The sequence below is a fragment of the Leopardus geoffroyi genome, chromosome B3 (genome assembly GCF_018350155.1).
Source record: "Leopardus geoffroyi isolate Oge1 chromosome B3, O.geoffroyi_Oge1_pat1.0, whole genome shotgun sequence".
Lineage (NCBI taxonomy): Eukaryota > Metazoa > Chordata > Mammalia > Carnivora > Felidae > Leopardus > Leopardus geoffroyi.
In genome coordinates this window covers 29,399,965-30,553,397 of record NC_059337.1, presented here as the reverse complement: position 1 = coordinate 30,553,397, position 1,153,433 = coordinate 29,399,965, and the positions used below count along the sequence as shown (strand labels likewise).

The window sequence follows — 1,153,433 nt, the reverse complement described above, 5'->3', positions numbered from 1 at the left end:
TGGAAATGAGTCGTGGGTAGACCAGTGTGGTCTCAGTCACTGCTTCTTTGTACTACTGTGTTCTAAGAACGGGTTGGAGTCAGGAAGAGCTGTGCCCAACCCCTACTTCCTGCCTGTGCCTACTGGCCATGTGACCTTGGAGAAGCTTCTTTACCTGTCTCAGCCTATAGTCTTGTCTTTAAAATAGAGGTGATTGGGGCGCCTGGGTGGCTCAGTCAGTTAAGCGTCCCACTTCGGCTTAGGTCATGATCTCGCAGTTTGTGGGTTCGAGCCCCGTGTCGGCCTCTGTGCTGACAGCTCGGAGCCTAGAGCCTGCTTCGGATTCTGTGTCTCCCTCGCTCCCTGCCCCTCCCCCGCTCATGCTCTGTCTCTGTCTCAAAAATAAATAAACATTAAAAAAAATTTTAAATAGTTTATTATGGGGATCAAATGAGATAAAATACATGAAGGCATTTTATAAACTATGAAATGCTATAGAAACGGAAGGCCCTCTTGTTTTCATTTGTTCCTCAAATAGGCAATACTTCTCTCCCCATTTGACTGAAGAAACTGAAGCTCAGAGATAGGAATTGACTTCTGTAATGATGCAGTCTTAGCCTTGTCTTTGTTAATGGACTGAACCTTGATGCCAGCCTAAGTCTTAGCCCTGACCTTGCCTATAGACTTGATCCTAGCATTAGTTCAAGTTCTGATCTTAGACAGAACCAATATATGCTGGTTATAGACTTGAGCCTTGATCTTTGCCTAAGTCTAAGCCCTGATCTTGACCTCTGAACTCTAATTAGTAGGTGGGCCCTCTTGAACCATCTGGTAGTCCCCAAAGATGTGCACCGGGCTCCACAGGGGGGAATATGGACAGTGCTGATTCCCAAGCCTAGAGCTCCTACATCCCAAGAGGACTGGGCTTTCTCCTATGTCTCTCATGTCGTGGCTCATCCAGATTTTGCAAATCAGGAGAGAGAACAAACCAAGCCTGGGGGCCTGGTGGGGAGAACAGAACGGGTGTCCAGAGAAACAGGAGAAGCACACAGCCTTCTTCCCCCTAGTAATTTTCCCAGCCCCGACAGCTGTAATGGGGAAGGTATTGAAATTTAAATCAGAGCCCAGCCTAACCTCTCTGCCTGCCTGCCGCCTGCTGCCACTGCCGCCTGTAATCTCAGGCTGGCTATCTCCTCCTGGGGAGAACGACAAACCGACTCGGGGAAAGTGATAAATTTTCAATTTTATTTTAAAATATACCAGATGGGAGATTTTATTGGAGCCATAAATATGTCAAGAGCAATGTTGGTGTGTGATGGGCGATGCCCCCTCCTTGGGGCCTCTCTCCCTGTTTAGAAATTCCATCAGATTCTTAATAAGAGGCTCCAGTTCGACTGCAGCAAAATAGTCTCTATATTAAAGCAATTGAATTTCCATTTGCCAGACATCTTGTGCTTTAAGCTTCCAGGTTCCAGGGGTGTAGGGTTGCTAAGCCGATTCTAAATGAACCTAAACTAATAACTGCACAGCACGCTGGGGGCTGTGAAAGAGTGGGAGGGGTGGGAGGGGAGGGGAAAGGGAGAGAAGAGGGGAGGGAGGGAAGTGGTGACTGTAATCACAGACCGGGTGGGGAAGGGCGGGACCACCCTCACCTCTCCTGCTCCTGGGCCAGCCTGGGAAGAAAATCCTCTGAATAACTGAAGAGCCAGCTCCCTCCAGTCACAAAGGGGAAACTGAGTCCCAGAAAGAGGGGTGATGTGGTTCAATGCTGGCCCTTCTTCTCCTATCATTGCTTTCTTTGCTGTCTTGATTGATCAGATATTCTGCTGGCCTTTGTTGCGAGGGGAGGGCAGCCGGGAGGGTGCTGCTGCCCCCGGGGGTTTGTTGAGGGCAGGGCTGGGAGGAAGGCTGACCCCTGTCCCCAAGACTCTCCCTGGCACCGGGACTCACTTTGGAAGGCTGTGCTCCCACTGGGGTATTTTCATTTGTTCCTGCCTGTGCCATCCCCCTGACCCCCACCAGTCTTCTCTGTCAGGTCGTTCTTTGCTCCTGCAGAGACCATAAGCCTTTCACTCAGCCTCAAGCATCTGGCTCAGATCACAGACTCAAAGACATTAGAGGTCAGAAGATCCAAAGCTGGGGAAACTGAGGCCCAGAGAAGGCACAGAGAGTACAATTCTTGTAGAGCAGTCTAGGGTGGTGCCTACCCACAACCTGTCTACTCGCCCTAACCCAACCAACTTGAGCCAGGTCTAGGGGACGCCTTCCCAGCTTGACACAGTCCCAGACAATGCCCAGGTGGTGAGGGATGGAGCCTCAGCAAAATATCACCTTTGTTCAGGGCAAACCAGTTAATTTTGCTGAGCTTCTATTCTCAAAAATGGGCATCCACTTCTGGGAACTAAAAACAAATGAAAATAATGGGTGTACTGCTACCTATAACCAAGCATTTGAGAGCTTAAAGGACATAATCCACGACCATTGTCTAGCGTATTGCTGTCTCCTAGTAAGCGTTCCCAAAATGTTAGCTGTTATTATTCCTTTGTTATTATGATTATCATTACTGCTCTGGATGCTTCCAGTGGCTCTATGTTCCCCATGGCTCTGTGCCCTCCTGGTTGTCTGACAGGATTCTGTAGATGGTAGCTGCTTGATGCTGACTTAAATAGTCGACAATGTTCCATCCATTGGGACAAGACGAGGCCTCTGGAGGCAATTAGCAGACTCAAATCCTCGTTCTCACTTCCTTGATCTGTGTGCTCTGTGGTTGCTCTGGGCCTCGATTTCTTCCACTGTGAAGTGGATGAATTACCCTTTCGCTGCTTTCCTTTCAAGGCTGTTGCAAGAACCAGAGCTAGAGAACTCTCTTGACTGGCATTCTTCCTACTTCCCGCTGCACGTCTTGTCCCTTCCCACCACACCAGCTTGGGTCTTTTTCAGTGGCCCATGTGCCTGAGCCCCAGAAAGGTCCTGAGAGAGGTGGGACTGGGATGGCTTTCACCATCAGCCCCTGGCTCTCCCATCTCTAACCCAGTCATAAGTGTCCAGGGGACTGTGTGCCACCTCTAGGGCCCAGCTGCCGACGAGATCATGGCAGTGAGCACCCGGGGTTCACAGTGGTTGCTGGCACTGGAGACCTGATAGTGCAGCTGGAGAGCATGGACGCCTGGAAATCAAGTAACAGAGATGAGGCCAGCCCTGGCCCCAAGGGCAGCAGTGCCAGATGCTGACTGACTCCTTACGGGGTCCTAAAGGACAGTGGTTTCAGCCTCTGAATGTGGACATGTGCTTCTCTTTAAGGAAAAGGTCCCTAGCTCTCATCAGGGGGCTTCTAGCCCTTACATTGTTCAGAACCAGGAGGTTAGTTCTCCACCCCAGGTCTGCCTCCTGCCCACATATATACCCTCACCTGATGGGGAGAAGATGTGGAAAGAGGGAGCACACACCCCTGAAATCTCCTATATTCTTTTTTGTTTTAATTTTTTAATGTTTATTTATTTTTGAGAGAGAGAGAGAGTGCGAGAGGAGGAGGGGCAGAGAGAGAGGGAGACACAGAATCTGAAGCAGGCTCCAGGCTCTAAGCTGTCAGCACAGAGCCCAATGCGGGGCTCAAACTCACAAACCATGAGATCATGACCTGAGCCAAAGTCAGATGCCCAACTGAGCCACCCAAGCGCCCTGAAATCTCCTATATTCTGAGACCTTGGACATGCTTCAGGCAGGACAGTGAGGCCTGCCTGCCAGGGATCCCCCAGGGACACCCAGAGAACAGTGAGATGAAACCTTCTAGAACTAGCCAGATCCATAGCACGTGCTCAGTAAAGGGCGGCTCAGCAGGCACACCCTTGAACGAGCTCCCGACTCTCTCTGGGGTCAGCAACCACTCTGCTAACCTGCACAGTCCCTGCCAGCTCTGCTGTCCTCTGCTTCTGGAGACACCTCCCTCCTTCATTAGAGAGGGCCAAGGACAGTCTGACCGTTGGAAGCTAAGTGGTGAAGGCCATTCCTTGCCATTGACATCTGGTGGCGTCTGAATGGAGTGAACCTTTGCAGCGGGTCCACCAAGTCCTAAGCACAGTGCCACCTGCTCACTGGGCTTGATCTGCATTGTCCTCCATTTTAGAGATGGAGAAAGTGAACCCCAGAGAAGTTGGGTGACTCTGTCAAGTGTTGAGGTCACAAAGCCAGGGTATGGGGGCGCCACGTGGGGCAGAGAGCAGTCCTGTGGGTATGCCAACTGCAAGCCCTTTTCTGGAGGCCATCTATTCAGGAGCTGCGGTCCTGTGAGGGGGCAGGGCATGGAGTGACCTGTTCAAGGTCACACACCAAAGGTAGGGCAGAGGTGAGGCTCCAACCTGTATCTTCCAAGGCTTCATTCCTAGTCCCTAAACAAATAAATGTTATGGTTCTTCCTTGAGATACACTGAAATTCATTCATTCATTCATTCGTTCATCCATTCATTTATTCCACAGTTATTTATTGAGCACCTACACAGTTTTTTAAGTACTACTCTAAGTGCTGAGGAGGGATTTAATATTGAACAAAACAAAACTCCCTGCTCTCCTAGAGCTTATATTCTAATGGGGGAGAAAGAGAAAGCAAATCAAAAAGTCAATTACAAAGTTCCAAAAGTTGATAAATCCATGGAGTGCAATGGAGCAGGGTTAGGAGGATGGGGAGGGCCAGGAGGAGTCAGTCTGAAGTTGAGTGGTCAGTGCAGGCCTTGGTGGGAAAGTAGAAATCAAGAGCAGAGACTTGGAGGAGACTTGAAGTTTACCAACCATTTAGACTCTGAGAAAGGAACACAGTATGGAAGTGTTGCCAGTGCAAAGGCCCTGAGGTCACAGTGGACCTGGTATGTTTGAGTACAGCAGAGAGGCTGTAGAGCAGAGGGAGCAGAGGCAGCAGAGGAAGAGTGGGAGGCGATGAGGTGGGAAAGGTGATGGAGAGAGAGGAACACATCATGTAGACCTTGACATTAAATTTGTCATTGCAAGGTGGACCATTTTTTTTAATGTTTATTTATTTTTTAGAGAGAATGAGAGTGCACACACACATGCAGGGGAGGGGCAGAGAGAAGGGGGGACAGAGGCCCTGAAGCAGGCTTTATTGCTGATAGCAGACAGCCTGATGCAGGGCTCAAACTCACAAACTGTGAGATCATGACCTAAGCCAAAGTCAGACACTTACCTGACTGAGCTACCCAGGCACCTCTGGAAGGTGGACCTTTATGGGTTAATATGAAGATCCCACAAATAAGTTGTGGGCTCATCACAGCCACATGCGGGTTGGGACCAGGGTGGGAGTGGGGACATCCAGCAAAGTCAGCTGTGCGACATGACCTCTCATCTCCCCTGGGGAATCCCTCCCCTTGCTGCCCCTGCCCCCTGCTCTGCTTAGGATGTGTCCCCAGGGAGACCAGGGCAGCTTGGGGTGACAGCCTAGGAGGGACTGGCTGCAAGTCTGAGGGCTTTGAAGCTGCCAGAACTCACAAGGGCATTAAAAACCACTAGCAGGCAGACAAAAGGCTCTGGAGGTCCATGGAGCCTTCTGTGGAAACCTGTAGCCAGGTTGGTTTGGAACTTAAGAAAGGTCCCTGGCACCATGCCCACTTACCATAGCCCACTCACCACCAGCTTCTGACGATCCCACCTATCTAACCCACCAGCTCCCAGACACCTTGCCTGAGGAAATGCGGGCCCAGGGAGGGAAAGGGCTTATCTGTGGCCACCTGGCAACTCAAGGCCAAAGCCACACAGTTCTGACGTCCAGTTCAGGCTACTCTGGCGATCTCCAGACAGAAGCTCTCTGTGTCTATAAGTGTGGGGCAAGCACAGCCGAGAAGAGGTCGCCACCTGCAGCCCTGGCCATATACTGGGGGCAGAGTAGGAGGGTGGACATTAAAAAGCCCTGCAGGTGAAGTTGAAGCCAGTGACTTCTGGAGCTGAGTGTCTCCTCATCTGCCTACTAGCTGTGTGACCCTGGAGAAGTAGCTTAATGTTCCTGAGGCACCCTCCGACCCCGTTCTTTTATTTGTGATTTCAGCATGATTAGACTTCTCTCTCAGGACTGCTGTGAGGATGTGAGGGAAAGCCTTGTTTCCTCCCAGGGAGCAGCCCCCCAGCACCAGACGCTGTGGGGAGTTCTGGAACCAGAATCTCAGGGTTCCACCCTAGTCCTGCCACTTCCCAGCTCTGTGGCCTGGAGTAAGTTATTCAACCTCTCTGTGCCTCCCATTTTCCAGCTGCAAAATGGGGTTAATAATAACCCTACTTCTCAGTGTTGCTGTGAAGATCAAATGAGTTCATTTACCTAAAGCATTTAACACAGGGTATTAACCCTAACCACAGCATAACTCCAGGGGGCGCCTTTCACCCCCTGTGCAGCACCCTCCCTATCCTGAATGTTTGGTCCCCCTCTCACTGCCCTTCCTTGAGTTTGAGTGGGCAGTCAGGCAGACCCTCGGGCCTGGGTCCCCAGGGTGGACCCTTGCAGAGGCCCGTCCCTGAACCCAGCTTGCCCCAGCGGCCATCGATCGCAGAGCCTTGGAGGCAGTGAACCAGATGGCGCTTTTAACAGCTTTTTAATGTGATGGAGCTCACTGAGCTTGGAGAGCAGAGACACGTCAGGGGAGGCCGGGGAAGCTTTCAAGGTCAGCTGGCGTCAGCCTGACCTTGAAGTCTGTCCCCTCCTGGGGAACAGCCCCGCCAGCACCAGGAGCGGCAAGTCCAGGGGTTCCCGTGTCAGGGACCCCGGGAGTTTCTCAGTTGTCAAGGAGGCCCTGGGGGCCTGAGCTGAGGACAAGAAAAACAGCGATGAGGAGGTGTTAAATGGATTAAAGAGACAGGTGGCCGGGGACGAAGAGCAGAGCCCAGCCAGGGACAGGAGCAGCAGAGGCCTCCTCCTCCAGAGTGCTGTGCTGGTTTCCTCTTCCTCCTCACACACCAAAAAATCCCCGAGCAGGAGAGGCTGGGAAGATAAACGACTTCCCCTTCATCTCCTTTCCTTCTCTCAGTCTCCTCAGCAGGACAGCGCCGCTTCCTTTGTCCTGCAGGTTAATAAAAATCAGGGTCGGCTCCCTGAGAGATGGCTCAATTATCAACTCCCCTCACAGAGACCTCGGCCCAGCTAGGCAGCCGGCATCCCAGCCCTGCAGGCTGGGGTCCCCCTCCCCCAACACAGTGTCTCAACACTCCCTAGAGAGGGCAAGGATTCTCCAGGGAAGGCTCCGCACTGTCACCACATTCCCTGGGGTCTGAAGCAGGCCTGTCAAAGCCAGACTCAGCCTCTTCCCAGCTGGGCTCTCTCATTGGCCATTGGCCTCAGCTCCCATGTGTGCGCTGAGCATTCTGCAGCTCACACACGCTGCTCACATTATCCTCTGGAAGGTGGGGATTGTCCTGAGTCCTAAGTACAGACTGAGGCACAGGGAGCTGGGATGGGCTGCCCAGAGTTGCTGGGCCAGGAGGTAGGGGAGAGAGAGGAGCTGGAACTCAAATTTGAGGGCTGGTTCCCAGACCCGAGCACAGCGGAGCCCGCCTGCTGGGGAGGAATGCTGTAGACCTCCAGTTGTGGGTCAAGTTCTCAGGGACTAGCTGGGCTCCCCCACAGCCAGTCCACCAAGGGGACCCAAGGGAGATCAAGAGCAGGGGGTGGCTCCCTCCCAACTCCCTTCTGCCCAGAGCCTGGGCCTAGGCCAGGGCACAGTTGGGAAAGTGGGTCAGGCCCCTTTCAGAGCAAGTCATGGGAAACTCGGGGCTTCAGGCACCTCTGTGTGTCCACCCCTCCCCAGTGAAGCCAAGAGGAATGAGGGGATCTCAAGCCCCATGGACAGCTCCCTGAATTGAGAATCAGTCTGTTTCATTTCAGTCCCAGCCCTGCTGTAGGCAAGGAGGGGCCGTGGACAAGTTCCTGCCTGTCTTTGCCCTTAATTTCCCCATCTGTGAACTAGAAGATCCCTCTGGCTCCCATGCTGGAGGATCTGGCCGTCTGCTCACACTAAACAAGCCCAGGTAGAGACAGTGACTGGAGGAGCTGAGCCCACAGCCCATGCCATGGGAATCCAGGGACTAGGGTCTTGGCGGCGGCTGTAGGCTGTCAGCAGAGCTCAAACTTTCCCACAGATGCAGCTCAGCCCCCAGAACAGGCCCCACAGTTCCCACCACAGAACTTCCAAGTGGAAACCACAATGCGTGCAGAAGCCAGGCAGAAAGTAAACAGAAAGCAATGTCCCCAGGACCTTGGGGCCTGGGGCCCAGCCTGAGGCAGCTCCACAGAAGACAGCTCTGACCAGAGCAGATTCTTGCCGAGCCTGTCTGGACTGGACGACCTGGGGCCCTGAGGGGGGTGGGGAAGGCAGCTCTGTCTCCTGCTAATTGCAGAGGGGCAGGGGAGAGTACCCGGCTGGACACCAGGAGATGGCGCTCGGTCTTAGCCTCTGCTGACTCACTAGGTGGGGCACCAAGCCTCACCTTCTGCATCTGAGCAATGGACGCAGCACATCTCCTGCTTTCTCAGGCTTTTCTCAAGTGCTGAGAGTGTGACCTAGAACATGGCACAAGAAGGGGGAAGAAAGGGGGCCACCCCGGGACTCTATCAGGAGGGCCCTACTGTGGGTGTTTTGGGTCAGACCTCCCCTGCCACATACCATTTATAGATGAGGAGACCTTACCCACACCGGCCACGCAGAGACAGGGAGCCCGGCTCTAAGCTCTGGCTCCAAGGTTCTGAGCCCAAGGCCAGTAAGGAGACTCAGGCGGCCCTGGCCAGTGCAGGCCAGGCTAGGGGTGGAGAGGGCAGTGGGGTGGGGGCTGGTCTGTCCCCACCCTTTCCTCCCCCTCTCCCCAGCTTTTCTCCTTGTGCCTGGCCACGCCTCTGGCTTGGGGCCCCTGTCAGAAGGAGGAGGAAGTAAACGGGGTGGGGAGCCAGCTGACCTGCAAGACTTATCCCAGGGGACAGGGCAGTGGGGGGGGGGGGGGCGTTTCTCCCATGCAGAGGCAGAGCCCTGGGTCCTGTCTCCGCCTTCACCACTCCCACACCACTGACACTGACCTGGTTGGCCCAAGGCCTCCAAGGGACGTACCAGGGACAGCCTTCTGAGTGGCCTAGTTCCAGCAAGTGTCCCTCAAGTAGACAACCCCTCACAAAGTTCTCATTTCTCAGCCATCCTGTCTCAGAGGACACTCATTCCCACTTGACCATGTCATAGAGCTCACGAGTAAAGCCCAAGGATCAGACTCTGGCTCTCTGACTCCAAGTTCAGGAGTCAAAATGTCTCCCCTGACCTCCCCCCCCATTAGCAAATCCATTTGGGGAATTAAGCATTGCTGTTTTCCTTCTTCTGACAGCTTAGGGGTGTGTCTGCCTCAGCACCCAGCCTGGGCCCAGCAGGCTAGGAGAATGAATTCACCTGGCTTTGACAGTGACAGTGGAGGTACTTTCCTGTGTGTGTTTCACATGAGCTGGCAAATCAGCGTGTTGTTAGCCACTATCTGCACATTCTTCCTCTCCTCCAGCCCCCTTAGGATGTCCTCTACCCAAATGACTGCTTCCCACCGTATGCCAAGTTTCTCTTCCCTAAATCACATCTCCATTGTGCAAAAGCCATGCTGCATTCTGAGAAGACAGGGGAAGGCCCTCTGTCCCACTGAGACCCGCTTCCACCCCAGGGCTCAAAACGCCACTAGCTGGGCTCCAAGGCTCTTGTCCCTTCTGTCTGTGGTCTTCTTTGGCACAGGGTTTGGACACACACCCTGAAACTGCTCCAGGGCCAACTGTACTCCACACAGACCCAGACTACCCCCCCATTCCAGGTGGCTGTCTCGAGAGCATTAAAAGTCACCCCACTTCTTCTGTAGAAAAAGATCCTCATTAGGGGCTCCTGGGTGGTTCAGTTGGTTAAGCGTTTGACTCTCGATTTCAGCTCAGGTTTTGTGGGATCGATCCCTGTGTTGGATACTGCACTGACAGCATGGAGCCTGCTCGGGATTCTGTCTCTCTGCCTCTCTCCCCAGCTCGCTCACTCTCTGTCTCTCAAAATAAATAAGTATTTAAAAAGGAAAGAAAAAAGGCCCTCACACAAAGAGATTCCTGTCGACAGTCTTGATGGCCTATTATGACACATGCCCCATGACCTGTCAGAATCCCCCATTTGGGATCTGATAACTACCCCCACGTGCTCACCATCCCTGTCTAGATGCAAAAGGCTCTTGGGAAGATTCTCACCCCAGCCTCCCCCCTCATCAGGTCCCTCTTCCGGGGTTGGGACAAGAAGAAGACGTGTTGCAGAGAGTGGACTGACAGGGCCCCTGCGGCTAGCCAGACTTGGCTTAGAGCAGTGACTGAGCCCTGGGCCAGGAGGCTGGTTTCTGGTTTCAGCTCTGCTGCTGACTTGCTTTGTGACAGTGAACAAGATGCCTGCTGTTTCTGAGCTTCAGGCTCCTGTCAGGGAAATGGGAGTGACAACTGGTCCTCCTTGGGTTTTAGGATCTCTGTAAGACCCCTCTGTCCCTCCTACCGGGGCTCAGATCTCTTCAGGGCATCTCTTCCTGCTGGCCTCTGCTCTCCTCCCTCAGAAGCACTCCTCCTTGGGCCCCTGAGGGGACACAGGCACATGGCACACACATACCCACCTCTCTAGGGAGTCTGTCCCCAGCGGCTCCTATTTCCAGCCACAACCCCTGCCGCCTTTGAATCAGGGCGTACAGCTGCCCACATGACCACGTGGACACATGGAAGCATGGCCACACAGCCACAGAACTCCATCACAGAGCCTTTCTCCCTGCTGAGCAGGCTAAAGCTTTAATCCCCTTACACAAAGCCCACTGAATCCTTCCTGGCGGGAAGGTGGTGGGGGCACAAATTGGCTTATTCCACTGATCCAGAGTGAGGCTTGCCCCCATGAGGACCAGCAGATCCATCCCTGCAGGCGCCTGCCAGCCTGCTCTTGCCCCCCACACACTGCTTGCTCCCCTCCCCCAACGCCGAGGCCTCCAGGGATCCGTGTACATTCAGGGATATAGAGACTCCCTGTGGGCCTCCCTGCCTCCTTCCAGGAGAGCTGCTGGGAGCAGACAGGTCTGGGATGCCAAGTTCCTAAATCGACCTGATGGGTTAGCCCGAGGATAGGGTGTCTGATATGAATTGCTAAGAAAGGCACAGACAGGTTGAGAAATTATACACGTCCCAGAAAATGGTAAAATGGGGACATTTCTCTGCATTCCCTTCACCCACTTTTCATAGCCATATCCAGGGACTCTCCAGGCCAGAAAAAAATATTTAGTAAACCCGCTTCCAAAAAATGTCAAACTGGCCAGAGGTCAGGTAGCCTCAAAAGAAGAGACAGCTAACAGAACTTTGGGCATTTTCAGAAGAGATAATTTGGGTGAGGAGAGTTTTCTGGTATTCTTAAAAGCCCATGGTTGTATGTCCGCCCATGTATGTGAGTGAGGTCAAGGGCAGAGTTGTTATCTCCAGAGGGAGGCAGGTGGTGCCATGAAAACACAGATCCACACAAACACTGTCTGGCACAATTGCCAAAACCTGTCACCCACATCAAGGAGAGAATAATTCAGTCACGTCACTCCAGAAATTTCTCTCATGCCTCCTTCCTGTCATCCCCTCCTCTTACCCTGAGGCAACCAATCACTGTTCTGATTTCTGTCACCAAGATTAGTTTTGCTTGTTCTCGATTTTCACATAGATGGAATCTGTCCATACATACCTTTTTTTTTTTTTTTTTTTTTTTTTTGGCCTGGCTGCTTCCACTCAGCATAAATTATTTGGGATTCATCCATTTAGCTGCATGTATCAGTAGCTCATTCCTTTTTATGGCTGAGTAATATTTCATTGTAGCAACATACCACCCACCGTTTATCCAGTCTCCCGTTGATGGACATTGGACGTTGGGGTTTTTTCTAGTTTGGGGTTGTTATGAATAAGCCTGCTATGGGTATTACCCCAAAATATTTCAGTGTATATTTCCTAAGAACAAGGATACGTGCTTTTTTTTGTTTCCGTCACCAAAATTGAGATATTAACATTGATAAAATATTATTATCTAATCTATAGAACTTCTTATTCAAATTTTGTCAGTTGTGCCAATAATATCCTTTATTTTAAAACTTTTTTTTTTTTTTCTGGTCCAGGATTTGATCCAGGATCATGAGCTGCTTGGAGTTGTCATGTTTTCATGTCTCATTTAATTTGAAGTAGCTCCTCAGCCTTTCTTTGTCTTTCATAAGCTTGACATTTTTGAAAAGTACAGGCTGGTTATTTTAATGAATGTTCTTCAGTTTAGGATCGTCTGATGTTTCTTCATAATTAGATTCAGGTTATTGATTTTTGGCAGGATTATCACAGAAGGGACATTGTGTCCTTGGTGCATCATCACAGGAGTGCAGGCTGCCTCTTTGTCTATTACTAATGATGCTAACTTGGATTCTGGTGAAGGTGGAGTCTCCCACTGTCAAGTCTCTGTTTACCATTTGTATTCATAGCTCTTTGGGGGGAGTCACCTGAAGATTATATAAATAGCCCATGCTCCATCAAACTCTTTAGCCACTAATTGTATCATCCACTGATGATTCTTGCTAAATCAGTTATTACTACAACAGTGGTCAAAGGTGCTTTCAAATCCCATACCTCCCTCCTTATTTATTTGTTTGAATTCCACCATAAGGAAGACCTTTTTCTCTCCCCCAAGTATTTATTTGTGTTCATTATATCTGTGCGGACTCATGGATTTTTATTTTTTGCAATGCGTTATAATCCATTTCTGTCATTATTTATTTTGGTGCTTAAATGGGTCCAGATTTGGCTCAGTGGGAGCCCCTTCAAGCTGCCCCTGTGTCTTTTTGACCCTTCCCCATTATTCTTTAGGCACTTGCTTACTTTTAGACTCATCATGTGCTTGCCCTGGAATCAGCCAATTTTACCAAGAAGCCCTTGCTTGGGACGCCTGGGTGGCTCAGTCGGTTAAGCGTCCGACTTCGACTAAGGTCATGACCTCACAGTTTGGGGGTTCGAGTCCCGCATCAGGCTCTGTGCGGACAGCTCAGAGCCTAGAGCCTGCTTTGGATTCTGTGTCTCCCTCTCTCTCTGCTCCTCCCCCGCTCATGCTCTTTCCCTCTATCTCTCCTTCAAAAATAAATAAAAACATTTAAAAATTTTTTAAAAAAAGGAGCCCTTGCTTATTTTAGCAGAAAATAATCTGCTAAATTATTATTTAGTTAGAATACCCATAACCATATCTATATTAATATTTATAAACCCATCACCTCCAACTCCTATCCAATATCTAAAGGTACATTCTTGTCTTTGCATTGCTGTATTTGTAATTCAGTTTCCCCACAGTCAGAATCCTGGATCCATGATTTTTGTCATATTTACTCATTTGCTTGAGCCTAGAACACTTGCATAAAGTAATTTCAGAATTGCTAACCCCTACCACTGCAGAAAGCAAACCTGCTAACTAGAGTTTGATATTTCTGCAGCCCCTTTTCTGCCTTTGTCTGGGTGTATATAGCCAACATGCTGTGTTCAAAACTTCCTTACATCATGTTTCTTTCCTCTGTTAGTGTGTTTCTGTTACTCATCCAACTTCTGTGAGTAACTGATGTCATTAGTTTCTCTTTGTTTCTTTTTTGCGAAACCTTCATATAAATTTCTTCATTTCCCCTTCTTTCTTACACAAAAAGTAGTATGCCATAGGTATAGTTTTGCACTTGATTTTTTCACTTAAGAATACATTCTGGAGGTGCCTGGTTGAGCATCCAGCTCTTGATTCCAGCTCAGGTCATGAACACAGGGTTGTGGGATCGAGCCCCACGTCGGGCTCCATGCTGAGCATGGAGCCTGCTTGGGATTCTCTCTCTCCCTCTGCCCCTCTCCTCTGCTCGTATGTGTGTGCTCTCTCTCTCTCTCAAATAAAAAATAAAATAAAGAATACATTCTGGAGCCACTCTGTCAGTTCATAGAGATTGTCCTCTTCTTTTTGTAAGTTTACATTTTTACTGTAGAGTAACACACAGAGAAAATGGTGCTAGAAATTAGGGATTTCTGAGGTGCTAGTGACATGAGGGTGTTCAACTAATTAGTTTTGCCTGGTTTGAATACTATATAAGTGGGTTCATATAATATATATTCTTTGGTGTTTGCTGCCTTTGCTCAGCATTGTGTTTGTGACATTTATTCTTGTGGTTGTGTGTAGTTATAGTTTATTATTTAGTATTCCATTTCATAAGTAGATCACAATATTTTTGTCTGTTATATTATTGCTGGGCCTTTGGGTATTTCCAGGTTTTTGGCTTCACAGATAGTATCACTATGAACATTTTAGTACCTGGAATGTTGTTGGTACCTAGAAGTGGAGCTGCTGGGTTATAGGACGTGAGTATGTTCAGCTTTAGCATATGCTATTAAACACTCCTGCAAAGTGTTAATGTACCAACGTACATTCTCTCCAGTCTTGCATAAGGGTTTCGGTTGCTCACTGACACCGGATTCTTGTTTTTTACATCCTCACCGATGTTTTATTTTGTGTCCGTCTTATTTATTTCAGCCATGCTGGTGTGTGTGTGTGGTGTTGGGATTTTAATCTATATTTCCCTGATGAGCAAATAGCATTTTCTCCAACATCACCGGCAAACTGGCCCCCTTGTGAGAAGCAGCCTGGTGTAATGAAGGGCTCTGGCCTTGGAATCAGAAGGCCTGGCTCTGCCCACCCGGATTGGCTGAGCTGTGCAGTTTTGACCTAGCCAAGCCTCAATTTTCTCATCTGTACAAGGGGAATAAAGACCCTTGTCCTGCTTTTGCAGCAGGCACGCAGTGGCACTGGAAGTGGTGGAGCCCCCAGGCCTCTTTCTTCCCCTACTTCATGGGCACATTTCTGTACATAAGACAGGGGTACACTCACCCACATGCCAGTCTTCTTCCTGTTTCTGTCCTGCATCTTTTCCCTCCTTCAAAAACATCTAAAGCTCTCCTCCACCAGAAACTTTCCCTGATCACCTCCATCTTTCTTCTATATCACTGAGGCAAAGCCTAGACCAGAAAGAGCCATGGATGGACCCAGGAGAACAGTCAGGTGCTCTTGGCTTGATCTGTTGCTATGTGATCTGAGGCTGGGTTCTAGAAGGAAACGGGTGTGGGCATTGCCTGTAGCATCTCTGGGGCACTTTGCAAGCTGCTGTTTTAGTGCTCTTTCGTGCAGTGCCAGATGAGGTCATCCGAGCAGTTTAGCAGATGGGAGATAGACAAATTATCTTTGTGTATTTAGAATGGCCAAAGAGACGTGTAAACAGCTGCCAATGTGCCTGTGTGCCAACGAGGAAAACACAGCATCCCCAAAAGGAGCTCTGGAATTCCCCCAGAGATCCCATGGGAGAAGTGCACCCCCACTTTTCCATCTTTCAGTACTGCTCTGGTCTGGGCAAGGCTCGGATTGGTAGCCCAGCTCTCATTCTCTCCGAGGAGACGCTGGCTGTGGCACCGTGCAGGCCGCTGGGCAAGGGTCTGCTGTGAGTGTCCTGGAGAAGGCTCGGCATGGACCCTGCACGCCAGATGCCGAGAGCCTATGGGGGGAAACAGACACAAACAACTGTAAGTGTGTTCCGGGAGAGGCCCAGATGGCCTCTGACTAGACGGCTGATGGGTAACGGGGACAAGCGGAGGGTGAGAGAAGGTGTTCCCGGCCTGAGTTACAGCCTGGGCACAGACACAGAGCTGGGGGCCTGGAACATGCTCGTGGAAAGAATGATAGGGGCCCTTAGATCACCAAGGGCCTTGAGAGCCTGGCTGATGAGGTGGGATTTTATCCTGGGGGTAAGGTCTGGGTAGTCACTGTTGTTTTTGAGAGAGGTTGCAATAGGGGTGATATAACCAGGCTGATCACAGATGCTCACCTGTAGAAGGACCCCAGCTCAGAGTCTCCCCAACTGACTTCTACCCTTTGGACTCCCTTCCTCAGGGACCCAAAGACTTTTTCAGTTCCAAGAGCTTCCGCCAAAGTAAAAACTCTGGATGCGGGTTCAAACTATGATGGCATTAGCCGCTCAGCCCAAGATCCTTAGAAAGATCTGACTCCAGAGGGCAGGGCCAGACTATGTGTTTGTGAGGGTGGGCATAGGGATAGGACAAAGGAAGTGTTTGTTAAACATCTCCAGTGCCAGACGTTATGCTAAGTGTTCTACATTCAATATCTCACCATTTGTAACAACCCTGTTAGAATGGCATTAGCCCCATGTTATGGATGAAGAAACTGAGTCTCAGGCAGGCTACATTATCCACATAGTATGTGAATCTATCCACAAAGCCTGAGCCTGTTCCAGGCAAGTGTGTGTGACATGTCTCCAGGAATCCAGTGGGAGGGGAAGGGTTTTCTGGGCCTGGTGCCCCCGTGGTCCATGACGCACGGCTCTGAACCTCAGGCTTCTGAATGCCCTTCCCCACAGAGCTGCCCCCGGCCATTCCCCATCTGGGCATTCCCAGCCCAAGGTGCAGGGTTGCAGTCTTTTTCTTTTCTTTTTATTTATTTATATTTTTAATAAACATTTTTTGGGGCGCCTTGGTGGCGCAGTCGGTTAAGCGGCCGACTTCAGCCAGGTCACGATCTCGTGGTCCGTGAGTTCGAGCCCCGCGTCGGGCTCTGGGCTGACGGCTCAGAGCCTGGAGCCTGTTTCCGATTCTGTGTCTCCCTCTCTCTCTGCCCCTCCCCCGTTCATGCTCTGTCTCTCTCTGTCCCAAAAATAAATAAACGTTGAAAAAAAAACAAAACAAAACAAAACATTTTTTAATGTTTATTTATTTATGAGACAGAGAAAGAGAGAGAGAGAGAGAGAGAGAGAGAGAGAGAGAGAGAATGAGTGGGGGAGGGGCAGAGAGAGCTGGACAGAGCTTCCAAAGCAGGCTCTGTGCTGACAGCAGGGAGCCTGATGCGGAGCTCCTACTGAGAACTTTGAGATCATGACCTAAGCCCACAATCAGGTGTCCCAGGGTTGCAGTCTTTTTAAAGACATCAGAAGACATCAACAAAGAAGAGGCAAGTTCTGTTCAAATGAGATGCAATTTTCTTAAAGCCTCTGGAGTCCTCCCCTAAGGGAATGCAAGTGTGGATTCATTGCACAGCATTTGTACTTTTAAAGACTGTTGCCGTCTAACTCCTCCAACTGCGGAGTTTGTGAAACAATGTTCTCCTCACTATCTCCAAGTCATGGACATTGGATGTCATTTCATGCGAACGGTCGGATTCACTGGCCGATTCGTCAACGAACATGAAATTTCTGCTAGTGATGTGCTGGGTGCTGGGAACGCCCAGGTGAGTGAGCCCAGCCTGGGCCCAGAACATGCACAGTGGCCACAGGGTTAGAACCTTAGTAATAGAGGCTTGGGGTGAGCAGCGATTAGCTCCGCAGTGATGGGGTGGGTAAGGTGGTAGGAAGGGGTACAGCCCTCCACCCCCACCCCTGTGGGGGATTCGGACAGGTAAGTGGGCCCCTGCCAGGCCCTCAAGGAGCACACCATCGTCCAGGACCAAGGGAGACAATGACTGTGAGGAGAGAAATTCTAGGTGCAAAGGCCGGCTTGATCAAAGGAAAGGAAACAGGACTGGTATGTTGGCGGGTGGGGGTGGGGGTGGGGGTGGAGGAAGTCAGGTCCCTTTTCTGGAGGGAGCGGAAGATGGTTTCAGGTCAGGTAGTCCTACCCCAGGGCCCCACCTGACTGCCCAGCCTTTCCCCTCTACTCAGAGCCTCAGGCACAACCTTTGCTAGACTGCCTTTGTTTCCCAAGAGACCAGGCTGTTTCTCACCTCTGGCCTTCACTCATGCTGTCCCCTCTTCCGGACTACCCTCCACCTGTACCTCTTCTTCTCCTGACAGACATGTGTGAGGTTCATCTGGGCCCTCACCTCCTCATAAAGCTTCACGCTGAGCTCGGTGCCCTCCTTGCTGCCCCAACAGCACCCATGCGTCCCCACACCGCCCTGGTCACAGTGTGGTTTTCTTGTCCGTCTCCCTCACTGGACTGTGAGCACCTCCGGGGAGGGGGCTGAGTGTTGGACTCCCAGTGAGTCACGAGTGGAGGGACTGTGTGGAGGGAGGCGTGTGACTCCACAGCTCCCCAAAGGGGAAAAAACCTGAAGTGTTAGAACGGTGAAGGAGCTGGGGAAAGTTCACAACATGGACTATGCAATTGTGTCCAGACCTGAGCTTCTGTTTGTCCTGTGAGTATAAAAGTCGCCTGTCTTTCAATAGAGAAAATAAAATCAGAGCACCGTGAATTTCTCTAATCTGTTTCCCTCCAGCAACGTTGATACCCTGCCCCCAGCACCTAGGGGCTCCTAAGTGACCTGAGCCTTGAGGCTTCCCCCTCAGCGTTGGGAGGCCACCTCCTCTCTGAAGCCTCCCTGGAATGGCTGGCTGCACCTTTAAATGGGGCCCTTGTTCCTCAGAACCCGACCCCAGGGTGCTCCACTCTCACTCCCTATGGGCCCTTTCTCTCTCTCACCACAGCCCTGACCCCGTAGACCAGGCACTCGCTCCTTCTCAAACCTCCAACCAGCTTCCTGAAATGGTGGCCCAGCTTCATGTGGATATGTTCTGTTTGGCCTGCAGTGTTTTTTTTAGAGTTTTCATTGGTTGCTTAACATTTGAAAATCAGATTTTATTTATTTTTTCATTATGTTTTAAGATTTTATTTTTAAGTAATCTCCACACCCAGTATGGGGCTCAAACTCACAACCCCAAGACCAAGAGTCGCATGCTCCACTGACTGAGCCAGCCAGGTGCCCCCAAAATCAGATTTTAATGAGTTCACTTCGTGATCATTTTTCAAGCTGTACATTAGAATTTATGCACTTTTCTGATGTATACTTCAACCAAAAATTATTTTTTAAAATCTGCAAACTGTATATCATTTCATATCTCTCCAACACTGGGAAGGTCTGCATGCTGGACCTTTATCCTAAGTGAGCTTTGGCAAGCCGCTGCCTCCTTCACAGAAGACAGGTGACCCCCATGTTGCCACAGTCCCTGCTGCTGTCTATTCTACTCCCTGCCTGCTTTCCTCATTTGTGTACCTGCTCGAGCATGGGCATGGGAGCTGGTTCTCTTTGTCTTCTTAGAACTTTTATTTCCCACTGCCTCCTGGATGCTCCATGGGGACCTCAAACTCACATCATGACTGAACTCACATATTCCTCCCCATCCCCCAACCCTCCCCGCCAAGTACTCTCAGTACTAAGAAATGCATCACAGTGCTCCCCCCCCCCCCCCGCCCATTCCCGGCTGTCCAAGGCAAAGGTCTGGGCATCACCAGGACACTTGTCTCCTCCTTGTCCTACCCACAATTCACTACCAACCCTGCAGATTCTGCAAACCTGCCCCTGCTTTCCATCCCTCAGCGCCCCTGTCCTGGGCCAAACCCCTACTGGGACCACAGGAGTCTCGTGAATACTGGTCTTCCTGCCCCGACTCATGTCCCTCTAATCTGCAGAATCCTCTACAGCCAGCCAGAAAGGTCTTTAAAATGCAGTGTGATCATGTCACTTCCTGTTTCTATCACTTTGATGGCTTCCCATTGCTCTTGGGGGAAAATCCAAACTCCTTACAAGGAAAAATTCCAAGCTCACTGAAAGGGCCTGTGTCCAGGGCCTGCCTCCCTCCTAGCCTCTTCCCGTAGGCTCTCCTATTCTCTACCCCAGACTGTACACTCTCCTATCTCAGCTCATTTACCTCCACATTTCATGGGTTTTTTTCAATAGGAGATATGGCTTTATACAATAAATGGTACACATCTTACATTGCATCTTGACTGATTTTTTTCTCCAATTTTTTATTGCAGGAAAATATTTAACATAAAATTTACTATATTAACCATATTTGGGCATACAGTTCAGTGGTATTAAATACATTCATAATGTTGTATGTGTATCCCCACCATCCATCTTCAGAACTGTTTCATCATGTAAGACTGAAAGTATGTACCCACTGATCAATAGCTCCCCAATCACCTGAATCCCCAGCCCCCTGGCAGCAACTGTTCCACTTTCTGTACCCTTTAAACAATAAGTCCCTCCCTCAGTCCCAGGCAACCACCATTCTACTATTCTGTCTCTATGAGTCTGACTATTCTAGGCACCTCATATAAGCGGAATCATAAAACATTTGTCTTATATGATGGGCTTATTTTTCAATTAGCACCATGTCCTCAAAGTTCATCCATGTTGTAACATATGGCAGAATTTCCTTCCTTTTTAAGGTTAAATAATAGGCCACTATATATGCAATACCACATGTTGCTTATCCACTCATCCGTCAGTGGACATGTGGGTTGGTTCTACGTTTTTAATTTAATTGATTTTTACACACGCAGGCACCCAGGTTGTTGTGTGTATTCGTGGTTTGTTCCTTCTCATTGCTGTGTAGTATTTCATTGTATAAATATACCACTATTGATACATTCCACTGTTAATGGCATTTGGGTAGTGCTATGGGCTCAATTGTATGCCCCAAAATTCATGGGTTGAAACCCTAGCCCCAGTATTTGTGTAGGTTAAGTGAGGTCACAAGGGTGGGCCCTAATCCAATGGGACCAGTGTCCTTATAAGAAGAGGAAAAGACACCAGGAGTGCTAGCACATCAAGGTAAGGCCGTGTGAAGACACAGCAAGAAGGCAGCCACCTACAAGCTAAGGAGAGAGGTCTCATCAAAAACCAACCTTACTGGTACCTTGATCTTGGACTTTCAGCCTCCAGAATTGTGAGGAAATAAATTTCTGCTGTTCAAGCCACCCACCCAGCCTGTAGCATTTTGTTATGGCAGCCTGAGCAAACTAATACAGGTCATTCTTTATCAGGGGCTATTATAAATACAGCTGCTATGGCTATTCTTCTGCATGACTTCTGGTAGACATAAGCACTTATTTCTATTTAGTATGTCCCCAGGAGTGGGACACCACAGAGTAGACGCATTGGTAGAAAGAAGGAAGAAAGAAAAAGAAAAAGAAAGGAAAGAAAAAGAAGGAGGAGGAGGAGGAGGAGGAGGAGGAGGAGGAGAGGAGGAGGAAGGAGAAGAAGAAGGCAGAAGAGGAGGGGGGAGGGAAAGGAGGGGGAGGGGAAGAAGGAGAAGATGAAGAAAGGGAAGAAGAAGGAGAACAGGGAGAAGAAGAAGGAGAAGAAGAAATTGTTTCAGAACCATCTGAGAATAAGTTATGGTGGATACACTGTCTCACAAAAGCCACATTACAACCAGTGAAGTCAGGACACTATATTACTACTATCTAATCAATAGATGCAATCCAACTTCATCAATTATCCCAATCATGTCCTTTATACCCAGAGGGTCCAATCCATGCTCATGTGTTGCACTCAGTTGTCCAGTCTCCTTAGTCTCCTGCAGTCTGAGACAGCTCCTCAATCTTCACTTTCGTGACTCTGACACTTGTGAAGATTACAATCTGGTTATTTTGTAGAATGCCCCTCAATTTGAGTTTATCTGATGTTACTGGTTTTAGGCAGGAATAGTACAGAAGGGACGCTGTGTTCTTCCCGTGCATTCTTACATCTTGTACACAGTCAATCTGTCCCGTTACTGGGGATATTAATTTTTAACATTTGTTTAAGATGCTGTCTTCCAGGCTTCTTCACTGTTAAATTAATTAATAAATGCAATGCACTTATCAGTTTATAAGTAATTAATAAATATTTTGTGGGGAGAGAATTTGAGATTGTGTAAACATCCTCTTCCTCATGAAAATTTCAGCTGACAGTTTCCTCATCCATTGGTGGTTCTTGCCTGAATCAAATATTTCTACAATGGTTGCAAGAAGAGCTTTCTCCTCTTCTAATGTGTCTATTCTATGTCTTCTTTATGTTAAAATGGACTCATGCATTCTATCACTATTTATTTTGATGCTCAAATTGTCCCAGATTTGGCCACTGGGAGCCTTTCGAGTTGACTTTTGTGTCCTTTAAAAACATATTTTTAGGGGCGCCTGGGTGGCTCAGTCAGTTAAGCGTCTGACTCTTGATTTTGGCTCAGGTCATGACCTCACAGTTTGTGAGTTCGAGCCCTGCGTCAAGCTCCGTACTGACAGGGTAGAGCCTGCTTGGGATTCTCTCTCTCCCTTTCTCTGCCCCTCCCCTGCTCAAGCTCTCTCTCTCTCTCTCTCTCAAAATAAATATATAAAATTTTTTTAAAGAAATTGAAAACATATTTTCAATTGTGATCAAATACACGTAAAATAAAATTTATCATCTTAAACATTTTAATGTGCAATTTCAGTGGCTTTGAGGACATTCATATTGTTGTGCCACTATCACTGCTGCCCATCTCCAGATTCTTCATCTTACAAAATTGAAGCTCTGTACCCTGTAAACAGTAACTCCCTGTCACTCCCTCAGTCTCAGGCAACCACCATTCTACTTTCTGTCTCTATGAATGTGACTACTCCAGGCATCTCACATAAGTGGAATCTCTCAGTATTTGTCCTTTTGTGACTAAATTACCGCATTTAGCAGAATATCTTTGAGGTTTATCCATGTGATAGCATGTATCAGAATGTCCTTCCTTTTTAAGGCTGAATAATATCCAGTTATATGTACAGACCACATTTCCCCTCAATGGGACACCTTGTGGCTATTGCGAATAATGTTGCTATGAACTTGAGCATACTTTGAGTATCTTTGAGTCTCTGCTTTTTTTTTTTTTTTGGTAATGTTTATTTATTATTTTTGAGAAAGAGACAGAGTGCGAGCAGGGGAGGGGCAGAGAGAGAGGGAGACACAGAATCTGAAGCAGGCTCCAGGCTCTGAGGTGTCAGCACAGAGTCCGACGTGGGGCTCGAACTCACGGACCGCGAGATCATGACCTGAGTCGAAGTCGGACACTTAATGCTTTTAATGCTTTTGAGTATCTACCCAGAAGTAAAATTGCTGGATCATATAGGAATTCTATTTTCAATTTTCTGAGGAACCACCATACTGCTTTTCATAGTAGCCATACAAACAGTGAAAAAGAGTTTCAATTTCTTCACATCCTTGCCAACACTTGTTATTTTCTGTTTTTTGATAATAGCCACCCTAATTCATGTGAGGTCATATCTCATTGTGGTTTTGATTTGCATTTCCCTAACGGTTACTGATGCTGAATGTTTTTTCATGGGCTTATTGACCATTTGTGTATCTTCTTTGAAGTAATATCTATTCAAGTTGTCTGCCCCTATTTTAACTGGGTTGTTTGCTTTTTTGTCACTGTGAGTAGGAGTTCTTTATATATTCTAGATAGTATCTTGTTTCTATTGACATGTCCCCATCATTCTCTGACTTCTTTCTGTCTGAAATTATAAGGTGTTTCAGATGTTCTACTTCTCCTGCTCCAGCCCTGGTATCGGCCATTTTCCCAAAGAGCCTGGTTCCTTTTAGTGGAGAATGGCATGTAGAAACAGATTTGGCTTCTAGGTTTGCTCATTGCTCTTGGTTGGGGCTGGGGGTGGGGGTTGTCTTCCCAGGCCCTGTTAGTGGTCAGAGCTGTAGAATGTGTGTGTATGTCTATATCTATATATTGAAAACCATAAGTCACGTCAATACCTCACATCAATACTACAACCCACCACCACAGGGTTTATTCTAGCTTCTCCCCTTTCCATGTTTGTACCTTCCTTCTCCAACAGTGAGAAACCTGGCTCCCACCATCCTCAGTGCATTCACTTATTGCTCAATCCCTTTGTAAGTAGCCAATCTCTTGACTTCCTGGCCACCACTTCACTTGGTCATCTCCCTGCTCCCCTCCAACCCTCTTGCTGCCTTCAACATGTATTAGGGAAGGGGAAGGGATCTTAATGGCTTATGGTGTGAATTACTCAATTATTCAGGAAGGAAGGAAGCAAGGAAGCAAAGACAGTGCTGGGGTTTGTAGAGCGTGCGGACAGCTTCTCTGCATTTCCGCCCTATGTAACTGGCTGAAAGCTCAAGGACTTGTCTTTAATGGCCCCCAGAGCTGTGACTTCTGCCTCTGCCTCAGTGCTCCTGGGCAGGTCCCTGGTGCAGGGATGCCCAGCAGACCATAATGAGCCAGTCTGCTCTGGCTTCACTCTTGTTAGGCTAGACAAGTGCATGCTGGCAACTGCTGGAGGCAGCAATGACTGGCTGAGCCCACCCAACACTTGAACCCTACCTAGAGACCCTGGACCTAGCAGGGTCAGACATGACCCTGAGGCCCTGGGCCTCCCCAAGCCAGCCAGAGAACCCAGGCAGGCCTGTCCAAGGAGGTCGGGCTGGAAATTGGAAGAGATCCATAATTGATGTAGAAGCTCTTAGCTGAGAGTAACCTCCTTATCCCCAGTGCATTAAGCCGCACTTTACCAAATGATTTAGAGGTTTCCCTTCATCCCAGCCACTGGAGTAGGAGAGGTTTTGCCCACCACTGTCTTCCAGCTCTTCCACCAACACAGGCACCCCGGGAAAGGGGATCGGCACCTCTGTCCAAAGGAGGCCCTGGCTTAGGCACAGCACCAGGTTTCAGCCACACTCAGGCAGCCAGGCTGACGAAGACCCACCTGCCCCCCAACCAGGGGAGGCTTAGGAACATGGGCTGGTAAGAGTGCAGAGGCCAGGGGATCTCCCTGGTTCTCCTACCCACATGTGTACCCCACCCCCTGCTTAGAAAAATATGCTTTCCTCCCCCGTGGTTCTGTAGTGATTGAGGTCAATTCAACTCAGAATACTGGGACCAATATTTCCTGAGTGGCTGCCATGTATGTGGGCCTGGGCTGGATGCTGGTGAGTCAGACTGATTCCTACCCTGGGAGCCTGAACTCACTTCTGTCACACTCAGCAAAGGGGGTCAGCAGCCACAGGAGGTCCAGCCAGAGTGCTAATGTGTATTCAGAGGAAGGAGTGCTCCTGTTTGGTCATGGGATGGCTTCACATTGAAGGAAGTGGAGAGGGAGAAGGCCTATGGCACTTGGAAATGAAGTGCACAGCCCTTTACAGTTTATAAAGCATGTCAGCATGTGTAATCATCCCCAAGAGCAGATAGGGAAGCGGAAACTGCTGTATCCCCTACGCAGTGCACAGGACTGGCAGATAAAAAGTGCACAGTTTATCTGTGCTAAGTTAACAAAGGGGCCGTGGGAGCTGGGGAAGTGGCTCCTCCCTGCAGGGCCTGTGAGCTTGGGCTGGGCAGGGTCAGATGGAGACTTTTATTTAGGAGCCAAGGTCTGGAAAAGAATAAGTTACCCCCCCCCCCCCCCACTTCCCATGTACAAATTAAAATAAAGCTAGTCGTGAACCACAAAACAAGAGTAAGGAAGTCCTACAACGGTCTGAGTTTTTCCATTCTGACTCTAAAATGATTTTTTTTTAATGAATGACTTCTCATTTGGGCGTGCCTTGCTTTGCTGGCGCCGAAGCCTATACGGGGTCTGGCTCATCCAGTCCGAGCTTGGCTCCGCTTCTTACTGACTCCAGCATGGACTCCTGGCCACTGGACCTCGGGGGTACAGAAAGATCCCAGCTGTGGGGTCCAGCAGGCCTGGATTTCAACATGACACCACCACTTAGCAGCCGTGTCCATCCATTTGGATCAGACACTCAAGTCTCCTTATCTGAATAAAGGGCTCATGGTAGCTACATTGTGGGATTGGGCAGGAGGGAAATGGAACAAGGTGTGCTAAGGGTCTAGCACAGGATCTGGTGCACAGCAGGTGCTCAGGAAGTACCAGGCGGGTCTAACCAGAAGCTTCTGCAGCTCTAACCAGAAGCGAGCCTTGAAGCAGAAGCCTGGCGGCCATCTGAGTTAGAGATGGGGTGGCAGTGGCCAAGCCTGGGTCTTTCCCACAACTGACCTAGCCAGGAGGCTCCACCCGAGTGGCCTAAGATGGGCCCTCAGTCCTGGGACCTGCCCCTCCCTCCTCTAGGCCATACTGGGCAGATTAGTCAGGAAGTGTGCACAATGGGCTTATTGTTATTAGAGTAAAACAGAAATAGCTTTGGAACTGGAGACCGCAGGGGTGGGGCACAAGTGCTGTGCGTTACTTGCTTTTGCAGGAAAGCTTTTTCCTGAGGGAAACTCAGACTCACAGAGGTGTGCTTTGGGTGGGCCACCCAAAGGCAGGCCCTCCTCAACCTGCCCCTCCTGCATTCTCCTGACCCATGCCCGGCACCAGCCCCCACGTCTTCCCTCCTCATTTTCCCCTGCCTTAGCCTGCCCCTGTGCCTTTACACCCTCTCTCTACGTCTCTTACACCCTGGATGGCCCCAGGCTGCCAGAACGGGAAGTGCCCAGAAATCTACATCTCCCCAAGGACTGGCAGTGCAGAGGTATCAACACCCCCGCTCCCTTGTCCCTGATTGGGACAACTCTGAGGTGTCCCCAGAGCTTCCCGTGGGACTGGGGCAAAGTCCCCCTCTATGCAGCATCGCTCGATGCCATGCTCTCGCTTGGCTTCTTTTTCTTTGCTTCCCCATCTCACTTCCTCATTCTTCTGCTGTTCTTTTCTCCTTGGATAGCTTCCTGGTAAATCGCTTTCACACAAACCCTTCACTCAGTCTGCTCAGGAGAACACAGGCCCAGGCCCAGTGAAGGGAGGTGTTTGGGAGAAGTCTGTGGAGGGACTGGCTTCCCGGAGCCACTGCTGCGCCTGGCTTCCCAGAGTGGGAGGGGAGGGGAGGAGGAAGGGGCCTCTCTCGCCTCAGCTCCTCTGCAGCCCTGGAGTGCAGGTGCTCACTGAGCTTTCTGCTGGCATTTGACAGTGGGCACCGAATAGACACCCACGGGGGCCAAGGGTGACATCCTAGAAGATTTCCTTCTTCAGCAGACCACTTGTGTGAGAGGCTGGGAGCCACTGCCTGTGGCATCCAGTGAGTCACACGCACTCTACAGGTGTAAAACCAGAACACGGGGGTGGGGGGGTGGGGAGTGGGGTAGAAGGGGTGCTACGTCACGTGGGGCTCTGCCTTCCAGCAGCCCTTCTCAAATCCTTGGCTCCCTTCCCAGAACTCCCACTTTGGGAGGGGGCGGGGAAGAGAAGAATAAATTGTGTTCTAGATGTTCAGCAACAGAAGCAAAGTGGCTGAGTGGAAGTAATGAATAGCAAGAAAAAGGAGTCAAGAGGACAGGCTTACTCTTCAGCCAGACTGGAAGTGCAGAGACAATAAACACAGTCGCTGCTCAGAGAACATGCTGTTGCTGCAGCCACTGCTGCCCGGCTCCATCACAAACCCATCCCTGGCCCAGAGGGAAGGGATTCTGCAGGTGAGGGTGGAAGCAGGGCCACGGCATGGATAGGGACTACCCACTAGAAAATACCCTGAACCAAACCTGAGACTCTGTGACATTCCAGAGAGGGCTTAGCCAGGATGGGAAGAGGGGTGTGAGTATTGTTGAATCTCAGAAAACAACAGATACATTTTTAGAATAAGCTTGTCCTGGGGCACCTCAGTGGCTCAGTTGGTTAAGCCTCTGACTTAGTCTCAGCTCACGATCTCGCGGTCCGCGCGTTCGAGCTCCCCGTCAGGCTCTGTGATGACAGCTCAAAGCCCGGGGGAGTCTGCTTCGGATTCTGTGTTTCCCTCTCTCTGCCCCTCCCCCACTCACATTCTGTCTGTCTCTCTCTCTCTCCAAAGTAAATAAACATTAAAAAAAAAAATTTAGAATAAGCTTGTCACCAGTATTGCTCAGGAGGTACTTACACAAAAGAATTATTCATTGTTGGGGTGCCTGGGTGGCTCAATTGCTTAAGCATCTGACTTCAGCTCAGATCATGACCTTGCTGTTCATGAGTTTGAGCCCCGCATTGGGCTGTCTGCTGTCAGTGCAGAGGCTGCTTTGGATCTTCTGTCCCCCCCCCCCCCCGCCCCTCCCATGCTTGTGTGCTCTCTCTCAAAGTAAATAAACTTAAAAAAAAAATTCATTGTTTTATCTGAAATTCAAATTTAACTGGGTGCCTTGTATTAATTAATTAACTAACTAATCAACTATTTTGCTAAATCTAGCAACTCTAGGTGGGGGCCAAAATGGTTGAAGAAACAGGACATTTATCCTGGCAGCTGGCAGACTCCCGGGGACAGGTGCATTGGCTTTCAATTTCAGAAGAGGTGTCCTGGGAGAGAGTTAGAATCAGAAGATGGAAATGATAGTATTTGGAAATAGCAGCTTCACGGTGTGTTCAAGAAGAGAGTAAGTGGCAGAAAGAAGATACGGTGCCAGTCACCAGTGTGGCTCTGCCACCTATTTCTATGCAGCCTCGGGGTTCTGCTTCTGAGCCTTGGTCTCCCCATCTGTGTCCTTCTCCATGGACCTGCCCCTGACCCCACAGGGCCTGCAGTCCACACCAGCCTGCTTTGTGTCCTTATTCCCATTACATTTCTCCACCTGGTGAATCCTGCGTAAGTGCCTGAGATTCTGGAACAATGGCCTGGTGAGGATACAGAGCCCAGTGTGTCTGCCTAGTTCTCCCACCTGTAGATGTGGAAGCAGAGACGGTTATGCAGAGCCCTAAGACCATGCCCACTGGGCTCACTATGATGCACAGACATGGTCCTGCAAGGCTCTTACTCTATCTGGCCGGGCCTGTGGTGACTGGGCAGCCCCGAGCCCCTGCCTAGACGTGAGATGCTTCTGAGCGGTCACTAGCTTTGGGAACCAGCCCCAGCAGAAGTTTCATCTTCACCCTGGCCTTGGAAGGCTTTGCCAGCATCAACCTTGTTGGAGAGGACAAAGTCTCAGGTCCACATCGCAATTCAGGCCTTGCTCAGTACTCAGTGGCCTGCCACTCATGACCCCAAGCCTTGGACGCAAAACTCACGTACACTGTGCCAGGCACCCCCACGAACACCGAAACCTCACAAGAAACAGGCAGAAGTGTTCCAGCCTCTATTGCTTCATTGCCCCTGTCCACACACAAGCCAACGGAGGCTTTCAGAACTGCAGATCCTTGCCTGAAGCCGGTGAGTGGCAGGCTGGCATTTAACCCCTGCTTTAACCCCACCTGCAGGTTAGCTGCTTCCCCTGCCCCCTCCTCTGCACACTCAGTTCTCTGCTGCCAGTTTGCCGGGAGGCCTCCAAGGCTTTTCCCCCAGAAGCCCTTCTTCCACCATCGCTGTCTGATGCCCCTCCAGCACGGCACCTCACTGCAGGCCCACTTGCACCTGTGACTCCTGGCATTTGCACAGCTCTCTGTAGTTTACAAAGCTTTTCCCAGGATACTATGTCATGTTGATTTCCCCAACTGTGACTCCAGCCCCAGTGGGGAGCACCCGTGCCTCTCGGGCAATTACCTGTGAGAAGCCAGAGGAAGCACCCATGTGCAAAGGGTTCCTTGCAAAATGTCAGACTATTCCAAGCAAACAGAAACGGGCCCTGAGCCAGCTCGGCCGCAGCAGGGGGGATCCAGGGAATGAGGCCTCCCAGGCTGCAGCTCAGCGCCTTTCTCTCCTTGCAGGCCTCATCCCACTTCTCGGCACCTGCACGGAAGGACGCCCTGCTCATTAGCTGCCCTAGGATCTGCAGAACCGACAGCCCAGCTGCCTTTCCTCATTCCTCCTGGCCCCAGATGGCCATTAGGCTGGGTGTGTGGTCCCTTAGCTTCTTCTTGTTCCCACAGGGCTCACATACCTATGCAGACATCTACCTATGCCTGTTCCAAAGGGCCCTGGCCACCAGGGCAGGACTTAGTTTTTCTTTAGTAAGTCTTTCCTTATTGAAATTTTCTCTAGATCGCCATGGACCCATGTGCCCTGAGTGGAGGTGCTTTTTGTGAAGTCCCGGCTTAGCATAAAGTACACTGTACTTTAAGTCAAAAGACCTGAATTTAAGTCCTGGCTCTGCCGCTTTTGAGTTGGTGTTTGTCAGGGCTGCCATGTACAGCTGCACAAGTTGTGCACTACTTTGCTATTCAAAGTGGGGTTTGGAGACCAGCAGCATCCATATCACTTGGGAGCTTGTTAAAAATACAGAACTTGGGTCCCACCTCAGACTGACTGAATCAAAATCTGTTTTAACAAGATCCCGAGGTGATTCCAACATTAAAGTTGAAGATTTGCTCCCGTGTAAGGATCCCAGGTAGCACCACACACACAGGCTGCAGTGTGACTGACACTCCTGTAATAGGATGACAAGCTGGCCCTGCTCGGGTAAATCCTCCTTGGGTGTCATCTCCTGCCTCCAAATGGAGACAATAATGTCTGCCCTCAGAGGGGCTGTGCTATAAAATGAGGACTGAGCAGGGAGAGCCTCATAAGGCTGGTGCTCGAGCGGGACTGGCTCAGGCTGACACGACTGCGTCTCCTGGCATGTGAGCTTGGGAATTTTCACTACACTGAGGGCTTTTAGGAAAAACAGGATCCTTATGTTTTGGAGTAGAAAGGACTTCTGGGAATTCTCTGTTCACACAGATATCCAATTTTCACTCCATTTTAAGACGGAACGGATGAAGGAGAGGTGAAATAGCAAAATAAATGGATGGTAGGTAACTGTGTTGGGATTGGGGCTGGGGGCCTGCTCCACCTCATGGCCCCACGCCCACCCCTGGTCCCCACCCCCCACCCCTCCGGCCACTAGCACTGTCTTCAACACCCAACACCACACAGAGATATACTTGAGGGAGCGTAGATAAAATGTGCATCGTCCTTAAAATAAAATCCCCAAGTAAAGAAATGGACAGCTCTAAGGGTGCCTGGGTGGCTCAGTCGGTTAAGTGTCTGACTTCGGCTCAGGTCATGATCTCACAGCTTGTGAGTTCGAGCCCCACGTCGGGCTCTGTGCTGACAGTTCAGAGCCTGGAGCCTGCTTCAGATTCTGTGTCTCCCCCTCTCTCTGTCTCTCCCACGCTCATGCTCCGTTTCTCTCTGTCTCTCAATAATGAATAAACTTTAAAAAATTTTTAAAAAAATAAATGGACAGCTCTTTTTCAGACTTAAATAGAGGATGTCAGGACAGATGAGACCATCAGAAAAGAGTATATCGACACTGACTTTCTAAACACTTACAGACCTTGTGTTGTGTTGCTAGGCCTTGTGCTGAGTCCCAGATGCAAGAGGAAGATACTGACCAGTCTTTATCTTGCTCCCAGTCTGGAAGGGACACATGACCTATGCTCCAAAGAAGCTAACAGTGAGTACAAGGCCCTGGGTATGAAGTCCACTGATGTTATGTATTACTAGAGGAGTTAAGAGAAGAATGAGAAGTTTTTGGGTGAAGCAGACATGGAAGATTCTAGAAGATGCTGTATTGGAAAAGCCTGAAGGCAAGTAGGATTTGAGAGGAACAGAGAGCAATAAGTGCAAAACTGGAAATTTACAAAGTATGTTTAAGAGCCAGGGGACAGCTTGAATCATCTAGAACAGGGGTGTCTTAATCCATTGGGGCTGCTTTCACAAAATTCCACAGACTAGGTGGCTTATAAACAACAGAAATTTATTTCACAGTTTTGGAGATTGGAAAGTTCAAGATCAAACCACTGGCAGATTCTGTGTCTGATGAAAGCCAGCTTCCTGATTCATAAATGGTGCTTTTTCACTGTATCCACACATGGGAGAAGGGATGAGGGATCTTCTCTGGAGTCTCTTTGATAAAGACACTAATCCCATTCATGAGGGCTCCACTCTCATGACCTAATTACCTCCCAAAGTCCCCACTTTCTAATATCATCGAATGGGGAGTTAGAATTTCAACATATGAATTTGGACGGACATAAGCATTCAGACCATAGTAAGAGGCCAGAAGTCTTTTTCTGTAGAAGTCCAGAGAGTAAATATTTTTGGCTTTGCAGGTCATGGGTTCTCTGTTCCAACAGCACCATTGTAGCTGGAAAGCAACCATAGATAACAAGTATACCAAGATACATGGCTATGCTCCAATTCACTTTGAAATTTGAACTTCATATAATTTTCATGTATCACAAAATATTATTCTTCTCTTGATTTTCCCCCAACCACTTAATGATATAAAAATCATTCTTTGCTTATAGGCTGTACAAAACCTTGTGGTGGGACAGATTTGGCTTGTGGGCCATAATTTGCCCATTTCTGGTCTAGGGGCAGGATAAAAGGTAGGCTGGGGCAAGATCATGTGGCCATTGGATACCAGGTTAAGGACTCTGGTCTTTTTCCAAACCCAAGTCAGATGTAGGAAACCATGATTTCCAAGACACTTTCTTCCTAGACAAGTTGCTCCCAAGATCCCAGGAAGGGGGTCCATGATCTTGTGCCTTTTACTGAAAGGGGCAGGACTGAGGGAGGAAAGGTTTGGGGTTAAAAACAGAATCATTGTTAGCCTTTGAAAACACTAAATACCCTAAGAATCAGCTAAATGATTCAATGAAATCACATAGGTTGTTAAATACTTGAATCTGGAGCCGAGAGCTGAAGATGAAGGTAGTATTTTAAACCACAGGAATCGACAAGCCCATTCAGGAAAGGAATGTAGAGAGGGAAGAGAATGAAGCCAAGGATGGAGCCCTGTGGCACTCTGTTTCTGGGGGTCAGCTAAGGACCAGCAGAGCCTGGAGAGGCAAGAGGAAACAGCAGACTGGGATGCCAGAAGCCAAGGGGAAAGATTGACTGCAGAAGGAGCCAGTGGCCAGTGCACCCAGTGCTGCTGAGAGCAGTTGAGGTTGAGCACGGAGCGTGTCTGGGGATCCGGTCACGGGCAGGTCTCTGGTGACTTTGGCAAGAGCAGATCAATGTGGAGGTGGGTGTGGAAATCAGAGAGCGGAGGTGATAGAAACAGTTCTTAGGAGACATTCTAACCTTTGCAAAAGGGATGAAATTAAGCATTAGTCATAGGGAAGGATGAGAGATTGAATGAAACTCCATAGACTCCTATTTTGTGCCTACTCTGTCCCAGGCACAATGCCAGGCACCGAGGATACCAAGATGGGAAGGGACGAGGTCTGAATAACCACACTCCTAAATATGATCTGCATCCAAACAAGCATAAAACAACAAGGAACACTGGAACCATGAATTCTGTGTTTGGGGATCAGAAAAAGCAACCCCGAGGACGTGCTACCTGGCCTGTGCATACAGATGAGGAAGGATCAAGAAAGAAAAGGCCTGCTGAGCAGTGGGAAAGAGGCTTTCAAAACAGCAGAGTTAGGAAGCAACAGGAGGTCTGGGGGACAGCAAGTGATCTGACATGGCCTGACAGGTGGTGGTAATGATGAGACACAGGGAGTGGCAGGAGACACTTTTGGAGACGTTAGCCAGCCATGATGAAAAATAGTCCTTTGTACTGTGCTCAAGAGACTGCAGTTTGTAAAAAGGGGGAATGAAAGGGAAAAAACAGTGGTCTACCTGCTATGTGCCAGGCACCGAGCTAGCCACCCCTTTGAACGTGGATTTGCAGTATAAGATAGACCTGGGTTCAAACTCTGATTTTGCAAGGTGTAATAGCTGCATAGCCTTGGGCTCTTTAACCTCGCAAATCTCAGTTTCAACTGTAAAATGGGGAGGATAATGCTTATCATATGGAATTATCAGAAGGCTTAAGTGAGACAATAAAAGCAAAAGCAACTGCCAGGATGATTATTTAAATACAGTGATAGTTGCAAGTTTAGACTTGCATTCTAGAAAGATTGCTCATGTAGTGGTGTGCTGGACAGATGGGGGCGCTAGGGATAGGACAAAGGGGAGACCGGAGCTACCAAGGCCAGGTAAGAGCTACTGCAGGACTAGTTAATAAAGAAGAAAAAGAAACCAAGGAGCTATTGTTGGAGCCTAGAGGGGAGCTGAATGCTGAGGGCCTGACAAAGGTCTGGTCTGGGGATGGCTGCATCTGGGGTATTCTATGAGTAAGGGGATGTGGGGGCAGAGCAGGGAAGAGGGTGAAGAAGAAGGGAGAAGCAAGCAGAATGATTTCAGTTTCTCCTGCTTGACTGGCCAGTGGACCTCTTAACTGAACTGGCAGATACAAGAGAAACTGTGAGTGTGGGGAGACTCTATCATTTTGGACAAATTGAGTTTGAGGATTCCACAGAATGCCAGATGGGGAGGGCCTGAGGGAGTTGGAACCAGATATCAGGAACTCCAGAGAGGAGGGGCCCGGGGACTCAGACCTGAGCTGTGGATGCAGGAGGGACAGCCTAGCTCATGGAGAGGGAATGCCAAGAGTCCAGATGGTGTATGAGGTGGGGGCAGGGAGAGGGAGACTCTGGAAGGTCCCTAAGAATCCAGGTTTAGGCCAGGTGGGAATAATCCAAGATACGGTTCACACAGAACTTTATATAGTCTATTAGAAACTGCATGGGCTTCAGCTATTTTGATTCAGACCCAGAGATTCAGAGCTAGAAGGGAGCACCTAGTCTTTTCTGTATTCAGTACAGGCCAGGCGCTGTGAATAAAGCTGCTTCCTAAGGGGAGAATGCCCAGCAGTAAATGCAGAAAGAGTCATGGAATTAGACAATACCAGCTGTGTAGTGAAGACACAGCCTTATCAGTGGACTTCACAGTTAGTCCGGACACCCTGGTTTTAGGGAAGAAATGGTCTGGAGATGTGACCTAGCTATTGAGGGGATACAGAAGTGGCCTGGTTGGGAATTATACAGTGGAGGTCTTGGTGGAACCCAGCTAAATGTTTTTCCACGATGTCATTGTTCTATGTCAACAGCCCTCCAAGGTATGCAGGGCCCAGTGAAATCCCCATTTTACAGCTGAGAAAAATGAGTCTCCAAGAGATGGAGAGACCTGCCTCCCATCACACCAGTGCCAGCAAGCGGCAGCGGCAGCTATGAGCCCCAGGTCTCCCTGCTCTAACCTCTGTCGGCTGTTTTGGGCCACCTGAGCTGGAGGGAGGCTGGTGGTGAGGGCCAGAGGTGCCTGGGGACTGCGGCCCTCTGGGGTGGGGATGCCGAGAGAGGTACCACTTCAGGTTCAAGTTGCTAGTTTTGCAGGAGTATAAAATTACTGCACAAGTCCCAGAGAATAAACAGAGTTAACACCCCATTAAATACAATGGACTTTCTACGTGAGCTTCAGACGTGCCTAGATTGAAACTAGCTGAGCAGGAGCTGGCCCGTGAGTAAAATGTATCACGCACGCTGCCTTAACACTTTCAAAAAAGAAAAATCCAGCACAGGGAGAAGGAAGCGCCAGCAGCAGCTCTGCAGGCTCAGGGCTGAGGATCCGGTAATGAAGTCTTTCTGGAAGGTAAGAAAGGGCTGTGTGCTGTATGCTATTTTTAAACATGCTGGAGCAGCACATGTATTCCTGCCCTGCACACTTTCTCCAGCAGAGGAGGGGCCCCAGGGGAATGCAGCCAGGAATTTAGATGCTATTTATTGTATTTCCTTTTATCAGTCAAATGATTTTCCTATTTCCCATATAGATAAAGATCTTCTGCTTACAGCTCCGGCTTGTTGACCTTGTCAGGACTGCTGTGCAGTCTGGAAATTGGTCCCAGAGAGAGAAGGGCATTGTTAGGGGGTTGGTTTGTCGGGTTGGGTTTTTCTTCTCCCAGCAGGGAGGAGATCGGTTTACAAAAAAAAAAAAAACATAAACAAATAAGTAAAATAAATAAATAAATTAAAAACCTTCCGAAAAACCCAAAAGTGATTGTTTTGTGCCTTTTTGCAAAACTGCAAGTTTGTCCAAGCAGTTTGGTTCACCAGCCTCCCTACAACCCTCCCCCCCCCCCCCAATGCGTTCACCTCATCTTTCACCAACCCTCTCTCTCTGTCTCTCTCTCCCCGCTGCAGCAGCAAACCCGACCCTGGACCCCCAGCCTGGGACCCACTGCCGTGTTGCTGCCTTGGCAGGAGGTGAGCAGAGGAGGCGGCAGCTCGGTCTCAGCTTGCAAACTGAGCCCGTCTCTCTTGGCTGTGCCAGCTCCGGAGGCCCCTCAGAGATGCCAGTATGCCTGAGTGGGAGCAGTTGCAACTTCCCCTGGGCTGGAAGCCTTGGGAGCCAGCAAGGCCTCGGGAAGCTGCATTCTTGGGCAAGGGCGTGGCCAGAGGACTGCTGATCGGCGGCAGGAGGTCTCTTCTTGGGCAAGCTGCCCTCATTGTCTCGCCTCGCCTGGGCCTGCTGGCCAGGTTCACGGGCAGGAGCAGCACCACTGTTCCTCACCTTCTCCGGAACAGGACCAGAGGATGCTGTAGGAGGCTGGGGTTTCATTATAAATCCTCTTCATTTCTGGCTCGCTCACAACCACAAAACATAAAGACAGCCAGCTAGACGGAGGGAAGCCAGCCCCTTGCAGATTCAACGTTTGAATAGGCAGGAGCTTCAGGCCCTCTTCACACCAGCGCGGGTCGGCTGTGGATTTTAACAGAGCTGCAGGCTTTCTCGAGCCCCCAGGTCCCTCCCAATTGTCATGGTGCTTCCTGTCCGGGACAGCAGAGGGCGCTGGCTCTCCCGACAGCTTACTGTCTCAGGCGGCGCTCCCACACATCTGGAAATGGGCTCTTCCACTCTTACGAAATGTTGGACAAGGATCTGTCCGTGTGAGATGTGCTGGCACCGAGTGAGCAAGCAAGCATACACATCAAGAATTCCACTTTCTCATTAGTTCAGTTTCTCCCTCAAGAGCACTGGTGGAATGTGGGGAATTTGCCTTGCCAGAGCAGCCTGCACATTGGAGTCTTGGGCTTGGTTCAGCCTGGGTGGAATGCTTGGAGGGACCACCTCTGGTCTGAAGCCTTTGCCCTTCCCTCCCACGTGGAGGGGGGAAAAGAAAACAGAAGAGCAGGACCTCCCAGATCTTTCCCCCAGGGGAAGAAAGCTAAGAATGTTTGGCCTTGCCCCTGTGGGCCTCCTGAGGAGAGCAAATGCCCACATTTCCAGGTCCTTGAGAAACAAGATCCAATTCTAAGAAAGCATTTCCAAATTACAAGCGATTAGAAATGCCAATGACATATGCAAACAATGGAGCTGGGAGAGGAGAGACTGCCCGGAGGAAGGCAGATCTGGAGCCAGGGAAGGGACCTGGTTGCTATTCCCAGAATGCTCCCTAGACTTCTACAAGCCGCATGCATTTAAATGTCCACATTTTCCCCGCAGAAACCAGCAATCTGTACTTCTCTTGGCCAAACAACACATCAGTCTAATATGGTGTGGGAGAAACGCATTACATTCTTTTATGAGCAGAATGTTAACATCACCTAGAATCAATATTTATATCCAAGAACACAAGGAACCAGCTTGTTTTGTGCTGCGGCAGGTTTAAGAAAGGGACATCCGGGGGTTGCTGGAAGTTCCCCTTGCTCCTACCCAGAAAGGCATGACCCATGACTCTGGCATCCAAAGGGTTTCCACCTCGAGACCCTGCAATCCTGGGATTGCAAGAGGAAGCCAGAAGCAGCAAGTGGGGCAGGACTTCACAGTGAGGTCCAGGACGGGAGACAATATCCTGTGACAGTTTGGGGGAAGGAGGTTCAGACTTGTATCCTGGCACTTTTCCTATTGCATATCAAAGTGAGAGCAGACACAGCTTAACATAAATCTTAACATGAGAGACTTCTGGGGGCTTGGAAAACAAGGGACTGGGTGAGATGACACTTTCTCTTTCACACTGGTGAGGTTTTTTTGGCCAGGCAATTACCTTCATCTGAGCCAGCCATTGTGACAGTGAAGGAAGCCAAGTCTCCTCCCCTCAGAATGCTGTGTATTCCTCCAGAGGTTTTTGGGAAACTCCATCAAGCTCCTTAGGCTGTTTTGTTCCTTAATGCTGTTTTTATTTTACTGCCTTTAGAAGCCTCTGGGCCTGCAGCCTGGAGTCAGTGTCTTGCTCCTTCTTACATGATTTCACTTTTGCCTGCACCAGAGCATCTAAAATTGTGAACGTCTTCTTCATCTCTTGGACTGAACTGGGGCCTCATTTTGCAGAGCAAGCAGGCCCCACTTGGTTCCCAAATGAGATGCTGAAGGTTACCCCTTTCAACAGTAGCACTTGTCTCTCATTAAATGCCTGGAGCTCATTATGGTATTACTTGCAGAAAAGTCTCCACGGCTTTAATAGGCATGATCTTTAGAAAAGATCCTTTGGCTTATGTATAAGACCAAGACATGATTAATCTTGGCCCCATTTAGCTGGGGTCAGATCTTCAGTCTACAGTGAATCCTCTTTTCGGCATAATCACAATTTACAATTTTCTAAAATTTACAGCCCTTTCCCGTGTCGTTAGCATGTTTAGTTGTTGCAATTCACTTGATTGGTCCTGTTATTTTCATCCAGTTCTGAGAAACAATCAGTAAATATACCAATCATACTTGCTATAAACTCAGCCGTGATATACAGACAAGATTTCACTGTAAGCCACGTGGATGTTTAGCATCTTTACAGATGCAAAGCTCCCCCTGCAGAAATCCCATGCAAGAAACCTGTACTAGTTAAATGCTCTGAACACCTTTAGAGATACTGCCTGATTTAAGCCAACCAGAAAGTGGCACGTGGGTCCAGACGCTGTTCTGGTGTCATGGGCAGAACAAAAGAATAGTCAAAGTTGATAGGAGGGTCAAGGATCAAAGAGTGAAATCTTTAGTCAGGATGGTGTGACTTTTTGCCTGTAGAGCAGTGCCAGAATCTGAGAGGAAGGGGCTGACACTAGGGCCTCCTTATGGGTCTTTAGTAAATGTCACCTCAAGTCCAGACCTATCTTTTAAGCTTTAGAATTGTCAATATAAATACTTGTTTAACACCTACCCTCCTGCATCTGAACTGAACGTGGAACTTGGACTGTGAAAACTGAACGTGGCCGCAAAGACCTCTGATTTGTGGACACTCCTGCCTGTTCCAGTCTGCTCCTCCCCCAGGCTTTCCATACCAAGAAATGGCGCCCCTATGGATCTGTTTGAGATTCCTGCACAGCTGCTCTCTCTCCTCCCTTCTTCCCACCTCTAGCTGTCATTCATCTTGTCCATTCTACTGCCCACTGAGCTTCATGGCATCCTCTCCTCCCATCCCTTCTTTTTCCAAGTCCCATCTTGAGGGTCACTTCCTAAAGAGGCTTTCCCTGACCCCACAGTCTAAAACAGGTCCCTACTCCCTGCCAGCACACTCTCGAGAACCACCACTCTCTTCCTGCATTTGATCCCCGCAGTTAATATCCTATGGACTCAGCTTTTCTTATTCATGTTTCCTCCACCAGACAGTAAGCTCCACAAAAGCAAGAACCATTCTGTTCTGTTGAGTCTGCCACAGAGGGTAGTAAATATAGGCTGAACTACTTAATGAAATTATACTGCAATCTGGGAAGCTGCTGAGAGGGGGTATGATGCTACTTTAAAGGTTTATGCCTTCCTGATGAACCTGTCTGGCCAGACCCCATGTTACTCCCAAATTCCTCTTTGAGGAGTCCCTCACTGAGGGTTGGGAGAAACCGAGTCAAATTCCCAAATGTCTCTCTAATCTGCTTCTTCACCATTTCTACTACAGACTCTTCTTACTTTTGGTCTGAGTGTTTTAACAGTTTCCTAATCAGCCTCTCTCCTTACTGCTTTGAATTCAGGAGTCCAGCAAGGACTAAGAACTGCAAACATGAACAGGGGGAAATGCTTCTTGACTTTCATAAACCTCTAACTGAAATTGTGCACTTTGATTTTAAATGTGGGCAACAAACCCCAGCAGGACCTGTGAGTTTGCCCCCAACAGAATCACATATGTTTTTACATCACATTACAGCTGTTGCAGATATTGAAATACAATTTCTGGCCATTAGTGTTTTAAAGTTACGGTAGTTATTAGAGCTGCTGCTAGATTATATTATTTAATCCTTTATTAAGAAATACAAATATTCTGGGGTGCTTGGGTTGAGCGTCTGGCTTTAGCTCAGATCTCACAGCTCATGAGTTCGAGCCCTGCATCTGGCTCACTGTTGTCAGTGCAGAGCCCGCTTCAGATCCTCTGTTTCCCCACACCTCTGCTTCTACCCCACTCATACTCTCTCTCAAAAATAAATAAACATTAAAAAAAGAAATACAAATATTCCTATGTAACTCATTTTTAATATTCTGACAGCTAGATTTCAATATAGTTAATTTCCTTAGTAATCCTATGTATTTCAGCTTCTGCACTTAAAAACATTATTTTGAGAAGCATTCACAGCCTTCACAAGATTGCCAAAAGGGTTTGTGGCAGGGTCACCTGGGTGCTTCAGTTGGTTAAGTGTCTGACTTCGGCTCAGGTCATGATCTCACGGTTTGTGGGCTTCAGCCCCAGGTCAGGCTTTACACGAACAGCTAGGAGCCTGGAGCCTGTTTCGGATTCTTTGTTTCCCCCTGTCTCTCTGCCCCTCCCTAGCCTGTGCTCTCTCTTTCTCAAAAATTAATAAACTTAAAAAACTTTCCATTTTTATTTATTTTTTAAATCAATACCCTGGATTTGTGTTCCAAAAATTACTTGAGTACAGCAAAAATGCACTCATAGCTCCAGTTCTATTTTTAGCTTTTTTTAAAGAACTACAGCTGACCCTTGAACAATGCCAGGGGTTAGAGGCACCCTCCCCGCGCCCCGTCCCCCCCCCCCCGCGCCGCCCCGACCCGCTGCCCCTGTGCAGTTGAATATCCACTGTGACTTCCCAAAAACTTTACTGATAGCCTACTATTAGCCTACTGGAAGCCTTACCGATAACACAAATAGTCAATTAACACATTTTGTATGTTATATATAATATACACTATACTGTTATAATCAAGTAAGCCAGAGAAAAGAAAATGTTAAGAAAATCATAAGGAAGAGAAAATACATTTACTGTACTGTACTGTATTTATTGAAAAAAATCCACACAGTTCAAACCTATGTTGTTCAAGGGTCAATTGTACTTTCTATTTATTTATCTATTTATTTATTTGTAATGTTTATTTGAGAGATAACACGAGTGGGGGAGGGGCAGAGAGAGGGGGGCACAAAGGATCTGAAGCACAGAGCCCAGTGTGGGGCTCAAACTCACAGAAACCGTGAGTTCATGACCTGAGCTAAAGTTGGACGCTTAACCAACTGAGCCACCCAGGTGGCCCTCTATTTTTTTAAAGTTTATTTATTTATTTATTTAGAGAAAGAGAGAGAGAACACTCAGGGGAGGGGCAGAGAGAGAGGGAGAGAGAATCTCAAGCAGTCTCCGCACTGCCCGTGCAGAGCCCCGTGTGGGGCTTGAACTCACAAACTATGAGATAATGACCTGAGCTGAAATCAAGAGTCAGATGCTTAACCAACGGAGCCACCCAGGTGCCCCTCAACTGTACTTTCTTTAAGGCCTACCTCAAAATGTTATCTTGGTAAAGTTTTTTGTCCTCTTCCAAGCACAACCATTGAATCCTTCCTTTATATATTCCAGAACAGTTTGCTTACAGCCATTTGATAATTTCTCAGATCCTCTTGTAGTTAGCTTGGTGTTTACTCTTTGTTATATCGTGAAGTTCTTGAGGAGACGAAAGTCCTCAACTTTATAGCCAAAACACATAGTATATACTTGGAAAATGTTCGAATGAATGACTATACTTAAAATATTTGTTTTCCCTTGGGGCACCTGGGTGGTTCAGTCGGTTAAACGTCTGATTTCGGCTCAGGTCATTATCTCACGGTCCGTGAGTTCGAGCCCCGCGTTGGGCTCTGTGCTGACAGCTCAGAGCCTGGAGTCTGCTTCAGATTCTGTGTCTCCCTCTTTCTGCTCCTCCCCCGCTCGTGCTCTCTTTCTCTCTCTCTCTTCAAAAATAAATAAAAACATTAAAAAAAATATATTTGTTTTCCCAAGGGATGAGTAAAATCCGTAAGGACCACACCAGTTTGTCCTTAAAAACAAGAACTTCTTTTGATAAATTAAGTCCAGTTAAAAAATCCAGCAGCCCCAAGAACAATAGATTATCATCTTACATTCCACTGCCTGGACCCAGCTGCCTTTAGTTAATTTCTATCCTTGAAGATAGCAAAGCACCCCCGGCAGGAACCCATTTGCTGAGTCCATAAACCTTTTGGCTGTATCACTGATGTCTTCTCACATTACCCCTCTTTGAATGATGCCAAATATGTATCGGCCAAGTCTCTTTCAAGCAGACGCTTTCCATTACTTGCCCCAGGATTTTCTAACCATCAGGTTACGGTATGATTTTTATATCCTAGAACATTCAGCTATTTTACGCCAAACTTTAACAAATGCAAATGCAAGGTTTGAAAAATTCTTTTCCTAAGGAGCTTGAAGAATTAAAAAGGAGACCATTCCTTAATTTCATAGTTCAACAGCTCGAGTGGATCTTCGTATGTGCGTGTGCACTGAGGCTGGAAGGAATGTTAGCAAACACTGATCTGAAGTTAGAATCTGAAGGAACCACAGACTTTTAAGAGCTGAAAGGAAATTTTTAATGGATAGCAGAGAGATGTAAGTGTCTTGCACAGGGTCTAATCTGCTGGTTGACTCTCAGATTTAGCAGGTCCTACACAGAACTTTTGCTTTCTCCTCCATGATGTTCAATCCTTATGTCTTAGGCAATGGCACTTCTATTCACTACCCAGTTGCTCAAGCCAAAAAAATCTAGGCAGTTATCTATTTTTTTTAAAGTTTATGTATATATTTTGAGAGAAAGAGATTGCATGTGGGCAGGGGAGGGGCAGAAAGAGGGAGAGAAAGAGTCCCAAGCAAACTCCGTGCTATCAGTGCAGAGCCTGACTTGGAGCTCGAACTCAGGAACTGTGAGACCATTACCTGAGCCGAAATTAAGAGTCAGACGCTTAACTCACTGAGCCATCCAGGTGCCCCCATCTGCTCTTTTCTGCTCTCTAGGCCAAGCTATTGTCACTTTCCCCCTGGATTCCTGTGCCAATCTTCTGATTGGTCTGATTCTTCTCTTGCCTCCCCAGTTCTGTACACAGCAGCCAGAATGATGCTTGAACAATATAAATCAGGTCACTTACTTGTGTAGAGCTCTCTTCACACTACACTTAGAATACAATTTAAACTCTTTAGCACACCTTACAAGGCTCTAACATGATCTCATTATTGCCTACTGGGCAACTTCAAAGCCACTCCACCTCTCATTTACTCCGTTTCAGCCTTATGGGTTTCTTCCTTGAAATCCTAGAGCTCATCCCTGACTCAGGACTTTGGCCTTTCTATTCCCTAAATCCTTACAGGGCTGGCTGTTTGGAATCAACCTGGTCTGTCTTGAAACTTTCTTTTTTCACAGAATCCTTTCCTCTATCTTAGTTTGTAGCATTTCACCTTGTCTTGGCAACTAGCTGAGGGGAGTCTGTTAGGTTATTTGTTTATAGTCTCTTTCCCCCAGCAGGATATAAACTCCATGGGGACAGGGACCTAGGATATCTCCTGACACAAGAGAGACATTCAACAAACGTTGGATGATTCGGTCTAGTTCTCGTTCTCAGCCCCACCATGCTATGCTGCTGCTTTGAACTCATGGCAGTCTCCTTAAATACCTCTAAGACAGTCTGGCTACAGAGGAAAGTGGGGTCAGAACTATCTGGGTATGAATCCTTTGTCTCTTCCTAGGTGTACAACTGTGCAAACTGCTTACCATCTTTGAGTCTTAATTTGCTTACCTGCAAAGTGGGTACAGTAGTCCTACTCTATAAGGTTGTGGGAAGAATTCAATGACATAATTTATACAAAAAGCAGAGCAGAGTGTTTGGTCTATGGTATGTTCAGTTGTTCTCATTTCCCTGGAGTCTTTCACAAAATATTATAGTTAACATGTAGGTGTTTATTCTGTGATAGGTACTAAGAGTTTTACATGGATTAACTAATTTAACCCGTATAAAATCTACACAAAAGAAACTATAAATATCCCTGTGTAACAGATGAGAAAACTGACTAGTTTAAGCAACTTGCCTAAAGTTACACAGTAGAAAACTGCAAAGCTCAGGAAACGGGAACCCAGCAATTCCGTCCAATTTCAGACGCAGTGAAACCGTCACGGACTGTCTTTATTTTGACCCCTCGGAAAGAAACATATTTTACATTCTAACCTAGCACATGTGTATAAACTAAAAGGGGGAAAAAGTTTCACAAAATAGTACTTACCTTACTATACGTAGTGCATTCTGACAGTTTCTCTTCATTTTACTAAAAAAAAAAAATGCTTTTAACCAACTTGATTTAATGGCCTATTAAGTTGAAAGCACACTTTCAAAACCATTCGTCGAAGTTACGATTAATCCAACTACTCTTATTTTCAGCTATCTCAAACTCTACTAGAAAAACTCTGATGGTTATCAGTTGGACTTTTATATTTCATTTATGTTTCAGATAAAGGCTTTATTAGTGAAGATGCTGATCCCTCAAGACTCAGATCTATTCCCCATTGCCAACCCTCTTGCTATCACAGAAAAACCATCTCATCAGGTGAGATCAAGCAATTCTTTTACTCTCCAAAAATTATTTACCTCTATTAAAGCTCTTAATACAAGGTGCCCCATTAGAATTATTTATGCACAGTTTCTCTCTGTGGACACACATTCCCATAAAAACTAAACTGAAATGGTTTCTGGATGAGGGGATGACTGGACAGGAACATTTCACCTGCTCCGACTCTCAATCTTTATCCCTTTATGAGCTGCCATGTGAGCTAGTGTTTATTTCTACAGATACTGTGAAGCATATTTCTTAAGTGCAGGCTATGTGTCAAAAGGCAAATAAATGAAACAAAGAAAAAGCCCTTGCCTTGGAACTCTCAGTTGCAAGGCAGGAAATTCTTTCAGAGGGCAGGAAGTAGCTGTGAGCTTTTCCGCCAAGTAATGCTTCAATTTCCCCTCCTTTAGGAAAAGATTATCCTGGTGTTGTTTTAATCCAGCAGATGCTGCAGTTAGAGAAAGGGAACAAACAACTGGGGGAAATATTACCACCTGTTTATGTTGACTTTTACCAAAGAGGACTGGCTGCCAGCTGTGGAAGGCTAAGGGAGAAAGAAGCTAAGGTGGGAATAGGAAAGGCTAACTCAGACTGTAGTTAGTTTTCAGGTTTTTGGCTGTGTAGTGGGGGGAAAAAAGTCCCTAGGAAGTATATATGGCCATTCTCAGATGGCCAAGAGGCAAAGGCAATGTAATGCATCTTGCTCACTAATAGAGCAGGGCTGGCTTTAGAGTTTTAGAACATGCATGGAATAACACCTGCTAGTTGCTTACTCTGTATTCACTTTCTTCTTTAAGTGACTAAAACTCATGTGTCATCGGGGGAAGTACTGTCCATGGAAAGATGACATTTCTTTGCCTCCTTTATAGTTCGATGCTGTCATGTGACTGAGTTCTGGAAATGTTGAGTGTGATTTCCAGGAAGACTCTTTAAAGGGTGCTGACTCAGCTGGGTTTGCCCACTTTGCCCTTGCCCTCTTCTCTTCTTCATGCTGCCAGGAAATTTCAAATGATGGCTGATTGTCAAGTGGCTGTTTTGGACCACAAGGTGACCCTGAGAAAGGAACCATGTTGTGGTGCGGACAGGAGCCATCATCATGGTCTGGGACTGTCAACCTTTGGAATACTTTTCCATGAGAGAGACACATTTCTTGTTCAAGTTTCTGCTTATGTGAGCTTAAGTGCACGGTCAAGCCCGATCCTGAGTTACCTCAAGAATTCTTGGCACTCATGTAACAAAATCTTCCTGTCCTCCAAAGCATGGACAATTCTGTTCCCTAATTCCGTCTTTCTAACAACAGTGTAAGAGAGCTGTGAGGCATGTGTTCTGTCAGAAGAGGAAACTCGGGCTGGGAAAAAGCAAGTCCTACCCAATACGACACAACTGGCTACTTGGAAGAGTAGCAGGCTTTGAAAACCAGGTTACGTCATCCTTAGGATTTTAAAAGCATGGTGGAAATGGGTGACAGATTTCCTTTAAAAATGATTTTGATTGGTTAAGGAGTGGTTATTTTTAAAAGCAAGCATCTAAGGATAACTCCTCTCTTCATCAGACTTCTTTCAAGTTGCCTCCAGAATACTACTGCTACATTAACATGAATTACAACTCACTGTATTGTTATACATACATTAAAAGAGTTGAACTCTAGGACACATTTTGAATAAGCAATTAGTAAAATGAATGTGTTAATGCTTTAAAAGCATAACAGTCTTGATGATTAACGTAGAGTTGACACAGTCTTTAAGATGAAAAGGCGGAGGTAGGTCTTTTTTTCATCACAATGCAGGGAAAACGGAATGAGGTGATGGATTCCACGTAGAAAAGTTTTAATGAGGCAAGTGTCAAGCAAGCATATCAACTTCTTCAAAAACAAAGAAAATCTAAAAGTTTAATTACAAAAACACTTGTACAGAAAACTTGGCATTTTAACAGTTCCAAACACATGTACACAATTTTTTTTTTCTAAAATTTAATGTTGTCAGAAATAAAACACTTTGTCTTAACTTTCCTCAGCTGCTCCTTGGGTTTTAATTAAAGAAAAAAAGAAATGTGTAACACTGAATAGGCCACAACTAATTTCTTGAGAAGAACATGTAAGTGTGCAGGAATAGCTACTGGTTTATTGGGAAACATGAATTAAGTACCGCGTTAGTCTGTAACCTCATTCACCCCCTCCTGGGGGGGGGGCCGTAACACAGACCTGCTTTACAGAGTCTGACAGTTTTATGGCAGCTGAATCCCAGCCACCAGAGTCAGGTGTGTAGATACTGAGACAGCCGGGATTTCAAAAGCAGGTTGTGTATTTTGTGACAATGGTTTTACACTGTAGTTCTCTCCCAAGATCTGGGACATTCCTGAATATGCAAAGGTTTCAAATCAATGTCAGATGTCCTATCTACAGTTGGGAGAATGATGATCTTTGAACCAATCTTTGGACCAAGGTGCAGTCTTTCCGGTCAACAGCACTGCTAACAAAGGTGCACAAAACTGACACAAAGGAGAAAGAGACAAGTATCAGGAGGAAAGAAGAAAGGAGACAAAGTGTCTGGCAGAAGGCAAGTGCAAACTTCCAGAACTGGCTTGGCTGTCCTTCTGCCACACACACGGTGTTCTAGCTTGGACTGAGCAGGCGAGGGGTCTGAGAGAAGTGACAGGAACAGCAGGCGAGGGCAGAAAAACAGGAAAATACAGAAAAGCAAGCTAGGTTTATAGCAACAAGGAACGATGGGCTCTTATTCTAGGAAGTTGTCAAGTGGTTGTATGTAGGCTGCAGTGCACGGAAATTTGACGTGTGCTCACATAACATTTTGCAAAAAGGTTGTTTTGTTGTTATTTTTTTTCCTTTGGGCTAATAAAGAAATCAGGTAGGGAGATGCTGAGAAGACAGGATGGGGCAGCAACACGACAGGGGGTTTCTGGCTTGCACCCTGGCTTATGAGCAGATTGTGAGGGGGACACATTTCCACCTGCTTCAGTGGCACGGTGCCTAGACAATGGGCTCAGCATGCCCCACTTTGGTTCCAAAGATCTCAGCTGCAACTGTCAGCCTTGTGCTCTAGAGCATCAAAACAAAACAAAACAAAACCAAACCCTGAGGTGAGAATCAGAAACCTCTCTCCCCTTGTGGTGTTAAAAAAATCACTTACTGAGAGGGGAAAAGGAAGGGAATCCCGTCCTTTTGACATAGATTTTGCAGTTGTGGCTACAGAGGAAAGACAAATTCCTCTGTGCCCTTGTTTGTCAGCTCAAGAGACTATTTTGAACATTTCCACCTATCCCCACCGGAGCATCAGTACACCTAAAGCAGACAGGGATTCCCTCAGTTTTCCCTCATGATTAGACTTTGGGTTTTTTTTTTTTTTTTTTTTTTTTTTTTTTTCCTTTTCTCCAATCCCAAATCAGAAACGACTTTCCCCATTCTCTCCTGTTTACCAGTGACCTTTTCCTCAGCAAAAATGCTCCACAAGACACTGCCAACAGATGGGAACAGAAGAGCCTTGCTGGGGCTGGGACACCGTGTATGTGCAGGAGCAATGCTTAGAAAACAGCAGGCAGTACCAAGGAGGAAGGAAAGAGCATTCTCCTTCAGGGCAGCAATCACAAAGCCTCGATGAGGGCTGGCACCCACTGAGCGCCATGTGGGGTAAGAAACACAGCCTGCTCCACAGGACGCTGTCAACAAGAAGCTCCTTTCTGTGGAGTCACAGCAGGACAATGATGGGAGAAGCCTGGGCCTGTCCAATGAGAGAAACTCTCCTTCAGAGCCAGCTGAGCAACAAAGCCCAGAGGTCAGAAAATGGAGATGTATAACTTGGTGGGGGTGAAGGAAATAAAAAATAACCCCCAAAGGCATTACAAAAAAAAAGTGACAGCTAGGTAAGAAAACTGGAGCCACAGATAAAAGGGTCCCATCTGAAGGGGAACAATGAGAAGGTTTCCTTTCTGCTGCAGAAGATGTCAGTGTCAGGGTTGCCCGGTCAGCAGAATATCCGCAGACCCACTTGATCAGAAATGCAGATGACAGGAAACTGAAGACTTGGGAGAGCGGCTGTACGCTTTCAAAGCTGCACAAGGCCGGTTCCACAGGAAGAGTGCATCCATGTTCCTCTGGCTGCTCCCTCACATGGCTTCCCGGGGTGAAGGCATTTAGCTCCTAACTGACAGTTCTTCCCCAAGCAGAGCAATCTGTGCCCCCTCTCTGCCTCCGCTCAGTTCAAATTTCCATGGATGGCTTCTCATTCCTCACAAGTAAAACCACTCACAGAACACCACGGAGCTCTAAGACCTGTAGAACCGGAGGGAGAAAACAATGAAGATACCGAAAAGGTGAGCACTGATCAGAAAGGGTTAGAGCTATGGGTTAGAAAAAAACAAATACTCTCTTCTATTTTGGGGAGGGCTATGACGAGGAGCAGGGTTCAGGTAAACAAGAGTGCATGAAGCTGCAAGCAGACAACCTCCCTGAGATGTCTGAGATCACATTTCAATGAAGAACATGGTTCAGTTCCAGTTCAGCAACAGTGGGGAGGTAGGAAAATCGTCAGCTGAACACAGAAAAGCAACTATCGGGGCCAAATCTGATGATGGAAAATTAGTACTCCATTTTAGACCAAAGAATGTATAATCAATCAAAACCAATTTTCTTCAAGTATAAATCTAAAAACTTTGGCATATATATAGAAATGTATTGTGTGCACAGGATCAATAAATTTTCTTACATTGCTAAAAATGCAATCGCATAAGAAAGGGCTTTTTTTCCTTCAATTCCTCAAAGAGCCAAACATTTTTCATTTGGTTAAACTGAAATCAAGCAACATATGGATTTTGACAGCTTATGTAACATGGTCACCTCTCAATGTGAAACTGCCCCCATGGTTTCCTCCCAGCCCTACTTTTTTTCTAGGTTAGATACAGAGAAAGGTGACAACTAGGGCAAGTCTTCCACTATATGTGCATAAAAATAATTTTTAAATGGGCTGACCAAATTTTTATAACATTTAATCACTGGATTGTAAGTTTTTCTATTTACCTCCTATTTATCTTAACACTTGTATTCCAAGGTTTTTGGTGCCTTCCCCTAATACCTGCCCCCACCTCCTTATAGCAATGTTTTAGAAACCCCACTGAACTAGAATTTGGGTATACTGTTCTAGTCCTGGATTCTGCACTCTTCTACTTAGGTATTTTCAGGCAAGAAATTTCACCTCTCTGTGACTCAGTTTCTTCCTATGTAAAATGTTGGGATTTCTAAAGGTCCCTCCCAGCTCTAATATGCTCTTCTAAAACTGTAGAACACTGGCTTCCCTTCACTCACTGGCTCCTATAGTGGATGAAACCTTTGCCAAGCTCATGTCAGAGTAATTAATTGCACCACGAATGCTGGGGACATCAGGCCTAGCTGTCTGTACATATCTGTATAATGAGGCCAAGCTAGTATTAATCACAGTCTTTATAATTGTTTCATTTGACAGTTTTGAGGGGTGTGGGGAACTATCTACTCTTAGTTATGTTTGCATGGCTGGATTGTAAGAATCTGTAGTAATAAAATGGTTCGTATTTCAGGTACATTCTAGGTTTTCAAAGATACCTCAGAGAATGGATACTACAGTTTATATCCTCAGGATGGGTAAGGCTTTACGAGAGTCTTCTCACTGGCAAAATGCTCAAAATAGAAAACCACTTTTGGCTCAAAACTTGCAATAAATGCCCTATACCTATGTGAGGAGACACCATATTATCAATCACTGTGTTGTTTCACAGTCTTCCACACTGTTTGTCCCGGCTCTCTCTTTTCAAGCCTACAAGAGTGCTAATTGAAAACACTGTGTGAAAATGAGAAGGATGATGAGCTCCAGAAAATCCCAGGCCTAGATTTACAAGCTGTTCCCTTCGCAAACAGCAGCAGTAATGCCACTTCTTTATTCTGTAGGGAGTCCAGTCGTCTCTTAGAAGTATGGTCGGTTCCATCTGGCTACACACTAGACGGTAATCCAGGACGGTAATCCTTTCCCCATCAGGGCACAGGAGAGGCTAACATATCCTGCATTGTCTCACACAGTTACCATCCAATGGCATGGCCGAGGAGGATAGAGACTACTGCTTTTGTCTCTGCTAGCAGATGTTGCCTCATTAGACAAGAATCATGGGTTTTATTAATTATTTATTCTTATACATTTTGCTCAAGGCCCAAGCCATGCTACAATATGAACGTGTGTATGAGTGTGCTCACGTACCTGCAGGACAAATAAATAAAGATTCAAAACCATGACTGGCCAGTGTAAGAAGCCTATCCTGCTGTCCCCTCTTGTTTTTGGATCCATATATGGCCACCTCATCATATGGTGCTAGGATTTCCACAGTTTCTACGTTTGCAGGAATGGGCCTGCAGACCAAAGGGTTGTCAATTCTGTGGGATGGCACACTACAGGGCACCCTAGCTCTAGGAATTTAAGTGAACACCTACGAGTTCTATTTAAGAAATGACAGCTGATGACTGACCATTCATACCAAAAAGTTTATACGGACAGACTTTCTGGAAATGTGTTTTTTTTTTTCTTCTCTAAGAGGAACTACTACTAGTCATTTGTTGAATATATATATATTTTTTTAATTTTTTTTTTTTTCAACGTTTATTCATTTTTGGGACAGAGAGAGACAGAGCATGAATGGGGGAGGGGCAGAGAGAGAGGGAAACACAGAATCGGAAACAGGCTCCAGGCTCTGGGCCATCAGCCCAGAGCCCGACGCGGGGCTCGAACTCACGGACCGCGAGATCGTGACCTGGCTGAAGTCGGACGCCCAACCGACTGCGCCACCCAGGCGCCCCTGTTGAATATATTTTTAAAGGGCTTATTTTCTCTCTCCTCTCTTTTTTGCTTATTGAGAGTTTGGTTTTTAAATCTACTTAAAGTCTTTTTATTTTCTTATTTTATTTAAGTAATCTCAACACCCAATGTGGGGCTGGAACTCACAATTCTGAGATCAAGATTCAAGTGCTCTTCTAACTGAGCCAGCCAGGTGCCCCCCTGCCCCACCCCTGCCTTTAAACTCTAAATCTGTTTAGGGGCACCTGGGTGGCTCAGTCAGTTAAGTGTCCGACTTCGGCTCAGGTCATGATCTCACAGTTCGTGAGTTCAAGCCCTGTGTTGGGCTCTGTGCTGACAGCTCAGAGCCTGGAGCCTGCTTCAGATTCTGTGTCTCCCCCTCTCTCTCTGCTCCTCCCTGCTCACACTCTGTTTCTCTCTCTCTCAAAAATAAATAAACATTAAAAAAAAAATTTAAACTCTAAATCTGTTTAAACAGGGCAATAGCTGTTTCACTGTAGGGATAGTTCATATTAACATTTAACATACAAATAGTTACTCTGATATTGAGTGGTGAATAAAAAGCTTCTTATTCATGTAGATTTTATATACATACAATGTCTCAGCGATTGCTGTTGTAGGTTACCATGAGTATTTTCCAGGGAAAAGGAAGTTTAACAATTAAGTGACATTTATTTTGTTTTAAGTGCTGTTTTGGGGGGTGATTTCCTCTAGAGAAGCTTCCCATTCTCTCTTTAAAACACTTTGGGAAACTGACACTGGAGAATACAGCTAATAATGACAAAGCTGGAATGGAGGTTCAACCACAAAAAATCATGCTCTTTCCATTAACCACGCTGAGGCATGCATGAGAAAAAACTCTTTTCTAACATTATTTATTACATTGAGTAATCATGTAACAGTGATTTTAATCAAGTCTCCAACTCATTTATTTGATGTAATGCCAGGGTTTTAGTAGTACTGAGAAAGTCTACTGCCTTCTTATTTTTGAGGACGTGTTGGCACATACATATCGCATCAGTGAGCACTCACCATTCCCTAACGATCAAGCCTGTTCACAACTTCTCGAACTGTAGCTATGAAGTTTTCATTGTCTTGGGGATTAGCTAAAATAATACTGTGCAGTCTGTTCATATATGAGTCAATGGTGTCCACTGTAGGTGTCTCTCCACTTCCTGAAGTGAGATAAGAAGAGAAAGTAGGAAAATCCTCCCTATTCAGTTCAACCATAATACAGTTAAGTGACTCCAAGTTAAGGCAACTATGACTCTAATGTGGTCCACTCCACAGACCAGGTTTTCATTTCAGATGAGACTTTTAGAACTGGAAGAAATGAAATTAATCCACAGAGATTGAATAAAAAGATGGGCTATATAATTGCTATACAGTACATAGGAGTAGCTGCACATAACAAAATGTTAGAGACTCCCTGCTTTCTGCTGCAATTATCCTTAACATGAACGAGTATATAAAATATACTAGTGTTTGTTTTTCTCTTCCTTCCCATTAAAACAGAATTACAAAGCAAACAAACATATATAAGAAAAATGCCCTACTCAGGATTTATTACTCAGTTTCCATTATTCTGAATATCAAGTTAAGCTTAACAGAAAGGAAAGTAAATTATATAAAATGTAATTGGAGAAAAATTTAAATGACCAGAGAGTCTAAAATTGTGGATGATCGTAGCCAATATGGAGATACTATTACGTGACCCCCCAGAAAACGCTGAGGGAGGAAAACCCTTATTTTACTGATTTTCCTCTTGGTGGGGAGACTTCAGCCTTACCCCACTACTACCAACACAAATAGCAGCTGCTCCCTTGCCCCCACCACCAAAGTGCTCGGGGAAGTGTGATATTACCAGGCAAGGGCATGCTGGCAAAGCTGCTGGTCAACACCTGCCGCAGGGTCTCCAGGTGCTGCTGTAAGACCGTGTTGCGGCTCCGCTCCTGGATCACATCCACCTCCAGCTTCTCCACTGCTGTGCGCATGCTCTCCACGTGCTTTTGCAGGGCTGCATTCCTCTCCTCAAACTCCATGTTGGATTTGCGAAGCTGGCGGAGCTCTGCCTCCCGGGCTGAGGACACACCCCCGCGCAGAACACAAGTAGCACTAGGAGTCTCGGAGGATTCCCAAAGACTCTTACAAGGAAGTTCTGCTTAGCTGTCTCTAATTAGCTACCCCACCTCATTTCCCTAGTCTCATTATAGCCTTCCAGATAGCAATTTCAGCAATAAAATGCCTGGGTCCCCAGAGCTATTTTAATTCTTAAAGCTGGTCATATTCCTACTTAAAATTGCAAGGAACAGTTGCAATTCTTGGTATTTCAATGTTTGTTTTGTTTTTTAAAACTATGCAATGAGAAGCCTGAAGGGCTTCGCAAGGGGATCCTGGGAGACCGATGCAAGCACAGCTGTGGGTCTCCATCTTTCCTGCAATGGGGTCAGCTTTGCTCTTACTCATTTTATATTCTGGATGCCAATGTAAGCTTTTATTATACAAAGGGTTTTGGGCTAAGAGTTTGAAAGCAACTGAATTAGTGATGCATATTTATTTCCTTTGATCCAGAAACTAAAGTAGCTTTAACAAAACTGGTCTAGCTTTCATTCACTGGTTTGTGAGTAGCTACCTTTGCTAGAGAGTGGAAAAAAAAGTAGCTTTCTTCTTCCAGACTAGCCCTAGGGTGGAGAATATCACTACCATTGCTTTTGAGCAATGAACCCCTCCTGAGAATGAAATCCCCTGTGACAAATCTGAGGAATACAAAATGATACTTTAGTAATTACCTTTGCTGTGGTTCAGGAATTCCTCTGTAAATATAGGAATGTCAAAAACAGACCGCTCCTTTACTTCTGTTTCTTTCTGTAAATCAAGAGTAACAAAACAGTTCTTTTTTCCCCCTTCTCTTCTTGAAGTATAGTTGACACACAATGTTACATTAATTTTAGGTGTACAGTGTAGTGATTCCATAAGTCTATACATTATGCTGTGCTCAGCACAAGTGTAGTTACCATCTGTCACCATACAATGCCATTACAAAACCACTGCTATACCTTTTATACCAGTGACTTACTTTTTCTAGAACTGGAAGACGACCTCCCACTCCCCTTCACCCATTTTGACCATCCTAACATCCCTCCCCTCTGGCAATCATCAGTTTGTTCTCTGTACTTATGGGCCAGTTACTGCTTTTTGTTTGTCTATGTATTCACTTGTGTTGTTTTGTTTTGAGAGGGAGAGAACAAGGTCAGGGGAGAGGGGAGGAGGGAGAGAAGGGCAAAGGCAGAGAGAGAGGGAGAGGGAGAGACAGAGAGGGAGAGAGGGAAAGAGGGGGAGAGAGAGAAGGAGAGAGGGAGAGAGAGAGGGAGAGAGGGAGAGAGAGAGGGAGAGAGGGAAAGAGGGGGAGAGAGAGAAGGAGAGAGGGAGAGAGAGAGGGAGAGAGGGAGAGAGAGAGGGAGAGAGAGAGGGAGAAAGAGAGGGAGAGAGAGAGAAAGAGAGAGAGAGAGATTGAGAGAGAGAAAGAGGAAGGAATCTTAAGCTGGCTCCACGCTGAGTGTGGAGCCCTACATGGGGCTTGGTTTCACGACCATGAGATCATGACCTGAGCCGAAATCAAGAGTCAGACGCTTAACCAATTGAGCCATCCAGATGCTCCCATTTTTTTTCCGATTACACATGTAAATGAAATCATGTGGTATTTGTCTTTCTTTGACTTGTTTTACTTAGCATAATACTCTCTAGGCCTAACCATGGCAAAATTGCATTATATTATTTTATGGCTAAGTAATATTCCACTGTGTGTTACGTGTGTGTGTGTTTAAATAGGTAAGGCCTGAAGGCCATGTCTTCCTTAAAGAAACAGTAGGGTGAGCAAGGATCAGTCCAAGTGAAGGTGTGAGGGAAATTCCACCTTTTCACTGGAATCACCTTTCATAGAGCTCAAGCAGATTAAATATTTAGTTCTCTCAGGTGTACAATTGCTGTGCAATGAGAAATCTTAAAAAAAACCTACATAAGTTTCTCTAATGGAGAATTTGGAAGCCATTTCTGAGTTCTGTGCTTTGAATAGTCAACAGTATACAAGTATTGAGGTAGGAATAGAGAATGGGAATTTCCACATGTTTTTTCAGTTGCTTCTGTTGGTTATCCATGTAAAATGCTCTGAGATAGGGCTGTCTGTTCTAAGTTTGCCAAATGGACAATAAGAACTTTCAGCAGAGATCTGCCAATCATGAGCAATAATAATGGCATCCTATTAGTACCACCACTTTACTTATTTATAGGTGCAGCCTATAGTTGGGGATCTTTTACACTTTCTTCAAACACAGGAAAGACAAAAACAAAAACAAAATCAAGAAGTCAGAAATAACTAGCCTCTAAAACTGAGAAAATCCAGGATTATGTGTGATAGAAAAGAATAACAAAGCCTAAAATTAACTTGCCAATTTGGTGAATTTAAAAATAAAGTTTAAAAATAAAGGTCTCACAAAACTACTGCAAAATATATTCCACAGTGACCCTTAAGAATAAAGCCAATTTCAAGATACCTTGGCTGGAATTTCTACAATGAATTTGAAGTTGAAAGGATTAGGAATATAGATTATAAGTGTATTGGCACAATGTTTAAAATCTTACATAAAAAAAAAAATCTTACATAAGATGGTAAAGACAACAGTGGGAAATGAGTACTGAAGAATTGCTAGTGAGATCTGAAGATTACAAAATCTTTATAACATAAAGAACGGTGAAAAAAACAACAAAAAAACAAAACATTCCTACACAAACATGTTTAAAGCCAGAGATAGAATGCATCTTTCCTAACTCTTGCCACTAGCCTTTTATTATCTTTGAACACAAATATGATTGGTGCCCAGTAAAAAGCTAAGCAGTTAACAGTCTGTGAGGGAATTCTGACAACCAAGCTTCCATTTTCATTTTGGCATCTGCCTTGTAAGGGGGCTGGGTTGTATGAACAGCCTGCCAATGGCAGCTGATCAAGAGAGACATCTAAGATGTTAAGTCTGAAAAACTATGTATTTACCTGAAGAAACTTTCCGAGCACTTAATTTTTACCTTTATCTCTTTTTTTTTTTTAATTTTTTTTTTTTTTTCAACGTTTATTTATTTTTGGGACAGAGAGAGACAGAGCATGAACGGGGAAGGGGCAGAGAGAGAGGGAGACACAGAATCGGAAACAGGCTCCAGGCTCTGAGCCATCAGCCCAGAGCCCGACGCGGGGCTCGAACTCACGGACCGCGAGATCGTGACCTGGCTGAAGTCGGACGCTTAACCGACTGCGCCACCCAGGCGCCCCTACCTTTATCTCTTAAAGAAGGCAAGCAAAGTTTCCCACATCAATTTAAAAATAAACAACAAAATTAACAGTAAAGCCCCAATTTCAACATGCAAAGCTCTACCTTGGGCCAGTTCTTGGTGGTTTCTAGGAGAACTAATGCATGGGCAAGAAGAGTTGGTGCCAGAAAGGATCCTAGACATATTTCATAGTGGCTTTCTCAGGACTCTGCTGGCTTACCTATGCTCTAACTCTGTTGCTGGGTTGCTATAGGAAAATAGAAAACTTATGACATACAATTTGAACATGAACAAGGTGTAACAGATACAAGTCCACAAATGACTTCATATAGTCTTATGACTTTATCATGCTACCTTGCTCAGTCTCCTACTTAACTTTACAGGTTCATATGAGATCAGTCACCTAGTCACAGGTCTAAGTATCTGCTAGTTAGGTAGGGAGGGATGCTCGCTCCCCAATTCTATGGTACCAAGAGGTCTCTCCAAGGCCTTGAGTCTCCTCAGACAGGTAATTCTCCTCTTTGCCAGAGTGGCCCAAACCAAGCTAAATACATAAGGGCAGAGAATAGTACCGTGTAGGTACATTAACACACTGCCCGTTGGTACAGAGTCTCAGAGTGCAAAAGAAGAAACACGAAAGCAATTAAATGAAACCGTTCAGTCTCTGAAAGGCAACAGCAATTCTACTTAACGGAAGAGTGGTAATAAAAACCATCAGCACTCTTCCATTACTGAGTACATTACTCGGCACGGAGAGGATCCTCCTGGGGGCTCCGATATACTTAAGCTGTTCCAAGGATCGCTCAAGGGATTAAAATCATAAGGATTTCATTACCTCTTCATTGAAAGGGTCTAATTTGTTCAGGCTGAGTGTCATTTTGTCATTTCTCATAAATTAAGGGAGAAACAAAATTATTGTTTCTATCTTAGTCCTCACATGAGATGTAGATGCTTTCTTGAGAGTAACACTAGTTGACTCCTATGTCTAGAAGGCTGGCTTTTGGTCTAAGAGGAGCAAAAATGCCCTTTACTTAGGTTTTTTATTCTATATATTGAGTGGAGGGTAAAAGAACAGGGGCCCTTTCGAACTGAATCTATTTTGCTGTGATCTAGGTTCAAGGCCAGAATTTCATAGAATGTGACATGCTTTGCTCAAGGTCCCTTTACCTTAGGGAACACTCTTACTGCTGTGTACCAGTCCCAGTGCCCCAGTGCTATGCAGGACACTCAAGTGGCTTTTAGGTCAGATTTCTTTAGCTCTGACAGGAACTTGCCAGTACCTGCCATGGTAACAATGTCTTAGGAATCCAAGTTCCACTTAGGAATATAATAGGTTTCTTTATACAAACAAAATAATTTCTGTCATAATTAGTGACAAATTTGGTGACCAACCAGCCCATTTTCACTTTCAACACTAGTTTGCTCCATTTAGTGTGGCATGTGCAGCCAAGAATGCCAAAATGGGATACAGAAGCCTGCATCTCACTCGTACTTCTAACTGTAATTCAGTAAGTGATTCTGGGGAAGTTCTTTCCTGTCTCAGGCAAGTCACTTTTCTTGCCAGCAAAATGGGTGGGGGTGGGGTCAGTTGAGAGAGTTTCTGAGGTCTTAGTCTTTTTGAAGTGAAGAATATTCTTGAAGAATATTCTACTACATTTGTCATTTTACTCCTAATAGGATAAGTAAAGGGAAATAAGCATGTATTTAAAAGCTGTGATGTTTTAGGCACTTTGCAAGATACTTGCTCTTTTATTAACTTACTTATAACTCTGCTCAAGTCATTTTACCCTCCTCAAGGTGCCCCCCACAAAACCCGAGGAATCTTTAAAGCCTGATTCGGTTCATCCTTTCCATGGGGAATTCTGTGGCTGCTTTTCACTCCTAGTGCTTTCTTATTTTTCTGAACTACTATACTAAGAAGTTATACGTAAGGAAATCATTATGTAACTATGTTTAAAAACTGTCAAACTATTTCTTTATTTCAATTGTTTTGAAATTACCAAGTTTAAGAAAGATATGATTCAATGTAAAATAAAATCTGATAAAGTGAGGGACATTAATTGGGTCAATAACCTTGCTAAGAGAGCTTTATCCTGATGTGGACATGCCAATAGACAGATTTACAGAGCCCACTGTATACACATTTGAGAAACTACTGCTGGCTGTCCATCTACTCTCCTCTTGTTTTCCTTTGATTTAACATGTATCTAATCCTAAAATAGGGAAATTACATAGAGATTTATCCCTTTTTCATAAATTGAATCCATACCATGCTAAATCATGTAAATAAAAATAAAAAGCTTCATTTAATAAATAAAAAGCCTCATTTAATAAAAAGCTTCATTTCTCAAATCATCAGCAGGAGTTTCTGTGACTGAGTAAATCTACTATATCTTTCCTGACTAAAACTACAAACCTTATGGAGGACAAAAATGCCACATATAATTTGGCCAGCAAAATTCATAGTGATGAAAGGAATTAATCAGTTGTTGACTAGAAAGTGTGAGATCTAATGTTTTAGATTATTGTCCAAATTCTCTTTTGCAACCACTAAGGATAGAGAAGTTATAAAGGATGCTTAATAAGGGAAAAAGGAAGTATGGAAATCTCATGATATGGGTAGGTGGGCACACAAACAAATAAAGAGAGAAATAAGTAATTATATAAGTATCTGGCAAAATGAAAAGCTTGCAACACTATTCAATTAGGCTTTTAAATATAAAGTATACATACAGTTTCTCAAGTAAAAAATATCATACTATTTCACCCTAATTAGAGCACGGAGATGTCAGGAGATGTCATATGTCTATATTTTCATAGGATTTATTTGAAGAATAAAATGCTAGTATTTATTATGCTTCTTACTTTCTAATTCATGGATGGCAATAAGTCTATTTGATGCGGTGCCTGGGTGGCTCAGTTGGTTAAACGACCGACTTTGGCTCAGGTCACGATCTCATGGTTAGTGAGTTTGAGCCCTGTATCAGGCTCTTTGCTGACAGCTTGAGCCTGGAGCCTGTTTCAGATTCTGTGTCTCCCTCTCTCTGCCCCTTCCTCACTCTCTCTCTGTCTCGGCTCCCTCTCTTTCTCTTAAAAATAAACACTAAAATAAAATTTAAAAAATCATTAAAAATAACTTAAAAATAATCTATTTGACTTGTTAATCTAAATGTTTTCTCTATGTTTTGAAGGTCACCAATGCCAAATTAGGTAAGAGAACTACAGCCCCAAGAGAAGTAAGTTATTATTTTGAAAAAATTATTTCTTAAAAAGCCAAATGCACGCAAGATTACAACAGAAAATTCTTTTTTTGTAAATTTCCGCTGTTATTTAAACAAATGGGTTTTGGGGCGCCTGGGTGGCGCAGTCGGTTAAGCGTCCGACTTCAGCCAGGTCACGATCTCGCGGTCCGTGAGTTCGAGCCCCGCGTCAGGCTCTGGGCCGATGGCTCAGAGCCTGGAGCCTGCTTCCGATTCTGTGTCTCCCTCTCTCTCTGCCCCTCCCCCGTTCATGCTCTGTCTCTCTCTGTCCCAAAAATAAATAAACGTTGAAAAAAAAAAAAAAATAAAAAAAAAAAAATAAATAAACAAATGGGTTTTGTATAAAAATTAGTATTTCTGGAAGACCTCCCAATGCACGCACATCATGCTAGGTGGTAATGGGGTGGGTACAAGATGGAAATTAGACCATGGGTTCCTTTGAAGAGATTATAATCCAGGAATGTGAAGAACAGAAGCACTTGAATAATCTCAACACCTTAGCTAGAGCAGCTGACTGCAGATGAGAAACAGAGAGAGCTGTGAGGGTTAAAGGAAGCTAGAGACACAGGAAAAGCTTGAAAGAGGAAATGGAACTTGAAACCGGGTTTGATGGATGGCTAGAATTTCGCGAGGCAGAATGGGGTGATGGGGAGGGGTAATGGGAAAACTGAGTGACAGACAGAAGTATTTTCATGCAAGAAAGAATATGAGCACAAGCATGAGGCAGAAAGGGATGGGGGCACGTGGAGGACAATGAGTAGTAAAGGCTTTTTAGCTAAGTATATACATGGGAAACATGGGAGTTAAGGTATTTGGAAAGGGAAGGTGGGACTTGATTACAGAAGACTCAGATTGCTGAGGTGAATGGAATTTGATAAGCGATGAAAAGTCACTGAGTATTGTAAAGCATGGAATTACCAAAATATTTTATTTTCTTATAACCATATGTGAACCTTGGGCTACCTATATATTTAAAGCTCTCTTTGCCAAGACACATAGCCAAGATACCTGGGCCTAAAATCCTATATAGGAACATAGGCCCAAATCCTATGGATGACAGGCTAAACCAACGGAGGGGAAAAAGCCAGTAAACAAATAAGTGCCTGTGAGCTAGGAACCAAGATACTGTCACTTGTGCTCCACTGACACTGTGGCTGAATAGTTCATTTTAACTAAATGTGGAATTCCCTAAAAAACAACTTTCTGAGAGTCAGAGTGAGATATCTGATGATGAAAAACTATGATTAAGTTATGATTTTCAGCTGGTCTTCATTTCTATACCTCACTCCAAATTCCAGCCATCTTTAGCATTTCAAGGCAATAAAATTCTTGGACCACAAGGACTGGAGTTAGGGGCTGTAGTTCAAGGACAGACTCATGATAGGTGCCCGCCATATAGTAAGAATCCTTGAGCAAAAGCAACTCACCCAATATGAATTATGTGATAGGAAATAATATGCCATTCATTAAGAAAAAAAAAAAGAAAAAAAAGAAAAGAAAGGTCCAAAAGCATGACAAACAGCAACATTATTATAAATAGATATGTGATACGTAGACAGAAAGCTAATTACCTCATGATCATGAGTGGCCTGTCGGGCTGCATCTAAAATATGAAAGAATAAGAGAACATTAGTTTCAAGAACAAAACAAAACAATAACAAAACCCAAGCAAATGAACTGTGCTGCACTACAGTTAGTTAGTTAGACACAAGAGAAACAGCAGATGCAGTTCTGACCTTTGAGGATAACAGAGTGGGAGAGTGGACAGGAGACACACACCACAGGCTGTTTGTACAACATTAAAGTTTAGCAGGCAAGATGCCCAAATGTGGAGAAGATGCAATGGCTAAGGAATGACAGACTAATGGGAGATGGGGCTTCTCTGGCAATGTCTCCTGAAGAAAGGGGACTTGAAGGGTGTGATGAACAATTTTAACAGAGAACAAGAATCCATGAAGACTGGGATCTTGTCTGTCATGTTCACTGTTGCATCCTTAATGCCTAGGTGAAAGCCTGGTATAATAAAGCCTGGTAGACAATATATGAAAGCTCAACATGTAGTGTTTGAGTACACGAATACATGAATGGATGAATGAATGAAAAGGATGAGCACTGAAGGGTGGGAGAAGTGGTGCACGAAGGCTTAGTGCTGTCAAAGAAAGGCAGGTATGTAGTTTAGCAGACAGACTTGTTTAGAGGCAGAGAAATGCCTAACCCCGGAATTAGGAAAAAAAGCATAGGCAACTAAGAGGGGTCTTGGAACACAAATCAAATTATTGACCCTGGATATGGAAATGTAACTGAGATTTTTAAATGAGAGTAATATGATTTTAATAAAATTCCAAGGTATGTTTGTGAATGTGGCATAATAGAGAAACGATGGAAACTTACCTTTTACATTTATCACGCTAACAATAGGCTTTGTGACACACTGTCATGCACAACAAACTACAAAAACATCTCATTCTGGTTCTGATACCTTGCCTATGAGATTTGCCTTTCTGACGGTCCTGGGTTTTCCTACTGAAGACCTTGTAGGCCTCAGTCTTCTGATACTGCTCCAGTTCCTTCATGTAACGCTCCTTATCTCTGTCTGCTTCATCAAGGTAGCGCTAGGAAAGAAATGTGGAATTATTTTCAAGAAACACATCTGGGTAAAATATTAGTGAACTCATTGAAGAAAACAGAGGACAATTAGAATATGGGAAGAAAGTATATGAGGGATAAGCTCTAAGGGAGAATAAAGAAATCATATGGATAGAAAAATATATAATCCCTCAATTATAAAAGAAATAGGTGATTCTAATTCTTTACACTATTACATTTTCTAACTTAATGAAGACAAGTTCTATTGAGATCATTCTCATAAAATATTCATATGAAGACATTACAGTTATTCCTCTAATCCCATAGACAGACCTATACATGGCCACTAGAGTCCTCAAGAGGACTGGACACCACATAGGCATATTTAGTCTTCCCAAGAGAAAGGATGGAATATTACTTTGTTTCTCTATCCCTAACCCATTCTGAGAGAATGATCTCATACATCAATTGGCCTTTTAAGAGCCAGAAGAGTAGAGCACGAAAGCCGGGAGACACAAAGAACATAAAAAGGAATGACCTCATCCTATGGACCTAAAATGGACTACTATGACAGAGCCTATATCTGCACTCTTTGTGCTATTAATTATTTAAATAAAGTCATTGATCCAACAGGATAATTTTGTTTAGTGCCTTGTCCTTTTCATTCAGCAATTAGGTTTAAGAAATAATGTATAAAAATAGTGCTTTTAAATGGACACAAACTAGAGTCAGATATTACATTAAAAACCTTGTCTTGCACAAGAGTCAGATGTAGAAGACACCCGACTGGTCAAACATGGGACAATTTAAGTACCCCAATACTGAAGTACAGTAATAAAATTATAAACCTTTGGGGAAAAAAATTAGTATGCTCATACCAACGATAAATAACAAACAGCAGGGAGGAAAAGGGTTCTTGCTTAAGTTAGAATGCTGAAAGCTGAGCAGTAAATGTGAAGGGAGTGCTAGAGTTGGAAAATTATCATTTTGCAACCCTCACGGTAAAGATTAGACCAAGCAAAAGTCATCAGTGGATGCTAAATCTAGGGGGGACGTCGATATGGAACGGACTCTGTATGTTGTTAAAATGTCTCTCCACAGATTGCTTATTAATTGTAAAAGAGAATAAAAAAACTTTATTGAGAGAGCAAAATTAACATTACCAGTAAGGAATAAAAGGACATTGTGTGCCTGCACATGTGATACCCGGAGAAGGACACAATACCACCTATGCAGTATTCTAAGAATGCATAACTCAATGTCATCACAAGGAAACATTAGACAAGTACAAAATGAGCAATGTTCATTAGAAGTAAACAAAAAGGAGGTGGAGAAAGAGGGAGGGATTGCATTCTTAAAAAATATCAATGTCATGAAAGACAAAGAAAGACTGTGGAAATATCCCAGATTAAAGGAATCCAGAGTTCTGACTATGAAACACAAAACCCTGCCCTGGACTGGAATCTGAACTGGAGGGGGAAAATGTCACAGAGGAAGGATATTAGGTCAACTGACAAAATTGGAATATAGACAGTAAATTAGATAAGAATATTGCGTTAATATAAAATTATACAGTTGATAATGAAACTATGTGTGAGAAAACATATCTACTTTTAGGAAATGTACACTGAAATATTCAGGGGTGAAGGGCAATGAGGTATATAACTTACTCTCAAATGATTTTGAAAAAAGGCGTGCGTGTGTGTGTGAGAGAGAAAGCACACAAGCATGAGTGTGCATGCACGTGGGTATGTCAGTGAGAGACAGCGAGCACGCACATGCACACACAAGCAAGTGAGCGTGAGTGCTTAGTATGTGTAGCTTGCTCAGAAGAGTGTAAGTGCATACACAAATGGACAGATGGGTTAAAACGTGTTAACTACGGGTGAATTTGGGTAAAGGGTATTTAGCCATTCTTTGTACTATCCTGTGTTTATAACTTTCTGTACATTGAAATTTTTTCAAAATAAAAAGTTAAAAACGGGCAACCAGGTGGCTCAGTCTGTTAAGTGTCTGACTTCGGCTAAGGTCACAATCTCATGGTTGGTGAGTTTGAGCCCTGCTTTGGGCTCTGCTGTCAGTGCAGAGCTTGCTTTGGATCCTCTGTACCCCCCTCTCTCTGCCCCTCTCCCTTTTCAAAAATAAATAAACAGTAAAAAGAAAAAAAGTTAAAAACAAACACTAAAACCTTTGCCCTACCTAATAGTGGTTATCTCTGGAGAAAATTAATGTTACCTTTGCTTTTTCCTTTACACACTTCTGCATCATCTTAAAAACATGTTAAACAAAGAGCATGTATTAATTATGAAATTAAGAAATTAAAAACAAAAGAGTAAACAATAAAGTATGGAGTACGTACAGCTCACGATCCCTTTATACATTAGGGATAAGATAATGGACAACATGCACTGGTTTCTACTTGCTGGCTACCACAAAGAGCTTCAAGTTGCAACTTAATATAATCTCCTTGAAATTTTCTGAATTCAGTTAATTCCCCAGAGTATTTTTCAATTTGGTTTTTGTTTGTTTGGAATCCTTTGTAAAGAGTATGAGACATAAAAGAAATATAGCTATCTTTTAGATGCTGAGAATGCTGGGAACTTTTAACCCCAAGCCACTCCCACAACCTACCATCATTCTGCTTTTGTGGCATTTCAACCGATTTGTGGCTATCTTGTCCTTAATTCCTCTCAACCCTCTCTAACAAATGGATTTGTTTCAGTTTGGCAACAGTGTTAGTTTTTGCTTAGAGAGGAATTCAAATAGTTCTTGCTTTATTTTTCATAGTAGGTTAAATTTGCCAGAACTCGTTAAAAAAAATTAAACAAAAATCTTATGTGAACAGCAGAATTTTATCAAATGACCTTTTCTTATTGAACTCCTGACTTTTCATTTGACTCGGTAGAATAAATTATATCAACAGATTTCTTAATTTCTTAATATTGAGTCACTTTTTATAAAATTCTTATATGAACTCTCAGCATATAAATCAAAGTAGAGCTGCTTTGGTTTAGGAGGGCTGCTAGGGGCCCTCCTGCTTGTACCCCTGAAGCAGATCCTGAAACAGTACAAAAACCACTGTGCTAGAGAAAAGAGTTATGATGAATCCTGCTATTCTGTTCTTCTACGCCCCATGACAAAATTGAAGAATCAACCACCCATCCTCTTTGCTTTTGATGGAAGCTATTTTTGAGGCATAATCAAAACCACGCAGAGGATCAGGAATAGGAACAATTACCTGTTTTTCCTCAGGGGGCAGTTTACTCCATTCATTGCCTAACATCCTTGTGATTTCTGGAAATGGGACTTCTGGTCTTTTTGCTCGAAGCTGTTCTCGACGCTCGTTCATGAATCGAACATATCCTGTAAGGGGGGATTTGGGTGCGTTGCTGTCTCGAAGAGGTTTCTTCCTCTTTCTTCCTTTGGACCAACCTCCTCGTTTACTTCTTTGCTGTAAGACAAAATAAAAAAACCAAAAACCAAATTACAAAATCCACCCAAATAACACAACAATAAAACAAACGAACACAACAGGATAAGAGTTGCATTTTCCTACTATTAGGAGCCTAGATATTCAAAGCTCTCCAAATCTGTCATAGGTACAAATGACTGCAATGCAGTCTTCAAAAAGGAACTCTAGATGGTTCATCTGCACATCCTTTCATGTACCACACTACAGACTGTTACATTAAGGGGCTAATCCTAACTGATGAGAAGAAGGGGCACCATGATCATGTACACTTTGGCCTTCATACGCACTTAACAAGTCCTAACTCCTGACAGGGGAATTTCCTAAATGAGAAACGTAGCACATACATAGCACTGTGCCAGAGAAGCAGACACTGTCATGGTAGATCAGAACAAGATGTCACAAACACTGGGCAAAGAGACAAGTTGTAGTACAGGGCTTAAAAATCATTCGTGAAGGATGTTTTTCATTGATACCATTCAAAGACCAGTTCACTTCCCACAGTAGACAACATATAGATTTCTAAATTAATATCTAAATTTCATCAAGTATAATATATCCAAAATGAATACTTAGTTTTTTGCCTTGATGACTTGTTCCTTAAGATGTTTATTTTATAAAGTCAGAGGTCTTTATATGTTATGAGTTACATCAAAAAATGAAATCACCTCAAAAAAGTTTAAAGAAAGGACTGAGGTACTACTGATGCTTTACCACAGCCCTTTCTCTTTTTCTTTTTTTAAAGTTTATTTATTTATTTATTTTGAGAGAGAGAGAGAGAGAGAGAGAGCGAGCACATGAACAGGGGAGGGGCAGAGAGACTGACCAAGCCATCCAAGCACCCCCCATCTCTTTGTCTTTTAATGAGATGAAAGCTCCCTCACACTTTTGCTTCATAATTTTACAAATACACACAGCCTATCACTTAATAAACTTTTATGGATACAAGAATTCTTCTTTCAAAGAGAAAAATAAATGAAATGGGACAAAAACATTAAAATATTAATTATAGTACTGTAGTCCTCCAAATTAATATGAATTATTCACCACTGGGCAAATGGTGTATTTGCTATCAGCTTTTTTTCCCCCTGATTTTGTCTTGTAAACTTAGTAACATTAAAGCTACTAAGGATTTTAAGATGTTTAAGAAGCTTCAAGCATTCATTATAATCTTAAAGGATGCCAACATGAAAAGAATCAGCTCTTTTAAAGTAAGAAAAAAGATGATGGGGCGCTGGAAAGGCTCAGTTGATTGAGCATCCGGCTCTTCATCTTGGCTCAGGTCATGATCTTGGCTCAGGTCATGGTTTGTGGGATTGAGCCCTGCGTTGGGCTCTGTACTGGCAGCATGGAGCCTGCTTGCAATTCTCTCTCTCTCTCTCTCTCTCTCTCTGACCCTCCCCTGCTTGCACTTACTCGCAAATTAAATAAATAAACTTTAAAAACAAATAAATAAAACAAGAAAAAAGATGAAATTCATGGTGGTATTCTTGTATGACTAAAAAAGAGTGCCTTAACGTGGACAATGTAATCAATCAATTGCGAGGAACACTGAAAGTCCAACAAGGGCATGACTGCCCCAGGCCCATATGGAACCTTGTGTGAATTAGAGAAGGATGCCCTCTATGGGAGGGTGAATGGCTTGGTAAGTGGTGTGGATCCTCTGAGAATGTATGATTCCATGCTATAGGGCTTGGTGTGCATAAAATGTGTGGCCTTGAACAAGGGCATGTGGACTTCTCGTTAATTACTTATGTAAATCATTCATTCATTCAGTAAGCATTTGTTGAACATCTAGTATGATGCAGGTATAAATTTATTAAGCAGGGGGAAAAAGAATCTACTTGTCTCTGTGTCATTAAAACCATTAATATGGTTTTATGTGAAACCATTAATACGGTTCTATGAAGAAAATTCTGCAGAATGTAGGGGGGCCAGAGGATGAATGCTTCGATCAATTCCTTTGCTGACTGCTTCTTTAGAAACTTCAGAGACTGGTAACAGGAAGAAATGCTTCTTCAGCTTACCTCATCTTCATGCCTCTGTTCAGTGCCTTCTGCTGTATTTGAAGCCTCATTCTGAAGCAACTGACCTTGGGAGAGATCCTCCACAAATTCTGGATTGTTGGTGGATGATGTGGCTCCACTACTATATGGAACCTCTGGGTGGGTTAACCTTAAGAGTAACAGGCAGATGTGTTCAGTTATCAATAGCATCAAAGATTCCTATTTACCAAGGTTCAAGACAAATTGCCCTGTCATCAAAAGCAGAAGCCAGGTTTAATTACCCCACCTCATTTGTGTAAATGTAAATAAGGTCTCCAGAATAGTTATAGAGTATTTAAAAAACTAGTTTCAGTGCTTGATTGAACTAGGTCATTTTCATGGAGAAGCCTTCTATTAAAAATAACTAGGGGCAACTGGGTGGCTCAGTTGGTTAAGCATCCAGCTCTTAGTTTCAGCTTAGGTCATGATTTCAAGGTTTGTGAGTTCAAGCCCTACACCGGGATCTGCGCTCATGGCGTGGAGCCTGCTTGGGATTCTCTCTTCCCCTCTCTCTGCCCCTCCCCTGCTCACTTGCTCTCTGTCTCTCAAAAATACATAAACTTAAAAAAAAACAAACAAACTATAATCTTTTCTCAAAAAATGACCTCTCCCCTCAACATTGACATTTTAGTTCTGAGCATGCAACAGAGTCTCACTTTTATATGCTACTTTTCATGCATCTTATCTCCAGTGTAAAGGGAAAATATTGTTAATGGAAAAGGAGAATAGGAATGGGAGTTGTAAAGGGAGGGTGCCCCGTCACAGAAGGGCGTAAGAAGTATCTCTTATGGTACATTCCATAGGTTATTACTTCTTGGACTCAAGTGTTTATTGACAACCAGATCATCTAATGATATTAAGTTCAGTAGGTTCAGGTATAAATGTTAAGAAATAAAACACATATTTCTTTTCTGTTTCCAGCATTCTGTTCCAGACGAATTGGCAAACCAGATCTCAACCTTCTGAAAAGTGGACATAATAAGGTAGATGACTGGATTCACTCACTATTCTGGAAGAATATATACTTCATAGGGTTATAGGCAAATAATTACAATGCAATGTAAGTACTAAAATAGAGGTTTGTAAAAAGTGTATGGTATGATGAATTTTATACATATGTAGAGGATGTTAAGAAAGATTTTACAGAGGTCTTGAAAGATAAATAGGTACTCGCCAGGTCAACATCATTACAGGCAGAAAGGAAAGAGTATAACAGGAGTAAGGGCAACCTTTCAGGAGGCTACTGCTATAGACTAAGTGAGAGACAGGAAGGCAGGATGGAGAAGAGGGGAATGATAGCTAAGAGATATTTCAGGGATAGAGTGAACTTAACGACTGAGTCAAAGGTAACTCTATGGGTGATTATGCACTATTAGCCAACGTCAACTGGAAAGTGTGTGGGGGATGGGTGGGGTGGGTGTAAGACAGAAGAGAAAACGGTAAGTCTGAAACACTCATGGCATAATTAAGTGAAGCTGTCCCACAGACAACTGGAAACATGCATTGAGAGAACAGAAGTGAAGAAAATCAGAAAAATGGGAAGTGCTGGATATTCTCCAGAAAGAGAGAAGAAAGTCAGGACAGAACTCTGTTGGAAAAGATCATTTGAAGAGCAAGCATTAGAAGAAGTAGGAAAGACTAAGCAGGGCTTTAAGAGATTTAGGAGAGAATACTGTCAAAGAGGCCAAGGCAGAAAGACTTTTTAGAAGTGGGTATGAACCAAGTAAAAAGATGCAGATGTCGAATAAGATAGGCTGAAAAGTATCTGCTAAATTCGAAGACCTAAAGGTTGTTGGCAATTTTAGGGAGCATAGTTTTAGTAGAATTAGGGGAATAATATCCAGATTCCAGTGGGCTGAGAAATGAATGAAAGCAGATGCACACTGTCCTGGAAATGAAAGAAATTACACTTTTCTGACCCTTTCTAGAAAATATAATAGATGATTTTAAGCAGGAGTTTCCTACATTTTTGAGGTCTTTGAGGTCCTTTGAAAAAGACTAAGAGAAATTATGAACTCAATGCCAATCATGTTCTCTGAAAAGAGGCACCATCAGAGACCCAGTTTGATCCTGGTAGATTTTCCAGATGTTTCAATTACTTTGGATGGCTTTGGCAACTTGTTTTTTCACTCACTGTCATTCTTGTTCCAACAGTGCCATCAACTTTTAAGTTACTAATTCTTGTACATTCTTATTTCAGTAAAATATGAAAGTTAGGTTTGGGAAAATGTATCAATCCTATGAATCCCTGACTGAAATGAACAGAAACCAGAGGGGAGTGGTCACAGGCATCAAATGTCTTGGAGATGACAAGTTGGACACAGTTTGGAAAAAAACAAAACAAAACAAAACAAAACAAAACAAAACAAAACAAGGTTCTTTTGTTCCTATAAATGAGTTGGCACGCTCTTAGTTAAAGCCAACAACCCTTCCATTTGTGCCATGGACCCCACAGCATTTAGCCTACTCAAAGACAGGTTTTTAGCAATTCTGCCCTCTCCTGCATTACCAATTCTTCCTTGTCCACTGGATCAGCCTAGTCAGCAAGCAAATGTGACATTTTTTACTCTTACCTTGTTACCTTAAAGCAAAATGAAACAAAACAAAAAGCACTCTCTGGATCCCACTTCATTTTTCTCCTTTCCATTACAGAATTATTCATAGAGACCATCCCCAACTTAAGACAGTTTGATTTATGATTTTTCAACTTGACGATGGTGTGAACGTGAGATAGATTCAGTAGACACCACACTTGGACTTTTGTATTTGGATCTTTTCTTGAGCTTAGTGATATGCTGCGTGGTCCTCTCTCACAATGCTGGGCAGCTGCAGTGAGCCTCAGCTCCTGGTCAGCCTCGCAATCACCAGAGTAAATAACTGATACCCTTTTGACCGTTCTGTATCCATACAAGTGTTGTTTTCACTTTCAGTACAATATTCAACAAATTACAGATATTCAACACTTTAGGCTTTGTGCTGGATGATTTTGCCTAACCGTAGGCTAATGTAAGCGTTCTGAGCACGCTGAAGGTAGGCTAGACTAAGCTATGATGTTCGGTAGGTTAGGTACATTAAGTGCATTTCTGACCAATGGTATTTTCAATTTACTATGGGTTTATCTGGAGGTAACCCCATGGTAAGCTGAGGCAGATCTGTACTCTGAAAATAATTGTTTATATCTATTGGCTTCAATTTCTCTTCTTTCATTCTCTCTTAAACGTAACCCAAAGGACATGTGTACTTACAACTCTTATAAAAGTCACCAATGCCCTCCATGCTAAATTCCGCGTCATTTCTCAGCCTTCATCTCACCCGATCTTCCAAAAGTTTTTTTTTTTTTTTTTTAAATATTTTTTTTCAACGTTTATTTATTTTTGGGACAGAGAGAGACAGAGCATGAACGGGGGAGGGGCAGAGAGAGAGGGAGACACAGAATCGGAAACAGGCTCCAGGCTCTGAGCCATCAGCCCAGAGCCCGACGCGGGGCTCGAACTCACGGACCGCGAGATCGTGACCTGGCTGAAGTCGGACGCTTAACCGACTGCGCCACCCAGGCGCCCCCTTCCAAAAGTTTTTAACACAGTTGATCTCTTCCTCTTGAAATACCTTTTTTTAACTTGTTTTCCAGGACACGGCACTCCTCTGGTTTTTCTGCTACCTTTTTAGCTATTCCCTTTAGTGTTCTTTGTTGACTTTTCCTCTTCTGCCTGGCTTAAATGCTAGTGTATCCCAGAGCTCAGGCATTAGATCTCTTCTCTTTTCTATCTACATAGTGCTCATTTCTTCAGTGATCTCAGCCAGTCTCTGGCTTTAAATATCAGGTATATGCTGATGATCCCCATGTTTCTTTTTCTAGTCTAGACCTCCCCTAGCCCCTAAGCCCTATATTAAGCTGTCTATTTGACATTTCTGCTTGGATATCTAACAAGCATCTCAAATTTAAAATCTCCTGCTTAGTTTTCCCCATCTAAGTCATCCCTTCGGTCGCTTAGGCCAACAGTTTGGAGTTGTCCTTGATTGCTTTTTTCTCCCTTCTCACATCTCATCTGGTTTTTGAAACAAATCTTAACTTGGTTTATCTTCAAAATATACGTCAAATTCTACATGGCACCAAACCCTATTCCCATTATCCCTGAAACCCTCTCCAATGAGGTCTCACCCCTACTACTCCAACAAAAATACTCTTGTCACTAGTGATGTTAACTCATCATCTCTCACTTGAATTATTTCAGGAGCTTAACTCGTCTCCTTGCTTCAGCCCCTGCTCCCTTCACTCTATTCTCAATATAACAGCCACAGGGATCCTATTAAAAAATAAATATCAGATCATTCTGCTCAAAATCCTCCAATGCTTTCTCACCTCTCTCAGAGTGCCAGTTAAAAGTGCTTACTCTGACCTATAAGATTGTACATGGTCTAGTCCTTGCTACTCAAAAGTATGGCCCTCATACCAGCAGCACTGACATTGCCTGGGAACATACTACCAAGTAAAATCTCTAGCCCTCACTCAGACTTTCTGACTCAGAAAGCACCGATGTAGTCCTCTACTACCTTCCCCTTGGTATATATACTCTGCTCCAGCTACACTGGCTTCCTGGGTATTTCTAAAAGGTAAAAACATTTCTAACCCAGGGTTTTTGCACTTCCTTTTCCTTCTGCCTAGAATAATCTTCCCCAGATAACTGCATGCTAGCTACCTTGCTTCCTTCAGGTCTTTATTCAATTCACTTTGAAAGCATTTCTGGGCCATCTTATCTAAAACTGCACCCCAAAGCCTTCCCAACCCTCTTCCCTGCTTTGTTAATCCATAGTTTTTAACAACATAGTATGTATTTTACTTAATTATCCTGTTTACTCCCTGATGTCCCCAGTAGAATTTAAGCTCTACGGGGATTGGTATTTTTGTCTGCTTTGTTCATTGCTTAGTATCCAGTGCCTAGAACAGTGTCTGGCACATAGGAGACACTCAGAAAATTTTTCTTGAATGAACTGGATTTAACAACTAGGCAGCTTTTAGAAAAGTCTTGGAGAACAGCTTTATCTGAATAGTAAGGTCAGAAGGCAGATATTAATGAAGAAATATATGTGAGGTAAGGAAACAGAATAATTACAAAGTCTAGTCCATTTTTCAAGAGCTCTAAAGAATATTAAGATAATTCATCGCAGGGATTAGCTAGCACTTCAATCAGTGAATGTATTTCTTCCGTGGCAAATAACTTCTAAATAGAAAAGATAAAAATTCAAGTGGAACAGAGATTTTCAAGGGAAGAGGGACTATTGCTATTAGTGCTTTTCTATATTCCTTTATACATCTGCTCCAAAAATACCAAAGAAAGGAGATGGGGGGAAAGAAAGGAAGTCAGTCGAGTCAGAGCTCCTAGGCATCTTGAATAAAGAGCTGTATTAAAAAATCTGATCTTAAAAAAAAAAATCAGACCTCTGGGGGAAAAATTATTTTCATATCTGTGGCAATTCAAACAGAAAATGAACTTGATTTTTAGAGCTAGCCCTGTGGCAGGTTATTTACTTAATGGTAGCTATGTAATTCTCTTAACCAGGAGGAACTGATGTTTCCTAGATCCACATATTGCTGTGCCAGTTCACAGGCACCAGAACACGGCAAATGACAGCTGAATGCAGATCACAAAGCAGCTTACAATGGCTCTCACTCTCTCTTTTGTGAAGCCTAACAAACATAACTTCTGGTTTTATGATATAAAACAGTCTCTTTAGCACCTCATCCATTATCAGAAGCTTTGTTTTAAAGCTTGGTGGAGGCCCAGTGTCCCAGAGCAGCTGCTTACCCAGTTGTGGCCAGATCATTACTCTCCTTGGAGCCATCTTCCTCTGCAAAAAGGGGTGGCAGGGTAGAGCTTGTCATCAAGGTTTCCATCTCTCTGAAAGGAAGAGACAATAAGAAAATAATTATAATGGCTTAATTACTTCCAGTTGAAGTTCCATTAATATAAGCCAGCCTTCCTTAAATTTATCACATCAGCAGCAGAATAGAAATGGACCTAAATGTTTATTTTCTTGATTTGGACATAAATCAATTTAAACACTGGTTAATGGGTTCTTAACTTTGGTCTTACTGACCGACTAGACTAAAAAGCGTTAGATTTTAATAAATGGGACAGAGTTTGGAAATTCCTTTTTGTTCATTAAGAATACCTTCAAAAGTATTCTTCATTTACTGTAAAAACTGTTGAGCAGAGTAAGTCAGAAGCACAGAGTAACTCAGCAACCCTGAACAAGTTATTCAACTTCTATGAGATACTATTTCACTATCTTAGACACGTACAAGATTGCTGACTTGACCCACAGGGTTATTGTGAAGGATTAAACTGAAAGAGCTTCATAAACAGAGAAAGGCTAAGATGGTAAGTGCTTTGAGTATTATTATATAAAGCAAGGTATTGTTATTACAGCATTACTGGGTCTCAGTCCCAGATGAATCATCCTTAGATTAAGTGGTAACAAACTGAGCCCTCCAAAAGGAAATAATGCAAAGGAAGTGGAGGCTGGAAGGCATACTGATGTGGAGCAGAGGTAAAGAAACCTCACTTCCAGGTCAGAAATATGTTCCACATCACCATGACGACCAACGGAAATAGCATGCACCTGGGTACAGGAAACAACTAAGCTTAATTGAAGAAAACAAAATAAATTACAAGAACTTGAAGGTTATCAGACTGAAAGAATAAAAGGACAAAGTGACAAAGAGAGTAATTTCACTTAGCATCTCACTACAAAGAAAGATTTTTCTCTTTCAAGGCTTACCACCAATGGTGGTATCACCCCATAGAGCCAAAAGCAGCAGCCTTCCATTCATCCTGAAAGTGATATTCAAACAAAACATTCAACAGTGACCCCAAACAGTAACCACTTAAGGGGAACTGCAAACCACTCAAGAAAGAGAGTGCTTCAATCAAACGGGGAGAATTGAGAAGCAAATTATGAGAATTCACTTAGGAGCTCCCTCAGCCGTTACTTCAGGGGCTGCTGCTGAGGAGACCTAGTGAAACTGCAATTAAGAGGAAAGCAGGGCAGCCCAAGCAGAGCTAGGATTCATCCCACTGAGGTGGAAACCAGAGGAAGATGCAGACGACACTGACATCACATTCTAAATGTTCGATAGAATAATTTACTTCAAAAATGGTGACACTGATGGCTTATTTCTTATTCTTATTTTCTTGTTTTTGCTTCTAAATTTTTATTTAGCAGACCGGTTTCATAAATAGCTTAATGTGAAAAAATGCATCTCTGTATGACTAATACCCATTGCAGTGGGTAGAGCATGGAAAGCAGAGAGAGAAACTTCAGACTCAATCAGGAGTTTATTCCATGTGCCAGGATGCTTGCTAACCCTTCTCAATTCCTTCAAGACAAGGGGATTTACAAGGGGCTCTGACAAATACTGCAACATCCCATTCTAGATGTTTTCTAGAATAATCCTGACATAGGTGTATTTACATTTTAATTTGATTTTAATTCACATTATGCACAGACCAGATTAGAGCCTGGGCTTTAAGGGCTGCTAACATCACCTTACACTGATATTCATCTTACCAAAAAAACCCCCTAATCAATTAAATGCCATACAGTGTAACTGTAAACCACAGGAAAACATTCAAATAGGTATTCACTCCCAAACCTTAAAAGGACCCATTTAGCTGGCTTCTTATTAAAGTCTCCCTAAAAGTAAATGGCCTTTCAATAACTTTAAGATTCAGCATTTGAAGTTCCTGGCATCTCTTACTGAACCTCAAAGGTGATATATTATCTGGCGGGGGGGCGGGGGGGGGGGGGTTGGGGGTCGTGGCGCCAAATGAACTCTTTTCATTCTCTGTGCCAACATGACCGTCTTCAAGTGTTTCCCAGTTCTCTTCAGTCATTGTTGAGGTACTGGGAGCAAGATTGGGAGGCAGCTGGACAACACAACCTTAGCAACATATAAACAGATCATATAAACAAAGGAAGTTGAGAGAACACAAATGTCTTGCTTCTTTTTCTTAAGTTTGTTTTACTGAACCCATATGGCTTCAGATATATTTTCTCTAGTGTTACTGAGTAGTCAGGTCCCTAAGAAATGAGTAATAAAGTGGGTGGAAGGTTAAGGGGCCAAGATCAACAAAAGAAGGAAATGAGGAAAAAGTCCAGGAAAATCCAAAAGCCTCTAAACTAGTCCAATAAGTTGGAAAAGAAAATGATTCCCAAGAATATGGCTGGGATCCTGCAAGGTTCTGCTTTCATATGGTCCATACGGGGGTGATTCAAACTGAATCACGGCTACTAAGCCATTGATTGCCAAAAAGCCTCTCAGTGTAGCATCTGTGTCTGATAATGTCTCAGTACAGAGGTCAAACTGAACTTTGAAATTCTATGTGAAGCACTTAAGAAATGTAATGAATGCTACTCTGGAAGGGAAAAGAAGAGAAATATGCACAAAGACAAAGCAACATACAAATCTGGTTCTCTGCTGCAGTCTACATAAGTAAGCATATCATGCAGATGTTTCCTGGCAGACAGGTTCTGTACCAAGTGAAGGCTTCTACCAGGAGGCCTCAAAAAAATGGTATTACGTTGAGGCTTATAGTTTAAACCAGGGTCCAGACTGTAGCTTTTGAAATCCAAAAATTCCCTCTAACACTAACCACTCACTGAAAAAAATGGATGTATAAAACATGATGCCAATTTAAGATATTTTAATAACAATTATAAAAATTATAATGATAATTATATTAAGTACACTAGGTATTTATTGGCCAATCAACACATTTTCTCCCTGTAGTAATATGGGGAGCCAAACTATATTCAGAACATTGCTTTGGTCAATATAGGTGGAGCTTAAGGAATGTTTTTCAACTAAGATTTTCCTAGTAACCTTTCCCAACAAAAGGGATGATCTCAACAATGAGACATTACTCCAAATGTGTTGGACAGTGCTGGAAGCCTAATTTATACCTAGATTTTCTGGGGCTGGCTCTTTTCAAGCAATCTTTCCTTACTTTACATATGTTAATCCCACTTCATTAAGTTCTTTCATGGGGATGCACAACATTCCCTCCCATCACATACCTCAGAGTTGAGAGGTGGGATTCTGTCTTCTTTGTCCACATTAAACCCTTATATAAAACTTTCAATTCTTTTCAAATCATGTCATTTGGCTAACCAACCTCAAATTCAAATGTGTCTGACCACTATTTCCTGTCATTTCAGCTTTCTCAATTACTTCTACAACTGACCTCTAACCACACAAACCTCTATTCACTCTTTTTAAAAAAAATATTTATTTAATTTTGAGAGAGAAAGAGCACACATGAAAGCGGGGAAGTTGCAGAGAGAGAGGAGAATAGAGGATCCAAAGTGGGCTCTGTTCTGACAGCAGAGAGTCTGATGCCGGCCTCGAACTCATGAACCGTGAGATCATGAACTGAGCCGAAGTTGGATGCTTGACTGACTGAGCCACCTAGGCTCCCCCCTGATAGAGAATTTAAAGTAATGATCATAAAGATACTCACTGGACTTGAGAAAAGAATGGAGAACATCAGTGAGACCCTTAAAATAGAGATAAAAAAGAACCAATCAGAGATGACGAACACAATAAATGAAATTAAAAATTAACTAGATGAAATAAACAGCAGGGTAGAAAGAGCAGAGGAATGAATTAATGATCTGGGAGACAGAGTAATGGAAAGTAACCAAGCTGAGAATGTGAGGAAAAAAATTATGCAAAATGAGAATAGACTTAGGGAACTCAGTGACTCCATCAAGTATAACAACATTCACATTATAGGGGTCCCAGGAGAAGAGAGAAACAAGGGGCACAAAATTTATTTGAAGAAATAATAGCTAAAAACTTCTGTAAGGAAACAGATATCCAGATCCAGAAGGCAGAGAAATTCCCCCAACAAAAATCAACCCTAGAAAGTCTACACCAAGACACACAGTAATTAAAATGTCAAAAAGTAGTGATTAAAAGAGAATTTTAAAAGCAGTAAGAGAAAAGAAGACTTTTCCTGGGAAATGTTACACACAAGGAAAACCCCATAAGGCTATAAGTGGATTTTTCTGTAGAAACTTTGCAGGCCAGAAGGGAATGGCATGATACATTCAAAGTATTGAAAGGAAAAAATCTGTAGCCAAGAATATACTATTTAGCAAGGTTATCATTCCCAATAGTAGGGAATGATAAAGACTTTCTTAGACAAAAGCTAAAGGATAATGACCATTAAACCAGACCTACAACAAATGTTAAAGGGGAATCTTTGAGTGGAAAGGAAAGACTATAAGTAAGAGAAATAAAAGTAGGAAATACAAAGGTAGTAAAAATAAGTATATCTGTAGAAGTCAATCAAGGGATTCACAAAAGAAAATAATGTAAAATACGGTATCATACACCTAAAACATGGGGGAGAGAAAGGGGAAAGACTGGGTTCAAACTTAAGTGACCATGAACTTAATATATACTGCTATATGCAGAAGATGTGACATACAAACCTAATGGTAATTATAAATCAAAAACCAGAAATAGATGCACAAAGAATAAAGAGAAAGAAATCCAAATATATCACTAAAGAAAGCCAGAAAACTGTGATAGAGAGCAAGAGAAGGATCAGAGAAGAAGGAATGGAAATGATATGATACCAATTAAAAGAAAGAGAGAGTAGCTATATTAATTTCAGACAGAGCAGATTTCAGAGCAAAGAAAGTGATCAGGGAGAAAGAGGGGCATTACATAATGCCAGGGGACAATCAAAGAAGACATAATAATCTTTAATATTTATATGTCTAACCACAGAGGGTCAAAACAGGTGAGGCAAAAACTAACAGAAGTGCAAGGAGAAACAGATGAATCCACAATTATAGCTAGAGACTTTAACACGCCTGTAACAGAAATAGATATTTAAGAAGACAGAAAATCATTAAGAACAATGTTGAACTCAACAGCACCATATATCAATTGGATATAATTGATATCTGTAGGACTACTTCATCTAACAACAGCAGATTACATATTTTTCTCAAGCTCACATGGCACATTCACCAAGATATACCAAAACCTATCTTAAATTTAAAAGAATAGAATTCATATAATGTTTACTTTCAGACCACAATGAAATTAACCTAGAAATCAGTAACAGAAAGAAGGCTGGAAAATCCTAAAATACTTGGAAATTAAACAACATACTTATAAATAACACATGAGTCAAAGAAGAAACCAAGAGAAAATGAAAAATACTTTCAACTAAAAAAAGATGAAATTATAATTTATGGGGGTGCCTGAGTGGCTCAGTCAGTTGAATGTCCAAGTCTTGCTTTCAGCTCAAGTCATAATCTCACAGTTTGTGGAAAAGAGCCCCATGTCAGGTTCTGTGCTGACAGCATGGAGCCTGCTTGGGATTCTCTCTCTCCCTCTCTCTCTGCCCCTCCCCCTGTCATGTTCTTGCTCAAAATAAATACATTAATATTAAAAAAAAAAAAAAAAAGAAAATACAGTTTATGAAAATTTGTGGGATGCAGCAAAAGCAGTGCTTAAAAGTAAATTTACAGCACTGAATGCATACATTAGAAAACAAGAAAGAGTTAAAATCCATAATCTAAGCTTTTACTTTAGGAAACTGGAAAACATAGAGCACATTAAATTCAAAGTAAGCACAAAATAAGATATAATAAAAATTAGAGAAGAAATCAGTAAAATTGAGGGGCGCCTGGGTGGCTCAGTTGGTTGAATGTCTAACTTTTGATCTCGGCTCAAGTCATGATCTCAAGGTTCATGGGATCAAGCCCTACATTGGGCTCTATGCTGACAGCATGGGGCCTGCTTGGGATTCTCTCTCTTCACCTCCCCTGCTCTTTCTCTTTCTCTCTTAAAAGAAATAAATATACAAACTTTAAAATGTTAAAAAAAAAAGAAATCAGTAAGATTGAAGATAGAAAATCAATCAAGAAAAATCAGCAAAACCAAAAGGTGGTTCTTTTAAAAGGTCAACCAGTCAGCCTCTGGCCAGGCTAACTAAGAATAAAAGAGGAATGACACAAATTACTATTGTAAGAAATGAAAGAGGGGACACTACTACAGATCTCATGGACATTAAAAGGATAATAAAGGAATACTATGGACAACTTTGTGGGCATAAAGTGATAACAAAGATGAAATGAACCAATTCTTTGAAAGATACAATCTGCCAAAACTCACAAAGAAACAGATAATCTGATTAGGCCTATCTATTAAATAAATTGAATCAATAGTTAATAACTTTCCAAAACAGAAAGCAGACACAGATGGGTTCACTGGTGAATTCTACCAAACATTTAAGGAAGAAATTAACAATCTTTGACAATCTCTTTCAGAGAACAGAAGCAGAAAGAATACTTTCTAATTCATTTTATGTGGCTAGCATCACTCTAATATCCAAACAAAGACATTACACACAGAAAAATATAGACCAATAGCTCTCATGAACATAGATCTAAAAATCCTCAGCAGAATATTAGCAAAGTGGATCAAACAATGTATAAAAAGAATTATACACCATGACCAAGTGAAATTCATCATAGATATGTAATGCAGGTTCAACATTCAAAAATTAATTAATGTAATCCATTATATCTATAGGATAAAGAAGAATCACATGATCAGATACAGAAAAAGCATTTGATAAAATCTAACACCCATTCATGATACAAATTCTCAGCAAACTAGGAATAGAAGAGACTTCTTCAACTTGATAAAGAACACCTGAAAAACCCTACAGCTAATACCAAAATTCACGGTGAGAAACATAAAGCTTCTCCTCCAAAATCAGGGACGAAGCAAAGATGTCCAGCCCCCACCCCAAAAACTTTCCAACATTATAGTGGAAGTCCTAGCTAATGCAATAAGTCACGAAAAGCAAATGAAAGATATATAGATTGGGAAGTTAGAAATAACTCTTTGTTCAGAGATGACATGATTGAATATGTAGAAAATCTGAATGAATTGACAAAAACTCCTGAAACTAATAAGCGAGTATAGCAAGGCTGCAGGATACTAGGTTAATATATAGGCGTTAACTGCATCATGCAATACAATGCAGTATGTATCAGCAATGAACAAGTAGGATTTGAAATTAAAAACACATTACCATTTATATAAGCATTCCCCAAAATGAAGTATGTAGGTAAGATCTATGAGGCCTATATGAGAAAAACCCTAAAACTCTGATGAAAGATGTCAAAGAAGTAATAAATAAGTGGAGAAATATTCTATGTTAACGAACAGGAAAACTCAATATTGTCAAGATGCCAGTTCTTTTCAGCTTGATATATAGATTCAACTCAATTTCAGTAAAAATCCCAGCAAGTTATTTTGTGGATGTAAAAAAATGATTCTAAAGTTTATATGGAGAGGCACAAGACCCAAAATAGCCAACTCAATACTGAAGGAGAAGAACAAAGGTGGGAGACCAACAGTACCTAACTTCAAGATTTCCTATTAAGTTACAATAATCAAGATAGTGTGGTACTGGTAAAAGACAAGACAAATAGATCAATGGAATAGAATAGAGAGTCCAGAAATAAACCCATATAAAAATAGTCAACCCATCTCTGACAAAGAAGCAAAGGCAATACAATAAAGCAGACTGTCTCTTAACAAATGGTGCTGGAGGGGTGCCTGGGTGGCTCAGTCAGTTAAGTGTCCAACTTTGGCTCAGGTCATGATCTCGCAGTTTGTGGGTTTGAGCCCCACGTTGGATCTGTGCTGACAGCTCAGAGGCTGGAGTCTGCTTTGGATTCTGTCTCCCTCTCTGCCCGCCCCCCACCCCCACCTCTGCTCTCATTCTGTCTCTCTCTCAAAAGTAAATAAACATTAAAAAAAAAAGAATCTAGACACAGACCTTACACCCTTCACAAAAAGTAACTCAAAATAGATCAGAAATCTAAATGTAAAGCACAGAACTACAACATTCCTGCAGGATAACATAGAGAAAATCTAGATGATTTTGGGTATGGTAATGACTTTTTAGACAAAACAACAAAGGCATGATCCATGAAAGAAAGAACTTATAAGCTGGACTTCATTATAATGAAAAACTGTTCCTCTGAAAAGGAACATGAATAGGGAAGGGGTACAGGGAGAGGGACAGAGAGATTCTTAAGCAGGCTCTATGCCCAGCTCAGAGCCTGACATGGGGCTTGATACCACGAACTGTGAGATCATGCCATGAGCTGAAATCAAGAGTCAGCCACTTAACTGAGTCACCCAGGTGCCCCAAAACTATTCACTTTCCTTACCAGCAATTGCATTCCTTGGTATTTACTCAAAGGAACTAAAAACCTACATTCACTAAAAACCTGCACATGAATGTTTATAGCAGTTTTATTCATAACATCAAAATTTGGACACAACCATGATGTCTTTCAGTAGGCAAGCTGATAAACTGTGGCACATCCAGATAATGGACTATTATTCAGTGCTAAAAACAAATGAGTTATCAAGCCATGAAAAGATATGGAGTAAACTTAAGTGCATATTACCAAGTGAAAGAAGTCAATCTGAAAAGGCTATATACTCTGATTCCAACCATATGACATCCAGATAAGGCAAAACTGTGCACATAGTAAAAAGATAAGTGATTGCCAGGATTAGAGGGGAGGCAGGGGTGAACAGGCAGAACACAAAGGATTTTTAGGGCAGTGAACTATTCTGTACAATACTACAACAGTGGATATATATCATATGTTTGTTAAATCCCATAGAAGGTACAACACCAAGGGTGAACCCTAATGTAAACTAGGATTTTGGGTGATGATTATGTCAATGTAAGCTCACTGAATGTAACAAATGGACGACTCTGGTTGGGGATGCTGACAATGGAAGAGGTTGTGGCATGTGTGAGGACAGGGAATATATGGGAATTCTTAGTACTTTCTGCTAGTACTTTCTGCTAGATTTTGTTGTGAACCTAAAACCACTATAAAATATAAAGTTTATGAATTAAAAATTACCATAAATATTACATATTTAATGTATTATAATTACATAATTTATAAGAAGATAGTCCTATAAACATGTTTAGGAATAAATAAAACTGATTTTGATATGCAAGTTCTTTAACCGGAGTTCATGATAGCACAAAGAGAATTGTCTACCAGCCATGAACATTAAGCTAAGAGCAGTCAGTAGGCTGTAGGCATTAATCAATGTTTTACAGAGCGAATAAGAACACTGGCTAATCCCATCAGGCAGTTAACTGGGGTTCAGTTAAGTGTAATTCAGCTAAGAACTCTTTCACTGTAGGTTTTGATATGGTAGATGAGAGGGAAAAAGATAATTAAGTACTTACTTTTGGGTGGGGTGAGGTAGTTAGTACGGGGAAGATAATTAGAGTATACATATAAGGCTTAGGGTTACTTCAAGAGAAGGGTATAAGGAGGTGTATGTCTGGCTGGGGGTTAGGCAGGGGTGGGCAGAAAATATGGCTTTCTATTTCTAAAATCTAGAGCTTAGGCTCCTATAACTATAAATATTAGTAATTTTTAAAAATGTTGTTAGGGTAGTATAGGAATTAAACAATAAGGATATGGATTCATTCATCAACAAATATTTATTGAGCATCTAACATTCTAGGCACTTTCTGTGCACTAGGGATACTGTGCAGATCAAAACAGGCAAAAATCCCTGCCCTCCCATATCTCACAGTATACTGGGAAAGACAGACAAAAAACAAGATAAAAAAAAAAGTAAAATGAATAATGTCACATAGTGATAAGTACTAAGAAAAAAACAGAGCCCATAGAGAGGCCAGGAAGAGTTCAAGGGAAGAGGGTGCTTGGAATTTTAAGTAGAGGCCAGTAAAGAGTTTACTGAGACCCGAAGGAGATGAAGCAGAGAGCTATGCATGTATGTGAGCACAGAGTGGTCCTGGCAGGAGGAACAACTAGTACAATGCAAAGTGACTGAAGGAGGCAAATGTGGTGGATTGACATAGGGACAAAAATAGTAGGTGAGATCCAGAGTTGACTGGGTACCAGACTCCAGAGGGATTTGTAAGTCATGGTAAGGACTTGCTTTTTAGTCAGAGAAGCCACTAGAGGGTTTGAGTAAACCTCACGTAGACATGGGGTCTAACGTTTTTATAGGATCACTCTGGCTGCTGTTTTGAGAACAGAATGAAGAGTGGAGAGGGTCAAGGGTGGAAGTAAGGAGTTCATTTGGAAATCTACTGCAATAATCCATCTGAAAGATGATGGCTTGGCTCACAGTGGTAGTAGTGGAGGTGGTGAGAAGTGGTTAGATTCTTGACGTATTTTTGGAGGTAGAACCAATTTCTCAGTTCAAAATAACTGAAAAGAAATTAGGAATAAAATCTGTAAGTTGTGGCCTGCATATATTTCAACTGCAGACTCGTAACTTGTTTAATGATAAAGGGCGGGCTATACTGACAATACGCTACTTGTAGTTTTTGTGAAGTTAAATATCGTTTAGTGTTTTTGGGGGCCACCAAAGAAATAATCCAGCCTCATTTAATGCAAATGCTTGGAGAGTTTATATTTCAACAACAAGCATTTGTTGAGCACCTTTACTGTGTGACCAAGATTGTGCTTAGTGTCAAGTGGTACGTAGAATTGCTTTATAGAATTTTATAGTCTTATTGTCCTTGGTCTAGAGATACTGTTTTCAAAACAGTGAGAAGTGGGAAGACGAGGCCAGAATTAGAAACAAACATAAATCTTCCTTCTTTATGATTTTTGGAAGTGAAAGTTTTACAAACTTTTGAGTCAGATATTTTCTTTTAAAAATATGGAAGTATTAGATCATCAAAAGAAACTGAGCACTGTTTAGATTTCCTTCTAGACAGTTTGATTACTGTACACGAACTGTTTCCCCTCAATGGAACCTTGATGGAGAATTGTTACCATTAGGACACAAAATGTGTTGTGAAGAGAAAGAAAACCCCAAACATCTAGAAACAATGTTTTGCATTATTGGTGTAAAGCACAGCAGCGACACAGGGAAAATAAACACCTCTTCCAAAGCAAAATTTGTCATTTTACAAGCAGGGTGTTGCCTTTTGAGTTCACGGTCCACCTATCTGGCTTTTTCATGGTGACTGCGGGTCCCAAGTGGCCCTTCCTACACAGACTACCTAACCACTGCTTTTATATTTGTAAACAAGGAGATAACTGCCCAAGTAGGACAACTTCTGGCCTAGCACCGGAACTAAGAGTTAAAGTAACCCAATAAAACTTGGCATTACTCTGTGTAGAGTGCTTTGCCAAACAATTTCCTGGGACACCAGGGTACTATGAAACAGTAAAAAGTGGGTGTGCATGAGGTGGGGGGGGGGTGGTGGAGGGTGGGAGGTAGGTGGGGAAGGGGAATGCCATAAAGGGCATACTCCCTCTGGGAGGCCATAGGTATACAAAAAGGTATTTTCAATGATACACAATGTTATAATCTAATTTACATTTGAAAAACCAAAGCAATTAAGTACACAAAGTACAGAAAGTTAATGTTCTTGTTTGGTGAAGCTACATTTGTATATTTTTTCACTTACTTCTGGGTGATTCTCATGGAGGGTATATTAGAATAGAAGAATTTTATGTTTATCAAGAGGGGAAATGAGTTTTCAATGAGTTTGAAATGAGTTTTAAAGCTGAAAAATACTGCTTTTCACAGCTGATTATATGTAACTATGATATGCATTGAAGACACAGTGCTAAATGAGATTTGACAGGAAATTCTTGTCCTTTTATAGTTCATGATGTAGTGGCGGACAGATGGACAAACAGTAAAAAAAAAAAAAAAAAAAAAAAAGTAAAGGTTGTAGCTGATGTGTATAATGATATTTATTTATTTATTTATTTAAATGTATGAGAAAAATAGGGAAGAGATACAGATGAACAGATGGAGTGAAGAGCTAAGATAACTGTTAATTATCATAATAAATTCACAAATCACATTTGAGATCTGAAGGAAACAGAAAATACCAGCTGAGTGAATGCCTGAGAAGGAACACTAAGAACAGAGTACTCACATGTTTGGAATCCACTTTCGTTATCAAGGAGGTAGATAGGATTCCTTTCTTGCTCTAAAACAAAATGATTCAAGCCTAGAATCTGAGGAGGCAAAATATGAGAAAGCAGAAGAAACAAAGGTCCCTAGTATTTTGACCCAAACAAAAACTTCCTGGTTAACAGTTCTAGGGTAAGGGTCCTTACTGGTTCAAGGAACAGTGCTCCTCTATTTTCTTACATTTTACACTGTTCTCTTCAGCTGAAACCTGCAGCTGTGAAACAACACTGTGAAGAAGAGAAGGAAAGAATGTTCCTTTCTATTACAAGCAATAACTCCCAAATCTTTTACCCTTTCAAAGCCAATGAATACTAGAAGATGGCATGTTTTGAGAAGGAAAATTGAACTGTTTATAAAAACGATAGTGTAATAAAAGGAAAGAGACTCCATCAAAGAAAGCATTCTTCATTTTAATCAACTCACTTACAAAAAATTCTCTTCTTAGGGAGAATTCCTAAAAGAAAAACAGAGCTTTGGGCAGTAGGGAATTTTTCTTCAGCCAAAAGTTGAAGACAAAATACCAAAAACACTTTCGATGCAGGAAGGCCCAGCAGTAATATATTGTCTTCACTACTGTGAACAGTAAAATGAAATTCAGTTGTCCTCACAAAACAAATAAGACACAATTGCAATGTACTTAATATAACAGTTTAAAATGGAGACTTTTTAAAACTCAGAATTATATTTATATATTTTGCTTTTATTTTTTAAATTTATTAAAATTTTTTTTGAATGTTTATTGATTTTTGAGAGAGAGAGAGAGAGAGACAGACAGACAGACAGACAGACAGACAGGCATAGGGGGAGACACAGAATCTGAAGCAGGCTCCAGGCTCTGAGCTGTCAGCAGAGTCTGACGCGGAGCTCGAACTCACAAACCATGAGATCGTGGCCTGAGCTTAAGTCAGATGTTAAACTGACTGAGCCACCCACCCAAGTGCCCCTCTATATTTTGCTTATAAATCCTAAATTGTCACAATGCTCAGGGCTTCAGTAAATCAAATGGCTACCGAATTCAAATTTGACATATATCATGCTCTACAAGTCCAGTTTCCTAGGAACATTTTTCCCTTAAGTAACCTACCCAATATGATAAGGCCTGCCCTTCATTCACAGGGCCTCTAGGCTCTCACTCTACCCAAGCAATTCAGACCAAGTGGATGGATGTTACCTTCCTGGTTATTATAAGCTTATGATTTTGTTTCCTTTGTTTTCAGGTAACAGAAAAACAGGTTTAACACCACTTTAGTTGTAACTCTAACTGAAGAGTAACCAGACTAATTAAATCACCTCAAAGATTCTTGTGTTTAGTGTATTTACTAAAATCTGACAAATCTGTATTTCCAGAGTTGCCTACCGCTGTTGCGAGACTCACTTGTCCAGTAAGGCAGGACTAGGTCCCAGGGAGTAAGAATGTATACAACGATTTATTTTGCTCTTCCTTCTGCATTAAATACATCTACTTCCTTGTGTTAGTGCAAATTACTTCTGTCAAGAACAGAAATCCACTATGCAACCAAGTAGAGGCATTATATGATTATCTGCTTTCAATACTTTCATATGTAAAATGGGGCTGATACCTTCCCTACTTAACTCAAAAAGATGTTGTAAAGGACAAATAAATATTTCTTTACATGCTCTTCAAACCATAAAAGAATGTGAAAGCTATTTTTGCTAATCACGTTACAAAGTTTTCAACGAAATATTTACGAGAAAGTATACTATACAGACTATAATTATATTAGGGGTGCCTGGGTGGCTCAGTATGTTAAGCGCCCCACTTCAGCTCACATCATGATCTCACGGTTCATGGGTTCGAGCTCTGCATTGGGCTCTCTGTGCTCTCTGCTGTTAATGCAGAACCTGCTTCTGATACCTTGTCTTCCTCTCTCTCTGACCCTGCCCTGCTCAAGCTCTGTCTCAAAGATAAATACACACTAAAAAAAAAAAAAAAAAAAAAAAAAAAAAAAAAGTTATTGTGGGGATCAATATTTCTTTATGTGCTCTGCAAACCAAAAAAGAATGTGAAAGCTATTTTGCTAATCATGTTACAAAGTTGTCAACGAAATATTTATGAGACAGTATTATACAGACTATAATTATATTAGAAGACCAGATACAAAAGAAATAGATTGTAAGGAAACCAAAATACTCAAATTAATTATGTTAGGGTGGTAGAATTATGAATAATTACTTTCTACTTTGTTTTAACTTTCCAACATCCAGTAATATGGTCATGTTACTTTATTTTCTTTAATGATTAAACAAAATTTTTTTAATGTTTATTTTATTTTTGAGAGGAGGAAGGGGCAGAGAGAAAGGGGGCAGAGGATGCGAGGCAGGCTCTGTGCTGACAGCAGAGAGCTTGATGCAGGGCTCGACTGTGAGATCATGACCTGAGCAGAAGTTGGCCACACAGGCGCCCTGATGGTTATGTTACTTTAAAAAGAGGAAATGCCATCAAGAATCCTAGACTTTTTTCTTTTTTTAAGAGACAGAGGGAGAGAGAGAAAGAATCTTAAGCAGGCTCCACGCTCAGTGTTGAGCCCAATGCAGGGCTCAATTCCACGGCCCTGGGATCAGGACCTGAGCCAAAATCAAGTCGGTTGCTTGACCGACTGAGCCACCCAGGCACCCCCAAGAATCACAGGCTTTTTAAACTTAAATTTTAATCTGACACACAATATATGAATACACTTTCTTTTCTAACATTTGACTACACATAAAGCTAAAATTCTCTTTGACCAGATTCTCTCCACCCCCCTCTCCAGAAAAATACACCATTAGAGGAGTTAACAGCTTACTGCTGAAAGGAGTCTTAGAATTTCTAGTGATATATTCATTTTCTCTCTTTCTCAAATCAGAATTAGCCCTACAGGGCAGAGAAGAGTAAATATGTCTAGCAGGAAACGTATGAGGGTATAGTTTATGAACTTTGTGTTTTATATTAAAAACTTCATTTAAATTCTGCATTCAATTTTATGAAACTGTTTATCTTAACACATGAATGTTTGAAACTACAGGAGACCAGGGGAAAGCATCTTGTACTCTTAAAATAGTAATATATTTCCTTATGAGTGCAATACCACATAGCACAGATTAGGTTTGCTTTCCTGAGAGATAACAGAGAGATTTTGATACTGAGAAAAAGAAGTGTTGTGACTTCCTCTTTCTTCTCTACCATACAGCAATATAATGACAAATCCTGCTATTGTCTAGAAGTGTATGGTTTACTCAATTTATACTCTGTTAATTTTCCAGATAAAATTATATGACAACACACTGCAATTATCATACAAAAATCTCATTTAATTATGGGAAAACAATCCATGACCATGAGTTTAATATGGCTTGGCATCTCCCTAAAAGGTTTAATTCTGAACATTACAATACATCTGAGGTTGATAAATGTATATTCTTATGTCACTGGTAGAAAAAGTAACAAGCTTTTTATAAATAAATTATCATTTTACTTCTTGCTAATATATCTTCAGATATACTTCAAACAGAATATATTTACTCCATCTCCAATTCCACTGTCATTTCTTTCCCTTCAGAAATTTGACTCCAAATCTGGTTAGATGAAAAAGCTCATCATTACAGTGTTTTTCCACAGAAGCATCTTCTCTGGAGGCATTTATTCTTATTACAAAGTCTCTTGAAATATCTAATTTGGCTCTGGGTGTTTAGTAACATTAGCATACTTAAAAGAAAAAATTGGTAACTTAAAATCAAGATGTACCAATGTGAACTATGAGGAAATTCTACAACAAATTCACTCACAATTTTAGTGGCGGAACCGAAGGACTTCAAATTTTTGAGAAAGAATTATGTGCTGTATGAACTACTTAGCAGGACAACCTGAGGCAACAGAAAGAGCTGCAGAGTCAGGGAGTCTGGTTCTGAGTTCAGGCTATGCCACCAACTAGCTGTGTCTTCTGGGACCCTTAAACTGATCTGGCCCAAGTTTCTTCATCTGCTAATGAAGGACAAAATCAATTCTAAATTTGTTTAGGTGCCACACCATGACTGAACACCATGAAAGAATACATTAAACTAAGTGACAGAACTAAAACCAATTCTATAGGAATATATTAAAAATCCAATATTTATTTCTTTATATAATAAATTTATATAAATATATATTATAAATATAATTCTATAACTTATAATGTACATAAATTTATAATAATTTACATACATTACAAAATCAAACCATAACCATGGGGGCACCTGGGCATCCAACTCTTGATTTCATTTTTTTTTTTTTTAATTTTTTAACATTTATTCACTTTTGAGAGACAGGGCACAAGCAGGGGTAGGGCAGAGAGAGAGGGAGACACAGAATCTGAAGCAGGCTTCAGGCTCTGAAATGTCAGCACAGAGCCCGTTGCGGGACTCGAACTCACGAGCTGTGAGATCATGACCTGAGCCGAAGTTGGACACTCAACCAACTGAGCCACCCAGGTGCCCCCGACTCTTGATTTCAGCTCAGGTCATGATCCCAGGGTTGTGCAATCGAGTCTCGTGTTGGGTTCTGCACTGGGCATGGAGCCTGCTCAACATCCTCTCTCCCTCTCCCTCCCTCTCTCTCTCTCTCTCTCTCTCTCTCTCTCCATCCCTCTCCCCTGCTTTCATGCTCTTTCTCTAAAATAAAAAAAAAAAAAAGAAAAAGAAAAATCATAACCATGAACATACATGTACATAAACAAAGTTCTTTAAGCACAGTATGCATTTCTGAATTCTTCTGTTAGTATTTATTTGCTATCTGGAAGTGAGTCATGGTTAATACTGAAGGCTCTATTATCAGACTGTCTGGATTCAGATCCCATCTTTTATTTTTTAGCTATGGAAATTGGGCAAGTTAGTATCTCTGAACCTGTTCTTTCACCTGTAAATGAGGATAATAATAGTGCCTACTACAGAAGTTATTTGAAGAATTAATCCATGTAAAGCAAGTAGTATGGTATCTATCACACGGTAAGAGCCTAATAATGATAGCAGTAATAGTGGCAAGCATTTGTATTATTTACTAAGTAACAGCACTATTCTAAGGGTTTTACATGTATTATCCCATTTAATCCTCACAACTACCATATGAGGCAGATACTACCATTAGCCTCTGTTTTATAGTGAACAAACTGATTCACATAGAGGATAAGTAATATAACCAAATTAACTGTGACAGTCATTATAGCTATTTACAAATATTTTTAGTTCTCCTTTCAGGAATAGAGTAAGATTACGCCATGGAACTGAGAGAGTCAACTCATATATTTCAATGGAGTTTCTGTCATCATCCTTGCCTAACCGGCCAAAAATAGTGTAGCCCTGTTAACCCACTTTGGACAAGTAGCATGAGTGAGGAAAAAAGCCACTGAGATTCCATAGTGGTGTTGTTACCAAAGCAGTAACTAAGTCTATCCTGATAGTAAATTTCAGATTTGGTATCATAATTATCTACTTATTCACAGCTAATGCTGAAAGTTTAAGAATTAGGTTATGGGAGGGGCGCCTGGGTGGCTCAGTCAGCTGAGTCTGACTCTTAGTTTCAGCTCAGGTCATGATCTCACAGTGTGAGTTCGAGCCCCACATCGGGCTCCGTGCTGACAGCGTAGAGCCTGCTTGGGATTCTCTCTCTCTCTCTCTCTCTCTCTCTCTCTCTCTCTCTCTCTCCCCCCCTCCCCCACTCACTCTCTGTCTCTCTCTCTCAAAAATAAATAAAGAAAACTTTTTTTTAAAAAAGAATTAAATTATGGGAGAAAATAAAACAATTCTATGCATTTCTTTTTTTTGTTTGTTTTGATGTGTGAACCAATGAAAGTTTACCATTATCTAACTTAGTATCAGAATTTAAGAATTATTGGTCAAAATGTCTTCATAATCTTGGGCTAGGCAAAGACTTTATTTTTATTTATTTAAAAAATTTTTTTTGTTTAACGTTTATTTTTGAGAGACACAGAGAGACAGAACATGAGTGGGGGAGGGGCAGAGAGAGAGAGGGAGACACAGAATCTGAAGCAGGCTCCAGGCTCTGAGCTGCCAGCACAGAGCCCGATGTGGGGGTTGAACCCACGAACCCATGACCTGAACCGAAGTCGGACATTTAACCACTTAATCAACTGAGCCACTCAGGCGCCCCTAGGCAAAAAGTTTTTAAAGAGGAAGCAAAAGGCACTCACCAGAGAAGAGAAAAATGATAAACTGGAGTTCACCAAAATTAAGAACATCTGTTCAGCAAAGACCATATTAAAAGTAAAAAAGTAAGCCACAGACAGAAATAATATTTGTAACATGTACATCCCCTAAAGACTCATATTCAGAATGTATGAAGAACTCCTACAAATCAGTAAGGTGAAGAGAAATGATCCATTTTTTAAAAAAGGGGATACAAAATAAAGCAAGTACTTCATAAAAGAGCCCATCTAAATGATCAATAGCCGTAGAAAAAGAAATACTACAGCTTATTCACCAAAATGGCTAAAATAAAAGACTGACAATACACAGTGTTGATAAGCATGAGGAGGAAATGAAATTCTCCTATGTTGCTGGTGGGAATTTAAATGTGCACAATCACTCTGGAAAACTGGCAGTAACTGCTAAAATTAACCTATCCTATGAACCAGCAATTGCATTCCTAGTAATATATTCTAGAGAAAGGAGTACTAATGTTCATCAAAAGACATGTATAAGAATGTGCATAGCCCCATTATTAAAAACAGGCTCAAAATGGAACCAACCCATTTCCATCAACAGTGGCAAGGATACATTATGGTATATTTCCACAACGAGATCGGCACAACATCTGCACAGATTGAACTACTGCTACGTGCAACATAAATGAACCTCACAGACAAAAGGATGTCAAAAGAAACCGGACCCAGAGAGTAAATATTCTGTGAATCCATTTATGTGATGTTCAAGTACAGATAAAATTACTCTTTGGGGCACAAATCAGCATAGCGGTTATCTAGGGTAGGGGGAACGAGGGTACTGACAGGAAAGCCTTCTGAAGTGCTGGAAATATTCACTGGTGCCTATATATGTACAGATTTGTTGACTTGTTCATTTAACATTTGTGCACTTTACTGTTTTAAAGTTAGAGGAAAAAAAGGAAGCATTCGTTTAGGTAAGAATTCCAGGACTGACAGTTCCCACAAAGATCATCAGGTCTAACTACACATCCAAGGTTCAGGTCCCAACCTGAATGCTTCTCTTGAGAATGTCTGAAAGGCTCTGACCATTAGGATTTTCTTCATGATGAACTCCAAATCTATTCCTAAGGAGCTCCTGCCCTTGGGTTCTCATTCTACTCCTTTGGGGAAAAACAGAACAAGTGTTCTTGCTCCCTCTTCTAAATCATATTCCTTCAGTTATCCCAATACTCTCTAATGCCTGCTGAGATTCCTTTCAGCTCTAAAAATTCTAGAATTCTGTATTTTTATTAGTCCATATTTCTTTCATTTGCTTTCTCAGCATCTCTGTTGAACTCTACTCTTTCAACCAAAGTATTCTAAAGTTAAGCTTCAACCTGAGTTGATTACTAGCTTGTAGATCTTTAATCAAAATATGAATTTTAAATGTAGGTCAAAATTTACAGTATATAGCTGGTCACATCTGTATGCTTATGAGAGCAGGAAGGAACATCTCTCAATGATTAACACATTAGAATACCACAGTTCCTTATGAAAGATACCTAACTCACTTGGATTTGGAGAATGTCTACCACCAAATGTTTAGGCAGGGACGATGAGAAGTGTATTTCTTAGATAAAAAATAAGTCAAGTCAGGGGTGATTATTTTGGCCAGTACATACCAAATAAGGACGAATATATAGAAAGCACTGGTTATGTCTAAAGCGATGAATCAGAGCGGACTTCATGAACAAACATAAAAGTGTTTCTCTAACCTCAAAGAGCCAATTGAAGCATTTATGGAATTGTGTATTTTAATGTCTCTACATTAAAAGTCTATAAAGTTCAGGAGATAAATATAAAACAAGAATGAGATTTTTTCACACTCAAGATAACGTATGTTCTGGTAGTACTCAGGCATTCTGTTCAAAAAGCCAAACACAGGGCACCTGGGTAGCTCAGCCAGTTGAGCATCTGACCCTTGGTTTCGGCTCAGGTCATGGTCTCACAGTTTGTGGGTTCGAGCCCTGTGTTGGGTTCTGCGCTGACTGTGCAGAGTCTGCTTGGGATTCTCTCTCTCCCCCTCTCTCTCTGCCTTTACCCAGCTTGTGTGTGCACTCTCTCTCTCAAAATATATAAACATTAAAAACCAAAAAAAGGAACTGCATTAAAAAAAATTAAAAAGTCAACACTAAAAGTTTGCTTGTATTATTTCATATCTGTGATTGCCCTTTTATACAGCTACAATCTCATAGTCTTACCATTTTGTCCTTTATTTCACAAACTAATCAAGACAGATTTAAGATTATCTACAGATCATCTGCAACATGAATTATGCAAAATAAAATATATTCATTTCATGACTCTGGGAAAGTTCTGAGGCAGAATATAAAGAACAAGAAGGAAAATCTACCAACAGTAATGCTTTATTATTTGTTTTTTAAATGTTTTAATGTTTATTTATTTTTGAGAGAGAGAGAGAGAGAGAGACAGACAGAGCATGAGTGGAGGAGGGGCAGAGAAAGAGGGAGACACAGAATCCGAAGCAGGCTCCAGGCACCAAGCTGTCAGCACAGAGCCCGAAGCAGGGCTTGAATCCACAAACTCCGAGATCATGACCTGAGCCAAAGTTGGGATGCCCAACCGACTGAGCCACCCAGGTGCACCAATAATGCTTTACTGGAATCTGAGAGAAAAAATCTTGCATGGCTGTGCTCTCCAAGACCAAAGGTGCCATGAAATTGATGTTTTTATGGATCTGGCACAGAAATATGGATGGATTAAATGCCTGAAGACAGTGAAGGTCATCTATCAGACTGAACCAGGGAAATCCTACACACAAGTAAAGATTCTCATCAGCAACAATGAACTGAACGCTTAAACTGCACACTGCTCAATGATGCACTGATTTACAAAGGAGAAAACTAAATGTGCTAGGATAGCCAAGTGAGTTTAGCATTTGACATCCAACTCTCAGACTTTTCTGAACTCCTCTGGAGGTACTGACTTTTTATTCATCTAACGGTTGGCACTTAAACTCTATTATCAGGGATCTTCCTTTCATGTGCTATAGGCAATTTACACTTAACAGCTATAAAACTGAATCCATCATCTTTTCCCCAAAATCTATTCCAGCCCCCATGTTCTCCATGTCAGTTGAGAGTACTCCACTCTGTCACTAAAGCAAAAAACGTGGAGTCCTTTTCAGCCATTTCCCCTGCTCTTCCCACCACACTGAATCTCTTACCAAGCCCAGCTGATTCTGTCCTCTCTTCTGTGTTCTGTTATTATGCCCCAGTTAAAGCCTTTAGTTTTCTTGGCCTGAGTACACCAACAGCCTCCTACCTGTCCTTCCTGCCACCAATCTGTTTCCATACAGCTGCCAGTGATCATTCTAGAATACAAGTCTAATCATGCATATCACGCCTTGTTTAAAATTATTCAAGAGGCTACCCACTGTCTCCAAGTGTTTTTTTTTTTTACTATTTTCTTTTTAAATTTCTCTGTAAGTATAAAAGTTATGTTTGTTTTGAGTGTTTAAATTTCAAATTTTTTACAATACGAATACATTATTTTATCATTAGAATAAGCAATAACATTTGGCTCTGTAATAGCGAATGATCACCTTAAGCCAGTTTTGAGATCAGGAGAAGGAACCTTGACATGTTTATATGAAATAGACCACAAAAAGTTTAAATTAAAACAACATTAAAAACAACTATATCTTCCCTACACTGAAATCACATCTTTAGTACCCTCTATTTGTACTCACAGGTAATATCTCACAAATTTACCCTCTAGGGTGTAAGATGCATCTGGTTTGCCAATAAGACTGTTACATGGAGCTGGTAAATACTCAGTAAAAAGCTCAGCCTTGACCTTCTTAGTAAATAAAAGAACAATAAACTATATCAAATAGCTTATGTCCATGAAAGAAACACAATTATGAAAAGATAAAATAAATGAGTATCATAAAATTTAATGCTTCATATATACCTTTAGTTCTATTTATGATGGAGTTTACTCTTAATTTTTGAACTGGGAGATTATTTTCCACAGTATCATACATATTTAAACACATGTTTAAATTAGCTCTTCAAATTAACAAGTTACCAGACTAATTTCTAGTCTCTCCCATAACTGTTTATTTATTTTTAAGTTTATTTATTTTTGAGGGAGAGGTAGAGACTGTGCATAAGCAGGGGAGAGGCAGAGAGAGAATCCCAAGCAGGCTCTGTGCTGTCAGCGCACAGCCCAACACAGGGCTTGAACCCATGAACTGTGAGATCATGACCTGACCTGAAATCAAGAGTTGGATGCTTAACCAACTGAGTCACCTAGGTGCCTCTCTCCCATAACCTTTTAACCACAGTATCTATGTTCTTTCCTGCAATACATTTCTATTACTATCAACTCCAAAATCTCTTGACAGTGAATGCCATTCAATAGTATTATACATGCACTGCCAAGTATGTAGGTATGTAAGGTAGGAGAAGCTGTTAAACCAACTGAGATCCCATGATGCCAGTTAAATTTCAATCTGCCTTCTAGGCTCCCAAAACATGGCAGCACTATTGTAGTAAAGTAGGTTATAAGTTTCGGGTGATGTGATTTCCTTGAAAGACAAAGAGCAGAATGTAGAGCAGACTATTACAGGTCATAGCAAAGTAAGTTCAGATCTGTAGCTACAATTTATTTTTTTATCATGCATACTTACTAAGTACTGAAACAATTAAACATGAAGTTCAGCTAAGAGTTGAACACACCAGGTTAAACACATGCTTAAGGAACAGTTTGGAAGAAAAAAAAAAAAAGGAAATGATTTAATTAACAATGTAAGTGCTTAGGAGGAAAAAAGCTCTCACAATCATTATACTATACTCAAAAAATGATAAACCACTGAATTTAAATCCACTTAATCTATTTGAAAAACAGCATTTTGAATTTCAAATCTTTGAACTCAAGCCTCCTATCAGATGATATCAACTGTTGACTAACAAGATGGTGTCCTTGATATATAAAAATGGTTGCTTTACTATTGGCTAAGCATTTTCTATTTTTTAATAATAAAGATGCAATTACATCAATTCATCCTTAGTCTTCCACTCCCTTGAAGCAGCAATATTCATCTATAGGTTAGCACTCTAAGGTAGGATGCAAATAGAGATCAATTCCAATCCTATGCACCAGGATTATTTTATTACATCACAGACATTAAGCTGCACACAAAAATTGAGTTGTAATTTCTAGTGTGATAAAGTTTTACTTATCTAAAAAAAACATTAAACTCTTTGCAGAAATGACTACAACTCTAGAAATGGTGACATAGGCATAATAGGGAAGATTGTAAACAATGTATTTACGCTACTCCTTACCAATGATAGTGTTAAACAAATCAGAGAAGACACATAATTAGTGATGCCTGAAAGCTATGAAGATATGGTTGGCCCAAGTCTTTCTTGGTACAATAAATGAATCTGTACACTATCCTCAGTATCATGTATTGCTAGAGAAAGATTTTAATTAAACGCCAGGGAGAAGAAACCTGCCAATTAGAATTTTCCAAGTAGTTTGTTTTGCTAGGAAATAAATGGGTAGCAGCTGACATTGTCTTTCTGGCAAAACAAAGCTGCTCTTTCCCCTTTTTTGAAACAAACATAAAAACCATTATGTTTATTTAATACACTCCCTAAATTGGCAATTAGCTTGAGAAGACTGTTCTTACATATGGCAGAGTTCCCTGTACTTGAAACTCCCCACCCCCTCTATAACCATAACGTACCACATTTATATATTGCTGTAATACTATAGAAAGAAATTCAAATATTCCTCTAATATATTATTTCACTAGCTCTAGAGTCACTAATCTACATTTTAAAAACCTGAAGAAAAAGCTGGCAGTAGCAACCAGAGGATTGTGAAATTCAGAAAGTTAATTAGTCATACCTGAGAGCAGACATTTTAAAACTCCTATGAGTCCTAATTTCATTGATATGAAAATAGCTATGAATGCCTGGTTAATGTGCAAATATCAATAAATAGATAAGGTTTAAAAATTATTTCATTAACAGAAAATTAACAATTAACTCTCTAAAGGGAGAGTAATGATGATGACGATGATGTCAGAAACTTTTCTAAGCACTCAAAATCCTCATTCCTGTTCTATTCCCCTTTCTCCACCACAGCCCTGAACCTACATAATTAGATGCACAATAAACATTTGGCATTTTTTTTTCAATTTATGGGAGAATTCTAAGTACAATATTTAGATTTTAGACATAAAGAATGCCTCATTTACAGTACATTAAGAAATATGATAAATCCTTAAAACTGTTCCTCTTGAAATGAAATTTATCTGGTCTAAAATTGGTAGTAAACAGGAATTTTTTTTCATGTTAGTGGCCTGAACACTGTTTCAAATTGTTGGACTTACCATTTTCTACCAAATATACAATTTGGCATCTCATTTTATTGAAATTAGCTTAGAAACCATAAAAATTTTAATTAAAAAGTAAGTCTAAGATGAAGAAAACAAACACAAGCTCTTAAGAAAATAAAGAATATTCTGTAATACCAAATCATGATAGGTCTGTATAGCTTATAAAACATATATGAAGACATAAGTATTATGAAATGTAGTTGTTTTTGCCTTGTGATTAAAAGGCTTGTCATATACTTATTGTGGTGGCATTTTGACATATTTATACGACCAAAGCAGCTAATAATCTTTACACAAACAATATTGTCAATCTTAGCAGTAAGCAAATGCAGTTAGACCACCTTTCCTTTTTAGTGCCCTAAGAATTACAAGAAAAAAAAAAGGAATTACAAGAAAAAAAAATTACTTAGTCAAGATTGCCACTGAGAACACTTTACCTCTAGTTTTTAAGAGCTTTAACCTAAGAAATGTGGGCAGGCATAGTCCTCTTTGGGGGCTTAAATAAAATCTGCCCACAACTGACAGTTCAGCTTACCACATAAAATATACATCACCGAGAAGACTGACTTACCATCAAAAATGGTCTCCAGGCAATACAATGATTACGCGGTCCCTTTCTCAGAGAGCAATTCTGAAGAAATAAAGGACTAAACCAAAGGGAACAAGTAACCCCTTCATGCTCCCAGGGTATAGGCACACATATGAAATGGTTCCCGACCTATACTTTACCTAAGGGGGCGTGCTATCTTTTCTCATTTACCATATTTACTAAACACATAACATGGGCATTTATTTAAGATACCAGACTACACCAGGGAACAAAACAATCTCTGTTGCCACAAACGTGATGGTTTGAGGTGAAAGACATCAAACAAATAGACCAATAAATAAAAATTAAAATAAAAAAATTCTATGAAGGAAAACAGCACACTATAAAATAATAGGAGTTGTCATTTAGACAGGGCACTTCTCCAAGGAGGGGGAGTGGAATGTTAAATAGGTACATTCCATGCTGAATAACTAGCTTTATCAGGCCTTGAGGTGAGAAAGAACTTGGTGCTTTGGAGGAAGTGAGAGAAGGCTGCAGAAAATTACAGGAAAGGAGAGCAGTAAAGAGAGAGGCAAAAACTAAATTCTGCAGAGACGTGGGGTTATGTTAAAGATTTGGGTTTTCTCCAAAGCATAAGAGCAAACCTAGAAAGAATTTTAAGGAAAGACATGATATATTTATACTTTTGAAAGGATAATTCTAAGTTCTGTGTGAAGAATGGACTAACGGGTAGTAAGAATGGATCTAGAAGGATCCATTGGTGGTGCGCCTGGGTGGCTCAGTTGGTTGAGTGTCCGACTCTTGATTTTGGCTCAGGTCATGATCTCATGGTCGTGGGATCAAGCCCTGCATTGAGCTCTGTGCTGAATGTGGAGCCTGCTAGGGATTCCCTGTCTGCTACCCTCCTCCCCAAATAAAGAAACAAATATTAAAAAAAAAAAAAAAAAAAAAAGACTAGTTGTAAGCTATTGCAATAGTCTACCACACAAAACGATGGTGGCTTGAAATAGGGTGCTGGGAGTGGAGATGTAGCACAGAGGGTGAATTCAAGATCTATTTAGGAAGCAAAATCAATATAATCTAGTAGTGGTCTGGATGGGTGTGTGTTTGTGTATGTTCATGCATGCGCATGTGCATGGTAATGAAAGGTCTTAAGAATGATACAAGATGTTTAATTAGGAAGTTAGTAAATATTTTTGGAGTTCAGATTTCTAGACATCAGGAAGACCAAAGATGTAGAAATACAGAAGGAACAAGAGCTTAACACTGAACATGTTCACTGTAAGATGCTGTTGAGATAAATATCAAGTTGGAAGCTGGCTACGAGACCCTAGAGCTCAGAAGTCTGGACTGGAGATAGGAATTTAGGAATTTTCAGCACATATGGTAGCTGGTATTTTAAGTCAAGAATGTAAGAGATATCCTGGGGAGATATGGTAGAATAAGAGTATTGAGTCCCGAGGAACTCCTTAATTAGAAGATGAACAGAGGAGTTCGCTAAGGTGTCCTAGAAGACATGAACAGAGGCAGTCAGAAAACCAGGAGTGAATGGGTCAGAGTACTTGAAGAAAAAAAGATAAACCCAAATGTTGCTGAGAAGTAACATGAGAATGTGAAAAATGTCTGTTTTTTGGCAACATGGAAGTTACTAGTGATCTGGCAAGAACCCTTTTGATGGAGTGGTAGGTGTAAATAGTGTGTGGGGTGTCTAGGAAAATAACATAACCTTTAAAATCATTTGGAAGAGGTTAAGTAAACTAAATGATACAAATTGTAAGTGCATACCTTGTGAAAAGTATGACTTTCACTTGCCTTGTAACCCCTCCCATTCTCTATCCGCATAAAAGTAACTAGTGTGAGTTCTAACACCATAAATTTGTTTTGTTCATTTTTGAACTTAATCCATACACTATATATTAATCTTTGTCTGGCTTCTTTTGTTCAGCAATATGCTTGATAATCATCCATGTTGTTACAAGAATAATTTATTCACTCTTTCTGCTATTAAGGCTATTAATAATGCTACTATGAATACCCTTGTTCATTCTTGCCTTTGGTGAATGTATGTATAGATTTTTGTTGGGTATGCACCAGGCATAGCTAGATTAGAGGATATACGTATGCTTACTTTTAGAATATACAGCCAAAGTGACTTCCAAAAGAGTTATAATGATTTACATACACATCTACCAGTAGCATGAGTTTCAGTTGTTCCACAGCAACAGTACTTGATATTGTCAGTCTTTTAAAATTTTAGCCATTTCATAGGTATGCAGTGGTATCTCACTATGGTTTTGATTTGAATTTATTCAATGATTAACAATTAATGGATGCATATTGGTCTTTGGATAATTTCTTTTGTGGAGCAACTTTCAAGTATTTTGTCCTTTTTGAAATTTGATGGTCTTTTTTTCTCTTACTGATTTTAAAGAGTGCCACAAGTCCTTTACTGGATACATGGATTACAAGTCTGTCTTCTCACTCTTATAATAGTGTCATTTGATGAACAGAATTTCTTAATTTTAATAAAGTCCCATTAATCAATCTTCTCCTTCCTTTTTGGATCTTTACCTATTCCAAGATTGTTAGGATGTTTTCAGTTTTTCTCTAAACTTTTATCTTTAACATTTAGATTTATGATCCAACTGGAATTGATTCTTATTGTGAGGTAGGAATCAAGATTCATTTTATTTCTCCTCACATGACCCAGCACTATTGACTGAAAAATCCATTCTTTCCCTACTGTACTGCAGTGCCTTTGCTGTCATAAGTAATCACATATATGGTACAATGTTTCTGGACTCTTTATTTTGTTCCATAGATCCATTTGTCTGTCTCTGTGCAAATGTGATGCTAATAACTGTAGCTTTATAGTAAACCCTGTCACTTGGTAATGAAAGTCATCCGGCTTTGTTAAGATTGTCTTAACTACTCTTAGTCCTTTTCATGTCCATATGGATTTTAAAATCAATTTGCGGGGTGCCTGGGTGGCTCAGTCAGTTGAGATCTGACTCTTGATATCGGCTCAGGTCATGATCTTGTGGTTCCTGAGTTTGAGACACATGTCAGGCTCCATGCTGGCATTGTACAGCCTGCTTGGGATTATCTCTTTCTCCTTCTTTCTGTGCCCCTCCCCCGCTCATGCACATGCATTCTCTCTCAAAATAAACTTAAAAAATGAAATCAATTTATCATTCTCTTTTTCTACCCTATACCTGGCATTTTTTTAGGATTCTACTCAAGCTATAAAACAATTTGGGAAGGAGTTAATCTTCACAGTACTGAGTTTCCCAATGTGACTACAGATTATTAGCTCTTAATTTCTGTCAAAGTCTCTGTCAAAAGGTCTTGCAAGACTTAAGTTCGATTTTTTTTGATTCAACTGTAAATGGTACTGTTTTTATAAATTTCATTTTCTAAATTTTTGTTGCTTGTATATAAATTTTGTATTTTGACCTTGCATCAAGTAGCCTTGCTAAATTCATTTATTAATTCTAATAATTTGTAGATTCTTTTGGACTTTCTACATTCCCAAGTAATACAAATGTATTACTTGGTTCATGAAAGACTGGCGTGTAAATATCTTCTCTCCAAATGTCATGGTTGGGTTTTGGCATCATGGCTTTGCTGATTTCAGAAAACAAGTTGGATTCTATTTTGAGTAGGACTGGAGTTATTTGTTCTTTAAACATTTCTCAGATTTCACCAGTAAAGTCACCTAGGTATGGTTTTCTTTGCAAACAAAATTTAAAGAATGGACTCAACATTTTTAACAGACAGTATTCATATATTCCATTTCTTCAATGTGCCAATTTTGGTAAAGTATGTTTACCATTTCACCTAAAATTTAACTCTGCTTGCATAAAGTTGTTTATAATATCTCTTACCATTTTAAGATCTGTAAAATTTGTAGAGAAATGTCTTCTTTTTCGTTCCTAATACTGTGTTCTCTTTTTTTCTTGATCACTATTGATAAAGGTCTGCGCATCTTACTGATTTTTTAAAGAACAAACTTGGCTTTGTTGATATTTCCTATTGTGCATTTGCTTTCTATTTCATTAATTTCTACATTTCATAATTTTTTTTCTATTTACTTTGGGTTTAATTTGCTGTTCTTTTCCCATTTTCTTGAGATGGATATTTAAATCACTGATTTTTGACTTTTTCTTTTCTAATACATGCATTTATAGCTACAAATTTCCTATCAAATATAGCTTTAGAAGATTCAAATATATTTAGATATACCATATTTTCATTATCATTCTGTTGCAAATATGTTCTAATTCCATAGTGCTTTCTTTTTGATTCAAAGGGTTATTTGGAAATGTATTTTGTGGGGAGTTTACTAGCTACTTTTCTATAATCTATTTCTTACTTAATTCTACTGTGGTTAGATAACATATTCTGGATTGAATTTGTTGAGGCTTTCTCTATGGCCCATCATATGATCTATTTTGGCAAAAGCTGTGCATGAACTTGAAAAAAAAAATTTTGAAGCTGTATTACTAGACACGTACAAACTTACAGCCCTTACATTTTGCTGATAGAATGACCCTTTTAGGGTGTGTGGCTGGCTATCGGTGAAGCATGAGACTCTTGATCTTGGGGTTATGGGTTTGAGCCCCGTGTCGAGGTTAGATTACTTTAAAAAATCTTAAAAAAATGACCCCTTTATAATTATGAAATATTCTTATTTCTAGTCATTCTTGTATTCAGGTCTACTGTATATTGCTATTATATATTATATATTATACCATGTATATTTTATTTGGTGTTTATATGACATATGTTTTCCATTCTTTTACTTCCAGTCATTCTGGGTCTTTACATTTACGGTGTGTCTTTCATAAGCAGTACATGGTTGGATTAAAAACAAATCAATCTGACAATGATTGTGTTTTAATTATTTTTTAAATAAAATTTGGTTTCTACCTATTATGTTGTTATTGTTTCTGTCTCATCTGTTATATGTTCTTTTTCTCTTCTTTCCTTCTTTTGGATTAATCTAGTAACTTTTTATTCTGTTTTTCTCTTAGGTACACATTCATTTAGTGTTCTTTTATTGGTTATACAAGAGAAGCATCATTGACTTATTTTAGTCTAATAAAACATTAGTAACTGTATTTCCCAGACAATGCTGGGACCTTAGTATATTTCATTGCCATTTACACTGATCCCACATTTTGTGTTACAATCATCATACATTTTAAATTTATATATAGTTAAAACCCCAGAAGACATTATTGTTTTGTATAGTCAATATTAATGTGGCTGTATCCATCAGTGACAGTCTACATGTAATAAGTTGTTTCAGTTATTTTCCTGGAAATCTCTTTATGTCTCATTTACTTTGGAACAACATTTTCATTGGGAATAGAATTTTAGATTGATAAACAATTATTTTTTTAAGCACTTTAAAGATTTCATTCCTCTGTTTTTTTGACCTCCATTATTTCTGTTAAGAAGTCAGATGACAGTTTTATCATTGTTCTTTTGAATATGAAGGGTCGTTAATTCTCTGGATACTTTCAGCAGTGCCCAAGTTTGGTACTCCTTGCATGTATTCTGCTTGGGATTTATTGCACTTTTGAAACCCACGTCTTGATGTCTTTTCGTCAGTTTTGGAAAATTCTCAGTCATTATGTCAAAAGTTTAGCTAAGCTACTCCATGGTATCGCTGCCTTGGTGTCCATTTTGTTTGGCCAAGCAGCGGGGGGAGGGGGGCTTAAACTGACACTCCCCCCTCATGAAAGCACATGCCTTAGACAGTAGCCTGTAGTGTCACACATAAATGTAAGTTCCTCATATGACTTCCCCAACAGCCCTTATAATAACAAGGCCTCCCAGGGCTTTCCTCTTATGTGCCTCCTAGGTAAGATCCCCTTGGGGCTTACCAAAATTCTTTTCTTTTGGTTTCAATTGACCAGTTGAGCCTTAGCCTGGGAAGTCCAAAACACTTCACCCATGGAATCTCATAAAAGCAGATGTCCCAGGTCCTGTGGCTCTCTCTATCTGCACCCTCCCTTGATCTTCCCATGTGGTCCCTCAAGGGATCTATCTTAGCATCTATTTTTTTAAATCTACTAGTCACAGTCTGTGCCTGATAATCTGGATTACTTCTTTAACTGTTATCATTGCATTTTCTCTCAATCCTACTATTTTCATATGCCTGATAATTTTTGCTCTCAAAGGTAGATCTTGTATATGAAAAATTATGGAAGCTTTGGATGATATTACTTCCTTCAGAGAGAAATCATCCTCTCCTCTGGAGAGGAACAACAGAATAGATCATTTTATTTCCATCTGAAACTGAACTGATTTGAAGTTAGGTGGCAATTTTTGTAGGGCTCCCTCTCTACCTCTAGTTTGCCAACACTTAAGGGTGTATGTAGTCCTTTAGGGAATCCTACTTGAGAGTCTGGGATGTTTATAGGTTCTTTCCTCCTTGGAGGGACCACAATTTTAACTTTTGTTTCTTAACATTATGAGATGGACAAAAATTTCACTCTGCTTTTCAGAGGTTTTGTGCTTAGCTTCTTAGCCTTTGACTCTGCGCAGCAAATACCTTGAGGGAAAAATAAATTTAAAAAATCACTTCTTAGTGCCTAACCTTCTCTTCTAGGATTCTGGCCCTTCAGTCCTGGCCTCCCAGGGATCCCTAAACCCCAATTTTTGTGTACCTACACTTGTTCCTCTACTTCTAGCAGAATCCTCTGCTAAGTTTCATAATTTCTTCTCTTGTACTATGAATTAAGCAAATTCCTACAGGGAAAAAATGAAGCATAGAACATATGCTTTGCAGTTCCCTGGGCTCCATAATTTTGGTTTCTTAAGTCCTGGCTATCTTAGTATGTCTCTGATGCTTTTTTTCTTTTTCTTTTTTGATATTTGCCTTTTCATGTTGTTCTCACCAAAAGCATTAGTCTGTAGCAACCTACTCCTTCAAAGCCAGAAGTGGAAGTCATAGCAAGGTTCTCAACCAAAACTCTACTGTCTACCAGCTGTGACTTTAGCAAGTTACTTAACCTAGATATTTAAACATTCTGAGTTTCAATTTTATCTAAAATGAAAATACTACCTTATAAAGTTGTTACAAGGGTGTGAAGATTAAATGAAGCATATCTGTAAAAAGTCTAGTAACAAAAACACTTACTGGGGGCTTACTATGTGACAGGCACTTTATGTGGATTTAATGTAGATACGGTTATTATATCCCATTTCCTCTTCAAGGTCACATAGTAGTAAGTGATGGAGCTAGAATTTGACTCTAGAGCACTTTTCTTACTAACTACTCAACACTACTTCCATAATATTGCCTTAGTACTGTGCCCGACACCAGTAAATGTTCAATAAATGTCAGTTATTATACAGGAAAAACAAATGCTTCAGAAATATATACAAATCACATAAATTTTCTGTTTTCTTCTATTTATTTTTTCCTTTTTTGAAAAAAAACTTTTGACAAAAAATTCTTAAGACATTTTTCTATGTATTTTAAAAGAAGCTATTGTGAAAAATGTCTAAGAGCCTACTGAACAGATAGATAATAATTTGCTCAACCATTTCTTTATTGTTGGATAGTTAGAAGGTTTCCATTTTTTTAGACAGATATCAGTATTATTGACTTTTGTGCCTTTAACTATTTTCCTTATTTGAAGTATTTTCTCAGAATAAAATCCTATCAGTCCAATTACTGGCTCAAGACTATGAACACTTTATTACTGCTTATAAAACAGCTATATTGTTTCCCCAAAGAGTTGTGGTAATTGTGATAACCACCAGCAACAAAAATGAAAGGTCTGTGTTAAGAGAATAGGAATTAAATTGATGGTTTACAGGAATGAAAGAAGTGTGGAGATGGGAAAGAGAATAAAGATACACATTTTGAGGCTAAGAAAGAAAAAAGTAGAGTATCTGGATATTATTTCTTGTGAAGGAGGGGTATTAGTTTCACTTAAAGGAGTAGGGATGGAAAAAGGACTGGGCTGTTTTGAAAATTCCAATGCTTGAATACAAATACACAAACATATACATCACAATTTTTTGTGAATAATGTTACTGTGTAAGTTTTCAAAAGATATGTTTCTCACCCTCATCAATGTAACACCGGATACAGATAAATATTATTTAGGTGTAATTTACAGATAGATTGATACACCAGGGTTTAACTTGATCTTCAGTATCCCTTATTCTAACCTAATATTCTAATATTTAGTAATCTGGTGTGTGGATCTCTATTATTATTGTTTGAAGATATACAGAGAAATGATCGCTCTTAAGGATAATAAATTATAAAGAAAAATTATACATATAAACTACAAAATGACCACACACGTTATTGTTGTCCCTTACTTCAGTCAATTTATATACTGAAAAAATTATTTTCCCAGTAAAATGTGCTGGGAAGCAGGAGGTGTATATTCTGGCACCAACTGTGTCATTTGCTTGGTGCATAATTTTGGGCCTTAACTGCCTTTGGACTATGTTTTATCTTAATAAAAGCCAGTACTGGAACATGGCATCTCTTGTTTAATTTTCCTAATCTTAAATTAGTTTAGTGAATATACTATACTTGAATAAAAATGGAAGAATCTCTCTTCTTTTGCTAACACCTACCATGATTTGAATACCGTATTAACCTTGTTACCAGGTTAGACTTGAAGTTATTGTTATTTTTTTAATGATTATTTATTTTTGAGAGACAGAAAGAGACAGAGCTTAAGTGGGGGAGTGCAGAGAGAGAGGGAGACACAGAATCCGAAGCAGGCTCCAGGCTCTGGCTGTCAGCAGAGCTCGATGCAGGGCTCAAACCACAAACAGATCAAGACTGAGTCGAAGTTGGACACTTAAGTGACAGAGCCACCCAGGTGCCTTGAAATTATTATTTTAAAAGTTACTTTGTGGGACTCTCTTAGGGCCATTTGTCTGCTCCGTCTACTGTCAGATGGATCTCACTGTGTATACTCCAAGGCAGTTGCTTTCCTACCAGTGCCTTCATCCTCCTTTCCTCCCTTGTAGATTTTGGGACAGTATGTACCTGACTATTAGGAAAAAACAGAAAGGGCCCTGAAAATGTGGCTTACAGAGAGTCCTTCCTCTCTTTGTCTATGCATGATAGCCCCCCCAAGAAAAAAAATGAAATGAATGAAAAACTTCTCTGTTAACTGCTTCATTATGAGCAGAAGTAGGTGCCTGACTATCCAAATTCCACTTCAGATTTCTCTTCCAGCTTCTGTTAGCCCCTAGAAAATTTTAGTAGTGATACTGAGGGGTCATGGAGTATGAGAATGATAATTCACCTGAGAGGCATTCAAATCATGTCTCTATCACATATTAGTTAAGTGATTGTGGGCAAGTGATCTGAGGTCTCTAAGCCTCAATTTTCTCATATGTAAAATGAAGTTAACTAATACCTACTACACCAAATTATTAGAACCAAGTTAATCAAATGGTACTTGGAATTATGGCTAACTGTGGTTTGAAATGTGAGTATCATTTAGAAAATACGGTAGTTTCTAGGCTGATTCAAGTTAGAGCTGGTTTCATTTCTAGGGTCCTAAAAAATCCCTATCTTTTAAAAAAGCCATTTTAGATGGGGGGAGCAAATATAAAGGCTTTGAATTCTTTCATGCTTCAATAGATGCCAATTCCATGGTATAGAAAATGGTATATTAAAAAAGCAAGAGCCAAAATAAAGACTAATTTTACATCTATTCAATTAGCCAAAAACTTGCTGTGAATTTATGGCAAAAACAACATTCAAACATTGCTGGTGATGTCAAAAATTAGTATGGCCTTTTAGAGAAATAATATAACTATTGTATCGAGAACTATAAAATGCCCATACTCTTAAAACGAATAAACCTACTCGTAAGACTTTATCTTAAGACAGTAATTCAAATAAGGAAAATAGCTATCGTTTTACTTAATAGTGCCTGGCACATAAAAGGTACTCAAACGTTTCTTCAAATGGATACCTTTATTTGCATTGACTTCTCCAGTCACTGCCTTTGGTTCCTTCTCATTTAAGATTTTCTATTCTTATCACCTCAGGAGAGTGTTAGAATCAAATTCTAATATCTTTGCTTAGTCTCTGTTCTGCAACTTTCCCCATTAACTTCACTGTTGATTGCTAGCAGACCCCCTTGCCTTCTGATACTTTCACCCTCTAAACTCAGATGACCTTCACACAGAAACCAAGTTGACTATATACTACATTCTTGACCAAATCAAAAAGAAATCTGAAGATTCCTTCAAAATCCTAGGATGTCTTTTTGTTTTGTCAACACCTTTCTAGACTAATTGACTCATTGCCTGCTTCATTAAGACAGAAGACAGCCAGAAACCTTCATACCCATTCTTACCCGATCCTCTTTCTTAAAGATATAATTCACATATCTCTCGTGTACAATTAAGTGGTTTTTAAAATGCTGTTATATAAGGTATTCTAGTATCAAGGTTGTACAGCCATCACCTTATGTAATTCCAGAACATTTTCATTACTCACAAAAGCAACTCCATACCCATATGCAGTTACTCCCCATCCCCACCTCCAGCCTCTGGCATCTCTAATATACTTTCTGTCTCTGTGGATATCGCATACATATGCAATCATACATTATGTGGCTTTCTGTGTCTGGCTATTTGAGTGTAACATTTTCAAGGTTCATCCATGTTATAGCATGTATCACTACCTCATTCCTTTTTATTGATGAATGATATTTCATTGTATGGCTATACTGTACTCATTCAACAATTGGTGAACATTCGGGTTTATTTCTATTGTCTTTTTGGCTCTCATGAATAATGCTGCTATGAACATTTGCATAAAAGTTTTTGTGTGAATACATTTTAATTCTCTTGGGTATGCAAACCTATGAGTGGAAACGCAAGTTAAGTACCTCTTGATATACAAATCTATTGTTTCCAAGTTCAGATAGCTTGGGTTATCTCTCACAATGCAAACAACTCCATACTGACTACTCCATTTTCACTCAAACACCTTAAGTCTTCAGAGTCTACACATATTAACTGCAACTTATTTCTTTCCAATTAAGTTGAGGGCAGGGATCAATTCTCACGGTTCTGATCATATACTAGACATTTAATATATGCTCATTGATACACTGACACCCTAAGATCCTCACAAATGTGAGAATGATGACTTACTCATTCCTTCATCTGGCAAATATTTGAGTTGTATGCTGGTCGCTGTGCTTAATGTGTAAATTGTGGATAAAACTTAATCAGTTTCATCATACCCCAAATGCCAATTCGACTCCACAAATATTCACTGAATACTTATGATGTGAATGGCATTGTGCCAGGTATTTCAGCAGACATAGATAGGAATAAGATATAGTCTGCAGCCTTTTATGGCAGTACATAAACTCTACATACAAAAATAGCAATGACAAAAACAAACAGCAGCAGCAGCAGCACTGGATATTAAATGCCATAAGGAAAGTACAAAAGGCTCTGGAGGGTCAATGGGCAGAGTACATATGCTTGGGAGAGTGGAGTGAGAAGGACCGACATCAGAAAATACTTCTTGAAGTTGAAGGTGGTAGGGCTTCCAAGACGATGGCATTTTGATAGATAGGGATTCCTAGGAAAAGAGAAAGTGTTTCAGGCAGAAGATAGCAAGAACAAAGATTGAAAGGCTAAGTACAGTACAGAATTTTTTTCAGAGACCAATCCTGTTAGGAATGTGTAGATGGGTAATGAAAGAAGGCTCTTGAATGTTAGGCTTAGCATTTAAATAGGGTTAGAAGAATCATTTGAAAGACTTTCTGTAACAATTCAAGTTACTTTGGTGATTCCTTAATCTTTCCTCAAAACTTTTCTAGTATGTGTATTTTCTAAAGTGATCGTGGAAATTAGAGATTTCTCCTTCCTACAAGGAATAAAAAATAAAATCTTGATAGCTAACTAAGCGGGCTGATAGAAGGCTTAATTTCAATAATTCTAGCACTGCATCTCCATACTTTTTGGGGACATGTAAGGCTTAAAACACACAGGCAGGCAAATCCTAACGGTCAAAATAGCAGAAGCAAGACTAGGAATAAAATAATTGTGTTCATTAAGCTCCTGACACCAGGCACTGTGCTTGGTGATTTACACAGAATATCTCTGATCCACCAAACAACCCTATTTAGGTTTATGGCAACTGAGGCTCCGAGAGATCAAGTAAAATGCTTAAGGTAACAACCTCAGTTAGTAAAAGGTGGACACCAGTTTTGAAACCAGACCTCTCTGTTATCCTATTTTCTCTATTGCTCATTTTTGTGTTTACTGTATAAAGGAGGACAGAATGGCAAGTTCATGATGTATGTATCAATGAACAGGACTACATATTTAACAGAGGGGCTTTAATGGTCTGGAGGAAAACTAGGCTGAAATATTCAAAACTGGTTTTAGAACGGCTTAATGATCAAGATCAAGAGAGATGAAATTTAGGGCTGCTTCTTGAAGGAATACGGACAATGATTATACGATCAATCCTATTTAGGAATGCCAAGGGAGCAATATTCCACTTTTCATTTGGAGACAGTAAACTCCAAGAGAATATGGATATTTGTCCATACTCACTGATACAGTACAAGTCCCTAGAACAGGGTCTAATCCCACAATAAGCACTCAGTTAACTATTGCTGGCATAATGAAAAATCATGCAAGGGGTATTCTCATTTGAATACACTTGAAGGTCTTGAAATAGAGATAAAGACAGCAGAGTAGTAAGTTTAAAAACCATTCAAGTTGATAGGATATTCTCTTTACTACTCAACCCCATGTCAGAAACAAACTACCAAAAACAACAAACGTACAACAAAACAACAGTTGTCAAACATTAGCATGATTTTTCAAAGAAAGGTGGTCAAAAGAACTAAAAGACACTTTCGTACTTTATATAGCATCTAGTACTCTGTGAACAATCAAATTTCAGTGAGGTGGAATCCAGAATTTTGACCTATTATTTTAATATTTCAAACTTTTGGGAGCAGTACATCCAGTGACTGTTTTTGGAAAAGAAAAGGGTTATCTAATCTGAATACCCTAAAGGCATCAACAATTTTTTTTTTTTAATGTTTATTTTTGAGAGAGACAGAGACAGAATACGAGTGGGTTAGGGGCAGAGAGAGGGAGACACAGAATCTGAAGTAGGCTCCAGGCTCTGAGCTGTCAGCACAGAGCCCGACGCAGGGCTCAAACTCATGGGCCACATGATCGTGACCTGAGCGAGGTCGGTTGCTTAACCCACTAAGCCACCCAGGTGCCCCGATTTTTCTTATTTCTGTATTACTACAATTCTTCCATGGGATAGCATAAAGACCAATTAAAAAAAAACTCTGCTTCCCAGTTTCCAAAGGCAACACTGCCTTTGTATCTCAATCAATATTTTAACTACATTTCCTCTATCTTTTTCATTCAGTTCCACAATCTTTGCTTACTTTAAGAATTCCTAATACTACAGTTTAATAGTTAATTTATCAGAGTGGTCATATCATATTTTCTTTTATATTACATTAATATGGACGATAGTGAACACTTTCTAATCAATTAATTAATACTTGCTCGAGGCAGTCTACATGTTCCTAACTTTCAATTAATAATAAGAGACATTATCATGTCTTGCCTTTTCAATTATTGCAGAAATTTTGTCTTTCAAAAGGTTACTCACTGATTTTAGGGCCTTAGTGTTTTTGTTTTTATGTCTACAGAAGGTTAAAACATATTTTCCTTACTGTAATCTTTAGTTGAAAACACATTTTCTATTAAACTCTAAATGAAATAGCTTTTTAAAAGAACTATAATTAAAACAGCTGCAAATTCTGAGGATAGATTAGGTAACAAATCCCAAAGGAAAAAGTACACAGGCCTTACTCTTTCAAAATGTCTTTAAAGACATTACAGTTCACTTGATGTTCTAAAATTACTAAAGTTGAGATTTCATAAGCTCCAAAAAGTTTGATTCCTTCAGTACACGCACACACAGTGGTACCTGAAAGGAGCAGCCAAGGAATCAAAATTGTGTTTATTACCACTTTACATATAGTTTTTGTTTTTTATAAAACATTAAGAATGTAGGAAAAATAAAAAGTTCTGTCTTATTTCATCTTTGGTCCTTTGTGAGCCACATTTTCCGCTTGTTTAAAATCTAGCTGAGTACCATGATCCTTGCACCACGATTTAAAACCACAAAGAGCAGATACCAGTTTTTAGTTGGTGCTGAAATTAATTAAGTTATAAAGGGGAAAAATGTACTAAAGCACAACTTTCACAAATGCTATATGTTAAGTTACATGTAAGAATTTTTAAGGCTGAGGAACTTGTTTTCAGGTACAGAGTAAAATCTGTAGCCTAAAATAAACAGGCCTAAAAATTTAAGATAACAATGGTTATCAGTCGAGGTAATACCAAGTATTTCAGTACTTCAGTACAATACTTCCACGCTTGTAAGGCGAAAATGCCTCATAATTTATGTAAACCATTGAGTCCTATAATGAACCACCTCCTTATAAGAGCAGCTACAGAGTTCCTGTGGCATGTCATGGCAGAGAACACCACTATACCTCACTCAGTCAAGGTTGGACTTGAGTAGGGGAGCAGAGGTGGGCAATTCATTAATCACACAAGAAAGTCTGTCTTGTACAACTGAGAAATTTTAACAAGGGTCTTCAAATACTTTGATGAAGGCATTTAAAAAAATTTGGGGGGAAGGAAATTTTCCATCTTACACATGGAAACAAAACTCAAATTCTGACTGGAGGCTGGTGATTAGCACAACTTTGTGGAACAACATAACTTTTCACGTAAAACACAATCCCAAGGCTTTAAGATACCGTCTATGCAAATGGCACCAAGTATCACCTTTTCAAGCCTTCACCGGCACTAGAAGTGAGTTGGACACCCCCAATCCATCACCCTACCCCCACAGGAAATGGGTTATGTTTTCCCCCTCCCCCAGGACGGTCTTCCTCCCCTCCCCCAGCCGGAAGTGAAGCGCCCCCATTCAGACGGCCTCAAACCGAGACGAACCAGTAACAACAGCAAAAGAGAGATGATCTTCAAGGGGTGAAGGGTACCTCCACTGTGGCCACCCCGAAGCTCGCCTTGCTTACTGACCTGCTGACGATAGGGGTGGGCAGGGGCCTGGGGCCTAAAGAAAGTCCCTTGCACAGAGGACAATTCCCTGAGCCCCTCTCAATCGCCTTCACTCTTCTCACTCCGACGTCTCACAGCATGAAAAAAATTCCTCCGCAGTACTTTATTTTGATATCGTCTCTTTCCCTTTAATCGCTTAACCATCTTCCCATAGGCAACTTTTGCTATCGCAGTAGCATTTAAAATTGTTCCGGTGAGTAGGAAAATGGAATATTATTCCCCATACCTTCAGAATAATGAAGGGATTATTTTGTTCAAATGCGGCGAAGGATTACGTGATTACGCAAGGTGAGATTTATTTTCGCGGAGACTTCTGGGATATGTAGTTTTTTTTTAATTGCTAAGGCCTGCAGAAAGTATTGGGATTTAAATCGGTAATTACTATATACTGGAGTCCTTGAAAATACACATTATGTATTCGAGGGCAGGCTGACCAGGGAACTTCGGCACCACAAGGGCCAGTACTTCGTTGCCCTTTTCCTCTGGAACTTAATGGAACCAAAATTTCCCTTCGCTTTCGGTGCAAGGTCCTGGTCGTCCCGCCTTCTTCCTTTGGCCACGCCCTCCTCAGCCAGTCAGGCGCCCTCATAGGCTCATCTTCTGGAGGTAGGCACGCGAGAGGAGGGGCCTCACCGTGACTCCTCCCGCGGGGCCGAGCCGAGACTGGGGAGAATGCCGAGTACCGAGGGCTCGTGCGCGCGCGCGTGCTCGCTCGTCAAGGAGAGTGTGCGCGCGGAGGGGCGGCGCGCGGGGCTGGGAGGAGGCGGGCAGGCTGGTGGGCTGGGCGGGCGGCCGGGAGCGCGCGGCCGACTCGGCGGCGGCGAGTAGTTAGTTACTTGTTAGTCAGTGTCAGTTGCTCGGTGGCGGCGGCCCTGGTCACCAGGAAGGGGACGGGACGGCCGGCAATGGTGGTCACCACAGCGGCATGTGCTCCTTTCAGGTAACGGGGGCAGGGCTGCCCGCGTCCCCTCGGTTCCCTTCTCCTCTCGCGCCGATTTGTGGGACCACGGTCGTCCTGGGGTGAGGGCGCTGACCTGGGAGAATGGGGGGGGGGGCCGGCGCAGGGTCGAGTGGCGCCGCCGCGGGGGCCCAGGCGGTGGGTGCGTCCGCCAGGCGCGGGATCTCCGGTCACCCCCGCGCCCCGCCGCCCCCGGGCCCTCTGGCGCCCCCCGCTCCCGCCCCCGCCCTCTCCCGCGGCGGCTGGGGCCCCGGTAGCTCGGCGCCCCCCAGAGGAGGGAAACTTGGGACCTGGAGACGAGGGACGCCCCCGGGCGCGGCTGGGAGGCTGCTGGGGAAAGTGAAGCCTGTAAAGAGCTGGATGCAGTGGGGCAGGGAGGGCTTCTCGTTCTTCAGTCTACACGGTCATCCCGCTCCCAACCCAGGAGGATCCGGCGCAGGCTCGCCAACCGCGCCAGGACGAAACCCCACGGCTCTTTCCTATTCAACTTGGCCCTGCGGCTTGTGAGCCCGCTAACGTGCGGGTTTGCTCGGTTGTTTGGGGATTTTCAGTGGTTCGGTTGGTCAATTTGTTTCTCCTTTGCCCTTTGACTCATCCGTTCTTGCTACTTTCCTTACCTCCCGCGTTGAAGACTAGCGGTCTGAACCCCCTTCCCTCCCCCGCCCCGTCTCCTGCACCATCCGTCTGAGAATTTGATTTTTTTTTCTTCCCTTGACAACCTTAAAGACTGCTGAGAGCGACAGGAAAGAGGAGCTTTCCCACCTTTAAATGTTACTTTCTTGCAATCCGGTTTGTTTGTTTGTTTTCAATATCCAAGTTTAAGAATTTGAGAGCTTTGGAATGGAGTTATTAGAAGGCTGGCGTTGAGGGGATAGTGACGAGTTAAAAGAAAACTATGATTTCATCTTTATTGGCTTTGCTATAGAAAAGCTAATACATTTTTCTTCTTCTGTTAAATATGGTAAGGTTCTATGTTGAATTAAATATTTGGAGACTTACATAAAAGGCTATTTTTAGGTCATTGGATGATGTATGTCAACAGCTTTTCACCTGAATTGGGTTTGCCTTGAGGATTCTGTTTTGGGCCTGCGTACTGATTTTTGTTCAGCTACAGCTTTTTAATTTTTTCCCCCTGATAAATGATGTAGAAATGTGTGTAGTGGGAGAACCCATATTGCTCTCCGCAGTGTGGAAGTGAAAAACGTGAATTATGCACAGGGGTAAAACTTTCCATGAGCAATCTTGGATACTTGCTTCATGATGGCTTCTGTAATTTCACAGCATTTCTAGATAGCTCAATTCACTGGCTGCCTTAATTACTTTCTGAAGTGCCTGGCACTTCTTCTCTTTGGTGACTCGTTTAGTAAACTATAATGGCTGATATGGTACATTTTCTTGGCTTCAAAGATGGGAGTTACAGCTTCAGCCCAGAGATTAATAGTTAACAATGGAAGCAGAATTCATACCATTGCTAGTGAGTTTTGGCTATGACCAACTCACAAACTATGTGAAAAAACAAACATCTTTCCATAGCTGTCAGGGGGGAAATATTTTATCATGTCTTTATTTTGGAGACTTCAAGTTGATTATATTATGTGGGAAAAAATGTCAAATTATTTTCTTTAAGGCTTTGTGATGTGTGGTGTTCCTTTCCATCTTCTACCCCCCATTTAGGGGCTGATATTTATGTTTGGCTGGGTTCCAGAATGGGAAGAAAATAGTTTGGTGAAAGGAAAAGATATGATTGCTTTGAACTGTTATGACACGGCGAGTATTCATTTTACCCAGGGATAGTACAGAGAAACTTCCTCACTGATGTTTGTACCCCATTAACATTCTGTCAGAATTTGTTTTTAAAAGCCTATCCTGAGGCCCATAAAGAAATAATGCCACTTCATAACTGTTTCTGACAATCACATTAAAAAATGTTCCTGGAATGCATTATATGTGTACTCATATAAACATTTATCTTTGTACATTTATGGTAATGTAAATATTTAAGTCTGAGGGCTTAAAAACTTTTATTTGCTTATTTGCATACATGTTTTTCAACATCTAGCAGTGCCAACCATATTTGCCAAATAAGCATCAGCCATAAATTCATGCTTTGGCACATTTCATATAATAACTCTTCTAAATTGCTCCATGGTGAAGCATCATGAGATTAGCATTTGCTTCATGAGAGAGATTTGTTGTTTTTAACTGTAATGATGTGCTGTTTAAGTGGAACAGGTGCTGGGCTCTCGCTGTTTGTGTTGAAACCTGCCAAATCATACTCTTTTGTTAGATGGGCTGTTTGAGTAATTTAGGAACCAAACTGTGGCCCCTGGCATGCAAAGTGTGAGTTCAAGGTTCCATATCACTGCTGCAAATCCCTGTTTTCACTGTAAGAGGCAGATATGTGTGATGAGCTTTACTTTCTCATTGCTGTTCTCTCTTTAATTCCTACTCCTCACCACCACCCCAGTCCTTTCATTACTAGAGCTCCTTTGAAAGTCTAGGCTCCTTCACTGCTGGTTTGTTTTCATTGAAGAACTAGAAATTCTAAGAACTTTGAGGCCAAGAATAGATAGTTCGTATTTATTTGACAAATATTTTGATTGCCTTTTAAGTGTTAGGCATGGTGGACCCTGAGAATATGTAGAATGATATTCCTTTTTGCAAGCAGGGCACAGTTTAGGAGGAGAAGATAGTGGATAACTGATAATTAACAATGTGATGTGATATATGACACAGGAGTAAGTAGATTCCTATGGATGGAAGCAACGGGAGGGATAGTTGACTAAGACTTGGGGTTTTGGGGAGGGGCAGTCCTGAAATGCATCCCTGTGGATTCCCTGAGCTAATCTTCAAAAATAGGACTTAACTAGGTTCAGAGAAAGGACAGAAAAGAGGGAAAGGACAGTTTGGACTAGCACTATCCTATAAAAATGTAATAGGAGCCACAAATATGTCATATGTATTTTTGAATTTTCTAGTAGCTGCATTAAAAAAAATGTTATTTACTTTTAACAATACACTGTAATAATAATACAATATTAATAATATGTTATTTAATTTGATATAGCTAGAATATTATCATTTGAACACATGATCAGTATTTTGAAAGTATTATTGAAATATTTGACATCTCCCTTTTCATACTAAGTCTTTGGAATCTGGTATGTATTTTACATTTATTTATTTACTTTAAAGTTTACTTATTTATTTTGAGAGAGAGAAAAAGCACGAGGGGAGGGGCAGAGAGAGAGAGAGAGAGAGAGAGACAGAGAGAGAATCCCAAGGAGGCTTTGCACTGTCAGCGCAGAGCCTGACATGGGGCTTGATCCCAAGAACCTGAGTCAAAGTCAGACGTTTAACTGTCTGAGTCACCTAGGCACCCCTGTATTTTACATTTAAAGCACATCTTAAGTTTAGACTAGTCACATTCAAGTACTCAGTAGCCACAGGAGGACAGTACAGTTTTAGAACAAGGGCCAGTAACGTGGTAAGAAGCCAAAATACTGAATGCCTTATGAACCATGTTAAGAAGCTTTAACTGTATCCTGAAGGCTGTGAGGATTTAGTGGGGAAAAAATGTTGTGATGGAATCAGGTTTGTGTTTTAGACCTATCATGTTGTCAGTGAAGTGAATGCTGGATTAGAGAAGGGCAAAACTGGAAGTAAGGTCAGTTAGGAAGCCAGCCACTCTTGTTGAGAAAGGATGAGGGATATAAAGCAAGGAGTGGGTATATGAGAGATTTAGGAAATATTATATTATCAGCAGTTCAGGGTACATAATCAGATTATGGAGTTGAGCAAGGTTGAAGATTTAGGATGATTCCCACATTTATGTGGTGAGCTACTGAATGGGGCAGGCAACTGAAGAGAAGCCAACCGTCTGTGCCAGACTGACCAAAGATGAAAAAAGGAAGCTATGAGAGATTTGTCACAGAAGCCGAGGGAGGAGAATATTTCAAGGACTAGAAGTGGTCAACACTGTATCCTGCCATGAAAAGGCCAAAAAAGGTAAGGGCTGAATAAAATCTCTGAGACTTGATGATTGTCATTTGTAACTTCAGTAAGTGCAGGTAGCTACATTGTAATGCGTTTAGGGGGTTGAAGAGTGAATGACAGATGCTTAGCTAATTAAGCATTAATTAGCTAATTAAGGGCTAATACAGTGTTTTCAACACAGAACTGAAAGGAGAGTATAGGTGGAGGGAGATGCAAAGGATTTAGAGAAGTTTATTCCCCTTCCCTTTTTAAATTGAGAGGATCTTGGGGAGCCTGGGTGGCTCAGTCGGTTGGGTGTCCCACTTCGGCTCCTGTCATGATCTCACTGTCTCTTGAGTTTGAGCCCCCCATTGGGCTCTCTGCTGACAGCTCAGAGCCTGGAGCCTGCTTCAGATTCTGTGTCTCCTTCTCTCTCTGCCCCTCCCTCCACTCGCACTCTGTCTCTCTCTCAAAAATAAAATAAAAATATAATTTTTTTTTTTTTTAAATTGAGAGACTCTTGTGCACATTTCTGTGGAATGGAAAAGAACTACAGTTGGGGAGAAATGGGTGGGTGGGGAGGGGGAGAGAGATGATTGATTGAGCTAAGGATTTGGAAGCAATAGGAGGGGATGGGATCCAAGGCATAGGTAGAGAAATTGGCTTTGGGTAGGAGATGATTTTCCTTTCCCCAGTGAGCCAAAATGAAGGAGGTAAAGTTTGTAACTGACAAGGGCAGGAAGGAGAATGAGTTGATGACATGTATCATTTTTGAGTACCTGCTAAGAGTGAAGGAGAATGTGGTAGAATAGGAGTTCTTACAAAGTGTGTGTGAGTTTAAAAAAAAAAAAAAAAAAGGTATGTGATTTTATAACAGCTTCCAAGGGAATGTGAGGGCTCTGGGGAGGAGGAGCGAGAGAGAGGGGCGTACACACAGATACACACATGACTAAGAAAGTGAAGAAGCATTGTTAGGCATCATTGGAGGGCCCGTTTGAAATTGTACACCTTGGATTTGTAGAGGCAACAGTTTGCATGGTTGTTTGATTGTTTTCTCCAGCATGATCACTCTGGGTATAGCTGAAGGAAACCATTTAATACTCCCAAGAACTCGTAAGGTTCCTACTGTTAATCTTGATTATAAGATGAACAGCTAGAGTTCAAAGCCTGGTAGTTCAGTACCGGAGCCCAGGCTGTTATTGCTTTGCAGATGCCTGCTTGGGAGAGATTCCTAAAGGACAAGGAAATTAGAGATATTGAGGATTGTTACTAAATCAAGGAACTGTGGAGTCCAGGCTGGATCATCAACAGGAAGCCTGGAAGGGGTGATTCAATTAGGAGAAAACAAAGGGCATGAACAGCTAGATAGATGTCATTGTGAAGCTAAAGAGCTAGTGAGGAGGAAGCGATAATATTAGCTTTTATTTATGGAGTACCTTCTATATGCTAGACACTTTAACACTTTATTTCTAATTCTAACACTTACTGTACAATGTGTTACTAATCTTACAGTCTTCCCTTTGTCATTCTCTGTGACATGAAGAAACAGGATTAGAGAGGTTAAATAATCTGTCCAGAAACATACACTATCAAGTGATGAAACCATGATGCAAAGCCCATTCTTTTTTCTCCAAATCATATCCTCCACTTACTCCCCCTCCTTCGTTTTCTTCTTTTAGAATTTTTATTTTTTAAGTAAGCTCTAGGCCTAGTGGGGGGCTTGAGCTCACAACCCCCAGATCAAGAGTTGCATGTTCCACCCACTGAACCAGCCAGGTGCCCCCAAATCATATTCTTCTCAACTAAGGAGATAAGACAGAAGATGCAGTAGTGGTGAAAAGTGGTGCAAAGACACTGGGATATTTAATTTAGGATTTCAGAGCTGATCATTCATTTAACAAATGTTTGTTGACCATTTAGTACACGTGCCAGGCATTATTCTAGGTGCACAGGTTACAATAGTGAACCAAACACACAGAATTCTTGCCTTCATGGATCTTACATTCTAGAGAGTGTGAGACAGACATTAAACAAAATAAGTAAGTGAGAGTATCAGAAGGTGATAGATAAGTGCTGTGGAGAAAAAGCAGGCAAGAGGGACAGGAATGCCATAGGGTATGTTCACTTTTTAAAATTTATTTATTAATTTAAAAAAATATTTATTTTTGAGAGAGAGGGAGACACAGTGCGAGCAGGGGAGGGACAGAGAGAGGGAGACACAGAATTTGAAGCAGCTATCTGCACAGAGCCCAACATGGGACTTGAACTCATCAGCTGTGACATCATGACCTGAGCCAAAGTTGGACATTCAACCGACTGAACTACCCAGGCACCCCAGGTATGTGCACTTTTGAAAAGGATGTCTGAGAAAGACTTGGTGAAAAGTGAGCAAAAACTTGAAAGAAGTAAGGGGCATACTAGGTGGAAGAAACATTTTGCATTGGCCCCGAAGCAGAGGTGTGCTTGTTGTATTCTCTGAGCTCTTGGAGGCCAGTGGGCCTGGACTGGAGTGAATAGAAGAGAAGAAGGTGGTGAGGTCACAGAGAATGACTGGGTCCGAATTTCATAGGACCTGTAGGCCTTTGTAAGCACTTGGATGTTTACTTTGTGAGATGGAAACTATTACAGGATTTTGAGCAAAGGAATGGCATGATTGGATTTATGCTTTAAATGCTTCACTCTGAGCCACTGTGTTGAAAGTAGTCTGAGGTACAGAGTAAAGCCAAGAGGACCAGTTAGGAGGCTTTCCAAAATATGAAGTTGGAAGATAGTGCTGTCTTGGACCTGGGAATTGATGAGAAGCGATTGGATCTGTGAGAGTTACAGAACAGTTGCAGAGATAGTACATAGAGTTTCCTTAAACTGGTGTTTCTCTACATCTGCACTATTGACATTTTGGACTAGATAATCCTTTGTTGCTGGGTGTTGCCCTGTGCAGTAGTATGTTATGTAGCATCCCTGGCCTTTATCCACTAGATGCTACTACCATCCCCCCAGCAGTAACAATCAAAAGATGTTTCCAAGGGTGCCTGGGTGGCTTAGTCAGTTAAGCGTCCGACTTCAACTCAGGTTGTGACCTCGTGGTTTGGGAGTTTGAGCCCCATGTCAGGCTCTGTGCTGATGGCTAAGAGCCTGGACCCTGCTTTGGATTCTGTGTCTCCCTCTCTCTGCCCTGCCCCTGCTCACACTCGGGCTCTCTCTTCTCAAAGGTAAACAAACATTAAAAAAAAAAAAATGTTTCCAGACATTGCCCAATGGCTCTTATGGGGCAAAATTGCTTCTATTAAGAACCACTTCCAAATACGCTTCACCCCGTTTCCCCTAATATTAACATCTTACGTAACCATTTATCAAGCTGAGAAATTAACAGTCCTACAATGCTCAACCGAACTCCTAATTTTACTTGTATTTTACCAGTTTTTCCACTAATAACCTTTTTCCATTCCATATGCAAACCAGGATACTACAATGCTTTTGATTGTCAAGTCTCCTTTATCTCTTCTAATGTATGATAGTTTCTTGGTCTTTTCTTTTATGACCTTATACTTTTAAAGAGTACTAGTTAGGTATTTTGTAGACCGTTCCTCCATTTGGATTTTTCTGATGTTTCCTCATTTAAACGGGGTTATGGATTTTGGGGGTAAGAATACCATAAAAGTGAAGGGCCCTTTTGGGGCGCCTGGGTGGCTCAGTCGGTTAAGCATCTGACTCTTGATTTGGCCCAGGTCATGATCTCACAGTTCGTGAGATTGAGCCCTGAGTCAGGCTCCATGTGCTGACTGCACGGAGCCTGCTTAGGAAATTCTTTCTCCCTCTCTCTCTCTGCCCCCTCTCCAGCTCATGCACGTGTGTGCACACACATGTGTGCTCTCTCCCTTTTCCTCTCTCTCAAAATAAATAAACATTGAAAAAAAGTGAAGTGCTCTTAGGAGATGCATGATACCAACGCGACATCACTGATGATCATTTTGTTAAGGTGTTTTCTGGCAAATTTCTCCCCTGGAAAGTTATTTTTCCCTTTCTGTACTCTGTTCATTAGAAGCAAGTTGCTAAGACCAGCCCACACTCAAGGGGAGGGGAATGAAACTCCCACTTCCTAGAGGAGGAGAATCAAAGAATTTATGGACATATATTAAAACCACTACAGTAATTGGTAAATATTTTGGGGTGGATACTTAGAGGCTTTGCCAGTATCCTGTTTCTGCTCACTAATTTTAGCATTCATCTGTAGATTATGCCTGCAGTAATTATGGCTATGGTGTTCTAAAAGTGCTTCTTTATTTCTCTTATTTTTTCTGTATTTATTAACTGGAATTCTTTTGTAAGGAAGGCTTATTCCTTCTCTATTTTTCTATCTACCTATTTAATCATTTATATCAGTTTCAATTCATGGACATTTATTTTATTGTTAGGGTTATAGTGCAGTGCTAACGTTATTTATTTTATTGCCCAAATTATTCTAGCTTTGGCCATTGAGATCTCTTTTAGGTTGACTCTGTGTCCTTTGACATTCTTCTATCCTTTGTGTGTGTACACGTACATGTCTTTATTCTCTGGTACTACTAGATGCTTCAGGCTTGTTGTGTATTTTTCCTGCAGCATCCCTAGACTCATTTTTTTAAGAAGCTGTGGTTCCTTTTATCAGAGAGTGGTATTTGGAGGCCAAGATCTGGATGGTAGGTGTGCTTGTTGTTATTGGAATGTCACTGCTTCTAGTCACGCTCAGTGGACAGCGAGCTAGGAAATACGTGTACATATACTAATCTGCATCCACACATATCTATATTTATTTCTGTATATAAAAATAGGCAGGCATTTTATACTTATGTGACTCCAATTGGATATGTTTTGATCCAACTATATTTGCTGATGGATTGGATGTGGAATGTGAAAAGAGAGTTGTCAAGGATGACTCCATGGTTTTTGGCTTGAGAAAGGGAAGGATGGAGATGTCATTAACAGAGATGTGAAGACTGTGGGCAGAGCAGATTTCTGGGGAGAGTTCAGGAATTCTTTTCCAGACTGCCTAGGTTTTTGAGATGTCTAATAGACATACTAATAGAGATGTCAAGTCAGCAGTTGAACAAATGAATCTGAAGTTCAGAGGAGAATGGTCCAAGTTGCATACATTTGGGAATTGTCTGTATAGGTGAAATTGCCTGAGGAGTGAGTGTTGATAGAGAAGTTCAAGGGCTGACCCCTGGGACCTACTGGTCAGAGAGATGAGGAGGATTAGTTCTGCAAAATGATAAGGATTAGGATGTGGCTATAGGGTAGATTCCATATCCATCAGTAATGAGCACTTATTCAATATGTATTATTTTCAAGGCACCGAACTGTTTTGGGGTTAACCTTGCTCCCTTCTTCCATAAATTTGCAATCTAGGATGAGACAAATTTCAGACTTAAAAAGACTAGCAGTGGAAGACAAATACTGGATGATAGTATAGATACAACATCCTAGAGAAGCTTGTTAGACGACATGGGCATAAGAGCCAAACTCATGTACGCCAGCTCCATGTAGACATTAATGTAATAAGCACGTGCCGGTCAGGAAACTCATCAGGGTGTCATGCACACAACTAGTAATTACCAACAAGCAGAAGCTCCTCCATGTGTTGACCTTGGTTTCTTAGGTTCTTCTGCTCTTGGTCCCTTGCCATTCTAAGGTTTTGGGTTGGTAATTGGTGCCTATAGTTGTTGGCTATCAATTAAGCCACTCAGTGAACTGGTTAGGGTTTCTGCTGCACTTTACTTTTTAACTTTTGGCTTTCTGTTGCCTTTTCAAAATCAGTGGGGTTCAACTCAGGCCTGCTTAAAATAAAATGTTTCCATGTAAAATCAAGCAGCAATGGCCACCTTACCTTCTCTATAAACATGCTTAATTTTTGACTGCTTCTTTCTATGATGGCCTTAGACATTCCCATTTATCATTTGGTTATTAAGGTCATACCCAAAATACATTTATAGAACTTTAAAAGTAATTTAAACTTATAACCTGGTAAACTGAGGTTTTTAGTAAAATATTTTAATTTCATCTCCTTTGTACTAAAAATGGATAGGCTTTCATTGCCTGCTGATGAGGTAGTATAGAATGAGACAGATTAATCATACCTATTGAGTTATTATTTCTCAGTCACTCTGAAGGAATTGTAAGAAAAAATGGATTTATCTACTTTATAGAATAGGGGGCAGAGAATTGCAGGATTCTATTCTCATTTATTCCACCGAATTGATTGGCACCTAAGGCAGAGTCTCTTTCCACTCAGCATATAAGTATGCTTAAGTTTCTCACAACTAATAAATACAACACACCGATATATATAAATGCATAACAACTTTGCCAATTTGGTGTCTTATTAGCATGGTACCTAGTGCATAATGGATACTCAAATGATTGTTGGGTGAAGGAAGTACGTATGATACTTGCAGACATGAGGTAAGACATGAAGAGTTACTTAGCTTGTTCAAGAAGACTTAGGATACTAAAAACTTTGGTTTGTCTAAGTCACAATTAGGGCAAGGTAAAATAAATCTGTATGGTAACATCTTTGTTTTAGACTAAGACAAATAATACTACTCTGTAAAAGCATGATCACTGCTTTTTAAGTAGCCCACAATCCTACCCTCTAGCAGTAGAGTTCTAGTTCAGGAGTCAGACTGCTTGAATTTGAATCCTGGCTTAACTACATACTAGATGTTTGATGTTAAGTTTGTTTCTTAACTATTCTTAGGCTTCCTCATTTGTAAAATGAGGACTATTTATACCTACTTGTGAAGTGAAGTAATAGATAGCAGGCATGTAAATGTTTTGATATATAAGTGTTTAATTAATTTTAACTGTTATTCTAAAAATACTGAGAGACTAGTATCTTAAAGTTTTTCCTTTTCTAGCAAATCATGTGTGCTGAGTGATAATTAAAGGAGAAAAAAAAATCCTATGTGAAAAAAGAAAAAAGGCTGATGTGTAGTATATCAATATATTATTCATAGTGATGTATTAGAACTATGAAAAATAGGGTTTCCACTCTTTTGCTATCTCCATTTTTTTCCTCTTAATTTGTTTTTCAGGTTTTTATGAAATATGTAACTATAAGTTAGAAATGGGCTTTCGAGAACATATTACTTTTTCAGAGTCAGCATTGCATTATGGTCAAGAGCATGGATTCTAGACCCACACTGCCTGGGATTGAATCTCAGCTCTGCCACTTAACTAGCTGTGTGATCCTGGGAAAGTTACTTTACTTCTCTATGCCTTAGTGTTCTTATCTGTAAAATGGGCATAATGATAGTACCAAAGTCAAAGGTGTTTTTGTTTTGTTTTTTAATGTTTGTTTATTTTTGAAGGAAAGAGAGACAGAATGTGAGTGGGAGAAGGGCAGAGAGAGAGGGAGACACAGAATCTGAAGCAGGTTTCAGGCTCTGAGCTATCAGCACAGAGCCCGACGTGGGGCTTGAACTCATAAACCACGAGATCATGACCTGAGCTGAAGTTGCTCGAGTAACCAACGGAGCCACCCAGGCACCCCCAAAGGGTTTTTAATGAGCTAATACTTACAAAGTGCTTAAAATAATGCCTGGGGCATAGGAAGTATCATGTATTTGTTGAATAAAATAAAGGATGGTAGAAGTATTTAAAAACTAATGAAAGATTTTAACTTCAGTGTATTTACAGTTTAATCCACAAGTTTTCCTCTTACTCTCCTACCTCTACCTTCCTGAGTTTCTTTGGTTCCATTGATGAACCAAACAGGAAAACAGGAAACCTGTTTTTCTCATAAATCCTTTATATGACGGAAGTACTTTTCATTGTTTAAAGTTAGTCTAACCCCCTCACCCTCCCAGAATTTTCAAAGTAGATTCAGTTACTTTTGTTACTACAAGGGAAGATGCCACGGTATGCTTCTTCAATATTTTGGAACACTGAGTTGAATATTTCAAATGCTGAGAAACTGCCTTCTTCCCAGGTGTGCAGCAGTTTTTATAGATTTTATTTGGGTATGAAGTAGGAGTAATTGTGGGAGTTTGTGTGAAAGATGATTTAAGGCATTGGAGAAGCAATAAAAAAGTATTTTCCTAATGCCAGTTCTCTCCTTGACTTGGAAATTCTTTTAGCAGCAATGTCCCCCCAGACTGTTTTTCGGCATTTACCTATCAGAGACTGGCTGTATTTGCAGTGTTAAACCTCATAACAAAATATTGCAGGTAGACTGCCAGATCTTAATTCAACTATTCATCCTGAAGTTAAAATAGGTGGTTAGTTTCCACATTCAGTAAGGAAGTTAATGTAATGTAAGCAGTTAGTATAATAATGTAAAGAGTGATGAGAAGTCCAGAAGAGAACCTTGTGGTTTGATAACCTCTTTCCTTCTATACAGTGTAAGAACAAGTTTACATTGTTTCTTAATATACTCCTTCCCATACAAATATAACTTATGGAATGATACCTTTAGTGCATATGTAAATTGCACTATCAGTAGCATAGAAATAATTTATAAATACAGTAGTTCCTAATTTAGGGAGTTGAACTTTAATTATTGACTTAGATTTTATTTCACATGAATATGTTTATTAAACATAAGCACATAAAATTTGAATCCTATTATAGGGGTGTTTGGGTGGCTCAGGGGGTTAAGCCTCCCACTCTGGATTTTGGCTCAGGTCATGGTCTTGTGGTTTGTGAGACTGAGCCCCACATCAGGCTCCACGCTGATGTCATGGAGCCTGCTTGGGATTCTCTATCTCCATTTCTCTCTGCCTCTCTCTCTCTCTCTCTCTCTCTCTCAAAATAAATAAATAAAATTAAAAACAATTTGAATCCTATTATAAATGCAACTTGTAGTTCTGTTCTCAGTTTTATACTCTGGAAGTCTAGCAAAAAATCTTGTCATCTAGAGAAGGTTGTATTTTGTATTCTTTTGTAAAAGACAAATACTTTTCAGGGCTTTGTAGCTGCATGAATGTTATCTCTATCTCCTATTGGACTGTGTGGTCTGGGTTTTCATGGACTGGTTGGCTGACCAGGAGACTGAGTCCTGTATAGAATGATTTCCCTCTAATTCTCTTTGTCCTTTTTATCTTTAAATCTTTACTAGCTATCAAACTACACATCGTTAAAAATTACTAGCTTTTATGATAGGGAAAAGTTAACTTTTATTGTAGAAAAAATTGGAAAAATATAGGGTACGTTAAAAGTAGGAAATCTGCTATTCTGCCATCCAGAGATAACCAGTACTAATAATTTGGTGCCTTTTCCCCTATTTTTTTGTGTGCATATGTATTTCATAATGCCTAGTTGACATCATACTGTGGACAGTAGAGATACGCTTTATGTGTCAGTTATAGTCAGTACAGTAAGCTGGTCATACTGTGAGAGGCATGTAGGAGCTGAGACTGGCCGAGGAGACAGGAGATTGTGCTCACTATAGGAGATGCTTTTCTTTTAGAGGAATTGATATTTTTCTCTTTTTCATATTGTTAAACTTAATTTGTTTTTTTTTTTTTTTTAATTTTTTTTTCAACGTTTATTTATTTTTGGGACAGAGAGAGACAGAGCATGAACGGGTGAGGGGCAGAGAGAGAGGGAGACACAGAATCGGAAACAGGCTCCAGGCTCTGAGCCATCAGCCCAGAGCCTGACGCGGGGCTCGAACTCACGGACCGCGAGATCGTGACCTGGCTGAAGTCGGACGCTTAACCGACTGCGCCACCCAGGCGCCCCTGTTAAACTTAATTTGAATGGCTTACATGCATGTTTGAAGCATCTCTACTTTTTAATTATCTCATATTTTGCTTTTTTTATGATAATATATTATGGACATTTTCCTGTGCCATCAAAAAACCCTAACCCTTTACCATCCCATGCTCACTTTCTGAGAGATTGAGAACTGGCAATAATACAGGATACGTTAGTTGAATAGGCCCTTGATAGTCTCAAGGAGTGTGTCTCAGATCTCTTGGGCATATCTTAGAATGGTGCTGTTCAAAAGAAATAATGCATGCCACATATGTAATTTCAAATTTTCTAGTAGCCACATTTTTTTTTTAAATTCTTTTCTTTTTTTTTTTTTTTTAATTTTTTTTTTTCAACGTTTATTTATTTTTGGGACAGAGAGAGACAGAGCATGAACGGGGGAGGGGCAGAGAGAGAGGGAGACACAGAATCGGAAACAGGCTCCAGGCTCTGAGCCATCAGCCCAGAGCCTGACGCGGGGCTCGAACTCACGGACCGCGAGATCGTGACCTGGCTGAAGGCGGACGCTTAACCGACTGCGCCACCCAGGCGCCCCTAGTAGCCACATTTTTAAGACTACAAAGAAACAGATGGAATTAATTTGAATGATACATTTTATTTAGTCTAGGTATAATTAAAACATTATCATTGCAACAGGTACTCAATGTAATAACATTATTGAGATGTTTTACAATTTTTTTTTCTTACTAAGTCTTCAAAATCTGGTGTATATTTTCTACTTATAGCACATCTCAATTCAGACTAGCCACATTTTGAGTGCTCAGTAGCATATGTGGCTAGTATTATCACAGTCCTAGAGCATATAATTTCTCCCATAAAATGGAATAAAATAGCACTTTGCAGGTGCTCTGGAGGGGGTTAGGTTAGCATGAGAAGTAAACTACAAAGCCAAGTGGCACTGGGGATGCTGAGCACTTATTTTGGTGTCTTACAAAATTTTAAAACTTTGCCTTAATAAAATGACATATTCCTACATTTGTGGACCTTCATGTCACAGAATAATGTTAAATTTGTAGGCGTGTAAGGATTTACTGGGTATACTTAAGCAGTGGCAATTCTCAGAGTGGCCAATAAGATCAATTCCATATTTCAAGGATTTTGGATAACTAAGAGTTTGTGAGTACACTTTGTAGTTGAAGACCTGAGGACATATTTATCCTTCCTTGTAGAGAGTACTTGTATGAAGTGAGTAACAAAAGCATATGCACATGTACATATTACATATGTGTAGATAAATTATGTATGTTATATGCTATGTATACATGCACACACATTTATCGTAATCCTCATAGTCCCCATAATCTTCTGTTTCTTAAGAAACAGTAGCAATTAAAATCATTTTCCTCTTTTTAAAATGAATTTGTGGCATGATAAGAAAGATGTGGCATGATCGGGAAGATACCTAAGGTTAGTGAATATATAATGTATAATAGAAGAGTATAGAACAAAATTTGCTTTTAATTTAGCTTGTGATCATGTGAAAAAATTCCTTAATATTTCTAATCTTTATTTTGTTCTGTAGGCTGGAGATAATCTTGCCCTGTTTTCTTAATATGATTTTGATTATCAAATAGAATGAATGGAGAATAAAGGGACATGTTTTATTCATCGTTATGTCCCTAGGACTTACTGTAGGGTCTTACACACTAGCACCCAATAAATATTGTCTTCAAAGTCTGAATATATGTAAAGATCTTTCTAAACTGAGAGTGCTATGAGTGGAAGGTATTATGTCTACTTCGTTTGTGCTATTTCTTATTTAATTTTTTTTTAAGTTTATTTTTCTTGAGAGAGAGAGAGTGGACGAGCGCATGCAGGGGAGGGGCAGAGAAAGAGAATCCCAAGCAGGCTCCACGCTCAGTGCGCAGCTCAATCTTACAACTGTGAGATCATGACCTGAGTCAGTATTAAGAGTCAGGCACTTAACTGACTAAACCACCCAGGTGCCCCTTCTTATTTAATTCTTTGACTGGAATATGATAAGTGTAATAATTAATATTTCCCCATACAACTAATAAATAGGATTGCATATTGTATTTTTATTTTTACTTATTATTATTTTATTTATCAGATCTTGTCTGTAAATACGTATATCTCAAAAATATGTTGTAATTAATCTACTTTTAAAAGACGTCTAGTACTTAAATATCTTGACCTGTTTAGCTTAAAGAGTTAATAATTTCTTTGTAGTTATTGAGAGATAGACAAGACTATTTCCGCTGTGGTCTATCTTTATAATAAGCTTAAAAATCAGCCAATTTGAGACACAAATGCATGCTTATTGGACACCAAAATTGTTGAGGCAAAGTAGCAATATTTTAATTACAGCAATGTGGTCTAGTAATCAGAAAATGCCCCAAATAAGAATGGCTTTCTTATTTATATAATGATGGGAGAAACTCCATCTTTTTCCTCCAGAAGGGATACAGCACTTCATAAATACTTAGTGTGGAAGTAAAACAACATTATAATGCAAGAGCAAATAATGTGCACCCAGAACAGTGTTTCAAAGTGATCTTCGTGAAAACATTAGCTTTTTCTAGCATCAGCTATGAGTTTCTGTAGCTGCCCACTCACTGAGTCATCTGTAGCAATTGAAAATTTGGATATTTCCCATTTTTAGGGTATATTTTTTGATAAACTGGCTTCCTTTTATCTCTTATGAATGAAGTAAGCAGTCTCATGTAAAATAGTATGTGCATAATGACAGTATGCCTCATTGTTTCCTGGGAGTGAGGAACTTGAGAAACCAGCTGAATATTATCTGTGTGCTAGGAAAATAACTAAATGATGCACTCTGAGAGTAGTTGGCAGTTTTTGTTTTCATTATATTTCCCTACTTCTACTTTCACCAACACCTTTGGGGATCTTTGGATATTTAGTGACAGAAGGATAATCAGATCACACTTGACTTTTTTGTTTTTCATTTTCTATACATGACAGTAAATGTTAACATTGTCAAAATCAAGAAATATAGTACAGGATGCCTGGCTGGCTTGGTTGGAAGAGCATGTGGCTCTTGATCTCAGGGTCGTCAGTTTGAACCCCACATTGGGTGTAGAGATTACTTAAATAAACTTAAAAAAAGAAAGAAAGAAATACAGTACATATTAAGGAAAGAGATATGCAGTGACAGTGTAGAGCATATGGCTGAATGAAAACTGAGTGATCTATTGATTGAATGAAATGATGGGTCTCAATTAAAGTCAGGGAAGAGGTAACTTGGTTTTTTTTCTTCCCCTGGTTGATCTTTCTCCCTGATGTCTAGGCTAGATACTCATTTTTGAAAAGTGATTCTATTATAAAAAAAAAATCCTCTGCTTATTTCTATCCCATTCTGAATTTTCCTGTTTGGTATTTGCTCAGACACAAGGGAAAAAGGATCTAAACTTTGTCCTTTTTCTTTACTTCTGCTCTTTATGTATTTTACATCTGCTCATTCTTAGCTTAGAAAATACTAATCATAATTGGTTAAAGATGATGTTGATCTCATGACTACTTATTGTAATCTAATTCTGAAAAATTTTTATTATTAGGCCCTTAAAAATTCCAATCCATATCAGCAAAAGCTCCCTAGGAAAGTAAAACTGACACCTTTAATATAGGCCACATTGTTGCTCATGCATTGACAATATGCTCTGCATTAATTTTTGGTTCTTTCATGTCAGTATCTGACGGTTGAAGTTGAAATGACTAATAATCTGTGGAAAATAAAAAAAGTATGTTCATAACTGATTTGGGAATTTAGTGAGCCATGAGCTACAATTTTTGGATTGAGTTTTGTTTGTTTGTTTGTTTGTTTGTTTTTTAAGAAGCACAAGAAAGGGGACATGATTTTACTTCCATAAGTACTTTTCATACCCTTAAAAATTATATTGTGACTAGTGCAGGTTGACTTTCATGGTGATATTTCAATTTCTGGTCCTTGGGTATCATTTTTGGGAAATACTAAGAGCAAGAAGGCTGGAAATTTTTAAGGTTTTGTGCTACAGTTGAACCATTGAATTTACAGCAAATTGAACTTCTGGAGGAAAGGAAATGGTATGTATAGCAAAACTTTAGGGAAGAAAACAAAGTTGTTCATGTTTGTAATATGATTATTTTGGAGATGGTAGTTTGCAATTTGAGAATAGTGTGAGCAGTTAATCTGTAAAACATAGTTATAATAAATGAGTTACAGAGTATGTATGAAAGCAGTGTTTATAGATTATCTAGTTCCTGTGGCTTAGAATATGCATTTTGAAAGTGTACGATTTCTTTCTTTTGACCTACTCCTTTTAGAATTTGAATTTTCCAGATTCATGTTTAATTGTAGAAGTGTTTTTTGGGTCTTAAATGCTATGTCAGGTGTTCTGATTATTCAAACAAGTTTTTTTTATTAAATATAATTTATTTCAAATTGGTTTCCATACAACACCCAGTGCTCATCCCAACAGGTGCCCTCTTCTATGCCCATCACCCACTTTCCCCTCCCCCCTACTCCCCATCAGCCCTCAGTTTGTTCTCAGTATTTAAGAGTCTCTTATGGTCAAACAAGACTTTTGTTTGTTGTAGTATTTGAAGTTAAGGACCAAATCCTAAATATTGAATGTTTATCTGATTTTAGAGACAGTTTCTTTAAAAATGTTTGTTTAAATTTTTTAACTTTTATTTTAGAGAGAGTGCATGAATGAGGGAGAGGGACAGAGTGGGGGGGGGAGAGAGAGAGAGAGAAAGAGAGAGAGAATCTTAAGCAGGCTCACACTCAGTCTAGAGTCCAACCCAGGGCTTGATCCCACGACCCTGGGATCATGACCTGAACCAAAATTAAGAGTAAAGACACTCAACCGACTGAGCCACCCTGGCGCCCCTAAAAATGTTTTTAATTAAACAAATTACAGATGAATAATATATCTAGGAGAAATCAAATAAGATAGCAATATATGGAAAGAGAAACCAAATTCTTTCTGCATCTCTCCCTCTGTTTACCCCAATAAATAGTAATCACTCCAGTCAGTTTGGTATCTTTCCAGATCTTTTATTCTGTGTGTGTGTAGTTTTATTTTGTGTCTGTATTTTCTTTAACAGATTCCGTATGTTGGTTGATCTGCATTCTATCTTCCATGTCCATATAGTTCTATCTCATTCTTTAACTACTACATATCATTCCTATGCATAGAGTTATCATGTTTTAAGTTTATCCCATTAAAAAAAAATCAAAACAGTGCTCTTGCACTTGTATTACACGAGCTTACCATTTTAAATCTGGAAATGGTAAGGGCCATTTGGTTTCTTCAAGTTTGTTTTCTGAGTAGGCAGAACACATTAAATTCTTCATGGAAACTGAGAGAGGAAGCAAAAATTAGTTAATTAGTTGGATTATTTCAACTTTTAAAAATGCCTGGATTATGTTGTACTGTTCTAGGCATATGATTTAATGCAATTGAAACTGCGTTGTGGTTGCATCACTGAACTCCCACTTGTGGTTGGGAAGAACAAAAATGATTACGGTTTTTCTGCAGGGAGACGGGATAGATAAAAGCACCTTATATTTAGTCTACATAGATTTTTGGTGACTGTAACCAGAAAGAAAGACCATCCATGAGGGTAGGTACCCTGTGTTTTCCTTGTTAGAACACAGCTACCTTGTGTTTCATTATTAGATACCAGGCACCCCCATCGTGCCTAATGTGACAAAGACATGAAGTTGTAGGAATGAATGAATGGTGCAGAAATGTTGTATAAATGAAGCATGTCAGTCTTTGGGCCATGAGTGGAAAATGACTTAGCAGTTCAGGCTGCAGAGATTATCTTTGAATCACATTGGCATTAATACATCTATAATTCTGAGCACTTCAATTTCTGATAATTTATCCAAGGGCTTGTTTTGCTCTCTTGCTGTCTTTCTTGTGTAAGTAGTGTTTCTCTCTCTCTGTCTCTCTCTGTCTCTCTCTCTCATTTCCGGGTGGATTAGCATTATCTAAATTATTATCTAAGTTACTTAGGAAACTTTGGCCAAACCATTCAAAATGAACAATTGTGATGAGCAGTTTTTGGTGCTCAGAAACCAGTGGTTCTTTATTGTTTCCATGTTGAGGATACTTGCAGTTCAGCTTAGGAAGCATTTTCTGAGTGCCTGTGTTGTGATGGGCCTGATGCTAGATGCTGGAGGTACAGAAATGAATGAACTAATCCTGACCCTCCTGCATCTTAGTACCTGGAGGGGGAATACAAGAATAAGAGAGTGTCAGTGTTACATGGCAAGTGCAATTATAGTGGTATGTTCTGGACCATATTTTGTGCTTTGCTATTAATTTGGCCATTCTGTGATCGAGACCATCTGTAGGCTAGGAGTTTAAAGTATCCCTAATGCTTCATCATGCTTCATATTCTGGCATTATTACTTTTGGAGAACCTATAACTGAACAACTAGTTTTTACTATGTGTGTAGTGTTCTTCCTGCCCTTTTTCAATTTCTTGGATGTGAGCTGCTCTGTCAGAGCAAAGGACTATGAACCATCTCTGGCCTCAGCTTCCACTTGCTGCTGAAAAAGAACTCTTCTCCCATAATTGTTTGGGTTTTTTTGTTTGTCATTGGAGCTTTGTAAGTCTATATAGACCCATATTTCCATCCCACTGGAATGTAATCTCTGTGATTGAAGGATGTGAGGTTCACAGATGTATTCCAGCACTTAGAATAGTACCTGGCATCTTTGCAGTAAGTATTGTTTAATGAACAGTGTGTGACAAACCTACCCAGAAGACTGAGTGAATCTTTCATGCACAGATCTTGTTTCAGAGCAAGGGGTTGTGTTCCAGTTCTTTATGTGAAGCTTTATTGAGCTTAGCTTATATGTAGCTTATATGTAGCTTAGCAGCACTTTATAACTTCATAACCAGTATCCTTTATAACTTCATAACCAGTATCATTTGCTAGGCTTACTAAGAAGATTCCTACTGCAGTGCTAAGTACTAAGAAGATACATACTTACCCAGGGATAAGGAGAGAGGCCTTAAACGAAGTCATCTTCTGGGCCTGTAAGGCTGGGATCCAAGCATCCTGTGACATTAAACTAAAATCTTGATGGAGGAGTGAACCCGCACAGTCCCAGGGAGCCTTTTGGGTGTATCCTGTGGAGGCAAAAGTTCTTATCTTTTTGGTTGTGGCATTATGCAGAGTTCCTGGAATTCCCCAGGGAACCTATCCACTAGGTCATGCCCCAGGAGAGCTGAGAGGCTGTTTATTGTTGTGTTTAAGAGCTGGGGATCTACAGCCAGATCTCTTTGCTGCAATCTTGATACCACAATTTCCCTTATGTGCCATCTGCAGCAAATTACTTATTTTGTGTTTCAGATACCTCATCTGTAAAACAGGAATAAAATAGTACCTAATTCATAATGTGCTTTAAGGATTAATATAGATAGAGGGTTTTCAACATACCTGATATGTAATACCAGTGCTCAGTAAATATTCGTATTTACTTATTTGATACAGAAACAGTTCCTACCTTTTTACTCATTTTTTTAATTTTTTCAATATATGAAGTTTATTGTCAAATTGGTTTCCATACTACTCATTTTTATTCTAATATGCTTTCCTGAGAAGTGTAAGAAGGCACACAGGTACAGTTGATACTTTGGGAATTTCACACAGGCCATGTGTGGAGGTGTGTGGAGACCCATGGAGGTGTGTTGAGCATTAGATGGCGCATAGTATCAGCTTCTAAGGCCCTCATCCATCATCATGTGTCAGGTGGAAAACAGGTGGAGAACCTTTGATCTAGAGAGCTCTAATTATCTCCAAGGTGGGCCATGCTCAATTTGACAGTGTCATGCTTTTTAATATTTGAAAGTTCTGGAATTGCTGCTATGGGATATAACCCTGTCTTCTTCAACCTCTCTCCTGCTTTTGCTTATACTGTATACTATGATGCTCCACTTCCCACACAGATACCCAAATAGCTCTGACTGCTGAGATATTTATCTTACTTTCAGCACATAACTTGTTGACATGTTACTGAGTGCTTGGAATTTTCATTGTTAACTGGGTTTGAATCCCAGTTTTGCCAAGCTTTAGGGTTTTTTTTGTTGTTACATGTGATGAAAGTATCCGCCTCATAGGATTGTTGTAAGGATTAATAAAAACAAAACAGCATAGTACTGAGCATTCAATATTAGTTGTAAAGTTAATATATTTGTCCTCATCATCATGGTGGTCATTATTGTTCCGTGTTTCAAATCAGCAATGAAATACAACTTTGCACTATTCCTTATTTCTGCTTGGAACTGGAAGACTAAATGGAATGTAGCAGCTCTCTGATTGAAATGTGCTGTGGGGCGCCTGGGTGGCTCAGTCAGTTAAGCATTCCGTTAAGCGTTCGACTTCAGCTCAGGTCATGATCTCATGGTTTGTGGGTTCGAGCCCCGCGTCGGGCTCTGTACTGACAGCTCAGAGCCTGGAGCTTGCTTCAAATTCTGTGTCTCCCTCTCTCTCTGTCCCACCCCTGCACACGCTGTCTCTCTTTCTCTCTCAAAAATAAGTAAACATTAAAAAAAATAAAAAAAAAAAATTGAAATGTGCTGTAGCCTTCCTTGTGCAGTAAAGATTTAACTACCTTCAAGGGCATACAGGGAGCTGGAACACAGTAAGCCTGGAGAGTTGGCTTTCCTGGTCCTGTATTCCAGCTCCTTTCTGCCCAAATGTTGTAGCCCGGATTTTCATTACACACTCCCCTTGGTGGCTTCTCTAATAAAATTGCAGCAATGTAATTTGCATTCTGTCCTTGAATTGAGGCCAGAATTAGGAAGTACATTCAGTGCTTTTGGTAGCAAAACTCTGTAATAGTCTGTGAGTTAATTATGTTGATAACAAAATACGAATTTTTATGTATAACCTCCAGGTTACCACTAGATTTGTTACATTTCTTTTTCTTTAATGTGAAAAATATCCCGGCATGATGGATGGTATCATCTCTCCCTTTTACAATTGAGAAAACCGAGGCTCAGAAAGTTTAAATAATTTGCCTAAGTTGCTTAGCTGCTCAGTGAGAGAGTTGATTCACTCCACAGCTTTTTTTCCCTCAAAATTAGAAAGTTCAGTCCCCAAATTAGGTTCAAAATATTTCTCAGAGAAATTTATAAATGTATGGCTACATACAGAGAGGGGCGGGGGGGGGGGAGGGGACAAAAAAACCCAAAAGTAAATAGGTGGAAAGAAGGTGTGGAGAAAATTGAATTGATGAATATGGACCAACTATGAAAGGTAAGAAGCAGAAAATATTATTCAAGCACTTTTGGTATTGAACCAATTCATAGAAGGCAGTTGACCTGATGGAGGATTTTTTTTTTTTTTTAGTAGTGTCACATTTTAACTTGGATTCAAAATTCAAACCTAAAAATGTATCTAGAAGAGAGGGTGAAGATAATATCAGTGGAAAGGAAAATGTAGAAATAGAAATGTTATGTATATTTATCAAAAACACATGATCAAGATAAAGTGTTAAATATATGTAAGCTAAGTGGGGGTTCAATGTAGATATGGTTCAGAGAAGGCTAATTGCAGATATTCTTTGATTCAGGTAGAGAAGATTCAGATAAGCTTTCTGGAGTTTGTTGCCATAGTATTAAATTTAATCTCTCTAGAAATGAGATTCCAATGTGAAGCTTTTATCTTTTATTTATTCGGAATTTGTTTAAGCAGGGTGCATGGAGGTAAACACTGAATAACTACTGCAACTATCTGAGGAGGTACCTGGAATACACTTCAGGGTCAGATGAGAATTTCATTAGCTGTGTGTTAGCCTGTCATATCTGTCACTCTGAGGTTTTAGCTTTTACCTAAGAAGCCCACCTTATTTAACATTTTCACTTGATTAAATCCCTCCAAGAGGCTCAAAGTATGCATTTCAATTTACCTGTGATCCAGCTGCATATACTTAAGAAATACTAAATATATCTACTTGCTGGCTTTCACCCCCCACCAACCTGCTCTTCTCAGACTTCCGGGTTTGTCAGGGAGGTCCTCATCCACACAGTTGTCCAGGCACCAAAATGCTGAGGTCACTTTTCATTCACTGACTCCAGTCTTGCCAAATCTGGTAGTTCTTCATTTGGAGTATATAGTTTGACCCTTTCTCTTCATCGCAACTACTTGAATGTTTTCCTTTGTTTGCTATTGGGGAAAAGATCATTGTTCCTTTTTTTTTTTTTTTGAAAATTCCCACAAGGCTCTCCAAGTAGTTATTGAAAGACATTGTTCTGGATAGTGCCTTTTCTGTTTTGCTTATTTTAGTTACTTAATCTTAGTTTTGCTGTTAGAGTATGTCACTAGACAGCCACCTCTATTGGAACAGTAACTTCCAGTTCTGCCTAAAGAGATCATTTGCATGAGAGTTACAGAAGAGGAGTTGAAAACATTAGCTGTTAACAGTAATAAAGTCACTTTCCTTCTATGATTGTTTTGAATTTGAACAATAAATTCATCTGTTTTGACTTAAAAGGTAAAATATGTTTGAAGACAAATATTTGCAACCCACTATGAGAGAATTCCTATCGTACAAAATTATTTTAGGAACAGGCTAATTATATTTACATGTGGGCAGTTGAACATCCAGTCATCGGAGGGGATGGCAAAGTGTATGATCATTCGCTATTTTAAAAGTGTATTGATGTATTATTTTTTTTTAGGAAGAATGAATTTTTTAATTTATTAATTTAAGGAGGCAAATGTTTTTGTGGAAAAGATTATCAGGAATGTAGTCAGGCCTTAATGGCAATTTTCTTGTGGGGAATACTAGAAGGGAAGAGATAATTTCTGTTTGAGACTTACTGTAAGTTGAGAATACTGACACAGTTGAGAAGAGCATTAGAAGCATTGCCTAATTTATATGTGAGCATTTCTTAATTTACATGTCTGCATTTGTTTAGTCAACAAGTTAACTATGTCTTGTTCAGATAGATTTTTTAAAGATCTTTGGTAAAAGACTCTCCCCATTGGCAGATTTCCAGTGTCTTTCTATTGTGCAACAACCTGTACATATCTTTTCAGTTGAAGTATTACCTTAAGGAGGCCCTGAGTTTGCAGTTCAGTAGGAATCAAGCTGAGTGGTGTAGTGGAAAGGTCTTCCTGCAGATGGTCTGACAAGATGGATGACTAGCTGTGGGACGGTGGGAAAGTCAGACTTCTCTCTTGGCTTTGGCTTCCACTCTGTAGATTGAGAGTTAGATTGAGGACCCTCCCTGCGCCGGATTTCTGATTTTGTGGTGCGACCCAAATCCCTTCTGAGCTGTTGGAGAAAGGGTGTTTGTTTCATAGCCTTTTCTGTTCTCTCAAAGCTGGCCTACCTGTTCTGGAGTTTTGGAATTTTTTTATTTTATTTTTTTTTCCTCTGACTGAAGTTAAGTGACCTAAACAGATATTGAACTCTGGCTCAGGTCATGATCTCGCCCCACATCAGGCCCTTGGCTCTCAGTAGAAGCTCACTTTGGATCCTCTGTCTCCCTTTCTCTCTTCCCCTCCCCCTTGTGCTCTCTCTCAAAAATAAACATTAAAAAAAAAATTTTTTTTTAATTCTTTAGTAGAAATAATGGTACACAAATTGGTCTCTGTCATTACTCAACCTTCTTATGATGTTACCGTACTTAATGCTGAGTAATACTAATTAGGGTGGTGCTGGGTATAGACATTTTGCATTTTGAGTCTGAGAAGGTTTTAGCTTCATTTGAGTTACTGAGTCAACTCTGCTTTGTTCAGTATTTCAGAAAAGTATCTTATACATGGGCTCCAAGTAGTATAATTCTAAAATGTTAATTGCATTTAAGAAGCTCTAAGAAGTTCAGTAAGCAGCCCTGTCACCTTCACCTTCACCTTCATTGCGTAGCGGTGAACAGTGGAGATAATGGTGAAGTAATTTTATCCATTTATTTTGAAAAAGTCCTGGTGTTGGTAATTTTTATCTGTGAAGGGCCAGATAGTAAATATTTTAGATTTTGTGGGCCATGTGATCTCTGGCACAGCTATTCAGTTCTGCCATTGTTGATCTCTGACACAGCTGTTCAACTATGCTTTTGTAGAGTACAAGTAGCCATAGAAATGTAACTCTATGGGCATGACTGTGTTTCAGTAAAACCTTATTTATGTAGACCTAGTTTGAGATTTTTGTTTTTTTTTTTTTTTTTGAGAGAGAGGAGGTGGGGAAAGCAGGGGAGGGGCAGAGGGAGAAAGAAAGAGAATCTTTTTTTTTTTTTTTAATTTTAATTTATTTTTTTAATTTGCATCCAAGTTAGTTAGCATATAGTGCAACAATGAATCAGGAATAGATTTCTTAATGCTCCTTACCCATTTAGCCCATCCCCCCTCCCACAACCCCTCCAGCAACCCTCTGTTTGTTCCCATATTTAAGAGTCTCTTATGTTTTTGTCCACCTCTCTGTTTTTATATTATTTTTGCTTCTCTGCCGTTATGTTCATCTGTTTTGTGTCTTAAAGTCCTCGTATGAGTGAAGTCATATGATATTTGTCCTTCTCTGACTAATTTTGCTTAGCATAATACCCTCTAGTTCCATCCATGTAGTTGCAAATGGCAAGATTTCATTCTTTTTGATTGCTGAGTAATACTCCAGTGTGTGTGTGTGTGTGTGTGTGTGTGTGTATTTACAACATCTTCTTTATCCATTCATCCATTGGTGGACATTTGGGCTAGGAAAGAGAATCTTAAGCAGGCTCCATGCTCAGTGCAGAACTCTAGCTTGTTGTGACCCTGGGATCATGACCTGAGCCCAAATCAGGAGTCTGACACTTAACTTACTGAGTCACCTAGGTACCCCTAGGTTGAGATTCTTGAATGGATCTGGTGGAAGGTCCAGTGAAGAAGGCACTTGTTTGATGAAAACAGCTGTTTAAGCTTCTGGCAAAATTGGCTGCTAACTTGTAGAGGAGTTACAATAGTGTTTATGTAAAAATAAAAGCAGTGGTTTGATATATCAGACTACTAAGAACTGCTCTCACAAGGAGTTCTCTTTCCAAAGTGGCATAATTTTGCTTTCAGTGAATGCTTACAAGAGTCTTGCATAACGTATTATTAATTTAGAAGCTATTATCACATTTAGGGTTGAGTTTCTATTTTTAACTGACATACTGCCTTAAGTTTGCCAAAATCTGATTGCATTTGGAAGGAAAATGGCATTGTTGCTATTTCCTCTGCATGATAACATCTAAAATAGGCAGCTGGCAACAGGGAAGAGTGAAGGTAAAGGGCAAAAATATAATCCTCATGGAGCTTGTGTTTTTTTTCTACTGAATTTCAAATCTAGTTAGATTGTGCTTTCCTTCACTCTGATATTTAAAATGCCTCACGTATTTTCTACATTCCATAACCCCCCAGGTAAATATTTTTATTTATTTATTTGTTTATTTATTTAAAGTTGATTTATTTATTTTGAGAGAGAGAGAGAGAGAGAGAGCAAGCACGAGTGGGGGAGGAACAGAGATAGAGGGAGAGAGAGGATCCCAATCAGGCTCTGCTGTCAGCACACAGCCTGAGGCAGGGCTAGATAGATCCCATGTACTGTGAGATCATGATCTGAGCCAAAATCAAGGGTCAGACGTTGAACCATCTGAGCCACCCAGGCGCCCCAACATATTTTTATTATTTAGGTATGATTATAAATCATTCCATTAGAATTTAACCTTCTGATTCACGTTGACTAATATTTTTATTTGCAATCTGTGTTTTTCAGTGTTTAATAACCTAAGTTATGTTTCCCTGAGTACTTCTGTTATAGAGCAGGAGTAACTGATGTAAGGTGTACCAAGTGGCTTAGAAAGCATCTTAAAATAGTTACTTTACAACTGCTACATTTTAATTTTTTTAATGTTTGTTTATTTTTGAGAGAGAGGCAGAGAGAGACAGACAGAGCGCGGGGTTGGGGGGGGGGGGAGGGGCAGAGAGAGAGGGAAACAGAATCTGAAACAAGCTCCAGGCTCTGAGCTGTCAGCACAGAGCCCAATGCAGGGCTCAAACTCAGAAACCATGAGATCATACCTAAGTCAAAGTCAGACAACCGACTGAGTCACCCTAGTGCCCCCAACAACTATGACATTTTAGAGCTTAAGAAATAGAAAAGATTAAATAGATTGGCCAGAGTTATTCTTAATACCATATTTAAGGTCACACTTTTGTGTTTTTATTAGAACCATTGGTTTGGTAAAATCCCTCAACCTAGTATTATTATAAAAAGTGGATTGTATATGGGGTTGCAATAGACTTAGGGTTTGTGACCAGTTTGAGGCTATAACTGGATGGTTTTTTGCTCAAAGCTTCCTTTTTGTTTCTTTTAGAGTAATGGTGTCAGGATGTCATGCAGCCCCCAGTCTGAATCCCTAGGAGGAAAGTTTTGAACAGAGTTCTGAAAAGTGTGGTTATCAGATTTTGATGTATCTTTTTAACAGTTATCCCACTTAAAAAAGACCAAGAGAATGTGGAATCAGATGTTGCAAATTTTAACTCTGTTTCTTCTCAAGGCAGATATTTCCTATAATGATATAAACTGATTTCATACTTCAACTTCTTGATTATTCATAAGCTGTTGTATGAATATTTTCCAAATAGATACAATGAACATTTTATCTCTCTTTCTTGGCTTCATCATTTTCCATAATTTTATCTTCTATTTCACCTATTCTCCCTTCTGCTTCCTCCGTCCTTGCTGTCACTGCATCTGGTTTATTTTGCATCTCATTTATAGCATTTAAAAACAATTTTTTTTAATGTTATTTATTTTTGAGAGAGACATGGCACGCGTGGGGGAGGGGCAGAGAGAGAGGGAGACACAGAATCTGAAACAGGCTCCAGGGTCTGAGCTGTCAGCACAGAGCCTGATGTGGGGCTCGAACTCTCTAGCTGTGAGATCCTGACCTGAGCCGAAGTCAGACGCTCAGCTGACTGAGCCACCCAGGCACCCCTCATTTACAGCATTTCTTAATTCGTCATTACTATTTCTTAGTTCCTTGATCTCTACAGCAATCCTTGGTCTCTGCTGTCTCTGCTGTCTTCTATGCTTTTTTCAAGCCCAGCTATTAATCTTATGACTCTTATTCTATGACTTATCTTATGACTATTATTCTAAATTCTTGATCAGATATATTGTTTATATCTGTTTTGAGCGATTCTCTAGCTGTCATTTCCTCCTGGAATTTCTTTTGAGGAGAATTCTTCCATTTCATCGTTTTGGCTAGTTTTCTGTCCTTTACATGTTTTAATAGCTTGTTGTGTGTATTGTACTTGTGAGCACTACTATACTAAAAAGGGGTCATACACTGTGTAGGGCCTGGCCCTTAAGAAGGTGTTTTTGGAGTGTGTTGCATGCTCTCTGTTTTTGTGACTCTGCTTGCTTTATCTCCCTACGTGGTAGTAGTGGTTTGAACCTTCCACCAGGTTTGCTTTGATTTGTTCGTTGAAGTAACCCTGGAAAAAATTTAAAAAGGAGAGGGTGGTAGAAGAAGCCTTATCCCAAACAAAGAGAGAAATGACAGGGGCAGGGAAAAAGAAAAGAAAAAAAAAATTACCAGCAGAGAATCAGGGAAACTATATGGCTTAATCCAGAGAGAGAGAGAGGGAGGAAAATAAAGAAGAAGGAGATACAGAAGAGGTGTAAAAAGAATAGGTTAAAAATGTCTGTTTAAACAAACCAACAACCAGAATAGAGAAGGGAAGAAATAAGAGGAAGAAAAGAAAGAAAAAAAATGGATGTATATATGTATATAAAATAAGAAGTGGCCAAGAATCAAATCAGAAAATACAAAACTGCTTGTCTGATATTTGATGGTGCCTTGGAACCGGTGACTGTGCTGATCTGGAGGAGGGGCCCTCTCGTTCTATTAGTGTCAATCTCGCTCCCGTAGATATGCAGTTACCAGGCGTAGAGGGGTGGGGATTGGTGTAAACGGGTCCTGCCTCCACTGTGGGCCCTCTGTCCTGTGACCTGAAGCCCCACCTTGTTGGTGATGGGGAGAAAAATGATGACACCCCAGTCTCTACTCCCCAGACTGGGAGTCCCAAACCACACTGTTCAGGCAATGACAGAATGAACATTTTAAATGAAGTTCTTTGTCCTTTGTTTTAGGAGCATTATGAATATTAAGTAATTTTTTTTTTTTTTTTTTTTTTTGGTCAGATTGATCGATTGAGCCCTTTATGAAAAAAACTTCCATTTGTATTTAATCTTGTTGGTTGGATTCCCTTTTAAGAAACAGTAGCTACATTCTAAAATGTGCTTAAAACTGTTAGGTTACAATGGAACCTAACAATTTATTCTGATAGCAGAATAAATATGTAAGAATAGCCAAGAAGAAGATATTTGCAAGCGACGTATCAGATAAAGGGTTAGTATCCAAAATCTATAAATAACTGATCAAACTCAACACCCAAAAAACCAATAATCCAGTGAAGAAATGGGCAAAAGACATGAATAGACACTTCTCCAAAGAAGACATCCAGATGGCCAACAGACACATGAAAAAAATGCTCAACATCACTCATCATCAGGGAAATACAAATCAAAACCACAATGAGATACCACCTCACACCTGTCAGAATGGCTAACATTAACAACTCAGGCAACAACAGATGTTGGTGACGATGCAGAGAAAGAGGATCTCTTTTGCATTGTTGGTGGGGACGCAAGCTGGTGCAACCACTCTGGAAAACAGGATGGAGGTTCCTCACAAAACTAAAAATAGAACTACCCTACGATCCAGCAACTGCACTACTAGGTATTCATCCAAGGGATACAGGTGTGCTGTTTCAAAGGGACACCTGCACCCCCATGTTTATAGCAGCACTATCAACAATAGCCAAAGTATGGAAAGAACCCAAATGTCCGTCGATGGATGAATGGATAAAGAAGATGTGGTATATACATACAATGGAGTATTACTCGGCAATCAAAAAGAATGAAATCTTGCCATTTGCAACTATGTGGATGGAACTGGAGGGTATTATGCTAAGCGAAATTAGTCAGAGAAAGACAAAAATCATATGACTTCACTCATATGAGGACTTTAAGAGACAAAAGAGATGAACATAAGGGAAGGGAAACAAAAATAATATAAAAATAGGGAGGGGGACAAAACATAAGAGACTCTTAAATATGGAGAACAAACTGAGGGTTACTGGATGGGTTTTGGGAGGGGGGATGGGCTAAATGGGTAAGGGGCACTAAGGAATCTACTCCTGAAGTCATTGTTGCACTATATGCTAACTAATTTGGATGTAAATTAAAAATAATAAAATTAAAGAAAAAAGAATAGCCAGGAAAACAAAAACCCTAGGTTAATAGAAAGAATACTGAGGATTCTTAGACAACAAATCAAAATAGAAGAAGGAAGAACCCCCAGCTGTATATCTCCCTGATGGAGTAGACTGAATACTGTCCCATAGAGAAAACACAGAACTGGGAACTAATGATCGTTTTAGTACCTATAATGTGGCAGGTATTTGCTTGTTTGGGAATTGACCATACCCTCTATTTTTACATAGAGAGAGGGAAATAAAGGGAGCCTAATTCAGACTTTGTATGTGTTAGAGAGAGATGTGTTTCAGGATCTAAGATGGAGGATGTAGCCATGTAGGCTACATAGTCATGTAGGTAAGGGAAAAGAGGGTTCTATGAAAAAAAGTGGAATGAGCTATGGCATGGAGGGAAGTATGAGAGACGTTAAACACTGGGTATCTCTAATTATTCAGTAGACACAGTTGGTGAATGAAGAGGTGGAAAGTCATGGTATGAAGGACCAGGTTGGAAAGGATTGTTGGGTTTTAAATATAAAGGGCATTATTTACCAGGCTATAGAGTCAGAGCTTTGCTCTAATGATGGCAGAAGTCCCTGAGGGAAGCTTGGGTTTGTATCTTCTTTGATTTATTAGCTGTGTCTATTACCACTCTTGCCCCATTAATGTAAAAGAAAAAGAGGAGGATGGAGTTTAGTTTGAAACCTTTGTGAATTTTTTTTTTTGTTTTATTAGGAAGAATTTTTTTTCATAGTGTATCTAAAAGCAGAGAATATATAAAGGTTTTCTTACAGCTCTGAGATTAGGAGTTTAAGACTTTTGGTTCTGATTCTGGTTTCATTACTAATTCTGGCAAAGCATCTAATCTCTTTTAGTTTCATTTCCAGGTCAAATAAAATGGGTTCTTGGACCCTTCTTTTTGCCCAGACCCTTTGTATCAAGGTGGGGGTGAGAATGGAGGTGGATACACATGAAGAAAGCAGGCAAGCACACTAGTTGTCCTCAAAGCAGCAATAATGGTTTAATGAATACTTCTGAAATTATTTCTTCTAAGGTATTTAGGCAGAAAATATAAGGACAGCAGGGTGTTGTAATTGAAAAGGATGGTTTCCTGGTGGTTGAATTTCAGGCACTCTGTAGCCTGGGTGGAAAACAGACCCTAGGACCTCACAAGTGAACTCTTAAGGCCTTTCTTCCATGAGGCAAATTAAGAAAATGATTACTTGTATCCACCTTATTCCCAGGATGAGCCAAATTTGTAACAGAATAAGGTGAAGTTTGTTGGCAATGTCAGGTTTAGTTCTTTTTTACTATTATAATAGTCATTGTTTTATTCTGTATGGGCCAGTTATTGTCTTGTATTGAGTTGGCCTGTTTGCCTCCATTATCTCCTAATTGTAGTCCCACATTATCTTGTCAAGTTATTAACCTTCTTAAAACACAGTTTTCATCATGCTATTTCCTTAATTTAAAAACCCGCAGTACCATTTTTCTATTTGTTTGGGTTTCATAGAACCTCTGGAATAGTCTCTGTGAATGGGGAGAGGGATGCTTGGGATGTGTCTGAATTAATAAGACAAATCATATTATTAATTTATATTGTCTACATAAAACTCTTTTTATTTGGCAAATATCTTTCACTCTGAAATTACCTAAGGAATAAGTTTCTCACTAAAGATTATGTCATTGAAGGTACGTAGTCTTGGGTTGGTGAATGTGGTGTTCTAGAGTTTCTAGCAAAACGCCTATCCATCTGCCATTTATAATAGGAGGGGGGATGCCTGTCATTGTTACTTAATAATTGATTTTCTCTCATCTCTGACAATTGGACTATGTACATGATAAGCAGAAAGAAGATAAAAAGGAAATTTGTCTTTAAAAATCAGTTATGTTCCACCTCCCAACATCTTGTCAGCATCACCATTCTGTACTCAGAGGATTGCTTTTTTTGCTGAAGTGGTGATTCTAATTGTCTGGCAGATTTCAGGTGTATCAGTGTCAGATCTATGAGCTTTCCCAGCCTGTATTACTTATTGATTGATAGGGCAGAATGTTGTTCACAGCACCAGCTACTAGGCCAGCTCTGATTTGCTTTTGGTAGAAGAAAGGGGAAAGAGTATCCTTGAAAAGTCAGTGTGTCAAAGAATAAAACAAAGATCATTGGGTCTGATAAACAGAACCAAACAAAATAAAACTAAGTTTATTCATTTGCCAGGCAAAGAAACATAGTGAAAATTGTCAAGGAAGAAAAGCCTAGGTTTTTAGTACTGGAAAGAGTGGGAGTGGTGGTTAGTCTAATATGGGTTTGAAAACTAGCATTTTGAATAGGATAGAATGAGTTTGTTGATCTGTGTATAATTGGTGAAACAGGTCCCATTGTCATGACTAGTATTTTGTTTTGATATGTCCTAGGCAGGTGCTGCTATACACGGAAAACTTTCCTTTTATCAACTTCTAATCCTAGTTCCAAAGCTGATTAAATCTCTTCCGAATGTTCTGGACCAAACCAACCCTCTCAAAGGCCCCTGTTGGTGTGTGAGCCCTGGGGTTTGCAGTGAACAGTTGCAACTTCTAGAGTATTCACAGGAAACCCCTGAATCTACATATATGGGGAACTGTGGTGCAGTATGTCCAGTTAGAATATAGCTTCCTTTAGCATATGCCAGCCTTCCCAGAGGATACAGAATTGTATGTATGAGGGCATTTGGTAAGTATTATTATTATTTTTTTTTTCAACGTTTATTTATTTTTGGGACAGAGAGAGACAGAGCATGAACGGGGGAGGGGCAGAGAGAGAGGGAGACACAGAATCGGAAACAGGCTCCAGGCTCTGAGCCATCAGCCCAGAGCCCGACGCGGGGCTCGAACTCACAGACCGCGAGATCGTGACCTGGCTGAAGTCGGACGCTTAACCGACTGTGCCACCCAGGCGCCCCAGTATTATTTTTTTTAAGTTATACAAAATTTGGGATATGTGTATGTTTCTGGATAAAGAGATTCTTTAAAAAGTTAATTTCTCTTTATCTTAATATTTAAATACTTTTACATTTTATTCTTCAGTGCACTCTTCAAGACTAACTCACATTCTCTTAGGATTTTCAGCTTCATGGAGAGTGGCAATTCATGAACTCTCACAAGGTCTACTAGATAATTTTGGTCCTTATTGGAAGGCCTTGCTTTGGATACCCCCAAATCTTTGAATTTCTATTTGAAATGCATGGCACTCAACCACTTTTATTTTTTTGGAGAAAGATGTTTGTGTTACCTTGGATTGTCAGCACTATTGTAGGTTGCTTTACTCTTATTTCTTGTTATCTAACTGAACAGTTAATTCACTGCCATTATAACTTGTAACCCATTTTGAGAGGATTGCTATGCTTTTTGGCAAGGCCTATTTAAGCAGTTTTATCTCATTAAAGACAAATCAATTAAAATTAAAGATAATCTCAGCTGAGCTATAGTTTTTTTTTTTTTTTTTGCAGATCCAGGAAAGATGAGGAGAGGAAAAGCAAAATCCCTGAATGTACACAGTCTATCTCAGCAAACATGTTTGTGCTTGGAAAGAGATGTATTGATGACCTCTTGTCTATGAATGGTATATGAATGAATCCATGGAATTCTCCTTAGTAGCAGAGATTGAAGGTCTTTTAATATTTTGACCCTGATTTGGTCTTCAGGATCATATTATAACATTTCAAATATATCTTGATTTATTTGCTTTCTAGTTGTGTTTTTGACATGTCTATTTTCTGGGGTCAAGGAGAATTGGCAGTGTGATTTTTAAAAGGATTTATTTATTTCAACAAATAAGTATGCAATGGTATTGGCATTCCAAAAACCACTAAGATATAAAATGTTACTCTTATAAATTCATAGTGCACAGTGGAGTTAAATATGCACTCAGGGGGCGCCTGGGTGGCTCAGTTGGTTAAGCGTCCGACTTCGGCTCAGGTCATGATCTCACAGTTTGTGAGTTTGAGCCCTGCCTCAGGTTCTGTGCTAACAATTCAGAGCCTGGAGCCTGCTTTGGATTCTGTGTGTCCCTCTCTCTCTGCCCCTCCCCCACTTGCACTCTGTCTCTCTCTCTCTCTCTCTCTCTCAAAAATAAAGAAACCTTAAAAAAATTTTTAAAAAATGCATTCAGAATGTCAACGAAAGGAAAGATTTTATTTTCTAGTAACTTTAAAATGCAGCAAATAAGCCCTGTATACTATAACCCTAATTAAACATAGTTTGTGATGTAAATAATAGCTTGAAACAGCAAGATTTCTGGTGACTGGATGATTGAATTCCACACTCTATAAGAAGCAAGAATTTCTGTGGACCATTTCATTCAGCCTTTTGCTTATGACTTACACTTGTCCGTATATGTCAAAGTAAGGGAGATCATCTTCTAATAGTTTGCTAAATAAATGAGATACTTCGTAAAACTGTTATGTGACTGACCTTTTCACAAGTGATCTACAAATTATTTGCCTCATTTTTATGAGAATGTGCATAGTGTTGCTATACAGAATCTGTGCAGTCTTTAGATTTAGAAACTTATAGTTTCAGGAAATGTGACAAACAGGCAATTTTTTCTTTTTAAACTCATATGAACAATAGTAGCATATTCAAATTATAGGCTAGTTGTTTGGTATAACTGGGAGAAGAGGTCACCCTTGGTGTCAACTTGTCTAGCTATAGCATAGCATTGTTGTGTTAGAAAAAACATACCATGTGCAGTCCTGATGTGTGCAAGCTCAGCATGTTTTATCAGGTCAGGTAAAGCAATGGGACTCTAAGATGATGTTTGAGTTGGCAGGTGGTACCGTAGATGGGGGATCATGAGGTTAAAGAGTTGGAAATAATACAGTTTTTGTTAAAGATGCGGTTTCTTTAAAAAGCTAGAAAATAATTCATGTAACAATATCTTTTGGGAAAAATCTCTTTTCAGATGGTTTCATCTTTGTGAAGGATGCCTTTGTTTTTCAAAATTAAAATTATATTTGCACTATACGGTATCCTTATTGCATCAGGATTCCTGAATCAAAGAAACTTAACATTTTTCATTATGCTGATTAAACATTAATATTCAATTGAGAAAACCAGTAGAAACAAAAATATTGGTCCTCAGACTATCCTCTGGGATTTAAAGGAGTCGAAAATATTTTTAGAAAGAGGCTGTTCAGGATAAAGGAAGATGTCATTTGGGTATAAGTCCTTCTTTTAGGAGAGAGGAGGTATTTGGGGAGGTACAATAGGAGGAGATTTCTTCCAGAGAAGTTGTATTCTGAAGTAATAGGTACTGTTTACATGAGAAGGAGATGGAGAAAGGTCAACTTTTTCCCCTTAGTTTTCCTTTTCTTCCCCGTTGTTAATTTTCATCCTCATTTAGCCAAACCTTTACTTGTTCATCAGACATTTGTTTGTGTGCCTTCATTAGGTGTGTAGTAATTTTGCCCTTACCAATTTATTTATGCTCAGTTTTTGGAAGAGATGTAGTCGAGATGACTGTCTTTTTAAAAACCAGCAGTAAGTTTTGTTTTCTTCTTTGTTTGTTACAGGTGCTCACAAAAGATGGGGAAAGGTTATTTTTCAGTACTTTTCTTTTAGTAGAACTCTCATTTATTTTTATTATATCATCTCTCATCCCCATGTCTCCTATCTGTTATCCTATCATCTATCCTATCTGTCTTGATTGAATTTCATATTTTTCTTTTGTTTATAATGGCCATGGATCTTGGTTCTTATTTTTGATTCTCTGTCATGAATGCTTATATCCTATTTAAAACTTCTTTATAGAAGATTCTAAAGGTAATCTAAAAATTACTTAGATTCTCTTATTTGATTTTCCCTCCTCCTCAACATTTGACTACTTAAACATTTAAGTGTTCAGTAATTTTTTAAAATCATTTAAAATCATTAAAAAATCATTTTTTAAAAGTGAGTTTAATGAAGATAGAATTTTGTGACAGCTGTTAAGCTGATGGCAACATCCTTGGTTTTCCAAATCAGGGTCAGAAATATAATTACTAAGTAATATTGTTTTCCTTAGATATTTGGGTGGTCATATCCATTGGGATAATGGACCATAGTCTTAACTTCATCCATTTAGAACAGCTAATATACCACAGAGCTTCATTGCTAACTTGGCTTGCTTTAATCCATTGAGACCATCTGTTCAGGCAGCGGGGTATAGCAGCCAGCACAGAGCGTGTGGAGTAGTAATTTGAAATGTTTACTCTTCCACTTCCTTGCTGACATTGGCTAGATTATTTCTAGCATGAATTTATTGTCAGGAAGGTAGGGATGATGTTATCTGCCTTGTAAAATGATTGTGAAAGTTAACCATCTAGGTAAAAACCCTTGCATTCTGTTTGGTATAGTATATAGGTACTTAGTACCTTGGTATAATGGTAGTGACTGGTACTGTTTCTTACCTATTTGTGAACATTTTCTGTTTAAACTCAAATGATAGTGCTAATAGCCGAGATAATTTAATCATTATTTCCAATTAGGATTAGTGACACTTCCAAAGCTTTTGTTAAAATTAAAATATATTATGGTCTTTATTTTTCTCTTGTTTCTAATTTAGTAACTACAAAAAAATATCAGGCTGGTCTTCCTTGATTTGTTCTAAATAAACACATACATGATGCTTCTTTTTTTGAGATTTTGTTACTTTTTAGAATTTTTCACTAGGATAGTGTGTAGTACCGCATTGCTTTATTAAAGATTGGTGTTCGATTAATTGGACAGTGTTGAAATTAGATAACTAGATAAGCTTTATTTTCTGAGAAGTTGCTATTATTTTTCCCTTTGTCGTTAGTTTTAATATTTTGATCTTACGGCCCTCTGAAATTCTCTATAGCAAGCATGACTGAAAGGTGATTTTTCTACCAGAAAGTAAGTAGCCTAAAATGATATATCACCATTTATAAGTTCAAAAATCTTACTGAAGCTACATATCCATCCTTCTTTCAGCTTTATACCTTATCCTTCTGGATTAAAAAGAAAAATTTTTAAATGTTTATTCATTTAGAGAGAACGCGAGTAGGGGAGGGGCAGAGAGAGAGGGAGACACAGACTTTGAAGCAGGCTCCAGGCTCTGAGCTGTCAGCACACAGCCCGAGGGTGGCTTGAACTCATGAACTACGAGATCATGACCTGAGCCGAAGTCGGACGCTACACTGACTGAGCCACCTAGACACCCCTCCTTCTGGATTTTTTTTTTTTTAATTTTTTTAACGTTTATTTATTTTTGAGACAGAGAGAGACAGAGCATGAACGGGGAAGGGGCAGAGAGAGAGGGAGACACAGAATCGGAAGCAGGCTCCAGGCTCTGAGCCATCAGCCCAGAGCCCGACGCGGAGCTCGAACTCACGGACCGCGAGGTTGTGACCTGAGCTGAAGTCGGATGCTTAACCGACTGAGCCACCCAGGTGCCCCCCTCCTTCTGGATTTTTAAAAGATTTGTCACCACCTTAGTAGTGCTCTGTGTAACTTGATTTTAATGGGATGTATATTTAATTGGCGACTTTCAAAATAATTATCATGCACTATTGGATATTTAATTATTAAATTATAAAAATGATCACTTAAAATATGATTTTACATACCCAGTAAATTCCTATGGTTAGAAAATTCTCTCATGGTATTCTATTTATAATTAATATGCCAAGGAAAACTAATTAGAAGTATCTGAAGCCCCTAGCAAAATCTGTAATTAGACATGTGATTCATAATTAACTCTCTTCATTTTTGCCTTTCTCTGTTTGAATTAATCACTTATGTTCTTCCTTAGTGATACCTGTCTTTCCGTCCAAGATGCTGACTATAGTTCAGAGATCACTGTTGGTGGCATTCTTATAAATTCCATGGTTTTATAGGAACTTTGTTTTTAATCTTTTTTAATAACATAAAAAATACTTGAATCATACGCTGTATAAATGATCACATTGAAGATTTTTGCCCACATTATCAAATTACACATTTATTTTATCAGAGGCTGAAGGCAAGAAAGAAATAGGCAATAGGTAGACTTGTTCACTTTTCCTATCTGGTACTTAATTAAGGGCCTAGATTTTTTTTTTCACCAATCTAATTATTGTCTGTGTAGTTTTGACATTATACCTATTGGCCTTGGGTCATTGAATAGGGTTATCCATTATTTTGACAAAGAATTAACAGTACATCATAGATCTGCTATATGTTAGGCAGTACTCTAGGCTTTGGGCATAAAGAGGCAGGGGTGATATTCAGAGTATTTACCATTCACTACAACACAGGCACCAAGATGGCCATAGCACTGGATTCAGAGTCTTGAAGGACCCCTCCATCTTTTATACTATATCAGACTTTGATGCTTTTGTTGTTGAGTTTGGCAGTGGTGGTAAGACTGGGTGTGTAGTTAGGGACGGTGACTATTTCCCAGATTATATTTCAGAAGCATTTTAGTATTTCATCCCTTAAGGTTGTACTAGTGTGTACCAGCTGAATAGTTCTGCCAGGGAGTGTTCAGTTCTTTGACTGTAAGAGTCAGAGTTAACCCAGTTTGAGAAGTACTTGGTGAAAGTATGTAGAGGGTGCATAGGGGAAGGATATTGCATGAACCTTTTTTGGGAAAACCAGTTAATGAGCAGAAATTTGCCATAGTCAGATTTGAGGAGGAGGTTCTAACCAAGCTGAGGGGAAAATAGCATTTGCAAAGACATAGGAGCCTGAGAGAGCATAATAGATTCAGAGATTAACAAGTAGGAGATGGAAGATGACGATGTTTTTCTCTGACCTTTGCTTTTTAAGCTGCATGAATATAAAGATCTCATTTGTAGCTTTGAAATTGCTCTATTTTTGGTAGAGAACTGCTAGATTATCTGCGTAGTTTCTTCAACTATATCTAAAGTATTTTAGGAATAGAGTAAGAAGGGAGAATAGGAATTTGTTATAGTTCAGGGCTATACTAAGCATTGATAGAGCCAGAGTGCAATTAAAACCTCTCTCTCGATTCACTGGGAGGCTTCTAATGAGCAAATACAAATTCAGACAGATTGAGGATGGTAGTTCTTTTAATGACATAAAACTGTTGCCTGTGAGGCTTTTTGGCTGGCATCTTGAAACTAATTTTGCTTAACAGCTATGGAGGCCTACAAATTCAGATGTGCAGAAAATGCAGTGAATTACTGGCCTGTCAGATTCCTGTTGCCTATCATCTTTTATCTCAGTAGCAGCCTTTGTTTCCAGACTGTCAGGAGCAAGTATGGGGACCCCTTCATGGTTGTATTTGTATATGCTTGAGTAATTCAATTCAGAGCTGTCTAAATATAGGAAATCGACAACAGTGAAATGATGTATCTTCTTACACTTGTATAATTTAGGGAATACACGTATGGATATCTCTTCTCATTTCTAAGAGCTCTTGAAATAACGTACGTCAAGCATTTGTAGTGGTGTAAGTTCTGCTTTTATTGCCAGAGGTGATGACTCACACCTCTGAGATACAATGAAGTCATATGGACAGCAGAGAGAATGTTTTCTCTATGACTGTTCAGTTTAGTGAATGATTTAAGTGCCGCTGCTGGCCAGGAATTGTGTGGAATACAAAGTGAAAGACAACTGGCGTTTTTCTGGGTATCAAATTATGTGATTTTTCTCCCTCAAATTATATTTAGTAAAAATGATTGTCTTAATGGGTGTGTGTGTGTGTGTGTTCACGCACACGTGTGAATAGTGTTACAACAAAGGCTGCAATAAAGGTTTGACTTACTTTTCAATAGTTTGCTTCAAAGATGGTTTTGACATATGCTTTAAGTTTTTTGATGACTTCATTAAAAAAAAATTTTTTTAATGTTTATTTCCAAAGGAGAAAAAGAGACAGAACGTGAGTGGAGGAGGGGCAGAGAGAGAGACACACACACAGAATCCAAATCAGGCTCCAGGCTCCGAGCTGTCAGCACAGAGCCCGACGCGGGGCTCGAACTCACAAACTGCTAGATCATGACCTGAGCCGAAGTCGGACACTCAACCGACTGAGCCACCCAGGCGCCCCTAATCTTTTTTTTTTTTTTTAAGTTTATTTACTTATTTTGAGAGAGCGAGTACGCTAGCAGAGGAGGGGGAGAGAGAGAGAGAGAGAGAGTGAGTGAGTGTGCCCCAAGCAGGCTCTGCACTGTCAGTGAAAAGCCTGATGTGGGCTCGAACTCAGGAACCATGAGATCATGACCTGAGCTGAAATCAAGAGTCAGGCGCTTAACTGACTGAGCCACCCAGACGTCCTAGATGGCTTGATTTTTAAAATATTTTCAATTAATGTTACTTATTGTCTCTCTACTTACTATTACTCTGATAGTTAGAAAGGAGTATTTTAAGTGAAATGTATATTATATCCCAATATTAATTCAGCAGGTATTTAGAGAGCATCTACTAAGCTCTAGGCATGGAATAAACAGCATAGCAAAGGTTGCTATTCATAGAATAAAATTACTCAGAGAAAACAAAAATAATCAAAAAGTAAAAACTCTCAGCCCCTTTGGTGTGCTTAAATGTTATAAAAATAACAGATTAATTCTCAAATGCATGGAATTTATATTTGGTTTTGCAGAGTTTTGTTGTTGTTCACAAAAGTTTACCTGGAAACTGAAGCAGGAATGGACTATCTACTTTGAATTACTTTGATTACTTGAACCAGTATATTCCATCTGTGGCTTTTGGTAGCCTATTCAATATCACGGGTGGCCCAGGTACCTTAGAAATTGAGGATATTCCTTGTCATCACTTGGCTAGAGGCAAATCTAGGGAAAAAAAAGACGGTGAGAATCCTTGCCACAACACATTGTCCCTTTTGTCCTTTATTCACTCCATTTCCACTTCCTGGAGTGCCCCCCTTTCCTCTCTGTCCTTAAACTTTTTTTTTTTTTTCTTAATTTGGAATCTTGTGAACATTTATTTATCTAGCTGCCAGAAGTTAGTGGTTTCTAGATGTAGGTTCTGTTTTATTTTACAGAATTTGATCTCCTAGGCAACTCTCATTATATTCACAATTCCCCACATTGTCTAATTTTAAGGTACTTACAAATGTAAAAACATTGCTTTAGGATAGGTGTTTAGCTTTTATAATTTAAATTTATATCAAATTTATTATTGATAAAAGCAAGTGCTTGTTCCTTGAAACATTATCATCTTGCTCTGTGGTATGTGTGTATGTATGTATGTATTTATTTATTATTATTTTTTACGTTTATTCATTTTTGAGAGACAGAGACAGAGTGTGAGCAGGGGAGGGGCAGAGAGAGAGGGAGACACAGAATCTGAAGCAGGCTGCAGGCTCTGAGCTGTCAGCACAGAGCCTGATGCAGGGCTCAAACTCACAAACCACGAGATCATGACCTGAGCTGAAGTTGGACGCAACTGAGCCACCCAGGCCCCCAGCTCTGTGATCTTAAGATGTCTTTTTTTTTTTTTTTAATTGTGGTAAAATATACGTAACACAGAATTTACCATCTTAGACATTTTAAAGTGCACAGTTGATTGGTGTTACGTGCAATCGCAGCATTGTGTAACCAATCTTAAAAACTTTTTTTTAATGTCCTTCAACATCTTATTCAGAGGCTTTCCCAAAGGCTTACCTAAACATTTTCCTCAGAGATGACATTTTACTAGGAATTTCTAGTTACATCTTTGGGGATATTTATCTTTTTTACTTTGTTGTGTGTGTATCTGAACTATGTTCCTATTGGATTATAAGCTTTTTGAAGGTGTCATATTTGTTAAATTGGGCATGAAGGATGGTAGAATTTGGGTAGGTGGAGAAGGGAGGAGTTGCCCTTGGGAGAGAAACCGCATATACTGAGGTCTTCAGGACCAAAAAGACAAGGTGTTTTTTCAGGAATGTTAAGTAGATTCATTTGCTTATTTTGGAAGGAGATGAAGCTGAGAAAATAGGATGCTGAGCTGGTCAAATATGAAGTTTATCAGTAGCCCACTTTGGTCAATTGATTACTTGTGCATCGGAAGAGCTCAGTGGAGAGTTGGAGGAGAGTGTACTCACCCTTACTGTACCTCTCTTTGATTCTCCAATTACCCCACTAAAAGAAAAGGGGGCGAGTGGTGTGATAGGATGTAAATCATATTGGATTCAGGAGGCAGTAGACCTGGAAGATTGGAATTTCTGGGCTTTAAGAAATTTAAGTCACTTTCTTTGTAACATGATGGGGAGGAAAGATGGTCTTAGAGCTTCCTTCCAGTTCTAATATACTAGGACACCATGGCACACTTTCAATCTCTGGATTAGAGCCACCACTAAGACCTGTTTCACTCATTTAGGAATTGTTTAGTTCAGAGGGCAGCAACTTTTTCTGTAAAACGCGAGGTAGTATTTTAAGTTTTGTGGCTACTGTCCGTTGCATATTGTTTTTTGTTTTTTCACAACTTTTTTGAAACGTAAAAACTGTTCTTAGCTCAAGGGCCAGACAAAAACAGGCATGGGCTGGATTTGGCCTCCCAGATGTCCTTTGACCCTTGATTTAGTTGATGGGGCTCCTTATTCTTTAAGGTTTTTAGAATTTAGAAACCAAGACCAGCTTGGTGATAGGGTATTCCATCAATTTTTATTGACTACTTATAGGTTATATTTTCTAAGGGTCAGGAAGCTAATATGTGTCAAGAATTCTCCATTCAGAGAGCCTGAATGACGCAGTCAGTTAAGGGTCTGTCCAGCTCTTGATTTCTGCTCAGGTCATGACCTAGTGTTTCTGGAGTTTGAGCCCCGCATCAGGCTCATTTCTGTCAGTGCAAAGCCTCCTTTGGATCCTCTTGTCCTCCTCTCTCTGTTCCTCCCTTGCTCGTTCTCTCTCTCTCAAAAATAAATTAAAAACATTAAAAAAAAAAAAGAATTCTCCATTCTTTTTCTTGCAATCTTGGTAACCTTGTATTTCAGATTATGTCCTTTATTTCTAAATGCCTTGAAAACTCTCAGATGTCTGATATATTTTACTCATCTTTACTATCTGAATCCTGATTAACACACAAATATTTCCTGTGTTATATCTTTAATGTCAAAAACTATTTTACTCATTTTTATTAAATAAAAATAATTTTTTATTTTTTAATTTTAATTTGATTTTCTTTGCCAATGTAGATAAACATTTTCATAATTTATGAGCCAGTTTTATTTAACCTTTCCTTTTACTTAGGCTTTGTAAACATGTGCTATTGGTTTACTTTTATATTTCCAGATTTTTGAATTTTGTATTTTTTGTGAGAATAGAAAGTCATGATGGCGATATTATAGGGAGTGTAAACTTTTAAAAATGCATTTTCTTGGGGTGCCTGGGTGGCTCAGTCCATTGAGCATCTAACTTTGACTCAGGTCATGCTCTCATGGTTCGTGGGTTTGAACCCCGTGTCAGGCTCTGGGCTGACAGCTCAGAGCCTGCAGCCTGCTTCAGATTTTGTGTCTCCCTCTCTCTCTGCCCCTCCCTGCTTGTGGTTGCTCTCTCTCTCTCTCTCTCTCAAAAATAAATAAACATTAAAAAAAAAAAAAGAAAAGAAAATGCCTTTTCTTTTGAAGATTTGAACAAGTGAAAGAAAATTATCTTTCTTGGATTGATCCTCCCCCATCTTCCACCCTCATTAGTATAGTATATGTTCTTTTAAGTTTAATTAAAGGCAAAAGAAGTCTGGCAGAATTAAGATTCTTGACATTCTATAGACTTGTAAAGTACAACTTGAACACACAAGTTTAGTGAGTAAAAGGTCACGTTAGGGTTCTACTGAAAAAGTTAGGTTCTCTACTCAGATTTAGTTATATTGACCATGTCTTTTTCTTTTTCTTTTTTTTTTTTTCAGGTATTTGCCTGAAGTGGAACTTATGCTATACACAATTCTTTGTGGATTTGTCTAAAACCTGAGATGAGATACTTTTTGAATGCACATGCCTTAATAAATTTTATAGTGAGAAAGAATTATTTTTGAAAAATTTAAGGTGCTGTCAAATGTCTTTTCCTCTGAGAGTTTAATAGGCAAATACAGTATTATTTATTATAAAGCTACGTATATAGCATGCTTACTTTAGTTTATAGGACATTTGATTGAAGGAAATGAAGCTGATTCTAGTGACTACAACAGTTTTGAGTGAATTTTTCCATTGTAATTCCAAAGAAATTTTTCCTTTATACTCAAAGATAGAGTTGGCACTGGCATTCTGACATACATTTGAGAATGATATTGACATTATAATTTGATATTCCTGAAGATAAAGCCTTAATTTGTTAAGTGATAGATTTCAACAACTAGCAACTGTTTTAATAAGTCAGTTATTAGGAGTTTTCTACCACTCTGCTTTCCTGGCCTTGATTATTTTCTGTAGTTCCCTCTGGGGGGCTTATGAAATAAGGACATTTCCTTTAATATGTTAAAAGTTGGTTTTGACAGAAAATTTCCATAGTAGCATTTTATTCTAAAGATAGGTTCATAGCCCTTTCTCTTTTGTTGCATGTCTGGACTCCAGTTCTCTTCATCTCTTAATTTTTTAAGTGAACCATTATATGTCTGTCATCTGGTCTTTCCACCTTGAATCCAGCTGCTCTCTAAGTCATTCTTGTCACAGTTATGAGATTCCTTATACTAAAAGATGAATGTCAACGTGTCAGTCCGTGACTCAACAATCCTTTCAATATCTTTACATTGCTTAAAGGATATTTTAGAAACTCCTTTACAGAGTGGTATAATCTCTCTCTCTTTTTTTTTTTTTTTAATTTTTTTAATGTTTGTTTATTTCTGAGGCAGAGAGAGACAGAGCATGAGTGGGGGAGGGTCAGAGAGAGAGGGAGACACAGAATCAGAAGCAGGCTCCAGGCTCTGAGCTGGCAGCAGAGCCCGACGCGGGGCTCGAACTCACAAACTGTGAGATAATGACGTGAGCCAAAGTCGGTCGCTCAACCGACTGAGCCACCCAGGCGCGCCCAGAGGGGTATAATCTCTTTACCCATTTTTCCTTCTCACTAATGCTGTAGGAATGTTTCAACTAATGTTTATTAATGAAAAATTAAAAAAAATGTTTATTTATTTTGAGAGAGCAGAGAGAGAGCTTGAGCATGGGAGGGGCAGAAAGAGAATCCAAAGCAGGCTCTGCATGGTCATTGCAGAGCCTGATGTAGGGCTTGAACTCAAACCGTAAGATCATGACCTGAGGCAAAATCAACAGTCAGATGCTGAACCAACCCTGCCACGCAGGCGCCCATAATGTTTTTTAAAAGCTGGATTTATTGGGGCACTTGGGTGGCTCAGTCGGTTAAATGTCCGACTTCAGTTCAGGTCATGATCTTGTGGTTCGTGAGTTTGAGCCCTGCATCAGGCTCTGTGCTGACAGCTCAGAGCCTGGAGTCTGCTTTGGATTCCGTGTCTCATTCTCTCTCTGCCTTTCCTCTGCTCGAGCTCTTTGTCTTTCTCTCTCTCTCTCTCAAATAAGTAAACATTAAAAAAAATTTTAAAAAATAAATAAAAACCAGATTTATTGAGAAATAATTTACATACAGGGGCGTGTGGGTCTCCTGCTCTCTCTGCCCCTTTCCTGCTTGCATTCTGTCCCTCTCTCTTTCAAAAATAAATAAACATTAAAAAATTTTTTTAAGAAATAAATTACATACCTTAAAATTCACCTATTTATTTAAAGCGTTTAATTCAGTGGGTTTTTTTATTGTGGCTGCAGAGTTGTACAGCCATCACCACAGTCTGATTTTAGAATATTTTCGTCACTCCAAAGAGACATTGGTACTCTTTAGCAGCCATCACTCATTCCTCCCTCCTTTCAGTTTCTGTCAGCTACTGATGTCTATAGCTCTTCTGTCTCTATAGCTCTCCCTCTTCTGGACATTTCATATAAATGAAATTGTACAATATGTGATCTTTTGTGACTTATTTCTTTCACTTAGCATAAAGTTTTAAGGGTTCATCCATGTTTTTGCATGAATCGATACCTCATTACTTTTTATGGCTGAATGATATTCCATTGTGTTAGGTCAGGTGAGCCAAAGAGGGAGAGAGACCTGAACTTTCAGGTGTCAGGGTAGCTGATTAAAAACAATGATCCAAAATGAAAGTAAGAGTTGAGCTTTTATTCACTTAACTGAGATAGTATAAGTAAGAGGGTAAACCTCAGACAGTGCAGGCCCCCCACTCGGGTGCGTCAGTATGGAGGTAGGAGGTAGATTGTCTCGCTACTGAGGGAGCACCAGACAAGAGGTTCCTGCAGTTTTATGGACCTCGGGCCGGTTCAGGAGTGAGGTGGAAGGTCTTGGGATGGAAAGGCACAGAGTGAGAGTAGAGAAAAAGTGTCTTCAGTGTTTCCTCCCTAATGAGAAGGCCTCAGCAGAGGTGAATGAGGAGAGGCCTCAGCTGAAGGCCACGGATAAACAGACTTCTGAATGAAGTCTAGCACCTGGGCTGGGAATGTAGCTCTGCTTACGAGCATGGTTAGCCAGGGAAGCCTGAGTTTTTGACTACAGCTCTCTTCAGAGACTGCAGTGCACTGGCTGTGTACCCAGTCTGGTGTGGGTATGGCAGCTCTCCCATGTGAGGCCTGCCAGGTAAAACCTTTGTAATTGCTTATAGTCAGGCTGGAAAAGTTACACATAGAGTTTTTAAGTTTTTGATCAGGAACCAGACTCCTCAATATGTATATAACATATTTAGCTTATCCATTCATCAATTGTTGGACATTTGGGTTGTTTACACATTCTGGGTATTCTAAGCTTTTTGCTATGAACGTTTGCGTGTAAGTTTTTGTATGTATATAATTTAGTATCTTTTGGGTAGATACCTAAAAGTGTAATTTACTGGGTCATTTGGTAACTCCATGTTTAATAGTTTGAGGAACTCTTTTAAAGAGACTGTATTATTTTACATTCCCACCAGCAATGTATGGGGATTCCATTTTCTTCATATCCTCACCTACATTTGTTACTGTCTTTTTTTTTTTTTTTTTTTAAGTTATAGCCATTGTAGTGAATGGGAAGTTGTTCCTCATTGTGGTTTTGATTTCTGTTTCCCCAATGAGTAATGCTGTTGAGTATCTTTTCACGTGTTTATTGTCCATTTATATGTCTTTTTTGAAGAAATGTGTATTCAAATCCTTTGCCAATTTATTGTAAGAGTTTTTTTTTATATATATTCTGGATATAAGTCACTTATGAAATATATGATTTACAAATTTTTTTCTCCCATTTTGTGAGTTGTCTTTTTACTTTCTTGATAGCGTCCTTTGAAGCACAAATGGTTCTTTTAATGTTTATTTATTTTGAGAGAGCATGAGAATGAGCAGGTGAGGGGCAGAGAGAGAGGGAGAGATAGAATCCCAAGCAGGCTCTGTGCCCCATGTGGGGCTTGATCCCTCGAACTGTGAGATCATGACCTAAAGTGAAATCAAGAGTGGGACACTTAACCAAATGAGCCACCCAGGTGCCCCTGAAGCACAAATGTTTTTAATTGTATCTATTTTTCTTTTGTTGTTTGTGCTTTTGCTGTTGTATCTAAAAAACCATTGCCTGATTCAAGATCATGAAGATTTACTCATATTTTCTTGTAAGTTTGAGCTTTTAAATTTAGGTCTATGATCCATTTTGAGTTAATTTTTATACATGGTTTGAAGTAGAGACTCAGCTTCATGCTTTTGCATTTGGATATCCACTTGTCCCAGAGCACTGAAGAATCTTGAAGAATATCAGTTGATCATAAATGTAAGGTTTGTTTCTGAACTTTAAATTCTATTCCAATGATTTATACATCTCTCATGACAGTAACTCATATTTTGATTATTGTAGTTTTGTAGTAAGTTTTGAAATCATGAAGTGTAAGTTCTCCAGTTTTGTTCTTCCTATTCAAGATTGTTTTGGCTCTTCTGGGTCCCTTGCATTTTCCTATGAATTTTAGGATCAGCTTGTCAATTTCTACCAGAACAGTCCAGCTGGGATTTTGATAGGGGTTGTGTTGAATCTGTGTTACGAATCTATAAATCAAGTTGGGGATTTTATAATAGTATGTTCTCCAATCTGTGAACATTGGAGATCTTTCCATTTATTTAGGTGTTCTTTAATTTCTTTCAATGATGTTTTATAGTTTTTAGTGTATGTCTTCTATTTCTTTTGCTAAATTTGTTCCTAAGCCCCTTATTCTTTTTTTTTTTTTTTTGATACTATTGTAAATGAAATTATTTTCTTTCATTTTTGGATTGTTCATTGCTAGTGTGTGGAAATATAATTAATTTTTGTATCATGCAACCTCACTGAATTTTTAATTCAACTAGCAGTTTTTTTTTAAATTTTTTTTTTCAACGTTTATTTTTTTGGGGACAGAGAGAGACAGAGCATGAACGGGGGAGGGGCAGAGAGAGAGGGAGACACAGAATCGGAAACAGGCTCCAGGCTCTGAGCCATCAGCCCAGAGCCCGACGCGGGGCTCGAACTCACGGACCGCGAGATCGTGACCTGGCTGAAGTCGGAAGCTTAACCGACTGCGCCACTCAGGCGCCCCTCAACTAGCAGTTTTAATAGTCGTTAATATATTACTTGGAATTTTATATGTATAAAATTATGTCATCCACAAATAGTGATAGTTTTATTTCTTCCTTTCCAATCTGGATGCCTTTTATGTCCTTTTCTTACCTGGTGCCCTGGCTAAAACCTTCAGCACAATGTTAAATGGAAATGGTAAGACTAGACATCTTTGTCTTGTTCCTGATCTTAGGGGGAAAGCATTCAATCTTTCAGCATTGTTGTTAGCTGTGGTTTTTTTGTAACTGTCCTTTATCAGGTTGAGGAAATTTCCTTTTATTCCTAGTTTATTGATTGTTTTTGTCATGAAGGTGTTAACATTTATTAAGACCTTTCAAATATATGACACGCCCCATGCTAAGTGGTAGAATCAGATTGCTTGGTTTCAAAACTTGTGTGCTCAATCATTATCCATTAAATTCCCTCTACAAACTGTTGATTTATACATGTACCTTTGTCCATGCTAATTTCCTCCTCCTAAAATGCATGTTCCCTCTCTTATCCCATTACAAACCTACCATAGCGCTTTATACCTGCCACTGTCATAGCACTTTTTCAATGTGTTCTTATTGTTTACATATATTTCTCTTATTTTAGAATCTGTGCCTCTTGAAATCAGGGACTTTGCCATATTTGTCTTTGAATCTGCAGTGCATAGTGGAGAGTCAGGAAAGAAATGTTTCAGCAGAAGCCAAGGGATTCAAGAAGGGTGGAAGCAGTCAGCAATGTCCGATAATGCAGAGAGATGAAGTAAAATAAGGTTCACAGAATGATAACGGTTTCATCTTTTCATGATTTCAGCAAGAGTGGTTTTTTGTTTTTTTTGTGTGTGTGTGTTTTTTTTTTGTAGCAGTGGAGACTGAAGCAAGGTTGTGGTAGGTTGAGCAGTAAATGGGAGAAGAGACTCAAGTAGAGACTGTCACTACTCTTGTGAGAAGTTTAACTGTGAAGGGCAAGAATGAGGTTAGGGTGCTACATAGAGGGGAACATAAGTTTTTTTTTTTTTTTTTTTCCAACGTTTATTTATTTTTGGGACAGAGAGAGACAGAGCATGAACGGGGGAGGGGCAGAGAGAGAGGGAGACACAGAATCGGAAACAGGCTCCAGGCTCTGAGCCATCAGCCCAGAGCCCGACGCGGGGCTGGAACTCACAGACCGCGAGATCGTGACCTGGCTGAAGTCGGACGCTTAACCGACTGCGCCACCCAGGCGCCCCCATAAGATATTTTTTAATATAAGAGAGGCGGCTTGAACATGCATATACAGAGGTGGTAGGAGAAAGGACCAGTTAAGAGCAAGCTTGTAGAAGTGGAGAGAGGAATAATAGAGGAAGCAGGCTTTCCTGTAGGGACAGGAGATTGCATAAGAACACAAGATTTGCCTGGAGTGGCCTCTTTCTTCTGAGGGAAGGAGGTACTCAGGGATGTAGCCAGAGGTACATTTATGGGTGTGAATTAGGAAGTATAGGGAGTTCCCCTTTTCCCAGAAGTAGAAAACAAAGTTGTTGGCTTAGGGATATTGTGGTTGGTGATGTTCTGGTAGTAGGCAATAGGGGTGAGATGTGGAGTTTGAGGGGAATGATGAAGGTTTAGAATATCTGCTGTAAGGCATAGGAGAGGTTGCTTACTGGAAACATAAATGTTGTTTGAGGGCCTCTTTCTCTTCTGTCTCCATGTAAATTGAAAAAATGGGTATACGGTCGAAGTCCAGATGGTACAAAAGGATTTACAGTGAAAAGTAAGTCTTCCCTTCACTTTAGATCCCCTGTCCCTATTTTCAGAAGGAAATACCATTAACAGTTTATTTACTTTCAAACTGTGTTTTACAAATATATATATATATATATTTGGAATTTATTTTAATTCACGAGAACTTACTGTTTTACTTCTTGCTTTTTCAGTGTGCTTATCTTGGAGATATTTCTGTATACTTAGATCTACTTCATTCATATTTATAGCTGCAGGATATTTTGTATATGAATATAGTATAAATTATGTAACCTGAATTTCTTTGGGTTCCAGTGTTTACTCCTATAAAAATCATGTTGAATGAATAAATTCTACCTTCAAAAAGTAGAAAATCATTGTAATACCTTGATTTATTCTGTGCATACACACATTGAACCAGCTGATAACATGTATATACCAAAACTGAGTTGTCTTTAAAACATAAAGATATCTTAAATATTCAAAAGTGGTACCCTTACTTATCATGCTCATTTTATTTCTGGGATTGAGTGATAAGAATCTTGTTTTTAGGTGTTTGCTATTTATAAACTAATGTGAGAAACATTCCTATATGTGACTTTTGCAGTACATGTGCAAGAGACTCTCCTGTGTGTATACCTATGAACGGGATTGCTGGATCATAGGGTAGTAAATGGTAAATTTAAAGAGATAATACAAAATTTATTTCTAGAGTGATTGGAAATAAATCACTATCACCATTATATAAGAGATCCTGTTTTATGGTCTCTTTAATTCTTGGAGTTTTCAGACCTTTAAATTTTGTTAGTTAAATGATCGAAAATAGTATTTAATTGTGATCTTTAAAAAAAAACCCTAAAAATTGAGGTACGCTTTTCAATTTTATAATAAAATGCCTAAATCTTGGATACACAGTTTAATGAGTTTTGACAAATGCATACACTTATGTAATCCTCTCCTGTATAAAATTAAAAATTTTGTATTATTCTTTAAGTTCCCTAAAGCGCTTTCCTTGACTTTCTTTCCTCTCACCAGAGCAAACCACTTTTCTGACTTCTGTCACTTTTTTTTTTTTTTAAAGAAATTCATCTGTTCTCATCTCACCAATTTCTTTCCTCCCATTCTTTTTAAATGTCTTTTTTTTTTAAAATTGTAAAATATAACATAAATTTATCATCTTGGCCATTTTTAAGCATACAGTTCAGCGGTATTAAGCATTTAAACAGTGTGTTTTACAGTTTACATTTACAAAATGTAACCCCCCCATTTTCCTCTTACCCTACTCCCTGGCAACCACCATTATACTTTCTGTCTTGATTTTGACTTCTCTAGTACCTCATGTGAGTGGAATCCTACAGTATTTTTCTTTTAGTAACTGGCTTATTTCATCTATTATAATGTCCTCAAGGTTCATCCATGTTGTAGCATATGGCACAATATTCTTCCTTTTTGAGGCTGAATGATGATATTCCATTGTATGTATAATACCACATTTTGCTTATGCATTCATGTGTTGATGGTTACTTGGTTGCTTCCATGTTTTAGCTGTAGTGAGAAATGCTCCTGTGAACATGGGAGTACAATATCTCTTGAGACCCTGCTTTTGATTCTTTGGGGTATATACCCAGAAGTAGAATTGCTGGATCATGAGGTAATTCTATTCATTTTTGAGGAATCACCATACTGTTTTAATGGTACCAGGAATGGTACCATTTAAAATTCCCCCAACAGTGCATAGTTCCAAGTTTTCCACATCCACATCAGCACTTACTTTATGTTTTTCTTTTTTTTCAATAGTAGTCATCCTAATGGATGTGATGGTATCTCTTTGTAGTTTTGATTTGCATTTCCATAGTGATCAATGATGTTGAGTGTCTTTTCCTGTGCTAAGTGGCCATTTGTAAATCTTCTTGGAGAAATGTATATTAAAGTCTTTTGCCCATTTTTGGATTGGGTTGTTTTGTTGTTGTTGAGTGTTAGGTGTTCTCTATATATTCTGGATATTAATCCCTTATCAGATACATGATTTGTAACTATTTTCTCCTATGTTGTGGCCTTCTTTTTTACTCTGTGAATAGTGTCTTTTGATATGCAAGGTTTTAAAATTTTCATGAGGTCCATTTTGTTTTGAATTTTTGTTACCTGTGCCTTTGGTATCCTTATCCAAGAAATCCCTGCCAAATCCAATGTCATGAAGCTTTTGTCCTATGTTTTCTTCCAAGAGTTTCATTGTTTTTTAGGTCTTACATTTAGATATTTGATCCATTTTGAAATAAGTTGTACATGTTGTTAAGTACAGGTCCAACTTCATTCTTTTGCATGTGGATATCCAGTTTTCCCAGCACCATTTGTTGAAAAGACTTTCTTTTTCTCATTAAGTACTTTGAAGACTTTGTCAGAAATCAGTTGGTTATATATGTGTATGTCTGGGTTATGTCTTCTGTTTTATTGACATTTTTTCCCTTGCTGATACTATGCTATCTTGATTATAGTAGTTTTACAATAAGTTTTGAAGTGAAATAGTGTTCTTCAATTTTGTTCTTCTTAAAGATTTGTTTTGACTCTTCTAGGTCCTTTGTATATTTATATGCAATTTAGAATCCACTTTTCCGTAGAAATTTTAGGATTAGGTTTTCATTTTCCACAAAAACATCTGTAGATTTTACTTGATACCATGTTCACTCCACAGATCAATTTGGAGAGAGTAGGCATCTTAATACTGTAAACATGATCTGTTTATTTAGATCATCTTTAATTTCTCAAGAACTATAATTTTTATTTTAGTTTTCAGTATACAGATATTGCACTTTGATTTTTAATGCTGTTATGACATTTTAGAAGTATTTCATTTCCACTGTTCGTTACTAGTATGTAAAAATATAACTGAATTTTGTATATTAGCCTTTGTTCGTTTTAGTAGCTTTATGTGTGTGTTGGGGGGGGGGTTGTTGCTATTTTGTTTTGATTCTCTAGGCTTTACCATGTAATTATGATGTATATGTAAGTAAAGACAATTTTACTCCTTCCTATCAACCTGTATTTCTTTTCCTTCCCTCATTTTACTGACTAGAACCTCTAGTACCATATTGAATAGAATTGGTGAGAGCAGGGGCACCTGGGTGGCTCAGTCAATTAAGTGTTCGATTCTTGGTTTTGGCTCAGGTCATGATCTCACAGTCATGAGATCAAGACCCACGTTGGGCTCCATGCTGGGTGTGGAGCTTGCTTAAGATTTTTCTCTCTTCCCCCTCTGCCCCTCTTTCCTGCTCGCATGCCTGTGTAGGCTCTCTCTCTCCCCACCCCACCCCCCCCCCCCAAAAAAAAAAGGAAAAAGAAAAGTGGTGAGAGCAGATGCCCTTGGTTTGTTCCTGAGTTTAGGGAGAAGATTTTCAGACTTTAAAGTTGTTATCTTCAGGTTGAATAGCCCCTTCTTACTCCTCATTTGCTGAAAGGTTTTTTTTTTCTTTTCCTTTTAATCATAAATGGGTGATATTGAATTCTAATTGTGGTGTTAAAAGGATTTTTAAAAGGATTTAAAAAGGGGTTATAATCGTGACTCTCATACAGATATAAAATGAACACTTGTCAAATATTTTATTTAACTCACTAGTTAATGAGGAAACTGGTAAGATGTTAAAGTCAGTTCAAAGACAAATTTGAAGAGGCACTCATTTATATTCAGCAAAAAAAGCTGAAATGAATTTTTCAAATAGACGCAAAAGCTGGTCTATCCAGTGGGCAATTATCACCTGTAATCCACTGGACACAACTAATTTGCTCTTTTGTGCATAAGAATAGTTCACATTATTATCAATTTTCTACAAATTTTAAATTGAAAAATTGCTCAAAGGCAAAGGTAGAGGTAATGAATGCATGAGCTAGAGAGAACGGTTGGTAATCTTTTCTTTTTGGTCTGTTTTCAAAGCTTTTTACTGTTTTACCGACAAAGAGTTTTGCTTTAAATTTCCATGATCCCCAGTGTTGAACATTGTTCATACATTTATTGGTTATAAGTATGTGTGCTGCTGTCAAAGCCTCTTGAATGTCTCTTATCCATTTTTCTGGTCATGTTTTGGGTATGTGTGTTATTGCTTTATATGTTCTTGATAATAATGCATTATAAGTTAAGTGTATTATGAATACTTTTTCCTAGTTTATAACTTGTATTTTCACTATGTTTAAGGTATTTTTTGAAAAATGGTTCTTAGTTTTATTACAGATTTTTCTTGTCTTATTTACAAAATCCTTCCTTACCCTGAGGTTAAAAGATACTCGTATTTTCCACTAAGCTTTTTAAAGTTCCTTTTCTCATTTAAGTCCTTAACCAACTGGAGTTGATTTTTCCTATGGTATGACGTTAGGATCAAATTGCACCTTATTATTATTTTTTAAACATAGATGATGCACTGAATGTTTGTGTCCCCCCCCCCCCCCCGCCCCCGCCGAATTCCTGTGTTGAAGTCCCAGTGTGTTGGTGTTTGGGATGGGGACTTTGGGAGGAAATTAGTGTTAGATGAAGTTGTGAAGTTCCCTGGTCTGATGGGAACAGTGCTTTGATTACAACAGATATTAGAGAGCTTGCTCTTTCTCTCTCCTCTCTCTATAAGGACATAGCCAGAGGTGGCCACCTGCCAGCCAGAAAGAGAGTTTTCACCAGAACGTGACCATGCTGGTACCCTTCTAGCCTCCCGAACTGTGAGAAATATTTCTGTTGTTTAAGCCACCCAGTCTGTGGTATTTTGTTATGGCAGCTCTAATAGACTAAAACATCTTGTTTTACATTTTCTATTTGGTACTTGATATTTTCCCTTGTCAGACACTGCTTCTGTGGGGAGGATTGATTAGGTTTATATCAGTCCCAGCAATGTCTGGGGCAGGAATTGGAGAGCCCTAGGCACCAGAGAGCTTGAGTCAATTACTTCTCACCCCATTTAACATAACCTCAGGTCACTTCTTTACCTGTTTCTCTAGAGGAAGAAGCTGCCTTTAGGAGGAGGCATCACTAAGATTATTGGCACTCCGCCTGCCCAAGTTCTGGTGTTAGAGGAGTAGAAGGAGGGGGCCAGGGAAGGTTAGTGTGTATTCAGCTGTTTTCTAAGCACCTGACTATTTTCCTGAGGACCTGAGGTCCAAGGAATGCATGTGTGGAGCCAGGTTGTGTGCACCTAGGTGCTGGAGCCTATGAAAAGCAAAAATCTGCAGGAGTTCTTCTGTTTTGTTATCCCACAGCCTCAAGTGAGCTGTCTCTTGCCTCAGGCCAAAGCCACCATTCCACACATTCCAGTTCCAAATGGGTCCTTGTGCCCCCAGGTGTTTCTCATAGTTCTTTCCACTTTTTCTCTGTAACTTCCGCAAGGGCTGATCTTCTGAGAAGGGTCAGCAGTTTTGCTAATTCAACATCTTGGCAGGAATTAGAGCCAGTGTCACATTTTTCTTAGCCTTCGTAGACTTCCTTTACATAGTTACGGGTAACTTTAATCTGACAAAAAAATGAGTTTGTTCAGGATTCCCAAGTCATCTGCAAGGCCTCTTCTGTGCTGTGTCTGAAGCCCTCCACAAAGGCTGTGTGGAGGTGAGGCCGGCTGTAGCAAAGAGTCCCACAGAACCTTTTTGATCATCCATTGGTGTTTCACGGAATGTTTGGTCACCCAGCCCTGGTTGCCTTTTTGGATAGGTAGACCCAACAGGCCCTTTAGGTAATGTGACTTATTCACTTCTAAGAGGGTCTCTGACTTAAAGTGTCTGTCCTTCTGCTTAGTAATGTTACTTGAAATTCTAATTCTGGACAGTTATTCTTGCCCAAGATAACCCCTGAATTTTTAAGTATTTTATTGTATCTTTCATTAAATTTATGTTCTGTTTATAATGAGTATGTTGATGTTAAAAATCTTTTTTTTTTTAATTTTTTTTAATATTTTAAATTTTTAAAATATTTATTTTTGAGAGAGAGAGAGAGAGAAAATCTGAAGCAAGATCCAGGCTCTGAGCTGTCAGCACAGAGCCTAGTGTGGGGCTCGAACTCATGGACTGTGAGATCATGACCTGAGCTGAAGTTGGACATTTAACTGGCTGAGCCACCCCGGGGCCCCAATGTTTTTTTTTGTTTTTGAGAGAGAGGGAGAGCATGAGCAAGGGAGATGCAGAGAGAGAAGGAGACACAGGATCTGAAACAGGCTCTGTGCTGATAGCAAAGAGCCCGATATGGGGCTCAAACCCAAACCATGAGATCATGACCTGAGCCAATGTCGGACACTTAACCAACTGAGCTACCCAGGCTCCCTGATGTTAAAATCTTTTAAGTTACTTACATCAACAAAGAAACTTGCTCCTCCAGGAGAATGTACTATATTTGTTCTGTCATTTTGTTTACTGCCTGCTGTATCTCTGCCCCCACCAAAGAATTAGTTCATCCTGCAATGTTACCTTCCATTATAAACCCCTGTGTTGTACTTATTTTTCTTCTGTGTGATTCCAGAGACGAGACAGGACCTATTTCTCACTTTGTTTTGATGTAGGAAGTCTAGGTCCGAGGACCCAGAGGGGGTCCTGAAGGACCAGCCAAGAAGGTCCTTGGCTTCATGCAGGGTAGAAATCAAATGACAGCCTGGAGGAAGTGAGAGGAGAGTTTATTTAATAGTGTAAGTGATAGCGTACAGCAGAGGAGTATCTGGGAGCCTCAGAAAAGAAGTTACTCTCCCTGCTGCTTAGGTGTTTGTATTGGAAAGGGGCCCAGGGTACACGTTCCTTCAGGAATCCAGGGTAGGGTCTGATCAAAGGCGAGTGTCAGGTGAGTAGTAGGTGTTTTTCCATAAATCACCAAAGGTAGTGGGTATTGGCACCAGTGTCGACCGAGGTTTGAAGCTATCGTCCTGGAACTTGCTCGTGATCTCTTTCTTCTTAGATGTTATCAGGTGTTTGGTGGCCTACGACAGAACGTGGAGAATGGTTAACTTTTTTGCTTCTCCTTGGAGTGGGATCATAACTTCTTTGGTTTACTCAGATGCAAGGTGAAATATAGACCATAAGTAATTGGAGCCTAGCAGAGAAACAGTAGACATGGAGCCTTTCTAAGTGGAGTCCCTTCCGTTTCTGTCAGTTTTGCATGCCTAGTCCTGGTAAAGGTCCTGCCAGATTTGCCACAGAGAAGGTGTTCTATATTGTTGAATTAAATTAATACCTAGCAAAGTACTTATGTTTATAACAGGAGGTGCATTCTAGATAGAAAAGTATGTACTCATATCCACAGTGGGTCCTATATTTTGACAATGGTGTGTCGGGGCAGGTAGAGTCTATAGAACTTGATAAACTGATTAGATGTTGATTGGAAGAAAGGAGAGAGGGGGAGAAGAATCAGGGATGATTCCTAAATTGGGCAATTAAAGGGATGCCACACTGCTATTTATTTCCAGTGCATGTTTGGGTATAGAAAGAACTTGTGGGATGGGAGATAGATAAGTTCTTGAAATATTTAGTTTGGGGTTTTTCTGAGGTATTCAAGAGGGAGAAATGCAGGTCTGTATGCAGTTCTTGGAGAGAGGTGGGGGGGGGGGCTTGAGAGAGAGATTTTGAGGTTAATAGTTTTTCAGGACTGGTTGAAGAAGAAATTGCTCAGAATTGAGGGCAAAGCCCCTAAGCACATCTAGTTTTAGCAGACAAGTACAGAAAAGGCACTGGGAAGGAGATTAAGAAGGGGAAACAGAGTGTTAACAAAGGATTTTATAGCAACACCCTTGGTTTCATCTCTGTGCAGAGACCAGATTTTCCTTTCAGCACTCTGTATTTGATCTTTGTCCCCATACCTTTCTTTGTTTTCAGCATTCTCTGCTGGAAGAGATTGTGGATGAAAAATAGTTTTATTTTTGAACCCAGCAATTGCTGGTTTCTTTACATTTCCTCTAAATTCTGCTCAAAAACAGAGTACTTTCTTCTCCAGCTCATCTCTCTAGTTGCACTTTATATCATATATATAAAAGAAACCAGTTGACACTTTGGACATTGTGCTTGGAAATTACCTTAGCTAGAAGTAACAGTTCATTACCAGCATTTTGTTTTTTAATTTACCACAGGCAACAGTTTTGCTAAACTTTCTGCCCCTTCATAAGTGGTCTTCTTTCCTCCAGCTTCTGATAACATTTTAACTCACTCTCCTTAAAGTCCCAGTAGCCTCTTCAAGGCTCATCAGGCTTCTGCTAGTGAGATCCCTGTGGCCCTTCTCCTGTTCACATCTACCACCCAATCCCAAAGCTGATGTCACATGTTTTATGTTTTTATTATGTCACCACTCCAGTTCCAGGTGCCAGATTCTGTTCTGGAAACTATTGCTATTAAACAAACCACCCCAGACCTAGTCCCAGAACCTGCATCACTTTTCCTAACCTAGCCTGGGAAGTCACTTATTGTCACCTCACCACACTCTCTTGGTTATAAGCAAGGTAAATGCCAGCTTGGATTTAAGAAGAGAAGCAGACTCGATGCCTTTGTGGGTGAGCAGCAAATTTACACCATAGAAGAGCATGTGGAATTGGAGGTATTTTTGCAGCATAGTTGTAAAACATAGTTTGCCACAGATGGGTAAAATAAAATACATAGAATTACAGAGGAAACCAGGGGTACCTGGGTGGCTTAGTACGTTGAGTGTCCGACTTCAGCTGAGGTCATGATCTCATGGTTTGTAAGTTTGAGCCCTGAATCAGGCTCTGTGGTGACAGTGTGGAGCCTGGAGCCTGCTTTGAGTTCTTTGTCTCCCTCTGTCTCTGCTCCACCCCTGCTGGCGCTCTGTCTGTCTGTCTGTCTCTCTCTCTCAAAAAAAAAAAACAAAACAAAAAAACAAAAAACAAAACAAAACAAAAAAACAAATTACAGAGGTAGCTCAATTATATTAAAATATTATTATCGAACTAATTATAATAAGGTATTTTGTATTTATTTAGCATGATACACAACAAGGTAGTGGCAGGCCTATAGTAAATTAGTAAATACAGTAAGTATTAGTGATTTTAGAAGTTGGAGGAAATAAAGAAATAATTTATTTTCCCATCCAAGTTCATAGGTCTTCTGAATTCTATCCACAGGCCCTCCAGCCTCTAGATGAAGAGCCCTTGGATTAATGTAATGGTGTGAGCAGAAGTCTCACTGCTGTGGCCTGTGGAGTGAATGTGGTGAGGGGAAAGGCAGAGACTAAGGGGAGGACACCATAGGGTAAGTTTTATATACTAGCATTTATTTGCCTTAAAATTTTTTTTATTTATTAATAAAATTAAAACAAAAAATAAAAAATTTTGTTCATTTTTGAGAGAGAGAGAGAGAGAGAGAGAGAGAGAGAGAGAGACAGAGCATGAGTGGGGAAGGGCAGAGAGAGGGCAGGGGGTGAGGGGGGGAAGACATAGAATCTGAAGCAGCCTCCAGGCTCTGAGCTGTCAGCACAGAGCCCGACATGGGACTTGAACCCACGGATGGGACTGCGAGATTATAAACTGAGCTAAAGTCTGACACTAAACCAACTGAGCCACCCAGGCACCCCCTGTTTATTTACCTTTTAAGCTAAAGGTTTAATTGCTTTCTTAGGTAGTGTCTTAAAATATGCTTATGTAATGAGGGAAAGACACTAGTGAAGAGGGAAAGTTGAATATATAGGAAAGATAAAGCCTATTTAAAAGGTTTCTGAGAAGGCAGGAGAGGGTGTGGTCCTGAAGTTAGGTAAAAGCATTGGACAGGAGGAGAAGTGAAAGCAGTTAGGGATATTTGTGGGGGCTGTTATCAGTTCACATGACACTCTGAGAAATATATGTAGGTATGATAAATTTCAACACAGGGGAAAGAGAGGCCAAGGCAAGCCCCAGAGAACATTATGGCAGATGTCTGGGAAAATATGAGAATATTGGGGATAGGGTAGGGAGGAAAAAAAGGTAATGAGACAGGGACAGAAAAAAGTAACTGATCATGTAAGAAGACAAACTTTGCCTAGTTTACAGTTTTCATTTAGTGCCTTCCTTAGACCAGTCATTTTCCTGACCATGGATGTTGATACAAAGAAAAGTGGAGTGAGAATAAAATGCAGTTGTGTTTTTGACTTCTGCTTATTTAGAGTTAACTTTTTCTAATATCTTGGTTAGCATATATAATTAATACATGTATTGCTTTTGACACAAAATAACATGAATGCTGAAGATCTTCTTTTTCATGGATATTTGGGGTTGATACTGAAAAGCAGTGCATGTGTTTGCTGCTTACATGCTTATAGCTGGGTAGAAATTAGCCTCAAAGGGTCCATGGTTTTCTTTGTCATTAGCCAACAGATGCTTGCTGCGGTGTTCTGCTCACTGAGTCTGTATTTAATGTGCGGGTGATACATCTCTGTACACTGATGGGAAGGGCTGTGCAATACAGTAGCTTATTTGTGTATAACAAATATCTGCCTTTAGCCACACATCGATCCTTTACTAAATGAATTTTTTTTAAATCAAGCTGTTTTCAAAACCTGGTTGGCATATCTACCTTCATATTGCTTTGACTTTTTAGTGAGTTGATCCTGAATTTAGTATGTCCATCTTATAGGAGTAATGTTTTTGTTTTCTGTTAAAGAATTATTTCAGATCTTCTTGATACAATACAATTTTTAAAACTTTAGGTTGGTGATATATATCTTAAAGAACCGTAGGTTTTAGGCACAAATATTCGTTTATACATGAGTATGCTGTGAAATTGCTAATTCACAATGTTGCATAATTAATATTAATACATACTGTGTAAATGTATATACTTATATATACGTCTTGCCACAATTAAACTATTTTGAAATATATACATTATATATAATATACATTACATGTGTAATATTGCAGATATATATTTTATTTTATTTTTATTTATTTATTTATTTATTTTTTTTTTTAATTTTTTTTTTCAACGTTTATTTATTTTTGGGACAGAGAGAGACAGAGCATGAACGGGGGAGGGGCAGAGAGAGAGGGAGACACAGAATTGGAAACAGGCTCCAGGCTCTGAGCCATCAGCCCAGAGCCTGACGCGGGGCTCGAACTCACAGACCGCGAGATCGTGACCTGGCTGAAGTCGGACGCTTAACCGACTGCGCCACCCAGGCGCCCCATATTTATTTTTAAATAGAGAGTGTACAAGTGGGGAAGAGGCAGAAAGAGAAGGAGACAGAATCCCTCTGAGTTGTCAGTGTAGAGCCTGACGTGGGGCTTGAACTCAGAAACCATGAGATCATGACCTGACCTGAAATCAAGAGTCAGATGCTTAACTGACTGAGCCACCCAGGAACAACTATTTTATTTTGTTTTTTTTTATTGTGGTAAAGTGTCCAAGCTCTCTCCACAGAGCCTGCCACCCCCCCCCCCCGCCCCGCCCCATTCCCCGCCCCACAATCTTCCCTCAATAGCTACCCCTTAGCTACCCTTCAGGCCTTGGGGTGCATACACCTGCATGAAGACCTGTTCTGGAAATGGACTCAACCATTTGAGCTAGTTGTTCTGGAGTTCCAGTTAGGTGAAAAGTAGTCTCTGGGTGTGAGACCCAGTAAGGCACTTACTCTTGGCCCTTTGCATTGCTTGTTATTTGAGAATGGTATGGCCTCATAAGGGCCAAGTCATGTTGCCTAGACATAAGCGTAGTAGTGATTTTAATAATCTTTTTTTTAAAACAGTTTTTATTTAAACTGTACCCGACGTGGGGCTCGAACTCACAACCCCGAGATCAAGAGTGGCACCTTTCTTCAGCTGAGCCATCCAAGCACCCTTAATAATCTTTTTAAAAAAATGTTTATTTTTGAGAGACAGTGAGTAGTGAGAGGAGAGAGAGAATCCAAAGCAGGCTGTGTGCTACCTAACCGACTGAGTCACTCAGGCACCCTGCCCCTTAATAATCTTTTAATAGGGCTACCAAAATTGATTGAGTCCACCATTATTCCTTCCTTTTGTTGTCTTTTAGGGTTCCCAGATTCAATTTCAGTGTTGGGGACAGGGGTTCCCACACAACGCTAAGCAGTTCTCAGACACCAGTAGGATTTATGAGAATTCAACTCAATTCTGATGCTGTCTACCCAGAGATAGCTTCAGATTGCACAGGTTAAGGGTTTAGTCCTACAAGACTGCCCTCACCCTCTACTTCACAGACACCTGTTGTAAAGTCTGTTACCTGTGCTTCTGACCAACCAGCTACAGATTGTTGGTTCCAGTGACCTCCAAATTGATTTGCTAGAGCAGCTCACAGAATTCAGGGAAACTCTTACTTACATTTACCAGTTTATTAAAGGATATGAAAAAGGATATGAATCAACATCCAGATGAAGAGATACATAGGGTGATACATAGGGTGACATCCCAAACAAAGGAGCTTCTGTCGTTATGGAGCTGGGGGCCTGGCTCAGCGTTCTAGTTCCCCAAACATGGAAGCTCTCTGAAAAAGAAGACCGAAAAAACTGTCCTCTTGGGTTTTCATGGAGACTTCTTACATAGTCATGATTGACTAAGTCATTGGCCATTGGTTGATTCAACCTCCAGCCCCTCTTTCCTCCCTGAGGCCCTGGGGTGGAGTGAGGGTGATTGAAAGTTCCAACCCTCTGATCACATGGTTGATCCTCTTGGCAACAAATCCCCACCCTTGGGTGGGATACAAAAGACCACCTTCATTAATAAGACATCCATTTCACCTTTATGGTCTGAAGTGTTTTCAGGAACTGTGGTTGAAGATCAAATATATCTGAGAAATATATTTTGGTCATTCAGATGATATAAATTATTACAAATCATATGGCCAGAAGGATTTTTCTAAAGCCAAATCCATTATCACATCACTGCTGGAAACTTTTCAGTGCTTCACATTTTCATTGGGATCAAGTCCAAACTTCCTAACTTGTCTTATTGAAGATCCTTTGTTCCCCATTCTGGTCATTGCTTATTTTTTCATCCTTACTTATTTTGGGGCTATGGTGTTGCCCTGCCAAATAAGTACTCTTTTCTATCTATACAACTTTGCACAGGCTGTAGGTCTTTCATGCTCCCCTTTTCTTGTGAGCAGCCTCTCATATATCTACCAAACTCCTTATAACACTCAGTTAAAAAACTAGGTTGTCTGATAAGCCTTTTTTTTCAGTTCCCCAGGAAGAATTAAGTCCTTTCCCGTTCTGTATTTCCATTGTGATTTGTACACATTTCTGTTTTAGCACTTGTTTTGTTATGTAATATTTGCACATCTATAAGCCATACCCTCTGCCTCCAAAAACAAGGGCTACTGCAGTTCAGCAGGGTAGTTCCAGATGTTTCCACTAAAAGTGCCTGGCACACAATAAGTGCTTAATGAATGTGTGTTGAATGAATATTGTAATTAGTGGAGTGCTTTAAGTGTGAACTGCTCTAAATGGAAGACTATGTTTATAGTCAGCTCTTACATGTCCAAGGTGATTGAGGAATGGAATATTCCAATAATTGTGCTATGTAATAGCCAATTATAAATGACCAACTTTAGATAATTTTAATACAAAAATAATGGACTACACAGAATTTATCTGTCTTTATTAATTTATAAGATGCTTCAGCTTAATCATTATGAATTATATGGCTCTTTTAGAGCTGTGGCTGAGGAAGTATAAGAAATCGAGTGGGGTTTGTCTCAAGCTGGTTTTTTTTTCCCCCCACAGATGAGTCTCTAATACACTCATTTACCTGTTATTTTGCTTACTTAAAAAGTATACTGTAAATTTAACAGTAGGTGAAAGGGATTCACAGTTACATTATTACCAAATGCAGTTTTAAAAACGTTTAGAAGACAGACAAGCTGCATACCTTAAGGTGTACACACTGCCTCAGTTCACCACACAGCTTGCTACATTTAGGCTGTGCCCTCTCATCTATTCAGTGGCAGTCCTTGCTGAGCCCTAGTGAAGTCTTATGAACTGAGCTAAGCAGTTAATTAGATGGTATTCTGTGGCCATGACTATTTCAAGAGTGCTTGTTCTCCACCCAAATTATATATTTATTCTTCTCTCATTCATGTGAAAGTAATGTGAGTGGTTGCTGCTCATTTGTGTATTAATTTAATGGTTCTCTTCTGCTCTCACCTGCCAAACAACAGCGCTGCCAATTATTTGCAAGACTCAGAAATTACTTTTATGCATATGGACCTGCATTTTCATATCTTTGAAAATGGCTTTTTAACAGAGATCTGTTTGGAATAGAGAAAATGCTCTCACTGTATTTGCACAAATGATTTGAAAACCATCATGGTGGCTGAGCTCTGACTTTCTACATTGCTGTGTCATGTTCTCTTGTTAAACCTAAAAGTCTTCCTGCAAAGCTGGGTCTTTTCTTTTTCTTTTTTTTTCTAAATGTTTGAGAGAGAGAGAGAGAGAGTGCGAGTGGGGGAGAGGCAGAGAGAGAGGGAAACACAGAATCCGAAGCAGTCTCTAGGCTCTGAACTGTCAGCACAGAGCCCGATATGGGGCTTCAACTCACAAACTGTGAGATCATGACCTGAGCCGAAGTCAGACGCTTAATCGACTGAGCCACTCAGGCACCCCAAGCTTGGTCCTTTTTAAAACAGATGTGTATTTTCTCAGTGACATCCAGAAACATGTATTGTAAATATGACTGTTACTTAGATATCGTATTGTTCAGTTGGCTCCTCTCTATGTGAATCCTTCTTTTGATCAGTTTCCCAGCCTGTCTGTCCCTTTAGCTGCATAATAATGTAGTTTTTCTAACAATTATTTTATGAAAATGAATCATCTTGACTTAAGTGCAAGAAGTGATTGACCTAACAGTTAACTTGAGAATCAGTTAACTTGAGAATCCTACATGAAAGGAAGAAGAGGATTGATGAAGTAATTTTTAAAAATGTGTTTATTAGAGTCACTAATGATAGAACAATGGGCTTCTTAATTGAGTATGGTAAAATATTCAGCAACTCACTAAACCAGCTGTTCTGTTTAAATAATCTGTGAATAAACAACAAAAATCCTTGCTACCTTATATTAAGTCAGTATCAGTGGAGGTTTTAATTTGGGAATATATCAAAGGACTTTGATTTGAGCATTTTTTAAAATTTTATTTTTAATTTTTTAAAATTTACGTCCAAATTAGTTAGTATATAGTGCAACAATGATTTCAGGAGTAGATTCCTTAGTGCCCCTTACCCATTTAGCCCATCCCCCTTCCCACTACCCATCCAGTAACCCTCAGTTTGTTCTCCATATTTATGAGTCTCTTCTGTTTTGTCCCCCTCCCTATTTTTATATTATTTTTGTTTCGCTTCCCTTATGTTCATCTGTTTTGTCTCTTAAAGTCCTCATATGAGTGAAGTCATATGATATTTGTCTTTCTCTGACTAATTTCGCTTAGCATAATAGCTTCTAGTTCCATCCACATAGTTGCAAATGGCAAGATTTTATTCTTTTTGATCGCCGAGTAATAATCCATTGTATCTATATACCACATCTTCTTTATTCATTCATCCCATCGATGGACATTTGGGTTCTTTCCATACTTTGGCTATTGTTGATAGTGCTGCTATAAACATGGGGGTGCATGTGTCCCTTTGAAACAGCACACCTGTATCCCTTGGATAAATGCCTAGTAGTACAATTGCTGGGTCATAGGGTAGTTCTATTTTTAGTTTTTTGAGGAGCCTCCATCCTGTTTTCCAGAGTGGCTGCACCAGCTTGCGTTCCCACCAACAATGCAAAAGAGATCCTCTTCCTCTGCCACCATCTGTTGTTGCCTGAGTCGTTAATGTTAGCCATTCTGACAGGTGTGAGGTGGTATCTCATTGTGGTTTTGATTTGTATTTCCCTGATGATGAGTGGCATTGAGCAGTTTTTCATGTGTCTGTTGGCCATCTGGATGTCTTCTTTGGAGAAGTGTCTATTCATGTCTTTTGCCCATTTCTTCACTGGATTATTTGTTTTTTGGGTATTGAGTTTGATCAGTTCTTTATAGATTTTGGATTCTAACCCTTTATCTGATACGTCATTTGCAAATATCTTCTCCCATTCTGTCTGTTGCCTTTTAGTTTTGCTGATTGTTTCCTTTACTGTGCAGAAGCTTCTTATTTTGATGAGGTCCTAGTAGTTCATTTTTGCTTTTGTTTCCCTTGCCTCTGGAGATGTGCTGAGTAAGAAGTTGCTGCAGCCAAGATCAAAGAGGTTTTTGCCTGCTTTCTCCTCGAGGGTTTTGATGGCTTCCTGTCTTGCATTGAGGTCCTTTGTCCACTTTGAGTTTATTTTTGTGTATGGTGTAAGAAAGTGGTCCAGGTTCATTCTTCTGCATGTCGCTGTCCAGTTTTCCCAGCACCACTTGCTGAAGGGACTGTCTTCATACCATTGCATATTCTTTTCTTCTTTGCCAAATATTAGTTGGCCATACGTTAATGTGTCCATTCCTGGGTTCTCTATTCTGTTCCATTGATCTGAGTGTCTGTTCTTGTGCCAGTACCATACTGTCTTGACGATTACAGCTTTGTAGTGTAGCTTGAAGTCCGGGATTGTGATGCCTCCTGCTTTGGTTTTCTTTTTCAAGATTGCTTTGCCTGTTTGGGATCTTTTCTGGTTCCATACAAATTTTAGGATTATTTGTTCTAGCTCTGTGAAGAATGCTGGTGTTATTTTGATAGGGATTGCACTGAATATGTAAATTGCTTTGGGTAGTGTTGACATTTTAACAATATTTGTTCTTCCTATCCCAGGAGCATGGAATCTTTTTCCATTTTTTGGTGTCTTCTTCAATTTCTTTCATAAGCTTTCTATAGTTTTCAGTGTATAGATTTTTCACCTCTTGGGTTAGATTTATTCCTAGGTATTTTATGGTTTTTTGTGCAACTGTAAATGAGATCGATTCCTTGATTTCTCTTTCTGTCGCTTCATTGTTGGTGTATAGGAATGCAACTGATTTCTGTGTGTTGATTTTATATCCTGCAACTTTGCTGAATTCATGAATCAGTTCTAGCAGTTTTTTGGTGGAATCTTTTGGGTTTGATTTGAGCATTTTAATGTTAAGAAGCTGGCTGATTTCTGTTAAATACAGAATGCAAACATTTATGTGATTATAGTATGACTATTTTTAAAATTTTATTAATGCTTATTTTTGAGAGAGAGAGAGTTTGTGTGTGTGTAAGCAGGCAAAGGGAAGAGAGAGGGGGGTACACAGAATCCAAAGCAGGTCCCAGGCTCTGAGCTGTCGGCACAGAGCCTGACGTGGGGCTCGAATTCCCTAACCATGAGATCATGACCTGAGCCAAAGTCGGATGTTTAACTGACTGAGCCACCCAGGCACCCCAATTTATAGTATGACTTTGAAAATAATTATTACCTGGGGGTGCCTAGGTGGCTCAGTTGAGCACCCAAATCTTGATTTTGGCTCAGGTCATGATCTCACAGTTCGTTAGTTTGAGCCCCACGTTGGGCTCTGTGCTTCTTGCTGATAGCATGGAGCCTGCTTGGGATTCTCTCTCTCCCTCCCTCTCTGCCCCTCCCCCATTCCCCCCTCTGTATCTCTCTCTCAAAGTAAATAAATAAACTTAAAAAAAAAATTATTATTACTACCTGAATAAAAAAATGTGGTTGCTTGCAAAGTATAAGTCAAGTTATGAGTAAAAAAGATTTTCAGTCTCTCTTTTAAGAGAATCAGTATTCAGTGTCCTAGGTTTAACTTGTGGTTCCATCACTAACTAGTTGTCTATCTTTAGTGCCTTGTGCTTTCTCAACAGTCCAGTTAACTATCTTATAGTGAAGATCAGTTGGATCTTCAATATATGAAAGCACTCTGTATATGTATACCACATTTAGGAATTTAAACAAGAGTTTTAGCCCCTTTTCTGCCTGCTTTGTGACTTTGGGCTTATCATTTAAACTCTCTGAACTTTTCTTCCTTTCTAGGTAAAACAGAGGAATTTGGCCTGTATATTCAACTCCAGGGGCACTTTTTACATTGTTTTTAACTCTTACAATCTGCAATTTATGATTATTTCTCTTTCCCCTTTTTTAATATGTGTTTGCCTCTCTTCTTCCTACTGATAATGATGATTGCCAAATAATAAGACTGGAATTCATTAATCTTTACCTATTACATTTCATTTAATCTTTCTATTAATCTTGTGAGCATAGATGGCAGTAGCCTTATTTTACTGATGAGGAAAACTGAGGTTCAGAAAGTTGCACAGCCAGTTAGCATAGTGTTAGAAGTGGGATACTAGTCCCTGATGCCAGTGTTTTTTTGTTTTTTTTTTTTATTAAAAATTAAGCATGCAGCTTATGTGAAGGCACATTGCCACATACCTCATCTAAAGGAAGCTTTTGATCTTCATTGTTTTCCTATTCCTTTTTTTCCTTAAAGTGAATAGTTAGAGCCTTACCAAAATGCTTTTGTAGAAAAATGCATCTATTCGATAGCAGTAAGCATTGTTTGGGAATTTTAACCTTATAGTACCATTACAAAAAATCTGTTTAGCATTATGTAACATGTATCTGGGAATCTTTCATTGCTGGAAAATATAGTGTGACCTTCAAATAGATGAGTTTGTTCTATTTTAATAGGTTTATTTTATTTTAATTTAATTTAATTTAATTTTATTTTATTTTAAAATTTTATTTAAATCCAAATTGGTTAACCTATAGAGTAATAATTTCAGGAGTAGAATTTAGTGATTCATCACTTACGTATAACACCCAGTGCTCATCCCAACAAGTGCCCTCCTTAATGCCCATCGCCCATTTAGCCCATCCCCCCACCCCAAACCCTTCCAGTAACCCTTAGTTTTCTCTATTTAAGAGTCTCTTATGGTTTGCCTCTTTAATGTTATACTTAAAAAATTTTTTTTTAATGTTTTATTTTATATTTGAGAAAGAGAGAGACGGAGCACGAGCAGGGGAGGGACAGAGAGACAGAGACAGAATCTGAAGCAGGCTCCAGGGTCTGAGCTGTCAGCACAGAGAGCCCGATGGGGGCTCGAACCCAGGGTCAGTGAGATCATGACCTGAGCCACCCAGGCGCCCCATAATGTTATACTTTTAAACCTGAGGGCTTGTTCTGCACTTGCTAGAGAAGGAAAACAGGCAATCTAAGTACTTACTAAGTTTTTTTTCTTCTTTTTAAATCCTAATTTATTTTATGATTCCAGGAAGAGGGTTACACATGGCAAGATTTTCTAAAATTGCTAAAAATTTCTATTCTAGGAGAGTATTGTTTTATGGTGTCCATTTTTTACATTTAAATTTCAAAAAGAGGCACCTGAGTGGCTCAGTCAGTTAAGTTTGGGATTCTCTCCACACCCCCCCCCCCGCCCCCAACTTGTACACATGTGTACTCTCTCTCAAAATAAATAAATAAATAAACCTAAAAAAAAAAAAAAAAAAAAAAAGAAATCCATGGGCTATCTGAAATGAGTAGGTCAGGCAGTGATTAGGACAAGCACATTCAGAAATACTCATTTCTGTTTTGAGTTCATTTATGAGTTCTGTGTTTTAACATTTCCTTTGTAAGCTTCAGATAGCCTCTCATCCAGATATTGGCAGTCCTAGACATTGATCTAACTTAAAACACTATTGCTTTCTGGGTGACCAGAACACTCTTTCTGGTGACAACACTGGTTCAGCCAAGACTCTGCTCCTAATCCTTCCTGGTTCAGAAACTTCTGTCCTTGGGACATTTCTTTAATTCATGTTTCTCTTTTCTGTTGAAGTGGTTATTACTAGTCCAAAAGTGAGTTTGCATGAGTAGCTCATTGGTCATAGTTATTTTTATCTTTCCAACTGATGACTCTGAAATGACTGTGGCACTTTGAGGAGATCTTATCTGTTGCCATTTTTAAGCCTATTCACAAAACTCTAGCCACATCAGCCTTCTTTTCTGTTCTGTAAATATACCAAGTGGATTCTAGCCTTGGGGTCTTGTATACTTGTCCCTCTGTGGGCAATGGTCTTCCCTGAAGACTGTTGCTTGGCTGTATATCCTCCTTGTCATTTAAATCTCCGCTGAAATGTCCCTTCTTCAAAGAGGTTTTCCTTGGCAACTCACTATAAATTAGTACTCCCCCCCCAACACTCTTTATTACATGGCCATGGTTTATTTTCTTCTTAGCATCTAATGATGAATCGATATTTATTTCTCATTTATTTCCTCTGATGGGGACAGGGATGTTATGTTTTGTTCACTGCTGTATTGCTAGCACCTGGAACAGTGTCTGCCACAGTAGGCATTCCAGTAAATATTTGTTGATTGACCAAATGAATGCGTACTTTTTCTATTAACTATTTATAAAATCCTTTTTCTTTTTTTGGTAGTCAGGAAAGTACAATTGATATTCTTACAATTAATATTTATGTACTTTTGACATTTTTATCTTCCTTTACTGTTCTATTCCCTACTTGAATTCTTTTAGAGGAAGGGGGAGAGAGTCTTCTAGTTTTCAAACTCTTGAGATGTGACTGTTTCAATTTATCTACTGCTTGCTAGATAGGTGTGTGAGCTGGTGCAGCCTAGTCACAGATGCAATTAACAGGTGGGAAAATTGGCTCCTAACAGCTGCTTCAGTCCTGCTTGAGTTGGCCTCTTCCCCAAGGGACTGTCTGTGTCTGCCTAACAAAATGAAATTGCCTTCCTGTAAACATTTTTTTTTTCTAGGATTATAGAAGAGAAACAAATTCTAGGTTTATGAAATGAGTTAAAATGTGTCAACAGAATAGAAAAGACTAATGACCTGCTGCAGTAATTTGAATTCTGAGGCACGGCAGCAACATTTATTTTCAGAAGAGTTGACATTGAAACTGTAGCACTTTTAGTTATATTGAAATGACTTTATCATGCCAGAAGGGTAGATTTAATAACTTATTTATTGGTGTTGGTGAGGAAAGTGACAGTTCTCTAAAATACAGTGTTTGACCCTCAGAGCTTTGGTTTGTAGCATAGATTTTGCGTCCTTGCTCCTTCAGTTAACTCTACGGAAAGGGGCAGATTTTGGAAAGAATACAACTTGATTTCCTCTCCATTTCATTCGCCAGCTGTTTGATTCATTCAGTATGGGTTGCATTTGACAATGATAGAAGATGTTAAGCATTGCGTGTGCCATAACCAATACATATATCCATTTTAAAAAGATATGAATGGGTTTTATGTGAACAGTATGCCAGTTCTGGGTTTTATGTTGACATATGTTTTGTTAGCAAACATTAAGTTTGTCTGCATTGCTCCTTTTTTGATAAATTTTGTTTGATGTGATTCGTAATCTGAGCTAGTTGTGAAATGTGCTCCCCTTAAAAGTCACCTTCTGATCAGTACTCCCTTCCTTTCATCATTTTATAATTTCTGGCCTTTCGTGAAACTAAAAGAGTTTGTGCCATTAAATTCTGCTTTAATATTTTGTTATAAAATAAGAAGCTTCTTCTATTATGAGGGTATTAACTTAGGTTTTTGATGAATGAGATGTGCCTTTGTTATGCTAATATGATGACTTATGGTGGATATCTAGGTAGCAACAGGATGGGGTCTGGTCACCAAAAACAGCAACCACATGATTAGAGGGTTGGGACTTCAGGCCAGTCTGATCTCACAGGATAAAGTATGGAGACAGAGTTCAGTCATGCGGCCAGTGATTTAATCAATCATGCCTGTGTAACGAAGTCCCAAAAAGAACTGTGGACACCAAAGTGGACCTTCTTGGTTGGTGAACATATTGATGTTCTGGGAGGATGACACATACTGACTCATGGGGAGATGGCATGGAAATTCTTCATTTGCACCTGCCCCCCAACCTTGCCCTTTGTGTATCCTCTATAATAAAACTGTAATTATACATACGCTTTCCTGAGTTCTGTGAATTGTCCTAGCAAATTATCAAACTGAGGATCATGAGATCTCTGAATTTAGGATCAGATGAGTAGAAATGCAGGTGGCCTGAGAACCCCTGAAGTACAGCTGGCATCTGAAGTAAGTGCAGTCTTGTTTGGGATAATGCTCTGTGCTTGTGGGTGGGACCAGTGTGGGTGGTTAATGCCAGAATTGGACATTGCAGCACACTCATTTAGGGTTGAAACAGAATAGTGATATACATTTGTTGTAATTAATGAATCAATATTAATACATTATTATAAACTAAGGTGCATAGTTTGCATTAGGGTTCATTCTTTATATGGTACAGTTGCATGGGTTTTGACAAATTCATAATGTCATGGGTCTGTCATTACAGTGTCATACAGAATAGTTTTGCTGCTCAGTAAGTCCCATGTTCACTTATTCATCTTCCTCCCAAACTCCTGATGACACTATTCATCTTTTTACTGTCTTTATAGTTTTGTCTTTTTCAGATTGCCATATAGTTGGAATCATATGGTATGTAATCTTTTCAGACTGACTTCTTTCACTTAGCAATATGCTTTTAGGTTCCGCCATGTTTTTTTGGTAACTTGATAGTTCATTTATTTTTATTGCTGAATAATACTTGATTCTGTGTATTTACCACAGTTTATCCATTCAGCAATTGAAGGGTATCTTGATTGCTTCTAGGTTTTGGCAATTGTGAGTAAAGCTGCTATAACATCCATGTGCAGATTTTTATATGGACATTGATTCTTAAATCAGAGTGCAATTGCTGGATCATATAGTAAGATTAAGTTTAGCTTTGTAAGAAACTGCCAAACTATTTTGCATTCCCACTGGTAATCAATGAGAGTTCTTGTTGCTTATATCCTTGTCAGCATTTGGTGTTGTCAATGTTTTGAATTTTAGCCATTCTAAACGGTGTGTAGTGTGGTCTCTTGTTCTAATTTGCAATTCCCTAATGGTATTTGATGTTGAGCATTTCTTTATATATTTATTGTCTATCTTTTAAAAAAAATGTTTATTTTTGAGAGAGACAGCATGAGTGAGGGAGGGGCAGAGAGAGAGAGAGAGAGAGGGAGCCCTGGACAGAGGATTTAAAGTGGGCTCTGAGCTGACAGCAGAGAGCCCAATATAGGGCCCAAACTCATGAACCTAGAGATCATGACCTGAGCTTAACTTAGATGCTTAACCGGCAGAGTCACCCAGGGGCCCTTATTTTCTGTCTTTATATCTGTTTTGGTTAGGTGTTTGTTCAGATCTTTTGTCTATTTAAAAAAAAAATTTTTTTTTTAAGTAATCTTTCTGTCCAAAGTGGGGCTTGAAGTCACATGATACTAAGATCAGAAGTAGTCACATGCTCCACCAACTGAGCCAGCACCCCTTTTGTCCACTTTTTAATCATGTTTTTTGTTATTGTTGAGTGTAAGAGTTCTTTGTATATTTTGTGTAACAGTTCTTTATCAGAAATGTCTTTCACAAATATTTTGTCGCAGGGTGCGGCTTGTCTTTCCATTAACCATGTCTTTTGTAGAGCAGATGTTTTTCATTTTAATGAAGTCCAACTTATGAATGATTCCTTTATTTCTTGGGTCATGCTTTTGGTGGTATACTATGTAAAAACTCATCACCAAACCCAAGGTCACCTAGATGTTTTTTAATGTCATCTTCTACAAGTTTGTAGTTTTTGGCTTTACATTTAATTCTGTGATCCTTTTTGAGTTAATTTTGTGTAAATTTTGTTTTACACTTTAAAAATTTATAAAATATTTCATGCATACAGATAGATGTAAAAACTAATGTAATGACCCACATATAAAGTACCTAGCAAATGGCTTTATAAAATAACATTTTACCTTGTAAATCGACATTAATTCTAAAATAAATACAGTTGAGTCCCCTGTGAATCCCTCTTAATTTCATCTCTCTCTTATTCTCAGAACTAATCAATTCTGTGAATTTGGTATTTTTCAAACTCAATCCATGCAATGTTTTTATAGTTTATTAAATATTTATGTCTCACATGGTAATGTTATATATTGTTTATATAGCGTATCGTATATAGAGTAATTGGTATCGTATAATACCATATATAATTGATACTGTTTTACAAGTTTTAAAATATCACATTAACATTATGTGTATTACATATACTTCAACAACGTGCTTATTTCAAAACAGCATTGTTTATGTGATTTAGAGGATTTTTTTTCCATAGGAAAGAATATGTTAATTGAGAGCTATGTAATGTTGAAGAGTTAATTTATTATTGGTTGTAATTTTATTTTGGTTTCTCATATTAGCATAGATATAGTTCTGACCTGAAGGTTAAATTTTTGAATGCTCAAACATTCTATCTTTAATATTTGTAATGTGGTATGTTTTTAGAGGCTTACTAAATTAATACTTTTTAAAATAAAAAAATAGTAATATCTTTGTTTTAGGAATTTTTTTTGGGTGTGTGTGTGTGAGGGGAATTTTTAGAATGCACACACAAGTGAGATTCGATTGTTGATATGGTATGGTGTTTCGCAGCTACCCTGTTAAGGATACTCAACAGAAGCCAGAAAAACTTAATTATTTAAACTGTGTTGCTAGTTGGAGAGCCTGCCTTTGATAGATTTCTTTCTGAGGGCTCTTTTTAAGTTGCGGATTTTCTTTAACCACTAGTTTCTGAAAGAAAATACCGTTTCTAGGTTAAATCAGAAGATCTCTACAATTCACAGTGTAGGTAAAGCTGCAGCTTCCTCCATTAGCTTCAGGAAAGTGACTTGATTTCTGTAGGGGTAAGAAGGATTGACTAATTATTTATGCTGATCTATGCAGCCAGTTTCATCCAGTAAAAGCAGAAGCTGTCGTTCTTTGTAGAATTTCCTGTGACCTAAATTAAATCTGTACCATACAAGATTGCCATCTTTAGAGAAGGCTACTCCCATTGTCTGCTGTGCTAATTGTGCATGCTAACCTGTCACTGTTAATTTAATTATTATTGCTCATTTAAAAACCTTTAACTGGTGTCTAGTTTGAGTTCTGTAGCAAACAAAAACAAAACAAGCTTGTGTTTGTACACATTTGAAAAATAATGACCTCTCTCTCCCCCCAAGATCATTTATTATAGGTTGCAGAAAGCTGTATAATGACATTTCCAATCCCGATTATTTTTCTATTGACATCTTGAAAAATCTGTTCTGTTGTAAAGCATCATTGGCAGATTCAGTTGTAACTTAGAACAGCCTAAAATGCCAAGAGAAGTGACCTTCAAGTTCCTGCTCTTCCTACTCAACTCTTGCATGAAATGCTGAAATAGTTTCTCCCCTGTGTTCTCTTCAAGGATAAAATGGGTTCCAGATTTCTTCTCTTCGCACCCGTCTTTTGTTAAAAGATTGTGTTCATGTTGGTGCTATACTAATAAAAGGGTACTGAAAAGTGACTTTTTCCTATTGAATTTTCCAGAGTTCATTGTTTGCATTATGCTGTGGTTTGTATCATTTTATTCACAGGAATTGGCCCTTGGCATATGTTTTGTAACATTATCTCTAAGACAAAGGTGTAAATTAAAAATTGAGTTAGTGTAGAATCTTTGTGCCAGAGTATAGTATATCTTCTGTTTGTGATTTTATGTTTTGGTCTTTATATTACAGGTGATGTACTCAGACATCAGGATGTTATAGACCTGTTAATTTCAGACAAATAATCAAATTTTAAGTTTGGTCATGTTACTTTTTAGGTTATTGATTATAATCTCAGTGATTATTCTTCCTTGATTTTTAAAAATCGATATTTACTGAAGTTTTCTTCTCTCAAATAAGTGAAATATTTCTGACTCCTTTAAAAATAAATAATATTACTTTTGTCTTAGCATACATAGAAAAGTTTTGCTGTGTGTGTGTGTGTGTGTGTGTGTGTGTGTGTGTGTGTGTGTGTTTTAAAGTAGAGCTCTCATGACTGTATCGTCTTGTCTCATTTAAGTTTATTTGGATTTCCTTTACTCCCCTGTTTCCTATACTTTTGGAGCATGCAATCATGCTTCTCACTGCTGGCATCCTGAGGGTTAGGCCCATCTCTTACTGGTTATTTTGTTGTCTTTGTCTATTTCCCTATCACTACTCATTTTGCTTCCTCCCATAAACACCCACTCTAATCTAGTTAATATATGTCTTTAGATATTTATGTATCTTTGGAAAATACATAGTGTTTGGAAAAACACTAGTGTTTGTGTATCTTTGGAAAACACATAGTGTGTAAGTTTGTAATTTTCATGAATGCCATTTGGCTGTACATCTCATTTTATTTTTTTAAATTCGGCTTTTAAATACTTAAATGATGTATCTTTTTTGCTGTATATAATTCTGGTTCATTACTTTTGACTGCTGTAGAGTATTCGGTCATGTGCATATTCTTACCCATGCATACTATGTATCCATCTTACTTACACACTCCCCTAAGTGGCATTTATGTACTATAAACAATACTGCAATAATAATCTTCATTTTATTTTGTGGAGATACATGCTGAGGAGTGGTATTGGTGGGTTGTTGGGAGTCCATTATTAAGTTTACTAAGTATTGCCAAATTGCTCTGAGAACAGCCAGACAGTTTATACTCCTTTGAGCTGTGCATGAGGATTCAGACCATTTTTCAGTGTAAGCAATGTGGCAACCTAATTGGCCTGAAGAGTTGCTCTTATGGACATGATTGATAAACTCCCAAATTATTTGTCTATAAATAAGGTAAAACCAAAATGGGTTACTGTCAGCCCTCTACTCAAAAGATACTCATGTATGGAAAAGTTGCCTTGGTTCCTGATAGAGGTTCATGTAAAGGGAGATTTTTGATGAAAGAATATAAGGGCGAGCCCTCATTGCCAAATAACTCAGCACGCTGTGAATATTAGATTCTTTGTGCCCAGCATGGTTCTTGTAATACAAACATGAATGAGGCAGAATCTTTGCTCCTGAAGCTCTTTGGTTGTGGGACAAGTGAGTATAGTACTTTGTGATTATCTTTTTTTTTTTTTTTATTTTTTTTTTAACATTTATTTATTTTTGAGACAGAGAGAGACAGAGCATGAACGGGGGAGGGTCAGAGAGAGGGAGACACAGAATCTGAAACAGGCTCCAGGCTCTGAGTTGTCAGCACAGAGCCCGACGCGGGGCTCGAACCCACGGACCGCGAGATCATGACCTGAGCTGAAGTCGGACGCTCAACCGACTGAGCCACCCAGGCACCCCTGTGATTATCTTTTTTGGGGTGATCTGTTTGCTTCTTCTGTGAGAAGTTGGCTCTAGTCATAGCAGCCCTGCTTGAGTCACTGTTACTCTTTCTGCCTTGCTTTCTAAAATTAAGATTCACAGGTACCTGGCCTATTAACTATGGCCATTCAGGATCCCATCAGTCCATCATCCTACCTGACCTAGTAAAAGATCCCCTAGGAAGGGGTGTTAGTGTGGTCTTTGCATCCTGAAGTGTGTGGTGTTTGGGGTGGGAGGGATGGCATGTTAAAAGTCCCTTTGAATTGGTACAGTGGAAATCAGAAAATATTATCTAGAAGTATGGATTAATTAAATGTAGGAAGAGGCAGCATGATGTATATGGCAAGAAGGCAGATAATAGTGCTGGGCAAAATAGCAGACAGAACACATTTCCCAGCCTTCACTCATCTAAATTCTCATTGAAAAGACCAATAGATAAATACATGGATGGGGAAAAAAAACCCCTTCATATGTGTTAGAAACTAGAGCTTGATGCTGCTCATATGCCAGAAAACCTAGGATAATTTTTGGTAGGCAGTTCTTCAGTGTAGGAGGACTCCTAACTTGGGAGGGGCAGGGGCACCTGGCTGGCTCAGTCCATAGAGCGTGCAACTCTTGATCTCAAGGTTGTGAGTTCAAACCCCATGTTGGGTGTAGAGATTATTTTTTAAAAAATGATAAAATATACCTGAAAAATAAAAAAATATATATATATTAATTTGGGAAGGGCAGTCTTTTTTTTTTTTTTTTTAAAGAGACAAAGAGCATGAGCAGGAGAGGGGCAGAGAGAGGCAGACACAGAGTATGAAGCAGGCTCCAGGCTCTGAGCTGTCAGCATAGAGCCCATTGCAGAGCTCAAACTCATTAGCGGTGAGATCATGACCTGAGCTGAAGTTGGATGTCCAATTTTCGGAGCCACCCAGGCTGCCCGGGAATAGCAATCTTGAAGAGTGGTCCCACAAGGCACCTTATTTATATTTCTCTTGGAGCTCCTGGTTGGTTCAGTCATTAAGCATCTGACTTTGGCTCAGGTCATGATCTCACGGTTAGTGAGTTTGAGTCCCACATGGGGTAATTTCGAGCCTGGCTTCCAGTGAGCATGAGCCCCGCCTGCTTCCACTGAGCTCAGACCCCATTTCAGGTGAGTCCTGTTTGTTTGTTTGTTTCTTCCTTCCTTCCTTCCTTCTTTCCTTCCTTTCTCTTTCTCTCTTTCCTCCTCCTCCTGCTCCTGCTTCTCCTCCTCCTCCTCTTCCTCTCTCCCCCTCCTTGCCCCTCCTGGGATTCTCTCTCTGCCTCTCACTCAGTTGCACCCTCTCTCTCAAAAAAAATTTGTCTCTTGCCTCCCAGACCAGAAGTATTGGTACTTTGTAAATAGTGTTCATAGACCCACAGTTTGCTGCTAATACCTCTCTAGAAGGTACCTGTCTACATAAGCAGCCTAGTCCCTATGTTAGCAGCTGTCAACACCACTATTTCAAACTCTATCCAGGTTGTTTGATCTCCCAACTAGCAATGGAGTGAGGTTTTTGTTCTCAAAAAGATTCAGTCATTAAAAGCTATGAAAGCTGAATATCAGTTATAAGAAGAGAGCAATCTGATAGGATTCTAAAGGGATAGAAAATATAGTTACCAAAATAAAATCTGCTGTAGATGCAGTGAGTAGCAAATTAGAAAAACTTGTGAAATCTTTCCCAGGGTAGTATAAAGGCAAAAGGTGGGGAAATGAAGATGATTGGAAAATAAGGTAAGTCTGGAGATAAAATGTACAAATAATAGGAATTTTGGAAAGAGCGAGATGGAGCAGATAATAGTAGAAGAAAACATTTCTGACTCAATGAGAAATATGAAAATATATTCTTCTGGACTTTCCAAATTTGGAGGCATTTCTGCTAGTGACGCTATGAAAGGAACTGAACTGATGAGAGCCAACCTCTAAATTCTCTCATGAAAGATCAGAACAACAGGCAGGATCAACAGGTGGAAAGCCAGCAAGATGGGAGGCCTTTTTCCAGGACTAAAGGGTTATCAGGACCCAAAAGACTGCATGGTGGGGTATGATCATTAGAAAAAAGAAAGAGTTAAATTGCTATATACAGGTGATAATGATGATCAACCTAAAAATTGAAGAAAATTATTACTTGAAAACCCATTTGAACTAGTATTAAGTTATATATGGTGTGTACCCACTAAGTATATGGAGATCAGGAATTTTCAGTAACATCTAGTTAGCAGCTGTAGTGAAAAAATATCCAACAAGTATTTAGAAAGAACACCCCTAAGAAAGAAGAGAAGTTATTTTAAGAAAACTTAATTTTACAACACCACATAAAGAGACTTAAAGAAGTAGAGATTAAACATGTTTCTGATTAGGAAGACTTGGTATCTTATGGATTCCTTTCAAGTCAATGAATTTAATACAGTCCTAGTAAACATCCTAACCAACCTTTTTGATCAGAGGTGGGATGGTAGTAGAATTTAACACATTTTTCTGAAACTGATCTAGAAGAATACGTTTAAGAGAAGAATTTTGAAGGAATGGTGTTATAGAGTTGGAATTGTACTACCATGTATTAGAAGATTTTATAAACCTGCAATAATTAAAACCATATGGTAATGACTAAGAATAGAACATCTATAGTCCTGAAAAAAAAAAAGAAGACATATTAGTATATGATAGTGCTATCATTTCAATTCACTGGAAGAAAGAATGAATTAGTTAACAAATGGTGGAAGGAAAATTGGTTTAGAAACTGGAAGATTATAAATTTATTCATACTTCACACCTTAAACTAAGACTTCCGATGGATAAGATATTGAAATATTCTTATAATGGAATAGAAGAATTTGAGGAAATATATATGTAAGCATATGATCAATTAGTGGAGAAAGGCTTTCCTGTTTTTAACATTTAAGAAAATATTTCTTACACGTATATAATTTTTAGAAGAAAGAAATATATAAGCAAAAAGAAGAAAAAAATACCCAGAATTCCACCCAGTCCAAGACCACCATTGATAGCATGCTGGTTGTATATGAGGGTTCCTTTAAACGCAAAATAAAATGAATAAACCACATATAAAAAGTGATTTGGCAGGACTCCTGGGTGGCTCAGTCAGTTGGGTGCCTGACTCGATTTTGGCTCAGGTCGTGATCCCAGGGTTGTGGAATCAAGCCCTGCTTTGGGTTCTGCACTGAGTGTGAAGCCTGTGTAGGATTCTCTCTCTCTCCCCCCTTTTACCCCATTCCCCCGCTCACATGCACTCTGTCTCTTTCTCTCCCTCTCTTAAAGAAAAAGAAAAATGATTCAGCTGCAAGGAAAAAACAAAGGTGTCAAATATTGTTAAAATTAAAAGACAAATGTTGACTATGAGCAAATATGGATGCCACATGATAACAATTTAACACCTTTAATAAAAGAAGAGGTCTCAGAAGTAAGAAATTAAATAACTGAATAGGAAAATGTGTATCATGAATAAGCAGTTTGTCAAGGAAAACATAGAAACAATCAGTAAACATGGGAAAACATTGTCAGTCTCATTAGTTAACAAAAAAATTGAAAATAAAACTGCAGTGAGATACTTTTTAAAAAATTGAGATACTTTGGGGCACCTGGGTGGCTCAGTTGGTTGAGCATCTGACTCTTGATTTTGACTCAGGTATGATCTCATGGTTCGTGCATTGGGCTCTTCATTGATAGTGTGGAGCCTGCTTGAGATTCTCTCTCACTCTCTCTCTCCACCCCTCCTTTGTGCACATGTACTCTCTCTCAAAATAAATCAACATTAAAAAAAAATTGAGATACTTTTTAAATCTACCAGATTGCTAAGACTTTTAAAAATAATTTCCCTGTTTTAATAATAAAATAGCATGATTTTATTTCTTTAAACAAGCACCCCAGCATTTATAAATCCAAGTGAATATTTACCTTTCAAATAAGTGTGTTTGAGAATAGATGCCAGTGTGGAAGATGTTGCTTAGAAACAGCCACTGTCATTAATAAAATTTGTATTTTCATCAAGCTTTTCTGTTAAAAAAAACTTAGTAAGAATCAAATAAAGTATTACATGGTGATCATATCTTACTTTTTTTAGGTTCAGGAAACAATCAGACCTTGTGTTTTGGTAAAAAGACCCAAATACTCATTGTTGATGAGGAGAAATATGGTCTTATATCGCTAGGGGTAGAATCAAATGATATAGCCGTTTTCTAGGACAGTGTAGAAAAATGTGTTAAAAGCATTTGTGATCTACATACCTTCTGACTCAACAGTTTTACTTAAAATAATACATACTGAAGAAACTATCAGCTGTGCAAAAAGACATATATTCTAGGATATTTGGTGTATATTACATATATACACGTGTATATAAGGATATTTATGATATTAGAAATAATTAAAGTAGAAAATTAATTGAATTTATTATATATGTATAACAGGATGCTGTGCAAAAATTAGGAATGCTTTAACAGATAATAGTAAATCACAAAAACTGAGTATACACTTTAGACAAAACTCTGATTCTAGTTACTCATGCAATTATTAAGTCATTCACTCACAAATATTAGTGACAACCCAGGCATTGTTCTAGATTCTAGAGATAGAATACTGCCTCGAGAAAAAATAAAAAAGATCATATCTTTGCCTTCATGGAATTTACAGTCTAATTAGCAGAGACAGAAGAATAAATAAATAAATAGTCAATCAGAGATAAGTGCTTTGGAGAAAGATGTGGCACATGATAGGCAGAGAGAGAGAGAGGGAGAGAGAGAATCCCAAGCAGGCTCAGCATGGTCAGTGCATAGCTTGATGCAGGGCTTGAACTCAACAACCATGAGATCATGACCTGAGCTGAAATCAAGAGTCCAATGCTGAACTGACTGAACCACCCAGGCACCCCCACCTCTGTGTTTTTCAAATTTTCTATAATTACTACTTTTAAAATAAAAAAAAATTAAAACGGACTTCTGCTTTTACTGTGCTCCCCCTTACCCCAATTTCAAAGTATTTAAAAAATTTAAGAATTATGTTTCTTTCCTTTTAGTGTTAGGCATTCCTTCTGTCTGGTAATTCAGATAGTGAGTAGGTCCAACTCTTAAATTAGAACCAAGATGTTAACTGACTAGTGAAATTGATTGAGGAAGGAAATTACACCTTTTTTCTTTCAGGGTAGAGAGGACTATATTCAGCATTTCCCCTATCATCTTTGTTTTCCTTTGTGAAATGAACTTTAGAAAGCTATTTTATTACATCTTTTGATAAATTTGATACTGTAAGGTTACATTTTTACTTATGTGTTGTGCTGTTATTACATCATCACCTGATGCAGAATAACTCAGGGACAAAACACTGTGCAGTACACATCAGTAGAATGGCCATGTCTCAGTCATCTTTACTAATGAATGTGAGTTGTGTTGCTGATTTTCTGAAAATCATTTGTATGAATCATTAGAATGTAGTACTATGAATTTTCTCCAGTGACTTACCTTTCTGATTTGCTTGATGATACCAAATGTTAGAGCACTTATAAACCAATTCAGTCTAAGCAAGGTGAGGGTTATAGTGGTTGAGAGTGTGCCAGTTGGCAGAGAGGGAAAAAAAAGTCACACTCACTTCAGACTTGGCTATAGATAATCTGCATGAATGATTTTCTTTTTAACGATAAATCAACAAAATTCCCATTATCTGGAAGCATAACTTGAGTTTTATTTTGTTGAAATAGTAACCCTTGCTTTGATTGGCAGTGTCTAGTCCTCTAACATTACCTAGGAATTGGCGATTCTGGCTTTTTGCTCTGAGAGTACCTTTCTAGGTGATGTGAGGAACACACTGGCCAAGGTAAAATTTTGCTTTGCTTTGTATTTTGGTTTGAAATCATGCTTTACTAGTAAATTGCAAATCTGTGGTCACACTTGTTTTACACTATTAGTTTCAGAAATAGCAAAATCACTTCATGGCCTGTTGGCTGTACTTTTGTCCATTAATAAAAATAAATGTGATTTTTTTAATAGAAAGAGAGAAATATCTCCTCTTACATTTTAGATTTTGAAGAAATTTATTTTTTGTAGTCTAAAAAATGTCCTGTATACCTTCTGTATCTTTCTATACCAACTGAGCAACTTGTATGGTAAATAAATGTTTTGTCATATCTGATTTCCTTTTTTGTTTGCCTAATTGGAATATAAATATTTAGTTGTTTTCTGATGACCTAATACCTTTCTTTTAAGGTTTATTTATTTATTTTTGAGAGAGAGAGAGAGAGAGAGAGAGAGAGCGCGCGTACGAGCGAGTACACAACCAGGGGAGGGGCAGAGAGAGAGGGAGACAGAATCCAAGGCAGGCTCCAGGCTCTGAGCTGTCAGCACAGAGCCCAACACTGGGCTGAACCCATGAACAATGAGATTATGACCTGAGCCGAAGTCGGACACTTAACCGACTGAGCCACCCAGACGCCCCTGTTTTCTGATGATCTAAAACCAGTATTGTTGTTTCTTGAATGCTTAAGTGGAAACAATTCCTTTGCTTTAAAAACAACTATCTTGCCTATAATGTTTATGCTTTCCAAATTTCTTAATTACTTCTATATGAATTGTGTGTGTCACTGGAAAGAAAAGAGACTGCCATCACTCAAACCCACGTTGAATCCCAGCTCTGCCACTGCTAGCTGAATGAATAGCTGTCAGAGCCTCAATTTACTTATCAATATGACGACCTATATTATTGATCTGTTGTGTTATGCTTCCAGTATTATGCCTAGTGTGTGGTATGCAGCCAGTAAGCAATACTTGTTCTATTTCTTTTATTTTATATTTTAAATTTGGCTGTGTATTGAATAGAACCTTTGGTGATTTTGTTGCAGTACAATTTTTATATAGAGCACTTTTGAAGGCAGTCGAAAAAGAATATCAGTTACTAAATTTGGTCTACATGGTGTTAGAACTTTGACTTGGGTCTCGCCTTTTTTATTCTTTTTAAAGATATTTATTGCACAGTTTTACAGTATATTCAAAACATAGACTTGTGCCAGATACCTTGCAAGATCCCTGTGGTACAAGCTTGCTATATATTGTCTCTAATCCCCATAACTGTAGATACATTTTTTTTTTTTAATTGAGGAAACTGAGGATGATACCTGTAAGGCTTTTAAAAAATGTATATGTAATTATGGGCCTGCCATTATGGGTTAAAATCCATATGGTATATTATAAAGTGATCTTCTGATGTATTGTTGGAGAATGAAGTTTCCATTATCAGACTTTAGTCATCTCCACTGGGACTGAGAGTAGTGGTCTTCAAGAAACTGTGAGAGAGATGAACTGTGGTATTAAAGTATCCTTGAAGTCAGTGTGAACGACTGTTAGTGCTAGAGGGTTTTTTTCTCGCTCCTCCTCCTCCTCCTCCTCCTCCTCCTCCTCCTCCTCCTCCACTCCTCGTTGCCCTCCCCCCCACCACATGTGCTATTCCTACTTCCATAATGTGCTCATCAATTAATTCTTAAATCTTCCAAGTGTGAGTACCTTCCTTAAGTTTAGTCCTTTGGTTTTTGTAATAACATTGCAGTTTTTCTCCCTAAAACAGAATCTTTACAATGATTCTGATTATATCAAAAGGAAAATCTAACAAGTGTTTGAATTTTTTTTAAAGTTGATATGGTGTTTTAGTTTATCAGGGTTCACATAAGAGGAACTAACAGCTATCTATACTTAGTATTTCTTTTTTGTTAATTAGGAATATTTAATTAATGGTCTTAGTGTATTTTGTTATTATTGACATAATATTCCAAAACGTTTTTAAAAGTGGTCAGTTGTCACATATATTTATACATACGTTATAAAAAGGAACTTGTTTCATAATTATCTGCCTCTTACTTATGAGGAATATGAGTGTTAAAGAAATGCAGACAGATGTTTGGAGTACATTAGAGCCAAGTTTGATTTTTTTCATCTTGTTGGCATAGGAATTTACAGTGATTCATTGGGTTGTTTCTTTATTTAACTGGTTTCATTTTAAACATATCTTTGCCCCAACAATGATTTACTTAATTTAGAACAGTATTCTGATGAGTACTAGGACTAGTTTAACTTAACATCCAAATATTTGATTCTGTAATTACTAAAAATCAATATAAACATTTTAAGACTGTGTTAGTAATCGTTTAAGACCACTTTTTAGTATGAAAATATTTGGTTATTTTCTTATTTCTAAAATCCTTGTTACTTATTTCTTATCTTTTTAAAATATAATTTGTCTAATGGTATTATTAATTATTACATAAAACAAAGAGTCCCATCAAAAGTGTTTGGATTTTCTTTGCATATTCTGAAGATTAGGATTATTCTGCCTTGGTAAACTTAATTTCTGAGGATTTTCAAAATACAGTACAAGAAATAATTTTTCTTCTGTCTGCCTAAAGTATGAGCTCATTTGTCACTGGTAATTTTTTTATACATCTCACAAGTCAGGCTGCTTCCTAAACAGAATAATATCAGGAATATAATAAACCCTGATTGATTCCGTGTTTAGGGGTAAATGAAGTACTATCAGATTCAGAACCATCTTGACATCTTAGGGAGTAGTCCTCCCACCATTGCTAGGATATTGGATCCAGAAGCCAAGAATGATTTTTTTTTTCCTCCTAGATTACCAGCCAGGAAGTTTCTATGATGAGGGAAATATTCCCAGAGTTCAGAGAATGCTGTCATCATATGGGAAGTATAATTTGAAACAAGGAGAGAGGGAGTCCCAGAACATACCTAGCTCTACATTCCATTTATGCCAAAAGAAAGTGTAGTTTAATTTTCATTTTAATGAACTAGGTATGACTTTGTTTTGAAATGGTTCTGACATTTCTGTTACTATTGGAGATATTCTGTCCTTTTATTTCTCTTAGTTTAAAAGTTCTGTGTTTACCCCTCTGTTTAAAAGATTGCCAAGACCCAGAATGGTGTGGTTTTTGATGAGAGTAGTTGGAAGTGTTATTGATATTTCAGAGAATCCCTTTATCAAAGATAATTGGTCATAATGGTGAAGTTCATTATGTCATTTTCTCTAAAATCCAAAGATGACTCTGGGTAGAGATGGGGGACAGGGAAGCAGGAGGAGGATGTTAAGTGTTCAACATAGAAGGCTGGAATGGCAGAGCAAATGGGGAGATTTTATCTCTTATAGTCTATGGGGGAATATTTTGAGATCAAATTCTTTTTTTAATTATTTATTTTGAGAGAGACAGAGACAGAGCACATGAGCAAGGGGAGGGGCAGAGAGAGAGAGAGAGAGAGAGAAGAGAGAATCCTAAGCAGGTTCCCAGTGACAGCTCCAGCTGAATGTGGGGCTTGATCTCAGAAACCACGAGATCATGACCTGAGCCAAAATCAAGAGTTTGTTACTTAACCTACTGAGTCACCCAGGCACCCTGAGATCATATTTCTCTTACAATTTAGAAATTTAATAGATTCAAACTATATTGCATTAGATTTCTAAATTATAGAAGTTAGTTTTAGTCTACAGTTATGGTTTATTTTTTAAAATTATAATTAGTGCTAATTTTGTGTTACATTCATATTACCTTATATTTGTAATGGGTTTTTTTTTTTTTTTAATCTATTCTTTGAAACAAAGGAGGCTCAACTTAGCTGGTCTAGATAAGGATGTTTGACTCTTGGATATGAAAAATAATGAACTGCAGAGAGACAAAGCACAAATTGTTGGGTGCTGCTGTTTTATTTGTCTAGAAAAACTTGAAAAATAAAATTCTAGTAAACAGTGGAGTTGTTCTTCAGAGGGTTTTGCAGTGATTATTGAATGTTTTAATAAACATTTCCCCAGGGCCTACTTTGTGCAAGCATCATGCTCAACACTAGGGATATAAATGCATGAGATGAAGTGTTTTATTCTTGAAGAAGACCATTGGAGAGAGAGCTGTATGAATAATTGCCATATGATAGGGGTAGACATTTTATTACCAGCTTTTGTAGCAGGTGATTTCTCTTGGTTGCAATGACACTAGGGAATAAAGAGAGACCAAGGTCAGAAAGCCAAAAGTCACCACATGGCTGAGGGAGGCAGCCATTCCTTCTTAGGAGAATCTTTCAGAAACTCTTCTTATTTCTTACACCATGTATCAGCAATTTCAATGATGATAACCAAGAGTAAAATCAAAATATGTCATAAGACATGAGAATATTTTTGTTACAAAGAGGCATTTTGGTTATCATAACAAAACCTCATATATTGGTGCTGCTTTATGGCTAACCTTCTAAAGATATTTTCTATTGGGAGCAACTTCCCATTTTGCAAATAAAGAAAGTAAATAAGGAAAGAGTAAAGGGCCCTCTGTAGTGGTACTACCAATGGCAGTCAGTTTGCTCTGCTCTAATTGGGTGCATCTATAAATTTGGTGTTGGAAAGTCCATAACATTAGGACAAATAGCCTTGTGCAACAGAACTTACTTGAGAGGGCTTTGATGATGCACAAAATTAGAAAACAGAGGCCTATAGGAGATACACATTTGCTGTTTTTATTTCATTTCTTGGCTAGTTGAAGTGGTTGGTATTATCCTTTCTTATTCTTTAAAACATCTTATAAAAAATGAGACACTTCAAAGAACCTTTTATCTCTCTGTGCTTTAGTTCTATTTATGAGCTGGCATGCTCTTTTCCATTAGTATCATGAGCTACTCCTAGAATCCTATGTGTATCCAACAAAAGTTTCCTTTTTGGAAATTACAGCCAGTTTTGGTTCCTTTACTTTCATTTAGGAACTTTCAAAATTGGTTATTAACTTTTTTATTACTTCAGAGATAATAGTTTTAATTATTATTAAGTATACACTTATTTTTTCTATTTGAGATTTTCTTTATTATACTACTTTTGAAATTAAAGGTGTTTGTAGACCACTCAAAAGATTCAAAGCCTTGATTTTCGTAAGTGGTATTTGGGTATGCTTTTTTGTTTCTAACTGTATTTGGGGCAAATTATTGCTCACTCCATGTGCTAGAATTTCCCCTGATGTAGACCAAGAATATTCCTCACCTTTTCTGTAAGAGTAGTTTAAAAGGTAAGTCTAATTTATTTTGAGTGATGTTGGTCATTAGATCAGAGTGGCTATTAAATTTCAAAGCATTATCATAGTGATTATGATTATTACTGAGCTGGAGGCAGTCTTCTCTGGAATTTATGTTATTAGTCTTCTTGGTTCTAGTGCAAGGTTCTGCAAAGCTTTCCTTTTGAGTTAAAGTTTATAGTTTTGCCATCATCATAGAGTTTACAGAATGTTGACCACATTGTTAGGAGGTGCCAACTCAGACTGCTTGGTAGTAACTGCCTGGAGAACCTGTTGACAACTAGGAGGCTTGTGGGGACATTTGTGAAGGAGTGGTACAGTCTAATAATGTCTGACATCACAAGTTGGGAAGGGATGGAGTAGGATTTGTGTTACTTACACCATGTGTTTGCCAAATCCATAAAGGGGCCTTAGAGTAGGGATTTACTCCCACATGTAGAGTAAAAAGTCATTCGTACCATATCCCTTGTCCCATCTTTGTTCAGATACCTCCAGTGGGGAGCTGACTATCTCCCTGAGTTCCCATTCTGTTGTTGGACAGCTCTGTTAGAAATTACCCCCTGTTGGGGCACCTGGGTGGCGCAGTCGGTTAAGCGTCCGACTTCAGCCAGGTCACGATCTCGCGGTCCGTGAGTTCGAGCCCCGCGTCAGGCTCTGGGCTGATGGCTCAGAGCCTGGAGCCTGTTTCCGATTCTGTGTCTCCCTCTCTCTCTGCCCCTCCCCCGTTCATGCTCTGTCTCTCTCTGTCCCAAAAATAAATAAACGTTGAAAAAAAAAAAATTAAAAAAAAAAAAAAAAAAAAAAAAAAAAAGAAATTACCCCCTGTAGTATTCATATGCCTTTCCATTTAGTTGTTACTCTGTATTGAAAGTTCATGAAAACCTAATATAAAGGGTTTCTGACAAGGGTAAATTATGAGGTGTTTGTTTGTTTTGGTATCATTTACCAGCTGCCTTTTTGTCCATTTCAAAGAACTTTAATTTCAAAATAAATATTCATAAGAAGTTGCCTAAATGGTATAGAGGGTTGCTGTGTCCTTTTCACGCTGTTTTCTCCAATGGTAACATTTTACAAAACTGTAGTACAATAACAAAATCAGGAAATTGATGTTGGTACAGTCCACCAACCTTACTCAGATTTCACCAGTTTTACATGTTTTTGTGTGTATGCATTTGTGTGTGTGTGTGTGTGGTCCTGTGTAATTTTATCATATATGTAGATTTGGCTAATTACCACCATAGTTAAGATACAATACTGTTCCATATCCCCAAAGAGCTCCTTCCTACTTACCACTTTATAGTCATTCCCAGTCCTCACCCCTATTCCTCATCCATGGCAACCACTAATCTGCTATCCATCTCTGAAATTTTGTCTTTTTGAGAATTTTATATAAATGGAATCATATAGTACAACCTTTGAGATTGGCTTTTTTCCCACCCAGTTTAATTCTCTTGATATCTATCCAAGTTGATTACATGTATCAATAGTTATTCTATTTTTTTGTATCATTATTAATGTTTTTCCTTAAGGCCACAATAAATATTTGTCTATATAAACAACTTTTAAAGTATTATAAAAGTGGTGAATTCACATTTATAGAGCCATTAAATTTGAATTCACCTATTACATGTTACATAAGAAATCTCAACTTTGACCATTTCTTGCTGAACTGTTAGGGCTAATGGGAGTGCAAGAGTGTCACACGCTCATCATCCAATCACCCCATTTGTGCTACTTCCTTTGTGGCCATGGGTTGTCTATCCGAAGGTATGATTATGTGGATGAAATGAGACATAAAGTCAAATACAAATTTTTCTATACCATGTCAAACCAAAATAAATATGTAAGGTACAGATGTAACCTATGGTTATGTCTGGTATAATGAGATTGACAATTAGATATTTTTTTTTTTTTAAAGAACTTGTCTTTATTTTCCATCTTGTCTATAATGAATGCATATTTTATCTTTGTTTTTCTATTTATAAAAATAATTCATACTTATTAAAAGTGGAAACGTGATAAAAATACATACACTAGAAAGTGAAAACCTACAGAAATCTCCCCCCTAAATTTAATTATTATGAACTATTGTATGTTTTTTTATGCATACATTAAGTTTTTGTTATTATTATGAAAACAAACCAGGGATTTGCTGTGCACATTGTTTTGCCTCTCTTTTACTAAGGTATCTTGAATATTTTTTCATGTCTGTACACATGACTTTACTAGCTATATGGTTACTTCACTATGTACATGTACTATTCATTCATTTACTCAGTGACTCCTCATTGAATGCCTGCTGTGTTCAAGGCACCATGCTGGGGAAACTGCAATAAATAATACATGAAACTTACATTTTAGAGGGAAGATAGACATTAGTAATGATTAATTCCTCAATTGACTATTTGATTACAAATGTGATATTGACTAGGAAAAAGCAGTACAGAGAGCTGTGCAAGTAAGTGCCTATCAGGTCACTCAGCCTGGACTGGGAACCAGGGAGGAGCTCCCAAGAAAGTGACTTCTGAGCTGAAATCTAGGGATGGTTATGTATGAATCAGGAAGTAACTGATGAAAGAATAGTGCATAGATGAATAGAAACTCATCTAGATATTCCCATACATGGCTGGAAAGCTGTATGTCACAATGGCAACCTTTTTTTTTATTTTTTGGTATAGCATTAGAGAAGTTTTTTTTTTTTTAAATCTACATTCTGATTTGTCTACAGTGAACATGTATTTATCATGTAACTAAAATAAAAAGAAAAACCAGAAGTGTTGAATCACTATATTGTACACCTGAAACTAATATATCACTGTATATTAACTAACTAGAATTAAAAGCTTTAAAAAAAATAAGTGGGTGCAGTAAATAAAAAAAAGAAAAACCATAAACCTGTTTGATGTACAAATACATACACTCATAGGGGAAAAAACTAATAAAATCTTTCTCAGTGTATTAATACTGTGGTGGCATTAGAGGTAGCTGCTATATTTTTAACAAAACTTTTTAAGAGTAGTATTAGCTTTATAGAAAAATTAATATGATACAGAGTTGCCATATGCCCTCCCCCCCAACACACACATACACCTTCCCCCCCACACACAGTTTCATCTATTCATATCTTACATTAATTTGGTACATTTGTTACAGTTGGTATTTTAATATTGATACATTATTATTAACTACCCATTGTTTATTCATGTTTCTTTAGCTTCCTTTTGGCTGTGACAGTTTCTTATATTTTCTTTATTTTTGATGTCTTTGACAGGTTTTTTTTTTTACATTTTTTTCAAACGTTTATTTATTATTGAGAGACAGACACAGAGTGTGAGCAGGGGAGGGGCAGAGAGAGGGGCAGACACAGAACCCAAAGCAGGTTCCAGGCTCTGAGCTGTCAGCACAGAGCCTGACACAGGGCTCGAACCCACAAACCACGAGATCATGACCTGAACTGAAATCGGACACTTAACCGACTGAGCCACCCAGACACCCTGATGTCTTTGACAGTTTTGAGAAGTACTGGTATATTGTAGAATATCCCTCTTTTGGAATTTATCTGATGTTTATCTCATGATTATACTGCAGTGTGGTGGGTTTTTGGTAAAGTGCCCACAGAGGTAAAGTGCCAGCCTCATCACATCATATCAAGAGGTACCTACTATCAACATGAATTATCACGTTGATATTAACCTTGATCACCTGGCTGAAGTAGTTGGTGTTTGTCAGATTTCTTCTGTATTGTAAAGTTACTTTACTCCCTCCATTTCATACACTGCTCTTTAGAAGGAAGTCTTTATGCAAAGTCTCTACTTAAAGAATCAGAGTTATGCTTCACTTCCTTGAGGGTAAAGTATTTACCCTCTAGTAATTCTAGAAGTAGGAATTCTTCTACACAGGAGATTTGTCTTTTCTCCTCAGTTTATTTATGTATTTAATCATGAGAATGAACTCATGGAGATTTATCCTTTAGGTTTTAACCCAATAGTATATTTTATTGTTCAAATGATTCCAGCTTTGGCTATTAGGAGCTCTTTCACTTGCCTTTCGGACATACCCCATCAACAAGGTTTTGTGTTTGTTTTTGTTTTCTAAGTGTTTCCTTATTTTCTGACACTGCAAGATGCTCTAGGCCTATTGTGTGTTGTCTGTCACAGACCTAGAATCACCCATTTTTCAAGGAGCCTTGTTTCGTTTCATTGGAGGATAGTATTAAAAACCAAAATCTTGGGTGCTATTGTATTTTTCTCTATTTTTTTTTCTTAGTTCTGGTCCCCCCCCCCCTTTTTTCCCCCTTAAGATCTCTGATAAACCAAATATGAATTTTACCATGGCAAATTTAGGTTAGCTCATTAAATATTCATTTCCTACTACCTTTCCGTCCTTTCTTTCTTTCTTAGACATCTTTCAGCCAGGGGTGACCTTGTGACACAGTGGTGGCCAGAGAGATACTAAATACAAACGTCCTGGGAAAGGGTTTCTTTCCAAAATCAAGTCAAAACCTGGAGGGACATATTTTGGGGACTTTCAGCCTTCGTCCCGTCAAAATGGAATTGATACCTGGATGTTCGGCATGAGTATGAAAGCAAATGCTAGGGAATGCACAGTAGAGAGATAGAAGGGACTTTGTTTTGTGATGTCATTGGTGACCTACATGGTTGAACCATCCCTGGTTTGCCCAGCTCCAGACTTCTAAAATAAGATAAACTCCCATGTGTTAACTATTGTTCCTTGGTTTTTCAGTAATTGCAGCAGCTGAGCACAAAGTCTTAAATTCAGATATTAGTTTGGTTGGCAAAATTACCATTAGTTTACTTAAGAAATATTTAAAGACCTACCACGTGTATGGCTTCATAATAGGGGCAAAAAGAGAGGAACTCTGTTGATATCATCCCTGTTCCCACTGGCCCCAGTTTTAATAATGATATGCAGAATAGGATAATTACATGAGTGACTATGATTAAAAACAGAATGTAGTATACCTTTGTCATTTGCTTGGTCATGATTACTCATCATCTGTCACTTTATCTTACTGCATTCTTTGTATCTGAAACTGGCTTGGCAGTTTAGCTAGTTCCAGGACAGAAACCTAAGCGTGATCCTAGTCCCTTACTTTTCTCTAACTCTCCACATCCATTTGCTTACCATTTGGTAGCCTGTTTTCTTACCTTGTAAATATTTTTTATCCCATCTTATTTAATTCCTTTACTCCTCTACTAGTTCTGACCCTTAGAAATTTCTCTCATATACAACATTACAATGCTAGTCCCCATGCCTCCAATTCATTCTCCTCACCCTACAGGCAAAGCAGTCTTTCTAAGAGGCAGATGAAATCTTGTTTCTCTCCTCAGTAAAATTATGTGTTGGCTTTGCATTGTTTCGAGTATAAAGTTCAAATTTTTCCTCTTGAAAGTCTTGCAGAATCTCACCCTGCCTGGCTGTCCAGTCTTGTTTCGTGGCAGTGTCCCCACACAAAACCACTCTGCAGGACACACCCCTGACTTCATTCCAAACATTTAACTAATTCTTCTTTAGTTTACTGTGTTCTTACTTATCTCAGAACATTTCCTCAGCCTGAAATTCTTGGTACTCCCAATGCCTTTTAATCCTTAAAGACAGAGCTGGTCTTTCAGAAGACCTTCCCTAATTCTCACACTATCATTCTCAAGGATCTCTATACTCAACCTCTGTTGTCACATAACTGGCTGTTATATTTTGTTGACCTTAACAATAAAGCAGCCAGTTATTTTATCAGCAAAATGGGTTTATTCAGGAATAGCAGAAGAATTACAATTTGTGTTATGGAAGTTATGACAAACCCTAGACAAGTCTGGATGTCCAAAGAGAGGAATGTTACCTTATAGAGAAAAGGAGGAAGTTGGGAGGGACTGCTTTGAAGGAAAGTCTGTGTATTTCTGGGTGTTGACAGTTTCTCATTGGCTAAGTTGTGGTGTTTTCTTACTGGCTGAGCTTGTTGCTGGGCAAGGAAAAAATTTGCCACTTTCTGTTGAAGCAGCAAAGTAGGTTTCTTGTTGGGAATGCAAAGTGTGTCTCTTCCTATTGGGTTATAGTTAGTGATGAGTAATAGGAAGGAGAGCTCTTCCTTCTGGCCTCTAGACTCAATTTTAAACGAAGTTTCCTTTATTCAGTTTCACAACTTGAAATACCTCTTGAATTCATATACTTTCCATCAACTTTACACTTTGTTCTAGACTGTCATCATTATGACGTATTTAAATGGTCTTTCTGCTTCTGCTTTGGCAACTTGTAAAGTACCTGCTTTACCCAGTATCCAGTGATCTTTCAAACTCCACATCTGATCATTATGGCACTGTGTTTAAAAATGCTTCTTCTCTGGTTGACCAATGAGCTTAGGCTACAGACTAAATCCTAATGTGGCCTGTAGTGTACTGCATGCATTGGTTCCTGTGTGTCCACTTTTCTAGCCTCACTTGTTTTCTTTTAACTCTTTAAACATGCTCTGCTCCCTAGTATCTCTGGACCTTTGCACAGGTTTCTCCTGTCTGAAACATTTATCATGTAGATACCTTCAACTCTCAGCACTTCCTCAGGATATCCCCACCCAGAGCTATCTATAGCAGATTTTTTTGTTATAGGTTTCACTTATTCTGCATAAACTTGTGGAGTTGAGCAAGGTGGAGAGCATATAGTCGCATTTAATTTTCAAAAATGATTGTAGCTCCTATCTTTAAAAGTAGCTTTTCTGCATTCACTCCTCTGGAAAAGCTTCATTCCTTGTATACAAACTGCTCATTTCACTCATTCCGTTAGATTCTTGTCCTGTCTGGACTTCTTGATAAATTCCTTAAATAGAGGTCTTGTCAGCATCCTAGATTCTTTAGCTCTAAATCTTTTTACAGTGTAACCATTTTTCTCTCCCAATTTTTAGTTTTGTTTGTTTTGTTTGTCAATTTTTGGTACAGAACCCACAGAGAAAGTTAACAGTTGTTTACTTTGTTCAGAAAAGTTCTGAGTAATATAAGCTGCACTTGAATGGGTACTCTGACCACACTAGGAACATAAGGGACTTTAAAAAGAGTGATTCAGGGTGAGCATTCTGTTTCTCACTTCCCTAACCCCCAGACTCAGACCTCACACTTAGAATTTTGTGTAATTTCATGATCTGCTGACAAATATCCAGAGTTAGTCCCGATTTTAAACATATACTGCAAATTCATAGACTCAAGAGTGGAAAGAGGCTTTAGAGGCCATTTAGTTTTAGTCCAGCCACCTCTCTATTCAGGGTTGTTTGTTCCTGAGTGTTCTGTGCCACCCACATGTAAGAGTTGGTCTTTCATACAGTGAACTCAAACCTGCCTCCTTAAAATTTTCATCCACTGGCTTTTAACTCTTAGCACTGTCTGTGGAGTGACAACTTTTGTATGTAAAGACAGCCATCATGTCTTTTCTAGGTAGCTTTTCTCTGGGAAGAATAGTCTCAGTTCCTTCTATATCATGGCTTAAAGTTCTTTTATCATCTTCTTTGAATTTCTGCAATTTTGATTTTTGAATGTTTCGGATTATTTACCACTCTGTCCCTTTTCTATTAGTGTAAATAATAAAGATGATTGCAAATGAAATAAGTTGATAGGTTTAATGGCAAATGCAAAATATACAAGAACAACTTAGTTGAGGGAACCTGTGAAATACAATTTGGTGTTTAGCTTACAGATCAGAAAAAGTTATTTATCCAGACTTTTTTGGATTAAATAGGGGGTGGAGACAGAGGACATTTAGGTAATAGAAACTGGTATAGGGGATGATTTATCTGATGAATGACCACTTCCTTCATTTTACTACATCATTACATTTGCATATCACTATCATTTTCAATCTGTGATCAGCTGCTCAATTTCATAAATACAGTGTATCCAGCATTTTGCCACTCAGGACATTACAGACTGTTATTTATTTATTTATTTATTTATTTATTTATTTATTTATTTATTTGGAGCTGTAAAGATGTTTATTCCCCTGCTGAAAAACACACATTTTATTATGAATTATAACTTGTGGCAGCCTTACAGGTCATTCCTCCTATCTGTGCAAAATTACGGATTTACCACTTGCTGCCTGAATTAAGAGAGTTAAAAGTGGTGGTGGCAGCTGAACTTCCTATGAACTGCAAAGCCCTGAGATAACTTGTCAGGGATGTCTAAGGTTTCTCTTTTAACTTTGCCTTTATCTTAGCCTGGGAGAAAACCCACACAAATGAGAGAAGACACATTCATCTTTGGTAATGACACAGAAACTTGTGCTTTTCTGATCTTTTGCCACTCAAGTGCTGAATTAATATCAAGTGAAAATTATAAAATGACTTTTTATAATTGTTTTCAACAAAAATTGAAAAGGAGCATTGTCTGGATATTTATGATTTTACCTGAACTCCAACATTTCAAATGGAATTGATCTCTTTCCAAAGGACAGCTTTATCTGGGTGGTTTTCATTTTTATTTTTTTAAAGTTTATTTATTTATTTTGAGAGAGTGTGAGCGATAGAGCAGAACAGGGGCAGAGAGAGAGGGAGAGAGAGGATCCCAAGCAGGCTCCACACTGTCAGTGCCAAGCCCACATTGGGGCTCGAACTCACGAACCATGAGATCATGACCTGAGCTGAAGTCAGATGCTTTACTGATTGAGCCACCCAGGCGTCCCTTGATTTTTTTTTTAAGATTTTATTTTTAATCTGTACACCCAACATATGGGGCTCAAACTTATAACCCTGAGATCGAGTCACATGCCCTACCAACTGAGCCAGCCAAGGTGCTCCTTGATAATTGTTTTTTAAATACTAAAACTTGTGCATGATGTCGTCTTGGTGACCAAGCTTTGAACAGAAGTTTTAGTATTAATAGCATCTCCTCCAATAATTTAGCTTCTCTTCCTTCTTTCTCAGTCTAATATTTATTGAAAGGTGTAGGACCGGAAAAGGTCCTTACGTAACATAAGCCTATGGTACTGGAGTATGTGAAGTGAAATAGAGGTGTTTAATCAGCCTCAAAAGCTATTTACTGCTTCGTAAACTTCAGTGCTCAGTGTCATAAATATTATTACTGTGCTAGGACTTCAGAAAAGCAGTGAAATAGCAAAACTGATTTTTTTTTCTATAGTTAAAATATGGAAGGTTTTCTTCCTAACAGAATTATGTAATGAAGCTAATAGTTTGGAAAAGCATACATACTTGAAATTCTTAACTGAAATGTCATTAGAAGGGACTTAAATACAAAGGAGGGATATGTTGACAATAAAGCAAGGAGGAAAGGCTATCGCTGTTAAGGCTGAAGTTATGTTGAGGAATAAGTCACATAATATTTGCCATGTATTTATTGAGCACTACTATGGGGCATGGGCTAATAGATGCTTTCCATCCATTATTTTTTTAATTATTATAGCAGCCCTGTAAACTAAGTTGGATCTAGTTTTAGCATAAGGACACAAGCTCAGAGAAGTTGTCACACGGTTGTGTCTGATTACACTTCTACTCCCTCCATTACTTCAAACTGCTTATCAAAAGAAAGCCTGCATTTATTTATTTATTTATTTATTTATTTTTAAATTTTTTTTTCAACGTTTATTTATTTTTGGGACAGAGAGAGACAGAGCATGAACGGGGGAGGGGCAGAGAGAGAGGGAGACACAGAATCGGAAACAGGCTCCAGGCTCTGAGCCATCAGCCCAGAGCCCGACGCGGGGCTCGAACTCACGGACCGCGAGATCGTGACCTGGCTGAAGTCGGACGCTTAACCGACTGCGCCACCCAGGCGCCCCAAGAAAGCCTGCATTTAAATAGTCATTTTTTTTCAGATTCATTCTGCTGAATACCCATTAGTATACTGGAAAAGTTAAGCTGTGCTATGTTACTTCTTAGATTTTTTAACCTTTTATTTTTCCATATTCAACATTTATTAAGCAGCTAGTATATTCCTAACATTTAATAAGTATTATGAGGGTTGTAACCATATGTGAAGACCTTGTCTTCCCCCTTCAGAGTTTACAAACTGATAAATATTCCAGCCTTGTATACAAAAATTTTAAAGTACAATCAAGAGAGCAAGGTTCTTTTTTCCAGTATTTTGTGACTGTTGGCGAGACCCCTTCCAAATTATTCCCCTTCTGTCTAAGTAGGGAAGTGCACATAAAAGCTAAAATTCAATCCAATTGATGTATGTACGATCCAGTTTACAAGGACAACTAAGGAAGGAGTTCATAGTCTGGTTGAAATGTTTTGATAGAGGGGAAATCGTGTGCAATGAGAATCTACAAGAGGTGGTTAGCATAAGAACTCCTGAAGCAGGAAAGGTTTTATAGAAACATTGTCTTTGCAGCCAAAACAACAACAACAAAGAAAGCTGGTCAATACAGAATCTAAGGGAAGGCTTTTGTTAGGATTCTAACATTTCATTAACCCAAATGTTAATTTTTTTGTGTGTACTATGTACTGTGTATGTACATAGTACTATGTACTATGATTTCGTATTCTTTTACACCAGTAATGCTTTCAAAAAGACCCTACATTCTTTATGAAAACGTCAGCAGTAGAAGTTAAAAAGTTTGGATTGTTGATGTTTGTATAAGAAAATTTGCTGATCATCGTGTCCAGTCCCCTCACTTTGCACACAAAGAATCCAAGGCCCAGATAAACTGTGAAGTGCTTAATATCAAGTACTTGTAAACATCAGACCTGGGACTTGGCTTGGGTTATAGTCATGGTTTTGTCCTGTAGCTAAAGCTCTAGTTGAAAAATGCATGAGGTTAGTGATGGTTTAATAATAAAAAATAATTTATATTTCCTTTTATTGTTTTTCTTCATTGGCGTTGGGAGAGAAGTGATTGAAGAAATGTGAAGTAATGGAAGTATCCTAGATGGAATGTGGATGATAATTTATTTAGGTAAAGCATGGGGAAGCTTTACTTCAGAAAGTTCAGCTTTCTAAAGTGGAGTCACTTAATTTCGGAAGGTGTTTATGTACATGCCATCTTTTTCTTTTCTTTTTTTTTTTTTTTTTTAATGTTTTATTCATTTTTGAGACAGAGAGAGACAGAGCATGAACGAGGGAGGGGCAGAGAGAGAGGGAGACACAGAATTGGAAGCAGGCTCCAGGCTCTGAGCCATCAGCCCAGAGCCCGACGCAGGGCTCGAACTCACGGACCGCGAGATCGTGACCTGGCTGAAGTCGGACGCTTAACCGACTGCGCCACCCAGGCGCCCCACATGCCATCTTTATAATGTATAAAATAGTGTGAAGATAGCAAGTTTAATAAAAAGCCTGAGTGTATGAGGTAATAGTGGCAATAGAAATTGTAAGCTCAGATTTATTCATACATTCTTCTCTTAACTGGCCTTTTAACTGAAGTGAAATTGATGGGAAAAGCACGAAGTTATGGAGAGTTTGTAATAGGGATGCCTTTGGTTGACTGTGATTACTATAATGTATTTCAACCTTGAAACTGAGCCCTGGATGACAAAGGAAGGCAGCTTAGACATAAGAAAATGCCAGAGAGACAAAATAACCTTCAGCTAGTCTATAAAAGAATGATTAAGCAGTTCAAAATGTAAATGCCATATTCTATCATACAGCCATTTCCGGGGATTTGAAATGATCATAACTCTTCTTTTTCTGGATCCAGAAATGCAATTCTATTCTGAATGGCATAAGAAAGTATTTGGCGCCTACTGTCAGCCTTTTTCTAGTTGCTTTACCCAGGAGATAATGTGTGCAAAAGCCAAATAATTTTTGAAGAACAATGTAAATGATGTGAAAGCAAAGGATAAAAGGTATCCTCAGAATTTCCATGGTTAAGTCCAATGAAGGGTTTAGACTTGGAGTGTTTAAGAAGTCTTACTGATTACATCATTCATTCCTTTAAAGTCTTACTAATTACCCTTCTTTCACCTTTCTTAAAATACTTGAAAGAAATCCAAGACCAAAAAGAGAAAATGGCTAAACAAAAATGTGCGTGTTGACTGCCATTACAATTTACCATATGTACTAATCTTTGCTAGTGAGAATAACCTACAGTGTATATAAAATGAAGATGTTAGATTAGATTATTTCTAAGTCCTTTCTTGTTCTAAAATCCTAACCAAGACTCTATTGCATTATTCTAAGTCCTACCCATTCTCCTTTGTATTATATCCTATCAATCGGATTAATGTCCAGAAGACCCTACATTAATTATTTACTCCTTTGTCATTTAGTGGATCCTCATTAAATATATAATTGAGTACAAATTCTGGGCCTATCTTTCCTACCCATTTTTATGAATCTTCTGGCCAACACTGTTTATTTAATACTCTTCAGCTCCCCTGTGTGCACTCTAAATTGTTCCATGCCCCTATTAAAACTTTGTCAAGTGACTTAATTTCTCTGGAGTTGTTTCTTCACCCTTATAGGAAGGATAATGGATTTAATGACCCTTATACTTTTGTGATTTCTAATTTACATATAATTTTTCAATGATTGCTATTTTATCATTATAACAATGCTTTACAGTGATAAGTGCAGGAATTACTATACACATGTACAAATAAGCACCAAGTCCAAGTAGGTTAGGTGATTTGTATGACAGTTGTTCTCAAACTTGGTAGTGTCAGAAAAAATCCTGTTTAAAAAGTATCCCCCAAAATGAAATGCTTCAGGTATAGATCTAAGAAAATAAATGTAGATCTATAAGTGGAAAACTATAAAACAGTGATTTTAAAAAGTCAAAAAAAGATCTATATAAATGAGATATTCTGTGTTCATGGATTGGAATACCCAATATTGTTAAAGCCTCAGTTTTTTCCAGTTTATGTATAGACTCAACACGATCCCAGTCAAAATCCCAGTAAGCTATTTTGTGGCTATCATCATACTAAATCTAAAGTTTGTATGGGAAACAAAAGACTTAGTAAGGTCAACGCAATACTGAAAACGAACAAAGAAAATGAACAGTTAGAGTACTCACACCACCTGATTTCAAGACTTACTGTAAAGGGTACAGTAATCAAGACACAGTGGTATTGGCAAAAGAATAAACACATAAATTAACAGAATGGAGAGTCCACGCAATAAATAAACAAAATAAATCCACACAAATATAGTCAACTGGTCTTTGACAAAAAAGCAAAGACAGTTCAATGGAGAAACGATAGTCTTTTCAATAAATGAGGCAACAAGTGAACATTTACAAGAAGTGAACCTAGGCATAGGCCTTATGATTTATACAACAATTAATGCAAAGTGGATCGTTGGCCTAAATTTAAAATGTAAAACTATATTGAAGAACATATAGGAGAAAACTGATATGAATCTTGGGTTTGGCAGTGAGTTTTAAAATACATTAGTAATGTGATCCATGCAAGAAAAAAATGGGTGAAATTGGGCTTAGTTAAAATTGAAAACTTCTTCTCAATGCAAGATACTGTTGAGAGAATAAAAAGACAAGCCACAGTTGGGGAGAAAATGTTTGCAAAACACATATGATAAAGGACCTGTATCCAAAATATGTAGAAAACTCTTAAAACTCAGCAATAAACAAATCAACTCAATCAAAAAATGGACAAAAAATTTGAAGAGACACTTCATCAAAGAAGATATATAGATGGCAAGTAAGCATATAAAAGGTTAAAACAATAATGAGATACCATTACATACTATTAGAATGGCTAAAATTCCAAACACTGACAAAAGCAAATTTTGACAAGGATGTGGAGGAACGGTAATTTTCATTCCTTGCTGGTGAGAGTGCAAAATAGTATGGCTAATTGTTGCCTGCAAAGCTAAATGTGGTCTCACCATGTAAATCAGCAAACACCTTCCTAAGTAGTCACACAACTAATTTGAAAACTTACAACCAAACCTGCATGCAAACGTTTATAGTAGCTTTGTTCATAATCTCCCCCGCTAAACCAGAAGCAGCCAAGATATCCTTCAGTAGGTTGAATGAATAAACTTTGGTACATCCATAAGTGGAATATTATTTGGTGATAAAAAAAGAACTATCAAACCATGGAAAGATATAGATGAATCTTAAATGCATACTGCTGAGTTAAAGAAGTCAGTCTGAAAATTCTACATACTGTGTAAGTCCCATTATATGGCATTCTGGAAAAGGCAAAAATAAGAGTCAGTTAAAGGATAAGTAGTTGCCAGAAGCCAAGGGGAGTAACAAGTTGTGGGGAAGGTTGGTTAGGTGAAACGCAGGGGCTTTTTTAGGATAGTGGAAGTATTTTGTATAATACTGTAGTGATGAATATAGGACATTAAGTATTTGTTAAAATCTGTGGAACTTTATAGCAGAAAGAGTGGATATTAATATATACTAATTTTAAAAACCTCATTTAGGAAGTCAGGGATCTCAGGGTAGAATGTAAAGTGTGACAAAAGAATGTAAATGTATTACAAATATATTAATGTCACTGAAGGGGGTGTAGGAATGAGGTACTGATCTAAGTAATTTGGGAAATGAGTAGAATCTGTAAGACTAAAAGGCAAAAGGAACTGTATATGTAAACACTGTACTCTCTTACAGGGGGACAGGGTATATGGGTTAACAATTCTGCAGCTGCTATACATGTTTCTGCTATTGTAGTGGGGTTACAGTAAGCAAGGGGAAGAAGCTAATATGATCCATGTGATAATGGACTGGAGTTGGAGACTTAGTATGAACTCATGTTTAGCTTAATATAGATGCAGGTGATTGCATATAAAAATGTTTATAGATAATGTGTATATACACAGGTTAGTAAACATAGTTAGATTGCTCTGTCAGCTGAGAGGGTCTAGAAGCAATGAAACCCCAGTAGCAATGACCACACCTTGTGCCCAGATCTTGGTTTCTAATACCATTATCCTATAAGACGAATGAAAGTTTCTTGGAGAAGTGACTAATTCTTGTGTTGAGGCAGGAAATATATAGGGTGAGCCCAGAGCATCTTGTAGTGCCCAAAACTAACAAAGTGCTTTAAATACACACACACACACACACACACACACACACACACACACACACACACGGTAACAGGAGTATGCCATAGGGATAGAAGAGGTAACTAAAAGATCTCCCAACATGCAAAACTGGAACACTGTGAGCAATAAAATAAATAAAATAGTGTTGGGTTAAAAGCCAAAATATAAACAAATATTCATATATCCATACTGATATAAACAAACAATTGATGTTGACCCCAAGGGAGAATAGGCACATCTCCCATGCAGAAGAATTTCAGTACTTTATTTAAATACTCCACCTGCAAGGAAGTGTAACTCCCCACCTCTCAAGTTGAACTGTTGATAGTGACTTTTCTCCAAAGAGTACAATATCATGGAAAAACCTGACAAACACTGCCTCGTGCCAGGTTATCAAGGTCACCATCAATAGTGATAAGTCATGTTGATAAGTTGTATCCTTGATAGGATAAAAATGATACTTTACCTGTGCTGTTTTCCTCCCTCCAACACATTATCCCAGTCTAATCATGAGAAATCAAATCACAATTCTCTGAAATATCTGACTAGTAATCTTTAAAACTGTCAAGGTCATTGTAGTAGGTTAAATGGTAATATCCCCCCAAAAGTATGCCCATGTCCTAACCTCCAGAACCTCTCTCTCTTGGACACAGAGTCTTTGCAGATGTATTTAAGAATCTTGAGAGATCATCCTGGATTATCAGATTATCTGGATTATTTAGTAGGCTCTAAATCCAATGACATGTCCCTCATAAAACAGGGAAGGCACAGACACAGAAGAGACAGAAGCAGAGACTGGAGTGATGTACCTGTAAGCCAAGGGATGCCTATGGCCACCAGAAGCTGGAGGAGACAAGGAATGGTTCTAAGAGTTTTCAGAGTGTGGCCCTACTGAAATCTTGATTTTAGAGTTTATGACTCCTAAAACTGAAAGAGAATAAACTTCTGGTTTCCGGGATAGTTAACATACCTGAAACTGTTATACCAGTTTCAGGTGTACATTATAGTGATTCATCAACTCTGCATTACTCAGTGCTATTATGATAACTGTGCTTTAATCACCTTTACCTGTTTCACCCATCCCCACCCCCACCTCCCCTCAGGTAACTATCAGTTTGTTCTCTACAGTTAAGACTCTCTTTTTTGGTTAGTTTCTTTTATTCTTCATTTGTTTTGTTTCTTAAATTCTACATGAGTGAAATCATACGGTATTTGTCTTTCTCTGATATATTTCACTTAGCATTATACCCTCTAGATCTATCCATGTTGTTGCAAATGGCAAGATCTTATTCTGTTTTATGGCCGAGTAGTATTCTATTGTGCGTGTGTATGTGTGTGTGTGTGTGCGCGCGCGCATGTGCACCTCCCGCCCGCCCCCCCCCCCATCTTTATCCATATATCTGTGGATGGACACTTGGGTTGCTTCCATATCTTGGCTGTTGTAAATAGTGTTGCAATAAACATAGGTGTGCATATATATTTTTGAATTCGTGTTTTCATTTTCTTTGGGTAAATACCCAGTGGTGGAGTTACTGGGTCACATGGTAAATTCCTGTTTTGTTTTGTTTTTTAATTTTATTTTTCATGGTTATTTATTTATTTTTGAGAGAGAGAGCATGAGCAGGGGAGGGGCAGAGAGAGGGAGAGAGAGAATCCCAAGCAGGTGGACATTGCCAGCGCAGAGCCCAATGCGGGACTCTATATCATGAACCGTGCGATCATGACCTGAACTGAAATCAGGACTCATCTGGATGCTCAACCAACTGAGCCACCTGGGTGTCCCTTTGGGATTTTTTTAAAAGACCTTAAGTTTGTCTAATTTGTTACAGCAGCTACAGTAAATTAATACATTCATCAAAGACAAGGAAGCTCTGAGAAACTGTCACAAGCAAGAATAGCTTAACAATACTTAATTACTAAGTGTAGTATGATATTCTGGATGGGATCCTCACACAGAAATTGGACATTGGAGGAAAACTGAGGATATCTGAATAAAGTATGAACTTTCGTTAATAATAATTTATTTGTATTGGTTCATTAGTTGTGACAAATGAGGGCAGGGGGAAGAGAAAAAAAGTGTGACAATGTATCACACTAATACAAGCTGTTAAGGGAAATTGGGTGTGGGATACATAGGAACTCGAGCTATCCTCACAGTTTGTGTACACATCTAAAACTGTTACAAAATAAAAGAGATAGTAAAAAAGAAAGAAAAGGAAAAGGTACCTTTTCTAGGAATAAAATGACCTCAGAATATCCATCCTCAGAGCAAGTGTTTCCTAACTTTTGCAACTATGTTTTGGGGGAGGTTTCTCTATTTTACAGGTCTCCTCTGTTCTTTAAGCAGTGTGTAGTCAGCCTTGAGGCAGATGAGCCGTTGGAGAAACAGATGTATTCAGGTACAGAGGAAATCAGGGCAAGTCACAACACATTCTAAACAAAGTAGCACTTTGGCTTTCTTACTGCTTTCTTTGCTCCCTGAGTAATTCAGTCCAGAAATCATAGGATGGGGCCTAGAAACATAGGTGCCTGTGCTAGGACTCCTTGGAGAAATGGCTGATTCTAGGGCTGGGGTAGAGAAAGAAAAGGACAAGATATGCTGGAAACAAGAAAGTAAGGAATTGCTCAAAGAGGTATTATATCTAAAGGATACAGAAGTGACCTTGAAGGAGCAAGCACTCACTGGCCAATTTTTGAACAGTTTGAACATCAAATAATACTCATTATCAAATTATAGCCCACTGAATAAAATAGGAATTCATGAGTTTGCAGTGACATAATAAATGAATGGAGAGAAGAAAAGGAAGAATGGAATTAGAAAAATCAGTTTGGGAACCAGTGTAGTTATCCATGGATAATCAGTTATCCATGAAATATCAGTAGATGCCAAAACTAATGGGTGAAAGTTTAATAAGGAATGCTGTTTATGTAGTCTCAAAATGTCTCCTCACAAAATATCTATTACTTACAAAGGAAAGAAAAGGAACTTCACAGAAGGAAACCTGGCAGATTCTAACCTTAATCGGGTGATGAAAGCTAATGTTAATAGTAATGGGACAAAATAAAATCAAGCACTGCCTGATAGGATGCAGTGTGAGGACCAGGGCATCATTTCTTTTTTTTTTTTTTTTCAACGTTTATTTATTTTTGGGACAGAGAGAGACAGAGCATGAACGGGGGAGGGGCAGAGAGAGAGGGAGACACAGAATCGGAAACAGGCTCCAGGCTCTGAGCCACCAGCCCAGAGCCCGACGCGGGGCTCGAACTCACGGACCGCGAGATCGTGACCTGGCTGAAGTCGGACGCTTAACCGACTGTGCCACCCAGGCGCCCCCAGGGCATCATTTCTATGATTCATCTACCAAAATCTATATAACCTAAATCTAATCTTGAGGAAACAGCAGAGAATCCCAAATTGAGAGACTTTTTAGAAGATACCTGGCCTGTAACTTACAAAATTTTAAAGATCATGAAAGTAAAGGAAAAACTTGATAACTAACTGTTTCAGGGTTAAAGAGATTATAGAAACATGACAATTAAATGCAACCCATGATAATAGATCTGTTCCCTTTGCTACAAAAGACATTAGTGAGATGACTGGTGAAACTTAAATAGGGCTTAGAGATTACCTGGTATCATTGTTGATTTGTTGATTTTGACGATTGTATCATGGTTATTTGGGAGAATGTCTTCATTAAAGGAATTACAAACCTAAGTTTTCAGGGATGATGGGATATAATGTCAGCAATTTACTCTCAAATGATTAAAAAAAAGATTCTTCATACTATTCTTGAACTTTTCTGTAAGTTTGAAATTATGTTTAAGATTTTAAGTTTATCTTTAAAATTTTTAAATAATAGACACTGTGGGGGTGAGAGGATGAGAGGGAGAATGTATTCAGAATAGCTCTGATCAACTAAAGATCCCCAGACCTTGAGGAAAATTGGATACATTAAAGGGAAAGACTAAGATCAAATATTAATGCTAGGAGAAAGAGTTCGTGGAAAGAATTTTGTCATAATGAAAAAATAATCTTGTAAATAGTCTTGGAAACTTTGTATTGAGTGCATTTGGTATTAATGTTTTCCTTGACTTGCCTCATTGCCAAAGGTGGGAGCGGAAGTAAAGCTCCTTGCTGGGTCATGCTGGGGGGGGGGGGGAGAGAGGGGGGGAGGGGGGATGGGTAGGGAAAGAAAGGAAAAGAAGTGCCAACTGTTACCACTTTGTATCGTCTTGTCCTGTCTAGGTGTTGCCCGGAAGGGTTGACATTTAGCTCCCTGTGGGCCCTGCTAACACCAGAGAAGCACATAGGAGGGACAGTCAAGAACATTGACTGAGGAGAAACTACCAATAATGAGGAAAAGGGTGAATCTTATGATGGAATTTAGACTATACCATTCTGCTATCCTAGGCTATGATCCTTGACCTCTTAAGGCATATGGTCTCCTTATACTTTTTGAATTAAGAATTTTAGAAAGGATAATTTTAAAGGACCAGTCAACCCATTGTATTCCACCCAGCAATCAGTATCTAAGTAAGAAATATGATAAGGGAGTTATTGGGTCTTCTCAATGTTGGAGTTAACATATCAAAGAATGGAAGCTGTAGAACTGTTTCTTCATTAATAAATTCAGTCAAAGGGTAGATTTATGGTTGTGATCAACCTGAAATAACTGTGTTTTTTAATTTCAAAAAAATTGCTGAAAATGACTGTTGTCTCCTATGTTGCTAGTTACATATATAACCATTACTAAACCAACAATACAGCTTTGGTCTGTATTAGTCTAGTTTAAAATTGAAGATAGCTAGAATCTTCAACAATTACAGTAGTACAGTTGTTAAACTATTTTAAAATGGCTGAGTTTTCTTCATTTAAAAGTTGAAAGCCTAAAACGTAACAATAAGACTAACATCTACCTCTTTGAAAACCATGTGATGAAGAGTACCTTAACATTTTTTGAATACAGTGCTATGTTCTTTGGATGATGGAAGAATTGATTAAAATACCTGGGGCGTCTGGGTGGCTCAGTGGGTTAAGTGTCTGACTCTTGATTTTGGCTCAGGTCATGATCTCAAGGTTTGTGGGATCGAGCACTACCTGTGACTGCACAGAGCCTGGTTGGGATTCTTTCTCTCCCTTCCTCTTTCTCTTTCTCTCTCTCTCTCTCAAAATAAATAAACGTTTAAAAAAAGGAATTGATTAAAGTACCTGTAATACATTAGTTTCAATAAATATTTGATGTGAAATGAATGTTGAATAATCCTAAAAAGATTGGAAACTATTGGCATTAATTTCTCTTTGAGTGAGAAGTAAATGTCTTGCCTATATTACTCAATTCCTGTTCTCTACTTAATAGAGAATTTGGGATGTAATGTAAATGAAAGCTACCCGTGTTAATCTTGGATTAAAATCACACAGTAAGGAGGAAACCTAATCATTAAATAGCAAAATCAATTTCATTTTCTTTGCTGCAGTTTAAAAAATGTAGCATACATTACATAGCTGCAGTGATCACTGCCCACTTTTATTATTTATTTATTTAAAAAAAATTTTAGTGTTTATTCATTTCTTGAGAGAGAGAGAGAGAGAGAGAGAGAGAGGAGGGGGGGAGGGGCAGAGAGAGAGGGAGACACAGAATCCAAAGCAGGCTCCAGGCTCTGAGCTGTCAGCACAGAGCCCGTTGCGGGGCTCGAACTCACGAGCTGTGAAATCATGACCTGAGCCGAAGCCGAAGTCACACACTTAACCAACTGAGCCACCCAGGTGCCCCAGTCACTACCCACTTTTAAAAGGGACTCTTGAAATCTATTACCATTTGAAAAACTCAGATACTAAATCCACTATGCTGCCAGTAGCTGGGAGCGAACTGAGAGTGACTGACATGGTACATTGCCTAGTATAATTCATACGAGAAATCCTTTTCAGCTCATAGATTTTTAAAAATATTGTTAAGTCCTGTGGCTGGCAGAAAAATAGAAAATTCTGCCTGTTTTTAGCAGAATTCCTCCTTTGCAACCAATTTTCTTTTTATTCAAGCTATCTTCCCCCAACTCCACCCAAAGCCAAGATTGGTACATCTGAACTTCTAAAATCTGAATTCTTTGCTTTGGCCCATACAGATGTACAGATGTCTTGGTTATAGGAAATGAGAGTTATGTCATGTACTGATTTCCTGTAGGAGCTGAAATATAGCAAAGTAGGGCAGTGTGCAATGTATGAAGAAGAATATAGCAGATAAGTTTTTGTTTTCCAAGAAAAGACTTCTTTATCTTAAGAGGTCAATCGTCAAAGTACTCAAAGGAAAAGAGGCAGCAAGTACTCTTCTGCTAAATTTTGTGCTAGGATTCTTCGTGATTTTCAGCTAGGTGACCTACTTTAAATATTCTGCGATTGTCCCAGTTTGTGATTAAGATATTGGTAAACAAAAGTTGTGCAAAACTTATGAGGACATCTGTATAATCTATCAAATTTTGTTTTTATTTAAAGGCATAGTTGAGAAAAAGAGGGTAACCTTTAATCATTAAATATTAATAAATCAGCAACTCTAGGGTTTTAAAAAAGTTTTAATTGAAGGACCATTTTTTCCTTTAATCATCTTAATTCAATCCATTTGTTTTCCTTACAAATAATAATTACCTGAAACAGCACAGAAACAAGATAAGGGCCAGGAATACAGGGCATATTTTGGGAGGATATCACCATTCAACCTACTGCAATTGCTTTGTTGCACTTTGCAGATAACTACGTTTTTTACAAATTGAAGGTTTGTGACACCTTGCATAAAGCAAGTCCATCGGTGCCATTTTTCCAACAGCATTTGTTCACTTCCTGTCTCTGTGTCACATTTTATTTATTCTTGCAATATTTCGAACTTTTTCATTATTATATTTGTTATGATGATCTGTGATCAGTTGTTACAACTTGTTGAAACTTCAGATGGTTAGCGTTTTCTAGCAATAAGGTATTATTCGTTTTTAGACATAATGCCATTGCACACTTAATAGACTATACAGTATTGGGTAAACCTAACTTTTTTATGCACTGGGAAACCAAAAAAGTCACTTGACTTGCTTTTTTGTGATATTTATTGTGGTGGTCAGCACCAAACCCACATTATTTCCGAAGTATGCCTGTAATTGAAATTTGGGGTATACTTAGTTTTGTCAATGCCATTGGCTATAGTGATACCCACAAATATTTGTTATCTGTTGTAATTCAAAAAGCATGGATTCTTAGAATCCAGTGAATTTTGTAAAGCAGTAGCACTGGGACCTTTGAGGTAAAAACCTAGTCCATTCCTTTTTTTTCATCCTATCCTCAGATTTCATGTGCCTACAGATTTTGTTTTTAAAATTAAATTTAATTGTTTTTAAACAAGTTTATTTAAACAACAAGGTACTTGACTTGAAGGGAAAACTATCTAGGATTCTGCTCAGATTATGATCTCATGGTTCATGAGATTGAGCCTGACATCAGGCTCTGCTCTGACAGCATGGAGCCTGCTTCAGATTCTCTTCTCCTCTCTCAAAATAAATAAATAAACTTAAAAAAAATATTGTCCTACATGTAACATGTACAAAAAAGTTATAAAATTGTCCTTGGTTTTATAACAGCAAATGAAATAAATTAAAATTCTCCAATAAAACAAAGTACAGAATGATTTTATGTTCTTTTATTGTTAAAGAGTAAGAGCAAAATAACTGGAATATAAAGATAAGAGATGAATGAGCATGCCACTAATGGAGAAAGGAGGTATTTTCATGAGACCAGTATTTTCCCTTATCCCATCTCCATTTGATGTTACTCAAAACATACCATTGGCCATTTAGTTAAAAACATGCAGTATGCTTGTGCACATACAGTTACTTTATGTACAGTAAAGAAATGGGGAAGGGGAAAATGAAAGAATAGAGAAAACTATACTAGGATGTGGTGGAACCAAATTGCGATTTTCTTTTCTTTTTTTTTTTTTTAATTTTTATGTTTATTTATTTTTTAATTTTTTTTAACGTTTATTTATTTTTGAGACAGAGAGAGACAGAGCATGAACAGGGGAGGGACAGAGAGAGAGGGAGACACAGAATCGGAAGCAGGCTCCAGGCTCTGAGCCATCAGCCCAGAGCCCGATGCGGGGCTTGAACTCACGGACCATGAGATTGTGACCTGAGCTGAAGTCAGACGCTTAACCGACTGAGCCACCCAGGGGCCCTATATGTTTATTTTTGAGAATGAGAGAGACAGAGTGATAGAGGGGGAGGAGCAGAGAGAGAGGGAGACACAGAATCTGAAGCAGGCTCCAGGCTCTGAGCTGTCAGCACAGAGCCCAGTGTGGGGCTCAAACCCACTAACTGTGAGATCCTGACCTGAGCCAAAGTCAGAGGCTTAACCGACTGAACCACCCAAGTACCCCTCAAATTGCAGTTTTGTAATGGAGAGTGTCTTCTTGGTCTGGAGGAACAGAGTTCTGGAGTAAAGTAGCAGGTTCTCTTTTTTGTAGATGCCTCCTGTCTGCTGCTGGAACACACCAATTGTATCTTCATCCTCTATTTACAACAGTGTAGGTGTGTTTGTTTCGTTGATTGGCTGCCCATCAGATCAGAATCTGATCTGCCTCAATGACACACCCTGTTGTTTACAATAGGCTTTCATTAGTTTACTAAGTGGTGTATGCCTCTTAATCTTACACTGTGCCACACAACCATCCTGCCCTATCACCTTCAAATATGATCGTTGTTCTCATTCTTGACTCTTTCCTTGGGCTTTTTGTCAGCCATGGCAAGTACCAGAGTCTCCCCAGCTGCTGCTTCACAAAAGAGATACCGGGTCCACACCAAGAGAGAGCATACAAGCAACACCACAAGAGTGGCAGAAGGAGGCAGCTGCGGTGGAGCATGCCTATAGATTTTAAAGAGCTGTAGGGACATCCTACTACACTAAAAGCATTTTCACCTGCTTGACCTGGGACTATTTGATAGGGTGTTGATTGAATTGCTCCAAGAAGAATGAGCTGTTATGTCAGCTAAAGTGACACAGGCTTTAGTGAAGAGGCAGTCACAGCTGTTAGTAACACATTACTTAGCTTTATGATTAATAGAAGTTTATAAGAACATACATTTTTTTAATTTGCAGCTTGGAGTGATTTTGAAATTAGAATATTTTACTTCTGTTACCATTTGAAGCGGCGAAAACATTGATTTTCAGTAGCTACTGTGAAATATATGCTTATTTCTGTGAATGGCAGTAGTACTTGCCCATTGTATCCATCAAGTCAGGTGCTCCAAGGAACACTCACATTCTGTGTGTATCCTGAGACATAACTTTAGGGAATGACAGTGGAACATGATCTGGACCTTTTGGATTTGCATTATTTACAGCTGATTACTTCTGATTAAGCCCAATTTGGTCATTTTAGACCAAGTTGAAATTTTTATCTTTGATATCAGAATGTGACAGTGATTGATATCCTGGAGGCATTCTCTATGCTGTAGTTAGTACTTGGTGATTTGGGTCAGAGTTCAAAGTATGCGTGTGTGTGTGTGTGTGTGTGTGTGTGAGAGAGAGAGAGAGAGAGAGAGAGAGAGAGGGAGAGAGAGAATCCCTCCCTCCATTCTACTCTTTATCCCTGTCTACCTTCCTTTTTTATTTTCTTCCCTCTTTATTATATTTCTCCCTTACTCATGACATTTAGATTTTCCTCTTACTCCCCAATGGCCCATTTACTCCACCCCTTACCCCTTCTTAATTTTTTTATTGTGGTAAAATACATTTAGCATAAATTTTACCATCTTAACCATTTTAGGTGTATAGTTGGCATTATATACATTCATAATGTGGAACCATCAGCACCTTCCATCTCTGTAACTCTTTTCATGTTGTAGAACTGCTCTGTACTTACTAAACAGTAACTCTCTGCTGGAGTGATGACAATACTGACTCCATCTTTGGTCTTTCATCTTGTTTACGTCTGCTCTGTGACCTCTCTTGGGGCTACGTGTCCCAGGCCCTTTGGAGATTAGTATACATGCCTTAAAAATTCCCACCACATCTGGAATGTGGGAAGGCTTTACTCTGGTGCTCTGTAAATTTGTTAAAGATAAAATAGTTTTTCCCTTTCCTGACACACAGATGTCATCACAAGGTCTGTCAGGTGCATGCAAACCTTCTGAAATGCACATGAACCCTTGGCTTCACTACAGTGTCCCCAGGGTCCCCTTGCTGTATAGAATCTGTAGGCTGAGGTCCAGACTTTTTGGGAAATAACTGCAGCTCTGGATCATCATCTGCCCAATCCTCCCTGTCAGTAAGTTACCCTGCATAAAACTCTGTGGGAATTGTATGCATTGCCTGCTTTGTTTTTTTGGTCCCCAAATGCCTTCTCATTTTGGAGGATACTTTATATAGTCCCTCTTCCACCTTCTAATACTCCCCATTCCCCTTGACATCCAGCATTCTTCTTTCTGTCTCTATGATTCTGTCTACTTTAAGCACCTTGTATAAATGGAATTGTGCAATATTTGTCTTTTTGTGATTGGCTCATTTCACTTAGGATAATGTCTTCAGGGTTGTTCATCTGTGTTGGTAGCATATGGCAGAATTTCCTTCCTTTTTGTGGCTGAATAATATTCCACTGTATTCATTTGTCTGTCAACGGACACTTGAGTGGCTTTCACAATTTATCATTGGTGAGTCGTGCTGCTGTAAATTGTCATTGTACCAGTATCTCTTCAAGACATTGCTTTCTCTTCTTTTGGGTATATAGTCAGAAGTAAATTGCTGGATAATATGCTAATTCTATTTTTAATTTTTAAGGAATCACTGTTCTGTTTTCCATAGCAGCATGTACCATTTTAAATTACTACCAGCAGTGCACAAATGTTCCAGTTTTTTCACATCATCACCAGAACTTATTTCCTTCCTTCCTTCCTTTTTCACATCATCACCAGAACTTATTTCTTCCTTCCTTCCTTCCTTCCTTTCTTCCTTCCTTCCTTCCTTCCTTCCTTCCTTCCTTCCTTCCTTCCTCCCTCCCTCCCTCCCTCCCTCTCTCTCTCTCTTTCTTTCTCTCTCATAGTAGCCATCTTAATGGGTGTGAAGTGGTATCTCATTGTCGTTTTGATTTGCATTTTCATAATAATCAGTGATGATAACTTATTTTCATGTGCTTACTGGCCGTCTGTATATCTTTGGGGAAATGTCTAGTCAAGTCCTTTGCCCGGTTTTGAATTGGGTTATTTCTTTTTGTTGAGTTTTAGGAGTTCTCTATGTATTATGATGTTAATCCCTTACCAGATATATCGTTCACAAATATTTTCTCCAATGTTGCGACTTTGTGCATAGTGTGTTTTGCTGCACAAAAGTTTTAAAATTTTCATGAAGTCCAATTCATTGTTTTCACTTTGTTACCTGTGCCTTTGATGTTATATCTAAGAAATCAGTGCCAAATCCAATGTTGTGAAGCCTTTAACCTATGTTTTCTTTTAAGAATTTTATGGGTTTAGGCTTTACATTTAGGTCTTTGACCTATTTTGAGTTAGGTTTTGTCTATGGTGTTAGGTAAAGCTCCATCTTCATTCTTTTGTATGTGGATATCCGGTTTTCCTAGCACCATTTTTTGAAAAGACTTTCCTTTGTCCGTTGAATAGTCTTGGCACCCTTGTCAAAAATTATTTGACTATTTATGTGAAACTTTATTTCTGGGCTCTCTATTTTGTTGCCGTTCTTTTTTTTTTTTTTTTTTTTAATTTATAGTGTTTTGAAGTCACTAAGTATTAGTTCTCCAGTTTTATTCTTCTTTTTCGTGCTTGTTTTGGCTGTTTAGGGTCCCTTGAAATCTGATACAAATTTTAGGATGAATTTTTCTGTTTCTACAAAAGATACCATTGAGATATTGATAGGATTGCTTTGATTATCTGTGGATCACTTTGAGTTTAATGGATATCATAACAACAGATGATCAAAGCAATCCTATCAATATCTCAATGATATCCCTCCCCCCCACTGCTCACACGTGTGTGCAACTTTCTCCCTAAAATTAAAAAAAAATTAAAATAGCTCCTCATTGTAAACGTATCGTTTATGACTTTTATTTTTATAACATTGACAAATGATTTATTGCTTACTTCAGGTATGCCAAATTCTTTGTAGGAGAAATACCCACTGTTGAAGTTTTAGCTGTTAAAGCTATATATGCACATAAAACAGGAAGAGAAACATTCTGTTCTTCCCTTTTAAAAACAAATGTTGATTTATTTGAAACTGGGTGGCTACAACTATAAAGCATAAGCTCATTCTTACTATTCTAACATTTTGGTTTCTTATTGGATGTTCCTCCTTTAGAAAATAACTGTGAGATAAGTCTGATCTGCTGAAAATTTTCAGTTCTATTTATGACGTAATGATGCTTTATGCGGTGTTCTGGAATTTACTGGCCTACAGTCTTGATGTGTAGTTTTTTGTATTAAGATGAGTCAGTTTTCAGCATTAATAATTCCATGGTAAGCTACATGGAGAATAGTTTCTGCTTAAATGAAACTATTGAAACTAATGAAACTATTGTCTACAAATCTAATAAAAGTGAAGACACATCAGTTCTTAATATAACATTCTGTAGAGATTCTCTTGACTTAGAACTGTCATTTTTCTCTTCCTTAGTATTGGCTACTGTGTTTTGTTGTATATACATACTGCTTATTTTGATACAACACTCTTATAGGTTAGGAAATATACAACTTAGTACCAATTTAGAAAACAGGCCATTGAAATTATCATTTATCAGAAATATTTCTGACCATCAGTGTTGCCTCTGTATGTATGAGCCATAAGGTAACCCTGAAAAGTATTTATAAGCTCAATCAAGGTTATTAAAGTCAGAGGAAAATTAATATTCAATGCTTCTACTCTTTTATTTCTCACTTGATTTAACTTAGAAGTGCTTTAGGACCTTGGCCTACTTTAGTACTGTTCATTTATTGGTAGTTAACTATTAACTGATTAATTGGGATTTGGTGTCAACTATTCTGTGTTAACCAGTTTGTTTGTCATATCCTACTTTTCAGTTTGTGGATATATAATTGCATCAAGGCACCAATTTTATTTTGTAAAGCATTTTTTCCTTAGTGAGGTGTAAATGTAAGGTACAGTTAGTTTACTTCTCCATAGCCATGAAAGAACCAGGGCCAAATGCAGAAACTCATCTAACTATGTTTAGCATCCATACTAGATATTAATAGTGTTTAATTTTTAATTCATATTGTTGATGTGCCAGATGGCATATATCTTTATACATGGTACATAACTAAGTTTCCTCTCAAGACTTAATAGAACCATTGCATTTATTTTTATTTATTTTTTTCAGTGCATTTTTAATGCATGTGTTTATACTGTTTTATACATTTCACTGTGCTTTCATATTGTTTATATTTCTCTTATCTTCAGAACAACCCTGAGAAATTAATAAACATTACCTCTAAGTAATTGAGTTTCATCAAGATTGTTTTGTGTAGACAGAAATTCAGGTCTCTTGATTTTTTGTTAATCCTCTGTCTGATCCTCTACAAAGAGAACAGTAAAACATCTCATGATAGTGGATGTCAAACTACTATACTAGTAGTTCCTTATTTGTACAGCATTGGCAAGTGTTAGAGCACTTTTTGTTATATTGCTTTTATAAAGAAAATTAGCAAAGTGGAGTTCTTGTGTTATTATACATATTATTGTTTCCTTTATTAGATTCATACATTAATTAGATACAAAGTACCTCTGTATGCTAGGTACTGGATTGCTTACCGAAATACGAAAATAGTCTCTGCCTTCAAAGAGGATCAGGCCATAAGGCACTGTTGGATGACTTAACAGCTTGTGGGAAATGTATTACAAGCTGTTTGCTGAGGGCACTGAAAAACATTTTTGTTTTTCCTGTTAAAGAGGTAAAGATGTGACTTTGCACTATCCTTTTTCCTGCCTTGAATACAAAGAGAATGTCAGCATCTATTACAAGTGGCTTTGAAGCAACAAATCAACACACTTAATGGAGGAAAAAGATAGAGACTTTGTCTTTGATGATCTTCTTGAGCCTCAGTAATGACCCTAGACTAGTACTTCTAGACTTCTTATCTGGGGAAAAAAGTTAATGCCATATTTGTTTAAGTCACACACAAGTCAGATTTTCAATTACTTATAGTAAAATATTTTTTCTCTCCTTCTGTCTCTGTCTCTCTTGACTTTTTTTTTTTAACTTTCCTTTAATGGAAATTTAGCATACACACTAAAGTAATGATAGTATAATGAATCTGCGTCACTCAGCTACATTAGTAATCAGTATTTGGCCAACCTTGTACGTTCTGGTACTTCCTCCCTTACCAAGTTAAGGAATTCTATAATAGAAGTATGTGAAGATATTATGGAAGCACAGGGAATATAGTGACTAACTTGACCTGAAGTGGAAGTAGAGGCTGATCAGGAAAGTCTTCATAAAGGAAGTGACATCAGCAGAGGCTTTAAGGGCAGGTAAAGAATGGAAGAAAGAGCATTGTTAGTGGCATTTCTAACATGTATAAAGGGTCTTTAAAAAACATGATATATTCAAAGAATGGAGAATAGATTATTGTGGCTATAGAGTTTATGAGAGATGAGTGACAGTAGATGAATCTACAGGGATGATTTGGTGCCAGAAAAAGCATTGTGTATCACAACCAAGAAATTTGAAACTCATTATATAGGTACCAAGAAGTGAAAGTATGATTAAGTCTTGGAAAAATAACACTGACTGTAATATAGCCTTTGATTTTGGAGTAGGGGATAGAGAAGATGGTAAAACTGTGCTAATGGTTCAAATGATAGAAAGGCATTTAGTGATAATTGTAGTGGGCTTGGGTTGGGGAGAGATAAACTTTAAAGAGCTATTTTAGAGGATGAAACAACATGATTTGGTGCCTGGCTGGGATATGGAGAAAGGAGTCAGAGTTGCAGTGACTTGAGTAGTGACATACCAGAAGGCAGGTTTGGGATAAGCACAGAAGATGAACTTGGTCTGTTAAGTTTGAAGTGCTGATAGTACATTCAGGTAGAGGTATCCAGTATGCCAAGTGGAAATATAGGAATGGACCTTAGGAGAGTGTCATACTAGAGAGTTCCACAACTTGTCTTTCCTGTCACATATGTCATATGCCACAGGTGTATATACACATACACATTCATACACACACACACACACACACACACACACACACACACGCTAGTTGATCCTCTTTATTCATGGCTTTCATTTTTGCAAATTTATCTGCTTGCTAAAGTTTATTTGCAACCCCCAAATCAATAATTATGGTGCTTTTACAGTCATTTGTAGATATACTCAAGAGCGGTGAAAAAGTGAATTACCTGGGGGCACCTGGCTAGCTCAGTCTGTGGAGTGTGTGGATTCTTGATCCTGTTCAAGCCCCACGTTAGGTACAGAGATGACTTAAAAAAAAAAATGAGTTGCCTGCTGTGTACATTTTTAGCTGAGGTTGAACAAGGTGACATTTGCCTTCTTGTTTTAACTCTCATACTGTAATCTAGTGTTCTTTTTGCAGTCTCCTTAGTGCCACATTTTTCATAATTTTTGTGCCTTTTTGGGGTGATTATGCTGTCCTCCAAATGTGCTGAAGTGATGTGTAGTGTTACTAAATACAACATGGTTGTGATATGCCCTATGGAGACTATATGTGTGTTAGATAAACTTTGTTCAGTCATGAATTATGCTGTTGAGTTCAATTTTAATGAATCAACAATATATATTAAATAAGATGTTTTTTACACAGAAATACACATAAAACAAACTTTGTGTAATGATCGGTCGGTGAAAATGTAATCAGAGGCTTATAAGAACTTAACCCTGTATTTTTCATTTCCTGGAAGCAATAGAAGCACAGTATTCACTGATTCATTGTTTGTGGGAACTATAGAACATAACTACTACAAATTCTCACAAATATTGAGAATTGGCTGTGTATGTATATAAAATCTGCTATTTTTTTAATGAATAATTTTTACATTTGTACAGTACAGACATTAGCCCCAATGTATGGGTAAGATTATGATCACAAGAAATATAGAACTCTCTCTTCTTGTTGAAAAATAAATACATACCAGACAAAAACAGTTGGCTGTTTTAGATCAGATAGATGAGTCTATATTCCTTCCCTAAGCCAGAGGGGTTTTTCATAAAATGGAGTATTGAAGAAATTCAGCTGACTTTGGCTGACAGCATCTAAATGATCATCTGCAGCACACTTGAGCATACGTGGTTGTCATATTCTCGGGCTGCCAGCTTCTTTTATAGCTTGGTGTTACTCTCTTTAGCAAGCTTGCAACATTTTCAGTCCCTCTTCTCTGACAGAAATTTATTTTACAATGATGTTTATGTGTGAGGGGATTTCATAATCGAAGACGAGTGTTTGTGCGTTCATATCTGTCAGTTTGCTTGAATACAACATTCAAAAGGGTTTTTTAGCCTTGCATTCACGAATGTTGGTTCATTTCAGTAGGGGCATTTTAAAATGACAGGTATTATGTGAGAGTGAGAATTACCCATATCTTCTGACATAACATCAGTGTTATCTTGAGAATTAATATTCAGCTTTGTATCTCACTTTTTACTGTCTGCAAACCTGAAAGCAAGGAATTGGCATTTACAGAGTCAAGGACAAGAAGACATACAACTCCATGCAAATGACTTTTAACACTCCAAGTACTTCTGTGCTTTGTCAGCAGGTGTCTGTTTCCTAATCATTTTTCTTTTTGATAAAGAAGATATGCCTTGGGTTGTTATTATCTTATGCAGCTATATAGTTAAATATATAAAATAAAAATGATACAGAACTCCATTTAGAGATGATTCAGTTTGGGTTGACTGATTTACTTGTGCTGCTTATGCTTCTAACTTGATCCCCTTCTGACTAATTGTGTGGCCTTCTAGCTAATGTATCAGAGTGAGTGTTCTCTATCTTCACTGCAAGCAGTAGATTTTGTCATTAAGTGTAGTTCAGGGATGACAATTATTTTTCCCTCTTCTTATTCTTGGTAGGTGACCTTAATCTTCACTTTTCATATGCGAATACCTCATAGATCTGTTCTTCGTCTGCACTATGACTAGTGTATTTAAGTTTCAAGATTGATATTCTTTAATTATCCTGCGTTCAGAGAACAAAACATTTACAGTTAAATTCCTCTGTGAAATGAACATTAAGCTCACTATATTTTTCAGTTTCTTCTGCTGACTTGGAATAATCTAATGTTCTAATAATAAAGATTATTTAATAAGGTCGACTAGCTCTTGACCTACCTGAGTCTATGTTAGCTTATCCAATTTCAGCAAACTGTCATGCAATATAAAGATTATAATTTCAGGATTTTATATAAAGTTCTTCAGTACATGCTAATTAAGCATGAGTATTTTCTTAAACCTGTAAGATTACAGGGCATTAACTAAAAAATGAAAATATCTAAACTAATGTCTCTCTAATGCAAGTGTAAAGTAGTGTCTGTAAATGGCAACTATACTGTATAGTTTCAGAGAAAATTGTTTCAAAAGTCTGGTGATTTATCAGCTGTGGTCCCTAAACCTTTTTTTTTTTAAAGGATGGTAACATTCACGAGTTTATATTTGGTGTTTACTATCCCTCCAGCCTTACTATACACATTTCACTTCTAAATGTGTTCATTTCCATCTCTATTTTTACTCAAATACTTTAATTTCTTCTCTTCAACACTCTGAACAATTACTCCTCAGATCAAGACCTTTTTTCTCCAAAGAAACACTGAAATCCATCTAGTTTCCCTTCTTGCTGGCTTTATATTTATAACTTACTTGCTGCTGTGTCATTAGTTTGCTTAGTTTCATTTTTGTTCAGTGTAACAAATATCTCCCGCTTGCTTGTTGTGGTGATGTGTGAGCTTGGCGGGTAGGGAAGCATGCTCTGAACAGGCTTCTCAGAGGAAGTGATCCTGGACCTGAATCTTAAGAACAAGTAGGAATTGCCTGTGCGTGCAAAGGTTGTAAGGATATATTGGCAAAAGACCAGCGTGAGAACACATGAGATTCAGTGTGGCTGTGGTGTGATGAAGTGGGAGATAGGAAGTGAAGCTGAGGAGATAGGCATGAGTGAGGTCATTGAGTACTTCACATGCCACACTGTCCATTTATTCTGTGGGTGAACTTTAACTTCATTCTATGGATAAGTCTTTGAAAGGTCTGACATATGATGGTGAATGATGTGGCAGGATTTTCATTTTAGAGGGATCATTTTGGCAGCAGTATAATAATTGAATCTGAAGTAGGATAAAAGTGGACTGGTTAGATAACTGAATTGGTTATATTGAGAGATAGTGACCTGGATTTGGGTACTATTGATTGGGATGGAGTTGAGAAAGTAGTCTTAGAAAGCATTTAGAGTAAGAATCAATGAGACTTGAAGGTGATTGGTGAAATGTAATTATTGCTGGACTTTTCATGTGTCTAAGTGGCTATGGTGCTGTTAACCAAAACAGGGAATTTAAAGAAGGGATCAATTTTAGGAAGAGATGAAAAGCTCAGTTTTGAACATACTGAGTTTTTACCTATGGTATATTCAGGTGGAAACATCCAAAAAACCCAACAGGACATGGGGGTCTGAGGCTCTGGTGAAAGATAAAAATTAGGAGTTATCATGTGCAGGGTCCTCCTAGTCCTGCTGGGAACTCTGAGAATGTGGGCAAAAAAGCTGAACCCTAAGGAAAGAAGGAAAAAAATGGAACCCAAGATGGAAATGAGAAGGAAAAGCTCTATCTTGCCATAATTTCTCTTAAAGAAGGACAATTTGATCTTTTCTATATCCTCAGTAACACCTTGAATAGTATATTATGTAGAAGATACTCAGTAAATGTTTGCCACTTATTTTGTTGAACTGGAAAGCATCTCATTTACTTAGAGATTTATTTCATATTATATCTAATTTCATGACTTGACAAGAAATACTTTTTAAGTAATACTTTTTAAACATTCTAATTGCAGTACAATTAGCATACAGTGTTATATTAGTTTCAGGTATACATTGTAGTGATTTAACAATTCTGTGCATTACTCAGTGCTCATCATGATAAGTATACCCTTAATCCCCATCACGAATTTTACCCATTCCCCCCTACCCACCTCCCCTTAGGGTAACCATCTGTTCTCTAGTTAAGAGTCTGTTTCTTGGATTGTCTCTTTTTCTCTTTGCTTGTTTTATTTCATAAATTTCACATGAGTGAAATCATATGACATTTGGCTCTGACTGACTTATTTCACTTAGCTTTATACTCTAGATCATCCATGTTGTTGCAGACAAGAATTTTATTTATTTATTTATTTTATTTTATTTTATTTTATTTTATTTTATTTTATTTTTTTGTTTTTTTTTTTTTTTAGAGAAAGCACAAGTGGGAGAGGGGGAGAGAGAGAGAGAGAGAGAGAGAGAGAGAGAAAGAGAGAGAGAGAGAGAGAGAGAGAGAATCCTAGGCTTGGGACTTGATCTCATGATCCCAAGATCATGACCTGAGCTGAAATCAAGAATTGGATGCTTAACGGACTAAAGCACCCAGGCGCACCAGGAAATTTATTATTTAAAAAAAAAAAGGGGCGCCTGGGTGGCGCAGTCGGTTAAGCGTCCGACTTCAGCCAGGTCACGATCTCGCGGTCCGTGAGTTCGAGCCCCGCGTCAGGCTCTGGGCTGATGGCTCAGAGCCTGGAGCCTGTTTCCGATTCTGTGTCTCCCTCTCTCTCTCTGCCCCTCCCCCGTTCATGCTCTGTCTCTCTCTGTCCCAAAAATAAATAAACGTTGAAAAAAAAAAAAATTAAAAAAAAATTTTTTTTTCTTAATGTTTTTATTTATTTTTGAGACAGATTAAGTGACTTGATCAACTTTTTCACATTTATATAGAACTCCAAAATTCACTCTCTTAACTATCAGTAATGTTTGGGCCAAAAGACCATATGGAAGTCTCCTCTTTGGGTTCCATTGTGAGAATTATTCTAACCCAAAGGCACTGCTATATACTAAATTTTGCATGGTCAGTCTTATGTACATTAGCATAATAATTGGATACCTCTGTTCCTGAGTAGACTAAGGCTTTACTTAATTCTTTTCATCTTTCTGGGCCAGTATTTCTTTATTTTTCTATTAGCAGTTTGGATTACATGGTTGCCAAGTTGCTTCAGGTTCTAAAATCTTGTAAATCCATTATTTTGAAAACTCAAAAACTGGTTCCTTGGAGTCTACTAACAGGTTTTAGAGATTCTCAGGATAGATGACTGGGTTTAATGACTCGACTGAAATTATATGTAAAATATGATTCATGTATGTGCCTTTTTCAGGAGATGCAGTTCATAGCTTTCACTAGAGTCTCATAGTTTTATATATCTCACCGCTTACCCTTTACCCAGAAGATTAAGAACTTAGTTGTAGAAATATTTTTGCATAATGTAATGAACTACAGTACTTCATGCAATCCTATCCTGTGTAGTTATCTTTAACAAAGGTATTGTTTTTCATTGAAAGTAATTTTTTGTGGTAAGTTTACTTTTCTGGCTACTTAAACAATAGTACTTTCTAAACTAAAATACCTCTTAGTTATGTCATCACTTAAAAACAAGTCCACTAAATAGAATGTGTAACAGTTTGACTCTGCCTAAAGGTATGTTAAAGAATGCTCAGTTTTAAAGTATGACTCAGATAACCTTCACTAATATGTATTTCCCACTTTCCATCTTCCTGTAGGAAAAGAATATTTGAGGTCCACTCCTAAGGAAAGAAAAGGAAGCAATGACATAATGCCTAGAGTTGGAACCAGTTAAACTGGGTTTGTACGTTTTCTTTCCATGATGTAACACATCTTTGCAGTGTTAAATCTCTTTTTATCAATGTCTTGTCTTATTCCAGCATCAAATCTTATAATTTTGAAACTTGCCTTGGTATGGAAGAGACAAAGATGACAAAGATATGTCCCATTCAAAGTATTTGCCATGTTTCTGTGACTAGGAAAGACAGAATGCTAAATTGCTAGATAATAGTCTCATTTTCAGATGAGAAGCTTTGAGAGGTTTGGTAAATTGCTCAAGGTCTAAAGCTCTTAGATAGGCTGGGATTCAAATTCAGATTTGTTGACTCCAAACCTCATTTGCCTTCCATTAGGTCACAATGCCCCTAATTTTATTTCAGTTTAGTTGTTGCACAACTGCTGATAAATGAATTTGAGGACCAGGACCCCATGCATTTAATTTCAGGAATTTTTCTGATAAAGTAAAAGGAGAAAAAAGCATTCTTTATTTCCCAGAAGTTAAAGAGATTAGAGAAGGGAACTAAGTATATGCCAGACCGTCAAAGGGCCTTTACATGAGCTAGCTCCTTTAATTCACAGTAACCAGGTGTGATATACTTGGTATTATTCCTATTTTAAAGATGAGACTGAGGATCAGAGAAATAAATAAATTGCCCAAGATCACATATCTAGTTAAGTAACAAAATCAGAATTGAAACCCTTTAATTTGGAAAGTTTAGATAGGGTTTGTATCATGCCTATTGACTTTATTTTTTTTATAAAGACTTTTTTTTTTTTTAAGTTTATTTTGAGAGAGAGAGAGAGAGAGAGAGCGCGCGCAGGAAAGGGCCAGAGAGAGAGGAAGGGGCAGAGAGAATCCCAAACAGAGTCCTCATGGTCAGTGCAGAGCCCAACACAGGTCTTGAACTCATGGACTGTAAGATCATGACTTGAGCCAAAATCAGAGTTGGACATTTAACCAACTGCACCACCCAGTCACCCGCCTGTTGACTTTAAATTGAATATCACACAAGCCAAATGAATAGCTGTACAGTTAAATCTGGAGCCCCTTTTGCTGTTTGTATCATTTTTTTTTTTTTTAGTGTAATAATGATTTCAGGAATAGAATTTAGTGATTCATCACTTACATATAACACCTAGTACTCATCCCAACAAGTGTCCTCCTTAATGCCCCTTGCCCATTTAGCCCATCCTCCCCACCCAACACCCCTCCAGCAAACTTCAGTTTGTTCTTTGTAAGAGTCTCTTACGGTTTGTCTCCCTGTTTTTTTTTGTTTTTGTTTTTGTTTTTGTTTTTGCTTCCCTTCCTGTATATTCATCTGTTTTGTGTCTTAAATTCCACATATAAGTGAAATCATATTTGTCTTTCTCTGACTTATTTCACTTACCATAATGCACTCTGGTTCTTTCCAAGTTGTGGCAAATTGCAAGATTTTATTCTTTTTGATTGCTGAGTAATATCCCATTGTATATATATACCACATCTTTATCCATCCATCACTCAGTGGACATTGGGCTCTTCCCATACTTTAGCTGTTGTCAATAGTGCTGCTATAACATTGCATGTGTCCCTTTGAAACAGCACACCTTTATCCCTTGGATAAATACCTAGTAGTGCAATTGCTGGGTCGTAGGGTAGTTCTATTTTTAATTTTTTGAGGAACCTGTGTATGTTTTCCGGAGTGGCTGCACCAGTTTGCATTCCCACCACCAGTGCAAAAGGGTTCCCCTTTCTCCACATCCTCGCCAACATCTCTTGTTGCCTGAGTTGATTTTAGCCATTCTGACAGGTGTGAGGTGGTACCTCATTGTGGTTTTGATTTGTATTTCCTTGATGATGAGTGATGTTGAGCATCTTTTCATTTATCTGTTAGCTACCTGATGTCTTCTTTGGAAAAGTGTCTATTCATATCTTTTGCCATGTCTACACTGAATTATTTGTTTTTTGGCTGTTGGGTTTGATAAGTTCTTCATAGATTTTGGATATTAACCCTTTATCTGATATGTCATTTGCAAATATGTTCTCCCATTCTGTCACTTGCCTTTTAGTTTTGCGAATTGTTTCCTTTGCTGTGCAGAAGCTTTTTTTTCTTGATGAAGTCCCAATAGTTCACTTTTGCTTTTGCTTCCCTTGCCTCTGGAGATATGTCAACTAAGAAGTTGGAGCGGCCGAGGTCAAAGTAGTTTTTGCCTGTTTTCTTCTCTAAAATTTTGATGGTTTCCTGTCTTACATTTAGGTCTTTCATCCATTTTGAGTTTATTTTTATATATGGTGTAAGAAAGTGGTCCAGGTTCATTCTTCTGCATGTCGCTGTCTAGTTTTCCCCACACCACTTGCTGAAGAGACTGCCTTTTTTCCACAGGATATTCTTTCCTGCTTTGTCAAAGATTAGTTGGCCATATGTTTGTGGGTTCATTTCTGGGTTCTCTATTCTGTTCCATTGATCTTTGTGTCCATTTTTGTGCCAGTACCATACTGTCTTGATGATTCCAGCTTTGAAATACAGCTTGAAGTCTAGAATTGTGATGCCTCCAGCTTTGGTTTTCTTTCTCCAGATTTCTTTGGCTATTCAGGGTCTTTTGTGGTTCCAAACAAATTTTAGGATTGTTTGTTCTAGCTCTGTGAAGACTGTTGGTGTTATTTTGATAGGGATTACATTGAATATGTAATTGCTTTGGGTAGTATCAACATTTTAGCAGTATTTGTTCTTCCAATCCATGAGCATGGAATTTTTTTTCCATTTCTTTGTGTCTTCAATTTCTTTCATAAGCTTTCTATAGTTTTTAGTGTATAGATTTTTCACCTCTTTGGATAGGTTTATGGTTTTTGGTGCAATTGTAATTGGGATAGCTTCCATGATTTCTCTTTCTGCTGCTTCGTTATTGGTATATAGAAATGCAACCGATTTCTATACATTCATTTTATATCTTGTGACTTTGCTGAATTCATGTATCATGTCTAGCAGTTTTTTGGTGGAGTCTTTTGAGTTTTCCACATAGAGGATCATGTCATCTGCAAAGAGTGAAAGTTTGACTTCCTCCTTGCCATTTTGGATGCCTTTTATTTCTTTGTGTTGTCTGGTTGCTGAGGTGAGGACTTCCAACACTATGTTGAATAACAGTGGTGAGAGTGTATAGACTTGTCATGTTTCTGACCTTCAGGGAAAAGCTCTCAGTTTTTCTGCATTGAGAATGATATTAGCTGTGGGTCTTTCATATGTGGTTTTATGACCTTGAGGTATGATCCTTCTGTCCCTACTTTCTTCAGGGTTTTTTTTTTTTTTAATCAAGATGCTATATTTTGTCAAATGCTTTTTTAGCATCTATTGAGAGGATCATGTGGTTCTTATCCTTTCATTTATTAATGTGATATATCACATTGATTGTTTTGTGGATATTGTATCAGCTGTCATCCCAGGAATAAATCCTACTTGATTGTGGTCAGTACTTCTTTTAATGTATTGTTGGGTCTGGTTTTCTTGTAACTTGTTGAGAATTTTTGCATCCATTTTCATCAGGGAAATTTGTAGTTCTCCTTTTTAGTGGGGTCTTTGTCTGGTTTTGGAATCAAGGTAATGCTGGCCTCGTGGAATGAGGCTGGAAGTTTTCCTTCCATTTGTATTTTTTGGAACAGCTTTAAAAGAACAGGTGTTGTTAACTCTTCTTTAAATGTTTGGTAGAATTCCCCTGGAAAGCCATCTGGCCCTGGACTCTTGTTTGTTGGGAGATTTTTGATTCCTGATTTGATTTTACTGGTTATGTGCCTGTTCCAATTTTCTATATCTTCCTGTTTCTGTTTTGGTAGTTTATATTTTTCTAGGAATTTGTCCATTTCTTCCAGACTGCCCATTTTATTGGCATATAATTGCTCATATTATTCTCTTAATATTGTTTGTATTTCTGCAGTGTTGGTTGTGATCTCTCCTCTTTCATTCATGATTTTATTTATTATGGGTCCTTTCCTTTTTCTTTTTTATCAGTCTAGCTAGGGGTTTATCAGTGTTGTTAATTCTTTCAAAGAACCAGCTCCTGGTTTCATTGATCTGTTCTACCTTTTTTTTTTTTATTTCGATGTCATTGATTTCTGCTCTCATCTTTATTATTTCCCTTCTTCTGCTGGTTTTGGGCTTTATTTGCTGTTCTTTTTCTACCTCTTTTAGCTGTAAGGTTAGGCTGTGTATTTGAGACCATTCTTCCTTCTTTAGGAAGGCCTAAATTGTTATATACCTCCCTCTTATGACCACCTTTGCTGCATCCCAGAGGTTATGGATTGTCATGTTTCCTTTTTCATTGGCTTCCATGTACTTTTTAATTTCCTCTTTAATTTCTTGGTTTACCCAGTCATTCTTTAGTAGTTGTCTTTAATCTCCAAGTGTTCATGATCTTTCCAAATTTTTTCTTGTGGTTGATTTCATTCCATAGTGTTGTGGTCCAAAAATATGCAAGGTATGTTTTCTGTCTTTTTGTACTTGTTGAGGGCTGATTTGTGTCCCGGTATATGGTCTGTTTTGGAGAATGTTCCATGTGCACTCAAGCAGAATGTGTATTCTCCTTTAGGGTGAAATGTTCTGAATATATCTGTTAAGTCCATATGGTCCAGTGTGTCATTCAAAGCATTGTTTCCTTATTGATTTTCTGCCTAGATGATCTGTCTATTGCTCTAAGTGGGGTGTTGAGTCCCCTACTATTATGGTATTATTATCAGTGAGTTTCTTTATTTTCGTGATTGATTTACATATTTGGATATGTCACGTTGGGAGCATAAATATTTTTAATTGTTAGATCTTCTTGGTGGATATAACCCTTAATTATGATATGCCCTTCTTCATCCCTTGTTGCAGTCTTTATTTTAAAATCTAGTTTGTCTGATGTAAGTATGGCTACTCTAGCTTTCTTTTGATGACCACTAGCTTGATAGATGGTTTTCTATCCCCTTACTTTCAATTTGCAAATGTCTTTAGGTCTAAAATAGGTCTCTTGTAAGCAGCATCTAGTAAGGTCTTGTTTTCTTATCCATGCTGATACCATTTGTCTTTTGATTAGAGTGTTTAGTACATTGACATTTAGAGTGAGTACTAAAAGATATGAATTTAGTCCTATTGTGTTGCCTATAGAGTTGGTATTTCTGGTGATGTTCTTTGGTTGTTTCTAGTCTTTGTTGCTTTTGGTGTTTTTTCGCTTGTTTGTTTGTTTCTTTGTTTTTGTCTTTTCTCCCATCAAATGGTCCCCCTTAACATTTCTTGCAGGGCTGGTTTAGTGGTTACAAACTCCTTTAGTTTTTGTTTGTCTGGATAACCCATTATCTCTACTTCTATTTTGAATGACAGCGTTGCTGGATAAAGAATTCTTGGCTGCATCTTTTTCTGATTCAGAACTTTGAATATATCCTGTTACTACTTTCTGGCCTGCCACGTGTCTGTGGATGGGTTTGCTGCAAACCTGATCTGGCTTCTCTGATACGTTAAGGACTTTTTTTTTTCCCTTGCTGCTTTCATAATCCTTTCTGTGTGTGTGTATTTTGTGAATTTGACTATGATATGTTTTGGTGATGGTTGGTTTTTGTTGAATCTAATGGGAGTTCTCTGTGCTTCATGGATTTTGATGTCTGTGTCCTTCCCCAAATTAGGAAAATTTTCTGCTATAAACCTTCTGCCCCTTTTTCTCTCTCTTCATCTTCTAGGACTCCTGTGATTCAGAGATTATTCCTTTTTAATAAGTCACTGTGTCCTCTCAGTCTTGTGACGTGCTCTTTTGCCTTTGTTTCCCTTTTTTTTCTACTTCATTATTCTCCATAATTTTGTCTTCTATATTGCTGATTCACTGCTCTTATTCATCCATCCTTGCTGTCCAGGCATCCTTTTGATCTTGGTTATAACATTTTTAATTCCATCCTGACTAGACTTCTTTCATCTCCACAGAAAAGGATTCTATGTTTTTTTCAACCCCAGCTAGTATTCTTATTATTGTGGTTCTAAATTCCATTTCAGACATCTTGCTTATATCTGTGTTGATTAAGCCCCTAGCAGTGATTTCTTCCTGTTCTTTTGGGGTGAATTCCTTTGTTTTTTCATTTTGGAGGAAGAAAAAAATAAAATTAAAATTAAAAAAATTTAAAGCAAAACAAAAATTCAAAAAAGGAAGCTAGATCCTAGGTGTATTTTGGTCTGCTTGTTGAAAGAAGCTTGATAGAATAGAGAAAAAAGGGAAAGAAAAGAAAGAAAAGACAAAAAATTAAGAAAACATTTAACAATTTTAAAATGTATAGAATAAAATAGGATAAAATGAAATAAAATGAAAGAATAAACAATTTTTAAAAATAAAGTAAAAAAAATGTTTAAAAAATTTAAAAAAAGAAAATAAAAATAATTTTTTTCTTTCTGTATCCGAAAAAAAGAGAAGGAAAACAACAAAAACAAAAACAAAAAAATTTAAACAAAAACAGAAGTATAAAAAATGAATAAATGAACCAGCAAACAGAATGAAAAGCGAATGAAGTTACTACATCCCATTTCCCCTAGAACTCAAACTATGAAGCACTCTATAGTCTGTACACTAAGCAGGTAGAGGGACTTGTGCTGGTTTTCTAGGGGAAGTGCTCAGAGGGGGCAGTTGGGTGGGGCTTGTTGTAATGCCTCTGCTCTCCAATAGGTGTCACTGCTTAGCTCACTGGGGTGGGTCAGTGTGGTGTGCCTGCGCCTGCCGGGGAGAGGTGGAAACGGCTTCACCCATCTCCCTAGCCTCTGGCACCTGTCCTTTGTCTCAAGTTTCCATCCACTCCCAGCCTCTTACCCTGTTCGTGTCCAAGCCATCCACCTGCCAGAGTTTTATCTCAGTTGGGGCTGTGTTTAAAACCCTACACTTCAGAGACCCCTGTGGCTTGGATCTGTGCAGACTCTCTGTGGGAGGGTCTCACCGAACAATGGGCCCTGCTGGCTTGCCTCACAAATCGTTCCTGCCATCACACAGTGGCAGAGGTTCAGAGATGATGGCAAATCACAACACAGCCAGTGCCATGTTTCACTGCACTCTGGCATCTTTGTCCCAATACCAGCAAATGTGGCTGCTCTCTAGGGTCCATTGGAACCATTGCCTGTGGGGAGGTCATGTAGCCTCTACCAAATGCTCTCCTAGCAGGGGAACTGCTTCTCCCTGTGTGGCACATGGACCCCTCAGACCACGTTGCCAGCTTCTGGGACTTCACCCTATTTCCTCACCAGAGCACAGCTAGGCACCAAGCTTTGCAACTTCAGAGTCTGCATTCCACAGTTTATAGAATCCTGGTGGTATTAAAACCCTCTCCTTTCCGTCAGTGGTTTTGGGGAACAGATTTCTTGTTCAGTCCCCTGTGAGTGTTTTCACTCTTTGTCTTTCTCTCCAGAAACTTTCGGGGGAGTGTTTTTTTTTTTTGCACTTTCCCCCTTTCTCTGTCCTCCACAAAAACAGCTCCCTACCCTCCACGGCTTTTCTCTCCCCCAGTTCACCTGTACAGAACTGCATACCTGCTGAGTTCTGTGGCTAAAGTTATGCAGATTGTTGTGTTAATCCTCTGATCAATTTCCTAAATGTGCAAAATGGTTTGGTGCTGATATAGCTGCATTTCAGGGATGAGACAAGCTGAGGGTCTCCATGCTGCTCCACCATCTTGTCGCTCTTAGTATCATTCTTAATTGAACTACTAGAAGTTAGGTCATTTTTCCAAAATAATATTTACATATTTTTAAAGAGCTTTTCATTGTCACCAGTTTGAAAGGTAATTGTTTAAGCTGTGGCGAAGAAAGGTTTTAAGCTCACAGAATGGCGAACAGCATCACATGCCGGAAGAGATTTTGCTGTAGTCAGGTCTTACCTGCCCCAAGTTTCCTACTGACTTTTCCAGTCAGCAGGTTCCCTGGCCTACCTTTGGACACCTTTTATGAGATGAGAAGTTTGAGTTGATTTCCCTAAGTTTCTTATAACTGTAATGTTATCCTATCAGTAAGTAGAGTTTTTATGTGTTTCAAATGTAAATATTAAAGGAATTTTAGAGATGGAAGGAAGTCTTTAGTGGTCAGCTACTGGAATCCTCCCATATGACAGATGAAGAAATGGAGACCCTCACCTCTGTGTGACACTTTAAACATTTAGAGCTCTTTCACATACATTAACCTCACCAAAATCTTGTGTATTAAATTGTATCATCATTATTGTAGAGATTAATTCATCCATGGTCCCTTAGCTGGGCCTAAAGTTTACCATGTTTGCTTTAGTGGGATTAATTATACTCTGTGATGAAATCCTGTTGTGTGAAAAAGTGACAATTCAGTGATTTGTAAAGCAAGTCCAAGCAGGAAAAGCAAACATTTCCAAGTATGAAAGTGGTAATGAACTCAGCAGTATAAATAGCAGAAATAAAGAGGGAAAGAGGTGGCAAAAACTAAGGTCTATGAGCTGAGTTAATCTTAGTTTTCATTTATTCCTGGATTAGGAGTAAGCATAATTGACTTTTAGTATTCTTGTGTTTATCAGTAGTGTAGTATTTGAGTTGCTTTATCCTTAACAAAATAACTCAAATAGAAACTGTACTTTGTAATAACATACTTTCAAAAATACTGTAGGTGAGCTAGAGGAACTTAAAACAGTTCATTCAAAAGGGTATCCCCAAAAAACAAATGAACAAGTAAGTGTGGGAAACTAAGCTTTATACACAGTTATTTATTTCATTGCCTTTAGTGATGTGGGTTTTTTTTTTTCCTTTTCTTTTCTTCCTGTTTCTGCTCTGTAGTGTGGAGGTATCCTTTCAAAATGTTACCTGTTTCTAGGCTATTGACCTGGCTGTGCCAAACAACAAATTGCTTTACCTTGGTTCCTTCTTATCCTTTTCTTCCCCTTCCTTCTTTTTATTTATTTAAAGTTTTTATTTAAATTCTGATTAGTTAATTTCAGGTGTACAATTTAATGATTCAACCTTTCCATAAACAACACCTGGTGCTCATCACAAGTGCACTCCTTAATCTATAAAATCTATTTAACCTACCTCCCCTCTGGTAACCATCAGTTTGTTCTCTGTAAGTGTCTTTTTCTTGGTTTGCCTCTCTCTCTCTCTCTCTCTCTCTCTCTCTCTTTTACCCCCTTTGTTCTTTTGTTTTGTTTCTTAACTTCCACATGTGAAGAAATCATATTATATTTGTTTTTTTCTGACTTATTTAACTTAGCATAATACTCTCTAGGTCCATCCATGTTGTTACAAATGGCAAGATTTCATTATTTTTTATGGCTGGGTAATATTCCATTGTAAATATACATACCACATCTTCTTTATCCATTTATCAGTCAGTGGACACTTGGGCTATTTCCATAATTTGGTTATTGTAGATAATGCTGCTTACCTTTGTAACTTTCTATAAACAATATATATATTTTTTTAATTGGAAAGAAAATTGTCTTAAAACTAGTATATGGATGTTAGTTTTTCTTTTACAGTTTTGTTCACCAATTTGTTCTTCCTTTAAAGGAGCCCATTTGTAGATTGCATGGTATCATGGTGCTTTCTCTGTGGATATGAAAATTTGATCACTAACAATTTCTATTTTTCATTCTATACTAAATTTGTTTTTAATTATAAACTATGTTCTATAGAACTTATAAATTGGAGCAGGATCTCTCATATGGTTCTAATCAAAAAGGACAACCATAAAGGATGGAGTAAGTGTATTATAAAATTTGAAAGCAACAGTGTAAGATTTGGCTTAAATTAGAGAGGAAGAATGTTCTTGAGATCTTTTTTTCCCTGAGAGTCCTTTTAAAGATTCTCTTGCCTAGCTGCTGATATTCTTTCCACATGCCCTGTCCTACCGAGTTCTGCCTTACAGCCCACTCCCATTCGCACTCCATTGCAGACCCATGGAATTCAGAGAAATGGCATTTGTGGACGACTTGAATAGTCTGGTCTTTAATTTTCAGTTTTGTGTCTGATCTCAAAACGTGTGCAAGGGCTTTTTTTCAGTTGTTGCTTTAAGATTCTTTAAAGGAAAAACCAAAAAGGTCACTTTACAGTAATGGATACTTAATTGTTTTATGGTAAGTCAGGAGCTAGTCTCCTGGAAACTTCCAACACCTGACATAAACACTTTCATTAAATTGTGCCTAATATAATATGACTGTGTTTTACTTGCCCAGACTATACTAAGGACTACAATTAGCTTCTCATTGGCCAGCTGTGATTTAATGGTCGTAATAAAGTTATGATATTTAGCTGAGGGCTTAGAATTTTTAAAGGTGACTGGGTTTTTTCCTGATTTGTGTTTCCCTTGTTTGGTATTAGAGCTAAAGAGCCAGGCTCCCAGGCTGGTGTCGCATTCATATTAAAACATTCCCTTTATACGCATATGGTCCATGGGATTCTAAAGGCATGGTTTTAATAGATTAAGTCTTCTGATTTTTTTTTTCAATGCTTGTTTATTTTTGACAGACAGAGTGTGAGCAAGGGAGGGGCAGAGAGAGAGAGAGGGAGATACAGAATCCAAAGCAGATTCTAGGCTTTGAGCTGTCAGCAGAGACCCCATTGTGGGGCTCAAACCCACGCACTGAGCAATCATGACCTGAGCTGAAGTGGGATATTTATTATTTAAAAAAAATTTTTTTTAATGTTTATTTATTTTTGAGACAGAGACAGAGCATGAATGGGGGAGGGTCAGAGAGAGGGAGACACAGAATCTGAAACAGGCTCCAGGCTCTGAGCTGTCAGCACAGAGCCCAACGCGGGGCTTGAACTCACTGACTGTGAGATCATGACCTGAGCCGAAGTCGGCCGCTTAACCGACTGAGCCACCCAGGTGCCCCCGAAGTGGGATATTTAAATGACTGAGCCACCCATGTGCTCCAAGCCTTTTGATTTTTAAGCTAATTATTTCTATAAAGAGATAGTTGAAACACTTTTTTTTTTCAGTCTTATTGACAAATCTAACACCACTAAATAAAAGTGTTTTGCCATGGCTTTTATTTAATATTAATATAGATTTGAGTTTTCTATGGAATTCTACATTCTATGGAATTTAGTTGCTGTGCTAAATTTTCTATGGAATTTAGTTGTTGCTTTCTAATATAAGATCAGTTCTTAATAGATGTATGGAAATATGTGGAACTTTCAGATGCTTTTTTTTAAGTGTATTTTTTAAGTTTATTTATTTATTTTGAGAGAGAGAGTGATAGCTAGAGCGAGGGAGGGGCAGAGACAGAGGGAGAGTTAGAGAGAAAGGGAGAGGGAGAGAGTGAGAGAGAATCCCAATAGGCTCCTCACTGTCAGTTCAGAGTCCGACATGGAGCTTGAATTCACGAACTGTGAGATGATGACCTGAACTGAAATCAAGAGTCAGGTATTTAACCGACTGAGCCACCCAGGAGCCCCTCAGATGCTTTTTTAAATTTTTTTATTTTTTTAATTTTTTTTTTCAACGTTTATTTATTTTTGGGACAGAGAGAAACAGAGCATGAACGGGGGAGGGGCAAAGAGAGAGGGAGACACAGAATCGGAAACAGGCTCCAGGCTCTGAGCCGTCAGCCCAGAGCCTGATGCGGGGCTCGAACTCACGGACTGCGAGATCGTGGCCTGGCTGAAGTCCGACGCTTAACCGACTGCGCCACCCAGGCGCCCTCCTCAGATGCTTTTTAATGTCATGTTTAGTAAATCTCAGGGCAGCAGTGAGGAAAATACAAAGATGTTGATTTATGTGTGTATGCATGTGAGTGTGTGTGCATATGTGATCTAAACAACAAGGAAATGTAAGAAATTTATTTGACTTGCAGCTTTCTCAAAGTTTAACATGGCAGTGGAGTTATAAGAAAATATTGATTAGTTTTCCTTTTCCAAATGTATTGTAATTTTATATCATTTATATTTTAAAGAATTTAAATGAATTGATTCATAGTTTCTTAAACCAGAAATATAGGTGATAAAGGGGAGTTACTGAATCTGTTGGCCTACATTTGTAAAATCAGTCCATCTGCCATTACCTAGATATTTGAATTTTTATCAGAAAAAAAAAAAAACAGTATTACACCAGTATAGTTAATTGAATATTTGTTGGCATATATATGTGCCACATTTTTTTCATTTCTCAAAGTGAGAAGATTGGATGATTTTCATAAGTATTCAAAAATTATTCTGCTGTATGAAATTGAGAGTATTGTTAAAATGGGTAATCATTTGTTCTCTGGTCTTTTTTTAAGAGAAGCCATCACTGAAGAAAATTTAAACCAAAGGCCGTTAATTGCAACCAGAGTTTTCTGTGAACACTGAGTTTGAAATTAAAATTGTATGAACTCTATTGCTGGCTTTGCTCATCCTTATAGATAAACAACATTTCAGTAAAAGATAATGTAGTCTGAAATGTTGCTAGTTTGCAGGTCTTCTATAGGAGATGTGAAAGATTGCAAAAGATTTGGGGAACTCTAGATTTTCCATATAGGGTTAAAAAGAAAGTACTTTATCATAATGTGTGAAGCCATTAAAACTGGCTTACTTTTTATTCTTCAGTAATCCCAATACCACATGTTTTATAAAATTAAAAATAACAGGCATCATTTTGGTAGCATGAATGCTTGTTCACAGACTTTTTAATAGAAAAATGTAGAGAATGTCTGATGTTATAAAGGGAATAGAAATCTTATATAATCCTTATAGGCTGAGGCCTGGTTATTTCAAATAGGGGAGAGTGCTGTTATCTAAAGATCATCTAATCAAAACTAATAAGTAAGGTCAAATGTTCAGAGCCCCATAAAAACATCACATAAAACCAATAGCAGAGACTATTGAAAGCCAGCCCATACTGTTCGAAGCAAGAATTTAGAATCCACTTGACTGTACAGAAATATTTTGTGTTCCTTGTTAATTTTGAGACAATAAATATGTAACAGAAGCCCAGAATAGGAATAGGTTTTAGAATAGGAAGAAGCTTTGAAGAGCATTTAATTATTTCCTTTCATATTATAAAGAGAAACTAAGAGTACGAGGTTAAATTACTCAGCGTCAACTAAGCAGTGGCAGTAGTAGAACTAGAATATTGTTTTTAAACTATCAAATAATTGACCATGGAATTTCGAAAATTGTAATGGGAAATGATGGTTATTATTGTTGCTGTTAATTTAAAAACTTTTACATAGGGGCGCCTGGGTGGCGCAGTTGGTTAAGCGTCCGACTTCAGCCAGGTCACGATCTCGCGGTCCGTGAGTTCGAGCCCCGCGTCAGGCTCTGGGCTGATGGCTCAGAGCCTGGAGCCTGTTTCCGATTCTGTGTCTCCCTCTCTCTCTGACCCTCCCCCGTTCATGCTCTATCTCTCTCTGTCCCAAAAATAAATAAAAAAAACGTTGAAAAAAAAAAAATTTTTAAAAAATAAAAAAAATAAAAATAAAAACTTTTACATATGGTAAAATTGACTTTTTTACTTGTTCTGTGAGCTTTAACACGTGCAGATTCGTGTAGCTCTCACTACAGGTAGGGTACAGTCAGTCCTATCACCCTGGAAAACTGTTTTAAATTGCCCCTTTTTGTTCAGAACCTCTCCCTACATCCAGCTCCTAACAACTGTTAATCTGTACTAATCACTTTAGTTTTGCCTATTCTAGAATGTCATATAAATGGAACTGTGAAGTCTTGTGTGTGGTTTCTTTCAGTTTAATATTTTTGAGATTCATCCATGTTGTGTATATGAATGCTTCATTCTTCTTTTTATTGTCACTCACTGTTAATGAACACTGAATTGTTTGCAGTTTTTAGCTATTATAAATAAAGCTGCTGTGATCATTTTGGGGGGTTTTTGAGAAAAGGGAGCAAATTTACTTGTGTGTATCATAGAAATGCTGATAGTGAACTCTTAAAATAATTCACAAAGTTAATTCACTTTTTACTTTGAAATAATTATAGGTTCACAGGAAGTTGCAGAGATAGTACAGAGAGGTTCTGTGTACCATCTACCCAGTTTCCCCTATTAGTTAGATCTTATATAACTATAGATTAATGTAAAAACTAAGAGATACATATTGGTATAAAGTTAGTATAGGGTTCTTTGGCATTTTTATCAAGTGTAGATTCATGTAATCAAGACTGCAATCTCACCACAAAGATTTGCCTCCTTGAACCCCTTTATAATCTCTCACACACACACACACCCTACTCTCTACCATCCCTCATCCCCCACCCCTGGCAACCACTAGTCCATTCTCCGTCTTTCCAATTTTATCATTTTGAGAATGTCATATAAATAGAATATAGAATGTTATATAAATAGAATCATGGGCCTTTTTTCACTCAGCATAATGATTTATCCATGTTGTAGTGTATGTCAGTAGTTCATTCATTCTGTTTTATTACTGGTATAGTATTCCATGGTATGGATGTACTATAATATGTTTAACTCCTCACTTATTATAGGACATTTTAGTTTCCAGTTTGGGGCTCTTGCAAATAAAGGTAATTATTGATATGATAGGACATAAGTGGGCCATTTTATTTTTTGTTTTCTGTTTGTTCCCTCTGTTTTTTATTTCTTTTTTTTCCTACTTTCTTGTAGGTTATTTGAATACTTTTTAGAATTCCATGTTAATTTACTGTAGTGTTTTTAGATGTATCTCTTTGTATGACTTTTTAATGGTTGCTGTAGATACTACATTGTATATTCTCTTCATTCCTCAAGGATATTTTTGCTGGTTGAAGAATTCTAGGTTGACAGTTCTTTTTCTTTCAGCATTTGAAAAATATTGTACCAGTTCCTTTTGACCTCCATGGGTTTTGATGAGAAATACACTGACATTCTAATTGTTTTTCTCCTATATAGATCAAGGTAAAGATTTCTTTCATGCTACTTTCAAGAATTTTTCCATTGTCTTTAGTTTTCATACGTTTGTCTATGCTCTCTCTTGGTGTGAATTTCTTTGGGTTTACACTGTTTGAGATTCCCAAATATGAGAACTTTTCAACCATATTGTTTTCAAATACTTTTTCAGCCCTGCTCTATTTCTCTTCAACTTCCAAGACTGAAGACATGAATGTTAGAACTTTTGTTATAGTTTCATAGATACCTGAGGCTCTCTGTTCATTTGTATTCAGTATATTTCCTTTATGTTGTTCAGATTTGGTAACTTTTCTTATTTTGTCTTTTAGTTCACTGATTCTTTTTTTCCCTTCTCCTCCATTCTACTGTTGAGCCCATCCATTGGCTTTTTTATTTCAGTTGTTATAATTTCAGTTCTGAGATTTCATTCTTTGTATCTTTTATTTCTTTGCTGAAACTATTTTTTAGATTTTCCATTTTCCATTTGTTTCCAGTGTGTTAGTAAGTACTCATTGAAGCATTTTTATCATTACTGCTTTAAAATCCTTGTGAAATAATTCTTAAATCTGTGTCATTTTGGTATTGGCATCAGTTAATTGTCTTTTCTCATTCAAGTTGAGGTTTTCCTGAATCTTGGTATGAGAAGTGGTTTTCAGTTAAATCCTGGACATTTTGGGCATGATATCATGAGACTTTGCATTTTATTTTAATCATCTGTTTTAGCAGGCCTCTTTTGATATTGTCCTGACTGGGTGAAAGGGTGTTTTCTCATTATTGCAAAGTAAGAGTATAAGTGCAGGGTCGAATTGTTGGGTTATATGGTAAGTTGTTTGACTTTCAAAGAGGTTGCTAAACTTGCTGGCAAAATTTTACATTCCTACTAGCAATGGCGTGAGCATTTCATATGTTCTGCATTAATTCATCCTGTAGTCATTTCTGCAATAATGAAACTGTTCTGTATCTGCACTCTCCCATGCCTTAGTCACTAGCCACTTGTGGCTGTTGAGCAGGTAAAATATGGCCAGTGCATCTGAGGGACTGAATTTTTATTGCGGTTATCAAGTCAGATTTAAATGGCTATATGTGCCTAGTGGTTACTATATTGGATAGTGCATCAATATTAGCTCTATATCCTTACCAATATTTAGAATTGTCAGTCTTTCAAATTTTAGTTCTTCAATGAGTATTAAGTTCTTACTGTGGTTTTAATTGTTTTATGTGCAGACTGACCACTTAGTTTTTATAATGATGTTTTTAAAATAGCAAAAGTTTTTAATTTTGATAAAGTACAGTTTATCAGGCGACTAAGGTCCATAAAATGTCTTCCTGTGTTTTCTTTTTGAAGTTTTAAGATTTTACATTTTCTCTTAGGTTTATGGTATGTTTGAGTTAGTTTTTGTACATATACAAAATATGTGAAGTAAAGACAAAATTCATTTTCATTCCATATGAATATCCAATTGTTGAACTTCCTAACAATTGAATTACCTTGGCACCTTTAGGAATTAGTTGATATATAGGTCTATTTTTGGGTTTTGTATTCTCTTCCATTTTTCTATATGTTTATCCTCGGGCTATTACCAAACTGTCTTGATTGCTGTGCTTAATAATAATAATTCTATAAATCAGGGGTGCTTGTGTGGCTCAGTTGGTTAAGCATCCGACTCAATTTTGGCTTAGATCATGGTCTCGAGGTTTGTGAGATTGAGCCCTGCAACCAGCTCTGTGCTAGCAGCATGGAGCCTGCTTGGGATTCTCTCTCCCCTTCTGTCTCTGCAGAGCCTCATCCTCTCTGTCTGCCCCTCCCCCACTTGCACGTGCTTTCTTTCTCAAGTAAACTTTAAAAAAAAGAGAAAAAATTCTAGAAATCAGGTATTTTAAGTATTCCTACTTTGTTCTTAATTTTCAAAATTATTTTGGTCATCCTGTTCATTTGGATTTTCATACACATTTTATAATTAGTTTGTACATTTCTACAAAAAACCTCTGAGATTTTGATTTTAATTGAATTGAATGTATAGATGAATTTGGGAAGAATAGTCTTATTAATAATACTGAATCTTCCAATCCATAAATATGGTATATCTCTTCATTTATTTCAGTTTAATTGGTCCTGGCAGTGTTTTGTAGCTTTCATTTTATAGGTCTTGTACATATTTTGTTAGGGATAAACCCAGGTGTTCCATGTTTTTCATTGCTATTATAAATGGTATTTAAATGTTTAAAACTTTTTAGTTTTTTGATAGATATAAAAATATAATGAGTATATTATACACACACACACACACATATACCTTGTATTCTACAGTCTTCCTAATCACTTAATAGTTTTTGTATTTGTTTTCTAGATTCCTTAGGATTTTCTGTATAATCATGTCTCTTACAAAGATATCTTAACTTCTTCCTTCCCCATCTTTATGCTTTTCATTTCTTTTTTTTGCCTCATTACACTAGCTATGAACTGCAATGTAATGTCGAACACAATGTTTATTATTTATTATTATGTCAGTATTTTACAGATGCCCTTTATCAAATTAAGGTAGTTCTAGACTATTCTGAGTTGTCTGAAGTTTTGTTATGAGTAAGTGTGGAAATTTGTTAAATATTTTTCTGTGTTTATTGAAATGATCATATTGTTTTTCTCCTTTATTCTGTTAAATGATTAATAACATTGAGTTTTTAAAAATGTAAAATCAACCTTGCATTCTTTCTTACGTATTGCTGAATTTGACTTGCTATTTTGTTAAAGATTTTTGCATCTGGGGCGCCTGGGTGGCACAGTCGGTTAAGCGTCCGACTTCAGCCAGGTCACGATCTCGCGGTCCGTGAGTTCGAGCCCCGCGTCGGGCTCTGGGCTGATGGCTCAGAGCCTGGAGCCTGTTTCAGATTCTGTGTCTCCCTCTCTCTCTGCCCCTCCCCCGTTCATGCTCTGTCTCTCTCTGTCCCAAAAATAAATAAACGTTGAAAAAAAAAAAAAAGATTTAAAAGATTTTTGCATCTATGTTTGAGAGAGATATTGATGTATACTTTTCTCATAATGACTTTTTCTGGTTTGGGAATCAATCTAATGCTTGCTGGCCATATAAAATCAGTTTGAAAATGTTCCCTCCTCTACTTTCTGGAAGAATTTATGTAGGATTGGTATTACTTCTGTCCTTATATGTTTGATGGAATTCACCAGTGAACCATTTGACAACTGGAGTTTTCTTTGTGGGAACATTTTTAAATTACGTATTTAATTTCTTGAATAGATGTAGGGCTATTTAGGTTATCTGTTACTTCCTGAGTCAGTATTGGTAATCTGTGTCTTTTAAAAAATTTGTCCATTTCATCTTAGTTGTCAAATTTATTGGCATGAGATCATTCATAATAGTCTCTTGTTTCGTCAGTGTCTGTAGACTCTTAAGTAATGTTTCCCCTTTCATTCCTGATATTGATGATTTCTGTATTTGCTCACTCAGTGTAGCTAGAGGTCTGTCAGTTTCGTTGATTTTTTTTTTCCCCCCACAGAACCTGTTTTTGGTTTCATTCATCTTTCTCTGTTTTCAGTTTCCTATGTTATTGATTTCTGTTCTCTGTTAGTGTCTACTTATTTTGGTTTAATTTGTTCCATTTTTTTGTAGCTTTTTATGGTGGAAGCTTAGGTCATTGGTTTTAGGCCTCCCCTCCCCACCCCCAAATATAATCATAGAAAACTACAGATTTCCTCAAAGCACCTTTTTATCTGCATCTCAGAATTTTGATAGGTTGGGTTTTCATGTTCATTCATCTCAAGATATTTTCTGATTTCCTTTGTGATTTCTTCTTTGGTCCTTGAGTTATTTTTGAAGTAGGTTGTTTAATTTGTAAATGCTTGAAAATTTTCCAGATATCTTACTGTTACCAATTTCTAATTTAGTTCCACTGTGATAAGGGAATGGGCTGTGTATAGTTTTGATTCTTTTATTTATGTATTTATTTACAAAAATTTTTTTTAACATTCATTTTTGAGAGACAGAGTGTGAGTGGGAGAGGAGCAGAGAGAGAGGGAAACACAGAATCTGAAGCAGGCTCCAGGCTCTCTGAACTGTTAGCTAGGAGCCCGATGCAGGGCTCAAACTCATTGACTGCAAGATCATGACCTGAGCTGAAGTCGGACACTCAACTAACTGAGCCACCCAGATGCCCCTAGTTTTGATTCTTTTAATTGTTAAGACTTATTCTTGGCTCAGCAGGTGGTCTTCCTAAATGTTTCATAGGCAGTATGAAAACTTATATTTTGCTCTTGTAGGTTGGAGTGTTCTATAAATATCAATTCAGTTGAGAGTACTGTTCAAATCTTCTTTATCATTGCTGAACTTCACCTGTACCTATTCTTCCAGTTACTGAGAGAAATGTTGATGTCTCCTACTGTATTTGTATACTTTTTTCTCTGCTTAATTCTGTCAGTTTTTGCTTCATGTATTTTGTAGTTCTGGTAGCCTATACATATATATTTAGAATTATTCTATCTTCTAACTAAAAAAAAATGTCTATTTTGTGTGTGTGTGTGTGTGTGTGTGTGTGTGTGTGTGTGAGAGAGAGAGAGAGAGAGAGAGAGAGAGGAGAGAAAGAGCACACAAGCGAACAAGGGAGGGACAGAGAGAGAGGGAGAGAGAATCCCAGGCAGGCTCTGTGCTGCCAGCTAGGCTCGATCCCACAAATGGTGAGATCATGACCTGAGCCCAAATCAAGAGCTGGATGCTCAATCCATTGAGCCACCCAGGCACCACTCCCCCTCCCACCTTTTCTTTTTGAATTTTTTCTGTAAGTTTATTTGTTTTTGAGACAGAGATGCTATTGGGGGGTGGGCAGAGAGTGAGAAGGAGTGAGAGGCACAGAATGAGCTGTCAGCATAGAGTCTGATGTGGGGCTTGAACTCATGAGCTGTGAGATCATGACTGAGCTGAAGTCAGACACAACCAACCTCATGAGCCACCCAGGCGTCCCTCTTTTTTAATTTTGAGGGAGGAGGGGCAGAGAGAGAGAGAGAGAGAGACAAAGAGAATCTTAATCCACTCAGCACAGAGCCTAACACAGTGCTCCACACCTGGCTCCACCTCGCAACCGTGGGATCATGACCTGAGCTGAAATCAAGAGCCAGACGCTTAACCAACTGAGCCACCCAGGCGCCCCCGTAGAATTATTTTATCTTCTAAATGAAGTTTACCCTTGATTATTGTGAAATGTTCCTCATTATCTTTGATAATATTCTTTGTTTTGGCTTTTGTATTGTCTGATATAAATGTGGCTATTCCAGCTTTCTTAAGATTTTGGTTTACATGGTATATCTTCTTCCATGCTTTTAATCTATTTCCTTATTTTAGTGTGGGATTCTGATAGCATATCAATATATGCAATATATATTGGTCTTGCTTTTTTATCTGGATTTTAATTGGAATATATAGAGAATTAACATGTAACATATTTATTAATGTGGTTGGATTTAAATCTATCATCTTGCTGTTTGTTTTCTATTAACCCTTCCTTTAAATTAATTATACTTTTCCATTTAATCTTCCCCATTGGCTTATTCCCCTACTGGCTTATTGTTTGTTCTACCTTTTTATTATTATTTTTTAGTTGTGCTCTAGGATTTATATGATGCCTCTTTAGGTTACTACACTCTGTTATCAATTATATCACTTCTCATATAATGTAAGACCTTTTTTCATTGCCTTGTGGTCATTTTTTCTTTCTGACCTTCACTTAAAAAAAATTTTTTTTTTTAAAGTAACATCTCTACCCAATGAGGGGCTCAAACTCAATGACCCCAAGATCAAAAGTCATATGCTCTACCAGCTGAGCCAGCCAGGCACCCCAATGTGTCTTGAAGTTCACTAATCTTTTTTTCAGCAATGCATATACTATTGCTTGTCTCATTCAGTGAAATTTTCATTTTGGGTATTTCTCTCTTCACCATGTTCCTGTTTTCATTCTTGATATGAAGCATACTTGTAATAGTCCTTTCAATGCTTTTGCTCCATTAATTACATCATGCTTGTTATTTCTAGGTCTTTCTCTGTTGACTGATATTTTTCTGGTTTATGTGTCACATTTTCCAGCTTCTTGGGCCAGTAGTTTTTATTTTAGTTTATTTTAGTTAGTTTAGTTTAGTTTTAAGTAGGCTTCACGCCCAGCACAGAGCCCAGTGCCGGGCTTGAACTCACAACTCTGAAATCAAGATCTGAACTGAGATCAAGAGTTGGACGCTTGGCCTACTGAGCCACCCAGGTGTCCCCTTTGTCCACTAATTTTTAATTGAATGACAGATATTTGCAAATTTTACATGTTGTGTTCATGATTTTGTGGCATTCATTTAAAGAGTATTGGACTCTTTCCTGACAGGCATTATAAATCACATATTAGTTTGATTGTTTTCTAGGCTTTCAAGCTTCTTTCAGGTGGGATTATAGTAGCTTTTATTCTAGAGCTACTGTCCCCCTCCATCTGTGGTGTGGCCTTTCTGGGGTCACAACTGCCTTGTATATTCAATGAGGGAACTTGTTGAAATCTTGACCCTCTTTCAGCTCTGAGAAGGCTTTGTCTTACTACTCCCTGGTAACTTTCTTTCCTTAGAAATTCTTGTTGGCTGGTCTAAAGAAATTTTACCGTTCTCATCCACAGGTTTTTATTTAGCTAAATACTCTAGGGAACTCTCATTTAAATTACTGGAACTGTTTCTTTGGAACTCTGCCCCATAAATTCTAGCCACCTTGGCCTCCTTGTACTTTTTTCTCTATCTCAAGTCACCAAGATTGCCAGGTTCTGTCTGAGTTCCTCCTCCCTGCTGCTCAGGAGTGGTAAATTGCTTCTTGGCTGAGAGCCTTGGGTGATGGTAGGGCTTGCCTTGTTTGCTTCTCTTTTTTCAAGGATAACAGTCCTGCACTGCCTGTATCTGAAAATAGTCCTTTCCTATATTTTACCGTGTTCTAGTTGATTGCATTGGGGGATTATTCTAGACTGCTTAATCCCTCATGGTCAGAAATGGAAGTTGAACCATTCTAAAATAAGTTTTAATACTTAACACCTTTAAAAACTTCTGAAGTTCTCAAGCAATTATTTTTTTTTACCCAGTGTTTAACCATTGATTTCACTTTTCCTCAGTATTGTTATTAATGATCTTGTATCAACTGTAGGAATGTTTATTTATTTTACAATTCAGAGTCCGTTACAAATATTAAATCAGAACCTGATCCAAGGAAATGATTTATCATACCTCATAAATTTCACAAATTAGGAAAATGAATTTTTGATTATGTAAAAATTCTCTCAATATTATGGGATGGTCTTTTTATTTTTTATTTTTCTTCATTTTATTTTTTTACTAAAAAAATTTGTTTAATGTTTATTTATTTTTGAGATAGAGAGAGCGAGCAAGCACAAGCGGGGGAGGGGCAGAGAGAGAGGGAGACACAGAATACGAAGCAGGCTCCAGGCCCTGAGCTGTCAGCACAGAGCCTGATGCTGGGCTTGAGCTCATGAATCCTGAGATCATGACCTGAGCCAAAGTCGTATGCTTAACTGACTAAGCCACCCAGGCACCCTTGGGATGGTCATTTTAAATATAAAATTATTATTTAACACTTAAGTAGAAACATGAAAGACTAATGGACTGATGAATAAATCAGTTGATGTAATGTTTTAAAATATAAATTCTATCATTGTAGAGTATAAACATGTTCGGTATACTTTAGTCAGGAACTGTCGAACATTATCTATAAAGAGCCAAATAGTGTATATTTTAGACTTTGTGGGCCACATGGTCCCTGTCACAACAACTCAACTCTGCCTTTGTAGTATAAAAGCAGCTATAAACAGTATATTAAAAATGAGCTGGCTGTGTTCTGATAAAACTTTATTTCTAGACAACAAAATTTGAATTTCATATAATTTTTACATCTCAAATTTTAGCATCTTTTGACCTTTTTCCCCAACTGCTTAAAAATGTAAAAGCTATTCTTACCTTGTGGGCCTTACATAAGCAAGTGGCTGGCTGGTCGCATTTGGCCCAAGGGTCACGGTTTGACAGTCCCTGCTCTAAATGATTAAAAAGCTCCCAAGTAAGTTGTAGGATTCTTAGCAGACTGTAATGTTTTAATTCCAAGTGACATTTTTATTTGAACTGTTGTCTACTATTAAATAGCAAAGTAAACAAGATCACACAATACTGAGCCGATGGTGCTTTGACAGATTTTTGGTGTCACAGGTTATATCAGAGGTTCCTTGGGCATTTTGCATAGTTAGAAAACTAAGTTAAGAATTTAAAATAAACATTATTTTATTGTTGTCATTATATAAGAATCAATAAATAGGTTTAAAATCAGGACAATTTTCACATTTTTAAGGAAGTATACCTGACGTGTGCAATAGGTGAATCTATATGTTAGTTTCAGGTATACAACATAATGATTCTATATTTGTATATATGGCACAAGGACCACAATAAGTCTAGTTAACATCCATCACCATACATAGTTGCAGAATTTTTTGTCTTGTGTTGGGAACTTTTAAGATTTACTGTTAGCAACTTTCAGATATGCAATACAGTATTATTAACTATGATCACCATGCTGTACATTACATCCCTATTATTTATTTATTTTATAACTGGAAGTTTGTACTTTCTGATCATGTTCTTTGAAGGGTGTAGTAATCAAGAGATTTTTCTCACAAATTCTTAATTGTTTGGATAAATTAGAAACTTTTTTCCGTGAACATTATAAGCTCATTTCTGTCTTTTGACATGTATATCCTCTGTCTAGAACATTCTAAATCATTCCATGTTTGGCTCATTTCTTTCAGTTGTAACTTGAACATCATCTACTGAGAAGCCTTCCTTGATGCACTATCTAAAAGTATCTACACCTTCCTAATCTCTAATACCCAGTTTTATTTTCTTCAGAGCATTTACACCATCTGAAATTAGTTTATTTATTTATTTGTCTCTTTCTGTATTACAATGTAAAATCTGTGAAAGGAGATCTTGCCTCTATTATTACCTCTATCTCTAGAACATTGCATTTCATTATGTGGTTGGAAAGATGAATAAATGGAAATATCTCTAATGCATGATTTGTAGAAATATTCGATATGCTAACATGTATTGTGAATTGCTAAAAACGAATATAATGGTAACTTTACCCCAATTTATTTCACTACAGAACTACTTCCTCTTTAAGCATATAGCTGTACTAGCCTTTCACTGAAAATATTTTGGAAATGTAATAGGGTTTATTGATACATTTAACTTTTTCTTTTTAACTTGTAATAATTTGAAATTACACACCAGTTGTAAGAATAATTTTTCCTGAATCATTTGAGAGTAAGATAAAATTATCACAATCAAGAACTCAATATTGATAGGTTAGTAACATTGAATCCACAACCCCATTCAAGTCATGCAGGTTGTTCTGGAATTCAGTGGTGAAAATCCCTAACATTTGCATTTGTATTCTTTTTAATTCCTTGGTTCATCTTTAAATTCACATGTGTAGAGGAGACGCCATAGAGCCTAGTGGAAAGTGGTATTTGAGGTGATATTTCTAGTCAGATTTGGAGTTTGAGTCCTATTAGACACATTCGGATTTTTGTTGGAATCTTAGAAGGGTCCTTCCTGTCTTAGAAGTAACGACTGTAAGGCCTAAGGGATTTATTCTAGGATGGAGGACAAAGTTGAAGCATACCTACCCTAACAGTGTAAAACCAACCATCCACAAGTTCAAGATGATCAGCCAGTGTTTAACTTCCTATTAGAAGAAAAATCAATGTACTTCAAAGGAAGATAACAAAGTACAGAGTTTCTATATCGTATCATCCATATTGTCCAGTATACAATCAAAAATTATTAATCATGTGAAGAACTAGGAAAATATTATCCATAGTTTAAAAAAAAAAGGAGTCAATCCAGATGTTAGTTAAGTGACAATACCTTTAAATGAGCTATTATAAATATGGTCAAGAACTTAAAGGAAAAGGAGGACATAATGAAGGAAAATACAGACTTTCTCTGCAGACAGAGGCAGAAACTATTTTTTTTTTAAATAAAAAGGGAATTATAGAACTGGAAATACAATACCTGAAATTAAAAATTCACTCGATAGATTTAATGGCAGATAAGAGATGACAGAAGAAAGGGCCTTGATATATCAGTAGAAATTATCCTATTTGAAGAACAGAGGAAAAAAGATTAAAACAAAACAAAACAAAACAAACAAAAAAACCCAACCAAACAGAACCTTGGTGACCAGTGGGATTATAAGCAGTCAACCTTATGTATATTGAAAACCAACATGGAGGGGCGCCTGGGTGGCGCAGTCCGTTAAGCGTCCGACTTCAGCCAGGTCACGATCTCGCAGTCCGTGAGTTCGAGCCCCGTGTCAGGCTCTGGGCTGATGGCTCAGAGCCTGGAGCCTGTTTCCGATTCTGTGTCTCCCTCTCTCTCTGCCCCTCCCCCGTTCATGCTCTGTCTCTCTCTGTCCCAAAAATAAATAAACGTTGAAAAAAAAAATTAAAAAAAAAAAAAAAAAAAAGAAAACCAACATGGAAAAGAGAGAAGATGGAACAGAAATTTTAAAAAATAAATAGACTGAAAATTTCTCAAATTTAACAGAACACTAATTTGGAGAGCCAAGAAGTTCAGTAAATGTTCCCCCCACCCAAAGTAAATGAAAACTAAATCTAGACACATAATATGGTTACACTCCTGAAAACCAAAGATAAAGAGAAAATCTTGAAAACCAAAGAAACAATAATATTAATGACTGCTGACTTATCAGAATAATGGAAGCCAAAAAAACTATGGAATGATATCTTGAAAGAGCTGTAAGGAAGAAAGAAAACCTTTCAACGCAGAATGCTCTATACTTAACATAAATGTTATTCAAAAATGAAGGTGATTCAAAAAAATTAGATGATTCATTGTCAGCAGACTTGCTGTGTAAGAAATAATTAAAGAAAGTTTTTAAGCTGAAGTGCAGTGTTATCAAATGGAAAGTCTGTTCTACAGGAGACCTGAAGACCGCAAAGAATGATAAATATGAAAAAATATCTTATTTTTTCTTCCATTACTGTTTTTAAAAGAAAGCTGACTTCTTTTTTTTTTTAACTGACTTCTTAAAAGTTAAAACCATTTTATTATGGGTTTATAATATAAGTAGAATAACATGATAACCATTAACAAAAAGGGTTTGTAGTAAATGGAATTATACTACTACAAGTTTCTTATGCTTTGCATGATATTCACTATTAGCTTTAAACTGTGGAAATTTGAGGGTGCATATTATAATTCTTAGTGTCACCCTCCCCCAGTACAAAGAATTATAGAGCAATTAAAGTAAAACATTACAAATATTTGATTAACTGAAATTGAGGCAGGAAAAGGTAGGACAGGAACAAAACAAAAAGCAGAGAAGAATAGAAATAGAAATTAGTAGCTGTGAACTCAGTCATTTCAATAATCACATTACATGTTGATAAACTAAACTCTCCAATTAGGAGTCAGAGATTTTCAGACTGGATAAAAATATAAGACCCAACTCTATCCTGTCTACAGATTGCACATATAAACTGTTAAGATTTGATTAAACACTGTTTATGTCTCTTTGTCTCTTACATTGTTGGATAAGTGTTAATGGCTATATTATGATAGAATACCTACAAGTCCAAGAATAAATGATTCAGAAAAAATAACTAAGGGGGCCGAGAGGACAAGAATGCAGATGGATTATAGAAGGATAGTAGAACACTGCTTTAGGAGAGAGTGAGGAAATTTAGGTGTTCATTTCAGTTTTGCCACTGGCCAAACACCTACCCTTGGAAAATCACTTTTCTATTACGATGTACTTTTCTAGGTTACCAATATTTGTATACCCATGTGTTCAATTTTTTCCCATCTTCAGATTTCACAGTTAAAATTGGCATAAATTGCATTTTTCTTCTCAAAAGACTCATTTAATAATGGAAAGAAGATGGAGTAATTTTGCAACTGTGTGTGTTATCCTGGGCATCATTATTTCATCTGCATATTGGTTACATATATACATACACATATATATATTCTTGGTAATATTTCTCCTACACACTGCTTAATGTTACTTTGTACCACATGAAGAGGAGATATAAACACTGTGAGAACATTGGGTGGTCCTTTGATCATGGATAATCCAACTGTGTTGGAGTTTGATATTGTTTGATATGGTGCACAAATGAAAACTCCTGTTTCAAAATACCTTTCTCTTCTAAGCATTTATTGAAAGGTTCAATTCTGTATTATGTAATCACAATCAGGAATCATTTAAAAGTAATTACATTTCTCTTTCTCTTTCTACTTAACTCTTAGAGTTATTTTCCTTATATTTGGTGTTATATAGAAAACAAATTAGAGGTTTTGCCAGTTTGAAAATACATATAATTGGTGCTCCAGAGTCAGAAATAGATAGGAATTTATTCATTTAATTTTAGGAGATTTCCTGTATGCCAAATTATAAATATATTTCATACTTGAGCCTAAAGTAAACTGCAAAGTAGCTAGAAACATTTTTGCATTTGGAGATACTTACTTTCATATTTTACAAAGGCTGTATCAGAATTAGACATTGATACTTTTAGAATTGGGTTCTTATAAAGATGAAGTTGGGTTTAATATTTCTCATTCAATTATGCTCTTACATAGCTCAAAACAGGTGTTCAAAGACAATCACATGAAATCCTAGAAAGTTTCAAGTACATCGGTGCTAGTTTGAGTCTTATAAATTACTTGGGTCTTAGGTATGACATAGATTGTTATTGAGGGTATAGGATTCTGTCCATGCCTCCACCTAAGTAAGGAAGTTACTTCTTAAATGAATAAGACTAATTATAACCGTTGACTGAGGGTGAAATTAAGAATATCTTAAAGGAAAGAAAAATGTCTAGTATATTTAAAACTAGTTTATTCTCCAATTTAGCTTTACTTTATTTTTCTCTCTTGCAGTAAACATTGCTGTCTTCTGAAAATAAGTTAAGGAATGAGAGGCAAGGAAGAAAGTACATTCATCCTGGAAGGACCCAAAGCACTTTGAAACTGTAAACGAATGTAATGATAGCTGCTAAAACCACCTTTGTCACCATAATGGATGAAGAACTGCAAATTTAAACGGTAACCAGAATTTTCATATAGTGTTACACTTCCACCAAGAACTTTTATAGAACTTGAAAGGATTTCTTTTTAAATTTAAATATTTACCTTACAAATACCAAAGTATAGATAAAGCTGATAATTTTATGACTTATTTAGCATAGTCAGGTCTTTGTTTTGGCCCTTAATGTTTGGCCTTGATATTGCTCAAAAGAATTGTTTTTTTCCCCCAGGTTATGAACTTCTTAACTTAGAAACAAATAAGCTTATTTGAGTAGAAATATAGCATAGTACTAGTATATTTATAGGTCCATTCTTGACCAAATACTTTTCCTTTCACAGAAACAGCTTAGGCAACATTAAGTGGTAGCATGCTATCACATATGCAGAGGTTTTTTAGTCTTATTTTCTGAACTTTATTTCATGTTATTTTTTAGTTTCCTTACTTGGTGTCTGATCTCTTGATCTTTTTGCCTTCATATCTGACATCTTCTTTTTATTTAATCATTATTCTCTCCTTTGCCCATCCTTCTCAGGAATTTAGAGTTGTAAAAACAAACAAACAAAAAAAGAAACAAGAATCCAGAGTAGAAAAGAAGGAAAAAACTGGAAAAAATTATAAATTTATTTCTTCTTGTGAAATTACAAGGACTATTACATTTTAAGTAGAGTGGAAAGCAACTGTAGAAAGACTTAAGATTCCTTGTCAGTCTTCTTAAATCTCCTTGATCTTCAGCCATAATTGTTTCAGTGCGTTTTGTAAGATTCAAATGTTTGCTAATTTTTAAAAAGAATCCTAGTGAACATTTAGAACTGTAATTCATTGGAAGTGTACTACTTTGATTTTGATGGATAATCATTTGTTTATTTGAGTCACTATATCTTGGTAGTGAATGGGTACAATTGACTAAAACTAAGTCCCTCTGGTAAAGTGCAGATGTGAAAAATCAATCAAATACAGTATCAATTGCTAGTCCTAATAATTCTAAGGAATACAAGGCCTGTTTCAAGAGAATTATTCAAACTGAGAAATGTAACCCAGGATAAATATATTCTTTCAACTATATACTAACATTTATAAAGTGTTATTTTGGTCAGACATTACTCCAAGAAAGAAGGTTGTTCCTCACGTTTTCTTTGTTTATAATTCTGCTTTACTTCTAAGCTACAGCATAACCAGGTGTTATTTTTATTTCTTTTAACAATTTTATTATGAAAATTTCCAAGAATTAAGAAAAATTTGGAATAATTTAACAAGAACAATGTTCTCATTATTCTTTCCTATGCTAACATTAACCTTGATTTTAAAAAATGCCTGAACATCGATTTTTTAAAAAACTTTTCCAATTGCTGGTTTAAACCTCTAGTTAGAACTTTTCTGTGTTCTTGCCACAACCACCCACGTAGCAGCATTTAGCCCTTTCTAAATGTCCAGTAAATTCTTTATATTTCTCAACCATTAAAAAATAAAGTTGAAGAAAGCAACTTTTGAAACACAGCAGAAATTAAAGTACTGAGTATTAACTTATGCAGGGAAGATAATACATTTCTATGTCATCAAATTTCTGTCTTTCTCGGTGATGATCTAAGTTTTCTTTCCCCATTTAATTATGTCTGATTCTATAATCTTACATAGCCAACGGTTTTATTAATGTGATTAATACATTAAACATTAAAAAAAAACCAATATTGTCAAAATTTTTACTGGTACCTTTACCACTCCTTATCAAACTCTTAATTCCATTAAATCCTTCTTTCAGTATTTTTGGTAACCAGTAATGGGATCATTGAAATCTATAGATACTAGGTATCTCCAATCATTAATTTCTACTTTTTTCACTACAATTTTTTCCTTTTTTTTTGGCGGTGGTGGTGGGTTATAATATCATCAAGAAGCAAACTGGAATACAACTTGACGTCACTACAAAATAAAAGAACTGCACTGATTCTCCCAAATAGCCGAGTTCAGAAGTCATGTAACTCACATCCATGAAGTATATAGAATTTAAAAAGATCAGCTGTATTTACATATTTAATTTTGCTGGCCGCACTCAAGCTGAGTGCCTCCAAAATCCCAAATCTATGGCATTTGAATAGGGAATGGAATTCGATTTCTAATTGTGTGAATAACTGGATTTCTGATTGTACAAATTTGAAATCCAGATTTCTAAGGGTGCAAACTATCATGGCCATGTTGAAGAGGCTAAAATTTAAAAGACATTCCAGCTAGGTTAAAAGTAGAATCAAACACCCAGTTTTATCTAAATTCATTTTATGAGCTTAAAATTATGGTTCTTAGGGTAGGGGATATGTTCTTGCAGATAGCAAGACTACTCTAAACAATATATCCACCTAGAATCTTAAATTTATAAAGCTTGGTAGACCTTCAGAACATCCTCTACAGCACCTTTGTTTGCAAAACTGTCCTTATGGAGGGAGGCCTGTGTACAATTTCCCCAGACAAAAAGGAATTAAAAATAACAGTGGGGCACCTGGGAGGCTCAGTTGGTTGAGCATCTGACTCTTTTTTTGTTTTTTTAATTTTTTTTTTAATGTTTATTTATTATTGAGAGACCGAGAGAGACACAGCATGAGCATGGGAGGGGCAGAGAGAGGAGGAGACACAGAATCTGAAGGAGGCTCCAGGCTCTGAGCTGTCAGCACAGAGCCTGACACGGGGCTCAAACTCACAAACCCAGCGAGATCATGACCTGAGCCGAAGTCAGATGTTTAACCGACTGAGCCACCCAGGCGCCCCGAGCATCTGACTCTTGATTTCAGCTCAGGTCATGATCTCGTGGTTTGTGAGATCCAGCCCCATGTCGGACTCTGCGCTGACAGCATGGAGCCTGCTTAGGATTCTCTCTACCCCTCTCTCTGCTTCTTCCCTACTCGTGTGTGTGCATGCACTCTCTCTGTCTCTCTGTCTCTCTCAAAATAAATAATAAAATAAAACTTAAAAAAATAACAGTAATTAATGTGTATTGAGTGATCATCATATGCCAAGCATTGGGATTAGTGATTAATATGCATTCTCAAGTTTCACAACTGTATTTGATGTGGGTCTTATTATTAGATAGCTCCATTTTACATATGAGGAAACATGTTCTCGGAGAAGTTAAGTAAATTGCCCCACATCAAGTTTACTAGTTAGAGGTAGAGCCAGTTCTGTCTGACTTCACAGCTGGAGCTCTTCATCAGAGATGTGTTTTGGTTTACAAATGTTCACTACCACGTGTTGCGGTTGCTTCTTTGTGCAGCGGTAGATAACAAGTTCTTATTAGCAGCATCCTCATCTCAGCTCCCTTGAAGCACATATGATGTTTCTTTTGCAGCACCAATTTTATTTTGTCAGGAATTTATCATTATTTTGATTATATTTTAAAAGTGTTAGGTATTATGTAATAAAAACGATAATCCATTCCTAAATGAAGGCTAAGTTACTTCAAGATGATCTCAGTAGACCCACATTTTATTTGAGATCGAGACTTAGAGGACAGAGAAAGATAGTAGATATGAGTGGGGGAGAATGCAAAACTGACCTCCCTGGTCAGCTGTTCTCCCTTGAAGTCTTCTTTGCCTTTTTCTTTTCTCTTTATCACCAGAAGTTCTTCATTGGTTTTCAGTCTCAGAAACTGATACTATCACTAAAGACTAAAATAGTAATGAATCCAGAGACCAATTTATCTTAATGGCATAAATTTTCTGTTAAATTTGTATATAGTCCCTTCATATAGATTCTTATTCTAAATGTAGATTCTTATTCTAAGTGTAGAAAACTAAGTATGGTAACCTATGATCAGGGTTTAAGACGATTAAGCCTATCACCAAGACTCAGCATATTAAATATAACCAGTTTTCCCCAAATGAATGTATAGGTTTAACTCAGTTCCTCAAATCCCAGCAAGATTTTTCATGTATGGTTTGCCATTTTCTACCAAGTTCTTTCTCTCCTCCCCATTATCGCTGTCCCTCTGTCCCCCTCCACCATAAGAATTATAGCCAGTCCCCGTTTGAGGACGGGTTGAGTGAATGTTTCAGCAATTGCATGATACGCAAACATATATAATCAAATGTTTTACTCATTTATAGCCATTTTTCAGTCCAAGGTTTAGTGAATCTTAATTTTCTGAGATTTTGCTTAAGTAAGAAGAGTGTTTCACCTCCCCGGAAAAGGAAGCTGTGTGTTAGGAGGAAAAACAAAAATAAAACAAAAGTTGTTACATTCTGGCTTTCTAAACTGAGGCTGTAAAATTCAAAATGATCCTGTGGAGTGAGAGATCTTCTGGGTTACACCCCTACCTTCTTGTGGGACTATCAACATACCTGAATAATGGAGTGAACTTCATGCCATTTTGTATTACTGATTCATTCATTCATCACACATTTACTTCATGCCATTTTGTATTACTAGCTCATTCATTAATCAGATATTTACTTGGGAAAAATAATATTTGCAATAGGTAAACATTTTTAAAACTATTTTGTGCTAACATAGTATCAAGTGGTTTGTATATATAGCCTCTCTTGGCTGTAAGCATGTCACTGTGGAAGATACAAGGGATACATAAAGAAGGGTATATAGTATAAGTCCTGTCCTCAGAGGCTCACTATCTAGCAGGGCAGGCAAACATATAAAGAGATGTAGCAGTGTATCAAGTGGTTAATGGAAATATGACTGAGAATTGTGACAGTGCTTTTCCTACCTGGGAAGAGTGAGGGAAGGTTTCCCAAAGCACAGAAGTATCTTTTGTAATTGTTACTGGATAAATAGGACTTTACTGCCAGGGAACAAGCTAGAGAAAAAGAATTATAGGCAAAGGGAATAACATGTGCCAAGATATACTTACCTTTTCTAGGGGGGGGGAAAGTCACAGACTTTTAAAATTGAAGAGGTTATCTGAGATATTTTATTTCAGTGTCCTTGCTTAACATAAAAGGAAATGGAAGCCCTTGGAAACAAATGTACTTGCCCCAAAATTAGTCAGAAATTACAGTATCACTTCAAGTATTCTCTCAAACTATATACTAAAATATATAAAATGTTATTTTGGTCAGATGTTACTCCAAGAAAGAAGGTTGTTCCTCATGTTTTCTTTGTTTATAATTCTGCTTTACTTCCAAGCTACAACATAACCAGGTGTTATTTCTTTTAACAATTTTTTTATTATGAAAATTTCCAAGAATTAAGAAAAATTTAGGGGCGCCTGGGTGGCGCAGTCGGTTAAGCGTCCGACTTCAGCCAGGTCACGATCTCGCGGTCCGTGAGTTCGAGCCCCGCGTCGGGCTCTGGGCTGATGGCTCAGAGCCTGGAGCCTGCTTCCAATTCTGTGTCTCTCTCTCTCTCTCTGCCCCTCCCCCGTTCATGCTGTGTCTCTCTCTGTCCCAAAAAAATAAATAAACGTTGAAAAAAAAAATTTTTAAAAAAGAATTAAGAAAAATTTAGAATCATCTAACAAGCACCTGTTCTCTCACCGCCAAGAATTAAATGAATGCTAACATTCTGTCATTCTTGCTAAAGAAATAAAACAATTTAGGAACACTTGAGACCCTCTTTATATCACTCTCCAATCTCATTCCTATCCTCCTTCTTCCAGAGAAAATGTTCTATGAGGTTCGTAAAATATATTCTTATGTGTGTATTCACAAACAATATGCAGTGTAAATGATGACATTTTGCATTTGCACTTTTGCATCTTTCATTGATACAGTTTTGCATCTTTCATTGATGCGTGATGTTTATTGTATTTTTTCCACATAAGTTCAAATTAAAATAGAACACAGTGGAGTAGATAGTATACTCTAGGCAGTTGTGGAGATTTGTGGTTGTGGCTTTGTTCTCTTCTTGCTACTCAAAGTGCTGCTGTCATCTTAGTAAATCTGCATTATGTTTTGGAAGAATGTAATTCCATCATTATGTAACTTTTCATATATATATATGAAAAGCTACATAATGATGTATATATACATATATATATATGCATGTGTGTGTATATATGTGTGTGTGCACAGACACCCATACATATTTTTAAAAATACATATTTTTTAAAATTTTATTTTATTTTTTTCTGAGAGAGAGTGCACACGCACATGAGTGAGGGGACACAGAGAGAGAGAGAGAGAGAGAGAGAGGGATCGAGAATCCCAAGCAGACTCCACACTGTCAGTGCAGAGTCCGATGTGGGACTCAAACCCATGAACTGCAAGATAATGACCTGAGCCAAAGTCGGATGCTTAACCAACTGACCACCCAGGTGCCCCTTAACTCTAACCCAATGTGGGGCTTGAACCTACAACCCCGAGATCAAGAGTCGCATGCTCTACCGACGGAACCAGCCAGGTGCACCTTTTCAAATATATCTTTAAAGATGTGTTGGGAAAACAGTTATTCTTGTGGACTTACATCTTCTGTAATATTAGATTTTTACAATTTTTTACTACTGAAATTAGAAATATTCTCTAGTATAGTCAAACGAGCAAGAAATGACTGTATCGTGTGGTAGCAATTCTTCCTCCTAGACATGTATTATTGGCAAGAAGATAATGATGCTATGTAGCAAGCCAGTGGTGCTGTGTGGGAAGAGGTGGCCTCTGAAAACACTGTGACAAGATGACCCAGGAAGAGGATGTTTATCTGAACTTTGAGAAGAGTTTAGAAGTCCTTTCACCAAAGGCCTGGCCGTGGGCATGGAATGATGGAGGGAGAGAGAGGAATCTGCAGGAATTGTGAAGATTACTGTAGGTGTTGAGAACATATTTTTGTCCTTGGATTCATTGTGCCAGCTGTAATTAGCAGTAAATATTTTAAGTTAATGACACTCAGCTGGAACACTACGAAACATAGGAGGCAATTGAAGAGCATAATAGACGCAGAGAACCCCCATGTTTCTGTTACTAGAAGGAAAAGTCACCTACCATGCTCTTATAATAGTGAAAAACTGGAAATCTGTAAGAATGCTTCTAACAGACAAGCTAGTTATTTTCAATCCTTCTGATAACTTTAATTCTGAAGTAGTTGTCCCCATGTAGTAGCAACTGAATAATGGAGGAGAGAAAATGGTATTATCATTCGGGCTTATATATTTTAAAGATTAACCGTTTTGGCGCACAGTCACAGGAAAGCTTATCTAAAATTGCCAAATTGTAAAAATGGAAGGAAACTATTGATCCCTAAGAAATCATTCTTCTTGGAATCAGGCCCAGCTTTTGTGTCCTTCTGACGGTTTGGCGTATAGAAAGGGAGGAAAACATAGAACATTCTGGTACTGTAGCATCCGATGGTATATAATGGGCCATTGTATAACTGGCAGGTAAGTTTCATATGAGGAAAGTTTAAAAGGAAACAAGACACAGATGCTTTGCTTAGATGCAAAATGGGAGAAATACAGTCACTATCTTCATTTCCAGATAGATTTCTTAAATAGCATTTCTTTTCTACCCACTGCCCATCCATCAAGAATGGAAAATCGCTAGGACTCTTGGACTCTAGTACACCATCCCCAAATCATCAGGCATGTGTCCGAGGTTAAAAAAAAACAAAAAACAAAAAACGGAAAATGGTATTGTTGGCAACGATGTAAGGACATTGGAACCTTCATACATTGCAGGTGGGAATGTGAAATGTTTCAGCTGCTGTGAAAGTTAGGTGGTCCCTCAAAAAGTTAAGCCTGGAATTATCAGATAACCCAGCAATCTCACTTCTAGATGTATACTCAAAATAATTGAAAACAGGGTTTCAACAATGTGTATACAAATGTTCATAGCAATACTACCCACAGTAGCCTAAAGGCAGAAAAAATTTAAATATCCATCAAGAGAAAATATGGACAAAACTTTGGGCCTATAAATTAAAAAGCTTAAATGGAAAAAGTTTTGAATGACCCAAACTACCAAAGGTCTTAAGAAAAGACAGGTGACTTGAATAGTCCTGTATAATTAAAGACATTGAATTTGAGGTTTAAAACTTTCCACTCAGTGCAAAGAAAACTGTAAGCCCAGATGCTTTTACTGGCAAATCCTACCAAACATTTAAGGAAGAAATAATATCAATTCTACACAAATGGCAAGGAAATAAAAAAGTAAAATAGACTTCTTTACTAAGTCAGTGTTGTCATGATATCAAAACAACCTAAAGAAACTACAAAATTGGAAACTATAGACACAGGCTCAAAAATCTTTAACAAAATATTAGCAAATAAAAAATAGCAAAAGGTAGAAGTCATAAATTATGATTAAGTAGGCCTTATTTCAGGAATAGACAGTTTTAATCTTCAAAAACAAATCAGTGCAATTCACATATCAACAAAAAGGAAAAAAAATACATGATTATCTCAGTAGTTAGATATTGCATCAATTCATGATAGAGGACTCTCAACAAACTAGAAATAGAAGGAATTTCCTCAACCTGGTAAAGGGAAAATATAAATATCCTATAGCTAATATCATACTTAATGATGGAAAATGGAATGTTTTCCTCCTAATATGGAAACAAGGCAAGAATGTCAACATTGTACTAGAGGTCATAGCCAGTTCTATAAGGGAAGAAAAAGAAAATGAAGACAGATTGAACAGGAAGAAATAAATATATTTGCAAATAAAATAATGAAATAATTTCTATGTAGAAAATCCTGAAGAATCTACCCCCAAAAATCTGTTTTTACTATAATAAGTAAATTTACCGAAGTCATGGGATACAAAGTCATTATATAAAAATAAATCAGGGGCTCCTGGGTGGCTCAGTTGGTTAAGTGTCTGATTTCAGCTCAGGTCATGATCTCACAGCTTATGAGTTTGAACCCCACATTGGGCTCTGGTGTTGACAGCTCAGAGCCTGAAGCCTGCTACGAATTCTGTTTCTGTCTCTCTCTCTGCCCCTCCCTTGCTCATGGTGTGTGTGTGTGTGTCGAAAATAAACATTAAAAGAAAAAGATTTAAAAATAAATCATATTTCTATATACTAGTAATTAACAATTGGAAGTTTAAATTTTAGAAAACACCATTTATAATGGTACTATAAAATATGAAATATGTATAAATCAAATGAAAAATATTCAGTGTCTGTGTGCTGAAAACCTACAAAGCCCTGATTAAAGAAATCAAAGAAGATTTTATTTATGGAGAGGGATACTGTGCTCAACTATTGAAAGAGTCAATATTGTTGAGATGTTGATTCTCCCAAATTGTTCTATAAATTGAATGAAAACCCTATCAAAATTCCAGCAGGAAACATTTTGTAGCAATAGACAAGCTGATTCTAAAATTTATTTGGACAGGCAAAGGAACAAGAAAAGCCCAAACAGTTTTGAGTAGAAACAGAATTGAAGGACTCAGACTACTTGATATCAAGATTTAGTGTAAAACTAAGGTAATCAAACAGTATATTATTATATGATTATTAAAAGAATAAACACATAGATCCATGGGAAAGAATAAGCAGTTCAGAAATAGATCTATACATATGTGGTGGATTTTTCGACAAAGGTGTGGAAACAATCCAGGAAGAAAGATTAATCTTTTCAATAAATAGTACTGAACACTTAAAAACAAAACCAAAAATAAAAGGGTATTGGCTCTTGCCTTGATGTGGGCCTCAGAAGTAAATTAAAGAGAGGAGATGGTAAGAAATTCACCTTATAGATGTAGAGAGAGTAAGAAGACTGCCCCAAGAATGGAAATATCAAAATGGTAGAGGGAATTATTGGAAAACAGCTTCATCATTTGAGAAGCATTATGTGTTAAGGAAATGTATATACATTATGAATAAATAAAGCTTCATTTAACTATGTTAGACTTGATGGGCGTTATATAAGTCCCTTGAGGGAATCATGTAAAAACAATAACAAAACATTGATAAGTGTTATCACACTGGTTGGTGTCCAGAGAAGGAGAGTAGTTAATATCTACTTACATTCATCCTGAATAGGCTTCCTTTGCTAGCCCACTGAGCTCTGAGTCCACTGAGGGATGTTAATTGATTCACTGTCCCTTTGAGGACTTTGAGAAATTGCTGTTAATCTGATAGTCAGATAAAATCCAATATGGGATGTCTTCCATCTGCTGCCATTTGAATCTGTGATAATTACCTAAAGCTCAAAGAATAGACAGAGTGAAGGAACCTGATGTGGTTCCCTTTTATCTTTCCTCTTAGCTGTCATTTGATCTGCATTAAAGTGGGTAGTCTTTCTCTTGCCTCTGGTTGCTGGCCATTTTGTACAATCTCTATCACATAAAGAAAGCAGCAGAGGGATTTTTCCAAAATCTGTCAAAACTCTGTAGGAATGAAAGATCACTTCCCCATAAAAGAGTTTCCATGATACTCCACACATGGAGAAGAGGAGTTGGAGTTGCATGTGATCATTTTGGCCAACCATCTGTGGGCTTCTAACGCACATTCTCATCTCTTATGAAGGATTTTTCATTGCAACTTGTACTCACTCTTTCCTTAAAATAAGTACTACTATTATTCTCCCTCAGTCTTCTATCACATAGCAAGAGCATTGGTGGAAATTGCTTTTCCATAAAAAGAACTGTGCCACCTACTCTTCAAATGCCACTGATTAAGAAGATCATTGATCTCCCCCCCGCCCCCAACCCCTGGGGAATAAATTAGGCTTTCCCCTGAGAGTAGAAAAAATAATGGGATGTAAAGAATTAGGATGGCTGTGTGTTATGAGGAAAATGTTTAGGCAGTTGCCATGGAAATAGTATGTAGACATTCAAACCAGGAGCTTTTGATATCTCTGTTTTTGCCAAATATAAATCAGATATGAGTAACATTCATTCCCATTCTTGGCTCAGATTTAGTCTGACATGTGTAGTTATGTAAAATATGCTCCTAATATAGCATATTTGGTTAATATTTGCAGGAAATGAGCAATACCAGGGGCTGCCATGTTTTAAGATCATATTTGGGGCATAGAGGAGGTGATTCTCAGCAAATGATTCCTAAAAATAAATAGCACTATCAGAGTGCCCACAGCTGGGTTTCCCTATGACATTCATAATTAACAGAACTAATTAATTTTTTCTTAGTGAAACGTGCACAATGTTGGACTTAATTTGTATTAGTTAATTGCTTGTGAATGATGTCAGATTCTGAAAATGCATACTTTAAGACTTTATTCTTAATGTATTTCACAGGTGGAGTTAAAACCCAACAGGCATTATTTCTGAGTTACTGTTATACTTTTCTGTCAGAAGACATCAGTTAGCCTTTGATTTCATGCTTTCTAAGTGAGGCATGATAGAAATCTAGAGACGGTATATAGGAATTTTGGAAATACAGAGAATTTGACAAAATTTTCCACAGCTTGAACTTTTTTTTACTAATTCCAGAGATAATACAGACAATGCAAAGACTCCCTGCAGCCACTGCCTTTTAATGGGCACACAAGCCAGAACAATAGGAAAATCTAAAAATTATTAGAATATATACTCTATTCATGGAAAATAGTATGTTACCTACTAATTCCAGTACCTCATCCTTCTATGCCAACTTTGTTAGCCATTTCATAGCTCATAAGTTTATCTTTACCCTGTGTATTTTCTCCTGTCTCAGATTTCCTCTGAGACTTATTATGTACTTTGTAAGTAGATACCCTAGAGGCTTGCTTTCTTATTAAAGCAGTAATAGAGTATATGGTCCAATACATATAACAAGTAATTTAATGAGACCAAATAGTTACACATATGGAACAGTGGGAAAGTACTAATCAGGGAGAGTTTTTCAGAGGAAGTGATTTTCAGTCAAAATTTAAAGATAAAAAACCTTCCTCGGGTGCCTGGGTGGCTCAGTCAGTTAAGTGTCTGACTTTGGCTCAGGTCATGATCTTGCAGTTTGCGAGTTTGAGCTCCATGTCAGGCTCAAAGCCCTCAGTGCAGAGCCCGCTTCACATCCTCTCTTACCCCCTGTCTCCACTCCTCCCCTGCTTGTGCTCACACTATCTCTCAAAAATAAGTAAACATTAAAAAAAACATTTCTGAGGTCATTTATACAATTTATTTTAGAGGTTTTAAAATTAAAAGTATCTGTGCTATTTAGGACATAAAGATGTTTGCAAGGATTATGTTAGGAGGGTGTCTTCACTAAAGCATGTCTAATATTAGATGAAATCTGGAAACAACTTAAACATCAAAATATAAAGGAATGGGTAAATAATAGGATAAATCTAGAAAATGAAAATATACTGCCATTTAAAGTAAGGTTATAGAAGAATGCATATTGATATGGAAAACTATTCATGATACATTCATTGTTCAGTGGGAAAATCAGAATTTTGTTTGGAATTCTATCACATCTGTGGATCATTTTGGAGAAAATTGACATCTTTACTATGTTGGATCTTATACTCAATGAACACAGTATGTCTCTCCACTTATTTAGATCTTTGATTTCTCACATTAGCATTTTATGGTTCTTAGCATACAGTTGCTGTATCTGTTTTCTTAGACTTGTACACTTACGATTTCATTTTTATTCCTTTTTTTTTTGCAGATGTTAAAGGCATTTTTAAATATTGGTTTCCATTTGTGTATTGCTTGTATAGAGAAGTGCAGTTAATTTTTGTGTGTTGACCTTATATCCTGCAACCTTACCATACTCATTTATTAATTCAAAGAGGTTTTTTATAGGTTCTTAGGTATTTTCTATGTACACAACTTCATGTCATCTGCAGATTGGCACAATTTTATTTCTTCCTAATCTGTATGCTTTTTAATTTCTTTCTTTTGCCTTTAGCAGACTGAATACAACATAGCACTTCCAGGATATTGTGGAATATGAATGGTGAGAGTGGGCATCTTTGTCTTATTCCCTATTTGGTTGGAAAAGCTGATTTTTTACTATAAGTATGATGTTAGCTGTAGGTTTCTGTAGATGACTTTTAATCATGTTAAAGAAGTTCTATTCCTAGTTGGCCGAGAGTTTTCATTATAATAGGTATTGGATTTTATCAAAATTTCTTCCTCGGGCTGTTAATATGGTGGGTTACATTGATTAATTTTTTTTTTTTTTAATTTTTTTTTTCAACGTTTTTATTTATTTTTGGGACAGAGAGAGACAGAGCATGAACGGGGGAGGGGCAGAGAGAGAGGGAGACACAGAATCGGAAACAGGCTCCAGGCTCTGAGCCATCAGCCCAGAGCCTGACGCGGGGCTCAAACTCACGGACCGCGAGATCGTGACCTGGCTGAAGTCGGAGGCTCAACCGACTGCGCCACCCAGGCGCCCCTGATTAATTTTTTAATATTGAACTTACATTCCTAGGGTGAACCTCACTTGTTTAGGGTGCACTATTCTTTTTATATATTACTGGATTTGATTTGCTGACATTTTTCTGAGAGTTTTTATATTTATGTTCATTAGGCATACTGGTCTAGTTTTGATTAATTGATTTTGGGAATTGTGTGCTGTTTTGCCTGGTTTTGGCATCAGAATAAAGCAGATATCGTAAAATCAATTGGAAGTATTCCCTTCTTTTCTACTTTCTAGAATATATTGTCCAGAACTGGTATTATTTCTTCTTTAAATGTTTGGTAGAAATCAAGAGTAAAACCAACTACTACTGGAGTTGTTTTGTTTTGTTTTGTTGTAGAAGGCTTTTTACCTACAAGTTCAGTGTCTTTTATAGTTGCAGGGCTCTTTAGTATATCTGTTTTTATCTCAGGTGAGTTTTCGTGGCTTGTGATTTTCAAGGAATCTATTTTATCTAAGTTGTCAAATTTAAATGTGTAGAATTGTTCATACTGTTTTAATATCTTCCAGGTCTGTAGTGATATCTTTCATTCCTCATACTGGTAATTTGTGTCTTCTCTTTGTCAGTCTCACTAGAAATTTATAAAATCGTTAATATTTTCAAAGAATCAGCTTTAGGTTTTATTGTTTTCCTCTTTTCTATTTCAGATGTTCCTGCCTTTAGCTTTTATTATTTTTTTTTACTTCTGCATGCTTTAGTTTTATTTTTGTCATATTCTAATTTTTCATGGTAGAATCTTAGATTATTAGATTATTGGTTTGAGACTTTAATTTTGTAATATAAACATTTAATACTATAACTTTCCCTGTAAGCACTGCTTTAACTGCATCCCACAAATTCAGAAATTTTGTAATTCTAATTTCCCTTTAATCTTCCTCTTTGAATGAAGGGTTATTTAGACCTTTTCCAAGTGTTTGGAGAGTTTTCTGTTACCTTTCTTTTATTTTCTATTTCTTAAGGTCAGAGAACATTCATTATGATTTCTGTTCTTTTAAATATCTTAAGATTTCTTTCATGATCTAGGTTATGGCATATCTTGGTAAATGTTGTACACTTGAAAAGACTGTATGTTCTGCTGTTGTTGGATAAAACATTCTATGAATGTCCATTTCCATCGATTGATAGTATTGTGTGGCTCTTCTATATCCTTACTGATTTTTTTTCCACTGTTTACTGAGAGAGGAGTATTGAAGTGTCCAGCTGTAATTTATGGATTTATCTATTTCTCCTTTCAGATTTGTCAGTTTTTGCTTCTTCTCTCTTGAATCTATCTTTTTAGGTTCATTTAAGAGTGGTTATACCGTCTTAGTGAATTGACATTTTTATCATTATATAAGGTTCCTCTTTATCCCTGTCAATTTTCTTTACTTTGAAGTCTACTTTGATAATATAACCATTCCAGCTTTATTTTGATTAGTGCTTTCATTTCATATTTTTCCTTCTTTTTACTTAAAAATTACTTATTTTGAGAGAGAGAGAACTCATGAGCAGGGGAGGGAGAGAGACAGAAGGAGAGAGTCCAAGCAGGTTCCACACTCCTCACTGAGTCTGATGTGGGGCTCAATCTCACAACCATGAGATCGTGACCTGAGCCTAAATCAAGAGTCAGACACTTAACCAACTGAGCCACCCAGGTACCTTCCTTTTTTACTTTTAATCCACCTATATCATTTTTTTCAAATGAGTCTGTTGCAGATGCCAAATATTTAGGTCATGATTTTTAAAATCCATTGTGACAGTTTCTTTTAAATGGTGTGTTTATACAATTTGCATTTAATTTAATTGATATGTTTGAGTTTAGGTCTACCATTTATTTTCTGTTTGCTTCCTCTGTTTTGCGTCCTATTTTCTCTTTCTTTCCTCATTTGAACATCCTTTGGTTTTCCATTTAATTTACCTATTATGTTTTTTTACTGCATGTCTTTGTAAAAAAAAAAAAAATTAGTAGATGCTCTAGGGATTACAATGTACATATTAAGCTTTTTGTAGTCTACTCAGAATCAGTATTTTACCACTTCAAGTAAAATGTAGAAACCATATCACCAAATAGGTGACTTTCCTCCCTCCCCCCCATGTTAGGTTATAGTTACCTTATATATTACATTATATGCATTGAAAATTCCATCAGACAGTATAGTAATTTTTGCTTTTAGCTGTCAAACGTATTTTAAAGAATTCAAGAGGAGGAGAATAGTCTATTATAGTTATCCAGATATTTACCATTTCTCTTTTTCATTATTTATTTTTAATCTTCCAAATTCCATCTGATAACATTTCTTTTTGTCTGAAAAATAGAAAAAGCAGCTCTTTTATAGCATACCTGCTGGCAACCTTTTATGTTGTTCTTCTTCATCTGAAATGTCTTTGACTTTTGTATCTGAAGAACATTTTTGTTGAATATAGAATTCTTGGTTGACAGTTCTTTTCTTTCAGTACTTTAAAGATACTGTGCCACTTCATACTGGCCTCATGGTTTCTGATGAGAAATTCATGGCCATTCAAATCAGTTCCCTAAAAGTGTTGTTTTTCTTTGGCTGGTTTTAAGCTATGTTTCTCTTTTTAGTTTTCATCAGATTGATTAGGATCTGTAGGCTTATCCTTTGTTGAGTTCACTGAACTTATTTAATCTGTGGATTTATGTGTTTTGCAAACTTGGGAATTTCAGACATTATTTCTTCCAATGTTTTTTTAGCACCATAATCTTTTTCCTTTCCTTCTGGGACACCAGTGACATAGATAAAAGACCTTTGGTTATTTTTCCACAGGTTCCTGAAGCTCTCTTGATTTTTTTTTTTTTTTAATTTATTTTGGGGTGCCTGGGTGGCTCAGTCACTTAAGTGTCTGACTCTTGATTTCAGCTCAGGTCATGATCTCACAGTTCATGGGATTGAGCCCTGCATCAGGCTGTGCACTAATAGTGAAAATCCTGCTTGGGATTCTCTTTTTTCCCCTCTGTCTGCCCCTTCCTCCCACCCCTCAAAAAACAAACAAAAACATTAAAAAAATTTGTCTTTATTGTTCATATTATATTGTATAATTTCTATTAAACTATCCTCACATTAACTCTTTCCTTTTATCATCTGATACTGAGCTCTCCCAGTGAGTTTTTTCATTTAAAATGTATTTTTTAACAAAAACCATAAGTAACAATAAGAAACATAGGAAGCACAAAAGCCAAAAAAAAAAAAAAAAAAAAAAAAAAAAGCTGTATCTGTTAAAAAATCAGTCAAGAGAAGCACAAAGTAAAAGGATGTAAAAGATGATATCAAGTATGTGAGATGTGGAGGGGAAAAGAGTAAAGGATGAGTTCAAAATTAAGCGAACATCAGCTTAATATAGACTGCTATATACAGAAGATGTTACCTATAAACCAAATGGTTTATCAAATGGTTACCAAATGGTAACCAGAAATTAAAAAACACTAACAGATATGCAAAAAGTAAAGAGTAAGGAACTCAAGTGTATCACTAAACAAAACCAGGAAACAATGAAAGAAAGAGAAGAAAGAAATAGAGAAAAACTACAAAACAAAAACAATCACAGAACAAGTAACAAAAGGGCAAAAATACATATCTATTAATAATTGCTTTGAACGTAAATGGACTAAATGCTCCAATCAAAAGACATAGCATGAGAGTGGATAAAAAAATGAAACCCATCTATATGTTGCCAACAAGAGACTCATGTTACACCTAAAAACACCTGGAGATTGAAAGTGAGAAGATGGAGAAATATTTATCATGCAAATAGATGTAAAAAGAAACCCAGAGTAGCAATACTTATATCAAACAAAATAAACTTTAAAATAAAGTATGGAAAGAGACAAAGTAGGACACTAATACTAAAGGGGACAATCCAGCAAGAAGACATAACAATTGTAAATATAAGTACCCAAATACATAAAACAGTTAATAATAAACATAAAGGAACTAATTGATACTAATACAATAATAGTAGGGGACTTTAACACCCCACTTATATTAATAGATCATCTAAACAATGAACAAGGAAAACAGTGGCTTTGTTTTTTGTTTTGTTTTCTTTTTTTTTTTAATGTTTATTTCTTTTTTAGAGAAAGAGAGAGAGAGAGAGAGAGAGACAGAGCACAAGCAGGAGAGGGGCAGAGAGAGAGGGATACAAAATCAAAAGCAGAGTCCAGGCTCTGAACTGTCAGCTCAGAGCCCAATAAGGGCTCGAACCCACGCACTGTGCAATCATGACCTGAGCCAAAGTCAGACATTTAACCGACTGAGCCACCCAGGTTCCCAAACAGTGGCTTTGAATGACACAGTGGACCAGAGGGATTTAATATATATATTCAGAACATTCCATCTTAAAACAGCAGAAAACACATTCTTTTCAAGTGCACATGGAACGTTCTCCAGAACAGAACACATATTAGGTCAAAAATAAGCTTCAGCAAATTCAAAAAGAGTGAAGTTATACCTTGCATCTTTTCTGACCACAGTGCTATAAAATTAGAAATCAACCTTTAGAAGAAATCTGGAACGATCACAAATACATGGACGTTAAATAACATGCTACTAAATAATAAATAGGTCAACTAAGAAATCAAAGAAGAAATAAAAAGTTACATGGAGAGAAATGAAAATGAAAACACCATGGTGCAAAATCTTTGGGATGCAGGAAAAGCAGTTCTAAGGGAAGTTTTATAAAATACAGGCCTACTTCAAAAAGCAAGAAAATTCTCAAATGAATGACCTTACCTTAAACCTAAAGAAGCTAGAAAATGAAGAACAAACAAAGGAAGGAAATAATAAAGATTCAAGTTTGAGACCCATGTTAGGGGCAGAAATTACTTTTAAAAAAAAGCATAGAGCAGAAATAAATAGAAACTAAAAAAACAATAGCACAGATCAATGAAACCAGGAGCTGTTTCTTTGAAAAGATCAACAAAATTGATAAGCCTCTAGCCAGACTCATCAACAACAAAAAAAGAGAGACAGAGGGAGAGAGAAAAAGGAGTCAAACAAAATTACCCATGAAAGAGGAAAAATAACAACCAACACTACAGAAATGCAAACAGTTGTAAGAGAATATTGTGAAAAACTATATATCAACAAATTAGACAACCTAGAAGAAGTGGATAAATTCCTAGAAAAATTTAACCTACCAAACTGAGACAGGAAGAAATAGAAAATATGAACAGACTAATTACCAGCAATGAGATTGAATCAGTAATCAAAAAAGTCTCCACAAAAGAAGTCCAGGACCAGGTGGCTTGCAGGCAAAAAAAAAAAAAAAACACACACACACACACACACAAAAACACCACAAAAAAGAGAACTACACGCCACTATCTCTGATGAACATAAATGCAAAAATCCTCAGCAAAATATCAGCAAATAGAATCCAACAATACATTTTAAAAAATCATTCACCACTGTCATGTGGGATTTATTTTTGGTTAGTGAGGGTAGTTTAGTATTCACAAATCAATTAACATGATACATCATATCAATAAGAGATAGGATAAGAACCATTTGATCATATCAATAGATGCAGAAAATGCATTTGACAAAGCAGTATACCATACATTCGTGATAAAAGCCTTCAACAAAGTAGGTTTAGAGGTAATATACCTCAACATAATAAAACCCATATATGAAAAACCCACTATCAATACCATCCTCGATGGAAAGAAACTGAGAGCTTTCCCCCTAAAGTCGGGAATAAGACAAGGATGTCCCCTCTCACCACTTCTATTCAACATAGTCTGGAAGTCCCAGCCACAATTAGACAACAAAAAGAAGTAAAAGGCATCTGAATTGATAAGGAAGAAGTAAAACTTTCATTCTTTGCAGATGATATGATGCTATATATAGAAAACACTAAAGGCAAACAAACAAACATTGTAACTGATAAATGAATTCAGTATGGTTTCAGGATACAAAATTAATGTGCAGAAATCTGCATTTCTATACACTAATAGTGAAGCAGCAGAAAGAGAAATCAAGAAAACGATCCCATTTACAATTGCACCAAAAATAATACAACACCTATGAATAAATCTAACCAAAGAGGTGACAGACCTTTACTCTGAAAAGTATAAAACAGTGATGAAAGAAATTGAAGATGACACAAAGAGACATTCCATGCTCATAGGTGGAAAGAAGAAAATTGTTAAAATGTCTATACTACGCAAAGCAATCTACACATTTAATGCAATCCCTGTCAAAATACTAGGAATATTTTTCACAGAACTACAACAAAAAAAATCCTAAAATTTGTATGGAACTGCAAAAGACCCCAAATTGCCAAAACAATTTTGAAAAATAAAAGCAAACTTGAAGGTACCAAAATTTCAGACTTTAAGTTACATTACAAAGATTTAGTAATCAAAATAGTATGGTACTGGCACAAAAATAGACACATAGATCAGTGGAACAGAATAGAAAGCTCTGAAATAAACCCACAATTATATAGTCAATTAATTGTTGACAAGCAGGAAAGAATATCCAATGATAAAAAGACAGTCTCTTCAACAAATGTTGGTGGACAGGTACATGCAAAAGAATGAAACTGAACCAGTTTCTTTAACCATACACAAAAATAAATTCAAATGGATTAAAAACCTAAATGTGAGACCTGAAACCGTAATATTCCTAGAAGAGAGCACAGGCAGTAATTCCTCTGACATTGGCCATAGCAACATTTTTCTAGATCTGTCTCCTGAGGCAAGGGAAACAAAAATAAAAATAAGGTATTGGGACTACATCAAAATAAAAAGCTCTGCACAATGAAGGAAACAACAAAACTGAAAGGCAACCTACTGATGGGAGAAAGTATTTGCAAATGACATATCCTATAAAGTGTTAGTATCCAACATATATGAAGAACTTCTACATATCAACACCCAAAAAACAACCCAATTTAAAAATGGGTAGAAGGAATGAACAGACATTTCTCCAAAGAAGACATCCAGATGGTCAGCAAACACATGAAAAGATGCTCAAAATTACTCATCCTCAGGGATATGCAAATGAAAACTACAATCTTATATCACCTCACACCCATCAGAATGGCTAAAATCAACAACACAATAAACAGCGTATATTGGCAAGGATGTGGAGTAAAAGGAACCCTCTTGCACCGTTGGTGGGAATGCAAACTGGTGCAGCCACTGTGGAAAACAGTGTGGAGTTTCCTCAGAAAGTTAAAAATAGAGCTACCCTATGATCTGGTAATCATACTACTGGGCATTTACCCAAAAAAATACAAAAACACTAATTCAAAGAGATACATGCACTCTGATGTTTAAAGCAGCATTATTTACAATAGGCAAATTATGGAAGCAGCCCAAGTGTCCATTAACTGATGAATGGGTAAAGAAGATGTGATATATATGTATGTATACACACACACACACACACACACACACACACATATATATATACATACATATGCACATATACACAGTGGAATATTATTCAGCCATAACAAAGAGTAAAATCTTGCCTTTTGTAACCACATGGATGGAACTAGAGAATATAATGCTAAGCAAAATAAGCCAGAGAAAGACAAATACCAAATACCATATGATTTAACTGAAATATAGAATTGAAGAAACAAAACAAAGGACCTGAGGAAACAGACTCTTAACTATAGAGAACAAACTGATGGTTACAAAAGGGGTCAATGGGTGAAATAGGCAATTGGGATTAAGGAGTGCACTTGTGGTGATGAACACTGGGTGATATATGGAATTGTTGAGTCACTATATTGTACACCTGAAGGTGGTATAACACTGTATGTTAACTATACTGGAATTAAAATAAAATATAATAAAATAAATAAAATGTATTTTTCAGTTCTAAAATTGCCTATTGATTATACCTTCTGTTTCTTTGTTGTGACTTTCTAGCTTTCCTTTTGATTCAAGAGCTTTTACCCTTACATGATCAAGTATTTTCTTACTATCCACTTTAATGTCTTTGTCAGATATTTCCACCATTTTTGTCATCTTGTAATTGTCATCTGTTGATTGTTTTTTCCCATGGGGTTCTTCACTTACCAAGTAATTTTGGATACCCTGGATATTTTGAATATTATGAGTCTCTATTATTAATACATTGGACCAATCTCTTATTTACATTTCTACAACATGCCCTTGCCCGCAGATTCTGATTGGCTTTTCCCTCTCCCCCCCCCCACCTCTCCCCCTCAGGTGCTTAGCTTCAGTTTTCTCTGATCTGTTAATTTACATTATTCTCTTAATGAATATTTATTTGGTACTCACAGGGTGCTAAGCACAGTTGTAGGCACTGAGGGTTCCTTAATGAACAAAACAGACAAAACTGCTTGCTTTTATGGAGCATATGTTCTGGCAGGGGGAAACAAACATCAACAATAAACCTAATAATTAAGTCGCATTACCCATTAGTAGGTGATAATCTCCTGTGGGCAAAAATATAGTATGATAGTGGGATTGGAAGTGGTAGACTGGTGTTGAAATTTTAAATAGGTTAGTAAATATAGGACTCATTGATAAGGGGACATTTGAGCAAAGACTTGAATCCATTTACCTTCTTTCCAGCTTCTAAAAGTTCATTGACATTTGTCATCTGAGTCTATCTCTTCTCTTGTTCTTCATTCTTTTACTATTACTAGAGTGAATAGTATTAGAAGTTTTAGAGCCAAGAAAAATTCCTATATCCAACCAAAAGATCTATAAGAGCAATTCTATGGAAAACTAAATATAACAATATTTATATGGTTACTGGTGGTTTATTCCCCAGGGTATTTTTTTCTTATATTTTCCTAAGTGAAATAAAAAGTAATTTTTTTTTGTAATGGAACTATAATCATTTGCTTCTTATAATTTCTTAATCTTTTTTACTTTGTGTGTCCTCTTTGGACAAGACCCAGAATACTTTTAATGATTTTATTTATAAGAAGTACCAGAAAATTTTCTTATTTATTTATTTTTATTGAGGTAAAAAATGGACATAACAAAAATAATCATTTTAAAGTCACAATTTAATGGGATTTAATACATACACAATGTTGTGCAATCTCCACCTCTATCAAGTTCCAAAACATTTTCATCACCCCCAAAGGAAATCCCTTATCCATTAAGCAGTTATCCTCTAACTTACTTTCCCCCATCTCCTATCAACCCCTAATCAGTTTTCTATTTGTGTGGTTTTACCTATTCTCAGTGTTTCATATGAATGGAATCATACAATATGTGACTGGTTGTATATGGCTTCTTTTACTAGAATAATGTTTTCAAGTTTCATTCATGTTGTAGCATGTACTGAGATTTCATTTTTACAGCTGAATAGTAGTCCATCATGTATGTATGGTACATTTTGTTTATCCATTCATCTGTCAGTGACACTGGGTTGCCTCCACCACCTTTTGGCTGTTGGGAATAATGCTGCTATGAACATTTACTTACACGTATCTGTTTGAGTTCCTCTTTTCAGTTCCTTTGCGCATACACCTAGCAGTAGCATTGCTAGATTTTGTGGCAGTTCCATGTTTAAAAGCTTGAGGAACTGCTACAGTGTTTTCCACAGGAGCTGTACCATGTTATAGTCTCACCAGCAGTGTATGAGATCTGCATCCTTACAAATTCTTGTTATTTTTCATTTTGATGGTTATGGTCATCCTAGTGGATTAATGTTTTATCTCATTGTGGTCTTGATTTGCATTTTACTTATGACCAATGATGTTGAGCACCTTTGTGTTTGCTTGTTGGCCATTTTTTATCTTTTTTTGGGAAATAAACTCAAGTCCTTTGCACATTTTTAATTGGGTTCTTTGTCTTTTGTTGTTGAGTTGTGAGTTATTTATATCTCCTAGATAAAAGTGTTTTATCAGATATGTGATATACAAGTATTTTCTCTCATTCTGTTGGTTGTCTTTTTACATTCTTAGTAGTGTCTTTTGATGCACAAAAGGTTTTAACTTTTTTTGAAGTTATTTTACTTACTTTGAGAGAGAGAGAACAGGAAGGACAAGTTGGTCTCTTAAACTGACTGAGCCACCCAGGTACCCTAAAAGTTTTTAATTTTGAAAGAGCCTAATATGTCTATATTTTCATTCATTGCTTGTGCTTTTGATGTTATATCTAAGCATTCATTGCCAAATCCAAAATACTGAAGATTCCCCCCATGTTATCTTCTAAAATTTTTATAGTTTTAGTGCCAACATTTAGGTCATTGATCAATTTTGAGTTAATATTTGTATATGAAGTGAAGTAGGGAGTCCAACTTCATTCTTTTACATGTCTATATTAATTGTACCAGCACCATTTGTTGAAGAGATTATTTTTTACCCCACTGAATGGTCTTAGCACCCTTGTCAAAACTCATTTGACCATAGATGTATGGGTTTATTTCTGGACTTCCAGTTCTATTCCATTTGTCTGTCCTTGTGCTAGTACCATGTTATTTTGATTACTGTAGCTTTATAATAATTTTCAAATTTGGGAAGTGTGAGTTTTCCAACTTTTTTTTCTTTTTCAGGATTTTCTTGGTTATTCAGGGTCCCTTCCAATTCCATATGAATTTTTTTAATGTTTGTTTATTTTTTGAAAGAGAGAGCACATGCATGTGAGCAGGGGAGCAGGGGAGCAGGGAGGGGGAGGGGCAGGGACCGGCGGGGGCGGGGGGGCAGAGGATCCCAAGCAGGCTCCATGCTGACAGCAGAGAGCCCAATGTGGGGCTCAAACTCATGTGCCTTGAGATCATGACTTGAGCCAAAGGTAGACACTTAACCAACTAAACCACCCAGCTGCCCCAATTCCATGTGATTTGTGCAATCAGCTTGTCAATTTCTACATAAAGGGCAATTGAGATTCTGATATGGATTGCCTTGAATCACTAGATGAATTGGGGGATATTGCCATTTTTACAATATTAAGTTTTTCAATCCATGAACATGGGATTTTTAAAAATTTATTTAGGTTTCTTTTCATTTCATTAATGTTTTATAGTTTTTCACTTCCTTGGATAAACTTATTTGTAAGTTTTTTTGATGCTATTGTAAATGGAATTGTTTTCTTAATTCGTTTCCATGTTCATGTTCAGTATATAAAAACACAATTGATTTTTATGTGTTGATCTTGTATCATGTAACTTGGCTAAATTTGTTTATTAGCTCCAAAGGTGTTTGTATTTTCTTTAGAATTTTCTGTTAATAAGATCATGTGATCTATAAGTAAAGATAATTTTACTTCCCCCTTTTTCAGTTTGGGTTTTTTTTTTTTTTTTTTTCTTCCTTGCCCAATTGCCCTGGCTAGAACTTCCAGGACAGTATTGAATAGAAAGAAGTAGTGAAAATGGTAATCCTTGTCTTGTTCTTGATCTTAGGGGGAAGGTTTCAGTCTTACACCTTTGAAGATAATATTAGCTATAGGTTTTGCATACATGTCCTTTATTGTGCTTTTTACTCTCACTTTTAGGTATTATAAATCCAGTTACTCCACATCATTGCCAGTATTTGGTATTGTTGCAATGTATCATTTTACCCATTTTAGTAAGTAGTGGTATTTTATGAGAATTTTAACTTGCTTTTCACTGATGACTAATGACATTGAATACTTTTCCATGTGCTTTTGGCCATAGGATTTGTTTTTGAGGGAGTCTTTTATGTTAAAAATCATTGGCAGATAATTTACTGTGTAAATGTGTATTGTTTACAGCAGAAATCAGGCCCCCTTGATGTTTAGTTTAGGTGCCTTAGCTGTTAGTCCTGCTGTGGGTCTACTTTTATAGTAAAGGTTTGAAAAATTAAGAACTATCATATAATGTATATGAACATTAAGAATTTGTGAACATTTAAATATTTTAAAGAACCAGGAGAAAATAAATTTTCTTTATTGTTGAAGATAAATAATTATAACTGTATTTACGCATGGGTTAAAACTTCTTAAAGAAGTCAGTTGAATATTATGAAGAAGTTATGTTATGCTGAGTGCATACTTGTGCTTCTGGATGATACAAATGGTAAAGATATGCACATTTCCTTGTCAGCAAATGGGTATCATTGTGTTTGGCCCATCATCTAAGCATCCCTGAAAATGGAGCTGTCTCCACCTGGATGTAATTAAGGTTGGATTATTTTATGCATCAGACACACTACAGTTGCTTTAATTCCTGGATCCCACACAGCTTTCTAGTTGTTCTACTCATTTCCTGCAATTTCAAAGTGCTCATCCATTTCTCACAAAACATTTGAACTAGTACAAACAAATAAAGAATGAGGTTGCCATTATTAGCATTTTTACTCTCAGATATTGAAATGCAGAATTGGAGAATGGCTCAGAAATCTTGTAATAGCCTTGAGAGTTGTCTTTTGAAAAGAAATGCATTGAAGTAAGGATGATAAAAGAGCCCAGGGGGTAATAAAATGTGACAGGAACACTGTAAATTCCATAATCTCTTTCAGATTGGAATATCTGGCCTGTCTCCTATGAAGTTCTGTGACATCTGGAATTAAATTTAGTCATTGTAAGATTTTAATATATGAAGGGATGTCTTGTTTTCCTTGATATGTTTTTAAGTGGTGTGATTTTTGCCTACTTTACTTAGAAGTGGCTTTAGGAGAGCCAACCTTTATTAAGCATTTGTTATTTGCCTTGCATGGTGCCAGTCTCTCTTCTTACATTATCTCCAATCCTCACTACCATCTTGTAAACCCAATTTACAGATGAAACAAAGTCTCAAAAAATTATTTCTTGCCTAAAGTCACAGAGCAGAGTAAGTGGTGATTTGAACTCAAATTTGTCGATCAAAACCTGTAGTTTTTCCACTATACCAGTGGTTGTCACTCCATCCAATTAAAGTGGAATTTCTGGGATTAGACTTTAATATTGGAGCAGCTCTCCCGGGTTTAATTTTTTTTTTTTCAACGTTTATTTATTTTTGCGACAGAGAGAGACAGAGCATGAACGGGGGAGGGGCAGAGAGAGAGGGAGACACAGAATCGGAAACAGGCTCCAGGCTCTGAGCCATCAGCCCAGAGCCTGACGCGGGGCTCGAACTCACAGACCGCGAGATCGTGACCTGGCTGAAGTCGGACGCTTAACCGACTGCGCCACCCAGGCGCCCCTCTCCCGAGTTTATAATGTGCATCTAGGGTTAGAAACCACTGAGTAGTATGCTGTGCTTACTATTATAAGACTATACCAGTAGAACGGAGAGCATAGTAAAGAACATGTTTTCCTTTAAAAGTGTGTGCAATGTTGCCCATTTATCTCTGCTAAAACATATCTATTTGAAACCTCAGTGGTAGGTGGTATACTGAGAACATGCTGAAGCTTCCCTTTGCTACTTCACAGTTTTAAAAATAATCCTTCCTTCCCCTTCCAAAAATATACAGTATCAATTGAACACAACTGTGAAAGGAAACAAAAAGAGTAAAACTGGCCAGAAATTATGAAGAACGCTTAAAAAAAGGGGATTGCAGTGTGGGTGAGAACCATAATATGAACCACAAACAGGAACATAATACAATAAAATATATGACTATAGAGCTGCTTTATATGTACCCTGCTGGACAAGCAGACATATGAATCTACCTCTCTTCACCTTCATTCTTCTTTTGGTATGTATGATGCAAAACCAGGCATTGTGGTTGCTTTAAAAACCATAGCAGTGCCCCAATGTTGTCAATATCTAGAAAAGATAGGGAGCCCCCAAATACTAGTTACCCATGTTTACTACCTGGTGGAAAATTTTGTCCCTTTCCTAAAAAAAGAAGATAAAAGAAAAAATGTTGCTAAACAAAAGATGAGCCCATACCCAAAATCACAAAATATTCAAAGAAAACTAATATATGAAGGAAGGTACCAAACTGTACAAAGGGAAGGACCTAAGGAATCAGAGTTAATAGGGAAAGCAAAAAAAGAACTTTAGAATTAATATAATATCTTCAGAGACATGCAGAATGGCACTGCATTCATTTAAAAAAGAAAATGTTAGAGCCTTTTGAAGTTAAGAACAGTTTAAAAGGAAGGACAGAGAATTGAGAAGGAAAAAGGTAAATTGAGAGATGTGGAGTTATCCATTCATCTCTGTTTGTGCTTAGAGAGATAATTGGAATGATATCAACTCATGTTAACACTTTTTCCTTCTGGATAATGGGATGTTAGTTTGTTGCTTACTACTTTGTACTTGGATGTATTACTTAAATTTTTTATAGAAGCATGTTTCATTTTATAAAAATTAAGTTACTTGCTTAAATAAAATAAATGAACAATTGAGTTAAAGATTTTTTTTAAAGAATGATAAAAATCAAAGACAACAAAGGTCCAAATCAATAAGGATGAAAGCAAAAATCTAATAGCAGTGTTGAATGATTAAAAAAAAAATCTATAAAATAGGTAAATCTAGGCAAGTCTGAAAGAGAAAACAAAAGAATACTGATCAATATTAGAAATTAAAAAGAAAGCGTCACTACAGACACAGATTTGTATAAGAGCTCTCTATATAAGTTTATTCTAATAAAATATGAAAGCCTAAATTCAATGGGTAATTTTCAGAAATACATGATTTACTCAAATTGCCACAAGAAGAGGTAAAAACCTTTTAATTAACTAATTATTATGGAAATAAATTGAAAAGAAATTTAAAGATATGGCCCAAGTTTTACAGGTGAGTTCTAAGAAACCTTTAAGGAAATCTTAGGTAAACTTGCATGCTTTATTAAAAAAGATAAGACCCTATCCAACTGATTTTATGATGCTAAATGTAACCCAAACCAAAGAGGGACATACAAAAAACAAAGAACACCACTTGTAGACCTCTCTTCTGGAGACAAGACTTAAAAATCATAAATAAAATACTGGCAAATTGATTTACCAATGTGTTATTTATGTAGAATTTATCCCAGGAATGCAAGGGTGGTTCAGCATTAAAAAATCTACTTGCATCATTTACTTTCTTAATTTTATTAGAGGAGAAAACTGTGCATTTATCTCAGTAATGCCCATAATAAGCTTTCAATAACATGCAGCAACATGGTTCTGGTATAAGGAAAGACAGCTAGATCAATAATAGATTCTGAGATAGACCCATGTATCATGTATGTCTCCCAATCTAAGTGTACAGTAAATGTATTTTAAATCAATATTTAAAGGATGGACTACTCAATAAAGGATATGCATTTAGAAAAAAAATATTAAATCTTTAACATCATTCACAAGACAAATTCTAAATATAATAAAAATCTAAATATAAGAAATGTTTGCAAACTTAAAAGCCATTAAAGACAAAAGGTTTGATGAGTTTAGATATATCAAAATGAAAAACTTCTTTATGACAAAAGATATTTTGAACAAATTAAATGAATAAGTGCCAGACTTAAAAAAATATTTGCATACATAAAATAGAGCAATTATTTATACTCATAGTAAGAAAAAGGAGGAAGTGGAAAAATGGGCAAAGAGTATGAGCAGGTAATTCAAAGAAAAGAAAATGGCCAATAAATACTCTGAGATGTGTTTATTCTTATCAGTAAGAATATTTTATCAAATACTAATTAGTATTTTATCAAATACTAATTCTAAAGGCAGTAAAATTGTTTTAATCTACCAGATTGGCAGAGATTAAAAAAATTTTTTTAAGTTTATTTATTTTGAGAGAGACAGAGACAGTGCAAGGGAGAGGCAAAGGGAGAGGGAGACCGAGAACCCCAAGCAGACTCCATGTTGCCAGGGCAGAATCCAACTGGGTGGGGGGGGGGGGGGGGCGGGTTAAACTCATGCGACCTCAAGATCATGACCTGAGCCAAAACCAAGAGTTGGATGCTTAACCAGCTGGGCCACACAGCTGCCCCTGGCAGAGATTTTTAAAGTTGATATATCCAGTGGTATTAAGTATGTGCAGAAATAGATCTTAGTAACTGTGGGGTTGTAAAATTGTAGAGCTATTATCTAGATGAATTTGGCAAGATTTGTGTACCCTTTAGAATTCATAAGAACTGTGAAATACATTCTTAATCTTTATTGACTACATCCTTATTTAATCCTGAGGCTGGCACTTTGTCCTGATTTTACCTATGAGGAATAGAACTCGAAGAGGACAGACACATGGCAGGATTGGAACTTTTACCTGAGTCTCCTAATGCCAGTGCATGAGTACTGTACTCCATGAGTGTTCCTAGGGTGAAGGAATAACATGAGCCAAAGGTTAGAGGTAGGTCCATACATGTCATGTCTGGAAAATGATTAAATAAATGATTAAATGATTAAATGATTTTCCCACTCAAGTCTAAGGCCAGGTCATCAGGCTTAGAGTAAGTTGATGATTGAGTTGGTATTTTACTACTAGAGAGATGAAAGGAGGGACAGGGTTTGTTTGCAAAGTGAAAAACAGAATTGTTCATGGAATTTAATCTGGGTAAAGATGGAAGTGAGAATACTGATTACAATGATAAGGGCAATGCTTTTATATCTTGGTGAAATCTAAGAATTGTTGGAGTAAGGAGAGAGCATCTTAAACAAGCATCCTGGGTGAAATATGATTCATGTAGGCTGTGGACCACTCTTGAAGAAGCATTTGCAGTAGCATTAGGTCATAATGTAAGTCTAGTCTTAGAGCAAATAGCTGTTTTTGTTAAAATTTCACAGTATATTTATTTAAACAGGGGAAGAGGTGCTTGTCCAAAAAGTGAATTTATATGAGTAAGATATTGATCCTCAAAACTTGTTAGTGAATAGATTGATGGTGAGAGGAAAGGAGTATAACAATTGTTCTATTACAAATTGTTCTATTACAAAGCTTTTAAAACATTAAATGAGTAGCTGTTGCATTGTACCTGCATACATTATAATTTTTCATGTGAAGTAATTCTATTGCTCGAATATTTAGCTGTTCCATATATATCTGGCATTTTGCATCAATGGGTGTATTTTAATTCTAATATTTTGCCCACATCTGAAAATAAAAATTGTATCCTAAAAACTTGTTTTTACTGCAAGAAAATCCTGAAGTTCAGTTTAATTTGCACAGTTTCTCATACTGAAGATGCCATCTTTAATTCCCTGAGTTATGTTTGATTATGCAATTGCAACTTGTTCTCAGTAAAGCTTTGTCTTTAATTTTAGCTGCCTCCCTTTGTTTGGGAAGCCCTTACAGTTTTCCTTTAATAAATTAAATTTGCCCCTGTGTTGGAAGACTTGATGAAAAGTCAACTGAGTTTGCTAAACCACTAGAGATTCCTTTTATATTGCAACCCACTTGTGTGTAGCTTTTCACATACTCCTGAGCTTCGCTGAAAGAAATGCCATGAGATTAGTAGGACCTACTAGAAATTTTAAGTTTATTTATTTATTTTGAGAGAGAGAGAGAGAGAGAGAGAGAGAGAGAACAGGGGAGGGGCAGAGAGAGAGGGAGAGAGAATACCAAGCAGGCTCCATGCTGTTAGCACAGAGCTCGACATGTGGCTCGACCCCGAGAACTGTGAGATCATGATCTGAGCCCCGATCAAGAGTCAGAAGCTTAACCAACTGAGCCACCCAGGCACACCTAGAAATTTTCAAACTACCAAATTTATATTAAAGGTAGGGTTAGAATGATTCTGCTCCCCCCCCCCCCCGCCACTGCAATCTGTTCTCTGTTAACTACAACTATTTAATAATGAAATTTGCGAGGACTTTTTTCCAAGTGCATTATGTCATTATATGTTTACTATAATTATTAGATGCATTTGGGCAGATGCCTAAGGATTATCGTACTTTGTTGATGCTTTTTTTTGACAGCTTAAGTCAATTACCAGATATTGTATGTATGACCAACAACAGGGCTGGGCTATAGGGAATACAAACGAAGTACAAAATGAGGTTCCAGATATTAGTATTCCTTTTTGTTTATATTTTGCCCCTAATTTTGCTTTTCACTTTTTAATACTAACTAGTACTGCATGTTTTAAACCAAATTATACTTCTTGCTGTTTTGTAAATATATTTGACACTACTGTTTCTGTCTTTGCTATGCTGTTTCTCTTCCACCTTTTTTTCAATTCTGAATAATCTTTCCTAAGACTCATTTCAAATGCTATGTCCTGTGTGACATCTTCCAGATACCTCCTTCATACAGTAAGTACCCTATAGTTGTACCTGTATGTTTGCCCTGGTTTGTTGTTGTTGTTGTTTTGTATGTTTGTTTGTTTGCCCTGTTTTAAGTATTAGTATATTTTGTATTATCCCCCCCACACACACACTTGAATTTAGCTCCTCAGGAGCAGTGTCTTATTTTACTGATCTTTGTATATATCATGTCATACCTGGCATATAGTAGTCACAAAATAATATTTGTTGAATTAAAGATCAGAAACAGCTAAAGAAAAATAATAGATGTGACAAAAATAGGAGTCAAATACTGCTGATTATAAAGGAAGTGATAAATGTTGAGTTACTGGATAGGCTAGGACTTAAGCTGAGCCTCATTCTTGAAGACATTAAAGTAAAACCAATCAGAGTGCTATGAGAATGATAAATTCCATTTTTAATTGGCAGGTTTCTTAAAATGGGTAAATATTGGGAGATTAGGTAGTCACTGAATTTCCCTGGTTGCAATACAGTTACACTTTCGTTCATCTTATGAATGATACAGCCTTTTCACACTGTGAATATACTGAAAACAGATTCATATCTAGTTCCGAAAACCCTCATACATATTCTTAGTGTAAGGATATCTCTGTAGGTGATAACTAGCCATATTGTGAAAGACTGTAAATCCCAATGAAGTGATCTGCCTAATATTTCCTTTTAAATGCAATTTGGGACCCTAAAGGTTGTTTTCATTCCCAGAGGCTTGTACCTGATCTCTATTCATAACTCCAGGTTTTCTAAGGGCATGCCTGGTTCAGAATGAAGGATTAGGTGCTGAAAAGCTGTTGGAATGAGAATCACGGAAGTAGCCTGATTAAAAAAAAAAAAAAAAAGACTGAGCTTTCAGGGGCCAGCATATCCTGAGTAACAGAGAAGCCACATGTGTAGTCCCTTGTGGCAGAACCAAGGCACCTGAAGGAAAATAAAGCTGGTGTTGACTGTCAAATGAAGGACCTAAAACCGGAGTCATCTTATCCATGAGTACCCAGAGCCCTTGGTACTCTTAGGGGCCCATGAAAATATTTTAATGTCTTTTAAAATCAGAAGAAAAAAGTGAACTTAAGTTGAACAAAATGTTTTAACACATGGCATTAATATATTTGTCTTCATACTAAAGCAGCCACAGAACGTAAATTTTGGATTTTTTATGGAGGAAGGGCCACATAGACAAGAGTGTCCAGGTTCCACAGAAGCCACAATGCAGCCCTGCCCAAAACCTACCCATTTTTCTCAAGGTTAGTGCTAGACTGTGAAGGAGCTGCAAATTTGGACAGACAGGTGATAGTTTAATCCAGTTCTTCTTCCTCTCTACATCCCAGTGTCTTCATCTGTACAATGAGTTTGTTTTCTTAAGTATGGGTTGCTTATTTATGTATTTTGAGTAATCTCCACACCCAACCTGGGGCTCAAACTCACTACCCTGAGATCAAGAGTCACGTGCTCTACTGACTAAGCCAGCCAGGTGCCCCTGTACAATGAGGAGTTTGGACCAAGCAACTTGTGAGGGCTCTTGCAAACATATATAAGTAAAGTCCTACATCAGACAAGTTCCAAGCCAAAGTAGATTATCTAACATAACATTAATGTGAACTCAGGTCACGTGATAACCCACATAGATACAGAACAGGCCTAATAACCCCCCTATATTTTTTGTGTCCAGTTAGAAGTACTAGTTGAGAAATGATAAGAGCATAAAGTATGTATTATTAGCATGCAACCGGTAAAAGAGTAGAAATAGTAAAATGCCTTGTATGTTGTAAATACTCAGTAAATAATGAATGGATAAAATAATGATGTATATTAGCTTATTTTCATGACAATAATCTGTTAGCTTATTTTCTTGAGAGAAATCTGTACTTACCAGAAAAAAAAATATTAAACTGTGGAATTTTTTTCTTGTTCTCCACAGACAAACAGCAGAAAACATTTTGGAAAGGGTTGTATCTAAAATACCTAATCTCATTTCTATAAATTGTAAAATTCTGAAAATTAAGCTCAGACCTCTTTTAAATTGTTTCCTATTTATTTCTAAGGTTTTACTCTTCTCTGTCTCATCCAAAATATGTGCTAAATTAATACATTAGAATAATATTTCTCTTCTTCTTCTATATGTCTGTTGTCCATTTTTTAGATTATTGATGGAAAATGGTTAATCCCTAGTTGATGTTCTTTCTATAATAAATTGGGCTCTATATCACTTATACTACTCCAACCTCCTTATTTGCTTAGGGGTATCACACTGATAGAAACAGGATAATTTAATGGATGCCTACAAAATATATAATTAGAAATGTAAATTTACTGATGAATATATATTACAAATGACAATGAAATTAGTTCTAGATTGCCTTGATTGGGTTTTTTTTCCCCTTTCTAGTAATGACTACAACTACTTTGATGTGTATCAGAAGTACCTGAACTACTTTTTAAAAGTAAAGATGTTCGTGGGCCATCCAAGACATGCTGGTGTAGTATCTATCGGGATGAAACTCATGGATCTGTATTTGAAAAAGATCCCAGGTGATCATGACAGGCACTAAAGGCTGAGAACTGCTGCACTATGTAGAAGCAGAAGTAGAAGGCAACATGGACTTTGGCATTATTATGTAGATCTGAATCCAGAGTCCAGATCTGCCACAGTCTAGGTGTATAAACCCAGACTTAGGTCTATGACCAAATTACTTAATCTCTCTGAACTTCAGTGTCCTTGCCTATATAATAAGAATGGTAATATTTTGTAAGTCTTAGAATTTGGGGGGCTTAAAGGAGATAATAGATGAAAAATGCTTGACATATAGTAAGTAATAGCTAGTATTAATATTCTAGTAGCACAGAGTTATCCTCAGTTTTCATCTTGACTTATGAAGAGTAAGGTTTTTCTCATAATAGCTCTTTTCTGTATCCAAAAGAATATTTATATAGAACTTCCTCCAGCTGTCTTTTAATTAGGCAAGTTTACTCTGGGCTTTGAACTTTCCTCCAAGTTTGCATTTGTGCTATTCAGAAAATAGTGGCAGAGAAAATAGGTGACATCTTGGTTTTCAGTTTCCCTAGCATCCTCTGGAGTAGCTAATTATGTCTGGATCCAGTTTCAAAGTTATCCGTTGTCTTGTTTTCAGAACAGGTAATTGATATATCATGAACTTGGAACATGAACTTCAGCTGGAAAACCATAGAATAATGGGGTTTTGTCAAAGAAAGAACATAGATGGTATCTCCATCATCATGTTTATATGGTTAATTTCTATAGATTTGTAAATGATAATGTTTCAGATTTCTTTTGAAACATCTCTGAGTCAATTTAATTGATAGCGTAATGGCATAAAACCACAAGAGAAAGAAGAGGAGAAATACAGTTTTCTTCCTGGTTATGGTCTTTTTTGTCTTTGTAACTTTACCCATTTATCCTTTTATTTTCAGTTGCTGTGAACTTGACAGAATTATAAAGTATTGATTCCCGCCTTTTTTCCTTAGTTAAGTATTGATCAAATAGAACATAGTGCCAAGCATGAGCATTTAATTTACATGAACTTTACCTAGCATTTAACAAGGCTATGGCTAGCTGCTTTCTCTCCTGAAATGTGTATTCACAATGCCTTCTCAGTGAAGGGGCTTTCTCCTTTATTTACTTTGTTAGATTCATCATATATAGAAAACAGTGAGTATAATAAATGTGGTCTCAATTTAAAAACTGCAAGTGCTGAAGGTTACACAACACTGTACTTGACATAGCTGTTCTACTTCTTTGATTGTATGATTGCCTATTAAAGGCCTGATGTATTAAACATCAGGAGTGGTCCTCCATTATGCCTAGTTATTTGATTTTTGGTAAGCCTGTGCCGAGATTGCTCCATTGCATATTTCTGGACCAGAAAATTTCAACATGGGAAATTTTTTTTTTTTGAAATTTATTGTCAGATTGGTTTCCATACAACACCCAGTGCTCATCCCAAAAGGTGCTCTCCTCATTACCCATCACCCACCCTCCCCTCCCTCCCACCCCCCCTCAACCCTCAGTTTGTTCTCAGTTTTTGAGAGTCTCTTATGCTTTGGCTCTCTCCCACTCTAACCTCTTTTTTTTTTTTTCTTTCTTCCCCTGCCCCATAGGTTTCTGTTAAGTTTCTCAGGATCCACATAAGAGTGAAAACATATGGTATCTGTCTTTCTCTGTATGGCTTATTTCACTCAGCATCACACTGTCCAATTCCATCCACGTTGCTACAAAGGGCCATATTTCATTCTTTCTCATTGCCACGTAGTACTCCATTGTGTATATAAACTACAATTCTTTATCCATTCATCAGTTAATGGACATTTAGGCTTTTTCCATAATTTGGCTATTGTTGAGAGTGCTGCTATAAACATTGGTGTTCACGTGCCCCTATGCATCAGTACTCCTGTATCCCTTGGGTAAATTCCTAGCAGTGCTACTGCTGGGTCATAGGGTAGGTCTATTTTTAATTTTTGAGGAACCTCCACACTGTTTTCCAGAGTGGCTGCACCAATTTGCATTCCCACCAACAGTGCAAGAGGGTTCCCGTTTCTCCACATCCTCTCCAGCATCTATACTCTCCTGATTTGTTCATTTTGGCCACTCTGACTGGTGTGAGGTGATATCTGAGTGTGGTTTTGATTTGTATTTCCCTGATGAGGAGCGACATTGAGTCAACATGGGAAATTTTAATACCACAACAGTTTTTAGGCAAGAAAATGCAGAAACTACAGCAGATGAGGATATGAATAGACAAAAACCATTTTAACCACTATTTTTTTAAGTAAACTCCAGTGTAGAGCTGCAGTGTAAACTCCAGTGTAGCCCCAATGTAAGGCTCAAAGTTGTGACCCGAGATCAAGAGTTGTGTGCTCTGCTGACTGTCCCCTTCAGGCACCCCTCATTTTAACCACTTTATACATTCAGACATCTTTGACTCTAGGTAGTTGGAATCTTGGTATCATAGTTTGCCTGAACAACCATTCTGGTATAACATCAGTCAGTGAAGCATAATAAGTGTCTTATGATGTATAGGCTCTGTGTGAACACAGAAGAGAAGTAGACTGTTTCAGAGAATAATGTAGGTGGGAGAATATCCAGAGGCCCATGCATGCAATTACAAGGTAACGTTCACACACCAAATTCTCAATAAGGGCAATGCAGTATAATGCTTTAGAACATAAACTTTGGAACCAGATTGGGCTGAAATCCCAACTCTCCTACTAACTGTGTGACCCCAGGCAAGTTATCTCAATGTCCTTCAGTTTTCTTGTCTTCAAAATGAGGATAATAATTGATTTGAAGTGTGGAGGATTTTGAAACCCAAGCTAAGAAAGTGGTGTTTGTTTATTTGTTTTTTATGCTAAGAAATAGGGAGTCACTGAAATTTTTTGAATAGGCAAGTTACATGGTGAAATTAATTGAGGAACGTTATTTTAGTAACTGTATATGAATGGAGTGGGAGGACCTAGAGGGAGACACCAGATGGGAGACTGCTAGAACAATCTAAATGTGAAAGGTGCCACTGTGGAAGTGGAAATTGATGGACAAGATCAGGAATCACTGTAGAGGAAAAAAAAAATCATTCAGATTTCATGATAGATTGAATGTATTCTTTTAAATACCCCTCTCCCTAGAAATGGCATAATTCAGCAAAATCATAGAAAATGCTTGTGTATCAGCTCAGGGGAAATCTCCTGTAAGTGCTGTCAGAAATTGTAAACTCTGGGGACTCCAGCTGGTAATGTGTGCATTCACTTACAGCTTCCCTTGCCCCTGTATACACTGGAGCACGACAGGAAATATTGGCTTATCCCTGTAGGAAGCATCTCTATAGGAGATGCTTAGTGAACTGAATGCCTTTGTTTAGAACTAATTGACCTTTATAAAACAGCATTTTTTTAGAGCTTACTCAAGTTAGGCAGACTTTAACCATTGGATAAGTCAAGAGACAAATCAGTCCTCTTAAGCAAGGTCAACAATCACGTTGAAGGAGAAAAGAAGCAAAGAAGGAGGACACCATCAGTAAAAACAGGACAATTAAGAAAACTTTATTATAATCTGAACATTGAATTGTATTGCTAATCCTTTCCTACATCGTGGTATTAGCTAGGTGACACCAACCTTTTTTTCATTTCTTTTTTGTTATAGGATGTGAGAATGTTGGATTTATACAATTATAAAGTAAAAGAATCTGGAATTGGAAACCAGACAGTGTCTCAGTATTTTGGTCTGAATTTCTTTTTCTTAAAGTAGAAAAAAAGATACCACCTATTTTTGAAACTTTTTGAGAATTTTGACTCAGATATTTTTTATTATTATAAGTGATAAAGAATAACCTTGACAAAAAATATGAAAAGGACTAAAACTGGTTGGAGAGAAAATTCCCTGAAAATATGTACAGAGGGATAGATTTTGACTCAGAGCCAGTCCTTATTGTTGTTCCCTATAAATGCATTACAAACCTAACAAATATATGTAAAAAATAAGTTTTTAAAAATCTCTTAAATGATACTATTGTTTTCCCTTTAAAATTAACTCATTATCATCTGGTCAGCTATTTTTAGTTGTTGTTTTTAACTATCTGGCAGAACTGTGTTCAGTGAGGAGAGGAATTGATCAGTAATTTTATGCTTTAGTTTATATAGTAGGACAGTGGTAATAATTTTATTTTATCATCAATTACTTAATGGATTTAATTAAGTATTCTGTCTATGATCAAACACATTACCATTCTTCCTGCTAGTCTTAATGGCTTTAGGTAGTGGCTAGCCATGTAAGAGAAGAAATTTTTACAAGATCTTTTGTCTTAATGTAAGAATCCATAAATTCTTTCCTTCTTTTCCTTTTAAGTTTATTTTTGAGGGAGAGAGAGAGAGCATGCGCGTGCATGCGTGTGTGTGTGTATGTGTGTGTGTGTGCGCGTGCGAGAGAGGGGCAAAGAGAGAGAATCGCAAGCAGGCTCCACACCGGCAGCACAAACCCAATGCAGGGCTTGAACTCACAAACTGGAAGATCATGACTTGAGCCAAAATCAAGAGTTGGACCTTCAACTGACTGAGCCACCCAGGCGTCCCAAATCCTTTAACTTTAGCAACAGTATTAGAAACCACTGCTGATACAGAAAATTGCATTTTGTGGGGTAATGTCCAGATTGCATGCTACTGTAGTTAAATCATAAAGAAGGCCTTGAATTTGGGTGAGGACAACTCTTGCTTATAAATGCATTTCATCCCAGCAGATCCTATCTTGGCACTTTGGCCCTGCTTAAATTTTACTCTAAGGTACAACTCTGACTAGACATGTGCTGTTGCTTTTCTATTTAGACTTGGATGTTAGCTAAGAATGAGATGGGGGGAAAGGTGTTGAGATGAAGCTAAACTTCTTACCAGGTAGGATTAAAAGAATGGAATAATGACTTTAAAATTTGCTATAAAATTGTGCTTAACAAGTGAAGCAAAAGCCATTGTTCATAATTTACAGAATTAATCAAATGATGGAAATGCATATAAATATCTCTTATTTCTGGAGGCATTGTTGGCTATAAGCTAATTTCTGCCTCTTTAAACTAGTTTTGGCCATCATTTAGTCAACACTAGCTTAATTGCAATTAAAATAATTGCTTCTCAAGCTTTTATGAACATACTGATCTTTTAAAAACAGATTCTGATTCAGTAGGTGAAGTAGGGACTGAGATTGCATTTCTAACAAGCTCACAGATGATCCCAATGCTGCTGGTTAATGGACCACACTTTGAATAGGAAGAGTCTAAATAATGGTTCTTATTAGCTGTAGCTCCTGTCTCCTTACTCTTTGTTTGCCTTTTTGCCTGTAAGATTAGCTGTTTGCCCTTTATTTTGTGAGTTCACACTATTTCATAATGCTTATTTATTCAGCGACAAAATTGCATCCAGAAGATATCCCCCTTAGTAGTGGAAACTTCATGGTTTGTCTCAGAGCTGTAGTGGTGTGTCCCAGATGTGTCTTTCACTGCTTGTGTGTGCAAGAACATTCAATCACTGAGAACAGTGGACTAACAGAGCTTCCCACTTAACTCTGGTAAATGTGGAAGGAGCATGGGTTTTAGAGTAGGACCTGAACTATATGACCTTGGTCAGGTTACTGAATTTATTTGACTCTTAACTCATTATTCTTAAAATTAAAATACCCATATAAGGTCATTGGGATAGTGATTAGCAATAATGTATATGAGGCACTTGTATAGTATCAACAAGGTAGTAGGCATTTAGTTAAATAGTAAGCATTCTAGTCACTGAATGGAATGAAACAAACATTAAAACTATTTAATTTTTTTAAATTTTATTTATTTATTTTGAGGGAGACAGAGTATGAGCAGGGGAGGGGAGAAAGAGGGAGAAAGAGGGAGAGATCTCAAGCAGGCTCCATGCTGTCGATGCAGAGCCCATGAGAGACTTGAACTCACTGTGCGATCATGACCCGAGCCGAAATCAAGAGTTGATTGCTCAACCAACTGAGCCACTCAGGCACCCTAAAACTATTTAATTTTCTTAACATCATGTATTTTAGAATCAGTGCAGCTAACCAGAAGGAAAAATGTGTGGATTGTTTTCTATGAAAGAATATTAAATGTTAAATTATGTTTTTAAATTTTTTATGTTTGTTTGACTTCATGTTTTTTAGAGAATCATTTGATTTCTTTGATAGACTTGGAATCAAGTCACTTTCCTGAGTATCTGTTAGAATCCCTGTGATTCAGAAAAGAAACTAAATTTTAGATTCTCAACTTTATTTTGAATACGGGAATTAATTTCATTTATCCTGATTTACTTGAATTGTTGAGGTCAAGACATGCCCAAACAGTAGCATTTTCAAGGACTCTTCTGTGTCCTTTCTCTCAGTATAGAGAAGAATCATCAGGAACAACACAGCTGGTACCTTGAGGAACATGACATAAAATTGGCATTGCCTGCTAAGCCTGAAAAAAGCCAACACTTGTTCAGTTACTAATGTTTTCAGGCAGAGTCTTTGATTTGGCCCCAAATGACTAGTTTAGCATAGGAGTATTTTTATTTGCTGCCAAAATCCCTCACAAAACTTAGTGCATTCTGAAACATAAACATATAGGCTATATTGTTTTTTGTTTCTTGGTTTTTTTTTTAATTCCTTTTCCTCACTCACATTAGCTGGTTTCCCAATCGTGGGCATAAAATGTTTGCCCAGTTAGGTGCTTCATAACAGAGATTCTTTGCAATAGCAGATGTGTTCCAGGATAACCTATTAGCTGTATTATATAAGCAGGAGCACTAGCTGATGGGGTATTCATCTGTAAGAAAATATTCTGTTAGTACCCCTGGGCTTAGCAATATAGATCCTCAATATCATTTGTCTCACTTCAAAGCTAATTGAAATCAGCCAGCCTATGTTTCAAAATATCTACACACATTACCAACCATCTGGATGCTCACAAATGATGAAGACATTTAATATAAAACCTGGTTAATGCACTAGCCTCTCACCTCTAGAGAACAAATCTTGCCTAGGACACACGTAGTCTTCATTTAGTATTGGTTTGCAATAGAGGGCAGTCATTTGGGGCCCCCAGACTCATAACAGTTTAATGTATTCACTCTCAGGTAACTGACCATGTGATAGATATTCAGAATGATCTTTGTGAGACTCATTGAGAACTGCAGTGACAGAGCAGAAGGTTTATGTGTACCATCAGGGCTAGGATATGTACAGTAGTACATTGTGTCTGGGTACAGGGCATATGTGGCTGTTTGTTTTTAGTAACTAAATATAATTTTATTATGAAAGTAATGTTGAATGAAATATGCTTATAGTAGAAAATTTGTGATATACATTTCATTTAACGTTTATTTGTGTCTCAGTTTTTTTAATTAGGTTTATGTGCATTGTTTTTAGCAAAACTGGGATTATTCTATATGTGCTTTTTATTCTTCTTTTTAAACTTAGTTTTATTTTACAAACATTTTTCTTTTTTAAAACTTTGTGGTTTTTTTTTTTTTTTTGTTTTTCATTCTCAAGTTAGTTAGCATACAGTGTAGTCTTGGCTTTGGGAGTACAACCCAGAGATTCATCTCTTACATATGACACCCAGTACTCATCCTGAAAAGTACCCTCCTTACTGCCCATCTCCCATTTAACCGCGCCCCCCATCAACCCTCATTTTGTTCTCTGTATTAAGAGCCTCTTATGGTTTGCCTCCCTCTCTGTTTTTACTTTATTTTCCTTCCCTCCCCCTGTGTTCATCTGTTAAGTTTCTCAAATTCCACATATGAGTGAAATTATATGATATCTGTCTTTTCTCTTATTTTACTTAGCACAATACCCTCCAGTTCCATCCATGTTGTTGCAGATGGCAAGATTTTGTTCTTTTTCATCACTGAGTAGTATTCCATTCTATATGTATACCACATCATCTTTATCCATTCATCAATTGATGGACATTTGGGGTCTATTATTTGGCTATTGTTGATAGCACTGCTATCAACATTGGGGTGCATGTGCCCCTTCGAATCAGCATTTTGGTATCGTATGAATAAATTCATAGTAGTGGAATTGCTGGGTAGTTCTATTTTTAAGTTTTTGAGGAACCTCCACACTGTTTTCCAGTGTGGCTGCACCAGTTTGCATTGCCAAGAACAGTACAAGAGGGTTCCCCTTTCTCCACATCCTCGCCAACATCTGTTGTTGCTTTAGTTGTTAATTTTAGCCATTCTTACAGGTGTGAGCTGATATCTCATTGTGGTTTTCATTTGTATTTCCCTGATGAGTGATGTTGAGCAACTTTTCATGTGTCTGTTAGCCGTCTGGATGTGTTCTTTGGAAAAATTGTCTATTTGTGTCTTCTGCCCATTTCTTCTCTGGATTATTTGTTTTCCGGGTGTCAACTTTGGTGAGTTCTTTATAGATTTTGGATACTAACCCTTTATCTGACACATCATTTGCACATATCTTCACAGCTTTTAGTTTTGTTGATTGTTTCCTTTGCTGTGCCAAAGTTTTTTGTTTTGATGAGGTCCTGATAGTTCATTTTTGCTTTTCTTTGCCTTGCCTCCAGAGACATGTCAACTAAGAAGTTGCTGCAGCTGAAGTCAAAGAGGTTGCTTCCTGTTTTCTCCTGTAGGATTTTGATGGTTTCCTGTCTCAACATTTGGGCCTTTCATCCATTTTAAATGTTTTTTGTGTTGTTGTTGTTTTTTTCTGTATGGTGTGAGAAAGTGGTCTAAGTTCATTCTTCTGTGTCTCTGTACAGTTTTCCCAGCACCGTTGGCCAAAGAGACTTTTTTCCATTGTATATTCTTTCCTGCTTTGTCAAAGATTAGTTGGCCACATATTTGTGAGTCCATTTCTGGATTCTCTATTCTATTCCATTGATCTTTGTGTCTGTGATCCATACTGTCCTGATGATTACAGCTTTGTAATACAGGTTAAGGTCTGGGATTGTGATGCCTCCAGCTTTGGTTTTCTTTTTCAACATTACTTTGGCTATTCAGGGTCTTTTGCAATTCCATACAAATTTTAGGATTGTTTGTTCTAGCTCTGTGAAGAATGTTGGTGTTATTTTGATAAGGATTGCATTGAATGTGTAGATTGCTTTGGGTACTATTGACATTTTAACAATATTTGTTCTTCCAGTCCATGAGCATGGAATGTTTTCCATTTCTTTGTGTCTTCAATTTCTTTCATAAGCTTTCTCTAATTTTCAGCATACAGATATTTTACCTCTTTGTTTAGGTTTATTCCTAGGTATTTTGTGGGTTGTGGTGCAGTTGTAAGTGGGATCGATTCCTTGATATCTCTTTCTGTTGCTTCATTATTGGTGTATAGAAATGGAGCCAATTTCTGTACATTGATTTTTTTTTTAATTTTTTTTTCAATGTTTATTTATTTTTGGGACAGAGAGAGACAGAGCATGAATGGGGGAGGGGCAGAGAGAGAGGGAGACACAGAATCGGAAACAGGCTCCAGGCTCTGAGCCATCAGCCCAGAGCCTGATGCGGGGCTCGAACTCACGGACCGCGAGATCGTGACTTGGCTGAAGTCGGACGCTTAACCGACTGCGCCACCCAGGCGCCCCTCTGTACATTGATTTTATATCTTGCAACTTTGCTGAATTCTTGTATTAGCCCTAGCAATTTTTTTGGTTGAGTCTCTTTTGGGTTTTCCATGTAGAGTATCATGTCATCTGTGAAGAGTGAAAGTTTGACTTCTTTGCCAATTTGGATGCCTTTTATTTTGTTTTGATGTCTGATTGCTGAGGCTAGGATTTTCCACACTATGTTGAACAACAGCGGTGCAAGTAGACATCCCTTTTGTATTTCTGACCTTAGGGGGAAAGCTCTTAGTTTTTCCCCATTGAGGATGATATTAGCTGTGGGCCTTTCATATACAGCTTTTATGATGTTAAGGTATGTTCCTTGTATCCTGACTCTCTTGAGGGTTTGTATTAAGAAAGGATGCTGTATTTTGTCATATGTTTTTTTCTGCATCTATTGAGAGGATCATACGGTTCTTATCCTTTCTTCTATTAATGTGGTGTATCATGTTAATTGATTTGTGAATATTGAACCAGCCCTGCAGCACAGGAGTGAATCCCACTTGATCATGGTGAATAATTCTTTTAATGTACTGTTGAATTCGATTTGCTAGTATCCTGTTGAGAATTTTTGCATCCTTGTTCATTGGGAATATTGGCCTGTATCTCCATTTTAGTGAGGTCTGTGTTTGGTTTTGGAATCAAGGTAATGATGACTTCATACAATGAGTTTGGAAGCTTTCCTTCCATTTCTATTTTTTTGGAGCAGTTTGAGAAGAATAGTTATTAACTCTGCTTTATATGTCTGGTAGAGTTCCCCTGGGAAGCCGTCTGGCCCAGGATTCTTATTTGTTGGAGATTTTTGATAACTGATGCAATTTCTTCACTGGTTATGGATCTGTTCAAATTTTCTCTTTCTTCCCATTTGAGTTTTGGTAGTGTGTAAGTATCTATGAATTTGTCCATTTCTTCCACATTGTCTAGTTTGTTGGCATATAATTTTTCATAGTATTCTCTAATAATTGTTTATATTTCTGTGGTTGTTGGTTGTGATTTCTCCTCTATCATTCATGATTTTATCGATGGGTCCTCTTTTTTCTTTTTGAAAAGTCTGGCTAGGAGTTTATTAATTTTGTGTATTCTTTCAAAAAACCAGCTCCTAGATTCATTGATCTGTTCTACTGTTCTTTTTGGATTTTATATCATTTATTTCTACTATAATCTTTATTATTTCCCTTCTGCTGGCTTTGGGCTTTATTTGCTGCTGTTTTCTATCTCCTTTAGGTGTAAGGTTAGGTTGTGTCTTTGGGATCTTTCTTGCTTCTTGAGATAGGCCTGAAATGCAATGTATTTTCCTCTTAGGACTGCCTTTGCTGCCTCCCACAGGGTTTGTACTGTTGTGTTTTCATTTTCATTTGCTTCCATGTATGTTTAATTTCTTCTTTAATTTCCTGGTTAACCCATTCATTCTTCAGTGGGATGTTCTTTTTTTTTTTTTTTTTTTTTTTTTTTTTTTTTTTAAATTTTTTTTTTCAACGTTTATTTATTTTTGGGACAGAGAGAGACAGAGCATGAACGGGGGAGGGGCAGAGAGAGAGGGAGACACAGAATCGGAAACAGGCTCCAGGCTCTGAGCCGTCAGCCCAGACAGAGCCTGACGCGGGGCTCGAACTCCCGGACCGCGAGATCGTGACCTGGCTGAAGTCGGACGCTTAACCGACTGCGCCACCCAGGCGCCCCAGTGGGATGTTCTTTAATCTCCAAGTATTTGGGTACTTTCCAATTTTTTTCTTGTGGTTAACTACAAGTTTCATAGACTTGTGATCTGAAAATATTCATGGTATGATCTCAGTCTTTTTGTACTTGTTGAGGGCTGCTTTGTGACCCAGTATGTGATCTGTTTTTAAAAATGTTCCATGTGCACTCAAGAAGAATGTGTATTCTTCTACTTTAGGATAAAAAGTTCTGAATATATCTATTAAGTCCATCTGGTCTAGTGTGTTATTCAGAGCTGTTGTTTCCTTATTGGTTTTCTGCCTGAATGATCTGTCCGTTGCTGTAAATGAAGTATTAAAGTCACTACAGTTACAGTATTATTCTTAATAAGTTTGCTTATGTTTGTGATTAATTGATTTATATATTTGGGTGTTTACATTGGCATAAATATTTATAATTGTTAGTTCTTCTTGATGGATAGACCCCTTAATTATGATATAATGCCCTTCTTCATATTTTGTTACAGTCTATTTTAAAATCTAGTTTGTCTGATATAAGTGTGTCTACTCTGGCTTTCTTTTGCCATCCAGTAGCATGATAGATGGTTCTCCATCCCCTCATTTTCAATCTGCAGGTATCCTCAGGTACAAAATGAGTGTCTTATAGGCAGCATATAGATGGATCTTATTTTTTTATTCATTCTGATACCCTATGTTTTTTGATCCAGGCATTTAGTCCATTTACATTCAGAGTGATTATTGAAAGATATTAATTTAGTGCCATTTTGTTATCTGTAGATTTCACATTTGTGGTGATGTCTCTGGTCCTTTGTAGTCTTTCCTGCTTCCCACTCAGAGTCCCCCTTAAGATCTCTTGCATGGCTGGTTTAGTAGTCATGAACTCCTGTAGTTTTTATTTGTCTGGGAAAGTTTTTATCTCTCCTTCTATTCTGAATGACAGCTTTGCTGGATAAAAGACTGTTGCCTGCATATATTCCCCCATTCAGCACATTGAGTATTTCCTGCCATTCCCTTCTTGCTTGCCAAGATTCAGTGGATAGGTCTGCTACTACCCTTACGTGTCTACTCTTGTAGGTTAAGGCCTGTTTGTCCTTAGCTCTTTCAGAATTCTCTCTTTATCTTTGTATTTTGTCAGTTTCACTATGATATGTCATGGTGTTGACCTGTTTTTGTTGATTTTGGAGGGAGTTCTCTGTGCCTCATAGGTTTGGATGTCTGTTTCCTTCCCCAGATTAGGGAAGTTCTCCGCTGTAATTTGTTCAAATAAACCTTCTGCCTTTTTCTCTCCCTCTTCTTCTTCTGGAACTCCTATGATATGGATATTATTTCGTTTCATGGAATCACTCAGTTTTGGCGCTTGGGTGGCTTAGTTGGTCAAGTGTCCGACTTGGGCTCAGTTCGTGATCTCAAGGTTTGTGGATACGAGCCCTACATCATGCTCTGTGCTGACACTTTGGACGAAGCCTGGAGCCTGCTTCAGATTCTGTGTCTCCCCTGTTCTCTGCCCATCCCCTGCTGTCGTGCGTCTCTGTCTCTCTCTCTCTCAAAAATAAATAAACATTAAAAAAATTAAAGTTTATAGGGATAGGTAAAGGATCTAAAATAGCTAAAACAATTTTTTACAGGTTTTTTTTTTCTTTTGACATGGTGCTTGAACTCATGACCCTGAGATCACGACCAGACCTGAGATCAAGAGTTGAACACTTAACCTGCTGACCCACGCAAGCACTGCTAATAAAATAATTTTGATAAAGAATGAAGTTGGAAGAGTTAAACTACTTGATTTCAAGATTTACTATAATGTGATAGTAATCAAGACAGTATGATACTGACAAAATGATAGATGTAGATCATTGGAACAGAATAGAGAGTCCAGAAATAGATCCATATACATAGATAAATTAATTTTTTAACAAAATTGCCAAGATAACTCAATGGAGAAGAGATAGTCTTTTCAAGAAATAGTGCCAAAGCAAGTGCAGATTTGTATGGGTTAAAATGAACCTTAACCTCAAACCATACTTATGGGATTTAAAATGAATCTTAATCTAAATGTAAAAGTTAAAGCTACTTAATTAACTTCTAGAGAAAACCATAGGAGAAAAGTCTGTGTAACATGGGTTAGGCAAAGGTTTCTTTAAAAGAATGTCAAAAGCAGAAACAAAAGGAAAATACTGATAAAATGTACTTTATCAGAATTAGAAACTTGGTTTTGTAAGATGCTTAAAGCAAAAAGGCAAACCAAAGACTACAAGAAAATTTTTTGCAAAATATTTATTTGATAAAGGGCTTATATCCAGAGTACATAAAGAACATTTACAACTCAAGAAGACAACTCAATTTTAAAATGGACAAATGATTGGAACAGACACTTCACAGTAGATACATGAATGGTTATTAAGTATGTGAAGAGATTCTCAGCATCACTTCTTGTCTGACAAATGTACATTTAGCCAAAAGACCAACAATGCTAAGTGTTGATGAGGTTGTAGAACAACTTAAATTCTCACATTGCTAATGAGAATGCAAAGTGGTATAACCATTTTGCATAACAATATGACAGTACCATATAAAGTTAAACGTACATTCACAATTTGACCTAGCAATTCCACTTTAAGGTATTAACCCAAGCAAAATGGAAACACATGCCCAAATATGTGTTCAAATGTTATTTGAACATTATTGATAATAGACAAAAACTGGTGAGTGAATAAACAAATTGCCTTCTATCCATTCCATAGAATCCTTCTATCAATAAAAAGGCACCAAATAGTAATATACAGAACAACTTGAATGATCTCACAAACATTATGCTGAGTGAGAGAAGTCAAACATAAATACAGTTGACCCTTGAACTGAATTTCCACTTACGTGCAAATTTTTTTTCTGATAAGTACAGTACTGTAAATATATTTTCCTTATGGTTTTCTTAATATTTTCTTTTCTCAAGCTTATTTCTAAAAATACAGGATATAATACATATAACATACAAAATGCGTGTTATATTATTGGTAAGACTTCTGGTCAACAGTAGGCTATTAGTAGTTAAGTTTCAGGAAGTCAAAAGTTATATGCAGAGTTTTGAGTACTTGGGGGTCAGCTACCCTAACCCTGGTGTCACTCAAGGGTCAACTGTAGCATGTACTATATGATCCATTTCTGTGAAATTCTAGAAAAGGAATGGCTATAGTGACTGAAAGCAAGTTTTGGGGACCAGAAACTGGGGGGAAAGGATCAAGTGCAAAGGGGACAGGGAACATTTTTGAGTGGAATTGGTCTGTATCTTCATTGTTATAGTGGTTACACAATTGTATGCAATTGAGAAAAATTATACTGTACATTTAAAATTGGTGGATTTTATTTTGTACATAATGCCTTTGAAAAGGAAGAAAAATAAATTCTCTTCATCCTTTAAACCCAGGTTTATGCCACCTATGTATAAAAATTTCCTTTATTCTTTCTGTTGGAAGCAATATTTCAATTCTTGAACTCATTATCTGTAAATCTTGGGATGCTGTTTTCTGTTTTGCCACTTTATTTGTATATTTCAACTCCCCTGCTAGGCTAATTTCTTTTGGGCAGGGATTATTTCTAATTTTGCTTGGATCCTCCAAAGTCTAATGTTTACGTATCTTGTTATTTATTTCTTTCTTTCTCTTGAATATAGTGGATAGAACATCATTACATATAATGAAGGATTCCAGTTAATTGGATTTCAGTTTTTTTCTGACTGCAAATGTACTATTTTATGGAAATAACATTCAACAAAGGGAATTGAGATCTCTCACAATTTCCTTTTAACAATAAATGGATTTCCTTCCCTCCCTCTGCTCCAGATTCCAAACTTATGTGTTCCTTTAAAAAGTTTCTCATTGCTGATAAATGAAAAGAATTATTTTTGCTAGCACTAAACTCCAGGAGATATATGAAGGAACACTGGGTATACTAAATAACTCAAATAACTCAGTCTGAGGCTTTGTGAGAGAGCTAGAAATGTTCTTTGATTAGATGTTTCTCATTACTTTCTATAAAAAGTCAGATGCATAACATTAAACTTGAATTCATTGATGACCTTTTCATAGGACTTTTGGGATAATATTGCCCTGGTTTGTTTCATGATCTGCACACAAGTTTAGAGTTTCCTGAAGAGAACAGATAACTAAAATGCCCCTTGTTTGGCTTCTGCCAAGTAGCAGCAAGCAGACTTTTAGAGTAAACTGGATATAATCAATTTTTTATCAAATTCTCTCATGAATCTTGGATATGCCTGTGTTCTATATTGTTGAGTCCAGGGAAGATCCATATACTTTAGGTGACAGAATTGTATAAATGGCAAAATTGACATTTATTGAAAAATTTAGGAGCCTGATATATCTTTTTGTCCAAACTTAGGGCTACTCTACTTCCTAAAGGAAAGGACCTGAAAGCAGGCCAATTTTTTATTTTCTGAAAAGGAGATTTGAATCCAACATTCTTCAACAGGTAGTCAGCTGAGACACATAGTTCTGTGTGAAATATACAAAAAATATCATTGAATTGGAACATGTCATTAAAAGTAGGAAAAGTAGGGGCGCCTGGGTGGCTCAGTCGGTTGGGCGGCCAACTTCGGCTCAGGTCACGATCTCGCGGTCCGTGAGTTTGAGCCCCGCGTCAGGCTCTGGGTTGATGGCTCAGAGCCTGGAGCCTGCTTCCGATTCTGTGTCTCCCTCTCTCTCTGCCCCTCCCCCGTTCATGCTCTGTCTCTCTCTGTCCCGAAAATAAATAAACGTTAAAAAAAAAAAAATTAAAAAAAAAAAAAAGTAGGAAAAGTAACAAAAAGAGAATTTAGAGACAGAGAAGCCTGGCCTCCCAACTCAGCTACCTAACATCCGTTATGGTGTAACCTTGAAGGGATGCTCACTTTCCCTAAGTCTACTTCTGCAGCCACGGAAATGGAAGAGAATTCTTTCTTCATGTTTATTTTTAAGATTCAGTGGTTATATATTTTAGTTCCTGCCAGTTCTTCACACCCAATAATTATTAGTGCCTCTCCCCATACTTGATCATAGAAAGTATTAGTCTTGTGAAAGGTGTATAATCTCGCCACAATGAGGTTCCCAGTGTTAATGAATAAATGCTTTATGAAGGAAACATAGTGCTTTACATTATTTTTAATAATGACCAATTTTAATATAAATTATGATCAAACATGTTTGTTGTAGTTCATAATGAATAATGATCGTGGCAATATAAGTCATTATATTATTTTGCTTGGCATTTGTATGCTGAGCTGAGTAATTTTGCTGTTACTAAATCAACATCATTTAGCTAAAATTGAACTCACCCCTGCGATGTCTTAGTGGAGCCTTAGAACATGCACTGCACAGAATTTCATCCGTGTTTAATGTTGTATGGTACTTTAAGCCATAGTATTCCTCTATTTGTGTAACATTCTTAAAACTTTGCTGAAATAATTTTAAAACTCTGTTTTTTTGAAACATTTTATAAGATAAATTTTCATCCTTAAGAAGTAGTGCACTGTAACACTGTGGTCAGCAAATTTCCTGTATATGGGCCAGATCATAAATATGTTAGGCTTTGTGGGCCAGTCTGTTGCAACTACTCGGCTGAGCCTTTGTAGCAGGAAAGCAGCAGTAGACAATATGCAAATGATGGGTCTGCCTGTGTCCAATAAAACTTTATTTACAAAAAAAAAAAAAAAAAAAAACAGGTGGCTGACTAGATTTGACTCATGGGCCATATTGCTAATCCCTACTCTAAACAAATAGGACAGATTTGGAGGTGGAAAACCCAGGAAGTAGTCCATCTCTGACATGAACTGGCTGAATATTGATAATGAGCCAAATCATTTAACTTCCTCATGAATTTCTCTTTCTTTTAGTAGTAAAATAAAGAGGTGGGACTATAGTGATCTGTTTTCCTTACCTTAACTTTTCCTGTCTTTAAATTTTGAACACTGAAAAAGTTTTCTGGTATAAAAATCACCTTTTCCTGAAGGATAAAGAAATAACCTAAGGATGAAGTCAATGCAGAGTATAGACTTTACATTGGATATATAAACTGAGCTTAAAACAGATTATACCTATATTGCTTCTTCCCTTTGGGAACTTTGAGATCTAAAAGAACTTCAACCTTACAGGCTATGAGAACAAACCAATGACTTCTACATCAATATATTGCCAATAAATTTAGTGTTAGCTGGAAGCTTAATGCACTTTTTTGTGTATATGAAAACTATGAGTTGCCTATAGGTTTTATAAAAATAATTGCATTATATTGCTCTCGTGTGCATAGGTGGTAAAAAAAAAAAAGCTATCTTTTTTTTAATCACTCAGTAGCACTCAACACTTACCCTATTTGATATCTATAACAACCTGTAATTGCTAATTTTAATGCCCATTTTACGGGTAGGGAAACTAAAGTTCAGAAATAAATAAGTGGCTTATGACACATAGCCAGGGTAAGTGTCAAAGCTGATATTGAACCCAGTGTATTAGTTTCCTCTTGCTCTTGTAAGAAACTACAACAGATTTCATTGTCTAAAACAGCACAGATTTAGTATCTTATACTTCTAGAGGTCAGGAATCTGAAATTTGTCTCCGTGGGCTAGAATCAAGGTTTTGGCAGGGCTGCATTCCTTCTGAAGGCACTAAAGGAGAATTCTTTTGCTTGCTTTCTCCAGCTTCTAAAGGCTGCCCACAGTCCTTGCCTAATGGCCCATTTCCAGGTTCAAAGTCAATAATGGCTGATCTGGTCTTTCTCCTATCACATCACTTACATTTTGACCCTCATACCTCCCCCCTTCACTTTTAAGGACCCTTGTTATTACATTGAGCCTACCCAGATAATCCTGGATAATCTCTTCTTAAGATGCTAACTTAATCATGTCTGCAAAGCCCCTTTTGCTATATAAGGTAATATTTTCACAGGTTCTGGGGATTTGGATGTGGATGTCTTTGTGGGGTCATTATTCCACCTTCACACCCAGTTAAAGGAGAATCTTTCTTACAGATTCCATTTTAGCTGCTCAGCAACTCCTAGAAAGGAGGACTAGTTGTTGTCATCCCATTGGGCAGACAAAGATCCTGAGGTGGAAGGAATCTATGACTTTGCCAGAGTTTTATAACTAGTTGCTGGGTGGAGGTGAGGGGCTCTTTTAATTCCCAGTCCAGAAAGCTTTCTACTGGATCATACTTCCATAACATTTTTATCAGTATTAGCCATTTGATGCTAATATGGGTAAATTGCTTTCATGTCTCTAGATAATCAAACTTGAATTCAACCCAAATTAGACTTGATTCAATGCTCTGGCCATCTGCTAGCTTGTTTGATAATTTCTGGTTAAAAAAAAAACCCTTTTGGAAGGATAAAGAAATAAGCTAAGGATATAATGGATGCAGAGTTTTGACTTTGTAATTGGGTACCTTGAAAATCTCCCTTTACTAGTGTTTAGACTTAGTGGTTGAGAGTATATGGAATGGTTGAGGGTATATTTTACATTTAAAAGAGAGAGATAAAAGGGTGATCTTAGAATAGACTTTTTTAAAAAAAAATCCAGTTTCAATTTATTTTCTATTTATGGCACTTTTTTCAACACGTATTTCCTGTCTTTCTATTATATTAGTGAATAAGTAGTTGAATCTGTACTGTAAATTTACTTCCTAGTCTGTAGATACTTAACTCTTTACTTTTTTTCTAAAATAGTAGCAATGGAGAGGAGACAGTCCTTCAAAAATGGATAACACTTAAAAGGAGCCCTTTATAGAACCTATGCTTTGTAGTTGCTATACGAAGTAATAAAGGAGGTGGTGTGGCAGAGGACACATAACTTGTCTCTTGTAGTTTTTCGTCAGTAGGTTAGCTCCCACATTAAATGTTTCTATCTTACCAAAACCAGATATTTCCACATATTTCACATATTAGACTTTAACTCTTCCATAATCCATCATTTTGTTGTTTTATTCTAAACAGCTGTTTGATTTTTGAGTCATTTTTCTAGCTTTTCTCCTTGGCCAGGAAGGACAGTTTTTTACCTCTATATTACATTGTCTAAAATTTATAGATCTTCTAGTTAATGTAAGCAGTTAAACTGAAAAGAGTGGAAGGAAGGATGAACACAATAGTTAATAATGACTTCACCCTGAGAGGAAGCTACTAGCCTGGCCAGTTTAAGTCCCATGGATACAATACTGGGACTGGGGATGTCATTCTTCCAGAGCTACTGGTGGTTCTAACCAAGGGAGTAGCCAAGTACAGAGTGGAATGGGATGTGCTGAGGTCAGAAACTAGAGAAGTGTTCCAGCCACAACAGAGAGGGGCGTGTGGTGGTTATCAAGGTATATAGAAGTAGAATTGAGTGGGACTTTGAAGTAAGTCAAGACTGGATTCACCGCTTTACTACTTCAAAGCTCTATGGTACTGGGCAAGATCTTTTCAGTTCCCACATCCTTATTTATTAAAATAATAATTGTTGCCCCTCAAGGTGATTATATGAATTAGAGAGATGATTTACATAGTAGTAGTATTAGCCTAGTAAACAGGAGCTATAAGGATAAAAAACAATAGACTGCAGTTGGTAGGCAGATGAATGGCAGAGCTTGCTTACTCACCAACTCTGTTTACAAGTGTCAAGAGGAAGAGCTGCACTCACAGCCTTACTTCAGAATAGTACAAATCTAGCTTCACCTTGACCTGGACCAGGCCTGCACTGAGTCTGAAGCTGAGGAGGAGCACTCTGAGAGTCCTGAAAGGAAACTTGAAAACATAACTGGAAATGGAAAACAGTGATCTTTGTTAGAAACCCACTGTTGTCCCTGTACCTTGTCTTCTAGCATGCACAGCACGACCCCTGGGCTCCCTGTTGTGGATCCCTGTTGTTAAAGTAAGAACTCCCCTCAGCCTAGTCAATCAGTCAGACAGTACCCTTTTGGAAAAGAAAATTCCTTTCTAAATTTTTAAATTAGGGGTGTCTGGGTGGCTCAGTCGTTGAATGTCTGACTCTTAATTTCGGCTTAGGTCATGATCTCACAGTTCGTGAGTTCGAGCCCCGCATTGGGCTCTGCACTGATGGTGGAACCTGCTTGCGAATCTGTCTCACTGTCCCTACCTCTCTCTCTCAAAAATAAATAAATAAACATTAAAAATTAATTAAAAAAATTAATGTGACTTCTTATATAAATTCAAATTATTTTACTATTATACTAATTTAACTGTGGAAATTTTACATGCTTATAGTTAACTATTAATTAAGTCTCTTTAAGCATTAGAAATATGTAGGCTCTTGATTTTATTTTTAAGTAATAGACTTTTTTAATTTTTTTTCATGTTTTATTTATTTATTTATTTTGAGAGAGAGACAGGGGAAGGGCAGACAGAGCATGAGAGAGAGAATCTCAGGGAGGCTCTGCACTGTCAGTGCAGAACCCAGTGTAGGGCTCAGACCCACAAACCATGAGATCATGACCTGAGCTGAAATCAAGAATCGGGTACTTAACCACCTGAGCGGCCCAGGTACCCCTAGACTTTATTTTTTAAAGCAGTTTTAGGTTCACAGCAAAATTGAATGGAAAGTATGGACATTTCCCATACATCCACTGTCCACACACATACACAGCCTCCCCTACCATTAACATCCCACACAAATGTGGTACATTCATTATAGCCACTAAACTGACAGACCAAACCCACTCTCTGTGTTAGGGCTCATTCTTTATGTTATACAGTCTATGGATTTTAATGAATGTATAACAACATGTAGACACCATCATACTGACATACAGAATAGTTCCACTGCCCTAAAATTCCCTGTGCTCCACATGGTTATACCTCCCACCCCCTAAACCCTTGGAAACCACTAATCTTTTTACTCTCTATAGTTTTGCCCTACCCAGAATGTCATATATTTGGAATCATGTAATATATAGCCTTTTTAGTTGGTTTCTTTCCCGTTGTAATGTGCATTTATGGTTCTTCCATATTTTCATAGCCTGATAACTCACTTATTTTTATCACTGACTAGTATTTCTTTTCTTTTTTTTTTTTTTTTTTTTTTTTTTTGAGATTTTGTTTTTAAGTAATCTCTACACCCAATGTGGGACTGGAACTTGCAACCCTGAGATCAAGAGTTGCACACTCTTCTGTCTAAGCCAGCCAGGTGCCCCTGAATTGCATTCCATTTTATGGATATACTGCGGTTTATTCATTCACCTATTGAAGGACAGCTTGATTGATTCCAAGTTTTAGTAATTATGAATAAAGCTGCTATAAACATTTGTGTGCAAGTTTTGTGTAGACATAAATTTTTAAGTCTTTTGGGCAAATACCAAGGGCAAGATTGCTCATCATCTAATGTTGAACATCTTTTCATATGTTCATTTGCTATCTATATCTTCTTTGGTGAGTTATCTCTGCAGATCTTTTGCCCAGTTTTTAATTGTGTTGTTCATTTTTTTACTGTGTTTTAAGAGTTCTTTGCATTTTTGGATAACAGTTCTTTTTCAGATTTATCTTTTCTTCCACTCTCTGGCTTGTCTTCTCATTCACTTGACACTGCCTTTTGGAGAGCAGAAGTTTTTAATTTTAATTTTTTTTAATGTTTATTTATTTTTGAGAGAGAGAGACAGAGCACGAGCAGGGGAGGGACAGAGAGGGAGACACAGAATCCAAAGCAGATAGACATCTTCTATAGATAGATACACACACACACACACACACACACACACACACACACATACACACACACACATATATATATACTTCTGGTTGTTTTAGTTCATTTGTGGCAAAGACTACCTTTTTTCATTGGATTGCCTCTGTTTCTTTGTCAAAGATCAGTTGACTATATTTGTATGGATCTATTGTTGGGCTTTCTGTTCTGTTCCACTGATTTGTCTTTTTTTTGTTTTTTTCACCAGTACCATGCTGTCTTAATTATTATAGCTTTATAGTCTTTTTGTAAAACATTTTTTTAATGTTTATTTTTTGAGAGAGACAGAGAGCAAGGGAGGGGCAGAGAGAGAGATGACACAGAATCCAAAGCAGGCTCTAGGCTCTGAGCTGTCAGGCCAGAGCCCAATGCAGGGCTTGAAACTACAAACTGTGAGATCATGACCTGAGCTGAAGTTGGAAGTTCAACCGACTGAGCCACCCAGGCACCCCTATAGTTAAAGATGGGTGGTATCAGTTTTCCAACTTCCTTTAAAATAGTGTTTGCTCTTATGGGTTATACTCTTGATTTTAATTCCATAGTGATGCTATAAAGTACAAGAATAAAACTTCATGGTATTGTACTTTAGCTATGTAGTATCCAGGTAACATTAGAAATATGTTCATATCCTGTTTCCCGTATTTTTATCATCCCCATCTTTTGTATATATTCTAAAACATACTACTCAAAGAATGGTGTGTGGTTGTCAGACAAAGTGAGTCAGTATTTTTACAAGATACCCAGGTATTTTGTAAGCACATTAAAGTTAAAGAAGCCCTACCCTAAAAGTCAACTTTTATCTGACTGTGAATATGGCATAGTAGCTTCACTTTTTACAATTTGAAACCCACATTCAGAATCTGGACGGTTTTTGTTTCTTCATTTTATTTATTTTATTATTATTGTTTAAAATATTTTTCTTTTTTCTATTTTATTTTGTTATGTTACGTTATGTTATGTTATGTTATGTTATGTTATGTTATGTTACATTATTGAGAGAGAGCACAAGCAGGAAAGAGGGAGAGAGAAAGAGAATCTTAAGTAGGCTTCATGGACCCCGATGTGAGGCTCGATCCCATGACCCTGGGATCATAACCTGAGCCAAAATCAAGAGTAGGACACTCAACTGACTGAGCCACCCAGGTGCCCCTCTGTTTCTTCATTTTAGAATCTACTCATTTCAGACCTACTGGTCAGACGGTCAGAAGATAAAAGATAAACTGAAAAAATAACACATCCAATAGAAACTTTAACATTAACAGGTGACAGGTGATTATTTATGCTTAAAAGATCTTCCAGTAGAATCATTTCTGATTCACATCATTCTGCTTCTTATTGAGAAAAATGTTGTTAAAGGCCAATGTCAAAAAAACTACTGCCTATGTTTTCTGCTAGTTTTATGGCTTCATATCTTACATTTGGGCCTTTAATCTGTTTTGAGTTTATTTTTGTGTATAGTATAGGAAAGTGGCCCAGTTTTATTCTTTTGCATTTAACTGTCCAGTTTTCCCAACATTGTCTATTGAAGAGACTGTCTCTTCCCCATTGTATATTTTTTGCCCCCTTTGTTATATATTAATTGACCATATAAGCAGGGGTTTATTTCTTGGCTCTCTATTCTGTTCCATTGATCAGTATGTCTATTTTTGTGCCAATACTGTACTGTTTTGATGACTACAGCTTTGTAGTGATCTTGTTCTTTCTCAAGATTACTTTGGCTATTCGAGGTCCATTGTGTTTCTGTACAGATTTTAGTATTCTTTTTTTTTTTTTAATTTTTTTTTTAATGTTTATTTTTGAGAGAGAAACACACAGTGTGAGTGGGGGAGACACAGACAGAGGGAGGCACAGAATCCGAAGCAGGCTCCAGGCTCCAAGCTGTCAGCACAGAGCCTGACGCGGGGCTCGAACCCATGAACCGTGAGATCATGACCTGAGCCAAAGTTGGACGCTTAACTGACTGAGCCACCCAGGTGCCCCCAGATTTTAGTATTCTTTGTTCTAGTTCTATGAAAAATGCTGTTAGTATTTGATAGAGATTGCATCGAATCTGTAGATTGCTTTGGGGAGTGCAGACATTTTAACGATATTAATTCTTCCAATCTATGAGCATGGAATATCTTTTCATTTGTGTCATCTTTAATTTCTTGCATCAATGTCTTATAATTTTGAGAGTATAGATCTTGTACCTCCTTGGTTAAGTTTATTCCTATGTATTTTATTCTTGTTAGTGCAGTTGTAAGTGGAATTATTTTTCTTAGTTTATCATTCTGCTACTTTGTTATTAGTTTATAGATATGCAACAGATTTCTGTGTATTAGTTTTGTATCTTCCAACTTTACTGAATACATTTATATTTTGCTTATTATTGAAATGGTTAAGTTTCTTATTTCTTTGTATTTTTCTTGCCAATCAACTGTAGACCATTATGACATATAGAAATATACCTTACAGTAACTCACCTCTAGAGCAAAGTAAGTTATCTTGGCCATTACAAATGCCATTAATTTTAAGAAGCATAGGATTTGGAATCAGACAGGCCTCAGATCTAATATTAACTCCATTACTTCCTAATTTTACACTGTCGAGCATCCATTTCCTCATCTTGTAAATTGGAGACGATACCTATCAATAGGATGGCTGGGAGTATTGAATGAGGTAATACTATATAAAGTTTCCAGCACAGTGACTGTAGTACCTCAACAAATGTTAGTTTCTTTCTTTTCCCCATCCCCAAAAGCAGAATTAAGTTTTTTTCACATACTCCTCTGTGATGTTAGTTCTTTGTTTTAATCAACTATATAGATGTTAACAAATGTTTGGCATTTCTTCTCAAATTTACATGTACTAAGCTAAATGCATCAAGTTCAGTTTAAGCAATTCCAGATTACTGTTAGTGATTGTAGATTATAGAGAAGAGATCCTTTTTTTTTTTTTAAGTAAACTCTGTGCCCAAAGTGCAACTTGAACCCCTGACCCTAAGATTAAGAGTCACATGCTGTACCAACTGAGCCAACCAGGCACCTCTATAGGGAGCAGATTTTTTTTTTAATAAATAATAGCGCTTTTGTAAGTTTATTCTTATTTATTTTGAGAGAGAGAGAGAGCGAGAGAGAGCAAGTGGGGGAGGAGCAGAGAGAGAGGAAGACAGAATCCCAAGCAGGCTTTACCCTGTCACCGCAGAGCCTGATGTGGGGCTGAAACTGATAAGCCTTGAGATCATGACCTGAGCCAAAGTCCAGGGACACTTTAACCTACTGAGCCACCCAGGTGCCCCTAGGGAGCAGATTCTTAAAAAGAGGCTTCACTACTGTGTTTTCAACATAAAGACCTATATATTAACCTCAGATTCTTTTGTATAATTTGATGTTTTTGTGTGTAAATACCGTTTCCTGATTTCTAGACATTGTCTGTTTTTCATGAAGAAATGATCTATTTTGCCTCCCCTTCATCAACCAGGGCTCTTTCGAGTGTTGAGAATACATCGTGGCATCTAGCGTATTCTGAATATTGTCTTTTCATTATTTCTGGTATATCATCTGGGAATAGCTAATTCAGAGTCTCTTTTTATATAAATATCTTCATGGCCTCTTCCTAAGGAATTCTAGGCACCTGAGATGCAGATGCCATGTAGCCAAGGGCGTAAATGACTAATTCAAAGTTTGTTGTATCTTAAAGACGGAAGCAGTAGAATCACTCTGACTGTGTTAGATGTCATACTTAGACCACACTGTCTCCTTTTTGTGCGTCTCCTTTTGTGTATCCAGTTTATCTGCCTTCAAACTTGGTATTTATTTTACACTCTGATATTGTTCCAAATGAAACTAAGCTAAGGTTTAATATTAATGCAGTCCTCTAGTTCTAGCTACCTATAAAATAAAAGTAGGTGCTGTGCCCTTTTTAACAGAGTTTCACTTTAAGCTATTCACATCCTATATGTTCAAAAAACATTGTATTTTCTTTTTGCGTAGATTGGTGGGTTATTGATCAGTTGTGTTCTTCATAATTTAATACTAGGTTATTTTTCAGAGTAGTCCAAGAGTTGTCTTAGTCTGCTTAGGTTGGCTTAAATTACTGCTTTCTCTCCAGTTAGTCAGGCTTCCAGTTTTTCTAACATGGTTCCTTTTAAGTGTTTTGACTAGGAATTGTGGTTGATTTTGATATCTTGTCTTCTTGAGTTTTGTCTTCTCTCAGAACGCAGGACTCTTAGAAGAACCCATTTGTCTGTAAATACTCTACCAAAAATGAAAAATAATAGAAATCTACCAAAAATGGTTAAAACCAAGTAGTAGAAAATTTGAAAAAAAATTATCGAATCATTGCACAGAAACCTCTTGATGAAAGTGTCGTGTTATTTTTTACTTTTAATTATGTCCATATTAATTAAATTTTGCTTGAATAATTAAGTCTACCTCTCATTTTTAGGCAAGAGCCCAGGGAAAGTAATACAATTTAAATGGTGTTTGCCATTTGGGAGGCTTTTCTAGTCTGTAACTACAAATTGTATTGTTGCTATTATTGGTTTACTCTCCCCTATGAATTCTTTTGGGTGATATTCTGATTTTAAGCAATAAGCATTGTCATACACCACAAACAAGCACCATTTTCTACTATAATCTGTAACTTCTCCAAGGATAACCATGTTTAGACTTCTCTTAGATTTCCCTTTAGATTGATTTTTATTTTAGTAAGCAAACAAAAATTTTCCCTACCATTTGTTATTATCTCCTAGAGGGAACTAACATTTGTCACTGCCTGTTCTGTACCAGATAACATACATGTGTCACAGTGCTCCCTTCTTCATAGTGTGTGTTTTATCTGTACCTTGCTGCTTCTTCCCTTCCTTACCTCATCAACCGCTCACTTTTCACTGCCATCAACAGATCAGAAGCCAGTCTTTTCAATAAATCTGGAGATATTTGGAGAGAGAATACATTTGGAATGTGGTGATTCAAAGTAATATAAAATAGAAAAGTGATGAGTATGAGGAGCTTCTAGGATTTCTTTCACTTCGAAAAAGTGTACCTAGTAGTATTTTAACCTACCAGTAGATTATACCTTCCTCTCCAATGCCCACAGTATTTAAAGAAAATTAGAGCATGGCAGCCTGCCATGCAGGATTTCCATTTTCACTATTTTATTCCCTGAGCTAGCAATGCTAAGACTGCCTGACAGACAAACCAGAGGAGAAAGGGAGTTGAATGAAGAGCTTCACTTGATCATTGTCCCTTCACATGTTGTCTGTTTACAAATGACCGTGAAGAGTTTGTATGGTCTTCTCTTTGATAGGAAAATGGTAGACCCAGAGTTTAGCTGGCTCTTGCTTACAAAAGTTAAGCAGATTATAGAGGAATAGCAGCACTCACAGGCTGCTTAGCATGAAATATCAGGTGATCTAGAGGGAAGTACAAGAGTGATGGAACTGCTGCTACAAATAATTGTGGGAGAACACTGGTGAGTATTGCACAGTAAATCTGCACCTTCTGTGGGCAGTTGTTTAAGGGGAGGCTTCCTCGGGATAGAGCGTCAGCAACACATGTCTAATAGGTGCATTCATTTTAATATGCTCATTCATTGAATAGGCCTGATTAATTAGTACATGTCACCATCTGGTACCTAGAGAGACTATTCATTTTTAAAATGTTGAAATTGCAGGGAATGGTGCACACCAATTAAAATCCTTTTAACTGGATTGTGTTGGTATAAAGTATACGTGTAGGAGGACTTCATTGGAATTCAGCGTGCATCTAAGGGTACATACATCAGCCTGAAGTCAATTAGAACAAAGGATGTCAAGAGAGGAGAAAATGAAAGGAGAACTATCCTTTTTCTGAATGTGTCTGCTCATTATATTGGGCTTTCTCTCTTTTTGTTTTTCTATTCTTCCTCTCATTTGACTTGACTGTTCTCCTACCTTTTATTTTGGTTTCTTTCTCTCTGTCTCTCTCACCCTCCATTTTTGTTTTTGTTCCTCATTTTCTCATCTCCTCCCCACCTTATTATCATTCTCCAGTCACACATTAAAACAAAAGAGTTGAATAAATAACTTTATGTAGTGATACAGTAAAATCTTAGCTTTCTATGTCCTTTGAAAAAACGAGTTCTCATTGGCCAAATTTCCTGAGTAATTGTGAGCTTGAGCTCATTAAACATTAAAATGTTTTCAGTTAGGATAATTATTTGGTGTTTATGTGACCTACATTTTTTGTGAGTGCAGACTAAGACTTTAGGTACCTTTTCTCTTTCTGTCAACCTTTCTCCTCCAGATCTGCTATAATGGGTATTTATTTTATAATTAAATAAATAAGCTTTTAAATAATAAAGCCATTTGTATGAAAATCTTTCCAAAATACTTTTCACACTTTTGTTGTTTTCTTCCCTTGTCACACAGGATACTAAACATAATTTAACATTTTCTTGATATCTTGCTATAATTAGTGTCAAGGTCAGTCACAGTGCTCTTCTGGAAAATACAGTGATGCCCTTGAGGGATTTGGGCTCTTTGCCCCACATGGAAGCGCTTTTGAGGTCTTACATTGGTTTTTGTATTTTTCTTTCCCCATTTGCTATCAGGTAGTCAACTTGTCACTTGCCGTTTCTGTCTGGATGCTTCTGTCCCCTTCTAAGCTATTTTGGTCTGTGAAACCAGATAATAGAGCTGTATTTATTCATCTGGTCAAGAAACATATAGATGCCAAAACTGATTAAGAAGCTAAGACTAGCAAGTGAAAGAGAGAGGGGAAGTTGTATGCAAACACCCATAAGTACCATGGGATGGGTATTAGGAGGAGGAAACAGTTAATTTTAAGAAGAGGATCTGCAGCTTCACAGGGGACTTGGTATTTGACTAAAGCATGGAAGGTCCTATAGAATTTTAGCCAGTTGTTATATGGGTGGACATGTAGGAGATGATGATTTAAAAATATGGTAAGGCAGTATCAATCACAAAAGAGCATTATATTTTGTCCTAAAGCATTCAAATGTATTCTGTAGACAAATAAAAACCACAAATGGTGGTATGAAGAAGTAAGGAGAATGGTAAAGATCTGTGTTTTAGAGGAGTCAGGAGACAATGAGATATTATCCCAAGGCCTCGGACAAAGAGTGATGAAATCCAGGATTCAAGTTATGGCTAAGGTTCTCAAAAGGAGATTACGGACTGGAGAGACAGAACCTGGCAATTAATTGGATATAGCATGAGAAGGACCAGGAGGGGTCAAAGTTGACCCAGCCTGAATACCTACCAATATTGTGATAACATTAATTGTTATGGTGTCCAGAACAAGGTGGAGCACATTTCGGAGGAAAGATAATTAATTCTATTTAGAGAGGTCTAGTAGGCAGTTGGAAACTGAAGTCTGGAGCATCAAAGGACAAGACGTATAGGCTCTGGGAAATTATTCCACCCTTACATATTTGGGAATAGACAAGATCACAGAAGAAATTATTAGAAAAGAGAGTCTTTTTAAAAGGGCAATAGTGGAAAGGGCATTTGGGCACCTTTGTGAGAAAGCAGTGGGACATACATATCTCCACTCAAATTAACATTATCTCAGCTCATAGTTAAGTGGGTAGGGGATGTATAAATAAAGGACAGCATGAGAGACACTGTTATAATTCATCAAATTATAAGTAGAGTATTCACTTTTATTTTTGTACAGACAATACCAACAAAACTGATCTGAATTGATCAAATTAAATTTGTCTGAAACAAGAGTAAAGAGTCTATGAATGAGACCTAAGGCTCTTCCCTACCTGTCTAGTTTTCAGCTATGCCCTGAATAGGTAATCTTGCCAGGTAACTATTTCCATAGAGAAGAGTTGTTTCTTGTTATATATGAGAAATATTTTTAATTGCTTGAGGTTATTAAAGGACTCTGACTGCAACTTTATTTCTCCCTCTGTTAAATTTGTTTGAATGGTTCAAATTGGCATTTTAACCCAAATTTGCATTTACATAATCCTTTGACTTGATCGTAAATTTTAGAAAAGACTTTAAAGGTATTCATGTTACCAGATAGCATGTTCATTGTGTTAAATACATCTCTGTACCTATGTGTACACAACTTGATCTATGTATAGGAAAAAGACCTGGAAGGATATACAGTAAGATTTGGGGCTTGGGGTTTTGCTTGTTTGTTTGCATATCTTTATTTTCTGATTGCTTTTATAATCTAAAGAATTCAGTTATTTTTCATTTAAAAAATATAAGGATCGTAAGTTCTAGAGAGCTTGAGTAGCTTGCATAAAGTAAAATTACATATCCAATTAGTAATGGCCGTGAGGCTTGTTCATTTGTGCCCTGGGGCCAATTCTACTGATTGATGGGTTGTTCCGATAGGAATGGAAATACCCCCCACTACTCTGGCAGCCATAAGGACCAGGGATGCAGCACTTCCTCAGGAAAAGCTGACATCCTACCTGTCACTTTTCACTCAGAGAAGCATTAGCTTCTGAGTGAGGTCCAATGATACAGACCACAGGCAGATATCTTCACTGATAAGGAGAATAAAGACACAGCATACTGTTGTTGAGGGTAATTAAGCTTTTCCTCTACCAGATTATGGTCTTCTCATTTATTAATTTCCACTGACTCCCCAAACTCCAAGCCTCTGCTGTTTTCTTAAGAACAGCCCTATGGAAACTCATTGGCATGTGCTCATGGCTGTCTGGAATGTATGAATTTTCTGGCCACAGTTCCCATCTTTAATGCTCCATCAATGATGCCATCCCTTCAGTTACTCAGCCTGTTTTATTTTTCTGTGTTTATTTTGTAGTAAAATAAAAGTAACTAGAGAATTGTCACTTTACCTTTCTCTTTCCCTCCCCCAGCCACTTCATCCTGAATCTTTTATATTGTTCTCACCAAACCATTTGCACTCAAAATTTAGAGTCAACTTAAATAAGAAAATAGCAATTAAAGTATTTTTTAATGGGGAGAATTTTTAATCACATACTTGGCTTTATAGTATGTTGGCTGTTTTCATTCCATTTTCTCCTTGTTCTCTACAGTTGAAGCAGTGAAAATTATTGCTGTTGAATTCTGTACACTTTTTAGTATGCCTCTGGGAAAATCATCCTTGGTCTTCATGGAGAGACACCCCAGAGTCATTGTCCGTCCCCGTCCCTCTCCACTAGTCTCCCACTGGCTGCTAAGTGTTATCCATTTGGCCTCTCAGATCAGCCCCTGCTCATTACTTCCTGCTACTTCTGTGTTAATTTGGGGCCTTACCTACTCTAGTATAGTAATAGTTGAGCTAACTACATTACCTCCTGTCAATGTGTCCTTTTCCACATTTGCCTGAATTCTTAAAGCACAGGTAGTATCACATTGCCCTATTGTACAGCAACCCCTTCCTGATACAATCTGACAGCATCTCTTGAAACTAATGCAAAACCCAAGTCCAAAACAGAATGCTGAAGTTTCTTTGCAAGTCTGTTGTTCAGAACTTGGAGTACGTTTATTTTCCCTGTAGAAACAATAAGTGGTAGATTGGCGTGCAGGTTAGCTGTAACTTTCAATTAAACCATCCATGGTAATTGAGGCCTACCAGGATAGTTACCAGTATCTCCATAGAAAGAGCAGAGCCCAACTGGTCTGTCAAGATGGCATTCAGATATGTATGGAGGGTACTGGAAGGGATCATTCCCCTTCCTGTCCTCCATTGATATAGAGATTTAATAAAGGAGGAAAGAACGAATATTTATGAAGCGCTAATTATAAATCAACCTCTATGTTATGCACTTTATATAGTTTGAGATGTAATTGACATAAGATTGCATAAATATAAGTTGTACAATGTGTTGATTTGATACATTTATATATTGCAATATGATTACCACCATAGCATTAGCTAATACCTCTATGATGTCACATAATCATTTCTTTTTTATGGTAGAACCTTTAAGATCTAGTCTCTTAGCCACTTTGAAGTATATAATACAGTATTGTTGACTGTAATCACTATGTTCTGCATTAGATCTCCAGAACTTACTCATCTTCTAACTGCAAGTTTGACCAACATCTGTCCAATTACCAACCCCCCCCCCCCACCAAGCCCCTGATAACCACCACTCTATTCTGTTTCTGTGAATGCAACTTTTTTAGACTGTGATATGTTGCAGTATTTGTCTTTCTCTGACTTATCTCACTTAGCATAATGCCCTCAAGATCCATTTATGTCACAAATAGCAAGATTCCTTCTTTCTCATGGTTAAATAATATTCCGTTATACATACCACATTATCTTTATCCATTCATCTGTTGATTGACACTTGTTTCCATATCTTGGCTATTGTGAATAATGCTGCAATAAATATAGAAGTGCAGATATCTTTTTGATATTCTGTTTTCATTTCTTTATACCCAGAAGTGGGATTGCTGGATTATATGGTAGTTCTACTGAAAATTTTCTGAGGAACCTCCATACTGTTTTCCATGGTGGCCAAACCAATTTGCATTCCTAGCAACAATGGACAGGATTCCCTTTTCTCCACATCTTTGCCAACAGTTGTTATCTCTTATCTTCTTGATGGTAGCCATTCTAACAGGTGTAAAGTGATATCTCATGGTGGTTTTGATTTGCATTTCCCTAATGATTAGCGATGAGCATCTTTTCATTTGGACACCTTCTTTGGAAAAATGTTTTTAGTTCCCCTGCCCTTTTGAAAATCTGTGGTTGTGTGTTTGTTTGTTTTTGTTTTGTTATGGAGTTACGAGTTCTTTATATATTTCAGATATTAATTCCTTATCCAGTATATGATTTGTAAATATTTTCTCCCATTCTGTAGGCTGACTTTTGATTTTGTTGATTGTTTCTTTTGTTGTGCAGAAGCTTTTTAGTTTGATGTAGTCCCATTTGTCAATTTTTGCTTTTGGTGCTTGTACTTTTGGTGTCATATTCAAAAAATTGTTGCCAAGACAACAATTGGAACTTGTTCCCCTCTTTTTCTTCTAGGAGTTTTATGCCTTATGTTTAAGTTTCAGGCCTTGTGTTTAAGTTTTTAATCCATTTTGAATTGATTTTTGTGTATGGTGTAAGACAGGGATTCAGTTTCATTCTTTTGTGTGTGACTGTCCAGTTTTCCCAATTCCACTTATTGAAAAGACTCCTTTTGTGTTGTATATTCTTGGCTTCTTTGCTGTGAACTAATTGACCATATATATGCATGGGTTTATTTCTGGGCTGTCTGTTCTTTTCCATTGGTCTATGTGTCCAGTTTTAAGCCAGTACCATACTATACCTTTGTACCATACTGTAGCTTTATAGTATAGCTTGAAATCAGGAGTGTAATGCTTTTGGCTTTTCCTTTCTCAGGTTTTCTTTGGCTATTTAGAGTCTTTTACTGTTCCATACAAATTTTAGGATTGTTTTTTATATTTCTGTGAAAACTGCCATTGGGATTTTGATGGGGATTGCATTGAATCAGAAAAGAAGTAGTAAAATTGATGATAAAATTATGACACGATTTTACAGATAGAAAATCCTAAAGATGACCATGAAAACTCTTGGAATTAATCAATGCATTCAGTAAAGTCACAAGATATAAAATCAATATACAGTAACTAGCTGTGTTTCTTTTCTTTTTTTTTTTTAATTTTTTTAACGTTTATTTATTTTTGAGACAGAGAGAGAGCATGAACAGGGGAGGGCCAGAGAGAGGGAGACACAGAATCTGAAACAGGCTCCAGGCTCTGAGCTGTCAGCACAGAGCCTGACGCGGGGCTTGAACTCACGGACCGCAAGATCATAACCTGAGCCGAAGTCGGACACTTAACCCACTGAGCCACCCAGGTGCCCCCTAGCTATTTTTCTATACACTAACAACAAAATATCTGAGAAAGAAAGAAAAAATCCCATTCACAATAGCATTAAAACCAGTAAAATACTTAGGCATAACTTTAACCAAGGAAATGGGAGATGTGTATAATGAAAATTATAAGACTGATGAAAGAAGTTAAAGGAGACACAAACAAATGGAAAGATATCCTGTGTTTAAAGATTGGAAGAATTAATATTGCTAAAATGTCCATACTACTCAAAGCTATCTATAGATTCAATGCAATCTGTATATATTTTATCTTAATTCATTTGAACAACAGCCTCTGTGAGATAGATGACTATTATACTCCTTTAACAGATGCTTAGCAAGTTAATAATGTAAGTAAGATCACAAGAGTTATGCTTACCTGACATAAGAGAATATTGTTATTAAGCACTACTTTCAAACTTTAGTAATTTATAGGCTCCTTTCAATTGGCTAAAAATTGGAGTCTTTCACCATTGACACACATTATTACAATTTTACTTAAATATGAACAAATAAAATTAGATATAAATTCCTTACACTTGTATTTCTCTTTTAACTCTAAACTGAAACAAACTTAAAAGTACAAAAGAAAAAAGCCTGTAAAACATAATGAAATGCAAATTAACGTTACTTTAATAAAGTGATGATGTTTTGCCAAAACTGAATTGCTGCTCACAACGTGAGTATGGAGCTGTCTGCCACCCCCAAAGGTGTCTTGGCAGCTTTCATTACCATTGACTCTCTTTTTCTGCCACGTTTCTTTCTCAGATGTTGAAAATCCAGGATCAATACAATGTGTGGTGACTGCACCATTATTTCATTTTGGTCTTTACTTAGTGGGACTTACTGTGCATACAGTGGGACTGTATCATTTACATGTTAAGTGAGCCTCCTACTTTTCTCATTATTCCTTACAATTAAAATTGTGTGCTTGATGCCAGTTCAGACTAGAAAAACAAATGTATCTGTACATTAGTAATCATGTTGCAAATCATGTTGCTATGCTTTGTTAATAAGTGGCCATTGCAATGATCCAGCATATGTTCATATCAATTAATTTTAGATGTAAACTTTGTTTTCAGTTCAATATTAAAGTTATTTTGGAAAACTCATGTATAGACCCTTGGAAAAGATCCTGGATCCCAGTTTGAGAGATACTCTTTTAATGTATTTTTAAGCCATTATTTATTTGTAACCATCATAAAAATAATTCTTATTTATGTATTAGAACAGGTCCTCCAAATACTTTTACCAGGAAAAACTGTTACGCTAGTTTGTTATCGTGTCCCTTTGAAAGCAATGAATTTATATTTCTTTAAAGTATTGTATAACTCAGACTTTAATTTAGAAGTGCTTTTTCTCTTTAAAAGTCTAAATTATAAATGTTTTACAGAATGTATTGTTTACTCTTTTCTGTAGCTGGGGAAGGGAAAATTTAGTTTGATTGGAAAAATAATACTTCATAGCAAATGTACAAGTCCCACAAGACAATAAAGCCTCCAGAAATGGTGAAGTGTGGTAACAAATGACATTATTGCTTCCTCTGATGATGTTGCTATAAACATTCTAGTGGGATTTCTCTCAGAATAATTGACTGTTTTGTGATTTCTCTTTCCTTCCCAACTTGCTTTTCCTCCTTTCTCTTCTTTTTCTTACCTTTGAATTTTGCAGTCCTCATTTCCCCTCTTTCTTATTCCTTTTTTTTTTTTTTTTTTTTTAAGTAATGTCTACACCCAACGTGGGGCTCAAACTTAAAACCCTGAGATCAAAAGTTACACGCTTCACCGACTGAGCCAGCCAAGCGCCCCTTTTATTCTTTTGTTTTATACCAGAGATCACCTATCTTTTCACATTTCAGCTAGCCTACAGTCCGGCTTTCTTCACTTGACAGTTGGCTCTGCAGTTGCAGGCAGTGGAGAGGAAGAAGACGGCAAGGCAGCTTCTAGCAGCATCTCACCCTTCATTCTCAATAAGCTACGAAAGAGGCCCTCCTAATAGGGGTGGCTCCTGAAAGATTATGCTTAATTTGCCTCAAAATATTCACTCTGAAGCACATAAAGCACAACTTTGGGGGCAGCCATAGCTAATTATACATGCTTGTTGCTTTCTTCCTAGCTTGCTTCCAAAGCTTTGCTGTGAGCACATGGACCCTGCCCACCTCAGAGCTGAGCTAGGAAGGTGTGGGTGTGCCTCCTTCTGACGCTTCTTTGTTCAAGTTAGAATTCCGCTGTGGTGGGCAGTGCTGCTGCTGCTGAGTGGACCGCCTTTCAGGTATCACCATGCTGTGGCTAAAGCAGCCTCCAGATGCTAGGGATAGCTGAACTTTACCATCTGTGCATACATGCATTCATTCATCCCTTCATCCATCCTGACTCTGTCATTTACTAACTGCGTGACCTTGAGCAGGTCTCAGTTTCTTCATTAGTAAAATGAAGCTAATAATTATGTACATCGTAGGGTTTTTATGAGAATAAGAGCTTTCATGTGTAAAAAAATGCTTCAAGTGGTGCCTGGCACTTAGTAGTAAATGCTAGCTAAAATTATTATTATTCAGCAAATGTTTATTTAGTATCCAGTATCTTCCAAGCAATCCAAGAGATGTAGACATGAAAAAGACACGGCCTTGCCAGGGCACCTGCGTGGCTCAGTCGGTTAAGCATCTGACTTTTGATCTCAGCTGAGGTCATGATCTCATGGTTCTTGAGATCGAGCCCCACATCGGGCTCTGTACTCACTAAGTGGAGCCTGCCTGGGATTCTCTCACTCTCTCGCTATCTCTCTGCCCCTCCCCAGCTGGTGCTGTCTGTCTGTCTGTCTCTTTCTCTCTCTCAAAATAAATAAATAAACTTAAAAAAAAATAAAAAGACATAGCCTTGCCTTCTAGGGACTTCTGTAACTACCATACAACATGGTATTATAATAAAGGTATTTGGGGCGCCTGGGTGGCGCAGTCGTTAAGCGTCCGACTTCAGCCAGGTCACGATCTCGCAGTCCGTGAGTTCGAGCCCCGCATCGGGCTCTGGGCTGATGGCTCAGAGCCTGGAGCCTGTTTCTGATTCTGTGTCTCCCTCTCTCTCTGCCCCTCCCCGTTCATGCTCTGTCTCTCTCTGTCCCAAAAATAAATAAACGTTGAAAAAAAAAATTAAAAAAAAAATAGCTTTCTAAAAAAAAAAAAAAAATATATATATATAATAAAGGTATTTAGGAAGTCAAGTAAAGCTTCATCACACAGGTAAAATTTGAACTGGGTCTTAAAGGATAAATAGTTTTGCCTAATGAAACAGCGCTGGATGAAATACGTTCCAAGCAGAGGGAACAGCTTGTGAACGGAATAAAACTGCAAGAGACTGTGGAGTCCTTGGCTGTTATTAGATAACATTTTAACCTCCTCTCTGATGTATACCTTCTTAAGTAGGGATCTGAGGTGGGTTCAGTGTACATTTTGGAACTTATAATCTTATGACTAGTTATTACCAAGTTTATAATAGTAATTATTATTATTATTGAACTGGTTCATCAAAGAGTTTGAACTTAAAAACTGAGTTGGGAGCTAAGCGGTGCCGCTTTACAGTCGTGTGTTTGCTGACGCATGGCTCTTATCCGGAGATGGCTACCATGTGACAGGAACAGTAAATGGCTAGAGAAAAACTTGTGGTTAGAGCAGTTGGAAGTGCATGGGCTTCCTCCTTTCAACAGAGCTCTAGTTATGTTTTCCAAATTAAGCAGGTTTTACTTTGCTTTCTTCTTTAAACAGGAGACCCTTATATCTTAAGATCTTGCCTACTGTTGTGATAGCAAAGAAGTGTGATTTTTTTCTTCCACGAAGGGGTGGGGAGGAGGTCAGATGTCAAATAAGGAAGGTTGCTTTCACTCATGGAATTTCCATTCATGTTCCAAATTAAAGCCGTGTTTTATCTCCTACAAAGTCTTTTCCTGCAGCTTTGCTTTTCTCTTCCTTTCCCCACCCTTTTAGTCATCTACTGAAGGGTTTGGCAGCTGGCTGAGGTATCGGGTCAGCGTTTTTCACTGTGGCAGAAGGAAAGGTTGGGAACAGTGATGTGGGGATACTTGTCACATTTTCCTTTCCTTTTTTTATATAAGTAACCCACATGCGCCATTACAAAAGCCTAATGAGAACCCTGACTTATAAATTTTACCTCGGTATCCTGGAGATGGACAAATGTGTAGGATGACATATAGGCAGTAGTTCCTCACTGAAAGCGTCCTTAAAAGCCCATGTACAGCATTGAGGATTCTTGACTCTGTCTCTATGGCAATGTGACAGATTTTATGAAGAGAAACAATGGCCTCCGGGAGTCATAGGATTGGGGAAGGAGCCTAGCAGTCCATTCCCCATCCTCCTTTATTATGAACAGATTCTCCTTGGGTGCCTTTAGGAAACACTCTCTATATGGTGTTTAATATACCACCTACACAGTCTCCCCTCTTCACTGACTTGGAAATTGCATCCAGCTTGAGGAGCTCCAGCCCTTTCTGTGGGCCTGTTTATTCCAAGATTGAAATCCAGTGTGGATTTAGTTGTTTTGTATCAAATCTGCTTGAAACCGTTGGACTCGAAGCAAACTAATTATTGTCATTGTCCATATAGCAGTAGAGAGAGTAAAAAACAGTAATAGGTTCTTAAAAAGCTGTCACAACTTGAAGTGAAATAGGCTCCTCTTCAACAGTTTCATCTGTAGCCTGAAGGGCTTTGGTCTTAAAAACCGTCACATATGAAATCAGATCTTAGATCATGGAATCCTAGCTGGCGTCTGGGGGCAGCTTCAGCCATTCAACTCTCTCATCAACCATTCATCTGTGGGGTTTGCTTTGAGATTGTAAGGAATGTGGAAGCAAATGAGTTTTCTTATCAAACACTCCATTTGGGTACTCTGTATCAGACCTGTCTTGGCAAATAAATAGAAGACACCAGGGTAGACTGTCATATTTTCTTAAGTGCCTCAGGAGACACATATTTTATTTCTCAAGCAGAACTTTGGTGACTAGAATTTCCTGATTTGGGGGTGTCAGTGTTGAGCAGGCAAAACTGCTAGTTACTGAGTGCCAATGAAGTTATTTCACAAAGGCAGTAGAGCCCAAGGATTGCTCCTTGGACAGCGCTACATCTGATCGGGTACAGCTTTTCTTTCTAAGAGCCTGTTACAAGTTGAAATAGTTTTGACAGTGTCTTTAAGTGCACATCTTTGTCTCCAAACATAATTAGTGTTGAAAACTGAAGCCCTTGTAGTTAAGGCTTAGTGGCTTAGCCAGCAGCTCCATCTGGTGCTTGCTAAAGGTGTTTGCTTGATTCATCTCAGTTTTACAGCAGTGTGAATACAGATGTACACAGAATTTGTAAAAGAATGTCAGCTCCAAGGTTTCAGTTTTATTGATGGCTTTCTGTTGCACACAGCACTGACATAAGCTAATTGTGTTCCTGGTGAATCTCATTTGTCCTGTTGATAATGTGATAGCTGCTAATCAACTCAGCAGCCCTTTCTTGACTGAATTAACTTACTAGCACTCAACATGGGGAATTATTTTTACTATTTATCTGCCAGGCTTGGAAAAAGAAAATATACTGTACTACTTAAAAGAGAAAATTGAATCCCTCTCTTATCAGTGGTGGATTTAACTTGGTTAACAAGATATTCGGCCAGGATGCCTTATTCTTTTATATTTAATGCCACATGGTGCTAAGTAGACAGGGAATGCCTTTTTTTTTTTTTTTTTAAGTGTATGTATTTATTTTGAGAGAGAAAGGGAGAATGTGAGCTTGAGCAGGGGAGAGGGAGAGAGAGAATCCCAGGCAGGCTCTGTGTTGTCAGCACTTGCCAGATGTGGGACTCAAACCCAGGAACCAAACTGAACCGTGAGATCACGACCTGATCTGAAATCAAGAGTCGAATGCTTAACCGAGTGAGCCACCCAAGTGCCCCAACAGGGAATATCTTTTTAAAAAAATTCCTGGTGATTGACACGGACTGCCCTAAACTACTGATAGAAGTTACTTCCAAGTAATAGGATTACACATGATTTCTATTTTCTTTTATGCTTTTCTGATTTTTCACAGTGAGCATCTATATAACAAAAGAAAAAAATTCAGGTAACAATAGAAAAAATTATTTAAAAACAAAACATATTGTAAGTTGCTGTAGCCTTGAATAGTCTCAGTTCTTTCTCAGGTCTTTTCTCATTCACAGCATGGCCCTTCAGGGGGGCCTTCAGCCTTCCTCATCCATAAAACAGAAGGATCAAACTGGGGCCTGCTCAGTTTTAACATTCTTAGGTTTGGGATTATCTACCTCTTTTTCCTGTCTCTTTAGCGTCTACCATTCTCCTGTGTCTTTCTCTAGTATTAATACTCAACATGATCTAGTTTTTGCCATCTTAAACTAAGGAAATCCTTTCTGGACAGCACCTCCTCCCCATATATGCCTGGCTCTTTCTTTCTTCTACTTCCCACATAAACTCTTCCAAAAGTTGTCTACAATTACTCACTCTACCTTCTCACTCTTCAGCTGACCACAGTCTGCTTTCCATCCCCACTGCTGCATCAAAATAGTTACAGTTGAAGTCACCAATGAGCTCATGTTACCAAGTCCAATGGGCAATTTAGGTCCTCAGTCCCCATTACCCCTCCGCAGCATTTGAACTAGTTGTCTTCTCCCCCTTCATGAAATCTCCTCATCTGGCTCTGTGTCACACAGTTATGACTGTTATTTTTTAGGTTTTGGTTTTTTGTTTTTTGGGTTTTTTTGCTGAATGAATAAAATGTTTATTTTTCTTTTTTTTTTCCTTTTCCTGAAATTTATTGTCAAATTGGTTTCCGTACAACACCCAGTGCTCATCCCAACAGGTGCCCTCCTCAATGCCCGTCACCCACTCTCCCCTCCCTCCCACCCCCCATCAACCCTCAGTTTATTCATTTTTGAGTTTTCTTAAGAGTTATTCTCTTCTCCCTGGTTCACCCACCAAGACCACCTCCCCAGCTCACTCTTCTTTTCTTTTTAGCCTGGATATTTCTGTAGTTATTCCCAAACCCACAAGAACAGCAGAATTCCCTTCTGTGTTCCAGACTTCTAAATTCACCTGTTTTCTCTATTATATGGTAACAAAATATGGACTAATAATCTTATTGCCGAAAAGTTGCATCATCTCCTCCAGTGTTGTCTATCTCAGTAAGTGGCCCCACAAATCATTTAAGTACATAAACCCCAAATCTCAACATCTATTACTCTCTCCAGAATCTAGTCATTCATGAATCTACATTTCTCTGCCTTCCATGATGCCACATCCTAATTCAGATCTTCATCATATCTTATTTTGCCAACAGCAGCCCTTCGAACGGTCTCCCGGCTTTCTCTCCTGTCTTCCACCAGCTTATTGTCCATATAGCAGCCAGAGCTGTTTTTTATTTTTAAGTCAGATGTATTAAGGTTTGATTTATATAATCTTTTTTTAGTGTACAGTTCTATAAATTTTGACAAATGCATGGAGTCCTATAACCACCACCACACATTTGGATTATTCCAGTTTTTGCCTATAAACCTTCGTGTACAGGCTATAATGCAAACATAACTTTTCATTTCTCTTGGGTGAGTACCTATTGGTGAGACTGCTGGGTCCCATGGAAAGCTCGTGTTCAACTTTTATGAGAAACTGCCAAACTGTTTTCCAAAGTGGCTGTGCCATCTGCATTCCCACCAGCACCATATGAATTTCACTTGCACCACATTCTCCCTCAGTATTTGATTTTGTTTTCATTGTAACCTTTCTAATAGATGCATAGTGGCAGCTCACTGCAGTTTTAATGTGCATTTCTGTATAACTAAGGATATTTAGCACCTTTCACATGTTAATATGCAATCCATGTACTTTTGGTGAAGTGACTGCTCAAACCTTTTGCCGACTTTTTATCAGATATTTTCTTTTTATTAAATATTGAAAGTTCTTCATATATTCTGGATACAAAGTCCTTTGTCAGATATGTACTTGGCAAAAAACTTCTCATCTGTGGCTTATCTTTCATTCTCTTATCAGTATCTTTGTCAGGGCAAACATTTTTAAAATTTGATAAAATCCAAATTGTCTTTTTTTTTTTTTTTTTTTTTAATGAATCATGCCTTTCATATTGTATCTGGGAACTCAGCCTAATTCAAGGTCACAAAGATTTTCTTCTGTTTTTTCCTATTAAAACCTCTATAGCTTTACACTTTAGTCTGTGTACTGCTGTAGCGAGCACTATAGCTTTACACTTTATGCTTAGATCTGGGGTAATTTCCATATACAGTATGTGAGGTATGAATCAAGGTTTACTTTGTTGCCTATGGATATCCAATTATTCTAGCACATTTGTTGAAAAGAATATTCACTGATAGAGGCATGTATCAGTTGCCTATATTTGTATGGTTCTATTTCTGGACTCCTTTCTGTGCCTATTTTGATCTATGTCAGGGGTCAGCACAGTTTTTCTGTAAAGAACTAGATAGTAAGTATTTTAGGTTCTATAGGCCCAAAGGCAAAATTGGAGATATTATGTAAGTACTTGTATAACAAGAGAAAAAAATTTTCCGTGAATTTTTAAAACAAATTTCAAAATACAGGAATTGAGTACAATTTTTTGAAACACACCTCTACTAATACAAACAGTGGAATTGTTTTTTGGGATAGGGATAACATTTTGCTTAATTAGGATGCAAAGTTAGTGTTTCCTCTTATCAAACTTGATTATAAATGTTTATTGATGCTTATCTGTAGTGAAATTTGACATTTTTATCTTGGAAAAATGTCCTTTTACATGGGTGATACACATGGGTCATGACACATGGGTCAAAACTGCAATTTGAGGGGTACCTGGGTGGTACATGGGTCATGATCTCGCGGTCTGTGGGTTTGAGCCCAGCGTCGGGCTCTGTGCTGATGGCTCAGAGCCTGGAGCCTGCTTCAGATTCTGTGTCTCCCTCTCTCTCTGCCCCTCCCCTGCTCATGCTGTGTCTCTCTCTCTCTGTCAAAAATAAATAAACATTAAAAAAAAATTTTTTTTTTAAAGGAAAGCACTGCAAAGTGATGAGAGCGCCCCATGCAGTCTGTCCCAAGCTCCTCAACTCCCCACTGTAGCATAAAGCCTCCACGAACAGTATGCAAACAAATGAGCCTGGCTATCTTCTCATAAAGCTTTATTTATGGGCACTCTATTGGGAATTTCATGTAATTTTCACTTGTCACAAAATGCTGTTCTTTTGGATTTTTTAATCATTTGAAAAATTTTAAAGCATCCTTAGTTTAGGACATACAGAAACAGGCAGCAGGCTAGATTTGTTTGCCCCACTTTCCCCATTTATGTTTCTATCTTTTGCCAGTACCCCATTGTCAGGATTACTGTAGCTTTACGCTAAGTCTTAAAATCAGGTAATATGAGTCCTCCAACTTCGTTCTTTTTCAAAATTGCTTTGGCTATTCTAGTTCCTTTGCCTTTCTGTATAAATTTTAGAATTAGTTTGTTGATTTCTCCTAAAAAATCCTGCTTGGATTTTTTTAGAATTATGTTGAATCTACAGAGCAGTTTGGGAGAAATTAACGTCTTCATAATACTGAGAGAACTTGGTATCTCTCTCCACTTACTTAGGTCCACTTTGATACCTTTTTATCAGCATTTTGTAGTTTTCTACATAGAGATTTTAGATTTTGTACATATTTTGTTAGATCTGTAGCTACGTATTTCTTGTATTTTCCTCAGAGCTGGCTTTTTTAAATGCAAATTGGATCATGTTGTTTCCCCTATTTAAAACCTTTCAGTGTCTTCCCACTCCTCTTAAGATAAACTCTGTAATCTTTAAAAGCCTAAAGGGCCGTGCATGATCTGGCCCCTGCTTTCCTTTTCAGCCTAATTTTATGCCATTCTTTCCCTTGCTCAAAATGTTCCAATCTCAGACTAGCAGGAAATGCTTTTATCAACTAAGGGATAGCTTTTTGAATATCTGAAGGACTAAATAAATGTTTTCAAACAAACACTTGAAAAATATACTCTTACCATATTGAAATGAGCCATTTGATAATCTCCAGCAAAGAATGAACTTAGGTTTCAGCCAGGCTGTTGGGCTCTCTGTATGGAATACTTTGATCTTTAAGTCTGTACTTCTTTCACTGAGGCAGAATGCTTTATGAGTATTGTTCACAAGGGACTTAGCTCTGTGTGTATGTGTGTGTGTGTGTGTGTGTGCACACATACACGTGTGCACACACATGCAAACTAAAGAAAATATTCTTTTCTTTACACACATGCTGAGACTCGACAGAAAGGCTGCATTTCTAATGAAACGAAAGATCTTTTTTGCTGTCATTATACATGAGTAAAGTTAAACTCTCTAGTCATTAAAATAGTCTTACACATACATGCCTACTGCCAACTTTATTATAATATCCAAATTAGAAATATAACACTGTAGTGATATTCTGTGGGAAAGTCTGCAGCTCTGTGCCTAAGACAAAAGGGAGAGTCACAAGATTAGTTTTTTTTTTTTTTAATAAACTTTAAACCCAGCACATTTAGTCAAACCGTGTTTATTTAGCTCCTTATGCTAGACATGTAGGGATGAACAAGATAGAGCCCAGACCTTAAAAAGCTCAGAAACTAGTGAGTAAACAATTAAAAATGAACGTGCAGGTCACCTACCTGGGTGGCTCAGTTAGGTGACCAACTCTTGATTTTGCCTCAAATCATGATTCATGCCCACTTTGGGCTCTGTGCAGACAGCAGACAGCACGGAGCCTGCTTGGGATTCTCCCTACCCGGCTTGCACACACGTATGCACACTCTCTCTTTCTCAAAATAAATACATAAACTTTTTTTTTTTTTGTAATGAAAGTGCTTGTTCATGGAGGTATGTCTAAGTGGCTTTGATAGTATCAAGGAGAAATGAGTAGCCCAGTGGGATTTACAACATTAATCAGACTAGCTGATGTTTAAGACATAAGGCTAGAAGGGAGGCAAAGACCAAATCATGAAAACCTAAGGGGCTTGTGTTCCTTCCTAGAACTCAGAGGTTCCAACACCTCAGTGCACTTAAAACTTGTTAAAACAAACAAACACGGAGAACTTGTTTTAAAAAATCAAATTCTTGGACTCTTCCCTAAGAGATTGACTACGTAGTTGTGTAGTGCTTCCCCAAGTGGTTCTTACTTAGCTGGCAACCCCTAGTCTGCACACTGACATTTGAGAGTCAGTGCATAGGTAAGACTGAGCACAGAATAGTTAAGCTAGGTAGTAAGTTGATCCTCTTAGCTTTTCAGAAAGGTAAATCTGATGGTAGTATCTCATTAAATACAAATTCTGATCCAGTAGGTCTGGGGTTATACCTGAAATACTGCATTTCTAACAAGTTCCCAAATAAGGCTGATACTCCTTATGTGGGGACCACATTTTGAGTAGCAAATGTAGAGAGATTGGATTGGAGTGGGGTGAGACTGCAAGCATGAAGATCAGTTAACAGCTTATTGCAGGAATCTAGGCAAAAGATGGTGAATATCTGAACCGCTAGCAGGGTCTGGTAATGACAAGAAAGAGTTCCAGTGAAATGTAATAGATAGAATTGGCAAGACTAATTTAAGGAGTTAGATGTGGAGTTAGAAGTGAAGGAAGAGGTGTCAAGAATTGAGTTTAGTTATCTAAGTAGATGATGGGGACATTAACTGAAATAGGGTAAAGACAGAGAAAGGAGGTGGCCTGGAGAGTAGAGGAGGGCTGATTAGAGTAGAAAAGTTTCTTGCAGTTGAGAAAAGGGGTAGCCAGAGGCTTAGTTTGAATGCACTCAGATTGAGGAGTCTATGAGGTAGCCAAAATTAAAAGGGCAGGTGGAGGAGGAACCTACAGTGGACTAAGAAGTATCACACAGGTTGTAGATAATAAAAAGAGCAGTTTGAAACGCATTTCCAGAAGGGGAAGTTCACAGTAGCATTGCCACATAGATATCAAGTGAAAGATTATATATAGTTCAATGAGAGTATACAAAAATTATGGCTGAAAGACGAACTTTCCAAAATGCTAACTGGCTTAAGGAGTTCAGAAAGCACCCAAATTAATTAATCTTTCAATCTGTTCACTTAAAGTTTAGGAGTGGAGCCAGTTTTTTTAAGTCATTCATCATGATAAGCCTCGTTGTGCCTTTTCCATTTAGATTTTCTTTTTTTTTTTTTCCCTCCCACAGATTGATCATACTTACAAGAGCTGCTATGATACATAGGGGAGGTGAAAACTGATGGATGAAAGTTTTGCTATGCACTGAAAGGAAAGCATTGTCTGTGAAGGTCTTTTCTTAAAAATGTCTGCTTGTAACACCTTTACTGAACACGTGTGGAAACCTGGTGAATGCAAGAACTGCTTTAAGCCTAAAAGCTTACACCAGCTCCCCCCAGACCCTGAGAAGGCACCCGCCACCCATGGCAATGTGAAAACTAATGCCAATCACAGTAATAACCACCGCATGAGGAACACTGGGAATTTCCGTCCTCCTGTGGCTAAAAAACCCACTATAGCTGTGAAACCCACTATGATGGTGGCAGATGGGCAGAGTGTATGTGGTGAACTTAGTATCCAAGAACACTGTGAGAACAAACCTGTCATCATAGGGTGGAACCGAAACAGGACGGCTTTGAATCAGAAACCACTTAATAATAATAATGAAGATGGTATTGAAGGATTTAGCCATGTTCCTAAGCCCTATGGCAATAATGATAGTGCAAAGAAGATACCAAATAACAATAATGGTCTAACTGAAGTGTTAAAAGAGATAGCAGGCTTGGATACCACCCCTCAGATGAGAGGAAATGAAACAAACTCCAGAGAAACATTCTTAGGAAGAATAAATGATTGCTATAAAAGATCATTGGAAAGAAAGCTTCCACCAAGTTGCATGATGGGCGGTATAAAGGATACTCAGGGCAAGCATGTTATTCTGAGTGGGAGCACAGAAGTGATCAGTAATGAAGGGGGCCGGTTCTGTTACCCAGAGTTTTCTAGTGGCGAGGAGAGTGAGGAAGATGTACTTTTCAGTAACATGGAGGAGGAGCATGAGAGCTGGGATGAGAGCGACGAAGAGCTGCTGGCCATGGAGATTCGCATGAGAGGGCAGCCCCGCTTTGCTAACTTCAGGGCAAATACTCTATCTCCTGTTCGATTCTTTGTGGACAAAAAATGGAATACTGTCCCCCTGCGAAATAAGTCTCTGCAGAGAATCTGTGCTGTAGACTATGATGACAGTTATGATGAAATCCTGAATGGTTATGAAGAGAATTCTGTGGTCTCCTGTGGACCGGGAAGCATGCAGAGCATGGTGTCATCTGACTCTACATCACCAGACTCTTCTTTAACAGAAGAGTCACGTTCTGAGACAGCCAGTGGTTTATCCCAGAAGATCTGTAATGGAGGAGTATCTCCTGGTAACCCGGGAAATTCTAAGGACATGAAGGAAAATGAGCCCAATTATGAAAGTCTCTCTGGTAATAATCAGGAAAAGGACTCCTCACAAGCACCTAAAAGCTCAGTAAAAGTTCCAGAAACACACAAAGCAGTCCTTGCTCTCCGATTAGAAGAGAAGGACGGCAAGATTGCTGTACAGACTGAGAAGCAAGAAAGTAAAGCCTCTACCGATATTGCTGGGCAAGCAGTAACCATTAACCTTGTCCCCGTAGAAGAGCAAGCAAAGCCCTACAGAGTTGTGAATCTGGAGCAGCCACTGTGCAAGCCATATACTATCGTGGACGTGTCGGCAGCCATGGCCACTGAGCACCTCGAGGGCCCTATTACCAGCCCCAAGACAAAAATCTCCTCTTCTACTCCAAACTCTCCGATGACATCACCTGCATCGACATCAGGACAAATAAGTGCCCACTTCCAAAAATCCAGTGCAATACGATACCAGGAAGTATGGACTTCCAGTACCAGTCCACGACAAAAGATACCCAAGGTGGAATTAATTGGTGGTGGAACTGGACCAAATGTCCCTCCAAGGAAAAACTGTCACAAGTCAGCACCTACTTCACCAACAACTACAAACATTTCCTCTAAAACCATCCCTGTTAAGTCACCCAATTTGTCTGAAATAAAATTTAATAGTTATAACAATGCTGGTATGCCACCTTTTCCAATCATCATTCACGACGAGCCAACCTATGCTCGGAGTTCTAAAAATGCCATCAAAGTTCCCATTGTAATCAACCCAAATGCATATGACAATCTAGCCATTTATAAAAGTTTTCTTGGAACAAGTGGAGAACTCTCAGTGAAGGGAAAAACCACAAGTGTAATAAGCCATACTTACGAAGAAATAGAAACCGAAAAACTGTCCGATAACACCACTAGCAAACCTACTGAGTGCCCCCAAGCCAAAGGGCTTTCAAGCAGCACAGAGCGTAAAAGGGGCTCAGTGGCTCAAAAGGTTCAGGAGTTTAACAGCTGTCTGAACAGAGGTCAGTCTTCACCACAGAAAAGTTATAGTTCTGGCCACAGCTCCCCAACAAAGATCCAGAGAACCACTCAAGAACCTGTGGCCCAAATAGAAGGCACTCAGGAGTCTCAGACGGTCAGCAGCAGCAGCAGCACCAGCACCAGAGAGAAAGCAAGCACAGTGCTTTCTCAGATTGTGGCTTCTATCCAACCACCACAGTCTCCTCCAGAAATGCCCCAGTCTGGCCCTAAAGCATGCAGTGTGGAAGAGCTCTATGCAGTCCCTCCAGATGCTGACGCTGCTAAGAGTACACCAGTGCGACCCAAGTCTCTCTTTACGTCTCAGCCCAGTGGGGAGGCTGAAGCCCCTCAGACCACAGAAAGTCCCACTGCCAGAGTACGGAAAGATCCACTCGCAAAGCCAGTCACTGCCCCTCTCTCCAAGTTAGTGGCTAACTCCCAGGGTGAGCCACCCCCTCCCTTCCCCCCACCTCGTTCTACTTCCTCCCCTTACCATGCGGGCAACCTTTTGCAGAGGCATTTCACCAACTGGACCAAGCCAACCAGTCCTACCAGGTCAACGGAAGCTGAATCAGTTTTGCACTCTGAAGGCAGCAGGCGGGCAGCTGATGCAAAACCTAAACGCTGGATATCATTTAAAAGCTTCTTCCGCCGCCGGAAAACAGACGAGGAGGATGACAAAGAGAAAGACCGAGAGAAAGGGAAACTGGTGGGCCTGGATGGCACAGTCATCCACATGCTGCCGCCTCCTCCAGTTCAGCGCCATCACTGGTTCACAGAGGCAAAAGGACAGTCCAGTGAGAAGCCAGCCATTGTCTTTATGTACAGGTGTGATCCTGCCCAAAGCCAGCTCAGTGTGGATCAGAAGGCCAGAGCAGACCAGTCAGCACTTGTAGAAAAAGATGGGACAGAGGATGGGTTACTACAGGACTCAGAGAAGAAGAAAAGGAGTCATTCTTCTCCGTCACAGATCCCTAAAAAAATTCTCAGGTATGTAAAATAGAATGGCAGAATATGAGAATTTTTTAACACATTTTTAGATGCTAAGTTTCTTATATCTTTCAGGTTGCATAAGAGCCATTTCTGTCTGGAAGTAGCACTCAGTGGCCATCATCTATCTTTATAACTGCATTCCAAGATTAGAGTATTATTAAAGTGATCTTATTGCACTGAACAAGGTTTATGGCCCTGGATCTTTAGCTAAAGTAGCCTGCTGCATTCTGGTGAGTGCAGAGGGGCTTGAACATAGAAAAGCAAATCCATAACACCCTAATAGCAGTAAATAATATGTTGCTTTGAAATGCTATGATAGTGTGAGGAAGAAACAGGATCAAATGAATAAATGGTGATACTCTTCTTACCCTCACTGTAGATGGAATAAAGCTCTTCAAGCGATTTGTTCTGGCTTTCACCAAGGTGTAGCTCTATATCATTACTTTGTTTTCAGGGAATATTTGTTTTTTTAATGCTGTCTCTTTCTGTCTTCCTTCCAAGTATTGTGGAAATTTTGGAGTGGGGGTGGAGTTGGGGGCAAGCAGTCTGTAGTTATTTAACATGTAGGTGATGTAAGAGAAGATGGTTACTGAGATTGAGACCCAGTAGTAGAATCCATAATGCCAGCTGGGCAAACGGCCCACCCGCCTCAGTTCTCTAGGTATCCATTTTCTCTCCTTCTTTAATAACTCTTTCTTGATCACCTACTCTGTGTAAAGCACATTGTAAATAGTTCTCTTGAATCCATACAACAGCCCTACAAATTGGTTGTATACAGATGAGGAAACTGAAAATCAGAGAATTGACCAGATTCACATAGCTCACAACTGCCAGAGTCAGAATTCAAACTTTGGTTTGGCTGACTCTAAAGCTTACATTCTTCCCACAGTGTTGCACTGTTAATGAACACAAGAGTAAATGAAGTTTTTATATTTTCACTTGTAATCATTCACATAAACATTTATGTTTAGGAAGCCTAAAATTGTTGTTTCTCATTCAGATTGTAAGCAAAATTAATGAACTGCCAATAAAAACAAGAACCACTATCCCAAATTTGTAACAAATGGGATGATTTCTTTATATCCCCTGTACTTCTTAATTTATTTATTTTTAAACGTTTTATTTATTTATTTATTTATTTATTTATTTATTTATTTATTTATTTCTATGAATATAATTTATTGTCAAGTTGGCTTATATACAATACCCAGTGCTCATCCCAACAAGTGCCCTCCTCAGTGCCCATCACTCATTTTCTCCTCTCCCCCACGCCCCCCCATCCACCCTCAGTTTTTTCTCTGTATTTAAGAGTCTCTTGTGGTTTGCCTCCCTCCCTCTCTGTAGCTTTTTCCTTCCCTTTCTTCCCCCATGATCTTCTGTTAAGTTTCCCAAGATCCACATATGATTGAAAACATGGTATCTGTCCTTCTCTAACTTATTTCACTCAGCATAATGCCTTCTAGTTCCATCCACATTGCTGCAAATGACATTAAACATTTTATTATTAAGTAATCTCCACCCAATATGCAGCTCGAACCCACAACCGCATGATCAAGAGTCACATGCTTTACCGACTAAGCCAGCCAGGCACCCCAGTACTTTTTACTTTTAAACAAAGATATGCCCCGAGTATTCTTTCATCTGATTCTAAGTCTGCCTCCCTGTTGACTTACAGTAAGCCTTTTCTACCAGGCCTGGCATTTTCTTTGGCAAAGACAGCAAAGTCTTATGATAGGGCAGATCCTCTTACCAGCTTTTTTATTAGAAAAGTATAAATAAAAATGAAGTGAATACTTAATGCCTTCACTTTTTCGAGCAAAATGTTAGTAAGTTTATATGTTTATCTGTATACTCTTTACAAAAATAAGCTTTTTACATAACCCCCAAATAGTTGTCAAAATGCTAGCAAGTTCCTGTTTTCCTTAAGTCCATATAATAACAAAGCAAGCAGAATAGTAGTAATATATTCCTGGAAAGAGTAGTCTTGTCATAGGTAGTTGAAAGTGGATGATAGAATATTGTACTCCAGTAGTAATAAAACACATGTATTACAGGTTACTGTTTTATTTAGGAAAAAAGCAATTTAAGTAGCACATGGTTGGAGTTACTTATGTCAGATAGTTCTTGCAGATCGATAAATGGCTTCACTCTTCATTGAGTATGGCTGTGGTGTGTTTATCTGCCTCCTGGAAGAGAGACCCAAGGACTGATTTGGCGTCTCTTCTGTGAAATGAGATTCTCTGCTTTGGCTCCATGCCACTGTATGTGGGCTTGAGGGCAGCCCAGGCCCTGTGGCATGGCAGACCCCTTACTATACAGCTTATATTTTCACAGATGTTGTAATGAGCGGTCATATTTTCCAAATTTTATCAGTTATTAGTAAGTAACATCCCTGAATCCAAACGATGCAGTTGGTGTGCCCCATTGGTTTCAAATGTAACCATGCACCACAATAACTTGTGTTAAAACAAGGGCTGTTAAAACAGAGATTGCTGGGCCCCACGCCCACAGTTTCTGATGCAGTAGGTCTGGGGTGGTGTGGGTCCTGATAATTTGCACTTCTCACAAGTTCCCCGGTGGTGGTGGTGGTGCTGCTGCTGCTGCTCCTGCTGCTGCTCCTGCGGCTACACTTTGAGAGCCACTGACCTCACCGCCATCCTAAATCTAAAGATATGTGCTGCAGCCTAAGTAAAGCATGTGTGAGGTATTAAGATTTTCTTAGAGGAACCCTGGAATTTTCACATTTCATAATGGCTCAGATTGAGCAGAAAAAGAGGTTTTAAGTAGTGCTTTTTTTTTAATTGTTTGGAAAGTTTTAAAGATACATCATTTGCTTTTTCAATAATTACTTAATTGGATACACCATTGGTATTTACTGAAAGCAACTTTGAAAGGGAAAAACGTTACTGTCAAATGTCAGCATTTGTGTTTCCAGTTTGATGGTGGTGGTAATCATTAAATTACCATCCCGCTGTTGGAAGAAATGAAAATTCAAGTTTTTCTATAAGTAATGAAGATACCAAATCCAAACTGTAAGAAATGAAAAATACTTGACTTCAGGCCAAACCCTAAAAGATAAGGGACTTTGTAGAGCCTTTTATTTTTATTTATTTTTTTTTTCAACGTTTATTTATTTTTGGGACAGAGAGAGACAGAGCATGAACGGGGGAGGGGCAGAGAGAGAGGGAGACACAGAATCGGAAACAGGCTCTAGGCTCTGAGCCATCAGCCCAGAGCCCGACGCGGGGCTCAAACTCACGGACCGCGAGATCGTGACCTGGCTGAAGTCGGACGCTTAACCGACTGCGCCACCCAGGCGCCCCTGTAGAGCCTTTTATTATGGGATTGTTACTAAATTTATTTATTTGACTGTTCAGGTGACATAAGTTGAGTATCTTCAGTATGCTGTATATGTGCCATAGGGACAAATAGGGAAAAGATGATCACACTGCTGAAATAACAGGCTTGGGTTTGACTTCACTTTAACTATTTGTCTGGTTCTTCAGTGTACAGTGACTATAATGATACCTGTCACACACAGTTAATTTGAGGATATAATAGGAAAACACATAAAAGATTTTGCACAGGGTCTGACACACGTTGGGTGCTTTAAGATGTTAGTAGCCCCTCTGCCTTCGATATAATAAATGCTAAAACAATGTATGTGTGTAGCGACACAGAAGCATAAAAGACAGTGATTAGATCAGCTTAGAAGAGACTTCTCTCAGAAAGGAAATACACACCAGGTCTTAAAAGACAGATAGGATTTTTCCCACTGCTTGGGAAAGACATTGTAGGCAAAAGGAACAATATATGCAGAGCCGCAGAGAAGATGATGATGGCAAGCAGAATCAAGACAGGTGGCTGAGGCGTCTGGATGGCCCAGTCGGTTAAGCATCCGACTTCAGCTCAGGTCATGATCTCATGGTTCTTGCATTCGAACCCTGCATCAGGCTCTGTACTGACAGCCAGGAGCCTGGAGGCTGCTTCAGATTCTGTGTCTCCCTCTCTCACTACCCCTCCCCCACTCGTGCTCTGTCTCTTTCAAAAATAAATAAACATTTAAAAAGTTAAAAAAAAAAAAAAAAGACAGGTGGCTGGAAAAGGATGACGAAGAGACCAGTGGTTCTTCAAATGTGGTCAAAGCAAGGTCAAATAGTGATCATGCACAAGTCACCACTTTCATAAGACATTATTCTTTTCACTACGTTGACATTTGCACTGGTGGCACAAAAACAATAGTATGTAAAACTACTTACACCTTAACAGAAATCAAAGCCATCACATAATATTGTCCAAATAGTTAAAAAAAAAAAAAGTTTCACTTAAACATGTCCTTGATGAAGTAGTTTTATTAAATCTCAGCCCTTGAGGCTATGTCTGTTAAACTCCGTATGATGAAATGGGAAGTATACATGAAGTGCTTCTGCTGCACACCAAAGTGTGATGGCTACCTCAAGGAAGCACACTTGGGAAATAGTTTGAGTTTCAAGATTTGGGTTACAAAGCTGAACTACCCCCCCCCCCATTTTCATGGACTGCCTTGAAAGAACAAGTGGCTGATCCCCTGTGGCTGGCTATTCAGACTTGAGTGTTTGGTAGATATTTTCTCAAGAATGAGCATAGCCTATTACTTAAAGGAAAACAATGGACAGTATTTGTTGTCAATGATAAAATTCAGGCTTTCAAATAAAAGTAAGAATTTTTGAAAACTTGTATCTGCCACCATGACCTTGACAGCTTCCTGATACTTAGAGATTTTTCTGATGAGATTGGTGGTGGTGGTGGTATTTGCATACAAAGGTTTTATAATATCACATGATGAAATGTGCCAACATTTGGAAGATCTGCATAACCCAGTGAACTGGCAATTTCCAAATGACCTAATGCATGATATTACAAAATTACACATACGTTGAAACTGCAAATTAGGGGCGCCTGGGTGGCGCAGTCGGTTAAGCGTCCGACTTCAGCCAGGTCACAATCTCGCGGTCCGCGAGTTTGAGCCCCGCGTCGGGCTCTGGGCTGATGGCTCAGAGCCTAGAGCCTGTTTCCGATTCTGTGTCTCCCTCTCTCTCTGCCCCCCCCCCCCCGTTCATGCTCTGTCTCTCTCTGTCCCAAAAATAAATAAACGTTGAAAAAAAAATTAAAAAAAAAAAAAAAAAGAAACTGCAAATTAGACCAATAGATTTTTATGTAACTGAGTCCAAAAGGTTTATTATTAATGGTTTCAGATTTCACATTGCAAGTAACCTTTATTTTTTTTTTTTTAATTTTTTTTTTCAATGTTTATTTATTTTTGGGACAGAGAGAGACAGAGCATGAATGGGGGAGGCGCAGAGAGAGAGGGAGACACAGAATCGGAAACAGGCTCCAGGCTCTGAGCCATCAGCCCAGAGCCTGACGCGGGGCTCGAACTCACGGACCACGAGATCGTGACCTGGCTGAAGTCGGATGCTTAACCGACTGCGCCACCCAGGCGCCCCGCAAGTAACCTTTAAGGGACTTCTACTTACCAGGTTCTGGTATAGTACCAAGAAGAATATTCATAATTATCTAAAAGTCTACTGATACACTCCTCCCTTTCCCACCCATATATCTGGATGAGATCAAATTTTTTTTCATTACAGTTGACTCTTGAACAACACAGGTTTGAATTGCACAGGTCTACTTATGTGTGGATTTTTCTTAAATAACATACAGTACTGTAAATGTATTTTCTCTTATGATTTTAATACCATTTTCTTTTCTCTAGCTTACTTTAAGAACACATTATATAATAATATATGACATACAAAATATGTGTTGACTATGTTATGAGTAAGGCTTCTGCTCAATAGTAGGCTATTAGTAGTAAGTTTTGGGGGAGTCCAAAGTTATACACAGATTTTTGACTGTACAAGGGACAGTGCCCCTAACCCCCACATTGTTCAAGGGTTTTAAAGGGTTTTTAATTTTTTTTTTAATTATTTTTAAAGGGTTTATTATTTTAACGTTTATTTATTTTTGGGACAGAGAGAGACAGAGCATGAACGGGGGAGGGGCAGAGAGAGAGGGAGACACAGAATCGGAAACAGGCTCCAGGCTCTGAGCCATCAGCCCAGAGCCCGACGCGGGGCTCGAACTCACGGACCGCGAGATTGTGACCTGGCTGAAGTCGGACGCTTAACCAACTGTGCCACCCAGGCGCCCCGAAAGGGTTTATTATTTTAAATGAACTAGTAACTATTTTTAAATTTTCTCAATTTTAATTTCTCATATAATATCAATAGCTACAATTCACATAAGCAAGAGCCCTTGCACTTCTCAATAATTTTTAAGTGTAAAGGAATCCCAAGAACAAAAAACTGGAGAAGTGCTGAGACAAACTGTGAAGAGGCTTGCATGATATGTTGAAATATTTGGCCCTTGTAGATTTTGTAGCAGAAACAGGTTTTATGGGGGGAAGTATGTGACTTTTTTATTTTTTTATTTTTTATTCTTTTAAAGATTTATTTTTTAAGTAACCTCTACATCCAGTGTGGGGCTTGAATTTACAACCCTGAGATCAAGAGTCACATGTTCCACCAACTGAGCCAGCCAGGTGCCCCAATATTTTTTAATTTTAATAAATTTTTTTCTGGCAGTGTCATTGAAAATGGACTGGAAAATGGAAATACTGATGACAAGGATACTAGTCAAATTTGGGCTCCTGTGGAATATATCCACAGGCATCATTTCTATCTGGCTAAGTCTGGATCATGAGGAGTTAATTTAATGGTTATTCTAGTCTGTGATCAGGTGGGAATTCCTCCACTATCATTTTTACGCACACTAGCCTACCTGCCATCTCTGCAGCTCTTTGGGTGTCCATAGCATGGGGAGTAATACTGCATAGGAAGAAAAATGTAAGCACTGGAGTCAGATTCAGATTTGAATTCTATGTATACCACTGGTAGGTGTGTGACTTTTGACTTAACCTCTCTAAGCTAAGGCTTTCCAACCTGTACAGTAGTGATACTAATACCTACCTAACAGAGCTATTATGAGGACTAAATGGATACTTATAAAGCATCTAGCACAGTATCTAGGAATAGGGTTGGCCTCTTTACAAATTCTGTTTAGGGCACCATGATTTAAGATGATCCTTGCTGAATGTCTTGCCTCTGCAGTCTGTTTTTAGAACAGCCAAGTGTTCTTTCTTAAACATAAATCCAGTCATAAGCCCAAACTGCAGAAAGCCCTGTATATGTGACCTTTGTCTACTTGTTTAATTTTACTTACTCTTTTGCTCATGAACCCCAGTTATTCTGGCTTCCTTTCTTTCTGAGGGCCTTGTTGATAATGTTGACCGTGAAGTGAATACTACAGGATTACCTTTTAAGGGATACCATCTTAAAATGGGTCCTTTTATTTATTTCCATTTTATTTTAAAGTTTTTGTGAAAGAAAATTTTAAACATATACAAAAGTAGATAAATTAGTAAAATGAACTACCATTTACCCCAAACCCACATTTCCAACAGTTACCAATTTATGGCCAATCTTGTTTCATCTATAACCTTTTCTTCTTCCCCACATTATTTTGAAGCAAATCCCAGACATTGCATTTGTAAATGTTTCAGTATGTATCACTAAAAGTTAAAATCCTTTCTTTCCTTTCTTCCTTCCTTCCTTCTTTCCTTTCTTTGCTTTCTTCTTTCCTTTTCCATCCTGACCATATACCAGAAAGGATTCTGTAAACTTTAATGGCTAACTCCTGGCTAAATGGCATCTGGTATCCAGATGTTAAATACTGGGTATATTCTGATAACTCCATCCTTGACCTACCCCATGATTCACATGCTTATCCACTTGATATCTCCACTTGAACATCAAATGGACCTCTCAAATGAGGCATGTCCAAAACAGAATTCTTGATTTTTCCCTCCAAATCTACTCCATCCCAAGTCTTCCCTTCTTGGTAAATGATCCCACCATCCATCCAATTGCTTATTCCAAAAAGTAGGGGTCATCCTTGATCCTTCTCTTCCCCACACCCCCTACATAGAAAATAGTGGCAAGTCTTGTTAACTCATCCTCTAGAATAATACATCCCAAATCTGTTTACTTCTTTCCATCTCTGCTTCTACCACTGTGGTCCAAACCACCATCATCTCACCTGATTTACTAAAGTATTTTCCTAATTGATTTCCCTGCTTTAATCTCTTTCCTTTTCTAATCTAGTCTCTCTAGGATAGCTAAGTAGCCAAGTACTCTTTTTCAAATCAAATCGCATAGTGTCAACACAGTGAAGAAAGTCCCTACATAATATGACCTCTGCCTACTGTCTACCTATTTAACCTATCTCCTATTCATCCCCTTGTTCACAAACTTCTCACAATAGTTTTCTTTCTGTTCTTGTTACGTGCCAAACATAACCCCTTTTTTAATCAGCTACTCACTCTCTTTGGCATGCTTTCTTCAGATTTTTGTATGGCAAGCTCCTTGTCATTCAGCTCTCAATTTAAGTGTCACTTCCCCAGGAAAATTTTAACTGACTTCCCCATCTTAAGAAACTTCCCCTACCTTCTGTCACTCCCCATTACATCCTTTTTTATCTTTGATTTATTCATGTGTTTATCACTTTTTCCCCTCCACTATTCTGTCTTCATTTTACTCCTCCCTTCTGGATTCAGTTTCCGTTTAGTAGTCTTTTCAGTAAACTGTGTGGTAAATTCTAAAATCATCTTGATTTCATAATTGGTAGGCAGTATCTTTTGCCAATCACATGTCCTTAAAAATTTAGTTGAAAAACATTTTTTCTAATCAGTTACAAAAACTTAGTGCCTAAGAAAATAATTGTAATTCACCCAAAATAACTTTAATACTTCCAGACAAAGTTAAGGATCTCATTTGCCCACTGAAGGGTCTCTTTTGGCTAACCTTTCCAGCTTCACCAGCCCTGAACATCCTGTTCCTAATTAGCAAAGCCCCCCAGTGTATCATGTAAGTCTGGTTTCTCTGAGACTCCCAGAAACATCTCAGGAATTCAACTGTGCCTCACACTGCTGGGATTCTGTCCAAACCTCTGCCAACTTCTGTTTTGGACAGGGAGATAAGGTTTGGCACACCTTTGCTGCCTTAGGAATGCCATTCATCTGTATAAGCCTTCCTCTATCCTTCCAAGATCTTTTTTTATCTTCTTAGAGCCCATAGAACTAAGCTATATTCCTTAGTAATCCAGGAGTCGATTCTAGGAACCTTCTAATCCACTCCAGGGTTCAAGGATATATAGAAGAAGTTGGAGAACTATGGCCTATAGGCCAAATCCAACCTGTCACCCCTTTCTGTAAATCAAGTTTTATTGGAAAACAGCCACACTCATCCATTTGCATGTTGTCTATGGCTACTTTTGCACTATAACAGCAGCCTTAGGTGCAACAGACACCATGTGGCCTGTAAAGCCTAAACTATTTACTATCTGACTCTTCACATAAAAAGTTGACTGAGCCTCTGAACTAAGCTATAATAAATACCTGATTTGTCTGTGGTTTTCAGGCATACTAGTGGCCTATGTCCATTCTAGCCAAACACTATACAGGTTTGCTACTCACTAAAGTACCCAAAGTCTGGGCCTCTTTATAGACATATGTGTATGCACATATAGTATGGAAAAAGAAAGTCTGAGCACTTTTCAGATTGTGGTAGAATGTAACGTCCTTCTCTTTCTGTAAAGTTAGAAGCTTAAGGTTTTTTTTAATGCTTATGCTCCAGTTATATCTTAATTTGCATTATCTCTATTCTTTGCTAAGAGAACCCTATCAAAGTCATCTTTTCATGCTTAGGACCAGAATGGCCTCTGAAAATCAAATTCCTGCTTCTCATAAAGAAAAAAAAAAATTGGAGAGAGAAGCTGAAAATAGCTGCTTGCTCTCCTGATCATATATTCTTTGCTCTAAAGAAACTTCTGGACTATAAGCATTTATTAAAGATCACATCTACATTTGCTGACATACGGTTCTTAAAGTTAGATGAGTTCATAAAGTCCTTACTATTGAACTTTTAAGTAATCCTTTTAGAGAAAACTAATATCTCACTTTATCCTAATCACAGAATGATGCAGAATAGTTGTGTTTATGTGCACCATGATAGGGTGGTTTTCAGACAGCTTTACATTCCTTTCCTTCTGGAAGGTGATAAAACTCCAGAGAAGTAAGCCGCCTTGCTTAGAGTTTCATAATGAATATATTCCCAAGTAAAGAATCCAGCTGAGACTTCCCTCACTTACTGGGTCAGTTTTGTTTCCTTGTTCGCCTAATGAATCCAAAGTTAAATACCAATATCTTATTATATAATTTTTTTGTTTTATTTTTTGTTTTTTTTCTGATATAATTTATTTCAAGTTGGCTAACATACAGTGTATACAATGTGCTCTTGGTTTTGGGGATAGATTTCTGTGATTCATCGCTTACATACAACACCCAGTGCTCATCCCAACAAGTGCCCTTCTCAATGCCCATCACCCATTTTCCCCTCTCCCCTCATCAACCCTCAGTTTGTTCTCTGTGTGTAAGAGTCTCTTATGGTTTGCCTCCCTCTCTGTTTGAAACTATTTTTTCCCCTTCCCTTCCTCCATGGTCTTCTGTTAAGTTTCTCAAGTGCCACATATGAGTGAAAACATGATATCTGTCTTTCTCTGACTAACTTATTTCACTTAGCATAATACCCTCCAGTTCCATCCACATTGCTGCAGGTGGCATGATTTTATTCTTTTTCATTGCCAAGTAGTATTCCATTGTATATATAAACCACATGTACTATATAATTCTTTTTTTTTTAACTTTAAACAAATTTTTATTACACAAAGGTTGTCACATAATTGGACATTTCTCTACTTTGTACACAATTAGTCTTACTCTCCACAGAAAGGCTCCTTCTTTTCATCTGGTAATGGCAAACACTAAAATCCTGATTTTAACAGAATAGTAGTAAAAATGCCTCAGTGATTTAAGTTGAAAGCAGTACATTGGTACATGGCTCTTGCATTCAGTTATCAGGAATGTACAAATGTCTTTTCAAAAATACAAAATAAATTATCTGTAGGCATGGACAATGACAGCAGTAAACCATTATATGTTGTCAACTGAAACCAGTAATTGATGGTTATAGTGATTTTCTTAGCCATCAGCCAGCCTTTTCTTCAGTCGTTTCCTTCAGCTGACTTCTCTGAAGTTATCGTTGAGGAGCACTGCCTTGAGCTTCCTCTCACAGTTCATTAATAATGGTAAAGCACTATTCTAGGAATTAGAACATGCCATCTCCCATACCACCTCCCATTCCACCTATTCCGCCCATTCCAGGGTCCTTCTCTTCCTTAGGAATTTCGGTGACTACAACTTCTGTTGTAGTTAACAGAGAGGCCACTCCAGCAGCATCCAATAAAGCAGTTCTTACAATCTTAGTTGGATCAATGATTTCCTTTTCTACCATATTCACAAAATCTCCAAGCATAGCATTATAACCAACTTCTGAGGAACTCTGCATAATTTTCTCAACTATCAATGATCCTTCAACACCTGCATTCTTAGCAATGGTCATTGCAGGAATTTTAAGGGTTCTCTTAATGATTTCTATACCAATTTTTTGATTCATTAGCTGGTGTTATTGAATCCAAGGCTGGAATGCACCAAAGCAGGGTACAAGCCCCTCCCAGAACAATGCCTTCTTCAACAGCAGCTCTGGTAGCATTGAGGGTATCTGTAACTTTGTCTTTCTTTTCATTCACTTCAACATCACTTGTGCCACCAACCTTCAGCACAGCTACTCCCTCTGAGAGTTTTGCCAGATGTTCATTCAGCCTTTCCTTTTCATATTCACTAGTTGTGATATCTATTCAATGATTTCTTGGATACAGTTTGAGCCTTGTCACCTTTTCCTTTTAAGAGCATGGCATCATGTTTGGTCACAATGACCTCTCCAACTTTTCCTAAGTCATGAGGCTGAACATCTTCAAGATTTAGAGTCAACCCTTCTCCAAACACAGCACTACCAGTAGCAATAGCCATATCTTTAAGCTGATTGTTTCTATTGTCAACAAAACCTGGAACTTTGACAGCTACAACCTGAAGACCAACTTTTAGCCTATTCAAAACAAGTATACTCAATGCTTCTCCATCAACATCTTCAGCAATTATGAAGGGCTTATGGTGAGCATTGGCAATTTCAAGAGCAGGTACAATGGATGGACACTAGAAATTTTCTTTTCACTCAACAGAACACAAGCATCTTGGAATTCACATTCCTGCCCTTTTGATGTATTAGTAAAGTATGGAGAAATATAACCTTGATCAAATTTCATGCCTTCAATAATTTCTAATTCATCATTTAGTGTTTTTCCATCCTTTACTGTGATGACACCCTGTCTTCCAACCTTTTTCATTGCATCAGAAATGATGCTGCCAATTTCTTTGTCTCCATTTGCAGAAATGGTAGCAACCTGAGCAGTTTCTTAAGGGGTTGTCACAGGTTTAGACTGCTTCTTAAGTTCAGCAATTACAGCGTCAACAGCTAACATCACACCTCTCCTGATTTCCACTGGATTAGCACCTTTGCTAATCTTCTCAAAGCTTTCCTTGGCAATAGAGCGTGCCAGGACAGTAGCAGTAGTGGTGCCATCTTCAGCCTCTTCGTTTGTGTTATTGGCAATGTCTTGAACAAGTTTAGCACCAATATTTTCATATTTATCTTTTAAGTCAATTGGCTTTGCAACAGTCACACCATCTGTTGTTACTTTGGGACTGCCCCAACTCTTTTCAGTAATCACTGTTCTTCCCTTTGGCCCCATAGTAACAGCTACAGCATCAGCTAAAAGGTCTACACCTTGAAGCGTTAAGGCTCAGGCATCTGCACCAAACTTTACATCTTTGGTATAAGCCTGAGTGAGATGAGGAGCCAGTGCCCTGGACACTGGTCTAATTTGGCAAAGGACTGTGGGTAATCAAAGCATTTCTGCGGGGCAGCGGCAGGGCGCTGAGGCAGGCCATCGGAGGCAAGGAAGGGGCACTATATAATTCTTAAAACACTTTCACTCACATTATCTCATTTGTCCCAACATCTATGACAGTGCATGCTTCTTCCTATTTTATAAGACAGAGAAACAGAGGCTCAGTGACATTCCCAGGGCCACTCTGCAAGCAGGTAGCAGAGCCAGACTCTGACTTTAGAGGTGTTTGACCCCTAGGTGATTTTTGTTGCACTCTTGGTGGTGGTTGTTGAGTCTGTTGGTGTCTGCCATGTCTTTTATAAAGCCAGCCTGAGTGCAAGAAGGTAAGTCTGTGACCAGTAAGGGATGTGTACTGATTCACTGAGCTGTCAAGCAGTCTTAAAGTACTCAACATTGGCACAGTTGAACATAGTTGTTCACTCTCTTAAAAGCACTTTATTTGAATTTCCTAATTAATACACACTCCTATAAATGTCACCACAGTCATTTTTTAGATGAATAATGGGAGACAGGGACCGAGAAGCAGTGGTACAGAGCTGAAATGAAATTTGAGTTTCTAATTTCCAGGCCTGTATTCAGACCTCTAAGCCACAGTTTGAGCCAGTGATTATTTAACATAATTGTAGTAGGTATTGATTAGAGTCATCAGGTAATAATATTTAAAGGTTTAATTCCAGGACAAGCAGTTTGTCCTCATATGGTGCTTCTATAATGGTGATTTGTTGATAGCAGGGAGAAAGGCTTGCCTGAAAAAAACAACACAATGACAGCAGTGCACGCTGATAGCTCCCACCCCCACTCCTAGTTCTTATGTGGGGATATAGACTCAGGAATCAGTCGTTGGCCTTTCTGTGCTGCTGGCACATGGATGTAGCTCCACTCTGCATCAGGGAGATGTCCTGTTCCACACTAGAACCTGTAGAGGATCCTAGTAATACTCTTCTCCAGTGCCTTGCTGTCCAGATCCCATGTGATTTGACTTATTCGGCACCTGTTTACTGAGTGCTATAATCTCAGTCCCTTTATATTAATCTGCTCAGACTACCTTAAAATACCACAGACTGGCCAGCTTACTTACAAGTATACAATCTTATCTGACAGGGCCCTACCCTTATCACCTCATTTAATCTAATTATTTCCTTGGAGGCCCCATCTCCAATATAGTCACACTGGGGTTTAGGGGCTTCAACATATGAATTTGGGGGGAACACAAACGTTCATCCAGAACACCTGTTATTGGTGTTCAAAGAAGGAAGAGTCCCTGCAGACCCAAAGATGTTGTGAGCAGTGTGAGACCTGAGTAGTCTTTAGTGACTGGCTGGGTTTGAAATATATGGAAAGAAAAAGGGAGGGAACTCTAGGAAGGGAAAGTAGGTTCAGCAAAGATGGAGAATGTGGTATCCAAGGGACAAGGAATTATGATGTAGAAATACGTTGGTTTGTGTGAAGCTGAAAGATTGTGTATTAGAAAATGTGAAATAAAGAGGCTCTTAAATACTGAAAACAAACTGAGGGTTGATGGGGGGTGGGGGAGAAGAGAAAGTGGGTGATGGGCATTAAGGAGGGCACCTGTTGAGATGAGCACTGGGTATTGTATGGAAACCAATTTGACTATAAATTATATCTAATATAAAAATTAAAAAAAAAAAAAAAGAAAATTTGAAATAAGGATGGAAACATACATTGCAGCCTCATTGTGAAAGGCCTTGAAGGCCTGCAGGTAGTCCAGACATGACCCTGATGGGTCACAAGGATGTAGAACAGAGGATCAGTGGAACAAAATAGAGATTTTAGGTGAGCATTTTGTGCTCACCTCTGTCCTCTTTTGATACAAGGAACTGAGGTAGTGCTGCATGTTGGGAGACTTGACCTATTACTGCTTCTTACTTTCAGAGGAGACTTTATCCAGCCAGGGCTTCAAGTAAGAACCGTAAATATCATACTAGGCCAAATCCCTGTTTTCTAACATTTTGTGAGTTTGTATAATTGTATTCCAAGAATAAATATCAGAGGGTAAGGATTGGTTCCAAAATACCCCCTCCCTTTTTTTTTTAAAGAGCCCATTATGAATCTCTCATCTGTAACTACTTAAATTATTTTATTTCCCCTTTCTACTATATCACTTCTGAGCAGTGATGCTCCTGACTTAAAATTTTCTTACTCACTTATTGCACATTGTTTCTTTTATACTAATTGCCCTGGTCTCTCTGGTGGGGAGGGAGGCTATAAAATAGTTTCTCAGAGTGTGGGCCTAGGACCAACTGTGTTAGAATCTCCTAGAGCAATTATATAAATGCAGATTCCCAGGCCATACCCCAGAGCTGTTAAATCATTCCCTAGAGGTGGGAGCCACAAATCTGCATCTTTAGCAAGTTCCCAAGGTAATTCTTAGACACATTAAAGTCTGGTAACAATTGGTATAGTATTTTAGAACACTAACCTTGAAGTCACTCAGACCTGAATTTCAATCCTGCTTTTACCACTTATCAGCTCTGTCATCTTGGACAAGTTACTTGAGCTCTGATTCTAGTTACCTCATCTATAAACTGAGAAGCAGAATAGTGTCTCTGTTTAGAGCACAGACCCTAGAGTTGAACTGCTGGGTTTTAATCTCAACTCTATCAGTTAGCAGCTGTGTTATCTGAGGCAAATGACTTAATCTGTCTGGACTATAATTTCTTCATTTGTAAGATAATAATATGTCTAGTGCATTGTTGTGAGACTTAAAATAATTTATGTAGAAGGTTAGAAGGGGGATGGATTTTGCCTCACTCCTCCCTGCCCCAGGCATTGACAATGTCTGCAGACTATTTGGTCATGTGACTAGGGAAGGAGGGAGTGGTTCCAACATGTGAGTAGAGGCTAGAGATGCTAGTGTGATCCTACTATGTACAGGACATCCCTCCACTACAAAGTATTATCTAGTCCAAAATGTCAGTAGTGCCACTTTAGAGAAACATGACTTAGAACAGGCACATAATAAGTACTATATAAGTTTTGGCTACTATTATGATTCCCTTGTTGTAGGAATAGCAAGCCTTACTTGGAGTGTTATTGTTAGAAGACAGATATAGATATAGATGTATAGATTTTTTTTTTTTTTTGAGAGAGAGAGAGAGAAAGAGAGAGAGAGAGAAACACAACAGGGGAGGGGGACAGAGGGAGCAAGAAGGAGAATCTTAAGCAGGCTCCATACCCAGCATGGAGCTTGACACAGGACTTAATGTCGCTATATGAGATCATGACCTGAGCCAAAATCAAGAGCTGGTCACTTAACCAACTGAGCTACCCAGACGGCCCAGGAAATATATATTTAAGTACAGTACCAAGAACTCAACAAATGCAGAGGCGATGGTGGTGATGTATGTATAAACACAGTCTTTCTTTACCAAAGCAGCTCCTCTTTAAAGACATCCTTTTGCAGGGCACCTAGGTTGGCTCAGTTGGTTAAGTGTCCAACTCTTGGTTTTGGCCCAGGGCATGATCTCACAGTTTCATGAGTTCAAGCCCCACATCCAGCTCCGCACTGACAGCACGGAGCCTGCTTGGGATTCTCTCTCTCTGCCCCTCCCCTGCTCACGCTCTTTCTCAAAATAAAGATAAATAAAAATCCTTTTGCAATGTAAATACTTCGTTTAGAATTTTTCAAAAGTAGAGCAATAATAGCTGTATTCTTTTTTTTTTTTTTTTCAACGTTTATTTATTTTTGGGACAGAGAGAGACAGAGCATGAACGGGGGAGGGGCAGAGAAAGAGGGAGACACAGAATCAGAAACAGGCTCCAGGCTCTGAGCCATCAGCCCAGAGCCCGACGCGGGGCTCGAACTCACGGACCGCGAGATCGTGACCTGGCTGAAGTCGGACGCTTAACCGACTGCGCCACCCAGGCGCCCCAGCTGTATTCTTTTTAAAACACTCTACTTCATCTTCATAAGCATTTATTGTTGAGTCTTTACAGTATATCAAGCTTGCCTTATGGTGCCAGTGTGGTGGATGTCAGAGTAGGAGAGTATCCAGTTCAGATCCTGACTCTACTACCGAAGTTTCCTTATAATCTTGGGCAGGTCACTTCACTGCTCTCAATCTCAGTTCCCCCATCTGTAAAATGAAAGCAATTGCATCTACCTCCTGAGATGTTTTCGTGAATTAAATGGAAAAGTGTGTGGCTTGTACAGTGTCAAGTAGGAATAGGCTCTGCGTGGTTTTGGTTCCCATGCCCTCCTTGAGCCCCCAATGTTTTTGGAGAGTTTAGTATACAAAATCATCTCCATCCTCTGACTTGAAGGGCAGATGGACAGTTGAGGGAGATAAGAGCAGGGTGGGAAAATGTGTAGTGACTTGCTTCTCCAGTGTTTCTGGGCATGGGTAAAAAGTCAAGGACCCAAAAAATGACTTCCATATCCTCCCTAGGGTAGTTCTAGTAGAAAGGACTGCATTTTCTTTTCATATCTTGCTTTTTCAGGAAATATACATCAGTATCTCACACCATTCTTTAGAAGTGAGCCAAGGCCTAAATGGTGATACTGAGAAGCTCCTTCTATAACCCTGTTATTGAAAAAGACAGCCGCCTTTTATTGCTCTTTTCCAAGATTAATTTATCTTTTCTGTTAATTTGCACAGATAGTATTCTGACTTTGTATTTCATAGAATTTTAAAACTGTAATTTTTATTGGCATTATGAAGATGACAGTGATTTACAGTGGCCTGTGTTTTTATCTACTTCACTGTCTTGCGGTCTAGTGCCTAAAGACACTTTTAATTTGCTATTCACATCTGTTTAAAAAAAGAAGTGAAACCATGCAGTATCTGAAAATTAGAGTCTATTCAAGACCTTGCACGTGGCTGCCAGTCTTCCCCATTCTAAGACCTAGCCACTTCGTTCACCAGTAAGAGTTGGTGTGTTTGACCAGACTCTGTTAGACATATTAGCAGGAGCTCATCAGATCTCAGTTAAAGATTAATCTCAGTTCAGGAGAAGTTTGAAGTTTTCAGTTAAAGACCACAGAAGGCTTAGTGGAAAATTGGAGACACTAAGATAGTGATCAATGGACACAACGCTTTTCTACCTGAGAATGCCAGTAATTGGAAAGTGTAGCAAAATCAAGTTGAAGACCTGAAAACTAAGATAGGATTAAGAAATGTCACATTGGCGGGGCGTACAGGGACAGAAAAATGGAGTTTGCTTCCAATAGATTGAAGGTGTGGGGTTTGATAACTTTGAACTCTCCTCACGTGTTAGTATATATTCCATTTCTGCAAAAGTCCATCATCCCCAGCAACCCCAGAAATCAGCAGGTCTGAAACAGTTAACAAAACTATGAAATGCTATCTCTGGATATGCTTTGATTTGAATTTTAGGAATAAAAAGAGGTTTTAAAAATCACACATTTGTTTATTGGCTGTCTTGGGCAAATAGAGACAAATGTCATTGCCGAAGAGAGCTGGCAAATGGGAATTTAGAATACCATTTGCCCAAAGAGGCAGATGGTCTCTGTAGAAGCCTGATTTCATTTATGGTCCCTTCTGAAGCTGAATGAAGGTAGTTGAATTTGAAGATAAAGTTGAACTGAAATTGTGGAAATACTTGGATACATAAAGGACTCTAATGTAGAATTTGATTTGCGTTTTAAAAAGTGCATTTAGACATTTAACAGAATTTTTACAAAAATTTGTCTTCAACGGATTTGCCAGGGAAAAAACAAGATTATTTCGTTTGATGGTGTAATGATTAATCCTACCACCTGGGTAAGCCAAGTGAGCTTCCCACAGGAGATGGCTTATGTAGCTTTGAATTATGTATGGATACTGTAGACTGATGAGAGCTAACCTTACCAAGGGATTCATTTGTAGAACAGACAAATCTGTAACAGTGTTACAGTTTCCTTTGAACACCTTAAGTTCATTCTCCACATTCAGAAAATGAGAATTCTTTGTGGAGATTATGATGTGATTTTTTTTGAAGTGTCAGGTCAAACATACCAAATCTCAATTACAAATTGGTCATTAATGAAAAAGTCGGTCAAAGAGTTTGAGGTACCAGCAAACTTGTGTTGTCTTCCATCATGAATGCAGAGTGGATGCTGAGGGTCCAGTAAAAGAGCAGGCTAAGTCTGGTTTGACTCAACCTGACAATTAAGGACCTAGAAGTCAACACCATAGTAATCATAGACATTCCTCATAGCACTATAGAACTAGGGATTGTTTCAACATGAATTTAAATAGTAGAAATAGAAAAGCGCTAACTTCCTCTTTGTCAGCCATATACCAGTTAACAATTCTGTTTTATAGTAATGAATATCAAATTGTACTTACCTGGAAAAAAAATCTAGTTATCCTGGTCATGTTTGTTATTTCAAGATATGCTAAGATATAGTGTATTAGAAATTCTAGTAGCTTTTTTGTAATTTCATTTTGAAGATTTTTTTTACCTTCTGTCTCATGGATGAAATGGGGGAAATTTTCATTTTCTTTATTATCTCCTTCCTGATGCTGTCCTCTAGTTTGTACAGAGGATCAAGTAATCAGAACCTGAGTTCTCTGATTCCCATTTTGGTGTTTTCCCTATTAAACATTTCTCAATGAAATATTGGTGGTGAACTATTTTGTTAGGAGATAAAGTTTGTATCTAGGAAAGTGTCATTTTACTATTTGGGAGGGTTTTCTGATTTTATATCTATGAAAGAAATCAATGGTGAAAAATTATATTCCCTTATAAAATTAATATGCCTTAGATAACTTGTCAGATTTTTACTTCCTTCTTTCTTCCTAGACAATTTGTCTATTGATAAATAGTGTCTGAGTCAACCTTCTCTGATGCTGTTCTCAATTCTTTTTCATTTTTTAGTCCTAGCATGTTACAACTTCTAAGCTTGAACTCTCAAAACCTCTCCCTTTCCCATCTCTTTTACCATTTTCATCATACAAAGAGGTGTTCTTCTCTCAAGCATTAGGATGTGACATACCATTGATGCATTTTTTTAAAAAAACATCCTTCCTTTTAGACTTTGCTGTCACAGTAAATGCCGATCTTAGCATCCATTCGCAATTCCTTGTGATTTTACTTTCATCAATTCTCTTTGTGTAGTTCTTGATAGCTGATGATTATTTTAATTGGTGGTTTAATATGCCAGTGTACTTATTTTAACATGTGCTTATGAAAACTAATCTTTATGTGGAATATAGATTGTGTTGTGCTGGTCCTCAAAGAGTTAATAAAACTGGTTTTCACTTTGCTTAGTTTCCCAGAGGTAGTTTGGCACATTTCCCAGACCAAACCCGTAAGGTAAAGGTCAAGGTGCAGTGGATGATATTAAGGTGCAGAATTCGAAACTTGTATCTTACTTGTAGTCCTCCTGAGCTCAGTTGGACCTCGGGTACATCAGAGCTTTAGAACATGATTAACAGACCAAAGAAGGCCCTGTAGAATATCCTTTAATGGGGAATTGTATGAGTGAGTACAGTGGGTGAGTCTTTTACATTTCTTACTTTTTAACATCCATATTTTGTTTTGAGAAGCCCTTAAGAGCACAGAGCTGTGTTTCATGTATGTGGGAACAGGCCCAGGGAATTCCTCACAGTTTAACAGCAGCAACTCTTGCTGTGGTTTTCACAATAGCTGAGGCTCATTGTACATAGCCCGTTCCTTGGGAGGAAAACAGACAGGTGAGTGTAGAGTTGTGGTTTCTGAACCAACCTTTACCAATCCTTTTCGATAATGGAAAAGAGAGCTTTCTGGTAACAATGAGGAGATTGGGTGAAGAAGGAGAAAAGGCAAGAGCAAGTTCATGGAGATGAGGAACCTAAAAACCACATTTTAGGGAATATCTTAAATTGACTCTGAGAAGAGAATGTCCCTTTATATTTATTGCTCTGAAATCAGAAATGGTTTATATGAACTTTTGCCCAGTAAACATCATTTTCGTTCTCCTGCAGCATGTTGATAACTACTTAGTGATCTACATTAAGTGGTGTCCAAGAGAGTCTCAGAAATGTCACTTTCCTTTGTCTTTACTAATGAATGGAAGTAGAGGCCTCTTCTTACCTTAGTTTTATGATCCCTATTATGAGAAACTAGTTTTGTTTGCAGCCCTTCTTTTGAGTTGATGACATAGAGCAGCCCATTTAGAGGCAGCATGCTTTTACTGTGTGAGGCCTCCTTTACATGAACCACCCTACTGGCTGCTGGTAGAGTGGTGCCTTACCAGTGATGCTTTTCCACTTTACCACTGTCCCTGAGAGTGGTACCATAAAGGAACCATAAAGGATCCTCTAGCTCATTGCTCACTCCCAGTGTATAGAGACCTCTGGCTCTGCCAGTTTTGAAGGAGTATTTTTGAAGTTGAATATCCAGCAGACTTCAAGGCCTGTTTTCTGTTCAGACACATGCATAATTTCCATAATGAAAGATTGATAAGAAGGGACTGCTTCTTCAGATCTACTCCCTCAAATCCACAGGTGATATATGTTCTGATGACACATGATCAAACAAAGTGCCTCTTTTAAAGAACTTGTAAATATCACCATGATTCACTGCCAATTGAAAATCCAGAAATAACATGTAAACAGTATGTAGGATATTTGCCTCTTTCTCTTTGCCCACTAAAAAAAAAATAATACAGGAAGAAGAGTTGGTGAGTATATGACAGTCTAAGAACACTTTCAGAAACCATTAAAAATGCTTGATTTCGAATTTATTTTGTTGGATAGCTCAGTGAGATTTCCTAACTAGGCCAGTTTTTTCTACCAACATTTAATGACCATTTCATCCCCTTGTACTTAATAGCAACAGAATAGATAGGTCAGGTAGAATGGGAACTGGGGAAAAGCTAGCTATACGCAAATGAGCAGGCGGCAGTGAAACAAGATTGGAAACACAGAGTATTATGGATATGCCACATTGTGGTATGTGGCTAATAAGATATTTCAGATTCATTTTAATAGGTAAGATTAACTAGAATGCAGAACTTTCTTTTCCATTTGCCTTGCTGCTGCATGCATGCATGCAGGCAAAGGTTGATGCTTCTGTCCTCCTGGCAACAAGACTGTCCTGGCCTCCGTTTACCTACTAAGACATTTGCTTAACGTCCTTATTTAGTCTAATCTCAACTTGATTCCTGATCCTTTACTAAATACTTTAGTGTGTAGTAAATACTATATACTAAATAAAGTAAATATATAAAGTATTTGATACTTGCTAGAGTGTTATGTACTGTAGTATAGTAAGTATGCTAAATAGTTCACTAAGTATGTGTGTATTTTGTGTCTAATTAGTGAAGCATTCAGCTTTCTCCACCACTATCATCACCACCTTCTGCCTAAAAAAAAATTTTCTCTTCTTACCTTCTTATTCTCAAGCTTCCCTCTGAGCCTACCATACCTCCTCTACCAAACTGGATTCTCAATATGTCTGGATCAAGATAAATAGAAGGATCAGCCCGCACGAAGGACTGCTTTCTATTCAGACAAGTATTTGAGCGCTTATGACCCATTGTTATGACTCTAGGGCTAGTTATTTACATTTATGGCAAGTAAATGCCTTCTAAAAATCTAAATTTTAGCAAGACCTTTGAATGCCAGTATAACCATGGTGTGATTTTGTTTCAGTCACAAAACCCATGAAGTGACAGAGGACTTTTCTTCTCGGGATCCAAGATCTGTTGTTGTGAGGGAAGATGATGGAGGCTGTGCTTCTGTCCCAGCAGCATTGCCCCTACCTGAACTGGAAAGGGAAGAGGAAAAAGAAGATGTTTCAGATACTCTTGACATGAATCCCTGTAGTGCAACCTATAGCAACTTAGGTAAGTAAAAATCTCATATAAATAATATTTAAACCTTTCCTTTTTATGCACTATCCAAATGCTATATTTCCCTGGAGAGATGGTTTTTATTGCTGCATGGAGCAAACACTGGACACTAGAGCCATGAATTTTCTTTTTTTTTCCCTATTTTTTAAAGTTTTTATTTAAATTCCAATTAGTTAACATAGTGTAATATTAGTTTCAGTTGTGCAACATAATGATTCAGCCTTTCATATAGCACCAGTGTGGAGCCAGAAATTTTAATTCACATCAGAAAAAGTCCTGGTGTTTACTAGGCATATATTGAACACCTGCTACCATGAGTCCTGTGCCATGTGCTGACATGGTCCCTGCCTTGAGGGACTCACCTGGAGGAAAAGAGATTAACTTGTTAATGATTTCAGTATTATATGATAAATGCAGTGATAGAGATACACATGGAATATCTTTTATATTACACAGGGGAGGGTGTCAAAAGATGCCTTCCTAGAGGTAATTCTTGAACTGATCTAGCTGGTTGACAGAGGGAGGAAAGAGTATTCCAACCCAAAGCAACAACAGGAGCAAAAGCATGGAGGTATGTTCATACCTTGGCGCACATGGACACCACAACCATTTAGTGGTGCTAAAATATGAACTGAAGAGTTAAATGAGATAATGCATTTCAAGCTAAAACCTTAGACTTGTTGCTCTTTGTGATAGTAACCCATCATCAAAAGGTTTTAAGCAGAAGAATAATGTGATTAAATTTGCATTTTAGAACATATACTCTACAGGCTGCTGTGAGAGGATGGATTAGACGTGAAGTATTTGTAGCCTAAAATCTAGTAGTTGGATACTTTGGCACGACCACATGAGAAAGGCCTCAACTAAGATAGTGGGAAGGGGAACAATAGACAGGTTTCAGAGATACTTAAGGGGCAAAATACATAAGGCTTAGTGGTTACTTCGATATGAATGATGTGAAGAATCTGTGATGAATCTATGTCTCAGATTTCTGGCTTGGGGCAAGCTGACTCAAAGAAAGAAGATCCTAATTTTTGGAAGTATTTAAGGAGAGGCTGAAGGGCCATCTCTCAGAGATGCAGTGAAGAAGAATCCTACGAAGAGGGTGGACTAAATGACCTCAAAGGTGCCTGCCAATACAAAGATACTCAGTTTTCCAATCATCTTCACTCTTCTTCCTTGAGTACCCAGTGCCTTTCGATCTATCTTCCTTCCTTGAGCATCTCATAGTTTTCCTTTCTTCTAAAAAGCAAAGCCTAGGGCTGGATAAGGATTTCTCATTATTATTCTCCCATGAAGTCAGGAGAGAGGGGAATAGCATGAGTTGGACTACCACATGTGCAGCACTGGCAAGATCCTTATGGACCTCTGACCAACTCTTACACTGGTAGAAATCAATGGCATATAAAAGCATTCTTCTGCCTAGTTTCTCATCTTCTTTCTTTGTCTTTTTCCTTCATCAGGTTTTAGTAAGGAAGAATTATTTTAAGATCAGCTAGTGTAGTTGGAGATAAATGAGCCCTTAAGGCAAAAAGGTTGAGGTAACACTGTAGGAGAAATGCTCTAATACGTCCTTTTGAGAAACTCATTGTAACAACGCACATGCAGTTGAAAATACATTCTGTAAGGAAAAGACTTCCATTCTAAGTTCTAGAAGACTTATATGATTTAGGTGTTGGGGAGAATATATTAGTTTACCCAAGCAACCGTCTTAGATACCATTTTCCAGTTGGAAGAGATTTTATAGTGAAACAGCTTACTCAACTTTTCCCATTCTTTTATGTTTTATGAAGCATCCTAAAAGATGAAAAATTTACTGCTTACTTCCTATAGTATACTCTCAGGCAGCATAATGTATCAGTATATCTTTCAGATGTTCTTACTGCACCAAAATTTCTTTTATGATATCGTCAGTAAAATATATACTAATTTTTACTGACCATATGGCATCTTATGGCATCTCTTTAAAAATATCTATTAGCTGGGGGCACCTCAGTGGCTCAGTTAAGTGTCTAACTTTGGCTCAGGTCATGATCTTACAGTTCATGGGTTTGAGCCCCACATCGAGCTCTGTGCTGACAGCTCGGAGCCTGGAGCCTGCTTCGAATTCTGTGTCTTCCTCTTTCTCTGCCCCTTCCCAACTTGTGCTCTGTCTCTTCCTCTCTCTCAGAAATAAATAAACATTAAAAATACACACACACGCACACACACACTAGTTGGGGTGCCTGGCTGGCTCAGTTGGTAGAACATGCAGCTCTTGATCTCGGGGTTGTGAGTCTGAGACCCATGTTGGGTGTAGAGATTACTTAAAAATAAAAATTAAAAAATCTTTTAATAAAAATCCATCAGCCAACATTAATTAAAGTTACTTATTTTATCTTATTTGTCTTGTCAGTTATGTAGGTAATTAGAAAAAACGGAGCATTCCTCATATGAGTATTTCAAGTACCTCACATATATTAACTCATTTAATCCTCTCAACAACCTTAGGAACTTAGATCCCCATTTTTCAGATGAGGAAAATGAGTCAGAGTGCCTTGCCCCAAGTCACAGAACCAATAAGGACTGCATCAGGATTGGAACTCAATTGATCTTAACCGCAACTATAATGGTCATAACCACTAAGTTCTTGTAAAAAACTAAAGGACTGCAGCTGTCTCCCGTTTTTGTTTTTGTTATGTTTTGTTTTGTTTTGTTTTGTTTTGTTTTGTTTTTCTAAGTCATCTACTCTGAAACACAAAATTTAAGAATTTTTCAAAATATTATAATTACTTAGAATACAAAAAATACTAGATTATAGATGCCCCATCAGAAGGATAGCATTCTTTCAGCCTATTGCTTTACTTTTAAAAGTGGTAGGTGATGCTCATAAAATGTTGCCTTATTTTCCTTAAGTGTTTTAAGTGGCTATACTTGATTCCATAGCATATGACACATCACATGGTTAGTTGCTCCTTTGGGAAGGTCTGTGTGAATAAAACAACTGAGTAGTAGATAGGATTGACACCATCAGTTCTACAACTCAGGGGTTTCAATTTTTTTGTTCTTATTTTTTCCCTAATGAAATAAGTATTTTAGATGGCATTTGGAACTTACCTTTTTCAATATTTTCAATAAATCATTTTCAGGAAATTTTAAACTGTCCTTTTGGGTAATTTCTTGTGATTTAATTTCTTGTGATTTATTTTTTAAAAATCTGTGTTTAGGGGCGCCTGGGTGGCGCAGTCGGTTAAGCGTCCGACTTCAGCCAGGTCACGATCTCGCGGTCCGTGAATTCGAGCCCCGCGTCAGGCTCTGGGCTGATGGCTCAGAGCCTGGAGCCTGTTTCCGATTCTGTGTCTCCCTCTCTCTCTGCCCCTCCCCCGTTCATGCTCTGTCTCTCTCTGTCCCAAAAATAAATAAACGTTGAAAAAAAAAAATCAAAAAAAAAAATCTGTGTTTAAAAACTGAAAGGAAACAACACTTCTTAATGTAATCGCTTTAGAACCTTTCAAATAGTCTAGAACCAATCTAGTACTGCTTGCTTGCTTTTCTTTCATCTTCTTCTTTTTTTTTAAATATGAGGCAGAGGATGGATGGACCAGTGGAAGAAATTGACAGAGGAAAGTTAGGGGTTACCATTATTTTTACTGTGGAATTTATTTCTGAAAATTACATTGTAAAGTGGACCTAGGAAGCAGTGTAATATAGTTTGGAAGATCAACCAGATTTTGGTTCATATGACAGCTGTGTCATTGCCCACCTGTATGATCATAGGTCAGCTATTTAACATCCCTGAGCTTCAGTTTCCTCATCTGAAATGAGAGAATAGTAACATCTGCTTTGTAGGGCTGATTGTAAAAGAACTTGGTATACAGAGGTGCTTCATAATTATAAGTTCCTTTATTTCTTCCCAAAGATATGCTGTTGCTTTCTCCTTCAAATACATTTGATGTGCTAGCCAGAAAACGTAGAATAAAGTGGAAATAGTTTAAAATGTTTATTAGAAATGTTGAGTAAGCAGGAAAAAAATATATAAATTAAAAAAGTTGTCAGTTGCCTACACAACTAATGACTGAAGTTGTGAATATAATACAGGATACAGGATCCCAAAGTGGCTAACAGGGACCAGAAGACAGATGACAAGTAATAGTAATGTCATTATGACAGATCCAGTTCCCCCAACATCTGCTAATTATGGCAACAAAGGGATACAGTTTGGATTTGTTTTGTAGTCCCCCCACTTCTTAGATAGTTCTGAAAACTAATAAGTTAAAAGAAAAAAAAAACCTCAACTGGAATAGACTTTAATTACCCAACCTCAGAATCTCCCATTGGACCCCCACCCAGGATACAATGTTGTTACTCCACTGTAGTGTAACAAGAGCTGTTGTGATTCAACCATTCTTTCAAAAAGCTACTAATTTATGCGAACCATACCTTAGAACCATTTTTTTTCACTTTAGAGATCATTCACTGTGGTTAATGGGTGCCTTTTTCCTTGTCTTTAACATAAATAAAGCAAACTTTATTTTGTTTAAACTTGTTTAATTATTAGATTCTAGAGCTTGCCCTATCCAATACAGTCAGTAGCTACTAGCCACATCTGGCTATTTACATTTACATTCCTTAGAATATAAATAAAAATTCAGTTTCTTAGACTCACTAGCAACGTTTCAAGTACTCAGGAGCTGCAGGTGGCTAGTAACTACTGTGTTGGACATGCACATATAGAACATTTCTGTCATCACAGAAAGTTCTGTTGGACAGCACTGTTTTAAAGAATCAGTTATTTGGGGGATTTGTATTTGTCTTATTGTGTTGTCTACCAACAAAAATCATATTGGTCTTTATGTAACTTGAAAACCCTTTTTTTTTTAATATATGAAATTTATTATCAAATTGGTTTCCATACAACACCCAGTGCTCATCCCAAAAGATGCCCTCTTCAATGCCCATCACCTGCCCTCCCACCCCCCCATCAACCCTCAGTTTGTTCTCAGTTTTTAACAGTCTCTTATGCTTTGGCTCTCTCCCACTCTAACCTCTTTTTTTTTTTCCTTCCCCTCCCCCATGGGTTTCTGTTAAGTTTCTCAGGATCCACATAAGAGTGAAACCATATGGTATCTGTCTTTCTCTGTATGGCTTATTTCGCTTAGCATAACACTCTCCAGTTCCATCCATGTTGCTACAAAGGGCCATATTTCATTCTTTCTCATTGCCACGTAGTACTCCATTGTGTATATAAACCACAATTTCTTTATCCATTCATCAGTTGATGGACAAAGCCTAAATGTCCATCAACTGATGAATGTAACTTGAAAACTCTTTAAGAAGGTTGCCCCTTGCAGAGTGTTGATTTTACGCTGAGTGATGGTGATAGGAGATCACTGAACAAACTCTGATCTATAACATCTTAATCAACCCCAAACTGAATTTAGCAGGGTATCAGCCACCCAAAATAATCTCCCAAAGAAATGATAGAATGTTTTTTCAATCAGACCTTCAACATTTTCCCCATGTTTCTTATGTCTATGTCAAGATGTCTAGAAGAAATATTGCTAGTTTTTTATGTGGCACACCCCACTACTTTATCAGCCTAGTAAAATCAGGAGCTCATAATAACTTCTACTCTGTTAGAAATAAATCAGTGGCTTTAGCTCTCCTTCATTCACTTTGTAATTGAGTACTCTTTACATTCCTTTTTAGAAAGATCTATCAAGTCTCTATGTACAGATTCTTGGCTTGCTCTTCTTTCTGTGTGCCTAAAACCTAGCACATTATCTAAAACATGTGGTAGCTACTAAGAACATGTTTGAATGAATGAACCAAAAGTGAATTTGGCATTTGACTTTATAATATTCCCAAATTAGGGGAAGTTAAGCCCTTCTTAAGGAGAGGAGGAAATTTCATATAGGAAAGTTTCAAGTCCCAGTTTATGTGTTCTATTAATCAGTTGATGTTGTGTTTTTTTTTTTTCTAATACAGGCATATCTCAGAGATATTGCAGGTTCTGTTCCAGACCACCACAGTAAGACAAATACTACAACAAAGCAAATCTAATCAATTTTTTGGTTTCCCAGTGCATGTAAAAGTTATGTTTATACCATACTGTAGTCTGTTAAAAGTGCAATAGCATTATATCTAAAAAATATTATGAATATCTTAAGAGATACTTTATTGCTAAAAAATGCTAACCATCATATAAGCTTTCAGTAGTCATAATCTTTTTGCAGGTAGAAGGTCTTGTTTGATGTTGATGGCTGCTGACTGATCAGAGTGGTGGGTGCTGAAGGCTGGAGTGGGTGTGGCAATTTCTTAACGTAAGACAAACACTGCACAACTTTCAAAATTGGAACCAATCTTCTCAAACCCTGCTGCTGCTTTATCAACTAAGCTTATGTCATATTCTAAATCCTTTGTTATCATTTCAACAATCTTCACAGCATCTTAATCAGGAGCAGTTTCCATCTCAAGAAACCACCTTCTTTGTTCATCCCTAAGAAGCAAATCCTCATCCATTAAAGTTGTATCATGAGATTGCAGCCATTCCGTCCCATCTTTAGGCTCCATTCCTAGTTCTCTTGCTATTTTCACCACATCTGCAGTTACTTCCTCCACACAAGTCTTGAACTCCTGAAAGTCCTCTATGAGGGTTGGAATCCACTTCTTCCAAATTCCTGTTCATGTTGGTATTTTGACCTCTTCCCATGAATCAGGAATGTTCTTAATGGTATCTAGAATGGTGAATCCTTTCCAGAAGGTTTCCAATTTGCTTTTCCCAGATCCATGGGGGAATCATTATGGCAGCTATAGCTTTACATAACAAGACTTGAAAGTCAAAATTACTCCTCGATCCATGGGTTGCAGAATGGATGTTATGTCAGCAGGCATGAAAACAACTTTAATCTTGCTGTACACCTCCATCAGAGCTCAGGTGACCAGGTGCATTACAAGATATTACAAACATATTTTGAAACGAATTTTTTTCCTGAGCAATATATCTAAACAGTAGGCTTAAAATATTCAGTAAACCATGTTATAAACAGATATTCTGTCACCCAGACTTTGCTGTTCCATTTATAGAACATAGGCGGAGGTGATTTAGCTTATCTTAAGGGCTTTATGGTATTTGGAAGGGTGAATGAGCACAGGCTTCAACTTAAAGCAGCTGAATGCAACTTCATCAGCTGCATTATTCCCTAACAAAAGAGTTAGCCTGCCCTGTGAAACTTTGAAGCCAGGCAGTGACTTCTCTCTAGCTATGAAAGTCTGAAATGACATCTTCTTAATATATACATTGAAAATCTGTTGTTCAGTGTAGCCACCTTCATCAATTATCTAGCTAGATCTTATGGATAAGCTGCAGCTTCTACATGCGCACTTGCTGCTTCACCTTATTTAACCTGACTTCACCTTGCTTAGATTTATGGAGACAGCTCCTTTTCTTAAACCTTATGAACCAATCTCTGCTAGCTTCCAACATTTCTTCTGCAGCTTCCTCACCTCTAGCCTTCTTAGAATTAAAGAGAGATGGCGCTTTGCTCTGGATTAGTCTTTGGTTTAAGGGAATGTTGTGGCTAGTTTGATCTTTTCAGATCACTAAAATTTCTTCATATCAACAATAAGACTGTTCTACTTTCTTATCATGTGTGTGTTCACTAGAGTAGCACTTTTAATTTCCTTCAGGTTTTCCTTTGCATTCGCAACCTGACAAACTCATGCAAGAGCCCTAGCTTTCAGCCTACCTCAGTTTTCAATATACCTTCCTCACTAAGCTTAATTATTTCTAGCTTTTGATTTAAAATGAGGGATGTGCCTGGGTGGCTCGGTCAGTTAAGCGTCCGACTTCGGCTCAGGTCATGATCTCACGGTCCGTGGGTTTGAGCCCCGTGTCGGGCTCTGTGCTGACAGCTCAGAGCCTGGAGCCTGTTTCCGATTCTGTGTCTCCCTCTCTCTGTGACCCTCCCCCGTTCATGCTCTGTCTCTCTCTGTCTCAAAAATAAATAAACGTTAAAAAAAATAAAATAAATAAAATAAAATGAGGGATGTGCAACTCTTCCTTTCACTTAAAACTTAGAGGTCAATTTAAGGTTATTAATTGGCCCAATTTCAATAGTGCTGTGTCTCGGGGAATAGGGAGACTGAGGAAAGGGAGAAAGACCAGGGAACAGCTGATGAGTGGAGCAGTCAGAACACATTTAACCTATTAAGTTTGTTATCTTATATAGGTGTGGTTTGTGGTGCCACAAAACAATTACAGTAGTAGCATCAAAGATCACTGAGCACAGACCACCATAACAAATATAATAATAATGAAAAAGTTTGAAAAATTGCAAGAATAACTAAAATGTGACACAGACACAAAGTAGCAAATGCTGTTAGAAAAATGGCACCAATAGACTTACTGGATGTAGCGTTGCCACAAAGCTTCAGTTTGTAAATAGCAAAACAAAAAAACGCAGTATCTGCCAAACACAGTTGAACAACGTATGCCTGTATGAGGCTTAATCCAGAGGTTTCCTAGGTCAGGAGTTACCTAAACCAGGCCTCAGGCTCCTTTCTACATAGCCCCACAAGAAAAGATCCACATTTAAAAAAAATTTTTTTTTTAATTTTATTTAAATCCAAGTTAGTTAACACATAGTGTAATAATGGTTTCAGGAGCAGAATTTAGTAATTCATTGCTTACATGTAACAACACCCAGTGCTCCTCCCAGCAAGTGCCTATTACCCATTTAGCCTATCCCCTACCCAACACCTCTCCAGCAATCCTCAGTTTGTTCTCTGTAATTTAAGAGTCTCTTATGGTTTGCCTCCTTCTCTGGTTTTATCTTGTATTTCCTAACCTTTCCCTATGTTCATCCGTTTTGTTTCTTATCCACATTTGAATAAAATCATAGGATATTTATCTTTCTCTGACTGACTTAGCATAATACATTCTAATTCCATCCATGCTGTCTCAAATGGCAAAATTTCATTCTTTCTGATGGCCGAATACTATTCCATTGTGTGTGTGTGTATATATATATATATATATATATATATATATATACACACACACACATATATATATATACACACACACATATATATATATACATATACACACACACATATATATATATACACACACACATATATATATATACATATACACACACACACATATATATATCTATACCACTTCTGTATCCATTTGTTAGTCGGTGGACATTTGGCTCTTTCAAAATTTTGGCTTTATTGATAGTGCTGTTATAAACATTGAGGTGCATGTACCCCTTCAAATCAGCATTTTTGTATCCTTTGGATAAATACCTAGTAGTGCAATTGCTGGGTCATAGAACAGCTCTATTTTTAATTTTTTTGAGGAACCTCCATACTGTTTTCCAGAGTGGCTGCACCAGTTTGCATTCCCAGTAGCAGTGCAAAAGGGTTCCCCTTTCTCTGCATCCTTGCCAACATCTGTTGCTTCCTGAGTTGTTAATTTTAGCTATTCTGACAGGTGTGAGGTGGTATCTCATTGTGGTTTTGATTTGTATTTCCCTGATAATGAGTGATGTTGAGCATCTTTTATTTGTCTCTTAGTTACCTGAGGTTTCTTTGGAAAAGTGTCTATTCATGTCTTTTGCCCATTTCTTCACTGGATTATTTGTTTTTGGGGTGTTGAATTTGATAAGTTCTTTATAGATTTTGGATACTAACCCTTTGCCCATACTGATATGTCATTTGCAAATATCTTCTCCCATTCTGTCAGTTGCTTTTTAGTTTTGTTGATTGTTTGCTGTGCAGAAACTTTCTATATTGGTGAGGTCCCAATAGTTCATTTTTGCTTTTGTTTCCCTTGCCACTGGAGACATGTCTAGTAAGAAGTTGCTGTGGCTAATGTCAAAGAGGTTGCTGCCTGTTTTCTCCTCTAGGATTTTGATGGTTCCCTGTCTTACATTTAGGTCTTTCATCCCTTTTGAGTTTACTTTTGTGTATGGTGTAAAAAAAGTGGTCCAGGTTCATTAAGATTGAATTTTTAAGTAATCTCCACACCCAATACAGGGCTCAAACTTACAACCTTGAGATCAAGAGTCACATGCTCTACTGACTGAGCCAGGCAGGCACCCCTCTTCCTTTTTTATCTTACTTACCTGGAGCATCTACTTAAGGTGCTACCTTTCAAACACTGAAAGAAAACATCTAAAAGTCTTCTATCTCCAGAACTTCCTTTGGCAGTGTATTGATCCTCAGCATTAAATGTTAAGAGATGAGAAGTGCCTGGCTGGCTCAGTCAGTGGAGCATGCAACTGTTGGTCTCAGGGCTGTGATTTCGAGCCCCACATTGGGTGTGGAAATTACTTAAATCTTTAAAAAAAATGTTAAGAGCTATGTGTACTTAAAAGAGTGCCATTTCGTGGCTGGCCTTGATGTTGTAATTATGGAATAATGTCATCATAAATAGAAGCTTTAAAAAAATAATTCAACAAATAATTATTGAGGAACTTCTATGGGCCAGATATTATTCTACACAATTTAAAGTTAATGATTTGAAGGGCTCCTGGGTGACTTAATTGGTTGAGCATCTGACTGTTGGTTTCAACTCAGGTCATGATCTCACAGTTTTGTGGGTTTGAGCCCTGCGTTGGGCTCTGTGCTGGCAGCACGGAGCCTGCTTGGGATTCTCTGTCTCCCTCTCTCTCTGCCTTTCCCCTGCTCACTCTGTGTCTCTCAAAATAAATAAATAAACTTAAAAAAAAAACCTAAAAAAAAACAAAATTAATTATTTGAAACAAAGATTAAAGAATTGCACATTTTTAGATTACCCGGATGTTCACAAAAATAAAACAAAACCTGAGACTGACTACTTTGAACATTTGTTTGAGCATTTGTTGTACTTCCTAAAAATATACTTATTTCTATTTAAAAAGAAATCGTAGACTCCCTGTCTTTTAGCTTAGCTGCATTCACATTTAAAAATAGTTTCCCATATACTGGAATTAGTTGGCAGAGCGCAATATTCAAATTACATAGATAACTTACCCCTCAAATAAATAATCTCTGTTCTTGGAGAGGTTTTCAAATGAGATTCTACAAAAATTGAGTCTGTCAGCTGCTATGCCACTGACATTCTTTTAAGTGGTCACTATATCTCTTTATTTGAGGCTATACCTAAAATGGTCTTTGGAGGTCAGCTTTGTTTTATCATTTGGCATGAAGTTGATGTCCCCTGGGGTTTGCCAGTTGGTGCCTCCATTTCACTGTAGTGGGACCCTTCCTCCTAGGTTGCTGACGCCTGCTGCCAGGAGATGATATAGTGAGTGCTAGGCTCAGCCAGTGAGAGGCCTACTCACTTGACAAGGCTGGTGCACAGTGGTATGTGACATCTATATTTATAAATCGCAGTGCATTATTTCCCAGTTTGGAGATGGTTGTCTCTTCCTTTGTCCTCTCTTTTCCTGTTCTCATTTATATTACTTGTCATGAGCCCTGGGGGAAAAAATTAGGGGTGAAATTACAATTTAAGTGGAAAAAATACGTTATATTTATTTGGGTTTTAGTACTTTCATTCAGCAAACATTTGTCAAACAGCAACTATCTGCTGGGGACAAAGCTGGGTGCTGGAAATAGCAATGCTATCTCCAAGGACTCTTGGTCAGTCTTTAGGAAAGATAGACATGGGCTGGACTCTTAGGAGCTCCTGTGCTAGTTGCTATGAGGCAGGTATTTAATGGTTTACTGAAAGCCTCTGCCTGAAGCAGTCTAGGAGAGGTGGGGGGGTGCGGGGGGGGGGGTGGTCACTTAGGTTTTGAGCAGAGCTTAAAAGAAGAGTAACTACTCTGACACATTGACAAGCAAGGGAGAACATTGCAGGTAGAGAGAAGTGTATATACAAATCCTAGACCTTAGTAGAGCAATGAATGTTCAATTAACTATAGGTAATGAATCAGAGTAGATTAAGTACAGAGTGAAAGGGGGCAGAGTAGGTAGGGGAGATAAAACAATGAAAAAGGAAGGGTAGATCATAAATGTTATGTATACGTCACAGTGAGTGTATCTTTTTTTTTTTTTTTCCAGAGAGAGCAAGCAGGGCAGAAGGGCAGAGGGAGAGAGAATCTTAAGCCCGCTCCACACTCAGCATGGAGCCCAATGTGGGGCTCGATCCCACAATCCTGGGATCATGACCTCAGCTGAAATCAGGAGTCAGACTGAGCCACCCATCTGCTCCAGTATATCTTTTATCTGTAGGAAATGGAGAGCCACTGAAAATTTATGAATAAAAGGACATGATCAGGATTTTTAAAAGATCATTCTGGGATCTACCTATGAGATAATTGGAGGCAGAGAGACCAACCAGGAGACCATGACATTCCTGTCTTACTGAAATGAAGAGTTAATTATACTTATTAGTATACTGCTCTTGTCCAAATGTGTCATCATTAAGTGCCTTTAATCCCTAGCACCCCAAGATGGTAATGACTGTCAGGTCTTAAGCAAACATTTGCTGTGGTTTGTCCCTAGTGTGTCTTCAGTGGTAGTGCCTTTCAGCACATGTCTGTAATGTTGGAGTTATTATTTTGAGTTTTTCAGTATTCAATCATCTTTAAAATGTTGATCTTTAGAAATAATATTTTTCATATTTCCTTTCTACTTATTATACCAATCTTATAAGTTTTAAGAGTCCTATATCAATCATTCTCCTTCCTGAGGAGTTTTAAACACCCTTTTGGCTTCTTCAAAGTGTCATTAAATTATTCCCTTTTAATTCATCTTTCATCATTTACTTTACAGAGTGTGATATAGGGGCTAATCTGTCAATCCAAAGACATTTTTAAGTGGGGAGACAGTAAAGAGATAGAGTAAGGAAGCTCAAAAAGAGGGGAAAGTAAGGTTTGAATGCAGTTTAGTCAAACGTATTTGTCCAAAAGAACTTTTTTAGTTTATAGCAAGGCAAGATTTAGAACCCAATATATTTTTTTTCTGTTTAGAGAGCTGGTATGCCACAAAAATGTAGAGTATGTGATGTTATATCAGGACTGCTGAAAGCTGAGCTTAGTGTCTGGTCCCAGAGGCTTGAGAGGAATGTACAGGATTAAAAGTTTAAAATAAAAACAGCCAAGATACCAAGCTTTTAAAACACTGACCCTGATGACTGGAATTCAGTTAGGAGAACTTGTCTTTCTTAGGGAAAAAAATAAAAACACAAGACACTTGTAGATGTGGGAGAATGGATTGACCTATTTGCACGGGCTGTGGAATGCTCATGGTTTCATTGGAAATGCAGAAGTTTCTGAGTCTCATGTGGAATCTCCACAGCTCCCAGGAGATCTTTGCGAAGAGGAACCACTATTAACTTTCTTTATTTCCTTGCTGCCTTGGCTGTCCATTTTCATTTTGGAGTGATGAGCAACTCTTCTGACTCTGCATCCTTCAGTCGGTAGCCGTTTCCTGCCCAGCTACTGTGTGTGTCACATTGCACCAGGTTCTGAGGGCGTGTAAAAAAATACACATGTTGTAAAAGGCTAAAAATGCCATAATAGAGCAAAAAGTGCTAAGACAGCAAGAGGAAGAAGTGAGGGTTCCCAGTCTGGAGGGGAGGGGTAGAGAATAGGGAGGCTTCAGTGGAGAAGGGCCATCTGAGCTGGGCTACAACAGAATACCTTTAACTACAGCAGAGGTGTAGAAAAAAAAAATTTGGAGCATATTCAAAGAACAGGAAGCGAGTGTTCATGTGGGAGAGTTGATGAGAAATAGTGATAGATAAGACTGAGAGCCTTGACCAGCTTGCTGAGGAGTTTGGACTTTGTTCTATAGGTGGCGGAAAGTGGCATGATCAGCCCTCTTCCACCTCCACTGATAAGAATTAAAGAGCTGCTGATTGTGATAGACTTTGTCTCACTTGATGGTTCTGAGGTCTTTTTTTTTTTTTCTTTTTAAGTACTTTGGGAACTCATTCCTTCCATGTCTGCGATTATTTTTGGTTGTTCTGATTTGGAGAAATTGGTAGAAAATGACACCCATAAAGTTTCTTCTAGGGATGTGGAAAGGGCAAGAGTAAGTTTGTGTTTCTAGTTTTTCCATTTATTCATTAATACCTTCCTTCCTTTTTTTCTTTTTTTCCTTCTTTCCTTCCATTCTCCTCAGCCAGATTCTTTGCTTGATCCTGGGTATGCAAATGAGACCCAGTGTCTGCCCTCAGTGAGCAACACCAGTGGGGAATTTAGACAGGGGCACAAGTATTGTCAGTACTTGGAGAGAAGTGTTCACAGGATATATATGAGGTCCCAAGAAAAAGAGGTCAATTTCGGGGAATAGAATAAGAAACACTTCTCAGAGGCAGAATGTTTAAAGATGAGAGGAGAGGGAAACCATTCCTGGAAGAGGGTTAGCGTAAGTGGAGATCCAGAGCATGAAGTAGCCGAGTGCTAAGGAAACTGCAAGCAAGTTGGTAGCTCTGACTTAAGATGCAAGATGAAATGCTACAAGAAAAATAGGTACAGCCAGGGCTGGGTCGTGAAACGCTTGCTTTCTGTGCTTGAGCAAAGAAAACTCTGTTCTCAGGATCAAGTCCAAATTCTCAATGACAAATTTTTTAAGTAGAGGAGTGCCACAATCAGCTTTGGTGTTCAAAAAAAAAAAAAAAAAAAAAAAAATCTCTGTAATGGCCAGCGTGGTGAGGGAGGCAAAACTAGAGACAGTGATAACAGGGGACTGTCACAGTAGTCAAGCACAGACGATAAGGTGCTGGTGCAGTTCACTGCTTGTAAGCCTTCTCCATCACACTTCATCTCTGAAAGGTCTGGGTCAGCAAGTGGAAAGTAAAGGTTTGTTTGAAAGCCTATTTCTATCATGTTGTGAATAAACTATGTTCTGACTTCTCACATTAACTGAGGTAAAATAGGGCTGGGGCAGCTCTGGGAAGGAGGCTCACTATCATTACAGGAAGAGTACAATTAATACCGAGCCCCTCCATCCCTGGTTATGTTAAGGGCACAGAGGAATGGGAAGAAGTGACTAGAAACTGGATTTATGGTAGTTTCTAAGAATGAATTGTCGATTTTCTTTACTGAGATATAATTTACATACCATAAGATTCAGAGGGTGCAATTCCATGAGTTTTAGTAGAACTTTACAACCATCACCAGTATCTAATTCCAGCACATTTTTATCACCCTAAACAGAAACCAGTCTCTCTCCATTTCCATTCTCCGCATCCCATAGCAGTCACTAATCTACTTTCTGTCTGTAGGGATTTACATATTTCTGGATATTTCATGTAAGTGGAATCATACCATATGTGGGCTTTTGTGACTGGCTTCTCTCACTTAGCATATTTTCAAGGTTCATACAAGTTGTAGCATGTATCAGCACTAATTTTCTTTTTATGGCTGAATATTCCTTTGTTTATCCATTCATCAGTTGATGGACATGTGGGTTGTTACTCCTTTTTGGCTATTAGGAATAATGTTACTAAGAATATTTATGTGTAAGATTTTATGTGGACTTATGTTTTCACTTCTCTTGGATATATATGTAGGAGTGGAAATCCAGGATCACGTAGTAACTAGGTTTTACTTTTTGAGTAACTACCAAACTATTTTCCAAAGTGATTGCACCATTTTAGAGTCCTACTAGTAATGTGTGAGGGTTTGAATTTCTCCATATCCTCACAAACACTTGTCCATCTTTTTTATTAGAGCTGACTTAGTAGATGTGAAGTGGTCTCTCATGGTTTTGGTTTTGGTTTTGGTTTGCATTTACCTAATGGGTAGTGATGTTGAGCATCTTTCTATATGCTTATTGGCCATTTGTTTACCTTCTTTGGAGAAATGTCTGTGCATACCCTTTGCCCACTTGTAATGGGTTTTTTATCTTTTTATTATAAATTATTTACAAATTCTGGATATAAGTCTCTTACCAAATACATGATTTGCACATATTTTCTCCCATTCTGTGGGTTGTCTTTTCACTTTCTTAAAGTTGTCCTTTGAAGCACAAAAGTTTTTAATTTTTATGAATTCCAATTTATTATTTATTTTTTTGCTTGTGCTTTTAGGTGTCATATCTACAAAATCATGGCCTAATCCAAGGTTGAAAAGTGTATTCCTATGTTTTCTTCTAAGAGTTTTATAGTTTTCATTCTTATGTTGAGATGTTTGCAATATTTTGAGTTACTTTTCGCATATACTATAAGGTAGGAGTTCAACTTCATTCTTTTGCATATGGATATCCAGGTGTTCCAGCACTATTTTTTGGAAAGACTGCTATTTCCCTATTGAATTGTCTTGGTGTCCTTGGAAATTAGCCATAAATATACAGGTTTATTTCTAGACTTTCAATTCAGTTCCACTCATCTTTATTTCTATTCTTAGTACACACAATCTTTTTTTTTTTATTTTTAATTGAAGTATCATTGACATACAATATTTATATTAATTTTAGGTGTACAACATAGTGATTCAACATTTATATACATACAAAATGCTCACCTGTGGGGGATAAGCTTAGGAATCCCCCGGGCTTACACCAATGGGTTAACAAGGCATAAAGAAATACAAAGTCATAAAATGCTTACATCCGAGTTTGGGTAGACCAAATTGGCACCCCAGGAATAGGGGTGGCAAAGGCACCCCAAAATAGAAAGGGGGTGCAGAGCCCCCAGACTAGAGAGGGTGGGGCAAAGGCCCAAAATAGGAATGGGCCACAAAGGTGCCCAATACATAGGTATATGAAATAAACAAGATTAGATATTCAGGGTGGAAGCACCCCCAATATAGTACTATAGCAGAAAAGCTGCTTTCACAGGAGGATAGGGCCAAGTTAAATAAATTGGTGAATTGGACTGTGGACCACTGTGCTGCAGGCCAAGCAGCTCAGAGTGGAGATGGTTCACAAAAGAAAAGGTGCCTTATTAACCCTGAGGTTTTTTCCCCTATATGTCTCATCCCCTAGGCTAGTAAAGATAAACAGGCATGGCGCCTCCTGTCTGCCATTAACAACCATCTACCCATCTGCTCGGTGCCAGGATTTTGTTTTATATTGACCCAAACCCCAAACACTGTATATCTTCAAAATACCCCTTTTCCCTCATGTCCCCAAGTTAATGTTCACAGTTTCTTTGTCTCTTTGTGCGTGCCCATCACATTTGTAAGCCTTCTGATCTTAATAAATACAGGGCAAGGACCCTTATTTGGGGCTCTTGTGTTTTCCCAGACATCAGCCATCTCTCGCTTTAATCCTGCATCTGCTCTTTTGCTGGCCAAAAGAGAACTTTAGACTTAGCGTCTATGACACTCACCAAGTGTAGTTACCATCTGTCATCACATAAAGTTATTACAATATTATTGACTACAGGGGCACCTGGATGGCCCAGTCAGTTAAGCATCTTACTCTTGGTTTCGTCTCAGGTCATGATCTAGTGGTTCATGAGTTCAAGCCCCGCATCAGATTCTGTACTAACAGCACAGATCCTGCTTGGGATTCTCTCTCCCTTTCTCTCTGCCCCTCCTCTGCTTGCATGCCATCTCTCTTTCTCTCTATCCCTCAAAAATAAACATTTTTTTTAAATGTCCATTTACAGTATTATTGACTACATTCACTATGCTGTATTTTTCATCTGTGACTATTTTATAACTGAAAGTTTGTACCTCTTAATCCCTTTCACCTGTTTTGCCCATTCCCCCAACACACAGTACATACAATCTTGATTACTTTAGTTTTGAAGTAAGTTTTGAAATCGGGAAATGTGAGCTCTCCAACTTTTTCTTTTTCAAGATGTTCTTTGCTTACTCTAGTTCCATTGTATTTCCATATGAATTTTAGTATCATTCTGTCAATTTCTGCAAGAAAACCAGCTGGGATTTTGATAGGGATTACATTAAATCTTCAGAACAATTTGGAGAGTATTTCCATCTTAACATATTAAGTCTCTGATACGTGAACATAAGATGTCTTTCCATTTATTTAGGTCCTTAATTTCTTCAATGCTGTTGGGTAGTTTCCAGTGCATAAGTCTTGCCTTTCTTTTGTTAAGTTTATTCCTAAATACTTTATTGTTTTTGATAATATTATAAATGGAATTGTTCTTTAATAATAATTTTTTGATTGTTCATTGCTAGTGTATAGAAATACAATTGTTTTATACAGATCTTATATCTTGCAACCTTGCTGAATTGATATATTAGTTCTAATAATTTTTTGTGAATTCCTTAGGCTTTCCTATATGCAAGATTCTGTTACCTTTGAAAACAGATAATTTTACTTCTTCTCCAATCTGGATGTTTTTGTTTCTTTTTCTTTCCTAATTGCCCTGGCTAGGCCTTTCAGTGAAATGTAGAATAGAAGTGACAAGAATGGAAATCCTTGTTTTATTCCTGATCTTAGTGGGGAAATACCGAGTTTTTTACCATTAAGGATGATGTTTGCTTTGGGGCTTTCGTAGGCGCCTTTTATCAGGTTGAGAACGTTCTCTCCTTTTCCCAGTATGTTCAGTGTTTTGTCATGGAAAGGTGTTGGATTTTCTCAAATGCTTTTTCTATATCTATTAAAGTGACCATGTAAGGTTTTTTCCCCTCCTTTATTCTGTTTGCATGGTGTATTCCATTGATTAACTTTCAGATGTTAAAACCAAGCATGCATTCCTGGGACAAATCTAAGTTTGTCATGGTGTATAATCCTTTTTATATGTTGCTAGATTCAGTTTGCTAGTATTTTGCAAAGATTTCTGTGTCTGTATTCATAAGGGATATTAGTGTCTAGTTTTCTTATGAATGCCCTTGTCAGATTTTGATGTGTAGGTAATACTGGCTTCATAGATTTCAAGCTGGGAAATGCTCCCTCCCCTTCTATTTTTGGAAGAGTTTGTGCAGGATTGATATTAATTCTTCTTCAAACATTTGCTAGAATTCATCAATGAAGCCATGTTGCCCTGGACTTTCCTTTGTGGGAATATTTTAAATTAATAATTCAGTATCTTTTCTTGTTATAGGTACCTCTGTAAGTTTACCACTTAATTCTCTTTCAGCTCTAATTTATTCTTTTAGTCATTCAAGAAACATTATTGAGCATCTTTTACATCCAGGCCCTGTCCTGATATAGAGGATACAATAATGAATAAAGCAAAGTCCTGGCCTTCTTATCATTCTCATTTTTCTTTGTCTCTCTTTCTTATGCTGTATGTATATGTGTATGTGTGTGTGTGTGTATACATTTTTTTGTTTGTGTTTATATGCAATATAGTTCTGTTCCTTACAAAAAAAATATCTATTTGCTACATGCTATTGGTGGAGAAAGGTGGACCTTAGGTTTGCTGTATGTATTGTGTTAATTTGTATAAACTTCTGGGTGTTCTTGGAGAGAGTTGCATGAATGGGAAATGGACTATATTGTCATTACCATCACAGTTTATATTTGTGCCCACCCTTGGCATTGCTACAAGGACGTGATTTTCATAAAAACAAACCACCATCTTTATTCATTATCACTCTCAGGTCCATGCAGTGCCTTCTATTCTATCTGACCTTCAGTAGGAGCATGTATTAGTTTCATAGGGCTGCTGTAACAAACTTCCATGAAGTAAGTGCCTGAAAGCAAGAGAAATTTATTCTCTCGCAGTTTTGGAGGCTAGAAGTCTAAAATCCAGCTGTTAGCAAGGCCATGGTTTCTCTGAAGCTCTGGATAGGACCCTTTGCTTCTTCTCCCTAGCATCTGGTGGTGCCATTGATCCTTGACATCCTTGGCTTGCTGCTGCATTGTTCCACTCTCTGCCTCTGTTCACATGGCATACTCTCTTTTGTCTCTTTTTATATGATGTTTTCCTCTTTTTATGAGGGCACCAGTCATATTGGGTTAAGGCCTACCCTAGTGACCTGATCTTAACTTGATTACCTCTGCAACGACTCTATTTCTAAATCAGGTTATATTCACAGGTACCAGGGTTTATGACTTCAACATTTGGGGGGAGAGAATGTAATTCATCCCATAACAGAGCATTATACTCTCATTCTGAGATAGTTAATGGAGGCCTCATTATTTTAATAACATTACTAATTATAATAACTGTTATAAAAAGTTCCATAGTGTATTTCTCTTTCTTTAAAAAATAATGTTGGGGCACCTGGGTGGCTCAGTCAGTTAAGTGTCTGACTTCAGCTCAGGTCATGATCTCACAGTTCACAAGTTCAAGCCCTGCATTGGGCTCTGTGCTGACAGCTCAGAGCCTGGAGCCTCCTTCGGATTCTGTCTCTCTCTCTCTCTCTCTCTCTTTCAAAAATAAATAAAAAACATTAAAAAAAAATAATAATGTCTCTCTCCATTATACAATAAGCCCAAAAGGTGTCATTGATCACACACGTGTATATTTTTTTAGTATAGTTGACGCACAATATTACTTTAGTTTCAGGTGTACAACATAGTGATTCAACAAGTTTATACGTTATGCTTTGTTCACAAGTGTAGCTACTGCCTCTCACCATACATCACTGTTACAGTGTCATTGACTTTCTTCCTTATGTCTTGCTTTTTGTTCCATGACTTACTCATTCCATAAATGGAACCCTGTATCTCCCACTCCCCCTCACCATTTTGCCCATTCCCCCACTCCCCTTCCCTCTGGCAACCATCAGTTTGTTCACTGTATTTATAGGTCTCATTCTGCTTTTTGTTTGTTTAAATTTGGGTTTTTGTTTTGGGAGGGTTAGATTCCACTTATGTATGAAATTGTGTTACTTGTCTTTCTCAGTTTTATTTCACTTAGCATAATACCCTTTGTGTATTATGCTATCTTTGGTTAAATACCCATGTGCAATTACTGGACTGTACGGTATTTCTATTTTTTTTAATGTTTATTTATTTTTGAGAGAGAGGGAGAGGCAGAGAGAGAGGAAGAGAAGGAGACAGAGGATCCAAAGCAGGCTCTGCACTGACAGCAGAGAGCCCGTCCAGCTCACAAGTTGCGAGATCAGGATCTGAGCCAAAGTCAGACACTTAACTGACCGAGCCACCCATCCGCCCCTGCTATTTCTATTTTTAATTTTTTGAGGAACCTCCATACTGTTTTCCCACAGTGGCTACACCAATTTACATTCCTACCAACCAGTGCAGGAGGGTTCCTTTTTCTCTGCATCCTTGCCAAGATGTCATTTCATGTCTTTCTTATTTTAACTGTTCTAACAGGTGTGAGGTGATATCTCATTGGTGTTATGATTTGCATTTCCCTGATGATAAGTGATGTTGAGCGACTTTTCTTGGGTCTGTTGGCCATCTGTATGTCTTCTTTGTACATTCAGTCCTCTGATCATTTTTTAGTTGGATTGTTCGGCTTTTTGTCATTGAGTTGTAGAAGTTCTTTATATATTTTGAATATTAACCCCTTATGAGATACATCCTTTGCAAATACCTTCTCCCATTCAGTAGGTTGCCTTTTTGTTCAATTGATGATTTTCTTTGCTGTGCAAAAGATTTTTGTTTTATTTTGGTGTAGTCCCAGTAGTTTATCTTTGCTTTTGTTACCTTAGGAAGCATATCTAGAAAAATATTACTATAGCTCTCACATTTAGGTTTTTAATTCATTTTGAGTTTATTTTTGTGCATGGTGTTAAAAGGTAGTCCAGTTTCATTCTTTTACAGGTAGCTGTCCAGTTTTCCCAGCAACATTTATTGAAGAGACTGTCTTTTCCCCGTTTTATATTCTTGCCTCTTTCATCATAGATTAATTGATCATATAATTGTGGGTTTGTTTCTGGGTTCTCTATTCTGTTCTGTTGATCTGTGTCTATTTTTGTATCAGTACCATAATGTTTAGATTTGCAGTACAATTAAAAAAAATTTTTTTATTATATTTATTTATTTTGAGAGAGAGAGGCACAGAGTGCAGGTGGGGAGGAGCAGGCTCCAGGCTCTGAGCTGTCAGCGCAGAGCCCAATGCAGGGCTCAAACTCACAAGTGTGAGATCATGACCCAAGCCGAAGTCAAATGCTCAACTGACTGAGCCACCCAGGCACCCCTGCAGTATAATTTGAAATCTGAAATTTTGATACTTCCAGATTTGTATTTCTTTCTCAAGATTACATTGGCTGTTTGGGGTCTTCTGTGGTTCCATACAAATTGTAGTATTATTTGTTTTTGTTCTGTGAAAAATAATGTTGGTGTTTTAATAGGGATGGTATTGAATCTGTAGATCCCTTTGGCTAATAGGGACATTTTAACAATAATAATTCCTCAGATTCATGAGCATGGAATATCTTTCCATTTGTGTGTGTCTTGTGTTATAGTTTTCAGAGTACAGGTCTTTCACCTCTTTGGTTAAGTTTATTCCTAAATTTTTGGTGCAATTGTAAATGGAACTGTGTTCTTAATTTCTCTTCTTTCTACTTTGTTATTAGTATATAGAAGATGGAAGCACTACTGATTTCTGGGTATTAATTTTGTATCCTACAACTTTACTGAATTCATTTATTACTTCTAGTTGTTTTTTGGTGGAGTCTTTAAGATTTTCTATGTATAGTATCATGTCATCTGCAAATAGTGACAGTTTAACTTCTTTACCAACATAGATGCCTCTTATTTCTGTTCTTGTCTGATTACTGTGGCTAGGATTTCCAGTACTATGTTGAATAAAGAGGCAAGAGTGGACATCCTTGTCTTTTCCCTATCATGTTGAGGTATGTTTCCTCTAACCCTACTTTGTTGAGTTTTTATCATGAATGGATGTTGAGTTTTGGCAGATGCTTTTTCTGCATCCGTTGACTTGATCATATGATTTTTATCCTTCATTTTATTGATGTGGTATATCACATTGAGTGATTTGTGAATATTGAACCACCTTGCGTCCCCAGGATGAATCTCACCTGATCATGGTGAATGATTTTTTAATGTATTGTTGAATTCAGTTTGCTAATACTTTGTTGATGCTTTTTACATCTATATTCATCAGCAATATTGGCTCATACTTTTCTTCCTTTTTTTTTTTTTTTTTGGTGTCTTTGTCTGGTGTTGGTATCAGGGTGATGCTGGCCTTATAGAATGCATTTAGAAGCTTTCCTTCTTTTTCTATTTTTTAGAATAGTTTGAGAAGAATAGGTATTAACTCTTCTTTAAATGGTTGATAGAATTCACCTGTGAACCCATCTGGTCCTGGACTTCTGCTTTTGGTAGTTGTTTTTATTACTGATTCAGTTTCATTCCCTGTAGTCAATCTGTTGAGATTTTCTATTTCTGGTTCAGTTTTTGAAGATTATATGTTTCTAGGAATTTATTTCTTGTAGGTTGTTTAATTTGTTGACATACAACTTTTTGTAGTATTCTCTTATATTCCTTTGTATTTCTGTTGTATCAGTGTTACTTCTCTTTTGTTTCTGATGTTATTTATTCGGGTCCTTTCTGTTTTTTACTTAATAAGTCTGGCTAAGGGTTTATCACATTTGTTTATCTTCAAAGAACCAGCTCTTGGTTTCATTGATTTCTTTCTTTTTCTTTCTCTCTCTCTCTCTCTCTCTCTTTTTGTGTGTATGTGTGTGTGTGTGTGTGTGTGTGTGTGTGTGTCTATACATTTATTTCTGCTCTAATCTTCAGTATTTCCTTCTTTCTATTTACCATGGGTTTTGTTTGTTCTTTTTCTAGTTCCTTTAGGTGTAAGGTTAGATTTTTTTATTCAAGCTTTTTCTTATTTCTTGAGGTAGGTAGGCCTGTATTGCTATGTATTTTCCTCTTAGAACTTCTTGTGCTATGTCCCAAAGATTTTGGGCCATTTTTGTTTTCATTTTCACACATGTGTATTTTATTGTCTTCCAAATGCAGGTGCTAGAAAGGAAGCAGAGATGATTGGTTCTATAACTAGGGCTTGTAAGAGATGTCCAAAAGTAGTATCACTCAAATCATAGTTTATATACCTTCAAAATAAAATAGAAAGTCATAAGACTTTGTGAAGGATGTTTGGAACAGCAGTTGACTACTAATATGTATTGTTCCCTTTATCCCAATCACAAGAATTATACATAGACCAGTTTAAGACTAGTGCTAGAATCCATCTCTAGAGTGAAATAAAATAACATGTTTATGAAATTGTATTCATATGTGTTGGATTGAAAATGACAAGTGCTATATACAATATAGGGTAACTTTGGAACCAGGTTAAAAGAACAGAATAGTATCTTTTGATACTAGTGGTTCCATTGCTAGTTTCCATTGTTTTTTAAAATGCTTCCAAGTGTTTTCTAATCCACAAATGTTTTCATCTCTACCCTGTCACAATGTAATTATTTGAGTGTCTGTCACCCCTTCATATTCTAGTGTAGTAAAAATAAGCAATCTTGGGGGCAGGAGTGGAGAACTGAAGTGTTGTTGTTGTTGTTGTTGTTGTTGTTGTTACAGCCCATTACCTTGTTCCTCTGGCACATGCTGAGACATGCTGAGACATTGCTCACGTTTTATTGCTCCCACCAAGTCTTAGACTTTTACCTATTTGTTCTTTGGTTACTTTTCTTCAACCATTTTGAATTAAGGCATTGACTTCTTATATTGTCATGGCCACCTCCTTAAGTTCCTTATTTCTCCTTAACTTTCAATTATGTAACAAGAATAAAAACTTAACTATTATTTCTTTCTTTCTTTTAAAACAATACAGGGCAATCTAGAGCAGCCATGATACCACCCAAGCATCCACGGCAGCCTAAGGGAACTTTGGATGATGCTGTTGTCTTTAGTGGGAAAACAGATGAAGAAACACCTAATGCTTCCCAACCTACACCACCCCCACTGCCAAAGAAAACGATCATAAGAGCCAATACAGAACCAATCCCCAAAGACCTCCAAAAATCCATGGAAACAAGTCTTTGTGTAATGGCTAATCCCACCTATGATATCGACCCCAACTGGGATGCCAGTAGTGCTGGCTCTTCCATCAGTTATGAACTCAAGGGACTAGACATTGAGTCTTATGACTCCTTGGAAAGACCTTTGCTCAAGGAGAGACCTGTCCCCTCAGCAGCAAACAGTATCTCCAGCTTAACCACTCTCAGTATTAAGGATAGATTTTCCAACAGCATGGAGTCCCTATCCAGCCGGCGTGGTCCCTCTTGCAGACAGGGCCGAGGCATACAGAAGCCACAGAGACAAGCACTTTATAGAGGACTTGAGAATCGGGAAGAAGTGGTGGGTAAAATCCGAAGCCTTCATACAGATGCCTTGAAAAAACTGGCTATTAAATGTGAAGACCTCTTCATGGCTGGACAGAAAGATCAGCTCCGTTTTGGGGTGGACAGCTGGTCAGACTTCAGGCTAACTAGTGACAAACCGTGTTGTGAGGCAGGTGATGCAGTTTACTACACAGCTTCATATGCAAAAGATCCACTTAACAACTATGCAGTCAAGGTAAGAAAATATTATAAATTTGATTTTAATCTTACCCAACACACTGTTATTGGGATGGGTCTGTTCTTTCCTCCATTCTTTTATTCAGCAAAAAGTTATTGATCATCTACCTTACACCAGATATTATAATAAGCAGGGGAGTTACTTACTATCTAAAGGGGAAAACAGATATGTTAAGAGACAGACTTACAGTATACTGTATTGCTAAGATAGAGGAAAACAGAATTCTGGAAGCTTAGAAGGACTTTAACCCAAACTTTAGAGGTCAGAGAAGTCTTCTGAAAGTAGCTAATCCTTGAGCCGTGATTGTTTGCGAAGGCTACCTATACAAATGGGTCTGTTATGTCCCTTCCACTCCATGTTTCTGTCTTTATTCTCTAGCAAATAAGAGACACTGGTCTGCCCCTGCTCTATAACTGTTCTGCTTCTTGGGGAGACATTTTTACAGAAGAAGGTAACCAATATTTGTTGATGTGCCAGGAACATTATTGGTGTTACATAATTTGATCTTCACATCAAGTTTATGAGGTTAAGATCTTTTTATCCATGTGACGGATGAGGAAAATAAAAGATAGGTGAGCTTACTTGCTTAGGGTCACACACAATTAGTTGAGCTGGGATTTGCACACAGATCTCTCTGACTCCATAGCCCAACTTACTTTATCCATTATGTCACATACTAATTTCTTAACTGTAGATTGCCCATTCCAGACAAACCACCTCTTCACAAAAGCTAAAACTATTAACATTAAGAATTCTTGCCCAGTTACATTCACTGTAAATAAGCCATAGGCTTTGTCAATGTAACAAATAAAGCATGATCTTTGTTACATTCCCATTTTCATTTGTCTCAAGCTATTTTTTTTTTTATTTCTCTGGATTTCTTCTTTGACCCATTGGTTGTTCAGTAGCATGTTGTCTAATCTCCACAAATTTATGAATTTCCCAGTTTTCTGTGTGTAATTTTTGTGTTAATTTCTAGTTTCATACCATTATAGTCAGAAAAGATGCTTGATAAAATTTCAGTCCTCTTAAATTTATTAAGACTTGTTTTTTGTCCTAACATGATCTATCTTGGAAAATGTTCCATATGTGCTTGAGAAGAATGCGTATTCCATTGCTTTTGAATAGAATGTTGGGTATATATCTGTTAAGCCCATCTGTGGGCTTATGTGATCTAATGTTTCATTTAAGGCTGACGTTTCCTTGTTGATTTTTTTTGGGGGGGGGGGGTCTGGATGATCTATCCATTGATGTAAGTCTCCTAGTATTATTGTATTGTTGTCAATTTCTTCCTTTAGGTCTGTTAGTATTTGCTTTATGTATTTACGTCCTCTTAATGTTAGTTGCATAAATGTTGACAAATGTTACAGCCTCTTGTTGGTTGATCCTTTCATCGTTACATAACTCGTTTCTTTGTCTCTTATTACAGTCTTTGTTTCAAAGTCTATTTTGTCTGATGTAAATTAACATTCTAGCTTTCTTTTGGTTTTCATTTGCATGGAATATCTTTTTCCATCCCTTCACTTTCAGTCTTGTCCTTACCTCTAAAGTGGGTCTCAGGGTGCCTGGGTAGCTCAGTTGGTTAAGCGTCCTACTTTGGCCCAGGTCATGATCTCGCAGTTTGTGAGTTCAAGCCCCATGTTGGAGGGCTCTGTGCTGACAACTCAGAGCCTGGAACCTGCTTTGAATTCTGTGTCTCCCTCTCTCTCTGCCCCTTGCCTGCTCATGGTGTCTCTCTCTCTCTCTCTCTCTCTCTCTCTCTCTTTCTCTCAAGAAATAAATAATAAAACATTAAAAAAATTTTTTTAATAAAGTGGGTCTCTTTAGACAGCATATAGATGGGTCTTTTTTTTTTTTTTTTTTTTTTTTTTTAATCCATTCAGCCACTCTGTGTCTTTGGATTGGAGAATTTATCTATTTACATTTAAAGTGACTATTGATAGGTCTGTGCTTATTGCCATTTTGTTTATTGTTTCCAGAAAGACTGTTTTTGTAGGTCATCTGTTTCTTCTCCTGATCTCTTACTTTGTGGTTTCTTTAGTGCTATGCTTATTTTCCTTTCTCTTTCTTTTTTGTGTTTTTGTTTTATGGTTACCATGAGCTTGCATAAACAACTTATATCTATAACAGTCTGTTTTAAGTTGGTTACAGCTTAAGTTTCATCCCATTGTAAAGCTCAAAATTATTCTTCCCGCCACATATTTTGTGGTTTCTTTCATTTTATGTTTTTGATGTCACAGTTAACAGCTTTTTATTTTGTGCATCCCTTAACCAATTGTAATCATAATTATTTTTACTAGTTTGTCTTTCTTTTTTTAAAAATTTTTTTTAATGTTTATTTTTGAGAGAGAGAGAGACAGCGTGAGCAGGCAAGGGGCAGAGAGAGAGGGAGACAGAATCCAAAGCAGGCTCCAGGCTCTGAGCTGTCAGCACAGAGCCCTCCAACACAGGGCTCGAACCCACAAACCATGAGATCATGACGTGAGCCAAAGTCAACACTTAACTGACTGAGCCACCCAGGCGCCCCACTAGTTTTGTCTTTCAATCTTTATACTAGTCTCATAAGTGATTGATCCCTACCTTTACTATATATTTACTTTACAAGTGAGATTTATTCTTTAATATGTGTTCTTGTTACTAATTAATGCACTTTGTTTTCAACTTAAACAACTTCCTTTGACATTTATTGTAAGGCCAGTTTAATAGTGGTGAACTCCTTCAGCTTTTGCTTGTCTGAAAAACTCTGTGTCTCCTTCACTTCTGAATGATAACTTTGCTAGGTAGAGTATTCTTAGTTGGGAGGTTTTTTTGTTCGGTTGGTTGGTTGGTTTTTTGGGGTTTGGTGAGTTTTTTAGCACTTTGAATATGTAGTGCCACTCCCTTCTAACTTGCAAAATTTTTGCTGAAAAATCTGTTGAGAGTCTTATGGGCGTTCCCTTGTATGTAACAAGTTGTTTTCCTCTTGCTGTTTTTAACATGTTGTACTTTAACTTGACATTTTAATTGTAATGTGTCTTGGTGTGGGTATCTTTGGGTTCCTCTTATTTGGAACTCTGGGCTTCCTGGATGTCAATGTCTGTTTATTTCCACAGGTTAGGGAAGTTTTCAGTCATTGTTTCTTCAAATAAGATTTCTATCCCTTTCTCTTTTCTTTTTCTCAGAGCACTATGATGCAAATGTTAGACTATGTGATGTTCTCTACATCCCTTAAGCTATCTTCATTTTTTTTTCTTTTTTATTTGTTTGGTTTTGCTGCTCTGATTCAGTGAGTAACACTGCCTTATCTTTGAGTTGTCTGATCCTTTCTTTTGCTTCATCTAGTCTGCTACTGAACCTGTCTCATGTATTTTTCCATTCAGTTATTGTATTCTTCAGCTCTGTGGCTTCTGTGTGGTACTTTCTTATATTTTCCATCTCTCTGTTGAAGTTCTTTGTGTTCATCCATTTTTCTCCCCATTCATTATAACCATTACTTTGAACTCTTTATCAGGTACATTACTTATCTCCATTTCATTAAGGTTTTTTGTGTTTTTTTTTTTGTTTGTTTTTTTTCTGGGGTTTACTTGGTTTTTTCATTTGGAACATATTCCTCTCTTTTTTCATTTAGCTTGAGTCTGCGTTTCCATACAGTAGATGAAACAACCACCTCTCCCAGCCTTAAAGGAGTGGCCTCATGTAGATGAACCTTGTCATTCAATCCTGCCCCAGATCTTTGTCATCTCTCAAACCTTTGTGCCTGTTCAAGCAGGCTATTATATTTTTAATAGCTCCCAGTAGTTGAGAATATGCCAAGACCCATCAGTGTCCCAAGGGGGAGAATCTCAGCACCTAGACTCAGGCTGACTGAAAGCCAGACCCTCAGGCATCAGCTTTTAAAAATAGGCAAATATGGGGCGCCTGGGTGGCGCAGTCGGTTAAGCGTCCGACTTTAGCCAGGTCATGATCTCGCGGTCCGTGAGTTCAAGTCCCGCGTCGGGCTCTGGGCTGATGGCTCAGAGCCTGGAGCCTGTTTCCGATTCTGTGTCTCCCTCTCTCTCTGCCCCTCCCCGGTTCATGCTCTGTCTCTCTCTGTCCCAAAAATAAATAAACATTGAAAAAAAATAAATAAATAAAAATAAAAATAAAAATAGGCAAATATAAAAAATAAAAATAAATAATAGGCAAATATATATAATCCTGCGGGACTGCAAACATACGCAGATCTGGAACAGGTGCCCTCTGGGAAGCAGGTACAGAAACCCAGGCTCTAGACAAGAGTATAAGTTTTTTTCTGTGTGATACTGGTAAACTGGAGCATGGCAGAAAGAAAGCACCAACATGGTGTCCATAGCCTATGTTCCTGGAGACCAACTCTACAGGCCACTAAATATGTACCAAACCTGAAGTCTGCCCCTCAGGCCAAAGTTCCAGAACAAGCAAAGAGGACTTCTTCACAGAAAGACTAGGGAGTGTACGACCACTGTCTGTGCAGTGCCCTGAGTGGAAACCTGCCAAGAACTATCTCTCTGCTATAGTCCTAGGGGACCCAGGATGCAAGCCCCCTGGCCACCAGAGCCAGGTGATCAAGGAGCATTTTCTGGACAGCAGCCATATAAACTGGGGCACCAGACAAAAACCAGGGCACCAAATGTGTGTACAGCTCCTGTCCAGGAGACACTGGCACTCTGGGGCATGGCAGAGGGTGAGTAGGAATATAGCACCCTCTCTCTGAGGTCTCTGGAAAGGTGTATGGTCAGCCCCATGATTAGCTAATAGGCCTTCTTCACAGAAAGACCAAGCTCCTGGGTTTGCTACCTCTTGCTCTGCCCTGGGGTTGGTAGCTGTTTAAGACCTTTTTCTCCATTGGTTACAGTCCTGTGAGACCCATGAACCCCACTGACTGCCAGAACCAGATGATAGAGAGGTGTTCCCTGACAGCAATCACAAAACTTGGGGTGTCAGACAGGGGTATAAGCTTTTTTCTGGGTGATACCAATTATTACAGTCCTATGGGACCAGGAACACAAACCCCCCCTGCCTCCAGAGCCACGCAGTCAAGAGGCATCCCCTAGACAGCAGCCATAAAAATCAGGCCACCAGACACACATAAAAGCTCATTCTTTGGGATACTAGTGCCCTGGAGCCTGGCAAAGGGAGAACATAAAGATCATACCTACTAGTCTTTGTCTCTGGAAAGTGTTCCAGCAGGCTCCTAGTTGTATGTTTCAGATTAGATGTCTGCCACTCCACTGGTGCTTTAGTCTCACACCAGTGCTTTAATATAAGCATTTGAGCCTCCTTCACTTTAAGGCAAGGCACAGTTGGCTGCTTCTTGGGTGGGTAAGTCCCAGCATGTAGGCCCTTTTAAGAGCGGTTTCTCAGATTGCCACAGTTTTGTGGGTCTCAGGACACAAGCCCTGTTGGGTTTCAAAGTTACATGTTTTAGAGGTTTGTCTCTCAGGTGTATGTCTTAGAAGTTGGGATGCCAGATGTAGGATTTAAATCCCTCACTTCTGAGGGAGAAGCTCCAGGTTTTGAGTTCTCTCCCTGTTATAGGGATACTGCACCAGGGGTGGATTTTATGGCAAGGTTGTGTCCCATTCTCTCCTATCCATGTTAATGTGGTTTCTTCTTGTTTGCCCAGTCCTCACCCAGCCAGCCTTTGGATTTTTTTTAAAGAGGAAATTGTTAGTAGAGAATAGACTTTGAAGTCCAAAAGATCCTGGGTTCAAGTCCTGGCTCTGCTACTTATTAGCTTTGTCACAAATTGCTACTCTGAGTCTCAGTTTCCTTAGCTTTGGGTCTGTTTGGCTAAAAGAGAATAAAACATCCCTGATAAGTATTCACTCCTTTCCCTCTCCCTAAGTGTCTTCCCTAGGCTACTTTAAAAGGGTAACAATCATTGAGCCTCAATTTCCTCCTCTTTCAGATGTTTACAATGATAATCTGTGGGATTGAGGTTAGGATCAAGGGAGCTAATGCATGTGAAAGAGCTTTTTAAAACACAGAGTTCTAGGTAAATGCGTAATGTTCTCCATTCCCATAGTCCCTTTTTATTGATTCTATTTCCTGGTTCAAAACCAATTAACATATCTAAATGACTTTTACATGTTAATTTGGCTTGGAAAGACCAGATGGTGTCTTAGGAAATTAATGGATAAGGTAAACAATTGGCCTTACCTGTCTATCAAGACAGAATACATATTTGGAGCAGACCTTCAACTGCTGTCTGCAGTTGCAGTGCCCTTACCACTTAACTGTCTGGTGGTGCTAGCAGAGTGACCCTGGGCCCCAGCCCATACTTTGTAAATTAAACTGAGGGATAGACTGCAGAGAGAGGAGCTGGATTTTAGTTAATACATAACTGTTGAGTCTAAAAAGGCATTTTGAGATTCTGTGTAGCACTCAAGAGCTATTAAGTCAATTGGGGTTATGGTGCCTCATCTATCTTGGGCTTTTATTGCTACAAGATCACCAATCCAGGATGAGTACCTATTTCAGAACAGGGCATTGAACTATCTGTTCTTTCAAAACAATGGAGAAGTAGGGCTTGACTAACTTTATGTATTATTGCGTGCAATCTTGTCTCTTTCCCAAATCAATGGTGTAGTATTGATTTCTTGGCTTGTAATGATGCAGAAGCAATCTCCAAAGAACAGGTGGCAAGTGGTTATACACTGGGAGTTGTTGGCAGGTTTGGGAAAGGACGTTTTATACTAAATGGTGAATATAAATGTGTCTTTGAAGACTGGGCATTTCTAGAAGTACCCAATTGATTGTACAACCTTAGAGGAATAAACTACCAGGACACTGTGAACCCTACCTTTGCAGAGGTAAGCAAAAGAGACCAGCAGTTGGCTCACACAAACAGGTTTTTACTGTTTGTCTTCTTAAAATATCCCTTCCCATACTGATGGAATTTAGAGTGGCTAACAGGTTTGACTGTCTCTTGAAGAGACTAAAAGGTCTTTAAAACATTGCAAAAGGAAATCAGTGCTAGAATTTAGCAATTTGAAAGCCAAAGGATGCTATCCCCTTAAATGCCAAGTCCACTGCAGTGATAAAAGTACAAAGGTCTTTACTTTGGGTGTTGTCTTAGTTTGTTCAAACTGCTGTAACAAAATACTATATAGATTGGGTGGCTTAAACAATAGACTTGAATTTTGTCACGGTTCTAAAGAGTGGAAAATTCAAGATAAAGGTTCTGGTTGATTTAGTTTCTAGTGAGAGTTCTCTTTCTGGTTTGCAGATGGCTGCCTTCTCCCTGTGTCCATACATAGCCAAGGGGGGGATGGAGGCTTGGTGTCTCTTTTTCTAGGGATACTAATCCACATCAGGCCGCCTCCTTGATGACCTTAATTACCTCTTTGTAGGCCCTATCTCCCAATATGGTCCAAATGGGGGGTTAAATTGTGTGTTCAGAGACTCAGTTTCCAACGTCGGAGGAAGGTGCACACTTCTAACACAACAGAAAGCAATTTTCAGACATCAAAAGGGCATCCTACAATTTACCGTGATTCAACTTACCTACCTGGAGACAGCACCATGTCTCTCAGGTTAAGGGTTCAGTCTACCAGACTGCCACCTTCTACAAACAGCAGACACCAGTCACAAACCCAAGTCATTACCTGTGCTTCTGACCAACTGGCTGTAAATCAGAGATTCCCACAACCCCCTCCTTGGGTTCGAGTAATTTACTAGATCATCTCATAGAATGCAAAGAAGCATCTTACTAGATCACCAGCTTATTATAAAAGAATATAACTCAAGAACAGCCAGATAGAAGAGATGCATAGAGCAAGGTGTGGGGAAAGGGCACAGAGCTTCCATGTTCTCTCCATGTGCACCACACTCCCCAAATCTCCGTGTGTTTACCAATCTCTTCAAACTCTGTCCATTTGAGGTTTTATGGAGGGTTCATTACATAGCCATGATTGATTAAATCACTGATGATTGGCTATTGATTCAATTTCCAGGCACTTTCTCCATGGAGGTTGGGGTGGGACTGAAAGTTGCAGCCCTTCAATCATGAGGTTGGTTCCCCTGGCAACCAGCCCCTTCTTTCAGTGGGGTCCATAAGTCACCTTATGAACATAGTAAGAGACACCTTTGTTGCTCTCAATACTTACAAAATTCCAAGGGTTTGGGGAGGTGTGAGTTAAGAACCATGAATGAAGACCATATATATTTGAGAAATATATTCTGGTTATCTGGATGACCTTTTCTTATAAATCACAATATCTCAGGGGTTAGCACTTAACATATTAATTTTGGGGACTCAGAATTCAGTCTATAGCATTCTGTCCCTGGCACCCCAAAATTCATGTTCTTATCACATGCAAAATATATTCAGTTCATCCCAACAGACCCAAAGGTCTTGAGTCATTCAAGCGTCAACTCTCAAGTCCAAAGTCTCATCTAAATATCATCTAAATCAGATATGGGTATAACTCAGGGTCTGATTCATTCTAAGGCAGATTTCCTCTCTAGCTGTGACCCTGTGAAACTAGCCAAGTTATGTGCTTCCAAAATACAATGGTGGTCAGTAATTCCACTATTGGGTATTTGCCCAAAGAAAATGAAAACACTAATTTGAAAAGATCTGTGCACCCCTGTATTTATTGTAGCATTATTTACAACAGCCACGATACAGAAGCAGCCCAAGTGTCTGTCAACAGATGAGTGGATAAAGAAGATGCATATATACACCATGGAATATTACTCAACCATAGAAAAGAATGAGATCTTGCCATTTGTAAAACATGGATGGAGCTAGAGAGTATAATGCTAAGTGAATAAGTCAGAGAAAGACAAATATATGATTTCACTTGTATGTGGAATTTAAAATAAAAACACATGAACAGACGATAAAAGAGACAAACCAAAAAACTCTTAACTACAGAGAACAAACTGGTATTTGCCAGAGGGAAGCTGGGTGGGGGAATGGGCAAAATAGGTGAAGGGGATTAAGAGTATGCTTACAGTGATGAACAGTGAATAATACATAGAATTGGTGAATCATTATACCATACACCTGAAACTAATATAACACTATGTTAACTAAAAGTTAACACTATGTTAAAAAATATGATGGTGGACAGGCATAGGATAGACAATTCCATTCTAAAAGGGAGAAATAGAAGGGAAGGAAGGGATGATGAGTCTCAAGCAAGTCCAAAACCTAGCAAGGCAAATTCCATTAGATACGAACACTCACAAACGATCCTCTTTGATTCAGTACTGGCAGCATTGCTCCCATGGCTCTGCTAAGCACCCTGCTCCTCCAGCTCTTTGTAAGGGCCCTGCCCACACTGCCCTCCGTGAGGCCCCATCCACATGGCTCTCTGCCGAGGCAGCCCTACCCTTTGAAACCCAGGAGGAAACAGTCTTGTCTCTTAGATTGTGATGGGAGTAACAGCGCTGACAATCTCTGAAACACCTTCAGGGTCATTCTTCCCTTTCCTTAAAGAATAATGCACCTTCACAGCTCTATGGACGAGTTATATAGAATCCAAGAAGTCTGACAACTTTCCTTCACTCCATCCTGCTTCCTCTGTCCCTTTAGTTCAAACTAGCAGTGTCTTTTCTGGTAGAATCCTCTCTCATTCTGGCTTCTCCTGAGATGACTGATTAATAAGTCCATGAGTCATACCCCTGATCTCTTTAGAAAAATGGTTATTCAGTCACACCCCTTAGTGTTCCTTTTAGAACTAGCTTTCTTGTTTGTTGCAGTATGGATAGGCTGAGAATTATCCAAATCTTAAAGTCTTGGTTCCTTTTTGCTTAACAATTCTTTCTTCAACTTCTCTCTCCCTTTTTGCGTTTTTACTGTAAGCAGTTAGGAGGAAATAAGCTGCTGCTTGATCACTTTGCTTAGAAATCTCAGCTAGATATACAGTTTCATTGTTCACAAGTTCTGCTATCCACAAAATTCTAGAACATTTTAGCCAAGTTCTCTGTCATTTTATAATTTGTCCAGTTTCTGATAGCATCTATGTTCCTCATTTCTGTCTGATTCCTCACCAGAATCACTCTTAATGTTCATATTTCTAACAATAGTCTCTTCATGATTATCTAGGCTTTTTCTGTCATGAATCTCAAAACTCTTCCAGCTTCTACCCAATTCCAAAGCTGCTTCTACAGTTTTGGGTATTTGTTACAGTGGTACTCTACTTCTCAGTACAAAAATCGTAGTCTGCTCAGGCTGCCATAACAAAACTGACTGGATGGCTAAACAGAAATTTATTTTCTCCCAGTTTTGGAGACTGGAGGACTCTCTTCCTGGCTTGTAGACAGCTACCTTCTCACTGTGTCCTCATGTGGGGGTTAAAATGGGGGAAAGAATATGTCATATTAGGAGTTAGGGCTTCAACATAGAAATATAGGGAGGACACAATTCATTCCATAGCTTTATTCTGTTTTTCATTCAGTGTGAATAGTTTTATTAGTTGTATTTGTCTTAAGTAAATTGCTATTATCACAACACATAATAGAGAAAAGTCAATTTGGAGTTAGCTGACATGGGTCAGAATCAGTCTCTGTGTATCCCCAAGTAAGTCATGGTTTTCACATGAATGGATACTACCTGCTCTACCTACCTCATAAGAGTGTTCTTTTCTTGGGGCGCCTGGGTGGCGCAGTCGGTTAAGCGTCCGACTTCAGCCAGGTCACGATCTCGCGGTCCGTGAGTTCGAGCCCCGCGTCGGGCTCTGGGTTGATGGCTCAGAGCCTGGAGCCTGTTTCCGATTCTGTGTCTCCCTCTCTCTCTGCCCCTCCCCCGTTCATGCTCTGTCTCTCTCTGTCCCAAAAATAAAATAAACGTTGAAAAAAAAAAAAAAAAGAGTGTTCTTTTCTTAATGTTTATTTTTGAGAGAGACAGAGTGCAAGCTGAGTAGGGGCAGAGAGACAGGGAGACACAGAATCTGAAGCAGGTTCCAGGCTCTGAGCTGTCAGCACAGAGCCTGATGTGGGGCTCGAACTTACAAACCACAAGATCATGACCTGAGCCAAAGTTGGACACTTACCCAACTGAGCCACCCAGGCACCCCCTCATAAGATTGTTCTAATGCATATGTTTTTATGTAGTGAAACCCCTTTCCAGACTATACATATACAATAATGCATTATTATTAACAATACTGAAAAGTTAACTGCTCAACATTTTTTAGACCACTCTATTCTTCTTTAAAATTAGGCACTGGTCTGAGTATATTTAGGTAAGTTCTGTCCTTACATGTTTTATTTCTCATTACTTCAAAGATGTAAACATTTTTACTTAAAATTAGGAGAGAAAACTACTAAATGCTAGCATCCTCAAGATTTTTAGCACTGCCAAAAATTGAAAACAAACTGGGTGTCTGATATTAAGGAAACAATTTAATAAATTATGACAATGCCCAATGGAGTCTTTGTGGCCATTAAATGGTAATTATGAAGACTCTAAAAAAATCATGAAAAACAGTTTTTGTAAAATGTCACATGAAAATAACAGAATACCAAATAGTATGATCATAACTTTTTAAAAACTGACTTACAAAATGGTAATATGCAAATAATTCCTGTTAGAGTGGTGATAATTATAGGTGATTTTGATTTCGTTTTGTTTTTTAATGGTGGCATAATGTCTTTTTGATTAAAAAAAAACAAGGAATTGGAGATTTTAGATCATTTGACACTGAGTCCTTGGAGGCAGACACCCCAAGTTATTCATCCCTATAGTTGCATCCTCTAGCACAAATCACGAGTAGTTCTTATATCATGCCACACAGCCCTACACGCACTAGTTCCTCTGTCTGGACTGCACTTCTGGGAATAGCACTGTCATCTACAGGTGACCTATTTCTGCATCACCCAGGGGTCCTCATTAGAAATATACTTTTGTCAGGGCTGCCCAGGTGGCTCAGGCAGTTAGGAATACAACTTTTGATTTCGGCTCAGGTCATGATCTTGCAGTTCATGAGTTCAAGCCCCACATTAGGCTCTGCACTGAAGTGCAAAGTCTGCTTGGGATTCTCTCTCTTCCCTTCTCTCTCTCTGCCACTTCCCCATTCACACTGTCTGTCTGTCTCTCTCTCTCTCTCTCTCTCTGTCTCAGAATAAATAAATAAATTTAAATATATATATATATATATATATATATATATATATATATATATATACTTTCCTCAGCCGCATCCCATACCTGCAGAATCAGAATCTCTGGAAGTGAGGCCTGGGAAACTGCATTGTTAACAAGCACCGCAGGTAGCTTTAGCATTTAGCATTAGATAGCATTATATTCTATCCGAAATAGTATAGTGTACATAATGGGCATTCAACAAATATTTCTTGACCTTTTGGCAAACATTTACTGTATAAAAAATTGTGATATCTGTGTGGATTTATAGAAGTACATGTGAACAAAACAAAGCCTCACCCTCAAGGAGCTTATATTCCAGTGGGAAAGACAAAGGCATAAATAACTCTTAAACAAGATAAATTATAATGAAGGTTCAGAGTGGTATGCAGAAATGTAAAGATGAATGACAATGAATGAAATAAGTCATTGTTAACACTATCACAGGGCCTATAAAATACGGCCTTTTTTGTCCACAGTGCAGGAAGAGAATATTGAAAAATTTGGCTGTGGAAAGATTTGGGACCACATTTAGAGCTTTGAATGATGAGTTCAAAAAGTTAGACTTTATTTTTGTGGGTTTTTTTTTATGTTTATTTATTTTCGAGAGAGATAGAGCGTGAGCAGCGGAGGGGCAGAGAGAAAGGGAGACAGAATCTGAAGCAGGCTCCAGGCTTTGAGCTGTCAGCACAGAGCCCGACAAAGGGCTGAAACTCACGAACAGCGAGATCATGACCTGAGCCAAAGTCGGAGGCTTAACCGACTGAGCCACCCAGGTGCGCCCAACTTTATTTATTTTGTGTTTTATGGGAAGCCACTAAGGATTTTTAAACAGGGGAATAATATAATATCAATGATTTGGGGGTGGGGGGGGGAAACTATGGTGAAATGATTTTGGAAGAAAACTATGATAGAAGAGTCCAGAAAGGAAGCCAGTCATGATGCTATTGCAGTAGTCCAGGTAAGTAATAATGAGCCACTGGACAGTGGGAAAGAAGGGGCAGGTGGTAAAAGAGCTGAAACAGTTGGTAGGACCATGTCTGGTGAAAGGCTGGCTGTAGGATGAGAGACAGCCCCAGGAGGAGGGTGCCATCAACTGAAATATAAGTCAGAAAAACCAGAAGATGAGCTCTTTGTGGAGCATGCCTCTAGGACATCCAGTGCTAGAGAAATGCTGTAGCCAGACAAAAATGTAGGTTTGGTACTCAAAAGGGAGATCAAGACTAGAAATATGGTTACCCAGTCTTCTCGTAGACTTGATTTAGTTCAAACTTTGGGGAATGTATGCTGTTATAGTGGCAGAGTCTATAACATCAAGAAAAGGTCTACACCTCTAAGTGACCCAAACAGAAACACAGGAGAAGAAGTAGCAAAGAGCAAGGACCCACCAGTCAGAGTCCAGAATTGCAAAAAGCTTGAGCAGCATAAGGAAAAGGCAATCTCTGGTAAACTTTAAGAAAATACAATCTCAATAATAGTGGGAGCAGATACCAGATGCAGCCAGTTAGAGTACGGAACAGGGAGGCAGTGAGCACAGCCTACTTTTTTAAGTGTTTTGGTGAAGGAAAGGCCAAATTGATGCCCAGACAATATTTAACCTTCAACTTCTATTTCTGTTTCTTTCATGTCTCCTTTCATCCCCTCATCACCATTTGGTGAGCCGCCACCCAGCAAATCGGACTTGTCTCTGTGGGCTGTGTATTGGCTGGCCTCCAGCCCTTAACTTCCCTGCTCTCTAAATAAAACTTAACATAAATTTAAGCATGAACTTAAAACTTCCCTGCTCTAAATAAAATCTACCTTGCGTTTTCCTCCTTTCAGAGAATCTGGGTAGCCACTGACTAAACACATAATCCCCAAAGTAGACTCAAGTCAACTTTAGAAGAGCCAGCACTCATCATTCGTCATTATACACAGGTGGAAACTGAAGCCAGAGGATAATAATTATGGTTGCATAGGGTCACCAGCTCCATGGCAGGCTGCCTCCTGACTCCTACATGGAACCTATCCTATCATAATGATACCTGAGTAGTGGACTGGCCCTGCTATTCCTCAGTGTTATCCCTGAATGGACAAATGACAGCCCTTTACCTATAAGCAGAATGGCCAGTTGGTAAAATTATGACTCAGTCTCAATGGGACATTCTTTTTCACTGCTTTTCTGAGGTCTTTTTATAATAAATGCTGTTATGTGAGGCCACATAAGAAATTTGGATGAAATTACTTTGGGGAAGATGATAAAAATCTCACATAAGCAAAAAGTATAAAATTCTGTCTTATTTTTCCAACAGTTCCAAATTTGGGGTAGTATGTATCTTCTCTTTGTAAAGGAGTCTAAGTCTTTGTTCTCAAGGAATAAGCTCACAGAGCCCCATGAAGATGTGCATGTCCCTGTTACAACTGTGGGCTGCTTCCTTCCGTTTTTTTAAATGTTCTATTTATTTATTTTTAATTTTTTTTAATGTTTATTTATTTTTAAGAGAGAGTGAGACAGAGAGTGAGCTGGGGAGGGGCAGAGAAAGAGGGAGACACAGAATCCGAAGCAGGCTCCAGGCTCTGAGCTGTCAGCACAGGGCCCAATGAGGGGCTCGAACCCACAAACTGTGAGATCATGACCTGAGCCAAAGTCAGCCACTTAACTGACTGAGCCATCCAGGTGCCCCTGCTTCCTTTCTTCTACCAATGCCAAGAATCTTGTTAGAAGCTTGTAATAAGTGGAGGTGAACTGTGGACACCAGCATCCTTTATTGCATTTTGAGTCCACAGAGTCTCTGTTTATCTCATTTGGGTGGATGCTGAGAAAGCAAGACACTAAATGAAAAAGCATTAACAGGAATAACTGGTAGGAATTTATAACTAGTTCAGACTATAGATACAGGCAATTAATTACTGGCTTAGTAATAAGGAAAGAAGTATAGAGGGGAAACACTTCCACTTTCATCCTTCAGCACAAATATGTTCAACATTGAAACTTCACAGAGAGCCATTGACCAGTGGCCAGCTATACACACCCATAGCCATCATAGGTCAGTGCCCACTTCATTTCAGGACTGAATGCATACAGAAATTCCTAAGAGTCTCAACTGGGAATTGGTTTAGGAAGGAAGGGTTTGGTGTTCTCGTGTAAATCTGGAATCAAAATGAATTGTCTAGGAGGAAAAGGAAGCCATAGCTTTCATTAATGAGGTGAGAAAACATAGTTGGGAATTATAAGTTGGGATTCAAATTAATTGATTCTTAATCTGGGCCTGAGTCAGTTATTGAACTGCTCTGTACTTCAGTTTCTCTAATGTAAACATCCTGGGTGTCATTCTCTCAGCCTAAATTACTAGCTCGGAAACACGAGTGATTTCATTTTGATCCGCATTGCTGAGTAAGAGCATCAAAAGATTTAATGGGTACATGCTACAAATAAAATAGTAAAATCTTATACAGTTGCCTTTTTGAATTTCTCTCTAGAGTCCAAAATGGGTTTCTTGGGCAGATGAATATTTTTGTAGCAACCCAAGCTATAAATTACCTGGCCTACCTGACAGGTCTCATAGCAGATTCCTACAGCATGGAATGCTGACTACCTGGGGCCCAGATGGCATTTATATTTTAAATACTTAATCCATTTTTAATATGTTTGTAACAGCATTGAGTGTGTGGGGATCTTAGCTCTGTAACAGCAAGTAAAGCAATACTCCTTCTAGGTAGATCAAGGATTGAGGTCAATACAGGTAATCAGCCTGTATTCTTAGAGCAAGGTTGTACCATATACTGGATATCTATGGCACATTTGCAGATTTTTGTTTTATGCTGTCTCTCATTTGCAGTTGTGTTTTTGTGTAATGGGACAATATAGTACAGACGGTATAGTGTGTGTGATCTTCAGTGTTTCTCACTTTTGTTCCTCTGCAATTCATTCCCTGCAATACCCATCTCACTGAAGGTTCACTGAGGGGCACTGTAAAATGTATGGTGTGAGATGGAAATGAGACTCCCTACTGATAAAGTGGAAGTAGGCTGAAGGCATCCTAGGCCAACTGGCTCGTCAATGGAAAAATAAAAGCTAATGTGGAATATTTTTGAAGGGTCCTATATTTTGTAATTATTGCTTTCTTTGAGGAAAAGGAGAGAAAACTGAATGGAATGATGAAGAGCACTATCATTTTGTGTAGGTTTGTGCAGGGCAAAACCACTGAGCCTCTAGGGCAGCCTGGACTCGGCAGACAGCCCTCATTGTTCAGAGTTTACTCATTTGCCTGGTCCGGTCATGAATGTTCATTATTCACATTAGTCTGCCATTGCCCCCTCCCCATCACCTTGCCAACTTCCATCTGTTTCATAAAAGCTGTGTATATGCTAGCTTCTCTGAGTAAATAACCTTGTGGCTACACCACATCAGATGTAGCCTTTCTCAGTATTTTGTACAGACATATCAAGCATACACAATGTGCCTTGCTCTGTGGTAGGCCCTACTGATATAAATATCTGCTCCTAAGGCAGACAAAAAAAAAATGTGATATCTGTAATAATAGAGACATATACAAGAAACACAGAAAGGAGGTTTAGGGTAGTCAGTACTTTCTCTCCTTGACAGAACTGACATATGATAATGGCTTTGAAAGGGTAAGTAGGAATCCCTCAGGCAGATGAGGGGTGAAGAGAGGCCCCGATCAGAGAGAACACCTGGCAGGTAGAAGAAACCAGGGGGCTGGCTGCTGGTAGTTCAATATGGCAAAAGTGAAAGAGGGGTGAGAAAGAAGACTGGAAAGGGAGCTAGACCAGGACTTTCTTCTGTGAAGATAATGGGGAGCCACTATGAATTTTAAATAGGCAAGTGATATCTGATTTTTTGAAAGGTGGCTCTAGTGGTCATGTGGAAGGTGTGTTTGAGGGGAATCGTACGAGAGACAGGGAAACCACTTGGAAATCTTTTGTACTAGACCTGGCAGGTGATAATGGTAGCAATCGATGATGGGGACAAGAGGATAATTTGAAAGGTATTTAGGAACAGAATCGATTAAAATTGGTAATTTATTAGATGTAGGAAGTGAAGATGGAGGAGAAATTCAGAGTGAATTTCTTAGCCAGATATTGGAACAGATAACGGCACCATTCACCAAGAGAGGAAGTACTGGAAAAACAGGAGGTTTGGTGGGATGAAGAGTTTGGGTTTGGTTGTGCTAAGTTTAAGGGTCTGTGGTATGGAACAGACACAAGGAGAAATCAAGTAGGCCATTATATAGATGAGTCTAAAGTCCAAGACAAGTCTGGGTTGCAAATATGGAAATCAGCAATATATCAAGATGATTGAAGCCATGAGTTTGCTGAAGAGAGTGTGTCAGTGAGAAAATAGGACAGTGAATAGGCTCCTCCCCCGCCCCCACAAACAACAGCATTCCTTTGGGAAGAAGAGTTAAAGGAGAATGGATAATACCACTCTCTTCAACAACCGATTCATTCCCTAGCCATTTCCTTCCTGTGTTACCAAATGTCCACCTTTTTCCCTACCTCCCCACTTTGTTGCCTTAAACTGGATATCTGCTCTACTCCCCAACATTGAAAGGACAGCAAGATGTACATCCTCTTTACCGGCTCCAGTCTTTGTGGGCATTCTGAAAGGGTCAGTAGTATCAGACACATACACTGTCTTCTTCCCAGATGCTTTTAATGGGGCTCTACAGTCAAAGCTCCCCACACTCTGCTTTTTTTTTTTTTAATTTTTTAAACGTTTATTTATTTTTGAGACAGAGAGAGACAGAGCACAAGTGGGGGAGGGTCAGAGAGAGAGGGAGACACAGAATCTGAAATAGGCTCCAGGCCCTAAGCTGTCAGCACAGAACCTGACGTGGGGCTCGAGCTCACAGACCATGAGATCATGACCTGAGCCGAAGTCGGACGCTTAACCAACTGAGCCATCCAGGCATCCCCACACTCTGCTTTTTAAAAGTTAGCTGTCTCGGTTGAGATTATTATTATAACAAACATAAATGCTTTATAATGGCAAACGACTCAAAGGTATGCAGAGCAGTTGCCATGAGCAACACGGAAAATGAGCCCCTGTATTGAAGTGAATGTTTGAAATTAAACTTTTCTGGTTGCATGTGAGGAACAATTACCAAGCTGTTTCCCTACTAGGATCAGGTTGTATAAGCATTGTATGCTTTGACCTGGGTCTAGGAAGGTCTCAGGAGAGGGTAATTTGGCTCTGACCCTGGAAGCATGGGGTTTTCTTTCACTTTCCAGTAGGTCATTTATCAGTGGTTAAAGGGTTCCCCATTCCACTGTATTTGGAGCTCTGTCTAAATTGCTTCAGGATTTTTCCCAGATGGAAAGTGCTAAGGAGCCATCAGATACTTGTTTGCTCAGTTACTATTAATCAATATTTTTCCTTTTCCTTGTCTGTCCTTACTCATCTTTATTAGACACTCAATTTCCCCACAAGCCCTTGTTTTTGCAGCAATCTGTTATCCACATTGGTGGGTGTGTAGCTACCCCTGGCTGGCTTTCCCTTCTGATGTTCTTCTGGCTTCCTCTGGAGAAGTAGCTCAGGAAGGTGTGCCTTCTCAGTGGGCAAGCAGGCCAGTAGGGTCACTGTGGTGACCTCTTCCTGTTTGTGCTTTTCACAGAAAGCATTTCTTTTGCATGAATTTGGCGTTGTCACCTTCATAGAAGCAGTAACTTGTCCAGAAAGAGGACGTATGGCATATTTTACAAGATTCAACCGTCACCCCCCTGACTTCGCTAGGCTGCAGTTTGCCCAGAAATGACTCCTGGATGGTGATGTGACAGCTCCCTCTAGTGTCACTGTGGCTCGGGCTCTCGCGGGGCTTTTCTTCCCACTCAGAAAGTGTGGACAGTACAGAATCTGTCAGAATTGGTGGCAGTTTAAATAGGTTGTTCCCACGGAGTCAAAACAAATATGAGATGACTTTTCTCCCGTTAAAAAAGAGAATCTTGCATGAAGATATGGGACCATTCCAGCTCCTGTTCTGTTCCTGTTTCAAAATTTGGGGGAGCCCAGAGTCCTGTGGAAATCATTCTTCTTGGGGAGTGGAATCTTTTTGGAAATTCCTGCAGTTCAAGCCAACTGCCCTTTGAGGGAAGAAATGTAAATTCCTTTCAAGAAAGATAAATGAAAATGGGAGGCCAAGGGGAAGTCACTTTGTTGTAGAATAGAGAAAATAAGAGAGGGAGGTAAAAACAACAACCAGCAGGAAGAACCCTGTCCATTTGTTCTAGAAAGAGCAGCTTGTTTTCTGAAATAACTTTTGGACTAGAAATTTATCATCTGAAGTCAGGTAATTTTGAGTTTTTTTTAAAAACACTAAAGGAGTCAAGTTATTAATATTTGAAAAATGGCTACTATGTGGTACATAGAATAATATAATACTCCTACCTAAATTAACATCATCACAAAGCTCCATAATAAAGATTTATGAGATACTCATCACATAAGAAATCCTATTTTGGAAATCTCCGTTGGTCTGTATTTTGGTTGTAACTGTTTTCACGGTTATGAACCAGTTAGAAGCCCTAGTATTTTGTTTCCCTCTATCATGCTCCAGTCTTCTCCCTTTTCCCTTTGCCCTTTAAACTAGAGTGACCCATTATTCTTTGGCCTGTCTACATATTGTAAGATGGGGAGATAAGGAAGTGTCACCTGCTCAGGTCGGCTCTCCAGGCAGGCCATTTTCCTTCAGAGCATCCGCACTGGTTGAGCGATTTATCATTTCTTCTTTGTAAATCACTTTGAACCTTTATCTCAAATTGATCTGTGAAACTAAACATAAATTCTTCTTGTAGTGCCCATGTTCATTGTCTAGTCACACAGCTCTGGGGAATCTTATACAAGTGTGTGTGTCTGTGTGTCAGCAGATACCATGAGGATAACATGAGGAGAGTGGCAGTCACAATGAGAATATCTTCTCTGCTTCTAATGCCAAACCACAGAGTGGCAGGTGTTTTTCAGTGCAGCTTAGCATAGTAAAACCTGCAGATTGACCAAACACTTCTGAGAAAGAAGAGAGCCTTATATTGGCCTGTCTTGGGCCAGAACATACTGCCAGTTTGATTTGCTTGTCAGGGCTGACCCTGGCCTGGAGGTCCTGGACATTAGTTCTTCCTCTCTGGCTGCCCTCTACCAAACCTGTGGTCAGAGAGTCTCACTGCTGGGGCAGGTGGCTCTCAGGACTCAAAAAGAAAGATGCATTTTTCTGTTTTGCTCTCTCTGTTTGAAAAACATGAGGATTCTATAATATTACACCACTTTTAACATTTGCAGGTTTTAGTCATTATCAGTGTTACATTTGTGAAGCTTTGAGATTTATAGATCAACTCTATGGAATTAGTCGCCTTTAATCCTCACAGCTGCTCTGGTGAGGTAGGTTTCAGGATTTTTTTTTTTAATTTTATTTTTTATTTTTTTAAATTTACATCCAAATTAGCATACAGTGCAACAATGATTTTGGGAGTAGATTCCTTAGTGCCCCTCACCCATTTAGCCCATCCCCCCTCCCACAACTGCTCCAGTAACCCTCAGTTTGTTCTCCATATTTATGAGTCTCTTCTGTTTTGTCCCCCTCCCTGTTTTTATATTATTTTTGTTTCCCTTCCCTTATGTTCATCTGTTTTGTCTCTTAAAGTCCTCATATGAGTAAAGTCATATGATTTTTGTCTTTCTCTGACTGACTAATTTCACTTAGCATAATAGCCTCCAGTTCCATCCACGTAGTTGCAATGGCAAGATTTCATTCTTTTTGATAGCTAAGTAATACTCCATTGTGTATATATACACCATATCTTCTTTGTCCATTCATCCATCGATGGACATTTGGGCTCTTTCCATACTTTGGCTATTGTTGATAGTGCTGCTATAAACATGGGGGTGCATGTGTCCCTTCGAAACAGCACACCTGTATCCCTTGGATAAATGCCTAGTAGTGCAATTGCTGGGTCATAGGGTAATTCTATTTTAGTTTCTTGAGGAACCTCCATACTATTTTCCAGAGTGGCTGCACCAGCTTGCATTCCCACAGGATTTTTTTTATATTGTCTCCTTTATTTAGGGAGACTGAAACCCAGAGACATGCCCATGGTCACACAGTTAGTGGTGGGAGTAAATCCCAGGCAAGCCTGCCAAGTTCACTGGTGAGTGCCCTTTCTATAACATGACTGCTAGCGTTTAACTACAGTCTCATTCAGCTAAACTCAGTGGTACATTGACTTTTCAAAGACCAAGGAGTTGGGAACTTTAAACTTTCATTCCAGCCAGTAATGTGATGTTGAGCAAATTATTAAAATTGGAAATGGGGTTAATGGTGTTGTGTGCTATATCCAACTCCTATACAACTAAATGATGACAAGTATAGGGTTTTTAAATACCTGCTGACACATAAATATGAAATACTGCCAACAGTACAGTATAGAAAGAATTCATGCCATGATTGATGAGTATACAGAATTATATATTATACTGTGTGTACTGAGACTTTGAGAACTTTTCAAAGATAATATTTTCTGAAAGATATATGTTTGAACTTGAACTCTGCCTGGGGTTATCTCAGTTTCAAGACTAGATGATGTAGCTGGTAGAAGACTTGAAAAAACTTGTTTTCAGACCTCTTCCCCTCCCTCCCATCGAGAGAAAGAGAGAGAGAGAGAGACAGAGAGAGAGGGAGGCAGGGAGAGGGAGAGAAAGAGAGAAACTTAAAAAAAAACACTCATTATAATAAATATGTATAAACACAGTGAATGAGAAAGGGATGCTCCTCTCCCATGGGTACTCCTTTACCTTTGGTCTGTTGTGGGTGGTTTTTTTGTAAATGTTCACTTATTTTTAAGGAATGGGGGAGGGGCAGAGAAACAGGAAGACACAGAATCCGAAGTAGGCTCCAGGCTCTGAGTTGTCAGCACAGAGCCCAATGCAGAGCTCAAACCCATGGACCACAAGACCATGACCTGAGCCTAAGTCGGAGAGTTAACCAACTCTGCCACCCAGGTGCCGTTTTAGGGGTTTCGTGTTTTTCATTTCTTTTCTTTTTTTTTCTTTCAGTTTTTTCATCATGATAAGTATACTCTTTAATCCTCATCACCTATTTCATACTTTTCTTAATATCTATTTGAATGGAAATCAGAGCATGCCGTTTCTCAGAACTGAGATTCATCAGCATCCTCCCGGGAAAATGTACATTTTTCTTTTTAAATAAAAATAGCTAGAAAATCCTTTTTAAAATTTGCTTCTTTTCTGTATTACTGCAGCAAACAGGCAGTGTGAACATTTCAGAGTGCCTGTTGCTGGGAGGCTTAGATACCTGTGAAATATGGCAGCATATCCCTGCTAAGGATAGAAAATGCACTTCTCAGTTAATAGGCTCGGGGAGAAGCTGTTCTGACCTGGCTATTATGATCTGTGAACTAGTGTTAGGGACTGAGTCTTCCATTGTCAGCTTCTCTGCACCCTATCATAAGCAGAGTCCATTTAGGGGTACTTTCATTTACTTTTTGCTTTTCTAACCCTGTAAGACTAGAAATAACAATAGTTGCTTTGGTATGTAGAACTTGTTGCCTAGTGTTTGTGATCAAAAAACTCTCCCATGATCCACAACCCCTTAATCAAATTCTTTCTTAAAGGCCTTATTACCTAAATATGGCCTTTCAATAAGGCCTAATGTTAAGGGAAAGCATGAAACTCAAAGTCCTGCCATTGAAATGTTGGTTTTGCTCTGACTAGGTCAGACCAATGATTCTCTCAAATCTTTATTTCTACCCTGCCAGTCATCCATGAGTGCCTGAATTGTGACCAGCACAATGACATTGATTGAAAATTAGGAAAACCCACACTTTATCTGGCCAATTGTGTGTTACTCTCCTGACCAGTGACAAAATAAGGTATCCTGGCCCACTTTATTGAGCTATCATATAAGTCTCGGCTGTTAGCCTCTACGGAATGTAAGTGAAAAATTATTTTTGGTTGTTCTATTTTCTAGATGAGGTACAAGGTACAATAGAAAAAGCAAACTTTGGTGTTAGATAGACTTAGGTTTGCAAACTGGTAGCTCTCTTTGTTATTTTAATTTTTTTTAAATGTTTTTTTTATTTTTGAGACAATGCGAGAGACAGAGTGCAAACAGCAGAGGGGCAGACAGAGAATCTGAAGCAGGCTCCAGGCTCTGAGCTGTCAGCACAGAGCCTGACGCAGGACTCAAACTCACCAACCGTGAGATCATGACCTGAGCTGAAGTCGGAAACTTAACCGACTGAGCCACTCAGGCGCCCCTGTTGTTTTAAATTCTTAAACTCTCAGCCTACTTTGAAGAGTTAGTGTAAGGACTAGAGGTAAGACACATAAAGTGCTCAGCATGTAGATAGCCATAAAAAATGGTTATTATTGCCATTATTACTGTCACTCAGCAAAGGACTACCAAGACCCTTTCTGAAGACTTCACTATAACACTGTTTCTAACCAGTCACATTCCAATTAATCTTCCTTTACACATCTAAGCCTGGTTATGAAAGTGTGCATTTTATGTTGTTATTTGCTTTCTTCTTTCAGATCTGTAAGAGCAAAGCTAAAGAATCTCAGCAGTATTATCACAGCTTGGCTGTCCGGCAGAGTCTGGCTATCCATTTCAACATCCAACAGGACTGTGGGCATTTCCTTGCTGAAGTCCCGAATCGTCTGCTTCCCTGGGAGGATCCTGATGCCCATGAAGAGGAAGAGGATGAAATGAAAGAGGCTGAAGAAGAGGTAAAAGGAGAAACTGATGGGAAAAGCCCAGAGCCCTGCTCTGAAACAGAGTCATCCCAGAAAGAAAGCCAGGGGGTCATTAGCAGGAAGCAGAGAAGCCACGTTGTGGTCATCACCAGAGAGGTTCCCTATCTCACCGTGGCTGATTTTGTGCGAGACTCTCTGGCCCAGCACGGGAAAAGCCCTGATTTATATGAGAGACAAGTGTGTCTGCTACTCTTACAGCTGTGCTCTGGCCTTGAGCACCTCAAACCCTACCATGTCACTCACTGCGATCTTCGTCTGGAGAACCTGCTGCTTGTCCACTACCAGCCAGGGAGAACCACCCAGGGCCTTGGGCCTACAGAGTCCAGCCCCACCTCATCTTGCCCCACAAGGCTCATAGTCAGCAATTTCTCTCAGGCCAAGCAGAAGAGCCATCTGGTGGACCCTGAGATCCTCCGGGACCAGTCCCGCCTTGCTCCAGAGATCATAACAGCCACCCAGTATAAAAAGTGTGATGAGTTCCAGACAGGCATCCTCATCTATGAGATGCTGCACCTGCCCAACCCCTTTGATGAGAACCCAGAGCTGAAGGAGAAAGAATACACGCGAGCAGACCTGCCTCGCATCCCACTCCGCTCCCCCTATTCCCGGGGCCTACAGCAGCTGGCCAGCTGCCTCCTCAATCCCAACCCTTCTGAGCGGATCCTCATTTCAGACGCCAAAGGCATCCTCCAGTGTCTACTCTGGGGCCCCCGGGAGGATCTCTTCCAGACTTTCATGGCCTCTCCTAGCCCAGCGCAGAGGAGCGCCCTTCTCCAAAACTGGCTAGACATCAAGCGAACACTGCTGATGATCAAGTTTGCTGAGAAGTCCCTGGACAGGGAGGGTGGGGTCAGCCTTGAGGACTGGCTTTGCGCTCAGTATTTGGCCTTTGCCACTCCAGACTCCCTCGGCTGCATTGTGAAAACCCTGCAGCACCGCTAGTGTGTCCTGGTTGCTGCTTGTCTTTTGTGTTCACCTTCACGTCGCCCATGCACTTCCCCTTCCTAGTACTCACACAGAATTCAAGGAAAGAAGAGAGACCGACCTTCCATCCCTCTCCAGGAAAAATGAGTCTGCTCAGAAAGCTTACCCACAGTTCCAGATCCAGTCAGAAGCTGGGTCTGTCTTCACTGCACAGAAATTCGATTGCACAGCCGTGCAGTCGCCTTCCATTGGAACACCTTTCACCCTAATTGTCCCCAAATGCAGGTAAAAAATGAAAACGTATATCCTTGAAGGGACAGCTCCTTTAGTATGAACTCATTGAGCTGTGTCCAGCTCCTCCATAATTCTGAAGACCACCTGTCTTTTTAACACCAAGTATTTATTCTCACTAGCAATAGACAGATTTGACCAGTCCTTACTATCATCCACTAAGCTCTCACAACAGATTTTTTTTCTTCTTTAAAGTATCAATAACTGACTCTTACCAGGCAGAACTGCCATCCTTAGCATCGGCCCAGTCTTGTTTCTGGGGACTATAGCCTTTGTTCCAGCAGATAGTAGAAAGACAAGGAGAGATTCCATCCCTTGGGTCATGGATGCATTTTCATTTGTTATAGGCAAGTGGGCGCACCACCTGGAGGATGGCCCTAGCGGTCCCCTCTGCTGCCACTGCCTGATTCTCCTTCACCTCTACTCTGTTCCCACTTGCCAATGAAGTTTGGGTTTATCAACCACTTGTGGCCCATTATAGAACTGACCCAAGGTGGTGTCTCCAATGCCTCTCCAGGGTGAGTACAGTTCAGATCTTATAAATAGCTGGCAGGACACCGGGAGATGATTTTCCACATGTGCAGTTCCCTAGGGGCCACCAGGGGAACAGCTGAAAGTGCTGTCTTTGATTACTGTCAGAGCTGTCGGTGTGGACAGCCAGCGCTGGCGGAACCCAGCTCCCGGTGTTCCCCTGAGCGGTAATTGGCCAGCTTCTTTCTAGCGGTGGCCAGTGTTAACTAGTCTACCAAATGCTGTGGACAGCAGCCGTGATTGAGACGGCTGTCAGTTGAGCTCTGAGATCTGCTTGGAGGGCACGGTGTGCTGGCGAGAGGCCAGAGAGGGGAGGAGGCCACTGATGAGACTGCTGGCCTCCTCCTCAGAACGCTGACCTTTGCTGAAGAGGCTGCCTCCCAGTTGCACTGCACATTGCTCCTTGGGACTCTCCGAAATGGCTCTGGAGGATGGCTGGCAGCAATTTCAAATGCTGGGGTGGGTGCCTGTGAGCTGTGCACCATACATGGGCTCTGTGCTCCTCTCCTATGAATATATGTGCAATTTTTGTATGTATTGTTTTAACTGTATATTACAGTGTTTATGTGGCAACTTCACCTGAAGCAAGTTCTACAGAAATCCTCCCCTTCTTCCCTTGGCACATACGTGTTTGCGCTAAGAGATGAGTGTTCCTTCCGGGTAGTGGGGGTGGGAGGTGACATGTGTGTGCTTGTTTTCTTCAAAACTGTGAGTATCTGTTTACTTCAACCTTGAAATCCCAAGAGTCACTCAGACGGTGTAAGTGTGTGTACACGTGGGTGCACACACGTGTGCTGGAAGTAGAGGCCAGGCCTCTGAGGGGAACAACCTGTGGCGGGGTTGATGGACATGTTCTCTGCATCTAGTCGGCGAGGGAGCTCTGGGACCCTCCTCTGCCAGCGCAGAGTTCCTTAAAAGCCAAGACTGATTGTGCAGTATTACTTAGATAGCACATTAGTGGCCTTTTGGAAGTTTCTAAACTTTTAACATTTTTAACAGCCTTTCATATGATTCACCTATATCAAAGAGGATCAAGAAAGGAGAAGAATGTATTTTATTGTGATCTTCTTTGGTTTTGTTTTGTTTTGTTTTGTTTTGTTTTAAGAAAACGGGATACGTGAGGCTCCAAAGGGAGGATGTCCCTGTCCTCCTGGCCAGCAGTACAGGACTCCCAAGGAAAAGGACTCACTGGCCCACAGGGTCTGGCCTCCTCTAGCCAGAGAGCAGGGCTCTGCCCCGAGGAATGGCCACAGAGGGGGCGTGCCGCTGCAGGCCAGCAGTCCTCTCTGTCTCAGTGTCCTGTGGCCTGGCTGCGCCTTGCCTGGCAGACTGTGTTTAGTTCACCGTAGCATAGCCCATGTGCACATAACTCCTTGCCTAATTAATACACTGAAGTAGCAGCACACAGACCACTGGCCATGTCGGCCAGCACATTCCCCCAGCAGTCCTCCCTCCCCTCCCCCAGACGGTTTGCAGATTGAGACACTTTCTCAATGTCATTCTTGTGGTGCCTTGCCCATGTAAATTTGAATGTTGACTATTTAATGAGGTTTCATATTTAATGAAGAATGTTCCCTGGTCCCTCTATTTGCTTATTGGCTCTCTAGATATCCTCTTTCGTTTCTCTTCTTTTTTATTTTATTTTATTTTTTTTCTGTTTGACTTGGATCCAGTCTTCTTCATTTTAACCCTATGGTATTATAGGCATGGACACTCCCCACTACCGTCATCTTTCAGCACTGGTAAACTGAGCACCTCCTTCACATCAGATTTGTTTAGTACTGTTTTTATATTCAAATTTGTGAAGGCCAAAAGATGAATGCCAACTAGTCAGAGAAGGGCCTCAGGCTTCCCAGAGGCAGGTGGCTAGATTAATTTTTCTCTGAGTGGTGGCTGAGGAATGTGAGGGAGAGGGAAAAGGGTGTTAGTTAGAGCAGAACAGACAAGATAACTGTATTTCTAGACAAGAAGTTCTCCATCAGATGGTCCTTGGAATATTTTTCCAGAATAATGAAATTCAGTCAATCTAATATCATCACAAGTAGTTTTTTACAGTCCCATTTTAATTATAGTAGAATCTTTGAATTCATTCATCAACTGGCAAGAAATCCTACCTTCAGACATCTGTATATACATGAGTTTTGCTTTATGACTAGTATTAGCACTTTATGTTTTCTCGAGTAACATCCAGTTATTGTCTTCAATATTAATTGGAATTTTTTTCTATTCTGTTGAAGTCTGTACTACAGATTCTTCCATTTATATTGAGAGTTTGAACAATTAAGCCATCATTGGGACTTTACCTTAAGCCGCATGAGCAAGAACAATTTCTCTGACACATTTTGGTGCTAGAGAAACAGGGAAATGGGGGGAGTAGCAAAGACCAAGACTGAATGTATAGCAGAGTGCCTTGTTAGAGTGACAACCTAGTCTTGGAAAGAAGAGAATCCCATGTCCTGCGGAGAGGACTAGGACTACGTGACTTCTCCCACGCCGGCCTGAGGAAGAGCCCCTTTGGTAAATGTACACCGACGTGATGCTCAGAAGCTAATTTGCAGGACGGGACAAAGAGCAGTTGCAACCTATGGAGTCAACGAAAGAATCCCTAGACGAAGTTAGAATTGGAGGCCAGGACTATAGCAGTCGGCTCCAAGCTTTGCCCTCTGGAGATGAACTGGGTAAAGGTAGACAGGGCCCAAGCACCCATGCTACTGATGTTGGGGCCTAACATATGCTTGTTAGGATTTGAAGAGGCTGAGTAGCCTTCCATTGTCAGATTAAGTGGAGGCCAGTTTTGCTTCCAGACTCGGAAGAAGTTTGTTACCATGGGAAACTGTTAAGCCAAGAGATCTAAACCTCTAGAAATATTAATGATATTTCTGGAAGTAAAACTGTATTTTAAAGTTTCTAGCATTATAAGTTTTCATGAAGGATCTTTGGGGCCTACTACATAGTAGGGCATGGAAAGATTGCACTCAGCTTCCCAAATTTGAATTAAAAATACTTTGATGCTGGGAAGTAACCTGACCTGGTTTTGCTGGTAACCTGCAAATAATATTTTTCCCTAGATTATACGGACAGTGATCTGAAAAAAATACAGACCAGTCCCAGAAGTCGGGATGTACTTAGGATACTGCCCTATATTCCAAATGATTCTAGATGTATGAATAAAGTACAAGCATACTTGAAGACGAAGGAGAGAGAAACTTGGCTCTCCAGGCCAACTCTGACATGTTTTTTATTTCCCTCGCTAGTTGATAAGGATTGAAAATTCTGGTCCAGCCTAATGAGTGAACAGGATGGTTGCCCACAAAACCAGGTTATTAGTTTTACCTCATTGAAGCTCATATTCTCAGAGGCCCAAAGTGCTGTGCCGAGACAAATCCAAGTGCTGCTCTTGCTGAGGTGTGCACTGAAGTCCAGCTGCCCGTGCTTACGGCAGTGCCCAAAGTCGGGGTTCCATGGACCAAAACTGATGCCACAAGGGAAGCCAGAGGAGCTACAGTGCAAGATCCTAGATAGAGATTATACCAAAGAAATCAAGCCTTTTTGTCCTGATGCTTGAGTTATGACAGATGCCAGAGAAGAAGAACTCACATACATTCCATGTCAAGGTATTTGGCTGATAAAATAATCCATCCTCCAAACAAAGCACCTATCTTTTTAAAATAAGTCCATTTTGTATATTAGGAAAAAAAGAAAAGATGGTGATGGTGAAAGTCTGGGACAGACAGTGATATTTCCCAGTAATTAAGGAGAAGGAGCCAGCCCCCGCTCTCCCTGTGATGTGACTGGCCGTTGCCCGGACTTCGGTTTGGGAACTTCATCATGTCCGTGTGATTCGGAAAGCTGAGCAATCTTTTCTAAGAGATGTGGTAGTTTCAACAGCTTTGTTTAAAGAGCTCCTGGGAGATTTCTTAACAAATTCTAGTAGTTTTTATAAACCTTCCTACAGAGGTGGTTACCACTCATCACCATCATTTAATATTTATAAGTGCCCAGAATGTACAAGGTGCTATACAGCTGTTACACATCCCCTCTCTGCAGCTGTTTGAAATTAGAGTAGGTTTTTGCATCAGCCACTGCTACAAGCTTCCCCACCTAAGTGGGCTACAGGGGCCTGCGTTCCGGACATCCCATTACGTTTCCCACTCCAGAGAGCCTCTGGGCTCCTTCCAGCTTCTCACCTTCACCCATCCCACTCACCCTCATGCTTTTTTTTTTAATCCAGAAAGTTTCAGGGAATCAAAAGAGGTTGGAAATTTTTTAACCTAGCAGAAGTACAGAGTCCTATATTTTGCTACAATTATTATCGTATTATGGAAAATCCACTTTGCCCGTATAGTGTGTGGAAAGTATCTGTGTGTCTGCACTCATGATAACTTGAATGTTGAACAGCCCTATGGCTTCAGGGTAGCATTTTTGAAAGATAAACCACACTGCTTCAGGAAACCTGCTCCAAGTACTACTTGGTTATCCGTTCCCTCACCAGTTTGAAAGTTATGCATGAACATACTGGGTTGGGATTTTCTGTTGATATGCAGGGCATTTGGGCATGAGATCAGGGCAGAAGCAAGATGTCCTCCTTCTCAGCATTTGAATCATGGCAGTCTTCATTCCAGTCTCACCTTAGTTCCCCATGGCTCTGCCCACACTCTGTATTTGAAAATCTTGTTCTCTTGCTCTTTCCTGGAGCTTTAACCCTCTGCACATTTTAGAGTTGTATAAATCTACCAACGTAAGGTTCCCTCTGTCACCAGGTGGTGCCGCCCTTTGGTTTGCTGTGGTACTTTGCTGTGTTCTCTGTGGCATCATGTTACTGTGTAAATAAATTTGTTTTAATATACACTAAAAACCAGACAAGCGCTTGTTTTTCAGTAATTCTTCCATATTGATGTTCTGGGGAGGATTTGGTTGTAGATGCCCTCTTGGAGCTTCATCCTCTGCTGACCTGGATGGTATTTCCTGTTCACTCCCTCTCTGACCTGAGAAAAGTAGGCCCAGAAGAGAAAGTGAAGACCATGGGCTTTTTTCCCCAGAGCTCGCTGAAGTCTGCAGGTCTGCTGTGTGAGATTGCCCCCTGGTGGCCAGTCCTCATACAGCCTTCCTGGGCTTGTGCTACATTTTGAGGGGCTTGGTTACCGGACTCTGGCTGACCCTCTCAGTGAAGATCTCAGAGTTGTGCAGACAATAGGAGCAGAGGCAGGCCCTTGTACAGCATCAAGCATCATCTGCTACAGAATTCACATACCTTTTACCTGTACATGAATGTACACATCCGCAGGGCTCTCACAAAGGCAGACAAGCTAATATGCCGACACTTCGGTAGCAGAGAGGCCACCTGGCTTGGGGGGGGGGGAAGAGTCAGCAGTTGGCAGTGGTAGCAACAGCTGCCACGTTATTAAGAGTAGAATGGATGGAAGTGCAAACATGTAGACTCTAAATTTAGACCAGATTTCAGAGCTCTAAACCCTGTACAGTGGACACTATCTGTAGCCGATTGTTTCTGCTCCTCTCCACTAGCGATCACTCTGGAATTTATAGGTACTATTTAAGGCATGTTGCAAAGCAGTGGTTGCCAGACTCGAGTTTTGTGTTCTGAGGAGGCAACCCCACATTGGTGTGGCCTCGAAGTTCTCTCTATGTTGTCTGGGCCCAGAAGGAAGGGTTACAACAAAACTCAAGAGACAGTCCCCAGGGACACAGCTCTTCCTGCTGCGACTCTCAGCCTGCTTGCCGGGGAGGATCCTGGGGAGCTGCCCTTCCTAGCTGTGAGCACAGCATACCGGCTTCTTGGGGCAGGGGGAGGGAGAGGGCCAGAGAAAGAAAGAGGCAGTTGGGGCTGTGGGAGGTCACAGAGAGGGCATACCCCAGGCTTGTGTTCCTGTCTAATTCTCTGCTGGCACGAGTGGCCCACCTGAGACTCAGGGCTATGGGCCTGGATGGTGGGGCCAGTTCAAGGTTGCTGTAGCCAGACTCCAGGTGAGATGGAGCAAGGCCAGAGAAAATTGGACATTCTGTCCGTCCACTGGGATCACTTTGTCCTTTGGTACAACTTGAGCACCTGGAGAGAAGTCCTGTTGCCCCTCCATCACTTTACCCAGCGTGGGACCCAGCCCTGGGAATATTCCATCAGTGGGTCCTCTGCAAGGGCAGCCTTGGATTCTGCGTTGTCCAGACACTTGAATAGAGTCTTTGGTTTCCATATGGCTGCAGACTGCTTTCAACACAGATCCAGATTTCTTTCCTACCTGGGATTAACTGGTTCACGTTCCTCTCTGGGTGCCTGGGGCTGTGAGTATGCGCCCTCTGCTCCAGGAGCTCTTTGCCTGCTCTCCAAGGCCCAGCAAATTATGCTTAATTTTAAGTGAGCCTGTGCTATGCAAGGGAAGGAACTTCATTAGTGCCTTAGGAGCCAAGAACTGCAGTTGGCGGATCACAAGTTGCCATTAAGAGCGGCTCAAGGCAATTATAGCTGAAACTTAAAAATTGGATTTCACACAGTGGGGGCAGGAGAGAGTCGGTTGCCAAGATCCAGTTCTCCCAAATTTGCAGAGCTCTGAATGGAAACAGGCTGCCTGGGCACAATCCCTGACTTCCTGGAGATCCCGGATAACAGTACACGTACTATCTGGAAGGTGCATGGAAGCAACCAGAAGGCTGAGTGGTGTTGGTCACCAGTCTCGGCTTGAGAATCAGAGTGGGGCTGGGAAGGGTGCTGGACTGCTGGGGAATCTGCACTCTGGGGACCACAAGCCCAGGGGTAGAGGGGTTCCACGTGTCTGTCAAGAGGGCAGAACTCAGCTCTCTCACTTCAGCTGGAGTCCCAGAACCGGGGATCAGAAGTCAAGACAGTGAAAACTTCCAGACCTGCAGCTCATCTTCCACTCCCCCACCCCCCAGCACCTTTGCTCCCCACACCACAGCCGAATGAGAGCATTAACAGTAGCAGTGGTCAATGCGCACTCCGTTCACTCCATCCTCACCACCACCCTATGAGATGGATCCATTCTGCCCATTTTCCACTCAACTAATCAGAGCCAGGATTTCAACCCAGATCTGTGCCACTTCTGGCCAGGCACTCTTTCCTCCATCCCATTCCTGCCGCCTGTGTGTGGCCAGGACACTGGGAGGACCGTAGGGGTTCAGGGGACAGCTTCCAGGGGGCAGTCGTAGAGACTTCTTTCGTTCACTAAGTACCGTGTGCTGGGGACCCAGTGGTGGGCAAAGCCAGCAGGAGCTCTGCCTCAATTCTGATAGGCTGAAAGGGCAGAGGGAGTGCCAGCTGGAAGGGGAGCAAGGGGCAAAGGCACCTGCTCGCTGCTGTGTGCCGGGGGGGCAGTTTGGAGGAATGAGGCCAAGGTCTGGAATAAATTGTTTTCCCTGGGCACCAGAGGCCCATCTGCTGGGCCACACATTTATCCTGCAGATAAAGCAAGCACCTCTGGAGGCCCACGTTGGGCCCCAGGGATGCCATATAGCCCAGGACCAGGCAGGCCACCAGTGTTCCTCCCAGCACCACCCTGGGCTAGCTACAATCACTCCTTGCTTCCAGGAAGCCAGAGACCCGGTTTGAAGGGATCTTGAGTACATTTCTTAACCTCCATGAACTCCACTCATCTACAGAATGGGGCCTCATCTACCATCTCCTCCAGGACAGTTAGCTGGCAGGATGGATCAGTGCAAATGTTTTAGCCTGAGTTGTTAAAAAGTAGGGCACACCTGGGGCATTCAGAAGGAAGCTGGGGAAGGGAGAAAAGTGTTTCGTGGATCAGACAAAACTGATCATTGCCTGAGAAAGGCCTTAAAGGGATGGTGTTGGAGGGATGAGGCCCTGCTGACCCCATCTCAAGCATCTGCACCCCTGATTTTGCCCACTCTCTTGACCTCCAACCACCTTCAGGCCAATTCATCATGCCTTGCAGAGTGGATGAGGGTCCCAGCCTAAACACCTGGAAGAGGAGTCTTCTCCTAAGAATGCCTGTGTCCCAGTGGGACAGGCTCATGGGGTCTATCTGAATGAAGTGTCAAGGAACCTGCTGGAGGGCAAAGTCACCAGGCCCCAAAGGAAGGATGATGTTGAATGCACTAGAAAATGGAGTCAGTGCCTTCCAGGGTGAAGGACTCAGTCTTCTCTAGGAACCCAGCCGGGATGATTCCCATGAATCAGCTTAATTTTATATTCAAAACCATCCTGTGAGGTTCTAGAATTATTCCCACTTTACCAATGAGAAAAGGAGAGGTTTTGTTTGTCCCAAATGCCTAATGAGGGTCTAGGTTTGTTGTTAGGCAATCTGGCTCCTCCTCCCAGCTTCCCGGAGCTTGTGGCCTTCCTCCCTCACCCTCCAGCTGCCACCCCGCTGCCCAACCACAGAGCCCAGGTCCCACCACCTAGTCACTTTCATTTCTGTCCAGACCCATGCCAGCTTCCATCCCACCAGGCTGGCCTCCTCACCGCCCCATCAGACACACTTCTGGAATTTCCATGCCCACATTGTTCCTGTCCTTCTCTGTTTCACAGGGCCCCATCTGGCCAAGAGACTTTTGGGGTGACTCCAATCAGACATGTCCCCTCACCCATCTGAAATCTCCAGTTTGCTCCTCAGATTCGGCTCCTCCCTTCCTGTCAGCACTTGCGGGGGAGGCCTTGGCTTCCACTTCTCCACCTGCTCTCCTCATCTGGCTCCTCGGACTCAGACCAGGAGGAGGGCAGGACAGAACTGCTCCTGGCTTCTCCTGAGCACAGGCCATGGACCGGGCTTCCCCACATTTAATCCTCACTACAGCCCTGTGACTCGCTTTCAACAGATGAAGACATTGAAACTTGGAGTAGATAAAGAACATGCCCAAGGCTGCACGGCCAGTAAGTGGTAGGGCTGACTCAAACCTAGCCTGGCTGACTCAAGCCAGTCTTCCTCCCCACCGCTTCCCAAGCCTTCATCTGGTGGCCTGTTAATGTGCCAATGGATAGGTCTGGGTGGTACAGGCATTCAGTCCAACTGAGACAGACTAGGGCAGCCACAGAAGGCTTCCTGATGCAGACACAGTGGAGATGGGGAAGGGGGCAAATCCAGAGGGGCCTGCCAGGCTGAGCAGTCAGACCCCTGGATCCTTCTATAGACCAGCTGACCAGGAACAGAGCATCAGCTGAGGAGAGGGAGGCACAGGTCGCCTTCTGGAGCTTCCTGCTTGAGAAGCCCCAGAGCCCACTTGCCTCCTATCACCCATCCAGCTCCACAGGTAAGGAGGGGTGAAATTGTCAAACTAGTGAATCTTGGTTCCACCCACCCGAAGGCCCCTACCAGGGCGGCGGGGGGGGGGGGGGGGGCCTCCCCTACTGCTTCTGAAATGAAAAACACAACCGAGTGACCACCAGCCACCAAAGGCAACTTTGGCACCTTTCTTTTCCTTTTTTTTTTAATGCTTTTTTTTAAGATTGATTGATTGATTGATTGATTGATTGATTTTGAGAGAGAGAGTGAGCAGGGAAGGGGCAGAAAGAGAGGAAGAGAGAGAGTCCTAAGCAAGCTCCATGCTGTCAGCACGGAGCCTGATTCGGGGCTCCATCTCATGAACTGTGAGATCATGACCTGAGCTGAAATCAAGAGCCAGACGCTTAATGGACTGAGGTACCCAGGCACCCCTTTTTCCTTTCATTTTAGGGGATGAAGGAGGGTTTAATAATCTGCCTTCCATTCATCCACCCCCTCCATGTCCTCCCATCATGGTAATCAAGATTGTAAAATATTCAGTCCCCCACTCCACGCTAGCACAGATATATGCAAACATACACACACATTTACCTGCAGGATATGCACAATACTGTCAGTTGCTTTTCTCATTTAACTTGAGGACTGACCCCAATAGACATGATGGTCATAACGCTGCTTAAAATGTAGCTTCTCTCACTAAAAATAATAGTAATATATAACATACATATTTGCAAATTTATGATTCTTATTACTTCTACTTCTCTGGGCATTCGGTCACATACTTGTAGGGATGTCTAAACAATGAAATATGAGAAACTACAAAACTCCCCTGAAAGCTACAGAAGGAGATCATAGAGCAATGATGATCCATTATGTTGGTTAGAAAGATCATGTTGTCTCCTCAGATATTTTTAATGAAATGTAAGTTAAAAATCTCAGTGTTTTTTTTTTATTTTACAAGTATTTCTCAGAATCACTTGGAAAAAAATGAATAGGTGAAAGAAATCCAGAAACTTGAAATCAAGAGGCTATTTAAGCAGATGAAAAAGCTATGATCTATAAAACAGTGTGATACAGGTATAAGAAAAAAAATAGGTCTTTGTAACAAATCACATAACCAAAAACAAAACTTAGTACCTATAAAAATGTAACAGAGGATAAGTAAGACATCATTACATGGAAAGGAAAGAAGGTCTTATCCAATAAAATGTTCTGGTACATTGGTTAGCTATTTGGAAAATAATCTGCATGCTGTAAACCAAAATAAATCCAAACAGATCACACAAAGAGCTATGTGCACAAAGGAAAGAAGAAAGAAAAGAAAGCCTAAGAACTAGAAAGAATTCTAAGTCAATATCTGTTTTATCTCTTTTTGATAAAGGACTTTCTAAAAGAAAGCATGGAAAGAAGGCATCTGAAAGGGGAAGATCAATAAGCTTGATTACATACAGCTGGTAAACCATCATCCACTGAAAACATGAGAAGCAAGATAGAAAAGTAAATTGAAAACTATTTAAATAAATATAATGGACATAGGGTCAAAATCCCTAGTTATGAAGAACTTATGTAAATCATTAAGTACATAAAATGCCAACAGAAAGTTGAGAATAGACAAGTCAAAGAAGAATCTAAATGTTTGAATTTTCAAGAAATGAAAAGCTAAGGTGGCATACCTAAAAACCATTTTAATAGCTTTTTCTAATGATGAAAGTAATGTATGTTCATGTTAGAAAATCTGGCAAATCCATCCAGATTTGATCACCATCCAGAAATGACCACCACTAACACATTTGCATCCTGCAAGTGGGGTTTCCTCTGCCTTTTTCTTTTTTAATTAGGATTGTACTGTTGGCATCACATTTTCTGCCCATCAAATTAGCAAAGGTCTTTTTAAAGCATATTGTCAGAATAGGGTTCTGACCATGTAGATGCAATTGAGTTGGAAAGGGGCTTAAATCATCTGTCCTTTGAGGCCACAGCTGAGCCCGGGTGTCAGGCAAAGTGTGACCCCAGTAGACAGGGAGGGTGTAAGGATTTCAGTTGCCAAGGTCACAGCACTGGAGTCACCAGGGAATTTTCCAACAGGATAGACTCTGGGGCCCCACCCAAGTCCTGTGAATCAGAGGATCCCTCTCCCACGGTCCCCCAATTATTCTGAGTTTGCCAGCGGCCTCTCTGCCCCAAGTCTGGCTGCCTAGGTTTGGATCCAGGATCTATCCCTAACTAGTGGTGTGTACTCGGGCATTCCCTGAGCCTTGGTTTCCGTGGAGACTCCCACCTCGCAAGGGTCATCATGAAGATGTAGGACATAGCCCAGCAAATGTGTTTAGCCCACTGCCAGGCCATAGTACGTGCGCAAATATTGTTAGTTCAAAAGGACAAACTCCAAATCAGTATTTGCTTCTGTTTTTATAACAAAGGGCTCATCAAGGGATTTTTGCTGAACAAAGACACTGTGAATTCAAATCTGTGCCTCGTGAGAATCAGGAAAATATTTGCAGCTTTTAAATGGCAATTTCCCCAGCTTTCCAAATATCTCCTGGCTAAATTTCAGAAAACCCTGCTAACAGTCCTTTCTTTGAACACCTTCTACCTGTCCAAGGTGACACAACACATCAGAGGCAGTAATGGGCCCTGGCCCCTGAATCCACGGGTGTCCCTTCATTCCCTCTCCAGTCTTGATCCTTTAATGCACAGGGATCAGCTGGGGGGCGGGGGGGGGGGAGGGAATGGGGCCTGTAGTAGGCAGGGGGATGAGGATGAAGGCAGCTGTAGGCCGTCCCTCAGGTGTGGGCCTGCTTGCTCATTAGGGAGTCACTGTGTCTAGAAGCATGGCCTCCCTCCCTCACCCTTCCTCAGAGTCGGCTGTCCAGCAGCCCTCGCACACCGTGCCTTGGCATAATGAATACTACTTTCTTTTGGGGAAAGTCATTAAACTACTTTTGTGGAAACATTTTAATTGAATTAGACTGTTTTCTGATTGTAATAAATGTTAATTAATTGAGTGGGCTGGGTGTCCTTGGATCTAGCTGGCTTCTCTCAGTTTAATTAGGAGGAGAGTATGGACTTACTTCTTTTTGCCGTGAATCTGCGGTTCAAATTCATCTTTTGTGCTAATAAAGTGATCAGGGAGTGCAGGGAGCAGATTATTTCTTCTATCTGAAATTTAATAGACTGCTTCACTCACAGAGCCAAGTGGCAGCCCCTGCTTGTCATCATCGGGGCGTGACCCAGTCCTCTCATCCGGGCTTAATGAGGTTTCTCCATTTGTCTTGGGGAAAAAAAAGAAGTTTTAAGTTCTGCAAACATCCCTTTGTTTCCCAAGAATATGAGTCACCTAGTTCCAGGTGGGTGACATTGCTGATTCCCGTGGGCACATCTGACCAGAGAGATGGGTAGTCTGCCAAGTAGCTGAGTGCCTACCACCCCCCCACCCCACCCCAAGCTTTCTGTCTACACCTGGAGAAGGCAGGCAGGCCCTGGGCAGTTACAGAAACTCAGAACAGCCAAGAGACCCTGGCGGCTTCTTCATTATAGAGACGTGGAAACTGGAGCCTAGAGAGGGAAGAAGCATGTCCAGGACAGCGCAGCATTCTTCTGCGACAGTGACATCTACAGCCCAAGGAGTCTTCACTAGTAACAAATTCAGTTTGGTTCAAGCAACACTGACATGAGCCAGATCCTGGGTTAGGCGAGAGGGCGAAGAGTTGCACAATAGTGCAACTGTGATGGTTGTATAAACTGAGACAACAGAGCAGTCCACACAACATCAAAGGCAACGCGAGGGACCAGGCGTGTTGTCTCGGACTTGTGGGGAAGAAGGGCGGTTGGGAAGCCTTCAAGAAGAGGTGTGCCTGCACTGAGTTCTGGAGGATAAATAGGACTCTTCCAGGTGGACAAAGTGTGAGGAAGGGCGTCCTGGACATAGGTAACAGCATGTGCAAAGCCAAGTTCATTCTGGTGAACATGAGAGCCGCAGGAAGCTCTCAGAGGGAAGACATATTCAGATTTGCACTCTACGAAAGATCCTTCTGGCTGCTGCAGTGGAGGAGGGTCCAGACGGGGAATCGAGGAGGAGGGACAGCCAGGGGAGAGAGGCTAGGAGATCCCCCAGTTTGACTCACTGCCATGGAAATGCACGAGCAGGGCCAGATCCTAGAAATTCCCAGGAAGTAAAATCAAGAGTTCCTGGCTTGGGCAACTGCCCAGGAGGTCAGGTCTCCGGAGGACTGACACCCTCCCTTTTGGACAAGCTCCTCTGTAACTGACTGGTTTGTTCTTCCTCTGAATGGTGCTCTGCGGTGACAAGACTTTACAGTCGCAACAACAGCTCCTGTGTGCAGCTTGGTTTAGCCAGATACCATTCCCTGCGCTTTACCTGCATAATGCATTTCATCTGCAGAATGGTCCTGTGAGATGGGCCCTGTACCTACCCCCTTTTGCCAGTCAGGAAACCTGGGCATGGAGAGGGTCGACTTGCCAAAGGTCACTAAGCTTAGGAAGTGAATGAGCCAGGGCTCCTCTGACCTGTGCCAAAGAAATGTGTGCTCCACATTCACGTAAGGCTTAATTGACTCTCTACTCAAGAAACAGGCAGCAAGAATTTAGGTTTTCCTTTGAGAAATCAAAAGACCTTCCCAAAACCAAACAGCCTTCTCCAGGACCAGACCTTGGCATCTTGTTCCCTCCCCTATCCGTGCCCAGACGCTTCCTGTCTGGTGGGAAGAAGTGGGGAGGGCAGGCTGGACTTCCTTCTCCAAGGTCCCACAGTACAGCAAGGAGGGACTGGGCTCAAACGCACGTACTCTCGGTGCGACCCTGGGCAAACCCCTCTCCTCTCTGGGCCTCAGCAACCAACCATATCTGCATCAGCCCCTCCCAATGCTACACGGGGTCTCCAGAGCCCTGGCACACAGGAGTTGGTGGTTGCTGTGATTATGGCCATCCCAGCTCTTCTCCCGGCTCTCTCCAGACTGAGGTGGTCTGAGGACCCAAGACCACCCTTGGAAAAGGATCCTCACAGGGGCAGCCACTGACCCCAGAAACTGAGTCCCAGGCCTGCCACCCAGAAATCAAGCTCACTGTCAATGGAGCCTCTTTCTTTAGTAGATCCTTGCTCCTCAGAGAATCCTCGGGTAGTTGCGAGAGTCCCAGAAGCACACCCCTTCCCCATCCACATGCCAGCCCCAACTCTGCCTGTCAGGATTCTATTCACCCTTCAAAGCCTCAGTCTGCGCACTGCCTTTCCAATCCCACAGAGCACCTCCCTGACTGCTGTCTGTCTCCCTCTCCCCCATCTGCCCCTCGGCACTTGTCTGATGCTGGTGAGCTCCCAGGCCAGGCCTCTGCCTCTAAATTGCCCCCAAGGCCTGCCAGAGCGATCCTGGAGGAAGCTCCAGCTGAGGGATGGAGATGGGGTGGAATTTACCAGGATGAAGTTCTATCCCCCCCACCTTTCTTTCTTTCTTTCTTTCTCTCTCTCTCTCTCTCTCTCTCTCTCTCACACACACACACACACACAGAAGTGTGCCCATACACACGCATACAAGCACACATGCTGTCTGGCTCTCCTCCCATTTTTGTGGCAATGCTAGCCTTCCCTCTAGCTGTGCCCAGGGTGGCTCTGGGCCTCCCCCCATTCCACCTTTCTCCTCACTGGGCCCCTGGTACATATTCCCACCCCACCCTTCCCTCTGGGACACATCCTGACTGTGGGGCAGGGGCTGGCAGTAGACAAGGTGCCACCACACACCACAGTAGTCCTGTCCTTAGGAAAATATGGGGAACATGGTTTGGGAGATGGTCACCTACCGGCCTCAGGAAACTCTTACAAAATCCAGCAAGAAAGCAAATCTGGATCCTTCCCACTGAGGCCAGGAAAGTGGGCCCTGAAAAGCAAGATTAGAAAGGTTTTCCCTCTCTCTCCCCATTCACTAGAGAGCAAAGCAGCAGGGCCAACTTGTTCCCAATTGATGGGTTTCCTGTCAGCACCCCCCCCTTCTCCTGTAGGATAGACCAGCTGTTGGTGCCAGATTAATGGCCACAATTAAAAGCAAAATGCCCTTGCTGTGGCCGACTGTCCTCCCACACCTGTGAGTCTGGAGGCTGAGCTTTAAGCCCTGGGAATGGAAGATTTGTAATGAAATCAGACAGGCCTCTTAACCGCTGATGGTATCAGGGCCCAGGAGAGATGCAGACTTATTTCCTAATCTCCTGCGGAGCATCTGTCAGCCCCACCACACAGCAATGTCATTCCTGTGTGCAGCAAGGACCTTTCATGGGGCAGATGGTCAACTGCCTGCCTGGCTACCCACCCGCCCACCTCCTCCGTCCCCTCCTTCAACCCCTTCCAAGCTCAGGCTGCACAGATATTCACAAGTATACACACACACACACACACACACACACACACACACACACACCCATTCATAAGTTGCCTGCTGGGATCCATCTGAATAGACAGAAAAAAGAGAAAAATAAGAAGGTCTCTTTAGCAGCAATGGAAAACAGCAAAGAATACCATTGACAACAGAGTAATCATTCTGAGAGATTTCTAGAAGCTGAGAGGCAAAGCTGAGAACCTACGACCCACCAGAGAACTCTGGGGACGAGTTTCCTCACCAGAACCCAGGAGGCCCCCAACTCAGGGCTGCAGGACTGGGCAAAGTGGCTGGAGGATGCCTCAGAAGCTACATCCAGGCCACTCTTTGTCCTCAGGATTTACTGGATTATGACCACATGCTGAGTCAGTGAGGGGTCCAAGAGGCCTGCATAGCAGAGGAGATAGGACCATACAATCACAGCACAGGGAAACCATGAGAGGGACTTGACCGAGCAGGGGCAGCTCCTGCCATACCAGAAACTTCTCTACTGCTATTGGCTCTAACGGCCCACTCCTCTCAGAAAACCCTGAGATCCCATTAGTAGGAGGTGTAGGAGTGGGTGGGTGGAGAGCAGGTGGCATGGCCTGGACTCTACCTCTCCCTGGCCCCAGTCTCTTAGTGGGAAGAGTTCCCCAGGAGACCTAGAACATGAGACACAAGGAATATCGTCTCTCCTGTCCCCACATGGCCATTTTCTCTCAGTTCATGCTCTTGGAAGGACATATTTCCTGTCCACACCCTCCCCAACAAGGTTCAAATTAGGTCAGGAAACCCTGTGTGCTACATCCTCCTCTTGTCATTCATAACACACCTTACCTTAAAGGCTCTGAGAAATCCTGCAGTAACTTTTTTGCCTAATTTACATTCAGTGCAGTTACAGGTCTTGAGTGTGCAGTTCAATGAATTTTGACAAAATAACACACCCATATAACCCACAGTCATATCAAGATTTAAAACACTTTCATTGCCCCAGAAAGTTCCTTCATGCCCCTTTCCCATTATCTCTATACTTACCCCAGAGGCAACCACTTTATGACTTCTATGACAATAGATTAGTTTTGCCTGTCCCGAAGCTTCATATACATGGATTCCTATACAGTAGGTGCTCTTTTTTGTCTGGCTTCTTTCACTGAGCGTGATAATTGCAAAATCCATCCACGTTGCTGCATGTGCCAGGAGTTCGTTATGTTTAATTGTTGAGGAGTAGTCCGCTGCAAAAACATATTTATTATAGTTTGCTTATCTCTTTTTGTTTTGTTCAAGCAAAAACCTGGAAAACCCTTAAATATTTAGGGCTTTCCAGTTTTTTGCCTGAACAAAACTACTACAAACACTTCTCTACTAGACTTTGTGAGCACGTGTTTTGCATTTTTCTTGCATCATTATTCCTAGGAATGGAATTTGCAGGTATATGCAAACTTTGTTCTCCAAAGTACCAATTTACACTTCCCCCAGAAATGCATGAGACTTTCTGTTGTTCCATATCATCACCATTACTTGGTATTGTTTCTGCAGTAACTTTTTAAATTTTTCGCTTAATTCCTCACTTCCCACACTTATTAGACCACTGAACTATTTTTCCTATAAATCCTTCTAATCTCCCACAGAACTAGTGTGCTGTAGAATTCACTGTGGACAGTGAGGATCTGGACCTTCACTCATAAATAGGAGAGGGGCACCTGGGTGTTTCAGTCGGTTAAGCGTTGGACTTCAGCTCTGGTCATAATCTCACGGTTTGTGAGTTCAAGCCCCGCATTGGGCTCTCTGCTGTCAGCATGGAACCTGCTTCATATCTTCTGTCCCACTCTCTCTGCCCCTCTCCAGCTCTTTCTTTCTGTCAAACATAAATAAACATTTAAAAAATAGGAAAAATCAAAATGTTCAGCCACAACAACAAATCACCAAACTATGAGGAGAAAGAAAAGCTCAAAAGAAGGGATCAAGGCAAGAAGTCAGAAGAAAAGGCCTACAGGGAAAAGGAGTGAATTCAATAAATAACTTGGAAATTATTCTGAGATTCAAGAGGATGTCACATAGATAAAACTAGAGCGAGCTACTGTGAAAGAGAAAGAGAACTCAGAAATTACAAACATGACTGAAAATGTGAATGCCACTTTAGAAGCATCTATAAGGGAAATGCTGAAAACACAAAGGCACATGGAGAGAGAACCAAGAGATCAAGAAGTGAGAGGAAGACATCCCCAGAGTAGAGGAAGGCTTGAATTCACAGATTGAAAAAGCACACTACATCTCAAGGAAAGCTTGGCAAAGAACAAGATCAACAGCATTTGGTCCTGGTACGTAAACAGACTAAATAAAGAGACAAATTGAAGACCTCAGAAATAGAAATAATATGAGAATTTAGTTTAGGATAAAGGTAGTATTTTAAATCAGAAGGGGGAATGTGAGACAGGAAACCATCAAAACCTTAAAGGAGAAAGCAGGAAAAGACCTCTCTGACCTCAGCCGTAGCAATCTCTTACTCGACACATCCCCAAAGGCAAGGGAATTAAAAGCAAAAGTGAATTACTGGGACCTTATGAAGATAAAAAGCTTCTGCACAGCAAAGGAAACAACCAACAAAACTAAAAGGCAACCAACGGAATGGGAAAAGATATTTGCAAATGACATATCGGACAAAGGGCTAGTATCCAGAATCTATAAAGAGCTCACCAAACTCCACACCCGAAAAACAAATAACCCAGTGAAGAAATGGGCAGAAAACATGAATAGACACTTCTCTAAAGAAGACATCCGGATGGCCAACAGGCACATGAAAAGATGTTCAGCGTCACTCCTTATCAGGGAAATACAAATCAAAACCACACTCAGGTATCACCTCACGCCAGTCAGAGTGGCCAAAATGAACAAATCAGGAGACTATAGATGCTGGCGAGGATGTGGAGAAACGGGAACCCTCTTGCACTGTTGGTGGGAATGCAAATTGGTGCAGCCGCTCTGGAAAGCAGTGTGGAGGTTCCTCAGAAAATTAAAAATAGACCTACCCTATGACCCAGCAATAGCACTGCTAGGAATTTATCCAAGGGATACAGGAGTACTGATGCATAGGGGCACTTGTACCCCAATGTTCATAGCAGCACTCTCAACAATAGCCAAATTATGGAAAGAGCCTAAATGTCCATCAACTGATGAATGGATAAAGAAATTGTGGTTTACATACACAATGGAATACTACGTGGCAATGAGAAAAAATGAAATATGGCCTTTTGTAGCAACGTGGATGGAACGGGAGAGTGTGATGCTAAGTGAAATAGGCCATACAGAGAAATACAGATACCATATGGTTTCACTCTTATGTGGATCCTGAGAAACCTAACAGGAACCCATGGGGGAGGGGGAGGAAAAAAGAAAAAAAAAAAAAAAAGAGGTTAGAGTGGGAGAGAGCCAAAGCATAAGAGACTGTTAAAAACTGAGAACAAACTGAGGGTTGATGGGGGGTGGGAGGGAGGAGAGGGTGGGTGATGGGTATTGAGGAGGGCACCTTTTGGGATGAGCACTGGGTGTTTTATGGAAACCAATTTGACAATAAATTTCATATATTATAAAATAAATAAATAAATAAATAAATAAATAAATAAATAAATAAATAAAAAAGAAAAGGTGCTCAACATCACTCGTCATCAGAGAAATGCAAATCAAAACCACAATGAATTATCACCTCGCACCGTTACAATGGCTATTATCAAAAAAACAAGAAATAACAAGTGTCGGCAATGATGTGGAGAAAAAGGAACACTCATGCACTGTTGCTGGGAATGTAAACTAGTGCAGCCACAATGGAAAACAGTATGGAGATTCCTCAAAAAATTAAAAATAAAACTGCCATTTGACCCAGCAATTCCACTTCTGGGTACTTATCTGAAGGAAAAAAAAACCAAACCACTAATTAAAGAAGCTATATGCAACCTCATGTTCATTTCAGCATTATTAACAACGGCCAAGACCTGAAAGCAACCTAAGTATCCACCAGTGGATGAATGCATAAAGATGTGGTGTATATGTACAACAGAATATTATTTAGCCATAAAAAAGAATGGAATCTTGGGGTTCCTGGGTGACTCAGTCAGTTAAGTGTCTGACTTTGGCTCAGGTCATGATCTCACAGCTCATGAGTTCAAGCCTCGTGTCAGGCTCTGTACTGACAGCTTAGAGCTTGGAGTTGCTTCGGATTCTGTGTCTCCCTCTTTCTCTGCCCCTCCCCTGCTCTCTCTTTCTCTGTCTCTCCCTCTTTCTCAAAAATGAATAAGCATTTAAAAAATTTTTTAAAAAAAGAATGAAATCTTGCCATTTTCTATAATGTGGATGAAACTTGAAGGCATTATGCTAAGTGAAATAAGTCAGACAAAGAAAGACGAATACTATATGATCCCACCATATGTGGAATCTAAAACAAAAAAACGAACAGAAAAATCAAGCTTATAGATATAGAGAACAGATTGGTGGTTGCCAGAGGTGGGGGCCGGGGATGGACACAATGGGTGAAGGGTGTCAAAAGGCACAAACTTCCAGTTATAAGTAAGTCCTTGAATGGTGACAGCATGGTGACTATAGCTAATAATAAGACAAGACACATGTTAAACAAGATAAAGAATGCATTTTTTCCTAAGTAAAAAAACACAGTCTACCAAGGAGATGTGAAATAAAAAGGGACTTTATCCAAACCATAGTCACAGTGGGAGAATTTATCTAACCCAGAATCAAACTGAGTAGAGGAAAGAGAAGTTTTGAATATCAAATTTAACAAGCTTCGTGTGTAGCCTCAAAGCAAACTCTGTGTTTTCTTTTCAAATTCTCATGGAACAATAACAACAACTGACCACACACCAGGCCACAAAGATCTCAGTAACCAAAAAGTATACATTATGTGGGCCACGTTCCCTGATCACAATGTAATCAATCTAGAAAATCGACAACAAAAGGATAACACCTTCACCTCAAGCCTAACCACTTGGAAATTCTCAAACATTCCTCTAAAAAGCTCAAGTTAAATTGAAAAATGAAATTAGGATTACAAACTGTCTGAAATTATTAACAAGAATATTTCATATCAAAACCTAGATAATCTGATATACATATATATATATATATCCACACACCACACACACAATGGAATATTACTCAGCCATAAAAAAAGGATGAAATCTTGCCATTTGCAACAACATGGGTGGAGCTAGAAAGTATAATGCTAAGCAAAATAAATAAGTCAGAGAAAGACAAATACCATATGATTTCATGCATATGTGGAATTTAAGAAATAAAACAAATGAACAAAAGGAAAAAAAGAGACAAAACAAAAAACAGATTCTGAACTATAGAGAACAAACAGATGGTTACCAGAGGAGAGCTGGGTCAGGGAGTGAGTGAAATAGGTGAAGAGAATTAAGAGTACACCCATCTTGATGAGCACTGAGTAATGTATAGAATTGTTGAATCACTATATTGTACACATGAAACTAGCATAACTGTATATTAACTGTATTGGAATTAAAATTAAAAACTTAATTTAAAAAATTAAGATCTGAGCAGACTGTGCCATGCCTAAGAAAAAAGAAAAATCACAAATATGTATCATTAGAAAGGGCAAAACATGTAAAAACTTAGATAAAAAATAGATGGCTATTGTGGATAAAGTGAATAAATTACTAGAAATATATCAATTACCAAAATGGACTCATGTGGTAGAAAAATTGCATGATGCAATAACTACAGAAGAAAATGGAATGACCGTGCAGGTTCTATCCACCAAAACGCATAAATACCTAGACAAATTCAAAGTAAAATTTGACAAACTGTTGAAGCACAGATAATCTTATTTAAACTACGTAGGACATAAAGATGGAGAGAGACTCTTTGGCAAGGCTGGCATACCAAACTCTAATACACAAAATAAATGTTGGAATTATAACTGCAAGAGCAGATGCAAGAAGAGCAGGAAGGCTGGAGCACAGATTTCCCTGAGGAAGAAACTGTCACAATGGGAGTTGCTGTGCATGTTCACTCGGGCACATGAGTGGCCTGTCACCCAAACACAGCTGTGGGGACATCTCTTAATCTGTGTCCCTGCCCTCTCCTCACTCCCACCATGATCCACATCTATGACTTCATGGGGTGTTCCTTGCACACAGCTGGTCCCCTGGATGTGGACTGCTGTGGTGCTACTGTCCCAGTTGGAGGTGGTCCCAAAAGATGGTGGGGAAGAGAAATTCTCTCAAGGACAGAATGTAGAACAGTACCTCATCCTAACCACTTTCTCTGAAAGCCTGAGATACAGATCTACATTGGTTCATGGGCAATAGCTAGTGGTCTAGCTGGACAATTGGGAGCTTGGAAAGAACAGGATTGGAGGTTGGTGACAAGGTGGTCTCGGGAGAACGTGAGTGGATCTCTCAGAATTGACCCAGAAGCAGAGACTGCTTGTGTCCCATGTTGATGCTCTCCAAAATGTGCCCACTGTGAAGGAAGTTCTCAATGATCAGGTGGACAAGATTCCTACCCAGTGGATGAGTAGATATCTATCAGCTTCTTTCCTCAGCTACCCCCGGGCCCACTCAAAAATAAAGTGGTTTTGGAGGCAAGAACAGAGACCACCTATCCAAGTAAGGAGTTGACAGCCTCTCCAAAGCTGAAGCAGCCACTGCCACTAACAAGACTCTAATTTCCAGTAGTGGAGGCCAATTCCACAAATCCAATGTATTGCAGTAGAGATGACCTGTCAGCATTTGATAGCAAGTTGGTTACACTGCACTCCTTCCATCAGAGAAGGCTCATGGTTTGTCCTCATTGGGATAAATATTTGTATTGGAGTTAAATATGCATTTCCTCTCCTTCATGCTTCTGTCAGGACCACCATTAGTGCACTTAACAAACGCCATCAGAACAACCCACTCAATACTGTTTCTGCCCAAGGAACTCACTTTACAGTAAAAACAGAAGTGAAGCAATGGGATGATGGACATGGGATTCATGGGGCTTACCACACCCCAGGAGAGTTGGACTGATAGAAAATAGAATGGGCTGTTGAAGATCAGTTATAGCATCTTGGTAGACAACCTCTTGCGAGTTTGGGATATTGTCCTCTAAGACATGGTATGTGGGCTCAACCAGCAACCAATTTATAGTGATAAAATTTTGGCATTTGTCACTATTGAACCAAATAACCCCCCTTTCAAAAAAAAATTTTGTTCTTATATCTGCTCTATATACCTCCCTTGATACCCAAGGGAGGAAAGCTTCATTCTGGGGACATATAGGACGTTAATAGTGCCAACCAGCCAGTATGGGCTCTCTATGCCACTGGATGAACAGGCCCAAAGGGAGGTCATGGTGTTGGCTGGAATGATTAAGATCTGTGCTGTACAATTTACAGCCAAAGTGGCCATTATAAATTAATTTAAATTAAGCAAAATTAGAAATTCCGTTCCCCAGTCACAATAGCCACACGTTGGCTGGTCAGTATCTACACATGGCTATTGGCTACCATATTGGGCTATAGCATATAGCTATTGTCTACAGAATTAGGCAGAGCAGATGTGGAACATTTCTATCACTGCAGAAAGTTGCATTAGACAGTGCTGATTTAGACTATCAAAGGGTAATAGGGAGGTTATTACAACAAGACCTGAAGAAACGAGGTTGACTCTCGGGGAACCCTCTGCTTTACCTGCTAGTACTGGTATGAGTGGTGGTCAAAATGGAAGAAAATCTACACAAACATATTATTTATTATTTACTTATTAATTTTTTAAGAGAGAGAGCATGGGGGAGAAGGGCAGAGAGAGAGAATCTTAAGCAGGCTCCGTAGTTAGTGAGCCCAACACAGGGCTCCATCCCATGACTCTGGGATGAAATCAAGAGTTGGGCGCTCAACTGACTGGTGCCACCCAGGTGCCCCACAACAAACAAATTTAGGCAGGACCACCAAGTCTCAGACCCCTCAAGAATAATGGTCCAGGCAACCTTACCAGATAAAGAACCCCTGCCAACTGAAGTGTTGGCTGAAGGCAAAGTCAACCTGGAATAAATGGTAGAGGAGGGAGGTCACACCTTAGCCAAGGCATAGAGCCCCATATTCCCTACCCGCAGTTTCTTCCTTGCTCAGCCGTGTGTATATGCATATATTTTAATGAATTTATCTTATATTTCCCTTTAATCCACTATTGTATATATTGTTTGCAGAATATTGGGACAGGATTGGGACAGAATTAGAGAAGGAATGGACCTTACCCCAGAAATCTTGGACTTGGAGTTGTATAGAGTAACAATAAAAGAGTGAAAACATCGTCAGTTTGGCAGGCTGGAACTTTGGTGGTGGTGGTGGTGGGGGCACTATAAGCATGAAAAGCAGGCAGAACTGTAATAGGACTTTATTGGTTATTTTGGCTGCTCCGAGTTTATCTCTCCCAATAACCTCCCCATGTTAGTTTAAGTAGAGCTGGTTTCTGTTGTTTGCAAACAGAACTTCTGACTGGTACAGAGGATAAATATTGGCAAGGAATTGACCACATGGCTATTTGCAGATGACGTGCTTGTCTTCCTAGAAATTCCTGGAGAATCAATAGGGAAAAAAATAGAAAACATTAAACAATTAATGTGGTGACCAGATATAAAATTGCTTTCCTGTTTATCAGCCTTCTTCTGCAAGGAAATTTAATTTTTAAAATCCCATTTCAAAAAACATAAAATAAAACCCCATTTTCCATGTAAAATAAAACTAGACCCACAAGGGCCTTGAATGCCAGACTCTTTTGTCTTGATGGTGCTGAGGAGCAAAAGAGAAGGTGTGAGATCGTCTAGACCCATCAGAAAGCTGAACAGGGGAGTGTGCAGGAGGGTGAGGGCTCCGGAGACTCATTCCCTCTGGGGCATGCCTGTGGCTGCTGCCCACTGGGCCCAGGAGGGGCGCTGCGGCTTAAGAGCAGTGACAGTGGTAGTGCGTGCTGTGCTGGTGGGGCGTGCAAGGGCTCACCCACGGGAAGGCGGGAGGGCAGGAGGGACAGGAGTTCTGGTGTGGTCTCCAGAGGGTGAGTCAGTGCCGCTCCTCAGGCCACAGCAGATCCACGTTTTGTGGGCCCTTAGGCTTGTGTACATTGGAGGATTTCTGTAAGGAAAATAATAAAAATTATAAATACAAAATCAGGTATGAACATGAATAATTACTGGGAATGAGAAAGGAAACCAAAACAACCAACAAAACAATGTATAAGAAAAGCTGACATAGTACAAATATGACAAAATCCCCCCAAATAACACAAAATTCCCCCAAAAGTTTATTTCGGCTTCACGACTTATTGATAAAGTTGGAAATTTTCAGGATTGTTGCCAAATTGGGGGAAACCTCTATCAAATATCATTCATAAGTGAGCCGTAAGATTGCAGGGGGAGGACCAGTCTTAAATATTTGGAATTGATGGCTCATTAACCAGAGCAATTCAGATGCATTCTTAAATTGCTGCTACATTGTTTTTAGCTACATAATTGTGTAAGAAAATTACTCTTGCGCTATGTACACTGTAGTTATTGATGAGTATGTGTAGGAGTTTTGTCACTGGAACACTTGTTTCTCTGGGCCGTCTTGTTCTGTTGAGGATTTCGTGTGCCATTTCATCTGGAAATACCAGACCACATCAGGACAAGATGCATCAGTTACACTGAGATGTGATTCCATATAATGAGATGCATAAAACATACAACTTTACCCAGAAGTACTTGCTACTTGTAGGACTCCTACAGTACACAAGCCCTACTAACGATGGAATTCTGACATTCTTTGAGAGGAGAGAATTTCCGTTTTGACCGGGCATCCATGAGAAATGAGTCCTATGTTCTGATGGTGGAAGCATTTTTTACTGACCAGCTCTGGTTCTGTACATTTCAAACCTTGTTTCTCCTCCACAACCTGCCAGTACTGGGTGCTGACACATTCATATTTCATATAAATATGTATTTCAGTATGATCTCTGGTCTGCACCTTTTTGTCATGATAATGGGTGAGTTGGCATGGTGGGTATTTCTGGGCAGGAGTATTATTGCCAAACGGCTAGCAATAATTTAGCTATACATCAGAGTGATTGTAAAGTACATAACTATATCCCACTAAACCAAATCCTCAATTCAACTTCCCCTTGGTCAGGTCCCAAAGATGTCCACAGCTATCCAACACCATCCAACATGGTGGAAATATGACATGGGAGTTACAGTGGAAGAGGCAGTGATCTTAATGGAAACATTTCACTTCTGTAAGTTTTACAGAAACATTGTGACCATGTAAGTGCATCGCTAAGATCCTTCACAGGACTTTGGAGAAGATCTGTGTGAGTTTAATTGACATCACAGTATACCCACCTTTGGTTTTGGCTTTCAAACCAGGGGTTGGGGAACCAGGGAATAGTCCCATTGATCATTCCTCTCACTGAAAATCACAACACAGTCCACACCACATACCTCATGCTCACCCTCTCATCTATTCTCACTACAACCTATGAGGCAGGAAATAGCATTCCTGAGCCACAGGTGAAAAAGGGAGGTCCAGAAAGGAAGGACTCTTGGCCAGGGTCACACAATCAACAAGCAATACAGCCCAGTTCTTGTGTCCAGTCCAGGGCTCAGTGCCTACACAAGGCCTACACTGTCACATTTGTACCCACGGTCATCCTGACAGAGAGACAAGGAAGGTGTTATGCTTCTATTTTATAGAGGCAGTAGCTATTATAATTACCTCTCATACCTGCACCCACAGGACGGTTGACAAGCCACTTGTACATCCATGAGTTTATTTAACTGTAACAGCAATCTGCAGGGAGTGTTATCCTCTTTTCTGATAGAGGAAACTGAGGTTCATGGAGGTCATGTGACCTAATTAAAGTCCAACAGCAAGGCACTCCAAGGAGGCACTCCAAACCAGGTCTCCTCACTCTTGGTTCAATGCTCTTTTCACTGCACTTTGCTTTCTTCCCCATTAGAGTTCAAAGGAACCCCAGAGTATCCTCTAGTCCCATTCCCTTTTGCCACAAATGAGAAACTAAAGCCCAGAGAAGGGAAAGGACTTGCCCAGGTAACACAGATTCTTAACCTAACTATCAAGTCTGTGTCTCTGCCTCATTTCTCCAGAAGACTTCATCTGCTCCCCCATGTCTAGGGGACCACAATGCTGGCTGGATCTTTGCCCTGACCTCTGACTGACCCATCCAGAAACAGCATATACCAAGTAAGCCTATCACTGTCTTACTGCCCAAACCCGTCTTTTGGGAAATAGTCTCCAACCACAGCTCCCACTGAAGAGGGAGGGGTATCTTAGTCAGCCCTGTTTGTGCTGCGTAGCCCCGCCCCATGGCCACATCTCATTGGATGATACCTATGAGGGAGGCCAATCCTATATGAGCAAGGCTAGACTTAGGCACTCTGGTGCAGGGCCAGAGTAGGTGGGCAGTCTGAGCACTGGAAGGAGCCCAGACAGACTCAAATTTGGAGCCGCTTGGCGGAAAGGCAGAAGCACAGAAAAGAGACTAGGGGACCCCAGAAAGAGCCTCTGCTCTGTTCCTTTACCAATCCCATGATTCCTAGCAGTAACGGAGTCCAGGTTATTTTTCTCACACTCCCCACATTGAATGGGTTCCCATGAGTGGTTTTTTGTACCATACAACTTAGACACTATAGAATTAATTTATTTTTATTTTTTAACTAGTCTAATGGGTGGTACAATCATATGGTTCACAAATCTAAACAAAAAGGATACATTTGGAAGTCTCACTCCCACCCTTGTTTCCAAACTCTATTCCTTAGTCCCCAGAAGGGACTTTTCCCACTTTTATTTATTTCTGGTGTATCTTTTTCAGCATTTCTTTATGCAATTATATGCAAATGTGAATATATATATTCTTACTACCTCCCCCTTCCCATGCTTAAACAAAAGAGCATACTGGTGATTTGGGACTTTCTGTGGTTCCATACAAATTTTAGGATTGTTTGTTCTAGCTCTGTGAAAAATAATGGTGATATTTTGATAGGGATTGCATTAAATGTATGGATTGCTTTAGGTAGTGCAGACATTTTAACAATATTTGTTCTCCTAATGCATGAGCATGGAATGTCCTTCCATTTCTTTGTGTCTTCTTCAATTTCTCTAATCAATGTTTTATAGTTTTCAGAGTACACGTCTTTCATTTCCTTCATTAAGTTTATTCCTAGGTATCTTATTGCTTTTTTATACAACTGTAAATGGAATTGATTCTTTAATTTCTCTTTCTACTGTTTCATTATTGGTGTGTAGATATGCAACAATTTCTGTATATTGATTTTGAATCTTGCAACTTTACTGAATTCATGTATCCATTCTGGTAGCTTTTTTGTGGAGTCTTTCTTTTTCTATATAGAGTATCATATCATCTGCATATAGTGAAAGTTTTGACTTGTTCCTTGCCAATTTGGATGCCTTTTATTTCTTTGTGTTTGATTGCTGAGGCTAGGACTTCCAGTACTATGTTACATAAAAGTGGCAAGAGTGGTAAGACATTCCTGTCTTATTCCTGATAGAGGAGAAGCTCTCAGTTGTTCCCCATTGAAGATGACATTAGCTGTGGGTTTTTCAGATATGGCCTTTATCATGTTGAGGCACGTTCCCTCTAAACCTACTTTGTTGAAGGTTTTTATCATGAATGGATGATATACTTTGTCAAATGCTTTTTCTTCATCTATTGAGGGGATTATATGGTTTTTATCCTTTCTTTTATTAATTTAGAGTACCACATTGATTGATTTGCAAATATTGAACCACCCTTGCAACCCAGGAGTAAATTCCACTTGATTGTGGTGAATGATTTTTTAATGTTTTCTTGGATTTGGATTGCCATTATTTTATTGAGAATTTTTGTATCCATGTTCATCAGGGATATTGGCCTGTAGTTCCCTTTTTTAGTTGAGTCTTTATCTGTCTTGGTATCAGGGTAATGCTGGCCTCATGGAATGAATTTGCAAGTTTTCCTTCCTTTTCTACTTTGTGGAATAGTTTGAGAAGAATAGGTATTAACTCTTCTTTAAATGCTTGGTAGAATTCACCTGTGAAGCTATCCTGCCCTGGACTTCTGTTTGTTGGGAGATTTTCGATTACTGAACCAGTTTCTTTGCTGGTTATCAGTCTGACCCCGAATAGTCAAAGCAACCTTGAAAAAGAAAAGCAGGGCGCCTGGGTGATTTGACTTCAGCTCAGGTCATGATCTCATAGTTCATGAGTTTGAGTTCCACATCAGGTGAGCCTGAGCCCCGTTTTAGGTTAGCACGAGCCCCACTTTGGTTAAAACATGAGCCCCGGGTGAGCCCCATTTCTCTCTCTCTCTCTCTCTCTCTGCCCCTCGTGGGATTCTTTTTCTCTTTATCTGTCTGCCCCTTGCTCACTTGTACTCTCGTTCTCTCTCTCTCTGTCTCTCAAAAAAGAAAAAAAAAAGAAAAGCTGGAGACATCACATTTCGGAACTTCACATTATATTACAAAGCTGCAGTGATACCAAACAGTACAGTACTGGCACAAAAATAGACACATAGATCAATAGAACAGAATAGAAACCCCAGAAATGAACCCACAACTATCTGGTCAATCTGTGACAAAGCAGGAAAGAATATCCAATGGAAAAAAGACAACAAGTGGTCTCTCCAACAAATGGTGCTGGGAAAACTGGACAGCAACACGCAAAAGAATGAATCTGGACCACTTTCTTATGCCATACACAAACATAAATTCAAAATGGATTAAAGACCTAAATGTGAGATGGGAAATTATAAAAATCCTAGAGGAGAATACAAGCAGTAATTTCTTTGACATTGGCCGTGGCAACTTATTTCTAGATATGTCTCCTCAGGAAAGGGAAACAAAAGCAAAAATAAACTATTGGGTCTTCATCAAAATAAAAAGCAGCTGCACAACAAAGGAAACAATAAAATGAAAAGGCAACCTATGGAATGGGAGAAGATATTTGCAAAATGATGCGTCTTTACATATTTAGTATGCAAAATATATAAAGAACTTACAAAACTCAACACCCAAAAAACCAAAAATGGGCAGAAGACATGAACAGACATTTTTCCAAAGAAGACATACAGATGGCCAACAGACACATGAAAAGATGCCCAACAACATTCATCATCAGGGAAATACAAATCAAAACTACAATGAGATATCACCTCACACCTGTCAGAATGGCTAAAATCAACAATACAAGAAACAACAGGTGTTGGCAAGGATGTGGAGAAAGGGGAACCCTCTTGTACTGTTGGTGGCAATGTAAACTGGTGCAGCCACTCTGGAGAACAGTATGGAGGCTCCTCAAAAAGTTAAAAATAGAACCACTCTATGACCCAGCAATTGCACTACTAGGTATTCACCCCAAGAATAAAAAAACACTAATCAAAAGGGATACATGCACCCCAATATTTATAGCAGCATTATCTACAATGGACAAATTAGGGAAACAACCCAAATGTCCACTGACTGATGAATGGATAAAGAAGATGTGGTATTTATCTATAATGGAATATTACTCAGACATAAAAAAGAATGAAATCTTGCCATTTGCAATGATGTGGATGGAGCCAGACAGTATTATGCAAAGCAAAATAAATCAGTCAGAGAAGGACAAATGCCATATGACTTCACTCATGTGAAATTTAAGAAACAAAACAACTGAGCAAAGGGGAAAAAAAGAGAGAGAGAGGCAAACCAAGAAAGTGGCTCTTAACTATAGAGAACAAACTGATGGTTATCAGAGGAGAGCTGATAAGCTCAAGGAGAGCACTTGTGATGAGCACCTGATGTTGTACGAAAGTGATGAATCACTATATTGTACTCTTGAAACTAATATTACACTGTATGTTAACTAACTGGAATTTAAATATAAACTTAAAGACATTTTTAAAAAAAGTAGCAGTGGCACCTGGGTGGCTCAGTTGGTTAAGTGTCCAACTATTGGTTTCAGCTCAGATCATGATCTCACTGTCCATGAGTTTGAGCCCCACTTTGGGCTCTGCACTGACAGTGCAGAGCCTGCTTGGGATTCTCTCTCCTCCCTCTCCCTCACTCTTTTCTCTGCCCTTCTCTCTCTCTCTCTCTCTCTCTCTCTCTCTCAAAATAAGTAAGTAAACTTTTAAAATAAGTAGCACACTATATACATTGCTCTGTATCTTGCTATTTTCATGAACAGTCCTGGAAATCATTCCATACCATAAAGTGATGCAATTTTCTTTACAATCAAAGTCCATGGTTCATGTTTGGGGTTCAACTAACCCTGCCAAGGTGTGAGATGCCACCCCCCGGCCCCCCGGCCCCTGCCGAGGCCTGTCATTTCATGTAAAACAAAAGAGAGGCAGTATCAGGAAATATCCCCGGTCTCTCAGCTGGTGGGGAGAATGGCAGAAGTGAGGCTTTGAGGGGCGCCTGGGTGGCTCAGTCGAAGCATCTGACTTCAGCTCAGGTCATGATCTCCTGCTTTGTGAGTTCAAACTGGGTCAGGCTTTGTGCTGACAGCTCAGAGCCTGGAACCTGCTTCAGAGTCTATTGTCTCCCTCTCTCTTCCCCTCCCCTGCTTGCTCTCTCTCTCTCTCTCTCTCAAAAATGAATAAAAATTAAGAGAAGAAGAAGAAGAAGAAGAAGAAGAAGAAGAAGAAGAAGAAGAAAGAGGAGGAGGAGGAGGAGGAGGAGGAGGAGGAGGAGGAGAAGGGGAATGAGAAGAACAAGTGAGACTTTGGCCAGTGTCTGCCGGAGACTGAGGCGCCCGACCTAGGGACCTAGGGCTTGGCCGTGGCAGGGATAAAAGCCCATCATCATCTTACCACAAGACTTGCTGGCCTCTGCCCCTCTTCAGCTTCCTCTGGTTTCTTCCCTGTGGAGTTTAGAAATAGGTCTCTCAACTACTTCAGATCTTCTCCCCATATTTCTCTTGCACAGAACTGCTCCACCCACTGAGTCAGTGACTGTAGAAACCGGAAAGCCGCTAAGGCCTCCCTTGCACGTCCCCCCTCTCCACCAGTGTCTCGGCACTGCTATGCTCACCTCTGCCCCTGGAGGGTCCTCCCTCCCCCATGGCAGCAAGGACTGCGGGCCCAGAACAGGCAGCTTCCCTTGCCCTCTGCTTGTATCCATGGCCTTGGGGAGGCTGTGTTTGGCTCCCCTGCCTGAGCTCCCCTGCCTTTACCCTCTGCCTCCCTCGGGCTTCCCTGGCCCCTGGCCCCTGCTTTTCCACACCCCTTATTCCTGCCCTCTGCCTAGTGCCCCACCTGAGGCACTGGGCTGCCCTGGGTGCCTGCCTCAGAATCACTCTTCCCATTTACTCTTTCTCCTTCTCCCCCACTTCTTTATTCCATTCTTCTGCAAATTGCTTTTGAAATTCTATTCCTGCTCCAATACTCACTTCCACTGAAATGCCTTTCTTGACTTTCCAGCCTGCTCCAACACCCCACCAACAATTTACTGCTGGTCACCTCCTCTTGTAGTGAATTGTGGTGCATTTGTCTTTCATTCTTCTCTCTCCTTGCCATCTCTCTCTCTCTCTCTCTTTTTTTTTTTTTTTTTTTTTTTTTTTTTTTTTTTGCTTCTGGCTTTGGTAGGGCCATTGCACCGAGTTGGTGTCAAGTGCATCTCTATACCTGAAAGGAGTGATTATTTTACTTTATTTTATTTTATTTTGTTTTGTTTTGTTTTGTTTTATGTTTATTTATTTTTGAAAAGAGAGAGAGAAAGCAGGTGAGGGGCAGAGAGAGAAGGGGACAGAGGAGCTGAAGTAGGCTTCTACGCTGACAGCAGAGAGCCTAACGTGGGGCTCAAACTCACGAACCAGGAGTTTATGACCTGAGCTGAAGTTGGACACTTAACCAACTGAGCCACCCAGGTGCCCCAGGAGCGATTATTTTATATGACTGCACATGCACTGTCGTCCCCAGCAGGGCCTGAGAGCCCCTGTTCCAGCTACTCCTTCAGTTGGGAAAACTCCCTGCACCCTAGGGGGACACGCAGAAGAATAGGACGTCCTTGCTGCCCTGCAGGATCCCCCAGTGTGTTTTAGAAGACAAGTCCTGTGCAAGGATAACTGGGGACTACAGGTTGTATTTGTGGTGGAACTTCATCCCCTTTAGTAATTATTAAGCATTTTTTGAGCATCTATTATGTGTCAGGCATCGTGCTGTTACTTCACTTACGCTGCCTCATTTCATTTTAACAACCACTGCAAGTTTGGTATTGTTAACTTCACTGTACAGATAAGAAAACTGAGGTGAGAAACTTGAGTAACTTACATGAGGTGACATAGGAGGTTCAGAGTCAGGATTTGATTCCAGGATAGTTTGACCCCAACGCTAGGTTCCTTCACTGGCTAGAGCAGCCCTCTGTCAGCTCTGATAGCAAAAAGGAGCAGCTTTCACACTGGTTCCTTACCTTGCCTCTTTTCTACCCTCAGTGTAACAGGCTGGGGACAGAGCTGGCCCCGGAGGATGGAAGAGGGCAATTGGCCTGCACGGGGCTGGGGGGTGGGAAGCAGTGCTTGTCTGTTTGTCTGCACACATGCACAAGGACACAGCTAGTAGGGACAGTAGATCTTATGGGAGTAAATGAGGCTATCCTTGCCTTTTTAATGCACTAGCATCTTCACTTGTGTGGAAGCCTTAATACCACCAGAATCACATCTGATAGGAACCCCTAGTTCAAAAAGAGCTACACCCTTCGATCAACAAACCATTACTGAGGTCTTCCCATAAGTGGGGCATGGAATAAAGAGATGCATGAGAAACAGACCTTTCTCCTAAGACCTCATAACACTGTCCATCACCATGCGGCAAGTAGCTTGACAGAAGAATGCCTGGGGGCTGGGGGGCTGTCAGAGCGCAGGGAAGAGGATTTCCCTCAGCTTGAGGAGGTAGATCAGGAATCCTTCTTGGAGGTGATGCCTGAGCTGAATTTTAAAGGATGAGCAGTCTTTCAAGTAAAGGCAGGTGAAGAGGGCATGCCAGCCCATGTGTGTAATGTGTCCAAAGGCTGGGAGAGGAGAGGGGGCAAGGCAGTTTTGGAGAACAGTAAATAGTTGAGTATGACCAGAGCCTCCGCCAAGGGCTTTGTTACAAAGGGTCATTTGCCAAGGTAGGAGTTTGGTCCCTGTTCAGTAGATAAAGAGAATTAATAAAATCCTTTAAGTGAGGGTAAGGCATGGTCAGAGTTGCATTTTAGAGAGATCATTCCAGGAGATGTCTTATTCTAAATGGTGCCTGGAGAGCAGCCCCTATTATAGCCTCCAGTACTTCTTGCACAAACACACACACAAAACACAAAAATGCAAAACAATTCTGAAAATCAAAACTGACAGATAATCAATTATGAGATTCTGAAAGACAAAACGATTGCTTGTCCATGCTTCAACTAGGAAACAAAGCAATCCACTGACATACATAAAGATAGAAATACACTTAATTCTCTTTGTCATCCAGAGACCCCAAATATTTAACAACTAGAAAATTGCACAACTGCCCTTTTGCTGTCATGGGCTGCTTTTTTGAGGTAGCCAGTGCAGTGTTCTCAACTTCCTGTCCTTTTTCTTCTTTTGTAAAGATTTTATTTTGAAGTAATTGCTACACCTAACGTGGGGCTCGAACTCACAACCCTAAGATCAATAGGGAGGAAGAAGTTAGAAAAATAAAACAGAGGGCACTTGAGTGGCTCAGTTGGTTGAGTGTCCGACTTCGGCTCAGGTCATGATCTCACGGTTTGTGAGTTCAAGCCCCGCATCAGGCTCTGTGATGACAGCTCGGAGCCTGGAGCCTGCTTCAGATTCTGTCTCCTTCTCTCTCTGCCCCTCCCCACTTGTGCTCTGCCTCTCTGTCTCTCAAAAATAAATACATGTAAAACATTTTTTTTTTTAAATAAGACAGAAAACTAAGCCCAAGTAAAGTAGAAGAAAGGAAATAATAACAAAATTGAGTCAAATAGGAAGGCAATTAATTTATTAATTAAATTTAGCAATGTTGCTGGATCCATTCTCCGTATACCAAAATCAGTAGTACTTCTACTAACCACCTACAGTTAGTGAAATTCAACAATGAGACCATTTACAGTAACATTAAAAAAGCAACAAATTTATAGGAACACATCTAGTGAAAGGTGTAGAAGACCACATACTATATTACTGAGAAAAATCAAAGAAAACCGAAATCAAGGGAGGAGGGGATATACCATGTTCATAGATTAAAGGACTAAGAATATTCATACCAGCACCATTCTAAATACCCTAAACTAGAAACCCAAATGGTCCTCAACAATAGAATGCACAAATTCAGCATGATGTAATCCTACAACTGAATACATTCAGCAATGAGAATGAACAAACTTCTGCTGCATGCAGCAACCCAGATGAATTCCATAAACATCATGTGGAACAGTACACATTTATTTCATTTATAAAAAGTTCAAAAACAGACAAAATGACTCTATGGTGTTAGAAGTCTGGATAGCAGGAGATAAAGACAAAGAGGGGCTAGGAGAGATTTCTGATGTTAGTCATCTGCTTCTTGACCTGGGTGGTGGCTTCATAAGGGTGTTTGCTTTGTTATAATCAAGCCATACATTTATGGTTTGTGCACTTTTCTGAATACGTTTTAATTCAAAAACTCAATAAAAAAAGAATAATTCAGGAAATGGAAAATTGTGATATGAAGGACTTACAAGGTTTCTCAAATTCCATGATCCAGATGAATTCTGTGTCATATGTGGATACTGCAGCTCAGCAAAAGAGCTGAGCACTTTATAGTTATTCATTTATTTAGCCCTCTCTGATTAAATAGTGTTCTATGAAATAGGCAATACTCTTATCATCCACCTACCCACTCTCAATTTGAAGATAGTTGCAAAAGTCTGGAAAAAAAAATTAGTGAATATCATTTCTCATTTTCCAGGTGAGAAAACAGGCCCAGAGAGTTTAAAAAAAATTTTTTTTAACACTTATTCATTTTTGAGATTGAGAGAGACAGAGCATGGGTAGGGAGGGGCAGAAAGAGTGGGAGATACAGAATCAGAAGCAGGCTTCTGATACTGAGCTTGAACTCATGGACCGTGAGATCATTTCCTGAGCCAAAGTCAGAAGCCCAACCAACTGAGCCACCCAGGCACCCCAGGCCCAGAGAGTTTAAAGTAACTTCCGCAAAGTCAAAAGATAACTAAGGAGTAAGAACCAAGAGTCAAACCTTGGCAGTTTAGTCCCAGGACTCATGCCCTATGCCACTCTGCAGAGTCAGCTTGTCAGCTGTTTCTCTTCCGTTCCACTCCTTCCCCAGTTCCTGGAACAGTGTTTCTCAAGCTACATAATTCATTCCACAGTCCATGTGGTGTCTTTGCCCATGTTTGATGACACTAAAAACAATAGCGCTTCCTATTGTATTGCAGCACTTGCCAATAATGGACAAACTTTTTAAGAGCTTGGAACCCTGTGCCAGGAAAATCACTGAACAAAAAGTCTTCTGTATTTTTGTCACTAGAAGCAGAGTTGGGAAGGGCACATAATACACATGTTCACTGCCAAGAAACTTGCATAATGATTTTCTGCATCTTTAAAGCCCTGAATCCATTAAGGCTTTTTAACTGGTATTTACCACACAAAGGGCAGATATTATCCATATCCATCCCCAAGCTCCTCTTCATGCCATCTTTTATCTAGAACTGTTAAAATTGCTCAGTTAAGTATGCATAAACCATGTAGAATAATCAGTATTCTCAGCTATGTAAAGATGCAGAAAAAATTTTTAGGAAATATACCAATTATGAACAGTAGTTATCTTTGGGTTGTAGCTTTTTGCATTGGTTTTTATTTTTTATTTTTTGGTATCCTCAAATTTTCTACAATGATTATATGTCACCTTTTAAATAATACAATTATTAAAATCAGCTCAGAGTACATAAATTTTTATATAATCATGTAATCATAATTATGTCAAAATGTGTATATAGTAAAAGACAGGAAGTTTTATTATTATTGTTAATAATAATTTTTTCTGGATGTAGGGCAAAGAGTTTTTTTCTCATTCTACTTTTTAGAACTTTCCAATTTTTCTGTAACAATCATATCAGTCAAGAGTCTTGATTGCAGGGGTGCCTGGGTGGCTCAGTCAGTTAAGTGTCAGACTTCGGCTCAGGTCATGATCTCACTGCTCGTGAGTTTGAGCCCCACGTCAGGCTCTGTGCCTGCTTCAGATTCTGTTTCTGTCTCTTAGCCCCTCCCCTGCTCATGCTCTGTCTCTCTCTTTCTCAAATATAAATAAAAAATGAACATTTAAAAAAATTAAAAAAAGATAAAAAAGATACTTGATTATCAAGAGTGGAAATTGAGTCCAGCTACCTTAAGCAGAAAAGGCTTTATTATAAGATCATAAGGTGTTTCTCACTATCTTTTGGAAGCAAAGGAAGGCTTAGTAGGACAGAACCCAACCAAGGTCAAACCAAGGTCAACGATTTGGTTAGGAGACCGTCACTGGAACTGCCACCCAGGCACTCGCAGCCATTGCTGCTGCTGGACTCCCGATGCCCGCATTGCTATAACAAATATACTAACTGTCCCTCTGTCTTTGTGTCACTCTTTCATGGTCCAGATTTCTGGGCAGGATCCCCTGATTCACTAACAACAATCACGCGCCCATGTTCTAGCTGCCTGAGCTCAGGGAGGACTGTCTGGCTCTTGACTGGGCTTCCCACAAGGTTCATACAATGGGGATCCTTCCAAATAGACAGGGAGTTCAAATGTGGGATAGCTCAAAAAAAAGACAAATGTCTACTACACTCAGATATTGTTACTATTATTATTATTGTTATTTGCAATGTCTCAAATCAGGCTTCAGAGCTGGTCTAATAAAGATACTAATCACCATAAGTAGGCATTGCTTTTATACTGGGAATAATAATTTTTTTTTTTTTTATAAAACACAGACACTTTGTGTCTGTCACACAACATGGATCAGAGTGCATTTTACTTTACACAGTGTGGATTAAATAACGGGGTTTTATTGGGAGAAGTTATAAGCCAAGGATCAGTGAAAAAAAGGCACAGGACTCTATCTTCCCCTTGTTCCCCAGACAGGTGTGCCATGGTCAAGTGCCGCAGGACACAGACTGCGTCTGTGTTTCTGGGGATGGACCTCACACCCTTATTTGCTCCTTTTTTTCTAAGTGCAACTTTGCCAGTGAAGGTAAAATCAGATTGCCTGAGCACTGGGCAGTAGGAATTTATAGAGTGCCAGGAGTTACCCGAGAAGGCTACTTTTCTAGAAAGGAGAAGTCTCCCGGTGAGTGGAAGGAGTCAGCAAGGGATAGAATGGGTATTGACACCCAGGTCTTGGCCTGGATGGGATGATGGGTGTGCTGTTCATTGAGCGAAACAACACAAGCAGAAGAGGGATAGGGTAGGCTTGGGGGAAGCGATGAATTTGGTTTGGGATGTGCTGAGTCTGGAGTATGTATGAGTCACTCCCGGACAAGGTCAGGGTTCCCATTATACACCCCCCACAGCAGCCTGCACCTCTCTTTTGTATTGCTAATCCTGAATGCACTTTAATCAATAACTGCAGAATTAGTATTGAATCTTTATTCCAGATCATGAGTTCCCAGAGGTCTTGGCTCAGGTCTAACCACTTCACTGTTATATCCCCAGCACTTGGCATTCGGTCAGGCACAGAGTAGGTAACCAATACATATGTGTTGAATGAATTAATGAATCTCTGTGGAGACCTAGAGCAGGCAGTGGGATATGTGGATGGGAAACTGAAAGACCTGGGATGAAGATCTAGATTCAGGAGAGTTCCACACTTAGATACTGAATTCAAGGCACTGGGTAAGCTGGGTTACCCACTGAGCCCAGGTGCGTTGAGAAAACCAAAGAGCCTAAGCCAGAACCCTGGGAAACACCATCATACCAGGGAGGCAAGGAGAGGAGCAGCCAGAGGTAGGTAGAGAACTAAGAGAGAGGGTGGTGTTCTGGAAGCTAAGGGAGAAGAGAGTTTTCAGTATGGTGGAGTGAATGGAGTCAAATGCTGTCAGTTAGGAGTTCTTGTAAAATGAAAAACACCAATACTTGTGAAGTTCTTGTGTGCCAGGCACTGTTCTAACAGCTCTCAATGTATTAACTCCCTTAATTTTCAAGACCACCAAGTGAGATGGGTGTTATCATTATTGTTCCCTCCCTAAAACGAGGATACTGAGGCACAGAGAGGCCACCCAGCTAGGAAGTGGGAGGGCTGTATTCTGAACCTAGGTTATCTGTTTCCCAGGTCTGTGCTCTTCACCATTATATCTGCTGCCTCAGAGAAGAGGTAGCCGGTGGGTCACAAGTAATATCAGGGGGAACAAATTTCAGCGGGGCTGTGGGGTGAAGCTACATGGCAATGAGAAAAAAGGTGAGTTGGAAGCAAGAGAGTCAAGACCAGAAGTCCAGCCCTTCGCTACAAAGAATGATCCAGCTACACTGACCCCACCTGGGAGTCCATGAGACATGCAGAACCTCGAGCCGCAGCCAGTTCTTCTGAATCAGGTTTTGCAGTTTAACAAGCTTCTTGGGTGATTCATGTGCCTGGTGAAGTCTAGTTGGACTAGATGATCTTTCAGGAACTTAGGCTGTGAAGAGAGAGAGACAGAAGAACACAGTGTTAAGTGAAAGGTTTTTTTAGGTTGGAGAGCCTTGAGCAGGTTTATAGACTGAGACCAGTGGTTTGCAACTCCTGTAACATCCTAGAAGCATCTGGGTGCTATTAAAAAATACTAGTTTCCTAAGGCCTACCCTCAGAAAGTCTGTGGCCCAGGTGATTCTAATGAATCTACATGGCCTACCCAAGGGGAAGGCACAAGTAAGGAAGGACAGGATGGAGGTGGAGATGCCAGGGAATAAAAAAATGGATGAAGGTCTCCTCAGGGAAATGGGAAGGGATGGGGTAAGGATGAAGAAATGCAAAGATGTTTTGTGGAAGGAGGGAAAGCAGTAACAATAAAGCAGAGAGAAATGTGTAGAGGGTGGGGACCCGCAGGCCTGAGAGCCATGATTGGTTGATTCTTTAAATGCTAACTAGGACATGCATGGTGTGAGAAGAGGGTACTTTAAGTCAGATGGTGTTACTGGCCTGCTCAGGGCCTTGCAGTATGTTTCCATCACACATGGCTTACTAGGCCCTTGGTGACTTCATTCTCTGCTCTCCACTGACCTCCAGCACACCAACCTCTTCAGTATTCCTTTTCCCACTGACCATGTACCTGCCTCGGGGCCTTTGTACTTGCTACTCCCACCTATGGGCTGTTGTTCCTCCAGATACTCACATGGCCTGTTCCCTTACTTCAGTCAGGTCTCCTCCAATGCCCTCTTCTCAGAGAAGACTTCCCACCTCACTCTCTATTCCCTTTCTCTGAATTGTTTTCTGTTACTGCCCAACATCAGGTCATAAAGCTACTTGGCTATTTGTTTCGGTCTGCCTTCTCTACCAGAACACAAATTCCATTGTCTTGTTCACTGTGGAAAACCCACCACCTAGAACAGTGAGGCACAGAGGTGTGCTTGTAAAAAGTTTGATGAGTGAATAAATGACAGGTGCTGCTTGGTGCAAATAAATAGGATACTGAAATGAACAGGTATTGCTGACAGTGCCTGGGGAAGGTGACTAGGTAGGGAGATTGAGGAAGAATAAGATGAGTAAGGACAAGTAAACAGGCAACTTAAAGGCCTGATCGAGGAGGAAGCAAAGGGTTGTAGCAGCAAGAAAGACTATGGTTTCTGCACTACACCAGCAACTCTGTGTTGGTCTGGGAAAGTCTGTTAATCTTCTAAACCTCAATCTCCCCATCAGTAAAATGAGGTTGATGACCATAGTACCCTCCACGTAAGTGTATGATGGGGGTTAAGTGAGCTAGTAGCTCTGGGTGGCTCAGTTGATTAAGCATCGGATTTAGGCTCAGGTCAGGATTTCATGGTTGGTGGGTTCGAGCCCTGCATCTGGCTCAGTGCTAGCAGTGCAGAGCCTGCTTGGGATTCTCTCTCGCTCTCTCTCTCTCTCTGTCCCTCCTCTACTCACACTCTTTCTCTCTCAAGAGATAAACTTTTTAAAAAAATGTAAAGAAACTATAAGCTCTCAATACGTGCTAATTACTGTGATCAATCCCAGATCATGGGAAGAGTGTGAAATGTTGCCACCTAAAAAAAAGTTTCTGTAATCATTCCAAGTGTTGACCCAAAATGTCCCATCCTGATATAGCCTTGACTTGTTACCTTGCCACCACCCACCATCCACACAAACATGTCTCTGCTTTGCCAAAGCCATCAGCAGCCTTTTCTCCTTTCTTTTTCTTCTTTTTTAAGTGTTTATTTTTGACAGAGACAGAGCACGAGCAGGGGAGAAACAGAGAGAGAGGGAGACACAGAATCCGAAGCAGGCTCCAGGCTCTGAGCTGTCAGCACAGAGCCCGACATGGGACTTGAACCAACAAACCATGAGATCATGACCTGAGCCGCAGTCGGACCCTTAACCTATTGAGTCACCCAGGCGCCCCGCCTTTTCTCCTTTCTGATGACTCTTCTGAGAACTACCCTAACGCCTGGCACAATAAGTTCTCCATAAATTGCTGGAGTTCACTACAATTCTCCCAAACAGTGCTGCTTAAGTGTTACCTTGTCAGGAAAACCTTGATGTGAATTTGTGGCTCTGGCCTTTTTAAGGAAGATGGGCTATGTACAAAGACAGCATTCTACGGGCTTGGAATCATCTATAAGACTGGCATAGTAAACATACCTCAATAGGACGGGAGTGGGTTTGTTCCTCTGGAACTTCCCTGATATGCCTTAGGCGTCCAAGGGCGGCCAGAGGCCAAGAGCTGGTGCGGAACCGTCGACTCCTTTAAAAGGCGTGGCCTCGCTGTAGCCGCCGCGGGAGTGACTGGCTCAAACTGCCGGGGGCGGGACTCGGTTGCCAGGGAGCGGCGCGGGGAGCTCGGGGAGCTCGGGGATCTGCGGAGGCTGCGCGAAGAAGCGAGGTGCTTGCTGGGGCCGGGGCTGCGCGACGGCACTGGGGGCTGCGGTGAGCGCCGCACAGGCCGTGCAGTTCCCAGCGGAGAGGCGCCGCCGCCATTGCCGCCTCGCTCGGTGAGCGCATCCCGCTCGCCGAGCAGGGCCCCAGTGGGGCGCCGGTACCATGGGCCAGTGCGGCATCACCTCCTCCAAGACCGTGCTGGTGTTTCTTAACCTCATCTTCTGGGTGAGCGGGGTCGCCGGGCGGGAAAGGCGAGGGGCCGGCGGCGCGGGTGAGGGGAGGCCTCGTCTGAGGCGCCCCAGGGCCCGGCGGCGACGGGGCCCTGCGGCGAGGCCCCTCGCGGGCTGCGACGGAGGCCCCGGGCGTAGAGGGCGGTGAAGGGAAGCCCTCGGGCGGCCTTCGCGATTGAGCTTCTTGAGTCCCCGACCGGCTGGCTCCGCGCAGTGAGGCTGGGCCGACACTCCCCGCACCCCCCCCCCCCCCGCCCTCTTCCGGCCCTTCCCCTGGAACAGCCTGCTCGTCCGAGAGCTCTCAATGCAGATTCTTTCAGGACACCAGGCTTGAAATAGGATATTCCCCAAAGGGTCAGGCTCCTCTTTCTTTGTCAGGGCCCGGAGCCCCCGCAGCTCCAGTGGCAGTCCTGAAGCGTGTGAGCAAACGGTGCAGCGACGCGGGGACGCTAGCGGCACAGGGCTGAGGGATTTTGACTTCCAGTTCTTTGTGTATCTAGAACTTGTTATTTGGTTACCAGCCCAGAAAACTGAAAGGTTTCAACTTATTAAGCCAAATAATTCTTTGCCCTGGAAAATCATTATACTTGTTTGGTCATTGGGCGTGAGTAACCTGAGATTATAAACCTTGGTGAAATAGGATTCGGATGTCAAAAGATTTTGAAAGCGATGAGTTCACTTCACTGAAAGGTGGCTTGTGAATTTTTTTGGACACGCCCCCGAAGAAAGGAGTGTTTATAACCACTTAGTTCATCTTAGTTCGGTTTCTTATCTCACCAGAGACTTGTAATAACCGGTGTTGTTCCTATCATTCTCCACCCTCTAGTCCATCTGGACCTTGCACCCGGATGAATAGTAAGCATTTCTTCCCTTACATCGTTTTCTTTAAGAAACAAAATCCAGCCCGAAATCTTCAGCAGTAGAATAAGGTTCAGCCTCCTCTTGGTGTTGCAGCTGAAGTCCTCAGTCACCTTTCCTTCCTCATGACTGGCCAGGTTCTTGCTGTCCAGTCCCCAGACATTCCTTGAATGTTCATACTTTGCTTTTGTGTGTCCCCATTCAACTGCGCCTTCTCACGCACACCTAATTTGGAAGGAATCCTTGCCTCCTTACCACCGCGCCCCGCCCGCCCGCAACAAAGGATGAAGTGTTTCATATCCCAACCCCTGTAGCATAAAAGGATAATTCTATATAATAAGGCATTTACTACACACTCTTACTGCCATAGAGTCTTTTAGGGTATTTCTGGTGTGATGGAAAGAGTCCCAATAATACCTGTTCAAAATCACACATGTGACATTGGGATCTCTATGATCTTTTCTAATTAGAACAGTATTTCTCATACTTTAGTTTGAGTTACCAGCCTTTTTAAAAGGTAAAAGAATATTTCAGTGATCCTCAAATGAGAAACACTCAATTAGAAACACTCAATAAGGTACTTAGGTAGAGACTTGGCTTTGTATCCTTTACAGTTTCTTGGGATTTTTATGGGCATAGCTATTTGACTTTGAAGAGTAAACTATCAAATGAATTCTATGCTATTCAGTCTCAGGGACTGGAATCATTAATGTAACAAAATATTAAACATATAGGAGCCATTTTCTTTAATTAATTTTTCATTTACTGTAAAATATCAGTTAATTCTAAGTGCTCATGAATCTTTGGAAATTGTGTATCTACTACTGGTACTTCTGTGGAGAAAGGTCATACCGAACTTCACTTGTGCTTGTCATAGTGGGTTATTGCCAAGACTAAAGTCATACTGTGTAGTAAAAATACCCTTTTTCTAGGTTAGTAGGATAGTAAAGCTTTTGTGAGCAGTAATAAGTTAAACAGACATGCAGGGTCAGGGGTGGGAAATGTGGCTTAGAGCAGGATTAGTGGAACATAACTAATGAGGAAACAGTATTAGACATGTCTCCCACCTAACAGTTTAGGGACAAACTGTTGGAATCTGATGATGCTCGTAATGATAACTAAGATTTCAGTATTTATACCCAGGCAGTGTGCTGAGCACTTTACAGTCTGTGTCCTCACAGCAACCCTATCTGGCAGTAAATATTCTTATGCATATTTTACAGATGCAGACTTTATGGTTTACTGAGGCGAAGTTGCACACCCGAAGTGGCAGAGCCTGTGTTCAATCCCAGGTTGTCTTATTATCTAGAGCCTGTGATGTTAGAGCAAAATGTGATTTTAAAAGATTTGGAAAGGGGAAGGAACTCCTTAGCCAAGTTAAAGTCACTTTCTCTAAACCATACTAATTTTAACCTTGGTTAGAGCCAGTACTTTCATGTAAACTACACTGACTTGTCAGTTTAAAAAATTAGGTCATTATGAGGAAGTACATAAAACAGATGTTAACTGGTCCTTCCTGAGAATGTAATGCATTCTTCAGTTCTAATAAGTGTATTCTTATATAATGGCCCCTCCCTCCTTTTAATGCTGCATACGTGGAAGAATAAACATTCCCTGCATAGAGCATATCAAAAGTTTATCTAGGTTCCCTGGAGCAACTTTGTGAAGACTATATTAGCTGTGTTGCACTAGTTCCTTACTATCAGATGGTAATGGCTGCTTGTGATAATGGCTGACTGGATTAATTGCTTTGGCAAGATCTTTATACCTTTTAATATCTTGATATCCTGTTTTAGTTGGCAGTTTGTTCAATGAGCTGTGGAAATAGATAGGTACCTGAAATACTTAGCCTTGGCACTACATGACCTGCCAGTCAAAATTGTTAATGTGGACTTGACCTGGATTCTTTTGGATGGTGTGGTCTAAGAATATTAACTCTGAAAAGGCACAAATGGTCGTTTCTAAAGTCCTAAAGGTTGCCTTATTGGAACTAGAGAGTTCCTTACCAAATTCCAGAATGTTAAGGCTTGAAAGATAATTTGGGACAAGTGAAATCAGATGTACAACTTGAATCTCTACTTTTTGGAGTGGCATAGCTTTAAATGTAAGTTTATTAGTACTAGACCATGATAATTTATGGAAGACAGGAGTGTTTGAGGTACATTACTAAATTTTGAAGTCTGTTGGAATAGTCATTAGCCTCTTCTATTAACTGCACCCTTGTACCAAGATCAGAAAGGATTCTTAATTTGGTGGGTCATTTGCTGTGACCCAGAGGCCTCATCTAAAACTTTAAATTAGTACTTTTTAATTTTCAGGTTTTATTCTCGTAAGTTAATTGAGTATTCAGTCAAGTTCCATATTACACAAATTGCCTTTACTTTTTCTACCGTATAAGAAAAAACCAACTGGCTAGTATTTATTTTGCTGATGTGTCTTAGGTATTATATTGACTGCAAGAGAAAACTTTGTCCATGCTTACAGAATTTATAATGTGGCATATCTATTTAGACTTTTGTTTTTCATCCATATGAGAGGTGATAGTAACACTAAAATACCTATGGGGGTAGGAAATACTACATGAAAGTCAGATAACTTTTTAAGTGTCTTTAGAAAGAACTCCAGAATGTGGCACCTTCACTAATCATCGTTCACTTATACGAAGTACCCTATACATACAAATCATATTTGAAAGCCACATATAACCTTTAATATTTATCTTTAAAAAAATCTTTTCATACCACACTTCTATCTGAATATATGTAGTTAAAGAAAATTGCTTTGTTAAACAAATACAGCACAAATACTTGAGCACCTACTTTATGCTTGTATTATTGATAAAACGATGGAAAAGACAGGGAAGGTCTTGTTCTTACAGAACTAACTTTCTAGTGGAGCAAGCAAAAGTAAGCAAGAAAAATATCAGATAGTGGTGCATTATGCAGACAGTTAAAACAAGGTCATATCATAGAGTGAGTGAATGAATGACTGCCTTAGGTTGGCAAAGAAGGCTTCTCCAAAGATGTGAACTCTGGAATACAAGGAGGCACCGATTTGGGCATGATTTGGAGAAGATGAGGGCATTCAAGACAGGAAATAGCCTGTAGGCCTTGTGGCAAAAATATACTTGGTATCTTCAGATTACCAAAAGAAGCTTCAACTATAGTTTTCATGCTTTTGTTTAAAAAAAAAAAATAGGGGCACCTGGGTGGCTCAGTTGGTTAAGCATCTGACTTTGGCTCAGGTCATGATCTCTCAGTTCATGGGTTCGAGCCCCGAGTTGGGCTCTGTGCTGACAGCTCAGAGCCTGGAGCCTTCTTTGGATTCTGTGTCTCCCTCTTTTTCTGCCCCTCCTCTACTCGTGCTCTGTCTCTGTCTCTCTGTCTTTCAAAAATAAACATTTAAAGGGTGCCTGGGTGGCTCAGTCAGTAGAGCATCCAGCTTCAGCCCAGGGCATGAACTCGTGGTTTGTGAATTCAAGCCCCACGTTGGGCTCTGTGCTGACAGCTCAGCGCCTGGAGCCTGCTTCAGATTCTGAAGCCTGCTTCAGATTCTGAAGCTCTCTTTGTTCCTCCCCTTTTGCTCTCTCTCTCTCTCTCTCTCTCTCAAAAATGAATATTTAAAAAAATGTATTTTTAAAAAAATTTTTTAAACATTTATTTATTTTTGAGAGACAGATAGAGGCAGAGCATGAGCAGGGGAGGAACGGAGAGAGAGGGAGACACAGAATCCAAAGCAGGCTCCAGGCTCTGAGCTGTCAGCACAGAGCCTGATGCGGGGCTCGAACTCATGAACCACGAGATCATGACCTGAGCCGAAATCGAGTTGGACGCTTAACCGAGTGAGCCACCCAGGCGCCCCAAAATAATTAAAAAAAAATAAACATTTAAAAAATAATAATAAATTAAGAAAAATAAAAAAAAATGTATAATGAAATATTTCAAGGAACACTTCCTGTCAGAAATCTCCTTATACATATTTTGTGTTTTCCAGCACATCTTACATGTTTGAGTTGGGAATGTGATTCTTTTAAACTGGAACTTTCATCAGACATCCCGGAATTTGCTTCTCTGTTTCCTGTATTTCTGTCATCATGAATGACTGCTCTAACAAAGACTATGTCATTGGAACACACCTTCAGCTAACAGATTTTTTTCCCCATAATTGTTTTTCAGTTCACTATAGAAGAAAAGCTGACTTTGTCAGTAAGCAAGTCATGGTACATAATAGATCTATTTCTTACCTTGTCTTTGGCAGTTATGAAATTGAATGTTTCCAGTCACATTATTTCATTTTCAGTCATCTGTCCACTGATCAAGTGCCTTGTGGCTCTGAGTAATCATTGACTGAAAGAACTCAGCATTGGGAACTTGGAATCAGCCAGGTGACCATAGAAGGAAAGCTCTCTTTAGTTGGATACTTATTTGCTTTTTAGAATATTTATCATGCATTGAAATATTTTCATGAATTTTATTCCATAAGACCCAGTTTGGGTTGGGATTTTTGCAGAAAATTTATTCCATAAAATTTATACTTGCACCAGACAGGTATACCCTAAGAATCATTCATTCACAAATGCTTGTTGAGTATCTGTGCTTTACTTCACTCATAAATGCTTGTTGAATGTCTATACTTTACTTGTTTCTGAGAAATATAAAAGACAAAAAAGGCATAGTCCCTATTCTGTAACAGCCCATGGGGAGAGGGAGCAGACAGGCAAAATCATCTAATACTTTATTGAATTTAATTTCTAGGCGCACTTTCCCCGTCTCCCCCTCGGATAACTCATGGATAGTCTCAAGTCTTTCTTTATTTCTTCTCCTTCCCCTACCTTAATATTTTGGTAGAATTGGTAGAGGAGAAAAATTACTTGTGTTTATATATTTGTTTTTAATTTTCTAAAGGTGGTTTGTAGTAAATGCCAGCATATTGTATCTTACATTGTTGCTACTGCTGATTAAGATGGACAAACTATAAAGTTTATGCATCCCAGGCTCCTATAGTAATAACTGACACTTTTTATAGTCAGAGGAGGTTATGGGGACAGAAGATCTTAGGAAAAAAGTGCATGTTTAAATTCCATGCTTCTCAGATGACCCTTAGAGCCCTATAATCTGAAAACAGCGTTTCCATGCTGTTAAAATAATTTGGTTTTGGCAATTGGTTGATCTCCAATTTCATTGCCACCCAAACTTTTGGGTCTTTTTAACTGGTAGGTATAATTGGATTAAGTGAACAACTTTGTTAAACTAGATAAACAGTGACATAAAAAACTGAATACAGAAAAAGTAAAAATAAGGCAGAATTGAGGAACATGACCCCTGGAATATCATCAAAGTTATAGCGGTGTAAAAGGATTAAAATATTTTTTCTTTAAGAATAAATGACAGGGCTCCGGTAGCTCAGTTGGTTAAGCATCTGACTCTTGATTTCGGCTCAAGTCATGATCTCATGGTTCGTGAGTTTGAGTCCCACATCTGGGGGACTCAAGTGCGGAGCTTGCTTGGGATTCTTGCTCTCCCTCTCTGCCCTCTCCTGCTCTCTCTCCCTCTCCTCTGTCTCCCTCTCCTTCTCTCAAAAAATAAATAAACTAAAAAAAAATTTTTTTTTTTTAAATAATAATGGCAGTGACATAGATAATGATGACAGGAGTGGCTTATTGTCAAAACTTTGCGACCCTAAGTAGGAATATTTTCTTTTTTTTACTTGGTCTCCTTGAAAGGTGATATTTATGGGGCGAAAAAAGAATAATGTGTTAGATAATCAGAAAACATCTGAAAATGAGTCAAAGCCAGGAGACCAGAGAAAAGTGATAAACAGGGGAGATTGGCAGAAGTGCTTAAAGTATTTGGGGTTGAAGAGATTCATGTTTCATGTTGGTGGAATTCATTTGTGAGGGAACAACAGTCTCAATTTCAGATATAATTTTAAATATTTTACTTTTTTTTATTATAAATAATATATTTGCTTTTTAAAAAAATTTTTTTTTTTCAACGTTTATTTATTTTTGGGACAGAGAGAGACAGAGCATGAACGGGGGAGGGGCAGAGAGAGAGGGAGACACAGAATTGGAAACAGGCTCCAGGCTCTGAGCCATCAGCCCAGAGCCCGACGCGGGGCTCGAACTCGAGGACCGTGAGATCGTGACCTGAGCTGAAGTCGGACGCTTAACCGACTGCGCCACCCAGGCGCCCCTATATTTGCTTTTTAAAGAAGACCCTAAAAAGTATTTTAAAACAAACTAACATCACCATAATTTCACATGCAGAGACAAACAATATTTTAGTGTGTTTTTTAAATGTCTGTATGTGATACATGTTTTCCCCCTACCACAACACAAGTATATTATTAAATTATGCTTTAACAAAATATGTAAAGGCTATAATGCCAAGTATGCCTCTAGATGCCAGGGTTTTTTCTTTTTCTTTTGTTTTTGCTATAATTTTGTTACAGTATTATAACATTTTGATGAACATACCTTCTTCCATACAAATCTTTGTTTCTATCTGACTTATTTTCTTCAGGATAGGTTCCTAAAAGTGGAATTAAGTGGTATGAAAGCAGGGTGCCTGGGTGGCTCAGTCAGTTAAGCGTCTGACTTTGGCTCAGGTCATTATCTCAGCGTTTGTGAGTTCAAGCCCTGCATTGGGCACCGCGCTGTTAGTGCTTGGGATTCTGTCTCTCTGCCCCTCTCCCACTGGTTCTGTCTGTCTGTCTGTCTGTCTCTCTCTCTCTCTCTCTGTGTCTCTCTAAATAAAACCTTTAGAAAAAAAAATAGGTATGAAAGCATAAATACTGAGGTTGGTATGTGTTGCCAGATTGCTTTCTAAAAAGATTATTCTGTATTAATTTTTACTCCAGTTCTTTTCTCTGTACCCTCACACTTCTTTGAATACTGCTTGGCTTAGGGCACCTGAGTGGCTCAGTTTGTTAAGCATCTGACTTGAGCACGGGTCGTGATCCCACAGTTTGTGGGTTTGGGCCCCACATAGGGCTCTCTGCTGTAGGTGCAAAGCCCACTTCTGGTCCTGTGTCTGTCTGTCTGTCTGTCTCTGCCCCTCCCTCACTTGTGCATTCATTAAAAAACTACGTTTGAATACTGCTTGGCTTTATTATTGACCAATTTGTTAGACAATGATGTAATTATTTTCATAGCTTCAGAAAGTCTTGGTAAGAGTAGATGTAATTTCTGAAACAGGATTTGAAATCTTTGGAGTAGTCTTTTTTTTCTTGAAAGTTGATAAGAAAGTAAACGACATATACAGGCATTGGAGTTAGTAAAGGAGTAATTGTGTTTAATGCTATGAAGTATTTTATCAGAGTAAGAGTTGAAACAAAACATGTCTGGACTAGAGAATATTATGGTATGTAGAATGTTAAAAGATTTAAGGTGATTTTAAGACACTTGTAATGGCACAAAACTGGAGTTTGGGGAAGCTTTCAGAAATACCCTGTGCAGAATTACCAGTAGATTCCTTGCAAGAGAGAAGTATGGTACATAAAAATTAGTATGACTGTACAGGAAACTGAATTAAATGTTAAAAGATGTACATAAGATGGATTTCTGCTGGTATTTTCACCCTCTGCTTCTTTTTTGAAATCTGTTCTCTTACAAAGTCTGGAGAACACAATGGTTTACCCCTTTCCTTTTCTTGACTGTTTTCTCCCAACATTCCAATCACTTTTACTTTAACACTTGATTCTTTGAGGCAAAAATTAGTCGGAAGGAGGAGTTGATGAAGACAGACAAGAACTTGTCAAACATTGTGATTTTAGCTGAGTGATCTCACATGGTCCCTCATCTTTACACCATCTTTATTCTTGCCACTTCTAGACATGAATCCATGACTTACAGCACTATAAGAAAATCACTTCTATTCTTCTTTGCTTTATCCTCCCCCAGATGTTCTATGGGATGCTTTCGCCTTCACGCTTCTGAACTTCCATACAGGTACACTTTTCACAGCAGAGCTGTTATCTCCTAGCTTGTAATAAGTGTTTGGTTTTTAATAGTGCCCACATTCCAGTATCAAGCTTCCCTGTAGTTCATGTGCCCCCTTTTGTTTCATATTCCTTCTTCCTTAGGAAATTAAAGAATTTAGTAGTTTTGTGTATTTCAGCATTTCATCAGCTGTTTCTTTCACAGAGGATTTGAAAAGTACAAAAAAAAAAAAAAAACCCAAAACAACTATAAACTATAGACAACTATAGTTTATGTAGTGTCTAAACTATAGAAAAAACAATCTTGTATAAGAATGAAATTTTTTTACTTTAGAAGATATTTTACATTTGTGCGTATGTAGTGGAAGGGTTAAAGGATAAAATGAATACCATATTTTTTGGAACCCCCCAAAATTTTATAGCAAGATAGCTTTATTTTTTAGAGGAACAGCTTGGTGTGGAAAAACACTGGCTCTCCTAAAATTTTAAAATTCTGTGACTTAATTTATGGCATCCGTTTTTTAAAAGGTAAAAAATTATTCTTTTGGTAGTTTCAACCCTCAGCCTTTCCTTTAAATTTCCCTTCACTTCTTTGTAAAAAGGATGAATATTTTTAGTATACTGTCCTGGCACAAATCCTCCTTATAAGCTCAGATTTTTTTCAGCGATGACTAAAGCAGTGCAGTGCAGTTGCTTCCAAGTTCTACATTTCATCTCCTTTTCTATTGTACCTCCTCCCCCTCTGCAGCTGCTTTGCTGGCAAAGTCCTGATCCTTTGATAGATCCCAATCCCATCCTGACCCTTCAAAAGCAGGATTTAACCCAGCTCACCTTTTAACCTTTCTAATAGCCATAACTCCTATATTAAACATGTGTGACAACAAAGTCCCTATGCATACTAGTTCAGAATTATTTATTGCTCCATTTACCATACAACTCTACCTATGTCTTTCATACTGATGGTTAGATGTCATTAAAGAAGTTTCTTATTGGGGCGCCTGGGTGGCGCAGTCGGTTAAGCGTCCGACTTCAGCCAGGTCACGATCTCGCGGTCCGTGAATTCGAGCCCCGCGTCAGGCTCTGGGCTGATGGCTCAGAGCCTGGAGCCTGTTTCCGATTCTGTGTCTCCCTCTCTCTCTGCCCCTCCCCCGTTCATGCTCTGTCTCTCTCTGTCCCAAAAATAAATAAACGTTGAAAAAAAAATTTAAAAAAAAAAAAAAAAAGAAGTTTCTTATTGTTGTTTTTAGGTCTTCATCTATTGTTAGGACACCTACCCTATATTTTTAAAGAAACTTGTCATTTCATAAGTTTATTTTTTCTTTGAATTTTCTCCATTTTATTTTTTTAAGTTTTATTTTTGAGAGAGTGAAAGAGTGTGAGTGGGGGAGGGACAGAGGGAGAGAGAGAATCTCAAGCAGCTCCACGTTCAGTGTAAGCCTGACACAGGGCTCAATCTCATGATAGCAAGATCATGACCTGAGCTGAAATCAGAAGTTGCACACTTAAACTAACTGAGCCACCCGGGCACCCCTCATAAAGTTGTTTATTATGCAACTTAAGATATAGACCCTATACAGATGTCATTAAAAGAAAATTTTGAAGTTGTCTTCTATTTAGGAAACAAGCCTGTGTTTCCAAGTCATGTGATTTATATGCTCTCATATCAGCAATCAGCACAGTTTCTGCTTTGGTGTGTAACTAGTAAGTTGTTTCCCACTATGTGTTCAAAATAGAGTTCTGTTATGTTCTCAGCTCTGCTGTGTGAATTGGATGTTGACTGGTTTGCAGCTTGGGAAAATATACTGCTCACAAGTCTATTAGGAAAAAAAACAGGCAGCCTTACAAATGGCATCTCCTGCTAGCCTTTCATCGCATTTGTTACATGTCTGGTTGTATCTGCTGTTGGTTTGTTTTTCTGCTTCCTCAGAGTCTCACTTTCAGTTGAGTGCTTCAGTCTGGGTGAAAGGTAGCAGCACAGGAAGCATTTCCCTTGGCCCATTCCCAGGCAGCACCAAGTGTGAGTCTCTTCAGGTGGAAAACTCATCATTTTGTATTTAAAATGCAAGTATTTCAGTGTCTGTGCTTCAGATTAATTGCTGAGTACATATATTTTCCAGTTTTATCTTGTTTTCACTCATATTTCTGTAGACTAAAATTTCATTTATTAGAATCTCAAAATGGAGGGGTTTTTTTTTTACTTATTTTTTACTTTTTAAGTTTTATTTATTTTGAGATGAAGGAAGGGAGAGAGAGAGAGAGAGCATGCATGCACACAAGCAGGGCAGGGGCAAAGAGAGAGGGGGAGAAGGAGAATCCTAAGCAGGTCAGTGTGGAACCCAATGTGGGGCTTGAACTCAGGAACTTTTGAGATCATGACCTGAGCCAAAATCAAGAGTAGTTTAATTGACTGAGCCACCCAGGCGCCCCATTGTGTTTATTTTAATTAAGCCTTTTAAGAAATAAATATTGCCTTTTAGTGTAAGAAAAGCTAAGAATCCAAAGGATGGAAAGATGACTAGTGAAGACAAATTGCACACAATTTGATTAATTTGTATTTAGGATTTCTTCTAAATAAGTTGAACACTGAAAGTGTTTAGCAAAATATGTGTATACATACATGTGTGTGTTTCTATATTGCAGATATATAGTTTTTTTATACCAAAGAAAAAGTAGTATTTGGTAAGAATGTTCAGTAGTCCATGTACTTCTGTCATTAGTTAAGCTACTTTTCTTCTTTTCCCTTTCCTATACCTGCCTTCATCCCATAATAATATACCCCCAGATTAACTATGTCAGTGAACTCTGAGAACTTTTGAACAGGCATGGTTGCTCTAAGTGCAGCATTTATAAACTAATCTATTCCAGATGTGATGGCCATCAGGAATTTAGTAAGCTAGATTAAGTTGCCAAATCATGTTTGAATAGTGAACTGAACACTATACATATTAGACTGAAGAGAAAAAAAAAAACACCAAAGCTAATGATAAAAATGGGGCAGGGGTGTGATTTCAAGGGAAAGGATGAAATGAATTGTACTCAATAAATGTTGACTGATTGTGCCAAACACCGTTTTAGGTGCTGGGTGGTGTTACAGGGCTAAAACACAGATGAGCAAAGTTTGTGCCCTAAAGGTATACTGAGACCTGTAGTTATAATAAGGGTGTGTGTGTGTGTGTGTGTGTGTGTGTGTGTGTGTGTGTGCGCTGAGATAAATGTAGTTGCAACAGCTGTAATAAATGCTGTTAGAGCCATGTAGGGGGTGAGTGGATAAAGGGCACCTAATCCAGCCTGAAAAACTGAAAAGGTCAAGAATTTGCATTTTAGTGGGGACAAGGAGTTCTCAGGCAGATGTGGAGAGGGCATTCCAAAGAGAGCAGCAGAGAGGTACAGAAGTGAGAATATGTGGTACATTTGGGTATAACTTTTCTCTCAGGGTGTTTGAAAGGTAATGGAATCTGAGGTGAGTAGCAAGGAAGAGCAGCTTTGTTCATCAGGGGCTTTATTTTATTTGCCTCATCCTGATTTTAAACAAGCTAATGTCTTGATCTGGTTTGCCCAAGCTAAATGGGTCCCCTAGACATAAATAAACTCTCTCATGTGAGAGAGTTCATGATATTTCTAGTATCATTGTAGAAGGCTATTTTCTAGTTTGGAGGTTAATGATTTATATGTTAATTTTTTTTAAGTTTATTTCTTTGAGGGGGTGGGGAGAGGCAGAGAGAGGGAGAGAGAATCCCAAGCAGGCTCCACGCTCAGTGTAGAGTCCAACGTGGGGCTCAAACTCACAAAACAGTGAGATCATGACCTGAGCCAAAACCAAGAGTTGGATGCCTAACTCATTGAACCACCAGGCACCCCTATGTGTTAAATTTTAAAGGATAGTGAAATAATTCTTTTGTTGTGAAAGTCTCAAAGTACTCTACAAATTGTAGCTCGTTCCGCCAAATATTTTAACACTTAGCCTCACACTGCATTTGATCATTCCCATATAAGCAAGTAGCATTAGGCATTGAGCAGGTACACAATGATAGCAAAATGGATAACAATAGAGAGGAGAATGCATGTAAAACTCTGCAATTGGAGAATGGTATCTGGAGCAGAGCTGAAATAAGGCATATCTCTGTTCCATGACTTTCTACATTCACTTTCCCTTTAGGTGCTCTAAAACCTTATTATTCAAAGTGTAGTCCAAGAACCAGCAGCATCACCTGGGAACTTGGAAATGCAGAGTCCCATGCCCAGCCCCAGCCCTACTGAATCAGAGTCTGCAGTTTAATAAGATCCTTAGGTGATTCCTGTTCATCTTAGAGTTTGAGAAGCACCATTCTAAAGAACAAATCTAAGCGTTTGCAAAGTTCTTTAGTTAACTGAGCTTTCTGACTTTACTGTTTCACAGTCTTGACTTGGGACAGTAAGCTTTTTGAAAATGGATATCAAGGTTACTAGCAATTATTATGTTTTCTTTTTCCCAGTGGGTGGATAGAGGTTAGAAATGCAGATTCTGGAGTCAGATTGCCTGGGTTCAAATCCTGGCTCTGCCACTTCTGCATAATTTCTTCATTCGTTGAGGGCAACTACAATGAGCAAAGGGGTATCCCACCACCCCGCTGATCTGTGGTGGAGGTTTAGTTGAGTTAGAAATAAGCCTTTGTTGTGTGTTTGGGGGGTAATTTTTGTCAGTATTATTTATTGTATTCATGATTTCTTGGTCTTAACTGAGCCATCAATTATTGAAAAGAAGGTAGTGTTTGGGAAACTTTTCAACTTTAGTAAAGAAATGTTCTTACTAATGAATAATAGACCTTTTGGCTTCACTGTAAAAAGGTGTATAAGTAGATTTAAAAGTGATGGCAAATCTCATTAAATTATAACCTACTAAGAAGTAGTAGGAACATTTTACTATCAGAGCTTAGAGACTTTTACCAGTGCTCTGATCTTGTTTTCTACAGGGGGCAGCTGGCATTTTATGCTATGTGGGAGCCTATGTCTTTATCACTTACGATGACTATGACCACTTCTTTGAAGATGTGTACACTCTCATCCCTGCTGTAGTGATCATAGCTGTAGGAGCCCTGCTTTTCATCATTGGGCTAATTGGCTGCTGTGCCACAATCCGAGAAAGCCGCTGCGGACTTGCCACAGTAAGTTAGCACTTTATTGACTGCATGTGTCATCATAATATGTGGGAATATTTCATTTGTGTTACTGGCTTGAATTGAACATAAAATTCCATAGACTCTTTGGCTCTTATAATTGGAACAGAATTAGCACTTGTCTTCTAGCAGTTACCTCTGGTAACTGTTTTTTATCAGTTTTTTAAATTTGTATTTAATTTTTGACAATGTTTTCTTCTTTACAGTTTGTCATCATCCTCCTTTTGGTTTTTGTCACAGAAGTTGTTGTAGTGGTTTTGGGATACGTTTACAGAGCAAAGGTATGTTGTCTACTCTAGTTCATGTTTTAAAAGGCAGTTTAAGTGTTTCGGGTGAAATAGAACAAACTCATTTTATCAAAGTAAACATTTTCTTATGCCTTAACTCCAGTTTAGTCACTGCTTTAAAAACCTAAAGTTGGGGCGCCTGGGTGGCGCAGTCGGTTAAGCGTCCGACTTCAGCCAGGTCATGATCTTGCGGTCCGTGAGTTCAAGCCCCGCGTCAGGCTCTGGGCTGATGGCTCAGAGCCTGGAGCCTGTTTCCGATTCTGTGTCTCCCTCTCTCTCTGCCCCTCCCCTGTTCATGCTCTGTCTCTCTCTGTCCCAAAAATGAAAAAAAAAATAAAAACGTTGAAAAAAAAAATTAAAAAAAAAAAACCTAAAGTTGGGGTACCTGGGTGACTCAGTCAGTTAAGTGTTTAACTCTTGATTTCTGCTCAGGTCATCATCTCACAGTTTGTGAGATCAAGCCCCGTGTTGGGATTCTCTCTCCTGCTCTCTCTGCCCCTCCCCTTCTCACTCTCTCACTCCAAAAAAATGAATAAACTTAAAAAAAATCTGAAGTTAATTAGAAATTGCACAGAGAGAAGGCCCTGGGTGACTCAGTCACTTGAGCATCTGACTTCAGCGCAGTCATGATCTCACAGTTTGTGAGTTCGAGTCCCACATCAGATTGGCTGCTGTCAGCACAGAGCCCGCTTCAGCTCTTTTGTCCACATCTCCTTTATCTGCCCCTCCCTCAGAAATAAATAAACATTAAAAAAAAGAAAGAAAGAAATTGCATACAGAACAGATTGGTGGTTGCCAGATGTGGGGGCTTTGGCGAAATGGGTGAAAGGAGTCAAAAGGTATAAACTTCCAGTTATAAAGTAAGTCAGTCATGGGGATGTAATGTACAGCATGGCAACTAAGTTAATAATACTGTAATGCATATATGAAAGTTGATAAGGGAGTAACTTTTAAAAGTTCTCTCATCACGATAAAAATTTTTTATAATTATGTATGGTAAAGGAGTTAATTAGACTTATTGTGATCATTTTGCCATATAAAAAGATTGAACCATGCTGAAACTAATGTTAGATGTCAATTATACCTCAATTTAAAAAAAAGAAAAGAAAAAATACATGTAGTGAACACACAAGTCCAGTTTCCTGGCTTAATAAAGAGTACATACTAGAGAACTGAGCTTTTGTTTTATGTTTAAGAATACTGCTACATTTCAGGCTCTTTTTTCTGAATAGTTCTTTCCATTGAAGTTACCTATATAGGTGTCAAAAGGTTGTGTTTAATGTGGATTCTGATCTCAGGAAGTCTCCTGTAAGCTTATTTGATTGTTTATTTCAGTTTTAAAGTATTTTTCTGCTACAGTAATTTTTTTCTACAATGTGTCATGTGCTGTGTCAGTTGGGGTCTTGTGAGAAGCAGATGCAAAGATGGAATTCAGTATACGTGGATTCTGTTAGAGGAAAGGTCTGTGAGAGAACATGGGGAAGGAACCAGGTCTGACTGAGAACTGTTAGGCCTGATACAAGTGTAATCCCAAGTACTTGTTAGTGTAATTGTGTGGTTAATTAAATATTGATGAAGTCTAAGAAAATGAGTACATGAAAAAAAGAAAATTGAATAATTTGAAGAGACTTGGTAAAAACAAGTCACTACAACTTTTTTTTTTCAGTTTCATTACTTAGAGAGAGAGTGTGTGTGTAGTGGGAGAGGGGCAGAGAAAGAGGGAAAGAATCCCCAGGAGGCTCTGTGCTGTCAGTGCCGAGTCAGACTCGAGCTCTGTCTCACAAACTGTTAGATTGTGACCTGAGCCAGAATCAAGAGTCGGACGCTTAACCAACTGGGCCACCCAGGCCCAATCACTAAAACATTAGTGATTTAGTCAATCACTAAAACATTTTTGATCAAATCAGCTATGAGTACAATTACTGTAAAAATTTAGGGGAAATTTATTAATAATTAGTAGAATTCTACACTTTGATTGTGTTGCAATGTCTCTGCAGTGTAAAGAAACCCAAACTGGAAGTCACTGTCAATGTACTAAGGATGTGATTTGTGCAGAACAAATGATAAAGAGCTCTAATCAGTGGATCCTATGCAAAGCAAAGACAGGCTTGTATTTTAAAATTGGTGTGAAATACACATTTCTGTGCTTTAAGCTAAATGAAAATGTTCATTTTTTTAAAGTTTTATTTATTTATTTTTGAGGGAGAAACAGAGAGGGCACAAGCAGGGGAGGAGCAGAGAGGGAGGGAGAGAAAGAATCCTAAGCTGTCTCTGCACTGTCAGCACAGAGCCTGACGCGAGTCTCGAACTCACAACTGAGATCATGACCTGAGCTGAAATCAAGAGTTGGACACTTAATTGACTGAGCCACCCAGGTGCCCTGAAAATATGTACTTTTTCTAAAAGCCTGTGATTTTCTAAAAGCCTGTACTTTTTCTAAAAGCCTCAGTTAACCAACCAACTACTCCTGACCATGCATGGGAGGCTTCTCCGTTTGTTAACTATAGTACAACTGCATTTACCACTAATTTTTACATGTAGGATAATAATGAAAACAACAACAACAATATGTTCCTTGGATGGAGAGAGTATGTGAAAGTCAGTTTAGGGTCATGGTTAGGTCCTTTCATTCCACAAATATTCGAGAGGAATGGTTTTAGAACCTTGTCAAAATCATAGATGGCCTACTTGGATTTCACATCTGTATTTGACAAACATATGTATATGGGTACCCATATATATACACCCAGTTGACCTTTGAACAACATGGGTTTTATATGTATAAATTAATGAATTATATGACATAAATTTCTGAACTCAGGGTAGAGATCAGCCAAAGGGTTTTCTTACTGTTTCATATAGTCTCTACCCAAGACATGCTAGGGAATATTCAGCTATCATCTATATTACATTTCAGCTCTCTGTTGAAGGAAGGATTCATTTTAAAATTTGATTCATCCAGGCCTACCTCTAACCCCAGACTATTACATTTGATTGATTTGTTCATACAGAATTTCCAGCTAATCCTTAACTGAACTTTATAGGCATACCCTAGTGACTGTTCCACATGAGGGAGATGTTGTAGCCCTTTGTAAAATCCTTCTGGAACTTAAATTAGAGGCTGTTGTAATACCTGATCATAATTCACTTTCCTCATTTGAGGCAGGAATTTGAAACATTAAATCAACAAGCAAGTAATAACTTTTGGACAAGATAGTTTTCTGTTTCCCCCTTGTTGAATTCTGTTACAGTGTATCTTTTAAAGATCTAGCCTGGGGGGGCGCCTGGGTGGCGCAGTCGGTTAAGCGTCCAACTTCAGCCAGGTCACGATCTCGCCGTCCGTGAGTTCGAGCCCCGCGTCGGGCTCTGGGCTGATGGCTCAGAGCCTGGAGCCTGTTTCCGATTCTGTGTCTCCCTCTCTCTCTGCCCCTCCCCCGTTCATGCTCTGTCTCTCTCTGTTCCAAAAATAAATAAACGTTGAAAAAAAAAATTAAAAAAAAAAAAGATCTAGCCTGGGGACTCCAAACTTCTTAAGGGCAAGGCAGTCATCTTTGACTGTCCAGCAGTGGCAAGACACCTGGCATAATAAATGTTAATGAATTTATGGATCTGTTGAATGAAAAAAAAAATTACAAGTCAAGACTTCTAATCTTATTTAATATAGCGAAGTGTTCTACTATTCTAACTTGTGAGTATTTAACTTTCTTTAAATTACCTCAGAATGAGAAGTTTGTTCAGATTTCCTCAGCCCATAAATTCCCGGTATGGAAGGGGGAAATACACATTTTCTGATTTCTTTTTTAGAGCGAAATTGAGGACTTCATTTTCCATTGCCACTTTAAAAAAAAAAAAAAAAAGCCTTTGTTCTGGACATAGAAAAAGGTGATTATGAGTTGAGATCCTACCTTCTGTGCCCATCCTGATGAATGAGGGTCCTGCGAACTTGAAAACCAAGGCAGCTGTTGCCAGCCATTCCCATCTTGCCCCTCTTTCCTCTTTCTTAGTCATTTCCTTTTCTTTCGCCTTTTCTATTTGCCTGCTTTTCCTTTCCACCTAAGTACCATTTAAGGCTAAACAGGCTGCCTTAAAGTAATTAATTGGGGTATAACTTTAGGGCTATGATAAAGACATAATAGAGGTGCTGGCTTGGTTTCAGCTCAGGTCATGATCTCATGGTTTGGGAGTTCAAGTCCTGTGTTGGACTCTCCTGGGATTCTCTCTCTTTCTCTCTCTCTCAAAAATAAATAAACTTAAGAAATAAAAGAGAAGTATTGTTACTGTAATTTATAATTTTAAATCAAAGGCATAATATGCCAATCTAATTTTCAAACCATTGATACATAAGGTACCAGGTAACTGTGCCCCAAAAAAGAATGTATTGGGTTTGCCCCTACTGGTTATCACCTTGTAGTTAAATCACATAACTGGTATAATTACTAAGTAGGTCTAATCATCTTAGAAGGGTAAGGAGAATCTGGTACAAACAAATTTTACTAAATGGTACTTTTCTTGCCATTTAGTGATTGACAGAAATAAGTTATGAAGAGTTTATTTCCTGTCGCCTAATTCATATAACATCAAACTGCACCTTTTTCATAAAATGCTACTTGTAAAGACTGATTTTTTTCACCTGCTGATTACTTTTATGTATTTGGCTAAATAGAAACATTGAATAAATAAAATGGAAAGTATGTTGGTATTTGTTCCAAAAGTATCTTGTGGGGGGAGGTCTTTATTTTTAATCTACTTTTGGAAAGGAAAATGAGTAAATCCAACCCACTGAAAGCTTATTTGAAAAGAAAGGCAGTTCATTTATAATTTAGGACATCTGTCTCAGGGTTCAGCTGCTTTCTCTCTCTTGAATAGATTGTTAATCTGCTGTCTTGCACACAGTCTTCTCTTTGAATGCTTATAGTGTGTGATGTAATATGTCTGCATTTTTACCTGAATCTCTGTGGAGACAGGGAGAAAAATTTTTTTCTTAAAAGAAATTCACAAAGATATCTGGCAACTCTGCATACATGTCAGTTAGGTTTCTTAGCTGGAGCCTTGACAAATGTTAATTTTACCAGTATTTTTAAGGGACCGAATTCTTTGTTTTGATTCAGGTGGAAAATGAGGTTGACCGCAGCATTCAGAAAGTGTATAAGACCTACAATGGAACGAACCCTGATGCCGCTAGCCGGGCTATTGATTATGTTCAGAGACAGGTGAGCTCTCTTCAGGTGAATTCGATTTTGAGGGCCAGTCACTGTTGGGTCAACCTTAAACTCAGCTATTACTGTGTAAATTAAACATGTATTTTTGTAGCCATGGATAGCTTCATGGTGTGTCTAATATTTTCACCTTCACTCTTGAAAAGTTTTTTCCATTGTCACCTAGTGACTTTTTACCAAAAAAGTAATTAGTCAGAAAGGTGATAATGGAAGAGAGGTATGTGTCACAGGAAAGATGGGATCCTCAAGGGACTTCAAGGAGGTAAGAGGTCTTCATATACCTTTAGAAAGCAAGACAAGAAAAGATAATAGACAAAACTGTTAAAAAAAATTATGGATAATTGGAAATGTGTGAAGGTAAAGAGACTGGTATAGTAGATCCTTATATCCATAAACCTACCTCAAAATTTTCAATTTTTTGTTAATCGTATTTCATCTTTTACCCCACATATCTTTTGCTAGATTATCTTAAAGCAAATCCCAGACATTTCGGAGAAAATATTTGAAATATATTATCATTGGAAATAATATTTAACATGTAAGATATGAAGATTTTTCTTAGCTATAAATTACCCCTTGTGGGTAATATGCTTTTCATGTAGAATTTCTAAAGTTACTAGTGGCTAATTAAAATTTAACATCCAGTTCTTTAGTCACTCTAGCCACGTTGTAAGTGCTCAGTAACCTCAGGTGCCTAGTGGCTACTATGTTGAACAAGCAGACACCCCGAACATTCTTATCATTGCAGAAAGTTTTATTGGACTTAACTGGTCTAGAGTAGCTTAAAGTTCTGCAGTGCACAGAATTTTAAAGTTCAACACAGATCTGTGTGTCTTAGGAGGACTAATATTTCTGTTCTCTTTCCCACTAGCTGCACTGTTGTGGAATTCACAACTATTCAGACTGGGAAAATACAGACTGGTTCAAAGAAACCAAAAACCAGAGTGTCCCTCTTAGCTGCTGCAGAGAGACCGCCAGCAGCTGTAATGGCAGTCTGGCCCACCCCTCCGACCTCTATGCCGAGGTAAGTTTGGCTTCTTGACCAAGACTTGAATCTGGCTTGGTAACCTGGTTGTCTCTGTGAACTATCTTTACCTAGAACTTCTTTTCTACACTCTTTTGTTTGTCTTTATGCTGTTTTATGTTACTGTAAATTATTTTTAAATACACTGTCTTTCCTTCTTTGCGTTTCTGTTATTTCCATTTCTGCCACTGAGTAGTGATATGTGACCTTATAGCTTTCACTTTAAAAAAAGACTTTTATTGAGGATGACTTTGTGTGTTTCAGGGATGTGAAGCTCTAGTTGTGAAGAAGCTACAAGAAATCATGATGCATGTTATCTGGGCAGCACTGGCATTTGCAGCTATTCAGGTAAGCACAGGGGTTGTTATCAGAATGTGCTCATTCTCTGATGTCAACCATGAATGGTTTTAATCATTAAGTGCATTTAATCTTTGTGTATATAGATAACTTGGAAGTCATTGAGGTACTGGCCGTCCATTTCCAATGTCTTCCATTTCCTGTCTCTAGTCCTAGACCCATAATGGTTCCAAGAAACCAGAGATCTGGATGCAGGGACTAGGTTTGAGGAGATTTTGCTTTACTTTCTTTACTTGACTAGTGAGTGGCCTCTTCAAAAATACATACTGTTGCCCGGGGCACCTGGGTGGCTCAGTCGGTTAAGCGTCCGACTTCAGCTCAGGTCACGATCTCACGGTCCGTGGGTTCGAGCCCCACGTCAGGCTCTGGGCTGATGGCTCAGAGCCTGGAGCCTGCTTCTGATTCTGTGTCTCCCTCTTTCTCTGCCCCTCCCCCATTCATGCTCTGTCTCTCTCTGTCTCAAAAATAAAAACGTTAAAAAAAAAAAAATTAAAAATACATACTCTTGCCCTAATGTATTCTTGGGAGGTATTTTAATAGAACTTCACAGAATTTTTAAAAATTGTACTGCTTTATTTCACTATGGAAATGGAAAGCTTCATTTCAATCTTTTTGTACTGTTTCTTCTTCTGGTTCTTATTTTTCTGTCCTCATGGTTTTATATGTCCATATATGTACATCAGGAACTCCTACTACAACACTAGACTCTTATGCTGATAGGAGCAATTGAGTTGCTTTACAGAAAAGACGAAGTGAAAATGAGGTTCTAACCTCTTCTGTATTTCTGGGCTTAGTTTTATCAGACTAATAGCCATTAAGGAGTCTGTGACATCACTTGGCACATCCAAAAGTATACCATATCATTGTTGGTAGCTGAGAGAACTTGTCTTCCCAACTTCTACCAGTGAAAACAATCTTTTTCCCACCTAATAATGGTGTATGCATAGGAGCTGGTAATTGTTTAATTACCTCTCACTTTATCTACTCCTTCCTCCCTCCCTCACCAAAAAATCCCTTTCACCCACATCCTTAGCCCTCACCTGAAAACAAATAAAGATAGCTATTTTTCTGCTCTGTACAACTACCTACGTTGCTAGTTTCATATACAATGTATCTTAGGGATTCTGTTAGAGGAACATCTTAGAGGAATCTTACAACTGAGAATAACCAACTGTTTAAAATGATTGAGAATCCGGGGCACCTGGGTGGCTGAGTCAGTCTGACTTTGGCTCAGAGCATGATCTCACAGTTCGTGGGTTCGAGCCCCACATGTGCTGACAGCTCAGAGCCTGGAGCCTGCTTCAGATTCGGTCTCCATCTCTCTCTGCCCCTCCCCTGCTCATGCACTGTTTCTCTCTCAAATATAAATAAAATATTTTTTAAAAATTAAAATGATTGAGAATCCTTTGTGTCAGATCTAGTTCTCAGAGTGTTCTTTTGGTTGTTTTTGAAATATGCTTCAGGCCTAGAATCTATTTTAAGAAAGTGTAGTTATCTTTTAATTGTTAGATAAAACCAACGTAATTGCTAGTTTAAAGGTAAGTTGCTTAGATTGCCTGCTGTCTGTGTATTTGAAGAAAAGCTAGTGTATTTAATGAGAAATGCCTTAAAGGTGATTGTTTACTTTGCTGGTACTCAAACAGCTTTGAAATGATTCATTTAAAAGCCTAGCTCTTTATTTGCTATGGTCTCTGCCCTTCTAAGCATTTACTTTGTGGCTCAGCATAGCAGTAATATGTTAATAAGCAGGGATGATATTTTGATTGTCCAAACATATTCATTTAGCTAAAAATAATGAAACATGAAGGAAGTCTCTTCCCAAGTGAAATCCTGGTCTGTGCATTCTTAATTATCGTATTTGTGTTAATAAATCAGCACATACTAGCATGCAGCAAAAAAAGCTTTGAAACTGTAAGGTGCTTGTGGTCATGAAATATACAGTATGTATAAGGAAGACTGATGCACATCATTACTTTAGCTTCATCCCTCATTTTGTTAAGCTTATTAACCAGGCAGATATTTATTCATTAAATATTTTTCATTGGGGGCTAATAAATATTTTAGCTAGTCTTTTAATTTTTAAGTATGCCTTCTCCTATGCATTTTATACTTAAATTACCCTTATTTAAGTAATGGCTGATAAAGATTTGATGTGTTCAGTTCAGCAAAACTAAGTCAAGGATTCAGAGCTTTCACAGATTCAAATGCTAATGGTTTGAAAATTTTTAAACTTTGGTTTTAAGGGAAAAAACATACATTAGAAATAATGAAAGAATTTTCCCTAATATGTTTTCTTTTTTTGAAGAGTACCTATAAACCTATAAAGAGTACCTAAACATTTGATACTCAAAATCTGATGTAGATTGGTGCCCTGGGTTTGGAAAACCAGAGCAAAGGTAAAAACAACCCAAAGTGTACTTTTATGCTCATCCTGATTGAGTTGGAGCTAAAAGGACACTTGGAGAGTCTCCAGTCCCTGTTTCCTTCGTAATTGCATTATATTTTTAATTTCTTTTTTAACATTTATTTATTTTTGAGAGACAGAGTATGAGCTGGCGGCGGTAGACTGGGGGGGTGGCAGAGACAGAGGGAAACACAGAATCCGAAGCAGGCTCCAGGCCCGAGCTGTCAGCACAGAGCCTGATGCGGGTCTTGAACTCACAAGCCGCGAGATCATGACCTGAGCCGAAGTCAGACGCTTAACCAACTGAGCCACCCAGGCACCTCTGCTTTGTTTTAAAGGCCATGAAAATGAGGGGGAGCAAGGCTGGTATGACTAATGACCATCACTGAAGCTTGAACCCTGGCCCATTGTACTCTGCCTCGAATTAGAAAGTGAAGAATTAAGGTTTTCAAAAGATTAAATTCCTCAATCCTGTTATGCAACCTAACAGTTAACTGACACTTCAGCTTAATAAAATACACAATGTAATAACATTGAAATATCATTAGCACTTTCCTTCGGGTTCTAAAGTGAGAAAGCTAAGAGCAATCATAGGAAATATAGTTCTAAATAATGTTAGGAGTGCCTGGCTGGCTCAGTCAGAAAAGCATGCAACTCTTGATCTTGGGGTTGTGATTTTGAGCCCCATGTTGGGTGAGGGATTACTTTCTTTTTCTTATTTTTTTTGAGAGGAAGGGGCAGAGGGAGAGAAAGATTCTTAAGCAGGCTCCATGCCCACTGGGGTAAACCCCATGACCCTGAGATTACTTAAGTAAATAAAACTTTGAAAAATAATGTTAAAGATCGAAAGATACTTTTTGGTAGTATTGTATCAAAACTGTTGGAAGCATTGTTTCCTTTGAATTTGAGAGTACTTTTTGGTACTGTTAAGTACCATGTTCTGTTGAATGAAGTACTGCATTCTGTTGAAGTTCTAACGCGTAAAAGTGAATTTAAGAAGAAATGTTTTCATGAACCTAATTTACCAATAAAAGCCTGTAGTTCACGTGTTGGCCATCAGTAGGCCCCGTGGACTAGTCTAGCCCACTACCTCTTTTTGTGTTAGCCACACTCATTTATGCATTATCTGTGACTGCTTTTGTGTTACAGTGGCAGAGTTACATGGTTGTGACAGAGACCCAGTTTTGTCTCTTGGTTTACAAAGCCTAAAATATTCATTATATTGCCCTTTAAGAAAACATGTGCTAGGGGTGCCTGAGTGGTTCAGTCGGTTGAGCGTCCGACTTCGGCTCAGGTCATGATCTCACAGTTCGTGAGTTGGAGTCCCGCGTTGGGCTCTGGGCTGACAGCTCAGAGCCTGGAGCCCGCTTCAGATTCTGTGTCTCCTGTCTGCCCCTCTGCTGCTTGCACTCTGTCTCTCACATTGTCTCAAAAGTAAATAAACATTTAAAAAATTTTTTTAATAAAAAAAAAACAAAACAGAAAACACGTGTTAACTCTTGCTCTAGTCTAGTTAAATGATCTAGGTTTGAATGGGACCAAAATGATAAAAACAAAAAAACAAAAAACAGGGGCACCGGGGTGGCTCAGTCAGTTAAACGTCTGACTTTGGCTCAGGTCATGATCTCCTGCTTTGTGGGTTTGACCCCTGCATTGGGCTCTGTACTGACAGCTCAGAGCCTGGAGTCTGCTTCAGATTCTGTCTCCCTCTCTGTCTCTCTGCCCCTCCCCTGCTCATACTCTGTCTCTCTCTCAAAAATAAATAAACATTAAAAAAAAAAACAAAAAACAAAAAACCTGAAAAATACTAATTAATTGTTAAACAGGATTTTTTAATGTCAGAGAAAGATTTTTAGGATTTTGCTGCACTTCTTATTTTGTTAGCCTTTTTTTTTAAGTTTTTATTTTTATTATTTTTTTTATTTATTTATTTTTTTTTTTTTTTTAATTTTTTTTTTTCAACGTTTATTTATTTTTGGGACAGAGAGAGACAGAGCATGAACGGGGGAGGGGCAGAGAGAGAGGGAGACACAGAATCGGAAACAGGCTCCAGGCTCTGAGCCATCAGCCCAGAGCCTGACGCAGGGCTCGAACTCCCGGACCGTGAGATCGTGACCTGGCTGAAGTCGGACACTTAACCGACTGCGCCACCCAGGCGCCCCTTAAGTTTTTATTTTTAAGTAATCTCCCCTGGACCCAATGTGGGGGGCCAACCCACAATCCTGAGATCAAGAGTCACACACTCAACCAATGAGCCAGTCAGGTGTCCCTTTATTTTGTTGTCTTTTTAATCAGCAAGCTATTTCACTTCTTTGAGTGTCACCAGCCTCTTAAATTAACAATTGATCAATTAGGAATTTTATATTTAAAAGATCTGGTCATAATAATAGACAAAAATCTATGTTTTGATTTGACGATATCAAGTATTTGCTAGGGTAAGGCTTTCTGCAAAGTAAATATGGGAAAAATGGGAACTGTCTGTCTTTGGAGTCTTACAAAGTTGGCATGTCCTCAAGATGGATCACCAAGAGCAAACTTTCAGAGAGAACTGTTTCCCAAAGCCATGTCGGTTTTTTCTGGTCTGTATTGCCAAGTGTGAAGGAGGTTGAGACTGCTGTTTCCTCCTGCTGCTTCTTGACTGTCAGTTACTCATTAATGTGAGTTAAAAACATAAGTGAATAACACTTCACATTGGGCCCCCACATAGGTAAAATCTAGTGGGCTGATTCTGATACACTCTTAAATATTTCAAGTAACTCTTCTTTAACATGTTAAACCAAGGCTTGGGAAGCTAATTCTTGAGTGGCTAGGTTTTGTTTTGGTTTAGAGGAAATGAAGTCTTGTTAACTTTCTGAAAGTTTTGAAAGTTTTACCCATTTGATAGAATTTTTTTCAGATTATTTAAATTTAGTAAAATGTAGGTCTCCCTCTCAGTTTTACCTTAGTTCTTGAGACCCATTCTCCCCATCCCTCATCAAGTGTTAACCACTGATAACCAGTTTTCTGTATATCTTCCCAGAAGTAGTTGTGGTTAGACAGCGCATAAATATTTTTTATGCAAATAGAAGCTTATGGTATACAGTTTTCTACCTTGCTGTTCTATAAAATTGTTACAATTGTATGTTCACATGTATTTTTTTAAGCCCCATTGTGGGGCTCAAACTCATGACCCCAAGATCAGGAGTCGCATGCTCCACCAACTGAGCCAACCAGGCACCCCTATACATGTGCATTTTTAAGAAGTAATACAGACAAATCTTTGTATGCCTTGCCCAGTCCCCCCCCACCCCCGGGGTAATATTTTGCAAAACTGTAGTATATCACAATGAAGGTATGGGCACTGATACAATCCACCAATTTTATTCAGATTTTTCATTTCTACCTGTGTATGTTCAGTTCTGTACAGTTTTATGACCTGGTGGGTTTACTGAACAGTTCTAACACCATAGGGATTCTACCTGGTACCTGTTTATAACTAACTGCACCCACCTCCATCCTGTGCCTCCTCCCCCCATACCTTGGGCAACCATTAATCTGTTCTCCATTTCTAAAATTTTGTCATTTCAAAATATATGAATGGAACCATATGGCATGTAACCTTTGGTTCCTTTTTTTTTTTTTTTAAAGTTTATTTATTTTAGAGGGGGGTGGGAGAAACACAAGTGGGAGAGAGAGGGAGACAGAATATAAAGCAGGCTCCAGGCTCTGAGCTGTCAGCACAGAGCCCGATGCAGGGCTTGAACCCATGGAACCAGGAGATCATGACCAGAGCTGAAGTCAGATGCTTAACCTACTGAGCCACTCAGGCACCCCTATAAGTGACTTTTTGATACAGAGTTCCACATTTTTCTCAGAAAAAGGTGTTTCCAGTGTGCAGTTCCAAAACCTTATATAACAAACAATACCTATTTTCCCATAATGTCCCCTACATAGTATATTCTAGAACATTTTAATCTTGGCAGTCAGTTTTTTTAATTACCACTTGCCTCTGTATTTAGCAGTTATTTTTTGCAGTTGCTTGGTATTATATTTAGACTAAGTGCAGATTAGTTCTCATGACTTGAATATTGCAGGGCAAATTTTTATTGCAAGAAAAAACTCTAAAGCTAAAATATTTCCAAGTCTATTGTTGGAAAATTTTAATCAGTGAAATTTCAGTATAGCAGAGCTTTGGAAGTGGGCCTGTAGCACTTAGTGATGAGGTTTGGAATATAAGAAGTTAATGTGTAGAGTTTAATGTTCATAAACAGACTCATTCCCAAGCATGAGTAGGGTTTTATCAAGTTTATTTAATTGTTTTAAAATCAGTGCAAGTTGACTTAATTGAAATAAAACTCAGGAACAGAAATGATACTTATTTCAGATCCCATTTGAGAGTGCTGACTCCTTCACTAGAAGTTAACCAACTGAAAGGAATGTGAGGGAAGTGGGATGGGAAGAGAGATTTTTTTTCCAGAAAATCAGTAATTTCTGAGCTTAGCGTTTTTATTGCTTAATTTAACATTGCCTGGGAACATAATTCTGTTTGATTTTATAGCTATTTTGAGGATGTACAGTGAGTAGAAATGTATTTCTTTAGGAATTAGATACTAAACATGTCTAGACTGGCTATAGATATTTACTCAATTTTCAACAATATCCACTTTTAAAATGTCTTCAAGGTGTTTTGTGCTATTACTGCACTCAGCAAATATTGATGTAATGAAACTGGTGGATTTAAGCAGCAAATATATATCTTGAATGGGTAGAATGTGAGCTAATTGAGGCTGGAAATTGGAATGTGTGACTTTATACCATGGAGATTCAGATTGAGGACATCGTTATTCTCTGTATATGTATCTCATTAGTAATCTTCCACTTCAAACATTCAGAGCCTGTTTATAGATCTGGTACATTTTGTTGAAATTGATTGACCCCATATGTACAGAAAGCCCTGCCTTTTAAAATCAAATAACTGAAACCATTATGAAAAGTTAGAACAGCAAATTAAGTTACTCTCATTTAGCTCTTTGGTTACTATTTATATTTTGTAAGAAGCCAGGTCAAAAATTCTAGAATCATTTTCTCTTTAATCCAGTTTAATCCTCTTGCTTATTCAAAATAACATGGCATGACTTTATTACAATTCCAGCTTGCTGCCACAGAGGGATTAGGGCTTATTAAAATAAAATCATGAAGGAAGAGTGACCTTTAAAAAGTAATATGTATGTAATGCCACAGAGCCAAATCTGGATTTCAAAAATAGTAAATAATTATGAAAGAAACAAAAACCTTCAGACCAATTGATTGGTCTCCACCATAAGGCTTTTGGGCTGTTCATGCATGTAGTGAATTTTGTGGTTGTTAATAAAACTTACGTCCCCAAATCCAGATGTCTGAAAAGACCACCAGTAAATTTCCTGAATTCACAAAGTCTTGGTCATTCCACTCCCTAGACCTTTGCTATCAGATACAGAATGTTTCCATCATTGCAGAAAGTTATTTTTTTTTAGAGCACTGCTATTGATCAAGAGTGGGAATGGCAGAAGAGCCTTCCATTTCTCCTCTTCGTGTATTGTTCTTAGGTGTTCTTAGGCAGGGAAACTAAAAGTTGGTATTTAAACAGTTCCTAAAAAGATAATATATTCATTAGAAATTATCTCTATTACTGTTGTTATTGCTTTTTTGATGATTTGAGATCACTGAACTTTGAAACAGCTCCATTGCCAACAAAGAAATTATACACTTGCTATGAGAGGGTCTTCAGCCTTCTTTTTTCTCTGTTTTCTTCCCACAGCTGCTGGGCATGCTGTGTGCATGCATCGTATTGTGCAGAAGGAGTAGAGATCCTGCTTATGAGCTCCTCATCACCGGTGGAACCTATGCATAGTAGAAAAATGCAAGCCTAAGCTTTTTAGTCTTGTTCTGATTTGGAAGGTGAATTGAGCCAGGTCTACTGCGTTGGCCTCTGAGTTCATTTAGTTAAAGCACACAGGTGTTGGACAAAGCAGCTTGGCTCTTCATGTACCCACCTACTTCCCAACCCACCTATGCCTTTCTTTTCCCTTATTCTAGCTGACTCTCCATGTCCCTAAGTTTTTAAGTATGGCAGTATATGTTCTAATTCAGAACCATTTGCAGGTTGCATAGTGTGGGAGAATTAAAGGAGGGCTTGGACCTACTTCTGTTACCTCCATGCAGTAATGGGCCTGCTACCGGAGTGTCCCGGGGCCCTTTCAGTCTTCACAATGGAGAACTCTTGGCCAAAGGTTTTTGGGGGGAGGGGGAGGAAACCAGCTGTGGTTAAAGTTAACACCAGATGGTGCCCCTCATCAGTGTCCTTTTAAAAAACATATACTGTAGTCCAATAAGATAGCAACTGTATAAAATTGCTAAAATAGATTTTAGAATCATACAGTGTGTCTCTTGGTTCATCTTCAAAATCAGACTGATCTTTGAAACTAGCAGTTTTTAATCAAAGCTGGCTTTATAGGAGGAGTATAATGTATGCACTACTGTTTTAAAGCAATTAGTGTGAGTGTGTGTGTGTTTTTGTATGACTGAGCCCATTCATCATAAGTCTAAACTCATTAGGATTAATGTACCCATGTAGACTAGCAAAATAGTATGTAGATGTGATCTCAGTTGTAAATAGAAGGATCTAATTCAATAAACTCTGTATCACCCCTCAACATGTACTTTTTAATTATTTGGGGATACTTCAGTTCCCAAGCAGCAGTGTAATGTTTTAAATGTTGGTGCATGTCTACATGATTTGCGTGTGTTTTAATTAGATCAGTTGCCAAATTCTAAAGGCCTTGGGATCCAAAAAGCCAGAGATGCTTTTCACTCTAGTATATCCTACAAATATGAACACCTAACCGTGTGCATGACACTGGGCATACGGTGATGATGCTCTCCTTGTCTTGGAGGAATGTGGAGTCCTATCATAGGACTATATACAGAAGCAGTTAATTTCCATACAATGCGATGATTATAGTAACAAAAAAATGGGAGCTCAAAGGAGGTACCCAGAGAGGTCAGAGGCAACTTCCTGGAGGAGAGGCCTGAGCCCAGAGTTTGGCTAGGCTTTGTGAGAGAAAGTACACAGGAATGCGAGATGGGTTGGAGTGTGCAGGGAGCTTCAAGTAGCTTGTTGTACCTGGAGCTTAAAATAACAGGGCTGGGAAAAGTTGAAGTGGCAAAGCCCAAGTCCTCTAGGGTCTCCCACGACATCCTGTAGAGGTTCAATGTTACTTGAAAATGAGGCAGCTGTGTGTGTGCCTGTTGTGGATGTCTGTGACTGCAGTAGGGAGGATGATTGAAGGGGCGTGAGGTAGGTGTAATGGCTCACGACAGAGCAAGAGCGTGGGGTAGGGTATCATTGGTGGAGGTGGGGAGAGGGATGGTGGAATTCTATCACTGATTGCATATGGGATAGAGAAAAGGGAGAGGAAGGAAGGAGTCTAGGTTGAGGCCCATGTTTCTGGCTCAGTCAACTAAGGAAACAGAATTAGTAACAGAGCTAGGAAGCAAGTAAGGACCGTATCTATGGGCATGAGTTCACATTCGGTTTTGGATCTATCAATTTGGGGAAAATCATGCAGGTCTGTCCTGCCTGAAAATGGAGGCGTTGAGAAGAGTAAAAACAAACTCCTGTTCACAGAGTGGAAGTTAACTAAAACATTCATGGTTTTTGAGAACTACAGGAGGTTTGCTGTGTTCCTCTGACTCATCCCATCTCTTGTCCCTGCAGGTTGCACAGTAGGCAGGAATGTTTTGCTTGTCCTCATGACCTTTCACTACTACCTTCTCCCCCCAGCCCTGTCTCTTTTCTTCTCCCTTCCGGTTTTCGATACGTACCATTCTTTGGCTGTCCCGTCACAGGTTGGAGCTGGGGTGAGCAATATCTGGACCGATGTTGGCTGTCCTCAGCAATTTCTGCACAGCAGAACTGAGCCTCTAGAGTAGGCAGTTGCTTTGGGGAAAATGTACCAATTGTTAGCCTGTTCCTTTAACTTGCCCAGGAGGCTAATTCCACACAGTCTCCTTCACTCGTTCCTCTCTGCTTGCCTGGTGAAAGCGCAGCTTCTTCCCTTTAATGGTGGACTGGGAGTTTGTAGTACCTGAGGCTCTGTTCCCCAATGCTTATTCTTCAGAGGGCAAAAGAGCCATTTTTTTACGTCTGGATTTAATGGATGAGCTCCCAGGCTGTGTTGCTGTCCCACCCTTGTCTGCACATTGGAATCACCTAAAAGAACTTTGGGAACTACAGACCCCTGGATCCCAGAACCTGGGTAGCTTCCAGAGCATGAAGGTTGAGGGCCACTGCTGTATCCTATTGCCTTTTTTTAAAGTTACTTTTATTTGGAAATAATTTCAAACTTAGAGAAAAATTACAAGAATAGAAGGCCCAAATATCCTTCATATAGATTCATCTATTAATATTTTGCCCTGTTTGATCTGTCATTTGTGTTTTTGCATGTGCTCCCTCTGTAAGTACCTCATGGCCCTTAGCTCTAATACTTTGGTGGGTATTTCCTAAGAATAAGGATATTCTAATTCAGCACATTAAACACTGATACAATACTTTAACCTACCATTCGTGTTTCATTTGACCTCATAATGTCCTATACACCATATCTCCTCCAGTTCTGGATCCAGTAAAGGACCCAGGTATCATTTGTCCTGTCTCTTTGATCTCCTTTAATCTGGAACATTGCCATAACTTTGTCACTTATGACACTGACATTTTGGAAGAATACAGTCCCTTCTTTTAAGTGCTGCTGCTCGTTTGGGGTTTGTCAGATGTTTCTTCTTGATTAGACTAGGTTTTGCATTCCAGGTGGCTGGAGCACCACCCATGTCATGTGTCCTCTCAGGGTGTAACAATCAGGAGCACACAATGCCATCTGCTCCACAGTGGTGACGTGGTGATGTTAATTTTGATCACCTGGCACCTGGTGTATCCTTCAGGGTGCAGTGAGGGGAATATGAAAACAGGAAACAATATAAACAGTTGCTAACAGTGGTAAAGATTGGTTAGCTACTAAAAGCGGTTTTTAAAAAAAGCTCTAAAGCAGCTTAGTAGGAAACCACTCCCACTCCCAGGGTCAAGGGAAGAGAGGACAAGGAAGGAACTGAGAAAGTCAGAGGAGGGCCCTGCAAGTCTGAGGGTTGGACCTGACAGGAGTGCAGTGCCTGCCCTGTGCTGCAGGATAAACTCCCTAGTGGTGCCCACCACTGAGCCAGGAGAGCCAAGAGCCACCATGGAGAATGCCGCTGAGATCCAGGCCAGACTGAAACACAAAGTCTCCTCCAGCTGGCAAAAGAGAAATGTCCTCACTTCTATATGGCAAGGAAGGGCGAGTTTGGCACACATTAGTTAAGGTGGTTTTTGTTCTCTCAATGGTATAGTTACTGTTTTCTCCCAACTCAGGCCATCTCTGGAGACCATACAGTAAGACTGTTTAAAAATCCTGCTTCTCACCAAACTTCCCCTAGGTTTAGCAAATATTGCTGATTCTGGCCTGATTTGATCTTCTCTATGATGATTGTTGTTTTAGATTTCATCTTTACTATGATGGTTGTGAAACACTTTTTCCATTCCGGCACTCCTTCCATGTTTACCAGTCTGTCCTCCCTGCCTTCTCCCCCAGTTTATGTATGTATGTATGTATGTATGTATGTATGTATGTATGTCTACACACATACACACGCGCACACACACACACACACACACACACACACATTTATATTCATTATGGACTGATCAAGTCCCATTTTTTTTTTCCCAGTGATCTATAATTCATTATTGTCCTTTTTTGCTTTTGGTTTTCATATAGTTTCAGATTTGGCCAGTGGGAGCCCCTTCAAGTTGCTTTTTGTGTCCTGACATTTTTTGTTGAACGTTTTTGTAATTTCTGACTTAACAAGATGTCCCAGGCTTATCTTGTACCCCTGGTGCCCTGGAATCAGTTTCTCTGAGGATCCCTGGTCCCTGACACTAGCTGTGTGCATTACTACAGGGGTGTCTTTGCCGCTCATCCTATCAGAGCTTGTCTTAATCCCTTTTAAAAATTGTTCATAATTCTTTTTTAACAAAAGTAATAGTGCTTTAAAAAATGTAAACCATACAACTATTTTAAAAAAGTACCCACAGGTAAAGTTTAGGGATGGTGTGTATCCTTCCAGACTATTTACATATACAAAAAACTACATTTGGTGATGGGGTTTAGTTTTGCTTTTTGCTAATATATGAATTCTGTTCTACAAGGTCTTTTTTTCTTCTTCACAGCATAGTATGTACTCTGTACCAGAATGTAGAATTCTGTCATTTTTGTTTGTCAGCTGCATGGGTATATTAATATCATGCTTAACCTGTGTGCAGTGGATGGACATTCGGATTGACTCCAGCCTTGCTGCAGTGCAGACCTCTGTACACATGCTTTTAAGCATTTAACTTTTTTTTAATTTTTAAAAAATTTTTATTGAGTTAAATGCACATAGCATAAAATTAACAATTTTAAAGTTCATGGTTCAGCATTTAGTGCATTCAGCGTTGCACAACCACCTCTCTAGTTCCAGCGCATTTTCACCACCCCATGTTGTGCATTTTTATGTGGACGCAAGAGTGGAGTAATGGATTTACTCTGGACAAAAAGGCACATTAAAAGCTTTTCATGGTTATGTCCAGCCGCCCTCCAGAAAAGCTATTCTAATTTATATTCCCACTAGAGTATGAAAGTGTGCATTTTCCTATACCCTTATTGACATTTTGTGTATTATCAGCCTTTATTTTTCTTCCACTCCAATAAATAAGAATATGTATTCTTTTACTATTAAGATGTTTTAGCCATTTGTATCTGTTGGATTTCCAGTTTCGGTCATCTGCCTAATTTGATAGGGTTTTGGTAGTGGATTTTTTCCCCTTACATATCTTAACAGGGTTAAGTTTACTTAGGAAACTTTTCTATGAAATTCAGTGTCTGCTGCTGTGAGTGGGATAATCTTCCTGATACATTTTCTAACTGGTTATTGTTGGTGTGAGGGAGCACCTCCACCTCAGATACATTGATCTTGTATCCAACACAGGTTGGGGGGCAGTTCTTGAAAATAATGTGCACATTCTGGGTGGCTCTTTGTTACAGTGTGTCTGAGGTCTCCTGAGGGTGTTAGTGACCTTGCAAAAATAAGCTAAATACCTTTTTGGACAGTGCTGTGTACAAATAAGCTAAATACCTTTTTGGACAGTGCTGTGTACATTCCTATTCCTGGGGAAATGGACTTACACACAAGTCCTTCTCTCCTGAGTGTATTCACTGAAAGAAAAATAGATATGGAAATAATAGGATAGAAAAGAAATGTGTTTATCTTTGCATCCCCAGCACCTGGCACTTAGTGGGCACTGAATGTCTAAAATAAGTTACTATGGTGCCATAAGAATAGGATTTCCATTTTACTTTTTTTTTTTAAAGCTGAAAAACCCATTAGCCAGAAAGGTCCTCATTGCTGGCTGCATATTAGAATCACCAGAAGAATGTTTAAAATATTTATGCTCAAATTCGGCTGAGAATTGGTTTCAGTCTATCTAAGGTGGGACCAAAGCATCAGCATTTTTAAAAGTCTTATTAGGTAACTCCACTGAGAAGCCAGGGTTGAGAACCACTGCTAGTCCAGCATATAAACTCTACAAGTGGAGTTCAAGTTGAAATAGGCACGGCACTCCCTTCCTCCTCCTTTTGGCCCCTAAGTGGGGCTTTGCTGGACACAGTTGGAAAGCCACATCCCTGGGGTCCTGAGAATCCTGTGAGGATGTTAAGGGTGGTGTGCCCACTTGCTGATGGCAGCTTTGTTCTGGGCCTGTGCTACTGCCTCACACGCCAGGATGGGAAATAGGCAGACATCTTGGTTCACCAGACTGAGGCAGATGTGGCTGGGCCTGGGAATAACTATGGGAAGGTTTTTGGCATTAGGTGTTGGAGCTCAGTGATGGCATGCATCTAGTTTGGCCAAAAAGCAGATCGCTTCTTCTTTACTCCTTGTCTCCTTTGGGAAGGACTTACTGACATAACCACAGCCCTCCAAAGGGCATGCTGAGTGAGGATGATTATGCCAAGATTCAGAGGCCTTTTTGTTCAAAATGGTCATCTCTTGCTTTTAATTAGTACTTATATCTAATTTGAACTTATATGAGGATAGCAGGTACACAAGAGGCTGATTATACCCATCTTACTGATGATGAAGATGAGGTCCAGAGAAATTGTGACTTGCCTAAAACCACACAAGGAAGCACGAGCCTGGCTTTGGACCCTGATGTTCTGACTTCAGAGGCTGTCATCCATCAGGAAGCAGGCTGCCAGCTCCCTCTTTATGTGGCGCCATCTCTTCTGCCGGGGAGGCTGTCCGTCCACGCAGTTGTTTCATGGCAGCTGAGGTTCTGACCTGCCTGGTGCATGGAGAATGGAGAAAGCTGCAGAGGCCATGACTCTGACTTAGATTCATTTGTGGGTTTTTTCCCTGGTATAAATTGTGACCCATGAGTTGCTTTCAGCTCCATTCTCTGGCTGCCTGAACGACTAGAGCACAGGCTTTGTTATCTAACACTCATTATCCATCGCCCTCTGGGGCCGTAGACACTGCAGCACCTGTCAGAAATGATGATAAATATCTAGGCCAAAGGTTTTTTTAAAATCTCTGTAATCGAATGGAATGCTCAGTCAAGATGACAAGGTATTTTCAAGGAACAAATAAAGCACGGATACCTAACTTTCTCTTTTTCTTCCCTCTTGGCTGCCCATACGTGACTGACGCCGGTGGTCAGTCTCCTTGGCTGTCCTGCCTCTTCTGGGCCCTTGCTCAGGCTTTGTCCCTGCCGCTGACCCCTCCTCCATGTCCTTCTCAGCCTCAGGAGGACCCGTCTGCCCTCAAGGCCTGGCTCAGTTCAGAAGTCGCTCCTTTCCTCCTTCCTTTCCAGTCCTCCCACTTCTGTTTCTTAGCCTGTAAGTTACCAAGTCCTGTCGATCTGCATTCCCTGGCCTTCCTGAATTGCTCTTCAGCCCCTTTGCCACTTCCCAGACGAGCCACCATCACTTCCATGTTGGACAGTCTGCACCTAGCATCTGGGGCCTACTCTCACCTGCTTGCTTTCTACCTTATATCAGAGGAGTTACAGCATCTGTTCACCCCTTCTGGAGTGAGTGAGCTCTTTGCACCCCTGAACACCCCTCCACTCCCAATTATTAAATACAGGGCCAGTCACAGAAGTCATCAGGAGGCCTTGATCAAATTCCTTCCGAGGCGCCTGGCAGGTCCCATGCCTGGCAGTCGCAGGCAGGCATTTCCATAGGGCTTTATTCACTGACCTTTCTCCTTCAGGGGAGTAGAAGACCAAGATTACGCACAAGATTATGTTTTCCTTTCCAAACATCCCTATTTATGAACGTCAGATGTGTCAGGGTGTTTGGTCAGTTCCCTTGTAGAATGTGCTTTATAAGGGACAATGACATTTCCAGGAAGATTTAAGCCTTAGTCTGATTTTTTTCAAAAGCCCAAAGCCTTTCTCTCATCCCATCTGCCACATTGAAGCAGAGGTGGGTGGTATCCAGCAGAGGGCTAGCTGGAGCCCTGCTTCTGGGAGGCCTGCCCTGCATGGGGGCTGCCTCATGCCTTTCCACCCTGCCTGGCCCCAGCATGAGTAACACTTGGGTAGAAAACAACTGTTTCATTGCTTGATGGACTTCTGTGGTGCCCACACCCAAGACAGGTGAGAGGCTGCACCCCAAAGGTACTACCCCTCCCAAGAGAACAGAGCCCATCCCCTCCACCACCAGGTGCCAAGTGTACTTATTCACCCCTACTTTCTTGCTCACGTGATAAAAGATGAGGCACAAAGCTGGAAATCTGCATAGCCATGGGGGGCAGCCCCCTTTTCTCAGTGCCCTCCTTACCCTCTGCCTAGGGAGGAGCTTGGTCAGATGCCTCATTTTTGCCACCGTAGCACCTGACATTTGCCCGGGCATATGGGCCTTCATGGATGCTGCCTGTCACCAGGGATGTTGATGCCGACTGGGGTACCCAGTGGTGACAGGCAGGGCATTGTGCAGGAGGTCAGATTAGATTCTCCCAGAGTATCTTCTAGTTCTAAATCCTGGAGGATTCCAGTGCTGACCCTCACTCCCTTCTCCATCACACACATGCGTCCTCTCCGGCCCATTGTGGGCTACCAGAGGCAGGCAGGAGCAGAAAGGAGCCCTCTTTTTTCTCTGGGAACAGCCTTCCTGTTGCCTTGGCTTCTCTTGGGTCACCTATTCCCAGAAGTCTCGTGACTGCTCTGAACCTCAGGACATTTCCTGTACTGTCATTAAATTTCTGGGCTGTTTGATCCCCTTGACTGGGTCGTGAGCTCCTTGAGTAAAGCAATACTGAGGTTTACTCCTCTTGCTCATATGGGGTGGGCCATATAAGTTTATGAATAAGTGAAGTAACGGTCCTAGAGAAAGCTGTCTTCAGGGGATAGTGACCCTCCTCGGCAGTATCTCTCAAGGTGTGCCCAGTGCAGAAGAACGCTGTGTCCCCCGCCACCCCCTTTGGTCGCGCCTGTTGTGCTGGCAGTGTTGGGGCTCCCACAGTTGAGTGGGGGAGTGCCAGGAATGAGGAGCCACCGGTTCCCATGGGCTCTCTCCCCAACACCCACTCCCAACATCTTTGGCAATGATGGCACCTACTGTGGCCAGAGCAGGGCTTTGGCAGGCCTTGGCCAGCAGTGGAAGTTGTGTTTCTGGGGGCCTGAGAGCCCGGCAACCTCAGGGCCCAGGGCCAGCCTGCATGGGCTCTGGAGCCCCTACGTGGGTGGGACATGCCATGTTTGATGGAGCGGCACAGGCAGCCGTGCCTTCCCTGAGCCTCAGCTGGGTCTGGGAGATAGGGTTGCTTGCACCCACAAGGCTCCAAGCCTGTCGACTCTGCACTCTGGTCCCTTCACCTCCAGTGGACCCATCACCTATTTCCTCCCCAGACTGAGCTTGGCTCATCCCCAGAATGTTCCAGGCATTCCCACCTCCACCCTGTGTTCACACGTTTACCCCACCCTGATGCTCTTTTCTCTGTGCCCTGTCTGCTACTGCCCTTCTGAGACTCCTTTCCAGTCCCTCTGCCCCCAGAAAGTATGGTCCCCCCATCCCAGGTCTCTTGAGCACATGCTCATCGCCATCCCCCATCCCGACCCCTACAGCCTTCTCCCATTGGCCTGTGTGTGAATGTGTCTCCCTGGCAGCATGGGAGTTCCCAGACTGGGGCCAGGGCTCTTCTCCCTCCCCAGCAGACCTTGGGACAGGACTGGCCCGGGCCTTAGTGATAACACTGGAAGTAAGTGAGCTCTGCTCCCCCGGACTTCTCCATTCACTCCTTTCCCTCATCTTGGACGATGTACTTGGACACAGGGGCAGGAGAAAGAGTGAAAGGGACCCCCACAGACTGAGAAAAAATGCACTCCTTTATTCCCTGTGGGAGAGACTGTTCAGGGAGCCTCCAGCATATGTCCTGGGGTGTAGGCTTGGTCTTAGGGCCCCAGCAAGGCTGGGGCAGCAGTGAGGACTCTGCTGGCCCCAGGGCAGGGCAGGTCCAGGTGGGGGCTGCTGTCCCTTCCTCAGAGCTTCTCCAGGTAGGAACCAGGGACGAAGCCACGCTGCCCATTCCGTTCCACTGTCCACCAACCATCCTCCCCTTCCAGGATGACTTCCAGGATGTCTCCCGCAGAGATATTCAACTCTTCGGAATTCTGGGCAAGAGAATGAAAGTGCATTGGGCTGGAGGGGCCCTTTCAGGGGGGCTCTGGTGGGCACCCCCACCCCAGCAGTAAATGGGAACTTGTCTCCCCGGTGGGCCAGGTCTTCAGAGCCGCACCTGGCCTCCTGGAGCCACAAGACGAGGCTGCTCTGGCTGGGGCAGCCTCCGGAGACATGTAGGGTGTGGGGTGTCTTGTGGGACTCGGCCTCCTGTCCTCCTTGGTTTGTTATTTTTAGGCCTTCCTCACCCTGAGGCTTCTTCCCCCACTTTCCCCCCTGCTGCCCACTCTCCCAGCTCTGCTTACACAGTCAGGTGTGTTCGCCACACTCCGAGCCTTCTCAGGCGCACCACACAGAGCCTCCCCACTGCTGCTGAGCCAGCCCCTGTCATGCAAGCACACTCCCATTCTCCTGGCCTGTCCCCCCTCTGACCGAGAACCAGGTTTTGGGAGTCTGCACAACCCAGGGCACAGCCTGCCTGCCCCGAGGGGATTCTTGGCTTCCCTCTGTGTGGACTGAGGGGGGCTCTACAACATCCACCAAAGCAGGGAGCAGATTGGACTCTCAAGGATCTCAGAGCACCCGTCCTATGGCCTCTCGACCCATCCTTTCCCCATGGACCTCAGAAGACCAACCCGAGGTCTCGTTCTTGGCGCCTGTGGCCCCAGTCTGAGGGCACAGAGTCTGACCCTTGGTCCATCTCCTGCAGGTTGCCCCAGGTGCTGTCAGCGTGCCTGCACATGCACACCCAGGCACACAGTGTCCGTGAATGCCTGGACACCGCGTGTGTGTGAGAACAGTTTCGGGCACAGGCCCTCGTACCCGTTCCACATTTGCTTGGCAGATACACAGCCACTGCCAAGTGCTGGGTGCTATTCTAGGGGCACATGCCCCAGCTCACTCCACACTCTGGCCTGCCTGTGCCTGCCTGAGGAGAGGGGGTGAGGGCCTCACCTGGGCCGTGTAGTCGTAGAGCACCCTGTAGCCCTGTGCTGGCACGCTTGGGGGGCCTGGCGCCTCCTGCACCGTGATGGCAGAGTAGACAACCTCACTCCGTTCAGGGGTTGGGGTCAGGGTCTCTGTGGAGGCGGAGAGCAAGGTGAGGCTTGGAGCTTACCCCTTTCAAAGGCAGTGATCCCGGAGGCCCCCCTGGCATGGAGCTTCTCCTGACTTGGCTCAGCCTCCCCCCAAAAGCAGAGAACCCGTCTGTGCCACAAAGGAGTCCTCTCCTTTCCCCTGGGTTCAGTTGCTTGGGGGCCCCCACATCACTCCCAGTAACCTGCAGAGGCTGCCAATGATGTGGTCTTGGGACTTCCGTGTAGTAGCCCGGAGAACCTGGGGGCAAGAAGCAAAGCAGGTAGGGAGGGAGAGGGATTCAGCAAAGCCCCAGGGCTGGGGCCATCTGGCCTCTAGGCACAGAGTGACATGAGTGCCCGTCAGGCCTGAGGGTGGTCCTTCCCCTGCCTCACCCTCCTAAGCCTCCTCAGCCTGCTTTTTGCAGGCTCTCCTCACTGCATTCCCAAGGCCCTGAGCCCCCAGACTTCTGCTCCATCCTCCTTCTAACCCCCACAGGTGAAGGGGCTGCCCTCCAGAGTTCAGCCCGCTTGGGCCTTGCTGGGACCTTCACCTGCCTGGGCCTAGTCAGACCTTCTCCCTGTGCTCCACCATGACCTGGCCAGCCCAGCCACTCCCTGACCATGGGAAGTAGGGACTCCAATGTACATAGCAGCACTAGGAAGCAGTGCCAGGCTAATTCACCCCTTCCCTTGTGCCTGGCTCATGCCTAGACTGAGCGGCAGCCATGAGGGTTTGCTGCATAAAAAGACCAGAGCCAGCAAGAGGCAGACCCTGGGGGCATTGGGGAGACAGACGTGGGTACCCACAAAGCAGGCAGTGCTGAGGGCTGTGTAAGTAGAGGCTGATGCTATTCCTAGCCTCTGGAAAGGCTTCCAGGTGGGGTTGAGTCCTGAAAGGCAGCTTTAAGTTTATTCATTTATTTTGAGAGAGAGAGAAAGAGCAAGTGGGGGAGGGGAGGGGAGAGAATCCCAGGCATGACCTGAGCTGACGTCAGATGCTTAACTGAGCCACCTAGGTGCCCCCTGAAAGAAAGCTTTAACAGACAGAGATGGTGCAAGGCATAGCCTGTGAGTGGCTGTGAGGTGCAAGGGGGCTGCCCAGGATACATGCCCAGGATAGAAACACATGGACATGGGTGTGTGGACCCGGACTGATGATACGGGCTGTGCAGGTTCAGCACCAATGACAGAGTCCTGCCCCTACCCAGAGTCAGGGTGAAAGTTGGCAGGGTTGTGGCTGGGAGGAGCAGAGCTCATGGAGGCTGCTGCCCATTTCCCCAGCTTTGTCTATACCTGTGACACTTTACTCACTTCCCGGCCACTGGCCCACCCCTCCTCAGCTGTACGTGGCTTCTAGCTCTCCCCTGCTTTGGCTCCTGCCCATCCCCTCCAGTAGCCAGGCCTCCTCCACCTGGTGGGACCGCTCTCTCATCAAGGCACCCGTGTCAGTCCTTTCTTGACACTGTCCCAGGTGAGCTTTTCCATCAGGTGTTTAATTGTCTATCTGTGCTGAGACCCAGGTCCTTCCTAGGGTTGCAGGGAGGCCTGAGTCCCCCAAGACTACACTAAGACTGTGAGGGTGTGACTGCCCTCCCTTGGGGCCTTTGCTTTCTCACGGTTCCTGGAGGGGCATGCTGTGCCCCTGCTCTGAGCACAGGTGGTCACTCCCTGTCTCCAGAGGTGTCCTACAGGGGAGGCTTCAGGAGTTCCCGAAGCCTCAGAGATAAGCTGTCCTCAGGGAGCTGAGAGGTCCATCAACCCCATCCTCATCCTTACCTACCTCCTGAAGGCAGGGCCTTCTCTGCACGAGGCTGGATGGAGAGAGGGCATCACAGGGGCCTCGGGGTGGGAGTGGGACACAGGCACCACATGAAACCCACAGATGCAGACTCCTCCCACACACACACAGGGCACGTGGCCCCCTCAGGAACTTGGGTGCTCTCAACGAGCTGTCACCATTGTCACCTAAGGCCTGAACCAAGAGGGTCTTTGGATTCTGAGTCTGACCCCAATGACTTCTGGGCTCTGGACCTGGAGAAGGTGACTTGTGCAGGTGACACAGTGATGCATGGCACTAGGATCCTCTGCGGCCAGGCCAGGAAAGGGGCCCTGAAAGGCCTGGGGAATTCTCCCAGAGCACTGTCTATAAGGTCTGCTCTTGTGTCCCGATCCTGCACGAGCAGGAGTGTCACTACCACAGCATGACAGTCAAGGGTACCAACCCAGGCTAGCAGCAGGGCCCAAGGGACAAGGAAGCCAGCCTGGGGCCTCCCTGGAGCTATGAGCGCAGTCACCGGCAAGTAAATGGGGTGTGATTATTTGCTTAATGTCTGGGTCCCTTTGGACTGAAGGTGTCATGAGTCCAAAATGAGGCTGTCCTGTCCCCAAAGAATGCCCAACACCTAAACCCAGCACTAGGCCCGCAGTAGGTGCTCAGTAAATACACGTGGGAGAAACACTTGGAGGAGGAGGGGCCGGACCCACTTCCTGGCACTTCCTCAGCCCCATCTGGCACCTCACCTCTTTATCACACCGCAAGATGGTTGTACGCCAGGGCTGCCGGATGAGGGCGCGACCTCCCGATCGTAATAGTTCTGGTAGGGCACTGGAGCTGTGGGCAGCAAGCCTGTGAGGCCCAGGGTGACCGAGGGCAGGGCAGGCGGGACCTGCACCACCTGATACCCGACTTGTCCCCATCCAGAGACCCAGACAGGGGCCCCACTTACCCACTCTGGCCCTAGCCTGCCTTGGTGCTTGGGGAGGGGGCCTCTCTCACTTTGATGAGACACACCCCACTGTGGGCACCACTGAGATCAAATATTCTGGGCTCATGATTTAGTGGAACCAAACCGGCTGTAAGAAGGCTCCCGCCTCTATTTCCCCTTCTGAGAGTTGTGTTCTTAAGCACTGTGCCATCTCTGCTTCAGAGGAGGCAGCAGGCCAGGGTCCTGACCAGGGGGTTGCCCCATCCCTGACCCCTCCTTGGGGTCTGGCCCAGGGTCCTTCACCCAGAAGGGAGCTGTGAGCCTTGTCCTGGCAGTTGAGGCTCAGAGAACTGGGGCCAGGCCTCTTAGGGACAGATGGGCCTGGCCCCAGAGGCTGTCTACCTGCAGGCCGGGCCTCACCCGGGGGCTCAGTGCCTGTGCTCTTGGCCTGGATGAAGCCATCGATGTCGGCTTCCACGCTGCAGCCTTCTAGCGTCACCCGCACCTCCTCGTAGAGCTGGCAGTGGGCAAGAGCAGAGGCTGAGGGATCAGGCCTCACCTTGGGGCCTACCCTCTTCAAAGCCCTGCTCCTCAGTGGGTGTGAACTCTGGCCAGGGGCCTCCACCCCACCAGCCTCCTCACGGGCCCTGTGCGCACAGCTCAGTGCCTGTATTTGGGGGCCTTGGCGTGGAACTGAGAGGTCAGAACCCTGGCTGACAGCTTCTTCTACTTCCTGAACACCTATTGTGCACAAGGTCCTATGCAAGGGACTTATCTCACTCCTGTCCTCTGAAGAAGACACCACTTTCCCCATTTTATAGATGAGGAAACTCAGAAAGGGGAAGAGATTTGCCCAAGGTTGCAGAGCAAGAATTCAGTGTAGCCAGGCTTTGCATTAATGAGAGGATCCAAAGCCCCCATTCCTTCCTCTGCCACAAGGAGACCACCAGTCCGTGGTCCAGGCAGAAGGGTTCAGGCAAGTAACAACAGTGGGCATCAGGGAGTCTGGGCTACCTCAAGAGAGCTCATGGCTCTCAGGCTCCACTAACAGAGGTCAGAGCCCCTCGTGTGGAAGTGGGGGCCCCTCTCTGCTGGGGGAACCCACCCCAACACTCCTGGCATGTAGAGTTCAGTAAGGGGAACCAGGACACCCCAGGGAGTTGGGGGGCAGAGGAGGGACTGGACCTTGGCTCTTACAAGCACCAGGCCTGGAGTAGAGCAGCCCAGTGTCCTCCAGCCTCTCTGCAAACCTCTGAGGGGCAGCGTCAAAGGGCAGAAGCTCCCTTCTGACCCCAACAGGAAGCAGGTACTCTGTGGCCTTGAGAGCAGAGCCAAGGACCTGGGAGCAGGGGTGAGCAAAGAGGCAGATGCCAGGGTAACCACAACAGCAGTCTTCTAGGCAAGGAGACCAGGGCCTTGTACTGAGTCCCCTGTCCTTTGGGGCTCCAGGGGCAGAGGCTAAGCCCTGAGCTGTTTGTTGATGGACTCAGACGGACCTGGGCATGTTGTTGCCTGGAGTCTGCCCTATCTGCACACCTCCACCCCCAGCTCACTCTCTGCCCCACCCTGTCCTTAGTCCCCCACCTCATCGTCCTTGACACACTGCAAGGAGAGCTGGTTACAGTGCACCCACAGCGCATTGCGAAGGATGGTCAATCGATCAAACTCTTGCAGCTGGAAAGCCTGCGAGGTGGAGATGGGATGGAGGTGAGAAGTGAGGAGGGGCTCGCAGAGTCAGGCCAGACTGGGCCCCACTCAGCTACCCTGGCACTGACTAGCCACACGCCCCCCCCTCCCCTGCTGAAAGCCAAATCCAAAGGAAATGCCCTTCTTGGAGGATCCCCACACCCACCTTTGTGCCAGCCCCTGAGGCTTCTGGTTCCTGCCCTCACCCTTCCTCCAGTCTCCATCACATGCTAGAAAAAAAGCCCTTGGGCATTGTTGTGAGAGGAGAACTGGACCTGGAGTCCTAAGGCCTATCTCCCAGGTCTTGTCCACCAGCAGGACCCAGGGAAGCTGTGGGCTTTTTCTGAGCCTCAGGGCCGGCTTCAGCAAAAAGGGGTGAAGGATGCCTTACTCCCCATCAGGGCATAAAGCCAGATGGGGAGCTCCCTGGGACAGGGGCCCAGCACAGGGCCTGGAGAGAGAGCAGATGGGTGAATGAATAAAGGAATGAGGCCTTCCTCCCACTACTGCCTCACTTCCCCCATGAAGCAGCTGGAGGGATGGATAGCCTTCTCATTTTGCAGCAGGAGAAGCAGGCCTCATGCCCACAGTCACTCACCTCACAAGTGGTCCGGTGCTCCTGCTCCCACTCACCCCGCACCTTCTCCAACTGCTCGATGTTCTGCCTGTACACTCGCTCTGGAAGCACAGGTGGTCCTCAGGGAGGTCAAGGCCTAGACACCCACCCCCAACCTCTACCCCTTTGCTCCCTCAGTGCCCCTGCACAGAGTGCCCTCCTGCCCCAAGTCCTCGGAGTCCCTCCTCCTGCCTCAGAGAGACCTGCCCTGACTTCTGGTGCCTCATCCAAAAGCCTGTCAGGACCACTTACTCTGGTACTGCTCTTTTTGGAGGTGACTCTCAGCTCCCTGCTGTGCTCTGAGCTGCCCAGGGCTGCAGTAGAGCCCACACCTCAAGATCAGAGTCCAAACCTTTGCCACCCCCAGGTCCTACCCTCTCACAATTTCTAGATGGGAAACTGAGGCTTGGAAAGGGCAGCATTGAAGGCAGGGTGGGGGGGTGGTGGAGCAGGGGAGCTGTTGAGTTGGAACCCAGCAGGCTGGGTTCCATGACCTCCGTTCCCAGAAATCTGAGGGACACGTATCTGCCAGCCAAGGCAGCAGCTGGGTTCTGGGAGAAGCAGAGAAAAAGGGAGAACATTTTCAGGGGGCAATAGGGGTGAGCTCTCTGCCCTAGGAGGTGTACCAACAGAGATGAAGTGTGTTGGGAAGGTTCTGGCATCAGATGAAGGATAGAGGAGACAGAAACCCAGAGAAGGCTGTGTGTGTGTGTGTGTGTGTGTGTGTGTGTGTGCGTGTGTGTATGAGAGATGATGAACAGGTCTGTCTCCCATGATGGTGGTTGTGAAAGTCCTGGACTCTGGAGCCAGATAGACTGGGTTGAAATGCATTCACCACCACTTCTTGGCTGTGTGGCCTTGGGTAAGTACTTAACCTCTCTGTGTCTCAGTTTACTCATTTGCTTAAAAAAAGGATTCAACAGTGTGGCCAAGCCACTCAGTCAGCTGTGCTGGGGGCTAACCTCACCCACCAGCACACCTGCAGCAGCTGCAGCCAAACCTCCCAGCTGGCCATGCTGGTGGCCAGTCCTGCCCATCAGCAAGCCTGCAGCAGGCACAGCCAAGTCACAATAGGAGGACATATGCAGCCCACACAGGAGATACCTCTAGAGTCCTGGTTCTAGTGACCAGGAAGGATTGTCCTATTGGGACCCACAAGACATACATAGCTGACCTACCTAACACATAGAAACAAGCACAGTCAGACAAAATGGAGAGATAGAGGAATATGTTTCAAATGAAAGAACAAGACAAAACCTCAGAAAAAGAACTAAATGAAACAAAGATAAGCAGTCTACATGTTAAAGAGTTCAAAGTAATAGTCATAAAAATGCTCACCACACTTGAGAGAAGAGTGGATAAACTCAGAACTGAAAGAGATAGAAGATATTAAAAAAAGAACCAAACAGAGCTGAAGAATGTAATAACTAAATGAAAAATACACTAGAGGCAATCCACAGCATATTAGGGGATGCAAAAGTACAGATAAGGTAGTAGAAAATATCCAAGTGGAACATCAAAAAAAATAAGTTTTTATTTTTATTTATTTTTAATTTTTTTATGTTTATTCATTTTTGAGAGACAGAGACAGAGCATGAGTGGGGGAGGGGCAGAGAGAGAAGGAGACATAGAATGTGAAGCAGGCTCCAGGCTCTGAGCTGTCAGCACAGAGCGCGACACGGGGCTTGAACTCATGAACCGTGAGATCATGACCTGAGCCTAAGTCGGACACTTAACCAACTGAGCACCCAGACACCCCAAGAAAATAACTTTTTAAATGAGGATAGGTTATGGGGCATCTGGGTGGCTCGGTCAGTTGAGCGTCTGACTCTTGATTTTGGCTCAGGTCATGATCTCACGGTTCATGAGATCGAGCCCAACATCAGGCTCTGTGCTGACAGCAAGGAGCCTGCTTGGGATTCTCTCTCTCTCTCTCTCTCTCTCTCTGTCCTTCCCTTGTTTGTGCTCTCTCTCTCTCTCTCTCTCTCTCAAAATAAATAAATACACATTAGCAAAAAAATTTTTAAATGAGGATAGGTTAGGGGACATCTGGAACATCAGGTGTCCTATATTTGCATTTTAGGGGTCCCAGAAGGAAAAGAGGGAAGGAAACAGAAAACTTATTTGAAGAAATAATAGCTGAAAACAACCCTACCATGGGGAAGGAAACAGACATCCAGGTCCAGGAAGCACAGAGAGCCTCAAACAAGACAAACCCAAGGAAGCCCACACCAAAACACATAATCATTACGATGTCAAAAATTAAAGCTAGAGAATCTTAAAAGCAGCAGGAGAAAAACAACTAGTTATATATACATGAAAAACCACAAAGTTATCAGCTGACTTTTTAGCAGAAATTTTGCAGGCTAGAAGGGAGTGATAAAATGCTGACGGAAAAACAAAAAAAAAAAACCCTAAAACCAAGAATACTCTACCTGACAAGCAGTATAATCAATTATATCTACAAAAATTGGTCAAGAAATATACAAAATAAAAAAGATGTAAAATATGACATCATACATATGAAATGTAGAGGAGGGAGTAAAAATGTAGTGCTTTTAGAACGTGTTGGAACTTAAGTGACCATCAATGTAAAATAAATTACTCCATTCATAGAATGTTATACATGAACCTCATAATAATCATAAACCCAAACCTATAATATTAACAAAAAGAGAAAAGAACCCAGTCATCAAACCACAAGGGAAGAGAGCAAAACTACAAAAACATCCAGGAAACAGTTAACAAAATGCCAATAAGTGCATGCCTGTCAATAATTACTTTAAATATAAATGGACTAAATGCTCCAGTCAAAAGACATAGGGTGACTGAATGGATAAAAAAACAAGACCCAGCTATATGCTGCCTAGAAGAGATTCATTTCAGACTTAAAGACACACACAGGTTGAAAGTGAAAGGATAGAAAAAGATTCCATGCAAATGGAAGCAAAAACAAAATAAACAAAAACACAACTGGGGTAGAAATACTCCTATGAGGCAAAATAGACTTTTTAAAAAGATGGTAACAAGAGACAAAGAAGGGCATTATACAATGATAAAGGGATCAGTCCAACAAGAGGATGTAACAATTGTAAATAGCCACACACCCAATACAGAGACTCCTAAATATAAAAAGCAAATAATAACAAACACAAAGGGAGAAGTACAATAATATTAGGACACTAACACTCCACTTACATCATGGGTAAATCATCCAGACAGAAAATCAGTAAGGAAATGATGGCTTTGAATGATACTTTAGGCCAGATGAACTTAGATATGTGCAGAAGATTCCATCCCAAACCAGCAGAATACACATTCTTTTCAAGTGCACATGGAACATTCTCCAGGATAGATAGATCACATGTTAGGCCACAAAACAAGTCTTAGTAAATTTAAGAATATTGAAATACTATCAAGCATCTTTTCTGATCACAACAGTATGAAACTTGAAATCAATTACAAGGAAAAAATACAAACACATAGAGGCTAAACAACCAATGGGTCAATGAAGAATTCAAAAAGGAAATTAAAAAAATACCTGGAGATGAATAAAAATGGAAACAACATTTCAGAATCTTTGAGAGATGGCAGAAGCAATTCTAAGAGGGCAATTTATACCAATACAGGCCTACCTCAAGAAATAAGAAAAACCTCAAATAAACAGTTTAATCTTACATCTAAAGGAACTAGAAAAAGAACAAACAAAGCCAAAAGTTAGTTGAAGGAAGGAAATAATAAAGATGAGAGTGAAAATAAATGAAATAGAGACTTAAAAAAATCAGAAAAGTCAATAAAACTAAGAGCTGTTACTTTGAAAAGATAAACAAAATTCATAAACCTTTATCCAGACTCATCAACAAAGAAAGAAAGAGAAATCAAAAAATAAAATCAGAAATGAATGCGGAGAAGTTACAACTGACACCAGAGAAACACAAAGGATTATAAGAGACTACTAGAAAAAAACAGATGCAGAAAAGCCATTTGAAAAAATTCAACATCCAGTCATGATAAAAACTCTCAACAAGTGGATTTAGAGGGAACATACTTCACCATAATAACCCACAGCTAACACCACAGTCAATGGTAAAAAGTTGAAAGCTTTTCCTCTAAGATCAGGAACACAACAAGGATGCCCATTTTTATTCAGCATAATATTGGAAGTCCTAGCCACAGCAATGAGAAAGGAAAAAAAAATACCCAAAATGATATGGAAGCAGTAAAACTGTCACTGTTTGCAGATGACATGATACTATACATAGAAAACCCTAAAGCTTTCACCAAAAAACTATTAGAACTAGTAAATGAACTTAGTAAAGTTGCAGAATACAAAATTAATACACAGAAATCTGTTGTGCCTCCATATACCAATAATGAAGTAGTGGAAAGAGAAATTAAGAAAATAATCCCATTTATAATTGCACCAAAAAGAATAAAGTACCTAAAAATAAATTTAATCAAGGAAATGAGAGACCTGTACTCTGAAAACTAAGGCATTAATGAAAGAAATTAAAGACAACACAAATAAATAAATGGAAAGATATTCCATGTTCACGGATTATAAGAATTAATATTATTAAAATGTCACACTACCCAAAGAAATCTACAGATTCAATACAAACCCTATCAAAACACCAACATTTTTCACAGAACCAGAACAAATCCTAAAATTTGTATGGAACCACAAAAGACCCTAAACAGCCAAAGCAATCTTGAGAGAAAAGAACAAAGCTGGAGGTATCACAATCCAGACTTCAAACTATACCACAAAGCTATAGTAATCAAAACAGTATGGGACTGGCACATAAACAGACCCATAGGTCAATGGAACAGAATAGAGAGCCCAGAAATTAACTCATGCGTATATGGTCAACTAATCTATGACAAAGGAGGTAAGAATATACAATGGGGAAAAGACAGTCTCTTCAATAAATGGCACTGGGAAAACTAGACAGCTACATGCAAAAGAATGAAACTGGACTACTTCCTTATACCATACAAAAAAATAAACTCAAAATGGGTTAAAGGCCTAAATGTAAGACCTGAAACTATAAAAGTCCTGAGAGAAAACATAGGCAATAAACTCCTGGATGTCAGCCTTAAGAGTACTTTTCTGGATCTGCTTCTTCAGGCAAGGGAAACAAAAGCGAAAATAAACAATTGAAACTATATCAAACTAAAAGCTTTTGCACAGCTAAAGGAAACGATCAACAAAATGAAAAGACAACCAAATGAATGGGAGAAGATAAGGGGGTAATACCCAAAATACATAAAGGACTCATACAACTCAACATAAAAAAAAAAAATCTGATTTAAAAATAGGCAGAGGCCTGAATAGACATTTTTCCAAAAATGACATACAGATGACCAAAAGATACTTGAAAACATGCACAAATCATTAATCATCAGGGAAATGCAGATCGAAACCACAATGATATATCACCCCATACCACTCAGAATGGCTAGTATAAAAAAAAAAAAAAAAAAAAAAAAAAAACAAACAAGAAATAACAAGTGTTGGCAAGGATGCGGATAAAGGGAACCTACTTGCACTGTTGGTGGGAAGGCAAACTGGTGCAGCCACTCTGGAAAATAGTATGGAGCTGCCTCAAAAATTAAAAATGGAAATACCAATTCAGTAATTCTACCTCTGGGTATTTACCTGAAGAAACTGAAAACACGAATTTAAAAAGATATATACATCTCTGTGTTTACTGCAACATTATTTACAAGAGTCAAGATGTGGAAGCAACCTAAGTGTCCATTGATAGATGAATGGATAAAGAAGATGTACAATGGAATATTACTCAGCCATAAAAAGGAATGAAATCTTGCCACTCATGACAACATGGATGAACTTAGAGGGTTATGATGCCAAGTGAAATAAGTCAGATGGAGAAAAACAGATGCCACATGATTTCACTTTATGTGTGGAACTTAAAAAACAAAACAAACAGCAACAACAAAAAACAGATATAGAGTCATAAAATAGAGAACTGGTGGTTGCCAGAGGGCAGGGGTTTGGGGGATGCAAAATAGGCGAAGGGGATTAAGAGGTGTAAACTTCCATTCATAAAAGAAATAAGTCAAAGGGATGAAAAGTACAGCAGAGGGAAGAGAGTCAATAATAGTGTAATGACACTGGTGACAGACAGTAACACTTATCATGGTGAGCACTGCACAATGTTTATAATTGTCAATTCACTATGTTGTACACCTGAAATTGATATGATATTGTAGGTCAACTATACTTCAATTGAATATCTAAAAATTTTAAAGAGATATAATTAGAGGTGCCTGGGTGGCTCAGTCAGCTAAGTGTCTGACTTCGGCTCAGGTCATGATCTCATGGTTTGTGAGTTCGAGACCCACGTTGGGCTCTGCGCTGACAGCTCAGAGCCTAGAGCCTGCTTCAGATTCTGTGTCTCCCTCTCTCTCTGCCCCTCCCCTGCTCACACTCTGTCTCTCTGTGTCAAAAATAACATAAATAAATAACATAAATAAATAAATAAATAAATAAATAAATAAATAAATGGGGGACGATTATAGCAGCCATCTCATAGGACTGCTGTGTTGTGCAGACTGGTTGAAACATGCAAAGTACCAAGAACAGTCTTGGCAAACGGGAGAACACCAATGTTTTTATTTTACTTGCATGATCGTGTGAGACTGGTAAGCATATGACTCTGTACAGTCCTGCATAAGTGTGTGTCCCCGGGGTGAGGAAAGTGTGGGGTGGGGCAAGGGACAGGCCTATCTGGGCTGCCATCCCAGGGCAGAGGAAGTGGGCCAGGCCGCGTACCTGCCTCCGTGGCTGAGTCCTTGCACTGCTTGGCTTTGTTCTGGCTCTGAGGAGACAGAGGAAAAGCAGTGCTGAGCTGGCCCCAGCGCTCGGGCTCCCAGCCTTCCTGGGGGGCTCTGAGGTGCTTCTATCCCACCCTTCCTGAGCCACCCAGGGGGACACTTAGGAGCCAACTGTGGGCAAGTTCTACCATTTACTCCAGCCTCACCCCACAAAGGACCACAATCAAAAAGTGTCCAATTAAAAAAGTAAAAATAAATGCATAACCCGTGCAGATACATGTGAAAACTGGATATGAAGATCAGAGGGAGAAATATGGACTGGGGCCAGGTCCCATGGCCCTGGCCAACTCTGAACCCACCAGCTGGGACGTGGGCCCTGCCCTTACCTTGTTGCCCCTAATTCACCCACAGTTCTCTGCCCTTTGTGGGCCTCAGCTTTCCTGTCTGTGCAATGGGTGAAATATGTTCTTGGGCCCTGGTGCCTCTGATGCCTCACCCTGGCCCAGGGGCCAAAACAGTCAAGATCTTGGGCTCTGGATGAGCTGGGTGTGTATCCTTTCTTTATTCCTTCTTGGACCTGACACCTTGGACAAGCCACCCACTGTCTCTGGGCCTCGGTTTCCTCTCTGTGGCATGGGTCTCCTGAGCCTGTCTCCAAGGGTTATGTGAGAGTTAGCTGGCCCTGTCTATGTCCTGAGATTCCAGGAAACCCATTCCACAGATGGGAAGATGGTAGTTCAGAGAGGAGTAAACAGATGTTCCAGATGTGGACCTTTCTTGGGGTGTCTGTGGCATGCCCTCTTTCCCTCCCTGCCCTGCTCCAGCCCTGGGTGACACCACATGGCCTCAGTGGCCCCACGCACCTTCTCCACTTGCTTCTGGTGGCCATTGGTGCTAATGCGCTCAAAGGCCTGCTCGGCGTCATCGGCGTCCCGGCACTTCTGCTCATATGTCTTCTTGGACTGCGGGTGTGGAGAAGCATGACTGGGTGGGGGGGGGGTGCGGGGGGTACCCAGAGTGAGGCTCCCTGAACCCAGCCTCCCTTCTCCCTGTCGGGGGCTGTGGGTGGAGTGGGGGCCTCCTAACCAGGGACAGGGATCTGGGGGTCCAGAATAGAGATGGAGAAGGGAGTTTTATTTCCAGGCCCTGTCCAGTCTCTTTAGAGACATGGTCACATCAAACCACTAGCAGGTCCCTGAAAATACCATGCATCTGCACGATGCTGGCCTCTGCATAAGCTGTCCCCTCTTGCCGAACCTTTTTTCTTCTTTTCACTCAGTGTCCTAGGGGACACAGCTCAGGGGTCCTTTCTCCCTCCACCCCCAAAGTCCCTAGCTAACAGTATGGATCATCCCGTGGGCCACTTCTGGGACTGACCACCAGCCCATCAATCAGGAGCCCCCCAAGGGCAGGGCCTGGGTCCATCCACATGAGTCCTTGGCTCCCAGCTCAGCCCCAAACACCCAACAGGCGATGGTGTGTGTTGTTGGGCAGGGGTTGAGGCAAGCCCTGTCCCAGGGGCCCAGCCCAGAGCTCCTGAGGTCCACATTGTGAGTCCTCCACCCCTCCAGGCCAAAGACCCTCACACTCACATCCATAGTCTTCTTGTAGAGAGACAGCTTGCTCTTCTGGACACGGTCCATGACGGCCTCATACTGCAGGGGACACAAGGCTCTGAGCAGGGGGGCTGCGGCCTCAGGATGCTCCCCTAGGCCAAGAGGACGGGGTGTCCCTGGGATGAGACACAGTATCCCCTCCTGGCTCTGAAGGGAGCAGTGACGAGATGCCATAGAAAACTAGAGCCCGGGGCAGGATGTGCCCATTGTGTCTCTTTGCTGCAGACTCCAACCAGGACTTGGTCTCTGTTCCGGGAATACTCGCCCTGCACACACACACACACACACACACACACACACACAGTCCTTCACTCACAGTCTCTGTACCTCCTCACGCTGGTCATACACTGTGTACACACCGGCACACATAGGCACACAAAGTTCCACATGACACACAGAAGTACACACTCACAGGCTCCCATTGCTCCCACCGCTCATGCTCGCACACACAGGCCTTCATGTGCACACTCACAGAGCACCCACAAACACCATCCAAAAGCACACACAAGCCACTCTCCATGTCCCTGTGCACAGCCATAGGCCTGTTCACACAGGTGAACATACACACGCCAAACTTTTGCCACTTGTGGGCACACAGGGCCACTGCACCCCTACCTCACCTCCCAGGTTCCTCGTTACGGTAGAGAGAATAGAACTCAGCATGGGCAGCCTCAGCAGGGAGCCTCAGGCCTGCTGCCCAGTCACCAAGGTGTGGGCACACATAGACACTGACACACGTGTACATGCTCACAAGTGAGGACACACGCATGCAGGCTCCCCCCTGCTCCCTCTCACACATGCATGTACGTATGCACACAAGTCCAGGCTATCTCCCCTACATACTACATCCCAGTTCTCCACTTGTGGGGGCTCTGGTCACCCTGGGGAAGGTGTCTCTCTGTCTGGAACAGCTTTTGCAGACATTACAGCCCCTCTGGCCACAGAAAAACTAAAAATAGCCAGCCTGGGGCCAGTCTCAGCAGGTGCCCTGCACACATGAGGCAAGTCCCAGCTCAGAGTGTTCACCTGCTTCAGCCCCTTGATGCAGAGCTAGCTTTTGGGGCTGGCTTGGGAGACCAACTGTCCACTCAGGGCCCCAAGTTTAGAATCCTAAAAGCCTGAGACCCCGGGTGGCTGGCTGGGCAGATAGAGTACAGTCATGCTCTATTTCTGTGGCCAGAGCCACTTCTCAGAGCCTGTCGAAGAAGACTGAAGGAGCCCTGCTTGTGGGCTGGGTCCCCAAAACTTGGGAGATGCACATATGTGTCCCAGCCTGTGAGACACAATGAGGAGAAGAGCTTGCCTAGGACTCCCAGGCCCAGCCTGGCCTTAGCTACGAGCTGGCAAGCCCTCCCCTTCACAGCTCCATTTTGTGGGCCTTTCCATTTTTCAATTCTTCGGAGAGTTTGCAAAGATCCCTCATCTCCAAGCAAGAAGTGTTTCTGTGTGCTGCTGGCCTGTCCCATCCTGTCCAGGTGCCACCCTCATCACTAAGGCCTTGTGAGGCTGAGCACGTGTCCCCAGCTGCCTTCCCAGCAGCCATGGGCTCAGCCAGTCAGAGAGTCTCCAGCCTGAGAGGAGACCCTGGGACAGAGAGGTCACCGAGCCTACTCTCCACCCCACCTCTGCAGCTTCCCTGACAAATAGCCTCCAGACTCTGCTTACATATCTCCCTTGATGGGGACCTTACTTCCTTTCCATGTAGTCCCTCCATCTGGGGACAGCTATGCGCTACCCATGGAGGAGAAGTACCTTTGGATGCCGAGGTCAGCATGACACCCCTACCCCCCATCTCCATGCAGGATCTGTGGCCCCTCTCAGCCGGGCAGCCCTACAGAGTGGCTCCAATGACTAACCACCAAGTCTGCCTTTGTCCTAGACAAACAGCCTTGACCCTTCAGCTCAGGACCAGTTTCTGGTGACTCAGGCTGCCTCCTTTAGATACCCCCAAACTCTCACGGAACTTCTACAGTCTATTATAGTAGGCTAATCAAAAAGACCAATGCCTTTCCCTCTTCCTGGCATGAGAAGCTCAGGAGAAGACCTCCAGTGGGGCTCTCAGGCCTGCATGCTGGGCCCTCATTCCAGTGGCCCGTCTCTGCCCACACGCATCCCCTCTGCCTTCAAGTCACCCTCATCCCCAAGCCTGGAGTGCTGTCTTCCACCGTTCATTGGCTTCATCTCCAAGGTCCATCACCCAACTTCACAGAGATGATGACCACCTCCCACTCGGGGCCCACCCCCAACACCCGCCTCACCTTCTTCCTCTGCTCCTTCTGCCTCTCACGGAACTCCTCGAGGCTTCTCAGCTCCTCACGCAGGGCCAGGGCCAGCTGGATGTGGGAGCTGCCCACATTCTCCATTTCTGGGGGCAGAGCATGGAGGCGTGGAGCCCCGGCCTCCCACATACTCACTCCTGCCTGGACTAGCCCAGCCTCAGCCCCATACCCCCAAATCCTCTGCCAGCCTCAGAGTGCTGTGTGCAGCCTGAGCACCCCACCCCCGCCAGGATCTAACTACCTCCCTCTATGGGGACAGGGGTGTTCCCAATAGGTCCTGTCGCCCTGCAGCCTGGGGTTGAGGACAGTCGGAACTTACGCTGCTTTAGGGAGTCAAAGGAGGCCCTCAGGGAGCTGTAAGACAGAAAGGCCAGGATCAGAAGAAGGAGGGCACAACAGATCCTAAAGCCCCCACTGGCCCCAGGGACGTTATGTGTGGTAGGATGGCCCTAGATTGCTCACACACACTGACCTAGGTGCAAGGGACCCTCTGGTCAGACCCAGTGACCATCCACTCAGCCCCTTCTGGAAGATGGAGCTTCTCTTTGGAAATGATAAAGCCTTCAAACCTTTCCACTGTGCCAGAATGTTCCTGGCTTCTGCATGTTTTCAAGGCCCTCCCTCCCTCAGTAGGGTCCCTCCCCCACGAGGTCCTCACCTGCCTTCAGGATGAGCTGAAGCAGGAAAGAGCAGCATTCAGACCTGGCTTTAGGCAAGTGGCCTGGAGGATGTTTTGGAAGAAGCTGGATGGGGAAGGCAAGCAGGACAGGGATACCAGAGGAGAGAAATGTGGGGTCTTAAGGCAGTATGAGCAGAACATACAGGTGAGGACAGAGAGAGGCTGTCCCTGTCCCTGGCTGGGGTGGCTGAGCAGACAGTGGTGACATTTCTGAGAGGGGACCCAGGAGGGAGTACATGACCCATGAGCAGTGTACAATAGGGTGCACTAAGCTTGGAGCTCCTGAGAGAACCTCTCAGGAGGAGTCAGGAGGCAGCAAGGTGGCCGTTCTAGAGTAGAGACATGGCATTGTCCACTGCAGGGGGGATGCCAGGGAGGGCAGGAAGGGGAGAGGCTAGCCCGGGCATGGGGGGCGGTGGGGAACACCCAAGGGTAGGGCTGCCAGACAGAACAAATGAAAATAGGGGTGCCTGGGTGTCTCAGTCAGTTAAGCGTCCGACTTTGGCTCAGGTCAAGATCTCGTGGTTTGTGAGTTTGAGCCCTGTGTCGGGCTCTGTGCTGACAGCCTGGAGCCTGGAGCCTGCTTGGGATTCTGTGTCTCCTTCTCTCTCTGCCCCTTCCCCATTTATGCTCTGTCTCTATCAAAAATAAATAAACGTTAAAAAAAAAAAACAAATGAAAATACAGGATGCCCAGTTAAATTTGAATTTCAGATAAACAGCAAATACTTCTTGAGTAAAAGTATCCCCCATGTAATACTTGGAGGATACTTACATTTAAAAAGTATTTATTGTTTATCTGAAATTTGAACTTAACTGGGCGTCCTGTATTTTATCCAGCAGCCCTGCCAGGGCCACAAATGGAGCTGGTGCCTGAGCAAAGGTGTTGGAGCCCACCCAGGACAGCAGTCCCGTCTGCTGGTAGGTAATGGGGCACCATGAGGCAAACCTTTCCTTGGGTCAGAAACAGGACTGGCAGGGGAGCATGCCTCTCTGCAGGTCATTGGATCTCAGGGATAAGGGCCTCTCAGTGGGGTGAGTTCCCCATCCTGGTAGAGAAAGAAGGAGACTCGAAATCCCAGCCTCAGAAAGCAGCAGGGCCTCGGCAGGGGCTCCCTGCTCTGTGCTCCCACATGCATTAGAAGCAGACCCTGGAGCCAGACAGCCTCGGTTCAGTCCAGGCTACTCACTCTGTGGGACCTCGGGCGAGTTACTTACTCTCTCTGTGTCTCAGTTTCCCCTTTTGTAAAATGAGGATAATAGCACAAACACGATGTTTGTGAGGAATAAATGAATTAATATGTATAAAGTACCTTGTCGGGACCCGGTTGCTGTTGTGCAACCCTCCCCTGAGCCCACATTTGCACACCCCTGTCCTGAACTTGACCTGAGCTGGCCTCTAAACTACCCCACGTAAGAGCTTACCAGTTTCCCCACTTATCAGGAACCTCCCCAGTTTTGCTTTCAGGTAGGGGTTCTCTTGAGGTAGCACCATAGGCTGGGCTCCCTTCTCACCTCCCCAAACCCCAAGGCAGGAGGGGCAGCCTGTGTTCACCAGCAGGTGTGTGGGCATGGGCCCATGGGCGCCAAGTCTCCAAGTGCACAGAGAGACGGTGTGCAGGCATTGCAGACTGGACCTAAGGCGGTACTTGTCTGCTGTCTCAGGGGTAAATATCTCGGCCTGAGTTAACTCTGTCCCTTAACCAAGGATGCAAAGTAAGCTGTAGCTCCTTCTGCACCTGGAGGCTCGGTCAGTCGAGGCAGAACGAGAAACTGGGGCCAGAGTGTGGCCAGGCTTGCTGTGGTCACACAGAGGCAGCAGCGAGTCACCCAGGCTCTGGCCACATCCTCTGCCGCTCTCTACCCAGCCAGCCCTGTGCTCCCTTCCCTGCCTCTCTGCCAAGTGGCACGCACGCCCCCTGGTGGCCATATGGCCTCATGACGCCCGCCCGGGACAGCCCTGGACTCTGGCCCTCCTGCCAGGGTCCCGCAGTCCTTGCAAGGCAGGCTTTCCAGGGGGCTCCCTCCTCTCATTGGACAGTTAGGGAAACTGAGGCCAATGAGGATCAGCAACCTGGTAGAAGTCATGGGGATCCAGGCCTAGAAGGGAACTGTGTGGGGTCTGTCTGGTCAATGCCAGGCCCCTTGCCCTAAACTAAGTGGATCTCAAAGGGTGGTCTGAAGACCAGCCACATGACCATCAGCTGGAAGCGGGTTGGAAATACGGATTCTTGGGCTCCACCTTAGTCCTCGTGAAGCAGAAACTCCGGGGTGGAGCCCAGCACCCTGTTTTCACAAGCCTCTGGGTGCTGATGATGTACATTCAAATGTGAGAACGGCTGGCCTAAATTATTTAATCCTCACAGCTCTTCCAGGGAGGGTCTCATCCTTATCCGCATTTTACAGGTGAGAAAAACAAGCATCAGCGAGGTGAAGAAAGTGATCCACGGCCACACAACAGGTAAGATGGCAAGGCCAGCCCTCTGCTTCTCACCAGAGGAAGGAGGGGTGACTGCCAGGGTGACCCCACCTGCCCTGGGGATGAAGGGTCAGGACTCTTCTCTGACTGAATTGATGCCTTGCCGGTGGCTACACCTCCAACCCCTCTGCCTACCCACACACTCATGTCCTGCCTCAGTCTCTCTATTCACGGTGAGAGCCTCCCCAGACTCAGTGGGGCCCCTCCCCCACCACCAGCCCTTGCCCACACCACCTTCAGGCCCCAACTACTTCACGACCACATCTCATGCCAGAACTCAGGGCCTGAACACCCACAGCCTGGTCTTCACCTCTTTTTAGATCTCACGGCTCACAGACACCTCAAGTGTAGTGTCCAAAACTGGACTCAGCTCCCCACAAAACTCTGTTCTCAGCAAGGTTCCCCTCTCAGCAAAGGCATCGCCCTCTACCTGGCTGTACACATCAGAGACCAGGAGTCATCCTTGTCTCTACCTTCTCCCTCCCCCTGCACTATCTTCCTTCTCACCTCCTAAATCTCTTATCCATCCACCTCACTGCCGCCACCCTGGCCCCTGCCTCATCAGCTCCATGCCTCCAGCTTCACCTATTAGGCCTGTTTTCTGGGCTACCTGGTCACCTGGCCACCCACCAGTTCCTTCTATTCACCATGTTCATTCTTGCCTCAGGGCATTTGCATGTGCTGATTCCTTATGTGCAACATCTTTGCAGGTCTTCTTCTTCTGTCTCTTCTGGGCACTTGTCCCTGTTGTTACCTTGGGATGATGCATTGAGTATCTGTCCCTGCACTGACCTGTGAGCCCACTAAACAGGGGCAAGGGCTGGTTCTCCTCCCTACCTTGTCCCCAGGCTTGTAGTCCAGGGCAACAAATTCAATATTTGATAAATACCAAGTCCTTTCTCAATCCCAAACCTACCCTGACCCACCCTCCTTGGTCCATGGCCCTGGGGTGACGGTAAGGAGTCACAACCTCCTGGGACAGCTGGTCCTTCTCCCTACACCCCTCCCTGCCCCCCAGAATGGATTCTGGGAGCCCCTGAGTCCATAGCACTGCCACGTGGACATTCTCCGTTCCCACCCAGCACAGTCCTGATGATGACAGAATCCATTCTCGTCTTGGGCTCCTGTTTGTCTGCCAGCTTGCTGCCCCTTGGGGCTGCACGGATGAGGCTACCCTCATTCTACCTGGGACAGTGGGGTAGGGTTGCAGGCTATGAGCCCTCCATGTTCCCTACCTGCTCACCTCTGGGCTGTGGTCCCTCCCGCCCAGCCCCATGCATTCCTGGTGCTGGGGATCTTCCAGCCACTACAGCTCCACTCACACAACAGGGCCCAGGACACCACCTCTCTTTCTTGGCCCCAGACTTTCAAGAAGGTAGCCTCTGTTCTATGGGGGAGGGGATACTTCACTGTTCTTGGGACCAGAGGCAGCCCACTGTGGGTTAGCCACAATTCTCCCTTGGAGAACAGCCTTCATCTCTGATCTTGTGAAGGACTTGGGGAGCATTTGAAGTTTTCCTCTGCTCCATGAGACCCAGAAAAGATGGTGTCTTGTAGCTTGCCTCCCTCTTGCCACTAGGACCTCCTAGAGTTTCTCTTCTATTGCGTCTCTCTCGCACGGTAAGGGCGGGGCCCCATGCAGGCCTCTGTCCTGTGTTATCTGCCACCAATGTCCTCATGTGTGACTCATCCCATTGTCCTTTTTTTGACTTGGCTGTCAGGACACAGAGCCTGAAATGCCATGCTCAAACACGGTCTAAATTGCCAGTGTAAACATGTCCTTCCATATCCTCCCCACCGCCTCATACCCCTGCCTAGACATGCCTACCCCTGCCCACCTACTGGCCAGGAGGCTCCTGCCTCCCAGCTTGCAGGAGCAGACTCTTCTCACCTCTGTGCTGGAGGCTGGGCCTCACTGAGCTGGTGTCAGAGGACCCCTGATGGGAACAGGGCCTGCCTTTCTCCCTCTAACACCAACAGCATGTCTTCATTTTCTGAGCTCACAAAAGAGATCATGAAAAAAAACCAAAAAACAAAACCGCTTCTGACAGGAAAAGCACAGCATTTTAGGCAGTGGCCAAACAGTGAGGCGGGGGCTCAAATTCACGGCCTTTGAGGAGCTATCCTGGCCTGCGGTAGCTGCCTAGGGGCTCACAGGAAGTTGGCCGCAGCCCTTTCAGCCTTGATTTCCTTCCATTTCCAGAATGCCTGCCCTCTGCAGCTGCTGGGAGCACGTGGCACCCCAGCACCCCACCCGAGGCAAGATGAGGACTGGACAGGGGAGAAATGAGAGCAACCAGCAGAGCAAAGGCCTGGAGGCTGGAAGGGAGAGTCCAAGCGAACTTTCTGCAGAGAAGGACATGGAGTTTAAGCTTGGATAAGCTTGGATAAAGGATATCAATGGATAAGCCCTTCACTCATTGAACAAGGTCTTTAAAATGCATTGAGAGGGCTTGTGGGGATCCCTTAGTTTGGGGACTGGGTCTCATATGTGTGTTCTCCATTGCCCCTGCCCAGGAGGTGTTTGCTGAGTCCGTGTGTGAAGGAGGTGAATGTTAGAAATTATTTAACGATGGGGGGAACCTCCTTTTAATGTATATGGCTGAGTCTCCAGGCCTGAGAGAGGTTTCTGGCCAGGCTGAGGTCAGAGGATAATGCAGAAATGCTGCATCTTCTGGCAGCAGAGGTCAGGGAGACTGGCCCACTCTGCTGTCTTTGCTCTCACTGGGCTTCTTCTGGGGTCACTTAACCCCCCAGCTTTTGTTCTCCCCACTTGCTCCTGCCCAGCCTGTGCACCCCCCAGCCCTCTACTTGCCCTCCATAGAGCTAAGAATGAGCATCTCACGGGACCCAGGAGGGTTGGCCGTGGGGAGGCTGGGAGCTCCACCCTACCAGGGGATGGGCCCTAGAGGATGAGCCGCCAGCCCCATGCTGAATAGCAGGCCATTCCCAGGTGCAAACCTCAAACACAGCCCCCACAAGTCTCCATGAAAACAAGGAGGTGACCCATGTTGTCATGGCCACCCTTCACTCTCCCCACAAAGAGCCCTCCAGGTTGGTAGGGGACCGGGTGACCTGGTCTAATCCAAGACTCTAACAGTCACACAAAGCTGAGTGTCTGGGAGGACCTCCTAGAGGAGGTAGGGCATGAGAAGGCCCTAAAGGGAGGCTCTAATGCAAAGGATTGGGAAGGTTCCGCTCAGTGTGTTCAAGTCTGGCTTCAGGGTGGTAGAACCATTTATTTTACATTATTTTTAAATTCTTGAATCCTCCTAACTCAGCATAGGGCATGACACATAGTAGGTGCTCCATAAATGCTTGCTGAATAAATGGATGGATGATGGATGCTTGGCCCCCAGTTAAAGAAAGGCATGACTGAAGAGTCTTACTAATCCTAGTACATGCCACATGGCTCAATAGCAACACTTATTGCGCACCTAGTATGTGCAGTCAGCTGAGCTGGGAGCTGCATAGGGCATGACTCTGAGGGAGGCAGCAGGTGAACTGAGATGGGTTCAGCTCCTGCCCCTGTCACCCACTGGCTCTGAATGTGTCCTGACCTTGCCCACCTTCAGCAAGGTCTCTGACATCTCCCCTCTGTCTCCGTCTCTCCCAGGAGGTGCCCTCCCGAGTCCACCCTGTTCTGACCATCTGAGCCTAATGGTGAGCTTGGGGCCCTGCTGGCTCTCCCCCACCACCCCCGCCTGCTCTGTGCACATCCCTGTGCACAGGGATGTGGGTTTTATTTCTGCCTTTCCTGCTGCTGGGCAGACTGACCCATGGAGCCTGGTGTTTCCGGCCTAGGCTCCAGCTCCTCCTTGGTGGGCAGCAAGGCAGACCTTGACTCTACCCCTTGCTCTGGGCTGGGACTATACCACTGATGCTCCCACCTTAGATGAAGGCTGACCCTCCAGTGATACTGGCTTCTAGCTTTCTGGGCCAGGGAGGGGCTGGGCCTCAAAGGAAATGGTCTAGACCACCAAGTCAGGCTTCTCAGCCCTAAACTAAATAGGGTGAGCCCAACTTATCTGACCTACACAGGGGCCGGTAAGAGCATAAAGAACCCCACTGTTTATTGAGCATTGCCATGGCCTGGTACTTTCTGCTTGACATCGTGACTCCAGAGCAGCTCCTGGGGGCGACTCCTCTTTCACAGCCCAGCCCAGGACTCAGCGAGGTGTAGTGACCACCCCACTGCCACACAGTATATGGGGCAGGGCAGACCTAGCCCCACTTGGCCTCTTACAGCCATGCAGGGGATCAGGACCACCTAGAGCGTTCCCCTGGCCACTTCTTAATCCTACAATGGGGCAAGATACTGTGTACCTCCTGCATTTCCCGCAGTCTACCTGGCTCCCCTTCCATTTCGTTCTCTTTTTCAGTGGCTTCTCCTTCTCTGTTTAAGTCCCCAGTGATTCACAGGCTTCTGAGTATGAGTGTGCCCTACAGCCTGGTCTCCTGTCATGGCCCTGCCCGGAACACCCTCTCTATCCAACCCCCAGAAGAGGTGACCTTTCCCATCTGGCTTGGGTGGCCAGGAAGCAGAAAGGGATGCCTCCTGGGTCATACTCCCTCAGCTCCCCTTCCCCAGGGAAGACAAAGAAGGGTTACATCAGACTTTCATTCATTCCTTACCATGCCCTGAGCCCTCCTCTGCACCCAGCCTGCATCTAACCCCAGCCCTGTCCTGTTTATCGGTAAACAGCCCACTAGAGTGGGCAAATGAGAACCAAACTCAACTTGCCCACAGTCACATAGCTCATAAAGGCCAGGTGGGGACTAGACCTCATGCATTCTTACTTCTAGGGCTGTGTTTGTGCTTTCTGGTCCAAAGCACAAACCTTTGGGCATTGAGCATTAATCTCCCCTGGCTCACACCACTTTTAAACCTTCCTCCAGCTCTTCCTGTGTTTTCTCTGGCTCCAGTTTGGAAGCAGAAACCAGGCATGGTCCCACATATCTTTAGAAGACCCAGAAAGTGTTGCATGTTCAAGGCTCAAAATGAGGGAACCTGGGTTCGTTCCAGTGACAGCCTTTCGGGTCACTCCCCTTGTGCAGAGCCAGATACTCATAGGCTTGACCTCCAAGGGGTTGCTATGGCAGCTGCAGACCTCATAGGTGGGGCTCCTGGGTAGGAGGTGCTCACCCAGGGGGAGACTCCACACCTTCACGAGGCAGCCACAGACTTACTGTTAGAAAGTCCTTCAGGGGCTCTCAAATCATCCTGCTCTCTCTACTGCCTCCCTATCCCCCAGTCTGCACACTGGGACCCAGGCCTCGGGGCTGGAGAAGACCCCTGCTTCACAGCAGAACTACTCCTATTGTCTCCCCTTTGAGCCGGGCCTGAACCAAGCCCCTGGACGCTATTAATCCTTTGATGAAGGTTGTATTATTATTCTGCTCACTGTTGAGGAAATGGAGGCACAGAGAGTGTCAGTGGCCAGCCTGAGATCCCACAACTGTTGGATGATGAGATGTCTCTGGAACCCAGGTGTATCCCCTCCCGCCACTGTCTCTGGCCACACCTGTCCCCTTGAAGCCCAGGCTAAGCCAAGGCCACAGCGGGGCTTGAGCAACCAGTGGAGGGCCCGTCACCTGGCCCTCAGGGCTCTCAGGACTTGGGTGGAGGCTGTCCGGGTGCCGCTGGCTGTGCTACAAACCCCTGAGGACAGTCTCTGCCCCCTGCCCAGAGTCTTCTCGGCACTGAGACAGCAGGGTGTTCTCCCCTACACAGAATCTGACCTCACCCAGAATGCCCTGTAAGTTAAGAGACTTGTCCTCCAGGCATCTCCGCCCTGGAGCCATCCAGACCCTTCCAGGCCCTCCCAGGTCCACCCCAAGCCAGGAAGTCCTAAACCCCATCCAAGGGCCCAGAAGTGCCTGGACAAGGAGGAGGGAGCCCAGGGCACGGGGCCTCTTACTTGATCTCTGTCTGGCCGCCTGCCTTCCGGGCGATCTGCACCAGCTCCTTCCCATACCTCTCCTCTGCTTGGGCCCTGCAAGAACAAAGTGTGGTCACTGTCCCTCTACTTCTGTTGGCTGCGGCTCCCTTAGATATCTAAGTGGTGGAAGCTGAGGGTCCACTCACTCAGCCTCTTGGGGCAGGCTGAGCCTGCAGGCCCTCCTTGGCAAAGTTTGGCTCCTAGCCCTCCTTCCAAATACATGTTGGGCCAAATACCCGCACATCTGAGGGGACATCAGATCATTTGCTCATGAGGGGAGGCCCTGGCTGGGAAAACCAGGAGAGTCACACTTCCAACAGCAGGGTGGCCGGGCTGTCTGTTCCCACAGAGCCAGGAGGACAGCCCACGCCCTGCCGGCCCTAGCCCAGTGGCTGGCTCACCTCTGCCTCAGCAGCTCCTCCACGTCCTTGCACATCTTCCTGCCATCGAGCAGCCGCTGCAGCAGCACCTCATAGCCTGTGTGGGCCGTGAAGTCCCTGCACTGGAACACGAGACAGAGGGACGCGTGAGTGCCGCTGTGTGGGTTGGGAGGGGCACTGAGTTGGGGGTCCTGGCAAGGACTCCGCTGACATCCAGGAAAAGTCTGTGTCCAGCGTCTGGGGCCTGCCCTGCCTGTCTGCCTCCATTCTCCCACTCAAAGACGAGCTCTTGGGCTTCAGGATGTGGTTTCGCACCGCGGGGCCCCTGTCTGTGGGGGTACCAGGTGTGTGAGCCCTACGCACCATGGCGCTCACAGTCTGGGACACATCAGCTTCACACAAGATGGCCACGGGGAGGGCCGGCTCCAAGGCCTGGTAATGACAACCCCGTAGGGTGCCCAGCAGGGCCCGTTTCTGTCACATTCCCAATAACCCTATTATCTCGGTTGTCCAAGTGAGAACACTGAGGCACGGATGGGTACGGTGTGCCCATAGTGACACAGCTTGGCAGCGGTAGGCCTGGCGTTGGACCCAGGCTGTCAGGCTGGAGTCCATGCTCTCTGCCTCTACACCACACAGCCTCTGCGAAAAACTGCACCAATCATGTCTCCATCAACAACTGTGTGCCAGATGCCACACTAGGCTCTGTGTGGGCTCCCGTAACCGTCTTGTACCCACCTGGCAAGGTGGGCATCGAGAGTGACTTGCATCAGGATGCAGGCACATCCTAACACACCCAGGACACCTGACACATGCTTAGCACCTTAGGGCCAGCCCTGAAACAGGACAGTGGGGAGAGGGGCATTTGGGAGAGTTCTCCTGGATATGACTGCCCCTCTGCTGCCTGGCACTTTCTCAGCCTGTCCCAGGGCTCCTGACCAATCTGATTCTCCTTTCTCACCCTTGGAATGCATTCTGAGCTGCTGGTGCTGGACTTAGTCCTCATAGTCAAGAACTATAAGAGTCGGTCTAGGGAGTGGGTCTTGGGGCCAGGCTGCACACGTGGCTGATTGACAGAGGAGGGAGATTGATCCTAAGAGAAAGTAGTGAAACATTATGCTGAGAGCAGGGGCTTCTGTGTGTATTTCTTACCTGAGCCTGGTCCCCACATCCAGTCTTGGGGAAGGACCGCCCCCCAGGATGCTTGGCCAGGCAACTGTAAATTGAGGCAATCCCTGAGATTCAGCACCTAGTCTGTCTTCTTTTCCATCCCCATGGACCCCCAAAAGCCTCAGAGACTGGAGAAAGGGTCCCTGCTCTCCTGAGTGCACACATCATAGCCCCATGTCAGACCTCAGCAAATCAGTGGGGCTTTCCCAAGGCCACACCTTGGGGGAGGTAAGTCTAGCCCATCTTAGAGTCAAGAGCTGATGGTGCACCTTTCCCTGCCCCATGTCTTTCCTCAAATGCTGTGTATGGGCATGTAGAGAAAGTCAGGAGAGGAGTCTAAATCAAGGAGAGCTTCCCACAGGAAGAGGCATTTGAGCCAGGTTCTGGGAGAGAAGGTGCTGTTCTTCCAGGTCTAAGTAGAATAGACATGGTAGAAAGGGCAGAAATTCCACAAATTGTCCCAACTGGCCCTGTGCCAGGCCCAGCCACCCTCAGCAAACTCAGAATAGTGGAATCTCCAGGCCTATAGCTCACCTACGACCCCAAACTTATTCCCTCCTCCATAAGCATCCCTAGAAATCCCTGAGGCCCAAACTCAGCTGCTGACTGGATCTCAAGCAGTGTGCCTGGGCTCTGGCTGGCTATTTGGGGCCCCAGGGGAAGGAAGTTGTCCCCCTAACTAACCCCTGCCAGCCTGTCCTGGATCAGGCATCAGCCCCCAGGCTGGTGTGTTTGGGCCAGGCTTTCATTTCTGTGGTTTTTGTGAGTGGCCACTTGCCCACTAACTGGTCAGCAGACCCTGGTTTCCCACCTCTCGGCCTCTGCTCTCCCTCCTAACACCCCTGGCAGAAGGCTACGACAGCCGGGGAGGAAAAGGAATCTGGAGCCTCAGCCTCCTGCCTTCTCCCCACGAGGGAGGCACTCTGAGCTGGACACCGCCATTCAGGACTGAATTCCACAGACCACCAAACTGGGAAGCATCTTGTCCAGTGCCCCCCAGTCCCAGGGAAACTGAGGGCCAGAGAAGGGAAGGACCTACCTCAGGAAACACAGGCAGAGGCAGGACAAGAATGTGGACTTGCAGGGGCCCTGTCACTCTCCATGAAGCCTCTGGGAGAGAGGGCAGAGCTGGCAGACTCTGTACCCTGCCCCACACCCCACCACAGCAGGTTGCTCTGTTCTTCCCTCCTAGGCCCCCGCCTGACCCCAACTCTCCAGGGAAGCCCCTCCGTCCTTACTGAGACTCCCAGAGTGGAAAGAAGCAAAACCAAACCTACACTGGCCATTCCGTAGGATGCAGAAGGTAGCAAGGCCCTTCAGGCTGGGTCCCCAGGAGCTCAAGTCCCCAGAGCGCTGTAGGCTCAAGAATCTCGTCTAGCCTTTGCTCAGAGCCACAGTGGTGCTAGCAGTGGCTGTGGCCAAGTGAGCCACTGTCGCAAGTGACTAGATTGTTCCGAGGAAGTGCTTGGTTCCCCCAGGGCTGCTCCTTCTCAGCACTGCTCCCCTTCCCCCAGCCTGCATCCTCCTCCTTAGCCCCTACTCCACCACCTCCTCCAGGGAGTGGGTTCTGACTCATTATTCAGAGCTGGGCAGAGTCCTGCTCAGGCTGCTATTGAGGAAACGAATGAACCAATCATTCAGTTAGATAATCAATCAGTTCTGCAAGTTCACAGGCCCCGGCCCAGCCACACAGTCACCCCTGCCAGGGCCCACCCTGGCCTTCCTTCCCAGCACCCACCCAGTTCCACCCTGTGAGTACCAAAGGCTCCATGTCAGCCCCCCTCCTGTACCGGCTGACATTTCCACAATGCAGAAGCCACCAGGCAGGGCCATTCACCTCCTTCCATCTACTCACAGCCTCTGTTGCCTGAAACCCACCCATGGCCTTGATCGTGGTGAAGTCTACCAGCCACACAGGGCACTGTGAACATCACAGGGGTTTTCCCATTGAAAACGCCACACACCCAGGGTGGTTAGGACGGTAAGGAAGATGCCCCAAGGGGGGAGATGACTACCCAAGATCACCCAAATGGTAACGGTCAGAATCTGGAATATGAATCTAGGTCGGCCTGTCCCCAAGCCCACATACCTACACCAGTCATTCAATAGATAGTCCAGCACTGTTTTTCATGTTGAAACATCAAAAACTAGTTTTAAAAAATAACTTTGGAAAATGATTACTCAAATTCTTTCCAGCTTAAATCAAAGCTGTATTTTGGGCTATCATTCAGTTACCATGGATTCACAGAGACCAGGTCTGTGCCCAGGCTAGGTCAGAGAAACTCTTCCCTGGAGAAGGGCCACGCGGGCTCTGCAGATGTGCACACTAAGAACCAGCAAGTGGCCAGAAGCCATGCCCCATCCCCACCAAGTGGCACCTACAGCAAGCCACTCCGGGGTATGACGCCAGGTGGTGAGAAGGTACTGTCCCCTCCTTTGGGAGGCCTGCACAAGCCAGATGTGGGGACTTGCCATCACATTTGTGTGGTTACTCTGGGCCTCCCCTTCCCCACAGAGGAGCCAGATCAGGGCTGAAAGATGTCTCCCAAGGCTCTAAAAGGAATGCTCAGGAAAGCTCTGAGCAAGTGGAATCATATCTGTGCCTCAGCCTCAAGGCAGTGTGGGGAAGGCCTGGGTGCTCTGTTCTACCCGGGGACAGCCCATCTGCTTCCTTCTCTAGGTGGGTCTAGGTGACAGCCATTGTCCAGGCCTGTGCTCTGGGCTGGGCCCTGCCATGCTCCCACTTGGGTGGATAGAAAAACAGCCTTTGTACCCACCATGACTTCACCCTTTTCCTACCCACATCGCCTTTTTCTTTTTTAAATGTTTTATTTATTTTTGAGAGAGAGAGAAAGAGAGTGGGTGAGGGGCAGAGAGAGGTGGGGCAAAGGATCTGAAGCTGGCTCCTCTGTCAGCAGAGAGCCCAATGCGGGGCTCGAACTCACGAACCGTGAGATCATGACATGAGCCTAAGTCAGAGGCTTAACCGATTAAGCCACCCAGGTGCCCCTACCCATAGCACTCTTGGTGGTTGCAGGGGCTAGGCCACAGAGACCAGGGCCTGAGCATGCCATTTCCCTTTGTGGGACTTGGTTTCCTCATGAAGAAAGTGGCAAGAGACCAACCTCTCCCCTCTAGGGCACAGCCCCATCAGGCAGACCTACACAGTCAGGGAAGGTGCCCAGGCCTGGTCTGAGAGACTGTACAGACATCAGCAGGCTAGCTGTCAGTTCACACCTCTGGTCCAGTAAAATGGGCCCAACAGTTCCCACCACTTATGGTTGATCTGAGAAGCCAATGAAATAATATGCAAAGGTGAGAATGGTGAACAGAGATCAGAGCATGCCCTAAGTAGGGTATGAGGCTAAGGATTATTACCCACATTTTACAGGTGAGGAAAATGGAACCCAGGGAGTTCACCTAACTTGCCGAGAGCCTGCAGGACACAGCCCGGATTTGAACCCAGCTCTCCCGGGGCGCCTGGGTGGCGCAGTCGGTTAAGCGTCCGACTTCAGCCAGGTCACGATCTCGCGGTCCGTGAGTTCGAGCCCGCGTCAGGCTCTGGGCTGATGGCTCAGAGCCTGGAGCCTGTTTCCGATTCTGTGTCTCCCTCTCTCTCTGCCCCTCCCCCGTTCATGCTCTGTCTCTCTCTGTCCCAAAAATAAATAAACGTTGAACCCAGCTCTCCCAGGGCAAGATCTTGGCTCTTACCCTCTCAATCTCTTGCCTCTCTGCAGTTCCCCAAGCTCAGCAGCTGCTCCACAAGTTGTAGCTCCCCAGGCCCTGCCCTGTCCCTGCCTGCCAGCCTGGTGCCACCCCCAACAGACAGCAGGGTGAGAAGGTTGGCCTGTCCAGGAATTAGCACTGATATTTTTCTGGGGACCAAGTAGAGGCTGTGGAAGGTAGCTGGGAAGAGCCATCTTGTGACTTTCTGCCCATGAGACCTTGCTGACAGGGAGGAAGGAGCCACCGCAAGGGGCTGTGTGGAGGGGACTGCTGGGTGCAACTAAGAGGGGTCAGAAGTGGACAGGTGCAGGCAGCAGAACAGGGGGAGACTCGCTGGGGGAATGGGGACACCGAGGAACCAGCCGAAGTACCCAGGAGAGCAAGAGCTGGCCTGCGGAAATCTGCCACCTGCTGGGCCATTGCCAGCTACCACCTTTCACCCCTTTAGAGTCACTGAGCCCACACCTCACCACAGCTGCGGAGACACCAGAAGTAGCCAGCAGTGGGTATGGGTAGAACACAGCAAATGAAGAAACGAACCCTGTTCTTCCCCATCGTAGGCTCCCAATGTGGAGTGTTCAACTGAGCAAGACAGTGAACTTGTGACATGAGATAGAGCTGGAGTGACTTATACTGAGACTAGAAAAGGACTAGAAAAGCTCTAACACATGCCCAGGCATGGGGAAGGGAAAGCTAACAGTGGCTTTAGAAGGTGGAAGAAAGAAAAGTTAAGTTGCCAGCTTGCACCTTAGTGGGCTCAAAAAACATTTTGCAAAATGTTAACCATTCTTGTTGAAAATGTTTCTAATGTCTGGCATGCTCTTGGGTTGATGGGCTCTTCATTCTTTATTTTTATCCTTTTTTAAAAAAGAAATATTTGGGACACCTGGGTGGCTCAGTCGGTTAAGCGACCAACTTCGGCTCAGGTCATGATCTCACAATTCGTGAGTTCAAGCCCCGCATCGGGCTCTTTGCTGACAGCTCGGAGCCTGGAGCCTGCTTCAGGTTCTGTGTCTCCCTCTCTCTCTGCTCCTCCTCTGCTTGTGCTCTGTCTCTCAATAATAAATAAACATTAAAAAAAATTTTTTACATAAAAAGAAATATTTATTTTTGGAAGAGTGCGAGTGGGGGAGGGGCAGAGAGAGGGGTACAGAAGATCTGAAGGGGGTTCTGCCCTGATAGGCTGACAGCAGAGAGCCCAATGCAGGGCTCAGATTCAGGAACCACGATATCATGACCTGAGCTAAAGACACATGCTCAATCAACTGAGCCACCCAGGTGCTCCAACCATTAAAAAAAAATTTTTTTTTGAATGTTTACTTATTTTTAAGAGACAGAGAGAGACAGAGCGTAAGCTGGGGAGGGGCAGAGACAGAGGGAGACACAGAATCCAAAACAGGCTGCAGGCTCTGAGCTGTCATCACAGAGCACCACACAGGGCTCAAACCCCCGAACAATGTGATCATGATCTGAGCCAAAGAGGCTTAACCGACTGAACCACCCAGACACCCCTGCCCCTGCCTTTTGTGGAAAACCACCTTTTATCAGCGGGAGAGGAGACAGAACAGGAGACTAGACTCACTCTTCTCACCCCAGAAGCCCCAGACAGTGGCCTGAGCAGGTATCAGGGGCGGCATGGTGCCAGCCGCACTGTCCTATCCTCTCGCACACTACTTTCACTGAAGTGACCTCTGCAGCCAGTGTGCCTCCCATGGCCAGTTTACCGGCCACAGTTTACTGTTGCCAGTCTTCTGTGGACTGAGAAACCAAAGCCTGTCAAAGACAGGAAACCTGACGTGAGCACTGAACTCTCCAGAAGGCAGCTCCATGAAGGCAGAAAGTGGGTCTGTTCTCTTGCTGGGTCCCAGAGCCCAGAATCTGCACAGCAAATACATTGGACAAGGGCTAAATAAATGTCTTAGGGAGGCCCTCGAGAGGCTGTGGCTTTAAGACTGCTGGCTCCTGAGGCTCCCCATGGAGAGGACCAGATCACTGGCTTGCATTTCAATGATTCATTACCCAGCACCTTTATATAAACCAGACAGACCCATCCCCTCTACTTCTTAAAGCAGTATTATCATCCCCATTGTACAGATAAGGAAACTGAGACTCAGGGAGGATCAGTCAATGAATAGTAGCCAGGGTCTTTCCACTGCCCCACAGCTACTTCCTCACGGTGGGGCTAATCTCCACCATTCTTAGTTGGCAAATTGAGGAAGGCAAAGGGCCAAAAGCTCAGGTATGGCTTGGATGGATGGATGGTTGGATGGATGACCAGAGACGTCAGTAAGGAAGCTAATTGCGTACCTGTTGTAAAGCAGGTGGCAGGTGGGTAAAGACAGGGTCCCAAGCCAAGGCCCTTGGGGAATTGGTGAGGAACACTGTCACCTGCAGACCTTTGTGGGGCTATCAGGAACAGAAGGAGTGTCTGTGTCTGGTGTCCCCAGAGGCCCAAGCCAGGACTCATGGAGATAGAGAGAGGGAGGCTGACTCCAGATCAGCACAAGGGCTTCCCAAAAGCCCAAGTGATCCCAAACATGGCTACACAGGGTATGCTGCTTCACCAGGTGGAGAGCACCCTGTCACAGGGGTCTGTAAGCAGGTTAGGGATTCTGCAGAGAGGTCTCAGCTGGGTCTAAGTGTCCCTGGCCCAAGGATTGAGGGGTCCATGCATAAGCAGATAAATGTGGGGTGATTTATAGTTTTTCTAAGATGGCCCAGGGTAGGTGTCAGAGGGAGAGATTCAAGAAGGTAAAGGTGGACTTTTATTTTTAAAAGAACAAAAGCACGTTGAATGTGGTTAGATGAGCTACACTGGGGTCAGCTAGGCTGACAGGAGCTTGAGATTAGACATGAGTTTCCAGAGGCATATGGGTGGCTCAGCTGATTAAGCATCTCTAGACCTTGGTTTAGATCACGATCTCACGGTTTATGGGTTCAAGCCCCACATTGGGCTCTGCGTTAACAGTGCAGAGCCTGCTTGGGATTCTTTCTCTCCCTTTCAAAATAAATAAACTTAAATAAATAAATTTAAAAAAAAGAAATGAGTTTCCAGAGGACTCCACTTGTCCACTGAGCCCAGTCTGACTTGCCTCCCCGGGGCCTTCAGGGGCCTTCACCCAAGCAGCCAAGCAGTAGAGCCGCCTGGTTGGCAGGGGCCCTGAGATGTCTGGGCCCCTCAGCCTATGGCCAGCAGTCACCCTGAGCCTTCCAGGGGCCCTGTCAGAGCCCTGTGAACTTTCAGAGCTTCTCAGGGATCCCACATAACCAGGTATGGGGGGCAACACTAGCACCAGAAGAGGACCTACCATGTGTGAGGGTGGGGAGACGGTGGGGGGTGGGGGGGGGCATAGGGAAACACTTATCTTAGTAATACTGACCCCAGGGTGCTGTTGTTTGAGGAAAGCAAGAATGAGAGAGGTTATGTAACTTGTCCAGGCCCAATCAGCAATTGTGTGGGCGGGCCTGGCTTTCAACCAAAGTCTGTCTGGTTCGAAAGCTTTGTTCTTTTAAATAAGCCTCCTCAGATTATCAGGAAGGAAAGGTCTTGGCTACCACACTCCCCTCCCCCAGTCTGTGAAGTCCTGCCCACTTCCCTTATGCATTCTCAAGTCTTAAAGGAGTAGCTCGACCCCCACTTCTTCCTACTGCTTTATGAAACCAAAACGTGTAGAAAGATTAGAAAAGGGAAGGGACAGGGAGTGAACACAAGTCCAGGCAGAAGCCTTCCGGGTGGGAATGGGCCCCTGAGGTTTAGAAGACTGGAAGTCTAACGCACAGAGCTCTAAGTGGTCACGGTGAGATCTGAGTGAGGCTGGAGCAGGTATCTGAAGAGGTAGCCTAAGGCCAGCTGGAGGAGAGACTCATGAGCAGGTGTGGGACCTTCCCAGGAGGTAAAGGGAAGCTTCGCCAGGTTCTGAGTTCAGGGGATGGGAGCTGGGTGGGATGCAGACAGGTAGAGGTCAGTGCTCTAAATCCATTATCACCTCTAATCCTCAGCACCCCCTGGAATGTCAAGCCTGTGCTATTCTTATCGCCCCCTGTTACAGATGAGCACCTGAGGCTCAGCAAGTGGATGATTGCTCAGGTCACACAGTCCCTCTGCACTGGCCCCACCAAGCTGGTGTGGCAGTGGGGACTCCCTAGATCTAGCACTGGGTGGAGTAGAAAGCAGATGCCAGTGGCCGAGGGTGAGGGAAGCAGTGGGATGCAGAGGATGGTTAATGGAGAAGAGGAGAGAACTGAGCCACCCCAGACATTGAGCCCTGGAGGAGACTGACCCCTTCAGCAAGGAGAGGCACCGTCCAGTCCCTGTCCATAGCCAGCCACACAGGGCTCCTCGCCACATAGTTTGTGGGTGACCAGCCAGAGACTAGAGGCCAGCACTGATGGTCCACCTACTTACCCTGCACATCCCGTTCCCCTAGTTTCACCCCTCCTACACACCTACACCTGCCAGGGGATACCCTACAGAACACCACCCCAGGAAGAAGCCCAGGCAGTGGGATGTGGGCAGAGCTCAGGCATTGGGTTCTAGTCCTGGCCAGTTCCATGAAACAGGCAGTGTGACCTTGGGCAAGTCACTTAACATCCTGAGCACAGAGCCCCTCCTGTGTAAAATGAATGTGAACATATTGCCCACCTCTGGGCTCTAGGACTAAATGAAATAATACATGGAGAAGCCCAGCAATGGGCACCCTGACACTTAATGAGCTCCTGGAAAATGGTGGCCATGGTGATGAATACATATGAAGTCAAAGAAAGGAAATAAAAAAGGAAAGCTAGGTGTGAATCTTAGCTGTGATACTTATTTGGACTGGTTGCCTCTAATCTCTCAGACTCAATTGTTTTTATTTGTAAAGTGGGATGAACACTTGCACTTTGTGCCCTCACAGGGCTGATGTGCGGTGTCTTTCTTTGTGGCCGTGAACTGCTCCCCCTTTGGGCTTGAGACTTGCCCTGGAGCTGCAGAGGAGCCCCGTTCCCATCCCTACGCCTTTTCCTGAAGGCAGGGACAGACCACTGCAGCCTCTGAAGAAGGCCCTGTGGCCTCCTCTGCCAGCCTTGTCAGGTTCTGGATCTCAGAGCTGACCCTGGGTTCTGGGTGCTAGCTGGGCTCCTGCACCTGCAGGGGGTCTGCACGTGAAGCTCCTTGCCTTTGCAAGGCCATTAACAAGCATGTTGCCACAAAAATCAATTTAATACAGACAAAGAGTCAGGCTCAGAGAGTGGAGGGACTCACCAGGGCCACCCTGTAAATGTGGTAGAATCAAAGCAGGGCATTATCTTCTAAAGGCAGTGTAAGAGACAAAGATGGCACCTTGTACAGTAATTTAAATCGTATGGTACTGTCATAAGGATAGGCATATAGACCAATGGAATAGAATAGAAAGCCCAGAAATAAGCACATATATGATTTTCCACAAAGATATCAAGGTCATTCAATGCGGAAAGGAGTCTTTTCAACAAATGGTGCTGGGGAAAGTGATATCCACATGCAAAAGAATGAAGTTGGACCCAGTCTTTACACTATATACAAAAATTAACTCTAAATTTATCCATGGCCTAAATGTAAGAGCTAAAACTGTAAAACCCTGAAGAGAAAACATAGGAGAAAAGCCTCAAAACACTGGACTTAGCAATGAAATCTTGGATTTGACACCAAAACCACAGATAACAAAAGAAAAAACAGATAAATTAGATTTCATGAAAATGAAAAACTTATGCATCAAAAGACAACATCAAGAGAGTAAAAAGATGATAATGCCCAGATTGAGAGAAAATATTTGCAAATTATATATATGATAAGGGATTAATATCCAGAATATATAAAGAATTCTTACAACTCAGAAAACACTAACGAAAGAGAGAGAGGATGAGCAGAGGAGGGGCAGAGAGAGAGTTGAGAGCTGTCCACACAGAGCTGAGGACACAGGGCTTGATCACAGGAACCGTGAGATCGCAACCTGAGCCAAAATCAAGACTCGGACGCTTCACTGACTGAGCCACCCAGGCACCCCAAGAAATGAAATTCTGATTTCTGTTGAAACACAGATAAACCTTAAAGACATGCTAAGTGAAATAAGCCAGACACAAAAGGTCAAATATTGTATGATTCTACTTATATGAGGTTCCTAGGATAGGCAAATTCATAGAAAGAAAGTAGAATAGAAGTAAGAGACGAGGGAAGGGAGATGAAGAGTTATTGTTTAATGAGTCCAGAGTCTCTGCTTGGGATGATGAAAAGTTCTGGAAATAGGTAGTAGTAATGGTCGTGCAACATTATAAATGTATTAATGCTGCTGCATTGCACATTTAAAAATGGTTAAAGAGGGGCGCCTGGGTGGCGCAGTCGGTTAAGCGTCCGACTTCAGCCAGGTCACGATCTCGCGGTCCGTGAGCTCGAGCCCCGCGTCAGGCTCTGGGCTGATGGCTCAGAGCCTGGAGCCTGTTTCCGATTCTGTGTCTCCCTCTCTCTCTGCCCCTCCCCCGTTCATGCTCTGTCTCTCTCTGTCCCAAAAATAAATAAACGTTGAAAAAAAAAATTTAAATAAAAATGGTTAAAGTGTTGGGGCGCCTGGGTGGCTCAGTTGGTGAAGCATCCGACTTCAGCTCAGGTCATGATCTCACGGTCTGTGAGTTCCAGCCCCGTGTGGGGATCTGTGCTGACAGCTCGGAGCCTGGAGCCTGCTTTGGATTCTGTGTCTCCCTCTCTCTCTGCCCCTCCCCCACTCATGCTCTGTCTCTCTCTCTCTCTCTCAAAAATAAATAAACATTAAAAAAAAACTTTAAATGGTTAAAGTGTTAAGTTTTATGTTAATGTATATTTACCACAATAAAAAAACATAATCGTAGATTATAAGGTTAAAAAGCAAAACGAAACAAACCTCTACCCTCTATTCATTCACAAGTGAGTCAAATGAGGTCACCTAAGTGGTAAAAGCCAGCTGTATGCTGGTTATCAGCAATGGCAATGCATCCAGCATCACAATTATCCACGCCAACGGTTCTCAACCCTGGCTGCACTTTGGAAACACTCAAGAACTTAGGAAAATACTGATGCCCAGCCTCCCACCCTGAAATTCTTATGTAATTGGCCTTGGGTGTGGCCTGGGCATTGGGATGTTTGAGAACGACAGTCCTACAAGGTTTGGCTCCCTGTCACATTTTCGATATTATCTCCAAGTACTACCCACCTCGGTCACTTGGCCTCAGTCACACAGGTCTCCTTGTCCCTTGAATATGTCAAGCACTCTCCTGCCTCAGCCCATCATCCCCTCTTTCCTTCCCAGTATGGCTCAGCTTCTGTTTTCCCATGTCCACTGCTGGGAAACCCTGAGTCCCATCTGGCCACCCCATCCCTGCCTTAGCTGTGGTCTCTGGAGCTCCAGCAGGCACTTCCTGTTGCCCAATAGTGGGTGCTGTCAACACCAGCGGAAGGGGCTGTCATTCCCCCACGTTCTCCTCACCCACTGCTCAGAGTGCCAGGTCTTAGCGAACCACCGCACCTCCCAGTAACCCCCAAGGGCTCTCTGACCTAAGCCTGAGAAGGTAGCAGCCAGGTCTAGACCAGCAACCCCAAAGTCCACCTCGGTGGTATCCCCAGTCCCACATCCCCTCTGAGATTTCTGCCTGCAAAACAGGCATAAGAATACCAAGTTCACAGAGCTATTGTTGGAAGGAAATGCATCTTGTCATTTGAAGCCATGGGAATGACTCTCTGATGGCAGAATTTAATGTGTAATGGTGAACAGAGTTGGGGAGGCATTCTGGGAGTAGGAGGATGCACATAAGTGGCTCACCCTGTAGTGCACATGCAATCCTAAGTGTGGGTCCCTTAGAACCTGTTTCTGGTCTGCTTACTCCCCATGGTGAGCAGCAGAAGGTGGTCCCCTTAGTGCTGCCCTTAGCCTCCTCATCTTTAAAGCCTCTGTCTTAGATGAGCATCACTCTGACATCCCACATGAGGAATCTGAAGTTCAGAGAAGGGAAATGATTCTCCCCGGCCCAGCAAGTGAAGGTGGAGGCTAGGAGAGGCATTAAAGAAGGCCTGGAGGGAGGAGCTGCTGGAGTGAGTCCAGGGAAGAGCCCCAGCATGGGCAAGCCCCCAGGGCACAGGGTGCTACTCTCTCTTGCTGGAAGTCCAGGCAGTTTCAGTTTCCACACCAAGTTCCCTTCATTGTGTGGTTTGCGGCATCAGCTAGACTCTGGGTGAGGAGGGAGGGCATCCCGCCCACAGCCTGCAGCTCCTTTGCATGATAGGAAACATCCGCTGCAGAGGAGAGGGTGCAGGGAGGCAGAAGAAAGTGTCTCTGTCACCCCTTAAGGCCGGTCAGGACCTTTCACAATCTCCAGTCACTTTCCTACCAGTCACCCTGCATGAGCCTATGGGCCAGAAAACTGCCTTCCAAACCCATTGTGCCCACTCCCCACTTCCACACCTTCGTCCGTGCCATTCCTTCCCCTGGGCTGCCATCTGCCAGCCTGCCTTCTCCCAAATCCTTGCCTGCCCTCCATAGCCCAAGCAAGGCCCTCCCGCTCCATTCCGGGGGGCTACCCCCGTGGTGTGTAGTACACAAGTCCCAGGAACTGGAGTGCAGGAGGTCATTGAGAAGCAGACCTTGTTTTCCACCAAGAATAAAATTGAGGGTGATCAAGGCTGCTGTGGCCAGTAGATCCTCCAGGTGACCATCTGCCAGCCTCACAAATGCACAGCAAGCATAACCAGAGAACTCTGCCTCCTCCTCACACCATCAAACGCTGGCCATGTCCTGGGAAATAGGCACAGATGAACCAAGTTCTTGGGCCCCAGGGGGACAATGTACCACAAAGTGCACACAGAGTATGTGCAAGAGGTAATGCTATCAAACCACAAATTTCACTTAAAATCTCAGGCTTGAAAACAGCAATTGCTTAGTTTTGTTTTCAAGTATTTTCCTTTTAATGACATACATAATCTGTGTTCACTTACAGAAAATTAGAGGGGAAATGGAGAGAAAAATAACCCTACTTCCAAAATGAGCGAAATCAACGTCAACATATAGAGGGCCACTCATGTATCCTATAAGAGTTATAACTGAACCAAGAAGAAACTAGTCAATCTCCTTGAATTCAGAGGCAGAATATGATGGTGTCCAATAGACCTGGGAGGGAGTCCCTGCTCTGCCCTGGACATGTGGCCATGGAGTAGGCCCACCCATGCCTCCATTCAGGAGATAGGAGGACACTGACAGAGAGAGTCTGTCCTCACTCCTTCAGACGGCCATGGCCAAGGGCACACTGGGAAGGCATTTGGTAGCAGCAAAGGCAGGACAGCTAGGGCCTCCCTCTCCTACCTCCTGCACTGTCTACAAGCCCCTGATGCTTGGGAGGACCCATTCCCCAGCCACTGGCCTCCTTGGCCTTCAAGGCCATAGGGGCCTGCCCTGCTGCAAATTCTTGAACAAAGTCTGAGCAGGCTTCAGTTCGTGGCAGAGCCCCTCCAGGCCTGGCCCTCCCAGCCCCTTCCAGGCCACTCCGGTCCCTCCTTCCTGCATAAAAAGGCTCCTGCCCAGCTAGAGACGGGGCCCCACTCTCTCACTCAGGAATGTCTCTTCTCCCGGGAATCCACCCAAGAAAATAATCCTCAAGTGAAAAATTTTGATACACAAAGATCTACCCAATGCATCACTGTCTAGAATAATGAATAATAGGCAGCAGCAACCTACATGTCCAACAATAGGGATTGAATAAATGAATCATGCATCTACCAAATCCACAAGCTGGACTGTGTAGCCATTAACAATGGTGTTTTGAAACGAGGAAATCACACCCACACCCACACATGTTCAAAATGGAATTATGATGAAAAGAGGCAGGAGCGTCCACAACAATGTGAGTATACTTAACCCTACTGAACTGTACACTTAAATGTTAAAATGATAAGTTTCATGTTAAGTATACTTTACCACAATTAAAAACAAAGTTTAAAGTGAAAAGGGGTGCCTGGACCGCTCAGTTGGTTGAGCGTCTGACTCTTGATTTCAGCTCAGGTCATGATCTTGCCGTTCATGGGATTGAACCCCACACCCAGTTCAGCGCTGAAAGTGTGAAACCGGCTTGGGAGTCTCTCTCTCTCTCTCTCTCTCTCTCTCTCTCTGTCTCTCAAAAATAAATAAATAAACATTACAAAAATTAAAATGCAAGGAAAAAAGGTACAGGAGAATACAAAATTGTGTACACAATGTGCTTGCACCTATGTCAAATAATGTTAGGGAAGCAGAGCAAAATATTACCAGCTGTCTTTGTGTGATGAGACTAAGGGTGCTTTTCTCCTGGCTTTCTCTATTTTCCTACTTTCTTCTTAGGATCTTATATTTATTGATTTTATTTCTTTAGAAGGTATATACATAGCTTTAAGGGCTCAGAACAGAGTAGGTATCCAATGAGCATCAGCCTCTCCTGATTTTCTGTGAGGCCCCAAGACAGTGGTTGGCAGGTCCTGGGGTGGGGGACAGGCCAAAGTGGGGCCTCTATCCTAAATGGGGAACCTCAGAGTCTCAGAACTGGGAAGGGGAAGAGGCAACAGCAGCTGAGCCGACACAAGAGGGGAGGGATGGGCCCATCCTCAGCCCCTGTGTATCCCTGGTGAGTCATTCCCCCACCCGGAAAGTGGTGCCTTCCTCTGTCCTCTGTCTGTTGGGGAGCTCAGCCCCTCCCAGGATGACACAGAGGTTTCCAGATGATGCTAGGGCCTAGCCTCAAAGGGGAGAGATGTGACTACAAGTCAGAGGGAAAAGTTCAGGCTTGCTCCCTCTGTCCCCTTTGGTGGTCCATCTTACCCCTTAGGGGTGAGATGTCGCTGTAATATATGTGGCCCATCCTCCTCAAGCCCTTACGTTTCCTTTTAACAACACCAAAAGGGATAGGATGTGGATCTCAATAAAACCTGGTTCAAAACTAGATTTTCCTTCTTAAAACAATACTCAGTGGCTTCTTCGCAAAGCCTGGGAGGGAGTCAGAGGGTGGGATGGGAAGACACAGCTCAGAGCAGGGCACCCCGTGCCTGGCCCAGTTATTAGGGAACCTCAGTGTTCAGTGTTGGACAGTAACTTCCTTGAAGGCCAAACAGTCTCGCTCACCTGATTGGATGTGGGGGTGAGGGTAGGTAGGGATCCAGCTTAGACCACCTAGCAGAGAATACTGTTCAACAAATATTTGTAGAATAGAACTCAAGAGAAATGAAGGAGAAAATGGGTTCAGGAAGGCAGTGGAACCATGTTCATGCGTTCATTCTACAAACATAGACTGAACACTGTCCCTCGCTTGCCAGCCCTGTGTTGAGAATTTAGACAGATGTTTTCTGCAATAGAGTTTAGCTGCCTGCTGGGAGCCGAGACATTGGCAAGGAGACACTGGGAGGTGAGGGCCAGGACCTTGCCTTTTTTGGGCTTCTGTGCCCGTCTGACTCACTGCTGGGCAGGTTATATGAGATCTAAACCCTTCTCAGCTCAGGCACCTGATATTCTTACCCTCAACTTCGTCTCACTGACAAGCCCCACTCTGAGGCCCAGCCACTAACTTCCTGCAAAGCTGCGATGCTTTTTATCATTTGTATGTGTAACAGAAATTAAATTATCCCTTCCTTCCCCCCGTGGCTAGTCCACCCCTGCCTCTCTCCATAGTGGCCTGCATCTGAATGTTTTGCCACAGAAAATAGCAGGCTATAAATAAATACTGGGTAGCTACATCGATAAATTAGAAATACAGGCCTGTTGAGGAACAGAACTGGCCTGCTCCCACACTGAATGTTCCCATCACTTCTGAGCCATTATGTCGGCTTTTTATAATTTTTTGGTCTCCCACCTTGCTATCAGCTATCAGCTATCTGTCAAACTGTCTTTAACAGTTCATATCACTCATCAATGTATATCATGTTCCATGTAGACCCCCTCTAACTGATACATCTATAAATTAAAAGCTTGGGGCCCCTGGGTGGCTCAGTTGGTTAAGCCTCCGACTTCGGCTCAGGTCATGATCTCGCAGTTTGTGAGTTTGAGCCCCGTGTCGGGCTCTGTGCTGACAGCTCAGAGCCTGGAGCCTGCTTTGGGTTCTGTGTCCCCCTCTCTCTCCCCCTTCTCTGCTTGTGCTCTGTCTCTCCTTCTCTCTCAAAAATAAATAAACATTAAAAAAATTTTTTTAATTAAAAGCTTGTTAAAATTATGGGTAAAATTAGAGTTCTTAAGCCCTAACTAAAAATTATGGGGCATCTCATATGATTAAAGTATATGAGCTTTAATATAAGCTCTTAGCTCCTCAGAAACCGCTTGTGTTTCTCTCTTACTCTGAGCTAGTGCCAGGAATGGGGCTACATACCACCTGTGTTCTGGATGGTTGAGACTGCCAAATAACTGCAGTGCTATGGTGTTAGACATGATCCTTCTAGTTCATGGGCTTCCTTCCACTATTTAAGACTACTCATTTTGAACTGCCAAGCTATGGAATGGCTTGCCCTGGGCTGGGGTAGGGGGAATGTTGGGGGAGGGGCAGGTTGGGCTCTGTCCCTAGTATTTCTACAGCAGTAAGATCACTGTCTTTTGTTTTATAGATTTGTCTGTAAACTGAGCTTCAAAATATTTCTATAAACCTCGTCTGATCTTCTTACTTCTCTGGGAGGTAGGAAAAACAGACATTTTCCCTCCATTTTGCTGATGTGGCCCAAAGATCCAGTGATCTACTGTGTTGATAGAGGGTGTTGAAGCACCTTGGGTGAGAGCCCAGACACTGGAGCTAGCCTGTCAGGGTTTAATCCCCACTGTGTGACCTTGGGCAAGCTATTTAAGCTCTGTGCCTCAACTTCCTCCTCTGAATAATAGAGATAACAATAACATCTACTTCATCAGTTTAAGTAGATGAATAGATCAACAGTCCTGAGAACAGTGCCTGGCACTTCCTTAGTACAAGTAAGTGTCATTTGTCCTCATGGGCTGAGCTGAGCATCAGGGAGAGGGGTTAGAATTCAGAGCCCTGGGGTCAGTGATGATGACCATGACCTCCTGGTGCGTTTGCCAAGCTCAGGGTGAGAGGCTCCCACTGGGCACTTCTCTCCCCCTCTCTGCTCTGGCCTTGTCTAGGCTATACCCTCACTCCAGTCCAGGGAGCCAGCAGGGGAGGAGAGGAGGCACTGGAGGTCTTGAAGCCTGCGATGCCTCAGAGGTGGGGCAGGCACAAAGCATGGCTGGATGTCCCTTAGAAAGCCACCACAGGTGGGCTCCTTTATTGCTGCTGCTGCTGCTGTCCCTGCCACACCTTACCCACTCCTATGCCATCCCCCACTGCCCAGATCCTGCCATGGGGGCTGCTCCTTGCCAGAGCTCTGCCCTCAGGAAGGTGGGGCCAGGGGCCCTGGGGTGGGACAGATGTCCTAGAGGTGAAACAATCAGGGTCTCCTGGTCTGCCCTGGGCTACAGAGGACCCTGGATTTCCAGGCCCTACCTCTTTCCCCCACTTTTCACTCTAAGTCACAGCAGAGGTGATGACTCACTGCCCCACCCCTTACTGCAGCCAACACCCCTTCGAGAGGACCCAGTTGCCAGCCTGGTACTTGGGCTGGGCTGAGCCAGGTCTGCCTCCATTGTTTTCTCTGGACTGAGCCCACCTCTTCTTTGTAGAGATGGGGAAACAGAGACCCAGAGAGGAACGGGTACCCTCCCCAGGTGGCCCTCTGCCCACTGTGTGGTCAGGGCAGGTGAGAAGCAGGCCACTCATATGTTGGCCACAAGCCCCAAGCAGAGCACGGCCCGGAATGGAAGGAAGGCCTGGCTTGTTAACTGTCATCCTCCTAGCCACAGGCCCCAGGAAAGGGCCCAGGGAGGGCCAGGATATTGTCTAAGGCTGAGACGGCTGAGTGAAGGACCAGGGAGTCCTCTGTGTGGTTGAAGGGAGGCACCCTCAGGACAGCCTCATTCCCCAGCTCTAACCAAAGAGGTCTCCGCTTTTTCCCATGAGCTGCCGGGGACAGCCAGAGCTTGAGAAGCAGAGGAAAGGTAGAGGCAGGGCTGCTAAAAAGCTGAGGGGATCTGGGGTCCAAAGTGGGCTTGCAGGCTGTGTGGCCCATGCCAAGCCATTTCACCTCCACAAGCCTATTGCGTGCCATCATTTCATGGGGGAAAGGATTTGAAGTATGCTTGCACTGAATTTAAGAAAGTTAGCAAGGAATTGCCCAGCCCTGCTGCCTCCTTAAAGGACCCCTAAAGTCTGCAAAGAAGAGAGGTTATATCAGGAAAAAAGAACTGTCATTTGATTACATTAGATCACCTTTTTAAATCCTCCCATTCAGTTGAGATGCTTATTAATATTTATCTGGACTGTATAGCTGGAGAAAATGAGGCTCAGAGAAATAAGATAGCTTGCCCAGTCTCTAAGTAGCAGGGCCAAGATCCCAATTCAAGTTTGTCTGGTCCCCAAACCCATGACCCCCCCTCCCTCCTTCACCTCACATGGCCTCCTCAAGCCCCTATCCATATATTAGATTCTCCTTTTTTAAAAAATATTTTTAGGGGTACCTAGGTGGCTCAGTCAGTTAAGTGTCCAACTTTGGCTCAGGTCATGATATCGCAGTTCGTGAGTTTGAGCCCTACGTCAGGCTCTGTGCTGACAGCTCAGAGCCTGGAGCCCGCTTTGGATTCTGTGTCTCCCTCTCTCTTCCCCTCCCCTGCTTGTGCTCTGTCTCTCTCTCTTTCTCTCTCAAAAATAAACATTAAAACAATTTTTTTTTAATTTTTAAAAGTTTATGTATTTATTTTGAGAAAGAGAGCATAAGTAGGGGAGGGGCAGAGAAAGAGGGAGGGAGAGAGAGAGAGAGAGAGAGAGAGGGAGAGAATCCCAAGCAGATTCTGCACTGTCAGCTCAGAGCCTGATGCGGGGTTCAAACTCATGATCCCCAAGATCATGACCTGAGCCGAAGTCATACGCTTAACCGACTGAGCCACCCAGGCACCCCTAGATTCTCCTAAAAAGATCCTGCAGTGGGGAGAGGGTCTTTCAGAGAAATCAGGCCTGGGTGTATAGAGGATATCCCTCCCCCACCTCACTGTGGAGAAGTTTGCAGAGAAATCAGCACCCCAGGCCAAGGACCCCCTTCATCTTCCAACTCAGAAGGGACAGAAGCCCGGGTCACCTCCACAATAATTAAGACCAAAACATCAACCGCTATATTTATGAGCAAACCTCCTTCCTGGAGCCACACCCCCACCGGCTGCCGTGGGGGAAATTTCAGTGGAGCCAGCCTCCCCAGAGCCCATTCCACTTGTTCAATGTCCCAGCTGTCTTCACTCACCCAAAAGGCATCTCTGAACTGAAGCTGGGGCATCATCTTCAGGCAACTGCCACGGCAAAGCTTGCTCTCCTGCCACAGACAGGGCTGAACGAGGGCCAGGAGCCAGGCGCACCGTCCCAGTCCCGACAGGGCTGGCCCAGGCCCCCCCTCTCTGGCCGGCACCGTCTGCAGCGGCTCAGAAGGCAGCCGCAAGCCAGAGAGGAGCTGCCGGAGGGAGGAAAAGGGTTCAACCTGTTTTGTTTGGGGCTAGAATCAGCAGCAAAATGAGGAAGGAGCAGTACCCTTCCAGGGATGGGAGGGCGGGCCCTGGTGTCCGGCAGGCCCCTCGCCAACCCTGTGGTGATGGAGACACAGTCCAGGCTGCAGGACTGAGAGCAGGGATGCCAGCCCCGGCTGGGAGGCAGTAGCCAGCAGGAGAGGCAGGCTGGTGCACAGGCCAGGCGGGAAGGCAGCCTGGGGCCTGCGCAGGAAGGTTTGTGCAACCTCCCCCCCCCCCCCGCCCCGCCCCCGCCAGGGGCAGGCACCGGGCCCTCGCCCACAGGAAGTGGAGCCGCGGTGCTCCCTGGTGCAGCCCCGCCTGACACCTGCCACTCTGCTGCCCGCCTCCACTTGCCCCCTTCCAAAGCCCTAGCTGGGCCATTCTCAGAGCCCATAAACTTACGGAGCCTGAAGCCCACCGAAGGTGTGAGTGAGGACGGGGCAGTGCTGTCGCCCACCATCCCAGCCCCATGGCCAAGCCAGGTGCAGAGATGCTAGATCTCCACTCCCCAGCAGCAAACCATACCGGAGGGCTCACCCAGGTCCAGGACATCACTATCACTCATCAAACCCTGGCTGCCTAGTGCCTCAGTCCACAGCCTGCCCTCAAGGAACTCGCAGCCTGGGGGCAGAGAGCCGTGTGCTATTGTTGGGCGGGGGGGGGGGGGGGGGGGGGGGGGGGGGGGGGGGGAGTGGAAGACAGAGATGGAGTGACCAGGTAACTAGCAAGGGAAAACAGCCTGAGGTCTCATAAGCACTGCCCCCCCCCCCCCGCCCCAGGTCTCCAGATTACACACTCTCTGGGGCAGGAAACCTCCCTCAGGAAATGGAGTCTTCAGGCTAAAGAACGTGGTTGAACTGAGAGACAGGATTATGACGGCATAGTGTGGGAGTCTGAAAACCCAGGCTGAGGCGCCCATTTTTGTTTTGCCTGGCCCCTACCCTTTAGTGGTCAAGGGACCTTAATCGACTCTCTAACTCTCTCAGTCTCAGTTTCCCTATCTGCCACCACCACCCCATCCCCCAACTTTGGAAAGGAGACGGTGTTGAGAACATTACTGGGATTTCCAGTTTGGCTGGGCAGGTGCTGGGGGCACTGTCTGGTACCACCTTGGAAAGAGCCCTGGGCTGCAGCCCCGAACACAGCCCCAAAGAGCCAGGGCCTGAATGCTCAGCAGAAAATGCCAGCAGGGGGGCCTGAGCCCAGGGTAGGCAAGAAGGGATGAGTCAGCCTTGTCTACAAATCACCACCCTCACCAATGCCTCCTTTACCACTGACTGAGGTGATAAGACAGATGAAAGCTGGTGTGCAAGACAGCTAAGCTCCCAAGTGCCAGTTCTGTGTGCCCAGACTTAGAGATGGGGCACACCCATACTTCTGAAATAGCCGCCCAGGAGAGAATACTTCAGGGAGAATTGTAGAGCAGTGGGGCTGCCCCTGGGAGTCCCCTACCTCCAGAACCCTTAAGTTTGAACCACTAAACATCTTCAGCATTGAAGGCACCAAGCCAGGTTTTCTGTTGCTTGCAGCTGATGACAGCTAATGGTGTAAATATCACCTTGAACTTTGAATGCCGAGGCTGCACCTTATCCTAACGGCAGCTGATAGCACTGACTCAGCCTCCCTGGCCTGTTTTTCCATCTATCAATTGGGGTGATGCCTCTAGTTCTGGAGGCAGACTAGAAACCCTATGGTAACAGGAGGTTACCATTGGCAGAAAACTTCACAGCCAGGTTCCTTCCCCTGACTCTCCAGGGGTTCCTCCCATCACCCTCAACAAATTTCTGTTCCTAACAGGCCTTTTCCCTCGCCCCAGAGGTACCCTTTTCGCTGCTACACTTTTCCCCTCTGTTCTCCAGCCTTCCTCCTGGCATGCCTTCCTTGACCTACCTTACCTGGGCAAGTCCCCCCAAGGTCCACCTCAAGGACCCCAAAAATAAAGAATTCCTATCCTGACTGCTCTGGTCTAGCCAGGGCAGCCTCGGAAAGATTTGCTGTGCTGGTCATGGGCCAGAGCAATTGTGGAAGGAAGTAATGGGAGGCATCCAAAGAGGCTCTAAAGTTCTCCACTGCAAAGAGGTCTTTCTCCTCCCCTCACACCGCCCCACCTTTCACAGCTTCCGAGGCTGGGCCACCAGGGCAGCCAACTGGGCTTCGGAACACTTGCCAAGTACTGGGGACACCATTAAGCTTTCTACACACACCGTCTCACCTAGTCCTCACCCCATCCTGTGGGGTGCATGCTATCATTGCCCCCACTTCCCAGTGGAACAAACTAGGGATTAAAGTTTATGTGACTCACCCAAGGCCTCACAGCCAAGTGAACAGAGTGCTGGGCTGCACACTCAGGTCTGTCTGATGCCAAAGCCCAGGCTCTTGACCTCCGCGGTATCTTTTGCCAACAGCTCTCTCTTTTAATTTAATTTAATTAAAAAAATTTTTTTGATGTTTATTTATTTTTGAGAGAAGGAGAGAGAGAGACAGAGCATGAGAAGTAGAAGGGCAGAGAGAGAGGGAGACACAGAACCCGAAGCAGGCTCCAGGCTCTGAGCTGTCAGCACAGAGTCCGACGTGGGGCTCAAACCCACAAACTGCCAGATCATGACCTGAGCTGAAGTCGGACACTTAAACGACTGAGCCACCCAGGCGCCCCAACAGCCCTCTCTTAACAATGGGTTTCAGCGTTCCTTTTTCCAGTTCTGCCTCCAGACCCTCTCACCGCAATCCCGAGCTGGAAATACTGAGCCTCGGGAGGCTGTTGGGGCTGGTGGTGCTATTGGGTGAGAGTCCAGTGCTGGCACATGGTCTTCACTGTGTTATTTGCATCCTTTGAGGATGTCTTGGTTGCAAGAAACATAAAACCAAAGGGTTTATTATGGAGGAAGTGTGTTATCTCCCACATGAGGGGTCTGGAGGCAGCGTGGCCTCCAGGTGGGGTACTTTAGGGCTTCAGCTCAGTTTCTTTGTGGTTCTCCATTTGCTTTCTTCCCCTGTGGGTTGCAGCAGCTCTGGCCTACAGCTCCAGACAAAGCCACATCTAGGGGAAGAAACAGGCTACCTCCCCTTGCATCTCATTTTCTTCAAAGTCCTCTGTATCCCCATCCTCCCAGGAGACCTCCCCTCATGTCTTGTGGCCAGAAGTGAGCCACATGTTTGTACTTCACCACTGGTGGGGGGATCCCTTGGGGTGTCATGGATGTTGGGAGCCAACCGCTGTTACTACCACAGCCTTCTCTAACCCAGGTCCACAAACACTGCTGGACGCCAACCCCTGCCAGGACTTGCTAGAACTGGGGCCCAGAGAGGAGGCAGACCTGGTCTCTGCCTGGGGGAGCCCACAGATTCTAGAAGATCTTTCCCGATGAGAAGTGGCTTGGGGTAGGAGTGGGGGGTGGGTGAAACCAGAAGAGGGTGTTGTTATATCCCTAAAGGAGAGAGAGAGAGAGAGAGATGAGGCCTGGAAAAGGCAGCAGGGATGGGGGAGATGGACCGTGGGCGATCCAGGAGGTAGAGAAGCAAGACAGAGACATCTGAGTGCCCCTCAGAAAGGGAACTCTTTTCGGGCCTCCCTCATTCACTAGCCCCCTAAAGAGGTGAATCCAGTCCTGAAAATCATAGCTTTTTAATCACTGTTCCAGCTGCTTCAAAACTCAACTTGCCTTGAGGTCTGGGCAGCTATGCCTCAGGCCAGGCTATGGCTCCTCTTTTAAGGGGGAGTCCCCCTGCGCAGGCAACGTCCCATCCTGTTTTGCATGGCATTTGGACACATCTGCTTGAAGAATTCAAGTTGTAGTAGGCCCAAGGATTGAGAATAAAATGCAAAATAGGTTACAACATCGATTGCCACAGCCAGCCACTGGGCAAGGCTCAGCTCCCGAAGCTACTTCAAGATCAATAATACTAGCCTCCATTAAGGGAATATCAGTACCTACAGGCCTGCATGTATTTTACATGCTTTATCTCATTGACTGCTTTCTACCAGGATGAGCTATATCATTTGCGGGGTCAATGCAAAATGAAAATGTAAGGCCTCTTACTAAAAAGGCATAGACAAAACTTGCCATTAAAGGTACTAAAATATAAAGTTTCTCCCTTAGCCATGTTCTCTCACTCTCACTTTTGCGGTGCTTTATTTGCTATTTAATGTGCTTCTGCGCAAACCCCGTCGGCTTTTGGGCTTCCTGTCCAGCCAACCATGGCACTGTCTTCCCTGGCTGGGGACAGGGAAGTCTAGCCAGTCGTCTCCCTTTCCTCAGTAGATAGCAGTTCCAAAAGGTATTGCAAACTCCCGCCAAGACACACTCTTCACCTGCATCAGGAATGGGAGAACGACTCACCCCTGAGTCACCTGCTGAATGTGCCATGGTGCTGTCCACCTAGGGCAGTGACTGTCACCGACATGCCTCATCCTGAGGTGCCACCAGACAACCCCGAGCCTCCCCACACATGCACCCAGATCCCTTCTGGGGGCACAGAGTGGCAGTGGTTGCTAGGAAGGACTGGGGAGGTGGGAGCTGAGAACCTGTGCAGGGGAGGTAGCAGGAGTCAGGACCACATAGGAGCCAGGGCTCCCCACCCTTCACTGTCTCAGACTTCACTTACAAAACACAAATTCAAAAGATAATATTATTAAGAATTTCAAATGGCAACTGCAGGGTTTTAAGCCCCAAGTGCAGGGTCCTTCTGATCAATAGTGCCCTGCACAACAGCACTAGTAGCTCATCCCTGAAGCCAAATCTGTTCACAACTGTCTGTTCTCCACACAGCAGAATATTTTCAGACCCAAATTTGATCATGTACCTTCCCTTTGTCACCTTGCTATGACTTCCCATTGTCCTAAGAACAATGGTCATTGCTCTCACATAGCTTACGGACCCTGTGTGATCCAGCCCCAGCCTACCTTTCAACCTCATCTCATATAGGAAGAGTCTGAAGCAAGAGCTTGGACCCTCCTGGAGAGGGGAAGGGCTATAAAGAAGGAGGGTCTCAAAGCTGCTCGGTGACATCAGGAAACCAGAGGGCCTTTACCATAAATTTCACTTGGAAATGGCATTGCCTGTGGTCCAAGGGACATTTATTTTGTTCCTTTCATTGCTGACACGCTGTCTTGATAACATCTGCCATTCTCTAGGCAGGCCAAGCAACACGTGTGTCTCCTTCCTTCCTGGAGGAGCAGAGTGCACTGCCATAATGTTGGCCATGGCTGTCAGGTGCCCAAGGGCTGAACTGGAATGTTCCCACTGCCATGCACTGTTCTGGGATGCCTGCAGAGTACCTCTGGGCAGCCAGAGGCTGGGCCACTAGGCTGGGGCTCCCACTCTCAACCCCACCTAGCTTGCCCTGGAATGGGACAAACCCCACTGCAGTGCACCCATCAGCATTTACTGATCTTCCTTCTGGGGACATGAAAACAAGGCATGGCTCCTGCTAGTCTGGTGGGGGAGGCAACCCAGGTGGGGAAATGTGCTGAGTGGCAGGACAGCAGTGTAGCAGTGAGAGACAGACTCTGCTGGGAGGTCCTCCCATAGGAGGGGATCTGGAGCCTGATTAAGGAGAAGGAACTCACTGGTGAGATCAGGCAGGAAGGGTCTCACCTAATCCAGCAGATACAGAAACTGAGGCTCAGAGAGGTCAGACAATTGTCAGAGTCCCATCCTAACCAGGATCTTTCCTTCCTAGAGGGTAGGGCTGGAGGTGAGAGGCTGGGCCAGGGTCTGGGGCAAAAGCCTGTCGGGAGGGGAAAGAAAGGAAGTCCCCAGCTGAGGAGGAAGTACAGAGACCTGGGGCCAGGCTGGGTGGGGGTGGGGCTCCTAGATCTTATGTCTGAACCTGGAGATATCCTTCTCTCAGAACCTTGATGGTTCCTGAGGATGTGGCCCTCAGCCCTCAGGATGTGATATAGTTTGTTTTTCAGTTTGTACCAGGAAAGCAGTTGCAAATAATAGTAAGTCTTCTTCCCACTCAGACAGCTCTTCTGAGATGACAAGGAGCTTTCAGATTTACTAATTAGCAGCCACAAAAGTGTGACTCTGAGTTTCCATGCACTGTCAATCTTCAGAAGCTGGGGTGCTGCTCAGGATCCTTGAAAGATGTCAAAGAGGTACAAAGTGGCCAGTGGGCAGCCTGCAGAGTAACTGAACAGAGGACCAGCAGACACGGAGAAGGAGCTCCTTCAGTGAGGGCCAAGAATCCCCACCACCAGCTCACTGGTCAGAGGACAGAGGCCTGCAAAGACTATCTGGAGGTTCTCAAATAGTGGGAGGAGTGCCTACCAGAAGCTCTGTGCGACTTCGTAAAAGAGTGTAAGGCCAGGCTCCAACTTAGACCTACTGACTGGGTGGGGGCCAGGGAATCTGCAAAGTTTATAGGTTTCATAAGTGAGTCAGACATACACCCTTGGATCAGAACTCCTGCTATTGCCTTACTGCTTCATTTTACAGATGGGGAGACTGAGGCCCAGCCGGAAAGAAGACTGACCTGACTCTAACAGGGAAGGCAGGATGTAACCACCTCCCACCCACTCCACCCCTTGCCCCGCCCTCATCCTTTCCAGCCTGTTTGTGTTTTCTATTGTGCAGCTGTCTCAAATTAGGAGCTTTAAAACAGCTTCTCAGCATCGTCTCCTCAATTGGGTTGGTTTTAATTTAGTCAGAAAATGACTTGTTCACAGTAAAGCCAAGCTTGATTCTGGCCTTGTTGGTGTTTTATGTATCACCGAGAACCTGGGATTCAGGGGCAGGAGACCTTGACCTCACTTTGGCCGGCAGGAAATTCATGAAGTTCACATAGGAGGAGGGGACCATGGATGCAGGCAAAGGGAATGGCACGTGCCAAGGTGTGGAGGCAGGAAAGTCTCTGGCACATCCAGGGAGGGGGCCGAGAGCCCTAGACTTGGAGTCAGAACAGCAGTGTTTGCAACTTGTTCCAACCTCACCTTGCCAAGACTCGGTTTCTTCATCTGAAAAGCAGGGAATTATCCTATGTATTTAACAGGATTGCTTTAAAGCTTAAATAAGGAGTTTCTAATGTGCCTAGCCCAGAGTCTGAGAACATGAAAAGGTGCCTGGCCCTGAGCCCATGCACAGCAGGCTTCCAACCCACAGTGGTGATGCACCCTTAGACCTGGCATTGTTGCTGCCCACAGCCCTGTGCCCTCAGGCTTGGTGGGAGAAGCCTCACTCTCAGGACTTAAACAGCAGAACCAAGCTGAGGAGTGACTGGTAGCTTGAGCAGCATGGGGAACTCGACAACAGACTCTCATTGGACCATGAGACTCCCTACTCTTGGGGTGCAGGTACCCATCTGCCTAGTTCCTTCCCAAGCCTGGCCCTCAGCAGCACCCTCCTCTGGGTTATCTGTAGGAAGCATGTTTTCTCATTTTGTAAAATACATGTACATTTTTATTCTTGTATAACTTTAAATTTAGAGAAAAGTGTACAAGGAACTCGTCTCCTTTACCCAGTTTACCAGATTAAGTTTTACCCCAAGTGCTTTACTATTGTTTCTTTCTCTATTTTTATATATGCTTATTAATTTCTTTTTTTTTTTTTGCTTATTTCTTATATTATGTTAGCATGGTGTCCCTTCACCCCTAAATTCTTATACCATAGAGACATGGTATCCCTTCACCCCTAATTTCTTCAGTGTATATTTCCTAAAAACAAAAACATTCTCTTACATAACCACAGGACAATTTTTATTTCTAAATGTTCATTTATTTTTGAGAGAGAGAGAGTAGGGGAAGAGCAGTGAGAGGGAGACAGAGGATCTGTGCTGAGAGTGCAGAGCCTGGAGCAGGCCTTGAACTCACGAACTGTAATGTATGTTTTTTTCTCCTGGTCTCCTTCAATCTATGACAGTTCCTGCCAGTGATTCTATAGAATGTCTTTCTATTTGGATTTGTGTCTAGTCCCTTCCTCATGATGAGACTCAGATCATGCATTTTTGGCAGTAATTCCAGATAAATGATTCTGTGTCCTTCTGGGTGCATCACATCAGGAGGCATGTGATGTCAACTTGTCCCATCAAGGGGATGTTAGCTTTGGTCACTTGACTGAGGTGGTGTCCACCAGTTTTCTTCACCATAAAGTTGCTCTTTTCCCTTTTGTGATTAATCAATAGCTCACAGGAAAATTCTTTGAGACTATGTAAATATGTGTATCCTGTTCCTCATCCCAACCTCACCCATTTGTTTTGGCTTCCAATGATGATTTTCTAACTCCGTCATTGCAAATGTGTCTGTTGGTATCCTACTAAAAGGAGAGAGCCCCCCTTTACCTCATTTATTTATTCATTTACTTATAATAATGAGGACTCAGTAACTTCTATTTCATCCAATGGGTTATAATCTGTTACTATTGTTTATTTTGATGCTCAAACTGTTGCAGACTTGGCCAGTGGGAGCCCCTGTAGGGTGGTTTCTGTTTCCTTCAGATATGGCTCTGTTGCTTTTTGAGCACTTTCTTAACTTCTTGCACAAGATATTCCAGGCTCATCTGGTACGTTACCTGCCCCAAGCTCTGCAGTCAACCTTTCTCCAAGGATCCCTGGTTCCTTTCAATGGTGAGTCCAAAGCTTTTGCTCTTAACTAAATGTTCTTTATCCCTTGTCTCCCAGAAATGGTTGGAGTAGACTTTGAGGAGAGAGTCCAGGTTTTGCATGAGCAGGAGAGCCAAGAAGTTTTAGGCCATTGCTTCTACTGAACCCTAGGAGTGCCTGTTGTTTGGTGGAGCCTAGAGAAGCATGAGTTCTTTTATTATTATTATTATTATTATTATTATTATTATCATCACTATTAATAACAACAAACATTTCCATTGTGACACTCACTGAGTCCCCATTCCGTGGCAGCCTGGGAGGAGGCAGGGCCAGCCATAAAGGCATTACATGCCAGGCTGAAGATTTGAGACTTCAAGCTAAGGACATTAAAGGGCTATTGAAGGCCTTGGAGCCAGAGGGTCCTCCTATCTCCTCCTTTCCCTCGAAGACTCAAGGCTCAGGTCATGTCTCTTTCTAGGATTGCCTGCTTTCTTCCTGACATCAAGGCCTCGGGGTCAGTTCACACAGAAATGGGAAAAGGAGAGAGATAATGTTTAACTGAAGAATAATCTGACACCCTCTCCCAGCAGAAAGCATATTACCAGACCCAGGAGCAAGCACAGAAGGAGGAGAAGGAAGTGGTGAGATATGACAAGCCGGACATTTCAAAACTGCCAGGCCAAAAAATCAGGAACCAGTGTGCTCAGAGGATCTGACTCTCCTGACAGGGGACTCCATTGGTACACTACAACGATTTCTCATTTAATTTTCTTTTCTCTACCTAATCTTTTTAAGCATGTGGACAAGGCACAGGTTTGATCCTCTAAAATTTCTCTTCCAACAGGACTGCCATGTACAGGTGAGCAGGTGGTTCCTTGACCAAGGTGTCACAAACATGAAGATACACTAGCGGGACCTGCTGCCCAGATGCAGGGAGAGTAGTTAGCAGATAGCCTCCAGCTGTCAGTTCCTTCATAGCCTTTCTCAGCTGCAGAGTGAACCAGTGCCTGGCAAGGGCGGGGTTCTTGTCTAGGGTCACACAGTGAGCTAATCATAGAAGTGCCGGGCAGCTTGTCAGAGCCCCTTGATGCCCACTCCTGCCTTGGGCCAGCCTCTGCTGACCTGGTACCTGGATTCACCTTACATCCTGGTATTAAACCAGCCCTTCCCTTTGGACCTCAGCCCCTTGGTCTTGACTTTTCCTGTGGGCCCCTCAAGCCCTGTCCCTCCACCCCACCACTTCCTTCTCCTTCCCAGATCTCCTTCTCAATCAGCCAGGAGATCACTTCCTCCCTCTGTTCTGCCCTCCGAACCCTTTGTTCACTTTCTCTGGCCTTGGCCTTTGCCTTCTGCCCTGCTGTCTGCAGGGTTCCTGGGGGCCTTGGCTTATTCAATGGAAGGGCACATATGCCTCAGTTGGTGGAGACTGGAGCCAAGACCTCACCTGGCAGCATCAGCTTACAGAAGGCATGAATTCACTCCAGTCCCAATCGGGAAATGTCACACTGTAGCCGTAAGCAATTAGTGTGTTCCTACCGTGTGCCAGGTGCTGAGTTCTATGCTTTATACTCACCTCACAAAACTGCCTAAGGACAGTATCATCACTCCTGTCATACTGTCCTCAGGAAGGAGAACTGATGTGGCCAGAGTTATGAGACCCCCAAGTCTGTTTGATTCAAACCCCACCCCACTCTATCTTTCTATTATAATCCTGTAAATAGCTCCAAACAGACCCAAGGACTGACAATGCCACCACCACTACAGGGTACACTAGGAAAACCACTTCAGAAAGTCATTTGGTGGTAAATATCAAGGGATTGTTGACGATCTTAACATGTTGACGTCCTGTCAGGAATCCTGTGCCTGGAAATCTACCCCAAGGAAATACCAAGAAACATAGGAAACAACTTGTACACAAAGATGTTCGTAACAGTATTATTTATTATAGGAAAACAGAAACCCTGAAAACAACCTAAATGTCCAAGCCTAGTTACATTATGGCGTTGCTCTACTCAAAATATACTGCAGCCACTGAAAGTATTTACAAAAGTTTAACGATAACATGGGGGAAATATTTATGACATAATGCCAATAAAAATAGCAGGTTTTAAAACTATGTGTACCGCTTGGTCTCGACCATGAAAACATGCTATGCAATTAAAATAAGAAAAAAGGAAGTGCAAGTCTTCAGCAGCTCCACTTCCTCGGTGTACCCCGCCTGGTGGGGCACAACCCCAACAGCAGTTTCCACTCTGATGGTGTTTCCCTGCTTTGCCTCTCTCCCTATAGGGCTGTGGGCATCTCAGGTGGGGGGCAACTAGGTCTTAGTCCTGTGTGATTTTGTTTAAATATATTTATTTATTTTGAGAGAAAGAGGCAGAGAGAGGGAGGGAGAGAGAGAATTCTGAGCCGGCAGTGCAGAGCCCACGAACTACGAGATCATGACCTGAGCTGAAATCAAGAGTCAGACACTTAACTGACTGAGCCACCTCGGTGCCCTTTCAGTCCTGTCTGACTGAGCAGCAGACGGGACGGAGTCTCTTTCTGAGTGGATGCTCCATCCACACTGTGGAACGAGAGAGCAAATGAAGGAACAGAAGGGGTGGGAATGTTGGCCCAGGTCCCAGGCCACTCACCTCCTTGGGATCAAGCAGTCCAGGATGGGGAAGAGAGAGTGTCCCCATCACCTTGGGCCAGGGGAAGGGAGCTGATGCCTAAGCTGCCGCCCAGAACGGGCACCATATATGCATCATTACCTCGAGTGCTCACAGCTCTAAAATGTTAGAATTGCAAGCCCCTGTTAACATTTACAGAAACTAAGACTCGGTTGTAACTTGCTCCAGCTCTTAGTAAGTGGCAGAGATGGGATTCAGATTTCTCTATCTGCAAAACCCACACCATGACTGTAAAAGTGACCTTGGGCAAGTCCCTTCTCCTGTATGAGCCCTGGGCTTCCCCTCTGGACAGCGAGGTGCTGACTCAGAGGGCTCAGCTCTCCCTCCCCACCATCACAGATAGCCTGTGATGATCAAATACTCTGATTCAATCCCAACCCCACCTAAGTCCCTTGGGGACTTAGGACTGCAATCCATCCAAGTGAGGGTATCTCTACCAACCCCTTTCAGGCAGCTTCGGTCTGGGGTCTGGGTCTGCCCCTTACCAGACACTGGGAGAAACCCCAGGAGCATAGGAGCATCTCATCCACACCTCAGATAGACACCTGTGTGGCAGGTTGCTGGCCATTTCCCCCTGCCTTATTCTCCCTGGGCTGACATATGAGGGGCATGGAAGGTCCTAGGCCAGCTTTGCTTTGCTCAGCTCAGCTCTTATGGCCAAGTAGCTCTAAGAAACAGTCATCCCCCTCCACCCCCAACACACATCCTGATTGCATGGGAAACCTGCAATAATAACAGCCCGCACCTGCACAGAATCTCCCACCCACCTTAACCCAATAAAGTGGCCAGGACAAGGATGGTAGTCTCATTTTACAGCTAGAGATCTAAAGGCCCAGGGAAAGACAGTAGCTCTCCACAGCCACACAGTTTGTAAGTGGCAAAGCTGGGATTAAGCTCTAGACTCTCAAACCAGTGTTTAGTGCTTTCCAATCAGAGCCTATTGTCCTATTTATGTGACACACATTTATTGTTTATTAATCCCTGCCACAGGCAGGATGCTGCGGGGCCGTGAAATGGGCAATACACAGCCTCTGCTGCTAAAGGTTTACAGTTGCATGGAGCAGGAGAAGAAGGATAAGGTCTCACATGGGAGGTTAGTTGGTGGGTTACTGAGATCACAATACAAGGATGAGGTGTCAGAGCAGAGGGCACACAGTGAGGTGCCTGAAATACCTGCTGAATGAAAGGCTGCCTGAGCGAGTTGTTTTATTAACTAGATGGGGAGAGGAGAGCAGGTTGGAGAAGGAGCCTGAGGTGTGGCAGCAGGAATGAGCACACACAGCCTGACACATGGACAGGATACACATCTGAAAGGAAGGAGAAATAAAGCTAAAAAGTTCAGTAGGACCACATTCTTGAACCACTTTAAATGCCAGGCCAGGAAGTTTTAAAGATCCTTTGTAGATAAAGGTCGTAGTTATAATACATGTTTTCAGACCCGTAGTTTGGCAGCAAAACAGTGAATAATCAGGAAAACAACAGCAGCTCTGGTGGATAGGTGTGAGGGGTAAAGCGGCAGGCAGAGGCAGGTGAGGGTTCTAGAAAGGCATGAAGGGGCGGGGCCAGGCCAGGCTGGCACAGAGGGAAAGGGAAGCATGGACATGGGTGAAGAGTGCATGGGCTTGGCTTCTGACAGTGCTCCCAAAAGCTGGGGCACCCTGCTGGCCACCTCAGCCTCACCCCATCCCAAGGGTCAGGCCTGATTCACATAAGGAGGGTAAGAAGGCATCCAGTGGCAGGTCTCATCAGCTCTGCTGCTAGTCCTTTTCCTACCTGGATGAAACACAGTAACACAGTGATGTGCCTGGCTTGATGCCTGGCACACAGTGGGCACTCAGCCCATGGTGGTAACCCTAGACCTTGAGCTGCACCTTCCAGACCCCATAAATGCCACTTCGTCCAGATGTGGGACTGCCCTGCCTCAGCTTGACAGAGCTGGAGTTAGGGCCCCAGATGCCAGACCAAGCTGCTTGTGGCCCTGATGCTAGGAGCCACCTGACTCCATGTGTGCCCCTGCCCCCACCTCGTTAGCACTGCCTGTTGGACCACACCACCCTAGGCTGCAGTGGTAGACAAGGGGAGGGAGATGTGAAGATAAACCTGGGTGTGAATTCAACTCTGCCCCTGACTAGCTGCCAGTTCTTGGCAAGTTACTTAACTTCCCTGGGCGTCATCTATAGAAAGCGGCCAACAATACTCATGTAACAGGATGTTAAATGGGGCTTTCTGTTGTCTGAGAGTTTGGTCTGATGCCCAAAGGTGAGGAGGAAAAAAGACATTAGGAAACTACCTGCATTGACAGGATCTGCCAAAAGGGGGCTCCACATAGGTCCTGCACTATTGCCCATCATCACCTCCAGCTTTATGTAGAGTTTGGGGCAGAGAGGAGACTGGTGAAGGAGGATGATTCCAAAGAGAGTTTTGGGGAATGCTGATGTATTTCTTCCTTTCCCCTCTGTAGATTCAGAGAATCAAAAATGGCCTTAGAGCTTGATCATTACACCTCTCTCCCCCATTCCCATTTTCTTTCTCTCCCTCTCCATTACCTAACTCTGCTTTCCTGGGAGTGGGCTCTGTTCTCACTCAGCGTCTTCCCATGTGGCTGCCCCTGGCTGTTCAAGGCTGACATCCTTGTTTATCATCCTCAGAAAGGGATACGCTTCTTGTCCAATGCTCCAGCCAAAGTCCCTGCCTAACTCTCCTTTGCCATGTTTGGGTCATGTACCCATCTCTGAACCAATCACTGTGGCCAGGGTGGGATGAGGGTTCCCGATTGGCCAGATCTGCGTTACATGTCCACTCCAGGAGCCTATGCAGATCAAGAGTAAGGGAGGGAACTTGCTGTACAAGAGGAGGGAACAGGAGGCTAGGCCAGGTGAAATATCCCATAATTCACTGCTTCAGCCATAGGAGAAAAACACAGCGTCTCCTTTCCGGATGGCCATATTTGATGTAGCTCTCCCCCCACACCCCATTATTCTCTATCTCAGCACCCTCCCAGTTTCTCTTATTGTTCTTATTGCAATTTATAACTATGTATTTTACTTAACACACTGCCCTGACACGTAAGAGATCCTTAAAGAATAGTTGTGGAATCAATGAGTAACTGTTACCCTTACAGTGACTGCCCTTGCTCTAGACAGCAGCCATACTTATAGGGTATGCCACCCACCCCTACCCTAGGCTGCGGCAGAGCGCATTCACACCCCATGGCCTCCTACTCACCTCTCCACTCTGACAGGCCCACCCCCAATCTCACTGGCCTAGCCCCAGCGTGGGTGTCCTTAACCTGCATTCGTGCCCATAAGATAAGGGTCCAGAAGGCAAAGAAAAGTATCTCTCCTCCACTGTTTACTGTGTGGTGGTGTCTATTATACTTGTTGTTGCTTGTGTCTTCCTGAGATAAAGCATTCAGGGAGCCTACCAGGGAAGGTCACTGCTCTCCTGCTAGGGAGGAGAGGACGCAAGAAATGGAACTGCAGCACTAGCCAGTGGTGAGGTGAGGGCTCAGCCTATCTTGGTCACTTTGGGAAGGGTCTGGACGAATAGGAGGAGCTCCTGAAACAATGGTGAAAGATGGTTCTGTTGGAGCAAGGTAGAAGAGAACCAAGCTATACCCCAAAGGACTTACCTTGGTTTGGATTCTGCCTGGGCCAGTTTCCCTTGATTCTCCCCAAGGCTTTATCTGAGTAGTCTTTACCATCCCCAGAGGCCCCACCAAGCTCTCCCTTGGTACCTGCCCTTGGTCATGGCTCAGACCCTCAGATGTTGGAGAAACAGCACCCTCTAAAGGTCAGAGGGGTGGGGCTGTGGAAATCAGCAAGAGGTCCTCTAAGGTTCCATCTTTGGGCTTCAAGAACTTCATGCCAGAGTCAAAAATTTCTGAATTGTATTTAGTTCAAGAAGCTTGAACTTCCTAAGGTGGCTCAGGCCAACAGTAAATGAAGATGCTCCCCACAGGCCTGCCTGGCCACGTGCATAGGCGCCACCTGATCCCAAGTGCACCCTCTCAAGTCTTCTGCCTGCCCCGTCCTGCTCCCAAATCTCTTCAGCTTTGGGGCGAGAGGTGGCTGTTTCCCTACCTTGAGCTATGCTCAGTATTCAGGACTTGTAAGCAACATTCGAGCAAATTCTTCAGAGATGTTGGGCCTCTCAACTGGATCCCAGGATGACTACAGAGGAGGGAAGACTGGCTGCTGCTCAACTCTAACTTACATACCCCAAATCTTATAGTTTGTAGAGGTAATCCTGGCACTACCTCTCTACAGAGAGGCATTGTGGTTGTTCAGACTTTCAGAATGTCTCTTCCAGGCACAGGGAAAGGGTTTTGGCATTTGCTGCACTAATATGTTTCCAGACTAAAGCCTCTGTCTCGGTCCTATGACCCAGAAGTTCTGTTCCTGTGCCCGTCCGTGTTGGGTGAGGGAGCAGGCTGAGAGTCCATCGGCAGGGGAGTGGATTAGTAAATCGTGGCCATGGCTGATGCACTATAGGCAACATGGATGCATCATAAAATTGAAGTGCTTCTTTTAAAAAACAGGAAATCAGAGGTGCCTGGGTGGCTCAGTCAGTTAAGCATCTGACATCAGCTCGACTCAGGATCTCACGGTTCGTGAGTTTGAGCCCATGTTGGGCTCTGTGCTGACAGCTCAGAGCCTGGCACCTGCTTTGGATTCTGTGTCTCCCTCTCTCTCTGCTCCTCCCCTGCTTGTTCTCACTTTCTCTCTCTCAAAGATAAATAAAAGTTAAAAAAAAAATTTTAAGTAAGAAATCAACTGAGATTTTATAATGTGATTCCATTTCTATGCATTAATAATACAGGCATAGGTGCATACTTATTTTTAGCATACTTATTTTATTGTGCTATTGCCTCTGGTGTTAATAAAAGGAACATGACTATCTTGTATCAGTGCGTAAAATATTTCCATGACTTCGCTTATTCTTAGGATACTAGGGAAATGTATTTTCACCCAAAATTTGAGCACAAACTTCATAGACCAGCATGATTGTATAACATCTCCCTTGTGTTAAAAAAATTTTGTTTTAATTTGCAACTTTCACATTTTTCACATGTGAAAAATTTTTCACATTTTACACAATAGTTGAAAGCTATTTTAGTAATTACGGTAATTTAGTACTATTCAGTACTATTCAATAAGTCAGTATTATTTTAACAATAAAATTTGAAAATTTACCAATTGACAGAAATAATATACATAAGTGGAAATGTAAATATGTGAGTTAATCACAATATATTTTTGCTCCCCAAATTATTTTTAAGCCACAAGTGTGGAATAACATGCTTATTCTATATTTGGATAAAGTTCTGGTAATGTAGTAATGCTTATAATTTTCCACTTACATTTAAGAAAAATACATAATTTTCCAATTTAAAAAATAGATATTCACACACATCATGTGCAAGAATACATGCAAATAAAAAGGCATCTAGCGCATCAGAATGCTTATCTATAGTGGGAAGGGTGAAGGAAGGAAACTAAGAAATAAAAGGGAATTCATTCATTCAAAATCAAGGAGGGAGTCTCACTGAAGGGTGATAATGGGCCAAGAAGGCTGAGTAACTCAACCTACTTGCTGACACCTAAGGGCAAAAATATAAAACATCTTGCAAAGCTCCTGCCTCCAGGCCAAAGTAAGTCCATCTACTCCAGCTCTGGGGCCCAACTTCTTCCAAGAGTTTGAAACAAAAGCACAGTGGCCTGTGGCTTATCACCTACCCAGAGGTCCAGCATTATAAAAAACTCCCAGAAGCTTGTATGGAGGATGGTCAAGGCTCAGGGAGTTTCACACTATAACCTGTTAGACAGAGAGAAGCGCCCCCTAGAGGCCAGAAATGTGGCAGCGGTCACAGAATTCTCTTTCTGGTCTATTTGAGTTTAACCAAAACTTCCTGGCCAACTTGGAAGCCCTTGACTGCCCCCAAAGCTCTAGCTATGAGCAGTGTTCAGGCTGCTGTGGCTGTGAGACCAGGAATGGGCTGGCAGAGCACTGGTCAACCTGAAGCCTGTGCCTTTGGTCCTTAATATCCAGCTCCTAAAAAAAAAAAAATCAGGATTCCAAGAAGACACAAGTCTCAGATTCACAGTGTGCTGCCTGGCTTATAGAACTCTGAAAAATTCCTGCTGTTTTATATCTGTAATACATTCTGCATCACAGCCTCCTGTGGTACAGGAGCCCTCAGTAAAATTATGAAGAAGGCAAACTTGGGTGGAAGTCTGTACCCCATCTGAAGTCCTCTGTTTATTCTTCATCCCTTCCATTCAAGGGCCAGGGTGCCTGAGACTCTGTTGCCCTTGCCCTTCCTGTGAGAAAAGCTGGTCAACTTGTTCTCACTAAGGTGTGAAGGTCTGAGAGGTTTCCCTTCCTAGGACAAGTTGCATTTGCTCTAAGAGCCTGATGTATATTGCTGCTGACGCTAACAAAGTACTGATGGTGGGACTTTAAGCAACTGAGAAGCAAAGATTTTTCAAGTTAGGCCAAGAGATTGCCACCTGGTCAACCAAACCAATAAATCTTGGAGGCATTATCCCCTGCTGTTTGGTTTTGGAATGCATACCAGTTTCATCTTGGAGGCACAATATGAATTTTATTTCAATAAGTGCTGTGACTTTTTAGAAGATGCAATGTGTATAATTGAACTGATATTTATTTTCCTCTCCAATCAAACCAAAATAACTATATTATTTATAATGTTACTCCAAATAGTCAAATTTTAAACCCTCAAAGGATAAATCAGTCTCCTGATTTAAGATGGCTTCTAGGACACCCTTTCCATTTGTATGCCTTGATTTTGCTGTGGCTGGTCATCTTGCTGTGGGAATACGGTTGCAGATGAAAAAATTATCCTTTTTCCATCACCCTTTAGGTAAAAGGTATGTATTTAATTTTGGATTTTGAAAATTCTAAGGGCCTTTCAGGTTTGCTTCATCTGAGATAAAATTTCCATCCTCTCACCAGCCATTCACTGGTATCACTCTGGGGACCCAAGGACTCTGGCCCTCATCATGGACCTCCCCCAACCACATTCCTCTCCACAGCATGAGGAGTCAATAGGAACAAAGAGACATACCCAAGCAGAGCTGTGTCCCCTTCCTGGAACAAATTTCAGATTCCTGAAACTCTGGAATAGCCTTCCCAAACTGCCTCCAAGCCTTGCGAGGGCCTCTTCTTCATACCTGTGTCCTCCTGTGGGTAAACTAAACTGTTGGCATGTGCAGCCATAGGTCCAGAGGATGGGGCAGCTTTGGTAGGCAGCGTGGACAGAGGTTGGACATGTGAGCTGGGATACCCACATGCATGTGCACAAGGTTCTTTGCAATGTAGGACAAAGCTGGGGGGGAGGAAGAAAAAGGGAGCCCTTTCCAAGATTCCATGTTCCAGCACAGTCTAGGCATTTGAAATTTGAACCTGGTTTTCCAGGTCTGTATGAAAGTATATTTGTCAAGGTAAGAGGATAAAACAAATTTTACTTAGTAATTGTTAGTCTGATTTATAACTTTTATGATTTAGACATCCCATGGCATGTTGCCTCCGTTTATACTCTTAGCTTGGGCCCTGCAAATTTGGGGAAAGGCCTGACCCTATGTTCTCTTGTGAGTTTGAGACACAAACATCTGTTCTCTTGTTCTATGAGGCAGGGAAGGAGATGCAAAAGGAACTTGAGAAGAGAGTAGAGGAAAAAAATGCCTCTAAATACCCCTTCCAGCCCATCTTCCACACGGCCACTACAGGGATCTTTCTTTTCTTCTCATTGCTTTATGTTTATATTTTTAAACATTTTATTGTGGAAAATCTCAAACATATCCAAAAGTAAGATAGAAGGTAGAACAGAAAAATGAACTCCCATGTCCCTAACACCCACTTGCAGCAATTATCAATTTACACTCAAATTTATGTAATCTCTATCCCCATTCACGTCCTCCCCCTCTGCTATTATTTTGAAGCAAATCCCAGATATTATATAATTTCATATGTAAATATTTTTGTATATATTTCTCAAAGATAAGGACTCTTGGGAAAAAACCCATAACCACCTCACACTTAAAAACAATAAACGATAGGGATGCCGGGGTGGCTCAGTTGGTTAAGCCTCCGACTTCAGCTCAGGTCATGATCTCACGGCTTGTGGGTTCGAGCCCCATGTTGGGCTCTGTGCTGACAGCTCCGAGCCTGGAGCCTGCTTCGTATTCTGTCTCCATCTCTCTCTACCCCTCTCCTGCTCTTGCTCTGTCTCTCTCTCTCTCTCTCTCTCAAAAATTAATAAAATATTTAAAAAACAATTAACAATAACTTTAATGTCAAATATCCAGCCATGTTCACATTTTAAATTTTTTGTATTAATTTTTAAAAATTTTATTTTTATGTCATCTCTACACCCAATGTGGAGCTCAAACTCCCAACCTCAAGATCAACAGTCGCATACTCCACTGACTGAGGCAGCCAGGTGCCCCAAATTTCTAATAGCCTTTTATTTATTTATTTTTATTATTTTTTTAATGTTTATTTATTTTTGAGACAGGGAGACAGAGTGTGAGTGGGGGAGGGGCAGAGGGAGAGGGAGAGGGAGACACAGAATCTGAAGCAGGCTCCAGGCTCCAAGCTGTCAGCACAGAGCCCATGCAGGGCTCGAACCCATGAACTGTGAGATCATGACCTGAGCGAAGTTGGATGCTTAACCGACTGAGCTACCCAGGCGCCCCTCTAAGAGTCTTTTAAATGTCACAAATGTCTTGTTTTTTTAGTTTGTTTGAATCTTGATACAAATAAATTGTGATTGGTGATATGTCTCTTAAATTTCTTTTAAATATCAGTTTTATATCTCTTGTCTTTTTTTTTTTTTTTGCAAGTTATTTAAGAAATGAGATCATTTATCCTATAGAGTATCCCATGATGGAGATTTTACAAATTGCATGCCCATGGTGTCCTTTTATATTTTCTTTTGTCCCTTATAATTCCTGTAAATTGCCATTTGAATATAGATTTAGGCTGAAAATCTTGACAAGAATACTTCCTAGAAGGCTTGTGATGTCTGGTTGTCTCTATTTGTTTTGTTTTGTTTAAAGTTTATTTATTTTATTTTGAGAGAGAGAGAGAGAGAGAGAGAGAGAGCACGAGCAGGGGAGGGGCAGAGAAAGAGAGACATGGAGCTCAAACTCAAGAACCATGAGATCATGACCTGAGCCGAAATCAAGAGTTAGACACTTAACCACCCGACCACCCAGGCACCCTGGTTGTCTCTATTTGTGATAGCAGATACCGCTAATCAGTGCCACCATTCATTAATTAATTAGGGGTTGCCAAATGGTGATATTCCAATTCTATCATTCCCTCTTTATTTATAAAGGGAATTACTTCTATAAAGAGAAACTCCCCCTCATCACTGTTGGGTTCCCCAGTAGTACAATTTGTATTGGAAAGACAGATAAATGCTCAAATTACTTGTCTTTATAAATTTCAAAATAATGAATTTATTCATGAGCATGCTCCAAAGGCAACCGATCAGATTTGTTTTAATTTCATTATGAACTCATGGAGTTAAACTTGATGTGCTTCACTCCATTGCAGTTTTACCTATATTGATGCTAAAATTTTCCTTCTTTGTCCAGAGGGAGCCTTTTCAAGTTGACTCCTAAATCCTTTTAACCCTGTCCTAGCAGTCTTTGAGGACTTCCTTGTCATCTGGTTTGATTGATGTTCCAGGCTCCTCTTGTCCATTTCCTGTCCCAGACCTGGAATCAACCATTTTTTCATGGAGCCTATCCTTTTATCAGAAAGGGGGATTTCAAGACCACAATCTGGGCACTGGGGGTGCTCACTACTACTGGATAGGTTATTGGTCCTAGATCCTTTCAGAGATCAGAACAAGGAAATATGTCTTTTGTTAGTTTTAAAGATAAAACACATACATTCATAATGATACTGTCAATTCAAATTCAAGGGTAGTGTTTTTGCATAACCTCTTATTTCTTCCACCTGAGTCTCCTTTCTTCCATGCTAAAAATCTCATTTCTCAAAGACACCAAGAATTATAGAATTAGAATTTCACATAGTTTCTCATTTGTTTCATCTCATATGTACACACGACAGTCTCTGAATACCAATATCAATTCTCCCATCAGCCAAATGATTGCTGAAAATGGCTTAAGATCATTTGTTTACAATTCTCTTTGTTCTTAGCTTATTTCTTTCTGTAGATATATAGTCAAATTACTGTGTTTGGAACAGTTTCCCCATGTGCTTATTCTACCAACAGCAAGCATACTTCTCTTTGTTTCATTTCATTTTTTATTTTCAGGGATTCCTTCTTTAAAAATGTTTGTTTGTTTGTTTGTTTGTTTGCTTGTTTGTTTGTTTTGAGGGAGAGAGACGGAGGGAGAGGCAGAGAGAGAGGGTGAGAGAGAATCCCAGAGCCCGACACAGGGCTCAAACTCACAAACCATGAGAACATTACCTGAGCCAAAATCAAGTCAGTGGCTCAACTGATTGAGCCACCCAGGCACCCCCCCAGGGATTCCTTTTTTATTTGATTTTGTTTTTTACTTGCATGAAACCTTTACTTGGTCCCAAAGTTAATATACAAAACAACGTACATTCAAAGAAGTTCAGCTTCTTTGTTTTTAAGTTTATTTTTTTATTCTTGAGAGAGAGAGAGACTGAGTGAGGGAGGGTCAGAGAGAGAGAGAGAGAGAGAGAGAGAGAGAGAGAATCCCAAGCAGGCTCCACACTCTCAGTGTGGAGCCTGATGTGGGGCTCAAACTCACAAACCAAGAGATCATGACCTGAGCCAAAATCAAGAGTCAGACGCTTAACCAACTGAGCTACTCAGGCACCCCCAAATAAGTTCAGCTTCTATCCCCATCCCCTCCAGTCTATACCCTCCTTCTCCGTATAAGTAACCATTTTTCACTGGTTTATCTCTCCAATGCTTGTCTGTTTTAAATATAAGTAGATAGGTTTATATGTTTATATATTTGTATCCCTGCCTTTCTTAGACAAATATTATACACACATGTCTTTTTTACTCAATAGTATGTCTTAGGTGGAGATATTCCTCATTCCTTTTTACAGCTGCCTAGTACTTCTGCACATGGGAATGCCAAAATTTATTCAACCAGCCTGCTGATAGACATGTGGGCTGTTTCCCATTACAAATAGTCCTGAAATTAATTGCTTTTTATATTTTGCCCCGAGTTTATTTGGATACAAATTTTAGACATCATATCATTTCATAGAGGAGTACAGAGGTGGTCATGACTCTCCCTTCCTTAAAACCCAGTAATGGCTCCTCCTCACTTGTAGGGTAAAGTCCAAACTCCCTAGCTCAGTAGACAGCACCCTACCAGATCTTACCCTGCTCAGCTCACCAGGTCACATGCTGCCCCTCACTCCCCAGCACCTCTCATGCCCCCTCCACCCAGGAGGCTGGTCCATTCTTCCCTGACACTGGGCTTCTTACACGTGCTCTACTTTCTGCTTTGAAGGCTTTTTGTCCTTCTTTTCTTCACCTGGTTAACCATGTAGCAGCTTGTGTAAACCAATTGCTGACAATGCATGGATGTATGGATCATGATTTTCCTACATCTACCACCTCCCCTCCTGGCCCCTTCAGAGTTAGGTTTGACTTAATATCTTCCATGCCCAGCAGAAGCCCAACAGCTCTATGTGCTCACCAAATGTTTGTTGAATGACCAAACAATTGCCTTTCCTTTTAAATAAGCAAAATCAGGGATACTTGGGTGGCTCAGTGGGTTGAGCATCCAACTCTTGAATTTGGCTTAGGTCATGATCCCAGGGTTGTAGAACTGAGTCCTGCATCAGGCTCTGTGCTGAGCTTGGGATTCTCTCTTTCTGTCTCTCTCTCTGTCTCTCTCTGTCTCTCTCTTTTACCACACTCCCTCTCTCTAAAAATAAAATTTTTTAAAATTTAAATAAACATAATCAGCTCCAGGTCACAGCCATACCTCTTGGCAACCAGAGAAGCAGCTGTACCATAATAAGCTCTCCTTGGTGTTAGTCTTTGTGTGCCCTCCTGAAGGGAAAGCATTTTCTGCCTGTTAGATATTTATAAGAGAGACTTGAGTTATCATCACTGTGGAAAAAAAGAAAGATGTTAGAATCCAGAAACTCAAGTAGGCCAAGAATTTTATGACAGGAACTCGGTTCTGTTGGAAAAAGGCAGACTCAGAGCCAGCAAATGTTGGGCAGAGAAGGGAGGGCCCTGGATGTCAGCCCTCCACAGCAGGTCCTTGGGCCATCTCACATTTGGCCCCTTCAGAGTTGAAGAAGACTCCCTTGTTCACCTCTGAGACCCCCTCCAAGGCAGACCCAGACAGCCTTCTAGGCTGCCTTCAAGATGGGTTTCCCACAGCATGGCAGAACCAATTCCGTTCATGCTTACCTGTTGGCCCAGGCTTTGGGGTCTGCCTGCTTTGTCATGTCTGCACTAAAGCTGGCTGAAGACAGGCATGTCCCACTTGAGTGAGCTCCAATCACAGCCTCAGCTCTCTCCCTGCCACTATGATCCTCAGCCTCAACTTGGAAGGCCTTCACTGCATGCCATCCCTGAGGAGGAAATGTGAGCCATGTGGCTGCAGAAGCACACACTCTTGGATTTGTCCCACCCCCTTTAAACATCACCATCTTGGTGATACCACGTTGAAGGAAGCTCTTGGGGAGCTCAGGAGAAGCCTAGAGAGGAAAGAGAAGTTCTGGTTCGAAAAGTTATCAAAGCACCACAGAATCAGACAGTGCCCCAGGGATCACTAAAGAGGCCTCTCTTCAAACTGTTTTATAAATTTAGGTACCATGGTGTACTTTCTAGCTTGAAGGAGTTCTGATTAAAAAATAATAGTAATAAGTCTGCAAAACCCTAGCCCTATGGCGGCTTCTTGCCTGATACAAGAATTCCCTTTACTATGGCATCTGTGTCACGTGGCCATCCAGACTTACATGCTCTGTGAGCCAGGAGGCTCCTTATTGCCCCTAAGATGGCTTTCTATTATTGGGCAGCTCTAATGATCGTAAGGAGTCCCCAAAGCCTCCATGGTTCTCTGCATTGGTCCTTTTCCCGGTCTTCTTCCCTTTGGGCTGCAGCCAGTTAGTTGAAGGCAGAGCTCAAATCCTTCCCCTCTTCCCACCTCACCTCTTCTCCTTATTAATATCCTCAGGTCCTTGGTCTGCTCCTTTGATATTTAACAGACCATTACCTGCCCTAAAGGGATTCTCTTGTCAGAAGTAAAAATGTTTTATGGCTATCTCTTCAATTTGCTGTGCTACTGATTCAAAACAGCAGTTGTTTTTCTCTTTAATGGGTTTTTTTTCCTCCTACTTGTGATTTCTCTCCCTTTTTAAAGGTGTGAAGATGGAAAGCAGGCACCAGCAGGTCTGAGATTGCCTCCCCAGGCGTTTCCCAACACCGTGCTTCTTCCCTTCCTGTCACGGAGGTTGTTGCTGTCAGCAGCCTTACAAGGAGGCAACTTCAGGTGTGCAGAATTACAAAGGAAAGACTTTCTAAATTAGAAGTAAAGCGGTTTGATGATCCACACCAATAGAAACAGTGGTTCAAATTGGTAGTTTCGCACCTGACCGCCTGCACTAGAATTACCCAGAAGGCTTGTTAAAACAGATTCCTGGACCCAGCCCCAAGTTTCTCATTCAGGGGTTGTGTGGTGGGGCCAACATGCATTTATAACTTGTTCCCAGATGGTGCGTGTGCTACTGGTCTCAGAACTATACTTTGAGAACCACTGGATGAAATGACCAGAGAAACATTCACAAAGGAAGCAAAGTTTCAGACAATGAAAGTGTTTCTAAGTGCCCAGTAGGAAAGCTTGCGGCTGGACTTGCACACCCTGCAGGTACCTGAGCTCTCTGATGCCCCCGCTCCAGGTGGTTCCTCTCCTGCCTGCCTGCAGCATCCCTCCTCCCAAAAGGAGTCTCACTGGGCGGGAAGCACTGTGCCTGGCACTTAAGCCTTGCTTTGCTGACCATTTTATCTCAGAGACTAAAGGAAATTGCTCCTCTGGACCCAATTTTGGCCATTAAAAAAGAATTGGCAAGAAAATAGCCATTTTGTCTTGGAGGTGGCAATCACCAGAGAACAGAACAAGTCATGGCTCTCAACCAGCATTTAAACAACTCCCATGCATGTCAAAGGACCCTGCAGACATGTCTCAGTGTCTTCAACACGGCACGGTTCAAAATTCTGGGAAATATGGTTTCCAAGAGATGTGGCTCCCGAGAGAGATGAGAAATGCTTTAACAATAACGGTGACCTGATTTGGCAATGCTAGAGGATGCTAGTAAGGAAGGGAAGTTGAGCAGGAAACCAAAGCAGGAGAACGGGCTGTCACCAGGACCAGGAGGTGTTAGAGTTTGTGGTGGTGGTGGGGGTGGTGGGTGTTGGTTTTTAAAATTTTTCACACCACCTGAGCATCAAAGACTGACAACACACTGTGAAACTTCCTGGTCCAAGAGAAAAGGCAGTTAAGTTTCAGGGGCAGGAGCTGTCAATTGGTAGCCAATGTGTGTGGAAAAGGAGCCTTCATCTCTGGCATCTTAACTCCAGGCTGTGGGGATTCATCTTACCCTGCAGCCTTATCAAAGCATTGCCCTTTTGTTGCTTAGAAAATCACTTTATGGAGATCTTAAAATGCCAAGGTTTTCAAACCATTGTCAGCGGCTATCAGAACTCAGATGAGCTTTAATCAGAATGTGTGTATTTTCTGTTTTAACCTTCAAGAGGAACTTCTACAGTACCCACTGAGGTTTGACGAGAACTGTTTTACGACAGCGGGTTCCAGAGCTTTCCTTCACATTGTATTTTGGCCATGCTTGCTTCATCTTTTTATTACCTAGCAGGGAAAGAATTTCCTTTTTTTTTTTTTTTTTCTAGTCTAAACATTCCCCACGAGAAAAACAGTCTGCTTCTCTATTGAATAATAGACCAAAGAGCCTGTTAATAAAAAGTAAAGTCTATTTAGAAATTAATGGTAGGTAAGAATCAATATAACTCATGTTAATCTTATTTTTGCTACCCTATAGAGCACGCAAAAAGCAGATTGCCTTCCTGAGCTTGCTTTGAAGGAGTTGATTCTCTCCAAAATGTCTCCACCATCTGTTGTGAGGACAGTTGTCTTACCCAAGGGCTCATTATTCCTTTCTAGATGAGTCAACATCCTCCTAACCCCCACCCCTGATCTCCCCACCCCCACTGTCCTTCCCTTCCCATTTTGCTAATAATCCTTTCTCCATATACTTCCCAAAACACAGAACTCACCTATGGCCCATGGATCAAGTCCACATTCCTCCTCAGGGGGGCACCACAGGGCCCCCCACCAACATTCCTTTCCAGCTTCACCTAGCCCAGGCTCCCAGTTCCCAGCTCCTGCCTCAGAGCCATCACTTTTGAGTCAAGCAGCCAGGAGCTCTTTCATTCACTCAGCATCCACTATGCCCTTTGGCCCTGGGCCACAGTTTTAATAACAATAACAACAGCTAACATTTACTAAGGACTTTCCATGGGCCAGGCACTGTGCTAGTCCTTTCAGGTAAGAACTCATTTGATCCACACAATGACCCTATTAGGTAACTATAGTAACTCATCAATCTCTGTTAACAGTAATGAAACAGACTCAGAGATGCTAAGCAGCTTGCCCAAGGTGATGCTTCACAGTTTTTGGGAGAGACAGAAGATCTAAAGATTAAGTGCTATAGTAGAGGTATGAAAGTATAGTGGGTGACCAGAGGAGGCTTCAACCTACCTTTTTTCCTTCCTCCCTTCCTCTCTTCCTTCCCTCCTTCTTTCCTCCTTCTTTCTTTACTCCTTCTTTTTCTTTCTTTCTTTCCTCCTTCCTTTCTTTTCTTGCTTTCTCTTTCTCTTTCTTTTTCTTTTCTTCTAGTGGTTTTGGTGCACCTGTTAGGTTCCAGGCATTGTTCTCAGTGCTTGCAAAATATGAGAGAAGAAAACAAAGAACTCTGCCTTCATGGAGCTTATATTCTTGTGGCAAGAAATGAACAAAAGAGAACAGACATTATAAGTAAATTATTTAGTGTGTTTGAAGGTGGTAAGGAATCAAATGAAGAGAAGGGCCTAGGGAAAGGGGAGTCAGTATGTGAGTGGCAGGTTGCGGTATTAAATAGGGTAGTCAGGGTGGCTGAATTAAGCAGGGGACCTTTTACCAAGACCTGATGAAAGGAAAGGAGTTACCCTATGGCGGTATGGGGGAAGAGCATCCTTGGGAGAAGGAACTGGCTAGTGCAAAAGTCCCGAGGCAGGAATATGCCAAGTGCCTGATGTGTTTGAGGAACTAGAAAGGTGTGGAGGGAGAAGAGTAAATGAGGGAAAATAGCAGATGAGGTCTGAGATAAAAGAGGAGGGGTGGGAAGTCAGATTCTATAGGACCTTGTAGCTATCATAAGGACTTTGGTTTCCAAACTGAGTGAAGTGTGAAGTGGTGGGGAGCTGTTCTATTCTATTCTATTCTATTCTATTCTATTCTATTCTATTCTTTCTATTCTGGTGCCCTCTAGAGAAGAGATTATGGAGAAGAAGGTAAAGGGTGGGGGAAAGGGAGTCAAAATGGAAGCAAGAAATAGGAGTTGATTACATTAATCAGAAGAGATGGGTCTGGCAGGAGCAGTGCAGGGGTGAGAAGAGGTGGCTAGACTAGAAATGGAATGAGAGAAAGAGAGGAGTTAAGGACTCAAGGCTTCCCAGAGCCTCACTTAGAAGCCCAAGTGCTTTGTCTCTTGTCCCACCTTCTGTCTACCTTCTGCTCTATTCTGCCTCTTTACAGGTTCCTCTGATTTCACTGTTGGCTTTTAAAGGGCAAGGTACCAGTCCTAGCTGATTTTGTATCCCCAGTGCCCAGCAGGGCTCCTGTTTGCACAACTCCAGTGTTCTCCATTCACATTGTAACCTATAGGCAATGCTGCTGTCCTGTGGGGTGCTTCATTATGGGGAACGCAATCAATGATTATCAGAGAAGAAGAAAAGAGGGGCTGTGGAGGAAGGAAGGAACTCTCTTTGAATTAGCAGATTTGTTTGCAATCACACACTCCAAACTGGAAATAGTTCATTTAAGTTAATTTAATATTAGCGTTATATTTTTAATATATTATTATTTAAAAAATAATATCTATATAAAAAATAACACCTACATTTTAAAATTCCTACAGACATTTTTTGTCTGTGAGAGTTGAAGTGTTAAATCCATCATCTCCACTTTTAAATTCCTCTCATAAAAAGCAGTGTTTCTTCCTGCCTGTTTAAATCATATTCCACACTGAAATTGGTTATGTAACTTAGGAATGAAAACAATGTCATGCCTTACTTTTAGTTTGTCCCCTGGGAGGTTGGTACAAGGAAACTTATTGAGGTGGAGTGGAGAATCAATAAATTCATAACCGTAAAGCAATTTGATGGACTTTTTCTTAATTAAATGGGAAATATAAAATTCTTTTCAGTAACTGTATCAATTATTAAAACACTCCAATCCAAGTGGCTGCTAGGTAAAGCAGGAAAAGACAGAGCTGGAAAGAAATGTAAATATCCACTTTGGTTTGTTTATTTATTTATTTTGAGAGGGAGGGAGAGAGAGAGCACAAGCAGGTGAGGGGCAGAGAGAAAGGGAGAGACAGAATCCCAAGCGGGGCTCGAAACCACAAAACTGCGAGATCATGACCTGAGCTGAGATCAAGAGTCAGACACTTAAGCGACTGAGCCACCCAAGCACTCTGTTTGTGTGTGATCTTTTCCATAGCCCTCTGATGAGGAACAGGACCCAGGGAAGGAGAGAGTGTGGCTGGGATTGTAACGCTGTTGAGCAGCCAAAACCCAGGTCTGCCTTCTCACACCAGCTTAGCGCCTTTCCCAGACACAGTGATGCAGCTTCCTGTCAGAGAAGACACAGAAAACAAAATTACAGGCTTTCAAAGCCAGGCTCTTAAAGCAATACACGGAACCATAGACCAGTGGTTCCAAATGGGGTGATTTTACCCCATGGGAGGCATTTGGCAACATCTGGAGATGTTATCTATCACAAGTAGAGTGGGGAGGTGCTATTGGCATCTCACCAATAGAGGCCAAGGACGCTACTAAACATCCTAGCACACACAGGACAGGCCCCCAGCAAGGAATTATTCAGCCCCAATCATCAACGGTGCTAAGGTGGAGAAACTCTGAACTAGACTGCAGCCCCCAAATGAAGATAAAGCCAGTGAGGCAGCTCCCACCCTGGGGGCCAGGACCACAGTGAACTACAGAAAGAGCTGCATTGGTGAGGGCCCCTGAGCTTCTGTTTGGATTCTATTTCCATGGGATGCCAGCCCGGTGAGCAAGCAGGCAAAGGGACCCAGCTTCTCTGGTAGGCTAGGATTCAAGGCTTCAGTCATCAAAACTAGATGTGTCCTCCTCTGAGATCCTGTTTGCCTGGGATTTTATCCTATCAGTATCATTAGTGAGCTCTATTCTCTCATGATTTTTTTTTATGTTTATTTGTTTTTGAGAGAGAGAGAGAGAGAGAGAGAGCATGAGCAGGGGAGGGGCAGAGAGAGAGGGAGACAGAATCTGAAGCAGGCTCCAGGCTCTGAGCTGTCAGCACAGAGCCCGACAGAACACAGAGATGGGTTGAGCCGGCTCAAACCCATAAACTGTGGGATCATGCTTGACTGACTGAGCCACCAAGGCGCCCCTCTCTCATGGGATTTTGAATAAGGTCACCATACACCAAAGTATTTAGGGCCCCTTTTTCTTTTGCCAATCTTCTCAGTTACAAAAAAAACTGAGCCTGGGTGGCTCAGTCAGTTAAGCATCTGACTCTTGGTTTTGGCTCAGGTCATGATCTCACAGTTCTTGGTATCAAGCCCTGTGTTGGGCTTTGCGCTGAAGGTGCAGAGCCTGCTTGGGATTCTCTTCTCCCTCTCTCTCTGCCCTTCCACTGCTTTCTCTTTCTCTCAAAAGTAAATAAATAAACTTAAAAAAAAAACCTTAATATGATGCAAATATATATGAGAGAGAAAATATTCTTCTGCTTTAAAAGATCTCAAGAGGGTAGGAACAGAAGTCAAAAGGGAGGGTAATGTTGATGAACCTGGGAATTTATAAGGAAAGTCAGTGGGAAGGAAAGAGTTGAGGACATCAGAGGACATCAGATATAGAGTATCTAGAGGAGGATGGGATGGGGACTGGGGCTTAGAACCAACTCTGGTGGCTCTATACTTCAGCTTCACATGCCTATTCCAGATCATTTTTTTCCAAAATGATCTTCTCAAAGTCAACCTGATAACATACACTTAGTGGTATTTTCCAGTAAACTCTGAAATGACCCACTTGGTTTCCTGCCTTTACCTCCTGGTTATATCCTTCTGCAGAATCAACCTTGATCCAAGGTCTAAGGTCAAGCCTATCATTAGGAAGTATTTTAAGGGGTAATTCTTACATTTTGATATAATTTCACACCTAAGAAAAGTTTCAAGAATATAACTTTGACTCAGATTCACCAACTGTTTATGTTTTACCCCATTTGCATCATTATTCTCTTTCTCTTCCCCTCCCTCCCCACCCTCTCCATGCATACACAGATTTTTTTTAATGATTTGAAAGTAAGTTGCAGATATCATGCTCCTTTGTCTTCCGTACTTCAGTGTGTATTTTTAGAACAAGGACATTCTTATTAAAACCATGGTTCAATTGTCAAAAATAGGGAGATTTATCATTGGTACAATATTAACAAATTACAGTACATTTCCAAATGTCAGTATTGTTCCACTAATGTCCTTTATCCCTATATTTTCTTTCTTCAGGATCCAGTACAGGATCACGTGTTGTATCTGGCTGTCATACTTCAATCTCCTTTAAACTAGAAGAGTTCCATGACCCTTTTTATCTTTCTTCACCTATCATTTTTGAAGAACATAAGTATTTGTAGAATGTCCCTCGCTTTGTGTCTGTCCGAGGTTTCCTTGCAGTGATTCAGACTATTTTTGTCAGGAATGCCACAGAAATGATGGTGTGTCCTTCTCAATGACTATCTCATAAGACAAATAATATTAGTTTGTCCCGGTATTGGCGATGTTAATTTTTATCACTTGGTTAAGGTGGTGTCCTCCAGGCTTCTCAGCTATAAATTTACTGTTTTTCTCTTTGCAATGAAAGAATCATTTGTGGTAAGATGCTTTGAAACTGTAAATATAGTGTTCTTCATCAAGCTTTCACCCACTAGTTTTAGCATCCATTGATGATTTTCTAACCCCATCATTTGTTTTATGTTTATTGGTTGGCATTCTACCATATGGAGGGAGGTTCCCTCTTCTGCTCACTTGTTTCATTCATTACTTTATATCACCATGGACTCATAGATTCTTATTTTATTCAAAATGTTATAATCTATTACCATGATTCATTTTGATGCTTAAATTGTACCATATTTGGCCAGTGGGAGCCCCTACAAGCTGACTCCAGTGTCCCTTTCATGCGTCCCCATTATTCTTCGTTTGAGGAATTTTAAGAATCCTTGTTTAGTCATTTAGTTGACTCAACAGGTCTCTGGTTTGCTCTGACCTCATGGCTAAGTCTCAGGAAGAAAATGCAAATGAGATCAAAATAGCAGTGGGATTTTTCTGACAATCTGCACATAGCATTTTTATTTGAAAAGCATGTAAGACTGCATTATATACGTTGCTTTATTTTTGCACTATTAGATGCTCCTAGTTTGTGGTTACGTAACATCTCCAGCTCTCTTGCAATATAAATTAACATGAATTCTTGTAGTAATCATGGCTGACTGAAATCCTGCTCCAAATAAATAGAAATGCTGGACAAAATACAAAATGTTTAATATAAATCAGAGAACAAGAGTAAGAAAATCTCCAGGTTCTAGAAACAAAGAAGGAATAAACACAAAGAAGGAGTCAGCAGGGGCACAATGGCTCACAGGGGAATCAGATATGGCCACTGGATATGGGCCTTAACCACTGGCGCTGAGGTCTCATGCCAAAGAGAGGGAACGAAATGATGCTTGTATATGTGGAGAGCTAGCCAGGACCACGAAGGAAGATCTCTTTGAGATGGAGACTAGAAAAATGCCACTTACTGGTCTAAAAGGAACAAAGAATTACAGTATCTGCCAGTCATGGGTATATAAGGTCACTGATGAGAAATTGGGATCCAAAACTGCACCTGTGCAGATACAGGGGAGGCCCTAATTCACTCTATTATGAAGTACGGAAACTTCAGGCTAAGAAATTTAACAAAGAAACCTGTCTAGAACAGATAAAACCACAGGGTTTAACAAAGGACACTTCCACGATGTTCCAGATTCCCATGAAAACAATTCTCACTAAATATGAATTCAGCCATAATTTGCAAACCACAGTGAAGCAGAGTCATTGGACTACTAAATGGGAATATAACTAGAAGTCACAAAATCATCTCAAAGATACTTTAACATAAATAAACTTAAATATCCAAAGAGATAAAGAATATATAGAGACTATAAGGCAAGAAAAAGGGACATAAAAAGAGACATAAAGAAAAAAAAAAGTCACAGCCATTGAAACAAACATATATTATGTCAGCTCTCTCATCTTGTACCATTAGTACATTCACTCAGTAGATATCTACTATGTGCTAATCATATCCTGGACACACAATGGTAAAGAAGATATAGCTGCAAGCCCTCAAGAAGCTTACATTCCATTTTTTAAGTGCAAGATAATACACTGATTTCTAGATAAACTGTTATACTTTTTCTTCTTGCCACACATAAACTTTTATAAATGTTTATCATGTCTTTAAATTTAGCAGGGTAGTGGCATTAATACAAACCATCCCCATTTCTTTCCCTCTGTTAAGCATTAGGAATTGTTTTGCTTTGGTAGCTTGTTTGGGAGTGAGAGGGTTTAGCTGAGACGTTGCAGTATGTAATGGGGAAGGGCTGAAGGAGCAGACTGAAGACTAACTTGCTGTGTGACCATTAGGTAATGTGTAAATCGCTTCATCACAGTTCAGTCTCAGCTGAGCCTAGCTCCCCTTTCCTTATCACCCTGGAGGCAGTCCACAATTAAATGTGATCAAGTTTTTCATTAGAGTATTCTTAGGAAATCAATCACTTGCATAATGTCATTGTCATAGACAGAACAACACGGCATCGGTTCTGACGGTCCAGTAGCTGGCACAAAAATACCCGTGTTTATGTTTTCAGTGTATCTTGTAATGGGATAGCCTCTTTGCCTGTGTCACTAACCACTGCTAATGGTACAAAAGAGCAAACCAGTGATTCCTTCTGTTCATTGGAACCTGGTCTCAGAAGAGATGAAAAATACCTTTGTAGAACAGAGAACTAGTTAGGACTTTATTTTTTAAGGTATGTAAAGTCAAGATTAAAGGCTATCTTATTATAAAGATATTCTAATATTCTAATAATTCTTTAACCATTTTTAATAGTTTTATAAACTCAAATGATTTCCTTTCTATACCTCATGAACTAACTTTGGTTAATTTGAAATGAAGATATGGCAAACTTTAGGTATTAGTTTTTCTTTGTGTTTGGATTGAGTCCTTTTTTCCAAATAAAACTGAGATATATTTGGTAGCTTCTCTGGAAGTCCTTAGGTAGGAGATGCTCATTGATATCAGTTATAAAAATAATTTATAGCAGCCAGGAAATCTAGCCAAATATTTATTCCACAAAACTCAACGTTGAAATAAAGCAAATTAGTTGTTAATAGTTTTATCAAAATTTTCACTCTAATTGGCTTTCCTAAACCATTTTCCAAAGTGAAAAAAAGATTTCATAGCTTAAGTAGAAATTTCTCACTGAAAAGGAAATATTGTTACACAAAAACCTTAGAGAACGGACAGCACAAATTTATTCTTACATTTAAAACTGTAAAGGAATCTGAAAAGACCACATACTGTATGATTCCAACTATATGACTTCTTAAAAAAGGCAAAACTAGAGATACTAAATTCAGTAGTTGCCAGGGGTTAGGGATGGAGAAGCACAGATGATTCTTAGGGCAGTGAAACAACTCTATATGATACTATAATGGTGGATGCATGTCATTATATATTTGTCCAAATCCACAGAATGTGCAACACCAAGCGTGAACCCTAACGCAAACCATGATCTTTGGTCTTTGAGTAATAATATCGTGTCATTGTATGGTCACTGATTGTAACAAATATCCACCCTAGTGTAGGATTTTGAGAGCAGGAAGACTGGTTGTATATGGGGAGCAGAAAGTATATGGAAAAATCACTGTACCTTGTGCTCAATTTTGTTGTGAACCTGCAAGTGCTGTAAAAAATAAAGCTGCAAATGGAAAATAAAAATAAAGCTGCTGTAAAAAACTGCAATGGAAAGAACAAGCCAAACATGACATCATGGCTTTTACCCTGAGTGTCCTGGCTTCCTTTAAATTCATATCACAAACTAGACAGCCATTTTCTGTCCTGTAAAATTGCCCAATCAGAACCACCTAAGAATTGATTTGTACAAATCCTGTCAACTTTTTCATTTTGAAGTAGTACCTGCAGTCAAACAATGGAAGTGATTAAGTCCTTTGGCCAGAAGCAGCCAATAATTCAAAAAGTCACATTCCATTTTTACTCTCATGCTACAAAGATAAATTCAAATTCTCCTAATTCCATCAAAATAAAAACAAAGCTTTATTTTTAAATTTTTTAATTTTTAATAAATTTTTAATAATTTTTCTAGTTTGACTTATTAGAAGATATAGAAGCTCTTCTCAAGCAGATGATTCTTTTTCTCCGTTTGCCTGTAAAAGCCAGTTGTTTAATACTAAATTTTCACTCAGGATAAGCTAGGCTCTGCTGTGGTTAAACATACATATCCCCCTCCCCCAAGATCTCAGTGGCTTAACCACCACACACACAATCTCAGCAGCTTAACAGAGTAAAAGTTTATATTTTTTGATCATGCAAAGTCCACTGAGGGTCCAGCTGACCTCCATGTGGTCACTCAGAAATCAAGGCCTCTTTGATCTTGTGGCCCCACCATGTCACCTGAGGCCTTCTCTACAATGCCATGGCAAAGGAAATGGGTTGGTCACTGGCCCAGTCTGAGAGTGACACACACTATTTCCACTCACTTTTAACTGGTCAGAGGTAACTGTCTACCTACAGGGAGGCTGGGAAGTGTAATTTTCCTCTTGCCAGGAATAAAGGAGAATAGATATTACTGAACACTAATAATATCACCAAAATTCTTATATGTGATGATATCAAGGCTGAATGTAGAATGTTAATTCTTGGGGCACCGGGGCAGTTCAGTGAGTTGAGCTGACTTCAGCTCAGGTCATGGTCTCACGGTTTATGAGTTTAAGCCTTGAGTCGGGCTCTGTGCTGACAGCTCTGAGCCTGGAGTCTGCTTGAGATTCGGTGTCTCCTTTACTCTCTGCCCCTCCCCTGCTTGCGCTCTGTCTCTCTCTCTCTCTCAAAATTAAATGTAAAAAAAAAAAAAAATTAGAATGTTAATTCTTAACTCATTAAGATAAAAATAAAATCCGTATCTAATGATCTAACAATTCTGATATAGATTTTGAAGAACCTAATAACAAAAACAAATAGTATCATGCTAATCAAACTGGTTATTCCTAATATCCCAACTTCAGTAAGGCTGACAAGTGACAAGTGAGTGATAATGGTGTATCTTTAAATCTTAAACTGCTATCACCAGATAGGTGTTGTAGGTTAAAATGAAAACCTTATACTTTAGGTACCAGGGTAAGCAAGCTATCAGTATGGTGTAAGAGTTTACAATTTGCATTCACACTTCACATCAGCAAAGATGGGGACAACAGAGAGGTAGGCAGATGCTGTTAATTCTATCAAAAAGAGCTTCAGGCTTTCCCAAATACTCATTGAGGACTTGCTAAGCCCCCTGACTGCTATGTGTGCCATAGAAGGCACAACTTTAGTCTGGAAGAAGATTAACAGAATATGTAGCTGACCTCTTCCCCCACAAATAAAAGTAATTAAAAAAATTGTTTTTAAATGTTTATTCATTTTTGAGAGACAGACAGTGGGGGAGGGGCGGAGAGAGGGAGACCCAGAATCCAAAAGCAGGCTCCAGGCTCTGAGCTGTCGGCACAGAGCCCGATGAGAGGCTCAAACCCAGGAACTGCAAGATCATCATGACCTGAACCGACGTTGGCATTCCACCAACTGAGCCACCTAAGTGCCCCAAAGTAATTAAAAAAAAAAACAAACAAACAAAAGGAAGACTATCTGTAGGTAAGAGCTAGGAAAACAAATTCCTCACCTTGTCACTTTTCTTTCCCCCCACAAAGGTGAATAAATGGATCCCCTGAATGAGGTTGAACTGACAAATACTTACCAAGTATGATTTTAATTTCAATAGAATGGAAACAATATCACTGATAACTAACAAGCTCTACTACTGATTTCAACCTGTGTAATTCTTAGGGTTATTTCTAGCACAAAACAGCAAGACTACATTTGTTACAATAGCAACCAAAGTAGGTCAAGTGTACATTCAATTATAACTTGATTCTTTTATCAAAAGAAGAAAAAAAATAAGAATATGTAGCAAGAATAATTTAAGTTTTGAGAACACTCACTACCAAAATCTAAGAACGAATAAGGTGAGATCATGTATAATAACAAAACCTATGTGAAATATCTGGGAGATCAAAGAAAAACAAACAAACATATAAAAAGATAGGACATTTCATTTTTAATCAGTCAAAAATGAAGAGTTCTGGACAATGTCAAATTCCACACACCATAATGCTATAGTTACACATTAAATATAATTACTATCTATACATATGCAAAAATATAGTTCTATTTCATACAATAAAACCCTTTATAGAAACCATTTTAAAATTAAGCAGAACTTCTCAACATTAAAATGTGAGGTATAAGTCCTTCTAAAGGTTCCTTTAAAGGTTTTAAAACAAAATGCTAAATCTAAAAACAATGTCCTTTCTGTCAGTTCCAAAGTTAAATCTACTTAAAACAAAAGAAAAACTGATAGCTCAGTCACATACTATTTAAATAATATTGTTCAGGCATCTCTAAAATCCTGCATTTTTTTCAAGTATGGAAATAGAACTCAAATATCCCACGATACAGTACTAAACAGATGGAATATTTAGGAAAGACTTTGTTGTCATATGGCACAATATTGTTTTATTCCTTCAATACATTTTGAAATAAATACCAGGTTTGGTTCTGTTCTTCTAACAGGCCAAAATTACAACCTACATTTAAGATCATTTTGACTGTGTTAAGACTTGAGTGTAAAATATAACATCAATATTTTATCACAAAAGTAAAGCTGGTAACAAATTATAAAAGAGACAGTACTCTACTCAGATCTACCCAGGGATTAAAGCTCATCGTGATAGAAATACTCATCATGAAGCTGTCTGCCATAATCTGTAGCTTCACTGGTAAGAAACAAGTCCTGGTTCTCCAGAATCTCTGCTTCAGAGAGCTTTCTGTCACTATTCAAATCCATTTCATCAATTAGGTGAAGAGCCTTTAAAACAAAACAAAACAAAACAAAATAAAACCAAAAGGTGTCAAGTATAAGTATTTTCAGCAAGATGTTCACATTTCAATGTGATTAGATTTGTCAAAATCATTCAGCTGTGCCAAATACTCATTATTATCTCAGTATCTCAAAATATTACACATTATAACCAAGCTATCTACCGCTTCTCTTACTATCTCCTTTCTTAATTTCTGCTAGGTTCTGCCTCCTCCCCACTCAAATCCAATTCAGGATACCTCAAAGTTAAGCAAAATTAATATAACCCACTTTGGGCCCTTATAGGTAAAGTATAAACTTTTATTGTTCTATTCACTGTACTATCAAATTAATACATGATATAATCTTAACTTCCTTGACAATCTAAAACAGTTCACAGATTTAAGTCACGAAATTGCAATGCATGGATCCTAAAGAAACAATGATTCCATTACTTCTTTCTTCAGCTTATGGCTTTGAACTTCTTTTCTATTAATAGCACTAAATCTGGGGAAGAGGAGAATATATAGTCACTTTTTAACACTCACCTCTTCTTGTGCAATTCCTTGATTATTGGGTACTACCCAAGACAACAGCTCTTGGGGGTCAAGCCTGCCATCGGTATCTTTGTCATAATCATTCAGGAATCTATCTTTCTCAACCAGTATCCACTCTGGATCCTCATTTGCTGCTTAATTAAAAAAATAAAACACAGTATGCATACACAAGAATAGAACCTGTATCCAATAAAAAGTTTGGTACATCCCTAGAATAAAGGAAATGAATTTAAAGCTTACTACATCAAGGAAGCCCAATAAAACAGATCTACATATCTGAAGAAACAGATCTACATATCTGAAAAGTCCTAAAATAAGTATACACTATATAATTTTCAAAAGTGACATGGGTCTAAATGACCCAGAGTTTTTATTTTTTATTAAAGGTTGTTTTTTTTTTTTTTTTTGAGGGAGAGAGATAAAGAGAGAGAATGAGCAGGAAAAGGACAGAGAAGGAGAGGAATAGAGGATCAGAAGCGGGCTCTTTGCTGACAGCAGAGAGCCTGACATAGAGCTCAAACTCACGAGAACTCATGAACTGTGAGATCATGACCTGAGCCAAAGTAGGACACTTAACTGAGTGAGCCACCCAGGTGCCCCACCACTCAGAGTTTTTAAAATGATGTATATTATCACAACAAGTTAAGTCTGTTAACTGCTGCTAATTGTTCTGGTATCTAGTTTCCCCACATTTGAGCGGGGTACATGTACCCATGTACACATTACATGTACATCATGCGGCTATATAAAGCTTGCCATGTGTGCTTATAAAGTAACGTGTAATTTTAAAGTGAAATTCACACTAAGTGATGCTTTGAAGCAACAATTCCAAAAAGACCTCTGTGAAAAGAAAAAGCTGCATATGCAGACTCCTCAAATTTCAAACACTGAGTAAGACGCCATCCATGGTCTATACCAGTAATTATAGTATTTTGTTTCTTTTTCTTTTAAGATCTACATGCAAAGGTACAGGATTTTGTTTAAAAATATCAACCTCTACCTCCTTGTCCATTTGAATCGATAATTATGTTACGTTTGTTTGGAAAGGAAGAAAACTCTTTGAATCTACAAGTGGAACTAAAAGTGAGATAGCATTCTCACATAAGCCATGAGTCTGTTTTGCTTATATTATATTTACTCGGCAGAACAAGCAGAAATCAGGCACAATTCTTCTTGTTCCATTTCCCTCTGTCAAACAGACCTCAAACAAAGTAAGGCTCTCTCCCAATTCCTTTCTTCTTTAATTCCCATTTTTCCTTCCTCCTTCCACACATCCCAGGGTACTTACTTGGATCCCGCCTGTAGTCACCAAGAAATTCTTCCAAACTAACAAATCCATCACCATTTTTGTCATGTTCTTCTAAAGCCTCTTGAATGACAAATTCCTATTGTATGTTCATAAACAACAACAACAACAATTAGTTACAAAATTTTCCCACCACCATCTGAATCCATCCCAGTACAGAAGTTCTTTAGGAATAATCATTTCAGTTGTCCATACTTGCAAGACAATCTTTCTAAACTGGAATTTAGAAGCAGGAATAAAACCACAAATATTAAGTAGTTTTAAATTCAATGTCTTTAAGCTTCTGCTATTGAGAAGAACTCCACTTCACCCTCCTAAACAACCTGAACACTAAACTCACAATCCTATTTTCTGCACATTCCCCTCCTTCTCCAGAAGGACACCTCTTATCACGTAGGTCTCCTTTAGCTCAACTTTTCGTCTAGTCCATTAACAAACCCAAAAGAACCCCCATTTTAGATCCCTTTGCGTGGAAGTGTTCTGCCTCTAGATCTAAGTGAAATGTGTCAGTCCCCCATAAACCTACACCTCCTTTCTTCCTCTTCCACCAAATCTACCCCATCCACCCCAAACTGCCCCGAATCTGCTCCTCATTCTTATCATGGCTTCTTATCAACCAATCCTCTCTAACCCAAAGATTACACGCTTTCTAGTTACATTTGACCCAAGGTGACCTGTTTAATGGCCAGCTATTTCAGGCCTTCCCTTATTACCTTCCTGTATCTTCTTGTACCCTTTTCTTACTTTGCCAATCTCCACCCTGTACAGCAGACCCACATCACTTTCTCCTTTATTCCAGAATCATAAAGTCTAAAAGAAAGAGAAACACAAATACAAATACAAACCTAACGCTTATAAATTAATTTTATTCCTTTCAGTGGGTCTCACTGCAGTTTGGAAGTCCGTCTCTGCCTCAGTTTCCCTAACACATACTCTAAAGCTGTTTTTTGAAAATTCCACTTTGAGCCTGACTACAATTCTATCCAAATACTCTCCCATTTTTCCAAACAAGGTACAGGTCTTCTGAGAGATACAGCGTGAATGGGGAAGGGAGAGAAGGGGACAGAGGATCTAAACCGGCTCCACACTAACAGCACAGAGCCCGATGTGGGGCTTGAACTCATGAACTGTGAGATCATGACCTGAGCTGAAGTCAGAAGCATCTGACTGAGCCACCCAGGCGCCCCAAGGTATGCCTGTTTATCAGCATTGCATCCTCACCTTTAATTACCTCTATTTTTATGCCTATTCCTCTCATCCTTCTCTTCAATCTTAGGAATTTGCTATCTTTCCCCTTTCTCTAGGGTGAATCCCTCAACACTCTTCCTAGGAAGACTTTTCCCATACTTTTCCATTTCCTGAGTGTTTTCTTTCACTCTTAACTCTGGCCTCTCCTAAGGCTCCAATCTCTTCTCATCAGCTTCTTCTTCTATGCCTTTAACACATTCAAGTCCCCAGGACTTTGCTATACTCTTTAATTACCATCCTGGATTCTTTGATGCCTAGCTTCTTATGGGTTACATTTATTACTTTGTCCTCACGACCTGCTGCCACCCAAACACCTTTCCACCTGGATTCTAGCATCACAACTGTAACAAAAACATATTCTCAAAAGTCTCTAATTCTAGCCAAACCCAAAGGCTTCCTTTACATCTGCATGAAATAACTTAAATACAAGTTGTTAGTTTTCTAAAAATCAAATGTTACAGATTTTATATATAGAAATCAGGGGATCTTAACCTGGATCTCCAAAGATTAGTTTTAGAGAATCTGAGAATCTCCTGAAATTTTAATCCCATATTTTGTGTGTAGGAGCCTATGTGATTTTTCTGGGATAGTCTACAGGTTGCTCCATATTTTTAAAGGAGTCTGTGATCCCATACAAGTTAAGAATCACTGTAATCCCATACAAGTTAAGTAATCCTCTTGGGAGACAACGGACTTATTTCAATAATGTTGCCATGATTAAAAGAAATTTTGGGGGGCACTTGGGTGGCTCAGTCGGTTAAGCATCTGACTCTTGATTTCAGCTCAGGCATCTCATGGTTGTGAGATGAGGCTAAACCTGCTTGGGATTCTCTCTCTCCCTCAAACAAAACAAAAACAAAAAAAAAAAAAGGAAATTTTGGAACTACATGAATGAAAGTACTTTAAATTCTAACTTTTAATCCAAAGTAAAACCATCTAGTTGATCTTGTACCCTGCCTTTTCCTTTATCAAATATATCTTTAAATGGAAAAAGGGATACACCAAAACAAATTAAGGTAAATAAGAATTAATGAAGCTGCTTTGAATGAGACACTACTTTTTGGTCACACATCTTATGTGCCACAGTCACGTAAGTGGGAGTCAACTCCCACTTGGCATATCCTGTCCCGTCCTGACACAACCCATTCTGTCAATGGTACTACTGTTTTGATCATTTTTATACAAGCTCAAAACCTCCCAGTCCTCTCTAGCTTTCCCTTTCTCTTCCCACACTTATTTAGTCAGTCAACATTCTTGCTGTGTTTTCTTCAAAATGTTGTTCATGCCTATTTCGTTCCATTGCCACATTGTACTCTGGGGCCGTGGCACATGATGCCCAAATTATTTCATTGTTTTCACTGGTTATTCCCCTCCTCAGTCTTCAATTCAATTGTTCCTTATTCCCCAGAGAATCAATACCTGCCTGCCATGCTAGGGTTCAATTAGCTAGTCTTAACTTAATTTTGGCACTTAAACAAATTGTGCCCAGCATTGTTCTAAAACTAGGTCGTGTGTTTTGTGCCAGGTGAGAAATCAGAAGCCTCAGTGGCAAATGTGGTCGCAATCATGGTGTCTTGCCACTGGGCTATGGAGAAAAAGGTTAACTGCAGCCTTGTTATTCAAGGCAGCAGTTTTTGGCCATGACCCATTTAATATAAAGCTATGTTCCCTCCTTGAAATATCTTCCCTCCCTGAAATATCCAGAGAACAAAGCCACACAGCTGGAGGCTGAGGCTAGCAACAGACCTCAATATTGAATGTTTAGTCTATTTTTTATAAGGCTATTTGTTATATTAGCCTTTACAATAGTAAAGTTAACTAGCCTTTACAATAGTTTCTGTTCTCAAGAAGCTTGCCGCGTCATAGTAGGGACTCAATCAATGTTTGTTGAGCTAAATTCTAGAGTTCAACAAAAATTCTGAAGAACTGGTAATTCTTTTAAGTATTAAAGTGATGAAAGGGATCATTCCTCATGCTGCAAACATGTTATTCAGCAGCGGCTACACCTACACCCCTCACCAACACCCTAGGAAAAGGGATCCGAAGGTGGTAAGTTTTCCCAGACCTGAAGTTTTTACAAGTGATGTCGTAAACTAAATAGAAGTACTGATGCTACTGATACTGGAAAACAGAAAAGTGTGAAAGCTACAAAAGGACAAGGAAGGCAATGAAAGTAATGTGGTTATAAGGGAGAAAACAGCCAAGGGAAGCATGCCACTCACATTTGACAGAAATTTACCTTCTCCCTCCTAATCAGCACTCCTCCCCCATCAGCAGAAATCCCTTCCCACCTCTCATCTTAAGTGGGGAGATCTTTGGATCTTGGGTTCTCTTAAAAATTCTCATTGCTAGATGATTCATTTTAACAACTTAGAAAAAAACAGGTTTTAAAGTTTTGGTTACTCAAGAATTCTCTTAAAACTTCCTTACCGTCATATAATCAACTTCTTCAGGATGCTCGAAAGCAATAAATTCTTCAAGGTTCAAACCAGGACCAGAATCTTGGTTCGCTTTCTCAAATCGCTTCTTGTCCTTTAAATGAAGCTTTGAAAATTAAACATTGAATTTATTTAAGGTCTCATCCACACAACATCATTACACATACTTTGAAAAATACATACTATGTGAAATCTGAAGTACATTCTCATACGTTATCTTCACATTGCCCTTTTGAAGGTAGGTTAGACAAATTAACAAACATTTATGAGAAGCAACTGAGACACAGACTCTAGAGTCAGAGACTCAGATCTGAATGCCAGCAATGCCACTTACCAGCTGTGGTAAGAGCACGTTGCTTAACCTCTCTGGTTTCCTCAGCTATAAAATCAGGGTAAAAATCTCCATTAAGCAATTGGGATGAGAATCCCTCTCAAGCAATTAGTAAACCTTAGCATTTAAAACTGTTACATATTACTATTATTGATAGAAAACTGAAATTAAATGATTGAGAGAGATGTCAGAAATACAGCTGGTATGCTGAACGTTGATCCTCCGTTCTTCTACAGTACTACACATTATCTTCTTTAACAATCTCAACTTTTCCGAATGCCCCAAAAGCAATAAATTCAGACTATGTATTAATTCTTGATATATCATTTTCAAATAATTTCTGGTCCTTGGAATGACTTTTCAAAAATGTTAACAGATTTTAGAAAAATAGTCCTCTTATGAGAATACTTCTGGTATATGTATCTAATATTTGAAAGTCTATTGTTGGTAGGCCCTTTAGAGTGCTAATAATTACTCAGGTACAAACACATCAAAAGGTGAAGCGGACCTATTTTGAGGTTAAGTAAACATACTTTTTTACTTTCTCACACCATCTTCCTTTTTTTCCTTTTGTAAAGTATGCACAAGTAGTAAATCAAGAAGCAGCTATTAGAGACAAGGCTGTTTTTTTTTTTTGTTTTTTTTTTTTTTAATTTTTTTTTCAACGTTTATTTATTTTTGGGACAGAGAGAGACAGAGCATGAACGGGGGAGGGGCAGAGAGAGAGGGAGACACAGAATCGGAAACAGGCTCCAGGCTCCGAGCCATCAGCCCAGAGCCTGACGCGGGGCTCGAACCCACGGACCGCGAGATCGTGACCTGGCTGAAGTCGGACGCTTAACCGACTGCGCCACCCAGGCGCCCCGAGACAAGGCTGTTTTTAATGCATTTCTCAAAAGGAATTCTGTAATCAAGAACCTTGGAAGCCAATAGTGCTATATTGCTAATCCTGCATAAATTCTATTTTGAGAATTTATGGGAAAACTTTCCTTTCTGTAAACTGTATTAAACAGCACATGAAAAAAAAAAAACACAATTTCAAATATTTTGGAAGTTTTTAATATATGTACCTCATTGTTGAAAATAAATGCTCTTTTCAGTTTTCTAGAATAGAGGTTAGGTAGCAGTCATTTACTGAAACACTAGTTCTTTTAAAATGACTGATTTACAGTGGAGAGGTTCACTTCTTCCCCAAAAGAGTTCATCTTTTAAACCATCCAGATCCTACTAGCCAGTTATTACTAAATCATGACAGAAAAAAAAAATAACAACAACCTTGTTTCCAAATAGCTGCTTTTAACTTAATGTTTCCTAATTTCATGTAACTAGACCAAATAATTTACATTTGCTGTTCAGGGGCTTAACATGGGAAAAAGTAGACAAGAATTTGAGGTACTTTGTTGAGTCAATCAAGTTCTTTTTGAATAAACTACTATTCAAAATACCAAGTGCTTAGATTTCCTTATGAAAGAACCCTTCAGTTTGGAGCAAAAAGGTCCATGTTTCAGCAGCGGGAGCTGAATTTGGCCAAATTTGCCTATGGAAAGAAAGGATCTCTTTCAACAAGCTCAGATTGTTTTTTAAAAAATTAAGGAAAGTAGTTTTCTTGTTCATATTTCTCAGATTTTTAAAATCAAATGAAATAATGAGATTTTTAAAAAAACAGTTTTATTCATGGTTATTTGAAGAAAACAATTTAAGAGCAACTCAAATTAAAGAAGCCAATACACAGGAAGATTTGTTTTTCCAAAGTGGCAAAAGATTACAACAAAAAAGGCTGTCAGCTTCATAAAACCTCAACAGTCTTCTGTGTAAAAACACTGTATTTTAGTGGAGAGTAGAAAGTGCTACATACAGTTAGTAAAAAGGTAGAAATGACCATAATCATTTATTTTTATATTGTCACAGAAACTTGTGAAGAACAAAACTGCCATCTTTTGGTAGACTAATGATTTTACACGAGGAAATATATAACCTGTGATGCCAGAACAAAAGTCTAGGTCTTAAAAATTCTGATCAGCCACGTGCCAGATTCTATCTTACATAAATATTGCTTGTACATGCACATTCAGCAGCTGGCTTTAAAAGTTAGACCAATTGAACTTTTGCCAGGTAGATGCCCAAACTTTAATTATCCTGCCTAAAAGTACTGACTATAATTGTTCATCATAACGTAAAGAAATGCTTTTTCAAGCATTTTACAGCCTTAGAGGGCCATTATTACAGGTTATCTCTATTCTCTACATGGAAAGTTACTAAAAATAAGATAAAATTCAGGCATCAAATTGATTTTTGTTTAATAGGCTTCCATATAGAAAAATTTTATTTTATTTAGATATGCAATTCCTTTTGATGATTAGTTATGGTATAATGTTAAGTCTGTAACTTTGAGTAAGACTGATTCATTCTTCATCCTTGTTGATTTTTATTTTGAAGAATAATACATACGTTTCTGAGTTCATCTTTATAATCCATATCCACTTTGAGGGGGTTATATATAACAAATTCTAATAAAGTATTATCAATGGAACTTCATATAGAGACATGAAGAGAGACATGAGATAATACCTCATGCAGAGATATTCCTGGGTTGTCAAAGAATAACCAGTAGGACTCCCATTGAGAAGTGTTCATTTTAGGGATCCATCAATCCCTTTACACTATTAAGATCTAATTCACTCTTAAAAAGTAGAGTCTTATAATCAAAATTTACTGAGTACCTTGGTGGCGAACCCATTATCAGAACCACACATTTTTTAAAAGAAAAACTGTTCTTAAGTAGGTTATATTAATGAGTCATGTATCCCTTCAAAGTGAAGATTTTTTTCTCAACACCATATATTACTAATCACCCTGTTCCAAGAATATAGACTCAAGAAACCACACATAAACATTTCTCATGTTTTGATGGAATAGTTATTAAATCTTTTGGGTGCCAAAAGAAAAAAAAAGACACAATTATAGTCTGATGCTGGTAAGATTTTAAAATATTGTATTTAACTTCTCTCTTGTTACCTAGCAGGTAAGTCATTATATCATTCCATGGTTTGGTTTTAGAAAAGTCTCAGAACTCAAACAATACTTTTAAGATTAATTGATTCCTATAGGATACCTAGGAGACAGGCAAATCCCAAATCTCATTATCGTTTGTTTCTTTTTTTAGCATTAAGTAGTAAAAAGACTAATTTCCACTCTCTGTAGTCCACTGTAAGATGAAGACCCAAATAAGGAGGAAAAAAGGGAAAAGGAATCTTAACTAATCTAAAGGTGATATAGTTAACCAATTCTTCAATAATTTTTAAAAGCTAATTATGTATTAAATATAAACCTATGTGAATCACACATGCTTTCTTCAATAATACTCTTTTGTGGGGCACCTGGGTGGCTCAGTCGGTTAAGTGTCAAACTTCAGTTCAGGCCATGATCTCATGGTTCCTGAGTTCGAGCCCCACGTCAGGCTCTGTGCTGACAGCTCAGAGCCTGGAGCCTGCTTCAGATTCTGTGTCTCCCTCTCTCCTGCCCCTCCCCCAATCATACTCTGTCTCTCTCTCAAAAATAAACATTAAAATAATATTCTTAACCGTCTGAGCCACCCAGGCACCCCTAAAATATTATTCTTTTGTTTACTGTTTAATATTCTGTTGACCTACCCAACTGCTACTATTTATTGCTATCTCTCCATACTTTTATTATCCTCATTTTTTGAGATGAGGAAACTGAGGCATAGGGAGGTTTAATAGCTTACCCAAAGCTGCACAATTATTAAGCTGTACAGCTGGATGTGAAGCCAGGCATACTGGCTCCAAGGCTGAAGCCCTTAACCTCTACATTGGTGGCATACATAGCATAATCATTAGCAGAAAAAACAATCCACTTTGAGTTAGTGATGGCCTATAGAGCTCAGGTGGCCAATATGATTCTGAAATAAATAGAATGTATACTGATAAATATGGCCACAACAAAACCTAAAAAGTAGACACCATAATGGAATGTTAAAGAATGGAAGAGGCTCAAATGTTATCCAAGTATCCTTGACTAATATTTTGGGATGTAATAATTTGCAACAAGGTGTTTGGTTTAATTGAATCAGTTACTTTGTTTATTCATTTATTTAAAAAAAAATTTTTTTTTTTAACATTTATTTATTTTTGAGACAGAGAGAGACAGAGCATGAATGGGGGAGGGTCAGAGAGAGAGGGAGACACAGAATCCGAAACAGGCTCCAGGCTCTGAGCGGTCAGCACAGAGCCCATTGCGGGGCTTGAACCCACGGACCGGACCGTGAGATCATGACCTGAGCTGAAGTCAGACGCTTAACGGACTGAGCCACCCAGGCGCCCCTCATTTATTTGTTAAATAGGCTCCATGCTGGGTCCCTAACACAGGACTTGAACTCAGGACTCTGAGATCAAGAGTTGTACACTTAACTGACTGAGTCACCCAGGTGCCCCCGGGTTTATTTTTTCCACATAGAAAAAACTATCTATTAAAAAAAAGTCTTTAGAGTTACCTTTGAAATATAAAAGTTCATATTGAAATAGCAATTTCTTAAGCTTATTTTCCTTTGTGTTAAAGTTCATACAAATTAATAACTAAAAGTTCTTATTAACTCCTAAATAAAAATTGTCTTCCTCACCTCTGTTTAAGAAGCATTAGAACCTGTGTGGCTCAGTCAGTTAAGTGACTGACTCTTGCTTTCGGCTCATGTCATGATCTTACGGTTTGTGAGTTCCAGCCCTGAGTCAGGCTCTAAAGCTGGCAGCATGGAGCCTGCTTGGGATTCTCTCTCTCTCCCTCTCTCTCTGCTCCTCCCCTGCTCACTCTATCTCTGTCTCTCTCAAAATAAATAAACTTAAAATTAAAAAAAATACTTTTTTAAAAAAAGCATTAGAAGAAGACATATTTTAATTATGACAAATTAAACCATGAGAATCGACAAAACTTATAGTGACACTGAATCTTCAAAAATGAGTTACTTTAAATGGTACAGCCTCTATGGAAGACCATATGACAGTTCTTCAAAAAATTAAAAATAGAAGTACTACACAATCCAGCAATTCCATTTCAGGGTGTATATCCCAAAGAATTAAAAGCAGGATCTCAAAGAGATATTTGTACACCCATGTTCATAGCAACATTATTCACAAGAGCCAAAAAGTTGAAGCAACCCAAGTGTCCATGGATAAACAAAGTGTGGTATATACACACAATATATCCGTGGATATACATGTGGTACATACATACGATAGAGTATCATTCAGTCTTAAAAAGGAAATTCTCACACATACTACAACATTATGAGGACATGATGTTAAGTGAAGTAAGCCACTCACAAAAAGACAAAAATATGTATGATTCCGCTTATATGAGGTTCCTAGAATAATCAAATTCAAAGACAGAAAATACAATGGTGACTGCCAGGGACCCAGGGGAGGAGGAATGGGGAGTTGTTGTTTTATGGGTTTAGAATTTCAGCTTTGCAAGGGGAAAAGAGTTCTGGAGATTGGTTGTATTAACAATGTGAATGTACTTAACACTACTGAACTGAACACTTAAAAATGGTTAAAATGGGGGTGCCTGGGTGGCTCAGTCAGTTAAGCATCTGGCTTCAGTTCAGGTCATGATCTCACGGTTTATGAGTTCGAGTCCCGCATCAGGCTCTCTGCTGTCAGTGCAGAGCCTGCTTCAGATCCTCTGTCCCCGTCTCTCTGCCCCTCCCCTGCTCATGCTCTCTCAAAAATAAAAATAAACATTTAAAAAATTTTTTAAAAATGGTAAATTTTAAGTGTATTTTATTACAATTAATTTTTTCAAATATTTATATAAAACTATCTGTTTACAAATGGGAATGGGCCTCTAGTCTTAGTCAATATGATATAAAACTGTTCAATAATAACAAAAAATAAAATACTGAGGTTCATATTCAAAATACACTAAAAAGCAACTGTAGCAATGAGGACAAATGATGCAGCTGGGAAAAAAAAATGCAAGGATAATTTAGGTAATCCGGAATAAGAGTCCTGAATCCGGTGAGAAAGGAAGCCATCAAAATGACCACTGAAGTGGAACAGGTGATTGCCCAGAGGACAAGGCAATCCCAGTCTATAACCTCAGAACCTCTTGTGCTCATTCATGCAGGAAGGGAAAGTGAACTGATAGATCAAAAGGAACAGCCCATGCACGCATACTCACCTGCCGAAAAGACTCCTCTTCTGCGTCATCCAGAGCAGTGTTCTCATCAAAGTCAATCACACGATCATACATCTGAATGTTGTATTCATCCCATGACACACTACCGTCACCGTTTTTGTCATATTCAACAAACTGTTGTTTCGCTTCTTGCATAGCATAATGTTTGAAAGACATCTGAATCCACGAACTGAGTTCACCTGTGAGAATTTCCCAGAACACAATGAACGTTGACGGTAATTCTGGTATTTACAGAAGTGAACGTTTCTAAACTTTATCTAAAAGAAAAAAATCCTGAGTGTTTTCAAATACTGAGAGAGAATTAGCCTAGTTGTATTCAATAGAAATAGGAGTAGAAGGTGGTGAGAGCAGTTTGGAATCTAAGAATATAATATTATGTGATCCAAATAGAATGCAAACTCTGAGTAGAGTTTGGGTATGTTTTGTTCATTAAGGTACTCTAAATGCCTAGAAAGTGCCTGGCTCAATAAGTTATTTGTTAAATGAATTACCAATTAGCTAAAATAGTATTTGACTTTCAAAAATTATCCACAAAATTGCAGATGACCTTTGCTAACTATCACAGATCTCTTGGGAAGTACAAATATGTTAATAACTACCTATTTATTTTAATATGTATTAGAAATAAGTTTTTCATTTATGAAAGTAATATAAAGTTTCCCTTTAAAATAAATTTCATGTTGAGTTGAATCAAAACCATATTAAGGAAGTAACAGATGGCAAGTAGCTATGGTCTAAATTGTGAAAATGTATTCAAGTGACCGATGTTTGAGAAACACTATTACAGTATATGTCCTTCAACCATGTCATAAAACTTCTGGGTGAAATTTTAACAAAAGTTATGGGTAGCATTCAGGATTTAAGCCCTCTTGCAACAGCTCTCTGTCTTATCTTGGTACCTGAAGACATGGGAGAAAGTTTCTAAATCTCTAATGTCCACGTTCAGATCAACTTTAGAAAAATCTATTCAGAGATATTTACTCTATTGCATTACAGAAAAAAAGTGGTGGGGGAAGAACATGAATATTTGCAAGGACAGCAGGAGTACACCATTTGGTTTAAAAGTGATATACCATTTGGTTTAGAGTGGTACTCCTGGTTTGGGGGAGGTCACGTGGATAGAAAAGTGAAGACACTTTGTCTCTCCTGAAACTCTAAATTAGGGCAGAAAAATTATCATGGTAACCATGTACTGAACAATTATTATATATTAGGTCCTCTACATATGTTGTCTCTAATCTTCACAGCAAGGCAATTCTAATCACTGTCCATTTCCGTTTCTAATCTAATTTATTTTACAGTTCAAGAAATTGCCATTTGGAATTGAGGACTCACAGCCAGTAAGCAGAATCCAGATTCAAACCTATGTCTGTTTCTAAAGCCCAAAATCCTTCCACAGAATTTCGGGCTCTCAAGAACCTGAGTCCAGTCCTACCTCTTACAGTGCAAATTAGCAAACTTCTCTGAAGGGTCCTTCAAGTACAATGAGGGTTTCTTCTGGTTTATTTAAAGAGATCATCATGACATAATAGAATACAGATTGGAAAAGGGACCAGAAACATGGGTTCACACTTGAGCTCTGCCATAAAGGGTAAGTTTACTCACCCAAGTTTTTGTTTTCTCATATGTAAAATGAAGATTTGAACTAAGTTCCTTTTAACTTTAAATTTAAAGTTTACTATTAAACATTTGAACATATCTAGGCCCTAATAGGTACCACAAAGTCTTCCAAATCAACTTTTTCTGTGTGCTTGCTAGTGTAACCAAAGATAGACCTATTTTTAGTGGACAACTAGAGTCAAAGCTTTGTTTTTATTTGAAGTAGAGAACCCAAAACCTTAATATTTCTGAGGGCACCAATTTTACTGACAACACATCTTAAATTTACCAATTATTTTGTACTTCTCTGTCCAGCAATTTTCTTTATGATTGACTTCAGACGATGAGAAGCATTTAAATAAGAGTTATAGCAAAATATGGGATGCCTGGGTGGCTCAGTCGGTTAAGCATTCAACCTTTGGTTTCTGCTCAGGTGATGATCTCACAGTTTGTGAGTTTGAGGTCCACATAGGGCTCTGCACTGACAGCACAGAGCCTGCTTGGGATTATCTCTCTCCCTCTCTCTTCCCCTCTCATGCTCTCTTTCTTTCTCTCTAAATAAATAAATAAGCTTAAAAAAAAAAAAGAGTTATAACAAAATATCTACTGAATTTTTTTGGATGATCGACTTAGAAAGTTGAGAGGGTTTATTTACCACTTGAATTAAGCAATGAAGAGAAACAGTTGCACAGCAATTTAATATTCTTTTAATAATCTGTGATTTCATTTCTGACTGGAGAACCTACCTGAGAGCAAATTTTTTAAAGTAAACTCTACCAACTGAGCCAGCCAGGTACTCCTCATAAAAAATAAAAAAAAAAAAAGTTTATTTATCTTCAAAAGAGAGAAACAGAGCGTAAGTGGGGGTGGGGCAGTGAGAGAAGGAGACACAGAAACCAAAGCAGGCTCCAGGCTCCGAGCTGTCAGCACAGAGCCCAATGTGGGGCTCGAACCCATGAACCATAACATCATGACCTAAGCCGAAACTGGATGCTTAACCAGGTGCCCCTCAGATTTTTTTTAAGTGAAGGATATTAAAAACTGAATTAAGAGCAAGAAATCTGGATTCTAATCCTGGCCACTCATTTAAGAAAGGCACTTACCCCTCTGGACTTCAGTTTCTTCAGCTCTACAAAGAGAGGTGGACAAGATGATTCTAAGGCCCCTACCAGGTGTAGTAAGTTGTAATAAACATAATTTACATGCAACAGGTCTTTTTCTACTTATGAAAAAGAAGCAAATTCTTAAATTGCTAATGAAGCATATATCAAAAGAGCAATACAGCATGTAACACCATAGGTTTTTGACATATTTCTCTAAAAGTCATATTGTTGACATTGATAAAAGTCATATGAGAAACGGGGTGTTTGCTCAATGTATGACTTACACATACCATGTAGCGTCCACGATGTTTATATATTACCGAGAGCACTGATTTTTACTTGGAACCCATGCCTAAAGATTTCCAGATAAAACCTATTCAACATGTTCCCCCCACCCCACCCCCCCGTCACAGTACCTCACATTTGTTGCAACACTAGCAATCTACACTCAACAGATAGACCTGCTTAATAAAATGTTTATATTTCTATCTCCTACAAAGGGATTTCTCCATTGTTAGTTGTGTAGGACGTCCTTACTTTCGGTGAGGAAGCCATCTGAGTCCAAGTCAATTTTCTTTATGATTGACTTCAGTCTTTTGTGTTGCTCTTCAGGGGTAAGTTTAACATACTCATCGACTTCTTCCTTTGGGGGGGTAAGCAATACATAGGGGGGTAAAGCATTACCATCAGTGCGGTAAAATGGTGGAAAAAATAAGGCTACCAGAAGCCTCTCCTGTCCAGGGTTTTGGGGTGACCCACACTTGCTCTCCAAGGCCCCCACCTCCTACACACCTTCAGTGATCCTGCCCCGTGTCGGAAGGGTGGAAGGGTTCCAGCTCCTGGGCCGCTCTATTTCCTCAGGCTCAGAGGCCTCGGGGTCCCCCTGAGAGTGAGAGGCGCCCCGCCCGGACCCCATTGTCAGGCAGCCCGGGCCAGGCCTCGTCTGGCCGCCCCTCTTTGTCCCGGGACAAAGCCCGCCGCAGCCGCGGTGCGAGGCCCGGCCCTCCCAGCCCCCGGCCTGGCCACCTCACCTGGCCGCCCAACAGAGCCTCACGGTCGTATTCGCTGCGGTGCTCGCCCTGCGGGTAGTGCAGCTCCTCGGCGTCCCCGGCGCCGGCTGTAACGGCACACAGCAGCAGCAGCCCCAGCGCCGCGGGCCTCGGGCCCAGCCGCATCGCGCCGACCCGCCGCGGACACAGAGAGGCGAGGAAGGAGACCGGCGGGGGCTCAAGCCCGCGGCGGCGCTTCGCGGGCTGCTGCGGACCGGCGGTGCGGCGTACGTGGGGAGGAGGGAAGGAGACGCGGAGGGGGCGGTGGCCGTCTTTCCTCCGGCCGTAGGCGGATGAGGCCTGAGCGACTACTGCGGTGTTGGGGCTGGCCAGCCCAAGGCCTAAATGGCCCCGGCTGAGGGGCGGGGCGCCAGGCCGCGCCGCTGATTGGGCCGTCCGGCGCTGGGGGAGGGCCGCGGCGATGTGGCGGTCTGCTGCCGGTACGACAGCTCCACAGCGCTAGCGGTGGCTGCCGGGAGGGGAGACCCCCGCGGGCGCCTTCGTCTGCGCCAAGAAACCTTCAGAAAGCACGACCCCACCTTACTCCCTCCCTGTCTTTTCCCGTCAGTCTTGTTAATGGCAGAAATTCCCCACTCCATGTGTCCATCCGCCCTCGAGAAAAGCTGGAGATTTGGATCAAAAAAATATGGTACCTAGAAAAATGTTTATCTTGAGGAACCAACCAACAGTATGCATTTCCCAGTCTTCAAGTGTATGTCTACTTATTTATTTCACCAGAGCAGGAAGAACAAACCCAGCTACTGAATACAAATACAAATCAGGTATTTGTAGCTGATGCTCAATTTCGTGACTTACAGGTTCTGTGACCATGGCCAAGTTCCTTGGCCCTTGAAAACTTGTTTGCTTACTTATAAAATGGACGTCAATTGACCTTAAAGAGTTGTGAAGGTTATATTAAATAAAATAATGCGTTTAGAACAGTAGCTGCAGCATATGGTAAAGTGTTCAATAAATGTGAGCTTACATCCATGTGGGTGAAAAAGTAGATGAATGGACAGATGGCATAGCTTAGAAAGTACATAGGAAAACCTTTATGAATAGAATGCATGTACTCGTAGCTTCTATTCCATGTCTGTCTACAGGTCTACGTAATTTCTGTACCTCATCCACACTAAACACACAAAAAAATTGTAGGCTGCAGCTTGAGCCCTTTTCTTTCATTGACTGCTCCACTTAGGATCAGGCCTTTTCACACGGAAGAAAAGGCTTTCTGGGTTCTCTTTCACTTCCCACAGTTTCTATTTGGATTGGGAGTAAGAATCCTGTTCCAAACTGAAAAACTGAGTGGGCACAAATCAGACAAATTTCCTGGGTCAAGATGGATTTTTATTGTTTTTAGTCAGAGACCATTGAAAGGTTTACAGAGTAGACTAAGTTCAAATGGGATCTTTTCAGCGTTATAAAGAGCAATGCAAAATAAAGTTTTAAGTTTCAGAGTCTAAGTGTAGGCTCTAGAGTTGATTTCTCTAAAACAAACAGAAAAGAAGGAAAAAACTTTTATCACCAAGCCATTTTAATTTTAACTTCAGTTCTGGGTTTTGAGGCAGTCTGTGAAAAAAAGAGACACAAATGTCTCTAACTTAGCTTTGTACCTATTGTTCTCCAGTAAGTGCAAGGTAAACTTTGACTAGCTTCTGATGTGATTCCAATTACAAAGGTTAGGATAAAAGGTATTATAGAAGTTCTTCCGGTCTCAAGGGCTCGACAGGTGGGGGATTTGGGGCAAAGCGAATCTAACGATATCTAAAGAGGCAGTGGTGAACAGACAAATGTCTGAGCATCAGAACACTTGGGTTCTGTCTTCCCTCAGCCCCTAAACAGGCTGCTTTTCCTCCTTGTGCCTATTTTTTTCCTCTGTTGCAAAAGGATTGGATTAGCTCTGAGGATCTTAATTTGAGAATTTAGGGCTGCTAAGGGTTCCTAAATGGTGTGATAATCTCAAAATCTCATGCAAAATTGTGTGCATATGTACATTTCTGGGGAGGAGGTCTATAGTTTTGCTTTCATCAGAGTCTCAAAAAGATCCATGGTAGCAACACTTGTAGAAGTTTCTAAACAACTCTTCATCTCTTAAATGCACAATTTTATGATCTTGGCAGTCAGAATTGTTAGAGGGCAGATTACAGTAATGCCCTGTGCTTAAGAGAGGCAAGAATGATGCATTGTCGTTATTTGTAATTAATCCATTTTATTCAGGGAAAAATAAGTATCTAAAATAAGCAGCCTGTTCATAAAAAAAAAAAAAGGCATTATGAGAATCTGGAGATCAACTTTCTTGACCTATAAAAGTCATAGCACATAGCAAATTTGTTTTTATTTGTATTCAAAGTATAATTTATATATAGTACAGTGCACAAATCTTATGTGTACAGCTCAATGAACTTTTAGATATATATGCACCTTTGAAACGTGCCCGGCACCCCAAAAAACTCCCTCCTGCTTCCTAGATATCATCTCTGCTAAATGTAGTTACTATTCTGACCTCTTTCATCATAGATAAGTTTTGGCTATTCTCATCATAGATAAGTTTTGGCTATAAAGATGACATCATATAGCATTAAAAATTACTAATCATATGCCCTTCTGCCCTGCTGGAAAGCAGTATGGTGCCATGGAAAGAACACAGACAATCTTGGAATCACACATACAGAGTTTGAATCTTCAGTCTCCATAGCTTACTCCCTATGTAACCTTGAACAAATGGCTTAATCTTGTTTTTGACCCTGTAGAAAAATGGAATAATATAATGTTTCCTCATTGTCCCAACATTGTGCATATGTTCTTTGGTACAGCATTTAGCACAATCTACTGTGACTATTTGTTGACACTACTACAAGAACATGGGAGCCTTGGGGTCAGGAAATGTGTGATTGTGCCTGTATTTCACTAGTGTCCCTACTAGTAAGAGGAGCTCAATAAATTTTTGTGGAATGAATGAATTCTGCTGTAGTGACATTCTTTTAGAAGTATGGAGATAGGAGAGTTAGAAGGGGACATTTATAGATTTCTTCTTGAGTTGGGTAAAATGTGTGTTATGATGACAGTGGCTTAAAAAACAAAGCAATTCTTAACGTACATAGTGTGGGCATTTGTGTTATAAGCCAAGGTCCATGGAAATGAATGATTTTTGGCACAATAAACAACTTAAGTGGAAAAGCCAACAAATTCCATGAATTTGTAGCTTTTCCAAAGTTGGAAGACACAGGACAAAAGAATAGACTATAGGGCAGTGAATGAAGGAACAACTTAGACTGAATGATCACACAATTACAGGGATTTTGTCGGTTGTTTAATCTTTTATTAGTCTTTTGAGGAGAGGAGATGTGAAAATTCCAGGGTCACAGTAGAGTCCTTAGAAGGTGACAGAAAATATGAAGGTGGGTAGGAGTGTTATGCTACTTAGAAAATATTTTCATTTCCTAGTGTGTAAGTAGTCATAAAATCTTAATAATCTATATAATTCCAAAAAATTCAATGTTATTGTTTCTTACTGAATGAAAGTTCCTTAAATTAAACATGAATTTGTCCCAATGATCAAATGTAATGACAGCTCTGTCCTCAAATAAAAGGCATCCTCTATATCCGGCAATTCACATTTATGGCCCCAGGCCAGTTACACCCATCTCTGGCTCTAAAGGCAGCCCAAGTGGACAGATACTAGTCAGATTCCTTCCCTGATTTGTTCCCTAAATCCATAGGGTGAATGCATATCTTGGTTGACCTGGCATAATTGTTAATCATGTCCCCTTTCACTCTCAAAAGTTCCAGAATGGGGTGATAAATTATAATGTCACTGTACCTTTGGGCCCCACACTCAAACTGTCCAGCCCCCTCTCAGTACCCCTCCCCAAGTCCCAGTCTTTATTAAGCCTCAGAACCCTTTCCCACACTCTATTCCTCAGGTTCTCAACAATAGGTCCTTGAAGGCTTAGTCAAACACAGTGGCAGTAAAAATAATGAGTACAAAGAAGGAAGGGATGAAACTTCGCTGAAGAAGGCAGTGAGACAAGGAACCAAAAGAGTAAGATTGTGGACTAAAACAGAAGTTTTAATGAATTATAATAGAATTCATTTTCTTTAGGCATTACTAAACCAGCCTGAAGACAATTTTGTCAGAGGAAATCCAAAACTGATATGAGCAGAGTGGCTTCTCTGAAAGACAGTACTTCCTGAATGTATAAGTTTTGGGTGATTATAGGATGAAAACTCAGAATTGCTTTATAGTCACACCATGCATGCAAGCCCTACATGTTCTCAGATCCAACCAACAAAGAGAAAATACAGTTGCTATGATTGCAGCTCCATCACAAGATGGTGTTCTGGGACTTGTGAATGATTTGGGCTTCAGTTTTTTAGATTCAAGATCAAACTCAGGTCTGTGGGCCTTTGAGGTTGGTTTCTGTCAAAAAAAAAAAAAAAAAAAAAGGCTTGTACTGCAATGTAGTGCAGAAACAAAGGATATATATAATGCATGCTTGTTTATTTTAGGAAAGTCAGTATATACAAATAAGCAAAAAAAATGATCACAAATCACATTCTTATAAATAACTGCTATTAACATTGGTGTTTAACTTTCGAGAGTTTTTCTGTATGTGTTATACATATTTTTGAAAGCAGAGATGCTTTATGCAAAACTAAGATACAAAGGAAGGTACTACTATCAATGAAATAGCTTAAAGAAACAGAGGAGCATAGCCTAGAATGTCCTACAAGGTCTGGGGACAAGGTAAAAATCCTCACCAAATATGTGCATTCCATCTCAGGAATTTCTTTGTGTCAGTTCTCTGTAATGAACTTTTGTCTGATATGCTTTTCCTTATTTTCTCCCTTTCTTGTTGCATGTCTTCACCTCCCACCACAAATGCTGCTTGGCCTAGATCCATCTCACCTCTATGAACATATGCTTTGGAATTGAGTATAACAAACTAGACCTTTGAATCTCCTCCAAAATATGGCTCCTGGTCTCTATCCTTACATTTTACTCATAATACCCAAAGTGAAAGGTCTCTCTCATGCCCTCTCTCCCCAGCACTCAGTAGGAGAGTGGAATTGGAATACAAGGGGAAAAGACAGACATGATTGTATCTGTTATTTATTCTGTTACAGAGGCCAGTTCTTGGACTCCTATTCCCCATGTCTTCTTCTAAAGAGTTCCCCCACCTGGTGCCTTGGGGCAAAAATAATCTTGGGGCAAAAATAAGTTGTTGATTGCAATTTTCTATGTGTATCAATTAGGTAACGTTTGTTCATTGCATAGTATGGATCTTTTATGACTCTACTGGTATTTTGCCTGCTTGTTTTATCAGTTACTGAGAGATATGTTTCATAATCTCCTACTCTGGTTATTTCTCTACTTTTTTAAGTTTTGCCAATTTTTGTCATATATATTTAAAGCTATCTTATTAAGGACCTACAGTTCTGGGGTGTCTGTGTGGCTCAGTTGGTTAAGCATCCAATTCTTGATTTCGTCTCAGGTCATGATCTCTTGGTTTGTGGGTTCAAGCCTTGCATCAGCTCTGTGCTGACAGTGCAGAGCCTGCTTGGGATTTTTTCTCTCTCTCTCTCTCTCGCTTTCTCTCAAAATAAATAAATAAATAAAAAGGACATACAACTACATGATTTTTATTATCTTTCTGGTAGACTGACATTTTGACATTATGAAATGTTATCTTTAGTTTTAAAGCTTTTTGTCATAAAGACTACCTTGTCTGATGTTAGTATAACTACATCAGGGTTCTTTTCATTACTGTTTGCAGGTATACATTTTTCTATACATTTACTTTTAGCCTCATTGTATCTTTATATTTAAGGTGTATTTCTTGAAACAGCAATGGTTGCATATTTATATTTAGTTTTCAAAATTTTTGCCTTCTAATTTACTTATTTTTGATATAGTGACTGAGAGATTGGGTTTAAAACCATCATCTTACTATTTCTTTTCTACCTGTCTGATATGTTCTATGTTCCTTTTTCTTGCCTTTTTAAAATTCATTTTCTTTTCATTATTTTGTTTTTTCTCTTATTCATTTGCTAGTTACACATTGATTTACTGTTCCTTTAGTGTTTGTTATCAAAGAGATTATAACCTTGATCTTTGATTTCTGAAAATTTCTCTAATATAAGATAGGACTTTCACCACTCTCTGAATAGTGCAGGGATCTTAGAATCCTTTAATAACATTTACTACCCACCACATGCCTTAATGCTGTTGTTGTTATGTAGTATAATTCTTTCTACATGTTAGACTCTACAAGATGTTGTTGTTGTTGTTGTTGTTGTTGTTGTTGTTGTTGTTATTTCACAAATCAGAGGCGCCTGGGTGGCTCAGTTGGTTGAGCATCGGACTCTTGATTTAGGCTCAGGTCATGATCCTAGTGTTGTAGGATAGAGCCCCACAATCAAGCTCTGCTCTGAGCATGGAGCCTGCTTCAAATTTTCTCTTTCTCCTTCTGACCCTCTCCCCAACTTGCATGCATGATCTCTCTTCCTAAAATAAAAATAAATTTAAAAAAAATCAATATTTATTTATTACCTACATATTTACCCTAGCAAGTCCCAGTAAGAGAGTCATAGTACAGACCACTTGGGTTCTATAGTAAAGCCATGAGGTCTATAGCAGAGAATTTTCTTTGAAAATAGAGTTAAACTCTATTTTAACCATTTGAGAAGTATCTCTACGTATGCTATTGTGCCTTGGTAAAGAATGAACATCTGGCTATGATGATATTTTGTGAGGATGGTCTCTATCTTTCTTTATTCCTTCAACCAACAATCATTCTGTGGTTCTGGGTCCCCAGTCAGTACAATACATGGGTCTGGGAACCAGAGAGTGGAAGTAGGAGCAGCTCCATTCACTGTCATTCTTAGAAACCCATTTGAAGAATTTAGGTTTTTTGTCTCCATAACTTTAGGTCTTATGGTTCTGTATATCCTGCTTTCTGGAAAGAGGATACTGATACCAGGAAACAAAGAATCCCACTGAACTTAATACTATGACTGCCTCCTTACTACCTTGGGTTCTTTGTGCCAGTAGAAAGGAGTTATAACCTTGTGAAGGAAATCATGAGGAGACAGGTCTGCTGCTGCACAGTGGGGATAGGCAGAAATGTTTGGCACTTGGGTGATCCACTAAAGAGTCTCTTCGTACTTATGGCAATTTTAACTATAAATGGAACTATTCCTAATAAGGGCATGGTAATCGGGAGCTCAGGCTCCCCAGAGATGAGGATTGGGTCACCTCACCAAACAAACCATGTAGACCAGCAGAAGTACTACCTGCGGATGAGGAGAATCTAGATTGGATGGTAGAGGAGAAAGATGATGAATATCATCGTTGGCCTTGGGTCCCGCTACAGAGGAGAGACTGTAGCTCATCTCACAAAGACTACTTTCTTCTATTTTGCCAGAAATTGTAATTCACCAGAATCCTTGAGAAAGACATGACAGAGTAGAGTGAACCGAATGTGTAAAGCACTCGCATCTGAACGGTACAAGAGGTAGCCTTTGCAGATATCGTTGATGCTCTGCCCAGATCTTCTGAGATCCCTTTTCCCAGTTTGGTTGGGTATTATCCACTACCCAGCAGCCATAGGTACTTGAAGTAATGCACCATACCTGCAACTTTCTCTGGAGGATTTCCCTTGTATATTTAAATCCTCTGGGGCTGGAGGTTCCTGGAGTTTGACCAACCTCCCATTTCATAAACTGTGACAAATAATTGATTGGGGGCAAGGGTACAAAAATTCTACTCCCTTGTTTCAAGGCAAGACAAGATCTGTAGTGCACTTTATACTTCCCCAGCTTCTTGTAGGATGAGGTTGAAACTAGATTTCACTTGGAATCCCATTATTCCATAGTTCCTTGCCTATCCTGCTTTCCTCCCCCCCTTCTCTGTCTCTTCTGAGTGCATTCTCAATAAATTACATGCAAACAAATACCTATTTCAAGGAAGCTTACTTAAAATTTCTCCCAAATAAACTACCTGCACCCAATTCTTTCTCCAATGTAAGAAAGTAGTCATTTATCCAATTGATATTTAATACCTGGGAAGACCATATGACCCTAAGTTATTATAGGAAACAACAACTGGACTTCAACTGTTATAAAAACCATTAAACTTGAATCACAGTATATATTGGCATGCATAACTATATTTATACTTTTAAGGCATTTTAACTCACTTTCTATATGAAAGATTATGTGCGTTTGTAGAAACCTCATTAACAATGAAATATGAAAAACTTCAAGATGTGAAATTAGTTTCAAGGGTATAAATTACAGTAACAAGAAAATCCATTTATAGGGAGAACTTTTAGCTTTTAGAGTGGCCTCAGATTAGGTTGAATTTCCTGTCATCTCAGATTTTCAAACACAAGCTGGATGATCACATGGTGAAAACAAAATAAAGGGCTCATCAAGCATCAGAAGCATTGTATTGGTAGCTAGTTGATGCAGATGATCTATAGTTATGATCTATATTCAGGAACTTAAATATAGTATTTGAACCCTCTGTTGGTTGGAGAAGGATTTAAGTGAGAAATTATTATTTCCAATTATTTACTTTTTCTGTTTTTTTTTAAATTTTGCTTTCTGATACCTAGTACTAAATCCATCATTTGTTTTGTACACTTTTTGCTTTAACCAAATATCATCTTTATAGTAATTACTGTTAACTAAAAACATAACCAACACACCAGCCTATGTGATCTTTCAATGAATTGTGTTGGGCAGTGACCATGACTGGAGGTATGGACTGAAAACCATCAGCTTTCTATACCTGTAGATGGCTGAAAACCAGATTTAAATTTCAGTTGTTGAATTTGAGCACTTATTGAATTCATAGCCTTTCTCTCATGTGAAAATTAAAGCATCAATTAGGAATTGATTAGAATTGCTTAGAATTGAAGTGGGATATATGGTAGTCTTTGGATGATTGCTGTCTGATGGTACCATTCAATAGCCCTGCCCACCATACCTTAGACCATACCATCATCCATAGCCCTTAAATATCTTATACATCTTCATGGTATCCCATGTAATATTGCTTCTGGCAAAGAAAATACACTTTATGATGAAAGAGTTAAGGCAATGAACTGATATCTATGGGATTTGCTGGTCTTATCATTTATTCCATCACCCAGAAACAAATGGTCTTATAGAGAGGTATGATGGTCTATTGAAAACTAAAATAATGCTGACCAGAAGATTTTCCAAGGTTAAGGTGCTACTTTTCAAGGTGTCCTCTAAGTCAGCAGTCAAAATATAGTCTTATTTTCTTTTTCCATTGTAAAAGTATAGGTTCCAAGATGGAAGTGAGAAGTATGCCTTTTTTTAAAAGTTTATTTATTTATTAAAATTTTTTTTAATGTTTATTTATTTTTGAGAGAGTGAGAGAGAAAGAGAGAGAGCACAAGTTGAGGAGGGCTAGAGAGAGAGGGAGACACAGAACCTGAAGCAAGCTCCAGGCTCTGGTTGTCATTACAGAGCCCGATGCGGGGCTCGAACCCACAAATCGTGAGATCATGACCTGAGCTGAAGTCAGACGCTTAACCTGCTGAGCCACCCAGGTGCCCCTAAATTTATATATTTATTTTGAGAGAGAGAAAGAGAGTGAGCAAGAGAGAGAGCATGCACTTGAGCAGGAGGGGCAGAGAGAAAGGGAGACAGAGAATCCCAAGCAAGCTCCACTCAGTGCAGAGCCCAATGTGGGGCTCAGTTGCACCAACCACGAGATCATGACCCAATCTGAAATCAAGAGTCAGACGTTAAACCAACTGAGCCACCCAAGCACCCTGGAAGTGTATCTTTCATACATAACGCAAATTAGAAAAAATGTTGGTTTTCTTTCCATGATCCTTGATGGGCTAGTTTAGAGGTTTTGGTATGCATGAGAGAAATGCTTCTGCCGGAGGTAGGTCCAATTCAGGTCCTCTGAATTGGAAATTAAGATTGCCACCTGGGTGCTTGAAGTTCTTTCTATCACTAGGAAAACAGGTCAAAAAAGGTACTGACTCAGATGATTGATCGTCCCTATCAAGAAGAGATAGTGTCACTGATAAGTGTCAGGGGCTTAACAGACTACAGCTGGGACTCACAGATCTCCTTGGGGTCACCCTTATTACTGCCATGTCCAGTGGTAAAGTAAATGGAAGACTCCAACAATCTTAAGTGGGCAAGACTATCAAAGGCTCAGATCCCTTGGGAATGAAGGTTTGGGTCATTCAAACAAGTAATGAAGCCTGACCAGCTGGAATTGTTGCTCTGGGCAAGAGAACATGAAATGAGTGGTGGAGGATAGAGGTTAGAAATATCAATTCCAGTCTTGTGACTATTTGCAGAAATAAAGCTTATAGAATCTGCCTAATTTTCTTACATGTTCTGCTCTGCATATACTTTAAACTAGTTTTATTTTATTTTCTATCCCTTTCTTCCAGGGCATGCTGGTGGTGCTTAGCTTTACAAGTTCACTCATGGGTTACAGAATTCTGAGAGAGGATCTTGATGGGACTAGATGAGGACTGAATACCATACAGAGAGTCAAACTGTATTCAGCTACCAATGGGATTTGAGGTTATCATTCTTTTAGGGAGGGAGTGAGCACATTTTAATTTTTTCTTCTGCAGGATTAAATACAGGAAGAAGAGTTATGTTAATATTGGACAGGGGCAGCAAAGAAGTGAGCTCTAGTGAATATTGTCACTTTTTTTCCATCTAGCATGGATGATTGGATGATTGGATGATTTCGATGATTGGAGAATTCCCAACCTTAAATCTGCCTCTTACTCTAGAAGTTGAAAATGGCAAATATTTTCTTACCTTCCTTACAGTAAGGGTATGGGTACATGATCTAGGACCCACCACTAACCAGACACAATCTTCCAATACTCTATATCGGGAGTAAGCCACAGGAGGACTGTGGGGAATTCTTAGCAGCATTACAGAAGGATCAAGTTCCTTGGGCAGAAGTAGTGCTTTCAATGACAAGTTTTGGGGTATGAATTTGGGTATGTTTCTGGCTGGGTAGCACTGAGAAATTCTTGGAACAGCTCCTATGTCATGTTTTTTTTGGTTTGCAAAGCTTGATTTTTGTATAATTTCATACTTGTCAGCAAAATTGTAAGAATAGTTAAGGAGCCATATGCCCTTAGGACAGGGAGAAAGTGGAGGGTGGGGGTGGAAGAGAGCAAGCACTGGGAAGAATGGTAAAGGAAATGAAGCAAAGTGTAAACAATTGGTAAATTTAAATGAAAGGAATATGGGAATTCCTTAACCATTTTTGCAACACACACACACATACATACATGCACATATTTTCTCTCATCTGAGAGTAAGTTGTAAACATAGCTCCGTACCCCAAAATACTTCAGTGTATATTTCCTAAAAACATGAATATTCTTTTACATAACTACCATACATTTATCTAAATCAGAAAATGTAGGGGCACCTGGATGGCTCAGTCGGTTAAGCGTCCGACTTCGGCTCACGTCATGATCTCACGGTCCGTGAGTTCGAGCCCCGTGTCGGGCTCTGTGCTGACAGCTCAGAGCCTGGAGCCTGCTTCAGATTCTGTGTCTCCCTCTCTCTCTGACCCTCCCCTGTTCATGCTCTGTCTCTCTCTGTCTCAAAAATAAATAAACATTAAAAAAAATGTTTAAATCGGAAAATGTAACAATGATATAACGCTATTATCTAAAGTATAGTCCACATTCAAATTCCTGTATCAGTTAAACAAATTTGTTTTCTGCTTAAATGAATCAGTGTTAGCTCCTGTGAACTCTGATTAATTCAAAGTCTCAGAGAGCTATCACTTCCTCCCAGATATGTTCCTGGGCCCCAACTTTGGGTTAGATGACTCTCTTATGTACCCTTTATAATAGAGGGTACTCTACCTACCAGAGTATTTATAACACTATTCCTGATTATGTATCTGCCTCTCTAACCTGAATTAAGCCACTTAAAAGGGTAGCTATATCTCTTTTTCACTGGTCTTTCTTCACTGGCTAGCACAGTTTCTGAGATATGGTATATGCTCATAAATATTTGTTGAACAATTGGATCTGTACACTTTAGTGGCAACTCAAATTAAATATGTTCTTTTTAAAATTTTATATATTTTTAAATGTTTATTTTTGAGATAGTGAGAGCAAGTGGGGGAGGGGCAGAGAGAGAGGGGGAAGAGTGGTTTGGAAGAGGCTCTGTGCTGACAGCACAGCTGTGGTGTCAAACTTACAAACCATGAGATCATGACTTGGGCTGAACTGACTGAGCCACCTAGGCCCCCCTCAAATTAAATATATTCTAAGTTGAATTTGTCATCTTCACTTTTTCAATTGAAAGCTATATCTTTCATGGTTCAATGCAGAAATTAGAAACCATTCCAGGTACTTTTTATAGGAAGAAACTTATTACAAGAAATTGATGCATATAAGGTCTAGGAGAGCAAGATCTAGTCTGGGCCACTGGAAATTATTCCCAGAAAAATACAGAACTGGACCATCAGCAACATTCTGAGGTCATCATTTGAATTATTCAAGACACACCTATGTAGTTTTGGACCAGGGGTCTGGAAACTGTAATTAAGAAGCTGTTGCCTCTACCACCATGGATGACTTCACTGCCTCTTGGCACTCAGAAAGCTGGAAAATGGCTATGGGAATTCAGCTGCAGAAAAAAATTCACATTTTCACAAGTTTTCTTGATAGTATAAAGGGTAAAAAGGTGATTTTCAGCTTCATCTCACTTCTACTTGTCATATTTCATGAGTTTATCCCATTATCAGAAACTAATTCACATTCAGAAACCTAGTTGCAAAGGAGTCTGAAAAAGTAGTTTTCTGCTATCCAGGCTTTGCAATGAAGGAAGATAGCCCACAGAGACAGAGTTGATCCCCAGCATGCACCACAATGGCATCCCCATTCATGAAGTTGCTGAAGTTAGACACCAGTGTGCAAACCTCCACTCCTTTTTGATACCAAGCTGCTCTTCTTGGATGGATGGAGGTGGTAGCACCTCTTCTCTGTGAGATTAAATTTAGAGGATTAAATTTAGTATTCTGAGGGAATGGAATGAAGTACACCTTGGTTGACTGCTCCAGAATCACTGATCCTCTGAGCAATTTTCTGCCCAACAAAATGGCAGTCACATGACTAACTTGGACTTTCCTCCCTCTGGAGGTGGCAATAACAGATTAATTCATTTTCCAGGTACCCTGTGACTTTTGGGGTCATGTAGTAGAAGGAAAGTGGAGAAACCAAAGCCCAGATTGATGAGGAGATCTGGGTGACATTATGGAAAGAGCGAGGATTTTATAGTCAGGTGGCCCTGGATTTGCTCTTACTAAATGTAACACCTAGAACAAGTTCCTTAGTTTCCCTATATCTTGATTTGTTTATCTTTAAATACCTATCTCCTAGTGTTGTTGTGAGGACTAAATTAGATAATACACATAGAATGCAGGTATATAAAAGTACACAAAGAAAATGTTGGTTCCTTTATTGATTTCCTATGGCTACAATGATAAATTATGATACACTTAGTGGCTTAAAACAACATATATTTACTCTTTTACAGTTTTGGAGGTAGAAGTCTCAATTCAGTTTGACTGGGCTGAAATGAAGGTGTTGGGAGGGCCATACTCACTCCAGAAGCTCCAGGGGAGAACTTGCTTTTACCACCTTCTAGATTGTTTGGAGAGAGCTGGAGACATGGAGGAAATATAGCCACTAATGGACATGTTGCCTGAGAAAAGAGTGAGAGAGCATAATACCCTGATTGTCCCTTCCTTCCACCTTTCAGTACTCTGTCAGGGCCTCTCACTGGCCAAATCTACCTGGAAGCCACTTGCCAAGGGATGCCAGGAAATGTAGTTCCCTGAGAGCAGAGCAGAGGAAGATCAGGGAACGGGCCAAGAGCAAACAGGCAAATAAGTGTCACAGTCCACATCATTAGCTATTCAAAATATTTACCTCCTTTATTATAGTTTCATGCTTCTTTCTAACAGGATGCAACTGTGCTTCACACAAATGAAGATGCCCTCATCATCTCCTCAACCTGGGTGAGATAAGTCATCATTGCCATCTTAAAGTCCATCATCTCTAGGAAATTCAGTCTTTCCCAATAAACTGTGTTTCTTATAGTCTGGTAACATCTGAACTCATTGGCAAAGTTAATACCATTGACATTCTTTGTGTAAATTAGTAGGAAGAAGGAGAAAAAAAAGAAATGATTATATTAAAATATACATAACACAAATATGCATAGCTGTTAGTAATTTCTATAACTGGTCATAAGAGCAGAGTTGATATTTATCCCTTCCTTCTTTCGCTATTCATTCCATGCTTCTGTTGTCCTTAGTTAGTGCTTGACTGTTTGTTGTTTTTACCTGGGTAGTGACCTAAACCTTCATTTTTGAAGGATCTGAATCCTACTGGTCTTGCCTTTATTGGGTTTTGCCTTTTTTGGGGGTTTTCCTTTAAACTTTTCAATTGGAGATGGAAAAACAGAGGCACCCCATTGATTCCCCCTGGGTACCAGATAGGGTCCTCTTTGTCTTCATTGCTAATTGGACTTACTGCTTCATCCAGTATTGTAACCTCTCCTCTGGCTATTGGTTCAGTGGCATGAGGCCCCAAAATAGTCAGGTGGCAGTTTCTTTTTCTCATTCATTACTGTGTACTCTCATGAAAGCATACCTCCCTTGGGACTGTAGCAGATGAGGTGGATGCCTCTCTCCATGTCCTATCAGTCCACCTGAGTTCATCTGCAGCTGCAATGGAGAGTTCCCTGAACAATGACAGCTTTCTCCCTTCTCTTGTCTCTTCTAGTGGGCTTTCTCTGGCACTCTGCCAAAGGGAATTATAGCCCAGGAATGTGAGAAAGTTAATGTCCTGTGAGTAGGAGTTGTTGGGTATATTCCTTGGTTTCTTGTACCCCAAAAGGACAATTCTGAAGCTTATTTCATACTGTTTTTCAGAGGGTTTTTGGTGAGATTGAGCTTTAGTTGCCTACAGTGCTCATCTACTCATTGTCACCCGTTTATTGGTTTTTCTCCCTTCTCTGGCTCACTTTCCTTTCTTCCTCACTTGTGTTTACTAGGATCATTGCCCAAACAAACAATTTGCACCCAAGACCTGTCTTAGGACAAGAACCCAAACTAAAAGAGGAACTAAGACCTCTAGAAGGGTCTAAGGTTGTGGACTTTGTCAGTGGGTCATTAGGTTTCTGGAACGTAGGTGTTCTGGCTGTAAGAGAAACAGCACCATCTGTTGGTCACTAGCTCAAAACAAATACAGTATTCCATTCTGTAGGACAGCACTGTGTCTCACAGGGGTGTTATTATCCTATGGGGGTGCTGTAATTATGACTTCAGTAGGCCATTCCACCAATCTACTAGGTCAGTTATTCTCTGATGATTCTCACCCCTGCTTCCATGGCTATTAGTACACAGGCCCACTGCACCAGTCTGAGGTGGCTTAATAAAGGATCTGACCATAGTCCATAGAGTGAGTGGGTCATTCACGTGGTTATATTGAGAGCCCTCTCTTCAGTGAATGCCTTTTGATAAGCATTCACATGAGAAGCAAAAATCCTCATCCTACTGGCCAATTTTGAGAGATCTATCCACATACCTCTTCCATAGGTTTCTTTGTTATCAATATTCCAATATGATTCTTTCCAAGTCCCTGAGTAACAGGCATAATAATTACTACCCATGAGCCAGAAAAGGTTTGTACTTTGGGCCACGTTTTCTTCAGGCAAAGTGGGCATCCAGAAGTGCTGCCCAAAGTTCTCCCTATTTGGGGAGAGAGTTGACTTTCACCATTTTCCTTCAGAGTGATTCCTGAATGGAATGGTGATAGTCCAGCAGTCCACTTCCACCTGATGCCAACATATTGTGCAAACCCATTTTTAAACCAGGCCCAGGTTTTTTTTCCCTCTGTGACAACTGGTTATAGGGAACTCTTCATGAGGCCGTGGGGTCTGAGCCACCTGCCCATGCAACCTCCTGGTCTGCTCAAGTGTAATCTTTTCTATGCCATTTTCAATTGATGATGGTTTATTGCTATGTATGCCCAATCTTATGGCAGTCCAAGAATGGCATGGGGTGCCTGGGTGGCTCAGTCAGTTAAGTGGTTAAGCATCTGACTCTTGATTTTGGCTCAGGTCATGATCTCACAGTTTGGGAGATCAAGCCCTGCGTCAGGCTCTGCACTGACAGTGTGGAGCATGCTTGGGATTCTCTCTCTCCCTCTCTTTCTCTGCCCCTCACCCCTCTCAAAATAAATAAATAAATAAACATTAAAAAAAAAGAATGGCAGCTGAGATCACATCGATCTTGATGTCATCAAGACATGGTCTCTACCAGAATCCAGTGCCCTTTCAGCAGAGGAGAACATGGTATTGTGTTCAAAATCCTAAAATTCTGTGCATCAGATATCTTATTGGGGTTTGCCAGAGGGTCCAAACAGTATCCTTACTTGCCACAGACACTTTGGATCTTCTGAATCATTAGGCTGGAGTGGCAGAGACTTTCATTTCCTGGGAACACAGGTTTCTCAGTAAATGGGTCAAAGAAATATACCCAAATATGGTATATATGTTGCCTCCAAAATTCAAAGGCTCACCAAGATTGTGCCTCTTTCTTAGTGTTAGGATGTGCAAAGTATAGAAACTTCTCTTTCACTTTAAGGCAGGGATTCTCAACCTCAGTCTTAACATTTGGGCTTGATAATTCTTGGTTGTGGGGAGCTGTCCCGTGCATTGCAGGATATTTAGCAGCATTTTTGGCTTCTACCCACTAGATGCCAGTAGCCACTAACTCCCTTAACCCCAGTTGTAACAACCAAAAAATCTCTCTAGATATTGCCTGTTAAATGTCCTTGGGGACAAATTGCTTCTGGTTGAGAACCACTGCTATAGGGAGATATTCCAACAATCCTTTCACTGAGTTTTTGTATTTCTGGCATTCATGTGTCTTACTAAGAATATTTGCTACTTCCTGTTCACCAAGCCAATCAGCATGGTATTATCAATGTAGTAGATCAGAGTGATGTTCTATGGGATGATCAAGATCCCTGTGGGCTAGACTGTGACAAAAGTTTGAGAGTTGACATGGCCCTGAAGTAAGACTGTAAAGGGGTATTGCCGACAGCTGAAATTTTGCTGCTAATTGATATGAGGGGAGAATGATTTGTCAGATAATAGCAGCATACTAGATGGCAGGACTATGTTGACTTGTTCCAGAAAAGGTGCCATATATGGATCGGAAGCTGCAAGTGAAGCCACCATCTAGCTTTGTCACTGTCAAACATAGGAGTTAAACAGAAGTGTGTTGAGAATCATCACTCCTGCATCTATCAAATCTTTGATGGTGGCACGAATTCCTGCAGTTCCCACAGGGATGTGATATTACCTTTGGCTTACTATTTTGTTAGGGAAGAGCAGTTCCAGGGGCTTCTGCTTGGTCGTACATACCATGGTAGCCCGTTCATTATGGGTCAGGGAGCCAGTGCAGAGAATTTGCCAGTTACGAACATCTAGCCCAGATATGCATTTAGGACCTAGAAATTGCCTTAGAATGTATCTACAGAGGCCATTGAGCTCTCTGTGTGGTGGACTTGGATATACATTTAGCTTATCATCTGATCACCCAAAGCCCTCCATCTATTCAGCTTTAATCTAAGCTGCCTAATGCTTGTGAAGTTGTTACCTTACTCTATAGTCCTTGTGATTATCATTACTAACACATGGCAGAATATAGCAGGTCCCCAAGGATGTGCATGAATTCAGAGCAGCATCTAATAATCCTTCAAAAGTCTAGTTATGTTCCTTTCTTCAGTGCTCACTCATCTTGTTAATAGTCACAGGTTCTTTTGGGAAAGACTTGGAGATATATTTATAGTATGTAGTCATGACAATGTTGCAGTGTCTTTCCTCAAGAAGACCCAGTTTCTCCTTCAACCACTGGGCCCTGGGTATGTGGCATAACTTAGGTCTGCAACTAAATGAGAGGCTATGACTTCCTTTTGTAACAACTCAAGTCAGGTCTTTGTACACTAGACCTATAGTTTTCCCAGTTGTATGCATATATCAAGTAATACTTTAGTAGGCTGCCCATCTATTTCATTCCTAAAGACCTTGTCATCAGGGAAGCACCCCCACATATCCTTGAGGGTCAAAACATTCCAATTGCCACTTTGCCCCTGTTGTCCATTATGGTAATCGTGCCCCCTTGTCTCTGATAGTTAAGTATTGACACGTGGCCTCTGCCACTCTGCCAACATTACCACTGAAATCAGAAAACCCATCCTTGCTCTAGAAAGGATAGTCATTTCAGAGCTTTCAAGGATGCCTATGTTTCTCTCACTAATGTTTTCTCAGTACCTTAGTGCTCTCTGGTCCCTTCCACGCAACATAGTCAGGAAAAGGGTGAGCAGGTTACACATAACAAATCCACTCCAACATTCCCATCACCTTGATGCTTTCGTATATTCTGTGGCTTGGCCCTTTTGAATAGGACCTTTTACATTCATTTCTCCATATTATGTGAGGTGAATTTCTGGCATCTCAGCTTCATTGAAGTCAACCAACCAAGTAAACCATTAGATACTCAACTTAGTATATCAAAATTGGGATCTCAGGTAAGGACATATGTATTTAAATTTAGCCTGGCTTGTCAAATATATTCTATCTTTTCTGATGTAACATCCTTAGAATCTACTCCATATAGTTTTCCAGGTTACTGCTAATGTAAATGCACAAGATATTGCAATTCTTTGAGTGTATAAGTTTTGTTTTGTTTTGTTTTGTTTTGTTTTGTTTTCTGAAATAGACCTTACAATTCTGTTCTGGGTTCCTGGATTTGATTATAGAAGTGGGTTTGGAGGTAATGAGGGGTGGTGGATAGTATCTGGAGAGAATAGACATCTCTTTGCCAGGCAACTGCTGCATACAGAATCATTAAACAAGGGAATGTCAGTTTCCTAAGATAGAATAGGGATCTCAGGGATATTTATGGGGCTAGTCTGAGGTCCCCTCAAATGTCCCCATCCTAAGTCTCAGAATCCCACTTCTTTCCAATCTATGTCCTATCTTTAACACAGTGATTTAGAAAACCTGTGAGTTCAATTTCATTTTACCCTAGCAACTTGCACAAATAAATTTGGTTCTGATCCTAAGCCATGGTCTGTCCTTAGGCCATAAGAAATAAGAGATTCTCAGCCATGAGCTGAGAGTTTAAAGCACTAATTTTAGCATTTAGTAACTTCCTAATGCTTGCGAAGTTGTCAACTTACTCTATAGTCCTTGTGATTATCATTACTTTCATGGCAGAGTACAGCAGCTCCAGAATTTTCAAATTCCCTTACCTCCATCTGGCATTTTATTTCAAGCAACCACAGATACTAATTTAAGTGATTACACTACCATTGCCTGCCATGAATTACTAGAATTCTACTTTCCACTTACTAGGAGGTGATAACGGCATTCAAGTTAAATAGGTGAGAAAATTAATCCCTTGGTGAACAATGGAATGGGGTGCTGGTATCAGAACCTCAAAGTCAAGGCTGTCAGGGAAAATCCAGAATCATGGCCAGAGATTTCCAGTTGGAGCTACTGCCGTGGAAGAGGTGCATTGGCCACTGGAGATGACACCTGAGGGAACTGTTATACTTTGATCTCTATATGCTAAACTATTCTAACTGCTTTCTAAAAATTGATTAATTTAATACAAAACCCACTTAGGTATATCTTATTGCTCCATTTTACAGATGAGGATGATGGAGTTTAGAGATGTTTAATAATTTTCTCAAGAACACACAATTACATAATCTGACTCCAAAATCAGAGTCTTAACTGCTATAGGATACCACTATTCTATACTATACTTCCATTTCATATAGTTTCTTATTTATTTATTTATTTATTTATTTATTTATTTATTTATTTATTTAAGTAATCTCCACATCCAATGTGGGGCTCGAACCCACAACCCTGAGATCAAGAATCACACATTCTTCCGACTGAGCCAGCCAGGTGCCCCTCATATAATTTCTTTACATGGATTAAATACAGTCCATGCAAAGTGCCTCAGCATGGTGCCTCCTACAGTAAATACTGAAGAAAAGCTAACTCCCTTTAGCTATTATTATAGCCTAATGATTCAAAGAGGAGCTTTGGAGTCAAAGAGACCTGGTTTCAAATCCTAGCACTACCCCCTTCTAGCTCTCTGCCCTAGGAAAAGTAAATCTAGGGCCTTTCTTGATTTGTAAAATAGTAGAAATTACCTAATTCTCAGGGGTTTTTTTCAGATGAAATAAGACTCTCTCTCTCTAGTCTTGCACATAGAAAATTCTTAGGCAAAATTAGCTATTACTATTCCAGTAATAAGGAACAACTTGAACAAAGAGGAAGAAATGAATTTCAGGGTTTCAGTGTACTGTATTTTGTCTGGAACACAGGCTGGTTGAGGAAATGGCCTGGAAATGAGGTTGAAGAAGTTATCAGGTCTGATTCAAGCCTTGTGGGCCATGTTAAGGAGGCTGGAGAGATAGTAGATCCACACAGTACATGGGACAAGTGATACTTTAGCACAGGCTAGGTTATGGTGCAGTAACAAACGTACCAAGCATCTGAGTGGCTTACCAAAATAAATGCTGCATATCCATTGGGGAATCATGCAGTTACATAATCTGGTTCTGTTCCATGCCATCTTCACTCTGGAACGCAGGTTGATGGAACAACTTTTCTCTGAAATAAATCACCGATCTTGTGGCAGACAGAAAAGAGACATGGTGAACCCACAAGCTGGATTTTAAAATTTCTGCTTGGAATTGATCCTTCTTCTCACATTTTATTGGTCAAAGCAAGTCACCTGGTCAAGTCTGCCATTGGTGGGGCTGAGGAAGGGGCATTTCATGGAAGGGCACCAGAATATTTGGCAGAACAATAATCAGAACAGATTTTGTGGCAAAAGTTAATGAGTTGTGGGGCGCCTGGGTGGCTCAGTCAGTTGAGTGTCTGAGTTCAGCTCGGGTCATGATCTCACGGTTTGTGAGTTTGAGTCCCGTGTTGGGGTCTGTGCGGACAGCTCAGAGTCTGGAGCCTGCTTTGGATTCTGTGTCTCCCTCTCTCTCTCTGCCCCTCCCCAGCTTGCACTCTGTCTCTCCCTCTCTCAAAAATAAATAAACATTAAAAAAATTTTTTTTTTAAGTTAATGAGTGGTAATCCAATTAAAAAATGACCAAAGGATTTGAATAGACATTTCTTCAGGGACGTACACAAATGGCCAATAAGCACATGAAAAGCAGTTGAACATAATTAGTCATTAGGAGAATATAAATCACAACCACACTTTACCCACTAGGATGGCTGTAATCCAAAAGACAGACAATACAACGGTTGGAAAAAGTGTGGAGAAATTGGAACCCTTGTAAACTGCAGGTAGGAATGTAAAATGGTGCAGCTGGTTTTGGAAATAGTCTGGCAGTTTTTAAGAAAGTTGAACATAGAATTAGCATATGACCCAGCAATTCCACTCCTAGGTCTATACCCAAGAGAAATGAAAACATATGTCCACCCAAAACTTATACACAAATGTTCATAGCAATATTATTCATAATAGTGAAAAAGTAGTGATACCTAAATGTCCTTCAACTAATGAATGGATAAATAAAATGTGGTATATCCATACAATGGAATATTATTCAGCCACAAAAAAAGATTGAAGTATTGATACATGTTATAGTGTGGTTGTGCTTTGAAAACATTATCCTGAGTGAAAGAGGCCAGTCACAAATTACCACATATTGCATGATTCCCTTCACATGAAATGAATAGGGAATTGAGGGAAAATGGGCAAGTGACTATTAATGAATATGAGGTTTCTTTCTGGAGTGATGAAAATCTTCTAAAATTGACTGTAGTGATGATTGCACAATCCTGTAAATGTTTTTAGAACCACTAAATACATTAAGTGGGTGAATTGTGTGGTATGTAAATTATATCCCATAAGGCTGTTTTACATGTATATAAGAAAGATAATGAGTGTTTTTATTTTCATCTTGTTGGTTTTGAGAGGCTCAAGTGGAACTAACCAGGTAGTTAACCATGTAGATCTGAAGCTCAGGAGCAGAAATCAGGCCTGGAGATATATACTGGGAAATCTAGAGCACAAAAATGCTAACTGAAATTATGTAAAAAGAAGCAATCACCCAGAGAGTGTGTCCAGTGGGAAAAGAGAGGGCTTGCACCTATCCCTGAGGGATACCAACATTTAAGAGATGAGAAAAATAAGAGGAGACTTCAAAAGAGATGAAGAAAGGGTGGTTAGAGATGAAAAAGTCAGATCAAGAGAGTAAAAATGGTAGGTGAGGAAAAAGTGTTTCCAGAAGGAAGAAGTGTCAAAATTTGCAGAGAAATTAAGTTAGGTCATGATGAATACATCCAAAGCATCTGTAGTCAGGTGAGCCCTAGTGACTTTGGAAAGAATGGTTTTCACAGGGCGGTAGGGAAGAAACCAGAGTGCAATAACACTAGTTATTAGACATGAGTTGTAGTTGATGAAGTAGAGACATCCTACACTGGAGAAATGTAGTTGTGAAGGGCAGATCTGCAAAGAAGAAAAATAAAGTGGAGGTTGAAATGGGGTTTGTTGGGTGGGACATTTCAAGATGGGAGAGGTTGTTTAAACCCTTATGGGAATTAAGAGAGGAGAAAAGGAATAGTTGATTAGAGGAATAAAAGCCCTGACTACACTTTATGAAATTGCAGTATGTTCCCTACTCCATCCTTCTTATCCTACTCACTTTGTTTACTGTAGTGCTTATCACATTATCATGTAATTTACTTATATGTTCACTATTTATTGTCTCTAGCTGGCTCCAAGAAGGCAGGCATCTTTATTTATTTTTATTTTATTTTTTAAAGCATTGTTTTAAAAATGTTTATTTTTGTGAAAGAGAGAGAGGGCATGAGCTGGGGGGGGGGGGGGGTGGGGGTGGGGGTCGGGGAAGGGCAGAGAAAGATACATAGAATTGGAAGCAGGCTCCAGACTCTGAGCTGTCATCACAGAGCTGGAGGTGCTGGGCTGGAACCCATGAGCTGTGTGTGAGATCATGACCTGAGCTGAAGTTGGATGCTTAACCAACTGAGCCACCCAGGCACCCCAAGGCAAGCATTTAAAAAAATGTTTATTTATTTTGAGAGAGAGAGAGCGAGAATTCCAAGCAGGTCACTCAGACCTGTCAGCTCAGAGCCCAATGCATGGCTTGAACCCAAGAACCATGAGATCAGGACCTGAGCCAAAACCAAGTGTCAGATACTTAAAGAACTGAGCTACCCAGGTGCCCTAGAAGGCAGGCATTTTTAATGTTTTTTTTACTTATTAACTCCAACCATCTAAAATACCATTTGTCATATGGTAAATGCCCTACAAACAGTTGTTAAATAAATAAAAGAAATTTTCTAAGAAGGCAAAAGGGGAAAGGAACCAGAACATAGCCATTTAATATGGTTCCTGCCTTCAACAGCGTTTATAGTCTATTTGTGAGGCAGACTCCATTAGATTCCATGACTTCTGCTTATTGTGGGTAACAAGGGAAAGGGAAAGGTAGAGTCTGAACTTCCCAGGTGGATGAAAAGTGATGAGGAATATTCATTTGATAATTACGGTCTGCGCGGAGTTTTTCTATTTCATTCAGAACTATGATTTAAACATCGTTAAATTATTTAATTGGTGTGTTTATTTCGTCTTTGAGGTAGAGAAAACATTTGGTAGATCCTTGTACTTTGAGCCTTTCAAGGCTGGCACGCAGGGGATGAAAAAAGGTTTATCGCGGAGGGTAAGCAATGCTTGGTGTAGTGCTGCGTGCTTTTCCAAAGCGTTTTCACAAGTACAGATTTTTGTAAGGCGGACCTCTAGGTCGTTATCTGTGGGACTGTGACGATAGGACAGGCGGAGGGAAGGGACTGAATCCAAGATTGTGGCTAAAAGCCGCGGTGAGAATGCAGCCTAACGAAGGGAAGAGCTCCACGGAAGCAACCGCGCCGGTACAACGAAAGCCAACCCACGCCAAGTCTCCCCGCCTTCTCGGCCGGTCGGCGCGAACCTGGCTGCGCCTGCGCGCGGGAGGCCGCAACTAGGGAGGGGAGCAGCACGGCCCCGGCTGGGGGTCACGTGGTGCTCCGGCAGCTGTCCCGCCCCCCGTAGCCGCCCCTCCCCGCCCCGCCCCTTTCCCGGCGGGACGCTCGGAGCTGCCCCGAACTGCGCAGGGCTGCCGGGGGTGAGTGTCCGCGAGGGGCGCGCGTAGCGCAGACCCAGGAGGCCCGGGGCTGGGGCCTGGCCGGGCGGAATGCGTTGCGGGGTCCAGGGGACAAAATGGCGGCGGGTACTCCCCTTCACCCTCTCCCCTCACCTGGCAGTGTGGGCGGAGAGGGTCAGCGATCGCTGCTGGGGGAGGGGAGCCACGGTTGCTCGGGAGGGCCCGGGGTTCCTCTGAGAAGGCCTGGGGGCGAGGGTAGGCAGGCTCCCGGCCTGCGCTGCGGGTTCAACTGGGGTGGGGGTGAAGGTGGGGATGGGTACTGCCTCACCCCTTTACTGAGTATGCGGTGGTGCGCGTGTTGAGGCTTCTGGAATGTCCAAACTGCAAGGGGTTTCCGTAGGAGACTCCCGCCCAGCCCTTCATTTGACAGGTGATCGCCATCATTTCATTCTCCTCAGGGTTTACCACGCTTTCCCTGCTTGATGATTCGGGTCTTAGCTCTGCTTGGGAAGCAGGGCGGGAATTGTCTTACAAATTCGTAAACTGAGGCCTGGAGGGGTGAAGACTTGAACCAGTGCCTCACGCCTGGGAGTATTAGGACCCAGCCTTCTGCCTGTGTTAGTGCTCCTTCCCCCTGCTCCAGTGAGTGAAGGGATTTTTAGAAAGCAGTCAGAAAACTGGTTCTCTGAGCACCTGCTGCTGTCAAGTGGCTCCCGCTGGGATGGGGCTGCCTGCCTGAGACCAGTTTCCTGTTGCTCGTGGATTGTTCCCTCCTTCTATATGTGCCGAGATATTTTCCATGAAAATGGCTGTTCATTATAGTCATCTTACTGAATAGATAGCAATTCCTTGTAAGTACCATAGTTTGGTATGGTTTACACATTGATTTCACCAACATTAGCTATTTCATTCTCATAATCCAAGGTAGAAGGGTGGGCTAGGCATTATGTTCATTTTATGAATGGGGAAACTAAGGTTCAGAGACGTTATTACTTGCTCCAGGATCACCAGCTGGTGAATCGTTAATCTGGGATGATGCTTTTATACCTTGGGTTGGTAATCTGACCATTATCCCACTCTGGTTTATTTTGGTGCCCTGGCCCTTGTATTTTTTTCTACCTATGACTTTTCCTCAAAATGTGTTGGGTGCAGATTGATTTATGCCACATATGGAAATGATCTGAGTAATATTCACTAAGGAATTAATATTTTAATCAGAGAGTCAATTTTTAATATGACTTGGAAAGTTTCTTTGTGGGAGGAAGTGTGAGAATGAGGGCTTTGAAGGCAGACTGATTTGAGTTTGAATCCCAGCTTCACTACTTGTCCTTTGGCAGATTACTTAATTTTTCTGAGCCGTGGTTTCCTCATCTGTAAAATAGAGATAATGTGATTCACCTCATAAATTTGTTGATAGCAAGTAAATGAGGTATGTGTACAGCATTAAGAACTGCTCCTCGCCCATAGTAAGCCCCCAACAAATGCTTGCCTCTTCCTTCTCCGCATTCCCTTGAGCTGCAATTTTTTGTTCTCTGTAGTTAACCACTTTACGTTAGTCCACCTGGTGGATTGTGCATGGACGCATAATCAATGTTGCTATACAAATGCATTTATAAATAATTTTGGTTACTAAGGTTCAAAGGATATAGTGTTTTAAACATAGATCTTAAAAATATCCTTAGGGCTTCATAGATACTTAATCACTGAAAGGTTGATTTGATGTTAACTTTATTAAAAGCTTCACTTAACTACTTTACAGGAATGTTAAGATGAAGGGGGTTGGTTGATATTCTATCTTTTCTTTCACCTTCCTACCTAGCCACAACTCAACCTAGTTTTAAAGGAGAAACAAAAGTTATTTGGGAATCCCATGTGAACATTCTTTAAACACTTAGATGGTGGTGGTAAGTGGGAAGTTAAACAGAATTCTCTCTAATGGTGCAACCTGATATCCGTTGTGAAATTCACGTTTCTGAAATTGTAGAAGTGACAACTGCAAATGGCTTGAATAACAAAATAAGTAGTAAAAATCTGTTTCCAGTTTTATGCTGGGATGGTAACCTTTTTCACACACATGTTTGGCTTTGGCAGTAGATATTATGGGAAAAGCAAAAAGATCTGCAGTTCACTGGTGAGGCCACCTTAAATTATTAGAAGGAAATGATTTATAGAAAGACTTTATTCTGGACATAAAGATTTCATGGAGCTTTGCTAAAATAATGACTACTTTTTAATGATAATTTCTTCAATAGTAAGTTCATTATATGTTTTGAAAACGTGAATTAGAATAGAATTAATTGCTATGTACCAATTTTCTATTTCAGTAATTATGTGTGCATGGACAATTTTGTCTCATAAAAGCTAATCCCCTTTCATTGTTTTGAAGCATATCTCAGAGGTATTTCATTTGTAAAGATTTCAGTATGTGTTAGGCCTATTTAATATAGTATTGCAAAAGAGAGGTAGTTTTGGTTTTTTCAAAGAGGCATGCCAGGTTCATGGGAGAAGATAAATTCATCCTGTGTGATTTATTCATGGTAGTATATATGGAAGTGCTCAGAATTGAAAACTTCATTAAACAACTGGAATTATAAATAAAATGTCTATATTCTTCAAAGTACTTATTTTGCCATAATACACTTAATTTTCCACTTCGCAAAGCTGTGAACAATTACTGGTAGTTTTTGAGTATGCCTGTGACAGCATTGTTTACCAGACTCAGGGAAATACTTGGATTGTCTTCAATTTCAGAAAATGCAAGTACATGAGTGGTAGACTTTGTGGACACCGGAGTTTGTAAACCCCAGCTTTGCTAGAATTTATTGGCGACCATGAGAACAATTCATAGATGTACTCACCTGGTTTCTGTTAGATGGGTCTATATTTTTTAGAGTTACTAACAGGCTTCTCACTATTTGGGCCTGCCATTTGCTTCTTGCCCTTTCACAACCTGCGTACCTAAACTCAGATGAAGAGAGGCAGGCCTTTCCTGGCCCTTGAGCCAATCTTCCCATTTCCATTTGTAGGACTCAGGTGTTTCCACAGACTTTCTGGGACTGTAGAGCAGGCTAGGACAAGTGAGACTTCAGTTTATCATTGGCAGCTACTTGTTTTGAAATCTCTGGCCCAGGGTCCGTTTCCTGTTTACTGACTTGTTTATTTTTTGTGCTCCATTTTCTGCTTGCCCATTGTTTTGCTGTAGCCTAGAGTTTCTCAAATTTATTTGAGGAGCACTGCCAAATATTTGCCACATCCATTTTTTTATATTAACTGATTTTTTTTGTTTATGGTAACATTTTAGATTTTCTTTTAAAATGTAAGTAAAAGGGGCACCTGGGTGGCTCAGTTTGTTAAGCATCCAACTTTTGATTTCAGCTCAGGTCATGATCGTATGGTTCTGAGATTGAGCCCCACATAGGATTCTGTTTGGGATTCTCTCTCTCCCTCTCTCTCTGCTCGTTCTCTGCTTGTGCATGCTCTCTCTCAAAAATAAATATTAAAAAATAAATTGTAAGTAAAAGTGTTTTATTTAGGGAAAAATGTTATATGAATAATAGTATGGGTGGTAGTTAATGGCAAATACGAAAGTAGTAACTGCTTGAAATTTTGGAAGTTCTGGATTAGGTGTTAGGTTTTGTTTTTTTTTTTTTAAACAATTTATTGCGATATATTTCACACCATAAAATCAGCCATTAAAGTATACATTTCAGTAGTTTTTTGGTGTTTTCACAGAATTGTGCAAACATCACCCCAATTTTAGGACATTTTCAAAACCCCATATGAAACCCCATAACAACCATTCTCTATTCCTGACTGTCATCTCTTCTCCTTCCCACTTTCTGCATCAGCCGTAGGCAACCACTAATCTACTTTATTTTCTCTGTGGATTTGTCTGTTCTGGCATTTCATATTAATAGAATCATATAATAGGTGGCCTTTTGTGTTTGGTTTCTTCCATTTAGCATAGTATTTTCAATGTTCACCCATGCTGTAGTGTATCAACACTTCCCCCCCCCCTTTTTTTTTTTAACTCTTTAATGTTTTAGAAGAGTTTTAGGAGCACAGAAAATTTTTTTAGAGAACGTACGGAGATTTCCCATATGTTCCCTGTCCCCACTTAGTTTTGCTTCTCCCATCATCAACATCCCCCACTAGAGTGGAATGTTTGTTAAAATTGATTTAACTTACATTGACAAGTCCCTATCACACCAAAGTTCATAGTTTACATTAGTATTTACTCTTGGTGTTGTATTTATGGGTTTGAACAAATGTGTAATGACATGTATACACCATTATAATATCTTAAAGAATACTTTCATTGCCCTAAAAATTCTTTGTATTCTGCCTGTTTATCCCTCTTTCTCCCTAACCCCTATAACAATTGATCTTTTCTCTTCCATAGTTTTGACTTTTCCAGAAACTTCGTGTCTTTTTATGGCTGAATACTATTTTATTGTGTGGATATACCACATTTTATTTATCCATTCATCAGTTGATGGACATTTGGATGGTTTCACTTATTGAATATTATAAATAATGCTGCTATAAACATTTGTGTACAAGTTTTTGTGTGGACATATGTCTTTATTTCTCTTGGGTATATACTGAAGAGTGGAATTGCTGGGTCATATAGTAACTCTACCTTTTGAAGAACTACCAGATTATTTACAAAACCAGCTATAGCATATGACATTCCGAAGTTTATGTTGCCTCCACAATTTTTCCACATCGTCTCCAACACTTGTTATTGTTTGTCTTTGGGATTGTAGCCATCCTAGTGGGTGTGGGTGTGAAGTGATATCTTATTGTGGTTGTGATTTATATATCCCTAATGATTAATGATATTCAACATCTTTTCATGTTCCTATTAGCCATTTGTCTATCTGTTTTGGAAAACTGAGGACATAGCTTTTTTTTTTTTTTTTTTTTTTAAAGTAGGCTTCACACCCAGCGCAGAGCCCAACACAGGGCTTAAACTCATGACCCTGAGATCAAGACCTGAGCTGAGATGAAGAGTCGGACACTTAACTGACTGAGCACCCAGGCACCCCAGGACATAGTCTTTTTAACTTCTTCATTTTTATAGATGAGACTTCTGATACTCAAAGAGATCAAATGACTTCTCATGGTCACAGCCAGTGATTTGGTTGACTCCAGTGTCTCTATATACTCTTTCTACTACATCGTGCTTTCTCCTACTTTTTATTTTTTATTTTTATTTATCTATCTATCTATCTATCTATCTATTTCCTACTTTTTACAAGTGAATACAGATGAAGTGATCTGGAAATTAAGATGTAGAAGACATCTGTCAGCTGGGGATGTCAGAGTAGGCTTTATGAAGATGACTTTAGAGTTGGCCTTGAATAGTTAAAAGGCTTTGAATATGTAGGAGGGTGAGAGGAAGGCAACATGGTGAGCAAATATTCTTTAGCATGGGCTTTATCAAATAAGTATTTAATGCTTATTGAATGCCAGGTACTGTTCTAGGTTCTGAGACCATAGCCGTAACGAAACCAACAAACACCATGAAGCTTATGTTCTTGTTGGGGGGGGGGGGGGGGAAGATGGACAGTATACCAATTAAGTAAATACTATAAGGTGATAAATGCTCTAGAGGAGAAGTGGGATACGAAGTGCCGGGGGTGGGAGTCAGGATAAATGGGTTGCAATTTAATGTATTTTAATTTATTAAATAATTTAATTTTTTATGTAATCTTTACACCCAGCATGGGGCTTGAACTCTCAACCCTGAGATCAAGAGTTGTGTGCTCTACTGACTGAGCCAGCCAGGTGCCCCTAAATGGGTTGCAGTTTTAAATAAAATGTTTGGGAAGGCTTCACTGAGGAAGTGATATATGAGTAAAGATGGAGTAAATCTTGAGTCTTTCAGATAAGTGGCCAATAATTAAAAAGCCCTGAGGCCTGAGTGTGTCTGGCATGTCGGGGAACATAAAGAGGCCAGTGTGGCTGGAGTGGAATGAACACCAAAGAGGAGAGGAGTCGAGGTATGGTCAGGGAGGTATGAGTGTGGTAGGCTACTATGAAGACTTTGGCTTTTACTCTGAGATGGGGAGTAACTGGGAGAGTTGTGAACAGAGAGGCACTGCATTAAAAAATAACAGTTTAATTGAGGTATAATTTATACACCATACAATTCAGCCATTAAAAAAAATGGCTTTTGTATCCACAGACTTGTGCAACCATCACCATAATGAATTGTAGAACATTTTTGCCATTTCAGAAAGAAACCTCATGCGCATTAGCAGTCACTCCCATTTTCCTCCAACTTCCTAGCCTTAGGCAACCAATAATCTATTTTCTGACTCTGTGGATTTGCCTGTTCAGGAAATTACGTATAAATTATTCGATATGTTATCTTTTGTGACTGGCTGGCTTCTTAGCATAATGTTTTTAAGGTTCCTTCATGTTGTAGTATGTATAAGCACTTTATTCCTTTTTATGGCCCAGAAATATTCCATTGTATGTATATACCACCTTCTGTTTATCCATCATTTGATGGACATTTGGGTTGTTTCCACTTTTGGCCATTATGTATAATGGTGCTATGAATACTTGTGTATAAGTTTTTGTGTGGACTTATGTGTTGTATTTTAAAAGGAACAAATACACTTGGCAAAGGATAAATTACCTAGGCTCTGATCCCAGAAGCAACTAGGTTCCAACTGCTACATTTCTTCATTCATTAGCTTTTCTTATGGGGTTAGATCATTCTATACAGGAATATCCTTGTTGCTTTGTGTTCTATCTCGGTTTCTGCTTTGGGTTTGAGTAAAGGTTTGGCCACATTATATTGATATCCTGAAAAGTAAAATATGTTCTATGTGGAGACTTATATAATAGTAATTAAAATATTCTGATAAAATCTCAGTTTTTGAAAGTTCCTAAGAATAGGTATATCATGTTTTGTATCCTGGGTTGGCATTCATTAGTGGGTCATAAATCAGTTCAGTGAAAGCAGCATTTGAAAAATGAGAAGGAAATCTCAGAGTACATCTCACACAATAGGTATAAACATCACTTTATGAAACTTTTGTTGCAGTTAAACATTTGTGAACTGAGTAAGGATATACTATATGTGTGTTATGTGTACTATATAGATGGTAGTAAAAAAAAAGTCTCTGGATTGAGAGATCATAGACTCTTAATGTAATTAATTAACAGTGTTTCTCTTGTATTTAATTAAAAAAATTTTTTGGAGAGCACTGAGGTATTGTTCAGCATGGAATATTTAAAACATGCGATATTACATCCAAACAGTATAAAAGAGCAATTTTATTTTTTTGTTTAATGTGTTGACAAACTTGTGGTAATGAGACTTCTGTCTTTTTAAGAATAAATGTTTTTTTGACAATCTTATGACTAAGAATGACAATCTTATGACTAAGAATACATATATATATATGTATTTTTTTTTTTTTTTATTGTAGGAGTCACACCCCAGGGGTTTATGTGGTAAATGAGCTTCTTGGCATACCAACGGAATTAAAGAATGATGGTAAGTGATCAAGCTACCTTAAACACTAACCTGTTTTTTTGTCCTTCCTTCCATCTCTTTTTCATTTATTATCTTTGCAGTATATTCTAGAGCATCAGAGAGCTTTATTTCCTTTTACAGCTTCATAGTATTTCCTATTGATTTGTGTTGTTTTTAAATAGCTCTGATGGGCAAAGTGTAGTAAAAGCATTGCTTGTTTGCCAACTGTGATGGTAAGGAATGTGGCCAAAAACCTGAAAGTAAATTAAAAATGCCTGTGATCATCCATAACAGATAATTCCCATAATGAAAGTATATTCACTTTACTTTTTGTAACATTTCCTGTAATTCTAACAAATAAGAATTGAAAACTGATAGCTTGATAGGGAAAAAGAGAAAATAATTGAGAATTAAGCTTTTGTGTTCTGCCTAGTTACCAGGAAGTAAAGAGTTCAAAAAATCTAAAAAACACTTTGGTCTGAGCCTATTAATTTTACAGCAACCATCCTCTGCATTTCTATAGTTCCTGAGGGCATATTGTAATATCATACAAAAGTTATTCCTGGTGCTAACTTTTGAAAGTATCAAGAAAGGAGGAAGTTGATTCAGTAGCCACTGTTTATTTTTTTACCTATTTATTTAAAAAATTTTTTAATCTTTATTTATTTTTGAGAGAGAGAGACAAAGCACGAGCAGGGGAGGAACAGAGAGAGGGAGACACAGAATCTGAAGCAGACTCCAGGCTCTGAGCTGTCAGCACAGAACCCGACGTGGGGCTTAAACTCACAAACCATGAGTTCATGACCTGAGCCGAAGTCGGATGATTAACCGACTGAGCCACCCAGGTGCCCCAGCACCCATTGTTTAAAAGTCAGGGAAGTATGATCAGATTTTCATCCAAAATGGTAAAACTGAAAAGAATTTGTGCTTAGCAGGGCTAACTTCAGTTACTTATTTTTGTTGAATACCTCGTTTACAAATGATGTTCATTTATTCATGATGTACTTATTTCAGTCATTTATTCATGATATCTTTATCATGCCAATTATTCATCATTCATGGGAGAAGATAGATGGTAAATACATAAGTATATGATTTAAAATATAATTGTGAGATGTGCTACAAAGGAGTACAGGTTTGTTCGAGCATATAAAAGGGGTCCTGGCTGAGTCCGGGGGTTAAAATACTTCATTTTGAGACAGTTACTGTTTAAGTTGGGACTTGAAAGACCAGTAGGTTTTATTTATTTATTTTATTTATTTATTTTTTTAAGACCAGTAGGTTTTAGTTGGGCTAAGAGAAACACCATCATCAAGGTGTCATCAAGGATTTGATTGCTTTTCTTCCCTTCTCTCTACCATCTAGTGTGTTTCCATTATATTAAGCTTCTTTATATGATCCTAATTGCCTAGAGGCAGATTTTCTATTTTTTTGGCAGAGTATCACATGACTGATGATGTGTCCTTCTCAGTGAATCACATCAGAAAGCATATGATGGTCAGTTTGTCCTGCTTTTGGTCATGTTACCTTTGATCACTTGGTTAATACAGGATTGTTTTTCTGTTTAAAGTTTGTGTTTTCTCTTTTGAAATTAACGAGTAGTTTGTTGAGAGAGTCTTTGAGGCTGTGTAAATACCCTGTACCTCATCAAATTGTCACCCGCTAGTTTTAGCACTCCATGATGGTAACACTTATTAAACATCTGTGAGGAAAAGGTTGACATACCCACCTATCCGTGTCTGGATACTTGGATTTTTTATTTTATTTAATGTTGTAGTCTATTACTATCATTATTTATTTATTTATTTATTTATTTATTTATTTTTCAACGTTTATTTATTTTTGGGACAGAGAGAGACAGAGCATGAACGGGGGAGGGGCAGAGAGAGAGGGAGACACAGAATCGGAAACAGGCTCCAGGCTCTGAGCCATCAGCCCAGAGCCCGACGCGGGGCTCGAACTCACGGACCGCAAGATAGTGACCTGGCTGAAGTCGGACGCCCAACCGACTGCGCCACCCAGGCGCCCCTATCATTATTTATTTTGATGCTCAAATTGTTCCAGACTTAGCCAGTGGAAGCTCCTTCAACCTGGCTTTTGCCATATGTCATTATTCTTTGAGCATTTCTGTACTTTGTAGTGTAACAAACTGATCCAGATTCATTTGTGTTTTCACTGCCTCATTCTTTTTCCCACCTTATTACACAGGCTAGGGCCTTTTTTTGAAGGGAAGTGGTGATGGTGGGCAAGATCCTTATCTCTTTCAGCATTATAGCATTAAATATGGTGTTTGTTGTAGTTTGTGAAGAGTTTTTATCACATGCTTTTTTTCATCTGTTGAGATGAACATAGGGCTTTACTCCTTTATTTTGCTTATTTGGTATATTACATTAATTGATTTGAAAATGTTATACTAGCCTTGCATATTTGAAATAAACTCAACTTGGTTGTGATATCTTAGCTGGATTTGATGTACAAATCTGTGTGTGTGTGTGTGTGTGTGTGTGTGTGTGTGTGTGTGTGTGGTATTTTCACATCTTCACTCTTGAACTGGGGGCCCATGGAACGGGATCCTTTAAGACATCCAACAAATGAGCCCACTCATGCCTGCATGGCACTGTGAAGAGCAAGAAGCCCTTTGTTGGCTGGCTGGGTGGAGTGGTTCTACCCGGAACCAGGGCTTGCAGAGCGGGTCCCCTTAAGACATCAGGGTTTGAATCCCAGCCCAGCGCCTGGGGAGGGGGGAGACTGTGGAGTGGGACAAACTGGTGTGCTGGCATCTACACCGCACTGTGAGGACGGCTTAAACAGAGTGGTTTGGGACACCTGGTCCAGGGAGAATGACTGGGGTGTTGCTATTTTTTCCCCATCACAACAAGGTGGGGCTTCAGGGAATGGGCAATGGGCCCACAGTAGAGGCATGATGCACCTACACCAAATCACGTCTCTCCACGCCTGGTAACTGCATATCTACTGGAGCAAGACTGACACTGACCAGACCAGACCGCACCATCAGATATCTGTCTAATGGTTTTGCATTTTCTGATTTGAGTTTTGGACAGTCCTTACTGTTTATATACATGTATAAGTATATAATTTTTTTTTCTTCTTCTTCCTTTTCTTCTGCATGTTCCTTCCCTTCCCTATTCTGGTTACTCTGGTTGTTGGTTTGTTTAAAGAGATATTTTTAATCTATTCTTTTTATACCTCTTCTGTATCTCCTTCTTTATTTTCCCCCCTCTGTCTCTCTGGATTAAGCCATATAGTTCCTCTGATTCTTTGCCTGATCAGTTTTTTTTTTTTTTTCTTTTCTCTTTCCTCACCCCTGTCATTTCTCTCTTATTCCTATGGGATAAGGCTTCTTCTACCACCAGCCCCCTCCCCCCCCCTTAAAGATTTTTTCCAGGGTTACTTCAACAAACAAAGCACACCTGGTAGAAGGCCCAAACCACCACTACGAGTAGGGAAATAAAGCAACCAGAGTCACAACAACAGAGAACATGCAACACACTCCAAAAACACCTCCTGAAGGGCCAAGCCCTGGACAGTACATGAGCCTTTTTTGATATAATAGTGCTCGCAGGTGCAGGCCACATAATAAGCTATTAAAACATACAAGGGACAGAAAACTATCCAAAATGATGATCCAAAAGAATTCTCCTCAAAAGAAATTCCAGGAAGAAATGCCAGCTAGAGAATTGCTGAAAACAGATATAAACAATATATCTGAGCAAGAATTTAGAATAATAGTCATAAAATTCATAGCTGGGCTTTAAAAAGCATAGAAGACAGCAGAGAATCTATTGCTTCAGAGATCAAGGAACTAAGAAATAGTCACCATGAATTAAGAAATACTGTAAATGAAGTACAAAATAAACTAGATGCAGTGACATCAAAGATGGAGGAAGCAGATGGGAGAATAAGTGAAATGGAAGATAAAATTATGGAAAATGATGAAGCCAAGAAAAAGATAAGAAAATACTAGATGAAGAGGGGGGAATTAGAGAACTAAGTGATTCAATGAAATGTAATAGTATCCATATCATAGTTTCAGAAGAAAAGAGGGGCAGAAGGTTTACTTGAACAAATTATAGCTGAAAACTAATTTGGGGAAGGAGGCAGACATCCAAATCGAGGAGGCACAGAGAACTCCCTTCAGATTTAACAAGAATATGTCTTCTCCATGGGATATCATGCTGAAACTGGCAAAATACAAAGATAAAGAGAGAATTATGAAAGCAGCTAGGGACAAATGGGCCTTAACCTACAAGGGTAGACATATAAGGTAGTAGCACACCTGTCCACTGAAACTTGGCAGGCCGGAAGGGAATGGCAGGAAATATTCAATGTACTGAATAGGAAAAATATGCAGCCAGGAATCCTTTATTCAGCAAAACTGTCATTCAGAATAGAGGGAGACAGAAAGGCTTTCCCAGACAAACAAAAACTGACGGAGTTCATGACCACTAAACCAGCCATGCAAGAGATTGGAAGGGTGACTCTGTGAGTGGAAAGCTGCAAAGACTACAGAGGACCAGAGATATCACTACAAGTGTGAAACCTACAGATAACACAATGACACTAAATCCATATCTTTGAATAATCACTCTGAAGGTAAATGGACTAAATGCTCCAATCAAAAGACATAGGGTATCAGAATGGACAAAAAAACAAGACTCATCTATATGCTGTCTACAAGAGACTCATTTTGGATCTGAGAACACCTTCAGATTGAAAGTGAGGGGATGGAGAGCCATCTATCATGCTACTGGAAGTCAAAAGAAAGCTGGAGTAGCCATACTTATATGAGACAAACTAGATTTTAAACTAAAGGCTATAGCAAGAGATGAAGAAGGGCATTATATCATAATTATGGGGATCTATCAAGAAGAGCTAACAATTGTAAATGTTTATGCCCCCAACTTGGAAGAACCCAAATATATAAATCAGTTAATCACAAACAAAAGCAACCTTATTGGTAAGATACAGTAATTGCCGGGGACTTTAATACTCCACTTACAGCAATGGACGGATCATCTAGGCAGAAAATCAATAAAGACACAATGGCCTTGAATGATACACCGGACGAAATGGACTTGACATTATTGACATATATTGACATATATTGACATCTTGACATACATTCAGAACTCTTCATCCAAAAGCAGAAGAATACACATTCTTCTTGAGTACACAAGGAACATTCTCCAAGATAGATCACATACTGGGTCACAAAATAGTCCTCAGTAAATATAAAAGAATTGAGATCATTACATGCATATTTTCAGATCACAAAGCTATGAAACTTGAAATCAACCACAAGAAAAAGTTTGGAAAGCCACCAAATGCATGGAGATTGAATAATATCGTACTAAGGAATGAATGGGTCAACCAGGCAATTAAAAAAGAAATTAAAAATGTATAGAAGCAAATGAAAATGAAAACAAGACAGTCCAAACCTTTTGGGATGCAGCAAAGGCAGTCCTAAGTGGAAAATACATTGCAATCCAGGCCTATCTCAAGAAATAAGAAAAATCCCAATACAAACTTAACCACACACCCAAAAGAACTAGAAGCAGAAGAGCAAAGAAACCCCAAAGCCAGCAGAAGAAGAGAAATAATAAAGATTAGAGCAGAAATAAATAATAGAATCCAAAAAAACCCAGTAGAACAGATCAATGAATCTAACAGCTGGTTTTTTAAAAAAATAAAATTGAGAACCCCCTAGCCAGACTTCTCAAAAAGAGAAGAGAGAGAACCCAAATACATAAAAATCATGAATGAAAGAGGAGAGATCACAATCAATCACTCAGATATACAAACAATTTTTAGAGAATACTATGAAAAATTATGCCAACAAACTGGACAACCTGAAATGGACAAATTGCTAGACACCCACACACTACTAAAACTCAAACGGGAAGAAATAGAAAATTTGAACAGACGCATAACCAACGAAGAAATTGAATCATTTATCAAAAGTCTCCCAACAAATAAGAGTCTTGGGCCAGATGGCTTCTTCCAGGGGAAGAATTCCAGGGGAATTCTAACAGACATTTAAAGCAGAGTTAATACCTATCCTTCTCAAGCTGTTCCAAGAAATAGAAATGGAAGGAAAGCTTCTGGATTCATTCTATGAAGCCGGCATTACCTTGATTCCCAAACCAGACAGAGACCCCACAGGCCAATATCCCTGATGAACATGAATGCAAAAATTCTCCACAAGATACTAGCAAATCGAATTCAACAGTGTATTAAAAAGAATTATTCACCATAACCCAAGTGGGATTCATTCCTGGGCTGCAGGGCTGGTTCAACATTTGCAAATCAATGTGATACATCACATTAATAGAAGAAAGGGTAAGAACCATATGATTTTGACAATAGATGCAGAAAAAACATTTGACAAAATACAGCATCCTTCCTTATTAAAAACCCTCAGGAAACTCGGGATAGAAGGAACATACCTTAACATCAAAAAAGCCATATATGAGGGGCACTTGGGTGACTGTTGATTGAGCATCCGACATCAGCTTGGTTATGGTCTTGCAGTTTGTGAGTTACAGCCCCACGTTGGGCTCTGCTGACAGCTCAGAGCCTGGAGCCTGCTTTAGGTTCTATATTGCTCTTTCTGCCTCTCCCCCACTCATGATCTGTCTCTCTGTCTCAAAAATAAATACACATTAAAAAATTAAAAAAAGCCATATATGAAAAGCCCACAACTAATATCCTCAATGGGCAAAAACAGAGCTTTCCCCCTGAGATCAGGAACACAACAGAGATGTCCACTATCCCACTGTTGTTTAACACGGTGTTGGGAGTCCTAGCCTCAGCAATCAGACAACAAAATGTAATAAAAGGCATCTAAATTGGCAAAGAAGAAGTTCAGACTCACTTTTTGCACATGACATGATACTCTACATGGAAAACCTGAAAGACTCCACCAAAAAGCTGCTAGAACTGATACATGAATTCAGCAAGGTTGCAGGATACAAAAATCAGTGTACAGAAATCGGTTGCACTTCTATGCACCAACAATGAAGCAACAGAAAGAGAAATCAAGAAATCGATCCCATTTGGAATTGCACCAAGAACCATAAAATACATAGAAATAAATGTAACCAAAGATGTAAAAGATCTATATGTTTAACTATAGAAAACTTATGAAAGAAATTGGAGAAGACACAAAGAAATGGAAAAACATTCCATTCTCATGGATTGGAAGAACAAATACTGTTAACATGTTGATACTACCCAAAACAATCTACACATTCAATGCAATCCCAATCAAAATAACACCAGCATTCTTCACAAAGCTAGACAAACAATCCTAAAATTTGTATGAAACCACGAAAGACCCCAAACAGCCAAAGTAATATTGAAGAAGAAAACCAAAGTAGGAGGCATCACAATCCCAGACTTCAGTCTCTACTACAAAGTTGTAATCATCAAGACAGTATGGTGTTGGCACAAAAACAGACACACAGACCAATGGAACAGAATAGAGAACCCAAAAACGGACCCACAAATGTATGGCCAACTCATCTTTGTCAAAGCAGGAAAGAGTATCCAATGGAAAAAAGGCAGTCTCTTTAGCAAATGGTGCCTGGAGAACTGGACAGCAACATGCAGAAGAATGAAACTGGACCACTTTCTTACACCATACATAAAAATAAACTCAAAATGGATGAAAGACTTAAATGTGAGACAAGAAACCATCAGAACCCTAGAGGAGAAGATAGGCAACAACCTCTTTGACCTCAGCCATAGCAACTTCTTACTCGACACATCTCCGAAGGCCAGGGAAATAAAAGCAAAAATGAACTATTGGGATCTCATCAAGATAAAAGACTTCTGTACTGCAAAGGAAACAATCAACAAAACTGAAAGGCAACTGACAGAATGGGAGAAGATATTTGCAAATGACACATCGGATAAAGGGTTAGTATCGAAAATCTATAAAGAATTTACCAAACTCAACACCCGAAAAATAAACAATCCAGTGAAGACATGGGCAGAAGACATGAATAGACACTTTTCCAAAGAAGACATCCAGATGGCCAACAGACATATGAAAGATGCTCAACATCACTCATCATCAGGGAAATACAAATCAAAATCACACTGAGACACCACCTGACACTGGTCAGAGTGGCTAAAATTAGCAACTCAGGAAGCAACAGATATTGGCAAGGATGTAGAGAAACGGGAACCCTCTTACACGGTTGGTGGGAATGCAAACTAGTCCAGCCACTCTGGAAAACAGTATGGACGTCCCTCAAAATATTAAAAATAGAACTACCCTTTGACCTAGCAATTGCACTACTAGGAATTTATCTAAAGGATGCAGGAATGCTGATTCATAGTGGCACTTGTACCCCAGTGTTTATAGCAACGCTTTCAACAATAGTGAAAGAATGGAAAGAGCCCAAATGTCCATCAACTGATGAATGGGTAAAGCAGATGTGGCTTATATCTACAATGGAATACTACTTGGCAACGAGAAAGAATGAAATCCTGCCGTTTGCAACAACCTGGATGGAACTGGAGAATATTATGCTAAGTGAAATAAGTCAGAGAAAGACAGGTATCATATGTTTTTACTCATATGTGGAAGTTGAGAAACTTAAGACCATGGGGGAAGGGAAAGGGAAAGGGAAAAAATAGTTTTAGGAAAGGGAAAGGGAAAAAATAGTTTTAAACAGAGAGGGAGGCAAACCCAAAAGGGACTCTTAAATACAGAGACCAAACTGAGGGTTGATGGTAGGGCATGGGGGAGAGGGGAAAATGGTTGATGGGCATTGAGGAGGGCACTTGTTGGGATGAGCACTGGGTGTTGTGTGTAAGCGATGAATTACGGGAATCTACCCCCAAAACCAAGAGCACACTGTATGCACTGTATGTTGGCCAACTTGACAATAAATTATATTTAAAAAAAAAAATAGTTTGAACTGGCAATTTACTTTGCTTGTATTATCTTGTTAGGTTCTGTTATCAGGGTGATGCAGGCCTCATAAAATGAGTTGTGTTCCTTCTATTTTATTTTCTTTATGAATTTAATGTAATTTTTTGTTTACATGGTTTGGAAAATTCACCAGTGGAACCCATGGGCTCTGGATTTTTTCTTTTGTGGGACTCAGTTTCTTTAATAAATACTCAGATTTTGTTTCGTTTTATGCCAGAGTTTGATAATTTATGTTTTCCAAGGAATTTGCATTTCATCAAATACTGTAAATTGATATTTTTAATATCCTTTTTTTTTCTTTAAAGTTTGGAGGTTTTAGAATCTACAGTGATGTTTCTTTTTAATTCCTGATAATGGTTAGTTTTGTGTCTTTTTCCTTGATCAACATTTCATTGGTGTTTTCAAATAGCCCATTTTAGGTTTTATTAGTTTTTTACTGTCATAGGTTTGTCTTGTATTTTATTTATTTTTGGTGCTTAATATTTCCTTCTTTTTTGGAATTAATATGCTACTGTTTCTAGCTTCTTGAAATAGAGACTCAGATAATTGGTTTTTAGCTTTTTGACATTCTCTCATTTATGGCTATACATTTTCTTTTAAGCATGTTTTGGCTGCTGTACAAGTACTGATGTATCATATTTTTATTATGATTCAGTTGAAAGTATTTTAAAATTTCCAGTGTGGCTTCTTGTATGTATGTTAGTTAGAAATGTATTGCCTAATTTCCTAACGTACAGGGATTCTTCTGGTTGTCTCTCTTTGGTACTTTCTATTCTTTGAAATTTAGTGTGGCCTGCTTATGACCCAGGATATCAACAGTCTGGAAAATTCCGTACACTGGAAAAGAATGTATATTCGATCATTGTTGAGTGTTGGGTTCCAGATGTGTCAGATATGTCAAGTTTGCTCGTTATGGTGTTCAGACTTCTGTATTGTTAACTCTTTTTGTCTATTCTGCCATCTTCTTAAGAGGTATGTTAAAATCTTCCGTAGTAATAGTGTTTTTTTTTCTATTTCAGTTTTTCCTTTTATGATATTAGATGTATATTTAGAATTGTTACATTTTACTGGTTGATGAACCTTTTATCATTTTGAAATATTACTCTGTCTCTAGCAGTAATCCTTGCCTTAATGTTGGCTTTGTTCAATATTGATATAGTTACCATTCTTTTTTAAATTTAATTCCAGCAGAGTTAACATACAGTGTTATATTAGTTTCTGGTATACAATATAGTGATTCAACAATTCTCTGTATTAGTTTGTCTCTTGTTCATTTGTTTGATTTCTTAAATTCTTTTTTTTATAAATTTTTTTTTTTTCAACGTTTATTTATTTTTGGGACAGAGAGAGACAGAGCATGAACGGGGGAGGGGCAGAGAGAGAGGGAGACACAGAATCAGAAACAGGCTCCAGGCTCTGAGCCCTCAGCCCAGAGCCTGACGCGGGGCTCAAACTCACGGACCGCGAGATCGTGACCTGGCTGAAGTCGGATGCTTAACCAACTGCGCCATCCAGGCGCCCCGATTTCTTAAATTCTGTATATGAGTGGAATTGTATGCTATTTGTCTTTCTCTACCTGACTTATTTTACTTTGCATTATACACTCTAGACCCATTCATGTTGTTGCAAATGGCAAGATTTCATTCCACCTTATGGCTGAGTAATATTCTAATTTATGTGTATACTACATCTTCTTTATCCATTCATCTGTCAATGGCTGCTTCCATAATTTCACTATTGTAAATAATGCCGCAATATAGAGATGCATATATCTTTTTGATTTAATGTTTTTATATTCTTTGGGTAAATACCTCATAGTGGAATTGCTGGATCATATTGTAGTTCTATTTTAATTTTTTGAGGAACCTTCTTACTGTTTTCTTCAGTGGCTGTACCATTTTGCATTCCCACCAGCAGTGCACAGCGTTCCTTTTTCTCCACATCCTCACTGGCACTTGCTGTTTCTTGCATTTTTGATTTTAGACATTCTGACAGGTGTGATGTGATAGCTCATTGTGGTTTTGATTTGCATATCCCTGATGATCAGTGATGTTGAACATCTTTTCATGTGTCTGTTAGCTGTCTGTCTTTTGAGAAATGTCTGTTCCTGTCCTCTGCCCATTCCTTAATTGGATTATTTGCTTTTTTGTGTGTTGAGTTGTATAAGTTCTTTGTATATTTTGGATACTAACCCTTTTTCAGATATGTCCTTTGCAAATATCTTCTTCCATTCCATAGGTTGTCTTTTAGTTTTGTTGATTATTTCCTTTGTGCAGAAGGCTTTTATTTTCATGTAGTCCCATGCCTCAGGAGACATATGTAGAAAAATGCTGCTATAGCCAATGTCAGAGAAATAAACTGCCTGTGCTTTTTTCTAGAATTTTTATGGTTTTAGGTCACATTTAAGTCTTTAATTCATTTTGAATTTATTTTTGTGTATGGTGTAAGAAAGTGGTCCAGTTTCATTGATTTGCTCATAGCTGTCGGCTATTCCCAACAGCATTTGTTGAAGAGACTGTCTTTTCCCCATTGTATACACTTGCTCCCTTTGTCAAATATTAATTGACCATAAATTTTGACTTATTTGTAGACTCTCTATTCAGTTCTGTTGATCTATGTTTTTGTGCCAGTACTATACTGTTTTGATTATTATGGCTTTGTAATATAACTTGAAATCTGGGATTGTGATACCTCCAATTTTGTTGTTCTTTTTCAAGTTTTTTTTTTTTTTTTTTTTTTTTTTTTGCCATTTGGGGTCTTCTTTGGTTCCATATAAATTTTATGTTAGTTTGTTCTAGTTCTGTGAAGAATGCTGTTGGTATTTTGATAGAGATTGCATTAAATCTGTAGGTTGCTTTGGGTAGTAGGGACATTTTAACAATATTTGTTCTCCTAGTCCATGAGCATGGAATATCTTTCCACTTATTTGTGTTGTCTTCAATATCTTTCATCATTGTTTTATAGTTTTCAGAGTATAGGTCTTTCACCTTTTTGGTTAAATGTATTTCCAGGTATTTTATTATTTTTGGTGCAATTGTGAATGGGATTGTTTTTTTAATTCTCTTTCTGCTACTTCATTATTAGCTTATGGAAATGCGGTGGATTTCTGTGTATTGATTTTGAATCCTGTGACCTCACTGAGTTTATTTATTTTTCTAGTAGTTTTTTGGTGGAATTCTTAGGGTTTTTGATATATTGTATGATTCATTTGCAAATAGTGAAAGTTTTACTTCTTCCTCACTGATTTGGATGCCTTTTATTTCTTTTTCTTGTCTGATTGTTGTGGCTAGGACTTCCAGGACTATGTTGAATAAACACGGTAAGAGTGGACATCCTTGTCTTCTTCCTGATCTTAGCTCTCAGTTTTTGATGTTGTTTGCTGTGAGTTTTTCATATATGGCCTTTATTATGCTGAGATATATTAACTCTCAACCTACGTGGGTGAGGGTTTTAATCATGAATGGATGTTGTACTTTGTCAGGTGCTTTTTCTGCATCTATTGAAAGGATCATATGGTTTTTATCCTTTCTCTTGTTATGATATAGCAAGTTGATTGGTTTGTGAATATTGAACCAGTCTTGCAACCCAGGAGTGAATCCCACTTAATCGTGGTGAATGATTTTTTTATATTGTTGGATTTGGTTTGCTAGTATTTTGTTGAGAGTTTTTACATCTGTGTTCAATAGAGATTGTGGCCTGTAGTTCTCTTTTTTTGTAACGTCTTTATCTGGTTTTGGTATCAGGATAATGCTGGCATCATAGAATGAATTTGGAAGCTTTTCTTCCTCTTCTATTTTCTGGAATAGTTTGATAGTATAGGTATTAACTCTTCATTAAATGTTGAGTAGAATTCGCTTGTTGAAGTTCTTTGGTCCTGGATTTTGTTTTTTGGGAGTTTGTTTTTTTGACTATTGATTCACATTGATTGCTGGTAATCAGTCTGTTCAGATTTTTTTTTGAATTTTTTAATGTTTTATGTTTTTTTTTTTTTTTTTTTTTTTTGAGAGTGTTCTTACGGGTGCGAGATAGAGTAATAGTGGGGGAGGGGCAGAGAGAGATGGAGACACAGAAAGTGAAGAAGGCTCCAGGCTCTGAGCTGTCAGCATGGAGCCCAACACGGGGCTCACACTTGGGAATCGTGAGATCATGACCTGAGTCACAGTTGATCGCTCAACTGACTGAGCCACCCAGGCATCTCTGTTCAGATTTTCTATTTCTTCTGATTTCATTTTTGGTAGTTTATATGTTTCTAGAAATGTATCCATTTCTTCCAGGTTGTCCAACTTGTTGACATATAATTTTTCATAATATTCTTTTACAATTCTTTGTATTTACATTATTTCTGTTGGTATTTCTCCTTTTTTCATTTCTGATTTTGTTTGAGTCCTCTCTGTCTCTCTCTTTGATGAGTCTGGCTAAAGGTTTATCAATTTTGTTGACTTTTTTAATTAAAAAAATTTTTAACGTTTATTTTTGAGAGAGAAAGAGAGAGCAGGAGAGGGGCAGAGAGAGAGAGAGAGGGAGACACAGAATCAGAAGCAGGCTCCAGGTTTTGAGCTGTCAGCACAGAGCCCAACACAGGGCTTGAACTCACCAACCTTGAGATCATGACCTGAGCTGAAGTTGGACACTTAACCGACTGAGCCACTCAGGCACTCCTGTTGATCTTTTTGAAGAACCAGCTCCTTATGGGGTACCTGAGTGGCACAGTTGGTTAAGCGTCTGATTTTGGTTCAGGTCATGATCTGTGGTTCGTGAGTTCAAGCCCCACATCAGGTACCGTGCAGTGCTGAGCCTGCGTGGGATTCTTTGTGTCTCTGTCTCTCTGCCCTCCCCCTCCATTTGCATTCTCTCTCTCTCTCAAAATAATTAAACTTAAAAAAAAAAACAAAACAAAACAACAAACCAGCTCCTTATTTCATTGTTCTGTTCTGTTGGTTTTTTAGTTTGTTTCATTTATTTCTTCTCTCATCTTTATTATGTCCTTCCTTGTACTGGTTTTGGATTTTGTTATTCTTTTCATATTCCTTTAGGTGAAAGTTTAAGTTGTTTAAGATGTTTCTTTCCTCATGAGGTAGACCTGTGTTGCTCTAAATTTCCCTTTTAGAACAGCTTTTGCTGCATCCCAAAGATTTTGGACCATTGTGTTATGATTTTCATTTGTCTACATGTATTTTTTTTTATTTTGTTTGAGTTTTTGGTTGATGTATTCATTGTTGAATAGCATGTTATTTAACCTCCATGTATTTGTGTTCTTTCCAGGTTTTTTCTTTTGGTTCATTTCTAGTTTCATAGTGTTGTGGTTGGAAAAGATGCATGGCATGACTTCAGTCTCTTTAAATTTGTTGAGACTTGTTTTGTGGCTTAACACATGATCTATTCTGGAGAATATTCCTTGTGCACATGAAAATAATGTGTATTCTGTTGTTTTATGATAGAATGTTCTGAATATATCTGTTAAATTCTTCTGGTGCATTGTGTCATTCAAAGCTACTATTTCCTTGTTGATTTTCTCTTTGGATGAGTTATCTGTTGACATTAAGTGTGGTATTAAAATCCCCTAGTATTACTGAATTACTGTCATTTACTTTCTTTAGTTCCATACTAGCTGCCTTATGTATTTGGGTTCCACCATGTTGGGTGCATAAATATTTACAATTGTTGTATATTCTTGTTGGATTGCTCTCTTTATAATTATGTAGTATCCTTTTTGTCTCTCGTTACAGTCTTTGTTTTAATGTCTATTTTTTAAGTATTGCTACTCCAGCTTTCTTTTCTGTTTGCATGATAAATGTTTTTCTATCCCTTTGCTTTTTTTTTTTTTTAATAATTTATTGTCAAGCTAGCTAACATACATTGTATATACAGTGTAGTCTTGGCTTCGGGAGTAGATTCCCATGATTCAACACTTATATACAACATCCAGTGCTCATCCCAACAAGTGTCCTCCTCAATGCCATCATCCATTTTCCTCACTCCCAACCCCTCACCCCCATCAACATTCAGTTCTCTTTTTTTTTTATTAACTTTTTTTTAATGTTTATATTTGAGAGAGAGAGAGAGAGAGAATGAGAGAGCATGAGCAGGGGAGGAGTCAGAGAGAGAGAGAGAGAGAGCGAGAGCGAGCGAGCGAGCGAGAGACACATAATCTGAAGCAGGCTCCAGGCTCCAAGCTATCAGCACAGGGCCCAAGGTGGGTCTCAAACTCAAAGACCGTGAGATCATTACCTGAGCTGATGTTGGATACTTAACCAACTGAACCACCCTGGCACCCCAAGTTTGTTCTCTGTATTTAAGAGTCTCTTATGGTTTGCCTCCTTCTCTGTTTGTAACTTATTTGTCCTTCCCTTCCTCTATTGTCTTCTGTTTCTCAAGTTGCACATGAGTGAAAACATGATATCTGTCTTTTTCTGAATGACTTATTTCACTTAGCATTGACTGTTGTTGATAGCACTGCTGTAAACATTGGGGTACATGTGCCACTATGAATCAGCATTCCTGCATCCTTTAGATAAATTCCTAGTAGTGCAATTGCTAGGTCAAAGGGTAGTTCTATTTTTAATATTTTGAGGGACGTCCATACTGTTTTCCAGAGTGGCTGGACTAGTTTGCATTCCCACCAACCGTGTAAGAGGGTTCCCGTTTCTCTACATCCTTGCCAATATCTGTTGCTTCCTGAGTTGCTAATTTTAGCCACTCTGACCAGTGTCAGGTGGTGTCTCAGTGTGATTTTGATTTGTATTTCCCTGATGATGAGTGATGTTGAGCATCTTTCATATGTCTGTTGGCCATCTGGATGTCTTCTTTGGAAAAGTGTCTATTCATGTCTTCTGCCCATGTCTTCACTGGATTGTTTATTTTTCGGGTGTTGAGTTTGGTAAATTCTTTATAGATTTTCGATACTAACCCTTTATCCGATGTGTCATTTGCAAATATCTTCTCCCATTCTGTCAGTTGCCTTTCAGTTTTGTTGATTGTTTCCTTTGCAGTACAGAAGTCTTTTATCTTGATGAGATCCCAATAGTTCATTTTTGCTTTTATTTCCCTGGCCTTCGGAGATGTGTCGAGTAAGAAGTTGCTATGGCTGAGGTCAAAGAGGTTGTTGCCTATCTTCTCCTCTAGGGTTCTGATGGTTTCTTGTCTCACATTTAAGTCTTTCATCCATTTTGAGTTTATTTTTATGTATGGTGTAAGAAAGTGGTCCAGTTTCATTCTTCTGCATGTTGCTGTCCAGTTCTCCAGGCACCATTTGCTAAAGAGACTGCCTTTTTTCCATTGGATACTCTTTCCTGCTTTGACAAAGATGAGTTGGCCATACATTTGTGGGTCCGTTTTTGGGTTCTCTATTCTGTTCCATTGGTCTGTGTGTCTGTTTTTGTGCCAACACCATACTGTCTTGATGATTACAACTTTGTAGTAGAGACTGAAGTCTGGGATTGTGATGCCTCCTACTTTGGTTTTCTTCTTCAATATTACTTTGGCTGTTTGGGGTCTTTCGTGGTTTCATACAAATTTTAGGATTGTTTGTCTAGCTTTGTGAAGAATGCTGGTGTTATTTTGATTGGGATTGCATTGAATGTGTAGATTGTTTTGGGTAGTATCAACATGTTAACAGTATTTGTTCTTCCAATCCATGAGAATGGAATGTTTTTCCATTTCTTTGTGTCTTCTCCAATTTCTTTCATAAGTTTTCTATAGTTAAACATATAGATCTTTTACATCTTTGGTTACATTTATTTCTATGTATTTTATGGTTCTTGGTGCAATTCCAAATGGGATCGATTTCTTGATTTCTCTTTCTGTTGCTTCATTGTTGGTGCATAGAAGTGCAACCGATTTCTGTACACTGATTTTTGTATCCTGCAACCTTGCTGAATTCATGTATCAGTTCTAGCAGCTTTTTGGTGGAGTCTTTCAGGTTTTCCATGTAGAGTATCATGTCATGTGCAAAAAGTGAGTCTGAACTTCTTCTTTGCCAATTTAGATGCCTTTTATTACATTTTGTTGTCACATGGTCATCTATCTGTAAGAAACCAGAAAGTGTTATCTAGCTTTGTAGCAGGAGAAAAACCTAGTGGTTTTGGTGAACATATTATTGTCTCTGTCCCAGAGGCTGTTATAATAATTTATGCTTGACATGGTAATGGCTCAGACTAGGGTAATACTAGTGGATTTATAATTTCAAGATATATGTAGGGATAGAATTGGTAATATTTGATAACTGTTCTAACAGATCTCAAAACAAAGTAGCTCATATAAAATTGCAATTTATTTTTGTCCATTGTGATAGTCCAGATAGCCTCAGTTCATCTATGGCTTTATTCAGTCTTTAGAAAGATGTGAAATACCAGTAAGATCTGACAAAGTTATCATTCTGTTAGGGAAATTGAACCAGTTACTCAGTTTCTGAGATAAGTTTGTGGTTTGTAAAAATGTAAATGCTACAGTTCTTAGAGTTTTAATGTACTCCCGGTGTTCAGTGACTGGTAATCTTATCTTCATTCTATTTAAAATATGAAGGGCTTAGTAGTGGGAATATAAAACAAAGGGTCTTGAGGAACCTGGGTAAGGCTCAGTCGGTTAAGCATCTGACTTTGGCTCAAGTCATGATCTTGTGGTTTATGAGTTCGAGCCCCACATGGGGACATGCTGACAGTGTGGAGTCTCCTTTGGATCCTCTGTCTCCCTGTCTCTGCTTCTTCCGTGCTTGTCTCTCTTTCTCTCAAAAATAAAATAAAAAACATTAAAAAAATACAAAGGTCTTTCCTGAATTATTTGAAAAGCTGAAAAACCATCTTAAAAAGGATGGGGATTTCATTTTATGAGCAAGTAGTATTATGGATGGATTTTGAAGAATTTATAAGGAGTAGATCCTTTTATGGAGATACAAACATAAAAATTAATAAATGGTGCTTGAAACCAGTTCAGGATTATGAACCAAGTTGCTTAAAGTGGAAATTATTCAGGAGAAAAATAGGTTGAAACTTCTTTTCCCAATCTAGGAGCAAGTCTCAGAAATTATATGCATAAATCATAAACTGAGAGTTAAACATAAAAACTAATTCAAGACTGATATTTATTCCTTTTATTGAAACATTTAGTGTTTGAACAAGCCTCTGCAAAATCTCCATATGGCACTAGGTGGCACACTGTGACTTTGGATGAAAATAATATATTTTGTTTAAGTCTCCTGGAAGAAAAGAACTTAGATGAAAATTTTGTTTGAAATAGATAATCTGTAATGTTATGAAGTATCTCAGAGTCATTTATTGAATACCAAGCCCTGATGCTGAGATTAAAATGTTTAAAACTACTGTACTTTAAGTTACTACTGATATCTTTACGATAATAGGGTTATTAAAAATGACTAGAATTTATTAGTTTATTGAAGAGTTCACTCAGCATATATTACAGAATGCACCTATACTTTTATGGAAAAATGATTTTCAGTCAGGCGTTGTCGTAAGATGAATGTTATACTGGTTTTGCATATGAAATATTAGAATTAAGAATTAAAATAAACTCTTGAGCTAGTAGCTCTTTCTTTGAATGTGTGCATGTGTACTGAATATAAAAGAACTAACTTTGCAAAATTTATGGTAGAACTGAAACATTTATAGAAGAAAAGAATATTAGATTTCCAGTTTTCTGTTCAGACATTACTGCAGCATTGCTATCTTGTGATAACTTTAGTTCCTAGAAATTCATGAATTTATGAAGACTCTTGAGTTAGAGAATAATGTATAGAATGATGGATTTTGTGATCTGATATGTATCTCCATTTATCTACCTATAAGATTTTATGTGGTTGCATAATTATTGGAAATATCTGAAATTATCGGAAAAAGAGCTGAAAAGCAGGCCACCTACTTAAACTTGTTCATCTGGCCTGAAAGAAATAGTTATACTCCTTGGTTAAACAATGCTTAGGTAACCTAAATGATAGATGCCAATCTAAGTTATCTATAGAGCTAATAATCATTGGGAGATGTGTGTTTAATCAAAAGGAGATTTTATTGTGTTAAATTTATTGGAAAGTATGGGAATAGAGATGATTCAAGAATTTTGCACAGGATGGAGTTGGAATAGTGGTCACAGATTAATGAGTTTTGGTGTAAGCTTATGAGTTAGGTAAGTAGATGCCATGTGGATATCCGGCGTAAAGTCAGAGGAATGAAAGAATGTAGGGGTAGGTATTTATTTTAAAGATGTAAAAGTTAAATTCTGGCTGCTTTCATACAAAAACTATGATTGAGTAGTTGTCACAGAGATTGTATGGCCTGCAAAGCCTGAAATAAATTATTATCTGGCCCTTTGTAGAAGTTTGTTGACCCATGCTTTAGAGGGTAATGCCTTTTTCGTCTCTTCAAGTCATACCACTCGTCAAGCAGTTTCTTTGAGAATAATGTATTGCTTTCTTTCACGTACTCCCGCAATAAACAAGCAATTAAAATTAACCAGTAGGTGAGGAGAACCCAAAATGGAATGTGAATAACGTAATCACACTGAAAGTGGTGAGGATGGGAAGTACTAATTTAAGTAATTTTGGAAAACAAAATGCAGTACTTTGGATGCTGTAAGGCTAAAGATAAGAACTTTATAGAAATGTAATCTTAATAATATGTTTCTCAGAGTTGTGGGCTCGCAATTATGAAACTATTTTATTTGTATGTTAGAATTGAACATGTAAGTAAATTTAGATAATGAGAACTGAGTTTCTCACTGGTAGAGAAAGAAATTACAAATGAAGAAAGGGAAAGAGTAAAATCAACCCCACGCGTGGGATTAAAATCAGAGGTATCAGACCTGTGATACGTAAGTGGTGGTGCTACAGTGTGTACACAGCAGTATTTGTGCTTCTTAGAAGAGCACATTTCCAAACTGAAGATGGTATTTATTCTTGAAGTAATTTGTTTATTTTTAAAGTTGTAAAATCAGTCTTTTTAGAAATAAAAAATCTCTGACTTACTTTCTTTTCCTCGTTTAATCTTTCAATCCCAAATTAGTTTTAAGTGTTTCCTTTATGAGAAAATGTGAGAAATAATGAATTTGTCAGCCAAATATATTTTATATGTTGACTAATCTAATAGTATAATAAATATTCTCTTTTCTCTATATAGGCTTCATTCCAGCGCTCTAATAGTCATGACAAAGTAAGGAGAATAGTTGCGGAGGAGGGTCGTACAGCAAGAAATCTGATAGCTTGGAGTGTTCCACTAGAAAGCAAAGATGATGATGGTATGTGTTTTTAAAAAGTTTCATTTTTGTTGTAAATTAGGAGGATATATTTAGCCCTTAACAGTAGATAGACCGAAAACAGTTTACAATTCAAACTCTTGAGCAAATTAGCATGCATTAAATAGGAAATAACTTTTCTGTTGCTTTTTTATCTTAGCTAATATACAAATGGTTTCATGAAAGTGTTAGTTTTGTTCTTTCACATAGGAAGGAATGTGGGTTATGATCGGCATATTAATTTTCTTTTTTAAGTTATAGGAGATTTAGATTTTTTTCTTTTGTTAAATTCTTCTGAAAATAAAGAGGCTTTAAAATTTTACTGTATTCACCACAGTTACCTAGGTTTAATTTAATATAATGTTTTAGAAAATAAAAGATGAGTGTATTTCTTTAGTTATTATTTGAACTAGTTCTTTCACTTCAGTGGGTAGAATGATTGTGAGCACTGCCTAGATCCTGGGGATCCAGAAGATTGTCTGGGGATATAGAAAAAAGGAGGGTGGAGTGTGCCAAAGGGCACCTCACTTTGAAATTTTCTGAGGGCTTGTAGAATATTTCTCATATTTGGTTTGTGTGATGTCCTTTCATGATTAGATTCAGTTATATATTTTTGGAGGGATTCTGTAGAAATTATGTTGTGTCCTTTTCAGGGCATCATAGGAGGCACAAGATAGTGGTTTTGTTTTGTTACTATTGATGTCAACATTTACCACTTGGTTATCTTCTGAGTTTCTCTACTGTTAAGTGACTAACTTTTTCCTTTGTAATTAATAAGTAATATGTGGTAAGATAGTTTGAAACTACGTAAATATCTCTTAAAACAGTCTACCCACTACTTTCAGCTTCTGTTGATAATTCTTAGCTGAGTAAGTTATTACTCTGGTGGCTGTAAAATGGTGATTTGCTAACCTCAGCGTTCCTTCTATACTTATTAACTGACATTTAAAAAAAAAAGATTTATTGATTTTTGAGAGAGAAAATGTGAGTGTGGAAGGGGCAGAGAGAAGGGGGGACATATAATCCAAAGCAGGCTTTGAGCTGACAGCAGACAACCTGATGCGGAGCTTGAACTCCTGCACCATGAGATCATGACCTGAGCCAAAGTTGGAGGCTCAACCAACTGAGCCAACCAGGTGCCCCTAGCTGACATTTTATTAAAAAGTTTATTTATTTTTGAAAGAGAGTGCGTGCACACAAGTGGATGAGGGGCACAGAGAGAGAGAGGGAGACCCAGAATCCAAAGCAGGCTCCAGGCTGTGAGCTGTCAGCACAGAGCATGACTCTGGGCTTGAACTCACAAACTGTAAGATCATAACCTGAGCCAAAATCAGCGCTTAATCAACTGAGCCACCCAGATGCCCCTATTAGCTGACATTCTAATGTAAGGAAGAGCTTTCTCTTCTCTTTGTATTTATATGTGTAAGTTTATATTTGTTTAAATTTGTGTGGGGTCATGATTTCTAATTTAATTTAATTTAATTTCTTATTTAAAGTTATAATCTATCGGGGCGCCTGGGTGGCTCAGTCGGTTGGGTGTCCGACTTCAGCTCAGGTCACGATCTCACGGTCCGTGAGTTCGAGCCCCGTGTCGGGCTCTGGGCTGATGGCTCAGAGCCTGGAGCCTGCTTCCGATTCTGTGTCTCCCTCACTCTCTGCCCCTCCCCCATTCATGCTCTGTCTCTCTCTGTCTCAAAAATAAAAACGTTAAAAAAAAAAAATTAAAGTTATAATCTATCACTCTGTTTTGATGCTTAAATTGTTCTAGGTTTGTCTTAATTGTTCTGTCAGTGGGAGACCTGTTTTGAGCTGGCTCCTGTTTCCTTTTGACATATTTTTCTTCTTTGAGAACACCCTTACCCAGCAGGATGTTTCAAGCCATATAAGAGTTCATCTGTGTTTTATTCTTTTGAATTTACTTTACATATATTTTTTAAAATATAAAATTTATTGTCAGGTTGGTTTCCATACAACACCCAGTGCTCATCCCAACAGGTGCCCTCCTCAATGCCCATCACCCACTTGCCCCTCCCTCCCACCCCCCATCAACCCTCAGTTTATTCTCAGTTTTTAAGAGTCTCTTATGGTTTACCTCCTTCCCTCTCTGTATATGTTTACCTATTTTTTACATTTTATCTTGCTTTTTATACTTTTTTACTTAAAAGTTTATTTTATCTGTATTTTACTTTCTACACTTTTATCTCTGATCCATTTGTAGTTTATTCTTGCATATTGTGTGAGGTGTGGGTCTCATTTTATCTTTTCCCATATGGTAAACAAGTTGCTCCAGCATCACTTACTATAAAGTCTATCTTGGCCCCATTTTTTTTTGAGATGTCAGCTTATCATAAATTGAATTTCCATATGTAGTTATATTCTATTTCACTGGGGTGTTCATTCATGTATGAAGGCCATGCTGTTTTAATTATAGAGGCATTATAGTATATTAAAATATCTGTTTAGGGGTGCCTGGGTGGCTCAGTTGGTTAAGCATCCAACTTTGCCTCAGGTCGTCTCACGGCTCGAGGGTTCAGGCCCTGCATTGGGCTCTGTGCTGACAACTCCCCTGCTCACACACGGTCTCTCTCTCAAAAATAAACATTAAAAAAAAATTAAAAAAAAAATCTGTTTGGACCAGTCCTCCCTCAGTAGCTTTTCTTTGCCAGTCTTCCTAGATATTTTTAAGGAACAGTTACTTTGAATCAAAAATTACTGAATAGAGAGGGAAATTAAATTTGTCTTAAAAATTTTTTTAAATATTTATTTTTTGAGACAGCAGGAGCGAATGAACTGATGGGACTATTGAACTGTTGGGGAGGGGCGGAGAGAGATGGAAACACAGAATCTGAAGCAGGCTCCAGGCTCTGAGCTGTCAGCACAGAGCCTGACATGGGACTTGAACTCATGAACTGTGAGATCATGACCTGAGCCGAAGTCAGACACTTAACCAACTGAGCCACTGAGGCATCCCAAATTTATCTTTTTATATTTAGCTCTATTCTAGCCAAAAAAAAAATTTTTTTTTAATTTAAATCCAAGTTAGGTAACATATAGTGTAATAATGATTTCAGGAATAGAATTTAATGATTCATCACTTACATATAACACCCAGTGCTCATCCCAACAAGTGTCCTCTTTATGCTCCATGCCCCTTTAGCTCTCCCCACCACCCAACACTCTGCCAGCAACCCTCACTCAGTTTGTCCTCTGTACTTAAGAGTTCTCTTATGGTTTATCTCCTTTTGTTTTTATTATTTTTGCTTCTCTTATGTTCATTTGTTTTGTATCTTAAATTCCACGTGAGTGAAATCATATGATATTAGTCTTTCTCTGACAAATATCCTCTAGTTCCCTCCACATTTTGCAAGTGGCAGGATTTCATTCTTTTTGATCACCAAGTAATATTTGATTGTGTATATATACCACATCTTCTTTATCCATTCATCCGTCGATGGACATTTGGGCTCTTTCCATACTTTGGCTATTGTCGATAGTGTGCTATAAACATAGAGGTGCATGTGCCCCTTCAAATCAGCACTCCTGTATCCTGTGGATAAATACCTGGTAGTGCAATTGCTGGATCATAGGAGCGGTTCTATTTTAATTTTTTGAGGAACCTCCATACTGTTTTCCAGAGTGGCTGAACCAGTTTGCATTCCCACCAGCAGTGCAAAAGAGATCCTCTTTCTCCGCATCTTTGCCAACATCGGTTGTTGCCTGAGTTGTTAATGTTAGCCATTCTGACAGGTGTGAGATGGTTTTGATTTGTATTTCCCTGATGATGAGTGATGTTGAGCATTTTTTCATGTGTCTGTTAGCTATGTGGATGTTTTCCTTTGAAAAGTGTCTATTCATGTCTTTGCCCATTTCTTCACTGATTATTTGTTTTTTGAGCATTGAGTTTGATTAAGTTCTTTATAGATTTTGGATATTAACCCTTTGTCTGCTATGTCATTTGCAAATATGTTCTCCCCTTTCGTTGGTTGCGTTTTAGTTTTGCTGATTGTTTCCTTTGTTGTGGAGAAACTTTTTGTCTTGATGAGGTCCCTCCCAATAGTTCATTTTTGCTTTTGTTTCCCTTGCATGGAGGGAAGTAAGAAGTTGCTGTGGCTGAGGTCAAAGAGGTTGTTGCCTGTTTTCTTCTCTAGGATTTTGATGACTTCCTGTCTTACATTTAGATCTTTAATCCATTTTGAGTTTATTTTTGTGTATGGTGTAAGAAAGTGGTCCAGGTTCATTTTTCTGCATGTTGTTGTCTAGTTTTCCCCTCACCATTTGCTGGAAGAGACCATCTTTTTTCCACTAGATATTCTTTCTGCTTTGTCAAAGATTAGTTGGCCATACATTTGTGGATCCATTTTGGGTTCTCTGTTCTGGTCCATTGATCTGTGTGTCTGTTTATGTGCCAGTACCATACTGTCTTGATGATTACAGCTTTGTAATATAGCTTGAAGTTCGGAATTGTGATGCCTCCAGCTTTGGTTATCTTTTTCAGGATTGCTTTGGCTATTCTGGGTCTTTTCTGGTTCCATACTAATTTTAGAATTGTTTGTTCTAGCTCTGTGAAGAATGTTGGTGTTATTTTGATAGGGATTGCATTGAATGTGTAGCTTGCTTTGGGTAGTATTGACATTTTAACAATATTTGCTTTTCCAATCCATGAGCGTGGAATGTTTTTTTTGTGTCTTCTTCAATTTCTTTCATAAGTTTTCTATAGTTTTCGGTGTATAGACTTTTCACATCTTTGGTTAGGTTTCTTCCTGGATATCTTATGGTTTTGGTGCAATTGTAAATGGGATTGAGTCCTTGATTTCTCTTTTTGCTGTTTCATTATTGGTATATAGAAATGCAACCGATTTCTGTACATTGATTTTATATCCTGTGACTTTGCTGAACTCATGGATCAGTCCTAGCAGTTTTTGGTGGAGTCTTTTGGGTTTTTCGTATAGAGTATCATGTCCTCTGCAAAGAGTGAATGTTTGACTTCCTCCTTGCTGATTTGGATGCCTTTTATTTCTTTGTGTTGTCTGCTGAGGCTGGGATTTCCAACGCTGTGTTGAATAACAGTGGTGAGAGTGGACATCCTTGTCATGTTCCTGACCTTAGGGGAAAAGCTCTCGGTTTTTCCCCATTGAGGATGATATCAGTGGTGGGTTTTGTATATGGCCTTTATAATCTTGACATGTGATCTTTCTATACCAATTTTTTTGTATAAAAGTTTTTTTTTATCAAGAAAGGATGCTGTATTCTACGTCTATTGAAAGGATCATGTGGTTCTTATCCTTTCTTTTATCAATGCGATGTATCACATTGATTAATTTGGAGATATTGAACCAGCTCTGTATCCCAGGAATAAATTCCACTTGATCGTGGTGAACGATTCTGTTAATGTATTGTTGGATCCAGTTTCCTAGTATCTTGTTGAGAATTTTTGCATACATGTTCATCAGGGAAATTAGTCTGTACTTTTCCTTTTTAGTGGGATCTTGTCTGGTTTTAGAATCAAGGTAATGGTGGCCTCATAGAACAAGTTTGGAATTTTTCCTTCAATTGCTATTTCTTGGAACAGCAAGGTATTAACTCTGCTTTACATGTTTAGTAGAATTCCCCTGGAAAGCCATCCAGCCCTGGATTCTTGTTTGTTGGTACATTTTTGATCACTGATTCAATTTTTTACTGGTTATGGGTCTGTTCAAATTTTCTATTTCTTTTTGTTTCAATTTTGGTAGTTTATGTGTTTCTAGGAATTTTCCATTTCTTCCAGATTGCCCACTTTGTTGGCCTATAATTGCTCATACTATTCTCTTAATATTGTTTATAATTTTGCAGTGTTGGTTGTGATCTCTCCTCTTTCATTCATGATTTTATTTATTTGGGTTCTTTTCCATTTTCTTAAAAAATATTTTTTTTTAGTGTTTATTTTTGAGAGAGAGGGAGAGAGAGGGATGGAGGGATGGAGGGAGAGAAAGCACGAGCAGGGAGGTGCAGAGAGAGAGGGAGACACAGAATCCAAATCAGTCTCAAGTCTCTGAGCTGTCAGCACAGAGCCCGATGTGGGGCTTGAACTCATGGACTGTGAGATCATGATCTGAGCTGAAGTCGGATGCTTAACTTATTGAGCCATCCAGGTGCCCCTCCCTTTTCTTTTTGATCAAAAGGAGGTTTATCAATTTTGTTAATTCTTTCAGAGAACCAACTCCTGGTTTCATTGATCTGTTTTTTTTTTTTTTCTTATTTTTAATTTTGTTGTCATTGATTTCTGCTTTAATCTTTATTAGTTCCCATCATCTGCTGGTTTGGGGCTTTATTTGCTGTTCTTTTTCCAGCTCTTTTAGGTGTAAGGTCAGGTTATGTATTTGAGACCTTCCTTCTTCAGAAAGGTCTGGATTGCTATGTACTTCCTTCTTATGACTGCCTTTGCTGCATCCCAGAGGTTTTGGGCTATTATATTTTCATTTTCACTGGCTTCCATGTACTTTTTAATTTTCTCTTTAATTTCTTGGTTAACCTATTCATTCTTTAGTACAATGTTCTTTAATCTCCAAATATTCGTGGTCTTTCTAAATTTTTTCTTGTGGTTGATTTTGAATTTCATAGTGTTGTGGTCTGATAGCATGCAAAGTATGATCTTGATCTTTTTGTGCTTGTTGAGGGCTGATTTGTGACTCAGTATGTGATCCATTGTGGAGAATATTCCATGTGCACTTGAGAAGAATGTGTATTCTCCTGCTTTAGGATGAAAATTCTGAATATATCTATTAAGTCCATCCAGTCCAGTGTGTCTTTCAGAGCCATTGTTTCCTTGTTGATTTTCTGCCTACATGATCTGTCTTTGCTCTAACTGGGATGTTGAAGTCCCCTTCTATTATGGTATTATTATCGGTGAATTTCTTTATGTTTGTGATTAATTGATTAATATATTTGGGTTCTACCACATTGGGGTCATAAATATTTATAATTGTTAGATCTTCTTGCTGGATAGACCCGTTAATTACCATATAATGCCCTTCTTCATCTCTTGTTACAGTCTTTATTTTAAAATCTAGTTTATCTGATGTAAGTATAATTACTCCAGCTTTCTTCTTGATGACTATTTGCATAATAGATGGTTCTCCATCCCCTTACTTTCAATCTGCAGGTGTCTTTAGGTCTAAATGAGTCTCCTGTAAGCAGCATATAGACGGGTCTCATTTTCTTATCCATTCTGATACCCTGTCTTTTGAGTGAAATGTTTAGTCCATTGACATTTAGAGTGAGTACTGAAAGATATGAGTTTAGTGCCATTGTGTTGCTTGTAGAGGGTGTTTCTGGTGATGTTCTGTGGTTGTTTCTAGTCTGTTGCTTTTGGTCTTTTTTGTTTTCTTTTGTCTTCTCTCCAATCAAAGGGTTCCCCTTAACATTTCTTGCAGGGCTGGTTTAGTGGTCATGAACTCCTTTAGTTTTTGTTTGGGAAACTCTTTATCTCTCCTTCTATTTTTGAATGACAGCCTTACTGGATAAAGAATTCTTGGCTGCACATTTTTCCGGTTCAGCACTTTGAATATATTCTGCTACTCCTTTCTGGCCTGCCAAGTTTCTGTGGATAGGTCTGCTGTGAATCTGATTTGTCTTCCCTTATAGGTTAAGAACATTTTTGCCTTGCTGCTTTCATGATTCTTTTCTCATCTGTGTATTTTGTGATTTTGACTACGATATGCCTTGGTGATGGTCGGTTTTTGTTGAATCTAATGGGAGTTTCCTGGTTTTTTGGATTTTGATGTCTACGTTCTTCTCTAGAGTAGGAAAGTTTTCTGCTTAAATTCACTCACATACACCTTCTGCCCCTTTTTCTCTCTTTTCATCTTCTGAGACTCCTATGATTCGAATGTTATCCCTTTTTAATAAGTCACAGAATTCTCCAAGTCTTGTATCGTGATCTTTTGCTCTGTTTACCTCCTCTTTTCTGCTTCATTATTCTCTTTATCTTCTAAATCACTGATTTGCTGCTCTGCCTCATCCATCCTTGCCATTGTGGAATACATTTGAGATTGCATCTCAGTTATAGCATTTGTAATTTCATCCTGACTAGATTTTATTTCTTTAAATCTCTGCAGGAAGGGATTCTATGCATTTGTCAACCCCAGCTAATATTCTTATTATTGTGCTTATAAATTCTAGCTCAGACATCTTGCTTATATCTGTGTTGATTAAGCCCCTGGCTGTCATTTCTTCCTCCTCTTTCTTTTGGGGTAAATTCCTTTCTTTTGTCATTTTGGAAGAAGAAAAAAATAAAGTGAAAAATAAAAATGAAAAAATCAAAAATCAAATAAAGGAAGCTATATCCTAGGTGTGTTTTTAGTCTGCTTGTTGAAGGAATCTTGATAGAGAAAAAAGGGAAAGAAAAGAAAAAAAAAACATTTAACAATTTTAAAAAATAGATAAAATAGAATAAAGTGATATAAAGAAAATGAAATAGAATAAAAATTTAAAAAAAGTAAATGTAAAGTAAAAAAATAAAAATAAATTTTTCTCTTTGTGTCCACTAAAGAGAATGAAACGAAAGAATGAAAAAAAACCAATTTAATCAAAAACAGAAGCAAAAAAAACGAATGCAAAACAGCAAATAGAATGAAACCTAATGAAGTTGCATCCAGTTTCCCCTAGAACTGAAACATTGAAGCCCTGTTCACTAAGTATGTGATGTGACTTCTGCTGGTCTTCTAGTGGATGTGCTTGGAGGGCACAGTTGGGCGGGGCTTGGTGTAACAGCTCTATTCTCCACTAGGTTTCACTGCTTAGCTTACTGTGGTTGTCATTGTTGTGCGCAAATGTGTGCAGAGAGTGGAAATGGCTTCACCCAGTTCCCTAGTCTCTGGCACAGGAATGTTGCACTTTCACCAGTTCACAATCAAGCACCCCTCCTTTGTCTCAGGCCTCTGTCCACCTTCAGCCTCTACCCTCTGTGTGTCCCAAGCTGTCCGCCTGCCAGGCAGCACCTCCCTCCAGAATTTTATATCAGATGGGGTTGTGTTTCAAATCCTCACACTTCAGAGACCCCTCCGGCTTGGACCCGTGCTGACTCCCTGTGAGAGGTTCTTGCTGAGCAATGGCTGGGTGCGGGATTGCCCCTGAAAATGTTCATGCGATCGCACAGCAGAAGAGGGTCAGAGATTATGTCAAATCACAACACAGCTGTTACTGGGTTTCACCACACTGTGGTGTCTTTGTCCCAGTACCAGCGAACATGGCTGCCCTCTGGGGTCTGCTGGGACCTTTGCCTGTTGGCAGGCCTTGTGGCCTCTACCAAATGCACTCCAAGCAGGGGAATTGCTTCTCCTGGGGTGGCACATGGACCCCTTAGATCCCTCTGCCTGCTCCTGGGAATCTACACTCCTTATCTCTTCACCAGAGCACCAGGCACTGAGTTTCGGAACTTTAGACTCTGGGCTCCACTGTTTATATAATCCTGATGGTATCGAAACCCTCTCCTTTCTTCCTGTCAGTGGTTTTGGGGAACAGATTTCTTGTTCAGTCCCCTGCAAGTGTTTTCACTCTTTCTGTCTCTTTCTCTCCAGCTACTTGCAGGGGAGTGTTTTTCCTGCACTCTCCTCATGTGCTGCACACTCCCCTTTCTCTGTCTTCTCTCTGCAAAAACAGTTTCCTACCCTCCATGGCTTTTCTCTTCCCTAGTTCACCTCTCTGCAGTGTGTATCCGCTGAGTTCTGTAGCTCAAGTTATGCAGATTGTTGTGTTAATCCTTAGGTCAATTTCCGAGGTGTTCAAAATGGTTTGATGTCAATCTAGCTGAATTTCAGGGACAAGGCAAGCTCAGGGTCTCCATACTGCTCTGCCATCTTAACTTCTCCCCTCTGTATTAGCCAAAATTTTCATAAGGAAGCTTACTGTTACATTTTTAAATTATTTGATAGAGAATATATATTAATATTATTTACTATAAAAGTTATAACATAAGACCTAAGATTGTCTTATGGTTGTTATATATGATTAACGAAATTTTATTTTCCCATTTCCATGGGTTATTTTATTATTTAAATCTGAGGTTTATTAAAGTTTCTTCTAGTCAAAAAACATAAAACTAAAGAAAATACAACAGTGAATCACATCTCTGTATATAACCTGATTTTGCATGTAAGTGCATAAGAAATTGGCCAGTACAATTTTAAAGCTTCATTCATGCTTATTTCAAAATAACAGAACTATGAGCACAGAGAATCAGAACTTTCTGAATTTCTAAATAATGATGACAAAAGAAGAATGTTAACTTCATAATTTTTGAGGATTTTATATTGTCAGAACTTTGCCAGTAATAGGAAAATTTTTATTTTCTTTTTAAAAAATAGCATCTTGTTCTTATTTATGGCTATAATATATACTCACATATTTCTAAGGATAATAATTCAGTTTTTAATAGTTTTCTTCTCTTTTTTTTTTTTTTTTTTCAACGTTTATTTATTTTTTTTGGGACAGAGAGAGACAGAGCATGAACGGGGGAGGGGCAGAGAGAGAGGGAGACACAGAATCGGAAACAGGCTCCAGGCTCTGAGCCATCAGCCCAGAGCCCGACGCGGGGCTCGAACTCACGGACCGCGAGATCGTGACCTGGCTGAAGTCGGACGCTTAACCGACTGCGCCACCCAGGCGCCCCAATAGTTTTCTTCTCTTATTTGTTTTCTCTGGCACTTGTTCTAAGCTGGTTATTCTACTGGATATTCTAAAACATCTGCTGGTACCTTGTTCTCTATAATCAAAGGATGAATAATATAAGGACTGTGTAGGTGAGTGTAGTTCTATGCCTTTATCCCTGGTAGAACATTTGAGGGAGGCCCACTTATGTGTGATTAAATTGTTAACAGGTATTATGGCTCACTTCACTTATACTTCTTTTCAGGGGTCCTGGTCCAAAATTATTTTGCAGAAAGGAAAATCATTCTATTATACATTATAGATAGAATCTTATTCCTGTTTTGTCTTGCTCTCAAGAATAGAGTGATTATAAAACAGTAGTTAGGGGTGCCTGGGTGGCTCAGTCGGTTAAGCATCTGACTTCGGTTCAGGTCATTATCTTGTTTGTGAGTTCGAGCCCTGTACTGGGCTGTGTGCTGACATCTCAGAGCCTGGAGCCTGCTTCAGATTCTGTGTCTCCTCCTCTCTCTGCGCCTCCCATGCTCGTGTTCTGTCTGTCTCTCTCTCTCAGTAAAAAATAAACGTTAAAAAAATTTAAAAGTGTCTTTCTAAAGACACTAACTACTGGTGAGAAACAGGTGAGAATGATCTAAATGACGTCAAGAATACAAGGAACTGAAAACTTCTCTTCCCAATAAAAGTGTGTATTTCATAAATCAGATAAATTAGTCAAAATACTGAGTTTTTAAATGGTAAAAAATATTCTTGATTTGATTGTTAAAATAAATTTTGAATTCAAAGAAGTATTTTTCAGACCTGTTTATAAGTTGAGGAATATCACTAACTTGATCTTGTTTTTAAATTACTGGAATATCTGACTTATTTAAGAAGTTGATTTATTCCTGTTCTGAGAAAGCCATTCAATAAAATCAGTTTCTGGTACCATGGAAGTTTTTTTTTTTTTTTTTTTTTTATATTGACCATGTACGGATTGTACTGTTCTGTGGTCTCTAGAAGGAGATTATATGTTAGAGTGTCCAAATGATTTGTGTAGTTCAATTTTGTATTATCCATTTGTTGACTTTTATATTTGTCTATTTATTCTTGCCTTGAAGGAAAATCTAAATGTCAAACTGGTGGAAAATCAAAGAGGACAATTCAAGGCACACATAAAAATACCAAACAGGTACAGCATATACAACTTTCTACTTACAGAGTTTTAATTTCATCGAGACAATAAATATTGCGTATTTTGTCTTTATGTAAAAATCATTGTAACATTCTTTAGTTAACAAATGTGTGTATAGTACTGTATACCCAGCTCGTACTAAATACTTTACAAATATAAATTTATTGCTGCTTGTCACAGTCCTTCAATGTTGGCATTATTATCTTCATTTAAAAAATGAGGAAACTGAGGTAGGAAGAAGTTCTATAACTTGCTAGTGAGTGACAAAGCCAAGATTTGAACCCATGCCATTAATTTCTAGTTTATGCTCTTAATGCTTCTGCTACACATCCCATATTTGTGAATTCTTTATGATTTTCTTTCTTGGTATGACAGTGTCTTTAGGTTGTAGAATAGTAAGAGTATTGTCTCTAAAATTTTCACATTGCTTTACTAAAATTTGGAGAATGCAAGCCAACTTTATTTAAAAAATTTTTTTAGCATATGAATAGTTCGCTTTTTAATTCATAGTTATTTTCTCTTAAAGCATAGTTATATATGCTTTTCATATGTATTATTTTGGTTTTGATATTAAATATACCAATATGATTCTGTAAGCCAAAAGCTTCATTCACATAAGGAAAGCAGGAACTTCTAATCAAAATGTCATTGTGAGTTCCTAAGAAAATCCCTGACTCCTCACATACAGTGGTATCAATGATAAAAAAATTAGTTTTAATTAAAAAGATAAAGGATTTTCAAAAATAAGATAACCATCTCTGTGGATCAGAAGTAAAACAAACACATTGACAGGTAGGTGGAGTTGGGGATGTGAACCTAATCAACAAATCTTAGGGGTAAAGGAGGCTGAAATGTCCTGATTATGATGGGAAAACAGATGGAGGATATGGTATAAAATTTTAGGCTTGTGTGGGGTTCTACATTAGAAGCAAAAAAAGCTACAATCTTCCTGGGGTTGTGCCCTGTGAATTGATGTCTGAAGCAGTACAAGGGAGTAGCCTGTGGTTTATGACAGGATCTGTATTCTTGAAGGGTGAGAGTTTTAAGTCCCCAGTAAAAGACCTCTGGAAGTGAGATCACTTCCAGAGTGGGCTAGATGATGGTCATCATAACACTAGTGCACATGGAGTGAGGGTGAGCAAAGTGAAGAACAAAAATATGAGAAATTCAGACTCAAAATGAACTTGTGATGTAAAATGTCAAAGCACATGAGGAGAATGATGTTATAAGATATAGATAACACGTTCTGTGAATGAGGTAATGAAAAGGCATTTTCCTAGAGAAGACTTGCAAATAGCTTAAATTTCTCAAAGGAAAGAATAACTACAAACAAAAAGGAAAATTCTTAAAGAATACAGATGGATATTAATTTTGAACATTTATGGATGAAAGTGAACCAATTAGAAATCTCATAAATGAAATGTCAATGAAATTAAAAAAAACCCATAGTTAATGGAGTAAATGTTTTATTGGACAAAGGGAATTTGTGAATTGGAAGACACTACTGTGGAGAATTTAAAACATGTCTCAGAGACCTAACGAGATGGAAAATAAGAAAGATAGATTCCAGGACTGTTGAAAGTAGAGAATAAATAGTGGGCATTGAATATTTGAAAAGATAATGTTGAAAAACTTTCTCATTTTGAGTTCCCAAGAGCTTCAGAGCATAACTGTAGAGCTGAGCAGGGTAAGTAAAAAGAGATATATTCCTAGCTACATTCTAGGGAGTCTGAAGAATGTTAAGGTTAAGGAAAAAAATCTTTGAAAATACCAGGAAGTCGGGGCTCCTGGGTGGCTCAGTCGGTTAAGCATCCGACTTCGCCTCAGGTCGTGATCTCGTGGTCTGTGTGTTCGAGCCCCGTGTCGGGCTCTGTGCTGACAGCTCAGAACCTGGAGCCTGTTTCAGATTCTGTGTCTCCCTCTCTCTCTGACCCTCCCCCATTCATGCTCTGTCTCTCTCTGTCTCAAAAATAAATAAACGTTAAAAAAATTTTTTTTTAAATAAAAATAAAAATACCAGGAAGTAAACAAAACTACAGAGGAATGACAAATTAATAGCCTTATTATGAACAAAAGGACAATGAAGCATTATATTCGAAGTTTTAAGACAAAATTACTTTTAACCCAGAATTCTATGCTCAGCCAAGTGCAAGAGTAAAATAAAGCCATTTTTAGATATTTTAGACAAAGACTAAGTGTTTGCCACCCACTGACCCTTAATGAAGGAACTATCAAAGATGAACTTCAAGAAGAAAAGGTAACGTGGAGGAAGGAGCGTGATAAAAAGGTATGTGTAAAATATGTTCGTAAATCTTACTAACAGTTGATGGTTTGAAAACACACACAATTAGATTCAGAAAAGTGAACTATAGTTTTAGACAATATTAACATGAAAGCTAGATTGTAGGGAGTTAGAATGGAGTTAGAGTGATAAAATCCTTGTCTTATTTAGGAGGAAGTTTTTGTTAGGAAAATATGAAGTAAATGTGTATGATAAAAAGGCCATCTACTAAAAGCAGCCATGATTTCCAAATAGAGGAAAAGAGGAAGTAAATAATTCAAAGCTTTTCAACCCTGTAAAAGGCAAGAGAAAGAAAAGAAAAATTATGGTAAATAAAAAACAGAAAAGATGGTGGTGGATATTAAGCATAAATATATTAGCAAACATAATATGTGTAAACTGATTAAATTCACTACTTACAAGTACTGTGTGTTAACTGGTTGTGTCACTGGAGCTGCACAGGTTAAGTTCACCACTTAAAAGGCAGTTGATTGAACTAAATCTCTCATTTCAAATTGAGCTATATGTTGCTTACAAGGGACACATTTAAAACTTCAAGGAAAGACAAAAAACAAAGGGATAGAAAAAAATCCAGGTAGATACTTGGTATTCTAGATATACTCTAAAGTTAGTATAGCAATACTCAGATCAGATGGAATTCAACATGAAGTGCATTGACAACATAAAGATGGTAGTTGCATAATGGTAAAAAGAATAATCATCTATGGAGTATAAAAATAGTAAATTTTTATGTACCTTATAGCATAAGCTTGAAATAAGTAAAGCCCAAACTAACAGAATTATAATAGGAAATGTACATTCATAATCATACTAAGAAATATTAATATCTCCTACTCAGAAACTGATAGATCAAGCAGAAAAAAAATAGTAAGGTTATAGAATTAGGAGTACAATTATGTTACATCTCACATAAATAAATAAATATATGTGTGTGTATTGGCACTCAAGTAATAGTGTACACAGAACATATATGCAAAAATTGACCACGTACTAGGTCGTAAGGGTAGTCTCAATAAATAGAAGTCAGAGAAGTCAGAACATGTTCTTTGACTGTAAGTGCAATTAAATTAGAAAAAAAATGGAAGGATATTTTAATATCATATACAAAAAATAGATTATTGATGGACTAAAGCCTAAATGTGAGAACAAAAATTTAAAACTATCTAGAAAGATATTTTTTATTACCTTGAAATAGGAGAGACTTTCCTAGATAAGACAAAAAACACAATTCATGCATAAGTTACGTAAAATTAAATTTATATGCTAAAAAACTCAGTTAAACAAAACTAAAGGTAAGACTGGGAGAAGATACTGTATATCAAAATTTATAAAGAACTAAGATTAATCAGAAAAAAACTGTAAAAAATTGTGGGAAACCTGAATAGCTTGTAAACCTGTGAAAAGATGCTTCGTTTTAGTAGTAATCAGGGAAATGCATCTTGTGAAACCTTGCCACTTTGCCCTCTAGAACTAGGTTCATCATCAGCATATCTTCTGTATTCCACTCTTCTCTTGAACATTCCTTTTACCTTCTTGTTTTAAAACTAAATCCCAACTGACTTGTGAGGATCCTGCTTCCACGGTCTTTAAGTAATAGCTGCAGCACTTCGATCGCTGGTTGTAGAATTTGGTTAGGTTTTCTGCCTTTCCTTACTGCCATTTCAGACAATTCTCCCTTCTGTCTCCTAAAACTCCCTGGATCTGAAGTGTGTGCTATCAGACTATACCACCTGCGTTTCCTTCTTGTAGTTGCTGACAAACTTCTAGGTCACTTTTTATTCCTTGAAGATATAATTTCCAGGCTCACTGCAGGCTCTCTACCATCACTGCCATCCTCTCAATTCTTTCAGCAGTCTTATCTTCTACTCATTTCCATGGTCACACTCTTGCCTTGTCCTTACTGATAACTACTCTTCCTCCAGTATCTCAGTCTCCATCCCTCTTCTACCTGTCATCTTTCTTTCCACCTTACTTCCTCTGATCTCCTGACTCTAATTGTTCTTCAACCCCATATAATCTGTAATTTATTGATCCTGCCACCCTTTGGCTATCTTTCATTTTCCATATGTCTACACTTCCCTGAAAATCCACCTGAGATTCTATGGTTTGTCTGTCATAATCATTTTCCTGCATACTCTCTTGACTGTCTTCTACCCTGCCCCTTGGCAGTATATGCTTGGCAGGACTGTCCTGTTTATTTTTTTATTTTTTTTTTTAATTTTTTTTTTTCAACGTTTATTTATTTTTGGGACAGAGAGAGACAGAGCATGAACGGGGGAGGGGCAGAGAGAGAGGGAGACACAGAATCGGAAACAGGCTCCAGGCTCTGAGCCATCAGCCCAGAGCCCGACGCGGGGCTCGAACTCACGGGCCGCGAGATCGTGACCTGGCTGAAGTCGGACGCTTAACCGACTGCGCCACCCAGGCGCCCCAGGACTGTCCTGTTTAAATCTACCTTTCTGCCTGTTGTGCTGTGTATACCTATGCATTTTGAACATGGCTAGAGAAAAGTATCAATTATGTTGACTAGGCTATTTTTACATTTATGACCACTAACTTCACACGGATAGTACTGTCCCAAAGTCCTATTGCATGCCCCTAGCTTTTTATGTCAATACAGATCCCAGAGTTATTAAAAGGGTAATAAAGGAATACTACAAATAACTCTATATGACACAAATTTGGTAACCTAGATGAAATGGACTAAGTCCTTTAAAGGCGCACTATCAAGACTCTGTGAAGAGGGGCACCTGGGTGGCTCAGTCAGTTAAGCCTCTGACTTTGGCTAAGGTCATGATTTCATGGTTTGTGAGGTCGAGCCCCGCATCAGGGGCTGACAGCTCTGAGAGTGGAGCCTGCTTAGGATTCTGTGTCTCCCTATCTCTCTGCCCCTCCCCCCTTTGTGCTCTGTCTCTGTCTCTCAAAAATAAACAAACATTTGAAAAAAAAAAAAAACCTCTCTGAAGAAGAAATAGATAATCTTTATAGGCCTAAAGCTATAAAGAAATTGAATCAGTAATTAAAAATCTTCCAAAACAGAAAGTGCCAGGCCCCTGTGGATTCATTGTTGAATTCTAAGTATTTAAGGAAGAAATCAAACCAATTCTCTACAGTCTCTTTCAGACGGTAGAGGCAGAGGGAATAGTTCCCAACTCATTTAATCAGGCCCTAACACCAAAATCAGACAAAAACATTATAAGAAAAGATAACTGTAGACCAATAACTCTCATGAACATAGATGAAAAACAATCCTCCATAAAATATTAGCAAATTGTATCCCACAATATTTGAAAAGAATGATACACTATGACCAAATGGGATTTATCCCAAGGACAAAGCTAGTTCAACACTCAAAAGTAAATAAATGTAATGCATTACATCAGCAGGCTAAAAAGAAAAATCACATTATCATATCAATAGGTGCAGAAAAAACATGTGACAAAACTCAACACTGATTTATGACAAAAACCTTCAGTAAGCTAGGAATAGAGGGGAGTTTCCTAAACTTGATAAAATAAAATCTACAAAAAAACCTACAACTAATGTGATACTTAATGGGGAGAAAGTAGAAGCTTTCCCACTAAGATCAGTTATAAGGCAAGGATGCCCCTTTCACTACTGGTTTTCAACATTATAATGGAAGTTCTCCTAATGCAGTATGACAAGAAAAGGAAATAAAAGGCATACAGCTTGGGAAGGAAGAAATAAAACTGTCTTTGTCCACAGATGATAAGATTATGTAAGAAATCTGAAAGTATCAAGAAAAAACTCCTGGAACTAATAACCCATTAGAGCAGGTTGCAGGGTAGAAGATTAATACACAGAAGTCAATGGCTTTCCTGTATACCAGTGATAAACAAGTGGAATTTAAAATTAAAAACACAATACCATTTATATTAACACTCCCTTGAATTAAATACATAAGTATAAATCTAAGAATGTATGTATGGATCTATATGAAAAAAACTATAAAACTCTGATGAAAGAAATCAAAGAACTAAATAAATGGAAAGGCATTCCATGTTCATGAATAGAAAGACTGAATATTGTCAAGATGTCATTTCTTCCCAGTTTTATGTGTAGATTCAGTATAATCCTGACAACTTATTTTATAGATACTGACAAACTGGTTCTAAACTGTATGTGGAGTCAACGAAATATTGAAGAAGAACAAAGTTGGAGGACTGACACTACCCAACTTTCAGACTTTATATAAAATTACAGTAATCAAGGCATGTGTTGTTGGCAAAACAATAGGTAAATGGATCATGGAAGAGAATAGAGAGCCCAGAAATAGACCCACATAAATAGCTAGCTACTCTTTAACACAGGAGCAAAGGCAATACAATGGAGCAAATATGGTTTTTTCAACAAATCATGCTAGACCAACTGGATGGACATCCATATACAAAAAATGAATCTAGATCATGCTAGACCAACTGGATGGACATCCATATGCAAAAAATGAATCTAGGCACAAAAATGGACTGATTTATACCCTTCACAAAATTAAACCAAAAAATGGATCATAGACCTAAATGTAAAGTGCAAAAACTATAACATTCCTGATAACATAGAAGACCCAAATGACCTTGGGTATGGTGATGAGATTTAGATATAATATCAAATTTGTGATCCATGAAGGAAATCTTGATAAGCTAGATTTAATTAAAATTAAAACTTTGCTCTACAAAAGACAATGTCAAGAGAATGAGAAGACAGGCCACAGACTGGGAGAAAATATTTGCAAAAGACACCCTTGTTAAAGGATTGTTATCCAAAATATATGAAGAACTCTTTTTTTTTTTTTTTTTTTTTTTTTTTTTTTTTTTTAAATTTTTTTTTTTTTTTCAACGTTTATTTATTTTTGGGACAGAGAGAGACAAAGCATGAACGGGGGAGGGGCAGAGAGAGAGGGAGACACAGAATCGGAAACAGGCTCCAGGCTCTGAGCCATCAGCCCATAGCCTGACGCGGGGCTCGAACTCACGGACCGCGAGATCGTGACCTGGCTGAAGTCGGACGCTTAACCGACTGCGCCACCCAGGCGCCCCTGAAGAACTCTTTAAACTCAAATAGTAAGATACAGTGTTATATTAGTTTTAGGTGTACAGTATATGATTAAACAACACTGTATATTAACTGCTCTAGAATTAAAATAATAAAAAACCTCAACGATAAAAAAACAAGCAAACTGATTAACAAACAGGCCAGAGGATATACAGAAGGCAAATCAGCCTATGAAAAGATACTCCACATCATATGGCATCAGGGAAATGTAAGTTAAAGCAACAATGAGATGTTACTACACACCCATTAGAATGGCCAAAATTGGGAATACTGATAACACCAGATGCTGGTAAAGATGTGGAATCACAGGAACTCTCATTCATTGCTCATGAGAATGCACACTGGTATAGTCACTTAGGAAGACAGTCTGGCAGTTTATAAATTGCTAGTTTATAAAGTCTTATAAAACTAAACCTACTCTTACCATATAATCGAATAGTCATGGTCCTTGGTATTTACACAGAGGAGTTGAAAACTTAATGTCCACGCAAAAATTTGCACATGGATGTTTATAGCAACTTTATTCATAATTGTCAAAACTTGGAAAAAACCAAGATGTCTTTCAGTAGGTGAATGGATAAATAAGCTGTGGTACATCCAGGCAATGGAATGTTATTCAGTAAAAAGAAAAGAGCTGTCAAGCTATAAAAAGACATGGAGGGGGGGTGCCTGAGTGGCCTACTCAGTTAAGCGCCCGACTTAAGCTCAGGTCGTGATCTCACGGTTTGTGGGTTTGAGCCCTGTGTCAGCTCTGTGCTGACGGCTCAGACCCTGGAGCCTGCTTCAGATTATGTCTCCCTCTCTCTCTGCCCCTCCCCCGCTCACACTCTGTCTCTTAAAATGGATGTTAAAAAAAGAAAAAAGTCACGGAGGAACTTTATTATTATTTAAAAAAATTTTTTTAATTGTTTATTTTTGCGAGAGATACAGAGCATGAGCAGGGGAGGGGCAGAGAGAGAGGGTGACACAGAATTTGAAGCAGTCTCTAGACACTGAGCCGTCAGCACAGAGCCTGACTTGGGGTCTTGAACTCATGAGCTGAGCCATGAGATCATGACCTCAGCTAAAGTTGGAGGCTTAACCGACTGAGCCACCCAGGCACTCTGACATGGAAGAACTTTAAATGCTTACTACCAAGTGAAAGAATCCAACCTCAAAAGGGTACATACCATATGTTTATATGGCATTCTAGAAAAGGCAAAACTGTGGAGACAAGATCAGTGGGGTGGACGCTGCCCAGTAAACATCATTAAAGTCTTCCCCCTCACCACCATCGTGTCTAAGTCAGAGTCTCCCAAAGAGCCTGAACAGCTGTGGAAGCTTTTCACTGGAGGTTTGAGCTTTGAAACAACTGATGAGAATCTGAGGAGCCATTTTGAGCAATGGGGAACGCTTATGGACTGTGTGGTAATGGGAGGCCCAAACACCAAACACTCCAGAGGCTTTGGGTTTATCATGTATGCCACTGTGGAAGAGGTGGATGCAGCCATGAATGCAGAGCCACATAGGGTGGATGGAAGAGTTGTAGAACCAAAGACGGCTGTCTCAAGAGAAGATTCTCAAAGACCTGGTGCCCACTTAACTGTGAAGAAGATTTTTGTCGGTGGCATTAGAGAAGACACTGAAGGTCATCATCTAAGAGATTATTTTGAACAGTATGGGAAAATTGAAGTGATTGAAATCATGACTGACTGAGGCAGTGGTAAAAAAAGGGGCTTTGCTTTTGTAACATTTGATGACCATGACTCTGTAGATAAGATTGTCGTTCAAAAATACCGTACTGTGAATGGCCACAAATGTGAAGTAAGGAAAGCTGTATCTAAGCAAGAGATGGCTGGTGCTTCATCCAGCCAAAGAGGTTGAAGTGGTTCTTGAAACCTTGGTGGTGGTCATGGAGGTGGTTTTGGTGGGAATGACAACAGTGGTCATGGAGCAAACATGAGTGGGCGAGGTGGCTTTGGTGGCAGTTGAGGAGGTGGTAGATATGGTGGCAGTGGAAATGGCTATATTGGATTTGTTAATTTGGTAATGATGGAAGCAACTTTGGAGGTGGTGGAAGCTATAACGATTTTGGGAATTACAAAAATCAGTCACTGAACCCTTCTGAGAGAGATGAGTCAGAAATCTCAATTTCTCCCCTCCTCTTTCACTCTCCTTACCTTCATTCTTCCTCTTTCCCTCAAGAGTCATTGATTAAAACAGTATAATGTCACGGAATTCAGTTGTGTCAAACCTTTCTCACCAATTTAGATTGCTTTGTCTTCTTGAGGATCTTGAAAGCAGCTTACTACAGTGAGCTGTAGTAAGGGGATAATTCTCTGATTTTGAATCTTGGTTTTATCACTTAGTGTGAGAGCTTGTGTTCATTTCCTAATTTAGTTAAACCTGAGTTTTCTCTTCTGTAAAATGGAGATAATAAAGTTACCTATTATATAAAATTGCTTAAAAGATTAAATGAAGTGTAACTGTGTGGAAAGCACTTAGCACAGTGCCTGGCACATAGCAAGTATACCATGAATGTTAGATGCTGTTGCAGTTATTTATTATCATTGCTATTATTTTTATCAGTGGTAAGTAAGAGCCATGTACTTTGGAACTCTATAGTGACTTAATCTCTACAATTTGATTTATCTGTTCCACTCTTTTTCACAAATTTGACAATTTTGCCATTAGTTTATTCCCATTTTTTTCTATGAGCACATTTCTTCTCTTATTCATCTTTCCCACTATAATCATACCTAACATTATTTGGGCACTAATTGTATGCTAGGTGCTATGTGAAATGCTTTATGAACATTGGAGTAGAAGTTGGAAGACTAGGTTCTAGTCCTGGTTCCATCACTCACCCTTTGACCTGCTAAAAAATTCAATCTTTCTGAGCCTCAGTTTTGTTATCTATATAGGAATAATAAATATTTGTCCTGTCTTTACAGTTTGTTGGAATGATTAAATGATAAGTCTTCAAAATCCTTTGATAAAATATAAATAAGCATGCAAGTATAAAGTATTACCATTGTTGCAAAGTTAAACATCAAATTTGCATAGCATATTGCCCTGTAGATGGAATTTTCTAACTGTAGTTTTTTGCCTTACTAGCAACTTTCCTAGCAAAAGCTTCACATAGAGCAATCACAGAGAATAGAAACATCTTAACCTGCAAGCAGTAGTGGCTATTCTACATTGTAAGAAGGGATGGCAAAATGTTTGAATCATATACATATGGTTGCGTGACAAGGTAAATGCATAAACGGGTGAAAATGAGTGAAAGTACTTTTGAGAATTCATAAGATTAGAATCTAAAGTCACAGGAAGCTACTAGCTCTTTGTTGATCAGTGTAGAACAACTTCATGAAGGAGGCACAATTTGGGAAACTTCACAAATTAACTTTAACTTTGGATGGTGTATGGGAAGAGAAGTGAAATGGTCTGGGCTGTATAGTAAAGGGCTGGCAGCACAGGGCCTGCATTACATTACACGCAGTGTAAATGGTAAGCAGTGTTTTTGTGGAACTCTAATGGGAAGATGGTCTCCTGTGGCTATATGATCTTTGACAAATGAGCCTCTGAACCTCAGTTTTCTGAACTAAAAAGTGGAGCTAATAATACATAGTTTATGAATTGTTTGAAGGAGGTTAGAAGATTATGTAAAGTTGCTTTATGATGTTTTGTTGTCCCTGTTATCAGGAGAGTGGACAGAATTGAGCTTTACTTTGGGATAGATGCTAGTTGAATGGGATTTTGAATTTGGTTTAATCCTGGGGCGCCTGGGTGGCGCAGTCGGTTAAGCGTCCGACTTCAGCCAGGTCACGATCTCGCGGTCCGTGAGTTCGAGCCCCGCGTCGGGCTCTGGGCTGATGGCTCAGAGCCTGGAGCCTGTTTCCGATTCTGTGTCTCCCTCTCTCTCTGCCCCTCCCCCATTCGTGCTCTGTCTCTCTCTGTCCCAAAAATAAATAAATGTTGAAAAAAAAAATTAAAAAAAAAAATGAATTTGGTTTAATCCAAGGAAGGGATATTTGCCATAATAATAAAATTATTTACTACTAGGGCCAGAAAGAACTGGGAAAGCAAGTGAGGCAAAGATTTTGTGGATTGTTGATAATCACTTCAAATTTTATTGCTTGAGTGTTGAGAATTTGGACCTGGGCTAGGGCTATCACATAAAACGTTTGCTAGTTTTTGTTTGTGAAATCTGGTTGGGGGACTGTGGAGGGAGGGTAAGCAGCTCCATCTCAACCTCCCAAACGCGTATATGTCTGTGTATGTATGTATACTTTATTTGCTTCCTTTTTGGTGTTAAAGATTCTGTGTAAACCAAAGATTGGCTATAAAAGATTTACGAAGTTTAGGAATTGCTGTTATATTGAAGACCAGAGCCTAAAACAAAACAGGAGGGTATTAGCCTGTTTCGGCTACTGTCCACTCTAGAGCTCTTCTATGAAAAAGAAAAACAAGCAATCAGGAATGATACACACACATACAAAACAACCCAAAGAAACCTGGGATTGTTTGTTGCTCTAACTGTAGTAGAGGGTTAATATTCATTTATTTTTCAGTTTAAGTAGCCACAGAAAGATAAGCAACTCTTTTGTACTTCTAGTAAGAAGCTTCAGGTTTGTATTTTGAATTTCGGTCTTTATGTAAACTACATGCTTTTTGGTGGAATGACTCTGTGGTAGAGTCTGTAAAACTATAGAATGTAATCTCTATTTTCAAAGCTTGCCAGTGCAGCTGAGCAAAGAATGGGTCCTTTAGTGCTCCTTTTTGACTAAGGGTCTGTTAACTGTTGAAGCCATGCTAATCTTCAGTAAGACATGTCTGAAATAAAAACATGTCCTTAAAAACCTGCTGGTTTTAAGATGAGAAGCTTCGTTTTGATGAATTCAGTGTGGTGTAAGATAAAAAGAAGAATGTCACGTTTTTAAGTATTTATGTTGAAAAATGTGTTTTATACAAAAGTCCAATCCCTGAAGTCTTTTACAAAATATTTTTATACGTTTATGTTTTGTTTTATCTTACCAGAATGTTGGAGTAGACTGTAAGATAACATCATCTACAACTGGAGATAAACACTTTGATAAAAGTCCCACTAAAGCACGGCATCCTCGGAAAATTGATCTAAGAGCTAGATACTGGGCATTTCTTTTTGACAATCTTCGCCGGGCAGTAGATGAAATTTATGAAACTTGTGAATCAGATCAGAGTGTGGTAGAATGTAAGGTAAGGTTTGCCTGGAGACTCTGAAAGTCGAATTCTCTAATTTTTGTTACACCTGACATGATCATTTTCCTCAGTATGCAGTACTGTATTGTTAACTATCAGTGTCATCATGCTGTATATTAGATCCTCACAACTTATTCATCTTATAACTGAAATTTTGTACCCTTTCATCAGCTCTATCTTCCCCACTCCTTGGAACCACTATTCTGCCCTCCTTCTATGACGGCTTCAGGTTTTTTTGGTTTTGATTTTTTGAGTACCCCCCCCCCCCTTTTTTTGTATTACCTAATTATGTACTTTAATATTCTGTGCAAGATTTGGTAGAAAGCTGTCTTAATACATATTCCTGGGCCAGAAACCAAAAAGATGGATACACACACACACACACACCCCACACAAAATTATTTTGCAAATCTCTCTTATCTGCATTTTCCATTAGTACTGTAGGTGGCACTAGTGAGATTTTCACATTCTTTGGTTTCATGGTTAATGTCTTTAATTGGACATTGCTCCCTTTCTGCTACCATTCTGATCACTCTCCTAATTCACTGTGGTCAGGGAAAAGTGAGATTGATAGCTAACCATAAACGATCCTGGGTGGGATTGGGATGTCATTCTAAGGTGTGTTTTCCAATTTTGGATAACCTTGTGTTTGTAATAGGACATTAAACACATAGTACAATCTGTTTCTAAAAATTCACTAAAAAGCCTTACCTTTTAGTAAGTAGAACTATATGCTATCTTATTTAATACTGAATGAAATTATTTTGAGAAAAGCCAGAGTGTTACGTCTTCATAGAAATATCTTTATAGAGATAGCTTGTTTTTACAGTGAACAGGATTGAAAACCCTGGAATTCATTATTTAACTTTTGAAAAATATGAAGGGTCTAAGAAAAGTTACATGTCGAAACAGCAGCTGTGTTTCCTCTATAATTGGAAACAGCCAGGTTTGGAATAGTTTAAAAATATCATTCATTAGAAGCAGGTTTCAGAATGAAAAGTAATTGAAATCACCCAAATTTATAGTCTGTTTGTCACAATTTTGTTATTATCGCCATGTAAAAATTTTTATGTTTAAAAAATATGTGTAGGCAAAATTATAACCTTGGAGTTTAATGAGTCAGCATGTTGTGGTAGAAAACACTATTGACCTTAATTTTAGGTTACAGTTTCTTCTATAAAATGAGCATGTGGACCTAGATAATTTCTTTTTTATTTATTTATTTTCATTTATTTATTTATTTGTTTACTTAAAATCTTATTTTTTTAAATTGACATCCAAAAAAAAAAAAACAAAAACAAAAACAAAAAAAATAAATTGACGTCCAAATTAGTAAGTAAGCCATAGAAATCAGTTAGATCAGGAAATTCTTTGATTTTTGTATTTAAAAACAACAAAAGGTTGAAGAAATAAAATTTGTTTGTAACATGTGTACTTCTTTATAGAAGTGAGTTTGACCAATTGCAATCATGTTTCTACCATGAGCAGAAACCCTTGCAACTGTCTGAATTTTGGTCTCTCTTGTTCATCTATCAAAGCTTTGTGAAAATTTAATAACGATAGATCTTTTTTTTTGTGCAAGGTATAGATTATAAAAGTAGAGAAGGTTTTGACAAAGAGAGAGTAGTACAGATGTGTTCTTTATTTTTTGTACTGCTCCAAGATGCTCAAAGGCTTATGCTGGGAAATAAAATCTGAGAGCTTAAAAGCTGATTTTCATACCCAACTCTGCTCTTCTCCCCATCCAGGACTTAACAGGTGGTGAGGTAAAAAGATATAGTTTGGTCTGAGCATGTGCTGGCTGTGTAATAACTAAAATTCTTTTATTTTTATTTTTCTTTAGCTCTGTCCTTACTATAAAAGTGCTTTATTTCTTATCTCATTTGATTAGTACCTTTCTGAGACAAAAAACCCAGAGAGTTTTCCTCACTGTGCAGGTAGATTCAACTCTTGTTTTGTGAATTTACTGACAAGATTTACCCCTATTTGTGATTTTTGTGTTTTAGCCTTATTAAGTAATCACAGTTCAGTTCTTTGTCTCATGAGTAAAATGCAGTTAATAACACCTGTATTATGTAATTCACATGCTAAGTATAGCCTGATAGTGGAAAGTATCTTTTTTATTTCAGCTAGGATGGCTGACCAGAGCTCCACTGTATAATCAAGAGGCTAAATTTCTAATTGTTTTAGTTTGAAGATGTGCCTTTTATGCCGTCATCCACTTCCCTGTATGACTTGCTAAGAATTGACATTTCAGCAAAACTGTAACCACCACCATTGCATTTCCCCATCTCCTTTATAAATTGGGCTAGAGGATGGGCTAGGGCAGATTGCCTTTTAGAGAGTACATAGTTAATGAAGCGGTAGCCATCCTCTCACCTTGTTCTCACCAAAGTTTGAGGTGGTTTTGAATTTCTTGTAAAGTTTGTGAGTATGGCTGCAAGAATGAGAGACTGGCATCTTATTCTCTGGCTGGATCTTTGCTATGCTGACTGATTTTGATGCCTTTGGAATGTGTTGAATGAGTTTGGGGGAAAGTATCCTGGGTACACATTGTCTTTCTTTTCCCTGTTTCCCATTTTAGCCTGGGGGGTCTGGATGTGTGGCTCTGGAATGTTGGGTATAGAGACTGGTGTATGTATCTGCTTTAGAGATTTCATAACACTATAGGCTTTCTGGCATAACTCATGCCAGCTGGGCTTGAAGGGACTATACAATAATATGTCTTGAAAGGAGATGGGATGGGAGTTATCACTGAGCAAGTAAAGAGGACCTCCAGTGAGTCTGATGATTTATGTGAGGGAAGGAGAGTGGACATTGGTGAAGATGTTGTAGTCAGAGGGGCTTCCTATGGGGACAGTTGGTTAGGTGAGAATATGCAAAATGCTGGTGGAGTTGGGGCAGATACTGGTTGGGTAGAGGGAGCCAGGGTGACTTGAACACTGCCTAGAGAACCACATATGCTACCTGTGCAGAAATCACCATCTACTGCAGAGATCAATAGAGACCAGTGACCTCAGACTGAGTTAGAGAAAGATTAGGGATATATCTGTGCCTGGCAGCACTTGACTCTCTTGGCAGTCAGCATTACTTTTGTCTCTGGAGAAGGACAGGCTGATGACTGTAGCAGGTCACTAATATTTGGTGAACTCTTGTAAGTAGAATATTGCTCTGTTCCCACAGCTGCTGCACATGGCAAAGCACATAAAGTTTGTGAATGTAGGAGAGTGAGAAGGAGAGTACAGGGGAAGAAGAGAGGAACCAATGAGAACAAGCCATACCCTTCCCACTACCAGCATCTGCTAAAGGCCATGTAATTTTCACTTGTGCTTAATAGGCAGGTTGACTGTAGATGGGATTTAAAAACTACGCTTTGATAATTGAATATAATTGGAAAATTGTGGAATTTCACTGAGCATACTCAAGAAGTTTAGTATTCAACTTAGTATTTAAGTAAGGTTATAGGGAAAAATATAAAAGTATTCTATGTTTATATCTTGGTGAGTTGAGACTTCTCAGTCCAACAAGGAGTAAAGTGAGATGTGAGGAAATGCTTTGGAAGATATGACACGCACTAAAAAGAAACTTCAAGGGCTTCTAGGTGGCTCATTGGTTGAGCATCTGACTCTTGATTTTGGCTCAGGCTATGATCCCAGGTTGTGGGACCAAACCCTGCCTTGGGCTCTGTGCTGAGCATGGAACCTGCTTAGGATTTTCTCTCTCTCTCCCTCTGCCCCTCTTTCCTGCTCACACTCTCTCTAAAATTAAATAAAAGAAACTTTATACTTAGATATAAGGAGAATGTCACAGTTGGGAAAATAGAGGTCCAGAGACAGAGAAAGAATACTCGTGGAGATAGGAAGAAGACCAGAAGAATAGGAATGTCCTGAAAGCCATGAAAGAAGTAAGTGGTATTGGAGAGGTCATGAATGATTGCAGTTGAGAGAAAGCTTTTTCAGTTTGGCCTTCAAGAACAGTAGATAGGATCAAGGCAAAGATTTGTGTTAACAATTTGAAATTCCTTCTGATGAGTTCCTTGCCCTTTTTATTTTTGAAAAGTAGGAGGTATGAGCTGTTGGTTGCAGCCCTGAAGGTCACAGTTTTGATGGGAAATTCTTCTCTTTCCTGTATCTTCAGTTTTCCTTATTAGATTCCTTCCTAATCAACATTTAACATGCTTATTTCTCTTCCATAGTAAATAAGAACAATAAAAGCCCAAACCCTTTCTCTACTTATCCTTTCATCTCTTATCCCACCCCCATGTTTCTCCTTTCCTTCTTAGCCAAGTTTCATGGAAGAACTTTGTGTATTTGCTGCCTCCATTTCCTTTTCTTCCAGGTACTCATTAGACTACTCCAACCTGGTATAACATCCTATCAGAGCTCCAGTTAAGCTCTTATTAAAGTGGTTGTTCCTCTCAGTGTTACTAAGCCCAGTAGATGTTTTTCAGCTCCTTCCATGATCTTTGAGTAGCATTGCACACTGTTGACCACTTCCCTCTTCTTTTAGCACTCTCTCGTTTGACTTTTATGAAATAATCTCTGCTATTTTTTTCCTCTTTGTTGGCTGCTACTTCTGCCTCTTTTTTTTTTTTTTTTTTTGGTTTTTTGCTTTTCCCACCTGATCTTTAACTGTTGGGAGGTCATTCAGTCTCCTTTAGGTCCATCTTCTTTTTTCACTATCACATACTTTTTCTCTTGGCAGTTTTCTCCATGCCATGGCTTAATTTACCACTCATTTGCTGGTGAGTCTTAGTATATATCTCTAGCTTACACCTTTCTTCTCACTTTTAGGCCTGTATATTCAACTTGCCTAGTTGGGACCTCCAGTTGGATATCTCACAAGCATATCAAACTGACTTACAAAAACTAAGTTCATGATCTCTTCTTCTACCTGAAGATGTATTTCTCTCTCCTGAATGGGCCTCTACCCCCCCCCCCCCCCTTTACCTCACTCACGCCAGCCACTGTCCAATGAATTACCTCCTAAATCTTTCTATTCTGTCTACTTTCATTTCTCATATTTTATGATTCAGTGTTAAAGTTTAGAGATAGATAGGTTTCATTTTAGTCTGTTTAACATGACACTTAATTGTTGATTTATGGTTGACAAATCTTTGTTTCTTATACCTGGTTCTCATATATATTATACTCAATAGAGCATAGATTATTTTCTTTTTGGGTACTTGGAATAACTTAATAACTTGATCTCACAGTTACCATGTCATAACTATTACTGGGGTTAGTTAAATCTGATTTTTCTGAGTTAAGAGCTTAGTTTTTAGGAGTAAGCATCATACCATTTTATACCATACTTCACTCTTATTTATTTATTTAGGTATAAGTGTAACTTTAAAAAATGTTTTATTAGTTACAGGTGTACTATATAGTGATAACAACAGTTCGTTACATTATCTGGTGCTCATAATGACATGTACACTCCTTAATCCCAATCACCTATTTAACTCAACACCCCTCCCCCCCCCCCCCCCCCCTATTCTCTACCCTCTGGTAACCATCAGTTCTCTATAATTTAGAGTCTGTATCTTGGTTTCTGTCTCTTTTTTTCCCTTTGCTTGCCTGTTTTGGTTTTTAAATTCCACATATGAGTGAAATCATATGGTATTTGTCTTTGACTGACTTATTTCGCTTAGCATTGTACTCTCTAGCTTCATCTATGTCATTGTAAATGGCAAGCTTTCATTATTTTTGATGGGTCAGTAAAATTCCATTGTATGTATATACCACATCTCATCTTTATCCATTCATCAGTCGATGGACATTTGGGCTCTCTCCATAGTTTGGTTATTGTTGATAATGCTGCTATAAACATTCCAGTGCATGTACCCCTTCAAATATGTATTTTTGTATCCTTTGGGTAAATACCTAATAGTGCCATTGCTGGATCATAGGGTAGTTTTAGTTTTAGTTTTTTGAGGAACCTCTGTTGTCCAGAGTGGCTGTACCAGTTTGCATTCCCACCAACAGTGCCAGAGGGTTCCCCTTTCTATGCATCCTCACCAATGCAGTTTCTCATATTGTTAATTTTAGCCATTTTGTTAGATGTGAGGTAGTGTCTCACCTCACAAATGAAATTGTGATTTTGATTTGTATTTTCCTGATGATGACTGATGTTGAACATCTTTGTATGTGTCTGTTAGCCATCTGGATGTCTTTGGAAAAGTATCTGTTCATACACCTTCTCATTTCTTTACTGGGTTATTTGTTTTTTGGGGGTGTGGAGTTTAATAAGTTCCTTATAGATTTTGGATACTAACTCTTTATCAGAAAGGTTGTTTGCATATATCTACTCCCATTCTGTAGGGTGCCTTTTAGGTTTGTTGATTATTTCCTTTGCTGTGAAGCTTTTTATCTTTTCTTTTCTTTTTTTTTTTTTTTTTTTTGAGAGGGCACAAGGGAGCCAGCAGCAGAGAGAGAACTGGTGTTCACCTGGAGCTCATGTTTTACCTGCAGTGGGGCTTGAACTTGCCTGAAGTGGGGCTCGAGCTCTCCTAAAGTGGGGCTCGAGCTGTCCTGAAGTGGAGCTCAAGCTCGCCCAAAGTGGTATTCAAGCTCATCCAGTATTGGACTCAAACTCACGAACTGTGAGATCACGACCTGAGCCAAAGTCAGATGCTTAATGACTGAGCCACCCAGGCACCCAGAAGCTTTTTATCTTGATGAGGTCCCAATAATTCATGTTTGCTTTTGTTTCCCTTGCCTTCAGCCACGTGTCTAGCAAGAAGTTGCTCCTGTGGAGGTCAAAAGGTTGCTGGCTGTGGTCTCCTCTGGCATTTCAGTAGCTTCCTGTTTCACGTTTAGGACTTTCATTCATTTTGAATTTATTTTTGTGTATGGTGTAAGAGAGTGGTTCAGTTTCATTCTTTCCATGTCACCATCTGGTTTTCCAAGTACCATTTACTAAAGAGACTTTTTTCCATTGGATATTCCTTCCTGCTTATATAGTTGTGGGTTCATTTCTGGGTTTTCTATTCTATTCCATTGATCTATGTGTCTGTTTTTGTGCCAGTACCATACTGTCTTGATGACAACAGCATTGTAATATAGCTTGAAATCCAGAATTTTGATGCCTCCAGTTTTGTTTTTCTTTTCCAAGATTGCTTTGACTATTCAGAGTCTTTCTGATTCCATGCAAATTTTAGGATTGTTTGTTCTAGCTCTACGAAAAATGCTGATGGTATTTTGATAGGGATTGCATTAAATGTAGATTGCTTTGGGTAGTATAAACATTTTAACAGTGTTTGTTCTTCCAGTCCATGAACATGGAATACTTTTCCATTTCTTTATGTCTTCTTTAATTTCTTTCATAAGTGTTCTGTAGTTTTCAGAGAACAGATCTCTTACCTCTTTAGTTAGCTTTATTCCTAGATATCTTACTGGTTTGGGTGCAGTTGCAAATGGGATAGAGTCCTTGATTTCTTTTTCTGGTGCTTCTTTATTGGTCTATAGAAATACAACAGAGTTCTTCATACTGATTTTATATCCGTTGACTTTACTGAATTCAGTCTTAGTTCTCACAGTTTTTAGTGGAGTCTTTTGGTTTTTCTACATAGAGTATCATGTCATCTACAAATAGTGAAAGTTTTGACTTCTTCCTTGCTGATCTGTATGCCCCTTATTTCTTTTGTTGTCTGATTACTGAGGCTAAGACTTCCAGTACTATGTTAAGTAATAATGGTGAGAATAGACATCCTTGTCTTGTTTCTGGCAGTAAGGGAAAGGCTCTCAGTTTTTTTGCCAAGGAGGGTAATATTAGCTGTGAGTCTTTTTTATATGGCCTTTATGGTGTAGAGGTGTGTTCTATCTATCCCTACTTTGTTGAGGGTTTTTTAGTCAAGAATGGATGCTGTTACTTTATCTATTGACAGGATCATATGGTTCTTATCTTTTCTTTTATTAATGTGGTGTATCAGGCTGATTGATTTGTGAATATTGAACCAGCACTTTAGCCCAGGAGTAAATCCCACTTGATCATGGTAAATAATTCTTTGAATGTACTTTGGAATTCAGTTAGCTAGTGTCTTGTTAAGAGTTTTGCATTCATGTTCATCAAGGATATTGGTCTATAATTCTCCTTTTTAGTGGGGACTTTGTCTGGTTTTGGAATCAAGGTAATGCTGGTTTTGTAGAATGAGTTTGGAAATTTTCCTGCATTTCTATTTTTGGGAACAGTTTGAGGAGAAAAGGTATTAATGTTTGGTAGAATTCCCCTGGGAAGCCATCTGGGCCAGGACTCTTGCTTGCTGGGAGATTTTTTGATTACTGTTTCCGTTTCTTTGCTGGTTATGGGTCTGTTCAAATTTTCTTTTTCTTCCTGTTTCACAGTTTTGGTGGTTTGCGAGCTTCTAGGAATTTGTCCATTTCTTCCAGATTGCCCAGTTTGTTGTCATATAATTTTCCATAGTATTCTCTTATAATTGTTGAATTTCTGTGGTGTTGGTTGTGATTGCTCCTCTTCTATTCGTGATTTGATCTCTTTGGGTCCTTTCTCTTTTTGATAAGTCTACCTAGGGGGTTATCAATTTAGTTTATTCTTTCAAACACCAGCTCTTGTTGATCTGTTCTACCAGGTTTGGTTTTTTTTGGTATCAATTATTTCTGTTCTAATCTTTATTATTTCTCTTCCACTGGCTTTACGCTTTATTTGCTGTTCCTTTTCTAGTTCCTTTGTGTGTAAAGTTAGGTTGTGTATTTGGAACATTTCTTCCTTCTTTAGGAAGGCCTGGATTGCAATAACTTCCCTCTTAGGACTGCCTTTGCTGCATCCCAAAGGTTTTGGACTGTCGTATTTTCATTTTCCTTTGCTTCCATGTATTTAAAATTTCTTCTTTAAACTTAACAGGAACCCATCGGGGAGGGGAAGGGAAAAAAAAAAGAGAGAGGTTAGAGTAGGAGAGAGCCAAAGCATAAGAGACTCTTAAAAACTGAGAACAAACTGAGGGCTGATGGGGGGTGGGAGGGAGGGGAGGATGGGTGATGGGTATTGAAGAGGGCATCTTTTGGGATGAGCACTGGGTGTTGTTTTTTTTTTTTATAATGCTCATAGATTTTATTATGAAATTAACATTCATAGCTATGATATACACACATTATCACAGCTTACGCATATTCTGAAACTAAAAACAGAGCTGAGATGTAGAAGGTCCAAGTTTGCAGTTTTAGAATGCAGCAGGGCCAGAATTATCAACACATAGAATCAAAATGAGCTACAGGGAAAATAATATCCTTGAGTTACATTTTGTCTTCTCTTTGCACTGGCCATGTTCAGTCTCAACGAATTTCTGTTTGTCACATGATTTTTGTAACAGCAACTGCCCTGTACTTCTCACAGCGTTTCTTCAATGGTAAAATCTCTCATAATTCTCATTTCTTAAGAAAAAAAATTAGAACAGAAATATTCATATGGACAGCACAGCCAGGTAGTCAGCACAGTAGGCCTGAGGCTGGAGAAGACAGGTACCCAAAGGCCCATTTATACATACTTTTGCTCTAGATTATCAGCTTCCTTGGACATCAAAGGTCTATAATGGTATCAGAATTTAAGGAGCCACAGGGAATCAATGGGTGACTTTAAGATTCTTTTCATGTTTGAGATGACATGATAGTTAAGACAAGTAAACTGCCCTTGAAGAGAAGGTGCTAATTATAGTACATGCATCCTTTGTATATCCCCATGCACTGTGCTTATAGGTGCTTATCCCTTACTTAGAATGTGCAATGTGGTTTTCAACAACTATGAACTGAGTGTCTAAGAAGTTAGATCATGGGGTAAAAAAAGAAACACATTTCTCAGCCTTCTTGAGGCTGAGTATCTTATGGGAACACCTACACTTCTGACTCAGTCACACAACAAAATATGAAATTAGTCCCAAGAAAAAGCTTCAGAAGAAAAGAGAGACATGGGGTTATGTGTAATGATCAAGAAAAGATTTCCCATATTCAAGGGCAAAGCAAGCTTTCCTAAGAAAACGCTTTTGAGCTAAGACAGGAGGCCTGACCAGGAGCAAAGTCTATAAAAGGGAGAAGGAAGCATGTGTGTAAAAAGGAGTAAATGTTTCCAGACGATGTAGTCGGAGGAAGCAGGACACTGCTGAGGGGCTGTAAGAAGGTTTGAGTGACTGAAGCACAGAACAGGGTGAGAGGTCTGGTCTGGGAAGAGGCTACCAAGCCACATAGGGGCCAGACCATGATCTTATGTATTGCAGGCTGTTTTTTTTTTTTTTTTTTTCAGTATATGAAATTTATTGTCAAATTGGTTTCCATACAACAGGAGCCCTGGGTGTTGTTTGGAAACCAATTTGACAATAAATTTCATATATTGAAAAAAAATTAAAAAATTAAAATAAAAAAAATAAAATTTCTTCTTTAATTTCCTGGTTAACCCATTCATTCTTTAGTAGGATGTTCTTTAAAAATTTTTTTTAATGTTTATTTATTTTTGAGAGAGAGAGAGCACAAGCAGGGGAAGGGCAGAGAGAGGGAAACAGAATCTGAAGCAGGCCCCAGGCTCTGAGCTGTTAGCACAGAGCCTAACGTGGGACTCGAACCCACAAACCATGAGACCTGACCTGAGCCGAAGTTGGACACTTAACCGACTGAGTCACCCACTCATCTCAGTAGGATGTTCTTTAGTCTCCAAGTATTTGATGGCTTTTCAAATTTTTTCTTGGGGTTGATGTTGAGTTTCATAGTGTTGTGATCTGAAAATATGCATGGTATGATCTTGATCTTTTTGTATTTGTCGAGGGCTGATTTGTGACCCGGTACGTGATCTATTCTGGAGAATGTTTCATGTACACTTGAGAAGAATGTGTATTCTGCTGCTTTAGGATGAGATGTTCTGAATATATCTGTTAAGTCCATCTGGTCCAATGTGCCATTCAAAGCCATTGTTTCCTTGATGATTGTCTGCTTAGATGATCTGTCCATTGCTTTAAGTGGGATGTTAAAGTCCCCTTCTATTTTATTATTATCAATGAGTTTCTCTTTTTTCAATTTTATTTTTTTAATTTACATCCAAATTAGTTAGCATATAGTGTAACAGTGATTTCAGGAGTAGATTCCTTAATGCTCCTTACCCATTTAGCCCATTCCTCCTCCCACAACCCCTCCAGTAGCCCTCTGTTTGTTCTCCATATTTAAGAGTCTCTTGTTTTGACCCCCTCCCTGTTTTTATATTCTTTTTGCTTCCCTTCCCTTATGTTCATCTGTTCTGTGTCTTAAAGTCCTCATATGAGTGAAGTCATATGATATTTGTCTTTCTCTAATTTCGCTTAGCAGAATACCCTCTAGTTCTATCCACATAGTTGCAAATGGCAAGACTTCATTCTTTTTGATTGCTGAGTAATACTCCATTGTATGTGTACTCCATATTGCTGAGTAATACTCCATTGTATGTGTATGTGTGTGTGTGTGTGTACACACACACACACACACACACACACACCACATTTTCTTTATCCATGCATCCATAGATGGACATTTGGGCTCTTTCCATACTTTGGCTATTGTTGATAGTGCTGCTATAAACATGGGGGTGCATGTGTCCCTTCGAAACAGCATACCTGTATCCCTTGGATAAATACCTAATAGTGCAATTGCTGGGTCGTAGGGTAGTTCTTTTTTTAATTTTTTGAGGAACCTCCATACTGTTTTCCAGAGTGGCTGCACCAGTTTGCATTCCCACCAACAATGCAAAAGAGATCCTCTTTCTCCACATCCTCGCCAACATCTGTTGTCGCCTGATTGTTAATGTTGGCCATTCTGACAGGCGTGAGGTGGTATCTCATTGTGGTTTTGATTTGTATTTCCCTGATGATGAGTGAAGTTGAGCATTTTTTCATGTGTCGGTTGGCCATCTGGCTGTCTTCTTTGGAGAAGTACCTATTCATGTCTTTTGCCCATTTCTTCACTGGATTATTTGTTTTTTGGGTGTTGAGTTTGATAGATTTTGGATACTAACCCTTTATCTGATGTGTCATTTGCAAATATCTTCCCCCATTCTGTTGGCTGCCTTTTAATTTTTCTGATTGTTTCATTTGCTGTGTAGAAACTTTTTATTTTGATGAGGTCCCCGTAGTTCATTTTTGCTTTTGTTTCCCTTGCCTCTGGAGACGTGTTGAGTAAGAAGTTGCTGTGGCCAAGATCAAAGAGGTTTTTGCCTGCTTTCTCCTCAAGGATTTTGATGGCTTCCTGTCTTACGTTTAGGTCTTTCATCCATTTTGAGTTTATTTTTGTGAATGGTGTAAGAAAGTGGTCTAGTTTCATTCTTCTGCATGTTGCTGTCCAGCTCTCGCAGCCCCATGTGTTAAAAGAGACTGTTTTTTTTTTTTTTTTCCCATTGGATATTCTTTCCTGCTTTGTCAAAGATTAGTTGGCTATATATTTGTGAGTCCATTTCTGTGTTCTCTGTTCTGTTCCATTGATCTGAGTGTGTGTTTTTGTGCCACAATGAGTTTCTTTTTAAAAAAAAATTTTTTTTAACATTTATTTATTTTCGAGAGACAGATCACAAGTGGGAGAGGGGCAGAGAGAGAGAAAGACACAGAATCTGAAGCAGGCTCCAGTCTCTGAGCTGTCAGCTCAAACCTGATGTGGGGCTCAAAGCCACAACTGTGAGATCATGATCTGGGCTGAAGTTGGATGCCCAACCGACTGAACCACCCAGGCGCCCCCACAATGAGTTTCTTTATGTTTGTTTTTAATTGAGTTATATATTTGGGTGCTTTCACATTGGGGGCATAAATATTTATAATTGTTAGATCTTCTTTCCTTCTTGTTAGATGGAAAGACCCCTTAATTATGATATAATGCCCTTCTTTATCTCTTGTTACAGTCTTTGATTTAAAAATCTACCTTGTCTGATATAAGTATGGCTACTGCAGCTTTCTTTTGATGTCCATTAGCATGATAGATGGTTCTCCATCCCCTTACTTTCAATCTGCAGGCATCCTTAGGTCTAAAATGAGTCTCTTGTGGCAGAATATAGACTACTTTTATTTTTTTTTATCCATTCTAATACCCTGTGTCTTTTGATTCGAGCATTTAGTCCATTTCATTTCAGGGTGATTATTGAAAGATGTGAATTTAGTGCCAGTGTGTTACCTGTAGAGTTAGTGTTTTTGGTGATACTCTTCAGTCCTTTTTAGTCTTTGTTGCTTTGGTATTTTAAATTCTCCAAAGAGTCTCCCTTAAAATTTCTTGCAGGGCTGGTTTAATGGTCATGAACTCCTTTAGTTTTTCTTTGTCTGGGAAACTCTTATCTCTCCTTCTGTTTTGAATGACAGCCTTGCTGAATAAAGAATTCTTGGCTGTGTATTTATCCTGTTTAGCACATTGAATATATTCCTGCTGTACCTTTCTGACCTGCCAAGTTTCTATATACAGATCTTCTGTGAACGTGTAGGTTAAGGGCTTTTTTCCCCTTGCTGCTTTCAGGATTCCTTTCTTGCCTGTGCATTTTGTGAATTTGAGTATGATTTGCCTTGGCAGTCGTTGGCTTTTTTTTTTTTCCTTTTTTTTTTTCAACATTTATTCATTTTTTTTTAAATGAAATTTATTGTCAAAGACACTGTGCTAACTACTTCACCCAGATCATCACACTTAATCCACACAATATTCCCACAGACCAGTACTGCTGTTCCCATTTTCAGAAAAGAAATCCAGGGTTTAGAGAGGTTAAATATGACAGAGTAAGGGCCTCAATGCAGGCAGCCCCCCTGCTGAGCCTGAGCCTTTAACTACTTTACTACACTGTAGTGAGGGTTAATCAAGATGACATGTGAAAGTGCTTGGAAATTAGAAAGCACTAAACAAGTGTGAGGGAAGTTTTATTGCCACTTCCAGATACTTAGACAAGTGACCATGATTAGCCTTCATCCAATGTTAATAATTTAAACATTGTTTCCCCTTGTAACAGCTATTCAAAAGACAATGCTTCATATTCAGCAAAAGGTGCAAAAGTACCTGTGAAGGTGTTTTTTTTTTAATATGAAATTTATTGTCAAATTGGTTTCCATACAACAGTGCTCATCCCAACAGGTGCCCTCTTCAATGCCCATCACCCACTTTCCCCTCCCTCCCACCCCCCATCAACCCTCAGTTTATTCTCAGTTTTTAAGAGTCTCTTATGGTTTGCCTCGTTCCCTCTCTGTAACTTTTTTCCCCCTCCCCCTCCCCCATGGTCTTCTGTTAAGTTTCTCAGGATCCACATAAGAGTGAAAACATATGGTATCTTTCTCTGTATGACTTATTTCACTTAGCATAACACTCTTCAGTTCCATCCATGTTGCTACAAAAGGCCATATTTCATTCTTTCTCGTTGCCAAGTAGTATTCCATTGTATATATATATATATATACCATAATTTATTTATCCATTCATCAGTGATGGACATTTAGGCTCTTTCCATAATTTGGCTATTGTTGAAAATGCTGCTATAAACATTGGAGTACAAGTGCCCTTATGTATGAGTACCCCTGTACCCCTTGGGTAAATTCCTAGCAGTGCTATTGCTGGGTCATAGGGTAGATCTATTTTTAATTTTTTGAGGAAGCTCCACACTGTTTTCCAGAGCGGCTGCACCAGTTTGCATTCCCACCAACAGTGCAAGAGGGTTCCCATTTCTCCACATCCTCACCAGCATCTATAGTCTCCTGATTTGTTCATTTTAGCCACTCTGACTGGTGTGAGGTGGTATCTGAGTAGTTTTGATTTGTATTTCCCTGATGAGGAGTGACATTGAGCATCTTTACATGTGCCTGTTGGCCATATGGATGTCTTCTTTAGAGAAGTGTCTATTTACGTGTTCTGCCCATTTCTTCATAGGATTATTTGTTTTTCGGGTGTGGAGTTTGGTGAGTTCTTTATAGATTTTAGATAATAGCCCTTTGTCGTCTGATATGTCATTTGGAACTATTGTCTCCCATTCTGTTGGTTGCCTTTTAGTTTTGTTGATTGTTTCCTTTGCAGTGCAGAAGCTTTTTATTTTCATGAGGTCCCAGTAGTTCATTTTTGCTATAATTCCCTTGCCTTTGGAGATGTGTCAAGTAAGAAATTGCTGCGGCTGAAGTCAGAGAGGTTTTTTCCTGCTTTCTCCTCTAGGGTTTTGATGGTTTTCTGTCTCACCAGGAAATGTCCTTCATCCATTTTGAGTTTATTTTTGTGAATGGTGTAAGAAAGTGGTCTAGTTTCATTCTTCTGCATGTTGATGTCCAGTTCCCCCAGCACCATTTGTTAAAGAGACTGTTTTTCTTTTCTATTGGATATTCTTTCCTGCTTTGTCAAAGATTAGTTGGCCATACTTTTGTGGGTCCAATTCTGGAGTCTCTATTATATTCCGTTGGTCTACGTGTCTGTTTTTGTGGCAATACCATGCTGTCTTAATGATTACAGGTTTGCAGTAGAGGCTAAAGTCTGGGATTGTGATGCCTCCCACTTTGGTCTTCTTCTTCAATACTACTTTGGCTATTCAGGGCCTTTTGTGGTTCCATACAAATTTTAGGATTGCTTGTTCTAGCTTCGAGAAGAATGCTGGTACAACTTTGATTGGGATTGCATTGAATGTGTAGATAGGTTTGGGTAGTATTGACGTTTTAACAATATTTATTCTTCCAATCCATGAGCACGGAATGTTTTTCCATTTCTTTGTATCTTCTTCAATTTCCTTCATAAGCTTTCTATAGTTTTCAGCATACAGATCTTTTACATCTCTGGTTAGGTTTATGCCTACGTATTTTATGCTTCTTGGTGCAATTGTGAATGGGATCAGTTTCTTTATTTGTCTTTCTGTTGCTTCATTATTAGTGTATAAGAATGCAACTGATTTCTGTACATTGATTTTGTATCCTGCGACTTTGCTGAATTCATGTATCAGTTCTAGCAGACTTTTGGTGGAATCTGTCGGGTTTTCCATGTATAATAGCATGTCATCTGCAAAAAGTGAAAGCTTGACTTCATCATTGCCAATTTTGATGCCTTTGATTTCCTTTTGTTGTCTGATTGCTGATGCTAGCACTTCCAACACTGTGTTAAACAACAGCGGTGAGAGTGGACATCCCTGTCGTGTTCCTGATCTCAGGGAGAAAGCTCTCAGTTTTTCCCCATTGAGGATGGTATTAACTGTGGGCTTTTCATAAATGGCTTTTATGATGTTTAAGTATGTTCCTTCTATCCTGACTTTCTCAAGGGTTTTTATTAAGAAAGGATGCTGAATTTTGTCAAATGTTTTTTCTGCATCGATTGACAGGATCATATGGTTCTTATCCTTTGTTTTATTAATGTGATGTATCACATTGATTGATTTGTGAATGTTGAACCAGCCCTGCAGCCCAGGAATGAATCCCATTTGATCATGGTGAATAATTCTTTTTGCATGCTGTTGAATTCGATTTGCTAGTATCTCGTTGAGAATTTTGCATCCGTATTCATCGGGGATATTGGCCTGTAGTTCTCTTCTTTTGCTGGGTCTCTTTCTGGTTTGGCAGTCAAAGTAATACTGGCTTCATAGAATGAGTCTGGAAGTTTTCCTTCCCTTTCTATTTTCTGGAACAGCTTGAGAAGGATAGGTATTAACTCTGCTTTAAATGTCTGGTAGAATTCCCCAGGGAAGCCATCTGATCCTGGACTCTTATTTGTTGGGAGATTTTTGATAATTGATTCAATTTCTCCGCTGGTTATGGGTCTCTTCAAATTTTCTATTTCTTCCTGAGTTTTGGAAGTGTGTGGGTGCTTAGGAATTTGTCCGTTTCTTCCAGGTTTTCCAGTTTGTTGGCATATAATTTTTCATAGTATTCCCTGATAATTACTTATATTTCTGAGGGATTGATTATAATAATTACATTTTCATTCATGATTGTATCTATTTGGGTCCTCTGCCCTTTCTTTTTGAGAAGCCTGGCTAGAGGTGTATGAATTTTGTTTATTTTTTCAAAAAACCAACTCTTGGTTTCATTGATCTGCTGTAAATGGCATGGTGGGCCATAGTGAGACTGCGTTCGTCTTCATGGCTGTGCCCTTAGTTCCTGAAAGCTGGCCCAAAGCTCTGAAGCGTAAGCCCTCAGACAAAGACGCACCAGCTTCTGGATTGCAATGTATTTTCCTCTCAGGACTGCCTTCGCTGCATCCCAAAGCGTTTGCATTGTTGTATTTTCATTTTCATTTGTTTCCATATATTTTTAAATTTCTTCTCTAATCGCCTGGTTGACCCATTCATTCTTTAGTAGGCTGTTCTTTAACCTCCATACTTTTGGAGGTTTTCCAGACTTTTTCCTGTGGTTGATTTCAAGCTTCATAGCATTGTGGTCTGAAAGTGTGCATGGTATGATCTCACTTCTTTATACTTATGAAGGTCTGTTTTGTGACCCAGTATGTGATCTATCTTGGAGAATGTTCCATGTGCTCTCGAGAAGAAAGTATCTTCTGTTGCTTTGGGATGCAGAGTTCTAAATATATCTGTCAAGTCCATTTGGTCCAATGTATAATTCAGGGCCCTTGTTTCTTTATTGATCCTGTGTCTACATGATCTCTCCATTCCTGTAAGTGGAGTATTAAAGTCCTCTGCAATTACCACATTCTTATCAATAAGGTTGCTCATGTTTGTGATTAATTGTTTTATATATTTGGGGGCTCCCATATTCAGCACGTAGACATTTATAATTGTTAGCTCTTCCTGATGGATAGACCCTGTAATTATTCTATAATACCCTTCTTCATCTCTTGTTATAGCCTTTAATTTACAGTCTAGTTTGTCTTATATAAGTATGGCTACTCTAGCTTTCTTTGAGTTCCAGTAGCATGATAGTTAGTTCTCCATCCCCTCACTTTCAATCTGAAGGTGTCCTCAGGTCTAAAATGAGTCTCTTGTAGACATAAATAGATAAGTCTTGTTTTTTTATCCACTCTGATACCCTATGTCTTTTGGTTGGCACATTTAGTCCATTTACATTCAGTGTTACTATAGAAAGATACGGGTTTAGAGTCATTGTGATGTCTGTAGGTTTCACGCTTGTAGTGATGTCTCTGGTACTTTGTGGTCCTTGCGACATTTCACTCACAGAATCCCCCTTAGGATCTCTTGTAGGGCTGGTTTAGTGATGAATTCCTTCAGTTTTTGTTTGTTTGGGAAGACCTTTATCTCTCCTTCTATTCTAAATGACTGACTTGCTGGATAAAGGATTCTTAGCTGCATATTTTTTCTGTTCATCACATTGAAGATTTCCTGCCATTCCTTTCTGGCCTGCCAAGTGTCAGTAGATAGGTCTGCTACTACTCTTAGGCATCTACCTTTGTAAGTTAGAGCGTGTTTATCCCTAGATGCTTTCAGAATTCTCTCTTTATCATTGTATTTTGCCAGTTTCACTATGATATGTTGTGCAGAAGATCGATTCAAGTTTTGTGTGAAGGGAGTTCTCTGTGCCCCTTGGATTTCAATGCTTGTTTCCTTCCCCAGATCAGGGAAGTTCTCAGCTATGATTTGTTCAAGTACACCTTCAGCCCCTTTTTCTCTCTTCTTCTTCTGGAATTTTTTTGATAGGGATATTGTTCCATTTGATTGCATCACGTAATTCTCTAATTCTCCCCTCATACTCCTGGATTTTTTATTTCTCTTTTTCTTAGCTTCCTCTTTTTCCATAATTTTATCTTCTAATTCACCTTCTCTCCTCTGCCTCTTCAATCCGTGCTATGGCCACCTCCATTTTATTTTGCACCTCATTTATAGCATTTTTTAGCTCCTCCTAACTATATCTTAGTCCCTTTATCTCTGTGGCAATAGATTCTCTGCTCTTCTTTATGTTTTTTTCAAGCCCAGCAATTAATTTTATGACTATTATTTTAAATTCTTGCTCCATTATATTGCTTACATCATTTTTGGTCAATTCGTTAGTTGTTGCTACTTCCTGGAGTTCCTTTTGAGGAGAATTCTTCTGTTTCTTCATTTTGGGTAGTCCCTGCGGTATCTCCAAACTGCAGGGCACTTCCATTGTGCTCTCCAGAGTAACTTGTCTTCTTGGTAACTTTCGATGTGCTCTCCAGAGTAACTTGTCAGACTGGTGTGTACCTTATCTTCCCCTCTCTTAGGGGCAGGACTCACTGTGGAGTGGTGTGGCCCCTGTCTGGGCTGCTTGCATACTGCAAGACTTGTGGTGCTGCTTTAATGGGATCTGGCCAAGGGCGTATTAGACAGGGTGGATCCGCAAGGTGCACTGTGGTTGGAGGGGCAGGCTTAGCTTGCTTTGCCGTAGGTGGTCCCCTGAGGGAGGGTCCCGAAGCACCAGGAGGGAGGCTGGCCCCTAGGAGGGATGTATCCACAGAAGCACCGCATTGGGTGTTTGCGGGGTGCAAGCAAGTTTGGTGACGGGAACTGGTTCCCTGTGGACTTTCGGCTGGGGGATGGGAGAGGGAAATGGTACTTGCCAGTGCCTTTGTTCCCCCACTGAGCTGAGCTCTGTCCTTCTGGGACTCAACAACTCTCCCTCCCGGCATCCTCTCGCCCTCCCCACTCTCAGAGAGTAGAGGTGTTGAGTTTTAACATTCCAGATGTTAAGTCCCGGTGGCTGTTAGAGCTCATGCAGTCCGGCCTCTCCGCTTTTGCAAGCCAGACTTTGGGAGCTCTGCCTTGCAGAGTGGGCTGCCCCTCTGCCGCCCTGGCTCTCTCCTGCCAGTCCGTGTAGCATGCACCACCTCTCTGCCCTTGCTACCCTCTTCTGTGGGCCTCTTGTTCATGCTTGGCTCTGGAGAGTCCGTTCTGGTGTTTTTCTGAGTTATTTAGGCAGATGTGGGTGGAATCTAAGCGATCAGGAGGATGAGGTGAGCCCAGCGTCCTACACCTCCAACCTCCTCTTCTTTTCTCTGAAATTCTTTCTCTCTCTAATTTGTTAATGCTATACTTTTTATTTCTTTTTGCTAGCTTTGGATTTAGTTTGTTATTTTTTAGCTTCTTAAGTTGTAAAGTTAAGTTTTTGATTTGAGATCTTTCTAGTTTTTTATGTAAGCATTTATAGCTATAAATTTACCTCTGAGTACTGCTTTAGATATGTCTCTTAAGTTTTAATCTGTTGTATTGTTATTTTCATTTGTCTCTGTTTTCTGTTACCTCTTGTGATATTTTTCTTGACCAATTTATTGTTTAAATTCAACAAATTTGTGAATTTTCTAGTTTTAACTTTGTTATCAGTTAACTTTATTCTGCTTTGGTTGGAGAAGATACCTTGTATGATGTCCATCTTTTTAAGCCATCTTTTTAAATGGAGACTTATTATGTGTGTCCTAATGTGTGTTGTATCTTGGAGAATGTCTAGAGTAGGGATTCTTAACCTTGAATTCTTAGACCTGTGTTTGTAAATCATCTGTAGGTATTGAAATTATTTTGTTCATGTATGTTGTTTTGGGTAGGAGCTCCATAATTTTCATGAAATTCTTAAAGATGATTGCTACCTGAAAAGGATGTATCACAGATTCTTGATTAATCTATTCTACTTACACCCTGGATGAGAAACATGGATGATAAAGCATAATAGAGGGATGATGTTACAGACTTGGAAATTTAACTCTCTCTCTGAAAAGTTAAAAAGGGCTATCTTAGATAGCCATCTCAGGAAAGGCTTAGTTATCTAGTCTCCTGTCAAGATGATGAGACCCATTAGAAATGCCCCTGCTTTTGTCTTCTCTATTCCATGGTGCCAAGAATTTAGTCACAATTTTTGATTGTGGCAACATGTTAGATCTCCAAATTCTCAGTCTCTTTCTAACCATGCTTGAGGCTTCAGCCTGTCTATAAACTGCCTCATCTTGAATCCTGTTCACTTGCTCTCATCCCCTCCATGAATCCTGTCAAGGTTTTGCTCATTTCTTACTTCCTGGTATTCTGACAATGCCTTCCAATAACAGGCTTCAATACCTATAAACCTGCTCTGCTGCATCTCTGACTTGGGCTTCTTTTTGGAATGACTCTTGTCACAATTAAATTAGGTGAACATTTCCTTATCTTTCCATGATTCCCATAAAAAATTAAATATATTGCAATTATAAAATAGGAAGACTGAATAAAACAAGGCAAGAACATTAAGAAGGTAAACCTTGAATTCCTAATGTTTGCTGAGTTTTATTCTTTTGGTGAAGTTTTGTTTCTTTGGTGAAAACTATTTAATAGGAATTTATTCGTCACCTGTGGGCACATCAAGGAATTTGAGCTGATGGTGTTAGGAAACAGAGAAATCTTTAGGAAATGGATTTTTATAAAATTGTATCCCAGGAAATTCTGTCCAGTGTTCTTTAGCAAGAGGCTTCTCATTTCCCCTTCAGAAGAGGATGAGACAGTCATTTGAGTGGGATCTAGCTACACTGTCATGTAGTTGCTCTACACCCATTCCTCTTTTCCTCACTGTTTTTAAATATTTAATAGAGGCACAGTCATGGAAATGATGGTTTGAAAAAGTAATCCATGAAGATGTGCTGCCAGTGAGCTCAAATTACAAAGTGCATTGATAATGATAACAATATCAGAAATATAATAATTAGCTCTTATATGGCTGATATGTGTAGTTCTCTTAGTTGTTATATACACTAACTTCTTGGGTGAACATTCCTGTAAGCTATTTCAATTTAGTTGGAATGCTGTAATTATCGATTATGGGACTGAAGTCTTTATGACAGTGTGCTCTTCATTTCATTAGGTGATAGTGAAAGAATGAAGTAGCATAATTTACCATATTAATTTACCAATTATCCTCCAATAAAATAATAAATAAGTGAAATTGAACAATTTGGGGGAGTTTACAGATATAATTGTTCTTAGTCATGAACAAATAAGGCAGATTTCATGGTAACATATTTGTTTAAAGATTTAGGTATCTTTTGTTGTTTTCTTTGTTAAGGAGTATTTACATTGAAATTTGGTCATGATCCATTTCTTAAGTGTTTGGTGGTTTGTATTTTTAATAAGATTGGAAGCATCTTTAATGAAGACCATGTCATCTGCTTTTTTTGTTTCTACTACACTCTGGGTACATACAGTAAAAATTTAATAAATGAGTCTTAAATCTAGTTTGTGATACTCTAGTAAAAATTTATAGGGCCTACAAAATATTTATACAGTCTTTCCTTGGCAATTACTTTATTTTTAAGGTATCATGTTTTTGTTTTAGAATTAAGTTATTTGTCTCAGAAATATTTTTTGTAGTTATAGGATTAAAAACTTTAAAATAATTATACTTCATTTAACAGCTACCCTAATACTGATTTTGTAATTCAGTTACACTCACCACAGAGCATGAAATTTTTAAAAACAGTTGAGTTTTATAAGTATCAAAGGATGAATTTATAAGGATTCTTGGAAGTAGAACAGTTTCCGTAAAAGGTACAGTTCTTGTTTCCTGTTTATTTTTTTAATCATAAAAAAATTTTTTTTTAAGGTGGCTCCATGCCCAACATGGGGCTTGAACTCATGACCCTGAGATCAAGTGTTGGATGCTCTACTGACTGAACCAGCCAGGTGCCCCTTATTTCCTACTTATAATTAGAGTATTTTTTTTTTTTTTTGTAAAACTTCACATTTAAAAAATCAAGAAATACAAACAGACATATTAAAATTTAATTTTGTTAGAAAAAAAGAATTTAAAATGTACATATGATTTGTATTAGAAACAAAAATAGCACAGAATGTGAAATAGTATCATAAATCATACCTGAATATAATTTTAGAAATTATATAATCCAGCCTTCTTATTTTACCCATAGGAAACTGAAAAACTAAGTGATCTGTCTGACATTATGTAATGAATTACCAGCAGAACTAACCTTTAGTTCTGGACTTATCGTTCATGCAACAACTGTTTACTGAATATTTATTACTGCTTGCACTGTTTTGGGTGCTATTCATGAGCCTGAAAAAGTTATAAGTATAACAAAACTGGTTTTGATCAAACACATCCTAGTGATATAAACATCAAAGATTTTATAAAAATGTATTTAAGGACTTTCTTTTAGAAAGGAATATCTGTGCCATTCCTGCTGTGGATATTATCTTGGGTTATTGATATTTTTCATCGAGCGTTTCTGTTTTTTTTAATTTTTTTCAGTTATTTTCTACTGTTATGTTGAAATGATAGAAATTTACCAGATAATGAGTGCAACACAGAACATAGATCTTGGTGTCCAGACACAAGATGTATAGCTGTTATAGTTCTGTTCTATTATTCCTCTGGATCACTAAAAGTATTTGAGATTTGATTGATGAAGAGAAAAAGTCAGTTTATGCCTTTGAAATAGATTTTGCTCTTCCATGCATGGTGACTCAGTGGGAGTTAAAATTTTAGAAAAAATCATGGTGTTTTTCTCTTAGGATGTGAGATGTGTTATAACAATAACCATTTATTTATAACAATAAATGGCATGAGGGAGAAAAGTGTTTTTTCCCTTTCAGGTTCAGGAATAGCACTTAGGAGTTTAGTCTATGTATTGACATTAGTTATTATACTTGGTAATATCATAGCTGGAGAGGTGACTTTGGGCTGTAGGATTGTGGGAGAGTTTTGCGCATGGTATTTGCACTGTCCTTTGCAAGGAAAGTGAGGAATAGTCGTGATTTCCATGTTTCCTCTAAGCTAGTTGTAGGACTTTGGAAGAAATCACCAAACCTTTTTCTACCTTTGTCTCTATAAACGAGAAGCTTGGTATAAATGAGTGCTGAGGACCTTCAGCCTGAATATAAGCATTTAGTTTGGTATTGGGAGAATAGTTTGGCAAAAGAAATGCCTTAAGCAGGTGTTTAGGTAAACTTGCAGGCATCAGTGGGGAATTTGAGTATGTTATTTTGAGACTTGCAACAATTTTTTTTTAAGATTATGTCAAGTTGGCTAGCATACAGTGTATACGACAGTTTTCTAAAAATACTTATTTTTGAGAGAGAATGAGAGAGCTTGAGTGGGGTAGGGGCAGAGAGCGAAGGAGACAGAAGATCCAAAGTGGGTTTGCACTGGTAGCATAGAGCCCACTGTGGGGCTTGAACTCACAAACTGTGAGATCATGACCTAAGCTGAAGTTGGATGCTTAACTAACTGAGCCACCCAGGTGCCCCATGACAAATTATTTTTTAGTATCATTGTTTACTTATTCTTAGCTGCAGTAGGTCTCTTGAGTTTTGTTAGTAGGAGTACCATAAAAGAAAATGTCTAATCAAGCCAGCTTGTAAATGAGTTGAGATAAAAATTAGCCACTGCAGTAGAATATTTGTATCATTACCCAGGCAACTGCAAATTTTATTTATCCACAAAGAACCTGGTAAAAATTAAATTAAAGGAGAGTGGTTTCCATTAGCAGATTTTCATTTATAAGTTTTCATTCATTGAATATGTTTTGTATTTTTTTTTACTAGGCTGCTTATATAGAAAATTAAGCGGAAGTATTTGAAAGAAATGAATGATTAAAGGTTGAAGACTACTGTGAATGATACTGTTAGTTTTGAAAGTGGTTTACTTGCCATTTTTCTTTCCAATGATTTCTCTTTTGAACTATTTATTCTATTTGTAGCTTTTAAAAAACTTTTTAAACTATTGTTCTTAAAAATAATGCTTTTAAAAACTTGTTTCACTTTTGGTAAAGCTCTTTCTTATAAGGTTCCCTTTATCACTGACTTCTCATGTGATGCATGTTTCCATCCCTTTATCACCACAGGGGCACACCACTGTGCACATTCCTGTAGCTGAATTGGAGGGCTGTGTTGATGTCCTGGGCCCAAGGGCCTGTGCACTAGTATTGTGTGTCAGGAGGACAAAGGGATGGCGCCAACCATCCTGCTCTGTGCGCCAGTAACTAGAATTAATTACAAACCAATCGAACCCGTTGCAGCCAATTGGTAAACTAATTGGTAATTTTAGCTGTATATCTATATGTAGTTATCTGAATGCCTATAACATTACTTTCAGAGCCACTTTTGTTCTGTTTCATCCTGATTGACAAAATGGCCTTCATAGCTGTAGGGAGAAAGATGTGCATCAGTGACTAAGAAGCTGCTCCAGCTGTGTGTCTTGTTTGTATTCCCCTGTTCATAAAACATGACTCAGATTACAGCTGCATGGTACCACTCTGATCATTTCTGATAACATTGTGCTAAGCATTCCTTAAAATAGGTTGTTTAAGCCACCAAATGTACTTTCTCTGTGCCAACTAGTATCAGAAGTGTAGCTGCTTATATGCTTGCCTATTAGAGGGTTTTTTTCTCTTTCTTTTTTTCTTTTTTTTAGGCAAAAAGGGAAATCATAAAACTTCTGAAATAAATTATTCTGAATTACATCTTTCTGTGCCTAATGTAGGCGATTTAAGTTGAACTTAATTGAATTTGAATTATACTCGTAGAATTGAGAAAAGGAAGCCAAGTAAATTAAAAAATTTTTTCCTTTTCCTGATTGTAGAAGACTTTCATTACCAGGGATTTGACACTAAGGATTACCTTTGAAAGGAAATAAACAATAATTCTTTGTTCAGAAGAGTATTTTAAATTAAAATATAACATTTATGACTAATGTGAGGTTGGTACTGTATTTTATTTGTGGCTAATTTAGCATACATAATCAATCTTGGGTCTGATTTCCAAAGTGTATCTATATTTTAAAAAACATAAGTGAAAAGTGTTTTTGAGGTTTTGAGTTCCATTGAATACTAGAAAGTAAGCTTAGTTATGGAAAAGTAACATGTTTATAATCCAAGTGATCATTTTTATAGTTGGTTGGAGTTACAATAATATTAGAAAGTAAGACTTAGTTATGGAAAAGTTATGTATTTATAAACCAAATGATCATTTTTATAGTTGGTTGGTATTTTCTGATGGTCATCTTTGGGAGTATGGGAAGTTGCCATTTCTAGTAAAATGAGACTGGTATGTCTCTATAGTAAGGTGAGTAAGGTGAGAATGGTATGAGACTGATAAAGTGAACACTTTAAATTTCTTTGTCTTATACATTTTAAATGACAACTTTGGACAATTAACCACTATCTACACACATATTTATACTTGGGATCAATTTTTCTTTCTGAGCAATGGAGTGGATCTCAGTGGCCTATATTTTTATAGTCTTTTCTTATATACATTTTCATTGCCATTAGTATGCAAGACTAATAAGTACCAAGAAGAAAAAATCTTTGCCAAATATGTAGAATGTAGTATTACAGTAATGTAACTTGAATTATCTAAAGACAAAAATTAGCTTTCCCTGCTAATAACAGGAACAAAATACTGATGTCTATTCTCACTGCTTCTTTTCAGTCTTATACTTGAGGTTCTAGCCAGGGCAATTAGACAAGATAAAGAAATAGAAAGCATCCAGATTGAAAGGAAGAAGTAAAGTTATATCTGCAGATGACTTGGTTCTACATATAGAAAACCCTATAGAATCCGTTCACACACATAAAATTATTAGAGCTAATAAACAAACTCAGAAGGGTTGCAGAATACAAGATCAGTGCATAAAATTGTGTTTCTATATGTTAGTAATGCACAATAAAAAAGTGAGATTAAGAAAGCAGTCCCATTATAATGGCATGAAAAAGAAAAAAAAAGAAACATTGAGTAATAAATTTAACCAAAGACGTTCAAGACTTGTACACTAAAAACTACAAAACATCATTAAAAGAAATTAAGGAAGACTTAAATAAAGAGGAAGATATCTGAACTTGTGGATTGGAAAACTTAAGATGGCAATGGTCCCTAAAGTGATATACAGATTTGGTTCAATCCCTACTGAAATTCTAATCTCCTTTTTTGCAGAAGTGGACAAGGTGATCCTAAAATCTGAATGGAAATGCAAGGGACACAGAATAGCCAAAAACCATCTTTGAAAAGAACAAAATTCTTTTCAAAACTCAGAATTCAAAACTCATTACAAAGCTACAGTAATCAAAATAGCATGGTACCGGGATAAGGATAGTTATAGATCAATGGAAGAGAATTGGGAGTTCAGAAATAAATCCATATCTGTGTCCATTGATTTTTGATAAGGGTGCCAAGATCATTTAATGGAAAAAGAATAGTCTTTTCAACAAATGGTGTTGGGATCAACTAGATATCCACACACAAAGAATGAATTTGGATCCTTACCTCACACCATATACAAAAAAAAAACTGAAAATAAATGAAAGACCTAAATGTAAAAACTGAAACTGTGAAATTCTTTGAAGAAAACATAGGTGTAAATCTTTGTGACCTTGGACTTGGCAGCAGTTTCTTAGATATGATACCAAAAACACAAACAAAGGTAAAATAAATAAATAGAATTTCATTAAAATTAAAAACTTATGTGTACTACAGGATGCTGTTAGTTGACAAGACACCCCACAGAATGAGAGAAAATATTTTCAAGCCATGTGTCTTATAACAGTCTAATATTTAGAATATATAGAGAACTCTTGCAGCTCAAAAATATAAAGGACAAATAACCTAGGCCAAAAATTGGCAAATAATTTGAATAGACATTTCTTCAAAGAAGATTTGCATATGTCCAATAAGCACATGAAAATATGCTCAATAACTTTAGTCATCAGGGAAATGCAAATAAAAACCACAATAATACTATACTTGTTAGGATGACTAGACTCAACAAATCAGAAAATAGCAGGTGCTGCTGAGGCTGTCAAGAATTTGGCCTTCATACAGACATACCTTGGACATCCTCCAGGTTCAGTTCCAGACCACTGCAATCAAGCAAATACCACAATAGAGCAAGTCAATGAATTTTTTGGTTTCCCAGTACATATAAGTTATGTTTATACTGTAGTCTAAGTGTGCAATAGCAGCATGTCTAAGGAAACAATGTATGTGCCTTAAATAATGCTTTATGCTAAAAATTGCTAACAATCATCTGAGGTTTCAATGAATTGTAACCATAACAAATATAATAGTAATGAAAAAGTTTGAAATATTACAAGAATTACCAAAATGTAACATGAGACATGAAGTGAGCAATCACTGTTGGAAAAATGGTGTAGACAGACTTAGCACAGGGTTGCTACAAACCTTCAATTTGTAAAAAAACATGATATCTGTGAACTGCAATAAAATGAAGCATAGTCAAATGAGGTGTGCCTGTATATTGCTGCTGGGAATGTAAAATGGTGCAGCTGTTGTGGAAAACATTTTGGTAGTTCATGTTAAATTTAGAGTTACCATATGACTTAGTAAATCCACTACTAGGTATACACCCAAGAGAAATAGAAACATATTTTCATAGAAAAACTTGGATGTGAATATTCATAGCAGCATTATTTCTAATAGGCAAAAGGTGGAAACAAGCCAAGTATCCATCAACCGATAAATGAATAAGCAAAATGTGTTTGTTTATGCAATTATTTAGTCACGAAAAAGAATGAGTACAGATACGTGGTACCAGATGGATGAATCTTGAAAACATTAGCGGCGCCTGGGTGGCTCAGTCGGTTGAGCATCCGACTTCGGTTCAGGTCATGATCTCACAGTTCATAAGTTTGAGCCCCATGTCAAGCTCTGTGCTGACAGCTCAGAGCCTGGAGCCTGTTTCGGATTCTGTGTCTCTCTCTCTGTCCCTAATCCACTTGCATTCTGTCTCTGTCTCAAAAATAAATATTAAAAAAAATATATTCAGAAAAAAAAGAAAACATTAAATGAAAGAATTTCACCACAAAAGGCCATATTCTGTATGATACTGTTTATTTGAAATGTCCAGAACTGGCCAGTCCATAGAGACAGAAAGTAGAGTAGTGGCTTCCAAGGGCTGGAAAGAGGAGAGAATGGGGAGTGACTGCTGATGGGTACTGGGTTTCTTTTTGGGGTGATGACAATGTTTTGGAATTGGATAGATGCACAACTCTGCATGTACTAAAAGTAACTGAATTGTATAATTATAAATGGTAAATTTTATGGCGTGTTAATCATATCTCAACCAAAAAAAATGAGCAAAATATTGCCAGTATTATACAGACTCTTCTAGAACATAGAAGAAGAACTCTGCCAGCATAGCCTTGATAACCAAAGGTCTCAGGAGAAATAAAAATAGAGACCACTTAATAATACAGATGCACAAATCCTAAACCAAATATTGATATATTAATCTGGTTATTCAAATACTGGACAATACATCACAGTCAAGTTAGGTTCTTTCCAGTACCGCAATGTTGGTTTTATCATTTGAGAATGAAATTAATATTTATCAAATTAGATGAATAAAGGTGAAAATCATATGATTGTCCCAGTAGACCTAGGAAAAATATTTGATGAAATTCAGCAAACTGAGAACGAACATCTTTACTAATAGAATCTTCCAAAGAACCTATGTAAACATCATACTTAATGGTGAAATGTTGAGAACTTTCCTTCTGAAATTGGGAATGAGACAAAGTCTGCTATCTTTATTTCTATTCAACATTGTCCTTAAGATCCTGGCCAACACAGGAAGACAAGAATAACATATAAAATATATAACACTTGGAGAGGAAGAAATAAATATGTCATTATTCACAGATGACATATTCATATTTATGTATTTAGAAAATCCAGAAGAATCTAAAGAGAAATTATTAGATATATTGAGTAAGTTAAAGTTGCTGGATACAAAAATCAATGGTAACAGAAAATGAAAAAAAAGTTAAATAGCTACCATTTATTCTTAGGGCTAAAGCTAAAAAAAATGTGCAAGACCTCTACACAGGAAACTATCATACATTTTGAGAGACACTGAATAAGGTACAAGTATATATAGGTATAAATAAGATATATATATATTTCTTTATAGACCAGAAGATACAATATTATAAAAATGTCAGTTTTCATCTAGTTGTTTTATAGAATATATGCAATTACAATTAAAATTGTATTTCTAATTTTTTTTCCTGGGAAATCGATAATCTGATTTTACAATTTGTTTGGAAATAACAAGGGGCTGGCATTAGCCTAGTCAAAGATATAGTTGGAGGATTTACTTTACTGGGTTTTGCGTTTTATTTTAGAGCTACAGCAGTGTAAGTTAGGTTGATATTGGTACAAAAATAGATAAACAGACCAGTGTAACAGAGGAGAGACTCCATGCTCTAAAAGACAATATTGGAGAATATCTTCCTGACCTGTGGTAGGAAAATAATTGCTTAAAATTGATGCAGATAGTATCAGTCTTAGATAAAAGAGTCAGAAGTTAGACTACCTTAAAATTAGGGATTTATGTTCATCAAAACATTCTATTCCATTAGGAGAGTAAAATGTCAAGTATATGTGTGCAACATGTATAACCAAAAAAGGCCCATATCCAAAAGATGTAAGGAATTCCTTCCCATCAAAGAGTCTTGAATAGGCACTTCACAAAATGAGGATGGCTAATAAGCATGAAAAAAGGCTGAAAATCATTAATAATCATAGAAAACCATCTTGAAACCAAAATGAAACCATTACATAACCATCAACGAGAGTGGCTCAGGTTAAAGTAAACCCCAAACAGACAATACCAAGTGTAGTTGAGGGTGTGGAGTAAGGAGGACTCATACACTGCTGGTGAGAGTGGCAACCACTTTGGAAAACAGTTTGGTGTTATATACTGGAGTAGAGCATATGCTCATCTTGTGACTCAGTATTTCCTCTCTTGGGCTTGTTCTCAATAGAAATGCATACATATGTGCAGAGGACATACATGAATAACAGCATATAATTTGGAAATCACCTCAATGTTCTTCAGCTGTAGATTGGGTAAATAAATATGCATGCAATATAATACTGTTCAGTAAGTGACCTTGGACAATGGCAATAAATACATTGCAGGTTCATCCTGCAACATGGATGAGCCTAGTAAACAAAGTAAAAAAAGAAGTCACAAAATGTTAATACTCTATGAATTTCATTTATATGAATTTCAAAATCAGGTAAAAATTAAACTGTTACAAGTCAAAGCAGTGGTTGCCTCAGAGCAAGGACAGAGTACTGATTGGGAGGAGACACCAGGTAATTTCTAGAGACTAGCATTGTTCTGGGTGGATGGATGCATGGGCCTTTGCTTTGAAATGATCTGTATATACATTTATACACTTTACTGTTTATTAAACTTAACAATAAAAAAGATTAAAAGAATGGTCATGGGGGTGGTTCTTGAGAAAGAATATCAATACCATCTCGTGGTCTTTGGACTCTCAGCTTTACTAATTTCTTATCATACAGTGAGAATGAAAATAAAACAAGATAAAAAAAACTAAATCAGTAGCTTTTGCTACTTTCTCAATGAGGAGTATAATGTAAAAACTATTAATTCCTAAGTACTTCAGTCTAAAGTTTTTTCTTAAAACTTTTCAGTATCAGAATGGAGTTTAATGATGTTGTTTGTTTTAACTAGGAGGTGCTAATGATGCTGGATAACTATGTGAGAGATTTCAAAGCATTGATTGACTGGATTCAACTTCAGGAAAAGCTAGAGAAGACAGATGCTCAAAGCAGGTAATGAACTTTGGTCTGTATAGCAGCCAGCAATTTCAAAAGCAGTCATTGAAGTTGACAGTTAACTTGACCTAAGCTTAACTTAAAACTTGTAAAAATCTAAAAGTTGGGATCTGTATTTCTTATTCAGTTCAGTAACAGATATTTATTGGGTACCTACTAGTGCAAAGCACTTTTATCCAGTACAGAGATTTAATTGGTGAATATGATACATTGACTACTCTCATGAATTTGTAGTGTAAGGGTGGAATAAAATAGAGCTTATTATTACAAAAAAGCTATTACAGGTGTTCAGAACAGGACAGGGTCATTTCTCTTGTAGGGGATAGATGAGGAAGGATTTCATGCAGGATGCAGAAGTGTTTAAAAGATGTGATGGATCTTAACAAGTGGTTGGCCTTTTATTATATTTTTTAAAGTTTATTTATTTTGAGAGAGAGAGAGAGAGAGAGAGAGAGAGAGACAGAGCGTGAGCGGGGGAGGGGCAGGAGAGGAAAAGAGAGAGAATCCCAATCAGTGCTGATAGTGTGGAGCCTGCTGAGGGGCTCAAATTGTGAGATCATGACCTGAGCCCAGATCAAGAGTGGGACACGTAACCAGCTGAGCCACCAAGACGCCCCAAGTGGTTGGCCTTTTATTTTTTTTTATTTATTTATTTTTTTTAATTTTTTAAATTTTTTTTTTTTTTTTTCAACGTTTTTACTTATTTTCGGGACAGAGAGAGACAGAGCATGAACGGGGGAGGGGCAGAGAGAGGGAGGCACAGAATCGGAAACAGGCTCCAGGCTCTGAGCCATCAGCCCAGAGCCCGACGCGGGGCTCGAACTCACAGACCGCGAGATCGCGACCTGGCTGAAGTCGGACGCTTAACCGACTGCGCCACCCAGGCGCCCCGTGGTTGGCCTTTTAGATGAAGAGAGAAAATTAAGACAGCTATTAAAATGCAGAGCATGTGTGAAGTGAAAGTAATGTAGGGAAAATTATAGTATTTCTTCTTATATATTTATTTAAGTTTATTTTGAGAGAGCGCGCACAAGCAGGGTAGGGGCAGAGAGAGAAGGAGGGAGAGAATCCCAAGCAACTCTGTGCCGTCAGCACAGAGCCCAATGCAGGGCTCGAATCCGCAAACTATGAGATCATGACCTGAGCTGAAGTCTAACACTTAACTGACTGAACCACCCAGTCTCTCCATGTTTCTTCTTAATGTAGTACTCAGTGAGGAAAATTGATGATTTTTGATTAGGGGAGTAATGAGAGATCAAAGTCACTTTAAAAACCTTCATTTTTTTGTTTGTTTGCTTCAAAATTTTACCTAAATTCCATTTAGTTAACATATAGTATAATAGTTTCAGAATTAGAATTTAGTGATTCATCACTTACATGTAATACCTAGTACTCATCACAAGTGCCTTCCTTAATATCCATCACCAATTTAACCCACTCCCCTGCCTATGTTTCCCTCCAGCAACCCTCTTAACTATAGAGTTAAGAGCCTGTTTTATGGTTTGCACTCCCCCTCTTTTTTTCCCCTATGTTAATCTGTTTCGAGAAACTTTAATTTGAAATAACCACACAACATTTGAGTCCTAAGTGCCACGCTCTGGAACTATTGTTGTGAAGGAAACAGACACAGTCCCTGCCCTTAAGAAATACATAGTGCATTCACAGAAAAGATTGATGTGAAATACTTATCAGTGCACAAAATTCATCAAAAAGAAATACAGGGTACTTGGGAAATATAAGAAAAAGCACCATCATCCATTTTGCTGAATCCAGGAAAGCTTCCCCAAGGAGGACATATTTAAGTGAGACAGAAGTATCAAGTAGGTGTTAGCTTGACAATGAGAGAACAAAAGGGTAATCCTGGGTAGAGGTGATGGGTATATGTGATATCCTGGAAGTAGAAGACAGCACAGTATAGTCAGGGAATTTACAGTTTAGCAGGACTGCAATGGAGAGAACAAGGGGAAGATAGCATGAAAGGAACCTAGAGAGGTAGGTTGGGACCAGATTATGTAGGGCTCTGTAGACATGATACAAACTTTAGACTTTTTTTAAGTTAAGGAAGTGACATGTCAGATTTGTGATTTTAAAATTCTTTCTGGCTGCAGTGTGGGGAGGTTGAAGTGCAGCAGTATAGATTATAGATTATGGCTATTCAGACTGGAATAGTAGCAACAGGGAGAGTTGAGAGATAACTCCAGAGATAGATGATCAAACTAGACTTAGTATTATTTTGGTTATGTGCAAAGGCAGAAGAACAATTTATTACTCAGTTAAGCTTATAAGTGAAAACTGAGCCATTGTGAACTGGACCAAGTCACTTGAAGCTACGATGGTACCTTTTTACCCAGAGAAAACAGGCCTAGGCTCCTCTTTCCCTTGGATTTAACTGTGGTTCAGTTTCTATAAGTGGAATCATTCAGTACAGAACATGTTTTTTGTCCTATCCTGAGGTATCAGCCCCATGAAGGAATGAGGAGACTAAACGTATCCCAAGAGACAAGTGCAGGAAGGCTTGATCCCCAGGAAACCAAATTCAGGGAAACCATGATGTGTTGATTTTTTTAACATTTTTGTTCCTCATAATAAAAAAAAAAATTGTTTTTAATTCGTGTGTAGTTAACATACAGTGTTATGTTAGTTTCAGCTGTACAATATAGCAATTCAACAATTCTGTACATTATTTAGTACTCATCAAGATAAGTGTACTCTTAATCCCCTTTACCTATTTCACCCATCCCTGCCCTTACCTCTGGTGACCATTGTTTGTTCTCTGCAGTTAAGAGTCTGTTTTTTGTTTTTCCCTTTTGTTTTGTTTCTTAAATTCCACATATGAGTGAAATCATGTGGTATTTGTCTTTCTCTGACTGACTGACTTCGTATCTCATAATGAAAATTTTTGATACGGTGTTTTTGGTACTTGATTTACCCACACTCCCTGGGTGAGTCAAGCCTAGTTGTCTGTGTTTGTACCAAACAACTTCACACTTAACCCTGGATAGTAGGTAAGTAGATTTGTGGGGGCAAGGGATGTGCATTCCGTCACTGGGTTGAACCAAGTTAAGGGATCATCATGCTGATTTGGAATTGGTGGCTCTATTGTTTTTGTGAAGATAAGCAGAAGAAAGCAGGTTCCAAGAAAATGGAAAAGATCTACCCAGAGAATCAGGAAACAAGAAATCATGTGGACTTTGAGAGTGTCAGAGTGTTGCTTTAAAGCCTCTCTCTTCTTGGTCTTATCCTCATGAGTCTTGATTCTAGTTTTTTTCCCACCTTGGATGTCCTTGACCTTGTACATTTTATAGCCTTGCAATAAATCTTTATTTTCTTCTTTCCTTTTTTTAAAATTTCTTTTTAAAATTTATTTATTTTTAATATAATTTATTGTTAAATTGGCTAAAATAACAGTGTACAGTGTGCTCTTGGTTTTGGGGGTAGATTCCTATGATTCATCACTTACTTATAACACCCAGTGCTTATCCCAGCAAGTGCCCATCACCCATTTTCCCCTCTCCCCCACTCTCCCATCAACCCTGTTTGTTCTCTGTATTTAAGAGTTTCTTATCCTTTGCCTCTCTGTTTTTATCTTATTTTTCCTTCCCTTCCTCTATGTTCATCTTATTTCACCTAGCATAATACACCCTAGTTCCATCCACATTGTTGCAAATGGCAAGATTTCATTCTTTTTGATCACTAATATTCCATTGTACAGTAAAACCTTGGTTTGTGAGGATAATTCATTACGGAAACATGCTTGTAATCCAAAGCACTTGTATATCAAAGCAAATTTCCCCTTAAGAAATAATGAAAACTCCACAGATGTTTCATTTCACAGCCCAAAAATATTCATATAAAAATGATTGCAATATTATAATGTAATGCAAAATAATAAAATACAAAATATAAAGAAAAATAAATTAACCTGCATTTACCTTCGAAAACCTTCATAGCTGGTGTGAGGAAGACAAGAAAGAGGAGGGTTATTGTGTAGGACGACTTTCACTATCACTAATGGAATCAATGCTATCTGTTGGCTCAGTGGAATCTTTTACTTTTCATGCAACTTTAACAAGGAATCTATCCAATGATGCTTGCTTTTGCCTCCTTTTGAGGGTTTCATGCAAATGTGACATTGCATTGTTGTTAAACAGATTCATTGCTTGCACTGCTAACAGCCTTATTTGGGTAGTGCTTTTCTACAAAACTTTGCATTTTTTCCCACATTTTACACATCTCCTTAATCTCATTTGAAGTGAGGAATTCTTCTGCCTTCTTTTCTTCCTCATCTGCAGACAAGATGCAGACACAGACTTACAAAATCTTGTACTTTTGGCCAGTTGCATACCTTGTTTGTGCTTCTTGATGATTTCTTTCTTAACTTCTATCATAATCATTTCCTCCTTCTTACTGCCTTTCTTTTCAACCTTTTTCTGCATGGGAGCCATTGTGCGCCCTTGCATGGATGTTAACGACAGTACAGTATGAATAAACTCTTGTCATATATGGTATTTAATGTAACTGGCAATAAGGCAGCAGAGGAAAGGGTCTATATATGCAGGCAGCCTGACCTAGAATGAAGCAAAGCATTCCTAAGCTTACTCTTATATGGAAAAACAAAGGACTGTCCATAGGTCCTTGAAGTAACAAAAAATACACTAGTACCAATTCTGGGCACCTTCCAGTGTTCTGAAAAATCACTGATTTCTGCTAAACACCGCAGCCTGAGACTGAGCATTCGAGCATGGGCGACAATAACCCACAATCCTACAGCAGGAGAGGGAGAGAACCAGTTCTGATCATGTGATATACAGCATCCCATAATACTTGTATCACAAAACTGCTTATCAAGTGAAAATTTATTAGAAATTTTTGGGGGCGCCTGGGTGGCACAGTCGGTTGAGTGTCCGACTTCAGCTCAGGTCACAATCTTGCGGTCCGTGAGTTCGAGCCCCGCGTCGGGCTCTGGGCTGATGGCTCAGAGCCTGGAGCCTGCTTCCGATTCTGTGTCTCCTTCTCTCTCTGCCCCTCCCCCCTTCATGCTCTGTCTCTCTCTGTCTCAAAAATAAACGTTAAAAAAAAATAAAAAAAAAAAAAGAAATTTTTGCTCATCTTGTTGAACACTCAATAGAACAAGTTACTTGCAAAATCCAAGATTTAACTGTATGTGTATGTGTGTACATATATATATATACACACATATACATATATATACGTATATACATACACACACACACACAAACACACACACACACACACATATATATATGCATGCCACATCTTCTTTATCCATTCATAAAACAGTGGACATGTGGGCTGTTTCCATAATTTGGTTATTGTTGATAGTGCTACTGTAAACATTGGGGTGCATGTGTCCCTTCAAAGCAGCATTTTTGTATCCTTTGGATACATACCTTGTAGTGCAATTGTGGGGTCATAGAGTAGCTCTATTTTTAATTTTTAAGGAACCTCTATACTGTTTTCCAGAGTGGTGCCACCAGTTTGCATTCCCACTAGCAGTACAAAAGTGCTTCCCTTTCTCTGCCTCCTCATCAACATCTGTTGTTTCCTGAGTTGTTAATTTTAGCTATTCTGACAGGTGTGAGGTGGTATCTCTTTGTGGTTTTGATTTTCCTGATGATGAGTGATGTTGAGCATATTTTCATGTGTCTGTTAGCCATCTGATTTCTTCTTTGGAAAAGTGTCTATGTCTCTTACCCATTTCTTCACTGGATTATTTGTTTTGGGGGTATTGAATTTGATAAGTTCTTTATAGATTTTTGGCTACTAACCCTTTATCTGATATGTCATTTACAAATATTTTCTCTCATTCCGTCAGTTGCCTTTTAGTTTTGTTGATTGTTTCCTTCACTGTGCAGAAGCTTTTTATCTTGATGAGGTCCAATAGTTCATGTTTGCTTTTGTTTCCATTGCCTCTGTAGACATTCTAGTAAGAAGTTGCTGTGGCCGAGGTCAAAGAGGTTGTTGCCTGTGTTCTTCTCTGGGATTTTGATGGTTTTCTGTCTTATATTTAGGTCTTTCATCCATTTTGAGTTTATTTTTGTGTATGGTGTAAGAAAGTGGTCCAGGTTCATTCTTCTGCATGCCACTGTCCAGTTTTTCCAACACCATTTGCTGAAGAGACTGTCTTTTTTCCATTGGATATTCTTTCCTGCTTTGTTGAAGATTAGTTGGCCATACATTTGTGGGTACATTTCTGGGTTCTCTATTCTGTTCCATTGATCTATGTGTCTGTTTCTGTGCTGGTACCATACTGTCTTGATGATTACAGCTTTGAAATACAGCTTGAAGTCTGGAATTGTGATGCCTCCAGCTTTGGATTTCTTTTTCAATATTACTTTGGCTCTTCGGGGTCTTTACTGGTTCTATACACATTTTAGAATTGTTCTGGCTCTGTAAAGAATATTGGTATTATTTTAATAGGGGTTGCATTGAATGTATAGATTGCTTATAGTGTCAACATTTTAAGAATATTTTTCTCCCAGTCCATGAGCATGGTATATTTTTCCATTTCATATCTTCTTCAATTTATTTCATAAGCTCTTTATAGTTTTCAGCACATAGATCTTTTACCTTTTTGGTTAGGTTTATTCCTTGGTATTTTATGATTTTTGATGCAATTGTGAAGGGGATCGATTCCTTGATTTCTCTTTCTGTTGGTTATCGGTGTATAGTAATGCAACTGATTTCTGTACATTGATTTTATATCCTGCGACTTTGCTGAATTCATGTAACAGTTCTAACAGTTTTTTGGTGGAGTCTTTTGTGTTTTCCATGTAGAGTATCACTGGGACATCTCTTTTTATCTTAACCGCATATCAGCATATATACTCTTTGCTTCTTGAGGCAGCTTTTAGATACAGAAAACAACCTTAAATTCCCTGTAGATGGCATTACTCATCTTCTGTTCCTCAAATCAAGCATCAAAATTCATTTCACTTAGACTTGAGATTTAAATGTAAAAACTGCAATATTTATATATTTTTATTTTGGGTAAGAATTCTTTTTTTTTTATTAAATATGAAATTTATTGTCAAGTTGGTTTCCATACAGCACCCAGTGCTCATGCCAACAGGTGCCCTCCTCAGTACCCATCACTGGCCCTCCCCTGCCTCCCACCCCCCATCAACCCTCAGTTTGTTCTCAGTTTTTAAGAGTCTCTTATGTTTTGGCTCCCTCCCTCTCTAACCTCTTTCTTTTTTTTCCCTTCTGCTCCCCCATGGTCTTCTGTTAAGTTTCTCAGGATCCACATAAGAGTGAAAACATATGGTATCTGTCTTTCTCTGTATGACTTATTTCACTTAGCATAACACTCTCCAGTTCCATCCATGTTGCTACAAAAGGCCATATTTCATTCTTTCTCATTGCCATGTAGTATTCCGTTGTGTATATAAACCATTCTTCAGTTGATGAACATTTAGGCTCTTTCCATAATTTGGCTATTATTGAAAGTGCTGCTATAAACATTGGGGTACAGGTGCCTCTATGCATCAGCACTCCTGTATCCCTTGGGTAAATTCCTAGCAGTGCTATTGCTGGGTCATAGGGTAGATCTATTTTTAATTTTTTTTTTTTAATTTTTTTTTCAACATTTTTATTATTATTTATTTTTGGGACAGAGAGAGACAGAGCATGAACGGGGGAGGGGCAGAGAGAGAGGGAGACACAGAATTGGAAACCGGCTCCAGGCTCTGAGCCATCAGCCCAGAGCCCGACGCGGGGCTCGAACTCACGGACCGCGAGATCGTGACCTGGCTGAAGTCGGACGCTTAACCGACTGCGCCACCCAGGCGCCCCTATTTTTAATTTTCTGAGGAAGCTCCACACTGTTTTCCAGAGCGGCTGCACCAGTTTGCATTCCCACCAACAGTGCAAGAGGGTTCCCGTTTCTCTACATCCATGCCAGCATCTGTAGTCTCCTGATTTGTTCATTTTAGCCACTCTGACTGGCATGAGGTGGTATCTGAGTGTGGTTTTCATTTGTATTCCCCTGATGAGGAGCGGCGTTGAGCATCTTTTCATGTGCCTGTTGGCTATCTGGATCTCTTCTTTAGAGAAGTGTCTATTCATGTTTTCTGCCCATTTCTTCACTGGGTTATTTGTTTTTCGGGTGTGGAGTTTGGTGAGCTCTTTATAGATTTTGGATACTAGCCCTTTGTCTGATATGTCATTGGGAAATATCTTTTCCCATTCTGTTGACTGACTTTTAGTGTTGTTGATTGTTTCCTTTGCAGTGCAGAAGCTTTTTATCTCCTTGGGGTCCCAGTAGTTCATTTTTGCTTTTAATTCCCTCACCTTTGGAGATGTGTCAAGTAAGAAATTGCTGCAGCTGAGGTCAGAGAGGTTTCTTCCTGCTTTCTCCTCTAGGGTTTTGATGGTTTTCTGTCTCACATTCAGGTCCTTTATCCATTTTGAGTTTATTTTTGTGAATGATGTAAGAAAACGGTCTGGTTTCATCCTTCTGCATGTTGCTGTCCAGTTCTCCCAGCACCATTTGTTAAAGAGACTGTCTTTTTTCCATTGGGTATTCTTTCCTGCTTTGTCAAAGATTAGTGGCCATACTTTTGTGGGTCTAATTCTGGGGTTTCTATTCTATTCCATTGGTCTATGTGTCTGTTTTTGTGCCAATACCATGCTGTCTTGATGATTACAGGTTTGCAGTAGTGGCTAAAGTCTGGGATTGTGATGCCTCCCACTTTGGTCTTCTTCTTCAATACTACTTTGGCTATTCGGGGTCTTTTGTGGTTCCATACACATTTTAGGATTGCTTGTTCTAGCTTCGAGAAGAATGCTGGTACAACTTTGATTGGGATTGCATTGAATGTGTAGATAGGTTTGGGTAGTATTGACGTTTTAACAATATTTATTCTTCCAATCCATGAGCACGGAATGTTTTTCCATTTCTTTGTATCTTCTTCAATTTCCTTCATAAGCTTTCTATAGTTTTCAGCATACAGATCTTTTACATCTCTGGTTAGGTTTATGCCTACGTATTTTATGCTTCTTGGTGCAATTGTGAATGGGATCAGTTTCTTTATTTGTCTTTCTGTTGCTTCATTATTAGTGTATAAGAATGCAACTGATTTCTGTACATTGATTTTGTATCCTGCGACTTTGCTGAATTCATGTATCAGTTCTAGCAGACTTTTGGTGGAATCTGTCGGGTTTTCCATGTATAATAGCATGTCATCTGCAAAAAGTGAAAGCTTGACTTCATCATTGCCAATTTTGATGCCTTTGATTTCCTTTTGTTGTCTGATTGCTGATGCTAGCACTTCCAACACTATGTTAAACAACAGCGGTGAGAGTGGACATCCCTGTCGTGTTCCTGATCTCAGGGAGAAAGCTCTCAGTTTTTCCCCATTGAGGATGGTATTAACTGTGGGCTTTTCATAAATGGCTTTTATGATGTTTAAGTATGTTCCTTCTATCCTGACTTTCTCAAGGGTTTTTTTTTTTTTTCAACGTTTATTTATTTTTGGGACAGAGAGAGACAGAGCATGAACGGGGGAGGGGCAGAGAGAGAGGGAGACACAGAATCGGAAACAGGCTCCAGGCTCTGAGCCATCAGCCCAGAGCCCGACGCGGGGCTCGAACTCACGGACCGCGAGATCGTGACCTGGCTGAAGTCGGAGGCTTAACCGACTGCGCCACCCAGGCGCCCCTCAAGGGTTTTTATTAAGAAAGGATGCTGAATTTTGTCAGAAGCTTTTTCTGCATCGATTGTCAGGATCATACGGTTATCTTTTCTTTTATTAATGTGATATATCACATTGATTGATTTGTGAATGTTGAACCAGCCCTGCAGCCCAGGAATGAATCCCACTTGATCATGGTGAATAATTCTTTTTGTATGCTGTTGAATTCGATTTGCTAGTATCTTATTGAGAATTTTTGCATCCATATTCATCAGGGATATTGGCCTGTAGTTCTCTTTTTTTTTGTTGGGTCTCTGTCTGGTTTAGGAATCAAAGTAATGCTGGCTTCATAGAATGAGTCTGGAAGTTTTCCTTCCCTTTCTATTTTCTGGAACAGCTTGAGAAGGATAGGTATTAACTCTGCTTTCAATGTCTGGTAGAATTCCCCTGGGAAGCCATCTGGTCCTGGACTCTTATTCGTTGAGAGATTTTTGATAACTGATTCAATTTTTTCGCTGGTTATGGGTCTGTTCAAGCTTTCTATTTCTTCCTGTTTCAGTTTTGGAAGTTTGTGGGTGCTTAGGAATTTGTCCATTTCTTCCAGGTTCTCCAGTTTGTTGGCATATAATTTTTCATAGTATTCCCTGATAATTGCTTGTATTTCTGAGGGATTGGTTGTAATAATTCCATTTTCATTCATGATTGTATCTATTTGGGTCCTCTCCCTTTTCTTTTTGAGAAGCCTGGCTAGAGGTGTATCAATTTTGTTTATTTTTCAAAAAACCAACTCTTGGTTTCATTGATCTGCTCTACAGTTTTTTTAGATTCTATATTTTTTATTTCTCCTCCGATCTTTATTATTTCTCTTCTTCTGCTGGGTTTGGGGTGTCTTTGCTGTTCTGCTTCTATTTCCTTTAGGTGTGCTGTTAGATTTTGTATTTGGGATTTTTCTTGTTTCTTGAGATAGGCCTGGATTGCAATGTATTTTCCTCTCAGGACTGCCTTCGCTGCATCCGAAAGTGTTTGGATTGTTGTATTTTCATTTTCATTTGTTTCCATATATTTTTTAATTTCTTCTCTAATCGCCTGGTTGACCCATTCATTCTTTAGTAGGGTGTTCTTTAACCTCCATACTTTTGGAGGTTTTCCAGACTTTTTCCTGTGGTTGATTTCAAGCTTCATAGCATTGTGGTCTGAAAGTATGCATGGTATGATCTCAATTCTTTTATACTTATGAAGGTCTGTTTTGTGACCCAGTATGTGATCTATCTTGGAGAATCTTACATGTACACTCGAGAAGAAAGTATTTTCTGTTGCTTTGGGATGCAGAGTTCTAATTATATCTGTCAAGTCCATTTGGTCCAATGTATCATTCAGGGCCCTCGTTTCTTTATTGATCCTGTGTCTACATGATCTTTCCATTCCTGTAAGTGGGGTATTAAAGTTCCCTGCGGTTACCACATTCTTATCAATAAGGTTGCTCATGTTTGTGATTAATTGTTTTATATATTTGGGGGCTCCCATATTAGGCACATAGACATTTGTAATTGTTAGTTCTTCCTGATGGATAGACCCTGTAATTATTATGTAATGCCCTTCTTCATCTCTTGTTATAGCCTTTAATTTACAGTCTAGTTTGTCTTATATAAGTATGGCTACTCCAGCTTTCTTTTGAGTTCCAGTAGCGTGATAGATAGTTCTCCATCCCCTCACTTTCAATCTGAAGGTGTCCTCAGGTCTAAAATGAGTCTCTTGCAGACAGCAAATAGATGGGTCTTGTTTTTTTATCCATTCTGATATCCTGTGTCTTTTGGTTGGTGCATTTAGTCCATTTACATTCAGTGTTATTATAGAAAGATATGGGTTTAGAGTCATTGTGATGTCTGTAGGTTTCACGCTTGTAGTGATGTCTCTGGTACTTTGTGGTCCTTGCGACATTTCACTCACAGAATCCCCCTTAGGATCTCTTGTAGGGCTGGTTTAGTGGTGATGAATTCCTTCAGTTTTTGTTTGTTTGGGAAGACCTTTATCTCTCCTTCTATTCTAAATGACTGACTTGCTGGATAAAGGATTCCTGGCTGCATATTTTTTCTGTTCATCACATTGAAGATTTCCTGCCATTCCTTTCTGGCCTGCCAAGTTTCAGTGGATAGATCTGTCACTAGTCTTATCGGTCTCCCTTTATATGTTAGAGCGTGTTTATCCCTAGATGCTTTCAGAATTTTCTCTCTATCCTTGTATTTTGCCAGTTTCATTATGATATGTTGTGCAGAAGATTGATTCACGTTTTGTGTGAAGGGAGTTCTCTGTGTTTCTTGGACTTCAATGCCTGTTTCCTTCCCCAGATCAGGGAAGTTCTCAACTATGATTTGTCCAAGTACATCTTCAGTCCCTTTGTCTCTCTCTCTTTGTCCTCTGGAATCCCTATTATACAGATATTGTTGCGTTTCATTGCATCACTTAGTTCTCTAATTCTCCCCCTCATACTCCTGGATTTTTTTTATCTCTCTTTTTTCAGCTTCCTCTTTTTCCATAATTTTATGTTCTAATTCACCTGTTCTCTCCTCTGCCTCTTCAATCTGAGCAGTGGTCGCCTCCATTTTATTTTGCAGCTCATTTATAGCATTTTTAAGCTCCTCCTGACTGTTTCTTAGCCTTGATCTCTGTAGCAATAGATTCTCTGATGTCCTGTATACTTTTTTCAGCCCAGTGATTAATTTTATGACTATTATTTTAAATTCACGTTCTTTTATATTGCTTAAATCATTTTTGATCAATTCGTTAGCTGTCGCTACTTCCTGGAGTTTCTCTTGAGGAGAATTCTTTTGTGTCGTCATTTTGGATAGTCCCTGGAGTGGCGCGGAACTGCAGGGCACTTCCCCTGTGCTGCCTGGGGTAACTTGTGTTGGTGGTCAGGGCTATAGTCAGACCCGGTGTCTGTTCCCAGCCCACCGCTGGGGCCACAGTCAGACTGGTACCTACCTTATCTTCCCTTCTCCCAGGGACAGGACTCACTGTGGAGTGGTGTGGCTCCTGTCTGGGCTACTTGCACACTGCCAGGCTTGTGGTGCTGCTTCAATGGGATCTGGCGTATTAGCCAGGGTGAATCCGCAAGGTGCACAGGGGTGGGAGGGGCAGGCTTAGCTCAGCTTTGCTGTTGGTGGTCCCCTGTGGCAGGGGCCCTGAAGCACCGGGAGGGAGGCAGGCAGACCCTTTGGAGGGATGAATCCACAAAAGCACAACATTGGGTGTTTTTGCGCTGCAAGCAAATTTGGTGACGGGAACTGGTCCCTTTGGGATTTTGGCTGGGGGATGGGTGAGGGAGATGGTGCTGGCCGGCACCTTTGTTCTCCAGTGACCGAGGTGAGCTCTGTCTTCCGGGGCTCAGCAACTCTCCCTCCTGTTGTCCTTTCGCCTTCCCCGCTCTCTGAGAGCAGAGCTGATGACTTTTAACCCTCCAGATGTTAAGTCCCGGTGGCTGTTAGAACTCAGGCAGTCCGGCCCCTCTGCTTTTGCAAGGCAGACTCACGGGTGCTCTGCGTTATTGGGAGGTCTGCCCCTCCACCGCCTCGGCTCCCTCCCGCCAGTCTGCGTAGCGTGCACCGCCTCTCCGCCCTACCTACCCTCTTCCATGTGTCTCTTGTCTATGCTTGGCTCTGGAGAGTCCGTTCTGATAATCTTCTGGTGGTTTTCTGGGTTATTTAGGCAGGCGTGTGGGTGGAATCTAAGCGATCAGCAGGACGCTGTGAGCCCAGCATCCTCCTATGCTGCCATCATCGGGAGTTCAGGATTGTAAGAATTCTATAAGACTAAAGCAGAAACCACAAAGGAAAGTATTAATAGGCGTGATTTTTTTTTAAATGTTTATTTATTTTTGAGACAGAGAGAGACAGAGCATGAACGGGGGAGGGTCAGAGAGAGAGGGAGACACAGAATCTGAAGCAGGCTCCAGGCTCTGAGCTGTCAGCACAGAGCCCGTCGCAGAGCTCCAACTCACACACCAGGAGATCATGACCTGAGCCAAAGTCGGCTGCTTAACCGACTGAGCCACCCAGGCGCCCCTAATAGGCTTGATTTAATAGAAATAAAATATGCCTTTCCACATAAAAGAAAATCAAAAATAAAATTCGAATTTAAATAATTCTGTCATCTGTGCCAAAGGATTGGTAGCCGTAATAGTAATAATAATAGTAGTAGTAAATGATTTCAAATTAAGGAGAAAATGATGCAGATTCCACTGGAAATGACAAAAGCTACCAACATGCAAATCCTAAAAGAAGACATTTAAATGGGTGGTAAGAAATTTCACCTTTACTAGTAGTGATAATAAAAATAAATAAGTTCAAAAACAAAAATATTTTGCTAATGAATTTTTAAAAAATAAACACCGTTACTAAAATTTGTATAAGAAAATGAACTTGTCACATACTGAAACTCCAGGAAGTCAGCAAACTTTTCCTGTAAAGTGCCAAGTAATAATTATTTTAGACTTTGCAAGCAGTGCTGTCTCTCCCAAGCCATTGACATTTCTAAAATAAGATACTGTTGACGAGGTTCAGGGGAAATGGACACTTTTTATCTGGCTGAGTTATAATTTGTTAGTACCTTTCTGAAAGGTGATTTGACAATAAATTGTTAAAAGCTTTAGACTTTATTTGGATAATCTTTTATCTGAATTTTCTTGTTTTCTAACAACAAATGTCAGTTTTTAATGTGACAAGAAAATCGCAACCACTAGATTGAATGCAGAGTAAGAGAGAAGGAGATTCTGGGAGTTATGGAGGTTCCCATTGAGGGCATTAGGGATAGTGAAAATGCTGCCTTAGGAAAACATTTTAGTAAAAATTGTGCATCCTGTCAAGGTTTGGGGAACAGTGAAGAAGAAGTTAGCTTTCCCAGCAAAGAGCAAGGAAATATTTATGTTCCCACTCCCGTGTAGAAAAAAGACTTCATATTTTCCTGTGTATTCTTCATTTAACCCTCTCATTCTGTTTTTCTGTCTTGATCTCTGTTCTACACACTTAGTTTTCCAGGGCATCATACACCAGTTTAGTTGGGTAAGTAGGCTCAATTAATACCATTGTCTTTTTAATGTGTTTTTAGCTGGGTATATGGAGACTTTTAAAAGCTAAGTAGTGTATCTCATATCTTTGTAACCCCAAAGCCCATTTTAGATGTTACTGTGCTGCAGTGGGTGGAAAATCCTGGACCATGTGTCATCTGTGTTCCTTCCTGGTAATATGGTAACTTGCCGGTAAACAGTACTCTAGGGAAAAATTGTGACCTGATTATGTTTTCACCCAGTAACAGCCAGAAAAAAGATGAAAAATTTTTCTTTTTTCTCTGTTAATTTAATCTGTTGTATGTCTTGAATTGACAGACCAACTTCTTTGGCATGGGAAGTAAAGAAGATGTCTCCAGGACGTCATGTGATTCCAAGTCCATCAACAGATAGAATAAGTGTAACATCAAATGCTCGAAGAAGTTTAAATTTTGGGTGAGACAAACTCAAAAAAGCCTACTAAGGCTTACATTATAGTAAATTATTTTCTGTGAATAATACAGTATTATACAACTGATATTTCACTTAAAAAAATCCATGTGTATGTTTGTGTATATGTTTGAAATTGTTTGAATCAAAAGTTTAAAAAATCCAGTAAAGTTTAACTTTTCGAAGATTTTATAAAATGTAATATATTCAAATAGGATCCAAAAATTAAAACTCATAAACATATTTCATGCTAAATGATTCATAACATCAACTGGCAATTTCTTTATAACAAAAGATCTAAATTATATCATAAGCTATGTTACTGTCATGAAATTACATCTTTATGCATTGTAATCCCATCAGTACAGTTTTATAATTGTTATTTTATGCAGTTATATTTTAAATCAATAGAAAAGTTATAAAGAAAAAAGACATTTATATATTTTTTTGTATTTATTACCTATGTAGTTACTTTTGTTAATGCTCTTTATATCTTAATGTGGATTCAGGTTACTGTCTATTTTTCTTTCATTTTGGCCTGAAGGACCCCCTTTAGTATGTCTTGTTGGGCAGTTTTTCTCAGTTTTTATTTTGAAACTATCTTAATTTGTCCTTTAGTTTTAGAAGGCTAGTTTTGTAGTGCATAGAATTCTTGTTGAAAATCTTTTTCTTTCAGGACTTTGAATATGTTCTTTGATAGTGTCTTCTATGTCAATATATTGACAAATTAATGTACATTTATATTATTAAAAGATAAAAGTTTTAAAATAAAATATTTAACTTATATATGTATATTTTTTAAAGATCCCCATTTAACTGAAATTTTCTTTTAAACTGAATTAATGAGAGCTTTTATATCATCCCTGTTCCCATACAATATATTATATTAAATTAATGAAGTATTAGACCAACATAAATTTTTAAATATATTTGACTTAAATTGTTATTGTATGGTACTCTGTATATGTGGATACACACACACACACACACACACACACACACACACAAAATTAAAATTTAAATATATTAAGCATATATTTAAAATTTTAACTTTTTGGGGGAAAAGTCAAGCAGTTTTAGGGTGCCTAGGTGGCTCAGTCGGTTAAGTGCCTGGCTTTCACTCAGGTAATGATCTAGTGGTTTGTGAGTTCGAGCCCTGTGTCAGGGTCTGTGCTGATAGCTTGGAACCTGGAGCCTGCTTGGGATTCTCTCTCTCCCTCTCTCTCTCTGCCCCTCCCCTGCTTGTGCTCGCTCTCTCTTTCTCTCTCAAAAAAAAAAAAAAAAACATTAAAAAAAAAGAAACAGTTTTGAAATGTGTTAAATTTATTTAAATAGACATGACGTAAATAGTGATAGTGACATTTATATAGCCAAATCAGTAGGGAGTAAAATGTTGCACTGATTTTTTTTTTTCTTCTTCAGATATAGGGGAGAAAGAGAGTACATAAGTAGGGGAGGGACAGAGAGAGAGGGAGGGAGAGAATCTTAAGGCTCCATGCTCAGTGTGGAGCCCAATGCAGGGCTCAATGTCACCACTGTAAGATCATGACCTGAGCCGATATCAAGAGTTGGATGCTTAACTGACTGAGTACCCATGTGTCCCCTACATTGCTTTTTTATTTGGAAACATTTCAGGTTCTTTTTTTTTTAATCAGGTGTATTTCATTTCTTTTTTATTGACTGCATAATATTTCATCATATATATTTTTTCACTTTTTAAATTTTTTTTCAAATTTTTTATTTTTTATAATGTAAATATTTAATATGTAAATATTAAATACCACACTACTGCACAAGCAATGGGCCAAATGAGAAATCAAATGGCAAATCAAAATATGTCTCAAAAGAAAAAGAAAATCCAATATTCCAAAACCTATGGGATGCAGCAAAAGCAGATGTTAGAGCGAAATCTATGCTACAAATGTTTGTGTTAAGAGGAAAGGTTGAAATAAGCAATATTACACCACAAGGAACTAGAAAAAGAAGAAACTTAGTCAAAATTTACTAGAGGAAGGAAATAACAAAAATCAGAAATAAATAAAACAGAGACCAGAATAATATTAAGTATGTATTTAAAGTTTAAAAAATTTTGGGGCACCTGGGTGGCGCAGTCGGTTAAGCGTCCGACTTCAGCCAGGTCATGATCTCGCGGTCCGTGAGTTCGAGCCCCGCGTCAGGCTCTGGGCTGATGGCTCAGAGCCTGGAGCCTGTTTCCGATTCTGTGTCTCCCTCTCTCTCTGCCCCTCCCCTGTTCATGCTCTGTCTCTCTCTGTCCCCAAAATAAATAAACGTTGAAAAAAAAAATTAAAAAAAAAAAGTTTAAAAAATTTTAACTTTTATATTTGATTTAATAATGCAGAATTTTCTCCATAGGGGTTCACCTGGCACAGTAGCTGCTCCCCGTCTGGCTCCCACAGGTGTCAGTTGGGCTGACAAGGTAAAGGCTCATCACACAGGCTCCCCTGCTTCTTCAGATGTATCACCTGCCCAGTCGTGTCCACCAATAACAGTGCAGAAGACTTCCCGCAAAAATGGCAAGTGACATTGAATCAACCTTTTTATGTGGTAGATAGGTGGAAGGCTATGGAATTTTACTTATTTTATTTAAAACTGGTGCTAATAGTATTGCATATTTACCTTTTGTATCATTTATGTGATATTAATTTGCCTTGAAATAATCTTAAAATAATAAAATAATCTTTTGCAGATCATTCTAATCTCAGGTTTGCTCTGTGTAAACTTGAAGGAGAGTGATTCTTTAAAAAAAATTTTTTTTTTAATGTTTATTTTTGAGGGAAAGAGAGAGAGACTGAGTGCGAGTGGGGCAAGGGCAGAGAGAGAGGGAGACACAGAATCCGAAGCACGCTCCAGGCTCTGAGCTGTCAGCACAGAGCTTGATGTGGAGCTCCAACTTACGAGCCATGAGATCATGACCTGAGCTGAAGTTGGACACTTAACTGACTGAGCCACTCAGGCACCCCAAAAGAGAGTGATTCTTTTGTTAATTCATTTGTAAGATCCTTTATAACTCTTTTGACTTAAATAGAAAAAAAATGACTACTAGTTCATTCCCTAGGCAGTATACTCTTTTTGTGTCACTACCTCATTTCATTAATATTTGAATACTGTTTTGGTACTAAAAATGATATTCTTATCTTTGCTTACACATTTGTTTTCTATGCCATCAGAATAATTAAGGGGCACAAATAAATGTAAGGACTGTTATTCCATTTCCTTCATGGACTTTGACAAAAGTGGTGTTTGTACTTTATCCTACAAAACCTAGAGTATACAATGCAGAAGCAGAGGTCATGGGAAGGTATTTTAAGAAGAAACTAGAGTCAACCTTGATTTGGGAAGATCAATGTTGATACAATGGGGAGGATAGGCACCATGAGGGATGCCTGGGGACTAGGGAGTAAGATGTCTGTTTACTTTTAAAGTTTTTATTTATTTATTTTGAGAGAGAGAGAGTGAGAATACATGTACGCTCACATGGGGAAGGAGTAGAGAGAGAGGGAGAAAGAGAATCCCAAGCAGGCTTCGTGCCATCAGTGAGAACCCGATTCCGGGCTTGATTTCACTAACCGGGAGATCGTGACCTGAGCCGTGATCAAAAGTGAGACACTTAACCAACTGAGCCACCCAGGGGCCCCTGGGATTGAGATTCTTATTAATCAGAAAGAGAAGTAATGAAAATGAGAAATATATCAGATCTAACTGGAATCTCTTTTGGAACACAAACATTATCTTGTCTCTTTTAACTGAAAGTAGTCTGACCTTAGAACATAAAAAATAAAAACTGGTTGTTTAATGTAAAAAAAAAAGATCTTCCTTCATAAAGCCTTTTTATTTAGACATCAAGAATGAATTTTTTTAAAATTTTAAACATTTACTAAGTTGTGCTAAACTTCTGATATATAGAAATGTATATCCACATAACTATATATGTACACACATATAAATTATATCAATAGTAATATTTTGAGCTTTACCTATGAAATTAATTTTATTTTTGGTCAAATATTTCATCTGTATAATAAACCTAATCTGTTCATCAGAACCTTAAATCCATCTGAAGTAAGGAATATAATCCTGGGTAGGACTTGGATATGGTAGTGGAATGGTCAGAACTGCCCCTAGCCCATACAGGATGCCTTGGTACAGTTTAGAAAAGGGAGTCTGAGTGGATACAGTCATACACCCATAAACTTGGCTTGGTGAGTAGAGCCTGGCAGGATTTCAGCTCTCACTGTCTCAGCCCGGTGCCCTTATGCAGGGCATAACCTGCATATAGGTGGCAGTCCTGGAAGGAGCTGCTTAGTGGTAGAGTGAGCAGAAAGTGGTGATTAGGCCACCCTTGTACTGCTTTACTCCTGTCTGAAAAAGATTCAGTTTGGCTGAGTTTGGTCAGATAGGGGGTCCCTTCTGCTCCTTCAAGCCACTTCTGTTGATTTGGTTGAAGAGGGAGATCTCCTTGAAATGGAAGAAGATCATTTTCATGTTCAGGTGTGCACATGGCTATGCAGCATCCCAGTGGTTTTTCAGGGCCCAATCTTAAGAAATAACCCATGGTTCATTTGTGATTTCTAAAAATTATGCTGTCAAGCTGACAGTAGGTGAGCTGTAATTTCTCTCTTTAACTGTCCTTAACCTTTAAGTACAAACCATAAGGAAGGCCTGTTCTAAAACTACTAAGATGAATTCATCACTAGGAGTGGGAGATCAAACCATTGCTCTTGGAGCCTTGTCTTGACTGCCTTTAACCCCGGGTATGTGGAGAGGCTGAGGGGAGAAGAGAGGAGCCAGAGGGCAATCTCTAGGCCATGCTCTCACCTTAGGCACGCAGGCCAGAGGCTCAGGGTGGTGGACTTCTCCAGCCAACCCCTTGGCAAGGCAGGTGCCCTAGGTCTACATCTACCAGGCTGTTGCCGAGGGCTCCACCGGGTCCTCCCACTCTATCTGCTACTTCAGGGCAGCCACGAGGCCATTGGGCCCAGGGACATACTTGTTGTGCCTGGGCTGCCCCTCCCCCAACCTCGAGTGAAGTTTTTGTGTATCTATAGAGGCTTGGATTTTAGAATAATACTAAATAATCGTGAATTTGTGTTATAAGTTAAGGAGTAACTTCAGAATACTGCTTTCTCCTTTCTTTAGTGAAAGATCCCTTTGGAGCTTCTTGGTCAGAAAGAAATGTTTTATTGGACATAGCAAAGGCATTGCCACCTTTGCATTATGGATATTCTTTTTTCCATTTTTGTCTCAGTAAGGTGTGTTGACCTATTTCAAATAATACTTCTTACTCTTACCCATTATGTTGCCTTTGGTTTCTCTATACAGACTGAGTAGTAGTAATGGTAGTAGTAGTAGTAGAAAATTGAGAGTAGTCATGTGTTCTTTCTTCTAGGAGAAGGTAGGAAAATGTGGGATCATCAAGTTTAGTTTTTGTATTGTGAAAGAGTCTGAGAAAAGGGTGTTGCATCATAATTGGAAAAAATATCTTAAAAGAATCATGATATTGGCATATATGATGGTTTTGTTTAAAGCAGATTACTCTCATAAATATAAGTGTGACTCATTTGGTTGGGATGAAATGAAAGATCTTGATTATAACTAGGCTTAAAGTATCCATGTTCATATATAAGCAAATTTTGTTTTTGACTACTTTGGTCTCGGGGTTTGGGGTTTTGATGCACTTTTATGAAAGTGAATTATGCTGCGTATAATTTTTTTTCTTTTCATGTGTTTACCATTTTAAATGTCTTATTTGATGAAACATCTGTGCAAGTCACGGTTTTTTAAGGGGTTGTCTTTTTCTTATTGAGATTTGAGAATTATTTTTTTTTGTTATTTTATTTTATTTTATTTTTCTCAACAGAATAATTTTATTTTTTTAAATTTACATCCAAATTAGTTAGCATGTAGTGCAACAATGATTTCAGGAGTAGATTCCTTAATGCCCCTTGCCCATTTAGCCTATCCCCCCTCCCACAACCCCTCCAGTAACCTTCTGTTTATTCTCCATATTTATGAGTCTCTTATGTTTTGTCCCTCTCCCTGTTTTTATATCATTTTTGTTTCCCTTCCCTTAGGTTCATCTTTTTTGTCTCTTAAAGTCCTCATATGAATGAAGTCATGATTTTTGTCTTTCTCTAATTTCACTTAGCATAATACCCTCCAGTTCCATCCACGTAACTGCAAATGGCAAGATTTCATTCTTTTTGATTGCCGAGTAGTACTCCATTGAATATATATACACCACATCTTCTTTGTCCATTCATCCATCGATGAACATTTGGGCTCTTTCCATACTTTGGCTATTGTTGATAGTGCTGCTATAAACTTGGGGGTGCATATGTCTCTTCGAAACAGCACACCTATATCCCTTGGATAAATGCCTAGTAGTGCAATTGCTGGGTCATAGGGTAGTTCTATTTTTAGTTTTTTGAGGAACCTCCATATTGTTTTCCAGAGTGGCTGCACCAGCTTGCATTCCCACCAACAATGCAAAAGAGATCCTCTTTCTCCGCATCCTCACCAACATCTGTTGTTACCTGAGTTGTTAATGTGAGCCATTTTGACAGATGTGAGGTGGTATCTTATTGTGGTTTAGATTTGTATTTCCCTGATGATGAGTGATGTTGAGCATTTTTTCATGTGTCAGTTGGCCATCTGGATGTCTTCTTTGGAGAAGTGTCTATTCACGTCTTTTGCCCATTTCTTCACTGGATTCTTTGTTTTTTGGGTGTTGAGTTTGATAAGCTCTTTATAGATTTTGGATACTAACCCTTTATCTGATAGGTCATTTGAAGCTATCTTCTCCCATTCTGTTGGTTGCCTTTTAGTTTTGCTGATTGCTTCCTTTGCTGTGCAGAAGCTTTTTATTTTGATGAGGTCCCAGTAGTTCATTTTTGCTTTTGTTTCCCTTGCCACTGGAGACGTGTTGAGTAAGAAGTTGCTGCGGGCAAGATCAAAGAGGTTTTTGCCTGCTTCCTCCTCAAGGATTCTGATGGCTTCCTGTCTTACATTTAGGTCTTTCGTTCATTTTGAGTTTATTTTTGTGTATGGTGTAAGAAAGTGGTCCAGGTTCATTCTTCTGCATGTCGCTATCCAGTTTTCCCAGCACCAGTTGCTGAAGAGACTGTCTTTATTCCATTGAATATTCTTTCCTGCTTTGTCAAAGACTAGTTGGCTATACGTTTGTGGGTCCATTTCTGGGTTCTCTCTTCTGTTCCATTGATCTGAGTGTCTGTTCTTGTGCCAGTACCATACTGTCTTAATGATTACAGCTTTGTAATATAGCTTGAAGTCCGGGTTTGTGATGCCTGCTGCTTTGGTTTTCTTTTTCAAGATTGCTTTGGCTATTTGGGGTCTTTTCTGGTTCCATAAAAATTTTAGGATTACTTGTTCTAGCTCTGTGAAGAATGCTGGTGTTATTTTGATAGGGATTGCATTCAATATGTAGATTGCTTTGGGTAGTATTGACATTTTAACAGTATTTGTTCTTCCTATCCAGGAGCATGGAATCTTTTTCCATTTTTTTGTGTCTTCTCCAATTTCTTTCATAAGCTTTGTATAGTTTCCAGTGTGTAGATTTTTCACCTCTTTGGTTAGATTTATTCCTAGGTATTTTATGGTTTTTGGTGCAACTGTAAATGGGATCAATTCCCTGATGTCTCTTTCTGTCACTTTGTTGTTGGTGTATGGGAATGCAACTGATTTCTGTGCATTGATTTTATATCCTGCAACTTTACTGAATTCATGAATCAGTTCTAGCAGGGTTTTTTTTTGTGGAATCTTCAGGGTTTTCTATATAGAGTATCATGTCATCTGCGAAGAGCAAATGTTTGACCTCCTCCTGGCCGATTTGGATGCCTTTTATTTCTTTGTGTTGTCTGCTTACAGAGGCTAAGGCTTCCAATACTTTGTTGAATAACAGTGGCGAGAGTGGACATCCCTGTCTTGTTCCTGACCTTAGGGGGAAAGCTCTCAGTTTTTCCCCATCGAGGATGATATTAGTGTTGGGTTGTTCATATGTGGCTTTTATGATCTCGAGGTATGATCCTTCTATCCCTACTTTCTTGAGGGTTTTTATCAAGAAAGGATGCTGTATTTTGCCAAATGTTTTCTATGCATCTCTTGAGAGGATCATATGGTTCTTGTCCTTTCTTTTATTGATGTGACGAATCACGTTAATTGTTTTGCGGATATTGAAGCAGCCCTGCATCCTGGGTATAAATCCCATTTGGTCGTGGTGAATAATTTTTTTGATGTATTGTTGGATCCACTTGGTTAATATCTTGTTGAGGATTTTTGCATCCATGTTCATCAGGGAAATTGGTCTGTAGTTCTCCTTTTTAGTGGGGTCTCTGGTTTTGGAATCAAGGTAATGCTGGCTTCATAGAGTTTGGAAGTTTTCCTTCCATTTCTGTTTTTTGGAACAGCTTCAAGAGAATAGGTGTTAATTCTTCCTTAAATGTTTGGTAGAATTCCCCTGGAAAGCCATCTGCCTCTGGTCTCTTGTTTTTTGGGAGATTTTTTTTTTTTTTTCAACATTTATTTATTTTTGGGACAGAGAGAGACAGAGCATGAACGGGGGAGGGGCAGAGAGAGAGGGAGACACAGAATCGGAAACAGGCTCCAGGCTCTGAGCCATCAGCCCAGAGCCTGACGCGGGGCTCGAACTCACGGACTGCGAGATCGTGACCTGGCTGAAGTCGGACGCTTAACCGACTGCGCCACCCAGGCGCCCCTTTTGGGAGATTTTTGATTATTGATTTGATTTCCTTACTGGTTATAGGACTGTCCAAATTTTCTATTTCTTCCTGTTTTAGTTTTGGTAGTGTGTATGTTTCTAGGAATTTGTCCATTTCTTCCAGATTGCCCACTTTATTGGCATATAATTTCTCATAATATTCTCTTATTATTGTTTTTATTTCTGCTGTGTTGTGATCTCTCCTCTTTCATTCTTAATTTTATTTATTTGGGTCCTTTCCTTTTTCTTTTTTTTTTTTTTTTTCCAACGTTTATTTATTTTTGGGACAGAGAGAGACAGAGCATGAACGGGGGAGGGGCAGAGAGAGAGGGAGACACAGAATCGGAAACAGGCTCCAGGCTCTGAGCCATCAGCCCAGAGCCCGACGCGGGGCTCGAACTCCCGGACTGCGAGATCGTGACCTGGCTGAAGTCGGATGCTTAACCGACTGCGCCACCCAGGCGCCCCATCCTTTTTCTTTTTGATCAAACTGGCTAGTGGTTTATCAGTTTTGTTAATTCTTTCAAAGAACCAGCTTCTGGTTTCATTGATCTGTTCTGTTTTTTCGGTTTCGATAGCATTAATTTCTGCTCTAATCTTTATTATTTCTTGTCTTTTGGTGGTTTTGGGTTTTATTTGCTGTTCTTTTTCCAGCTATTTAAGGTGTAAGGTTAGGTTGTGTATCTGAGATCTTTCTTCCTTCTTTAGGAAGACCTGGATTGCTATATCCTTTCCTCTTATGACTGCCTTTGCTGTGTCCCAGAGGTTTTGGGTTGTGGTGTTAGCATTTTCATTGGTTTCCATATACTTTTAAATTTCCTCTTTAACTTCTTTGTTAGCCCATTCATTCTTTAGTAGGATGTTCTTCAGTTTCCAAGTATTTGTTACCTTTCCAAGTTTTTTCTTGTGGTTGATTTCAGGGTTCATAGCATTGTGGTCTGAACATATGCACGGTATGATCTCAGTCTTTTTGTACTTGCTGGGGGCTGAATTGTGTCCCAGGATGTGGTCTATTCTGGAGAACGTTCCATGTGCACTGGAGAAGAATGTATATTCTGCTGCTTTAGGATGAAATGTTCTAAATATATCTGTTAAGTCCATCTGGTCCAGTGTGTCATTCAAACCCATTGTTTTCTTGTTGATTTTTTGATTAGATGATCTGTCCATTGCTGTGAGTGGGGTGTTAAAGCCTCCTACTATTATGGTATTACTATCATTGAGTTTATGTTTGTGATAAATTGATTTGTATATTTGGGTGCTTCCACATTTGACGCATGTTTAGAATTGTTAGGTCTTCTTGGTGGATAGACTCCTTAATTATGATATAATGCCCCTCTTAATCTCTTGATACAGTCTTTATTTTAAAGTCTAGATTGTCTGATGTAAGTGTGGCTACTCCAGCTTTCTTTTGTTGACCATTAGCATGATAGATGGTTCTCCATCCCCTTACGTTCAATATGAAGGTGTCTTTAGGTCTAAAGTGGGTGTCTTGTAAACAGCATATAGATGGGTCTTGTTTTGTTATCCATTCTGTTACCCTATGTCTTTTGTTTGGAGCATTGAGTCCATTGACGTTTAGAGTGAGTACTGAGAGATATGAATTTATTGCCATTATGTGGCTTGTAGATTTGGAGTTTCCGGTGGTGTTCTCTGGTCCTTTCTAATCTTTGTTGCTTTTGGTATTATATATATATATATATGTATATATATGTGTGTCTATATATGTTTATACATATATACATATATGCATATGTATATATATACATGTATATGTATATATATGTGTGTGCATATATATATAATTTTTTTTTTAATCTTTTCTCCCCACAGAGAGTCCCCCTTAACATTTCTGGCAGGGCTGGTTTAGTGGTCACAAACTCCTTCCATTTTTGTTTTTCTGGGAAACTTTTTATCTCTCCTATTTTGAATGACAGCCTTGCTGGATAAAGAATTCTTGGCTGCATATTTTTCTGAATCAGCACTTTGAGTATATCCTGCCACTCCTATCTGGCTTGCCAAGTTTCTGTGGATAGGTCTGCTGCAAACCTGATCTGTCTTCCCTTGTAGGTTAGGGACATTTTTTCCCTTGCTGCTTTGATGATTCTCTCCTTGCCTGAGTATTTTGTGGATTTGACTATGATATGCCTTGTTGATGGTCGGTTTTTGTTGAATCTAATGGGAGTCTTCTGTGCTTCTTGGATTTTGATACCTGTGTCTTTCCCCAGGTTAGGAACGTTTTCTGCTCTGATTTGCTCACATAAACCTTCTACCCCTATTTCTCTCTCTTCCTCTTCTGGCACCCCTATGATTCTGAGGTTGTTCCTTTTTAATGAGTCACTGATATCTCTAATTCTTAAATCATGCTGTTTTGCCTTAATCTCCCTCCTTTTTTCTGCTTGGTTATTCTCCATAAGTTTGTCCTCTATATCGCTGATTCTCTGTTCTGCCTCATCCATCCTTGCTGCCGCAGCATCCATTCGTGATTGCAGCTCAGTTATAGCATTTTTTATTTCATCCTGACTAGTTTTTACTTCCTTTATCTCTGCAGAAAGGGATTCTAATCTGTTTTCGACTCCAGCTAGTATTCTTATTATCGTGATTCTAAATTCTGGTTCAGACATCTTGCTTGTATATGTGTCGGTTAAGTCCCTGGCTGTCGTTTCTTCGTGCTCTTTCTTTTGGAGTGAATTCCTTTGTTTCGTCATTGAAGGGAGAAAAGGAATTAATGAGGTAGGAAAAATTAAAATAAAAAAATTAAAATGAAAAAATATTAAAATTCAAAAATTAAAAACACATACACAAAAAAAAATCGATTAAATGATGCTACATTCTAGGTGCGTTTTGGTCTGGGTGTTGAAAGTGGCTTGATAGATTAGAGAAAAAAGGGGAAAGAAGAAGAAAAAAGGAAATCGTTTGAAAATTTGACAAAATGAATACACTGAAGCAGACTGAAATGAAATGATGGAAGTAAACCAGAATTTGAAAAAATTTACACAAAAGTAAAAAATACAGTAGGAAAAAATTAAAAATATTTTCAATAAAAATTAAAAATAAAGATGAATTTTTTCTGTTTCTATATTCAAGAAAAAGAATAGAAATGAAAAAGAAGAAATGAAAAAAAAGGAAATTGTTTGAAAATTTGAAAAAAGGAAAACATTGAAGTAGACTAAAATAAAATGATGCAAGTAAAATACAATTTCAAAAAACTTACACAAAAGTAAAAAATATAGTAGAAAAATTGAAAAAATATTTTTAATAACAATTGAAAATAAAAATGAATTTTTTCTTTTTCTCAAGAAAAATAAAGAAATGTAAAAAAGAAAGAAAATTGAATAGATGGACCTGCTAACAGATTGAAATATGACTGAAATTACTTTGTTTTCCCCTAGAAGTTAGATTCTGAATCTCTTTATAGTCCATAAACTAAGCAGGTGGTGAGACTTCTGTTCTTGATGAGCAAGTTTGGCCCAGTTGAGCGGGGTTAGTGAAACGGCTCTGTTCTCCACTAGGTGGCGCTGGTAGCCTGCTGGGGTGGATTGTTGTGGCACTTGTAGGTGCATATGCCCATGTGTGGGAGTGGTGAAAATTGTGTCACCCAGCTACCCAGTCTTTAGTATCAGAACTCTGTTCTCTCCAGTCAGCAATTGTGCACCTCTCCTTTGTCTTCAGCTTTTAGCTACTCCCCTCTTTTACACTGTCTGTTTCCAAGCCCCAGGTAGTACCTCTTTCCTGAGCTTTGTTTCAGTTACAGCTGTTTTCCCCAGCCCCTTACTTCTGAGGGACTGCAGCTTTGACTCGTTGTTCCCCTCTGTGGGAGGGTCTCACCGAGCAATGGCCGAATGCCAGCTGTACCCAGGAAAGTTTGTGGGTACTGTGCTGCTGCTGAGGCCCAGAGATTGCAGCCAGGTGCTAGCCTGCCCCAGAATAAGTTCGCAAGATAGTGTAGCAGCAACGTTTCAGGGGTTATGGAAAATCACAACACACATCTGGCACCAGGCTTCACCCTTAACGACCTTATTCCAGCCCCAGCAAATGTGGCCATTCTCTGCAGTCTGCTGGGCCCAGGTTACCTTACAGCTTCTACCAAATGTCCTTCCAGCAGTGGAACTGCTTCTCCCTGTGTGGCCCAAGAACCTCCCTCACCCCACTCTGCTCTTTGGGATTCACCCTTCCCACCAGAGCACCGCCAGGTATCGAGCTGTGGAGTTGCAGTCTCTGCACTCCCCTGTTTACAGTCTTAATGGAATTTAAACCCTTTCCTTTCTCCTTTCTCCGTTTTTAGTTCAGTCCCTGCGCCTGTTTCCAATTTTCCACTTTCTCTCCAGGTGCTTTTGGGGAGGGTGCTTTTCCCATATTCTCCCCACCATCTCCGTCCTCTCTCTGCACGCAAAAGCACCTCCCTGCCCTCCACGGCTTCTCTCTCCCCACGTTCACCTTTCCCCGCTGTGTACCTGCTGAATTCTGTGGTTTAGGTTGTGCAGATTGTTGTGTTAATCCTCAGATCAGTTTTGTAGGTGTATATGATGGTTTAACGTTGGTCTGGCTGTATTTCATGTATGTGAGACACACAAAAAACTTCCATGCTGTTCTGCCATCTTGACTCCCTCCCTTAAGTAATTTATAATAGCAGTAGCTTATAGTATTGAAATTTGTAATGATAGTTTATAAAAATGATTTTTGTTAAAGGTGATAGAGCACATACATTTACTTTTTTCTTTCCCTAACCTCAACTAAAATGATATAGAAAGATTTAATGTTTATTTATTTTTGAAAGAGAGAGAGAACTCAAGTGAGAGTGGGGCAGAAGGAGAGAGACAGAATTGGAGGCAGGCTTCAGGCTATGAGCTGTCAGCATAGAGACTGACGTGGGGCTTGAACTCATGAACCATGAGATCATGACCTGAACTGAAGTCAGATGCATAACCAACTGAGCCACCTAGGCAACCCTAAAGGAATTTAAAAATAAGACTTAAGGGAGAATAGATAGGAGAAGAGTTAATGAACACATTTTTGGAAGTTAGAAAGTAGAAAGACATATTCTAGTTTCAAATGTTAGTGGTGACATTTGAGTGAATTAGGTGAATCCTGGACCCAGCGAGTGGGCAAAACTGTAATGCAATCCAGTTTGCTTCAGAGAACTCCCAAACGAGTAGGAAATTCCAGAGCAGGTATCTCTAGAAGTGAGGGTAAAGGTAGGGATTATATGTTAATCATCCCAAATTCTCCCCACTTGCCTTCAGCTATGAGTAGTAGGATTACTGTATTTCCCTCACCCCAGAAGAACATTGGAGGTTATTTCTGTATAGAACGTAAAAGAGATGGTATCTTACTGAGGGATACCAGGCAGATACAAAAGTTGGGAGTGCTGTATTGATAACAAGGAGATTAAGTGAAAGACTGTAAAGATAGTGTTTCAATGTGCCTCATCCTTGCATCTACTTCAAGCCTTCTTCTCTCTCCCACTGAACTACCAGGTTTGCAGATCAAGAGAAAACACATTTGAGGAACAAATCCACAACCAGTGTAGATAATGAGATAATTGGTCTTGACGTTGACATGTAATTGGATGAGTGTCTGGTAGTCTCACAAGACTTTGGAAATCTGAAGCCAGATTGTGGACTACAGTAGATTGTCTGCAAATATGGGTGCCAGCAATTTCTCCCATTCCTATGCATACATGCCACTCCCACTGTCAAGTGGTAGAGTCTGTTTCCCCTCCCCTTGAATCTTGTTTGTCCTGTGACTTCATATGATTAATAGAATGTGACTGAAGTGATTGGTTAAGTTCCCAGCCTAGCCTGTACAAGGCCTTGTGCTTACCATTATCATTTTCTCCTGTGGAAGCCAGCTGCCATGTAAGGAAGCCCAGGATAGGCCGTTGAATAATGAGAGACTATGTGAAGAGGAAGAGGTGATGAGAAGGAGAAGTAGCTATCTCAGCCAACACATGGTACCAAGACTTTAATTTAGGCATGTTGGTGAAGCCTACATGAACATTCTGGCCATATTTGAACCACTCTAGCTGACATCATGTGGAGATGAGAGGAGACCTCCCTCCACTGAACACTCCTCAGATTTCTGACTCAAAAGTTATATGGTTAGTGTTTTAAGATCCTAGGTTTGGGGCTTCTTATATAAAAATAGATAATGGGAATATCCAATATTTGAATAACAGGAGTTTTAGAAAAAGAGAGAAAGAAAGGAAATTATGAAATTATTAAAGGAAATTTACTTTAACAGAAGGATATGTTTCTTCTTATAGTATAATTATGTAGAAGTATAATTGCTTCTGCTAAACTATCACTAGAAACCACAAGAAAATTGAACAATGTCTTCAAAATTATGAAGGAAAATGATTTCTATTTTTTTAATGTATTTATTTTTAGAGGGAGAGCACAAGCAGCGGGGGAGCAGAGAGAGACAGAGGGAGAGAAAGAATCCCAAGCAGGCCCCATGCTGTGAGCACAGAGCCCGATGCAGGGCTCAATCCCAGAAACCTTGAGATCATGACCTGAGCCAAAATCAAGAGTCAGATGCTCAAAGTACTGAGCCACCCAGGCGCCCCTGAAGGAAAATGATTTCTAATCTAAAATACTGTGTTCAGATTATCTGTTAAATGTGAAAGTAGGCCAAAGATATTTTCTTTCATGCAAGATCTCAAAAAAAATTTTTTTTTTTTACCTCCATGGACCCAATCAGTGCTGGAGGGAGCCAGCCCAGAAGAGAGGCCAAAGTAATACTCTATGGTGCTGATGCCACTGTGATAGCTGTGTACCAGTTGTAGGGAGCAACCAATCCGGATTTGTGATGGTCCCAGTTCTCTGGAAGAGAGGAATCCAGGAAGACAAATGAAATTCTTAAAACATCTGATGTATTTGCACACATCAATAAGATATTTAAAATTTAGGAGAGTTGGGGTTGAATTAATTCAGAGTGTAGTAGAAAATATTGAGGCTAAATAATGGAGGAAAACGAAATAGGAAAGTTCATAGAGGCACATAAGAGGCACAACTGTAAATCGAGTCTATGAAGGGATAGAGTGAATGGTGCAAAGGTAACGTTTGAAAAGATAAACCCTAAGAATTTCCCCAAACTGTTGAAAGACATCAAGTCTCATATTTAAGAAGCACTGTAAACTCCAAGCAGAAAAAACAGAAAACAAATCTCATTAGGTGTAATATAGTAAAAATACTAAAAATCAAAGAAAGAGAAAATCTTTACAAGTAGAGCCAAAAAAAAAAAGAAAAAAAAAAAAAGAAAAAAAGAAAAGAAAAAAAGCCAGCGCGCGAGAGAGACTATAGTTGACCCTTGAACTACCCTTGAAAATCCATGTATAACCTTTGTCTTCCCCAGGACATAACTATGCATAGCCTGTTGCTGACTAGAAGCTTTAAAACATAACTAGTCAATGAACACATATTTTGTATATGTGTTATATACTGTATTCTTCTAATAAAGTAAGCTACAAAAAGGAATGTTATTAGGATCATAAGAACAGATTAACTCATAGTACTATACTGTATTTTTCAAAAGAAATCCTTGTATAAGCAGACCCACACAGTTTAAACTAATGTTGTCCAAAGGTTAACTCTATTTTCGAAGGAGCAAGAGTAAGTTGATACCTAATGGAAGCCAGATGACCATGGAATGACATCTTTCAGGTGCTGAAAGAAAATAACTGACAAGAAAGAATTCTGTATCCAGCAAAAAAAGTAAAGGTGAAATAAAGACAATTCAAGACAAAAATTGAGAGAATTTATAATCAGTAGAATTATACTAAAAGAAGTACTACAGACATTTTTGTAGGTTGAAGGAAAAAGATTCCAAATTCAGATCCAGAAATGCATGAAGGAATGAAGAACACCAGAAGAGTAAACACGTGGAGTACATTAAATATTTAGTATTGACTGTGTGAAACATAATGTCTTTAGAAGCTTGAAATACATATGAGATGAGACTTTTCTGACAATAGTCCAAGAGACAAGAGAAGAATAAATGGAGATTATATTTTCTAGGGTCCTGGCATTGTCTTTGAAGTTACAAAAATACTAACTTGTGTTAGATACTATAAGTCATGGATGTATTTGTGAATTCAAGAAAACCACAGAGAAGAGTAAGGGAATATTCAACTAATAAAACCATTGTGATTAATGCAAAAGAGGCCAAGAAAGGAAAAAAAAAAAATCATAAAACAGATGAAACAAATGAAAACCAAATTATGTGATAGAAGTAAATGCAAATATATCCATTCTTACATTAAAGGTAAATGGTCTAAATATTAAAATTTAAGAACAAAGATTACAATTGCATTAAACATAAAGCCCAACTGTATCCGCTTAAAGGGATATACTTTCAGTATGAAGATAGAAAAGTCAGAAGAAAAAGGGGGAAAAGGTAGTCTATGAATATCGCATTCAGATCAAAGGTGGCATTGCTTTAGTATCAGACAAAATGTATACAGTAGCCAAGAAACATTTTAAAGAGAAATCTTTTTTCATTATTAAAAGATTATTTTAACAGAATGGGAAAATAATTCTAAATTTATATGTAACATATCTTTAAAACATATAAAGCAAAACTGACAGAATTGAAAGAAAAATGGAAGGATCTAGACTCATACTTGGAAATTTTAACACAACTGTCTCAATGACTGATAGTACAAGAAGACAAAAATCAATCAAGATATACAATATCTAAATATGATTAATGAACTTGATATAATTGATTTGTCTAACAAATAATGCTATTCTTTTCCATTTTATTTCCTTTTGATGCATCAATGCAGAAACATTTTACCGATCCTCTGTTCTGTGTGTCTAACCCATATTTTCTTAAATATATTAATAATAGCTATTCTGAAAAGTCTGAGTCTGAAAAGTAAAATATCTGAACTACCTGTGGCTATGTTACCTTAAAAATATTTTGGGGGAGTTTTCAGTCATTTGACCCTTGTTTTGATTCCTCATAATATTTAAGTGAATGTTTAACATGGTATATTTAAAATTATAGAGGCTTCTTTCAAAAATACTGTTGTTTTTTTCTTCTGGCAAGAAGATAGAGTATAAGCAGTTCACCATAATCCTTTAAGGTTTGGTTTGAGGTTTTATTAAAGTTGATGTGTTTCAGTTTTGTCCTTATTCCTTTTGGGGTCTTACCTGAAAATCTGGGGTGTTTGCCAAGGCTACTACATTCCCGAATTCCTCAGCACTCCACAGTTGCTATAATATATGCTTAGCTCATTAGCATCCCAGCTGCTGCTTTTTGCTGGGTGTCTTGGAGCCTTGCCTTGTATATGCAAAGCTTAGTAGCTGTCAGACTTCTAAAGGGAAGATTAAATGCAGGTTTTTTGGGCTCGTTTTCTTGCAGTTCCTCCCTCTCTAAGATTTTTGCCCTTAAGGTCTCAGTTGTTTTAGACTCACTGAATTCCATTATCTGTTTCAGCCAGACAGGACTGCTGGTTTCTGCTAGGACTCACTTCCCCTGTACTGTGAATTTGAAATGTCTTCAGGGAAAAATTCTAGGGTGAATGTGATCTCATGTTGTCCTTCTCTTTCCTCAAGAATTGTAGCTCCTTAAAATCTTGCCTACTTTGGTTGCTTTCCAGTGCCTTTAAATGGTTCAGTTATATAGTTTGTCTAGCTTTCATAGTTGTGTTTGGCACGAAGAGGATTAATTTTGATGTAGGCTACTTTGTCCTGGTAGTAACTTGTAAGTCCAAATAAAGATCCAAACACACATGGAACATTTACCAAAATTGACACATGCAAAGCCATTAAACAAATTTCGAAAATTCAGATGATTGAACTCTTTTTGTCTTGTTGAACACAGCGGAATTATGTTAGAAATCAATTAAAAAAGATAGCCATATACTTCAACAAATGGTGTTGGGAAAGCTGGACAGCAAATTGCAGAAGAATGAAACTGGACCACTTTCTTATACCATACACAAAGTTAAACTCAAAATGAATGAAAGACCTATATGTAAGACAGGAAACCATCAAAATCCTAGAGGAGAAAACAAGCAACAATCTCTTTGACTTTGGCCACAGCAACTTATTTGACATGTTTTCTGAATCCAGGGAAACAAAAGCAAGCATGAACTACTGGGACCTCATCAATAAAAGGCTTCTACACATTGAAGGAAACAATCAATAAAACTAAAATACAGCTGATGGAATGGGAGAAGAGATTTGCAAATGACATATCAGATAAAGGGTTAGTATCCAAAATCTATACAGAACTTATCAAACTCAACACCCAAAAAAATAAATAATCCAGTGAAGAAATGGGCAAAAGACATGAATGACACTTTTCCAAAGAAGGCATCCAGATGGCTAACAGACACATGCAAAGATGCTCAACATCACTCATCATCAATGAAATACACTTGTCAGAATGGCTAAAGTTAACAACTCAGGAAACAATAGATGTTGGGGAAGAGGCAGGGAAAGGGGAACACTTTTGCACTGTTTGTGGGAATGAAAACTGGTTTAGCTACTCTGGAAAACAGTATGGCATTTCCTCAGAAAGTTAAAGATAGAACTACCATACAACCCAAGCAATTGAACTACTAGGAATTTATCCAAAGGATACAAAAATGCCGCTTTGAAGGGGCACATGCACCCCAATGTTTATAGCAGCACTACCAACAGTAGCCAAATTATGGAAAGAGTCCACATGTCCAGTGACTGATGGATGGATAAAAAATATGTGGTATATATACACAACGGAATATTACTCAGCTATCAAAAAAAATGAAATCTTGCCATTTGCAACAACATATATGGAACTAGAGTGTATTACAGTAAGTGAAATAAATTAGAGAAAGACCTATGATTTTACTTGTATGGAATTTAAGAAACAAAACAGATTAACATAGGGGAGGGGAAGAAAAAAATGAAGTAAGATAAAAACAGAGAGGGAAGCAAATCATAAGAGACTTAAATATAGAGAACAAACCGAGGGTTGCTGGAGGGGAGATGGGTAGGGGGGATGGGCTAAATGGGTGATGGGCATTAAGGAAGGCACTTGTTGGGATGAGCGCTGGGTGTTATATGTAAGTGATGAATCACTAAATTATCCTCTTCAAACCAATACTACACTATATGTTAACTACTTGAATTTAGATTTAAAGAAGTAAAAGAATAGCCATATAAATCTCAGATTTTTGAAATTTTGGAATATATTTCTGAATAATCCATGAGTCAGAGAAGAAATCACCATGAAAATTAGAAAATGAAAATGCATATTTAAAATCTTATGGGTTTAAGGTTAATGCTGTGCTCTGAGAAAAATTTCTAGCCTCAATTGCATATATTAGAAAAGAAGAAAACCTAAAATCCACATTTTTTGCCTGTCTCCAGAAGTTAGAAAAGAACAGGTTAAATCCAAGGAACATAAAAAGAAAGGAAAAGATATAGGTGATAACTGAGAAAATCAATAGAGCCAAAAGATAATCTTTCATATAGACTAACAAAATTTCTAATACTGATAAAAAAAGAGGAGACAAAGCATAATACCAAGGTATTACATAAGACTATTGGTAGAAATCCCATGGATATTAAGAAGATAATAGGATATGATGAACAATATTATATACTAAATTTACAAACTTAGAAGAAATTGACAAATTTCTTGAAAAACACTATGTAAGCAAACTTACATGGCAAGAATTAGAATAACATGAAGGAACTTAGTAATTTTTTTTTAAATGTGAGTCTATAATTAAACATTTTTTTGCAAAGAAAATTCCTGGTCAAGATGGCTTCACCTATGAATTCTTCCAAATGTTTAAGGTAAAAATAACAGTAATCACATAGAAACTCTTACTGAAAATGAAAATTTGGAGCTTGTTTTATGATTGCCAGCATAACCTGAATGTCAAAACCTAGCAAGGATATTATAAAATAGAACATTTTCTCTTAAACACTGATATAAAAATTATAAACAAAATGTTAGTGAATTAAATATAGTGATAAACAAAAATGATAACACATCAGTCAGATGGGAATAAATCTGGTGCTTTTCAATTATTGGTTATATTAATTTGTATTTAGTGCTACTTTATTAATGACATTTATAGAATTTTTAAAAATGTACAAGTTCTTGGGTGTAAGAACTATGATAATGAAATACAGTTTTAAATTTTGTGTACTTCTAAGATTATTCTGAATGTTTAGACACTCTCTGACAGTTTAATTACATAATTTGATATTTTCAATAAGCATTCTTCATTATGGGAATGGTTTTTCAATATAGTTTTTATTGAAAGTTCCTTAAGAAGGTAATTTGTTCATAGCTAATTTCTTAGAGTCTAAGAGACCTATGTTATAGTTTCTATTTTGATATACTCCTCTTTGACTTGCTTCAATCATTTCGCTTTTTTTTTTAATTACATGACAGTGTTTGTGTTGGCCATCATACTGGTTATGGAGTAGGTCCAAGTGTTAAGCAGTATTTCTATAAGGAAACTTTGAAAGAGGAGTGTTTTTCTTTCCTTTAAAAAGTGAAGTTATTAATCATACTGCTCCTAAGGGTGAGCCTGTTAAATTAACTGGAAACTAAACTCTTGTATTAAACTTAATTTTGGTATGTGTGATTTTTATTAGGTTGATTATATATATTTTTAATTTATATATATATACGTATATGTATATACACATATATATATATTTAAAAGACAAATGTAATGAGAAATTTTTGAAAGTTAAATACGGAAGAAAATTGATCTCAGATTGGGTAGGATATGATTTAATTTTAATTTAATTTAATTTTAATTAATAATATTTTGTTGTTTACCATAATGATATTATTATATTTCTTAAAAAGTCCTTTTAAAGACACATACTGAATATTTGCAGGAGAAATGATAATGATGTATAGGATTTGTTTTAAAATCTTTCAGAAGAAACAATAGGGAAGGGGAACTAGATGAAATAAGAGTGGCAGAATACTGATAATTATTGAAGCTGGATAATTGTAACATGGGGTTCATAATACTATTTTATCTATATTGTGTATTTTAAAATCTTCATGATAAAAAGTTAAAAAAGCACAAGACAAATTTAAATGTAGTTTTCCCTTAGAGATTTCAAAGTGTAGACCTTTGAAAGAAAAAGTTATAGGTCTTTTTTTCTTTTTATTTTAAAATCTACAGTACTAATATAGTCACTGCATTTTATTAAAATGTTTTTAATGTTTATTTATTTTGAGAGAGAGGTGAGCACAGGGAGGGGCCAAGAGAGGCAAAGAGAGAGAGAATCCCAAGGAGGCTCTGCACTGTCAGTGTGGAGCTTGACGTGGGGCTTGGACCCGCAAACCATGAGATCATGACCTGAGCCAAAACCAAGAGTCAGACACTCAACTGACCGAGTCATCCAGGTATCCCAACAGTCATTGTATTTAAAAAAATAGGATAATGAGTTATTCCCAGTTATAAGAACCAGTATTTTGTAAGTATTTTTTTTCTCTTGAAATAATATTCCTTTCCTTTAGTGAATCATTTGGTGGTATGGTCTTGATACTCATAAAAAATGTAGTTTTCATAGTGATGTATGTTTTTAGTTTTACAGAAATAAGTCTGAGAAATCAGCTTACTTTTTCCTATTAAATTTTTTGCTTTTAATTCTTATACCAAATTTGTTAAGATAAAATTCATACCATTCAATTCATCTATTTACAATTCATCTATTGTTAGTATATTAACACATATATAGTACCATAATCACAGTCAATGATAGAACATTTTCATCACCTCAAAAATATATGTCTTGGCAATGATTTTTTGGATTTGACACCAAAGAAAAGCAACAAAAGCAAAAAACAAGTGGGACTACATCAAACTACAGAGTTCTGTACAGCAAAGGAAACCATCAACAAAATGAGGAGGTAACCTATAGAATGGGAGAAAATACTTGTAAATCATGTATCGGATTGGGGTTAATATCCAAAAAATATAAAGAACTCATACAACTCTTTAGCAAAAAACAAACAATGTAATTAAAAAATTGGCAGAGGTTCTGAATAGACACTTTTCCAAAAAAGTATCCAACTAGCCTCAGGTACCTGAAAAAGTGCTCAACATCATTAATCATTAGGGAAGGGCAAATCAAAACCACAATGAGATATGACCTTACATCTGTCAGAATGGTTGTCATCAAATAGATAACAAATGTTGGAGAGAATGTGGAGGAAAGGGAACCTTTGTACAGTGTTGATGGGGATGTAAATTGGTATAGCCACTATGGAAAACAGTATGGAGATTCTTCAGAAAATTAAAATAGAATTGCCATATGATCCTGCAATCCCACCTCTGGGCGTGTATCCAAAAGAAACGAAAATACTAACATACCTGCTCCTTGTTCGTAGCAACATTATTTACAATAGCCAAAACATAGAAACAACTTAAGTGTCTATTGGTCAATGAGTGGATAAAGAATATGTGGTGTATATATATTTGAACGTTGCTAAGAGAGTAAATCTTAGAAGTTCTTATCTCAAGAAAAAACATTTGTTAACTGTGTGAAGTGTTGTATATTGACTAAACTTACTTTGGTAATCCTTTCCTGATATATGCATATATCAAACAATATGTTGTACACCTTGAACTAATACGATGTTATATGTCAGTTATATCTCAGTACAACTGGAAAGATAAAAAAGAAACCTCAAAGACCTCTCTGACCTCAGCCGTAGCAATCTCTTACTCGACACATCCCCAAAGGCAAGGGAATTAAAAGCAAACGTGAATTACTGGGACCTTATGAAGATAAAAAGCTTCTGCACAGCAAAGGAAACAACCAACAAAACTAAAAGGCAACCAACGGAATGGGAAAAGATATTCGCAAATGACATATCAGACAAAGGGTTAGTATCCAAAATCTATAAAGAGCTCACCAAACTCCACACCCGAAAAACAAATAACCCAGTGAAGAAATGGGCAGAAAACATGAATAGACACTTCTCTAAAGAAGACATCCGGATGGCCAACAGGCACATGAAAAGATGTTCAGCGTCGCTCCTTATCAGGGAAATACAAATCAAAACCACACTCAGGTATCACCTCACGCCAGTCAGAGTGGCCAAAATGAACAAAACAGGAGACTCTAGATGCTGGAGAGGATGTGGAGAAACGGGAACCCTCTTGCACTGTTGGTGGGAATGCAAATTGGTGCAGCCGCTCTGGAAAGCAGTGTGGAGGTTCCTCAGAAAATTAAAAATAGACCTACCCTATGACCCAGCAATAGCACTGCTAGGAATTTACCCAAGGGATACAGGAGTACTGATGCATAGGGGCACTTGTACCCCAATGTTCATAGCAGCACTCTCAACAATAGCCAAATTATGGAAAGAGCCTAAATGTCCATCAACTGATGAATGGATAAAGAAATTGTGGTTTATATACACAATGGAATACTACGTGGCAATGAGAAAAAATGAAATATGGCCTTTTGTAGCAACGTGGATGGAACTGGAGAGTGTGATGCTAAGTGAAATAAGCCATACAGAGAAAGACAGATACCAAATGGTTTCACTCTTATGTGGAGCCTGAGAAACGTAACAGGAACCCATGGGGGAGGGGGAGGGAAAAAGAAAAAAAAAAAAAAAAGAGGTTAGAGTGGGAGAGAGCCAAAGCATAAGAGACTGTTAAAAACTGAGAACAAACTGAGGGTTGATGGGGGGTGGGAGGGAGGAGAGGGTGGGTGATGGGTATTGAGGAGGGCACCTTTTGGGATGAGCACTGGGTGTTGTATGGAAACCAATTTGACAATAAATTTCATATATTAAAAAAAAAAAAAAAAAAAAAAGAAACCTCATATCCTTAACACCCTTCTAACCCTGCATCTCCCCATCCATTATTAGTATGTAATACTGTGATTATATTGTATATAACCATTCTGATAAGTATAGAGTGATATCTCATTGTGGTTTTTAATTTGCATTTCACTAGTGGCTAATGATGTTGAATGTCTTTTGTTTACTTCTTTGCCATTTGTATATACCCTTCATTGTAGTGTTTCTTCACATCTTTTGCCCATTTTCTAGTTGGATTGTCTGTAATACTACTGTTGAATTTTCAGAGTTCTTTATATATTCTAGACATCATTGGGTATTTCCTACAAGTCTGTTGTTTATCTTTTCATTGTCTTCATAGAGTCTTTTGCAGGGGAAAATTTTTCAATTTTGATGAGGTTTGTGAGGGTTTCCTATGCATCATGCTTTTGGTGTCAAGTGTAAGAACTCATTGTCTAGCCATATTTTCGAAAGATTTCTTGGTTTTTTTTTTTCTTCCTAGGTTTTATAGTTTTACATCTTAAATTAGTGATACTTTTTGACTGAATTTTTGGGTGAAGTGTGAGTTTTAGATGGAGGTTTACTTTTTTGCCTTGGATGTCTGGTTACTACCACCATTTGTTGGAATTTCTCTTGAAATTTTATCAAAAATCAGTTGGGCATATTTGTGTGGGTGTATTTCTGGGTTTTAAAGTAGTCTATTTCATTGATCTGTGTGTCTGTTGTTCCACCCATACTGTACTTTCTTGATTAATCTCACTCTGTGGTAAGCCTTAAAACATTGAATAGAGTGATTACTTTTAATTTATTCTTTTTTAAAGAAAATTGTTTTTAGCTCTTTTAGGTTTTATGTCTTTCTATATAAATTTTAGAGTAAGCTTTTCTAATGTTCAAAAAAATGTTACTGGTATTTTGATAGAAATTACATTATGCTGTTGATCATTTTAGAGAGAATTGACACTTTTACGATGCTGGATTTTCTAATCATTTTTTAATGAACATGGTATGTATGTCTTTCAATTCATTAGGTCTTCTCTTTTTTTAATCAGCCTTTTGTAGTTTTTAGGATACATATTCTGTACCTTTTTTCTTAGACTTATTACTAAATATTTTATTTTCTTTAGTGTAATCATAAATTGTTTCAAATTTGTTTTCACATGTTCACTGTTAGTCTGTATAAATGCAGTGCATTTGTGCATTGACTTGTATCCTACAACATTATTGAATTTATGTAATAATTCTGGAATTTTTATGTAATTCCTTGGGATATTCTATGTAGACAATCATGTCATCTGAAAATGGGGACAGTTTTATTTCTTCTTTTCCTTCCCCCCATCCCCACATCCCATGCCTTTTTGCACTGTCTAGGACTTCCGGTACTATGTTGAAGAAGGATGGTGAGAGGAAACATCCTTTTCTTGTTCTAGATCATGGGGAAAATTATTCATTCATTGTTGCACCATTGAGTATATGTTAGCTATAGGTTTTTTGTCGATGCTTTTTATTGAGTTGAGTAAGTTCCCCTATATTATAGCTTAATAAATTTTTCTCAAGAATGGATATTGGATTTTGTGAAATACTTTTTCTGCATCAGTTGATAGGATCATATGATTTTACTTGTATAGTCAGTGGACAGTAGTGAATTACGTTGATTTTTTTTGAATGTTGAACCAGGTTTGCATACTTGTAATTAATTCTACTTGGTAATGGTTTGTAATTCTTTTTATACATTGCTGGATTTGATATGCTGATATTTTGTTGAAGATTTTTATATCTAAATTCATGAGAAATATTGTTATTTAGTTTTATTTTTATGTACTGTCTTTGTGTGTTTTTGTACCAAGGTAAAACTGGCCTTGGTACTTGGGAGGTGTTCTCTACTCTCCTATTTTCTGGAATAGTTGTGTAAAAATTTTAAATCCTTTTAAAAGTGTTGCATAGAATTTGCCAGAGAAACCATCTGGGCCTGGAGGTTTTGAGTGGGGAACTTTTAAAAAGTACAAATTGAATTCTTTAATAATCATGAGACTATTCAGATAGTCTGTTTTCATTTTGGTTGAGTTTTATAGTTTGTGTTTCTTATAGAATTGGTTCATTAAACTTTATTTTATAGAATGAATATGGTCTGTGATACTGAATGTTCTGTATATATTTGAAAAAAAAAGCATTTTACTGTTGAATGGACTGTTTTGTATATGCTGTTATATCAAGTTGGTTGATTGTATGTTCAATTTTTCTATATACTTGCTGATTTTCTATCTAGTTCTATCAGTCCCTGGGAGGGAGTTAGAAGTCCACATTTGTAATTGTGGATCTTTCTCTTTCTCATTTCATCCTTATCAGTTTTTTTGCTGTGTATCTTGAGTTTATATTGTTCGGTGTATACATATTTAGGGGTATATATCTTCACTGTGCAATGCTTTTATCATTATATAATATGTTTTTGTTTCTTTAGTAATTTCTTTGCTCTGAAGTCTACTTTATCTGATAATAATATATCTACTCCTGCTTTCCTCAGTATTTGCATGTTGTATCTTTCTCACTTTGAACTTACATATGACCTTGTATTTAGGTGAATACAAGTATTTAAGTGAATTTCTTGTAGATAACCTAGAGTTCAATTGTATTTTTATTATTTTTTTTAATATTTATTTGAGACACAGAGCACAAGTGAGGGAGGGGCAGAGAGAGAGGGACAGAGGATCCACAGCAGGCTCTGTGCTGACATACAGTCAAATGTATGCTATTAGTACTAGGATAGAGGAAAGAACTTGGACTTTTGAGGTAGGCCTATGTGGATTCTGAAAGATGGGGGTGGAGGGCAGTTTTTATGTAACCACTGGGACATGAACACCAGAACCAATTTGCCTAAACTTGCATCTTGGCTTTACCTTTACTGGGTGTGTGACCTTGGGGAAATTACTTAACCTCTCTTTGTCTCATTATTTTCAATGATAAATGGGGTAAGTGAAATGACAAATGATAAATTTTATCAATGATAAAATTGGGATGATAGTATTGGTATTACAGGGTTGTTGTGGAGATTAAGAGTTGCAATATGTAGACACTTGGAACAGTGCTAGCACACAGCACACACTATATAAATGTTTATTATTACTTTCTGACTCTGTGGCCTATGTCAGTCTTAATCTGAATCTCAGTTTTGTCATTTGTAAAACATGGAAAATCATACCAACCCCACAGTGTACTTGTATTAGACATTACATATGCACATACACACACTGCATCTTGTATAGTTAGTGTCATGTTTATATATTAGTTACACTTAATACGAATTTGATTGGAAAAAGTTTTTATTTTATAGGTTTTGAAAATTTTTATCATCTAAAGAAATCTTGATTTATTTCCTTCCCTCAATTGCATAGAACGGAAAGATGCTGAAGGATGGGAGACTGTTCAGAGGGGAAGGCCTGTTCGCTCACGATCAACAGCAGTGATGACAAAAGTTTCAGTAGCAACAGAAACATTAAGGTCAAAGGATGACAGTGATAAAGAAAATATACAACTTTTACCTGATGAAAGCATTGAGAAAGGTGAATTTGATGGAGATGGACCTTCTAATACTATAGAATCTCGGTCCAAAGACTCATTACACTCTTGTGACCATCCTCTTGCTGAAAGAACCCAGGTAGTACATTCTGAAAATCCTTTTACTACATTTTTATAAGGGATATGTCTATGCTGGAATGTCTTATTTTCCTATTTTATTTTTAACTTTTTATTGTAAAAAAATTCAGATCTCCAGAAAAGTTGCAAGAATGAACAATGAACTCTCCTATACTCTTTACCTAGATTCACAGATTAACATTTGCCTCATTTTTTCTTTTTTCTTCTTTATTCATACTTACATGTCACACACATGTATACTAAACAATATGCAAACACCATAACCATTTACCTGCATTATAGCATGTATCTACAAAGAATAAAGAAACCCTTAACCATTTTAATTGTAAAATTCAGGGAATTTGATATCTATATAGTATTTTCCTCTAATTTATAATTCATATCATGTACCAGTAATTTCTTCATAGAATTTTTAAAGTTTATTTATTTATTTTGAGGGGGGAAAGGGCAGAGAGAGAGGGAGAGAGAGAGAACCCCAAGCAGACTCCACACTGGTAGTGAGGCAGGCGCCTGATGCGGGGCTTCAACTCATGAACCGTGAGATCATGACCTGAGCCGAAGTTGGATGCTTACCCAACTGAGCCATCCAGGTGCCCTTTCATCATAGAATTTTTTCTCTGAGCAGAGATCCAATCTAGAATCATACCTTATAAATTCAGCTTTGTTTCTTTAACATCTTTCATCAGGGACAGTTTTTCAGTTTATCGTTGTTTTTCATGACATTAATGTTTTTGAAGAATACATTGCATTATTTTTTTTGTAGAATATCCTTCAGTTAGTTTATTATCCAAGTTAGCTTATGCATTTTTGACAGAAATAAAGTGATTGGCCTTAGTGTCACATCTAGAGGCATATATTAATTTTCCCAACTTTGTTGTTAGTTTGAATTACTTGGTTTAAATGGTGGTCTACTGTTTCATTTGGAGTGTTATTAAAAATGTTGATGAAAGTAAGAATCATTTTGAACTTGCTCTCCTTTTACATCCTGCAATTCAAGTGTATAGTCATTTGCCAATATTTAATGTAATTCTTTAAAGATGATATTCTCAGTATTTCTGCTGTTAGTCCATTTGAAATTTATTTTACTTATTTGATGAAGGAATGCATTTTTTAGATATTTGTTTACATGAAAATATATGTTCAATAGGCATAATTTTATGCAAAATGAAACATAAGAGATTCTTTATATGATACAGGGGCTAAGTAAAAATTTGTAAAATAGTTACATTATTTCTCAGTTTAGAATAGTATTTCTGCTTTAAAGTTTTCTCTTTTTACTAGTAGGATATTTGTTTTTATTGGAAACTGTACTCAATTTCCATGTTTTTCTTCTTAATGATGATAATGGCTCTTAACTGTACATTGTTCCTGATGTTCTGTAACTCCTTAATGTATGTATGTTTTATACCCATGTGAGATTGGAAGCTCCTTGTGAGCGGTATCTTATGTTGCCTTTAATTTACTGCATTATGGAGCAGAATCCTAGACACAGGAAATAATCAGTATTTTTGTTGGTTATACTTTTCAGAAACTTTTTAATGTAGGTAAAAAATCTTTTTGTATCACTTAACAGACCTGTAGCATTTTTGCTAACATATATTTTAGCTATAAAACTTAACAATATAAAAATTACATTGGTTTTGGGTAATGAATAAACTTACATGATTTGGGATTTTAGGAATAATCCATACATACAACTTTTGAGTAATTTAACTATTGCTAAAATATTTCCATATAAAAAGTTCACTGCTCTTGGTGTCCAAGCTAATGATAATATTTGTTTTTTCCACTGTCATTCTAAAAATGGAAATAGCATATTGTATATTTTTTCAACGTTATAGTTTAGCTTTGATTTTACTGTATAAATGATACTGATTTTTTAATAAACAGAGTTGACTATATTGTAAACATCAGTAATGCCAATATAAATATTGCCAAGAAGATTATAAACTATGGTGAATGATGTATAGATAATGTTGATAGTGATATAAACAATGAGATACAATTTAAATAATACCTACACTAAAATCAGTGCTTTGGGACACTAAGTTTTGACCAATAGTAGAATTTTTAAAGTAGTTTATAAGACTTGACCAAGTTTCATATTTATATAAATAATTAATCAAATTGGGAGCTTCATGGCCACTGCAATATTTATTATATATCTAATGTTTATTTAAATAGTGATGTGAGTGGGTTTGAAATTCACAATTTTAGATTTTAGTTCTACTTGTAGCTCATTACTCTGAGTATAATTGGAAAACACAGCACCATTCTTTCTGTACTCTGTTACTAAAGACATGTTTCTATTTACTAAACTAGGAGGTTTTTAAAAAATGGGTATTTGGCTTAAGACAGTACTTTATTTGACTTAGATCATTTTCCTATTTTTGTTGGTTATGTGTTAAATATTTCTAAAGGGTAATGGGGGAGGATATTGAAATCTAAATAGGAATTGCTTGCTCAGATATACTATACTTCTTATGGTGTATTTTCTCTTTTAGATCTGAGAATTGGTATTGTGTACCATGTGGGTTTACATGAAAGATACTTTGAGGTTTGTTAATGTTATCTTAAGAGAGCAACTGTCTTGTTATGAGTAAAATGCCCTGAAAGTATATATTTTGGTGAAAAGTGCCTTCATTTGATATTAGACAGACAATCTTTGCAAAACCACATAAATACCTTTAGTTATTTGAATATAAGACAAACTATTATACTTGTGACTAGAATTTCTTTTGTGATGTATATAAAGTACTCATCAAGAATCAGCCTACTAAAAATAAAAATGTAATTACAATATAGCTTAATAAAGCTAAACTTTGAATATAGCTTAATAAAGTTAAGCTTTCATAAAGCATTGCCCTGTACGTAGTAGGTGTGCAAATAAAACTTGTTCTGCTTAATGGTATTTTTTTTTCCTTACACTTGAAACATAGAAAAAAGACGAGTGAGTCGTCAGTCAGCCAGTCAGCTACTGCTTTAGTTGATAGGTGTATTATAATCATTTTTTCTACAATGGAGTAGTTTGTCTGATTCATTCTGTAAATGTGTTTTGTTAGTTCACAGTGAATACATTGGATGATGTCAAGAGCTCTCGCAGTAGTACTTTACAAGACCATTCTCTGCGAACTTCTGAAATACCTGCTGTTCACATTGATACAGAATGTGTTTCAATTATTCAGCAAGCTGATATGCCTCCTTTGCAAGCAAATGACATATTTTCAGCAGAGAAAGCAGGGATAGAGAGTGAAATGGACCCTTCAGATATTTCAAATGTGAGTGCTGCTAACTTGGTAAGAACAACTTATCAGAATTCTGAGTAAATATATTAAAGAGGCATAAAACTTTAATAGTAATAAATTGTATTACTTTACACTTTATAAAGTATTTTGTACATGTTATTTCTTTTTAATATTTTATTCTTATAGCAAGCTTTGAGATGCTTCTCATTTTGTAGAGGACGAAAATAAGATCGCCAAATAACTGTTGCTAAAATCATTCATTTTGTGATTTGATCAAATGTTTTTTAGTCTGGCATTAAGAAACTAAACCAGTAACAATAAAGTCTTCCATGCAACGTCTAGCACTCTGATGGATAGAAAATGTTGCCTACTGGACTTTTTAAAAATTCTCTTAATAGAGTTCTTTAGATAGCCTCTGTCGTTTGCTTGGAGTTGGTCTTCAAGATGAAATTTATTTACCATCCCTATTGCAGAACCTTTAAAAATGCAGAACCTTGATTTGGAATTACAGTTTTATGCTTTTAGATGACTACTTATTTGTCCTCATGTCTTTCTATTTCTCACTTTAGTAGTAAGATACATGACCTGAGGATAATCCAGAATGGGTTATTCTAGTATAAAAGTAACTTTCAGAAGAAATAGGCACACACAAAAAATTACTGAGAAAAATCATTCAAATCTTATTTTACTTTATTTTTATTTATTTTGAGAGAGAGAGCACGCATGTGTACAAGGCGGGGAGAGGCAGAGAGAGAGAGAGAGAGAGAGAGAGAGACCCAAGCAAGCTCCACACTGTCGCAAGGCTTGATCTCACAAACCATGAGATCATGACCTGAGGTGAAATCAGTCATATGCTTAGCCGACTGAGTCACCAAGGTGCCCCATCAAATTTTATTTTTTAAATGGCCACCGTATACTGTACTTTCCTTAAAAACTTAGTGCCTTATGCTGAAAGATGCTATTGACAGATGGTATTACATCAAATTATGTATCTTAGATAATAACATTAGACACAGATGAAACTTGATAGGGGTTTGTATAAGGGAAAAATGAGGGCTCTATAGTAATAAGAAAAACATTTAAAAATTTAAAGTAAGGAATAAAGAGAAAATTATATTTTAAGTTGGCTCTTTTAGTGTGACTGTTCTTAAAGGTGAAACATAATTATGGTCATGTAAGTACTAGGTTTAATATATGGGATAGAAATTGGTCATATTTATATTTTTTATTTGCATAGCTAGGCGTCATATTATTTATTTTGTGAATTGATTCTGTGAGAATCAAATTTCAGAAGAGGAGAAAGATCCCATACTTAAATAAGCACTAAATAGTTATTTAAAAATTCTTTCATCCATTTTATTTTGATCACATGTATAAATAAGCTTGTGGTAGAATATTAAAAACTCTTGGTTATTTTAAGGATCAAATTTACGTACTTTACATACTCTGCTTTTGATATGAATATTAGTATATTCTTAGAGTTCTTAGAGGAATTTTAATTAAACCAGATTTTAAAAAACTTTTGTGTTTGGATTTGTCTTGGCGGAGCTAAATCTTTGGATTGCTCTCTACATGTACCTCATTGTATAGGTTCTCAGTGGGGGGTTGTAGAGAATTGCTGCCTGTGATGACAGAACTTTTTCTTTTCTTTCTCAATGCAGTAGTCCTGTAGCTAAAGGTAAATAATAATAATAATAATAATAATAATAATAATAATAATAATAATTCTTCGGTTATCTTATTCAACAGAAATTTTGGTAGAAAATGACTGTTCAAGGGGCACCTGGGTGGCTCAGTTGGTTAAGCGTCCTACTTTGGCTTAGGTCATGATCTCACAGCTAGTGAGTTTGAGCCCCGTGTCAGGCTCTGTGCTGACAGCTCAGAGCCTGGAACCTGCTTTGGATTCTGTGTCTCCCTCTCTCTGCCCCTTACGCAGCTCACACTCTGTCTTTCACTCTCTCAAAAATAAATAAACATGAAAAAAATTTAATAGAAAATGACTGTTTGAACCTTTCTATTTAAGCTCAACTTTTGCCATTGTTGTAAAAAATGTGCTAATATAAAACCTAGCTACAGTGGATCTAGGTTTTTAGATTTACTAAAATTTCAAATTTTTTTTTTTTTACAGTTTATTTATTTTGAGAGAGCGTGAGCTGGGGAGGGGCAGAGAGAGAGGGAGAGAGGGAAAATCCCAAGCAGGCTATATTCCTTTTATAGTGCTTTTCTTTTGTCTTAAAGATACTTGATCTACAACTGTTTTGAATTTTGGCACTCAAATGAAATTCATACTTTGACATTAATAATAATACCTGTTATTTGTATAACTTCACAGTTTCTCATACACAGCTGTCTCATGATGAAGGTAAGTCATGAATTATTGTACCATTTTATGGAATACAAAATAAGCTCTTGGTTTTAAGAAGCTTCCCAGTCACACAAGTAACAAGTGGTTGAACTTATACTGAAACCCACATTTTATAATTCTAGATCAATGCTATTTTATGTATACTGTTGAGTGTGTCGTTAGTACATAAAGAAATGATTACTTTCCACTTAATTGATGATTCTTTTGTTTGTTTGTTTTTAACTTTACAGTCCATGGCAGAAGTTCTTGCTAAAAAAGAAGAGCTAGCAGATCGTCTAGAAAAGGCCAATGAAGAAGCTATTGCTAGTGCTATTGCTGAAGAGGAGCAGTTAACCAGAGAAATTGAAGCAGAAGAAAACAACGATATTAATATTGAAACTGACAACGACAGTGACTTTTCTGTGAGGTTTTATTTTTTAAATTAAAAATTTTTATTTTTTATTTTTTATTTTTTTTAAATTCCAGTATAGTTAACATATAGGGTTGTATTAATTTCAGGTGTAATATAGTGATCACCAATTCTGTACATCTTTACTCAGTGCTCATCCTAAGTGTACCCTTAATCCCCATCACCTGTTTCACTCATTCCCCCAGCTGTCTCCCCTCTGATAGCTTTATTTTAAATGAGCACCCTCAGGTAAAGAAGGGTATTTTTTTTTTCCAACAAGAGCATTTTTTATTTGAAGCATACTTCAGAATACATGATTCTAAAAGATATATTGAAAACATTCCATCCAAGAAAAATAGAACAGACATTTTTTTTTAAGTATTCACAAAAGAATCCCAGAGACATAACAAATATTACAATTTTAAGAAGACTGAAATCGGGGCGCCTGGTTGGCTCAGTTGGTTAAGTGTCTGACTTTGGTTCAGGTCATGATCTTTTAGTTCATGGGTTTGAGCCCCGTATCAGGCTGTATGCTGACAGCTCAGAGCCTGGAGCCTGCTTCGTGGATTCTGTCTCCCTCTCTCTCTGCCCCTCTCCCCTGCTCGTACTCTGTCTCCCTCTCTCTCTCTCTCTCTCAAAAATAAATAAATAAATAAATAAATACCATTAAAAAAAAAGACTGAAATCATACTAAGTATAATTTCCATTTACAATGGTACAAAACTAAAGATCAACAATAAAAGCTGGAAAATCTACAATGTAAATATTAAATATTTAATGTGTAAATATTAACACACCACTGCACAAACAATGGGCCAAATAAGAAATCCAATGGCAAATTAAGATATGTCTTAAAACGGGCACTTGGGTGGCTCGGTTGGTTGAGTGTCCGACATTGGCACAGGTCATGATCTCATGGTTCGTGAGTTCAGGCCCCACATCAGGCTCTGTGCTGACAGCTCAGAGCCTGGAACCTGCTTTGGATTCTGTGTCTCCCTCTCTCTCTGCCCCTCTCCGACACACGCTCTCTCTCTGCCTCTCAAGAATAAAGAAAACTAATAAAAAAAAATTTAAAACAAAAGAAAAATAAAACACAATATTCAGTAACCTATGGGATGCAGCAAAAAGCAAATGTTAGATGCTAGATGCTATAAATGCTTGTATTAAGAAAAAGTGTTGAAGTAAACAACATTATATCACAAGGAACTAGGAAAAGAAGAGACTTAGGTGAAATTTAGTAGAGGAAGGAAATAACAAAGAAAAATCAGAAGTAGAGACCAGAGTAAACAATAATATAACATTGAAAGTCATGACTGGTTTTTCCAAAAAAAAAAAAAAAAAAAGGAAATAAAATTGGCAATACTTTACATTAATTAAGAAAAAGGAGAGAAGACACATAAGCCAAAATGAAAAATAGAAGAGAAAACAATACAACAGATGATAACAGATTACTATAATTATATATTAATAAATCAAATAACTAGAAGAAAACCAAACAAACAAAATTCCTAAAAACGTACAAGTTACCAAGATTGAGTCATGAATCTTGAATCTAAGAAGTAGGAAATCTTCTTAGACCAATAACAAAAATGAAAGTTGAATTGGGAATCAAAACTCTGAGCACAGAAAAGTCTAAGACCACATGGTTTCATGGGTGGAATTCTACCAAACATTAAAAAAAAAACCAATGACAATATTTACCAAATCTCATAAATAATGGAAGAGAGGAAACATATTCAAAATCATTCCATGAGGCCAGTACTGTTCTGATAACAAAGCAGGATAAAGACAATACAAGAAAAAAAAGTCTAGTTTGTCCCATATAAGTATTGCTACTTGGACTTTATTTTGACATCCATTTGAGTGATAAATGTTTCTCCACTCCCTCACTTTCAATCTTCAGGTGTCTTTAGGTCTAAAATGAGTCTCTTGTAGGCAGCATATAGAGGGGTCTTATTTTTTTAATCCCTTCTGACACCCTATGTCTTTTGATTGGAGCATTTGGTCCATTTACATTCAAAGTAATTATTGATAGATATGTATTTATTGCCATTTTATTACTTGTTTTGTTGTTTTTAATGGAGATTTCCTCTGATCCTTTCTTGCCTTTGTCACTTTTGGTCTTTGTACTCAAAGAGTCCCCTTTAATATTTATTGCAGGGCTGGTTTAGTGGTCATGAACTCCTTTAATTTTTGTTTGGGAAGCTCTGTATCTCCCCTTTTATTCTGAATGATAGCCTTGCAGGATAGAGTATTCTTGGCTGCATACTTTTTCCATTTAGCACATTGAATGGAGCATGCCACTTACTTCTGGCTTGCCAGTTTTCTGTGGAGAGATCTATTGCTAACCTGATGGATGTTCTTTTGTAAATTAAGGACTTCTTTTGTCTTGCTGCTTTTAGGATTTTTTCTTTCACTGTATTTTAAAATTTGATTACAATATGTCTTGGTGTTGGCCCGCTTTTGATGATTTTGATCAGAGTTCCCTGTGCTCCTGGATCTTGATGTCTGTTTCCTTTCCCAGATTACAGAAATTTTCTGCTGTTATTTCTTGAAATAATATTTTATACTTTCTGGGACTCCTCTGATATGAATGTTTTTATATTTGATGGGGTCACTGAGTTCCCTAAGTCTATTCTTGTGTTGCATAATTATTTTTTCTTTTGTTCAGCTTCATTATTGTTGATTATTTTATCTTTTAGGTCACTAGTTCATTCCTCTGCTTCTTCCAGCCTGCTGTTCATTGCATCAAGCCTGTTTCCAATCTCATTTATTTCATTCATCTCTGGTTGATTTTTTTTAAACTCTTTTATCTCTGTTGTAAGGGTCTCACTGATGTCTTCTATTCTTTTCTCAAGCCCAGTGAGTATCTTTATGATTATTGCTTTAAATTCTCCATCAGGCATGTTACTTATATCTGTTTTGCCTTATCTTGTTTTCATTTGGGATAAATTCCTCTGTCTTGGCATTTTATCTGGTATCTGCCTTCTTCTCTGTGTTAGAAAAGCCAGTTATGTCTCCTTCTCCTGAAAGTAATGGCCTTATGTACTGCCCAGGGCCTGGCGCTTCAGGGATTGGCTCTGGTGTGTGCTATACATGCTTTACTGTTGCGTTTTGGCTGCTCTGTCCTTTAGGCCAGTTGTCTGTAGAGCCTCTCCTTGCCTGCTGGGGGCAGTGTTTGGTCCCTGGCCTGAATGTGGTAAGTTTTAACTAGATGTGCTCTGGTGTGTTTGTGCATTAAGACCTGACACCAACTCCACCAGAACCAAGGTCTTGTAGAACTCTCTGGTCAGGAGACATGGTGTGGGCAGGGGTTTGTGCTGTTTTTCTGGGAGAGGGACTCACCACACTAGGGCTGAGGCAAGCTTGACTGAGAAGGGCAGTCCCGCTAGAGCACAGATGTGTGGGACTTGGTGGAAGCAACTTAGGCAGCCAGTGTTGGCGCTGAGCTGCTTCCCTCAGATGGCCTTGTGTTCATGCTGAGGGGTGTTGGAGGGAAATGGCTTCAGCCAGCTCCTTTGTTCCTGGACAGCAGTCTCCATGAATGTTGCCTCTCTGGGAAACACTCCTAGAATAGGGAATAATCTCACCACTGTGTGCCCCTGCTGTTCTTCAGATCACTGTTTCCACACTGACTGTCCCTGGGGTTGTTTGCCTGCCTCCTCTCCAGGAGCGGGTTGTGCCCTCCAGGCTCTATCCCAGCTAAGCCTGCTGACCTTTAAAACTCTAACGTTTAAACCCTGCTGGTTGCAAGAGCTCAGAAAATTCAGTCCCTCTCTGTTTCCAAGCTAGTGGCTTTGGGGAAACGTTCTCCTTGTGTGTTCCTGGACTTGTCTTTTTCTCTCGCCCGTCCTCGCGACCACAGCTCCTTCCTCTCTGCAGCACCCATGATCTGTTTCTCCCCTAACCCATGTCTGTACTTCCTACTTTGTTTGATATGGCCTCTTCTCTCTTTACTTGTGGAGTATGTCCTGTCTTCAGGGTGATTTCGGGGGTATTTAGGATGATTTGATAGATACCTAGTTGTGTTCCTGGGACAAGATGAGCCTAGGGTCTTCCTACTTCACTGCCATTTTGGGTTCTTTCTGAGAGCTTTCAGAATTTTTTGCATAATTGTTCAAAAATTACATTTAGAAATAAAATTCTTAGGGCCAGAAGGACTTAGAGTTCATACAAAAACAATAGGAAATCATTTTTTAGCACTTTAACCATTACAGAGTATTTTTTTAAATTTTTCTAATGTTTGTTTATTTTTGAGAGAGAGAGAGAGAGAGAGAGAGAGAGAGAGAGACAGAGCATGAGCAGTGGAAGGGCAGAGAGAATGGGAGACACAGAATCTGAAGCAGGCTCTAGGCTCTGAGCTGTCAGCACAGAGCCTGACATGGGGCTCGAACCCATAAACCGTGAGATCATGACCTGAGCCAAAGTCGGACACTTAACTGACTGAGCCACCCAGGCGCCCCACAGAGTATTTTTGTATATAATGCAACTGACAAGTTGGAAGTTGTTATTTTCATTTTACAAATCAAGAAATTGAATCTTGGAAAAAGTAAGAACTCAGCATTACTCACATTTTAATTGCAGAGGCTGAAATAGAATCTAAGGTATTTACTTTTTTTCTGTTCCACTAATAAAAAGCAAATGATACATACCTTGCTATCACTAAGCATTCAGGATATGTATGTTGATAAGAGGGATTTCTTCAGAATGAAAGTAACTGTAAATGTTTTAAATATTTTTCTATTAATTTTTAATGCCCAGTGAATAATCTTGAGCTCTTCTGAGGTATACTATGAGTACGGCAGAATTATATAGTAATAGTATCAGGCCAATATGTTTCTTTTAAATTTACTTGATTTGTCTCTGCTGTTAATGACAAGTAGGTTGGTCTTCCTCTTAAAATATATAGACTATATAGTATTTTGATTTGGTGATTATTGTAACTATAAGAGGTATATAGCTTTTTTCTGGTTTTGAACTGTTTGTTAACAGGTAAGAAAATTACATCTACAGTTCATTTTTAAGGTGATAATTGTGTTCAAATATTTGTTTTTCACTCTTCCTTATTACATTTTAGGCCAGCATGGGCAGTGGGAGTGTATCTTTCTGTGGCATGTCTATGGACTGGAATGATGTCCTTGCAGATTATGAAGGTATTGTGTGTGTATGCCTGTGTGCATTGTCTGTGTGCAGCTAAAAGGGTTTAAAATAGATTATCTTATTATGTGGAGTTTATATGTGTAAAATAAATAATTTACAGTGGGAATGCTGATGCCTTTTAAAAGCCTGTTCTCAAATGTTGGTTTTATAGAACTGTGTGGTTAAACAGTAATGGTGGTTTTCTTTTTTTCTGGGCAGCTCGTGAAACTTGGCGCCAAAATACATCCTGGGGGGATATTGTAGAGGAGGAACCTGCTAGACCTCCAGGCCATGGAATTCACATGCATGAAAAACTTTCCTCACCATCTCGTAAAAGGTCTGGCCTTTGAAAATTAATTTGAAATGTTTCACAAGAGGGAAACTGACTAGTCTTTAGTAAAATTGCTATACAACATTTTAAGGCATATTATTCAGGATAGTTACAGATCTATTGAAAAGTGACAATGTTTTCCTGAAATGTTAAGCCAAAATTAGTTGTGTGTACTTCCTGTATTTATTTTAAGAATGTTGAAGACTAAAAATATTTTTGGCTTTATCATGTAAACATTTGTGTCTTCTATCCATTTGTTTGTGTTAATAGAACAATTGCAGAATCTAAGAAAAAACATGAAGAAAAACAAATGAAAGCACAGCAGCTAAGGGAAAAGTTACGTGAAGAGAAAACATTAAAGCTTCAGAAATTATTAGAAAGGGTGAGTTTTTATTTTTTTTTCATTTATTTATTTTTTTCAACGTTTTTATTTATTTTTGGGACAGAGAGAGACAGAGCATGAACGGGGGAGGGGCAGAGAGAGAGGGAGACACAGAATCGGAAACAGGCTCCAGGCTCTGAGCCATCAGCCCAGAGCCTGACGCGGGGCTGGAACTCACGGACCGCGAGATCGTGACCTGGCTGAAGTCGGACGCTTAACCGACTGCGCCACCCAGGCGCCCCCAGAAAGGGTGAGTTTTTAATATTTAGAAAATTTTGACAGCCTTAAATTGATGGACTCATTTTTAACTTGACTATTTTTTGGGTCTAAGAGAAGCTAGCAGAACTATAAAAATTAAATTTTCTGGGAAACAAAAGCATTTCTACCTATTGAATTACAGAAGGTTACCTGCAAAAAAGAAAAAAAATTGACATTTCTAAATTAGCTAGTAAATTGATGTTTGCAGAGTTGGCATGGATTATTGAAGTTGCATTTTGTCCTTTCTTGTTTTCATTGGGGCGTTTCTTCGGGGAGTCTTGTGGACAATGTAGGATGAATTGGTAGGATAGTTTTGAGCTTCAGATGATCAGGTTTGAATAAGTTGGGGCACTAATTGAATTTATAAAGAGATTTTTAGAATATTTAGAGAAGTGCAACTTCTGATCAGTGTGATATAGTAGAAAGAACATGGGATTTGGAGATGGCCAAGCAGGGTTCAAATCCTGGTTTTACCACATAATAAAATATGATGCACTGGGCAAGTTACTTGACAATATTACATTTCAGTTTCTTTCTTTCTTTTTCAAATTAAAAAGAATTTTTTATGTTTATTTATTTATTTTTAGAGAGAGAGAGAGAGAGAGAGCGAGAGAGAGAGCGAGCTGGTGAGGGGCAGAGAGAGAGGGAGAGAGAAATCCCAAGTAGGCTCCACACTGTCAGTATAGAGCCCTGTGCGGGCTTGAACTCACAAACTGTGAGATCATGACCTGAGCCAAAACCAAGAGTCGGACGCTTAACCAACTGAACTACCCAGGCACCCTTCAGCTTCTGTATTTTTAAAATGAAAATTTTAATTATTAACATGATGTGATGATTAAATATGGCAAGTGTGTATAACAATGGCATAGTATTATGATGGCTGATGCTCAGTGTCTGGTCATTCTTACTGTTATGTCAAAGTGGCAAATATAGGCAAATACTGTATTAGTTACATGTGCTATATAACAAAAGACCTCAAAACTTAGCCACAGAAAACAGATGTTTATCACATTATATGTGATGCAAGAGAACCAGGAGTGGCTTGCCTAGTGATTTTTATTCAGAGTCTTTCATGAATTTGCAGTCAAGCTGTCATTTGGAGCTACAGGATCTACTTCTGGACTCACTCATGTGGTTGTAGGCAGGCCTCAGGTCCTCTTTAGCAGTTGGCTGTAGACTTCAGTTATTTGCCATGTGGGCCTTTTCATAGCCCAAGTGTCCTTATGACATAGCCCCTGGCTTCCCCACAGAAAGTAATCCAGGAGGAAGGGAGGAAAGGAGAAGGGGACAAAGACAAAGACAGAGACAGAGAGAAGGAAAGAACAAATGAGCTGCCAAATTCGAAGCTGCCCTTGCCTCTTATAACCTAATCCTGGAAGTGATAAACCATCACTTTTGCTGTATTCTGTTGGTTGCAATCCTGGTACAACGTGGGAGGGAATTAGACAAGGATCTGAGTACTAGGTGGCTGGATCGTTGGGAGCCATCTTGGAGTCTGTGTACTTCAAGTACCTAAAACAACATGACGAAAGATGTGTGACTGTCACAGTATATGGGGAACTCCTTTGTTACCTTCTAGTACTAGAAAAGAGTACTAATATGCATAGGTTAAAATATTATTTGCATTGGGGTGCCTGGCCGGCTCAGTCGATGGAGCATATGAGTGACTCTTGATCTCGGGGTTGTGAGTTCAAGCCCAATGTTGTATGTAGAGATTCCTTAAAAATAAAATCTTGGGGTGCCTGGGTGGTTCAGTCAGTTAAATGTCTGACTTTGGCTTAGATCATGATCTCACGGTTCGTGGGTTCTAGCCCCACCCTTGGGCTCTGTGCTGACAGGTCAGAGCCTGGAGCCTGCTTCGGATTCTGTGTCTCCCTCTCTCTCTGCCCCTCCCTTGTTTTCTCTCTCTCTCTCAAAAAATAATAAACATTTAAAAATAAAATCTAAAAAAATATATTATTTACGTTACTTATGATGTGTAATTTAAATTTAGGAGAGATAGTTGGACCAAATAATCCCAATATTTTTAAAAAATGAGGTGTGGTATAAGATTCTCTTTAGTACAGTAGAAAAGTTGATTGGGAAAAGAAGGAAATCTGATTTTTCTCTTTACCTAATGCTTTATTTTATTTTATTTTATTTTATTTTATTTTATTTTATTTTGAGAGAGTGTGAGTGGGGGAGAAGGGCAGAGGAAAAGAGAGAGAGAATATATATTTTTTTAATGTTTATTTACTTAGAGTGAGCATGAGTGTGGAAAGGTCAGAGAGAGACAGAGAGAGACAGAGACAGAGACAGAGAATCCCAAGCAGCTTGCCACTGCCAGCGCAGAGCACAATGCAGGGCTTGAACCCACGAACTGTGAGATCATAACCTGAGCTGAAATCAAGAGTCAGATGCTTAACCAACTAAGTCACCCAGGCGCCCTGAGAGAGACAGAGAGAGAGAGAGAGAGAGAGAGAGAGAGAGAGAGAGAGGGAGAATCTTAAGCAGACTCTATGCTTAGCACAGAACCTGACACAGAGCTTGATCCCATGACCCTGGGATCATAACCTGAGGCAAAATCAAGAGTTGGATGCTCAAATGACTGAGCCACCTGGGTGCCTCTCTTTACCCGAATCTTAAGAATTTGTCATTATTATTATTTTGATCATTCAGAATCAATAAATCAAAATGAAAAACTGCATGTTGTAGGATTCTATAAGAGTTAATGTATTATTTAATTTCAGCTTTAGAGAAATGCTGTAACACAACTACAACTTCACCTCTTACTGTGTTTTTCAGGCAGGAAAAATTATATAGTTTAATTTCTTACATATATATATGTAATCTCCAAGTATTCCTGCAAACAGAATAATAAATTCTTGAAATTGTACAAGACATTAGAGCTTGTACAACTGGTACAACCTGGTTTAATTTTTCCATTAATTTTAATGATAAATCCCACCTTCCTTTTATATAATAGGTTGTTATTTCAACACTGTTTTACATATGTGGTCTCATCTGATCACCAGAATTCTTTGTGGGTCACAGAACTAAACATACTGAATCCCATTTTACAGGTGTGAAAACTGAATCTAGGAGAGGTGAAGTGCTGTTTCCAGTGTCACATTACCAATAATTTGCTGAGCAAGGGCTTTAAAGATCTGTGGTCTAGCTCTTAATCCAGTGCTGTTTCTGCATTATACTTTTTGAGGTTGTTAAATGCATAATTATGTAGCTAAAATTCAACTTCAGTTGAATGCTAGTTTTATTCCCACTCATGTTGAGCCAGCATTTGATTTTAGCTAGCAGGTGACCAAAGTATATTATGAACTCAAGCAGTCTGGCTTCCTAGTCTGTGTTCTCAATCATTAGTCATGCTCCTTTAGGTCTTTCTGGGTTCTAGAATTTATCATTCCGAAGCTGTTTATCAGTTTTCCCTTCTGTTAAATTACTATGTATGCTGAAATTAATGATATGATAACTCTGTATAGGAGAAAGATGTCCGGAAGTGGAAGGAAGAATTATTAGATCAGCGACGCAGGATGATGGAAGAGAAGTTACTTCATGCTGAATTTAAACGAGAGGTGCAGTTACAAGCAATTGTTAAAAAAGCACAAGAGGAAGAAGCTAAGGTAGATCTTAGGTGCTTTGAACATTGAATTAGTTACCCAAGTACTTTTTTTCAGTTGTTAATATGAGAAGTAATATTTATGAAGTGTTTATTCTGTGCCAGAATAACAGGCTCACTAAAACTTATTAGGTGCAATATCATATACTTATAGTAATCCTGTGAGGTATATATTATGTTTTTATAGCTTTTTTTGAGGTGCAATTGACAGACAATAAATAGCACATATGTAAAGCTTCAATTTGATGAGTTTTGACATGTATATATTCCTGAAACCATCAGCACAGTGAAGATAATAAACAGTTCCATCACCCTCAGAAGTTTGTTCATTCTTCTTTGTATTCATTCCTTCCTCCAACTCTGTTACTGTGCAATTGCTGATCTGTTTTTTGTCATTATACATGTTAGCAGTTTCTAGAATTTTATATGAATGGAATCGTACAGTATATATTCTTTTCCTCTGGCATCTTTCACTCAACATAGTTATATTGAATGTAATCCATACTGTTGTGTATATCAGTTCCTTTTCATTGCTGAGAAGTGTATCATTGTATAGAAATACCATAATTTGTTAATCCAGTAACCTGTTGATGGGTATTTGCTTACTTTCTAATTTTTGGCCATTAAAGATCTAGGTGCTGTGAATCATCATGTGTAAATCTTTGTGCAGATGTGTGCTTTCATTTTCTTGGGTGAATACCTAAGAATGAATTAGCAGAGCATCATGATAGGTTCATGTTGAACTTTTGAAGAAACAGTTTTCCAAAATGGTTATCATATAAGTTTCCTCTACTATCTGAAAGTAGAGTGTTCCTATGAAACCTTTTGTAACCTGAAATGCCATAAAGATGCAATTACCATTAATTTATATGGAAAAAAATTTGAGCATTCCCGACCCCACAATAACCTCTTTTAGTCTTTTCTGATATGTTAGAACACTACTTGCTAATGGATGCACAAAATAAATTGAGATAAAGCACAGATGTTCACACAGTTCAAAACTATGGTGGCCTAAAGCTGAGATGGTGAGTGTAGCTCCTGGAGAATAAGTGTGGCAGTCCACTCTCTCTCACTATTTGGGGTGTGCTAGCTCTGTAATGGCTCCCTGTAAAACACTGAATATAGTTTTTGCTTTTTGCCTTTTTTCATTAAGCAGAAATTCTTTTTGGATTTCTTTTCTTTTGGTTAGGGAAAACAAGTATAATGTAGGTCTCTTGTAAAAGCGAAGTGGTGTAATGAGAACTTTTGGAAAGCAGGGGATTTTTGTAGTGGATGAGGGTTCTAATTAACCACATTCTCACCAACATTTGACATGATTACACACTGTAATTTTAGCCACGTAAGTTTACTATGTGTGTACAGTATCTCATTTGGTTTTAATTTTCATTTTTGAACATCTTTTCTTGTGCTTATTTCATATCTTTAGCTCTTGTTTGGTGAAATGTTTGTTCAAATATCTTGTACATTTATTAAAGTTGGATTGTTTTATTGTTGAGTTTTTTCAGCTTTACTGAGGTATAATTGACAAATAGTAAGGTATATAAAGTATACAACATGATGATTTGATATCCATATACATTGTGAAAGGATTCCCCTCATCAAGTTAAATAATGCATCCATCACCTCACATGTTTATCTTTTATGCGTGTCTGTGAGCGAGAGAACATTTAAGTTCTATTCTCTTAGCATATTTCAATTAGTGTTATCAACTGTAGTTACTGTGTTATGCATTAGATCTTCAGGACTTATTCTTCTTATAACTGAAAGTTTATACCTTTTTACTAACCTCTCCCTATTTCTTTCTCTACCCTTAGCCCCTGGCAGCCACATTTCTACTCTCTATTTTTATGAGTTCAACTTTTTTTTTAGATTCCATATTTAAGTGATACCGTGCAGCATTTGTCTTTCCTTGTCTTGTTCATTTAACTTAGCATATTGCCCTCCAGTTTTATCCACATTGTCACAAATGAAAAGATTTATTAGAGGACTTTATGTATTTTAGATACTAAGATCTATGTTTTGCAAATACTTCCTCGCAGACCTTGGATTGCCTTTTCTTTTTCTTAAAAGTATCTTTTGAAGTTTTAAAAATTGATCAAGTCCAATATATTAACTTTTTTTTTTTCTGTACCATGTGTCTTTTGTGTCCTATTTAAAAAATCTTTACCTGAATTTAAGGTCGCTAAGATTTTCTCTTAATTTTTTTGTAGGAGTTTTAAATTTTACAATGACATCTGTGTCCTCTTTTGAATTAAATTTTGTATCTGGTGCAAGATGGGGTTGAGGTTCATATTTTCATAGGGATATCTAATATTCAAGTACCAGTTGAAAAGATTGTCCTTTTTACATTGAATTGCCTTAGGACCCTTGTTGAAAGCTATTTGCCATATACTGTATGGGTTTGTTTCTATTTTGTTTCATTTGTCTCGATGCCTTTTTTTATGCCAATGCCATTTTATCTTGATTACTGTTATAATATCCTGTTACATTGATACATGTCTCTTTAGTGCTTTGAAGTTTTTAGTATGCAAAAAGTTTTTCAACTCATTTAAATTTATTCCTGAGTATGTACTCTTATAGACATGATTGCAGATTGGAATTGTTTTCTTTTCTTTTTTTTAATCTTGTCTCATTTTATTTGTTTGTTTATTTATTTCCAAGTTAATATGTAGTGTAGTATTGGTTTCAGGAGTAGAATTTAGTGATTCATCACTTACATGTAACACCCAGTGCTCCTCCCAACAAGTGCCCTCCTTAATGCCCATCACCCATTTAGCCCATCCCTGCCCCACCACCCCTCCAGCAACCCTCAGTTGTTCTCTGCATTTAAGAGTCTTTTATGGTTTGCCTTCCTCTCTGGTTTTTTTTTTTTTTTTAATTTTTTTTTCAACGTTTATTTATTTTTGGGACAGAGAGAGACAGAGCATGAACGGGGGAGGGGCAGAGAGAGAGGGAGACACAGAATCGGAAACAGGCTCCAGGCTCTGAGCCATCAGCCCAGAGCCTGACGCGGGGCTCGAACTCACGGACCGCGAGATCGTGACCTGGCTGAAGTCGGACGCTTAACCGACTGCGCCACCCAGGCGCCCCCTTCCTCTCTGTTTTTATGTTATTTTTCTTTCTCCCCCTATGTTCATCTGTTGTATTTCTTAAATTCCGCCTGAGTGAAATCATGTAATATTTGTCTTTCTTTGACTTATTTTGCTTACCATAATACGCTGTAGTTCCATCCACATTGTACCCTATGACCCAGCAATTGCACTACTACGTATTTGTCCGAAGGATACCAAGATGCTGATTCGAAGGGGCACATGCACACCAGTGTTTGTAGCAGTACTATCAACAATAGCCAAATTATGGAAAGAGCCCAAATGTCCATTGACTGATGAATGGATAAGGAAGATGTGGGTGGATACACACACACACACACACACACACACACACACACACACACACAATGGAATATTTCTCAGGGATCAAACAGAATGAAATTGTTTTCTTAACTTCATTTTCAGATTGTTTACTGCTCGTGTACAGAAATAGAGTTGAATTTTATATGTTGATCATGTTTCTTACAGCTTTGTTTGAACTGGCTCTTTACTTCTAATAGCTTTTTAGTGGATTCTTTAGGATTTTCTGTCTCCAAGATCATGTTATCTGCGAATAGATACACTTTTACTTCTTTTCCAACCTGAATGTCTTTGATTTGTTTTTCTTGCTTTTTGTTCTAGGTAGAACCTGAAATACAGTGTTGAAGTGGTAAATGTGGACATGACATCCTTGTCTTATTCCCAGTCTTTAGATGAAGTATTTAGTCTTTTATCATAAAGTATGATGTTAGGTGTGGGGTTTTCATAGATGCCTTTCATCAGATTGAGGAAGTTCCTTTTTATTCCTATTTTGTTGCATGTTTGTATCATAAAAGGGTGTTGGATTTTGTCAAATGCTTTTCTGCATCTATTGCAAAATAATATAGTTTTTGTTCTCTTGATATTTTCTGTATTACATTAATTGAATTTGATATGTTTTATGTATTTCCCTAATTTTTTAGTTGTTTAAGGTGGTTGCTTTTTCTGGCCTTAAAAATATTCTTAAGGTCTACTAGAAATGTAATTTCCTTGAGACATGTACCAAATATATTCATTTTAGTCCTGTTATATAATCAAGATATAATTTTTATCTCATATACACCTTCTGTGAGTTTGTGAAGTAAGTTAATAGTCATTTCAAATTCCTTATTTTTGGGGTATATACATGGTTGAAAGCAAAACATCCACTGTTTAGTTGATAGTGACTATTATTATAACCTACATTAATCAGGACCCGATTTTTTCACTTGGAACATCTACTCATTATTACAGTAGACTTTAATTTTTTTATGAGGAATAGATCTCCTTTTCCTGATTTCTGGCAGTAGCCCTCTTCCATGTGCTATGTCCTCTTGCCTGCTCTTTGAATTTGCTTCATTACTTCTTGTGCCTACTCCTTTGCTTTTTTTCCTCTAGACTACCTACTTGTATACTCCAGTTCTGCAGATTATCTATTCTGGCCTTTTGTGAATCTGCAGATTCCTTGGAAAGAGTGGGCTGAGCTGATTTTCACCACCTCATCACCCATATCTTCTTGAATTTTTTATAATACCATTTTCCCTCTATGCTATACATAGAATACATACATAGAATAGTATCACCGTAGTATAGAATGTTATCACTAAGTTTAAAAGACTTTTCTGAATCTTTCCATTATGAATCCCGTGAAATAACATTTTCTAGAATATTCTGCACTACCTTGATTTTCTTTATGTTTTCTAACTAATCCTTTACTGTCTTTCCTTTTTCATTTAATGCCTAAGTTTTACTGACTTCAGCCCATTTCACTTGTTCTTTTCCTCGAGTATGACAATCATTATCTTGCTTTAACTGTCATCTCTCTAGTGACTCCTAGATTTGCATCTTTAGCCCCAACCCCTAATCTTTACTTTTATTTCTTTTGATGTTTGGGAATATTTGTTTTGAATTTTAATTCCCATTTAAATAACATACAGGTGTACAATAATTTCAGGTGTACAATATAGTGGTTTAACAATTCTATACATTACTCACTGCTCATCATGATAAGTGTACTTTTAATCCCCTTCACATGTTTCACCTATTCCCCTACCCAGCTGCCCTCTGGCAGCCACCTGATTGTTCTCTAAGTGTCTGTTTTTTTGTTTCTCTCTTTTTTTCATTTGCTTTGTTTCTTAAATTCCACATAGAAGTGAAATCATATAGTATTTATCTTTTTCTGACTACTTTCGCTTAGCATAATACCCTCTGGATCCATCCATGCTGTTGCAAATGGCAAGGTTTCAATCCTTTTTATGGCTGAGTAATATTCCATTGTATATAAATACTACATATCCTTTACCTATTCATCTATCAGTGGACACTTGGGTTGCTTCCATAATGTAGATACTGTAAAAAATGCTGCAATGAACATAAGAGTACATATATCTTTTTGAATCAGTGTTTTCAGATTCTTTGGGTAAATACCCAGTACTAGGAGTACTAGGATTACTGGATCATATGGTAATTTTTAATTTTTTGAGGAACCTCCGTGCTGTTTTCCACAGTGGCTATACCAGTTTACACTCCCACGAACAGTGAATGGAGGGTTCCTTTTTCTCCACATCCTCTCCAACACTTGTTGCTTCTTGTGTTTTTGATTTTAACCTTTGTGACAGGTGTGAGGTGATATCTCATTGTGGTTTTCATTTGTGTACCCCTGAATATTAGTGCTGTTGAACAACTTTTCATATGTCTGTTGGCCATGTTGTATGTCTTCTTTGGAGGAATGTCTGTTCATGTCTTCTGCCCAGTTTTTAATTAGATTATTTGTTTTTGGGGATGTTGTATGAATTCCTATGTATATTGGATATTAACCCTTTGTTGGATATGTCATTTGCAAATATCTTCTACCATTCAGTAGGTTGTCTTTTAGTTTTGTTGTTTGCTTTGCAGAAACTTTGTTTTTTCTTATTTAAGTTTTTATTTAAATTCCAATTAACATACTGTGTAAGATTAGTTTCAGGTGTACAACATAGTGATTCAACACTTGCATACAATACCTGGTGCTCATCACAACCAGTGCACTCCTTATTCCCATCACCTGTTTCACCCATCCCTCTACCCATCCTCCCCTCTAGTAACTGTCTGTTCTCTATAATTTAGAATCTGTTTCTTTGTCTCTCTCACTTTATCTGTTTTTTTTTTTCCTTTTCTCATTTGTTTCTTAAATTCCACATATGAGTGAAGTAATTTGGTATTTGTCTTTCTCTGACTTATGTTCACCTAACATAATAGTCTCTAGTTCCATCCATGTCATTGCAGATGGCAAGATTTTATTCTTATTTATGGTTGAGTAATATTCAATTTTCCCTATATACATCACATCTTCATTATCCATTCATCAGTCTGTGGACACTGGGCTATTACTGTATTTGGCTATTGTACATAATGCTGCTATAAGCATTGTGGTTCACATATCCCTTTGAATTAGTATTTTTGTATTCTTTGGGTAAATACCTAGTAGCATAATTGCTGGGTTGTAGGGTAGTTCTATTTTTAACTTTTTGAGGAATCTCCATACTGTCTTCCAAAGTGGCTGCACCAGTTTATATTCCCACCAACAGTGCAAGAGGGTTCTGCTTTCTCCACAATCTTGTGAATATCTATTATTTCTTGTGTTGTTGATGTTAGCCATTCTGACAGGTGTGAGGTGCTTCTCATTGTAGTTTTGATTTGTATTTCCCTGATGATCAGTGATGTTGAGCATCTTCATGTGTCTGTTGCCATCTGGATGTCTTCTTTGGAAAAAATGCCTATTTATGTCCTCTGCCCACTTTTTAATTGAGGTATTCATTTTTTGGATGTTGAATTTTATAAGTTTTTAATATGTTTTGGATAGTAACCCTTTATCAGAGATGTCATTTCCAAATATATTCTCCCATTCCATAGGTTGTGTTTTAGCTTTATTGATTGTTTTCTTCACTGTATAGAAGCTTTTTATTTTGATGAGATCTCAGAGTTTATTTTTGCTTTTGTTTTCCTTGCCTTGGGAAATGTATCTAGTTGGACGTTGCTGTGGCTGATGTCAAAGAGGTTATTGCCTGTGTTCTCTACTAAGATTTTTATGGTTTTTCAGCTCTCACATTCAGGTTTTTCATCCATTTTGAATTTATGTTTGTGTATGGTGTAAGGAGGTGGTCCAGTTTCATTCTTTTGCATGTTGCTGTCCAGTTTTCCCAGTACCATTTGTTGAAGAGACTGTCTTTTTTCCATTGGATTTTCTTTCCTGCTTTATTGAAGATTAATTACCCATATAGTGAGTTCATTTCTGGGTTTTCTATTCCGTTCTATTGATCTATGTGTCTATTTTTGTGCCAGTACCATACTGTCTTCATCACTTTAGCTTTGTAATATAACTTGAAATCCAAAATTGTGATGCTTCCAGCTTTGCATTTCTTTTTCAAGATTGCTTTGGGTATTTGGGGTGTTTGTGGTTCCATGCAAATTTTAGGATTGTTTGTTCAAACTCTGTGAAAAATGCTGGTGGTATTTTGATAGGGTTTGGATTAAATGTATAGATTTCTTTGAGAAGCTTTTAAATTTGATATAGTTCCAATAGTTTATTTTTGTTTTTATTTCCCTTCCCTTGGGAGGTATATTTAGAAAAATGTTACCACAACTGATATCAGAGAAGTTATTCCCTATACTCTCCTCTAGAATTTTTATGGTTTCAGGTCTTACATTTAGGTCTTTAATCTTGAGTTTGTAAGAAAGTGGTCCAGTTTCATTTGCTAGCATGTAGCTGTCCAGTTTCCAGCACCATTTGTTGAAGAGACTCTTTTTTCCAATGTATATTCTTGGTTCCATTGTATAATCATGGGTTTATTTCTGGGCTCTCTCTTCTGTTCTACTGATCTGTGTGGTTTTGTGTGTGTGTGTGTGTGTGTGTGTGTGTGTGTGTGTGTGTATTTGTACCATAGTGTTTTGATTTCTACAGCTTTATATTATACCTAGAAATCTGGGATTGTGGTATCTCCAGTTTCATTCTTTTTTTTCAAGATTGCTTTGTTTATCTGAGACCTGATGTGGTTACATACACATTTTAGGGTTATTTGTTCTAGTTCTATTAAAAATGCTGTTGGTAGTTTGCTAGTGATTGCATAAAATCTGTAGATTGCTTTGGGTAATAAGGGCATTTGAACAATATTTCTTCTCCCAATCCATGAGCATGGACTATCTTTCCGTTTGTGTCATCTTCAATTTATCACTATTTTATAGTTTTCAGAAGGTCTTTCACCTTTTTGGCTAAGTTTATTACCAGGTATTTTATTATTTGTGGTACACTTATAAATGAGATTATTTTCTTAATTTATTTTTCTGCTACTTCATAGAAATTCTTCGTGTATAGAAATTCAATGGATTTCTATGTATTGATTTTGTATCCTGTGACCTTACTGAATTCATTTATCAGTTCTAGTAGTTCTTTTTGTCGAGTCTTTAGGGTTTTCTATATGTAGTATCATGTTATCTGCAAGTAGTGAATGTTACAATTTTTCCTTACCAATTTGGATGCCTTTTATTTCTTTTTGTTGCCTGATTCCTGTGGCTAAGGCTTCCAGGTCTATGTTGAATAAAAGTGGTGAGAGTAGACATCCCGTCTTGTTCCTGACCTTAGCTTTTCACCATTGAGTATGATGTTAGCTGTAGGTTTTTCATAGATGGCCTTTATTATGTTGAGGTATATTCCCTGTAAAACTACTGTGTTGAGAGTTTTTATTACAAGTGGATATTGTACTTTATCAAATGCTTTTTCTTCATCTTTTGAAATGATCATACAGTTTTTATTCTTTCTTTTGTTGATGTGATGTATCACGTTAATTGATTTGTGAATATTGAGCCATTTTTTTTTAATGTTTATTATTTATTTTTGAGAGACAGAGTGTGAGCAGGAGGAGGGGCAGAGAGAGAGGGAGACAGAGAATCCTGAGCAGGCTCCAGACTGTGAGCTGTCAGCACAGTGCCTGACGTGGGGCTTGAACCTACGGATCTCAAGATCATGACTTGGGCTAAAGTCGGTTGCTTAACTAGCTGAGCCACCCAGGTGCCCCTAATTTGTGAATATTGAACCATTCTTCCATCCCAGGAATAAATCCCACTTGATCGTGGTGAATGTTATTTTTAATGTATTGTTGGATTCACTAATATTTTGTTGAAGATTTTTGCATGTGTGTTCATCAGAGATACTCCCCTGTTCTCTTTTTTTGTGTTGTCTGGTATTGGTTTTGGTAACAGGGTAATTCTGGCCTCATGGAATGAATTTGGAAGCTTTTTTAACTCTTCTGTTTTTTTAGAATAGTTTGAGAAGTACAGGTTTTAATCCTTACTTAAATGTTTAAATTTCATTGCCTGTAATCTGTCAGTTCAAATTTTCTATTACTTCCTGAATGAGTTTTGGCAGGTTATAGGTTTCTAGGAATTTATCAATTTCTTCGAGATTGTCCAGTGTGGTCCTTTTTTTTTTTTTCTTTTTTCTGATGAGTCTGGCTAAAGGTTTACCAATTTTGATAATGTTTTCAAACAATGAGCTCCTGGTTTCATTACTCTGTTCTGTGTTTTGTTTTGTTCTGATTTTTTTTTTTTTTTTTTTTGGTTTTTATTGAATTTATTTCTGCTGCAATCTTTGTTATTTCATTCCTTCTACTGGCTTTGAATTTTGTTTGTTGTTCTTTTTCTAGCTCCTTTAGGCAGAAGGTTAGGGTATTTGAGGTTTTTCTTACTTATTGAGATAGGCCTGTATTTCTTTAAACTTCCCTCCTAAAATAGCTCTTTCTATATCCCAAGATTTTGGACTGTCCTGTTTTCATTTATCTCCAGGTTTTTTGATTTCCTCTTTGATTTCTTGGTTGACCCATTCATTGTTTTGTAGTATGTTATTTAACTTCTGTAGTATTTGTGTTTTTTCTAGATTTTTTCTTGTGGTTGAGTTCTAATTTCATAGAGTTTGATCAGAAAAGATGCATGGCATGACTTCAGTCTTTCTGAGGCTTGTTTTGTAGGGGCACAGTTGATCTTTGGATTCAGTTATCTATTGCTTGGTGATGGCTTTCAGTGTAACTCATCAGCTCACCACCTCTATCTTCCAAACCATCTACTTCCTGAAATACATATTTCAGATAATGATATCTCTAGTTTCCCATTCATTTAGACGTGGAAAAGTTTTGATCATATAGTTTGATTCACTGTTGTTACTGTTGTTGTTTTAAAAGATAAGCTAGTCTTGGGGCGCCTGGGTGGCTCAGTTGGTTGGGTGTCTGACTTCGGCCCGGGTCATGTTCTCATGGTTTGTGGGTTCGAGCCTTGTGTTGGGCTTTGTGCTGACAGCTCCTAGCCTGGAGTCTTTCAGATTCTATCTCCCCCTCTCTGCCCACCCCTGCTTGCATTCTCTCTCTCTCTCTCTCTGTCTCCCTCTCTCTCAAAAATAAATAAACGTTAAAAAAAATTTAATAGTTTTAAAGTTTATATATTTTTGAGAGAAGGCACACACGTGTGAGTGGGGGAGGGGCAGAGAGGGAGAGGGAGAGAGAATTCCAAGCAAGCTTCCTGCTGTTAGCACAGAACCCAACACGGAGCTCGATCTCAGGAACCATGATATCATGACCTGAGCCAAAATGGAGCCGGACTTTTAACTGACTGAACCACCCAGTTGCCCTGGGCTGTGTGGCATTTCTATCTGAATACATTTTGGCTAGAGATCAGTTACATAGTTCAAAATGGTTTTCCTTCAAAATTTTGTAGGTTTTATTTTCTTTAGCATTAACTACTTCTGGGGAGAAGCCTGAGGCCCAACTGATTTTTTTTTTTTTCCCTCTTCTTATAGGTGATTTGCATTTACTGCTTAGAAGCTTAGAAGAGTTATTCTTTTTCCTTAGTGTTTTGTAATTTAATATGGATATTCTTGGTACCGATTTTCTGAAAATTTTTTCATGACAACATGGCTTCTTTAAGTTCTCAATTTGCTTTTTTTTTCATGGAAAATTTTTTGTATTATATGTTGCAACATTTTCTTTTGTCTTTTTTAATTATAGATGTTATTCATGCTTATATTAGGCCATCTTCATTTGTTCTTTATATTAAAAGCTTGTTACTGATACATAAATTTTCGTTTTTAAATTCTGCATTAACTTATCAAAAGACTTAGCGATTTATTTTTTTGCCATCTTTATTTGTTCCATGCTTGTTCTAATTCAGTTAATTCTATGATGGTGTTACTTTTGTCCTCAGTTTGTTTCCTTAGCTTTCTAATCTTTTATTGTTATGTTGTTTTGTCATTTTTTTCTACCTTTAAATTCAGGTTTTTGTTAACTTCTATATTACAAAGTTTGCCTAGGGTATTTTCTGGTGTTTCGTGGGTTTTGTTTTCTTTCAGATTGGGTTTTTTTAGTTTCTAGTTAACTTCTTATCTATTATTTATTTATAGCTTTATTGAAATATCATTGACACATCAAAATTATATATATTAAGGTTTACAACTCATTTTAATATACATACACATTGTGGAATGATCACAACCCAGCTAACTAACATATCTATCACCTCTCCTTAGTTATCATTTGTATGTTTGCATATGTGCTGAAAAGATTTAAGATCTCTCTTCTTAGCACATTTCAAGAATACAGTATTGTTAAGTGTCATGATCATGCTGCACGTCTCTAAAACTTATTCATCTTCCATCATTGAGACTTTGTACCCTTTGACCAACATCACAGATTGAAATTATTTAACTTTTGCTCACTTTTCTAATTTTATTTTACTTATTTTTGTCTAGAACATTAAGTCCCATTTCTTTTTCTTTCATCTTGATTATGCTTAATGTGTGAGCCATGATACAGTATGATTCATTTTCCTTCAGTACTGCTGTTTGCCTTATACTTTTAGTACAGTTTGAGGGATGGTTTTGTTATTATCCTACTTAAAAAAGAGGCCACGTGGCAAGATAAGTGGGAAACCTTGGGTAGAACTGTATTCAAATTCTTGTCTGAGATGTATAACTTATCTAGTGATAGGTTTTATTCCATTCAGCATGGATTCCTGGAGTCTGTTCTTCTGTCAGAGTCAGTCCCAGTGTTTACTTCCCTGTTTTAGTCCATCATTTTCACTGCAGCATGCCTTCCCTCTGGCTTTCAAGAATGAGAAATTTGATCCCAACTGACATTTCCCTGCTTTATCTTTAGCTAAACTTTACTCATAAAACTTCACTTTCTAGCAAAACTTGGCTGGTAAGTATCAATATATGTGAAGTCGAGGTGTAGTGCATTTTCCACTATCTTGTTCCTAATTGTCACGCATTTGGTATATGTTGAAGGAAAATGATGTGATGCTCACTTTAAGTTTTGTCTTCTCAAACTCATTAGAAAAACATGTACATACCTACTTAAGTCTTAATGTAATTTATATAATTGCAATCATAATGAAATAAGTAGAACTTCACAAGATGTTTTTGTAAGAATCTTAATTCATTACTTGACCTAAAGCTATTTCATTGGCAGATCTTTATTCTAAATTACTTCTTACTAAGGCCAATGGATTTGTTATATACACTGGATTATTATCCATTTTGAGGTAAATATTAAAGGAAAAGACCCATATTTAATTTTTGTTTTCTTCCTTATTAGTGGTTTATATTTTTATATAATGACTGCTGTGGGGTTTCTTATTTTTGTGGTGTGTCTTAGACTTAACTTGATTTGAAACTCCTTTTCTTTGTTTTTATTGAAGGTAAATGAAATTGCCTTCATAAATACCCTTGAAGCCCAGAATAAGCGCCATGATGTCTTATCAAAATTGAAGGAATACGAGCAGAGGCTTAATGAATTACAGGAAGAACGTCAGCGAAGACAGGAAGAAAAACAAGCACGTGATGAAGCTGTTCAGGTAGAATTTATTCGGCAAGCAGTTATTGAGCACCTGCTGTATTCTAGGCTCTGAGCTAGGTGCTGATGATCCAAAATGGAGTGACACCTAATCTCTGACCCAAGGGTGCCTCATTTAGTATAGCACTGTGGAAATATGAGGTCTGATTGCCAAAAGACAATGTGTACCCCTTTAGATAAGGTAATCGGTGCTTTCGTCAGTACATAGCAGTCATAGAGTCTGAATCTCTAATCTCAACCAGATGAAGGACTAAATTGGACAGATTATTATCTATTCTTTTCTAATTGGGCTTTGTAAGAACAAGCTTCTTCCATTTAAAAAAGGAATGTGTTTGATTGAGTATAGGTAGCCTTACAGAACTGGGCAATCTTTATGCTTATGACAAGGAACATCTGTCATTTATTGGGCAATATCATCAGATACTTTAATTGCTTGGCTCTTGACCTCTGTAGTGAACCCTAATTTAGGTACCGTTTTCAGGATAGGAAGAACTGTACTAATGTTTATAAACTATTTTAGATCTTACTTAGTAGAAAGTCTTGCCCACAAGACTCTTTTAGGACTTGACATTTTTGTTTGTTTGTTTGTTTCTTTAAACTGGTGTCAAAGATTTTATTCAACTCAATTAATTGGTGAGGGATCCAGTAAGATGTTACAACCAGTGTGAGGGAGAATTCAAAGAATAGACCCATACGTGGGTGATCAGTAATGTTGAAATGAATTTGCTAAACAGATATAAAACTGTTCAACAGTCAGAGGCAACAGTCAACAGATGACCAACCCTCCCCAAAATTGTATACATTACCATCATTTTCTTACAACTCACAGTTGAATATATTAGCTCAATGAGACCAGCAGGCAGGGTGCACCCTGTGATTGTGTTTTTCGCAAATCAATGCCTTTCTCAGTTTTCCCATTGTTAAAGAGAGGTTTGTTGCCAAAGTGTAAATGTCCGGTAAATTATTCTAAAAATGTGCTAAGGCTCTGGGTCATATTAAGTATGCTTTCTGAATTCACATTATATTTGCATCAAAGACTGTATTAGAAAAATAAATGTTTTGGGGCGCCTGGGTGGCGCAGTCGGTTAAGCGCCCGACTTCAGCCAGGTCCCGATCTCGCGGTCCGTGAGTTCGAGCCCCACGTCGGGCTCTGGGCTGATGGCTCAGAGCCTGGAGCCTGTTTCCGATTCTGTGTCTCCCTCTCTCTCTGCCCCTCCCCCATTCATGCTCTGTCTCTCTCTGTCCCAAAAATAAATAAACGTTGAAAAAAAAAAATTAAAAAAAAAAAAAAGAAAAATAAATGTTTTTTAGAGGAGGGGGATGATTTTGAGGTAGAAAGTATCCTCACATGTGGACATGCACCTACATGTAAGATATAAATTACAGTTATGTTCACACTGAAAAGAAACTTCTAATGGTATGGTGCAGAGTTGGCCTTTGAGTAGAGGTCCACAGAGAGATTTTGAGGGCACAGAAATACTCAATTTTACTAATAAGGAGGATGATTTCTTAGGACTTATTGATGACATGGCTTTTCCACTCAATTGCAAACCAAATACAATTACCATCTCACTTTTATCAGTTGATATGGCACATTAAAACCAACACTTAAAAAGACTAAAGTGGTATAGGAAATACATAAATATAACATACATACATATGGGTAAGCATATACATATATGTACACATATTTTACATTTTTCAGCCAGGGTTTAGAAAAACTAAAAAGGAAAAGAAATGAACACAAATGTAATTTTATTTTGTCTTAGAAAAGGAAGTATTTTACATATATATGTGTGCATGTGTAAATACATACACATATATACGTACACAAGCACCCACATGCAACCATGTATGTATGTATATTTGTCATATATGACTATTACATGGTTATTTAAATATAATGACATTGTATGATCACTTACATATTCTATATGATTATGTACATGAGTACTTTGATCTCTCTTTTGGACTATCTCTGCTGTTTCTCAACTGTGTCATTATGATTTGTCAGCACTAGCCAGAGTAAGTCAAGCCCACTAGGGATGAGAAGGCCAACCTCATGGGCTGGAAGGACTGCTCACATGGTGATTTCCTGGGTGGCATGGGTCACCTGAATGGGTGCAGTGGCCGTGGTGCCCAGAGTGCATGGTGGGCAGCTTATTCATAGGTCTGCAAACTGAACAGCTTTGGCTGGAAGTCCTGAAGGGAATCCAGTACCAAGATGGCTTTTGAGGTCAAGTGTTGCTACAGGTTTCCATCTGGAACCATGACCACCTACATGCTGGCTGCAAGGGCCATCTCCACACCATTGAGAACATCTTCAAAGACAAGGCACTTCTCCATGGGAAGAGGAGGAGAAAACCTCTTTGTACAGGCTAGAAATAAGGACTTGACACTTTTGATGTAGAGAACAAATTTTGCAGTGTTCAAATATAAGTGAGGACATACTTTATTATGACCAATGTTTATTTGTTCATTCAGTGATCATTTATTGAATTACTACTATAAGCCATATGTTGTGCTAGATTCAAGGACATGAAAAGGATACATCATTGTTCTCAATGGGGAGACGTATATAAACAAATCTTAATCCTTTAGGATCAGTATAACAGCAGTGGCATTCTTGGAAGCACAGAGGAAAACACCATACTCAAACTGAGAGTGGCAAAGAGATGAAAAAGTGAGGTAAAGCTTCCTAGAGAAGATGGTCCCTCAGCTGAGATTTGAAAACAGTAAGATAGAAGCAAACAATGAGAAGTAGGCATTCCATGCAGGAGACATAGGAGAGTACACTCTCTAGAGTTAGGGAACAGGTCATGCAGAGCTTTGTTATGTTAAAGATTAGAGATGTTATTAATACTTCATGCTTCTTTTTTTTAAATTTTTTTTCAATGTTTATTTGTGAGAGAGAGAGAGAGAGACCGATTGTGAGTCGGGGAGGGGCAGAGAGAGAGGAAGACACAGAATCCCAAGCAGGCTCCAGGCTCTGAGTTGTCAGCACAGAGCCCGACATGAGGCTTGAACTCACAGACTGCAAGATCATGACCTGAGCTGAGTCACCCAGGTGCCTCTCCTGCTTCTTTATGTTACTGGTGGTTTTAGGAAGTTAAAATATCAATACATTTTTAAAAGTTCATTGATTATTCTCTACTATTTGTGGGTATTGGCAGGCATTCCTATATTCATCCCTGATCCCTATTTGATTTCAGTTCAGTGTCTTATTTTAATCTGAGTTCTAAGCTAATTTATGTTAAAAAAATACGCAATGATTCTGTTTGAAAAACTTAAGATTTTCTTCTCTAAGGAGCAACAAAAGTTTTTATTTTTATTATTTATAAGTTGCTTCTCTATAAACTAATTAAATGAGTAAATAAAACAGGAAATTTGAAGTTTTAATAAGAGATGTCTTTTCAGTATGAGTGCTATTTCTCTGCTTGGGACCGTTTTATAAAAATCATTATGTTTTGTAAATTATGTGTTATTTTTGAAGAACCATTAGGCATTAATAATTCAGATATAATTAAGACACAATCCTTGCCTTATGGCAAACAATACAACACAATGTGAAAAGTGTTGTAGAGCTATGTATGAGCTACAGATTAACTCTGTTGGTAGGAAGGGAAATATATGAGTAATATTGCATATTTTGAATAGACATCTTAGCTTCATTTTTTTGCATTCACTTTATAGATCTGAAGATTTGAAATATATAGTTATCTTCCATTTAAAAATGATGACTCTTGGGGCGCCTGGATGGCTCAGTAGGTTAAGCATCCTACTTCAGCTCAGGTTGTGATCTCACAGTTTGTGGGTTTGAGCCCTGCGTCAGGCTCTGCTGACAGCTTAGAGCCTGCAGCCTGCTTTGGGTTCTGTGTCTCCCTCTCTCTCTGCCCCTTCCCTGCTTGCACTCTGTGTCTCTCTCTCTCAAAAATAAATAAACATTAAAAACAAAATAATGACTCTTATTTCACAAATTGGGACATTTATTAAAGCCAGAAGGAAAGCAGTTCTTTCCTGAAAGTAGTAAGGAATTTCACTTTAAATTTGTTTTGACTTCTTAGAATTATTTTTCTTATTAAAGGGGTGCCAAGGTGGTTCAGTAAATTGAACATCGGATTTCAGCTCTGGTCATGATCTCACAGTTGTGGAATTGAGCCCTGTGTCAGGCTCTGTGCTGACAGCATGGAGCCTGCTTGGGATTTTCTCTCTCCTTTCTCTCTGCCTCTCTCCTGCTCACACACTCTCTCTCTCTCAAAATAAATAAACATTTAAAAAATTTGGAAATTTCCTACGGATTTAATTTTCAATGAAAAATTAAAAACCCATAGTCAACCTATACTGATATTAGAAAAGTCCTTTGGGGTGCCTGGGTGGCTCAGTCAGTTAAGCATCTTCATCTCAGGTCATGATCTCGCGGTTTGTGAGTTCAAGTCCCGTGTTGGGCTCTGTGCTGACAGCTCAAAGCCTGGAGCCTGCTTTGGGTTCTGTGTGTCCCTCTTTCTCTGCCCCTCCCCTGCTCATGCTCTGTCTCTCTCTCAAAAATAAATAAATATTAAAAAAAATTAAAAAGAAAAGTCCACTGGTAATGTATAACTTATTTATAATTAAAAAAATTTTTTACCGGGTAGTCATTACTAGATGTGCAAGGCACTAATGGCAAGCATTCTGTAGATACAATAATAGTAAGGTCCTCTGCTTTTCTTTCACTATTGTACTTTTTAACATTCCCATGAACTGTTACAGGCAATTGTGACCCTTCTTTCTTGTGAGTAAAATACTAAGTATATGCTGTCATATATTCTCAATTTGCCATTTTAGTTATGTAAATTATTGGTTAGTTTTAAGTTCAATTTCCTTAGATATTCTGCCTGTCCTTTTGCCCTAGTCATTAAATTGTAGGCCTAAAGAGCGTATAGGGGTAGCAGTATCCATTCTTAGGCTTCCATAAACAAATACTGATTGGAATAAGCAAAGTTTGTGGGGGTTTCAGAGGTTTCAGAAGGCTTAAGGGTTAAATATCTTTCTAACTCATTTGCTGCAGGTTGATACTCTTTATTTGTGTGTATATAGATTTATAATGCCTATTATTTTTTAAAGTTATGCTTCATTTAGCAGATATTCATGGAACTCTTGCACTGTGCAAAATGCTTATGTGGGGTACAAAGTTATCTATATTTAGGAAACTTAAATTTTAGAAAGGAAAATATGAGCTGAACTTAATAATTTTATTCATTAGCTATAGTTACCAGTTATCTTTTCCATTTATATTAAAAACAGAAATTAAAATATTGAATATTTTTTGAAGTCCAGTTATATCTATTGGTACAATATTGGAGTATCTGTTATATATATGAATAAGATCAAAAGTTGGCATTATATTTACACATTCAACTTGGCTACATTGTACATACACATAAATTATATATACCCATATATTTCATTTATAAGACCATTTTATAATTTTTGAAAGCATATTTTTGAAACTTTTGGTTTTACAAAATATGAAATGAAAAGTTCTGGTTTAATTCTTTATATTTAATATCTAAGTTTATTGTATTTTATTGTGAAACTTGTGTTTTCACATGATACAGTTTTTTAAGGTTTTATTTTATTTCAAGTTAACATACAGTGTTATATTAGTTTTAGGTATACTATATAGTGATTCAATAATTTCATATATCCCCCAGCGCACATCACAAGTGCACTCCTTAATCCCCACCACCTATTTTACCGATCCCTCCACCCACCTCTCCTCTGTTAACCATCAGTTGGTTCTCTATACTTAAGAGTCTGTTATTGGTTTGTCTCTCTCTCTTTTTGTCTTTCTTTTGTGTGTTTGGTTTCTTAAATTGCCCATATGAGTGAAATCATATGATATTTGTCTTTCTCTGACTGACTTAACTTCCCTTAACATTATAAGCTCAGTCCATGTTGTCACAAATGGCAAGATTTTGTTCTTCTTTATAGCAGAATAATATTTCATTGTGTATATATATATATATATATATATATATATATATATATATATACACCACATCTTTATCCACTCATCAGTTGATGGGCACTTGGGCTGCTTCCATATCCTGGGTATTGTAAATAATGCTCATATAAAGATAGTGGTGTATGTTTGAATTAGTGTTTTTGTTTTCTTTGTGTAAATACCCAATAATGCAATTGCTGAATTATAGGGTAATTCTATTTTTAACTTTTTGAGGAACCTCCATAGTGTTTCCCAGAATGGATGTACCAGTTTGCATTCCCACCAACAGTGTAAGAGGGTGCCCCTTTCTGGACATCCTCACCAACACCTGTTGTTTCTTCTGCCTTTGATTGTATTGACATATTTTTTTTTTTTTAATTCATTCCCATTCCCCACGTAGCTCACATGGCCTCTCCCTGGCCCCTAGTCTTTATGATTAATGGAACACAGTGATGGTACGTTCTCCTAATTACTACTTATACAGCCTTGTGCAAGTTATTTTACCATAAAGACCCCCAGTTTGTTGTGATACTAAAATTGCTAATATGGGTAAATACTTAGCAAAGTGTTTAGCATAGTAAGTGCCCAGTAAATGACAGAAAAAAAAATACTAAGGCAGTTTAAGAGAACACTGAGGAGACATCTGAATACTTCTAATACTTAACTAAGCTCACTATGGTAACTTCATACCTACAAGAAACCCTATCTACCCCAGCAGAAGAAAACTTTTTTAAACTAGTAAGCTAAAAAGTCCCTACTTTTTTTCTTTTTCCTTTTCTTTTTTTTTTTTTTTTTTTTTTTTTTTTGGAGGGGGCCCAGGGAAGGAAGGATTGGGAACTACAGGGAATGTACTGATTTCTGGAAGGCATATGTGGCAGATTACAGACTACTGGAGGCATACAGTTAGATTTTAAATATACTCTTTACTGTTAGGCATACTAATCATGAACTAATTGATTATAGCTCTTCTCATTACTAAGTAAGCATAATATGTGGAAATTTTTCTAGCTATATATAAGATCTCAAAAACTCTTTAAGACTAAAAACAACAATGTCTGGCACAGAAAATTATTTACAATGAAGAAAATATAAACAAAAGAGATTCCTGTTAAACTCACATTTATTTGCAGTTAAAAAAAATCTGCATTGGCAGTTTATGGAATGGGAGAAGGTATTTGTTAATGACATATCCACAAAGGGTTAATATGCAATATATAGAAAGAACTAACAACACCCAAATATCAAATGATTCAGTTAATAAATGAGCAAGACATGAAGACATTTTTCCAAAAATGACATCCAGATGGCCAACAGAGACATAAAAAGATGTTCATCATCACTCATCATCAGGGAAATACGAATCAAACTGACAATGAGATATCACCTCACACCCCTCAGAATGGCTAAAATCAACAGCACAAGGAACAACAGGTGTTGGTGAGGGTGTGTAGAAAAAGGAACCCTCTTTCACTATTGGTAGGAATGCAAACTGGTGCAGCCATTCTGGAAGACAGTATAGAGGTTCCTCAAAAAGTTAAAAATAGAACTACCCTATAATCCAGCAAATTGCACTATTGGGTTTTTACGCAAAGAATACAAAACACTAATTCAAACGTGCACCCCTATGTTTATAGCAGCATTATGTACAATAGCCAAGATACGGAAGCAGCCCAAGTACCTGCCAGCTGATGAGTAGATAAAGAAGGTGTGGTATATATACAATGGCCATAACAGCCATAACAAAGAATGAAATCTTGCCATTTGCAATGACCTAGATGGAGCTAGAGGGTATAATGCTAAGTGAAATAAGGCAGTCAGAGAAAGACAAATACCATATGATTTCACTCATGTGCAATTTAAGAAACAAATGAGCAAAAAATAAAAATAAAAAACAAAAACAAAAAACCAAGAAACAGACTCTTAACTATAGAGAACCAACTGATGGTTACCAGAGGGGAGGTGCATAGGGCAATGGATAGGTGAAATACAGGTGGTGGGGATTAAGGAGTGTATTTGCTGTGATGAACACCAAATGATTAAAAACTTGAGAAAAATAAATAATAGAAATGAAAAATAATATCATTAAGAGAAAATGAAGATGTGATAATACATTTTTCTCAAAGAATAATAATTTCAAGATAGTCTTGGAATTTACCCATAATTCTGTACTTGTAAATATGGAGATTTATATGTTGAAAAAGATACTAAAAGGCATTGGACATAAGATAAAAATGTCAACAAATGGTTTTCTGGAAACAAAACAAAACAAAGATATTAGGAACTTTGATGGGAACAAAATCTTTAAAAACATGACTGAAAAAAAAAAGAAAAAAAAACATGACTGAAAATTTTTCTGAATTTTATAAAAAAAAATCTTCATATAAAAAGTGTATTTAAAATGGCAACCGCAGGGACGCCTGGGTGGCGCAGTCGGTTAAGCGTCCAACTTCAGCCAGGTCACGATCTCGCGGTCCGTGAGTTCGAGCCCCCCGTCGGGCTCTGGGCTGATGGCTCAGAGCCTGGAGCCTGTTTCCGATTCTGTGTCTCCCTCTCTCTCTGCCCCTCCCCCGTTCATGCTCTGTCTCTCTCTGTCCCAAAAATAAATAAAAAAAAAGTGGAAAGAAAAAATAAAATAAAATAAAATAAAATAAAATGGCAACCACAAAAAATAAAACTATGTGCACAAGTAAAAAATGTGTCAGTACAGATAGTAATATGGTGAAAGTTATCAAAGTACTCCTAGTAGTTCAAAAATGTACATAGGACATAATACTTCACAGTATTTTGATTAAGTATCTTCTGCCTTAATGTTGAGGATGATAAATAATTACTGAGAATTTACTATATGCTAGGCCCTCTGGTAAGTATTCTTTATGTATTACCTCATTTGTTCTTTACAATATCTGAAGATGTTAGTGATGTTATTATTTGTCTTACAGAAAACTAAGGCACAGTTACAATACAACTAGACCAGAGTCCCTAAGCCGGTAAATAATTGGATCACGGAATAAAATCAGGGAATCTGACCCAGTGCCCACTCTTTTACCCACTATGCTGTATTATGATACCTTTTTCCTTGCCACAAAGTTTTTCTTTTTTTTTCCATTTAACTCCTTCATGACCTTTTCTGCATCATTTTCTGGTATTTTTTTTTTTTAATTTTTTTTTTCAACGTTTATTTATTTTTGGGACAGAGAGAGACAGAGCATGAACGGGGGAGGGGCAGAGAGAGAGGGAGACACAGAATCGGAAACAGGCTCCAGGCTCTGAGCCATCAGCCCAGAGCCCGACGGGGGGCTCGAACTCACGGACCGCGAGATCGTGACCTGGCTGAAGTCCGACGCTTAACCGACTGCGCCACCCAGGCGCCCCTATTTTCCGGTATTTTTGAAACCATTTGTAAACACAAGACTATAGAAGTGATTAACCATAAAGTACATATTAGGTTCTCACAGACTATGAATAACATAGTATCTGCTTCAGAGAGCGCTTATTATGTGTAATACTGGTAAATGGCATATGAAAACCAGATTATCATTGATACTTGATTTTTTTTTAATTCTGTGAAGTTTACCTAGTAGTAAGGATCTACTTGAATATCCAAATTTATGTCAAAACTGTGCCACCTTTAATCATTTTCACTTTACACATAATTCTAACATTTTAAAACATTTCTGACTATAGGAACGTAAAAGAGCACTAGAGGCAGAACGGCAGGCCCGTGTAGAAGAATTGTTAATGAAAAGGAAAGAACAAGAAGCCCGAATTGAACAACAGAGGCAAGAAAAGGAAAAAGCCCGTGAGGATGCAGCCCGAGAAAGAGCTAGGTACTTCATTTGCTATCATGATTTTGATGCTGATGAAATTTTTGTAGTGAGTGGATATTCAGATCAAGTCTTAAAGTCATTTGCTGTCATGTGGTTTTCTAAAGAAAGAGTCACAAATACAGAAATGTAATGAATTTTGATTTCCAGGAATTATGTCATTGTACTCAAAACAGAAACCTTTTGAATCTCCTATTGAAAGGGAAACTTGAAGTACCAGTAGTTTTTGATTGCAAGAAATAAAACCTGATAGAAATAGAATTTGCTAGCTTAAGCAAGGGAGTTTTTGGAAAATATCGGGAGTATAAGTAATAGGAAGTTAGAGGAACAGGCTTGGAAGTAATCAAGCATCAAAGGCTAGTCACAAGAGCCACAGTGGTAGTATTTTGATGGAAACAGTCTAATCAGCATATTGCCACTCTATGATAAATGATCTTCAGCCACTGCTGCGTTTTAAAATCACTTGGTTAAGATTCAAAGATCCAGGAAAAATCATTTAAATGGCCAAGTCTAAGTCACTTTTGGTTGTACACATTTCTGATGTGATATTCTCTGATCTCTTAATTGGGGCAAATTTAGTGGATGTGAAAAGATAGCTGTTTGTAGTTTTAATATGCTTTTTTGTCCAAGATTAGTAATAATCTTGGCTGAGCAACTTTGCTCATACTTACCAGTTACTCTTTTTTTTTTTTTTTTTTTTAATGTAAAGTGCCTATTCAAGTTCTTTGTTCATTTCTGTATTGGGATCTATTGATGTTTAGGAGTTATCTTTACTAGATACCAATTCTTTGTCAGATACATATGTTGCAAATATTTTTGTAGGTTATGGCTTGCCTTTTCACTATCTTTATGATATCTTTTAATACAATTCTTTCTTTTTTAAAGTTTTTATTTAAATTCCAGTTAGTTAATATACAGTGTAATATTAGTTTCAGGTGTAGAATATAGTGATTAAACAATTGCATACAATTCCCAGTGCTCATCACAACAAATGCACTCCTTAATTCCCATCAACTATTTAACCACCCCCTACCTGATTAATATAATTCTTGATTGCAGTGTAGTATAACTGAACAGACTTTGTGATTTGTGCTTTTTTATCTTATTCATGGAATCTTTACCTCTCTGGAGTCCTCTAAAATATTCTTTTTTTAATTTTAATTTTAATTTATTTTTATTTTTTATTTTTCTTTTTTTGAGACAGAGAGACAGACAGAGTGTGAGTGGGGTAGGGGCAGAGAGAGAGAGGGAGACACAGAATCAGAAGCAGGCTCCAGGCTCTGAGCTGTCAGCCCAGAGCCCGACGTGGGGCTTGAACCCACAAACCGTGAGCTGTGACCTGAGCCGGAGTTGGACGCTTAACTGACTGAGCTACCCAGCTGCCTCTGTAGTCCTAAAATATTCTTTAAAATGTTGTAGTCTTTTTTTTTTTTTTTTTTTTTTGTAATAGGAAAGTCTTTATCTACCTAGAATTCATAATTGTATGGGTTGAGGTAGGAATCCAATTTCATTTTTTTCTCCATGTGGAAACCCTATTCTAAGACACTTTATTGAAACAGCAGTTTTTTTCCTACTGGTCTACAAAACTTTCTAACATAAATGAAGGTTCCATGTATTCATGGTTTGTAGACTCTATCTTATGTATGTATGTTTGTATGCATGTGTTTATTTACATCCAAGTTAGTTAGCATATAGTGCTATAATGATTTCAGGAGTGGGTTCCAGTGATTCATCCCCCATGTATAACACCCAGTGATCATCCCAACAAGTGTCCTCCCTAATGCCCCTTACCCATTTAGCCCATCCCCACACTGACAACCCCTCTAGCAATCCTCAGTTTGTTCTTTGTATTTAAGAGTCTCTTATGTTTTGTTCCCCTCCTTTTGATTTTATATAACTTTTGCTTCCCTTCCCTTATGTTTATCTGTTTTGTATCTTAAATTCCTCTTATGAGTAAAGTCATATGATATTTGTCTTTCTCTGACTGGCTAATTGCGCTTAGCATAATGCCCTCTACTTACATCCACGTAGTTGCAAATGGCAAGATTTCATTCTTTTTGATTTCTGAGTAATATTCGATGGTATATATATATACCACATCTTTTTTTTTTTTTTTTCAACGTTTATTTATTTTTTTTGGGACAGAGAGAGACAGAGCATGAATGGGGGAGGGGCAGAGAGAGAGGGAGACACAGAATCGGAAACAGGCTCCAGGCTCTGAGCCATCAGCCCAGAGCCCGACGCGGGGCTCGAACTCACGGACCGCGAGATCGTGACCCGGCTGAAGTCGGACGCTCAACCGACTGCGCCACCCAGGCGCCCCTACCACATCTTCTTAATCCATTCATCTGTCAATGGACATTTGGGCTCTTTCCATACTTTGGCTATTGTTGATAGCACTGCTATAAACATTGGGGTGTACATGTCCCTTCGAAACAGCATACCTGTATCCCTTGGGTAAATACCTAGTAGTGCAATTACTGGGTCATAGGGTGGTTCTATTTTTAATTTTTTGAAGAACCTCAGTACAGTTTTTTTTTCAGTGTGGCTGCACCAATTTGCATTCCCACCAGCAGTGCAAAAGAGATCCTCTTTCTCCACATCCTCGCCAACATCTGTTGTTGTCTGAGTTGTTTATTTTAGCCATTATGACTGGTGTGAGATTTTAATTTATATTTCCTGGATGATGAGTGATGTTGAGCATTTTTTCATGTGTCTGTTCACCATCTGGATGTCTTCTGTGAAGAAGTGTCTATTCATGTCTTTTGCCCATTTCTTCACTGGATTATTTGCTTTTTGGGTATTGAGCTTGTTAAGTTCTTTATAGGTTTTGGATACTAACTCTTTATTTGATATGTCATTTGTAAATGTCTTCTCCCATTCCGTTGGTTACCTTTTAGTTTTGTTGGTTGTTTCCTTCACTGTGCAGAAGCTTTTTATGTTGATGAGACCCCAATAGTTCATTTTGCTTTTGTTTCCTTTGCCTTTGGAGATGTGTTGAATAAGAAGTTGCTGTGGCTGAGGTCAAAGAGGGTTTTGCCTGCTTTCTCCTCTAGGATTTTCATGGTTTCCTGTCTTATGTTTAGGTCTTTCATCCATTTTGAGTTTATTTTTGTGTTTGGTGTAAGAAAGTTGTCAAGGTTCATTTTTCTGCATGTTGCTGTTCAGTTTTCCCAGCACCACTTGCTGAAGAGACTGTCTTTATTCCATTTTACATACTTTTCTGTTTTGTCAAAGATTAGTTAGCTATATGTTTGTGGGTCCATTTCTGGGTTCTCTATTCTGTTCCATCGAACAGAGTGTCTGTTTTTGTGCCAGTACCATACTGTCTTGATGATTACAGCTTTGTAATACAGCTTGAAATTCGGAATTGTGATGCCTCCAGCTTTGGTGTTCTTTTTCAGGATTGCTTTGGGTATTCAGAGTCTTTTCTGGTTCCATACAAATGTTAGGCTTGTTTGTTCTAGCTCTGTAAAGAAAGCTGGTGTTATCTTGATAGGGATTGCAGTGAATATGTAGATTGCTTTGGGTAGCGTTAACAATATTTGTTTTAACAATATTTGTTCTTCCAATCCATGAGCATGGGAATATTTTTCAATTTTTTTCTGTCTTCTTCAGTTTCTTTCATTAGCTTTCTATACTTTTCAGTGTATAGATTTTTCACCTCTTTGGTTAGGTTTATTCCTAGGTATCTTACGGTGTTTGGTGCAGTTATAAATGGGATCCTTTCCTTGATTTTTCTTTCTGTTGATTCATTATTGGTGTATAGGAATGCAACCGATTTCTTTGCTTTGATTTTGCTGAATTCATGGATCAGTTCTAGCAGTGTTTTGGTGGAATCTTTTGGGTTTTCCATATAGAGTATCATGTTGTCTGCGAAGAGTGAAAGTTTGACTTCCTCCTTGCTGAGTCGGATGCCTGTTATTCCTCTGTGTTGTCTGATTGCTGAGGCTAAGATTTCCATTACAGTGTTGAATAACAGTGGTGAGAGTGGACATCCCTGTCGTGTTCTTGACCTTAGGGGGAAAGCTCTCAGTTTTTCCCCATTAAGGATGATATTAGCAGAGGGTCTTTCATATATGGCTTTTATGCCCTTGAGGTATGATCCTTGTATACCTATATTCTTGAGGGTTTTTATCAAGAAAGGATGCTGTATCTTGTAAAATGCTTTCTCTTCATCTTATGAGAGGATTGTGTGATTCTTGACCTTTCTTTGATTGATGTGATGTATCACATTGATTGTTTTGCAGATATTGAACTAGCCCTGCATCCTGGGTATAAATCCCACTTGGTAATGGTGAATAATTCTTTTAATGTATTGTTGGATCCGGTTGGTTAGTATCTTGTTGAGGATTTTTGCATCCATTTTCATCAGAGAAATTGGTCTGTAGTTCTCCTTTTTAGAGGGATCTTTGTCTGGTTTTGGAATCAAGGTAATGCTGGCTTCATAGAAAGAGTTTGGAAGTTTTCCTTCCATTTCTATTTTTTGGAACAGCTTCAAGAGAATAGGTGTTAACTCTTCCTTAAACGTTTGGCAGACTTCCCCTGGAAAGCCATCTGGCCCTGAACTCTTTTGTTTTTTGGGAGATTTTAATTACTAATTCAATTTCTTCACTAGTTATGGGTCTGTCCAAATTTTCTATTTCTTCCTGTTTCAGTTTTGGTAGTTTATATGTTTCTAGGAATTTGTCCATATCTTCCAGATTGACATTTTATTGGCATATAATTGCTCATAATATTCTATTATTATTGTTTGTATTTCTGCTGTTTTGGTTGTGATCTCTCCTCCTTCATTCTTGATTTTATTTATTTGGGTCCTTTCCTTTTTCTTTTTGATCAAACTGGGTAGGGATTTATCAATTTTGTTAATTCTTTCAAAGAACCAGCTTCTGGTTTCATTGATCCATTCTATTATTTTGGTTTCAATAGCATTGATTTCTGCTCTGATCTTATTATTTCCTGTCTTCTGCTGGTTTTGGGTTTTATTTGCTGTTCTTTTTCTAGCTCTTTAAGGTATAAGGTTAGGTTATGTATCTGAGATCTTTCCTCCTTCTTTAGGAAGGCCTGGATTGCTATATACTTCCCTCTTTTGACCTCCTTTGCTGCATCCCAGAGGTTTTGGGCTGTGGTGTTAACATTTTCATTGGCTTCTATGTACTTTTTCATTTCTTTTTTAACTTCTTGGTTAGCCCATTCATTCTTTAGTAGAATGTTCTTTAGTCTCCAAGTATTTATCTTTCCAAATTTTTTCTTGTGGTGATTTTGGGTTTCATAGTGTCACGATCTGAAAATATGCATAGTATGATCTCGATCTCTTTGTACTTGGTGAGAGCTGACTTTTGTCCCAGTATGTAATCTATTCTGGAGAATGTTCCATGTGCACTTGAGAAGAATGTGTATTCTGTTGCTTTAGGATGAAATGTTCTGAATATATCTGTTAAGTCAATCTGGTCCAGTGTGTCATTCAAAGCCATTGTTTCCTTGTTGATTTTCTATTTAGATAATCTATCCATTGCAGTAAGTAGGGTGTTGAAGTTCCCTACTATTATGGCAGTATTATCAATGAGTTTCTGTATGTTTGTAATTCATTGATTTATATATTGATTAATTGATTTACATATTTGGCTTCTCTCATGCTTGGAGCATAAATGTTTACAGTTGTAGATCTTCTTGGTGGGTAGACCACTTAATTATGATATAATGCCCTTCTTCATCTCTTGTTACAGTTATTTTAAAATCTAGGTTGTTTGATATAAGTATGGCTGCTCTTGCTTTCTTTTGGAGACTATTAGCATGATAGATGATTCTCTATCTGCTTATTTTCAAACTGAAGGTGTCTTTAGGTCTAAAGTGGGTCTCTTGTAAACAGCAAATAGATGGATCTTGTTTTGTTATTCATTCTGTTACACTATGTCTTTTGATTGGAGCATTCAGTCCACTGTCGTTTAGAGTGAGCAGTGAAAGGTACGAATTTATTGACATTATGTTTCTTGTAGAGTTGGAGTTTCTGATGGTGTTTTCTGGTCCTTTCTAGTCTTTGTTGCTTTTTGTTTGTTTTGTTTTTCATCTCTTCTCCCGTCAGAGAGTCCCTCTGAAAATTTCTTGCAGGGCTGGTTTAGTGGTCACGAACTCCTTTAGTTTTTGTTTGCCTGGGAAACTCTTTATCTCTCCTTCTATTTTGAATGACAGCCTTGCTGGCTAAAGAATTCTTGGCTGCATATTTTTGCAGTTCAGCACTTTGAATATATCCTGCCACTCCTTTCTGGCCTGCCAAGTTTCCGTGGATGGGTCTGCTGTGAACCTGATCTGTCTTCCCTTATAGGTTAAGGACTTTTTTCTTTTGGTACTTTCATGATTCTTTCTTGTCTGAATATTTTGTGAATTTTAACTATGCTATGCCTTGTTGATGGTTGGTTTTTGTTGAATCTGATGGGAGTTCTCTGTGCTTCCTGGATTTTGATGTCTGTGTCTTTCCCCAGGTTAGGAAAGTTTTCCACTATGATTTGCTCACATAAACCTTCTACCCTTTGTCTCTCTTCCTTTTCAGGGACCCCTATGATTTGGATATTAAACCTTTTTAATGAGTCACTGAATTCTCTAATTCTTATACTATGCTCTTTTGCCTTAGTTTTCCTCTTTTTTCTTTGCTTCATTATTCTCCATGATTGTATCTTCTAAATCACTGATTTGCTGCTCTGCTTCATCCATCCATGCCATTTTGGCATCTGTTTGAGATTGAATCTCGGTGATAGCATTTTTAATTTCATCCTGACTAGATTGTATTTCTTTTAATCTCCGTAGAAAGGAATTCTATGCTTTTTTTTCAACCCCACCTAGTATTCTTATTATTGTGATTCTAAATTCTGGTTTAGACATCTTGCTTGTATCTGTGTTCATTAAGTCCGTACCTGTTATTTGGGGTGAACTCCTTCATTTTGCCATTTTGAAGGGATATAAAGAGTTAATGAAATAAAGAAGAAAAAAAATAAAAATTCAAAATGACACAAGAAGTCAATTCAAGGAATCTAGATCCTAGGCGTGTTTGGTCTGGTTGTTGAAATAAGCTTGATAGAATAGAGAAAAAAAAGGAAAGAAAAGAAAAAAAAGGAAAACATTTGAAAATTAAAATAAATGAATACAATAGAATAAAATGAAATGGTGAACATAAAATAGAGTTTAAAAATTTTACAAAAAGTAAAACATATTAGAAAAAAATTAAAAATCTCTTTTATAAAATGGAAAATAAAAACTTTTTATGTACTCAAGAAAACAAAAGAAAAAGAAAAAAATATTGAATAGATGGACCAGTGAACAGAATGATATACAATTGAAATTACATCCAGTTTCCCCTGGAAGTCAAACTATGAAACCCTTTATACTTTATAAACTAAGGAGGAGGAGAGATTTGCATTATTCCTCTAGAGTACAGTTGGCTCAGTCACGAGGGGCTTGGTGTAGTGGCTCCGTTTTCCACTAGGTGGCACTGCTTAGTTTATTGGGGTGGATTGTTCTGGTGCATGTAGGTGCTATGCATATGTATGGGAAGGATGAAAATGGTGTCACCCAGCTACCTAGTCTCTACTGTCAGAACTCTGTGCTTGCCTACCAGCAATCAAGCACCCCTGCTTTGTCTCTAGCTTCTGTCCACTCCCTGCTTCTAATCTGTCCGTGACCAAGCCATTGGTCTGCCAGGCGGCACCTCCCTTCTGCGTTTAATTTCAGACGGGGCTGTGTATCCAAACCCCTCACTTCTGAGGGCCCTGCAGCTTTGACCTGCTCAGACTCTCTGGGGGAGGGTCTTGCCGAGCAAAGGCCGGGTGCTGGTCTGCCATCTGGAACATTCTTGTGACCATGCTGCTGCAAATGCTCAGAGACTGTAGCCAGGTGTGAGCCCACCCCAGAAAAACTTCATGTGATAATGGAGCAGTAGTGTTTTAGGGATTATGGTAAATCACAACACACATCTGGTGCCAGGCTTCACCCTTAATGTCCTTATTCTAACACCAGTGAATGTGGCTGTTCTCTGGGGTCTGCTGGGACCTTTGCCTGTGGGGAGGCTGCACAGCCTCTACCAAATGTCCTCTCAGCTGGGAAATTGCCTCTCTCCCTGTGGCCTGAGGACCCCTTTGTCTTTGTTGTCTGCTTCTGGGGATTTGCCCTTCCCCCCCGGAACTTCACCAGTGTCTTAGTGGAATTTAAATTCTCTCCTTTCTCCCTTTTTTCAATCCCTTGTAGTCCCTTTCTCTTTTCTCCCTTTTTTGTTTAGTCTACTCGTTCTTTTTCTCTCCAGCTGCTTTCGGTGGGGGGTGGGAGTACTTTTCCTGTACTCCCCTCCCATCTCCATCCTCTCTACACAAGCAAAAACAGCTCCGTGGTTTCTCTCTCCCCTAGTTCACCTCTCCACACCACATACCTGCCGAGTTCTGTAATTCAGGTTGTGCAGATTGTTATGTTAATCCTCAAATCAGTTTTCTAGGTGTGCAGGATGGTTTGGTGTTGATCTAGCTGCATTTCTGGGAGGAGAGAAGCAAAAAAAAGGTCCATGCTGCTCCACTGTCTTGGCCCTTCCTATAGACTCTATATTCTGGTCAAGTGATCACTTTGTCTGTCTCTAGCCTTAATTCTAAAGATTTACAATAATTCTTGGTGTCTATTACTGACCTTTATGTTTTTTTTAATTATTAGGACTGTCATGGCCCTTTTGCATTTACATTGTTAGAATCAGCTTGCTCAATTCTAAATTAAAAAAAGAAGACATTATAAACATTTTCTTGTGTTTTTTTTTAACTTTTAGATACAGAATTTACTGATGCAACACTTATATACAACACCCAGTGTTCATCACACGTGCCCTCTTACTCCCCATCACCTGTTTAACCAACTCCCTCCCTCCTCCCCTTCTATAACCATCAGTTCTCTATACTTAAGAGTCTTTTTCTTGGTTTTCCTTGCAAATGGCAAGATTTCATTCTTTTTTATGGCTGAGTAACAATTCCATTATATATATTCACCACATGTTCTTTATCTACTCATCAGTTGATGTATAATTGGGCTCTTTTCATAATTTGGCTATTGTTGATGCTGCTGTAAATATTGAGGTGCATGTATCCCTTTGAATTAGTATTTTTGGGGGCACCTGGGTGGCACAGTCGGTTAAGCGTCCGACTTCAGCCAGGTCACGATCTCGCGGTCCATGAGTTCGAGCCCCGCGTCGGGCTCTGGGCTGATGGCTCAGAGCCTGGAGCCTGTTTCCGATTCTGTGTCTCCCTCTCTCTCTGCCCCTCCCCATTCATGCTCTGTCTCTCTCTGTCCCAAAAATAAATAAACGTTTAAAAAAAAAAAAAGAATTAGTATTTTGGTTTTCTTTGGGTAAATATCTAATAGTGTAATTTCTAGATTGTAGGATAGATATATTTTTAATTTTTTGAGAAATCTCCATACAGTCTTCCACAGTGGCTGCAACCGTTTGTATTCCCATAAACAATGTAAGACGGTTCCACTTTCTCTACATCCTCACAAATACCTGTGTTAATTTTAGCCTTTTTGATAGGTGTGAGGTGATATCTCATTGTAGTTTTGATTTGTATTTCCCTGATGATGAGTGATGTTGAGCATTTTTTCATGCATCTGTTAGCTTTCTGGATGTCTTCTTTGGAAAAATATCTATTCATATCTTATTCCAATTTTTAACTAGATTATTTGTTTTTTGAGTATTGAATTTTATAAGTTCTTTTTAGATTTTGGATACTAACCCTTTATCTGATATGTCATTTACAAATATCTTCTCCCATTCCACAGGTTCATTGTTTCCTTCACTGTACAGAAGGTTTTTATTTTGATGAAGTCTCAGTAGTTTATTTTTGCTTTTGTTTCCCTTGCCTCTGGAGACATGTCAAGTGAGAAGTTGCTGCCCTTGGTCAGAGAGGTTGTTGCCTGTTTTCTCCTGTAGGATTTTGGTGGTTTCCTGTCTCACATTTATTTACTTATTTATTTTTTAATTTATTTTTTAATGTTTATTTATTTTTGAGAGAGACAGAGACAGAAGGCGAGTGGGTTGGGCAGAGAGAGAGGTAGACACAGAATACGAAACGGGCTACAGGCTCTGAGCTGTCAGCACAGAGTCCATCGCCGGGCTCGAACTCACAAACTGCGAGTTCATGACCCAAGCCAAAATCAGATGCTTAACTGGCTGAGCCATCCAGGCACCCCTTCCTGTCTCACATTTAGATCTTTCATCCATTTTGAATTTATTTTTCTGTATAGTATAAGAAAGTGGTCCAGTTTCATTCTTCTGCATGTTGCTGTCCAGTTCTTCCAACACTGAAGAGACTGTCTTTTTTCCATTGGATACTCTTTTATGCTTTGTTGAAGATTAGTTGACAATATATTTGAGGGTTTATTTCTAGGTTTTCTTTTCTGTTATATTGATCTGTGTGTCTGTTTTTGTGCCAGTACCATACTGTCTTAATCACTACAACTTTGTAATATAACTTGAAGTCCAGAATTATGATGCCTCCGGCTTTGCATTTCTTTGTCAAGATTGTTTTGGTTATTCAGGGTCTTTAGCAGTGCCTTGCAAATATCAGGATTGTTTGTTCTAGCTCTGTGAAAAATGCTGGTGGTATTATGATAGAGGTTGCAGTAAATGTGTGGATTGCTCTGGGTAATATAGACATTTTAACAATATTTGTTTTTCCAATCCATGAACATGGAATGTTTTTCTCTTTCTTTGTGTCCTCTACAATTTCTTTCATCAGTGTTTTATACTTTTCAGAGTGCAGATCTTTCCCCTGTTTGGATAGGGTTATTCCTACGTATCTTATGGTATTTGATGCAGTTGTAAATGTGATTAATTCCTTGATTTCTCTTTCTGTTGATTCATTATTGGTGTATAGAAATGCAGTAGATTTCTGTATGTTTGTTTGGTATCGTGTGACGTTACTGAGTTCATCTGTCAGTTCTAGCAATTTTTTGGTGAAGTCTTTTTGGTTTTCTGTGTAGAGTATCATGTCATCTGCAAATAATGAAAGGTTTGACTTCTTCCTTGCCAGTTTGGATGCCTTCATTTCTTTTTGTTGTCTGATCAATATGGCTAGGACTTCCAGTACTATGTTAAGTAGCAGTGGTGAAAGTGGACATCCCTGTCTTGTTCTTGACTGTAGAGGAAAAGCTCTGCTTTTCCCCATTGAAGATGATATTAGCTCTGGGTTTTTTGTATGTGGCTTTTATTATGTTGAGGTATGTTCCCCATAAACCTACTTTTTTGAGGATTTTTATCAATAATAGATGTTATACTTTGTCAAGTGCTGTTTCTCATCCATTAAAAGGATCACCTGGTTCTTTTCCTTTCTTTATTCATGTGGTGTATCATGGTGATTGATTTGCAAATACTGAACCACCCTTACAACCCAGGAATATATCCTACTTGATCATGGTAAATGATTCTTTTAATGTACTGTTGGATTTAATTTGCTTGTATTTTACTGAGAATTTTTGCTTCCATGTTCATCAAGGACCTTGGCCTGTAGTTTTCTTTTTTAGTGGAGTCTTTGTCTGGTTTTGGTATCAGGGTAATGCTGGTCTCATAGATTGAATTTGGAAGTTTTTCTTCCATTTCTATTTTTTGGAATAGTTTGAGAAGAATAGGTATTAACTCTTCTTTAAATTCTTTTTGGGGACGCCCAGATGACTCAGTCAGTTGGGCATCCGACTTCGGCTCAGGTCATGATATCATGGCTCGTGAGTTCAAGCCCCACATCAGGCTCTGTGCTGACAACTCAGAGCCTGGAGCCTGCTTCAGATTCTGTGTCTCCCTCTCTGCCTCTGCCCTCCCTCACTCACATCTGTCTCTGTCTCAAAAATAAATAAACATTAAAAAAATTTTTTTAAATGTTTTTTGGAATTCCCCTGTGAAGCCATCAGCCCATGTACTTTTGTTTGGGATAATTTTGTACTTTTGTTTTGGGATAATTGGGATAATTTTGATTACTGATTCGGTCTGTTTGCTGATTGTCTGTTCAACGTTTCTGTTTCTTCCTTTTTCAGTTTTGGTAGTTTATATGTTTCTAGCAATTTATTTATTTTTTCCAGGTTGTCCAATTTGTTGGCATACAATTTTTCATAATATTCTCTTATAAGTGTTTGTATCTCTGTGATGGTGGTTGTTATTTCTCCTCTCTTCTTTTGTGATTTTATTTATTTGGGTCTTTTCTCTTCTCTTTTTGAGAAGTCTGGTTAGAGATTTATCAATTTTATTAATTAATTCAAGGAACCAGCTCCTGCTTTCATTGATCTATTCTATTGTTTTTTTAGTTTCTATTTCTTTTATGTGTGCTCTGATCTTTGGCATTGTATTGAATCTATAAAGTAATGCGGGGAGATTGATATATTTTAAATTGATCCTTCTAGGTTTATGAACATACCACTAAATGTTTTTTTCTATTTGTTTAGGTCTTCAGAAATATCTTTACATGAACTGTAACTTTTAAAATGATTAAAATAGTAAACTTTATGGGGTGCCTGAGTGGCTCAGTTGGTTAAGTATCAGACTTCGGCTCAGGTCATGATCTTGCAGTTCATGAGTTTAAGCCCCGCTTCGGCCTCTGCACTGGTGCTGCGAAGCCTGCTTTGAATTTTCTCTCTGCCCCTTCCCCACTTGCCCTCTGTCTCTCTCAAAATAAATAACTAAACTTTAAAAAAAGTAAATATTATATTATATATATTTCACTACAATAGAAATATGTACAAAAGCTGTTTATTAAAAAGGTTATAAAACTTCTATTATAAATTACATATTTGTGTACTACAAATTACATATTATAATCCTTATAACCTTTTTTTTTTGTTTTTTTTTTTTTAATTTTTTTTTTCAACATTTATTTATTTTTGGGACAGAGAGAGACAGAGCATGAACGGGGGAGGGGCAGAGAGAGAGGGAGACACAGAATCGGAAACAGGCTCCAGGCTCTGAGCCATCAGCCCAGAGCCCGACACGGGGCTCGAACTCACGGATCGCGAGATCGTGACCTGGCTGAAGTCGGACGCTTAACCGACTGCGCCACCCAGGCGCCCCCTTATAACCTTTTTATAAACAGTTTTTGTGCGTATTTTTATTGTGGTGAAATATACATAACATAAAATTTACTATTTAAATAATTTTAAAATTTGCAGTTCATTGGCACTAAGTACCTTCCCATTGTTGTGCTTACCATCAACACTGTCCATGTTCATAACACTTTTCATCTCTCAAAACTGAAACTCAGTATCCACTAAGTAATAGCTTTATATTTCACAACCGTCCCCTCCTGCCACCAAGCCCATGACAACCACCATTCTACTTTCTGTCTATGAATGTGACTACTCTAGGCACCTCATATAAATGGAATCATATGCTATTTGTCTTTTGTGATGTCTTTAAGGTTTTTCCATGTTGTAGCATGTGTCAGAATATCCTCCCTTTCTAGGGCTGAATAATATTGCATTGTGTGTATACACTATATTTTGTTTACCCATTATCTGTCAAGGGACACCTGGATAGCTTCTCCTTTGGGCTGTTGTGAATAAAACTGCTGTACATGTGGGTATATAAATATCTGTTCAGGTCCCTATTTTTAATTTTTGGGGGTATATAGGTGGCCAGAAGTGGAATTGTTGGATCATATGATAAATTTATCTTTCATTTTTTTGTGGAACAGCATACTTTGTTTCTGTAGTGGCCGCTCCATTTTACGTTTCCACTGGCACTAGAGTTCTAATTTCACCATATCATCAGCTTTGCTTTTTTTACTTTTGACTTTTTTTCTTCTTTTTGGGGGAGATAGTAGCCATCCTAATGGGTTGTGAGGTGGCATCTTAATTGTAATTTTGATTTGCATTCCCCTAATGATAAGTGAGGTTGACTACCTTTTCTTGTACTTAATGTACATTTATATATCATCTTTGGAGAAGTGTCTATTCAAAATCTTTGCCTGGTTTTTAATCAGGTTTTTTTTTCTTGTTGAGTTGTAGAAGTGTCTTTATATATTTTGAATATTAACCCTTATCAGACGTTTGATTTGCAAATATTTTCTCCCATTCTGTGGATTGCCTTTTCATTATGTTCTTGTTCAAAAATTTTAAATTTTGATGTATTCCAATTTGTGTTTTCTTTTGTTGCATGTACATTTGGTGTCATACCCATGAAACCATTGCCAAACTCTCTGCTCCATATGCTTTCTTCTAGGAGTTTTAGTTTTAGGTTTATGTTTAGGTCTTCAATCCATTTTGAATTAATTATTGTATATGTTATAAGGTGGGCATCTAACTTCATTCTTTTGCATGTGAATATCTTTTCCCAGTATCATTTGTTGAAAAAATTGTCATTTCCTCATTCGATGGTCTTCCCTTGGCACCCTTATCAAAAAATCATTTGATCATGGGGCGCCTGGGTGGCTCAGTCGGTTAAGCGTCCGACTTCAGCTCAGGTCACGATCTCGCGGTTCGTGAGTTCGAGCCCCGCATCGGGCTCTGGGCTGATGGCTCAGAGCCTGGAGCCTGCTTCCGATTCTGTGTCTCCCTCTCTCTCTGCCCCTCCCCCGTTCATGCTCTGTCTCTCTCTGTCTCAAAAATAAATAAACGTTAAAAAAAAAATAAAAAAAAAATCATTTGATCATATATTTGAGGGTTTATGTATTGGCCTTCTATTCTGTTCCACTGTTGTATAAGTCTTTATACCAGTACTGTAGGTTTGTAATAAGTTTTGAAATCAGGGATCTTTTAGTTTTTTATTGTTCAAGATTGTTTAGGGTATTCAGGGTCCCATGTGAATTTTAGGATAGATTTTTCCCCCCATTTCTGCAAAAGAAATCATTGAGATTTTGGTAGAGATTCCATTGAATCTGTGACTTGCTTTAGATAGTACTGACATCTTAAAAATATTAAGTCTTCCGATTAATGAATATAGGGTTTTTAAAAATCTTTTTGTGTTTGTATTTTCTTTCAGCAAAGTTGCACATTTCAGTTTACAAGCCTTTTACCTCATTAGTTTATTTTTAATTATATGTGTGTTAACATTTTTTGAAATTTATTTTTGTTAGTTTATTTTTGTTATGCTGTTATAAATAAAATCTCCTTAAAAAAATTTTTTTTAAACATGTATGTTGCTGGTGTTTAGAAATACCATTGATTTAGACCTAGGGCTGCCATAGCAATCTTGAGAAAGAACAAAGATGGAGGTTTCACAATCCCAGATTTCAATATGTCTTACAAAGCTGTAGTAATCAAAATAGTATAGTACTGGCACAAAAATAGACACATAGATCAATGGGACAGAATAGAGATCCCAGAAATAAACCCATGTTTATATGGTCAACTAATCTATGACAAAGAAGGCAAGAATATATAATGGGAAAAAGATCATCTTTTCAACAAATGGTGCTGGGAAAACTGAAGAGCTACATGGAAAGTAATGAAATTGGACCACCTTCTTACACCATACAGAAAAATAAACTTAAAATGGATTAAAGACCTAAATGTGAGGGGCGCCTGGGTGGCGCAGTCGGTTAAGCGTCTGACTTCAGCCAGGTCACGATCTCGCGGTCCGTGAGTTCGAGCCCCGCGTCAGGCTCTGGGCTGATGGCTCAGAGCCTGGAGCCTGTTTCCGATTCTGTGTCTCCCTCTCTTTCTGCCCCTCCCCCGTTCATGCTCTGTCTCTCTCTGTCCCAAAAATAAATAAACGTTGAAAAAAAAAAAATTTAAAAATAAAAAAAAAAAGACCTAAATGTGAGACTGAAGGCATAAAACTCCTAGAAGGAACATAGGCAGTAATTTCTTTGACATCAGCCATAGAAACATTTTTTCTAGATAGGTCTTCTCAGGCAAGGGAAACAAATGCAAAATCAAATTATTGGAACTATACCAAAATATAAAGATTTTGCACAGCAAAGGCAACCATCAACAAAATGACAAGGCAGCCTACAGATTGGGAGAAGATAATTGCAAAGAATATATCCAATAAGGGATTAATATCCAAAATATATAAAGAACTTATACAAGTCAACACAAGAAAAAAACAAGTAATCCAATTAAAAATGGGCAGAAGACCTGAATAGATATTTTTCCAAAGAAGACATATATAGATGGCCAACAGACATATGAAAAGCTGCTCAACCTCACTAATCATCTGGGAAATGCAAATCAAAGCCACAGATATTACCTTAAACCTGTGATAATGGCTAGAATCAAAAAGATAAGAAATAAGTTTTGGTGAGGATGTGGAGAAAAAAGAACTCCAATGCACTGTTGGCAGGAATGTAAATTGGTACATACATTATGAAAAACAATATAGAGATTTCTATCAAAAATTGAAAAATAGAAATAGTATATGATCTAGTAATTCTGCAGATGATTTACCCAAAGAAAATAAATACACTAATTTGAAAAGATTTATACACCCTTGTGTTTATGGCAGTATTACTTATAATAGTGAAGATTTATGGAATCAACTCAATAGTCCATTGATAGATGAATGGATAATGAAGACGTGATGCACATGTGTGTGTGCGCATGTGCACACACACATACATATTGAATATGACTCAGCCATAAGAAAGCATGACATATTGCCATTGGAGCAACAAGAATGGACCTAGAGGGTATAATGCTAAATGAAATCAGTCAGAAGAAGACCAAAACTATGTGATTTCTGTCACATGTGGAATTTAAGAAACAAAACAGATGAATGTAGGGGAAGGGAAAAGAAAAAAAGAGGGAAGCAAACCAAAAGTGACTCTTAACTACAGAGAGCAAAGTGACGATTGATGGAGGGAAGTGGGTGTGGGGGAGGTGTGTTAAATAGGTGATGAGTATTGAAAAGTGCACTTGTGATGAGCACTGGGTGTTATATGTAAGTGATGAATCATTAAATTCTACTCTTGAAAACAAGGTTGTATGTTTTTTAAAATCATGGAGTTGAATTTATCAAATGTTTTATCTCATATAGATATGTTCATGTAAAATATCTCCTTTAATCTGATCTAATGTGATGATTAATTTTTAAATATTTAGTCAAGCCTGCATTCCTGGGATAAACCCAACTTGGTTTTGATGTAGTATAGGAATTTGTTCATATAAGTATGGTTTTTAACTTAAAGGGTGAGATAACCCTATATTTTTTAAATTAATAAACATTTTTCTGAACTATAACATAAGCAGAATAATACACAAATGAATAAATCTGCAGCTTGGTGAATTGTCACCATGCCTCTGTATCCTCTAACCTGGTCAATATATGGAACATTTAGCAGCACCACAGGATCCCTCCCATGTATCTTCCAAATTACCACCCCTTCTTCAACCTTAATAATAATCACTATACAAGCTTCTTGCACTTTTTAGCCTAATTGGTTTTATGCCTAGGAATGAGGTTGCTGGTCTCTGGGTTATTGCAAATGTTCTGCATTAGTAAACACTGCCAAATTGTTTAGCAATATAGTTGTACAGTTTACATTTTCACTAGCATTTTGAATATTCTCGATGCTCTATATTGTTGTCTAAAATTGGAGTAGACAGTTTTTAAGAAAATTTTTTTACAATTTTATTGTGATATAATTGACATATGAAAAATTGCATTTATTAAAGTGTACTATTTCATGAGTTTTCACATATATAATCTCTGAAACCATCAGCATGATTAAGGTAATGAACATAACCACCATCCCTCCAGATTTTCTCATGCTGTTTGATAGTCCATCTCTCCTTCCCTCTACCCTCCTCTCCAGACAGCCAATGATTTACTTTCTCTTTTGTCTTTCACTTTCTTTTGCTCAGCATTATTTTGAGATTCCTTCAGATTGTTACTTGTACATACAGCTTCTTTTTTATTGCTAATTAGTATATATCCATATACTAATTATGCATTTTTCTATTGATAGAAATTTGGGTTTATTCCACTTTTTTGGTCATTATAAATAAGCTTTTCTGAACGTTTGTGTATGAGTACTTTTTGTGGACATATGCTTTCATTTCTCTTGGGCAAATAGCTAGGAGATGGATGGCTGGGTTATAGGGTTGATGTATGTTTAACTTTTTAAGAAACTACAAAATGTTTTTCCAAAATTAGTCACACGATTTTACATACCCACTAGTAGTGAAGGGGTTTCAGTTTCTTCAAAGTCTTGACAACACTTGGTGGATCAGTTTTTTAAACGTATGCCTTTCTAGTTGGAATATTGTGCTGTTTCATTGTGATTGTAATTTGCATTTCTCTAATGACTAACGTTCAGCATCTTTGCATGTGCTTATTAGCCATTCATCTATCTTCTTTGGTAAAACATCTACTCATATCTTTTGCCCATTTTTCAAGTGAGTCCTTCATTATTATTGAATTGTAAAAATTCTTTATATATTCTGGATTCCCATCCTTTCAGGTATGGCTTAGAATTTGTGGCTTATCTTTTTATCTTTTAAATAGTTATTTGAAGTGCAAAAGTTTTAATTTTAATAAAACCCAATATATCAAACTTGTTTTATGTATGAAGCTTTTGGTGTCATATCTAAGAAATCTTGCCAAACTCAAAATCACAAAGATTATTTTTCACATATTTTCTTCAAGAAGTGTTTCAGTTTGGTACTTACATTTAGGTCTATAAGTCCATTTTTCTTGTGACTTTATTTAATTTAATGACTTATTTTTAGTGTAGTTGACACACAGTGTTACATTAGTTTCAGGTCTACAACTTAGTGACTTGACAAGTTTATACATTATGCTTTGTTTGCCACACGTGTAGCTACCATTTGTCCTGTTACATCACTATTACAGTATCATTGACTGTATTCCTTATGCTGTGCCTTTTATTCCCATGACTTATTCATTCCGTAACTGGAAACCTGTGTCTCCCTATCGCCTTCACCCATTTTGCCCAACTCTTCATATCTCTCCCTTCTGGCAGCCATCAGTTTTCTATATTAATAGGTCTGATTCTGATTTTGTTTGTTTGTTCATGTATTCTTTTCCTTTTAAGGTAACTTTTATGTATGGTATGAAACAAAGATCTAAATTTATTTGCATATGGATATCTATCACAGCATCATTTGTTGAAAAACTATTCTTTCACCATTTATTGCCTTGCCACCTGTTCAAGATCAATTAGTCATACATGTAAGGGTTTATTTATGGATCTGTGCTGTTTTATTCATATGTATATTTCTATCCAGACTGTCAATTACTGTGGCTTCATAGCAAGTTTTGGAATCATGCTATGTAAGTTCTCTTACTTTGTCTCTTTCAAAACTGTATTTTCATGTAAGTTTTAGGTTTGCCAGTTTCTACAAAATAGCTTGCAGGGATTTTGGTAAGAATTGCCTTGAATCTATAGATCATTGTGGGAAGAGTTGCCATCTTTACAATATTGTATATTCTGATCCATGAATATGATATCTCTATATCTCCTTTAATTTATCTCAATAGTGTTTTATAGTTTTTAGTTATAGTTCTAATTTGTAGGTCTTGCACTTTTTTTCTTAAATGTATTCTAAGTACTCTTCTTGAAGTCATTGTGATTGGAATTATTTTCTTTATTTTTGGTAGTATTTGTTGCTAGTATACAGAAAGACAATCAATTTTTTATATATTTCATTTTACAACTTTGTTTTTTTATTACCTGCTCAGTTTTCTTACTAGTTTTGATGGTGTTTTTTTTTTGTTGTTCTTGTTGTTTTTCCTTAGGATGTTTCACATATAGACTCACATCATCTGGAAATTACGAGTGTTATACTTCTTGCTTCTAGTATGAATGTCTTTTTTTTTCCATTGTCTTTTTGCACTGGCTACATGCCAGCATATAATTTTAGTAGAGGCTGTGACATTGTATATACTTACTTTGTTCTTAATTTTAGTAGTGAAGCATTTAGTCTTTCCCTGTTACCAATGATGTTAGTTGTAGGTTTTTCTTAAATCCCCATTATTAGATTGAGGAAATTCTCTTGTATTTCTAGTTTGTTGAGTGCCTTTTAGCATGAATGGACTGAGTTTTGTTAAATAAATGTGCTTTTTTTTTTTTTGCACATCCATTAGGAGGATTGTGCAGAGTTTTTTTGTATGTTGTAGTTATTACATTAATTCATTTTCAATATTAAACCAACCTTGCATGCCTGAGTTAATTCCTACTTGGTCATGGTGTATACTCATTTTTATATGTTCCTAATTTCTTGTTAAGGATATTTACATGAGGGATATTGGTGTATAATTTTCTTGTGATGTCTTTGGTTTTCATTCCTCATAGAATATGATGGAAGTGGTTTTTCTTGCACTATTTAGGGGAACTGTTTGTGTTAGGATCAGCATTATTTTTTTAAATATAATTTGCCAGAGAATCTGTCTAGGCTTGAATTTTTCTTTTGGGGGAGATTTTAAATTACCAACTCATTTTTTTTTCATGTTTCAAGTTTTATTAAATTCTGGTTAGTTAAGGGATTCATCACTTACATATAACACACAGTGCTCATCAAAACAAGTACCCTCCTTAATACCCATCACCTATTTAGCATTTTATGGTCTATTGGGATTTTTTTGTTTCTTATTCAGTCAGCTTTCATAATTTGTGTCTTATTAGGAATTTGACCTTTCCATTTAAGTTCTTTATTTTTATATATTTATAAAGTTCATTATTTCTAATAAGTAATTTCACTATGATCTATAGTGATGTCTCTTTCATTCCTAATTTTAATTTACTTTGGGTTTCATTAGCTCTGCTTTTCCTACTTTTATGAGGTTGAATCTTTAGTTGATAGATTTTATATATTTCTACATTCCCTTTTAAATTTTAAAAATTAAAAAAAAATTTTAATGTTAATTTTAGAGAGAGAGAGAAAGCGTGAATGGGGGAGGGGTAGAGGGAGAGGGAGAGGGAGACGGAGGATCTGAAGCAGGCTCCGCAGAGAGCCCTAGGTAGGGCGTGAACTCACAAACCATGAGTTCATGACCAGAGCCAAAGTTGGATGCTTAACTGACTGAGCCACCCAGGTGCCCCTATTTCTACTTTCCTAATTCAAACATTTAAGGGTATAAAGTTTTTTCTCAGCACTTCTTTAACTTCATCCCATTAATTTTGATATGTTAATTTTAATTAAAGATATTTTCTAATATTTTTTAGATTTTTTTGATACATGAATTATTTAGAATCATGCTTAGTTTCCAAATATTTGGTGATATATCTCCAATTTTCTGTTGTTTTATAATTAAATCTTTTGTAGTCGAGGAATATTCTTTGTATAATTTTAGTCCCTTTAAATTCATTGAGATTATTTTATGACCTTGAATGTAAACTATTCTGGAGAAAGTCCTACAGGCTGTTGTAAAGTGTTTGTGTTCTGCTGTTGTTGGGTCAAGTGTTTTTTTTTTTTGGTTTTTTTTTTTTTTTTTTTTTTATGTTTTACTTATTTTGAGAGAGAGAGAGCAGGGGAGGGGCAGAGAAAGAGAGAGAGAGAATCCCAAGCAAGCTCTGCACTGTCAATGCAGAACCTGATCTGTGGGGCTCAGTCCCATGAACCTGTGAAATCATGACCTGAACTGAAATCAAGAATCTGATGCTTAACAAACTGAACCACTCAGGCACCCAGGATGGAGTATTCTTTAAATGGCAGTTAAGTTAGTTGGTAGTTTTGTCTAGGCTTCTGTATACTTACTGATTTTCTGTCTAGTTTTATTAATTTCTGATAGACTGTTATGGAATTCCCCTGGAAAGCCATCTGGCCCTGGACTCTTGTTTTTTGGCAGATTTTTGATTACTAATTCGATTTCCTTACTGGTTATGGGTCTGTTCAAATTTTCTATTTCTTCCTGTTTCAGTTTTGGTAGTGTGTATGTTTCTAGGAATTTGTCCATTTCTTCCAGATTGCCCATTTTATTGGCACATAATTTCTCATAATATTCTCTTATTATTGTTTTTATTTCTGCTGTGTTGGTTGTGATCTCTCCTCTTTCATTCTTCATTTTATTTATTTGGGTCCTTTCCTTTTTCTTTTGGATCAAACTGGCTAGTGGTTTATCGATTTTGTTAATTCTTGCAAAGAACCAGCTCCTGGTTTCATTGATGTGTTCTGTTTTTTGGGTTTTGATAGCATTAATTTCTGCTCTAATCTTTATTATTTCCTGTCTTCTGCCGGTTTTGAGTTTTATTTGCTATTCTTTTTCCAGCTCTTTAAGGTGTAAGGTTAGGTTCTGTATCTGAGACCTTTCTTCCTTCTTTAGGAAAGCCTAGATTGCTGTATACTTTCCTCTTATGACTGCCTTTGCTGCATCCCAGAAGTTTTGGGTTGTGGTGTTATCACTTTCACTGACTTCCATATACTTTTGAAATACTGTTGAATTGTCTATTTATATTCTCAGTTTTGACAATTTTTGCTTTGTGTATTTTGGTGTCTCAATGTTAGGGGCATATAATATCTTCCTTGGGTATTGACCCTTCCATCATTATGAAATGTTCCTCTTTCACATTTAAAAAAAATATTTCTTGCTATAAAGTCAATTTTTTTCTATTTTAAATATAGCCATGGCTATAGTTTACATGAAATGTCTTTTTTATCTAACCTGTGTCTCTTATAGTCTAAATAAAGTTGAAGTTACTTTTTGATCTAGTCTGCTAGTTTCTGCTTTTTCATGAAAGTGTTTTGTCCATTCTCATTGAATATAATTATTGATATAATTACATTTATATTTTCTATTTTGATCCTTGTTTTCTATACATCTCAAGTTTTTTTTGTTCTCTTACTACTGCTTTTTTTCTTAATACTTTTTTAGTGTGTTATTTAAATTTTTCTCTTGATTTTTAAAACTATTATTTTAGTTGTTTGCTTAGTGGTTGCTCTCTTTACTACAATACAAAGTAACGAAGTAGATTATTAAAATCTACTTTTGATTAAAACAAACTTAATTTTGGTAAGATAGAGTAACTTTGTTCCACTATAGGTCTATATCCTTTTCCTCTAGTGTTGTCATTGTCACATATATCTATATATGTGGTAAACTCAACAATCCAGTGATAGAATTATCTCTTTATGTAGTGTCACAATTTTCAAAGAAAATTAGAGTAAAAGAGAAAATACATTTATAAGTTCCTTTATACTAATTAACATATTTACCATTTCTGGTGTACTTCATTTTCTTTGTTTATGGATTCAGGTTACTTTTTGGCATAATTTCTCTTTAGCTAGGTGGCCTTTCTTCAGTATTTTCTACGAAGGGAGTTTTGCTGTCATTGAATTATCTTGGTATTCACTTATCTAGGAATATTTTGCCTTCATTTTGTTTTTGTTTTTAAAAATTTTTGTTGAAGTATCATTGGCGTTTTCCTTCATTCTGAATGATATTTTTGGCAGATTTAGAGTTCTTGTTTTTTTTCTTTTTTGTTTTCAGTAGTTTGAATTTTTTGACTTCTGTTTTTTTCTGATGAAAAGTTAGCCATTAATCATATTGGTTTTTCCTATGTATATGGTGAGTTGTTTTTTTCTTCCTGCTCTCACAATTTTCTGCCTGTGTGTAACCAGTTTCATTCTGATTTGTCTAGGTTTATTGTCTTGATGGTTATTCTGTTCTGTACATATCAAGTTTGGGAAGTGTTTGGCCATTATTTGTTCAGATATTTGTCATTTCTCTTCTGAGTTGTCACAGTTTCTTAAACTTTGCATGGTTTTGATGACCTTGACAGTTTTAGGTAGTGGTCAGGTATATTGTAGAGTGTTCCTCAGGTAGGACTTGTCTGATGCTCTTCTTATGGTGAAATTGATGTTATAGCTTTTGGGGAAGAAGAGCACAGATGTGACTGTGAATTACCATTTGTAACATGTCAGAGGTTCATGCTATCAATTGGACTTATCACTGATTTTATTAACCTTGATCACTTGGCTAAGCTAGTGTTTGTCAGGTTTCTCCATTGTTACTTTAAAAATTTCTCTATGCTGTCCCCGGTGGAAGCAAGCCACTAAGCATAGGCCATGCTGAAAAGGTGGGGAATTATTCTTTACCTCCTTGAGGGAAGAATTCCTACGTTAATTGTTGATAATTTTTCTGTACAGGACAGTTGTCTATTCTCTCCTATTTATTCATTTAAATGTTTTTTTTTAATGTCAGTGTGGACTTATATATATTTATTTTATACATTGTGCTGTAAACCAGTATTATTTATATTGTTACTCAAATTGTTCCAGCTTTGGACATTGGGAGCTATTTCATATGGAATCATCCATTTGTTTAAGGATTCTTGGTTTCTTTTATTGGAAAGGTTTTTAAAAAAACTTTCTATTTTTCTGTTGAGATTCCCTATTTGTTGAATCATTGCCATAATATTTTTCTTTAGTTTGGCATACTTTGTTTTAATTCTTTGAACATATTTGTAACAGCTGTTTTGTAGTCTTTGTCTGCTAAATACAGCATATGGCCTCATTCAGGAACAGTTTCAATTGACTGCTTTTTCTTTTCTTTTTTTTTTTTTTAAGTTTATCTATTTTTCAGAGAGTACGAGAGAAAGCATAAGTGGGGGAGGGACAGAGAGAGGGAGTGAGAGAGAGAGAATCCCAAGCAGGCTCCACACTGTCAGTGTGGAGTCCAATGCGGGGCTTGAACTCACAAACTGTGAGATTGTGACCTGAGCTGAAGTCTGATGCTTAACTGACTGAACCACCCAGGCGCCCCTAGTTGACTGATTTTTTCAAAGCCTGGTCATGCTTCTTTGTATGTCTCATAATTTATGATTGTTTCTTTTCCTGTTATTTTTATCTTTGTGAGTTTATGCCTATTCTATTCATTTCTTGTGGTTTTTTGGAAGGGAACAGAAATAAATATGTTTTCAACATGCTGTGTGTATTTTTTATTTATTTTATTTATTTTAAATTTTAGTTAACATACAATGCAATATTGGTTTCAGGAGTAGAATTCAGTTATTCATCATTTATATGCAACACCCAGTACTCAGCACAAGTGCCCTCCTTAATACGAATCACCCATCTAGCCCATCTCCCACCCACCTCCCTCCAACAACCCTCAGTTTGTTCTCTGTCATTGAGAGTTTCTTGTGGTTTGTTTCCCTCTCTCATCTTCTTCTCCCACCCTTCCTTCCCCTATGTTCGTCTGTTTTGTTGTTTAAATTCCATGTGAGTGAAATCATATGGTAATTATCTTTCTCTGTTTGACTTATCTCTCTTAGCATAATACCTTCTAGCTCCATCAATGTCATTGTAAATGGCAAGATTTCATTCTTTTTGCTGGCTAATATTCAAGTGTGTGTGTGTGCGTGTGTGTGTGTGTGTGTGTGTGTGTGTGTGTGTGTGTGTCATACACACACACACAAACCCCACATCTACTTTACCCATTCATCATTTGATGGACATTTGGGCTCTCCATAATATGCTATTGTTGAGAATGGTGCTATAAACATTGGGGTGCATATACCCCTTTGAATCTGTATTTTTGTATTCTTTGGGTAAATACCTAATAGTGCCATTGCTGGATCAAAGGGTAGTAAAAGTAAACAGTAAGCTAGATCTTTTTTCCCCTAGATCTGAAGCTTTGTATACTTTTTGATCCATAGACTTGGTGCAAGCAAGTTGCTTATGCTGTTTTTCTGGGGAAGAGGCCTGCTGTGCTGATTCTCAGGCTGACTTGTTGCAGTGGAAATGTGCCTTCAGGGCATGGGGTGGGTGGGGCTTGGTGTAAATGGTTCTCGCCTCTGCTAGTTGATACAGTTTTGCTCCCTGAGGGCTCTCCATGCTGATGGGTGAGTTGAATATGGCTGTGCTCCCCTCTCTGGCCCCAGAGCTGAAAGATAATGCCTCCCACTCTTCAGGGGAACCCTCACAGAAGAATAATCAGTCACCCCTCCTGTCACCCCTGTTTCTGTCAGAACCCTGCATTCACTCTACCTGTGTCCTAGCTTCTTTATCTCAGGCCCATGACTGAGTTTCAGAACTCCTCCAAATTTTAGGGACTCTGGAGGCATGGACCATTGCTTTTTTTCTGGGGGAGGGCCTTGGAATGCTTTTGCTGGCCTGTGGGAGGAAAACAGTGGCAGGACTGTAGCAGTTCAGGGTTTATGTCAAAATGTAGCAGAACACCAACAACTCTGCTTGCTGCCCTCAGCCCTTATTCTGCTCCTGTGCCTGGATATAGTGCAGCACCTTTGCCCCACCTGTCCTTTTTGTGACCGAGGGGGTCCTCAGACCACGCTGGCTGTCACTCCTGGGATTCCTCCCTGCTTTGCTACTCGGGCACCTTTAAGCCAGGCAATTCCTCCACTGTAGCAGACTTCTACAAGTTCAGATTTTACACTCCACTGCTTATAATACTTTGCGATAGCCTCCATAAGTAGGCTCCCTCCCCACTGCTATACCCACAGCTATGTTTCCCCCAAGACCACTCTCTGCACCTCCTGCCTTCCAAAAGGTGGTTGCTTTTCTACTTGTAGACTTGCAGTTTTTGTTTTCTTAGACCTCTGGTTGATTTCTTGGGTGTTAAGAATGATTTTATCAAATCATTGTGAGGTCTGTTTGGTGTTTTGGAGGAACAAGACAAGTTTAGGATCTCCCTACTTGTTGCCAATTTAACTCCTCCCTCTCAACATGCCATATTTAAATGAGAGTTCGAGTGGTAGTTAGTATTTAAATCCATACCTGGGTCTGTGTCCAGAAATCTATTATTTTTAAATTTCTTTTTAACATTTATTTATTTTTGGCAGGGAGAGAGTGCTGTCAGGGGAGGTGCAGAGAGAGAGAGGGAGACAAGGGATTTGAAGCAGGCTCTATGGTGGCAGCAGAAAACCCAATGTGGGCTGGAGCTCATGAACCATGAGATCAAGACCTGAGCTGAAGTCAGATGCTTAACTGACTGAGCCACCCACATGCCCCCAGAAACCTATTTTTATAACTGAAAACTTGTGTTGCTTTTTAAACACTTATTGAGCAGTGTATTTGGGACATAGGCAATCAGAAAGAATAATTTAAAAAATAATAATCCTGTAGAATATATAAGCCTATGTATCCTAATCATTTTTAACCTCGTGAAGTTCGATTCTCCAAGCAGTTGAGTGTATCGTTTTTTACTATCTTCTTACAGAGATAGGGAAGAGCGCTTGGCTGCACTCACAGCTGCTCAACAAGAAGCAATGGAAGAGCTCCAAAAAAAAATTCAGCTTAAGGTAAGGGTAGTATATATTTCAATTTGAAATTTTAGAGCTTTCAATGGCACATGAGATTAAATCTTTTATTTAAGGGATTGTATAACATTTTAATTTGTATTCTTAATATTTGGTTAATAAGACTTACATGATTTGGTTTTGGTCCGTTCTAATTCAACTGTCTGAAAAATTTATTTTAATATGATAAAATGATGAGAATAATTAAAGGAATTTTAACTTTCCTGTTTTTACTAACCAATTTGTTAGTGACTTGAAGGCATTACTCTTTGGTTTCTGATAGTTATACTTTTTAATTATTTACAAATAAACAAAAAATGATTAGTATAATTAGTTTCACTTGATTTTCAGTGCCTATGAATTGTGCGATTGTAACTTGGGAAATTATGATAAACTGCTATTTTCTAGAAAATCTTTACCATTAGTAATACAGTTTCTAGCAGTATATTTTACACTGTGTAACAATTACTTATACATTGTCTCCTCACAGAGATAGTACATTCCATAAGGTAGAGGGCCATATTTTATCACAGGACTTTATCATTCACTAAAATTTAATGTACCAAAAATCTGTTGAGCCTTGTAGTAGACGTGGGGTTAATGAGATGAGTAAGTCATGATTCTAAATTCCAAGAAACTCTTAATGTAGTGTGAGAATCAGTTGCTAAACAGATAATTTCCATATGGACATATTACTTGGAGTGCTATGAAAGTATGGATGAGGACACTGAGTTTAATATGAAGCATTTCAGAAGTCAGGAAAAAATTTTAGAGAATAACTCCTGAGCTGAATCTTGAATGGGTAGGAGAATAGGTAGGTGGGTGGGATGACATTTCCAATCATATGAAAAAGTATGAGTGTTAAGTCAGAATTCTGGAATTGTGTTTTTTCAGCTTGGTTATGTTTTTTGTTTTGGGGGTAAGTCACTGGAGGTGTGGGGCAACCAGAAATGGTGGTGTGGAGTTGGTGTGGTAGAAGTCTGCATCATGATGGGGTTTGTCTGCTATGAGGATATGCTTGGTCTTTACATAGGGGTCAACATTTCCGAAAGTGTGTTCCCAGAAGTGCTTCTCGAAAGTGTGTTGCAGTCAATTAAGTGTGTAAAATGTTTTTTAGTATGAGCTAGGTTTATTGAGTCACAATGCACAGAGACATACTACAGGCTCCATATAGTTCAGTGTTAAAAACCTGTTTTGCTTTAATGTAGTGTTTTCCAAATTTATTTGCGGATAGAACCTTTTCCACAAAGCACTTACAATATCCTATGGTGTTGTTCTAAGAAGCACACTCTAAGAGACGTTACTGTGCATGTAGGAGATATTAAAGGGCTTTATGTAAATGCTTATTCTTAGTGTTCACGTCAACATTGAATGAAGACATTTCTTCTATTATTGTAGAAACTTTCTTTAATGGAAATACTGTTTTTTTAAGTTCTTCGTATAATTTGCATCATTTTTATATTCTCACGCTTTGACTTCATTCACAGCATGATGAAAGCATTCGAAGGCACATGGAACAGATTGAACAAAGAAAAGAAAAAGCTGCTGAGTTAAGCAGTGGGCGGCATGCAAATACTGATTATGCCCCCAAACTGACTCCTTATGAAAGAAAGAAGCAGTGTTCCCTCTGTAATGTCCTGGTAGGTTGTCATTACTAATATTGTGATGATATGATTTATTACTAAAGTTTGTTAAACTATGGAAATCTATTCTCCCGGTCTTTTAAAATTCATATGATTTTAAACCGTGGATTTCTTTCATGATTTTTATGCTAAGTAAGTAGTATAAAAATAGCATTGGCATTTAAGAGTATCAGTGCAAAGTGCCAGAGTAATGCAATTGCTGCTAAAATGGATATATACCTGCTTAATTGATAGCCCAAGCAATATTTTTGGGTACTGGAATCAAAAAAGAAAAAGGCATTTTCAGTCTTGAAATTTGAACTCTGATACTTAGAAGAAATGATATCCTGTTAAGGTTGGTTACAATGGCATGATTTTTCTTATGTATCTTCTAGAGGATTCTCAGAGTTGTGTTTTAAAGAAAATATTTTTAGCCTAGTATGTAAAGGCTTGTGTGATATCAACATGCATATAATATACTGGCCTGAATATATAATTAGATATAATTATATGTTGATTACAATTGCTTTGATTTTATGCTTTTAGATCTCTTCAGAGGTGTATCTTTTTAGCCATATTAAAGGAAAAAAACACCAGCAAGCCGTAAGAGAGAATAGCAGCATTCAAGGGCGTGAACTTTCAGATGAAGAAGTGGTAAGCTTTACTTCTGTTCATTTCCACATATTTATTGAAAACTCAGTATGTCCTATATTATAAAGAATTCCATGTTCGGTTGTGATTATTTAAAATTATATTTAACATTTAATAACTACTAAAATATACAAATATGTCATTTAGTATACAATTTAGTCCTCACTTTGACAGTGCATATACTAAAATTTAGTATACAGTTTAACAAGAAACAGAAATAAGAACAATTTTACTGTAAAAAAAGGTCATAGTATTTTGATATTTTAATAATATACAAAATAATTCTTTAGTGATGCCCTGCATTTCTTGGAAAATAATTAACAATATACATGTCATGTAAATTGATAATTTTATGAGTACAGTATTTAGAAATTTTTGGAAATGCATTATTTATCTACCTATAATTGCTTACAGTGGAATTTAGATTTGTATGAATATTTTTAGAAATATTTTACATTCAATTGTTATCTAGACATGGATGACATTGCTAATGTATGAATTTGTTGGTTCTATTTATAATAGCAAATTTCTAGAGCTACCCAAAGATGAGACATTCATGTTTGTGAAGTATCTCTTAAGGTGCCCAGGAAAAGTTATTATGGTTCTAATGAGAGCAGTAACTGTATATACATACATGTGTGTGTTTAAATCCTGTTCCCCAGTGTAATGTATATTAATAGAGTACACAAATCTCAAGTATACAGCTTGATTAATTTTTACATATGTTTCACTCACATCAAGATATAGATCATTTCTTATACTCCAGAAGGCTCCCTCATGCTCCAACCCAGACATGTCTCCAAGCGGTAACTAGTCTACACCATCAGTTAGTTTTCCCTGTTCTGGAACATTCTTTAAATGGTATCATACAGTATGTACTTTCTGTGTCTGGCTACTTTCACCTACCCCTAACTCTGAAATTGATCTTAAATGTTTATGTGAAGTTGTAGTTCATTCTTTTTCTTAGCTTTTTATCAATGCTCTCCAGGTGAAGACCATCAGGAATATATTTGTAGTTGAATAAAATAGTGTTTTATTTATTAAAGAATGGAAAATGTATACTGTGGGGAATTATGGAGCTTCTCAAATAAGGTGTTAGAAAGGGCTTATTATAGGATTTGGGCTTGTGCTAGGTGATTTGGTTGGGGAGGGGAAAGTTCGAGGACTTGAAGCTTTGATCTGGATTGGATGCTGTCAGGAAGCAGGGGTAAGTCTATGGTTGGTTCTTAATAAATCAATAAATCTTACCTGGGTAGGAGGACTGAAGCTACTGTTTTCTCCTGAGTTTCTGGGTATGACCAGCACTTGATGGGAAATTGCACATAGTTATTTGGGCTTACTTCTCTATGATTTCCTTCTTTTGAGGATATTCCCCCCTCAAGCTCCAGTGGCTTTGGCAGCTCTAAACCAAATTCTGTCTCTTCAGCTCAGTAAGGCTGCTACTTTTAGTTTGCAGTGTCTCCATGCCAAAAATTGGTATAAGCCTTTCAAGGAAAAATCCAGAGTGAATGTGGAGCTTACCTCATGTGCTTCCTTTCTGTTAGGGATAACGGCCTCTCAAGTTCTGGCTCTGTTGGCTGTACTGTAATGCCTTCAAATTGATATTTGGTATACTTTGTACAACGTTTTGAGTTGGGAGATAGTCCAGTCAGTATAAGCCAGTCCACTGTGGCTGGAATTGGAAGTCTCCTAATATTTAATTCCTGTATACACATTGTTTGACATAATGCTTGACACATGGTAAGGTATTTAATAAAAGCTCATTGAGCTGAGTTGAACTGAGAGCTTCTACTGAATGGCTTTATGTACCTCTAATAAAACATGTAATTAATCATCTATTTAGTTTACCTCAAATAATTGTTTGTCTTTTACTCAAATTGTATGAGTATTTTAAGAGTGAATAGTAAGGATTTTTTTTTTATTTTACTTGAATCATTCATATAATTTACCCCATTCACTCTTTAAGTTTGCTGTTTAGAACAAGAGTCATGTGTATGTATGTGCCACTTTGAAAAAATCTTAAATTGCTTTCTTTAATTAGAATTTAATTATTCCATTACAAATGAAAATTTTCCATTTATAGAAATTACTTGTAATTCTCTTAATTAAAAAACTGTATTATTTAATTTACAACAGATTATTTAAACATTTTCTGGAATGTTGCTGTTATATAAATTGAAATCTAAATTTTATGTGTTTTACTTCAGTGAGAAAAGTTGAGAAGGAAAGAATAGTTCATGCAATTTGAAAGAAAAATGTGCAGTATTGTCTAACTTTTGTAGCTCTTATAGCATAGCCTGATGTTTAGCTGTTGTGATTTGAGATTTGGTTGATGTGTTCAATTTTTTATACTATTTCAGTTGAAAGGAATTAAATTTTCCTTAAGTTCTCGCTTAATTCATGTAGTTATTCTGGGTTATAGCCCTTTCTTCCTGAAAACAAACATGCGATATAGGATATGAGTTATGTGATATAGTAGGGCAGTTTTATATTTACTCACATGGAAGTTTCATTTTTAATCAGTGGAGGTATCTGTAGTAAACATACTTGTTCTACTTAAAGTTATTACTTGTCATCTGTGATGTCTTTATGTTATATACACCTTGTCTGTGACCCTTCTTCCTTGACATGTAAGATTTTATTTATACCACCTCTGACCTAATAAAATTGTACCTTTGACCTTATGCACTTGACATATCAGATAACTTACTCTTGATCTTTGACACATTTTTTTTTTAAGCCTGTTAAACGTAATAGGTAGCTGCCTGGCAAGAAAGGTATAATGTTTTGTGCTTTTGTTGTAATTTGACTGGGAAATTTTTCTTGTTTTTTTGAGACTTCACGAAAAGAGCTGTTATGTGTTTGATTTTTTTTCTCTTTCATTGTCTTAAAATCCAGGTGTTAAAAGTAGCTAATTTTTGAAGGTCAAAACAAATGGGTGCTAGTTTAAATACATTCCAAAATTTAGTTTTTATACATTGCTAGAGAAATAATGAAGTATCAGTTTTAATTAAACCTCTGATTTCTGAGTCATCCTCTTTTCACACCAATATCTAAAGAAGCTAATAGTGATTTTTGTGAATGTTGAATGAAGTACATCCAACCTTATATAGAGAATGAAGTTAAAAAGGGGTTTTTTTTAATCCATATTTTTCTGTTTGTGAGACTCCTTGGTGTGTTTGTTAACCTGTGTACTTAAGTAAATTTTATTTTCATTTGGTTCATGGATGTATAAAAAGGACTTTCATGAAGGATCTTAACTATAATTTATTGGATGTTTACAACCAAATGTGATTTTATGAATCCCAAATTAGTATTTCAGCTTGGAAAAATTATGCAAATTAGGTGATTGAAAGAAAATGATATTTTAAGTTAGCAAAAACATGAAGACATTACTGTACTTAATGAAATATAAGCTGATCTCTTTTGCCAGAGTGCGCTGGTGTTGAGGTGAAAGAAGTCTCCTAGATATCTCCTAGAATTGATGACAGTCTAGGAAATAATAGATAATTCCTAACAGATTGGTTCATTTCCTTGCCTTGCTTACCTTTGTTTGTAGAAGCCAGAAGTATTTGTTGTCTTTTTGTAATCATGTTAGGAAAGCATTTTGTCTGCTTCTCAACAGAAAGTCAAGTCAAATGAACAGACTGGGACTCATTTAGAATAAATATTTTTCCCCCAGTACCTCAGTTGGGTACACTTTAAGTTAATTTGAGAAATTATCTAAAAATCCCTTACCCTTTCTTGTAGGATATAGCTTCCATTACCTTTATTTTCTCTTTAATAGGATGGGAAGAATTTTGTGGTGTATGTGTATATGTGTGAGAGAGAATGTGTGTGTGAGAGAGAACATGTGTATGTATTCAGTATGTAACACACATATATAGCTGATTGTTAACATACAATTCTTCTAACTTTTAGAATTCTTATGGTGGTAAATTCACCACATTGGAACGTGGGCGTGCAGAGGCATGTAGCTATTTATCCGTGCTGATTTAGTCTTCTTCATTGGTTTAAGGAAAAAATTTGAAGTAGGTAACCAGTTTGTTTTAAACTTAGTTTGATCCAATAATTTAAACGGTTTCTCTAGTTTGTACCTAGCCTCTTTTGAATAACAATCCTTAGCCTTTATCCACTTGCTTATCTCCTTAAGATAGCATCTATGTGTATTGGAGGAAGAGTATGGCTTACTTGACCCCATATTAAGAGGAAAAGTTGAGGTCTTTCTACCAGATGTCTTCTTTCTTTTCTGATTTCCAGTGTGAGACCCTTCTTTACCTGTTCACTTAGTAAACCAATCATGAAGAGTGGCTGGTGAACTCTTGATCTCTTCTTTCCACTTAGTGTTACAGTGGAGCATCAGCCATGTGTTTGCCTCTTCCTGACCAGGTCACCCCTCAGTCCTCTCTGCCCATATGTCTCCGAGTCTTTGCCATAACCTTCATTCTGGCCCTGACAGGCCTACTGGCTTCTACCACAGGGTTCATACCACATAAGAACTAAGAACATTTTGGGAAAGCTAAAACACAAGACATCTTCCTGACCACCTAGCAAGGCCATACTAATAGACCTATTTGGTGACAGGGACAGATGGAGAGACTGTTTCTTTTGAGAATCAAAATTATACTTTGGGCATTACTGTCACTTAGCTAACATATTATCCCCCTTGGGATACACATTAAAACTTTTTTTTCCCCCTCCTTTTATCTTCAAAATGTTTTGGCTGGAAAGAGATAAAATTTCCTTTAACCACTCCTTCCTCCTCATTCTAACCAAGCAATTGAGCCTTAAGGTTGGAAAAGGGAATTTTCTTCTTACTGTGGAATAAATACTATGGTTTGAATTCTCTAGGCTTCATTATTGACATGCTAAAGGGCAAGATAAATAAATTTGTTAAATCTCAGGCGATTAACTTGGTTTATAAACCTATTGTTTTGCTGCATTTATCTGTTTTATATGTCTAAAGTTGATTATTGTAGAGTGTATTTTTCTTGTATTTATTTTAGAACAAATTCTAACCACCTTTCTAGCAGAGTTGAACTGGGCAAATGCCATATGCTAAGAAAGTTAAAATAGATCATCACATTCATAATTTTGAAATATTACTTCATTGATGTCCTTTTTGCATACATTTTCTGATGTTATATGACCATTGCACTTTTCCTGCTAATAATCACAGTCTTGGGGCGCCTGGGTGGCTCAGTCGGTTGAGCATCGGAATTTGGCTCAGGTCATGATCTCACAGTTTGTGAGTTCGAGCCCCACATCGGGCTCTGTGCTGACAGCTAAGAGCCTGGAGCCTGCTTCGGATTCTGTGTCTCCCTCTCTCTCTGCCCCTCTTCCGTTCGTGCTCTGTCTCACTGTGTCTCTGAAAAATGAATAAACTTAAAAAAATTTAAAAAAAATCGCAGTCTCTTTTCTGTATTGGTTTTCTTTTAGTTAACATTCAGTTTTAGAAATATTGATCATTAATCAGAACTGTAGTTTTTTTACAGTTTTTTCAAGATTCTCTGTCATTGGGTTGGTAAATTACAACTACATGAAATTCTCTTCCATGAACCTTTTTTTAAAAACACAGTTGGTTTATTTTAAAATGCAGTTTCAAGGGTACCTGGGTGGCTCAGTTGGTTAAGCATCCAACTTTGGCTCAGGTCATGATCTCACTGTTCGTGGGTTTGAGCCCTGCATTGGGTTCTGTGCTGACAGCTTGGAGCCTGCTTCAGGTTCTGTGTCTGTCTTTCTGTCCATCCCCCACTCACATATTCTCTCTCTCAAAAATAAATGAATAAACATTAAAAAAATAAATAAAATAAAATGTAATTTCAAATAGGTAGCAAATGCCTGCAATTTAGATACTTAAGCTCTCTAGTGTTTGATAAAACTCTGTTTTGTGACCCTTAGATAGCTATACAAATGTGAAAAGCCATTTTCAACTGTATTTCTCTGCATGAGTCCATATGTATTATAATATGTACTGTTTTTTGTTTACAATATGATAGTTATCTAATTTTATAGTTTGCTTATAGTAATTAAAACTGTTTTTTCCTTTTTGCATGTGTTTATTTGGAAATTAGAATGGAGTGTCCCAACCTGATATTTTAAGTGTTTAAGTTGTAACATGTTGGCTGTTATTTGTAGCTGATACCCATTCCCTTTACAAAGTTGATTAAATATCTAAACATTATTGCTTTTTAAAAGACATAAACTCTTAAACTCCTTAAACTCTTATTCAAGATCATGGTGGCTTGGGATGTCTAGAATAGTGACTACTTTTACACATCTACAGATTACAGACTAATACATTTTCATCTGGCTTTTGTGTGTCATTTGTGAGGAGTTGCAGAATCATCACCATGGGCGACATTAAAAGACCAAAGCAATTGTGATGACTATTTTGCAGCTGCTTTCTTTCAGTTGCATGATAGAGGATCAGAAACAGTGTTGTAGTGAGGCATATTTATATAACCCAAGCTGCTTCTACTTCTCTCAAAGTTTTGTAATATGTACTTCTTTATATAGAAATTTGATACATGCGTAATCTTGAAATCCATAATATGATAATTTCATATTGTAACGATAAAGGAAATAAAGGATTTATTTTTAAAATCTTTTTTAATGTTTATTTATTTTTGAGAGACAGAGAGAGACACATACAAATCTGAAGCCCGATGTGGGGCTTGAACCCATGAACTGTTGAGATCATGACCTGAGCTGAAATTAGATGCTCAACCAACTGAGCCACCCAGGTGCCCCGGAAATAATGGATTTATTAATAGGAGTTTATAAGCAGGAATGTTCTCACTCTGACAAGAATAGTTAATGAGTTTAACATTTTATTTGCCTAATTTACATAATTCTTATTTTCCTTACTAAATAATTGATTTTAAATGCTTTTATTTTAATTAATTAATTTATTAATTTATTTAGAGTACAAGCAGGGTAGGGACAGAGAAAGAGGGAGAGAGAGAATCTCAAGCTGACTCCATGCCATCAGCCCATCAGTCGGGCTTGAACTCATGGAACCGTGAGATCATGACCTGTGTCGAAATCAAGAGTTGGACACTTAGCTGACTGAGCCACCCAGGTGCCCCTAAATGCTTTTATTTTAATTTGGACTTTATTAGGTTCTTTATCTGAAATTCAATGGCCAGCATATTAGTTCCAAAGTAAATATTTATAGAGGAGCAGACCTCTGATCAGAGTTATTGAGTTTTAGTAATAATTATTTTGTCAATTGACTTCTCTTGCAGTCTTTAGAGGCACATCTGTTGTGTCAGGAAAATCACAAAGTTGTAAAACAAAATTTTCACAATCCCAAATTTGGTCCTCTCTCTCAAAAATTTGTTTTAGATTACAAAGTATTTCAGCATCATAAAGGAGTGTAATAAACCCCGTATTTCTGTCACCTAGATAATGAGATAACACTTATTTCCTGGTCCCTCCATATTTGGAAAGATGGAGGGGATACAGAAGCTATAAAGTGTGGGTAGTGACGCCAGGCTCTGGGAATAGAACTAAATCCTTATGTTGCATGCTGAGAAATCAGTAGATAATCCTAAAACTGGAAAATGAAGAAGTGGCAATGCAAATGTATATTCAGGAATATAGAGAAGAAAGATAAAATAACCTACTAAAACCATTGTGCCTGGATTGGAGAAAGAAGTGGGAGAGCGGTGGGAAACTACTTTCTTTGAACCATTGACTGTGTTAATCATGTCTGTGGGTAATATTGACAAAAGCATAAACATTTTTAAAAAAATAAAGAACTACAACAATGGCAATTATATTCATGCCCATGTTGCTCAGGAATCTTCTGTGTCCATAATTTTTGTTCATGGTTAAATTAGGTAAATTAATGCATGTGCCACCATAGATGGCTATCATAGTGAACTTGGATAATTTAGCCAATTATATTCTTAATTCTTTTATTTTAAATTTATTGCACTATCCTTTGATGCCTTTAATCCAAATACTGGATTTTTCCTTTTTTTCTGTTGCTTTCTGTTCCTATTATTTGTAGACTAATAATAAAACAACTATCAGTGTATCCCCCACTCAGGTTAGTGAGTATCTCCTGGTAGGAAATTATGTTTTTGTTTGTTTCTAGTGCTTTTGCTTGTGAAAGATATTTTCACTGGGTGTAGATTTGTGGCTTAATAATTATTTTCTCCAAAAATTGAGAGATAGTATTCTTTGTTTTCTTGCTTCCATTCCTAGTAGTGTAGATTTTTTCTTCTTTATTATTTTTTCAAAATTGACTTGGCTCTGCTTTTCAGTTTGTACATAACCTCTGCAATTAACTTGTTAAACTAAGAAAATCCAGTCTGAATTTTTATTGACATTGCTGTGGAATTCTACATTAAATTGGCAAGAGTAGGCATCTTTTAAATATATTTTCTTTCCATCCAGCAACATGTTTGTCTACTTGTGTCTTGCATTTGTTTATGTGTCCTTTAGTTAAGCGTTCATTTTCTTCATTTAACTCTTAAACATGTTTTAGTAGGCTTATTTTGTTTCTAAATTAATGGGTTTTAAAAGTATTTTAAAGTGACAAAATTTAAAAAATTCCAACAATTTAGAATTACAGTTATTTCCTTTTAAACAAAAAGGTATTTCCAAGGTTATGGATTAGAGGTGGCAGTGCCTTTTGTTTTATGAGTATGAGTATATATGTGCCATTTAAAAGTCTGAAGTGATTCATGGATTTGACTGCCATTCTGTATAGGGACCAGACTAATCTTCTGGGCATTGTTTCAGTTTTAAACTATGTGGTGCTAAAATGAGTCCTGTTCTTTGTTTTTAATTTCAACTTTTGTCACATTATGATCAGAGTGTATGGTTTATCTAGGCTTCTACTTTGGAGAGTTTATTGATTTTCTTTATGGCTTAATACACTGTAAAACATTAAGAATACATTTCTCTCTTTGGGTATATATAATATATATTAGATCAGATTTGCTCATTGTTATGCAAATATTCTCATTTTTCATACCTATTTTTTCTGCTCACTAATACCCTTTTCTCAAAAATGGAAAGATTGCCAGTATACTATTATTACTATTTATACATGTCTTCTTGTGTTTTAAAAATCATTCTATATATATGTATATCACAATGTTTTATTATCATGATTACAACTATTTACATAATTTTTGTCTTACTGATGAATTTTACCTCTTAAAAATATGAAGGGTCTCTCTTTCCTATTTCATGCCTCTCTCCTTGAATATTATTTTTGTATGGTATTAATTTTGCAAACCTAGTTTTGGATAGTCTCGCCTGATATGTCCCTTTATATCATTTCCCTCCCTTCTTCTCCCTTTTGCTCTTGTCTCCATCATAGTTTTGTTTTTGCACCTAGGTCTGTTCTTAAAAAGTATAATTTTATTTTAGCTGTTTCCTGCTTTATAAAAAAGTACCATGCTATATACACCCTTTTGGACTTAACTCTTTTCTACTGAATATTATAGTGCCTCAATTCATACAAGTTAGAAAATTGTTGCCATTTTTATTCTTTTTTAATATATATATTTTTTAGAAAGAGGGTGCACATGAGCGGGAGAGAGGGGCAGAGGGAGAGAGAGAAAGAGAGAGTCTTAAACAGGCTCCACACTCCGTGTAGAGCCCAATATGGGACTTGACCCTACAACCCTGGGATCATGACCTGAGCAGAAATCAAGAGTTAGACGCTCAACTGACTGAACCACTCAGGCACCCCAAAATTGTTGCTGTTTTTAAACAGCTTTGAGGCATAACTATCATAAATTAGACTGCACTTACTTTTAAGTTTACTATAACTTTTAGCGTATTCATACCATCACCATGATCAGGACAGTGAACATAGCTGCCGCCTCAGTAAGTTTCCTCATCTACTGTATCCCTGCTGATTATCTGCCTACTTTTGTTCTATCAATTTTTGAGAAAGGGATATTGAAACCTTTTATTTTAATTGTGAATTCTTCTATTTCTCTTGGCAGTTCGATCAGTTTTTGCTTTATGTTGTTTCAAATTGTATTATTAGGGGCATAAATGCTAATGATTGTTATGTCCCCTTGATTAATTGACCCCTTTCATATGAAATCACCTTCTTTATTGCTAGTAATATTTTTTGCCACCTTACCTAAATATTAATTATCCATTCCAGCTTTCTTTTATCTAGCGTTAGTGTATCTTTTTCTATTCTTTTACTTTTAACATATTTATATTTTTGCATATGTCTTTTTCTTAAACACTTAAATAGACTTATAGACAATCTGTGTCCTGGTTCTGGTGACTTTGATGTGAAGCTACAGAGTTTCTGAAGCTCTTGTCACCTAGGGCTGTGAAAGGCGCTCACAACTGAGGACTTCCAGCTTTGCCTCTGAGCATTCTTTTCCCTTTGATCTTTTATTGAAAGGGTGATGTTATTTGTGATCTTTGGTAATATTGTTACTGGGATATTATTGAGATGACTTTGAAGGATGAAGCCTAATTGTAATGTACCATGCTGTATTTGAAATCTGAGAATTCTGAGAAAATACCTTTCATTACAAAGCTTGGTTCAATATAATTGAACCATTCCCTGTTGCAGTATTGAGTTCAACCTTTCTCTATCTTCACGGCATAATAAATTAATAAGCTTGTTGAACTCTGTGCTTTCCTTTGAGTCATTTGTTAAACCTCAGATTAGATCAGAAAAGAACAGCAGAATCTACAAAAGAAGTCTTTACCCCATTTATCATCTCCACCTACAGGAAAACTGATGGAGTATTTGTAATTGTCACTGAGTGGCAGGGGGACAGATGGTCAGCTATCATCCTATCAGAAGATGGCCTTTTCTCTTTGGCGTGGTGTCTGTTTCACAGTATTTCATTAGCTTCATTTTTCTTGTTTGTCACTTGAGACAATGTAATACATAGACTATAGTAGATAAAAATAGAAGTGTGTCCTATACCTGTAGAAAGGGACCTTGGTGGAGTTGAATCTTTTGTCTAATTAAAATTGTCTATCAGGTTTTAAAAGTTGTCATTGTCTTATGTTTAATTTTTCAAAATGGATGCTGTCACAAAAGGCATTGTTTTGATAAAAAGCATTACATTTCAGATTTTATTAAATTTACTGTTTGACAAATTTTTAAGTTTTACTTAAATGTAATAGAATTCTCAAACTTCTTATCTTTTTAAGCATTTTTTCAGCACCTGCTTGTGCACTTTGCATTAGTCCAGGCACCAGGGAAGCACAGATGAATGTCAAGTGAGCCTAACTTTTCAGTGTATGCTGTCTGAGTTTCATGAATCTCTAAACACACTCATTTTTAAAACTGAACTAGTTCTTTATATGGTGCTTTATTTTTGAATAGTGTTTAGTAATATCTGTAGATACTTTATTTGATATGGCAAATTCCATCTTACAAATCACTAATTACAAATCATCTTTCCTCTGAACTCATTCCGGAGGATAATCTGCTGAACAGTTTGTGGAGTGATACCAGTCAGAATAATAGTTTACTGCAGATTGTTTTGGTGTTATTCTTGGTAAAACTCTGACACCCAGAGAATCTTACCTCTTTAACTTTAGCAGTTAGCATAAGCCCTTGGCATATAGTAACTATTGGATTAAATGTTAATAAACTAAATGTTAATGAACTAATTACAACTTATTGTTTTCAGTATATCATATTGAAGAGTGGTATTGGTATTCAAAATATATGGTAGAGTGCTGTCTAAAAATACCATGTTGTTTTAGTTGAGTATTCTTTTATTTCCTCCGTTCATCTGCTTCTTTTTCTCCTAATTTTTCTTCTCTTCTAATTTTTTCTTCTTCTTCTCTTCCTTCATTCTCCATTCCTCTACTTCCCCCTCACCCCTCACTTTTCTTACCCTTATCATCATCCAGAAAAAAAAAAGATGTTCCATTCCTCCAGCCTCCACCTTTCCCCAGTTTTTGTAGAAGGCAGTGAGGAAGTGTTGTAAAATGCCTCCTTATTTAGCTTAATTGTTGTTCTGCCACGTAGGCTTAAAAGAATAGAATGCCTTATAATATTTTTAAGAATATAAGAAAAAACATTGGTTTTAGAATAGACTGGTATCGTTGGATTTTAGATTCATAGTTGAAGAAGTACAGGATGAGGTTTAGAGAAAAATGTTTTTCCAAACAATATATGAAAACCCTTACATTTATTCCTCATATATTTAGATTGTAACTTGGTATCCACTCTGCTCTTGAAAGCAAACTTTTAGCTGCAAAGAAATAAGTAAGCTTCTTGAGTATGAGATTGGATTTCAATAAAGAGGACTTTTGATTTTCAAATACATTTGTATTATTGCAATGAAGCTTTAGTCCATTTTTTTTCAAAGGAGACGTGTTTAAACTCTTTTGATCCTAAAAAGAACATCCTTAAATATTCTCATGTCTGTGTTGTAATATTTTAGAACAATGGGCAGCAGATTATTTCTTTTGATATACCACATTTTATGAAATGTGTTTATTCTGAGGTATAACTTGAGTTCTAAAAATGGCAGTTTAATAAAATTCTTTATTGTGTCACTTATGTTTTCTTGCTTAACCTATTTTTAGAACTTTTACATTCTTTTCCAAAAGTCATGAATCTGTCTGTAGCTTAATTTTTTTCATTTCTCTATTAAAAAATGAGGCAGTATGAGAACTTTTAGGAAGAGTGAAAGAACATCAAGGTCATAAATCTCAGTATGAATTATTTAATATAGCAAATTATGGTAGAAAGACCATAAAGGTAATTAAAAGAATAAGGGTATAAACTTTGATGAGATCATGTCCATATAGGTATTAGTTTCCTTATATACATCATTCGTATTTCATATTGTAGCAATGTTTTTTAAATAAGTCACAATTGTGACTTAAAAATTAGACTTACAATTTGTGTGTGTATAATTAGCCATCACTGATTACCTTTTGGGCTAGTTACAACGTTAGAAAAGGGAGAACCTTAGGATTTATTGTCTAATCTCTTTATTTTACTAGGGAGGAAACTGAGGCCCAGAGAAGTCACTCAGTCATGAATTGTAGACTTTATCTTGCTGTAGGTATTTTGATTCATAGTTCAGTGCTGGTTCTACTGCATCACTCTGCTTTTCTATCCCTAAAAGAAAAACAGTGACTCCTATTAATGCTTATGTAGGATTAATAGTATCAAGTAGCCAAAATGGCCAACTTAGACTCACTTCTGACTTGTTAGTAGGAGAGTAGGACTTGCATTGAGCCAGGATTCCATGAGATTAGGAGTTGTACTTTTTCTGTTAGGAAGGAAGGAGATTCAGGGGCCTTTGGGATGATTTTTGGTCCCGAGTACTTTGTATTTTGAAAATGACTAAGTAAATCACAGATACTGTGTCTTAAGGAGTATATTTTGCTTTTTCTTATGACTGTGGCATAGTAGAACTGTGAGGAGATTAAAAAGATGAGTGTAGTTTTGCATAGTTACATTCATTCTTCCACAGCACTAATAAGCTTACAATTATAAGCTTATACAATTATAAGAAAACACTCTTTAAAAAGCTTGCTTTTCTTTGCATTTCCATATTAGCATTAATTTTGCAATAATTAAAATATTAATGTAGAAAATTGGATAAAAAATAAATAATACTTAGTTAACATTTGACCTATTTTCTGCTTTTTATACATGAATATATAAATTTACATGCTTATTTATGTATAAACTACATGGCATAGGTTTGAATCCTGAAATTTCATGTAACATTATCCAGTGTATGTTTTTAATATCATTACTGTTGTTTAAAATTAATCAAATCTGTGTAGTATCATTTTATTGCATGCACTATAATTTATACAATCAATTCCCTACTGCTGATATTTTGTCTGCAGTGTATATATTTATAGAGAAATATTTTTTTACCTCTGTTCCTTTATGGCAGTTTTGCAGAAGTAGTTAGTATCTTTATTATTTTTTAATGGAGCATGTTATTAAATATTACTAAATATTAAGTAGAACACTTAATACTGATATCAGGGATACTGATACCTGAAAAGTTCCATTTTTGAATGGCCAGAGCTATAGATAACTTGAAGCAAGTAATATTTTCAAGTAAAAGGAAATGAGACTGCTCTATTTTCCTGATCTTGGCCAGTTCCTTTTAAGAAAGGATGTCATCAAGAATTAGAGCCCAAACGTTAGGTTCTAGGGTTCAGGGCAGGCTCAAATCATAGCAGGAATCTAGAGCAGTAAGTAGGGAAAGAAAAAAGAGTCAAATTTTATGGAATGGACTACTGCTGAGTATAGATTCGAGTGAGAGGAAGTGCTGCCTGCCTGTGTACACAGGTGCCCAAGGATTGCTCAAATATACTGGATGCTGGACCTTGAGCAGCAAGATTAATTTTAACTAGTGGATGGATCCTGCTAGTGTACTTCCTGTCACAACAGATTGGGCTATGGAATTAGGGTGAAGAGCATTAGAACCTTCATCTTTGACTCAGCGAGGAGAGTCTGGATCTTTTAGGTCAGCACTCTTTCTTAGGAGGCTCGGTTTATTCACCATATTGTAATTGCCAGTTAACTTTTGCCCTGTCCGTCCCATAGTCTCAGACATAAGAGGGCCATGTGAGGAATATGATTGGGTCAATAAAATATGTCACTACTTCTTTCAGTAAAACAATTCCTTATTATTTCTACTTTTTTTTATAAGATATTATCTCCCATCCTTATAACAGATTTCAAACTTGTGCCGCACACTTCAGTGATCAAATCTGCAGATGTTAGTCTGTAAATCTGTTCATATTTTAAGTTCAGCTCTTAGATAATTCAGGGATATGAATATTATGATTTCATTTACTTCTTTTGGCAAGCCAAATAGTTTTAAGACTCATGTGTACAAATAATTTTTCCTTACAAGGTGACTCTTTTCTGAACTGGTTGTTATGGAGAAATTAAAACATAAGTAATAGAACAGTATGATGAACCTCCATGTACTCATCACTGAGTCATAACAATGAAATTCATAATGAATCCCTCCCAAATACTATTTTGAAATCAATTTCCAGATATCATTTCATGATAGTATTTTTAAAAAGACTTCCTGCTATTATACATTCTTATTATAAAGAGAGAATTAAAAATCTATCACATTAATCTGGGAACGTTTTAGTGTTTTGCCTTCTTTTCTTTCTTTCTTTTTTTTTTTTCAATTTTTTCATTTAAATTCTACTTACTTAGCATACAGTGTAAAATTGTTTCCAGGAGTAGAATTTAGTGATTGATCACTTACGTATAACACCCAGTGCCATCCCAACAAGTGCCCTCCTTAATACCCATCAGCCTCCACCCAGCTCCCTCCATTAACCCTCAGTTTGTTTTCTGTCGTAAAGAGTATCTTACTGGTTATTTTCCTCTCTCCTTTTTCCCCTCCCCATATGTTCATCTGTTTTGTTTCTTAAATTCCACATATGAGAAAAGTCATATGGTATTTGTCTTTCCCTGATTGACTTAGTTCGCTTAGCATAAAACAGTCTAGCTCATTCCATTTTGTTGCAAATGATAAGATTTCATTCTTGTTGATCGCTAATATTCTATTGTGTGTATGTGTGTATGTATGTGTGTATACACACATACACATGTGTATCCATGTGTGTATCCATGTGTGTATACACACATACATATGTGTATACATGTGTGTATACACACATACACACATACCTTCTTTATCCATCATTCGATGGATATTTGGACTCTCTCCATAGTTTGTTGATACTGCTGCTTTAAGTATCTGGGAATGTGTATCCCTTCAAATCTGTATTCTTGTATCCTTTGGCTAAATACCTAATAGTGCCATTGCTGGATCATAGGGTAGTTCTGTATTTAGTTTTTTGAGGAACCTCCATACTGTCTTCTACAGTGGCTGTACCAGTTTGCATTCCCACCAACAGTGCAAGTGTTCCCCTTCTCAGCATCCTGTTCAACACCTGCTGTTTATTGTGTTGTTAATTTTAGCCATTCTGACAGGTATGAGGTGGTACCTCATCATGGTTTTGATTTGTATTTCCCTGGTGATGAGCCATGTTGAGTATCTTTTCATGTGTCTTTTAACCATCTGTATGTCTTTTTTGGAAAATGTCTATTCATGTCATCTACCCATTTCTTAACTGGGTTATTTGTTTTTGGGTGTTGAGTTTCATAAGTTCTTTATAGATTTTGGATACTAACCCTTTATCAGATATGTTGTTGGCACATATCTTCTCCCATTCCACTGGTTGCCTTTTAGTTTTGTTGATTGTTCCCCTTGCTCTGCAGAAGTTTTTTATCTTGATGAAGTCTTAGTAGTTCATGTTTGCTTTTGTTTCCCTTGCCTCCAGTGTCTAGTGAGAAGTTTCAACAGCCAAGCTCAAAGAGGTTGCTGCCTGTGTTCTCCAGGATTTTTATGGTTTCTTGTCTCACACTTAGAAATTTATTCTTCAATCAATTTTGAACTTATTTTTGTGTATGGTATAAGAGAGTGGTCCAGTTTCTTTCTTCTGCATGTTACCCTCCATTTTTCCCAACACCATTTGTTGAAGAGACTGTCGTTTTTCCATTGGGTATTCTTTCCTGCTTTGTTGAAGATTAGTTGACCATATAACTGTGGGTGCATTTCTGGGTTTTCTGTTCTGTTCCATTGATCTGTGTGTTCGTTTTTGTGCCAGTACCATACTATATTAATGACTACAGCTTTATAACGTAGATTGAAGAGTGAGATCGTTATGTCTCAGGCTTTGCTTTTCTTTTTCAGGATTGCTTTGGTATTCGGGGTCTTTTTGGTTGCATACAGTTTTAGAAACGGTTTGTTCTAGCTCTTTGAAAAATGCTGATGGTATTTTTATGGCGGTTGCAGCAAATGTGTAGATTGCTTTGGGTAGTATTGACATTTTAACAGTGTTCTTCCAATCCTTGAGCATGGAATGTTTTTCCATTTCTTTGTGTTCTCTTCAGTTTCTTTTATAAGTGTTCTGTAGTTTTCGCAGTACATATTTTTTACCTCTGTAGTTAGGTTTATTCCTAGGTGTCTTACAGTTTTTGATGCAGTTGTAAATGGGATCAATTCCTTGATTTCCCTTTCTGCTGCTTCATTATTGTTGTATAGAAATGCAACAAGGTTCTGTACATTGATTTTATATTCTGCAACTTTGCTGAATTAATGTGTTAGTTCTAGCAACTCTTTGGTGGAGTCTTTTGGGTTTTCTACATGGAGTATCATGTCGTTTGCAAATAGTGAAAGTTTGACTTCTTCCTTGCTGATTTGGATGCCTTTTATTTCTTTTTGTTGTCTGATTGCTGAGGCTAAGACTTCCAGTACTATGTTAAATAGTAATATGAGAGTGGACATCCTTGTCTTGTTCCCGACCATAGAGGAAAAGATCTCACTTTTTCGCCATTGAGGATGATATTAGTTGTGGCTCTTTTATATGTGGCCTCTATGATGTAAAGGTATGTTCCATCTATCCCTACTTTTTTAAGGGTTTTTATCAAGAGTGGATGCTGTATTGGGGTGCCTGGGTGGCTCAGTCAGTTAAGCATCTGACTCTTGATTTTGTCTAAGGTCATGATCTCATGGTTCCATGAGTTTGAACCCTGCTTAGGGCTCTGCGCTGACAGTGCAGAGCCTGCTTGGGATTCTCTCTTTCCCTCTCTTTGCCCCTCCCTGCTTGTGCACATGCTCTCTCTCTCAAAATAAATAAACTTTAAAAAGAATGGATGCTGTATTTTGTGAAATGGTTTTCTGCATATATTGAGAGAATCATATGTATCTTCTCCTTTCTTTTATTAATGTGGTGTATCATGATTGATTTGCGAATATTGAACCAGACCTGCAGCCTAGGAATAAATCCCTCTTGATCATGGTGAATAATTCTTAATGCACTTTGAATTCAATTTGCTACTGTCTTGTTGAGAATTTCTGCATCCATATTTATCAGGGATATTGGCCCATAACTCTTTTTAGTCGGGGCTTTGTCTGGTTTTGGAATCAAGGTAATGCTGGCCTTGTAGAAGGAGTTTGGAATTTTTCCTTTCATTGCTGTTTTTTGAAACAGTTTGAGAAGACTCCGCATTAACTTTTCTTTAAATGTCTTGTTGAATTCCCCTGGAAAGCCATCTGGCCCTGGATGTTTGTTTGATGGGAAATTTTTGATTGTTGATTCAGTTTCTTTGCTGGTTATGTGTCTGTTCAAAGTAACTATTTCTTCCTGTTTCAGTTTTGGTAGTTTGTATGTTTCTAGGAATTTGTCCATTTCTTCCAGATTGGCCAGTTTGGGGCATATAATTTTTCATAATATTCTCTTATAATTATTTGTATTTCTGTGGTGTTGATTGTTATCTTTCCTCTTTCATTCATGATTTTATTTATTTGAGTTTATTTTCTTTTAGATAAGTCTGGCTAGGGGTTTATCAATTTTGTTAATTCTTTTGACAAACCAGCTGTTAGTTTTGTTGACCTGTTCTACTGTTCTTTCTTGTTTCTATATTATGTATTTCTGTTCTAGTCTTTATTATTTCCCTTCTTATGCTTGCTTTAGTCTTTACTTGGTGTTCTTTTCCTAGCTCCTTTAGGTATAGGGTTAGGTTGTATATTGTAGACTTGCTTTTTGAAGTAGACATGTATTGCAATAAACTTCCTTCTTAAGACTGCCTTTGCTGCATCTCAAAGTCATGTTTTCATTTTCATTTGCTTCCATGTACTTTTTTATTTGTTTTTTAATTTCCTGGTTAACCCATACATTCTTTAGTAGAATGTTCTTTAACCTCTGTGTATTTGTGGGCTTTCCATATTTTTTCTTGTGGTTGACTTCAAGTTTCATATTGTTGTCATTTGAAAATATTCATGGTATGATCTCAGTCTTTTTGTATTTGTTGAGGTCTGATTTGTGACCCACTATGTGATCTATTCTGGAGAATGTTCCATGTGCACTCAAGAAGAATGTGTATTCTGCTGTGTTAGGATGAAATATTCTGAATATATCTGTTAGGTCCATCCAGTCCAGTGTGTCATTCAAAGCCATTATTTCTTTGTTGATTTTCTGCTTAGATGCTCTGCAGTAAGTGTGGTATTAAAGTCCCGTACTCTTATTGTATTATTACCAATGAGTTCCTTTATGGTTGTTATTAATTAATATATTTAGGTGCTTTCAATTTGGGGGCATAAATGTTTATAATTGTTAGATCTTCTTGATGGATAGACCTCTTAATTATGATATAATGCCCTCCTACATCTCTTGTTATAGTCTTTGTTTTAAAATCTAATTTTTCTGATATAAGTATGGCTCCTCTGGCTTTCTTTTGATGTCCATTATCATGGTAGATGGTTTTCTATCCCTTCATCTCTAATCTGCAGGTCTCTTTAGCTCTAAAGTGAGTCTCTTGTAAGCAGCATGTAGATAGGTCTTGTTTGTTTGTTTCATAACCATTCTGACACCCTATGTCTTTTGATTGGAGCATTTAGACCATTTACATTAGAGTGATTTTTTTTAAATGTTTTATTTTGTTTCTGAGAGAGAGCGAGTGAGGGAGAGGGAGACAGAGTCCAAGCAGGGGAGGAGTAAAGAGAGAGGGAGACATCTGAAGCAGGCTCCAGGCTCTGAGCTGTCAGCACAGAGCCTGACATGGGGCTCAAACTCATGCAAGATCATGACCTGAGCCAAAGTCAGACACTTAATCAACTGAGCCACCCAGGCACTCCCAGAGTCATTATTGATAGACATGAATTTACTGCTTTTGTGTTACCTGTAGATTTGGTGCTTCTAGTGATGTTCCCTGGTCCTTTATAGTCTTTGTTGCTTTTGGTCTTTTTTTCCCCCACTGAAAGAGTCCCCTATAATATTTTTTGCAGGTCAGGTTTTGTAGACATGAACTCCTTTTGTTTTTGTTTGGGAAAGTATTTATCTCTCCTTCTATTCTAAATGACAGCCTTGGTATATAAAAGATTCTTGGCTTTATATTTTTTCCCATTCAGTATGTTGACTGTATCCTGCCACTCCCTTCTGGCCTGCTGAGTTTCTGTGGAGAGGTCTGCTGCAAACCTGATCTATTTTCCCTTGTAGGTTAAAGACTTTTTTTTTTCCCTTGCTGCTTTCAGGATTCTTTCCTTGTCTGTGTATTTTGTGAATTTGACTATAATATATCTTGGTGATGGCTGGCTTTTGTTGAATTTAATGGCGATTCTGTGCTTCTTAGATTTTGATGTCTGTTTCCTTCCCCACATTAGGGAAATTTTCAGTTATCATTTGCTCAAATAAACTTTCTGCCCCTTTTGTCTTTCTTCATCTTCAGAGATGCCCATGACACGAATGTTATTACAATTTAAGGAGTTGATAAGTTCTGTATGTCTACATTTGTGATACAATATGTTTCTATCTCTGTTGTTTTCAACTTCATTGTTTTTCATAATTGTATCTTATCTGTCACTGATTCGTTCCTCTGCTTCATCTGTCCTCCCTGTCCTGACATCCATTCAGGTTTGTACCTTGGTTATAGCATTTTTAATTTTGGTCTAAGTTTTGAGTTCTTTTATTACTGCAGTAAGGGATTCTCTAGTGTCTTCTATGCTTTTTTTTAAAGCCCAGGTGGCATCCTCATAATTGTTGTTTTAATTCAAGTTCAGACATTTAACTTATATCTGTACTGAATAAATCCCTGGCCATGACTTCTTCCTCTTTCTTCTAGGATGAATTCCTCCGTCTTGGTATATTTTCAAGGTAAAAAAACAAAACTAAGCAAAAATGGAAGCTATATCCTAGGTGTGTTTTGGTCTGATTATTAAAAGAATCTGGATCATGTATATGTATATGTATGTGGATGTGGATATATGTATGTATTTATAATATAAAATAAAATAAATTTTAAAATAAAAAATTAAAAACTTGCTTTTTCTGTATCCCAAGGTGGGAGAAAACCAAAAAAGCTAGATCCTATTTCCCCTAGAGCTGAAACTTTGTAGTACTCTATGATCAGTAGACTTTGTGTGTGCAAAGGGTTTATGCTGGTCCTCTAGGGGTTGGACCTACTGCGCTGATTCTCAGGGGGAGATGTGCCTGCAGAGCACAGGTTAGGAGACTTGGTGTAAGCAGCTCCAGCTTCCACTTTGATGGCACTTATTTGCTCATTGAAGTTGGTCACTGCTGATGGGTGTGGTGAAAATGGTGTTGTCCCACTTTCTCATCCTCAGAGCAGGGATCTTGCTCCTGCCACTCTTTAGGAAGCCCTCATAGAAGAGCAAACAATCACCTCTTTTGTGTCCCTGGCTTCTGCCAGATCCTTGCCTTCACCCTGCCTGCATCTGAGCTGTCTGCCTGCCAGGCAGCACATCATTCCTGTGTTCTATTTCAGGCACATGGCTAGGTTTCAAAACTCCAAATTTTATTAGAGATCCATTGTGTGGACCTGCACTGGTCCTCTGGGGGAGGATCTTACACTGTGGCCAGTGCCAGCTTCTCCCAGAAATTGATTACACAATTGCCCAGCAGCTGGGTGTTCATGGTAAAGCACAGCAGAAAGCCGGCACCAAGGCTGGCTGCTCTCAGCCAGAGTCCCTGTTCCTATTTAGTGAATGGGCAGTTCACTGGCATCCATTGGGTCTTTTGCCCCGGAGAGACCTTGCCACCTTTCCCAAATGCACTCTAAGCAGGAGAACTACTTCCCATGTGACCCCAGGGATATTTAGACCATGCTGCCTCTACCGGGTCTCTGCCCTCCTTCCCCATGGGAGCACCACTAAACCTACCAGGCACAATCCTGGAGATGGTGCACACCTCCAGAACTTCAGACTTTGTGCTCCTCTGCTTATAAAAACTTGTGGTGTTCAGCTCCTTCCCTTCCTCAGTCAGTGGTTTTGGGGAAGTTTTTCTTGTACAATTCCCTGTATGCACTTTCAGTCTTTCTTTTTCGCCCCTCTCTTGGCAGTCAGGGCTCCGTCCCTATCACAGCACCCACAGCTCTTCTCTCCCCAGATCAACTGTCTGCAGCTCCTCCCCTCCACTATGTGGCTATTTTTTCACCTCTAATTGAGCATTTTTGCTCTCTCAGTTCTCAGATCGATTTCTTGGGTGTTCAAAATTATATATTTATCTAGCTGCATTTGAGCGATGAAGCAAGCTTAGGGTTTCCCTACTCCTCTGCCATCTAAACTCCTCCTGCCTTATTTTCTTTATACATATGCATATACATATATAAGTATACAAAGGTATTTATAGGTATATATGTAATTTTTTATATAATTTCATTCAAGTAGAAGACTAATCTGCTTTAATAAAGACAACAAAAATACAATGATTTTGAGAACACGGAATTTTATTTCTTACAGTATTGCCCTGATGTTAACAGTAGAAGTATTCAGGGTAGATTTATTCCATGTTGTCTTTCCTTTTTTCTTTCCTTCTATTTTATTTTTATTTGGGTGTAGTTGACACTCAATGTTATATTAGTGTCTGGTGTAGATCTTAGTGATTTGACAAATTTATGCATTATGCTGTGTTCACCACACATGTAACTACTTACTGTCTGTCCTATTACATGGCTAATACAATATCATTTGCTCTATTACATATGCTGTGCCTTTTATCCCTGTGACTTAGTCATTTCATAACTGGAAGTGTGTATCTTCTACTCCCCTTCATCTATTCACCCCTCTCCCCCTGTTAACTATGAGTTTGTTCTATGTATTTATAGGCCTGATTCTTTTTATTTTTTTTCTGATTCCAGTTTATGAGTGGAATCAAATGCCGTTTGGTTTTTCAGCGACCCATCTTTCTCTGTCATCCTGTAGTATATGCCCTCTCCTTCAGGCTCAGAGCTGTGTTAGAGTGTTCCAGTCTGCTGAAGAGGAATAAAGTGAATGGACCTTCAAACACTGAGCATGCATTCATATTCTATTGATTAGAATTCAGTCAGGCTATTTCTAGCTATAAGAGGGACTTATAGGACTAGGAAATTCAGTTCCTAACTAAGGAATAATGTGACGTTCTAAGGCTCTATTACTGTACAGTGTCCAGTGGAAGTTTTCCCTGTGTCCTCTATTACATGCCCATGTCAGGTGAACCTAGAGGCTTGATCAGAATAAGGTTCAACTGAAATCCGTAATTTGTATTGAGTTCTATAATTGGGAAATCTATAGTTGGTGTCCAGTTCTTTCGCCAAGATGAACATAATGTCTTGATTGTCTTTCTTTTTCTTATATTGATATATTAGCTATTAATTAATGGATACCTATACCCATGAATTAATGGATAGGGGTATATTCCAATTTTATATTTCATTTTCATTTACTATTTGTGCATATTTATAAAGAGATGCTTTCCCTCATCTACTATTTGGTTACTGAATGGCAGGATAAATTTTTTTTTTGCCACTTTTAAAAATAATGAATTTGTTCTCTAATATCCTGCAAAGACATCCAACTAGTTTTTTTTAATGTGTGTATTTTTTTTAATTTTTAACGTTTTATTTATTTTTGAGAGAGAAAGAGGCAGAGCATGAGCAGGGGAGGGACAGAGAGAGAGGGAGACACAGAACCCAAAACAATATCCAGGCTCCAAGCTGTCAGCATAGAACCCAATGCAGGGCTTGAACCCGCGAACTGAGAGATTATGACCTGAGCTGAAGTCAGACGGTTAACTGACTAAGCTACCCAGGCATCCCTTAAATGTGTATTATTGAAAACTCATGGATTTAAATACTTTTGATGGGTTTCAGTCATTGCAAATTTTCTTTTTTGAAGCTCAAATTATGCCATATTTTGATCAGTAGGAGTCTCTTAAAAAGTTTGCTATCAAATTCTTTTGACATGAGCCTAGTTGAATTTGATAGTTATCCTGCTACTTTGTATGGCAGTTTTTTTACCCTTATGATCAGTTATTTCACTGGAAGTCCTTGTTACTTTTAAGAAATGGTATATTAGCATACTTAACCTGGCAGGGGAGATACCATGATCAGGAAGGTGGTTTTCCCAGGGCGAGGCTTATCCATTGCACTCGGGATGTGCTGACCTCTGCGATTTCCCCAAATGTGGGAAACTCGACTGCATAATTTGTGGTAGTGGGGGACTGTGTTCACGCTTTCCCCTGATTAAAAAAAAAAAAGAAATGGTATATTAGGGTTGCTAATTATTATTGAGTAGGTCATTGTGAACAGAATTAGGAAATAAATAAAATGTATGTGCTCTGTATATGAACTCTGTATTTGCACTCATATATACTTATGTGTGTGTGCATATGTTTTATTTTTTCTTTAAATATGATGGGCTCATGAATTCTTAAAATTTAAATTTAGGACTATAGGCATTTTATTTAACCTCTTCTGTATTTTAAGTGTATCTCTTTTCTTCCATACCAAAAATTCAGAGAATCGAAGACACAGAGTATGATACAATTATAATATCCATAATCTCCTTTACTTCATCCCACATTACACACAAACTGGTTTAGAATGACATTACCACTACTCCTACTACCAATGTAATTGCTGAGAACAGTTTAAAATTTTGTTCATAAGTTTTCCCCATTCTTTCCGCCTTTTTCAATAGTAATACTGTGAAAAATCTGAGGCACAGCCATGATATACTATTTTCTTTAGCCTTTAACTACCAGTTTAGTCTTAGTTCTGTAAGTTTGTAATTGTTAATACTAGTCCTTATGTCTATGTCTTTCTAGTCATTTTAGTTTTCTAAGGCTTTTTGTTTTTTTTATTACCTCTTAAGTTTTTATTTTGTTAAATTTTTGAACTTTTTTCTTTTAATCTTATTTAAATTAATTCCATTATAATTAGCATCCAGTGTTATATTATTTCCAGGTATACAATATACTGATTTAGCAGTCTATACATTACTCAGTGCTCATTATGTTAAGTGTACTTTCAAGCCCCTTCACTTGTTTCACCCATTGCCCCACCCACTCCCCTCTGGTAACCACCAGTTCTCTGTATTTAAGAGTCTGGTTTTTTGTCTCTTTATTCCTTTGTTCATTTGTTTTGGTTCTTAAATTCCACATATGAGTGACATTATAAGATATTTTCCTTTCTCTGACTGCCTTATTTTGCTTGGCATTATACCTTGTAGATCTAGCCATGTTGTTTCAAATGGCAAGATTTCATTTTTCATATGGATAATATTACACACACTCACACACCACATCATCTCTATCATTTCAACTGTTGATAGACACTTGGGTTGCTTCCATAATTTGGATATTGTAAATAATGATGCAGTAAACATAGGGGTGCATATATCTTCTTGAATTAGTGTTTTTATATTCTTTGGGTTAATACATAAAGTAGTACACTTACTGGATCAAAGGTAATCTATTTTTAATTTTTTGAGGACCTTCCATACTGTTACCCACAATGTCTGCACCAGTTTGCATTCCCATCAATAGTACATGAGCATTCCTTCTTCTCTGTATCCTCTCCAATACTTATTTCTTGTATTTTTTATTTTAGCTATTCTGACAGGTGTGAGTTGGTATCTCACTGTGGTTTGATTTGCATTCCCCTGATGATGCATGATGTTGAGCATCTTTTCATGTACCTGTTGGACATGTGTGTGTCATCTTTGAAGAAATGTTTGTTAATGTCTTCTGCCAAGTTTTAATTGGATTTGTTTTTGGGGTGTTGACTTGTGTAAGTTCCTTATCTGTTTTGGATACTAACCCTTTATCGGATATGGCCCATTCTGTAAGGTTGCCTTTAATTTTGTTGATTGTTTCCCTTGCTGTGCAAAAGCTTTTTATTTTGATAAAGTCCTGGTAGTTTATTTTTGCTTGTGTTGCCCTTGTATGGGGAGACATATCTAGAAAAATCTTGCTACAGACAATGTCAAAGAAATTGCTGTGTGTGTTCTCTTCTAGGATTATCATGGTTTCAGGTCTCACATTTAGTTCTTTAATCCATTTTGAGTTTATTTTTGTTTTAGTGGAAGTAAGTGGTCTGGTTTTGTTCTTTTGCATATAGCTGTACTCTTTTCCCAGCACTATTTGTTGAGGAGACTGTCTTTTTCCCATTGCATATTCTTGCCTCTTTTGTGGAAAATAATTGCCCATATAGTTGTGGGGTTATTTTTGGGGTCTCTATTCTTACCCATTGATCTATGTGTCTATTTTTGTGCCATACTATGCGGTTTTAATTTCTACAGGTTGGTAGTTTATCTTGAAATCTGGGGTTATGAAACCTCCAGTTTTGTTCTCTTTCAAGTTTCTTTGGCTATTTGGGGCCTTTTGTGATCCCGTACACATTTTAGGATTATTCATTCTAGTACTGTGAAAAATGTTGTTGATCCTTTGATAGGGATTACATTAAGTCTGTAAATTGCTTTGGTTTGGATGGCCATTTCAACAATATTTTTTCTCCCAATCCATTAGCATGGAATGTTTTTCCCTTTGTTTGCATTGTCTTCAATTTCTTCCATCAATGTTTATAGTTTTCAGGATACAGGTCTGTTACCTCCTTGGTAAAGTTTATTCCTAGATATTTTGTTATTTATGGTGCAATTATAAATGGAATTGTTTTCATAATTTCTCTTTCATCTACTGTATTTTTAGTGTATAGAAATGCAACTGATTTCTGTGTATTGATTTGGTGTCCTGTGACCTTAATGAATTCATTTATTATTTCTAGGAGTTTTTTGATGGTGTCTTTAGGGTTTTCTATAGAATACCATGTCACCTGCAAGTAGTGAATGTTTTGCTTAATTCTGTACCAATTTGGATGCCTTTTATTTCTTTTCCTTGTCTAATTGCTGTGGCTAAGGTTTCTAGGACTATGTTGAGTAAAACTGGTAATAGTGGACATCCTTGTCTTGTTCCTGATCTAAGGGGAAAAGCACTTAGTTTTTACCATCGAGTATGATGTTAGCTGTGAGTTTTTCATAGATGACCTTTATTATGTTGAAGTATGTATCTTGTAAATCTCTTATGTTGACAGTTCTTGTGACTGGATATTACACTTTATCAAATACTTTTTCTGCATCTGTTGAAATGATCATGTGATTTTTATCCTTTCTCTTGTTGATTTGATGTATCATATTGATAGATTTGTGAATATTGAAATACCCTTGTATCCCAGGAATAAATCCCACTTGATCATGGTGAATAATTTTTTTTAATGTATTGGTGGATTCGGTTTGCTTATATTTTGTTGAGAATATTTGCATGTATGATCATTAGAGATACTGGCCTGTCATTCTCTTTGTTTTTAGTGTTGCCATCTGGTTTTGATATAGTGATAATGCTGGCCTCATAAAATGAAACTGATTGTTTAAATAGTTTGAGAAGAATAGATATTAAGTCTTCTTTGAATGTTTGATAGAATTCATCTGTCAAGCCATCTGGTCTTAAACTTTTGTTTGTTGAGAGTTTTTTATTAGTAATTCACTTTCATTGCTGGTGATCAGTCTTTTCGAATTTTCTATTTCTTTCTGATTGAGTTTTGGTAGGTTATATATTTCTAGGAATTTACCCATTTCTTCATTGTTGCCTAGTTAGTTTGCATATACTTTTTCATATTACTCTCTTATAATCGTATTTCTGTGGTGTTGATTGTTATTTCTCTCTTTAATTCTTGATTTTGTTTATTTGAGTCCTCTCTTTATTTTGATGAGTCTGGGTAGAAGTTTATCATTTTTTTTCTTTTTCTTTTTTTCAAAAAACAATCTCCTGGTTTCATCGATCTGTTCTATGGTTTTTTTAGTTTCTATTTTATTTATTTATGTTCTAATCTTTTATCATTTCCTTCCTTCTACTGGTTTTGGGTTTTTTTTCTTACTTACTTACTTACTTTATTTACTTTTAGCTCCTTTAGATATAAAGTTCAGTTGTTTATTTGAGATTTTTCTTGCTTCTTGAGTAGGCCTGTATTAGTATAAACTTCCTCTTAGTGCCACTTTTACTGCATCCCTATGATTTTCAACTGTCGTGTTTTTTTTTTTCATTTGTATCCATGTTTTATTGATTTCCTTCTTGCTTTCTTGATTGACCCATTCATTGCTTAATAGCATGTTATTTAACCTCCATGTATTTATGTTCTTTCTAGAACTTTTCTTCTGGTTAATTTCTAGTTTCATAGCATTGTGGTGAGAAAAGATGGATGATAGGACTTCCTTTTTTTGAATTTGTTAACACTTGTTTTTTGGCCTTATATGATCTATTAAGAATATTCCATGTATACTGGAAAAGAAATTGTGTTCTGTTTTAGGATGGAATGTTCTGAATATAGCTATTAGATCCATCTGGTCCAGTGTGTCATTCAAACCCAGTTTTCTTGTCGATTTTCTGTTTGGATGAACTGTTCATTGATGTAAGTGGTGTTTTAAAGCCCCCTACTATTACTGAATTACTACTGATTACTGCCTTCATGTTTGTTAATGTAGCTTTATGTATTTGAGTGCTTTCCTATTGGGTGCATAAATATTTACAATTGTTATATATTCTTGTTGGATGTTTCCTTTATGATCATATAGCATCCTTCTTTGTCTCTTCTTACAGTCTTTGCTTTAAAGTTTATTTTGTCCCGGAAAAGTTTTGCTACCCTGGCTTTCTTTTCATGCCACTTGCATGATGAACACTTTTCCATACTTTCACTTTAAATCTTCTTGTGTCTTCAGGTCTGAGATGAGTCTCTTACAGGCAGCATATGGATTGGTCTTGCTTTTTATTCATTCTGTCCCCCTATGTATTTTGATTGAACTGGTATTTCCATTTACATTCACGGTAATTATTGATAGGTATGTACTTTTGTTAGCATTTTTTTTTACTAGCTTTATGGTTGTCTTTGCAGTTTTTCTCTGTTCCTTTCTTTTGCTCTCTTCTCTCACAGTGCTCTGCTTTCTTTAGTAATGTATTTGGATTTCTTTCTCTTTATTTTTTGTGTATCTATTAACAGTTTTTGATTTGTGGTTACCATTAGGTTTATGTATAATATATTATGCATATAGCCATCTATAAAGTTTGAACCCATTCTCAAATCACTTAATTTTTACTTCTCTCCCCACCACATTTTAAACGTATGGTGTCATACTTTATATCTTTTTATTTTGTGAATCCCTTGACTGATTTTTATAGATGTACTTAATTTTACTGCTTTTGTGCTACCTACTTTTCTTATTCCTGCTTATGATCTTTCCTTTCCATCAAAGAATGTCCTTTAACATTTCTTGTAGGCTGGCTTAATGGTGATGAATTTCTTTGACTTCTGTTTGGGAAACTCTTTGCCTCTTCTTGCTGCATAGAGTATTCTTTTTTTTTTTTTTTTAATTTTTTAACGTTTATTTATTTTTGAGACAGAGCACGAACGGGGGAGGGTCAGAGAGAGGGAGACACAGAATCTGAAACAGGCTCCAGGCTCTGAGCTGTCAGCACAGAGCCCGACGCAGGGCTCGAACTCATGGACCGCAAGATCATGACCTGAGCTGAAGTTGGCCACTTAACCGACTGAGCCACCCAGGCGCCCCTGCATAGAGTATTCTTTTTTTTTTTTTTTAATGTTTTATTCATTTTTGAGACAGAGAGAGACAGAGCATGAACGGGGGAGGGGCAGAGAGAGGGAGACACAGAATTGGAAGCAGGCTCCAGGCTCTGAGCCATCAGCCCAGAGCCCGACGCGGGGCTCGAACTCACGGACCGCGAGATCGTGACCTGGCTGAAGTCGGACGCTTAACCGACTGCGCCACCCAGGCGCCCCTGCATAGAGTATTCTTGGTTGCAGGTTTTTTCTTTCAGCACTTTGAATATATCATGCCACTCCCTCTGGCCTGCAAAGTTTCTGCTGAAATATTAGCTGATAGCATTATGCGGTTTCCCTTGTATGTAACTGTTTTCTTTTGCTGCTTTTAAAATTCTCTTTATTGACCCAGCAATAACACTGCTAGGAATTTACCCAAAGGATACAGGGGTGCTGATTCATAGGGTACTTGTAGCCCAGTATTTATAGCAGCACTTTCAACAATAGCCAAATTATGGAAAGAACCTAAATGCCCATCAACTGATGAATGGATAAAGAAGTTGTGGTTTATATATACAATGGAATACTACTTGGCAATGAGAAAGAATGAAATATGGCCTTTTGTAGCAACATGGATGGAACTGCAGAGTGTTATGCTAAGTGAAATCAGTCAGGCAGAGAAAGACAGATACCATATGTTTTCACTCTTATGTGGATCCTGAGAAACTTAACAGAAGACCATAGGGGAGGGGAAGGGGGGAAAAAGTTACAGAGAGGGAAGGAGGCAAACCATAAGAGACTCTTAAAAACTGAGAATAAACTGAGGGTTGATGGGGAGTGGGAGGGAGGGAAAGTGGGTGATGGGCATTGAGGAAGGCACCTGTTGGGATGCGCACTAGGTGTTGTATGGAAACCAATTTGACAATAAATTTCATATTAAAAAATAATTTAAAAAATCTCTGTATCACTACATTTTGCCATTTGAATTACTCTCTGTTTTTGTTTGGACCTCCTTGGATTGATTTTGTTGTGGGATCTCTGTGCCCCCTGGATCTGGATTTCTGTTTCCTTCCCCAGATTCAAAATGTTTCCAGCTATTATTTCTCCAAATAAATTTTCTGTTCCCTAGTCTCTTCCCTTTCTGGGACCCCTGTAATGCAGATGTTTTTGTGCTTGATGGTGTCCTGAGTTCCTTTTATTATTCTCAATTTTTATTTGTCTTTTTTTTCTCCTGTTCAGCTTGATTGCTTTCCATTACTCTGTCATCCAGGTTTTTCCTCCATTCTTTTAGTCTACTATTTATTAGCTCTAGTGTATTTTTAATTTTAACTACTAAGTTTTCCATCTCTGACTGGTTTCTTCTTATGTTTTCTATATCTTTGTTGAGGGTGTTACTGAGATCCTCACTCTTTTTTTTTTCTCAAGTCTGGTGAGTGTCTTTATGATTATTACTTTAAATTTCTATCAGGCATATTACCTCTGTCCATTCATTTAGTCTTCTTACTCTGATTTGTCCTGTTCTTTCATTTGAAACGTATTTCTCTGTCTCCTTATATTGTTTGATTCTCTGTGTTTCTTTGTGTGTTTTAGGAAAGTCAGCTACAGCTCCTCATCTTACTTATGATGAAGAAGTGATATAGTGCCCTGTATTGCAATGTCCCCTGTTTACCTGAATCTGGCGCTTCATGGGTATCTCCTGTGTGATTGCATGTGCTTTACTATTGTGTCTGAGCTGGGTTTGCCTTAAGCATAGTAGCCCGCAAAGTCTCTGTTTTTTGTGGTCAGCGTTTCGTCTCTGAGTTGTTAGTAGGCCAGTGTGGGTCTGCCTAAGCTTGAGTTGGCTTAAACCATGCATTTGTCGGAGCCACCATAGCACCACACTGCAGGGCACTTGCCCTGTGTTGTCTCCTGGGAAGCTTCGGTTGGTGGGTAGGGCCTGCAGTCAGACCAGATGTCTGCTCCAACCCAGTGCTGGGGCTGCCACCTTACTGGTTTGTGTGTTTTTCTGCCCCTCTCCCCAGGGTCAGAGTCACTTTGGTACGATGCTGACCTCTTTCAGGGCCACTTACACACTGTCCCACCTGTGGTGCTACTTTGGTTGGACTCTTCTCAAGGGTGTGTTGGAGGGTGTGGGTCCATAGGAGAATGTGGAGGCAGCGCATGCTGTTAGCAAGCTACGTGGAGAGTGTTTGGGCTGTGCTGTTTCCCATGTGTCCCTGTATCTTGGTGAGGGGAGGGGAGGGAAATGGCACCGCCAGCTCTTTTGTTCTTGAAGAAGTCTTCCTAAGATGCCTGCCCCTCTAGCACATGCTCTGAGACTAGTAAACAAACTTCACTTTCATAAACCCCAGATGTGTTTCAAACTGCCACTTCTGTGCTATATTGCAGTGAGGGCCATGTGGCTCTTGACCATGTCTCCACCCTTCCTACCCTCTTCTCTGCATTAGGTTTGGAGAGCTGCCAGTCTTCTGAGTGGTTTCTGGGTTATTTATGCACATGTGTTTGTTATTTAGGTGTACCTATGTGAGGAGGTGAGCCTAAGATCCTCCTACTCTTCCATCTTTCCTTGGGATTCTCAGGGGCTTGTTCTTTAGTTGATTCCACAGGAGGATCTTATGAATATAATATTCTCTGAGTTTTTTTATTTTTTTGGGACAGAGAGAGACAGAGCATGAACGGGGGAGGGGCAGAGAGAGAGGGAGACACAGAATCGGAAACAGGCTCCAGGCTCTGAGCCATCAGCCCAGAGCCTGACGCGGGGCTCGAACTCACGGACCGCGAGATCGTGACCTGGCTGAAGTCGGACGCTTAACCGACTGCGCCACCCAGGCGCCCCTCTCTGAGTTTTTTTAATGTTGATAACATTTATCTGTGACTTAATTCCTGAAAGTTGGTTTTACTAGATATAAAATCTTTAGCTCATATTTCTTTCTTTGAAAATACTAAATATATTGCTTCATTTTCTCCTGCCATAAAATGTTGCTGTCAAGAAGGCTGCTGGTAATCTGATTTTTCCCTTGTAATTCACTTGTTTTTTCCCCTATATGTTCAAGTAATTTTTCCTTTTTCTTCTAAGCCCAAAAGTTGTAATAGGATATATCTTGGCTTTAGCTGCTCTGGGTCAGTATTTTTGGGCATGCGGTGTACCCTTTTAGTATTTAATTATATTCTCTTCAGGAGAGTTTTCTTGAATTATAGTTTTTATTATTTGATCTCTTCCCTCGCTTTGGTTTTCTTTTTTAACAGACTTTTATTTACATCTTTGCCCATCTTTCATATTTCCACTTACTCTCAACTCCTTTTTCTTTATATCTTTGGATATAAACATTTTTCTCCTTTCATCTTTTATTTGTCTAAGGCATTATTTGTTTTTTGTTCTTTCTTCTGTGTCTTCTATTTTATTAACATTTCTTAAGTGTTAGTTTTTCATTTTCAATCTTCTTTGAATCTCATGACCTAAATTCTAAATTACTAAGATGGTGAGTTGTGTTGTTTTCTCATGCCTTATACCCCTTGAAGAATTTGTTTTAGCTTGTTTTGAAATGGAGAGTAAAATTTGGATTTAGCCAGTGCATGTTTTTTGGTGTATTTTCATTGTTTGTATTGTTGCTTAATTTTAGCTATTTTTTAAAAATAATTTTGGCTATTGGCCTTGATACCTTCAGGGTGGAATTGGTTTTATAAGACTTTTAGATTCAGTTGTGATTTGGCATAGGTATTCAAATTTCCTGGAGCTCATTTTCTGTTATTTTTATATAAAATAGAGTAACTTGATTTCTGAAATTTCTTTATTCTCTTTCCTTGCTCTTCTTTTGTCTACACTTTTTCGCCCTTTATCTTTATTATCTCTAGTTGGCACATTTAAATTCCTTTTGCAGCAGTTTTCCCATGGCTCAGTTTTGAGAGTTCATTGGGACTAGCCTTCACCAAAGTATTAAGTCCTTAATGCAGCTGTTTCTTTCACTGCCTTCGGAGTGGGCAAACTTCTCTCCATTTTAGATGCTCTTCTCAAATTGGCCTATTGAATTCTCCAATGGAAAATGGTTCCTTTTCTAGAATTCTGATGTGAATTTCATTATTCACTTTTTGTTTCCCTTGATTTCTCCTTCAAAGACACTGAAACTCTGCTGATGTGTTGGTAATTTGACCTTACCTACTTGGTGTGGGGTTTAGGGGGATACATTGTCACCTTGTTTTGTTGTAAATATTTTCTGTGGGTTTTGCTGTTGATATATAATTGCTTTTTCTGTTTTATATGATAATTTAGAGAGAAACTAAATTTTTTACTGTTTATTTTTGAGAGAGTTAGACAGAGCATGAGGGGGTAGGGGCAGAGACAGAGGGAGACACAGAATCTGAAGCAAGCTCCAGGCTCTGAGCTGCCAGTACAGAACCCAGTGTGTGGCTCAAACTCACCAACTGTGAGATCATGACCTCAGCCAAAATTGGACTTTTAACCGATTGAGCCCCCCAGATGCCCCTAGAGAGAATCTAAAATTTTGCTGCCACTGCCTTCATCTACTTCCAATTTTCTGTTTATAAGGATTTTAATGACTAATATTTCCTCATGGAAATATGCCATAATTTCATCAGCCACTCCTTAGTGTTGAAAAACCTTTCATACACCTTCTATCTTCAGAAGCCATCTCAGTACCTTCCTGTATAAAGTCTCCATAGTTTTAATGGAAAAATGACTATTAATTATCCTCTGTCACGTCCCACAGTGTGTTTCTTTTATCACCCAAAATTGATTTGTTTCTCATAGAATCTAAAATGTAATGCAAATCACTAGATGGAAACGTATAAAAATTTGAAATCTGTTTATAGAAAGCTGGACAAAAGACACATTTTAAGTCACAGAGTACAAAATATAAATGGTCTAACATAATAACACCAGTGTTTCAGCCAACAAATTGATAGATTTACAAACAAAATAGAAACACTAGGTAGTGGCAAATCACTTGTGGGCATGTAAATTAATTCCCGGTTTGGTTGTTCAATTTGGGAATACTTATAAAAATCCTTAAAAATATGTGTATTCTGTGATATAGGAATTTCATTTTTATGATTTGATCAAAGGGAAAATAGATTATGTGTTTAAAATCTTAACTGTAGGAATATTTGTTGCACTGGCATTTATAATATTGATAATAAAAGTTATCTAGATATCTAACAATAAAGTAGTAAAATTAGGTATATTCATGAAATGGAATAACTGATAGCCACTAGATTATGTTGTAGAATATTATTTAATAGAATGTATTTGAAATTTTAAATTTAAAAAATTTATAAAATATTATAAATGGCATATCCTACATATAAAAACACACAAAGAATATAGGATATATTCATATAATTATTTTTAGGTGTTAGTATTTTATGAGATTTTTTATTTCTTAATTTTTATTTATATATTCTATAATTGACACATACTGATTTTGTATTAGGATAGAACTTACTTTTGGGCACCTTAATCAACTGTAAGTTGATTAAGCATCTGGCTCTTGACTTTAGCTCAGGTCATGATCTTGCGGTTTGTGGGTTAGAACCTCACGTCAGGCTCTGCGCTGGCAGTGTGGAGCCCGCTTAGGAGTCTCTCTTTCTGCCCCTCCCCCACTGGTGTGCTCTGTCTCTCTCTCTCTCTTTCTCTCAAAATAAATTAAAAAAAAAAAAGTTTTTTTTTAAAGATAAAACTTACTAAGTCAAATAAAAATATATTCTCATTTGTTTTTAGTTTTGAGATTTTTGAAAATGTTAACATTAACGTGAATGCATAATTCATGTGTGTAGATGTATTGTTCTTTAAGAAGTTAGGATTTTTGATAGTTCTAGATAAAGTCCAAGATTTTCTATATAGTGTCTACCTTTGTGTATAGTGATCTTTAGTGGATTCTATTAGATATGTAAATGACATTTACATATAACTTAAAATAGTATAATTGGACCTTCCATAAAGTAGAAGGTGTCATTTGGAATATTCTTTTTTCTTGGCGCAGAAGTAGAAATTAACATGTCAGACTCAGTCTACATCGGCAGTGTTGGGGGAGGGGAATAGCTTGGTCTTGTGAAGTCAGCTAGTTTGACCTTGAGCTTTGTGGCTGTGGACATAATACCAAACCTCTCTGAGCCATTATTAAGTATCTTGTAAAATGTAAACATATTACCGCCTGTTTTATGGTATTGTGATGATTATAGGAAATAATGTGTTCAGGTTAGCCCTTTGCTGATCATGTATTAAGTATTCAAAAATGGTAACATGGATAATGATTTCACATATGACTTGTTTTATACCATGTATCCTTAGAAGATATGGTAAGATATGGTAAATATCTTTATTTATATATATCTTTATTTATATTATTGCTTTTGTTTGAGACCTGGGTTATTTTTTTCTAGTTGCATTTGAAATGGGAAACATTCTGGGAAGAGTAACTGTATGTGGGGAACATAGCATTTTGTTGTGGACTATTATTTTGGAAATGCTTATGATGGAAATACTTTATCTAAGTGGAAATTTGTAGTAGACAGTTTGATATAGGAGTGGAGTTCAGAGGAGAGGTCAGAGCTAGAGCTAAAAATTTGGGAATTGCCTGTGTATAAATAATATTTCAAGTCACTGCACTTGATGAATGAGTTTGGATAGAGAAGTATATAGCTCTGGGATATTCCAACATTTGCTCATGCAGAGCAAAATAATCCAACAAAGAAGACTTAGAAGGTGCAGCTGGTAAGTTAGGAGGACAGTGTAGTGTCTGGAAGCCTAGTGAAGAAAAGGTGTCAGGAAAGAGGAAGTGATCTACAGGGCTAAGGGTGTTAGAAATTTGAGGAGAAGATCTAAAACAATTTCTAGAAAAGAGTGTGTAGAGAAAATAGTTTAAGGTTCCCTAATTGCCTGGCAATACTAGGGGCCATTTGAGTATGACATTTGTAATGTCATAAATTTAAAGTGAGAGTAGTCAACACAGTTTATGATTACAGCCACATTAATCTGGCCAGGTATGGGCACAGAGTAGGGTGGGATTTGGATTTAGAATTGGGATTTTGCCATGCAAGTATGAGTAAAGAAGAGAGGGGAAGGGAATGTACATGCTGTGTACATGCAAGGAAGTGATTATAGTAATGGGCTGTAAAATCTAACATTGATAAGGAGGGACATGGGGCCAGAATCTGTGTGCTCCAGCCAAACCACATCGCTGTTTCCAGTAACCACATTCTACTTTCATCTCTTTTTGTGTGTTCTGAAATGCCTTTTTTTATTTTTCCTTTCTGCCACCTTTCCCAACACTCAACTCAAACAAACACACATATATCTAATATCTGTATGTTCAAATTCAGTCCATTCTTCAAGAGATAGCAGACATGGTACTTCCTTCTTGAAACCTTTCCCTTTTACCCCCAGTGAACATTGCTTTTGTTTCCCTTTTGGGCTCCTATAGCATCCCATCTTTCTAATCGACACTTACTACTGGATATTATAGATTTGTGTGTGTATGTGTGTGTATATACACACACACACACTCACATACATATATACATATGTACATTGACATATACATATACATTTTTTTTTTTTACCTCTCAATGCTGTGTGGTTGTGAGGGATAGGGATATGTCCTTGTATCCTTAGCATTTATAACAGTTGATGTACAGAAAAGGTTTGATAAGTCCATGAAAATCTAGGTAAAACATTTCTTCAGTGTTTTCCAAAGGAATTGTGAAAAACAGAATTTCGTAAATATTACTTTACTTTTATCTATATACTTTTTTATACTCACTATAGTCTGTAGCAATGCTATGTTATTCTTTAACCATCATCAATGTTATTATCATTTATTTATCTTGCAGGAGCATCTTTCATTAAAGAAGTATATTATTGACATTGTGGTTGAAAGTGCAGCTCTACCAGAACCATTGAAAGATGGAGAAGAGAGGCAGAAAAATAAAAAAAAAGCCAAAAAGATAAAAGCCCGGATGAACTCCAGGTACCATAAATATCCTTAAAAAGAAAAGAAAAGAAAACAAAAACTTTAGTGATATATCCTTGCTAATGTATATCTAAGGAAGACCCTGTGCCCTCCCAAAAAGTTTAAACTTGTTTGCTTCAAGAAAGCTTTGAAAATAATACTGATGAGCCTAATTTATAGCCACTTTCTTTGATTGAGAAAGAAAACTGCATATCGATCTAAAGCCCTTGCTTTCACCTGTTAAGAGCTCTTCTTATAATTGGATGCCAAAGCCTTGCCAAACCTGTACCTCCTCCAGCATACAGTAGTATGTTTAAGTATGTGTAAACTAAGCCTATTTTTCTTTCCAACTATTGATTTTTAAATGAGGTATCAAAGAAAATCAATAGCAATCAACAAATAGAAGTCTGCTGGCTATAGTGTCAAATCCCATGACTAGGTTTAATCAATTTGGTTGCTGTCACAACAAGAAAAAGTTCAAGAAATATCTTGAAATGGAAAGTGAGTTGTCAGACCCGTAGTTTATCATCAGCCTCCAAAGTACCATCTGAGGATCAGACAGCTATGTAGTACATCATTGCCTTACATGCTTGTAGCATCATCTGATGACTGATGAGTCTTATTCAGGACACAAATGTAGTTCCTCAGTAGTAGATGATTTTTGCTATTTGGGAGTAGGTAATCTAAATGTGTTGTTTTACCTTTATCAGCAAATGTCTTGAAAGTTGGAGAAGCTTGATCCCATGGGATTATAGCAATATAGTTCTAGAATAACAGTGAATGATGGTTATCACTCAGTAGTTTCCAATTTCAGATTGTAATCAAAGGTGTCCATTTCATCTTACAGAATCAATGAAAACTTCAGAGTATTCATTCAAGCAAAGAATAGAAAAGGCTTTTTTTATTGTATTTTTTGAGACCCCACTAAGTTTCTAAAAATAGTTTCACAGTGCACCTGAGGGTATTACTGACCTTCATTTCTAGTTTATGCTAAGAACTTACCTCCTGACACTGAAATGCTATACAGCCCATTTTTGTAAGCTCTTTTTTCTCTATGTACATATTCCCTTGGTAAGCTCCCAGTATCTGTGGTTCTAAATGTCCTCTACTTGGTGATGACTACCAATTTTATATCTGCAGTTTTACTCAAACACAAGCTCTTGCTGTTTCCAGAACCCCTCTTTGACCCCATAGTCTTCTCTGTCACAGTAAATAGATACTTTATTCCAGCTTTTATGCCAAAACCCTTCCTTGTCCTTTCTTTCTCCCACATCTCACATCCAGTCCAACTACAAATGTTCAAAATTTGACTACCTCTAACTTCACTGCTTACCCTGAACCAATCCTTTATCATCTCTCACTTGAGTTACTGTACTAGCTCTGTGATTAGTATCCTTATTTCTGCCTTTGCCTCCTTGTCTATTCTAAATACTCTAGCCAGAGTGAGCCTATTAAAATGTAAGTCAGTCATGTCACTTCTCAAAACCTGAGGGCTCTTTACACCTCAGGTTTCCTCTCCCCACATATATCCATACACTTAGCTCCCTTATCTCCTTCGGTCTTTGTTCAAATGTCACCTTTTAGATGAGGCTCTCCTTGAGAGCTTAACTTGTTTTTTCATTTTGTTTGTTTTTTTTTTTTAAATATAAGTAATGCTAATTTATTAAATAAAATCTTAAAATTATAGGAAAAATACCTATAATTCTGTTGTTAATAATTTGGCTTAAATATCCTCTTTATGCATACCTACCTATATCTATAGACTTTTTTCTTCATTGTGGTATGATGTATTTAGGTGAAATGTAGAGATCTCCAATGTAGAGTTTGTTGACTTTGACAAATCTAGGTACTCATGTAATACACACCCATCAAAATTGTCTTTGTACCTCTTTCCAGTCAGTTTCTCACCAGCCCTGGTGCTTGGTAATCACTGATCTGCTTTCTGTCATTATGGATTTCTTTTTCCTGTTCTGGAAAGGCATACAAATGAAATCAAACTCCTATGTGGCTAACTTCTTTTACTAAGTGTATTGTTTTTGAGATATATCAGTGTTGTTGCATGTGAGATAGTTTGTTTTTATTGTTGCACATATTCATTGTGTGCATATCCTATAATTTTTATTTATTCATCTGTTGATAGACTTTGGGTTTCCAGTTAGCATTTGTAAGTTAAGCTCCTGCCAGGTCTTTGGGTATATATGCATTTTCATTTCTGCTGGGTAAATACCTAGAAGTGGAATACCACACCATTTTCCATAGTGGTTGTACTCTTATGCACTCCTGTCAGGAATCTGTGGGAGTTCCAGTTGCTCCACAATCTTGCTAGTACATACTTAATGTTGTTAGTTCTTAAAATTTTAGCCTATTTTCAGTGAGAGTGTAGTGTCATCTCATTGCGATTCTAATTTATATTTCCTTAGTGACAAATTATATCAAGCATCTCTTTATGTGCTTTTTAACCATTCGGTATCTTTCTTTATGAAATGTGCATTGAAGGTTTTTGCCTATTTTAAAAGTTGCTACCTTACTTTTGAGTTTTTTATATGTTTTGACTACAAAGTTCTTTGTCACATATGCATTGCAAATGTTTTCTTGTAGTCTGGAAATTGTCTATACATTTTCTTGAAGATAGCCTTTGATAAGGAAAGGTTTTTACTTGTGATGATGTCTATTTTGGGTTTTTGGTTTCTAAGAGATCTCTGCCTAAACAAAGGTTTAAAAAAGCCTTTTATATATTTTTTAGAAGTTCTGTTAAGTTTTACTTTTGCATTTAGGCTATGACTCATCTCAAAAAAACTAATGGGCAGATGCCTAGGCCCAAATTTATGTTTCCGTACAGGTAACCAGTTGTTCCAATACTATTGCTGAAAAGGTTTCTTTTCCCATTATACTCTGTTAGCACTTTGGTTTAAAAAAAAAAAAAAAAAAAAAACTTATGAGCTCTAATAGTTTTGTACATTTATAAGATTTCTTTATGTACATAAACATATCTGAGAATAAAAACAGGTTTTTTAAATTATATACTATTTATTTCTTTTCATTGTCTGTTATCTTCAGCAAAATTTTAATAGAAGCTTTGGTCCTGATCTTAGGGAGAAAGCCTTTAGTTTTTCACCATTAAGGTATTCTGTTAGCTATAGTTTTTTGTAAATGCCCTTTATCAGGTTGAGGAAGCTTTTTTTTTTTATTCTTAGATTCCTGAGAGTTTTTTTCATAAATTGATATTCCATGTTTTCAGATGCCTTTTCCTGCATCTTTTGAAATGGGCCTTTTAATTTTATCAATGAAGTACGTTATATTGATTTTTATAACAGCTTTATTGAGATATATTCACATACTATACAGTTCACCCACAAAATCTACACAACTCTATATTGATTATTGGGGAATAATTGACATACAACATAATGATTCGATATTTTTATATATTGTGAAATGATCACTACAATAAATCATTAACATCTGTCACCATACATAGTTACTGAATTTTTTTCTTTTTCTTTAAGATTTGCTCTCGTAGTAACTTTCAAATACATAGTACACTACACCCCCATCACATTTATTTTATAACAAGAAATTTGTACTTTTTAAAAAAAATTTTTTAATGTTTATTTATTTTTGAGAGAGAGAGAGAGAGGGAGAGATAGCACAAGCAGGGGAGGGACAGAGAGAGAGGGAGACACAGAATCCAAAGCAGGCTCCAGGCTCTGAGCTGTCAACACAGAGCCTGACGTGGTGCTCAAACCCATGAACTGTGAGATCATGACCTGAGCCAAAATTGCGTAACTGACTGAGCCACCCTCATGCCCCAGAAGTTTGTACTTTTTAACTCTCTTCAACCATTTTGCCCACCTTCATCCCCCACCTGTGACAATCACCAGTCTATTCTTTGTGAAGAGCTTGGTTGATTTTGGGTTTTTGGGTTTTTTTTTTTTTTTTTTTTTTTTTTTGGTCTTTTTGTTGTTGTTACCAAAATGAGATCATTTGGTATTTGTCTTTGTTTGACTTGTTTCACTTAGCATAATGCCCTCAGAGTCCATCTGTGTTGTTGCAAATGGCAAAATTTTATTCATTTTTATGGCTGAGTAATATTCTATTGTGTATATACACTTATACACACCCCACATTTTCTTTATCCATTCACCTGTTGATAGACACTTAGGTTGTTTCTATATCTTGGCTAGTGTAAATAATGCTGCAGTGAACATGGGGTACACATATCTTTTCAAGTTAGTGTTTTCATTTTCTTTGAGTTGAATTACCAGAAGTGTAATTACTGGATCGTATAGTACTTTAATTTTTAGGTTTTGTTTTGTTTTTTTTTTTTTTAATTTTTTTTTTTTTCAACGTTTATTTATTTTTGGGACAGAGAGAGACAGAGCATGAATGGGGGAGGGTCAGAGAGAGAGGGAGACACAGAATCGGAAACAGGCTCCAGGCTCTGAGCCATCAGCCCAGAGCCCGACGCGGGGCTCGAACTCACGGGACCGCGAGATCGTGACCTGGCTGAAGTCGGACGCTTAACCGACTGCGCCACCCAGGCGCCCCTGTTTTGTTTTTTTGTGGAACCTCCATACTGCTTTCCATAGTGGCTACGCCAGATTACATTCCCAGCACAAGGGTTCCCTTTGTTCCACATCCTCACCAACAGTTGTTACTTCTTGTTTTTTTGATAGCCATTCTGACAGGTGTGAGGTGATTTCTCATTGTGGTTTTGATTTGCATTTCTCTGATGATTAGTGACATTATACATCTTTTCATGTGTATGTTCCCCATCTGTATGTCATCATTGAAAGGTGTTCAGAACTTCTGCCCATTTTTTAATCAGATTTTTTGTTTGTTTGTTTTTGAGTTGTATGAGTTCTTTATGTTTTGGAGATTACCCTTTTATCAGATGTATGATTTGCAAATATTTTCTCCCTCCTAGTAGTTGCCTTTTCATTTTGTTAATGGTTTCTTTTGCTGTGCAGAAGTTTGCTAGTTTGATGTGTTCACACTTGTTGATTTTTTGGTGCCAAATCCAAAAAAATCTTCACCAAGACCACCTGTGTTTCCTTCCAGGACTTTTATGGTGTCTTGTCTATAATCCATTTTGGGTTAATTTTTATATATGGTGTAAGATAGTGTTCCAGTTTCATTCTTTTGCATGTGACTGTCCAGTCTTCTTAATACTATTTACTGAAGACCGTGTCCTTTCTCTGTTATTAATTCTTAGCTCCTTTATTGTGTATTATTGACCATGTATGTGCACTTTTCTTTTCTGGGCTCTCTTGTTCTATTGATATATATGTCTGTTTTTATGCCAATACCATACTTTTTTGATTACTGTTACTTTGTAATGTAGTTTGAAATCAGAGTATGATACCTCTAGCTTTGTTCTTTCTCAGGATTTCTTTGGCTGTTTGGTTCTTTTATGGTTTCATACAAATTTGAGAACTGTTTGTTCTAGTTCCATGAAAAATGTCATTGGAATTTTGATATGGATTGCACTGAATCAGTAGATTGCTTTGCATATTATGGACATTTTAGCAATATTCTTCCAATCCTTGAGCACAGAATATCCATGTATTCAATGTTTTCTTCAATTTCTTTCATCAGTGTCTTGAATTTTTTAGTGTACAGGTCTTTCACCTTCTTGGTTAAATTTAATACTGGATTTTTTTTTGATGTAATTATAAATGGGATTATTTTTTAGGTTTTCCTTTCTGATAGTTATTAGCGTATAGAAATACATCAGATTTCTATATATTGATTTTATACTCTGCAACTTTACTGAATTCACTTATTCTTACAGTATTTTGGTGGAGTCTTTAGGGCTATATAGTATCATGTCATTTGAAAATAGTGACAATTTTATTTCCTCCTTATCAATATAAATACCTTTTATTTCTTTTTCTTGCCTAGCTTCTCTGGGCTAGTGCTTACAATACTATGCTTAATAAAATTCGTGAGAGTAGACATCCCTGTCTGTGGGAAATAAGTTTAAGAATTCTGTATGCTTGCACCAGCGGGTTAACAAGGCTTAGGGCGGAAAGCCACTACAGGGCAAAAGTGCCCAAGGCCAGTCATTAAGTAAGACAAAGCATAGAGGTGGAAAGCCGCCACCTGGGTGAAAGCGTCCAAAGTTAGTCACTAACTAAAACAAGGCTTAGGGCAAAAAGCTGTCTCCACAGGATGAAAGCATTTGAGAACAATTGGAGGTGGAAAGCTGCTATGGGGTGAAAGTGCCCAAGGTTAGCTAATGAAAAGGGTGCTTTGTTAGCCTTGAGGCAGCATGCTCCAGCAATCTTAAACTTCGGAGATAACAGCTAGTTGGCTGTATTGTTACAGAGAAACTGTTCATCTGGCATCTGGCACCAATATAGCATTGTGCTTTAATCTCAACTTCTAATGCCACTCGCCCCCCAAACCCTTTGCTTCTTACACAAATTAATGGTCACTATCTTATTGTTTTCTTCTGTGCATTCACTGCATTTGTAAAACCTTGAGAGCTCAATAAAATAGAGACAAAACCCCTGTTTGGGGCTCTTGTCTCCTCCCGGATATCAGCCTCTCTCGTATTCAATTCTGTGTCCACTCTCTTGCTGGACAAGAGAGAATTCCAGACTCAAAGTCTGAGACACTTGTCATGTTCTTGATCTTAGAAGAAAAGCTTGCAACTTTTGACTTTGTCATATATAGCTTTTATTATATTTAGGTATGTGCTCCCTATACCCATTTTGTTGAACGTTTTTATCAAAAATGGATGTTGAGTTTTATCAAATGCTTTTTCTGGATCTATCAAAATGATGCTATTTTTAATTTTCATTTTGTTAACGAAGTGTATTATGTTGATTCATTTGGGAAAATTGAACCATATGTGCAACTTGGGAATAAATCTCAATCATGGGGTATAACTCTTTTAATGTGTTGTTGAATTTTGTTTGCTAATATTCTATTGAGGATCTATAATAATTTTTGAATATTAAATCAAGCTTATATTCCTGGAATAAACACCCTTTCCTTAGTATTTATTATCTTTTCTATATATCGTTAGATTTAATTTACTAACTCTTTATAAAGGATTGTCACATTTATGCTTATGATGAATATTGATCTGTAGTTACCTTACAATGTCTTTGTCTGGTTTTGGTATCAAGAGAATGTTGGCCTCATTAAATGAGTTTGAGAACTAGTCCCTTTTCTATTTTTGAAGGGATTTCTAGATGATTGGGTTTTTCTTATTCAAATGATAATATTCATAAGTGAAGTCATATTTCTTCCATCAGTTTTGGTAATCTGTGTCTTTCAAGTAGTTTGTCCATTTGATCTAAGTTGTTGAACTTATTAATGTAAAGTTGCATACAGTTGTCCATTATACTTACGGTTTTTGGTACTGTACATAGGAAGGTTGGAAGTCAACACTCACTCCATCCTAACAAAAAGTCAAAATCTGAACAAACTGAAAAATTAGCAACTCTTCTTAGGATCTGTAAGACAAGTGAAATAAAAGGGCAAACTGCAGCCCCTAAAAGTGGAGAAACAGACAGGCAAGTAGAGACTTACAGGTTACTAGACCAGATACCTATAAGCAGAAACCTCTGTAGAAACCAGTACTGGGATAAGAAAACCTGCATCTATGGAGGTTCAGTGTGGACAAGGCTTAGAGTCAAAACTACAGGATATCCCCACACTTTGTTAAGTTTTACCTCCAAGAGCTTGACCATGTTCTTATATTGAATGTCAGAGAAAAATCTTGCCACACTTCTACTTCCAGCATGGGGAGGGAATAAGGAACCATTTTGAAATGGAAAGATGCCTGCCCTGAGGCAAAAGTATTTAATCAGAGCCTAACATGCTGGTGGTTTAGCAGAGATTAATTGACTTGAGGGAAGGAAAATACCTTCCCTTTAATCTTTCACCTGAAGAAAGGGAGAGAGAAGGGAAATACTCAACTCCAGCCCATTTTAGCCATTCTGTCCTACCTCAGGGAAGAAAAGAGCCTGAGAAGCACTTGTGAAGTTTAAAGTTAACAGGCCCTGGTACAATAAAAGATAGACATAATCACGGTGGTAGAGAATGTTCTCCTTCTCTCATACCTTATTACCATATTACTAAAGGCCTATTTATAACAGTTCCATATACTCTGTCTATATCATGTCTAGCTGTCAAGTAAAACTACAGGACTTACTAAAAGGTAAAATATGGTTTGAAGAGACAGAGCAAACATTGGAGTTAGACTCAGATATGCTAGGGATATTGGAATTGTTACACTGGAAATTTAAAACAACTTGATAAATATGCTAAGTGTTCTAATGGATAAAGTTGACAGCATGCAAGAAGAGAGGACAATTTAAGCAGAGAGAAATTCTAAGAAAGACTAAAAAAGAAATACTAGAGGTTAAAAACACTGCAGTAGAAATGAAAAATACCTTTGATGGGCTTATTACTATACTGGACATGACTGAAGAAAGCATCTCTGAGCTTCAAGATATTGAAAAAGAAACTCTCCCACTAAACCCCTGAAACAGACTCACAAATACAGAGAACAAATTGATGGTTGCCAGAGGGACATGAGGGAGAGATGAGTGAAATAGGTGAAGGGGACAAAAGGGTACAAACTACTAGTTATAAAATAAGTCATGAGGATGTAAAGTACAGCATAGGGAATATAGTCAATAATACTGTAATAACTTTTTATGATGACAGATGATAACTACACTTATGGTGAGCATTTCACAACGTATAGAATTGTGAAATCACTACGTTGTATACCTGAAACTAACATAATATTGCATGTCAACTGTACGTAAATAAAAAATAAAAATTCAGGGTGGCTTGGTGGCTCAGTTGGTTGATTTCAGCTCAGGTCATGATCTCACAATTTGTGAGATCGAGCCCTGCATCGGGCTCTATACTGACAGCGCATGGCCTGCTTGGGATTCTCTCTCTGCTCCTCCCCTGCTTGTGCTGTCTCTCTCTCTCTCTCTCTGTCTCTGTCTCTCTCTCAAATAAACTTAAAAAAAATAGAATTAAAAATAGTGTTAGGTGTGTGAGACAGTTAATTAAAAAATACTTTAGTAAAAAAGAAAAAACTTCCAAAACCAAAAGCAACAGAAAAGACTGAAAAAAAAAAAAACCAAAACCCTCAAAACATAATATCTAAGAACTATGAGACAACTACAAAGCACATAACGTGTAAATGAGAATACAGGAAGGGGAAGGTAGGGCAAAAGGAACAGAAGCAGTATTTGAAGCAGTGATGACTGAGAATTTCTCCAAATTAATTTCAGATACCAAACCACAGATCCAGGAGACTCAGATAACCTCAATCATGATAAATGATTCCCCTCCCCCCCCCCCCCCGCCAAAATCCAAATGACACATTGGCATATATTCAAGCTCAGAAAAACAAAAAGAATCTTGAAAGAAAGCAGAGGGAAGAAAATGCCATACTTATGGTGGAACAAAGATAAGAATTACATCCAGCTTCCCTTCAGAAAGCATGCATGAAAGCTTATATGGAGCATTCATTAAGGTAGACCACATTTGGGGCCAGAAAAGACACCTTAACAAATTTAAAAGAATAGAAATCATACAGTGACTATTATTAAACCACAGTGGAATTAAAATAGAAATCATGATTAGAATGCTGAAATTTCCCCAAATGCTTAGTGATTAAAGAAAACACTTTTAAATGATACATTGGTTAAAGAGGAAATCTCAAGAGAAATTTAAAAATTATTTTGACCTAAATGAAAATGAAAACACAAGTTACCAAAATTTGTGAGATTCAGTAAAAGCAGTACTTAGAATTAAATTTGGATATTAGAAAAGAAGAAAGATCTAAAATCATCTAAGATTCCGCCTTAAGAAACTAGTAAAAGAAGAACAAATTAAATCTGAAGTAAGCAAAACAAAAGAAATAAAAATTATTGCAGAAGTCAATGAAATTGAAAAGAAATCAATAGAGAAAATCAAGACCAACACCAATAATACTAGTTCTTTGAAAGATAGATAGCATTGGTAAACTTCTAGTTAGGCTAAGAAAAAAAGGAGACACAAATTAATATAAATGGAAGAGGGGATATCAGTAAGATCCCATGGACATTAAAAGGATAATAAAGAAATATTATGAATATCTTTTTTCCCACAAATTTGATAACCTAGGTGAAATCAACAGTTTATTAAAAGACACAATTTACGGGGCGCCTGGGTGGCTCAGTCGGTTAAGCGGCCGACTTCAGCTCAGGTCATGATCTCGTGGTCCGTGAGTTCGAGCCCTGCGTCGGGCTCTGTGCTGACAGCTCAGAGCCTGGAACCTGTTTCAGATTCTGTGTCTCCCTTTCTCTGACCCTCCCCCATTCATGCTCTGTCTCTCTCTGTCTCAAAAATAAATAATCGTTAAAAAATTAAAAAAATAATAAAATAAAAGACACAATTTGCCGCAATTCACACAAAGAATAGACAATTTAATAGGTTTATATGTATTAAAGAAGTTGAATCAATAATTAATTTCCAAAATGAAGTACCAGGCCCAGATGGGTTCACTGGTAAAGTCTACCAGACATTTGAGGAAATTATACCAGTTGTGTACAGTGTCTTTCAGAGTATAGAAGGAGAAGAAATACTTAACCAACACATTCTATGATGCCACCATTATTTAATACTAAAACCAGGCAAAGATATTAGAAGACAAGAAAATAGATCTCTTTTGTGGACATACATGCAAAAATCCTGAAAATAATATTAGCTAATTAAATCCAACAGTGTATAAAAAGAATTATGACCAAGTGGGACATACCCCAGATATGCAAGGCTGGTTCAAAATTTGGAAATCACTTAATATAATCCATCACCTCCATAGACTAAAGAAGAAAAATCACATGATCATATCAGTAGATGCAGACGAAGCATTTAACAAAACCCAGCACATATTCACAACAAAAACTCTCAGTAAACTAGGAATAGAAAAGAATTTCCTCAGCTTTTTAGAATATCTACAATATATGTGCAATTAATAAAATACTTAATGGTAAAAACCTGAAGCTTTCCCACTAAGATCAGGAACAAGGCAGGGATGTCCTCTCACCATTCATTTTCCACATCATAATGGAAGTCCTAGATACTGCAGTAAAACAAGAGAAAGAAATAAAAGGTATACTGGGCATCATGGGGAAGAAGGAAATAAAACTGTCCTTGTTTGCAGATGACATGATTATGTACATAATAAATTTGGAAGAATTGATAAAAAAAAAAAAAGCCCTCCTGGAACTAATAATTATAGTAAGGTTTCAAGATGCAAAGTTAATATACAGTGGTCATTTTTCTCTTTACTGGCATTGAATGTAGAATTTGAGATGGAAGAAAAAAACCACAATACCACATACATTAGTAACCCCCAAATTAAATACTTAGGTATAAACCTAACAAAATATGTACAAGCTCTATGTAGGAATACTACAAAACTCTGTTAAAAGAAATGAATGGTAGTTATATACCTGACACTAATGTAATAATATTGTATGTCAACTATACTCAAAACAAACAAACAAAAAAAAGAAATGGAGAGATATTATTCCATGTTTATGAATTCAGGGAATATTGTCAAAATGTCAGTTCTTCCCAGGTTGATTGCATTGATTCAATGCAATCCCAGTCAAAATTCCATCAAGTTATTTTATGGATATTGGCAAACTAATTCCAGAGTTTATATGGAGAGACAAAAGACCCAGATTAGCCACTATACTATTGAAAGAGAAGAACAAAATTGGAGGATTGACAATACCTGACTTCAGAACTTATTATAAAACTATAGTAATTAAGACAGTATGGTATTAGCAAAAGAATTGATAGATAGATCAATGCAAAAAATAGCCCAGAAATAGACCCATATAAACAGAGTCAACTGATCTGTGACAGAGGAACAAAGACAGTACAATATGGGAAGGATAGCCTTTTCAACAAATGGTGTTGGATGACTGGACATCCACAGCTAAAATTGTATCTGGACACTGATTTTACACTTTATACATGTCATTTTACATTTGTCCAAACCCACAGAATATAGAACACTTAGAGTGAATCCTAATGTAAACTATGGATTTGGGGTGATAATAATGTGTCAGTGTAGGTTCAATAGTTGTAACAAATGTACCACTCTGTTGGGTGTTGTTGACCTTGGGAGAGGCTTAAGCATGTGTGGGGCAACAGGTATATGGGGAATCTCTATACCTTTCTCTCAATTTTTCAGTGAACCTGAAATTTCTATAAAAAATATAGTCTTAAAACATTTTTTTCTATCTTTTTAAACCTCTAAGATTCTATAGTGACATGGCTTTTTTTATTCCTGAAATTTGCGATTGTATTCTTTGATCACTCTGGCCAGGAATTTATCAATTTTAATTAATGAACTTAATTTATGAACTTTCACTGTCATTTGATTTTCATTTTGTTGTATTTCATTTATTTATATTTTAAATTCTCTCTTCCTGGGTTTTCTTTGTATTTATTTTGTCTCTCTAGATTCCTATTGTATCAGTTAATAAAGAATATTAACATTTATTCATATTCATATTCATTTATTATAATAATATTATTTCACACTTCCATTTCACACTTCAGTATTTTCCAGTTTGCTTCAAATTTTGAAGCTTTGTTGCTAGATACATACAAATTTAGTATTATTTTATCTCCTTGAAAAATTGATCCCGTTACCATTATATTTCTTAATATTATGATTCTTAATATTAATAACTTCTAAATATTTCTTATGATTAAGTCTACTTTATCTAACTTTATCTATCTACTACTATCTATCTACTTTATCTAACTTTAGTATTCTCATGATAAATCTTTTCCCATTCTTTTAGTTTTAAACTTACAACTTTATCTCCTTATATATTTTTGTGTATTTCTTATAATTGTCATATGTGAGTCTTCCTTTTCTGTCTTTTCTGACACTATTTGCAGTTTTTTTTTTTTAATTTTTTTTTTCAACGTTTATTCATTTTTGGGACAGAGAGAGACAGAGCATGAACGGGGGAGGGGCAGAGAGAGAGGGAGACACAGAATCGGAAACAGGCTCCAGGCTCTGAGCCATCAGCCCAGAGCCCGACGCGGGGCTCGAACTCACGGACCGCGAGATCGTGACCTGGTTGAAGTCGGACGCTCAACCGACTGCGCCACCCAGGCGCCCCTATTTGCAGTTTTTAATCAGTTTATATTTACTGAAACTATTGCTGTGGTTTTATGTTTCACTGTTATCTTTTTTTAATTAAAAAAAAAATTTTAATGTTTATTTAATCTTGAGAGAGAGAGTGCGAGCAGGGAGATGGGCAGAAAGAGAGGGAGACACAGAATCTGAAGCAGACTCCGCTCTGAGCTGTCAGCAAGTCTGATGGGGGGCTGAAACTCATGTACCATGAGATCATGACCTGAGCCAAGTCGGTTGCTTAACCAACTGAGCCACCCAGTTAACATTTGATATATGTGACACTCACTACCTCAACTGAATTGTAAACTCCTTTATGGCAGAGTCTATGTCTTATACATATTCCTCTTCTTTACATGGTGAGGTAACAGGTGTACAGCAGGTGTTTCCTTTTACTCAGGGATTACTGTCCTAGGCTACTAGTTGATACATGAAAAACAGTAATTCCGTATATACTTTAGGAATTTTCATTGTTGTTCATAACAGAAGGGCTAGTATGATACTAGCTAATCTATAATGACTGAAAACAAAATTGTCAAGCGGCATTATCAACATTTCCCCAGTTATTTTTGCTTTAGCACTTACCATCTTCTAAAGTACTATGTATTTATTATTTATTATACTATGTGTATTAGTATACATATATACTATGTATTATATATATTATACTATATTATTTAATATAGTATGTATATTATTTATTTACACATTGCTTTTCTCCCACTGGAATATATACATGAGGATTTTTGTCTCTATTGCTGGCACCTATTAGGTTTTCAACAAACATTAGTTAAAAAGAATTAGATGAGATTGGATTATGAAATTAGTGTTCATATCACTGGGATTTCTTTGGCTTTATAAAAGTAGAGAAAAGAACTATGAATTTACTTTCATAAATCAGAATTCAGCCTTGAGGCATGATGGTCCATTCCAGGTTTAATGGTTATAGTTAGTGAGGGTAAGGCTGTAGGGACCTGATTTTAGATGATGTAAAACCAAAGATATTTGGTCTTCCTTTGACACTAGCTAGATGAGGGACATTGTCTAATGGCAAAGCCAGAATTAGCAGGTGGTTTAAATTGTGGGTATGTGTTCTAAAACTAATTAGTAAGGTTCTATATGACCTATACTGGATGAACTGTGAGAGTGTATGTGGTTCCTTGAAAGTTTTGACATTCAGGCAAAAAATTTATTCTGAAAGAGGAGTCCATAAGAGGAGTCAGAACTTTGTTTGCTGCTGGAAATTAGGTGGAAAGGATCCATCATGTGGTGCAGAAGAACAAGAAAAGCAAGATAGGCAGTAAAGCTCTAATCACTAGACTGCATTTTAGAACAGAAGTGTGATGACATTAAGCAAGAAATTAGATTTGTGGGACAGATTGTCATTGATCTGGAGTTTGAATGGAGGTAGGAATGAGCAGGGGAGAGAGCTGCTAGTTATAGCAACTATTAGAGTCATAGGTTTTCACTGTATATAGCCAGACCTGTGTCTGCAGTATTGGCAGCTTGCATATCACTTTTCAGTTATCCAGTGGTAATCACTAGGATAACAGAATCCTTATCTCTGAGAATAAAGGACTTTCAAGAAGATGTTCTGAAATGATGGAAGGAGAGCAATGAGAGAATGAAGGTGTGTGTCTATGTATACCTATATACATATGAATAAATATAGGTATGTAAACATATAAATGAATATATGAGAAGAGAAAGTGAATAGCTATCTGTCCATAATGTGTATTTAGAGGTAAATTCAGGTTTAGATACATGCACAGACAAACATAGAGTCTGCCTTGAATTTATGTTTGAGATATGATAGGGTTAATCCTTGGCTTACAATTGACCAGTGAGCCCAACCATAGTCATGGAGACTGTAGTTGAGCAGAAGAGAGGCAGGGGAAAGATATAAGGGCTAACAACTATTATAGGATTCTGATATAGAACTTAAAGGTGAAGCCTTTTGCATCCTTTATATGTATTGGTTATGTCCTCTGTGGTCTTAAGGAATCCATTCAACCCATTATTCAAATATTTGAATGATCAGCAAACAAAAGTGAATAGAACATAACTTCTACCCTTGTGACATTTACAAGGTATTAATAGAGATAAATTACATATAAATAACCCTTATATGAGACAGTGTGTCCACAGTAGCAGAAGAAAGGTACAAATAAGTATTTAGGTGAACTCCAGGGAGAATAAACTTAGTTATGCCTGGGTAGTCAGGGAAGACTACTTATAAAATTGATGATGATGATAAAAAGAAATACATATAAACAAAAAGTGGCTCGTATTTATTAAGCTCTTTATTATGCCCCAGATATTGTCTTAGACTAGAAGTACCCATTATAAGCAAAATTAAAATAGTCTGTGAGTGTTCATTGTTTTGGTAATCCTAAGAGCAGAAACTTGAGTAATAGTTTAGATAGCCAATAATAAGGAGACTATCAAGTAATGTATGGCATGATGTTTTTAGAATATGTAACATGGGCATATATAATGTGGAATTTATAATGTGGAATATGGAAATCCACTGTATGCTTTTAAGAGAATGAGAGTGAAAAAGTTTGACCTGAAAGACTCTCTGAGACCCTCTGGAAATCAGATTATACTCTAAAAACTATCAGCCAGTTAAATAAGAAAAAACTCAATTGATAACAAGTGTTGTGTTGCTTTGCAATATGAATTGAATCATGAAACAGGACAATGATTTTCAAACTGTGATCCTTATACTTCTTGCATTGGAGTCAATTGAGATCCTTTTTAAAAGGTAGATTCACACCTAGACTTCAGCTTATTGATTCGGATTCACTTGGTTTTAGTTGAGAAATCTACATTTTAACAAGTTTTTAACTCCTAATGTACCTAACAATTTGATACCTAGTGTTTATAGGAATTTAGAAGTATGGAATCTTAGAGCTAGAAAAGACCTTAAGAATTTAGCTAGTTCTATTGCCTCATCTTACAAATGGAAGAAAACGTAGGCTCAAAGCCTAGGGTTCTAAAGACTACAGTTATAATTAAAAAAATTGTTTTAACTTCCTCACACATAATTAGACAATGGTTCGTTAAGGATCAAAATTAAATGCCAGAATGTTTGGCACAGACTTGTGGTGGAGGAGATGGATAGAAGAAAGAAATCTGAAAAAGATTATGTAGATGTCTTGATGTGAGCGAAGGAGACAGGAAGAAATTGCTGATGACCCTAGAGATGCTAGCTATATACCAATGTCCTTGACTGAAGTAGAGTCAAAAGAAGGAAATTCTGGCTTTTGTGACAACATGGATGGACCTTAAGGGTGTTAAACTAAGTGAAAAAAGTCAGAGGAACAAATACTATATGATTCCACTTATATGTGGAATCTGAAAAAGACAAACTCATAGGAACAGAGTAGAAATGGTGATTGTCAGTGGCTTGGGAGTCAAGGAAATGAGATGTTGGTCAGAGTACCAACTTCCAGCTATGAAATGAATAAGTTCTGGGGATCAAATCAACAGGTTGGTGACAATCATTAGCAATACTATATAACTTGAAAGTTACTAAGTATATACTAAATGTTCCGTCACACACACAAAATGGTAGTTATATGGGTATTGGAGGTGTTTACTAACCTTATTGTATTCATTTTGCAATATATACAGCTAGATATGGATATAGATATAAGGTGATTACATTGTACACCTTAAACTTACACTATGCTATATATCAATTATATCTCAATAAAGTTGGGGAAGAAAAGAAATAGGGGCACAGATAAAGATGATGTGATAGATGCTATGTGGGTAGGTTTGAGCTATCAAAGGGATATCCCAGAGGAACTGGTAGACAGGGCTCCCATTTGTATGTGTGTTAAATGTCTACTTATTTTTTTTAACTGAAATTTATTTTTGTAAAAGTAATATTTTCCTCCTGTTCTTTGCCTTCAGCATTAGTCTGTGCAGGTATTTATAATACTGCCCTCCTGCTGGAAGCAGTAGCCTAACTGGTGAAAATGTCTCAAAACAGTTCTCAAGAAAAAAATCTCATAATGTCTCAAAAGTATACTGTGCAAATCTAAATTTATAAAATGCAGATGGTAATGTGAAAGAAAATAAAGTTGGATAGCTAGAACAGGGTCACATTATATGCCATTTAGCAGATTGACTAGATCTTTTGGAAAGGAACCACCATAGGTAACAAAGGGAGTAACATCAAGAAGCCAGTGATTTGGGAAAATTTATAACCTGTGCTATGCTACAGGGTTACAAGGTTGAGAACTTGAGTGAATAGGAGGTTATTCTAATCCAAGCATGAAGTGATAGGCCTTACTGCAGAAAAAATTAGGGGTAAAGAAAATTATCAAAAAGTGTTTTCATCTAATAATTTTTGATGATATATTATTTGAAAAAATGAAAAATAGAAAATAATTTTGAAATTTCAGTCCAAGGTACTATTGAGAAATCTAGTGAAGTGGATATACAATGGTAACCATGAGTTTTGCTTTAAAGTTGTAGAGGAAAAGATGAAGGTTGAACTACCAAGTGAAGAGCTAGAAAAGTTTGACATTTGGACTGAAAGCTAAAGTTATAGAGTTAGCATACATTATTATAAGCGTTCATTATTATAATATTAAAATTTCAATGGTGAGAATAATAGTTATTAAATAGAAATTAAAGAAGATGAAGCCTTGCAAAGGGCAGTGATACTGAGCTGTAAAATACAGGGACAGAAACGTCAAGAAGGAATAGAGAGAAAAGGCCATTGTGTTTGATACTAATCAAGATCATTGCAGACTTTCAAGAATGCATTTTTAATGGAGTAGCATGTTTATATAATCATGATTCTGCCTCCATTTTTTCATTGTTGCCATTTTGTTTCTTGAATATACCTTAATGTATTGGCACTTAAAGTTCTGTCTACCCAATCTGAGCTTTCCCCAGATTTATCTGTGACCAGCTTCTTCACTTCATTCAAGTTTCTACTTAGAGTTATCATTATTATTTTTTTTAAGTTTATTCATTTTGAGAGAGAAGAGAGAGTATGTTGAAGGGGCAGAGGGAAAGAAACCCAAGCAGGGCCCGCACCATTAGTGTCGAACCCGATGCGGGGCTCAAACCCACAAACCGTGAGATTATGACCTGGGCCAAAATCAAGAGTCAGGCGCTTAACCAACTTAGCCACGCAGGCACCCCTAGAGTAATTATTTAGAAATCTTTCACGAGGCTCTCTGTAAATCCCATGACTCTTCAACACACATATATATCCAGTTACTCTATATTGATTGTTCTGTTTTCTTCATAGCATTTCTTATTTTCAGATTTCCTTCCTTCCTTCCTTCCTTCCTTCCTTCCTTCCTTATTTCCCTCCTCCCTTCCTTCCATTTCCCCCACTGTAAACTTTCATATGAGAATAGTTACCTTATTGAGCTTTTTATATCTGAGTTTTTTATATACTATATGTTTAATGCTGAGAATAATTTTTGATACATTATACATACTCAATAAATATTTATTGAATGAATAATAAAACATGAATATGAGAAACTATCTGAAGAAGAAATAATAGTATTAAATCAGATTTCATTTGATTTTCTGTGAAACTAAAATTATTTGGGTATTCTTTTGTTTATTATTTACTTATTATTTTTTAAAATATTTATTGTCAAATTGGCCAATATACAGTATGCAAAATGTGCTCTTGGATTTTGGGTATTATTAAAATTGGCAAGATTAAAAGTGAAGAATGGGACACATGGGGTTTAATTCCTTTATTATTAAGTTTTTATTTTAATTCCAGCAAAGTTAACATACAGTGTTAATTTCAAGCTTACACTACAGTGATTCAGCAATTCTATACATTACTCAGTGCTCGTCATCGTAAGTGTATTCTTTAATTGCCTTCAGCTGTTTCACCCATCCCTCCACCCCCCACCCCCCACCCCTTTGGTAACCATGTTTGTTCTCTGTAGTTGAGAGTCTGTTTTTTGGTTTGTCTCTTTTTTTTCCTTTGTTCATTTGTTTTGCTTCTTAAATTCCACATGAGTGAAATCGTATGATTTGTCTGTCTCTGACTTATTTCACTTAGCATTATACTCTGTAGCTCCATCCATGTTGTTGCAAATGGTAAAATTTCACTCTTTTTATGGCTGAATAATATTCCACATATACTTATGAAATAATATAATAACATTTTATTATAATTTATATATAATATAAATATAATAATATTATATATGTAATATAATATTCCATATAAATTCCATACACACACACACACACACATATGCCATATCTTCTTTATCCATTCATCTATACATGGACCCTGGGGGTGCTTCCATCATTTGGCTATTATGTAAATAATGCTGCCATAAACATAGGGGTACACGTAACCCTCTGAATTAGTGCTTTTGTATTTTTTGGGTAAATACCCACTAGTGCAATTAATGGGTCCTAATGTAGTTCTGTTTTTAACTTTTTGAGGAAACTGAATACTGTCTTCCACAGTGGCTGCACCAGTTTGTATTCCCACCAACTGTGCAAGAGAGGGTTCCTGTTTCTCTACATCCTTGCCAACACCTATTGTTTCTTTTGTTGTTGATTATAGCCATTCTGGCAGGTGTGAGGTGGTATCTCATTGTAGTTTTGATTTGCATTTCCCTTATGATGAGTGATGTTGAGCATCTTTTCATGTGTCTGTTGGCCATCTAGATATCTTAATATTTGTTCTTCCATTCCATGAGCATGAAATCCATTTATTTGTGTTGTCTTCAGTTTCTTTCATCAGTGCAGGTCTTTTGCCTCTTTGGTTAGGTTTATTCCTAGGTATTATTTTTGGTGCATTTTTAAATGGGATTATTTTCTTAATTTCTCTTTCTGCTGCTTTGTTATTAGTGTATAGACACTCAACCAATTTCTGCACATTGATTTTGTATCCTAGAACCTCAATAAGTTCACTTATCAGTTCTAGTAGTTTTTTGCTGGAGTCTGCAGGGTTTTCTGCATTTGATATCATATTATCTGCAAATGATTAAAGTTATACTTCTTCCTTACCAATTTGGATGCCTCATATTCCTTTTTCTTGTCTGATTCATGTGCCTAAGACTTCCAGTATTATGTTGAATAAAAGTGGGCGAGAGTGGACATCCTTGTCTTGTTCCTGACCATAGGGGAAAGCTCTCACTTTTTTTCCCATTGAATATGTTTGCTCATATAAAGCTTTTATTATGTTGAGGTGTGTTCCCTCTAAATCAACTTTGTTGGGGGCTTTTATCATGATTGGTGTTAAACTCTATCAGATGTTTTTTTCTGCATCTACTGAAATGATCATATGGTTTTTATCCTTTGTCTTGTTGATGTGATGTGTCACTTTGATTAATTTGGGAATATTGACCCACCCTTGCATCCCAGGAACAAATCACACTTTGAGTGTGGTGAATGATTTCTTTAATGTATTGCTGGATTGGATTCAGTTTGGTAGTATTTTATTGAGGTTTTTTGCATCCTCAAGGTTATTGGTCTGTAGTTCTTATTTTTAGTGGTGTCTTTATCTGTTTTTGGTATCAGGATAATTCTGGCCTCATAGATTGAATTTGGAATTTTTCCTTCCTTTTCGATATTTTGGAATAGTTTGAGAAGAATAGGTATTAACTCTTTAACTATTTGGTAGAATTCGCCTGTGAAGCCATCTGGTCCTGGACTTCCGTTTGCTGGGAATTTTTTTATTACTGATTCAATTTCATTGCTGGTAATTGGTCTGTTCAAAATTTCTATTTCTTCCTGCTTCAATTTAGGGAGATTATATGTTTCTAGGAATTTACCCATTTCTTCTAGGTTGTCCAATTTGTTGGCATATAATTTTTCATAATATTCTCTTATAATTGTTTGTATTTCTGTGGTGTCAGTGGTTATTTTTTTCTTGTGTTACTGATTTTATTTGAGTCTTCTCTCTCTCTCTCTCTCTCTCTCTCTGATGATTTTGATGAGTTTGGCTAGAAGCTTATCAGTTTTGTTGATCTTTAGAGAACCAGTGTTGATTTCATTGATCTGTTATTTTTTTAGTTTCTATTTCACTTACTTCTGTTCTAATCTTTATCATTTTCTTCTGCTGATTTTGTGTTTTGTTTTTTGTTTTTTGTTGGTTTTTTGTTTTTTTGTTTTTTTTTGCTAGCTCCTTTAGGTGTAAGGTTAGGTTGTTTATTTGTGATTTTTCTTCCTTCTTCAGATAGGCCTGTATTGCTATAAACTTCCTTCTTAAATCAGCTCTTGCTATATCCCAAACATTTTTTTTCAAAAGTTTTTCTTTAAGTTCCAGTTAGTTAACATACAGTGTAATACTAGTTTCGGGTGTGGAGTTTAGTGATTCATCGCTTACATACAACACAGTGCTTATTACAACAAGTGCCCTCCTTAATACCCATCATCTATTCAATTCATCCCCCTGCTCACCTCCCCTCCAAGAACCCTCAGTTTCTTCTCTATAGTTAAAAGTCTTGTTTCTGGTTTATGTATCTTTTTTTTACCCCTATGTCCAGTAGTTTTGTTTCACATATGAGTGAAATCACATGATATTTATCTTTCTTTGACTGTCTTATTTTGCATAGCATAATACTCTCTAGCTCCATCCATGTCATTGCAAATGTCAAGATCTCATTCTTTTTATGGCTGAGTAATATTCCATTGTGTATGTATATGTGTGTGTGTATATGTGTAGGCACACACCCATATACATACACAATGTGTATATGTATATATATATATATGTATACATATATACATATATACATATACATATATATACACATATATACACATATATACATATATACACATATATATTTATGTGTGTGTGTATATATATATATAAATCACATCTTCTTTATCCATTCATCAGTCGATGACATTTGGGCTCTTTTAATTTGGCTATTGGTAATGCTGCTATAAACAGGGTGCATTTATCCCTGTGAATCAGTATTTTTGTGCCTTTTGGATAAATACTTAGTAGTATAACTGCTGGATCTAGGGTAGTTCTATTTTTAACTTTTTGAAGCATCTCCATACTGTTTTCCCGGCTGGCCGCACCAGTTTGCATTCCCACCAACAGTGTAAGAGGGTTCCCCTTTCTCTACATCCTTGCCAACACCTGTTGTTTCATGTGTTGTTAATTTTAGCCATTATCACTGGTGTGAGATGATACCTCATTGTAGTTTTGATTTGTATTTCTCTGCTGATGTGTGATGTTGAGCATCTTTTCATGTATCTGTTAGCAATCTGTATGTCTTCTTTGGAAAAATGTCTATGTCTTCTGCCCATTTCTTAACTGGATTATTCACTTTTGGGTATTGACTTCTACAAGTTCTTTATAGATTTTAGATACTAACCCTTTATCAGATATGTCATTTGCAAATATCTTCTCCCATTCCATAAATTGCCTTCTAGTTTTGTTGATTGTTTCCTTTGCTATGCAGAAGCTTTTTTATCTTAAGTCCCAATAGTTTATTTTTGCTTTTGTTTTCTTTGCCTCAGGAGACATATCTAGTAAGAAGTTGCTATGGTTAATATCAAAGAAGTTACTGCCTGTGTTCTCCTCTAGGGTTTTGTTGGTTTCTTGTCTCACATTTAGGTCTTTAATCCTTTGAATTTATGTTTGTGTATGGTGAAAGAAAGTGGTCTGGTTTCATTCTTTTCGATGTTGCTGTTCAGTTTTCCCAACACCATTTATTTAAGAGACTGTTTTTTTTCCATTAGATATTCTTTTCTTCTTTGTCAAATATTAGTTGACCATATAGTTGCAGATTCATCTGGCTATTCTATACTGTTCTTTGATCTGTGTGTCTGTTTCTGTGCCAGTACCATATTGCCTTGATCACTACAGCTTTGTAATATAACTTGGTCCAGAATTGTGATGCTTGTAGCTTTGCTCTTCTTTTTTAAGATTGCTTTGGCTATTCAGGGTCTTTTGTGGTTCCATACAAATTTTAGGATTGTTTATTCTAGCTCTTTGAAGAATGCTGGTGTTATTTTGATAGGGATTGCATCAGCTGTCTAGGTTGCTTTGGGTACTATAGACATTTTAACAATATTTGTTCTTTCAATCCATGAACGTGAATGTTTTTCACTTTGTTGTGTCATCTTCAGTTCCTTTTGTAGGAGTTTTATAGTTTTTCAGAGTACAGATCTTTTACCTCTTTGGTTAGGTGTATTCCTAGGTATCTTATGATTTTTGGTACAGTTGTAAATGGGCTTGATTACTTGATTTCTCTTTCTGCTGATTTATTATTGGTGTATAGAAATGTGACAGATTTCTGTATGTTGATTTTGTGTCCTGTGGCTTTATTGAATTCTTGTATCAGTCCTAGCAATTTTTTAGTGGAATCTTTTGGGTTTTCTATACAGAAACATAGAGTATCATGTCATTTGCAAATAGTGAAATTTTTACTTCTTCCTTGCTAAAAAGCAAATGTTGTGTGTTGAAAGATAATTACTTTGACCCCCAAAGTTTTCCTTTCTGTTTCATGCTGGGGATCAAGCTGCCTAGGCTCAATGTATGTTAACAGAACATTTAGTTAAACAAGAATTTGAAAGAGAAATGTATCATTAGAAAATTTAAATACAGGTTTGATGCAATTTTATCAGTCTCTTTACCCTAGCATATAAAATATCTTTTTCTGGCAAAAGGACCCTCTTTCTCCCTCTTTACTCTTTTTTCTTGTTTTCCAAAACAGGACAGATGTTTTCTATTAGACTTTGGTTCTAAATACTTTGATTTGAATCCATCTATGTAATATAACTTTGAACAACTTCTCAGTGCCAGTTTCCTCATCTGTAAAATGGTTAATTAACTCATAACTTTATTATGAGGATTAAGTCAAGTTAACTCACGTAAAGTGCTCATCACATATTAAATGGTGTATATAAATTTAGGAGGGGGGTGCGCCTGGGTGGCTCAGTTGGTTAAGCGTCCGACTCTTGATTTTGGTTCAGGTCATGATCTCATGTGTTCGTGAATTCGAGTCTTATGTTGGGCTCTGTCCTGACAGGGCAGAGCCTGCTTGGGATTCTCTCTGTCTCCTCTCTCTGCCCCTCCCCTGCATGCGCATCCTCTCTCTCTCTCTCTCTCTCTCTCCTCCCCCCTTTTTCCCCCTTCTAAAAAATAAATAAACAGTTTTTTTTAAATGTAGATGACATTGGGAATATTTTTAAAGTATGTAGCCAATATGAGAACGTCCCTAATTTTAAAGTAAGTGGTAACCTATAATTTGTCATTAACATAGTTCATAGCCTTGGAGAAAATTCCAGTTTAAGTTTATTTGAATGTTAGGTTTGTTGAACATTTAAAAATGAATCAGCATAAGTCATCACATTAATTGAATAAGGAGAAAAATCCTGATTCTCTCAATGGACTTAGTAAAAGCAATACATCCATTCAAGAGAAAAACTTCAGCAGAATAATATTATTGAGAGAAACTTCAGGATCTGATAAAGTATTAACCAAAACCTTAGAGAAGATATACTTAGTGATAAAATATTGAATGCATTCTCATTTAAGAGTAGACAAGGACACATCTGCCACTGCCCCTTTTTGTTTGATATTGTAGTGGAGATTGTATTTAAGTTAGTAAGTTTAGGCTGTGGGAAATCAGAAAGGGAGAAACAAAGTTGTTATCATTTATAGTTGTTATGACTGTGTACTCTTATTTGAGAAAAACTGATTTGGATAAAGAAAACAGAAGATTTGATCAATAAATGAAAATATAGAAAAAGAGGAAAGAGGTGATCTTCCTGAACAGAAATTTTAAAATAAAGCTGCTAGCACCAAAACAGAAAAGGTAAATTTGATGATGTCAAATTCAAAATGTGCTTGAAAAGATACCATCAAAGAAGTGACCAGACAACGTGCAGCATGAGAAAATATATTTGCAAATCATGTTCCTGTAAGAAACTTACAGCCAGTATATATGAAGACCTTTTCCAGCTCCATAATAAAAGGCAAATATCCCAGTAATAAACGGGCAAGGGATCTGAGTAGACATTTCTTGAACAAGATATACAAATGGCCAATATGATCACAAAAAGGCCCAAAATCAGTAGTCCTCAAGGAAATGCAAACAAGTTCATAATGAGATTCCACTTTCTACCAAGTAGGATGGCTATATTTAATTATTTAGTTAGTTAATTAAATTATTAAATTTTATAATTATTTAATAATGAAATTAACAACAAATATGTGGATAAGTTAGAATCTTCATAGCTCAGTGGTAGGGATGTAAAATTGTCTACTTTGGAAAATACTTGCTTAGTTCCTAAAAAGTTAAACATAGAATTACTACTATGTGACATAGTAATTCCACTTACAGATCTATATGCAGGAGAATCCTAATTATATAGTAAAATAAAACTTGTATACAGGGCACCTGGGTGGCTCAGTCGGTTAAGCGTCTGACTTTGGCTCAGGTCATGATCTCACGGTTAGTGAGTTCAAGCCCCACATCGGGCTCTGTGCTGACAGCTCAGAGCCTGGAACCTGTTTCAGATTCTGTGTCTCCCTCTCTCTGACCCTCCCCTGTTCATGCTCTGTCTCAAAAATAAATAAACGTTAAAAATTAAAAAAAAAAAGACAAAAATTATACAGTAGACAAGAAAGACATTATATAATGGTGAAAGAGTGAATCTATTAAAACATGTATGCACCTATCAGAGCCCCAAAATATATGAAGAAAAAACTGACAGAATGGGGGGAGACATAGATAATTCAACAGTAGTAGTTAGAGGCTTCAATATCCCACTTTAAAAAATGAACAGGACGGCTAAACTGAAGATCAACAAGGAAATAATAAAGATTAATAACATATTACAAGCCAACTAAACCCAATAGATGTATAGAGAACATTCCACCAAAAACAGCAGAATGTATACTTTGCTCAAATGATATGGAATATTCTCCAGCATAGACCATATATTCGACCACAAAAGTTTTCATAAATTTGTAAATATTGAAATCATAATGGCATTTTTGACCACAAGGAACAGGTTTGAAATCAGTAACAAAAGGAAATTATACAAGACACTCTTTAAGTACTAAAGCAACTGGAACTCTCATACTTTTCTGGTAGAATTACACATTGGAATGATCCCTCCTGTAAATATTTTGGTAAATATGCTTATCATGTAAGCCAGTAATCCCATTCTTAGGTATTTATCCAAGAGAAGTTAGGACATTTGCCTATGTAACAACTTGTCCACAAATGTTCATAGTAGCTTTATTCATAAATAGCCCCAATCTAGAAAGAAGTGAAATACCTAAGTAGAGAGAAACAAATCGTGATGTCCGCCCAATGGTACACTACAAACAGTAAAATCCATTAATTAATAATACATTCAGCACTATGAAAGAATCTCAAGAGATTTATGTTAAATGAATTTATGTATGTATGGGTGTAGGATTTGATATTCAGAAAGCCATAGTGGTAAAAAGCAGATGAACAGTTGCTAGTAGCAAAGGAAGAGTGACTCCAAAGAGACATGAAAACATTTTGTGGGGTGGTGGAAATGTTTTATATCATGATTGTGTTTTCAGTTATATTGGTAGACACAGCTGTGAAAACTCATTTATACACTTGTTTTATTGTATGTAAATTATATCTTAAAATAAGAGTAACCCACAAAATATAAAAATAAGTAAAGACAAGAAAAAACCCACTTTGGAATCAAGGGCTTGGGGGGTGGAGACAACATTATTTGAAGTAAGAGTTTTTTAAGAGTAAGTAAAAATGGAAATTAGAGATTATTTGAAATTTGTGACAATGAGAGCACAAAACTTATGGGATGTGGCCCGAACTATTACAAATGAAATATTAGCCTTAAGTGATTTTATTATTTAAAGTAAAAATGGCCTAAACAATCAAGGAGCTAGACCCATATTCACATCAACCCCCATACAAAATAGGATAGAAAAATACTTTTTGTTAGCCTGTGAAAAGGCTAACAAAAAATAAAATGGAGTAAACAAGCCACATTATGAATAAGAAAGAGTATGACTGGGGCGCCTGGGTGGCGCAGTCGGTTAAGCGTCCGACTTCAGCCAGGTCACGATCTCGCGGTTCTTGAGTTTGAGCCCCGCGTCGGGCTCTGGGCTGATGGCTCAGAGCCTGGAGCCTGTTTCCGATTCTGTGTCTCCCTCTCTCTCTGCCCCTCCCCCGTTCATGCTCTGTCTCTCTCTGTCCCAAAAATAAATAAACGTTGAAAAAAAAAATCTTTAAAATAAAAAAAAAAAAGTATGACTAAGATGACATCATTAAAAATGAGGGAATGCAGTATACAGCACTACGCTAACAAAATTTAAAATCTTTTTTTCTTTTTAAGAGAGATAGAGCAAGCGAGTGAGTGAGCATGTGCCCAAGCAGGGGAGGAACAGAGGGAGAGAGAGAATCCCAAGCAGACTCCATGCCCAGCGTGGAGCCCCACATGGGCTCAGTCTCAGGCCTGTGAGATTATGACATGAGCCGAAATCCAGAGTCAGATGCTTAACAGACTGAGCCACCCAGGCACCCCGAAATTTAAAATCTTAATAAAGTAAAGTAGGTCATTTCTACAAAATAAGTCATCAGAATTTAATTGTAATAGAGTACCTGAAAGGGTTTGTTTTCTGCCTTACCTCTCACTGTCCCCACATTTTAATATTTTGCTCCAGCAGAATGGATCTGTACACTTCCTAAGCATAGCCAGTGTTTTCCCATGTGTTGAGTATTGCTTACTCACTTTTCTCTATTGTTACTACCATTTCCTCTTTTGTGTGTGTATTTGGATGCTACCTATTTTTCAAGCAAGTACATATTCCATTTCCTTCAGGACACTTACTTTAGCATGTTAGCTAGAAATAAGCACTTGTGGCAGTAGTCATCTGTCACTTACTCTGCCTTGTAGACTTGGGTATCTTTTCATACTCTTATGTCTTCCTCTCCCTTACAGAGAATAAATTCTGTGACTATTCCCCCTATGTAGACACATCATTCCTGCTACATATATGCCTCTCAGTTTATACAGAGTAGGAAGTCTGGAAATAAATATTTACCTGATTGCTAAAAAGTGAATCAAGAGAGGATTCAAATTAGGAAAAAGTGGTTAGCTACTATTTCAGGTAAAATTAAGATTTTTGAGGGGTGCCTGGGTGGCTCAGTCGGTTAAGCATCCGACTTCAACTCAGGTCATGTTCTTACTGCTTGTGGGTTCAGAGCCTGGAGCCTGCTTCAGGTTCTGTGTCTCCCTCTCTTTCTGCCCCTCCCCTGCTTTCTCTCTCTCTGTCTCTCTCTCTCTCTCTCTCTCTCAAAAATAATTACTTGCCACTGTAAAGTGGTTATTTTCCTGTTTTGATATTCCTTAATATTGTGGCTGATAGCAATGAACATGCGGAGGTTGCAACAGCACATAATTTAATGTTGAACTCTAATTTAGTTATTCTTTTGTTCCCATGTATAACCTGTGCTAATTTGCTTTTTCCTTATTAGGGGTGTTGTAATTTGCATCTTTCATGATTTTTTTTATGAAGTATTACTTATTTTTTCATTGTGATCTGGATTGATCTACATCATGAATAATTCTTTCATAGGTCACTAGACTAATTCTTTGAGACTAGGACTCTTTGGGTGAGCAGTTAAAATTTAAGTTAGTATTTTCCTTTTTTTCTTCCAAAAAGAGAAATTGACAAATTAAGTCAATATTAATGGATTGCTATAGTGACACCTTTGTTAGATTAACTGTTGATGGCTATCCCTATTGGTTCAGGCAAGCTAGAGCCTAGTAAGACAGTGGCAGAAAAGCATTATCTCAGATTTTTCCAAGCTTTTGGTATTTAAGAAATATAAATAACAAAACAAAACAAATCTTTGCCTCGTCCAGTAACTTTCACTGCCTTTCAAATTATTTCTAAAGTTAAATATTCTTGTATTCAGCTTTGCGTTATATACCTCTTAAGGTATATAGATATTTAGCCATTTCAACTATCTTGTAGAAACCTAATATGGTTTTAAATTTAATTATCATGAGTTTAACATTTCTGAAAAATAAGCACCATTCTGTACCATATCTGTAAACTTAGAAATGTTTTTATGAATCTCCTCTTTATCCTATGAGGAAATAATTTTTAGTCTTTTTTGATAACATTTATAGTAATTTAAAGAAATATTCTCAGAAATCAAAGTGTTAAACTAATGTTCCTAATACTGGGAGAGGAGAAACATAGGGTTTTAGATCATCATAAAAACTAGCAATAAATTAACTGACAGTGATAAAACTTTTTTCTCTTCAGGGCCAAGGAATATGAGAGTTTAATGGAAACAAAAAACTCTGGATCTGACTCACCTTATAAAGCAAAGTGAGTATTTTACCCTATATTTTATTTCTCTATCTCACTGGTGTCTGCCTATACAAAAGTTTATCTGAACTTGTATTCCTGTGATCCTGGGCTTTGGTATTGGTTGCCTAGAGCTTCATTCTTCTAACACAGTGGTCTCCAGCCAGGGATGATTTTGTCAGGGGATATTTGTGCCTGGGGATATGTAAACACATTTTGGTTATCACAGCTTGGAGAAATGGTGCTACTCCCATCAAGTGTACAGAGACGCAGGGATGCTGTTAAACACTCTGCAGTGAGCAAAGAATTATCTCATCCAAAACATCAGTAGCGCCTAAGTAGAGAAATGCTGTTCTAGCAGAACAGGTTCTGGCAGTACTGTTCTGGTTCTTGCTCTGAGGAGGCCTTGTTCAGGATTGTTGCCAGGGCCACTTGACAGATGAGGAGGATTTGACTCCACCACTGAGTATACATGTAACTACACAGGAGCTAAGTAAACAAAACCATCATCATTTTGCTTCTCTCAAATATGTTACCAGTAGAGGTGTGGTGAGGAAGATACTCAAAAACACTGCTGATGGGAGTGCAAATTAGTGTAGTCTTAGTGAAAGGCAATGTGAATCCAGAGCTTAGAACATACACTGCTGCTTGGTGAAATAATGCAAAATGTGCCCAAATATTTATATACAAAAATAACTATTTTACTGTTATTTTTCATAGTGAAAAAGTCAAGAAATAACTGCCACAAATTGAGGAATATCTATAACCAGTTGTTGGTGTAGATATGCTATAGCATTTCAATGTAGCAGTTATTTACATTTAAAACAGAAATATTGTTGCCTTCAGAAATGAGCTACCCACTGGGGCACCTGCATGGCTCAGTCAGTTAAACGTCTAACTCTTGATTTCAGCTCATGTCTTGATCTCAGGGTCATGAGTTTAAGCTCTGTGTTGGGCTCTGTGCTGGACATGAAGCCTACCTAAAAAAATAGAAAAAGAAATGAGATGCCCTTAAGATAATTACTTTTATCACTTATTGTTTTGAAACAATTAATCATTGCCATCCTAAAAGAAAAAAATGTGTAAAATATTAAAGAAGTTAACAAAATTATCAAGATTATGATACTGTATATCTGGAAAACCCAAGAAAATCAAGTGAAAAACTAGTAGAAATAAGAGAATAAATTCAGTAAGGTGGCTGATTATCAAATTAATGTGATAATATTTGGCTTTTCTGGGCCTTTGCCTCATTCCAGGCTCCTTACTTGTGTTGCCTCGTTTATTCCTCACAACAACTCAATGAGTTTCATTAGGGAAGCTAAGCCTTAGACAGGGTAAGTAACTTGCTTTAAGATTATGCAACAACATAGCCAAGCTACAAAATTAATACTTTACTTTCTGATGATCAGTTTGAAAACATCAATATCATTTCCAGTAGCAATAAAAAAATAAACTAAGAATAAACTTGACAAGAAATATGAAGCCTCTATAAAAATTAAAAACCTTAAAATCCTGACAAAGGGTATAAAAGAAGACTTATATGAATGGAAAAACAAATTACACTCTTGGATAGAAGACATGGTATAGTAAAATGTCAATAAAATAACCGTTTTAAAAAAAGAATCATTTTAAAGAACATACAGAAAAATAAATGAAAATTTCTAGAAAAATAATTTTAAGGGATAGTGAGGTAGGACTGCACTTACAGATATCAAAGTATTTGTTAAAATATTTTTGCACTGGGGCATTAATAAAAATTCAAATTGATGGAAGAGAGTTTTAAAAACAGTCTAGAAATAGATTAAAATATTTGAGCGAATTTAATATATGATGGTGAGATAATGTTTACAAAGATAGCCACAAGTTGAGCCATTCCTGGGGGCATGCCCCTGTGCAATCTAATATAACTTTGCCACTATTACATCAAGTGGTGGACTCTATTTCCTTTCCTCTTGAATTTATTCTGGACTTTTGACTTGTTTTTGACCTGCAGACGACTACAGAAGCACTATGTGATTTCCAAGACTTGGCCTCGGAAGTCTTGAGGCATCTCTTTCAACCTCACTTTCTTGCTCCCCTGTGATTGCCATGTAGGGAAGCCTGGGTCAGCCCCCCGCCCTCCCGCCTTGAGGATGAGAGATCACTTGGTCATGGTGATAATCCTTTTAATATGTAGTTGAATTCATTTTGCTTGTTCTCTTGAGGATTTTTGAATCAGTGTTCATAGGAGATATTAAAATTTATCAAGCCTCTGCTTGTGTTACATTTGCTTATATCCCATTGACCAAAGCAAGTCATCTCACCAAGTCCTGGGTCATTGTAGGAGGAGAGTGTACAAGTCATGGATAGCAGGGTGTAATTCGGGAGGACCTTTAATGTAAACAGTCTACTTCAGAACTTTCTCTGGATTCTCCTCTTACTTGACTGGCCACTCTTTTTCAGTATCTTTTGCTCGGTTCTTACTTGTCTCCTTGACCTCCAACATTAGCATGCCTATGTCTTGAGCATTCAAATACAGAATTATTCCCTTGGTAATCTTACTCAGTTTTATGACTGTAAACGTTTAGTCACTGGTGGATTTTAAATTTAGGACTCCAACCCAGCCCTCTCCCCAGAACTCCAGGCTCATATATCCAACTTCCTATTTAGTATTTCCACTTGGATGTCTGTTTGTTCAGTTGGACCCCTCAAGTGAACGTGTACAAAGTTAAACTCTTGAAATTTGCTCCCAAACTTTACCCCTCATATTTTTTGCTCGTTTTAGGAAATGGCAAGTCCATCCTTTAAGTTGAGACTAAAATCTTTAGAGTCATCCTCTTTCTCCTCACACTTCATTTTCAGCCCATCAACAAATTGTGTTGGCTCTGTCTTTAAAATATATTCAGAATCTGACCACTTTTCATTACCTCCATAGTAACTACTCTGATTTAACCTACCATTATCTCTCATCTGGATTAATTTAATAGCCTCCTAATTAGTCTTCTACTGCTTCTGCTTTTCCTTACTACAGTCTGTTGACTACTGGGCAGCCAGGACGTTTGTTTAAATTATAAGCCTAGAAAAAATAGCAGTAGCAATAGAAGCATAATTTTTCAGTATCTCCAGATCTTCACATAGAAACCAGGCAAGTAGTTAAGAAAACCAAAAACCCATGGCAGTGTTTAACAACAAACCACCTTACCAGATATCTCCATGAAATCCAAAAAACAAGTAAATCCAAACAGCCTTAGGTACTGCATGTTATTGACATCAGTGTGAAAGAAAGCAAAAAGAAGCAACTGGAATAACAGATGTAAGGAAAGAAGAAGAACCCCAAAATAACTAAGGTTTTCACTGCAAAGTACAGGGAACCAATTTGAAAAAAAATCACATGAACCTCATTTTCAAGTCAGTTCCTCTGGGAGGGCTCATTGTGAACAATGTTGCCTTGCTCTTGCATATCAATAATTTTATGCCTTCAAAAATTAGTTTTGCCAATTGCAAAATTATTGACCCACATTTTTTTTCTTGAGGATCTTCCATCTTAAAAAATGAACTTTATCTAATCAAAATTGTTAGACTTCAACATAATGACTGTGGTGAACTGATATAGTTTCTTATAGAACTAAGACTGATGGCCAGAAGAAGAATATTACATAGTAACTGTATCTCATAATTTTATAACATAACTAAGAAAAATATCAGTGAATATGAGGAGAACGTATGCTAATAAATTAAATGTTCTCTAATTATATTTGTAATGATACCAGTAATGTTATTCTGAGTCTGTTCTGCATATAATATGCAATAAAGTAAAAGATATTATGCAAACTAAAAGTCTCTCATCCCCTATGTTCCTGAGAAGTTGAGTCCTGAGTTTACAAGAAAGGAGAAAGGAGATAAATGTAATATAGAAGAGATGAGGTAAAACCCCTGTAGGACTGAATTTGAATTAAATGAATTTATGAGGTATTTTATCTTTCAGAAAGTGTTATGTGTATTTGTGTGTATACATATTTGTATATGTATGTGCATATGTATACATGTATATATATGAATGTATGTGTATATGCACACATTTATTTCCTAGCTCTGCCCATTAAAGAGACCTAGAAACAATGACCAACATAGTGGCAGTGAGCTCACTGATTTGGGACTTGAAATATCATTTCTCACGAAAAGAAGCAAGAACTTCTTAGAAAAATGCCTAATTCTAGATCTAAATGCCCTGTCATACTAGATGGCAAGGAAGCTATCAAAAACTTCTAGCATTTTGTCAAAGGACTCAGTAGCCAACTTAAGGATTTTATACTGGACAAAGAAGATAATTTGAGCTTCCAAAAGGATAATTATTATAACTGATTTAATTTGGTAACCAAATAGTAGATGAAGTGGCTTCTTATTAAAATATTCTAGCCAATAAGTGAAAATGACTCTTTCTCTCTTCCTCTGGTTACCCCTCCCTTTCCAGAAAAATTTAGTCCTGAAGTCATTAGATGAGAGAATACCAAGCAGTCATCTGCAGTGTTGAGATGGCTGGAGACAACAGTGGCACAGTGCGGGATGTAAGAGCCTGAGGAGGCTGAGGTGGACATTTGTGCAGGGGCATGAGGAGTGGCCATATGTGGAAGCTCAGAGCCCCAGCAGAATGAAGGGAGCTTCCATGTGAGGTGGGGCATCATGGCCTGGCGTGGTGAGTCAGAGCAGAATGAGGAGGGCATCTCTATGGAAGAGCATCCTGGCATAGTCTGTTAGAGCCCATAGTCTGTTAGAGTCTGTGAAGAGGGAAGCCTGACAAAGGCTGTTGAAACCCAAGCAAGGGTGAGAGAGCACAAAAACCCAGAGTGGGGAGTCAGAGCCCAAGCTGGGACATAATAGCATACATATAGAAACAAAGATGGGTGATATGTTACATGTAGGGGAATAGGTCAAATAAATAAATATATTAAGGATGATGAAAGGCAAATTGCTCACTACTGGAGAAGAGTTAAAAATATATCCAGGAAGAATAGAAAGACCATGTAGTGAATTGGAATTATAGGTATCAGTTTTAATTTGTATTTTCCAATATGTAGAAATAGAAATATAGATGTAACTGTGTTGATTTATTCATATATATATATATATATAATATGATAATATGTATATATGACATATATAATATACGTAATAGTAATATATAATATAATATAGGGGCGCCTGGGTGGCGCAGTCGGTTAAGCGTCCGACTTCAGCCAGGTCACGATCTCGCCGTCTGTGAGTTCGAGCCCCGCGTCGGGCTCTGGGCTGATGGCTCAGAGCCTGGAGCCTGCTTCCGATTCTATGTCTCCCTCTCTCTCTGCCCCTCCCCCGTTCATGCTCTGTCTCTCTCTGTTCCAAAAATAAATAAACGTTGAAAAAAAAAAAAGAAAAAAAAATATATAATATATTATGTGTGTGTGTGTGTGTGTGTGTGTGTGTGTGTGTGTGTGTGTGTGTGTGTATTATATACACATTTCCTAGTTCTTTCCACTGAGAGTCAGGGCCTTGAAACAGCAACACCCCAATAGCATTGAGCACATCAAGTATACTCATGTAATGTGAAGGCAAGGTGGTTTCTCAAAAGGGGAAGTGGGTTCTTTTTTCTACAAGAAGGGATGCTTGCAGGCAAAAATGAAAGATACCCAATATAAGAGGTAACATGTACACTGATTTTTGTCATCTGATCTAGGTATTTCTTAAGATCTTACATTTAAAAATATAGGCTTCACCATATTATTTAAAAATATAGGCTTCACCATATTATTTAAAAATAGAAGGGGAACCAATAGCCCTAAAACTGTTAAGGTGTTTATGTCTTCTTGTCCATCACACTAACGAGCAATATTTCTTCCTAAAGTGGACCCAGTCTCCTTTCTTACATTTTTACAAATCATCCCAGTGATCTAATGAACCCTCCCCAAAACTTTACTGTGACAAAAGTTAGGGCTTCTTACAGAAATACATTTACATTTCACATTTACCAGTGACATATATGAACTTAGAGTTGTTGTGGGAATTTAAGTTTTGAGAAGAAAGTACTTGACCTTACAAAATTCCTCACAAAGCTTTTTATCAGACAGATAATTCTCATGTTCTAGGCTGGGAGGTACAGCGCCTCTACTTTTTCTTCCCATGCTAGAAGAATTTTCTGCCAGAAGTAACTCAAATAACATTTTCTGTGTTAAAAACTGGATCCTCTAAACAGCTTCTGTTCTTCCCCTGTAGGGAAAATATAACTTTCAGGGCCTGAGTCCCGACAGTCTATAATTATTCATAGTATGAATCAAAATCTGATGCTTTTTTTTGAAAGGGGCTATATTATTTGTGGTACTTCTGTGGAGGCAGGGAATAAAACAGAGGTTTATCTCATATTACCAAAGCATCCCCTTGATTTGGCATTCTTCCTTGAAGGGTAGGTTCATATGAATCCCAGATTTGATTTACCTCAGGGTGAAATACAAGCCTCTTGTATTCTGTGAATTAAAATGGTCCTTGTGCCTCCCTAAGTACCCCTGATTTTCAGTGGAATGTGAGCATTCTTGGTAAGAATACTGCTAGATTCATATGCATCCATGGCTATGGCTGGATATTTAGTTACATGGTGTGCAGGCTTTATTCAGCCAAAAGCTGAAGTGGCTACTTATCTGTCACACAATAAACTTCATTGCCAATATTCCTCAACATGATAAGGTCAGTAACTTTAATCGGATGGGACTCCAGCCCATATTCGATTAAAAGGGAAAAGAAGTATGTTGTTCTTATTCTGTGTCTGTGTTTTTTATATTCCCTTTTTCCTTGTGTTAGATTGAGACCTTCTGTCAATGAATAGTAATAATAGTTGATCATTTATTGAATGTCTCCTTTACTCCTGAATGGTGTTAAGTACATTACATTATTTGCCTCTGATCTTCAAAAGCTCTGAAAGGAAAGAAAAGGAGATATATATATAAGATAAATATATATATATTACACACACATATAAAATCTCCACTTTTAAGGTGAAGAAATTGAGATTCAGAGTAGTTAAGTAATTGTCCCAGAGTTTATATATGTGGTATGTACTGGAGCCAGAATTCAAGCATAGGTATGTCTGATATTAGAGTTTATATTCATTCTTTTGACTTATCAAAGTAAACTTCGTATGGATAGCTTAGATTTATTTATTTTTATTAATTTATTTTTATTTATTTTTTGGCAATGTGTATATATATATATATATATATATATATATATATATACATCCATATGCATATGCATTGGTTTATTGTCAAATTGGTTTCCATACAACAGCTGCCCTCCTCAATACCCATCACCCACTTTCCCTTTCCCCCACACCCCAAAACCCTCAGTTTGTTCTCTGTATTTAAGAATCTCTTATGATTTGCCTCCTTCCCTCTCTGTAACTACCCCCCCCCCCACACACACACACCCTGGTCTTCTGTTAAGTTTCTCAGGAACCACATAAGAGTGAAAACATATGGTATCTGTCTTTCTCTGCCTGACTTACTTCACTTAGCATAATACTCTCCAGTTCCATCCATGTTGCTACAAATGGCCATATTTCATTCTTTCTCATTGCCAAGTAGTATTCCATCGTATATATAAACCACATCTTCTTTATCCATTTTTCAGTTGATGGACATTTAGGCTTTTTCCATACTTTGGCTATTGTTGAAAGTGCTGCTATAAACATTGGGGTGTAAGTGCCCTTATGAATCAGCATTCCTGTATCTCTTGGGTAAATTCCTAGCGGTGCTATTGCTGGGTCATAGGGTAGATCTATTTTTAATTTTTTGAGGAAGCTCTACACTTTTCCCGAGCGGCTGTACCAGTTTGCATTCCCACCAATAGTGCAAGAGAATTCCTCTTTCTCCACATCCTCACCAGCATCTATAGTCTCCTGATTGGTTCATTTTAACCACTCTGACCTGTATGAGGTGGTATCTCAGTGTGGTTTTGATTTGTATTTCCCTGATGAGGGGTGACATTGAGCATCTTTTCATGTGCCTGTTGGCCATCTGAATGTCTTGTTTAGAGAAGTGTCTATTCATGTCTTCTGCCCATTTCTTCACTGGATTGTTTTTTGGGTGTGGAGTTTGGTGAGTTCTTTATAGATTTTGGATACTAGCCCTTTATCTGATATGTCATTTGCAAGTATCTTTTCCCATTCCATAGGTTGTCTTTTAGTTTTGTTGATTGTTTCCTTTGCAATGCAGAAGATTTTATCTTGATGAGGTCCCAATAGTTCATTTTTGCTTTCAATTCCCTTGCCTTTGGAGATGTGTCAAGAAATTGCTGCGGCTGAGGTCAGAGAGGTTTTCCTGCTTTCTCCTCTAGGGTTTGATGGTTTCCTGTCTCACATTCAGGTCCTTCATCCATTTTGAGTTCATTTTTGTGAATGGTGTAAGAAAGTGGTCTAGTTTCGGGGCGCCTGGGTGGCGCAGTCGGTTAAGCGTCCGACTTCAGCCAGGTCACGATCTCGCGGTCTGTGAGTTCGAGCCCCGCGTCGGGCTCTGGGCTGATGGCTCAGAGCCTGGAGCCTGTTTCCGATTCTGTGTCTCCCTCTCTCTCTGCCCCTCCCCCGTTCATGCTCTGTTTCTCTCTGTCCCAAAAATAAATAAACGTTGAAAAAAAAAAAAAATTAAAAAAAAAAAAAAAAAAAAGAAAGTGGTCTAGTTTCATTCTTCTGCATGTTGCTGTCCAGTTCTCCCAGCACCATTTGTTAAAGAGACTTTTTTTCCATTGAATGTTCTTTCCTGCTTTGTCAAAGACTAGTTGGCCATACATTTGTGGGTCCAATTCTAGAGGCTCTATTCTATTACACTGGTCTATGTGTCTGTTTTTGTGCCAATACCATACTGTCTTGATTACAGCTTTGTAGTAGAGGCTAAAGTCTGGGATTGTGATGCCTTCTGCTTTGGTCGTCTTCTTCAATATTACTTTCGCTATTCAGGGTCTTTTGTAGTTCCATATGAATTTTAGGATTGCTTGTTCTAGCTTCGAGAAGAATGCTGGTGCAATTTTGATCGGGATTGCATTGAATGTGTAGATAGCTTTGGGTAGTATTGACATTTTAACAATATTTATTCTTCCAATCCATGAGCACAGAATGTTTTTCCATTTCTTTGTGTCTTCTTCAATTTCCTTTATAAGCTTTCTATAGTTTTCAGCATACAGATCTTTTACATCTTTGATTAGGTTTATCCCTAGGTATTTTATGGTTCTTGGTGCAATTGTGAATGGGATTAGTTTCTTTATTTGTCTTTCTGTTGCTTCATTATTGGTGTATAAAAATGCAACTGATTTCTGTACATTGGTTTTGTTTCCTACAACTTTGCTGAATTCATGTTGGATAGCTTAGGTTTAAACTGTAGTTCACTAGTGCCTTTTTGAGCTGCATTTGCTGTTGTATTCTTTGAGAAATTTAACATTTTTACACAAATATTGTTTAGGTGAAATTGTATTCTGTGGTATTATTTATTTGTGAAGAAAATTTCCTTATTTGAACTGACTAATATGGTTTGGAGACAAAAGCAGGAGATTTGAGATCACAGGCCTAACCCCACTAATACCTTTTACCAGTTGTGAGACCTTGGGAAAGTCACTGAATTTGCCTGAGCCTTGGTTTCTTCATTTTTTTCAAATGGGAATAAGACTAATGGACATTGTTTTCATAGGATTATATAAGATCATGTACATTATGTTGTAATATATGGATATTATTAAGACTAAAGAAGAAATTTCTTTCTAGCCCATTCATCATTAAATACCTGTTGAGTGCACTTATGTAGACATAGCACATTCGGTGCTGTTAATAAGGCAATGAATAGGTAGACACGAGCCATCTTTCATGAAGTTAATACTATGCTTCTGTACTGTTCAGTATAATAGCTCCTAGCTATATGTGACTATTTAAATTATTAAGATTAAATGCAACTTAAAATTCAGTTCCTCAGTCTCACTAACTATACTTCTGGTGCACAAGAGCCACATTTGGCTAGCAGCCACCATATTGTACAGTCCAGATATGGGACATTCTCATCATTGCATAAAGTTCTGAATGGGAAAGGCTTGTGATGAGTGCTTTGACGGAATAGTCAAATCAGAGAAAGTAATGTTTGAACTGAAAACCTGAGGATACATAGAAATTTTCTAGATAAATGTGGAGGTGAAGGCAGCATTTCAGAAGGAATGAATGAAGAGCATTTGCAAAGATACTGAAGGAAGACGAAGAGAGTTAATTTTGATCCAGAAAGACTTCATGTACACAGAGTCTGTGTGGCAGGATTAGCCCTACATGGGCAGAATCGGTCTTCTTTGATTGTAATAGGAGAGGCAAAGGAGAGTATGGGTGAAATATAGGTAGGCTTGTAGGTTTTATGGCAGAAAGTAAAGATTTTCTTGTTCTAGTAGTTCCATTTTCACTCCGAAATGTAAGATCTTCTTTTGAAAACAAGAGGGAGAAAGGAAAGGCTGGAGTTTTGAAGAGAATGGATAATGTATGAAGCAAGCCTTTATGGAGAGTGAGCAGATTAGACAGATTTAGTAAGATCCTGAATCTATAGTCATAGGAAGATCAGAGATGGAAAAGGCTTGCTAGATGGTAATTATCCAGCTAAATAAATTAATACATCAAGACACTGAGAGTGGTGCCAGCCCACAGTAAGAGTTAAATATTAGTGATTATCACCACTGCTGCCATTTGACTGGTAGGAGTAACAAACAAAACAACAGAAAGGGAATGTAGCATGTTTAGCAGAAAGTGACTATAATCTTGGCCTACAGAATGTATCACAGATAAAAATGATAGTGAGACAACAGGGGGATGATGTATAGGGGAGAAGTGGAGAGATCTGAAAGTGTTTCTGGTGAATATCTGTCAGTGGGCTACTTAAGCGAGTAAGTGGAAAGGAGAAGAGGATTGCTCAGAGTGAGGTACATGAGACAGAAGAAGTAAGGGCCACAAAGAAATACTACACATAGTTCACTTGCAGGAATCCTACAGTCTAGGTAAAGTGTTTATTTTTTGGTGAAAAGCAAATGTTGCTCTGTTGTCTAAGTAAATGACATCAGCAGTGGCAGGCAATCTCCAAATTACTTGTAAATTGGAATGTGGGAGTTTGACATTTTGAGAGTTTACAGTGCTTACAAAATAATATCCAAGCCTACCTTGAAGATATAAATCAAAGTATGAAAACCTGCCGAGTTTCTTATACTCATTTTCTCTGCCATCATTGCCTCACCTTCTCCCCATCTGCAGTTCTGTTCTAGTTTAAGTGTCACATAGAAATTGATAGTAGCAATGTCCTAGCTAATCTAGATGGACAGTACTGTCCTCTAGTTCTGTTTTGTACCATGAGGACTAGGAATGGTTTTGTTTGTTCCTCCCCAAAGATGTTCTGTGAAGCACTTTCTACTACAATAATGAAAGTAGCTTTTGTTTCAAAAGGTTTAGGAAAATGAAATATTCTAGTCTAATTCATTAATGTCATTCTTCCCTTTCATTTTGTATTGAAGACTTCAGCGATTAGCCAAAGATCTTCTAAAACAACTACAAGTACAAGACAGTGGCTCATGGGCAAACAATAAGGTTTCTGCTTTAGATCGGACCCTAGGCGAGATCGCTAGAATATTGGAAAAAAAGGTATGTAACTAATCTCTGACCTTTGGCCTTAATCTTCTTGATTCTTTCTCACTATGACAGGACATAGGATTATAAGGCTGACGCTCACTTATGCATTTCTTCTGTGTTTCCAAAAGCTGGTCAACCACTGATGGATTGTTTTTTCCTTTTGTTTCTGATTAATTTGGTATAGTTTTTAGTCATTTTAATTGAAATCCTCAACAGCAAAAACAAGTCATATTTTTCCACACACAAACAAAATAAAATAAATTTAAAAGGAATCACAGTAATAAAGATATACAATTTTATGCCAGACAATGTAAAACTTTAAATTATAAAGCTCATAAATCGCAACCAGATTTCCATAAGCACCAATTTCCTTACTGTTTCCAAAAGAAGATTTGGCAGTTTTCTTTAATGACTTAGAGTCATAAATGTTTTTGTGACAGTTAAAACATTCTTAATGATCTTTAAATGATCTTTATTATTCACTGTAGAAAACTTTAAATATATCAAGAAGAAATAAACTCCCTATAGTGCCCACTGTCGATATTTTATTGTATTTTCTTTTCATCTTTTTACTGGACATTTCTTACATTATTTTATCTGACTACCTGTATTATGAATATTTTCCTGTGTCTTTAAAAATTCATTGTAACTAAATGAACATACCATAGTTTACACAATTTATATCACTTTGGTGGTTTCTAATTTTTCTATTTGATGTAATAGCTATCTTTGTTTATTATCTAAATTTTTTTGTTTTTCGTTTTCTGGGTTTAATATTTATAACATTTGAGATCTACAAAAAGATTGTAGTGACAAAAATAACCCAAATATAATGAACACCTATGAACTTACCATGAAACTTAAAAACTAGACTGTTCCCAGTACCTCTGTGGTTCCCAATGCGATCCTTCCATATCCCATTCCTGTCTCTGCTTCCCCTGAAGGAAATACTGTACAGTATTAAGGCAATATCTTTTCTGTCTTTTTTTGTTTAAAAAGAAGAATATTTCTTTCGTTTTTAAGAGCTTTATTTCTTTATCAAATGAATGTTTTCCTAAGTAATATATTACTGTTTTGCTTGTATTTGAACTTTATAAAATATACTGTAGACTTCTGTCAGTTTTTCAATCAAAATTATGATTCTAAGTTTTATTTAGGTTTACAATGTAGCTGTTTTTCATTCATTTTCTCTGCTGTATAGTGAGTACTTCACCGTGTTAATTATAACACAGTTTTTAAAATCCCTTTTCCTGACATGGACATTGTTTTTCAGGATTGAATTCATTCAGGGTTGAATGTGTATGGGGGTGTGTGTGAGAGAGAAAGAAAAAGAGATTAGAAACAGTGCTGCTCAGACATTCATGTATCAGAGCAAATGAGCAAGAATTTCTCCAAAGTGGGGAGCCTTAGACTTTAGTCTACATCAGAATCACCTAGGACTTGTTAAAACACACCCCACCTTGGGTTTTTGACTCAGTGGGTCCCAAGAATTTGTGTTTCATAGGTAACACCGATGCTGCTGGTCCAAGGGTCATATTTTGAGAATCATTGCTCTTGTCTAGGACATATGCCTCAGGGGTGGAATTACTGGGTTTTTAAGCATATGAATGACTACCTTTACAAGATAGTGTTCAGCTGCATTTTGGCATCAGACAGTACAGTCCTCTGTAGGAACTAGAGCAGCAGAGCCACAAAGAGTCAGTTCTTCAGTATAACACATCCCTTTCAGAGTGTCGGAGAGTTCAGAGACTGCTAATCGTCAGACGTGTGCTAGATGGAGTGTTTGGAGGCTTGATATGCTTTAGAAAAATGTCTGTTTTTTAAATTAGCACATACTAATTATTTTTATTTTTATAAAGGGTAATTATACTTCGGACTGCAGTTTACTTGAAGATACCACCATGTGCACCTTATCTCACGAATATTGTTTTAGATTGAAGTAATCACAGAATTTTTGAGGAAAAAGTAAAATGATCTATGTAAGAAAGGTATTCAGTATGAAAATCTAAGTAAAGTTATTCTGTTCACAAAGGAGCAATTTACTGGAATACTACTGATTCCTTATAATTTGGGGGAGAAAAATGTAGTCTGGCTCCCAGTCTAAATGGTCTGTGTCAGAAACCTTGCTGTAAAGCTGTCCTTAGAGTATACACTGCAGGACCACCTGAGAGTCTAAACTTACCTACAATAAGATCCTTTTGCTATTTTTATAACAAATCCTTTTTACTTAGCCAGGACAGACTCACTTTATGTGAAATTCTCTTCATAGAGTTATACTGACATTTCAGTGTAATTCAGCTGATATTTATGATTTCAGTCTAGAAATTGTAAATAACCATTCCTTTTTGTTTGGAAAACTGCCTGGAGTAACAAAATCATTAGAGCCAAAGCCAGGTACCCGGTGAAGGATTTGAAGACAGCCTAGAAGTGACAAGGGTGAGACTGGTGGAACTTGAGCAAGCACTCACTGAGGAATGGTGGGAGATGAATCTTGAGCTCTTCACCCTCCTAATTGAGATCTCAACACACTGATGCTTTCTGTTAGTGCTTTGATACAGTTTTGCTTAGATACTTTTTCTGAAGTTCTGAGAACTACGTTAGAACTAAGAGGTTAAACTTGTGATGTACAAAAACATTCCTATAATGAGAGAGATCAGGAAACTGAGGAAACATGAGTATTGTAGTACTTACTCTTTGTCTCAGGTCCCTTCCAACTTTTTGGGTTCTCTGTTTCTGTTTAGAAAGAAAGAGTTTGTAAGCTGTGTTGCATATGTTACAGATTTTAACAAATTCTACCTAGTTCTGTAAAAAAAATTGGTGGTCTAGGGTACTTGTACCTATTCTACTAACAAAAACATTTAAAAATACAGGAAAAAATCAAAAGTAACTTTCTTAAAAGAATCAAATTGCTAAGAAGGAATTGAAAAATTACCAGGCCAAAGAAAAACCAAGAATTTGGGAAGTTGTATTCAGTTATAACCAAATGCCCCAAGGGGAGTTGCCAGGCTGGCAAATGTGAATTATGATTTGCAGGCCTCATGAAGTGGGGACAAAAGTAAAATCCTTAGGGCTGCCTAAGGTGTGAAATCTACTAGATTTTCTCTTAACAAAGATAGACTACCATAACCTATTCCATGATATAATCATAAACCCTCTCACCCCATCCTCTGAGACTGCAAAAGAAGTGCCTTGGTATAATGCAGACGTTATTACTATAATCCAGCCCTGGTGTCGACTTGTAGCTCAAATTCACATCATCTGTATTATTTCAAATAGTGAAGTGAGTTTAAAGTAGTTCCAGATTGATCAGTGATGTCCCTATGAACTTGGCAGAAGGAAATAGATGCAAATCCTCATTTGAAGAAGACACCTTTATCCTAGGCTTCAGATAATTTCTCTCAAATGACTTTATAAGAACAAGTAGCCACAGTCCAAAAAAGGGACACAAAACTAAATGAATCATTATGAGTAATAACTAGCTGAAACTGGAATTGAAAGACTTTGTAAATACCAGTTACAGATTATAAAACTATGTTTTTTTGTTTGTTTATCTTTTAAGGAAATAAAAGGCTTGAAAATATCTTCAGTTATGGACAGAGTAGGTAATTCAGAACAGTTCTCCTACTGATGCCAATTAATAAAGCTAGACAAAATGTAAACTGGAACTGAATTGCTAACAAAGTAGTGAAGAATTACTAGGCCAAGATCTAGGAACAAGGCATTTGGGGGCCGGGTACAATTAGTGATCCAAAAGAAGTGGATGAGAAGCATCCATTTTAGCCCAGGGCTAAAAATGGATGGGCTAAAAATGTTGGAGTCTAGGACTATCAGTGGTAGAGACTGTGGCAAAACCCCCATATTTTGGGTTGAAATCTTAAAGGGCTGCACTAGGTGAGAGGGTAGATTGGAAGTATGCCAATCATTGCACAGACCACAGCTCAACTTCAAATCATCTGGGTAGCTGAAAAAAAGTAGTGACCTTGGATTGCTAAGACCTCCAGGTGCCTCACAGAAGTAAATGGAAAATGTACTCTGGAGGAAGATAATATCAACCTAAGTCTCAAATTATTTCATTAAATAAATTCAAATGCAGTGCCTCACAGAAAAAGGTAATTAAGCACATAAAGGGGCAAAACAACGTGGATAAAAATCAGTGGAAACAGACCAACAGGGGCTATACTTCCTGTGTTCAACAATATAAGTATTATTTTTTAAAACATATACCACATTTTATAGAAAATAGAAATTTAAGAACTGAACATTTTAATGTTTATTTATTTTGAGAGAGAGAGAGCATGCATGTCAGTGGGAGAGGGGCAGAGAGAGAAAAGGAGAGGGAGAATCCCAAGCAGGCTCTGTGCTATTAGCACAGAGTCTGACTCAGAGCTCATTCTCACAAATCGTGAGATCATGACCTGAGCTGAGATCAAGAGTCGGATGCTCAACTGACTGAGCCAGCCAGGTGCCCCGAACATTTTAATAATTTTAATAATCAAAATTACTTTTAGTAACATTTTAGTAATCAAAATTAAGAAAATTATGCATCACATAACAGAATAAATCCACTGAAGAAAAAATTAGTATATTCTAAGTCCTAAGAATCTGGACTAAAACATGGAAAAAGATATGAAAAATACAGAAAAGATTATAAGAGGCATATTGAATATAGTGAAGCATTTAATTTATGTATAATAATCCAGGAGGAAAGGAGAGAATAAGGCAGAAACAGTACCTGAAGTGATTATTATTTAGAACTTCCTAAAACTTAAAAATCAACCCAGAAATTCAAGAAGCCAAATACATCCCAAAGAATACAAATAAGAAGAAACCCACACCTAGAGACATCATCGTGAACCTGGAGAAAATCAAATTACAAGCCAATCTTATTCATGAGCTTAAATTCAAAATTCCTAGACAGAATTTTAGCAAACAAAAATCTTGCAGTGTATGAAAAGAATGGTATATCACAACAAAATTGGATTTGTTCAGTATATTCAAGTTTAGTTTACCATTGGAAAATCAATCAGAGTTTGTCATATTAATACTACAAAAGATAAAAAAAAGATCTTTTGATCATCTCAAAAGATCCAACAGAAGCATTTGTTAAATTCAGCATCAATTCATGACAGTAAATGAGGAATAGAAAGCAATTTTCTTAATCTCATAGCTTATATCTAAAGAAACAAAGTATAGCTAATATCATAAACTAATGAATAAGTTTAATAAGTCTACTAAGATACAGGAACAGTATATAAATATCAACTCTGTTTATATTATCATCCAAATATTAAGTATTAGGAGTAAATTGATCATGCTCATGGATTGGAAATCTTACTACAGCAATATATGTTTTCATCACAAATTAATTTGTAAATTCAGTGCATCTGCAATTAAAATTTTTTATATTATGAAACTGAAACTGTATTTTCTGGAAGTGAAATGCAGATTCTAAAATTAAAATGTAGGATTTCAAAGAACAGCCAAGACTCTGTTGAAAAAGAATAATATGGGAGGATTTGCTCTACCATATATCAAAACTTACTGTAAAGCTCCACTATTTAAGATGGTGTATTGTTGGAACAAAGATGGCAAAAAAGAAGAATGGTTATATTCATAAGTAGCATGCTTGATGCATGATGTGAGGCACTTGTTTATGTACATAAAGAAAAAGGAGACACTACAATGCATTAGAGGAATGTATGGTCCATTTTGTGAATGATGCCATAATTCAGAATGTTGACCCAAAGTCAAGAAGATATTCTTCTTTATTATCTCCTAAAAGTCTGTTTTCACTTTTTACATTTAGGTCCATCTGAAATTAACTTTTTGATTATGATGTCAGGCGAGGTCAGCTTTATATAAAAAAACAGAAAATCCAATTATTAAAACATTCATTCTTCTTTTTCACCATCTTCAGTCCAACAACACACTATCTTAACTACTGCTTTACAGTAAGTTATGATCCTTTCAATAGAGGCAGAAGAAGCATTTGACAAAATACAGCATCCTTTCTTGATAAAAACCCTCAACAAAGTAGGGATAGAAGGAACATACATACCTCAACATCGTAAAGGCCATATATGAAAGGCCCACAGCTAATATCATCCTCAGTGGGAAAAAACTGAGAGCTTTCCCCCTAAGACCAGGAACACGACAGGGATGTCCACTCTCACCACTGTTGTTCAATATAGTACTGGAAGTCCTAGCCTCAGCAATCAGACAGCAAAAAGAAATAAAAGACATCCAAGTTGGCAAGGAAGAAGTCAGACTTTCACTTTTCGCAGACAACATGATACTCTACATGGAAAACTCAAAAGACTCTACCAGAAAACTGCTAGAACTGATACATGAATTCAGCAAAGTTGCAGGATATGAAATCAGTGTATACAAACTGGTTGCATTTCTATACACCAATAATGAAGCATCTGAAAGGGACATCAAGGAATCAACCCCATTTACAATTGCACCAAAAACCATAAGATTCCAGGAATATACTTAACCAAAGAGATAAAAGATCTGTACACTGAAAACAATAGAAAGCTTATGAAAGAAATTGAAGAAGACACAAAGAAATGGAGAAATATTCCATGCTCATGGATTGGAAGAACAGACATTGTTACCAAAGGAGTCTACACATTTTCAGTGCAATCCCTATCAAACGAATACCAACATTCTTCACAGAGCTAGAACAAACAAATTCTAAAATTTGTATGGAACCAGAAAAGACCCCGAATAGCCAAAGTAATGTTGAAAAAGAAAACCAGAGCTGTAGGCCTCACAATTCTGTACTTCAAGCTATATTATAAAGCTGTATTCATCAAGACTGTGTGGTACCGGCCCAAAAACAGACACACAGATCAATGGGATAGAATAGAGAACCCAGAAATAGACTCGAAAGACCGTCTTTTCAGTAAATGGTGCTTACACCATACACAAAAATAAATTCAAAATGGATGAAGGACCTAAATATGAGATAGGAAACCATCAAAATCCTTAGAGAAGAAAATAGGCATCAACCTCTTTGACTATGGCTGCAGGAACTTTTTACTGGACATGTCTCTGTAAGCAAGGGAAACAAAAGTAAACATGAATTGTTGGGATCTCATCAAGGTAAAATGCTTCTGCACAGCAATGGAACAATCAACAAAGCTAAAAGGCAACTGACGACATGGGAAAGGCTTTTGCAGATGACATATCAGATAAAGAAGGAGACAAACCATAAGAGACTCTTAAATACAGAGAATAAAATGGTTACTGGAGGGAAGGTGGGTGGGGGGATGGGCTAAATGGGTGATGGGCATTACGGAGGGCACTTGTTTGGATGAGCACTGGGTTCTACTCCTGAAACCAATACTACAGTGTATGTTAACTTGAATTTAAATTAAAAAAATAATTTTAAAAGTTTTATTCATTAAAAGACACCAGAAAAACTGTGAAAAGACAATATAATGTAAGAAGATCTTTGTGTATAGCTCACGAAGAAGTGGTATCCAGAGTATATAAGGAATTCTTACAAGTCAACAAGAAAAAAAGATGAACCAGCCAGTAGGAAAATGGACGAGATGACAGGCATTCCAAAAGAAGAACTCTTAATAGCCAATAAGTAAATACAAAGATAATCAACATCTTTAATAATCAGAAAATTCCAAATGGAAAACTCAATGTAATACTGTGATTCACCTTTCAGAATGGCAAAAGCTAAAGATTGAAAATACCAACTATTGACAAAGATCTAGAGCATTGGAATGGTCATACCCTGTGATAATATAAGTTAGTACTACCACTTTAGAAAGCAATTTGCTATTATCAACTAAAGTTGCAGGGGTACACATCATATTTTACTTCTATGTCTATGCCCTACAGAAAGCAATGCATATATGCACCAGGAGACATGTATAAAAATTTTCGGTGGCATTTTTATAATTACCGAATATGGGAAAAGCCCAAGTATCCATCAGTGGCCGACTGTATAAATTATGGTATGTTTGTATAATGGAATATTATTCAATAATAAAAACGAACTACAGCTATAGGTAACAACATGGATGTGTTTCACAATGTTTAGTGGGCAAAACAAGTCAAATAAATATAAGTATATATAAATATATATTCATATTTACACACACAAGATACATGTTTATATTTACACATATGTATATGTATATACATACACATACATACATGCATATACTATTATAGTTCCAGTTATATAAAGTCTAAGAATAGACAAAAGCACCTATATCATTTTGGAATATATTAATAGATGGTAAAACTATAAAGAAGATACAGAAAATATTTCTTATAATAATCAGGATAATGATTATTCAGAGAATTGAGAGGGAGGTGTAGTCAGGAAGATTCATGTAGGTGGCTTCTTGAAGTGCTTCTAGTCTTTTTTTTCTTGACCTGATGGAAATTATACAATGTTCAAATTACTATTATTCTTCAAATTGTACTTACATATTTTTTCCTTTTTCTGTATGTTATGTTTCACAATAAAATTACATTTAAAATTCAGGTTAAAAGAATTGCTCCAAAGACCTTTTTGTTGCAGAAATGCTTAATTATTTCAAATAGTTTCTGAAACATTCTTATATATGTAGAGGCATTTTCCTCATTCTTGCCATTGTATTAAATTTGGTCCAAGTAAGCACAATTTGTATTTTCATTGACTTTTCTTGTTACTCTGCGATGATGAACATTACTTTTGAGTTTGGATAGTAACAGCATCCCAGAAGCTTTCTGTGGTTTATCAGTAACATGAGACATTTATATACTGTTACTGTAAGTAAACAGTTTAAGCAGATGGATTGGTCATGGAGTTTTTCCAGTTGCCTTTCCTGACTCTGTGAATTCTGCCAAATTTAGAGATTCAGCTGTAAATCTCTTGAAGCTGAATAAGCAAACCACGTAGCTGTCAGTAATCATAATTAGAACTGAATTGAGAGATATCAAATCACAACTGACTTTTTGATACCTATCGTAAACCCTGCCTTGTTTTGGTGTTTTTAAAATTTAACCTGGAAAATTCCACTAACAGATAACTGTGGAAGGTAGAAAGTACAAGCTCTTCCTGACCCTATCCTTTTCCCTCCCTGCTTTTTTGCAGACTGAGGCTTGTGGCCATTTAACACATGCCCAGACTCAAAGCAGATAAACCAGTCATCTCTGAGAGCTTTCTCAATCAGTTGTATTTAAAAAATTGTGTTCAGGTCCTGCTAAAACACTGCCTGTCTTCTAAATTTCATGGTTTCATTTGGTTTTGCTTCTTTTATTTTCAGCTGGAATTCTTTAGTTGAGAGGAACTGCAAAACATTCTATCACAGAAGCCTCTGATTTTGATCTCCTCAGTTACTATGTTCTCAATTTATGTAGTTATTTCTTCATGGCAGCTGTTAAATAACTGTACACAACTTATATGACACCCGTATTTTGTCAGAAGGTGACAAATACATCCTATAGCCCAAGGTAAAATGAAAATGTCTCTTATACCTTCTTTAACTAGCATATATTAGAAGATGAGTGCAAGGAAAATGGAATTAATAGTTACTTCAAGAATCTGACAGAGGTTTAATCTATATATGGTTTGTATTTTTAAAAAACAAGGAATATAAGGGTAGAAATGTTTATGTATTTTGTTTAAGGTAGTGGTTACATAGGTGTGTGCAGTTGCCACAACTCATCAGACTGAACACCTAAATTTGTGCATTTTATTGTAAACTATATCTCAGTAAAACAAAACAGTAAATAATGATTTCAAAATAGTTTACGTTATTTTTCAGATGGTGAGGTTTGCCTTTTAGAAACAGTTTTAGTCCTTTCATCTGAAATCATTTATTGTGGCTTCTTTGTGAAAAGTATTCTTTAAAGGCAAATAAATTTGTTATAAAAACTTGAATATTGATAGTGCTAGTTTATAGGAACATTTTCCACACTTGTGGTATTTTGTGTTATGGTTATGCAAATTGACACTTCCAAATCATTCACAGTAATGAATAATTATAACAGCAAAAACTCCAGTGACTAGTTGAGAAATAGAACATTGCCACTAGCATCCCAGAACATTCTGATCACCCATATTTATTCTGCCATTCATACTTTTCTCTTAATATTTGGATAAACTATTACTTTGACTTTTTTTTTCTTTTCTTTATAGTTTTATCCTGTAAGAGTATATCCCTAAATAATAAATGTTAGGTCACACATGTCTGGTTTTGAAGTTTATGGAATGAATGCTACTGTCTCTAATTTGGAGTCTTGCCTCTATCAAGATTATGTATTTAAGAATTTATGTTGTTTTAGAGGGTTTTTTTTTCTTTACTGTGTCATTTTCTATATTGTGCAATTTTCTATACTGTGTCATCGCTTCCTACAATGATACTTCTCCATTCTGCTATTGATGGGCACTTGGGTTGTTTTTATGAAAAAATGTGCTTCTAAACATTTATCCTGATACTCATGTGCATGAATTTCTCTAAGGAGTGGAATTCCTGGGTCATGAGGTGTATACATATATCTTTAACTTTTCTTGATAACACTAACCTGTTTTCCAAAGAAATAGTATCAATTCACACCATTTTATATTCACACCTGGAGAATATAAAAGTCCCATTGCTCCTTTCTTCTCTAACACTTGGTATTGCCAGACTTTTTAATGTTTGCTAATCTTGTGAATATGTAGCGGTGTATTCACTGTAGTTTTCATGTGAATCTCTGTTGTCAGGTAGAGTTAGGCACCTATTCATATTTTTACTGCCATTTGAATGTCTTCTCTTGTGACTTGCACGTTCAAAGCTTTTGCTGAAAAGATTTCTATTGATTTGTAGGAAATCTTTGTATGTTCTCAATATCAATTTGTTCAAATGTGTTAAAGATACCTATTCCTATTATACAGCTGTCTTTTTACTCTTTTGACTCTTTCAGTGAACAGAAGTTCTTAATTTTAATGTGGACAAATTTATCAATATTTTATGATTAATAGTTTCTGCTCTTCTTCAGAAACTATTTTCCTACTCCAGAGTCAAGATCTTTTTTTCTCTATATTCTTGAAGTGTTATAGTTTTGTCTTTACTTTTAGTTTGTTATGCACTTGCAATTAGTTTTTCTGTTTATTGTGAGGCGGAGATTTAATTTCATTGTTTTCCGCATCTGGATGCTTAATTTTTTGAGCACCATTTATTGAAAAGACCAGTTTACTCTACTGTTCTTTGGTAACTCCTCTATCATAAAGGTTTGTAAATACAGGAGTTTTTTTTCTACTTTCTCTGTTGTTGTACTTTATTCTCTCTCCAGTTGTCTCTGATATGCTCTTAAAACAGTCCATTAATTTCTTAATTTTATTCACAGTATTTTATTTTCCCTATCTAGAATGCCTACTTTTCAAATTTTCTATGCCTCTTACAATTTCTTGTTCTTTACAAATATTTTCAAACTTACCTTTTATTTTTATGCACAGAAAATATAATTAATAGTCTATCTCTGGTAATCCCAGTATTTCATGTCTTTGAATGTATATTTGTCTGTTGTTTTTACATGTTCTTTCTTATGATGTCTTGTTTCCTTTTTAACCCCTTAAATTTTTATTGCATGCTGCTTGTAATTGTTGAAAACTTTTGCATCTGTATTTAGGAGATACTGTTCTGCAGTTTTCTTGTGAAGTCTTTGTCTAGCTTAGATATCTGGACGATACTGCCCAATGGAATGAATTAGGCAATATTCCCTCTACTTCAATTTTTTTGAAGTTTCAGAAGGATTTGTGTTAATTCTTTAAATGTTTGATGGAATTCACCAGTGAAGCCATTTGGCCCTGGATTTTTCTTTGTTGGGAGGTTTATGATTACTGATTCAATTCTTTACTTGTTGCAGATCTATTCTGATTTTCTATGTCTTCTTAAGTCAGTTTTAGTATTTTGCATGTTTCTAGGAATTTGTCCATTTCATCTAGGCTTTCTAATTTGCTGGCATATATCATAGTATATGTTGATTATAGTAAACTCTTAACAATCCATTTGCTTTAAGGACATTAGTAACATCCTCACTTACTTTTCTGATTTTAGTCATTTGACTCTTTTTTCCTCAGTCTAGCTAAAGGTTTGAAAATTTTGTTGATCTTTTCAAAAATCAACTTTTGGCTTCATTGATTTTTCTCTATTTTTCTACCTTTATTTCACTTATCTCCACTCTAATCTTTATTTCCTACCTTTGGGTTGGCATTGGGTTTGGTTTTCTCTTCTTTTCCTCATTCCTTAAAATGTAAAATTAAGTTATTGATTTGAGATCTTTGGTGGTGTTTTTTTTTTTAAGACAAACTCTGAGCACTGCTTTCAATGAATTCCATGTTTTATACATTGTGTTTTCATCATTTATTTCAAAGTATTTTCTAATTTCTCTCGTGATTTCTTTTTATTTGGCAATTATTATTTCTTTAATTGCAATATAATTAGCATACAGCGTTATATTAGTTTCAGGTATACAGTATAGTGATTCAACAATTCTATACATTATGCAGTACCCATTATGATAAGCATACTCTTAATCCCCTTCACCTATGTCCCCCACCCTCCCCTCACCCACCTTCCCTCTTTTAACCAGTTTGTTTGCTATACTTCAGAGTCTGTGTTTTGGTCTGTCTCTATTTTTCTTTGTTCTTTTGTTTCTTAAATTCCACATATGAGTGAAATCATGTGGTATTTTCTTTCTCTGACTTATTTCACTTAGTATTATACTCTCTACATCCATCCATGTTGCAGATGGCAAGATTTCATTCTTTTTTATGGCTGAGTAATATTTCATTTTATGTATTTACCACATCTTCTTTATCCATTCATCTATCTATGGACACTTGGGTTACTTCCATAATTTGACTATTGTAAATGTTGCAATAAACACAGGACGTATATATCTTTTTGAATTAGTGTTTTCATACTCTTTGGGTTAATACTAGCGTGCAACTACCAAATCATACAGTAATTCTATCTTTAATTTTTTAAAGAACCTCCATACTGTTTTCCACAATAGCTGCATCAGTTTTCATTCCAACAAACAGTGTGTGAGGGTTCTTTTTTTTCCCACATCCTCACCAGCACTTGTTATTTCTTGTTTTTTATTTTAGCCATCTGACAGGTGTGAGGTCCCCCCATGATTTCTTATTTACCCATCGGTTGGGCAAGAATGTATTATTTAATTTCCACATATTTGTGCATTTTCCAGATTTCCTTCGTTACTGATATGATTCCCTTGTGGTCAGAGAAGATGAATCATATAATTTTAGTCTTTTAAATTGTTTGCATTTGTTATATGGTTTTTGTGTTTGAAGAGTTTTCAAGAATAATTTGAGACCTACTATAATGGTCCTCTGGAAATATTTTCACTTACTTTTGTTAGGTGGTAAGAGTACCAGGGTTTCTGAAACCATCTTTATCCAAGTTCTTCAAATTCTAGGGTTCCCAAGGCCACATGGGTGTCCTGAACACAGGCTGCAAGTTGGATGGTTGGCCAGTTTTAATGTCGTGCTTATCATGAGGATGAAATTTTTGAGAGTCTTGCTTGGAATGGTTTAATATGTATCATTCTGTGAATGTTTCTTACAGATTAGTAAAAGTAGCTTTGAGGGCTGTGCTTCTTTCTCTTGGTTTCACCTCCTCCTGGATTTTGACTTGCAGTTCTCTCTCTGGTAATTTTAATTCTTTCAAGGATATTTTTAAATGTTAACCTTTTTGGTTGTTTTCACCTGGAGGACTTATTTTCATTGCCTTACTTGTCATTTGTGAAATAGTCCTTCTAGTGTCATTTTAAACCACATTTTCAAAATAAAATACATAAGAGGTTGGAAAGATATTAAAATAATGCCTGTAACGTCAGGATTGGGGGGAAATGGCTGTTCCAGTTATCTAGTTGTATACCTGAGGATCAACCTGTTTCATATCAAACCATGTTGCAAATCTTGGAAAACAGGTGTATGTCATCTTCTACTTAGAAAAGTATCACATATGGAGGATTTAATTAAAAAGAGATTGAGGTCTGGGGCACCTGGGTGCCTCAGTCAGTTAAGTGTCCAGCTTGGGCTCAGGTCACGATCTCGTGGTTTGTGGGTCCATCCATGCCCTGCGTCAGGCTCTATGCTGACAGCTCGGAGCCTGGAGCCTGCTTTGGATTCTGTGTCTCCCTTTCTCTCTCTGCCCCTTCCCTGCTCATGCTCTGTCTCTCAAAAATAAATAAACATTGGGGCGCCTGGGTGGCGCAGTCGGTTAAGCGTCCGACTTCAGCCAGGTCACGATCTCGCGGTCCGTGAGTTCGAGCCCCACGTCGGGCCCTGGGCTGATGGCTCAGAGCCTGTTTCCGATTCTGTGTCTCCCTCTCTCTCTGCCCCTCCCCCGCTCATGCTCTGTCTCTCTCTGCCCCAAAAATAAATAAACGTTGAAAAAAAAAATTAAAAAGAAATAAATAAATAAACATTGAAAAATATTTGTTTTAAAAGTTAAAAATACAACTATCCTACAATACAGCAATCACACTCCTGGGTATTTACCCAAAGAATACATGAACACTAATTCAAAAGGATGCGTGTACCCCTATGTTTATACCAGCATTATTTACAATAGCCAAGTCATGGAAACAGCCCAAGTGGCTATCAATTGATGAATAGATAAAGGATATGTGATATATGTCTCCATATATATATATATATATATATATATATACACACATATACATATATATGTACATATATACATTTTATAGCCATATATATATATATACACACACACATATATATATATGTGTATATATATATATGTGTGTGTGTGTGTGTATGTGTATATATATGTGTGTGTGTGTATATATATATATGTATATATATATGGTTATAAAATTAATATTCATGGAATACTATTTGGCCATAAAAGGAGTGCAGTCTTGCCATTTGCAACAACATGGCTAGAGCTAGAGAGTATAATGCTAAGTGAAATAAATAACAAAGACAAATACCATATTATTTCACTCATGTAGAATTTGAGAAACAAAACAAATGAGCAAGGGGGAAAAAAGAGACATACCAAGAAATGGACTCTTAATTGTAGAGAACAAACTGATAGTTACCATAGGGGCAGGGCGTGGGAAGTTTGGTTAAATAAGTGATTGAGGTTAAGAAATACACTTGTGTAAACACTGGGTGGTGTTTGGAATTGTTGAATCACTGTATTGTACACCTGAAATTAACATAACACTGCATATTAGCTAACAGGAATTAAAAACTTAAAAAGAGAACCTGTTCAACCTAGCCCATGCCATGAGTGATTTTACCTCTCAGTAAGGAGATGTGCTTATTGAAGTTTCTGCCCATTGCATCCTGACAGTATTCCATCATGCTACCTCTCTGGCAATATTCTGTTCTTGGGCTCACCTTAGTGATTGATTGCCTGATGCAGTAAGTAAACACTTACTGTTTTAAACTACATTTATATAAATCTAGGTTCTCGGAAATAGTGACAGTAAAAAATGAGAAATTGCCCATATAAAGACCTTGATGCTAACTGTCTTCAGTTCAGCTCAGCTCTTTTCATTAGTAGACTCCATGGCATATACCTTGTGTACTAAGGAAGATAGAAAACTATCTCCTCCATGAGATATAGAAAACTTATCTCCATGAGATAGAAAACAAAAGAAAACTTTTCTCCTCCATGGCATATAATATAAAACACTATTTTCTGGTTAAAATAAACATAGATGATATCATGAAAAAGATGCAAAAAATATTTATTTTTTAAATAAAATACTCAAGAAACCTTAACTTATATCTTGCTGTTACTAGGTATATATGCCCCCCCCCCACCCATACCTGGAAATTCAGTTTTTCTGACATTAGAGATTCCTAAATGGACTGTTGGAGAAACTCTGTCTTAGACTAAATTAAATCATCCAGCTTATTCTATATTCCATTCCCAGGAACTGTAATGAAATGGGATTGTTGAAAGTTGCATGTGATATGGTACAAAATTAGAGCATCAGTGGGAAGGTATTTAAGGAAGCAGCTGAGAACAATGTAAAGCATGGACCTAGACCTCCTACCTCTTTATTGTGTGACCCTGGAAAAGTTAATCTCCCTGGGTTTTAGTTTCTTATTAGTAAAATATGTGATATTGACATACCCCAAAGGATTATGTGGCTGTTAAATTAAATAATATATGTTAAAATCCTGCAGTCAGTAGGCAGTCAGCTGATGTTGATAACAATATAATGCAGTCATTAAGAACACAGGGTTCGTAGTTACAGCCCTAAATCCAAATTCCTGATCAGCCTTGTAGTAACTCTGTAAGCTTAGCCAGATTATTAACCTTGGTAGGAAACTTCAGCTTTCTCTTTTGAAAAACATGGATAGGATTGCATATATAACTCTATCAGTTATGAGAATTAAAATTTAGTAGCATTATAATCAAGTACTATTTATTATAGGGATGAAAGGATACTGTAACATCTAAAAATAAAGTAATACAGGGGTGCCTGTTTGGTTCAGTCGGTTAAGCATCCTACTTGAGCTCATGTCGTGATCTCACGACTTGTGAGTTCGAGTTCTGCGTTGGGCTCTGTGCTGACGGCTCAGAGCCTGGAGCCTGCTTCGGATTCTGTGTCTCCCTCTCCCACTTGTGCTCTGGCTCTCTCTCTCTCAAAAATAAATAAACATTAAAAAATGTTTAAATAATATAAATAATTATTTTTAAAAATTAAAAGAGAAAAATAATATCAATAAAAACAAAAGGCATAAATTAAAGTTCAACACTTATTCTGAGTTTTTAACATTTTAATGATTTAGTTTAAGAACAAGAGCCTAATAAAGTGTGGTTATCAAAAGCCCGCAGCAAACATTGTATTTAATACTGAAATAATGATGTCCCATTTTGGAGGGTCTGGATAGCTTAGTATAGTAGCAAAAAGCATTGCTGATAACTGGCTGATATGTACAGCCATATGGATTGTTTAAAGTTAGTGCTCCATCTTGATTGGTTATCTGTGAGGTATGTTATTAACATACCTAGACCTCATGGCTGAATAAAAGATAAGCAGGAAAGTAAGAAAGTTGAGTATATTTGCTAATAATGTGCTTGTCTACATGGAAAAATCCAATAAAATTCCTGGTTACAGGGTCCATTTATCAAAATATGTTCCTAGACACCAGTGACCAACTAATTAGAAATGTAAGAAAGAAATTAATGATGTCATTCTGAATAACAACAAAAATTGTGCCTAGGAATAGTCTTTTAAAAAAAACCAAAACTTTTCTGGATGAAGTTACAAAACCCTATTCAAAGAATACATAAATCAGTGGAACAGAATAGAAAACCCAGAAAAGGACCCACAACTATATGGTCAAATAATCTTTCACAAAGAAGGAAATGATATCCAATGGAAGAAAAAGACTGTCTCTTCAACAAATGGTGTTAGGAAAACTGGACCCCTTATACCAAACACAAACATAAATTCAAAATGGATTTACCTAAATCCAAATTTACCTAAATCCAAATTTACCTAAATTCCAAAATGGAATACCTAAATGTGAGACAGGAAACCAACAAAATCCTAGTGGAAACCTCTTTAACCTCATCCGGAACAACTTTTTACTAGATACTACTCCAGAGGCAAGGGAAACAAAAGCAAAAATGAACTACTGGGACTTCCTCAAGATGAAAAGCTTCTGCATAGTAAAGGAGACAGGCAACAAAACTAAAAGGCATCCTACGGAATGGGAGAAGATATTTGCAAATGACATATCAGATAAAGGGTTAATATCCAAAATCTATAAAGAACTTGTAAAACTCAAAACCCAAAAAACAAATAATCCAGTTAAGAAATGGGCAGAAGACATGAATAGACCATTTTCCAAAGAACACATCCAAATGGCTAACAGACACATGAAAAGATGCTCAACATCACTGATCATCAGGAAAATACAAATCAAAACCTCCATGAGATACCACCTCACACCTGTCAGAATGGCTAAAATCAACAACACAAGAAACAATAGATGTTGGCAAGGATGTGAAGAAAAGGGAACCCTCTTACATTGTTAGTGGGAATGCAAACTGGTGCAGCCACTCCAGAAAGCAGCATGGAGGTTTCTCAAAAAGTTAAAAATATAACTACTCTATGACTCAGCAATCACACTACTAGGTATTTACCCAAAGGGTATAAAAATACTCAAAGGGGAACAATCACCTTATGTTTATAGCAGCATTATCAGCAATAGCCAAATTATGAAGAGAGCCCAAATGTCCATTGACTGATGAATGGATAAAGAAGATATGGTATATTTATACAATGGAATATTACTCAGCCATCAAAAGAAAGATATCTTGCCATTTACAATGACATGGTTGGAGCTAGAGTGCATTATGCTAAGTGAAGTAAGTCAGAGAAAAACAAATACCATATGATTTCACTCATGTGGAATTTAAGAAACAAAAAAGATGAACATACAGGAAGGTAGAAAAAAAAAAAGAGGGAAACAAATCACAAGAGGCTTTTTAACTATAGAGAACAAACTGAGGGTTGCTGGAGGAGAGGTGGGCAGGGGATGGACTAAATGGGTAATGGGTACTAAGGAGGGCACATGTTGTGATGAGCACTGGGTGTTATGTGTCAGTGATGAATCACTAAATTCTCCTGAAACAAATACTACACTAACTAGAAGTTAACTAAGTAGAATTTAAATAATTCTTGATATATAAAGTGTATATATATATATATATATATATATATATATATATAAAATAAATAAAAACTTGAAACAAACATACATATATACATATGTATATACATATATACATACATACATACATACATAGGGGGTTATATGATATTCATGATTGGGAAGACTAAAGATGTCAAGTCACTCCCAATTAAACCATAACTAAAATCCAATTAAAACTTCAGTAAACTTTTTTTGTGAAATATTAAAAGATGATCCTAAATTCCTTTTAAAAAATTTAGGGAGAATAACCAAACCAATTTTAAATAAGAAATAAATGAGAGTTGGTTGATATCATCAACATAGTCTAATAATCATCTTCTATTATCTTTCCCTCCAAAGAATACCACTTCAGACAATCACCCACATCAGGAACCTAACAGAGAAGTTCCAGCACACTGTGAAAGCAAAAAATCTTGAGATCAGATACATAGAAGAGGACAAGATGAAACTTTTAACTTTTCTAGGGTTACCCCTCCCACAAGGAGGCACAGATCAGGGTCAGAAGAGACCTTTTTGGCATGTGATCTCTTCCTTGTGGTAAAGTGAGAGCTTGTTAGTGAGAGTCTGGCTTTCCCAGCTGGGCAGGATGCTGCCAAAGAGACCCATTTCTTTTTAGCCCCACCCTAAGGTGTGCTTCATGTCTGGCTTGTGGACTGTGGCTGCTGGATGAACAGCAGCCTGGGCTCTTGGAAGACATCAAAGAAATGCAGATCCTACTAACTACATTGCCTACTCCATTAGGAAGCTCACCCATGAGAGCCTGGGATACCTCATGTGCAAATCCCAACTGGCTTACAGTTACCCCGGTGCTTTGTGTACCTCACCCATATCCCATATACCCTCTCAGGCTGTGACCAGGTCTGTATGCTCCTGATGCCCTTGACAGCAGTGAGAGGAAACCTTTGCAGATGACTAGTGAGTATGCACAGAAAGCCAGCTCAGCTCTGTAGGATTGCTAGAAACCACACATACTTGCACATTTAGCTCCACCCTAGGAAAGCAAAAGGGGGGCTGTCAGCATGTGGCCTGGCTTTGCAGGATCAAGAGAAGGCATATAATCTTAAAAATTTAAGGAAAAGAAATCAGGAGCAAGTGTATCCATAGAAAAGGTCGGAGAGAGACTTAGAGTCCGTAACAGGGATGACTGAATATATTTTTGTCCCAAAGCCAGTCAGTAAAGACTGAAGGAGGTGATGGCTTTTTAAAATGTGAAGACAGCACTCTTTAATCTGCATCACCTATTTAACCCAACCCCCCACCCCCACCCCTCTGGTAACCATGAGTTCTATATCACTGAGAGTCTGTTTCTTGGTCGGTCTCTCTTTCCTCTCTCTCCCTTCTACCCCTTCCCCCTCCCTCTCTACCCCTCTCTCTTCCTCTCTCTCCCTCTCTCCCCCCTCCTTCACTCTCCTTTGCTTGCTCATTTCTTTTGTTTCTTAAATTCCACATATGAGTGAAATCATATAGTATTTGTCTTTCTCTGACTGATTTATTTTGCTTAGCATTATACTCTGTAGCTATATCCATGTCATTGTGAATGGCAAGATTTCCTTCTTTTTATGGTTTAATAATATTTCATTATATATAAATACCACATCTTCTTTATCTCTTCATCAGTTGATGGGCACTTGGGCAGCTTCCATATTTTGGCTATTGTTAATAATTCTACTATAAACATAGGGGTGTATGTATCCCTTTGAATTAGTGTTCTTGTAATCTTTGGGAAAATACCTAGTAGCGCAATTGCTGGATTGTAGGGTAGCCTGACTTTTTGAGGAATGTCCATACTGTTTTTCACAGTGACTGCATTCCCACCAACAGTGCATGAGTTTTTGTATACATTCCCACCAACACCTGTTTCTTGTGTTGTTCATTTTAGCCATTCTGAGAGGTGTGAGGTGATATTTCATTGTAGTTTTGATTTGCATTTCCCTGATGATGAGTGATGATGAGCATCTTTTCATGTGTCTGTTGGCCATCTGGATGTCTTCTTTGGAGAAATGTCTATTGGTGTCTTCTGCCCATTTTTTAATTGGATTGTTTTTTGGTTGTTAAGTTGTATCAGTTCTTTGTATATTTTGGATGCCAACCATTTATGGAATATGTCATTTGCAAATATCTTCTCCCAGTCAGGTAGTTTGCCTTTTAGTTTTGTTTGTTTCCTTCATCATGCAGAAGCTTTTTATTTTGATGTAATCCCAATAGTTTATTTTTGCTTTAGTTTCCCTTATCTCAAGAGACATACCTAGAAACAAGTAACTAACAGGAATTAAAATAAAAATAAATAAGTAAATAAATAAATAAATAAGAATAAAGCAATGGAAGACATCAAGGAAGCATGACACCGTCAAAGGAACAGAATTTTCCAGAGAACTGACTCCAAAAAAATAGAAATCTGATATTTGTGTGATTAAAATTCAAAATAGTGTTTTAAAGAGCTCTATAAGCTCCAACAAAATAGAGACATTCAATGAAACCAAGAATACCATACACAAACAAAATGGGAAGTGTAGAAAAGAGACAGAAATCATAAAAAACAACAAAACAAATTCTGTAGCTGAAGAATGCAATGAATGAAATGAAAAGCATGATAGGGAGTATCAACCACACACTGTATCAAGCAGAAGAAAGAATCTGTAAAGTAAAAGACAACTCATTTAAATTAGTCCATTAAAGAAACAAAGAATAAAGGATGAAAAAGAGTGAAGAAAGCCTGTGCAAAGTATATGATACCATTAAGAGAAACTTGATTCCAAGAAGGAGGAGAGAGAGAGGAAGGGGTTCTTGAAAAAGCTTATTTAAAGAAATAATGGCTGAAGGGCGCCTGGGTGGCGCAGTCGGTTGAGCGTCCGACTTCAGCCAGGTCACGATCTCGCGGTCCGGGAGTTCAAGCCCCGCGTTGGGCTCTGGGCTGATGGCTCAGGGCCTGGAGCCTGTTTCCGATTCTGTGTCTCCCTCTCTCTCTCTGCCCCTCCCCCGTTCATGCTCTGTCTCTCTCTGTCCCAAAAATAAATAACCGTTGGGAAAAAAAAATTAAAAAAAAAAAAAAAAAAAAAGAAATAATGGCTGAGACCTAAACAAATATAGGAAGAAATTTGCATATTCAAATTTGTGAAACTCCTAATTGCCCCCTAAAATGACCTCCAAGACACATTGTAATAAAACTACAACATCAAAGATTAAAAAAAAATTTTTAAGGAGCAAGAGAAGATAATTCCTCACAAAAAAGGGAAACCCCCATAAGGCTATCAGTGCATTTCTCAACAGAAACCTTGCAGGTCAGTTGAGAGTGGCCTGGTATTTTCAAGGTGCTGAAGGAAGAAACTGCCATAAAATATAAAAATAGTTTACCCAACAAATCTATCCATCAGAAATGAAGAAGAGATAAAGGCTTTCCCAGGTAAACAAAAGCAGAAAGAATTAATCACCATTAGCCCTGCCTTTTAAGAAATCCTGAAAGAAGTTCTTCATGCTGAAATGAAACGATGCTCATTTAGTAACAGGAAAATATGAAGCTGGTTAATTATATATTAATCAAATTCAGAATACCTTAATAAAGTAATATGGTGGCATATTAATCACATAATTCTAGTATAAAGGCTAAAAGGACAAAAGTATCAAAAATAACTATAAGCTAGAATAATTTTTTAATTGACACATTATAAAAAGATGTAAATTGTGACATCAAAACATAAAATGTGGGTAGTGGAGGTAAAAGAGTAGAGTTTTTGTATGTTATCAAAGTAAATTTTTATCAGCACAAGAGACTTATCTTGGTAACCACAAAACAAAAGCCAATAAAATAGTACATATACAAAAGATGAAGCATATCACCATGAAAAATAATCAATTTTTAATGAAGGAGGCAAGAGAGAAAAAACAAGAGAAATACAAAATGCCAGAAAACAATATATGGCATTAGTAAATCCTTATTATCAATAATTACTTTAAATGTAAACAAATAAAATTCTTCAATCAAAAGGCATAGAGTGGATGAATGAATAAAAAACAAGAACTTAGTAAATGGTGCCTGCAAGAGACTTGCTTCAGCTTTGATGACAATGGAATGAATGTGAAAAAATGGAAAAATATATTCCATGCAAATGGAAATCAAAAGAGAGTAGGGGTGGCTATACCTCTTTAAGACAAAATAGATGCTAGGTCAAAAATTGTAAGATACTCGGGCGCCTGGGTGGCTCAGTCGGTTAAGCGGCCGACTTCGGCTCAGGTCATGATCTCGCAGTCCGTGAGTTCAAGCCCCGCGTCGGGCTCTGTGCTGACCGCTCAGAGCCTGGAGCCTGCTTCAGATTCTGTGTCTCCCTCTCTCTGACGCTCCCCCGTTCATGCTGTCTCTCTCTGTCTCAAAAATAAATAAACGTTAAAAAAAAAATTAAAAAAAAAAGATAAATTAAAAAAAATTGTACGATACAAAGAAGGTCAGTCTATAATGGGAGATAAAAGGGTCAAAGAATCAAGAGGCTATAACAGTTGTTAATATGTATGCATCTAATATCAGAACCTCTGCATATATAAAGCAAATACCAACAAATATGAAGGGAGATATAGAAAATATAATAATAGTAAGGGACTTCAATACCCCACTTTCAACAATGGGTAGATCATCCAGAGAGAAGATCAGTAAGGAAACATTGGGCTTAAATTATACTTTAGACCAAATGGACTAATAGACCCATGCTAAACATTTCATCCAATAGCAGTAGAATACATATTCTTCTCAAACACACACACAACATTCTCCAGGATAGGTCATATGTCAGGTAACAAAACAAGTCTCAGCAAATTTAAGAAAATTGAAATCATACAGACTATTTTTTCTATCAGCAGTGGTATGAAACTAGAAATCAATAACATAAAGAAAAGTGGAAAATACACAAATATGTGGAAATGAAACATTATCCTCCTAAACAACCAGTGGATCAAACAAGAAATTGAAAGGGAACTTAAGAATATCTTGAAACAAAGAAAAATGGAAGCACAACCTATCAAGACTTATAGGATGCCACAAAAGCAGCAATAAGAGGACGTTCATGAAGATAAATGCCTACATTAAAAAAAATCTCAAATAAACAACCTAACTTTATACCTCAAGTATATAGAAGAAACAAACCCCAAAGTTAGTAGAAGAAAGGAAATACAAAGATCAGGCCAGAAATATGTGAAATAGAAATAATAGAAAAGATCAATGAAAGAAAGAGCTAGTTGTTTGAAAAGATAAACAAAATTGACAAAAGTTTTAGGTAAATTAAGTAAGAAAAGAAATTCAAATAAAATCAGAAATAAAGGGGCGCCTGGGTGGCGCAGTCGGTTGAGCGTCCGACTTCAGCCAGGTCACGATCTCGTGGTCGGTGGGTTCGAGCCCCACGTCGGGCTCTGGGCTGATGGCTGGGAGCCTGGAGCCTGTTTCCGGTTCTGTGTCTCCCTCTCTCTCTGCCCCTCCCCCGTTCATGCTCTGTCTCTCTCTGTCCCAAAAATAAATAAACGTTGAAAAAAAAATTTTTTTAAATAAAAAAAAATTTAAAAAATCAGAAATAAAAGAGATGTTACAACTGATAACATCAAAATACAAAAGAGCATAAGAAACTACCATGAATAGTTATACATCATCAGATTGGACAATCTAGAAGAAATGGATTAATTCTTAGAAATACCTACCAAGACTGAATCATGAAGAAGTAGAAAGTATGAAGAGAAAGAAAACAAGTGAGGATAGTGAATCAGTAATCAAAAACCTCCCAACAAAGAAAAGCCCAGGACCAGATGGATCCACCAGTCAGTTGTACCAAACATTTAAAAAAGTATTAATCCTAATCCTTCTCTATTCTAGACTATTCCAAAAAATTGATGAAGAGAGAACACTGCCATTCTCGTTTTATGATGCCAGAATTACCCTGATATCAACACTAGATAAAGACACTACAATATAAGAAACTATAGGCCAGTATCCCTGATGAACATAGATACAAAATCCTCATCAAAACAGGAAAACAAATTTAAAAGCACATTAAAAGGATCATACCATCCTCACATGATCATCTCATCATGATCAAGTGAGATTTATTCCTGAGATGCAATGATTGTGCAACATACACAAATCAGTAAAGGTGATATACCACATTAATAGACTGAAAGATAAAAAGATTTCAACAAAATTAAGATGCTTTCATCATTAAAAGCTCACAGCAAATTGGGAATAGAAGAAATATACGTCCACATAATAAAAGCCATAGATGACAAGCCCACAGCTAACATCATGCTCAACAATGAAAGGTTGAAAGCTTTCCCTCTAAGATCAAGAACAAGGCAAGGATGACAACATCACCACTCCTACTCAACATAGTATTGGAAGTCCTAGACAAAGCAGTTAGGCAAGAAAGAGATGTAAAAGGTATCCAAATCAGAAAGGAAGAAGTAAAATTGTCTCTGTTGGAAGATGGTAAGATCTTAGAAAACTCCAAAGACTCCACAGAAAAACTGTTACAACTAATAAATGAAAATGAAGTTACAGTAAACAAAGTCAGCATACACAAATTAGTAGCGTTTCTAAATACTAACAAGGAAGTATCTGAAGAAGGAATAAAGAAAACAATTCCATTTACAATAGTAGCAAAACCCATAAAATACTTAGGAATAAATTTAACTGAGGAAGTAAAAACTCTGTACATTGAAAATTATATGATACTGGTGAAAGAAATTAAAGACACACATAAATGGGAAAATGCCATGTTCATGGTTTAGAAGAATATTAAAGTGTCCATACAAAAGCCATCTATAAATTCAACACAAACCCTATCAAAATTCAAATAACATTTCCCACTGAAATAGAAAAAACAATCCAACAACACTACAAAAGACCTCCAATAGCCAAAATGATCCTGAGAAAGAACAAAGCTGAAAGTGTCACATTTCCTGATTTCAGATTATATTATAAAGCTATGACAATCTGGGGCACCTGGGTGGCTCAGTCGGATGAGCGTCTGACTTCAGCTGTGCTGACAGCTCAGAGCCGGGAGCCTGCTTCGGATTCTGTGTCTCCCTCTCTGTCTGCCCCTCCCCTGCTTATGCTCTGTCTCTCTTTGTCTAAAAAATAAATAAAAACATTAAAAAAATTTTTAAAGCTCTGACAATCAAAACAGTTTGATGCTGGCATAAGAAAAGACACATAGACCAGTGGAACAGAATTAAGAGCCCAGAAATAAACTCACACATATACAGTCAACTAATATTTGACATGGGAGCCAAGTATAGACAATAGAGATGGGATGGTTTCTTTGATACATGGTATAGGGCAAACTGTATAATCATGTGCAAAAAAATGAAATTGGACTTTTTCCTATACCCCCAAATTAACTCAAAGTCAAATCATCATTTTGTACATCTTAAACTTACACAGTTTTGTATATCAATCATATCTTAATAAAACTGGAAAAAAATTAAATGGATTACATAGTTATATATAAGACCCTGAGGGGCACCTGTGTGACTTTCATGGTTCATGAGTTCAAGCCCTGTGTCGGGCTCTGTGCTGACAGCTCAGAGCCTGGAGCCTGCTTCAAATTCTGTGTCTCCCTCTGTCTCTCTGCCCTTCTGCTGCTCAGGCTTTCTGTCTCTCCCTCTCCCTCTCCTTCTCCCTCTCCCTCTCCCTCTCCTTCTTTCTCTTTCTCTCTTGAAAATAAATAGACATTAAAAAAAATTAAATCTAAGACCCTGAATCATAAAGCTCCTAAAAAATATATAGGGAAAAAGTTCCTTCACATTGGTCTTGGCCATGATTGTTTGGGTATGACACCAAAGTACAAGCAACAGAAGCAAAAACAAACAACGGGGGTTATATATATTGTGTGTGTATATATATGTATATGTATATATGTGTACATGTGTATATATATGTACATATGTATGTATGTACATATATGTATATGTGTATACATATACATATATATACACACATATATATAACCCCAGTTGTTTGTTTATGTATACATATACATGTATATATATACATGTATGTATATACATACATACATACATATACATATATATACACATATAAATATATGTATATATGTATGTATATGTATGTGTATATATATGTGTATATATATACACATACATATACATATGTGTGTGTATATGTGTGTGTGTGTGTGTGTGTATACACACACACACACACACACACACACACATACATTTTTTTTTAACATTTATTTTTTTTGAGAGAGCGAGCATGACTGGGAGAGGGGCAGAGAGAGGGAGACACAGAATCCAAAGCAGAGTCCGGGCTCTGAGCTGTTAGCAGAGAGCCCAATGCAGGGCTTGAACCCATGAACCATGAGACCATGGCCTGAGCTGAAGTCAGACACTTAACTGACTGAGCCACCCTGGTGCCACAACTGGGACTATATTAAACTTAAGAGCTTCTGAACAGCAAAATATACAACCAGCAAAATGAAAAGGCAATCTATGGAATGGTAGAAAATATTTATGAACCATATTATCTGATAAGGAGTTAATAACCAAAATATATAAGGAACTCCTACAACTCAATAACTAATCATCATCATTATCATCTGATTTTAAAATGGGCAAAGGGCATGAATAGACATTTTTTCAAAGAATACATACAGGTGGCCAGCAGGTTTATATACAGGTGCTAGCATCACTGATCTTTAGGAAAATGCAAATCAAACGCACAGTGAGATATCACCTTATACCTGTTAGAATGGCTATTGCCAAAAAGACAATTAACAGTTATTGGCAAGGGTGTGAAGAGTAGAGAACCTTTGTGTACTGTTGTTGGTAATGTAAATTGGTATTGCCATTGTGGAAAACAGTATGGAGGTTCCTCAAAAATTTTAAATTAAACTACCATATGGTCTAGTAATCCTACCTCTGGAATATAGTTGAAAGAAATGAAATCACTATCTTGAAGAAATAGCTGCATTCCCATGTTCATTGCAGCATTGGTCACAATAGCCCACACATGGAATTACCTCATCAACAGAAGAATGGATAAAGAAAATGTGGTCTGTATACAATGGAATATTATTTAGCCATAAAAAGGAGAAATCCTGCTCTTTGTGACAGCATGGATGAATTTTGAGAGTATTATGCAAGTGTGAAATAAGTTAGAGAAAGACCAATACCATGTGGTCTCACTAGTAAGTAGTATCTAAAAAAATCAAACTTAGAGGACCAGAGAGTAGAATGGGGGCTGTCAGGGCCTGGGGGTGGAATGGGTAGAGTAAATGTTGGTTAAAGGGTATAAACTTCTAGCTAGACGAATGAGTTCTGGGATCTGATGTGTGGTCTCTGATGTGTGGTATGGTGACTATACTTAATGGCACTGTATGATATACTTAAAAGTTACTGTGAGATTAGATCTTAAAGGTTCTTGCCACACATGCATGAAAAATGAGGTGGTGGAGTTGTGAACTAACCTCATTGTAATAATCTTTTGTAATATATATGTGTACCAAATCATCATATTGTGAACCTTAAACTTCCACACTGATATATGTCAATTATATCTCAGTAGATCTGAAAAAGAAGAATAAAACAAAGATAGTCACTTAAAAGAACAAAACAAAATTGGGGAGCCTCGGTGACTCGGTTAAGCAACCAGCTTCAGCTCAGGTCATGATCTCATGGTTCATGAGTTTGAACCCCACATCGAGCTCTGTGCTGACAGCTTGGAGCTTGGAGCCTGGAGCCTGCTTCAGATTCTGTGTCTCCCTCTCGCTCTCTCTGCCCTTCCCCCAACTTGTGCTGTCTCTCTCTCAAAAAATAATTATTTTAAAGATTAAAAACAAATGAGACTTATTTTTAAAGCTGTAGTAATGAAATGTTTGATGTTGGTACAAATAGTATATATGTGGAAAATTTTAGCCCATAAACTTTACATATATATATATATATACGTATATATATATATATTATAAAAAAAACTTTACATATATATATACATATATATATATTATAAAGCACATACATGTAGACATATGCATAGGGAGTGGATGTTGGTATATATGACTTAAGTTGCATATTGAATAATGGAGAAAGAGTGAATCCTTCAGTGAATGGAACTGGGACATATGAACAAGCAATGAATGGATATAGGAGTAAGTGAGTGAGTGATAGAATTAATAAAACTCTTACACCATACATGAAAATTAATTCCAGTATAAGCTAAAGACCTATATGTGAAAAAGCAGAACTTTAGGAGAATAGACTGTATCTTTATGACATTGCTTTGAAAAATAATTTAAGATTCCCCAACATATATAATTAAGGTAGTATGACTATATTAAAGTACAAATTAAAATTCTTCAAGAAACAATACATCCGGAAGTTATATGCCATGAATGAAAAGAGGATATTTGCAACACATAACTGGCAGTTGGACAAGAAAAATATATTTAAATTATTCTACAAATCAGTAAGAAAAAATTAGTCCATTAGAAAATTGAAGTCATAAAAGAGGGAAATCCAAATGGCCATTAAATATTTGCAAAGATGTTCAGCCTCATTAATAATCATATCTCTTTAAATTTATACAAGATATTATTTCATTCCCATTTTTCTGGCAAAAACTGAAAATTCGTATGCATTGGAAAGCATATGATGAAAAGAATTCCCTCATACATTGCTAGTGGGGGTGTAAATTGAGACACTGCTTTGTACAGCCATTTGGCAAAATCTGGCAAAATTGAAGATGTGCATGCTCTATTTGACCCCCAAAATTCTATTTCTAGTTTTATACTATTAAGAAATACCTATTCCTTAGTATAGAGAAATCTATATAAGAATGTGTGTTGATTTATTTAATTAAGAAACTTAAATGAACTTTCCACTGTGTGCTAAACACTTTGATTCCTGAGAATATGATGGTAAAGAAGATAAAATCTTTTAATTCATCAGACTTCACTTTTGGCAGTTAAAATGAAGGGAGACAAAGAGCGTTTACTTTGTGAAAAGTCATTTTTTATACGTACACTTAAAACATTTACTTTTAAAAAACAAGTATACATTGTTAACCAAAAAAGGCAAATTGCAAAAGTCCAAATAACATTTTTAAAAACTGAAAGAAATGTTATAATTCTTGAGGGAGGAAGGGAGAGAGAGAGATAAAAGTATAAAAACACCAATGACCAGTTTAGTCCTTACCTTTGAGAATGTTAGGAGGGGATGTTAACACTATCTGTTTTGTCTTATTTCTTTTTTTTTAATAAAGCAATTTTGAAAAAATAACATTATTAAATGTGGGCTGTGGGCCCATATTATTTGCTATGCTTTTGTGTATATTTGAAATATTTCATAATATTTTATTCTGAAAATTAGTAAAGGGAAGAAATCAAGTATTTATCATGCCTTTTTTATATATGAATAGTATCTCAACATAACAAAGTAATGTTATTTAATTCATAAGGGATGATAAAGATAGAAAGTCTCTACTCTGTAAATCCTCTAATTAAATAAATCTAGATAACAACCATCAGTGGTTATTAAAACCATGAGGTGTATGGTTAAATATGGTCTTCCACAGTTATATTTATTATATGTAAGATTGCTTATGTATATATCACTTTTAAACATAATTCACATACTATATAGTTCACCTGTGTAAGACATACAGCTTACCATTTTTTGTTACATTCAGAGTGTGAAACCATCATTCCAGTCAATTTTAGACCTTTAACATCATTCTAAAAAAGAAACCCTGTACCTATTAGCAGTCATTTCATATTTCTCCCTAACCTCTCCATCCTAAGAAACTACTAATCTACTTTCTGTCTCTATAGATGTGTCTATTTTAGAAATTTCATATAAATGGAAACATAAAATACGTCAACTTTCGTGACTGGTTTTTGTCACACAGCATAAATTGTCAAGGTTCTTCCACATTATAGTATGTATCAGTATTCTTACTTTTGATTGCTGAATAATATTAGACTGTATGGATGTACATTTATTTTGTTGATTAACATGTGAGTTGTTTTTGGTTTTTGTCTGTATGTCAATTTATTTTTCTTTCTAAAAATTAATTACATTTTAATTAACAGCAGTTGATTATTAGTTTCAGGTGTACAATATACTGCTTAAACAATTCTGGACATTACTCATCAGTGCTTTTCATGATAAGTGTACTTTTAATCCCCCTCACTTATTTAACCCAACCTCTCCTCTAAGAACCATCAATTTCTTCACTATACTTAAGGGTCTGTATTATTGTTTGTCTCTTTTTTCCTTTGTTCATTTATTTTATTTCTTAAATTCCACATATGAATGAAATCATATTTCACTGAGTGACCTATTTTACTTAGCATAATACCCTCTAGGACTATCCATGTTGTTGTAAATGGCAAGATTTCATTCTTTTTTATTGCTAAGTAATATTCTATTGTACATGTATACCACATCTTCTTTATCCTTTCATCAGTCAGTGGGTACTTTGGTTCTTAACATAATTTTGCTATTATAAATAATGCTGCAGTAAACGCCCGTGTGCATATGTTTTTTTCAAATTAGTGTTTTTGTATTCTTTGGGTAAATACCCAATAGTGGAATTACTAGGTCATATTGTAATTCTATTTTAACTTTTTGAGGAACTGCCATATTCTTTTCCACGATGGCTATGCCAGTTTTCATTCCTACCAACAGTGTACCAAGGTTCTTTTTTCTCCACATCTTCCCCAACACTTGTTGTTTCTAGTGTTCAGACAGGTGTGAGGTGATATCTCATTGTGTATTTGATTTGCATTTCCATGATGATGGGTGATGTTGAGCATTTTTTCATCTGTCTGTTGGCCATCTATATGTCTTCTTTGGAGAAATGTCTGTTCATGTCTTCTGCCCATTTTTAATTTGGCTTCTTTGTTTTTGGGCTGTTGGGTTGTGTAAGTTCTTTATATATTTTGGATACTAAACCCATATCGGATATGTTACTTACAAATACCTTCTCCCATTCAGTTGATTTCCTTTTAGTTTTGTTGATTATTTCCTTTGCTGTGCAGAGAAGCTTTTTATTTTTTTATTTTTTTTATTTTTTTTTTTTATTTATTTTTGGGACAGAGAGAGACAGAGCATGAACGGGGGAGGGGCAGAGAGAGAGGGAGACACAGAATCGGAAACAGGCTCCAGGCTCTGAGCCATCAGCCCAGAGCCCGACGCGGGGCTCGAACTCACGGACCGCGAGATCGTGACCTGGCTGAAGTCGGACGCTTAACCGACTGCGCCACCCAGGCGCCCCGAGAAGCTTTTTATTTTGATATGACAGTCCCAAGACTTTATTTTTGCTTTTGTTTCCCATGCCTCAGGAGACATATCTAGAAAAATGTTAATGCAGCTAATGGCAGAGAAATTACTGTCTGTGTTCTCTTCCAGGATTTTTATGGTTTTAAATCTCACATTTAGGTCTTTGGGGTTTACTTTGTAGTTATATAAATATGTATATAATATAAATGTAAACCCTATATAGTTATAGGGTTTATTTGGGGTCTATAACATAAGTGGTAAAGTTTCACTTTTTAGCATGTTTAGCATGCTTATTTTTCCAGCACCATTTGTTGAAAAGACTCTTTTTCCCATTGTATATTCTTGTCTCCTTTGTCAAAGACTCACTGACCATATAGATGTGGGCTGATTTCTGTGCTCTCTCTTCTGTTACATTGATCTGTATGTCTAATTTTGAGCTAGTACCATACAGTTTTGGTTTTTACAGTAGTATATTTTGAAATATGAGATTGTGATACCTCCAGTTTTGTTCTATTTCAAGATTGTTGTGACTGTTTGAGTCTTTTGTGGTTCCATTACATTTTAGGATTATTTGTTCTAGTTCTGTGGTAAATGCTGTTGGTGTTTAGATAGGGATTGCATTAAATCTATAGATTGCTTTGGGTAGTATGGACATCTTAACAATATTGTTCCCCCAATACATAAGCATGGAATATTTCTCTGTGTCATCTTCAATTTCTTTTATCAGTGTTATATATATAAGTTTTAAGAGTACAGGTCTTTCACCTCCTTGGTTAAGGTTATTCCCAGGTATTTTATTATTTTTGGTACAATTGTAAATGGGAATGTTTTCTTAGGTTTTCTTTCTGCTACTTCATTATTAGTGTATAGAAATGCAACTGATTTCTGTTGATGTTATATCCTGTGACCTTCCTGAATTCATTTATCAGTTCTAGGAGCTTTTTGTTGGAAATTTTAGGGTTTTCTGTATAGAGTGTCATATCATATATGACAGAAAGTTCTACTTATTACAAATTTGGTTGTCTTTTATTTCTTTTCCTTGTCGTATTTTGGCCATGATTTCCAGTACTATGTTGAATAAAAGTGGTGAGAGTGGACATCCTTGTCTTGTTCCTTACCTTAGGGGAACAGCTCTTAGTTTTTCACCATTGAGTATGATGTTAGCTATGGGTTTTTCATAAATGGCCGTTATTATGTTGAGGTATGTTCCTTTAAAACCTATGTGTGGGTTTTTGTAATGAATGGATATTGTATCTAATGCTTTTTCGGCATATGTTGAAATGGTCATATGGTGGTTTTTTTTTTCAATATATGAAATTTATTGTCAAATTGGTTTCCATACAACACCCAGTGCTCATCCCAAAAGGTGCCCTCCTCAATACCCATCACCCACTCTCCCCTCCCTCCCACCCCCATCAACCCTCAGTTTGTTCTCAGTTTTTAAGAATCTCTTATGCTTTGGCTCTCTCCCACTCTAACCTCTTTTTTTTTTTTTTCCTTCCCTCCCCCATGGGTTTCTGTTAAGTTTCTCAGGATCCACATAAGAGTGAAAACATATGGTATCTGTCTTTCTCTGTATGGCTTATTTCACTTAGCATCACACTCTCCAGTTCCATCCACGTTACTACAAAGGGCCATATTTCGTTCTTTCTCATTGTCCTGTAGTACTCCATTGTGTATATAAACCACAATTTCTTTATCCATTCATCAGTTGATGGACATTTAGGCTCTTTCTATAATTTGGCTATTGTTGAGAGTGCTGCTATAAACATTGGGGTACAAGTGCCCCTATGCATCAGGTCTAAAATGAGTCTCTTGTAGACAGCAAATAGATGGGTCTTGTTTTTTTATCCATTCTGATACCCTATGTCTTTTGGTTGGCGCATTTAATCCATTTACATTCAGTGTTATTATAGAAAGATACGGGTTTAGAGTCATTGTGATGTCTGTATGTTTTATGCTTGTAGCGATGTCTCTGGTACTTTGTCTCACAGGATTCCCCTTAGGATCTCTTGTAGGGCTGGTTTAGTGGTGACGAATTCCTTCAGTTTTTGTTTGTTTGGGAAGACCTTTATCTCTTCTTCTATTCTAAATGACAGACTTGCTGGATAAAGGATTCTCGGCTGCATATTTTTTCTGTTCATCACATTGAAGATTTCCTGCCATGCCTTTCTGACCTGCCAAGTTTCAAAAGAGAGATCAGTCACGAGTCTTATAGGTCTCCCTTTATATGTTAGGGCCCGTTTATCCCTTGCTGCTTTCAGAATTTTCTCTTTATCCTTGTATTTTGCCAGTTTCACTATGATATGTCGTGCAGAAGATCGATTCAAGTTACGTCTGAAGGGAGTTCTCTGTGCCTCTTGGATTTCAATGCCTTTTTCCTTCCCCAGTTCAGGGAAGTTCTCAGCTATTATTTCTTCAAGTACACCTTCAGCACCTTTCCCTCTCTCTTCCTCCTCTGGGATACCAATTATGCATATATTATTTCTTTTTAGTGTATCACTTAGTTCTCTAATTTTCCCCTCATACTCCTGGATTTTTTATCTCTCTTTTTCTCAGCTTTCTCTTTTTCCATAATTTTATCTTCTAGTTCACCTATTCTCTCCTCTGCCTCTTCAATCTGAGCTGTGGTCGTTTCCATTTTATTTTGCATGTCGTTTAAGCATTTTTCAGCTCCTCCTGACTGTTCCTTAGTCCCTTGATCTCTGTAGCAAGAGATTCTCTGCTGTCCTCTATACTGTTTTCAAGCCCAACGATTAATTTTATGACTATTATTCTAAATTCACTTTCTGTTATGTTATTTAAATCCTTTTTGATCAGTTCATTAACTGTTGTTATTTCCTGGAGATTCTTTTGAGGGGAATTCTTCCGTTTGGTCATTTTGGATAGTCCCTGGAGTGATGCGGACCTGCAGGGCACTTCCCCTGTGCTGTGGTGTGTAACTGGAGTTGGTGGGTGGGTCCGCAGTCAGACCTGATGTCTGCCCCCAGCCCACCGCTGGGGCCACAGTCAGACTGGTGTGTGCCTTCTCTTCCCCTCTCCTAGGGGCGGGATTCACTGTGGGGTGGTGTGGCCCGTCTGGGCTATGTGCACACTGCCAGGCTTGTGGTGCTGGGGATCTGGCGTATTAGCTGGGGTGTGTAGGCAAGGTGCACGGGGGCAGGAGGGGCAGGCTTAGCTGGCTTCTCTTTAGGTGATCCACTTCAGGAGGGGCCCTGTGGCAGCGGGAGGGAGTCAGACTCGCTGCCGGAGGGGTGGCTCCCCAGAAGCACAGCGTTGGGTGTTTGCGAGGAGCAAGCAAGTTCCCTGGCAGGAACTGGTTCCCTTTGGGATTTTGGCTGGGGGATAGGCGAGGGAGATGGCGCTGGGGAGCGCCTTTGTTCCCCGCCAAACTGAGCTCTGTCGTCCCGGGGCTCAGCAACTCTCCCTCCCTTTGTCCTCCAGCCTTCCCGCTTTCTGAGCAGAGCTGTTAACTTATGACCTCCCAGATGCTAAGTCCTGCTTGCTGTGGGAACACACTCTGTCCGGCCCCTCCGCTTTTGCCAGCCAGACTCGGGGGCTCTGCTTGGCCGGCGGGCCGCCCCTCCACCCCGTCTGTGGAGCGCACACCGCCTCTCCGCCCTTCCTACTCTCTTCTGTGGGCCTCTCGTCTGCGCTTGGCTCCGGAGACTCCATTCTGCTAATCCTCTGGCGGTTTTCTGCGTTATTTAGGCAGGTGTAGGTGGAATCTAAGTGATCAGCAGGACGCGCGGTGAGCCCAGCGTCCTCCTATGCCACCATCTTCCGACCATCTCCAATGGTCATATGGTTTTTATCCTTTCTCTTGTTGACATGTGATGTATCACCTTGATTGATTTGTGAATGTTGAGCCACTTTTGCATTCCAGGAATAAATCCCACTTGATCATGGTGAATGATTTTTTTAATGCATTATTAGATTCAGTTGGTAATATTTTATTGATTATTTTTACATCTATGTTCATTAGCAATTTTGGCCTGTAGTTCTCTTTTTTAGTAGTGTCTTTATCTTGGTTTTGTTGTCAAGGTAATGCTGGCCTCATGAAATGAATTTGGAAACTTTCCTTCCTTCTCTGTTTTGAATAATTTTAGAAGAATAGATATTAACTCTTGTTTAAATGTTTGATAGAATTCACCTGTGAAGTCATCTGGGATAGAATTGTTTGTTGGGAGTTTTTAAATTTTTTTTTTTTCAACGTTTCTTTATTTTTGGGACAGAGAGAGACAGAGCATGAACGGGGGAGGGGCAGAGAGAGAGGGAGACACAGAATCAGAAACAGGCTCCAGGCTCTGAGCCATCAGCCCAGAGCCTGACGCGGGGCTCGAACTCACAGACCGCGAGATCATGACCTGGTTGAAGTCGGACGCTTAACCGACTGCACCACCCAGGCGCCCCTGGGAGTTTTTAAATTACTGATTCAGTTTCATCATTGATAATCGGTTTGTTCAAAATTTCCATTTCTTCCTGATTCAGCTTTTATAGGTTATATGTCTCTAGGAATTTGTCCATTTCTTCTGGGTTGTCTAATTTGTTGGCATATAATTTTCCATAATATTCCCTTATAATTCTTTTTTTTAAATGTTTGATTTTTGAGAGAGAGACAGAGAGACAGAGTGTGAGTGGGGAAGGGGTAGAGAGAGAATGGAACACAGAACCTGAAGCAGGCCCCAGGCTCTGAGCTGCCAGCACAGAGCCTGAAGACTCACAGACGAGATCCTGACCTGAGCCGAAGTCAGAAGTTTAACCAACTGAGCCACCCAGGCACTCCCTATAATCCTTTGTATTTCTTCTCTTTCATTTTTTATTTTTATTTGAGTCCTCTCTTTTTTTTTCTTTTTTTCTTTTGATGAGCTTATCAATTTTGTTGATCTATTCAAAGAACCGGCTTCTAGTTTCATTGATTTTTTGTTTGTTTTGACTTCTATTTTGTTTATTTATTTTCTAATCTGTATTATTTCTTCCCTCGTACTGGTTTGTGGTTTTCTGTTTTTCTTTTCCTGTCTCCTTTAGGTGTAAGGTTAGGTTGTTTATTTGAATTTTTCCTGTTTCTTGAGGTAGGCCTGTATTGCTATATACTTCCCCCTTAGAACCCCTTTTGGTGTATCCCAAAGGTTTTGGATCATTGTGTTTTTATTTTTGTCTCCGTGTATTTTTTTATTTAATTCTTGGTTGACCATTTATCATTTAGTAGCATGTCATTTAACCTCCATGTATTTGAGTTCTTTTCAGATTTTTTTCTTGTAGTTGATTTCTAATTCCATAGTGTTGTAGTCAGAAAAATTGCATGGTATGACTTCAAGCTTTTTGAATTTGTTGAGATTACTTTGTGCCCTAACATGTGATCTGTTCTGGAGAATGTGCTATGTACACTTGAAAAGAATGTGTATTTTGCTGTTTTAGCATGGAACATTCTGATAGCTGTCGGTCCATCTGGTTTAATATATCATTCAAAGCCACTGTTTCCTTGTTGATGTTCTGTCTGGATGATATGTCCAATGATGTAAGTGGAGTGTTCAAGTTTCCTACTATTATTATATTACTATCAGTTATTTCCTTTATGTTTGTTAATAGCTGCTTTATATACTTGGTTGCTCTCAACTTGGGTGCATAAATATTTACAATGTTATATCTTCTTGTTAGGTTTTTTTCTTTATGATTATATAGTGTCCTTTTTTGTCTCTTGTTACATTCTTTGTTTTAAAGGTATTTTGTCCAATGTAAGTATTGTCACCCAGGTATTTTCACTTCCATTTGTATAATAAATGCTTCTCCATCCTTTTAGTTTAAATCTTCATGTGTCTTTCAGTCTGCAATGAGTCTCCTCTCAACAGCAAAGAGATGGATCTTGATTTTTATTTTTTATTCTGTCATTGCATGTCTTTTGATTGGAGTGTTTAGTTTATTATTCAGAGTAATTATTGATATGTATATATTTATTGTCATTTTGTTACTTGTTTTATGGTTGTATTTTTAGTTCCTTGTTCCTTTCTTCTCTTGCATTCTTCTCTCACATTTTGCTGGCTTTATTTAGTGATTTTACTTGGATATTTTTCTCTTTATTTTTTTCATATCTTTTACTAGTTTTTGTTTTGTGGTTACCATTAGGTTTATTTATAATATGCATAAGACATATAGCAATCTGTATTATGTTGGTGGTTGCATAAGCTTGAACCCATTTTGAAAGCACTAAGTTTTACTCCTCCTCACATATTAGGTATATGGTGTCATACTTTAAAGCTTTTTATTATGTGAATTCCTTGACTCATTTTTATAGATATAATTAATTTTACTACTTTTGTCCTTCCTATTTTTCTTACTCCTGCTTATATTCTTTCCTTTCTACTCAGAGTCCCCTTTAGCATTTCTTGTAAGTCTGGTTTTAGTGGTAATGAATTCCTTTAATGTTGTTTGTCTGGGAAACTATTCATCTCTCTTTCTATTCTGAATGATACCCTTGCTGGATAGAGTATTCTTGGTTGCAAGAGTTTCTTTCTTTCAACACTTTGAATACAACATGCTACTCCTTTCTGGCCTGCATAGTTTTTGCTGAACAATCAGCTGGTAGCATTATGGGGTTTCCCTTGTGTGTAACTGTTGTTGTTTTTTTTCTCTCTCTCTCTTACTGCTTTTAAAATTCTCTCTTTGTCACTACTTTTTGCCATTTTAATTATTATGTGTGTTGGTGTGGACCTGCTTAGGTTGATTTTGTTGGGGGCTATCTGTGTCCCCTGGACCTTGATTACTGTTTTCTTTCCCAAATTTGAGATGTTTTCAGCTGTTGTTCAGATAAATTTTCTACCTCCTATTCTCTTTCTTCTCCTATGATCCCTATAATGTGAATGTTATTATGCTTGATGGTGTCCCTTAGTTTATTTTTATTTTTTATTGTTATTTTTTCTCCTGTTCAGCTTGATTGCTTTCTGTTACTCTTTCCTCCAGATTGCTGATCTGTTCTTTTGCTTCCTCTAGTCTACTATTTATTCCATCTAGTGTAGTTTTAATTTCAGTTTCTGAATTCTTTATTTCTGATTGGTTCTTTTTTATGTTTTCAGTCTCTTTCTTGAGGGTCTCAGTTAGTTCCTCCCCACTGGTTTTCAAAGGCAAATGTTATGGGGATTCATCTTGCCACTGCAGGTCCCCCATGGCTGGGTGCCTGGTATGGGGTCTACTCCTCTTCCCTCTCCAAGTCCATGGTGTCCCTCTGTCCTGCGACAGTCCCATGAGTCAGGTTGGCTCCTGACCACGCCTCTACCCTTCCTACCCTTTTGAATACGGTTTGCAACCAAAAACTCTTGCAACCAAGAATACTCTATCCAGTAAGGGTATCATTCAGAATAGAAAGAGAGATGAATAGTTCCCCAGACAAACAACATTAAAGGAATTCATCACCACTAAAACCAGACTTACAAGATGTGTTAAAGGGGACTTGGAGTAGAAAGGAAAGAATATAAGCAGGAGTAAGAAAAATAGGAAGGACAAAAGTAGTAAAATTAAGTATATCTCTACAATTAGCTGTGGAGAGTTTCTCCTACCAGGCTTCTCATTGTTTTATGGATTAGACTATTGTGGATGTTATCTACATGTGTCTGTGGGATGAGGTGAGCCTAGGATCCTCCTCCCATCATCTTCCTCAGAAGTCTCAGTTGGTTTTGTTTTTGGGGTATTATAAATAATGTATAAACATCCATGTGCAAGGTTTTGTGTGCCCATATATTTTCATTTCTTTGGGGTATGTACCTTAGAGTGAAATTGCTTAGTTGTATAGTAATTTCTTTATTTAACTTTTCAAGAAACTGCCAAACTCTCCAAAGTCAGTGCACCATTTTATATTCCCACTAGCAACATGTGAAGATTTCAGTTTCTTATCATTCTTTTAAATTTCTGTGTGTGTAAATGTAGACATCCTAGTGAGTGTGAAGTGGTATCTCACTGAGGTTTTGATTTGCATATCCCTGATAACTAATGATATTGAGCATCTTCATGTGGTTATTTGTATATCTTTGTGAAGAAATGTCTATTCAAATTCTTTGCTCATTTTTTAAAATGTATTTATTTCAATTTGGGTTAGTTAATATGCCATGTAGTATTGGTTTCAGGAGAACTCAGTGATTCATCACTCACATACAACACCCAGTGCTCATCCAATAACTGCCCTCCTTAATGCCCATCACCCATTTAGCATATCCACCCACCCACCTCCCCTCAGGCAACCCTCAGTTTGTTCTCTGTGTTTAAGAGTCTCTCATGATTTGCCTCCCTGTCTGTTTTTATCTTACTTTTCCTTCCCTTCCCCTGTGTTCATCTGTTGTGTTTCTCAAATTCCACATATGAATGAAATCATATGATATCTTTTTCTGACTAACCTATTTCACTTAGCATAATATACTCTAGTTCCATCCACATTGCTGGAATTCATTCTTTTTGACTGCTGAGTAGAATTCCATTGTATGTGTGTGTATGTGCACGCACGCGCCTGCACCCACATACACATACTACATCTTTACCCACTCAGCAGTTGATGGATTTTGGGCTCTTTCCATAATTTGGCTATTATTGATAGTGCTACTATAAACATTAGGGTGTACGTGCCCCTTAAAATCAGCATTTTTGAATCCTTTGGATAAATACCTAGTAGTGTAATTTCTGGGTCATAGGTGAAATAGAAGATAAAATTATGGGAAAAAATGAAGCTGAAAAAAGAAGGAAAGGAAATTACTAGATCATGAGGGGAAGACTTTGAGAACTAAAGATTCCATGAAACAAAATAATATTTGTATCATAGGAGTCTCACAGGGAGAAGTCCAGGGAAAAGGGGCAGAGGGTTTATTTGAACAAATTACAGCTGAGAACTTCCCTAATCTGGGAAGGAAACAGGCATTCAAGTCCAAGAGGCACAAAGAACTCCATTCAAAATCAACAAAACAGGTCAACACCATGACAATATCATAGTGAAACTTGCAAAACGCAAACAAAATTCTGAAAGCAGCTAGGGACAAATGGTCCTTAACTACATGGGTAGGCACATAAGGTTAGTAGCATACCTGTCCGCTGAAACTTGGCAGAACAGAAGGGAGTGGCAGGAAATATTCAATGTAAATGGGAAAAATATGCAACCAAGAATATTTTTTTAGCAATGCTTGTCATTCAGAATAGGAGGAGAGAGAAAGATTTCACCAGGCAAACAAAAACTAAAGGAGTTCCTGACCACTAAACCAGCCCTGCAAGAAATTTTAAGAGAGACTCTTTGAGTGGAGGCGGGAAAAAAACCCAAAGCAACAAAGAGGGCCAGAGAACATCTCCAGAAACACCAACTCTGCAGGTAACACAATGGCACTAAAGTCATATTTTAATAATAATGTAAATGGATTAAATGCTCAAATCAAAAGACATAGGGTATCAGAAGGGATTAAAAAAAAAAAACAAAAACCAAGATCCACTATATGCTGCCTACAGGATACTCATTTTAGACCTAAAAACACCTGCAGATTGAAAGTGAGGGGATGGAGAACCATCTTTCATGCTAATGGAGGTCTAAAGAAAGCCAGAGTAGCCATACTTATATCAGACAAACTAGATCTTAAAACAAAGACTGTAACAAAGACTGTAACAAAAGATGAAGAAGGGCATTATATCATAATTGAGGGCTCTATCCATCAAGAAGATATAACAATTGTAAATATTTATGCTTTCAACTTGGAAGCATCCAGATATATAAATCAGTTAATCACAAGCATAAACTCATTGATCATAATACCATAATAGTAGGAGACTTTAATACCCCCACTTACAACTATGGACATATCATCTAAGCAGAAAATCAACAAGGAAATAATGGTTTTGGATGACACACTGAACTGGATGGACTTAACAGATATATTCAGAACATTTCATCCTGAAGTAGCAGAATATACATTCTTCTTGAGTGCACATGGAACATTCTCCAGAGTAGATCACATAGTGGGTCACAAATCAGCCCTCAACAGATACAAAAAGATCAAGATCATACCATGCATATTTTCAGATCACAATGCTATGAAACTTGAAGTGAACCACAAGACAAAATTTGGAAAGCCCTTAAATACATGGAGGTTAAAGAACATCCTACTAAAGAATGAATGGGTTAACCAGGAAATTAAAGAAGAAATTTTAAAAAATACATGGAAGCAAATGAAAAAAATGAAAACACAGTAGTCCAAACCCTTTCGGATGTAGAAAAGACAGCCTTAAGAGGAAAGTACAGGGACGCCTGGGTGGCGCAGTCGGTTAAGCGTCCGACTTCAGCCAGGTCACGATCTCGCGGTCCGTGAGTTCGAGCCCTGCGTCAGGCTCTGGGCTGATGGCTCAGAGCCTGGAGCCTGTTTCTGATTCTGTGTCTCCCTCTCTCTCTGCCCCTCCCCTGTTCATGCTCTGTCTCTCTCTGTCCCAAAAATAAATAAACGTTGAAAAAAAAAAATTTAAAAAAAAAAAAGAGGAAAGTACATTGCAGTTCAGGCCTATCTCAAGAAGCAAGAAAGGTCCTAAATACATAACCTTACACCTAAAGGAGCTAGAAAACGGGCCGCAAATAAAGCCTAAAGCCAGCAGAAGAAGCGAAATAATAAAGATTAGAGCAGAAATAAATGATACAGAAACAAACAAAAACACACACAAAAAAAACAGTAGAACAGGGGATGCCTGGGTGACTCGGTCAGTTAAGTGTATAAAACTTAGGCTTAGGTCCTGATCTCATGGTTTGTGAGTTCCAGCCCCACATAGGGGTCACTGCTGTCAGCACAGAGCCCACTTGGGATCTTCTGTCTTCCTTTCTCTCACATTCTCTCCCCGCCACCAAAAACATTTTTTAAAAAACCAGTAGAACAGATCAATGAAGCTAAAAGCTGGTTTTTTGGAAGAATGAACAAAATTGATAAGCCCCTAGCCAGTCTTTGCTCATTTTTTTAATGTTTATTTTTGAGAGACAGAGAGAAACAGAGCATGAGCTGGGGAATGGTAGAGAAAGAGAGGGAGACACAGAATCCAAAGCACACTCCAGGCTCTGAGCTGTCAGCACAAAGCCCGACGTGGGGCTGAAACTCACAAACTGTGAGATCATGACCTGAGCCAAAGTCGGACGCTTAACCAACTGAGCCACCCAGGTACCCTGTAGGTCTTTGCTCATTTTCAAACTAGGGTATTTATTGTTGAGTTGTGTCTTTTATATACTATAGATATCAATCCTTTATCAGTATAATATGATTTGCAGATATTTTTCTCCCATTATTTGTATTGTCTTTTCATTTTCTTGACGGTGTCCTTTGAAGCATAAAAATTTTAACATTGATGAAGTTTAATTTATGTGTTTTGTCTTTCATTGATTGTGGTTTTAGTGTCTTTATCCAAGATTATGAGATTGAGGTCTTACTTTTCATGGCATTAGGGAACTCTGTCCTTATGAGTACAAGCCTTCACAAAATGGAAACAAGAAAACTATTTGTTCAATCTCCCTTACAGCATGGCACAGGCATATGATCTAAGTTCTTCCATTTAGAAACACCCATGCCATATTTTGTATCAGAATTTAAGGAAGTAAGAAAGTCACAAAAAAAGAATCCATTCCAATAAGAGTAGCAGCAGATACATGCAATTTCCAGATTTCAACATGTCAGATTAGTTATAGGTAGCATATATTTCCTTCTGTTTAGTGCACACTGCGGTGTTTTGCCCAATAGTTGCAAGCAATGGGTCCACACTGAAAATCTCCCTCTTACTGTTGGTAATCCATCCCTGAAATGAATTCCTGAAGTGAGAATGTTAACTAGAAGCCTACTTCACATTACTTTAAATTAAATGCATTTATGTCAATCTTAAACCCCAACCAATTTCCTGAACTGTATTAAAATACAGTAAGATGCAAATATAAGTAATAGACACTCATGTTAGGATATTAAATGTTTAAAATGTCATAACAACATGGTTAATATTGTGCTTTGCAGATAGTAACATATTACACATCCCCTTGGTGACAGTGCATTTTTCACAATGTCCACATGTAATCCTGACATTTTGCAGGTTCTGTGTGGATTATAATTCAACTTGTGTATTACTGTATCTAAAAAGTACTGGTTTGAGGTATATATAAATTTTTCTGTATACATAGCAACTGAAAAACTTCCTATTGAGAAATAAGTGTGTTCTATGAAGTTGGAGTATTAAAAACCAAGAGGAATTCCACGAAAGCATTATCCATAGAAACATTCTTCAGAGATATGCCTGTTTTTATTGAGCATCTGTACTGTACAAGGGGTGCAATTCTTGTCCGTTTAAGCCCATATTTTATATATATGTATATATATATAAAGTTTAGTAACCCCATCCTAGATACTCTAAACTTATACAGAATGTAAAAGATAAGAAATTCGTCCTGTTTCCTTAGGTAGATAAGCTCTACCTACTTCTCTTTATGGAAAATTATGAAACATCTCATTAGATAAGTTCTGGATTCTAAAACTAGCTTTGTTCGGGTATCATCCTAGTTAAGTCACTTCCCTTCCCTAGGCTGTACTTTCTGTATAATATTTGAAGTAGTTTGAATTAGAAGATCTCTGTGGTTCTATCCAGCTCTATTTATGTTTTGCTTTAAGCACGTATATGCAGGTTGTGTTAGCAGAAAATATTCAGATAAAATATTAAGGTTTTTCCTAAATGGCTTTCATCTTGTAGTCACTCTCAGAGAAGCCCAGGTGTTGCCTTATTTAGAAATTATCTCCTGATCTTATAGCATTGGAAGACAGTGATCAAAAATTGTTTTTATGTCTATTTTGCTCATTTAAAATATGTTACCAGCAAGTATTAAGAAAAAGCACATGAACCACAAAATTGATTATTAACTTTTATCATATATATTTCTAGGTGAATGTCTATAATAGGAAAAGGGCACTGGGAAGATAAATTTGGCAATGTTAATAGGCAAGCCCTCATTGGAGTATTTTTTTCTTTTTCCAAGCATTACTCTGCCACCGGTGAAGTCTCATTATTTCTAAGTGTCCTAATCAATAAGGTCATGAAAGATTGATTTCAGTAGCTGTCACTGTGTTTATGACAAGAAGCATATAGAGTCATTTATAGGAGTGGGCAGTAATTCTCCTGTTAACTAGCAAGTCAGGGAATCAGTAAGCCCATCTTACATGTCTTTAGGTGGTGACGAGAATCTCAATGGTGTTCATCACTGACAGAGGAGGAGACTAATACTGTTAATTGAATTTCCCTAAAGAGAACAAAAATATACCATCATGTAGGGGGAAGGAGTGAAGGGGCAAATCTATACAAATCTCCAGTATGTATGAGTTGGTTGAATTGATTTTCCTCTGCTAATGGCCTGGAATGGATACAGAATTGTCGTCAGAAAATAAAAAGTTGATTACAACAGCTCCTTCCCACTTAAGACTTTCAGAAGTCTTAAGAATGGCAACCAACAATGTTTCAAATAAAACGTATGTATTTAAACATATGTAATTTAAAATAAAATATTTTAGCTTTGTTTTTATAAATGTGTATTGTAGAAAATGTGTAACACAAACATTTTCTTATTATTTCTTATGAGTATGATTTTTAAGGACCACACATAATATATAAAAGACACAACTCAACAATAAATACCCTACTTTGAAAATGAGCAAAGACTGAGGGTACCTGGGTGGCTCAGTCGGTTAAGCGTCCGACTTTGGCTCAGGTCATGATCTTACAGTTTGTGAATTTGAGCCCCACGTTGGGCTCTGTGCTGACAGCTCAGAGCCTGGAGTATGCTTTGGATTCTGTGTCTCCTTCTCTCTCTGCCCCTCCCCCACTCGCACTCTGTCTCTGTCTCTCAAAAATAAATAGACATTAATTCAGAGGTGCCCATGGTAGATCCTCATTTTTCTGATTGGAAGTCTCTTTGGCAAAATAAAAGATTGGAAATCTCGTCATTAAAAACCAGCTTATATGTCATATCTTCTGGAAGTCTTCCTTCGCAGGCTTCCCCTCTATATCCATATACTCACACACACCCTGTCATCACATAGGATAAGCAGCTTTTCTTTTATAATCCCATGCATTCATGCTTACCCTTCCCATCATACTTCTCATTAGTATATTGTAGTGGTTCTCAACTCTGTGCCTCAGAATTACTTAGGAATTTTCTTAAAAGTAAATATAGATGACTGGGTGATTTCTTTTTGTTGTTGTTGTGTTTGAAATTTTTTTATCATAAAAATTAAAAAGAAAAAGATGCTTTGAGCCTACCACAGACTTACTAAATAAAAACTCCCACCAGTAATTTTGAGATGCAGCCAGGGTTGGGAATCATCACTACACCAGAGTGCTTCATCAGTTTGTTTCTTATAGGATTGTAGAGTCCTTGAGGATCCTTTTGTCTCCATGTCCCTAGAACCTAGTCCAATGTCTGACATATTAATAGATATTCAACAAAGACCTACTGAAGAAACCACAAAGTTAATGAGTGATTGAAATTGTCCAGTTAACTAGGAAAATAGTAAAGAGTAAACTTATGAACTTTGCATATATATATAAAGCTTTTCATAAAAAGATATAAGATATACAATTCCAATTTCTTTGAGGATTGAATGAAAAATAGACCAAAATGTACAACACCATAGACTGCGTTAGGAAGACCTTATTGCCTATAAGGATTATTAAACTACATCAATAAGTAGATAATTTGTGAAGAGTGTGGACTTCTTTCTGTAAGCAGGTAGCTAGACAAAATCCTGTACACTGAGGATTTAAGCCAAAGAATCCTTGCTATGCAGTTCTAAGACTTTGGGGCCAGGACAAACTTGTTGGAAAAAGTTAGAATACTATGGTCCCAGGGTAGACCAAACCAAGACTATAAAGTACTTACCTGAGGATATTCTGGGGTAGTTTGGGTCTCAGGTATAAAAATGGGGCTGAGCATCTTGACTGATAAAAAGCAGAGGAAGGGCAGAAACAGAAGAAAAGCAACATGACCATACCTAGGAGGAACAGAAGCAGATGGAAACTGCCACGCAGATTGCATCTAGAAATAAGTTAGAAATAGGCTGTGACTAGAGAGTATTGTTGAGTGACCTCTTTTCCTGATACTGGGTTTGTCCAGAAACAGGTATTGGTAGTTCATAAGAAACTATAGGGGACTTAACATGTAACTAATATTTTATGAAAAACAAGACTGATCCAATCAGTAGGAAGACTAGACCAGGTAAAAAAAATTCATGCTTTTGTCTTTGATTTTATGATTGCATGTTTTACAAAAAGGATCTAGTACTTTTGATTTAAAATATAACAACATAGGGGTGCACAGGTGGCTCAGTTGGTTGAGTGTCTGACTTTGGCTCAGGTCATGATCTCATGATTTGTTAGTTCGAGCCCCTCACGGTACTCACCGCTGTCAGCACAGAGCCTGCTTCAGATCCTCTGTCCCCCTCTCTCTCTGCCCCTTCCCTGCTCTCAAAAATAAATAAAGCATTTAAAATATATGTATAACAGTATAGTAGGAATAAAGCTATGTCGGTTGTTTTAGCTGATATAATCAAGGTAAAACATATGGATTCCTCTGTTTTCATTTGCATAGTAAGACTATCTCCCTTCTCTCTCTTTTTGTTTTTTAAAGAGGTCTTTGTAGTGTTTTATATATTCAGGTTATTGGTAGGGTGGAAGATTAACCATAAATCCATTAGAAAAATTAAGATTTTAATTTGCCATATAGTGCAGTCTGATTACCTTATATAAATGTATAAGATAATTTAATTGATATTTATTGCGGACAATAAGAAGCCCAATCTTTGATTTTAGACTTATTTAATAGATTTGATACTATGTCTTGAAGTGACTTCCATTCCCTTTTTTTTTAACACTTTTTAAGCATATTTAGAAGTTAAAAATTTTTAACATATTTGTCCTTCATATTAGAAGTCATCTAAGAGTATATAGCCCAGGAATGTAGATGTGGGAATTGTAAACATTTAGACTGACATAAAATTTCACTCAGCAATATTCTAACTTATCCAGGTTTCCCATACTGTCCAAACTTAGAACATTTTCTTGCAACCTTTCCTAAGCCAGAATGGCATAAAAAGTATCCCCTGACCTGCATTAGTACCTGTTTTTTGCCAACTGAAAGAGGTCCAAAGAGGGTTTTCACTTTTATGAAATACTAATTGCTTCTTTGCTTTATGCCATTTTAGTTTACAAAAGGTTTCATAGGAGAAAGGATGCTCTGGTTTCAGATAGTGGACGAAACCTGTACTAATGGAGGTCTTTTGTAAACGTGAGGTGGCATAATGTGAACTTTCAAAAAGCAGAGGTACCTGTAACTTATAAAGGAAGTTTAATTTAACATTATCACTTATAATTGTGAAGTAATAGACTTTGACTTGCAGAGCCATCTTAAAAACTAACTTGAAGTCTTCATAAGATCCAGACTGGACTTGTATAACTTTTGTTCACTGGACTTACATAACTTTTCAGGAAAGCTCTACAAAGAAGTGGTAACAATTCTCTCTTATACAATTGAAGAAAAGAAGAATGAGATTCATTAAATCTTACAGAAAATTAGAAGTATAAATTTTATTCCATACTCTTCTACCTAAAATAGTTTAAAAACCAGAAATTAAGGCTAACAAGATTTTAAACTTCTGTTCTAATTAAAAACTGTCCTTAAGAGTAAAAAGAAAGGTCTACCCTTTTTCTACTGGTTTCTAATTCTTTTGTCTCTCATATTACTTACTCTTGCCTCAACTAACTTGTGACAATATCTTTGGTGCATATTTTTTGAAGACTGATGACAACACTTATGACCTCCCAAAGCTGCTCCCTTGGTGACCACTAATGGTTTATCTAGTGTCAAACAAGATCTTTGTTTTCTCGATTTTAGATAAATTTGCAGCCCACTGCTTCACCAGTCATGATGTCAGCTGTTTACATTTCAGCAAAATGTTTGTCGTAACTTTCAAATACTGGGGAACTGTGGACAGACGGTGTTTATCATGTTGTAGAGACTGTCAGAAATGGTTGGCCTCAACATAACTGAGTCGATCTTAGTGTTTACATTTTAATCTGCAAACTGTCAGGCCTGTTCACTATAGTGACCAATTACAGCATGAGAAGATGAATAGCACAGAATTTTTATACTAGTTGCCATATATTGCCCTGAATTAGTCTTTTTGAGAAGTGTTTTACAGTGATGATGGCTAAAGGATGAGAAGAAGCCATTCCAGCATTGGAAATGATATTACTATTTTGGTTAATGACCCTCTTCCAAAAGTGCAGTGTGGAAACTCACATGTAGAATGTGTTTCCTGTGGGTGATACTCTTGCCTGTTATCTCCAAGTGAGGTCAGAAAAATGTGCTCACAGGTAGATAGAAGAGGAGCTCTTAGAAAGGAGGGATGGCTCCTTGCTTGCACTATGCTCATTTCCACTATGACAGCCAGTTAAAACCTGTTTCTCAGTTTCAGGCATTTATTCAATCACCTACTGAGCAAGGGTGGGGGGTGGTGTATAAATATAGTATTGCTTAAGTTGTGTCCATAGATCATATACATGTGTATAAATATTGACATATTGAATTTTTAAAAGTATACTTCCTTCCTGACTGCCTACATGCCATTTCCTCTTCTGGAAGACCCATTCACTGAAACCAACCCCTACTTATTCTTCAAAACTAATCTCAGTAATCTCCACCTTCAGAAGCCTTACGCCAGTCTACTATTTGCCTTTATTAACATCCTTGCCCAGCTTTGTTATAGCTGCATAATATAATTTGGCATGTCTACAACATGATATGATTACTGATTTCCTTGTTTACCTCCCCCTACTAAGATATAATCTCCTAAAAGGTAAGGGCTGTTTTATTTAACCATGTGTCATTATGTAAAAAAGAGTGTTTGGCATATAGTAGGTGTTAAATAAATGCTGAATTATTTCATTTAGGACATCTTAGCATTCATGGCCTCCCTTACTTTTTTTCTCATTCCTCACCTCTCCAAAGGCATTATTATTTGTTGATCAGAACAACATCCTCTATATTGTGCCTATACCATCCTTCTTTTCTGCATTTCCTTGTGATGTTTCTGTTACAGGCCTCTATTTCCTCTGCTTATCCATGTGTACTGGTTTCTACAAGACCACATTCAAGACACATTTCCTTTAGAAAACCTATGTGTAACTCAATCCTTGATGGTTTAGAGTGTTATGAATGATATAGGTCTTCAGGATACTTACTGAAAAAAAATGTATTAGACTATAATTAATAATGCTGTATTATGTTTGAAAGTTACTGAGAGAATAGATTTTAAAAGTTCTCATCACAAGAAAAAATATATAGCTATGTATGGTGATGGATGTTAACTAAGCTTTTTGTGGTAATCATTTTGCAATATATACAAATATCAAATTATTTTTTGTACACTTGAAACTAATATAATGCTGTCAATTGTATCCCAAATAAAAAATAATAATAAGGCAAAAAAAAGAATGATAGATAAATTGATGAGTGAAAAGTCAGTATTATCCTGCAGACTTAAAAAGGAAAAAATATAGTAAACAAAGAGGAAAATAAGTGATGGGAAAAATGATCATAATGGAATTTGAATATTAGTCATATATTGTCAGTGTGGACATCTCTATGATAGGGAGGGCAGTCCCACAGAAAGGATAAGCCTCAGTTACTTGTCCCAGATGTGCCCTTGGGACTGACCAAACCTGTTAGCTTCAATTTCCTTATGTATGAAGCAGTAGTTTTGAGAGTTCTTTTAGCTCTGCAGCCTAGGAGTGTTACAGATAAGTGACAGTGGCAAAACTCTTTTCTGAGTAGAACTATTTGGGAGATTGATTTGAACTTAATTAATGTGTGTCTCTGGAACCATACTGCAGAAGCTTTCCCTGCTGGAAGAGTTGTATAGTCATGGCAGAGGGGGAGTTTTAGGTTATTATTTGATTAGAGAGGACAAGTATTGTAAGATTTCAAGACAATGGTTGCATCATTTAAAGAGAATTTAAATGTTTTTCCCCCAGTAATTGCCTCAAAGCACAATTATAGAAGAGTAGAATATGAATTAGAAAGCTTTCAGCAAGCAGCATCAGAAGTTAATGGAATCTCAGAATAGATGCACTATTTTTCCAACTCCGGAATATTAATAATAATAATAATGCTTATATCTGCAGGCTCTGTCATGGTTTCCAGAGAGTCTTTTGCACTCCATTCCTCGTATGAGCAGATCCTCTTAAAAAGTTAGACCAAAGGGGCGCCTGGACACTCAGTGGCGTCCAACTTCAGCTCAGGTCATGATCTCACAGTTCGTGAGTTCGAGCCCCGTGTTGGGTTCTGTGCTGACAGCTCAGAGCCTAGAACCTGCTTCAGATTCTGTGTCTCCCTCTTTCTGTCCCTCTCCTGCTCATGCTCTGTCTCTCTCTGTCTCTCAAAAATAAACATTAAAAATTTTTTTTTTTTTTAAGTTAGACCAGAGCCGATGAATAGGAGTTGGAATAAGGACAAGGAAGTGAAAGGTACCTGAGGAGTGGCAGGTGAAAGAGAACTTATGTTCTATCTACTGCATCACAGAGATGATGTGTATGGTTGTTAGGGGATGATTTTGATGATAAGTGTTTCTCTACCATGCCCTGATACCAAAAGGACAAGGATATTTGTTGAGTAAAAGAACATGAACACAACCTAGGCATCTAATTTATTGACTTTACCAAAAATTGGTAGACAGACAACCTCTGTGGGATCCTGAAGGCTACCTTTACACAGAGCCAGAAGATACTGAGAAGTAGAAGACATCTCTAAGCAATGTGATTAAGTAGGTGCAGACTAATAATCATAATTAACACTTATTTTGTGCCAGATACCATTCTGAATTTTTAACCTATATTTACACCTCACACCTGCTGTTTGTTGCTTTTATTATCCCACTTTTTACAAAAGAAGAAACTGAGGCTGTAGTCTAAGTTTCTATAGCATATAAGTGGAGAACCAGTTGTTGAAACAGATAGCTTTCTGTCAGAGTCCATGCTATTAATCACTATGATGTACTGACTAAAGTAGGTCGATATTTATCTTGCCACTTCTTGCTTGAGTGTGCATCTGAATGTAACTGTCTTTATAGCTTCCTCAGCAAAGAGCTTTGGGACTGTCTTCACACATTCTTATAAGCTGCAACTGTAAAAGTCATATTTTCCATATGGAAAGATTATCTTTTTATCAGAAGTGTTTATCCAGCCCAGTAAGGAAAACAGGCATTTATCCCAAGTGGTTTGATCTTCTGATTTCCTCTACCAACTTAAATAGATTATTGTAGCAGGTTTTAATTTAGGATCTGTATGCCCTCAACTTTTCCTAAAATAATCATAAGAAATACCAGTGTTCTTGAAGGCTATCATACTTATTTTTTTTTTAATTTTTTAATGTTTATTTATTTTTGACAGAGAGAGAGACAGAGCATGAACAGGGGAGGGGCAGAGAGAGAGGGAGACACAGAATCCGAAGCAGGTTCTAGGCTCTGAGCTGTCAGCACAGAGCCTGACGTGGGGCTCGAACTCACAGACTGCGAGATCATGACCTGAGCTGAAGTCGGTCACTCAACTGACTGAGCCATCCAGGCGCCCCAAAGGCTAACATATTTATAATCAACTTAATTTTATTCTGAGGTTTACAAACTTCAACCCTCAATTTTTGTTATATTCAGTTAACTAATTGCTTTTATCTCTTTGGTCCAAAATTGATTTTTAATTACAGTTGATCCTCGAACAATGTGGCAGTTAGGAGTGCTGACCTCCCGTGCAGTTGAAAACTTGTGTATAATGTTTGAGTCCTCCCAAATTTAACTACTAATAGCCCACTATTGACTGGAAGCCTTACTGATAAAATAAACAGTTGATTAACACATATTTTGTGTGGGTATTATATATTGTATTCTTACAATAAAGTAAGCTAGAGAAATGGGGCGCCTGGGTGCTGCTTCCGGTGCTGCGCCTGGGTGCTGCAAAGTCGGTTAAGCGTCCGACTTTGGCTCAGGTCGTGATCTCATGTTCCTGAGTTCGATCTCTGCGTCAGGCTCTGGGCTGACAGCTCAGAGCCTGGAGTCTGCTTCGGATTCTGTGTCTCCCTTTCTCTCTGCCCCTCCCCTGCTTGTGTTCTGTCTCTCTCTCTCAAAAATAAATAAACATTAAAAATTTTTTTAAAAAAAGGTAAGCTAGGAAAAGATGTTATTAAAATCATAAAGAAAAAATACATTTACGGTACTGTACTTATAAAAAACATCCGCATATAATTGGATACATGCAGTTCAAACCTATGTTGTTCTAGGGTCAGCTATATATTCTTTGTGGTTTGGGCGAAATATATATACACATATAATTTAAAAATTACTCAGGGGCGCCTGGGTGGCGCAGCCGGTTAAGCGTCCGACTTCAGCCAGGTCATGATCTCGCGGTCCGTGAGTTCGAGCCCCGCGTCAGGCTCTGGGCTGATGGCTCAGAGCCTGGAGCCTGTTTCCGATTCTGTGTCTCCCTCTCTCTCTGCCCCTCCCCCGTTCATGCTCTGTCTCTCTCTGTCCCAAAAAAATAAATAAACGTTGAAAAAAAAATTAAAAAAAAAAATTACTCAATTACAAGAAATATGTTTTTCTTCCATTATTACCCATCTCCCTCTGTCTCTCCCTTCCTTCCTTCCTTTTCTTTTTTTCCTTCTCAGCATTGTAAAGTTGTTCTGTGAACCATGGTACATGATTAACATATGATGGTGATGATTTCCAGATACATAGCCTATTCACAGGAAACAGATGGTCTCTAGTTCCTCTGGTGCAAATTCAGAAACCATGTGCAGGTACACACTCTCACCACCTTCACTTATTTGGGGTGGGGGGGAACATAAGAAGAACAAGATCCTCATGAGTAAGTATGACTATGTAGGGGATGACAAGTTTGCCATGTTGTCCTTATAACAGATCTTTTTGGACAGTGGAACCCAGTACATGATGCCTTTAAATTTTTCTCATACTCAAACCACATTTAGATTATCTAAATGGGTTTAAAGTGTTCAGAATATGAGCTACAAGGTGACAATGCCCATTTCTCTTTCAAAAGAGTACAATGACCAAAAAGTAATGCTGGATACCTGAGAGTAGGATTTACTTGGTCACTGAAAACCAACGAGTCACACGATTATTAAAACATAAAGCTAAGTTATAGCATGTAGTTATGGCTGGTGGATGCAGAATTTATTGTGTATATCCTGCCTTTTACTGTGAAAGAATATTTCATCTTTCCACTGAAAAGCATACAGTGTTTATTATGCAATATGTTCTTATGAGAGCATGTTCCTGTGTTCCTGAAAACTATGTTAACAGATCCTTAGGAAGTAGATCATTTTTTGAACAAACGTAAATACCTAAATTGTGTACCAGATCCTGCTAACAAGGTGCTTTTTACTACAGAAAAGGAAAGAGGAAATTAGAATACAATAGAATAAGCTGTATAATAACAGGTCTCCTAGGTCATCCTCGCTACTTTCAATCTGCTCTCTACACAGCATCCAGGGCGATCCATGCTCAGTCCGTTTCAGTGGCATCCCAGAATATTTGGAACAAGAGCTAAAGTGCTCAGGGTGGACTAGAAAGCAATGAATTTAACCCACATTACATCTCTTTTATCTCAGACTACTTTTTCCCTCATTCACTCTGCTTTCGCATCATGGACCTTGCTGCCCCTCACATACTTCAGCACTCTTCTGCCTTAGCCTTGTCAACTTACTCTTTTCTCTGCTGAAAAGCTGCATGACTTAGTCCTATACTCAAATGTTGTCTTCTCAAGAGGTCTTTTCTTACCACCTTATTTAAAATCGCAGCCCCTTCTTCCTCCACAGCCCCCAGCCCTTCCTCTCTATTTTTCTTTGTAGTCCTTAATCACCATGTAACATATTTATTTATATTGGTAATTAATTTATATATATTTCTACCCTAACTGGAATATAACTTTTATGAAAGTAGGGGGTTTAATCTGTGCTTAATAAATACTTGCTGAATCAGTCAGTGGATAAAAGCTAAAATACAAGGTGCTGTGAGAGTACATAATCCAGTAATGAATATCAAAGAAGACTTTTAAATTACAGGGAAGCCAGGATTTCAAAGATGTGTAGGAAGTTTTTGACAGCGTTTCCGGCAGGGAGAACAGCACTTGCAAAGACCCAGAGAGGCACGGAAGAGTGTGTGGTACTCTACTCATTCATCATAACTGGAACATTGCAACGATGGGGAGTGGTGAGCAGTGAGACTGCAGAATAATCAGGGACCAGATAATGAAGGGTCAGTGAGGAGCCACTGAAGGATTTCAAACAAGGAGTGAAGTGATTAGGTTTGCTATTTCTTTTGAAAAGATTCTTCAAGCTGCAATGTGGGGAGTAGATTAGAGGAAGCCATGCTTGTCGCAGGAAAGCATTTTGGGAGGCTTTTTTTTTTTTAAGTTTCTACTTAAATTGCAGTTAACATACAGTGTAATATTAGTTTCAGGTGTACAATATAGTGAACCAACACTTCCATACAATACCTGGTGTTCATCATAAGTGCCTCCCTTAATCCCCATCATTCATTTAACACTCACCCACCTCCCCTCTAGTAACCATCACTTTGTTCTCTATAGTTAAGAGTCTGTTTCATGGTTTGCCTCTCTCTTCTTTTGTCCCTTTGCTCATTTATTTTGGATAATTAAGTGAGATGGTGGCAGACTGAAATAAGCTGACAGCGGTAGGAATGAGAAATAGATGCATTTGAAAAGTATTTTTCAATTTGAAATTTTCAATTTGACAATTTGAAAAATATTGTCTGTGAAAAGTAAGGGAAAAGAAGAAACTAAAAATAGATGATGGTGGCTTTCAAGGTCAGGTCTTATAGAGAGAAAAGTAACAAATTCCATTTTGGACATGATATGCTTGTATGATATCCAAATGGTGGTAAGATATCTGGTAGAAAGTTAGCTATAAAAATATGAACGTTAAACACACATGTAAAAAGATGCTCAACATCACTAATCTGTAGGGAAAAGAAAATCAAAGCCACAATAAGATCACCTCAAACCTGTCATGATGGCTAAAATAAAAAACAAAAGAAACAACAAGTGTTGGCAAGGATGTGGAGAAAAAGGAACCCTCACACACTGTTGGTAGGAATGCAAACTGGTGCAGCCACTATGGAAAACAGTGTGGAGATTCCACAAAAAAATAAAATTAGAAGTACAATATGTCCCAGTAATTGCACTTCTGGGTATTTGCCTAAAAAATACAAAAATACTGAATCAAAAAGATACATGCACTTCTATGTTGATTGCAGCATTATTCATAATAGCCAAATTATGGAAGCACTCTAAGTGTCCTTTGATAGATGAATAGATAAAGAAGATGTAGTGTGTTGGGGCACCTCGGTGGTGCAGTTGGTTGAGCATCCGACTTCAGCTCAGGTCATGATCTCACGGTTTGTGGGTTCGAGCCCCACGTCAGGCTCTGTGCTGACAGCTCAGAGCCTGGAGCCTGCTTCGGATTCTATGTCTCCCTCTTTCTCTCTTCCCCTCCCCTTCTCATGCTCTGTCTCTCTCCAAAATAAATAAACATTAAAAAAAATTTTTTTAAATACATAGTGTGTGTATGCATGTATCTATACATATACATACATATACATGATGGAATATTACTGTGCATGAAAAAAACAAAATCTTTCCATTTGCAACAACATGATGTATCTAGAGAGTATAATGCTAAGTGAAACAGGTCAATCAGAGAAAGACAAATACCATATGATTTCACTCATGTGGAGTTTAAGAAACAAAGCAAAGAACAAAGGGAAAAAAGAATCAGAGAGAGTCAAACTAAGTAACAGACTCTTAACTATAGAGAACAAACTGATGGTTACCAGAGGTGAGTGGAGGGATGGGTGAAATATGTGAAGGGAATTAAAAAGTACATTTATCATGATGAACACTGGGTAATGTATATAATTGTTGAATCACTATATTGTATACTTGAAACTGATAACATGCTGTATGCTAACTACAGTGCAGTTAAAACTGAAAAAAAAAAGAATGTATTGCGAATACCAGAATAAAGGGGACTGAAATGATCAGTAAAGACAGAAAACAAAAAAACATGGGGTTAGATGAGGCACCTGGGCTAGAAATAGATATTTGGGATCTTCAGCTTAGATATAGTGAAGAAAACAGTAGAAATGAGTGATAATCTAAAGAGTAAGGAAAGGATAGAGCAGAGGGGGGAGGAATGGTATGTTTACTCCACAGATTGGCAAACCACGAACCAGAGCTTGCCCACTGCCAGTTTTTTAATGGCCCGCAAACTAAGAATGGCCTTTATATTTGCTAATGATTACAGTTCACCTAATAACCTTGATTTTTGCCGCTTGGCCTTCCAAACTTAAGATATTTACTATCCAATCCCTTAAGGAAAAGCCTACTGATATAGGCAAAAGAAGACAAGCCTTCAAAGACAAAGATAAATGTTAGTAAGAGTGATGGGGAAAATCAGAAGAATGAAGAGGAGAGATGAGGGTTTTCAGATAGTTAGGGAAACTTTAGGCATGTTGGTATATCTCATCTGCTTCAAATACATAACACATCTCTTCTTCAAATATATAACAATAAGAAAAAATACTTAAAAAGAAAACTAAGACATAGCCAGGTCAAAGCAAAATTGGGATTTCTGTGGACCAGAAATGGAATGAATAGAAACACAAAGCAAAAAAGGGCAGACACCAGAGTACTGTCACACTCCTGATCCAGAGGCATTACGGTGACAGGATTGGGTTCCTTCAGACTACAAGGGGCTAGGTGCCCCTTAGAAAGCCATGTTCACAACCTAAGGTCAGAGCGTGGGGTAGGGACTTTTCTACTCATGATAGGAGGTTGAATAAAAACTGTATTGACTACTGCCTAGCGCATCAGCTTATAGGAAGCTTTAGGCCCAGGAAGGAAGAGAATACATTGCTTCATACCCAAGAATTAAACCAACCCACCTGCCTACTCAGTGACTGAATCTGTAGTATCTTCAGTATTACTGCCAGAGCTCTAACCTCTGAATTGCCATTTATGAGACCTGTGGGTGCACCTATGGGTACAACTGTGAAGCTGCCCGACAAGAGAGCACAAAGGGATGGACAGACTAAAACCTGTCTCCCAAAATGTGCCTGCAAGCCAAAATTATAGACATGAATATATCAAATTTTAGGAAAGACAGCCATGAAACAACCTTTTAAAAGGGAGTAAGAATTTATAAAAGATATTAATTTCACAGAACTACCTGAAAAAGATTTTTAAAGATATATACTTAGTATACTCAAGGAGATGATAAAAGCATCCAGTTAAAATCAACAGGAAAATATGAAAAAATAGGCAGAAATGAAATAATAGGTTATATGAAAAAGGACTAAAAAAGCTAGGAAGTAAGAATACATTATTTGAAATTAAAAATAAACTCAACAGGATAAAATCTAGACTGGAAGTAGACAGAGAATTAATCAATAGCTTGAGAGAGAGCATTAAAGACTATACCCAAAACACAGCAGAAAAACAGATTAAAAGGGTGAAAGAATGATTAAGAGTCCTATAGAATGCAGACTGAAGGGTTCTATAGGATTTGGAGTTCCAGAAGGAGAGAAAGGAGAGAAAAGTGTACTTAGTATTTTACACTTAACATCTGAGAATTTTCAACAATCAAAGAAAGGTGTGAATTCACACATGCTAATCATGTAAATCAAGAAAGAAGAGGGATGCCTTGGTAGCCCAGTCAGTTGAGCGTCTGACTCCTGATGTCAGCTCAGGTCTTGATCTCAGGGTCGTGAGTTCAAGCCCTGTGTTGGGCTTGAAGCTTACTTTAAGAGAAAAAAAAAAAAAAAGGAAGAAAATACTTAAAACTACCAGAGTAGAGACACACATTACCTAAAAAGTAGTTTGATAGCAAGTTTCTTGTCAGCAGTGCCAAGAGACAATAGAGTACTATCTTCACAATATGTAATCTCAAGAATTTCATGCCAGCGAAACATGATTCAAGAATGAAGGCAAAATGTAGACATTTTGGACATTCAAAAACAAAGAAATAGAACTACTCAGTAAATCAGTTGAAGCTCTGCTTCCGCTAGAGGAAAATGAGTTCATACTGAAAGAATGGGACATGTAAAATTGGTTAGCCTAGAAAGTGTAAACATGCATCCATTGTTAAATTAACCATTGACAATGTTAAAAAAAAAAAAAAAAAAAAAAAAAAAACTTGTTAATTTACAAAAAAGGAAAAAAACCTAACCCTTTAGTTCCTGATAACAAGACAAAAGGGTACATAATTGGAAGTGAGGGTATCCTAAGGGCCTTTTACTAGAAATGGCAAAATAAGAGTTGAGGTGAAAATTTTAAGTAAGTTACTGTTCCTGTGAATCAAAATTTCATGATTTAAGGGGCCTGTTTTGGCTTGTTTAAATGGCCCAGGTCTCTTAGATCTCCTCCATATAAACTTATAGCTAGCAATTTATATTTATTCCTGAGGTCTTTCAAAATTAGGCTCAAATTCTTGTTTCATTTCATAAATAATTCTCTAGTATTGGCAAGTCTCTATATGAATGATAAAAAAAAATAGAAACTGTTAACAGTAAATATCTCCAAAAATTACAGAATGAACATTTCTAAGTAGAATATGGGACTGTCCTCATTTACTATTTCTGAGTATCAAAAATAGTGCAGAGAGGGGCTTAGTTAAGCATCAGGCTTCGGCTCAGGTCATGAGCTCATGGTTCATGGGTTCTAGCCCCACTTTGGTCTCTGTGCTGGTGGCGCACAGAGCCTGGAGCCTGCTTCGAATTCTGTGACTCCCTCTGTCTCCATGCCTCCCCTACTTGCACTCTGTCTCTGCCTCTTAAAAACAAATAAACATTAAATTTTTTTTAAATAGTGCAGAGGCAAAAACACTTATGCAGTGAGGTGTAAATAATAAGTGAATATATTTTTAAAACATTCACTTATATATGTGTTGGTCTTGTTTTTAATGGAACCACCCATAAGCCTAATAATCCAGGGGTGCCTAGGTGGCTCAAGTCAATTAAGCGTCTAGCTCTTGATTTCCGCTAAAGTCATGGTCTCAGGGTTAGTGAGTTCAAGGCTTGTGTTGGGCTCTGTGCTGGTGGTGTAGAGCCTGCTTGGGATTCTCTCTCTCCCTCTCTGACCCTCCCTTGCTTGTGTTTTCTCCCTCTCAAAATAAATAAATAAACATAAAATAATTCATCACTGTCGTTATAAAAAAAAAGCCTAATAATCAAAATGAAAATATCTCCCCAGGAATAATGATCTCTTTCTTCTTTGAAATCTAAATACTTTGTATCTCTCTTAGGACAAGTACCAAGTTTTGCCTTAGCTTATAAGCTACTTGTTCTGACTTTTGTCTCCACTTGTAGACACTAGTGTTGAGGTCTCATGCCATGGCTCTCTATCCTTCACAGGATGCACCAGCACAGTTGGTACACACAGTACACAAATGTTGCATGAATGGCCATTTCATATATCTGAGTTTTGTTTGTTTTTTACCATAAACAACAAATCATTTTATAGTACATTTTTGCATGTTGTCTTTCAAAGAAGCTATGAACATTTTACAGGTTTTCTGGTAAAGTTTCAATTTGAATAATTGGACCATTAAGTTAAGAAACAAAACAGATGAAAGTAGGGGAAGGAAAAAGAGAGAGATGGAGGCAAACCATTAGAGACTCTTAACAATACAAAACAAACTGAAGATTGCTGGTGGAAGGTGGGTGGGGAATGGGCTAAATGGGGATTCAGGAGTGCACTTGTGATGAGCACTGGGTATTATATGGAAGTATTGTATTGAAGCATTATACTGTACACATGAAACTAATGTTACACAATGTTATCTAACTAGAATTTAAATTAAAACGTGATACAAAAAGAAAAAAAAAAGAAAAATTTGTGTACCGCCAGATTGTGTTGATGTTTTGAAAGAACTTCAAACCATGATTTAACATAAAAGACTCTTATTTAAGTCCTGACTGTCATTTCAGTCCTAAGAGAGTTAGGAATTAATGGCTTATGTGAAGTAACTGAGGTGGGAGAGGTTAAGTGAATTCATCCTGATCACACACAATAGTAGGGATTTTTGATATTGATTTATGCACCTTTTTTTTTTTAACTGAGTAAGACACTGAAGTGGAAAATATATCATCTTCTCCAGCATACCTGATAATATGATGTAGTTGTTATTTTTCATATATAAAGCATGTATTTTCTTTAAAAAGCAATAACAATTTCTCCTCTTCTCTGCTCTCAGAGCCCTCTGATCATACTTTTGTTAGAGCATCTACCATAGAATTATGGTGAGTTGTCTGTCTTAACACAGGATCCCCTTAGTAGTGGAATTGGATGGATCCTCCCCCCCCAAAAAAAAATGTTTATTGAATGATTCCCTGATTGTTGTTTAATTGCCTTTGGAATTTGGATCCTTAAGGTTGTTTATATTATCACATTTTCTGAAGCACATCAGTTCTGAGTCTCTTTGTTGATTATGAGTTGGTACTATAAGATTCCCATAAAGGGCAATCAGTGACTATCCTGGAAACCAGTAAGTGACTACTTCTATGGCCTCAATCTTGGAAATGTGCTAACATGTTTATGTGAGAGAGAAATATGTCAGTCCACACCAGAACCTAAAATCAGAGACTTTTGTCTGATTCCAAGTTTTCCTCATTTTGTGTAAATATATATTTCTGATCTAATATTTAAGACTCTATGACTAGTCTTTTAAAACGGAGTCTGAATCTTTAATAAAGTAGAAAATATTTTTGTAAAATAGTGTTGTCCTCATTTGAATTTTATGTATCCTGTTTACTTAAAGCAGTGTGCCACTTTTATTAGAGTTAATAAATGATAACTACTGATAGTTACACTATTCAGTCTATTTTGAAATTGCTGTAACTGTTTAGGAAACCAATATTCAATAAGTTGTGTTTTTTAATTAGGCCATCTTGTTAACCCTGTTAACCACTTTATTAAGATACAATTCACATAACATAAAATTCACCAATTTAAAGTATACAATTAACTGTTTTTTAGTATATTCACAATGTTGTGTGACCACAATCAATTTTAGAACTTTTTCATTACCCCATAAAGAAATTCCGTACCCCTTAATCATCACTCCCTAAACCTCCCATCCCCCCTAGCATTTTGTTAACATTTATACTTATGATGGAAATACTTATTTCCTACCTTGTCTTAGTATACAAATCAAAAGTTCATTCTGTATATGTGTGTGTTTCAGACATCTGTTTCTGTGTACACTCCAGGTTTTTGTATGTTATATGTTTAAATGAGCTCCAAATTTAGTAATTTGCCTAGTATCATTTTTTTCTTTTTCCTTCCAAGACTTAAACTTAAAAATTATTATATTACTTCAAGACCAACCATTGCTGTGACAGAATTAAAATCAACAATCTTTTAACTGACTTATCAGCGACCAGTGATTGTACAGTGATTAAAGAGGTATCTTTCCCGGGCGCCTGGGTGGCTCAGTCGGTTAAGCTTCTGACTTCTGCTCAGGTCATGATCTTGCGTTTGTGAGTTCAAGCCCCACGTGGGGCTCTGTGCTGACAGCATGAAGCCTGGAGCCTCCTTTGGATTCTGTGTCTCCTATTCACTCTGCCCAGCTCATGCTCTGTCTCTGTCTCTCAATAATAAAATAAACGTTAAAAAAAATTAAAAAGAGGTATCTTTCCACCAAATTTAAATTGGAAGAAGTCATACAGGGTGAATCTCTCTTTCTCTCTGTCTCTGTCTCTGTCTCTCTCTCTCGTAGTTTGGATTATTATATGTATTCAGTGAATACTTCTTGACCTAAATGTGTTCTTTTTCTTAGATTTAGATAATTATTAGAAGATTAAAGTTAGTCACAAGGCATTGTGAATTTTTCAAATAGAAGAGCCCATGTGAATGACAAGCTACACTATACATTAAGTCTATTTTGATTAATAGAAATTTTATGTAAATCACTTGTCAGAAACACATGAAATGATTTTTTTATCTGTGTCATTTACACTAAATTCTTACGGGCACAGAGCATTTTCTGAATTAAAATCTCTGTAGACAAGCAGTAAAATGCATAATGTGCTTATGAATAATACATTAACAACCTTATAGTCAAGATCAGTGATAAACAAATTGGTAGCCTAGTGTCTAGGGACACATTAGACTATTGAGTCCATTTGATAGAGGACTTTGTAGACTTGTCTGCTATCTTTGTATCAAGTGCCATAGAAACAAATTCAATAAATTTCTTATCTAACTCAAATGACGATTTAGGTAAATCTGATGAGTCTATACAGCTTTCCTGAGGTCTTCTTTGTGTATCCTTTGTGTATCCTTTATACACACTTTGTATAAGTTGTATCATTTATGTGTTCTTATAATGCCTAATTGTAACATCAGGAACACAAATGGATTACTAGGTACAGCTATGAAGGGTGGACTCCTCTTATCATTGTGATTTATCAGCTAATAAAAATTACTTTTTATAGTTTGGTTAACTTAAAGCAATAAAGTCAATTTTAGAGTTCCTTTCTGATTAAAGCATTTACCAGGGAACTTCATGATCTTGCTTTCACTGAGTTTATAATCCTTACATATTCATGAATAGAAACTAATTATACCAGACTGCAATGCTACACTATAAACTCCATAAAGATATGGACATGTCTGTTCTATCTGTCCTCAGCACCTAACATAAGAGCATAATGGTCACTCAATAAATGTTTGTTGAATAAATGAATGAAAATGTTAAGTAATGGTGCCCAGTAAGACAGTACTAAAGTGCTGGTTAATTAATGTCTCAGATGGCAGCCAGTCAGGAAAATAGTTAACTACTCTCAGTATTTTTAAAATAGGGGAATTTAAAACAAGGATTTCATTACAAAAATTATTGAACAGGCTAGAAGAGCAAAAAGAAGAGGGTAATGGTACCCAGAGACTAATAACTCTGCACCACTCAGCTGGAGGAGTAAATATGGGAATGGTACTGCTTGAAGCTGTGAGTCCACACTGACCACTGGCAGTGCTGGAACTCTACCTCTACCTTTAAAAATAATATTTTTGAATAGTTATGCACTATATATGGTACTTTAAATTGTGGTATAAGGTTTACTGGGCAGAGTACTCTGTATAGGATATGGTTCTCCTATGTAGCTTGTGCATTTTGGTATTTCATATATTTAGAGACGTGCAGTCTTCTGATTTATTCCTTTTGTAGGCTGGGAGGTGATTTATCAGTACAAAAATAATTACTATCTACTTGGTGCCAGGTACTATGTTAGATATTAGGATTATAAAAATTAATTTTTAAAGTGCAACTTTTAATATGTAAGTAAATTTATCAGATTTAGACTTACATCTACATGTAAATATGTTCGGACCATGTAAACCATATAAAGTGTTAAGCTTGTATAAAAATTTTTAACAGTTTTGACCTGCCAGTTTACTTTGAAATAGCCATAGTTATTCCTATCAAGTTGTATTGTTCTTTAGGGAAAAAAGGGGGGAAGGAGGTAGCACCTGGATGGCTCTGTCGGTTGAGTGTCAGACTTCAGCTCAGGTCATGATCTCACAGTTCATGGGTTCGAGCCCCATATTGGGCTCTCTGCTATTAGCACAGAGACCGCTTAGGATCCTCTGTCCCCCTCCCTCTCTCTGACCCTCCCCTATTTGTGCTCTCTTCTGGAACATAAACATTTTTTTTTAAAGTAACATAAATGCATGTCTGCTGCAGTCTCCTGACTGCTAGGCAGTACCACTCACAGGCCATCTGAAATATGAGAACTTTATTTCCTGGCAGATGAGAGAAAAGGTGACTTGTCAGAAATAGGTGTGCTTAATGAGGTGTGCATTCTGAGAAGACAGCATCGTGTCTCGTGTCTGTGGGTAGGCAGCTAACAGTTTTCAAAGCTTAAATATGCAGTCTCTGAGCTTATGATACAGAGTAGAGCTTGGAAAACATAAGCACGAGAACATACAGAAAATCATTCTTAGAGTCTAGCCTCCTCTTTGAACTGTTCTTTGTTCAAACAGCTCCACTCTCTGAGCTTTGGTACAGGTTTTAGTGGCCTGTGATGTAGACCCTGATGCTGTGTTAAGAGGTGCCAAACCAATATCCATAAAACCTTTAGAAAACATGGAATCCTTATTAGTTCAAAATAAGGGGAAGGAAAAGCAGGCTTTTTTGTTCAGAGTGTATGGCAACCAATATATGATATCTGTTGGAAGAAAATTGCCTTTCCTGGAAAAAGCACCATATGTTCCATTTCTTCCCCCTCCTCCATATTTTACTTCTTTATCTTTCGCATGGAATTAATATTATTGAACAATAAAGGCTAGTTAATGACAACTCAGTAAAATTTTCAGTCCTATATACAAATACCCAATCTGAGGTACTGTTGAAGTCACCAAGGTTATATATTAAAAAGTTAAAATGGTTTTTAAAAGTGTTTTTTCACTTGGCATTATGAGAAAGGAGCCACAAGAGCTCTTCCTGTCCTGCTTTGCATGAGCCCCGGATCCTGTGACTGCCACATACTCATTTAGCACTTAGACATTATCTTGGAAGATCATCAGATTTTTTTTATGCCTACTTTACCCAGTTAGATTCTAAGCTTTTTGTGGAGGAGACTATGATTCTGTACCAGACCAGGTAGTATCCTTTATGCCTTCTATGTAAAAGATGATTGGTAAATTGGCTCTTCTTTCTCCTCACGTCTCATCGGTAGCCAAACCTATTGCTTTTACTTGTAAATATAGCTTCTAGCCAGCCAGCCTATCTCTCTATTTGAATTGTCACTTGATGGTGTTGGGTCCCTACTTATTTCTAAACTGGAATATAATCTCCTATTTGAGTTCTTTGCTCTTTGTCTTAACCCTTTCCACTGTATCCTTATAGCTTCCGAAAGTAAAAATTTAGGTGTGTCACCCTCTCCTTTAAACCTTTTCATGTCTCTCTGTTGCTTTAGAATAAGATCCAGACTCTATATTTTTGCATACAAGAGCCTCTGCAAAATATGTTCTCTTTCTACCCCTCTGGCATCATGTCTCGACATCCCCCCCACACACACATCTTACACTCTAACCATTGTAAATGGGTTATAGTCCCTTGAATGAGCCCTGCACCCTCTTATCCCCATGCGTCTCATCCCCTCAAACACCTAATTCTCCCACCCAACCCTTTTGCTTCTCACAACCCTTACACCACCCGCACCCCAACACACACATATCCATCCTTACCACAAATACTTTTACCTGGATGGCTTCGTGTCTTTTGAGACTCAACTCTGGTGTCCCCTCCTCCAGAAAGTATTTCCTGTCATTCCCCTGATCTTCATCCAGCCAGGTTAGGTGTACTCTGTACCTATGTATACATAGGACTTATCACACTACGTGCACTGATCTGTTTTCAAATCTGTCTTTCTTAGTAGAATATGAGGTCTTTGAGGGCAGGTCCTGATCCTCTGTGCTTCTGTAGTTCTACCACTTACCAAGCACCAGGTACATAGCTGGCAGACAATAAATGTTTGTTCAAATAAATTCAGCGGGGTTTTTTTTTTTTTGCTTTTGTTTTTGTTTTTTCATTTTTTTTTTTTTTTTTTCGGTTTGTCTTCAGTCTATCTCTTGCCTAAAGCCAAGCAAATGCCTCAGTATTCACAACAGACGTTTGTCTGGGCCAAATAGCTTACTTTACAGAAACAGCCAACTTGGCAGATTTGGTGATACCAAGAAAGAGTTAGTTCTGGGCATACATCACAGTCTATTCAAAGGAAAAATTGATACTATCTTGAAGTGTTGCAGTACTAGCAGTGACTCGTCATTTTATCGACATATCCCAAGTTTGTTATACTTATGTCAAGGACCAGAGGAGACTAGAAAATAGATTTCTATCTCATAAAAAGCTAATAATTTATATTGTTTACTTATTTAATACAGAATCCAAAGTACAGATACCAGTTATTTTTAGATTTGGTCATCTAAGGTACCAACAACAGTTCCTTATGTATTCTAGGTACTGATCATTTGTTTGATATATCAGCCTTGTTCATATATGAACCCGAGCCAATGAGTTGTAAAATATACTATAAAAATCTAGTGAGATTACAGAGTATGTAACACTTGCCAAACTACCCAAAATGGCTATATTCTATGGCACATATTGGACTCATCTAATACGTCTAACCTTCATAAGGAAATTAGATCATTTTCAAATTCCTTCTTATATTTTGTAATTCCTTTCTGTCTCTTACCATTTATTTTGAACTACTTGAATAATAGCCCTTTTTCAAAGCTTCAGTAGTCTCTCTCAAGAACAATATAGAGCCAACTCAAATCTAGAAGTTTAAGGTTAATTGTGTCTGTAGTGCTATCATCCTGTCTAGGGAAACTTCTCAACACTAACTCTATGTCATTCATTACACTCATCTTGCAGACATTTTAGTTCGGTGAAGCAATTTTATTTTTCAGTGCATGCTGTGCAGAGAGTAGTAGTGTGATGTTTAAAGCTCAGATTCTAAAGTCTGACATATCTGGATTTGATTCCTAGATCAGCTCTTACTGGTTAAATAATCTTAAACAAGTTACGCCTCTTCCTGAGCTTTAGTTTCCTCATGCAAATGGAATGGTAACTGTATCAACCTCATGCTGCCCCGTTGTGAATATTCTGAGACACTGCTTGCAAGGCACTTGGAGTGTCTGGTGCATATGCATGTGTGCTCATCAAGTGTTGGTGATTCTTTTTAATGTGCCTAGCACATAGGAAATAGCAGTAATGAAGACAGATAAAGACCCTGCCCTTCTCCGTACCTATGTATACATAGGACTTATCACACTTAATTGCCCTTCTGGACAATTAAACAATTAATTGCAATTAAGAGCAATGAGCGTTTGAAGAAATGATTGAGAAAATACAGAATTGTTTGTGGATGTAGTAGGAAGACTGAATACAACCTAGAAGTCAGAGAAGGTCTGTTTGAGGAAATAACCTTGAAGCTGTGACTGACAGGGCAAGAAGATAGACTCTGAAACAGAGATATTTATGAGAGAAATCATACTTCAGTGCAATTTTGAGATGTCACAAAGATCCCAGGATATGTCCCCTTAAGAAGCCTCAGGTTAGGAACTAGTATTTATTTGATGACAGCATCGTAGGTACTTAGCAAGATAAAGGAGAGCAGTATAAAGAAGATGATGATGATCACTAACATTTATGAGAATCAGCTTATTTAATCCTCTCAACAACCATTTGGAGTGGAATTACATGGCCCAACTTACGAATAAGAATGCTGAGGCATCAAGAGGATAAGTACCTTGGCAGATGTTACGTAGCTAATAAGTGTGAAAAGATTGGGATTCAAACCATGGCAGAATTATTCCAGAGGCCATGTTAATGGTTCCTAAACAGTGACTAAGAAATGGTTTGTGCCCATAGGAGCTCAGTCTAGAGGACAATGATTCTTCTGGCTACAGCTACTATAGCAAGAACTATTTTGCAGTCTTTTCTATCATAAAATTAGCAAATGGTCCTTCTATCTGATTCCTCCCCATACAGTACATCATTTCTGCAGATCTTTCTCAGATCCCTAGCTCTCCCCACCCTGCTAAAGAGGTCTAGCATCATGTACCATTTATGTTCACACGTGAATTTCTTCAGAGGAACAGATTCTTTTTAGGGTCTTTACATTTCTTTTCCATATGATAACTTATCATATTGGGAGGATATAGACTTTCATGCTGACTTAAAACCAAAACCAATTTCAGACTTCAGACTAAAGGCTTTGTGTAAATACAAACTTTTTAAAAATGTTTTATTTATTTTTGAGAGAAAGAGAGAGATAGTGTGAGCAGGGGAGAGGTAGAGAGAGAGGGAGACACGGAATCTGAAGACAGGCTCCAGGCTCTGAGCTGTCAGCACAGAGCCCAACGTGGGGCTCAAACCCACGAACCATGAGATCATGACCTGAGACGAAGTCGGACCCCCAACTGACTGAGCCACCCAGGCACCCCATGTGTAAATAGAAATTGATCATCAAACTTTTCTTCAAATGAATTTGAGTATTCCTTGTAAAGAAAAGGGGATTTATATTTGCCTTTTCATAAAGCAAAAAAATGGTCTGGTGTTCTGCAGACTTAATGACTCCTCTGGGTTTTGTTTGCCTTGAAAAAGCAGACTTTTAAACATTTCAGTTCACCTTTAGTAAAGGTCTTATCTTATTCTCATAGCTAAAAGCAGTAGCACAGAGCAGTTCTCATGTTAGAATTCAGTGGGGCAGCATTAACTCTTCAGTAAACATTTGATCATGTTTGCTTTAGGAAAATTAGGAAGAAAGACCAGATATTCTGAAAAAGCCTTCACACTGTTCTCCACATAAAAAGGTATTGTTTGCAACATTATAATGGAGAACAGAAGCTCTGCATTATTAGGCAGTTTTCATCCATGACCAAAGAATAGTTAACATGATCATCTTGAAGTCCAGAATCTGAAGGACTATTTATTTTTGCCTTCTTCCTTGCCACATTTTGTATCAGTCTCATAAGTAACAGATTTCACACTGTTTTTTCTTCTCTATTTTACCTATATCCCTTTTAGATGCTAGAGAACAAGGCCTAAACCAGAGTGCTGGCTCCAGATAATCCATCTGCAGAAACATTGCCCATCACTAGCCATTTCCCTCTTCTATTTCCCCTGGACTGAATAAAGTAGGCCTTAGCAGCATCATTTCTGAAATTAGTTGTACTCAGCTTTCCTAGTACCCAATCACAAGGCTTTTTAACTTAGTTGCTTCTGGGAAAAAAAATAAAATTAAAACTAAATAATATATAACATAACATAACATAACATAACATAATATATAAATGAAACAAAATAAAATAAAACTTGGGATAAATATCCTGTCATGGGTACAAGTGGAGAAATCATACTTAAAAGACTTTGAAACAGTATCTGTGCTGAAGTTAGAAGCAAAGCCTACAGAGATTTCACTGACATTCAGGAAGGAAAGGATTTTGAAAGACTGCCCCAGCTGAGAAAGTATTGAAGGCCATTTGGGACTGGAGCTGCAGAGGGAGCTCATCTTGGGCCACCTGGAGCCTTTTTTAACCCTGGTCCCACATTGCCTCCCTCCTCAGTCAAGGCCTGCTTCCCTCCTGCTGTGTGCACATTTCTTCCTGTTTCCTGACAGTCTCAAGACCTGCACCACCAGTTAAAAGAACTACTCATATTTCAGTCCCTTAGAATCTAGTTAGGTCTCATTTCCTTTTTTATTTACTTGTGATGGTCAAACTTGGCATTCTTTTACATTCTCTGAGTCTGGATTATTTCAAGAATTTTTTTTTAAGCTGCTAGCGAATTCTTATTAGTTTTGATAAATGTAGAATGGTTGTGTAAGATTTTAACATGAGGGAAAGCTAGATTAAGGCATACAGGAACTTTACTGTCCTTGAAACTTTTCAATATATCCAAAATAATTTCAAAATCAAATTTTCTTTAAAATTTTCAAAATTTAATTTTCTTTTTTAAAAAGTCTCAGAATTTAAAAAATTCGGATATTTAGTGATAAGTATGCCAAAAGCCAAACACATTTTTATTTTAACATGCTAGATTTTCTTTCTGTAGATCCATCATACCCTCCGAAGTCAGATAAACCTAGACTCAATCCCCAGCTCTGCCAATCACTAACAGTAAACAATTAAATGATTCCTCTAAGGCTTTTTTTTTTTTTAATCAGTATAATGAACAATGATTCCTACCTCATAAGGTTGTTGTGAGAGCTTGTGTAACAACCCAGGGCCCGCCACATGGTTAGCCCTTGAATTGTCACTTTCTGCCCTACTGTTTTTTGAGAAAAGTAAAGTTTGGATTCCTATTCTTTCCTTAAGTTTGTTTTCACTTTTTAAAATTGCCCTCTCCCTCCCTCTTTCTTCTGTGTCCCTCCTTAAAGACATAAAAGAGTCCTGGTCACTACTTTACTCGAGTATGGGGCAAAATAAACGAAGGCCAACGTGAGTAGGGCAGTACATATGCATCATATCTCGGGCCTCTCCTCTCAGGGCTTGCCTCCTTCAGAGCAGGGCCTACCTTCGCTTGCCTTACCTTGTCAGCCCAGGCAAGGACTAGTGCCTCTTCCACAGTTTCTAGCTTACTTGCACCCTTACCTTGATTTCCCAGCCATATGGGTATTTCTACACCTTTTCTTTCTCATTGTGGATTGATGAATTTTCTCTCTCCTCTTAAGACAATTTCTGATGTTAGAACCCCAGAAACTAGAATGTGCCTTTATTTTTTTGATTCAGCAGCCATTTACTGAATACCAGTTGTTTAAAATGTTTTTTAATTGAAGTATAATTAGCATACAGTGTTATATTCATTTAATATAATGATTTACACTTCTATATATTACTCAGTGTTCATCAAGATAAATGAATTCTTGGGGTGCCTGGGCGGCTCAGTTGGTTAAGCATTGGCCCCTTTGTTTCAGCTCAGGTCATGATCTCAGGAGATCCAGCCACATGTCAGGGCTCCCTGCTTAAAAATTTCTTTCCTTCTCCCCTCTCCCCCTCCCCTGCTTATGCATGTGCACACACTCTCTCAAAATAAATAAATAAACAAACAAACAAACTCTTAATCCCCTTTCTATTTCATCCATTTCTGCACCTACCTCCCTCTGGCAACCACCAGTTCTCTGTATTTAAGAGTATGGTTTGGTTTTTTTTTGTTTGTCACTTTTTAAAATTTCTTTTGATTCTTAAATTCCACATATGAGTGAAATCATATGGTATTTGTCTCTATTTGACCTATTTCACTAGCATTATACCCTCTAGGTCCATTCTTTTTACGAATGGCAAGATCTCATTCTTTTCTATGGCTGAGTAGTCTGAATACCTACTTTTTTTTTGCTAGATTCTATAGAAGCATAATTCCAGCTGTCCCAAGAGCTCACAGTCTGCTTTGTGATTAAGTAGAAAATCATATGATCTAGTTTATAGTTAAATAATAGAAAAGTGTCATGAACTATAAATGTCATGATGGAGAGAGAACAGAGTGATGTAGAAACACTCTCCTTTTCCTTGCCATCCAGGTGAGAAGAGCCTTTGAGCTCTAAGGTCCTGCTCCCTGAGTGCTGCTAGACCCAAAGGAATTTGTCCATGTTACTCACTTTTGTCCCTATCATTTTCCTGCCCAAAAGAGATTCTCATTGGTTTGATGGCCCCAAATTGTTTTACCTCTAAGCTTTAAAATTTCCAGGACATTTAAGATGCAAGAACGGAGGGGAAGGAACTGCTGTGTTAAGACTCTTCAAGTTCTGTTGTAAACTAGCAGGTAGCCTCAAAGTTGGGAGAGGTGAGAGAAATAAAGCAGTCGTTCAAGGAACCTCATTTGTAGGTCCTTGACCTTGGGTTTTTTGTCTTTATTTGATAGCGTGAGAACTCAGAAAACTGTTCCAACAGATACCCATTGTGTCCTGAAGAACTAGTCACAGGGACCATTTCCTTTGTGGGAGTACAGCTCTCCATCCATCCCCTCACTGTGGCATCCCCTCACTGCACTGCATTTATCTATATGAAATCTCTGTCTCACCAGCTCTCTGAGTGCTGCACCTGGCCAGTGCCTGCCACTTGACATCCTGGCAGCACTGAGGATGAGGGAGATCAAAAATAACTTTATTGTGAGTTTTGTTGGATTGCAATGATAAACTTTATACACTGATCTTCGGTCATCTGTCTCATAGCAGCTTAAAGGGAAGGAGCAGGGTGTCTTGTGTCCCGCACCACCCCCTCTCACTCACCCTGCCCTCATCTCACTTAGTCCAGACAGGTCAAAAATGGCACAGTTCAGCTCCCTTAGGGAGAGCCTTCCAAAGGATCCAAGTTCTGATTAGCATTACAAAGGAATTGTTTCTCTCATCTTGAGAAAGCTTTTCCAGCCTCCCCCAGCCTCACTTACCTTATTACCTAAGCCTTCAAACTGTAGATTATGACTCTTTTGGGCACAACATTTACATAAGTTTCTAATTTCCTTGTGATATTCTCAACCCCAGACCCTGAGTTCTTTCAAATGTGAGTGTACAGCTGAAAGGCTGAGCCTAGACATTTATGTAGATGATGGGAATATGAGGAAGCCAACATTAGAAGGCTTAGAAGGGAAAAATCCTGTCAGCTCATCATGCTCCCTTTAAACTAACATGAACAGGTGAGGATAGCAGAGGAATGAAGATGATGTCCTTTAAGTGTTAGGTTAGTTTTCCATATGGGAAAAATAACCATAAAAAAATTTACTCTGGAATCTTCTCATCTCTGTAAATTGGTCTACCGAGTTCTAAATTTATGGACTTGCCAAAACCTACTTGTATTATCTCTAAACAGGTCTTAAGGTACCACCAGATGCTCAGAACAAATCTAGCCTATCCTACTAATGAACAGGCAAACAGTTTTCCCCATCTGCCACCTCTGTCTAAAAGGCTAGGAAGGCCTTCCTCCCTGATCACAAAGAACATAATTACCGTCTATAGAGAAGTCAAGTACAAAGGCCACCAGCCTTTGTAGGCCACCAAAGATTAACAGCTGCCTCTCCTTTGATTGGGAGAGGCAATAACAGTTACTCTAGTTAATAATTGAATGGATTCCCGGGCCATGTAATTCAGATTGAAGCTGTCATTTTTTTGCTGGCCTTCAGCTAAGCTGGGTTATTAGAATGGAGCCACTAATCCTATTAGTCAGTTGTCAGTCTCAGAGTGGGAGAGAGCAGAGGAAGGCAGAGCTATTAAGGTGTTATGTCAGGTACATAAGTAAAGCCACACATTTCATCTTTTAGAGGTATTTTTTTCCTCACTCAAATCAGAAAGATCGAGCTCCTTATGAGTGTTCCACTTTCACATGTCTGAATGCAGAGTGTTTGGAAAAGGGGTAAAAGAGAAAAGGAAAGGTACCTAGTTCATCTTTCTAGATATTTTTAGTTACTAAACAAAGTTTGCTTGGTGCCTACTATGTGTGTAGCCTGTGCTTGACCCTGATTGAGAATGCAAAGACAGGAGAGCTAGGCTTTATAGCCTAGTACGTGAACACAAATAATACAGGAATAATATAAGGGATATATAACATAGGGGATAATATAGAAAGTGATAAGGGCCCCAAGAGAAATGCAGTTAAATACGGAGACCTTTGACTTTAGTTGAAGGTATCAGAAAGGCTTCATGAATACTATTTGATGTGGGTCTTAAAGGAATGAGGGAGCATTTGAACATTATAGGGTGAGAACGTGGCAGTTTAGATGGAGAGAATAATTATGGTTAAGCATTTTTAGGATACTAGCTTTTTTCTAGACACTAACAGGGATAGGAACAAGTATAAGATGATGTATTTGAGAAGCATCCATTCCCATCGTGGCATTAAGATATCCAGGAGCATAAAGAGCACCGAGTATAGGAAGTACCAGGTGATTAGCACAAGCAGTTAGTGTGGTGGGCACAGAGAGGAAGGTGAAAAATGGGAGGCCCTTTGAGTCTGTGGATTGTTGTGTGAATGTGACTTCCATTTTTTATTTGCATATAGAGGTTTTAATGCCACGCCACGTGCCAAGTCCAGATACAGAGCCACGTGCTTAAGGAGGTGGATTTTCTCCTTTACTTGAACATTTGGGTGCTCTTCGAGCCAACTTGATTTTCCTTTTTCTGTCCTCCTGAGGTGAAAATGTCATGGGATATGATAGGACTATTTTACCCGTTTTTCTGCATAGAGAGGGGGAGAGCTGTTTGTTTGCACTGTGTTCAGGAACGGAATCCAGAAGGAGGCATTTGTTCTTTCTTATGGGCCTCTGTATTGTGTGTTAACCTCTGATACCTCACAGAACATTTTTGCTCTCTGAGAGAAATCTTTTCATTTGTTCGTCCTTTTGTTCAGTCACTCATCCATCAGGTGTTCACCATTCCTGTTCTGTGCCAGAACTGGGGCTGCAAAGATGAGTCAGCTTAAGGAGCTTCAGACCGAATGAGGGCCTGAGGTAGGGCAGAGATGATGGGAGGAATAGAAGTTGATATAGGAGATGAAGAAGTTAGGAAGATACTAAACAGGTTGCCATCTGGCCATCTTCTGTGGAGGAGGATCCACCTCTGGATTCTGAATTTCCATTGCAAAAGTAACCAGAAACCTCCATGACTCCAGAGGGAGGTTTGTGAGTTTTTTTATTTCACAGTTGGTTTTGCCTTTTGGTTTATTTCCTTGAAAAGCTGCAAATGACAAATTAAAGCTTCAGTTTTCAATAATACATTAGGAAAAATTTGGCTTTAAATGGCCTTTATCTTCCTGAAATTGGCTTATTTTTTCCTGTTTAATGTCTAACTAGAGCTTATATCTTCAGTTTTTTAAGAGGTCACATCCATGTTGTTGGCACTGCATAAAAGGCTTTGAGTTTTGTTTTGTTTTTAAAGCATAGATGTATACATTAAAATGGTCTGCTTTTACTCAGTCCTTTTCGCCTCCACCTCTGCAATGTTGATCCGGTTCTCTCCCATTGTGGAGAGGTCTACAAGAATAGCATTGGTGCTGCTTCATTTCCCTGTGGACAGATTGCATCAATTGGTGCATCTGCGTGGCCTGAGGTAAAATATACTTTGTTTTTGAATTAAGAGATATATATAAAGGCTTTACACAGAAATGGATGGATCTTCCTTGTTGGCTATTAAGGAGGCTCAAGGTGAATATGTCCTTCAGTCTTGAAAAACTGAATTTTATTCCTTGGTCATGAAGCTCACTTTCAGGAACAAACTGTTCTACAAGGCACACACAGTAACAGGAGTGGAGGATTTTATCCTGTGATCATACCAGAGAAGTTATTGACTATCTGTGTTTTCACAGTCAAAATCATGTGCAGGTATCCTTTTCAGCCTTCTTTCTCAGAACCATCATTCACAACCATTGGTTGAGCACATACTGAGTGCCATCCCCTCTGCTAAGTGTTGGGAATGTGATGAAACAGACATGGCCCCTAAACTCAGGAAGCTCTGAGTTTAGTGGGGATACAAAGATAAAATGCTGGAGAATCATCCCCTCTGGGGAGGAGGAACAGTATTTGCAGAAGCACATAGGCGTGAAAGAACAAGGGCCATATGGGGAATTTGGTTGAGGGAGAGGCAGGAACATGGCAGAGAAGAAGGCTGTTAATGGGGCATCAGATTCTGAAAACCTGTGCTAAGGAATTTGAGCCTCCCGCAGACAGTGAGGATGAAGTCACTCAAGTGTTTTAAGCAGAGTGACATGATTACATTTACTCTTGAGAATATTATCCTCATTGCATATATAGGCATCCAGAAAAGGACTGCTCAAAAGGGAGTCCACAGTCCAGTGCTGGGCCACTGTCACTAGAACAGGGTGAGATAAATACACAAATCCAGAGTAAGTTTTAGCAAACTGGCAGAGTAATTTTATGTCTGTTGTATCTAATATTTTTAAATGTGGTCTCCACTTTTGTGCATCTTTTTTTTTTTCATTTGTTCAGTACTTCATTTGTATTGCATTTCACAAAAGTATTGGTCTACAATGGAGTAGAAATCGAAGGAAGGAAGGAAGGGCAAAGAAAGAAAAAGGAAAGGAAAGGAGTAGGAAATGAAGGAAACCCTGATTTTTATCTTAGAGTATTTAGAAAGCACAGCTCTAGAGAATAGGCTGGTGTGGGGTGAGCCTAGATCCAAAGATTCCAATTAGGTACTGATTGCTGCAGTACCTCAAGCAAGAGACCATGAAAGCCTGAACTGACGTGGTAGATGTAGGCAAGAGTTAAGAGCTACAACAGAAGTGGAGTAATCAGAACTTAGATTCTGAATCAGTGGGAAAGCTGAGGAAGAGGGAAAAGTCTAGAAGGGCAAGTGTTCTTTTAAGAGTCTGCTGAAAGTTGGACCCTTGCCCTATGCGTTTTTTTAGCTTTTCCATCCCTGGTTCACAGAGATGTTCCATTTATTTTTTAATGTGGTTCTGCCTTTTCAATATTATCACATATTATGGGGACAGCTGGGTGGCTCAGTTGTTAAATGCCAGACTTCGGCTCAGGTCATGACCTCACGGTTTGTGGGTTCAAGCCCCGCATTGGGTTCTGTGCTGACAGCTCAGAGTCTGGAAGCCTGCTACAGATTCTGTGTCTCCCTCTCTCTCTCTTCCCCTTGATGTGTGTGTGCTCTCTCTCTCTCTCTCTCAAAAATAAATAAACATTAAATATTACCACATATTTTATCTATAATTCCTACTTCTTTCGAGTATAAGAAGAAAGGAGGTATATATATATATGTGTTTATATCCCTGTACTAAGAGTCCCTCTGCTGTATTCCTTATGCTTTAGATGCTTCTGGTACCAGATACAGTAGAAACATTGCTAATGGGATAACCATTCACTACCAAATTAAATCCAGAAAATATTCATGTATATCATATGATCTCATTTATATGAAATTCTACAAGAGACAAAATTAACCTATATTTTGTTTCTTTTTACCTTATGATCCCCTTCACCCATCCCATTTCTTCCACCCCCTATCCTCTGCCTCTAACAACCACTAATCTGTTCTCTGTGTCAGTGAGCTTTTTTTTTTTTTTTTTTTAATTCTACATGTTTTTCTCTACCTGACTTATTTCACTTAGGATAATGCCCTCAAGGTTTATCCATGTTTTCACAAATGACAAAATTTCATCCCTTTCATGGCTGAGTAATATTCCATTTTATTTATATACCACATCTTCTGTAAACATTTTATTTATCATTGGACATTTATCTTGCTTCCATATCTTGGATATTGTAAATAATGCTGTGTGAACGTCGGGTACATATATTTTTTCAAATTAGCATTTTCATTTGCTTCAGCTAAATACTCAGAAGTGGAATTTCTGGATCATATGGTACTTGTACTTTTAATTTTTTGAGGAACCTACATACAGTTTTCCATAGTGGCTGCACCAATTTATATTCCCACCAGTAGTACACAAGGGTTCCCTTTTCTCCATATCCTCACCAACACTAATTCTCTTTTTCTTCTGTTTCTTTTTCTCTCTTTTTCTTTCTTTCCTTTTCTTTCTTTCTTCCTTCCTTTCCTTTCTCTTTCTTTCTTTCTTTCTTTCCTTCTTTCTTTCTTTCTTTTTTTCTGATAATACCATTCTAACAGGTGTGAGGTAATATCTTACTGAGATTTTCATTTGTATTTCCCTAATGATTAATGGTGTTAAACATCTTTTCATATACCTGTTGGTTATCTATGTGTCTTCTTTGGAAAAAATGTATATTCAGACCTTCTGGCCATTTTTTTAATTGGATTGTTTGTGTTTTTTACTATTGAGTTGTTTGAGTTCTTTATGTATTTTACCAGAAATATGATTTGCAAATATTTTCTCCCATTCAGTAGATAGCCTTTTCATTTTGTGGATGGTTTCCTTTGCTACATAGAAACCTTTTAGTGTGATGTAGGCCCACTTATTTATTTTTGCTTTTGCTTTTGGTGTTTAAATCTATGGGACTATAAATCAAATCTGTGGTTGCTTCATGGAGTGGGGGGATTGACTATAAAAGTGGTATGAGGGAGCTTTCTAAGGTGATGGAAGTGTTCGGGTCTTGATAAGGATTTCTCAAATTTATTTGAATGGTATACTTAACATCTGAGCCTTTTAACCAATTGCAAAGTATACCTCAATTTAAAAAAATACTCAGTAAACATAAGGTGTTCAATCCAACTGATTATCCAGGAAAGGCCAATAAAAACCTCAATGAGGGGCACCTGGGTGGCTTAGTCAGTTGAGCGTCCAACTTTGGCTCAGGTCATGATCTCGCAGTTTGTGAGTTCGAGCCCCATGTCGGGCTCTGTGCTGACAGCTCAGAGCCTGGAGCCTGCTTCGGATTCTGTGTCTCCCTCTTTCTGCCCCTTCTCCGCTCATGCTCTGTCTCTCTCTGTCTCTCAAAAATGAATAAACCTTAAAAAAAATTTTTTTTTAATTTAAAAAAACAACCCTCAATGAAATGCCATTATGCATTCATAAGAATGACTAAAGTTTTAAAAAAATGATAAAATCAATTTTGGTGTGAATGTAGAATAGCTGAAATTATCACTGTACTTCATCGTGTACACAAATACTTTAGAAAGCTGTTTGGCCATAGCTAATAAAATTGAACCTATGTATACTCTATGATGCAGGAATTCCACTCATATACCCAACATAACTGCATGTCACAGTTGCACAAATACATGTACAAAAATGTTTAAAGCAGCATTGTCCAGAGTTTGAAAGTGGAAACAACCCAGAGCACCTTGCTGGCTCAGACCTTGGGACAGTCAGTTAAGCATCTGACTTCGATCTAAATCATGATCTCACTGATCCCAAGTTCAAGCCCCTTGTCAGGCTCTCTGCTGAGAGCTCAAAGCCTGGAGCCTGTTTCAGATTCTGTGTGTCCCTCTCTCTCTCTGCCTCTCCCCTGGTCATATTGTGTCTCTCTCAAAAATAAATAAACAAAAAAAAAAATTGAGGGGCGCCTGGGTGGCTCAGTTGGTTAATCTTCTGACTTCAACTCAGTTCATGATTTCACAGTTCATGGGTTCAAGCCCCGCATCAGGCTCTGTGCTGATAGCTCAGAGCCTGGAGCCTGCTTCAGATTCTGTGTCTCCCTCTCTCTCAAAAATAAATAAACATTGGGATGCCTGGGTAGCTCAGTCAGTTAAGCGTCCGACTTCGACTCAGGTCGTGATCTCCCGGTTTGTGAGTTTGTGAGTTCGAGCCCCAGGTCGGGCTGTGTGCTGATAGCTCAGAGCCTGCTTTGGATTCTGTGTCTCCGTCTCTCTTTGCCCCTCCCCTGTTTGTGCTCTGTCTATCAAAAATAAATAAAAAATGTTTTAAAAAATTTTTTTAAATAAATAAACATTAAAAAAAAACAACCCAGATGTCAGTCAGCAGTGAAACATTTAAATAAGTTGAGTAAGATAATAAGATAATGGTTATCTTCACCCTGTAATGTTAAAAGTGAAAGTAATGTGGAAGGGATGAAAAAAGATGCTAGAATAAAGTAAATTTTTCCAAAAAAAAAAAAAGTTGATGTATATAATCAGACAAGGGAATATTATATTCCAACAAGGGAAATGAATGAAACACAGGTATAGGCAGCAATATGGATGAATTTAGAAAAAAAATTTTGAGCAAGAAAAGAATATGTAGATTCTGTAGAATATGTAGAGTATGATTACGTTTTTATAGAACTCAAAAGAAGACAAAGGTAATCTATGATTTTAAAAATCAGAATCGCTTTTACATTTGGGGAAGAAGAAGAGAGAGTGAATGAGATGGGCATCAGGAATATTATGGCATGTTATAAAGCTATTTTTTTATTTTTTATTTTGGAGTTGTTACAGGGTAACAGGGTGTTACAGGGTGTTTGTTATTTTTTTAATTTTGATTTATATTATTGCTTTTTCATTTTGGATTTGGTATAGGATGTGTTCAATTTGCCATAACTCTTCCACCTATACAGTTATGATTAGTGCAGTTTTCTTTGTGTTGTGTGCTAATACAAAATTTATTATTATTTTCTAATCATATTGACATCCTAGCCTATGAAGAAAGAATGGTAACAGCATGATGGTTTCAAATTACTGAATACACCTGGGTTTTTCAGTTTTTTCTGATGGTTAGTTTTATTGCAAAGAAACATTTTTTCCCATTAAAAACAAAAATTCTTTATTTTCTATCCTAAAAGTATGATTTCTTGTCTAGGATTCACAATAAACTTATTATAGTGTCAAACTGTATTTTATTGTGCACATAGTGAGCGATTAAATGACTAAGGCACTGTACTACCAAAGTCTAGTCAGAAGTCAGTAGTCCACATCAAGCAGAGCATTGTGCTTAGAACATCAGAAGAATCAGACAAACATGTTTGACAGATCTTGTGTATAACTCCTATCTCTCCCTGATGCACCCTCTTATCCCCCCAAAAATACTTAAGTATTTCAAAGATATTTCAAGGCTTGATGAACTATAGCATGCTCTTAGAAGAAACATAAAGGTGGTGGTATAATAGCAGATTGCGGTGATTGTTCATATGCATAGAAACTAATACAGTGTACCATAGAATTGCTCTTGCCTGTCCCCATGCCAGAGAAATGCAAAGAGCTCAAAGATGTTCCTTTCACAAGACTTGTAAACAATTCAGAAATTGTAAAGAAATAATCATCAGTTGAGTTCTATAATGCTGACTTAAGATTCTCCCTAAAATAGCTGAAATGGTGAAAAAAATATATGGAGATGGTTAGGTATGAGATTATCTTGTATTGCCAAGGAAAAAAGTAATACGAGAGGAAATCTTTGTGACAGTTAGTTTGTCTTGTTAGGTGGTAATTAGCATTACAAGATGATCTGCTTTTTAAAATTATTGCTAAAATATTCTGTATAAAATGGTTTTGCCCTCTGCATGGAGCACTCCATCCCCTCCCCTTTTTTTTTTTTTTTGGCCTGTTTCAGAACCTCAACCAGAAAAGCCTGTGCTGACCCTTTCCCCAATATATAGTTGGTTCCCTATTATTCTTATAGAGCACCTTCCCTTTTTCTTCAAGGTACTTATCATAATTGAAATTATTTTATTTATGGTTATTTGATTGGTGGTGTTCTCATCCACTAAATTTCAAGCTTCATGGGGGCAGCAACTATGTCTTCTGTGTTCACCAGTTTCAACCTCCTGTTCCTAGCACTGCATAAACATTCAATAAGTATTTGTAGAATAACTAAACCAACAGAGTGTTTGACACTACAACTAAATATTTCATTTGGTGATCATTCTATGCCTGAGAAATTGGGCTAATTTCTACTTGTATTTCTGTCTAGAATGTAGCAGATCAGATTGCATTTCAAGTTGCTGGTGGATTAACAGCCCTTGAACACATTCTTCAAGTAGTAGTCCCAACCACAAATGTGAACACAGCCTCACGAATTCCTCTTAAGTAAGTATAGTTTTTTAATCTGTCTTTCACGTTTCATTTGTGAGTCATTTCTGCTCTATGGTTTCCATATGGGGGACCACAAGAAACTTGTATGTGTATTCAGGCTTGAATAGCAAAAGCTTACACTCTCCATTAGGGAGAAAAACAGAGGTGCTCGACTTCACTTACAAAACTCAAATCGAGCCTAAAAGCCTTAAAAAGGAAATCTCCTTGGTCTATGACCTTCTCTAATCCTAAAACAAGAAGAATGGATGAACTCCTGGGCAGCTTTAACTGCTTACATAAATTGAACAGAACTGAATAGTAGTAGCAAAAAGGTAGTACAAGAAGAGGTAAGTACATTAACAAAGGCCTGAGCTGTGAAATTTGAAGAAATCCCTAATGTACAGGAAGATTAGTCTGAAGCCAAGACTGCCATAGTCTAGAGTCCTGGCCAAATAGCTGGCAACTGAATTGCAGTTCAGTCTTTAACTGCAAATTGCTCTTTGTCATATGGATCCTGCACAAGCTTTGGACCCAAGATCTGCTTTCCTCTTCTCTCAAGTCACTCTGTGATCCCTGGCCACCTGGGATATAGTAGCAGACAGCTTTATTTCAGAAGTACTACATTCTGAAGGGGTAGCATGCACGGTTTCTGGATATTTTGTGGAGACTCTTATTTACAGAGTTTAAATGAGAAGTTTTGATAAAAGTTTACTTGTATCACTGAGAAAACTTAAATATTTAGTTGGCCCAACAAAAGTGAGTGCTTTATTTGTCCACTGGATACTACAGAAATTGCAAGAATACATCATCTTTTCTCCTGAGAGACATTTTGGTAAAATAAAAATAGCACTGGCTTTGGAGTTGGACAAACCTGGATTCCGGTTTTACCTGTGCCAGTGACGAGCTGGGAGAATTGGGGCAAGTGCCTTATTCTTGTGGCATCTGTTTCCTCATTTGGTTACTCAGGGGTAGTCATATGCACCTCATAGTGCTACTCTGGGGATTGGATGAAATTACGTATGTGAGAGTTTTTGTCAACCTCAAAGTGTTATATAAATGTTAGGTAACAGTTTTTAAGTAGTAGTTTTGCCTGCTTTAAGACAGTGTTATATTATCTCTTCGAAATGATACATTTCTAAGAACAAACTGATAGTGAAGTTAGTTTAGTTTCCTTTGCTCTACTGACAAAGTAGAGATTAATAAAAGAAGCTATAGGTATCCTTTGAGTCAGGATATCTTTCTGTGTAGCAGAAGGTTCTACATCAGTCAGATATAGCACGCATGGAGGTTTTCTAACCCAGGATAGTTGATATTTCTTATCAAAATGGACTTTAGTGACAGTGTGTTGTTATCACTCAGTGTTTGTTAATTGACAGGGAGAGAGGAAATAAATTTGAGATAAGAAAGGAAATGGCAGGGGCCCCTGGGTGGCTTAAGTGTCTGACTTCGGCTCAGGTCATGATCTTGCAGTTCGTGAGTTCAAGCCCCATGTCGGGCTCTGTGCTGACAGCTGGGAGCTGAGGCCTGCTTCAGATTCTGTCTTCTCTCTCTCTGCCCATTCCGCACTCGTACTCCATCTCTGTCTCTCAAAAATAAATGAACATTAAAAAAATGTTTTTTAAAAAGAAAGGAAATGGCATTTGATTCTTTGGGACAGGGCTTTGATAACTGTTAATCATTCATATTGTTCACCTTAAGTGCACCTGTAGGGGCACCTGGGTGGCTCAGTCAATTAACTGTCTAACTCTTGTTTTCTTTTTTTTTTTTCTTTTTAAATTTTTTTTAACGTTTATTTATTTTTGAAGGAGAGAGAGACAGAGAATGAGGAGGGGAAGGGTCAGAGAGAGAGGGACACATAGAATCCAGAGGGGCTCCAGGCTCTGAGCTGTCAGCACAGAGCCCGATGTGGCACTAGAACTCAACGAGCTATTTGATCATGACCTGAGCTGAAGTCGGATGCTTAACTGACTGAGCCACCCAGTCACCCCTGACTCTTGATTTCCACCCAGGTCATGATCTTGCAGTTCATAAGATCGAGCCCAGTGTCAGGCTCACTCTCTTGCTCTCTCTCTCTCTGTCTCCCAAATGAAATAAATAAACATTAAAAAGAGTAAAATTAAATGCACCTATAGTTTTTTGTTTTGTCTTGTTTTGCTTTTTTTTGTTTTGTGGTAGGTTTAAACATGCATGAGACTGAGCTCTCTGGCTGGTAACTTAGATGCCTGTTTTACAAAAGCTACATTTGTCATTGTGGCAAAAAGCATGCTTTGGTGCTTATCTGTGCCTATCATTTTGGGAACAGAAGAAGTTTCCATACTTTCTAAAAAGACCTGAGCAAGAGTTAGTGCACCAACATTGGAAACAAGCTCTGGAATCTTGGGAGCCCAGCCCAGTACTCCTCTGATGGTCACCAGCTGACCACAGTGCCAGGATTGAGAGTTTGTTTCTTCATCTCACCTTAGGCCAATAGATTTGTGTGTTCATCCAGGCACTGCTTGCTAAGCGAGGCCAACACTCAGGGCAGTGGGCATCGAGCAGTGACTCTAAGATTCTCTTCTCCTGAGCACAGCTCAAGATCATGTTGACTTTCTAAACTAGCCTCCCTTCTCAGGGCTAGAGGATTAAGTCTAGGAGAGTGTTATGCTGCTTACTTAGAAAGGGGCAAGAAAAATGCCACAGCTGTGTGAGATTTAGTATGGACTCAGACACTCTGGTGGGCATGAGTCAGTGGCTTAACTCAGAAAGTGTTCTTTCTCATATTCCTTCCAACTACTATTCTGTACAAAACAGTTGTTTTGCTTTTGTTAGAACCAGGGAAAACCCATAGAATTGCTTGAATCCTTGCATCCTTGAGAGGACTTAGTTAGGATGTGGTATTCCAAAATCAACCTTTTTAACAAATGTGTTCCCGTAAAATTGTTTTCAGTGCCAAGAAAGATCACCCTGAAACAAGGCAATTTTCATCTCATGTTTTATCTACTTTTGGGATTACTCATATTAATTTGCCTGTTAATTTTAATTGCAGAAAACAAGTACAAAAGAATGAATGAATATTCTAGCCTTTTCTTTGGTTTGGGCTAATAAGAATTGTTTATTACAGCTTTTAATATTTGAAAATAGATAGTAGTTTGTCATTTTCTTTGGACATAGAGAATGCCTCAAGTGATGTAAATAAGAAGATAGATCTGATGTGATTAGAAGCTGTGGTCAAAGCTTTGTGTTGTGTTTTTATAACAGATTTACAGAGCAGCAATGATAATAGAAGGGAGAGTTGGTACTTACTGGCATTCTACATATCCAAACCCTTTTCAGGCAGCAATAGATGTTCGTAATTCACAAAGAAACCCACATCCCCTTTCGGGCCATGATCACTAGGCTAAGTCATCCCCAGGTTGCCTTTCACTTCCTTGGTATTCCTATTTCTTGACATTCGTAGACAATGAAGGACCCAAATGGTTAACTCTCCAAACCACTCTAGGTTGTTCAATGGAAAACTCACCAGGCCCCCTATTTCTTCTCTGTTAGCCGTGCTTATCTTCCTTAATTGCACCTCTGGACCCAATTTTTATATAGAAGCACTATAGTTTCATCAACACAGAACAATGCAGATGGTATAGTATAGCAAAAAATAAATAGGCTCTGGAGTCAGATCTGAGTTTAAATTCTCTGCTTTTCACTTATTAGTTATATGACATTGGTCCAAATTGCTTGTTATAACAGAGCCTCAGTTAAATGGTAACACTACCTTGTTGAATAGGACTTGTTGGCTGTTGTGAGAATTAAAAGTGTGTGTGTTTGTTAAGTGCCCTGTGCAAAGAAAGCACTTAGTTAATATCAGTGGGTTTTGTTGTGGTTGTTATGATGTTGACTTGATATTACCTTAATTAACTGAGCTTTAAATCCCCAACTCTGTGCCACTTTGGCTTCTAAAAAGCTATAATCTGTTTTTACTTGTGCATTTGTTTTTTCATCTTAAGCACAAACTTCATCCTGATAAATTTTAGTCTTGCCTGTCAAGATCCATTTTGGATCCTGATTTGACCTCTAACTTAGTGTCTTTTTCTTTAACTTTGTGTCAGACCTAAAGTTGATCTGTAGAATATATGCATCTTCATCTAAATCACTGAAAAAATATCCACCGGGTTAGGGAATAGTTCAGTTTAGCACTTTATTAATGAACTATCTTGTACTCCATTTATTGTATTGCCATCTCCCCAAATAGACTGTAATTCCTTGGGACCAGAAACCATAGTAAATACATTACTTTTATTTTTATAAAAACAATATTAGTGTAAATCATAATGGCATCTTAATAAATATCATTTGAATACATGAATTAATTATTTTTCCCATGGATAGAAATCAAGCAGGAAAAGAGCTCACTGCATCGGGGCGCCTGGGTGGCTCAGTTGGTTAAGTGTCCGACTCTTCATTGCAGCTCAGGTCATGATCTCATGGTTCATGAGATCGAGCCCCATGTTGGGCTCTATGCTGACAGTGCAGAGCCTGCTTGGGATTCTCTCCCTGCCTCCCACCCCTGCTTGCTCATGTTCTGTCTCTCATTCAAAATAAAGAACTTTAAAAAAAAAAAAAAAAGAGCTTACTGCATCAAATACTTGACTCTGTGGATTTGAAATATGATCACATCTCAACCAAAAAGGGTCCTTGATTTTGACCACTCTTTAGGAATTTTTTTTAATTTTGTCTTTAAATTTTTATGTATTTATAATTAAGTCAAGTATCTATAACTGCCACTTACTGAAAAAGCCAAATGGGGATGCTAGAACTGTACTCTTGGTCATCCTTACCACAGTTTTAGAATCACAGCACATTGGTATATTATGAGATGGTCCCGATTTTAAACTATGTTAAAAATAGATACTTCTCACTGCTGTGTTCTTTATAAAGTAAACCTGTGTATTCATATCAAACAAATTAAGTTGTTTTTTTTTTTTTTTTTTGCTTTATGGTATATACATCTATGTATAATAAATCAGTCTTAGGTAAAACAGCAGTCACTGAATATAATAATAAAAGTAAATAAATTTAGAATGATGTGAGGTGGAGCTTTGCTTCCTAGGAAGATCATGTACAAGATACCACAAATTTATTCTCCAGAGTAAAATAAAATAAAACTTGTGATTTTGTGCAGTTTATTCACTTGGCAGTATTGCCTGTACTTGATCCTTTGCGTTGGTAAGGAGACAGACCTTACTTAACATTACTGGGTATATCCTTAGTTCTGGTCACTCTGCTAGGGGCTTTGTATGCCTTCCGTATTTACTCCTCACAGTCACTAGCAGCCTCATCTGTGGCCTGCTACCAGAATGAGGGTCGACTGCCGTCATGTTTGGAACGTGACTGCACCCTGAGGGAGCCATAATATCCCTTTTGAAAGCATGTTTATTCATTCCGAATCGCAACAAGAATGTTCAGAATTGCTTTCCCATGATTAGTGAGGTTTTGTCTCTAAAGGCTCCTGTTCCCTTTTCTTGGTCTTATGATACACAGTAGAGACTGGTGGAGTTCATCTTATAATGGAAAAGAGATATTCCTTTGTGTTCCAGAAGCAGGTAAATAATCTAGGGCTTCTAGGACTTTCAATCCTAATGACCAGGGGAAAAAACTATTTTCCAGGGAGTCCCTTCTTAGGATCAGTTATAAGCATGTGTGGACATGGGAATGGGACTGCCACATTTAGGAACCGTTCCAAATAGACCCTGTCCATAGGGAACTTAGAATCATAGAAAATGAGATGGATTAAACTCTAAGTATCATTAGAGCCTGCTGTATTACCTTGGTGGAACAGGCACTCTGGTGGTATACACAAACTTCAGAAAAGGAATGTTTTGCTGCATATCCAGTGTCTGCAAACTTAGTTTCCTGAGACGCCTGGCCTCATGTGCTCTATAGCGTACTTCTTACTCTGGTCTCTTGACTCACTTGTCTGTTCTTTTGGGGGCTCATTTACTTTGCCTTTTTGTTTTGTTTTGGGTGGTTTTTTTTGTTAAATTTGTTAAATCTTTGCCTTTCTCTTCAAGTTGCAACACAATCCATACTCTGTTAATTCAGCTTTCACCATGAGTTCCTCCCCTATTAGCCTTTCATCTCTCTTCTTGGTTTGTCATACTCACTTCATATCTGTTGTCGTTTTTCTGGGTGTTTTGAATACTACCTGTTCTAAGCATTGCACCATGCCTCTTCTTAGCAGCTCTGTTTTATGCCATGTGATGCTCCCTCAATGGCCATACCTGATTCAACCAAGAGTGGACATCTGACTGGAGCAGCCAATCTATAGACTAGCCAACAATATCAGACTTAAAACTCAGCCCAGAAAGTTAAACTGAGCCAGTCAAATATCTCTCTCAGGAATTTGCAGTTGGAAAGTTGTACAACTCCAGCTCATTTTTTCTAGTGTATTTGAATTTGAAAAATCACGTTGAGTAACTTCTGGGATGGCCATTACAGGGCTCTGTTCACTCCAAGTTTAGCAGGGCTAACGAAGGCCATTTGGGAAAAAAGGAGGAGAACAGAACTGTTTCAGGAGAGAGAAGGGAGATGGAAATGAGAGCAGGTCCAGTCTACAGAGCTGCCATTGTTCCTGCCCTCCTGAGGTCTAGTAGTTCATTTTCTCCTGGATTCATGGGAAGTTCCCAATAACCTTCAATAAATGCCTCTTTTACTTGAGATATTTTTAGTGAATTTCTGTCCCTTCAAACCAAAAGAGCCTGATACTTTTAAATACAAATATTAAAGATTTCTTAAATTCTAGATTGGGTTGAAAATACTTGACTGTGTTATAGAGCCTTCCTTGTGACCTCTTTTGTTTTTCTAAATTCTTTCCTATCAAGAAAGAATGAATGCCCACAGTTTAAAGTAGAAATAGAGAGAAAACACGCTCTACAAGTTCTCTAGAGTATAGTTCTTTATGAACATTAAATGTCTCTACAAGCTGGGACTGGCTGAACTTTCCTTCTCTCTGCTAACCCCAGTTTGGAGACTCTGTATAGAAAATTATGTAGATTAAACTTTCTGTCTCTGGTTGCTAAGGCAAACACACTTAAGTAGCATACTCTAGAGTGCAGAGCTTATCTTCAGGATCAAAGGTAAGAAAATGTATTATATATTATTCTTTAAGAATAGAAGTGCCTGGGTGGCTCAGTCAGTTAAGTGTCAGACTTTGGCCCAGGTCATGATTTCACAGTTCATGAGCTCAGGCCCCATGTCAGGCCCTGTGCTGACAGCTCAGAGCCTGGAGCCTGCTTCGGATTCTGTGTCTCCCTCTCTCTCTGCCCCTCCCCCACTCACACTCTGTCTCTCTGCTTCTCTCTCTCTCAAAAATAAATAAACATTAAAACACAAATAACAGTACTATTCATATTTTTTATAGCTCTCAAGTGTTAACTTTCTTGGTGGCCCTCAGTCCCAGATCGGTTACCTCGTCATTAACATTATAATTAGGAATTAGTTTGAATCCTGGTAACATTTACAAACAACTGAAAAGTGTATTTCTTTAGACCCTGCTCTCTCAGACTTGATCATAATGGGCCATAGTCCAACTTTTTGGTAAAAATAAGTTTGTTCATGAGAAACCCAATCATTTCACAAGTTATTTTTGGAAACTGGAAAACAGTTGCCTATTTTGACTCCGAGACTATGATGTTTAGAAGGTGAGAAGACTGTGAGATCAATTGTCCCTCCCCCTCAAATCCTGGCAGCGTGATGCAGCTCGGAACAGTAATCACGCGCTACAAGATAGAGCTTCATTATATTTTTAAGAACTGAATAATATGCCTTTAATAGCACAGTTTCAGTCACTAGGAGAAAGAGACAGCGTTTGTAAAAGACAAATTGTCCTCTGTTAGTTAAGTCATTTTATAGTACCTAACAGAAAGAAGAAAAGCATTGGCTTATCCCATTTCAGGGCAACCCTTTTGGGGATTGCAGTCTTGTTTCTCTCAGGGAAACCAAACAGTATCTCCATATTATTCAACATTTATCTCAGAGTATGGCTTACTTAAATACCTGATGCAAACTTCAGAGCGTTGTATCATCTCTTATTCCTTCCTCTCTCTCACCCAATAAGAAATGCAAAACTTCATTCTAGAGGGGGTTGTTGTTTTACCAAAATTGCATTGGTAGATGCTGGATTCATGTTTTCTAATACAAGTAGACTTGAAACTTTATTTGTAGTTCAGTCTACGTTAAGGCATTTGTTATCATGTAGAAAGCTCTCCAGCAATAATTTGTCAAACATTTTTGGTTATCTATCTGGTTAAGAAAATCTTTAACTGGACTATTATTGTTAAATCACTCCTGGAACATTATTCACATCTTACCTGAGGCTCTCACTTGCTTGCCATTTTCTTTGCACTATTACCTTTTCCTGGGAATTATTTTCACCAAGCCTAGCTATTGACTCAAAGATCAGGTTAATTGCCTTATTGAAAATCAAAGTGCATGTAAATAGTTCTCTACATTGACATTTGAGTTAAGGTAAATACAGATCTCTCACCTTTTCAAATTGATGCATTCTAACAAAGACGGTTATAAGGTTAATTTCTATTAAGTAAATCCAATTTTCTTATTAATTTCCTTCATAAAGTCAACAATGAATTTCTATGGGCTAAGTATCAATGCATTACATAATCAATGAAGAGCATGTAGCCAAGTCATTTGGTGTTCTAGACCGTGTAACACAGCAGTCTTGTTGAAAACACACTTCAGCACTTTCAGAACCATGAATTATGTAGCACTCTCCTAACTTTGTAACTCTCTTTTCTTGTCACCTTCTGGGACTTGAATCCTTGAAAACTACCTACAGAGGATGAAGATGATATATTTTACAAGTACATACCACAGTCTAACACATAATGTATGTTAGGCTAAAATTTACTTCTGTAAACTTTTCCACTTGGCTAGCTCTAGAGCTCAAGCCAAAAATACCTGTATTTAGAATTAGAGAAAGGGGAATATAATGCACTAATGGATTAAACTTAACTGGGTTTCAGTGTCAGAGCATTAGGGTTCAAATACCAGCTTTGCCAGTATTTGATGTGAGACTTGTCTCATAAGACCTTATTGGCTGTAGTATTTTTCATCTGGGAAATAGGAGAAAGATTCCTGTTTCACAGGGTTGTTGTAAAGATGAAATGCTAATATGTATAAAGGGGCTTTGTGAATTGTCATACTCTAACATGGGACGCCAGTGGCATCTGGGGCAGAATGCAGGATTGTCCTTCACACTGTAAGGTGTGTGGCATCCTTTGGCCCATTAAATAACATTAAATAGCCATTAGATACCTGTGTTCCCATTGTTTTGACAACCAAATATGTCATTACACATTTCTACCTTTTACTTACAGGATTAATACCATCCTGATTGTGAACTATGTGCTGGGCAATAGAGTTGTGGAAATAAATAAAACATTGTCCGTATCCTCAGGAAGCTCACTTGTTAGGGGGTGAGCTAACCAAGGAAAGATGTAATTTAGTACAGTGTGCTAAGTAAAACTATAGAAGTATGCACCAAGTACAGAAATAGCACAGAGGATGGAGCAGTTAACTGCCAGGGGAGGACACAGAGTTATAACATCCAAACTGGGTTTTAAAAGAAAAGATTCAGAGTTTGCCAAATTAACAAATCTTCCTCAGCTAACAGAGAGCACAGCATGTACAAGATCATGGAGGCCTGAAATAATAGGGTGTGCTTAGGGAGCTGTACACGTTAGAACAATATCAGAAATATTTAGGTATGAATGAATTGGGCAAATGACAATTCAGGGAAAAGTAAAAGGCATCCATTCCTTATTTATTTCACATTTGGGGGTGGAGGGAGTTCCTGTCAGTTTTATTCACTCATCTATAATTGTTGCCACTATCTTAATTTCAGCCCTATTGCTTATACTGTTATTACCAAACACAAAGAGGAATTCAGTCATTTAACATACTTTTATTGCCACGGACCTGGTGCTTTGTTTATCGTGGCGGATAGAAGATGTGCAAGAGAACCTTTGCGAAGGAGTGCTTAGAACCCCTGCAGAACACTTGGCGTTTTCAGAAGTACAAGAGTAGTAAAACTGCTTTATAAATACATTAGATTTGTTAACAGAGTTTTTGGCACGTCTTCCCCAATGTTATCACTGATATAAATGAAGAAACTAAGGCTTAAAAATATGAAAGGATTTGTCATCAGTCATCACATTGGCAGCTGGGACTGAGCATCCTGTTCTGGTGTCTGTTTTCTGTACCTTCCTGCCTTGTTGTTTCTGATATGTGAGCACGTAACTTTAGCCATTTTAATAAAAATAAAATACCATTTCATTAATATCTTATAAAAAATTACTGTCATTATTCCTGTGAGTTGCTGGAGTTTTGTTGTTGTTGTTATTGTTACTTGTTTGTTGTTTAGTTTTTGACTTTTGGTGGGGGAGAGACTGACTGGTTTTGGATTTTTTTTTTTTGTAGTGGTTTGTTGGTATACGTATAGGAAATGTTTGTGGAATCATTTTTCCCACCTAGGAGCCAAAGAGGGACAAGAGGAAGTGATCTAACAAAAAATGAGAAAGATAGACAAAAACCACTCATAACTGTTTATAAGACAAAATGTCCAGGGAATATTTAGCAATGAAGTTGAAAAAAGAAATAGAACATTTCAATATTACCTTAAATACCTTTTTCAGAACTTAAATCAGGTGGCACATATGGAGAAAACTGATCATAGTATTTACTCCTGTTATTACCTGTTCTAGATATTATGGACTTAGAAACCAAGTACCACTTTATGTGCCCACTACATCATAGCCCTCGGTAAATGTTAATAAAATGGTACTTGCCAGTGTGGGTGAAATCTGGAATACAGCCCACTGTTAATAAATAATTCGTCTTTTCTAAGCAGGATTGTTTGAATATAATTCTAAATATCTGTTTTTAGATCCAAGCTTACTAAAAGTGACTAACTTTCCCTAAGACAATAAAAGTAAAAAATTATTTTGCAAGCCAATTAGCCATAGTGATTGGTAAATACTCTTCTCCATTTGACATATTGAAGCATTTTGTTTGTGTCTCAAAAGGCTGCACAGAGATGGTTACATTTGACAGCTGTTGTACCACTAATAAGATTAAAGTAAAGAAATTAGTTTTGCCGACTTTAATCTGCTGTTTAACACTGCAAACCACCTGGGGTCTTCTCCAGGGTCTGCGTGTCTAATTGTGAATTTAAAATTACATAACCAGATCCTACTTACAAATATATCTAAAGATTTGCTAACGGTAACTGTCTTGTTACTAGACCAGACAGTTTAGCACTAGACTTTAAAATTAATGTTTTAATTTGGCAGTCACCCTGCATTTTTAAATGTATTATTCTAATCTTTGAAACATAACACCTTCTCAGTGGGAGGTTAATTTTAGGAAATGAAGAAAGTTTCATTAGGTTGGTGCTTAAGATATGTACGATTTTTCCATCTAAAATTAGAATATATCTATGGAATAATTAAATTGCCAATTCTAATTGTACCAAATTGACTGATTTAAAAAAAAAAAAACAAAAAAACCTTGAGATAACACATCTAGGTGAAGGTTTCTTACTGCTTGCTCTGGGCACCATTATTATTAGGAAAATAGTTTACTTTAAAAATTAATGTTGGTGTTATTAAAATGTTATGTTGTAGAGAAGTTTCTGGGTGGCTTAGTTGGTTAAGCATCTGACTTAGGTCATGATCTCATGGTTCATGAGTTCGAGCCCCACATCAGACTCTGTGCTGACAGCTCAGAGCCTAGAGCCTGCTTCGGACTTGGTGTCTCCCTCTCTCCACCCCTCTGCTCATGCTCTGTCTCTTTCTGTCTCTCAAAAGTAAATAAAGTTATGTTGTAGAATATGATATGCAGTGCAATAATCCTTTGTGATTATTACATTGAGTTTTAATTCAAACTGAAGCGTAGGGTACATATAATTTATAACTCCACAGCGAAGGTCATTTGGTCAGGCAGTCTTATTAGCATCCTTTGAAGACCCCCCCCCATCTTTTTTTTTTAATGTTTATTTATTTTTGAGACAGAGACAGAGCTTGAGCAAGGGAGACACAGAATCTGAAGCAGGCTCCAGGCTCTGAGCTGTCAGCACAGAGCCTAACGCGGGGCTCAAACTCGTGAAACGCGAGATCATGACCCGACCTGAAGTCGGCCACTTAACTGACTGAGCCGCCGAGGCGCCGCCGAGGCACCCCGAAGACCCCCCATCTTGATCTGAGCTTTATTGTTCCTGAATGTTGGTTCCCCCCTCTGGCCTGCTTACCCCAAGTGTTCTGGCATCAGACAAATGGATCAGGAACAAGAAAGGCAGTGTGGCTTTAGACTAGTCTTCATAGCACCATTGGAAAAAAATTTCCCTTCACCCACAGCTCATGCTGATCCAAATGTCCCATTATCCATTGCAAAAAAAAAAAAACTTCCCAAATTTTGACACAAGTTCACCTATTCTGTGGTCACAAAAATGTCAAAACTGAATAATCCACAGGTATATTGGGCATCACAATCAGAAGTGGAGTTCAGTTTGCCTGCCTGCTGCCTCTAGGGTTAGCACCTTGAAGAAGTTGGTGGGCACTGACTCTTGCTTCTTGCTGATTACCCAATACTACTTCACATAGGGCTTTCCATCAGCCTCCATCCTGCAGGCAAACCCAGATACACATGACCGTTCAGGGCTCCCAGGGAGTCTGGTCAGACCCAGGCCACCACCTTCAGGAAGCCTTCCCTGACTTGACCTCCTCTCATCATGAAACCTTTGTGCCTTTCATGGCTTCCCTAGGAGGCTGGAAGCTCCCTACAGGGTAGAGACTAGCTTTTGCCCTGTTTTCCCCATGCCCATCACTGGATCAGGCAGAATGAGTAGTGGCACTAAATACCACTGAAAGAAAAAAAAAACTAAGGAGAATATGTTAGGAAATGACTATAGTATAGCTGATAACCTGATAGTATAGCTAATACAACCTCATTGAAGATGAGGAATGAGTATGGCATATGCCAAGATATGTTTCAACTGTCTTTAGTATTGGTGGTGGTAATTTTGCTTTACTGAAACTGTTGTGTGTTGTAGTATAAAGCAGGTGAATAATTATGGATATTCTAATTCTGTCATCCTCAGTGCATTTGAGGGCTAAGATTTTCCGTGTCAAAGAAAGAATAGAGAGCTATTATATAGAAGAGTTTAAAGGGGAAAAAAATCCCTTAGTCCTGAATTTGAATCTGAAATATCACTATGCATTCATAAGATATTTTATCTTTAAGTAGGTGGCATGGTTCCTACCTCTACTCATTCTAATGAGTGTTTAAAAAATAGAATAGTGGAAAATGTGGTTAATTAGTGTGTTAATATATTCCACAGCTGTATATTCTTGTATATTGTGCTTGAAACAAGGAAAGCAGTTGTCCCTTCATTAGACATTTCTGGGCTCAGCCAACTCAGTGCTGCACACTGTGATGGCTCCAAAGAGGATGAATCAGGCAAGGACCTTGCCCAGAAGAAATTTAGAGTAGTCCCGTAATAGAATAGAGTTCTCAGTGGTTCAAAAGGAGTGTTTTCAGCCTCAAGAATTGGCGTAGGCAGCTCTCAAGTGGCCACTCTTGTAAGGCCAGGCCTAGGTCACAAGCTTCATTCTGGGGGTGGCCACTTGCTTGGTGGGTCCACTTAGGGTATTTGAATCCTAACTGCAGTTGGATCTCCCTAGTATGAGATAACTCTTTTTTTTTAATATTTGTTTATTTAATTTGAGAGAGAGCACGCACTCTAGCAGGGAGAGGGGCAGAGAGAGAAGAAAGAGAGCGCTGTTAGCGCAGAGCCCAATGCAAGACTCAATCCCACAAACGGGGAGATCATGACCTGAGCTGAAACCAAGAGTTTCAGCTCACTTAACTGACTGAGACACCCAGGCACCCCTCAGATAACTCTTTAATACTATCTAAAGAAATTATTTTAGTTTGGAGCTTTATAAAGACAGAGCATAATTTAAGAATGACAGTTTTTATAAACTATATACTATTTATTAAATGCTTAACGCAAATCAAATATATTTTGTAAAATATATTTTGAGGCTCTAGTTTTAACATTCTTTTCTCCCTTCCCTAAGGAACTGGTATTAAATACTCCAGTTCTGTGTGTTCTGATTCAGTTTCAATAATCTTCTTTGCTAAAACAAATTCTATTATCATTTGCTAACCACCCTCTGTTTTGTGAGGATCTGTCACATTTCCACACTTATCCACATCAGGCAACCCCTTTCTTACATGAAGGTTGAAATAGTAATTGATAAAACTTCCTGCAGCTGTATGATGTGACTCTGGTATTTGCTGTGCCTACTTGGCATAGAATTTTGCCCTGCAGGACCATATAACTAAAGGAGTATATAACTATGTATCATTTATTAAATGCTTAATGGCAACCAAAGGAATTTGGTAAGTTATATGTACTGGGGCTCTGGTTGTAAAATGCCCATGGAAGTTGTTTTTAAATGTCTGCCGTCTTCACACAGGTGTAAGACAGTGGATTTTGGTGAACGGTATTTTCCGAAAAGTCTTAACTACTGCAAACTGCATAAGAATATAAACTATGTAATTCCTAAGTTATATTATCATACCCTCTTAGGCTACAACCACCTGGGGCTTTTCTAATTAATTATTTCATAGGGTATAGGTACTAATCTTAATGTCTGAGTTTTACTAGTGTTTTATTACTCCTTTTAATATGGAAATATGTTACTGTACTGATTGCCAAAATATCCAGTTTTGTGATGCCTTTTCTCTCCTCGCTTTTCAGAGGCAACATTTTCAGTGAGAAGACTTACTGACACAAGATTCACTCATGTAGTCACAATCATTTGGGGCACAAAGCCTTTATCTAAGCCAGCCGCAGTGTACTTTTGACAGAATGGACAATAAGATTTTAATGTCTTCTCAGAAGATACTTTTAAAATCTGGGGCTTTCTGTTTGATGTTAAAAAGTGCTTCTGGTCATTTGAGTTTTAAATTACAGGGAAAGCCTCCTGGGCAGACCACCCAGGCTGTGTTCAAAGAAGTGATCTTTCTAAGACAGGTGCTTTTCAAATAGAAGTTGTCTTTCAAACAAGTTTTACTGAGAGGACAAGTTTTTCCTGACCCTGAGATTTTTTGTACCCCCCCCCCGCTTTTTTTCTTATCAGAAAGTAGTTTCTTTGTGGAAGTTTCTTGGGGGAGTTTTGTGAGCATAAGATTATATAGATGCACATTCCACACTTACCAGTAAATGCTTTTTCTTTAAAGCACAGAGAGCATTAGGACAAAATCTTATACTTTGTGTTTTTTATGGGTATGTTTATTGATGCCTTATGATATTCCATAAGTGATTTTAGACAAGTTGTAGGGATTTGATTGAATGAAACAGAAAAATTGAAATTAAAAATCAAGGTTATAGGGGTGCCTGGGTGGCTCAGTTGGTTGGGTGTCGGACTTCGGCTCAGGTTCATGGGCTGACAGCTCAGAGCCTGGAGCCTGCTTGGATTCTGTGTGTGTGTCTCTCTCTCTGCCCCTACCACTCTCTCTTTCTCTCAAAAATGAATAAGCATTAAAAATTTTTTTTTAGGGGCGCCTGGGTGGCGCAGTCGGTTAAGCGTCCGACTTCAGCCAGGTCATGATCTCGCGGTCCGTGAGTTCGAGCCCCGCGTCGGGCTCTGAGCTGATGGCTCAGAGCCTGGAGCCTGTTTCCGATTCTGTGTCTCCCTCTCTCTCTGCCCCTCCCCTGTTCCTGCTCTGTCTCTCTCTGTCCCAAAAATAAATAAACGTTGAAAAAAAAAAAATTTTAAAAAAAAAAAAATTTTTTTTTAAATCAAGATGATAAAAATTATGGATCAAAACAAAAAGGAAAAATAGCATACAATTATAAAGCTATAAGGTTCTACATTTTTAAGTCCTTAAGGATCTACAATTGTATATATTAATCCTACTATAAAACTATAATACACAAAACCATGTAATATGGCACAATGAATGCTTAACAAAATCATCAGTTAGAGTAGGAAACCAGGGAATATATCCTGTATATAGTTATGATAAAGATACCATTTCAAACCAGTAGAGCAAAAGTGGTTTATTCAATAACCTTTTGGGGGGAGAGGGGATAAATGTAGGTTTCTGGCTCACACCACATGTCAAAATAAATTCTAAACGAATTGATAGTGAATTTATAAAACCATAAAATTACCACACACAATGATCATTCAAGAAAAAATAAAAACAAATGGCTGGATACAACTGTATAGTTACCTCATCTCATAGCGAAGAAGAACTTTTTAAACAATGAAAGGAAGGGAAGAAAAAATAAAACCACAAAGAAAATAATTGTTAGACTACATAAGATTGTTTAGCTTCGATACATAAAATAATAATACTGTGAAAATAACATGAACAAAATGAAAGGTAGTAGATAAACTGAAAAAAGCACTAACAACATGTATTAACCCTTTGCCATAATGAGAGAATCCTTATAAATCACTAAGAAAAAGATGAAAACCTTTTTTATGTTTTCATCAATAAAGACATCACCTTAGTGATGAAAAACAATAAAAATTTTTAAAATAGAGAATAAGAATAATTAACAAAAAGATGAGTAGACATGGCAACTTCATTTTGAAAAACTTCAATAACCCCTACCTTATCTCACAATCAATTTTAGATCATGGACTTAAGTGTAAAATCTATGAAACTACCAAAAGTGAATTTAAAAGAATATTTTTATAATCTTGAAGTGGAAAGGTTCTTTTAAGTCTGACACAAAACCCAGATGCACTAAAAAAGTTTGACAGATTTTATAAAATAGAAATGAAAACATTCCTTGAAATCTTGCCATTTGCAACTACGTGGATGGAACTAGAGGGTATTATGCTAAGTGAAATTAGTCAGAGAAAGACAAATATCATATGACTTCATTCATATGAGGACTTTGTAAGACACAGAACAGATGAACATAAGGGAAGGGAAGCAAAAATAATATAAAAACAGGGAGGGGAACAAAACATAAGAGACTCTTAAATATGAGGAACAAACAGAGGGTTATTGGAGGGGTTGTGGGAGGGGGGTGGGCTAAATGGGTAAGGGGCATTAAGGAATCTACTCCTGAAATCATTGTTGCACTATGTGCTAACTAATTTGGATGTAAATTTAAAAAATAAAAAAAATGAAATGAAAACATTCTTTTGACAAAAATAAGTTTAGATAAACTGAAATATTTATTTGCAACATACAGTGATCAAAGGTTAGCATCTTTATTATTGGTAAAGAGCCTTATAAATCAATAAGAAAAAGACAGCCCTCCCCTATAGAAAAATGGGTATAAGGTATACAGTGATAATTCAAGAAAATGTAAATATGTATGGCCAATAAGAACATGAAAAGGTCTTAAAACACACTAGTAATAAAAATGCAATCTTTAAAAATACTATATGTAGCTGCCAAATTGGTAAAGATTTTTTTAATGAAATTTTCCAGTTTTTGGTAAAAGCATGGAGAAACTCTTTTTCTAAGAGTATAAATCAGTTTTTTTAAAACTCAAATTTTTTTTCTGGAGGGCAATTTGAATTTGGCAGTGTCTATCAAAAATCTTAAAAATGTTCATATCTTTTTATGTAATTTATCATTGCTGGAAATTTATCACAAGGTGATACGATGTTTTCAGTACAGCTATTATGAGTATGAGTTGTGCCATTGAGCACATCCTGTGTTTGCTAAGTTCCCAAGCATATAAAGTGGCCCTACCACTATAGAACTTGGGAATTGCTTCCCAATTTTCATGTCTAGGATATAGGCATGAGACCTAAGCTTTGCAACCCAGTATACCTATTCCAGATATCCACTCTGAAGCTGACGAAGCAAGGAGATCCCAGATTCTGTCCTTTTGACAATTGGAAACAGCTGCATGTAGCATGCAAAGTCACAGTGTAAGTTCAAGCTGTGCCATATGGTGCCCACTGGTTTTTTTCATCAGATCAGTTTGGTTGTGTGTGATGTGGGTATTGGTCCTGGCAGTGTAACTTCTGTGCCTGTGTTTTCTAAATCCCATCATATACTCAATAGCCTATCAATTAATTTCCTTTCTGTTTAAGTCAATCAGAGCTTTCTTCTTGTGTCTTTAACTAAAAGGTCTGACTGTTAAAACAGCATTATTTATAACATCCAAAATTAAACACAAAAATGGTAAGGGAGTGGTTGAAATAAATATTATATCCATAGTATAACACTCTTAATCCTTTTTAAAATTATGCAGTATTTCTCAGTGTAATTATTTTAATCAGAAAAGGAACTTAAGATATTAGAGGCTTACAGAATTGTTGGAAAATATTGTAGACCTCTGGATTGACTGCAAAACAATATGTTAGACTACATAAAATTGTTTAGTTTCAATACATAAAATAATATTGTGAAAATAATATGAGCAAAATGAAAGGCAGTAGATAAATTGGAAAAAGCATGGGTTTTTTTTTCCAGATTAACTCCAAAACAATACCAAACATATCCACTGGGGGCACTGCCCCCTCTGAAGCCAACACACAAGTTGGGAAGGAAATAAGGATGCCATGCACAACTGTGTCTCACACCAGGGAAACTGCAGAATGGGTACAGATCAGAGATTAGGAAATCAGATAAATTAGCATAATCCCACTGGTTCTTGACACCCAGAAGCTTGAAGATGGAACCTGGAATGCTGCTGCAGGAAAGCCTCACATTTCCAAGTCTTGCTTAATAGCAACAAGAGCCAAAGAAAGATGACCTTGACTAAGTTCAGCCTCCAAATCCCATGTGGTAATAGTTGTGTAGAGGGAAAAAAGACTCTTCAGTATGTATAGATTATGTCTAGAAGGATATGTAAACTAGTAACCATGGTGATTTCTAAGGTGGGAAATTGAGTAGCTGAGGAACATAAGTAAGAGGGCAATGCTTTTGACTACTTACCTTTTTTTGTGCATGTTGTCCTATGGTTGCCATTCCTAGTCAAAAAGTTACAAGGTAAATTTTAATTTATCAAAGCTCAGTACTTTTTATGCACCCCATGGGAACACACCTTAAGTTCTCTGAAGAACCATTCAAGGCTCTGAAGGAGGGAACATAGTAGGACTCTGGGTTCCTCACTTCTGCTTCAGTCAGAACAACTCTGGTTTTATCAGTTCTGTGGTTTAAGCATCTAAATAAGAATGTGTAAGCTTTGAATCTTCTGAGTAAGAAAGCATTCTGCTGCTTTTATAAAAAACTGAAGACCATGGGGCGCCTGGGTGGCGCAGTCGGTTAAGCGTCCGACTTCAGCCAGGTCACGATCTCGCGGTCCGTGAGTTCGAGCCCCGCGTCGGGCTCTGGGCTGATGGCTCAGAGCCTGGAGCCTGTTTCCGATTCTGTGTCTACCTCTCTCTCTGCCCCTCCCCCGTTCATGCTCTGTCTCTCTCTGTCCCAAAAATAAATAAACGTTCAAAAAAAAATTAAAAAAAAAAAACAAAAAAAAAAAACTGAAGACCATTATTACAGGAGAATATTAAATGTCATGGAGAAATATTCATTATGTATTTCTTAAATAAATGTACATTTATAATATTGGAAAAAAGGGTGGGGTGCCTAGCGGCTTAGTCCATTGAGCATTTGGCTCTTGACTTCAGTTCAGGTCATGATCTCATGGTTTGTGGATTTGAGCCCCACGTCAGACTCTGTGCTGGCAGTGCAAAGCTTGCTTGGGATTCTCTCTCTCTCCCTCTCTCTGCCCCTCCCCCACTCATGCTGGCTCCCCTCTCAGAAACACATAAATAAACTTAAAAAAAAACAATAGAAGGGCTAATGGCTCAGAGCCTGGAGCCTGTTTCTGATTCTGTGTCTCCCTCTCTCTCTGCCCCTCCCCCGTTCATGCTCTGTCTCTCTCTGTCCCAAAAATGAATAAACGTTGAAAAAAAAAAAAAACAATAGAACAAAAGACCAGACATACAAATGCCAAATTATTGCTTGATAGCTTTTTGCTATTTCTTTGTCCTTGTCTTTCCCAAATTTATTATAATAATTTTAAAAATTATTTTATTTATTTATTTAGTTAGTTAGTTAGTTAGTTTTTTTTGGTGTCAAAACCCGGGAACGAATTAAAAATTATTTTTATAGGGGGTGCCTAACTGGCTTAGTAACTCTAGATCTCAGGGTTGTGAGTTCAAGCCCCACACTGGGTGTGGAGGCTATTTTAGTGAAACAAATAAAAAATATTTTTAAATGTTTGTATGATTTCATTTTTTAATCTAATTTATTGTCAAATTGGCTTACATACAACACTCAGTGCTCATCCCAATAAGTGCCCTCCTCAGTGCCCATCACCCATTTTCCCTTTCCCCAACCCACCCCATCCACCCTCAGTTTGTTCTCTGTATTTAAGAATCTCTTGTTGTTTGCGTCCCTCCCTCTCTGTTTGTAACTATTTTTTTCCCCTTCCCTTCCCCCATGGTCTTCTGTTAAGTTTCTCAAGATCCACATAAGAGTGAAAACATATGATATCTCTTCTTCTCTGACTGACTTATTTCACTCGAATAATACCTTCCAGTTCCATCCACGTTGCTGCAAATGGGATGATTTCATTCTTTCTCCTTGCCAAGTAATATTCCATTGTATATATAAACCACAACTTCTTTATCCATTCATCAGTTGATGGACATTTAGGCTCTTTCCATAATTTGGCTATTGTTGAAAGTGCTGCTATGAACATTGGGGTAAAAGTGCCCCTATGCATCAGCACTTCTATATCCCTTGGGTAAATTCCTAGCGGTGCTATTGCTGGGTCATAGGGTAGATCTATTTTTAACTTTTTGAGGAAGCTCCACACTGTTTTCCAGAGCGGCTGCACCAGTTTGCATTCCCACCAACAGCACAAGAGGGTTCCCCGTTTCTCTACATTCTCGCCAACATCTGTAGTCACTTGAGTTGTTCATTTTAGCCACTCTGACCGGCGTGAGGTGGTACCTCAGTGTGGTTTTGATTTGTATTTCCCTGATGAGGAGTGATGTTGAGCATCTTTTCATGTGTCTGTTGGCCATGTGGATGTCTTCTTTAGAAAAGTGTCTATTCATGTCTTCTGCCCATTTCTTCACTGGATTATTTGTTTTTTGGGTGTGGAGTTTGGTGAGTTCTTTATAGATTTTGGATACTAGCCCTTGGTCTGATAGGTCATTTGCAAATGTCTTTTCCCATTCCGTTGGTTGCCTTTTAGTTTTGTTGACGGTTTCCTTTGCAGTACAGAAGATTTTTATCTTCATGAGGTCCCAATAGTTCATTTTTGCTTTTGTTTCCCTGGCCTTCGGAGATGTGTCGAGTAAGGAGTTGCTATGGCTGAGCTCAAAGAGGTTGTTGCCTGTTTTCTCCCCTAGGGTTCTGATGGTTTCTTGTCTCACATTCAGGTCCTTCATCCATTCTTACTTTATTTTTGTGTATGGTATAAGAAAGTGGTCTAGTTTCATTCTTCTGCATGTTGCTGTCTAGTTCTCCCAGCACCATTTGCTAACAAGACTGCCTTTTTTTCCATTGGATATTCTTTCCTGCTTTGTCAAAGATGAGTTGGCCATACATTTGTGGGTCCAATTCTGGGTTCTCTATTCTATTCCATTGGTCTATGTGTCCGTTTTTGTGACAACACCACACTGTCTTGATAATTACAGCTTTGGAGTAGAGGCTAAAGTCTAGGTTACAAAAAGCCTTCAATAAATATAAAAGAATTGAGATCATACCATGCACACTTTCAGATCACAATGCTATGAAACTTGAAATCAACCACAGGAAAAGTTTTGGAAAACTTCCAAACGCATGGAGGTTAAAGAACATCTTACTAAAGAATGAATGGGTCAACCAGGCAATTAAAGAAGAAATTTAAAAATATATGGAAACAAATGAAAATGAAAACAACAACAATCCAAACCCTTTGAGATGCAGCAAAGGCAGTCCTAAGAGGAAAATACATTGCAATCCAGGCCCATCTCAAGAAACAAGAAAAATCCCAAATACAAAATCTAATGGTATACCTAAAGGAACTAGAAGCAGAATAACAAAGAAACCCCAATCCCAGCAGAAGAAGAGAAATAATAAAGATCAGAGCAGAAATAAACCGTGTAGAATCAAAAAAACAAATACAAAAACAAAAAAAAACAGAACAGATCAGTGAAACCAGTTGGTTTTTTGAAAAAATAAACAAAATTGATAAACCCCTAGCCAGACTTCTCAAAAAGAAAAGAGAGAGGACCCAAATAGATAAAAATCATGAATGAAAATGGATTTATCACAACCAATTCCTCAGAAGTACAAACAATTATCATAGAATACTATGAAAAACTATATGCTTACAAACTGGACAACCTGGAAGAAATGAACAAATTCCTAAACACCCACACACTACCAAAACTCAAATGGGAAGAAATAGAAAATATGAACAGACCCATAACTAGTGAATAAATTGAATCAGTTATCAAAAATCTCCCAACAAATAAGAGTCCAGGACCAGATGGCTTCCCTGGGGAATTCTACCAGGCATTTAAAGCAGAGTTAATACCTATTCTTCTCAAGCTGTTCCAAAAAATAGAAAGGGAAGGAAAACTTCCAGACTCATTCTATGAAGCCAGCATTACCTTGATTCCCAAACCAGACAGAGACCCCACTAAAAAGGAGAATTACAGGCCAATATCCCTGATGAACGTGGATGCAAAAATTCTCAAGATACTAGCAAATCAAATTCAACAGCATATAAAAAGAATTATTCACCATGATCAAGTATTCGTTCCTGGACTGCAGGGTGGTTCAATATTCGCAAATCAGTCAATGTGATACATCACATTAATAAAAGAAAAGATAGGAACCATATGATCCTGTCAATCAATGCAGAAAAAAGCATTTGACAAAATTCAGCATCCTTTCTTAATAAAACCCCTCGAGGAAGTCGGGATAGAAGGAACATACTTAAACATCACAAAAGCTATATATGAAAGGCCCACAGCTAATGTCATCCTCAATGGGGAAAAACTGAGAGCTTTCCCCCTGAGATTAGGAACACGACAGGCATGTCCACTCTCACCACTGTTTTTTTTTGTTTTGTTTTTTTTTTTTAATTTTTTTAACGTTTATTTATTTTTGAGACAGAGAGAGACAGAGCATGAACGGGGGAGGGGCAGAGAGAGAGGGAGACACAGAATCGGAAGTGTGCTCCAGGCTCTGAGCCATCAGCCCAGAGCCCGACGCGGGGCTCAAACCCACGGACTGTGAGATCGTGACCTGAGCTGAAGTCGGACGCTCAACCGACTGAGCCACCCAGGCGCCCCGTCACCACTGTTGTTTAACATAGTGTTGGAAGTCCTAGCCTCAGCAATCAGACAACAAAATGAAATAAAAGGCATCAAAATTGGTAAAGAAGAAGTCAAACTTTCACTTTTTGCAGATGACCTGATACTCTCTACATGGAAAACCCGAAAGACTCCACCAAAAGACTGCTAGAACTGATACATGAATTCAGCAAAGTCTCAGGATACAAAATCTATGTACAGAAGTTGGTTGCATTTTTATACACCAATAATGAAGCAACAGAAAAAAAAATAAAGAAACTGATCCCATTTAAAATTGCACCAAGAACCATAAAATATCTAGGAATAAACCTAACCAAGCATGTAAAATATCTGTATGCTGAAAATTATGGAAACCTTATGAAGGACATTGAAGAAGACACAAAGAAATGGAAGAACATTCCATGCTCATGGATTGGAAGAATAAATGTTGTTAAAATGTGAATACTACCCAAAGCAATCTACACATTCAATGCAATCCCAATCAAAGTTGCACCGGCATTCTTCTCAAAGCTAGAACAAACAATCCTAAAATTTGTATGGAACCACAAAAGACCCTGAATACCCATAGTTAATACTGAAGAAGAAAACCAAAGCGGGAGGCATCACAGTCCCAAATAAAAATTATTTTTATAATTATAAGGACAAGTTATTTTTTAAGTAAAAAGAAAAGGACTATTTTGCAAAATCCAGAGATTTCATCTGGTAAATGAAATGCTAATTTGCATTTGTGAAGGACTTCCTAAGTAGAGACTCCAAACAATGTATTATAAATGGGTTTCATATGGACCAACATTTTTCTGTACAACCTCAGGGATTTAATGAGGCTAGACAGAGGTGAGCTTCCTCCTGGCACCCTGCAGTCTAGAGTCCTTTCATGGTTCATGCCAGTGCACCGTGAAGACATTTGGGAAACAATGTGCTTCATGATTCTGGAAATAATAGCTTTTATAGATGTTTAATTTGAGTCAATTTTTTAACATTTCATTTGTGCCTTATTCATAACAAGAATAATAAGATTAATAATCCTAATAAAGCCTATCACTTATTTTTAACCTTCTGCCAGGCACTTTCCTAAGTACTTTACATCTATTATCTCACTTAATCCTCATAACACTCATGTGGAGTCTAGGTATTATTATCCTGGTTTTATAGGTGAGAAAATGGATGCTAAGATGTACACATATTTTTAGGAAACTATAATTATATAAAGCAAAGTCCAACTATATCAGATAATGGATAATTACAACCGGGGCTCTCTTCAGCATTTCTCTCCCACATGAGACAGAGAGCTTGACTGTTTTGTTCAACTAACTGTGCCTGAAAGATCATAGGAACTTAGATATTTGTTAGATGAACACTCACATGGTGGTTCTTTGACCAGTGGTTCTCAACTTCGGGTGCACATCACAATTGCTCCATAGAGCTTTTGAAACATGCAAATGTCTAGAACTCACCCAACTAGCATCTCCAAGGGAGGAACTCAGGCAGGTATTTATTTTTAAAGATGTGCAGGTGATTCCAGTGCTCAAACTATTGAGCCCCTATTCTAGAGCAGCGGGGACTTGCAAGTACATCTGAATCACTGGCAGAATTGGTTAAAGCACGGATTGCAGGAATCTATCCCCAGAGTTTCTATTTAGTAGGTCTGGGGTGGGGGCCTGAGAATTTGCATTTCTAAGAAGTTCCCAGGTGATATTGATGCTTCTGGTCCTGTAGGATTATTGTCCTGCAGGGTTGGTTGTAAGGGACTAAATCAAAACATTTATATGTAGAATTTAAGCAGGAGATTTAGTCAGGCCAGAATCCACATTGATCACTCAGGCAATGCAGGTTTTAAACACAATCTTCAGAGCACCCGAAGAGTACCCACTGAGTTTGTGGCTCCAGACATTTCTTTGAACAGTGGCATATGAATTTGTTTTATTCCCTAAGAGGAATACATTTCCTCTTAATGTTAACTGATCCTAAGATCAGTTTGACCTGAGACTACTGTGCGGAGCCCATGCCCACTCAGGCGCCAAGCAGGCGTGGTGCTCACTCCCCAGAACCCCGCCACTCTTGTCTCAGAGGGAAAGCCTGTAGTTTCTCCTCATGTGTTCTCCCTTCTTCATTCATCTGCCTTTATCTAGGACCAGGAGGTTTGGGAACAGGAGCTTTGACCCTTCTATTTCTGGACTTTATTCAAAAATGTCTATGTCCCAAAGTTCCTGGGTGATAGATACCTAATTTTAGATTATTAGGACATTATCAGATAGACTAGTAAACACATTTCCATTATCTGCTATACAACTAAGAAATTAGTAAGAGGTAAGTATTAGATACTGACAAACACTAGGCTTTGGATAAATTATAAGCTTTTGTATCTAGCTGATGAGACTTGTACCTGATATTTTGCTTTTTTTTTTTCAGGGTGATTTCCATCCTGTGCCTGTTGCCTTTGTACGATTCATTTTATGTATTTTAAATTGTTTAGAGAAGAGCTGCTCAAGTTTTATAAATGGTGTTTCTCTCCTATTAGGTCTCTCTGCAATGCAATCAATGTTTACAACCTCACCTGCAGTGACTGCTCAGAAAATTGCACCGATGTTCTGTTTAGTAACAAGATTACCTTCTTAATGGACCTCCTGATACACCAGTTGACGGTATGTAATATTAGCATTCTGAGTTAGAAGCAGGTAATAGTCCCTGTGGAGAAAATGAAAAGAATTCAGCTTATTTACCCTCCAGATGAAAAAGTGAAGATGACGGAGAGAGTAAACTGGAGACTAGCAAAGAAACCTCTTAATTTGAAAATCTCATATTGGATTCTCCTCTAAGTTCCAATATTTAATGGATAATATACTTATAACACTTGCCAACTTCACAAATTTACATGGTTAAACTGAGGCTTTAGAATCAGTTGGATTCAAAGCCAAACCTCTGAGCCCACAGGAATGAGGGCTGTAGAAAGGAAGAAAGCTTGGGAAAGCCTTGAAACCTCTCTTGCCAACTCAGTTAAAAGGGTCAGTTTAAAAAGGACTTTTTGATGGCCCTTGATATATACTTTTTTGAATCAAGAAAGTCCTCTGTCAAAAAAGAGTAAACCTGTTACTCTTTTGACGTGAGAACAAGCAGCCAATTGTTGTTCACAGATGTTGAAAGAGGTAGTAAGCTCAGTATAATATCCAAAGGTTTAGGTCTGTCAACTGCAGCCTCCAGAATACAGCCCTGGGGCCAGAAGTTTCCTGGTGAAGTTTCTGAGCCCCTGAGGTATTGGCACAAAATCTCTCTCAAGCTGCAAGTTTACAACACAGGAGATTTATTTTTTAGAACAGATTTGCTTTTACTCAGCACATAGTTCTAATTCTTCTTACACTACATGCCTTTTGCACTATCCCCTCCTCAGTCTGGTTAATTTCTGTACATTCTTCGGACCTTAACTGAAACATAATGGCACCTTCCTCATGAAATCTTCCCCAACCTGACTCTCCCCAAGTACAGGTTAGGAATTTTTTTTATGTGCTCCTAGGCAGTACATCTTTCATAGAACTGATCACATTGAATTGTAATTAACAATTTTTCCATTTCCCCATTAGCCATAGAATCAACAAGGATAGGAGGCAACTTATCACCCTCTCCAGGATCCTAACACAGTGCCTGACACTTAGTAGATTTAGTACATCATTGGTGAATATATGAGCGAACAAGTGAATCCCCACATCTCAAGCTAAGAATCAGAAAGGGAATGATGAGATCCTTACAGGCAGGCATACTGACAATGAGAAGGGATAACAGTGAGAGAGAACAAAGGCACAGACCTAGAACTGTTTACACAGTACAGCAATGGCTATTTACAGTGATGACTAAGGGTCATCATCACTTGAAGGGTAAATTATATTTGGTATTATCTATAAAAGAAGGCATTAAATATGGGTAAGACATTTTAGCCCAAAATCCTACTCAAAATAGTTGAAAGGCAGGGACAAGGAGAAAAGACAGCGTTTGTTATATGGCCTCATATTCTAGACATTTTAATATATATCGCCACATTTAATTTATCTAAACTTAAAGTTAGTATTATTATCCCATTTTACCAGTATGGAAACTTGAATCCCAAAGAGTTTGGCTTGCCCAAGACAGCATAGAAAGTCATGGAGCCAAGAGTCAAATATAGGTCTCTCAAACCCAAATTGAGGGACATTCCACACAGTGACTAACTGCTACTTTTCAAAAGTGTCAATGTCATGAATGACAAGGGAAGAGAGGAGAACTATCACAGATTGGAGGAGGCTAAGAAGATCTGACAAGTAACTGAAATGTGTGATCCTAGACCAGAAAAAGGACATTAGTGGTAAAACTGGGAAATTCAAATAAAGTCTATAGAATGGTTAATTTTATTGACTCAATGTTAATTCCCTGCTTTCAATAATTATAGTATGATTTTGTAAGATGTTAGCAATAGGGGATACAGGGTGAAGAGAACTCACTATTTTTGAAACATATCTGTTAGTTTAAAATTAATTTAAAATAAATTAAAAAAAAATTATAAAAGGGGGCACCTGGGTGGCTCAGTCAGTTGAATATCTGACTTGATCTCAGCTTGGGTCTTGATCTCAGGGTCATGAGTTTGGGCCTCTCATTGGGGTCCACGCTGGGTGTGGAGCCTACTTAAAACAAAACAAAACAAAATAAAACAAAAAAACATGCTTCCCCGCTGTTCCATGTTGTATCATCTGGAAGAATGTATTCTGTGGAACTTTTTCTATGTTGGTAATGGAAGAAAAGACATTAATATGTACTTTGACCAGAACAAATAACAACAGAGATGGCCTTTGAAATGTGAAGGGATGAATAAGATTTACAGACAGGATCTTCCATCTTAGCTCTTCAGTCCTTTCTGTTCAGTCCTTTCTATTCTTACTGAAAAATATCATATGTAGTAGTTTATTATTCTCACACTAAATAAAGTGCCTACTATTTCCACTTACAGAGAAGCACAGAATATAATCTGCACCATCCAGGAAATCCCAGTTTAGGAGTAGGAACAGATAGATAGATTGCATATAGTAAACAGTGTGATGGCAGCATATACAGACTACAGTGGAGCACAGGAAGGTGTTTTATAGCCTGGGACATCACAAAGCAGGGACATTTGAGCTAGACCTTAGCTCCTCATTTACTAAGTGCCTACCATGTGCCAGGAGCTTGTAAGTAGCTTGATCCTCTCCTTCTTCCTTGAATAATATACCCTTGCTTATGACTTCATGGTTTCTTGACACTCAGAAAAGCTTTTAATCTCCTGACCGGTGGATTTCACCACGTTCTGTGTTTAGTTTTCTCAGTTCAGGACTGTAGTCCTGGGACATTTATTTGCCAAATACATTTTATTCCTCCTTTCCTTATACGTGGCACTTCTTGGTTTTTACAGATCTTTTAGGCTGCTTTCAATTCTAATACAGCTGTGACTGAGTTTGTGACAGTTGGCAGAGGAGATTGTGTTTCCTAATTTGGGGAGAAAAGGGATGGAGATGGTTAGGGATGGTGATTTTACATTTCTTGAAATCACTTGAATACGTTTCCATTTTTCTTGATAACTGGTTTTGATAACCATGTAACTGAAATATGGACCACTAACTTGCGGTACCTATTAAGTAATGGAGAGAAAATAATCATCAACACATTTTACAGAAGGATGAGAAAGAAGCTAATTAAGTGAAGTCTGGTGAGATATATAAGACACCTAATAATGAGGCACTTCAACCTTCTTGAGCAAACTGAGATGGTTTAGAAGAAAAAAAATTTTTTTTTGGTCTAGCTGCTTGAAATTTGTTTTAGCACTCTTATATTTTATTTGAACTATGTGCAAAGCACTGTACAGATGCCAGGGTTACAGAGAACATTGGACACAGTTCTTTCATTCCAGAAGCCTACAGTTAAGGAAGAACTTGCACACATAAATACTAAAGAAAGGCTGTGAGAAGTTTGTAATGTAATGAGAGCTACAGAGTATCCTAAGCAGTCTAGAAGAGTACCTGACACATAAGTGGTGCTCCTCAAATATCTGATGAGTGAATGAGTGAATTCTAACTTGGAACATTAAAGAGGTTTAGGGAAGAAATTGGACTTCACTGTGCCTTGAGGAATGGTGGAAATTCCTTTCTAGGTTAGGATTTTTACAGAAGATAAATTAGCACAAGTGGCACGGTAAAGTATACCTTGCAACAGAGATTCTAAGTAGGATTTTTGGGATAAGCTCTTCAGAAGTTTATTTGGAGCCCTGTGAAAACAATACATTTAGATAGACATGATTTAGGTTGAAAGCTAGCATAAATGTATTATATTCCAAGAAGCATGAAAGTTTTAAAATATGTTAAAGCAGATTACTGTCATTCCAGAAGCATGGTTCAACATCTCTGTACCTAAATTTTCCCAGTGCACAGAACAGTGGATCTCTAACTTCAAAATGTCTCCTTGAAGAGACCAAATATGCACATTGGAAGGCAATGAAAAGACCAGTGAAAAGAGAAAGATGGCAGAACAGGAAGTCCTAGCCCTCCTTCCCCCACAGAGACACCAACATAATAGTATATGGACCAAAATACCATTGTGAGAATTCCAGAAGACAGTTAAGTTGTTGAAATACCCCCAGGCAGTCTCAAAGCCAAGAACAGCCACATTGAAATGAATAAGAAGAATGGTTTTACTTTACTTGTGTTTACCCCCTCCCTAAGCCAGCAAAGCTCAGCACTGGCAGACAATACCCCAGTTCATGAGTTCTCTTCTAGGAGGGAGAGGGGAGTAGAGTGTAAGTCTGGCATTTTGGCTTTTTGGAGAGCTTCCCAAGGGTCTTGAACCTGTTTCACCTGACTCAGGGCACTGACAAGGAGCTGGCATATTTTGGATGCCTGGAAGCGCCTGAGAATATGAGAGAGCAGGGCAGCTTGCTGCTGTAGAACCAGAGAACTTAATGTTGCAGACAGACACCAGAGGGAGCAAGAGATTATGATGTCCTGAAAAGAAACCAGCAAAACTCTCTACTTGAGAAATTATACACGCAGGCCCAGAGAAGTCACATCACCCATCAAAAGGTTTCAGAAACCCCTAGATTCTCTAACCAAGGTGACTGGTGTCTTCCTCTCTACAAAGCCAAGATGTAAAGTCTAAAAGAGATGCCTTTTTTTTCCAAATGTACAGATTCCAACACAAAGGTATAAGATACACAAAGAAACAGTGAAATATGGCCTATACAAAAGAACAAGATAAATCTACAGAAACCAGTCTTAAAGAAACAGGTATATGAATTAACTGACAAAGAATTCAAAATAATTATCATAAAGATGTTCAATGAGCTCAAGAAAATGATGCATGAACAAAATGAAAATAAAGAGATAGAAAATATTTTTTTTAAAAAGCCAAGTTTCAGAGCTGAAGAAAACAATAATTGAACTGAAAAATCAGGTAGAGGAGTTCACAAGCAGACTTGATGAAATAGAAGAAAGAATGAGTGAACTTAAAGACAAGTCATCTGAAATTATGCAGTCACAGGGATAAAAAGGAAAAATAATGAAAAATAGTGAAGAATGCCTAGGGGACATATGCAGTACCATCAGACAGACCAATATACACATTATGGTACTCCCAAAAGGAGGAGAGAGAATGGGGCAGAAAGCTGTTTTAAAGAATAATAGCTAAAAATTTCCTTGTCTGGGGAAGGAAATGGACATCCAGATTCAAGAAGTCCCACAGAATCCAACTATAATGAACCCAAAGAAATCCACACAGAGAAACATTATAATCAACTTGTCAAAAGTCAGAGACAAAGAGAATTTTGAAAGCAGTAAGAAGAAAGTGACTTGTCATGTACAAGGGAACCTTTATAAAATCAGTGATTTCTCACCAGAAACCCTGTAGGCTAGAAGGGATGGAAGGATATATTCAAAATGCTAAAAGAAAAAACAATGCCAACCAAGAAAACTATACCCAGTCAAACTATCCTTAAGAAATGAAGAAATTAAAAACTTTCCCAGATAATCAAAACCTAAGAATTCATCACCACTAGCCCTGCCTTACAGAAATTAGAAAGTGAGGGGCACCAGTCTGGCTCAGTCAGTAGAGCATGTAACTCTTGATCTTGGGTTATGAATTTGAACCCCACGTTGGATGTAGAGGTTACTTAAAAATAAAATCTTTTAAAAAAATTTTAAAAAGAAATTGTAAGGTGAGTCCTTCAAGTAGGAGCAAAAAGATGTTAAATGGCAATACAAAAGCATATAAAAGTACAGTTGATCCTTGAACAACATGGGTTTGAACTGCATGGGTCCACTTACATGTGGGTATTTTAAATAAATAAATGTTAATAAATAAATAAATGTAGGTAGGTTAAACTCCCCAATAAAAATGCATACAGTGACTGAATGGATCAAAAAACAAGATCTAACTATATACTGTCTACTCAAATAGACTCAAGAGACTCACTTTAGATTTAAGGACACACATAAGATGAAGGTAAAAATTAAAAAAGATATTCAATGCAATATAAGACTAAATAGGCTTAAAGTGAAAAACTCTCAGATAAAGAAGGATAATTTTCTATAAGACTAAAGAGACTTAAAGTGAAAAACTTAAAGGAGATAAAGAAGGACAGTTTTAAGTTTTCTGGGAAGATACTGTAAATACATAGGCACTCATCAGGGCACCCAAATACAGGAAGCAAACATTGAAAGAATTGAAGGGAGAAAAAGACAGCAACACAATAAAAGTAGGGGATTTCAGTACCCCAGTTTGAATAATGGATAAACATCCAGAAAGAAAACCAATTAGGGAACCAGATGGTTTAAACAACACTGCAGACCAAATGCACCTAACACACATATACCAAATATTTCACCCAACAGCAGCAAAATACACATTTTTCTCAAGCACACACGGGACATTCTCTGGTATAGATCACATATTAGTTCACAAACAAGTCAACAAATCTAAGAATAAGATATGCCTCATCTTTATCCATTCTTTCATCTGTCAATGGATAGTTGGGACTGCTTCCATAATTTGGCTATTGTAAATAATGCTGTAATAAACATGGGGTACATCTATCTTTTTTTATTAGTGTTTTCATATTCTCTGGGTAAATACCCAGTAGTGGAATTACTGGATCATATAGTAGTTCTATTTTTAATTTTTTGATGAACCTCCATACTGTTTTCCATAGTGGCTGTACCAATTTGCATTCCCACCAGCAGTGTACTAAGGTTCCTTTTTCTCCACATCCTTGCTAACATAATGTTTCTTGTGTTTTTGATGCTAGCCATTCTGACAGGTATGAGGTGATATCTCATTGTGGTTTTTATTTTCATTTCCCAGACGTTTAAGGATTTGGAGCATCTTTTCATGTGTCTGTTGTCTATCTGTCTTCTTTAGGGAAATGTCTGTTCACGTTTTCTGCCCATTTTTTAATTGGATTATTTGTTTTTTGAGTATCGAGTTGTTGTTTGAGTGTTGAGTTCTTTATATATTTTGGATACTAACCCTTTATCCAGATATGTCATTTGCAAATATCTTTTTCCATTCAGTAGGTTGTCTTATAGTTTGTTGATTGTTTCCCTTTCCATGCAGAAGCTTTTGAATTTGATTAGTCCCAATAGTTTATTTTTGCTTTTGCTTTCCTTGCCTCAAGAGACAAATCTAGAAAGATGTTGCTACAACTGATGTCAAAGAAATTACTGCCTGTTTTCTTTGAGGATTTTTATGGTTTTAGGTCTCACATTTAAGTCTTTAAGCCATTTTTAGTTTATTTTTGAGTATGGTGTAACAAAGTCGTCCAGTTTTATTCTTTTGCATGTAGCTGTCTAGTTTTCCCGGCACCATTTGTTGAAGAGACTCTCTTTTTCCCATTGCATATTCTTGCCTCCTTTGTCAAAGATTAATTGACCATATAGTTGTGGGTTTATTTCTGGGCTCTCTATTCTGTTCCATTGATCTATGTGTCTGTTTTTGTGCCAATTCCATAATGTTCTGATTACTATAGCTTGGTAGTATATCTGAAAATCTAGGATTGTGATACCTCCAGTTTTGTTCTCCTTTTTCAAGATTGCCTTAGCTATTTGGGGTTTTTTTGTGATTCCATACACATTTTAGGATTATTTGTCCTAGTTATGTGAAAAATGCTGTTGGTATTTTGATAGGGATTCCATTGAATCTGTAGATTGCTTTGGGCAGTAGGGACATTTTAACAATATTTGTTCTCTCAATCCATGAACATCTTTCCACTTGTTTTTGTCTTCAGTTTCTTTCATCATGTTTTATAGTTGTCGGAGTAAAGATCTTTCACCTCCTTGGTTAAGTTTTTTTGACAATTTCTTAAAATAAAACAACACACAGTGAAATTTCTGCATTGAATGACTCTTCCTTTCATGAATGATTTTTTCTTTTACATGTGATGCAATTCAGTAGCATTTTACTCGCAGTACTACTCCTGTCAAAAATGGAGTCAATCCTCTCAAATTTCGCCATTGCTTTCTCAACTAACCTTATGTAATATTCTTAATCTTTTTTTGTCATTTCGACAGTCTTTATAGTCCATCTCAAAAACCTCTTTCTTTGCTCATCCTTAAGAAGCAACACCTCATCAAGTAAAGTTTTGTCACAAGATTGCAGAGTTCAGTCCCATCTTTAGGCTCTACTTCTAGTTGAGTTCTCTTGCTACTTCCACCACATCTGCAGTTACTTCCTCCACTGAAGTCTGAAACCTCTCAAACTCCTCCATGAGAGAACCAGCTTCTTCCAAACTCCTGTTAATGTTGATATTTTGACCTCTTCCCATGAATCACAAATGTTCTTAATGGCATCAAGAATGGTGAATCTTTGGGGTGCCTGGGTGGCTCAGTCAATTAAGTGTCTGACTTCAGCTCGGATCATGATCTCACACTTCGTGAGTTTGAGTCCCCTGTCAGGCTCTGTGCTGACAGCATGGAACCTCAAGCCTGCTTTGGATTCTGTGTCTCCCTCTCTCTCTGTCCCTCCCCCGAACCTCACGCTTTGTGTATGTCTCTCTCTCTCTCTCTCAAAAAATAAATAAACATAAAAAAAATAAAAAGAATGGTGAATCTTTTCTGGAACGTTTTCAGTTTACTTTGTCAAGATCCATTTGTGGCAGCTACAGCCTTACAAGTGTATTTCTTAAGTAAGAAGACTTGAAATTGATAATGACTCCTTAATCAATGGACTACAGAAGGGATGTTTGTTAGCAGGCATGAAAACAAACATTCATCTCATTGTACAGCATCATCAGAACTCTTGGGTGACCAGGACTTTGTTAATAAGCAGTAATATTTGGAAAGAAATATTTTTTCTAAGTGGTAGAAGTTTACAGTAGACTTAAAATATTCAGTAAACCAGGTCATAAACAGATGTGCTGTCATCTAGGCTTTGTTTAGAGAGCAGATGCACAGTAGATTTCGCATAATTCTTAAGGGCCCTAGGATTTTCAGAATGGTAAATACACATTGGCTTCAACATAAAGTTACCAGCTGCATTAGCCCCTAACAGGAGAGTCAGCCTGCACTTTGAAGCTTTGAAGCCAGGCATGGACTACTCTCTAGTTATGAATGTACGAGATGGCATCTTCTTCTAATATAAGGCAGCTTTATTTACACTGAGAAAATCTGCTGTTTAGCATCTCCACCTTCATTAATTATTCTAGCTAGATTTTCTGGGTAACTTACTGCAGCTTCTGTATCAACACCTGCTCTTCATCTTGCCCTTTGATATTATGAAGAAGGTTTCTTTCCTTAAACCTCATGAACCAATCTCTGCTAGATTCAAAGTTTTCTTCTAAACTTTCCTCCCCTCTTGATTTTCATATAGAATTGAAAGGAGTTATGGCCTTGCTCTGGATTAGGTTTTAGCTCAAGGGGATATTGTGGCTAGTTTGATCTTCTATCCAAACAACTAAAACTTTCTCTATATCTGCAGTAAGGCTTGTTCACTGGAGTAGCACTTTAATTTCCATCAAGAAAAAAAAATTCCTTCAAGTACTTTTCCTTTGCGTTCACATCTTGGCTAACTGGTGCAAGAGGCTTAGCTTTTGGTGTATCTTGGCTTTCGACATGCGTTCCTCACTGAGTTTAATCTTTTGTAGCTTTTGATTTAAAGTGGGAGACATGGCACTATTCTTGTTACTTGAACACTTAGAGGCCATTGTATTAATTGGCCTAATTTCAATATTGTGTATCAAGAATAGGGAGGCCCAAGGAAAGGGAGAGAGTTGGGGGAACAGCTGATAGATGGGGCAATCAGAACACACACAGCATTTATCAAGTTCACCATCTTTACATGAGTGCAATTCATGGTGTCCCCAAACAATTACAATGGGGGTAACATCAAAGATCACTGATCACAGATCACCATAAAAAATACAATAATGAAAAAGTTTGAAGTATTTCAAGAATTTCCAAACGTGACACAGAAACATGAAGTAAGCAAATGCTGTTGGAAAAATGGTGCTGATAGACTTGCTCAATGCAGTGTTGCCACAAACCTTCAATTTGTAAAACAATGCACTATCTGTGAAGCACAATTAAATGAGGTATGCCTGCATTTGCACTCTCATGTTTAGTGTAGCATTATTCATAATAGCCAAGAGGTGGAAATAAATATCCATTGACAGATGAATGGATAAAGAAAATATGTATGTATGTGTATGTGTATATATATACATATTATATACACACATATATATATTCATCCATATAATACTATTCATCCATAAAAAAGAAGATGGTCCCGTCTTATGCTACAACATGAGTGAACCTGAGGGCAGTATGCTAAGCAAAATAAGCCAGTCACAAGGAACAAATACTGCATGATTTCACTTATTTGAGATATCTGAAGTAGTCAAACTTGTAAAACAGAGAGTAGAATTGTGGTTGCCAGGAGCTGAGGTGAAGGGAAATGGGAAGCTGATGTTTAATGAGTATTGAGTTTCAGTCATGAGAGATGAAAAAGTTCTGGAGATCTGTTTTACAGCAAATTGTAAGTTTGTGCATATAGTTAATTAGATTGTAATGTACACTTTAAAATTGTTAGAAGGTAAATTTATGTTACATGTTTTTTATCATCAGGAAAGACCAGTGAAAATATTACTGAGTTCTGGGAAAATAGATTAACAGACATTACTTTTGGAAATTGTAAATAGTCTGTATTACAGATGAGCAAATAGAAATGTGGCAAAGAGATCACACAGCTATTCAGTGATAGAACATGACTTGGATCCTAGTCTCTTGAGCCCCTGTCCAGGGTTTCCCTTCCTATAGCCTGAATTGATGTGTACTCACTTTATTGAATTGACAAATGAGACAAAACAACATTTTTGTGACTTTAATTTTATACATGTTTAATATTGGCACCTGGGTAGGATACACTGAAAAAGCATTTAATTAAAAGACTTTTATAATTTCTTGATGTTTCATTGCATTGTAAAAAGCATTAAATATTTTATTAGCATCTTTATTTTTAATTCATAGTGACCTGTTCTTTATTGAATATTTAAAGAATATGCTTATAAATTGTGTGTGTATATTTTCTGGAGCCAAGGAGATTATTAATTAAAAAGTGATGTACAAACCTTAAATAATTGATATGATATAGTTGGATCAAATAGGCTGTGGGTGAGTACTTCAGAAGGTGACAGGAAAGTTCTGTATATAAACAAAATATAAATGCAACCCTACAACAAGGGGATTGTATTTTACTGAGTCATGTGCAAAGCCATGCTGGTGCCTGTTTGATTTTCATTATAGCAGCAAAGGCCTGGAACTAGCATTAACCACATAGTTTTCTTTGTACTAAGGAGCCAGAACATGGACTCCATAGTTAATTATATGGGATTAGAAATCCTTCAACCCTCCACAGGTAATAGTACTCTTCCTGATGCCAATTGCAACCTGTTACCTCCTTTCACTATGTGGCACTTACTCAAGCTGTCAAGGACAACCTGCCCTTTTCTTCATCAGTAATGTGAAGTCTGTGTCTTATAGGACACGTATTGATACAGAGAATGTCATATTGACACAGAGAATATCAGAAGCAGAAAGGAGGCCTTCATAGTATCTGGTGTAGTTCAGTCCTTTTGTTTTATAAACAACAGCAGTGGAACTCAGAAGAGGAAAGGGGTGGAAGGTGTGTGGAGTGGAGTACTTGCCAGAAGTTTCACTGCCTGTTACCAGTAGGACTATGATTAAAATTCAGGTCTCCTAAATCCCAACCTAGATTCTTTCCACTCTGTTACTTGACATGCTGCTAATTTAAGTTTGGCAAGAACAGTTAAGTGATGTTATGACTGTTGTAGAAACTTTACCCTCAAAGCTGCATTCAGAATTGATCTAGTGAATTAAAAATAATGGGCCAGATTATAACTTTAATTGCCCTTCCACTGCATTCGTATGAAGTTCTATCATCACCATCATTATTACTATAACCTAAAATCACTAACTGACTGCTTGAGGGAAAAATTGACACATCCAGCATCATAGCAGAGATTTCATCACACCGTTTTCAAATGGCAGGTAAAGCAAACAATTATTAAATGTGTAAAAAGTTTGAATGAAACAATTAACAAACTTGGTTTAACACACATGGAACCTTATGTGCAGTATTGGAAATATACATTCTTTATAAGAACACATGGAAAATTTACAAGAAATGACTGTGCAGTAGGCCATAGAGCAAGTCTTAACAAATGTGAAAGAATCAGTTATCACATGAATGATCCAGTTCTGCTTTAGGTTTGACTGAATAAGCTCTTATCAAACTGACCCTCCTGTAGATAACAAGTATACACTCTGGGTAAAGTATAAAAAAACAAATACCTAAAGACACTAGAGACCATTCAAAAGCTGACACATTCTGATTGGAATAGACACTTGGAAGAAGAGAATGGCATGGTGTGTGTGTCCTGGTTTATGGCTTTTTAGTCTGAGGGTAGGGCATAGATGGTACCACAGGCAATGACTAGAATTACCATAGAAAATCCACAGTCTTTCTGGCCTGAAGAACTAGAGGACAGATTTCGGGGTAAAAACAACTGCTAGAATGTGAGGATGAGGTTCAGAAAGGAGAGAGCCAGAAGGTGGGGTCCCCTTTCAGACAATTAAATAATGTCTGAATGATCCTTGTACCATACATGTGTGGGATAGACTCAACTAAAGACAAAAGAACTAGAGTGAGGTTTTGGGTTCTCTCCACAAATAGAGTTTTACAGTTTGTGTCTAACAAAGTCAAATGCCTGCTTTAAAAAAAAAAAAAAATCAAACTAGGGATGCTTGTGTAGCTCAGTTAAGTGTCCGACTTCAGCTCAGGTCATGATCTCATGGCTCATGAGTTTGAACCCAGCATCAGGCTCTGTGCTGACAGCTCAGAGCCTGGAGCCTGCTTCAGATTCTGTCTCCATCACTCTCTGCCCCTCCCCTGCTTGTGTGTGTTCTCTCAAATATAAATAAACATTAAAAAACTTTTTTTTCAAAATCAAACTAAAAAATACAATGACAGATTTTAAAAATTCACTGAATAATAAATAAGATGGAATGGTGATAAGTAGAAAAAAAGTCACCTTTATTTTTTAATATAATTCACTATATATACAAAAAAAATCACCTTTAGACAAATACCACAGTAATAATTATTGCAAGAGAGAATCATTAATGAATAAAAACTAGTGAGCAAAAGTATGATGAGCCTCAGATTCAGAGCCTCAGAATAACTCCCCACAAGATAACTTAATTACAAAAAGGGAAAATAGAAACTTTATAATAAAGAACTTGGTAGATAGTACTTTAACCATGTGATCAAAGCTAGCATAGCAACATCATTTACCCTCTGTTATTATGTACGTAGAAGTTCACAGCATTACTTTTGTGGTATTCTTGTCAAAAATGCACAAACATCACTTAATCACAAAAAAACATCAGACAGATCCAAATTGAAGGTGGCCTACAAAATAATGGGCCAAAATGCAAAAACTGAAAAACTCACATATGAGAGGAAACTAGAGAGATGTGACAGCTAAACTTACTGTGGAATCCTGAATTGGAACCTGGGGCCCAAAACAAGGACACTAGTGAGAAAACTGTCAAAATTCTAATAAGGTCTATAAATTAAGCTCATTGTTTTATACCAGTGTTAATTTTTTGGGTTTGGTAATTATGTAATAGTTGTGTAGCATGTTAACATTAGGGAAAGCTGGGAGAATTGTAAAATTATTTACAAAATAAGTTTAAATTTTTAAGAACAATTTACTAGGGGGCTTGAGGAGCCCTAAGGAGGTGACCAGGGACACTGGCTATTATCGAAAAGACAAAAAATGGGTTACCTGGGTGGCTCAGTCAGTTAAGCTTCTAACTCTTGATTTCGACTCAGGTCATGATCATAGGGTAGTGGGATCAAGCCCTACGTTGGGATCTGCACTGAGCATGGAACCTGCTTGAGATTCTTTCTGGCTCTTGCTCTCCTTTGCCACCCCCCTAATCCCACTCTCTCCCTCTCTCTCTTGAAAAGAAAAAAAATAACAACTGTTGGTGTGGATGTGGAAATGAGAATTCTCAGGCACTGTTGGTAGAAATGCCAGTTGGTGTAGCCAGTATGGACAACCACATAGAGATTCGTCAAAAAGTAAAAATAGAATTACTGTATGATTCAGCAATTCCACTTTCTGGGTATTTATGTGAAGCAAATGAGAACACTAATTTGAAAAGATATGTGTACTCCCATGTTTATTGCAGGATTATTACAATAGCCAAAATATAGAAACACCCTAAATGTCCATCTGTAGATGAATGAATAAAGAAGATGTGAGATACACACACACAGGAGTATTATTTATTCATAAAAAAGAATGAAATTTTGCCATTTGTGACAACCTGGATGGACTTAGAGGGTATTATGCTATGTGAAATAAATCAGACTGAGAAAGACAAATACTGTATGATTTCACTTATATGTAGTATTGAAAAAAGATAAGAGAAACAGATGCATGGATAAGAAAATAAACTGTGGGGCGCCTGGGTGGCGCAGTCGGTTAAGCGTCCGACTTCAGCCAGGTCACGATCTCGCGGTCCGTGAGTTCGAGCCCCGCATCGGGCTCTGGGCTGATGGCTCAGAGCCTGGAGCCTGTTTCCGATTCTGTGTCTCCCTCTCTCTCTGCCCCTCCCCCGTTCATGCTCTGTCTCTCTCTGTCCCAAAAATAAATAAACGTTGAAAAAAAAAATTTAAAAAAAAAAAAAAAAAAAAAAAAAAAAAAGAAAATAAACTGGTCATTACCAGAAAGGATGGGAGTGGAAGGACAGGAAAAATAGGTGAAGGGGTTGAGGGACAAACTTTCAGTTATAAAATGAATAAGCCATGGACATGTAATGTACAGCATAGGGAATGTAGTCAATAAAATTGTGATAACTTTGTATGGTGATGAGTGGTAACTAGACCTATTGTGATCATTTCATAATGTATAAAAATATTGAATCACTATCTTGTAAAATTGAAACTAATATGATATGTGTGTCAATTATATGTGTGTGTGTGTGTATATATATATATATATATATATATATATATATTTTTTTTTTTTTTTTTTTTTTTTTTTTTTTTGCCAGTCAGCCTTTCTTTATTGGTGAGCAGGTGGAGTAGTGGGCAAGTCAGGTTGCTGGGGAGCAGTTGGGGAGGAGTTATGCAGTTGCTATCACTGCAGTCCCTGCAGCCATGGTCACCACACCACTCCCAAACAACTGGGTGTGTAGACAGTAGGAACAGTGAGGGGCCCACAGGGCCCACCAGCAGCCACATAGTCCAACCTGTCTCCACACATGACACAGACCTGAGGCAACCTGCCAGCACTACCTTCAGACAGGCAGCATACTTGCACCATGCATGACCTGTGACCTTCCACAAAGGTTCCCAGCAAGACCCAGCAGCCTCAGGAGGTAGAGTCCCAGTCAAAGGGCAGTCTGCTCTTCACAACCCCCACAAAGGGCTAGGATGACAAATGCCCAAGGGACACCAAGGGGATGGGTTGGGGGTCAGCTGGGGACAGGCAGGAGACAGTTGGGGGACAGGAGAGACAGGTGGGGGGGAATGGGCAGAAGCCAGCAGGAGTCTCACAGGAAGCTCATGGCTCCCCTGAGACATTCACAAAATGTTTCAAAAGAAAAAATGAAACCCCTAAGGAATGGAATTCTACATGTAGAAAACCATAGTTAAGTTTAAAAAAGGAAAGAAACGTGTGATCTGACCCACAGCATGGCTAGCTTTCGTGGGGCGGATCTCCTTTAAGAGGAGAGAATGTGGCATCTGCAAACACCAGAGCGAACTGTGCTGGACAGAGGCTGGAGGCCTCAGTTGCCTTTCCACTGGCGAATGTTCTCACTTTTGTCGTTCACGTGCCTGCTGCTCTTCAGAGAAGCGGAGCCTGTGTCCTTGTTATCCAGGATCTCGTCCAGCCTCCACCACTTCTCATAGATGAACATGGCAGTGACCAGCACTAGTACCTCGGCTATACTGCCCACGAAGGGCCAGAGGGCAGCAAAGCAGTTTCACACATGAAGCATGATGATGGCCTGGCTGCTGATGCCTTCCAAATTGGTGCCATTGCAGGCATACTGGCATGGTCTTCCTCCAGATTCAGGTTCCAGGTGTGCAGCTCCCCGCAATCTTGTTCTCCAAGGACACCGTGAAGAACTTGCTCTGGGAGCTGTTGCTGATGACCTGGTCCCAAGAGCTTCCATCTTGTACCACACCCAGTCGCTGACCAGGGAAAAGGAATCCAACTTGCAGCCCCAGCACACCCCTCAGTAGTGTGCTCTGACTTCTTTATAGCCTTGATGTTGAGGAGTCCCTTCACTTTAATACTGGTTTCGCCTGCATGCTCTGGGAGGAAGATGCACAAGTACTCACCAGGGTGGTCATCCAAGCCCATCTCGTGTTTCATCTTCAAGTCTTCCTTCAGCATCTTGCCCCCCTTCACCCAGCTGTAGCTGACGATGTCAGTGGTGTGTTTTGGAGCTGATATCATCTACGGAAGTCCAGATCCTGCTCCCTGCCCCAGAGCAGCTTTTGGTGCTCACTAGCGCCAGTACCACAAGCTGCCATGCTGCCATGTCGCCACCATTGGTGCTGTCCCCTATACTTCAGTTTTTAAAAAGAGTGGAAGTAGCAGAAGGAATTGTTGAACTTGAAATTGTATCAATAGGAATTACCCAATCTGAAGAATGGGGAAGCGGGGGTGGGGAGGTGGCAACAAAGAAGAAAAGGAGAAGGAACAGAATGTCAGGGACTTGTTAGACAATATCGACCTGTAATATACATGTTTGTTATTGGATGGAAGGAAAATAGAGAATGAGGCATTAAAATATTTTGAAAAAATAATGACTAAAATTTTTCCAGATTTCTGAAAGACATAAATATGCAGAGTAAGGAAGCTCAGCAAACCCCCAAAAGAATAAATACAAAGACAATAATGCCTAGATTAGTCATAGTCAGACTGCTAAAAATCAAATACAAAGAGAAAATTTTGAAAATAGCCACATTGCATAAGGCAAATCATGATTCAAATAGAGTCTGATATATCAACAAAGTCTGGAAACCCTTGACCATCTTTAGAAAAAACATCAATCCAGAATTCTGTATCTAGGGGGGAAAACCCTTTAAGAATAAAGGTTAAATAAATACATCTGCATATTACAAAACAGATGCCTAAGAGAATCTGTTGACAACAGGTTTGCACTACTAAAAGTGTCAAAGAAGTTTCAGGTTGAAGGGAAATGATAACCTGTGAAAATTTTCACCTTTAAGACAGAATGAAGAGCACTGGAAATGAACACTTTTTCCTCTTTATTTCTTTAACAAAATTAAAAAGTATTATGTGATGGCTTAAAGCAAAAATTTTAGCATTGTCTTGTAGGGTTGCAACATATATGGGTGTACTACATATGATAACTATACTATAAAGGATGGGGAGGACAGAAAATGAGCCTGTAAGGGTACAACAGTTCCACATCTTACACAAAGTGGTAAGTTCAGCTCTCAGTAGACTGTGAAGTTAAGATTGTATGTTATAATCCCTTAGAGCAACTACTAGCAAATAGCTTAGAAACCAACATGTAACCAAGAAACAGACTCTTAACTATAGAGAACAAACTGATGTTACCAGAGGGGAGGTGGTTGAGGGGATGGGTTAAATAGGTGATAGAGATTAAGGAGGGCACTTGTGATGAGCACTGGATATTGTATGGGAGTATTGAATCACTAGATTGTACACATGAAAGTAATATTGCACTGTATGTTAACTAACTGGAATTTAAATAAAAACTTTTTTTAATTAGGGGGCAATATATATGTGTGTGAGTTTGAAATATTTCAAAAGAAGGAAGGAAAGGAACAGGAGAACAAAACAGGGACAAACAGAAAACAATAGATATAAACCAAATATATCAATACTTACATTAAATGAAATGTGCAAAACCCTCCAGTTACTAGGCATAAATTGTCAGGATAAAAGGAAGGACTCAACTATAATACTACCAATGTGAAATACATTTAAAATATAAAGACACACAACCTACATAAATATAAGTTGGAAGTAAACGGATGAAAAAAGACTCAACTAGTAAGCATTGAAAGCTAAAGTGGCTATATTAATATCAAATGAAGAGAAGTTTAATATATAACTGTTAGGAGATATAAAAGGGGACACTGCATCTTGATAAAAGATCACATCAGTTAGTGGAAAGATAAAACAATCATAAATGTGAGTGATAACATAGTAACAGAGTCTCAAAATACATGAAGCAAATGTTAACAAAATTAAAGGGGGAAAGTAATTCCATTCTAATACATGGATGTTTTAATACCCTTCAGTAACTGATAAAACATCTTGACTAGTAATGTCAGTTAAGATGTTACTACCTTGATCAAACAGATATTTATACATCACTGTATCCAAAAACTGCAGAATACATACATTCTTTTCTAGCATGCATAGTATGTTTAAAATAGACTATGTGCTAGACCATAAAGCAATCTTAGTAAATTTAAAGAGACTGAAATCAAAGTATGTTCTCTGACCACAATGGAATAAAATTAGAAATCAATACCATATCTACAAAATGAAAAGGAAAATTATAAATAATTTTGAACTGACAATAATTAAAGTGTAGCATATCCAAAAACAATGCTTAAAGGGATGTTGATAGCTTTAAATATGAGTATTATGCAATTTGCCCTGAATGTAATTCAGTTAAAGTAGAAATCAATAGTCATAGAATAAATCACAAATTTTTAAATTTAAAATAGAACAGTAATGAAAATACTATATATCAAAGCTTGGGGGATGCAGTTAAAGCAAAATTGTAAGAAAAATATATAGCCTTAAGTGCTTGTATTTGAAAAGAATAAGGTATATGGCTAGTCAAGTATCTATAACCTAAGAATCATAGAAAAACACCAGCCAAATTGATCTACAGAGAGAAGGGAAATTATAATAAAGATAATTAGAAAACAAAAATTGGAGAGTATCAATAAAGCAAAAATTAGTTATCCACAAAAACTAATAAAATAGAAAAACTTCTGATCAAGAAAAAATGAGGCAAAAATAATATAAAGAATAAAAAAGGAAAATTAACTACAGATTGAAGAGGAATTTAAAAGTTGAAGCTACTTTGAATAACTTTATACCAGTGCATTTAAAAGCTTAAGTAAACTAGCTCAACAAGAAATAGAAAGCCTGATGAGGCAGGTTCAGTTGAAAAAGTGTACAACTCGATCTCAGGGCCATGAGTTTGAGCCCCACATTGGGTGTAGAGATTACTAAAAAAAGAGAAACAAGGAAGGAAGGGAGAGAGAGAGAGAAAAAAAAGCCTGAATAGTTCCTTAACCATTAAGAAGTTGAATTGGTTATTTACAATCTTTCCATAAAGAAAACACAAGACTGGGGCGCCTGGGTGGCGCAGTCGGTTAAGCGTCCGACTTCAGCCAGGTCACAATCTCGCGGTCCGTGAGTTCGAGCCCCGTGTCGGGCTCTGGGCTGATGGCTCAGAGCCTGGAGCCTGTTTCCGATTCTGTGTCTCCCTCTCTCTCTGCCCCTCCCCCGTTCATGCTGTCTCTCTCTGTCCCAAAAATAAATAAACGTTGAAAAAAAAAATTAAAAAAAAAAAAAAAGAAAACACAAGACCTAGATGATTTTACAGCCAACTTCTAGCATATACTCAAGGAATAAATTATTCCATTCTTAAAATATTCCAGAAAGAGAAAAAGTGGGACTACATCCCAATTCATTCTTTGAGGCCAGTACAACATTGGTAACAAAACAAGACAAGTATGGTGTAAGAAAAAAAAAGTGTAGGCCAGTCTTTCTCATGAACTGAAAAGCAGAAAGTTCTAAAAATATTAGTAAACTTCAGTAAATTAAATTCACTTTTTTTTTTTTACTTCCAGAGTAATTAACATGCAGTGTTATATTAGTTTCAGGTGTACAATATTGTGATTCAGCAAGTCTACATATTATTTAATGCTCATCACTACAAGTGTACTTCACATATTTCAGCCTTCCCCCGACCTGCCTCCCCATCAGTTTGTTCGCTGTATTTAAGAATTTGATTTTTGTTTGTCTCTTTTTTTCTTGTTACTTTTGTTTCTTAAATTCCACAGGAGTGAAATCATACGATATTTGTCTTTGGCTGACTTATTTCATTTAGCATAATACTCTTTATATCCATGTTGTTGCAAATGGCAAGATTTCGTTCTTCTTTATAGCTAATATTCCATTGTGTGTGTATATAAAATATATGTATTATATATAGTGTATATATATATATAAATTAGAAATTAAACAATAAATATTTGTTTTATTGATATACTAGGCTTAGACATGTATTCAACAATCAAGCCTAATAATAGCACTATGGTCAGACTATAAGCCTACTTTTCCAAGTAATCATTTTATAATTTGTTGAGCAAACGAGGGACCAAATGTCTGTCACCTACCTGTGTGATCTTTTTATATAAATACTGCTAGTAAGTCCCATTTGGAACAGTTGAAAATCTTTTAGCAAAAGCTTTCAAGATAAGCCCATAAACTCAGTTTAAATTTCACAAGATAGGGGCACCTGGGTGGCTCAATTGGTTGAGTGTCTGACTCCGGCTTAGGTCATGATCTTATGGCTCATGGGTTTGAGCCCCGCTTCAGGCTTTCTGCTGTCAGCACAGAACCCACTTCAGATCCTCTGTACCCCTCTCTTTCTCCCTCCACCACTCACGCTATCTGTCTCTCTCAAAACTAAATAAGCATTAAGAAAAATTATATTTATATTATATAAATGTATTAAATATTAAAAATATAATATAAAAATATTTAATATATATTAAAATACATAAATATTATATAAAAACTATTCTATTATAATTTACATACATACACATGTGTACATTCACATACATACATACCACATCTTCTTTTTCTGTTCATCTATCAATGGACAGTTGAGCTGCTTCCATAACTTGGCTGTGGTAAATAATGCTGCAGTAAACATAGGGGTGCATCTATCTTTTCCATTAGTGTTTTCATATTCTTTGGGTAAATATCCAGTAGTGGAATTACTATATCATATCATAGTTCTGTTTTTAATTTTTTAAGAAACCTCCAAACTGTTTTCCACAATGGCTGCACCAATTTGCATTCCCATCAACAGTGCACGAGGATTCCTTTTTCTCCACATCCTTGCCAGCATGATGTTTCTTGTGTTTTTGGTGTTAGCCATTCTGACAGGTGTGAGGTGATATCTCATTGTGGTTTTGATTTGCATTTCCCTGATAATGAGTGATGTGGAGCATCTTTTCATGTATCTGTTCACATTCATCTGAATGTCTTCTTTGGAGAAATGTCTGTTCATGTCTTCTGCCCATTTTTTAATTGGGTTATTTGTTTCTTGGGTGTTGAGTTGTATAAGTTCTTTATATATTTTTGATACTAACCCTTTATCAGATATGTCATTTGCAAATATCTTCTCCCATTCAGTAGGTTGTCTTGTAGTTTTGTTGATTGTTTCCCTTTCTGAGAAGAAGCTTTTAAATTTGATGTAGTCCCAGTAGTTTATTTTAGCTTTTGTTTCCCTTGCTTTAGGAGACTTATCTAGAAAAATGTTGCTATGGCCAATGTCAGCGAAATTACCTCCTGTGGTCTCTTCTTGGATTTTTATGGCTTCAGGTCTCACATTTAGGTCTTTAATCCATTTGGAGTTTATTTTTCAGTATGGTGTAAGAAAGTTGTCCAGTTTTATTCTTTTGCACGTAGCTGTCCAGTTTTCCTAGCGCCATTTGTTGAAGAGACTCTTTTTCCCATTGCATATTCTTGCCTCCTTTGTTGAAGATCAGTTGATCATAGATTTATTTTCGGGATCCCTGTTCTCTTCTATTGATCTATGAGGATCATAGATCTATTTCTGTGCCAACTGCATACAGTTCTGATTTCTACAGCTTTGAAGTATATCTTGAAATCTGGGATTATGATACCTCCGGTTTTGTTCTTTTTCAAGATTGCTTTGAGTACATGGGGTCTTTTGTAGTTCCCTACACATTTTAGGATTATTTGTTCTAGTTATGTGAGAAATGCTGTCAGTATTTTCATAGGGATTGTATTAAATCTGTAGATTGCTTTGGGTAATATTGACATTTAACAGTATTTGTTCTCTCAATCCGTGAGCATGGAATTTCTTTCCATTTGTTTGTGTCATCTTCAATTCCTTTCATCAGTGTTTTATACTTTTTAGAGTACAGGTTTTTTACATCATTGATCAAGTTTATTCCTAGATATTTTAGTATTTTGGGTGAAATTTTAAAGATTTGTTTTCTTAATTTCTCTTTTTACTACTTCAGTATCAGTGTATAGAAATGCAATGGATTTTTGCATATTGGTTTTGTATCCTATGACCTTACTGAATTCATTTATCAGTTCTAAGTTTTTTGGTGGAGTCTTTAGGGTTTTCTATATAGAGTATCATGTCATCGGCAAATAGTAAAAATTCTACTTCTTTCTTCCCAGTTTGGATGCGTTTTATTGCCTTTTCTTGACCAATCGCTGTGACTCAGACTTTCCAGTACTATCTTGAGTAAAAGTGTTGAGAGTGGACATCCTTGTCTTGTTCCTGATCTGAAGGGAAAAGCTTAGTTTTTCACCATTGAGTATGATGTTAGCTGTGGGTTTTTCATAGATGTCCTTTATTATGTTGAGGTATGTTCCCTGTAAACCCCTTAAGAGTTTTTATCATAAATGCATGTTGTACTGCGTCAAATGCTTTTTCTACAATTGTTGAAATGATCATATGGTTTTCATTTATACTTTCTCTTGTTAATTTGATGTATCACCTTGATTGATTTGCAAACATTGAACCATGCTTATATCCCAGGAGTAAATCCCACTTGATCGTGGTGAATGATTTTTCTAATGTATTGCTGGATTCGCTAATATTTTTTTTTTTGGATTTTTGCATGTGTGTTCATCAGAGATATTGGCCTGTAGTTCTATTTTTTTTTTTTTTTTGTCTTGTCTGTATCCTGTTTTGGTTTCAAGGTAAGGCAGGCCTCATAAAATGAATTTTGAAGCTTTTCTTTCTCTTAGAAGAATAGGTATTAACTCTTCTTCAAATGTTTGATAGAATTCACCTGTGAAGCCATCTGGGTTGGACTTTTGTTTGTTGGGAGTTTTTTGATTACTGATTCATTTTCATCACTGGTAATTGTTCTGTTCAAATTTTCTATTTCTTCCTGATTCAGTTTTCGACAGGCTATCTGTTTCCAGGAATTTATTCATTTCTTCTAGGTTGTCCAATTTGCTGGCCAACCATAATTATTTTCCTAATATTCTTTTAAAATCCTTTGTATTTCTGTGGTGTCAGTTGTTTCTTTTTCATTTCTGAGTTTGAGTTCTCTCTCTCTCTCTCCCTCTCTCTCTCTTTATCTCTCTCCCCACGTCTCTCTCTTATGAGTCTGGCTAAAGGTTTATCAATTTTGTTCTTTTCAAAGAACCAGCTTCTGGTTTCATTTATGTTTTGTATTTTTCTTTAGTCTCTATTTCATTTATTTCTTTCAAATCTTTATTATATCCTTTCTTATACATTTTGGGAGTTTTGTTTGTTCTTTTTCTAGCTCCTTTAGCCGTAAGCTTATGTTGTTTATTTGAGATTTTTCTTGCTTCTTGAGGCATACCTGTATTGCTATAAACTTCCCTCTTAGAACAGCTTTTGCTGCATCCTCAAAAGTTTGGAGCATTGCATTTTCATTTTCATTTGTCTCTATGTATTTTTTTATTTCTTTTTTGATTTCTTTCTTGGCTCATTCATTATTTAGTAGCATGTTATTTAACCTTAATGTGTTTATGCACTTTCCAGATTTTTTCTTGTGGTTGACTTCTAGTTTCATAGCGTTGTGGCCAGAAAAGATAGCTTCAATTTTTTTTTTTAAGTTTATTTTAACAGAGAAAGGGAGCATGGACATAGAGGCAGAGAAAGAGAGAGAGAATGAATCCCAGGCAGGCTCTGTGCTGAGCATGGACGTGGGGCTCAGTCCCATGACAGTGAGATCATGACCTGAGCTGATATCAAGACTCAGACGCTCGATCGACTGAGCCACCTAGGTGCCTGACTTCAATCTTTTTGAATTTGTTGAGACTTATTTTGTGGCGTAACATGTGATCTATTCTGGAGAATATTCCATGTGCACATGAAAAGAACGTGTATTCTGTTTTAGGATATGATGTTCTACATATACCTGATAGATCCATCTGGTCCAGTGTGTCATTCATTCAGAGCTATTGTTTTCTTGTTAATGTTCTGTCTGGATGATCTATGCATTGATGTATGGAGATGTAAAGTCTCGTAACCCTTACTGTATTAGTACTGATTACTTCTTTTATGTTTGTTAGTAGCTGCTTTATGCATTTGGATTCTCCATGTTGGGTGCATAAATATTTACAATTGTTATGTATTCTTGTTGGGTTGTTTCCTTTCTGATTATGTAGTGTCTTTCTTTGTCTCTTGTTACATTCTTTGTTTTTAAAATCTGTTTTGTCCAATATAAGTATTGCTGCCCTGGCTTTCTGTTCACTTCCATTTGCACAATAAATGCTTTTCCATCTCTTCACTTTCAGTCTGCATGTATCTTAGGTATGAAGAGAGTCTCTTATAGGCAGCATATTATAGCATATTGTAGGCAAGGTCTTTTTTTATCCATTTTGTCTCCCTTTGTCTTTTGGACTGATTAGTCCATTCACATTCAAAGTAATTATTGATAGATATGTACTTATTGACATTTTATTTACTTGTTTTATGGTTATTTTTGTAGTTCTCTGATCCTTCCTTCTCTTGCTCTCTTCTCTTAGTGTCCTGGCTTTCACTAGTGATATACTTGGATTACTATTTTATTTTTTGTATATCTGCTACCAGTTTTTTATTTGTGGTTACCTTTAGGTTTATATATAACATCTTATGCATATAGCAGCCTATAATATGTTTGAACCCATTCTAAAGCACTAAATTTTTACTCCTCTCCCCACCACACTTTAGGTATATGGTGTCATACTTTACGTATTTTTATTTTGTGAATCCCTTGATGACTTTTTATAGATATACTTAATTTTACTGCTTTTTTGATCCTACTTTCCTTATTCCTGCTTATGGTCTTTCCTTTCCATCAGAGTGCTCTTTAACATTTCTTCTAAGGCTGGCTTAGTGGTGAACTTCTTTAACTTCTGTTTGGGAAACTCTTTACCTCTTCTTCTGTTGTAAATGATAGCCTTGCTGGATAGAGTATTTTTGGTTGCAAGTTTTTTTCATTCAGCACTTTGAATATATCATGCCGCTTGCTTCTGGCCTGCAAAGTTTCTGCTGAAATATTAGCTGATAGTATTATGGGGTTTCCCTTGTATATAACTGTTTTCTTTTCTCTTGCTACTTTTAAAATTCTCTTTATCACTACTTTTTTGCTATTTTAATTATTGTATGTTTTTGTTTAGACCTCCTTGAGTTGATTTTGTTGTGGAATCTCTGTGCTTCCTGGATCTGGATTTCTGTTTCCTGCCTCAGTTTCAAGAAATTTTCACTATTATTTCTTTAAATAAGTTTTCTGCCCTCTTTTCTCTCTCTTCTCCCTCTGGGATCCCTATAATGCAAATGTGATTACATTTGACAGTGTTGCTGAGTTTCCTTAATCTATTTTCATTCTTTATCATCTTTTTCCTTTCTCCTGTTCAGTTTGATTGCCTTCCATTACTCTCTCCTCCAGGTCACTGATCTATTCTTCTGCTTCCTCTAGTCTACTTATTCCCTCTAGCATGTTTTTAATATCATTTACTGAGTTTTTCATCTCCTGTTGATGCTTTCTTATGCTGTCTATCTTTTTTTTTTTTTTTTTGGAGGGTCTTTCACTCTTCTCAAATACAGTGAGGATCTTTATGACTATTACTTTAAGGTCCCCATCTGTTATATTGCTTATCTCTGTTTTGTTTCACTTTCTTGCTATGATTTTGTCCTGATCTTTGATTTGGGATGTATTTCTTTGTCTCCTCATTTTGTCTAGTTTTCTGTGTCTGTCTCTGTGTGTCAGGAAAGTCCGCTATGTCTCCCACTCTTTAAAGTAGTGGCTTTATCAAGAAGAGGTCCTATAGTGCTCTTTAGGGTAATGTTCCCTATTCACCAGAGCCTGGCGCTTCAGGGTTGTCTCCTATATATGTTGCATGTGTCCTACTGTTGTGGCTGAGCTGTGTTTTCCTTTAGTCCCAGTTGTCTTCAGTTGCCCTCTTTGCCTCCTGTATGCACAATAGTCTGGGTCTGCCTTGGGTTTGAGTTGGGTCATACCATGTATTTGTCAGAGCTGTGATCACACTGAATAGCAAGGTACTTTCCCTGTGTTGTCTTCCTGAGCTTTCGTTGGTGGGTGGGGCCTGTAGTCAGACCCAATATTTATCCCCAGCCCACCACTAGGGCCACAATGGAACTAGTGTATGGAGTTTTCTTCCCCTCTCCCCAGGCAGGAGTCACTTTGGAGTGGTTCTGACCCCTTTCAGGACTGTTTGCACACTGCCACTTCTGTTGCACTGCCTTGGATGGGTGTGCTGAGTGCATGTTGGAGGGGACAGATCACAAGGAAACATGGGGGCTGGATGTGCAGTGTTAGCAGTTTTCACGGGTCTGCTATGGGAGGGGACTTGGAGCTGCTTTGGAAAACTCCTGCCAAGGCCAGGATGGAGGGGGTGGTTCCACAGAAGCACACAGTGGCAGGGCACACTATTAGCAATCTAGGTGGAGACTATTGGCACTACACTACTTCCTGCATATGTCTATGTACCTAGGCTGGGTGGGTGGGGAGAAATGGCACTGCCAGCTGTTTTGTTCTTACAGAAGTCTCCCAACAATCCCTGCCTCTCCAGCACAGGCTCTGAGATTAGTAAACAAATCTCCCTCCCATATACCCCTGGCATCTTTCAAACTGCTGCTTCTCTGCTCTTATCTCAGTAGGGCTGTTTGTTGTGCTGTCTCTTTAAGGGCAGGGACTCCATTTCCTATTGCCCTCCGGCTCTCCCAGAGCTGAATTCATTGATTTTTAAAGTTCTAGGGTTTAAGCCCCACTGATTGTAAGAACTGGTAAAGTTAATCCCCTCTAGTTTTTAGAGCCAAATGTTTTGGGGATTGATCTTACCAGGGAGGGTCCCCTGTGCCTGGGGTGGGGTCTGCTTCTCTCCTGTCTCCACACCTGGAATGTCCCTCCCTCTCTCAGTCCCACAAGTCATTTTGGCCTCTGTCCATGTCTCCACCCTTCCTACCCTATTCAGTGTGGCGTCTTCTGTACATTCAGCTGTGGAGAGTGTTCTGCCAGTCTTCAGGTCGTTTTCTGAGTTATTTACACTCGTGTGTGTTATCTAGGTGTACTCGTAGAACAAGGTGAGTCTAGCCTACTCTATTATCTTCTGACCACTGACTTATTTTTTAAATATTATTTTCGTAAAGCATGAAAGCAAGGAAAACTCTACATTATATTCTTTTTTAAAAAAAAAAAACGTTTTTTAATGTTTATTTTTCAGAGAGAGAGAGAGAGAGAGAGAGAGAAGGACAGGAAGAGGGAGACACAGAATCCGAAGCAGACTCCAGGCTCTGAGCGGTCAGCACAGAGCCTGATGCAGGACTCGAACTCATGAGCCGTGAGATCATGACCTGAGCTGAAGTCAGATGCTTAACCAACTGAGTTACCCAGGCTCCCCTAATGTTCTTTAGAGACACATACATCTGTGATTTAAAAAAAGCTTTTTAAGTAAGGGAATGATGAACAGAACTCATGATCGTGGTTACTTAGGTCCAGAGGCAGGGGATGGGATAGCAGAAAAATGAAAAGTAGTTTAAATCTATTGGTGTTGTTCTAGTCACATTATTAAATTTTTAGTTAGTAAATTAAAGCCATAGTCTCAGTCTTCTTGGAGTTTACAATGTGGTAGGTAGATAGTTCAAACAAGTAAACACATATACCACATTTTAAGGCTTATAACGAGTGAAGACAGTGTGTGAGATGTACCAGGTCAGGGAAAAGTTCCTGATGATATCTAAAGAGATGATATCTAAACTGAGACCTGAGGGCTGAGTACTGTAATCATTATGCTTGGAAAAGTGAGAAAATATCAACCTTGGTAAAGCTTACAGACTAAAAGCAAGGAGAAAGAGGAGGGGATGCTAAGTGGTAACAGCCTTGGCTGGAAGGTGTGAAGGATACTGAGTTCATGGTGAAATGACATGGCCTTATCTTTTGCCCTTCAGAAGCTTGCTTGTCTCAGGTTTCAAACATGAAGGAAAATGTAAGGAAAGAAGATACTTATTATACTGCTGTTTGGGGAAATAATGACATATTTTAAATAGAAACAAATTGTAATTGATCTCTTGGTGCAAGCAGGAAGACGTGTATCTCCAATCCTGCTCCACGTATCATTCTGCCATTTTTTTTTAACAATGAAAGATATTTATTTCATTTATGAAATACACCATACCCATTTCCTAAGAAAAATGAACATGTATGAGGAACAAGATATTTACCTAGTTTCAGAGTACATCCCTACAGAATTATTTTTTTTAAGTTTTTACTTAAATCCCAATTAGTTAACATACAGTAACATTAGTTTCAGGTGTATAATCTAGTGATTCAACACTTCAGTACATCACCCAGTGCTCCTCACCAGTGCACTCCTTATCCCCATCACCCATCCACCTCCCCTCTGGTAACCATCAGTTTTTTCTCTATAGTTAAAAGTCTGTTTCTTCGTTTGTCTCTCTTGCTCTTTTTCCCTTTGCTCATTTGTTTTGTTTCCTAAATTCCATATATGAATGAAATCATATGGCATTTGTCTTTCTTTGATTTATTTCGCTTAGCGTAGCTAGTTCCATTCATGTCATTGTAAATGGAAGATTTCATTCTTTTTTGTGACAATAGTATTCTGTTGTGTCTGTATACTACATCTTTATCCATTCATCAGTCGATGGACACTTGGACTGTTTTCATATCTTGGCAATTATAAATATTGATGCTATAAACATAGGGGTGCATATATCCTTTTGAATTAGTGTTTTTGTATTTTTTGGGTGAATACCCAGTGTTGCAATTAATGGATCTTTTTATTAGTGTTCTTTTTTTAAATTTGTATTTATTCTTGTTTTTTAATTAAATATTTTAATTCCAATATAGTTAACATTACAAGTGTTATTCATTACAAAATGAGAGAAACTTTATAGTGGAAAAACCTGGCTCATGCCACCTTATTAAGTGATCAAAGTATATATTGTCAATAATGCACAAATCAAAATTGTCTGCCACTTGATAGGCTGCAGTGAGAACATAGCATCACTTCTGTGATATGGCTGTCAAAGATACATAATCTGAATCTAATCATGAGGAAACAGAAAACATACCCAAACTGTGAGACATTCTTCAAAATAATCTATAATCTTCAAAAGTGTCAAAATCATGAAAGTTCAAGATCACAGTGAGCAGTTTTTTAGATGGGTAGAAAAGAGACACAACAACTAGATGTAGCATGATTCTAGATACCAGCTTTTCTGAAGTTTGAGATTTTATACACACACAAACACACATTTCCTAAATGTTTATTTATTTTGATAGAGAACATGCGTGTGTGTGAGCGGGAGGGAGGAGAAGAAGGGGTTGCAGAGAGAGAGAGGGAGAGAGAAAATCACAAACAGTCTGTCAGCCCAGAGCCTGATGTAGGACTCAATCCCACAAACCATGAGATCCTAACATAAACTGAAATCAAGAGTCGGATGCTCAACCAACTGAACCACCCAGGCACTCCATCACACACATATATTTTAAAAGAAGTGCAGGGGTGCATAGGTGGCTCAGTCAGTTGGCATCTGACTTCGGCTCAGGTCATGAACTCCCAGTCCGTGGGTTCAGGCCCAGGTCAGGCTCTGTGCTGATAGCTCAAAGCCTGGAGCCTGCTTCAGATTCTGTGTGTATCTCTCTCTCTGCCCCTCCCCCGCTCATGCTCTCTCTCAAAAATAAATAAACATTAAAAAAAATTTTTTAAGGAAAAATAGAAGTCCTAAAACCTGGAATGATTTGATAAGAATTATGTGGTTTCCATCAGCTGCGTGCATTGACCCTAGTGGCTGAGACACTGGTAATTTATATACCAAGGCTTATTTCTTGGGGCTTAAATATGGCCTTGAACTTACAAAGATTTCCTTATTGGAAAAATGATTGTTCCTATGAAAGGAAAGAAAAGCTTTCATGGTAGACTGTGTATCTAGTTATATAAATGAAACACATTTGTAATACTTGCAGAGAAATTATTAACACAGCTGTTTATGAAAATTTTTTAAAGGAGCTGAGAGCTATTCAGTGTAGATTTTGTGCTCATTTGAACACAGTATTGTTCTTTAACATGGAGATTGATAAAATGTGCAGTCCCAGTCTCAGATGGGACCCTGTAGTAGAATGTTCTAGCTGCAATTAAAAAAACCACAGATGAGAAGTACAAAGGCCACCATCAACAATTGCAAAGCAATAGTTCTAATAGTTTAGGAATAGTTCCAATAGTATATAGCTTATGTCTAACAAGTCTGAAGATACAGATTTGGTAACTTCTGTTCAGGAAGAGGAGAGTGGGAACAGAAGCCTCAGATAAAGAAACCTAGAAAGGTTAAGAGTCATACACATACACAGGTGTGCACACATTGAGAAAGCAGAAAGGTGAGAGAAAACAGAAGACTGAGACCAAAAGGAAGATAAGAATGAGACCCAGAAAGAGAATGAGAAGAGAAACAAGGGGAGGGCTGAGGAAGGAGAGAGGATAGAAAGAGACTACTAGTGGTCACATGTGGGCTGTGGGTAGAAGTGGGAAAGACAAATACAGGGAAATCCTGTTTAGGCCTTTCCCAGCACCCTGTAATAATGCAGTCTCTCCACCTGCCCTCCTGAAGCTTACATCCCAATGTCCTTATATTTGTACTTAGGCATAGCAGGACATCAGGCAGAAGGCCTTCTGGCTTTTTCAATAAATGAAAGAAAACAGTAACCCCAGACATTAAAATGGTCATACACAGAGCTAAGTTCCTGTTTCTGTGCCCTTTCCCACTCCTCCTGGGGTTTATGAGATGTGGGAAAAAGCATTCTTTGTGGTTGGCCTCTGCTCTTGCTCAGTTCGTTCTCACCTGTGAAAGCAGTCTGGTTAGAGAAGTAAAAGCAGCAATATTAGGTCTCATTAACACCTCTGACTGCAGCAAATGAGAGTCCATTAAATCTATACACTTCAGTATGTGGTTGTGTTCCTTGAAAGATAACTTGCTTTCTCTTGAATCTTGACAAATAAATTAACAAATTCCTGTGTTTTAAAAAGTGTGATTTGAGTTTGGCAATTTATTATAAACATACACTTAACCCTACAGCCTAGCAATTTCACTCTTAGCTTTTTATCCAAGAAAAATGAAAATATTTCTTCACAAAAAAAGACTTGCATAAGAATGATCTTAGCAGCCATATTCATAAATAACTAAAATCCCTAAACAACACACCACCAACAGGTGAATTGATAACAAATTGTGGTATATCTTGTACAATGGAATAATATTTAGCAATAAAAAGGAATAATTATTAATACATTGAACAACATGGATGAATTAGAATTCATGGAAGCATTATTCAGAGTAGGGAAAAAAGCCACATTCAAAAGTCTACCATATGATTCTAGTTATTTGAAATTTTAGAAGACACAAAATAATCTATGACACAAAGCAGATCAGCGGTTACCCAGAGCCTCAAATGTGGAGGAGCACAAGGGAACTTTTGTGGATGATGAAACTATTCTTCATCTTGATTAGGGTGGTTCTTACATGGACACATAACATTTGTCAAAACTTATTGAAGTATATACTTAAAATGGATTCAGTTTATAATAAAATTTATTTTTTAAATGTGCTTTTGCACATGTGGCAAAACATCAACCAGTGAGTCTAGGTAAAGAGTATAGTTCATTGTCTCCTATTCTCCAACATTTCTGACAGCTTGACATTTTCAAAACAAAAATTTGGGAGAAATGTGATTTTGTGTACATACAGAAGGGTCGTTTGACTTTTGGCATTGCATGCCCAGTGAAATTTATTTTGCCCTAGATTTAGAAGAGGAAAAAATACTCTGTCCAAAATATAGTGATGTAAAGACTCTGATTATTGAGGGGAGAAGCAAGCCAAGGGGGCTAATGCCTGTACATCTTCATATGATTTCATATTCATTCTCTCATTTTTTTCTTGATACGAACAACATAAAGGTAATGGCTATTGATTTTCTTTCCTCCTATTTTAAGTAAACACAATATATTCAAATTATTTGTATGCCCTCTTCAGCCAAGAATATACTATTACTAGATATCACAAATAATGCAGAAAGAAAATAGTGTGGAAGTTGCTCTCAAGAACCTTATAGTCTAGCACAAGGGTCAGCAAACTAAGATCCACAGGTCAAACCATCACTTGTTTGTAAATAAAGTTTTGTTGGAACATAACTACACCCATTCATTACATATGGCTGCTGTCTACAGGGTAGGGTTGAGTCATTGTGATAGAGACTGTGTGATATGCAAAACATAAAATATTTATTTTCTGGCCCTGTGTAGAAAATATGCACCATCCTCTGGTCTAGAAAATGAAACGTGAATGCCAAAGCAAAGAATCCTGTAAGCAAAATAAAGATCAGGTGTTCTGAGAAGTTAGAGGAAAGAGAGATTCCTTCCTAATAAAAAGGTTGGAAATAAACATTTAAAAAATTAAACATGTAAAAAGGGGTGCCTGGATGGCTCAGCCAGTTAAGTGTCTGACTTCAACTCAGGTAATGATCTCATGGTTCACGAACTCGAGTTCCACATTAGGCTCTGTGCTGACAGCTCAGAGCCTGGAGCTTGCTTCTGATTCTGTGTCTCCCTCTCTCTCTGCCCCTCCCCCTCCCCTCTCCTCCCCTCCCTGCCCCTCCCTCCCTCCCTCCCTCTCTCTCTCTCTCTCAAAAATAAATAAACATTAAAAAAAAAAAAAGTTTGGAGAAGTCTCCATTGAGGAAGTAGTGCTGGAAGCCAAACCTAAGTAGGAATTAGGCAGGTGGGAACAGAGTGGCAAATGGCTAGAACAGGAGGCATGGAAGGAAATTGTTCCTTGTGTTCTTGAAAATCACCAAGCAGAAAGCAAATAAAGCATAGAGAAAAATAGAGAGAAAATAAACCAAATTCAGCAATCCTAGACTCACCTGTCAACAAATCATAAAATATCAAGAGCTATAAAGAACTTCAAAGATCCTCTCATACAACCCTTTCAATTTTCAGGTGAGGGAACAGACTCAAGGAGTCTTAAATAACTCATGCAAGGCCACATACAGATTTAGTGCGGAAACCATACTAAACCAATTGCTTTTGCCTCCACCTCTTATATTGGGCATGTTGAGATAGTTTAACATTTACTGAGCTACCTTCCTAGACTGGATCTGTAGGGCATGGAGTCTCATCTAAAGATTAGGAATACAGATCAGACTGTCTAGAACACTTTTTTCAAATCACACATACCCACCCTTCCTTTGAGATTTACTGCATGCAGTGAGAAATATATGGGGATATGTTCCCCAAATCAATGTTGTGAAAAAGGAAGACTGAAACCATTATTTTTATTGTACATTATATATAAAGTCTAACAAATATTTGATATTTTTAGAAAAACAAATAATACAATTTTGAAAACATTATCTATAATTAACTTGGGAAAATCTGGCTTCCTTGTTGGATCAGATTACCTGTCCTGGGGCTCCCGGGTGGCTCAGTCGGCTGAGTGTCCGACTGCGGCCCAGGTCATAATTTCACAGTTCGTGGGTCTGAGTCCCGCGTCGGGCTCGGTGCTGACAGCTTGGAGCCTAGGGCCTGCTTCAGATTCTGTGTCTCCCTCTCTCTCTGCCCCTCCCCTGCTCACACTCCGTCTCTCCCTCTCTCTCAAAAATAAATAAACGTAAAAAAAAAAAATAAAAAAAAAAAAGATTACCTGCCCTGAGACTAGCACTTTCATATTTTCCTAACAGTTTAATTCCTGCATTTGTTTTAGTCCAAGCTGCCAAAATTAAGTGATCACTTGTAAAACAAGCCAACATCATCAGGCTTTATTGTATTACTATCACTGGGTGCTGTTCTGTTTCTGACACAAGAGAAGTAACAGCTCATTGGCTTCTGTCACACTTACCACACCTTTCCGTCACAACGAAGCATCTCAAAGAGCATTCTGCCTTCACTTTTTTCATTTTGACACGACACACTTTTTTAAAAAAAAATTTAAATATTTATTTTTTAGAAAAACCATGAGCGGGGGAGGGGCAGAGAGTGAGGGAGACAGAGGATCCAAAGCATGCTCTGCACTGACAGCAGAGAGCCCATTGTGGGGCTTGAACTTATGAACCATGAGATCATGACCTGAGCCACCCAGGTGCCCCAACACTACACATTCACTTTCTACCCACTATACTTTGGCTTTTTCTCCCACCATTCTACTCAAAGTGCTTTCACCAAGATCACCAGTGACTTCCAAGTTCAAAATCTCCCCTTCTTTGGTTTATGTAAATCCCCCTCTGGACATTTTGCAAATGTTGATGTTTCCCAGGATTTCTTTTTGAGTTTTTCTTCTCTTCCCCCTTAAGATGTACCAACTTCATGGACAATTTTGTGTTTATGGCTTCAACTATTATACATACACTGGTGATCCCAAATAGGCATCTCCATACCCAGGATCCAGAACTTAGCATGTCCAAAACTAGGCCTGCCCTCCTCCCTTCTCCTGTATTCCCTATCCTGGTAAATAACTCCTTCCTTCCCACTCCCTAAATATGCAATTTAATCAGATTATTCTCCATTCCCGATCATCTCTCAATTGTAGCAGTACAGTAGCCTCCTTCTCTTAATTTTAACCATTAATTTTAGCCATTAATTTTAACCTCTTCTATAATAGCCTGCACATTGTGACAAATCCTCTTTCTGAAATGAATCTTTCATTGGCTAACACATCACTGTCTAGATTAAGAGCAAAATTCCTTAATGACGCATACGTGGCCTTTGTGATCTGATAGTCTTATTTCCCAATACTCTGGCTACACCCAGCAACTTGAGGCTCCCTGAATGTACACACACACTGATTCCTTCTTTCATGCTGTTTCCTTGTGTGCACTCTGCTGCCCCACACCACCACCACCCCACCAAGCTAGGTTCCGGCTGTGAGACTCAGCTCATGCCTTATCCCTCTTGGCAATGTTCCTTGTGTTCCAGTCCTTACAGTGCCATGACTTTATTTCTAGGGTTGCTGTACCTATAACATGAAATTCTATTATGGTATACTTACCAATGAACTCTTTTTTTTTTTTTTAAGTTTATTTTTGAGAGAGAAAGAGAGAGAAAGAGCAGGGGAGTGGTAGAGAGAGAGGGAGAGAGAGAATCCCAAGCAGGCTGAATCCCAGGAACCATAAGATCATGACCTGAGCTGAAATCAAGAGTCAGGGAAATCAACAAACACTCAACTGACTAAGGCCCCCAGATGCCCCACCAGTGAACTCTTGAGAACAGAGCTTTGTCTTTATCTTCACCCACTGAGCTTGTCACAGAGCCTAGGACATAGTATTTGAAAAATATTTGATAAGTGAATGAAAGAAATTGTTGTAAGCTAATGGGTTTTGTGGGTCAGAGAATTATACTGTTATTTCAAATACAGGTGAAATATGGATGATATTCATGTCCTTTCTAATGTGAATTTATCTATTTCATGATCCACATATACATACTTACTTAAACTGAATAAGTTCCTCCAAAATGTTAATCTTTCTATAAAGTAGATAGCATGGCTCAGTGGTTATCCATAACAAGTCTTTCCTCATGTTTCTACTTAAACCTTTCTGAAGATATAAAACCAAAATTCCGCTCTCAATTCTATATATGCAAAATGTAGAAATATCTATGAGAAAGATATATATATGTGTATTTTCCTGACGTTCTACCTTTAAACACTTCACAGGTACTTCTAGGGTGCCTGGGTGGCTTAGTTGGTTAAGCGTCCGACTTCAGCTTATATCATGATCTCACGATTTGTGAGTTCAAGTCCTGCCCTGCGTCAGGCTCTGTGCTGACAGCTCAGATCCTGGAGTCTGCGTCAGATTCTGTCTCCCTCTCTCTCTGCCCCTCTCCTGCTTATGCTGTCTTCGAAACTGAATAAATGTTAAAAATTAAAAAAAAAAAAAACACCTTCAACTCATAGAGAAAAGATGGCAGCGTAGGAGGACACTGGGCTCACCTTGTCCTCATGATCACTTAGATTCCACCCACATGGGCCTAAAAATAACCCAAAACCCCCGGAAGACTAGCAGAATGGACTCTCCAGACCCAAGCATAGACAAGAGACACACAGAAGACGGTACGAAGAGCAGAGAGGCGGTGCATGCTGCACGGACTGGTGGGAGGGAGCCGGGGCAGTGGAGGGAACGCCCGAAGTCTGGCTTGCAAAAGCGGAGGGGCCAGACTCCATGAGTTCTGACAGCCAGCAGGACTTAACATCTGAGATGTTAAAAGTCAACAGCTCTGCTCTCGGAGAGTGGGGAGGGCAAGAGGATGCCAGAAGGGGAGTTGTTGAGCCCAGAAGACAGAGCTCAGCTCAACAGGGGAACAAAGGTGCTGGGAATCTCCATCTCCCTCTCCCATCCCCCAGCCGAAATTCCAAAGGGAACCAGTTGCCATCACCAAACTTGCTTGCACCAGGCAAACACCCAATGCTATGCTTCTGTGGGTCCATCCCTCCAACTGACCTGCCTCCCTCCTGGTGCTGCAGGGCCCCTCCCGCAGGGGACCACCACCAACAGAGCTAGCTAAGCCTGCCCCTTCCGCCCGTATGCACCTTGCAGATCCACCCCATCTAATAAGCCCTTGGCCAGATCCCATTGAAGCAGCACAAGCCTGGCAGTGTACAAACAGCCCAGACAGGGGCCACACCACCCCACAGAGTCCTGCCCCTGGGAGGGGGGAAGATAAGGTACACACCAGTCTGACTGTGGCCCCAGCAGTGGGCTGGGGGCAGACATGGGATCTGACTGCAGCCCCACCCACCAACACAAGTTACTCCGGGCAGCACAGGGGAAGTGCCCTGCAGTTTGGAGCTACCCAGGGACTACCCAAAGTGATGACACAGAAGAATTCTCAAAAGAAACTCCAGGAAGTAGCGACAGCTAACCAATTGATCAAAACCGATTTAAGCAATACAACGGAACAAGAATTTAGAATAAGAGTCATAAAATTAATCACTGCACTTGCAAAAACCATAGAGGACAGCAGAGAATCTATTGCTACAGAGATCAAGGGACTAGAAAATAGTCAGGAGGAATTTCAAAATGCCATAAATGAGGTGCAAAATAAAATGGAGGTGGCCATTGCACAGATTGAAGAGGCAGAGGAGAGAATAGGTGAATTCGAAGATAAAGTTATGGGAAAAGAGGAAGCTGAGAAAAAGAGAGAAAAAAATCCAGGAGTATGAGGGGAGAATTAGAGAACTAAGTGATGCAATCAAACGGAACAATATCCATATCATAGGAATTCCAGAAGAAGAGGAGAGAAAGGGGTTGAAGGTGTACTTGAACAAATCCTAGCTGAGAACTTCCCTGATCTGGGGAAGGAAGCAAGCATTGAAATCCAAGAGGCGCAGAGAACCCCCTGTAGACATAACTTGAATCGATCTTCTGCACGACATATCATAGTGAAACTGGCAAAATACAAGGATAAAGAGAGAATTCTGAAAGCAGCTAGGGATAAACGGGCCCTAACATACAAAAGTAGACACATAGGGGAGTGCCAAACCTACCTACTGAAACTTGGCAGGCCAGAAAGGAATGGCAGGAAACCTTCAATGTGATGAACAGAAAAAATATGCAGCCAAGAATCCTTTATCCAGCAAGTCTGTCATTCAGGATAGAAGGAGAGATAAAGGTTTTCCCAAACAAACAAAAACTGAAGGAATTCATCACCACTAAACCAGCCCTACAAGAGATACTAAGGGCGACTCTGTGAGTAAAATGTTGCAAGGACCACAAAGTACCAGAGACATCACTACAAGCACGAAACCTACAGACATCACAATGACTCTGAACCCGTATCTTTGAATAATAACACTGAATGTAAATGGACTAAATTCTCCAACGAAAAGACATAGGGTATCAGAATGGATAAAAAAAAAAAAAAAAACAAGACCCATCTGTTTGCTCTCTACAAGAGATTCATTTTAGACCTGAGGACACCTTCAGATTGAAAGTGAGGGGATGGAGAACTATCTATCATGCAACTGGAAGTCAAAAGAAAGCTGGAGTAGCCATACTTATATCAGACAAACTAGACTTTAAATTAAAGGCTGTAACAAGAGATGAAGAAGGGCATTATATGATAATTACACAGTCTATCCATCAGGAAGAGCTAACAATTATAAATGTATATGTGCCAAATACGGGAGTCCCCAATTATATAAAAGAATCACAAACATGAGCAACCTTATTGATAAGAATGTGGTAATTGCAGGGGACTTTAATTCTCCATGTACAACAATGGAGAGATCACCTAGACACAGGATCAATAAAGAAACAAGGGCCCTGAATGATTTAGAACTCTGCATCCCAAAGCAACAGAAGATACTTTCTTCTCGAGTGCACATGGAACATTCTCCAAGATAGATCACATATTGGGTCACAAAACAGACCTTCATAAGTATAAAAGAACTGAGATCATACCATGCACACTTTCAGACCACAATGCTGTGAAACTTGAAATCAACTACAGGAAAAAGTTTGGAAAACCTCCAAAAGCATGGAGATTAAAGAACACCCTACTAAAGAATGAATGGGTCAACCAGGCGATTAGAGAAGAAATTAAAAAATATGTGGAAACAAATGCAAATGAAAATACAACAATCCAAACGCTTTGGGATGCAGCGAAGGCAGTCCTGAAAGGAAAATACATTGCAATCCAGGCCTATCTCAAGAAACAAGAAAAATCCCAAATACAATATCTAACAGCACACCTAAAGGAAATAGAAGCAGAAGAGGAATAATAAAGATCAGAGCAGAAGTAAACAATATAGAATCTAAAAAAACCTGTAGAGCAGATCAATGAAACCAAGAGTTGGTTTTTTGAAAAAATAAACAAAATTGATACACCTCTAGCCAGGCTTCTCAAAAAGAAAAGGGAGAGGCCCAAATAGATAAAATCATGAATGAAAATGGAATTATTACAACCAATCCCTCATAATACAAGCAATTATCAGGGAATACTATGAAAAATTACATGCCGACAAACTGGACAACCTAGAAGAAACGGACAAATTCCTAAGCACCACAAACTTCCAAAACTCAAACAGGAAGAAATAGAAAACTTGAAAAGACCCATAACCAGTGAAAAAATTGAATCAGTTATCAAAACTCTCCCAACAAATAAGAGTCCAGGACCAGATGGCTTCCCTGGGGAATTCTACCAGACATTGAAAGCAGAGATAATACCTATCCTTCTCAAGCTGTTCCAAAAAATAGAAAGGGAAGGAAAACTTCCAGACTCATTCTATGAAGCCAGCATTACTTTGATTCCCAAACCAGACAGAGACCCAGCAAAAGAAGAGAATTACAGGCCAATATCGCTGATGAACATGGATGCAAAAATTCTTAACAAGATACTAGCAAATCGAATTCAACAGCATATAAAAAGAATTATTCACCATGATCAAGTGGGATTCATTCCTGGGCTGCAGGGCTGGTTCAGGATTCACAAATCAATCAATGTGAGACTTCACATTAGTAAAAGAAAAGATAAGAACCATATGATCCTGTCAATCGATGCAGAAAAAGCATTTGACAAAATACAGCATCCTTTCTTAATAAAACTCCTCGAGAAAGTTGGGATAGAAGGAACACACTTAAACATCATAAAAGCCATATATGAAAAGCCCACAGCTAATGTCATCCTCAATGGGGAAAAACTGAGAGCATTTCCCCTGAGATCAGGAATGTGACAGGGGTGTCCACTCTCACCGCTGTTGTTTAATATAGCGTTGGAAGTTCTAGCATCAGCAATTAGACAACAAAAGGAAATCGAAGGCATCAAAATTGGCAAAGATGAAGTCAAGCTTTCACTTTTTGCAGATGACATGATACTATACATGGAAAACCCGATAGACTCCACCAAAAGTCTGATAGAACTGATACATGAATTCAGCAAAGTTGCAGGATACAAATTAACGTACAGAAATCAGTTGCATTCTTATACACTAATAATGAAGCAACAGAAAGACAAATAAAGAAACTAATCCCATTGTCAATTGCACCAAGAATCATAAAATACCTAGGAATAAACCTAACCATAGAGGTAAAAGATCTGTATGCTGAAAACTATAGAAAGCTTATGAAGGAAATTGAAGAAGACACAAAAAAATGGAAAAACATTCCGTGCTCATAGATTGGAAGAATAAATATTGTTAAAATGTCAATACTACCCGAAGCTAGCTCCACATTCAATGCAATCCCAATCAAAGTTGTACCAGCATTCTTCTCCAAGCTAGAACAAGCAATCCTAAAATTTGTACGGAACCTCAAAAGACCCCGAATAGCCAAAGTAGTATTGAAGAAGAAGACCAAAGCGGGAGGCATCATAATCCCAGACTTTAGCGTCTACTACAAACCTGTAATCATTAAGACAGCATGGTTTTGCCACGAAAACAGACATGTAGACCAATGGAATAGAATAGAGACTCTCCAGTGACCCACAAAAGTATGGCCAACTAATCTTTGACAAAGCAGAAAAGAATATCCAATGGAAAAAAGACAGTCTCTTTAACAAATGGTGCTAGGAGAACTAGACAGCAACATGCAGAAGAATGAAACTAGACCACTTTCTTATACCATACACAAAAATAAAGTAAGAATGGATGAAGGACCTGAATGTGAGACAAGAAATCATCAGAACCCTAGAGGAGAAAACAGGCAACAACCTCTTTGAGCTCAGCCATAGCAACTCCTTACTCGACACATCTCTGAAGGCCAGGGAAACAAAAGCAAAAATGAGCTATTGGGACCTCATGAAGATAAAAATCTTCTGTACTGCAAAGAAAACCATCAACAAAACTAAAAGGCAACCAACGGAATGGGAAAAGATACTTGCAAATGACCTATCAGACCAAGGGCTAGAAATCTATAAAGAACTCACCAAACTCCACACCCAAAAAACAAACAATCCAGTGAAGAAATGGGCAGAAGACATGAATAGACACTTTTCTAAAGAAGACATCCACATGGCCAACAGACACATGAAAAGATGCTCAACATCACTCCTCATCAGGGAAATGCAAATCAAAACCACACTGAGATACCACCTCACGCCGGTCAGAGTGGCTAAAATGAACAACTCAAGTGACTACAGATGCTGGCAAGGATGTGGAGAAACGGGGAACCCTCTTGCGCTGTTGGTGAGAATGCAAACTGGTGCAGCCGCTCTGGAAAACAGTGTGGAGCTTCCTCAAAAAGTTAAAAATAGATCTACCCTATGACCCAGCAATAGCACCGCTAAGAATTTACCCAAGGGATACAGGAGTGCTGATGCATAGGGGCACTTTTACCCCAATGTTTATAGCAGCACTTTCAACAATAGCCAAATTATGGAAAGAGCCTAAATGTCCATCAACTGATGAATGGATAAAGAAGTTGTGGTTTATATATACAATGGAATACTACTTGGCAAGGAGAAGGAATGAAATATGGCCTTTTGTAGCAACGTGGATGGAACTGGAGAGTGTTATGCTAAGTGAAATAAGTCATACAAAGAAAGATAGATACCATATGTTTTCACTCTTATGTGGATCCTGAGAAACTTAACAGAAGACCATGGGGGAGGGGAAAAGTTACAGAGAGGGAAGGAGGCAAACCATAAGAGACTCTTAAAAACTGAGAATAAACTGAGGGTTGATGGGGAGTGGGAGTGAGTGGAGGGTGGGTGATGGGCATTGAGGAGGGCACCTGTTGGGATGAGCACTGGGTGTTGTATGGAAACCAATTTGACAATAAATTTCATATTTAACAAAAACACCTTCACAGGTACTTTTGCAGCTTTTGCTGAATATGAAGCATTGTCTTTTGAATAGCTGTTACAAGGGGAAGCAATATTTAAACTATTAACATTGGATGAAAGCTAATTGTGGTCACTTGTCTAAGTATCTGGAAGTGGCAATAAAAATTCCCTCACACTTGTTTAGTGCTTTCTAATTTCCAAGCACTTTCACATGTCATCCTGATTAACCCTCAGTACAGTGTAGTAAAGTAGTTAAAGGCTCAGGCTCAGCAGGGGGGCTGCCTGGATTGAGGCCCTTACTCTGCCGTATTTAACCTCTCTAAACCCTGGATTTCTTTTCTGAAAATAGGAACAGCAGTACTGGTCTGTGGGAATATTGTGTGGATTAAGTGTGATGATCTGGGTGAAGTAGTTAGCACAGTGTCTTACATTGTTAGCTGATCGCTAATTGTCAGCTGTTCTTACCACTGCCGCCTCTTTCACTACCATTATTACTACAAGAGAAGTCCCTGTGAAGTGACAGTGGGCAAATAGTGAAAGTTTCACTTCTTCCTTACCAATTTGGATGCCTTTTTATTTCATTTTATTGTGTGATGGCTGTGGCTAGGACTTCCAGTACTATGTTAAATAACAGTGGTGAGGGTGGACATGTCTGTCGTGTTCCTGATCATAGAGGAAAAGCTCCCAGTTTTTCCCCATTGAAGATGATTTTAGCTGTGGATTTTTCATATATGGCCTTTGTTATATTGAGGTATGTTGAGGTATTCTCTCTAAACCTACTTTGTTGAGAGTTTTTATCATAAGTGGATATTTGTGAGATGCTTTTTCTGCATCTCTTGAAATGATCATATGGTTCTTATCCTTTTATTAATGTGGTGTATCACAATGACTGATTGGGGAATATTGAACCACCCTTTCAACCTAGAAATAAATCCCATTTGATCATGGTGAATGATTCTCTTGATGCATTATTGGATTCAGTTTGCTAGTATTTTCTTGAGAATTTTTGCATCCATGTTCTTCAGGGATATTAGCCTGTAGTTCTATTTTTTAGTGGAGTCTTTGTCTGGTTTTGGTATCAGGGAAATGCTGCCTCATAGAGTGACTTTAGAAGTTTTTCCTTCCTTTTCTATTTTTGGAATAGTTTGAGAAAAATAGGTATTAATTCCTCTTTAAATGTTTGATAGAATTTGCCTGTGAAGCCATCTGGCCCTGGATTTTGTTTTTGGGGAATTTTTATACATTTCTTTCAGGTTGTCCCATTTGTTGGCATATGGTTTTTCATAATATTCTCTTATAATTGTTTGTATCTCTGTGGTGTTGGTTGTTATTTCTCCTCTCTCATTTGTGATTTTATTTGGGTCCTTTTTCTTTTCTTTTTGATAAGTCTAGAGGTTTATCAGTGTTTCTAATTTTTTTCAAGTAACTATCTCCTAGTTTTATTGATCTATTTATTGTGTTTTTTTAGTTTCTCTTTCACTTATTTCTGCTCTAATCTTTATTATTTCCTTCCTTTTGCTGGCTTTAGGCTTCATTTGTTCTTTTCTCTAGCTCCTTCAGGTGTAAGGTTAGGTTGTTTATTTGAAATTATTCTTGGTTCTTGATGTAGGCCTGTATTTCTAAACAATCTTCTATTGGTTCTCAGTGCACTTAAATCATATTCTTACCATTGTGAACAAACACAGTGTACAACTTAAAAATACATAAACCCAACTTCACAATACTAAAAATTATCTGGATAGAATTACCACTGATTACCAAGTTAATTTTCTCTCTCGGGAGGGGCGCCTGGGTGGCGCAGTCGGTTAAGCGTCCGACTTCAGCCAGGTCACGATCTCGCGGTCCGTGAGTTCGAGCCCCGCGTCAGGCTCTGGGCTGATGGCTCAGAGTTTCCGATTCTGTGTCTCCCTCTCTCTCTGCCCCTTCTCCGTTCATGCTCTGTCTCTCTCTGTCCCCCCCAAAAAAAATAAACGTTGAAAAAAAAATTCAAAAAAAAAAAATTCTCTCTCGGGAAATCACGTTACAAAAGGATGGATTTGTACTACTAAGAAAAGCATCTTTCTGTATTGCAAAGAAGAATGTAGGAAGTTTTTTAAATTACTTTGATAGTGTGAGGTAGTGTGAGGAAAAATGTAAATTTGCCTTTTAAAAGTGACAATGACTTTTAACTTAATTTTGCCAAAACACTTTGCCTCACGGTTTGGTCCCATAAATATTGGATTTCTCCTTGGAGTAGGTTTAGAGAAGACACACAGTACTTATTCCAACCTTGATAGTTTCTTTATGCTCAGGAAATTTTCCTCCTCTGGACCATGATTTTCTCAAATATAAAATGATAAAATTTGATTCAGAAATTCTTTCTAGATCTAAAACTATATGAAATACCTGTAGATTTTAAGAAGCTAAAATATCTTTTGAGAGGAAGGGGAAATTTTATAGTAAGAATATGTACATGAAGTCAACCTGTAATTTGCTACTGTAAGGTAATGACCACAAGTGTATTCTGAAGAAATATACTAAGGGAAATGCCTTTCATCCATTGGAGAAAAATTGTGGTTTTAGATTTCTGCCTCAGGAGTGACAGATTCAGAAGAGCCAAAAGCTACATAGCTCTGTTTTGTCCCAGGCCAGGTCAGGTACATACCACCAGGTGATAGTTATAAGCACTGGTGCATGCTGGGAAGGTAACATTCCCCTGCCCTTCAGAGACCACCCACCCCAGGATGGAATGTGTTCCAGACTCAGGTAAGCCAGGTGTGCAATAGATCGGGGCAGTGGGCTGGGGGGAGGGGAGGATGTTGCTAGCACACCTTTCCTAAAGGACAGGCTCCTCAACTTGCAATGTGCCCTTGGCCCGCAACTGTGCTGGAAGGAAGTTAAACTCTAGTGTTGGTCTATAAACATGTATTAGAACTCTAGGTGTGCCTTTCATCTACTAAGTGTCCCAAAAGAGCAGGCTGCTAATGAGTTATTTTACCTCTGGCAAGTAACAGCGATACCCAACTAGACAAAAGACAACAGTATAGAGTAGTGCTCTGAATACATTATCCTTTACAGTGTAGATACTTTCCCCTGCAAGTTTCTTTTTATCAAATCTCATTTTTGAAGACTTAGAAAGAACCTTTCTGTCTCACTGAAAATAAGCACCTCCTTACCTTAATTTAGGCAATTTTGAAATTCTTTCCTAGATGAAACTTTGGTTTCCTATTAAATCGTTGCTGTTAAATGATTTAAAAGCAGGAAAAGAAAAGTCTATATAGAAGGATAAGGAGAATTTCTGTGACCACTTGAATAAAATGTCCTGATGAAACACAAAAAAGACTTCAGTAAAGGTTACAAGCAAAAGAAAATTCTGTTCTCAGCAGTGAAAGGATCAATACTAAATGGGAAAATACACATACAAACACAAAATTCTATGGAAAAATATGATAAGGAGCTGAACTGAATGTCAGGCTAACTTAGACTGTTGGAAAATAGTAAATTATGGGGAGAAAGTAAAAGACTGTTCAGTACAGTGACATCCTTTTGACCTAGGTCTGAAGTCCCAGGATTCACTGCAGCAGGCCTAACAAGGGAAGCTAGGCTCCTGCAGGCCACGAGCGTTCTTCATATGACTGCCAGATTGTTAGGGAGGTTTTTCAGTTTGTGTTTACTTTGTGAAGAAACTGCCAAATGGTATTTCTAAAATTAAGTAGAAAGCCCCAATGAAATAGAAAATCAAAAGTTACCAGCTATGGACAGAGAATATAGGCATATTGTAAAAATATATCTGATTTACTTTACACTGAGCTTATTTTCTTAGGGCTGATGAAGAAGTGACATTTGATGCTCAAACCACATTGACAGTTTCTGGATAATGAGATTAGTATATTTCACCCAGAATTATCCCAACAATCCTTAAATATAATGTATTCTTGCCCTTTGGCCAAGAATGAAGCACTTATGGAATTCTTTTTTTTTTTTTTTTTTTAATGGAAGAGACATCAGAAAGACATTGTTTGGCCCATGATCAGTTTTTACTTCCCTTCACCAAAGAGAAAGTTTCTGCTGAATCTTCAGTAAAAGAGATACCCAATGTGAGGAGTCAGTGCACACGGGCTTTAAAGTCTATTAAATTCAGGTTCAAGTACTGGACCTTCCTTTAATTAGCTGTGAAACTTGGGCATGTCCTTGATATCTCTGAACTTGAATTCTCAATCTGTAAAAATTAAATGTTATGATACAGGAAAAATGCTTAACCATGTTTGACTTAGTAGAAAAACCTCATAGATGTTAGTCTCTGTCCTTCCTTCTCTTCCCCTCTCCCAGTGAGTATTGTTCACAATTTATCCTTTTTTTTTTTTTTTAGTATCTTTAGGTTGTCATTTTGAGCATAAGCAGTTATACTGATATATACTAAATGATAATTTCAGAGGAAATAAAGATGAGTAAGTCTAATAAAGACAACTGTTGTAATACCTTTTTTGCACTCGTATCTGTCCTTTCTTGTGCTTCCAGAATTAGTGTCACCTTTTGCTACTGCCTGCCTCTAAAACAGTCACCACTTTCCTCTTTTATATTGTTTTTTCTGTTCCTCTGTAAACCATGAAACCACAGCCTCTTACATTTGTTTATAAAATCAGAGGTCTGTACGGTCTGAATGACCCATAAGGTGAGCAGAGCATCACTCTGATCCCTTGATCATGTATGTAGTAGATACTCAAATGTTAGATAAGCAGGTGATTAAATAAATGTCATTAATTTTGGTACCTCAGGTTTTTTTATTTTTTATTAATTCTCAAACTATATTCTTCAAAGATGAAATAAATGGATGAAGTACTTCTAATTAAGTGAAAGATTACTAAATACACATGCATAGTGTTTTATTTGAAATAATGATGAAAATCAGTACAAGGTTTTTGAAAAGAAAGGATTATGAAATTTTGTGATGATGAAGAAACTGACATTACCCAGAAATGTATTTCTCCTATTCTTTCTGTAGTGTGTAAAAGAAAAAGAAAGTTGTGTTTTTAATGGATTTATTGAGTTAATTTTAAAATGTGGCCAACTTGAAAACACAAGTTATATTTTCTCTGCCGGGGGTGGGGGGCCCACTAATAGTGGATAGATATAGGCCTGAACCCTCAAAAACAAAGAAAATAGAAAAGGAAAGCAAATATGTTTTAATCTGGGAAGCATATACTTAAAGGACAGTTGTCTAAAAGCTAAAACCTAAATTAATGGAAGAAAAACGCCAGAAGAAAATTTGTGCCACAGAACCCCAGAAGGTTCAAGAATTAGAGTCACCAAGTATCTCAGAAAATGAGGATACAAGTGGGGCTGGAAAGAGGAGGGTAATTGGTTGAAAGTCTAAACAAGAGACGGTTTAGATACTCTAGATTTCATGTGCTCTGTGTACCGCCAAATGACACTCCCCTCAATGGTGGCAGAAACAAGTTTGAAACCTAAAGTTTCTCCAGGTACAGAGACACCATATACAGACACAAAAAATCCTACAAAAACAAAATGACTAAGTGAAAATCTATTCCTTAAATAGTGAGACACTCGGCCTCCTTCTTCTATGAATCTCTGCAAAAATGGATAGGCCGTGTTATATACTCCAGGCTTAGAAGATATAGGATTTCATTCTTCTGAAACTAACTCTCCTGGGAGAACATACCTATACTACTAATAGTTGGGATTTCCCAGTGGAAAAGCTGGGTCTCTGTTTAGTCATCTAAATTGAAGCCCTTCACACAGAGTGTGTGTCCATCTTGTGATTGGATCAAGATTGTGATAAACTAATCTATGCATCAGTCTTGAGTATGAACAGAAAGTCCTACATTACCACTTATTTATGGAAAGCTTACAACCTAAAGAGAAAGAACTCACAGGAAACAGAGACCATGTATGAAACAGAAGAAAATCTTTAAAAAGCATAACTTCACAGAGATGAGAAACATATCCATGAAACAAAAAATACTATAAAAACAAAACATACAGGGAGCTAAAAATAGCTCCTGAAAATTAGAAATACAATAGATGAAATGAAAAACTCAGTAGAAGGACTGGAAAATAAAGTTAAGGAAATCACCTAAGAAGTAGGACAAAATGCAAAGAGGTGAAAAGCTGAAGAAAACAAAATATAAGAAAATTACAGGCTCAGTTCAGGACCAAAGTCCAGCAGAGAAAAGTGAGTCGGAGGAAATTAGCAAGGAAATAATGCAAGAAATTTCCCCATAAGTGAAACACATGGTTTTCAGATTGAAAAGAGTACTGAGTTTTTGTACACACACACACACACACACACACACACACACACACACACGAAGGAAGAAGGAGAAGGAGAACCTATACCAAGACACAGGAAATCAGGGATAAGAAGTTCCTGAAAGTTTCTAGAGAGGACAAAACAGACCATGTACAAAAATATTAGAATTTGTTTGGACCTTTTAATGACAGCCCTTGGAGTAGGAAATAATGGAGCAGTCTTTCACAACTCTGAAGGAAAAGTAGTTGCACCCAAGAATCCTCCATTCAGCCAAACCATCATTCAAGTATAAGGATGAAATAAAGATCTATAAAGACTCACTGGTCTCAAAATTTTTCTTTCTATGCAGCCTTTCTTAGGAACTTGTTGGAATATATTCCTCAACAAAATGAGAGAATGGGAAGAAAAAAAGACATGGAATCCAAGAAACAAGGGAATCTAACCCAGGAAGGGGTGGAAGGAATTCTTAAGATGAAGATGAAGGGCAATCCCAAGAGGAGAGTTGTGTCACAGGCCTACAGAGCAGACAGTCCATATTAGTGCAGGGGTGTTGTAGGTTTCAGGGGGAATGTGGGGGGAGAAAAAGAATCAATGATTTCTGCTGTGTCTGAACTTGAGAGGAAATTTCACTGTAACCAGAAAGATTGACAATGAATTAATGACAGATAAATAGGAAATTCAGCATATGAAAAAAGTTACCTGAGACCAAAAATTTGTATAAGAAAGTAAATGTAATCATCATATGCTAAAGAACTTAACCATGAATGATATTTGTGTAGGCATAATGGAAGAAACAATATCATGCAGTCAATGGTACCATAGAGCAAATGTCCTGCCTCTCTTCCTCTTTCCAAGTACACAGTTGGATGACATTTCTTGGTTCTCTTGTGGTTGGGTTGGATGGTATGATTATTCTAGCCAATAAGGTGTGAGCAAAAATGAGAAGATCACGTTCAGGTAATGCATTTAATGTTGATTCAAGACCTTACAGAGATTTTTTCTCTTCTCTGCCACTGTGACCTATAGTGCTCTGTACTGTCTGATACACTAGCCAATATTAAAGTTAAAATTAATTAAATTTAAAAATACAATCCCTGTATCACACTAACCACATTTCTAGTGCTCAACAGCCACATGTGACTAGTGCAGATATAGAACAGTGTAGACTTAAAAACTTGCATCATCTTAGAAAGTTCTATTGGTTGTTGTTGCTATAAATGGTACTTGCTTTGTCACTCCAGAGTAAAGACAAGGACGCAGAACAGAGCCCCAGCCGGCCTGAGACGAACATGTCATTTGAATGAAAAATAAAACTTTATTGTTTGAAGCCACTGAAATTTTTGAGGAGTGTTTCACTGCAGCATAACCCAGCTCATCCTGACTTACATAGAAATCCTAGGTTCAAATTCCATTCTCATATACCACCTGCTATATTGGGATAGGCTAGGTTACACTAGTCACAATCGAAAGTTTGTGTGACTGTTTTATAACTACTATAGAGTTTCAAAGGGAGCTTTCATCAGTTAATTGGAGCATAGACTGCAGAAAGATTCTGCTGTAATTACTTGGGTTTAGGAATGGCTCCATGGTCGGATAGAACTTATGGTCAGCAGTCTTAAACAGGCTATTCTCAGAAAAGTGACTTTCATGGCATGTCTAACAACAACAGAAAGGAATGAAGGGGACATTAGCTTGTGTTTATAAAGATCCTCTTTTTTTTAATCCAAGTGAGTATTTATTCCTCTTTTGATAGGACTGGTGCAGGTGAAGAGTGAAGATAAGCAAAGGCTGATTATACTAAGTGCATTTGAAGTGTAATAATTTGCCAGGTGTTTTTCTACTCATCATCTCATTTGAACTTTATAGTAGTCCTAGTAGGTAGGCAGATACAGAAACCAAGTCTCAGAAATGTAAAATTGTTACTTTGAGTCATGTAATCTCCTAGAAGAAAAAGTAGATCTTGAGTACAGTACCATCTGATTCCATCCAGACCTCTTCTTCCCACCCTTAGCTTATTGTCTCTGCCCCTTTCTTGGTAGTAAGGCTTTTAGGAGTCAACCCCTCCTCTCCCTGGGAAGAGTGGGCCCTTACAGACCAAGGGCACAGAGCTCCCAGCCTGGTAATTATATATCCAGCCATTGTACTTTTTTTTTAATGTTTATTTACTTATTTATTTTGAGAGAGAGAAAGAGCAGGGAAGAGGCAGAGAAAGAGAATCACAAGCAGGCTCTACACTGTTAGTGCAGAGCCCAACATGGGGCTCAGTCTCACAAACCATGAGATCATGATCTGAGCTTACACTTAACAAACTGAGCTACCCAGGCACCCCTAGCCATTGTACTTCTTAAGTCATCCTTCTCTGTGAGAACTGTTATTCATATACAGTAGTATTTACTCATGGTAATAGTAGGAATCATAGTAAGAGTAGAAATGTAGTAACAGATAACACTTCTGTGGGGCTTACCTATGTGCCAGACATTGTTCTAAGAATTTACACGTGTTGATTTACTGCTATGATTATGATTATCCTCATTTCACAATTAAGGAAATAGAGACACAGAAAGGTTAAGGAATTTGTCTAAGACCATGTAACTGTAGAGTCAGAAACTAAGCCCAGGTTCTGACTCCTAGTCCCAACTTTTAACCATGTTACTTCTTGTAAACTATATACAAGAATAGCTGAATATGACACTAAGTATTAGGCAAAAACTGTTTTACCATTCTGTAATAAGAAATACAAATTTGATTTTAATAGAGGAATTCAGATTAGATATTTTTAGAATTCACTTTAACAAGAAAACAATGTTGTCAGTTTACCAATTGGTTCATTTTCTGGGCTCATATAAATTGTTAATATAATGTATTCAATTGAATAAATACTATTTCTTGAGCACTTACTGTATGCCTTGGCATGAGCTAAGCATTTTATGTGGATTAACTCATTTAATCCTCACTAGAATCTTATGATATAGGCACTGTTGTTGTCCCTCTTTTATAAATGAGAATATATTGAAGCTTTGAAGTAGCAACATGCCCAAGGTCGCTCAACTAGCAAGGATAAAGCTGAGACTTGAACTCAGCAATCTAACTTCAGAACCAACACTCTAATATTTAGCTAGCCACTTCTACAATTTCAAAATTATTTATGATTCCAGAAATGTTCCACATTATCTCTGTCCACTTCTGGTGGTTTTCCTGAAATATAATTACTGTATTTTTTTTCCATCTAGGTTTATGTTCCAGATGAAAATAATGCTATTTTGGGAAGAAATACAAATAAACAACTTTTTGAAGGTTTGACAACTGGACTTCTCAAAGTCAGTGCTGTGGTTTTTAGCTGCCTGATTGCCAATCGACCAGATGGAAACAGCCAGCCAGATACACCAAAAATATCGACACAGGAAATGAAAAACAAACCCTCACAAGGTGATACTTTTAACAGTCGAGTTCAGGACCTCATCAGGTAAAATTGCTAGACTTCTTCAAACTTTCTTCTTTAAAAAAAAGTTATATTAAAATAATTTAAATCTCAGGGTCCATATGATGGCATTGGTTCTCATGATACCGTCCATAAATTCTTGGCAATAAATACACTACATTTTGTACCGCAGAGAAGAAAAATCCTGTTAATGAAAAGCAATACAGTTAGAGCTCATCTGTCATTATTGATATTTAGATAATTTGATATTAGAATATGTAGTGTCCAAGCTTTTATAACTTTCTTGCTGTCAACTATTCCCAAATCAAGAATTTCTGAGAATTCTCCTATTTCAGGTCATCTCTTGTTTTAAATTTGATTTGGACTTAAAACAGTAATAGCTATCATTTGTGGAGCACTCATTATGTGTAAGGTATTATAATGTAGTAGAGGCTTTGCAGCCCTTGAAGTGTAGGATTTCTAATTTAGACTTTGTAGGTGGTGAAAATGCTCAGGGAGGTTAAGTGCTTTGCCTAAGTTTATTTAATAGATAGATTTACAAGTAAGTAGGAGATTTGAGATTGGAACTCAGGTCTTGCTGGACTACCAAAACCTGTGTGCTTTACACTACACAAATGTAGCGATTTCTGACACCTGTTCAAGGTCAACCCTGCTAAGGTCACCTTTTCTCCAGGGAAATTTACTCCTGTTTTGACATCTGAACTCTTTTTTCCTCATGCGTCTTGAATCAAGTAGGACATTTAATTTCCCAATAGGGTTCCATTTGGTGTTAATCATTTACCTGCCCCACCTATCTGCAAGTTTTCTGTGATCAGCACTGATCTCCAGTTTGAAAAATCCATGAAATTTGTTGCTCTGAAGCTTATGGTAGGTTAATAGAAAAGAGAATGCCTTCTTCATTTGTCTCAAAACAGCTCTTATATTTCTGCTGGTTTCTTGTAGTGCTTTCTTGGGAACAGTTGTTTCATTCAGTATCTTTCTTACCCTTGATTATTTTGTTCACATATCCCTTCCATCTGCCTGCCCTCTCTCCCCAAGCATATTTATTGCTAGAAAGTACTAGGTCCTTTGGGTCTACAACGATTTATCTTATAGCACTTAACTTTTTTTTAAATTTTTTATATTAAATATAATTTATTGTCAAAGTGGTTTCTATACAACACCCAGTGCTCATCCCAACAGGTTTTTTAAACTTTTTTTAATGTTTGTTTATTTTTGAGAGAGTGAGAGAGATACAGAGCAGGATCGTGGATGGGGCAGAGAGAGAGGGAGACACAGAATCCGAAGTAGGCTCCAGGCTCTGAGCTGTCAGCATAGAGCCCAACATGGGGCGCGAACTCACGAACCTTGAGATGATGACCTGAGCTGAAGTTGGACGCTTAACTGACTGAGATACCCAGGCGCCCCTACAGCACTTGACTTTTAACCTCCCTGGCCTTTCTCTCATTTGCTTTATCCTATTCAATTTCCCCATCTCCTTTGGTCACTGTAGAACCTAGCTCCTCGGTTGATAAATGCTATTCTGTCCCTACATTCTCCCTTGGGCTATTGTGTGATACAGCAACCCTGCATTCTCATCCAGGCAACATAGCCACAGCCTTGCCCAGCCAAGCGCTTCAGTGTAATTCTAATGGGCTTTCCAGGAGAAAGGACATACATTTTCACATATATTATTATATATTATTATAGTTACCAGATCCTCTATAAAGGAGGAAGGTATTAGGGAAGAAGTAACAGTGGTAATCTCCCAAACCAAATAACTCAGGTAACTTAAAAAGACTGATTGACAATTACAGCCTTTCAGAACAAAACTCTGCCACTGTTTCTCTGATTTGAACCACTTCTGCTGAAGGTTGTTTTCTTATAAATAATGCATTGTTAGTTGATTGATGATGACTTTGTGTAGAACCACAAACTATATTTTGGATCAGAAGCAAACAGAACATGTCTAATTATTTCCATGCTTGCTCTCTCACCTTCTCAGATATAAACTAACAAGAAATCTCACTCCACTCCCTGCCATTACCTGGGAGTTTTTTGTCAGCTTATATCTGTAGAGTTGTAAAACTGGACAGAAAGTTCCAACAGTCTTTGGTGCTGTTCTCTAGCCTATACTCCAGAAGTAGAGCTGGAACCGAGCACACTACCCTGACATATGTCCCTTTCTTGTCGTGTGATAGAAAAGAGGCCAGAGGATATATAACAGAGATGGTAATAACAGTATTTATTCTCATTATTTTACATGGTTCAGTCAAGTGTCTAGATCTAAGATATTCTCAAATATATATCAGTTCATACTATGATCACCTGTAGCACTTTGTGCTAGATACCATACAAGGTCCTAGGAAACAAAAAACAAACAAATGGCACAAGAACAGCCACTCAGATCGATGAAACAGAATAGATAACCCAGAAATGGACTCACAAACATAATGGCCAACTAATCTTTGACAAAGCAGGAAAGAATATCCAATGGAATCAAGACAGTCTCTTCAGCAAGTGGTGCTGGGAAGACTGGACAGCAACATGCAGAAGAATGAACCTGGACCACTTTCTTACACCATACACAAAAATAAACTCAAAATGGATGAAAGACCTCAATGTAAGACAGGAAGCCATCAGAATCCTCGAGGAGAAAGCACGCAAAAACCTCTTTGATCTTGCCTGCAGAAATTTCTTACTCAACACGTCTCCAGAGGCAAGGGAAACAAAAGCAAAAATGAACTACGGGGACCTCATCAAAATAAAAGGCTTCTGTGCAGCAAAGGAAACAATCAGCAAAACTAAAAGGCAACCGACAGAATGGGAGAAGATACTTGCAAATGACATATCAGATAAAGGGTTAGTATCCAAAATCTATAAAGAGCTTATCAACTCAACACCCAAAAAACAAATAATCCAGTGAAGAAATGGACAAAAGACACTTCTCCAAGGAAGACATCCAGATGGCCAACCGACACATGAAAAAATGCTCAACATCACTCACCATCAGGGAAATACAAATCAAAACCACAATGAGATACCACCTCACACCTGTGAGAATGGCTAATATTAACAACTCAGCAACAACAGATGTTGGTGAGGATGCAGAGAAAGAGGATCTCTTTTGCATCGTTGGTGGGAATGCAAACTGGTGCAGCCACTCTGGAAAACAGTATGGAGGTTCCTCAAAAAACTAAAAATAGAACTATCCTATGACCCAGCAATTGCACTACTAGGTATATATCCAAGGGATACAGGTATGCTGTTTTGAAGGGACACATGCACCCCCATGTTTATAGCAGCACTATCAACAATAGCCAAAGTATGGAAAGAGCCAAAATTTCCATTGATGGATGAATGGATAAAGAAGATGTGGTATAATATACAATGGAGTATTATTTGGCAATCAAAAAGAATGAAATCTTGCCATTTGCAGCTCCGTGGGTGGAACTAGAACTAGAAGGTAATATGCTAAGTGAAATTAGAGAAAGACAAAAATCATATGTCTTCACTCATATGAGAACTTTAAGATACAAAACAGATGAACATAAGGGAAGGGAAGCAAAAATAATATAAAAACAGGGAGGGGGACAAAAACATAAGAGACTCTTAAATATGGAGAACAAACAGAGGGTTAATGGAGGGGTCGTGGGAGGGGGGATGAGCTACTCATCTACTCCTTAAATCATTATTTATTGCACTATATGCTAACTAACTTGGATGTAAATTTAAAAAATAAATAAAAATAAATAAATAAATAAATAAATAAATGCTACTCTCTTAGCAACTTCCAAGTATGTAATACAGTATTGGTTTGTTTTTTTTTTTTTTTCAACGTTTATTTATTTTTGGGACAGAGAGAGACAGAGCATGAATGGGGGAGGGGCAGAGAGAGGGAGACACAGAATCAGAAACAGGCTCCAGGCTCTGAGTCATCAGCCCAGAGCCTGACGCGGGGCTCGAACTCACGGACCGCGAGATCGTGACCTGGCTGAAGTCGGATGCTTAACCGACTGTGCCACCCAGGCGCCCCTGTAATACAGTATTGTTAACTATAGTCACCATGCTGTACATTAATCCCCAGAACTTAGTCATATTATAAAGTTTGTACCCTTTAATAACATCTAATTTTCCTTAGCCCCTAGGCCTTAGTAACCACCATTCTGCTCTCTATTTCTAGAAGTCTGACATTTTTAGATTCTACTTATATGTAAGTGAGATCATACAGTATATATCTTACTGTCTGACTTATTTTACTCAGCATAATGTCTTCAGGGTCCATCAGTGTTGTTGCAAATGGAAGGATTTCCTTCTTTTTTTGGATGAATAATATTCTATTATACACACACACACACACACACACACACACACACACACACACGTATCACCCATTTGCTTTATTCATTCATCCATTATAGTCACTTAGAGTTGTTTCCATGTGTTGGCTATTGTGAATAGTGCTGCAATGAACATGGGAGTACAGGTATCTCTTTGAGATAGTGACTCATTTCCCTCATATGTATACAGAGAAGTAGATTTGATGGATTGTATGGTAGTTGTGTTTTTAATTTTTTGAGGAATGTCCCTATTTTCCACAGTGGCTATACAAATTTACATTCCCACCAAAAGTGTACAAGGGTTCACTTTTCTTGACATCCTTGCCATAATATCTCCTGTCTTTTTGATAATTGCTGTTCTAACAGGTTTGAAGTGGATCTCATTGTGGTTTTGATTTGCACTTTCCCTGATAATTGGTGATGTTGAGTGTCTTTTCCTGTACCTGGTGGGCATCTGTATGTTCTTTGCAAAAATGTCTATTTGGATCCTTTGCCCACTTTTTAATCAGATTATTTGTGTTTTTACTATTGAATGGTAAGAGTTCCTTATATGTTTTGGATATGAACCCCTTATCTGGTATATCGTTTGCAAATATTTTCTCCCTTTCAATAGGCTGCCTTTTCACCTTGTTGTTTCCTGTGCTGTGCAGAAGCCTCTAAGGTTGATGCAGTCCCACTTGTTCATTTTTGCTTCTGTTTCTTATCATATGCAAAAAAATATTTGCCAAGTCCAATGTGAAGGAGTTTTTCCATGTATTTTCTTCTAAGAGTTTTATGGTTTGAGGTCTTACACTTAAGTCTTTAATCCATCTGAAGTTCATTTTTGTGAGCAGTGTAAGATAGGAATCCAATTTCATTCTTCTGCAAGTGGCTATCTATTTGTTCCAGCACCATTTATTGAAGACACTGTCCTTTCCCCGTTTACTGTTCTTGGCTCCCTTGTCAAAAATTTGTGGACTGTATATGCATGGGTTTGTTTCTGGGTTCTCAATTCTGTTCTGTTGGTCTCTGTGTGTTTTTATGCCAAAACCATACTGTTTTGGTTATGATAGCTTTGTAATTAGTTTGAAATCGGGAAGTGTAATGCATCCAGCTGTGTTCTTCTTTTACAAGGTTTCTTTGGCTCTTTAAAGTCTTACTAAAGCACAGTCCTTTTCATCATATCCAAGTAGATACTTATGTCTTAAAACAGGGAAATCAAACTGTGAAACCAGAAGGCAAATAGATGATTCCAAGTCACTAACTGACACCAGTCTTTTGGAATCAAAAGTTATCAAATGAAAGGCATCTATTCAAGAAGTTATAAAACTGTACTTTAGCACTTTCCTAGCCAACAAACCCTCGCCTCATATCAGAATATAGCATAGGCCCATCAGGCTGCACAAGTTCAAAACTGAACACATAATCTTTTCACCCAGAGGAGCTCCTTTTCCTGTGTGATTTGTCCTTCTCAGTGGCACTAATATCCCATTCAATTACTTAAGCCAGCAATCTGACCACTGTCAAACACTCCTCACAGAGACTCTTTTACCAAATCAGTATCCAATTAAGTCTTTAGTATTTACTGAGTAGAGACAGACGTGCCCTGGCGAGAAGAGCAAGTTGCACCTTAATGTCTGGGGCTCAACCGAGGGTGTGGCTCCCTACAGTGCAAGCTGAACCACCTTGGAGTGTGGAGACACAAAGGAATCTAGATCCAAGTCACCTCTTTCCCACTTTTGGAGCTCAGTGTCTGGCCTGCCTGTCTGGCTCTTGAGGAGAGACCTGGGAAGATGGCTGGGTAGGAGGATGCTGGGCTCACCTTGTCCTGCTGATTGCTTAGATTCCATCCACATCTGCCTAAACACCCAGAAAATCACCAGAAGACTAGCAGAACAGATTCTCCAGCCAAGCGTAGACAAGAGGCCCACGATAGAGGGTAGGAAGGGCAGAGAGGCAGTGCATGCTACACAGACAGACAAGTGGGAGCCGGGGCGGTGGAGGGGCGGCCCTCTAGGCAAAGAAGAACCCCCAAAGTCTGGCTTGCAAAAGCGGAGGGGCCAGACTCCATGAGTTCTGACAGCCAGCGGGACTTAACATCTGGAATGTTAAAAGTCAACAGCTCTGCTCTCGGAGAGCGGGGAGGGCAAAGGGATGCCAGGAGGGAGAGTTGTTGAGCCCAGAAGACAGAGCTCAGCTCAATGGGGGGACATCTCCATCTCCCTCTCCCATCCCCCAGCCGAAATTCCAAAGGGAACCAGTTGCCATCACCAAACTTGCTTGCACCAGGCAAACACCCAATGCTATGCTTCTGTGGGTCCATCCCTCCAACTGACCTGCCTCCCTCCTGGTGCTGCAGGGCCCCTCCCGCAGGGGACCACCAACAACAAAGCTAGCTAAGCCTGCCCCTTCCGCCCGTATGCACCTTGCAGATCCACCCCATCTAATAAGCCCTTGGCCAGATCCCATTGAAGCAGCACAAGCCTGGCAGTGTACAAACAGCCCAGACAGGGGCCACACCACCCCACAGAGTCCTGCCCCTGGGAGGGGGGAAGATAAGGTACACACCAGTCTGACTGTGGCCCCAGCAGTGGGCTGGGGCAGACATGGGATCTGACTGCGGCCCCACCGACCAACACAGGTTACTCCGGGCAGCACAGGGGAAGTGCCCTGCAGTCTGGAGCTGCCCAGGGACTACCCAAAGTGATGACACAGAAGAATTCTCCTCAAAAGAAACTCCAGGAAGTAGCGACAGCTAACCAATTGATCAAAACCGATTTAAGCAATACAACGGAACAAGAATTTAGAATAAGAGTCATAAAATTAATCACTGCGCTTGCAAAAAGCATAGAGGACAGCAGAGAATCTATTGCTACAGAGATCAAGGGACTAAAAAATAGTCAGGAGGAATTTCAAATGCCATAAATGAGGTGCAAAATAAAATGGAGGTGGCCATAGCACAGATTGAAGAGGCAGAGGAGAGAATAGGTGAATTCGAAGATAAAGTTATGGGAAAAGAGGAAGCTGAGAAAAAGGGAGAAAAAAATCCAGGAGTATGAGGGGAGAATTAGAGAACTAAGTGATGCAATCAAACGGAACAATATCCGTATCATAGGAATTCCAGAAGAAGAGGAGAGAGAGAAAGGGGCTGAAGGTGTACTTGAACAAATCCTAGCTGAGAACTTCCCTGATCTGGGGAAGGAAGCAAGCATTCAAATCCAAGAGGTGCAGAGAACCCCCTGTAGACATAATTTGAATCGATCTTCTGCACAACATATCATAGTGAAACTGGCAAAATACAAGGATAAAGAGAGAATTCTGAAAGCAGCTAGGGATAAACGGGCCCTAACATACAAAAGTAGACACATAGGGGAGTGCCAAACCTACCTACTGAAACTTGGCAGGCCAGAAAGGAATGGCAGGAAACCTTCAATGTGATGAACAGAAAAAATATGCAGCTAAGAATCCTTTATCCAGCAAGTCTGTCATTCAGGATAGAAGGAGAGATAAAGGTTTTCCCAAACAAACAAAAACTGAAGGAATTCATCACCACTAAACCAGCCCTACAAGAGATACTAAGGGCGACTCTGAGTAAAATGTTGCAAGGACCACAAAGTACCAGAGACATCACTACAAGCATGAAACCTACAGACATCACAATGACTCTGAACCCGTATCTTTGAATAATAACACTGAATGTAAATGGACTAAATTCTCCAACGAAAAGACATAGGGTATCAGAATGGATAAAAAAACAAGACCCATCTATTTCCTGTCTACAAGAGACTCATTTTAGACCTGAGGACACCTTCAGATTGAAAGTGAGGGGATGGAGAACTGTCATGCTACTGGAACTCAAAAGAAAGCTGGAGTAGCCATACTTATATCAGACAAACTAGACTTTAAATTAAAGGCTGTAACAAGAGATGAAGAAGGGCATTATATGATAATTACACAGTCTATCCATCAGGAAGAGCTAACAATTATAAATGTCAATGTGCCAAATACGGGAGCCCCCAATTATATAAAAGAATCACAAACATGAGCAACCTTATTGGTAAGAATGTGGTAATTGCAGGGGACTTTAATTCTCCATGTACAACAATGGAGAGATCACCTAGACACAGGATCAATAAAGAAACAAGGGCCCTGAATGATTTAGAACTCTGCATCCCAAAGCAACAGAAGATACTTTCTTCTCGAGTGCACATGGAATATTCTCCAAGATAGATCACATACTGGGTCACAAAACAGACCTTCATAAGTATAAAAGAATTGAGATCATACCATGCACACTTTCAGACCACAATGCTGTGAAACTTGAAATCAACTACAGGAAAAAGTTTGGAAAACCTCCAAAAGCATGGAGATTAAAGAACACCCTACTAAAGAATGAATGGGTCAACCAGGCAATTAGAGAAGAAGTTAAAAAATATATGTAAACAAATGCAAATGAAAATACAACAATCCAAATGCTTTGGGATGCAGCGAAGGCAGTCCTAAGAGGAAAATACATTGCAATCAGGCCTAACTCAAGAAACAAGAAAAATCCCAAATACAATATCTAACAGCACACCTAAAGGAAATAGAAGCAGAACAGCAAAGATACCCTAAAACCAGCAGAAGAAGAGGAATAATAAAGATCAGAGCAGAAGTAAACAATATAGAATCTAAAAAAACCTGTAGAGCAGATCAATGAAACCAAGAGTTGGTTTTTTGAAAAAATAAACAAAATTGATACACCTCTAACCAGGCTTCTCAAAAAGAAAAGGGAGAGGCCCAAATAGATAAAATCATGAATGAAAATGGAATTATTACAACCAATCCCTCATAATACAAGCAATTATCAGGGAATACTATGAAAAATTACATGCCGACAAACTGGACAACCTAGAAGAAACGGACAAATTCCTAAGCACCACAAACTTCCAAAACTCAAACAGGAAGAAATAGAAAACTTGAAAAGACCCATAACCAGTGAAAAAATTGAATCAGTTATCAAAACTCTCCCAACAAATAAGAGTCCAGGACCAGATGGCTTCCCTGGGGAATTCTACCAGACATTGAAAGCAGAGATAATACCTATCCTTCTCAAGCTGTTCCAAAAAATAGAAAGGGAAGGAAAACTTCCAGACTCATTCTATGAAGCCAGCATTACTTTGATTCCCAAACCAGACAGAGACCCAGCAAAAAAGAGAACTACAGGCCAATATTGCTGATGAACATGGATGCAAAAATTCTCAACAAGATACTAGCAAATCAAATTCAACAGCATATAAAAAGAATTATTCACCATGATCAAGTGGGATTCATTCCTGGGCTGTAGGGCTGGTTCAGTATTCACAAACCAATCAATGTGAGACTTCACATTAGTAAAAGAAAAGAAAAGAACCATATGATCCTGTCATTCGATGCAGAAAAAGCATTTGACAAAATACAGCATCCTTTCTTATGAAACCCCTCGAGAGGGGCGCCTGGGTGGCTCAGTCGGTTAAGCGGCCAACTTCGGCTCAGGTCATGATCTTGTAGTCCATGAGTTCGAGCCCCGCGTCGGGCTCTGTGCTGACAGCTCAGAGCCTGGAGCCTGCTTCCGATTCAGTGTCTCCTTCTCTCTGACCCTCCCCCGTTCATGCTCTGTCTCTGTCTCAAAAATAAATAAACGTTAAAAAAAAAAATTAAAATAAATAAATAAATAAATAAATAAAAATAAATAAAACCCTCGAGAAAGTCGGGATAGAAGGAGCATATTTAAACATCATAAAAGCTGTATATGAAAAGCCCACAGCTAATGTCATCCTCAATGGGGAAAAACTGAGAGCATTTCCCCTGAGATCAGGAACATGACAGGGATGTCCACTCTCACCGCTGTTGTTTAATATACCGTTGGAAATTCTAGCATCAGCAATCAGACAATAAAAGGAAATTGAAGGCATCAAAATTGGCAAAGATGAAGTCAAGCTTTCACTTTTTGCAGATGACATGATACTACACATGGAAAACCCAATAGACTCCACCAAATGTCTGATAGAACTGATACACGAATTCAGCAAAGTTGCAGGATACAAATTAATGTACAGAAATCAGTTGCATTCTTATACACTAATAATGAAGCAACAGAAAGACTAATCCCATTCACAATTGCACCAAGAATCATAAAATACCTAGGAATAAACCTAACCAGAGAGGTAAAAGATCTGTATGTTGAAAACTATAGAAAGCTTATGAAGGAATTGAAGAAGACACAAAGAAATGGAAAAACAGTCCATGCTCATGGATTGGAAGAATAAATATTGTTAAAATGTCAATACTCCCCAAAGCTATCTCCACATTCAATGCAATCCCAATCAAAGTTGTACCAGCATTCTTCTCCAAGCTAGAACAAGCAATCCTAAAATTTGTATGGAACCACAAAAGGCCCTGAATAGCCAAAGTAGTATTGAAGAAGAAGACCAAAGTGGGAGGCATCACAATCCCAGACTTTAGCCTCTACTGCAAACCTGTAATCATTAAGACAGCATGGTATTGCCACAAAAACAGACATGTAGACCAACGGAATATAATAGAGACTCCAGAATTGGACCCACAAAAGTATGGCCAACTAATCTTTGACAAAGCAGGAAAGAATATCCAATGGAAAAAGGACAGTCTCTTTAACAAATGGTGCTGGGAGAACTAGACAGCAACATGCAGAAGAATGAAACTAGACCACTTTCTTATACCATACACAAAAATAAACAGAATGGATGAAGGACCTGAATGCGAGACAAGAAACCATCAGAACCCTAGAGGAGAAAACAGGCAACAACCTCTTTGAGCTCAGCCATAGCAGCTCCTTACTCGACACATCTCCGAAGGCCAGGGAAACAAAAGCAAAAATGAACCTATTGGAACCTCATGAAGATAAAAATCTTCTGTACTGCGAAGGAAACCATCAATAAAACTAAAAGGCAACCAACGGAATGGGAAAATACATTTGCAAATGACCTATCAGACCAAGGGCTAGTATCCAAAAATCTATAAAGAACTCACCAAACTCCACACCCAAAAAACAATCCAGTGAAGAAATGGGCAGAAGACATGAATAGACTCTTTTCTAAAGAAGACATCCACATGGCCAACAGACACATGAAAAGATGCTCAACATCACTCCTCATCAGGGAAATACAAATCAAAACCACACTGAGGTACCACCTCACGCTGGTCAGAGTGGCTAAAATGAACAACTCAAGTGACTACAGATGCTGGCGAGGATGTGGAGAAACGGGGAACCCTCTTGCGCTGTTGGTGAGAATGCAAACTGGTGCAGCCGCTCTGGAAAACAGTGTGGAGCTTCCTCAAAAAGTGAAAAATAGATCTACCCTATGACCCAGCAATAGCACCGCTAGGAATTTACCCAAGGGATACAGGAGTGCTGATGCATAGGGGCACTTTTACCCCAATGTTTATAGCAGCACTTTCAACAATAGCCAAATTATGGAAAGAGCCTAAATGTCCATCAACTGATGAATGGATCAACTGATGAATGGAATACTACTTGGCAAGGAGAAAGAATGAAATATGGCCTTTTGTAGCAACGTGGATGGAACTGGAGAGTGTTGTGCTAAGTGAAATAAGTCATACAGAGAAAGATAGATACCATATGTTTTCACTCTTATGTGGATCCTGAGAAACTTAACAGAAGACCATGGGGGAGGGGAAAAGTTACAGAGAGGGAAGGAGGCAAACCATAAGAGACTCTTAAAAACTGAGAATAAACTGAGGGTTGATGGGGAGTGGGAGTGAGTGGAGGGTGGGTAATGGGCATTGAGGAGGGCACCTGTTGGGATGAGCACTGGGTGTTGTATGGAAACCAAGTTGTCAATAAATTTCATATTTTAAAAAAGTTGTGGTTTATATATACAATGGAATACTACTTGGCAATGAGAAAGAATGAAATATGGCCTTTTGAAGCAATGTGGATGGAACTGGAGAGTGTTGTGCTAAGTGAAATAAGTCATAAAGAGAAAGATAGATACCATATGTTTTGACTCTTATGTGGATCCTGAGAAACTTAACAGAAGACCGTGGGTCGGGGAAGAGGGAAAAAAAAGTTAGAGAGAGGGAAGGAGGCAAACCATAAGAGACTCTTAAATACTGAGAATAAACTGAGGGTTGATGGGGGTGGGAGGGTGGGGAAACGGGTGATGGGTGTTGAGGAGGGCACCTGTTAGGATGAGCACTGGGTGTTGTATGGAAACCAATGTGACAGTAATTTGCATATTTAAAAACAATCTTTAGTACTTACTGATTCTGCCTTGTCACTATCTCTCAGATTTATGACCTTTGCTCTATTGTTATGTCTTTAAGTATTCAGGTTCTCTTGTGATAGCAGATAGCTTCGCTCTTTCTTTCTCTCTCTCTTCTCCTTTTCAAAATAATTTATTTTTCCTAATTATAAAAGTAATGTGTGCTCAATGAGAAAAACAATTTGTTAAATCAGAAAAGAAAAATGGGTATTTTTGTAAAAACACAAAAATTTTCTTTAATTCCTCCACCCAAAGATAATGACTGGGTTGGTTTTGGTGTACATACATGTGGTGGTTTTATAAAAAATATTGTAATACTTGTGCATATTGTCTTATCATGTATTTATTTTTCTAAATAGGAATTTGCAAATTACTTTTTGCTGGCTTTCCAATTGTTTGTTTATGTAGTAGTGATTTGTTTCATGTAAACTATTGTTACTCATGTAGGTTTATTCTAGTTTTTTACTACAGATACCACTTTGAAGAACATCTTTGTACACTCATTTTTCCCTGCAACTGATTGTTTTCTTAAAATAAATGTTGAGAAGTAGAATTTCTGGGTCAAACAATTGCAGTAAGGGTTTTTGTCCATATTGCCAAATTGACCTACACAAAGATTAACTATGAGTATGTTCTTGCACCCTCAGTCTACACAATATGTCATCACTCTTTTGAGCCTTAGCCAAATTGAGAGGTGAAAATATTTATTTTTATAGTAGTGACATTGAACATTTTTAAATGTTTATTGGCCATTTCTATTTTTTTGTGAGTTGCCTGTTCTTTTACTTTGCCCATTTTTCTACTAGTGATTTTGAGTCTTTAATTGTAAAAGCTCTTCTTATATTAAGAACATTGGGCACATGCACATGTGAAGAAGCAGCAGAAGGGCACCATCTGAAAACCAAAGAGAGAGTCCTCAGAGGAGTTCAACATTGTTGGTACCTTGATCTTGGACTATAAGCCTCCATTACTTTGTTGAGATATGACTAGAATGCACTAAAATATCACTTACCATCATATACTGTGAAATGGAAATACAATGCTGCAGATGATGCTTCTGCTTATTTGGAGCAGTGTTGATTCCTTGTGGTAGGTCTCTGTTTATAAGATCTTAGTTCTTTACTGTGGAACTGACTGTGTCATTGAACAGATGGCAACATAGGTTCCTGCCAACTTCAGTCCCCCCCACCATAGAAGGCCAACTAACAGCTATCTATAGATAAAGACAGCAGTGTGAAAACCCCAGAAATTGGGGGTGGGTGAGTCTGAAGAACCCTCCCTGGACTTCAGAGACCAAGAAGGACTGCATTAGAAGGGTGAAAAGAAAAACTAACACTCTGATCACATCACCTCTCCCCCAGGCTGGCCACTGAGAGGGTCTCGGTAAGCTTATAGTTTTTCCAATGTGAAAAGAGAACCCAAAGTGGATGTCCAGGTCTTCCAGTGTTGTGGGACACTTCCCAGGAAGCCCACTTGGGTTTTGCCTCATGAAGATCACAGGGGTAATCTGCAGGGTTCAACCATTGAGAATCAACTTGAAAGGGAGCAGGAGGGGTAGGACTGACAGCAATAAGCATTCAAATCCTGGTGAACTGCACTCTAGCTTGCAGTGATACCTGAGCAGAGATCCCAGATAGCATTTCTGCCTATTCATAAAGCTAAACCTAGATAGCCCCCATCTTGGCAAGGAGCTTAATTGGCAGTTCTGCCTGATTTGGTTCCTCAGTCTGAGGCTGTACTGGCTGTAGAGCCTGTTCTATAGCCCCACCAGGACAGAGAAGTAAATTTAATCCCTGCCCAACTGCTCAGCATCACCTCCAGTTTTGACCAGCCAGAGAACCCATGCAGCCACAAAGCCCATCCTACAGCCCTGATCAGGCAGGTAGCCAAGCAAACAGCCCTACCTAACTGTTGGTCATAGCTTCTGGCCCCACACATTACCAGGAAACCTTAACAGTGACCCTGGGAAATCTCAAAGCATAGCCTACAGCCCCACCCAACTATGAGATAGATCTGGGAGTCCCTCCCAACCAGAGAACCCAGCTGGCAACCTTGCCCAATATCAGAGCACAGCCAGCAGCCCACCTGAAGTCCTGCCTGCAGCCCCACCCAACATTAAGGCACAGCCTTTAAAAACATGGAAGGAAAAAACTGTCAACCAAGAATGCTGTAACTGACAATGCTGCCCTTCAGAAATAAAGGAGAAATAAAGACTTTCCCAAACAAAAGCTAAAGTTCACCTCCACTAGACCTGCCTTATAAGAAATGCTAAAGGGCATTATTCAAGCTGAAATAAAAGGAAGATAGTAACAAAAGAAGGTGGATGTGTAATAGTCACTGGTAATTGTAAATATATAGTCAGAATCTGAATGTCTGATATTGTAATGTTGGCGCATAATTCACTTACAAGTGTAGTTTAAAAGTTAATCAAGGGGCGCCTGGGTGGCTCAGTCGGTTAAGCGTCCGACTTCGGCTCTGGTCATGATCTCACGGTCCGTGAGTTCGAGCCCCGCATTGGGCTCTGTGCTGACCGCTCAGAGCCTGGAACCTGTTTCAGATTCTGAGCCTCCCTCTCTCTCTGACCCTCCCCCGTTCATGCTCTGTCTCTCTCTGTCTCAAAAATAAATAAACGTTGGGGCGCCTGGGTGGCGCAGTCGGTTGAGCGTCCGACTTCAGCCAGGTCACGATCTCGCGGTCCGTGAGTTCGAGCCCCGCGTCAGGCTCTGGGCTGATGGCTCAGAGCCTGGAGCCTGTTTCCGATTCTGTGTCTCCCTCTCTCTCTGCCCCTCCCCGGTTCATGCTCTGTCTCTCTCTGTCCCAAAGATAAATAAACGTTGAAAAAAAAAATTAAAAAAATAAATAAATAAATAAATAAATAAATAAACGTTAAAAAAAATTAAAAAAAATAAAATAAAAATAAAAGTTAACCAAATGTATTAAAAGTAACCATAACTACAGTTATTTGTCATTTGATGCACACTATAAAAAATATAAATTATAGCATCAGTAACCTCAAATGTGAGCAGGGGAGAAGTAAAAGCATAGTTTCTATATGCTATCAAACTTACAAAGGAAAACCTGTAGTAGATACACAGAAGATTATTATAAAGGAGTCAAATCATACCACAACAAAAAGTTATCAGATCACAAAGGAAGAGAGCAAGAAGCAAGGAACAAGGAAAGTACAAAACAGTCAGAAAACAAAATGGCAATAGTAAGTCCTTACTTATTAATAATTACTTTAAGTGTAAGTGAATTAAATGCTCTAATCAAAAGAGTGGCTGAATGGATTAACAAAACAAGATGCAACGATATACTGCCTATAAGAGACTCATTTTAGCATTAAGGACATACATAGAGTAAAGGGATGGAATAGATATTTCAAAGAAATGGTAATAAGAGAAAGTATGGGTAGCTGTATTTATATCCGACAAAATAGATTTTAAGCTAAAAATAGTCAAAAAAGACAAATAAGGTCATTATATAATGATAAAAGGGTAGTCTACTAAGAAGATGTAACAGTGGTAAATATTTATGTGCCCAACTCTGGAGCAAAAATTCTCAACAAAATACTAGCAAACCAAATTCAACAGCACATTAAACGTCTTACACACCTAACAAAATTATCAATACCTATGTGCCAACTGATAACATTTTTCAGTAACTGATAACACTTTTTTATAGTGCATTAGATCTTTTTTCTTATTGGTAAGAAACCAAATGTTGCAGGTACAGCTAACTCCCCATCGTCATCCCTTTCACCTTACTCCTCAGGAAGAAAATCACTATGTTAGTTTGTGTATATCATTCCCATTCATGTTTGTGTGTGTGTGTGTGTGTGTGTGTGTGTGTGTGTGTGTGTATGATTATGTATATATATGTACAATCATATAATCATATACATACACATATGATTTTATATAAACATTATGTATAAAAATTTGTATGTGTCAGCATATAGATGGGTCTTGTTTTTTTATCCATTCCAGTGCCCTGTGTCTTTTGACTGGAGCATTTGGTCCATTTATACTTAGAGTGATTATTGAAAGATATGAAATCAGTGCCATTGTGTGGCCTGTAAGTTGGTGTTTCTGGTGACATTCTCTGGTCCTTTCTAGTGTTTGTTGCTTTTGATCTTTTTTTGTTTTATTTTGTTTCTTATCCACTCAAAGAGTCCCCCTTAAAATTTCTTACAGGGCTGGTTTAATGGTCACAAACTCCTTTAGTTTTTGTTTGGGAAACTTTTGATCTCTCCTTCTATTTTGAATGATAGACTTGCTGGATAAAGAATTCTTGGCTGCATATTTTTCCAATTCAGAATGTTGAATATATCCTGCCACTCCTTTCTGACCTGCCAAGTTCCTGTGAACAGATATGCTGTGAACCTGATCTGTCTTCCCTTGTAGGTTAAGGACATTTTTTTTCCCTTGGGGCTTTTATAATTCCTTTCTTGTCTGTGTATTTTGTGAATATGCCTTATTGATGGTCAGTTTTGTTGAACTGAATGGGAGTTCTATGTGCTTAATGGATTTGGATGTCTGTGTTCTTTCCCAGATTAGGAAAGTTTTCGGCTATAATTTACTCACATAACCTTCTGCCCCTTTTTTCTCTCTCTTCATCTTCTGAGACCTAAAGACACCTGCAGATTTAAAGTAAGGGAATGGAGAACCATCTATCATGCTAATGGACATCAAAAGAAAGCCAGAGTAGCCATACTTATATCAGAAAAACTAGATTTTAAAACAAAGACTGAAACAAGAGATGAAGAAGGGCATTATATCATAATTAAGGGATCTATTCACAAGGAAGACCTAACAATTGTAAATATTCATGCCCCCAACCTGGAACACCCAAATATATAAATCGACATAAAACATAAAGAAACTCGTTGATAATAATACCATAATAGTAGGGGATTTTAACACTCCACTTACAGCAATGGACAGATCATCTAACTAGAAAATCAACAAGGAAACAATGGTTTTGAATAACACACTGGACCGGATGGAATTAAGAAATATATTCAGAACATTTCACCCTAAGGCAGAAGAATATACTTTCTTCTCAAGTGCACACCGAAAATTCTCCAAAATAGATCACATAGTGGGTCACAAATCAGCTCTCAACAAGTACAAAAAGATCTAGATCATACTTTGCATATTTTCAGACCACGGCACTATGAAATTCAAAATCAACCACAAGAAAAAATTTGGAAAGACCATGAATACTTGGACATTAATGAACATCCTACTAAAGAATGAATGGGTTAACCAAGAAGTTAAAGGGAAATTAAAAAGTGTAAAAAGTACACGGAAGCCAATGAAAATGAAAACACAACAGTCTAAAACCTCGGGAATGCAGCAAATGTGGTCATAAGAGGGAAGTATATAGGAATCCAGGCCTTACTGAAGAAGGAGGAAATGTCTCAAGTATACAACCTACCCTTATACCTAAAGGAGTTGGAAAAAGAAAAGTAAAGCCCAAAACCGGCAGAAGAAAGAAATAATAAAGATTAGAGCAGAAATTAGTGATATCACAATAGAAAATAAACAAACAAAAAAAACAAAAACAGGACCAGGAACTGGTTCTTTGAAAGAATTAACAAAATTGATAAACCCCTAGCCAGATTGATCAAAAAGAAAAAGGAAAGGACCCAAATAAAATCACAAGTGAAAGAGGAGAGATCACAACCAACACTGCAGAAATACAAGCAATAATGAAAGAATATTAATGAGCAATTATATATATGCCAACAAATTGGGCAATCTAGAAGAAATGGACAGATTCCTAAAAACATATAAACTACCTAAACTAAAACAGGAAGGAATAGAAAATTTGAACAGACACATAACCAATAAAGAAACTGAATCAGTAGTCAAAAATCTCCTGAAAAACAAGAGTCCAAGGCCAGATGGCTTTCCAGAGGAATTCTACAAACATTTAAAGAAGAGTTAATTCCTCTTCTTTTGAAGCTATTCCAAAATATAGAAATGGAAGGAAAACTTCCAAATTCATTCTATGAGCCCAGCATTACCTTTATTCCAAAACCAGACAAAGACCCCATTAAAAGAGAAAACTACAGACCAGTTTCCCTGATGATCATGGATGCAAAAATTCTCAACAAGATACTAGCAAAACGAATCCAATAATACATTAAAAGAATTTTTCACCATGATCAACAGGATGTATTCCTGGTCTGCAGGGCTGGTTCAATATCTGCAAATCAATCAATATAATACATCACGTTAATTTAAAAAAAAAAAGGATAAGAACCATGTGAACCTCTCAATAGATGCAGAAAATGCATTTGACAAAATATAGTATCCTTTTTTTGGTATAAACCCTCATGAAATTAGGAATAGATGGAACAAACCTCAAGATCATAAAGGCCACATATGAAAGACCCACAGCTGATATCATCCTCAATGGAGAAAAACTGAGAGCTTTCCCCCTAAGGGAAAGCACTTTATCAGATATGTCATTTGCAAATATCTTTTCCCATTCCGTCGGTTGCCTTTTAGTTTTGTTGATTGTTTCCTTTGCAGTGCAAAAGCTTTCCATCTTGATGAGGTCCCAATAGTTCATTTTTGCTTTTAATTCCCTTGCCTTTGGAGATGTGTCAAGCAAGAAATTGCTGCGGCTGAGGTCAAAGGGGTTGTTGCCTGCTTCCTCCTCTAGGGTTTTGATGGTTTCCTGTCTCACATTCAGTCCTTCATCCATTTTGAGTTTATTTTTGTGGATGGGGTAAGAAAGTGGTCCAGGTTCATTCTTCTGCATGTTGCTGTCCAGTTCTCCCAGCACCATTTGCTAAAGATACTGTCTTTTTTCCATTGGATGCCCTTTCCTGCTTTATCAAAGATGAGTTGACCATACATTTGTGGGTCAAATTCTGGGTTCTCTATTCTATTGGTCTATGTGTCTGTTTTTGTGCCAATACCATACTGTCTTGATTGCAGCTTTGTATTAGAGGCTAAAGTCTGGGATTGTGATGCCTCCCACTTTGGTTTTCTTCTTCAATATTACTTTGGCTGTTTGGGGTCTTTTGTGGTTCCATACAAATTTTAGGATTGCTTTTCTGGCTTTGAGAAGAATGCCGGTGCAATTTTGATTGGGATTGAATTGAATGTATAGATTGCATTGGGTAGTGTTGATATTTTAACAATATTTATTCTTCCAATCCATGAGCACAGAATGTTTTTCCATTTCTTTGTTTCTTCTTCAATTTCCTTCATAAGCTTTCTATAGTTTTCAGCATACAGGTCTTTTACATCTTTGGTTAGGTTTATTCCTAGGTATCTTATGGTTCTTGGTGCAGTTGTAAATGGGATCAGTTTATTTCTCTTTCTGTTGCTTCATTATTGGTGTATAAAAATGCATCCGATTTCTGTACATTGATTTTGTACCCTGCGACTTTGCTGAATTCGTGTATCAATTCTAGCAGACTTTTGGTGGAGTCTGTCGGGTTTTCTGTGTAAAGTATCATGTCATCTATGAAAAGTGAAAGTTTGGCTTCTTCTTTGCCGATTTTGATGTCTTTTGTTTCATTTTGTTGTCTGATTGCTGAGGCTAGGACTTCCAACACTGTGTTAAACGACAGTGGTGAGAGTGGACATCCCTGTCATGTTCCTGATCTCAGGGGAAATGCTCTCAGTTTTTCCCCATTGAGGATGACATTAGCTGTGGGCTTTTCATATACGGCTTTTATGATGTTTAAGTGTGTTCCTTCTATCCCGACTTTCTCGAGGGGTTTTATTAAGAAAGGATGCTGTATTTTGTCAAATGCTTTTTCTGCACCGATTGACAGGATCATATGGTTCTTATCCTTTCTTTTACTGATGTGATGTATCACATTGATTGATGTGCAAATATTGAACCAGCCCTACAGCCCAGGAATGAATCCCACTTGATCATGGTGAATAATTCTTTTTATATGCTGTTGAATTCTATTTGCTAGTCTCTTGTTGAGAATTTTTGCATCCATATTCATCAGGGATTTTGGCCTGTAGTTCTCTTCTTTTGCCTGGTCTCTGTCTGGTTTGGCTATCAAAGTAATGCTGGCTTCATAGAATGAGTCTGGAAGTTTTCCTTCCCTTTCTATTTTTTGGAACAGCTTGAGAAGGATGGGTATTATCTCTGCTTTAAATGTCTGGTAGAATTCCCCAGGGAAGCCATCTGATCCTGGACTCTTATTTGTTGGGAGATTTTTGATAACTGATTTAATTTCCTCACTAGTTATGGGTCTGTTCAAATTTTCTATTTCTTCCCATTTGAGTTTGGGTCATGTGTGGGTGTCTAGGAATTTGTTCATTTCTTCCAGGTTGTCCAGTTTTGTTGGCATATAATTTTTCATAGTATTCTCTGATAATTGCTCATATTTCTGGGGGATTGGTTGTGATAAATCCATTTTCATTCATGATTTTATCTATTTGGGTCCTCTTTTCATTTTGAGAACTCTGGTTAGGGGGTTATCAATTTTATTTATTTCTTTCAAAAAACCAACTCTTTGTTTCATTGATCTGTTCTACTGTTTTTTTGGATTCTGTATTGTTGATTTCTGCTCTAATCTTTATTGTATCTCTTATTCTGCTGGTTTTGAGGTGTCTTTGCTGTTCTGCTTCTATTTCCTTTAGGTGTGCTGTTAGATTTTGTATTCGGGATTTTTCTTGTTTCTTGAGATAGGCCTAGATTGCAATGTATTTTCCTCTCAGGACTGCCTTTGCTGCATCCCAAAGCGTTTGGATTGTTGTGTTTTCATTTTCATCTGTTTCCATATATTTTTTAATTTCTTCTCTAATTGCCTGGTTAGTAGGGTGTTCTTTAACCTCCATGCATTTGGAGGTTTTCCAAACTTTTTCCTGTGGTTGATTTCAAGTTTCATAGCATTGTGATATGAAAGTGTGCATGGTAATGATCTCAATTCTTTTGTATTTATTGAGGGCTGTTTTGTGACCCAGTAAGTGATCTATCTCAGAGAATGTTCCATGTGCACTCGAAAAGAATATATATTCTGCTGCTTTAGGAAGAAAAGTTCTAAATATATCTGTCAAGTCCATCTGGTCCATTGTATCGTTCAGGGACATTGTTTCTTTATTGATTTTGTGTCTAGATGATCTATTGTTGTAAGTGGAGTATTAAAGTCCCCTGCAAATACCACATTCTTACCAATAAGATTGCTTATGTTTGCGATTAGTTGTTTTATATATTTGGGTGTCTCCAAATTCGGTACATAAACATTTATAATTGTTAGCTCTTCTTGATGGATAGACTGCATAATTATTATATAATGCCCTTCTTCATCTCTTGTTACAGTCTTGAGTTTAAAATCTAGTTTGTCTGATATAAGTATGGCTCCTTTAGCTTTCTTTTGACTTCCAGTAGCAGGATAGATGGTTCTCCATCCCCTCATTTACAATCTGAAGGTGTCCTCAGGTCTAAAATTGATCTCTTGTAGACAGCAAATAGATGGGTCTTGTGTTTTTTTGTTTGTTTATCCATTCTGATACCCTTTTTCCTTTGGTTGGAGCATTTAGTCTGTTTATATTCAGTGTTATTATTGAAAGATATGGGTTTAGAGTCACTGTCTTATCTGTAGATTTCATGCTTATAGTGGTGTCTCTGGTCCTTTGTGGTCTTTGCTACACTCACAGAGTTCCCCTTAGGATCTGTTATATGTCTGGTTTAGTGGTGATGAATTTCTTCAGTTTTTGTTTGGGAAAACCTTTATCTCTCCTTCTGTTCTGAATGACAGGCTTGCTGGATAAAGGATTCTTGGCTGCATGTTTTTCCTATTCATCACATTGAAAATTTCCTGCCACTCCTTTCTGGCCTGCCAAGTTCCAGTAGATAGGTCTGCTACTACCCTTATGTGTCTATCCTTGTAGGTTAAGGCCTGTTTATCCCTAGCTGCTTTCAGAATTCTTTCTTTATCCTTGTATTTTGCCAGTTTCACTATGATACGTCATGCAGAAGATCAGTTTAAGTTATGTGTGAAGGGAGTTCTCTGTGCCTCCTGGATTTCAATGCATGTTTCCTTCCCCAGATTGAAGAAGTTTTCAGGTATAATTTGTTCAAGCACACCGTCAGCCCCTTTCTCTCTGTCTTCTTCTTCTGGAACTCCTGTGATACAGATATTGTTCCATTTCATTGAATCACTCAGTTCTCTGATTCTCCCATTGTGATCCAGAATTTTTTTTTATCTCTTTTTCTCAGCTTCATCTTTTTCTATAATTTTATCTTCTATTTCACCTATTCTCCCCTCTGTCTCTTCAGTTCTCGCTGTCAGTACCTCTAGTTTATTTTGCACCTCATCTCCAGCATTTTTTAATTGATCATGCCTATTTTTTAGTTCCTTGATCTCTGTAGCAATAGATTCTCTGCTGTCTTCTATGCTTTTTTCAAGCCCAGCGATTAATCTTATGACTATTATCCTAAATTCTTGTTCAGTTATATTGTTTATATCTGTTTTGAGCAGTTCTTTAGCTGTCATTTCTTCCTGGAATTTCTTTTGAGAAGAATTCTTCCATTTCGTCATTTTGGCTAGTTTTCTGTCCCTTATGTGTTTTCAAAGCTTGTTATCTGCCCTTCACCTTCGAGCACTACTATATTAAAGAGGGGTCATACACTGTCCAGGGCCTGGCCCTTTAGGAGGTGTTTTTTGGAGTATGTTACTTGCTCTCTGTTGTTGTGACTTTGATTACTTTATCTCCCTACTCAAACTGATATTTCAAACCCTCCACTAGGTGTGTTTTGATTTGTTCATTGATGTAGCCCTGGAGAGGAAAACAAAAAACAAACAGAAAACAAAAATACACAAACACACAAACAAAAAAAAAACCCAAAACAAAAAGTCAGAAACACCAGCTACAAGTAAGCAACAGGGGGGAGTGGTGATGATGGAAGAGGCCTTATCCCGTACAAAGAGAGAAATGACAGGGGTGAGGAAAAAGAAAAAAGAAAAATTGCCCAGACAGAGAAACTATACAGCTTAATCCAGAGGGAGAGAAAGGAAAATAAAGAAGGAGGCAGGAAAAAAGAAAAGAAAATAACATTGGCCAGACAGAGAAACTATTTGGCTTAATCCAGAGAGAAAGGAGAATGAAGAAGGAGGTGTGGAACATGTATTAAGAGAATGGATTAAATATGTCTGCTTAGACAAACCAACAACCAGATTAACCAGACTGGAGGAGGGAAGAGATAAGGAGAAAAGGAAGGAAGAATGTATCTATATAATAAGAATTGTCAGAGAATTAAACCAGGCAATGCAGCAGTGCTGGTCTCATGGAGGGGCTAATTCCTCAGCTACTACTCCGCTCCAGTAGATACGCAGTTACCAGGTACAGAAGGGGTGGTTTGGAGTAGGCAGGTCCAGCCTCCAGTGTGGGTTCCACTGTCCGATGCCTGAAGCCCCACCTTGTTGGTGGTGGGGAAAAAAATGGCAACACGCCAGTCTCTCCTCCACAGACCAGGTGTCCCAAACCACTCTGTTCAAGCCATCCTCACTGTGCCACAGGCGCAAATGAGGCAGTTTGTCCCACTCTGCCGACTTCCGTGCCCCGGCTCTTGATTGCGATTCAAACTCCTGCTCTGTGCTCCGCGGTACTGGGGGAGTACAGCTGCACACCGCCAGATATATAGTCCCCAGCTGGTGGACGTGGGCAAGCTTTGTCCTATCCCGCAGCACACCAGGGAGGGGATCACTTTCTCCAACTGTGGACTACACCCGTGTCCTAACCACCAAGCCCAGGGCTGGCTCCCCTCCTTCCCAGGTGCGCCATCCTGGCAGCCGGGACCCAGTCGCAGAGAAAGCCCTTCATTTAAAGATTGGATCTTTCTCCGGCCTGGTCCGTGGTTTTTCTCTTGTCCAGATACAGTCCTATGCTTCCCCAGCCTCTCTTTCTCTTCCTTTTGTCTCTCTGCAGAAGGGGATACCTCCCCACCATTCATTGTCTCTCTCCCAGTTTACAATCACGCACCTATGGCCCGTCAGGTTGTCCCGGTGAGTCCCTGGAAGCGACTGCCTCCCGGACTCTCGAGTTCAAAGTCCTTGAGCTTCAACACTGCTTTGTTTGTGAGACAAGGGAACTTTGGATTCCCCTACTTCACCATGTTGGCCCTTCCCAAAATTAACATGTGTTGATTTTCAGAACTACTACATACAAAGTCCTGCCCTTTTCATACATGTAAATACAGTAGCACTGAAGTAGTATAAAATCTCTAAGCTAAAGCTGATTTATCTACAGGTCATTTATAGTCTTAAAATACTATTTTCAATGATAGTTGCTTTGCAGACTAATAAAAGAACCACTATTTTTGGTCCAGTTTAATAAACAGTTCTGGAAAGCTGTTTAATGGGATGAAAAGATGAAAGTGACTTCTTAAATGTTATTGTCAACTGTCAAGACTGGTACTTTTCATAACAGAGAGCAATTAGATTCTCATTATTATACTCTTAATGATGACAGGATTTTGGAAAACAGAGAATCTACAGTTGTATTAGAAATTTAGGTTGAAACAAGAGTATCTGAGTAGCATCATCTTATTTTCTAAATCTCTACATTCTAGGGAATTTGGCTCTCTGGTACTTTAAGAAGTATTGCTTTTCAAGAGTGTAGAGATGATTATAAATCATTTCAAATATTGACAGACTCTTTAGACCACTAAAAATGATCAGATGATCATTTTCATTCATCTTTCTTGAAAAAAAATAGCATCAGAATGACCAAAAGAAGGAAGCAAATCACTTACAGAAATAGCTGATTATTCAGGACTAAATCTAAGGAAATTGTTACTTGAGATGCTTTACCCAAACCTATTGTTTGCTTGTTTGAGGGGTCTAAGCCTATGTTTGTTAAGATTTATCTTTGAAGGTGACGATATTGCCAGCCTGTGCAGACTGATACACATATGTTTCTCCCCACATCTAGCTACGTGGTGAACATAGGCCTGATCAACAAGCTTCATGGCTGCTTCCTCTCTGTGCAAGGCCCAGTGGATGAGAATCCCAAGACGGCCACCTTTCTTCAGCATGCTGCAGGACTCTTGCATGGAATGTGCATGCTGTGCTTTGCTGTCACCAGAAGGTAAGGCTTCTACTTGATACTAATCTAGACTCAACTTTGGAAACATCTCTAAAGTTTTGCCAATCTTGGGGTCATTTTATAGGGATGCAAGTGGTCATCTTGGCCTCTTTTTTTCTTTGCCTTACCTTTGTCCTTCTTGGTTTCCCATACTGAGGCAAGCCTCATATTTCTTGTTTTTCCCTAGCTACATGCTCCTGTCAAAGTCTGTTTTTCTTTTTGGTGTCATAAACTTAACTGTCATTGCTGGAAGAGATCTTGGGGGTCATCCATCCCTCTTCTCCTGAAATCCAGAGGAATTAAGTGATTCTCCTTGAGTCAGTTACAAAGCCTACACCAGATCAAGCCAGGCCCTCAGCAGAATACAGCGCAGCCTCACAGTGTCCATAAGTTTGTTCACATGCTTTTATTTACAGCCTCCTAGGTTTGTTTATTTTCCCCTTTTGTCTCTTTCTCCAAGATACCTTCATGAATAAAGGAAGGGAGCCATCCAAAAACAACAGCTCCCTAAAGTTACATATGATCTATGTGTGGGGAGACCCGATGTGGTAGAGGCCTGAAAGAATTCACCTGAGGCAGAACAAAAGAGATAGAAGTTTATTCAAAACACTGCAAGGGACCAGCAGACAGGACAACAAAGGAGAGACTGGCTGCCATGAGGCAGTGGTGAGGGGCTGTAGTTAAGGGGGAAGGTGAAGGGTATAGGGAAACGTATAGAATTTTCCTTTTTTGGTACCTGTGTCCAGGGTCCGGGTGTAAGTAACCCATTGTTTGCCTAGGGCTTAGGATATTTTGAGGAGGGTCACCTGTTGGCCTGTTGTATTCAACTAGGGGCTGCTGTCGGCCCTTCTACCTTACTCAGGTTTCCATTGCTCAAGTTGGTTGCCCAAAAGCATCCTGTACACTATGGGCATGATTATAGCCAATGTGTCAGGGACAACTGCTGGCCCGGTTGGCTCTTTATACCCCTCACCCCATCCTGTGGACTGTCTGCAAAAGCAGTAATTCTCTGGGGCGGGGGTGGGGGGCACAAAATAAACCCCTGTTGCATTCTTTTCTCTCCCACCAATTAAAAATCATTTGCAGGGGTGCCTGAGTGGCTCAGTCGGTTAAGCATCTGACTTCAGCTCAGGTCATGATCTCGCAGTCTGTAAGTTCAAGCCCCGCATCGGGCTCTGTGCTGACAGCTCGGAGCCTGGAGCCTGCTTCAGATTCTGTGTCTCCCTCTCCCTCCGCCCCTCCCCCACTCACACTCTGTCTCTGTCTCTCAAAAATAAATAGACTTTAAAAAAAAAGATCTGTTTGCAATAGTGATTCAGTGTTTCTGATAGGAATATGATGTAGCCATCAGGCATATGAATAATGTTCAGTAGGGGCACATAGGTGGCTCAGTCGGTTCAGTGTTCAACTCTTGATTTTGACTCAGGTTGTGATCCCAGAGTTGTAGGATCAAGCCCTACATCAGGCTCCTTGCTGAGTGTGGAGCCTGCTTGGGATTCTCTCTCTCTCTCCCTCTGCCCTCTTCTCCACTCACATGTGTGCTCTCTCTCTCACTCACACTCTCTCTCTCTCTCTCTCTCAAATTTAAAAAAAAAGAAAGAATGTTTAATAAAATAATTTTCTTACAATTAAATTTTAAACAGCACTGCATACAATTTTTTTATTGTGGCTCTTTTTATTTATACCCAAAAGGAGAGAGTACAATAATGAACCCCAGTGATAGCCATTGTCTAGCTCCAACTATTATCAGTATTTTATTTTTCCCATTCTTATTTTATCCTCCTGCTCACACCCTGGGTTTTATGTTTTGTCTTGTTGGTTTTTTGTTTGGTGGGAAAGGGGTTATGCTAGAGCATGTAATAACAAATTTCAGGTATCATGACATTTCACCCAAAATAATTCAGCATGTATCTCTGAGGTCTTAAACATAAATACCATGCCATTATCACCCCAACATAATAAACAACCATTTTGTAATATACCTGGTCCACTTTTCCCCACTGTCTCAAAACATCTTTCTACCAGAAGTTTATTGGAATCAGAATCCAAATTTCAGGTGGCATTTGGTTATTATATCTCCTAAGTCTTTTTTATTCTGTAAAATATTCTGCCTCTTTTTTTCTTGCCATTGATTTGTTAGAGAAAAAAATATATTGTTTTTTTATTATTTATCAAGAAGAAAATTAAAACCAAAATTAAAATTAAAAATTTGAAACTTCTGGGGCGCCTGGATAGCTCAGTTGGTTAAGTGACTGACTCTTGATTTTGGCTCAGGTCATGATCTCATGGTTCATGAGATCGAGCCCTACGTGGGTCTCTATGCTGACAGCACAGAGCCTGCTTGATATTCTCTCTCTCTCCCTCTTTCTCTCTGCCCCTCCCCTACTCATGCTCACTTTCTCTTTCTCTCTCAAAATAAATAAACTTTAAAAAATTCTGAAACTTCTAAAGTCTCGCTGCTTAAAGAAATATCCACCCATTTTCAACGTACACAGAATGCTAGTGACTATATTCAGAATATTTTAAAACAGAGAATTTGCCATCTAAAATTAACCTCCTCGAAGCACCTGGCTGGCTCAGTCAGTTAAGTGTCTGACTCTTGATTTCAGCTCAGATCATGATCTCACAGTCATGGGATTGAGCCCCACATCTGGCTCCATGATGGACATGGAGCCTGCTTAAGATTGAAGATTCTCTCTCTCCCTCTCCATCTGTCCCTCTCCCCCTTGCACGCACATTCTCTCCCTCTCCCTCCCTCCCTCTAAATAAATAAATAAATAAAATAATTAATTAATTAATAATGAACCCCTCCCAACAATTTTTAGTCTGTTACACATGGAAACCCAACACCCACCTAGTCCTCCTTTACTGTTACCTCTCTTAATCCCGTCACATTTCTAGGAAGATTAAGACTACCTGATCATCAGGGAAGCCAAGCATAACCTGTATTAAGTTAGTCTTCTTCCTTCCAGAAATGCAGACAGAACCTGTTCCAGGGATTAGATAAGAACATAGGAAGTGGCTATCTGAGTCTCTAACCTAAATATGATCAGATGGTACCACACGGCAGAGAGGCCAGCAGCGGTATTAGGGCATTGGCACCTAGGGCACCGGCACCTGCCAGCTTGGAGTATAGCCTGCTGCCCAGCTAGCTCCTGTGCAGTAGGCTGCTCCCTGGAAGGTGTCCTCTCCCCCAGGAGACCCCTGTCCAACAGTGGTTCTTTCATGTACACAGCATTAGAAACCTGCCAGCATCTCAAGGCTTTGTCACCTGTATTCTTTCCTTGAATCCAGATGAATATCACACATAAGTATTTCCATATGTGGTTATTGTACAGTTTTGGGCTTTGGCTTTCACTTACACACAGATTTAGTCACTTGAAATCTCTGGAACTTGAAAGAAGCTTAGAGATCAGTCACAGCCACTCACTCTTACAGGGAAAGCAACTGAGCCAAACTAACTTGAATTAGGATATAAGATTCCTACCTCAGTGCTCTCACCTACACACTTGACTTTGTATTATTCAAAATGTAGGAGCATATATTTCAATTCTTTGAAGATTTTCTCAATTACATGTATGGAAAGCAGGATCCCCTTCTCTCTAACACCCACAGTCATGTCCTTTCCCATAGACATTGAGCATCTGTCGTATGCCAAACACCAAGACAAGTACCCAAGATACTGCCCACGGGGATCCCACAGCCTGGTGTGGGGTCATACCTGTAAACTAATAGCTGCAGGAGAAGAGAGTGTTCACAGAGAAGGAATTAAAGCACTCCCACAGGAGATCAAGAAAGGTTTCAATGGACTAAATATTGAAGGGTCCAGAAAGACAAGTAGAGGAGAAGAATGCAACAGAGAAAAGGGTCATAATATGTGTACTCTATGATATAACATGTTATTGGTGTCTTTGGCCCACCTGGAGGTCACCTACCAATGGCTTCTTGTATTTCTCTGCCTGAGGATATTCTCTGGACAAATAGCTGTTTGCTACAAGTACTGGGGAGCTAATACCTCCAGGAGTGACCCTCCATAGTAAATGGGTGGATTATATCCCAGCTCTGCTAACCCTCAGTGAGACAGTCCTGAGGTGTGTTCTGTATAGTCTGTAAGAGGGACCCCAGTGGTAACCTGTGCACTAACACATCGTTGATTGGCTTTCTCCCTTCCCTCTTTCTCTCCTTTGCTTCCTCACAAATAAACTATTTACACCCATATCCTTGTTTCAGAGTTTGGTTTGGAGGCAACCCAAACTAAGAGATATGGATATACAAGATATTGTCTCATGTTGAATTTGATGTTGCTGTGTGATGGGGTGACTGTGAAGAGTGACAGGAGATGAAGTAGTAAATGAGCTCCATGTGGGGCACCTGGGTGGCTCAGTCGGTTAAGTGTCCTTCTTCAGCTCAGGTCATGATCTCACGACTCATTAGTTCAAATCCCGTGTCAGGCTCTGTGTTGACAGCTCAGAGCCTGGAGCTGCTTCGGATTCTGTGTCTCCCTCTCTCTCTGCCCCTGCCCTGCTCACACTCTGTCTGTCTATCTGTCTGTCTGTCTCTCTCTCTCAAAAATAAATTAAAAAAAATTTTTTTTAATTTAAATGAGCTCCATAGATGTTAGCTCCTAGGAGGCTGAAATGGAGACAAGAACTGGATGTGCTACATTAGAGCTACAGAAAGCCACTGAAGTTTAAGAGAGGGTAACAGGATCAAATTTCTGTTATAGAATGATCATTCCTGGAAAGAGTAAAAATGGCAAGGCATGAGTCTAGAGGACTTGCATGAGGCACGTGGGAAATGTTGAGGGCCTGTGAGACAGTGGAAATAGAATCAAATGCATTAAGAGGAGACAGAATAAATGTGAGAGAGATGGCATAGAGCTTGGAGGGAGGTAAAAGGAAGGGAGGAACCTAAAATGGTTCCTGGGGTGGGGCGCCTGGGTGGCGCAGTCAGTTAAGCGTCCAACTTCAGCCAGGTCACGATCTCGCGGTCCGGGAGTTCGAGCCCCGCGTCAGGCTCTGGGCTGATGGCTCAGAGCCTGGAGCCTGTTTCCGATTCTGTGTCTCCCTCTCTCTCTGACCCTCCCCCGTTCATGTTCTGTCTCTCTCTGTCCCAAAAATAAATAAACGTTGAAAAAAAAAAAATTTTAAAAAAAAAAATGGTTCCTGGGATTTCTGACTTGAAACTTTTGAGTGGTGGATGGTAGAGTCTCCAAATTAGGAAATATAAGCAGTTTTCCAGAGAAGAAATATGTTTGTTCCTACGAGTTCCTAAGGGTCATCCAAGTAGACCAAAGTCTTTATATATATGTATAATTGTTTTTTCTGTACATATACAGCTGGATTTTAAATAAATCAGTAATTAACTCTAGGTGGTATTTAAGAATTCTTAATCCATTTTTCCTATTATAATTTCCTTCTCCAGCTTCAGTTTGTATTAGTAGGCCTTGCTGCAAAAGCAGATTATTCTAGGAGAAAGGGTCCAGGTGGTTTCCTGGCTTAATTTACCTAGGAAGTTCTTAGTATCAGTATCAGCTGCTTCTGTGAGATGAAAGGATGACCCCTAACTGCAGTTCTTCCTCATCCTTCAGTCTTCAGCATTTCCAGAACACCACCAAGCCACAGGAAGACAGTGTTTTCTACCTTTCCGTATTAATTTGCCTCTAATATTTACAGACCATTTCATACTACTTGCCATTTCTTCATGGAAATTCTATTTCTAAACTATAAACTACAATGACCTATGGAAAGTACTTTGTTATGTGTGTCAGAGTTTCTTTCTGCAAGGTCACGGCCTTGTCTGGGGACAAAGGTAGTGTGGCTGTCGTTATATTGGAGTAATTCACATAATGCCTGTTTTGGCTATCAGGACAAGCCAGCCAGAGCCAGAAAGTTGAGGAAGGATTGTTGTCAAAGCTCTTTTATGACCAGCAGGAATAAAAAGACAAAGAGGAGCCAGAGAGGCCTTCAAAAATCATCTTGTGAGCTGGCAAGCCCTGAGATAATTAAGTAGCTGATTAGCCCAGGGCTTTGAGTAAACACTGCAGTCTGCTGGTGGCCCAGCCTTTTTGTGACGGTGATTACAGCCCGGCTGCCTTTGCACTACTCTCCTATTGTGCCCTTAATCTGCTAATTTTTACCTAGGTTTTCTGAAGGACAATTTGGGTGTCAGAGTTTATGTTCTTAATCTTTGCTTCAGTGTGGAGGAGAAAAGACTAACTTGATTTTTGTACCAGGCTTGGTTTTGAACTTGCATTTAAGTAAAAATTGGAATTGTGATCTTCTGGTGAAAGGTTTGATGTTATGTTAGGATTAGTTCAGAATTTTAATCCGAGGACTTTTCACAAATTATAATTCTTAATGACTTAAATGAATTTCAACAGTCTGTAATAGGACTTTCAGAAATACTTATTTCTTTGGCCTTTACTGTTAATCACTTTTACCTTCTTGGTCCTTTAAGTAGTAAAGAGAAAAGGATGGTTTTCAAATCTCAGTCAGCATCTCAACTGCCCTAATTAGCTGAGACTCACTGAGGCCCCCTGAAGGTGCTAACAGGAACAGAACAGTAATGAGTGATTATGAATTGCAACCAACACAGGCCTTTTACTTAATCAGCAATCATTGACTAATTCCATAACTGTACTAGACATTGTAGTAATAGGGCCAAGGAGCAGTGGGTTCACAGGGAGAGCTGACAGTCCTTATGACCATACAGAATAAGAAGAGGAGCTTATAAAACCTAGCTAATTCTGATTGAAGAAGACTCTTCTGAATTCTAGAATATATTTACATGAAAAGGAGTTTGTTGTTATATACATTCATGGTTTTTATTTTCACATCCATAAACTACACTAACAAAATTGGTTCTATCCAAGGTCCCTGGAAACCTGTGTCAAAAAAAAAAGAATGATTTATAATTTAGCTCATTAATTATGTGGATATAAATGAGTACTTCTCAAGTGTTTAAGGGTGCTTGAAAACCATTTGTTTGGCAAAGGTAAACTTTAACTCTGCCTGCCTGAATTATTCACTCATGCATTAAACAAATATTTATGTAGCACTTGCTCTGTGCCAGGCCCTGTGCTAAGCTTGGGAGAAAGCAGAAATGACTCAGACATCAATTGTGTCCTCAAGGACCTTGTCGGCTAGTAGAGGAAAGAAGATGCATATACAAAGACCCATGGTATAAGGCAGAGTGGTACAGAGGATAGAAGATAACCCTGAAAAGCACTTAGCACACTGCCTGCCACATAGTAAATGCTTAATAAACATTGGCTGCTGTCATTACATCATTATTGATGGAGTTAAGAGGAGGGAGAGATCACTCTTAGTGGTAGGAATTACCTGTTCCCTAGAGCAACTAAAATTTAATCTGGACCTTGAAAGATAGAAGGGTTTGTTGGAACATTTAGAGTTGAGAGAAAGTAGATAAACAAATAGCTAAAGCGAAGACATCATGGTAGAAAAATATGAAGAACCAATAGAGTACTTACTTGAGCTCAATTTGGGGATGTATGTGGTGGTGATTTTAGTGCCTCCCAGGTTTTTATGAGGTTCAACTGAGATAATAAATGTAAAAAGACTGTGTGAACTATTTTGCTAAGATGTGGGGCAGTGGTGTCATTAAAAGCCTTTGATCAGGGAAGTGACATGCTAAGAACCATATTTTGGGAGCATTACTCAGATATCAGGAATATTTGGTGAAGAATGTATTAGAGAGGAGGCAGAAAATGGGACCATTAACAGTCATCTGAGCAAGAGGCAGAAGGAAGGGAAAAGAATTTTTCTTAATCTTCCCAGAGTCTCTTTCCTCATGTACAATATCATCAGACTCCAGATGCCATCATCTCTGTCTCCTCTATCTTCCTTGTACCCCAGATCTCATCTGTTGTCACATTTTGTTGAATGGAAGGAACCTTAAAGTTTCCTTAATCCAGTCTTCTATTCATGTGTGAATCTCTCCAATAACCTCATCCATTCTATATTTGAATATTTCCTTTGTCAGGGAACTCATTACACTGAGAGAACCATTCTGTTATTGATAAGTTTTAATGCTTTAAAAAGTCTCTCCTTATACCAATCTCTAACCTGTCTCCCTACTGCTACCTATTAGAACTAGTCCTAATTGTTCCTTGGCAACATACAGACTATTCTATCCATGCTCTCCTCCCTGAACTTCCCTGATCTCACCCTTCCACATATTTCCCTTTGCTTTTAATCTCCTTGTTCAATTACTATAACTGTATAACAGATTCCCCCAAAACTTAGTGGCATAAAACAACCATCTATTGGGGCACCTGGCATGCAACTCTTTTTTTTTTTTTTTTAAAGTAGGCTTCACGACCAGTGTGAAGCCCAGTGCAGGGCTTGAGCTCACAACCCTGAGATCAAGACCTGAGCTGAGATCAAGAGTCGGACACTTGGGGTGCCTGAGTGACTCAGTCACTTAAGCATCCTACTTCAGCTCAAGTCAGGATCTTGCCATTACTGAGTTCGAACCCCACATCGGTCTCTGTGCTGACAGCTCAGAGCCTGGAGCCTGCTTCAGATTCTGTGCCTCCCTCTCTCTCTGCCCCTCCCCCACCTCAAAAATGTATAAACATTTTAAAAATTTTTTCAAAGAGTCAGACGCTTAACTGACAGCCACCCATACAACTCTTGATCTCAGAGTGGTGAATTCAGGTCCCACACTAGGGGTAGAGATACATAAAAAAATAAAATCTTAAAAAAACCAATCATCTGTTAATCTCACAGACTCTGTGTGTTAGGAATGTTGTCAAGATACCGAGAGACTAGCTTATCTTTGTTCCACAATATCTGGGCCTCAGTCAGAAGACTTGAAGGCTAGAAGTTGAAATCATCTGAGTGCTTATTCGCACACATCTGTGGCTCATGTGGCTGTTAGCCGAGGACCTTTCCACCTGGTCACTCTGCATAGGCCAATCTGGGCTTCCTCACAGCATGGTGGTCAGTTCCCAAAAGGAGCATCTTGACAAAGAACCAGGTAGAAACATTACCTTTTATGAGCCACCCACAGAAGTCATGCAGCCTATTTCCACTGTATTCTATTCATCAAGGCCTTCACAACACCCACCTCCCCTCCTTCAGAGGTAGGAGAAATAGACTTCACCTCTTCACGGGGAATACGAAGGTCCTAGAAATATAGGACCAGAAATATTGCCGTGGTTGTGTTTGAAAAACATTATTTGCCACATTCCAGCCTTCCCTGTAGATAAATGTGTTTCCAGCATCCTTTTCTCATGTGTCTTCTGTTCTCTCTGCAGTCTCGTATTTGGTATATCACCCTGTCCCTTGACATCACCTCTGTTAACTTTTAAACCTGTGGTCATTAGCCACTGTCCTTAGACAAAAAACTTTCTGGGATTGGGAAATAGGGACTAAAGTAAATATAATAGGACTCAGGAAGTTACATTTGTTGAGCACCTTTTATGTATCCCAGGCTAAGTGCTCCTTGTGAGTTATGTTCCAGCAGTCCTGCTCACACCATACAAGGGAGCACAGCAGCCAGTAGAGTGATGAGGAAAGTGACTATCGCCTGCTTCAGATCCAGAGAGTGAGAAGAATACAAGAGCAGGAACTTCTGGACTGTTTCTGTACTCACAACTGGGTGATTGCTAGTTGAGAGATTTCAGAAAGATCCATTCCAGCTAGTAATAAAGCCTTAGTTGACTTATAGGGACAGAACAATGAGACCACTTCATTGCTACAATTCAACTTGTGTGTCCACTATGTGCTAGGCACTGTGCCAGAGAAAGGGAGCTGTCTGGGCCATAGCCTACAGGACTAAAGTTTAAGAGCAGCCTTCACTTCCTTACTTCTCCCAGAGAGGATAGGGTATGATGAAGGCAGACTGTCAGTACATGTATCGGCTCACCAGGTTCAGAGCAGCAGAATATGTCAAGAATGCACCTGCCGTCAGACTCCCACTGGCTGTAGGACTTTGGAGGGCAGGATCTCAAGAAAGGTTTTGTGCACAGTTGTATTGAAGAGCACAGGTTTGGGAGTCAGGACAGCGTGGGTGCAGCTCCTGCTCTCCTAGCTCTGGGCCAGTGGCAGATTCTTTAGCTTCTTAAAGCCTGTTTCCTCACACTGTAAAAGTGAGTTTGATATTTCTTCCCTCACAGGGTCAAATGAGTCAGGGGAAAATAGGGACTAACACATCTGTCACCACAACCTCTTGCCTGTGGTGCTGTAATATATACTTATTATATGATTCCCTTTTTCCAAAAAGATTTGAGAGGGATTACAGTATATGCAGGAGTTTTTATGAAAAAAAAAATGTAGAACAAAAGAAAATAGGTAGGAAAAAGTTAATCAAGGCAAAAGCAAGTGAAATTAAGGTACAAATCCTATTCACAACAAGGCCCTGATGGACATTTCCTCATGGAATTCCTACTGGTGGTTTCTACCAAGAACTTCTATTTTATACATCAGATTCTAAACCTCATTGGCTTTCACCCAAAATTGACCGTTCCTCCTCACTACCTTATTCTACTCATGATTCTTGTTATCTGACCAGATTCTAAAACCTAAAACCTTAGTGATCTTTAGCTTCTGTCTCCCAGAATCCAATTCAGTCCAATCTGATATAATCAAAAGAATGCTTGCCTCAGAAATATTTATCCCTATTTATCCCTCTTACTTGATATTTGTCTGCTTCATTCATTCATTCTCTTGTCCTGTGTATTTGTTTTATGTCTTCAACTACAAAGATTTCCCTAAGGAAAGAGACTAAATGACTTAGCAGTTCCCCTCTGGCACCAGCACCAACCTAGAAGCAAAATAAAAACTCAGGAAATAGCTTTTGACTGGCAAAATTAGCAAATACCAGTGTGTATCATTAACCTGTGCCAGGGCCCCATTTCCTGCACCTGCACTTAACATAGGAAGAAGGCCTGCCCACATCTCATGTTCTCCCTCCTCTAAGGTAAGAGGGAGACATCCAGAGCCCTCATTCCTTGGCAAGGAATGAGATGAATTTTTCCTCATTTCCTTCCATTGCTTTGAAAGATCTTTATTCATTACTAGTTATTGAGCACTTGATATGTGCCAGACATTCATCAAGGTATTAGGGAGGTGGTAGTGAACAAAATGCCTATCCTTATGGAATTTATAATCTACCGGGAGAAAAAAGTAAAAAAAAACAATAAACCAATGAACAGTTTGGATAATATTAGCTAGTGATAGCAGTATGAGAAAATAGCAGGGTAATATAGCACAGAGGCCTAGTCAGGGACTTCTGGAGATGGAGTGGTCAGGGAAGGCCTCTCTGGGGAGATGACACTGAAACTAAGGAGCCAGCCATGTAAAGATCCAAGGGAAGAATATTCTAGTGGAGATGAATGGTAAATTGATGACTCCCAAATATCTGAGGTGGGTATGTTCCAGAAACAGAGAAGGCAGTATATTGGAATGTGATGAGCAAGAAAGAAAGTGCTAGATGAAGCCAGAGAAGTAAGGCCCTGGAGATGAGGACAGAGAGTGTAGAAGTTTGGGTTTTCTTCTACTTGTGAGGGGAAGCCATTTGAGGATTTTCAGCAGAGAGTGGCATGATCTGATTACTTAAAACATAAAAAAAGCATCTGTTTACTCTGTGAAGAATGGATGAGAGGCATGAGAACACAAGCAGGAAAGATCAATTAGGAGGGCACTGCAGGCATCATGCAGTCGTGATATGACATTTTTTTCCCTCCCGGTTACCCACCAGCAGAAGCAATTGCCTTCCTCTGGCAACACATAGAGCCTCTGGCAGAGCTCCTTCAGCCTAACTGCCAACTTCTTAAGATAGGAGAAGCCAAAACATCAGCAAAACTAGCCAAAACCAGCACAGGGCCCTTTGCTGCTTGCAGTGAACGAGAAAACTGAAGTTGGAAGGTTAGAAATGTCCCATCTGAGAGGTGTTTCTGGACAGCAGCCCTGGCCTGCAGCTCCAGGATCCAGAACTGCATCCTGTTGTCAGGATGTTGTCAGGGCTGCTCACATTCTCACCTCCTGGGCTCCTCCCTGCCCTTCCTTACCTCTACCTTTACTTGTCCCCAGACTGTCCGGGCCCATCAGCTCTCTATCTTTCCTCTCCCTGGGCCTCCATTCAGACCTGTGCCAGAGCCTGGTTTCTCCTCAGTGGCCTCACCCTCTCCCTCCCATTCCCACTGGTGTCCCCTTGGTCTTCCTCTTTCTTCATCCTCTCCCAGGTTGTCCGTTCCAGACAGCAAGAAAGTCCATCTCTTATCATCTCCAACTTCTCTTCCCAGAAAGGTTTCCTTCTCAGAAGTTGCTCTGTGAGTTCAACTGAAACTTGGATCAGGTACTTTGGAAATCCTCCCAAGTATCAGCCTGCCTCACCCCACCCAGTAATATTACTCTTTCATTGTCCCTGTATTTTTTCTTCTCTCTAACTGAATAGCCAGATGTCTTCTAATGCTTATACATACATTTTTCTCACCTTCAGCTTTCTCTTGCTCTCTCACCTCCACTAAGTCATCCCCATTCCCTTCACTGGGGCTCCAAATTAGAACTGCATTAAACCAGCTATAGGGTGTGTGTGCATATGTGTATGTGTGTGTGTGTGTGTGTGTGTGTGTGCGCGCGCGCGTGCACACGCACAGGAGGGTATTGTTAGAAGAATTTCTGTAAGTTTATCTAATATCTGCTTTCAGGTAATGTCTCTTCTCTGGGGTCAAAAATAACAATATAACACCTCTTCAGTTTGAAAATACCCTTTACGGCCTCCAGTTCTGACATAAATTTCCCAATTCCGTCAGATGTTCCTCAGGTGACACTGCTTCCAGATACTTCCAGATACAACACGAGTCACTTTCATGAGAACTTTCCGATGCATCAGTGTCCTCCTCAATGTAGTATGGCACCCAGTGCTGGACCCAGTGCCCCCAGGGTAGTGGAGCAGGACTAAGCCTTCTAGTTGTGTACGTTGTGTTCCTATTAATTCAGTCAAAAATTGAATTATATTCATTGGCAAACAAGCAACATGATTTCCTCATTTGAGCTGTTAAGCAGCTATTTTGCTAAGCCTTTTCTTCCACTTATCACAGACAGCTGTATTCCAGTCCCCTGTCACTCACCTTCTTCCCATTCTAAACATATGCAGCTAGTTTTTATAATCTAAAAATAGGATTTAACAGTCATTGATACAAATATTATCCTTTTTTTAGTTCTCATTTATTTTTAGTTAAACTTTTTCATTGATCACTTCCCTCTCCTTGAAACTGTCTTCACTCAGTTTCTAGGACACCACACTTTGCTGGTTTTCCTCCTACTCCACTGGTTTCTGTTTTTTAGTTTCTTTGCTGATTTCTTCATACCTCCCCAGTGTCTAAATGTTTGAATATCCCAAGTTTCAATCCTCAGACCACCATCTGTGTTCACTTACTGGATGACCTCCTGAGCTTAATACCATGTATGTGTTGATGACTCCCAAATATCCCAAGCCCAGACCACCCCTCTGATCTTAGGCTTGTATATTTATTAAGTCATTCAACAAATAATTTGTTGAGAAGCTACTGTGTGTCAGACACTGTTCTAAGCCCTGGGGACAAAATTGACAGAAAATACCTACCCTTGGGAAGTTAATTGTATCCAACTTGCAATTCATTATCTCCACTTATATGTCTAATATGCATCTTGAATTTAACAAGTTTAAAACTGAACTCCTGTGGCACAAGAACAGATACTCAAATCAATGGAATAGAATAGAGAACCCAGAAATTGACCCACAAACGTATGGCCAACTAATCTTTGACAAAGCAGGAAAGAATATCCAATGGAATCAAGACAGTCTCTTCAGCAAGTGGTGCTGGGAAAACTGGACAGCAACATGCAGAAGAATGAACCTGGACCACTGTCTTACACCATACACAAAAATAAAGTGGATGAAAGACCTCAATGTGAGACAGGAAGCCATCAAAATCCTCGAGGAGAAAGCAGGCAAAAACCTCTTTGATCTTGCCCACAGAAATTTCTTACTCAACACATCTCCAGAGGCAAGGGAAACAAAAGCAAAAATGAACTACAGGGACCTCATCAAAATAAAAAGCTTCTGCACAGCGAAGGAAACAGTCAGCAAAACTAAAAGGCAACCGACAGAATGGGAGAAGATATTTTCAAATGACATATCAGATAAAGGGTTAGTAGACTTATCAAACTCAACAGCCAAAAAAACAAATAATCCAGTGAAGAAATGGCAAAAGACATCAGTAGACACTTCTCCAAAGAAGACATCCAGATGGTGAACCAACATGAAAAAATGCTCCACATCACTCATCATCAGGGAAATACAAATCAAAACCACAATGAGATACCACCTTACACCTGTCAGAATGGCTAACATTAACAACTCAGGCAACAACAGATGTTGGCGAGGATGCAGAGAAAGAGGATCTCTTTTGCATTGTTGATGGGAATGCAAGCTGGTGCAGCCACTCTGGAAAACAGTATGGAGGTTCCTCAAAAAACTAAACATAGAACTACCCTACGACCCAGCAATTACACTACTAAGCATTTATCGAAGGGATACAGATGTGCTGTTTTGAAGGGACACATGCACCTCCATGTTTACAGCAGCACTATCAACAATAGCCAAAGTATGGAAAGAGCCCAAATGTCCATCGATGGATGAATGGATAAAGAAGACGTGGTATGTATATACAATGGAGTATTGCTCGGCAATCAAAAAGAATGAAATCTTGCCATTTGCAACTACGTGGATGGAACTGGAGGGTATTATGCTAAGTGAAATTAGTCAGAGAAAGACAAAAATCCTATGACTTCACTCATATGAGGAATTTAAGAGACAAAACAGATGAACATAAGGGAAGGGAAACAAAAATAATATAAAAACAGGGAGGGGGACAAAACAAAAGAGACTCATAAATATGGAGAACAAACTGAGGGTTGCTGGAGGGGTTGTGGGAGGGGGGATGGGCTAAATGGGTAAGGGGTATTAAGGAATCTACTCCTGAAATCATTGCTTCACTACATACTAACTAATTTGGATGTCAATTTTAAAAAATAAAAAATAAAGTTTAAAAAAAAAAAACAACTGAACTCCTGGTTTTCCTCCTAATGTGCTCTATCCACTGTCTTCCCCATTTCTATAAATGGCAGCCACATTCTTGCAGTTACTCAGGGCAAAAACCACTGAGCCATTTTTTACTTCTCTTTATTTCACACCTACATCCAATCTATCAGGAAATCCTGTTGGCTTTGCCTTCTGAAGATTTTCAGAATCCAACCACTTCTCACCACATTCATAGCTACCAGCCTGGCTCATCCACCATGATCTCTCAGTTGAATAATTCTAACAGCCTCCTAATTGGCTGCCCTGCTGCTGCCTTGGCTCTTCTAAAAGCTTTTCAACCAGTTAGTTATAGTGATTTTTTAAAAACTTGTCAGATACATCATTGTTCTGCTCAGAACTTTAAAATGGCTTTCTTTCTCATCCAGTAAAATCCTTATAATGTCCTTACAATGGTCTGTGAGATCCTACCTGATCTTCTTCCTGTCCTCTCTGACTTCATCTCCTGTTGTTCTTCCATGCACTCAATCTGCTGTAGCCACACTGGCCTTGCTGTTTCTTGAACATGTCCTGCATGTTCCTAGCTCCAAGACTTGAGACATGCTGCTTTTCTGTCTAAAACACCCTGGCGTCAGATATCTTTATGGCTTCCTTCCTCACTTTCTGTAGAACTCTACTTACTTAACACTTTAGAAAAAGCTTCCCTAATCACCTTATATAAAATACTGTTAAACATTCACCCACTTTTTCATTCCCCTTCTCCATGTCCCCTTCTCCTCCAGAGCATTTAGCATACCTGACATACTATATATTACGTATATTTTTTATTTGTTTCTTCTATACTCCCACACTAAAATGTAAGCTTTATCAGGAAAAGGGCATCGCTTTTACTGATGAATCCTAGTGCCTGGAGTAGTGCTTACTACAGAGTAGGTCTTCAATAAATATTTGTTGAATAAATGAATGAATCATGAGTAACTAGTCCATTGTGGTAGGCAGAATAATGCTTTTCCTGAACATTCCAACCTACAAAGACAAAATACACATTCTTTTCAAGTGCACATCGGACATGTTCCAAGATAGATCAGCTATTAGGCCAAAGATTAAGTCTTGTGCGATTTAAAAAGTAAATATCATACAAAATATCTTCTCCAACTATTACAGAGCAAAGTTAGAAATCCATAATAGAAGTAAAACTAAAAAATTCACAAATTTGTGGAAATTAAACAACACACTCTTAAACAACAAATGGATTAAGGACAAAATCACAAAGGAGATTAGAAAATACTTAGAGATGAATGGAAATGAAAACACAACATATCAAAGCTTACAAGATACAGTAAAAGCACTGTTAAGGGGGAAATGTATAACTATAAACATTTATGTTAAAAAATAAGAAATCTCTCAAAACAACCTAACTATACAACTTAAGGAATCAGAAAAAAGAACGAACTAAACTCAAAGCTAGCAGGAAGAAGGAAATGGCAAAGATTACAGCAGAGATCATTGAAATAAAGAATAGGGGCACCTAGGTAGCTTAGTTGGTTGAGCATCCAACTCTTGATTTCAGCTCAGGTCATGATCCCAAGGTCATGAGATCAAGCCCTGTGTCAGGCTCGGTGCTGAGCGTGGAGCCTGTTGGGATTCTCTCTCTCCCTCCCCAGCTTACACGTGTGCACTCTCATGCTCTCTCTCTCTCTCTCTTAAAATAAACATGTTTTTAAAAAAATAAAATAACAATAGAGAAAATCAATGAAACCAAAAATTCAAGTTTTTTGAAAAGAACAAGAGAATTGACAACCTTCAACTAGATGAACCAGGAAAAAAAGAGAGAGAGAGAAGACTCAAATTACTAAACTCAGACATGAAAATGGGGTGCTTACATTGGCAGCACACATATTAAAATTGAAACAATACAGAGAAGATAACATGACCCCTGCACAAGGATGACACTCAAATTCTTGAAGTGTCCCATATTTTCTGTAGTTTAATACAGTATTGCATACTTGAAATTTACTAATAAAGTAGATTTTAAGCATACTACCACAAAAAATAAAAAAGATAACTATGTAAAAAAACAAAAACTAAAGTAATGGATGTATTAACTTGATTGTGAGAGTCATTTCACAATATATCCAAATCATCATGTTGTACATTTTCAATAAGTTATAATTTTACTTGTCATTTCTACCTCAATAAAGGTGAGGAAAGAAAAGAAAGTGGGAACATTACTATCAATTCTACATAAATAAAAAGGGTTATAAGAAGGTGCTATTAACAATGTATGTCAATAAATTGGATAACCTAGATGAAATGAGTAAATCTCTAGAAACAAAAAACCCACCAAGACTAAATCACAAAGAAATAGAAAATATGCGGGGCGCCTGGGTGGCGCAGTCGGTTGAGCGTCCGACTTCAGCCAGGTCACGATCTCGCGGTCCGTGAGTTCGAGCCCCGCGTCGGGCTCTGGGCTGATGGCTCAGAGCCTGGAGCCTGTTTCCGATTCTGTGTCTCCCTCTCTCTCTGCCCCTCCCCCATTCATGCTCTGTCTCTCTCTGTCCCCCCAAAAAATAAATAAACGTTGAAAAAATTAAGAAAAAAAAAAAAAAAGAAATAGAAAATGTGAATATACCTATATAACTAGTAAGGAGATTGAATCAGTAATCAAAAATCTCCAAAGGAAAGCCCTGAACCTGATGGCTTCAATTGTGAATTCTGCCAAACACTTAGAGAACTAACACCAGTCTTTCTCAAACTTTTCCCAAAAATTTAATGGGAGAGAACACTTCATAACTTATTCTCTGAGTTTCTGGATTCTCTGAATCCAGAGCCAGATGAAGACACTATAAAAAGAGAAAATTACAGACTGATACCCCATGTGAACATTGACGTAAAAATGCTCAACAAAACACTACCAAACCAAATTTAGCAGCATGGTAAAAGGATTATACATCATGACCAAGTGGGATTTATTCCTTGAGTGCAAGAATGGTTCAGTACATGAATATCAATCATTGTAATTAGACCACATTAACAGAATGATGGAAACAACACATGATCATCTTAATTGATACAGAAAACATTTGACAAAATTCAGCACCCTTTCATTACAAAAACACTCAAAAAACTAGGATAGAAAGAAAATACCAACATATAATAAAAACCATATATGAAAAACCCACAGGGAACATCATAGTCAATGGTGAAAGACTAGAAGCTTTTCTTCTAAGATCAGGAACAAGGCAAAGATGTCACTTCTACTACTTCTATCCAACATAGTACTGGAATTTCTAGCCAAAGAAATTAGGTGAGAAAAAGAAATAAAAGGCATCCAAATCAGAAGGGAAGAAGTAGAATATCTCTGTTTGCAGATGCTATAATCTTATATATAGAAAACCCTAAAGATCACACACACACAAATTAAAACTAATAAATGAATTTGGCAATGTAGCAGAATAATAAACCAACTCACAAAAAGCAGCTGCATTTTTTTATATTAACAATGTACAGTCTCAAAAAGGAAATTAGGAAAACAAGTCCATTTACAATAGCACCAAAAAAAAAAAAAAAAAAAAACTTAGGAATTAATTTAACTGAGAAGGCAAAAAAGCCTTATACAATGAAAAGGAAAAAACATTGCCAAAAGAAATTAAAGAAGGCATAAATAAGTGGAAGCACATTCCATGTTCATGGATTGGAAGACAGTATTATTAAGATGTCGTTACTACCCAAAGCAATCTGTGGATTTTATGTGATCTCTGACAAAATCTCTTAAGACTTTTTTTTTTTTTTGCAGAAATAGAAAAACTGATACTAAAATTCATATGAAATCTCAAGGGAGCCCAAATAAATAAAAAAAAAATATTGAAAAAAAGAACAAAACTGGAGGACTCAAGTTTTCTGATTTCAAAGCTTACTTCAAAGCCACAGTAATCAAAACAATGTGAAACTGGCATACAGGCATATATAACAATGGGACAGAACAGAGAGCCCAGAAATAAACCCTCACACATATGGACAAATGATTTTGACGAGGATGCCAAGACCATTGAATGGGAAAGGGGTCTTTTCAACAAGTGGTGCTGGGGAACATGGACATCCACATGCAAAAGAGTAAAGCTGAACACTTTTCAAACGCTATGACTCAAAATGGCTCAAAGACCTGAAACTATTAAACTGAGAAGAAAACACAGAGCAGAAGCTTCAGAACATGGGATTTGGCAGTGATTTCTTGGATAGGACACAAGAGGCACAGGCAGTAAAAGAAAAAGTAGACAAATTGGGCCTCAGGAAGATTTTTAATTTGTGTATCAAAAGACAGTATCAACACAGTAAAAAGGCAACCTGGAGAATGGGGTAAAATATTTGCAAATTATATATCTGATAAGGAATAAATATCCAGAAACCACGGAAAACTCCTAAACCTCAACAACAACAACAAAAACACTATTAAAAAATGGGCAGGGCATCTGGGTGGCTCAATCAGTTAAGTGTCCAACTCTTGATTTCAGCTCAGGTCATGATCTCACTGTTCCATGGGATCAAAGCCCACATCAGGCTCTGCACTCATAGCATGGAAGCTGCTTAGTATTCTCTCTCCCTCTCCCTCTCTGCCCCTCCCCACTCACATGCATGCATGTGCTCTCTCTCAAAATAAATGAATAAACATTTTTGTTTAACGGGCAAAAGACTTAAATAGGCATTTCTCCAAAGATATACAAATACCCAATAAGCACATGAAAAGAAGTTTGACACTACTGATAATAGGAAAATGCAAATCAAAACTATAGTGAGATAACCCATTTGGATGGCTACCATCAAAACAAAACAAAACAAAACAAAAAATAACAAGTGTCAGTGAGGATGTGAAGAAATTCAAACACTTGTGTATTGTGGGTAGGAATATAAATGATATAGCTGCTGTGGAAAATATGGCAATTCCTCAAAAAATTAAAAATAGAATTAGTATATGATCCAGCAATTCCACTTCTGGGTATATATCCAGAAGAATTACAAACAGGGTTTTGAAAACATTTGTATGCCCCTGTTCATAGAAGCATTATTTACAACAGTTAAAAAATGGAAGCAACCCAAGTGTTCATCAGTAGATAAGTGGATACACAAAAAGTGTTGTATACATATAATGGAATATTATTTATTCAGCCTTAGAAAGTAAGGAAATTCTGACATATTCTACATCATGAATGAAACTTGAGGACATTAGCTAAGTGAAATAAGCCAGTTACAAGAAACTAAATATAGTGTGATGATTCCATTTACATGAAGTATTTAGCATAGTCAGTCATGGAGACAGAAAGTAGACTGATGGTTGCTGGGGGAAGAGGGGACGGGAAGTTATTGTTTAAGGGGTATACAGTTTCTGTTTTACATAATACGAAAGAGTTATGGGATGGTTGGTGGTGAAGGGTGTACTTCATTATGAGTATATATATATATATATATATATATATATTTTTTTTTTTTTTGGGGGGGGACAGAGACAGAGCATGAACGGGGGAGGGGCAGAGAGAGAGGGAGACACAGAATCGGAAACAGGCTCCAGGCTCTGAGCCATCAGCCCAGAGCCTGACGCGGGGCTCGAACTCACGGACCGCGAGATCGTGACCTGGCTGAAGTCGGATGCTTAACCGACTAAGCCACCCAGGCGCCCCATGAGTATATTTATTATCAACGAACTGTATACCTGAAATAGTTAAGATGGTAAATTTTATGTTATACGTATTTTAATATGAAAAAGTGGGGGAAAAAAGAATAATGCCCTGCCAAAGTTATCTGTATCCTAATTCCCCAGAACTGTAAATGTGTTATCTTACATGGCAAAAGAGATTTTGCGGAAATTAAGGATCTTGAGATGGGAAGATTATCCTGGTTTATCCAAGTGGGCCCATTGTAAGTACAGAGGTCCTTGTAGATGAAAGAGAGAAGTGGGAAAGTGAGCGTTAGAGGGGTTTGAAGGTGCTGCTGACTTTGAAGATGGGGGAAGGGACCACAAGCCAAGAAATGCATGTGTACTCTAAAAGCTGTGAAAGGCAAGGAAACAAACTGCCTCCTGGAGCCTTTAGAAGGAACACACCTCTGATAACACCTGGTTTTAGCCCACCCAGTAAGACCTGTTTTGGATTCTGACCACCCCCCGCCCCCGCCACCCCAGACTGTAAGAGAATAGTATTGTTTTGAGCCACTAGCTTCTGATAACTTGTTCCATCAGCAATAGGAACCTGATACACATTCCTGTCTCTGTTAGACTGTAACCTCTGTAGGACAGGGAGCTAGTCTTCCTTGACTGCCCATATCACAGATGGTCACTGTTCCTAGAGCACAGGTAGTTTGGCTTTTCAAATTGAGAGTATCTGACCAGACGATCCTGCCCCTTGTGCTCACCACAAAGCCTGGTGAATGGTCAGGCTTTTCCAGATTCAGGTCAGCTTTTCCAGAATATCCCAGTCCTTAAGAGCCCCACACTGGACTACCTCTAAAAAATGATTCACTTTTGAACAGTGAAGTTTACATCCATCATTGGGAGAGACAGTGACTTAATCCCACCTACTCCCAATACTGCAGACCAGTAAGTGGAATGCTCAGGGTTCAAGGATTAAAATGGGACATTCTTACAAGATGCCTGGGGATTCCAGCACTGAAGGAATGAACAAAGCAAAAATCCAAGAAGATAAGAGAGCAGTCTAGAAGATCACTGGCACTGAACGAGATCAGGGTTGATGTTACCAAGCCAGAAAAATGGGGATCAGGGAGAAGAGAGCAAACAAGCCAGGAACAAATAGGGAAAAGGGGGCTGTAGTATCTGGAACTGTCACACCTGGCACATAAGTGGTAAAACACCAAAGATGAATGGATGGCATTTGATCCGTGCCCATACAAATCACTGCTTTTTTTTTTTTTTTTTTTTTTTTTGCACATCTATACTTTCCTTTGAGGCAAAGTAGGGTTTTCAGGTGCTTGCGCAGGAGTATTGATGGTCCAATTATAGTTATTCCTAATTGAATCTGGCTGTTAATGAACAGAAATGAATATACCACTAAGATCCCTATTCCTAGAGAACAAACAAAAACACTTTAAAATTCAGTAAAATTGAGAAGATCTCAGAATGTAATGTAATATATTAACTTTCAGATCTGAGTTTTCATATCTTCCATGTATTTTTAAAAGAAAATTCTGTAACTTATGTCTGATATGAATAAGGCCTTTTACATTTTCATTATAAACATTTAGGCTTAAAGTGATTATAACTGACAGTTAAGACCAACGGGAGCCAGTGGCCTGTTCATGGACAAATTATCTGTAATTCAGACTAAATCAAAAGTAAACATTTCCTAAAGTCCTTTCAGCTCTACATTAGTCCTGTGGAAGCCAAATGTAATAGACAAGCCCTTTCCCTTCCTCTCTGTCCTGTGAATTCTATGGGCTCACTTTAAAATGAATAGTCTTTTCTATGAAGCAATGTTATATGCATTTTGAACGATTTCCACATCTAAGTCATCGAATGCTTATTTAATTCATTTTTCTGAATCAACATGTTAATTTCATCAGGAGAATGTTGCAAGAGTACCTGGGATGTGTTGTTTCATAGTTTATGATTAGTATTTTCCTAAATAATGGGATGGAGAGAGGAAGAAAGAAGTAGTCTGATGACCTTCACTTTTTTCTTATCTGCATTTGTTCTCTTGAAGAAGTAATAGCAGTGAATTCGTGTCATTTAAAAGTTTAGAAAGATTAAGTATGACAAATTGTTTTAAATGACAAAGTTATATTTCTGAGTATCTCATTTGAATATGCTGATAATCAGTTTAAAAACCACACAGGCAGTAAGGGGAAGGCCAGCATTCTGAATCACAGAGCAGTAAAACTGTTGTCACCAGCAATGATGTCACTCATTCCCAAGGCTCCAAAAGGCTGTTGGAAATTAACTTTAGGAAGAAATGTCTTCTGACTTGCCATTGGTTCTAAAAGGCAATCAGTGTTAAACAAGCACAGACCCCTTTTTGGAACCTATGTAATAAAGTCAGACATATTAATCTCTACTCATGCCTCTAGTCAGGGTCTGACCCCAAGTTCTTCCGGCTACAATGGAAGAAAGCAAGGAAGAGCCAACTGACATAAGCTAACAGTTCATGTAAAGGTCTAGATGTGCCTAAGAGCAAATAAACATCGTTTCTCAACTTTGTGTGTGTATTGAGTCCCATAAGACAAAAAGTATCTCTCCGTGATCATATGAGATTACATTACAGTCTCCATGTACTTTCACAGTGTTCAGTTAACACCCCTGAGATTTGACTTAAGAAAAGGGATGGAGAGAAAAGAAGAGGTCACTCCTGTTTAGCCTGGATGCTTTGGTCCTCAGACAAAGCATTGGCTTTAAAGAGTCAAAAGTCGGGGCGCCTGGGTGGCGCAGTCGGTTAAGCGTCCGACTTCAGCCAGGTCACGATCTCGCGGACCGTGAGTTCGAGCCCCGCGTCAGGCTCTGGGCTGATGGCTCGGAGCCTGGAGCCTGTTTCCGATTCTGTGTCTCCCTCTCTCTCTGCCCCTCCCCCGTTCATGCTGTGTCTCTCTCTGTCCCAAAAAGAAATAAACGTTGAAAAAAAAAAAAAAAATTAAAAAAAAAAAAAAAAAAAAGAGTCAAAAGTCCTTGTGGTATCCTGCTTTTTCCACTGACAAATGTGTATGACCTAAAACATCTCAACTACTCTTCATGTGTGGAGTGAAGGGGATTAATACCTTCACTACCAACCATGAAAAATGAAGAGTGAGGTGAGGTAAAATACGTGAGTGAATTCAGCAGATCCTGTTACCGGACAATGAAAGGACAGTTTCTCTTAGGAAACTAAGAGAGCTGCTTTCTTGAGAAGAGAATAAGGTATATAATGTCATCTCACGTCCTTAACAATATCAGAAATAATGCACGTTCAAGAAGTAAATACTTACCATGGCTATGAATAAAACTCTTCTTTGATGAAACTAGTAGCAAATCAAAATGAAAAAAATTATCCGTTTGGAAAAAACAAGTTATGAATTAGAAAACTAGAAAAGATACTAGAAACTTTCCAGCCAGCACTTCCACATTCTTATTTAATTGGTGGCATCTCTTTTTTCTTTTTTTAAGTTTATTCATTTTGAAAGAGAGAGAGCACAGCAGGGGAAGGGGAGAATGAAGGAGGGACAGAATCCCAAGCAAGCTCCACACCATCAGCACAGAGCACGATGAGGGGCTTGAACCCACAAACTGTGAGATCATGACCTTAGCTGAGATCAAGAGTCGGGCACTTAACCAACTGTGTCACCCAGGTGCCCCTTATTAGCAGCATGTCTTCAGTGTTTCTAGGCTAATGAGATAAGCATAGATCTTTAATAATGCCCCTCTCACATTCCAGACTCCATCTGAAAGGAGCAACAAAAAAGAAGCTGTGGAGGTGGACATGGTGGGCACCTGTATTCATGTTAAAAATAGGGAAGAGTATGGTAAAGGAAGACACTAAACAGGGACTTGTAACCTCTCTTCCTGAGAGAAAATTATGTCCGTGAAACAAGACATGTGGCCCACTTGGAATAGCATGGAGAGGACTGAGGATTTGTACAGAAGTGGCTATAGCAGCTGCAAACCTTACATCTTCTCAGATTCAAACCCAATGGAGAAAAAGTGAGGGCTTTTTTCTAAGCATTTCAGCAAAAGAATCTCCCTCCACTGTGATGTGTGCCATCCCTGAGCCATACTGAACAGCCAGAAGAATAAACTGTGTCTTTTATTACCTTAGGTCCTTGAGTCAGAGTGAATGGGGGAGGAGCCCCACCTAAAGTACGCTGGTTATAAGAGAGAGAGGTAGTTCCTCAGAGAGAAATTTGGGTGCAGTTTCTTTAAAAAAAAAAAAAGTGAACGAATGCTTGGCAGCCACATTTAGTAAAACTGCAGGCTCTTGGTCACTGGATGCTTCGTATAGACCTGATTCAGGAGTGAGGTAGATTTAGCAAACCCTTGCTGGCTTTACTGTTAATTTTAGGAGCTCATTTGCCATTGCTGTTGCTTCTTGTTCACCCACGGCACTGCTTGCGAGTTATTAAGCTGACTTCATGGTGATTTGTATAAAGCTAATCCAGCACTTACTTGTTCTTGGGAGTCTGACGCCTACAACCTGTCCTGCCAATATTCCTTGATGATGAACCGTGCTTTCAAAAGCAGGTGAACTGTCTCCTCCCCACCACAGTATACCAACACATTACAGAGCCCTTTTTTTTGAGGCCTCATTTTCCTGGTAGCTGTCTCCCCTGAAAAGATTCCCTTTGTGTATCCAGAAAAGAAACTATGGGATTTCTGACTTCTGAGTCCCAGTAGCTCTAATGGACTCTGTCCAGTTTGCCCAGATGTAGACTCTAAGCAAAGTGAGCCTTCCTAGGCTGCAGAGGACAGGGAGGGTGGGTGGCAAGCTCAGCACTGGCTGCACATTGCTCATTTGCTGCTGATGCTGCTGCTGCTGCTGCTGCAACAGTGAGCAGGTCTCCCGGGGGGAGAAAAGGGCAAGCCACTGTGCTCTCGGGCAGGGGAAGGCTGCATTTATTCCTTGAGGTTTCTTGTTACCTTATTATACAACTCAGATGGTTTGCTTTTAACGGTCTGCTTGTCTTGTTCCATCTGACCTATAAAAATGCTAACATCCTTTAAGTAGATTTCTTTTAAAGAGTTGAATGTTTCTTTGTCAGGTCAAACAGCGTATTTGACAATAATCGCCAGGATCCCACAGGACTGACCGCTGCTCTTCAAGCCACAGACCTGGCTGGAGTTCTGCACATGCTCTACTGTGTCCTCTTCCACGGCACCATCTCGGACCCCAGCACAGCCAGTCCCAAGGAGAGTTACACTCAGAACACAGTCCAAGTGGCCATTCAGAGCTTACAGTTCTTCAACAGTTTTGCAGCTCTTGATCTGCCTGCTTTCCAGGTACCAAGCATTGGTTAGTGATGGTGTTAACCAACCAAGAGTTAATATTTTAGTGTAGATAATGATGTGAGGTTCCTCTCCTGGATTGGGACATTAGGAGTAAACTACAGTAAAGGAAATCACAATATACATCATTTATTAAGCTACTGTCATCTGGGAACTATTTTAGACACTCTACATATGCTTTCTCATTTATTCTCATGATAGCCCTGCAAAATATTACACCCATTTTGCAGATGGAAAAGCTAGCAGTTATTTGCCCAAGGTTACACGTGGCTATGCCAGGACTGGCACCTATGATTTTCTGATTTCCCCAAATCTGTGTCACTCTGCTACTAATAAATCTTCTGTGTTGATTTCTTCATAGAAAGGCATTATTATCCCATCAACTTTTAAATGTTAAGGAAAGTCTTACATAAACAGAACCAAAGTTAGATAAATTGTTTTGATTGATATGACTTTCTGTGGATGATTTAACTGATTTGTGTCCGGTGTAAAGTGTATGTATAGTTATACGTGCACACCCCCATAAATTAAGTTTTTATAGCAAAAGAAAGAAAAATTGCTTTATGCTGTAATACCAGACTGTCAGCTTAGAAATAGATTTTTTTTTCATGTGGGAAATTTAATTTTCAAAAACACTGAACCTTTGGAACAGAGCAAGCCCCAAGGAGTAGACTTTCTCTTTCAGTTTATTAACTGTCAAGTGATTTCATTAAAAAAGGAACAAACTTGGCAGATGATGAACCCATAATTTAGATGAATTGCTTTGCTCAGAGGGAGAAAGGGAAAAAGGTTATAGAGATATAAATGTATGAAAATGGTGGTCTTTGGCCATTCCCAACTAGACGAAACACTTGTTTTGTAGCTGATGACAAATGTGGAATTCTTGTCTTCCTGTCATTTTGGGCACAACAGGAAATTAGTAAGTTGTATCATTGGGCTCAATAGCTTTCAACTTGGTAGAGTTAGTTTATCCATCACAAGAACAGAATCCTGTTTAGGGTTAAAGCATTTCAGTTTCCAAAGCAATTGAACACTATAGCCTTAGATGGTAACTACATAATGTGTGAAGTTCTGAGAGTTTACAGGCACACCTAATAAGGAGATATCTGCTCCAGAAAATGCCAGTGATTCTTGCCTCTGGGTTGAACATCTGTGTTTTGTGAAGACCCAGGCCCATTGTGTTCTGTGTGGAAACAGCTTGGAAATCCGGAGACACTAGTTTTTGTCCTCAGAACATGGAGACCAGCAGTCTACCCATCAACTAGTCCAACTAGAGTGATTTCCGTTGTTACTAGGGATTATGAAAAGAAAATATCTAAAAACTGTCTCTTAGCATCTAGTTTTATAGGTCTTCTGACCAGTATTTATACTGCTGCAGGGTGCTCCACATCATAAGCAAAATCATCTGTGTTAAGTCAGCCATTCCATGAGTCACTCTTGAATGTCGGATCCCAGATCCATGTGCTCCCCACACCATCCCTGTGAGCTCACAGCCTGGTCAGTCTCACTCAAAAGGAACACCACTGAACTCCAACCAGCCCTGCTCCCCGAATGGCCTTTAGGCACAGTTGCCAATAATGTTAGAAAAATCAAAAGCTTATTTCTGGAGCAAATGTCAAACTAACATAAAGACCAAGATTCTTCCTTTCCAGCTCTTTGCCATATCCAGCCTGAAATGTACCCCCTACTTGAAAAAGCAGCAGGAAAGATACCAGAGTGACTCAAGAGTGTTCAAGCCATTCTGTTTTTTATTTTATTTTTGTAATATTTATTTATTTTGAGAGAGAGAGAGTGCAAGCAAGCAGGAGAGGGACAGAGAAGGAAAGAGAATCCCAAGCAGGCCCCTGCACTCTCAGCAGAGAGCCCCATGCGAGGATCAAACTCAGGAACCTGTGAGATCAGGACCTGAGCAGAAATCAAGAACCGGACACTTAACTGACTGAGCCACCCAGGCACCCCTGTTCAAGCCATTCTTAGAATCAAATGCCCTGCCTACCAAGTAGAATGTCCTGTTCTGGCTGGTTCTTGATAATTCTCCAGTACATTTGTTTCTTTCCTCTCTGTCCTTCATGCAGTTCCATATTACTCTTAAGTCTCTCTTCCTGTTTTTTTTTCCTCCTGTTTTCTTTTATCTTAGTCAATTTGGCCATCATTGTTTCTCATTCTCTCCCAGACACTGTTCCCAGGTATTCTTTTCTCTTTAACAGGTGCCTGGACCAGGAAAGCTCACAGGGGCCTCCCCCTGGCTGCCATCCTTTCAGTACTCAAGGTCCAGCACATGTGTTTTTCTTACACCTCATCAGTATGTGCAGGGACCCACATGCCCAGAATTTCTAGCATCAGAGCCTTTAATACATCTACCCATGATTACCTTATTGTTCCAGTCACTTTTATGCATTTAAAACCAAACAAAAAAAAACTTAGTTACAACAACCACTTTATTATGATCACAGATTCTCTGGGTCCAAAATTCAGGCAGGGCTTATCACAGTAGGGGTGGCTTGTCACTACTCTCTGATATAGGGCTTCAGGTAAGAGGCTCAAATAATGAGGTGGGGGGGGGGGCAGGTTGACACAGATAGCTGGAAGCTAAATTTATCTGGAGGCCCCTTCGCTCTCCTGTTCAAATCGTGGGATGACTTAAAGACTAGGTTCACCAAGGACTGTTGGCCAGAAACACTACATGTGGCTTTTCTGTGTGACTTGGGCTTCTTAAAATGACACGGTGTCTGGGTTCTGAGTGAGTATCCTGAGAGGAAGCTTCCAGAAAACAAATGTTCCAAAAGAAACAGAAGCTGCATGGCTTTTTAGGACCTTGCCTTACAAGTCATATAGCTATATATCAACCATGCTCTTGGTTAAATCAGTCATAAGCCTTCTGGATTCAAGGGGAGAAGGCTTGGGCCCCACCTCTCAATGGGGGGACTGTCAAAGATTTATAGACATTTTTTTTTTTCAACGTTTTATTTTTATTTTTGGGACAGAGAGAGACAAAGCATGAACGGGGGAGGGGCAGAGAGAGAGGGAGACACAGAATCGGAAACAGGCTCCAGGCTCTGAGCCATCAGCCCATAGCCTGACGCGGGGCTCGAACTCACGGACCGTGAGATCGTGACCTGGCTGAAGTCGGACGCTTAACCGACTGCGCCACCCAGGCGCCCCAAACATTTTTTAAACCACTGCACTCTTTTTAGCAAGCTAAAGTAAATCGTCCACACAGATATCATTGATGTAGATGGGTATCTGATCAAGCATGTAATACTCAAGTAAATATAATACAAATATACAATACTTGCATTGTAATGCAATTGAGAGAGTTTGGGAGAAAAGTACTATTTTTCTGATAAATGTGGTCAGAGAAACTCATGTTCTAGTTCATCAAAACAACTTACATGTCAAAAGTGAGATTTTTAGGACCTATGTTAATAAAAGACAGGAAAAGAGATTTTAGGTACAGCATGGATCTGACCTCAAGAAAAAATCTGGGAGACAGTTTATGAATTGCCTGTGTGGGTCAAAGGAACTGAAGAATAAAATTGAAATGAGATAAATGGTCTGACCTGCTAAACAGGATAATGTAAGACATGTTGACCATTTGAGTCCCAATGCATCACAAGAATGCAGAGCTCTAATAGGCATCCTCATCAAACCTTTCTGCATCTGGAGTCAGACTGATGTGACTGTAAGCCATTATACCACCAAGTTTTATGACCTTAGAGAAGTCATTTGAACCGTTATGGGCTCAGTTTCTCATCTGTAAAATAGAGATTAAAAACACCTACCTCACAAGTGTGAGGATTAAATGAGATCACATAAAGGCACTGTTCTAGCTAGCAAATAGTAGGCCCTCAAGAAATGTGGACTGGGGGCACCTGGGTGTCTCAGTCAGTTAAGTGTCTGACTCTTGGTGTTGGCTCAGGTCATGATCTCACGGTTTGTGGATTTGAGTCCTGTGTTGGGTGCTGACAGTGCAGAGCCTGCTTGGGATTCTCTGTCTCCCTCTCCCTCTCCTCTGCTCATTCTCTCTCTCTACCCCCCCCCCACTCTCTCTCTCTCTCAAAATAAATAAATAAACATTAAATTTTTTTTAATTTTTTTTAAATGTGGACTGACTCAGCTTCTGAAGATAAATAATTTACCCAAACCATTTTGCAGATGTTGATTCAGAAAGTTAACTTTTGAGTGAAGCTTTCCCAGTGCCCCTCCACACTTGTGTGAAGCCATGAACCTGTGTGCTCGTTTTATGTGGAACCCATCATGTGCTAGTAACAAAAGGTTATCCACTAGACTATTTTCTTAGCTTGTTCCATTTCATTGTATACTAATAAGGCTGTCAAAATATTTTTCCCCCTTCAGCAAAGAGTCTGATTTCACTGTGAATTCATATTGTCACAGATGGCCTTGAGATCCCGGATATTGTATATTGCATACACTTTGACAGATTTTACAATTGAAGGTGGTCTCAAGAAACAAATCAATGTACTGACTTGGCAATTAATTCTGACTAAAAAGGAAATATAGTTTCCTTGAAAAATTGGTTTAATTTTTATATTCAAACTTACATGCCCCTTGACCTGCTCTTATCAGTGAAGGTTAAACAGAGGGCACTGGGTCACAGCATGCTGGACACAACTAATTAAATAAGGGCTGAGCTGAGAAGGTGTCACTACTTGATTTAAAGGAACAGAGCTCTCCTGAACCTCTTTGGGGCTTGAAAAACATTTTGTCTCAGGGCAATGAAACTGAGACAGAAGGCACTCTTAAAATTTAGCAGTAATTTTATTTCCACAATGCTCACTAACAGGACTGTGTTTCACCACTGTTAGGCAAAGTGAATTCATTGAAACTTCTAAGGTGCTATGTATCTGACCTGGTTCAAGGCCACCAAGACCTCAAATGAAGAGATGAGTTTAAAACGCTGCCTTTCCCCACAGGCCAGCAGTGGTGCTTCATTCCAGTGTCGGCTGCGAGTGTATTCTGTAGGCTTCGCCTCTCCCCTTTGCCCTCCTGTCGCTCTGTCTGTTTGACATGTTTATTAAATAGAAGCTTCAGGCTGCACAGACAGACCCAGGCTCTCCTCCTGCATCGCCCACCAACAACAGCCCTTTGCCTGTCTGGGGAAAGGATCCCAGAAGCCTCATAGTTGAGGGGGCTTCATGGTTTGTTTTTTTTGGGGGGTCAGGGTGTTGTGTTTTTTTACATTCTTTTGGGAACATTGGGTTTATAGGGCTGTTTATTTGAATAATAACCAGTTGTTATTTATATTGCTTTCCTGTTTGAACATAAGTAAATCATTAGAATTGTATTTTTACCCCTGTGTTCAAGAAAATATTTTCTCCTTCAGAAAAAGAAAAGTATTAGAAGTTAGCTAAATGGTAACAGGAGATTCACAGGAGAATTTTAGCATTTTTATATTTTTCCACATTTTCTACAATGAGACTATTTGTACCATGGGAAAAAATAACTTCTTACAAATGGAATAAACAACTATGCTTTAGGTGGATAGTATGTCTTGATCCACAAAGTAAGAGTATTTCTCCATGTCTCTTTTCAGGTTAAATGTTACATTGATTATGGTCACTTATTAGAGCAAGAATCTCTAAACTAAACTGTCAAGCATAGTGCTCTAGAAATTTCCTATGTTTTTCCGGCACCATGGCAGAAAGTGCACAGGGTCCAGTCTTGCTTTGTGATTTGCAGCCCTGCCTGTCCCTGGGATGGGGAGTTCTAACTGCTCCTTGTCTTTGTCAGTCTATTGTAGGGGCAGAGGGCTTGTCCCTTGCATTCCGGCATATCGCCAGCTCTCTACTGGGCCACTGCAGCCAAGTCTCCTGTGAAAGCCTCCTTCATGAGGTCATCGTCTGTGTGGGCTACTTCACTGTCAACCACCCAGATAACCAGGTAAGAGGCCCTGGACAGTTCCTCAGGCAGCTCCCCCAACACTGAGAGTGTGAGGTATTGGATTGAGAAAAGGCAGGCTAGCCTGCTGGAACCCATCTGTCCTGCGTGAGGCCCTTTAACCAGACTCCAAGGACACCTCTCTGCCTTATTCTACCCAAAGAGATTTGATCAGCACTAGATGAGCACTAAGGCTTCCTCTTAGAGTTATAAAAATAAAATTTTTTCAATAAAATATTCAGTACACAGAAGCATCTACTCCCTTACCACAGAGGTTCTGATGTTCTATCCATATATTTGTTTCATTGTGATGAGGTAGAGTGCATCTTTCAGTTCGGGTCACTTTGCACGTAGCATTAGAGTCGGGTGCTTTATGAAGCCACTCTTGGCACTTGGCTTCTAGTTGCTTAGGGGGTGCTAGGTGGTGTTGGAGGGGGGCCTGAGAAAGCAGGACTTGGGCTTCTCCCCCTTGAGTCACTCAGAGTAGTTTCACTTTTAACTATTTGGATTATGTGGTTTCCAAGCAAGATTTCATTTGTAAATAGGGTTCTGCTACTCTAAGAACTTGGGAAAACTGTTACCGATTTCTTAAAATAATAATGATGATGATGAGCACCTTATTTCTCTTCATTTTTAAAACCAGAGTAATGGCATAGCTAACACATCAAATAGTAGTTCCTGATAGCCTCATTTATCTAAAACCTTCTGCAACCTCAACTGTGTGGATTATAGCTGAGAAAAAGGCCTCTGGACAACCATTAACCCTCACTTCAAGCTTAATAAGTTTTATTTTAGGCACATCTCTAACAACCGTTTATTAGCCTGCAGCAAACTAGACCAGGGCAGGAGAAGGACAGGAGTTGGTTATAGTGACAAAGCCAAGTTCAAGGTGAGAGCGGGGAAAGAAAAAATAAAAATAAGGCAGGGCCGAGAACTCAGAAACCACAGCCATCTGGATGAAAGGAACACTAAACCCTGTATTTATTTCCGAGAAGATCTGGATGCCCCCAGTGCTAACCTTGAATGAGCATGGAGGCAAAATGTATGTTCTTTGCATTCCCTTTGAAGAAGGTTGAGGAGCATTTCCATTCTGGAAAGAATTCCATAGTTAAAATATAGAAAATGTGGACTAGAACAAGTGTCATTTATAGAAAAGTTCCTCTTTTCCAGACACTGGTGCCAGGAGAACAGATCTTTTTCACCTCCCCCTCCCACCATGGGAACATTCTGGAAGTGCTTTCCCCTTGCTAACACCCCCCAGGTAGCGATGCATTGTCCTTTCCAGGCCCAGCAGGTTCATAAGTCTCTTACAAGCTGCTCTCACCATCTGAGATAGCCACTGTTACCATTTTGGCAAGTTCCCTTACAGTCCTTATTCTGAATACTTTTTCCAGTTTTATTGAGATATAACTGACATACAGCTTTGTATCAGTTTTAGTGTAAAAAGTGATAATTTGGTATGTGCATATCATACAAGATTAATACCACAGTAAGTTTAGTTAACATCCATCACTTCACATAGTTACAAATTTTTTTCTCATATGGTGAGAACTTTTAAGATGCATGATCTTAGCAACTTTTAAATGTATGTGTGATACAGTACTAGTCAACATGCTGTACACTACATCCCCAAAACATATTTATCTTAGAACTACAAGTTTGTACCCTAAGACCACCTTCACCTGTTTCACATCCCCACCCTTCCATGAATATTTTACGTAGCTGAGATCATACTGTACATGCATACTGTTATATCCTACTTTATACACTTAACATTACAGGTCTTCCTTTACTTACACTGGGGTTATGCCCCAATAAACCCATCAGAAGTTGAAAATATCTTAAGTGGAAAGTGCACTTAATACACCTAGCCTACTCTCAGGATGCTCGGAATACTTACATTAACCTACAATTGGGTAAAATCGTCTAACACAAGGCCTGTCTTCTAGTACAGTGTTGAATATCTCATTTAGTTCATTGAATACTGCAGTGAAAGTGAAAAACCCAATGGTTTCTGGGTAGGGAATGGTTGTTAAGTGGATCAGTTGTTTACCCTCATGATCGCGTGACTGACTGGGGGCCAGCTGGGAGCTGCCGCCACCCAGCATCACCAGAAAGCATCTTATCAGTAGCCTGGGAAAAGATAAAAATTCAAAGTACTGTTTCTACTGAATGTGTATCACTTTCATAAAATTCAAAAATCATAAGTCGAACCATCAGTCAGGCACTGTGTATCAAAACCATTCTTTGTGAATATCTATATTGAAGTATAGTTGACACACCTGTTGTGAATATAGTTTTGGCTGCAGGGCTCTATCCTGTGTAGACAGCCTGTGGTTTACCAACTAATTTCCTGTTTTGTTTTTTTTTTTTTAATGTTTATTTATTTGGGGGCGGGGCAGAGAGGGGAGAGAGAATCCCAGGCAGGCTCCATGCTGTCAGCACAGAGCCTGATGTAAGGCTCAAACTCATGAAATTGTGAGATCATGACCTGAGCTGAGATGAAGAGTTGGACAGTTAACCGACTGAGCCACCCAGGCACCTCCAATTTCCTGTTTTATACTTAAGTTGTTTATTATGTATCATGACACTATCTACTGGACTTGTAAAGAGGTCATCTGTGGATGCGAGAGTATTTTGCTGTGTTACAGTTCTACGGCAAGAGATAAGCTCCTTCACCATATCCGCATTTGGAGATGGTTTGAAACTTTTTGCTTAAGCCAACTCTGTTGTAACGAATTTGCTGAACTCAGAATTGTGTGGGATTTCAGAGAGTTTTTCTGCCAATGCCAGATCACAAACTGATCCTTTCCTACAGATAAAGCACACCTCCTAAGTATCTGTGGGCTCACCAGAGTGAATGGGAAATGGGGTCAGGGGAACTGGCATTTGGAGATGCCATGACAGAGCAGTGACTGGGCACATTGGGGCAAGTGGAAATAGACTAAAAGGGCAGAGAGAGCACCAGGCAGCACAAGCAGGAGACAAGTGCGCTATGGCTTGTCATCTGGGGAAGAAGACACAGCAGCATTTGGAGATCATTGTTGAGAAGTGAGCTCACTAAGAGAAAGAAATTAGAAAAGGGAAAAAAGCCAGATCTTCTATTTTTACACCTAGCCTCCCAGAAAGATTGAATATTAAGCTGGACATCCACTTCTGATTTGAGGCAAGATCAGAGAAGTCAGTTCAGCCCCAAGGCAATTAATGAAAAGCAACAATCTATGAGAAGAAAGAATGTGATAAAAAGTAGAGGAAAAATCAGAAATCAATAGACTTATAGTAAGTGTCAAATACTGAGACACCACATCTTATGGAGATGTGGTTTCTAAGCATAACCCCTGATATTTGTAAAATCGTTGATACCGTTTTTCCCATCTGGTGTCTTTTGGACCTCATTAGCACTTCAGTGAGGACGTAAGTACATCAGGATGTAGTTCTGCCTCACATACAGGTAAGGGATCGGGATTTGAAGAGGTTATAAGTCCCCTGAAATGGTACAAAGAAATACAAAGATACAAAGAAAACTTTAGGTCCTGGGATGGTATAAATGAGTGTGTTTTATGAACACAAAATTGAACACAGTCTAGCAAAAGAAGGCCTGGGTTCTAACCCCCACTCTGCCACAAGCTGTGTGATCTTAAATCATGTTCCCTCTTGAGGCTTGAGCATGTTTGACTATACAAAGAGGTATACTGGTTCTGGAAATGACAGTGGTGATAGTGCACAATATTGTGAATGTACTTAATGCCACTGAATTGCAGGCTTAAAAATGGTTAAAATGGTAGGTTTTCTGTTATATATATTTTACCACAATTAAAAATGCTTTTTAAAAAAGGAAGTGGATTGTTCTAGATGACCTCCCTTGTGAGTTCCAGGAGTCTGTGATATTTTAAAGGCTAAGATTAGAACCACAGACAGACGAGCATTCTGATCTCATGAGGACTCCAAGCCATTTTGTGGTTTTTCAGATGCTCCTTGCCCTACTCTGGATCCTGTCAGCACCAGATGGCTTCATTAGCTGCCTGTCCACTCCATGGCAGTGAACCCTTAAAAGCTGCATATACCCTGGCTCCCCATATTAATAGAGGAGCTCCACTGACAAAACCAGTAAGCAGAGACTTACAGGTGAGATGTCAGGTGCCTTGCTCTGTGAAGCCATCTCTAGCTACAGTTGTTTCACCCACATCAAAGGGTTGTGCTCACCAGCTCGTGGCTGGGCTCCATGCCATCCAGCTGCATGGCAGGGGCTAGGGAGGGGAGAAATAACCCCAAGCTTACTAAGAGGATAACTGCTCATACCCCAGTAGAATTAGGGAGTTTTCTGTAACTAAACAGCTGATTGTTTATTTCATTCTAAAAACTTGTTTTACTAAATTCCCTTTCTAATCTCCCCAGTAATTTGCCAAGTGAGTGTTTGCTGAGGGGATGTGGTAAATTCAGCTTTAAGGTCTCATCCTTTAAGGTCATAGATTCATGGAATCTTCACCTGGAGAGGCTCTGAAATATCTAGCCCAGCTGCCTCATATTACAGGTGGAAAAACTGAGGCTCAGAGGGAGGAAAGGAATTGCCAAGCCAAAAACTGGCACACCCAACTCACAACTTGCAGTCAAGTTCCTGCCCTTTCCACCTCTCTGTTCTTATGAAAGTGAATGTACTTAACCTGATGCCACATTCTCTAAATCAGAGGAATTTCAGAGGAAAAATTATGATGCTCAATTCATTTAATGCTTCCGTATCATTAGTCATGGTAATTTGCAGGGCCTGTTTGTGCACAGTGGATCCTTTATTTCCTCCTGGGGAAACAGCTTGTGTCTTTAAAAGACAGGAGATTTTGAACTCCTGCTGCAGCCTAAGCCTGTTTTATTAGGTAACTGCTTTGCATAAAGGATTGGCACTTTTTATTTGCCACCATTTAGTCTATTAACTGCAAAGACAGCCCCCCTGATACCAAAGATGACTTCAGGGAAGAAACCTGGATAATAAAAATAATACCCTATTCTTGATGGACCCAATCATGTTTTCTATCGGGTTGCAGTTTCTAATTAAAATGTTTTTTTTAATCAAAAACTTCCTTGTATTTTATGGCAATTTCATGACTCTTTCTAAATCCCTTCCCATCTAATTATTATAATGAACATAATTAGTATGTGCTGTCAGCCCTTCACTTTATTTACATTTTATATTGAATAATTAAATGTGGTCTGATAATTAAATTAACTCGAATGACAGATTATTTGACTGCCTGCATATTACCGTATTGGGAATAAGCACCTTTGCATATTCATTTTAGTTAGTGAGTTTTTCATTTGGAAAGACCCCATAGATCCTAGCTATCAGAACCAGAGTCTCTTGTGGCAGTTGAAAGGAAGGATCCCCGTGGCCCACCCTCCCCCATCCAGCTTCTCGGTAGAGAAGTCCTTGCAAATCATTTAATCATCTGCCCTGCACTGGACCAAAAGCTCTTGAATGCTTCTGGGGAATCAGAACGGACGAGTAAGGCTGGACAGTGAACCTTTTGAAACTAGATTCACCCTGAGCTGGGTGACATGCATTTCCCAGGTCTTTTGTAATTTGATGACTTAGTAAGAAAACTTAAACGTTCGTTGACTAAACATATCTGAAATGTATCTATTGTACTCACCTCAGGCATTTCCCTGCAAACAAAAACAGGGCACTTTCCTAGCTGTATACCATCTGCAGCTGAGGAAAGCAGACTGATGTCTTAAGAGTGGCAGTTTTCCAAAGCCCCAGTTCAGCCTTTAGAACTTTGAGAAGGGACCTAATTCCTACTCAAACATTCTTAACTTCACTCTTTGTTTTTCTCAAAGGCAGATGGTCCTAGGTCACACCCATTTGGTAAACTCCCCCGGCCCGTGCGAGTCCATGAATGGGGTCTGCTGTGGTGGGCTCAGGGCAGAGTCTCCAGCGTTTGAGGACTTTCTATTCTCCCAGTGTTGGCAGCTCGTTCTTCAGCTGTCACACAAACATTCACCTTTCTGCATTATCTTTCTTTATGTGACAGATACAGTTCCTTTCAGAAAATGAAAGTGTATCACGTCTAAGGAAAGCTTAACAATTTCAACAATATAACCATTTGGCAGTTACTCTCTTTATATTACAATACCAAAGAAAAATGTGGGATTTTTCCCCAAAAAGAGAACAACACTTTCCTAATTAAACTTAACTTCTGCCTAAACATTTAACACTTCTAGTGAGTGACCCAGCTAGTATTACTATGGAGAAATTTGCCAGTTAGCACTTTGGGCTGATTGTATTAAGTCACCAATTTCACAGAATCCGCATAAAAGACACCTTTTACTTCGGTCATCTCTTTGGATGAATTTTCCCATGCAAGGGTAGTTGGAACTACCACATGCTCATAGCACATAAACCACCTGAGAGGTTGTAGGGAACTCCTAGCCCCATTACCAGATCAACTGGAGTCGAAGGCAGTCCCACCAAGGAGCCCGCACTTCCACCACTCAGCATGAACACTGGCCACGGATACTTGTACTGAACTGAGAAAGAAACACTCTTCCCCCTGTGATTGGAGTGGCTTCCTGATCTGTGACTCTTGCAGTTCCCACAGATCCTCCCGTCTGCGGTCAATGCAGCAGTAGTGCGGGTGGCACCCGAATGGATTCACATCTTGAATCAGTCTGCAGCTAAAGTTTTGAATTAGCTCTCCACTGGTTCTACAAGTCAGATGTCCTAGAGGATAAGAGCATAGGCTCTGAAGTCAGCTGGCTTAGAAATCCCTATTCTGCTCTATGCCAGCACTATGACTTCAGGCAAGTTACTGAATGCCGAGCCTGACTCCTAGTGAATGCTCATGAAAGGTAGCTGTTGCTACCCCTGCTTGCCCTGTCATCATCACCTTCATGACGCTGAATAATACACCTGATTCAGCAGTAGGCTAAACTCCTAATTCTTACGTAGTGATCTGAAACAAACAGGATTGTACAGATAAACTATCCTTCCTTTGCCAGTTTCCTCAGGTTCTCATTTTTGAGGAACTCAGATCCAGAACATTGCAGTAAAATAACTGTCGTGAAATCTAGCAGTAAAACTTTGAAGTTGGAAGCTAGCCATAGCTTTATCCCAGTTGGACTATGAAAAGTTGGGATCCCACAAAGGCCCTTCAGCAGTGACTATGAGACCAGGGGCATGAGTAGGGTCATTCTGAGGGCTAGTTTAACTGCAAGGTGGCATGAAGTTAATCATTCCTCTCAGTTCCATCCCACGACTAGGCAGAGCCATGGAAGACACACAAGAGGAAGCCAAGAAAACCGTCAACACCCTCTTCCCAAGGTACCCAAACCCAGACCCGCTGAACAGGATGAATACTGTCAGGGCAGCTGTGTGCACAAACCTCAGTCATTCTTGCTCCCTTGAACGTCTTCTATTGGGACGTCAAACATGCATAAGAAAATGATGCCAAAGGGATATTTTGTCCAGAGTTTAACTCCTGACCAGTGATTATTCTAATTTTTCTGGGCCTGCCTTGGTCTTCAGTCACAGAGGAACTTTTTTCATAAATCACTGAGGTAGATTATAAAGAATTAATGTGCAGTGGAGCGCCTAGGTGGCTCAGTCAGTTGGGCATCCAACTCTTGATTTCAGCTCAGGTCATGATCTCACAGTTCATGAGTATGAGCCCCGCGTCAGGCTCTGCCCCAACAGTACAGATTCTAATCTCCCTCGGGATTCCCTCCCTCCCTCTCTCTCTGCCCCTTCCCAGCTCATACACACAACACTCTTTCTCAGAATAAATAAACTTTAAAAAAAAAAAAAAAAGGATTAATGTGTAATCACAAAGAAAACACCACTCCTGAGATAGGAAATTTTATTAAGACCCTCATTAGTCGCAAAAAGCCCACCACCATGGAACAAATGCTGGTGCAGCAGTCAGGACTGCTAGATCCTTCTACAGCTGCAGAGCTGACTGACCCTGGGCAAGTCACTGCCCTCTGGGCTTCAGTTTCCTGTCTGTAAAAAAGGGTGATTTCAAGGGCCCCTCCTACTCTGATAGAGGATGGAGTGTAAAGTCATGGCCAGACCAACATAAAAAGATAGATTTAATCATTTTCATTTCTAAGTATAGTAATCACAAATATTCCACTCTAGCCACAGCTGGTCTCCTTGCTGTTCCACAGACACACCTCAAGCCTTTGTTCTAAGTGCTTTCTACTAGAATACTTACCCTCAGAAAGCAGCATGGTTTGGAGAGGCTTCCAAACTTTTTCCTCAGATATCATGTTATCAGGCCTTCTCTGACCACAGTATCTAAAACAGTTACATAAGCCTCATGGTCACTGTTTCCCCTTTACCTTGCTTTATTTTCTTCACACACTTATTACTTCCCACCATGTATTTCTTTTGTCTGTCTCCGCACTCCCACCCCCACAGCATCCCACTAGAATGTAAGCACCTTGAGAGCAGAGTCTTGTCTCCAGTGCCTGCAGCGGTGCCTGGCACATAGCGATTACCTAATAAACGTTTGTTGATTGAATGACTGGGTGTTGAGATGATACATTTCTCCTTAGGCATAATACTGCACAAAAGGTTAAAATGATCTCAGATTTTGAAAGATACAACACTTCTATTTTACTGACCAAACCTCCTGAACTCACTTCTAGCTAAAAATTTAAGAGCCATTTCTTTGGCACTATGGGTTACTTATCTTCAAATCTGTTCTAAAAGAAATGGCTTTGTTTTGTTTTTGCTGGAGCCAGTAGTTTTGACATCCAAAGGAAACTACGTGTTTAAAGGTTTGGCAAATATTGTGCTTGAGAACACAGTGGTGTGTGAGAGAAAAGCTTTAGGGGTGGATCACATCCTAGCCCCTCATTTCCATTGGGTGGTAAACAGAGGCAGGCTGTCGTGAAGGTCACTTTCACTGACTATAGCAGAGAGACAACAAGTGCTAACTCACAGGGTTGTTTTGAAGAGTAAATGTCATTCTGATCACTCAGGTCTCAGATTTGACTCTCAGCTATGCCTGTGGGGTCTTTGCTCACCAACTTGGTGCCATTGTCATGACAAATCTACTCTGACTTATGATTTGGTTTTTAGAAAAGGTTTTGGGGGCGCCTGGGTGTCTCTGTTGGTTAAGCATCCAACTTCTGATTTCAGTTCAGGTCATGATCTCACTGTTTGTGAGTTCAAGCCCCAAGTTTGGCTCTGTGCTGACGGCATGGAGCCTTCTTGAGATATTCTCATTCTCTCTCTCTCTCTCTCTCTCTCTCTCCCTCTCTCTCTCTCTCTCTCCCCCTTCCTCCCTCCCTCCCTCTCTCTCTGCCCCTCTGCCACTTGCTCTCTATCTCTCTCTCTCAAAATCAAAATAAATTAAAAAAAATAAATTCTTCTTAAAAAAAAAGATTTTCAACAGTTATGGCCCACTCTAAGAAAGCACACTGCAGGAAAATCTATACTTAAAGACCCCCAAACCACCATATCATTCAATTTAATAACATTTCCTAAGGGCCTCTTTAAATGTTTATCTTAAATCTCTTCACATGTAGTTCCTTTGAGAATATGTAGCTTTAGTGGGCCGTCAGATGCTGCACACCTTGTCAGAGAACCCGGTGTGTGAGAGCCCTGTCAGGGCAGCAGCCCATGGCTGGCCTCTGCTTCAAGGCATCACTAGTACATTTTTATAGCTTGTTGAGAGGATCATGGGCTTTGGAGCCTGGCAACCTAAGTTCTGATCCCAACTCTCCCACTTACCAGCTCTGTGATCCTGGACAAACCACTTACCTTTCTGGTGCCAGTTTCCTCACCTGTAAACTAGGGAAGCCATCAATAACATCACAGCCTTGTTGTGCAAATTAAATTAGGCCATGCACATGGTGATTAGCACATTCCCTGGGCTGGAACAGATGTTGACTGTGATGTTATTGAAGTGATCATTGTCTGCCTCCTGATTCCCTGCTCTTAGTGGGAGAAGCCCAGGAGTGTGCCCTCGGTAAGCCCTGACACATGATATCAGCTTGGATAGGCCGTCTCTGCTGTCGGGGTGTGTTTCCCCACCCATGAAGAAGCTGCAGAAAGCTCTGCGTGTCCGCTGCCTACAGGGTTCCTCTGTGGACCCAAAAGAGGTAGATGCACCAGGGGTCCACTTGCAGATGCCTCTGGGCTGCCACTCCATGCACTGCTCTGGTGTAGCTGCCAAGGGGCAGTGACTGGGAGGGTCAGTCTGGCTCTATCCAGCTGCCAGTCCCCTTCCTAAGGTGCATGCCTCATGCAGCTGGACATACCTGGCAGGTGACAAACATATGCTTGTCTGGACAGCAGTGAAGGAGAATCTCCACTCACCACTTTGCATTGGAAAAGTAGGATGAAGGAAGACCTCACACCCAGATCATTCTTTTTTGTACAGGCAACTGCTAAACTGAAAACACACCACAGAGATCACTCAGAGGTGCATTGAGATTGTGTTAGGAAAAGAAACTGGAAAATGGCTCACATGAATCACTGTGAACATTTAATGGGTCTTAATTGGAACCTTATCCTACTGTACTTAGAGCAGGGAGATGAAAGCAAAAGAAATCTGAGAGACCATTTATTTCACTCGAGAAAGCAGTAAACTGAAACTACAAAAAGATTTGACTACTATTATATTTTTATGATTAAATAAAATTGTCATAGACTGGTGCTGGTGAGCCCATAAATGCTCCATGGAATGTATCCATGCTCTCTGACTGCTGATAGGATGTGACCAGAAAATCTATCAGCCTGTGCTCTGCATTTATTAACCCTGCTGTTCTCACACCACCCAAGGTTTGACCCAAAGCTCTCCTCCCAGGAATGGTCCAAAGCCCACTTGGAGTATTTGTGTTTTAAGGCATCATTAAATGCGTTACCCACCCACCTCCCTACCCACCCCCCCACACACACACACACATCCTGTTGGTCTGTGATGGACATAATCTTTCCAGTATTATGTGTGTCTGTGAGCGTGTGTGTAATTATAAGTTCTCTTTTCTTAAAGAAGTGACTTTAGAAAATCAGAATAGCTACTAGTTGAGAATTTGTGGGCAACATGTTTTGTATGATGATTCTTTTATTCATTCTTAAGAAAAACAATAAGCTTTTTTTAACCACATTTAAATGTAATATCTGTGTGGGTATAGGCAGCATAAGGTGCTTATGTATGTGAATGCTCATAGCACAGGATTATATTATTTCTGCAAGTTCACAGGCCTTTAGAGCCCATTTAGTCCAACTCCCCTTATTGCCAAAGAGCAGTAGGACTTGAGCTCAAAATCACTGGAATCAAGCCTTCTGACATATTATCTAAGGCTTTCTGCGACTAGCCTTCCCACTCACTCCCCCTTTCCCCACTCTATGGTAGATGGCACACAGGTAATGCAAGTAAACAGAAAACCCAAAATAAAATAGTCCCTCGAATGTATGATGATGAGTCTGTGTCATTTACAAGGTCTGTGCTCTTTAGACTAGGTTCTTTCTCAAACATAAATTAAAATTAAAATTTGGGTATAGTCCCTGACAGATTATACAATCCGTGACTTTAAGGGTGAGCCAAGTGTTTGAGATAATCTAGCCCAACCTTCTTGTGCTGCAAATGTGTTTGAAGGGAATTTAGAACATGCCTTATTTGAAAGGTAACTCTTCTCACAGAATAGACAACATAAAAGAAGGAAAAAGAAGCTCTAACACAGAACAGAATGCTGGAGGTGACTTATTCTTGGGGAAATGCCAGTACTGTGAGCTTTGTGTCCATATGAGCATTCATCACTCATTCCTTCTCTCATATATCCACTTTTGCTAAATGCCCAGCCTCCATCAAATCACGTGCTGGGAGACGCGGAAATGAATACAATCTAGACCTTGTCCTGTGGAACCCACAGCCTAGGAGCAGTGCTGTCAGTGCAGAGACTCAATCCTTCCTTCAGCAAACACTTAACCAGTACCTGCAGTGGTCCAGGCACTGTTCCAGACACCCAGGATCCAGTGGGAAACAACATAGACAAAGCCCCTGCCCTCAAGTTGCTGACATTCTGGGAGGGAAGGGAAGGGAAGACCATAAACAAATGTGGATCTATGCTAGAGATTCCTCTTAGAGGTCGTTCATGGTGGAGGTGGCGCTTTGGCTGATATCTGAAAGTAGAACAGGGGTGCCTGGGTGGCTCAGTCAGTCGAGCGTCCTCCTTCGGCTCAGGTCATGATCTCAGTTCGTGGGTTTGAGCCCCATGTCAGGCTCTGTGCAGACAAGCTCGGAGCCTGGAGCCTGCTTTGGATTCTGTGTCTCCCTCTCTCTCTGCCCTTTCCTGATCATGCTCTGTCTCTCTTGCTCTTGAAAATAAAATTAAAAATTAAAAAAAAAAAAAGTAGAACAGATATTTACTGGGCAGCAAGGTAAGAAAGACCTTCAAGGCATAGGAAAGACCATAAGCAGAGGTACAGGGATGTAAAAAAGCCTGGCAGGTTCAGGGAACAGCAAGCTGCTCATTCTGACCAGAGCTTAGGAGGCAGGGGAAGGAATAAGAGCTAAGAGTAAACAAGCAGGCCAAGCCCAGGTCTTGAAGGGACGTTATGTGCTAGATCAGGAACTTGGGAATTTTCACCTCTAGGAAATAATGAGAAGCCCCTAAATATTACTAGCAGGAGATGATATGTTCAAAGTATGTCTCAAAGTCACTTCAGTATGTGGAAAATGGGAAGGTAGGCATTAAGAACTTTCCTACTGGAGCCCAAGAATTGAACAGAGGCCCCTGGTTCTGAAGCATCATTCTAACCTATAGGAGCACAATGATGTTTGAGGAAGCAGTCTGCCCAGATGCCTCTTTTGCATCCCTTTGCTGGTGGTAACCTATTTCCCTGAGGAAGCAGAGAACAAACAAGGCACTCACTTGCTTCTCACTCAGTTTCCCTGGAGGGACACAGTAGGACAGCCACTCACCCCTTATTACATGAGGAGACCCTTGTTTCTGGAGGATCACCTGCTCTCCAAAGCTTGTGAGAGGCCACACCCCCAACTACTGGCTTTAGTTAGTCCCTCTGACCCTGGCTGCTTTCCTCCCTTTTTCCCTTCTTCCCTCTCTCTCCTTCCTCCTTGACACTGTGCTGGGGCTTGACAGCAATGAATCCCTGGGACCACCAGGAAAGAAGGCTAGTGCTTAAAGGGCCTACCTCCCACACAGTCTGCCAAGATCTCTGCATTTAATCTCAGCCTAGAAATCTATTTTATGGCAGAAGCAAGTTTGGGAGGAGAGAGAAACTTATGGGAGTGCTAACCAAGGGATTCTATGTGTTTCTCTGCTCGGAATTTGATTTGCTTATGTATGTGGACAGATTCTCCAAATTTTTCTCCCATGTTATTTAAATAAAGCCACTTCTACACCCTCCCTACTCTACCCGCAAGGCATCAGATGAGAGAAACAAGGTGTGTGTGTTGGGGGCATGCCATTTTCTTTATATGATTCATAGAGGTCACTGGCTTCAAGGCCTCTCCTGTCCTGTTGTTTCTGTCCTGGGCCTGGGCTTTGGGTCTGATAAGACTGGTCAAGAGTGATGTGGACAAAGAGGCTTGGCCTGGCCACCGTGGCTGCTGCCTCTTCACCCCAGCATTGTAGCAGGACCAGTTTTATGGAGAGGAATGTAACAACTCCTTTGTTTTGGTCCTGCTAGAAAAAATAGTCTTTGTTCCAATGATTTACAGATTCTCTCTGCTGTCTCTTTTAATGAATTTAGATGTCTAGACACCTATTTTGGCCCCTCTGTTGAGGATATCTTGTCTCTGACAAGAAAATGAGAAAAGCAAAACAAGAATTCTTAGGCATTAAGAATTTGCCTCAGTGAGATTTAACTGTTTGTACACACATCTGTGCTACTTTATACTCCACTCACCCTACCACACTGACACAACTGGTTGGACCTTAGGTTTAACAGACCAGCTCACAACACTTGCTGAAAGAGGCTGCCCCTGACCCACCCTGCCCCTGCTGTCTGTACTGTTGTGCCAAGAGGCTGGTGAATTCCATAGGGTGCTGGCCAAAATACCCAGTCGGCTATTCTTGCATATCCAAAGATGGTGTCCCCTGAGGACCTTGAAGGCCCTGGCCTGAGTAGGCCCAAGGCCCTGATAGGGTAGGTATAGGCCCCCTGGAGCTGGGTTTAGGAACCAAAGCTCATTCATTCATTCCCCAAATACTTACTAAGCACCTGTTGTTCACCATGCACTGTGCTAGGCACCATGCCAGATATTAGGAATATAGCAGTAAATAAAAGGGACATAGCCCCTGTCCCTACAGAGTTTAAAGCCTTAAGACTGTTGAAAACTGGGGATTCACATCTGTCTTTCTTTGCCTAAACAGGTGTTCATATGTGTGGAGCCAGGCAGGGCTATGTGTGTGGTTCTGTCTTTTGGTCCATGGCAGACATAGGGCTGGGGTCCTGAGGACAAACATATTTAGAAACTTGCCAGCGGGCATTCTGAGAAAAAAAAAATGCAGAGCTTTCTAAAACCACTGATGAAATTCCTCCTAAATAAGGGGGAAATTCAGGATCACTCTTAGATCTTAGCAAAATCAGCAGGATTCAGAGTATAAGTAGGTAAAACTGAACTTGACCATTTTCTGTTTTGTTTCCTTGAAGGTACATGATTTCTAGAGAGCTGAAAATTTTATGATAATACACCATGGTTGTATCTATGATTGACAGGTAGACACACCCATACATACTTGCCTACTTAGGCAAGAAACTGCTACAGAACCTTTTTCTAGCTTATTGTTGTTATTTAGTATCATAGTTATGGTATTGTCAGGGAATGAGCTGTTCCCATATAAGTGAACTTTGCAGATGACCAAAATTACCTTTAAAACATGATATGTATTTAACGTGAACTATTTGTGATCATATTTTAAATATTATAGTTTCCTGGGGCACCTGGTGGCTCAGTCGGTTAAGTGTCCAACTTTAGCTAGGGTCATGATCTCACAGTTCATGAGTTCAAGCCCCACATCAGGCTCTGCACTGACAGCTCAGAATCCAGAACCTGCTTTGGATTCTGTATCTCCCTCTCTCTCTGCCCCTCCCCAGCTTGCACTCTGTTCTTGTCTCTCTCTCTCTCAAAAATAAACATTAAAAAATGTTTTAGACAAGGGGCACCTGGGTGGCTCAGTCGGTTGAGCGTCCGACTTCGGCTCAGGTCATGATCTCACGGCTCATGAGTTCAAGCCCCGCGTCAGGCTCTGTGCTAAGCTAACAGCTCAGAGCCTGGAGCCTGCTTCCGATTCTGTGTCTCCCTCTGTCTCTGCCCTAACCCACTCGCATTCTGTCTCTGTCTCTCTCAAAAATAAATAAACATTAAAAAAAATTTTTTTAGGGCGCCTGGGTGGCGCAGTCGGTTAAGCGTCCGACTTCAGCCAGGTCACGATCTCGCGGTCCGTGAGTTCGAGCCCCGCGTCGGGCTCTGGGCTGATGGCTCAGAGCCTGGAGCCTGTTTCCGATTCTGTGTCTCCCTCTCTCTCTGCCCCTCCCCCGTTCATGCTCTGTCTCTCTCTGTCCCAAAAATAAATAAAAACGTTGGAAAAAAAAAAAATTAAAAAAAAAAAATTTTTAATTTTTTTAGATAATATTAGTTTCCTTCCTTCTTAAACTTAAATTATACTTAATACGTTATATGTTTTCTTAAAATAAATATCTACTATAGTGTTAGGCACATGAGGATTACCATGTGTGTGGAAGCAAATATTTAAAGTGTAGAGTACTAAGTAAAGGTAATGGGTGATAATTAATAAGATACTTTACTACCATATAGTAATGTTCTCAAAACCAACTGAAAAGAGTAGGGATATTTAGTCTTCTACTGAGTGGTTCTAGGCAACTTTTTGAAATTTCATTTCTGCTCAAAATAATTTTAATTCCCACCTCTTCACTTATTAGTGTCAGCTGATGCTTCTTCCTGTTGTCAGTGTACCTAACTCCAGAAGTCTCCTAATTTGCTGACTCCAACTATCCTAGGCCAGAAAACCACTTTTATTAGACTTGCTTCTGAAACGTGAATTGGTAGACTGAGCTGGAGCTTGTAGAACTTTCTTGTGAGTGATTGACACGGATTTCGTGGAAAGACCGGGCACTCTTGAAGGCAGGGATGTCTGACTTGTCACTACCCCATTCCAGGTGCCTTGTACCACACTTGGCCAGAGTAGATGCTCAGTAAACATTTGATGAATAGACTAATTTGTCTGCTCAGAGGCCTGCTTGCTCACTTCCTGGTTCTGGGCTGAATTCCAGGTAGTCACAGTTGCAGGAAAGGGGCCCTCTGGGTGAGGTGAGGCCAGCTATTTTCCATTTGTACAACAGGATGGACTCTCCACAGGCCTTCCTAGCCACTCTCCTTGGATCCTGTAAAATACACACAGCAGTTATCCTTTTACAGATGTGAAATCTACACACTCTCCCTAGGCCCACTGCGTTTCTAGACCAGACTTATGACTACTCAGTACCCCACCTCCACTTTCCTCTTTTTCTGTTTTAAATTTAAGTGTTGGGAAAGACCGTTCAGCTTATACCAAGGATTAACATTGTAAGTATATAATACACGATAGCATTTGTTTCAAAAGTATAAGACCAGCTTTGCAGGCACTCAAAACTCAGAAGACAGCTGGCTGCAAGGCTGTCACAAGCCAGTGCTCGCTGTACGGCCACACGTCCCAGCAGTCCGCTCCCAAGAGTCTGGCTCTCCCACCAACCCTCCTCTCTTTCAGATTCTTATGTCTGATGATTTGAGGCAAACCCTTGGCACCACCCAGCACTGTCAAGAACTGGCTATTCGATACCTTGCCAAGCAGAATATAGATTTTTGAAGAAAGGTCTTTTGTGTTGGTTTAATCTGTGTATGTTGGTTGGTTTAGTCTGTGCAGAATGGCAATGTGTCATCCTCATCTTCATGTGGGCTGGCAGAGGTGTGCGAGAAGCTGGCTGGCAGCCAGCCGTGGGAATGAACTCAGGCCCGGCGACAGAAAGCCTCTGTACCCAGGAAGGGACGGACTCAGTCTGATAGCCCTGGATGGGTCTGGGAGGTGAGAAGCCAGGACTCAGTCATAGGAGTTTTCCATTCCCAGCTCCACCAATGACTGGCTGGGGGACCTGGGGCAAGTCTCTTGAACTTTCTGAATGTTGGATTTCTTTTTATAAAAGATTATCATCATCCCTGTCTGCCCACTTTCAGAGAGCGTTTAGAGACTCAGATGATGTAGGTAGAGGGGCTTTATAAACTACTGAGCACTGTCTCTGCCGGTGACCGGCTTTATGTTGTGGTGGGTGTTGCTGAGGTTCTAGCAATGCAGTGTCCTACAGGACTTTGGATTTCTTCACACCAAATGAGACACCACTCAATACTCACAAAGGGAGGATCTTTTCCAGACCTGTCCTTATAACCAGGCTAAGGAGCCCTGAATTGGTGCTTAGGACCCTGAGGTCCCCAAGCCTAACTTCCTTCTAGGGTAGAAGACAAACAAAGTTCATTATTTAGGGGTGTCTTGATAGGCAGTTGGGACTGCAATAACAAAGTACCATAGACTGAATGGCTTATAAACAAGACAAATTTGTTTCTCAGAGTTCTGAAGTCTGCGAGTGTAAAATCAGGATGCCAGTCTGCCTGGGTTCTGGGGAGGGCACCCTCCCAGGTTGCAGACTGACAGCTTCTTGTATTCTCACATGGCAGAAAGAGCCCTGAGGGCTCCCTGAGGTCCCATTTATAAGGCACTAATCCCATTCATGAGATCTCTGTCCTCATCCTAATCACCTCCCAAGGGCCCCACCTCCTGATGCCATCACATTGGGAGTTAGGGTTTCAATGTATGAATGTAGGAGGGACACAAACCTTCATTCTGTGAGAAGGGACTAGATATGCAGACGTAAGGCAACATGATGTGAAGATCATTGCAACCTCCAAGTTAGAAAATGGCATCTGTATCTAATAAGAGATGTGGTATGATTCTTCCCCAAGGCAAGTCACAGATGAATTTGTGAAGTAGGAAGCCTCTGACATTTTGATTAATTCTTTCCGTAATTCTTATGTGCCCAGCACTTGCCCAGCACTCCGGGAGCGCAATGGAGCACTAGATAGTAAAAGACACAGTTTCTGCCCTTTGGGAACCCAGAATTAAGGTACACAACTCTGATTGTGATAGCTGCTGCCACGTCTTTGGGGTTGAAAAGAAAAGGCTGTCTCTGGCTGTGCTGCCTGGGCAGACTTCCTGGGCTTAAGGATTTCCTTAAGTGCTTTAAGGGAAGCTCATCCTGGATCTGAATCAGGAACCCACAACACAAGCCTATTAGCTTTAGCCCTTCCTGTTCTGCTTTTAGATTGATGAGTCTAGCACAACAGCCTCAAGACACACACACAGTAAGCTAAGCCTCTCTTTCTCTGTACCACTTACCAGTGTTTCTTGGACTGTGCTTATGCTGGGATTTTCTTTTCAGAGCTGTCAAAATGCACTTCCTACCCCACCACCACAAGATCCTGGCTGGCATCCCCAGCTCTGTTTGCATATCTCTCTCCTGTGCAAGCAGGGCCAGGGAGGGGCCGCAGAAATGGCTTCCCTGGGTAGCATGAAGCTTATTGGTGAGTCCCAGCCAGAATGCAGGGCCTGCTGCTGTCCGACCCCCATTCTGATGAGGGTGGGATAATGGAAAGCATTCATTAGGCCTCATGCCGGGAGGGGACTTCTGGTCCTACTAGTATATGGAAGGCAGATCCAACAGGAGAAGACTTGGAGCAGCAGAACTGGTGAACTAACCATACACTCATTAATAATATTTTTCACGTTGTGGTCACAGACTCTGTCTCATTTGCTCCTCACCTAAACCCTGAAGGCTGCCATCTATCTCTTTTTTCTTTTCTTTTATTCCAGTGTAGTTAGCATAGAGTGTTATATTAGTTTCAGATGTACAATAGAGCAATTCAACATTCTATACTCTGTGCTTATCATAAGTGTACTCCCCACCACCTGTTTCACCCATCCCCCCACCCATTTCCCTGCTGGTAACCATCACTTTGTTCTCTATAGTTAAGAGTATGTTTCTGGGGGGCACCTGGGTGGCTCAGTCGGTTAAGTGTCTGACTTCGGCTCAGGTCATGATCTCACAGTTCGTAGGTTCGAGCCCCATGTCAGGCTCTGTGCTGACAGCCTGGAGCCTGTTTCGGATTCCGTGTCTCCCTCTCTCTCTCTGCCACTCCCCTGTTCACGCTCTTTCTCTGTCTCAAGAATAAATAAACCTTTAAAAAGAAAAAAGAGTATGTTTTTGATTTGTCTTTTTTTTTCTTTGTTCATTTGTTTTCTTTCTTAAATTCCATGAACGAGTGTAATCATATGGTATTTGTCTTTGTTCATTTATTTTCTTTCTTAAATTCCATGAACGAGTGTAATCATATGGTATTTGTCTTTCTCTGACTTCTTTCACTTAGCATAATATACTCTAGCTCCATCCACATTGTTGCAAACGGCAAGATGGCTGAGTAATATTCCATCACATATGTATGCCTCTTCTTTATCTATTTATCTATCAAAGGACACTTGGGTTGCTTCCATAATTTGACTATTGTAAATAATGCTGCAGTAAACATAGGGGTGCATGCATCTTTTCGAATTAGTGTTTTTATATTCTTTGGGTAAATACCCACTCGTGGAATTACTGGATCATATGGTAATTCTGTTTTTAATTTTTTGAGGAACCTCCATGCTGTTTGCCAGAGTGGCCTCACCAGTTTGCATTCCCACCAGCAGTGCAAGAGGGTTCCCCTTTCTCCACATCCTCTCCAAATTTGTTTCTTGTGATTTGGTGTGTGTGTGTGTGTGTGTGTGTGTGTGTGTGTGTGTGTGTGTGTTGTTTTTATTTTAAAGGGAGCATGCATGAGCAGGGGAGGGGGTAGAAGGAGAAAGAGAATCTTAAGCAGGCTCCACACTCAGCACAGAGCCCAATGCAGGGTTCTATCCAATGACCCTAGGATCATGAGCCAAAACCAAGAGTCAGAAGTTTAACCAACTGAGCTACCCAAGCACCCCTCTTATGTTTTTTATTTCAGCCATTCTGACAGGTGTGAGGTTCTATCTCACTGTGGGTTTGACTTGCATTTCCCTGATGTTGTGTGATGATGAGCATCTTTTCATTGTCTGTTGGCCATCTGGATGCCTTCTTTGAGGATATATCTGTTCATGTCTTCTTCCCATTTTTTAATTCAGTTATTTGTTTTTTGGGTATTTGTATAAGTTCTTTATACATTTTGGATACTAAACCCTTATATCATTTACAAATATCTTCTCCCACTCAGTAGGTTGTCTTATAGTTTTGTTGATTGTTTCCTTTGCTGTGCAGAATTATCTATCCCTATTTTATGGAAAGGACCCTGAGGCTCAAATTAGTTAGCTAACCAGAGCCAGAATTAGAGCCCAGGGCTACCTAATAGCAAGCATCCTTGAGCCTGTAGATTCGTGGCTTATGGCCACTGAGAGACAAATGACCCATCTGAAATATACATGGTTAGAGAGGGCAGTCTTTCTAGTGAAACATTATTCTGACCAGGGGCAATGAGAAATCAGAGCTGTGCTATAGACTGAGTCATATCCCCCCAAAATTCATATTTTGTACCCTAACCCTCAGTGTGACTGTACCTGGAGATTGGGCTGTTAGAAACTACTTATGATTAAATGAAGTCATAAGGGTGGGGTCTTAATGAGATAGGATTGGTGGCCTTATAAGACTAGGAAGACAGATCTCTCCTTCCATGCATACTCGCCAAAGAAAGGACAGATGGAGGTGTCAGTCTGCAAACCAGGAAGAGAGCTTTCATCAACCCTGCTGACACCCTGATCTTAGACTTTCAGGCTCTAGAATTGTGAGAAAATAAATTTCTCTTGTTTCAACCACCCAGTTAGGACAGCCTGAACAGAGTAAAAACAGGCTGGTATTCAATCTGGGGGCTTCTCACCACCTAAAATTCTTCCACCAATCCAGCCCTGAAAGTCCAACCCACCTTCTCAGTGTAGCCTTCCACATTTACCTAAGAAGTAATCTCTTCCTCCCATGGGGCCCCCTAATACTTTATCCTTGGCTGTCTGATGACCCAGTCTCCTTTGTATCAATTCTCATTGGTGTACATACCTCATCTCCCTGAGAGCTAAAGCATGGATTTTCTCCATGTTCCTATAGCACCTGGCACAGGAGGCACTCGGTAAGTGTCCAGTGAATTTAGAGCTCTTTCTTGGCACGCTCGCTCGCTCGCTCGCTCTCTCTCTCTCTCTCTCTCTCTCTCACACACACACACACACACACACACACAGTGAACCAACTTATAATTCACCTATGTTTACTACTTTGTAGAAAGCACAAGGGGACCAGAGGTCAGCAGATGAAAGAATCAGTCCATTTGTCTGCTCCAGATTCTTTGTAAAAAAAAAAAAATTTTTTTGGTTGGGGGTAGGTGCACCTGGGTTTCTCAGTCAGTTAAGCATCCAGCTCTTGATTTTGGCTCAGGTCATGATCTCACCGGTTTGTGGGTTCAAGCCCCACATCAGGCTCTGCACTGACAGTGCAAAGCCTGCTTGGGATTCTTTCTCTCTCCCTCTCTCTTAACACTAGCATTCAGATTCTCCTGACCTTCCACTAGGTTATAGCACACATTGGCAGCATGTAACTTTCTGTCTTTTAAAGCCCCTTCTTCCCACAGCTGTCAGTAGTTCCAAAAAGAAGAGGGAATAGGGGTCCCTCACCTCCCCAAGCCCCCCCCCCAATCCCTTGTCAGTGATAGTTAAGAAAAAGGTGGTGAATACCAGGCATTGGATAAAAGATGCCCTTCTTCATTGACTCTGGAATTATGTCCACTGGCCTCTGCTGAAGAGAAGGGGCCTGTGCTGCCCATGGTCCTCTCTCCAGAGAATGATTAAGAATGGATCCAAGAAGGCTTTGAAGTACTCTCCCTTATGTTCTAGTATAGTCAAATAGTTTCTGTATGATTTATCTTAAATTCAAAATGTAGGAAGCTGGGGGTGCCTGGGTGGCTCAGTCGGTTAAGATCTGATTCTTAATTTCAGGTCAGATCATGATCTCACAGTTTATGGGAATCAAGCCCCGCTTCAGGCTCTGTGCTGACAGTGCAGAGACTGCTTGGCATCCTCTCTTTCTCCCTCCCTCTCTCTGCCCCTCCCCCACTCACACTCTCTCTCAAAATAAATACTTTAAAAAACATCAAAACATAGGAATCTAATTTTGAGTGAGAAGGAATGTATTTAAAGATCCAACACCTGTGGTCATGTTCTCATTCTTTATTTGGGTACTGGCAACACAGGTATATTCACTTTGTAAAAATTGAGCTATTCACTTTAGAGGTGTATGAGTGTGTGTGTGTGTGTGTGTGTGTGTGTGTGTGTGTGTGTGTGTGTTATACTTCACTGAAAAGTTCACTTTTCTAAAAAATTCTCCACCTTGAAAACTAGGAAAATTGAACAATTTTCCCAGGGTCACACAGCTAGTGAATGCCTGGAGTAAAGGCAAGAACTCAGATCTCCTAGCTCTTTAGTTAGTACCTATTTTAAAAGTGCACCTAAGAGTAAGTGGAAAGTTCAATTTCAGTTTCTTTTAATCTGAATGTTGCTAGAAATTCCCTTGGTTTTCTTAGAGCCCTGCTCTGCATCTCAAAGTTGACATATTTGAGGTACGCCTGGGTAGCTCATTTGGCTGAGCAACCTACTTCAGCTCAGGTCATGGTCTCATGGTTCATGGGTTTGAGCCCTGCTTCAACAGCTGACAGCTCAGAGCGTGGAGCCTACTTTGGATTCTGTGTCTCCCTGTCTCTCTGCCCCTCCCCTGCTCATGCGCACGCGCTCTCTCTCTCTCTCTCTCTCTCTCTTACTCAAAAATAAATTAATGTAAAAAAAAATTTTTTTTAAGTTGACATATTTGAAAGAGGGTTTTCTCATTATTATGGAGCCATACCAGCTCCCTACATGCTGTCTAACTGGTGGCTGTGGCCACCAGTGAAATTTACAGCCAAGCCACTCCTTTCTCCTGGTGCATGGGTCTGGAAAGGGCCTCCGTGGGAAGCCCCTATATGTTTTTGTTGGCCTGTGTGCCCTGAAAGGGCAGGTGGCCTGGCCAGGCTCAGAGTGGTACTCACCTTAGACCTTATCAGCAGCCCTTTGTCTGGACAAAGGTGACAGACCAGCAGTTATTGATTTAGTTACAGCTCCATCAGGAGGGCATAGAGAGAGAAAACATCATTATAAATCTGAGATTTTCTTTAGCTATTTCCATTTCATTCATTCAGCATGACTTTCATGTTCCATGATGACTCTGTCGACTTTAGAATGCTTGAGCAGTTCATGGGGACGTTTGACCACCCTAAGGCCTAGGAGTCAGTGACTGGATGAGATAAAATTGAGCCTTGCCCTCATCCCCCAAAGGCTCATCTGTCAAAAGCCTTTCAGTCAACTCTCTCCTGGTGCCCAAGGCTCTGAGTGTCAAGGTCATGATGCATCCCAGCCTTGCTTCCCTGCCCATGTGGGAAGTGCTTGGCCTAATTCAGCTGACCATTCAGCAGTGCTCATTGACATCGGAAACGCCACCCCTCTGTACCAAAAGCCCACCTGAATTACCTGGAAGTGGTCTCACCCACCAAGTCTCAGTGCTATAGGTTGGCCCCCTCCTGGACTTCCTAATCCTGTCTCCCCACAATGTCTGAAATGTGGTCCAAGGGACAGTGCCGACGAGATGTCCCACTCTGGCTCACAGCCAAGCCGGGGGGTGTGGCTTTTACCACCCTGGGTGGACCCCTTCCCTATAACCTGAACAAGTTCTATCATGGGTGGTCCTGTGGGTAGAACACCCTGCCCAAGGTAACCAGACCTCCTACATCCATTTGTGTCTTCCCGTACTCCAGGGACTTAAAAGTAGTGGCCTCTGGCAGGTCATTCACTACACTGCTGGTGACCTCTGTAAACTCACTTCTTCAACAGGCAACTGATAGTCAGCTCTGTTCCTCGAGGGGACTGACAGGCCCCCCAAGGGGCTTGCTTTCACTCCAGTGAGGGTCAGGAGTCCAGATGGAGTAAGTTCTGGTTAAGTTTGCATGTTCTGTGCTCCTTTTACCAGGAACCAGGAACTGTCGTCTTTGAGTTAACATTGTGCCTGTGCCAGCCAGACTGGCCAATTTAATATCTTTCCAATTAGTGAATCTTCCAATAATAGCATTTTAACAATGAAGTTCCAAAGAAAAAATTTCTTCTTCATTTTTGTCCAAAGGGGGAAAAGAAACGTGTAATAATGGTATTATAAATTCTAAAGTGGTGATCATTTGGCTGTGCTACAAAATTTGTTGCTAATAATTAAAATAAAGATTTAAGTAAATGCTTTATCAATAAAATAGACGATAGAACATATTTTTCTCAGCCGGTGTCAGGAAAGGCAGCACACAGCCATGTGCTGAATTGTCACACTGAGTCTTTAAAATTCCTGCTGGATTTGAAGGTATTAACAAGTCCCTATCAACATTCTCTAAGGGTTTTTGATGTCATTTTAGCTATTGAGCTAAAATATGTGAACTATTACCTTGTTGATTTTGTCCTTAAACCAAACTGCATTATCATCTGAGAGTATGTTCTTAAAGTATTGTTAAAAGTACTTTGAAAACTTGTAAATCCCTGTAATTTATGTTTCTCCTGCCTCTGCTGTTTCATTCTGTCCTTCTGGTTTTAATTTGAATGCAGTCCTGTCTGGGTGTGTACCTGTAAAATTATGTTTTTCCAAGTACAATTTACAGTCCTGACCTTAGATTCTTACAGTGTCCCCAGCATTCTCTGAGCTTCCTCTTATACCAAGAAGTGGGCTTCGGGTCCTTCAGTTCTTTCATATTAGAACCATCTAATCAAGGTTACTTGAAACAGATCCGATTTTGACATTTCTTAGTTTATCATGTAGGCCCAGGGAGTAAATTAGGAGGGCTTCCCTGCAAGCCCATTAATTGCATTGCCCCATTCCTTAAAACATATACACTTGTAAACCTAGACTGCCTCAAGACAAGAGTCTCATTTATCTAAACAGTTCTCCTTTTAGACTCAATGGCACTGATGGAAACACAGATAAGGAGTGTGGATCAGAGGAAGGATCTTTTGGAGCCTGTGCTTGCTGAAACTGTTCCTACTCCCCTTACAGTCCCCTTTTCTTTCCAAGGGCCTGTCTGCATATACAGAACAGTCAGTATATCCCCGGAGCTTGGTTAGGGGAAGACCGCAGCAGGCAGTGCAGTGGGAGAGGGCATCTTTCTTCTGAGGGGGCTCTTTGCAGGTTTCAAGGAATAGGACTTCTCTGTTTTAAAGGGAGGATGGAGGGCGGGCGGGCGCTTTGTTAAAGCAGAGTCTGTATGTTGAATCCTCTCCCGCCTGGCAGCCGAGCCCTTCATCGTGGACTAGAAATGGCCGCAGAACTTTTGGAATCGTTTCCTTAAGTTGGGAAATGAGATTTCTTTACTTTCTGTTCCTTTAAGAACAGATATCACTTAGGAGTCTTTTTTTTTTTTTTTTTTTTTTCTCCTTACACTCCTTCAGTGTGTTCTCCATGGTTCTTACAGACACTGTTGGGAGTGGAGGAGAAAGGGGCAGGCAGAGCTTTTTGGCCGTTGACCTAGGTTTCCTCTTCTGTTTCAGGTCATCGTACAGTCTGGCCGCCACCCCACGGTGCTGCAGAAACTCTGCCAGTTGCCCTTCCAGTACTTCAGTGACCCACGACTGATCAAAGTGCTGTTCCCCTCACTTATCGCTGCTTGTTACAACAACCGTCAGAACAAGATCATTCTGGAGCAGGAGATGAGCTGTGTTTTACTGGCCACATTCATTCAGGTACCTTCTGTGTTATGCCTGATTCTCTGACTTTGAGTGGAAGCTAATGCAATTGCAAAGTTAAAGTGAACCAGCTGTTTATTCTTGCCATCCTCAATGTCTTTAAAATTTTTCACGTTTTTATGTGCTTGAAAATTAATTTCTAAAATATTAGGATAGTAAAACTAGGGTTGAATGGTGTAAACTTCAACGTGGAGGACTTCAAGAAAAGGATATTTTTCCAGTTGTTGAAATGGTACACCCACACCAAGGAAACATTTTAAAAAGGTTGCCAGACTTCTTTAAGGCTTTTAACATTTACATTCACCTTGCCTTTAGTGCAGCTACAGGGAATAGATAAGGATTGCTGAAGAAGAATCAGTTAAAACTTCAGTTGATTTGTAAGTTTTAAAATAAGTATGATTCGTACACACACGTGTGTGTAATAAAAACCTGCTATATTGCTTTTTTAAAAATCTAACAATTGTAAGTATGGCCTTATATTTTTCTGATCCGGTTAAAATTCTGTAGGACTAGAATCAGAATTAGTGCTGTAGCAAAATAAAGCAGTATTTTCACATCTAAATTAACTGCGTCAACTGACAATAGAAACTCAAGTTGGCTATTCTTTAACATTTGCTAATAGCTAATCCTGCAACTTTTTTTCTGTCATTGTAGATCATTCATTGCTGAAAATCTTCCATTTTCCTTGAAATGTTCTATAAAACCAATGTTTTTTTGTTCCATGATGTACGTGTGATTAAAAGACAATGTTTTCTGTTAATAACAATGAAACAGAAAGCAGAGCTCTGTAGCAGTATTCTTCTTTATTCTGGCAAATATACATGCATCTTTGTTGAAAGGATGTGATAGTGCCCAGCTGGTTGGGATGGCTAAAGAGTCCAGCTTTCTTCACCTTAGACAGCAGTTAGTGGTTTATGTTTTTTAAACTATCCTCTATTAGACCATCAGTTAACAAATACAACTAGATCAATTGTGTTTAGAAATGTTTACTTTCAGCTTAGTTGTTCCGATTGAGTCTGGGTTCTGTTTTCTGAAAATTTTTTCGAAGATCTGCAGATCCACAGGTAGGGTATGGATTTCAAAACAAAAATCTTATGGTTAAATTAAAACCTTAATAAGATCTTACATAACCATCATAGCAACATTTAAGATTTTGCATATATTCTTAAAGGCTTAGGATTAAAATTTAAATAGAAAATACTTGGGCGCCTGGGTGGCTTAGTCGGTTAAGCAGCCCACTCTTAGTTTGGGCTCAGGTCATGATCTTACAATTTGTGAGATCGAGTCCTGGGTCAGGCTCTGTGCTGAAGGCACAGAACCTGCTTGGGGTTCTCTGTTTCCCTCTCTCTCTGCTCCTCCTCTGCACTCTCTCTTAAAATAAAAAAATAAACTTAAAATAATAACAGTAATAATAATAATTTAAAAATACACTATAGAGTATTTTAAGACTGATCTTAAAATTCAGTCTTGTATTCAGGAGGTAATTTCTGAGTGCCTCTGGTGTTCTGGGCACTGTTCTAGGCACTAGGAATACACCAATGAATAAAACAGATAAAAATTCCTGCCTTTATAGATCTTTCATTAAAGTGGGGGGAATCAAACAGAAAAGTAAAACAAATAGCATGTCAGGTGGTGTTAAGTACTATGGAGAAAAATAAGGCTGGGAAGGGGGATGGGCTGCCAGGGAGGGGGATGTGATGTGCAATTTTTTTATGACATGAGCAGAGAGGCCCCAACCAAGACAGTGATAGTTGAGCAAAGACAGTTTTGCATCTGTATGAACTTAGTCCCTCACATTTTCAACCACTTGGAAAACAGTTTATGAAAATACAAATGATTTCAGAATCTAAAGTAAAAAATTTTTACTTATTTTCATCTGGTATTGATCTTAAAGCCTTCTAACTTTTCTCTGTGCTATTTAACACACATTTAAATGGAATTTAATGTAAATGTAACAAATTGAACATACATTTGGACACACACATTTTGTAAATGTTACAGAAATTTCTTATTTGAGATAGCATGTTATTTAGTGAAATTAAATCAGATTTTCTTTTCTATAAATAATTATGCTCAAAGGAGTAAATATATAGTGGATTTTAGTGTATAATGTGGTTCTTTGAGGTCTGCATGTGTTAGGTTATTAATAGTCACTAGAAAATGATACTAAAAATAGGAGCTGGTAGTTTGTCATAGGTCTCTGAAAATTTACATAAAAGTGAAATTACTAGTCTTTTTTAGCTGCAGAATATGTAAGGGCTTTTAGAGTTATGCTTTTTTAAAAAATGTTAAAAATCTATCAATATTTTAAGAGCAAGTTTGGCTAAAGCATTCAGTTTGCTGAAATAAAGTTGTAGTTTCTGGCCCCTGATGATCTGTACCAAGATTTGAGTCATCACTATTTGATTTAAATTGAGAACCTGAACATCAATTTCTTAAGCTTTTATATTTGGGCTCCAAAGTATTCATGCAAAAATAGTTGTCTTTAGACTTCAGAATCACATTTAAAACTGCTGTCAGAGAAATTCTCTGTTCATAGCACTGGTATAAAAACACTTTTCTTGTCTCACACAGGATTTTGTACAGACTTCAGGTCAGGCAGATAACCAGCTTTATCAGCCCAAAGGTACGTCCTATTGAAATGAAATGTCATATGTTTGTTAGCTGAATGGACATGTTTCTTACTCCACCCTCTGGAACTATTACAGAAATCATTTTATTACATCACCCTAAAACATTTGAGATTCGGATACCAATTATAATTCAATGAGTAAAGAAACTGATTTTGTTATCAAGCATTAATGCATCAGAATATACAGAGAAATTTTGAAAATAAAAGCACAAAACATCTTTACGTAATTTATATTCACCTCATACAAGATATAACAAATAGTGAATAATTGCTAAAGAGCCACTTTGTAATACAGGAGACAATCAGGTCATTAATATTGGCCTACATTACTCACATAAATGCTAAAATCACATAGATTTGGTTTCCTGTCTGTGTTCAGAATAAAATTATGAATGATAATACCCCATATTTTCCCCCTTAAATTCAAGTACTTGGATATTTTTATTGAAAATAAAAACTGTAAAATTGTTTTACTTGGAGAAAAAAGAACATCAGATTAGTAAGAGTTCAGAGGCCAAATGATTTACAAGCATTTTTTTTCCTGTAGTGTTCCTGCTGAGGTGCTTCCTATGATCAGAGCTGGAGATGTAGAATATTAAGGACATTTTTACTTTTAAAAAATATTCTGCTACACTGTAATTGAGAAGTACAAATGGCTCTTTGTCTGGCTGTTGTGACAGCACCTTTGATTAATGAGGCCCTAATACAGATTTTTCCCCAATTCTTCCATTAGTTTGATACTCCTTAAAGTGGCCAGAGGCCCACTCCCAACAGGACCCTCTAGGTGACCCACCAAGTAGCCCCTACTTGGAGGGGTGGTGAGTCACCTTGTCACCTTGGACAGTCTCTCTCTTTCTCTCCCTCGCCTCTCTCTCTCCCTCCCTCCCTCCCTCTCTCTCTCTCTCTCTCTTACACACACACACACACACACACACACACACACACACACATACACACACGTACACCAATTATCTATAGTGGGCAAATGTTGAAAAGTACATAGAAAAGAATATAAAGCTGTACCAGTATCATGAAAAAAAGGTCAGGTTTTATTGGTTCAGACACTCAGAGAAGTAAACAGAAAGCTATGTTCCTTTTCAGAAGTTCAAATCAACATCATAGTACCATTTGTCTAAGCCAGAATTAGTGTGCAAGTTCAGGACTGCCCTGACTCAGTCACAGCCTTTTTTTTTTTAAGTTATTGGAGGCTGCAGTGAGTGAAATCAGTATAATTTGTTACTATTTCTTAAAACAGTGTTTTAAATTTTGAATATATGAAAATGCCTTGAAAAATCTAATGTATTTTTAATTGTACAGCAACTTTTTTGCCCGTAAGAAGTACAGACATTCTTTCTTCTTCCTTTCTCCTGACTGTAAGGATGAGTCACGATTTGCTACATATCTGGCAAACATAGTCCCAAGAGCTGCCTCAGCTCGGTGGGTTGAGGCCTGTGAGAGTTTCAACCTTCTTTCTTTTCCAAGGACCCATCTTCTTGATATCCACGCTTTCCCCAATTCCAGTATGCTTAATCCGTAAAACAGCAAATGGAGAACTGTTCTCTGCATTTCTCAGAGTCATTATATTGGTGACAGCTCTTAATATGCTTACTTGGTTTTAAAAAAAAAAGTGAGGGCACCTAGATGTTTCAGTGGGTTGAGCACCGACTTCAGCTCAGGTGAGTTGGAGCCCCGCGTCAGAATTGCTGCTTTCATCATAGAGCCTACTTTGGATCTTCTGTCTCCCTCTCTCTCTGCCCCTTCCCTGCTTAGTTTCTTCTCTCTCTTAAAAATAAATAAACATTTTTTTAAAAAGAAATTTTCTTTAAAAAATAATTCAAAAAGTTAAAAAAAATTATTCCATACTAGACATCTGTTCTCCTTTTGCTTAGTTTAAGTCCCCAGAAATGTTTCAAGGCATTTTAGTTCATTGCCCAGGTAAACCTCTACATTCTAAGTGTAAAGCAGCTCCTGGTAGCACCACATTCTTATTGCTAAAGGAGAATTCTGATTTTCAAACACTGGCTGCTTAATCACTACCCAGCTAGGAGGTTGTTTTCTTTGCCTACATTGATAACCAGTAAAGTTCTCACTCATTCCCTCCACTTTGTTAGATGACTTGAATGCCAGATTTGAGCATTTTTTAAAGTCATATTTAAATTAAAATATTTTAAATTAGGCTATTTTAGACGACAAATGTCAAGTTTATATACAGATATATCATTTTGAGGCTAACTTAAGGATGGAAGAGATGACTGTCATTTTATTTGGATCACCATACTTATTTCCCCCTATTTTCTTACTCTGGAGTCCAAAAACAGGTTTTTTTGTAATGTTTTACATAGGGATTAATGTTTGAATATGTTAGAAGCACAAAATAAATTGTGATTAAAATATGTATATTTTATGCTGTAGGTAGATAAAAATAGATCAGTTACCTTCTTTATATAAATTTGTATCATGGTTTATTTGAAGTGCATGTCTCCATTTTGTAGTCAGATATCAAAATAATTTTAATTTCTTAAACTTCAAAGAATTTATTATCTTTTTTTCTTCTCAGGAAAATCCCTTGGTTCCCAAGACTATCTTGAGCTGGCTAACAGATTTCCTCAGGAGGCCTGGGAAGAAGCTCGACAGTTTTTTTTAAAAAAAGAGAAAAAATAAATGATTTGGTTAGTTCTGTATTTGAGTGCCCTTGTTAATATTTTAAACTGTTCAAACAAATGTTCTAACTGTTCCTTAAGAAGCTCATTTTCACATGTTTATACTCTCCCCCTGCATTGTAGATATGGTATATACTTTGCACTATTTATAATGACTGTAGATACTTTAATGTTCTTTCTAATTCTGGAAGTTGAGTTTATTTCACTTATGCACAATATTTTGGAGTTCGGTTACCTACATCCTATGATAATATATACTTTGCATTTGTAATATGGGTGAAATTAGACATAAAATTAGCAAGTCTGTTTTGTTCTTGTAATAAAATAACTTATTCTGTTTGCAGTGGTGACTTTTCTTATTAAGACAATACCAATTTGAAAGAAAAATGTTAACTCCAACTCTGGGAGTATTTTAATTAAAGACTTAAAATTAACCTCTAAATTTCCCTTTTTAAGGTTTGGAGTAAAGATGTTTATAACACTTGGCTATTCTAATTACATAATAGGTTTGGGGGCTATTTGAAATGAATTTAGGACATTGTATCCATTGGTCCGCCTCACCTTTCCTAGCGAACAGGACTTTCCTAGCAGACAGGACTGAGAACCATTGCTGAACTGAAAGTATTCTCCACAATAAAAATTATCGATTCAAAAAGATCAGCCATAGTGAATCACCTTGACGCATTTCCTCAAATAATTGTGAAATGAAGCAACTCTGAAGTAACCATAAAACAAGGCCAGAAGGGCTCTGAATAAATTTTTAAACTCCGATGCCCCGCTCACAGTTGAACGTGAGAAGGGTCTGCCTGGGAGACGTAGACCTTTTCATATCTCGTTCCCAGCGTTTCCCCACCTTAAGCCGACGGCCAGTGCTAAGCCGCTCACTGAATGACATCTGTAATAATTTCTGTCCGATAAGGATCAAACATTACCGTGAAGAAAAGATCTGGTTGGAAAAAAAAAAAAGTGGCCTGAATATGTGTCAGAGTCAAAGCTATAGGAAGGTAGGCGGGGCGGGACCAGAAAATAACAAAAGTTTCGGTTTTTTAAAAACAACCTACTTAATGTTCACAACACTCCTTTTTGGAGCCTCACAAAGCTGCTGAGCTATGTGTTTTTACTTCTTTGCAAATCGAAAGAAAATGAAGAGGTCCCCAAAATTAA

General features: G+C 39.0%; 6 protein-coding genes, 3 long non-coding RNA genes, 2 other non-coding genes and 3 pseudogenes across 26 annotated transcripts; 7 read left to right on the top strand and 7 right to left on the bottom strand.

Moving 5' to 3' along the window:
• Positions 1 to 46,074: 46,074 nt before the first annotated feature.
• HMG20A (high mobility group 20A) lies at positions 46,075 to 114,409 on the bottom strand. Of its 7 annotated transcripts, none has more exons than XM_045448998.1 (11): positions 114,080 to 114,379; positions 85,793 to 85,874; positions 73,574 to 73,666; positions 67,752 to 67,899; positions 65,494 to 65,706; positions 62,149 to 62,281; positions 61,241 to 61,272; positions 53,883 to 53,958; positions 52,958 to 53,173; positions 52,126 to 52,268; positions 46,075 to 48,554 (listed from the first exon to the last, which is right to left on the bottom strand). In XM_045448998.1, the coding sequence occupies exons 3-10, from the start codon at positions 73,660 to 73,662 to the stop codon at positions 52,132 to 52,134; spliced, it is 1,044 nt and encodes a 347-aa protein (XP_045304954.1). In that variant the 5' UTR covers positions 73,663 to 73,666; positions 85,793 to 85,874; positions 114,080 to 114,379; the 3' UTR covers positions 46,075 to 48,554; positions 52,126 to 52,131. The 7 variants fall into 7 exon arrangements, with proteins under 7 accessions (XP_045304954.1, XP_045304958.1, XP_045304957.1 ...); XM_045449002.1 differs by lacking the exon at positions 85,793 to 85,874 and adding an exon at positions 77,291 to 77,327; XM_045449001.1 differs by lacking the exon at positions 114,080 to 114,379 and adding an exon at positions 77,291 to 77,327 and having other exon boundaries at positions 85,793 to 85,851.
• A 113,372-nt stretch (positions 114,410 to 227,781) lies between these two features.
• Positions 227,782 to 228,253, bottom strand: LOC123582672 (annotated as a pseudogene).
• A 119,755-nt stretch (positions 228,254 to 348,008) lies between these two features.
• On the top strand, positions 348,009 to 429,818 carry PEAK1 (pseudopodium enriched atypical kinase 1). The gene is made up of 4 exons (XM_045448997.1): positions 348,009 to 351,256; positions 373,825 to 374,018; positions 398,611 to 399,356; positions 422,996 to 429,818. The coding sequence occupies exons 1-4, from the start codon at positions 348,123 to 348,125 to the stop codon at positions 424,157 to 424,159; spliced, it is 5,238 nt and encodes a 1,745-aa protein (XP_045304953.1). The 5' UTR covers positions 348,009 to 348,122; the 3' UTR covers positions 424,160 to 429,818.
• LOC123582673 lies at positions 360,027 to 381,044 on the bottom strand. The gene is made up of 3 exons (XR_006704511.1): positions 380,826 to 381,044; positions 361,921 to 361,923; positions 360,027 to 360,041 (listed from the first exon to the last, which is right to left on the bottom strand). It is a non-coding gene; the product is annotated as an uncharacterized LOC123582673 (long non-coding RNA).
• LOC123582671 lies at positions 362,294 to 364,225 on the bottom strand (annotated as a pseudogene).
• Positions 429,819 to 448,926: 19,108 nt separating the features above from the next.
• LOC123582669 lies at positions 448,927 to 466,491 on the bottom strand. 2 transcript variants are annotated; one of them, XR_006704509.1, is made up of 4 exons: positions 466,349 to 466,491; positions 464,049 to 464,192; positions 449,545 to 449,676; positions 448,927 to 449,122 (listed from the first exon to the last, which is right to left on the bottom strand). It is a non-coding gene; the product is annotated as an uncharacterized LOC123582669 (long non-coding RNA). The 2 variants fall into 2 exon arrangements; XR_006704510.1 differs by having other exon boundaries at positions 464,054 to 464,192.
• An 8-nt stretch (positions 466,492 to 466,499) lies between these two features.
• TSPAN3 (tetraspanin 3) lies at positions 466,500 to 496,726 on the top strand. The gene is made up of 7 exons (XM_045448996.1): positions 466,500 to 466,810; positions 480,564 to 480,755; positions 480,974 to 481,048; positions 486,163 to 486,264; positions 487,142 to 487,294; positions 487,559 to 487,642; positions 495,832 to 496,726. Exons 1-7 carry the CDS (start codon positions 466,748 to 466,750, stop codon positions 495,922 to 495,924), a joined length of 762 nt encoding a protein of 253 aa, XP_045304952.1. The 5' UTR covers positions 466,500 to 466,747; the 3' UTR covers positions 495,925 to 496,726.
• An 8,783-nt stretch (positions 496,727 to 505,509) lies between these two features.
• PSTPIP1 (proline-serine-threonine phosphatase interacting protein 1) lies at positions 505,510 to 552,751 on the bottom strand. Of its 3 annotated transcripts, none has more exons than XM_045448993.1 (15): positions 552,293 to 552,751; positions 532,102 to 532,202; positions 531,680 to 531,754; positions 522,921 to 522,955; positions 522,581 to 522,687; positions 520,299 to 520,361; positions 519,570 to 519,668; positions 518,705 to 518,750; positions 511,885 to 511,964; positions 511,185 to 511,283; positions 510,021 to 510,117; positions 509,416 to 509,506; positions 507,099 to 507,154; positions 506,774 to 506,898; positions 505,510 to 505,812 (listed from the first exon to the last, which is right to left on the bottom strand). In XM_045448993.1, exons 1-15 carry the CDS (start codon positions 552,326 to 552,328, stop codon positions 505,681 to 505,683), a joined length of 1,242 nt encoding a protein of 413 aa, XP_045304949.1. In that variant the 5' UTR covers positions 552,329 to 552,751; the 3' UTR covers positions 505,510 to 505,680. The 3 variants fall into 3 exon arrangements, with proteins under 3 accessions (XP_045304949.1, XP_045304951.1, XP_045304950.1); XM_045448995.1 differs by lacking the exon at positions 552,293 to 552,751 and adding an exon at positions 544,173 to 544,268; XM_045448994.1 differs by lacking the exon at positions 531,680 to 531,754.
• A 36,732-nt stretch (positions 552,752 to 589,483) lies between these two features.
• Positions 589,484 to 606,512, bottom strand: RCN2 (reticulocalbin 2). Of its 2 annotated transcripts, none has more exons than XM_045448992.1 (7): positions 606,131 to 606,512; positions 605,637 to 605,742; positions 602,380 to 602,576; positions 595,849 to 595,962; positions 592,153 to 592,249; positions 590,856 to 590,995; positions 589,484 to 590,316 (listed from the first exon to the last, which is right to left on the bottom strand). In XM_045448992.1, the coding sequence occupies exons 1-7, from the start codon at positions 606,272 to 606,274 to the stop codon at positions 590,164 to 590,166; spliced, it is 951 nt and encodes a 316-aa protein (XP_045304948.1). In that variant the 5' UTR covers positions 606,275 to 606,512; the 3' UTR covers positions 589,484 to 590,163. The 2 variants fall into 2 exon arrangements, with proteins under 2 accessions (XP_045304948.1, XP_045304947.1); XM_045448991.1 differs by having other exon boundaries at positions 590,856 to 590,998; positions 606,131 to 606,510.
• Positions 606,513 to 630,343: 23,831 nt separating this feature from the next.
• Positions 630,344 to 1,152,612, top strand: SCAPER (S-phase cyclin A associated protein in the ER). Of its 6 annotated transcripts, none has more exons than XM_045448985.1 (32): positions 630,344 to 630,447; positions 637,878 to 637,945; positions 658,010 to 658,127; positions 669,863 to 669,933; positions 682,328 to 682,525; positions 713,880 to 713,980; positions 729,020 to 729,136; positions 731,504 to 731,664; positions 757,064 to 757,326; positions 760,388 to 760,621; positions 763,166 to 763,336; positions 768,401 to 768,476; positions 768,682 to 768,799; positions 769,064 to 769,175; positions 772,910 to 773,050; positions 785,871 to 786,026; positions 795,693 to 795,835; positions 822,912 to 822,993; positions 824,478 to 824,630; positions 825,159 to 825,266; positions 862,525 to 862,661; positions 892,112 to 892,177; positions 903,674 to 903,800; positions 985,741 to 985,856; positions 1,011,720 to 1,011,843; positions 1,063,329 to 1,063,561; positions 1,089,044 to 1,089,199; positions 1,114,973 to 1,115,210; positions 1,120,968 to 1,121,117; positions 1,146,783 to 1,146,974; positions 1,149,552 to 1,149,603; positions 1,152,167 to 1,152,612. In XM_045448985.1, the coding sequence occupies exons 2-32, from the start codon at positions 637,940 to 637,942 to the stop codon at positions 1,152,268 to 1,152,270; spliced, it is 4,224 nt and encodes a 1,407-aa protein (XP_045304941.1). In that variant the 5' UTR covers positions 630,344 to 630,447; positions 637,878 to 637,939; the 3' UTR covers positions 1,152,271 to 1,152,612. The 6 variants fall into 6 exon arrangements, with proteins under 6 accessions (XP_045304941.1, XP_045304946.1, XP_045304944.1 ...); XM_045448987.1 differs by having other exon boundaries at positions 630,345 to 630,447; positions 760,388 to 760,603; XM_045448986.1 differs by lacking the exon at positions 630,344 to 630,447 and adding an exon at positions 630,462 to 630,856.
• LOC123582272 lies at positions 672,174 to 679,753 on the top strand (annotated as a pseudogene).
• On the top strand, positions 830,599 to 849,296 carry LOC123582665. The gene is made up of 3 exons (XR_006704508.1): positions 830,599 to 830,610; positions 838,408 to 838,413; positions 849,187 to 849,296. It is a non-coding gene; the product is annotated as an uncharacterized LOC123582665 (long non-coding RNA).
• On the top strand, positions 849,153 to 849,317 carry LOC123584631. Its single transcript, XR_006705585.1, has one exon. It is a non-coding gene; the product is annotated as a U1 spliceosomal RNA (small nuclear RNA).
• LOC123584511 lies at positions 1,106,123 to 1,106,228 on the top strand. The gene has a single exon (XR_006705479.1). It is a non-coding gene; the product is annotated as a U6 spliceosomal RNA (small nuclear RNA).
• Positions 1,152,613 to 1,153,433: the final 821 nt, after the last annotated feature.

Coding starts and splice junctions, on each gene's coding strand:
- SCAPER (XM_045448985.1), top strand. Junction 669,934..682,327: donor CACATAAAAATACCAAACAG/GTACAGCATATA, acceptor TTATCTTACCAG/AATGTTGGAGTAGACTGTAA. Junction 1,149,604..1,152,166: donor CCAGCTTTATCAGCCCAAAG/GTACGTCCTATT, acceptor TTTTCTTCTCAG/GAAAATCCCTTGGTTCCCAA.
- HMG20A (XM_045449003.1), bottom strand. CDS start 73,662: ATGGAAACCTTGATGACAAGCTCTACCCTGCCACCCCTTTTTGCAGAG. Junction 62,282..65,493: donor TGCCCCCTGAGGAAAAACAG/GTAATTGTTCCT, acceptor TTTCTTTCCTAG/CGCTACCTTGATGAAGCAGA. Junction 61,273..62,148: donor AGGCAAATCTCATAGGCAAG/GTATCAGAACCA, acceptor TTCATATTTTAG/ATGCAGCCCGACAGGCCACT.
- PSTPIP1 (XM_045448993.1), bottom strand. CDS start 552,328: ATGATGCCCCAGCTTCAGTTCAGAGATGCCTTTTGG. Junction 519,669..520,298: donor TCTACAAGAAGACTATGGAT/GTGAGTGTGAGG, acceptor CCACACCCGCAG/TCCAAGAAGACATATGAGCA. Junction 518,751..519,569: donor ACCAGAAGCAAGTGGAGAAG/GTGCGTGGGGCC, acceptor CTGTCTCCTCAG/AGCCAGAACAAAGCCAAGCA.
- RCN2 (XM_045448991.1), bottom strand. CDS start 606,274: ATGCGGCTGGGCCCGAGGCCCGCGGCGCTGGGGCTGCTGCTGCTGTGT. Junction 605,743..606,130: donor AGGCTCTGTTGGGCGGCCAG/GTGAGGTGGCCA, acceptor ACCCCCCCAAAG/GAAGAAGTCGATGAGTATGT. Junction 602,577..605,636: donor AGATGGCTTCCTCACCGAAA/GTAAGGACGTCC, acceptor AAATTCTCACAG/GTGAACTCAGTTCGTGGATT.
- PEAK1 (XM_045448997.1), top strand. CDS start 348,123: ATGTCTGCTTGTAACACCTTTACTGAACACGTGTGGAAACCTGGTGAA. Junction 351,257..373,824: donor ATCCCTAAAAAAATTCTCAG/GTATGTAAAATA, acceptor ATTTTGTTTCAG/TCACAAAACCCATGAAGTGA. Junction 374,019..398,610: donor TGCAACCTATAGCAACTTAG/GTAAGTAAAAAT, acceptor AAAACAATACAG/GGCAATCTAGAGCAGCCATG.
- TSPAN3 (XM_045448996.1), top strand. CDS start 466,748: ATGGGCCAGTGCGGCATCACCTCCTCCAAGACCGTGCTGGTGTTTCTT. Junction 486,265..487,141: donor TTGATTATGTTCAGAGACAG/GTGAGCTCTCTT, acceptor CTTTCCCACTAG/CTGCACTGTTGTGGAATTCA. Junction 487,295..487,558: donor CCTCCGACCTCTATGCCGAG/GTAAGTTTGGCT, acceptor TGTGTGTTTCAG/GGATGTGAAGCTCTAGTTGT.